This window comes from Lissotriton helveticus, chromosome 8 (genome assembly GCF_964261635.1).
Source record: "Lissotriton helveticus chromosome 8, aLisHel1.1, whole genome shotgun sequence".
Classification (NCBI taxonomy): Eukaryota; Metazoa; Chordata; class Amphibia; order Caudata; family Salamandridae; genus Lissotriton; species Lissotriton helveticus.
In genome coordinates this window covers 476,971,324-478,124,756 of record NC_136069.1, presented here as the reverse complement: position 1 = coordinate 478,124,756, position 1,153,433 = coordinate 476,971,324, and the positions used below count along the sequence as shown (strand labels likewise).

Below are 1,153,433 nucleotides of genomic sequence, written 5' to 3'. Positions count from 1 at the left end.
CTGTGCTTGCACCCCTGCTCCCTGGCTGTGCTTGCTCCCCTGGCCCCTGGCTGTGCTTGCTCCCCTGGCCCCTGGCGGTGCTTGCTCCCCTGCCCCCTGGCTGTGCTTGCTCCCCTGCCCCCTGGCTGCGCTTGTTCTCCTGCCCCCTGGCTTTGCTTGCTCTCCTGCCCCCTGGCTGTGCTTGCTTCCCTGCCCCCTCGCTGTGCTTGCTTCCCTGCCCCCTCGCTGTGCTTGCTCCCCTGCCCCCTCGCTGTGCTCGCTTCCCTGCCCCTTCGCTGTGCTCGCTTCCCTGCCCCTTCGCTGTGCTTGCTTCCCTGCCCCCTCGCTGTGCTTGCTTCCCTGCCCCCTGGCTGTGCTTGCTCCCCTGCCCCCTGGCTGTGCTTGATCCCCTGCCCCCTGGCTGTGCTTGCTCCCCTGCCCCCTGGTTCTCCTGCCCCCTCGCTGTGCATGTTCTCCTGCCCCCTGGCTCTGGTTGCTCTCCTGCCCCCTCGCTGTGCTTTCTCTCCTGTGTGTGTGTGTGTGTGTGTGTGGCTCTGTGTGTGTGTGGCTCTGTGTGTATGTGACTCTGTGTGTATGTGACTCTGTGTGTGTGTATGTGGCTCTGGGTGTGTATGTGGCTCTGGGTGTGTATGTGGCTCTGTGTGTATGCGGCTCTGTGTGTGTGTGGCTCTGTGTGTGTGTGTGGCTCTCTGTGTGTGTGTGGGACTCTGTGTGTGTGGGGCTCTGTGTGTGTAGGGCTCTGTGTGTGTGGGGCTCTGTGTGTGTGGGGCTCTGTGTGTGTGGGGCTCTGTGTGTGTAGGGGGGCTCTGTGTGTGTGGGGGGGCTCTGGGTGTGTGTGTGTGGGGCTCTGTGTGTGTGTGTGTGGCTCTGTGTGGATAGCTTTTTTTGTAGGTGGCTCTATGTGTGGGTGGCTCTGTGTGTGTGTGTGGCTCTGTGTAAATAGCTTTTTTTGTAGGTGGCTCTATGTGTGGGTGGCTCTGTCTGTGTGAGGGTGGCTCTGTGTGGATAGCCTTTTTTGTAGGTGGCTCTATGTGTGGATGGCTCTGTCTGTGTGAGGGTGGCTCTGTGTAGGTGGCTCTATGTGAATGACTGTGTGGGTGGCTCTGTGTGCGTGGCTCTGTATGTGTGTGTGGGTGGCTTTGTGTGTGTGGCTCTGTGTGGGTGTAAATGCAATAGGTCATGCATTTGCGAGCGATTAAGCTATTGGCATTGTAAATAACAATGCCATTTATTTAACGATTAAGCTATTGGCAATGTAAATGACAATGCCATTTATTTATGATAAAAAAAATGTCATGAGCAATGCCAATAGCTCTACCTTTAATAATGCCAAGACCATTGCATTGTAAATGCTTCTTTTCCTTTCTTCTGTTCTTTCTATATAAGGGAAACACACCTAATTGTATGTTAGGGCCCACCTCCTCCTGTTGATGACAATGGACTTATTGATGGCTCGGGACTCAAAGACTGGGGGGGTCGTCGGCCCTCCTTGGACTTTCCCACCCCTGTACATACATGCAAACGATGTTTCAGGGTTGGGGTTCTAAGTGCTCTGCTGAGTTGGGTTGGCGGGTAGTTCTAGGTCCGCAAGGCAGGGAGGCAGGGAGGGGGGTTGGACGGGGGGAGAATGTTTATGTTTTTTGTTCACTGACTATGTTATAGACGGATGTATGACATTACAACGCATGCTTTTACATCGCATGCTTTTACAACGCTGTTTTTACAACGCATACCATTACAACGCATAGTGCTTTTAGGCGCTGGATAGTGAATTGTTTAATTTACTATTCCAACTCCATTCCCCGTGGATAGTAGGGAAGGTGTTGGATAGTACATTAAACACATTCCCTATCCTAGAGCGCCTCTCAGCGCAATGCGTTGTAATGGTTTGCGTTGTTAAAGTTGCGTCGTAAAGGCACTGCTTGGTAAAAGTTGCGTTGTAAAGGATGTTTCCCGTTATAGACAGATATGGATATGGTTGTACAGTGTTGCTACTCACAGAGACTCACATTAGTCCCAATATAGGGCAAGTCACTACCAGTTATAGATCTTTGCAGTATACCGATGGGAGACAACTCCCCAGTTAGCTCGCAGGGATGCTCCGATGCATTGACCCCATCCTTATCCATACTCACGTGGAATGTGCGCGGACTGGGCGATAAGATCAAACAGGGCTTGGTCCTACAATGCATAAAGAGAAGGGGCTCAGCGGTAGTACTACTCCAAGAGACACACCTCACAGGCACATCTAGTAAGGCCATGGACAGATGGGGTTATAGAATGGTGGCCCACTCCGAATTTACCTCAGGCTCTAGAGGGGTTGGTATATTGATTAAAAAGCAGTTCCCTCTACTCATCAAAGACGTTAAATCTGATTGGGCTGGTAGATTTGCTGCAATACATGCACAGTGGGAAGGGAGACCCCTAAATATTGTTTCTGTTTATATACCCCCGTATTACATACAGTGGCTTTCCCAGACCTTAGCGCCTTCCTGCTGGGGCTCCCGGCGGGGGAACTGATCATTGGGGGGGACTTTAATTCGGTAGCTGATGGCTCAATGGATAGATTCCCTCTGAGAGCAACTATATCAGGGACGTCCCGTTTGGGGAGCTTCGTGGAAGCAATAAAACTGGTAGACATCTGGAGGACATATCACCCCACGGAGCGTCAATTTACATATCATTCCAGTGTTCATAATTGTCTCACCAGAATTGATTATTTCCTGGGATCGCTGGGTAGCCTTTGTAATATCGGTAGTGTAGAAATCAAACCACGGCGTATCTTTGACCACTCTCCAATGATGCTTAGTTACACACATCTCCAGCAGAAAAGGCGTTTGACCTATCCAATACGCCCTGGGTATCTCCACAATCACAAGATTAGGGGGGAATTGCAGAAGGTAACGAAACATTACTTTCAAGATAATATTAGGTCAGTAACCTCCTCTGTCACTCTATGGGAGGCATACAAGACAGTCCTCAGAGGGCAGGCTATAGCCTCCATTGTACATCATAAGCGAGAAGGGCAGTTGGAATTACAGGCTCTAGAATCTGCAGTGACAATTGCAGAAGCCCAACATACCAGTGACCCAACCCTGATGCAACCCATAGTCTACAGCTTGCGTAGCGCCGCCACAAGGAATATCTGACCGAACTGGCCAGACAACAACTGACAAGCACACAACATAAAATATATGACTTTGGGGACAAGGCAGGAAAACTGCTGGCGTGGTTGGACAAACGGGAGAAAGGGGACAAATGGGATAGCGCAGCTTACAATGGAGGTAGGGCAACCCACAACGGAACCAAATATAATCGTACACATGTTGGCAAATCACTTCCAGAAAATATACTCATCAGACTCGACGATTTCGGAGGAGGAAGCATTGTCTTACACAAAAGACCTCAAAATGCCCAATTAGCTCCATGAGAAGTGCAGTTATTAGAGGGTGACCTCACGACGGACGATGTGACAGTAGCTATTAAGGCATTACAATCGGCCATGGCGGCAGGGCCCAATGGCATACCGGTTGAGTTTTATAAAAAAGATGTCAGACTCACTCACGCCACACCTGTTAAATATGTTTGCTGAAAGTTTAGAAACAGGAGAACTCCCGCCAGACCAGCGCACGGCCACCATAGTGGCCATTCTAAAGCCTGGGAAACCTGCATATGAGTGTACCTCATATCGGCCTATTTCTCTCAGGAATGCTGAAACCAAAATCCTCGTCAAACTACTAGCGCATCGACTTACGCCATATACATCTAAGCTCATACATCAGGACCAATCGGGCTTTATGCCAGGTAGAAACACAACACAAAATTTAAGCAGGCTACATGGAGTGATGGCATGTGCGGTCTATCTGTAGGAGACAGCAGTGATACTCTCACTAGATGCACATATGGCGTTCAACATGGTCCATTGGCCCTTTCTCTTCGCAGTGCTGCACCATCTGGGATTCGGTCAGAAGTTTTGTGCTTGGATCCGACTACTTTACACTAAACCCATGGCACATGTCATAGCTAATGGCCATATTTCTGCAGACTTTCCCCTGGCCAGGGGCACGCGCCAAGGCTGCCCGTTGTCGCCACTATTGTTTGCCCTGGTACTAGAGCCTTTAGTGGTGTGGATACGTTGGGAACCAACTATCAAGGGCCTTAAATGGGCTGATAACTGGGAGGATAAAATCTCCCTTTATGCCGACGACATCCTGCTGTATTTCACCTCCCTTAGGCATTCCATCATTAGTCTTCTGGATGTCTGCACGGTTTATGGACGGGCGTCCGGATACACTATAAACTGGTCTAAATCCACCATGTACGTGCTTCACGGTCCGCCACCACGCCTTCCGGACGACTGTCTGTTACAGACTGCGGAAAGCACGTTTAAATACTTAGGGGTTTATATCACAGACAATCCTGACGAATTTCACAAACTGAATTTACAGCCGCCACTCGAACGTCTAAAGCGAGACATACGACACTGGGAATCGCTGCCATTGACCCTGCTGGGAAAGGCAGCGCTTTTTAAAATGATGGCTCTGCCTCGCTTTTTATATATTTTGGAAAACACACCCTATCTAGTGCAAGCCTCCTATTTTAAAACAATTGTGGCGCAGGTCTCCATTTTATTATGGGGCCATAAGCCAGCGCGTATAGCGCAGACCAAGTTGGTAGGCAGCTGGTACGATGGTGGTATAGCGCTCCCAGACATACACCTTTACTACTGGGCAGCGCAATTAAAAATAATTAATCAATGGATATATCTTCCCCAATCTGAACCGGCGCTGAAGGCCGACAGAGAGCAGTTAGGATTATCTGGTATGCTGGTTCCCCTCTACGATAAAAAGTTATCACTGACAAAGTTTGGCCCGCTACTACACACACTTACATTATGGCATGCGGCGCAGGCAAAGTTGGGATGGCAGGGGGTATTAACTCAGCTTACTCCACTGTGGGACACGAAGCGGCTAGGGTAACTTAGACGCACCAAGGGTTTCGATCTTTGGGATGACGTAGGGATATCGACGATTGGAGACATGTGACAGAAAGGAGAAGTGCTTTCCTTTGACATAATACGACAGCAGTACGACTTAGCCCCCACTGAACTGTACAGATACGACACGCCTTAACGGCAGCACTAACACCTGAATCGGAAGTCCCAGAGGCATCCCCTCTGGAGGACAGATTGTTAACAGACTACATGCCAAGAAGGCGACCTACCTAATTTACCGTAATCTGGTGAATAATCTGCCTGATCCAACGGGAACCCTACAGGAAAAATGGTCACACGACTGTGGGGAGAGTGATGAATCGGAATGGCAGGAGGCACTAGCATCCCCGAAAGAAGTAGGCATTCCCTCGCATCTCCGTTTGGTACAATTACGCATACTACACCGCTCCTATTACACTAGAAGCGTCTTACATAAGATAGGGAGGATAGATCATCCCTACTGTATGAGGGGATGTGGTGAAGAAGGGACCTTTTATCACATCATATGGGATTGCCCCAAAATAGCCGAATATTGGACACAGGCGTTAAGAACTATCAGCTAGATTCATGAAGCCAAATTGCGATCGCAATAGCTGCGAATTAGCAATTGCGATCGCAATTTGAAGGAAAGGAATTCATGATACTAAAATCTCAAAAAATGCGAATTCACAAAATAAAAATTGCGATTTCGCAAATAAAATCGCAGATTCCTGGAAGAAGGCCATTAGCGATTCTGAAATTGCGAGAAACCATGGAATCTGCGAATTCATTTGCGAAATCGCAAAACATTCGCAATCGCCATTCATGAAAATTCGCAAAATGCGAAAAACCCGTAAATCGCTATTTGCGACGCGCAAATTAAGAAGAACAGAAACCAGGTGGTAACCATTAAGGATTTTTTTTTTTTTCAAAAACGGTTAACAAACTACCAACAGGTGCAGGCCTGACCAAACACATTTAAGGACATGCAGCTGGAGCCTGAGGACTTTCACAATGCCAGGACTCTACATGGTGGTGAGGCGGCGAAGGCTACAGCGAGCAGCACGGAACAGACGTAGGATCCAGGAGCGGATATTCCGCCAGCAAGTCACCCTTCTGGGCCAAACCAGGGAGCAAATGTATGCAAAGTACTGCCTGACTGGGGCAATGATCATCAAGCTGATCCGGGACCTAGACCCCCTGATGCAGCACCCAACAAGGAGGACCAATGCTGTGCCCACACATGTGCAGGTATTGTGCTGCCTGCACCTCCTGGCCTCCGGAAGCTTCCAGGGGATGGTCGCTGTTGCAGGGGGGATATCCCAGCCCACCATGTCCCGCTGCCTAAGGAGTTTCCTGGAGGCTATGCTGACCCGGCTACACCACTATATCTCATTCCCCACCAGCCAAAAGGACCTGAATGAAACCAAGCTGCAATTTTACAACGTTGCACAATTTCCACATGTTATAGGATGCATTGACTGTACCCACATCCACATCTGCCCACCTGCTGAAACGGAGTACATGTACCGCACCCGGAAAAACTACCACTCCCTCAATATCCAGATGGTGTGCAATACAAAAACATACATCACGGACATAGTGGCACAGTACCCGGGGAGCACACATGACTCCTTCATATTCAGGCACAGCAGCATCCACACACGACTGGCGAGGGGAGACTTTGGGGAAGGACACCTACTAGGTAAGTACACATGCCCCAAAATAGTACACTGTGATCATGTAGCAGCGCAGAACAGGCACTCACCCTCTGCTCCTTTCATTCAGGTGACAGCGGCTGCGCTCTCCGTGAGTACCTCCTCACCCCATACCTTAACCCTGCAACACCACAGTAACGGCGATTTAATGCAGCACACATACGCACAAGAATGTTATTGAGAGGACATTTGGCCTTTTGAAGAGCAGGTTCCGCATACTTCACAAGACTGGTGGGGCCATGAAATACGAGCCTGAGGTCTGCTGCCGCATTGTGGCCGTATGTGCTATTCTCCACAACATTGCTACCAAGCGCAGGATACCAGTGAAGATATCTGGCAGTGAGTCGGAAGGGGACAACCGCCCACCTCCACATGTGCGTCATGCACGTGGGGAAAATCCTGCTGAAGGACACAGGCGCCGCAACCACATCACTATTAACTGTTTCTAGAGCACCCATACCCCTCACATAATACTGCACTCATGCATGACTAATGTAATAATGACATGAGTTTGATTCAAGTCAGACCATTAAATTTTATTGTTAATGCACAATAAAGTGGCCTTTTGTTTCATTAGTGTCACATGAGGACAGTATTTCTTCATACCTCCCCATGCAGGGGTAGAGGGCTTGCAGAGGTGTCCAACATGGCCCTACCGACAGTGTCCAAGTTCTCACTTGTGGCTGCGACGAGACGCACCAAGTCGTCTCTCTGGGTCCTGAGGGACGTTGTTGGCCAGAGATGATGCTGTGGGCCTGCTGCTGCGGCGAGGTACAGGCACAGGCGGCAAGGATATGCTGCTGTTTCTCGACGCACCCTCGCTCACATCGTCAGGCCCCCCTGGTTCTCCATGGGCAGTGGGCTGGCTGCCGAGCACTGCTGCTGTTAGCAGATCTAGTGACCTGGCCACATCCTGGCAACACTGTACCATCTTGCCCTGCATGGCAAGTGACCTGCGTGACAGCTGTGACGTCGCATTACCTACAATGTGGTTCGACCTGGTGTAGGCCGACAGGCGGGCCAGTAGTTGGCGGTGGCGGCTGCGGGTCATGTCCTGCTGGGCTACCAGCAGCTGGCTGTTCTCCCTGACAGCAGCGGTCATCTGGGCGACATTTTGGGCAGTCGCCTGCAGCTGTGTATGGATTGCTGCCAGGTGACGCGCCTGGTACGGTGCACCGCCAGCATGCGGCGTTCAATGGCCAGGCCAGGATCAGGAAGATGGAGTGCCCTGCCCGTGCCTGTTGGGGCCTGATGCTGCTGGCGCCTCAGTGCGCCAGAGTGTGTTCTTGCTCCAGCTGTGCGCCTCATCTGCCTCCTAGGCGCTCGTGGTGTGGCCTGTACCACTGCTGTGGGTGCCTGTTGGGGTGTTGGCTGGACACCTGTGGCTGCAGGGGTGGCCCTGTCCACACGTGGTGTTGGTGGTGGAAGCACTGCAGGTGGCTGTGATGGACCGGGTTGTTGGTTGGACGGGCCCTCACCCTCAGTGTCCTCCTGGGTCTCCGCGATGTGCAGGGCCTCGCTATCAGTGCTGGGTTGGTCGACAGCACCTGTGATGTAAAAGGGTGCATGATTAATGTTATGTCTCCTGCACATGAGATGTTGATACATGCATGCAGGCTTGCTTTCCCTGACTGGCTTTTGGAATTACTTTGTTTTGACAGGTCTGGCTGTGTTGAGCTATCTGAGGAATTATGATTTCACTACAACTACCACAATGCAATGGGGCTTTTCAGGTGTGCATGGCCTGCATTACTGGGGATGTCATATGGCTAGCTCAGGAGTCATGGGCATTGTTGGGGGACAGGGTCGCAGTCGCATGGCACTTACCTTCTGATTGTTGGCTGGGTCGGGACGAGTCCAGCTGGATTACCCCCACGCAGGCTTCTGGTGCAAGGGTGTCCTCTATGCGGTCCTCCAATGGAGTGTTTGGTGTGGCAATAGGATCCCCTCCACCGGTGGCCAGTCGCTCCCCAAGCCTCTCTGCAATGCTCTCCTTTGCACAACCTCTCAGGTCGTACCAGCGCTTCTTGAGGTCATCAATTGACCGCTGGCACACCGCGACCGAATTAACTTTCGCGCGGATGCGCAGCCAGATCTTGCGCTTGTCTGCCTCTGCCACCCTCCGGGAGTCTTTGCCGAAGAGGCGTACATGGTCCTTGCAGACCCCATCAATCAAGTACTCTAGTTCTTGTTCAGAGAACTTGATTTTTCTCTTCCTCCCTTGCTCACTGCTCCCTGCTGCTTCCTGGGACATGTTGGGGATTGGTGTCCTGCTGGGGTGCTGCAAAATTAAAGTTTTGGAGCTCTTCAGACTGCTGCTTCCACTGTGTGGCTCAGTGTTCTATTTGTGGGTGGGAATAGCCTACTTCCTAGTTGTGATGTCATCAATGGGCTCGAAAAGCGACTTCCCGTTTTTGCGATCTTGCAGTTAGCGAGATCGCAAATTGCGATTTCGCTGATTGCGAGATTGCTATTTCTACATGGGAAAATTGCAGAATCTGCGAAAATGAAAGCGATTGGCCAAAATCGCAATCGGCAATTGCGACCGATTACAATTCGCTTTTTTCTCTCGCATTTCTACATGAATGCCATACTGCGATTTTCTATTTGCGAATCGCTATTTCTCGCAAATTGCTAATCGCAGAATGGCACTTTCATGAATCTAGGTGTATGTCTCAATCAGAGGGAGTCTCACTACTACCGGAACCCAGGCGTTGCCTCCTAAACATATGGGAACCCAATGATATTACACGTTCAGAACAGAGCTGGGCGACACTGGGTATGATGATAGCTAAGAGAAATATAGCGCAGAAATGGGGTGGAGTGGAGGGACCTACCTTAGCGGCATGGAGAGGGGACATGGATGCGGCCATGATGGCGGAAAGGATGGTGGTCAGCAGCAGGAGCTGCCCTAAAAAATGGAAGAAAATTTGGGGGGCGTGGAATGCTTACAGAGGTAATATCTGTGAACCACCGTCAGATCATGAAGATACTAGTTCAGACTCGGAATAGACCCACGGACACAAGACTGGCTGTGAAGACTCTGCTCTTAGTGGTTGGGAAAATGTATACTTATGACTGTAGAATATTTGCAAATGTTTCTGATGGGAGGATACTGTGCATAATCTTATGTATATGTTCAAAATGTCTATTCTGTACTAACCAAGAAAAACAAATACAAATATTTTTTTTTGAAAAGAAGGGTTGCTATGGAGGATCCCAAGGAGCCCTTCCAGATGCAGGAACCACAGGTGAGACTGATTCTGTGTTCAGAAGTGGTGTTGGGAGCAGGATTCAGTATTTTCTGCAGGTTTGGCAAGTGATCACGCAAGATGCTTGGGTCCTAAAGACTTTGCAGGGCTACAAACTAGAACTGTACAGCTCTCCCAGACAGCAGTTCCCCCCCTTTTGTGTGTCGATTTAGATACCGTATATAGATTTTCCGATTCATGCCCTTATATAGGTACAATTCACATTGTCCTTATTTAGGCATATAAATCCAGCCCTTATTTAGGCATTGCTCATACTAACCAAATGCAGGCATGATCAACTACATCTATTCATCTTCGTCACAATGAGTTCTTGGAAAACCAGACTCTTAAGCCTTTAGGACTTCCCCTTGCCTGAATATTGATTGCTCCAAGAACTCATTCATTATGTGTTAGACCTGGCACCATTGGCGTGGGTCTCTCTTCCATTTTTTGCTGTTGCCTCATGTGATTTTGCTAGTGTTAGATGCTTTGGGCACTGTGCCACTGCTATTCAGTGCCACAGTGCAAGTGCTCCCTATAGTAAATTGATGTATTGATTAGTGGTTCCATGATTGGATGTTGGGTTACTGTCAGACCCTAGTAGAGTGCACTGAGTGTGCCCAGGGCATGTAAATCCAAATGCTGCTAGTGGGCTTGCAGCACTGGCTGTGCCACCCACAGAAGCAGCCTTGTAAAACGTGTCTAAGGTCTGCCATTGCAGAGCCTGCGTGCAGTCTGGTACTGTCATGCTGACTGGGCAAGTGCACCCACTTGCCAGTCCCTAAACCTTCCCTTTTCTTCATATTAGTCACCCCTCTGGTAGGCCCACGGGCAAGGTGCATTGTAAGCATAAGGTAGGACAAGCCCTGATGTGTGTGGCATGTCCTACTAGTTAATTACAGCCAATTTTGTTTTTCACTATTGCAACGCTACCTGTTCTCCATAGGCCAGAATGGGCTGTTAGAATTATTACATTCTATAATCCTAACAGACTCAGAGAACATGGTAGGAATTCGAGTTTGGTATGCCTGGACTCAGAATAATAAAATACATCTTTTAGTAAAGTTTATTTTAATATTCTGTGTTGCCTAACCATTTCAGCCCGCCTCTGCTAGGTTGTGTATTCCTTTGTCTGGTTTTACGAGTGACAGGGCTGGGGGATTCCAGGAGACAGGCTGGGGCAGCCCGGTGGTGAATAGAGAGATCTGCATCCAGATGGGAGGGAGAAGTGCACCTGGGACCTGAATAGGGCTGGGCCTTCCCTCTACAATGCCGGCTCCACCCCCTATGGTGTGTCTGATGTCTCTGCCCTGTACACTGAAAGAAGAGAAGGAAGACTGTCAACAAAGTGCTCCAGGACTGTACTTGCCTTCCACAATGCTGGCTCCACCTCCTGTGGGGCGTCTGATGTTCCTGCCCTGCATGGTGAAAGGAAAGGAGAGGTCTGGTAAACAGAGTACTTCAGAACTGGTTTGGACAGGGCATAGGTCCCTCTCCCCTAAGAGAACAAAGGATTTGGGGGTATAAGTATTGGGTCCCTGATCCCATGAAATTAGATCACTTCTGGACTTACAAGACAAAACCTCTGCTGAGGAGAGGAACCTGAAGACACAGAGGAGAGACTATCCCAAGTTGAAGTGCTGCTTGGGGGATTGGCCTGCAGTGGTTGCCTTCTTGCCAAGGAGAGGAGAAAGAACTTTGTGGACATTACTTTCAACTTGTGCAAAAGATCTCCAAGGGCTTGGAAGAGAGCTTGCCCCCTGACCGAAGTCCCAGGACCAGTGGACTTCACCAGCCTTTGTGAATTGCTGCTGGAAACGCTGTTTCAGTGGCTACATAGGCAGGGAGCTGTGACCGACTCTCATGACCGGCCTGGTGTCCTGTAGGCACCGCATTGAGCAACGTACGCCTCAAACCACGCAAGCTCTGCGCTCACCGACTCCGTCTCGACCCGTCAACGAGCCGTAGTCTGCAATGCGACTGAAAGGACACCGCGACGTGCAACGCCTCGCTACACCGACTCGTACAGGTCTGACCGACGCGGTCACTGCTGCTGACTTCGAGTCCTGTGAATGCACCGGAGTTGGGCACCGCCTCGCACGCTTCACGACGCACCGCCCGACTTGCACCGATATCCGGACTGATCGCCGCCAGCTCCTGAACTCCTGCTCTGCCGCCGCACCGTAAGCTGGAAGCACCGCAACAAGCAACGTCCGCCTCGAACCACAGAAGCTCTGCACTCACCGACTCCGTCTCGATGCCGCCAACGAGCCGTAGCCTGCACCGTGACGGGAGGGACACAGTGACCTGCAACACTTTCTTTTCTACACCGCGATGAACCCCGGAACCGGCTCGCACATCCGTGCCGGCCGTATCAAGGAAAAGGTACTGTGACTGAGTCTGTCGACATTTGAGTGGGCCCGGACCACTGCGGTCCGCTGGATTTGTTAGACTCCGTGTTCTTTCAGCAACGCTGTAGCCGGACAAGGCTACCGACTCGCACAGAACTTTGAATTAAGCCTTTTAACCAGAACCCTTGAAATCTAATAGTACTGTGGATTCTTTTTATCGTTTATTGGTCTTGTGGTAACTCTATATAAAGTATACTTATTTTTTATATAAAACCTTGTGTGGTGTCCATATGTAATGTTGTCAATGGGTTACTGTATGTGGTCACAAATGCTTAACTTACAACGCCTCTGAAATAAGCCTTGACTGCTCGCGCCATGCCGCCTAGAGGGGGAGCAGGGGTTATTTTGAGAGAGTAATCCCCTTGTCCTGACTAGAGGAGAGGGTCCCTGCTTGCCACAAGTACCTACCTGTGCCAACCAGAGACACCCAATTCTAACATTATGCATGAACATCTATTCCTTAGGGGTTCATTCATGAAGTTCTTATGCCCAACTTGTACGTGAATACTGGCATTCCTAAACACCTTCAAGGTATAAATATACCTTCACTTGCCATGGCAAACCACGGTACGGTCCAGGTGCCTACTTGCACGACGTGGCTCGCCACGGCAAGTTCGAAAGGAAGTCGAGTCCCCGCCTGACGCACTGACCAGACGCTGTCATCCTCCTTGCAGAGAATCTAGCTCCAGTGTTTCTGACTCCCCTTGCGGGGTGTTGGAGATCGAGACCCAGAAAGAGATTCCAACCTCACTCATTCTACGGTATGGAGCGAACTAGAACCTAGAGAAACTTTTGGCAACTCTTGGCTAAATTAGACTATAGCTAAACAGCACCTACTTCTTCCCTTGTACTACACTTAGGTTAGGTACACTGGGGTAGGATTATTTTAGAAGCACCAGATGAGTATTTTAGCCTGTGTTATTTATGTATGTATTTTTATGAATATATGTCATAGCTACAAGCCATGATATTGCAGTATTATTTTATCTTACTGCTAACGCTGTACGTATTATACTTCCCATTCTGTCTTACGATTGTAGCAGTTCATATCTCTTGCATGAGAAATAAGACTGTTCATTAAACCCTTTTTATTGAAACGCCCGTCTCTCTATTTCTGCGCAAACTCTGTAGATACGAAGCATGCACGAGATTGACTGAGTGAAACTGTTATCTATTGTTTCCAAGATTCTGAGATTGTTCCGATTCTAAGGGAAACAAAGTTGTCATGTGTATGCGGTTGTCAGAAACTAATCCCTTCTTGTTCGAGAAGTTTCTAGTGAGCTCTGAGTTAGCTGGCACACACAAGTAATTAAGTTAATGTACTCGATAGAGACTTACTGACCTCAGTCCTATGTCAAAACTATAGTGTATATTATTCCAATGCACAGAGCGTATCAGGGATATAGGAACTACACTACACTCCATAATGTCTTTTTCCCGTCACAAGCAAGATTTTCTCCCCTCCGAGGTTCAGACCGTCTTACAAAAAGGGGTGTTGGTAAGTACAGACCAGCATCCTCTTGGGGTTTGCAGTTGTGTCTTCCTGGTGAAGAAGAAAGGGGGCGGCTCACGATTGGTACTAAATCTAAAGGAATGCAAGGGCTGGGTGGTGTACCATCACTTCAAGATGGAGGGCATCCAGCTGTTGCTGCATCTTCTCCGACAGGGAGATTGGATGATCCGGCAGGATCTGAAGGACGCATATCTTTCCTTCCCCATTTTCCCACCCCACCGACGCTTTCTGCAGTTTATGTGGCAAGACGTCTACTACAAATACAAAGTCCTCCTCTTCGGCCTGTCCTCCGCTCCGTGGTGCTTCACAAAGCTCCTATGCCTGGTAGTAGAGTCATTGAGGGCTTGAGATGTCCAGCTAATTTGTTTACCTGGACGACATCATCATAATGGCACAATGCCCTCGTCTAGTGATCACTCACCTGGAATGATTGATCTCCGTGCTCCAGGAATTGAGTTTCAATGTGAACGCACAGAAATCAGTTCCGATCGCGGCCCAAAACATAGAGTTTCTGGGATTTCAGATGGACTCTCTCAAATGCCACCTGATTCTTCCGCCTCAGAAGGTCAATAATATCAAGTAGGGGTTGAGATCGATTCTTAGCAGGCAGACGCTATCATTGCGATCGATTGCCTGGGTAGTGGGGTTGCTAGCTTCTTCGATACAAGCCATTTTTCCTGGCTCCTTTCACTATTGTGCGCTACAGAGACTCAAGATTCAGTATCTCCGGAAAGGCCTAGCTATGCCGAACGGATTTTCCTCTCAAAGGAATCGCGGTCAGAGATTTCATGGTTGTTGGATAACATGGAGGCCTGGAATGGCAGAGCGATCTTTGGCTCTACTCCAGAAATTGCGATTGAGTCAGATGCCAGTCGGTGGGGTTCTGGAGCCATATGCGGCCAAGTTTCCACGAGAGGCTGCTGGTCTCAAGACAAACTCTCTCTACACATCAATTGTTTCGAGCTCCTGGGGGGCTCCTTTGCCATTCGCAGTCTCTCACCGGTGAAGACGGATTGCTGCATCCTGCTGCACATGGATAATGTCTCAGTGGTTCACTATGTGAACTAGCTGGGGGGGACGAATACTCGCATTCTGACGGAGATTGCCAAAGTCTTTTGGCACTTTTTCCTTCAGCATTGGATTTCAATGGTGGCAGAATCTCTTCTGGGCCAGAGCAACACTGTGGTGGATTGGCAGTCCCAACATCTGCGGGATTTCAGCGACTGGAGACTCCATCCAAGAGTTTTCCATGTGTTGAATCGTCTATGGGGCCCTTGCATGATAGACCTGTTTGCCTTATATCTGAATCGGCAGATCCCAGTCTTCTTCAGTTGGCCACAGATGCTTTTCTTCAGGACTGGGCTCCCAAGCTGTGTTACACATTTCCCCTGTTCTTGATGATTCCCAGCGTGTTGGCACAAGTGTGATGTCAACAAGCAGAACTAGTGTTAGTAACACCCTTTTGGAGAGCGCAAGCCTGGTTCCCAGTTCTGCTGGAATTGACTTGTGCCTGCCCAATTCTGATTCCCTTTTGTTGGAATCTCCTTCTGGATCCAGGGGGACTTCCACATCCATTGATCTTGTCACGCCACCTCTCCCTAGTGGCTTGGAGGATTTCTGGAGCACATGGAATATCTCAGAGAGGCTAATGAATTTTTCAATCAGGCTTGGTCCGCTAACACCCACAAACGATATTCCTCCGTATGGAAAAGTCGGGGTAGCTGGTGCCGTGAACAGGATGCTGATCCCGTTAGAGCACATTACTCTTTGGTGATTAATTTTCTGCCTTCCCTCGCCTTGGCAGGTATGGCATACAGAACGATTAGTAACTTTTGATCGGCCATTTCGATGGGTCAAGCTCCAGTGGAAGGTAAACTGATTGGGGAGCATCCTATGGTGTGCAAGCTTTTGAGGGGCATCCGCCTTGCCCTAAGTACTCAGCGTTTTGGGATGTCTCCATTGTTCTAGGATTCTTGGAAAGTATCTGTCGCGGAAGCAGCTGTCAGCCAAGCTTACCATGCTGCTTTGTCTTGTTTAATGTAAGAGAGTGTCTGACTTCTGTGTATTGAATTTGGCAGGGTGCACTTTTTTCCCTGAAGGGGTCACTTTCACCATTACTAGACGCACCAAATGCAAGATTGTTTCGGTTTCTTATCCTCAATGTCTGGATAATCCTAAACTGTGGGTGGTACAATGTTTTAAGGAGTACAAGGTGAGTGCTGCAGAGTTTCGTTCTGACATGAGAGGGCAATTGTTGATTGCCTTGCAGAAACCCTTTCGCCCCATGAACCCAGCTACGCAGGTGAGATGGGCGCGTTGGCTTATGGGTGAAGCAGGCATTGAAGTGTCCATTTGGGGCCCATTTAGCACGTGGTGAAATGGCTTCAAAATATTTTGCCTTGGGTTCTACTCGCTCTGATATTTTGAAGGCGGCCGACTGGTCAGGAGTCTATGTTTAAAACAATCTATTGTAAACCCAGTGTTGATGTAGCTTCTGTGGTGCTGGCTAAGCTTTAAACAAGCATAATCTGAGCTTCCGGTCCTGAAATAGAATTCAAAATTTGCAAACATTAGTCACAAGAATTTTCAATTCTATTAAGGACACGGAGGCGAGGATTATACCAGCAAATGTATAATGTGTTGGACAGCTCTGGTATGTAATGGATCTGTTTTCTAATGTTCCCTCCCTAATTTGAATGTCCTGGCTTTTATGACATGTTGGTGAATCCAGTTTAACGGCTTGCTTTTGCTTTTATCAGGTTCTGATGGAAAATGTTTGTTGCAGTGGCAGAGCTTCCTGGGCTATGGCCCTCTAGTTTGGAGAAAACATGGTTCTCCATGGAGAGGTCGGATCTACTTCTGGATGTTCTTCTGGTCCCGTTGGACGGAGTTATGAAGCAGGCCCACGTTGGGTCTTAAATTGACTTTACCTGAAAAAGGCCTACCTGTCATTACAGGATCCTGACTCTGGATGTTTCTGGTATTGGATACATTTGAATTGCGTTAACTCTTTTGCTGAGATCTTTACAAAGAAAGGGAATACATTTATGTGAGATAGGGCACCTACTCTATGGTTGATCACATAATTAGAGTATCAAGGGATATGTAGTGGTTTTTCAAAGTTTTTTGTGATTGGCTGCTGAAAAATAAAGTGTTAAAGAATAGAGAAGCATAATTGTCGCCTCTGTATCCTTAATAGAATTTAAAATTCTTGTCACAAATGTTTGCAAATTTTTAATTGTATTAATTCATATGATGGTTCTAGTTCTAGAATGTTATGCTGGAAGGCAGTTGAGGGAAGACAGACGGTTGGAAGGACGTGTCCTCTGTACCTTGGTTAATAAAGTACCTTTGGAGCTATTATATGTTTGCCAATAGACCTGATTCAGCCGGGAGACTCCCAATTTTCAAGTTAAAAAACAGCATTATTTTGGCGTCTCGCCTGAAATTGCCTTGGTTCCAATATAAGTCAAAGGGGGAAATACATTCTCCCGATTATGTTTTTTAAATATCCCACTTTACCCGTCTAAAATGTTGGCATGTATGTTACGTGTACAATTTGGCGACGAGCGCCAACGTACAGGAACACACCCACCAACAAGACAAGGATCGTTTGGCAGCTGGTAGCAACTTTTCAGGGTTTCGTATCTATGAGGGATCCTTCGTGCTGACAGTGGAAACATTTACTAGCATATGGCAAGTCAGTCAGTAGCGCTACCAATATATATTTTTGGAAAGTACAGTTGCCCCGGTACCTTCGCGCTATTGGTATAGCATTGTGGGGCTCAACTTTGTATCCCGGCAACCGACGCTGCTATCAACCTTGTGTGAGCTATTGGATCAGCGGCGCGAGGCATTGTGAGACACGACCGTGTCTAAAGTCAATGGACCCTTTCTCGTCCAGCATGCGCCCTGCATCGCGAGTCTACAGGCTGCGTGGGGTGCTGCTTTCGATCTAAGCAACAGACGCCTTCTCTATGCTTGTATTGGAGTGTTGTGGTGGGGCTTTGTCAGTGTGTGAAACAGAGTGCTCATCAGCAGGCTAGGTTGCGTTACCTCTACGTGACTCCATTTTGTTTGCCAACATTTCTGTGCCTGTGAAATGCCGAAGGTTTGGGAAACAGTGAACTGGCCTCAAAATACCTTGCAATTGCTGTTTTTACAGGATTTTTGTGCCAGTGCACAGATTTTGAGTAGCTGTTTTCCTCTCTTTCGCTTGTGTGGTAGGAAGAGCTGGTTTTTGGAAAGTACATTTTCTGGGGGGCATTGAAGGGGTGAGTTTGCAAGTCTGTTAATGGTGAAGATTGGACAGTGTTCTACTCACTGAACTAGTCCACTATAAATATCAGTAACCCAAATTTCAACATCAGTTCGCCTCAGCCCTTTTGGTCATCAGGCCCTGAACCTCCTTTGAAGTGATGGAAAGGAGGGAGTATTTTATGAAATACATTGAAGCAATTGATGAGGCTGGGGAAATGTCTGTTGCGCAAATGAAGAGGATTCTTGTACATTCTCTCAGCCCTATGGGATTAAAAAAAATGTCTCAAATGTGTAAAACTCCGCTAGTGGGGGATGTGGGTGTTTTTACCAAAGTGCTTAATGATTTAGACAAGCACTTTCAACGCAAAGTGTGTATTGGTATCAGTTGATTCAAAGTTTTCCAAAGCACACAAACGAAGGTAGAGACTGTTGATTAAAACGTGGCTGATTAGGCCTTGGCTGGATTCCGCGATTGGGACGCGTTTGGGATCTCTATCTTGGGCGACGTTATGCGGGGGCCCGTGTTGAGGTCGTTTGAGGACTTGCAGAAAGATTTTCTAATGACACGTACTACATTTTTAAGATATCTGCAATTTTGACATGCTATTCCCCTAGTTTAGCCGGATTGGAGGCGCTGGACGACTTCAGTCCAGTGGAGGCGAAAGTTTTCATGGGTGATTTGCAGGACCATAAGATCTCTAAAATCTATCAGTCCCTGGTCACACATAGTTCCCCTTCCCTGCAGCGTCTCCGGGAGGCCTGGAAGAGTGATGTGGGCTCGCTGGAAGAGGAGGACTGGACAGAGGCCCTTGCCTCCCCTCATGGGGCAGCCATTGCGATGAGCCTCAGTCTTATCCAGGTAAAATACCTCCATAGGGTGTATTTTACTAGAGTCAGGCTGTACAGGGTGGGTTTAGTGGCCTCCCCGGTGTGTCTTCGCTGGCCTCCACGGAGCGTCTTCGCTGCATGCATGAAGAGGGTACCTTGATCCATACCATATGGGATTGCTCCGCGCTGGTGTGGTTTTGGCGGGGAGTAATGACCTGCCTGTCGGAGGTTTTGGTTTGGGACCTCCCTTGTTCACCTAAGTTGGTTCTTCTGCACGTCATGGATGATATTGGGGGCAACGTGTATAAACGTTACCTTATTCTTCAAGGTTTTACCCTGGCCAAGCGTGACATTGCTGGAGCCTGAAAAGCGACAGTAGCACCCTCCGTTTTGGTTTGGAATTTGAATTTGAATTTGAATTTTTAAAAATGTATAGAGCGCACATACACTTTGCAGTTTCTTGGCGCTAGGGTTTTTTTTACAGATCCGGAGGGGCACAGTGGGCTAAGGACTAAAGGCTTGTTGAAACAAAAAAGTTTTGAGGGCCTTGCGAAACTCCATATAGGAGGAGGAAAGTCTGACAGGGGGCGGGAGAGCATTCCAAAAAGTAGGAGCAAGGACCGAAAATTTCTGCCCTCCTGATCTTTGCTTCTTGAAACGGGGGATAACCAAAAGAGATTTGGTGGACGAACGCAGGTCTCTGAAAGTACAGTAATTAATGATGGCCGAGTTTATAAAAGCAGGAGCCGTACCCGCCCGGGCCTGAAAAGTAAGGCATCCTAATTTAAAAAGGGCCCGCTGTCTAATAGAGAGCCAGTGTAAAGCAATAAGCAAGGGAGAGGAATGGTGAGATTTAGATAGGCCATATACCAGGCGCGCAGCCTGGTTCTGCACCAGTTGAAGGCGTTGAAGTGCATAGGCAGGGGCACCATTGTAAATGATGTTTCCATAGTCCATCTTGGACAGGACCATGGCCATAAGGATAAGTTTAAGTGCAGGGGGAGATAAAAAACGGGATATTTTCCTAATGATACGCAGAGTAAAAAAACAGGAGGAAGACAGGGCACAGTAAAAAAACAGGAGGAAGACAGGTATAGACTTCTGTATGGGTTTGGAGGCTCCCATCTTTGTGGCAAGGGGGTGTCCTCGGAAACATTATAAAATATGGAAGCGCTGGGTTGACTATCGGGGACTGGAATTGGATCCTGTCCCGGTACTGGGCTCGGACCGGCTCTAACCTTCTTCCCCCCCCTTCATCGGGGTGTGTTTATTTTCTTCTTTGTATACATCTGGTGGGATAGAGCCTTTTTTTGAGCGTAGGATTGTTGCTCTTACTATAAATACGGATCATGCTTGGTTATCAGTGCGAGGGAGGGTACTGTATATTTGTTGTGTTTTTTTGTCTTGGTTTAATTGCAAGTCTTTACAATATTTTTTTCTATACATAAGGAAAAGTGTCAAAGTCATGATAATGTAAGTTGATGCTACGGAAACCTTTAGGTTACAGAGCTCTACTCTATGTGCTTTTGACAAATAAAATATGTTTTTTAAAAAACGTGGCTGATTTGCAAAGGTTGGCAAATGATTGTAAATTTGGTGTTTAACAGGATGATTTAATAAAGGATCAGGTCGTGATGCATGCAAGGAATACGGCCATTCAGGAGAGATTAACAGTAAATGGTGAATCACCATTGGATACTATTTTGGCTATTTTACGAAAAGCGTAGATTTCTGAAAAATGGGTGGTGAAACAAAATTTTACAGCAGTGAACAGAATTTTTAAAGAGGCAGTTGCTATAGGTGTGTCAGTAAAGAGCATCTTGCCTACAGCAAGAGATATCTGGCTGTTAACCAGAAATGCAGTAATTGTTGGATCAGGGGTCACTATACAAAAGTATGCAGGAAGAAAACATTTGTTACGTGTGGATATGACAAAAGGTAGATGGCGAACATGATTCGGATATGGATTTGGGTGAGGAGAGGTAAATATTGTCACAGATATTAAACAAAAGTTATTCTTGAACATACTGGATGACGCATGCAAAGGGGAAACCGGAGTGTAAAATGATTATAGGTGGGGTTGAATTGATTATTTTTGCAGATTCCAGTTCGCCTTACACAATTGTTAACCAAAAGCTCTGGAAAGGGAACTTTGTAGAGAAAATTGGGGAATCTCTGATTCCATCTGATACTGAACCTGAAGGTTATGGCTGGGAGATAATAGATATACACTAGGGTTCAGATGGCTAATTTTCAACTTCAAACACAGAGTGTCACATGCTTAATTGTACATAGCTAAGAAAGGTCTACCAGCTCTGGGATGGCATGACCAGAAGGAGCTGTTTATATTGTTAGAACCAAAGAGCAAATTTTGATTGTGGCCCAAAATACTACTATGGGGGACAAATTGTTTAGAAAAGATCCTACTGTATTTAAACAAGGTTGAGGTAACCTTGTGGGATTTGAGCACAAGATTTGCTTAAAAAAGGATGCTTGCCTAAAAGTCCACAAGGTTAGAAATGTACTTAGGGTGGTAAAAGAGGAGGTCTCAAAGGAGTTGGAGAAATTGGTGTCATCCGGGGTAATTGAACCTGTTGAGGTGTCAGAGTGGATTTCTCCGATGGTGGTGACACGATGCAGTACTGGTAATATTAAACTATGCACCAACCTCAAACATCTGAACAATAATATCATTGACAGGTTTCCATTACCAAAAATCAATAAGATGGTGACATTACTTAAAAATGTGCAGTGGTTTTCTATGATCCATTTGTGCACTGTGTACAACCAGATTTAGTTAACACCTGAGTCCCGCAAGTATACAGCATTTATCACCACAGATAGTTGTTTCCAGTTCCTATGCATGCCGTTCGGCCTGGCGTTGGCAGTTGCTGTCTTTCAAAGGTTAATGCTCTGTTTGTTAAGCAAGGAGCAGAATATTTTGTTTTTCCAAGATGATATTCTGTTCTTCGGCTGGAATAAAGCAAACACAAGGAGATGATGGACGGAACGGTGGATCTTTTCAAACACTCACCCCCGTCACAGATCTGGGTAGACACTCACCCCCAGTCACAGATCTGGGTTTAATCCATCATCGTTCTTTAGCTCACTTTGCCACCCCAGTTCAGACACAGCTATATGCAAATCAGTTTTGACCCTGTGCCTCATGGGAACAGTCCAGCCCTAACTACCAAGCCATGTCTTCCCTGGGCCGGACACAATCATCCTGGGGCCCGTTTCTAGCTAACAGCCCTCATGAGCCAGGCTAGCATGAATCCAGTGGCAAAGTGAGCAAGGGACCCATGTCTGGGCATACCCTGCCAACTTATGGCGAACAAAGCAAACACAAGTAGATGATGGACGGCGCTCAAAAATTCAGACACTCACCCCCAGTCACAGATCTGGGTTGAATCCATCATTGTTTTTTAGCTCAGTCCGCCACCCCAGTTCAGACCCAGCTATATGCAAATCAGTCTTGACCCTGCGTCTCAGTGGAACATTCCAGTCCAAACTGCCAAGCCATTTCTTCCCTTGCTCACTTTGCCAGAGGGGCGTTGCCCCAAAATCGGTCCCAGGATGCTTTTTTCTGGTTCAGGGAAGACCTGGCTTGACTGTTCAGGCTGGACTGTTCCCATGAGACACAGGGTCAGACTAATTTGCATATAGCTCAGTCTGAACTGAGGTGGCAAAGTGAGCTAAAGAACGATGATGGATTCAACCCAGATCTGTGACTGGGGGTGAGTGTCTGAAAAGTTTCAGCCCTCTGTCCATCATCTCCTTGTGTTTGCTTTCTTTGGTAGGAATAGACACGAACATGATTAAAAACTGGACAGGGTACTTTCCATTCTTGATTCAAAGGGTTTACGGAGAAAAGTGTAATGTACCTTGTAAATGTAAATGTGTTTGTATTTATATAGCGCACTTCTACCCAGAGGTCTCGTAGCGCTGTATTCATACCGCTGTGGAACCCATCCTGGCTTTCCTGTGAAATGTCCACTCCTGGGCACCCCCAAGGTGAAGCCAGGCATCCAAGCGCTGCTGAGGCCGTTGTGGAGATTAAGCAAGCTATTGCCCAGAGTCACAGAGTGGGACCCATGATTAGACTAGGCACTGAGGCGAGAATGATCAGGTCCGGGGAAATTGAGTCCAAGAGCCGCCGAGGCGGGAATTGAACCCTGGTCCCGGGCCAGACCTCTGCATCAGGGTCTGTTGCTCTAACCATTGAGCCACACTTCTCCACCTTGGCCATGTCATTGATGAACTTGGGGTGAAGCCTAAACCTACCTTGGCTCAGGGCATTAAAAATGCCCCCATACCAAAAAGTAAGGACGATGTTCGGTCATTTTTGGGCCTGGCCAAATAGTGTGCAAAATGTATGCCCAAGTTTGCAGAGAAGTGTTTCTTCATCTGGCAACTTCTTAAGTAAGGCACAACATTTGTTTGATCACAATACGAAAATGACTTTGAAAGTATTAAAGAAGGTATAACTGAGGCTACCAGACTTTTACGTTTTGACCCTAATGATGATTGTAGAATCACAACTGATGCAAGCAACAAAGGTCTGGGAGCCACATTGAGTCAGGTAAATGAAAGAGGTGTAGAGGGTGTTATAGCTTTTGCATCTAGGTCATTAACACCCACAGAAGAGAAATATCCGACCATTGAGAAAGAGGCGCTGGCCTGTGCATGGTCACTGGAGCATTTCAGCGCATTTGTATGGGGAAGGCCATAGCCATTCGTTCTTACCATAAACCCTTGGTGAAATTATTGGCAATGGAGAGTACCACCAATGCTTCTGTTAGGATTTTGTGGTAAATAAATAAATAATACCCTATTTTTGAATGTATAAATGAATAACAGATAGCTCAATAAATAAGAGTCAAAATTCGAGGTAGTAGGAGTTTCGCAGGTTTATTACAGCATAAAGGACAGGAACAGGACAACCTGCATGGGAATAGGATGGCAGGGCCCAACAGCGCTGCTGGTGTCAGGATCGGGACAAGGGAAAGGATGACTTTTTAATAACAGTGCATGAGCATATATACATAACGCAAACACATAGCATTACATTGCAATAGGCGTAGCAGTGGGTGGAGCAGAAGGCATGACGCGTAGCAGTCGCGAAAGATAAGGGTGAAAAGAGGTGTAACAGGGCGTATACATAGACATGTGATGTAAACGTAACAGAATATGTCATGAATGGGGCGGAAACCATGGAGGGGGCTACCTGAGGAGCCGGGACCTCTAACCTGATGGTGCGCGCAAACTGGCAATGACGTGTTACTAGGAGAAACTGGGGGCTATGAACTCTGTGCTAGGAGCAGAGACTGAAGTCTGGAGAGTCAGGGCGACATGTACCTAAACAGTATCTAGTATCTGATGTTTAGAGAACATGTTGATATAAACTAGAAGTCAGGAGGGGAAAGGCTAACTTGATTCTAAGACTGGACCATGCATTATTCTACATGTAGTGCGTGATGAAGAATATTGAATGACCGTTAAATGCAGTATTTCTCTAACGTGGAGACGTGAAGGCTAGACAATGACGGAAACTATTGATGCGATTCAGTAGCTTTAGGAATGCAGAGAAGGAGGACTGAACTGATAACTGTAACCATAACATACTCTTGGCAGGCTCAGAGGCAGAGCCAGGCTGAACCGGGCACTGCAAGGCAGGAAGTAAGTGAAGGGTCGAGGATACAGGTGGGGGCTGGATGGCTCCTCAGCGAGGGTTCAGGAGACAGGAGCTGAATCTGGTGTCCGGGCCCTTTTGAGGCCTAGAAACGGGGACTTTACAATGGAATAACGTGCACACTGAGAAACGTGGCAACGTAGCTTTACATAGACCTGATATTCGTAGTATTCACGAGAACTGGAAACTGGCATACTAGAGGTGGACACAACTATAATTGTGTCTTGAATCGAACATGGGGAATGCATATGCATATTAATCATGCACACATAACATATGATGGATGACACGTAGGGACACAGAACATGGCAGAATTTACTTTTCCACATTCCCTCCTTGTCACTACGTTTCCATCAGGAAACATCAATATTCATGATACCATCTATCATTTCATACAGTATCATTTGCTCGTCTCGAATTATCCTGGAACGGGATTTAGAACGGGGCTTGGGACTAGGAATACAAGAGGTAGCACAAATGCCGCAAATCGCAGGGCCACATTGTATACAGAGGCAGCAGCTGAATATGATCGCTACTGCAATACCTAGAAAGGACAAGACTTTCCATCCCCAGGCGGAAATTATATTCCAGAACCAACCGGACCATGTCCAGGTGCCTGGATCTTGGTGTAACAGATGGGCAATTTTATGGAGTCTGGTTATAGCTGAATAAACAGACGGTGCGTTATTTGGAATGAAAATGCAGCAACTAGATCCGATGACTCTACAGGCCCCGCCCCTATCGGCCAGTATGACGTCAAGGACGAGACGATTCTGTAAAACGACAAATCTCATAGCAGATTGCTCTTCAGTTAAATTACCTAGAGCAGAGGCAGTCTCATTTACTACAGCTTCAAGGGTTCTGGTTAACCTACGGATTAGCTTACTATTCTGGATAGGTCCTATAAAGAAAAAGAAACCTCTGTTGAAATCTGTATACTGTTCTAGAGCAGTTTCAGTATAATCGACAATTGGGGACTCCCTTCTATGTCTAATGTGTACTAGATGTGTGTTTCTGTGATAATCAGATGGGGCTAGGAAAACTGGTGGCAGTAGGAAGGCAATGTAACAGGTTCCCTCCCAATCGAGGGGCAGACGAACATATGCAGTTTGACCACAAATAAAATAAGAATGACGTGAAGCTTTGAAGATAGATTTCCCACTGTCACTATACTTGACAATAGTAGTACAATCACTATGTCCTACATGTACGGAACCATTATTCCGGACACATAATTCACCTCTGACTGGCAGTACCGAAATAGCAGATAAGTCTGGAGTGGAATCAGACTGAACATTCAGGACCATGAAATTCGAAGAATAGTTACCTAAATTATACACTTCATTTTCTAGATCTAACCCGGTTCTGTGGGGGAGACCTTGCTTGTCTGGGAAACATGTACTGTTAAGAAAAGACATATCTGTTGAGGATGACGTTAACGTGGACCATGCTCCACACGAACCATTATGTGAAAATGGATAAGGAAAAAAGTGGCAGAACTCCCTTCGGTGTCTGGAAAGGGGGGAGTCGACCACACACCCAACAATTAGTGGCATTGCTGGTCTGGTGTGAGTAATGTAACATGCGGATAAAGGAATTATTTCGCATAGCGAGGCGGTAAGAGAGTTCATGAGGAGGCAGATCACTAAACGTGTGCTCTACTGTAGCATTAGCAGACATATTTACATGAGAAACTGAAAAGTACAGGTAAAATGCATAACTGGTGCAGGAAATCATAATACTGAGAAATAATATGAAACATAGAAAAATTATACATCGGATTGAGTTTTGGCTAACTCTCTCACTATGGGGGTCTATTTTATACATGTCAGAAACAGTCTAACCGTTTCACCTAGGGGAGGACTTAGACAATCAAACTGACTGACTTATTTTACTAGACCTTAACTTGAGTTTATACTCCTGTTGCGGAGTTTTCTCTAACAGGGGGGGTGTAGTAACATTGTCATTTGCGGGACAGTCCTTGAGAACAATGCTTTGGCAATCCTTCAAATCCTGGGAAATGTTCTTTGGGACGGATTTCAGTCCATTAAACTGTTTTACATGAGAAAGGTGCACCCAGCCTTTGCGACCTTCCTACTTCACGGCTGTACGGGTGGTGAGGAGGACCTGTCGGGGCTCTTTCCAGCGAGGCTCCAGCGGACTTGATCTGTCAAAATTCCTCACCAACACCATGGATCCTGGAACGATTTCATGCGGTGCCACCTCGGTATTGTCTGGAAATGCGGCGGCAACCTGTGAACGACATGAGTTGAGGGCAGACATCAAGGAAGCTAGGTAATCTGTCAGCATATTACTTGAAACATCGGTAATACTTCGGAGTCTAGGAGTACCCCACATGTTAGGGGGGCGGCCGAAAACGACCTCATACGGGGACAGACCTGATCTGGAATGTGCGACCATGCGCATATAAAATAAGGCGACTGGCAGAGCTACTAGCCAGTCCACACCTTTTTCTTTGCATACTTTGGCGATGCGGATTTTCAGAGTCTGATTATGTCACTCTACGAGACCGGCTGCTTCAGGATGGCGTACACAATGGAACTTCCACTGGTACCCCAACAAAAGGGAAACATGTTTCATCAACTCAGATGAGAATGGCTGGCCGTTGTCAGAATATACGACTCTAGGGAGTCCATAACGGGGGAAGAACTCACGAACCAACTGCTTAGCAGTGGTCGCGGCTGTGTAATCTGGGACTGGATATGCTTCTGTCCACCTGGACAAAGCGCATACAACTACAAGGACATACTTGAAACCTCGACATCGCTCCATCTGAATATAATCCATCTGGAGGACTTCAAAAGGGTGGTCAGGGGGCTGGAATCCACCTTGTTCCACCGGGACACTTTTACCTGGATTAAACTGACAACATATCATACAGGTACGGACTTTCTGCTTGGCTGCAGCTCGTAAATGCTTGTTGAACCAAATGTTCTGGATACTGTCTAACATAGCTTTTTCTCCTAAATGTGCTGGACTATGTGCGGTATTAATAATGACTTGAACCATAGAGTCGGGGAGAAACCAGGTGGCTCTACCCTTCGTTAACCATCCTTGATCTGTCTGGACCCCTCCTTGTTCGGACCATTTCTTGATTTCTTCGGGAGTAGCATGTAACTGGATATCTATGACATCTTGTGTAGGGTCCTTAACTGTCATGCATGTAATCGGATCTGGAGTGTGTGTCATGTTAACTGGAATGTCTAGAGTCTGTGCTGTAAGCTTGGCTGTGCGATCTGCTAGATCGTTACCTTGAGAAATGGTGTCAGTAACTTTCGTATGTGCTTTGCACTTCATGATAGCGATAGATGTCGGTAAATGTATGGCATCTAACAGAGCTTGAATAAGGAGACCATGCTGAATCTTGGTTCCATGAGAAGTCATGAAACCTCTCTCCTGCCAGAGCACTCCGAAGTCGTGTACAACTCCAAACGCGTAGCGTGAATCTGTGTAAACATTAACTTTCAAGTTCTTGGCGTGTATGCAGGCTTGTGTCAGAGCAACTAGCTCTGCTGCTTGAGCGGACAGGGTGTCAATACGGTGTGTTTCAATAACTTCGGTGTCAGTAGTCACTGCATACGCGGCGACTAGTTCTCCTGTACTAGTTCTCATGCATGAACCATCCACATAAAGTGTCAGGTCGGGATCTGGTAACGGAGTATCTGTCAGATCTTGTCTTGGCTTTGTCGTAATGTTAACTACTTCCACACAGTCATGTGTGGCAGAATTCGAAGTAACTGATGGTAACAGTGTAGCAGGATTCAGGATGTTGCAGCATCTGATTTCTATGTGTGGCTGGAACAGTGTCAATTCATAACCTGTTAAACGTGCAATTGTCAAGTGCTGAGTTTGTGTTCGGTTTAAAAGAACTTCCACGGAATGTGGAACTTGTACTGTCAAGGTATGTCCTAAGACTATGGAATCACTTTGTCTGATAGCTAGGGCTGCGGCTGCAACTGACTTGAGGCACGCAGGCAGAGCCTGGGCTACAGGATCTAATGTGCTCGAAAAATAAGCACAGGGCTTGTATTGTCCTGCTTGGTCTTGTGTGAGAACAGATAATGCTGTACCTTCCCGTTCAGTGACAAAAAGTGTAAAAGGCTTACTGTAGTTCGGTATCGCTAGAACTGGAGCTTGGCATAGGGCTTTCTTTAACTCATTGAAACTAAGTGTATGTTCAGATGTCCAAGGGAGGACAGTCGGTACGGCTGCCTCCTGTGTCGTTAACTGTATCAGTGGCTTGGCTAGAAATGCATACTGGGGAATCCATTGTCTGCAGTAAGAAGTAAGGCCAATAAAAGCACGTACCTCCTTCTGGGTCTTGGGCTGAGGAAGATTCGCTATTAACTGGATACGGTCTGGTGTCAACTGCCTACCCCTCTTGGACAGCAAGTGTCCTAAGTAGACCACTTGCTGGACACAGAATTGAAGCTTAGAAGGGGACACCTTGTGCCCCATCTCGGCTAGGAAATACAAGACTGTAAGGGATGCTCGCTCGCAAGCACGTTCAGAACGGGCTGTGATCAGGAGATCATCGACATACTGGAGCAGGGCAGTGTCAGTTGGCATGTGAATGTTGTCTAGTTGTCTCTTGAGTGCTTGACTGTAAATACTAGGACTTTCTGTGAAACCTTGAGGAGCTCGTGTAAACATATAGCTCCTTCCATTTAAACAAAATCCGAAAAGGAACTGGCTGTCTGGATGAATAGGGACACTGAAAAACGCGTTCTTGAGGTCTATGACAGTGAAGAACGTGGCTTCGGAATCAATGGCCGTTAATAGGGAAGAGATGTCTGGGACAACTGGGTACTGAGGAATAATACATTTATTAAGTTCTCGTAGGTCAATCACTAATCGATATACTGGGGGTGCATTTGGATCAGTACGTTTCATGACTGGAATGATCGGAGAATTACATATATTGGAGTCAGTTTCTACAACCACTCCTTGAGCCATGAGCTCGTCAATAATTTTGGATAAGGCTGCTACAGCCTCAGGTGGCAATCTGTACTGTCTGATTCGTGGTAACACTACACCTGGCTTGAGAGTCACACGATAGGGTGTGATTTGCATATAACCAACATCAGTTGGACCTTGCGCCCATAGATGCTGTGGAACATTAGACAGTCTTGAATCAAAATCTCGTAATACATAGTGACCCTTAAAGTCACGTAGGAACAATCGTATTCCCTCTGGGGAACAGCATATAACTGCACCTAACTCTTTCAGTGTTTTAATACCTAACAGATTTTCTGGACATGACTTAGTAAGTAACAGATCAGTAGTACGGGACAATGGACCTACTTCTAGAGAAACTGGCTTTGAGATCTCATTTACGATAGGCTTTCCTGAAAATCCAAGGGAAACATTTCTTGAGCCTGAGAGCGGAGCCCCTGGAACTTCGGCGTGACTAATTGTGGTCCTACTTGCCCCTGTATCAATCAAAAACTTTCTGTCTTTCCCTAATACTTGACTGTGAACATAGGGACCTTCTTGATCTACAGGTATCTCGATGAGAGGCAAGCCTACCTCCCTCTCTAGGCTGTTTCATGAATACTGTTGGTACTCTGGATACTCAGACTGTGCATACTGGTACATCTGCTGTGTGACGTGCTGTGTTGCAGCAATAGGCTGCGGTGCTGTAACTGTCCGTGGTGCATTCTGTGGCTGAGGAATCTGTGAAACTTGTTCTTGTCTAGGCGGACGTGGTCTTTCTTTAGTCTTACCAGTAGCTATGTTGTGTTTCAGAACTGCACACTCATTTATAAAATGACCTGGTTGTTTACAATAATTGCAGTTCCCTTTAACGGGAGCTGCAGGATGACTGGCTTGATTTGGACCCCTCTTCTGACTGTCTTGAGGAACAGATTGTGCAACTAGTACTTTCATTTCCGTGTCTTTCATACGTTTTCTCTCGTGTTCTTGCTCTTCTCTGATTCTATTCTGGTGGTATTGGAGCATCTGCAACATCTGGGACGGGGTATTAGCTTGCCAGGTACTTTCGACTTTCAAAACTCGATTTTTAATTGGTGGACTTGAATTCTCGACTAATTTAGTAACAAAAAGGTGAGGGTATGACTCACTACTTGTCTTGAGGCCACTGTTGATGCTAAAACATTTCTCGAATCTAGAATAAAAATCACTAATATCTTCGTCTTGTTTCTGTTTACAGGCTGAGATTGCATCCCAGTCTTCTTTTCTAGTTGTCAATAATCTGGGTAAAACTTGTATTAATAATTCAGGTAATTCTTTACATTTATCCCCGAGACCGGTACCTGGTACTCGTGCCTTATCTTCAGCTTCTAGAACTGCCCAATCGATCTTTTTCTCTCCCACCTCCCATTCTTTTTCCTTGAGCTTTTCATACACCCCTGCGGGCAGCAGAACCTTTAACATTTTAATTATATCTGGATACGTGTATTCTCCCATACGGAGCATGTCTTTTAATTCTCTATGGAACCCTGCTGGATCTTTGTCATGACAGGGAATTAATTTCTTCATCTCGAGGAGTTCCATCTTTGTAATCGGAGTGTAAACAAACACTCGTTCTAGTTCGCCACCCGTTCCTCTAACTGGGTGGACTTCTCGTAACGGATTCTGTCTCTCCATGTAAAATGGTTTACCTTCTGGGGGTGAGACATGAACAAAATGCGGGTTCAGAAACGTTCTATATTTGTGACGCTGTTCTAGAATGACACTAATTAAATCGGTACCTAGACCTTTCCATCTATACTGGAGTAACTCGTTCAGGATATCATGTAACGGGCCTGGATCAGAGTGTTGACCCTCATACAATGTAATGAGGTGCTGGATCATATACATACCCACCAGTCGTTGCTCGGCTGGGGGCAGTTTCAGAAACATTTGTGCCACTATTTCGTCTGGAAAAGTGGTAGAATCAGTAATCCATCGGACTGCTGATCGGGCTAGTTCTTGTTCATGCATGGTACTTAACTCACTGTAACCGATTCGTGATTTCAGGATGTGATCGGTAGCTTGAAACACTTGTTCTAGTGAACCTTGTTCTGGTGCTGGAGAATGAAAAATAGACTTGTGTTCTAGGCGTAAATGGCGATCTGGAAATCTGGATTTTCCTACATACGCTATTCTGTCGGGATTCTCGTCTTCTACCTCTTCAGTATCAGAGTTACTTTCTTTCTCGCTTACTTGTGCTGCTTTACGCTGTTCGTGTAATTTTATTATTTCTTTACGGATTTTCTTGTACATACTCTCCATAGCACCGACGGTCTTGTGCTTACCCTCGGCTATACTATTGCTCCACTTCATCAGGGCTTTCATTTCGGCCTGATTTTTGGACGGGTAATCTTGTTCTCTTATTAGACAATTAATCAGAAACTTTAATATCATGAGCTGGGTCTCAGCTTTCCTTTGGGACATGACATCACTAATACTTTCTGGATCATCCCCTGTACGGATGAAACGATATATTCTGTCTAGATCTTCTTTCATATTCGGTAAGGTGACTAGATACTCGGCCACCTTTCTTACGCGGAATGAATATAAAACCATATTATCCTCGCCTGGGACTGGATCATAGGCGCATTCGGCAAGGGATTTTCTTATTTCTGCTACAGTCTGATGTCTGGGCGTACGCTGTGACGCTTGTGCATGTAATTCGGCTGTCGTTAAACGCTTGTGTGGCGGCGGGGTTTGAGGAGTACCTCCCCCTGCGGCCCCTAAACTAGAGTCGTCTACTGAGGCTCTTCGTCCTGGCAGAGTGGGAAATGGAAATGTAGGCTGGACTTGTATGGTGGGCTGGACCGGGGGTACCGTAACAGGTACTCCGGTGTCTGGAGGAGCGGGAAGTGCCTGATTTACAGGGACTGGCGGAGCGCGAACAGGATTTGCATATTCTGGGACTGTGTCGTCCAAATAGGACGAAATAAAAATATCAGCTGCGGTCTGTTTGTGACGTAGCTTGGTCGGAACTAATGGTGGCGGGAAATTACTGGATGCCTCTGGGGTCGCTTTTGGCAAGCCCTCGGCAAAGAGAGGATACATACCCCTAATAAGGGCATGCCTCTGTCTGTCTGACTGTTCGGCTTTGACTTGTTCACCTATCTCGATTAGTTCTTTTTCTTGTGCTCGTTCTAAGGATTCTCTACTTAATTCTGACTTTCTGATTTCCTTTTCAGTTCTTTTATGAGCTTCTTTGCGCCATAACTCGATGGCATCTTTCTGTGACTGTCTGGCTTTCTTTTTCCATAATGCTTCTTCTACTCGCATGATGCATTCGGCATCCCATGTACCCGATACGGGCCATCTATACTTTTCTTCTAACTGTTTGGTATACTCTACCCATAAATCTAGATACAGTACGGCGCTTATGCCATGCTTCTGATACATAAAATGACCTGGACTGTCCCTAGGCGGAACTGGAACTGCTGCTTCCAGCAGACCCTTTCTGGTTTTTAACTGACGTAATTTCGAAAAGAGCGGCATGACTGAACTATAATCTAGACACAATACAATACACAATAAACACGATACTTATTCCCCATTCATACCACGACATTAAAATACATGAAGAACATTTAAAAATAACAGTTCGAACAGAATACTACCTGGAATACGGAACACAGAATACATGAATTTTCTCGAGAACAGAACTGACTAGAACAGGAACTAGATGCACTGCTGAAACAGTACGAAACTTACCGGTCTCATAAAGAGACACGTCAGGACCCGCATCCACCGAAGTGGACACTTCGTTTGTGGGTCTGTGTACCACCAACCCACGGACCAGAGTCAATTAGATTGACCCTGTCTAGATACTACCCCAGTAATGGTACTCACCGGGCAGCAAGAACGGAAGGCCTCGGACTGGACTGGACTGCTTCGATACCGGACGGACGAACTTCGGACTTCTGTTACGGGTGGGCCTCCGGATACCTCGGACCTTGAACTCTCGGCTTGGGCTCTGGTCGGGACTCGCCGCGTTCCTCCACCGTCTCGTTTGGATGCTGGACCGCCTCCTCCGTCTCCTCCGTGGGCCTGAGGGATACTTGAAGCAGAAATATCTGCCGGTGCGCAGAAGAGTTCCGTCACGACTGCAGAGGGTCAGGGGGTCGGCGTGGCTTCACCGACGCGTGGGGAAAGGGCAAGTCCCTATTCGGGCGCCATTATGTGGTAAATAAATAAATAATACCCTATTTTTGAATGTATAAATGAATAACAGATAGCTCAATAAATAAGAGTCAAAATTCGAGGTAGTAGGAGTTTCGCAGGTTTATTACAGCATAAAGGACAGGAACAGGACAACCTGCATGGGAATAGGATGGCAGGGCCCAACAGCGCTGCTGGTGTCAGGATCGGGACAAGGGAAAGGATGACTTTTTAATAACAGTGCATGAGCATATATACATAACGCAAACACATAGCATTACATTGCAATAGGCGTAGCAGTGGGTGGAGCAGAAGGCATGACGCGTAGCAGTCGCGAAAGATAAGGGTGAAAAGAGGTGTAACAGGGCGTATACATAGACATGTGATGTAAACGTAACAGAATATGTCATGAATGGGGCGGAAACCATGGAGGGGGCTACCTGAGGAGCCGGGACCTCTAACCTGATGGTGCGCGCAAACTGGCAATGACGTGTTACTAGGAGAAACTGGGGGCTATGAACTCTGTGCTAGGAGCAGAGACTGAAGTCTGGAGAGTCAGGGCGACATGTACCTAAACAGTATCTAGTATCTGATGTTTAGAGAACATGTTGATATAAACTAGAAGTCAGGAGGGGAAAGGCTAACTTGATTCTAAGACTGGACCATGCATTATTCTACATGTAGTGCGTGATGAAGAATATTGAATGACCGTTAAATGCAGTATTTCTCTAACGTGGAGACGTGAAGGCTAGACAATGACGGAAACTATTGATGCGATTCAGTAGCTTTAGGAATGCAGAGAAGGAGGACTGAACTGATAACTGTAACCATAACATACTCTTGGCAGGCTCAGAGGCAGAGCCAGGCTGAACCGGGCACTGCAAGGCAGGAAGTAAGTGAAGGGTCGAGGATACAGTTGGGGGCTGGATGGCTCCTCAGCGAGGGTTCAGGAGACAGGAGCTGAATCTGGTGTCCGGGCCCTTTTGAGGCCTAGAAACGGGGACTTTACAATGGAATAACGTGCACACTGAGAAACGTGGCAACGTAGCTTTACATAGACCTGATATTCGTAGTATTCACGAGAACTGGAAACTGGCATACTAGAGGTGGACACAACTATAATTGTGTCTTGAATCGAACATGGGGAATGCATATGCATATTAATCATGCACACATAACATATGATGGATGACACGTAGGGACACAGAACATGGCAGAATTTACTTTTCCACAATTTCTAGGACTTCCATACGCATGCAAGATTTCATTTATTAAATTGTGTACATTCCTGGGAAAGAAAATGTGGTTGGGTATTTTCATTCCAGGATTCAAATGCAGCTTGAGGTGTGTGAAGATGAAAAGTGGAACAGATTTCATATGGCATGTATGGGTTGCCTGCTGTGAGAAAAGAAGATTGGGAACAGGAGCATAAAAGTGATGCAATACTACAAGAAGTGGTTAAATTCATTGTGGGTGTGTGGCGTAATAAAAGATTTTTAGCAGATGCTATCAGATCATTCTGGGAAATTTGTTCTGTATTATCTTCTCCTCCCAGCCTTTATAATAACATTTTGATGCTATGTCACGGCCGGCCAGCCATGGGAAGGTTCTGTGTTAGGAGCCATTCAGACTAAGCTTGGTCTCTCTCGCAATGCCACCGAGCAGCCTGGCATGTCTCAGATGGGGCAGAACCCTTCCCCATTAAGGTGCCCCCTTTTCCAGAAGGTATAATCTACCTCTAGTTTTCACCACACACTAGGGCTACTGTTGAGTCCTGACTTAAGGGGACGTGACTTCTTTTCAAACCCGATACACGGCGACCCTAAGAGTAGATGAGTATACTTAGGTCCCTAAGAAATGCCTAGATCCACACAGACTGAATAGGGCATGAAACATGTCAACCCCCTGTACAACTCACTCATTCAAAAACTGAAGCAGGTTTAATTTTCAATCTCCAGGCCACGACTTTCTAGTCAGTGTTTTTACTCATGGCAAAGGTACTCCAGGAATAAACTATCATTGGAGAATCCTGTAGCTATTTTTAACCACACGCACACCATCCCACTTCTACTCACTACACATATGCTCCCTCTTCGACATCTTTAAGCTTCATGACGGCAAACCGAGAAGACCTCCGGCAAAGAGCTCTCCTGTGGACCCTGTTAGGCATTGCAGCGTCGGCCCAACAAGGTGCTGCCCTATGGTGAAGCATGAGACCCCTCGGGTGTGTGAGGGCCCTTGCTCCTTATTGGAGCTATCCCTGTGCAATCACACACTGTCTTATGCAGCACCTGTTTGTAACTAACACAACATTCCTTGCCTGTCACCCTAGTTTTTCTTCCCATCTTCCCCCCTCCGCTTCTTTCTCCTCTCCCCCATAGGAACAGCATACTTTCTTGTTTTACCATGAAGGCAATTTTCGCATAAATCGGACTAAAGCCGTAGTCAAGAAATTGTCCTGGTGGCCAGGTGTTGATTCAGATATAGAGTGTTTGGTCAGAAAATGCATGGAATTCTCTAGAGCAGACAAGTCTCTTCAGACTCTCAGGCCCCTATGAGCATTAACTTTGGCCCAAAGAATACTTTGGAGTCTATCGCTATTGATATAATGGGGCCAGTGGGGCCACTGCAAGAGTACATTATCATGATTATGGATTTGTTCTCTAAGTGGCCTGTGATCAAGGTGGTGCAGAATGCTGATTCCAAAGCAATTTTGATTTTCATGGATCATGATTTTAGTTCAGAAGGGATTCCTTCTACTGTGTTAGGCGATAATGGGGTACAGTTTAAATCTTATGCTTTTACACAGTATTGTGAGAAAGTGGAAATAAGATTAAAAAGTACCTCTGTATAGAATCCTAGCGGCAACAGAATGGTTGAGAGGTTCAACCGTGTGCTTATGGGTATGATCCAGGCAGCTTTTGTAAACAATAAAGCCTGGGAGGTATAAGTGATGAAAGTAGTATTTGCCTACAGAGTCACTAAGAATGAGACCACCGGGTTGTCACCCTTGATTATAAGGGGCAGGAGTCTGAGTACCAATTAAAAGCCAGGTTGATTATTTTGCACTTGTGTGGAGAGCCATGGTCAGTAGAGGATGTCAGAAATACCATAGCTAAGGGGCATTTGAAGAGCAAATATTACAATACTAAAAACAGTACGAAACCTGTATCTGTTTGTTTTGGTGATTGGGTCTGCATTAATAAACCTGGTTTCACAACTAAGGGGCAGCAAAGTCTGTGACACTGAGGAGTTTGTTGAAGTGTTGTACAATGCCGTCTGGTTAAGTAATGGCACTGTTTATAATCTTAGACGGATGGCATTGAGCAACATTAAAGAGTGGAAAGACCATAATGAGATTGAGGGTGCCAGATATTTTAAGTGGTTGGATGACTAAAATGAGTTCTGCGAAATGGGTACCAAAACTGACGTAAATGAAGATTCTGTAAGCTCTGACGATCATATTTCTGAGGATGTAATATCACAGTGTGGTGGGATTACCAATGAGATACACGTGGAAACAGTTACACAGGAGATTGTATGGTTTATCTGATATGGGTAGGAATGAATGTGGTAGAACAAGGAAACCACCCAAGTGAATAGAGGACTATTTTCTTGATGGTAGTGAGTAAGTAAAGAACGAAGGAGGACATTTCTTGTGTTGTATTACTGTACCGTGTTATTGCTATTTTATTATTATATTCTGTTATGCTCAAGTTTAAAAAAAAGAAAGAGAAACAGTGATGTGTGGTGTGGTTAAGTTATGTGTGTTATTTCAACTATCGTTTTGTTATTTTAAAGGAGGGGAAGGTGTTGTGGGCTCGTACCTTGTGCAGGTTAAAATGTATTGATTTGTATGATGGTTTTAGTTCTAGCATGTTATGCTGGCCTGCTGTGGGGTAGTTGAGTGAGGACAGCCGATTGGAAGGCCGTGTCCTCTATGCTCTATGCCTTGGTTAATAAAGTACCTTTAGAAGTACTATATCTTTGCATACTTACCTGTACAAACCTGTACAAGCCTCTTGGCCCAACAGTGTTTACTACAATGGTAGGAATCGGCTTTAGTTAGAGAATGGAGGATGACTTCTTCGGTCACCTGGTGCAAGCAATTATGCTGCCATTAACTTGTTGTCCTGGTAGTAAAAGAAACATCCCTATGACCAAACAACCTCGTCCCAGTCATTTACTTGTCAGTTGATCCCACCTCATTGTATAGGACCAAAACATGAAAGTCCTGACGAAGAGCATTGGGGAACGCGCTAAACATGTTGACCAATACTAGGCACACCTAACCCATCGCAGCTAGGTCCCCTAGTGTGTTCACCCCCTTTTTTAGCCTATACCGACTAGGAGCAAGAATAAAATTAATTAGCCCATTAGCCATATATTTTTAAAACTCACTCTAGCCCACTCCACTCCACTTTCTGCACTACACATAGATCTCACATTAAGTGCTCCTACGTAATTCGCAAGTCGTAGCACGCCTCAGTCCGAAGAGGACTGAGATGGCCCCTATGATGAAGCATGTCACTGTGGGGAAACCCCGGTGAGTGAGGGGACTCAAGAAAGAAAAGTTTTTCTTTCCTGTGGATTCTGAAACTCAAATTGAGTTAAGAGATCACACCTTTGGCTAGGTTCTCTACCCGGCACTTCGGGTTTTTCAGGTCTACTACTGTTGTATAGCATTTTAGGACCCTAGTGTAATTTTACTGATTCATGCCCTTATATAGGTACAAATCACCTTGCCCTAATATTGGCATAGATATCATAACCATATTTAGACCTAGCCCATGCAGTCCAAATACAGGCATGAACACTTCCACTAGTTCCGAAAAGCCACAACGATTTCTTGGAAAACTCGGCTTCAGCATTTAGGGACTTTCCCTTACTTGAATATGGAGTTTTTAAAGAACTGCGATTCTTTGATGACGTTATTATGTCCAACTTTACGTCAAACTCGGCACCTTCAAGGTATAAATATGCCCACACTTGCCCTAGCAAACACACAGTGGTTTGGAGCAGCTCGACTATCTACTTGCCCGACACAGCTCGCTACAGCTACAGCAAGTGCCGAAGGAAGCCGATCCTCCAGCTGACGCACTGAGAGAGACGCTGTCTTTTCTCTTGCCGAGAAATCCAGCTCCAATGTGTTCAAGCTCCCCTTGCGGGGTGTTGGGAAATCGAGTCTCGAGACAGAGATACCAGACCTCCTTCATTCTAAACCAAGGTACTGAGCTGATTAGACCCTAAGAGAAATCTTGGATAGATTCTTGGCAAAGAATACTAAACCTATGCTATACCATACTTACTTCTTCCCTCGTACTAGACTTAGGTTAGGTACATTGGGGTAGGCATATTTTAGAAGCACCAGTTGAGTACTTTTAGTTTTTGTTATTTATGTATGTATTTTATGGCTTAGAAACCATACCATGCTTTTATTTATTTATTTATTTATTTTTAACATTTCTTAAGCGCGAACAATTGCCCGCAGGCATCTCGGCGCTGTAATGTCAACAACTCTCCTGAGGTAAGCAGTGGGTTCTAAAGGTTAAACAACCACGTTTTCAACTTCTTTCGGAAGACAAGCAGGTTTGGACTAGATCTGATAGATTGAGGAAGTGTGTTCCATAGCCTTGGAGCCACAACCAGGAAACGTCTGTCTCCCCAGTTGACTAACTTGGTCCGTGGAACAATCAGATCATTCTGTTTAGCTGAACGGAGTGGGCGAGAAGGAATATATGGAACCAAATGGTTTCTCAGAAATTGAGGTGCTTGGTGATGTAGTGATTTATAGACAATACACAAAGTTTTAAATTTGATACGATTTCTGATGGGCAGCCAATGATAGCTTCTCAGGACTTCAGTTATTGGTTCAAACTTGGGAATGTTAGCGAGAAGTCTTGCTGCAGCGTTCTGAACTGTCTGCATTTTCTTAATGACTCTGATTTGAGTGTTGGCGAACAAGCCATTACAATAGTCCAATGCTGACAGGACAAGAGCGCTAACTAATGTCTTACCAACATTTTTTGGGAGGAAAGGCAGAACCTTCTTTACCAAGCGTAGTTTATAAAATGCTGTTGCAGCTATTTGGTTGGCATGTGCCATGAAGTTCAGGCTATCATCGAAGATGACGCCCAGATTTCTCACCTTCGTGGAGGGTTTCGGCAAAGTTCCAAAAGATGATGGCCACCACACCTGAGACCAGGTGGGGCTGAGGTGGCCAAAGGTTACCACCTCGGTTTTTTCGGAATTCAATTTTAAGCAGTTTGCCGACATCCACTGTCCGATAGCCAACATACCTGCCCTAAAATTCTCCGCTACTCTATCCCCATCGTCTCTGACGGCCAGGATCAACTGAGTGTCATCCGCATATGAGGTAAGGTTCATCCCATGTGCTTTGATGGTCTTAGCAAGGTCCGACACATAGATATTGAATAGTGTCGGACTCAGGGATGAACCTTGAGGTACCCCACATGGCAAGGACAGCTCAGCTGATTCAAATTGTCCTAAGATGACCGCCTGAGATCTGTCCGTCAGAAAAGATGCCAGTAATTTTTTAGCTAAACCTTGCACACCCATCTCCTCGACACGGTTGACCAAGATCTTATGGTCAACCGTGTCGAAGGCAGCCGACAAGTCTAATAGCACCAACAGTGCTGCACCTCCTTGATCCCGGATTAGCCGGATATCATCTGCCGCTTTAATGAGCGCCGTCTCTGTTCCATGAAACTTGCGGAATCCAAACTGGGTTTCATCGAGCAGCTGGTATTGCTCGATGAATTCCGCAAGTTGATTATTCATGGCCTTTTCAGCTATTTTGGCCAGGAGTGGAAGATTGGCTATGGGTCTGTAGTTTTTCAACTCCGTTTTATCCAGTCCTGTTTTTTTTAAAAGAGGCTTTAATAGGGTTTTTTTAAAAAGGCTGGGGAAAATTCCTGTGCGGAACATTGAGTTACAAATTTGTGTTATAACAGGAATCACAGTGTTCATCAATGGACGGAGGGTTTGCAGAGGACACGGGTCTAGTGCTGAACCAGATTTAATAACTTTGAGAATGTCGTGAGTTTGAGTCTCTGTGATTTCTCTAAATTGGGAAAAAATATTATCAGAACGAGGCATTGTCGTGTCCTCAGTGTCTAGATTATCTGCAGCGGTGAATGCAGAAAAAATATCGTTCACTTTAGTGAAGAAGAAGGATGCTAGTGAATCACAGAAACTTTGCGAACATGGAGGGTTCAGATCGGGAACATCTCCTGCAAGCTGTCTAGTTATATCAAAAAGTTTTTTAGAGTTTTTTGCACTTTCAATTTGTTCGCAATAATATCTTTTTTTTGCCTCCAAGATCATAAGTTTATATTGGTTCTGGAGCTCCTTGTATTTATTTTTACTTTCATCGTCATAATTCTTCCTCCAGTGCCTTTCTTTGTTCCTACATATCTGCTTCTGTTTCCTAAGTTGTTCCGTATACCAGGGTGCTGATGGGGAACTTCTATTCCTAGACATTCTTTTGACAGGAACCAGTTCATTAGTGGCTTGTTCTAGCCAAATTTGATATTGTTCTGCTGCTATTTCCGGATCGTTAGACCATGTAGGATTGGAAGCGTCTAATGCAGCCTTAAGATTGGGAATGTTAATATCTTTCCACACCTTAAATGACTCCTGCTTAAGGGTAGGCGTTTTATCCGTGTGGATCTTAATGATTTCTACCATACCTAGTACCAGGTAATGGTCCGTCCAAGTCATTGGCAGGACCTCCGTGACTAGCAGATTATTCAGATTAGAAAATATGCCGTCTAATGTGTGTCCTCCATTATGAGTGGGACCTGTCACTAGTTGTGATAAACCAAATACTTCCATTTCTGACTGTAAGGACAAGGTATCTTTATCCTGGATACAATCTAAATGGAAGTTGAAGTCTCCTAAGATTGTCATGGCTTTCTCTGTAGCAAAATCTTCTAAAATGGTGGCAATTTCTAGAAGAAATCCCGACCGACTTTCAGGCCGTCTATACACTAGTATGCCTTTAAAATTATACGAAGGAGACAGATAAATGTCAAATTGGAGCGCTTCGCACGCAGTGGTTGGTATTGCCTTGATACGGATTTTAAAAGTGTCTCGAGCAATAATGGCAATCCCACCTCCTCTTTTGCCTATTCTATCCAGCCTGTAGGCTTTAAACCCATTTGGTATGGCTATGACCAGATCTGGGTCTGATGCTTTGTCCATCCATGTTTCTGTCAGGAACATTATATCAATGTTCCTGTCTTGAATTAGATCGGCAATTTCTTGCCTGTGTTTGGCCAAGGAACGAACGTTAATGAGAGCTGTAATAAATTTTTGTGTTTTCTGATTTTCACTATTATTGCCGATGGGCTTATTAAGTAGAGCGATGGTAGTCTGGCAGTGATTACATTCCAAGGTGGTGAGAGAGGAAACTAAGTCCGGACTATATCTAGTGCATTCTTCCCTTACCTGTGGACGCAGGCTGGTGAGCATCGAGTTAGAGTACAATAGGGGGCGATTACTGTTTGTAGAGCCAGGGGTAGTGGCCCTAGGCCCGTGTCCGGCGCGGACGGGCGCAGACGGGCTTGCCTTTGGCGCGCCTTCGGCGCGCCGCCGGCGCGCCCGCTGCGCCCGCCCGCTGCGCGGTCGGGATGGTCTCCTCATTAAATACTCTATGGAGGAGGGTGGGAGGCGTCCTGCCACTGGACCGCCAACCCTTCCTCCCTCCAAGATGGCGCCTTTACCCCGCGTCGTGAGCCCTTGATCGGCCACGCCGGGAAGGAAAAGGTGAGATTAGCGTGCCTCAGTACAATGTAGTTCTTGTACTCGAGCAGCGCTTCTAAGCAGCGATTTAAGAAAGTATCAGATTAAAATATATACACAGTTTAAAACGGTCGCCGAATCACAGCGCTAATTCACCTGACAAGGGATAGTAAGAAGAGCCCCCGGCTTTCCGCCTCAGGGGAGAGTAAACATGTACAGCGAGTGCTGGGCTAACCTGTTTAAGTATCCGGGAGGGCGGGAGGCGTCCTGCCACTGGACCGCCAACCCTTCCTCCCTCCAAGATGGCGCCTTTACCCCGCGTCGTGAGCCCTTGATCGGCCACGCCGGGAAGGAAAAGGTGAGATTAGCGTGCCTCAGTACAATGTAGTTCTTGTACTCGAGCAGCGCTTCTAAGCAGCGATTTAAGAAAGTATCAGATTAAAATATATACACAGTTTAAAACGGTCGCCGAATCACAGCGCTAATTCACCTGACAAGGGATAGTAAGAAGAGCCCCCGGCTTTCCGCCTCAGGGGAGAGTAAACATGTACAGCGAGTGCTGGGCTAACCTGTTTAAGTATCCGGGAGGGCGGGAGGCGTCCTGCCACTGGACCGCCAACCCTTCCTCCCTCCAAGATGGCGCCTTTACCCCGCGTCGTGAGCCCTTGATCGGCCACGCCGGGAAGGAAAAGGTGAGATTAGCGTGCCTCAGTACAATGTAGTTCTTGTACTCGAGCAGCGCTTCTAAGCAGCGATTTAAGAAAGTATCAGATTAAAATATATACACAGTTTAAAACGGTCGCCGAATCACAGCGCTAATTCACCTGACAAGGGATAGTAAGAAGAGCCCCCGGCTTTCCGCCTCAGGGGAGAGTAAACATGTACAGCGAGTGCTGGGCTAACCTGTTTAAGTATCCGATGGGCGGGAGGCGTCCTGCCACTGGACCGCCAACCCTTCCTCCCTCCAAGATGGCGCCTTTACCCCGCGTCGTGAGCCCTTGATCGGCCACGCCGGGAAGGAAAAGGTGAGATTAGCGTGCCTCAGTACAATGTAGTTCTTGTACTCGAGCAGCGCTTCTAAGCAGCGATTTAAGAAAGTATCAGATTAAAATATATACACAGTTTAAAACGGTCGCCGAATCACAGCGCTAATTCACCTGACAAGGGATAGTAAGAAGAGCCCCCGGCTTTCCGCCTCAGGGGAGAGTAAACATGTTTACATTATTATTTCATAATACTCTTCTTGCTGTACGCATTATACTTTACAGCCAGTGTTACGATTGTAGCAGTTCATTACTTCTGCATGAGAAAGAAGTCTGTTCAATAAATACTTTTATTGAAAACGCCCGTCTCTCTATTTCTCTACACCTCTGGTGAAACGAAGCATGCACGATTGACTGAGTAAAATATCTATCTATTGTTTCCACGACACTGAACATATGTTTTATCTTGGGGAACCAAAGTTGTCATGTTTATGCGGTTGTCAGAAACTAATCCCTTCTTCTTTATTCGAGAAAGTTTCTAGTGACCTCTGAGCTAGCTGGTACTCACAATTAAGTTTAATATAGTCAATAGAGACCTAGTCGACCTAAGTCCTACGTCAATTCTATAGAATATATTATTCCAATGCGCAGAGCCTATTGGGAATATAGGAACTACACTACATAGCGCCCAACGTTTGGTAAGGCACTTATTTAACGCTAGATACTAGAGTTACTCAGTCATGCTTTTCATAGAGACCCCTTTTTCTCCAATAGTGGTCTGGAGTGGGTAAAATGATAAATCCGCCATAACTAAGTAGGACGAAAAACTCCTATGTATTAGTTTTTGGTTTGTTCAACGTTGAAGGATACAGTGTTCTAAAATGTTGTGCACCTTATCTTTGTTTCCTTGAAACTTGCTCTGCAAACTTTCAGTCAACAAAATGACTGAAAATGAAGCCGTTGGAGCTGCAGCAGCAGCCTGACCAGGTTTTGACGTTACGGGGTTTAAAGAAGAGGACGCGGATGTTTTAATCATCACGGAAAATTTAAGGAAAACCATCATTATAAAGCTTATAACAAATGGCCTATCATCAAGAGGTGGTAGAGTAATTTTTGTCATAGAAGCACATGAATATCGGCAGACAGAGGTATTCTATTCATGGATTATCTTCCCAGAAGCAAATCCAACAACACATGTGTTCCACTTCAACAAGATAGAGGAACCTCCAGCGGAATACACTCCTTTCGAGGATGTTGAAATTCCATTAACATACCAAGAGCATGCGCTCTGGTTTAAAGGCGCCCTACAACATCAAAATCACATTACCTGGCTCGGTCCACTAGGTAGACCAGGAGAAACATGGCCGGTATTAGCCAGCTATACACCACATCCTGACATTGAAAGAATGTCAGATGCAGAACTATTGATTCAAATACAACAATTAATCAAAATACATAGACAATTGGTTCAATATGTCATGCGGACTCTAACAGTCCAGCCTGCTATAAGGATTCCACAACACACCCCTCCCCAGGGGAACACAAATAAAATTACACCGCAGACTATACAATCATTCATTGGTAAATAACCTGCTAAAAGGAAACAAATTCCATTCTGGTTAGCTCAAACAATTACTCAAATAGAGGCAGTATTTCCTGATAGTCCACCTAATGAGAAACACAGGATACTAACAATCTGTTTACCAATGGGGATCGCACCACACCTGGAGGACAGTGACACTTGGGGTACAGTCTTTGCTGCAATCTACACAAAAACACACAGTGTTCTGTCTATGGCGGTAATACCAGATGTCCTGAAACAGATTAAAAATGAATATGGGGCAGAGCCTGCTTTAAATCTGGGTATGAAATTACTTAAAGATTTCAAACAGGTCTCAGCTATAATATTAGCTAATATTAAAGGTGAAGCAGCATCCGTGGCGATCCACCAAAAACTAAAAGAACTTGATGTAACTGAGTAACCATATGAACTGGCCAGAATAATAGAAAAATCCTATGAAGAACTAGGTAGAGATAGTTTGGTTGGGAAACCAGTGAAACCCCAACTAACAGAGAGTCCTGAAAAGGTCTTTATTAAAAACACTCTCACTACTCCTAAAAAGAAGTGGGAAAACACTAAACAGACACTTCCTAAAGAGAAACGTTCTGAATCCAGAGGTATGTCTCCTCGAAAGGAGCCCTCTGAAAAGAGGTATAACCTCAGGAGCACGGATTATTTGAGAAAACTTGATAGATATCAAGATACTGATACACGTTCCTCTCGTGGACGATCAGAAAACAAGGAAGAATGCGTGAAGTCCAAAGACGATCAACACGTTCAGAGAAATAAGAAAACTCAATTCACCAAAAAGAAGGTAGCAGGTCTAAAAATAAGAAATGCAGAGGATCTTGAGGATACAACTCAAGAACGGGGAGTGGGCTCAGACAATGCTAGACAGCGCAGCAGAAGTCACCATAGCTCGCAAGATCGTGAAGGATCATCTGGAGACAGTTGACTTGAATGAATACATTCAAGTTGAAACTGCCGATACCAGGGTTAGTGTACCGCATAAGTTATATGAAATAATGCACCGAATGGAGGGGGACATAACTAGGAAAATAAGAGCACTCTTTTGGGAGAAGCCCTCTAAGGGTTATGACATTCTTCTAGCTGAAAAAGACTGGCCACCTGAATTTGTCAGGGAGTGCCCACATGGCGAAGAAATCAATATGCCAGCCTTTTCAAATCATATTCCAATTCATAAGAAATACACCTATGCCAGAAAATGGGCAGTAGCCCAAGCTCCAGCATCATATAAAAATCATGTGGGATGGGATGAGGATTCTCCTCACCATAAGATCCAGTTAAATCAACCAAATGCTCAGAGGCAGTATCCAGTTAAGCAAGAAGCTAAAAAACAGGTCAGGGCGATATTAGATCAACTTGAACACCAAGGGGTGATTGAAACATGCACCTCGTCAATGAACAATCCTTTGTTTCCTGTCTCCAAACCAGACAATACATGTCATCTAGTTTTGGATTACAGACATTTAAACTCTTGTTGCTAAACTTTTGCAGTACAAAATGCACACAGTGCAGCACTAATGAATAACATTGTGCGTAAAAAATATAAAACCACATTAGATATTTCTAATGTTTTTTTCTGTCAAAACATTGCACCGGAAAGCAGGTACTTGACCGCTTTCTTAATTATGGGGACACAGCGTCACTTCTGTCGTCTCCCCCAGGGATTCAAGAATAGTCCAGGGTTATTTTCAGCCAGAGTAACAGAGTTACTACAAACGTATGATGATGAGGCATTATCTTATGTCGATGACATCTATCTAACAGACGATGACTTGGACAGGCACTTGAACAGAGTGAATACCATAATACTTGACTTCGCATCTGATGGGTACAAATTCAATTTTAAGAAATCAAGAATTGCCCACCTCAACGTCCTTTTCCTGGGGATACGAGTTATCAAGTGAAGGCAAAAGCCTGGCAGCTAACTTTTTAGAAAAGTGTGCGCTGCTCCAACCTCCAAAACCTCTGAAAAACCTACAGTCAATTCTAGGTTTCCTAAATTTCGGAAGAACTTACATACTAAATTACGCAGAAAGGGTTAAACCTCTCTACGAATTAATCAAACCCGATTTCAAACAAATTAATTGGACTCAAAAACACGCAGAAATTTTGCGTTCAGTGCAAACAGACATGTTAGCAACAACACATTTACAGACACGCGTAAACGTATGCAACCTTGTAATCCGGATCATTCCAAGAAGATGTGGATTCACGTGCTTAACCTTTAATGAAGGAGAAAAAGTACCAATAGCGTATAAATCACACTTGTACACACAAGCTGAAATGAAATTCAATTCTACAGAAAAAATTCTGACAAGTGTTTAAATTGCAGTAGCAAAAGAGAGAGCCCACGCACAGGGAAAACGCATATTGGTCGTTACTCCTGTACCTGCCTTAGATGCAGTGACAAAAGCAAGCATTCCGAATGCAAAGGCTTTACATCTGAGATGGATACAATGGGTTAACTCTCTTGCTGCAACAGACTTGAATACGTGTTTGACCCTTATTTGAAAACACAAGAATTTCTACAATATGAACAAGAATGTCCTCTGCCCACTGAGATTCTGCCTCTAGAACATTACGGATGTATAATTTATACAGACGGACCAGCACAGCCCGCAATTGGGGGTAAACAAGCTTATAGTGCTGCGTGTGCGATTGTTAAAGGTCGCTGGCTCGATGGTAAATTCAGACCCATGGTCACAAAAACACAATCTCTCGGAGATTGTACATCTCAGTGAGCTGAACTCCAAGTATTCAAGATGGCGCTTGAAAATACAGATCGCAAATTCCCTACACTCATAGTGTGCGATTTGTATTACTGCGTTCAATCTTACAATGAATACTTGCAGAACTGGGTTCAAAACGGTTTCAAAAATGCAAAAGGTGGCACAATCAAGCATAAGTTGCTTTGGGAACAAGTAGTCCAATTACAGAAAGAACTACAAAAGTCTCACGTGATTCATACACTGAGTCATCAGCGTGATGGCGTTCACGTTGCAGGGAATTCATTGGCTGATGAAGCCGCGTAGGCAGCTGTGCAAACGGCTTCCGTAGCTGCAATCACTTGTTCAAAAACAAAAATAGACAGCGAAATAATGCAAGCTATCACTGCTTCAGTAAAAGACAGTGGTCAAACAATTCCAAAAGGCTTTCCACTCAAGTACTCATATATAACTGATGCAAATAATGTTCCTTTTGTTTGAAATCCTGGAGTGGGGGATAGAGTAAATTCAAACATGGAACATAGATTAGGACTAATCTTAGCAACACATGAAGGGCTTGCCTCTGCACACGCAGGTGTTTCCACCACAGTGTCATTATTAAAAAAAGATACTGGTGGCCACGCATGAGAAAACAAACTAGAAATTATGTTCTAGAATGTGGAATCTGCCAAAAAATGAAGGTTTCAACAGTGAAACGTCCTGCGCAGACGCCTCTTCTTATTTCAGATAAACCACTAGCTTGTGTTTGCCTGGACCACTGTGGTCCCTTGCAAAGGGATGGCAACTATAAATATATCATGGTCACAGTGGATTCATGCTCAAGATTCATTTGGATGTGGCCTCAGCGCTCGGCTGATGCCCAAACTGTTATAAAAGATTTGCGAGTCTTTATAGGCACATACGCAAACGGCACGCTACATTCTGACCAGGGTCCTGCGTTTAGCTCTTGAGCTTACACAGAGGCCATGGCCAGTTTGGGCGTTGCATTGCGGTACTCAAGTCCATTCCATCCTGAGGGAAATTCTGTAGTGGAAAGAAAAAACCGAGACATAAAGCAATCTATAACAGCTAGGGTATTAGGCTCGGGTGACGGGTGTGTCAAACATCTAATAAGTGTCCAACGTAGTTTAAATAATCTGCCAAGAAATTCTCTGGGTGGAATCACTCCATATGAAATACCTTTTGGTACTAGAATGATTGTCGAAGTCCTCGATCGTCATACTTCAGTGGTAGAACAAAAACTCTTTGATATTAAAGACCGTTTGGCTGTTTTGCGGGACTTAAATGAAACAAGACGAAGTCTAAGCAACACATTACAGAAGCCAACGACCACTGAAGAAAAACCACCTGTCCCAGCAAGACCTGTCTGGATTCCAAAGATTGGGGATCTAGTCAGAGAAAAGATCGCGGATAAGAAGGAATTTGGGCCTTCTTACAGAAAACCAGTACCTGTCTTAGCAATCCACGGATCAAGAACAGTGTTACTACCGCGCCTTGCTGAAAGAAAGGAGAACCGGTTCGTATCCATCGACCTGGTAAAACCACATCATGTGGTCGATAATAAGTAGCAGGCCCAGTGGACTCCAAAGATGTAGCAGACGACCAAATCTTGCTACTATCCAAGAGGTTCTAACTGAGAGACTGATCACCTTTGAAGAATCTGCAGTTCAAAAAGAAGGACTAGGTAACAAAGCCATGGAACTTGTGCCTCTTGAGACCCAAATAACAGTTCGTCAAGACACTCCTGTCTACAATGATATAGCATCTGACTATGCTAATATGACAAGGGATCAAGTAGCTCTAGCGATTTCAAGTAATCCAGATGCAATTCCAACAATTGACACAACTGCCTCTGGCTATTTCATCAACTTTGATACGTTTTCTGAGGATCCCAGTGAGCCCGAAACAACGCCAGCAAATAAAACCTTCAAAGAACATGTAACAGAACTCTTTCATCAACTTGAAAATACATATCTGGTATCACCATGGGTTGAACTTTGGATTGTGTCAGGTGTACTTTTTCTCCTGCTTTGACTAATCCTTGTATTAAGTTTGGGAACGCTGATAAATGGGAAATATAGTAAAATGGACACAGCAAGTAAGAACATCAACTTGCAGCTGGAGCCACAGAAATCATCTCATCGTGAACAAAGAGACTTGTCTTCAGTAAACATCACAGCCATTCCTATACTCTGTGGTATAGCATGGGACAGAACTGATTATGACATTTATGGTCCTGTAGAGCTGTTGAAGATTCTACATCAATTTAAGGTTTCCTTGAGTGACTTTGTTTCACCCAGCACATTTTCTGTTGATTGGGACTTTGAGACTGTTAATAATATGATGGCAGACTTAGAAATGTCAGCAAAATTTACAAAACATGAATACTTAGAAGGTTCATCAGATTATGAACAAATGTATTGTTTTAATGATGATGGTCATCATTATTTGCACAAATCTGCAAATCCTAGAAATTTTTATACTTATAATCAATGGGAACATTGTCCAACGCCACCAAAAGGTAGCTCAAAAACATTCTATTTAAAATTTCTATACTTCTCAGGTTTTAATGTCACAAATCCAGAAACGTTTTACTTTAAAAATGTTAACAAGACAGGAATGAATAGTATGTTGACTAATACTAAGCAAATTTATTCTGCGGCCTTTTATGCTCAGCTGTCTACATTAGGTTTTGACTTTTGGAAAGACAACATTGAGACAAAAACTGTCTGGGACACAAAAGACTGGCAGGTGCAGGGATTAGAAGCTTTATTCAGTGCCTGCATCATCCGTGAACAAATAATGTTTTTGAATGACACTGTTCAACAGACATCTTGTCTTGGCTTAGCTAAGATAAAAGATTTAAACAAACCGTCCATACATAAACCCACACCTGATAGTAATGGCACTACAGATGAGGAGGTAGACTTAAAATATATTTTATAACAGAACAGAACTGATCCTGATTGGAAAAAATTCTTAATTTGGCCCACAGACAATAACTGTCAAGATATATTCCTGAACAAGACACAAGGGTTTACAGTAACTAGGCCAGATCCAAGATATGTCCAGAGAAAACATCCAGGGATAGTAACAACGTACAGTGTAGGAAAACTATGCCTTGAGTGGCTACAGAAATCCACGCTTCCAGATATAAAAAAACACTTAACTTTACTTAGATGGCGTTGATTTGAGAGACTTCTTAAACCACGTCCTAAACGTTTCATATACGGCGTTATATACGCTGCTTATAATGAGGCATGGAAAATCACACAAATAGAAACTGCAGAACGAATACGAGAAATTGATCGTATTAATTTAGAGAAAGCTCTCTCTGTAGTTGACAATGGGTTAACAACTCTGTCATCCAGAATTTATTCTTTGGACAGTATTGTATCCTTTGCCATAGACAGAATGGAACAGGACTTGCTCGTGTTACAACATGGACAGTCTCAATTGCGTTCTATAATGCTGCTAGGCTGGACGTTACAAAATCTTCGTTCAGGCTATGTGCCTTGGGGTCTAATCAACACCACGTCAGTGTTTACTGGATTTAACCTTACAGATAAACAAATCTCTTTGGCACAGAGGGTGCAGACTATACGGTGCTGAGCATAGAAAAACTGGAAAGATTACCATTGACCGTTTCTGAGAAACCAGCAATAGAATGGATAATACATGGCACGATTAGCTTGCCTGTGAAGATTTTCCAGTTTCAATACTTCTTGAAACACATACCAGCAGGCCTGTATGAAAGGTTAGGTAAAGAATACATAAAGTCGACCTGGGATTTACCATACAAACACAAATGTTGGAGTGGGGGAAAGGAGGTATTTCTCAGTGGTAAAAATTGCAAGAGCGCACTAAGCGGTACACTTTCATGTCAGGGTATTAATTTATATGGAGCCTGCGATGGTTCTTCTACCAACTTATCCTGCCACCTACAGGGATCCCCGGCAGCGGTGATAGATTCACTTTTTAGGCAGCTTTCCAATGGAAGCTACATAATGTTGAATGATCACAGCTGTTGTGGAATGATGTAAGGAATAGCCTATCTCGTAACTGTGTTAGCCAGGGTCACTTGTTGTATGCAAGTATTGTTTCATAAAACTAAGACAGAGGGGGAGTCGCCGTTAGGGCCTTCACTGAACATCTCTTATATACGGATTCATACTTTAAGCAGAATGAAAGCCATTCTTTTACGAAAAAAACTGTGCCACTGACCTCGTCCAAAGAAACTTATGATCTGCAAGTTGCAAGGTCCTCTGCAGAGATACATGCCCTATTATCTACAAACTGCCCCATACATTTCGCAGAAATGTTAAGTCATATCTTAAACATGTCTGATACTAGTGGTATTGTACATGTATTTAAGACTATTTTTTGGGGACTGTTAGCACCCTTTGAAGCAATCCTAGGCATTTTTCCAAACTTCTTGCACTCTGTGTTTGGCGGCCTGCCTCTCATTTTGGGACTCGTAGCAGGAATACTATTTTTGTTCCTTCTGCTCCGATATGGCAGGTCCAGTCACCAGCGATACCCAGATTACCATGGAGGACACTCTTCTGGCAATGCGGTGGTGTGAGCGCATGGTACAGATTCTTGGCTTGACTCATTTGAGAGATCTGAATACCACGTGGTTCCTATCATTCAGACCAATCTGGCAAGATTGCATCTTACCTGTTCTACGATGCCTGCTTTGTGGAGAGGAATGTGTGTTGAATATCTGTCTAACACTTCCATCAGCGCTGCCAACGGATGTTGATTCTTTGCTTGGTTCGGTAACGGCTCATGCATTGTGTTGTTCCCAGCGGCTACCAATCCTGGTGACGTCATTCATTGAGGTCTCACCAGCACATCCGGCTGACGGGGAGATACGTGGACCAACAGGCACACAGGTACCATCTACTGCGAACATTACTAATACGGCTGACGCTGACGGCGATGCTTCTCATCTGTCTACGATTGATCTACTTAATGAAGTAGTCCAACTTTCACCTTCTATGGTAGACGATTTATTTGCCAGCTTAGACGATTTAATTTTTTCTCCTGACAACGAGAATAACTTTTGAAATTAGCACACAGCGTTCTATGAACTCTGAATTCGACCTTCGCTTTTCAAATCAACACTTCTAACTTTGGAACTCTATTTTTCTACGATTTGATTTGACTTTTTCCAAAACAGTTTTTTTTTGCCACAAAGTAATCTGCTTAAAGTAGAACTATTCTTAGTGAACAAGAATTCTTTGAATACTTCCTAGAGGCAATATTTGATCTTGTCCACAACCAAAACAGTTTATATATTCTGTCATGGAATGGTCTCGACCCTTTCTTCTGTATTAAGAGCCATTTCATAAATGTAATTTGTGATTCATTCGGATAGGATTGCCAAAATCATACTATATGCTTCGAATGAAACTATTGCCTTTACAAATGCGTACAGCTTAAATGCTCATTTTCGTGAACAACCATTTCTAAAATGCATTTTATGTTTTTTTTGGGTGGGGTTGTAAACACATGCTTTAGATAAGTTTTAAATGCTTAGAATTTAGTAATGTCAAACATAACAAAGTGGAGTGGGTGTTGAATAGCATTTTAGGACCCTAGTGTAATTTTCCCGATTCATGCCCTTATATAGGTACAAATCACTTTGCCCTAATAAAGGCATAGAAATCATAACCATATTTAGACATAGTCCATGCAGTCCAAATACAGGCATGAACACTTCCACTAGTTCAGAAAAGCCACAACGATTTCTTGGAAAACTCTGCTTCACCAGTTAGGGACTTCCCCTTGCTTGAATATTGATTTGTCTAAGAACTCATGCAGTTTTCAAAGAACTGCGATTCTTTGATGACGTTATTATGTCCAACTTTATGTCAAACTCTGCACTTTCAAGGTATAAATATGCCCACACTTGCCCTAGTAAACACACAGTGGTTTGGAGCAGCTCGACTATCTACTTGCCCGACACAGCTCGCTACAGCTACAGCAAGTGCCGAAGGAAGCCGACCCTCCAGCTGAGGCACTGAGAGAGACGCTGTCTTTTCTCTTGCCGAGAAATCCAGCTCCAGTGTTTCCAAGCTCCCCTTGCGGGGTGTTGGGAAATCGAGTCTCGAGACAGAGATACCAGACCTCCTTCATTCTAAACCAAGGTACGGAGCTGATTAGACCCTAAGAGAAATCTTGGATAGATTCTTGGCAAAGAATACTAAACCTATGCTATACCATACTTACTTCTTCCCTCGTACTAGACTTATGTTAGGTACATTGGGGTAGGCGTATTTAAGAAGGACCAGTTGCGTACTTTTAGTCTTTGTTATTTATGTATGTATTTTATGGTTTAGAAGCCATACCATGCTTTTACAGTATTATTTCATAATACTCTTCTTGCTGTACGAATTATACTTTACAGCCAGTATTATGATTGTAGCAGTTCATTTCTTCTGCATGAGAAAGAAGACTGTTCAATAAATACTTTTATTGAAAACGCCCGTCTCTCTATTTCTCTGCACCTCTGGTGAAACGAAGTATGCGCGATTGACTGAGTAAAATATCTATCTATTGTTTCCACGACTCTGAAGATACGTTTTATCTTGGGGAAACAAAGTTGTCATGTTTAAGCGGTTGTCAGAAACTAATCCCTTCTTGTTTATTCAAGAAAGTTTCTAGTGACCTCTGAGCTAGCTGGCACCCACAATTAAGTTTAATATATTTGATAGAGACCTGGTCGACCTAAGTCCTACGTCAATTCTATAGGATATATTATTCCAATGTGCAGAGCCTATTGGGAATATAGGAACTACACTACACTACTATATTGAATATTCACACAAAATAAGTAGTAACTCCTTTATTAGTGACCGACGGCAGCGCAGCCAACATACAAACTGAGCTGCGTGAACCTCCCTCAGCATTCTATTATTTTTAGCATGCAACAGTACAGAGAAAGCTTACAGCTGCATAAAACATTATACATCCCTTCTGTTGGACTTGGCCCTTTTTGCAGGGTCATCCCTGAACTTTTTGCCTTGCTCCTATATTTTTTCTGACCTATTGTTAGCTATTTTATGACTCTGGGCACTTTACCACTGCTGACCACTGCTAAAGTGCATATGCTCTCCCTATTGTAAATTAATGTATGAATTAGTGACTCCATGATCGGCTGATTTGGTTTACTTGTCAGACCCTAGTACAGTGCACTGAGTGTGCCCAGGGCTTGTAAACCAAATGCAGCCTGTAAAAGTGTGTCTAAGTCCTGCCATTGCAGAGCCTGTGTGCAGTCTGGTACTGCCATGCTGACTGGGCAAGTGCACCCACTTGCCAGTCCCTAAACCTTCCCTTTTCTTCATATCAGACACCCCTATGGTAGGCCCAAGGGCACGGTGCATTGTAAGTATGAGGTAGGACATGCCCTGGTGTGTGTGGCATGTCCTAATAGTGAATTACAGCCATTTTCGTTTTTCACTATTGCAAGGCTACCTGTTTTCCGTAGGCCAGAATGGGCAGTTAGATTATTACATTTTATAATCCTAACTGACTGGTAGAAATTCTAGTTTAGTATGCCTGGACTCAGAATGATAAAATACATCTTTTAGTGAAGTTGTTTTTTTAACATTCTGTGTTTGAAAATACCACTTTTAGAAAGTAGGTATTTTCTTGTCTAATTATCCAAGCCTGCCTCTGCTAGGTTGTGTATTCCTTGTCTGGAGTTTGAGTGACAGGGCTGGGGGATTCCAGGAGACAGAATGAGTCCGCCCAGTGGTAAATAGAGAGATCTGCATCTAGATGGGAGGGAGGAGTTGCACCTGGGACCTGTATAGGACAGTGCCTGCCCCCCACAGTGCTGGCTCCACCCCATGTGATGCGCCTGATGTCTCTGCCCTGCAGTGTGAAAGGAGAGAAGGAATCATGTCAACAAAGTGCTCAGGGGCTGTGCTTTCCCTCCACACTGCTGGCTCCACCGCCTGTGGGGCGTCTGATGTTTCTGCCCTGCATTGTGAAAGGAAAGAAGGAGCCATGTCAACAGAGTGCTCCAGAACTGGTTTGGACTGGGCAAAGGCCCCTCTGCCCTCAGAGGACAAAGGATTTTTGGGTATAAATATCGGGACCCTGATCCCAAGAAATTAGATCACTTTTGGACTACAAGAAGAAACCTTTGCTGAGGATAGGAACCTGAAGAAACTGAGGAGAGACTATCCCTAAGCTAAAGTGCTGCTTAGGGGATTGGCCTGCAGTGGTTGCTTGACTGCCAAAGAAAGGAGAAAGAACGTTGTGTGCTTTACTTTCAACTTGTGAAGGATCTCCAAGGGCTTAGAACAGAGCTTGCCTCCTGCTGAAGTCTCAGGGACAATATACTTCACCCACCAGCTCCTCCAGAGTCTTCATGAAGTACCTGCAGTTGTGCTGCAGTTTTTGAGGACTTCCGGGTCGCAAGGAGCTGGAAGCGCGACTCAAGATCGAGAAGTGTGTCGCAGAACTGCCGCTGCCGCTTCACAACACGAAGCGCCCACATCACCGGAGAAGAGGATCGACGTCGCAGCAGACGCCGCTGCATCACCAGGAAGCCTGTCGCAGGAGTAGAGGATCGACGTCTCATCAGACGCCGCCGCATCTCCAAGAAGCGTGTCGCAGGGCCTGTCACGACTCATCGCCACAGAAGAGGATCGACGTTGCAGCAGAGGCAGCCACATCACTGGGAAGAGTGTCGCAGGGCCTGTCGCGGCTTGCATCGTTGTGGAAGCAACTTGCAACGCCCAGATAGAGGATCGACGTTGCAGCAGACGACGCTGCATCACTGGGAAGCTTGTCGCAGGTCCAGTCGCGGCTCGCATCGTGTAAAGTATCTTGCATCGCCGGAGACGAGGATCGACGTCGCAGCAGATGCCGCCGCATCATCGGGAAGCGTGTCGCATCAAGGAGAGAGCGCCATCTTTATTTCTTTGCACCGGAACTTTGTCGCATTTCCATCGCTGCAACATTTCTGTTGTGGAAGCGCAACACATCGTGAGGTACATTGACGCAAAGTGTCGCATCTTAAGAACTGAACAGAATTAATCTAAAACTACCATTCTAAGTACAGTATTGTGGATTTTTATTGTTTAATGGTCTTGTGATAAGTCTATATAAAGTATACTTATTTTTTATATAAAACCTGTATGGTGTCCATTTGTAGTGTTGTCATTGGGTTACTGTATGTGGTCACAAATGCTTTACACACTGCTTCTGAGATAAGCCTGTCTGCTCGTGCCAAGCTACCAAGGGGGTGAGCAGGGGTTATTTTAGGATTGTACCCCCTTACCCTGACTAGAGGCAAGGGTCCCTATTTGTCACAAGTACCTACCTGTGCCAACTAGAGACCCCCAAGTCTAACACCTCCCCTTTATATAAAAGGGGCAAAAACCTAGGATTAACTTGCACTGCAACCTGATGAAAATAACAATTGTACTCTTAATTAACTAAATACACTGTCTTTAAAGGAAAGTATTGTGTAAACAAGTTTAATAAAATTACACACTTCTCACAAATGTAATCAGAAATACTTTACAGGAGGTCAATCAATCAATCAATCAATCAAGGATACATAAAGTATGGCAAATCACCTGTGAGGCCCTCAAGGTGCTGGGTTGCTAAATGCTGCGTGATCAGTTCATTTGAACGGCCAGATGTTGAGTCTTTCCTGAATTGCCTGAGCGGTGAGGTGGTCCTTAGGTGTAGGGGGAAATTGTTCCAAGCTCTGGCTGCACGATGTGAGAAGGAGCGTCCTTATAACCCTTCTCTCCCTCTCACATACAGTGCCATACATTCTTCCATTGAAACATGCATCCACATTAATCAAAGCAAATCCTCCATCCTCACATCTTTTCAAACTCTCACACAACTCATTTTCCACTCTTCACAATCAGAACTCCCAGAACTATGCGCAACGATGTGTGAACCATCTACTAAATCCTCATGTTCTATCACCTACTCACTAGAGTCCTTCCCAACTGAATGTTCAAAAACCTCACTATCACCACTTTCTTCCTTATCCACCTCCTTACCATACCCATTGTTTCTAGGATAGTCATCAAAACCTTTTCTAACGGGGGCGTGGTCTCGCAGCTAATGGAGTGAGATGCGTGCCATCTCGGCTCCGGGCCGCTGCCACAGACTTCAGCAAATTATCGTACGGCAGCGGCGCTCAAAGTCTCCAGACTGGGGCGATTTCAGAACCGGAGTGTCTGGGGCAACAGCAGAAGGGCGTGCAACGTCTCGGCAGTGGCGGACGGTGGCGAAATGATCTGCATGAACAGAGCGGCCTGAGGCTAGACGGTACACCCGCCATTTTAACAGCCTGGGACCTACGCAGATGCCGCTGCAGCCGCCGCCTCGAGTGGTAATTGAGGGCTGTGGGGGCTCGTCGGAGCCTCTTGAAGCAAGACAGGCTATTGGTTGGCAATCTACACTGCCGGAGGGTGGCCGTCCCTGCCGTGTGCCTGGCAGCCCACCCCGGGAAGCAACCGCCATTTTAACCGCCATTTTGGCCGCCCGATCTTCTAAGGAGCCCTGGCAGAGGCCTTTGGAAAGGACCTAGAAGTGATCGCTTGCACTGTGATTGCGGCAGGGGAGCAGGAACAGCCCGGATGTCACCCTAGGTGACGGGCTCGGATCACAGCTTCATGGTGCCCAGAGAGCCAGCAGACAACGCCAGTGTGAGAGAGCAAATCCCTCTGGAGACGCCCGCCATTTTCGCCAGCGGCTTGACATCCAGAGGACTGCACCGGGGGCCCCCGAGCTGTTGGGGTGAGGTCTCGGGAATGGTTGATGCCTCAAACATGAGAGGCAGTCACCAGTGAGCAGGCTTATCCATTAGCTGGAGGCTGGAGAAGGGGGAAAATCGCCACTGGAGTGAGGGACTAGCCGCCATCTTGCTACGCCGGGGAACTACAGGCCTGGACAGCGCTGACTCATCACTGGCAGAGGGGCCCTGAGGCATGGGTCCCATACAGGTATGAGGGCAGAGGGGCGCTGCTACCGCCGCTGGGGGGCATCACCTGTGCTTTGGGCTGCCTGCGATTTTGTTTGCCTACCATCCCCTTGAGGCCTAGAGCGCACTCCGCCGGCGGCGCCCCTGCCCTCTACATCTACACCATAAACAACACTACTGGGTTTAGGCTCCCAACAGTAAGGCCAAGCCTTTTGAAACTAAATAACAAGAAAAGATGACAATACTGAAAAATAATTTTAGTAGATTACCTTCTCACTATTTGAACTGAAACAAAAGTGATGTAGACTACTTTTTCTGTCTGATTTAATCAGATTGTATTAATTTATTCAAAATCATGTGTTTTTAGAATTTTTTTTATATACTTTTTTCATTTTTTGGTAGCAACAATGAAACATTAAAAAGTTATACAAAATGCAGATCCAAAGAACCTCAAAAACATTTTCACATTCAACTAAACATTTGGCCTACCTTCATACATACCTACTCCACACATTCATCCTACACAAAACACAATTATTTACAATAATTCCGTCTTTTATATATACAACATCATATAATTGCCATAAAGAAATACATTCTGACGAATTTTCTTTTCTTTTTGTAATTGATTTCAAAAGGTTTCTAATTGCGAAACTTTTATGGCTGGAAAGAGGGGGGTCTACGCGTTTCGAACTCAGAACAGTTATAGAGTTCTCATCAGGACCAAAGAAAACAAGCTCTACAGATTTTTTTATTCTCTACATCTACACCAGCTGCAGCGCTACTTGGACTAGGACAGCACATTGCCAGCTACATGAGTGCAGCCAACCGCTTTGCCACCAGCGCTGAGGCCTCCTGCATGCGGATAGCCCCCAACCTGGGTCTCCTACTGCGATCTAATTACACACTGGCCGATAGGCGTGGGAGGCCATACACGCTAGCAGACGGCCACTGGGTGGGCTCGAGGTGAATCCTACCCTCAGGGCGACCAGTGGACTGTGGCGACACGGGGAGGTGTTGGGCTGCTGCCCAGGCCCTCCGCTTATCCATCCAGTGGGGGAGCACCGGGCCCAACGCCATTCTGCCCAACCTTGCCAATTAATGCACCTCCCTCCCTCCAGCGAAGTTAGCACAGTGGCCGCTCACACCTAAAGAACTGATCCTCTGGTCGGGGGGCCTGCAGACCTCCATTGCCTTTTATCTGGCCTCTGAGTGACTGCCGCATCCCGGGGCCTCTGATATATAGCTGGTGGACTCCTTGGAACTTCTGGGCCATACATCCCCTGGAGGGTACCATCGCAGCTCGGCTGGATCAGCCTCTATTCTCTTTGTGCTGCACGCGTCTTGGAAGCTGGCGGCTCCGTCATGGTGTTTGGAACGGTGCTGCATTTCCCCACGGTGCTGGGCCTGGTTCTCCTCGGTTACAGTCCACATGTTGCCTCCAGAGTCAGGCAGCCGAGGGCCGGGGCACGCCTGGAAGTCGACAGCTGCCAGTGGAGCAGTGCCTCCCCTGTGATCTATAGCGTGAACTCCCGCCAATTCATGAGCATGACCCGCTCTAAATCCGGGCCCCAAGGAGGCCCTATGGAACAAGCCGGGCCCGGCCCCGACACCTGAGGTGACGCCGGCGGCTGGAGGAAGCGCGGAACCGGTCACGCAATCCGTCATGGCCCTCTTTATGCAGGAACTCAAATCCGAAATAGGATTGCTACGCACTGAAGTCCAGGCTTGCGTAAAGGATCTTCGGAAGGATGTGGGGGAGTTGGGCAAACGATTTGACGATCTTGAAAGGACCCTCGACAGCTGTACAGAAGATCAAGAACATCTATGCTAGCGGCTGGCAACCCTAGAAGAGCAACATATCGAACTGCAGGTCAAGCAGGAAGATTTGGAAAATAGGGGGCACCGGAACAACATACGTATACAGGGAATCCCAATTGGGGCAGAAGGAGCCGATATAATGACCTTTGTTGCTGAGCTACTGCACGACATTAGGGGAGATTATGATGCCTCGCCACCTGCCTTGAACCATGCACACAGAGTATCTGGGCCACCCGGAAGACCGGGTCTTATCCCTGATATCGTGACCCGGGTTCACTTTTTCACCGAAAAAGAGGCAATTCTCAAAGCGGCAAGAGACAAACCAGAGGTCTGGTTCAATGGCACGCCCATCCAGTTATTCCTGGATCTGGCCCCCACGGCACTCAGATGCCAGAGGGACTTCCGACCAATCACATACAAGCTTCAGGAGCTTAACATCCGCTATCAATGGGGACACCCTTTTGCTCTCATATTCCAATGGGAGTCCAAGCGTCGTGTACTGAGATCGTACAGGGAAGCAGCTCAACTACTCCAAATCTCTGGTACTCCCCCGGCAAGCCCTGCGCGCATACCTCCAAAGGCTCGAGTCCAGCTCAAGCCGCAGTGGACCACAGTGCGCCATGCCAGAATCCATCCTCACGAGCAGGCAGCAACTCATCCCAAGAAAAACAGGACATAATACAGCACATAAGATCTCTAGAAGGAGGCCCGTCATCCTCAGGTTCGCAAGCTTCCGCCACCAAATAATTCGCCAAAGCATGTGTTGATATGTTGAATACCCGTTATTTGTCTCTGGGGGATCTCCTGCTCATAACTTTGAAGTCGCCTTGTTCTTCCTTTTTTCGAACGCTGTGTGCTGAGGTTGGGTGGAGAGGCGGCCCAACTGCTTTACTTCCCGGACACTCCCTCGGTGAGCCTTGCATGCTAGCTTCCAAAAGTCCGAGTCCCGCTGAAAGTACAGTGGAATGCGGTACGCCATGCCGAACACTCATCCACACGCGAGTGCGGCAGGTCGCCCCATGAACAGCCGGACACACTACACCATAAAAGAACCTTCGAAGGAGGACCATCGCCTCCAGACTTACAACCGTCTGCCATCAATTGAGTTGCCTCACCCATGGTCGATATGCTGAATGCTTACCCCATACATGGGGATTGGCTCTGGACCACCAATCTGTAGCTGTCACACCCCTCTTTTCTTCACTCCGGAAGTTGCATTGGCAGACGCCTCGCCTACACTACAGCAGCGGCAGCCTGGGGCTCTGTCCCAGTGATTCTGACTGACTTAGCGTGATGACCAACCCCCACTCCTATTCCTGGAAGAGTGACATCTCCGGGACAGCTTGTGCCTGAGTGCCTGGCTTCTCCCTAGACTAGATTAGGAAAATGTTGGACTTGTTGGCCGTTACAGTGTTGAAGTGTTGAAGTTGTTTTATTCCCACCTACCCTCCCCCCTCTTTCCTTTTCTTACCCATCCACCTGGCGGGGGGCACCTGGACATTCGGGAGAGCTCTCAGTGGCTGCCAAGCTCCACAGATCATTTGCTCTACACAGCAACCCTTCCCGACGATAAGTAAATATGGCCTCCATTCCTTGTTTCAAGGTTATTTCCCTTAACGTGAAGGGACTCAATTCCCCCAACGAACGGCGCCAAATATGGAGGTATTTACTGTTGCAAAACCCCAACATAATTTTCTTGCAAGAGACCCATCTCCTCAGGGCTGACGTAAAACACGTCTCACCCACATTTCCCTCACCAGTTCTGGTCCTCAGCAGCTACTAAGACTGCGGATGTAGCCATCGTCTGCAGGGCAGGTATCTCACAGGGTGATACCAAAGTGGTCCGGGACACTGAGGGCAGACTTCTCAGGGTGGAGGTCAGGAAGGGGCATTGCACACTCACTCTTTGTAATGTGTACGCGCCAAACCAGGGTCAAGATGCCTTCCTGCGTAGGATCTTACGAGAGCATGTCGTATCTGTGAGTACAGACCTCATAGTAGTGGGAGACTTTAACCTGGTATGGGATGCAGAGCTAGATCGCAGTGGGGGTGCATTCCATGGGGTGGGTGCTCTGTCGGCAGCCACGAAAAAATCTCTTACTGTACTAAACCTTGTAGACGCCTGGCGTTACCAATCCCCCGAGGATCCCCTGGTTAAGGACACCCTCTCCACAGCTATCTCCGATATATCAGTCTCTGATCACGCACACATGGAATTACTCCTCCACGAGCGCTTCTCCCATCCCAAGCGGCCTACTAGATGGCGATTTCTGCCCCACATTCTTCGGGACCCGGTAGATAGGGAGGAACTCCAAGCTGCCATTTCATCCTATTTCGAAACTAACGATCTTCCGGAAACACCTCTCCCTGTTTTATGTGATGCGTTTAAAGCTAAGATCAGCGGGGCTCTTACATCCATCGCTATAGCTAGATCGCAGGAAGTTCGCCTATATGAGACCAAACTCACGTGCGAAATCAAAACGCTGGAGAAATCAGATCAGGAGCGCCCTTTGGCGATACACAAAAGGCGTTTGGCTGTCTTCAGAGGCGAGCTTCGGGCACATAGAACTAACAAGGCAGAACACGCTTTACTGGCATTGCGACAGCGCTATTATGATGGAGGGGACAAAGTAGGTACTGTTTTAGCATGTCGTCTGAGAACACGGGCGGCCAAAGCCCACATCGCGAAGCTAAAGCTGGGGGATGGATCTTGGGCCATCACAGAATCTGATAAACTTCAAACGTTTCACGACTAATATGCGTCTCTCTATGCTCATGATCCGCCTGCCCTCTGATATCGACCGCCTTGGACGCTTGCGCCTGGGACCCCCTGAGCGAGTATCACTCCAAACTCTTGGAAGAACCCATCACTCTAGAGGAGCAAACTAGTGTCCTAAAAGAACTCCCACTTGGTAAAACGCCAGGCCCCGATGGGCTCCCAGTCTTGTTTTATCGCACCTTCCTGCCACAACTCCAAACTTATATGTTGTGCCTTTTGAGCTCCTTTACAGACACAATCGGGCCTTCCCCGGACATGGCAATGGCGGAAACAGCCCTCATCCCAAAGCCTGGGAAGGATCACACACTCTGCTCTTCTTTTCGCCCCATTGCCCTGTTAAATACATATCTCGAATTATAAACCAAAATTCTTGCTAAAAGACTCAGTGTGCACCTACCCAATATCATCGAGCCGGATCATGTAGGCTATATCCAACAACGCCAAGGAGCTGACAATGTGCGCCGAGTCGCGCACCTTGTAGGAAGGGCGCGGCACTGGAGGATACCGGCCTGCCTACTCTCACTGGACGCTGAAAAGGCGTTTGACCGGGTAGACTGGGTGTTTCTCCGTGCCGTCTTACAGAAAGTAGGCCTGGGCCCGCGGATGATAGCACGTATCATGGCTCCTTACATCTCACCACTTTAAAATAATCAGGTTAGTAGCACAAAAATGGCACGGAAGTCGCATGATTATCTCAGGCGGTTCACCAAAGATGGAAGCCAACGGTGCAGAGGGTGCAGTGAGGACACTGTTCTTCGAGGAGTGAGTTGCTGGAGTCGGGAGCTTCTTATAGCCCAAAGATCTCTGGAGTGCAGAACCAAAAAGTGTTGTCAGCAGCAAGTTGACGCAGTACACAGGGGTTTGTTCCCAGCTGCTCCGGTGAGTGATACTGTCCTCAAAATTGCAGAGAAAACAGGTCAGCCTCTAGGGAGCTGTAGAACCACCACCTGTGTTGCTGGGCCTTGAGAAATCCAAAGGATGACAGGAGCAGCAGACTGGTCAGCTTCATTGTGGTGCATGCGGATGCAGGGCAGTGACTCCTTCACTCCAAGGGAGATTACTTTGGATTCCTTGATGCCCACAAGCATTCTGGAGAATCTTGATGAAGGACAGACTTGAAGAAGAGCAAGACCAGGAGCAGCAGGAGTCTTCCTCAATGCAGTCTCGGTACCAGTCGAAGTCCAACAAAGTCCAAGCGACAAGATGGTCGAAGAGTGTCTTAGTTTCAGAGGTGAGTCTTGTTCCACGTCGAATCTAAGAACCCACCCAGAGGGGGGCCCTTGACTACACTAGGGAAAGGGTTGGAACGACTCAGGTGTCCCACCCAGAGGAGGTGCTGGACAGAGGGGAGGACACTCCCCTGTCCTTTGTCCAGTTTTACCCTAGAGCAGGAACTAAGGGATCCTTAACTGGCTCAAACCGTACTATGCAAGGAGTATTTACAACAAGGGGTGGTGATGGACAGAGTCTCTGAATTAAGCAGAGTACTCTCACCCAGTCAAGAGATCAGGGCTAGATCCAACACCGTTTTTTAGCTCATTGCACCATCCCAGTTTCAGAACCTGGCTGTATGCAAATTAGTCTGTCCCTGGCCCAGTGCATCATGGGAACAGGGCAGACCAGACTACAAAAGCCAATTCTTACACTGGGAAGGAAACAAGCTTCCGGGGACCGGTTTCTGCCATTTCAGGCGTCTTCGGCCCGGCTTGCTTGAATCCTGATGGTGCAATGAGCAAGGGACTCACATCTGAGTATACCCTTCCACGCTTAGGGTGGACAAAATTATTTACAACAAGGGGTGGTGATGGACAGAGTCTCTGAATTAAGCAGAGTACTCTCACCCAGTCAAGAGATCAGGGCTAGATCCAACACCGTTTTTTAGCTCATTGCACCATCCCAGTTTCGGAACCTGGCTGTATGCAAATTAGTCTGTCCCTGGCCCAGTGCATCATGGGAACAGGGCAGACCAGACTACAAAAGCCAATTCTTACACTGGGAAGGAAACAAGCTTCCGGGGACCGGTTTCTGCCATTTCAGTTTGGTCTGCCCTGTTCCCATGATGCACTGGGCCAGGGACAGACTAATTTGCATATAGCCAGGTTCTGAACTGGGATGGTGCAGTGAGCTAAAAAACGGTGATGGATCAAGCCCTGATCTGGTGACTGGGTAGGAGTGTTCTGATTAACTCAGATTCTCTGTCCATCACCACCCCCTTTTTGTAATTATTTTGGCCACCATGAGTGTGGAAGGGTATGCTCAGACATGAGTCCCTTGCTCATTGCACCATCAGGATTCAAGCAAGCCGGGCCGAAGACGGCTGTAATGCCAGAAACCGGTCCCCGGAAGCTTGTTTCCTTTCCAGTGAAGAATTGGCTTGGTAGTTTGGTCTGCCCTGTTCCCATGATGCACTGGGCCAGGGACAGACTAATTTGCATATAGCCAGGTTCAGAACTGGGATGGTGCAGTGAGCTAAAAAACGGTGATGGATCAAGCCCTGATCTGGTGACTGGGTAGGAGTGTTCTGATTAACTCAGATTCTCTGTCCATCACCACCCCCTTTTTGTAATTATTTTGGCCACCATGAGTGTGGAAGGGTATGCTCAGACATGAGTCCCTTGCTCATTGCACCATCAGGATTCAAGCAAGCCGGGCCGAAGACGGCTGTAATGCCAGAAACCGGTCCCCGGAAGCTTGTTTCCTTTCCAGTGAAGAATTGGCTTGGTAGTTTGGTCTGCCCTGTTCCCATGATGCACTGGGCCAGGGACAGACTAATTTGCATATAGCCAGGTTCTGAACTGGGATGGTGCAGTGAGCTAAAAAACGGTGATGGATCAAGCCCTGATCTGGTGACTGGGTAGGAGTGTTCTGATTAACTCAGATTCTCTGTCCATCACCACCCCCTTTTTGTAATTATTTTGGCCACCATGAGTGTGGAAGGGTATGCTCAGACATGAGTCCCTTGCTCATTGCACCATCAGGATTCAAGCAAGCCGGGCCGAAGACGGCTGTAATGCCAGAAACCGGTCCCCGGAAGCTTGTTTCCTTTCCAGTGAAGAATTGGCTTGGTAGTTTGGTCTGCCCTGTTCCCATGATGCACTGGGCCAGGGACAGACTAATTTGCATATAGCCAGGTTCTGAACTGGGATGGTGCAGTGAGCTAAAAAACGGTGATGGATCAAGCCCTGATCTGGTGACTGGGTAGGAGTGTTCTGATTAACTCAGATTCTCTGTCCATCACCACCCCCTTTTTGTAATTATTTTGGCCACCATGAGTGTGGAAGGGTATGCTCAGACATGAGTCCCTTGCTCATTGCACCATCAGGATTCAAGCAAGCCGGGCCGAAGACGGCTGTAATGCCAGAAACCGGTCCCCGGAAGCTTGTTTCCTTTCCAGTGAAGAATTGGCTTGGTAGTTTGGTCTGCCCTGTTCCCATGATGCACTGGGCTAGGGACAGACTAATTTGCATATAGCCAGGTTCAGAACTGGGATGGTGCAGTGAGCTAAAAAACGGTGATGGATCAAGCCCTGATCTGGTGACTGGGTAGGAGTGTTCTGATTAACTCAGATTCTCTGTCCATCACCACCCCCTTTTTGTAATTATTTTGGCCACCATGAGTGTGGAAGGGTATGCTCAGACATGAGTCCCTTGCTCATTGCACCATCAGGATTCAAGCAAGCCGGGCCGAAGACGGCTGTAATGCCAGAAACCGGTCCCCGGAAGCTTGTTTCCTTTCCAGTGAAGAATTGGCTTGGTAGTTTGGTCTGCCCTGTTCCCATGATGCACTGGGCCAGGGACAGACTAATTTGCATATAGCCAGGTTCTGAACTGGGATGGTGCAGTGAGCTAAAAAACGGTGATGGATCAAGCCCTGATCTGGTGACTGGGTAGGAGTGTTCTGATTAACTCAGATTCTCTGTCCATCACCACCCCCTTTTTGTAATTATTTTGGCCACCATGAGTGTGGAAGGGTATGCTCAGACATGAGTCCCTTGCTCATTGCACCATCAGGATTCAAGCAAGCCGGGCCGAAGACGGCTGTAATGCCAGAAACCGGTCCCCGGAAGCTTGTTTCCTTTCCAGTGAAGAATTGGCTTGGTAGTTTGGTCTGCCCTGTTCCCATGATGCACTGGGCCAGGGACAGACTAATTTGCATATAGCCAGGTTCTGAACTGGGATGGTGCAGTGAGCTAAAAAACGGTGATGGATCAAGCCCTGATCTGGTGACTGGGTAGGAGTGTTCTGATTAACTCAGATTCTCTGTCCATCACCACCCCCTTTTTGTAATTATTTTGGCCACCATGAGTGTGGAAGGGTATGCTCAGACATGAGTCCCTTGCTCATTGCACCATCAGGATTCAAGCAAGCCGGGCCGAAGACGGCTGTAATGCCAGAAACCGGTCCCCGGAAGCTTGTTTCCTTTCCAGTGAAGAATTGGCTTGGTAGTTTGGTCTGCCCTGTTCCCATGATGCACTGGGCCAGGGACAGACTAATTTGCATATAGCCAGGTTCTGAACTGGGATGGTGCAGTGAGCTAAAAAACGGTGATGGATCAAGCCCTGATCTGGTGACTGGGTAGGAGTGTTCTGATTAACTCAGATTCTCTGTCCATCACCACCCCCTTTTTGTAATTATTTTGGCCACCATGAGTGTGGAAGGGTATGCTCAGACATGAGTCCCTTGCTCATTGCACCATCAGGATTCAAGCAAGCCGGGCCGAAGACGGCTGTAATGCCAGAAACCGGTCCCCGGAAGCTTGTTTCCTTTCCAGTGAAGAATTGGCTTGGTAGTTTGGTCTGCCCTGTTCCCATGATGCACTGGGCCAGGGACAGACTAATTTGCATATAGCCAGGTTCTGAACTGGGATGGTGCAGTGAGCTAAAAAACGGTGATGGATCAAGCCCTGATCTGGTGACTGGGTAGGAGTGTTCTGATTAACTCAGATTCTCTGTCCATCACCACCCCCTTTTTGTAATTATTTTGGCCACCATGAGTGTGGAAGGGTATGCTCAGACATGAGTCCCTTGCTCATTGCACCATCAGGATTCAAGCAAGCCGGGCCGAAGACGGCTGTAATGCCAGAAACCGGTCCCCGGAAGCTTGTTTCCTTTCCAGTGAAGAATTGGCTTGGTAGTTTGGTCTGCCCTGTTCCCATGATGCACTGGGCCAGGGACAGACTAATTTGCATATAGCCAGGTTCTGAACTGGGATGGTGCAGTGAGCTAAAAAACGGTGATGGATCAAGCCCTGATCTGGTGACTGGGTAGGAGTGTTCTGATTAACTCAGATTCTCTGTCCATCACCACCCCCTTTTTGTAAGTACTATGCAAGGAGGGCACCAAATGTGTCCTTCAATGCAGTATGGTGGTGCTGAAAAGTGCCCCCACCCTAGCCCAATATACTAAGTCCTGTCTGGGAGGTGGTCACACCTCCCTGTGATAGGGAACCACTTGTTCTACCTTCCCCTGTTCAAGCGGAGCTTAGCAGCAGGAGAGCAGAATGGTGTTAGTGTCAGCAGCAGCACTAGCTTTCTGGCAGACCCTGAAAGGCTGTTACCGGGAGTACAGGGGTGTCCCATAAGGAGCCCCCCCAGTACCTGAAATCATACATTCGGCACTGAATCAGTGTTGGGATATGATTCAACATGTTTGATATCAAACATGACCAGGTTCTGTTCAGCCATTATACAGTTAGACATCTCGTAATGACTGATTTCCACTATATACCTTAAAATGGCTGCCCGCACTTACAAAGCCTGGAGAATTGACTTCGGGGTTTGTACGGATGTCCCCATGCAGGGGCACACTCACACTTATAGCCAGGACTGAAGGGCCTACCATAGTGGTGACATATAGGTTTTAAGTGTAGTGACCTCCGATATAAGCAAACTTATATCTGTTGTGAGAGGTGCAAGCATCAACTCACACAGGCTGCAATGACAGGCCTGTAGTCAGAGTTAAAGTGGACTCCAATGGGTGGCACAAAACATGCTGCAGCCTATCTGAGACCGCTGGTGTACCTATACCCTGGGTACCTCAGTACCATATACTAGGGACTTATAAGGGCACACCAGTAGACAATTGTGGATGTAGCAAACACAAGTAAATGATGGGCAGAGCTCTGAAACCTTTCATTTGACACTCACCCCCAGTCACAGATTTGGGTTGAATCCATCATCATTCTTTAGCTCACTTCGCCAGCCCAGTTCAGTGGATGTACCAAAGTACTTGTCAGAGTCAATTTGGGGGTGAGAGCACAGTTGATCCTGATTAGCAGGATCCGAGCAGACTACAGTCACAAACACACTGAAACCAGGCAAAAAGTGATGATAACCATGAAAGCAGATCCTATTTTCCTACAGGATGAATGTGGAGTGAGTTACAAATTCACTACTCCCTATCACCCCCAGAGTAATGGCTTGATTGAGAGATTCAACAAGATCATTAAGGCATGATCATGGAACGCTCAAAGAAACTCCAAAGGAGATGGATGCTCTAGTGCCATGCCTCTTCTTTGCTTACAGAGAGGTGCCTCAGAAGGGGGTTAGCTTCAGCCCTTTTGAACTTGTGTTTGGCCATCCTGTAAGGGGTCCCATAAGTCTAGTGAGGGAAGGATGGGAGAAGCCTTTCAAACAACCCAAGCAGGACATAGTGGATTATGTGGTAGGCCTACGTTCACTCATGGCAGAGTACATGAAGAAAGCAAACATTGATTTGCAGGCCAGCCAGGAACTTGTCAAGTACTGGTATGACCATGGTTGACTACCAACCAGGTCTATTGTTGTGGGTGTTGGAGCTTGTGGCTCCCAGGCCATCCAGGATAACTGGAATGGGCCCTACCCCATTTTGGAGAAGAATGGGAAAGCCACCTTCCTGGTGGACTTGGGCACCAGCAGGAGTACTCATTGAGTACTCCATGTAAATCACCTAAAGCCACACCAAGAAAGGGCTTACATGACCATGTTAATCGTCACTGATGCAGGACAGGAGGAAGAAAGTGAACCCCTCCCTGACCTGCTATCAACCAACGCATAAGATGGTACAGTGGAGGGTGTAGTCCTGTCTGACACTTTCACTATATACCTCTACAGTGACCTTGCAAATCTAAGGTTACTGTAAGCGGTCCATAGGTTAATGTGGACTGCCTACTGCGCAAAACCGAGGTAGCCAGCTCCACGATGGCTCCGCTACATTTAGTTGTGTTTGGTATCAAACACTGGGATTTTTCACCCCTGACATGATTCTCATGCAGAGGGTGAGCTGGCATGTAACCAGGTGCCACCCTTAGAGGATGCCCCCTGAGTTACTGAGTTCTCTGTGCCTATGCAGGCTATTAGAGCCATTTACCGCCAAGAAAGAGGTCTGACCTCCTGCTGGGGAGTGCTATCACTCCCAGAGGACTTGAGACAAAAGGCCTGGGCAGAAAGGCGGTCACACCTATGCCCTCCCAGGATGGAAAATGAAAGAACCATCAAGGCGTTGGGCTTCAAAGGCTTCATCGCCTCTTATATGTAAGTGTCTTATCTCCCAGTGGAGACAAAGAGCTCCTCTGCCCTCAGGCACTTGTGCTTGTGGAGAGGCAGGAAATTAGGTGTGCATGAGGCATGCAGCCCCCACAGGCTACCCAACACCTCTAGGGTGGGCTAGTGGGTCTGTACAGCCAAGGATGGTCTGTGTCATCTTGAAAAGTCCCAAAAATAGTGGGTTCTGGGTAGTTCGGTGACCTACACCCACTGGGGAGGATAAGCAGCAAGACTAGTAGCCTGTTGGCTACTACTCACCCTAAAAACACCCATGAAATCTAGGATTTAAGGGGCACCCCTGACACCATGACTCTAGTTCTGATCTTGTTAAGTATTGGAGGGATTTGTTAGCATGAGCTGAAAGCCATTTTGTATTTCTGGCAGCCATCTTGTTTGCCATGTGCTGCCACGTGCTCCCCATGTGCTCTGTCCTCCCTCAGTGTTGACTGCTCTTGTAATCTGCCTAGAAACGAACTATATTTAGCATCTTCTACCTTTGCACATGCTCAGTTGAGCTTGCAGCTATCCTTGCAACTGTTTCTAGTCTGTAAATGTCAGGATGTGTTCACCAGAATTAGAAACTGTTAGCTCCTCCCACTTTGTTGAGCAAGCAAATCTTGCATGCCTATCTTAGTCATTGCTGCATGCTTACATGTGCCAGGACCGCCCCATGGTCTTATGCTGACTATGTAACCCTAAGCATATATAAGGCCCCTGTTTTCTGTACTCCTCAGACTGCCTCATTCATTTGCTAAGGCTTCTGTGTGACCTAGTCTCCCTCATTTGAGATTAATAAAGATGTTACTTTTATATTTCAGCTTCTGTGCCAATTTCCTCTTTGTTGGTTTAAAAGGACCAAGATTCAGTGGGACCCCAGAGAAGGTTTCTATTTTCTACAAATGGCACCCAACGTGGGGCTCATCAGAGAAGTGACTATCTAAGGAGTGATCTTGTCAGGAGACAGAAATCTACTGAGGAGGACAGGACAGGACTCTACTAAGGAAGTACTCTGTGCACGAAGATTCTGGGGATTCTCTGTCTCTGCAGCCTAGTATATTTCTGATCTTCCTGATTTTGATCCTCCACATGATGGCACTCCTGACTGAGAACCTTTTTGGCGTGAGTATTCTAAAAAGACCGTTAGGACATTCAGAACTTGGCAGTTAGAATTTGGACAACCATTTGTTTGGTAAGAGTTGTTCTGCGGCACTTGCTGTTGGTTTGATGCCTTGGATTGGTAAGGTAGTTTAGTAACGCTTACTGTGGCTTTGGAATTTTGGAATTTGTGTTGGCCAACTTTGGATTTGTATGGGATAGATATACGAATTGCAATTTGTGTAGGCAGGTAATGAGGAGATTTTTCTCTGTTTGAATTAGTTTGAACGGTGCAACATACGAAGAGTACCTTAAGCACTACTTTGGGTATAATATCTGCATATTCTGCAATATTTTTGGCATGCCTGTTTCAAGCACACATCAAAGAATATGTTGCTTTTTGAAGGTACCATAGTGAGATGTGAATTAAATTAGCCGGCTCCCTTGAGGGAATAGCTAGATAGATTTAGGTATAAAAACATATTTCTTCCTTGGTGATTCTGTATCCTCATGGAATTCAAATATGGACATAATACAGACAAGGATCCTTTTTCTACGCACGTTTATGAATGGAGATATGCAGAGCGATTTTTTGGTGTTCTGCCAGACAAAGCTAGTGAATTGAGTGTATTTTGGCTTCTTGGAAATAAAACAGTTTCTTGGGCTGTTATTTTTGGCAGGGATTTGGAATACTATTGAGAAGCTCTTCTTGTAAATATGACTTACAACTAGTATTTACAAATGGTTTGGTTTGAGAACAGTCTGTGGGCTGTCCTTTGATTCTGTCCTAAGTGTTGATCTGTGGGTTAATCATGTGTTTGGATGTCTGTGTGGTTCATAGTTTTACATTGCAACTTCTGTGAGTAAATAGCGATTGCGCTATTTGTGAAATAAATGTTCTTGAGCGAGCTGTGTTGCTATGATTACGTACGGTAATCCCCATTACTCTTAGTCCTACTCGTCCTCGACCCAGTCATCACTCATGAAGTATTCCACACAGACAGGAAACAAAACAGGAAACGCTTTTAGGCTCCACCCCCCCTCCTGCCAGGTGCTATATCAGACCCAACCACCAGAAGCACATCCTGACACACCAAGCAACAAAGGCCTGGACAGGGAGGGAGGGTGGGAAGTATGACTGGGTCGAGGACGAGTAGGACTAAGAGTAATGGGGATTACCGTACGTAATCATAGCATTACCCCTACGTCCCTCGTCCTCGACCAAGTCATCACTCATGAGGCATACCAAAGCAACGCCCAAACAGGCCTTTGGCAACCCAAACACAGCAAAAACACAGACCAGACACCAAGGAGTGCAGCAAGCACAAAGCTCAAGAAACAAAACAGAACCCAGAGCGGAGGGGGGACCCCCACAGCTTGCAACACCCCACGACCAAAAGTGGTCCGGTCAGACAGGGCACAATTCAACCAGCAGTGCCGTACAAACTGGGACCCGGAGGCCCAGGTCCCAGCACGACAAAGCACAGCAAGAGACACACCAATGTAAGCAGCCCAGGAGGCCGACACGCCCCGAGAGGAACGTGCCCGAATCCCTGCTGGACAAGGCAAACCAGCACCACGAAAGGCCAGAGTGAAGGCAGCCTGAAGCCAACGACCCAAGGCGAGCCGGGAAGCAGCCTTACCCTTACCAGCCAAACCAAAGGTCACAAAGAGAGTGTCGGAAGAACGAAACACCCCAGAATGAGCCACAGAAACGGACAGGGCACGCCTCAGGTCCAAAGAATGAAGCAACAGCCCAGAAGGAGAAGAAGGAGAAGGACACAAAGAAGGAAGAACCAGCTCCCGAGAGGAACGGAAATAGGAGCGGACTGTGGGAACAAAACTAGGATCCAAAGAGAGCACCACAGCATCATCCAGAAAACGCAAAAACGGCGGGGAACAACGCAAGACCGTAAGCTCCCCCAACCGCCTCGCAGAAGAGAAGGCCACCAGAAAGGCCACTGAGTAGGACAGAAACAGAAGGGCCACAGTCTCCGAAGGCTCAAAAGGGGGAAGACTGCAAAACAGACGAGAAACCAAGAGGCCATTAGAAGAAAGAAAGGAATCCGGGTCCCGGAAGGCTTGGAAAGCAACTCACGGCCCCTCAAGGTAGAAACAGCAAAGCGTTTCTGAAAACCATCCAGAAAAAACAGAAGGACAGAAGACACAGGGCAAGAGGCAGGAGACAAACCAGAAGAGGAACACCACCCCGAGAAGGAAGCCCAGTGCTTCGAGCAGACAAAGTAGACGGCCTACGAGAGGCCAGCATCACAGAAACGATTTGGTCGGGCAGACCACGGACCCCAAGAGACAACCGGTCAACCTCCAGACCGCCAAGGAGAGGGGAACCAGAAGAGTGGACGGGGACCTCAGAGGAGAAGGGGAGCGGGGCAGAAGCCAAGGAGGGTCCACCGCGAGGCCCAGCAGCAGAGGAAACCAGGACCGCCTCGGCCAATGCGGAGGAACAGCCACCACCGAGCCCCCTCCCGCAGAACCTCCAGCAAGAAGGCAGGAATCAGAGGAAAGGGAGGAAAGGCATAAAGAAGCCAAGGAGGCCACCGGAGAGACAAGGCATCCACTCCCCAGGCGCCCACCTCCGGAGACAAGGAGCAGAACAGGGGAACCAGGGCACTGGACCTGGAGGCGAACAAGTCCAGAACCGGATTCCCGAACCTCAGGCAGAGCAAGAGAAAAGTCCGGGGACGCAGGCACAGGGACAGAGACGAAGGAAACCTCCGGCTCAAAGAATCCGCCACCACGTTGTCCACACCCTGAATGTGCAGAGCAGACAGGGCCAGAAGAGTCTACTCCGCCCAGCCCGAAATGGAGCAGGCCACCAGAATCATGGAAGAACTGCGCGTCCCCCCCCTGGTGATAGATGTAGGCCACAGACACGGATTAGTCCGTCCTCACCAGGACATGGCAACCCCTCAGATGAAGATGGAAAAAACGGAGCACCCTCCCTACCGCAGACAACTCCCTCCTGCGAGACTCCACCGGGAGCCAACGAGCCTGCACAGCCCAATGGTCCAGAGTCGCCCCCCAGCCCGAAGCGCTGGCATCCGTGGTCACAACCAGAGGAGGAGGCAGACGGAACAACATCCCCACGGAAAGGCGGAGAGGATCCAGCCACCACCGAAGAGCAGACACAATATCCAGAGACACGGGCACAGGGAACGGATAATCCAGCACAGGAAAGGGGATCCACCGCAGCACATGCCACAGCAGAGGGCGCAGATGAACCCTGGCCCAGGGCACGGTGAATACAGAAGCAGCCATGTGGCCCTGTACCTCCAGCCACTGAAGGAGGGGAGCCGAGGGCAGCGACAACAACATCCTCAGCAAAGACTGGAGAAGGCGAATCCGGGCCTCCGGCAGGAACACTGTGCCCAACACGGAATCGAACACAGCACCGATGAAGGTCCACCGAGTGGCAGGCTCCAGGCGGCACATCGGCAAGTATATCAAGAACCCGTGTTCCCTGAGCGTAGTCATGGTCAAGAGAAGGTGGCGAGACATGACCACCAGGGACGGAGCCTGAACCATCCAGTCGTCTAGATACGGGAACACCGACACCCCCAGGAGATGGAGATGAGCCACCAAGGGAGCCACCACCCCGGCGAACACCCTGGGGGTGGATCGAAGACCAAAGGGAAGGATGCAGAACAGTCAGTGCCGGCCTCCAGGCAGAAGCGCAGTGAAACGCTGATCCCCCACAGCCACCGGGACGTGAAGGTAAGCAACCTGGAGGGCCAGAGAGAAGAACACCCAACTGGACTGAAGCAGCGGAACAACCTTCTGGAGAGCCAACAACCACGAACAGGATCTACCTCACGAACAAGTTCATACCCCGAAGGTTGATGACCACCCGGAAGCCCCCCCGAGATCCCAGGCACCACAAAGAAGACGGAGTAGATGCCCAACCCCTACTCCGCCAACGGAACAGGGACAACCGCAAGCATGCAGACCAAAGAACAAACCCCGTCCGACAAGGCCAGACGGTGGGAGGCATCCCTAGGAGAAGGGGCCACCACCACCCCGGAGGTAGGAGGGGGGTACAGGAACCCGATCCGGTAGCCCCTCGACAGGGCAACCAGCACCCAGCAGACGGAGGCCCACAGGCGCCAAGCAGGAAGGAACTGGCGAAGCCGCCCACCAACCAGAGGCGGACCACCAGCAAAAACGTCCCCAGGCTGGAAGAGACAGGAACGCTGTGGACCAGACCCGGCACCTCTCCGGGACATCTTCAGAAACCTCCTGGGAAAAGACCGGCCAGCGCCACGCTGACCCTTAAAAGAGGACCGCTGAAATCTGGAAGGCTGGCGGAAAGACCCGGCACCAGAGAAGGAGGAACCCCCATGGGGCGGAAGAGCACGAAAAGGCAAATAATGCAAGAGCTTCTCGAAGACCGGGTGTAGGCCCCCCCCCAGCAAACCACCAAACAGACGGGCACCAGTGAAAAGCAGCCCAAAATCAAGGAACGCCGGGCCGCGGCCGACACACCCACCGCAACAGGCGGCGAAGGGCAGAAACAGAGGAACCACAGGACACAGCAGAAGCCCCACAGAACCAAAGGCGAAGCCCGAAAGGAAATCCGCCAGGCGTGCATAGAGGAAAACAGGGCCCCGGAACCGTGGAAAGAACACGCCCTGAAGCTCAAAGTAGTCAAAGAAGACTCAGCAGACACAGAAGAAGAAGAATGCGCAGCAGAATCAGAAGACCAGCAGCACCCTCCGTGGACGCCCGGAAACCAGAAAAGAACCCCAGGAGAATGCGCGCAATCCCATCAGAAACAGCCATCAAGGCACGTATCACAGGAGGAGGAGAGGAGTCCCCACCGGAACCCGAGGAAGAGGGAGGCACAGGCGAAGGCGGTTGCTCATGACAAACAACCAAAGCACCAAGCACCCCCCCCCCCAGAGGGCACAAAGAGAAAGTCAACACCATTGGAACAGCGAGCAGTCATCGGAGCACAGCAGATAGCACTCCTCCGTGCAGGCGGCATGAATCGACCCCCGAACAGCACAGGCAGGGCGACTGAGGGCCGAAAACACCAACTTCCACGACCCCCAAACCACCAGCAGAAAGGATGGCTCCAAGCGAGGCACCTGACATCAGGAAAGTGAGGGGCAGGCAAAGGGAAAACCCCCCGCCAAACAGCCGGTGCGGCAAAAGCCCCCACAACAAATCCGCAACAGGGAAGAAGAAAACGACTCACCAAGCACGCCGCCATCCCCCGCAACGCTCCATGCGACAGTGGGCAGCAACAAACAGTCCACGCCGGTCAGCTGCACAGATGGGAATCCCAGCAATGCACAACATCCGAAAGTCCTCAAAGCCTCAGGGACAGGCAGCAAGGCCGCCGCCAACCGCCGCAACCCTCCAAGGGCCCAGGAAGACCACAACGAGTCCCCCAAGGAGCGGAGCGCCCGGAGCCCACTCGTGCCTCCGACCAGGACAAGCACCCGGAAATGAAGTAGCACCGCGCATGCGCGAACAGCGCGCATGCGCGAACATCGAGAGAGCAGCCCGGCTTCCGAGAATAAAACTCCCAAGAAACAAACAGGCTCCGGACCGAGAGCAATCCGAGGCCCGGAAGGAACACTGCTCCACGTCCAAAAAGAAGCAGAGAACCAGCCCAGCAGACACGAACCGCTGACAGCCAGGGGAGAGGAGAGCGAGCCAACGAACCAACCGGGGGAGCCCAGCGCACAGACGACAGACATCAGAGCAAGGCCAGCGCAGGAGTACACACCCGGGCCCCCAAACCAGAGAGAGGGCCACGGGTGATCCGGGAAACACACGGGGAGGAGCGCACCACCCAGCAGTCAGGCGCTCACAGCCCCCACCAGCACAATTGTTCCAGCCATGGAGGGGCGTCCGGTCATACCCTGTCCCTCAGCAGAAGAACAGACAGCCGGGCAGAAGAAAAACCAGGATGACTCGAGAAGCCAAGCAGCCCAAGTCACCTGAGCCCAGGAGGAGACGGGGAAGCCCAGCAGCCCCACTCCAAGGAATCCCACGACGGTCCATGGGAGCTCCCCAGAGCCCAGCAGAGGAGGATCCACAGGACAAAGATGGAGGTAAGTGCCCGGCACAAACCCCAGCGTCTCCCATCAAGTAATCCACCGACAGGAAACAAAACAGGATGTGCTTCTGGTGGTTGGGTCTGATATAGCACCTGGCAGGAGGGGGGGTGGAGCCTAAAAGCGTTTCCTGTTTTGTTTCCTGTCTGTGTGGAATACCTCATGAGTGATGACTGGGTCGAGGACGAGGGACGTAGAGGTAATGTGTGATTCTGATTGTGTGACCCCTTCTGTGTATGTCTGGAATGAGCTCAATGTGCGTTTGTGTTTTCTTGCTGTCATGGTGGAGAAGTGTGGCTCACTGGTTAGAGGCGGCAGACCCGTAAGCAGAGAACGGCCCGGGACCAGGGTTCGATTCCCGACGCGGCAGGGTCGTGGACCAGGGTCAGCGGACTCGATAATTCTCGCCTCGGTGCCTACTCTAGTCAGAAACCACACTCGGCAACTCTGGGCATCAGCTTGCCTCATCTTACAACGGCCCCCCCAGACCGCCGGGGATGCTTGGTCGCACCTTAGAGATACCCATCAGGGACCATCTCTCAGGGTGAGCCAGGACGGGTTCCCCAGCGGTCGAAGCGTGGAGATACTCCTCCGGGAGTCGATTCCTAGCGCTATATAAACCCACAATTAAATTAAATTAAATCAGTCTGTTATGCAAAATGTCAAAAAGATAAAATTAGAATTCACATTCGATAGGAATAAAATAGGCCTCAAAAACGAAATTGAGTGTTTTGTAATAAATAAACAATTATAAAGCATTTTCCTTAGATACATTGTATTAGATATTAACAGGCAAACACATCATCTGAGTAAATTGGATGTTGTTGAACTAAAACACATATTATAGAAAATGCATTGAAATGCCTCAGTTTTAAATAGACAGTCACCGTTCTTCCATTTCAACACTAAAAAAAGCTTTACAACAACTGTGTTTTAACTGCTGAGCAGCAGCTGTTGTTTTGATTGTAGGCCACGGAGAGACAGGAATGTTGACTCAGCTAGGATTTTGTCAGGTAAACACGGGGTAAAATCCTGCATTTCAGACTGCTGTTTTAAAAAGTTACAAAAATCAGGTTCATTATTTTGAATGACAGGAAAACATTGAACGTATGGATTTCCTTTCTGAAAGCCTTTTTTTATAAGCATATTAGTGGTTCTGATGTTAAATAATTGTCCTTTTAAAAAGTGGCGCAAAATGTTTCATGTTTCAAGTTAGGCTTCTGTGCTTAGGCTTGTGAATGAATGCGTCTAAATATGATAGGCAAGAGATGCAGATTGCTTTTCATGTGGAATTATCAAAAATGATTGGTTTTATTAAAAATGTTTTTATTAATTATGAAACATTATTTAAAAAATGAGTGCTCTTAAATTTGTTTTTTAATATTTATAAAGCTTAATACTCATAATGTGACCTCCTAGCATTAAAATTAAATGTAAGTTGTGTTGTACCGCATAATGAGGATATTTGCATATGGAATTTCACTCTGTGCAGGCGTAAAAAGCTCATTTTTATAACGGTATATATGATTATTTCTGATTTCTCACTCCTGGGCTATCTAGAGAACATTTTGAGGATGACTAATATGCAAAAATATTATAGGATATTCATTTTAAGTGCCCCAAATATCAAAGTCGAAATTGGGCAAAATCCACTATTTAAACAGCATTTTTTCCATTCAGAGCAGCTTTTAAAGTGCCTTAGGCTTCAGTAAATGCATAAATTTAGGTATAATACAAATAAGACAAGTATATTGCACACTGCTTATAATTGAAAATATGTATAAAAACCAGCAGAAGTTATTAAACTGACATACAGGGGAATGGGTCAGCTTTCTGTTTTCTGGGTGACTTTGAATAGGGAAAGCTGCATGGAAAATTTGCACACAGAATAGGACAGCTGGGAAGAGTTAAAAGGCATTTTTATATTTAGAAGCCTGGCAGGGCTACCAGAACAAGTTCTGCTTTGACATTTTGACATCTGAAACTTTTTGAAAGACAAGATGGCAGCGCAAGGAAAGAAGGAGGAGTTGTGCTTATTTGTAAGGGTGGGCGGCCAGCTACGCTCCGTGCACGGAGTGCACGTAGTGCCGTCTCCTACGCATTTTGCGTAGCGGGCGTAGCCAGGCGGCACTACGCGCGCTCCGCAGACGGTGCGTAGCCGGCCGCCACCCGCCTCCCTCCCGCCCTCCCTAAATACTTAAATAAAAGGATAGAAAGCCTTTAAAAACACTTACCTTGTCCGCCGCGTCCCCCGGGGCTCCCTCTCGCCGTCCCTGGATTCGCGCCGCCATGTAGGATACTAATGCGCATGCGCGGGCGCCCGCGCATGTGCATTTCTCATGAGAAATGCGCATGCACGGGCGCCCGCGCATGCGCATTAGTATCCTACATGGCGGCCCGAATCCAGGGACGGCGAGAGGGAGCCCCGGGGGACGCGGCGGACAAGGTAAGTGTTTTTAAAGGCTTTCTATCCTTTTATTTAAGTATTTAGGGAGGGCGGGAGGGAGGCGGGCGGTGCGGAGTGCGGCTACGCGGAGTGCACGGGTGGGCGTAGTTTTGTGCCCACTTCGCGTAGCTCCGCGGAGCCCCACTCCGCACACTACGCCCAGGGTTACTTATTTGTTGTTGTTGGCAAAAGCAAGTTTTATGCACTCATATGAATATACCACAATACAATTGTATATGTGAGCTTGGCCATATATACAGCACTAATACTTTTAGTTTGGTGCTTACTAGGGCTGAGCCAATGGGATTTAGTTTGAATTCATTTGCCCTCATGTTTCACTTGCACATTTGCTAAAAGGATTGGGGTTTGGGTATTCATATTCTTTACCTCCTCAAAAGTGCTATGTATCTTCTATAACTTTGTTTATGGCCAGTTGCTACAAATAGGGGTTGATAGTGTTGACAGAAGTGAAACCTGTTTCAGGTTTCCTACTGTCAAAATGGGGGAAGGAGGCTAGCTCCCCTACAAATTGAGGCTAGGTAATATGTATGTTGCTCTCTCCTTTTCTCAATTCTTTTTTAGCCTGTCTAAATTGTCTGTGAAATAGCAATGAGACATTTAATTGGCTATTCAGTAATACTGTTTTAAACATTGTTAGCATTAATAAAATGAATAGAAATATATGTTATGTTACTGCCCATCCTGTTTGATGAAATTATGACAGGATAAATAGTCTAGATTGTTGTTCCCTTATTTTGACCTTTAAGGGGAGCTAGATGTGGGTAGTTTTTGTTCTAAAATTCTTAGGTGATAACACCATTATTGTATGTTTTTCCATGCTACATAGTTTTGCAAGGGCATTGCTAGTTTTTTATTAGCTAGTCTGTGTAAATAAACTGACAGTCCTTATTAGAGCTGATGTTGCATAGTTTGGATCTTGAAAAGTAGAACGCAGGGAAGATGCCCATGTGATCCATAGCAAAAAATGTTTTGAAGGAAATGTTGATTTATAGATAAGAACCTCCTGTTAAATTAGCAGTTTTAGATTTTCCTGCTGCTCCTATAACATGAGAGCATGGTCCTAAAGCGTACAATGTAGGTGGTTTTATTAAGAAGAATCATTTTAGAAGTGTCTGCAGTCCTGTACAAGTAATGTAAAGTTTATGAGCAAAAGTGTAGAACATTTCCTTTTTTTAGGGTTTTCAGATTAGCACACAGGAATACACCAATGTAAGGGTTTAGGGTATGTCTGTGTTGTTTTTCTCTTTTCCTCACAATTTAGTAAATGAATACAGACTTCCTTGGCTGCTTGGGATTGGGTGATGTATTGCTCTTGTTCACCAAAGAGTTCCTTTTATACTTGCCAATAGGTCCAGGCTGGTGTCTTTTTTTCTCTCTCATAGATAGATGAAAGTGGTTCTTGGGTGCCTTGCTAATATGTGGGGCGCCCCAAGACTAGGAAGTATTCTAAGACTATCCTCTCTGTTGATAGACTGTTTCTGTGCCTTGTCTAAAGACCTTTTGTTCTGTCCACCAATAGATATTTTGCTGCCTTATAACCATTGCCAGAGGGGCCCGGACATCAGATTCAGCCTGGGGAGTCAGCGTCAGCACCAGTCCAGCTTGAAGCCAAAGTGAAGGTAACCAGCACAGGCATTGCTGGCAACTAGGACCTCAGTGAAGGCGGAAGCCCTGGGATGTTAAGAGTGTACCCCTACCACTGTCTTGGGCGAAAGACGGGGTCACAAATCAGAAAGGAGAAATTGTGGTTGATGCCCATCTGAGAGTCACAGACCGATCAGAATGGCGAGGAAGCTTTGCTTGAGGTGACCCCTTTTGAAACAAGGGTTGCTACAGAGATCCTAGCATCAGGCCTCTGAATCCTGGTCCTAAAGTGAATGAAAGTTTGCTCCTTTGTTTGTTGGTCAAGAGATACCTGGGTACTACAATATATAGCCCCAACGAATGAGCAGTGCACCAGCAGAGCAATACAGGAGTTAGGTAAGGACTTGAGATTAGGGTACAGGTGCTGTGTCTCTGGTGCCTGTTAGATTGAAGTGAAGAAAACTGGTGCACTGCCTGAGACACTGGACAGAATCGCTAAGAGCATTTACCTGGTGGGTAACTGCCCTTTCCTGAAAGAAGAGACTTTTTTTCCTTGAAACTGGGCTGTGATTCTTGAGTTGCGAGTTGTGCAGCTCCACCGTGGAAACAACAAGAGCGTGCCTGTGAGGCTCAAACGGACACAGGGAGAAGACTCCCCTCTGGCTTGGTTGTACAGCGGCTTCAATTTCCCCAAGGACTTCTTCTTTTTTCTTGTCACTAATGTACCCCTTGAGGCGTCCCATTTTTGAGGAGGAGCAGCCCTTTGCAGCTCTTCGTTCTAATTCCTATGGCCCTGTGTGGTTCTCCTGGTCCCAGATATGATTGATGTTCTAGCCCTCATAAAAGGAAAATGTAAAAGTCAATTGAAAAATGTTTTTATTAGATATGTGTTGTTGGCTATTCTGAAATTAAAATGATTAGTCACTGAAATGCATAGGAGCCCTGAAAATGTTTACTAGATGATTTTAGGATTTGCTTTTGCTTACGACTAGGAAAAATGATAATTCTGTTTGTGATAGGGGTCATTACTTTCTCCTGCTATCTGTATGTTAATTATGACCCGATGCTTTGTTCCCTTTGTATTCCTGCTTATACCTTACATGTACCCGCTTAATGAAATGTTTAGAATGGAAAATGCCCACCTAGCAATGAATTAGGATATTGATAAATTTATGAAAATGAATGTGCAAATATTTTCTATGTTCCTACTGGATCATAGGAATGTCTTTAGCTCATGCTAAAAGGACTATCTGTTAAATATTGGAGGGATTTGTTAGCATGAGCTGAAAGCCATTTTGTATTTCTGGCAGTCATCTTGTTTGCCATGTGCTGCCACGTGCTCGCCATGTGCTCTGTCCTCCCTCAGTGTTGACTGCTCTTGTAATCTGCATAGAAACGAACTATATCTAGCATCTTCCACCTTCGCACATGCTCAGTTGAGCTTGCAGCTACCCTTGCAACTGTTTCTAGTCTGTAAATGTCAGGATGTGTTCACCAGAATTAGCAACTGTTAGCTCCTCCCACTTTGTTGAGCAAGCAGATCTTGCATGCCCATCTTAGTCATTTTTGCATGCTTACTTGTGCCAGGACTGCCCCTTGGTCTTATGCTGACTATGTAACCTAAGCATATATAAGGCACCTGTTTTCTGTACTCCTCAGACTGCCTCATTCATTTGCTAAGGCTTCTGTGTGACGTAGTCTCCCTCATTTGAGGTTAATAAAGATGTTACTTTTATATTTCAGCTTCTGTGCCAATTTCCTCTTTTTATTTTTTTTATTTTTTGCCCTCATTTGTTTCTAGCCCTTTTTGTAATTAGGAGTATTTGAACTAAGAACAATGCAAAAGTTCATCGATGGCCGGAGTTTTCTTATTGCCTTCACCCAGGTACTCCAGGGTAGAGACTGCCGATCAATTTCTTCTTTGTTGGTTTAAAAGGACCAAGTATCAGTGGGACCCCCGAGAAGGTTTCTCTTTTCTATACTCTGAAGAAGGACAATGCAGAGACCCATGTCAGCACAAGGCAGGGCTGACATGTGGTTCAAAATCTCCTCAGAATTTGCCTCATCACTACAACTACAAGCTGTACCTTCCTGTGAATTTATACATTTTACTTATGTCTACAATTTGTTTTTGCATACTTTTGCAAAATGACCTGTTATTTCACAAATACTACACTTCTTAAGGGCAGAACATCTCTTGCTATTTGCTAGATGTTTAACACTATCGCAAAGATAACAAATTTCCTCACCATCATGACCCTTGCCTAGTTTGTTATCAAACATTCCAGGCAAATCTGTTTTGCTTCTAAGAATTAACCTTCGCAATTATATCCCTTTCCAGAACAGTATTCTTTTTTAATGCTTTAGCAGACTTTCCAGACATTTCCACCTTCCTCACAATTGCCAATAAATCATTCAATTAAAAATCTCAATTGATCCATAACCTTTCTTGTTTCGCAGGCTTGGGGGCATGCATAACCAACGTCGGATTGGCTGTAGCGGGCACCGGGCGTTTTGCAAGTGGGCCGCCAGGGTGGCGGCTGTTTTGCACCCCTGGGGGGCCATTTTTGTTACCGGGGGCTGGCCCCCTGTAACAAACGTGGCAGCAGTAAGACAGGAGTGGTGGTTCCAAATAACCCACCCACGGGGGCCGGCCAAGTTGTTTGCCAGGGCCGGTTTCGGTAGCAGTCCGGCCGTGATAACCAATTGATCTCATATTAGATCATCATGTAGTGCCACAAAATTACAATCACAGGCTAGTTTCTTCAGTGCTTTAACGTACTCATCCAACGGTTTGTCCTTAAGTTGTTTCCTAGAAAATTATTTGTACCTTGTAATACCTATACACACTTAAGGTCTATAATAAGCATCAAAATCCACGAAAACATGTATGAATACAATAGTATCCCTAGCACCTCTAACTCTTGGAATTTGACAATACATTTTCTGACCAGCTGGACCTAGGGAATGAAGTAAAGTCATTTTTTTCCTTTCTGGAGTAAAGGATTGAGTTACATCTACAGTATTCAAGTAATTCATAAAAAGCTCCTTCCATTCTGCCCATTGTAACAAGGACTCTCCATCACTAGAAAGGAATTCTCTAGACGGATTATTGACATGAGACATGAGAGGTGAGTCGACCTCCCTTCTCCGGACACCATCCTCCCCACCGCCTACCCATCCCAGACAGCGCTAAACTGATTCCCCCCTTCAAAATCAATCGGAGCTCCGTCACAGATGAGGCTCTTCACCCCCCACCGAACAACACCCACCCCTACCACCCTTAAACCACCACTCCCAACAAACAACCAGCAAACCTAGTCCGCAGCCCATGACTCTTAAGTCTCTACCCCACACCGACACACAAGAGATGGCCGCTTGAACCACGCCATAATCTTCCACAACCCACATCCACAACAACCCATAGGGATAACATGGGCAACTCCAACAGAGGCTGACACCAAGAGCCCAGCTAACACCCATACATGACACCCACAGTAACCACTACCAATCACGCAGCTTAGCTCGACCACACTACCTTCTGGAACCAGACACAAAGACCCAAAAGAACAACAACCACAATGTCCTCCCGGAACGTCCCCACCTCCTCCTCCAAAGGGATGACCCACCGACTTGCCATAATAGAAAGCCAGCTAGAAACGATAATATGAGGCCTCACCGAAATCTTACTTAACCTCACCACACCCCGAAAGCCCAACCAACACCCACATCTGACACCCACATTCACCAACACCAATCACACAAGACCTCCCAAAACTCAACGGCTCAGCTGGACCACAACCCCCCTCCTGAACTAGACACAGGAGCCAAAAGAACAAGAGCCGCAACGTCCAAGAGAAAAGCAATGGATCTTGCCCCCTCATACAACACACCGATCACTGTCACCTCTAGCTCAAAGATCCAGGTTATCACTGGATTTGGAAGAGACCGCCCCCGAACCTCAAGACTCCCAGCCTTCCTCACCTGTATCCCCAGGGCCCCCCTAAAGAAGAAAACTCAAAAACGAGGGATCCAATACAAACTGCGTGCTCATTAACTGCAGATCGGCCACCAAACATGCAATAGAACTGGCAGAGACCATCCTCACCCACAACATATACATCACGTTCATCACCAAAACATGGCTAAAGGAGTTCTCTTCCCCAATTATGGACATGCTTATGCCCCCGGGCTTTACAATCATCCACAAAGACAGGAACAAACCAGAGAGGAGGGGGCATAGCTATCGTACACAAAAACAACATCTCTGTGATGGAAACCGACGCCCTCCTATATAACTCCTTCGAGCGCCTTACTGCCACCATTAAGTCGAGCAACAACAAAACATTACTAGGTCATCTCCTATACCATCCGCCAGGAAACACCCCCTCATTCGGAGAACACCTCTCTGACCTGATAACCCATTCCTCACTACGTGACTCCAACAACATAATTCTAGGCGACCTCAATCTACACTGAAATGAGGAAAACAACTCACTAATCAAAACCTTAAACGATCTTCTAATCAATACCAACCTCACCCAACACTGCACAAAGGAAACCCACAGCAGAGGCTCAATCCTGGATGCCATTATCTCTCAAGCAGATATAGTCTCCATCGACCACACCTTGCCTATTGACTGGTCTGATCACCATATCATTTGATTCCACATCAACTAAACAATCCACTGCCAACCTCATACGCAGGACCCCCCCCCCGCTGGGTGAGAAATCTAAGTCAGATTCCCCTTGCAGACCTAGAGGAAAGGGTAAGCTCCCTCGTCCCCATCCACACTGGTGAGCTCTCTAAACTGAACTCACCTCCCACTACAACACTACTATGACTTACATTATGGACCAAATAGCCCCCCTGAAACTAGAAAGAGCCAGAAGCATACCATCCAGATCGTGGTTCAACACAGACATAAATTCAGAAAGAAGAGAACTAAGAGGGGAGTGGCAGAAAGACTCTGGCGAAACAACCCGTCCACAATCCTACAAACTAAACTCAAGTCAGTATGCGGGAAATACAAAAAACACATAAATAATGAAAAAACTTCCTTCTTCTCTAATGCCCTTAGTAACACAAAAAACAGGCCCAAAGAACTCTTCAGGCTCATCAGGCAACAAACCTCCAAGCCCTCTTCGACACCAGTTGCGGCCTCCAAAGACCTGTGCGATAACTTTGCCAACTTTTTCAATGACAACAACCCCAAGATAGAACTCTCATTGGACGTACATCGCAGTCCCCCTGACAGTAAATCACCAACAGGGACAGAAGATATCATACCCAAGCAGCCCCCAAACTTATGGAAATCTTTCAATCCCATCTCTGAAGTAGAGGTCGTCAAAATGATTGCCAGCTCCAAACCCTCAGCACACGTCTTGGATCCCATACCTGCCCAACTGGCCAAAAAGCTCAAACTTTCCCTAGCCCTGCACTGGACCAAGATTATAAAAAAGCTCCCTGAGTACTGGAGTCATGCTGGATTGTCTCTACTGAAAAAAACGGGCTCGATACTAAGGATCTGAAAAACTTCAGACCCGCCTCCAGCCTCCCTCTTCTAGCACAAATCCTAGAAAAATAATAATAATAACCATTAACAGAGTTGTCCCTCAAGGACCAGTACTCTCCCCACAACTTTTCAACATCTATATGGAACTCCTTACCACCATACTCAAAAGAACCAACATTCCCTTCCACCTCTATGCAGACGATACCCAGATCTATCTGTAAACCTCCTCCATTGAAGACATTCAGAGACTGAACGAAACTAAACCAAGACAAAACAGAAATCCTCCTCATCTTCAACAATGAGAAGAATCCCCAAATCACAGAATGGCTAAAAGCTATTGATGCTCTCAACTACAACCCCACACTAGCCGATTCTGTAAAATCGCTGGGAATCACCCTGGATCCTAAATTAGACATTAGCAAACACATCAAGAACACCGCAAAGAGCGTCTTCCTCAACCTTAAACTACTTAACAAAATAAAACCCTTCATCCCTCTGAAAGACCTCAAACAAGCCACTCAATCCCTAGTGCTGTCCAGGCTGGACGACGGAAATGCAACCCTCACAGAAGCAGCTAAATCTCACCTAGCTCCCCTCAGATCAACTCTAAACGCAGCAGCCAGAATCGTCACCGGAGTAAAGAAATATGAACACATTTCGCCTGCACTCAGAGGGCTGAAATGGCTCCCAATCGAAATGCGCGCTAACTTCAGAACCACCTGCCTCATGCACAAAGCGCTGCACACAGGGAAACCCGCCTACCTGGCCTCCAAACTCCAGAAATTCGGTCAGACAAGAAGCCTAAGGAGTACCAACACTTTACTCCTCATCCCTCCAAAAACTTGCAAACAAAAACCGCATCTCGATCTTTTGCAGGAAATGCACCCAAAATTTGGAACTCCATACCAACTCCTCCTACCTAAAATTCAAAATGCAGCTCAAAGACCTCCTCCTCAACCTATCTCTCCTTAATGGATAGCCTTAGCCTAACCGCCAAAACTTGCCCACAGCAGCACACAGGCTCATTTGACATTAAGACATCTACATCACTTTCCTCATAACTACCTCCTCTATCCCCCCTCCCTGATCTCATCCCGTCACGAGTCATTGTACTCTCTACGACGACAGTACGTGAAGCAACATGAGTCATTGTACAAACTAATGTGATAACTTATCTTACGAAGGATAATGCTGTAAAGCGTTCCGATACCTTCGGGTCTGGCTAGCGCTACATAAAACTCTTAAAAAAATAAATAATACATTAATACTCAACCCACTTGCAGACGATGCCATCATAACACACAATCGTGGATTTGTTTTAGGTCTGCACTTCACATTTTATTACATTTTGTATAAATGGACTATGTCTTAGTCCACGCTTGTTAACCATGGCAAAAATCAATGGAAAATGTACTTGTAAGCGAGGCTAATGACTTGCTGACTCTTCCAGTGCGCTTGAACAAATAATGCCAACCACAGCAGGAGTTTTGCTTAAGTGAATCAAAACCACTTGGCTGCATCAATACTCGTTGCAGCAATAGGAGCTCTCACCTGCATACAAACAAAGCAATTACACAGCTCGTGAAAAAACAATACATGGCTCTCAGGACAGGACAGATACAGCTGTTAATATTTTATCCCCAAATGCGCTGTATGGTTGTAAACAAATGGAAGGCATACAATTCTATGGCAGGACTGGAGGCGCAGAATATGCTTCTCAATTTCTTTACTACTCCATACATCAGCCAATGAGAACATAGTAAAGTAGAAAAAAACATGGAAGCATACTACATATCCCATGAGGCTTTGAACCACGCCTCCAATATCAACCAATGAACCGAGTCCAAAGTATACAAATCAACAAGGTACCATCCCCACTGCCACTTTCTTTGCCGTCCCAGTCAAGATAAATGCCTTGTTAATTTGTTGTATTAAACTGTGGTACTTGTTGCCGTTTTTCAAATTTGCAGTTTTTAGGTTTCGCCTGGGGCCGGAGCTCCTAGCTCCGCACAGGAGAAATCTTATGTCTCTACAGTGTGGGGCTTATTAGGTTTCGCCTGGGGCCGGAGCTCCTAGTTCCGCCCAGGAGAAATCTTATGTCTCTACAGTGTGGGGCTTAGTCCCGCCTCTGCTTCCATTGGCTAGCTCCATAAATGGAGGCTAGCCATTGGGACACAGAGGCTGTCAATCACGCTTTCCCCGTGAAAACGCGATTCGGGGGCGTTTCTCGGGCTTTTTTTAAGTCCCGCCCCTTTGTCCTGGGCCGCGCTGTCATTGGCTGCCGGCCCGGGACACCCCGTGACGTCATTCCCCGGGCCGCGCTGTGATTGGCTGGCCGGCCCGGGACCTGACTTGTTTTTTAATGTGTTTGTTTTCGCCATTCTGCGGCCGGCCGACCGCCGCAGGAGGAACTCCAGGTGAGTGCTTTCCTTGCCGTTTCCCGCCCCCCTCCCGCTGTCCGTGTCCCACTTGTAAATGCTTGTCTTTCACGTGTGATTGGAGTGGAGAGGGGCCGTTATCGGGGGGTAGTGAATGAGGTGTAGGGATTAAAGACTGTTCTTCAACTTTCTTAAATATATTCTAGTGCCATCCAGTCATAAAGGAACACAGGAGTGGGGGCGTCCGTGATGTAATGCGGCCACGGACGCCTCTCGTCTTCTACCTTTCTCTCCGCAGCGCCCTCCGTCTACCCACATCTGTTCAGCCACTGCCTCTGGCCGTCCCAGCACTCTCGCCCTCGGTGTCCCCCATGTCTTTTTCCCTCAATACTAATCGAGCTCTCTAGCCCTCATTCTGGCATGCAACTTCCTTTTGTGTCGCACAAGTAGGCTCAAGCGGGGCACGAGACAGAAAGTGCGCCAGTCTGAATAAGGGCAGCATAAGAGACAGAATTACTTTATCTCGGTCTCTTTCACCCTCATTTTACCCGTCCGTGTTGTTTTCTGCCTACCCCCACCCGCTGTCTGTGTTGCTGCCTGCCTACGCCCACCCGCTGTCTGTGTTGTTGCGTGCCTACCCCCACCCACTGTCTGTGTTGTTGCCTGCCTATCCCCACCCGCTGTCTGTGTTGTTGCCTGCCTACCCCCTTATCTTTTAGTTAGCATTGCGTGTTAGAGCCAGGTGGGCTAGGGGAGGGCTCTACTAAGTCTCAGGTGCGGCAGGCGAGTTCTAGAAGTTCTCTCCCACAGGGTCTGGCGCGCTAGGTAGGCGCTGTGAGGTGATTGGCGCGCCAGGTAGGCGCTGTGAGGTCTCTGCAATCTCTGGGTCTCATGGTACTCTACACAGGCGGGGTAGTCAACATTCACAACCCGTTGTAGTGTGCGGCTCTTAGGACCCCCTGCAATCATATCTGCAGTTTAAATATTTACTGCCTGAAATGCGTTTTTGTTTTTTTCAGAGCTCCCTTCTATAATGTGGGATTAAAGACATTAAACGTACTTTTCTTTATTTTCTTTTGACCATCTCTGACTACTTGGATATGTATTCCCCGAAATCTGATGGACAGCTGGTGGAAACGAAGGAGTGCCTTAGCCAATCGTAGACGCCTAGGCACCTGAATTAATGCAGTTGATTGTAAGCATCAGTCCTACAGGGCCGTGTGCCCCCTGCCGCTGAGGGGAGATTAGCGGGGACTCGCAGCTCCTGCGATGGGCTCTCCCGCACCTGTCCTCGTCGGTATGATGTAGGGTTTTAGTTGAATGGGTGCGCGGTCTCTGCTGCTTCAGAGGTGGACAAACCACGCCTTCTTAGAGTCCTGGTCCTGAAAACGAAAAGAGCAGCCCATCCCTCGGATGACCCGCCATAGTCATTAGATGCGAGGAGAGACCCTCTTCTACTTAAATTATCTTTTTGTGGGGGGGGGGGGGGTAACTATAAGCGAAGCAACTCCTCTGGCACTGCTAGTTTGTAGTGAGGTATAGTGATGCCCCTGGTGGCATGGGGTTGTCTGGTGATTGCACCTACTGTGGAAGTTTGGGTTTCAGCCCAGGTCACCGTATCTACATTTCCGTCACCAAAAGAAAATTTCGAGAGCTAATGAGGTTCGAAGTTTATAACAAAAGCACCTGGTAAACCATGTGGTCAATCACTAAAGAACTTTAAACTTGCTATAGAGCATAGCAGCGATCTGACAATTTACTTGATTAAATTACGGTTTAGTACACCATTGTTTCGGGGAATCCCTACACCCCAATAAAAGTATTTAACAAACTGAGCAGCCCAATCGGTCAGAAGGTGCAGAGTTCTTCCAGGTTACATTCCCGCCCCCCCCTGTCCCTGTGCCCGTTCCCGCCCCCCTCCCGCTGTCCGTGTCCCACTTGTAAATGCTTGTCTTTCACGTGTGATTGGAGTGGAGAGGGGCCGTTATCGGGGGGGGGTAGTGAATGAGGTGTAGGGATTAAAGACTGTTCTTCAACTTTCTTAAATATATTCTAGTGCCATCCAGTCATAAAGGAACACAGGAGTGGGGGCGTCCGTGATGTAATGCGGCCACGGACGCCTCTCATCTTCTACCTTTCTCTCCGCAGCGCCCTCCGTCTACCCACATCTGTTCAGCCACTGCCTCTGGCCGTCCCAGCACTCTCGCCCTCGGTGTCCCCCATGTTTTTTTCCCTCAATACTAATCGAGCCCTCTAACCCTATTCTGGCATGCAACTTCCTTTTGTGTCGCACAAGTAGGCTCAAGCGGGGCACGAGACAGAAAGTGCGCCAGTCTGAATAAGGGCAGCATAAGAGACAGAATTACTTTATCTCGGACTCTTTCACCCTCATTTTACCCGTCCGTGTTGTTTTCTGCCTACCCCCACCCGCTGTCTGTGTTGCTGCCTGCCTACGCCCACCCGCTGTCTGTGTTGTTGCCTGCCTACCCCCACCCGCTGTCTGTGTTGTTGCCTGCCTACCCCCACCCGCTGTCTGTGTTGTTGCCTGCCTACCCCACCCGCTGTCTGTGTTGTTGCCTGCCTACCCCCACCCGCTGTCTGTGTTGTTGCCTGCCTACCCCCACCCGCTGTCTGTGTTGTTGCCTGCCTACTCCCACCCGCTGTCTGTGTTGTTGCCTGCCTACCCCCACCCGCTGTCTGTGTTGTTGCCTGCCTACCCCCACCCGCTGTCTGTGTTGTTGCCTGCCTTGAGGGAGCTGTCTCTCAGAACTGAAGGTCCGCTTTCTGCGAGGTGTCAGGGAGTCTGCTGAAGGCACTGGAAGCTTGCTCCAGATAGTGGCAAGGAATGGCTGGACACAGGTCACATTGAGCACGCATCAGTTATATTCCATATCGAAACAAGGTGTGTGGTTTATTGCGAGTCTCCCCTTAAATCCCACGGCTCCCAATCGAAGCTGTACAGATTGTGAAGTCTTATTTTGGGAGTCAATACTGGATGTTTGGCCCACCTGTGCAAATTCAGCAGCACACCTGACAGAGCACTGCGGAGGCCCGTGATTAGTGGGTGGATCTCGTTGCCAGGCAACAGCAAGACACTTTCAACTTTTAACCACCATAATAACTGCATTTTTTTCTCGAGGTTTTACCTACACCTTAAAGAAGACAGCTGCATAGTTACCACATCCTTGTGACTGGGGGTGAATGTTTGCATTGTTCAGCATTCCGTCCATCGTTTGTTCTTTTGCTTCCGTTGTTCTAAGTGGTCTGAGATTGTGTGTCACATGTTGCAACCTGGCTGGTGATGTTAGCCTCTCATCCTTCCAGACTGGGAAAACAATCACCAGCGTGACTGTTCACGAAGCTAACACATCTATGGAGTACTACATGCATGTGTTGCTGCTTCATGGAGTGTGCATATGCTGTACATTGTGTGGTAATCACTTTTCTCATATGTAGTGTTGTGCTGCCGACACATTAAACAAAAATGTATAATTTACAGTGGCCCACTATTTGCCCATCTTAATAGTGAACAGAATGTTAGGGTAAATATGTAGCAGGCTGGAGAAATAAAACACAATACATTCTACACTGTTTAAACCTTTTCGTGTTTTGGTTACACTGATTATTGGAATGAGTGGTCGATTAATATATATTTGAGCCCTTCTTAGAGATTTTATGTTGTGGTCATGTTCTTTATGGTAATATATGTTCCGAAATCTCGATCACTGGTCTTTAACGTAATTTCGTTTGATTTTGAGGTTTCAAAAACAGCCATTTCCCAAGGGACCGGGTGGCACAGCATCCGGAGTCTATACACCTCTAGGTGATAGCTCTAAAACTGCCAAAGTCAGCAGGGAGTGTTTTTATAAAGGTGCGACCCTGAGGAATGTTCTTGTATGTATGAATGCACGGTGGGAGGTGCGTCTGTGCCAATGTACCTGAATGCATGCGGCGCCAGGGGTGTTGCTCCGAGTGCAGGGATTTCTGTGCAGTGCGGGGTGAGTGGTGTTCTACAGGAGAAGGAGTGGGCCTGTGTGGATTCAGGAGAAGGGGGTGGCCCTGTGTGGATGCAGGAGAAGGGGGTGGGCCTGAGTGGGTGTAGGAGGACGGGTGGGCCTATCTGTGAGTGCAGAGGCAGGGGGGTTGCATGTGTAAGTGCTGATACAGGATGTGTGCCTATGTGAGTGCAACAGCAGAGGCGTTTATAAAAGCCAGGGGAGGAGAAGTGGTTTCCCTGTGCAAGTGCAGGGGATGAACAGTGCTAGTGTGAGTTCAGAGTGATGAGTGTGTCTTTGATAGTGCAGCCCATTAAGGTCATACTTATTTGTACTGGCCATGCTTGTTTCTTAACTTCCTGACATTTTGACGCAGCGTGAACACATTACTTTTTGTGGTCCAGCCCACGTAGTTTAACTTGTCTGATTGCAAAAGGCCTACTGTGTGCCTACAACCTGTCCATTGCTTACCATTGGTTGTGTTTATTGTCAATCTCATTTATTTGCTTCTTATTCGATGACTTTTTTTGTCTCGGATTGTACTCCGTGAGAGTGCATAGGTTTATCAGCTCTTTTCTTTTGTCCCCAGTGTGATCCCCCCAAAATTTCCACCCCCCTATGTTCAATGTTTCTCTCTCAGAGCTGTTGGCAATGTAAATAACAATGCCATTTATTTATAAGTAAAAAAAAAATAAAAAAATCATGAGCAATGCCAATAGCTCTAACTTTTCCAAAGGCGAAACCATTGCATTGTAAATGCTTGTTGATTTATGGCTTGCATTATTGTATGTGTTTAACCCCTTCGATGCTGATGACGGAGCGGTTCCGTCATCAGCATCGGTTGGGCTGTGCTGATGACGGAACCGTTCCGTCATCAGTACAGCCCTGGGGGGGGGAGCGCTGGCGCTCCCCCCCCCCCCCCTGTGCAGCGATCTTGGAAGACTTTCCGCTGCCACCCCCTGGCCCCCCCACGCTTCCTGGTGACGTCAGCGCGCACAGCGCGCGCCGACGTCATCAGGAAGCGCTGGACGCGCTGGAAGCCATTTGTTTCCAGCGCGTCCAGGAACAAGGTTGGTGTTTGCTGCTCCGGTGGGGCGGGTAGGCCGTTTTTCGGTGCCTTGAGGCATCGGGGGGGAGGAAACTGTGTTTCCTCTCCCCTGATGTCCCAATGCAGGGCATTCCTGGCGCACAGCGTCGCGATCGTGCACCAGGAATGCCCCACTAGACACCAGGGATTGCGTGTGTGTGTTTGTTTGTGTGCAGGAAGCGACCCCTTGGGCAAGGGTCGCTTCCTTTGGGGGCTATAATTATTCTCAGACTTTTCTGCCCCCCCTGGGGCAGATCGGCCTTTTTTTTGGCCGATCTGCACCCAGGGGGGGCAGAAAAGCCCACTAGACACCAGGGATTGATATTTGGCCATATTTGGGCAAGGGTCGCTTCCTTTTTGAGGCATGAATCTTTTCAGACTTTTCTGCCCCCCCTGGGGCAGATCGGGCGTTTTTTCGGCCGATCTGCACCCAGGGGGAGCAGAAAAGCCCACTAGTCACCAGGGATTTGTTTTTTATTTGAAAAGGAAGCGACCCCTTGGGGAAGGGTTGCTTCCTAGTGGCCCTAATATTTTTTTAGACTTTTCTGCCCCCCCCTGGGGGCAGATCGGCCGTTTTTTTGGGCCGCATCTGGACCCAGGGGGGGCAGAAAAGCCCACTAGACACCAGGGATTGATTTATATTTATAAAGGAAGCGACCCCTTGGGCAAGGGTCGCTTCCTTAGGGGGATGTAATATTTTTCAGACTTTTCTGCCCCCCCTGGGGCAGATCGGCGTTTTTTTGGCTGATCTGCACCCAGGGGGGGCAGAAAAGCCCACTAGTCACCAGGGATTTGTTTGGATTTGAAAAGGAAGCGACCCCTTGGGGAAGGGTCGCTTCCTAGTGGCCCTAATTTTTTTATAGACTTTTCTGCCCCCCCTGGGGGCAGATTGGCTGTTTTTTTTTACTGTTTCTGGACCCAGGGGCGGGAATTGAAAAGCCCACTAGACTCCAGGGTTATTTTTTTTTATAGGGAGCGACCCCTTGGCCAAGGGTTGCTTCCTTGGGCCCATTTGTTTTCAGTATGGTTTGCCGTGTCTTTATTTGGCCTCTCTGCCCTCCGTAGGGTTGCTTCCAGGGGGCCCACGTTTATAATGATTTATAATCTTCCCCCCTTGGGGACAGACACCCCATTTGTGACATACCCTGTGACATAGCCTGTTGTAATGTATGTTGTTTGTGTTTCTTCTAATGTGTATTGTTTTTTTTTCTCTTTAGATTGGTGCAGTGTGCGGATCTGTTACTGGTGGTTCTGTTGTTCTGCTGTTTCTGTAGTTGCATGTGTTTGGTAAGAGACCTTTTTTTGTTCAATTGTAATGTAATTGTTTATTTTGCAAAGTGTGTAGTAATACGAGTATGTTTTGTTTCTGTTTGTTGTGATTGTAAAACATGTTTTGCATTAGTTTTTGATGTGTCCTTCTGTAGATGTAAGTTTTTTTTTCTTCTTTCTAGTGGGATATCGTTGCCTATTTGCTGTGTCTTTGCAGAGTAGGTGCTGGTGAGTGTAGTTGTGTCTTGTAAGTGAATTGTATATTTTTTCTAAATAGTTTTTTGTGAAAAAGTCTTACATTTTTTATCTTACTTTGCGCAGTGTTGGGGTTGTTGAGTTGTTTGTGCAGACTCCTTTATTTGTAAGGATAATGGCTAGCCGCCGGATTACTGCTCAGCAAGTTGTTGGAATGCTTTTTGATTCTTCCTCTGACCATGGTCCAGAGTCTGACTCTGATTCTGAGCCAGAGGTGGGAGGTGAAGATTCAGGTAGTGAGTTTTCTCTACACATGGCTTCATCTGATGATGAAGACACTTTGAGTGCTGATGAAGCTACTTTTGGTGTGGATGATGTGCCTGTGGTTGGGGAGGACATTGCTGTGGTTACGGTTTGGGAGGACATTGTTGTGCCTGTGGTTGCGGAGGACATTGATGTGCCAATAGTGCGGCAAGAGACATCTGGGCTGCAGCCTGGGGCTGCTAGACTTCCAGTTGGTGTAGTGAGACAAGAGGCAGCTGGGCGGCGGCCTGCGGCTGCAAGACTTGACGATGAAAGTTCTGACCTCTGGGTTGCACCAGGCATGGTGCAGCCGGCATTGCCTGAATTTACTGGTGTTCCAGGGTGTAGGGTGAACACTGAAAACTTTTTGCCTATTGATTTTTTCAAGTTGTTTATGGATGATGTGTTTTTGACAGAGATTGTAGAGCAGACTAATTTGTATGCTGAAAATTTTTTGAGGGTGAACAGTGCCAGCCTTAAGCCCCACGCTAGAGCTACCCAGTGGACTCCCACAAATTTGGAGGAGATGAAAATGTTTTTGGGTTTAACTTTTTTGATGGGCTTGCTTAGGAAACCATCAATGGCTTCATATTGGTCTACTAGTCCCTTGATGGCAACAGCTATATTTCCGGCAGTCATGAGTCGTGATAGGTATTTGCTTCTGCTGTGGATGATGCATTTTGTTGACAATAGTCTTGCTTTGCCACGAGATCACCCTGATTGTGACCGTCTTTTCAAGATTCGGCCTGTCATTGATCATTTGGTTGATCAATTTTCTGAGATCTTTTATCCTGGGAAAGAAATTGCACTGGATGAGTCTTTGCTGTTGTTCAAGGGCCGCTTGGTATTTCGGCAATACATTCCTAGTAAGAGGGCACGCTATGGAATCAAACTGTATATGCTGTGTGACAGTGAGACTGGATATGTCTCTAATTTCAGGGTGTACACTGGTAAGGAATCCAGGATTAACCCCCCTGGTTGTCCGTCGACTTTTGGAGTGACTGAGAAAATTGTGTGGGAACTTGGTCGTGTATTGTTTAACAAAGGCCATCATTTGTATGTCGATAACTTCTACACTGGTGTGCGGTTGTTCAGGGAATTGGCCAAAATGGACACTGTTGCTTGTGGCACAATCCGCTCAAACCGTAAAGGTTTCCCAAAAGAACTTGTTTGTCGAAAGCTTGCTCGGGGACAGTGCAGTGCATTGCGTTGTGAGGAGCTTCTAGCTGCGAAGTTTTCAGACAGGAGAGATGTCTACATGTTGACTACAATACATGATGAAAGCACTGAACCGCGGACTGTTTGGGGTCAGGTTGCAGAAGTGCGCAAACCTGTGTGCATACTGGACTACAATAAGTACATGGGTGGTGTTGACAGAGTTGATCAGAGGTTGGAACCGTATGCTGCTCTTCGTAAGGCTTACATTTGGTACAAGAAGTTGGCTATACATCTTTTCCACTTGGCAACCTTTAATGCTTTTATTGTGTTCCAGAAATCTTGTCCCCAGTCAAAGTTGTCTTTTGTAAAGTTTCAGGAGTCTGTAATAGGCAGCCTTGTTTTAGTGGAACAGGCAAGTGTTCCTAGAGTTGGAGTGGTGGAGGATGTTGCCAGATTGAAAGATCGCCACTTTCCTGATACAATTCCTCCTACAACCTCAAAAGACTTTCCCAGTCGGAGATGTAGAGTCTGTTGGCGAAGAGGTTTGCGGAAGGAGGTTCGCATGTACTGCCCCGACTGCCCTTCAAACCCCGGGCTGTGTGTACCTGCTTGTTTTAGATTGTACCACACGCAAAAGAATTTTTGGGAGTATCAATGAGTGGTAAAGTGAACTGGTTGGTCTTTATTCTGTAAAACTTATTGTTCAGTTTCAAAGTTTGTATTTGTGTAGTCTTTTTAGATTTAGTTGTCGAGTTAGTAGATTTGTATCAATTTGCAATTTGTTTTTGTTTCTCTTTTATTTAAAAAAAAACTAAAGTATGATGTTGGTTTGCGTGTAGTGTCCATTGTCTGACTGTGTGCATGGTTTGGTGCTTGGCTGCCGGTGTCTGTGGACTGGTGCTTGTCTGGCGGTGTCTGCGGACTGGTGCTTGACTGGCGGTGTGTGTGGTCTGGTGTTTGGTTGGCGGTGTGCGTGCTCTTGCGCTTGCCTGGTGTTGTGTTTGGATTTGTCTTTGGCTGGTGGTGTTCGTGGAGTGGTGCTTGGCTGGCGGTGTGTGTGGAGTTGTGCTTGGCTGGTGGTGTGTGTTGAGTGGCGCTTGGCTGGTCGTGTGTGTGGAGTAGCGCTTGGCTGGTGGTGTGCGTGGAGTGGTACTTGGCTGTCTGTGCACGGAGTGGTGCTTGGCTGGTGTTGTGTTTGTGGAGGGGCGCTTGGCTGGTGGTGTGCATGGAGTGGTACTTGGCTGTCTGTGCACGGAGTGGTGCTTGGCTGGCGGTGTGTGTGGAATGGTGCTTGGCTGGCGGTGTGTGTGGAGTGGCGCTTGGCTGGACGGTGTGCGTGGAGTGGTACTTGGCTGTCTGTGCACGGAGTGGTGCTTGGCTGGTGTTGTGTTTGTGGAGTGGCGCTTGGCTGGTGGTGTGTGTGGAGGGGCGCTTGGCTGGTGGTGTGCATGGAGTGGTACTTGGCTGTCTGTGCACGGAGTGGTGCTTGGCTGGCGGTGTGTGTGGAATGGTGCTTGGCTGGTGTTGTGTTTGTGGAGTGGCGCTTGGCTGGTGGTGTGCGTGGAGTGATGCTTGGCTGGTGGTGTGTGTGGAGTGGTACTTGGCTGTCGGTGTGCGCTGAGTGGTGTTTGGCTGGCGGTGTGCATGGTCTGGTGCTTGGATGGTGGTGTGGGTGGACTGGCGCTCGGCAGGCGGTGTGTGAGTAGTTACTTTCTGTTGGTCACTACACACACTGCTAGTTGAGTGACACTCCACACAGTCCATCATTTTGTGTAGTTGCAGTGTCAGAAATGTGGGCGTGTGAAAGTGATGGGCCCTTGAATGGCGCTGTTTGCTGGTGTGAGTGTTGAAATGTGATGGGTCCGCGGCTGGCGGTGTGAATGTTTTGTATGTGTCACGCGTACGAAAGGTGTATGAATGGCCTGTAAAGAGGTTGGTGCCTTGACGTGGCTTTACAGCTCACGAGCTGTGAGTCAGTGGTTCAGTTTATCATACTTTCAATTATACACAGTGTATTTCATTTTTGTGAAATTACTTGCGTATACAATTGTATGTACTGAATCATCACTCACCCTCATGCCAAATCCAACCAGTATGTGTGTGTGCTTGCGGATTAGATGGGTGTGCAGTAATAATTGGTTTTTTTCTCTTTCTGCAGTAGGGTGTACCTTGTCCCTTATTGTGATTGTTGTTATGTGTTGCTTTTCCATTCGGATGGTGTCAATGGTCTGGTTTGTATCAGGTATGAAAGGTGCGTGAATGGCCTGTAAAACGGTTGGTGCCTTGTCTTGGCTTTACAGCTCACGAGTTGCGAGTCACTGGTTCAGTTTTTATGCATTTATTTATTGACAGAGCATTTCATTTTTTTTAAATATCTTGTTAATAAAATTTTATGTACTGAACCATCACTCGCCCTCGAGACAAATCCAACCTGTATGTGTGTGTCTTTGAGGAATAGATAGCCGTGCTTGAATGTTTTACTTTTGAGTAACTCTGTTAAGGTGTGGTATCATTTTACTCGGGAAAACAAGGGGAACGCTGGGTGGTAGGACATTTTTGCCGGCACGGCGATCCCACGCCAAAAAGTTTAGAAAAGTGCAATTTTTACCTAATTTTAAGGTTTGCAAGGAGTTCTGGGTAGGAAAACATTGGGGGACCCACGCATGCCATACCTCCCTGGACTCTCCCGGGTGTCTAGTTTTCAGAACTGTTTGGGTTTGCTACTTTCCAAAGAATACCACCCAGCCCCGGGCCAAAACCTCAAGTGCCACCCCCCCCCCCCCCAAAAATCAAAGTTATATTGCTTCAGGGTATTTTGAATTCACCACCGTACGATTTGGACCTTTTCCTGTTGCAGCCACTATGGCTACCCACGTAAGTGAGGTACCGTTTTTATCGGGAGACCTGGGGGCACGCTGGGTGGGAGGTAATTTGTGTGAGCCCAGTGATGCCACGCTTTCCCACACTAAAACGTGTGAAAAAATTGATTTTTTCCAGCTAAAAATGAGGTTTGCAAGGGATTCTGGGTAACGGAACGTTGGAGGATCCACGCAAGCCATACCTCCTTGGAAGCCCCCGGGTGTCTACTTTTCAGAAATGTGTGGGTTTGGTAGGTTTCCATAGATGGCTGTCTCGCACGGGGCCAGAAACCCAGGTAACCCCTCTTGCAAAAGCTGGTGAATTTGACAATGGTGACAATGTCAAGTCCACTAGCTTTTGCAAGAGGGGTTACCTGGGGTTTTGGCCCCGTGCGAGACAGCCATCTAGGGAAACCTACCAAACCCACACATTTCTGAAAAGTAGACACCCGGGGGCTTCCAAGGAGGTATGGCTTGCGTGGATCCTCCAACGTTCCTTTACCCAGAATCCCTTGCAAACCTCATTTTTAGCTGGAAAAAATCAATGTTTTCACACGCTTTAGTGTGGGAAAGCGTGGCATCACTGGATTCACACAAATTACCTCCCACCCAGCGTTCCCCAAGGTCTCCCGATGAAAATGGTACCTCACTTGCGTGGGTAGGCATAGTGGCTGCTTTAGGAAAAGGCCCAATTCTTACTGTGGAGACCAAAAAATTTCCTTTAGCCAAACAATCTTATTTTTTGAGGGGGTCACCTGAGCTTTTGGCCCGGGGCTTGGCGGGCATCTTTGCAAACTACCAAACCCAAACAGTTCTGAGAACTAGACACCCGGGGGAGTCCAGGGAGGTATGGCATGCGTGGGTCCCCCAATATTTTCCTACCCAGAAACCCCTGCAAACCTTAAATTTTGGTCAAAAAACCCACTTTTCCGTACTTTTTTGGGTGGGATCTTGCTGCCGGCACAAATGTCCTACCACCCAGCGTTTCCATTGTTCTCCCGAGTAAAATGATACCTCACTTGTGTGGGTGGGTCCAAGACATGTGACTCAGGCTGGGGGGCTTAATTTGTAAAACTTAAATACTACTAAATACTACTTTTTTCAAAATTCATTTTTGGCGTGTTCTGCTTTGGGGCACCCACACAAGTGAGGTATCCTTTTACTCGGGAGAACAAGGGGAACGCTGGGTGCTAGGAAATTTTTGCCGGCACGGCGATCCCACGCCAAAAAGTTTTGAAAAGTGCAATTTTTACCTAATTTTAAGGTTTGCAGGGAGTTCTGGGTAGGAAAACATTGGAGGACCCACGCATGCCATACCTTCCTGGACTCCCCCGGGTGTCTAGTTTTCAGAACGGTTTGGGTTTGCTACTTTGCAAAGAATACCACCGAGCCCCAGGCCACAAACTCAGGTGCCCCCCCCCAAAAATCAAAGTTATATTGCTTCAGGGTATTTTGAATTCACCACCGTACGATTTGGACCTTTTCCTGTTGCAGCCACAATGGCTACCCACGCAAGTGAGGTACCGTTTTTATCGGGAGACCTGGGGGCTCGCTGGGTGGGAGGTAATTTGTGTGAGCCCAGTGATGCCACGCTTTCCCACACTAAAACGTGTGAAAAAATTGATTTTTTCCAGCTAAAAATGAGGTTTGCAAGGGATTCTGGGTAAAGGAACGTTGGAGGATCCACGCAAGCCATACCTCCTTGGAAGCCCCAGGGTGTCTACTTTTCAGAAATGTGTGGGTTTGGTAGGTTTCCATAGATGGCTGTCTCGCACGGGACCAGAAACCCAGATAACCCCTTTTGCAAAAGCTGGTGAATTTGACAATGGTGACAATGTCAAGTCCACTAGCTTTTGCAAGAGGGGTTACCTGGGTTTTTGGCCCCGTGCGAGACAGCCATCTAGGGAAACCTACCAAACCCACACATTTCTGAAAAGTAGACACCCGGGGACTTCCAAGGAGGTATGGCTTGCGTGGATCCTCCAACGTTCCTTTACCCAGAATCCTTTGCAAACCTCATTTTTAGCTGGAAAAAATCAATGTTTTCACACGTTTTAGTGTGGGAAAGCATGGCATCACTGGGCTCACACAAATTACCTCCCACCCAGCGTTTCCCAAGGTCTCCCGATAAAAATGGTACCTCACTTGCGTGGGTAGGCATAGTGGCTGCTTTAGGAAAAGGCCAAATTCTTACTGTGGAGACCAAAAAATTTCCTTTAGCCAAACAATCTTATTTTTTGAGGGGGTCACCTGAGCTTTTGGCCCGGGGCTTGGCGGGCATCTTTGCAAACTACCAAACCCAAACAGTTCTGAGAACTAGACACCCGGGGGAGTCCAGGGAGGTATGGCATGCTTGGGTCCCCCAATGTTTTCCTACCCAGAAACCTCTGCAAACCTTAAATTTTGGTCAAAAAACCCACTTTTCCGTACTTTTTTGGGTGGGATCTCGCTGCCAGCACAAATGTCCTACCACCCAGCGTTTCCCTTGTTCTCCCGAGTAAAATGATACCTCACTTGTGTGGGTGGGCCCAAGGCATGCGACTTAGGCTGGGGGGCTTAATTTGTAAAACTTAAATACTACTAAATACTACTTTTTTCAAAATTCATTTTTGGCATGTTCAGCTTTGGGGCACCCACACAAGTGAGGTATCCTTTTACTCGGGAGAACAAGGGGAACGCTGGTTGCTAGGACATTTTTGCCGGCACGGCGATCCCACGCCAAAAAGTTTTGAAAAGTGCAATTTTTACCTAATTTTAAGGTTTTCAGGGAGTTCTGGGTAGGAAAACATTGGGGGACCCACGCATGCCATACCTCCCTGGACTCTCCCGGGTGTCTAGTTTTCAGAACTGTTTGGGTTTGCTACTTTCCAAAGAATACCACCCAGCCCCGGGCCAAAAACTCAGGTGCCCCCCCCCAACAAATCAAAGTTATATTGCTTCAGGGTATTTTGAATTCACCACCGTACGATTTGGACCTTTTCCTGTTGCAGCCACTATGTCTATCCACGCAAGTGAGGTACCATTTTTTTCAGGAGACCTAGGGGAACGCTGGGTGGGTGGAATTTTGTGGATCCACGCAGATTCCAGATTTTTCCACCATAGAAATGTGACGAAAATGTGTTTTTTTGGTCAAATTTTTCGGTTTGCAAGGGATTCTGGGTATCAGAACCTGGTGGGAGGCAGTCGAGTTACCCCATCCTGAATTCCCCTGGGTGTCTAGTTTTCAAAAATGTATAGGTTTGCTAGGTTTCCCTAGGTGCTGGCAGAGCAACGGCGCAAAAACAAAAGGTAGTCTTTTTGGCCAAAACGTGCTAGATTTCACTGGGAAATTGAGGTGCAGCCATGTTGCGTATTGCGCTGTTTCATGTCGCAGCCACTATGCCTACCCACGCAAGTGAGGTACCATTTTTTTCGGGAGACCTGGGGGAACGCTGGGTGGGTGAAAATTTGTTGATCCATACAGATTCCAGAACTTTCCACCACAATAATGTGAAGAAAATGTGTTTTTTTTGTCAAATTTTTAGGTTTGCAAGGGATTCTGGGTAACAAAACCTGGGGGTAGGCAGACCAGTCACCCCATCCTGAATTCCCCTGGGTGTCTAGTTTTCAAAAATGTATAGGTTTGCTAGGTTTCTCTAGGTGCTGGCAGAGCTACGGCGCAAAAACAAAAGGTAGTCTTTTTGTCCAAAACGTGCTAAATTTCACTGGGAAATTGAGGTGCGACCATGCTGCGTTTTGCGCTGTTTCATGTCGCAGCCACTATGCCTACCCACGCAAGTGAGGTACCATTATTTTCGAGAGACCTGGGGGCACGCTGGGTGGGTGGAAATTTGTTGATCCACACAGATTCCAGAACTTTCCACCACAGAAATGTGAGGAAAATGTGTTTTTTTGTCACATTTTTATGTTTGCTAGGGATTCTGGGTAACAAAACCTGGGGGTAGGCAGACGAGTCACCCCATCCTAAATTTCCCTGGGTGTCTAGTTTTCAAAAATGTATAGGTTTGCTAGGTTTCCCTAGGTGCTGGCAGAGCTACGGCACAAAAACAAAAGGTAGTCTTTTTGTCCAAAACGTGCTAAATTTCACTGGGAAATTGAGGTGCGACCATGTTGCGTATTGCGCTGTTTCATGTCGCAGCCACTATGCCTACCCACGCAAGTGAGGTACCATTTTTTTCAGGAGACCTGGGGGCACGCTGGGTGGGTGGAAATTTGTTGATCCACGCAGATTCCAGAACTTTCCACCACAGAAATGTGAGGAAAATGTGTTTTTTTGGTCAAATGTTTATGTTTGCAAGGGATTCTGGGTAACAGAACCTGGGGGTAGGCAGACGAGTCACCCCATACTGAATTCCCCTGGGTGTCTAGTTTTAAAAAATGTATAGGTTTGCTAGGTTTCCCTAGGTGCTGGCAGAGCTACGGCGCAAAAACAAAAGGTAGTCTTTTTGTCCAAAACATGCTAAATTTCACTGGGAAATTGAGGTGCGACCATGCTGCGTTTTTTGCTGTTTCATGACGCAGCCACTATGCCTACCCACGCAAGTGAGGTACCATGTTTTTCGGGAGACCTGGGGGCACGCTGGGTGGGTGGAAATGTGTTGATCCACGCAGATTCCAGAACTTTCCACCACAGAAATGTGAGGAAAGTGTGTTTTTTTGGTCAAATTTTTATGTTTGCAAGGGATTCTGGGTAACAAAACCTGGGGGTATGCAGACGAGTCACCTCATCCTGAATTCCCCTGGGTGTCTAGTTTTCAAAAATGTATAGGTTTGCTAGGTTTCCCTAGGTGCTGGCAGAGCTACGGCGCAAAAACAAAAGGTAGTCTTTTTGTCCAAAACGTGCTAAATTTCACTGGGAAATTGAGGTGCAGCCATGTTGCGTATTGCGCTGTTTCATGTCGCAGCCACTATGCCTACCCACGCAAGTGAGGTACCATTTTTTTCGGGAGACCTGGGGGCACGCTGGGTGCGTGGAAATTTGTTGATCCACGCAGATTCCAGAACTTTCCACCACAGAAATGTGAAGAAAATGTGTTTTTTTTGTCAAATTTTTAGGTTTGCAAGGGATTCTGGGTAACAAAACCTGGGGGTAGGCAGATGAGTCACCCCATCCTGAATTCCCCTGGGTGTCTAGTTTTCAAAAATGTATAGATTTGCTAGGTTTCCCTAGGTGCTGGCAGAGCTACGGCGCAAAAACAAAAGGTAGTCTTTTTGTCCAAAACGTGCTAAATTTCACTGGGAAATTGAGGTGCGACCATGCTGCGTTTTGCGCTGTTTCATGTCGCAGCCACTATGCCTACCCACGCAAGTGAGGTACCATTTTTTACGAGAGACCTAGGGGCACGCTGGGTGGGTGGAAATTTGTTGATCCACACAGATTCCAGAACTTTCCACCACAGAAATGTGAGGAAAATGTGTTTTTTTGTCACATTTTTATGTTTGCTAGGGATTCTGGGTAACAAAACCTGGGGGTAGGCAGACGAGTCACCCCATCCTAAATTCCCCTGGGTGTCTAGTTTTCAAAAATGTATAGGTTTGCTAGGTTTCCCTAGGTGCTGGCAGAGCTACGGCGCAAAAACAAAAGGTAGTCTTTTTTTCCAAAACGTGCTAAATTTCACTGGGAAATTGAGGTGCGACCATGCTGCGTTTTGCGCTATTTCATGTCGCAGCCACAATGCCTACCCACGCAAGTGAGGTACCATTTTTTTCGGGAGACCTGGGGGCACGCTGGGTGGGTGGAAATTTGTTGATCCACGCAGATTCCAGAACTTTCCACCACAGAAATGTGATGAAATTTGTGTTTTTTTGGTAAAATGTTTAGGTTTGCAAGGGATTCTGGGTAACAAAACCTGGGGGTAGGCAGACGAGTCACCCCATCCTGAATTTCCCCGGATGTCTAGGTTTCAAAAATGTATAGGTTTGCTAGGTTTCCCTAGGTGCTGGCAGAGCTACGGCGCAAAAACAAAAGGTAGTCTTTTTGTCCAAAACTTGCTAAATTTCACTGGGAAATTGAGGTGCGACCATGTTGCGTTTTGCGCTGTTTCGTGCCGCAGCCACTATGCCTACCCATGCAAGTGAGGTACCGTTTTTATTGGGAGACCTGGGGGAACGATGGGTGTGTGGAAATTTGTTGATCCACGCAGATTCCAGAACTTTCCACCACAGAAATGTGAGGAAAATGTGTTTTTTTTTCAGATTCTTAGCTTTGCAAGGGATTCTGGGTAACAAAACCTGGTGATAGGCAGTCGAGTCACCCCATCCTGAATTTCCCTGGGTGTCTACTTTTCAAAAATATATAGGTTTTCTAGGTTTCCCTAGGTGCCGGCTGAGCTAGGGCTCAAAAACAAAAGGTAGTCTCTTTGTCCAAAGAGCGCAAGATTTCACTGGGAAATTGAGGTGCGACCACGTTGCATTTTGTGACGTTTCCTGTCGTAGGCACAAGGCCGACCCACACAAGTGAGGTACCGTTTTTATTGGGAGACCTGGGGGAACGCTGGGTGGGTGGAAATTTGTTGATCCACGCAGATTCCAGAACTTTCCACCACAGAAATGTGAGGAAAATGTGTTTTTTTTTATCAAAATCTTAGCTTTGCAAGGAATTCTGGGTAACAAACCCTGGTGGTAGGCAGTCGAGTCACCCCATCCTGAATTCCCCTGGGTGTCTACTTTTCAAAAATGTATAGGTTTGCTAGGTTTCCCTAGGTGCCGGCAGAGCTAAGGTGCAAAAACTACAGGTAGGCACTTTGCCAAAAAAGGGTCAATTTGTAACTGCAAAATTTAGGTGTGACCACGTTGCATTTTGCGCCGTTTCCTGTCGCAGGCACAAGGCCGACCCACACAAGTGAGGTACTGTTTTTATCGGGACACTTGGGGTAATTCAGATTTGTAAATCAACTGTTATTACCAATTGAGCTTTCATGCATTTCTCCCTTTCAATGAAAGACATTGTGTAAAAAAAAAATCTTTTTGAAAAATGACCAATAATTCTCATGCTAGTATGAGTATTCCCAATTTTGAAAATGTGCAATTATATACTGTTTCTGAACTCTATAAATTGTACCCAATTAAGAAATACATAGGTGTCTTTCATACAGATTATTCCATGTATACATTTTCCAAGACAAAGTGCTCTATACCCAGTAAATGAAAAAATATCATTGCAAGTTGCTGCTCAGTTTTTGGATCTGGGTTCGTCGGGTTCTTGGTGAAACTACAAGTCCTATATATCCCCACAACCAGGAAGGTCTAACGGATGTAACGGTATATTGCTTTCCAAGAGCTGTCAAAATTAGAAAAAGTTATAGGTGAAAACGTTGAGACAAAAGGCTGTTTTTTTCAACAAATTTTCAATTATTCCAATATCTAACTGTTAGTTTCTATAACGAAACCTTCATGGATTTAGACAAATGACCCCTTTCTGAATTCAGAATGTTGTCTACTTTTCGAAAATGTAAAGCTTTCCAGGATCCATTATTGCTTTCAAACTCATTTCTACCATTAACTGGAAGGAGGTGGAAAGCTCTAAAAATAGCAAAAATAGGCTATGTCCCAGAAAAATTCCAAAACTGAGTGAAAAATTTCGGTTCTCTGACAAAAGACTGTCATTCCCTAAAAGCTGAGAAAATGGAGATTTCAGCCCCACAAACCCTTTTTTGATACCATTTTCAGGGGAAAACCCAGAGGCTTTCATTTGCAGCCCGTTTTTCCCATTTTTCTGAAAAAAACAAAAAAATCACTATATTTTGGTTAATTTCTGGGACCCCTCCAAGGGAATCCACAAACCCTGGGCGCCTTTAGAATCCACATGATGTTGTAAGAAAAGGACGCAAATTTGGCGTGGATACCTTATGTGGTCAAAAAGTTACAAGGGCCTAAGCGCGCACTACTCCAAAACGCCAAAAAAAGCCTTAGCACAGGAGGGGAAAAGGCCTAGCAGCGAAGGGGTTAAGGTGTATTCACATTGATTGATAGTGTGGTCTAATTACTTTTTGCGCTGTGCTGTGCACGCTCTTGGCCCCGTTTGACTCCCGCAGTGCGTGTTGCGCTGTCGCCGAGTCTTAGGCAGTGTTTTCCCCTTTGTTTTTAAGCACTTGGGGGCAGATTTATGAAGGCCTTGAGCCGCCGGTGCGTCACTTTTAACAGGGCCTTCATAAATCTGCCCCTTGGTTTTTTTGTAACCCACTTTGCTTCTTACCGCCTGTGTCTAGTGCGATCGCGCTAAGGGCAGGGTCTGCCCCCCCATCCTTCAGGGGGGAGGCGCACGCGAGCTACTGCGTGCATCTCGGAGCCTGCATGCGATCCTATCGCGTCACAGGCCGCCCTTTCTACACACTGGTGGATGCCTCGCCCCAGGCTGAATAACGGAGGGCTTTGGCAGCACACTGGAGAGGACGCCAGTACCAGGACTGTTTTGAAAAAAAGACTCTTTTGTTTAGCGCTTTGCCTCATTTACATATTAGACCAATGAAAGAGCTCTGATCAATATTACACCATTTTTGGGAACCCCTAATCTAACAGGCAGGTGGGGTTATTTCCACCCTCTATTAGTCCTATTTACAGGGACCCTCTGGTACCTTGTTGCACTCCCTGCTCCAGCTAATTGCTCCCGACCGACACCCTTTCTCAGTAAGAGTTAGGGTTGGAAATATTTGAGCCTCTCTCTGGAGAGATTGTGGAACTGAATATAGAATATATTCCCTATATGATTTTGGACTGCGATGTCTTTGAGGAAGAATTGGCTCCCTATGGTCCTAATGAGGATGAAGATTATTACTATGATGACTCTTTAGAGACTTTAATTGACAAATCTCTAAATAAGAAGTTGGATAAAGCACTCTCCTCTGCCTTATTACCTATCATCTCTCAATGCCTTGATAAATTGATGGGTCCTCCCCTTCTGCCCCCCTCAGGAACCCCAAACCCTTCCCCCCTTCTTCCTTCTGAGCCGCCTGGCCTTCCTTGGCCCCATGTCCATATTTATTCGAAACTCAAAAAGGCTCAAGACACCTCTGTTGAGAATGACCCAGGGCTTCTTCCCCGACCCTTCCCTCTCTGTACCCATCTCACTTACAGATACTGATACGGACACCTCCCAGCAGTCACGCCCACGCAAACGTGCAAAAAAGCACAAACACTCCCTGTCCCCCGTCCAGCCTTCCCCCTTCAATTTCGATCCCTCTGCCATTGTTCACCCCGCTCCTCTGATTGGGCTCCCGCCCCGGCTGTGGCGGATTATATGCAGAATAGCCTGCGCAAAATTTTTGACAAGGAGATTCAGGCTCTTCTCTGATCTGAATGCCCTCGCCCTCACCTCGCCAATAAGACGGCTCTTACCCCCATTAAAGAATAGATTCTTCAATCCAAACTTTCCTAAAAAATACAAAAAAGACCCAAAGAAGGGCATTGATTGCGCCCTTAAGCCATGCCAAGATAAACTCCTAGATGTATCCGGTCCCTTGGCAAAAATGTTGGAGTTAGAACTGGATGCGCAGGAGACTGGAGCTGCGATCCACCCAGAGAACCTGGCAGGGTGGAAACAGCGTGCAATCTGTTTGCTGGGCAATGCGTCATCGGAGGGACAGAAATCAGTCCTCCTTCGAATCGACCCACAATTGGTGGAACTCGCCTCAACAAAACCAGGCCCTTTGGCTGAAGGGCAATTGTTTGATGATCGATTTGTAAAGGACATTGCCAAATTCGTGAATACCTTTACCTCACTGGAGAAATTGTAATCTTCCCTTAAAAGGGTGCCACATCCCCTCCCTGACAGGGCCGGTCATGGCAGAGGATCCTCGGCCGGCCGCTTCAACACACAAGGTCCTCGACGTGGATATGCCCCCAGGGGTTACACACGAGAGCCGGAGCAAGCCGGCTTTTATCCCTCAAGGTCCTGTGGTTTCAGAGGCAGATACAATCGTGGAATCAACAGGGGCTCCAGAAATAACGATGCCCAGGCCTCAGGTAATTCTCCCGCCTTTTCCTACAGTTCCTCTCGGGGGCAGACTGTAGCATCTTCTGAGCAATTGGTGCAGGCTCACGTCAGATGCGTGGGTTTTACACACGGTGCAAGGTTATCAAATAGAGTTGGTCGATATGCCTGTTCAAGCAGTTCCTCCTCCCCCTCTCCTTTTTTTCCTACAAGAGCAAATTTTTATAGACTCAGAGCTTCAGGAGCTCTTGACCAGGCAGGCCATTGCTGCAGGGCCCTTCGCGGCGGAAGGTTTTTGCAGCAATGTCTTCTTGGTGAAAAAGAAAGGAGGAGGTCAAAGATTGGTGCTAAACCTAAGAGAATCCAATCCCTTTGTGGTCTACAAACATTTCAAAATGGAGGGGATTCACCTGTTGAGGGACCTGTTGTTGGAGAACAGTTGGATGGTCTGGTGGGACCTGAAAGATGCTTATCTCACAGTTCCCATTCGCCCCTCTCATCAGAAATTTCTCCAATTCCGATGGTTCCGTAACCTGTCTTTTCCCTTCAGCCTATCCTCAGCCCCTTGGGTCTTCACCAAACTCATGAAGCCAGTGGTGAATCGGCTCAGAGAAATGGGAATTTGCATGATAGTCTATCTAGACGATATACTCCTTCTAGAGCAAGATCCTGAGCTACTTCTCACACATTTGAAATGGACAATGTATCTTTTACAAGATCTCGGCTTTGTTATAAATCTAAAAAAGTCTATGACATCTCCGTCCCAACTGATGGACTTTCTGGGCTTTCAGATAGACTTGGTATCAGCACAATTGCTTCTTCCGTCTTCCAAAATAACATCTATCAAGAGGGAAATACGTTCAACACTGTACAAGCAAATGATTTCCTTATGATCCCTAGTGAGGATTGTGGGTCTTCTGACGTCGTCAATTCAGGCCATCTTTCCGGGTCCTCTGCACTACAGAGCATTGCAACGCCTGAAGATTCATTATCTACTGAAACGGTTGTTTTACGATCATCGCATTGCCCTATCACCAGATGCTCAAGACGAGCTCCAATGGTGGCTAGACCACATAGAAACCTGGAATGGCAAGGCCATTTTCGGAGCTTCTTCTGATATTATCATAGAATCGGACGCCAGTTGCTGGGGCTGGGGCGCAATATGTAGAAGGTTCGCCATTGACGGAAGATGGTCAGCGGAAGAGTTACAATTGCACATAAATTGTCTAGAGTTGTTAGCCGGCTCATTCGCCATAAGACTGATCTCACCTCAGAAGAGCAATTGTTGCATCCTGCCCAGGATGGAAAATGTGTCAGCAGTACGGTATATAAATCACCTGGGCAGAACAAAGTCTCTCCTCCACGCCAACCTTGCGAGAGAGTTTTGGCACTTTGGCCTCTCCCAGAAGATCAGAGTAGTTGCGGAATATATCCCAGGCAAGAGCAATCTGGTGGCAGACTTGAATTACTGGTTCTTCAAAGACTTCAGAGACTGGAGGTTACACACTTCAGTTTTCTTACAGATCAAGACTATACATGGCCCATGTCAGATAGACCTTTATGGCTTTTGCCTCAACGCTCAGCTTCCCCTTTTTTACAGCTGGAGGCCGGACCCGATGGTGATGGGAACGGATGTCTTCTTACATCAGTGAGGTCTTCAGAGGAATTTCCTTTTCCTCCGTTTGCCCTAATTACAAGAGTAGCTGCTCAGATCAGGCGTCAAGGAGAATCGGTAATCCTAGTCAAACCTTTGCGGAAGACACAATTGTGGTTTACAACGCTTCCAGAGCGGTCAGTGGATCTTTCGTTTCAGTTACCCTCATTCCCGATGATTCTCAGGACCCAGTGGTCTCCCTGCACCCTCTGGTCCTTCTGAACGAGTTATCTCTCATGGTCTGGACGCTCTCCAGCGACATGACTGTCTTGAAGGCCTTTCATTGGCGGCTGACAATTTTATACTACAGGCTTGGGCTCCATCCACCCGCAAACGATATTCTGCTTCATGGAAACAATGGGTGGGTTGGTTTCCTTCAACGACAGGTGGATCCCGTGGGATCTGATTTAAAAGATTCTCTTGACTTCCTGTCAGAGTGTGCAGGTCAGGGTTTGTCTTATCGGACGGTGCGCACTCTCAGCGCGGGCATGGTCATATTGATGGGAAACCTGTTGGTGTTCATTCGTTAGTTTGTAAACTCTTGAAAGGTATTAGGGTGTCTCGACCTCCTGAAGCCAGATAGATTTCTTTATGGGATGTCACCAAGGTTCTTGGATTATTAGAAGCATGGCCTGACAATAAAGATTTGTCATTAAAGCAGTTATCCGCAAAGCTCACTATAGGCCAGATGTAGGAACCCTAATACCGGTCGGTAACGGCTGAAATAACCGAATTTCGTCCGTTACCGACCGGTATTAGGCATTTGGGATGTAGGTGGCTACATTTCAGAATCGGTATTTAAGAATTCGGTAAATTACCGAATTCTTAAATACCGATTCGGTAAATTACAGAATCTGAAATGTAGGAAGCACTCAAGTGAGTGCTTTTTACCTGTAAGGATTCGTTATTTACCACCAACTATAAGTTGGTGATAAATAACGAATACATTTGAAAATGCAAATCTGTGCATTTTCAACTGTGCCTTGTGGCAAACATGTTATGTTATGTTATCAAATGCTTATAGAGCGCACGTACACCCAGAGGTTTCATGGCGCTAAGTCTAGAGTGTGCCGAGGCCGATAGAAGTTAAGCATGGGCCTGAGTAAATAGCCATGTTTTGAGCAATCTCCTAAAGCTTAGGAGATTGCTGCAAGACCGGATTTCCAGTGGGAGGGAATTCCAGAGTCTGGGGGCCAGAGTCGCAAACCTGCGTCCTCCCTGGCATTGAAGCTTGAAAGAGGGGATGGTCAAGAGGTGGAGGTTAGCAGAGCGGAGATTGCGAGAGGGGGTATATCTAAGTAGAAGAAGATTAATGAATTGGGGGCTGCGGCTGTGGAGGGACTTAAATTAATACAGGCCATCTTGAAAACAGTGCGTTGAGGAATTGGGAGCCAGTGGAGGTTTTTAGCAGAGGTCTGGCAGATTACCAGCGAGGTTGCTGATAGATCAATCTGGCTGCCTGATTTTGGACCAGTTGAAGACATTTGCTGAGGTAGATTGGAAGGCCTAAATACATGGAATTAGCATAGTCCAGGTGTGATAATGCCAAGGCAATCACAGCCTGGATCCGGGCTGATTGGGTGAGCATCCGGCTGATCTTCCTGATTTTACGGAGCAGTAAGAAACAGGAGGACATGACTGTGCCTATTTGGGTTTTTAAGGAGAGATCCATATCGATGATCACCCCTAGGCTTTTTGCCGAGGAATCTGGAATGGGCGGAGGACCGAGTTCTGGGGGCCAATAGTGTGGGCCCCAGAGGGTTTGACCGTTACCAATCAAGACTAGCTCCATTTTACCGGGGTTTAGCTTCAGATGATTAAAATCCATCCATTGGCGGATATGAAGCATAGTGCCCTGGAACTCCCAGATGGATTCAGAGGAGTTGCCAATTGTGAATATCAATTGAAGATCGTCGGCATAGTTAAACGTGGTGGCCCTAAATTCCTTCAAGGACTGGGTCAAAGGTAACATATACAAATTAAACAGTAACGGGGATAGTGAGGAACCCTGAAGGACCCCACAGGAGGTAGAAAGTTTGGGAGCAGTAAAAGGGGCTAAGCTGACCGCTTGAATGCTGTCGCTGAGGAAGGACCTAATCCAGCTGTAAGCCGAGCCACGGATGCCGGCCTGCATGACACGGTCCAATAGGATGGTATGATCGACCGTGTCAAATGCGGCCGAAAGGTCCAGGAGGACCAGGGCCTGTGGGGTTCCTTCATCAGAGCATCCATGACTGCAGTGATGACCGTCTCAGGGGAGTGGGCAGGACGAAACCCATCTTGATAGGGGTCAAGGTAGTCAGATTGCTCTATAAAGTTGGAGAGGTGAGTGGTTACGTGCGCTTCAAGAACTTTGGCCAGATAGGGGAGAAGAGAAATGGGCCTGTAGTTTGAGGGATTTAAAGGGTCCGCTCTGGTTTTTTTTAGGAGGGGAACAACAACTGCCTCCTTAAAGGCTCCGGGAACCCTGCCCTGAGACAGGGACTCATTAAGGCGGGTCAAGATGGAAGATGAACCAAAAAGATATCCTTTAAGATGTGCGGAGAACAGCAGTCCCTAGGGGAGCTGGACTTCAACCAGACCAGTAGGGCCAGTAGAGAGTGAACATCTATAGGTGGGATGTGATCGAGGGTGTAGGTGCTGATTATCATGACCGGGGGATCCGGCTTCGGGCCGGCGAGAGGGATACTAGCTTTAATGGTGGCGATCTTTTCTAGGAAGTAATTGTTAAGGGAATCACACAGATATTGGGTAGCCACTGGTTCAGGAAGGATTCTCTCAGTATTAAATAACTCATTGACTATAGCAAAAATGTCTTTTGATTTGTTATTTGATTTTTCAATTTTTTCAGAAAAATAGGTTGCATTAGCTGTGGTGATGGCTTTTTTGTAATCCGTACGTGCGGCCGAGTATAGGAGTTTAGCATCTGGGGAATAATCCCGCCTCCATTTCCTCTCTTTTTGGTGGATATCTAACTTAAGAGCCCTGAGGTTATGGGAGAACCATTTCTGAGCTTCAGAGTGGCGGGCAATTTTTATTTTTTTGAGTGGAGCATGTGTGTTGCTGGCTGCTACTAGCCAGGCTGAAATGTTAGCTTCGGCTACGTCCACATCTAAATTGACCGCCGGGGTGGAGCTGGCTAGGCTGTCCAAAAAAGCCTGTTTATCAAAGGTGCTCCATTTCCTGATAAGACCCCCCTCGGACACCGGGGGCTTACTATGGATAGGGATTGAAATTGTAAAGTCAATTAAATGATGATCGGACCAAATACAAGGTGATATAGTAGGTGTGGAGACTATAAGGTTAGTCGTCCATATCTGGTCCAGGATGTGGCCTTTGATATGAGTTGCAGAGGAAATATGGTGACTAAAATTAAGGTTAGAAAGAAGTTCTATTAATTCAATGGCATGGGGACCACCAGAATCATTATTGCACCAATAATTAGGATCGCCAAGTAAGAGTATTTTTGCGTAATCCGTGACCAGAGTGGCCAGCTGCTCGCTCAATGATAGAGGAAATAGAGGCATGTGTTGAGGGGGTCTGTATATAAGGACACAGATTAATGGACCAGCATTGAAATCAAGTTTAATGATCAAATTATCTGCAGAAGGAAGATTTAAGGGGGACATAGAGGTGAAAATATGGTATTTGTGAATAATGGCTGCTACTCCACCTCCCGCTTTCCCTGGTACCGATTGAAATGAAGGATGTAGTAGGTGTCAGGAAGGGCTGCCAGGATATCAGGTGCGGAATTAGCGTTCAGCCATGTCTCGGTAATGAAAAAGATATCAGGTTCATCCGATAGCCTAGGAAGAAAGATGTCTAGTTGATGTTTAACTAGGGAGCGAGTGTTAAGGTAAAAAATACGTAACACAGAGTCTCTGGCCTTTCCAGGGGTCGGTGTAAGGCCTTGGTGTAAGTTCTGCTTGTGAAAAATTCCCAAGCATTTAAGGCATGCGTGAGTGGCAGAACAAAGTGAAAGGTCTGCCTGATGAAGCCTTCTTAGATCCTCACCGAACACAAACTTTTCCAGCATTCCGACAAGAATTTTTGATTCTATTAAGGACACGGAGGTGAGGATTATCCCACCCGGGACAGGTAAGAGTACAACTGTCAAGTTGGTATATTATGCATTACCTGTATGTTTTCCCTCCCTTTTATTCATGGGTTTGTGTACTCTGTGGCCAAACTTGTTTCTGATTTCAGGAGCGGATTCAAAGCAGATTTAATTCTGCGATGCGGCAGGACTAGGAGGTCTTTGCCTTGGATATCGGTTTCCTGTTAGAACTTTGTTGAAAGTGCTCTCTGTTGAGAGACAGGACTGTTATTTATCTTCTTAACTTTTAACTTTTCAGCTGCGTTTTGCAAAGAAAGAGGTAGTCAGGATGGTGCCTTGTTATTTTGTATACTTTGGACTCTGTTCACTGGTTGATGTTGGAAGCGTGGAGGAGGAGCTTCGCGCGCAACCAAGATGGCCGCGTGAGCACAGGGCTCCCGAGACGCTCGTAACCTCCCGCATCTATCCTGTCGTCTATCCTGTCCCTCATTGATGTTTCTGTGAAGACGAATCACGGGTGAGGCGAAACCTGCAATCAGATCCTGAATCGGACCCCGGGAACCGGAGTTGTGGTGCTCAGAAGATTGCGGCCTATGTCTCTGAGATGCCCGGCTGTGGAGTTGGTTTGATGCCCGAGCTGTAGTTGAATAACATCGGCCCGAGGGGACAGGGACGACCGGTCCTGTTGACTTTCACTTTCGATTTGTCTTCCATAGAGATCTTCGACTGGGAACAATCCTCCCGTGCTGAGGGCTGTTATCCTGTGTTGCACTCGAGTGTACTTTCTCATTGCTCTGCCAGTTTTGGGAGGGCACTTGGCCTGTAACCTCTGGCTGAAGCTGGCCTCCGCTCGGGAGTCCCAGGGGCCGCCATCTTCCACTTAGTCTAACCACTCCAAGTTGGTCTACATCCCGCAATGGCGGGGAAACCGGAAAGGGAAAAGCAGAAATTGAAGACCACTCGGTGGGGTGGCTATACCCAGACTAACAACATGGATCGCTATGCCCAGGCTAAGGGGTCTCCCAGCGGACCGGGTAGGTCGCTAGAGGACACGAGAGATCCACCGACTTCGGCGACTGAGCTGACCCTGCAGGATGTTATGGCTGCTATTGATGGGATCAAGTCCTCCCTTGGGCAACAAATGGAGACTCTCGCCCACAAGCTCGATAATGTGGCGATAGATGTCAACCTGATCCGTACGTACTTGACGAAAATGAACAAGAAAGTCAAGGCGTTGGACATTAAGACTTCCAGTCTGACGGGTGACGTCGCGGACCTGCAGACGGAGGTCCGTAACTTGAGGGCCTCCAATGACCTCTTTACGCGTCGTCTCGAGGATTTTGAAGGGAGGGCCAGGCGGAACAATGTCCGTATTATCGGGGTTCCGGAGAAGGCGGAAGATCCTGCAGCTGACCTCTTCATTGAAAATCTCATTGTTAGCCACCTTGCACCCAAGGGACTATGTAAGTTTTTCACGGTCGAGCGGGCACACAGAGTTCCGGGCAGTAAACCAAAGTTGGGTGCCCCACCGCGGCCTATAATCGCAAGGATTTTTAATTTCCGTGATAGAGACGCTATCCTGCAGGCCTCACGGATGGGTGGACCTATGAAGTTTGAGAACACTACCATCAGCTTCTACCCGTACTTTACCCAATCGGTCCAGAAGCAGAGACTTGGTTTGCTAGGGGTAAAGAGAAGACTTCGTGATATGGGCCTTAAGTACGCTATGCTTTTTCCGGCCAAGTTGAGGATCGAACATGCGGAGCGGACTTATTTTTTTCGATCGTCCGGATGTGGTGACCGACTGGCTTGACACTCTGCCGAACCAGCGTGCACAGGAGGAGCGGTCGGGCTGGGCAGAAGGTGGAACGATGGACCAGGAATAGGCACCTGTTGTCTGGTTTCCGGGGACTCTAGTGGGCCTCAAACTGTGGTTTGCTAATTCTGTTATGTGATTGATGTGATATTCGGGGGGTTGCGGGGATACTGGTGGGTCTTTTTCCTCCTCTGGTTGACTTTTTGTAGCTTAGTTAGATGTGGGGGGGACAGGCACACTGCAAGTTGGGGTGGCTTTCTAGTCTCACGAAGGGGTGCAGGGTGGGGGGTTCGTAACGGGATGTTGGTGGGGGATGGGGGGTTCTGTTGGGGTGTGTGTGTTTGTTTCTCTGCAAGGCAATGTATTGTTAGATCTTCTGATCGAAGTGCTGGACTCTTACTGGGGTTGGATCTTCTTTCTCTTTCGGGATGGGGGTAGGGGGTTGAACTGATGAGCTGGAATGTGAATGGGTTGGGAGATACAATAAAATGTGGGGTAGTACTGCAATTGTTGAAACGCCCCTCCCCATATGTGGTCCTTCTTCAGGAGACGCACTTGATACGTAATACCGGTCATGCTATGAATAGGAAGGGGTATCGTTTGGTCGCCCATGCTGGGGTTTCCTCCGGTTCCAGGGGGGTTGGTATCCTTATTAAGAATTCTCTCCCACTTGAGATCGATGCTGCGGTCCTCGATGGCAGGGGGCGCTATGTCGCTCTTACGGGTAGATGGGAGGGCCGGACCCTTTCCCTGGTTTCTGTGTATGTCCCCCCTGGCCTGCAGTCAACTACTTTTGCGGACCTGGGGCGGGTTATCCTCGCTCTCCCTGAGGGGTCATTGCTATTGGGCGGTGATTTTAACGCTGTGGTCTCTGGTATGGTGGATCGATATCCACCTAGTGATCTTAAGGGGCCACAGAACTGGCTTCACGATTTCATTGATACTCTGGGCCTGGTAGATTGCTGGAGATTGTTGCACCCCACTCAGCAGCAGTACACGTTTCATTCAGGCGCTCATGGTAGCCTTTCGAGGATCGATTATGTTTTGGTGCCTGCTGCACAGGCACTTTCTATTACTGAGGTTATGCATTTGGCTCGAGGAATTTCTGATCACTCTCCGCTATGGCTTCGAATGGAGTTGAATTCCGGAACCGAGGAACGGGTAGCCCCGATTAATCCCTGGTATCTCCGGAACCCTAAAACTCGTGCTGACCTGGTGAAATCCCTTGACCAATATTTTCTGGAAAACGAGGGCTCTGTTTCGTCTGCGGTGTCGCTATGGGAGGCTTTCAAAACCGTACTTAGGGGCCAGGCCCTGTCGTTAATTGCAGGCGTTAAGAAATGGAGAGATGGGGAGGTGGTTAAGATTGAGGCGGAGATAGCGGACCTCGAGCTTGGCCTGGAACACGAGGTTACCCGTGCTAAGACGCATGTTCTGCGACTAAAACAGTTGGAATACAGGGCGTTGGTTACCGACGCGGCTAAGGCCATGAGTAGAGAACAACAGGGACGTCTATATGATGTGGGAAATAAAGCAGGCAAACTGATAGCGTGGCTGGATAAAAAGGAAAGGGCTAGTCGTGTGGTGCCTGTGATTGAGACAGTGAGTGGTGCTCAGGTTACCGACCCCGGAGAGATTGTTCAGTGTTTTGCGGATCACTTCCAGACAGTATACTCCTCCGTGTCGGATAGGCCGGCGGAGGACTCACATCTATTGTTGCGTGATATTGCTCTACCGCGCCTTTCTGATATTGATAGGGAACAAATGGACGTCGCGATAACCGCTGATGAGGTGGCTCTTGCGATTCGCTCCCTGCGTTCGGGGAAAGCTATGGGTCCCAACGGTTTGCCTATTGAGCTTTACAAGTTTCGGCCCGACAAGATAGCTCCCTATTTAAGGGATATGTTTTTGGAGTCCCGTAAGTGTGGTTCTCTCCCCCGTGATCAGCGTCTTGCGACCATCGTGGTGATTCATAAGGAGGGGAAACCAAGGGACAGGTGTGCCTCGTACCGGCCGATATCTCTTCTGAATGCCGAACCTAAGATTCTCGCAAAATTACTGGTTAACAGACTGATCACCGTTATTAGCGAGTTGATACATCCGTACCAATCCGGTTTTATCCTGCATAGAAACACTGCCCTGAATCTTAGGCGTCTGCATGGCGTTCTCGCGAGAGCTGTGACGTTGCGTGAGCCGGCCATCTTGGCATCTTTGGATGCCACGGTGGCTTTTGATACCGTGGAATGGCCATATTTATGGGCCGCGTTGGCTAAGTTTGGGTTTGGACCCGGTTTTATTGGCTGGCTGCAGCTTCTCTATGAGGACCCTCTCGCGCAAGTTGTCGTGAATGGTCGTGTCTCTATTCCGTTTGGTCTTGGGAGAGGTACTCGTCAGGGTTGTCCCTTGTCGCCGCTCTTAATTGCCCTAGCCCTCGAGCCCCTTGCTGCATGGATCCGGTGGGAGCCCTCGATGAGGGGTATTCAGTGGTCCTCTGAGTTTGAAGATCGCATCTCGCTTTATGCAGATGACATCCTACTGTATCTGACCTCACCCCGGAAGTCATTGATAGTTTTGTGCGATGTTTTGACTTCTTTCGGCAGGAACTCGGGCCTGATTATTAATTGGACAAAATCCTACCTATACGTTTTTTCCGGTGATGTCCCTCTTCTTCCACGTAACTGTCCCATTCAGGTGACGCAGACGGGGTTTAAATAACTCGGTATCTATGTTTCATTAGACCCTGCAACTCGGTTTGAACAGAATCTTCTCCCACCCTTGACTAGATTGAAGCAGGTCGTCGCGGGTTGACGTAAGCTTCCGCTTTCGCCACTTGGTCATGCGGCCTTCTTTAAAATGATGTCTCTGCCTCGTTTTCTTTATGCTCTCCAGAACACTCTTGATATAGTTCCTGCTAGTTATTTCCGTGCAGTCGAGGGTCTGCAAAGGAAATTGATAGGGGATAGTAGACCTCGTATTGCACTCGCCAAACTGACGCTCCCGTGGTATGACGGGGGTATCGCTCTCCCTGACATCAAACGTTATTATTGGGTGTCTCAATTGGGGGCCATTAATCATGGTATGTATGGTCCTGGATTGCACCCCGCTTTTGCTATGGATAGATGGCTGTTGCCTGGGGGTAATTACTATAGGGCGTTGTACTCAAACTCGGTGGTTAAGGCTTTGTCGGGACCTACGAAGTCGGCAGTACGTATATGGCAGGACGTAACTATCTCGATGGGATGGAAAGACCGCTTGACTCTAGTGACCCCGCTTTTATGCTCGGATAAGCTTGGTAAATTGTGGAAGACCAAGGGGTTCGATAAGTGGGACCTTATTGGTATTAGTAAGGTGGGAGACCTCTGGAGGTAATTCCAGAGTCGTCCCCACTTGAGGATAGATTGTTGGACGGTCATGTGCCAGACAGTACTATCTCCCTTGTCTACAAAAAATTCATCAACAATCGGTCAGACCTCCTGCTGCATCTTCGAGACTTGTGAACCCGTGACGGCCTTGAGTTAGATGACGAGGACTGGCAGTCCGCGATCTCCTCTCCCAAGGAGGTCGCGATTCCAGCTCGTCTCCGACTGGTACAACATAAGATCCTCCACAGGATATACGTCACGGGCCCTCGTCTGGTTCGAATGGGCTTTTCGGTAGAGGGTCTGTGCAAGCGGGGGTGTGGGCAGGTGGGGACATTTCTCCATATTATTTGGGAATGTCATGAAGTTGCTGCTTTCTGGGGCGGGGTGCATGAGGTAATGAAGGAAGTAACGGGTTGCTCTCTTGCCGGAAGCCAGGCGCTGCTTGTTAAATGTCTTGGAACCCACGGACTATAATGTAGCCCAGACTCAGTGGGCGACCCTGGGGGCCATGATTGCCAAGCGAGATATAGCTCAGTTGTGGGGGTCCGAGAAGCCTCCTACAGTCGAAGCATGGAAGGAAAACATGGACTGGTGTATGTTTAGAGAAAAGACGGTGTATTTGGCCCCGGGCCGTCCCCGGAAATGTAGGGTGAGGGGACCTTGGAATCGTTATCGCGGGGACATATGTATATCGCCTGCAGTAGATAACACTGATGTCCCACTCTCCCCCTGACCCCGCATTCTGACTACTTCTTTGTATGTTTATTGAGTTGGCCCCTGTCCCCCCTCCCTTTCCTCATATCGATTGCTGATTTCGTTGAAATGTCTTTTCCTTCCTCGTTTGTTCTGGTACTTTGTATACCATGTTTTTTTTGCCTTGCTTGTTTATATTTTCAAATAAAAAGAAACATAAAAAAAAGATATTGGAAGCGTGGTTCAAAGCCTCTTGGGATATGTAGTATGCTTATATATTTTTTTCTACTTTACAGTGTTCTCATTGGCTGCTGTTTGGAGTAGTGAAGAAATTGAGAAACATAATCCTCGCTTCCGTGTCCTTAATAGAATCAAAAATTTGTGTCACGAATGCTGGAAAATGTTGTGTTCTTTGCAGAGCTTAATTTCTTTAACCACGATGGCCCACATCTGGGTCACGGTGCCTGACATTAGCATGCTACTGTGGCGTGGTCACACACGCAGTGGCTTCTTCTTCCTAGCTTGATCCTCAATGGTCGCATGGAGCTTTAGTCCATTCAAAAGTACACCCGCTCTCCAAAACCTGACAAAACAAGCCAGGCAGACCTACAAAAATACCTAGGTAAAATTAAAACCAACAGATAATTTGTCGCACAACTTCAAAGGCTGACAATTTGTAATACTGTGGAGCAAACACTTGATTACATTTCAAAAGAATCCTTTCCTTGTATGCAGGGTTCGTTTCCACAACAGAGTTGGCACGCTGTCCGACCGCTGAAGAACAGTTCGTCACCAAATTCTGTGTACTGAATTCTCACGCTCAGTAAGAAGTAACCCCTTTATTAGAAACCGGCGGCAGCGCAGCCAATACACTTCCCCCCAGATTCATGAAATCCACATTCTGCGAATTCCAAATTGTGAAAATTTTCTAATCGCAATTTAGAATTTGCAGAATGGGATTCAAGTAGAAAAGCGATCAAAAAAAGCGAATCGCAATCGGCCGCAATTGCCGTTTGCGATTTTGCCTAAATCGCAAAAAAATCGCAGAAACGCCCTTTTTCCGTGTTGAAATTGCGATCTCGCAATTACCGAAATCGCTAATTGTGATCTCGCTAATTGCGAGATCGCAAAAACGGGAAGTCGCATTTCGAGCACAATGATGACATCCCAACCAGGAAGTGGGCAGTTTCCTGCCTCATTCTGCTCACTGAGCCTGAAAGTGGAAGCAGCATTTGCCAGAGCTCCACTACAGAGCACCTGCAGCAGCAAACCAGGGCACAATCAACCCCAGAAAATGTCCCAGGAAGCAGCAGGGAGCAGTGCCCCTGGAAGAAAAAGGAAAATTCAATTTTCCGAGCAGGAACTAGAATATTTAATTGAGGGAGTCACCAAGGACCATGACCGGCTTTTCGGTAAGGATTCAAGGAGGGTGCCTGAGGCGGACAAGAGGCGCATTTGGCTGCGCATCCGCGCTAAGGTCAATGCAGTGGGAGTGACCCAGCGCTCCATTGACAAACTCAAAAAGAGGTGGTATGACCTCAGAGGGCGTGCAAAAGAAAGAATTGAAGAGAGGTTGGGGGAGCCAATTGCAACCGGAGGAGGAGAGCCCACCGTACCCCCCAACACCCCACTGGAGGACCTTGAGGAGGACACCCTGAATCCCGAAGCATGCGTGGGGGTCACCTGGCTGGACTCCTCCCGACCCACCCAACAATCCCAAGGTAAGTGCCATGCAACTGCGACCCTGTCCCGTGACAATGGCCATGACTCCAGAGCTAACCTTTAGAAAACCCCAGTCATGCAGGCCATGCACACCAGAAATGCCCAATTGCATTGTGGGACTTGTAGTGTGACCACAATTTCCAGATAGCCCCATACAGCCAGACCTGTCAAGTGAGAGTCATTCCTAAAGCCAGTCAGGGAATGCTAGCCTGCATGCATGTAGCAACCTCCCATGTGCAAGAAACATGTCATTAATCACGGTCCCATTTACATCACAGGTGGCACAGAACAACCCAGCTCGGACAGTGAGGCCCTACACATTGACGACAACCCAGAGGACACCGAGGGAGAGGGCCGTCCTTCACACCAACCAGAACCATCACAGGCAGCACCAGCAGAAGTAGTACCACCACCTGCCCCTGTGGACAGTGCCACCCCTGCAGCCACATGCGCGCCACAACCACCCGGTGTAACACCCATGGCAGTGGCACAGGCCACAACAGTTGCAGCCCGGAGGCAGACAAGGCGCACAGCCACTGTGCGATCACAGTCCTTTGGACTGGTGAGGGAGCAGCGCGACACAACAACACGCGCTGGCAGGGGGGGAAATATCAGGGATCCTGGCCAGTCCATTGAACGTCGCATGCTCCGAGTCCATCAAAAGCAGGCACGTCACTTGGCTGCCATCCACCTGCAGCTGCACAAGACTGCACGTAATGTGGGACAGCTCACTGACAGCATGCAAATCATGACCGCTGCTGTCCAAGAAAAAACCCAGGTCCTGTTGTCCCAGCAGGATGTCAACCGCCGCCGCCACCGCCAGCTGCTGACCCGCCTGTCAGCTTTCACACGCTCCAATCATATTATCGGGAATGCCACCTCCCAACTATCGCATCGCTCCCTAGCGATGCAGATTCAAATGGTGCAGTGCTGCCAGGACGTCGCTAGGGCACTGGAGCAAGTCACCACAGAAGTGCAGGGTCTGCAGGCGACTGGCCATGGACAAGCTAGTGGGGGGATGATGCCAGTGAGGGCAATTCCAGCCACAGCAGCCTGTCGTTGCCGCTGGTGACGGTACCCCGCCACAGCACCAGGCCCACTGCAGCCTCACGGGCCAATGCTGAAGTGGAGGAAGTCGAATAGCGACTGGGAGCGCCCGCCCAGAGGCGCCACTGACTCTTCCTAATGTACCTGCAGGGCCATGCTGATGATACAAGCATGCCCTCTTCACAAACATGGGGATGTATGAGTTAATACAGATCTCATGCAATGTAAAAATAATATAACTACATTGTTGTGAAAAAAACAATAAGGTTTAATATGCACAAGTTAATCTGACTCATGTCATTATTTCATTTGTCATGCATGAGTGAAGTGTTGGGTGAGGGGAGTGGGTGCACTAGAAACAGTTCATTGTGATTTGGTTGCGGCGCCTGTGTCCTTCAGCAGGATTCTCCCCCCGTGCATGATGCACATGCGCAGGTGGGCGGTTGTCCCCGTCCGACTCACTGGCAGAGATCTCTACAGGTATCCTCCGCTTGGTATCAATGTTGTGGAGTATTGCACACATGGCCACGATGCGGCAGCAGACTTCAAGCTGGTATTTGAGGGCCCCATCAGTCTTGTGGAGTATGCGGAATCGGCTCTTCAAAAGCCCAAATGTCCGCTCAATGCAATTTCTTGTGCGGATGTGTGCAGCATTGTAACGCCGTTGCTGTGGTGTGGCAGGGTTGAGGTATGGGGTGAGGAGGTACTCACGGAGACTGTAGGCGCTGTCACCTGAATGAAAGGAGCAGAGGGTGAGTGCCTGTTCTGCGCAGCTACATGGTTGCGATGTACTGTTTGTTGGCATGTGTACTTACCTAGAAGGTGTCCTTCGCCAAAGTCTCCCCTGGCCAGTCGGGTGTGCATGCCGCTGTGCCGGAATATGAAGGAGTCATGTGTGCTCCCCGGGTATTGTGCCACTATGTCCGTGATGATTGCCTTAGCGTTGCACACCATCTGGATATTCAGTGAGTGGTAGCACTTGCGGTTCCGGTACATGTATTCTGTTTGTGCAGGTGGGCAGATGTGGATGTGGGTACAGTCAATGCATCCAATTACATGGGGGAATTGCGCAATGTTGTAAAAATCAAGCTTGGTTTGATTCAAGTCCTGTTGGGTGGTCGGGAATTTGATGTAATGGTGTAGCCGGGTCAGCATGGCCTCCAGGAAACTGTTTAGGCAGCGGGACATGGTGCTCTGGGAGATCCCCCCTGCAACGGCAACTATCCCCTCGAAGCTTCCCGAGGCTAGGAGATGCAGGCTGCACAAGACCTGGACATGGGTGGGCACGGTATTGGTCCTCCTTGTTGGGTGCTGCATTCGGGGGTCAAGGTCCCGGATGAGCTTTGTAATCATTACCCCATTCAGCCGGTACTTTGAGTAGATTTGCTCCTCAGTTTGGCCCAGAAGTGTGATCCGCTGGCGTAAAATTTGCTCCTGGATCCTGTGTCTGTTCCTTGCTGCAGCCTGGAGCCTTCGCCGCCTAACCACCATGTATAGTCCTGGCATTGTGAATGTCCTCATGCTCCTACTGTGTCTCCTTAAGTGTGTTTGGGCCGCACCTGTGGCTAGTTTAGGAAATATTTATTTTTTTATTTTTATGGACTTCATGGTTACCACCTGGTTTGGCTTCTCCTTAAATTGCGCCTTGCAAATTGCGATTTTGTGGTTTTTCGCAATTTGCGATTTTTGGTGAATTTGGTTTGTGATTATTTAGCGAATTCACAAATAAAATCACAGTTTAATTGGAATTTTGCAAATTCCGAATCGCTAAGGGGGTTCCACCTTGATTCTGCGATTTAATTTGCGATTTTGCAAAATCTATTTTGCAATTTCGCAAATTGGTAATGTTTCTTATCATGAATTGCAGATCATTGAATTGCGATCGCAATAGCTAATTGGCAGCTATTGCGATCGCAATTTTGGTTAATGAATATGCCTGTAACTGACTAACCTGCGCGAACCTCCCCAACCGAACATCTCTACATTCTATCTTTCGAAGCATTTAGTAGAATAGGGAACACTTACAGCTACATTTAACACCACACCCACCCTTCTTCTCGATTTGATTTTTGTCTCATGACTAATCCCAGGAGGTTTGAAGTGCGATCCCTGCTGGGCAATGGGTCTGCAGCATAGGCCAGGCATGATCTTGCTCTGCTGGGCTTGGGGGCAATTGTCAGTGTGACGAGGGAGCTGTGAACACAAACAGAAGGTATGTGGCAGTTCTGGTTGCTATTCTATCTGAACTCTTTGAGTGCTTTGAGGTTGGTAGCACGGTGGCAACTCACTTTCCTTGAGGTAGCGGAGTGTTCTGAGGACAGCTTCTTTGTTGATTCCTTCATTTACTGTTCACCTTAAGCAGCAGTAGGACCGAAACGAACACTTTTATAGATTGTTTCTTCACTGATTTCGTGCTCAATATGAATGTGCAAGGGGATCACCATCGCAGAGTGGAGAAAGCGTGCGACAATTATTGCTCAGTGGGAATTCTCCTTTTTTCACATAGATTTAAGACATATTTTCAACTCCAAGGTCTATTCCATACTGATGTATTGAATTTGGGTTTTTGGGAAATTATTTTAATATTTTTTTTCATTTTCAATAAAAATAAAAATAAAAATTTCAGTCATAACATTGGTAGGAAAATCATTGTACATAGACCATCTTACATCCATATTTGTAGTAGAGTTGTCTAGGAGACAAGGGTACAAGAATACATTCCAGAAATCACAACCCTCTTCTTTCCTGCTGAGATGATAGTATGGCTCAATGGAAGTCACTGATTGTATTCCAATCTTACGGGGGATGTTGCATGGTATTAGTTCCTCTCTCTTCTATTTCTAAGCCATAGAAGCTCAGCCATGGACCCCAGATCTTCCTAAACTTTTGGGGCAGCCTCTGGCCGCATATGTTGTTTTCTCTGCCCCCATACACAGGTCCATACCAGCTCTCCATTCCTTTAGAGTGGGCATATGTCGCGCTCCCCATTTCCTGGCAATGTTCCTTTTGGCAACTATGAGCCCTAAGTTACATAATAGCAGTTTGTATCTAGGAATATCAATCTCTGTGGTTATACCCAGGAGTACACATTTAGGCTCTAGAGGGATCTGCGCTTCCAGTATATCATTCTTTTCTTTTAGTATCCAGGCCCAATAACAACAAAATGGACATATTGGCACTCCACACTGTACGTATATATGTACCTTGTTTTGAGTTGCAGCGCAGACAATTGGCCGACTCCGCTCTCCCCATGGAATGTAATCATGCCCTGTCAAAGTAGACCCTATGGAGGATTTTGTATTGTATGAGCCGTAATCACAAATTAATTGCCACCTCCCTTGGGTGCATCAAGGCCCCCTCCCAGTCAATGTCTTCTAATGGACTAGTGGTGTCTTCCCATTTGGACTGTAAGAACTTCAGCTTATCAGGCATGTTATTGATCAGAGGATTCCTAACTTTACTACTACTAAACTGAGAAAAATCCTAACTTTAAGACTTTCGGTATTCCCAGGAGGCATTTAGGAGTCCTAAAGTTAGGAGTCCTAACTTTACTACTCCTAAACTGAGAAAAATCCTAACTTTAAGATTTTCGGTATTCACTGTAGGCATTTAGGAGTCGTAAAGTTAGGACTCATAACTTCTGTGAATACCGAAATGAGTAAGTGCTTTCTGTGAATACCAAAATGAATAAGTGCCTTCTATGAATACCAAAATGGTTGTAACTTTAGGATTTTGTCTTAAGTTAGTTATGTGAATCGGCCCCATGTTTCCAAACACTACTGCTGCATGCCCGAGGTGTCCCGAACAGGATGATGATTTACTGCACATGCTGTGGGCCTGCCCCAGCGTACTCAATTACTGGAGGCAAGTCGCCATAGACCTGAAGGAGACAGTCAGGGTACAACATGGCACAACGCTGAAAGTTGTCTTCTAGGCCTTTACCCACAGCACAGGGGCCACAGAGTCCAGGCTAGATTTGTGGACCTGGCGCTCATTCTGGCTAAACGAAGCGTCACCAGGAGGTGGAAGTCGGTGGCTCCACCTACGGTACTTGCATGGAAAGAAGTTGAATTTTGGAGTCTGAAGGTCAGCTGTGTCATCTGCAGGCAGGAATGCCGGGAGTGGGAGAGGTGTGGCGCCGTGGCCAGGGCGACTGACGCTGGATTCTGGGGATCAGGGTTCGATCCCCGGCTCCGGCGGCAGGTTAGCCCAGCACCATGCGACTCTGGGCAATAACTTGCTTAATCTTCCCGACGGCCCCCCAGCGCCTAGAGACCCTAACGGGTGATTGTGCGCTATACAAATGTGGATTATTTATTATTACGGGGAAAAAAACATAGCGATGAGCTATGATCTCGTGCTGGAGTCCTTCAATGCGTTAGATACTTTCACAACCCCATAACAAGCGACATTCAGGTTATTAGAATCAAGGCTATAAAGGTGGAGGACAAGGTTCATTACAAGAGCCTACACTATCAGCTCTTTCAATCTCATTGCCAGCTTGCATGACGTTCAATCCAAGACAGGTCCTGTTGTTTTCTTAACCGATGTTTGCCTTCCCATGATATGATACGTTGGTTACCTACGTGTACACTTATAGTGCTGGTGTTTTACCACCAGAGCAGGCCACTTGTGTATTCAATGATTGTCCTCTGTGCCTGTTAGCCATTTAACTGTATCTTTATTATACGGGGTTGAGCACTTAGACTCAACTGCAAATGAACGGGTATGTTATATGTAGAAGTAATCTTGCTGTTATACTTGGGATGGACTTAAACCCACATGCTGTAATGATCATAAATGTATAAAGAGATGTTTCTACACTTCAGAGAAAAGGTCTTTTTTCTATTGCATCAAATATGTATCTGTCTGTTTGCAATTGTGTAAACTGAAAACTGAATAAAATGTGTTATGAATTATTATTATAATTTTTTTTATCTGGTTGCGCCTGACCGGGTAAAATGTAAAACTTCAGGTCGACCGCAATGGAACGGAAGTTGGAAACAGTCTCAGATTAATCCCGCTGACGTTTTACCTAGTTTTGTGTTAAGACTCCTGTTTGCATTGGAGAGGGTTTCTAGGAGCAAGGAGAGTGTCGGAGGCAGGAGTCAGCATGGTGCAAAGAGCAGGCTGGTGCTTTGCATTGGCAGTCTCCCACAGGCTGTTGATGCTCCTGTGTGAAGAGACAGGCTGATAGCAGCTAGCACTGGATTCTGGTGTGAGCGGCACAGTCTTAGTGCAAACGGACCCATTCGAGGTTACGCAGAGCCCAAAAGCTTGATTTATGAGCCACACCAAGGGTCCAGGCCTGGGGGTCTAGATCTAACTGCAGTTGGGTCCAGGAGCTGTTGGGGAGCCTGTTATGCCCCTGAGGCTTAGATCAGAAGGTGAGCAGACTAGTCCATTGAGTCACTGTTAGAAATTAGATTTTTGGTTGGCTAAGGCATGTGCCAAAGTCTGGCAGAAACCACCACTTTATTCAGGATAAGGGAGTTACACTGCTAAAATAACCCCTGCTCACCCCCTTGGTAGCTTGGCATGAACAGTCAGGCTTATCTTACAGGCAGTGTGTAAAGCATTTGCTCATAACCAACAATAATAAAGTGTAAGCATTACAAAAGGAGTCCACACCAGTTTAGAAAAATATCCAATATTTGTATATACTTAAGACAAGACCAAAAACGATAAAAAACCACCATACAGTACTTAATAATCTTTAGTTATCAAAATATACTTGAAAAACATTTCCTTGATGTCGCGATAGCTCCTTCCGGGGCTATCACGGCATCGTGAGCAAACAAATCCAAACAGTTCTGGCTGACCGGGGCATCGCGGGCCAGCTACGGTGTCGGAAAGACCGGCAAACAGTACCGTTTTGAAATGCAGTGCATTGGCAATCTCTCGTTGGGCTTCCGAAAGCACGGCGTCCGCAGGCGACAGTTCCGGAGGTCGGTGCAGGAGTCGTCGGGCCCTCGAGGTCACACGCATTGCAGATCGATCTCCTCTCTCTGTTAGAGTCAGGAGTGCTGGCGTAGGCAGGCGTCGGGTGCTGCAGTGCAAAGTGCAGCGGTGTGGTGCCCTCAGGTCACGGTGCGAGCAGCGGCTCGGTGGCGGCGTCAGGTGTCATCGTTGGTGAGGCCAGGGTCGCGGTGCGAGGTGAAGGCAGAGCTCGTCGCAGTGCTGACATGTCACGATGCAAGCAGCGGCATTTCGTGGCTGAAGCTCTGTCATCAGCAGACAAACTGGAGTCGATGGCGCCGGCATCTGTAGGCCAAGGCTGAGGTGCGGGATGTGGGTGGTGCATCGTTTAACTTTACGAGCGGTGCCCTCGAACCACAGTGCAAGCAGCGGCCTAGATTTTGGCGTGGAGCGGCGGCGGCGGGGATACCAAGGCATTGTCGTGAAGCGAGGCGGTGCGGAGTGCGTTGCCCACAGGTCGTGGTGCGAGCAGCGGCTCGGTGGTGGCGTCAGCAGGTGTCGTCGGTGAGACCAGGGTCACGTTGCATCATTGCGGCGGTGCCCTCTGCGGAAAAGGAGTCGGCAGCAGCATCGTAGACGTCGTGGGTTGCTTTTCTTCTGTTGCAGCACGAAACACACAGACCCCAGTGCTGAGGACAGAAGAGTTTAAAGTCTTTGCTGTTCCTGAGACTTCTTGAACAGGGGCAAGCTATACCTCAAGCCCTTGGAGAAATCCACAAAGTAGATTACAGAAAGTTCAGTCCAGTCCTTTTACTGCCCAAGACAGAAACTGCAGGCCAACACAGCAAAGCACACAGCAAAGTGGTAGTTCCTCCTCACAGCTTCTCCGGCTCTTCTTCTTGGCAGTCTTCCTGGTTCAACAGAGTTCTAAATTTCAGGGGTCTGAGCCCCAATATTTATATCCCAAAATTCTTTGATCTCTTAGGCAGAGAGTGTCTGAGCCCGGCCAGAACCAGTTCTGCCTTCTCTGGTGTGAATTCCTGGCAGGAGGTGGAGACGGCATTGTCAGAGGTAGACCAGACCCTTTGAGGTGCTAAGAAATCTCCTCCCCCTTCCCCAATTGCAGCCAGATCTAATCAGCCCTTTCCTGACCCACCTAGACTATCTGGAGCCACTCCTTCTCCCATGCCTTCCATCATCCAAAACCCAGACAGGCAATCCACATTCCAGCAGAGGCACACGCGATGGCTGAGCAAGAAAATACCTACTTTCTAAATGTGGTGTTTTCAAACAAAGAATGTAAAAATCACCTACACTAAAAGATGCATATTTAGATTCTGAGTTCAGGCATACTAAACTTTATTTCCCTACCTAATTCCCTTGGCAAGTTATGTTTATAAGATGTTATAAACAGACTACCCATTTTGTACTATGGGCAACAGGTAGCCTTGCAATAGTGAAAAACGAAATTGGCTGTAATTCACTATTAGGACATGCCACACACACCAGGGCATGTCCTGCCTTTCCCATACACTGCACCCTGCCCACAGGGGTATCTTGGGCCTACCTTAGGGATGCCTGACATCTAAGAAAAGGGAAGGTTATGGACTGGCAAGTGGGTGCACTGGCCAAGTCGACATGGCAGTTACAAACTGTGCGCAGACTCTGCAATGGCAGTTCTGAGTTACCTTTTCAGGGCTCCTCACGTAGGTGGCACAATCAGTGCTGCAGGCCCACTAGTAGCCTTTGATTTACAGGCCCTGGCACACTCCGTGCACTTTACTAGGGACTAACAAGTAAATCAAATATCCAATCATGGAAACACCAATCCATAACACAATTTACCACAGGAACACTTGCACTTTACCACTGATCATCAGTCAGAAAAGCGCGCAGAAACACAACACCAGCAAAAGCAGAGTCAAAACCGGGAGGTCAGAAAGCAAAATCTCAGGGGAAACACGCCAAAAGATGCCAAGTCTAACAGTCACTCTGCGTTCCTGGGTTCAAGGTGAAGTTGCAGGTTCAGTTCTTCTTCCGCAGGCAAGAAGACAGCAGGTCAGAACAGCAGGGCAGAAGTTCCTTTAGAGCAGCAGTCCACCAGAGTAGCAGTCATTGTACCAGCACAGCAGCTCTTCTTTCTGTCAGAGTATCCACAGGTCAAGACGTGTATTAAAAAATGGGTGTCTGAAGTGCCTTTGAAGTGGGTAGAAGCTTCGATGAAATATTCCTTTGAAGTGCACAGATGCTCTGCCTTCCTGGCTCAGGTTCCAGGCTAATGTCAGGCGGTATGCCCTTTCTTTGGAGACAGGACACAGCCTATTCAAGTGCAAGTGGGGCTATGTCCAGCTGCTCCACTCATCCTGTCAGTGATGGCCCTTCCAGTCACACATAAGCTCCCCATCATGTGTGGCAGTCTATGAGTAATACACAAAGCACAAATGCTAAGTACACCCAGTCATATGACTCAGAGACAGGATGCAGGCACCAAATAGCTAAGACAAGAAAATGGCAACTTTCTAAAAGTGACATTTTTAGAACTGCAATTTAAAATCCAACTTCACGGGGGCATGGCCAAGCAAGGTGGCCGATCTGACGTGATCCGCATCGGCTCAGTCACGGAGAAGCTGTTGGCGGCTTTTACAAAGCCCCAATGTAGTCCCAACTCTACCAAAATGACGTACACTGCAGCTGAAGTTATGGTGAAAACAGCGGAGTAGCTCTTTTCTCAGCCATGACCACAAAAGAAACTGATCTGCAGAGTCTGCTGGGGAACTTAAGATGGCAGAGAGCCGCCGTTAAGACCGACATGGGGCTATACTGCGAAGCAGTTGCGCACCTACCGGCTCCTTCATCTGCCACAGAAGAGACGCATTACTCGAACAGCCGCACACGGAACAACGCACCGCTGGACAGCTTCATCTCAGCGCCAGTAGCAGGTGGCAGTGGTGAGGTGAGGGAGAAATGTTTGATGCTGTCAGTCATTGGGGGGGTTGGAGAGGGCCCCCGCTCCCTGGGGCGGATCTCGGCAATGCACGAGGGGCAAGTAGAGGTCCCAGGGGCCTCGGTGAGCAGTTGTGAGCAGCAGCGGCGCAAGGAAGAAGGCCCATCCTGCCTTGCCTGACCCCAACATGGCACCCTCTCATCCCGAAGGGCGACCCCCTTGCACAGAGCACCCAGGGTACATCTCACACTTGAGTGACACTTATCATGAGCGTGTCTACCTAAAGATATCAGCAGTGAAGATCAAGGCACTTCTGACTGGTTGAGCAGAGCACACGTGAAACGCCTGACCTTAATATGTCCACCAGCGCTTGACCTTCTTCTTCAGCCCTTGTTCCCGCCTCGTGGATGAGTGGACCAGGACACATCTTATTGGGGGCCTTGTTTTGTCCCGTATACATGACCTAATAAATGTTTTACCGAAACATGCCCTTATATAGGTGCAACTCTTGTTGTCCTTATTGAGGCATAGACCTCCCTGTCCTTATTTAGGCATAAGCCATGCACTCCAAATACAGGCATGGTCGTTCACCTACATCCGTTCACCCCCACGTAACAACGAGTTCCAAGAAACAGACCCTTCGACTGAGGGATTATTGATTTTTCCAGGAACTCACTTAGTATGCATGAACCGCTATTCCCCAGGGTTCATTCCTGATGTCTTTCTCTGTACGACATTACGTCAATGCTACCCAACCATAGCACCTTTTGGGTATACATGTAACTCCCTTTGCCCAAGCAAACTAGAGGAGACCTCTAGGGTGTTAGAGTTAGAGACCAGAACAGAGATTCCACAACTCTCCCATTCTCAGGTATGGAGCTGCATAGAACCTGGAGGGATTCTTGGCATAGCAAACTAGAGCAAACTATACCATAGCATACCATACTATAGCATACCATCCTAGGGGAATACTTCCCCTACTTCTCTCTTTGTCCTACAGTAGGTACATTTGGGTAGAACTAGTTAGTATTGGTATTAGGTTGTGTTAGTATTTCGGACACAATATTTGGTTTTGGCTTTTACGCTTTTCTGTTTCTCTCCCTTTTGCTTGATTTACATTTTGGGTTTATTCGTTTTTCTTTGGTTCTAAAAAATTCATTCTAAGCAACACATATCAAGAAATACTGGTAATTAAAATCTTTTAATTACATGTCTGTTCCATCTGTGTTGTGGGTTTTAATAATGTTGTCATGTGTAGTTGTAATGTGATTATTTTTAACTGTATACATTCATGAAGCAAAGGTTTCCCTACATATGGGAATTTGAACTTTATAAAATGTTCTTAATCGGGCCGTTCTGTCATGTCATTGTATGTTTTTGTAAGATAATTGTAGTACATGTGTATTTGTTTCTGTATATGTTAGTTATTTAATTGTGTGTCTTTTAACAAATGTTGATGTTGTGATTTACGGGATGTTTTATATATATGTTTTAAGCACTGATGAAGTTCCCCCAGTGGAACGAAACGCGTTGGCTGTTGCCTATTTTCTACGACTGACTACAATAAAGAGACGTTTTGGATATACTTGGAGATAACAGACTGTTTTCATGGTGCACCTTCCTTTCTCTATAACAATGCGGAAAATGGTTGCACCTCAGCCTTAATACCTCTTGACCTGAGCGCAGTCTTTCACACTGTATCCCACGGCCTCTTGATTCAGAGGCTAGGGGAGTGTGGTGTTAATGGTGTTCCTTCTTGTCCAACCGCACATTTCAAGTTGCTCAGAGATCTTTCCTCTCTGAGACACTGAATCTCCCACAAGGAGTTCCCCAAGGCTCCATTCTGATCCCCACTCTATTTAATATTTACATTTGCCCCGAGGCAGAGCTCATTGAGAGACCTAATGTCAAAGTAGTATCATATGCTGACGGGGCGAAAGTGACTCTCTCTCAGCATGAGGACGGTTTGGTTCTTCAGTTTAATTACTGCCTGGTGGAACTAGCCTCTTGGATGGCCGAGAGCTGCTTAAAGCTAAACGTCAACAAAACTGATATCATGATCGTCGGCAAAGTTCCATCTATATGGTCAACGGCGTGGTGGTCAGACATCCTTGGTCAGATCCCCAAACCTAAGCCAAAAGTCAAAAACGTAGGCGTTTGCTTTGGTTCGAATCTTTCTTTCGAACCCCAAATCAGCTATGTAGCTGGGTGGACGCAGACCTCCTCCCTATTGAATCACGCAAAACGGTGGTTCATGCACTGGTTACATCCGAATTAGACGGTACAAAAGGGGGTGGTGATGGACGGAGCATCTGACTCAATCAAACACTCACAACCAGTCAAAATATCTGGGTTTAATCCATCACCATTCTTTAGCCCACTCTGCCACCCCAGTTCAGACATGGCTATATGCAAATCAGTCTGAGCCTGTGCCTCATGGGAACAGTTCAGCCCGAACTGCCAAGCCATGTCTTCCCTGGACCAGAAACAAGCTTCCGAGGAACGGTTTCTGGCATTCCAGCCGTCTTCAGCCCGGCTTGCTTGAATCCAGTGGCAAAGTGAGCAAGGGACTCACGTCTGAGCAAACCCTGCCACACTTATGGTGGCCAAAAGCGGTACAAAAGGGGGTGGTGATGGACGGAGCATCTGAATCAATCAAACACTCACACCCAGTCAAAAGATCTGGGTTTAATCCATCACCATTCTTTAGCCCACTCTGCCACCCCAGTTCAGACATGGCTATATGCAAATCAGTCTGACCCTGTGCCTCATGGGAACAGTCCAGCCCGAACTGCCAAGCCATGTCTTCCCTGGACCGGAAACAAGCTTCTGAGGACCGGTTTCTGGCATTCCAGCCGTCTTCGGCCCGGCTTGCTTGAATCCAGTGGCAAAGTGAGCAAGGGACTCACGTCTGAGCATACCCTGCCACACTTATGGCGGCCAAAAGCGGTACAAAAGGGGGTGGTGATGGACGGAGCATCTGAATCAATCAAACACTCACACCCAGTCAAAAGATATGGGTTTAATCCATCACCGTTCTTTAGCCCACTCTGCCACCCCAGTTCAGACATGGCTATATGCAAATCAGTCTGACCCTGTGCCTCATGGGAACAGTCCAACCCGAACTGCCAAGCCATGTCTTCCCTCGACCGGAAACAAGCTTCGGAGGACCGGTTTCTGGCATCCGAATTAGACTACTGCAATGTGCTCTACCTGGGAGCTACTAAAAAAAGCTTAAAAAAGCTAAAAGAGTGCAAAATGCTGCAAACCGCCTGGTCATTAATCTCCCCAGAAAGGCTTCTGCAACAGCGGCTTTAGCCACTTTCCACTGGCTCCTGCTGGAAAACAGAATCTGCTTTAAGGTTCTCTGTTTCTGCTACAGGATTCTATCTTAGGAAGGTCCCAAATATCTACGCCCCCTGATAAAGCCCCATTGCCCTCAGCGCCATTTGAGATCCTCTAAGGCCAATCTCGTGCAAATTCCCAAAATCCTAAAGGCTAGACTAGGAGCCTTCCTTGTGGCCAAGGTTTGGAACTTCCTTCCAGCGCCGTTAAGTGCTGAACCCTCTGAGACTTGGTTTAGGAACCTGTTAAAAACCTGGCTCTTTGGTTCTGTATAATCAATCAATCAATCAATCAATCATATCATTTGTAAAGTGCACTACTCACCCGTGAGGGTCTCAAGGTGCTGGGGTGGGGAATGCTGCTACTGCTCGAAAAGCCAGGTCTTGAGGAGTTTTCTGAAGGTCAGCAGGTCTTGGGTCTGCCGTAGGTGGATGGGGAGGGTGTTCCAGGTCTTTGCGGCGTAGTGGGAGAACGATCTGCCACCTAGGGTCGCTCTTCGGAAGCGCGGGACTGTAGCGAGGGCGAGGTCGGCGGAGCGGAGCTGGCGGGTGGGGGTGTAGAAGCTGAGTCGTCTGTTGAGGTACATTGGTCCAGTGTTGTGGAGTGCCTTGTGTGCGTGGGTGAGGAGCTTGAAGGTTATCCTCTTGTTGACCGGGAGCCAGTGCAGGTCTCTCAGGTGGGGTGTGATGTGGCTGCGGCGAGGGATGTCGAGGATCAGGCGTGCAGAGGTGTCTGGATGCGTTGGAGCCGTCTCATGAGTTTGGCCGAGGCACCTGCGTAGAGGGTGTTTCCATAGTCCAACCTACTGCTGACAAGGGCCTGGGTGACTGTTCTTTTCGTTTCAGTGGGGATCCACTTGTAGATCCTACGGAGCATGCGGAGGGTGTTGAAGCAGGAGGAGGAGACGGCGTTGACCTGTTTAGTCATGGAGAGGGTGGAGTCGAGGATGACCCTTAGGTTGCGTGCATGGTCGGTGGGTGTTGGAGCGGTTCCCAATGCGGTCGGCCACCAGGAGTCATCCCAGGCCGAAGGGTTGGATCTGAGGTGGAGGACCTCAGTCTTGTCCGAGTTCAGCTTCAGTCAATCAATCAATCAATCAATGACACTTGTAAAGCGCGCTACATACCCGTAGGGTCTCAAGGCGCTGGGGGGGGGGGGGGTGCCGCTACTGCTCGAACAGCCAGGTCTTCAGCTTCCTCCTGAAGGAGAGGTGGTCTTGGGTCAGGCGCAGGTCGGTCGGGAGGGAGTTCCAGGTCTTGGCAGCCAGGTAGGAGAAGGACCTTCCTCCTGTAGTCGCTCTTCGGATGCGGGGGACGGCGGCGAGGGCGTGGTTGGCTGATCGAAGGTGGCGTTTGGGAGCGTAGAAGTTGACTCGGCTGTTGAGGTAGCTCGGGCCTTGGTCGTGTAGGGCTTTGTGTGCGTGGGTGAGGAGGCGGAAGGTGATTCTTTTGCTGACGGGGAGCCAGTGAAGGTCTCTGAGATGTCCGGAGATGTGACTGGTTCGTGGGATGTCGAGGATGAGTCTGGCTGAGGCGTTCTGGATCCGCTGGAGTCTCTTCTGGAGCTTGGCGGTGGTACCGGCGTAGAGGGCGTTGCCGTAGTCCAGTCGGCTGGTGACGAGGGCCTGGGTGACGGTCCTCCTGGTCTCGGTGGGGATCCACCAGAAGATCTTCCGTAGCATGCGTAGGGTGTTGAAGCACGCCGAGGAGACGTTGTTGACTTGCCTGGTCATGGAGAGGGAGGCGTCCAGGATGAAGCCCAGGTTGCGTGCATGGTCTGTTGGTTTGGGTGCGGAGCCCAGGGCGGGAGGCCACCAGGAGTCGTCCCAGGCGGAGGGTGAGGGTCCCAGGATGAGGACCTCCGTCTTGTCCGAGTTCAGTTTTAGGCGGCTGTTCCTCATCCATTCAGCAACGGCCTTCATTCCTTCGTGAAGGTTGGTTTTGGCGGTGTGCGGGTCCTTGGTGAGGGAGAGTATCAGCTGGGTGTCATCGGCGTGGGCGAGCGGTGCCATGTAGATGTTAAACAGAGTTGGGCTGAGGGATGAGCCCTGGGGTACGCCGCAGATGATCTCGGTGGCTTTGGAGCGGAAGGTGGGGAGGCAGACGCTCTGTGTTCTGCCAGAGAGGAAGGAGGAGGTCCAGTCCAGGGCCTTCTCTTGGATCCCAGCGTTGTGGAGGCGTGTTCGTAGTGTGTGGTGACAGACCGTGTCGAAGGCGGCTGACAGGCCCAGGAGGATGAGGGCCGCCGTTTCTCCGTTGTCCAGCAGGGACTTGATGTCATCGGTGGCGGCGATGAGGGCAGTCTCGGTGCTGTGGTTGCTGCGGAAGAGAAGGCCCTCTTGGGCCTTCTCTTCCACTACTGCTGGGCTTTGCAACTGGGTGATGGGTTCAGCACGGAGACACACCGGTGTAGTAAAACCAGGCGCTCTATAAATCTACACATTACATTATTATGACTCCGGATCTAGATCTTCACTTAAAAAGAGCTCTTAGAGATTCTCCGATATTGAAGATTCTTCATTTGAGTAGAGAGTTAAAAGGTTCTTTTGGAAACTTTAGTGGGTATCGGAGAAGGTAACAAAAATCCTGAAAAATCCAGCACTTAGATCTCTCCTCTTCTGGAAATGACCTCGCCGCCAAGACCTGGAACTCCCTCCCGACCCACCTCCGCCTGACCCAGGACCACCTCGCCTTCAGGAAGCAGCTCAAGACCTGGCTGTTCGAGCAGTAGCGGACCCCCCCTCCCCAAGCGCCTTGAGACCCTCCGGGTGAGTAGCGCGCTATACAAATGCTTTGATTGATTGATTGATTGAAGAAAAGGAAGAACAGTTTTCTTAGTCTTCTGATTCAACAGGCAAATATAGTGATACATTTTGCCTGAGTTACTATGCAGAGTGAGAATAAATATGGGTTTCCCTTCTTCTAACTTGGCTTCCACGTCTATGTCAGTTTATACCTCCTCAGTCTTAAGCCTTGCCCATTCATTAGCATATCTCAGATCTGATTTTAAAGGAATGGAAGGATCCAGAAAAGATCATTATGACTCGCTTCATGTCTAAACATGTCCAAACAGGGTGGGCAAAACGTTTCCAGAATATGACAGTCAACTCTTTCGTTACCAGTGTGGTGGGGCATATTTCAATGGCTGAAGAGAATATGACCAAGGACCCTATCACTAAAAAGGCTGATTCAGCTCTCAAAAGGGCATATGCAGGAGCTATTTTAGCTATTAGGGCTGGCATCTATGGAGCATATAGGAGTCAATCTATGCTTTTAGATTTCAAATAACTTTTCAAAGCTGGGGAAGAATGTTCTGCTCTTATTGAGGGCATGGAAAAGCATGTTTAGCAGAGTGATTAACAATTGCAGTGATAATATATTTTTCTAAAGAGGCAGGCACAATGATTATGCACAGAAAAATACAACCCTACGAATGCTGTTTGAAGAGCTTAAATTATTTGTTTATGACTTACAAGAGAAGCTTCACCGAATCTTCAAAGAGAAGAAACACGGTTCTTCATTTCATCAATCTCAGGCTCCATCCTCTAGTGCTATATCATATAAGTCTTTTAGGCAACCATCAAGGAGACAATACACTCAATTGACGAAAAGACAGAAGGAGAAATCCTTCAAACCTCAAGTTGATACCAAAGGCAGATCCCCCCTCAATGAATAAAAGTAAGCTAACCTCCCTATGCCGCAAAATTGGCCTAGTCTGGCCAGTTGGAGGAAGGATGGCTCATTTGCTGTATCCCTGGTGGCAATCCACTTCAGACTTATGGGTCCTCCAGACAGTGGAGAAAGTATACAAGATAGACTTCCTTTCCACTCCAATTGAGACAGATGAGATAATTCCTACTCAAACCCCATCAAATGTGAATACGTTGGATTCTGGAACATCTTCAATTCAAACCTTACTTCACAAGAATGCCACTTCACCAACAGGGCAAAGGAACCTATTTGAGGATCTTTTTAGTCCCGTAGGTTACAGCGTGATATTGTCTCATGTTATAACTATCGCCACTGCTAGAGGATCTGGCCTGCATCTGTAGATGAATGGTAATTGGAAGGTTAGACAACATGCATAAAAGGGCCATATGACATAGGCACCATTTTCTATTATCCTGGACACAATCAAGTATTCAATTTCCATTCGCTGGAATCCGGGAGGTGGCGAAGTTCCATCCACCACACTGGTCTGTTTGCCTAGAAGATGCAGCTCTAGAACCAAAATGTTGTGAGACAGACAATAGCGCCAGAAATCCTTGGCAATCTCTGCCAGAAGACAAGATCTCTTTCCCCCTAATCAGTTGACGTATTGGGCTGCTGAGATGTTGTCTATCTTTAAAAAAAATACCACAATGGATTGTTTGCGTGGAGAAAGAACTCATTGCGAAGGATCCCACTAGCAACGCAAGGCAATTTATGTCGATGGATAACTAACTCTTCCTTGGACCACCTGCCAGCCCTCCCATTGTCAATCTCCTGTATCTCGCACCCCAAACAAACTGACTGCCAAGTCCAAAAATCCCCCCCCCTTCCAGACATTCTTGTCACTAAGCTACCACTGTAGCTTCTAGAGTACATCCATTAACAGGAGAATCTGGTCCAAACATGAAAGGCCTTTCCTTAGGTGATGGCTCTTTAGCCTATGAAGGGCTTCACGTTGCACCGGCTCTTGGAAGATTGCCTTAATAGAGGAGGCCAGAAGGCACACTAGTCTGGCAACCTAATGAAGTTTGAAAGATTAATTCATTAAGACTATGTGAACCTCTTTCATCATAGCATGTATCTCGTGAAGCGAAGAGTAAGGATAACTGAGATTGGAGTCCATGGCAAACCCCAGGAAAGTCCACTGGTGTGACTTTAGATTTAAATTGGTGTAATTGATCACAACCCCTAAGTCCTCTAAAAGGGAGACTGTCAAATGTAGCTGTTGTTTGAGCAGCTGGAAATCAGGGACGTTATCAGAATGTCATCCAGATAAATGACCAGACTAATGCCTCTGGCTCTCAAAAATTCTGTGACTGGTTTCAGAAACTCATGTGTTGTCTGCCTCCATTGAAACCGCAGGAATCAGCAATGTGAAAAAATTGGAACTATCAAATAGTCATCCTTGTGGTCCAACCTGACAATGAAGTTGCTTTTTCTTAAACAGCCTCTCAACAGGTGTAGCCCCTCTATTTGAAATGCCTGTAGAGAATCCAAGCATTGAATTAATTAAGAATGATAACTAGTCAAAAACCTCTGCCCCTCTTGTCTACCAGGAAAACAATGCTGATGATACCATTGAGATTGGGAAGGCAAAGTCTGAGGGCTTTTTTGCATGAATGCGGAGGCCTCTTGCTATATGAAATGTTGTTTGTGCAACGAAAAATCAATTTGTTTTGTTGGAGTAGACTGAATGGGAGATGCATAAAATTTGAGATGGAAGCCCAAAACTGGTTGAAAAATCCACGCATCTTGTATGAGCTGTTTCCAACTGTGAAAATAATTACTCATTCTACCCCTTAATTTTAGAAAGGAAAAAGGTGATGGCTTACCGGAAAGGAAGAATTGGCTGGTGCATGCCGAACCCTTCCCATGGTAACTGGGGTATATAGCCTCTGGCTCTTGAAGGGAAGTGTGAAACTCTGCATCTTTAAGTACAGCAAGGGGGCGACGCCAGGTCGGAATCCTGGGTCTTTGTGCTCCCCTTGATAGCTGCTGTTGCAATGGACTGTGGTCCGAAATCGTGCGAGCCAATTACTCCGCATGTGACACCCTAGGCAAGGCATTGAAAGAACAGTATATTGCAACTATCCACCTGAAAACATACCTAAAACAAAGTTTAGCCCCTGACTTTATTCATCACAGGTCAAGAGCGTTATGGTTATAAAAACACTACACCTTAGCTTTGATACCATTACTCCTGGATCAAATCAAGAATGCAGTCATATTTAATAAATTCGACCTCCAGGGCGTGTACTATCTCCTCAAAGTCCATAAGGGCGATGAAAGGATTACTCCATTTAGAACCAATTTCTAAAACTACCATGTCATGCCCTTCAGACTCTGCAACGTCCTAGTAGCTTTCCAGTATTTCATGGGTGACGGTTTGAGGGTTTATTTAGATGTCATTGCCACAGTCTATATATGCAACATCCTCATATACTCAGGCTCTCTACCAGAACATATGAAACATGTGCAGGTGGTCCTTATTAGACTACAGAAGCATAATCTCTTTGCAAAATTAGAAAAATGCCCTTTTTAGGTCAACGAGATTGATTTCTGAGGCTACGTGACCAATCTATAAGGATTCCAGATGGATGATAACATGGTGAAGAAGATAGTCAACTGGCCTGCCCTCATAAACAACATCTAGGGAAAGCAAAGCTTTTTAGGGTTTGCACATTTTTACAGACAGTTTATTAAAGAATTATTTTTTGTAATGCATCCCATTGCCCCCGTTATGCAAAAGCTTTCCCTTTAAGTGGACTTCAGAAGTCAAGAGGGCCGTCACGCAGTTGAAAACACAATTTGTTCAAGACCCTGTTCTAAGACATCCTGAAGTTAACCTATATTTTCTTGTTGAAGCGGGTGCTTGAATTACGCCATGGCAGCATACTATCGCAGAAGCACCCAGACACTGGCCAAGTGTATCCTGTGTCCTTTTATTTCTTGAAAATTCAGCACCTGTGAATTGAACTATAGCATCTCAGACAAGGTGCTTTTAGCCATAAAGAGAACTTTCGAAGAATGGCTCCATTACTTGATGGGGGCCGGACATACCGATGAAATGTACTCAGACCACAGCAATTCCTAAAATCAACCCGGGCTTTGACTCCTTGTGTATTGTGCTGGTCTCTGTTTTTCTCCCACATTGATTTTACCAAAACATATCATCCTGGAACTCAAAATTGTAAGGCGGATGCCTTATCAAGGGCATATACTTTGGTGATGAAAATTCCTGGCTCCGTATGTCCTTTAATTCTATAGGAGAAGGTTAAATTGTCTGATGAAGTAGTGGCCATCACCAATTCCGCTGAGTTCCTCAATAATTTACAAACCTGACTGAAGGAGGTGAATGTATAGGAGTTGTTGAGTGAGCAATACAATAGATATGAGTCAGGAGGGTCACTCTACCAAGATAGTGGTTTATATATTCTGTTTCCAGGCTTATAAGAACACGTAATCCGATGGTCCTATGACTCTGATTTAGCCAGTCATTTAGGAATATAGAAAAATACTTTTCTCATATAATACATCTTTTGTTGGCCCTCTGATAAAAGCAGATGTAGAAAACTATATTGTTACCTTTTCCATCTCTGCTCAAGCTAAATCAGGCCATCAGAGAATCACAGGGTTGTTAGCGACTATAACTATAGCACGGTCTTCTTGGCATACTATCTCCTTGGACTTTGTGGTAGAAAACCTCCCAGCAAAGGCAACACTGCCACTTGGTAGTTATTGATTGTCTAACCAAGATGAGGCACTTTGTACCACTACTCAAACTCCCCACTGCTCCTGAATTAACACATCTTTTCCAAACATATTGTGAAGTTACATGGCATCCCAGTGGCATAATTTCTGATTGGGGTACGCAATTTGCCTCTCTTTTCTGCCGGTTGTACAACGGTACATTGCATGCAATTACTTTGCTTGCCTTTTACACGCATTTTTAGCTTGCATGTTTTTACAGCAAAAATGCATTTAAAACGCATGCCAATACAGCGCATTGTTTTTATATTTAGAAACAATATATTTGTGGGGGGGGACCAGTACCTAGAACCCCTAACCCACTAGCATCAGTGTCACATTAGTTCTTCGTCCTATAGCAAAGGTACCTATGATTAGACAACCCAGAACATGCGACTTAGGTTACTCTCAGGAATCAGCCCGAATAACAGCTAACATTGTTATGATAACTTTGGAGGCTTCAGAACTCACTGTGCAGACTAAGGTCGCGATGTAAGTCTAGGGATGTTGAAAACAAGCCATTCTCATGTGAAGATATTCACGAAGTCAAACTTACAACAACAGCTACATACAGTGTCATGTGCAAAAGCAGCAGAAAGGTACAATGGCGTTTAAACTTCTAATAAGCTTAGGCTAACATAGCAATGTGCACAAGCAATGTCCTGCCTTCTCTACACCCTCCCTTGATCGTAAACCGCATAAAAAGTCGGGCAATTTTGGAACGCAGAGTTCAATTTCGAATGAGACAGAACAGAGTTCAAAATGTTGCCAAACTGAATAATTGGGAGTAAAATTCCGAATTAGTAACCATAATTTTTTTTTTAACCCAGCAGGAGTTGTATAGTGTTCAACACATGAGAAAAAAAAAAGAATAAAACATCATGAGTCCAGTACGTGTCTATGTAGTAGGAAAAAAAATGTCACTTCAATGCAACAGCGTATAGACACAGTACGTTGCAACTGCCTCCAATACGAAGTCGTTGTTATCATCATAAAACATTCCAGCCATCCAATTCATCAACAGAAAAGAACATACATGTTCTTCGACAGCCGGAGCCTCTAGAAACATCAGAGGACAAGTCGGTGTTCTTTAAGTTAACTGTGTGCCAGAAAGTCATGGGCTGCAGTCCATATATTCCAATTACCTAGGACTCCATGTGCCGCTGCGCAGGCCATTATTCCAATACCAGAACAGTCTAACTCATGAGCAACTAAGAGACTCATTAGTAGATCATAATCCAGGTTAGGAGACACCGTGTTGCAGAGACACAAATCCAGAGCCCATTCAATACCGCAATGCAGGCAATGGAAGACAGGCTGCACGCATGTGAAGTACGAGAACCGGAAAGATAATCCATACGCTACACTCAAGGTAGCCAGTGGCAGCGCTCCATAGTAAGCAAGCATCCGGTTACGGAGGTGGAGCAACCGTGGCAGGTTGTCGTGGGGCACAGATTGTGCAGCAATTTTTGAGCCAGCAAATCAACAGCACTATACAGGCAGCCAAGGCGAGAATTAACGGTAAACCGCCAAAGAGGCTGGAAAAAATAGAATGAAAAAATGCCGATATCACACCAAATATAGTTTGGAATGAGATCACAAGGCCAGAACTTACTTACAATTTAAAAAAAGTGAGACGAGGCATTGAAGATAGTGTGAATCAAAGCACCAAAATGCAGGGGGAGATCAGTATTTAGAAGGGCATGTACCTCGGTGCGAGTGTTTGCCACGTGAAGGACAAATGTTTCACGCGAAGATGTAAGGGTGACTTTTTTTTTAGACAAATGAGCCCTTATTCGACTCATCTTGTTGAACTCTGCTTTCAAGGTCGGAATGGAAGGCCAGATGGATACATCGAGCTTCACATACGGAGGAGGGAATAGCACATTTTCACAAAAAACTACACGTTGGAAAACAGTCACAATGTACGGAATCCCTGCCAGCATACCACAGCAATCTTCATTATTTAAAAGCAAATAACTAGCGTTTGCCAGCAACATGAAAGTCGGAGTTATATCCGGGACAGGATTTCCTTTCAGAATGCATGCTAAATTCGGTGTGTCAGAATTACAAGAGCCGTGCAATTGGATGTTCCTGCAAACTTAAGAGTGATCAGGTGTTAAAGTACAATCCTCACCCTTTAAATAAACTTCTTTACCCTCCCTCAGGCATCTATAGGTGAATGGTAGAGACCAAACATCATGGAGATAGGCACTTCTCAAAGGTTCATTACTGTCTATGGCATAGTACTTCATACAAGAATCGAATTTGAACAAGGGAAACGGCAATGTTATTAACCCATGAATAAGCCATACAGCTGAATTATATTCGGCCACAGAAAACGGTAAAGGCTCCAATTTTTCAATATGCAACAGTGAATACGTAGCATTTTACATACACATAAATTGTTGTTTTAAAGTCAAATTGAAAGGTATAAACAAAGAAGACATATTCATGTAGTCCCAAGGAACTGTCCCAGCCTTCAATGTTTGCAACGTCCAAGCAAATTGCATGATTGAACGTAATTGATTTTGACCATGGTACAAAACAGACACTTCATCCTGCACGATATCAACAACAGAAGAAACAATATTATCCAGTGTGTAACTTCGGGAAGAAAGGGTGTTAATGCTGTTATTAACCACTGCAAGCACTTTTTCCAAATTAGCCTGGTCAATAGCACGTAATCTGGAGGCAGCTTCAATTTGCGATAATTTCCAAACTTCGTTATAAACAGCATATAAACCATAAATAAATCTTTTTGACCTGCCAACTGCAGGGCCTTTAACAAAATCATTTAGATCAACATCTTCAGTTAATTTGGACAAATGGAGTTTAACTGACGCTAAGGGGGAATGTTTGAGCCAACTTTGACATAATTTGCCTACCGAATAGGTAGTAAGAGCATGGTCACTTTCAAAACGAGGATCCACCCTAACCTGTGTATAGCCCGGGGCCAGACCTAGAAAGCGATGTTGGCACAAATCTCAACTTTTTTGCCATAACAACCAACCTTGGGAATCAAAACTGGAAATATTAAAGGAGGAATTTGGTATTCGTGCCTGTAACTCAGTAAGGGACTTATCGGTGTAATTGTACCATTTAGGGTATTCTCCCAAATCATGAAGAGAAGGAGCATTTCATTTTTTAGACATAGCCAATCCAAAGCAGGTGGTTTATGAGATAGTCGAATTCAGAAACAACATGTGGTTCGAAATGAAACATGCATGATGCAAAGCCTCAGCGCCTTGTACCTGCCACCCTTTAGAACCCCAAACAGATTTAAGATCAACAGTATCTTTCCACAGCTCATAGCCCCCTATAGCCAATTGATCGATAAAGGAATACAATAATTTGTGTGGGTTTGGGTAAGTCTAACCTTGGAAGAGGACTTAGCAGTCATCTTAAAATAAAATGCCTCAGGATTGGACTGATAAAAATCAGTAAAGTAAGTAAACTTATTTAAAAGAGTCTTCGAGCTGCCCTCAACGGGAGCAGGGCAATGTTCCCATTTTGTGTAATTAACCACATTTCTAAACGTGTTAGCTTTATGCAGAAAATGATTGCCATAATGTTGGTAGCAAAACAAGTCTGCATAATTGGCTGAATCCAAATACAAATCTTCAGCATCAAAGGCAGCATAATACTTCAAATCAGAAAACAGAGCCTCTTCGGCTTGGCCATCCCAATCATCAGAGCGTATGTTTTGTTTCACCACATCCCTCATTGAAACACGTAGTACATTGGGAACATTAATAACCTCTCTAGGGACATGAATTTGAAATCTCACAGCATCCTATACAATCCCATCTAGAACTGGCCAAGCTATGATGTTAACAAAAGTCTGGTCCCTCTTTATTCTATGTGATGAGGAGTGGGGTGCCAAAGTTCCATCAATTAGTCTAATTGAAGTACTTTCTTTAACATAGTATCCATTCACAAAACGGAAAAATACACCACAAATCCAATAGCCATGAACAAAAAAATTGAAAAAAGCACTAGCCAAATGTAAGTCCAAGGAGGTATCAAAAAATGTTTTTTTAAATCAAACAGCAAAAATAGAAATTTTTGATGGGGACTTTGATGTTGTAGAGTCAGTGTCAAATGAAAAACGTGACTGGTTAACTGCACTTGTTTGCAAATCAGGCATCGACAAGGCTGTTGGGTAGGTATACTCAGTATCATTAAGGGGCTCACCAGCCAGCGAACTCAATAAAGGATTTGTAATTGTAGGCATCACGATGGCAACATCAGGCCTGGTGGTAGTGAATAAAATAGAAACCTTCTCAGGGGTCTCACTAATAAACCTGGTTCTGTAAACCAACAAAGAAGAGATTGGCACAGAAGCTGTAATATAAAAATACATATTTATTAACCTCAGATGAGGGAGACTACGTCACACAGTACCCTCAAGTAACTGTAGGAGGCATTCTAAGGAGTACAGAAAACAGGGGCCTTATATATGCTTAGGTTACATTAGTCAGCATAAAACCAAGGGGGGGTCTTGGCATGTACCAGCATGCAAAATGACTAATATGGGTATACAAGATTTGCCAGCTCAACAAAGTGGGAGGATAGTTATTTATCCTTACATCAGCAAGAATAGCCTGACAGTTATAACATAAGAGTAGGTGCATTCTACTGGCTAGGCCCCTCTGAGCATGTGCAAGGCTCTGGAAAAGGGAAACAGCACATGGCAAGCACATGGCTAACTAAAATGGCTGCCAAGTACAAAATGGCTTTCAGCTCATGCTAACAGATCTCTGCAATCTTTAACAGATAGTCCTTTTAGCATGAGCTAAAGACATTCCTATGATCCAATAGGAACATAGAAACTATTTGCACATTTATTTTATAAATTCATCAATATCCTAATTCATTGTAGGTAAGCATTTTTCATTCTAAACATTTCATTAAGCGGGTAACAGAGCATTGGCTCATAATTAACATACAGATAGCAGGAGAGAGTAATGACTATTATCACAAACAGAATTATCAATGTTCTAGTCCTAAGCAAATCCTAGAACCATCTAGTAAAAACATTTTCAGGGCATTTCAGTGACCATTTATTTCAATTTCAGAATAGCCAACAGCACATATCTAATAAAAACATTTTCAATAGACTTTTCCAGTGTTTCCTTTATGAGGGCTAGAACATCAATTTAATACATTCAAGGAAAGGGCAAAGTCAAATTTTTCAATTGCTCAGAAAACCGTTTTTTGTGCAGAATAAACATAACTAATGCAAATATTAAAGCAGTCAGACAGATTATTACAAAAACAATCCTGGCTCCAAGGGACCAGGAGGACCACACAGGGTCATAGGAATTAGAAAGAGGAGCCGCAAAGGGCTGCTCCTCCTCAAAAATGGGACGTCCAAAGGGGTACATTATTAACGAAAAAGAAGTCCTTGGGGAAATTGAAGCCGCTGTACAACCAGCCAGAGGGGAGTCTTTTCCCTGTGTCCGTTTGAGCCTCACAGGCAGGCTCTTGTTGTTTCTATGGTGGAGCTGCACAACTCGCAACTCAAGAATCACGGCCCAGTTTCAAGGGAAAAGTTTCTTCTTTCAGGATAGGGCAATCACCTACCAGGGAAAATGCCCTCAGCGATCCTATCCAGTGTCTTAGGCAGTGCACCAGTTTTCTTCACTTCAATCTAACAGGCACCAGAGACACCGCACCTGTACCCTAAACTCAAGCCCTTTTCCCTAACTCCTATATTACTCTATTGGCGCACTGCTCTTTGTTGGGGCCACACATTGCAGGTGTGGCCCCACTTGTGTGTCCAGGTATCTCTTGACCAACAAACAAAGGTGCAAACTTGCATTCACTTTGGGACCAGGTTTCAGAGGCCTGATGATAGGATCTCCGAAGCAACCCTAGTTTCAAAAGGGGTCACCTCAAGCAAAGCCTTCTTGCCGTTCTGGTCGGTCTGTGACTCTCTCAGCTGGGCATCAGAAAGTTGCTCCACAATTTCTCCTTTCTGATTTGTGACTCCGTCCTTTGCCCAAGACAGTAGCAGGGGTACACAATTCATCCCAGGGCTTTCGCCTACACTGAGGTCCTAGTTGCCAGCAAGCCTGTGCTGGTTACCTTCACCTTGACTTCAAGCTGGACTGGTGCTGACTCTCCAAGCTGGATCTGATGTCCGGGCCCCTCTTGCAATGGTTGTAAGGCAGCAAACAACTATTGGTGGACAGAACAAAAGGTCTTTAGACAAGGCACAGAAATAATCTACCAACAGAGAGAATAGTCTCAGAATACTTCCTAGTCTTGGGACGTCCCATATATTAGCATGGCATCCAAGAACCACTTCATTTATGATTTATTTTAATAAAAGCACTTACAATGTACGCTTAGGACCATGCTCTCATGTTATAGGTGCAACTTTAAAATCTAAAACTGCTAATTTAACAGGGATTCTTATTACAAAAATAAATAAAAACTTCAACATATTGGGTACATTTTCTCCTTCAGAACATGTTGTGACAAACAAACTCCTATAAAACAATATTTCCTTAAAAAATGTTTGCTAAGGATCACATGGGCATCTTCCCTGCATTCTACTTTTCACAATCCAAACTATGCAACATCAGCTCTAATAAGGACGGTCAGTTTATTTACACAGACTAGCTAATAATAATGTTGTCATCACCTGAGAATTGTAGAACAAAAACTACCCACATCTAGTTCCCCTTAAAGATCAAATAAGGGAACAGCAATCTAGACTACTCATCCTTTCATAATTTCATCAAACAGGATGGGCAGTAACATAGCATATTTATTTATTCATTTTAATAAGGCTAACAATGTTTAAAACAGTATTGCTGAATAGCCAATTTAATGTCCCATGGCTATTTCACAGATAGTTTAGACAGGCTCAAAAGAGATTGAGAAAAAGAGAGAGAAAACATAAATGTGCCTACCCTTAATTTGTAGATGAGCTAGCCTCCTTCCACCATTTTGACAGTGGGAAACCTGAAACAGGTTTCACTTCTGTCAACACTATCAACCCCTTTTTGTAGCAACTGGGCATAAACAAACTAGGAGGAGGTAAAGAGCACATTGAGCTAGCTAAAAAACATGAATAACTAACCACCAATCCCTTTAGCAAGTATACTAGTTATAACATGAGGGCACATGAAGTCAAACTAAATCCCATTGCCTCAGCCCTTGTACAGTAATCTTCAAACTAAAAGCATTAGTGCTGTACATATGGCAAAGATATCCGTTAATTAGAGCTCACATATACAATTATATTGCTGTTTATTCATATGAGTGCATAAGAACTAGCTTTTGCCAAAACAAAACTTCTCCTTCTTTCCCTGCGCTGCCATGTTGTCTTTCAAAAATTGCCAGAGGTCAAAATGTCAAAGGCAAACCTTGCTCTGATCCCTGCTAGGCTTCCAAATGTAGAACTCGACCTTTAACCCTTTACCAGCTGTCCCATTTTGTGTGCAAGGCTTTCTATGCGGTTCTCCCAATTCAAAGTGATCCTGGAGACTGATAGCTGAAAAGCAGACCCACTCCATTCCTGTCTGCCTGCAATTCAGAGGTAAGCTTAATAACTTCTGCTGGTTTTCATATTTAATTTCCATTGTAAGCAGTGTGCGGTATACTTTTCTAGCAGTATAGAGCTCAGCTATTTGTGTTATACCTTGATGTGTGCATTTACTGAAGCCTGAGAGCAGTTTAAAAGCTGCTCTGAATGGCAGAACTGCTTTTAAATAGTGAATTTTGCCCAATTTCGACTTTGATTTTTGGAGCACTTAAAAATGAATATCCTACAATATTTTTGCATAATAGAAACCCCCAGAATATTCCCTACACATACCAGAGATGAGGCATCAGAAATTTATAAAGTATATCCTTATAAAAATTTGTTTTGTACGCCTGGATAAAGTGACATTTCACATTTAAGTTTCCACTTATTGCGGTACAGCACTGCTTAAATTGAACTTTGATGCTAGGAGTTCACAGCATGATTATTAGGCTTTATAAAGATAAAAAAATGAATTTAATGCACTTATTTTTAATAACTTTTTTTCATTTAATCCCCCCCAATTTTTTTTTAATAAAACCAATCATTTTGATGGTTATACATATGAAAAGCAAGCTTCATTCTTTTTTGCCTTCGACATATAATCATTTATAACCCTAAGCACAGAAGCCTTACTTGAAACATGAAAAATCTGTGCCACTTTTTTAAGGACAGTTATTACTTAACATCAAAACCACGGATGTGCTTATGTAAAAAGGCATTAATAAAGGAAAATCCATACGTTCAATTTTTACCTGTTATCCAAAATAATGAAACTGATTTTTTTGTGACTTTTTAAAAGCATTCAAGCCTCTATACCAGGTTGACACTAACTTAAAATTCTAGCTGAGTAAGCATCCCTTTCTCTCTGTGGCCTGCAGGCAAAAAGACAGCTGTTTCTCAGTGAGACAGTTAAAACACATTTGTTGGAAAGCTTCTTTTTTTAGTGTTGAAATGTAAGCACGGTGACAGTCTATTTAAACCGGAGGCATTTCAATGCAGTCAAATCTATTGTTCTATAATGTGTGTTTAGTTCAGCAACAACCAAATTCATTCATATGATGTGAATGCCTTTTAATATCTTATACAATATATCTTAAGGAAAATGCTGTAACATTTTGTATTTCAGTCACAATTATTCTTTCTTTATACTTTATTCGATACATGTATCATAAAAGTACAAACATAGAATACATACACATATATTTTAAAAATACACTCATTAAAAACACTACACCATGACAAAAGATTGAGAGTGGTAGAGAAATGACACGTTTAAAATTCATGTAAAATTATGAACTGTAGACAAATGGGACATCAACCTTAGCCTAATGAACCAAGCACTTGCTAAAAACTTGGCGACCCCACAAACAGTAACCATACAGGTGGTATTGGAGACAATAATTCGTAGGGCTGTTTTGTGGTCCCTAACTCCAAGATTTCTAAAGACTGGCTTCAACCATTTATTTCTAGCCTGTTTATAGGCTTTACATGCAAAAAGAAAGTGTCCTAGGGATTCTTCCTGGCAGGGACAACCCGGACAATTCCTGTCCTCTTCCCTCCTCCCTTTCCACCCTACCATAACATTTTTGAGAGGGAGAGTGCCATATCTGAATTTCAGGAATAGGGTTCTGTCATGGGGAATCTGAATAAAATCCAGAAACGGTTCTAGCTTTATAGTGAGCTTGTGAGAAAAGAATGTTTCCGTTAATTGACCCCAATTTGGGTTTAGCAGAACCTTGGCCTCTATCCAATCCCAATAAAGTTTTTTAACTGTTTGTTTGGGTGGGGGAGATCGAGAAGCCCAGGCGTCACTTAGACCTAAGGTAACCACAAGCTTCTTTAAATCGTTGAACCACTTTATCTTGCTCGAGACATTCAGGTTGATTAATTCGTCTAACACCAGGGCATAGTTTGATAGTTCCGGGGTCCTCCTAAGGCGCACCCAGAAAAGTAGTGGTCGGAGCTGGACAATATCACAAATCGATCTCTTACCCAAATCAGCAAATAAGGGTTTTAGAGGAGTTGAGACAGGAAGCGAGACTAAGTCTCTCATAAACTTATTCTCAGCCACCACCAGTGCTTTGGTATTCTCAGTACCCCATAGTTCTGATCCATAGACCGCTGATGCTAACGCCTTTCCATCATAGACTGTCAGTGCCGGGGCTATTGGTCTACTCACTGAAAGGCGTTGGTTCTTTAAAATAGCACCAGATACTCTTTTGAGATTTAAAACCATTTTGCTCATATGGGATTCCCACTTCATTTTGTTGCTAATTCTGACCCCGAGGTAATCAAATTCATCCACTACCTCTAAAGGAGACCCGTTCAAGGAAAGACGGATCTTCCTATGATTTCTTTTTGCAGTCATAACCATTAATTTCGTTGTTGTAGTGTTTATCGTTAGCCCCCGCACTTTGCAGAACACATTAAAACGATCAAGGAGTATTTGCAGGCCTTTGGGTGTTTTGGCCAACAGAAGGGTGTCATCGGCAAAGAGGAGTGATGGTGTTTTCTCCCCGGCCAAGACAGGAGCGTCTGCCGGTATCTCTCTCAGATGGTCCACCACTCCATTTATAAACAAAGAAAACAAGGTCGGAGCCATCACACACCCCTGCCGCACCCCTCTGTTGACAGGAATCCTCTTGGTGAGTTGCCCCTGAACCCCCCACCGAATCCTAGCAAAGTTGCCTTCGTGTAACTTGATTATGAACTGCAACAAATAACAAGGGAATCCCATGTCCAAAAGAACCTCCCAAAGTTTGGCACGAGGGATTACGTCAAAAGCCGTTTTTAAATCTATAAAGGCCAGGTACAGGCTCCCTCTAGCTATTGACACCGTTTTCCAGAAGACCGCACAGAATCTAAAAACCTGGTCCATCGCACCTACGTTGCATCTAAAACCAGCCTGAAGGTGAGTCAAAATGTTGTTTTCCATTAGCCACATCTCTGTCCGGTTTATGATGACCCTGCCAACTACTTTTTGGACGGTATCAATTAGACTGATTGGTCTGTAGTTGGCAGGGTCCTCTCTATCGCCTTTTTTAAAAATGGTGATGACCTCTGCACCCTTCCAGGAATCGGGTACTGGATGGCCAGACTGAATAAGGTTCATAATTCTAGCTATAAGATCTGCCCAAGCTATAGGATCATGCAACAGTAAATCCCCCGGAACGCCATCGGGGCCAGGAGCCTTTCCCGGAATTATTTTGTGAATGGCATCCTGAACTTCACGGGGTGAGAACGTCTCATCAATACTGCCATGCTCCGGGTTAATCATGCTAGCAATACCCAGAGTGGGAGATGATAACGCACCTTCCACACTACTTTCACAATATAATTTTAAAAAGTGGGAGTGCCATTGGAGCTCGGTGATGTGATTTGGAATAGGCTCTGTCCCTTGCCTGTCGAGAATATTAATTAAATTGCAGAAAAGAGTGGGGTTTTTCCCATATGCTGCATCCTTGAGCGCCTGCCAATGGTCCTCTTCCCATGTCTTCTTGGCTATCGCAATACTTTTGCGGTAATCTTGTCTAGCAAGTCTTACAGCTACTGGGTCCTTGCTTTTTATAGCCAAGGAAATTACTTTCCTTTTTTTCCTACAGTTAGCTGTGTACCAGAGATTACCCTTGCTTGGATTGTACTGGACCTGTTTCTGCCCCTTGGATTTTTTAATAAAGAACCTACCAATCTCCCCCATTAAATTCTTATACTTGGCTGCTAAGTTTAACCCCAAGGTATGGGGGACTGTTGGAGAAACCGGTGCCAGGTCACACAATGCGGCCATGACTAGTGCCTTGATATTGTCTAATTTCCCTTCATCACACCCAACTGCATTCCACTTAAGCCTGCGATTGCAGTTAGAGGGAACTACTTCTTTAGTGATCATCTCTTTTGGACCACTTTTACTGAACTTGTCTCCCCAATAAATTTCCATGCATAGAGGGTTATGGTCGCTATCTGTCCTTTGTCTGACCTTCATATCCACTAAATTAACCCATGACTGAGTGTCCAGAAGGATATAATCGATCCGTGATGGGCTGCCTATCCGGTTAAAGGTCATTGCTCCCTCACGGTCGGATAAAGTGCGACCATTTAGGGCCCGTAAATTATGTTCCAGAACCAGGGCGTTTAACTGGATTGCTCTCGCAGTCCATTTCTTGATTGGGGTAAGAGCTAGAGGTGGTATAGAATGGCTCCCAACTTCATTGTTTAAACCCATAAAATCTTCCTCATCCAGGGGCTCAAAAGTACAGTTAAAATCACCCCCCACCAATATTTTAGATCTAGTGGGGAGGGAGGATAACCTGTTGTCTAACAACTCTAATATAGGTGAAATTTGACCACCCGGAGAACCTCTAGCATATACACAAAAAAGTTCTAATTTATTATTGCCGGAGGGACTTTTTACAGAGATATGCAGAATGTCATTTGAAGAGGTGTTATGAGTTGTAGTGACACAGTTTAAATCTATCTTAACCCAAATGAGTAAGCCTCCAGACGGACGTCCTTTCCCCAACGAAACCGCAGGAATAAAGAAGGTTGAATATCCGTTTTTATATTGTGGCCGGACACACCAGGTTTCTTGGAACATACATATGTGGAAGTCAATTATGAAATCATTCCAAGCAGGATTATCAAGATTTTTTTTAAGACCTGCTATGTACCAGGACAGGATCTTGATAGGAATGTGTGCTGTGGATAATTCTTTTGATAGGGTCAAAGTATCAAGTTCCCTTTCAATTATACCTGGACTAGTGCTGGCCTTGTTGAGTGATACCTCCCTGCCCGTGTTGTTAACTCTAGGGCCCAAAAAAGTGGGTTCCCCTCTCTCCCCGGGTAGTTCAGGGGACTGTGATGGTAGTCAGTCCACCCCTTCTAACCCACTATAACGGTTGTAGCAGGGGAATAAAGGATGGTTGAGCTGAGGACCCAACCCTTCTCCATTCGGCTGATAATCACCCACCCATGGTCTCCCAGCCCTCCTACCAACTAGATTCCAACCTTCCTCTTCAATCCCACCCCACTTTTGGGGGATCTGATAATTAGGGTTCTCCCTCCTGTTTCTCCCTCTCCCTGTCCCTGTGTTGGACGACCTCAGCCAACTCCACCTAGCATCTTGATGGTCCTCTTGCATATAGAAAAATGACAAGGGTTTGGCTGCGACCTCAGACTTGTTGTCACAGGGAGGAAAGGAGCAAATGAATTCAACCAATCGTGGGTCCTCAAATGTGACAATAACACAATCACCCTTTAAACTTTTCTTGTTCCCACCTACCCAGGGAGCCCTCTCTACCATAAGGATTTTATTGCTTAATCCAGGAGGTGGGGGATAATTTCTGTTTAGCCAATGACAGATTTTATTTTTAAGTGCCCAAAAGGGTTCTGAACTGGCAGGGACCAATTCAGGAATGCCAGTCAGAACTACCACATATGGACAGGCATCGGGTGGTAAATTGATGCTCCGGCGTATGTTGGTCTATTTAGGGTGGGACAGGGGTATACTGGGAGCTGGAGTAGTGAGAGCGGTACCCTTCTCAATATGAGTGTGAGCCGTAGTGGAGGGCTGGTTGGTACTAGTTTTATTGCTCTTGGGTATTGGTATATTGGGCCGACCGGTCTTGGGAACAGTGTTGGCCCCTGTAGGGTGCTTTTTAGGAATAGGCACCTTATTGAGAACAGAGACTGTTGAATCAGTGGTAACAGGAACAGGATTAACCATCTTGGGTTCTTGTGTTAAAAGAATAGACTCAAGCTGTTGTTCGATGTTCGCTAGTCTAGTCTCTATAGGCAAGAGTAGTGATTTAATAAGGCTGGACATAGAATTCATAAAAGAGACATTACTACCCTCTTGATCAAATGAGGATTCGTCACTACTACTAACGTCCAAGATACTGGCCAAACTGCTATCGGGGGTTATATCATCTGGAACACCCAATGATAATAGGTGAGGAGCGGAATCAGCACTATCACTCTCCAAATGGTCATTAGTAGCCAAAGGGTCCCTCTCATCTACCACCGAAACACCCATATCAACCTCCCTGTCAATTCGTCCCAAAACCTCTTGTACAGTAGGGACGGGGGTATCAATCAAGTTTTTTGGGTCTAACGCAGCACTTTTCGGACTACCCACTTGTAAAGAGATGTTCTCTTGATGGATTTCAACTATTGTTGATACTATGTTATTCAACAAGGGGGTAGCAGTAGGTGCTGTACTCATAAGGGGAGGATATCTTATTCAATATATCTTAAGGAAAATGCTGTAACATTTTGTATTTTCAGTCACAATTATTACAAAGTACACAATTTCGTTTTTGAGGCCTATTTTGTTCCTATTGAATGTGATTTCTAATTTTATCTTTAGCATTGTGGCAATTTGCACACACGTATAGTGTCTTACTCGGTCAAATTAATAACATTCAGCTATTTAGCATATGTTATATAATTCATTTCTGGATTTTTTACTTAATATTAATTAAATGACATTTTGCATAACAGAATGATGACAACATAAGATAAACAAACACATTGAGCTCATTCCAGACATTTACAGAAGGGGTCATACGCTCAGAACACTCAATGCAGCGTGCTTAAGGCTAGCCATTCTGACACAAAAAGCGCAATCGCTATTTACTCACACAAGTACCACCAATGTCAAACCACAAACCACATAGACATTTAAACACACTTTTAACCCACAAATCAACCCTTAGGACAGAAACAAAGGACAGCCCACAGACTGTACTTAAACCAAACCATTTGTAAACACTAGTTGTAAGTCATATTTACAAGAAGAGCTTCTCATTAGTATTCCAAAAGGCTGCACAAAAACAGCCCAAAGACTTCCATTTTGAAGAAGCTAAAATAAACCAAATTCTCTAGTTTTGGCTGGCAGAACACAACAAAAAACGCTCTGCATATCTCCACTTATAAAAGTGCGCAGAATAGGATCCTTTTTATGTACATATTTTAATTCCATGGGGTACTTTGTCACCAAGGAAGAAATACGTTTTTATACCTAAACCTATTTAGGTATCCCCTGTAGGGGAGCCGGCTGATTCTATGCACATCACATTATGGTACCTCCAAAAAGCAACACATTCTTTGATGTGCGCTGGAAACAGGCATGCCAAAAATATTGCAGAATATACAATATTATAAGCAAGGTAGCACTTAAGTAATGTGCCGTTCAAATTTTATAAAAAGTCTCCTCATTACCTGCCCACACAAATTGCAATTCATATTTTTCCATATTCCATAATAGTGGCCAATTTCCAAAACAAATCACGTCGAAGACCTTTCCAAAGCACAAATCTCCAAAGCACAAATCTCTTAAAGCACAAATCTCTAACCTCTCACTAAAATCCCCAAAGCACAAATCTCCAACCTCTCACTGCCAAGTTCTGAATGACCTAACGTTTGTTTTTAGAATACTCACGCCAAAAAGGTTCTCAGTCAGGAGAGGTAAACATTTGGAGGATCAAACCAGGAAGACCAGAAATATACTGGGCTGCAGAGACAGAGAATCTCCAGAATCTCCGTACACAGAGTACCTCCTTAGTAAAGTCCTGTCCTGTCCTCCTCAGTAGATTCCTGTCAAGACCACTGCCTTGGATAGCCGCCTCTCTGATGATGTCCACGTTGAACCTTCTCAGGGGTCTCACTAATACACCTGGTTCTTTAAACCAACAAAGAAGAGATTGGCACAGAAGCTGTAATATAAAAGACATTTATTAACCTCAGATGAGGGAGACTACGTCACACAGTACCCTAAGGAAACTGTAAGAGGCATTTTAAGGAGTACAGAAAACAGGGGCCTTATATATGCTTAGGTTACATTAGTCAGCATAAAACCAAGGGGAGGCCCTCGCATGTACCAGCATGCAAAATGACTAATATGGGTATACAAGATTTGCTTGCTCAACAAAGTAGGAGGAGAGTTATTTCTCCTTCCATCGGTAAGAATAGCCTGACAGTTATAACATAAGAGCAGGAGCATTCTACTGGCTAAGCCCCTCTGAGCATGTGCAAGGCTCTAGAAGTGGGAAACAGCACATGGCAAGCACATGGCTAACTAAAATGGCTGCCAAGTACAAAAAGGCTTTCAGCTCATGCTAACAGATCCCTGCAATCTTTAACAGTAGGTGCCAGAGCCAAAACAGAATTTCTCAGCATCGCTGGACAAGAGACCGCTGGTGTCATACTAAGGAGAATCAGCCACTCGCTGTAATTTGCCATTGACAATGGAGATGTCCCTGTTTTCTTTGCGACCAGGAAGTGGAGGTAAAATTACTGTTCTTGCACCCCAAGCACATGAACTGGTGCACGATATGAGGGGCCAAACTCCTTCTTGTTCTCCACCTTCTCACGGACCAGATCACCAACTTGGGGTAGCCAGCCAACTACCGGAATCTGAAGAGCCCCATCAGATGCAGAGGGCAAATGTTCCTTTGCAAGACTGTCTCTGGTCTTTTGTAGGTTCTGCAAAACATTAGAATGTTCATCTACATCAAAGGATGTGGCAGACGCCGCCGTGTCTAGACCCTCAAGGTCCGGAACAAACATTTTGATGCCAAAGAGCATTTCGTATGGGGTCCGCCCACCCAGAGACCTTCTAGGGAGATTATTAAGTGCACGCTGTGCGCTACAGGGATGGGCTAGCCAGTTCCGGCCTGTACCTAAAACCTTAGCTGCCAAGGATTGCTTTAAGTCACGGTTCATTCGCTCCATAACACTATTGCCCTCAGTCCTGTATGGAGACGAAAATTTGACTTGGACCCCCAATGAACACATGGCATCCTTGTACACCTTAGAGTCGAACGCTGGACCCTGGTCCGAATGAAAGGTACCACATGCAAAAATTCCCACAAAGACACGCAAATCCCTGATGACAGTGCGGGCATCAGCACTCCTTTGTGGCCACACCCAAACAAAGCACGTGCATGACTCAACTGCAACTAAGATGTACTTATACGCAGTATCAGAGGAGAAAGGACCGCAGTGATCTAAATAAACACACCCAAGTGATTTATTAGATATGTACAACTGTGTCTAGGGCGGGCGCGCAGCAGTTGAAGGTTTAATTTGCTGGCATATGTCACCATGAAGGACATAATCACGGGGCGTGGCCAGCAGCCGAACATCGTGGCCGCGTATTAGCCGAGCTCCTGACACGAGCTTCAAAATCCTGTTGTTATATGCCCCATTTATGAGGCCCACCCTCCCGCTGTTGTGGTGACGGACCTGGTGGTCGTGCCCACACGCTGGGTGCAGTATTTCCAGAGCGGAAGTGCGGCGGGGAGCCGGGATCGGCGAAGTCCGGGATTGTCTGCGGAGGTCGGGCGGCGCTCGCATTGGATGTCCCGGCGCCTCTAGCACTGCGGTGAGACGCTGTTGGGTGAAAGGGGCGTCGGAGACGGCTGGGACACTCTCCCGCGGGTGCATTATATGCATCGGTGGCCCTGGGAAGTGTGTTCCGGCTCCCTCCTGCTGCGAGGCTGGGCCCTGTGACGCAACGCCGGTAAAGACACTAGGGCACACCGGGGATGCAGTGAGGCCTTCCCTTTCCTGGAGGTGCCCCGGGAGGAGACACGCCCCGCTGCGGACGTCGCCTGGCTTGTTTCCCTGTCGGAGGCCACGAGATCAGTACGCAGAGTGTGGTCATGGGCAGGAAAAGTCTGCAGGGCCCGGATTTGATACCTTCTGAGGCGATATTGGCAGTCTCCATTGCGGCAATGCGAAGATAGCACATTGCCTCGCTGTGAGTACAGGGAAGTGTACGCAAATTGCTGTGTGATCTGGTGGGATTTTCGCCCTCACTGTGGACCCTGTGCTTCGGTGGGAAGTCCAATCTGGAGTGCAGCTGTAATTACTGTGGTGTGCACCCCCCAGACTCTTTCGCCTGTACCAGGTTGGTGGCGCCCTCCGCAGAATCCTCCTGATCCCTTGCACGATATGAATCCCATGGTATGCTGGCGCAGTCACGATGACACCACTGTGGCGCTGAATATTGGAGCCCTGATCAACTAGTGCACGCGGGAGAGGGATTAGGTACTGACTGCGACCTGGAGATCCAGATACTGCACTGTTATAGTGTGCGGCAGGTTACATCATCTACACAGTGCCCACGATACTTCTACCATCTGCGTACCATGGGTAAGGTGGGTCGCCCTAAGACTAAGCCACTAGAGAGACGTGATGCGAGCCCCCCGCCGGAGGATATAGAGGATACAGGAGAGGCGATGAGCTTTGGATATGTCCCCCCTACAGGGCAATCCTCCACAGATGACAAGTTGGACCTGATCTTGAAGGAGGTACGAGATACGAGAAAAGCGTTGGAGTTCCAAATAAGGTCCCTGTCCACTGGGTTGAACCTGCTCAGAGTGGATCATGCAAAGACGGCTGAAGCGGTAAAGGAACATGGCACGACACTGACGGAGCTCCTACCTAAGCAAAAACAAACGGATGCTGATGTACGCCAATTGCAGACCCAAGTGGCCACATTAATGGACAGGGTGGAGGACGCGGAAGGAAGGGCTAGGAGGAACAACATCAGGGTGATTGGATTGCCAGAGAACAGCGAGGAGCCGGACGCGGGAGGATATATGGAGCAATGGTTCAAGGATAATGTCACCACAGAGGACCTCTCTGCACAGTATTGCATAGAAAGGGCGCACAGAATACCAATGGGCAGGCCAAAACCAGGAGCTCCCCCGAGACCCTTGATAGTCAAGTTTCTAAACTTCCGCGACCGAGATGTCTTGTTACAGAAAGCCAGACAGGCGGCCCCACTCAATTTTGAAAATATGAAGATATCGCTGTTCCCTGATTACACGATGTTGGTCCAAAAACAGAGAGACTCCTTCATGACGGTGAAGCGTAGACTTCGTGCCCTCCACTTGCAATATGCGCTATTGTTCCTGACTCGTCTCAAGATCATCCACAAACAGAAATCATACTTTTTTGAGAGACCTGGAGATGTTGAGGACTGGCTTGAGGTAATGGAACTCAATAATGCGGAGGAAAGGGAACTGGTTGTGGAGGAGAGACAAAAATCCAAGATGGCTTCCTCGGCCAGACGCAGAACCCGTCGACCACGACGCACCACTGGCCGGGCTCGGGTCTCTCCACAACAAGTGCAACAGACTAAGCGTCAGGCGGTATTGGCCACGGCGACCTTCACAAACGCACCGAGACCAGTCCAGGCATCCTCTACGGAAGAAGAGGCCTCTCATGAATCGGACTCTGAGGGCAGTGTGGCCTTATTTCCATCTGCAACCCCACAATTGATTGCGAACCTCTTTGGGTGATGGACGCACACAAGTATTGTAGACTTTATATTTCCTTTTTTCTATTCGGACTGAGCTGGTCCCTGCGCTCTAGCACTGTGCTCTGTTTACTTGGCATCTCATATATTAGAGCTTGTATGCCGTAGTAGCTCCATTTGTTTATATTTGTACTTGTGCTAGTATGTGTGAGGCGCAGGCACTACCCCCCAAATGGCGAAGGCGCTTTCTCTTGTTTTTACTGTTCTGTTTATGCTGTCACGATTTCCTTGTCTCTTTGGGACCTAGATCTGTAGTTCAGAACAGTTTTTGGGAGTTTTGGTCCAACACCTTTTTTCAGGTTGGCCCTAGTATTTCTGGGGGTGGGTTGAGGTACGGTCTTGTAGTGATTATTATGTTTGCTTTCCAAAGGTGTAGACATGCCATGTTGGGACACCATAGACACTGTTTGATGGACAAATGCATACACAGGGTAAATATAAGTTCATAACGTGGAATATAAGGGGAATGGTTACGATGCACAAACGACACAGAATACATGCCCAGCTGAGGAGACGCAAAGCGCAAATACTCTACTTGCAGGAATCACATCTGATAGGGTGTGAAGTTGGGAAAATGCAGAGGAAATGGAAGGGCCAGGTATTTTCCACTATATATTCTAATTATGCTAGAGATGCCACGATATGGGTCAGGCATGGGGTGCCTTTTGTCGCCCAAGAGCAACGAGTTGACACAATGGGCAGATATGTTTTTGTTAAGGGCCTCATGGATGGTCAGTTGGTAATACTGGGTACCTTTTACACCCCTAATTATGAACAAGATCAACATTGGACCACACTGAGCGGGGCACTGGCGGGGTGGGAGGCCTATCCTTGGAAACTGGGTGGGGATTGTAATGTGATCCTGGATATATCGTTGGAATAGGTCCCATTCACCGCTACAGGGTGCGAACGTAATGAAACAGGCAGAGGCACTACAGCAATGGATGGCGGGCTGGGACTTACATGATGTATGGAGAATGCGTCACCCCACGCACAGGGAATACTCATATTATTCCATGGTACATGATCTGCATACGAGGATAGATAGACTACTCTGTTCTGGTAGGATAGCCATGCAGATACTCGACTCCACTTACCTTCCAAAAACCCTGTCGGACCATAACCCATTGGAAACTACGATTACGTGGGGCAGGATTCCCACGCCAGTCCCTACATGGCGACTATGGCCACAGCTACTGGAAGACCAAGTCTTTCGCACTAGCCTTTCTGACACTATAGATCATGACTTCACTGAGAATAGTAATACAGCTTCCAACACACTGATAGAATGGGACGCATTCAAGGCGGTAATACGGGGGAAGGCCATAGGCACAGCGGTGGGTGTGCGGCAGGAACTACATAACTCATTAGTGGAGGTAGAAGAAACAATGGGCAATCTTGAAAAAGAGGAAGTCACTGATGTGGAGAAAAAAGGGCCTTTACAAGATGCACAAATTCGATATGCAGAACTGCTGGAATCATTACGAGTGATTGATTATGCAGCATTTACGCAACGCACACATAGCGAGGCCGACAAGGAGGGAGCACTATTGGCCCACATTATAAGGGCGGATTCCCCAGCCGTGATCATACCTCAGATCATCACAGAAGACGGTAGCACGCTTAATACACAAGGGAAGATAAACGCGGCATTTCGTGATTATTATGCCACCCTATATGGTACGCCCGTGGGATCCCCGCTGTGCCACACAGAGAAATTTCTATTGATGCTCCAGTACCCGGTGATCCCGGAGCCATTACGTAAAGGGCTTACTGGCCAAGTTACGGCACAAGAAATCAAAGTGGTCCTGAAAGATCTGCCACGCAATAAAACGCCTGGTATTGATGGGCTCTCCATTGAATTTTATGATACCTATGCGGAGGCTATGATACCCCATCTGGTGGATTTATATAAGTCAATATGAGAAAAGGGGGCTTTACCTCATACTATGGCACAAGCACTAGTCATTACGCTACCAAAACCGGGCAGAGTACTTACTGATATGGCAAACTACCGACCGCAGTCGCTGTTATCCAAGGAATATAAAATACTGAGTGAGATATTTGCGAACAGATTGATCCCACATTTATCTAAATTAATACACATCGACCAGACTGGCTTCTTGCCTGCTCGCAGTGCATCCTTAAATATTAGAAAATTGCATTATTTATTAACGGAAGACCCGAAGCGTTATCCATACGCAGGCTGCCTTTCCCTTGATCTAAGACAGGCATTTGATTCCATACACTGGGATTATATGTTTCTAGCTATGGAGAAATTTGGCAGCCCAAAAGACTATATAACTTGGGTGAAAGTACTATATGCCGCCCCTACGGCGCGCACCAGAACGGGGGAACATATATCCTGTGAATACACAATCCATAAAGGCACGAGGCAGGGATGACCTCTCTGGCCCCTCTTGTTTATATTGGCGCTTGAACCGCTGGCGATCAAACTACGACAAGACTTTCTGGACAAGGGGATACGCATAGGCAATACGATCCACCTTTTCTCGGCATATGCGGACGATATACTTCTATATATGTCCGGCCTTACTGCACCTCTGGATACACTCTTTGCGGAATTTTGGGCATTCGAAACCATATCGGGCTTGGCCTTAAATACTTCTAAAACGCATGCGTTCTTTTTTGTAGACCAGGAGGACACTATGGCATTAGATATAGGAGACACCAATATTCAGGTCACCCCATCGACGTTTCGGTATTTAGGCATACAAATATATAGGAAACACAAAGACATGTTAGAGGGCAATTTGAATAAACCTATCAGAGCACTGAGGGCGAGTATTGTGTTCTGGAGTGCGTTACCGCTTTCCATAACGGGCAGGGCAGCCATTGCCAAAATTGTTATGCTACCGCGCCTGATCTATTATTTCACAAATTTGCCATTAGTGGTGCCACAACGCACTTTTAATATCCTCAATAATTTGCTCACTGATCTTATCTGGGGACAGGGAAGACGACATATAAGCCTCCGAAAATTGCAAGTGGGGACTGCGAAGGGTGGTCTGGGTGTGCCGGACTTTCGCGCCTATTATTATGCCTGTCAATTGCAATGGCTGTCATATTGGAAGGCTGGCCGCAACCTGCAAGAAATTGATTATACTAATACAGAGCTAGACAATGGGATGCTACATGCCCTGTTGCTGCCAAATAGTTGAATAACGTCGGATCTGCCATTGTTTCTACAGACAGCGTTACGTTGCTGGAAAGCGGCGTTGAAATATACACACACACTCTACAATTATGCGAGTAACACACCATTGTTAGGGATTACCCTGGAAAGTGGTAGGCTGACGAGACGTAAATTGATACCGTGGTTGGATGCGGGTACAAGTATGGTAGGAGATTTATTTGAAGGGGACACACTGATGAATCATGACTCTTTCCTACAGCATACAGGTGCCCCGGCGTCCTTGTTTTTAACTCACACGGCACTGGTCAGGTTTATTAAGATGGACTGGGCTCCCCAACGTACTGCCCCCCCTGAGAATGAGTTGCTCAAGATGGTATATTATATGGGTGGTGGACGTCACTTGATGAATGGTTGTACACCGGAATCAGTGTGCATACGAGACTTTCCCTACAGCCGTTAAAGACTCAGTGGGAAGCCGACATAGGGAAGGAATTGTCGGATAGAGAGTGGGCAATAATACTGGAACATCCCAGGAAAATACTTTGTAATGCAAAATTCAAATTTATACAAACGATGGTGTTACACCAGGCTTATCTGACCCCAGGTAGATTGGACAAGATGTTCCCTCACACGCAACACCGCTGTCCAATCTACCTGGAAGGAGCTGGTTTTATACATATGACTTGGGAATGCTCACGTCTTCAGAAACTACTGGGATATGGTTCGACAAATTACAGAATCTGCCACAAAGATTGCTATTAATGCCACACTAGAGGAGTGCCTTCTGGGGCTCCATACACGAATCACCACTCATAAAGTCCAATATCGATTTCTTGACCTTGCATTCATTTTAGCAATTAGAAACATTACTATGAGGTGGAAATCTCACAAACCCCCTGCAGTTCATGTGTGGCATACGGAACTACTACGCTGGGGGGGAGCCGAAGGGACAGCACTGCGTAGAGAAGAAACCAGAGGTCTGCGCAAAACCCCAATATCCCTTGAATGGGAAGTAATGGTAGGAAGTATACGTACACATGACATAGATTTGCTGGGTTAGGATGAGGTATTACATGATATTCATATATGGCCAATGTCCAAGGTATGGTCAACGTTTATGTATTAGGCTGTCCTGTGGGATGTACTCGGAAAGATAATGTGCACGGACTATTCCTTGTATTTCACAACGCTATTGTTATTAAAGGACGAAGACCGTTACCTGGGGGAGGGGGGTGGTTATGGGTAGGTTATGTTTATGTTGAAACATGTAGCATTATAGTATATGGTTTAAGATTGCTCAAATGTATATGATGCAATGCTTGCTGCGAGGAATTCCATGCAAACATGGATATGTGTACCTGTAGACATTTCCTTTAAATTGGTGTAGTTTTTATGATATAAGATCTGTGACCGAATTACTTGCATTGTACTATGCCTTGTGCACTAATTTGCTGAAAATCAATAAAATATGTTTAAAATAAAAAAGAAGGACATAATCACACGTCTGTTTGTACAATCCACTCCACCAGTAACGCTGTTGTAGGAGAGATACAGTAGCTGACACGCCGGCATGCGCTGAGGCCATACCCCCGTGAGCCGCTGTTATCAAAGTCTGCCTGCGGTCCGCGTTGGGAATCAATCTGTCACAAACGTTGTTAATTCTCACATAGGGACCTTTATCAGGACTTAAGTGATAAAAGTATTTAGAAGGGAAACCTCTAGGGTAATTACCTCCCTTCTCTGTTGCGGCAATAGCTGCCAAGATGTCATCATCAATCTTACCTTTGGAACGAGTAACTGCTGCTACAAAATATGTCGCAACTGTGGTCTTGGCTGCTTCATCAGCAAGACATTTACCAACAGCGTGTACCCCCACGCGTTGGTGACCAAGAGTATGAATTACAAACACGAATGGCAGCCGTTCTTTAAGCTCGGCCGCTCGAACCCATAGCATTTTGTGCTTAATCATGCTACCTTTGGAATCACGATAGTCATTCTGAGTCCAAAAGAATAAGTTGTCGTTGGAAGACTGAACACAGTAGTAAGAGTCACTTACAATAAGAGTAGTCACACTAGGGTCAGCGTACTGCAGTGCAAGCACCAGAGCACTTAGCTTTGCCAACGGGGCGGTACAGTCCCTTAATGTCTGTGTCTTTACGACATTGGACTTGAACTCTCCATTCACCATAGTGCCAACCAATATTGCGCAGGCAGATGAATACGCATGCTTTGACTCCGTCACGGGTTGCGCCGATCCGTCCGTGTAAATGATACAATGGAAATCCCCCAGCGGGCGCATGGTCAGAGGAGCCGGATGAACAAATTCATACTGTAAATACACCTGAGTCTGCAAAGAGGAATCAAAGATGAATGTGACATCCGGGGATGTCAAGGACGTGGTCCATTGTATCCACCGAGGATGCAAAGCTTTTAAATTAGGTACACTGGCTTCCGTCACTGCCTCCAAGACAGGATACGGTGTAACAACCAACATGCGTTTCCCCTGCGACAGTGCCCGTTCTTTCAGAATCGCCATCTTCACTGCAGCCAAAACTTTTTCCACAGTGGAAAACCGCATTTCAGCCGAAGTATACAAGTGTGATTTGTAAGCAATAGGGACTGTGTCACCCTCATTAAAAGTCAGGTATGTGAAACCAACTGCGCCTGGTACAATTCTTATCACCAGGTTGGTATGGTTGTCACAAGTCAGTAAGTATTGAGATTCAAGAAGATCAGACTGCAAAGATTGCAAAATCGCAGAATGTTCAGGCAGCCAGCAAGTTTTAAAGTAAGTTGGTTGTACCAAGGCATAAAGGGGCTTGATACTCTGGGCATAATCGGGAATATAAGTACGCCCGCAGTTCAAAAAACCCAGTAAAGATTGTAGTTTCTTCATAGTTGTAGGAGCGCGCAACTGTGCGCATTTCTCCTGGAAGTGAGGTGCCAAACCTCGACCTTCATTGTTGAGCTCATAGCCCAGGCACAGCACTGTATACTCTGCAATGTGTGATTTAGCAAAGTTAAAATTGTAACCGAAGACCGCAAACATGCAAATGATGCGGTCAACGCAATACAAATGACAAATGTGGCCATAATTCAGCGTATGTGAGATAAATGTCATCAACATACGAACACGCATCAGGGTCGAGTCTCTCCAAAAGAAAGACAATGTAGGCGGCAAAGACGCCTGGACTGTTCTTATAGCCCATAGTTAATCTTTGGAACTGTTTTTGTTTACCGCCACAGGTGAAAGATTTGTCTCATCTACACTGAGTATGGTACACCGCCGGTGCAAGCACCTTAGCCCACTCTTCTGCAAAATGCAAGGCCTGCTCCTTTGGCACTGTGTGCGAGAAAGCATGGAGGATTACCTCCTCCCCTTGCGGAGCGGCCAGAATGAAAGGCGGGGGCCAATCTGCCTCTGCTAACAAAATGTCATAGGTAGTCGTAAGATTCTCTCAAAATACCCCTTTTATAGTACGTTGTATGTCACCTTCAATCAAAAGAACAATTTCATATAGTTTTTCAGGGGGAGCCACCCTAGTGTCAGCTGTCTCAACAGTGACAAACGTGTCAGTTGCTGTCACCTTCAGAAATGGACGCAATGCTTCTTGCACTACTGTAATTTCCACAGCGCTGTCTAGCAGCATCAGCGCCCATGTTAGGTTTCGAAGCTGTGTTCTCACTATCCGTGGCACATCTTGCTGTCAAAGTGGCAACTTTCTTCTTCTGAAACTGGGGTTGATGACGCTGAAAGTCGTCCTGCTTGCCTTTAGCGTCAGTCTTGCGGGGCTGCTCACGGCTTTGCTGGGCACCCCGACCTTTGCCGCCGTCTCCTCCACCGGTTGGTGAGACCGATGTATCCTGCAAAGAGCGAGGAGAACTTTGATCAGGAACCTGAAAACGATCAGGTGACTTTATATTAGCGTGGTCGTGCAAATCATATGTGCGCTCAGTAGACACAGGTATTGGTGAAGAAGGACGCGACCCCTGTTTCTGTTGCTTTTTCCCCTGTTTCTTATTCTTATTCCAATTCTGCTTTGGAAAATCAGGACGTTCATCTTTATTCGACTCCTGCTCCTGAGTTTGCTTCTGCGCTGCTTTAGCAAAAGGCTTAACACCCATACTATTGCAGCCAATGGTCTTATAAGCCTTCGCAATAATTTTCGGTAACTGCCTGGGTTTATCGACATCGGGGACTTCGCGTAAAGCATTAGACACTTGGAAGTTTACCGTATCTCCCTTGACATTAGCAAGGACTGAATCGGAAACAACCTCAAACGCTCCAACGAGTCTCATTCCCAATTTAACAGCCGCCTCCGCTCCATGTTCATCTTGGACACGCTTAATGACGGAGGGTAGGACAGCCATGGACGGAGTGCCGAAGCACTTAGTATAGACTGTCACAAATATCTTACCCCAGGTCTCACAATCAGCTACTTCTGGTATTAGGTCTTTCTGCAAACTTATTGTAAGGATCCTGTGTTTCTCAACAGGAATTGTATTAGGAAATACTACTTCCAGCTGGTCAAATTTCTCAGCAAGCCAAAAAGGCAAATCATCCTTATCTTGAGGCCGCTTGCCAATGACCGAATTAACCTTGACGGGATTCATTTTCATCCCTGCGTGTCCAGCTGGTTGCGCCGCAGCACTAGGTGGCCCCCCCCTGGACATTGCGGGAGACGTATTGCACAAGAGCCCGATGCACTCCAACGAGGGATGCATTGGGCACACACAATTCATCTATGGTTACTTTCAGATAACGCAGATGCAGTGTGTAACCAGCCAAAACCAGCCACACGGCCCCGGGAATAGACAAAGGGCCCAACCGAACCTGCGTTACTGTTTGGGGAAGGGCTCCATTAAACCAAACTCGATGCTGCCATGGTGTAATAGGAATCTCCAGTGTCCTATATGGGGTGTAGTTTAGAGGCACTGCCGTGGGAGTATAAACGTGAAACATGCCTGAATCCGCATTGACTGCAGGAAAGGTAACCCATGAGTAGAAAATCTCAAACGGGTAAGCAGCCTCAGCACTCACCACGAAAACTACCGCCATGCCATCTACAGTGACGCCATACGTCTGCAAATGATTGCGGACGGCCGCCCTACTATGTTGGGGGATCTCAACGTCAGCCATAAGGACACAGTAGAGAAGAAGTACAAAGAAAATGTAGTGTAGCACTAATGGGTAGTAACTCAAAGTACGAACCTTTGTAAATTATCAATCTTGAAAAACCCATGTAACTATAGGTAGGTTAATCTGTCACCACTGTCAACTGGAAACAATAGTGAGGGTGTCGTGGACTGATATAAGCACTACTCAAGAGTCTCAAAATAAGACCACCATGTTAGGTGCGCCATGTTGCAGGGATTCTGCTCAGACACAGAACTGTGCACAGAGACACAGGACCTCAGTGAATTGTGGCGGACCAAAAAACTCACCTCAGTACCTAGAACCCCTAAACAACTAGCATCAGTGTCACATTAGCTCTTCGTCCTATAGCAAAGGTACCAATGATTAGACAACCCAGAACATGCGACTTAGGTTACTCTCAGGAATGGTGGGAATCAAGAACACTCTTTCGTTTGTTATTCTCATACCAGTCCACAACATTAGTAAAAAGAGACACGGTAACGTTTCAAATGTTAATGTTAACGGCGTGCTCTTATATGCAGTATTTTTGCGAACATACGCAGCCATATGATTAAAAATAATACAATCAGCATCATTACAATTCCATAAAACACAAAAGGAGAAATCATAATATAATGATGGTGGGAACAGGTCCTATAGTGCCTTGTATGCCACCCTCCTTAGCTAGGAACTATGTTCTATAAAATATAGAAACGACAAACGGCTATGCATTAAAAATTCGCAATTTTTTTGGCGATTTCTTATTTTTCCTTAATTGCGATTCACAATTTGCGAATCGCAATTAAGGAATCCCTCCCCATTGATTCCTATGGGCTTAGAGGCCCATAGGAATGAATGGGAAGCCATTCTTATTTTGCGATTCGCAATTAAGGAATCGCAAAATGAGAATGCTATTTCAAGGGTGCAGGGGGGGTTCAAAGGACCCCCCTGCACCCCTGAAATGTATCTTTAAGTACATCTTTCACACACACATTCCCCAAGGGCATGTGTGTGTGTAAAATGATACTTTCAAAAATGCACTTTTGTGCTTTTTTGAAAGTTTTCGCAAATTACCATGAAGGTTAACTTCATGGTAATTTACCTCTTACAATTTGAGAATTCGCCATTTTTTTTTTCATGCATTGCATTTAAGAAATCACAAATTGCGATTTCTTAAATGCAATCGCAATTTAAGGAATCGCAACATAATTGCGATACATTAAATTGCGAAAAAAGTAAAAAACATGATGCATCCCAAAAAATGAAATTGCATTCGCAAACGGCCGAATTTTGCGATTCGCACCGTTTGCGAATGCAATTCCCTTTGATGCATGTGGGCATTAGTGTCTTGTAGGAAGAATGGCATGGTCTTGTCGATCGGTCACAGAAAAACAAATCTGTAAGTATGAAATGGCTCCAAAATTGAGCCATTTCATACATTCTAGTGCATGTTCATGCATTCTAGTGTCGTGTTCTGACGAATGCAGGCTGGTAGCAAGACTTCCTCCTTCATTGCCTGTCGAACGAGTGTGATCAAAGAAAGTCCAAGTCCCACAATAGGCGTTCTTGCACCTCTCGCAGTCAAAGTTTAAACAAGCTCTGGCATTGCGCGGAGGGTGGCAGTGGAGCGTTTTCCTTGGAACTACCACAGCCCGAAGCAGAGAAAGAGGGCACTGGAAGGACCACAGGAAAGCTACTCTGTGATTGGGAATGAGAGGCAAAGATGACGTATTCCCTCTGTAATTGGTCAGCCGCTCACACCTTCGGACTGATGACCTGGTGTGGATATGTTGGAGAAAGTTTCGTGAAAAACAGTTTTAGGTGGAGCTGTTAAAATGATGCAGAAAATAAACATCAAAGGAGAGAAAAAACGTAAATGAGCACTAGATCGTAAATAATAAAAACACCACTTTTGTCATGGGAGAGGAATGGAAGCAGATATGAAGGGCAGAGGATATAGGTAATAGCCAGAGCTGATGACTTAGGAGCTAGGGAACCAGGTTCAAGTCCCCGCCTTAACATCCAGTGATTCATGGCAATCACTTAATCTCCCCGAGCCTCTACCAAAAAAAAAAAAAAATGAATGTTAGACTGTGTAATGAAACCGGTGCCTGTGTAAAGTGCTCCAATCCCTACGGTTTGAGATTGCGCTGCATAAAACTGCAAAAGGGGAGGAGGGAGGACGGGGTGGGCATGTGGGAGGGGTGAGATGGTGTTGGGCACTGCAAGGGAGATCGGGGAGGTGAGCCATGGGCAAGCTGATCAAGCTCTGGCCATGGGGGGGCGGGGGAGCGGCTTCCTTTGAAGTCGATTGGGGGGGGCGGGGAAGCGGCTTCCTTTGAAATCTGATGCTGAGGCATGCTGTGTCCAGGTTTATTATGATTAGAGGGGGCACTCACACAATACAAATCAACGTTCACGTGAAGCAGTGCACCCGGAAACGTTTCACCTAGCCTTGGCACAAGCAGTGAGTCAAATGCTTTTGCGTCACGTAGCACCAAATCCCTGCTAATGAATGGAAAGGAGCGTAATGGGGCGGAAAAAGCACAAACACACTCATGACTTGGAGCAATGTCAGATCTAAAGTAGTGCGACCTGGCCTTGTGTGGAATCCAGTGCTAAATGAAACCAGGTGTAAACAATAGCCAAGCCTAATATCGTGTGACAATTTGTTGCGCAATGTGCTTAAATTCCACTAAATTTCTCGGCTGGACGATTGTCAGCACGTAGAAATGTGCACAGACGGTGCGCCATGAGTGCAAATGTCATCTTAAAAAGCTGCTAATTTTTCTACTTTAAACGTGACCTAATGCTTAGCACTTCACTAAACTGGTATTATTAGCACAAGTGACTGATTACATAACACGCAACTATTTTAACCCCTTCGCTGCGGGGGTAATTCCCCCACTGTGCTGGGGGGCGCGCACAGCACCCGCATGCTCATGACGCGCTCAGCTCGTCATGAGGCACGGCGCTCCTGTGCTCATGACGAGCTGAGCTCGTCACAGGTGCTTCGGCTCCCGTGGAACGCTCAGCACAGCAGGGGAATTATCCCTGCATGCGAGCGTTCTACGGCTCATGACGAGCTGAGCTGGTCATGAGCACCGGAGCACCGTGCCTCATGACGAGCTCAGCTCGTCATGAGCATGGAAAAGGTTAAACAAGTTCTCTGCATTGCGTGGCGGGGGGCGGGGGAGCGCCTTCCTTTGAAGTCTGATGCCGAGGCTCAGACAACAAATGGTGTGGGATGTGGCTGGCGATGTGCACGCGCCTGTCTCACATGAACTGTACGCGATCCGCAGCTAGGTAGACTTTTCGGACCGCTTACTAGAATCTCGACAAACAAGCATTGCTAAAGCAATGCTGTAGGTCGAGACCTAAAAACATCATTGACCCTTCGCCTCTAACTATGCTGTGTATCCCACTTCTGTTTGTTCATAATGGAACACTTAAGAGTTCAACTTGCCAACTAAATATCTGTCTCCTGACAGTCTCATCAGCTATTTCCTGACATGCTTTTATGCCCTTCATTCTACTGAAATCACTCAATCAAATTATCTTTATTTCGATTGTTAGAAGAAATCATAAAAGTACAGATGAAAAATACATTGATTACATTATTAAAATACATAATTATAATACAGAAATTCATCAATCAATTCAAGGGATTGAGACTCAGAGATAAAAGTTTAAAATTTAAAGTGTTTTTACAGTGCATTTAAATGTCCATGCTTTTCCTGGTGCGCATCACATCTTTTAAATATAATGTTATTGTTGCTACACATAGGTGGTTGTCAAGACATTCGATATTAAGCATCGCCAAACGACACTGTCGGTGTCCTAATTCTCTTAATAATGGGAGTAAAACATTTTTCCTTGTTGCATCATAAAATTTACAAAACAGGAGGACATGGATAGTACTCTGAGGTGAAATATAATCACAGGGGCAAGGAGGTAGATCATGCGTCCAATTATTAATCATAGGAAAACTACCCAGTCTATGGAAAATACCAAATCTAAAGCGTGAAAGTAAAAAACGCTCATATTTATTCGATACATAGATTAAATAGGGATGAATATTAAAAGTCGTTAAAACCATTTGATGCTGCAAGACAGATGGTTTTAAGACCTCCATTGCAATTCTATGTGAGTCCAGAAAATCTAGACCCTCCCTCTTTCCGTGAGATAGCTGAGATACTAGTAGGGTTCAAGAAATAATCTTCTCTCCCAATATCCTTTAAAAAGTTACAAACATAATTCACCCATGGTATTTTTGTAGCTCCCTCTAATTTTAAAATGTCTGTCAGAACATCTCTATTTAACTGCGTTGCATCTTGTGTCCAGAGCCTGTGCCATAATAGCACAGGCTCTAGTTTAATTAGGTCTGATATATAAGAGAGACCCAGTTCTAAGTGACAATGTGACAATTGTAGTTAGGAGAGCTTTTGGGAAGTGCCAAAATACATTTTAAAAATAAGTTTTCAGCCATCTGAATGGGTGCGGGGTTTGCAAATCCCCAGACCCCACTACCATAGGTAGCGCCAGCCATACACTTAGCTTTATAAATTTTAATTATTTCTACAGGTGGTCTGGTCCCTAGTTTATTTGAAAAGATTTTAAGAGCAGCGGTCAAGCGTAACAGCTCAAGTTGTTTTGTAGACACAGCTTGGGTCCACGTCTCATTTTGAGCGAAGAGTATCCCAAGATAGGAGAACTGCTTGGCAAAATCGAGTTTCTGTCCTGCTATAAAAATAGGCCTCTTGAGTTTGCTTTGCCTACCTCAATACATAGTAAACGTTTTTGTTGTATTGACTTTCAGGTCCAGCTCATTCATAAAACAGAAAAAACTATCAACCACACGTTGTAGGGCCACTTGAGTACATGACATGAGTACAGCATCATCAGCGTACAGTAGTGTTGGTATTGGGCGGCCACCTACATAAGGGGGATCCAAGCTATCATTGCACAGAACTTCTTCCAATCCATTTATATAGAAGTTAAAAAAGAAAGGGGCCAGGACACAGCCCTGGCTGACCCCACTCCTGATTGGAATTTTATCTGTGAGTTCTCCCTTTAGGCCAAAGCGAACGCGGGCTGAGGCGTCGCTATAAAAACGCTTAAGATAATAAATAATATTAGATTCAACCCAAAGTTGTTCTAGTAGTAACCACAGCTTAGAGTGGATCACACAATCAAAGGCGGCCGAGAGATCAACGAAGGCCAGAAACAGGTTACCCTGTTTTGCCCTCGTATACTTCCCGACCAACATTAAAAGGTTCAAACCCTGCTCTACTGTCCCCAGGCCGGAACGGAAGCCATACTGGAGATCAGACAGGACAGACTTTTCCTCTGCCCATTCCAAGAGCTGGACCAAAATTACTCTCCCTGCTATTTTTGTAAAGGAATCCAGAAGGGAAATAGGCCTGTAACAGGCCGGGTCATGTCTATTCCCCTTCTTATAAATCAGAACTATTACAGATTCCACCCAGGTGGGCAGGAAATCAGCAACACAGCTGGCATTGAAGACCTGGACCAGAAGGGGCTCCCACAGAGAAGAAATGGTCTTAAATATATCTATGGGGACCCCGTCTGGGCCAGGCGCTTTACCGCTCTTGCTTTTACTCAAAGCTTTTTCAACCTCATCGAGAGTAAAGTGCAAACTTCTACTGGGAGATTAATCAAGAGCAGGGTTCAAAAACCCTACTTGTACTTGTTTCTCCCCCTCATATACTCTCGAGAAGTGTCTAACCCAGTCTGAATCAGGGATTGCTATTTCTATTGTCGGGCCGACCTCTTCTCTAAGAAAGGGAGTTCTCACGAGTTTCCAAAAACTCGCACTATCATACCTTGTAGAAGCGGAATGGAGAGCCTCCCAAGCTTCAGTCCTCAAAGTATTCTTCCGGTCTTTAATTGCCATTTTATATTCTTTCCTACGTCTGCCAACATCCTCATTAGATCTGGGTTTTTTATGCAGCGCCTTCTTCAGGAGCGCATAGGCCCTAGTGCACCTAGAGTCAAACCAACTGCCCCCTTTTTTTTGATTCTTAAATTGCCTCGTAAGGGAGCCTTTAATTTCATCTGATATTAAAAGGAAGGATGCAAGGCAGACTTCAGGTGGTGAATCTACCCCTAGACACGTCATTATTTCCAAGCAGCATTTGTCAATTACTCTTTTAATTATCTCTGCCTCATTTACCATAGCCCATTTTAGCGTATACCCATTAACGCTACCAATGGCTAGATTTGCGTCCAAACTATCGCTTTCTTCCTCATTAATCCGCGTGGATACAGTAGGTAACCGGATGGTCACACAAAGTGGGAAGTGGTCGCTCAGTACTATATCAGAGACACTAAAAGAGTGAATTCTATTACCACATTTGTTGGAGACAATAACATAGTCTATGGTTGTAGACCACCCCCTACCATTAAATGTTGGAGCTGGTACAGAGGGTGAGGTACACAATTCGTTTGCAAACCCCAGGTCAAAATCAGCTAACAGACTGTTAAACTGTTCCCCTAGAGAGGTATGTTTAAAATGGAAACGGCCCTCACCATCATCCTGTGCTAAACCACACCTATTGTCCTGTGTCAATTCACACAAATTACAATTAAAATCCCCTAGCAAGATTATCATCAATTTATGCTTAAAGATTTTTTCCTGTGTAGACAAGGCTTTACTCAATTTCCTTAAGACGATCATTACATCGCCAGAGGGAACATTATTATATAAGTTAACAATAACAATTGCGGTGTCACAAACCAAAACAAGTACCAGGATTTGAAAGTAAGTGTCTGTAACAGGTTCAATAACTTTTGCAAGCACCAATTTATTAGACAAATAGACACTCAAACCACCCTTTGGTCTTCCATAGAGAGCAGCAAGGGCCGGTGTATGGAAGGTCCTATAACCATTCAAATGTACTGGTTCAAGGCTCCATGTTTCCTGAAGACAGAGCAGATCCTGCGCTTGAATAAAGTCCCACCAAATTGGATTTTCAATTTTTGTTCTAATTCCCGCTATATTCCAAGATGAGATTTTAAACACTGATGGATCTATCAGGGGAATAGGCAGGACAGCAGGAGTCATAATGATAGGGCCAGTATGTAAGAAGGGGGCTACTTGGTCAGTCCCCCCCCCCCCCAGTGCCCTCTTGTGGTGTCACAACGCCCCTCATAAATTTTTCACCCTCCAATAGTGCTGGGACTACACATAATACATTTTCCCCACTTGCACCTGTATGTTTTCTTGTGCGGGAATCGGGAGTAAGATCTGCCTCTATGTCTGGTGAAATAGAGGTAATGATATCTAGCTGTAGTCAATCATTATTTTCCAAGAGTATCGTAATAATTAAATGTTGGAACACCATATCTTCTACCCCATAGTTCTTCCGGGTTCAAAGGCGGACAGAGAAGGGGAGGGCACCTGGAATGTGGAAGAGGGGAATAAAAGTAACCAAGGGGGAGAATGTTAACAAAATGTGGATCATGTGTCCCCATGGTTGCTCTCTCCAACACTGTATTAACTAGTTGTGGAGACCGAAATGATAGAACTACACAGTCACCCCTCATCGTTTTATTGGAGGTGCCTACCCATCTCACTCTTCTAGCCATTTTGAACTCCGAGAAGAGGTGATTTTAATGTCCAATCCTGGAGGATAGGAAATAAAGAGATTTATTTCTCAGGGTCGACCAGTTTTCGAAGGTATTAGGGGGAAGTGGAGCAACATTTGTCAAAACCACAGTATATGGTGTTGCTTCTGGCAGTAGATTTAGATTAACTAGGTTAGATATTACCCCGGTCTCAAAATCATCCTCTGCTCTTCGATGATGAAGTGGTACATAGGAAGATGCATTCGAAGCTGCTGTAACTGGGGCAGCTGGCCCATTACCATTGGTTACAGTGTCTCTTCTTAAATCCTTAGACTCAGGTCGATCAGTAGGCTTTAGGTTTGGATTTTTATGTTTAGCTGATGCTTTAACTGGGGCTGGTACTTTAGCTGGGGTTGACACTTTGACTGAAGCTGGGGTAGTAGTTTTAGAGCAAGTGGCAATAAGCTGAGGTAATCTAGGAGATATATTTCCCTCACTTGAGCTCAGCTTCTTGTCTATCTTTCCCTCAATGTTAGTCAGCCTTAATTCTATGTTCTTGACTTGTAAGGTAAGAGGTTCTAAAAAAAGTCATTGAAAGAGTTTCCATTCTTTCCCAGTATAAATCGTCTTTTGTAGGGTCTTCAATAATAGTAGCTGGGTGGACAGTCTCAGTTTGAACATTCTCCTCACTCACTCTACTCCCATTTGACTTTTCAACTCCAAGGTTTTATTTATGTTTAGTATTCCTTTTGCTGTTTTTAATAATTTTAGTTGATTGCCTTTCCCTAAAAATATGTTTTTGCTTACATCTAGCCTTCTGCCCTCTAGTCCTCACACAGGGGCTATCGCTAATATTTAGGACTGAAATTGGGCTCCCCGAGGTATCTAGCGCCTCTTTATCTGAGACATCCTCGTTTAGGGGAGGGATGGGGTCACCCGTTTGATTACCATTGGTTAATAAAGGGGTCATAGATAACCTTGTGGTCGGGGCAATAATTCAGTTATATCAGATGATGCCCTAAACAATGTCTCTTTTGTTGGCGTAGTAGCATGTGCCCTAGGCAAAGCTACGAAAGAGGGGGCTAACATAGAATCCTGTGAATTAGTAGTTAACATTGAAATATTTGTATTAGGTAGAGGCGGGAGGGTACCCGTTGGGAGTAAAAAACGTCTTTCTGTACTTTCAATTGCAGAAGCGACCACCCCTATAGTTTTCTGCAATATTCGGTCTATTGCTGTCAAACTGGGTAAGGGGGTGTTAGTAGCTGCCCTTTGTTTCCCATTATTGGCCGATTGATTGGGAGTATTCTTCCCCATTTTCAACACTAGGTGTAAATATAATTAGGTAATAGTACTATAAGACAAACAGTAAAAACATACACCTCCAAATAGGAAAGATAATACTTCACCGTGTCTGAAAAACTAATACGCATATATTAAAATATAATGATTGCTTCAAAACAAAACTAAAATACATATAATACATCTATGGCTATGTAGTATGGTGCAATATTTACTGGGCGGAAGACCTCAACTTGAAAAAAAAAATGCCAAGAGCAGTGGCCCTGCCCAGCCTCCTTTGGCCACTGAGGGCCACAGAGGGCCTGCCCTTTGTCCAGGCTTAGTCCGAGCGCGGTCCAGCGACGCGGGGCCTGCGCTTGTATTTAGGCGCCTCCAGGTGCGAAAATGCTGGTAGCGGCTTCCGGTTCCGCTGCTAAGGACGCTGGTGGTTGTGGTCCCCTTCTCCACACTGTGGCCGCGATTTGAATGGCGGCGGCGGGAGGGAGACAAGCAGCGGCTGTGGTGGGTCAGCGGAGGAATGGAGGTAAGGTTGCTGCAGGTAACAGTGAGTCTAGCCCCCAAGAAAAGAACTCGCTCTTTAACACACTGGCAGATTTATTTCCTTGGCTCACCATAAGCACTTATGTTTCATCCTCATTCTTCTTGATCTGTGTGCTTGTTTGAACACAGTTTCTCACCCCACATTACTTTCTTCCTTTCATATAATTGTTTTTGAAAGTTCCACCCTATATGGGTCTCTTGCTATCAATCAGACTAACAATTGTGCCAAGGGTCCACAAAGGATATCTCCACTGACTTCTCTGCCAGCTGGGGTCCACCAGAGGAATCCCTACCTCTACCCCTTTTCCCTCTCCATAGAATTTTACTTGGGAACTTCTTCTCATTTTTGGCTCCTCCTACAATCTCTACACTGAGGAAGCAGAAATGTTCTTTTCCTTTCCTATCCTTCTCTCTTACCCCCAATAAAGTATCTCTCGTAGTCTCACTGTCTTTAAAATTGAACGGCCCTCGTGTTCTTAATACTTGACACCTCAAAGACTAAAGGGGTCCCATGATCACTTTTTTTCAATATCACCCATGTGTCCCACAAAGTTAAATAGAGCACAAACAGTTTGTGCAGGAACTTCTAACTGTTAAAGCTTTGAAGTGGAGGGAGAGTACAGTATTCAAATAGTGGTCCATCCAAACAGTTTCCTTACATTGAAGCAGCAAGCAAACTTGCTTATAAATGAAATGGTCTTTTATACATTTCAATACAGAAGATTCTTTCTAAAGATGTGTTTAGTTATAAATGGTAAATATCTAAGATTTCATGAATTACTTTAATAGCTGCTCATCTCATAGAAGGCATGAAATGTGTTTCTTTAGGAGTTGTGACTATACAGTCTTCTTTCTTTTAAATCCTTGTGTCTTAACATCACTGTAAACCACCATTTTATTCTTGTTTTATTACATATTTAGCAGATTTCACGAGATTTAGTTTCTGGTAAATGTCATTTACCCACGCTAGAGTGTAGTTGAGGTTCTTTGAGATGGTGCTCTACTGGTTGTAGGTTCTACAACTTCCAGCTATAGTAAGCAAATGAGTGGGCACATTTGCATAACCACGCAAATATTGCACATTGTCCTAGTCAGGAACACCACGCTGCACTAATTACCAAAACAGGGGCCAGAACCCAATGATCCATTCTAATAGAGAATGATAACTTCAGAAACAAATTGGTTCCAAGTCCTTGACAGGAGGGCAGTTGCCTGGTTTCAGTTAAGATGATCGTGGGCGTGGCTTGGCCACCAACAGGAATGGACGCGTGAGCACAAAGCTCCGTGCTCACCCTCCGTTTTATCCTGTGCAATTTGGCCCTGTTGTCCCTGGAGGGCAGGCAGTCATCACTGTGGGCTGCGCGGGCCCTGGGGAGCCGTCCGGAGTGGCGAGGGCCGACCTACAGCTGAGCGGCGCCGAATTGCCCCGGAGTCCCTCCGTCCGGCACCGACCATCTTGTGCGGCCTTCTTCAGAGAGCTCATCCCCGGCCTCGAGTGGCTGGCTGGCCGGTCCGGAGTGTGCGGGGGTCGGCCCCACTTCGCAGTGTCGGCCGGTGCTCCGGCGAGAATTGAAGTGAGGTCACCGGAGGAGCGGCGAGCCTCGGAGCAGCTGGGGGATCCCGGTGGTGGCCCTGGCGAGCGGAGGAGGCGCTACATTCTGGCTCTGCTTGGCCCTTGAGGTGCGGTTGCGAGGCGACCGGCTGGGCCCTGATACCTGCGGACACTGCCATCGGCCTGGCGGCCCCTGGGCCCGGAACAAGCGACACCGTGGGGGAGCCTGGAAACAATCTAGGGGGGCCCCTATTGATGCCTCCATGGGACTGCGCCATGTACCCACGCGAGCTGGAGCTCTTGGCTTAGTCCCTGGCCGAGATTCTGCGGGGGCCTAATTGACGGTGCTGGTCGGTGGCTCCGATTCTCCCTGCTGACCCAGAGTGCCAGTAATCATTGGATGCTCCGCCTCGCCATCCGAGTGGTGATCCTGCGGCCCGAGGGGGGGAGTGGGTCAACCTAGCGGTGACCTTTGACGATCCACGCATCAACGGCGAGGGATCCGGGGGCGCTGACGGGGGCCCGCCTCTCCTGCCGAGGGACATTCTTACTGGGAGGCGCTCTCTGGGGCCCTGCACCCGGGCAGACATTGGCGTTGTGTGAGCTGGGACCCCGACAGCATAACGCTTGAGGCTCTCCATTGTGTCGGCGTTGAGACGCTACTACTGGATTGCGACTGGCTCACCCTTGGGCGCGTCAGGATCGTCTTGGCTTCTGTTCCTGGCGGCACTGCGGGTCGCCTGGGACCTGAGGAGGTCCGGCGGCTCCCCGGGACGCCTGACGGCGGGGCCGGTTGGGGCCATCTTGGTGCCCGGACGGGCTTCTAGCGTGGAAACTGCTGATGGGAAGGGCCCTATCGCCTCCGTGCTCATAAGTACGCCTTATCATTCTAGAGGGGTGCTCCTGGCGAACCGGCCTTGGGGGTTTGTTTGCGGACAAGGGTCCAGTGCACTGCTTGGACGGTGGCACGATGGTAAAACCACGCCCGAAACCGGGCGCAATGCCCCCGGACCCTGTGGCGGACCTCTCCGGGGATCGGGACCCGGGCCCGACCGGGGACCCTGTGACGGGACTACAGCAGAGCCAGATAGAACAAATCCTGAAAGCGATGCTGACACGAGGGAGGCCCTTCATCATGACATCGCCCAGGTGGCCACGGGATTGGGGTTCCTGCGAGCGGACCATGGGAAGTTAGTAGACCGCGTCACGCAAGCCGAAGCTACGCTGGACTCGCTGGCACCAGCTCAAAAAACGATGGATGCCTCTCTGGGGGACCTTCAGAGGAGGGTGCAGATGCTGGAAAAGAGGGCTGAGGACGCAGAGGGACGCAACCTGCGCAACAACATACGCGTAGTCGGTTTGCTGGAAAAAACAGAGGGGGATGACATGGTGAGCTACCTGGAGACTTGGCTGCGTGAGGTGGGTGCTCCTGAGGGGCTGACTCAATTCTACATGCTGGAGCGGGCTCACCGGGTCCCGGCCGTCCCCCGGCGCCTGGGTGACCCCCCCCGGCCGGTCGTGGAACGCCTTCTGCACTACAGAGATAGAGACTTGATCTTGCGGAGAGCTCAGGCGATGGGGCCATATCAAGTAGACAATGCACGTGTTTCCATCTACACTGACTACCCCTTTGAGGTACAACGCCACCGCTCCACTTTCCTAACAGTGAAGAAAGCTCTTCGAGAGGAGGGTATCAGATACTAGCTCTTGTTTCCAGCCCGGCTGCGGATAATGATGGATGGCAAATTCTCCTTTTATGACACTCCTGAAGAGGTGTGGGCCTGGTTGGAGTTGTATAGGACTGGGGCGGATGCTCACATGGCGCCCAGGGAGTCGCGGACCACTGCACCTAAACCTAGGCGGAGCCGACGGAACAGGGGACGACCGGCGCGGAGGCCCTCTGAGTCGCAAACGGAAGTGGAACGCAAGGAGGCCCTCAGAGTGGTTTCCACTATTTCCAAGGCGGTGACCTCTGCTTCAGCGGTGGACTCCGGGTCTCGGAGGGGCTCGGAGGACGCAACATCTGAGGGTTCAGGCCGGGGTGACCAGCCATTGCCCCATGTCACACCGCGAACTGCCGATGGCCTCTTGGACGAGTTACCCCTGTACCCCCCTCATTATGGTATAGTAAGAATATGTGCTCAGGGGCCTGCGGCAGGGGGATTCCAGGGTGGCTTGGGGGGGTTGTAGATTTGAAATGATGCTGGCAATATTGCGTTGATTGACTTTACGATGGCTGACAATGTCTAAGGGACAACAGTGGACTTATGTAGGAGGGTGGGTCACCAGACCACAAGAGATTCGGTGTCCATGATACTGTGGTGCCAGACCCCCTAGCTCTCACACCTGCTGTGAGACTCTGGTGGCTACCAGAGGTTTTCTTTAATTGGGGATTTTGACTTTGGATGGGTTCCTGCAGTTTAGTGCCTGTTCTGGGGGTGGGCGGGAAGGGGGTTTGTTGGGCTGTTTTGGAGTTTCTTGGGACAATCAGTGCGCCCGGGGATTTGACGAAGAGACGATTTATGTATGTTCTTTTGCATGGGGACCCTACCTGAACTGAAATGTTTAACTTGGAATGTGAGGGGATTGAATTCCATGGTAAAGAGCCACAAAGTGCATGCCTATTTGGTGCGCAGGGGGATCCAGGTGGCCTTCGTGCAGGAAACGCATCTTGATCAAACTGAGGGGCGGGCCTTGCAGCGCAGGTGGCGGGGCCAATTGTTTTATACTACCTTTTCTGCTTTTGCATGGGGGGTTCTGATATGGGTGAGAGCAGGTGTTCCATTTCAGCCTCTAACTACAATAGTGGATCCTGAAGGGCGGTTTGTGGCAGTGCAGGGCCGCCTAGATGGGAGGGACTTGACACTGTGTAGTGTTTACGCCCCGAATGTAGAGCAGGTTGCCTTCTTTGCCCGCCTGTCTGGTAAGTTGGCGACGGTCTTAGCTGGCACGGTCCTGCTCGAGGGGGGGGGACTTTAACTCTGTTGTTGATGTGGAACTGGATAGGTCACACCCACCACTAGCTCAGTCACCAGTGCGTAGGATAGCGAAGGGAAGACGAGATTGGCAAGACACGTGGGGCCTGGTCGACACTTGGCGGACACACCACCCAGCGGAGAGGGACTATTCCTTTTATTTATTTATTTATTTTTTTTTTATTTTTTTTTATTTATTTCTCGTGAAACAGCACAATACAGAGCTCAAGCAGCCATTCGCCTACATCCCTTCTCGGGCCGGCAGTGGGTTGTCGGAGCGTATACATGACATAGAAGCTTAACAGATGGAGAACAACAACGCCAACTTCAAGGCTAATCAATAGTCCGGCCGAGGCAGGACACCTTTGGCATGTCAATATCATCGACGGTGTGATGTGCACTGAGTGTATATTGATGAATCTATTCATTTTTAACATTTTCCCCCAACCTGTTTCCCACCCCAAGAACCCCGCCCCCCCTCAACTGGACCCCAGACTGTGCTCTTCATGTAAATTAGCGAGTGGCCTGTTGGTGTGTAGTGTATCGTGCTGCATGCTGCCCACTATTGGTTCTGGGGACCATACCTAAGTTCTTGCTCTTCCAGGGATGCTACAACCCCTACTGTCCAATGACGCGCTGTCGTGTAAGGGGCAGATCTATCTGATTCACCCAGGATCCAAGTGCGGGTCACACCCAAGTTCCTCCCCCTCCCCCTCAACTAAGTCATTCTCGTCCATCCTGGAGGTGAGGTATGTCTGATACAACCCCCAGAAATTCTTGGGTCGACTACGGGGCGGAAGTAACTCACTGTATGTCTCCGCTTGTGTATTACAGTACGTCATGTCGCCAGCCCATCGTTTCAGCGTAGGTAGAGGGACCCTCATCCAGCATAATGCGACTACTCGTTTTGCGAGTAGCAGACCCATGCTAACCAGTTTCCTGACTGGGGCAGGTACCATCCTCGTGTAGCCCAGTAAAGCAATGGCCGGGTCTAATTCTAAGGCCGTTTCCACTATAGTGCTAAGTTCAGCAAAGACTCTGGTCCAGAACCTCTGCACCCCCGGGCACCTCCAGGCTAAGTGTAGAAAGTCCGCGACTGGAGCGTGACACCTCTCACAGCTTGGTGTGTCCCTGAGCCCATACCTGTGTAGCCTCTCCGGTGTGTAATACACCCGTTGTAAAAATTTAAAGTGGATCAAGCGATGTCTCCCGTTCAGCGAGATCCGTCTGGAGGCCGCACAACAAAATGCCCACATTTGGTCGTCTATTTGAGCGCCCAAGTCGGTCTGCCAGGCTAAGCGTGCTCTCGTGTAGTGCAGTGCCGTGTGTGCATGCCCTATCTTATAGAGCGTGGAAATCAGCTTCTTCGGTGTCTCAGTATCAATGACATGAACTAGTTCTGGGACTTCAGGAGGTTCTTCCATGTCGGGACCTAGCAGGTCTAGTAGGGCACTACGCACTCTATGGTACTGGAAGCGCTGAAGTAGTGAGGGGCGATCCCTCCCTCGTGACAGCTGGTCCCATGTCTTTACCTTCCCTTGCTCGAATAGGTCTCCCAATGTGCGTGCACCCAAGTCGCTGAGGGCGCTGTGTACCCCTGTTTCCGCGAGCGTTGGGAGCCAAAGTGCCCAGGGTATCGGCATATTGGGTGCGTACAGCAGTTCCTTATCCTGCCTCTGCAATATGGAGTGCCAGGCGTGGTTTCTGGATAAGAGTGAGTCCAGCGTTCCCACCCTGCGGTCCCTAGGGCCACAGATAGTCGCTGGGAGCGGGGTAGGATCAGCAAACAGTCTTTCCAGTATCACATGCGGGATGTCCTGATTACCATGAATCCAAGTGTGGAGGTGGGATGCCTGTGCTATCCTATAATAGCGTTCCAGGTCCGGTGCAGCCAGTCCCCCCTGCTCGTATGGCAGCTGAAGTACCTTCCATTGCACTCTAGGGTGTTTTCCAGCCCATGCCAGTCTCACTAGGAGTTTAGTAATGGTTGTGAAGAAAGCTTTAGAGAGGACAATCGGAAGGTTATTAAAAAGAAACAGAAACCTCGGGAGAATCACCATTTTCATCAGAGCAATTCTCCCCATCAGCGAAAGTGGGAGCTTAATCCAAAGCTCCACGTCATCTGCGAGCTTGCTATAGGCAACCCCGTAATTTTCCCTCAGCATAACGTCAGGATCCGTGTGGAGCATTATGCCCAGATACCTTATCGGCTCTGTGGACCACTGGAGCGGATATTCCATTTCGAAAGGTTCAGTAATTGGGGTCAGGGGAAAAGCTACTGACTTTGACCAATTGACTTTTAGGCCCGAGAGCGCTCCAAATCTCACAACTTCCCTTAGGACCGAGGAGAGGTTATTGACCGGGTCTCTGACGTAGAGCAGGGTATCATCTGCGTACGTGGATATACCAATCTTGTAGGTGGGGTAGTTGATGGCTTCATAAGAGTGGTATTCCCGAATCGCACTTGCCAGTGGCTCCGCCACCAGAGCGTAGAGTAGTGGGGAGAGGGGGCACCCCTGCCGCGTGCCTCTGCATATGGCGAACGGTTCCGAGACCGCATCTCCCAGTCTAACTCTCGCTGTGGGCTGATGGTAAAGCGCGCCCAGGAGTTGGAGGAATAGCTCTCCCAGCCCTAACTTCCTAAGCACTCTGCGCATAAAAGGCCACTCCACGGAGTCAAAGGCCTTCTCCATATCTAGGAAAACTGCAACGGCCCTGGTGTCCTGCTTGGTGTGTTGCATGGCTCCCATGACCGTGCGGATGTTGTAAGTGAGGTTCCTAGCCGGGATAAATCCTGCCTGCTCCGGGGCCACTAACTCCGGGGCCACCAGTGCCAGCCTGGTCGCCAGCACCTTCGCATACAGCTTAGCGTCCACGTTTAGAAGGGACAATGGGCGGTATGAGCCAGGAAGGTCATGCGGCTTACCTGGTTTCAATATTGTTACAATGAGTGCCTCTCTCATAGAGGGCGGCATAGCGCCGTTTTCACATATTTCGTCAAAGAGGGTGGAGAGGTAAGGTAACAGCTTATCTTGATACGTTTTGTAAAAGGTCACCGTTAAACCATCAATCCCGGGCGCGCTCTCCGATCTCATGCCGTTTAGCGCATCTGATATCTCCTCTCGGAGTATAGGGGCCATCAGGAATTCCCTCTGCCAGTTCTCAAGGAATGGCATCTTGATATAGCTTAGGTAGTCGTCAATTTGATCCTCTACTCCTGAAATCTTGTTGGTGTATAGTTCCTTGTAGAACCCCTTAAACTCCGCCAGGATGTCTTCCTCTGCTGTCAGCACTGCCCCCCCTGAAGACTGCATCTCTGTGATAACCTGCCTGCGCCTGGAGCCCTTCATTATTCTGGCTAGTAGCGCACCTGGTCGGTCACCTTCTCCATACGTGCGAGCTGTCGCATATTTTCCTAGGTGCCTAACTTCCCTGTCTGCCTCCTCATGGAATTCTTTCAGCAGCCCCTGTAGGGTCCCATCCCCAGTTGGGGTGGGGTCTGCCAGCCGTTGTCGCTCGAGTTCTGCTATTTGCCCCTCTAGGTGCGTCAGTCTGTTTCGAATGTCTTTCAGGACACTAGAATGTTTAGCCATGACTATCCCTCTGATGTACACCTTAAATGTCTCCCATATCGTTCCGAAGCTACTCACCGTGCCCAAATTTGTGGCGAAGAATGTGTCTATGTCCTCCCCCAGGTCAGCCCTGAACGCCTCATCCAACAATGAATATGGTGGGAACCGCCACGTGAACGGGGGTATTCTCTGCTTGGGGGTGTTCAGTTCTAGCAACACAGGGGAGTGGTCTGAAAGTGTACGGGGGAGCACCCTACAGCCCCTCACTGTAGTGAGTAGTGCAAGTGAGGACAGCCAATAGTCTATCCTGGTGTGGATGTTGTGGTACGCAGAGTAGTGTGTGTATCCCCCTCTAGCACTGTGTCTCTCCCTCCAGACGTCCACCAGCCCCAGTCTCACCATTTCTGCTTGCATTTGCTGCGCGGCTGCCGCCGGGCGTCGAGGGGGGCCTGCCGATCTATCCAGCTCCGGGCTAAAAGTGAAGTTAAAGTCCCCCCCCCAAAGCATTCTATCTGAGGGCCACTCGGTGCAGTGTCCCGCTACTGCCGCGTAGAAGTCAGGGGAGTCGTAATTCGGGCCATAAACATTCATGACCAGCAGGTTATGCCCCTTGCCTGTACATTTGCTCAGTACAAATCTTCCCTCCGGATCTGCCTTCAGTAGCGTAAGTGATAATTTGGACTTCGGGTTGATCCATGTGAGGACACCCCGTGCGTGCGAGGTGAAGCCTGCGTAATTGGAGTTTCCCTGAAGCCCTCTATGTGTGAGCATCTTACTGGTGTTGGGCAAGTGAGTTTCTTGTAGTAGTGCCAAGTCTATGTGATGTCTTTGAAGATAGTGTAGCACCTTGCGGAGTTTGCGATAGTCATTTAATCCCCTCACGTTCCAAGTCAGCGCCTTCAGGGTGTCTGTAGTATTCAGTAAATCTTCGTGGGGTGTGTCAGCCATCAACTACGAAAGAACACCTCATATTCATGTCAAGTACAAGTCCCACCACCCTCCGTATGCAGCATCTGCCATTCACCCCTGTGGAATATAACATTTCAGAGCACATTTTGGGTCCCCCCCCGAACTTCCCTGATCCCCGAACATCCAACTCCTTCCACCTCCCACAGTCAACCAACCCCAACCTGGTGTGACCGGATCCCCAGCTTCCCTCCCCCCCACCCATCTTCAATCCCATTCAACACCTTCCCAATCTGGCTCAGTGCGAGCCGTAACCGCTGTAAGCGCTAGGGCAGAGGTAGCCTACTCAGTCCTTTTGTAGTCCACCGTCCTATCGGGACTACCGTGCAATGTCTATAAATTGCCCCTCGCCAGCGCCCCCATATTCTATTGCAGCAGTAAGTTGTAAGCACAGTATTCTACCAACGTTTTTGTGCCTCCCCCCCCCCCCGACCCCAACCCCCCGCTCTCTTCGTGCGTCGGGCCCCCGCAAGCCCCCTTCTGGTTAGGATAACTATAGTAGAGACAGCGCTCCCCCACAGCAGAACCATTTCAAAACCTGCAGATCTCACCCACAGTATAGCCTTCAATAGTCCAGCAACTGCAGTGAAGTGCTCCGAGTGGGCGCCACCTGCTCAATCACGTAGGGGGTGTCTTGGCCGCAGAAGCAGCTCGGTCTCCAATGTGCATCACAGCACCCCACCACTCGTTAGTCCTGTTCCTCAAGATCTCCCTCGCCTTCTCCATGTCGCTCCGCCACCGGCTCCTCCGGGCTCCCCCGGTTCTCCCTGATCCACTGCTTCAACGATTTCTGCAGTTCTTTGGGATCTGTGAAGAAGTGCGAGTGTCCTTGTCTGTTAATGCGCAGCCTTGCTGGGTATAACATGGCATAGTCCAATCCCAGGTCTCTAAGTTGCTGCTTGTACGGGACGAATCGGCGCCTCTCCTCCTGCACTTTCAGGGTGAAATCAGGGTATAGTGATATGTCCATTCCCTCATACTGTAGCTTCCCCTTCTCCCGGGCAGCTCGGAGTGCCGCGTCTCTGTCCCTGTAATTTAACAGCTTCGCTATAATCGGCCTCGGGTTCGCGCCCGGAGGAGGCCTTGGGCCGAGGGTTCGGTGGGCTCGCTCTACAATAAACATTGGGGAAAATGTGTCGTCTCCCAATAATGTCTTTAATAGCTTTTCAATAAAGAGTTCCATCTTGCCCGTTTGGGTGGACTCCGCCACTCCTGTGACGCGGATGTTGGAACGCCTGGAGCGCGCCTCCAAGTCCTCCGACTTCTCCTGTATTACCTGAAGCAGCCTCCCAAATTGTTTGCGATCAGCGTCCCATTCTGTTTGCGCCTCCTCCGCCTCTGTCAGTCTGCGCTCCGCCATATCCAGCCGCTCCGCATGCTTGTCCACTCTTTCCGTCATTCGGTCCATCCGATAAGCCAGCGCGTCAATCTTGTTGCCAATGGCCGACATACCCTCTTGCAGGCCCTTCTCCATGGTCGTAAGCATCCCCTTTATTTCCGCGCACAGTGAGGCACCCGGGTCACCTGTAGCTCCCGGAGACTGGGCAACCGGTTGTTCTGGCCCCTTCTGTCTTCGTTGTTCGAACGTGAGTTTCGTCTGCGTTCTGTCCCCCTTGCCCATCGTAGCGATTGCTGTGGGGGCTGAGGACCCGGGGTCTGAGGGCAGGAGATGCTGTCCGTGCTCTGCGAGTGTCCCCTTGCTGTTCGCAGGCCAGTACAGGGGGGACCGTTGATCCGGCTGCGTAGTGCGAGTGTTCTGGTGGGCCGCAGAGGTAGGGTTCTGGCCGCCGACACTGCACTCCCCCGTCTCATCAACACTACCAAGGGCCGCTTCAGTGCAGTGCTCTAACGGAGGGGGTCTCCAGTACTCAATCCGCCTTTCCCTCCCCAATTGGTGCTTTGCGCCCCCGAATCACTGGGGGGGCCCGTTCGCCAAAAGCCAGGGGTGCGTGTACCTTCACGGGGTTTCGCCGGCGCCACGTTGGCTCCACGGGCTCCGTAGTCTAGGCGGCGTCCCTTTCGCCACTCCTTCACTGTTCCTGGCGCCCTCAACTTCTCAATTGGGCCCCCTCGGTCGTGGTGCAGGCGTGTGGGGGTGCCGTGAGAACCGCCTCCACTGGGTCCCGGCCAGCTCCGGGTCGTCCGTTCAGCTCGGCCGCACGTCGAGTGACGCAACTCGGCCTCGTGGTTTGGGAAAGGTCGGGGATCCCGGCCTGGTCCGGCTCTCCCCGAGCAGATGCGCAAAGAGAGGTTTCCCGTGCACGCTCTTCGCCCAAATTGCAGTCGGAGGTCTGGTAGGGGCAGGGGAGACAGCCCCTGTCGGTATCGCTCGGTGAACACCGCTGTAAAAGGATTTTTTCCGGATAGTCGTTGGCGCTGGCTCGGAGCTTCGCTCTTACGCGTCCGCCATAGACGCCGGCTAGCTCCGCCCCGACTATTCCTTTTATTCAACTCCACATGACTTACATGTTTGACTAGACAGTGTTTCATGCTCCCCAGATGTTCAGGGTTTGACCCGCCATAGCGAGTATCTGGCGAGAACGATCTCCGATCATAATCCCTGTCTGGTGGCGATCCAATGGACTAGACAGCGACAGGTGATTCCCACCTAGCGTTTGAACCCGCTGGCATTAGAAGACTCAGTCTTTAAAACTGGCGTGCAGGAAGGTATAGAGTTATTTTACCGAAAATGAGGGGACGGCAACGAGTAGGGCCCTCGAATGGGATGCCTTTAAGGCGGTGATTCGGGGGGTGTGTATATCCTCCACAGCGGGGGCTCGCAGAACTCTGCTACAGGATCTTGCGAAGAGCGAAGATCGGTTACGTCAGGCAGAGCGGACCAGCCACACAGATTCGGGGCCTCATGATACGGTCTCGGCAGCGCGCAAGGAATTCGCAGCGCAAATGGAGAGACTCCGCTGTTTTGACCACAAGGAATACCTTATTCGGGCTCATGAAGAATGGGATAAGGTGGGCTCTCTGCTGGCCTGGCTGGCTAATCCTGCCTCCCGTGGCACCCCGATTTTGTCCCTGTCTACTATGGAGGGCCGCTTGGTGTACTCCCAGACGGAAATTAATGACCAATTCTTTGCCTACTATGAACACCTTTATAGAAGTGCGATGCCGGACGTACCTGGAGACCTTGATGGTTTCCTAATCGCGGCCCATCTACCGCGCCTAGATCCAGCACAGGCAGATAGCTTGGGAGGAGAGATCTCAGAGGGCGAGATTCGTACAGCAATAAAACATATGGCTCGCCGTAAAACCCCTGGTACGGATGGTTTACCAATCGAGTTTTATGCAGCATACGTAGACATACTTGCCCCACAATTGCAGGCTGTCTACAGGGAAGCATGGGACACCGGGATATTGCCTGCAACTGCCCGGGAGGCCCTTATAATCCCGTTATTGAAGCGTGGGGGGGATGCCAGCTCTCGCTCAGCTTATCGACCATTATCCATGCTTACGGTCGACTATAAAATCTTGAGCAAGATTCTAGCGACTCGACTCCTAACACACATGAGGGCGCTGATTCATCCGGATCAGGCGGGTTTCATTCCCCAGCGCACTACGGCGACATTTATACGCCGGCTCATTCGGCTAATGGGGGAGAATTTCAAAGGGCTCCCAGAGGCTGCTGTGCTTTCAATCAACATTGAAAAGGCATTTGACAGTGTTGAGTGGCCCTACTGTTTGGGAAAATCTTGTCTCTTCCCCATGACCCCCAGAGAAAATACACCCCTGATCACCAGTAATCTTCGCTGGGAGCATCACGGTCTCCCGTATTTGGGCACCCATATCTACCACTCTCAACTAGATCTGTTGGAGGGCAATGTGCACAGGGCGATTAGGTACCTACAGAGTAGCATGGGGTTTTGGCGTTCCCTGCCTCTCTCGGTAGCGGGGAGGGTGGCCCTGTTGAAAATGGTGGTGCTCCCTCGCCTACTGTATTTTTTTCGCACGTTGCCGATATGGATCCCAGCGTCAGTTTTTCCGAAACTACGTTCCTTGACCACAGGCTTTATCTGGGGTTCGGGCAGACGACGAGTCGCTTTGACCACCCTGTTGCGTCCCAGAGCTGAGGGAGGCCTGGCAGTCCCTGATTTTGAATGGTACTATCTGGCGGCACAATTGAAATGGTCTACGTAGGCAGTGGCTCGGGAGTTCCGAGGACCGGAAGGTCCGCAGGGCAGACTGATTCCCAGACTCGTACTCTCTTTTATAGTATTATGCCAGAGGATCGACTTAGATCAACTCACACTGGAGGAACGCACCATTCGTCTCTGTTGGAATCAGAGTCATAAACGATTGGGTACCACTCATCCGTATGCACCGGAGATTCCTCTAGGAATGTGTACGGCTCTCCCGCACGGTGGCAATTGGTCGGCATTGGTTGGTTGGGAAGACCTTGGGCTACATATGATTGGCGATTTCTATAAGGATGGGGCCCTACTGACTTTCCAAGAGTTGCAGACTGCTTACGGGCTCCCGAGGGGAGATTATTTGCTTCATGCTGCGTTGATCGCTGGCATCCAGAAACATTGGAGTATGGGGCTCTCGGAGCCTCCGACCTCTCTGGGCTGCCAGTACGTGGTTATGGACGCTGGAATTTACAAAGCTGTGACGTGCCTCTATAGGAGGCTCTCAACGGAGACTTTGTTGCCGCTCGAGGGATTGCGAAGTAGGTGGGAAGTGGATATCGGAAGACCCATTCCTGAGTCGACATGGCCCCAGTTGATCCGACGCGCCTGGAAGGGTACTCGGAACGTTAGATTTCAATTAGTACAGTTCTTTACCTTGCATCGGGCATACCTGACTCCGATTAAGATCTCACAGTATTTTAATGGCGCTCCTTCGCAATGCCCGAGGTGCAGAGTTGATAGGGCTGATTTCTCCCACATGTTTTGGTCATGTCCACACCTGGCAGGTTACTGGGCGGCAGTGGTGGATTGTTTAAATACTGTCATAGGCCGGCAGCTTGAGGCGGACATGGGAACCTGTCTATTATTGTGGTTCCCGCATACATCCCGGACAAAAGTTACTAACAAGTTTTACGACCTGGGTCTGATTCTGGCCAAGAGGGAGCTCACCATGCATTGGAAATCGAACATAGGCCCTAGTTATTTGAGGTGGAAGGTGAATCTACGGCGCTGGGCGCAAGCTGAGGGAACGCTCCGGCTGCAGCAAGCCAGACGACTAGATAATGATAAATCCCTGGCTATGGCCAGAGCTTGGGAGGCTCTGGTGACAGCGCTACAGACTCCTACAGAGGGTTCCAGTGAAGGAGAGGATGATGGAGATTAGGGATGCATTGCCCACTGGACCTGTACCTGGCGTAGGAGGGGTGGATGGGGTTTTCCCCTACCAGATTAGCTGCAGAGACATCCCCTTTGCATCACACACTGAGGAGAATTCTTGATGTACAGTGGTAACCCGTGTAGGTTATACTTTTAGGTTCTTAGTCGCAGGCGCACTGACAGAGGGTGGGGGGGTCTGACGGGGGGAGGGAGGTAGGATTGTTTTTGCGGGCTCAGAATGTCATTTATCATTGAGTGCCATGTCGATACAACGACCTGCTGTGTTATTAAATATGATGCTTATTTTGGTTGTAAATGCCAATAAAATTTATTTACACAAAAAAAAATTCAGTTGACATGATCTTGCAACACATGTTCATCGTATGTTTTCAGTATGAGAAATATTTCAATACATTCAAGCAGAAGATAGTGTGGCTTCTCAGCTCTTTGTATTTCCACCAAACAGAAAATAAGCTGACATTTCCAAAACATGTGCAGGATCACGCTTCGGTCACTCTGTAAGTATTTCAGCTGCCTTTTTTCCAGAGGTATTTGTATTTTCCAAGTGTTCGAGGAGAGCTTCCTGTTCCGCAAAGTGCAGCAATCGGCTGATTAGGTCATCCAGAAGCTTTTCACCCCTGAGAAATTCCTGGTAAGAAAAAACACAAACTATTAGCACCAATAGACCATAGTTTAAGGAAACAAGATGGCTCAAAATGTTTGCAATGCAGTCTAAATACACATATAAAAGGAAATTTGTGATGATCACTCAATGTGTCTATGAGCTGAAGATTAGGCAAACTCTTAAAATTAAGCCTAGAAATAAACACGTATAGTACTGATGTTGTACAAAAGGAATGTATTGGCTACTCGAGGCCAGAATTGGCTTAAACTGGGATGCATAACACTCAAAGCTTCCCATTAGACCTGCAAGATGGTCTTCCCATAAACATGTTGCCTTACTCCTCTATTTCTGTTGATCTCATTTTATGTTGACCGTAGGACGCTGTGCACTTTAACACTGCTAGCCAGTGCTAAAGTGCGTGTGTACCCTTCGTGAACCATGGTAACTTCGCTTAAGCACATTTGGCACATTTTATTTAGAGAGATTTATTTTCAGATCATTGGCCTTACAGTACTCTGAAAAATGCATCAAGTTGCCTCTGTAGGCCCACTGGCGTAAGATCCATTAGCATAGTGTCATCAACATAGAACATTAGTGAAATGGCCTAGGTTTGCCGGAAAAGACCGAACCAGGTTTAATACGATCATAGCATCTGCAATGTAAATTGAGAAGAGGAGCAGAGCCAAAATGCACACCTGCCTTAAGCCATTGGAGTTATCTATTTTTCTGGACAAAGCTCCATTGACCCTTAAATCAACCCTTGTCCATGAGCCCTCATGTAATTGAATTATCAGCTATAATAAGCTGGTTGGACATTTCCATGTACACATTTTCTCCCAGCGTAATGCCCTAGGTAATGTGTCAAATCAATGAATGACACATAAAGAGGCTGTTTTATTTTGAAGGCATACTCTTCTGCCAAAAGGTTTTAAATTAAACAGCCATCCGTTTTCGAACAGCCTTTACAGAATCCCATTTGAACCTCCAGGAAGACTCCTACATGGCTTACCAAATCCTCCAATACCGCCAGGAGATGTTCGCATAAATCCTACTAGGAATGCACAACAGGATAATCATCATACGATAACTCGTGGACAGGTCCTGTTCCCCAGGTTTATACAACGGGACCCTAATATTACCTTTTCAGGTTTCTGGTAGGTCGTGGCCACATATTAAAACCCTGGAGCCAAATCTTTCGCCCACAGACTATATCTGAAGAATGGCCATAAAGACCTTTGTTGTGTGTCTATTTAGATATCGTATATAGGTTTCCCGATTTATGCCCTTATATACGCACAATTCACATTGCCCTTCTCTAGGCATAGAAATCCAACCCTTATTTAGGCATTATTCATGTTAACCAAATACAGGCATGGTCACCTACATCCATCCATCCACGTCACAACGAGTTCTTGGAAAACCAGACTCTTAAAACTTTAAGACTTCCCCTTGCCTGGATATTGATTTCTCTAAGAACTCATTTATTATGTATGAACATCTATTCCTTAGGGGTTCATTCATGACGTTCGCATGCCCGACTTTTACGTCGATACTGGCATTCCTAAACACCTTCAAGGTATAAATATACCTTCACTTGCTATGGCAAAGCACGGTGTGGTTTGGTGCAGTTCGACTACCTACTTGCACGACGCAGCTCGCCACAGCAAGTGCCGAAGGAAGCCAACTCTCCAGCTGACACACTGACCAGAATCTGTCATCCTCCTGCCGAGAATCCAGCTCCAGTGTCTCTGACTCCCCTTGCGGGGTGTTGGGAGATCGAGTTCAGGGAAAGAGATACCAACCTCTCTCATTCTAAGGTATGGTGCTGATTAGAACCTAGAGAAACCGTTGGCAATTCTTGGCAGAACTAAACTATAACTAAAGACATCACCTACTTCTTCCCTGGTACTAGAGCTAGGTTAAATATACTGGGGTAGGCGTATTTTAGAAGCACCAGTTGAGTATTTTAGCCTGTGTTATTTATGTATGTATTTTTATATATGTCAAAGCAACAGACAATGCTATTACAGTATTATTTTATATTACTGTTCACGCTGTATGCATTATAATGCGCATTCTGTCTAACGATTGTAGCAGTACATATCTCTTGCATGAGAAATAAGACTGTTCAATAAATCCTTTTATTGAAACGCCCGTCTCACTAGTTCTGTGCAACTCTGTAGAAACGAAGCATGCACGATTGACTGAGTGAAATAGTTATCTATTGTTTCCACGACTCTGAAGATATTGTTCCGGTTCTAGGGGAAACAAAGTTGTCATGTTTATGCGGTTGTCAGAGACTAATCCCTTCTTGTTTATTCGAGAAAGTTTCTTAAATCTGCTCCACTACACAATGAGAGCACAAGTGGTTTATGATCGTTGCCTGCTAATTTGCCAATTGCTCCTTTACTAGACCAACATTTTAAGAGGAGATTATTATACTGTCAATCAATGTAGATGCCTTCCCGTTGTCAAAGGCCAGCTGGGCTGGCGGGTCACCTGCATATCTACTATTAGTAGCCATATTCAGGCTGTCAACCAATTTCACTAATTGTCTAACAATACCAGCCCCTCATTTGAGCAGTCAAAACCTGACACAGAATCCCCAAATCATTTTCTTTTTCCAATTAAAACTCATCTTCCGATGGGTTAGGGGGATTTGTTGAATTAAAATCACCCATCAATAGAATTGGCACATTAGGGAAGCACAGGTTTGCCTTATCCATTAGCACCCTCCACCTCTTTTAGCTGTTTTACTTGCCTTTTTTTCTGGGTGGAAGTGCGTATTCATTAATATTAGATCTGGACAACCATTTGTCCCCATTTTGTCCTGCTTTTCCAGTGACAAACCAGAAACTTACTTTGTTAAAAAAAATCTTTAAATAAAATGACTCCAGAAACTTCATATGTTACAGACAACTAAGCCCCCTACATGGCGACCAAACTTTGCCTTAACTGCTCAAATACTAAAAACTCTATAGTTACTCCACATCACATCCTCAGATTCCCAGGTTTCTTGCAATGCAAAAATCAAAACCTTTTTATCCTCTATAACTGACAAAAGAGATTGAAGGTTCTCTTTCAGATGAGCAATGTTCCATGATAGAAAACTCATCCCAACATCATCAGGATGTACAAAGCAGGGGACTTGAGGTTACCTCCAGTTCTTATCATGCTGGTCTTATAACTCTTCATGATTAGTAACGAACTGCCTCTCCTTCTCTGATTTTAAAAATGAGAATCCTATCAGACCCAGCAACCTCGAGCCCCCCCCAAGCCGCAAACTTAGGATCATGGTTGAGCTGATTAAATTGTGTCCCCATATCCTCCGACGGTATGTTCATAGATTGACAATTCCCAAGTGTGTTCAAGCCGTTGGATAAATGATTCATAGATATTAAAGCCTGACCGCCGAAGCTCATTAGGTGAGTTCTAAACTTCATCTGCTACTAACTTGGGATAAAAATAGACCAACACAAATGGCCACAAGGCAGCTATAGCACTGGCTTTTGAGAAGATGTCTTTAGAAGTAATTTTGGACAACTGAGGGATTTATTTGAAGAGAGATAAAATGCATGATCTATTTAGGATGCATTCTGTGTCAGGGTCAGCAAACATATCCACCAATTGAAGGACCAAATCAGCTTCCTCATTGGGGGTTAGCTACAATTCCCTTACCCCACCTTTGATAAGCCTCTGGCCTAAAGGACTCCGCTCCAACAATTGTGGGAAATACGGCCTTAAAATGTATGGGCACAGGCAGATCATGGTCCTTCTGCACAGACTTATTAGCAGGGCCGTTGTTCACCATTACAGATTCAGTCAGATTTAAGACAGGTGTTCGAGAATGAGAACCCTAAAGGTCCGAGACAATAACTTTATCTGATATTGGTTGGACGGAAGGGACCTCAGATTGCAAGTCCGTCATAGGGAATTTAACCCTTCTTGTACTTCTCTTGTTTATCCTTCATCATTTCCTTTTTTCCTTTCTTTTGCTAGGCTTAGAAGCCAATTCCTCTACATTGGGAGCCAGATTTTTTCCTTTTAGATTTTTTAAAAAATTGAAACACTTCACAACTTTTCCCTCGATCAGAGACATGACTAGGCAGTTCCTCCCTGTTGTTAATAACCTTTTGGTCGGAGAAGTCTAAACTTGTCACAACTGAAGCCTACTGACTGGTAACAACAATTGCCATTCATTCAAGACTTAAACTCAGGACTACCCACTTGAACACCTACCTCAATAAAGCTAGGCACAGAACTGTTGGCACTAATCGAATTGCCATGGCCAGAAAATTTTAAGGAGAAGTCTTGAAGTATTTAAGTATTACAGTTAAAATATATAAGTTGTGATCTGAACTATCAGTAGGTTTTTCTAATAAAGACCAAATAGATGAAAAAATATACTCAAGGCTTTGCAATGTTTTAGAAAAACACACATAATACAATGAAACATTAATGGGTTGATTCAAAAACATGTCAGGAGACACTGAAATATTTGATAAAACATAAGTTGTAAGACTAGGGGTACTAGAAAACATTCCTATAGACTTTTTCTACAACTTATGTAATTCAGCAATAGTTCATAGCCCATATGTACCGCCACAAAATCTGGTTTAAAGGGAGAAATATCTGGAAGGGTGTAATCCAGTACAATAGAAGACTGTAAGGCCTGCGGGGCTGGTTGGTCTACATTAGCATTGCAAACCGGTAAACAATCCCTAGATGGAATACTTTTTTCCTCACTGGAATGGATCGCTTGATTTTATTGTTGGTTGGGGGTATGAAACCCACGCAGATCCTCTACAGACGCCATCTGATTAATTTTCTCCACCTTCGAATTCCCATGCATCGGTGTCTACACCACTGGGCTGAAGTGGAGAATTCTTCAGATAATTTTTGGAAATACGTAGGTATTATTCCACTCTCTTTGAGAACTCCCAAATGAGGCACTCTTTCTTAGTGGATTAGATTTTGGTGTGACATTGCCTTGAGGAGAGTATTCTTCCGGATCTAAGTTTTCCCACAGTCATAGTTCCACCTGGAGGTACTTAAGCAAGTGCAGCTGTAAGGCAAAATAGGTGAAAAAATTTGTAATCGGAAGGAAAGCCCTCAAAACCTGCAAGCCGCACCCAATACTGGATGGGCCACTTCTGCAGGAATGAGCTCTACCTTATTGCTGAGCAACTAATGCTACAGCACTCCCAGATCTCAATGACTCAAATGTGACACTACTCGGGCACCTTTAAGCTACTCTGATAAAAGATTTTACAGAGAAGTTAGGGGACCAAGTATTAAGCCACTCAAAGCCACTCAGAGCTTCCCAACCGGCATCCAGCGAAAACGACTTTGGAATCTGTGGAGTCAGCACCCCCTCATCTTTCCTAGTAGGTTAATACTACAGGGAAGGGGCATAAGCACACTAAAAAAACAACTCTGGGGTTGCAAACAATTACAGCTCACAACTGGTATGTAATAAACAGTGTAAGAAAGTGGCTCTATATATACTGGACCATAAGGTAGTACAGTGTGTATAGAGTCCACAAACCCCAGAGGTATAACAGAGGTTAAAGTGAGGACTGACCTTACTCTCAAAAGTGGTCGCTTGGTCGAGCAGTAAGGCAGTACCAGAGGGCAGTGCAAAGCATTTGTTGTACACACTCAGTCAGCAAAGGATTTCACACACTCAAAGACTGAACTCCAGGCCAATTGTTTTTATAACCAAAGATATAGTTGTTTTATTTTTAGAACCAACAGTCATAAAAATATACTTTGCTAGATATGAGTACTCTCATGTAATTACTTTGCAAGGAAGCAATAAAGTTTGTGAACACAATAGGCACAGGAGTTGCTGAAGGCAACTCAGGTTTAGGCACACTTTAGCATTGAACTCAATGGATTGTTACCAGGAACATACAGTTGATTACAATACAGATTACTTTAGTAGTTCCAGGACCAGATCCTATATTCAGTCCTGGGGTCTAAACTGAAACCAGATTAGCAAAAACGATTTAGTTACTGTAATGATTTTACATGAATATAAAGCGGTTTTAAAAGTTCACACTTAGAAACTTTTCAATGACAATCTGGCAATGGTATTCAATGGGAGAAAGTTCAGGTTGCAGGTAAAGTATGATTGTGTTACTTTTGTAATCTAGCACTGGGCTTCTAGGGCCAGCACCGGGGTCTGAACTTAAAACAAGTAGGTAATTGCGTTTCAGTATTTCGTAGGATTTTTAAAGAATATTTAAAGTTTTCAAAAGTAGACAGAAGAAATTCCATAGAAAAGCAGACAATGGGTTCCTATGGAGAAAATACAGATTACTAGTAAACCCAGTAAGGATTACTTTTGCGGTTCAGTACTGGGCTCAAAGGTACAGTACTGGCTTCTCCCCTGATCACAGGTGAGTACTTCGGAATTCGGACTTCGGCTGATTTTATATGAATATTTTCAGTTTTCAAAACTACACACTTAGAACATTTTCGAGTCAAAATTGATCAATGTTATCTAAAGGCAGGTAAGTGAGTTACCGGTTTCCAGGTGAGTACTTGGCTGGTGAAGTTAAGGTTCTGGGCATGGACTCAGGGGTCCCCCAGTGTCAGGTAAGTACAGTTAGTTCACCCCCAGCGGCACAGGGGCGGCCGGGTGCAGAGGTAGTTAGGCCCAGTGATATCCAATGAGGGACAGGGGGCCTCCGGTTGGTGGCTGCTGGCTAGCAGGCCACGCGGCTGTGGGAGCTGAGCTCCTGGTCACTTGCCCAGGGCAAGGGGGGAAGTAGGATAGGACAAAGGTGGCACAGCCAGCGGTGCTCGGGCAGCTGGGTGCAAGGTGCTTTTGAGCCGTCGGGCCCTCAATGTTATCCAATGGGAGAGGTCAAAGGGAAACAAAGGCTGCAGGCTCGGTGACGGAGACTCTCCAGGGGCGACCAGCACTTTGAGGGGTAAGTTGGGATCTTGGAGCACAGGTAGGTACCCCAAAGGGAGGCACAGGGGGCTGTAGGGCGCCGGGTGCAGGGGTGTCTTTGGGTGTCGGAAAAGCTTACCCTCAGCTGGTCGCGGTTGGGGTTGCCCCTGGTTCTGAGTCTGCAGGCGTCGTCTGGTTCATCGAGGACGGTCTTTGGGCACTGGACCTTGGGTCCCAGTCACCGGGGAGACGTCTTTGTGGTCTTGGTTTGGTTGGACCCGGCCCATGCTCGCGGGTGCAGAGTGGGCTGGTCCGAGGCTTCCTGACTGGCACCAGGGTTTTTTTTGCAGGAGAGCGTCTGCTGTGGGGAGTCCCAATCTTCCAGAGGGTCAAGGCAGGCAGATCCTCCGGGTGTCCCAAGGTTGTTGTCTGCAGGAGTCGCCGAGATTAGGCAGGAGCAGGTTCCAGGATCAACAGGACGGTAGGGCTGGGGCCAAGTCAGTTGTTGTCATCCTGTTGTTAGCAGCTGCGCTGCGGGTCTTCTTCTTGATCTTCTTTCTTCTTTTTTCTATCGGGATCTGAGGAAGGAAGGATCAGGGAGCCCCTAAATACTGAATTCAGGGGCGTTACAGGTAGGGCAAGGACAGGGACCAATGGGTCCCTGTCCTGGGTTGAGTACACCCCCTAGTCTGCTCCTCTCTTGTGGGAGGGGGCAGGAGCCTAGCTGGGATTGGGCAGGGCTCCCCATCTTCAAGATGGGCGGGGCCCGGGGTTGTGCTTCACCTAGTCTTCCCCACCTGAGGGGTGGGGTTGGCACAGGCTGGCAAACCCCCCTTCCTGACGTAGTTTTTCCCGTCCTTCTTCCCGCCAGAGTAGTGGTCAGGGTTGGTGGGGGCTGGTTGCTGGGTACAGCCAATGGTCTGGGTAAGCTCATAGAGGCGGCATGCCTTTGAAGCTTCCCCCTGCCCATCCTGGGGGAGGAGACCTAGCACCTCGCCCAGGATGTGCATTGTAGCAGGCCCAGTAGAGCGGGGGCTCTCCTACCCAGGGGTCCAGCAACATGTCTGCTGTGTAGCAGCCTCTGCAGCCACTCAGCCCAGACGTGGATTGTAGGTTAGGTTTTCAGGGGGCATCTCTAAGATGCCTTCGGGTGCATTTTACATTAAATCCCACACTGGCATCAGTGAGGGTTTAATGTCCTGAGAAGTTTGGTACCGACTTGTCAATCTTCAGTGTGGCCATTATGGTGCTGTGGAGTTCGTAATGACATCCTCCCAGCCCCATATACTCTTAAAGGCATCACTGCACTTACAGTGCCCAGGAATGGCCCAGGGTACTATAGGGGCACAGGGCTCATGCACCTGTGCCCACACCTCCAGCATAGGGCACCCAGCTAGAGGGGTGGCTGAGGTATGCCAGGGCAGTGGGTTCTGTGGGCATGGCACACAGGGATGTGTGCCATGTCGACTCTTTGTTTGGTTCTGTACTCAGACACTCAGCCTGCAAAGGCAGTGTGTGGGTGCCAGGGTACAGAGCCCCTGAGAGTGGCACAAAGAGTGCTGCAGCCCTCAGGGGTCTTCTCTGGTCACCATGCCCTGGGTACCTAGGGTACCATTTACTAGTGCATGACAGGTGGCCAGAGATGAAAATTAGGTTTTAGTTGCAACTTAGTTTTTAGGGAAGGAACACAGGCCCTGGGTACCTGGTTGGCAGGAACCCAGGGCACACTCAGTAAAAGCACATCAGCAGTTCAGAAAAAAAAGTGGGGGCATACCAATGCGAGAAAGATGGCACTTTCTCACAAACAGCACATGGGTTAAATGAAGACTGGTGAGTAAGCCTGAGCGAGCCTTATGGGGATTGAAAAACCACAAAAACAATATGGAGGTAGCCCCCCAAACGTGTAAACAAGCCGCACCTAAATAACCATAGCCGCCTCTGCTCACCGTGGGCAGTTACCCCACTCGCAGCTCCAGTGCTCTCAGCCTTGCTCCCTCTGCTCCTCTTACTCATTTCACTCTTTCACTCCTTTTGACCGGTATTAAATCATGAGTATCAGCTCGCATTCTTTTCACCAAAGCACACACAAACGGGCTACAAAATGACCAGCACCTTGATATCGCCTTGGCAAGGGCAAGGGTAGAGGCCTCCAGTGGCCATTATTACGGTCTTCTGTTTTGAGGACCAAGGGCAGACTATTTGCAAAGGGGCTAGTGTAAAATGGTGGACCATACCAGAGCAGCTTCACAAGCTGAAGCAGGCTGTAGCAAGCAGTGCGTGGAGAAACTATACCGGCTGTATTGGCTGAAGCCACCTTCAGCAAGGGGTGTGCGGTGGGCCGCAAATGGGGGCGGCAAAGAAGGCAGCAGGTCGAAAAAAAAGTGCCTTCCCGCCACACATCCGCTCGACCAAACTGGACTTAATCACCTGGTCCGAGTCTTGGGGCCCCTCAAACACCCTTGAATGCCCCCTTACTACAACCGCAACTCCTCTCGCTTGCTCCACGGTGTCCTCCACCCATGCTCTCCAACAAGCTTCGCGTCCTCACATCTCCTCACATCTTACGTCTCCTCCTGAGTCTTATAAGTCCCTAGTAAAGTGGTGCTACATGTACCCAGGGCTAGTAAATTAATTGCTACCAGTGGGCCGGCAGCACTTATTGTGCCATACACTTAAGCAGCTCTTTAAAAATGTCTCAGGCCTGCCACTGCAGCCTGTGTGTGCAGTTTACACTGCCATTTTGGCCTGGAAAAATAAACCTTTTGCCAGGCCTAAACCTTCCTTTTTTAATACATATGTCACCCCTAGGATAGGCCCTAAATAGTCCATAGGGCAGGTGCAGTGTATTTAACAAGTTGGACATTTATTTTTCCTTTTTACATGTCCTGGCAGTTAAAAACTCTTAAATTTGTTTTTCCCTATTGCATGGTACGCCTCTCCCATTACATTGGGCGACCCTATTAAATGTAATAAGTGATACCTTTCAATTGGGAACAGGTAGAAATGTTGAGTTTGGTCTCTAAAGAATTGTAATTTAAAACCCTCTTTAATGGTAACGTCGAATTGTAAGTCACAATTATGAAAAACAAAGTTAGCATTGTCTAGTCCCAACCATTTGGTGTCTGCAGTCTGTATCCTGGGTCGCATGACTAGTATAGCTCCCAGAGAGTGAGACAAGGGGGAATAGGTATTAGCAGGATGGGCCAATCAATGACTTGATAGGGTAGGAAAAGGTGTCAACTATCATGCTTGCACATCACAAAGCCTCTACCTGAGCACACTCACAAAGGGTTTAACACTTGTCTTTTGTGCCCACAGTCAAGCTGGGGCTAGGCCAGGAAGGGAGGAAATTTCAAACACTTCTGGGTGGCGGGGGGTGGGGGTGTATCCTCCAGAACCTTCTCCTACTTCAAAGTTTGTACCAAGTACAAATATCGGTCCCTCAGACTGAACTCTTCAGTACACCTTTAGACTTGTGGAAGACTCAGGAGGACTACTGTGCTGCTCTGCAAGAAGGACTACTAATCTGCTGCCTGAGTGAGAAGGACTGGACCTGAAAATTGAACCCAGGACCACCACCAGAGTGACTCCAAGGCTAGTTGGCTTGCCTACTGATCAGAGCCTCAGGGACAGAAAAGGCACATTGAACCCAAACCCTGGACTCTTCTGTTTAGTTTTACCGCCAAGTGGTACTATCCCATTGCTGGGCCCTTGGATGCGGGCCAGACGATGCTCTGCCAGCCCAGGGGTGGTCTCTTGGGCAGAACCAACGCTGTCCTCGCAGTCTCGTATTGGAACCACTACTCAGCGAAGTATCCCTGACGCAGGATCCCACATCGCAGCCCATAACCACCGCTGTGTGACGCAGTCCTATGCAGGACTTCACATTGGAAGCCTCTGTCGACTGCATCGTTGACGACACAGGACCTCTCTTCACAAGCCTCGTTGATGGCTCCATTGGAACCGCCGCTGCATGGCACATTCCTTGATGTAGGACATCTCATCGCCACCTAAAGCTCCTTGGAACCGTTGCTGCTCGACGCATCTTTGATGCAGGATCTCGCAACTCTCAGCAACTAAGATTGACTGGGATTGTGAATAGCTTTTTTATTTTAACCTCTTCACAGTGTGACGTAAGCCAGATACAGGTAGGTTGGAAATTGCTCATTCACTCACTAATTCAAGATTTACAAGTGGATTCACATTAATCAAATCTACGAATGTATACACAGCCTGCTAGTGGCTACATCGCTGATAGGCACAGCTTTAAACATATACTTTAGCCTCCTTGCTCTATTGTTCACATTACAATCCCATTGTGGCACAGTATACTCTGTCAATACTCTGTTGTTAGGGGGACTGTATATCATTCTACATTCTCATTGAAATTTGTATAATGCTGTATGTTGCTCAGCTCTTGCAGCTCTACAGGGATCGGTGTTTACATTTTCATTGCAATTTACATAATCCATATTGTTACTTATTTTTAGCTCTACTTTGCTGTGATTCACTATCCTGCTCTTTTCTTACATTTTCACTTTTCACATTTTCTCCCTTCACTCTCTCTCTTCTTCTTCTTCTTTCTTTTCTTTTGCTTTTTCTCTCCCTTCTACCTACGTTCTGCTATGGCTGTTTTTGCAATGTCTCAACCCCCTTCACTTCTTAATGAAGCAGGGGAACCCCTTATACCATGGAAGAAATGGGTTAACCTGTTTGAATCATATTTGATTGCCATAGGGGGTGACAGATTTTCCGCAGTACGCAAGCAACATATCCTTCTGCACAATTTAGGAAAACATGGAAGGGAAATATTTGATGAACTTCCTGATTCCATAGTAGAAAATGTAAAACACAATGAGGAGGGTGAAGGGGGTGCACAGCAAGATGTGTATCAAATCACCCTTAGGAAACTAGAAGCACAATTTGGGGGGAAAAATCAACATAGTCCTAGAACGTCACAAATTCTTTTCTAGGTCACAAGGCAAAAATGAGAAAGTGAATAACTACATTGCTGTCCTGAGGGGATTAGCCTCAACTTGTGATTTCGGAACTTTAACAGAATCCCTTATTAGGGATCAACTAGTTAGATGTACGTCGGACAAGAAGATTCAGGAAAGACTTTTAGCGGAAGCACCGGATTTAAAACATGCCATTGATTTAGCAAAGAGCATAGAACATACTGCTTTCTGCATGAATGAGTGAAAGATGCAATTGAGATCAAGCAAGTTTTGGACAATGAAATAAATAAAATCGACACAAAGGACACTAAGCCCAAGCCTTCATCTACTGAGTCAGAGAATCAGCATCCTAATGAAAACAAGGTCAGGTGGTACAGGTGTGGTAATCCCAACCACTTCGTGAACAATGTGAAGTGTCCAGCTAGAAGTGTCACTTGCAGTAAATGCAATAAAAGAGGGCATTTCTCCAAGGTTTGCAAACCATTAAAAAAAAGAGTCACCCATATGGTGACAAGTGATCCTGTTTACAACGAAGACATTGTTTTCCAAGTGTCTAACCATGCTGGGTGTACTAGTAACACATACCCTAAATGTGAAATTTTACTTGACAGTGTCCCGCATGTAGTATTCGCCGATTCTTTTTCCCCATACACCCTCATCAATGAAGCCACGTTTAAAATCAGTTCAAGAAACAAAGAATCCACCTTAATGCCTCCTGATATCAATCCGGGGGGATACAATCAGGACCGTATACCCCTAGTTGGCATGCTGCTTATGCACATTGACTTCAAAGACCGATCCACATTAGGAAAAGTCGACATCACTAGAAATGGTTCAAATCTACTTGGGTGGAAACACCAAAAAGACTTAGGGATCAAGCTGGATACAAACGCGCCTGAACCTGTTTACCTGGTAGAGAGATCAAACACTAGCAAAACATTTGTGAGAAGTTGCCGGCAGTGTTTACTGATAAACTAGGACTGTTGAAAGGTTTTCTACATAAAACCAAACTCAAAACTAAGCACAAACCAGTTGTCCATAAAGCCAGGTCTATTCCCTTACTTATAAGAGACCCACTTTAAAAAGAACTTGATAGATTGGGAACCAACAAAGTAATAGAGTGCATCGAAAGCTCAGAATGGTTGGCTCCCATTGTAGTAGCATCAAAGGAAGGGGGAAAGAGCATCCGCTTATGTGTGGACCACAGAGACTTGAACTCCAACATATGGGTGGACAGACACCCCCTCCCAAACATCAACGAGATGCTTGCAGTCATGCAAGGTGCAAAATTCTTTAGCGTTCTCGACCTCTCATCAGCCTACCATCAGGTTGCCCTCCACCCTGATTCCAAATCCCTCACCTCTTTCATAACTCCTTTCGGAGCTTATCAGTTCTCAAGGATGCCGTTCGGTTTATCATCTGCTGCCGAAGTATTTCAGCACATGATGCAACATATATTACAGCGAATCAACAAAGTAATGTGTTTCCAAGACGACATCCTGATTTACAGAGAATCCGAAGTAGAACACAATAAAGTCCTGGGAGAGGTCTTAACGAGACTTAGCAAAGCGGGGTTCACCACTCAAAAAGACAAATGCAAAATAAGTGTTGAATCTGAGACCTACCTTGGCCACACCATATCGGGTGAAGGAATCAAACCTAAGGTAAGCCTGATACACTCAGTCATACTGGCTCCTGCTCCTACAAATAAAGAAGAACTTAAATCCTTCCTTGGGCTAGTTGAATACATGTCCAAATACGTCAAGAACTTTGCTGAACAAGTTCATTCACTAAGAGAGCTACTCAAAATAGGGTCACTATTCGAATGGAACCATCAATGCCATATTGAGTTCACGCAAATGAAGCAAGTTATTATAGAGGCACCTGTTCTAAACACATTCAACCACAACGGCAAAACCACTCTAACTACTGATGCCAGCATGAAGGGGTTAGGAGCTTCTCTTACACAGTATGTAAATGGACAAAAAAAAGAATAGCCTTTGCATCCAGAACTTTGAAGGAAGCAGAACGCAATTACTCCACTATCAAAAAGGAGGTCCTAGCCTGCTATTGGGCTATAAACCACTTCAAATTTTTCTGATGGGGAATCACATTTATCCTGAAAACAGACCACAAACCCTTACTTCCCTTGTTTTCTACCAAACGCTTGGCAAACACTACTCTGCGTATTTCCAAATGGATACTGGAGCTACAAGGCTTCCACTACTCCATAATCTACATACCAGGAAATTAAAATTGTATAGCGGATTGCCTCTCTAGACTTCCAGTCACTAATGAGAAGCCCCAGGTGATTCCCCCTGATGAAACCATTCTTTCAATCGACATTTCCTGCCATCAACAAGGAAGAATGGGAGAGAAGCATGAAGGAAGACTCAGTTCTCTCCGAACTGAAGAACACCATTTGCAAAGGTTGGCCAAAAAGTCCAGATACCCTTAAATCCTTCTGGGTGGTGAAGGATGAGGTATCTATCATAAATGACCACATCTACCGAGGTAGTAGGATAATTCCTCCAAAATAAATGTATGAGCGCATTCTCCAAATTGCACACGAAGGCCATCCAGGCAGAAGCATGACAAAGAGCAAAATCAGACAAACCTGTTGGTTTCCAAAAATGGATTCCATGGTAGAGGAGAGGGTTAGAGACTGCTTTGAATGTGGAACCAGCGACAAATCTAAAGTTATCCGCAAATCCCCACTAGTGCCTGTATCCATTCCCACCAAGCCTTGGGACAAGTTAAGCTTGGACATTATTGGTCCACTGAATTTGCTCAATTACTCACAAAGGTACATGTTCGTACTTATTGATTATCATTCCCACTGGATAGCCACAAAAATGGTCACTAATATCAACACATCTTCATTGATTGAATTCCTTAGAGACACTTTCTCCAAAGAGGTCATACCTAGCGCACTAATTACAGACAATGGGGTTCAATTTACTTCCCATGAAATGAAGCAGTTTATGACTACCTTATCCATAACTCATCTCAAATCTCCGCTCTACTGCCCAAAAGCCACCGTACTGGTAGAAAGAGCTAATAGGATGATAAAATACACCATACGATTGGCTTTAGCATCCCGTGAATCAGTGGAAGAAGCCATAAGAAAGATGTTATGGTCATATCACATCACACTAAATGCTGTCACTGGAGTTGCTCCTTTGGTCTCTCTTAAAGGGTGAAACCCAGGTTCCAAACTCACACCCAACTGGCTCAATGGAGGGTGTCCAGTCTGGGTGGATAGGAAATCTGTCTAGGAAAAGTGGAGAGGCACCAACTAGGGTACAAATCTAGATACGACCAGAAATGGGGTACAGTTAAGAAGAGTTGGCAGGAAGGTCAATGGGTGGTCATTAAGAAGCCTAACATTTCTCGAGCCAGAATATCCTCATTTTCAAAACCTTTGAGAATAAAACGAGTCAACAAAAATTCCGTTGAGCTCTAAGATGGAAGCATCTGGAGCATGGACAATGTAGAAAGCTGTCCCAAAGTACAAAACTCAGAGTCTTCCAGTGAAGAACACCAGGACGGATCACTCTCCAACTCACATGACTCCATTGAACCCAGGTCTCGCCGGCAGCCATCCTGGCAAGCAGATTATAAAATGTATCACTAGCACAGACGCTTAACTGTATTACCCGTTTGTTGATTTTGACTCCTTCTGTTTATTGCAGTATTATTTTCCCCATATTCAAAGGGAGATGTGCTGTAACTTAAGATATATCCTCTAGGTTCTCCCTCCTTCCCCTTTCCCCTCTCCTACCTTCCTTTCCTACCCCTGTCCTTTCCCACCCACTGATACATTACACCTGTAGAACATTGGACGAGAGCTCACCTTAGAATGTTCAGTGAGAGACCGGGAGCTACTGCTGAAGGATCTACTTTAATAAACGCCTGTTCTTACCTTACTCGTGTTGGTGTAATCATAACACAAACATTCCCAGATGTATGCATGGTAAACATTTCCAGCTGTACTTCTGGAAATGTCATGTGACAGTTTGGAAAGGCTCCTAATTTCTGCCAAATTCTCCATAGCAATTCATGATAACAGACACAACACTGCCCAAATAAAATCAGCATTAACTGAAGCGGATGTAGTTCTCTTGTTCTCTTTGTGGAGCAGCAGAAACGCCTAATGCTAGAAATTGACTTGGTCCAATAAAATATTTTCTCAGAATATATTTTGTAAACACAGGAAAAGCATTGTCTGCAACAATTTGTTTAGCACAAAATACAAAAGCCACTGAAAACTAATAGTTATCGAAAATTGGGAATACACTAAAAAAAAATCCCAAAAACAAACAATGAAAACTGAAAACACAAACACTAGAGTTAATGGTAATGGGTGGTCACTGCCTTCGTCGTAAAGAAATATGATTTATTTGTTCATATTTCAATTGAGGTACCTACACAACAGATATATTTTAGTAGGTTACCATCACATATTCCAGAAACTTTGCTGCTACAACAATGAAGCTTTTTGGTTGATGCCATTATTAATAACAGGCTTGTGCAAGACCTTGTTACGGATGTGTTACTTAATACAGTGTGGGGAAAATCCTATAAAGCTTGGCTTTGAGAACTCTCTTTGTTAACAAGTGTAGGAAAGTACATTATTAAACAATACGATGGACGAGCTGTAGGTAATGGATTGTGTTAGCCTTTGGTCTGCTTTTCTTGAGACGTGTGAACAGAATCTCTGGCTTGTAGCCCTCCGGCATACCTTTCTCCATGACCCTAGTTGCAGGAGTTTCTCCATTTTGTGCAGCGGCCGTGGAGAAACTGGGTGACAAGTTACAGGTGATAAAATAAAAAGTAGAGTGCAAGAGGGTGTCTTTACCCTTGTCCAACCACTTTCAAAACACCAAAGTCCTCTCCCTCAGCTTCTGATGGAGCCCTATGTAGTAATAGGCTTGGTTTCTCTTGTACTGGACTGGTTGAAGAAGCGGCAACTCTGAAACAGTAGATAGTGAAATGGTAAAACACATAAGGCGGGTTGGTGATATCTGACCTCACTGTGGCCCAGGGTGGCTGAGTATCTTTAGTATGGTATTCAATGAGAAAATGGACAACAAGTTGGCCTTACATTTCGGCATTCTCACAAACCTTTATACCGGAAATGGCACTTGGTCAAACCTTTACACCAGGTATCCACTTACTATGATTTATTATGCTTTTGTGCCATACCGTGGAGGTTGCACAGGCATGATTGAGGGCAAGATGTTTACACAAAACAGCATCTGTCGATCATTTTTTGTCTTCTGCCAGGAGGCCATATAGTGTCCATCTTACCTATGAAGGTTGTATCTCGTGAAGGGCACTTCAGTATTCTCTAGTTTCTTTGAGAAATAAACAAAGGGTGCATACAACCATATTCAATTAAGTCTCGGCCCTGTATCAAAAGGGAAGGTCCAGCTGATAAGCTACATCCCCTGTGAATGGGACGCAAACAAGCCCAGACCTGGTTAAACCTTATTGGACCTCATGGGTGAGCCTATGGCACCATGTGATCGGTACCCATGTCTGTGAGGGATGTTCTATATCTGGGATTAGCCTAGTTCACTGGATATCAGAAAATAGTCTATTCTGGAGTTGATTATTTTGTTTTTAAGTGTAGCCTGGCTCACATGGGATATTACATTACCATATGTGTTTACAATCTAAGTTGTAAGATAGTTTTCCTATTGCTTCACATAGTTTAGATCTAGGTGATACTCTTCTTTAAGCCTAATGTAGTGTTTCAAATTGCTATTATTAATAAAACTGTGACAACTATATTTCAAGTTGAAACAAGCATTTACAATGCAATGGTCTCGGCATTGTTAAAGGTAGAGCTATTGGAATTGCTCATGACATTTCTTTTAATTTTTTTTTTAAATCATAAGTAAATGGCATTGTCATTTACATTGCCAATAGCTTAATCGTTTGCATATGCCAGACCTAATGCATTTGTGCACCTGCCGTTCCTCTTAAAGATTGAGAACCAAAAGGGGATAGGTCCATAAACACGTAGTGGGGGCTAGACCTTATATTTAAATTGCAAAAACACACAGTGCCCACATCACAATTAATCATTCAATATTCAAGAAGGGTAAGAAACCAGTTTATTGTAACCACCCTTAGACAACATTACTCAGTGTCTATCATTTTATGCTTTTTTCAAATTTTCAAAAAATCATAACAGAATAAAGGACTACGTATTGGAATATTTACAAGACTAAATACACTTTGTACATACATCAAAAGACAAACATTATTTACACACTAAAAAACGTTTCTGCATCGGTTATGATTTTTTGAAAATTTGAAAAAAAGCATAAAATGATAGACACTGAGTAATGTTGTCTAAGGGTGGTTACAATAAACTGGTTTCTTACCCTTCTTGAGTATTGAATGAGTAATTGTGGTGTGGGCACTGTGTGTTCCTCTTAAAGAAGCAACACCCTTTATTGTGAAGTGAAATAGTTTAACTTTCATTTCTAATGCAGCGTATTTTTTATTGAGCGCAAGGAGAACGTTTCTGCCCTAAAGCTCTCTTTGCAATAATTGCAGGAGGAAGCACCCTTTGAAGGGTCTTATCAACGTGAATATTCCAAAAGAATGTGACAATGTTGAAACTCTCTGGGGCCTGTGCTTAAGAATTAATTACCGGAGCATCAATAGTTCTTAACGCCAAAGTAGAAATGTTGATACTCAAGACAAAGTTGAGGACATTAACCCATTAGTAACTGGGCAGAAGTCATTTCTCTAATGGTCGGAAGTTGTCATTGAAATCATGAACGAAATAACTGCAAACAAATCTAAGTTTGAAAGAGTGTATCCACTTCAAGAACAGTCGATTAAGTAAAACACGTTTCCTAGACTAGAACAGCCTGAGAAATCTTCACCTTAGATCCATTGGTTAATACTGAAAAGAGTTAATCAAACAATAAGGACAGGGGCAGAGCATAGCGAAAATGGCCGCCGGGCACAACCATATTACAAACAATATTGACAACTAAAACTAACTTAAAGTAACTTAAAAATATGGGTTCTTTTGTTGCATTCAAGGCGGAGACACATTTCTTGACTCCCTCTTTTATTTTCTCTCTCCCGCCCTCCCTGAATTTTGTGCACTATCTATTTTGTACGTGGCATTTTCGTAAGGAGTCGACAAGAGTCTGAGCTAATTTTATCACGCAAAACACAACTGCTGGGCAGGCTCCATGGTTCTCCTCTGCTCCTTCCCGGCATGTGAGTTGTTATGGCGGTACTCAACAGGTAACAGCTATAGTACAGCGCTGCAAGTATCAGGGAAAAAGTTGGGAACCCCGGGAAGAACGTCATCACTTTTAAATAAGCTTTGATCATAGGAACACTGGTCCTTTAGAAGCAGTTAAATAATAAATAATAATTACTATTTGTAAAGTGCGAACATATCACACCCTTAAGGGTTTCAAGGCACTTGGGTTTTTTGGGGAGATTGCTAGCAGGCTGCTCCTGGTGGGGCTATGAATTACCTGTAATTTACCACCTACAGGACTTGTTAACCAACCTGTGATTAAACCTACTTGGTTTACATCATACCAGCGTGGCGTATTTACTACAGAGGTTAAGTGAGTTATTGTCCAGAGTCACATGATGCCACCGGCGATCGAACCGTGAGCCTCGAACTTCGGAGTTAGCAGCTCTGGCCGCAGACACACACCTCTCCCCCTCCAAGGTCGAATTAAAGCACAAACAGTCTTTTTTGTAGCAATGGAACCCCCTTTATCCAAAATTCACAACTCTGTCTGAGTCTCAAAACCTTGACGGAAGTCTAAGGAAGGAAGGCAATTTACTCCATGTCATTATTGACACTGTTCACAGTCCTGGGATTTTGCACGACAGCATAATACACTTATTGTAGTCTTGAATTGCTTCCATTTATCCAATTTGACTAACATATGAGATAACAATTATTTGCTGATGACGAAAACAGCATAGAAGCAATGTCCGTGATGACGTGGAATGAGATGGTCACTCCAGAAGATGGATCCAACTAGGGTGACCCCCCTTCCGCCAGGTCATTCCAGACACCGTTTCCAGTATGACTTGTGTGTGATGGTCTAATGCATGCTGGGTGCTTTCGTTTTGTTTTGCTTTCATTTGACTAATTAGACTAATACACCCGAAATCCATAATTTGTAGTTGAAAAATTCTGGACTACAGACAGTGTCCACAATGACCCAAATTTCAACATTCCTATGATTACAAATTGGAAAAGTTGCATGCTGGGAACTTTATTGAATACAATGGCTTGGCAGTGGATTAGGAATGCCAGGTGATGGCTGCTGTCCAACTTTGTAATATTCCAGATGTGGATAAGAAGGGGCTGTGCAGAAGAAAAGAAAGCGAAACTGTGGTTATGAACAGTTGGCAGAAAAGCAAAAGGGCAACCTAAGCTGTGGTCAAGAAAGGGGGTAGTAACTAAAGCAGCCGCTTTTGACTGAATGGGTTTGGGTGAGGCCATGTTTGACATCAGGAGACTATGCCCCACTGTAACTGTCCGTCAGTTTCAGGAGGCTGCTGATGTAACAGGGGAATGTTTCATATAGGAAAACTTTACTGTCTACAAGTGGAATGTTTAAATAGCATTATATTCCACTCACCACACTATAGGTATCTCATTCTATAAAAATTATACAAGAATAGGGTTGGAGCTGGGGCAATTAATTAGATGAGAGGGCTTAACTGCATACCTAGTGATAATTGGCTAAAAAGCCATATTGATGTAAGATGTTGTGCCATAAATCAAGTGGCGCTCCAGCTAGAGACAAAAGTGTTGCATTCGGCAAGTCACTGGATAGAATGTCAGCAGTACCAACTAAGGTTTTCATCTCTTCGATGTTGATACAGTCATTAAGCACTATTGTTCAGGCCAATAACAACACCTGTTAATTAAACAGTAGGAGATCGTTCGGTTTGTGTTGAGCATACGTTAAAATGTAAGCACTCCTTAGAAGGCAGAATGATACCTGAAACAGCCAATAGCATGAGGAGAAAGAGTAATATTCCTCTATACATATATTTGAAAGCATTTCTTACAATAGATGTGACAGACATTTGTGCTTTCAAGCCAGACCGACAAAGAAAAGGAGTGATGTGCTAACTCCAGCAGGTAAAGATCGCGTCACCTTATGACCTTTCTGCAGCCTTTAGCAGTCATGACCACAGCACTCTGTTCAAACAACGACAGCCTTGGGGTAGGTGGTTCCATTCCGCTCTGAAATAGACCGCATGGTGAGCAAAGTTGCAGGGCTTAATTTGTAAAAAAAATAACAAAATACGTGCCAGGGCTCTTGTCAGGAGGCCACTGTAGCTTGCACCACACATTGCCCCTACCATGCTGCCAATGATAGCAAAAACACAACTATTAACCATCACACAACTGTGACTATTCTAACTATTTCAGGCTCCCAAGCTATAAGAATGGCTTGGGGGCAGGTAATAGTCATTTTTAATCTATATTGACTTAACAATTAACTGTTATTGTGGTCATCTCTAAATTAGCCAGACAGCGCCACCTTGTGGCATACTGTCACAAGCGCCGGTGTTGACAATGAAGTGCCTGTGCCGAGCACCGGAACCCACCTGCTCAAATTAAGCACTGTGACGTTAGAATCTTTCTTCAGATCAGCCCCAGCCCTCCATGTGGAATTAGACCCTCAGAGTTCACTCCTCTCTCCCTCTAATAATGCATACAACCTAACCTCGATTTCAATTCGCCACCGGGCCTACGCCTGGTGAAACCCCAATAACAGGAAAATGGGCAAATCATAGGGTCCGAGCGCCAAGCTGTTTGGAAAAAAGTACAAGTGTGAACTACTCAGTTACAATTTCAGTGAGCTGCAAACTAACTTCCCAGTTCGGTTCACTACATACCTCCTACAATAATTCACATAATCCAGCCAACTTTTGGCAGAAGTTTATTTTATCAGATAGTGCTAGGAACTTGGGGGTTATCTTTGATTCCACTTATCCCTCAAAAGCCCCCCATAGCTCTACCTATACCTGAAAGTAACACGCCACATTCTCTGTCCGGATTCCTACAGGTGGTTAATGCCTGAGTGGATTCCAGGAATTCATTGGTCCTCGGGCCACTGCAGGATAAGCTGATGAACTGGACTGGAAGATGTGAGGAAAGCAGCCAGCCTAATCAGTGGAAAAAGGTTTCTGAATGGCTTTCCTGTAATTAAGAGTGCTTGTACCAACTCGCGTGAAGGGAGGGAGCCATGTTGAGTATAGATGCACGTATAACGAACCCTTAGACACAGTAAAGGCCTTACCTGGATCTATCTAGTGACACTGCTATCTTTCGGTGTGTCCCACCGGATGGTGTGCAGGATCCCTCATGGCTATTCTGGCAATCACAAATTTCGACCTCTAAAGCACCAAAAGACATCCTAAACTTCTGCACACAAATAAAAACTGCCCTGCTTTCACGTGTTATCCTTATTCTTTTAATGTATGTTCTTCTGTCCGCGTGTGCTAGCGCTTAGAAGAGATTTGGTGAGCAAAGTGTGCTATACCATTATGCTCTGCTACTGGTGAGCCCCAAAGATTAATTGACCATTCGTATGTTAGAGTTGTATGGCTTTACAATGTCACTTCAAGGAGGCGAGACCTTGGTAGAGCCATTGTCTTGCATCGGGTAATTATTAATTTACAACGTTCCATACACCCACCGTATACAATTCAAAGCAAATAGCACACTCAGTTAACAAAGTCAAGCTGATTGTTGCACAAGAACCAATAATATGGTAGCTATCACATGTTGTGGCAAAACAGCCCTCTAATGGATGAATTGTCTTTTCAAGTTAAATGGGCTACCCTGCATCAAAGAACACAGCCATTCATTCATTTTGTTCCAGCTGCCTTTTTCGAGGAGTTTGACCGTGGGCAACTTCCTGGCCATGCAAAGCTGGGTGTCACGTGACTGCCTTTAAAGTGCGGGCTCTACATGGCACTAGCAAGTCTTAGCTTCCTTCACTTTAGTGCACGAAATACAGACCAAGAGACGTTCACTCTATCTCAGAGCCAGTAAATCAGGTGCTGCGGTGTGCTGGTAAAATAACTGAGGGGGTTGGGCGCCTGCAGCAAAGATCTGCGTAGGCTCCAGTTTGGAGGGCCGAGTTGACGTTTCAGCCTTGCAAGGTTGATAAAGTGAACACCATCCCTTGCATCGGGTAATTCTTAATTTACAACGTTCCATACACCCACCGTATACAATTCAAAGCAAATAGCACACTCAGTTAACAAAGTCAAGCTGATTATTGCACAAGAGCCAATAATATGATAGCTATCACATGTTGTGACAAAACAGCCCTCTAATGGATGAATTGTCTTTTCAACTAAAATGGGCTACCCTGCATCAAAGAACACAGCCATTCATTCATTTTGTTCCAGCTGCCTTTTTCGAGGAGGAGTTTGACCGTGGGCAACTTCCTGGCTATGCAAAGCTGGGTGTCACGTGACTGCCCTTAAAGTGCGGGCTCTACATGGCACTAGTAAGTGTTAGTTTCCTTCACTTTAGTGCACGAAATACAGACCAAGAGACATTCACTCTATCTCAGAGCCACTAAATCAGGCGCTGCAGTGTGCTGGTAAAATAAGAGATGGTTGGGCGCCTGCAGCAAAGATCTGCGTAGGCTCCAGTTTGGAAGGCCGAGTTGGCGTTTCAGCCTTGCAAGGTTGATAAAGTGAACACCATCCAGCAGGGTTATAGAAGTCCCTGATGTTTAAGGACCAAGAAACTTTAATCTGTGGCGCACAATATCATTAACACTATTGTGGTCCGACATATATGGGGCTGGTGTGCAACGGTGCGAATTGTGCAAAACCAAACCAACATATTTGGAAACATTCAGAAGTACTTACTGAGAGCCTTTATACAGCCTGCGTCAGTCAGTAACTGATTGTGGTGCCATGAGACTTGTATCTGATTTATGTGGAGAGAGAAGCGAGTGTTGCCACATCTCGCAACCACGGCATCCTGTTTCCTGGCCTGCTAGCGCTCAATTTACACTGCCCCCGTCCAAGGTGGGCGTGGAAGAGGCAGCCTTTAAAGATGGGTGATGGGCACACATGTGGCATGAAGACTGGGAGGGTGGAAGGCAGCGCATGTTGTGTTTGCATCATTTCTGGGCAGAGTAAAGAAGGAATGCGAGGGACACCCCCAGCTTTCGCCAGTGGTGTAACTAAGGCCATTGCATCCCCGGCAGTGCGGGGGGGGGGCCTGAGCCCCAAAGGGCTCCTGAGTGAGTCTGGAGTGGGGGCCATCGATGTACTACTCTTCAGGGGGGGAGCTCTCAAGTTTCGTTACGCCACTGGCTTTCGCGGTAGAGACTGTCCCTCTACGTTTTGCCAACTGCTGAGTTCTTGAAAATACATGGCGACTGCCAGCGCTTTATTTGTAAACAAACACACACATAAATAAATGAAACCAGCCAGCACTGCAGAATACCGGAGCTGCCAAACGTCAAGGCTGCTTAGTTTCCTTCCATCTGATGCCTCTTTCTTCTACCACCACGCTTCCCTTCTTGTGTATTTATCTCCTCCATGCAGGTTCTCGCCGCAGCATGCCACCAGCGCTTCTCAGGCCGAGTGGGCGTTAGGTGTCTGCCGAAGAACGCCAATCCCACAATAGGTCAGACGGCGAAAGTCCAGGGTCCGATCAGGAAGGCATACCAATGCTGAGGGAGGGCGGGTCCGGCTGAGACTGCAGAGGAAGCGGCTGAGGAGAGGGCGGCGGGGAAGACAGAAGACGCAGAGCTCCATAACTCTTCAATACACGAATGTTCACAAACCAAGCCACGTGTCCCCGCAGACTTCACATTTTTAACCGCGCGCAAGAGCTGAAAAACGCCGCATGATTACAGCCAGCCCTGATGTTTTGTAGCTTCGTCCTTTTCGGATTGAGGTTATGAGCAAACGTGATCCTCCTTCATTTCCCACAATGTTTCTCCGAGGCGAGGCAGGAATGCCTCGGAGAAACGCAGCGTCGTTTTTGGATTCAGGGGCGTGTTGTCTTTCTCTCCTCTTCCCATATTACTGGAAGGTAAAATTCCAGCCAATGGGAAGAGGAGAGAAAGTAAATAGAAAGAAGCTTAAAAAACACGCCCCGGAATCCGAAAAAGATGGGGCTTGAACCGAGTGACGCCCCTCTCCTCCAATGGCTGGCCTCCGTTTAGGAAGCCAGCCAATGGAAAAGAGGGGCGGGTTCAAGCCCCCTAACTAAAAAACATTAACTCTTCGGCTCCGCCCACTGCTATGCTGTGCGACGGTCCTCGACCTAAAAATGTGACTGTATCATCGACAGGTTCATAAATACTACCAGTATAAATTGACAATCATCTGCTTTAAGTGTAGTGATGGCCCATCTGCTCAATTGATATCCCCAAACTATTACACATTATTTGTAATTTGTTTTGGACTAAAATTGCAACATGGAGGTAGACACTGTCAAGGTCCAAGGGGAGTTGAAAAAATTATTTGCCTGTTGATCCTCATTACACTTAATGCTCCCTCTCCTCGTGTTCCCCTGCTGTAACCATCAGAAGGTGAGCCCTCTCGACGGGACCTTGTGACTTGTAGCACTTTGATTCTTGTTATTACCTTTCACTACATGGGAGACTAATAAAAGAGGCAACGCTCATACAGCAACAAAGTAAAAGTTACCATTGAAACAACAAGTGGTTGATTTAAAGTTTGGTGGAGAGGGTACTTTGTTGCAGTGGCGAAAGATTACCCTCTCCGCCAAACTCTCGGTCCACCCGCCAGATTTAGAGGTGGGCAGACCGCCAGGATAATGCAGACTAACTAAAATATCCATCAGCATGAACCTTCCTCCTCAGAAGTAAGCTATCCAACTGTCCGCCCTAAGTAGTGTGTGAGGTCTTATGGGTTTTTGTTTTTATTTTACTGTACCTCACCACCAGATATATTTGGCACTGAGGGGCAGTAAAAAAGAAAACCGACCCCCACACCATGTAAACTCCCATTGTGAGGTTTAAATAGAGAATATAGCACAGACATAGCAATGGGCAAACGGTAGAGCAATTTACAACTGACCTTACAAACCAAAGAAAATGTGGGAAATTAAGTTGGTACGCCCATCCTTAAATACATGACGCACCTAAGATTTTCCTAGATATGATTAATTTTACTTTCATATTAAATTACAAAGACCGGTTCTAAGCGGATCATTAAACAAACTATGAAACCTCACACAATACAAATTAAAAACAATGGCACTAACCAATCTAACGAAAAGGCATCCAGACTGAGGAAGAGCTATTGCGCCATTATTATGTTTGGAAGTGCAATCCAAATACAGTAACACAACACTAAATAGATAGTACAAAACTACCCATAACAGAATTAAAAGCATGGGCTGCACCTCCATCAAAGCTTAAAGATATACAATGTCGCCACTAAAGCTTGGAGAAATACAATCTTCACAATACATATTTCCTTTGGGAATACGAAGCAGACTTCTGTTTCCGAGATCTTTCCAAGCCCAGACACCCAAACCATTCTCCACAACAGTTCATGAATTACCCCTCTTCACCCATCCTTGGACGAGCCTTGGTCTGTCCAACAATGCTCTTGAAAGCTCTTATGACTGTTTCAAGTCTGCCCCCTTTCCCACCATTACAAGTCATACACCCATCCCACAAAGTGGCTCACCTTGAAGGCTTGTTGCGTAAACTAAGAGTGGCTAAGCTCCACAAGGTCTGCCTTCAAGCACACGGGTGTCATGGGTGAATTTTGTTCCTTGCTTTCTAGGTTACTAACAGTCCCTAAAAAGGGATCCAGGGAAGTAGTGGTATTTTGAAACCCCAATTTCAGTCTTTACAATATCATAAACAAGGGTTGCACTAAGAATAAGAGACTTGATGCTTAAAAGTGTTTCTTTTAACAGTCTCTTTCTGTTGCTTAGTACATTTAAAATAACCACACTAAATATTATTAAAACATTCCTAATTCATTTTGCCAACAACAAGAATAAAACAAACATTTCCAATTTAGTTAAAATGTCTTCTGGCAACTTAATACTCAAAAAAATAACTTCTATGCACTATACTATGAGAGCACGGAGTAGCGTAACTACATCTAGAATTTCTTAGGGAGAATTAATGCAGTGCATACCTGTTTACAGCAAAACGTGGTAGTTATCAGCAGTCGGGGCAAGTGTTCTCTCCAAGGAAAAACACATTGGCAGCAACTTTTGTCAAAAATCTTTTTATTTAGTCAGCAGCACAAGTAAAGACAATACTCAAAGTACAGTTGGGTGTACATGACCAAGAGACAAACTTTTCAGCTAGAGGAAGTCCAGTTGCACACGGCACAAGGTTCGGTACAACCCCACCAACTATCATCAAGGCCGATAGCTACTTTTGTTTTGGGTTTTCAACTTTAAGAGACAATTCCATAAACAGTATGAAAACAAATAAAAACCTAAAATCCCCACCCTAACCCTCCCCCTCCCAAACCCTGGTGGTGGTGCTAGACAAAAGTAATGTAAGCCACATGGATGTGTCAGAAAGGTGTGTCTGTTAGAGCAGTGCCTGAGCTAAAAGGGGAGTGGTGAATGCTGTACGCAGTTCGTTTCAGAGAAATTAGAATTGGAATAGGTGCATAGATCTCAAGGAGTGAGGGAAAACCGCCGAGGGTACGCCCCTAGACAGATTTGTCACTAATGGGCTCCATTTCTTTTCAAACATACTGAAGTCAACCCGGAAGATAATTGCAAGACGCTCCATAGAGAGAATTCTCCATAGCAGGTCATGCCATATGGAAATCTACTGCACAGCTTTCTTCTTCCAGTCAAAAGTGATCGTAAGTTTTGCCACTCCCCAAACAGGCCCAAAGTATAGCTTTGTCAGCTTTGGTTTGATGTTCCAGGTCAGGATCCCTAATGCCAAGTAATGCTCCCTCTATAGTAGTCGGAACAGGGTACCCCAGTATGTGTTTGATATGAGAAAGGATTTCTTCCCAAAAAGACCTAATACCCGGGCAATCACACCAGATGTGGCGGAAGTCCCCCTGCAACCCACAGCCCCACCAGCTGAGATCTGAGGTGTCAGGAAGATCTGTTTGAGTTTGGTGGGGTAAAGGTACCAGTCAAGGAGAGTCTTGTAATGCGCTTCCCTCAGTTCCACTGAATGGTTGTGCTTAGTAATGTCGCCCCAGAGGTGTTTCCTTTCCTCGTCTGTGATTCCTCTACCCAGCACCTGCTCCCAAAAGGATGTATATCGTGCACTGAGGAGTGCAGTGTATTGAGGAGCATGTTATACAGTGATGTGACTCCCCCCCTTCATGGTTCCCACCTAGTGTACCAGCCTCTCCATTTCCGATAGATCCCTAGTAGCAGCTTCTCTCATATGGAGGAGGGTGGCCCAATGCTTAAGCTGGAGGTAGTGATAGTGTTCCGTTTGTGTAACCTGGATTTCTCGTTTGTAGGTGTCAAATGTCAAGATGTCAAAATGATGGAAGAGATCCGATAATTTCAAACAGCCACCTTCCTGCCAGCTATCAAAGGCCCCCTCATTCAGTGCTGGTGGAAAGGCCGGGTTAAAGTGGATTGGGGTGTAGGGCGAGGGCAAAGTAGTCCAACCTTACCGCTTCATGACCTGGTCCCATTCCGTGAGAGTGGTGCAGGTGGGCGTGCTAAGGTAAGCATTTACCTTTCTGTCGGGCTTTGGTTTCCACAGGACATCCCAGATAGTCTGCCCCACTATCGCCCTGTCCATGTGGAGCCAGTGTTTATCGGATTCCCTAACCGACCACTCCATCACCACCCTCAGCTGAGCCGCTTGATAGTATAGTTGGAAGTCGGGAAGAGCAACACACCGTTCGTTCTCGAACGTCGCAAAACGTGAAAGGGAAGGCGTGCCCTCCCTCCCTGCCAAATGAACTGGATGACCAATGACCGCAAACGCGGCAAGAAACTACGATCCACAGCTATTGGGAAGTGCCTGGAAGAGATACAAAAGCTTTGGCAGGACACCATCTTTACAGCATTGATCCGCACCAGCCGGGAAACAAACATCAGCTTCCATCTTTTAAAATCCAGCTTAAGCTGCGCTTCCAGCGGGGGATAGTTTGCTTTATACAGATCGCTAATTTGGGGTGTAAGGTGCACCCCAAGATATAGCAGAGAGTATTTGGCCCAGTAAAGCGATGTTTGGCTCTGCAAGTTCGATGCATCAGCATCAGAGAGTGTTGGATTTAGTATGGATGATTTGGAAAGATTCACCTTAAAACCAGAGACCTGCTCAAAGGTCCTCTTGCACTGCCCTGAGAGAAGTGGAAGGCCCCAGAAGCGTAAGCAATACATCATCTGCAAAAAAGGAGGCTTTATGATCTGTGCCTCTGAATCGTATGCCTCAGATCGCCTCATTGGATCGGAATTGTGAAGCAAAGGGCTCAATGCCGAGGGCAAATAAGAGGGGGAGAGTGGGCTACCCTGACGCGTACCTCTGTCGAGGGCGAAAAGGAGGGATTGGTGACCATTAACTAGTACCCGTGATTGTGGAAGAGGGTAGTTGGCCCGGACCATGTTGACAAACCCTTCCCCAAAGCAAAATCTCTCAATAGTAAGAAAAAGAAAGGACCAATCCACCCTGTCAAAGGCCTTTTTGGCATCAAGCCCAACTAGAATTGCAGGAATTTTGAGCTTGGAAACTTTTTCTATAACGTGTATAGTACTTGATAAAGCCGGATTGATCAGGGTGGATTAGAGTGGGAATCAAGCCCTCGAGCCTAGCGGCCAGAATCACAGAGTAGAGCTTCGAATCTATGTTGAGAAGGGCTATGGGTCAGTAGGACGCGCAGACCTGAGGGTCCTTCCCCGGCTTTGGGATGACAGATATGACTGCCTCCGCCATTGAGGCCGAAACCTTGCCATTAAACAGAGTAGTTAAATGTGGGATCAACTCGGAAGCATAATATTTGTAAAAATCAGCAGTAAGGCCGTTCGGCACCGGTGCCTTGTGCAGTTTGAGTTTAGTAATGGCCTGCCTATACCTCCTCTGAAGTAATGGGAACATCTAAAGATTCTGCCGTCGCATGCGGTAGGCAGGGAAGCTCTAACGAGTCGAGATATTGCTGTTGGAGAGTGGGGTCAGGGGGAGTGCCTCGGTAGAGGTCCCCATAAAAAGTGCCACAGATATTTGCTTTAATGGAGTTTTCATAAGTAAGGCGTCCATCTGCATCAAGAATGCCCCATATATACTCGCGTTCCCGTTTCTCTCGCAGCTGTCGTGCTGAGTCCCCACTTTGTCCCCTTGTGCATATGATGTCTGTCGCAGTTCAAGCAGGTTGTATTCGGCCCTATTATTGTAAATGGCCCGAAGTCTGCCCCTCAAGGCCCTGAGCTGTCGCTGAAGCGCCCCGGTGGGCGTTTCTTTGTGCGACTTTTCAACGGCCTCCAATTCGGCCTCCAATGCCAAATGTTCCTTCGCCCTTTGTTGATTGAGGACTGCATTAAGTTGGATGCATTTACCCTGAAGGACCGCACTAAAGGCATCCCAGTTATTTTGTGGGAAGTGTCCACTGGGTCGTTGAGAGCAAAACATTCCGTAATGGTGGATCTCAGGTCGTCTCGAAGAGACTTTTCCCGAGTGAGTGAGGGCGGGAAGTACCATCAGAATTTGTCAGATTTAGGCCCACCCCACGCTATGTTAATCGATACGAGACAGTGATCCGAAATGGAGATTGGCAAGATCTGGGTTGCCCGGAGAGGTCCCAGAAAAGTTTGACTACTAAAAATTTAATCAATCCTAAAATATGTGCAGTGGACATGTGAAAAGTATGAATAGTCGCTGGTGTCAGGGTATAGTGTCCGCCATGCATCAAGGAGGCTTAAAGTGAGGAATTTTTGCTTAAGCCCCTTGGGGAAGCGAGCAAGGGTCGCCCTGCGTGCCTTGGAGCTGTCTAAGGTGTCATGCCATGTAGGATTGAAGTCCCCCAATAGGACCATCTGGCCCTCTACGAAGCCGCTTATTAAGTCGAGAGTGGAGGAAAGGAACAACGCCTGCCCTGAGTTAGGTGCGTATAGGGAGATAAATGTGCACAGAGTACCCCGGAGCCTCCCCTTCACCATAAGGACCCTCCCCTCCCGATCAGCCTTAACTGCCTCTGGCTGGAATTTGGCTGAGGTCCGGAAGAGCAATGCTACCCCATTGTGTTTGGTGCCTGTCGACGATTTATAAATTAAAGCGTAAGCTTTGTGACAGAGTCGCATATACTCAGACTTTTTCAAATGCCTTTCCTGGAGCACCACTACATCAAATTGACGGTCATTGATATATTTCCAGATTTTTTGCCGTTTGTGGGGTGAATTGAGACCTTTGATGTTGCAGGACGCTATCGAGACCATCCGAAAATCTGGGAATTCCTCCCTTGCCTAATGGGTACCCCTCAAGAGCCACCCTCCACAAGACGCCTCTGCCGTAGGGTTGCCCATGAAGCTGATGCACAAAACCTGCTCTCTTGTAACCAGGAAACCAGTGCCCCCCTAATACCACCAACAGGTAAGCCCCCAAAACCAAGTCCCCAACTACCCCAAGAAAAACTGTGCCAAGACACCAACAGGCTCTCGGCGGGAAACTTCATGGAAAAGCGGAAAAGCATTGCGGGCGGTACGGACAAGGCCTGTACCCCTGGCTGCCGTGCTACTATAACAGAGAGAGTACTTGTAAAGTTCCATTGTGACTGTTACACCGAAGCAGCTTAGTATGGAGGCCCGGTGCACGCCCTAGGCAACACTGCAGGCCTACTGCACCAACCCACAATGGCGCCACTCCCGAGGGCTACAGGAGGACCCAAGCGTACCACAGGAGTCAAATCTCTCTGCCCTCGACAGGATGTTCACTTAGGCGTCGATCTGTTCTTCGGGACTGGTTGCCAGGAACGAGACTCCCTCCTGGTAAGGCTCTCGCTGGCGGGGTGCCTGAGGCCCCAACGTCGTCCGGTACTGGAAGGCCGAGAATTTGCAGCCCCTCATTCAGATCAGTCATATGGTAGGGCTTATTATTATATTCAAATGAGACCAAAGGGATAGGTCCAACAGTATTGTATATTGTCCTCTCGAAGCTTGGTGGTGACAGGGCGAAGCGATCGCTGGCGCACCAGTGTGGCAGGCGCCAGATCCTGAAATAGAGCACATTTATATCCCTGAAAGGAGACTTCGTCCTTCTTCCTTGTAGCGCCCAGGATGGCTTCCTTTGTTTGGAAGGAGTGCAACTTCACCCGAACGTCTCTTGTCCGTTTGCGATCTCCCGTCTGTGCGGGCCCCACCCGGTGGACTTGATCGATCTTGATCTTCAGTTGACGTGGCGCCAGTAGGTCCGAGAAAAGTTCCACAATGAATGCTTCCAGATCAGGCCCTTCCGAACCCTCTTCCAGGTCCCAGATACGGATATTATCCCTCCGGGACCTGTACTCCAAATCCTCTGCCTTCAGGATGATTTGTTGCAGCTAAGACCGGAGCGCCAGCAGAGAGCAATGTAAGTTGCTGGAGCGTTCCTCGAGGGCCTGCATCTGTTCCTCCACCTCCAGCACCCTGGTGCCCACCGCGTATACGTCCTGTCGAAGGGAAGCCATCTTCTCAGTTAGGTCGGTTTTCAGTTGATCCATGGAAACATGTAGATCTTTCTTTATCTCCTGACAGAGATCAGCCTTAAAGTCCCATAGAGTGGCTACTAGGTCCTCCCTGGTGAGAGTCATGATCTGGGCCTGATCCAAATCGTCAGAGGTGGAAATCTTGTCCGTAGCAGCAAAGTAGCTGGAGACTTTGTTTGTTGCCTTCTTAGGTGGCATAGGGGCTATGCATCTGGCTCCGAAACACGCAGCAGACCTAGTTGCAGGACAGCGCCCCAAGAAGGCCCCTATGCTCTCCAAGCACTTTGCCCCTACAGAGGCCGATTGCTATTTACTGGACGTTGGTGGCCAGCTTAAGGTCAGGCATCTGGCAGTTAGAATCAGTATCCAGGACAGCGGCTGCTAGAGAATAATGGTCCCAGCCCTAGAAGGGTCAAATGGGAAGGGGTGTCCAGCCTACTGCAACTCCTGTGATCCCAAAGATGCAGTGTCAAGATCCAAATGAGGACAGCTCATAGCATGGGTGCCATTTTTGGGTCAGGCAGGTCGCCACGTGGAATCCTCTCCTCATGAACCATAGTCAAAAACTGTAGAAATTAAGTTGTGAACCTAACAGCCAGCAGCGCTCATTAGCGGTGATATCTGTGCCCCTCACTCCATTCAGACTCAGCCTGCAGCGCTCGTACCTCTGCGGTGATGTTCAGGCCTCACTCGCGGCTCTGCGTTACCGGGACGAACTCGCTAATCCTTAAGGCGATGCGGCGAGGCGACGGACAGGCAGGGGCTCGTCCTGGCAACCCCCGGGAGGCCACAGCTTTGGGGGAAAATAACATGCACGAGCGGCACTGATGCGCCAGGTACGGGAGCGTAGGGCGGGCGTTAGCAGGCGCCTATCCTGACCAGCGCCGTTCCATGCGCCATGATGGAGACCGTTCCGGCTCCACGCCTCTCAACTGTTCCGGGGTATTTTCCCGTCAAGGAGCTTCACGAGAGGCCATCCGCCACCCTCAACGGCGGCTCGGTACCATGCCCCGCTGAAACAGTCATTTCTCTGCTCTATTTTTGTCCGGAAAACCACTTAGGGCAGCTAAGGGGGGGGGACGGAGCTGAAGCGGCTCACGTCCGCTCAGCCATCTTGCTTGGCCATATTGCCCCCTGGCAGCAACTTTTCTCTTCTCTGGACTTAGCTTGATATCAGCTTTCAGCTCAGAACGGGATGCATTGGCATCACAACAGTCTGGCAGTCTCGGTCCAGATCTTCTAGCAGTATCTTGCAATAATCTGGGTGAAGTGGTAGGTTGGGGACCTTTTGTACTATTTCTTATTTGAGATGGGAATTTCAAAACATACATGCATCAATAAGCTAGTCTCAGATAGATTCTTATAGACAAATAAAGGTAAAGAAACATCTATTCAGACTACACGGTTTATGTTACTATTTTTTATGACCTTGAGAAAGAGACAAGACACTTGTTTCAGACAGGAGACTTATTGATGTCATTGTCTGAATTACTTGACACTTTCCCTGGTTCTTGGAAATATAAGGACAGACGACATCTGCGTCCAAGGCAGACATGCCTATGATTATGCAAAAAAAAAAGAAAGAAAATGGATTCTCAGCCTACTCAAGATGGAGTTGGGACTTTATATCAGGCTTGACAAAACCAGACATTCCTCAAGGATTCAAAGGGCAACTATTTAATTATCCAGACTTCACTTTTAAGAGAAGTCAATCCTGGGCAAAAGCACTTACCCACAGAGAAACCAGGATACATAACTTACCGTCCTAGAACATTCTCATGCATGCCTTAAAACTGTCTCAGACACATGAGAGTTATACAATGAATTACTGTCCTTTTGCCTCTAAAAATGATTAACCAGAGACAGTGGTACAGGTACGACATTCCACTTTAGGTCCCGATATTAAGACAGGCCTTTATGGTATCCCTTAAAATGGGGACTTACTCAGCTCTGCCAACTTAAATAGCCAGAAAAGCTCATGATTCAGTCCAACAAAGCCAATCTTTATGCACCTGACTAGCAATTCAACTCACTTAAACAAAAAATCTCACTGGGAGTCTCTTAGTGAAACAGTGTAGTATTGCATCTAGCTCAGAACTCAACAATCACACAGCCGCGCAATAAATGGCACAACACAGAGCTTATTTTCCAAGGTCCTCGTCCCCCACCTTCCCTTTAATTCTGTATAGGGATAGTGTAGTAGGTTTCAGGCTCATGTGCAGTGCTACCTCTCTGACCTTCATAGCGTATGTGTGCTCCCTTTTATTTTTCCTAGTCTCAATGTCAATCACTAAACAGGCTGCAAAAAATCTAAGAACAATCTACTCATCCTAACTGTCATGTACTTTGCCCCTAAATTGCCCTCGAATTGTGTGATGGACAGAATCTTTGAATTAATCTCAGCCACTGGAAATTGCTCTGGTTGCATCCCAGTACATCGTATTTTGCCCACAATGCCAACTCAGTTTGGACCTACAAATAGGTGGGTGAGTAGGCCCTACAAATAGCTTGACCTGATCAAATCTGACTTGCTATAGCGAGTGGGCAAGTAGATTTCTTGAGGCTGGCTGAGCACTATCTTTTAGTCCTCAATCTTGCCCACACTATTTGTCTGGTCTGTTCCTCTTTCTAGAGAATGACAAGTTGGCCGAGTTCAGCTGCATGGATGCAGCTGCTACAGTTGCACTATGGACTACCCAGGAACTGGCTGTTGGCAGGCTCAAGCATCGCTGATGGTGCCGAACGGTTGCAGGGCGCTTCTAGGCATGGGACCATTTGGGACGGTGGTGGGTTAGAGGACACAGGTCTGCTGTCAGAAGTTCTCAGGCACCAGGGTGGTTCAGACGTCACTCCATGGTGACACAGCAGATTGGTCTGCTTTAGGTCACAATGTTAATGTTCACAGTGGTGCAGTCCGCTCAGACACGCCACTGTCATGACGCCTTTCAGAAGACCCCGGGGTAGGTCAGGATTCAAAAATTAAAAAGGGGAAACCAATTAAAAATAAACAGCTCTAGAGAAAAGTAGCTGTTTTATAAGACAAGCTTCAACTGGTCCATGTGATTCACCTTATGGGTCATCAGCGTGCTAGGATTCATGCCAAAGGGAACTGTGCAGTCAATTTACCTGCGAAGGCTGCAGTGCAGACTGTTAAATTAACAGTTATAACCAAATCGCAGGCGAAGATTGACACTGATTTACTAGGAGCAAAACAATCAACAGTAAAGAGTGAAACACCTCCAGTTGGGCTTTCCCCTTAAATACTCCTACACCCTCAATTCAGAAAACACTTCTGTGGTTTCCATACCTGGAGAGGGCGATAGGATAATTCCTTATAAACGGTCTAGGTTAAACCTAATCAAAGCAGCCCAAGAGTGGTTGGCATCTGCTCATGCTGGGATCAATGCAACTGGAGTCATGCTACAGCAACACTACTGGTCGCCATGTTTACTTAAACAAATCAGAGGTTATGTTCGACAATGTGATGTTTGTCAATGTCGGGGAGCAGTGCTTTCTGCCATTCCCCACCTTTCCACCTCCTCTCTCCAGTGGGACACTACCTGGCCGTTGCGGATTCTAACCACCTGGTTAGGAGCCAATTGACAGGATAAGCACCAAATAGCGCCAATGCCTTAGTGCCCTCTAGGGTGATGTTAGAGACCTAAAATACAATTCTCAAATTATTTCTCCCAGTCAAATCCTTCAACGCAGAACTGATCTGTGTCCAGTAGGAGGATAATGCAGGGCAGGCCCACAGCATATGCAACAGATCAGCGTTGGGGTCATGACAGCGGGGGCATGCCAGTGGAAAAGTAAGAAACATGGCATGAAGCCTATGTGTTTGACGTATGCGAGGGGCAAAATAGAGAACTGAATCAATTTAAATCTGGAATTACAAGAGATTTTCTTGGGGTATTCCAGAAGGAAGGCACATTTTTGGTCCCGAAACTCTCAACCTAGAACCTCCTCCCACCAGGATCTCAGTGGGTCAGGGAGATCAATAAATGTGCTAATAGTCCCCGGTACAGCCATCGGATCAGGTGTCTACCGAGGCCCACAGTATGCAGTGATTGTATAAATTAATGTGTGGGTTGTTCCACTTCGTCGGGAGTCCAGTGTTGCTTGACATTTCGTGTGATACTAGCATGGATGAGAAACAGCAAGTCTGACAGTCCCTGAGCATTGGTGAAGTCTGTGCAGTGGAGGCACTGTGTGGAGATGGGATCCTGTTACGCCACAGTTACCCCACCCCGCTCCCATGCGGCAACCGCTTATTTGTACCAGCTGGTGTGGGTAGTCCCATCAGCGATATATTAGGGGAGTATGGGACAGTCAGCGCAGTGTACCACATTGCCATTTTCCAGTTCGCTAGAGCAACACGCAACAGTAAAGGGACATGGGGGAGGAGCAGGTGAGCCCGGGCAGATTCGTTTGTGTAATTTACCTTGATCCAGCATGTGATGCGTGTAATCGATTTACTAAAGGTTGCGTGCCCCTGTCCACTCATAAGGGAATACCTGGACTGTTTGCAAGGTATACCTCCTTTTGTATACCACATAAAGAGCCAGCTTTCTACAGTTGTCATCCGAGTTGCTGGCCACAGACATGTATTGCAGCCCTTCCTATCGACTCTTCAAAATAAAAGCCTGGGTTAGTGGATGGGTCTCTTGGCCTTCTCAAGCACCTGCCGAATATCACTCTGCAGGAATTGCAGAGCTATTCCAGCACAATAGGACACTTGCTAACAATGTCACGGTTCCCCAAAAGTGATGCAGTGTAAATGAGCTACTGCAAACTGTCTGCACAAACCAGACTTATTTGAAGGCTAGATTAAAATCACCCTGGGGCCACTTCATTGCGCAGCTAAAATTTAGAGTTTCAAGCCAACTGTCCAAGAGCAAAAACACTTCACCATTTAGGCTGCTACCTGGTCTTTCAGTAGCAAAGAACAAATGTTCATGAAAATGTCACCGCTCGAAAGAAACAAACTTAGACGTGGCATCTAGAAATGCCCTTTAGACCTGGAACTCTTTCACATCAGATCTGCTATCATCGAGACCCATTTCACATCTCAGGAAACAGTGAGTAAATGCATTGCTAAAGTAATGAAGATTAACAGTATGAACTTTACTTCATGAGATGTGCGGTACTACTTACTACCAGGCACCTCCTCCTGGACCAATCTGTATAGTGTAACCCAATACATGGATTACTATTAAAGTGGCACTTGGCCATGTCACAATCCTGCCACTCGTATGCAGGCAGACACGCCCATGCCCTCCCTTGCACACAGGGCAGGATGCCTCAGTCTCCTGACTTCTGCACCGCAAATATGAGAGTCGCCCCCAAAAACATTATTAGTTTATATTTTAGCATGCTCACTCCTGCTCAACTCTAATGTTTTTACACATTAACAACTATCTTTACCTCCACGACGAAAGCCTGGTCGTAATATCACAGGATAGAATGAAAAACAACATTGTTGTGATATTTAAAGTACCTTTATATTTCGGACTTCATAGGAAACTCTGTGATCCGTCAGTCGGTCCTGTGTGAAGTTATAGGTGCGAATTCGGTCTGATTGCGCTCTTGATCCCAGCTGCATCAGTAAGGAAGACAATGTTTCAGAAACTAAGTATCAATGGAAAGTCTGCTACAGTTAAAGCAACAACAATGTTGCAGAATCTTGAAACAACTGATTAAGTAGGCAAAAATGCAAAATAACCTTCACAAAATGAATATAATTCTGCATTGTTTTCAGAGAGATACAAATGCTAAAGTTGTTGATTGCTGTTACTTCACAGTAATAAGCCACAATGCCTCCTTTCTTGGTCCTTTAAAAGGGTAATTTGTGAAAGTGCATAGAGGAAAATAAAACGACAATGGGGTGTTAGATAACAGGTGTCGGCACTGGAAGGGAAAGTTTAGGGAACTGAGGATGCTGAAGGAAAAAGGTTACCCGTCTAATTTCAGAAGGCAAGCGTCTCTGTGGCATGGATCAAGATAGGGCTTAGTGCGCAAACTGGAGGTTTTATTAGCTGTTACCGCATGTTCTGGCTTGTCTTACGCTATCAATCCTGAAAATGGATATAAAGTGTTGATTGAGGGAAAGGTTACACTGTGAAACCCTATGCATGTCAGAAAGATTATGGAAGGCTTATGACTGCCTACCTTGCCCACAGGTATTATATGGGGGGGAGATACCAGAACAAATTATAGACCTTAATGGAGCCATGTATTATTGATCAGGGGGGGAGATACCAGAACAAATTATAGACCTTAATGGAGCCATGTATTATTGATCAGGTTCGTGCATTGATGAAACAGAAGAGAAGAACCTGAGAGTACTTGCTGAGAAGTCTCAGGTGCTTGATACAAAATTATGGAAAGGCTGCAGAAATAAATTTAGTTGAAAACATAAAGCTGTTTTTGTAAGATCACACGGTCATGGGTGTATCGATCTATTTTCGAGTGAAGATGAAGAGTATGCTGTGCTAGTCGTGTTATCATGGACATCGATTCATCTGAATGTTTTTCGCCTTCTGGTTCTAGCAAATGTGGGGAGGGCTAGTCTAAGGCTGTCTACTGACCAGCGTGGTCCTGATGCTAAGATTATGGCTGCTGTACATGCCCTTGACAAATATCAATGAATATCAATAGGAGCAACTATATTTTGGATTTGGACCTCAGCCCTTAGTCAACCTTTTTGGGTGTTTACACTTTATATCAGAGGATGTACTACACTCTGCCATGCACCAGACAGAGCTGCATGTAGAGTAGAGGGCTGTCACTGATTTTATCAGTATGTAGGTATCCCACAGGATGACGTTTGCCCATGCTACGACCACTTCAGTTAATCACAGGGCCTTGTATCATTTATTTAAATGACCCGGAGGACTCAACCATGCACTCCCAGTAAGAAAAAAAGATAGTTTTTCACTTGGGATGTAGAATGTCAAGAGGGAGGGTTGGATATCGTTTGGCTTTACAACAGGGGTAGCCCTCAGCAGTGACAGTTCACAAAGAGTTCGGAAAATCTTTTGGGCACACTAGTAGCCTGACATCAAATTTTCTTCCGAGCCATAGCTGGAGGACGACAATTCAGAACATGACGAGGACCTCCAGGAAGGGATAAGATCTCTCCTTCCCAAGTGGGTACAACCAAGGTGTGGTGTGGCAGACATTTCCTTCCCATTTTCCCCATTCCGATTTCGAGTGTAATTTTAAACTTTCCAGTGTCATAGTCCTGTGCTTGTCTGATTGTGTTGGTGCAGGCCATCACTCTAGTGCTATGGATCTGTATTTTCTTTGTCACTCACAGTAGCCACACGCAGACTATCCACACCACCTCAGATACTTGCATATGTCTCTTGAAATAGAGCCTCATTTCGGCCCTTGCTGTTCCTAGCCTACTCAAAGTAACAATGAAAGTGTATATGCTTGAGCCTGTTAAACAACACCAAAGTTTAGGGAAGGAAGAAAAGTTTTTATACCTGCAGTTTTCTAGCACTTTGTCTTTCACCGTGATCTTTCCGAACAGTCTGACTGTACAGTTTTGCTTTCAGCATCTGTAAAGCTTTATCCTTATTCGTCAGTTGGGAACGCTCCTGTTGGCATTCCACAGTTAATCCTATTAGACAGAAAAAGAGTAAATAATTAAGCTGTGTGGCCTTTCCCCCAAATCTAACCAGTGTCACAAGCATCCATAAGCTATGAATTAGAAATAAAGCTAGGTAAATGTAGTTCATTATTTGCTCACAAGAAGTCAATAACACACAATTTTAGCTCTCGATATATTATAATATATTTATGGGTTTACTACGGTACTATGTTCTATGTAACAACCACACGAATAACCCTGTGGCATCTTAGTTCTCATTCTAGTTGTAAGGCGTTCTACTTCTAGGGTAAACAGCATTGTTAACAGGATCACCCTTGATACGTCCCTCAGAGGTCTTCAAACTGGGGGCGGGCCCCCATTGGGGGTCTTAAGTAACCAGGGGGTGAGCAGGGCCGGACAGGCAGTAGCAGGCACCAAACGTTTTCCTGGTGGGCCGCCAGGGTAGCGACCGATTTTGGGCCCCTGGGGTGCCAATTTACTTACTGGAGGCCGATACTGTAACAATATTGGTCAAAACCGGCCCTAGCAAACAGCTCAATTGCACCCCTGTGCAATTAGCCGGGAGTGGCGGCCGAGCAGGTTGCCAGGGCAAATTTTGGTTCCCAGTCAAGTAAATTTGAGTATCATCAGCATATAGGCGGAAGGGAATGTTAGCTTTTTTGAGTAGGGTGGTGAGGGGTTCCATGTAAATGTTGAAGAGTTAAGGGGAGAGCACTGACCCTTGAAGAACTCCCCTATTGGCTGGGTGAAGGTTGGACTCATAGCTTTTGATTTTGATTCTCTGGGAGCGATTGTGTAGGAATGAGGAGAACCGTTTGAGGACCACCTCGTCTAGTCCGGCACTTTCTTCGAGAGCCTTGAGAAGTTTGTGATCTACTGTGTCGAATGCTGCCGATAGGTCTAGGAGAATGAGGAGGCAACATTTGTCTGAGTCAAGTGATTTGTGGATATTATCGATGATGTCGAGGATCGTGTTTTCTGTGCTGCAGCCTTTCCTAAATCCCGACTGATGGGAGACAAGGAGGTTGATACTCTCCAAGTGTTGAGTTAATTGTTGGAGTACACATCTTTCTAGGATTTTGGATAGAAGAGGAAGGTTGGAGATGGGTCTGGAGTTATTCAAATCGTTTATATCCAGGTCAGGTTTTTTCAGCAGTGGGGTCACTTGTCCCACTTTGAGGCAGTCTGTAACGATTCCACTTTTTTGGGAACTGTTTATAATCTTGCAACAGAGTGGGGCTAAGGAGAGAGTTTCAGCTTTTTGGTCAGTTGCGCGGGTAGAGGGTCTAGGATGTGAGATGAAGGTGTGGAGGTGGAGATCAGTTTGACTATCTGTAGTAACTGAGTCCAGACGAGTTGAGGATCTTTAGATGTTTATTTGTAGATAGTTATAAGTCATCCAGTTAAATCGAATACAAGACCCCACCAGAAGCAGCCAGCATGCTGCTCAGCCCTTCTCAACTGACATCTCTGGCTCCCAACGTTCTGTAGCACATCATCTAAAGAACATTCCACTGGCAGAGCAAGAGATTGCATGAATACATAAAAGCCAGGACATAACATATCCCCTTTCCTTCCATATATAAAACAACATAGAATGAAAACAGAAAGAAACACAAGTTAGAGAAAATAGAAAGAGAAAATAAAAACAGATTCAACAGTAACAAAAGGCAAAAGGTGAGAATACCATCCTCTTTTCCAACACAACAACAAAAACTAAAAGAGAAAACACCAACGACTACCTCAAGATATACTTGCTGGCCAGGGATGTATAAAAAGAGACAAGTCATACCAGACACTAACAAAGAGTAGGAGAAGAAAAGCTCCAATTTTACAAAGAAAAAAACAGTAGAAGAAAAACAGAGAATAACAAAGAAGAATAGAATCCAGAATCCTCAGATGACACCAATAAGAGATATCAAAAAGGAAAACTGGGCTGAAACAGGAATTAGTGAGACAATTAAAATAAATCACAGATACTAACCATTAAATTAAAATCTCAATAAATAGAATTAAGAAATTGATGACCAATTGAAAGTTGTAAACAAAGCACATTAAAATAGAGAAGATCACCCAGGGGTATTCCGACCAAATACCCTCAGTGTGACGACACGCAGTCCTTGGATGCCCCGATGGAGCATTTTCCCCCTTATTTTTCTCCATCTTCCCTTCTATGTTTGCAGACCTTACCCGAGGACTACTGTTCCTTTATATCCCTTGGCTTCCCCTATCATGTGACAGGTCACATGATTTCCAACGCTTCAAGACGGAAGACGCCGGAGGAGGAATTCGTTCGTTCGGATCGACTCATGGAGTAAGGGAGGAGGAGACGCTTGTGAGAAACTTTGCTGTGCTTCCTTGGAACGACGCGAGAGAACCGTGAGGATTCGACAGGCAACGAGGAGCAACCTAATCGGGAGACAACGGAAGAAGGAACAGACGGGCAGCCAGACCCCACCTGGCAACGCAGAGACTCATGCCACGGCCCAGGAGGTTCGTGGCTGAGCAAGGTACGGGAACGCCTTGGGTTGGCGGTAGGCCGCAGCATTAGCGAACCTAAAGGGCGGGGGCGTAAAGGGAGAGAATCCCTGATTCCGCAACCGGGCTCAATCTGTGCAACTTTAAAGTGCATGTAAACACTGGTGATGGTAGTGGTGAACCTCCTTACACTCCCTTTGCTACCCGCGACACTCGTTAGAAGGAGAAAACCCTCCTGACCACTTCTTTTATTTTATTTCTTTTCCCAACGGTCCTGTCCATCCACGAGGTGACCGCATACCAAGCCATTCATAGAAGGGGGAATACAGTGTCTTTCCAGAATCCACCGAAATAGAACAGAGAGAAAGAACGGAAGAGGACTACATCTCCCATAAATCCTCATCTTGAAGATTGGACTATAACTCTCATAAACCCTTGTCCTGAGGACCGGAGTACCACTCCTAGGAACCCCTATCTTGAACCACTTATTAAACAACCCTTTTAAAGCATTCATTTGTCCTGGTCTGCTTCTCCCCCACGCTACACGTGGTGTCAGAAGCGGGATCACATTTGCCTCACAATGGAAAACCTAATCCAGCAGTTGATAAGAGGGCAAGAGAAGCTGGAATGGGTGGTAGAAAAATAGATGAGCTCCACCCTGGTAGACCGAGAACTTATGAAATACAATTTAGCTAATCATGCCGACCAAATGCTAAAGGTAGCAGATGATCGTCGGGAACTAACGACACAGCTACAAATACGTGCGGGAACCGGCCCCAACATCTCCCTCCAAAAATATGTTACAGGAGAAGATCCTGACGCATTTCTCCTTAATTTTGAAAGAGCAGCAAGGGCCTCCGGGTGGCCCGAAGCCAAGTGGCCTTTTTTCTTAGCCCCCCTTCTCAACGGGGAAGCTCAAGCCGCTTATCAGGTGGCCAACCCTAACGGCAACACTCCCTACCCAGAGATAAAAGAACTGATCTTAGATCACATGGGTATGGATGCAGGGGCATATAGGGTGAAGTTTATAAAAGAGCGGGGTACCACACCGGACAATCCGAAGACCCTGTACTTCAAGTTAAAAGCTGCAGCAGACAAGTGGCTAAGACCACAGTCCCACTCAAAAGACAAAATCATGGCGATGATCTATTTAGAAAAATTCTTGGAAGCTCTTCCATACCCTATTCAGAGGTGACTTAAACAACATCACCATCTAAGCCCTGAACAAGCAGTAGAAATGGCCACCACGTTTTATAGGGCACAGCCTAGGGCCTTACCTTGGGACACCGACAAGACTCCAGCTTTCACGTAAGTGTCCAAATAAAGGGGGTACAGGTAAAGGCACTACTTGACTCAGGGTGCAAACAGTCAGTAATCCTCCAGTCAATTGTATCCCCATTCCAGGGTGTGACCAAAGAAACCGTACCTATAAAATGTGTACATGGGTACATTAAAGATAGGATAGGATAAGCCTTCCTTTCTATTTATGCTAAAGGATAGGCTTCAGGGGGCCAGTTCCTCATCAACCATCCAACCGGCTCTCATAACCCACGCTCCCTGGGTAATCGACAAAAGTTTCAGGTATGCCCAGAAAAATGATCCGACTCTCCAGCCAGCCTGGAATCAAGCCCAACAAACACCTCAACCAACACCCCTTACTCACCCTTCCTTCCAAATAAAAAACAAGCTTTTATATTGCATTGGGAAGCAAGGGGATGACCCTCAATTGTTAGTACCACAAGCATTTCGAGAACAGGTTCTTTTCTTTGCTCACTCGCATTTGTTGGCTGGACATAGGGGCCCCCCCAGAAAACCATCCAGATGGCGCTACAACCTTTTTACTGGCCTGGAATTTTTTCGCAGGTCACCCGATTCTGCCATGAATGCGAGGTATGCCAGAGAAAAAAACCCTTACAAGCCTCCAGCGGTTCCGTTACAGCCTCTCCCAGTTGTGGGTAACCCGTTCAAAAGGGTCGGCATGGACCTCATTTGACCTCTTCCACGTACCAAGAAGGGTCACATCTATGCCTTGGTCGTAGTTGATTATGACACAAGGTATCCGGAAGCTTTCCCTTTACGGACCCCGACAACTCGGAACATCTCTGAGAAACTGCTTGAACTGTTCTCTTGGGTTGGTTTCCCTCGAGAGATACTCACGAGAGGACTCCCTTTGTTTCTAAGTTAATGTCGCAAATCTGCAAGTCCCTAGATATCTCCCACATTAAAACATCTGTATACCATCCCCAGACGGATGGACTCTGTGAGCGTTACAACGCCACCTTAAAGCTGACATTAAAGAAACTTCTCACTGTTGAAGGTAAAGAGTGGGACATGTTAATTTCCTTAGCCTTGAATGTAGTACGGAGCCAGGTTCAAACTAGCCTAGGGTGCTCCCTGTTCCAACTCCTATACGGTAGAGAACCACAGAGTCTTCTAACAATCACCAAGGAGGTGTGAGAAAAAGCAAAAGAGGAAGATACAAAGTATTTTCTTGACTATACACAGAGCCTTCACTCTAAACTACACAAGTTGCGGGAATATGCTGACTCCAATTTAGAGAAAGCCCACGTAAAGCAACAAATGGCGCCATCTCAATTTAGGAGATTGGGTCTTAGTTCTTCTACCGTCCCCCGTAGCAAAATCAAGAGCAGGATGGCAGGGACAGTATAAAATCACAGAAAAGGTCGGGTTAACCTCTTATAGAGTTCAGATCAGCCCAAGGAAGACCCAACTCTACCATATAAACCGCCTTAAAAAGTGGCTAGGTCCCCCTCCCCAAGACGTACATAATATGGAAGGACTGGGGGGAGGAGCTACGCAAGCAACCAAGATGGCCGCATAAGCTCCCGGCTCCGTCGACCTCCGTCACTGGCGGACTTATCCTGAACTTTATCCTGACCTCCGTCCAGACTCCCGTGTGTCTGAATCGTTGCTGAGCCCGGGGGGGGGGCAATCCCGGAGTTTTTCTCTCTTTTATTGACGAAGTTACACCGTCTTTCATTTTCGGGCCTACTCCAGTGTTTGAGCCGGGGCCTCGAGTACTGACTCAGCCGAGTCTCAGTTGAACAACATCGGCCGCGGGTACCCGGCGGAGTCCTGTCTCATCGAAGTGGAACATATTCTCGATCCTGGTGGTGGTCTTTGGTCCCGGCGAATACTGGACGACGGCGACGAGACGTGGTTGCCGCGGCGAGTGGGGGGCCAGGTCCCGGGACCCTGCTGCAGCCCTCGGGGTCCGCGGGTGGGGCCCCCGCTCCCGGCAGCGGTGTCAAGAGTGCTAAGCCTGTGAGTCGCCAGTCGCTTCCGTCCACTCCGCGCCTGTTGGGTTTCCCCGGAGTAGCCGGCCTCCGGGGTTGAGGATCTGCTTTGTTATCGCTCACGCGGAGATGGATCGGACGACGTGTGGACCGACCCTGGGGACCGTAATGGCCGCCATCGGGGCTCTTCGCCTGCAAATGGAGACTGCTCTCCACAATTTGTCTGCAAGCATCGAGACTGTTCGTTTGAGACCGGACTCCTGCCTTGTGTCAGACCTGCACCATACGGTGACCCCCGCGAAGCTTGATCTACCTCGAGAGGAGGACCTCGGCCATAATCAGACATTGGTGCCAATTGTACCCGCACAACTACAGCGGTACGTTACCGGAACCCCTGAACAACTAGCAAGATCGGCAAAGCTACCGCCCGCACAGGACTCACTTCTTCCTTCTCTTCTGGATACCTCCACTGATATTTTTTTGATTGACTTTTGTGTCTCTGGTGGACTTCGAGACTTAACCTTTTTGACCCTTTCATGCTATATTGATCCCTTTTTTCATCAACGCTTTGACTCATTTGCTACTATATTGGTCCTATTGGATGGGGAGTGTACAATGGATCGTAAGGGCCAGGGCTGAATTTGACTGTTTGAATTCGGTACAGTGACTTTCTCTTGGCTCTGCTGGGTTTTATCTGTGGGAGTGAGGGCCAGATGGAATTCTGATTATCGGGGTTTGGTGTGACGGTTATGTTGGACAAGGGATTTGCTGCCTCTGTGGTGCCGGGGGCCGGGCGGGACAGTCCTCTCTCTGTCGGTTGCTCCCCTATCGGTTTGCTTATTAATCTGCTATAATTCGCTTCATGCCACGGTAGGGGATGTCTGCCTTTGGCTGGGGGGTGGGGAGCCCGGGAGCCCGTATCGTTTTGTAATACATCTCCTCCTCCATCTTTTCCCTTCCTTGGGGTGTAGTTTAGGGGGCGACAGGCACGCTGCTAGTGGGGTTAGGTCGTAGCCATCTGCAGGGGTGCAGGGTGGGGGGTTGTGTGTTTTTTTTTCCTTTATTTTGTTCTATGACCTGTCTATTTCCCTTTTCCCTTCTTCACAAGAGATGTGGAATATTCTCCTGAGCCTTTCGTTCTCCATATCTGGGTGTCGAGTGTCCGATCTATTGTCTCCGTGGTGGGCGGGTTCTGATAATGTTTGCCTACGGTTATCTGCATTGTATGGTTAGAACATGCCATAGAAACTCAAGCAGGGAAAGTAGTGAAGCAAAAACCATACCGTATACCAGCAGCCAGAAGACAAGCAATAGAGCAAGAGGTGAAAAGTATGCTACACCTTGGTGACATAAAACCATCCAAAAGTACTGGTCCTCCCCTATAGTCCTCGTGCAAAGCCAGATGGGTCAGTCTGCTTTTGTATTGACTTTCGCGTAGTTAACTTCATCTCAAAGTGCGACTCCTATCCCATCCCCAGGGTAGGCGAGTTAATAGAGAAGTTGGGGGATTCACAATTCATTACAACCCTTGATTTGACAAAGGGCTATTGGCAGGTGCCCCTCAAACCAGAAGGCCAGGAGAAGACCGCCTTTATTACACCCACGGGCTTGTATGAATTTACTGTCTTACCCTTTGGGTTGCATGGGGCACCTGCTACGTTCCAGCGATTCATAAACAAGGTATTGCGACAACATCAGGACTATTCCTCAGCATACCTTAATGACAGTCATATTTAGCCCTGATTGGGAAACCCATCTCCAACATTGTACCCAGGTTCTAACATCCCTTCAAGACGCAGGGTTACATGTTAACGCGAAAAAATCTAGGGCACGGTTTAGAAAAGTAAAATACTTAGGGTACCTTTTGGGCAATGGGGTTATTGCACCCCAATCAGAAAAAGTAAAAGCCATAGTAGAGGCCCCTTTTCCATCAACAAAAAAAGAAGTCAGGGTGTTCTTGGAGCTTCTATAGAAGGTTCATACCCCAGAATTCGGAACTGGCTGCACCACTTACTGACTTATTGCAGAACAATTTGAAAACCAAGGACCTCCAACAACCCAGCCTAAAAGCCAGGACGGCCTTTATGAATCTAAAAATGGCTATTACCACTGCCCCTGTTCTACGCTCTCCCAATTTCTCGAAGCCCTTCCTGTTACACACAGATGCTGCCGAACATGGGTTAGGGGCAGTGTTATCTCAAACCTCACCTGAAGGCATAGAACATCCAATCCTTTTCATTAGCCGTAAGCTTTCCCCCCGCAAACAAAGGTATCCCATAATTGAGAAGGAGTGCCTGGCCATTAAGTGGGCGATAGACAAACTAAGGTACTATTTGGAAGGGGCCCACTTCCTTCTTTATACAGACCACGCCCCATTACTTTGGATGCGCCGCAACAAGGGGAATAATCCACAAATACTACGGCGGTTCCTTTCCCTCCAACCTTTCTCCTTTGAGTTAATCCATCAGAAAGGTACGGACAATGGGAATGCGGACTTTCTTTCCCGACTTCCCTTGTTCCCCGAACGTGAACAGACTGGGGTTGGGGTGTGTGACGACGCGCAGTCCTTGGATGCCCCGATGGAGCATTGTCCCCTTATTTTTCTCCAGCTTCCCTTCTATGTTTGCAGACCTTCCCCGAGGACTACTGTTTCTTTAAATCCCTTGGCTTCCCAGATCATGTGACAGGGTCACATGATTTCCAACGTTTCAAGAAGAACGACGCAGGAGGAGGAAGTCGTTCATTCGGACTGACTCGCGGAGTAAGGGAGGAGGAGACGCTCATGAGAACCTTTGCTGTGCTTCCTTGGAACGACGCGGGAGCAATGCGAGAGAACCGGGAGGATTCGACAGGCAACAAGAAGCAACCCAATCGGGAGACAACGGAAGAAGGAACAGACAGCAGCCAGGCCCCACCTGGCAATGCGGAGACTCCCGCCACAGCCCAGGAGGGTCGTAGCTGAGTAAGGTACGGGGACACCTTGGGTTGGTGGTAGGGCGCGGCATTAGCGAACCTAAAGGGCAGGCATAAAGGGAGCAAACCCCTGATTCCGCCACCAGGCTCAATATTTGCAACTTTAAAGTGCATGTAAACACTGGTGACGGTAGTGGTGAACCTCCTTACACTCCCTTTGCTACCCCCGACACTCGTTAGAAGGAGAAAACCCTCCTGACCACTTCTTTTATTTCATTTCTTTTCCCAACGGCCCTGTCCACCCACGAGGCGACCGCATACCAAGCCATTCATAGAAGGGGGAATATAGCGTCTTTTCAGAATCCACCGAAATAGAACAGAGAGGAAGAACGGAAGAGGACTACATCTCCCATAAATCCTTATCTTGAAGATAGGACTATAACTCTCATAAACCCTTGTCCTGAGGACCGGACTACCACTCCCAGAAACCCCTATCTTGAACCACTTATTAATAAACCTCCAAACCTTTTAAAGCATTCACTTGTCCTGGTCTGCTTCACCCACACGCTACATCAGTAAAGGTAATATAGTAATAAACATGTGGTGAACAGGTGCACACTGATCACTGAACTGGTGAGTCCAAACCCATTAAAAACACCACGTTAAAATATTGTGCACTGTTGTGAAGGGACTAAACCCCAAACGACACCACACCCTAAGTAGGGTAAAACATAAAACTGATGTGCACTATTGTGAAGGGAATACCCAGAACGACACACCTCGTGTAGAGGTCCAATGTCGTACACTGCAGTGATGGGAATGTAACCCATATTACACACCTAGAGTGGTGGTCAATTGTTGTGCACTAAATGGGAAAGAAACCCATGTGACACCTCGTGTAGAGGCAAAAGTGTTGTGCACTGTAGAAGATGGGGCTGTGACCCATGTGAGACATCTCCTGTAGAGACAAAAAAATGTTGTGCACTGTAGAAGATGGGACTGTGACCCATGTGAGACATCTACTGTAGAGACAAAAAAAATGTTGTGCACTGTAGAAGATGGGACTGTGACCCATGTGAGACATCTCCTGTAGAGACAAACAAAAAATGTTGTGCACGGTAGAAGATGGGACTGTGACCCATGTGAGACACCTTATGTAGAGGCAAGTGCACCAATGAAATGTACACTAGAAAAGCATCCCACCTGTGTGAAGTGACAATATACATAAATTTGATTTGCAACTTGAGACCTACCGCAAAATGAAAGGGAGGTAAAAACTTAGTTAACTAATGTATACCTAAAGTATAGGACGTAAATACATGTGTGATGATGCTGTGACATTCAACATATTTCCAGAATTAAAAGCAGAACTAGTTAAGGAACTAAGAACTCCCCTATGAATTAGAGGCAAAGTGAAAGTCCAGTGTCCAGTGACTAGAAACTCGAACTGATCAGGAGAAAAAGAGTGACCAAACACCTTGTAAAATGTCACATGTATTTAAATGGAAAAGATCCACAAATTCAGCACTTCGAAAACACAGGCAATGGTGCGCAGTGTCTAAAAGCAGAACTTACTATGTAAACATCATGACAGAAGATAACTGTGGAAACGTCTTGACAGTAGATGCATCTCCAGAATAGTAGTAAAGTGTGATAAATGTAGAGAGCAAAATGACAAACTCGCCGTGATGGTAGAGGCGTAGAACTCCAAACGTCACCACAAAAATCAAATGAAGCGGCTTTATTGACAAAAAGAGCTTTGTTGAAGAAAAACGTAGCATGGTTGGCAAAACGAACATCGTGGTTGGCATGGTTGGCAAAAGGATGGGGAGATCTCAAAATGGGGGCATGCTGTCCAGAGACCTTGACACCCTCAATGTTGTTGGAGTACGGCACACTCCCAAGGCAGAAATAGTATTAACTAGAACACACATGAGCAAAAAAACGTCTTCACCAGACAGTGTGTAGACTTAGGCTTACCCTCACAGAAGGCTCAGCACCATTAGAAGTAGGCTTTGTCTGAAACTTAGAGATGCACTCAGGAAAGTAGACAGCCTTTAGAAGATGAACAGCTCTTTAAGTAGAACTTCCCCAGGAACACGAACAAATGGCAGACTGTGCTGGGTAGAGACTGGAACTGGCACTTTTGCGTTGAGGGCGACCGGTGGGAGGTCACTGGTGGGGTCAAAGATGCCAGTTGAAGGTAGAAACTTTGTTTCAGTTACTGTCAAGTATGTAGTTGGGGTTGCTTGAAGTTTGAAGAGGTGATACATGCAGGTTCCCAAAAGGACACCAAAAATTGTAGTAACTGAGTCCAGACGTGTAGAGGATCTTTAGAAGTTTATTTGTAGATAGTTATAAGTCATCCAGTTAAATCCAATACAAGACCCCACCAGGAGCAGCCAGCATGCTGCTCAGCCCTTCTCAACTGACATCTCTGGCTCCCAACATTCTGCAGCACATCATCTAATGAACATTCCACTGGCAGAGCAAGAGATTGCATGAATACATAAAAGCCAGGATATAACACTGTCTCCTCTTCTGGGACGGGATGGAAGAGTGACCAGGGTTTAGTGTGGGTTAAGGGAGCGCTACCAAACACCACAGGCGGGATGCTATTGGAAAGTGGGGTGCTATTGATGTCCAATGAGCGCTTGATCTTGGAAATCTTGTCATTGAAGAAGTTGACAAAGTTGTTGCAAGGTTCTTTGGATGCCTGCCCTTGTGACGTAGCGGGTTTGGAGGTTTGTTGTCTGATGATATTAAAGAGCTCTTTGGGTCTGTTTTTTGCGCTATCCAATGCGGTGCGGAAAAACATGGATTTTTTTATGTGACTGTTGTACTTCTTCAGGACTGTTCTGAGTTGATCGCGGTGGATAGTAGTAGGATTGTTCCTCCAGCATCTTTCTGGGGCTCTTAATTGTCTCCTTTCCTCATTGGTGTCTGAGTCGAACCATGATCTGGACGGAATAGCTCTGCTTTTTTTTAATTTCAGGGGTGCTAGTTGATCAAGCAAGTCTACCATATTCGAGTTATAAAGTGAGGGGAGATCGGTTGTGGAGAGGTGGTCATTGCCGCAGGGGAGGAGTGAATTTAGCCTTTTTTCCATGACGCCAAGGGGAATCTGGGTGAGATTTCTGGACCATTTGGGTGGGTCTTGTACGGGTGGCAGGGATAGAATTCTTTGGTTGATGTGGAATAAGATCATGTGGTGATCCGACCAGTCCACTGGTAGAATATTGTCGATCGTAATTGTGTCTCGATGAGCGAAGATGGCATTCAAGTTTGCTCCTTTATTGCGAGTTTCCTCTGTGTTGGGATAGATTATTGTCACAGAGAAGATTGTTTAGAGTTTGAATTAGCGTGTTGTTGGCTTCGTTCCAGCGTAGGCTAAGGTCACCAAGGATTAGGTTGTTAGCATCTCTGACGTAACTGCAATGTTTAAATATGTTATACATATTTAAAAACTGCGAATTTAAACAAAAAATTGAGAAAAATTGAAGGGGGGGGGCAATGAGTTTATTTTTTTCCTCGGTGGACGCAGCATTAGGAAGTGTGAAGAGCTCTGCTCTAGAGATGGGTAGAGAATTTAAGAAGAACCTAATAACAAGGAAACACTGTGCAAGTGGATGCCTAGACACATGAATGGCCATGCCACTGCTCTAAAATCCTTCTGTGCACCTAGCCGGGTCACAAGTACTAACATGGACGAAACAATCCAATCTATAATTCAGAAGAATTAAATTGTGAGTCATTGATCAGTAATGTAAGAAACAGCAGAAATATGGGTGTGTTAAGTTGGAAAGCAGAGTAGGATGCCCAAGTGCAATCATCACTAGAATGTTTACTTTATCTGCATTGACTAGAGAAAGCAGAATGTTTCGGCAACAACTCCATGGATCCTACTCATTGTTGTGCATCACAGACATGCAATTCATTGGTGGAGAGGGATTCCTGACATGTTCTCAGATACTTGATTGGTGTCCTAGAGAAGACCCAGCAAAGCTCGACCCTTAATTATCAGGATACCTTCCAATGTTTAAATATTGGCAGCCTTCTCCATGTTTTCCATCTATTTTGTCAAAAAATGCTGCTTTTCATTCTGATTCATAGATGAGAGAGCATTTGGCAAAGGAGATGTCAAGAGCCAACTTATCACAACCTGTATCGATAAACTGTGAAGCCTGTACACTGAAGTTCCTGTGAACATGACACTTTATCAGTTACATGCAATATTGTGTCAGATTAGTTCTAAAAACTAGGCACAAGAACTTGTCTCCTGCAGTTTTGATGACTGTGACGAGAGATTATTCAGTGGCTGTGAATAATGCTAGGAATCTTGAAGAATTTGTAATAGAGGAACATATTTTTATAACAAACAAATACAAAGAAATGTACCTGTGGGAAGGTGGACAATTCTCACGGCGCTATCAGTTGTATTAACATGTTGTCCCCCAGCTCCTTTTGCTCGGAAAGTATCAATGCGCAAATCCTTCTTGTCCACTTTGATGTCTACCTAGAGTGATTGAAAGTATTGTTACATACTATAAAGAGAAAACATGTACAATACAGGAAGAAAGATAAATCCTAAATATGTAACTTTATCAGGAAAAATTTAGTTATTGTTTTGAGGTATGTATAATGTATTAGAAATGCAGACAATAGCCAGGTTATGATACCTTACCAGGACATTGAAGTCCAATATACCCAATGGGACATGCTTTAATGAGGGGATCACTTAAAAACAAAGAAAAGAACACAATCCCTACAGAAATTTCCAATGGCCGCCTTTCATGGAGCCATCTATATGATAACATTGAGCAAGATAATCCTGTTTAATTTCTTTGGGATCCGAGTACAGAAGAACCTTCAACAATAATTGTTGCATCATGTACTATCAAAGAGCATTGTACAGATAATTGTGCGAAACAAGATATTAAAATATCAAAGGAATTTCACGATGTAGATATTCTCTTTATATGGCTAAATATTGGTGTCGTTCACATGAGCAATTGACAGTCGTGGCTCTTTAAACAGGTCAGGACAGGGAATAAACTCCCTTAGAAGCACTTTCTTCTAGGATAAATAAGCATTCGAGTGCCGATTTACAATAAATCTTTTGATGATCCTGTGTATGATGCCATCACATTCCAGCAATCTGGTAGTGTTTGTACATCATATCATATTCTGAATGGTAAATGTATGGCACATATTTCACACTTATTGTTAAAAGGATATTAATAAAACTAATTGAGAGGGACAATGACAATGAAACCGATTCATAAAAGGTGTAAGATGGAAAGGTCAGAATTTACAATGAGTACATTTATGGCTTCTCTGAAATTCTCAAAGTATACCAAGAATACTCCTGGGGATCGCTGTAACTGTTGTAACTTCCGAGGATGCCGAAGTTAATCCACCAAGTGAACATTTCACTTGAGGAAAAGTAAGGTTAGTTTGCACTGCTTCGCCTTTTTTATTTCCCCAAGAATTTTAGAAGTGTTCCTCTTCTTTCTCATCCTAAAAATGTATTTACTCCTGCAATTGACTGGAGTAAAATATCCAACCATTTTAACAGTGAGAAGCTACTCACAAAAGGCTTGTGAATACCCATAAATTTACATGATTGTTGTGGGTCTCCACCTTTTGAATTATGGCAGAATTTTCACAGGAAATTCTACCACACTGGAAGAATTTGAAGTAGGTTAGATCCAAGTGTCATGCATGCCCCAGGCAAGTAGATCATTTCAATCAAGATAATCCGAGCATTCCCTCCATTTCATTAGGTCCAAAGAGCAACCATATTAGCATCCCACTTTCTTTTATATGGGGAGACAAACTGGAATTTTCAGTATACTATCGATATCACACTGTTATCACCCTTTTAGGGCCATCCTCAAGGTAGCAAATTGCCTGCAGGAGAAGTGTAGGTGATAAAGAATGATCTGAGAGAGCCAATACTGTTGTACTACATGATTTAGATGTTTATGGTTTAGCAATAGTGGGGTTAGAGCAGTTCAGCTCTGTTTTATAGTGATAGCAGACTTGAACAGAGTTGATGAGCAGATCTTGCATTAGACTGCAATCACTGCCCCCTAGATTCAAGTCAGATCATTGAAGCCCAGGAAAATTGATTATTCCAGATCGGCATGTTAAATAGGAAAACAATAAAGAAAGGTTAAAAATGTAGACAACCCTATACCATGTTGCTTTCAAGGAAGTCACTAGGCCACCGCAGGGTAGTCAGGTATTTGGGAAAGGGGATATAGAGAAAGCGTCTCAGAAGGTAGAAGCTCATTATCTTGTATGAAATGCACGCGCACGTATCATAGAACACAAATGGCATGTCTGTTTGAGGGGAAACAACCTTTACAACGCAGCCATTACAATGCACTACCTTTACAACGCAGTCATTACAACGCAACATCCTTTACAATGCAGCCATGACAACGCATGTCACTACAACGCATGTCATTACAACGCATGTCACTACAATGCATGCCATTACAACGCATTATATAAGGTAAGTAATGGGGAAAAGTAATAGTTGACCCTACACTATCCAATACTTACACTACTGCTGCACTTAATGGAGTAGGAATAGTAATTTTTACCCCTACACTATCCAACACTAACCCTACTGTTGCACTCACTGGCGTGGGAATAGTAATTTTTACCCCTACACTATCCAATACTGTTGCCCTGAAGGTAATATGCGGTGTAATGGTATGCGTTGTAGTGACATGCGTTGTAAATGTAGTTTCTAAAAATGCACTGTGATGGCATGCGTTGTAAAATCGTGAGTTGTAATGGATGTTGCAATGTAAAAACTGCGTTGTAAAGCCATGCATTGTAAATGTTTGCATTGTAACGTCATACATTCCTGTTTGAGGTGAGTCTTTGATAAATCAAATTAAGCTGGAGGTCAGGATAGCATGATCATTGGCCTGGCTGAGGTTCATCAGAGCAATTTGGTACACATTATTCTCTGTTGCATCCAACAGAGTGAGTTTTTCCTATGTGAAAAGGAGGCAGCAGGTGATGCTAAGTTCTTGCATGAGTGATTGTGTCTCCTCACAGTCAGCTACATGTGCAAACAGGTCACATTTCTACTGACAATTGCAGAGCAATCTGGCTTTTTCCACATTGCCATTGCTACCCTCAAAATGTTTGATTGCAATTGTGTTTGACCTTTTACATTTCAGAGAAAATAATAATGGCCCCAGATCTCCCAATTCAGGCGATGATGTTGGCTTTTCAGTCACATTTACACCATTAGAGTATTTTTGCAATAGTAAAACGTTCTCTTAAAATAGCATTCATCTCAGAGTTTATCATTAGAACCCAAAGGATAAGATTCCGAGTCTGAATCAAATCACACATGTGCATCATTGGAGTCATTAGTAGTGGAGTAGGGGGATGATTTAGTCAGACAAAATGGCTGTTAAAGGGAAGACAGACTGAACCAGTACTGGATGGTAACAAATGGCCTTATTAGATGAGGTCTGTTAGACCTGGCATATTTTGGCGTGTTTCACCTGTCTTTTTGCTTTCTGACCTCCTGGTTTTGACTCTGTTTTTGCTGGTTTAGTATCTCATTGCTGTTCAATGTTAAAGTGCAAGTGCTCCTACTGTATATTATGATATGGATTGGTGTTTCCATGATTGGCATGTTTGATTTACTGGTACGTCCCTCGTAAGGTGCACTGAGAGTGCCAAGGCCTTTAAATCAAATGCCACAAGAGTTCCTGTAGCACTGATTGTGAAACCCACAGAAGTAGCACTGTATAGGTATCTCCGACCTGCCACTGCAGTGTTTTAACTGCCAGGTCGACTTGGCAAGTGCACCCACTTGCTAAGCATAACCTTCCCTTTTATTACATGTATGTCAACCCTAAGGTAGGCCCAATGTACCCCTATGGGCAGGGTGTAGTGCATGTGAAAGGTAGGAAACGGAATATTTTGTTTTTCACTATTGAAAGGATATATGTCCCAATGGATAGAATGGGAGATGCTTTGTAAAATCTTACAAGTATAACTTCCCATTGGGACATGATAGAGAAATTGAGTTAAGAATGCCTGAACTCAAAATGTAAAAATGCATCTTTTAGTAAAGATGACTTTTATGTTGTGTTTTTTTAGAAAGTGGCTATTTTCTTGCTTAACCATCCTGTGTGCCTCTGCTGGGTTGTGAATTGACTGTCTGGTTTTGGAGTGACAGGGGCTGGCGATGTGAATTCACTGTAGACAGCAACTGGGGGGTCGGGGGGGGTTGAGGTGTGTTGTGCCTTTCCTGGATGAGTCAGGGCTGGTCTGCTGAATAGAACTGGGCTGCATTTAGATCAGTGGGAGGAGATTCCCTTGCACCTGAATAGACCTGGTCTGCCTTACACAATGCTGTTTCTACCTCCTGTCAGGGAGCTGGGCCAGAAAATACAGAACTGGTTTGGACTAAGCACAGAGACTCTTTGCCACAAGAAAACAAAGGGAACTATGCCCAGACCCCAGAATTTTAGAACTTTTATGGACTCAGAAACCTGCCAAGAAGAAGAGCTGGAGAAGCTGTGAGGAGGAACTACCACTTTGCTGCGTTGACCTTCAACAGCTGCTTCTGTCTAGGGCAGAGAAAGGACTGAACTGTAGTGTAGTTCCTATAGTCCCAATAGGCTCTGCGCATTGGAATAATATCTTCAGTAGTGTAGACGTAGGACTGAGGTTAACTAGGTCTCTACTGACTATATTAGACTTAAGTTTTTTGCCAGCTAGCTCAGAGTTCACTAGAAACTTTCTCGAATAAGCGAGGAGGAGTTTAACCTCCCTGGATAGACAAGAAGGGATTTAGTTTCTGACAACCATAAAACATGACAACTTTGCTCTCCCTGAATAAGAGTATATCTCTAGAGTCGTGTGAAAACAAAAGACAGCTATTTCACTCAGTCATTAAGTGCGTACTTAGTTTCACCAGATTGCAGAGAAAAAGAGAGACGGGCGTTTTCAATAAAAGGTGTTATTTATTAAGCAGTCTCTTTCCTCATACAAGAGAAATGAATTGCTACAATTGCAATACTTATAGTAAAGTAAAGTGCATACAGTAAAAGCAGGATTATGAAATAGTACTGTAAAAGCATTGATATGGTTTCTTAGCCATATGATACTTTAAAATGGATAAAATAGATACATACATATATACATTGACTAATCGTACTCAACTGGTGCTTCTAACTACGCCTACCCCGGTGTACCTGACCTAAGCCTAATACGTGGGAAGGAGTAAGTAAGTAGCAGTTTAAGTTAAGTTTGTTTTGCCAAGAATCTGACTCAAGAATTCTCTGTAAGGGTTTTGTCAGTTCAGTACCTGGGTATTAGAAGGCAGGAGGGCTGGTATCTCTCTCTCAGGACTCGGTATCCCAGTCACCCGCAAGGATAAGCTGGAAACGCCGGAGGCTGGATTTCTCGGCAAGAGAAAAGACAGCGTCTTTCTCAGCGCGTCAAAAGGGAGGGGCAGCGTCCGTGGGCTCTCGCATCAGCTGGGCTCTCGGGCAAGTAGTAGCTGCTCCAGATTCATCACCACCGTCTGTTGCTTAAGGCAACGTTGGTATATTTATACCTGAAGGGTGCCGGGTTTGACGTAAGGCTGGACATAAGACGTCAATAAAGATGTCACTAAGAACTGGTCGTTCTTACAGTGCTTTACAGGAGTTCTCGGACGAAATCAAAACAAAGCAGCGGGGATTTCCCAGGTTGCTGGAGGCTTGGATTTGTTTAAGAACTCGGTGTGCTTTCTAGGGGGCTGGAGGAATAGTGCTTGCTTAATGTGACAGCATGCGCTATGACTGAAATGTGAAAAGGGTTTCTATGCCGTTGTAGGGATATTATTGATTTATAACCGGACAAGGGCAAAGAATAGGAATATCGATTCAGGTACCTAGATAAACACACAACACCCACTCCACGAATTCATGTCCATAATTACTAAACTAAGCAATAGTAAACATATCTAACGGTGCATGTGTATACCGATCCACCCCAAAATACATTTTTTGCATTTGAAATTGCATATGCGAAATACACGAAAAATGAGTATAGGTACAGTATTTCAAGCAGAGTAATCATTCATAAAATAGGATGCATATTTATCAGCGGAATGATTTAGCGAAAATTACACATGAAAATGGCTCTTAATACAGAAAAGAAAAGTGCGAGACCATTTCATCACATATAAATACAGTTATTTGTAAATATGCTAGAGGCTGAGGTAATATATTGTCTCTAGAGTTCCTAAAAATAGAAGCTCTGTTCTCTAAGAATAGTTCTACTTTAAGCAGAGAATGAGTGCCAAAAAAAAGTAAATATTTTGGAATCGGGGAAAAAATTATTTCGTTTTTATGGGGAAGAAGTCAAAACAGTTCCAAATATTTCCAGAAGCTTTTGTTTTTCAAAGCTGAAGGCCAAATTCAGAGTTCAGGGAACGCTGAGTGCTCGTTTGCTTAAAAGGTATTCTTTTTGTTCAGGGGAGAACATCATTTCAGACAGACTTTCAAAAAAGCAGTTTACCGCTTCAGGTGAAAGTTCGACCAAGTTGGAAAATGCCGCAACTGTGCAGTCGTGAGAATGATTGCCATCATCGATGTATTGATCAGCATTGCTCACAGAAGGTCGTACCTGGTTGATGCTGCTCTCATCTTGCACTTCACTACCCTTTAATCGCAGTGGTGAAGTTTCCACAAATGCCGTCATCAGGATAGGTAACTGCTGGGGACAACACGATGCATGAGCCGTTACTGGACTTAGCAAAGTATCTGTATCCAATGGTACTCCTGATTGTAGTGTGAGACAGATGTCTAACACGCATTCTTCTCCGCACAGCATACATCTTAACACAGGTAAGATACAATTCTGCCAGATGGGTCTGAATGAAAGAAACCAGGTCATATTCAGATCTGTTAGCCGGGCTAATCCAAGGACTTTAGTTATGCGGTCCTGATAGCATATAGCTAGGATCGTTTCTTCCATTGTTGCTGGAGTCTTGTCTGTGACATGGCTTGCCATAACGAAGCAGGAGTATCAAAAATAAAATGCCTGCTACGAGTCCCAACAGGAGTGGAAGGCCGCCAAAGATCGAATGGAAAAAATTAGGAAAGATGCCCAGGACTGCTTTGAAGGGTGTCAACAGTCCCGAAAAAATTGTCTTAAATACACTCGGGATACCATTCGTATCTGAAATGTTTAAGATTTGGTTTAGCATTTCTGCGAAGTGTAAGGGGCAATTTGTTGATAAAAGGTCATGTATCTCTGCCGTTGTCCTTGCAACTTGGAGATCATACGTTTCTTTTGATGACGTCAAGGGCACAGGCGTCTGTAGAAGAACAGACTTCATTCTGCTTAAAGTATCAATTCGAATAGAAGAGATTTTCAAACTGGGCCAGTTTCCCTCCCTGTCTGGCGTGTCGTTCGGATACAATACTTGCATACAACAAGTGACCATGGACGAAACGCTTACTAGATAAGCTTTTCCTGGCACCAAGCCACAACATCTGTGGTCCACTATTAGAACGTAGCTCCCGTTCGAAAGCCGTCTAAAGAATGGCTCTATTCGAGTTGCAGGTGTGCCAAGCTGGTGACATGAAAGGTTATTTGAAGTCCCCTCACAGGCCCCATGTAGATTTATACCCTGACACAGAAGTATACCACTTAGTGATTTTTCACAATTATTGCCATTAAGAAATACATTCTGTCCTTTTTCACTATAACATGTGTGTGTGTAAAGTAATTTCCATGATGACTTAATGTATCCTTTACCCAACCTTTCATACTGGCCTGCCTGTATATACTTTTGGCAGTATCGGAATTGGAAAGTTGTTATCGGAATAGTTATTATTCTGTGTATTATCCATTCAATGACAGGTCGTTCTGACATTGTCAATGGTAATCTCTCAAGTTTTTCAATGTTCAGAATTGTATATTCCGCTCCTTTTTGTGCCAAGCTGATTTGTGTATCAGTAAGGTTAAAGATAGAGAACAGTGACGTTGTGTTGATTAAACGCCAAGGCACGTAGCCTGAACGCAGATTTTGTAACGTCCAGCCAAGCTGTACAATAGAACGCAATTGGGACTGACCATGTTGTAACATTAGTAAGTCCTGCTCTATTATATCGATTGCAGATGATACAATACTGTCCAGTGAATATATTCTGGAGGGCAGAGTCATTAACCCATTGTCCACAACAGAAAGTGATTTTTCCAAATTAAGACGGTCAATTTCCCATATTTTCTCTGCTGTTTCAATTTGAGTTTCTTTCCATGCTTCGTTATAAGCTGCATATATAGAGGCCGCTATGAAACGTTTTTGACGCTGTTTGCGTGGTACCATAATGAAATCACGCAAGTCAGCACCTTCTTTAAGTAAAGTTAAGTGTTGCTTAATTTCTGCCAGTGTGGATGTCTGTAGCCATTCAAGGCAGAGTTTTGCTACACTGTATGTTGTTACTATCCCTGGATGTTGTCTCTGGGAGTATCTTGGGTCTGGCCTGGTCAATTTGAACCCCTGTATTTTGTTCAGGAATCTATCTTGACAGTTATTTGTGTCTGTGGGCCAGATCAACCATTTTTTCCAATCAGGATGTGTTCTGTTTTGGTTTAAAATATGGGATACGTCTATCTCAACATCTGTAGTGCTATTACTGTCAGGTGTTGGCTTTGGAATAGACGGTTTGTTTAAGTCTTTAATTTTGGCTAGGCCAAGACAGGTTGTTTGTTGAATTGTGTCATACAAAAATATAATTTGTTCTGGGATCATGCAGGCTCTGAATAATGATTCTATACTTTGGACTTGCCAATCTCTGGTACCCCAGATGGTTTTTGTTTCAATGTTATTTTTCCAAAAATCAAAACCAAATGTATTCATTTTTTCAAAAAATGTTTCTGAATAGAATAATTTAGTGTTTGTCAGCATGGTTTTCATTCCTGTTCTATTTAACAGTTTGAAATAAAATGTTTCTGCATCACTTGTGTTAAACCCTGAGAAGTATGGGAATTTATCATAAAATGTTTTTGAACTACCTTTTGGTGGAGTTGCACAATGTTCCCATTGATTATAATTTAAAACATTTGTAGGTTGAGCAGATTTATGCAAATAATGGTTAGCATAGTGATTGTAGCAATACATCTGTTCATAATTTGATGAACCCTGTAAATAATCATGTTCTGTAAATTTTGCTGGCATAACTAAGTCTGACATCATATCATTAATACTTTCAAAGTCCCAATCATCAGAGAATGTGCTCGGTTTTACAAAGTCACTTAATGAAACCTTAAATTGATGAGGATACTTCAAGAGCTCGACCGGGCCATATATTTCGTAATCTGTTTTGTCCCATGCTACCCCACCAGGTATCGGATTGGCTGTGAAGTTGACTGCAGAAAGTTCTCTTTTCTCGATGTGTGAAGACTTGTGTGGCTTTAGGACCAGGTTGATATTCTGGCTTGCTGTGTCCATTGTTATATATTTTCCCTCAATGAAGTGTCCCAAGCATAGCTTTGTTGCATAGTCCTTGTTGATTCACTGTAGGTTTATCAAATGTGATTAGTCTCTCAGTTTGAACCTCTTGATTTGTAGCAAACTTTGGTGTTCTGTTATTTCTTGGGAGTCCACTTGGCCTACTACTTATTATAGGCCACATGATTGTGGTTTAAGCAGGTCGATGGATACAACTCGGTTCTCCTTTTTACCAGCAAGGGGCGGTAGTACAACTGATCGTGTTCCGTTGACAGCTAAGACAGGTACTGCTTTTCTGTAAGAAGGCCCAAATTCCTTCTTCACCGCGATTTTCTCTCTGACCAGATCCCCAATCTTTGGAATCCAGACAGGCCTTGCTGGGACAGGTGGTTTCTCTACAGTGGCTGTTGGCTGTTGTTTCAACTTTATGTTGCTCAGGTCTTTTCTTGTTTCATTTAAGTCCTGTAAAATAGCCAAACGATCTTTGATATCAAAGCATTTTCTTTCTACCACTGAAGTCTGACTATCGAGGTCCTGGATATGCATTCTAGTCCCGAACAATAGTTTGTACGGGCTGAAACCTTTTAGAGAATTTCTTGGCAGATTGTTAAGACTACGTTGGACACTTATTAAATGTTTGACCCACCCAACCCCCGAACCTAATACCTTTGCCGTTATAGATTGCTTTATGTCTCGTTTTTTTCTTTCCACAATCCCGTTTCCCTCAGGATGGAAGGGACAAGAATACCGCAATGCAATGCCCAAGCTGGACATGGCCTCCTTTTAAGCTCGAGAGCTAAAAGCAGGACCCTGGTCAGAGTGTAGCATGCCAATTGCATCTATGCCGCTATAGACTCGCAAATCTTTTATAACAGTTCAGACGTCAGCCGAGAGCTGGGGTCTATATTTTAAGTGAAACTAATCTCTTTAATAATATTAATGGGACGCATTTTTACTGGGTATTTCTTATTGATATTCTTGTGATATCTAAAAGAAGGGCAACGGTAATACTCCGGGCAGTTCGCCACTGCGATCTCTGTTGCAGTTTTGACAGTAAAATGCAAATTTGTAGTTTTGCGGGCTCATTCCCTGCCACCAGTATATTGATTGTAATTCTCTCAGGGATTTCAAGATCCCTCGATGCCCTAGAACTTCACTCATGTGTGCGTCTGCTATTAATAAGTTTCTCCTGTTCGTGTTTGGAATTACCCTATCCCCCACTCCAGGGATTTGAGCAAAAGGAACGGAGTTTGCATCGATTATGTATGTATAATTGAGTGGATAGTTGACAGGTAGCGCTGCACAGTCGCCTTTTGAAGACGTTTTTACCGCCAGCATCGTTTCCCCGTCTATGTATTTATCTGAACGCTTTTTTGTAGCTACGGAAGCCGGTTTAGTCGCTTCCGCTGTGGCTGTCTCAGCCAATGAATTCCCTGTAACGTGAACGCCATCACGTTCATGACTCAATGAATGTATCACGTGAGTCTTTGGTAGTTCTTTCTGTAAAAGAACTTCTTGTTCCCAAAGCGATTTTTGCTTTATTGTGGCACCTGTGTCATCTTTGTAACCGTTTTGAACCCATTTCTGCAAGTCTTTATTGTATGATTTGACGCAGTAATATGAATCGCACACTATTAGTGTCGGGAATTCGCGATCGGCATTATCTAGCGCCATTTTTAAAGCTATTACTTCAGTTTGTTGTTCTGAATTGTGCTCTACAGAGTGTGATATTGTTACCAGAGGTCTCAATTTACCTCCGCGCCACACGTATTTAACAATCTCGCATGTGGCGTTATAGGCTTGTTTTCCACAAACTGAGGGTTGTGCATATCCGTCTGTATATATTACACAGGCGTACTGTTGTATGGGCAGAATGTCGATTGACAGAGGATATTCTCTTTCATATTCTAGATTTTTTAATCTTTTCAAGTTTGGACCAAAATAGTATTTCACTTTGTCTGTAGCAAGAGAATTTTCCCATTGTATCCATTTTGGATTTAATGCCACGGTAGTTAAATTACATGGGCTTGTTAATGCCTCAAAGGCTGATTCTGCTGTTATAACAGTAATCCGTCTGCCTTCGGCTTGGTCTCTTTCTTTTGCTACAGCTGTTTGAACCGCATGTACAATGTTTTCCTTAATACTGAATGTTTTTTCAGCTTCTGTGTACAAATGTGATTTGTATGCTATTGGTACCGTTTCTCCCTCATTAGAGGTTAGGTATGTGAATCCGCATCTTCCTAGGATGACCCGGATCACAAGGTTGCGTGTGTTATCGCGTGTTTACAATTTTGTTTTAGCTAACATGTCTGTTTGCAATGATCTCAAAATTTCTGTGTGTTTTTGAGTCCAATTGATTGTTTTAAAATCTGGTTTTATTAGTTCATAGAGAGGTTTAACCCTCTCTGCATAATTTAGAATGTAAGTTCTTACGAAATTCAGGAAACCTAGAATTGATTGTAAGGTTTTCAGCGTTCTTGGTGCTTGGATTACAGCACATTTCTCTAAGAAATTGTCTGCCAGGCTTTTGCCTTCACTTGATAATTCATATCCTAAAAACAGGACAGTTAGATGGGCAATTCGTGACTTTTATAAGTTGAATTTGTAACCCTCTGCTGCGAACCCAAGTATTATGGTGTTCACTCTTTTCAAGTGAGTATCCAAGTCATCATCTGTTAGATAGATGTCATCGACATAAGATAATGCCTCATCATCATACATTTGTAGTAACTCTGTTACTCTTGCTGAGAATAATCCTGGGCTGTTCTTGAACCCCTGTGGGAGTCGACAGAATTTTTTCTGCGAGCCCATTATTGAGAAAGCGGTCAAATACCTGCTTTCAGGTGCTATGTTTTGACAAAAGAATCCATTAGAGCTGTCTAATGTTGTTTTGCATTTTTTGCGCACGATGTTATTCATTAGTGCTGCACTATGTGAGTTTTGTACTGCAAAAGTTTTGCAACATGAGTTTAAATGTCTGTAGTCCAAAACTAGACGATATGAATCGTCTGGCTTGGAGACAGGAAACAAAGGATTGTTCATTTGTGAGGTGCAAGTTTCAATCACCCCCTGGTATTCAAGTTGATCTAAGATCTCCCTGACCTGTTTTTTAGCTTCTTGCTTAATTGGGTACTGCCTCTGTGCAGTTGGTTGACATGTTATCTGGATTTTGTGAGGAGGAGAGTCCTCATCCCATCCAACATGGTTTTTATATAATGCAGGAGCTTGGGCTACTGCCCACTTTCTTGCAAGTGTATATTTTTATGAATTGGAATGTGATTTGAGAAGGCAGGCATAATCATTTCTTCGCCATGAGGGCACTCTCTGACAAACTCTGGTGGCCAGCCTTTTTCAGCTAAAAGGATGTCATAGCCTTTGGAGAGGTTATCCCAAAATAGACCCCTTATTTTCCTAGTCTTATCTCCCTCTATACGTAATGTTATTTCGTATATTTTATGAGGTTTGCTAACTCTGGTATCTGCAGTTTCCACTTGAATGTATTCATTCGTGTCCACTGTCTCCAGATAATTCATCAGGATCTTGCAAGCTATGCTCACTTCTGCTGCGCTGTCTAGCATGGTCTGAGCCCACTCTCCGTTTTTCAGCTGTGTCCTCAGGATCCTCTGCATGTTTGATTACTTTAATACTGGCTACCTTCTTTTTTGGAAATTGTAATTTTTTACTTTGTTGAGCAGGTTCCTTGTCTTTGGACTTGACGTGCTCGTCCCTGTGTTCAGACCGTCCTCTTCTTTCCGATTTCTGCGAGGAAGTCTGAAAAGATCGAGAGGGACGTCTATCAATATCTTGATATCTATCAGGTTTCTTCAAATTATCCCTATTTCTAAGGTTGTATATTTTCTCAGAGGGCTCCCTCTGGGGAGACTTGTGTCCTTGGTCCGGAGATCTTTCTCTCCGCCGAGGAGACCTTCTTCTGGACTGGAATCTTTTTTCTTTGGGAGTGGATTGTTTATTTCCATCCCAGCTCTTTTTTGGAGTGTTTAGATTATTTTTAATAAATATTTTTTCAGGATTTTCAGTTAGTTGGGGTTTTACTGGTTTCCCACCCAAACTATCTCTTCCTAGTTCTTCATAGGATTTTTCTATGATTCTGGCAAGTTCAAATGGTTGTTCTGCTATATCTGTTTCTTTCAGTTTCTGGAGGAATGTTATATCCTCCGTTGCCAATTGAACCAACTCTCTATATGCCTTTGTTTATTCTTTTATTTTAACTAAGAGTTCTTCGCTTGACATTTTATCAATGTCTGGATGTGGTGTGTAGCTGGCTAGAACCGGCCACGTTGCTCCTGGTCTACCTAGTGGACCGAGCCTGGTGATGTGATTATTATGTTTTAGGGCGCCTTTAAACCAGAGCAGGTGCTCTTGGTATTTTAATGGGATTTACACCTCCTCGAAAGGGGTGTAGTCATCCGGAGGTTTCTCTATTTTGTAATAGTGGAACTCACGTGTGACAGCGTTTGCTGCTGGAAAGTTTATCCATGAATAGAATACCTCTGTCTGCCGATATTCATGTGCCTCAATTACGAATATGACTGTACCACCTCTCGATGTTAGTCCATTTTCTATAAGTTTAATAGTTATAGTTTTTCTTATGTTGACCAGGATGAGTATTGCATCCGGGTCTGTCTGCAGGAGACTTGTGTCATCCGCTAGGAGTTGAGCTGCTATTCTAGCTGCCTCCCTTTCTTCTTCACTTTCTGACATTTTACTGGCAGAAAGGTTTTTGTTTGCAGATCAAGTTTCAAGGAAACAAAGATTAGGTGCACAATATTTTGGAACACTGTATCCTTCAACGTTGAATAAACCAAAAACTATACATAGAAATCTCTTCCTACTAAGTTCCGGCAGATTTTTAACATTTGACCCACTCCAGACGTCTTTGGAGTATTTACGGGAGAAAGGGTCTGTGTGAAAAAGCACGACTGAGTTACTCTAACGTCTTGCGTTAGATTTATCGCCTTACCAAACGTTGGGCGCCATGTAGTGTAGTTCCTATAGTCCCAATAGGCTCTGCGCATTGGAATAATATCTTCAGTAGTGTAGACGTAGGACTGAGGTTAACTAGGTCTCTACTGACTATATTAGACTTAAGTTTTTTGCCAGCTAGCTCAGAGTTCACTAGAAACTTTCTCGAATAAGCGAGGAGGAGTTTAACCTCCCTGGATAGACAAGAAGGGATTTAGTTTCTGACAACCATAAAACATGACAACTTTGCTCTCCCTGAATAAGAGTATATCTCTAGAGTCGTGTGAAAACAAAAGACAGCTATTTCACTCAGTCATTAAGTGCGTACTTAGTTTCACCAGATTGCAGAGAAAAAGAGAGACGGGCGTTTTCAATAAAAGGTGTTATTTATTGAGCAGTCTCTTTCCTCATACAAGAGAAATGAATTGCTACAATTGCAATACTTATAGTAAAGTAAAGTGCATACAGTAAAAGCAGGATTATGAAATAGTACTGTAAAAGCATTGATATGGTTTCTTAGCCATATGATACTTTAAAATGGATAAAATAGATACATACATATATACATTGACTAATCGTACTCAACTGGTGCTTCTAACTACGCCTACCCCGGTGTACCTGACCTAAGCCTAATACGTGGGAAGGAGTAAGTAAGTAGCAGTTTAAGTTAAGTTTGTTTTGCCAAGAATCTGACTCAAGAATTCTCTGTAAGGGTTTAGTCAGTTCAGTACCTGGGTATTAGAAGGCAGGAGGGCTGGTATCTCTCTCTCAGGACTCGGTATCCCAGTCATCCGCAAGGGTAAGCTGGAAACGCCGGAGGCTGGATTTCTCGGCAAGAGAAAAGACAGCGTCTTTCTCAGCGCGTCAAAAGGGAGGGGCAGCGTCCGTGGGCTCTCGCATCAGCTGGGCTCTCGGGCAAGTAGTAGCTGCTCCAGATTCATCACCACCGTGTGTTTGCTTAAGGCAACGTTGGTATATTTATACCTGAAAGGTGCCGGGTTTGACGTAAGGCTGGACATAAGACGTCAATAAAGATGTCACTAAGAACTGGTCGTTCTTACAGTGCTTTGCAGGAGTTCTCGGACGAAATCAAAACAAAGCAGCGGGGATTTCCCAGGTTGCTGGAGGCTTGGATTTGTTTAAGAACTCGGTGTGCTTTCTAGGGGGCTGGAGGAATAGTGCTTGCTTAATGTGACAGCATGCGCTATGACTGAATTGTGAAAAGGGTTTCTATGCCGTTGTAGGGATATTATTGATTTATAACCGGACAAGGGCAAAGAATAGGAATATCGATTCAGGTACCTAGATAAACACACTACAGAACTGAACTTTCTGCAACTTCTTTGTTTGAGTTTCTCTTTTCAAGAAGTTTCAGGAACAGCAAAGACTTCACCTTCCTCTGGGTACCACCCCTGGAACTGCGTGTCTCAGTTGCCACAGAGGGAAACCGCCACCTGACACTACCACCAAGACCGCCGGCGGTTCCATGACCTGAAGGCACCACAGAGGGCATCGCCGCACTTCGCACCACAACCCTAGTCTCACCGACGATGCAACCGCCGCCACCGAACCGCTGCTTGCACCACGATCTGTGGGCACCACACTCCGCACCACCTCGCTTTACTCCACCACCCTGGTCTCACCGCCGCCGCCGTTGCCAGCCGACATCACCGCCGTGGTCTACACTGTGGTCCGGGGGCACCGCTCGTAAGCTACATGAAGCACAGCCCTGTCCTACACTGCAGCCGCGGCCCACCGACGACAGCCCCATCAACCGCGATCTTCTACAGCCGCTGTTGCTTGCACCGTGACCGTCAGCACCGCGATAAGGACAGCCCAGCTTCGCACCATAACCCTGGTCTCGCCGACACTGCTGGACAACCACCACCGAACCGCTGCCTGCACCACGACCTGAGAGTACCGCACGCTGCACCACACCGCTTCACACCACAGCCTCGACGACCGCCGCAGTTGGTCGAAACAAAAGGTACTATTTACAAGTCTTCTGACACCGATGCCAGTCCGCACCGACGCGGTTGAGCGAAACTGTTGGATTTGGTAGTTTTCAGCACAGCGGAAGCACTGGACAGAGCTACTGACTTCAAGGAACTGCATTTTTAAGGTTATTCTTGCAAAGTGCATATTTGGATTATTGTATGTTGGATAAGATTTGGTCTTTTTTTACACAGATAAATATTGGATTTTTTTCTAAACTGGTGTGGTGGCCTTTTGCAGTATTTTAACTGTATTACTGTTGGATGTGGAAATACTTTACACACTGCCTCTGAGATAAGCCTGACTGTCGTGCTCAGCTACCAAGGGGGTGAGCAGGGGTTATTTCAGTAGTGTATCACCCTTATCCTGACTAGGAAGAAGGGTCCCTACTTAGTCCATTTTTGACCATTTGCTATGGCATCCCGAAAATGCTTTGAAAAGTCCTCCCTCTTCTCCCATTCCAGGCAAGAAAAAGCATGATTCAGGCCCTTACCCTGTCACGGCTGGATTACGGGAATGCGATTTACTTGGGTGCTCCAACTGCAACCCTCCCCAAACTCCAGAGTATACAAAATTGGGCAGCCAGACTTCTTCTGGGTACTCCTAAACATCAATCAGCCAAATCTGCTTTGAACTTCTTCCAAGGCTTCCCTCTAGGGAGAGAGTCAACTTCAAGGCGCTGTGCATTGTTCACAAGTCACTAGCCGCAAAGGGTCCCGCCATTAACCACACCACCATCCATCCCTATCGGGCTAACAGACGTCTTCGTTCAGATGACTTGAACTTGGTTACTGTCCCCAGGATTAAGAAAGCCAGAAGTGAAGGCCGGCTATTCTCATATAATGCGGCCAGGCTTTGGAACTCCCTTCCACCCCACATTTCAAAGTAACCTAATCATTTGGCTTTCCGCAAACTGTTAAAGACTTGGCTATTCCCTTAGCCTGGTTAGTCTCCTTACCGTCTGCTGCTACCTAGCGCTGGGATGCCTCCGGGTAGCCATGCGCTCTATAAATGCATCTTTCATTTCATTTCATCTTGTCATTTGTTTGAAACTTGAACTTTCTATTGCATCAAGCCTGAGTCAATAGCATCATCAGCTGCATCCCTGGAAGCAGCCTTTGATGAGGAAAGGTGGGAAACCTACACCGAAAAGTAATTAAAGGCTATTTGCAAAAACCTTAAAGTCTAAATCAGAGGCCTCACCAGAAAAGTAGAGCTACAAAAGGTGCTGAAGGCCTGGGTAGCAGAAACACATGCTAGTGAGCAATCTGGAGATCTTGGTATGGAGGCGGAGGAGTCTATTCCAAGGGTTGATGTGCTTTTGGGAAGGGGGCACCCCCAGGTATGGCAGCAGTGGCTTGTCCACAGAGGAGCTGGAGGACAAGTGAAGGCAAGGAGAGATGCAATAGAGCTGGAGAGGCTCAAGTTGGTGATGGAAGAGAAAAGGATGATGATAGACTATGAGATTAGGGTAAAGGAGCTGGATCAGAGGAGTAGATCCAGCACAGATGGTGGCAGCAATTCCTCAGTGCACTCAGAGAGGATAGTACACAGTCCTAAAAATGTAGTACAAGAAGGGTGATAATATCCAGAGATGGTTTCAGGGTTATGAGGCAGCTATACATATGAATGGGGTTCCTGAAAAGAATTGGGGAGAAGGATTGTGGCCTCATTAAGACCTTCCGTGCTCATGACGAGCTCAGCTCGTCATGAGGCACGGTTGCGATGTGCTCATGACGAGCTGAGCTCGTCACAACCGTCGCAACGCTTGCACGCGGGGATAATTTCCCTGCTGTGCTGAACGTTTGAAAACGGGCGTGGTCATGATGAGCTCTGCTCGTCATGAGCACAGCGTGACGAGCCGAGCTTGTCACAAGCACGGTGGCGCTGCGCGCGCCCCCCTTGCCCCCACACCGCAGGGGAATTAGCCCCGCAGTGAAGGGGTTAACCAGTAGAATGCAGGGACACCTTAGGGGCTTTGGGTAGGGGGCAGAACCTCCCCTACGCAGACAAGAAGGAGGCCCTTCTCACCAGGTATTGTCTCACTCCTGACAAGTACAGGGATCGGTTTAGGTCCAGTTGGAAAACTGATGCACACACTTGGTTGGAATCTGTAGATTCTTTTTGTAGGTCACTGGATGGTTGGGTGAGGGGCAGTAATGTGACAGATTTTCAGCGGCTCTACAATTTGATTGCATGGGAGCACTTGTCTAATCTATGTTTTGCAGAGCTGCGCCAGCACTTGACTGATAGTAAGCTCACTGACCCCAGGAAGCTTGCTATTGAGGCGGACTGCTGGGTAAGTACCAGGGTCCACAAGAAGGTTATGGGGGAGACTCCGCCAAAGATGTGCTGGGTCCCCAGCTGAAGAGTGGTGGGACAAGGGTAAAGCTCAGGAGTTCTCCAAAGGGCTCTAAACGAATACCCAGGGTAAAGGTTCCCACCCACAGGAGATATGAAACCAGGGGTCTATTCTAGGAAGCCTGCAGGGCCCAGCCCCCGCAAATGCTATGCCTGTGAGCAGGTAGGTCACTTGAAGGAGGATCCCAATTGCACCAAAAAGGCACAGCGACCCACCGGTTGGCTGCCCAAGGTGTTGGCTAGTGTAGCGCTTGGGGAGGGGGGTACCCAGAGGAGGGTGGGGATCCCACAGAAATGACCCTTGTCTCACCAGGGGACAGTAAGATGGTTCCAGGAAACTAGGTGCCTGCAAACACTAAGAAGTACAGCACCTGGGTGACCATCAATGGGAGAAGTGTAGAGGCTCTAAGAGATACTGGAACCAGTGTGACCTCAGCCCGGGGCATTCCACCAAGAAGTTGCTGTGGACAACTCAGAGCACCAGTGTATGGTGGTGCAGGTTCGCTTTGAATGTGTGTGGGGGGTCTCAGGTACCTTGAGGGTGGTTGTGAGACCTACCATGCCTGTCGATTGTCTGCCAGTTAATGACCTGGAGCAGTCCCTTGTGGAAGGATGTGGAGCTCAGATCTCACTTGAAGATGCTTGGGTTGCCAGAGTGGGCATGCATTACCCGTGAGGGTGATCAGAAGTCTGAGAAAGTGGACCAGGTGCCTGCCAAGCGAAAGGGCAGTGGGCGAGGGAAACTTGCCCCTGAAGTTCCCACGGTCCGGGAGGAGTCTGAACTTGAGGGGGGACACCCAGGTACCTACAGGGAAGCAAGTGGCTGAACTAGGGGACTAATCTGAGCTGACCCATTGGCAGCAAGAAGGTGGTCCCACCAGGGAAGAATTCTCAGGGAGCAGGAGGAATGCCCTTCTCTAGAGGGTTTACGGTAACAGGCTGCAAACCAGGCAGCTGGTGATCAGTCTGGATCACACTGGATCTACTGGGAGAATGGTCTCCTGTACAGCAAGCCTAAGGTCGCGGAGCCTGGGTCAGCCCAATTCTGGTGATACCCCATCGCTTCAGGACCTTCCTACTGGGTCTGGCTCACGACGTGCATTTGGCAGGATATTCGGGGCAGGACAAGACCTTTGACAGGATTGTCACCCACTTTGTTTGGCCCCAAATGCAAACATAGTCAGATGCACATTGTAGGTCTTGCCAAACTTGCCAGGCAAGAATGGTAAGAGTGGGAGGAAGTGTAAAGCTCCTCTCCAACTTTTTCTGGTTGTTGGCACTCCTTTTGAGAGGATTGGGATGGACATTGTTGGGCCACTGAACCTCAAGACAGCCATGGGGAACAGGTATATCCTGGTCTTGGTGGACCATGCCACCCAGTACCCAGAAGCTATTCCTCTCAGAAAACCAACGGGGTCAGTGGTGTGCTGAGCGTTAATGGGGATATTTTCCCGCCTGTTATATTATGTTAAAATAGATTTATAGAGCGCACAGCTACTCAGTAGAGTATCCCAGTGCTAAGACAGAAACAGACCAATGCAGGGGGAGAAAAGAGAGAAAAAGATAACCCAAAGAAGAGTAGACGGTTATATTGTTTGTTGGAACAGCCAGGTTTTCAGTTGTTTCCTGAAGGCGAGCAGGTTAGTGACTTGCCTAAGTGGAAAAAGCAGCTTATTCCAAAGTCCAGCCACTTACACTTGAAAGGAGCGACCGCCTTTGCGGGCTCTATGATACTTAGGGGTGACCATAAGATGTTGATGGGCAGATCTAAGAGATCTGCCAGGTACGTAAAAAGAGACTCTTCTGCAGAAGTACTTTGCTCCCATACCATGCAGGGCCTTGAAAGCCAGGACCAGAGCTTTGAAGCAAATTCTGCTGCGGACCGGTAACCAGTGCAGATTCTTAAGGTGGAGGGAAGTCCGATCTCTAGGCCCAAGACTCAGAACAGCCCTGGCTGCCGTGTTCTGCACTACTTGCAATCTGTTGAGTAAGAACTCCGGGAAACCCAGATAGAGGACGTTGGCATAGTCCAACCTGGTGATAAGGGCCTGAATGACCATTTTTCTATGCGCGGTCTGTAATAGAAATAAAAACCTCCGGAGCACCTTCAGGAGACCGAAACAGGTCCTGGCTGCCGACTGAACCTAAGATACCATATAAAGGGCGTCATCCATTTTTACTCCCAGGTTCTTTACAGTCCTGACTGCAGCCTGGGGAGGAGACATGTCTTGGGGCCACCATTGTTTCCACGTGTCCAACGGGGGGATGCCGAAGAAAATGATTTCAGACTTGTCTGTGTTACATTTCAGATGGTTATGTTTGAACCAGGCAAAAGTTTCTTTCAGGCACTTGTTGATCTTCTCCCCGTTGAACTCCTCTCCCTTCCTGCAGGTGAACAGCAGTTGAGTGTCATCGGCATACAATATTATTGCAACCTCATTCTCTTCAGCCAGGGTAGCTAGGGGGGCCATGTACAGATTAAAAAGTACAGGGCTCAGAATAGAGCCCTGTGGCACACCCACACTCAAAGGTGGGGTTCCTCAGAGAGGTGGTATCTGACCAGGGTACCTAATTTCATATCAAAGTATATGACATCCCTATGGGAGTAGTGTGGTGTAACTTATAAGTTCACCACTCCTTACCAACCCCAAGGTAAAGGGTTAGTAGAAAGGTTCAACCAAACCCTAAAAGGCATGATCAAGGGTCTAACAGAACACTTGAGGCATAAGTGGGACATCCTCTTACCATGCCTTCTCTGCATATAGGGAGGGACCACAGGACTCTTTAGGGTTCAGTCCCTTTGAGCTAATATATGGGCACCCTGTGAGAGGACCTCTCAGTTTGGTCAAGGAAGGCTGGGAAACAGCTCCCGGGAAAACTCCAGGATGTATTTAGCTACATGCTGGCCTTCAGGAACCAAACTTCCCGCTTCAGGACACTCGTTCAGGCAATCCTAGAAGCAAGCCAGGAGGAGATGAAATGCTGGTATGACCATAACGCCACTCTGGCAGAGTTTCAGCCTGGCCGGAAAATGTGGGTTATGGCCTCAGAGGAGCTTTGTGCTTTGCAGGACAAATGGAATGGGCCTTTTGAGGTGGGGGAGCGCAAAAGTAACATCTGCAGGCTCCCAGGAACCCTTTGAGGGTCCTCCATGTGAACCGCCTCAAACCGCACTTTGTGAGGTCCGAAGTGAGAATGCTCTTGGCGACACATGATGGGGTCGAGAAGGAGAGTTAACCTCTTCCTGACCTCCTGTCCACCAAGGAGCATGATTGGTCAGTGGAAGGTGTGATCCTCTCCCCTACACTGACCCCAGAACAGCACAGTGACTGTCACCACTTGTTGGGGTAGTTTCCCACCCTGTTCTCCATGACCCCAGGTGTCACCCATTGGTGGACCCATGTTGCGTACACTGGGTACAGTCTTCTTGTGAAGCACAAGATTTACAGACTGACGACAGGGTCAGAGCTAGCATCAATGAGGAGTCTCTAAGATGCTTGCGTTAAGGGTGATTGAGCCCTCCAACAGTCCTTGGGCCAGCCCTGTGGTTTTGGTCCCAAAGACTGCTGCACCCGGTGTCACTCCTGAACTGCGGTTCTCTGTGGACTACCTCAATGCCGTCACAAGGACTGACGGAGACCACATCCCCAGAGCTGATGAGCTTAAAGATCGGTTGGGAGCTGCCAAGTTCCTCAGCACGTTTGATCTAATGTCTGGGTCCTGACAGATTGCCTTAACCGATGGGGCCAGGGAGAGGCCAGCATTCTCAACCCCAGAGAGGCACTACCAATTCCAGGTGATGCCCTTTGGATTGAAGAGTGCCCCTGCAACATTTCAGAGATTGGTCAACCAGGTTTTGGCTGGACTGGAGAGTTTCAGTGCCGCCTACCTAGACAACATTGCAGTGTTCAGATCCAGCTGGGAACATCACTTGCAACATCTCTGGAAAGTGTTGAAGACTCTGCAGAAGGCATGCCTCACGATCAAGGCCAATACGTGCCTGATTGGGCCGGGCTCTAAGGTGTACTCAGGGCACCAGGTAGGTGCCCCTACAGCCTAAAATTGACACCATTCTGGCTTGGGAACCCCTCCAAGACCCAGACAGATGTGAGAGCCTTTTTAGGTCTCACAGGTTACTATAGGAGATTTGTCAAGGGCTATGGCACCATTGTTGCCCGCTAAACTGAGCTGACTTTCAGGAAGCAGCCCAAGAAGGTGATTTGGACTGATGCCTGCCAGACAGCTTTAAATGCCCTGAAGGCAGCCATGTGCACAGCGCCTGTGCTCCTGGCTCCTGACTTCTCCAAGGAATTTGTAGTGCAGACTGAAGCTTCAGAGACTAGTGTGGGAGCGGTGCTCTCACACCTGAACAAAGAGGGCCTAGACTAGCAGGTAGTCATCCGTAGCAGGAGACTTCATCCCAGGAACAGAGGTGGAGTGCCATCGAGCAAGAAGCTTTTGCTGTGGTCTGGGCACTGAAGAAGCAAAGACCATACCTGTTTAGGACTCCCTTCCGAGTTCATACAGACCACAGGCCCTTCACAAGGTTAATGCAGACAAGGGGTGACAACCCAAAACTGTTGAGGTGGTCCATCTCCCTACAGGGACTGGACTTTAAGGTGGAACACTGCCCTGGCACAGAACACGCCAAAGCTGATGGTCTGTCCAGGTACTTCCACCTTAGTGAAGAGAACTCCTAGGCGGTCGGTAGTTCTGCCTACTTTCAGCTAGAGGGGAAATGTATTAGACCTGGCAGCTGTTGGTATGTTTCCCCCGTCTTTTTGCTTTCTGACCTCCTGGTTTTGACTCTGTTTTTGCTGGTTTAGTATCTCATTGCTGTTCAATGTTAAAGTGCAAGTGCTCCTACTGTATATTATGATATGGATTGGTGTTTCCATGATTGGCATGTTTGATTTACTGGTACGTCCCTCGTAAGGTGCACTGAGAGTGCCAAGGCCTTTAAATCAAATGCCACAAGAGTTCCTGTAGCACTGATTGTGCTGGTTTAGTGTATCTGCGCACTTTCTCACTGCTCTTCAGTATTAAGGAGCAAGTGCTCTTACTGTAAATTATGTTATGGATTGGTGTTTCTATTATTGGCATGTTTGATTTACTCGTACGTCTCTAGTAAGGTGCACTGAGAGTGCCAGGGCCTGTAAATCGAATGCTACTAGTGGGCCATCAGCACTGATTGTGCCACCCACAGAAGTAGCCCTGTAAAGGTATCTTAGACCTGCCACTACAGTGTCTGCTCGCAGATTTTACTGCCATGTCGACTTGGCAAGTGCACCAACCTGCCAAGCCCTAATCTTCCCTTTTATTAAATGTAAGTCACCTCTAAGGCAGACTCATCGTACCCCTATGGGCAGGGTGCAGTGTATGTGAAAGATAGGACATGCACAGCGATATGTGACAAGTCCTGATAGTGAAATACAGTGTATTTCGTTTTTCACCATTGGAAGGCTATTTGTCCCATAGAATATAAAGGGAGATACTTTGTAACATCTTACAAGCAAGTATAACTTCCCATTGGTACAAGATAGAGAAAGGGAGTTTAGTTCGCCTGAACTCAGAATGTAAAAATGCATCTTTTAGTAAAGATGATTTTTATGCTGTGTGTTTGAAAATACCACTCTTAGAAAGTGGGCATTTTCTTGCTTAACCATCCTGTGTGCCTCTCTTGGGTTGTGGATTGACTGTCTGGCATTGACGTGACAGGGGCTGGGGATGTGCATTCACTGCAGATAGCCAATGGGGGGGGGTGAGGTGTGTCCTGCCTTTCCTGGATGGGTCAGGGCTAGGGCTAGGCTGAATAGACCTGGGCTGCATTTAGAGTAGTGGGAGGAGGTTTGCTTGCACCTGAATAGGCCTGGTCTGCCTTACACAATGCTGGCTCCACCTCCTGCAAGGAAGCTGGGCCTGAGAGGACAGAACTGGTTTGGACTAAGCAGAGAGACTGGTTGCCACAAGAGAACAGAGAGAAATGTGGTATCAATATTGGGGCCCATACCCCAGAACTTTAGAACTCTTTTTGATTCAGAAACCTGCCAAGAAGAAGAGCTGGAGAAGCTGTGAGGAGGAACTACCACTTTGCTGTGTGCTTTCCTGTGTTGGCCTGCAATAGCTGCTTCTGTCTTGGGCAGACAAAAGGCTGGACTGAACTTTCTGCAACTTCTCACTGGGTACCGCCTCTGGAACCGTGTGTCTCAGTTGCCACAGAGGGAAATCACAACCTGACACCGCCGTTAAGACTACCGGTGGTTCTGTGATCAGAAGGTACTGCAGAGGGCACCGCTGCACTGCGCCCGCAACCCTGGTCCCACAGACGATGATGACCGCCGCTACCACCGAGCCGTTGCTTGCACCGTGACCTGTAGGTACCGCACTACGCACCGCCTCACTTCACTCCGCCGCCCTGGTCTCACCGTGACGCCATTGCCAGCTGGCAACTGTGGCCTACACCATGGTCTGGGGGCACCGCGCGTATGCTACACGGAGCACCACCCCGTCCCGCACCGCAGCTGCGGTCCACCGATGCCAGCCCCATCGATATTCGACGGACGCTGCCACTTGCACTTTGACCGTCACCGCGACGAGCACCTCCCTGCTTTGCACCGCAGCCCTGGTCTCTCTGACGCCGCTGAACTCGCACCGCGCTGCTGACTGCACCGCGACCTGAGATCACCACACACCACTCTGCTTCACACCGCAGCCTCGATGACCTCCGCTGCCAGCCCACGCCGCCATGGTCGGTCAGAGCAAAAAGTACTGCTTTACAAGTCTTCTGATACAGACACTGGTCCACATCGACATGGTCGACCGCAACCGTTGGATTTGGTTATTTGCAGAAACCGACTTAAAAGAAATACATTTTTAAGGTTATTCTTGCAAAGTGCATATTTTGATTATTGTATGTTGGATTTTTATCGTTTTGGTCTTGTTTTACATCGATAAATATTGGATATTTTCTAGACTGGTGTGGTGTCTTTTTGTAGTGTTTTCACTGTATTACTGTTGGTTATGTGGAAATGCTTTACACACTGCCTCTGAGATAAGCATGACTGCTCGTGCCAAGCTACCAAGGAGGTGAGCAGGTGTTATTTCAGTAGTGTATCACCTTATCCTGACTAGAAAGATGGGTCACTATTTGGACTGGGTAACAACCTGCCAACAACAGACCCCCATTTCTAACAAGGTCCATAAGTAATCTCACACCTCGAAGGTCATGATAAAGCTAGCAGTTGCTGCACTTACCGCTGGGCTATGTGAGACCTTGACACCAGATATGCTGTTTCTCTAGTTAAATTAAAAAGGCACAAACAAAGTGAGCTAGTCCTGCCCACCAACAATGGTATATATAACCAGGCAGCTATAGTGTGTATCGGGTGCACTAATGTCATGTCAGTTATGACTCTTGGGTCACTGACAACAGTGAAGACGTACGTATAGAGAGCACAGGAGAGAAATCAAAGTAACTTTGTGTTGGGAGGGAGTGTTCATAGGACACAAGGGACACGTGGGGGATGTTTAATTTGAATTCAAAAGATAGGTCAGCCCTAAACTAAGGGTGGTAATAGATTCACCTCTCCAAGTCTCACATAATGTTTAACTTAAAAAGGTTTCAAATCTGGCATAAAAATGTGAAGTCTGTGTAGAGATGTTAACCATTCTCAATCCTGTCTTCTGTTGCCAGATCTCAAATTAATTTATCCTTGGATTCATTCAACCTGAAATAGTGATACCAACAAAGGTACAATGGAAGTCTGTTTTCTTTTTATTTTTTTTACCCGTTTTGTAAAGCTCAATAGTGGCTACAACATAGCACTACAATAAGACAGGACAACTTACCATGCATATATAGAATTGTTTCCAAATTGGTTATCTGTGCTGCATTTTTTCTTCCAAATGCAGCCAACATGGCATGTTCTGAAGAAAATGTGCATTTGATCTTGAAAAGTTTGTCATAAGCACCTCAGAGAAAGGGAATATGCTAAATTACAATGGAGTGACCAAATGACAAATGATAAGGCCTATACTTAATTTTTACAGGCATCTAATAATCTAGCCCCCTTGGTTTTTACACAAGTTAAAGGTAAGTATCACAATTATAAAATCTTTGACGGACGACTGAAAGTTGCAATTTCATATAGCCATATAAGAATATGCATATTGAATGCTTAGAGTCCTGTCGCTAACAGCACTAAAAGGCTGAATTGTTTCGCATCCAATGGCCATTGTGCACAAAATGAGCAGCAGTCTTCTACTTTAGATATTGAATCCTCCGGTCCCACTGGTTCACAGTTACAGAAATTGTAGGAAACAACTCAAACCTTTTCCCAAAATTATTGAGGTTGCTTCCAAGTGGTTAGGAAAACAATGGACAGTGCAATATATAGATTGGAGCCTTGGGAAAAATAACATGCATTCTCAAGAAGTGTCTGGACAAGGGGGTCGTTGATAGATCTTGATTCACATTTTTTGGTTAGGGAATCTAACAGTTTACAACCAGTCTTTGGGAATTATGGATACCTCCTAAAGGTAAGGAATTCATGCAGACTCCAATTGCTCAGTCCGAGGGGAATGACATTACAGAATGTGCCTCATTTAGCATAGGAAGAAATCATTCTTCTCTTTAAATTTGGGAATTTGCAAATCAGAAGTGATATGCATCCTGAATCAAAATAACAGTCCATTGTATTGTAGTTGAGCTGTTAAACACATCCAACAAAAATGGAAAACATTTGAAGCAGATCAATACCAGTACACAGACAAGTCAGGTATAGCTGTAGGTTTGAAAAATGGCCATATGGCCCTATCAGAAATTAAGATCGTTCAGAGTATGCAAATTGGAGGCTAGGACAAAAAACAAAAGAATTGCTGATCTCAATCTGCATGCCTTGACCGCAACCATAGACGTCCACTCAACATCATTGCATTTTGTCTCCTAACAGGGCAATTTGCATCTGATTTTTTGCGGTGATACATATGAAGGCATCATAACATATACATTGAATTGCTTTATTTTTTGTTGCAAAATTCACAAGCTCCTGAATTGCAACCCCCCGCCCCCCTCCATTTTCTGATGTGGTTTAGTTTACCTCGTCCGGTCTAGGAAGCACAATGACTGTCATCGTCCCAGTATGAATTCGCTGCATCCTGGACGACAATCCAACTTCAGGAATTCGCTGCACCCGGTGAGTCCCAGCTTCGTATTTTAAAAACTTGTAGACACTTTCTCCAGAAATACATGCAGATGCGTGGTGCAAGCCACCTGCAAAACACAATTCATTGTAAACAAAGAAGCATTACATCTTTGGGGGACAAGCAACTGCAGTTTGTTCTTGTTCCTTACCTATTTCTGCTGTTGTATAATTTAAAACTTCAAAGACCCAAGACTTATAGTTGGCATAGTTCTCATACATCTCAAAAACTTCCTTTGTAAACTGTTGACAAATGTCACCTATAAAACATAAGATGTTTAAGCACATATTGGTAAATATTATGACATAAAAAAACATTTCATGTAACATCTTCATAGATCCAACAAGGTTTGTTTTGAACTGATGATTCTCTATTGCAGACCTATTGAGGGGTCGTAGAAAGCCCTTGAGCTGCATGCAGTGTCATTTGTGTAGATGTGCCATTTGATGATTGGCTAATGTGAGTGGGTTATCTGGCCTCCTCCCACTCAGGTGGTTGAGTACCGGCGTGGAAGAAGGCAAATACAGTATAGCAATGACTGGTCGAGTAGCAAGGTGATTTGCCTCAGCCAATGGGTCAGTCGAAGACTGTCCTACTGGGCTGAAATATGGGAGCCTGTCCGGAGAAAGATACATTTCGCTTAAATAGGTGTGAGGGATTCGAATGTGAAAGTAGGAATGTTCTTGAGAGTAAGTTGTTCTGCACAGTACCGATTTTAAGAGGTTCCCATAGATGCCATGCATGTGGGAGAACCAGAAAGAATGGTTCCTTATTGTTAACTCTAGAGACACAGGCTCTAAACCACCTCAGATAACAGGTCACTAGGGGTGACAAGATCAGAATGGGCAAATGGAAGGCAATAACAGAGAAAATTAGACAATCCAACGCAAAATGTAGTAATTATTAACTAGAGGACTAGTCACATTTCCATTAGATGCTGCCTTTTATGACTCTCACTCATGGGTTCCAATAATAATACCTGGGACTCTAGTAATTAACATGATGACATTACCTAGTGCAAAACAGCAATGGGGACCTAAACGGCAACCTTGCCACTAAAGATACATGTGCTTAGCCCCTCTAAGAACAGAATGTGCACTTGAGGGTTCTTCTGTAACTTTCTACCTCCTTCATGTACACATTACAACTAATGAAAGTAAACAACCAATATTAGTTATTGTTCGGCTGCTTTTTTAACCAACCTCCAGTAGTTCTTCCCGCTGTCACCTCCAATATGACATCGCTGTCATCATACTTATCCTGTGGGACAAGAATTCGAATTAGCTGAAAAAGGAAAGAGAAAAAAACCCATTACATAGCGGTATGTAATGTTAATAATTGCTGGATTACAAACAGATATTTTATGTCTACTGGACAACTTCATAATTAGTTCTGCAATGTTTAGAATTCTCTCTAAATGTAAAGAATGTCCTTGTGTCACTGTACTATAGCCATATTACAAGCAAGCCTCAATAAAATGGCCACTAAAGAGAAATCACAGAAAAACCTATCCACAAGAAAGGATGAACAGAAGATATGGTTAAATGCTCTAAATTAGGAAGACAACCTCTTTAAAGAAGGCTACATCATGATGCAGTGAAAGTCTACTTTTGCTCCTAGAAACAAGCTACACCTCCAATCACTCGCTGATGAGTCTTTGCCTTGGAAACCCCGTACAGCACTCGGCTGCCATTTGGTTCGGTTTGCGCTATATATTAATGCTGTATATATGCACACATACATACATCTGATAACAAACAGCTCACTTCAAATTTTGGCACCAACAAAGATTTGGCTCCCAGCTAGCAGGACAATAGGTCCGTATCAAGACGGACTAACGAATATCAACGTTTTACATCGCCAAACAAAGAGGACCCAGACTCTGTCAGAAGACGCACAGCTGCTATCACAGTGGCCAAATCCAACCAAGTAGACATCACTATTCAGCACTTATCAGAACACCAAAAGGATCAAGCTCATGCGCTCAGTCGATTACTATCAGACTTCCACTACTGATCGCTCTACCAGGATTAAGTGGACTACATCTTCCATAAGTGGGGCCATCCCACACTGGACATGTTTGCCACCCTGAAGAACAAGAAATGCTACTACAGCAGCAGCAGGTTTTGCCAACCAGGAACTAAGGGCAATGCCTTCTCAATCAAAGGGTCCAACATCTTTGCTTACACTTTCTTCAGTTTACCCAGAACCCTGAGGTAGGGAAATGTGGATGGCTGTTCCCAGAATCTCTTTGCCATGACGTGTCCATGACACCACTGGTACCGCAATCGTCTGAGACTATCTGCTCTTACAACAATACCACTAAAAATCCACCCCAGGCGTCTCTCCAATAATAACAGACGTATACTCCATACTCAACATCAATTCCCTGAACCCGACAACCTTGTGTCTTACTTTCTAGAGTTTGGTCATTTGTGTAAGCACTCTATAATGAAAAAGCCAAGGTCCATCAACTTTCGGACTGAAGGGTGAGCCCCCGGAGCATCATCCAATATCAACAGGTAGACTGTCAAGAGGACCCATATGTTCTTGGGCCGTGACGGTTCAGGCAGCTCTTCAACAAATATTTCCAATTATTCTTTGCAATGCACCAAGTCGGATATCCACTGTTGTTTTGTGGGGGCCCTTCCTTTCCTCCATCATATTGCCCTTATCTTGTGGTGAGCCGTAGCGCCATTACTGCAAATTTTCAAGTTGCAAGCTGTATGCGCTTCACTAAGACCAGAAGTCACACTAGTGGCTGGTGAGTCACCTTTTCCAAGATCAGGATTGACAATATATCTGTGACAAGACTCCAAAATCGGTGTATTTTAGGGCATTCACATACCAACTCTATGAAATGTGCCTCTGCTGCCCCACATCTCGCACACCATGCACTGTCTCAGCCCGCATTTATATAGCTTTGCAGAGGTGTGGCAGAATTGGTGTATATATTTTAAATGTATTATGCACAAATTACAATTGGAGTATGGGAGCAGCAAAATTCCCAGACTGCCTCTGACATGGGCAGGTGAAATGTTTTATTCCATCGTTTCAACACAGCTGTTTGGATTATTGCAACTTCACTTTTCATTGAGTTAGAGGATGTTGTCATTAGTCGTAGAGGTTAGCAGTATATTGAGTGAGCGAAGGGACTGGGGTTTTTTAGGGAACCAGGAGAATGTTGCTCGGAGTATGCAATTTATAAAGACTAGCAGTGGAGTATGATGTTGTGTTTGGGATACCCCCCAACTTAATAAACGTGCCTTCCGGGTATATGTTTTTCATCCGTTGCAAATTTGCCTTTCCCAGGATCTTAAACGCCTTTTCTTTGGATGTAATAGATAGCTACGGGTAATATGGCAGCGGCGAGCACAGTAGCTCCATCTTAGTATGTGATGCCGTGCAGCTTTCTTGGTGACTTTCAATATGTGAGTCAGGAGTGCTGTCAATGATGTCAGGGGTATACTGTCTCTCTACACTGCTATGTGTGGTAGATACATAAAGGGGTGATACCAGTACTGGGCAAACTGCGCTTGAAAGCATAGATAGTATAATTCTAAAGGAAGTACCTGCTATTTCACTCTGGGCTGTTTGCCCGTGCAAGCCATTGTGATAAGCAGGTTTCTTAGTGTCTTAAAGAAATGCTGCCTTAAAATGATATTAATGTTTGTGCAGGTACATGAATTTGGGCAATATTATCATTCTCATAATGGGCTATTATGTTCACCATAAACAATGGCAATTTAGACCATTTCTGTACTTGATCTTCTAGCTTAGTCAGTCCTATACCATAGTTTTCTTTTAAGACTATCTCTGAGTACTTGTTGACCCAGATTCGCAAATACTTTATCGAGTTCTCGCTCCACGTTAAGAGGAATTCCATATCACATTACTTGGTTGTTGGGGTTAATGGAAATCTGAGGGATATGTACCAATTTAGAAGGGGAGACATCGGTTAGTTCGCATGCGATACATCGCATGCCATTACAACGCGTTCATTACAACAACTGCGTTGTTACATCGCATACGATTACATCGCATGTTGTTACAACGGATTGCTGTAGGGGGCAGAAGGTGTTAGATTTACAATCCAACACCTTCCCTGCTGTTTCACAAACTGGAGTAGGAATAGTAAACTATACTATTTGTAAGTCTAGCGTGCCCCTTACAGCAAGTCGCTGTAACAACTTGCGATGTAATCGTATGCGATGTAACAACAACGCATTCATTACAACAACTGCGTTGTTACATCGCATACGATTACATCGCATGTTGTTACAACGGATTGCTGTAGGGGGCAGAAGGTGTTGGATTTACAATCCAACACCTTCCCCGCTGTTTCACAAACTGGAGAAGAAATAGTAAATTATACTATTTTTAAGTCTAGCGCGCCCCTTACAGCAAGTCGCTGTAACAACTTAGATGTAATCGTATGCGATGTAACAATGCGGTCGTTGTAACGACCACGTTGTAATGGCATGCGATGCATCGCGTGCAAAATAATGTCATATATTCATTTATAAGCAATCCAAAATATCCTCCAAATTGTATGCATTCTCGTATAATTGGTCCAAGATTGCTGCCTGGATTATTGACATATAAAAACATGTTATTTACATATATGGATACAACTAGCTGGCGAACTTGAAATCAGAGGCAGAGTATTGTTGGTGTATTACTCAGGTCAAGCTAATGGATCAAGAGCTAACGTGAAGAGTGTAAGAGACAGGGGCAGCCCTGCTTAGTGCCTATTTGTATCACGATGGGGTTAGATGTGCACCCGTTTGCACGTACATGTGCCGATGGATTTGTTTACAGTAGTCTAATCCATTCTAAGAAAGTAGGGGGCATTCCCATTCTCTGCAGCACAGTAAAAATATATTTTCATTCCAGGGAGTTGAACGCCTTGGTGGCATCTAGCAATACAGCTGTGGCGTCAAGTTAAGGATTGTGTCGATGGAGGAGAGCAAATATAGTGCGTAGACTGTGTGTTGAGGAGTGATCTTGCACAAACCCAGATTGGTCTGGCAACCCTAGATTTTGAGAGGAGAGACGACAGTGTATTCATTATTATTTTGGAGAGTATGTTTGCGTCAGTGTTTAAGAGTGACAGGGGCCTGTATGACTCACATTGTTCAGCAGAGTTTTTAGGTTTGAGGATTGTGATTATATAAGTGCTTCTCTGAGCGATGGGGGAAGAATATGCTTTTTTTGTGCTTACTCATATGCTGCTTGTAGGTGGTGCAAAAGGAGAGAAGTGAACTCTGTACAAAATTGGCTCGGAAGGCCAACGAGGCCTGGAGACTTGCTGTCTGGTTGCTTAATTTTTACGTCTTTGATTTCTCCTAATGATAGAGATTGTGCCAAGAATTCTTTGCCGCCCATTGCTCAACCTGGTCAGCGCTATTCTGTCTAGATATTCTGTTGCAGAAGCTTGTGAATAGCATATTATATAAATCTGCGATACATTCAGTGAAACTTGCAGGTATGTTTGCAGTATCATAGTACTATATGCCATTTGTAGACGTTATTTTAGGAATGTTAGTGTTTGCCCAGAAAGTTTTTAATCCATTGGTTAGGTTCCTTCCTGGTCTGCCATCTTCGCTACAAGCCCTTGCTGTTGAGTACTTATCCTATTCCGCTGTTTCATTGTATTCCGTCATCTGTTATGTTATTTCTGCTAATATTTTGGGCTCTTTGTGAGCTCCATATTTCTGCTCCGTGTGTTCTACCTGTAAATGAGCGTGCAGTGTTTTATGGATAGCTGCCTGCTTGCTAATACATATTCCCCCGACTGTGAATTTGACTGCCTCCCAGAGAGTCCCACACTCCCATCAAGCCCGTAAAGAGACATCGACATCATCCAGTCTATATTTCTGCTGAATATCAGCACTGCATGCTCCAGCAGTGCAGTCTGGGCAGCGGATATAGGTTGTCGCATCAATGCTTTTAACTTTTAAACAACTCTTCCCCCTTCCACATCAGCAATCACGCTAACGACATTCTTTTGTCCAATATTTAACGTACTGTCACAACAACACCATCAAAAACAAGCATTGGCATAGCCAATAGGTCTCACCTTTGGGACCTTATAAGTATTTAGTTATGCAGCACAATAGCACAATATCCTTCGTAAAACAACATCAACTGTTGCATTGCTAAACACTTAGAAGGTCCCTAAAGGCAAGACCTATTGGCTATGCCAATGCTTGTTTTTGATGGTGTTGTTGTGACAGTACGTTAAATATTGGACAAAAGAATGTTGTTGCCTTTGCCTCTTCATACACACGAGCAGCGAGATTCGAGGAAAACAATAGAAGGGAAGAGGTCGATCCTCTACTTGTAAATGCATTCTGGTAACAAACACATACATACTAACAGACTCTATTCAGGCAGGAGACGACTCATTATTTTGAGCCAAAGGACTCGTCTTGCAGGGTCATCAGATAGTCATTCCCTGCAGTCTATGGACCAGAACAGTAGAGTTGGCTCAAGAGGTTGCCAAAATGAAAGCGCATATAAAGAGCAAAGTGTGGTTCCCTGCTATGGATCGTCTGGTCAAGGAGAGTGTGAAGACCTGCCGGTCCTGCATCATAAGGGCGAGCTGCCTGTAGTTCCTGTCATAACTGAAGCCGCCTACTCCCAGCTGTGGTTATGCGTGATTATGGCTTGTGGCAGATTTCCAGACAACAGATTGATGCTCGTGGTCATGGATAGCCATTCCCAAGTTCCCTGCGGTTGAACTTGTTTGCTCCACTGCTCCCGAGTGTGTACCGCACACTCTGAAAAAGATGTTTGCATTATTAGAGTTGCCCAAGAAAATCAAAACCAACAAGGGGGCTCCTTTTCAAGGCCAGCAATTCCACGAGTATCTTCGCCAACTGAACATCAAACATCATCACATAACTGCTCAATGGCCACAAGCTAACTGAGAGCTGGAAAGGTTTAGGGGGGCACTAAACAAGGCTCTACAAATTGGATTAGAGCGAGGTGAAGGCCCAGAATGCTGTTTGCACCAATTCCTAAAGGCCTACAGGCAGACTCCCCACAGCACCACCGGATGTGCTCAGAGCGATCTGCTGATGAGAAGGCCTCTGCAAGATCTCTTGCCAGCTGGACCAAACTGGCAACCTGCTATCTTCAATGCCCACCCCGCTCATGAGAAAAGAAGAGCTAACAATGAAAGAGTGAGCCATGAAAGCAGAGCTGTGAACTCACCCTGCGAGTGGGTGTTCGAGGGATCATCAAAGATTGCCACCCAGGGTGGAAGTTTCGCACCCCTTTTGAGAAAGAGGCATGGGAAGTGATGAAAATAAAGGGGACCATGGTGACGGCCAAAAGAATGGACATGGAGGTGTTGAGGGATGTGTCTTGGTTCCGGAAGAGTCCAAGCACAAGACAGAAAGACAGTGAAAATGGTGATCCCATATAGGAACAGGACTCAAGTGTGATTAGCCAAAGTCAGGAAGATACTGGACCTCCGGCATCTCACGATCATTGTCAGAGTGATGGCCGCACTCCGAGAATAGGGACTCCAGAAGAAGACAGCCAGCCAAGGTCTAGTGGGGAATCAAACACACGTGGCTGCCCTTAGCACCTGCCAGACCTAGCCAACGGCTAAGAGGCTTTGCATATTGAAGACCTTAGCAGCACGCAACCGAATGCTGAGAGGATTGCGTGTACACAGAACCAAGGACATGGACATTATCTTGTTTCATCAAGTTTTTATTTCGTTATTCACTTTTCCTTTTTCTTTTGGTAAAGGTCAAAGGTATGTAGTGAACCACCCGGCCACTACGGTATATTAGATGTCTTGCACATCTTGCCGGCCGAGCGCGACCAGATGTAATAAATAAAGAGGCACTTAGCCGCTAGAGCACAGCATCCAGAGTGTGGGCCTGTTTCATTGCGGGTGTGGTCAGGCCTGGTAGCTGCCTGAGTGTGGCACCCTGAACTACATCATAAATCACTCCAGAGGGCTTTAAGTGGGATGAAAAAACTGGGGGGGTCTCTCAAAGAGGCACGGTTGAGGTAATTAGGGCATGGCCTAAAAAGTAAGCTAAAAATCTGTGCTTAGTATTGTGTGCCGCCCGACTGGTATTAGGTTGCTTCAGTCATTGCATCCAGTTATATAATAAAGTAAAGTAAAGTCCACATTTGTAAAGCGCACAATCACCCGTAAGGGTCTCTAGGCGCTGGGGGCCGTCGGGAAGATTAAGCGAGCTATTGCCCAGAGTCACATGGTGCTGGGCTAACCTGCCGCCGGAGCCGGGGATCAAACCGTGGTCCCCAGATTCCAGCGTCAGTCGCCCTGGCCGCGGCAACAAGTTAAATTACACCTATAACAAGCCAGGACTATTGGCTTTGCCAATGGTTGTTAGTTGCATAAGATAAATAAGCAACAACTATGGCTTTGTGGTATAGAATATTGAAAATGCTACAGTTCTTGAAATGAGACAGTGAAAGATCTATAACGAGTCTCTTTGAAATTACATCAGAGGCAGTGAAGGGTGGCACCTCTGCAGAGTGCAGAGTTAAGATTTATTTTTTCACCAAGGGTGAGTGCAGAAATGGAAAGCCCTGCACTCCACATATCCCAAACTTGGCTGATTAACCTGACTGCACTCAGGAAAATAAACCTGAGCTAAATCTTAACATGATAATATTCGCTCTATGGAAAGTTTATTCTTCTTTTTGAAATTTTCCTCCATGTCCATTATGACATCTGCTGCGTCTTTGTCGTATGCCAGGTGATCCGGTTTACCTAGGATTGAACCCACGGGCTACCGCTGTTTGCGCATGTATTTGACAAGCTTACACTACCTGCTGCACATGTTTGTGAAGCTACTGCTACACAACAGCTAAACCAGGAGGGCTTGTGAATGCTTATTTTCAAGAGTTTCGTAGGCTAAATACTGAAAGGAAACAGGTGGTTAAAATTTACACTTCAGTGTATACTTAATCACGTGTCAACTTCACGCATGACTTGTAAAGAAAAAAATAGTACTCTGAGCATGTCAGCGTTACACCATGGAAGATCCCTCTGAGCTCAAGACCCTTCTTGCTGTTATTTTACATTTCTTTTCATTCCTAATCATGAGACCTGATGTGATGTCTGCATTCCTTGAAGCTGAGCAGTAGAAGAGAGATTCACGTCCCGTTTGCTAACTTCACCCGTGAAGTGCTCATAGCAGATTTTAGCACATTTCAAGGAAATGTGTAACGGCGACTTCGAGGAAAACGATGTGTGCCGCTTTCGGCTTTCAAATTGTTCAGAGACGTAGTATGTTACAAGTGGTAGTGCTGGGGTGATCAAGGATTGATCTTTCAGTGAAGTGGACGGCCGTGCCTCTGCTCTTAACCTTTCTGTGCACGCACCCATCCAGATTAAACAAGACGCGCGCCTGCGAGACGCGCTCTGTGGTGGGGGAGGGAAAAAGTGAGGAATGCAGTGTAGGTGGCAAAAGTGACTGTTACAGGCTGGCGAGTGGACAAGCAACTTAATGACCCATGACGGAGGAGACAGATGGCGGCTGCGTGCGTGCACGCTCGCTTGAACGCAAGCGGTTGCCCAGCAGTAGCACTTTGAAAACTCACCTACTAAATGTCTCTCCAAGCAGCGCATGCATGCGCTGGCTCAGCGAGACCTAACAAAGGAAATAAAAACAAAAATAAACACAATATACCCAATAGTATAGGTTCTCCAGCCTCCATAAAGTCAGTGGTGATAGTCGATGGGGCAACAAGTCATGCCTGGGGATCCCTCTGACATGGCAGAGGTGGTCGGGACTTAGTGGTTCATGGGTTTATGGGTAAGTGATCCATTGCAAGGGATAATTGCACCACACAGGTATCTCCCCGAGAGTTCATAATTCATCTTTCTTCATTGTGTTAACTGTTTCATTATTATTGTTATGATGTATAGGATGCCTTTATGGTATTATCCTAAACCTTTGTGTGCATGGGAGGTGCTGTTATGGATGGCATATCACCAGCTTATTAGTGGTCCTTCAGTTTTATTCTGAGTCACTGTGATGGGTACGGTACGCCTGTAGAGGGGAGCCAAGCTTGTGGTGCTTTCTTTGGCTTTTATCTCTTACAAAAAATGTTGCAGCCATTTGCAGGCTCTGAAGTATGTGTTGTTTGCCATCTATTGAGAATTTTAGCCTTGGAGGCCAGAGCAAAGCATATTCTATCCTTGCTTGTTGTAATTTTATCGTGACCAGTAAGATTTCACGTCTCGACAGTCCAGAAAGAACTTTATAGAGCATCTTGTGATTGATATCTCTTTTTCCTTTTGCAAGCTGGAGGACCGTATCTCTGTCTCGGAAGTTCATGAAGTGGGCAATTATTTGCCAGACAGGGACTCCAAGAGGGGGGCACAGAGTCAGCGAGCAAAGACAGTTGGGAGAAGTGTCCAGCTCCATATATTGATTGTAGCAGATTCTCCACATAGTTCTCAAGTTTGCCCATATTCTCCATTTCTGGTATTCCCACTATACGCAGGTTGTTTCTTCGGGGCCACGCCTCCAAATTTTCAGACTTCTCTTTAATAACTGACAGTATTTTCACAATGTAACAACAAGTAGGGGAAAGGAAGGGATCAGTTGCGATCCAGTAGGGCTGATATTACCATTCACAGAAAGGAGAATGGAAGGTCCGGCCACAGTCGTAGCCCCAAGTATCGAGACAACAAAGAGGTGACTGGGCCGTTCCTAGAGGAATATAAAGAGAGGAAGGTAGGGAAGGAGCGGTCACTAGGGAGGGGCTGGTGCTCAATTGGAGGGCCACCCCTGGGTATCCAATTTGTTGGATGTAATGGCCTCACACACCCTTGCGAGTGTCATGCTTCATCATCGGCAATGCTCCTCGTTGGGCAGGCGGTGCAATGCCCAACGGGCTCACCTCAAAGAGGGGCTCTTTATCGGAGATCTTTTATCCACAACTGCCTTATGGTGAAGTGCGGGTGAGGGGCCAGGAAGGAGTAGATAGTGTGGGTGAGGGTAAAATGTGGCTCAAGGTACCGGAAACAATTTTATTCTAGTGGTCCTCTGTCACAATTAAAATCAAGGATAGCCGGTACTTGTGGGAACTATGGTTTCCCAGAATGATCCAGGGCTAAAAGTGCAAAAGGTGTGGTCGACATGTTTCTCGCAACTAGTTCGTTGACTGCGATTCTTCAGAACCTATAGGGAAACTACAATCTACTAAACATGATCTAGTAATAAGTATCAGTTTAAAACAAGGCACATTAGTTGTACTACCTGTCTGACACTGTTCCTACCTAAGGGTTAGGGTTAAGAGGTGTCAACAGTACCCGGCGGATCTGGCATCGGGCGAGAAGCCAATGTGTTTGGGTTCTTACTGCCTGTGCCGAAGCTTGCTGCGCCTACCCTTCACACCGGGTACTGTTGACACCCCTTAACCCTAACCCTTAGGTAGGAACAGTGTCAGACAGGTAGTACAAATAATGTGCCTTGTTTTAAACTGATACTTATTACTAGATCATGTTTAGTAGATTGTAGTTTCTCTATAGGTCCTGAAGAATCGCAGTCAACGAACTAGATGCGAGAAACATGTCGACCACACCGTTTGCACTTTTAGCCCTGGATCACTCTGGGAAACCATAGTTCCCACGAGTACCGGCTATCCTTGATTTTAATTGTGACAGAGGACCACCAGAATCAAATTGTTTCCGGTACCTTGAGCCACATTTTACCCTCACCCACACTATCTACTCCTTCCTGGCCCCTCACCCGCACTTCACCATAGGGCAGTTGGATAAAAGATCTCCGATAAAGAGCCCCTCTTTGAGGTGAGCCCGTTGGGCATTGCACCGCCTGCCCAACGAGGAGCATTGCCAATGATGAAGCATGACACTCGCAAGGGTGTGTGAGGCCATTACATCCAACAAATTGGATACCCAGGGGTGGCCCTCCAATTGAGCACCAGCCCCTCCTTAGTGACCGCTCCTTCCCTTCCTTCCTCTCTTTATATTCCTCTAGGAACAGCCCAGTCACCTCTTTGTTGTCTCAGTATTTTCACAATGTCTTCCAATTTGTTTGCCTTCTCTTGCATCTGATATGCGTTGGCTGCAATAGGTCCATTCTGGTGGCTAGTGTGTCAGTCTTAGTGTCTATTGAGAGTAGGCTAGGTTGCATATATTGTAACAGGACTTTCAGGTCTGGAGATACATCTTGAGGTTGATCTACAGGTGTATCCATGCTGTTTTACGGTTGCCCCTGCTTGGCTGTGTTCGCTGTGCGTCTTCCTTCAAAAGACTGTCTCAGATTCTGGTTATTGATTTTATCCATGCTGCGGATTCGAAGCGTAATTTTTTTTTGTTTGGTGGATGTATCGGCGGTCACAACAAAATTGTAGCAGGCGTGTATAATCCCCTAATTTCTAATTTGGTGGCATAATATTCCTGATCCAACTGCCGTATTATCATTTACCATTGGACCTAGTGAAATGTCCAGTGGAACTCAGTGAACTACATATGCCAGATAGACTGTGGAGGAGTAGTGGCTACACTGCTGAAGCTCTCACCAATATGGGTCCCGACTTCCTCCTCGATAACCCAACTGGAGGGGCATGGGCAGACCAAGGCCTTTTGATCCTTAGGGGCATGTGGATGCCTTTATGGTAATGCTGTTTACATTTGTTGAGATTGTTCTTCTACTGCATAGGCGCACTCCTCTCCGATAATGGTGAATGGAGGGGGCTCTGTGATATTGAGGGTGCTGCATCATTTAAATTAGAGGTGGCTGTCTTATTTACAGACCAGCTTTGTCTCTGATACTATCCCCTCTCCTTACTGCAACTGCCGCATAGCTACTGGTTCACATCACGCACTGCTCGGACCCCCTATGAGCGGCCCACCGCCACCGCCCTCCTTTTTCAGCACTGCCTGACAGCCACAGCTGCTCTCTGTCCACCGACTTGGATGCTTCTTCGGCATAACTGGATTTTGCAGCAGTGCTGACGGGTTTCTTAGTCTCCCGCTCTGTGAAGGTAAGCGGCCCAAGTGACGTGTCTGCACATATAAGTTGGGTCGAGGGGTATGGAGTATCACGCTCCCAACTAGTTCTCTTCAGTTCTGCTGCTGTTCACGCCAGCAAATCTTTGATTTGGATTCTGTTATGGGTGCTGCACAGGCCTATTAACCCTGTGTGCAGGATTGCTTAAAACTGCCACCCCTAAAAGCGCTTCAAACTGTTGGATTTTATGCCATACCACCTGAGCAGCACAAACTTGCGACCATGTAGGCTGCCAGCTCTTTAGCACCACCAAGAAATCGTTACTGCCCCCTCTGTATTGAGGGTATTTAAATCTTCTTTGCAAAAATAAAATGAAATAAAAAAATGACGAAGAAAAAATGTTTTCATCTGTATTTCCTTCTAACTATGTTCCCACTTGATTTTCTTTTAGCCTCCTGGGTTGTGGTTTTGCCCTTCATGTGACCAGCTATTAGGCCATGCGTTCTCAGACCTGTCTTACCACCTACTCTCTGACCTTTCCAGTCTTTATAGGCTTTTCCCAGGCGTCCACAGACTGTAAATATCTCTGACATCTAATCCAACCATGGCACTCAGGAAGCAGAAGCTTATTAAGCACAATCCTTTAAATCGTCTTCCTGACTTCTCCGAAGACCTCTCTTTTAGTGATGAGTTTTTCTTTCAAACACACTAATAACAAATTTGCTGTCTTTCAGGATACTTTCACAACACTTTCTGGAATAACAACAAACCAATGTTTCCAGCTTACCTTTCCATACAAGATTTCAATCATGTCATTGATCGACTGCAATTCATCCGCAGCCAGGTCTAACAGCTGCTTATCATTTCTGTTGTCCGGACCTAATTTAGAAAAGGTAGAAATATAGGGGTACATAAGGTAACAGCAGTATTCTGATTGTACGAGGGTATTTTACAGTTCTTTGTCATACTCCTGGATTATAAAGATTTCCCTAAATTGTGGTTCCCTCTTGACCCATTCTAAAATCAAATCCCTACCATGAAGAAAATGTACTATAAAAAAAAAGATGGAATAAAATTTAGAGAGATTTTTACTTCAATAACAACAACATATTTCCACACTAGGGGCCTAATTATGATGTTGGGCGGATCACCACCCTGGGGCAGCGGTCCCACTGCCAGATTAGGATGCCGGCAGTCGAAGCGCATCGGGCGGCAGTCAGAGCCTAATTCCTACAATGGAGGCGGAGCATACAGAGAAACCGCTGTAGGGATTAGATTTCAGTTTCCAACATTCTTTCATGGCGGCCGACCATGGGTCAGGGGCCTCAACAGTATGGGTCAGTAAGACAGCCACAGCCCCTATGCCTGCCAGTAGTTCTCATACAAGGTGAGTGAGGGTTTGGTGGCAGATCTTGAGCCACCCTCAAGTGTGGCAACAGTTTTGATATCTCTCTCAGGCATGATGGCTTCAGGGCCGGGAGTCAGCTTGTGCTCTATGGAAATTGGTCAGCCTGACTGCAGAATGGTGAGTGGTCTGTTGACAGCCATAAGTCAACAGAAGGGGGTTCAGGAAACAGAAATGTTGTGTGGCTAATACACAAGCAAGTATGCCTTCCACATGAAGTATGCTTATTGTTTGTTTTTTAAGTTTGGAAGGGAAAGTGTCAAACGAAGTTCTCAATCTATCAAGGTCAATTGGTTTTGGAAAGAAGTGCTTATGGTCCCATACGTTACGGGGATAGCTTCTCTACCCATTCTGGGTCCAGTAAATACAGAATAACCATAAAGGTTTCAGCACAAGAATCGTCAATTGCAAGCAAAAGTCAGAAACACGTCAAGGACTAGGATCAGAGGAGGCAACATCACTGAGTAAATCAAGGGTCATGAATTTGTGTCAGTGGAAAGATTTGTCTCACCTGTACCGAATAATGGGAATGAGACTGTAGCCCACACGATACAGCATGATGTCTACAAAAGATTGATTGTTAATGTTGCACTAAGAGTCACTATAATGAGAATGACTGGATAGTGTAGTTGCAGGAGTTACACAATTTGAAATTACCTTGAGTTGACAGTAAAGATGAAGCATGTGCAGTAACAATGAGCGGAGTTTTCTCATTGGTTTTTGGTGGGGAGGGTGTGTGTGTGTCTATATATGGAAAAAGTTGAACCTCAGCAGATGAAAAGAAACACTTGGATTGTATTACATTTGGAATGCATACAACAAGTCCTGCTATCAATAGTGGTAATCAAATACTGGGCAAATGAAATTACCTGCATATCAGTAACAATATATACGAGTAGGGGACCATGTACACATTTTATATTGTCTAGGCATAGTAAATAGCTTTGTCCGAATATTACATTTAGCAACATTGAAAACTAAACTTCTTTCATCACCTTTCTATAGCATTTTTTTCTGTAGTTCTCTCAAAACAATTTATTTTACCTTAGAGACATAAATGATTCAAAAACAATGTAAACAAATATAATTTTTTTCATCAAGTCAAAGGATGCCAGAAAATGCATAGATTTTTATGGGAACAATAATTAGGTAGGGTTCTTACTAATTAGGTCATCAATCAGTACAATTGAAGACCCTCGCCCTATTATAAATGCTTAGTGGACCCACTGGCCGAAAAGGATGGTCTCCAAACAGCAACACTGTTCCTTTGCACCCTTTCAACTGTTGGCAAAAGAAGCTGTATCACATGCTGGATATACGATTTTTAGTAACTTACTGGAACACATGGATTTAAGTTCCAAAGCCTCTCGCTCTGCCTCTTGGATTTCCTTAAACACTGCAACAAGTGGAGACAGCTCTGCATATCTTACAGCAATTGCTGCTCGATGATTCTCCTCCAAAGTAGTTTGATTTAGCATCTGGCCAATGTGTGCATGCTCGCTGCAGATATCCTTCAAATATTTTTGCAGTGCTTTCTGTTTCCACAGGGCATCTGAATCATGGTGAATATACCTCTTTGGATAAGTTCTGAGCAGTGGGACAGATGAAAATATTTCTTGTTTATTTCCAAGAAGACCACCTTTGGATATCGGAATACACCTTTTCAGAAGAAAGGCATGTGGTTGATGGTGGTAATGACAAGAAACAACTAAGTGTCTAATAATCCAGAGTGCACCCATAATGTTTCATCTCAGCATGTATTTGATCACCTGAAAGGGAAAACAGTTAGAATCTATGAAATTAATGATACAAACTTTAGATACAGAATATTCAAATCTCAGTTCTATATTGCTGACAACAATCTAAATCTTCAGCTAATCAAACTGGAACAAAAGTTCCCAAGTTAATCAGAAAAAGGGAATGTGGTTTTCAGACACTCGAATAATAGGTACAAGCCAGAATCATACAGTAAATTGTATGTATGAGGTATTTGTTAAGTTCACAACAAGCCAAAATGAAGCAGAGCGCTATACAGGGGAAAAGGCAATGATATATGTGATTGGAAGGGTATCTGGTTTCTAAGAGCAAAAGTAGGCTTGACAATACAATACCTTTGGAGGCATCCTTAGAAACATTGTGAAAACTAGTACAAGGAATACATACTAGAACAAAAATAAGTTCCCTGCATCATTCTGGGAATTCATTTTACAAAAATGTATGTTTCAAATGGACCTCTAAGACACAAATGCTGCTTTGTTTTCAACTATTTATTAAAAGCTGTGGGCAACTGTGAAAACAATGAACATAAGTTGTTACTTTGCAGGTTTTTACATCAGGAGGCATTATATGAAGATCAGTACATCGAGTGTACCTTTACAACTCAGGTTATTAAATCGTGATTTTTTACTTAACTCATAAGTGAAGTATGTGTAATTTTTAATACACACACTTCTCTATAGGAAATTAAACAAAATCTCATTAAAATGTATTTAATTATGATCCGCATTACTGTCAATGAATTTTAATTTTTTGAACTACCCATTCCTTAATCCTAAAAACAGTGTACTACTCCTAGCCAAAAAAAACCCCTAAGCCCTAAAAATGTCTTATCACCGCTATAAACAATCCTCCCTGAGTCTTAAAAACTCCTTAATACCCCTTTGTTCTACCCAATTCTGAACCCTAAAAACTCTTTACATCTTTGCCCTACCCATCACTCCACCATAAAAAAAGTCTTACTACCTCATGCACTATCCATCCCTGACCTTTAAAAACACTTTACGGTTCCTACACACCACCCATCCATGAGCCCTAAAAACACTTTCCTACCATAATACACTACCCATTCCAGAGCCCTTAAAACTACTTAGTAACCATCAATGAGACCCAAAACCCCCAAAGACCCCTAAAGACTACTAATGCTGAATCCTAAAATTTCCATTACCACACACAAAATCCAAACTTCTCATTCACATTTTTTTTTAATTCATATTGCTACTACCATACACCTATTTTGAAGTAAATATTTTTAAAATATATAACAATTTGTACTTATGATTAAATAATATTAACATTTTAAGAACTAATATATATTGTATTAAATAATGTACAATTGGCTGTGTTCAGGGCCTTAATGAAGTCCTTCTGTGTAGGTTTATAGTCATCCAAATGCTCATTGTCCTGTCTTTGCGTCATATGTGGAGGAGCCGAGCATTCTTGTGTTCGAAGCATGCATACTTCGCTCTAGGTGGGAGTCTCTGAATCAAACAAAGTTTCATCCCTGAGAAAAACTCTGCAGGCGTCAGGTGGCCACAGTGGTCTCCTTCACGTATATGACAAAATAACTGTGCTGAACATCATGAGACAGTTAAGGAGCAGTTTTGCAAGGAAACGGTGTATGTGAGTGACATGCAAAATAGATGTTTTCTAGTTCTAACTATAAGCCAATTGGCAACTTTGTGAGTCCCTGAACAATGTTTTAATCCACCAGGTGGGAATTTCTGACCGGAACAATCAACATATGCAACCTTGGCATGCCTTAAATGAGCCATCATTTATGCTTGAACATCAACCTGTGCACCAACCACAGCCATGACAAAGATATATTCTAGTTTTCTGGACTTCTGTAGCAGTTTCCTAATGAATGAAGATGATTCACAGAAGGTGATCATTTGCGTCTTAAGTAGGGATGTACTTGGGAACCAAAAGCAGCCATTGTAAAAAAAATAAAGCAAAAAAACACGCCAGACTTCGTTCTTCTCCTTGCTGTCTCTCTTTCCATCCATCTATCTCTACCTCCTCTTCTATCTCTGATTTCACGCTCTTTCTCCATCTCTCTCTCATTCTCTCTTTTGTGAAGCCCCCTTTCTATCTACTGCTATTTATCCTCTATGTAAACAAAAAAGTGATGGATGGACTGTTTGATTTAATCTCAGCTACTGCTAATTATTCTGGGTCGCATCCCAGTCCATCATTATTTTGCAGACCATGACACCTCAGTTTGCAGCCAGCCATATGCAAATCAGTTCTGACCCTGCTACAATGGGAACAGTCTAGTCCAAACTGTCAGGCCAGATCCTCCCTGAACTGGAATACAAGCAAGCCAGGACGTTTTTCACCCTTATTAGGGCCTATGAGCCAGACAGATTAATTCAAGCATGCCATACATCACCTTGTTTTTGATGCCGTTGTTATTCTCTAGGACATGGGTACTCGCAAACATTTTCCAGTGCCCCAAAACGTTTGCCTGTCATGTAATTACAAGACAGGACGCATTGATGGCAGGTGGGGGTTATAAGGTGTCCGTAGGGGAAGCAAAACATATACATATAAAGCCTGAATTGCACATTATTAAGCAAGAAAACCTGGGATCAATGCTGGCTTCCCCGTTTGAACAAATTGTGTGATCCTAGACAATTATTATATTTCACTTCACATGCTTTTTCTTCATAATCACATATAAGAGGACCTCGAAATACACTACTTTAGGACGAGCACTGTACAAAGTCTTCTCTTGTGTTTTATTTGCTAAACTATATAGTTATCCATGTATAATAGGAAGCCTAGCCACTCATATGGTAAACATATCTGACTTGCCTCTTAGTTCACTATTTGCAGTGTTGCCAGGGTGGAGGGGAAGCATGAATGTTTCTAAATTCTTCTTTTTAAACTATCACTTTTAAAAAAAGTTCTCACTGCACTGATATAATCGAATGTACTAAGGCTAAACGCTTCTGCATGTTAATGAAAAACACTTTTTGAAGTTTGAGGAGACCATCAGATTTTTAGGTCTCGGCAACGAGAACTATTGTCGCCGAGTAAGCTCGCAAGGGAGTACAGAGTGGTGCACGAGCCGACCAGGGTCTGTGGACGCGCACACACAAAGGCAGGCAGGCAGGCACACACCAGACACACACAGACAGACACACGCACGCACACAGACAGACACACGCACGCACGCACACACACACACACACCCTCCCTCTCTGCCCACTCCCTCTCTGCGGCCCCCCCCCCCCCCTACCCCCACTCACCGGGCTCTTTCCCTCTGCAGTGGGTCAGTCACGGCAGCAGGCAGGCTCGGTGTCTTCTCCGGCGATCTTCAGCTGATGTGCACGCTCACGCTGCGTCTCCTGCGCGCCCACCACGCTGTTTCGTGCCCGTTGATCCTCAGCTTGTGATTACTACTCCTTCTAACCCGGATTCTAAATTACTATTTCTTGGTTCTCTAACTCCACTCTGTTGATTCGTAACAAACTGATATTCAGCACATTTCACAGTCTCGCTTTTGCTTCTCATAAATACAATAAGATTATTTTAAGCAATGTCTACCCTTCTTTTGGTTCTGTGCCTATTATGCTTCGGACTATAGAGTTTTAGAAAGTGTGGTGGAAGATTCCATGATATCAGTGGTGTGCACAGTGCAGAGTGAGTGTGCAGAGTGCAGAGTAGTGAGTGCAGAGTAGTGAGTGCAGAGTGTGAGTGCAGAGTAGTGAGTGCAGAGTAGTCAGTGCAGAGTAGTCAGTGCAGAGTAGTCAGTGCAGAGTGTGAGTGTGAGTGCAGTGTGAGTGCAGAGTGTGAGTGCAGAGTGTGAGTGCAGAGTGTGAGTGCAGAGTGTGAGTGCAGAGTGTGAGTGCAGAGTGTGAGTGCAGAGTGTGAGTGGGCAGAGTGTGAGTGCAGAGTGAGTGGGCAGAGTGTGAGTGCAGAGTGAGTGGGCAGAGTGTGAGTGCAGAGTGAGTGGGCAGAGTGTGAGTGCAGAGTGAGTGGGCAGAGAGAGTGTGCAGAGAGTGCAGAGTAGTGAGTGCAGAGTAGTGAGTGCAGAGTGTGAGTGTGAGTGCAGTGTGAGTGCAGAGTGTGAGTGCAGAGTGTGAGTGCAGAGTGTGAGTGCAGAGTGTGAGTGGGCAGAGTGTGAGTGCAGAGTGAGTGGGCAGAGTGTGAGTGCAGAGTGAGTGGGCAGAGTGAGTGGGCAGAGTGAGTGGGCAGAGAGAGTGTGCAGAGAGTGCAGAGTAGTGAGTGCGCAGAGTAGTGAGTGCAGAGGAGTGAGTGCAGAGGAGTGAGTGCAGAGGAGTGAGTGCGCAGAGTAGTGAGTGCAGAGTAATGAGTGCTGAGTAGTGAGTGCAGAGTAGTGAGTAGTGAGTGCAGAGTAGTGAGTGCAGAGTAGTGAGTGCAGAGTAGTGAGTGCAGAGTAGTGAGTGCAGAGTAGTGAGTGCAGAGTAGTGAGTAGTGAGTGCAGAGTAGTGAGTAGTGAGTGCAGAGTAGTGAGTAGTGAGTGCAGAGTAGTGAGTGCAGAGTAGTGAGTGCAGAGTAGTGAGTAGTGAGTGCAGAGTAGTGAGTAGTGAGTGCAGAGTAGTGAGTAGTGAGTGCAGAGTAGTGAGTAGTGAGTGCAGAGTAGTGAGTGCAGAGTAGTGAGTAGTGAGTGCAGAGTAGTGAGTAGTGAGTGCAGAGTAGTGAGTAGTGAGTGCAGAGTAGTGAGTAGTGAGTGCAGAGTAGTGAGTGCAGAGTGCAGAGTAGTGAGTAGTGAGTGCAGAGTAGTGAGTAGTGAGTGCAGAGTAGTGAGTAGTGAGTGCAGAGTAGTGAGTGCAGAGTAGTGAGTGCAGAGTAGTGAGTGCAGAGTAGTGAGTGCAGAGTAGTGAGTGCAGAGTAGTGAGTAGCGAGTGCAGAGTAGTGAGTAGTGAGTGCAGAGTAGTGAGTGCAGAGTAGTGAGTGCAGAGTAGTGAGTAGTGAGTGCAGTGTAGTGAGTAGTGAGTGCAGAGTAGTGAGTGCAGAGTGCAGAGTAGTGAGTAGTGAGTGCAGAGTAGTGAGTAGTGAGTGCAGAGTGCAGAGTAGTGAGTGCAGAGTGCAGAGTAGTGAGTGCAGAGTAGTGAGTGCAGAATGCAGAGTAGAGAGTGCAGAGTAGTGAGTAGTGAGTGCAGAGTAGTGAGTAGTGAGTGCAGAGTAGTGAGTGCAGAGTAGTGAGTGCAGAGTAGTGAGTGCAGAGTAGTGAGTGCAGAGTAGTGAGTGCAGAGTAGTGAGTAGTGAGTGCAGAGTAGTGAGTGCAGAGTGCAGAGTAGTGAGTAGTGAGTGCAGAGTAGTGAGTAGTGAGTGTAGAGTAGTGAGTGCAGAGTAGTGAGTAGTGAGTGCAGAGTAGTGAGTGCAGAGTGCAGAGTAGTGAGTAGTGAGTGCAGAGTAGTGAGTAGTGAGTGCAGAGTAGTGAGTAGCGAGTGCAGAGTAGTGAGCAGTGGGTGCAGAGTAGTGAGTGCAGAGTGCAGAGTAGTGAGTGCAGAGTAGTGAGTAGTGAGTGCAGAGTAGTGAGTAGTGAGTGCAGAGTAGTGAGTAGTGAGTGCAGAGTAGTGAGTAGTGAGTGCAGAGTAGTGAGTAGTGAGTGCAGAGTAGTGAGTGCAGAGTAGTGAGTAGTGAGTGCAGAGTGCAGAGTAGTGAGTAGTGAGTGCAGAGTAGTGAGTAGTGAGTGCAGAGTAGTGAGTAGTGAGTGCAGAGTAGTGAGCAGTGAGTGCAGAGTAGTGAGTGCAGAGTGCAGAGTAGTGAGTGCAGAGTAGTGAGTGCAGAGTAGTGAGTAGTGAGTGCAGAGTAGTGAGTAGTGAGTGCAGAGTAGTGAGTGCAGAGTAGTGAGTAGTGAGTGCAGAGTAGTGAGTAGTGAGTGCAGAGTAGTGAGTGCAGAGTAGTGAGTAGTGAGTGCAGAGTGCAGAGTAGTGAGTGCAGAGTGCAGAGTAGTGAGTGCAGAGTAGTGAGTGCAGAGTAGTGAGTGCAGAGTAGTGAGTGCAGAGTAGTGAGTGCAGAGTAGTGAGTAGTGAGTGCAGAGTAGTGAGTAGTGAGTGCAGAGTAGTGAGTGCAGAGTAGTGAGTAGTGAGTGCAGAGTAGTGAGTAGTGAGTGCAGAGTAGTGAGTGCAGAGTAGTGAGTGCAGAGTAGTGAGTAGTGAGTGCAGAGTAGTGAGTAGTGAGTGCAGAGTAGTGAGTAGTGAGTGCAGAGTAGTGAGTAGTGAGTGCAGAGTAGTGAGTAGTGAGTGCAGAGTAGTGAGTGCAGAGTAGTGAGTAGTGAGTAGTGAGTGCAGAGTGCAGAGTAGTGAGTGCAGAGTAGTTGTTAGACGGACCGGGAGGGTCGGCCGAGGATAAGGGGAGAGGTCTCCGGGGAGAGCCGTCTCCAGTGAATCGTACAGACAAGTAACTCCCCCCCCACAGACGGACACCACACAATGATAAAGTTCAACGATACTTTATAGGCAATTCTTCAAGTACGGTAGAATGGTACAAGGAGGTCTGGACTCAGGGGTCCCCTCTATTCTGGTCTCTGTTTGGGGAAAGGGTAGCGGGACAGTCTTGTTACCAAAGAGATGGAAATAGCTCTCAATCCTCGAGCTCGGTGGTGTAGATGAACGGGCCGCGGCGGAGCCAGCAGGTCCCGTGATGGATGAAGGAAGACGACGGTCCGCGGCAGAGCCAGCAGGTCCCGATGAAGGTGGTGGTTACAAACGGTCCGCGGCCACGCCAGCAGGTCCCGACGACGATGAAGGATAGGGTGGTTCCCAAAGCCGCGGCAGCGCCAGCAGGCAAGACGAGGGTGCACAAGACAGAGCTACGGCAGCGCCAGTAGTCCGTCAAGGATGAGTTCTTCTTTGCGTCTCTCGACTCCAAGATACAACTCCCGTCTGGCTCTGGAGCTGTCCCAGTTATAGGGCTGGTGTGCTTTGATGTCCGGACCCTCGCACTTGGAGGGCGGGAGGTCCGGGATGAGGGGGTTCAGACACCCAGCAGGGGGGTGGAGCCAGCGCCCGGGGAGGCGATGGGCGAGCGGTACTTGGCGGGGGAGAGCCATCGACACCTCTTGCTCCCATTGACTGACCAAGTAGCCCGCTCACCTCCTGGGTGGATGTTGGTGCCGGAATGTCTGAGGCCTGGCCGGGCCCAGGGTTGAGGTCGATCGGGGGCCAGGCGGCCTCGTGGTGGAGTGTCCAAGATGGCGCCCAGGATGGGCGCGCAGGCCGGTAGTGGGTCGGCCTACGCGGTCAACAGGTTCGAGTGTAGGGGTCCCTGCGGGGACGGTGGACGTGCAATGGTGGTGTGTGGTACTTGCGTGGCTGGTTCGGGCCTGGTTGGGCCGGGGGAGAGCGGCCCTTCATGTGGCCTGTCCAACATGCGTCCCCCCCAGCTGAAGGCGGGGAGAGTTACCCATTCTCTTGGGGACTCTTCTCGTCGAGGCGGAAGAACCGGGACAGGCCATCTGCGTTGGCGTGATCTGGCCCAGGCCGATGTTCAACTGTGAAGTCCATCCCTTGTAGGGAGATGGACCAGCGTAGTAACTTCGGGTTTTCCCCCCGCATCTGCATCAGCCACTGCAGGGGTCGGTGGTCGGTCTGTACCCGAAAGGGTGTGCCAAAAAGGTAGGGCCGGAGCTTCTTGAGGGCCCATACCACCGCAAAGGCCTCCCTCTCTATGGTGCTCCAGCGTTGTTCCCGTGGTAGGAGTCGCCGGCTGATGAAGGCCACCGGCTGATCACGGCCTTCGGTGTTCACTTGAGACAGGACTGCCCCAATGCCATGGTCGGAGGCATCCGTCTGGACGATGAACTCCCGGCTGTAGTCGGGGGCCTGGAGCACAGGGGCGGAGCACATGGCGGCTTTCAATTGTTCAAATGCAGCTTGACACTCTGGGGTCCAGTTGACTTTCTGGGGCTGATTTTTTGACGTGAGCTCTGTGAGGGGCCTCACGATAGTACCATAGTCTTTCACGAACCTTCGGTAATAGCCCGTGAGGCCCAGGAAGGCCCGTACCTCGGTCTGGGTAATGGGGGGCTGCCAGGACTGGATGGCGGCAATTTTTAGCTGCAGAGGGGCCACCAGGCCGCTTCCCACCTGGTGCCCGAGGTAGGTTACAGACCCTTGCCCAATTTGACATTTGCTGGCCTTGATCGTGAGGCCAGCTTGCTGAAGGGCGTGCAGCACTGCTCGGAGGTGGCGGAGGTGCTCGGACCACTGGTTGCTGTATACAGCGATGTCGTCTAGGTAGGCGGTGCTGAATCCTTCGAGCCCCGCCAGGACATGATTGACGAGTCGTTGGAATGTTGCTGGGGCATTCTTCATGCCGAAGGGCATGACTGTGAAATGGTAATGGCCATCGGGAGTGGAGAAGGCAGAACGTTCTTGTGCCCGGGGTGTGAGGCCGATTTGCCAGTAGCCCGCCGTCAGGTCGAAGATACTGAGGTAGCGGGCAGCTCCCATACGGTCGATTAGTTCATCTGCCCGGGGGATGGGATGTGCGTCTGTCCTGGTGACCGCATTCAAGCCCCGGTAGTCGACGCAGAACCGGAGTTCTGGTGTGGTGCCGGGGGCAGCTGCTTTGGGGACCAGTACTACAGGGCTGGCCCAGGGGCTGTCTGAGGGCTCGATGACCCCGAGCGTGAGCATTTTGGCTACTTCCTCCTGGATGCAGGCCCGTACCCGATCTGGCACGCGGTAGGCCCGGTGGCGGATAGGGGGGCTGTCCCCCGTGTCCACATCGTGCGTACACCAGGAAGTGACACCTGGGGTGAGGGAGAACAGGCTGGCGAATTGTGACAGGAGAACTTGGCACTCCTGGCGTTGCTCTCGGGTGAGGGCCTCTGAGAGTCGGACCCCCTCTACGGAACCATCTTTCTCCCGCGTTCGTAGGAGGTCCGGGAGGGGCTCGGAGTCCTCTTCAGCCCCATTGTCTGTGGCCATCAGGAGGCTGAGTTCTGTCCGTACAAAGTGCGGTTTCAGTCTGTTAGCGTGGAGGACCCGGAGGGGGTTCCGGGAAGATTCCAAGTCGATGAGGTAGGTAGCCGGACCCTTGCGCTCGACCACTTTGAAGGGCCCTGTCCACTTGTCTTGTAGGGCGCAGGGTTCGGTGGGGGACATCACCCATACCTGTTGCCCAGGTTCAAATTCGATGGAGGAGGCATTCCGGTCATACCACCTTTTCATGTCCTCTTGACTGGCCTCTAGGTTGGCTTTTGCTAGTCCTCGGAATCGCCGGGTCTGGTTGCGGAGTGTTAGGAGGTAGCGAAAAACATCTGGTGGGTTCTTTAGAGGGGGCATCTCCCAGCCTTCCTTAACTAGGCTGAGCGGCCCGTGCACGGGGTGCCCATATAGCAGTTCAAATGGGCTGAAGCCCAGGGACTTCTGGGGGACCTCTCGATATGCGAAGAGGAGGCACGGCAGCAGCACATCCCACTGGCGACGGAGGGGCTCTTCCAACCCCCCGATCATCCCTTTGAGCGTGCGGTTGAACCGCTCAACGAGGCCGTTTCCTTGAGGGTGATAGGGGGTCGTGAACCGGTAGGTAACCCCGCACTGTTGCCAGAGAGATTTCATATATTTCGAAATAAAGTTCGTGCCTCTGTCACTGACGACCTCCCGGGGGAAGCCCACCCGGGAGAAGATCCCCATCAGAGCCCGGCCGACTACCGGGGCTGTCACAGTCCGCAGGGGAACAGCCTCCGGGTAGCGGGTGGCGTGGTCCACTAGCACCAGGATGAATCGATGGCCTTGTTTTGTGCGCGGGTCCAGGGGCCCTACGATATCGATTCCGACCCTCTCGAACGGGGTGGTGACCACGGGAAAAGGTTGCAGGGGGGCTTTCAGTTTGCGGCCGCTCTTCCCACTGGCTTGGCACGTGGGGCAAGATCGGCAATGCTGGTGTACATTGTCCCTCATTTTGGGCCAGAAGAAGTGGGTCACCAGGCGGCTATAGGTTTTGTCTTGACCCAAGTGTCCTGCCAGGGGGACATCGTGGGCCAGGTTTAGCAGAAAGTCTCTAAAACGGAGGGGTACCACTAGGACTCGGCTGGCCCCCAGCTCCGCGATTCTTTGCTCACTGTACAGCAGATCATTGTCCCAGTAGACCCAGTGAGTTCCGGAGGTATCCCCTGCGCTTTGGGCTAGCGCTTGCTGGCGGAGTCCCTCGAGGGAGGGACAGGTCTTTTGTTCTTGGCGAAATTGTTCTTGCGTGGGCCCCCCCTCTTGAGGCCACTGGTCGAGGTTAGCGAGGTCTGGAGGTTGAGCTGGTTCGGGGGGGACGTCACGGTCGGTGGTTTCGGCGGGGGCGACCGGAGGCGGTGGCGCCGGCCATTCGAGTTCCTCTGGGCGGGTGTTGGCACGGGCGGTCATGGACCGGGTGGTGACGCACGCCCAGTCCGGGACGCCCAGCATCCCCAGGTGCTCTTTTCGTTCGACTGCTGCCCATGGAGAGCTTTCCAGGTCATTACCCAGGAGGCAGTCTACGGGGGCATCATCTCGGACCGTCACCTTCAACATGCCGGAGACCCCTCCCCATTCGAAGGGGACGCAGGCCATCCGACACAGACTTTCTGAGTTATCGGCTGAACGTACAGGGCAGAGAATGTTTGGTAAGTATTGTTCGGGGGTCACCAGGTGACAGCGGACGGCTGTTACGCTGGCCCCAGTGTCACGAAGGGCTTCAGCCCGGCGTCCATTGATGCCCACCCATTGGCTGTACTTCTGGGTATTAGCGGGTAGGGGGACCCGCGGGACCATGTCTCTCCCCCCTAGGCAGGCGAGAGCCATGGCGGCTGGCTCCCATTCTTGGTGTTCCTGTTCATATTCTTCTTGTTCCTCTGAGATCTGTTCCTCCCCCAGAGCAGCAGCGGCTACTTGGCGGGGTCTTGGGCTCTGGTACTGGGGGCAGTTTGGGTCGTTTGCATAGTGTCCGACTCGTTGGCATCGATGGCAGGTAATATTGGCTCGATGTCCCGGTCGCGCTGGGGTGCTGCCCCGGTTGGCCGGGGGGGTGGGGCTGGTAGTGAGGGTGACCGGAGCGTTGCTTCTTCCGCGTCCTTGGCCTCCACCTCCTCGGGGACGGTGCTGACCATTGTTGTTCCGGTTCTGTTCGGAGGGCCCATTTCGACTCACTCTGGTGATCTCCCACCGGTCTGCTTCAGCTGCGAGCTGCCGGGGATCCGTTAACTTGCTGTCGAGGAGGTGCTGACGAAGTTCAATGAAGCAATTGTTCGACAGATGCTCCCATACCATAAGATTGAACAGTTGTTCGTAGGTTGTGACCCTGCTTCCTTTGATCCAGCCCTCGAAGGCTCGGCTAAAGTAATTGACATAGTCCACCCAAGTTGTACCTGGGATGCGGGTGCAGTCTCGGAACCTCTGACGGTACATCTCGGGTGTGAGGCCATAGCGGGTGAGGAGTGCAGCTTTCATATGGTCATAGGAGGTCATCTGGTGGTCCGGGAGTTGCAGCAGGGCGTCGCGGCCCTCATTGAGGAATCTCCCCCACAGACCGGCCCCCCAATCGCTTTTATCGATCCGGTGTGCAGTCATAGCGATTTCATAGGCCTTAAACCATTGCTGGATGTCGTCCTCTCGGAAGTATTCTCGAACGACATCCTTGGGGATGTGTACCTTCTTCTCTGTTGCCCCTGGAGTGTGGGGTTGCTCGGGCACCCCTGCTTCTTTATTCTGTTTGCGTAGGTCGATTTCAGCTAATTTCCGCTCATGTTCATATGCCAGTTTCTTTTCCTCGAGCTCCCTTTGTCTCTGTTTCTCCTCTCTTTCTTCTCGGAGACGCAGGTGCTCTAAGTTGATTTTCTGTTCGGCCAACTTTAGTTCAACGTCCATTTTGAGCCGGGCCATTTCCAGCTCGTGTAGTCGGGTTCTTTCTCGTTCCTGGATCTCGTCTGGCGAGAGACCCGTTCTTCGTTCTTCAGGGGCCATGGGGGTTTGTGCTGCTATGTCTTGATCGGGGGTTCCGGCAGCCCCGGTTTCTGCCCAAGATTCCAGGGCCTGCTTAAAGTCATCTTTGGTATTTAGTCCGGTGGTAGCGATACCTAATTCGATACAGAACTGTTTAAGTTCACGATGGCTGTACTCGTCCAATTTCTCCATCTGGAATTTCTCCGTTGATCCGCTGTCTTTAGTTGACATCGTGATTCGCCGTGGGGTGAGCTACTCTCTGTACGGTTTATGCGGTGATTCGGATCCCGTCGCTGGCCACCAATGTTAGACGGACCGGGAGGGTCGGCCGAGGATAAGGGGAGAGGTCTCCGGGGAGAGCCGTCTCCAGTGAATCGTACAGACAAGTAACTCCCCCCCCACAGACGGACACCACACAATGATAAAGTTCAACGATACTTTATAGGCAATTCTTCAAGTACGGTAGAATGGTACAAGGAGGTCTGGACTCAGGGGTCCCCTCTATTCTGGTCTCTGTTTGGGGAAAGGGTAGCGGGACAGTCTTGTTACCAAAGAGATGGAAATAGCTCTCAATCCTCGAGCTCGGTGGTGTAGATGAACGGGCCGCGGCGGAGCCAGCAGGTCCCGTGATGGATGAAGGAAGACGACGGTCCGCGGCAGAGCCAGCAGGTCCCGATGAAGGTGGTGGTTACAAACGGTCCGCGGCCACGCCAGCAGGTCCCGACGACGATGAAGGATAGGGTGGTTCCCAAAGCCGCGGCAGCGCCAGCAGGCAAGACGAGGGTGCACAAGACAGAGCTACGGCAGCGCCAGTAGTCCGTCAAGGATGAGTTCTTCTTTGCGTCTCTCGACTCCAAGATACAACTCCCGTCTGGCTCTGGAGCTGTCCCAGTTATAGGGCTGGTGTGCTTTGATGTCCGGACCCTCGCACTTGGAGGGCGGGAGGTCCGGGATGAGGGGGTTCAGACACCCAGCAGGGGGGTGGAGCCAGCGCCCGGGGAGGCGATGGGCGAGCGGTACTTGGCGGGGGAGAGCCATCGACACCTCTTGCTCCCATTGACTGACCAAGTAGCCCGCTCACCTCCTGGGTGGATGTTGGTGCCGGAATGTCTGAGGCCTGGCCGGGCCCAGGGTTGAGGTCGATCGGGGGCCAGGCGGCCTCGTGGTGGAGTGTCCAAGATGGCGCCCAGGATGGGCGCGCAGGCCGGTAGTGGGTCGGCCTACGCGGTCAACAGGTTCGAGTGTAGGGGTCCCTGCGGGGACGGTGGACGTGCAATGGTGGTGTGTGGTACTTGCGTGGCTGGTTCGGGCCTGGTTGGGCCGGGGGAGAGCGGCCCTTCATGTGGCCTGTCCAACAGTAGTGAGTGCAGAGTAGTGAGTGCAGAGTAGTGAGTGCAGAGTGCAGTGCAGTGCAGGTATGTGCAGTGCAGTGCAGGTGAGTGCAGTGCAGTGCAGGTGAGTGCAGTGCAGTGCAGGTGAGTGCAGTGCAGTGCAGGTCAGTGCAGGTCAGGTGAGTGCAGTGCAGTGCAGTGGAGGTGAGTGCAGTGCAGTGCAGGTGAGTGCAGTGCAGGTGAGTGCAGTGCAGGTGAGTGTAGTGCAGGTGAGTGCAGTGCAGGTGAGTGCAGTGCAGGTGAGTGTAGTGCAGGTCAGTGCAGGTGAGTGCAGTGCAGGTGAGTGCAGTGCAGGTGAGTGCAGTGCAGGTCAGTGCAGGTGAGTGCAGTGCAGTGCAGGTGAGTGCAGTGCAGGTGAGTGCAGTGCAGTGCAGGTGAGTGCAGTGCAGGTGAGTGCAGTGCAGGTGTGTGCAGTGCAGGTGAGTGCAGTGCAGGTGAATGCAGTGCAGGTGAGTGCAGTGCAGGTGTGTGCAGTGCAATGCAGGTGAGTGCAGTGCAGGTGAGTGCAGTGCAGTGCAGGTGAGTGTAGTGCAGGTGAGTGCAGTGCAGGTGAGTGCAGTGCAGTGCAGGTGAGTGCAGTGCAGTGCAGGTGAGTGCAGTGCAGTGCAGGTGAGTGCAGTGCAGGTGAGTGCAGTGCAGTGCAGGTGAGTGCAGTGCAGGTGAGTGCAGTGCAGGTCAGGTCAGTGCAGTGCAGGTCAGGTCAGTGCAGTGCAGTGCAGGTGAGTGGAGTGCAGTGCAGTGCAGGTGAGTGCAGTGGAGTGCAGTGCAGTGCAGGTGAGTGCAGTGCAGGTGAGTGCAGTGCAGGTGAATGCAGTGCAGGTGAGTGTAGTGCAGGTGAGTGCAGTGCAGGTGAGTGTAGTGCAGGTCAGTGCAGGTGAGTGCAGTGCAGGTGAGTGCAGTGCAGGTCAGTGCAGGTGAGTGCAGTGCAGTGCAGGTGAGTGCAGTGCAGGTGAGTGCAGTGCAGTGCAGGTGAGTGCAGTGCAGGTGAGTGCAGTGCAGTGCAGGTGAGTGCAGTGCAGGTGAGTGCAGTGCAGGTGTGTGCAGTGCAGGTGAGTGCAGTGCAGGTGAATGCAGTGCAGGTGAGTGCAGTGCAGGTGTGTGCAGTGCAATGCAGGTGAGTGCAGTGCAGGTGAGTGCAGTGCAGGTGAGTGTAGTGCAGGTGAGTGCAGTGCAGGTGAGTGCAGTGCAGTGCAGGTGAGTGCAGTGCAGTGCAGGTGAGTGCAGTGCAGGTGAGTGCAGTGCAGGTCAGGTCAGTTCAGTGCAGGTCAGGTCAGTGCAGTGCAGTGCAGGTGAGTGCAGTGCAGGTGAGTGCAGTGGAGTGCAGTGCAGTGCAGGTGAGTGCAGTGCAGGTGAGTGCAGTGCAGGTGAGTGCAGTGCAGGTGAGTGCAGGTCAGTGCAGGTGAGTGCAGTGCAGGTGAGTGCAGTGCAGGTGAGTGCAGTGCAGTGGAGTGCAGGTGAGTGCAGTGCAGGTGAGTGCAGTGCAAGTGAGTGCAGTGCAGGTGAGTGCAGTGCAGGTGAGTGCAGTGCAGGTGAGTGCAGTGCAGGTAAGTGCAGTGCAGGTAAGTGCAGTGCAGTGCAGGTCAGTGCAGTGCAGGTGAGTGCAGTGCAGGTGAGTGCAGTGCAGTGCAGGTGAGTGCAGTGCAGGTGAGTGCAGTGCAGGTGAGTGCAGTGCAGTGCAGGTGAGTGCAGTGCAGGTGAGTGCAGTGCAGGTGAGTGCAGTGCAGGTGAGTGCAGTGCAGGTGTGTGCAGTGCAGGTGAGTGCAGTGCAGGTGAGTGCAGTGCAGGTGAGTGCAGTGCAATGCAGGTGAGTGCAGTGCAGGTGAGTGCAGTGCAGTGCAGGTGAGTGTAGTGCAGTGCAGGTGAGTTCACTGCAGGTGAGTGCAGTGCAGTGCAGTGCAGGTGAGTGCAGTGCAGGTGAGTGCAGTGCAGGTGAGTGCAGTGCAGTGCAGGTGAGTGCAGTGCAGTGCAGGTGAGTGCAGTGCAGTGCAGGTGAGTGCAGTGCAGTGCAGGTGAGTGCAGTGCAGGTGAGTGCAGTGCAGTGCAGTGCAGGTGAGGGCAGTGCAGGTGAGTGCAGTGCAGGTGAGTGCAGTGCAGGTCAGTGCAGGTCAGTGCAGGTGAGTGCAGTGCAGGTGAGTGCAGTGCAGTGCAGGTGAGTGCAGTGCAGTGGAGTGCAGTGGAGTGCAGGTGAGTGCAGTGCAGGTGAGTGCAGTGCAGGTGAGTGCAGTGCAGGTGAGTGCAGTGCAGGTGAGTGCAGTGCAGTGCAGGTGAGTGCAGTGCAGGTGAGTGCAGTGCAGTGCAGGTGAGTGCAGTGCAGGTGTGTGCAGTGCAGGTGAGTGCAGTGCAGGTGAGTGCAGTGCAGGTGAGTGCAGTGCAGGTGAGTGCAGTGCAGGTGAGTGCAGTGCAGGTGTGTGCAGTGCAGGTGAGTGCAGTGCAATGCAGGTGAGTGCAGTGCAGGTGAGTGCAGTGCAGTGCAGTGCAGGTGAGTGTAGTGCAGTGCAGGTGAGTGCAGTGCAGGTGAGTGCAGTGCAGTGCAGTGCAGGTGAGTGCAGTGCAGGTGAGTGCAGTGCAGTGCAGGTGAGTGCAGTGCAGTGCAGGTGAGTGCAGTGCAGTGCAGTGCAGGTGAGTGCAGTGCAGTGCAGGTGAGTGCAGTGCAGGTGAGTGCAGTGCAGTGCAGGTGAGTGCAGGTGAGTGCAGTGCAGTGCAGGTGAGTGCAGTGCAGGTGAGTGCAGTGCAGGTGAGTGCAGTGCAGTGCAGGTGAGTGCAGTGCAGTGCAGGTGAGTGCAGTGCAGGCGAGTGCAGTGCGTGCAGGGCAGTGCAGTGCAGGTGAGTGCAGTGCAGGTGAGTGCAGTGCAGTGCAGGTGAGTGCAGTGCAGTGCAGGTCAGTGCAGGTGAGTGCAGTGCAGGTGAGTGCAGTGCAGTGCAGGTGAGTGCAGTGCAGGTGAGTGCAGTGCAGGTGAGTGCAGTGCAGGTGAGTGCAGTGCAGGCGAGTGCAATGCAGTGCAGGCGAGTGCAGTGCGTGCGAGTGCAGTGCAGGTGAGTGCAGTGCAGGCGAGTGCAGTGCGTGCAGTGCAGGGCAGTGCAGTGCAGGTGAGTGCAGTGCAGGTGAGTGCAGTGCAGTGCAGGTGAGTGCAGTGCAGTGCAGGTGAGTGCAGTGCAGTGCAGGTGAGTGCAGTGCAGGTGAGTGCAGGTGAGTGCAGTGCAGGTGAGTGTAGTGCAGTGCAGTGCAGGTGAGTGCAGTGCAGGTGAGTGCAGTGCAGGAGAGTGCAGTGCAGGTTAGTGCAGTGCAGGAGAGTGCAGTGCAGGAGAGTGCAGTGCAGGTGAGTGCAGTGCAGTGCAGTGCAGGTGAGTGCAGTGCAGGTGAGCGCAGTGCAGGTGAGCGCAGTGCAGGTGAGCGCAGGTGAGTGCAGTGTAGGTGAGTGCAGTGCAGGTGAGTGCAGTGCAGTGCAGGTGAGTGCAGTGCAGGTGAGTGCAGTTGAGTGCCGTGCAGTGCAGGTGAGTGCAGTTGAGTGCAGTGCAGGTGAGTGCAGTTGAGTGCAGTGCAGTGCAGGTGAGTGCAGTTGAGTGCAGTGCAGGTTAGTGCAGTGCAGTGCTGGTGAGTGCAGTTGAGTGCAGTGCAGGTGAGTGCAGTTGAGTGCAGAGTGGTGTGTATTGACAATGTAAATGACAATGCCATTTATTTATGATTTAAAGAAAAAAAAAATGTCATGAGCAATGCCAATAGCTCTACCTTTAATGATGCCGAGACCATTGCATTGTAAATGCTTGTTACAGTTGCAACATGTCTTTAAAAATAAACGTGTTCCTGAATTTGAGTGGTGCACAACACCTTAGTTTCTTCTTATAACTTCAGTTAAGCTGTAAACAAATGTGTGCCCCTTTATTTAACATACTTCTCAAAATTAGTGCTAAGTAGAGAAACAGCAGCACAGTGCTGCTGATGACCAAGGGCCCGCATGTAAAGGTCAGGAGGCAGCACGCGGCCCCCAGGCAGTACTTTGAGTATTACTGCTGTAGGAGCTGCAGAGGCGCCAGCTGTTGCCAAGGCATTCACAACTGGCTTTCAAAGGCTTCTGTCCACTAAGAAAATGACCAATGTAATAAAATGCCAGTCCATCCCTGGACTTAAGTGCTCCCACGAAGCTGTACTTGACAAAGTATCTTGTTTACCCTCCTGTAACAAACACATCCATTGAGTAGGTTTCTGATGGATGAAATGGCACATGTTCCCTTCTCATAAGCTGCCATTTTCTGAGGCAGGAAATGTTTAAACTTTCTTTCAAATCTTTTTGTGTAGTGTATAATGGCCAGCTACTTACCAGTAATCTGCAGTACACTGAATCCTAGTCTTCCCAGTTACAGTCCCTTCTCCATGAGCGAAGGCTCCTTTTACTAGAATAGTCACCAACTTTAAAATGATCTGCTTTACCTTTACTGTCGTATGATGCATAAACACATATATCCCACCCTGTAATATTCAAGTTGCCATAAATCTCAAGCTGAACCTCGACAGGCTGGGAGGGATGGGAAACATGTGCTGTGGTAGGGAAACCTAGCGCTTGGAGTAATGAAGATTACTGGTAAGTAACTAGCCATTACCTCCTCATCTACCTTCCCAGCCACCATCCCTGTTCCATCAGAGGATACTCAAGCACGATATCGGTCTCATCACTCATCATGAAACCAGGACAACAAAAGTGATGCTTCAAATTTTAAAATGGAGAATATAGTAGTATACATTTCAGTCAGTCTACTTAACCATCATTCAGCACAGCATTTAACACACAAGAACCAAACACAGAAAAAAACATTGTCTTCAATATAATCCTATATTGATTTGTGAATATATGACAAGATGATTAGGTAGCAGCCTTACAAATCTCTAGCACTGATGCCCCTTTGACCACTGCTAAGGATTGTCAACCTCCTTCAAATGAAGCCTGGCAAAGACTTCTCCATGGTCACATATGCATTATAATTGCCAGTTTTAACCACCTACGCAAGGCAGTCCCTGAGATCTTGGGCCTTGCCTGCAAGACTAAACGTAAAAAATAAAGCATGAATTGACTGAAGACCGCTGTCTTGCTCAAATAGAAAAAACTGATAATATAAGCAATGTATTGAAAAAGTAACTTAAGGTATGAACTGGGGACTTCGCCGGAGGCCAACCATCTAGTGTAGAACTTTATAAAAGGCTCAGAATTCAGAAAGGCTCAAATTCCCCAATTCTTCTGGCAGAAGAAATAGTCACTATAAGAACACTTTATAGGTATGAAGGTTCACCTCTATAGTGCCCTAGAGTTAAAAACCAAATCATTGCGAAACATGCAAAACCAATGGTAAATCCCAAGAAGGTAAAGGGCAATGAACTACAGGTTTTTAAAGAAAAAAAAAACTTCTCTGAATCCTAAAAACTAAAGAAACGGTAGAGTCTTAGAGACTCTGAATTCACTTACTGCTGCCCAGTGTGCCTGCAATGTTGGCATTGCCAGACCTATCTGAAACCTCTCTTTAGGAACATCAAGGATTTGGTGTAGGGTGTGCATTACCGCTGTCTAAAATCGCAGCGTAGCTGCAGAGCTCTGACTCCAATAACCTTCTTCATGTTGCCGATAAGCATGCTACACTGCCCCAGGCAGGGGAAGTTCGAACGGCAAGACACTGCCAGTCACAGGCTGGGCTGTAGACACTTCTCTAGACATTCCGCGGGTGTAGTACACTGCAGTGGCTGCGGTCTAGCTGTGGATTGGGGATGCAGCCCACTTTACCGTCGGCAGCCATGAACATGGGCATGGATACGAGGGAAGAGGATGAGCAAGAAAGCACGGCCCAGCACTGAAATTGCCAGACCGACATAAAAGCTAGACAGAACTGGGAAATCCTCACCTAAAGGATGTATGCATGGATGGCCCCACCACACCGATACTCATGATACAAGGCTCTGTGAAAGGCCGAGAGACCACAGGCCAAGAAGGAACAGCACCATAATGTAAATTCAAGTTGAGAGTATCTGGTGCTGGAAAAAGTATATACCTAGTAGGAGTGAGACATGTCAGATGCAGAGCTATTGAAATATGTCTGGTACTGGAGAATTGCAACTTCAAATCCTGGGCCCGACAATATGTACCAGTGCAGAAGGTACGAGAGAAGGCTGGAAGATTATTGTGAGAGAGTTCTTTATCAATGGTGATTTTTAGCTTCTGAATGCGGCACAAGGGTCACTTGTGGATAGGTGATTAGTGATCCCACTGTCTATAGTTGCTTACCACTATCAGAGTTCTTGTTTTACAACAGCACATACCATCTCCACAATGGGGAAAACAGACACCAAACAGAGTAAGTTCAAGTTTGAGCAGAAAAAATTCACTAATTCAAGATCGAGGCCCCTACCGGGAACTCAGGATACTGGGGATATGGCTGAATATGCTGAAACAGGCATCAAATCAATCCTTATAGACATGAAGTCTAGTTTAGGCATGATTTTTTTTTTTTGAAAACTTTTTATTGAATTTAAAGAACAAGAAAACAGAGAAACAAAAGAAAACAAGGCAGTCCGGTACAAGCGTGTAACCATGTGGTTCGCGGGGGGGGTTACAAATGTAAAGCAGACATTATCGCATTCAAAATATACTGTGGGATGGGGGAAGAGAAGGAGAACAGAAGCAAACAATACATCTATATTTCTGCGGAGGAAACATCAGGTTGGGAGGAAGACAGGTCGGTATCAAAGTCCGAAATGGGGGGGGTACATATATCTCCACGGTATGCGTTCCACTGAGTCCAAATTTTCCCCCACTTGCCAGGTCTGCCTCGGGAGACATACACAGTCTTTTCACGAAACATGGACCAGTCCATGTTCTGTTGCCATGCCAGAATCGTAGGAGGCCTCTGAGCGCCCCAAAGCTGGGCAATGTCACGCTTGGCTATCATGTTACCCAATGTCACCCATCGAAGCTGCGCTTGGGTACAATCATTCGGTTCCCAAACATTCAACAAACATCTCCGCGCTCCAGGCATCAACCGCACACCCGTGACCTCACTCATTACATCATGCACGCGAGCCCAATAGCGCAGTACAGCAGGGCATTCCCAAATGATATGTAGGAACGTGGCCACCATACCGCAACCACGTCTGCACAATCCATCCACCGAGAATCCCATGCGCACCAGACGCGGACCAGTCACATATACCCTATGAAGAATTTTGAGCTGGACAAATCGAAGGCGTGCCGGAATAGCTACCTCCTTAGGGGAAGAGAGCGCAGCTTGCCAGTCCTCATCATCCAGCTCCAGACCATCACTAGTCCACAACTCTCGAAGGCTATCCAATAGATCAATCCTCGTATTGATTAACTTTTTATAAATGAGCGAGATCATGCTATCAGGGATATGCCCATCCAGTATCCGATCTTCAAGCGGGGACGCTTCCGGAACATCCGAGCCTAGGGGAAAAACAGACAGGACCGCGTGTCGGACCTGCGCATATCTAAAGGATTCCCTATCATTCAGCCCATATTCAACTTTCATTTCCTCAAACGACTTGATCCTACCCTTGATCCACACATCATCAACCTTGCTGATCCCAATCATGTCCCACCGATCGAACCCCTTCGACTGCCAGAGGGAGCCAAGTTTATCCGAAGCATAAAGCGGCGTGGCACGGGTCAGCTTATCAGCCCACCCTGTAGCAGCTGTGGCCCGACGCCACACCTGCACGACTGTTTTAGTGGGCCCCGTAAGCGACCCGACGGTCGACTTCGCGTATAGAGCCCTGTTGTAGTCACCACCGGGCAACTACCATTTATCCATCGCAAAGGCCGGGTTTGGCGAGGGAGTGTAGGTGCCATGGTTGATGGCCCCCAGCTGAGAGGCCCAATAATAGCGACGGATGTCAGGGAGAGCGATGCCGCCATCGTACCACGGGAGCGTAAGCTTCGAAAGGGCAATGCGAGAACGGCCCCCCCATAGCAATTGCCGCTGGAGGCTTTCAATCTCCCGAAAATAGCCAGCCGGTACAACATCAAGCGTGTTTTGAAGCGCATAGAGAAATCGGGGGAGCGACATCATCTTAAACAACGCTGCTCGTCCCAGAGGAGAGAGAGGAAGCCTACTCCACGTTCCAACATCTGCACGGAGGCGCTGGAGAGGGGGCAGCAGATTGCGTTCATATCGAAGTACGGGGTCCAGGGTAATAAAGATCCCCAGATACCTAAAACCCTCCAGTGCCACCGAGATGGGACAGCCACGTGGCAGAAGAGGAGCATCACCGGAAAGAACATAAATACAGGATTTTGACCAGTTGATAACTAGACTGGAATTTTTATGAAAAGAAGTCAAAACGTCAAAAAGGACGATTAACGACTTACGAGGTGACGTAAGATACAAAAGTATATCGTCTGCGTACCGAGATATTCGATCCTCAAATTCCGGGGACCATCTAATGCCCTTCAAGGACGGTTCCCATCTCAACCAAGCCGCCAGTGGCTCCAGAGCAAGGGCAAACAAGAGCGGGGACAGAGGACAACCCTGGCGTGTCCCCCTACCAAGAGCAAAGGGGGTCGAGGCACGCCCATTCACCACCACCCGGGCTAAGGGGTCAGCATAGAGCAATTGCACCCAGCGAATAAAGGCGGGTCCAAAACCGAATTTACTGAGGACCGCCCAAAGATAAGGCCACTCGATCGTGTCAAACGCCATGGTGGCGTCCAAGGACGCCAAGATGGCCGGCTCCCGCAGAGTCCCCGCTCGCGCGAGGACTCCATGCAGTCGCCGAAGGTTAAGTGCCGTGTTTCGGTGTGGTATAAATCCGGACTGGTCCGGGTGAACCAGATCGCCTATAACAGACACCAGACGATTGGCAAGGACTTTGGCCAGGATCTTAGGTTCAGCATTGATCAGGGAAATAGGTCTGAAGGATTCACAACGGTCACGCGGCTTACCCTCCTTATGGATAACTACTATGGAGGCCAGTCTCTGGTCAGGAGGAAGATACCCCTCTTCCAGTGACTCCAAGAACATCGATCGGAGATACGGCGCCAATACATCCAGACAGAGCTTATAAAGCTCAATGGGGAGTCCATTCGGGCCCGAGGCCCGCCCCGAGCGAATCGAGCGGATAGCGGTCGCAATTTCATCCGCAGTGGGCGGAGCTTCCAACAGATCCCTCTCTGGATCAGACAGGCATGGGAGCGAGATATGACGTAGAAGCAAGTGGGAGTCCCGTTCCGGTCGGTCAGACACCGGGGAGTACACCACCCGAAAATAGTCAGCAAATCGCGTAACGATCCCAGCTGGGTCAGTGACGTCCACACCATTCTCATCAACTATCCAACCAAGCCAACAATTTCCCAGCCTTATCACCCACATCATACAGCCGCCCCTGCCGTTCACGACCCATCTCTTTCGCAGCATCAGTCACCAGCGCTCTATATTCAAGCTGTTTCAGGTCCAGAAGGTGTAGCTTCTCAGGGGAGACCCCAGAATCCAACTCCCCTTCAAGAGCGGAAATTTCAGTCTCAAGATGGACAACCTCCTCCCGCCTACATCTCTTAACATTGCCAATCGATGAGAGGGCCTGGCCTCGAATTACAGTTTTGTACGCTTCCCATAGAGAAACAGAAGAGGTCACTGAACCAACATTGTCAGCAAAGTAGTGATTGATCGCTGCAAGGAGTTCCTTCCTGATCTTAGGATCGCGGAGGTACCATGGGTTAATCGGGGCGAGACGACCCTCCGAACCTAGATGTGCGTTCACAACTAACCACAACGGGGAATGATCCGAGATACCCCTGGCTAGATGTTTTACCTCCCCTATAAGGGAAGCCTGAGAGGAGGGCATCAGTACATAATCAAGTCTCGAAAGGCTACCGTGGGCCCCAGAGTGGAAGGTATATTGGCGTTGCCCAGGATGATGTAAGCGCCAGCAATCAGCCAACCCCAGCGCCTCCAGGAAGTCCCCCAGCCAGGATTGAGATTGTGCGATAACACGGGGAGGGTAACGGTCAAACATCCCAGACACTACCGAGTTGAAATCCCCCCCTACTACAAGCAAACCTTCGGGGACACCCAGAACCACTCTTCCCAGATCGGCATAGGTCGTAGTTTGGAGGCCTGGCGGTATATAGACCGAAAACAAAGTGATCACCCTCCCCTCCCAGCGCCCAACAATGGCGGCGTACCGCCCTCTATCATCAAGTATAATATCGTCTACAGCAAGAGGGAGGGAGGTCCGAACCATAATACCCACCCCCCTGGAGCCAGAAGTGAAACCGGAGTGTGCAATGAGATGATAGCCACGCCTATTCATTGCATGGCACGTGTTGCCAAGCAGATGCGTCTCCTGAAGCAAAACCACATCCGGAGACAGGCGTCGCAGCAACTGCAAAACCACCCCCCTCTTAATTCTATCACCCAACCCATTGACGTTCCAACACAGTATACGTAGTCCCCTATCCCCCATCCCACAGGCCACCCCAAGGTCCCCCCCACCCCCAACGCAACACGTAAATACAGAAGATCATCAGTACAGTGCCTTGAAGAAAACAATGAAACAGAAACCGAAACCCCTCAACCCCCCAAAACATCATCATACCCCCCACCCCGCACCCCTGCGTAAGACTCAAAAGCCACCCCAACTTGCAGTGTGCCTGTCGCCCTAGTATACAACTAATCTACGAAAAGAACCCCAGAGGAGGAAGATTCACCCGACCCCCGCCCACACCCCGTTCAGACAACACAGTAGCAAACAATAGTCGCATAGCATCAAACCACTGCCGAAAGTCAACATGTTGGTCCGTGAGCCGATTTCGCTCCTCATTCCTGCTCCACCGGGCCGCCCTCCGCACCATCGGAGTGATGAGGACGGTCAAATTGTGGGAGTCCCGTTCCGGTCGGTCAGACACCGGGGAGTACACCACCCGAAAATAGTCAGCAAATCGCGTAACGATCCCAGCTGGGTCAGTGACGTCCACACCATTCTCATCAACTATCCAACCAAGCCAACAATTTCCCAGCCTTATCACCCACATCATACAGCCGCCCCTGCCGTTCACGACCCATCTCTTTCGCAGCATCAGTCACCAGCGCTCTATATTCAAGCTGTTTCAGGTCCAGAAGGTGTAGCTTCTCAGGGGAGACCCCAGAATCCAACTCCCCTTCAAGAGCGGAAATTTCAGTCTCAAGATGGACAACCTCCTCCCGCCTACATCTCTTAACATTGCCAATCGATGAGAGGGCCTGGCCTCGAATTACAGTTTTGTACGCTTCCCATAGAGAAACAGAAGAGGTCACTGAACCAACATTGTCAGCAAAGTAGTGATTGATCGCTGCAAGGAGTTCCTTCCTGATCTTAGGATCGCGGAGGTACCATGGGTTAATCGGGGCGAGACGACCCTCCGAACCTAGATGTGCGTTCACAACCAACCACAACGGGGAATGATCCGAGATACCCCTGGCTAGATGTTTTACCTCCCCTATAAGGGAAGCCTGAGAGGAGGGCATCAGTACATAATCAAGTCTCGAAAGGCTACCGTGGGCCCCAGAGTGGAAGGTATATTGGCGTTGCCCAGGATGATGTAAGCGCCAGCAATCAGCCAACCCCAGCGCCTCCAGGAAGTCCCCCAGCCAGGATTGAGATTGTGCGATAACACGGGGAGGGTAACGGTCAAACATCCCAGACACTACCGAGTTGAAATCCCCCCCTACTACAAGCAAACCTTCGGGGACACCCAGAACCACTCTTCCCAGATCGGCATAGGTCGTAGTTTGGAGGCCTGGCGGTATATAGACCGAAAACAAAGTGATCACCCTCCCCTCCCAGCGCCCAACAATGGCGGCGTACCGCCCTCTATCATCAAGTATAATATCGTCTACAGCAAGAGGGAGGGAGGTCCGAACCATAATACCCACCCCCCTGGAGCCAGAAGTGAAACCGGAGTGTGCAATGAGATGATAGCCACGCCTATTCATTGCATGGCACGTGTTGCCAAGCAGATGCGTCTCCTGAAGCAAAACCACATCCGGAGACAGGCGTCGCAGCAACTGCAAAACCACCCCCCTCTTAATTCTATCACCCAACCCATTGACGTTCCAACACAGTATACGTAGTCCCCTATCCCCCATCCCACAGGCCACCCCAAGGTCCCCCCCACCCCCAACGCAACACGTAAATACAGAAGATCATCAGTACAGTGCCTTGAAGAAAACAATGAAACAGAAACCGAAACCCCTCAACCCCCCAAAACATCATCATACCCCCCACCCCGCACCCCTGCGTAAGACTCAAAAGCCACCCCAACTTGCAGTGTGCCTGTCGCCCTAGTATACAACTAATCTACGAAAAGAACCCCAGAGGAGGAAGATTCACCCGACCCCCGCCCACACCCCGTTCAGACAACACAGTAGCAAACAATAGTTGCATAGCATCAAACCACTGCCGAAAGTCAACATGTTGGTCCGTGAGCCGATTTCGCTCCTCATTCCTGCTCCACCGGGCCGCCCTCCGCACCATCGGAGTGATGAGGACGGTCAAATTGTTCTCGAGGGGGCAGTGAGTCCAGCCAGTCGCTGGCTGCTCCAGGATGATCAAAGAAAAATGTTCTATCATTGCAGACCACACGCAGTCGAGCCGGGAAAAGCATGGCATATTTCATGTCTCTGTCCCGCAGTCTCTTCTTCACCCCCTGGAATCCAAGGCGCTGCTTCTGGACCTGCTGGGTGAAGTCCGGGTAGAAGTTAACCACGGCATTCTCATAAGCCGTAGGGCCCGACGTGCGGGAAGCCTGTAGGATCACGTCTCTGTCACGAAAGTTAAAGATCCGTGCGATGATGGGGCGCGGAGAAGCACCAAGCTTAGGCGGGCCACCCGGGATACGGTGGGCCCGTTCTACTGCAAAAAACTTGCTAAGGCCCTTGGGCGCCAAGTGATTCAGGACAAGGTCCTCCACTAGTAGGTCCACCGATGACGATTCCGTCGTCTCCAGGACCCCGACCAGTCGGATGTTGTTCCGTCGAGCGCGGCCTTCAAAATCGTCCAGGCGTCGAGAGAGGTAGTCACGGGCGGACCTCAGGTTACCAACTTCAGTCTGTAATTCGGAGACGTCGGTAGTAAGGCTAGATGTCTTCAGATCTAGGGATTTGACCTTCTTGTTAGTCTTCGCAAGGTCCGCCCTGATCAGGGTAACATCTATGGCAACTGTGTCCAATTTATGGGTCAGGGCCTCGTATTGCTGTCCTAGCGTGGCCTTCATCCCAGTAATGGCGCCCATGATGTCTTTCAATGATAGATCTCCATCCAACAGGGAGTCGTCCCCAAGGTTGGCCGGGGGCTTGATCGGTCCGCCTGGAGAGCCCTTAGTGAGGGTGTATCGATCCATGACGTTGGACTGCACAGAGCCTCCTCGAGCTGCCGGTCTGGTCTTGCGTCTTTCTCCCTCGGGCTTTTGGGTCGTGCGCCCCGGAGGGTACTCTGAGACCTAGTGAAAATGGCTACACTCGAAGCGCCCTCAGCAATTCGGAGAATCGGTAAAGGCCAGCCACCAGTCAAAAAGCAGTGAAATCCAGGATCGCCAAGCAACTGTGGGCAATGTGATAGGAGCAAATCACCTAGGCGACCAAGGCAGAGTCCATGAGGTGGAGGCACAAGAATCGAAACCGAAAGTTGAAGACCGGGCAGGGGAGAGTCACACGTGCCGTTGTTGTTCAATTACCACCCGGCTGGCAGGGAAATCAAGCCCGGGGCAGTGCCTTGGAGCAGGCCGAAAATGTTCAAAAGTCCATATCTTCGGCTCCCGGGAGCCTAAACGAAATGTGGAACCGAGGAAATGATCAGCAGGGTCACGACCACAAAAGCCCGTCGTCCAAATCAGGATAAGGTGCAGGATAATCGGTGGAGGTGGCGAGGGTCTGGGAGCTCTGAGCTCACGCGACCATCTTGGGTGCGCGCTAAGCTCCTCCTCTAGTTTAGGCATGATTAAGGCCAAATGTGACCATTTCCAGGGGCAGGGGGGACATGAATTTAGGAAAAGGAGATGCCAGCTAAGGGGACTGCCCTACCAGAAGCTCAGAGGAGGGGCTACAGGGCTTCACAATCTAACTCAATGTCCACTGTACGGGACGCGCTTGAGTTAAGACCTGGCCGAGACGGGCCCTTCTTAGTCCGTCTTAGCCTGGCAGAGGCTGGGCTGGGCTCCCCTCTAACATTTGACTGACATCTGGAGCTTAAACCAAATTGTCTACAGAGGTGCCTAATACTCTGGCCACAAGGGGAAAATGTGATCCTCTTCTATAGTCATCAACAGGCAAGTAAGTGAACCTATTAAATCATACTTGACAAACCCAATGGGACTAATAAACTCTGAAATCAAATAGTGTATAGGGGAGATGTGAACTAACCTAGAGTGCGGTAAATGAAGTGCAACCTTCAGTAAATAGTACTAATAACGTCCAAATCGCACAACTTGTGGATCATTGGAATTCTGCGACTCCTCACCTGAGTAACCCCTGTGTGGCGGACCAAGATTTAGGCAATTCAATTAATAGTTCTACATCTTTAAGGGCCTATTTAAGTCCCCTGCCACCTTAAAAGCCCAAAGATGCAATATATTTAAAGTGGCAAAAGCATAAACAAGCTAAGGTGCCCCACTTCCTGGAGGTAAGCCGTCAAGAAATTATAGTAATTTCTAATCCTCCCCCCACCATCACCGGAGGCGCCCCACAGTCGAACCAACTGCCACTTTAAGCGGCCATTGAGGGTTCACTCAACACATGCAGACCGAATTACTGTAGCACCGATAAATGTCTTTCACCCCCGGAAAATTTAATAAAGAGTTGGTTCACTGATGAAATGGATAGACTTCAGGCAGTAGAATCTGTGATATTTAATCTTACAGACTGTGTTAAATATGTTCAAAGTATATTGCTGGTTAAAAATAATAATAAGACCATGCACTGAGGTCACAATTACTACACAGCTAGAACTCAGAGTACATCGAGACAGTGTCAAGCACCCCTATGCTCGCTAAAGAATATCCCAAATTCATTGGGGCACTCAAATGTGGATAATGGGAGTCATGCAGATTATTCAGACTCTGTAGCTACAACTACTGCAGCTTCTGGTGCACCTAAAGTTCCATCTGCAGCGAGTATATCCCTTATCCCTTTGAAATCCCCTACTATGACTATCTCCGGCTGCAACCCCATATGTACTGATTTTAAAAGACGTCCCAGTACTTCATTCACAGCAATCAGAAACAAGGCTTCCACTATAAAATAAAACCATTCATTGACTTTGAATGAGCAAGAGTATTGTGGATAGATATGTACCATGTGTTGGAAATATGACAATAAGCATGTGGGGAGACTGTGTAGTTATAAACTTTTTTCATCCATGTTTAGCTGCGTTCACAATAAGGGAGACCGAAAAATAAGGGTACATTTATAATGTTAATTCCCATAGTAATGTTTTGTCGAACCTACAGCTCAAACAGCTGGACAGAATGACACCAAATTTGGAAGAAAGGCAGATATTACGCAGATTGTACTTTTTGTTATTTGGTGCAAATCCGTTCAGTAGTTTTTTTAATCTGTTTTTATTAATTGTAATTGTTTACATTATGACAAGTTGTACATACGTTTCACATATATGTCCAGTTGGTACTTGTAGGAGTTGCTTTTGTAGATATATCAGTTGGTCTACAGTACGACTTGATGTACATGAAGTGTGACATGTTATTAATTTGCTATACAGTGAATATTTACCACTTTTATCATCCCATTTCTTTTACATGCTTTTGACAGGTATGCAGCTGTTTTACTTTTTGTTCTTTTCCTTTTCCTTTATTACTTTCCAACTTTTTTAAAGCTGCTCAACCACTCTAAGATAAGTATGAGTTGTAGTCTGTGATTATACATGCTAACAGGGTAAACTGTGGGGAAGGGCCATAATAGAACAAGAACAAATGATACATGATGAATTTTGATCTGGACTGTGAATGCTATCGCTTGGGTACCCTGGTTTTATGTCTTACAAGGTAAGGTATGTGTGGCTGGTATCTGTGTCTTGGCGTTTGCTGGGTTGTGAGGGAGTCTGCATATTGCTATTGGTTGTCCGTCTGTTCTGTTTCTAAATCAGCATCTTGGTTTAGTATAATTATGTATCCCTGCTTATTGTGACGTTGTTGTTATCGGGATGATGTAGGTTCGTCATTATTATGGATGTGTGAAAGAGTTGTTAGGATTTCGTCCCAGTTGCTAGCGATAGGAATCATCCCGAGTCTCAACGTGTCTTCTCTATAGAGTGCTACGCTTTCTGCTTATGCCCAGGTGAGTATTGAGCATCTCCACATTATGATGTTTGGGGGATGCCGGGCTTTCCACTTTTTGGTGATCAGTCTCTTTGCTACCACCATTCTAGGAATCGGGAGGTGACTTTGTTGTTACGGTTCCTGTGATATAGGTGTAGTATGTATGTGGGCCATTCTGGAGAGAAGTCTCTGCTTGTGCAGTTCGCTAGGTCTTCCACTATTTCTCTCCAATATTCAGTTCGTGTGGGGCACCCCCAAAGCATGTGTAGTAAGTCCGCATCCGCTAGTGTTCATCTATGGCATTTTGCATCTTGGCGACTGAAATATTGGTTGATCTTTGCAGGTGTGAGGTATGTTCTGTGTAGAATTGTATCTGGTGAAGAATTGTATCTGGTGTAAATCCATGTTGCTAGGGATGTGTATGGGGCTCTGTAAAACCGAATTCCACTCCGTGTTTGAAAGTTGGCAGCCTATATCGCTTTCCCAGTGCTGCCTAAGGGGCGACAGGTTAGCAGCTGTATAATGTCGCAGCGAGGCCGCAAACAATTTACTTAAGTGCCCCCCTTGGCCCATAACGTGTACATAGTGCACTGTGAGGTGCATGGCTGGTTCTGTGGATAAATTGCCCCATTTGGTAGTTAGTGCTCCCATAAGGGAACAGTGTAGTAGGAATTGTCATGGGGTAATTCTTCTTCTTCCATGAGTGCAGTATATGGTCTTTGTGCCCCGTCACAGTATAAATCTCCTATGTCCTGAATTTCTGTGTCTCGCCATTGCTATAATTCGCCCGCCAAGGTGACTATGGTACCCCTGCGGTTCCTTCTAGTGGGAGGGCGGGAGCATATGGAGTCGATGTATGATTTATTGTATAGTGCTCTGCGGAAGCATTGTTGCATAACGCACAACAATAATGAGTCTGGGGGTTTAGCTTTGGCGCAAGGATGGAAAAGCCTCAGCAGGTCTGGGAGCTGCGCAGGTGGGAGTGTGATTGCTGTGTCCTTCCTATGTCTGTCCGCTAATAATCTGGCCACCTACCTTAGTTGGGCAGCCAAGTAGTACTGACCCAGATTAGGGACCGCTAGGCCCCCTTGGTCTACTGGTAGATATAGCTTTCTGATTCCTACTCTGAGTCTTGAGTTTCCACCTGTAAAGTCTTTGATCAGATTCTCTAAGGGACGGAAGTAAGATGGGAGACGTATAATGGGAGGTTCATGAAGTAGTAAAGCCGGGGAGGATTACCATCTTAATCAGTGCCACCCTTCCCGTGATTGATAGTGGTAGAGTTATCCAGAAGGCCGTGTGGGACCTGATTGCGGCTATAGCTTTGCCTAGATTTACATCTAGCAGGTCTGGAGGGCTGGGGTGTATGCGTATCTTGAGATAGCGGAATGTGTTTTCTTGCCATCTGACTTGTTCTCCATTTAGTGTGTAACCAAGATCCGTATTGCTTTCGCTAAAGGAGTACAGGCCGTATCTAGGAACATTTACCTTAAGTCCTGATATATTAGCGAATCTGTCAAGTGTGAGAGAAAGTTGGTGGGGTATTTGGCGAATGTCCCTTGTGTACAGCAAGAGGTCATCTGCATATAACGGTATGACGTGTGTATCATCTTCCAGGTTGATACCCTCCCATTTCTGATCTGAGGATTTCTGCGAGTGGCTCAATTGCTAAAGCAAAGAGGTGTGGGGAGAGAGGGCATCCCTGCCTGATCCCTCTGCATATCTTTACCGGTTCTGACATGTAAGGGCCTGTTTTGACCCTTACCGTTGGCGCATCATTCAGCAGTCGAACCATGTTAATTAAATAATCCCCCAGATTATATATTTTTTAAACCGCAAAGAGAAAACCTCATTCTAGTGAATCAAAGGCTTTATCCAGGTCTAGGATCAGGCATCCTGCAAGGGGCCAGTGACTGTGTGAATAGGTAGCATGTCTGAAGAAACATCTCAAGTTTAAAGAGGTACTCCTGGGGGCTACAAATCCATTCTGGTCTGTGTGTGCTAGTTTGCATACTATTTCTGTAAGCCTGTCAGCCAGTAGCTTTTGTAGTATTTTGTAGTCGACATTTAAGAGGGCTACTGATCTGTAAGATCCCATGTCTGTGGGATCTTTGTCCAGTTTGGGTAGGGATACCAATCTTGCTTTCCGCATGGATGGGGGAGCTGCTGCACGTTGATTGCTTCTGTATATAATGTGTGTAGGTGGGGGACTAGTGTTGTGGCATGAGCTTTATAGAACTCTGCTGGAAAGCCATCAGGGCCTGGTGTCTTCCCTTCGGCGAGGGCCATGAGTGCACTTCTAATTTCTTCAGGTGTTATTGTTTCTGGTCGGACGTTGTTTTGGGTAAACGTACCAAGTCTGGGAACACTGAGAGTGAGCCATCATTGAGCGGTCTCAGGGATTGGTACAATTTAATGTACTGCCTGGTCATTGCATTGTGTATTTCATGTTGTGTTTAAACTAATTGTCCTGTCTCAGTGCGTATAGCTCCTATGGGGTGGTTAGTCTGTTCTTAGCGCAGGAACCCTGCTTGCATTTTGCCTGCGTGGTCCGCAGTGGCATGCATACGTGCTGAGTGTGCTGTATAGTTATAGCAACGTAGCTGCTCCAGTAAGTCTATGTGTTCAGTTCTTAGTGCGTCTAGCTTCCTTGTGGTTGGGTTGCCCGTTGATTGCTTGTTTTTTGTCCCAGCAGTTGCTGTTCTATCCGACCGAGTCTGTCATTTAGTTGTTTCCTAATGTTCCAGGTAGCCCCAAAGCAGTGTCCTCTCAGGGTCACCTTGAAGGTGTCCCACTCCATAAGGGGGTCTTCTGCTGTATGGTCATTTATCTAAAAAAATTCTAGTATGGATGTCCCTAGGGATGCACGATACGCTTGGTCCTCTAATGCTACTGGTTGTAGGCGCCATGTAGGCACCGGGGCAGTGTGACATTTGAGTTGCAGGACCTGTGGATTGTGGTCTGAGTGTGTGCGTCCTAGGTAGTCTGTGTGTTTAATGAGTGGGAGACTAGGGGGTGATACTACTATTCAATCAAGTCGAACGTGCAGATCATGCACTGGGGAGTAGAAAGAGTATACTTGTGTCATGGGGTTGAGTGCCCTCTATTTGTCTTCTAGTGACCAGTTTGTGAGCCACTCCGTGAGAGCCTGTGCGTTGGATGCTGTTACGGCACGTGTCAAAGGGGGATATGACCTGTCCAATTCTACATCAAGTACTGAATTGAAATCGCCTCCTATCAGCCAGGGGAGCCCACTCCAGTTAGCAAGTATTCCCGTGAGCTTCCTGAGGAATACATTTTCATCTACATTCAGGGCATATATTGAACCTCTTAGTACTGCTTGACAGTTCAGTGTGCCCTTGACAAACGCATACCTCCCCTCTGGGTCAATAATCACTTCATCTGCTTTGTGTGGGATGCCCGACTTGATCCATATTATTGCCCTTCTAGCTTGGGAGGAGTAGTTTGTGCTGTATACTTGCACTATCCAACGTTTACATAGGTGTGCTGCTTCTACTTTGGTACGGTGTATTTCTGGTAATAGTGCGATGTTCATATGTTTGTTTACGAGATATGCATATATTGACTATCTACGGCTGGGCGGGTGCATGACCATCACATTCCAGGTCAGGATTGGTTTGTCCATGTGTGTGTTCTGAGCTTCCTTGACTGGGAAAAGCATCGGAGCCCGAGGTGCCCAGGTGGGCATTCAGAGGTAAAGTGGACTTATCAGGGATTGAGGGTTTAAGTGGATGGAGTATAACTCGAATAGGGCAAGATCGTGGACGACTCTTGTCCAAACTATGGGGCCTAACAGTGGCAACTGTCATGTTGGGGATGGCTTAATTCAGGGTGACGTGCGTTGTGCTTGCATGTGTTGCGGTGTGCCTCACTCTAAGAGAGGACAGTTAACGAGTCCCTGCCCTTCTTTGATACACGCTAGAAGTGCGTCTGTCCTATTGGGTAGAGCGTGTTGCGGCGTGATGAGTTGCAGCTTACAGACTTCCTGAGTTGTACTGTGCAATTGTCCATTGCCTATATTATATTCTTCGATATCTGCGTTGTGATATCGGGCAACTGGATGGAGTCTCGGCCTTCGGAGTGGACCGGTAATGAGTCAGTGGAGCTCCGGGAATGGGCTGCGTGTGCATCCATGTCGAAGGGCTGTGAGGCAGTGACAATGGTCGCGGCCACCTGGAGGGCCTTCTGGCGCTCCATCATCCTTTGTTCCTTGTCTGGGATGACCATTGGTGGTTTTAGCAACTTGGGTGTCCCAACTCTGCCCCTTCGGTGACTCCTTTTGCTCTGGCGTGGAGGGTGTTATTCCGCGGGCTGACTGAGCCCTGTCAGTTGGCCTGTCCCTTCCAGCCAGCCCCATACTTCAGATGGTGTGTCAAAAAATTTGGTTTGGCCTTTCGTAGCTATTCGCAGTCTGGCTGGGAATATCAAGGAGTAGCGGATGTCCAGTGCTTGAAGTTGTCTCTTGATGTCTGTAAACGATCCTCTCCGCCTTTGTACTTGACCTGTTGGTTTTGTAATTTGATTTCAGTGAGTTTGCGGGACTCTTGGAGCACTGTATCTCTGTCTCTGTCATTTTTATTGTTTAAATAGCAGCGGCCGTGGCTTGGATCCTGGTGGTAGTCGACGTGCCGGTAGTCTGTGTGCCCTCTCCACTACAAATTGCCGGAGAGCTCACTCAGCCAGTTTTCAATATATGCGGTCAGATCGTGCCCTTTTTTTTTTTGTTATATATTTTTATTGATTATAATACAAGAGTAGAAATGTACATATCGGGTATCATTTGGTAAAACATAGTACAGTGGTGAACGGGCAAAAGAGTTGAGGAAATACATTACAATTGTTGGCATCTGAAAATATCAATACCAGTTTAGAGCCGGGTAAAAAACAATACAATGCAGATAACCCTAAGCAAACGTCATCGGAACCCGCCCACCAAGGATACAGGATATGTAATTGGACATTCGATACCCAAATATGAGGAACGCAGGGCTCGGGAGAATATGCCACATCTCTTGTGAAGAGGGAAAAGGGAAAAAGAAAGGGCATAGAACAAAAGAAAGGAAAAATTTAAAAAAAAACTCAACCCCCACCCTGCACCCCTGCAGATGGCTACGACCTAACCCCACTAGCTGCGTGCCTGTCGCCCCCTAAACTACACCCCAAGGAAGGGAAAAGACGGAGGAAGAAAGTCGTACAATACGATACGGGCTCCCGAGCTCCCCCCCCCCCGCCAAAAGCAGACATCCCCCATCGAAATACTAAGCGAGTTATAGCAAATTAATAAGCAAACCGAGAGGGGAGTCACCAAAAAAAAGAAAACGACCTTCCCCCCCGACCCCGGCACCACATATGCGGCAAATCCCAGTTCGAACATAGTCATTGTACCAAACCCTGAAAATCAGAAGTCCATCTGGCCTTTACTCCCTCCGACACAACCCAGCAGAGCCAAAAGATAGTCACTGTACCGAATTCAAACGGTCAAATTCAGCCCTGGCCCTTACGAGCGAACGCACGAACCTCATCCGGCAGGACCAAGATAATAGCAAAGGAGTCAAAACATTGTTGAAAAAGGAGATCAATATAGTCTGAAAGGGTCAAAAAAGTTAAGTGTCGAAGTCCACCAGGTGCACGAAAGTCAATCCAAAAAGCATTCACGGAGGGCTTCAGAAACGAAGGAAGAAATAAGTCCTGTGCGGGCGATAACTTTGCCGGTCTTGTTGGTCGTTCAGGGGCTCCAGTAGCGCACCGCTGTAGTTGCGCAGAAACGATTGGCACCAGGGTATGATTATGTTCGGGGTTCTCCCCTCGAGGGAGATCAGCCTTTGCGGGGGTCACCGTATGTTGCAGGTCTGACACAAGGCAGGAGTCCGGTCTCAAACAAACAATCTCGATGCTTGCGGTCAAGTTGTGGAAAGCGGCCGCCATTTGCTGGTGAAGAGCTCCGATGGCGGCCATTACGGTCCCCAGTGTCGGTCCACATATCATCCGATCCATCTCCGCTCAGACGATAACAAAGCAGGTCCTCAACCCCGGAGGCCGGCTACTCCGGGGAAACCAACAGGAGCGGGGCGGACGGAGAAGACCGGCGACTCACAGGCTTGGCGCTCTGTACACCGCCACCGAGAGCGGGGGCCCCACCCGTGGACCACGAGGACTACAGCAAGGTCCGGGGATCCGGCCCCCCACCCACCGCAGCAACCACGTCTCGTCGCCGTCTGCCCAGTATTCGCCGTGACCAGAGACCACCACCAGGATCGAGAATACGTTCCACTCCGGTGAGACCGGACTCCACCGGGTACCCGGGGCCGATGTTGTTCAACTGAAACCCGGCTGGGTCAGCACTCAAGGCCCCGGCTCACACACTGGAGTAGGCCCGAAAATGAAAGACGGTGTAACTTCGTCGATAAAAGCGATAAAAACTCCGGGATTGCCCCCCTGGGTTCAGCAGCGATTCGGACACACGGGAGTCCGGCGGGAGGGCAGGATAAAGTTCAGGATAAGTCCGCCAGCGACGGAGGTCGACGGAGCCGGGAGCTTATGCGGCCATCTTGGTTGCTAGCGTAGCTCCTCCAGATCGTGCCCTTTTTCTCCTTCCGGAAGGCCAAACACACATATATTATTGCGACGCGAGGAGCCTTCGTCGTCCTCCAAGCGATCCTCTACTATATTGACATGGTCTATGATATCTTGCAAGGCTTCTGCTTGGCTGTGGGTGAAGGGTTTCAGTTCTGCCAGGGCCTGCTCATGTATTTGCACTTTGTCCGATAGTTGCGGTGGTCTGCTCTGAGTAAGGTGAAGTCTGACGCTACTTTGTCGATTTTTTATTTGAGCGATGTTCGAGTTTGATATAGGGTGGCACCTCTTTTTCGACTGCCACCAATACTATGTCTAGCTTGGATGATAGCAATGGATTTGGAGCGTCGCATGCTGCTTCTTCTCCTACGGGCTATCCTCCTTGTGCTTCTGGTTGTGCAGCAGAGTGCTGTATGTTGTACCTTAGGTGTCCCATGGCTAATTTATGAACTGTGGGCATGTGGGTTTCTCCTGGGGGTGGTCGTCTTCTGTGTGTGGTTTGTGCCGGGTAAAGCGTTGGCCTTGTTCCATCCCTCTCTGTGTTTTTCCAATCTGGTGTCTGCCATGTGCTACACTGCGATGCTGTGCATTGGGTTGCTGGCTTCTGGTCCGATTACGTATGGGTGTCTCCGCTTGTCTCTGTCAGGTGGTTCTGGGCAGCTGCCGCCACTGTGGGGTTGTCCTCAGGGGCCTAGTGGGTCTCCAAGTCTCTGCAGTGGCCAAAGTGTATTCCAACGCTAAGTCTGTACACCACAGGGACACTCACTGCTGATTGCTGCGCTTTGCGTTACCAAAGTTCTCCTGACCTGCCTCGCCCTTCTAGGCCCACACCGGTCAGTGTGTGTGGCCTTTCGCTTGGTTTTCGGGCATGGTCTGTCCCGGTCTCTGCTCCACTGTTTAGCCCCTGTCCAGAGTAGTGGGTGTATGCAGTTGAAGGGCGGATGACAAGAGTGTTCTGGTCGCTGTGTTTCTTGCCCCTTGGTGTTATTGCAAGTGAGGCAAAATATGTTTTATAGTGCAAAACCCTCAAATAGAAAGTTAACAGTTGGGCAGGAGAAGATCGTGTGTTAATGCGGAGTTCCTGTTATGGCTACTGTACTCCAGTTCTGATTAGAGGGCTGTATCTGCCCACTGAAAGCGGAGTAGTTGAGGGCTGTTCCCACACATGACTCCTGAGGAAGGTGAAGATCAGAGTGAGTGGGCTTCTCTCCTGCAGCACTTTGGTGAGGCTATTGGCGGTATTGCTGGAGGGGCCTGGCAGGTGGTGGTAGTGACTGGCCAAAAAGATACAGCTGTGAGAGGGAACCTTGAGGCAGACGGGCTCAGCAGATTGCAGCCCAGCTACTGCCATCTGCAAAGATGGAGGGAATCCATCGGCCTGGGCATCCATTGGTGTTGTGGGATTAGGACATTAGGACGTGCTAGTGGTTGTGGCAAAATTGAGCTGACGAGCATTAAAGGGAGTTGGATCCCAGCCTGCTAGAAGTGGCTGGTGCAGCCCACTCAAAGAGCATGCAGACCTTCCAAATGCTGGCAGAGAAGCCTGGATGCTTGTGAGGTGAGGGAGACATGGGGCAACCTTGCGATGAGGACTCCTAGGTGAGTCCAATGCAGATAAATTGAGAAAGAGGAGTTGGTTTGACTTGAAGGCAGTGGCCCCATGAGGTAAGGCCTTTGCAGTGAAGGGCTTCCTATTATCCCAGCGCTGAGTGAAGAAGAATATGCGGTGAAGGGATAGGGGTACTGCGGAAAGACTTTCCGAGGGCACTGCAGGTTGCGGTGATAGTTGAAAGCCCTGGTTGGGGGATGCACAGGAGTGTGGTTCACTGAAAAGAAACTTCCCAGCTGAGATGGAGCAGAGCAAGGGGCACTGGGAGTGCACCTGAGAGAACTAAACTGGGTAGGATGTACCAAGTGTATAGTCGCCAGCACTAGTGTATAGCCTCATTGGGCAGTGATAATGATGGTATGAGGAAAGGGCATCATAATCAAACAGGTTTGAAACAAGCATTTGCAATGCAATAAGTCTCGCATTAGGAAAGTTTGAGCTATTGGTCTTGTAAATGACAATTTTTTTATTTATGTGTTGGTTTTGAAAATAGCTAAATTCATCGCTTTGTCATTTACAATGCCAATAGTTATTATAACTTTCGCAAATGTGACACCTATAGCATTTGTAATGCAACATGTTTTGTATTTACGTGACTTAGATGTATTGATATTACAAATGACTATGGGCCAGATGTAGGAGAGCAAATACCGGTCGGTAACGGCCAAATTCGGCTGTTACCGACCGGTATTTGGGTTTTCTGATGTAGGGGCCATTATTTTACAGAATCGGTAAATTTACAGATTCGGTAAATTTACCGATTCTGTAAAATACCGAATCGGTAATTTTACCGATTCGGTAAATCCAAATGTTGGTGACACCCTTAAGAGTCGGTATTTTACCACACAATCCTATTGTGTGGTAAAATACCGAATCCAGGTGTGCATGCACATCTGTGCATGGACACTGTGCAATGTGACACACAGACATGCCCTTAGGGCATGTATGTGTGCCAAATGTCACACATGCCTTTACTTGGGGTGCTAGAGGGTGTCAAAGTGACACCCCCTGCACCCTTGCAGGATTCGGTATTTACCGAATCGGTAAATACCGATTTGGTATTGCCCATTGATTCCTATGGGCTTCAAGGCCCATAGGAATCAATAGGCAATACCGAATCGGTATTTACCGATTCGGTAAATACCGAATATTACCGATTCGGTAAATATAAAATTGAATTTACCTACATCTCCCACCTTCTAATTTACAGATTCATAAATACCAAATCGGTAAAATTCGGTATTTATGAATCGGTAAATTCGAATTAAATACATCGGGCCCAATGGCTTTTAATTTTTTTAAATAATTAATACTTAAATAAAAGTGATTGTAATTTATAATGGCAATAGCTGAAAGTTTTGTAAATAACTTTTGTGAAGATTATGTTCAGTGTATTTTATTGTGACGAAAATCCAAGAACAGAAGTGAAATATTTTTGTGACATTTGTAATAAAGCTTGAAACATTGAGAGAACACATTTGAACTAGTTGTTGTTGAATAGTTGCGCAGATTGATGCTGGGGTGGCGCTGAGTGATGCTGTGGTAGTGCTGAGTGGTGCTGTGGTGTGGTGTGGTGGTGAGTGATGCTGAGTAATGCTGTGGTGATGCTGAGTGATACTGGGATGGTGCTGAGGGGTGCTGAGGGGTGCTGCGGGGTGCTGAGTGGCGCTGAGGTGATGCGGAGTGGCACTGAGGTGGTGCTGAGTGGCGCTGTGGTGGTACGGAGTGGTGCTGAGCGGTGCTGTGGTGGTGCTGTGGTGGTACTGAGTGGTGCTGTGGTGGTACTGAGTGATGCTGTGGTGGTGCTGAGTGATGCTGTGGTGGTGCCGAGTGATGCGGTGGTGGTGCTGAGTGATGCTGTGGTGGTGCTGAGTGATGCTGTGGTGGTGCTGCATGATGCTGTGGTGGTGCTGCGTGATGCTGTGGTGGTGCGTGATGCTGTGGTGGTGCTGAGTGATGCTGTGGTAGTGCTGAGTGATAATGTGGTGGTGCTGAGTGATGCTGGGGTAGCGCTGAGTGATGATGTGGTGATGCAGAAGGGCACAAAAAGCAGTCTAACAGAGGGCAGAAGGGCAGAAAAACAAGGGAAAAACGAGTCCAACAGAGGGCAGAAGGGCACAAAAAAACGAGTCTAACAGAGGGCAGAAGGGCAGAAAAACAAGGGAAAAACAAGTATAACAGACGGCAGAAGGGCACAAAAACCGAGTCTAACAGGGGGCAGAATGGCAGAAAAACAAGGGAAAAACAAGTCTAACAGAGGGCAGAAGGGCACAAAAAACGAGCCTAACAGAGGGCAGAAAGTCACAAAAAACGAGTCTAACAGAGGGCAGAAGCTACTCAGAAGGTACTAATGTGTATCCCTTAATGTTCTCAAACGGCAACCATAAAGTAAAAGAAGTATATTGTGCTGCATAACTAAATATTTATAAGGTCCCAAAAGCAAGACCTATTGGCTATGCCGGGATAATTTGTAGTGGTTTTCAGTGACAAAGCAGGAAAACTTAGTAACCCTATCTTAACCGGAGTTTATCCTGTCCAGAGACACAAGTGCGCTGGACTCTGACCCCAGTCAAGGCAATCTTCTGTAAATGCCATGAAAACGAAATATTGGTTTATTCTCTGTGTTAATGCTATTAACTCCTTTGATCAAAATATTTTGACTGCGTTAAAGATAAGTCCCCAAAAACGCATACCTAACATGCTCCCATTTTGAGGCACCAGAGCCAACCCGTGTTTGAGGTCATTAAAAAGTGGCATCCTTGGACTCAAAACGTATATATTTCATTGCTGTGGCCCTGCTACCTAAACTGTGCCTGTTCCTGCAGCCCATTATGGTGTTTTAGTTAAGTACGAACAGATAGCGGGTAATTATTCTTAATGAAGTATGCACTTGATTGCTTACAGCACTGTGCAAAGTGCTTGAAAGGCTGCAAGTTAAGTGGCTCAGCTTTCAGATGACCAGGTTATGTTAAGAGTTAGGTTTATCAGCATTAGTTTCCAGGAGACAATCAAATTTGAAAGTTCACTTTCACAATTAGAATTCTTTTGAAGATTGGCGTGGTTCTAAGGGTATTTGATCGTTTGAGTAGTGATCACGTTGCTATCTGGTCTTTCCTTCAAGGAAAGATTTCAAATAGGCATAAAAGTTTTGTACTCATGGACTTTGGTTTGCTGCCAGTACGGCTTTGAGGAAATCTTAGATCGGAGTCGAAGATTGTGAGATTATATTCTTCATATTTTTAAAGGGTTTCTTTTGCCCGCCGTGTCGCTAGGTTGTTGGTGTTCTCTTTTAATCTACCTTTTGTGTTACCTCCTTTGGAAAGATCTACCTTTGAACCTTTAGAGTATGTTGATCTTAAAAAACGTACTCTTATGCTGTGCAGCATGGCTAAAGTAAAACAAAAAAAATTTACGCAGCCGCCAGTGTTATTTTTCTAGTCGTGCACACCGTACATGAACCTGAAGCAGTTTTTTGTTTTTAGTTGCTGATCTGAGTCGGATTGGTAATTAAAAATGAAACAAAACATAGAAAAGCATGCAGAGGAAGGGAAATAAGAGGGGGCCTAACAATAGCAGGATCATAGAAACAACACAGGAGAGGGGAACGGGGGCACGGAAGCAATGCGGGTAGGGTTGGGGAATGCTGCACAGAGTAAGGAAGGGGAGGGTGGGGGATGCAGAAGCAAACCTGGAAGGGCAGGGGGACTTGGAAGCATTATGGTGGAGGGCTGGGCGGATTCAGTACGGAGAGCACACAGGTAAGTACAACAGGCAAGTGGACGGGAGAAGCACATGGAGACAGACCGCATCATGCAGGGGTAGATAAGCACACGAGGAAGACAGCTTTGAAAACACATGCTCTCTCTGTTAATGTACACCAAAAGAAACGAGCGCTTACCCTGTGCATCAGCCCACACGCTCGCCCCCGTCAACCTCCAACGCATAGTCCAGACACGACTCCATCCCACCCCTCTGACGTAAGACGTTGTTGCGAGTGCGCACCTCACCCAAAGCTATCCGTTCAAATTCTGCCAGGGCCGCGCGCGCTCGGTGACGACACAAAAGCCACCAGGCGCATGGCCCGGGCGTGCCCTTTTGCCTGGTCGGACTGGTTGGCGCAGATTACGGGATATGTGGAGAAGCAAGTTTGTGCCTGGGGACTGTGTCACGAGAGCCTGCACGAGCCAACCAGGCAGCTGATCTCAGCCAATCAGAGTTGGAGTTGCAGACGAAGCCGGTAGTTGATTGTGTAGTTACCGACTGATGTTGGAATGACCCACCTTACTCGACTGAGCACGCCATCTCCTATTAACAAAAATGTCATTCTGGGGTCAAATAAACTAAAGGTCTGAGTGAGATATTTTTAAGATACCAATAGGACTGTACCAGAAAATGTTATCTCCTTGAACATAAAAAGAAACACCGAAGGATGAGCCAGAAATATCAAAACAAGCCCGCGAAATACCTGCGAGGAGCGGGGGCCGTCAGAAACCAGCGTCCCGCGAGTGGTGCACGCGGACAAGGCTGGAAGGAGCATGAGCTGTCGCAAAGCGCACGATGATAGCGTGTAAGAAACCGAAACCTGTTGTGGGGCGGGACTTCCGTCTTCTGAAGCCCGCGCCCACGGAGTGGCTGGCCAGAGGAGCAGCAGTGACGCGGAGGCTGCAGAGTCCGGAAAGACGCCGATGCGATGAGTGGGGGAGAGGGTGGGGGGTCTGTGTGTGTGTGTATGTGTGCGCTCGTGTGTGTGGGGGTGGCGGGGGCTCTGTATGTGTGCGTGTGTCCCGATGCATTTGCCTGCGTGGGTGTATGTGTGTGTGCGCATGCGTGAGTGTGGCTGTGTGTGATTGAGAGAGGCTGTGAATCTGAGGCAGGGGATGTGCACGGCGCCGTGCGCGCCCACGAGGAGAAATCGGCGCTCGTGCCCAGCCCCTGTCTCAGATTCCCAGGAGACTGACAACAATAGTTGTCGAGCTAGACGCATGCTACGCATGCACACTCTAGCTCGACCTAAAAATGCTCATTTTGGGGTGTCAGTAAAAAGGAGGATACTTTTGCCACCAGCCATGATAGGTGTAAGAGGCTGAGCAGCACGCTATAACTCTAAACCGTCCCTAGGAGAGGCCCTACCAGCAGTTCAAAGACTAGAAATGCCCTTGAATAGAAAATTGACACTGTGAACGAAGACATCAACTTTCTGCGTACAGATTTCCACATACATCTTACAGTGGAAAACATTCTACAGTTACACGGTTCATGAAAGGTGAATTTTTTTTTTTTTTGAAATTGTGTTTATACCATTTTAACATGAATAGACAAGAAAACAAACTATTCAATATGACAACATGACAACTTTGAAGCAATATTCTCCAATATACATAGGTGATGCATGGGAGTAGTCGAGCCTGGGGGCTCTGGTGGTGGGGCAGCATTCGTCAGCCCGCCAACCGACCAACCTTTCACCTCTACTAGGGGAGCATCCGCTCCTCACACCCCAATGGGTCGCCAGCTCCATAACAGGGGAAATCGGTATGGGATCCCCCTGAAATGTTATTCTTTAAAGCAACCACCCAGCACTTGCACACCAGAGTTGAAGATGCAGAGAGCAGGTTGTGGCATAATAACCTGTGCTTGGTGGAGTACCTGAGAAAGCAGAAGGCAAATCAACAGAACAATTAGTAGAGAACCTGATCAGAGACACTATCAAACCAACGTGGAAGAATCCTTCATAAGACTAGAACCTTAATGCAGTAAAAAACATAAATGCGGAATGACAGGGGATGGGGAATGGGGCTGATTGCTATGGATGATCAACCTATATCTGACTGAATCGTTCAGCAGCAGTAATGTATGATGGATCCTTGAATTAGCTGCTGCATTAAGAGATTGAAGAGTGTGGCAGTGGGAGATCCAATAATTGGACTCTACAGCAGTCCCTCCCCCCCCCCCGAACCCTCTCAACAGGGAGAAAATAGAAAGCAGTAGCTACTGATATAGTTTGATGTTAAGCATGGGGTGACCAAAAGGCATCTCGGGCACTGGGGAGGTGGGTAGTTCAAGGCCCATCTCTGAAGGAGGTAGGGTGGGGGAAGATGGGAAAGTTGTTACAGAGGTCAGGGGAACAGACTTAGGCATGAGGGGAGGTGGCAAATATGGTTAGGAGGGCTCTGGCCCCACTGCATTAAACAACTTGGTTAGTAATGGCCAGGACTTTGAGATGCGAATTGAAGGTGTTGTCTTGGAATGTGAATGGCCCAGGTCAAGTAAAATAAGCGGTGGTGACGAAATTCCTGGCAAAACATAATCCAAACTTGATTCCGTTACAGGAGACCCTCGTGACATGTAATTGCTGTGGTTCTTTGAATAGGGAAAACTAAGGCTTCATAACAAGATCAAAGGACGTTGGCATTATGGCCCGTAAAACACTCTTGTCTACTGTTGAATGCATGTTGATAAACCCTGGGAGATGCTCTGACGCATTAATGAGGAGATGGAATAAGCAACCACTCACAATAGTATATGTTTATCTCCCATAAGACTAGTCTTGAAGTAGTTGAAAGCCCTCCTCTTATAAATCCCAGACATGTTACGTATTAGAGAAGGCAGCTTTATTCCGACCTTAAATGAGAATCTGGATAGAAATACTACTGAGAAAGACTCCATGAGGGAGAACAGAAGACTATGTGACATTATTAGAGCAAAGGGGCCATTGAACATCTGGAGGCAAGCTAACCCAGCAACACAGTAATACTTATATGCATCAAATGTAAGGGGCCCGTTCTCTAGGCTTGATAACATTCTTGTCCCGCTAATATAGGGGGAAAGCTACAAAGAGATGAAGTACTGTATAATTTCTAATCACTCTGCAAAGTGTACTACACTGATGTCAGGTAGGACAGGCGTGTGTGCAGGATGGAGGCTGGACTCTTAGGAATTGGGAAACAGATTAATGCTCGGAGGGGATGAGGCAGGCTTTTGATCTTTACATTGAAGGGAACGAGGGGACTGTACATTCTGAAGTTACCCTCGGCAAGTCATATAAATTGGTAATTTTGGGGCAGGCCATAGCAGTCATACCGGGCTGCCGCAAAGCAAGGGAGGAGGTGGCACAGAAACTTGAATGAAAGTTGCTGCATTTGGATGCAGACCAACCAACGTAGCCCACGGATAAACTGGGACATCAAGTTGCTTTAGTGCGAGAAGAATATAGGGTATTAGTGGCAAGGGAACCTTACCGGGAGAAACAACACTACTGTATGAGGTCTGCAATAAAGTAGGCAAACTACTGGCATGGTTATCTAGAAGGGTGGAGAGACAAAGATGGATGAGGGGGGGTCCGATCATATAGCAGGGAATTAGTGGAATCTGCAGCTGAGATTGCAGGGGAATTTGCAAACAACCTCAAAACACTGTATAAAGCCAGAGGCACATCCTCACCGAGAGAATTGGAAGAGATTACGGCTTATATATTGACTCCTTTACCGATGCTGGAGAATAGGGCATTGCTAGAAGAGATTAGTGTGGTACAAATTGGGGAGGAGATTAAACAACTGAAGGGGATAAAGACCTCAGGACCAAATGGTCTGCCGCCAGAGTTCTTTAAAAGCCTGGGGATCAGATTGGCGTATTAGATGCCTATTTTCTGGAGTAAGACAAGAAAGGAGACGTCCTCTACATTTAAAGAGTGTGGACATTGCCTTGATAAGCAAGAGGAGGAGTATGGCTCGCACAGGCCCATCTCCTTATTGAAAACTGAGATCAAATGTTTGGCCATGGTGCAGGTCAAATGACAGTATACAGTAATTGATGAACAAATACACCTGAACCAATCGGTTTCATGCCTTATAGGTAGGTCTGACATGACAAGATCTTAGATAATTTTATAGATGCCTTGCAAAAGTACATACTACCCAAGAGGCAGCTGTTCTGTTAGCTTTGGGTGCTGAAAAGGCATTTAATTTGATAGTTGCTCAATTTACAATCCGTCCGTACAATAACAGACTTTGGCCTAGAGTGTAAGGCATGGGTAGGTCTATTGTATAAGGATCTAATACCCAGAGTATGGGTGAACTATCCAGTTTTGCATTCCTTACCATTGGGTATAGGAACAAGAAAGGGAAGACCACTCCCCACCCTGTTTTCATTTGCATTGGAGCTGGTGGCGAAATGAGTGTGGAGTGATGCACAGATTAGTGGACTGAAATGGGATCAAGAAAGGGAGGATTTAATTTCCTTGTACACAGATGATCTCATTTTGTAGTCAGTGGACTCTGAATACTTGGTCCTCAAAATCCTGGACATGTTTAATTTGGGAATATGCAGGAATGTCAAACAACTGGCATTAATCAATTATGTTTCCCCTTACAGATTGGATGCCTCAGGTCACATGGGGTAGTCCATTAACATACACACTTGCAGGATTTAAGTACCTGAGAATATATATTAGAAAGGATCGTGACAAATTCCTATGCTGATCTCTACTATCACTACTCAAAGAGTTTAAAGTGAATGGGCGCACTGAAGAAGGATCCCGATCTCTATGTTTTAGAGGAAAGCGCTCTATACATTGGCTGTTGTACCAAAATGTTTGTACAAGGTTCAGAACGCCTCCAACTAGAGCCCTAAGACTTTTTCAAAAAAGTGGATGGCATGCGAAGGGCCTTGTTGTGGGATGGGAAAATACCTAGAATTGCGCTACTGACACTTGCAAGAGTTTTTTTGATGGGCCATTGCCATCCCAGATTTGTAAAAATACTATTAGGCTTCTCAACCTATGGTGGTAAAGGACTGGTCCTTTAGTTCGCAACAGGTTCAGGCAGGCTGCACAGATAGAAGACCTATGCAGTCAAGGGGGTAACCAGTGGCATTTTTTGGTAGGAAGACTCACATACCCAAGCAAACTCACACATCGGTGGTAGTCAGAACGTGGTAGATGGTGACTCGAGCCACTGCATGTACAGCAAAGCTCACAATGGAGACGCCTTTATGGAACACCAGACTGCTGCTCAAATTCATTAAAACTGGAAACTTAGAAAAACTGAGATCTCCTGTGAATATTCAAATTGGGGGATGTCTGGGACATGGGGGTTATGATAGACTCTGAGGAACACCAGTTCCATTTCTTCCTGTCGAAAAGCCAGAGGTTTAAATTATCTTCACATTAAAAATGTTTTATTCAACTAGAAAAAAATACTTTGTGATATTCAGGATGAGTCCCAGCTGAAATCCAGATTGATGGCTGCCCCAATTTGCAAACATACAGTTTCGCAAATATACTGTACGATCATTAATAGCCAAGACCCTGTAGAAGAGCTCAGGGAGAAGTGAGAACAAGATCTTAAACAGGAGTGTGGAATTCCTACAGCCCAACTCCCAGGTCAAGGACCACAAGTTTTCATTAGGTCTCGCATAGCGTTGCAGGGCAACGCCCTGTTCGCTTTGCGAGACATGCAGTATACAGTATAGTGGGGGGGGAAGCTCCGCCCACTTTCCTTCCATGTTTCTGATTGGCTTAAATCAGAAATGCCGCATCCTGATTTGTTCTCAGCTTGTTTGTCCCTCCTCGTAACAGCCAAGTCGTCATCTTTCTCCTTCCATGGCTATCAGCCCCTTTACTTTATAAACTCTTTTGTTCCTCTGCCCCCCTCTTTCCATCCCGCAGTCTGTAACTTCTCTGCTTACCACTCCCCTCCCACCAACTCCCGATCATGCCTTCTTGTACACACACACTTTTGTTTATAATGCTATAGGGTTTGCGTAAGACGAGTCTTATTGCATTTTGAAATGCTTGTTTTCTCATGGGATTGGCTGGCTGAGTCTCGCACTTTATTTTGCCTGACCTGTCCAGGCGGCTATGGTGTGCATGAGTCGTCCAGCAGCCACTAAACAGACGCTCCTGCGCATTAAGAGGAACATAAAAAAAAGCCTGCAGAAGCAGAAAACGAAAGTGTAGCAGCCAGAAGGAGGAAGTAACAGGAGCCCAAGCCTGCCGCACACAACACCAGTGCCACTACTCAGCTGCTAATGGGTCCATTGTACCTGCGGGTGCAGCGTGGACCCTCTGTAACGGCGCCATGGCACTGGGGACCGAAGGAGGTTTTACACAGAATCACTGTGTGCATGTAACTTTATTCCGTCACATCGTTTGAAGAATTTTACAATAGATTCACTGTGCCTTTAAGGCTCATCCGGCATTTAAATTGTCGATAGTACGCTAACGCTAACAATCACTCTTTGCATGTAATGAGCACTGACGCGGTTTGGAAAAGCGTGGCATTTTGTATTTTGCTCTGACTCATGGTTGAAATGACGGCACTGTTTAGGTTTTCAGCCATTATCCCGCATTTTTTATCCCGCGGACTTTCAGGCCGCATACTATGATACCGCAAGGTCATTTACCCCGCATACCATCATCCTGCATTTTTTTACAACGCATGTGCTTTTATCGCGCATGCCTTTACAACGAAATACGTTGTAAAGGCATGTATGGTAAATGCATTTGTGTTGTAAATCACGATGAAGAGAGAGGAAAGTGGGTTTGGGTTAATTTTTTAGGGGTGGGGGTCGTGCTGGGGTAGTGATTGTGTAGTGTAGTGTTGTGTTACTGTAGTGTAGAGTTGTGGTGGTTGTTTAGTGTAGGGTCGTGCTGGGGGAAGTGTTTTAGGGTTTAGGGTAGTGTTGTAGTGTTTGTGTAGTGTAGGGTTATGCTGGGGGTAGTGTTTTAGGGTTTAGGGTAGTGTTGTAGTGTTTGTGTAGTGTAGGGTCATGCTGGGGTGTAGTGTTTTAGGGTTTAGGGTAGTGTTGTAGTGTTTGTGTAGTGTAGGGTTATGCTGGGGGTAGTGTTTAGGGTTTAGGGTAGTGTTGTAGTGTTTGTGTAGTGTAGGGTCATGCTGGGGTGTAGTGTTTTAGGGTTTAGGGTAGTGTTTGTGTAGTGTAGGGTTATGCTGGGGGTAGTGTTTTAGGGTTTAGGGTAGTGTTGTAGTGTTTGTGTAGTGTAGGGACATGCTGGGGTGTAGTGTTTTAGGGTGTAGGGTAGTGTGGTAGTGTTTGTGTAGTGTAGGGTCATGCTGGGGTGTAGTGGTTTAGGGTTTTGGGTAGTGTTGTAGTGTAGGGTCATGCAGGGGGTAGTGTTTTAGGGTAGTGTTGTAGTGTTTGTGTAGTGTAGGGTCATGCTGGGGTGTAGTGTTTTAGGGTTTAGGGTAGTGTTGTAGTGTTTGCGTAGTGTAGGGTCATGCTGGGTGTAGTGTTTTAGGGTTTAGGGTAGTGTTGTAGTGTAGGTCATGCTGGGGTGTAGTGTTTTAGGGTTTAGGGTAGTGTTGTAGTGTTTGTGTAGTGTAGGGTCATGCTGGGGTGTAGAGCTTTAGGGTAGTGTTGTAGTGTTTGTGTAGTGTAGGGTCATGCTGGGGTGTAGTATTTTAGGGTGTAGGGTAGTGTGGTAGTGTTTGTGTAGTGTATGGTCATGCTGGGGTGTAGTGGTTTAGGGTTTTGGGCAGTGTTGTAGTGTAGGGTCATGCAGGGGGTAGTGTTTTAGGGTTTAGGGTAGTGTTGTAGTGTTTGTGTAGTGTAGGGTCATGCTGGTGTGTAGTGTTTTAGGGTTTAGGGTAGTGTTGTAGTGTGTGCGTAGTGTAGGGTCATGCTGGGTGTAGTGTTTTAGGGTAGTGTTGAAGTGTTTGTGTAGTGTAGGGTCATGCTGGGGTGTAGTGGTTTAGGGTAGTATTGTAGTGTATGTGTAGGGTCATGCTAGTTGTAGTTTATTAAGGTAGTGTTGTAGTGTTTGTGTAGGGAAGTAAAGTGCTTTATGGTAGTGTTGGGGGGTCGTGCTGGGTAGTGTAAATGTAGGTAATGGACTGTGTGTCAAGGGTGGGTGGTGCAGGGGTACTACATTAGAGTGTAGTGTAAGGTAGGGTAGGGTACTCTTACTTACCTTTACTACTTTTACATCAAGTATTCCTTTAACATGCATGCCTTTTCGTTTTAAAGGCATGCGTGCTAAAGGTATATTAGTTTTAAAAGTTTGCGATCTCTTAGTTTGCGGCCTAATAGTACTTGCGGGATTATTTTTGCGGGATGATGGTATGCGGGATGTTTTTATGCGGTCTAACGTCATATATTCCACTGTTTATGACCATACACCAGTAAACCTTCACATAATTCTTTTGCTTATCTGCATGTTATCGGAATGTTTGCCGTGCCGGTTAGGTGCTCAGCATCATTGACATGTGGTTATGTGTTTATGTTCAGGCCGTTCGGACCTGGTCATTTGTACATCAGCCTGTCTTATCTGTTGAGAGACACTGGGTTTCGCGTTTCATCTTTTGGTGAGTTTTCGCCTTTGAGCTGTAGTGGCTTTATTCGCCTTATTCTCCTATTTCCCACAAATCTTTTTATCTTCTTCTCTGACGTGTGTCTCTGCTTGTCCTTCATGCTGTCTGCATTCTAACTCTTTTTGCTCCCTCTATTCTTTTCTCCCTCTCCCTCCATTGATTCTTTGTCTCTTCTTCTCTGACAAGTGTCTCTCCTTGTCATTCACGTTGTCTGCGTTCTCCTTCTTTTCTCTCTCTCTCTCTCTCTCCCTCCCTCGATTCTTTTTCTCTTCTTCTCTGACATGTGTCTCTCCTTGTCCTTCACGGTGTCTGCATTCTCTCTCTTTTTGCTCCCTTCCCTCTCTTGCACAGTTTCCTCCCTCCCTTCTTTTCTCTTCCTCCCTCCATTGATGGTTTTTCTCTTGCTCGCGGCTCTGCTTGTCCTCCTCCTCCCCGAGAGCATCAAAGCATTTACTTTCCCGACTCAAACTTTCATTTGTGCTCGTGATCACATTTCTATTGCAGCAAAGGCGTCGAACAGGCCACGTGGATGCGGTCACGCGATATGTTTATTTTATTCACAAATGGCCGCTTGGGGCCAGAGCATGCCCCCCTCGGCCATTACTGGGCCCCCTCACACAGCTCCTCACACAGCCCCTCACACAGCTCTTCACACAGCTCCTCACACAGAGCGAGCCCCTCACACAGCCCCCTCACACAGCCCCCTCACACAGCCCCTTACACAGCCTGTGAAACACGGCAAATAATCCAGGGGCAGGAATGCAGCAGAGGTGGGAAAGAAAGTTCCACATAAGTTTCTGGTATTCTAACAATACAGCCTTAGAGTGAGTGCTCTCTGTTAGTTTATAAGTCGTAATGTGCTACATTGTGGAGAAAATTTCTTTATGTTTTCTTAAAAAAATCAAACCCTCTTTGAAATCTATATTTTGAAATACTCAAACACAAATCCGATCCTTGAAGCGCTGTGCTGGCCTCGTCGTAGGGCAGACTTTACATGGAAGGGAACTGCAATGCCATGCGTGTGACATGTGACGGGTGTGCTGTGTGGCCTCGGAGGGCAGACTTTACATGGAAGGGCACTGCAATGACATGCTTATGACATGTGGTGACGAGCGTGGCTGTGGGGCCTCGGAGGGCAGACTTTATATGGAATGGCGCTGCAATGACATGCGTGTGACATGTGGTGACGAGCGTGGCTGTGGGGCCTCGGAGGGCAGACTTTACATGGAAGGGCGCTGCAATAAAATGCTTGGCACGTGCTTTTGACATGCTCGTGACCCGCTTGTGACATGTGGTGACAAGCGTGGCTGTGGGGCCTCGGAGGGCAGACTTTACAAGGAAGGGCGCTGAAATGACATGCGTGTGACATGTGGTGACGAGCGTGGCTGTGGGGCCTCGGAGGGCAGACTATACATGGAAGGGCGCTGCAATGAAATGCTTGGCACGTGCTTTTGACATGCTCGTGACATGCTTGTGACATGTGGTGACAAGCGTGGCTGTGGGGCCTCGGAGGGCAGACTTTACATGGAAGGGCACTGCAATGACATGCGTGTGACATGTGTGCTGTGTGGCCTCGGAGGGCAGACTTTACATGGAAGGGCACTGCAATGACATGCATGTGACATGTGGTGACGAGCGTGGCTGTGGGGCCTCGGAGGGCAGACTTTACATGGAAGGGCACTGCAATGACATGCTTGTGACATGTGGTGACGAGCGTGGCTGTGGGGCCTCGGAGGGCACACTTTATATGGAAGGGCGCTGCAATGACATGCGTGTGACATGTGGTGACGAGCGTGGCTGTGGGGCCTTGGAGGGCAGACTTTACATGGAAGGGCGCTGCAATGAAATGCTTGGCACATGCTTTTGACATGCTCGTGACATGCTCGTGACATGTGGTGACAAGCGTGGCTGTAGGGCCTCGGAGGGCAGACTTTACAAGGAAGGGCGCTGCAATGACATGTGTGTGACATGTGGTGACGAGCGTGACTGTGGGGCCTCGGAGAGCAGACTTTACCTGGAAGGGCGCTGCAATAACATGCGTGTGACATGTGGTGACGAGCGTGGCTGTGGGGCCTTGGAAGGCAGACTTTACATGGAAGGGCGCTGCAATGACATTCTTGTGACTTGCTTTTGACATGCTTGTGACATGTGGTGACGAGCGTGGCTGTGGGGTCCCTGCAGGGCCTGTTCTTTTCACATTTCAGTGTTAGCTGCTGATCACTGTTATTGTTGGCAGCCAGGACCCAGGCAGGCAGGCCTGGTACCAGGCGGCCCCCTCCCAGCAGGATGAGGTCAGCTCGGGGTCCAGCCACGAGCCTGTTAATGTCCTTTGCTAATTCTCTCATATATAGGCTGTTCTTCCAATAATGCATTTCTAGCCTGTTTGTTGGACAGGCCCCATGACGGGCTCGCTCCCTCCCCGCATGACAGAGCCCAGACACCGGCTCTCCGGGTGCTACCCACAGAACCAACCCGCAACCCGTCCCCTATGGGACGCCTGCTCCCGGATGTCCCTGTGTCACGGGCCCGGGCCACCGTCAGCACCATTGCCCGGCCCAGCCGCCATCTTGGACACGGCATCACGCGGCCGCGCGGCCTCAGCTCGACCCCAACCCTGGGCCTGGCCAGGCCCCGACATCCCGGCACCACCATCCACCCAGGAGGTGAACGGACCACTTGGCAGGTCAATGGGAGTAAGAAGTGTCGATGGCTCTCTCCCGCCAGGTGCCGATCACCCCCAGCCTCCTCGGGCGCTGGCTCCACCCCCCTGCTGGGTGTCTGGACTCCCTCATCCCGGACCTCCCGACCTCCAAGAGCGAGGGTCTGGACATCAAAGAGCGCCAGACCTATAACTGAGGCAGCCCCATGTTGGACAGGCCGCATGGTCGGGCTGCCCCCCTCCCCGCAATGGGACCTGGACCCTGGCTCCCCCTGCATCCCCAGCCAGAGTCCCCGACGACCACCCAAAGTACACTGCAATCCCTCACCCACAAGACACCAGCTCCGGACCCAGCTGGCCCGGGTCACCATCCACACCACGGCCTCGGCCCAGCCGCCATCTTGGGGCACTGCAGCACGAGGCCGCGTGGCCTCAACTCGACCCTCACCCTGGGCCCGGCCGGGCCCGACATCGAGGCACCAACCTCCCCCCAGGAGGCAGAGTGACCACTTGGCGAGTCAATGGGAGAAAGGAATCGTCAACGGCTCTCCTCCGCCAGGTGTCGATCACCCCAGGCCGCCCTGGGCACTGGCTCCACCCCCCTGCTGGGTGTCTGGACTCCCTCATCCCGGACCTCCCGGCCCCCCAGGCGCGAGGGTCCGGACATCAAAGGGGACCAGACCTATAACTGGGGCAGGGCCAGACCAGGAAGCCAGTTGTATCCTGGAGTCGAGAGACCCGAGAAGAACTCATCTGTGACTGGCCTGCTGGCGCTGCCGCGGCCCTCTGCCTCGTGAAACCATCGTCTTGGCCTGCTGGCGCTGCCGCGGCCCTCTGCCTCGTGAAACCATCGTCTTGGCCTGCTGGCGCTGCCGCGGCCCTCTGCCTCGTGAAACCATCGTCTTGGCCTGCTGGCGCTGCCGCGGCCCTCTGCCTCGTGAAACCATCGACTCGGCCTGCTGGCGCTGCCGCGGCCCTCTGCCTTGTGAGACTATCATCTTGGCCTGCTGGCGCTGCCGCGGCCCGATCCACAGACACTCCAGCTCGAGGATTGTGAGCTCGCCTCTTACCACTACCTGTACCGATCCGGTACCAAGACTGTCCCGCTACCCCCTTTCCCTACAAAGACTAGAAGTGAGAGGACCCCCGGGTCCGAGATATCCTGTATCGCTGATATCCTTGCCTTACGAACCTTATATAAAGTATTGAACTCGACTTGGTGTGGTGCCTATTTGTGGGGAGGGAGGTAACTTGTCTGTACGATCGCCGGAGACGGTCCCCCTCGGGGATCTCTCCCTCAGTACCCGGCCGACCCTCAGGGTCCCCGTCTAACATTGGTGGCCAGCGACGGGATCCGAACCTACGCATAATCGTACAGAAAGTCACTCGACCCACGGCACACGACCACCATGACAACAGAGAGCGGAACAACGGAGAAATTCCAGATGGAAAAATTGGAAGACTACAACCACCGAGAACTGAAGCAATATTGCATAGAACTTGGTCTCCCAACCACAGGTCTGAGCACGAAGGAAGACTTCAAACGAGCCCTAGAAGCTTGGGCGGAAACGGGTACGGCCGTACCCCGAACACAAACAACCGAGACGAGCCCCGCACCAACTGAAGAAAGAAGAGCGGGTCTCTCCCTGGAAGAGATCCGAGAAAGAGAAAAAAGCAGACTCCACGAGTTAGAACTAGCCCAACTTCGCTTGGATGGGGAACTCAAGCTGGCGGAACAAAAAATAACTCTGGAACACTTACGGCTCCGAGAGGAGCGAGAAGAGAAGCAAAAACAGAGAGAGCTAGAGGAAAAGAAACTAGCGTACGAACATGAGCGCAATCTCAAAGAACTGGAGATCCAGAAACAGAATAAAGACCTGGGGCTCCCCGAAAGACCGACCCTGCCTGCCTCTACCGAGCCCAAGGTTCACATCCCCAAAGATGTCATCCGGGAATACCACAAGAACGATGATATACAGCAGTGGTTTAAAGCCTATGAGGTGGCAATGACCTCCCACCGGATTCCCCGAAGCGACTGGGGAGCCGGATTATGGGGGAGGTTTGTCAACGAAGGGCGGGACGCCCTGCTGCAACTCCCGGACCAGCTGATGACATCCTACGACCACATGAAGGCCGCCCTCCTCACTCGATACGGGCTCACACCTGAGATGTACCGCCAACGGTTCCGCGACTGCAAACGGATTCCGGGTACAACCTGGGTGGAGTACGTGAACTTCTTTAGCCGAGCCTTCGAGGGGTGGATCAAGGGCAACAAAGTGACCACCTACGAACAACTCTTTGACCTTATCGTATGGGAGCACCTGTCGAACAACTGCTTCGTGGAGCTCCGCCAACACCTCTTGGACAGTAAGCTAACCGAACCTCGACAACTCGCCGCCGAAGCCGACCGGTGGGAAAGCACCCGAGTTGGCCGGAACGGACCCAGCGAATCATCCAGACCGTACCCAGGGCCCCATCGCCCCCGAGGAGGAGGAGGAGGCCAGAGTCGGGGGAGAGACCCCGGCCCCTCGTCACCCCCCAGGAGCCCCTCGACCCCGGTCGGCCGAGGAAGCCCTGCCATCCGGGCCGGTTTTCGGGCCCACGTTATGTGCCACAGATGCCTGCGACCCGGCCACTACGCCAGTGATCCCAACTGCCCAAAGAATCCGAACACTACCCCCCGCCAGGTCGCAGCGGCCGCCCTAGGGGAAGAACTAGTCCCGGAAGACCAAGAAGAGTACGAGACCGACCCCTCTGAATGGGCTCCCGCCGCCATGGCACTGGCCTGCTTAGGGGAGAGAGAGAGATGATTCCGCGGGCCCCCCTTCCCGCCAACACGCAGAAGTACAGTCAATGGGTCAACATTAATGGCCGCCGGGCGGGAGCCCTCCGCGACACCGGGGCCAGTGTAACGGCGGTCCGACGCCATCTCGGCACTCCAGACCAAATCCTGCCGAACATTCTCTGCCCTGTCCGCTCAGCAGACAATTCCGAAAGCCTGTGCCACATGGCTTGCGTCCCCTTCGAGTGGGGAGGAGTAACGGGGATGTTAAAGGTGACTGTCCGCGATGATGCCCCCGTGGATTGCCTCCTAGGAAACGACCTCGAAAGCTCTCCCTGGGCAGCTGTCGAACGGAGGGAACACCTGGGGATGCTCGGCCTCCCCGAATGGGTCTGCGTCACGACCCGGTCCATGACCGCCCGCGCGGTCCCCAGTCTAGAAGAGCCCGAGTGGCCGGAACCTCCTCCCGCGCTCATCCCAGAGGAGGCCGCCCCAGAAGCCAGTCCCTCGACCCAAACAGAAGAAGGATCCGACCAGCTTCGGGACGTCCCTGACCTGGCACAATGGCGTCAGGAGGGAGGCCCCACTCAGGAACAATTCCGGGCCGAACAGAAAACATGTCCCTCTCTCGAAGGACTCCGGCAGCAAGCCCTGGCCCAGAGCACAGGGGATACCTCGGGGGCCCACTGGATCTACTGGGACCAAGACCTGCTCTACAGCGAGCAGAAAATTGCAGAACTAGGAGCCAGTCGGGTGCTGGTGGTGCCCCTTCGCTTCCGAGACTTCCTCCTGAACTTAGCCCACGATGTCCCCCTTGCCGGACACCTGGGACAGGATAAAACCTACGACCGCCTGGTGACCCATTTTTTCTGGCCCCAAATGCGAAAGGATGTCACCAACCACTGCAAGGCCTGCCCCACCTGCCAGGCCAGCGGAAAAAGTGGCCGAAAAATCAAAGCACCTTTACAACCCTTTCCGGTCGTCACCACCCCGTTTGAACGAGTGGGAATAGACATTGTGGGGCCCCTCGACCCTCGAACAGCCCAAGGACACCGGTTCATCCTGGTCCTAGTAGACCACGCCACCCGCTACCCCGAGGCCATCCCTCTTCGGACTGTGACGGCCCCCGTGGTGGGCCGAGCTCTGATGGGGATCTTCTCCCGGGTGGGGTTCCCCCGGGAGGTCGTCAGTGACAGGGGCACGAACTTTATCTCCAAATATATGAAGTCTCTCTGGCAACAATGCGGGGTCACCTACAAATTCACGACCCCCTATCACCCGCAAGGAAACGGACTGGTTGAGAGGTTCAACCGCACCCTCAAGGGAATGATTATGGGCCTAGAAGAACCCCTTCGACGCCAGTGGGACGTGCTACTTCCATGCCTCCTGTTTGCCTATCGGGAGGTCCCGCAGAAATCCCTCGGTTTCAGCCCATTTGAACTCCTGTACGGGCACCCCGTCCGGGGCCCCCTCAGCCTAGTCAAGGAAGGTTGGGAGCAGCCCCCCCAGAAAACTCCCCCGGACATCTACAGGTACCTCCTGGCCCTCCGCAACCAGACCCGGCGGTTCCGAGACACCGCCAAAGCCAATCTCGAGGCCAGTCAGGAGGACATGAAGAGGTGGTACGATCAGCACACGTCCTCCATTGAGTTCGAACCAGGACAACAGGTCTGGGTGATGTCCCCGGTTGAACCCTGTGCACTCCAAGACAGATGGTCCGGGCCCTTCAAGGTGATCGAACGCAAGGGGCCCGTCACCTATTTAATCGACATGGAGACTGCCCGGAACCCCCTACGGGTCCTCCATGCCAACAGGCTCAAACCCCATTTTGTGCGATCCGAACTCAGCCTCCTGATGGCTACCGATAATGGGACAGAAGAAGACTCCGAACCCCTTCCGGACTTACTGAGGGTCCTCGAACGGGATGGCTCAGTGGAAGGGGTCCAGCTCTCCGAGGCCCTGTCCCCGGAGCAACGCCAAGACTGCCAAACGCTCCTGAGGCGGTTCGCCTCCCTGTTCTCCCTCACCCCCGGAGTCACCCCCTGGTGCCTTCACGATGTGGACACCGGGGACAGCCCTCCTATTCGACACCGGGCGTACCGCGTACCCGATCGGGTGCGCAGCTGCATCCAGACCGAGGTGTCCAAAATGCTGACCCTGGGAGTGATCGAACCCTCAGACAGCCCCTGGGCGAGCCCAGTCGTCCTGGTTCCCAAAGCAGCCGCCCCGGGCGTTGCCCCTGAGCTCCGGTTCTGCGTGGACTATCGGGGGCTGAATGCAGTTACCAGGACCGACGCTCATCCCATCCCCCGGGCAGATGAGCTAATTGACCGGATGGGGGCCGCCCGCTACCTGAGCATCTTCGACCTAACAGCGGGCTACTGGCAGATCGCCCTCACCCCTAGGGCCCAAGAACGTTCCGCCTTCTCTACCCCGGACGGGCACTACCACTTTAAAGTAATGCCCTTCGGCATGAAAAACGCCCCGGCAACGTTCCAACGGCTGGTAAACCAGGTACTGGCGGGCCTGGAAGACTTCAGCGCCGCCTACCTGGACGACATTGCTGTGTACAGCCACCAGTGGACCGACCACCTCCGCCACCTGCGGGAGGTTCTACACGCCCTCCAGCAAGCCGGGCTCACCATCAAGGCCAGCAAGTGCCAGGTTGGCCAAGGGTCCGTGACCTACCTGGGACACCAAGTGGGAAGCGGGCTGGTGGCCCCTCTCCAACTCAAGATTGCTGCCATCCAGGCCTGGCGACCCCCTACGACCCAAACGGAGGTCCGGGCCTTCCTGGGGCTCACCGGATACTACCGGCGGTTCGTGAAGGACTATGGCAGCATCATGGGGCCCCTCACAGAGCTCACCTCCAAGAAGGGCCCCAAAACCGTCAACTGGACCCCGGACTGCCAATCGGCCTTCGAGAGACTGAAGGCCGCCATGTGCACGGCCCCCGTGCTCCAGGCTCCCGACTACAGCCGGGAATTCATTGTGCAGACGGACGCCTCCGATCATGGTGTGGGGGCCGTCCTCTCCCAACTCAACGCCGAAGGGGTCGACCAACCAGTGGCCTACATCAGCAGACGCCTGCTGCCCCGAGAACAGCGCTGGAGCACCATTGAGAGGGAGGCCTTCGCCGTAGTCTGGGCACTCAAGAAGCTCCGGCCCTACCTCTTCGGCACCCACTTCCGGGTGCAAACAGACCACCGACCCCTGCAATGGCTGATGCAAATGCGGGGGGAGAACCCGAAGCTGTTGCGCTGGTCCATCTCCCTGCAGGGGATGGACTTCACGGTAGAACATCGTCCAGGCCAGGACCACGCCAACGCCGACGGCCTGTCACGCTTTTTCCGCCTCAGCGAGGAGAGTCCCCAGGAAGATGGCTGACTCTCCCCGCCTTCAGCTGGGGGGGACGCATGTTGGACAGGCCGCATGGTCGGGCTGCCCCCCTCCCCGCAATGGGACCTGGACCCTGGCTCCCCCTGCATCCCCAGCCAGAGTCCCCGACGACCACCCAAAGTACACTGCAATCCCTCACCCACAAGACACCAGCTCCGGACCCAGCTGGCCCGGGTCACCATCCACACCACGGCCTCGGCCCAGCCGCCATCTTGGGGCACTGCAGCACGAGGCCGCGTGGCCTCAACTCGACCCTCACCCTGGGCCCGGCCGGGCCCGACATCGAGGCACCAACCTCCCCCCAGGAGGCAGAGTGACCACTTGGCGAGTCAATGGGAGAAAGGAATCGTCAACGGCTCTCCTCCGCCAGGTGTCGATCACCCCAGGCCGCCCTGGGCACTGGCTCCACCCCCCTGCTGGGTGTCTGGACTCCCTCATCCCGGACCTCCCGGCCCCCCAGGCGCGAGGGTCCGGACATCAAAGGGGACCAGACCTATAACTGGGGCAGGGCCAGACCAGGAAGCCAGTTGTATCCTGGAGTCGAGAGACCCGAGAAGAACTCATCTGTGACTGGCCTGCTGGCGCTGCCGCGGCCCTCTGCCTCGTGAAACCATCGTCTTGGCCTGCTGGCGCTGCCGCGGCCCTCTGCCTCGTGAAACCATCGTCTTGGCCTGCTGGCGCTGCCGCGGCCCTCTGCCTCGTGAAACCATCGTCTTGGCCTGCTGGCGCTGCCGCGGCCCTCTGCCTCGTGAAACCATCGACTCGGCCTGCTGGCGCTGCCGCGGCCCTCTGCCTTGTGAGACTATCATCTTGGCCTGCTGGCGCTGCCGCGGCCCGATCCACAGACACTCCAGCTCGAGGATTGTGAGCTCGCCTCTTACCACTACCTGTACCGATCCGGTACCAAGACTGTCCCGCTACCCCCTTTCCCTACAAAGACTAGAAGTGAGAGGACCCCCGGGTCCGAGATATCCTGTATCGCTGATATCCTTGCCTTACGAACCTTATATAAAGTATTGAACTCGACTTGGTGTGGTGCCTATTTGTGGGGAGGGAGGTAACTTGTCTGTACGATCGCCGGAGACGGTCCCCCTCGGGGATCTCTCCCTCAGTACCCGGCCGACCCTCAGGGTCCCCGTCTAACACCCCAGAACAGGAAGGCAGTTGTATCCTGGAGTCGAGAGACACCGAGAAGAACTCATCCTTGACGGACTGCTGGCGCTGCCGCAGCCCTGCCTTGTGAACTATTGTCCTGCCTGCTGGCGCTGCCGCGGCCTTCTGCAACCTTCATCCTCGTGGGACCTGCTGGCGCTGCCGCGGCTCGTTCCAACCTTCATCCTCGTGGGACCTGCTGGCGCTGCCGCGGCCCGTTGCAACATTCATCCTCGTGGGACCTGCCGGCGCTGCCGCGGCCCGTTGTAACCGTCATCCCCGTTGGGACCTGCTGGCGCTGCCGCGGCCCGTTGCCACCTACGATCTCTTCGGGACCTGCTGGCGCTGCCGCGGTCCGATCCATCCGAACGCCGAGCTCGAGGATTGTGAGCTACCGCCGTTTCCACCCCAGTACCCGTAGGTACCAAGACTGTCCCGCTACCCCCTTTCCCTACTAGAGACTAGAATTGAGAGGACCATCGTGTCCTGATCTCCTTGTATCGTACTGCCTCACTTCAAGAACTGCCTATAAAAGGTGTTAATCTGATCTTCGTGTGGTGTCCATCTGTGGGGGGGAAGTTACCTGTCTGTGCGATCGTTGGAGACGGCCCTCACCGGAGGCCTCTCCCCTTGTGCTCGGCCGACCCTCCAGGTCCCCGTCTAACATTGGTGGCAGCGGTGGGATCCGAACCAACGCGTACCGTACAGATAGTAACTCACCCTACGACTAAAACCACAATGACGACCAAAGAGAGCGGATCTGCAGAGAAGTTCCAGATGGAAAAGCTGGAGGAATACAACCACCGAGAGCTAAAACAATTTTGCATGGACTTAGGCATTGCTACCACCGGGCTAAGCACAAAAGAAGACTTCAAAAACGCCCTAGAGGCCTGGACAGAGACGAATACCGCCACCCCCCGGGACCTCGAAGCCCCGGAAGTCAACACCACCCTGACGGAAGAACGGAGAACAGGTCCCTCCCGAGAAGAGATCCAGGAGCGGGAAAAAAATAGACTACACGAGTTAGACTTGGCACGGCTCAAATTAGACGGAGAATTGAAGCTGGCGGAACAAAAAATAAACTTAGAACACTTACGGCTCAGAGAAGAGCGAGAGGAAAAACAGAGACAGAGGGATCTCGAAGAAAAAAGACTGGCATACGAACACGAGTGCAAACTAGCAGAGATAGAAATGCGCAAACTGAACAAAAACCTAGGGGTGCCCGAGCCACCGCGCTCCCCGGGTACTACCGAGCAGAAGGTCCACATCCCCAAGGATGTGGTCCGAGAATACCACCGAAACGACGACATACAGCAGTGGTTCAAGGCCTATGAGATCGCCATGACTGCCCACCGGATCGCTCGAAGTGACTGGGGAGCCGGTCTATGGGGGAGATTCGTCAATGAGGGCCGTGATGCCCTGCTGCAGCTTCCGGACCATCAAATGACGTCCTATGACCACATGAAGGCCGCCCTCCTCAGTCGATATGGGCTTACGCCCGAAATGTACCGCCAGAGGTTCCGCAACTGCACCCGGATCCCAGGTACAACTTGGTTGGAATACGTGAACTATTTCAGCCGAGCCTTCGAGGGATGGATCAAGGGTAACAACGTAACCACTTACGAACAACTCTTCAATCTCATTGTGTGGGAGCACCTCTCCAACAACTGTTTCGTCGAGCTCAGGCAGCACCTCCTCGACAGTAAATTGACTGAACCACGGCAGCTCGCCACCGAGGCGGACCGGTGGGAGAGCACCCGAGTGGCCCGGAGTGGGCCGAACGAGCAGAACAGAACCAACCAAGGTCATCATCGTCCCCGAGGAGGAGGAGGAGGACAGGGCCGGGGCAGAGACGCTGTCCCGGTCACTCCCGCTAACACCACCCCGCCCCCAGCCGGCCGGGGAAACCCCCCAATGCGCCCGGGGTTCCGAGCCAACGTTACGTGTCACCGATGCCAGCGAGTCGGCCACTATGCCAGTGACCCGACCTGCCCGAAGAACCAGGCTCCCGGGCCCCGCCAGGTGGCGGCCGCCGCCCTAGGAGAAGAACAAGTCTCCGAAGACCCTGAAGCATACGAGTCGGAGCAGTTCGAATGGGAACCCGCCGCTATGACCCTGGCCTGCCTAGGAGGAAGAGACATGGTCCCGCGGACTCCCCTGCCCGCCAACACTCGGAAGTACAGCCAATGGGTGAGCATAAATGGGCGCAAGGCCGAAGCCCTGCGTGACACCGGGGCCAGTGTGACGGCCGTCCGTTGTCACCTGGTGACCCCAGAACAAATCCTGCCAAACGTTCTTTGCCCCGTCCGATCGGCAGACAATTCGGAGAGCCTGTGTCGGATGGCCTGCGTCCCCTTCGAATGGGGAGGAGTGTCCGGCATGCTAAAAGTAACTGTCCGCGACGATGCCCCCGTGGACTGCCTCCTGGGGAACGATCTCGAGAGCTCCCCGTGGGCAGCTGTTGAAAGAAGAGAGCATCTGGGGATGTTGGGTCTCCCGGACTGGGCGTGCGTGACCACCCGGTCCACGGCCACCCGCACCATCCCTAGACCAGAAGAACCCGAATGGTCAGCACCTCCGCCCCCGATCGCTCCAGAAGAAGACTCCATCCATACCGACCACCCGGAACCAACCCCAGAGGGGTCCGCACAGCCCCCCGAACTTCCCGACCTGGCTCAGTGGCGTCAAGAAGGGGGGCCCACCCAAGAACAATTCCGGCAGGAGCAAAAGACCTGTCCCTCCCTCGAGGGACTGCGACAGCAAGCGCTCGCCCAGGGCCAAGGAGACACCACCGGGGCCCACTGGGTTTATTGGGACAATGATCTCTTGTACAGCGAGCAAAGAATCGCAGAGCTGGGGGCCGGTCGAGTGCTGGTGGTGCCCCTCCACTTCAGAGACTTCCTGTTGAACTTGGCCCATGATGTCCCCCTGGCTGGGCACCTGGGGCAAGACAAAACCTACCACCGCCTGGTGACTCACTTTTTCTGGCCCAAAATGAGAAATGACGTCTCCAACCACTGCCGGTCCTGCCCGACCTGCCAGGCCAGCGGGAAGAGCGGCCGCAAACTCAAGGCACCCCTACAGCCATTCCCCGTGGTGACCACCCCATTCGAAAGGGTGGGAATAGACATTGTGGGGCCCCTGGACCCCCGAACAGCACAAGGGCATCGCTTCATCCTGGTCTTGGTGGACCACGCCACCCGCTATCCTGAGGCGGTCCCCCTTCGTACTATAACAGCCCCAGTAGTGGGTCGAGCCTTAATGGGGATCTTTTCTCGAGTGGGCTTCCCCCGGGAAGTGGTCAGCGACAGGGGTACGAACTTTATTTCAAAGTATATGAAATCCCTCTGGCAGCAGTGCGGGGTCACCTACCGATTCACAACCCCCTATCACCCCCAGGGAAACGGACTGGTTGAGCGGTTCAACCGCACTCTCAAGGGGATGATCATGGGACTAGAAGAACCCCTACGCCGCCAGTGGGACGTGCTACTACCGTGCCTCCTCTTCGCCTACCGAGAAGTCCCCCAGAAGTCCCTCGGCTTCAGCCCCTTCGAACTCCTGTACAGACACCCCGTTCGCGGGCCTCTCAGCCTAGTGAAGGAGGAATGGGAAATGGCTCCCCTGAAGACCCCTCCAGACGTCTACAAGTACCTCCTGACCCTCCGCAATCAGACCCGGCGATTCAGGGAGATCGCCAAAGCCAATCTTGAGGCCAGTCAAGAGGACATGAAGAAGTGGTACGATCAACATGCCTCCTCCATCGAGTTTGAACCGGGTCAGCAGGTATGGGTGATGTCCCCCATCGAACCGTGCGCCTTGCAGGACAAATGGACGGGGCCCTTCAAGGTGATCGAGCGCAAGAGCCCCGTCACCTATCTCAACCACACTTCGCGCGCTCAGAGCTCAGCCTGCTGATGGCTACCGACAGTGGCGCAGAAAGAGACTCCGAGCCCCTCCCTGACCTACTGAGGTCCCGTGAAAGAGATGGTTCGGTGGACGGGGTCCGACTCTCCGAGGCCCTGACCCCGGAGCAGCGTCAAGATTGTCGGGCCCTCCTGCTACCGTTCGCAAACCTGTTTTCTCTCACACCCGGAGTCACCTCCTGGTGCCTGCACGACGTGGACACCGGGGACAGTCTTCCTGTCCGACACCGGGCGTACCGAGTACCGGATCGGGTACGTACCTGCATCCAAGAAGAAGTCTCCAAGATGCTCGCCCTCGGAGTCATCGAACCTTCGGAGTCCCTGGGCCAGCCCGGTCGTCCTGGTCCCCAAGGCCGCGGCCCCGGGCACCACACCTGAACTCCGATTCTGCATCGACTATCGGGGTCTGAACGCGGTCACCCGAACCGACGCTCACTCTATCCCCCGAGCAGATGAACTAGTCGACCGCATGGGGGCAGCCCGCTACCTAAGCATCTTCGACCTGACAGCGGGCTACTGGCAGATCGGCCTCACCCCCAGGGCCCAAGAACGTTCCGCTTTCTCCACCCCGGATGGGCACTACCATTTCAGAGTGATGCCATTCGGCATGAAGAACGCTCCAGCCACTTTCCAAAGACTGGTGAACCAGGTGTTGGCGGGCCTCGAAGAATTCAGCGCCGCCTACCTGGACGACATCGCAGTATACAGCCGCCACTGGACAGACCACCTCCACCACCTCCGAGAAGTCCTGCAGGCCCTCCAACAGGCCGGCCTCACAATAAAGGCCAGCAAGTGCCAAATCGGCCAGGGGTCCGTGACCTACCTCGGACACCAAGTGGGGAGCGGTCTGGTGGCCCCCCTTCAACTCAAGGTAGCTGCCATTCAGTCCTGGCAACCCCCCGAAACACAAACAGAGGCCTGAGCCTTTCTGGGACTCACCGGATACTACCGGCGGTTCGTGAAGGACTATGGCAGCATTGTGGGGCCCCTCACGGAACTCACGTCTAAGAACCACCCAAAAAGAGTCAACTGGACGCCCGACTGTCAAGCGGCCTTCGAGAAGCTGAAGGCCGCCATGTGCACCGCTCCTGTGCTCCAGGCCCCCGACTACAGCCGCGAGTTCATCGTTCAGACCGATGCCTCCGACCATGGTATTGGGGCCGTCCTCTCCCAACTGAACCCCGAGGGAGTCGACCAACCAGTGGCCTTCATCAGCAGACGCCTACTGCCCCGAGAGCAGCGCTGGAGCACTATTGAGCGGGAGGCCTTCGCTGTAGTGTGGGCCCTCAAGAAGCTCCGGCCTTACCTCTTCGGAACCCACTTCCGGGTACAAACAGACCATCGGCCCCTGCAATGGCTAATGCAAATGCGGGGGGAGAATCCCAAACTATTGCGATGGTCCATCTCCCTGCAGGGGATGGACTTCACTGTGGAACATCGCCCTGGCCAAGACCACGCCAACGCGGATGGCCTGTCCCGCTTTTTCCGCCTCGACGAGGAGAGTCCCCAGGAGGATGGGTGACTCTCCCCGCCTTCAGCTGGGGGGGACGCATGTTGGACAGGCCCCATGACGGGCTCGCTCCCTCCCCGCATGACAGAGCCCAGACACCGGCTCTCCAGGTGCTACCCACAGAACCAACCCGCAACCCGTCCCCTATGGGACGCCTGCTCCCGGATGTCCCTGTGTCACGGGCCCGGGCCACCGTCAGCACCATTGCCCGGCCCAGCCGCCATCTTGGACACGGCATCACGCGGCCGCGCGGCCTCAGCTCGACCCCAACCCTGGGCCTGGCCAGGCCCCGACATCCCGGCACCACCATCCACCCAGGAGGTGAACGGACCACTTGGCAGGTCAATGGGAGTAAGAAGTGTCGATGGCTCTCTCCCGCCAGGTGCCGATCACCCCCAGCCTCCTCGGGCGCTGGCTCCACCCCCCTGCTGGGTGTCTGGACTCCCTCATCCCGGACCTCCCGACCTCCAAGAGCGAGGGTCCGGACATCAAAGAGCGCCAGACCTATAACTGAGGCAGCCCCAGAACAGGAAGGCAGTTGTATCCTGGAGTCGAGAGACACCGAGAAGAACTCATCCTTGACGGACTGCTGGCGCTGCCGCAGCCCTGCCTTGTGAACTATTGTCCTGCCTGCTGGCGCTGCCGCGGCCTTCTGCAACCTTCATCCTCGTGGGACCTGCTGGCGCTGCCGCGGCCCGTTCCAACCTTCATCCTCGTGGGACCTGCTGGCGCTGCCGCGGCCCGTTGCAACCTTCATCCTCGTGGGACCTGCCGGCGCTGCCGCGGCCCGTTGTAACCGTCATCCTCGTTGGGACCTGCTGGCGCTGCCGCGGCCCGTTGCCACCTACGATCTCTTCGGGACCTGCTGGCGCTGCCGCGGTCCGATCCATCCGAACGCCGAGCTCGAGGATTGTGAGCTACCGCCGTTTCCACCCCAGTACCCGTAGGTACCAAGACTGTCCCGCTACCCCCTTTCCCTACTAGAGACTAGAATTGAGAGGACCATCGTGTCCTGATCTCCTTGTATCGTACTGCCTCACTTCAAGAACTGCCTATAAAAGGTGTTAATCTGATCTTCGTGTGGTGTCCATCTGTGGGGGGGAAGTTACCTGTCTGTGCGATCGTTGGAGACGGCCCTCACCGGAGGCCTCTCCCCTTGTGCTCGGCCGACCCTCCAGGTCCCCGTCTAACACTGTTGTATTCATCACATTAAAAACTCCAGGTGGCAACAAAAACTGTTCACGGAATCAACAAGTACCAATTAACTAAATGGCTTTCTGCCAAGCGAGCCTAATATCGATTGAATTCCAGCACTTTAACCAGCACACTTTCTGGACTTGCAGTCGCATCCGGTCAGCCCCGGAGCAAGAACAGCCCCCCGCCCCCCCTTGGGCTCCCCTGTTACTTTTCTGGCATTGAGAAGAGGCATTTTGTAGAGAGCTAACTTCAAGGAGCAAAATTCAGCGACGAAAAAGGTATTGAAGGGGTGATGCATGTGACACAAAACAAGCGAACAAATGTTTTTGTGATCCACCCTTGATTTCCATGTGGTACCAATGGAAACGGACATGGTTGGAATATATGCTGCCTTTTCTTGGATTGGTAACATCGGTTAATGTCCACTGGGCAAACCACCATCATGGAGAGGACACATTTTAAGGTTTGTCTATGCTCCTTTTCTGGACACCATGATGCTTACATGGCTAATGAACAAGCTGAAGGGGGACATATTTCGACCAGTGGTGCCTTTCACAATCCAAACGCCACTCACACCCATAGTCCAGGAAGCTTGGGAGCACCCCTTTGGGTGACCATGGGCATGGTGGAACCATGGGGGTTCATGTGGTGCAAGTCCTCAGTACATGGATGAGTCCAGCGTCTCAGGACATGCCGCCTAATGACGTGAGAACCAGTTATACCTCTTCAGCTCCCATAGGGCAGCCCAATGCAGCAACAGTCCAATGCATATTTTAGAAATAAGTTGCTTGTAAGATGTCATACGTGTTGAATGGCTAAACACTTATAAGGTCCAAAAGGCGAGACCGATTGCATTGCAAATGCTTGTTTTTATTTTGTTCTTGAAGCCATTAGGCCCAACCCCCGCAGCGCAAACCCTTTGACTGTTAGTTTACAGTACTATATTATGGATTAGGCAAGGGCATTGTCTGTAGTTAAGGTAATATTTGTGTCCATATGTTGAAGCTGTTCGAACTTTATGGTTGATTAGTATAAAACTTTTCTTACAAGGGTAAGCACTCTAAGGAAATATTCTAAGCTTGGATTGCACTTCTGACAGTGGTTCCAGTGCAAACATGTGTACATGGGTTTCCAAAGTTTAACAATATAAGGCTACATACAATTCTCCCAGAATGCTCTCTAATTGGATGCAAATATCTGCTGATGTTTGAAAGTAAGATTGAGGATCAGGCAGTTTCGGGGGTTCGATAGGTGGGACTTGATTGGTATCAGCAGGATTGATGATGTTTGGACTAAGGGGAGAATGAAGACGTTTGCGGAATTGAAAACCGAGTACGCTTTGAGCGATCGTGAATTTTTTCGCTATGCGCAGGTCCGCCACGCGGTGCTCTCGGTCTTCCCTTCGGGTGTGGAGATACCGGAGTCGTCCCCGCTTGAGGACAGGGTGCTGGACGGACATGTCCCTGACAGTACGATTTCGCTTATTTATAAAAAATTTATCAACTCCAGGTCTGATCTCCTGGTTCGCCTTAGAGAGGTCTGGACTGGTGATGGGCTGGAGCTGGACGATGAGGACTGGCAGGCGGCGATCTCCTCCCCTAAGGAGGTGGCCATCCAGGCGCGCCTTAGATTTGTGCAACTTAAAATCCTGTATAGAGTGTATGTCACTGGTCCCCGTTTGGTACACATGGGCTTCTCTGTGGATGGTTTGTGTCGGCGTGGATGCGGTCTCCTGGGCACCTTTTTACATATCATCTGGGAGTGCCCTGAGATAGTGCGATTCTGGTCCCGTGTGCACGAGGTGATGAGTGAGGTTACGGGGGTGCGATCGATGCCGGAAGCTAGGAGATGCCTGCTGAACGTATGGGAACCGAATGATTACTCCGTGTCGCAGCTTCGGTGGGTGACCTTGGGCAATATGGTTGCCAAAAGAGACATTGCGCAACTGTGGGGCGCTCAGGGCCCGCCCGGGGTTCGGAAATGGAAACAAAACATGGACTGGTGCATGTTCAGAGAAAAAACTGTATATATTTCTCGAGGTACCCCCCGTAAATGGGGGAAGATATGGACTCAATGGAACACTTATCGTGGTGATATATGTGCCCCTCCTCTTCCTGACCCAGATGTTACACTCACGTCCCCGTAGCCCGAGGGTTTCTTCACATTCTATTGTATACTGGTTGCAATTTGTCTCTTCTGCCCCCCCCCCTGTGTGATTCTTTCTCGATGGAACAAATGCTCATGGTATTGCCCCTCCCGCTCCAACGCCATGTACTGCAACGTTGTGTATACTGATGTCTCTTTTTCTACTCTTCTTGCAAGTTGTTTGTGTTTGTGTTATAAAATCAATAAAAAGTTTTCAAAAAAAAAAAAAAAGATTGAGGATCATTTGCTGTCCAAATAAAATGTTTACAAAACAAGCATTTACAATGCAATAGGTCTCGCAGTTGTTAGAGTTTGAGCTATTGGCATTGTAAATGGCAAAGTCTTTTATTTATGTGTTCGTTTTTAAAACATAAATAAAAGGCATTGTCATTTACAATGCCAATAGGTTAAACTCTCGCAAATGCGAGACTTATTGCATTGCAAATGCTTTTTTTTTATATAGTTGTCTGTGAAGTTCCACTTGCAAGTCATGGAGCACGCCCAGGTCAAGCAGAATCTGTGGTGTTTCTAGACAACTGAAACAGCCAATTGTTTTATGGCCATTTCTTGAGGGGCTTCACAAAAAACAACCACGAGGACTGACAGGGGAGACCCCTCAGCAATCCTGCATATTAAGGTTTTAGGAGAAAAGATAGTTGCAAAAAAATACTAGGCGTGACCGTCTGGACAAGATTGGACAAAACCAAAGAAAAACAGCAGTGTTTTCCACGTTTGGGGTGTCTTTAAAGCCCTAGCCTAGCAACATTTTAACTGCGCTCTGCATCTGCACTCTAAATCTGCACTCTGAATTTTGAATCTGCACTCTGAATCTGCACTCTGCACTCTGAATCTTGAATCTGCACTCTGAATCTTGAATCCGCACTCTGAATCTTGAATCTGCACTCTGCCCTCTGCACTCTGCCCTCTGCACTCTGAATCTGCACTCTGAATCTGCACCCTGAATCTGCACTCCGAATCTGCACTCTGAATCTGCACTCTGAATCTGCACTCTGCACTCTCAATCTGCACTCTCAATCTGCACTCTCAATCTGCACTCTCAATCTGCACTCTCAATCTGCACTCTCAATCTGCACTCTGCACTCACAATCTGCACTCTCAATCTGCACTCTCAATCTGCACTCTCAATCTGAATCTGCACTCTGCACTCTCAATCTGCACTCTGCACTCTCAATCTGAATCTGCACTCTGCACTCTCAATCTGAATCTGCACTCTGAATCTGCACTCTGAATCTGCACTCTGAATCTGCACTCTGCACTCTCAATCTGCACTCTCAATCTGCACTCTCAATCTGCACTCTCAATCTGCACTCTCAATCTGCACTCTCAATCTGCACTCTCAATCTGCACTCTCAATCTGCACTCTCAATCTGCACTCTGCACTCTGAATCTGCACTCTGAATCTGCACTCTGAACTCTGAATCTGCACTCTGCACTCTGAATCTGAATCTGCACTCTGAATCTGCACTCTGAATCTGCACTCTGAATCTGCACTCTGCACTCTCAATCTGCACTCTCAATCTGCACTCTCAATCTGCACTCTCAATCTGCACTCTCAATCTGCACTCTGCACTCTGAATCTGCACTCTGAATCTGCACTCTGAACTCTGAATCTGCACTCTGCACTCTGAATCTGAATCTGCACTCTGAATCTGAATCTGCACTCTGCACTCTGAATCTGCACTCTGAATCTGAATCTGCACTCTGCACTCTGAATCTGCACTCTGCACTCGGAATCTGCACTCTGCACTCGGAATCTGCACTCTGCACTCGGAATCTGCACTCAGAATCTGCACTCTGCACTCACAATCTGCACTCTGAATCTGAATCTGCACTCTCAATCTGCACTCTCAATCTGCACTCTCAATCTGCACTCTCAATCTGCACTCTCAATCTGCACTCTCAATCTGCACTCTCAATCTGCACTCTCAATCTGCACTCTCAATCTGCACTCTGAATCTGCACTCTGCACTCTGAATCTGCACTCTGCACTCTGAATCTGCACTCTGCACTCTGAATCTGCACTCTGCACTCTGAATCTGCACTCTGCACTCTGAATCTGCACTCTGCACTCTGAATCTGCACTCTGAATCTGAATCTGCACTCTGAATCTGAATCTGCACTCTGAATCTGAATCTGCACTCTGAATCTGCACTCTGCACTCTGAATCTGCACTCTGCACTCTGAATCTGCACTCTGCACTCTGAATCTGCACTCTGCACTCTGAATCTGCACTCTGAATCTGCACTCTTGTTGGACAGGCCCCATGAAGGGCTCGCTCCCTCCCCGCATGACAGGGCCCTGGTACCGGTCTTCCAGGTACTACCCGCAGAAGCAACCCCCAACTCGTCCCCCATGGGACGTCTGCTCCCGGGAATCCCTGTGTCCCTGGCCTGGGCCACCGTCAGCACCCTTGCCCGGACCAGCCGCCATCTTAGACGCTGCGCCACGAGGCCGCGTGGCCTCAGCTCGACCCCAACCCCGGGCCTGGCCAGGTCCCGACATCCCGGCACCACCATCCACCCAGGAGGTGAACGGACCACTTGGCAGGTCAATGGGAGTAAGAAGTGTCGATGGCTCTCTCCCGCCAGGTGCCGATCACCCCCAGCCTCCCCGGGCGCTGGCTCCACCCCCCTGCTGGGTGTCTGGACTCCCTCATCCCGGACCTCCCGACCTCCAAGAGCGAGGGTCCGGACATCAAAGAGCGCCAGACCTATAACTGAGGCAGCCCCAGACCAGGAAGGCAGTTGTATCCTGGAGTCGAGAGACACCGCGACGAACTCATCCTTGACGGACTGCTGGCGCTGCCGCAGCCCTGCCTTGTGAACTATTGTCCTGCCTGCTGGCGCTGCCGCGGCCTTCTGCAACCTTCATCCTCGTGGGACCTGCTGGCGCTGCCGCGGCCCGTTGTAACCTTCATCCTCGTGGGACCTGCTGGCGTTGCCGCGGCCCGTTGTAACCTTCATCCTCGTGGGACCTGCTGGCGCTGCCGCGGCCCGTTGTAACCTTCATCCTCGTGGGACCTGCTGGCGTTGCCGCGGCCCGTTGTAACCTTCATCCTCGTGGGACCTGCTGGCGCTGCCGCGGCCCGTTGTAACCTTCATCCTCGTTGGGACCTGCTGGCGCTGCCGCGGCCCGTTGCCACCTACGACCTCTTCGGGACCTGCTGGCGCTGCCGCGGTCTGACACGTCCGAACACCGAGCTCGAGGATTGTGAGCTATCTCCGTTCCACCGCCGTACCTACGGGTACCAAGACTGTCCCGCTACCCCCTTTCCCTACTAGAGACTAGAACTGAGAGGACCATCGTGTCCTGGTCTCCTTGTATCATACTGCCTCATTTCAAGAACTGCCTATAAAAGGTATTAATCTGATCTTCGTGTGGTGTCCATCTGTGGGGGGGAAGTTACCTGTCTGTGCGATCGCTGGAGACGGTCCTCACTGGAGGCCTCTCCCCTTGTGCTCGGCCGACCCTCCAGGTCCCCGTCTAACATTGGTGGCCAGCGGCGCGATCCGAACCAACGCGTACCGTACAGACAGTAACTCACCCTACGACTAAACCACAATGACGACCAAAGAGAGCGGATCGGCAGAGAAGTTCCAGATGGAAAAGCTGGAAGAATACAACCACCGAGAGCTAAAACAATTTTGCATGGACTTAGGCATTGCTACCACCGGGCTAAGCACAAAAGAAGACTTCAAAAACGCCCTAGAGGCCTGGACAGAGACGAATACCGCCACCCCCCGGGACCCCGAAGCCCCGGAAGTCAACACCACCCTGACGGAAGAACGGAGAACAGGCCCCTCCCGAGAAGAGATCCAGGAGCGGGAAAAAAATAGACTACACGAGTTAGACTTGGCACGGCTCAAATTAGACGGAGAATTGAAGCTGGCGGAACAAAAAATAAACTTAGAACACTTACGGCTCAGAGAAGAGCGAGAGGAAAAACAGAGACAGAGGGATCTCGAAGAAAAAAGACTGGCATACGAACACGAGTGCAAACTAGCAGAGATAGAAATGCGCAAACTGAACAAAAACCTAGGGGTGCCCGAGCCACCGCGCTCCCCGGGTACTACCGAGCAGAAGGTCCACATCCCCAAGGATGTGGTCCGAGAATACCACCGAAACGACGACATACAGCAGTGGTTCAAGGCCTATGAGATCGCCATGACTGCCCACCGGGTCGCTCGAAGTGACTGGGGAGCCGGTCTATGGGGGAGATTCGTCAATGAGGGCCGTGATGCCCTGCTGCAGCTTCCGGACCATCAAATGACGTCCTATGACCACATGAAGGCCGCCCTCCTCAGTCGATATGGGCTTACGCCCGAAATGTACCGCCAGAGGTTCCGCAACTGCACCCGGATCCCCGGTACAACTTGGTTGGAATACGTGAACTATTTCAGCCGGGCCTTCGAGGGATGGATCAAGGGTAACAACGTAACCACTTACGAACAACTCTTCAATCTCATTGTGTGGGAGCACCTCTCCAACAACTGTTTCGTCGAGCTCAGGCAGCACCTCCTCGACACTAAATTGACTGAACCACGGCAGCTCGCCACCGAGGCGGATCGGTGGGAGAGCACCCGAGTGGCCCGGAGTGGGCCGAACGAGCAGAACAGAACCAACCAAGGTCATCATCGCCCCCGGGGAGGAGGAGGAGGACAGGGCCGGGGCAGAGACGCTGTCCCAGTCACTCCCGCTAACACCACCCCGCCCCCAGCAGGCCGGGGAAACCCCCGATGCGCCCGGGGTTCCGAGCCAACATTACGTGTCATCGATGCCAGCGAGTCGGCCACTATGCCAGTGACCCGACCTGCCCGAAGAACCAGGTTCCCGGGCCCCGCCAGGTGGCGGCCGCCGCCCTAGGAGAAGAACAAGTCTCCGAAGACCCTGAAGCATACGAGTCGGAGCAGTTCGAGTGGGAACCCGCCGCCATGACCCTGGCCTGCCTAGGAGGAAGAGACATGGTCCAGCGGACTCCCCTGCCCGCCAACACTCGGAAGTACAGCCAATGGGTGAGCATAAATGGGCGCAAGGCCGAGGCACTGCGTGACACCGGGGCCAGTGTGACGGCCGTCCGTTGTCACCTGGTGACCCCAGAACAAATCCTGCCAAACGTGCTTTGCCCCGTCCGATCGGCAGACAATTCGGAGAGCCTGTGTCGGATGGCCTGCGTCCTCTTCGAATGGGGAGGAGTGTCCGGCATGCTGAAAGTAACTGTCCGCGACGATGCCCCCGTGGACTGCCTCCTGGGGAACGATCTCGAGAGCTCCCCGTGGGCAGCTGTTGAAAGAAGAGAGCATCTGGGGATGTTGGGTCTCCCGGACTGGGCGTGCATGACCACCCGGTCCATGGCCACCCGCACCATCCCTAGACCAGAAGAACCCGAATGGTCAGCACCGCCGCCCTCGATCGCTCCAGAAGAAGACTTCATCCATACCGACCACCCGGAACCCACCCCAGAGGGGTCCGCACAGCCGCCCGAACTTCCCGACCTGGCTCAGTGGCGTCAAGAAGGGGGGCCCACCCAAGAACAATTCCGGCAGGAGCAAAAGACCTGTCCCTCCCTCGAGGGACTGCGACAGCAAGCGCTCGCCCAGGGCCAAGGAGACACCACCGGGGCCCACTGGGTTTATTGGGACAATGATCTCTTGTACAGCGAGCAGAGAATCGCAGAGCTGGGGGCCGGTCGAGTGCTTTTGGTGCCCCTCCACTTCAGAGACTTCCTGTTGAACTTGGCCCATGATGTCCCCCTGGCTGGGCACCTGGGGCAAGACAAAACCTACCACCGCCTGGTGACTCACTTTTTTTGGCCCAAAATGAGAAATGATGTCTCCAACCACTGCCGGTCCTGCCCGACCTGCCAGGCCAGCGGGAAGAGCGGCCGCAAACTCAAGGCACCCCTACAACCATTCCCCGTGGTGACCACCCCGTTCGAAAGGGTGGGAATAGACATTGTGGGGCCCCTGGACCCCCGAACAGCACAAGGGCATCGCTTCATCCTGGTCCTGGTGGACCACGCCACCCGCTATCCTGAGGCGGTCCCCCTTCGTACTATAACAGCCCCAGTAGTGGGTCGAGCCTTAATGGGAATCTTCTCTCGAGTGGGCTTCCCCCGGGAAGTCGTCAGCGACAGGGGTACGAACTTTATTTCAAAGTATATGAAATCCCTCTGGCAGCAGTGCGGGGTCACTTACCGATTCACAACCCCCTATCACCCCCAGGGAAACGGACTGGTCGAGCGGTTCAACCGCACTCTCAAGGGGATGATCATGGGGCTAGAAGAACCCCTACGCCGCCAGTGGGACGTGCTACTACCGTGCCTCCTCTTCGCCTACCGAGAAGTCCCCCAGAAGTCCCTCGGCTTCAGCCCCTTCGAACTCCTGTACGGACACCCCGTTCGCGGGCCTCTCAGCCTAGTGAAGGAGGAATGGGAAATGGCCCCCCTAAAAACCCCTCCAGACGTCTACAAGTACCTCCTGACCCTCCGCAATCAGACCCGGAAATTCAGGGAGATCGCCAAAGCCAATCTTGAGGCCAGTCAAGAGGACATGAAGAAGTGGTACGATCAACATGCCTCCTCCATCGAGTTTGAACCGGGTCAGCAGGTATGGGTGATGTCCCCCATCGAACCGTGTGCCTTGCAGGACAAATGGACAGGGCCCTTCAAGGTGATCGAGCGCAAGAGTCCCGTCACCTATCTCATCGACCTGGAGTCCCCCCGGGTTCTCCACGCCAACAGACTCAAACCCCACTTCGTGCGCTCAGAGCTCAGCCTGCTGATGGCTACCGACAGTGGCGCAGAAGGAGACTCCGAGCCCCTCCCTGACCTACTGAGGACCCGTGAAAGAGATGGTTCGGTGGACGGGGTCCGGCTCTCCGAGGCCCTGACCCCAGAGCAGCGTCAAGATTGTCGGGCCCTCCTGCTGCCGTTCGCAAACCTGTTCTCCCTCGCACCCGGAGTCACCTCCTGGTGCCTGCACGACGTGGACACTGGAGACAGCCCTCCTGTCCGACACCGGGCGTACCGAGTACCGGATCGGGTACGTACATGCATCCAAGAAGAAGTTTCCAAGATGCTCGCCCTCGGGGTCATCAAACCTTCGGACAGTCCCTGGGCCAGCCCGGTCGTCCTGGTCCCCAAGGCCGCGGCCCCGGGCACCACACCGGAGCTCCGATTCTGCATCGACTATCGGGGTCTGAACGCGGTCACCCGAACTGACGCTCACCCTATTCCCCGAGCAGATGAACTAGTCGACCGCATGGGGGCAGCTCGCTACCTAAGCATCTTCGACCTGACAGCGGGCTACTGGCAGATCGGCCTCACCCCCAGGGCCCAAGAACGTTCCGCTTTCTCCACCCCGGATGGGCACTACCATTTCAGAGTGATGCCCTTCGGCATGAAGAACGCTCCAGCCACTTTTCAAAGACTGGTGAACCAGGTTTTGGCGGGCCTCGAAGAATTCAGCGCCGCCTACCTGGACGACATCGCGGTATACAGCCGCCACTGGACGGACCACCTCCACCACCTCCGAGAGGTCCTGCAGGCCCTCCAACAGGCCGGCCTCACCATAAAGGCCAGCAAGTGCCAAATCGGCCAGGGGTCCGTGACCTACCTCGGACACCAAGTGGGGAGCGGTCTGGTGGCCCCCCTCCAACTCAAGGTAGCTGCCATTCAGTCCTGGCAACCCCCCGAAACACAAACCGAGGTCCGAGCCTTCCTGGGGCTCACCGGATACTACCGGCGGTTCGTGAAGGACTATGGCAGCATTGTGGGGCCCCTCACGGAACTCACGTCTAAGAACCACCCAAAGAGAGTCAACTGGACTCCCGACTGTCAAGCGGCCTTCGAGAAGCTGAAGGCCGCCATGTGCACCGCTCCTGTGCTCAAGGCCCCCGACTACAGCCGCGAGTTCATCGTTCAGACCGATGCCTCCGACCATGGTATTGGGGCCGTCCTCTCCCAACTGAACCCCGAAGGAGTCGACCAACCAGTGGCCTTCATCAGCAGACGCCTACTGCCCCGAGAACAGCGCTGGAGCACCATTGAACGAGAGGCATTCGCAGTGGTATGGGCCCTCAAGAAGCTCCGGCCTTACCTCTTCGGAACCCACTTCCGGGTACAAACAGATCATCGGCCCCTGCAATGGCTCATGCAAATGCGGGGGGAGAATCCCAAACTATTGCGGTGGTCCATCTCCCTGCAGGGGATGGACTTCACTGTAGAGCATCGCCCTGGTCAAGACCACGCCAACGCGGACGGCCTGTCCCGCTTTTTCCGCCTCGACGAGGAAAGTCCCCAGGAAGATGGGTGACTCTCCCCGCCTTCAGCTGGGGGGGACGCATGTTGGACAGGCCCCATGAAGGGCTCGCTCCCTCCCCGCATGACAGGGCCCTGGTACCGGTCTTCCAGGTACTACCCGCAGAAGCAACCCCCAACCAGTCCCCCATGGGACGTCTGCTCCCGGGAATCCCTGTGTCCCTGGCCTGGGCCACCGTCAGCACCCTTGCCCGGACCAGCCGCCATCTTAGACGCTGCGCCACGAGGCCGCGTGGCCTCAGCTCGACCCCAACCCCGGGCCTGGCCAGGTCCCGACATCCCGGCACCACCATCCACCCAGGAGGTGAACGGACCACTTGGCAGGTCAATGGGAGTAAGAAGTGTCGATGGCTCTCTCCCGCCAGGTGCCGATCACCCCCAGCCTCCCCGGGCGCTGGCTCCACCCCCCTGCTGGGTGTCTGGACTCCCTCATCCCGGACCTCCCGACCTCCAAGAGCGAGGGTCCGGACATCAAAGAGCGCCAGACCTATAACTGAGGCAGCCCCAGAACAGGAAGGCAGTTGTATCCTGGAGTCGAGAGACACCGCGACAAACTCATCCTTGACGGACTGCTGGCGCTGCCGCAGCCCTGCCTTGTGAACTATTGTCCTGCCTGCTGGCGCTGCCGCGGCCTTCTGCAACCTTCATCCTCGTGGGACCTGCTGGCGCTGCCGCGGCCCGTTGTAACCTTCATCCTCGTGGGACCTGCTGGCGCTGCCGCGGCCCGTTGTAACCTTCATCCTCGTGGGACCTGCTGGCGCTGCCGCGGCCCGTTGTAACCTTCATCCTCGTTGGGACCTGCTGGCGCTGCCGCGGCCCGTTGCCACCTACGACCTCTTCGGGACCTGCTGGCGCTGCCGCGGTCGGACACGTCCAAACACCGAGCTCGAGGATTGTGAGCTATCTCCGTTCCACCGCCGTACCTACGGGTACCAAGACTGTCCCGCTACCCCCTTTCCCTACTAGAGACTAGAACTGAGAGGACCATCGTGTCCTGATCTCCTTGTATCATACTGCCTCATTTCAAGAACTGCCTATAAAAGGTATTAATCTGGTCTTCGTGTGGTGTCCATCTGTGGGGGGGGAAGTTACCTGTCTGTGCGATCGCTGGAGACGGTCCTCACTGGAGGCCTCTCCCCTTGTGCTCGGCCGACCCTCCAGGTCCCCGTCTAACAACTCTGCACTCTGAATCTGAATCTGCACTCTGCACTCTGAATCTGCACTCTGCACTCTGAATCTGCACTCTGAATCTGCACTCTGCACTCACAATCTGCACTCTGCACTCACAATCTGCACTCTGCACTCACAATCTGCACTCTGCACTCACAATCTGCACTCTCAATCTGCACTCTGCACTCTCAATCTGCACTCTCAATCTGCACTCTCAATCTGCACTCTCAATCTGCACTCTCAATCTGCACTCTCAATCTGCACTCTCAATCTGCACTCTCAATCTGCACTCTGCACTCTCAATCTGCACTCTGCACTCTCAATCTGCACTCTCAATCTGCACTCTCAATCTGCACTCTGCACTCACAATCTGCACTCTGCACTCACAATCTGCACTCTGCACTCACAATCTGCACTCTGCACTCACAATCTGCACTCTGCACTCACAATCTGCACTCTGCACTCACAATCTGCACTCTGCACTCTGAATCTGCACTCTGCACTCTGAATCTGCACTCTGAATCTGAATCTGCACTCTGAATCTGAATCTGCACTCTGAATCTGAATCTGCACTCTGAATCTGAATCTGCACTCTGAATCTGAATCTGCACTCTGCACTCTGAATCTGCACTCTGAATCTGCACTCTGAATCTGCACTCTGAATCTGAATCTGCACTCTGAATCTGAATCTGCACTCTGAATCTGAATCTGCACTCTGAATCTGCACTCTGAATCTGAATCTGCACTCTGCACTCTCAATCTGCACTCTGCACTCTCAATCTGCACTCTGAATCTGCACTCTGCACTCTGAATCTGCACTCTGAATCTGAATCTGCACTCTGAATCTGAATCTGCACTCTGCACTCTGAATCTGCACTCTGAATCTGCACTCTGAATCTGAATCTGAATCTGCACTCTGCACCTGAACCTGCACTCTGCACTCTGAATCTGCACTCTGCACTCACAATCTGCACTCACAATCTGCACTCTGCACTCTCAATCTGCACTCTGAATCTGAATCTGCACTCTGTATCTGAATCTGCACTCTGTATCTGAATCTGCACTCTGAATCTGCACTCTGCACTCTGAATCTGCACTCTGAATCTGCACTCTGAATCTGAATCTGCACTCTGCACTCTGAATCTGCACTCTGCACTCTGAATCTGCACTCTGCACTCTGAATCTGCACTCTGCACTCTGAATCTGCACTCTGCACTCTGAATCTGCACTCTGCACTCTGAATCTGCACTCTCAATCTGCACTCTGCACTCTCAATCTGCACTCTGCACTCTCAATCTGCACTCTCAATCTGCACTCTGCACTCTGCACTCTGAATCTGCACTCTGCACTCTCAATCTGCACTCTGAATCTGAATCTGCACTCTGAATCTGAATCTGCACTCTGAATCTGAATCTGCACTCTGAATCTGAATCTGCACTCTGCACTCACAATCTGCACTCACAATCTGCACTCTGCACTCTCAATCTGCACTCTGAATCTGCACTCTGCACTCTCAATCTGCACTCTGCACTCTCAATCTGCACTCTGAATCTGCACTCTGCACTCTGAATCTGCACTCTGAATCTGAATCTGCACTCTGCACTCTGAATCTGCACTCTGAATCTGCACTCTGCACTCTGAATCTGCACTCTGCACTCTCAATCTGCACTCTGCACTCTGCACTCTGAATCTGCACTCTGCACTCTCAATCTGCACTCTGCACTCTGAATCTGCAATCTGCAATCTGAATCTGAATCTGCACTCTGCACTCACAATCTGCACTCACAATCTGCACTCTGCACTCTCAATCTGCACTCTGCACTCTGAATCTGCACTCTGAATCTGAATCTGCACTCTGCACTCTGAATCTGCACTCTGAATCTGAATCTGCACTCTGCACTCTGAATCTGCAATCTGCACTCTCAATCTGCACTCTCAATCTGCACTCTGCACTCTGCACTCTGAATCTGCACTCTGAATCTGCACTCTCAATCTGCACTCTGAATCTGAATCTGCACTCTGAATCTGAATCTGCACTCTGCACTCACAATCTGCACTCACAATCTGCACTCTGCACTCTCAATCTGCACTCTGAATCTGCACTCTCAATCTGAATCTGCACTCTCAATCTGAATCTGCACTCTCAATCTGAATCTGCACTCTCAATCTGAATCTGCACTCTGCACTCTGCACTCTGCACTCTGCACTCTGAATCTGCACTCTCAATCTGCACTCTCAATCTGCACTCTCAATCTGCACTCTCAATCTGCACTCTCAATCTGCACTCTCAATCTGCACTCTCAATCTGCAATCTGCACTCTCAATCTGCACTCTCAATCTGCAATCTGCACTCTCAATCTGCACTCTGAATCTTGAATCTGCACTCTGAATCTTGAATCTGCACTCTGAATCTTGAATCTGCACTCTGAATCTTGAATCTGCACTCTGAATCTTGAATCTGCACTCTGAATCTTGAATCTGCACTCTGAATCTTGAATCTGCACTCTGAATCTTGAATCTGCACTCTGCACTCTCAATCTGCACTCTCAATCTGCACTCTCAATCTGTACTCTCAATCTGCACTCTCAATCTGCACTCTCAATCTGCACTCTCAATCTGCACTCTCAATCTGCACTCTCAATCTGAATCTGCACTCTCAATCTGAATCTGCACTCTCAATCTGAATCTGCACTCTCAATCTGAATCTGCAATCTGCACTCTGAATCTGCAATCTGCACTCTGAATCTGCAATCTGCACTCTGAATCTGCAATCTGCACTCTGAATCTGCAATCTGCACTCTGAATCTTGAATCTGCACTCTGAATCTTGAATCTGCACTCTGAATCTTGAATCTGCACTCTGAATCTTGAATCTGCACTCTGAATCTTGAATCTGCACTCTGCACTCTCAATCTGCACTCTCAATCTGCACTCTCAATCTGCACTCTCAATCTGCACTCTCAATCTGCACTCTCAATCTGCACTCTCAATCTGCACTCTCAATCTGCACTCTCAATCTGAATCTGCACTCTCAATCTGAATCTGCACTCTCAATCTGAATCTGCACTCTGAATCTGAATCTGCACTCTGAATCTGCAATCTGCACTCTGAATCTGAATCTGCACTCTGAATCTGCAATCTGCACTCTGAATCTGCAATCTGCACTCTGAATCTGCAATCTGCACTCTGAATCTGCAATCTGCACTCTGAATCTGCAATCTGCACTCTGAATCTGCAATCTGCACTCTGAATCTGCAATCTGCACTCTGAATCTGCAATCTGCACTCTGAATCTGCAATCTGCACTCTCAATCTGCAATCTGCACTCTCAATCTGCAATCTGCACTCTGCACTCTGCACTCTGAATCTGCACTCTGCACTCTGAATCTGCACTCTGCAATCTGCACTCTGAATCTGCAATCTGCACTCTGCACTCTGAATCTGCACTCTGCAATCTGCAATCTGCACTCTCAATCTGCACTCTCAATCTGAATCTGCACTCTCAATCTGAATCTGCACTCTCAATCTGAATCTGCACTCTCAATCTGAATCTGCACTCTCAATCTGAATCTGCACTCTCAATCTGAATCTGCACTCTCAATCTGAATCTGCACTCTCAATCTGAATCTGCACTCTCAATCTGCACTCTGAATCTGAATCTGCACTCTGAATCTGCAATCTGCACTCTGAATCTGCAATGTGCACTCTGAATCTGCACTCTGAATCTGCAATCTGCACTCTCAATCTGCACTCTCAATCTGCACTCTCAATCTGAATCTGCACTCTCAATCTGCACTCTCAATCTGAATCTGCACTCTCAATCTGCACTCTGAATCTGCAATCTGCACTCTGAATCTGCAATCTGCACTCTGAATCTGCAATCTGCACTCTGAATCTGCAATCTGCACTCTGAATCTGCAATCTGCACTCTGAATCTGCAATCTGCACTCTGAATCTGCAATCTGCACTCTGAATCTGCAATCTGCACTCTGCACTCTGAATCTGCACTCTGAATCTGCAATCTGCACTCTGAATCTGCACTCTGCACTCACAATCTGCACTCTGCACTCACAATCTGCACTCTGCACTCACAATCTGCACTCTGCACTCACAATCTGCACTCTGCACTCACAATCTGCACTCTGCACTCACAATCTGCACTCTCAATCTGCAATCTGCACTCTCAATCTGCACTCTCAATCTGCACTCTCAATCTGCACTCTCAATCTGAATCTGCACTCTCAATCTGCACTCTCAATCTGAATCTGCACTCTCAATCTGCACTCTGAATCTGAATCTGCACTCTGAATCTGCAATCTGCACTCTGAATCTGCAATCTGCACTCTGAATCTGCAATCTGCACTCTGAATCTGCAATCTGCACTCTGAATCTGCAATCTGCACTCTGCACTCTGAATCTGCACTCTGCACTCTGAATCTGCACTCTGAATCTGCAATCTGCACTCACAATCTGCACTCTGCACTCACAATCTGCACTCTGCACTCACAATCTGCACTCTGCACTCACAATCTGCACTCTGCACTCACAATCTGCACTCTGAATCTGCACTCTGCACTCTGAATCTGCACTCTGCACTCTGAATCTGCACTCTGCACTCTCAATCTGCACTCTGCACTCTCAATCTGCACTCTGCACTCTCAATCTGCACTCTCAATCTGCACTCTCAATCTGAATCTGCACTCTCAATCTGAATCTGCACTCTCAATCTGAATCTGCACTCTCAATCTGAATCTGCACTCTCAATCTGAATCTGCACTCTCAATCTGAATCTGCACTCTGAATCTGCAATCTGCACTCTGAATCTGCAATCTGCACTCTGAATCTGCAATCTGCACTCTGAATCTGCAATCTGCACTCTGAATCTGCACTCTGCACTCTGCACTCTGCACTCTGCACTCTGCACTCTGCACTCTGCACTCTGCACTCTGCACTCTGAATCTGCACTCTGAATCTGCAATCTGCACTCTGAATCTGCACTCTGCACTCACAATCTGCACTCTGCACTCACAATCTGCACTCTGCACTCACAATCTGCACTCTGAATCTGCAATCTGCACTCTGAATCTGCAATCTGCACTCTGAATCTGCACTCTGCACTCTGAATCTGCACTCTGCACTCTCAATATGCACTCTCAATCTGAATCTGCACTCTGAATCTGCACTCTGAATCTGCACTCTGAATCTGCACTCACAATCTGCACTCTGAATCTGCAATCTGAATCTGCACTCTGCACTCACAATCTGCACTCTGCACTCACAATCTGCACTCTGCACTCACAATCTGCACTCTGCACTCACAATCTGCAATCTGCACTCACAATCTGCAATCTGCACTCTGAATCTTGAATCTGCACTCTGAATCTTGAATCTGCACTCTGAATCTGCACTCTGCACTCACAATCTGCACTCACAATCTGCACTCACAATCTGCACTCTGAATCTGCACTCTGCACTCACAATCTGCACTCTGCACTCACAATCTGCACTCTGCACTCACAATCTGCAATCTGCACTCACAATCTGCAATCTGCACTCACAATCTGCAATCTGCACTCACAATCTGCAATCTGCACTCTGAATCTTGAATCTGCACTCTGAATCTTGAATCTGCACTCTGAATCTGCACTCTGCACTCACAATCTGCACTCTGCACTCACAATCTGCACTCACAATCTGCACTCTGCACTCTGAATCTGCAATCTGCACTCTGAATCTGCACTCTGCACTCACAATCTGCACTCTGCACTCACAATCTGCACTCTGCACTCACAATCTGCACTCTGCACTCACAATCTGCACTCTGAATCTGCAATCTGCACTCTGAATCTGCACTCTGAATCTTGAATCTGCACTCTGAATCTTAAATCTGCACTCTGAATCTGCACTCTGCACTCTGAATCTGCACTCTGCACTCACAATCTGCACTCTGCACTCACAATCTGCACTCACAATCTGCACTCACAATCTGCACTCACAATCTGCACTCACAATCTGCACTCACAATCTGCACTCTGCACTCACAATCTGCACTCTGCACTCACAATCTGCACTCTGCACTCACAATCTGCACTCTCAATCTGCAATCTGCACTCTCAATCTGCACTCTCAATCTGCACTCTCAATCTGAATCTGCACTCTCAATCTGCACTCTCAATCTGAATCTGCACTCTCAATCTGCACTCTGAATCTGAATCTGCACTCTGAATCTGCAATCTGCACTCTGAATCTTGAATCTGCACTCTGAATCTTGAATCTGCACTCTGAATCTGCACTCTGCACTCACAATCTGCACTCTGCACTCACAATCTGCACTCACAATCTGCACTCACAATCTGCACTCTGCACTCTGAATCTGCAATCTGCACTCTGAATCTGCACTCTGCACTCACAATCTGCACTCTGCACTCACAATCTGCACTCTGCACTCACAATCTGCACTCTGAATCTGCAATCTGCACTCTGAATCTGCACTCTGAATCTTGAATCTGCACTCTGAATCTTAAATCTGCACTCTGAATCTGCACTCTGCACTCTGAATCTGCACTCTGCACTCTGAATCTGCACTCTGCACTCACAATCTGCACTCTGCACTCACAATCTGCACTCACAATCTGCACTCACAATCTGCACTCTGCACTCTGAATCTGCACTCTGAATCTGCACTCTGCACTCTGAATCTGCACTCTGCACTCTGAATCTGCACTCTGCACTCTCAATCTGCACTCTGCACTCTCAATCTGCACTCTGCACTCTCAATCTGCACTCTGCACTCTCAATCTGCACTCTGCACTCTGAATCTGCACTCTGCACTCTCAATCTGCACTCTCAATCTGCACTCTCAATCTGCACTCTGCACTCTAAATCTGCACTCTGCACTCTAAATCTGCACTCTGCACTCTAAATCTGCACTCTGCACTCTAAATCTGCACTCTGCACTCTAAATCTGCACTCTGCACTCTGAATCTGCACTCTGCACTCTGAATCTGCACTCTGCACTCTGAATCTGCAATCTGCACTCTGAATCTGCAATCTGCAATCTGCACTCTGAATCTGCAATCTGCACTCTGAATCTGCAATCTGCACTCTGAATCTGCAATCTGCACTCTGAATCTGCAATCTGCACTCTGCACTCTGAATCTGCACTCTGCACTCTGAATCTGCACTCTGCAATCTGCAATCTGCACTCTGAATCTGCAATCTGCACTCTGAATCTGCAATCTGCACTCTGCAATCTGCAATCTGCACTCTCAATCTGCACTCTCAATCTGAATCTGCACTCTCAATCTGAATCTGCACTCTCAATCTGAATCTGCACTCTCAATCTGAATCTGCACTCTCAATCTGAATCTGCACTCTCAATCTGAATCTGCACTCTCAATCTGAATCTGCACTCTCAATCTGCACTCTGAATCTGAATCTGCACTCTGAATCTGCAATCTGCAATCTGCACTCTGAATCTGCAATCTGCACTCTGAATCTGCACTCTCAATCTGCACTCTCAATCTGCACTCTCAATCTGAATCTGCACTCTCAATCTGCACTCTCAATCTGAATCTGCACTCTCAATCTGCACTCTCAATCTGAATCTGCACTCTCAATCTGCACTCTGAATCTGAATCTGCACTCTGAATCTGCAATCTGCACTCTGAATCTGCAATCTGCACTCTGAATCTGCAATCTGCACTCTGAATCTGCAATCTGCACTCTGAATCTGCAATCTGCACTCTGAATCTGCAATCTGCACTCTGAATCTGCAATCTGCACTCTGCACTCTGAATCTGCACTCTGCACTCTGAATCTGCACTCTGAATCTGCAATCTGCACTCTGAATCTGCACTCTGCACTCACAATCTGCACTCTGCACTCACAATCTGCACTCTGCACTCACAATCTGCACTCTGCACTCACAATCTGCACTCTCAATCTGCAATCTGCACTCTCAATCTGCACTCTCAATCTGCACTCTCAATCTGAATCTGCACTCTCAATCTGCACTCTCAATCTGAATCTGCACTCTCAATCTGCACTCTCAATCTGAATCTGCACTCTGAATCTGCAATCTGCACTCTGAATCTGCAATCTGCACTCTGAATCTGCAATCTGCACTCTGAATCTGCAATCTGCACTCTGAATCTGCAATCTGCACTCTGAATCTGCAATCTGCACTCTGAATCTGCAATCTGCACTCTGAATCTGCAATCTGCACTCTGAATCTGCAATCTGCACTCTGCACTCTGAATCTGCACTCTGAATCTGCAATCTGCACTCTGAATCTGCAATCTGCACTCTGAATCTGCACTCTGCACTCACAATCTGCACTCTGCACTCACAATCTGCACTCTGCACTCACAATCTGCACTCTGCACTCACAATCTGCACTCTGCACTCACAATCTGCACTCTGAATCTGCACTCTGCACTCTCAATCTGCACTCTGCACTCTCAATCTGCACTCTGCACTCTCAATCTGCACTCTGCACTCTCAATCTGCACTCTCAATCTGCACTCTCAATCTGCACTCTCAATCTGAATCTGCACTCTCAATCTGAATCTGCACTCTCAATCTGAATCTGCACTCTCAATCTCAATCTGCACTCTGAATCTGCAATCTGCACTCTGAATCTGCAATCTGCACTCTGAATCTGCAATCTGCACTCTGAATCTGCAATCTGCACTCTGAATCTGCAATCTGCACTCTGAATCTGCAATCTGCACTCTGAATCTGCAATCTGCACTCTGAATCTGCAATCTGCACTCTGAATCTGCAATCTGCACTCTGAATCTGCAATCTGCACTCTGCACTCTGAATCTGCACTCTGAATCTGCAATCTGCACTCTGAATCTGCAATCTGCACTCTGAATCTGCACTCTGCACTCACAATCTGCACTCTGCACTCACAATCTGCACTCTGCACTCACAATCTGCACTCTGCACTCACAATCTGCACTCTGCACTCACAATCTGCACTCTGAATCTGCACTCTGCACTCTGAATCTGCAATCTGCACTCTGAATCTGCACTCTGCACTCACAATCTGCACTCTGCACTCACAATCTGCACTCTGCACTCTAAATCTGCACTCTAAATCTGCACTCTGCACTCTAAATCTGCACTCTGCACTCTAAATCTGCACTCTGCACTCTGAATCTGCACTCTGCACTCTGAATCTGCACTCTGCACTCTGAATCTGCACTCTGCACTCTGAATCTGCAATCTGCACTCTGAATCTGCAATCTGCACTCTGAATCTGCAATCTGCACTCTGAATCTGCAATCTGCACTCTGAATCTGCAATCTGCACTCTGAATCTGCAATCTGCACTCTGAATCTGCAATCTGCACTCTGCACTCTGAATCTGCACTCTGCACTCTGAATCTGCACTCTGCAATCTGCAATCTGCACTCTGAATCTGCAATCTGCACTCTGAATCTGCAATCTGCACTCTGCAATCTGCAATCTGCACTCTCAATCTGCACTCTCAATCTGCACTCTCAATCTGCACTCTCAATCTGAATCTGCACTCTCAATCTGAATCTGCACTCTCAATCTGAATCTGCACTCTCAATCTGAATCTGCACTCTCAATCTGAATCTGCACTCTCAATCTGAATCTGCACTCTCAATCTGAATCTGCACTCTCAATCTGCACTCTGAATCTGAATCTGCACTCTGAATCTGCAATCTGCAATCTGCACTCTGAATCTGCAATCTGCACTCTGAATCTGCACTCTCAATCTGCAATCTGCACTCTCAATCTGCACTCTCAATCTGCACTCTCAATCTGAATCTGCACTCTCAATCTGAATCTGCACTCTCAATCTGCACTCTGAATCTGAATCTGCACTCTGAATCTGCAATCTGCACTCTGAATCTGCAATCTGCACTCTGAATCTGCAATCTGCACTCTGAATCTGCAATCTGCACTCTGAATCTGCAATCTGCACTCTGAATCTGCAATCTGCACTCTGAATCTGCAATCTGCACTCTGAATCTGCAATCTGCACTCTGCACTCTGAATCTGCACTCTGCACTCTGAATCTGCACTCTGCACTCTGAATCTGCACTCTGAATCTGCAATCTGCACTCTGAATCTGCACTCTGCACTCACAATCTGCACTCTGCACTCACAATCTGCACTCTGCACTCACAATCTGCACTCTGCACTCACAATCTGCACTCTGCACTCACAATCTGCACTCTCAATCTGCAATCTGCACTCTCAATCTGCACTCTCAATCTGCACTCTCAATCTGAATCTGCACTCTCAATCTGCACTCTCAATCTGAATCTGCACTCTCAATCTGCACTCTGAATCTGAATCTGCACTCTGAATCTGCAATCTGCACTCTGAATCTGCAATCTGCACTCTGAATCTGCAATCTGCACTCTGAATCTGCAATCTGCACTCTGAATCTGCAATCTGCACTCTGAATCTGCAATCTGCACTCTGAATCTGCAATCTGCACTCTGAATCTGCAATCTGCACTCTGAATCTGCACTCTGCACTCTGAATCTGCACTCTGAATCTGCAATCTGCACTCTGAATCTGCAATCTGCACTCTGAATCTGCACTCTGCACTCACAATCTGCACTCTGCACTCACAATCTGCACTCTGCACTCACAATCTGCACTCTGCACTCACAATCTGCACTCTGAATCTGCACTCTGCACTCTCAATCTGCACTCTGCACTCTCAATCTGCACTCTGCACTCTCAATCTGCACTCTGCACTCTCAATCTGCACTCTCAATCTGCACTCTCAATCTGCACTCTCAATCTGAATCTGCACTCTCAATCTGAATCTGCACTCTCAATCTGAATCTGCACTCTCAATCTGAATCTGCACTCTGAATCTGCAATCTGCACTCTGAATCTGCAATCTGCACTCTGAATCTGCAATCTGCACTCTGAATCTGCAATCTGCACTCTGAATCTGCAATCTGCACTCTGAATCTGCAATCTGCACTCTGAATCTGCAATCTGCACTCTGAATCTGCACTCTGCACTCTGAATCTGCACTCTGAATCTGCAATCTGCACTCTGCACTCACAATCTGCACTCTGCACTCACAATCTGCACTCTGAATCTGCAATCTGCACTCTGAATCTGCACTCTGCACTCTGAATCTGCACTCTGCACTCTCAATCTGCACTCTCAATCTGCACTCTCAATCTGCACTCTCAATCTGCACTCTCAATCTGCACTCTGCACTCTCAATCTGCACTCTCAATCTGAATCTGCACTCTGCACTCTGAATCTGCACTCTGAATCTGCACTCACAATCTGCACTCACAATCTGCACTCACAATCTGCACTCTGAATCTGCAATCTGAATCTGCACTCTGCACTCACAATCTGCACTCTGCACTCACAATCTGCACTCTGCACTCAGAATCTGCACTCTGCACTCACAATCTGCACTCACAATCTGCAATCTGCACTCTGAATCTTGAATCTGCACTCTGAATCTTGAATCTGCACTCTGAATCTGCACTCTGCACTCACAATCTGCACTCACAATCTGCACTCACAATCTGCACTCTGAATCTGCACTCTGAATCTGCAATCTGAATCTGCACTCTGCACTCACAATCTGCACTCTGCACTCACAATCTGCAATCTGCACTCACAATCTGCAATCTGCACTCACAATCTGCAATCTGCACTCTGAATCTTGAATCTGCACTCTGAATCTTGAATCTGCACTCTGAATCTGCACTCTGCACTCACAATCTGCACTCACAATCTGCACTCACAATCTGCACTCTGAATCTGCAATCTGCACTCTGAATCTGCACTCTGCACTCACAATCTGCACTCTACACTCACAATCTGCACTCTGCACTCACAATCTGCACTCTGCACTCACAATCTGCACTCTGCACTCACAATCTGCACTCTGCACTCACAATCTGCACTCTGAATCTGCAATCTGCACTCTGAATCTGCACTCTGCACTCTGAATCTGCACTCTGCACTCACAATCTGCACTCACAATCTGCACTCACAATCTGCACTCACAATCTGCACTCTGCACTCTGAATCTGCACTCTGCACTCTCAATCTGCACTCTGCACTCTCAATCTGCACTCTGCACTCTCAATCTGCACTCTGCACTCTCAATCTGCACTCTGCACTCTCAATCTGCACTCTCAATCTGCACTCTGCACTCTCAATCTGCACTCTGCACTCTCAATCTGCACTCTGCACTCTGAATCTGCACTCTGCACTCTCAATCTGCACTCTCAATCTGCACTCTCAATCTGCACTCTGCACTCTAAATCTGCACTCTAAATCTGCACTCTGCACTCTAAATCTGCACTCTGCACTCTAAATCTGCACTCTGCACTCTAAATCTGCACTCTGCACTCTCAATCTGCACTCTCAATCTGCACTCTCAATCTGCACTCTCAATCTGCACTCTCAATCTGCACTCTCAATCTGCACTCTCAATCTGCACTCTGCACTCTCAATCTGCACTCTGCACTCTCAATCTGCACTCTCAATCTGCACTCTCAATCTGCACTCTCAATCTGCACTCTCAATCTGCACTCTCAATCTGCACTCTCAATCTGCACTCTCAATCTGCACTCTCAATCTGCACTCTCAATCTGCACTCTCAATCTGCACTCTGCACTCTCAATCTGCACTCTCAATCTGCACTCTGCACTCTCAATCTGCACTCTGCACTCTCAATCTGCACTCTCAATCTGCACTCTCAATCTGCACTCTCAATCTGCACTCTCAATCTGCACTCTCAATCTGCACTCTGCACTCTGCACTCTCAATCTGCAATCTGCACTCACAATCTGCACTCACAATCTGCACTCTGCACTCTGAATCTGCACTTTGCACTCTGCACTCTGAATCTGCACTTTGCCCTCTGAATCTGCACTTTGCCCTCTCAATCTGCACTCTGCACTCTCAATCTGCACTCTGCACTCTCAATCTGCACTCTGCACTCTCAATCTGCACTCTGCACTCTCAATCTGCACTCTGCACTCTCAATCTGCACTCTGCACTCTCAATCTGCACCTGCACTCTCAATCTGCACTCTGCACTCTGAATCTGCACTCTGCACTCTGAATCTGCACTCTGCACTCTCAATCTGCACTCTGCACTCTCAATCTGCACTCTCAATCTGCACTCTGCACTCTCAATCTGCACTCTCAATCTGCACTCTGAATCTGCACTTTGCACTCTGTACTCTGAATCTGCACTCTGAATCTGCACTCTGAATCTGCACTCTGAATCTGCACTCTGAATCTGCACCTGCACTCTGAATCTGCACCTGCACTCTGAATCTGCACCTGCACTCTGAATCTGCACCTGCACTCTGAATCTGCACCTGCACTCTGAATCTGCACTCTGCACTCTGAATCTGCACCTGCACTCTCAATCTGAACTCTCAATCTGCACTCTCAATCTGCACTCTCAATCTGCACTCTCAATCTGCACTCTCAATCTGCACTCTCAATCTGCACTCTCAATCTGCACTCACAATATGCACTCTGCACTCTCAATCTGCACTCTCAATCTGCACCTGCACTCTGAATCTGCACCTGCACTCTGAATCTGCACCTGCACTCTCAATCTGCACTCTCAATCTGCACTTTGCACTCTCAATCTGCACTCTGCACTCTCAATCTGCACTCTCAATCTGCACTCTCAATCTGCACTCTGCACTCTCAATCTGCACTCTGCACTCTCAATCTGCACTCTCAATCTGCACTCTCAATCTGCACTCACAATCTGCACTCACAATCTGCACTCACAATCTGCACTTTGCACTCTGCACTCTGAATCTGCACTTTGCACTCTGTACTCTGAATCTGCACTCTGCACTCTGAATCTGCACTCTGAATCTGCACTCTGAATCTGCACCTGCACTCTGAATCTGCACTCTCAATCTGCACTCTCAATCTGCACTCTCAATCTGCACTCTGCACTCTCAATCTGCACTCTCAATCTGCACTCTGCACTCTCAATCTGCACTCTGCACTCACAATCTGCACTCTGCACTCACAATCTGCACTCTGCACTCTGAATCTGCACTCACAATCTGCAATCTGCACTCTGAATCTGCACTCTGAATCTTGAATCTGCACTCTGAATCTTGAATCTGCACTCTGAATCTGCACTCTGAATCTGCACTCTGCACTCACAATCTGCACTCTGCACTCTGAATCTGCACTCTGCACTCTCAATCTGCACTCTGCACTCTCAATCTGCACTCTGAATCTGCACTCTGCACTCTCAATCTGCACTCTGCACTCTCAATCTGCACTCTGAATCTGCACTCTGCACTCTCAATCTGCACTCTGCACTCTCAATCTGCACTCTCAATCTGCACTCTCAATCTGCACTCTGCACTCTCAATCTGCACTTTGCACTCTGTACTCTGAATCTGCACTCTGAATCTGCACTCTGAATCTGCACTCTGAATCTGCACTCTGAATCTGCACTCTGAATCTGCACTCTGAATCTGCACCTGCACTCTGAATCTGCACCTGCACTCTGAATCTGCACCTGCACTCTGAATCTGCACCTGCACTCTGAATCTGCACCTGCACTCTGAATCTGCACTCTGCACTCTCAATCTGCACCTGCACTCTCAATCTGCACTCTGCACTCTCAATCTGCACTCTCAATCTGCACTCTCAATCTGCACTCACAATCTGCACTCACAATATGCACTCACAATATGCACTCTGCACTCTCAATCTGCACTCTGAATCTGCACCTGCACTCTGAATCTGCACCTGCACTCTGAATCTGCACCTGCACTCTGAATCTGCACCTGCACTCTGAATCTGCACTCTCAATCTGCACTCTGCACTCTCAATCTGCACTCTGCACTCTCAATCTGCACTCTGCACTCTCAATCTGCACTCTCAATCTGCACTCTCAATCTGCACTCTGCACTCTCAATCTGCACTCTGCACTTTCAATCTGCACTCTCAATCTGCACTCTCAATCTGCACTCACAATCTGCACTCACAATCTGCACTCACAATCTGCACTTTGCACTCTGCACTCTGAATCTGCACTTTGCACTCTGTACTCTGAATCTGCACTCTGAATCTGCACTCTGCACTCTGAATCTGCACTCTGAATCTGCACTCTGAATCTGCACCTGCACTCTCAATCTGCACTCTCAATCTGCACTCTCAATCTGCACTCTCAATCTGCACTCTCAATCTGCACTCTCAATCTGCACTCTGCACTCTCAATCTGCACTCTGCACTCTCAATCTGCACTCTGCACTCTCAATCTGCACTCTGCACTCTCAATCTGCACTCTGCACTCTGAATCTGCACTCTGCACTCTGAATCTGCACGTTGCACTCTGAATCTGCACGTTGCACTCTGAATCTGCACGTTGCACTCTGAATCTGCACGTTGCACTCTGAATCTGCACTCTGAATCTGCACTCTTGTTGGACAGGCCGCATGGCCGGGCCGTCTCCCCTCCGCACAACGGGGCCCGGACCCCGGCTCCCTCTGAATCCCCAGCAAGAGCCACCCCGACAACCCCCCAAGGCAACCCGCACCCCGTCCGCAACGGGACTTCCGCTCCTGAAACCCGTCAGTATCGGCTGGCCCTGGCCCCATCAGCACCCTGGCCCCGGCCCAGCCGCCATCTTTGGAACCTACACCACGAGGCCGCGTGGCCACGGCTCGACCCCAACCCCGGGCCTGGCCAGGCCCCGACATCAAGGCACCAACCTCCCCCCAGGAGGTAGAGAGACCACTTGGCCGATCAATAAACGAAGGAGTCGTCAACGGCTCCCCTCCGCCAGGTGTCGATCGCCCCCGGCCTCCCTGGGCGCTGGCTCCACCCCCCTGCTGGGTGTCTGGACTCCCTCAGCCCGGACCTCCCGACCTCCAAGCGCGAGGGTCCGGACATCAAAGAGGACCAGACCTATAACTGGGGCAGCTCCAGAACAGCAAGGCAGTTGTATCCTGGAGTCGAGAGACACCGAGACGAACTCCTCCTTGACGGACTGCTGGCGCTGCCGCGGCCCTCTGCAACGTGAACCTTCGCCTTGGCCTGCTGGCGCTGCCGCGGCCCTCTGCAACGTGAACCATCGCCTTGGCCTGCTGGCGCTGCCGCGGCCCTCTGCAACGTGAACCATCGCCTTGGCCTGCTGGCGCTGCCGCGGCCCTCTGCAACGTGAACCATCGCCTTGGCCTGCTGGCGCTGCCGCGGCCCTCTGCAACGTGAACCATCGCCTTGGCCTGCCGGCGCGGCCGCAGCCCGACCGTGCAGCCTCCTAAGCTCGAGGATTGTGAGCTGACCTCCTGCCACGACGGTACCGATCCGGTACCCAGACTGTCCCGCTACCCCTCTCCCCTACAGAGACTAGAAGTGAGTGGACCCTCGAGTCCTGGTTCCCCTGTATCGCTGATAACCTTGCCACAAGAACTATATATAAAGAGTGTTGATCTCATCCTGGTGTGGTGTCTATCTGTGGGGAGGGAAGTAACCTATCTGTACGATCGTCGGAGACGGCCCTCATCGGAGGCCTCTCCCCAAGTCCTCGGCCGACCCTCCGGGTCTCCGTCTAACATTGGTGGCCAGCGGCGCGATCCGAACCAACGCATAATCGTACAGAGGGTAACTTGCCCCACGACACACAACCACCATGACAACAAAAGAGAGCGGAACAACGGAAAAATTCCAGATGGAAAAACTAGAAGAATACAACCACAGAGAGCTGAAGCAATTCTGCCTACAACTAGGCATTTCAACCACGGGACTGAGCACGAAAGAGGACTTCAAACAAGCCCTAGAATCCTGGGCCGAGACGGGTACGACTGTACCCCCAACACGAAGCCACGAGACTCCCGAAACCAGCCCCACCCCGACGGAGGAAAGAAGATCGGGGCTCTCCCCAGAGGAGGTCCAAGAACGGGAAAAAAACAGGCTCCATGAATTGGAACTGGCGCGACTTCGCTTAGAGGGAGAGCTCAAATTGGCGGAACAAAAAATAACGTTGGAACACTTACGGCTCCGAGAGGAACGAGAAGAGAAACAAAGGCAGAGAGAGTTAGAAGAGAAGAAGCTAGCCTACGAACATGAGCGCCAACTCAAGGAACTAGAGATTCGGAAGCAGAACAAAGAGCTCAGGATCCCCGAGCGGCCGAACATTCCTGCCACTACAGATCCCAAGGTCCACATCCCCAAGGAGGTCATCAGAGAGTACTATAAGAACGATGATATCCAGCAATGGTTCAAAGCATACGAGGTAGCCATGACCTCCCACCGGATTCCCCGGAGCGACTGGGGAGCCGGGTTATGGGGGAGGTTTGTCAACGAAGGGCGTGACGCCCTGCTGCAACTCCCGGACCACCTGATGACGTCCTACGACCACATGAAAGCCGCCCTCCTCACTCGATACGGACTCACACCCGAGATGTACCGCCAGCGGTTCCGCGACTGCAAACGGATCCCGGGCACAACTTGGGTGGAGTACGTGAACTACTTTAGTCGAGCCTTCGAGGGGTGGATCAAGGGCAGCAAAGTGACCACGTACGAGCAGCTCTTTGACCTTATTGTATGGGAGCACCTTTCTAACAACTGCTTCATCGAACTCAGGCAGCACCTCCTGGACAGTAAACTAACGGAACCGCAGCAACTCGCCGCCAAAGCTGACCGATGGGAAAGCACCCGAGTTGGCCGCACTGGGCCCAGCGAACCGAACAGAACTGGCCAAGGGCCCCATCGCCCCCGTGGGGGGGGAGGAGGCCAGGGTCGGGGTAGAGACACCGGCCCGGTGACTCCCACAAGCAACCCCCCGCCCCCGGCCGGCAGGGGAAACCCTCCGATGCGACCCGGCTTCCGAGCCAACGTTACCTGCCACCGATGCCAGCGACCCGGCCACTACGCCAATGATCCCAACTGCCCGAAAAACCCGAACACGATACCCCGCCAGGTTGCGGCTGCCGCCCTGGGGGAAGAGCCAACCCCGGAAGATCAAGAAGAGTACGAGACCGACCCGCCCGAGTGGGAACCGGCCGCCATGTCCCTGGTTTGCTTAGGGGAACGAGACCTGATCCCGCGGGCCCCCCTTCCCGCCAACACGCAGAAGTACAGCCAGTGGGTCAACATTAATGGCCGCCGGGCGGAAGCCCTCCGCGACACCGGGGCCAGTGTGATCGCAGTCCGCTGTCACCTGGTGGCCCCGGACCAGATCTTGCCGAACATTCTTTGCCCTGTCCGGTCGGCCGACAACTCAGAAAGTCTATGTCGAATGGCCTGCGTCCCCTTCGAATGGGGAGGAGTATCCGGAATGCTGAAAGTAACTGTCCGCGATGATGCTTCCGTGGATTGCCTCCTGGGGAACGACCTCGAAAGTTCTCCTTGGGCAGCAGTCGAACGAAGAGAGCACCTGGGGATGCTAGGCCTTCCCGAATGGGTCTGTGTCACGACCCGGTCCATGGCCGCCCGGGCCGTCCCCAGCCCAGAGGAACCCGAGTGGCCGGAGCCTCCGCCCGCGATTGTCCCGGAGGAGGCCACCCCAGAAGCCAGGGCCCCGGCCCAAGCCGAAGAAGGACTCGGGCGGCTCCAGGACCTCCCCGACCTGGCCCAGTGGCGTTAAGAGGGGGGTCCCACCCAGGAACAATTCCGTCAAGAACAAAGAACCTGTCCCTCCCTAGAGGGACTCCGACAACAAGCCCTGGCCCAGAGCGCAGGGGACACTGCAGGGGCACACTGGATCTACTGGGACAATGACCTGCTCTACAGTGAGCAAAGGATTGCGGAACTGGGGGCCAGTCGGGTACTGGTGGTGCCCCTTCGCTTCCGAGACTTCCTCCTGAACTTAGCGCACGATGTCCCCCTCGCCGGACACCTGGGGCAAGATAAGACGTACGACCGCCTGGTGACCCACTTTTACTGGCCCCGAATGCGAAAGGACGTCACCAACCACTGCAAGGCCTGCCCCACCTGCCAAGCCAGCGGAAAAAGTGGCCGAAAGACCAAGGCACCCTTACAGCCCTTTCCCGTCGTCACCACCCCGTTCGAACGGGTGGGAATAGACATTGTGGGGCCCCTGGACCCCCGAACAGCACAAGGACACCGGTTCATCCTGGTCTTGGTGGACCACGCCACCCGCTATCCCGAGGCCGTCCCTCTCCGAACCGTGACGGCACCCGTGGTAGGCCGGGCCCTGATGGGGATCTTCTCCCGGGTGGGCTTTCCCCGGGAGGTCGTCAGCGACAGGGGCACGAACTTCATCTCGAAGTACATGAAGTCTCTCTGGCAACAGTGCGGGGTCACCTACAAATTCACAACCCCCTATCACCCACAAGGAAATGGATTGGTCGAGCGGTTTAACCGCACTCTCAAAGGGATGATCATGGGCCTAGAGGAACCCCTCCGTCGCCAGTGGGACGTGCTGCTTCCGTGCCTCCTGTTCGCCTACCGAGAGGTCCCTCAAAAATCCCTAGGCTTCAGCCCATTTGAACTCCTGTACGGACACCCCGTCCGGGGTCCCCTCAGCCTGATCAAAGAAGGTTGGGAGATGGCCCCCCAGAAATCTCCCCCTTGATGTATACAAGTACCTCTTAACCCTCCGCAACCAGACCCGGCGGTTCAGGGAGATCGCCAAAGCCAACCTTGAAGCCAGTCAGGAAGACATGAAGAAATGATATGATCAGCACACCTCCTCTATCGAGTTCGAGCCGGGACAGCAGGTCTGGGTGATGTCTCCGGTCGAACCCTGTGCCCTACAGGACAAATGGTCCGGACCCTTCAAGGTGATCGAACGCAAGGGGCCCGTCACCTACTTAATTGACATGGAATCCGCCCGGAACCCCCTACGGGTCCTCCACGCCAACAGACTCAAGCCCCACTTTGTACGCTCAGAACTCAGCCTCCTGATGGCTACCGATAATGGGACGGAAGAAGACTCCGAGCCCCTTCCTGACCTGCTGAGGACCCTCGAGCAGGATGGCTCAGTGGAAGGGGTCAGACTCTCCGAGGCCTTGTCCCCGGAGCAACGGCAAGACTGTCAAGCTCTCCTGTCCCAATTCGCAGCCTTGTTCTCGCTCACCCCCAGGGTCACCCCCTGGTGCCTTCACGATGTGGATACCGGGGACAGCCCCCCTATTCGACACAGGGCGTACCGCGTACCAGATCGGGTGCGCGCCTGCATCCAGACCGAGGTATCCAAGATGCTGGCCCTGGGAGTGATTGAACCCTCGGACAGCCCCTGGGCCAGCCCCGTCGTCCTGGTCCCCAAAGCTGCCGCCCCGGGCGTGGCCCCTGAGCTCCGGTTCTGTGTGGACTACCGGGGACTGAATGCCGTCACCAGGACCGACGCTCACCCGATCCCCGAGCAGATGAACTAATTGACCGTATGGGGGCCGCCCGCTACCTGAGCATCTTCGATTTGACGGCGGGCTACTGGCAAATCGGCCTCACCCCCAGGGCCCAAGAACGATCCGCCTTCTCTACCCCGGATGGTCACTACCACTTCAGAGTGATGCCGTTCGGCATGAAAAACACCCCAGCAACATTTCAACGACTCGTGAACCAGGTACTGGCGGGCCTCGAAGAATTCAGCGCCGCCTACCTGGACGACATCGCTGTGTACAGTCACCACTGGACCGACCACCTCCGCCACCTGCGGGAGGTTCTACACGCCCTCCGGCAAGCCGGGCTCACCCTCAAAGCCAGCAAATGTCAGGTTGGCCAAGGGTCCGTGACTTACCTGGGACACCAAGTGGGAAACGGTCTGGTGGCCCCCCTCCAGCTCAAGATTGCTGCCATCCAGGCCTGGCAGCCCCCTACGACCCAAACCGAGGTCCGGGCCTTCCTAGGGCTCACCGGTTACTACCGACGGTTTGTGAAGGACTATGGCAGCATCGTGGGGCCCCTCACGGAGCTCACATCCAAAAAGAACCCCAAGACAGTCAACTGGACTCCGGACTGCCAGTCGGCCTTCGAGAGACTGAAGGCCGCCATGTGCACTGCCCCAGTGCTCCAGGCTCCCGACTACGGCCGGGAATTCATTGTACAGACGGACGCCTCCGATCATGGCGTGGGGGCCGTCCTCTCCCAACTCAACACCGAGGGAGTTGACCAACCAGTGGCATTCATCAGCCGACGCCTGCTGGCCCGGGAACGGCGCTGGAGCACCATCGAGAGGGAGGCCTTCGCCGTAGTATGGGCCCTCAAGAAGCTCCGGCCCTACCTCTCCGGCACCCCCTTTCGGGTCCAGACAGACCACCGACCCCTGCAATGGCTGATGCAGATGCGGGGGGAAAACCCGAAACTGTTGCGCTGGTCCATCTCCCTGCAGGGGATGGACTTCACTGTGGAGCATCGGCCAGGCCAGGACCACGCCAACGCAGACGGCCTGTCACGCTTCTTCCGCCTCGGCGAGGAGAGTACCCAAGAGGATGGCTGACTCTCCCTGCCTTCAGCTGGGGGGGACGCATGTTGGACAGGCCGCATGGCCGGGCCGTCTCCCCTCCGCACAACGGGGCCCGGACCCCGGCTCCCTCTGAATCCCCAGCAAGAGCCACCCCGACAACCCCCCAAGGCAACCCGCACCCCGTCCGCAACGGGACTTCCGCTCCTGAAACCCGTCAGTATCGGCTGGCCCTGGCCCCATCAGTACCCTGGCCCCGGCCCAGCCGCCATCTTTGGAACCTACACCACGAGGCCGCGTGGCCACCGCTCGACCCCAACCCCGGGCCTGGCCAGGCCCCGACATCAAGGCACCAACCTCCCCCCAGGAGGTAGAGAGACCACTTGGCCGATCAATAAACGAAGGAGTCGTCAACGGCTCCCCTCCGCCAGGTGTCGATCGCCCCCGGCCTCCCTGGGCGCTGGCTCCACCCCCCTGCTGGGTGTCTGGACTCCCTCAGCCCGGACCTCCCGACCTCCAAGCGCGAGGGTCCGGACATCAAAGAGGACCAGACCTATAACTGGGGCAGCTCCAGAACAGCAAGGCAGTTGTATCCTGGAGTCGAGAGACACCCAGACGAACTCCTCCTTGACGGACTGCTGGCGCTGCCGCGGCCCTCTGCAACGTGAATCTTCGCCTTGGCCTGCTGGCGCTGCCGCGGCCCTCTGCAACGTGAACCTTCGCCTTGGCCTGCTGGCGCTGCCGCGGCCCTCTGCAACGTGAACCATCGCCTTGGCCTGCTGGCGCTGCCGCGGCCCTCTGCAACGTGAACCATCGCCTTGGCCTGCTGGCGCTGCCGCGGCCCTCTGCAACGTGAATGTTAGACGGGGACCTGGAGGGTCGGCCGAGCACAAGGGGAGAGGCCTCCGGTGAGGGCCATCTCCAGCGATCGTACAGGCAAGTAACTTCCCCCCCACAGATGGACACCACACGAAGGTAAGGTTACCACTCTTTATAGGCAAGTCGTGAAGAATGGGGGTACGATACAAGTAGATCAGGATGCGATGATCCTCTCAATTCTAGTCTCTAGTAGGGGAAGGGGGTAGCGGGACAGTCTTGGTACCCACGGGTACTGGGGGTAAGTTGGTGGTAGCTCACAATCCTCGAGCTTGGTGTTGGGAGAGGCCAGACTGCGGCAGCGCCAGCAGGTCCCGAAGAGGAGGGTTCAACGGGCCGCGGCAGCGCCAGCAGGTCCCACGAGGATGGAGGTACAACGGGCCGCGGCAGCGCCAGCAGGTCCCACGAGGATGAAGGTTGCAGAAGGCCGCGGCAGCGCCAGCAGGTCCCACGAGGATGAAGGTTGCAGAAGGCCGCGGCAGCGCCAGCAGGTCCCACGAGGATGAAGGTTGCAGAAGGCCGCGGCAGCGCCAGCAGGTCCCACGAGGATGAAGGTTGCAGAAGGCCGCGGCAGCGCCAGCAGGCCAGACGACAGTTCACAAGGCAGGGCTGCGGCAGCGCCAGCAGTCCGTCAAGGATGAGTTCTTCTCCGTGTCTCTCGACTCCAGGATACAACTGCCTTCCTGTTCTGGGGCTGCCTCTGTTATAGGTCTGGCGCTCTTTGATGTCCGGACCCTCGCTCTTGGAGGTCGGGAGGTCCGGGATGAGGGAGTCCAGACACCCAGCAGGGGGGTGGAGCCAGCGCCCGGGGAGGCTGGGGGTGATCGGCACCTGGCGGGAGAGAGCCATCGACACTTCTTACTCCCATTGACCTGCCAAGTGGTCCGTTCACCTCCTGGGTGGATGGTGGTGCCGGGATGTCGGGGCCAGGCCAGGCCCGGGGTCGAGCTGAGGCCACGCGGCCTCGTGGCGCAATGTCCAAGATGGCGGCTGGCCCGGGCAAGGGTGCTGACGGTGGCCCAGGCCAGGGACACCGGGATTCCCGGGAGCAGACGTCCCATGGGGGACGGGTTGCGGGTTGCTTCTGCGGGTAGCACCTGGGGGGCCGGTACCAGGGCCCTGTCATGCGGGGAGGGAGCGAGCCCTTCATGGGGCCTGTCCAACAGTGAACCATCGCCTTGGCCTGCCGGCGCGGCCGCAGCCCGACCGTGCAGCCTCCTAAGCTCGAGGATTGTGAGCTGACCTCCTGCCACGACGTTACCGATCCGGTACCCAGACTGTCCCGCTACCCCTTTCCCCTACAGAGACTAGAAGTGAGAGGACCCTCGAGTCCTGGTTCCCCTGTATCGCTGATAACCTTGCCACAAGAACTATATATAAAGAGTGTTGATCTCATCCTGGTGTGGTGTCTATCTGTGGGGAGGGAAGTAACCTATCTGTACGATCGTCGGAGACGGCCCTCATCGGAGGCCTCTCCCCCAGTCCTCGGCCGACCCTCTGGGTCTCCGTCTAACAACTCTGAATCTGCACTCTCAATCTGCACTCTCAATCTGCACTCTGCACTCTCAATCTGCACTCTCAATCTGCACCCTGCACTCTGAATCCGATCTCTGAATCTGCACTCTGTACTCTGAATCTGCACTCTGAATCTGCACTCTGTACTCTGAATCTGCACTCTGAATCTGCACTCTGAATCTGCAATCTGCACTCTCAATCTGCACTCTCAATCTGCACTCTCAATCTGCACTCTCAATCTGCACTCTCAATCTGCACTCTCAATCTGCACTCTGCACTCACAATCTGCACTCTGCACTCACAATCTGCACTCTGCACTCACAATCTGCACTCTCAATCTGCACTCTGCACTCACAATCTGCACTCTCAATCTGCACTCTGCACTCTGAATCTGCACTCTCAATCTGCACTCTTCACTCTCAATCTGCACTCTCAATCTGCACTCTCAATCTGCACTCTCAATCTGCACTCTCAATCTGCACTCTCAATCTGCACTCTCAATCTGCACTCTCAATCTGCACTCTCAATCTGCACTCTGCACTCACAATCTGCACTCTGCACTCACAATCTGCACTCTCAATCTGCACTCTGCACTCACAATCTGCACTCTCAATCTGCACTCTGCACTCTGAATCTGCACTCTCAATCTGCACTCTTCACTCTCAATCTGCACTCTCAATCTGCACTCTCAATCTGCACTCTCAATCTGCACTCTCAATCTGCACTCTCAATCTGCACTCTCAATCTGCACTCTCAATCTGCACTCTCAATCTGCACTCTCAATCTGCACTCTCAATCTGCACTCTTCACTCTCAATCTGCACTCTCAATCTGCACTCTCAATCTGCACTCTTCACTCTCAATCTGCACTCGCACTCTGCACTCTCAATCTGCACTCTCAATCTGCACTCTCAATCTGCACTCTCAATCTGCACTCTGAATCTGCACTCTGCACTCTGAATCTGCACTCTGAATCTGCACTCTGTACTCTGAATCTGCACTCTGTACTCTGAATCTGCACTCTGAATCTGCACTCTCAATCTGCACTCTCAATCTGCACTCTCAATCTGCACTCTGCACTCTCAATCTGCACTCTCAATCTGCACTCTCAATCTGCACTCTCAATCTGCACTCTGCACTCTCAATCTGCAATCTGCACTCGCACTCTGCAATCTGCACTCTGAATCTGCACTCTGAATCTGCACTCTGAATCTGCACTCTGAATCTGCACTCTGAATCTGCACTCTGCACTCTGAATCTGCACTCTGCACTCTGAATCTGCACTCTCAATCTGCACTCTCAATCTGCACTCTCAATCTGCACTCTGCACTCTCAATCTGCACTCTCAATCTGCACTCTGCACTCACAATCTGCACTCTCAATCTGCACTCTGCACTCTGAATCTGCACTCTCAATCTGCACTCTGCACTCTGAATCTGCACTCTGCACTCTCAATCTGCACTCTCAATCTGCACTCTCAATCTGCACTCTCAATCTGCACTCTCAATCTGCACTCTCAATCTGCACTCTCAATCTGCACTCTGCACTCTCAATCTGCACTCTGCACTCTGAATCTGCACTCTGCACTCTGAATCTGCACTCTGAATCTGCACTCTGAATCTGCACTCTGAATCTCAATCTGCACTCTCAATCTGCACTCTCAATCTGCACTCTCAATCTGCACTCTCAATCTGCACTCTCAATCTGCACTCTGAATCTCAATCTGCACTCTCAATCTGCACTCTCAATCTGCACTCTCAATCTGCACTCTCAATCTGCACTCTCAATCTGTACTCTGCACTCTCAATCTGCACTCTCAATCTGCACTCTGCACTCACAATCTGCACTCTCAATCTGCACTCTGCACTCTGAATCTGCACTCTGCACTCTGAATCTGCACTCTGAATCTGCACTCTCAATCTGCACTCTGCACTCTCAATCTGCACTCTCAATCTGCACTCTCAATCTGCACTCTCAATCTGCACTCTCAATCTGCACTCTCAATCTGTACTCTGCACTCTCAATCTGCACTCTGAATCTGCACTCTCAATCTGCACTCTGCACTCTCAATCTGCACTCTCAATCTGCACTCTCAATCTGCACTCTCAATCTGCACTCTCAATCTGTACTCTGCACTCTCAATCTGCACTCTCAATCTGCACTCTCAATCTGCACTCTGCACTCTCAATCTGCACTCACAATCTGCACTCTGCACTCTCAATCTGCACTCACAATCTGCACTCTCAATCTGCACTCTCAATCTGCACTCTCAATCTGCACTCTCAATCTGCACTCTCAATCTGCACTCTCAATCTGCACTCTTCACTCTCAATCCGCACTTTCAATCTGCACTCTTCACTCTCAATCTGCACTCTCAATCTGCACTCGGAATCTGAATCTGCACTCTCAATCTGCACTCGGAATCTGCACTCGGAATCTGCACTCGGAATCTGCACTCGGAATCTGCACTCGGAATCTGCACTCGGAATCTGAATCTGCACTCTGAATCTGCACTCTGAATCTGCACTCTGAATCTGCACTCTGAATCTGCACTCTGCACTCTGCACTCTGAATCTGCACTCTCAATCTGCACTCTCAATCTGCACTCTGCACTCTCAATCTGCACTCTCAATCTGCACTCTCAATCTGCACTCTCAATCTGTACTCTGCACTCTCAATCTGCACTCTCAATCTGCACTCTGCACTCTCAATCTGCACTCTCAATCTGCACTCTCAATCTGCACTCTCAATCTGCACTCTCAATCTGCACTCTCAATCTGTACTCTGCACTCTCAATCTGCACTCTCAATCTGCACTCTCAATCTGCACTCTCAATCTGCACTCTCAATCTGCACTCTGCACTCTCAATCTGCACTCACAATCTGCACTCTCAATCTGCACTCTCAATCTGCACTCTCAATCTGCACTCTGCACTCTCAATCTGCACTCTCAATCTGCACTCTTCACTCTCAATCCGCACTTTCAATCTGCACTCTTCACTCTCAATCTGCACTCTGCACTCTCAATCTGCACTCTCAATCTGCACTCTTCACTCTCAATCTGCACTCTCAATCTGCACTCGGAATCTGCACTCGGAATCTGCACTCGGAATCTGCACTCGGAATCTGCACTCGGAATCTGCACTCGGAATCTGCACTCGGAATCTGAATCTGCACTCTGAATCTGCACTCTGAATCTGCACTCTGAATCTGCACTCTGCACTCTGAATCTGCACTCTGCACTCTGAATCTGCACTCTCAATCTGCACTGTCAATCTGCACTCTCAATCTGCACTCTCAATCTGCACTCTCAATCTGCACTCTCAATCTGCACTCTCAATCTGCACTCTCAATCTGCACTCTGCACTCTCAATCTGCACTCTCAATCTGCACTCTCAATCTGCACTCTTCACTCTCAATCTGCACTCTCAATCTGCACTCTCAATCTGCACTCTCAATCTGCACTCTCAATCTGCACTCTCAATCTGCACTCTCAATCTGCACTCTCAATCTGCACTCTGCACTCACAATCTGCACTCTGCACTCTGAATCTGCACTCTCAATCTGCACTCTGCACTCTGAATCTGCACTCTCAATCTGCACTCTGCACTCTCAATCTGCACTCTCAATCTGCACTCTCAATCTGCACTCTCAATCTGCACTCTCAATCTGCACTCTCAATCTGCACTCTGCACTCTCAATCTGCACTCTCAATCTGCACTCTCAATCTGCACTCTGCACTCTGAATCTGCACTCTGAATCTGCACTCTCAATCTGCACTCTGCACTCTCAATCTGCACTCTCAATCTGCACTCTCAATCTGCACTCTGCACTCTCAATCTGCACTCTCAATCTGCACTCTCAATCTGCACTCTCAATCTGTACTCTGCACTCTCAATCTGCACTCTCAATCTGCACTCTCAATCTGCACTCTGCACTCTCAATCTGCACTCTCAATCTGCACTCTCAATCTGCACTCTCAATCTGCACTCTCAATCTGCACTCTGAATCTGCACTCTTCACTCTCAATCCGCACTTTCAATCTGCACTCTCAATCTGCACTCTGCACTCTCAATCTGCACTCTCAATCTGCACTCTGCACTCTCAATCTGCACTCTCAATCTGCACTCTTCACTCTCAATCTGCACTCTCAATCTGCACTCTCAATCTGCACTCTCAATCTGCACTCTCAATCTGCACTCTCAATCTGCACTCTCAATCTGCACTCGGAATCTGCACTCGGAATCTGAATCTGCACTCTGAATCTGCACTCTGAATCTGCACTCTGAATCTGCACTCTGAATCTGCACTCTGCACTCTGAATCTGCACTCTGCACTCTCAATCTGCACTCTGCACTCTCAATCTGCACTCTGCACTCTCAATCTGCACTCTCAATCTGCACTCTCAATCTGCACTCTCAATCTGCACTCTCAATCTGCACTCTCAATCTGCACTCTGCACTCTCAATCTGCACTCTCAATCTGCACTCTGCACTCTCAATCTGCACTCTCAATCTGCACTCTCAATCTGCACTCTCAATCTGCACTCTCAATCTGCACTCGGAATCTGAATCTGCACTCTGAATCTGCACTCTGCACTCTCAATCTGCACTCTGCACTCTCAATCTGCACTCTGCACTCTCAATCTGCACTCTGCACTCTCAATCTGCACTCTCAATCTGCACTCTCAATCTGCACTCTCAATCTGCACTCTCAATCTGCACTCTCAATCTGCACTCTCAATCTGCACTCTGCACTCTCAATCTGCACTCTCAATCTGCACTCTGCACTCTCAATCTGCACTCTCAATCTGCACTCTCAATCTGCACTCTGAATCTGCACTCTCAATCTGCACTCTTCACTCTCAATCTGCACTCTCAATCTGCACTCTTCACTCTCAATCTGCACTCGCACTCTGCACTCTCAATCTGCACTCTCAATCTGCACTCTCAATCTGCACTCTCAATCTGCACTCTGAATCTGCACTCTGCACTCTGAATCTGCACTCTGAATCTGCACTCTGTACTCTGAATCTGCACTCTGTACTCTGAATCTGCACTCTGAATCTGCACTCTGAATCTGCACTCTCAATCTGCACTCTCAATCTGCACTCTGCACTCTCAATCTGCACTCTCAATCTGCACTCTCAATCTGCACTCTCAATCTGCACTCTGCACTCTCAATCTGCAATCTGCACTCGCACTCTGCAATCTGCACTCTGAATCTGCACTCTGAATCTGCACTCTGAATCTGCACTCTGAATCTGCACTCTGAATCTGCACTCTGCACTCTGAATCTGCACTCTGCACTCTGAATCTGCACTCTCAATCTGCACTCTCAATCTGCACTCTCAATCTGCACTCTGCACTCTCAATCTGCACTCTCAATCTGCACTCTGCACTCACAATCTGCACTCTCAATCTGCACTCTGCACTCTGAATCTGCACTCTCAATCTGCACTCTGCACTCTGAATCTGCACTCTGCACTCTCAATCTGCACTCTCAATCTGCACTCTCAATCTGCACTCTCAATCTGCACTCTCAATCTGCACTCTCAATCTGCACTCTCAATCTGCACTCTGCACTCTCAATCTGCACTCTGAATCTGCACTCTGCACTCTGAATCTGCACTCTGCACTCTGAATCTGCACTCTGAATCTGCACTCTGAATCTGCACTCTGAATCTCAATCTGCACTCTCAATCTGCACTCTCAATCTGCACTCTCAATCTGCACTCTCAATCTGCACTCTCAATCTGCACTCTCAATCTGCACTCTGAATCTCAATCTGCACTCTCAATCTGCACTCTCAATCTGCACTCTCAATCTGCACTCTCAATCTGTACTCTGCACTCTCAATCTGCACTCTCAATCTGCACTCTGCACTCACAATCTGCACTCTCAATCTGCACTCTGCACTCTGAATCTGCACTCTGCACTCTGAATCTGCACTCTGAATCTGCACTCTCAATCTGCACTCTGCACTCTCAATCTGCACTCTCAATCTGCACTCTCAATCTGCACTCTCAATCTGCACTCTCAATCTGCACTCTCAATCTGCACTCTCAATCTGTACTCTGCACTCTCAATCTGCACTCTGAATCTGCACTCTCAATCTGCACTCTGCACTCTCAATCTGCACTCTCAATCTGCACTCTCAATCTGCACTCTCAATCTGCACTCTCAATCTGTACTCTGCACTCTCAATCTGCACTCTCAATCTGCACTCTCAATCTGCACTCTGCACTCTCAATCTGCACTCACAATCTGCACTCTGCACTCTCAATCTGCACTCACAATCTGCACTCTCAATCTGCACTCTCAATCTGCACTCTCAATCTGCACTCTCAATCTGCACTCTCAATCTGCACTCTTCACTCTCAATCCGCACTTTCAATCTGCACTCTTCACTCTCAATCTGCACTCTCAATCTGCACTCTTCACTCTCAATCTGCACTCTCAATCTGCACTCGGAATCTGCACTCGGAATCTGCACTCGGAATCTGCACTCGGAATCTGCACTCGGAATCTGCACTCGGAATCTGCACTCGGAATCTGCACTCTGAATCTGCACTCTGAATCTGCACTCTGAATCTGCACTCTGAATCTGCACTCTGAATCTGCACTCTGCACTCTGAATCTGCACTCTGCACTCTGAATCTGCACTCTCAATCTGCACTCTCAATCTGCACTCTGCACTCTCAATCTGCACTCTCAATCTGCACTCTCAATCTGCACTCTCAATCTGTACTCTCAATCTGTACTCTGCACTCTCAATCTGCACTCTCAATCTGCACTCTGCACTCTCAATCTGCACTCTCAATCTGCACTCTCAATCTGCACTCTCAATCTGCACTCTCAATCTGCACTCTCAATCTGCACTCTCAATCTGCACTCTCAATCTGTACTCTGCACTCTCAATCTGCACTCTCAATCTGCACTCTCAATCTGCACTCTCAATCTGCACTCTGCACTCTCAATCTGCACTCACAATCTGCACTCTCAATCTGCACTCTCAATCTGCACTCTCAATCTGCACTCTGCACTCTCAATCTGCACTCTCAATCTGCACTCTTCACTCTCAATCCGCACTTTCAATCTGCACTCTTCACTCTCAATCTGCACTCTGCACTCTCAATCTGCACTCTCAATCTGCACTCTTCACTCTCAATCTGCACTCTCAATCTGCACTCGGAATCTGCACTCGGAATCTGCACTCGGAATCTGCACTCGGAATCTGCACTCGGAATCTGCACTCGGAATCTGCACTCGGAATCTGAATCTGCACTCTGAATCTGCACTCTGAATCTGCACTCTGAATCTGCACTCTGCACTCTGAATCTGCACTCTGCACTCTGAATCTGCACTCTCAATCTGCACTCTCAATCTGCACTCTCAATCTGCACTCTCAATCTGCACTCTCAATCTGCACTCTCAATCTGCACTCTCAATCTGCACTCTGCACTCTCAATCTGCACTCTGCACTCTCAATCTGCACTCTCAATCTGCACTCTCAATCTGCACTCTTCACTCTCAATCTGCACTCAATCTGCACTCTCAATCTGCACTCTCAATCTGCACTCTCAATCTGCACTCTCAATCTGCACTCTCAATCTGCACTCTCAATCTGCACTCTGCACTCACAATCTGCACTCTGCACTCTGAATCTGCACTCTCAATCTGCACTCTGCACTCTGAATCTGCACTCTCAATCTGCACTCTGCACTCTCAATCTGCACTCTCAATCTGCACTCTCAATCTGCACTCTCAATCTGCACTCTCAATCTGCACTCTGCACTCTCAATCTGCACTCTCAATCTGCACTCTCAATCTGCACTCTGCACTCTGAATCTGCACTCTGAATCTGCACTCTCAATCTGCACTCTGCACTCTCAATCTGCACTCTCAATCTGCACTCTCAATCTGCACTCTGCACTCTCAATCTGCACTCTCAATCTGCACTCTCAATCTGCACTCTCAATCTGTACTCTGCACTCTCAATCTGCACTCTCAATCTGCACTCTCAATCTGCACTCTGCACTCTCAATCTGCACTCTCAATCTGCACTCTCAATCTGCACTCTCAATCTGCACTCTGAATCTGCACTCTTCACTCTCAATCCGCACTTTCAATCTGCACTCTCAATCTGCACTCTGCACTCTCAATCTGCACTCTCAATCTGCACTCTGCACTCTCAATCTGCACTCTCAATCTGCACTCTGCACTCTCAATCTGCACTCTCAATCTGCACTCTCAATCTGCACTCTCAATCTGCACTCTCAATCTGCACTCGGAATCTGCACTCGGAATCTGCACTCGGAATCTGAATCTGCACTCTGAATCTGCACTCTGAATCTGCACTCTGAATCTGCACTCTGCACTCTGAATCTGCACTCTGCACTCTGAATCTGCACTCTGCACTCTCAATCTGCACTCTGCACTCTCAATCTGCACTCTCAATCTGCACTCTCAATCTGCACTCTCAATCTGCACTCTCAATCTGCACTCTCAATCTGCACTCTCAATCTGCACTCTGCACTCTCAATCTGCACTCTCAATCTGCACTCTTCACTCTCAATCTGCACTCTCAATCTGCACTCTCAATCTGCACTCTCAATCTGCACTCTCAATCTGCACTCTCAATCTGCACTCGGAATCTGAATCTGCACTCTGAATCTGCACTCTGAATCTGCACTCTGAATCTGCACTCTGAATCTGCACTCTGAATCTGCACTCTGCACTCTCAATCTGCACTCTGCACTCTCAATCTGCACTCTGCACTCTCAATCTGCACTCTGCACTCTCAATCTGCACTCTCAATCTGCACTCTCAATCTGCACTCTCAATCTGCACTCTCAATCTGCACTCTCAATCTGCACTCTCAATCTGCACTCTGCACTCTCAATCTGCACTCTCAATCTGCACTCTCAATCTGCACTCTCAATCTGCACTCTGCACTCTCAATCTGCACTCTCAATCTGCACTCTCAATCTGCACTCTCAATCTGCACTCTCAATCTGCACTCTCAATCTGCACTCTCAATCTGTACTCTCAATCTGCACTCTGCACTCTCAATCTGCACTCTGCACTCTCAATCTGCACTCTGCACTCTCAATCTGCACTCACAATCTGCACTCACAATCTGCACTCACAATCTGCACCCACAATCTGCACCCACAATCTGCACTCTGAAACTGCACTCTGAAACTGCACTCTGAAACTGCACTCTTCCCATGATACACTCCCTGCGGTGAAGTGTGCTTACCCCTCTTCTAGTGCACTTCCTCAGTGGTAAGAAGCACTATATACATTCAGCTACAATACAATACACGCCTTTCGCGAAATTATTTTCTTCCTTTGGTTGTCTGCCCTGGACGACAATACAAACTCAGCCATAGGCAGGGCAGAGCCGAATATATATATATATATATACTACGTATAGAAAACAAAAAAAAGCTTGAACTCCCATCCCAATAGTTCCTTCCCACCTCGACCTCCGCCTTTGACCCACATTTACCTTCTGAACATGGTACATTTAGCTGCTGACGGGGTAGAAAACGGGTTCCATCCTATTCCTGATGCTGCCTTCATGATCCCTGAGACCATGGGTAGCAGGAGCATTGCTAGGGGTACAAAAGAGCATGCAAATGGTAGCAGCTGCTTCTCCTGGCTGAATCTGCACTCTGAATCTGCACTCTGCACTCTGAATCTGCACTCTGAATCTGCATTCTGCACTCTGAATCTGAATCTGCATTCTGAATCTGAATCTGCACTCTGAATCTGCACTTTGCACTCTGCACTCTCAATCTGCACTCTCAATCTGCACTCTCAATCTGCACTCTCAATCTGCACTCTGCACTCTGAATCCGATCTCTGAATCTGCACTCTGAATCTGCACTCTGCACTCTGCACTCTGAATCTGCACTCTGAATCTGCACTCTGAATCTGCACTCTGAATATGCACTCTGAATCTGCACTCTGCACTCTGAATCTGAATCTGCACTCACAATCTGCACTCTGCACTCTCAATCTGCACTCTGCACTCTCAATCTGCACTCTGAATCTACACCTGCAACTCTGAATCTGCACTCTGAATCTGCACTCTGAATCTGCACTCTGCACTCTGAATCTGCACTCTGAATCTGCACTCTGAATCTGCACTCTGAATCTGCACTCTGAATCTGAATCTGCACTCACAATCTGCACTCTCAATCTGCACTCTGCACTCTGAATTTGCACTCTCAATCTGCACTCTTCACTCTCAATCTGCACTCTCAATCTGCACTCTGCACTCTCAATCTGCACTCTGCACTCTCAATCTGCACTCTGAATCTGCCCTCTGCACTCTGAATCTGCACTCTGAATCTGTACTCTGCACTCTCAATCTGCATTCTGCACTCTCAATCTGCACTCACAATCTGCACTCACAATCTGCACCCACAATCTGCACCCACAATCTGCACCCACAATCTGCACTCTTCCCATGATACACTCCCTGCGGTGAAGTGTGCTTACCCCTCTTCTAGTGCACTTCCTCAGAGGTAAGAAGCACTATATACATTCAGCTACAATACAATACACGCCTTTCGCGAAATTATTTTCTTCCTTTGGTTGTCTGCCCTGGACGACAATACAAACTCAGCCATAGGCAGGGCAGAGCCGAATATATATATATATACTACGTGTAGAAAACAAAAAAAAGCTTGAACTCCCATCCCAATAGTTCCTGCCCACCTCGACCTCCGCCTTTGACCCACATTTACCTTCTGAACATGGTACATTTAGCTGCTGACGGGGTAGAAAACGGGTTCCATCCTATTCCCGACGCTGCCTTCATGATCCCTGAGACCAGGGGTAGCAGGAGCATTGCTAGGGGTACAAAAGAGCATGCAAAGGGTAGCAGCTGCTTCTCCTGGCTGCATTAATTGGCGTTAATCAGGCGTGCCAGCTGCAGGCGATTAATGCTGAGGCAAGAATCCTTCCAGCCCTGGCCTCTCAGAGTCTGGCAGCTCTTAATACAACATTAGGCTTTTAACTCCGGCCCCTAATGCAATGGCGCCTTGTCAGCCTGCATCAGAAGTTCAAGGGTTGCAAGGAAGTAGAAGCATGCGATTTCCTGGGTTATTACCGTGCCCGAAAGCAAAGACCCATCCCACTTAGTACTCACTTAGGGCTGGCACACTGCGTAACTCAACAAGCCTCCCCAATGAACTGAACTTCTACAAAAGCAAGATGGAGGGCGAGGGAGATGAAAGCGTGCAATCTTTCCTTAAAGAAATAATCACAAAAACATATAAACAGAGATTGAAGACAGTGCGAAGCAGGCTCTGCCACTCAAATGAAGGTGTAGGGCATGATTTCAGTCTATTTTTGTACAACATACAGTACTCACAACTCTTATCTCCTCTGGGAAAAATAAGTTTGCACAAGCACATATAAAATAAGACGTCACGGTTGTTTTGATTTAGTTGCTCACCATGAAATGGAGCCAAAAAAACACAAGTCGGCCTGGAGCGCAGAACAGCCTTCTAAGAGATGCGGGAGGGCAGGAGCGTGACGCCGTGAGCGTGCACGTTGGCGTTCCGTGCGGCTCGTGCCTGTGGCGGCCCTGCAAAGCCTGAAGCGCGTTCAGGGAGGCACACCTGGAGACAGACCTGAGCTCGTGCCCATACTAGAATCGGCTCGTGCACAGGTCTGTCTCCAGGTCTGCCTCCCTTGGAGGCAAACACGGTGACTATAAGTCTCGTTGGCGGCAGGGCTTCGCCCTGCAACGCCAGCGAGACCTAAAAATGCAACCAGGAAAAAAAGGATTTCGCTAAACTACTGTGAAATTGTACGTAACATTTCTTTGAAGGATCATTTAGTAAAATGTGCTGATGCATGTAAGTATTTCTAAAAAATATTCATAATGGAAAATCGGTGCAACTAGTTTCAGCAAGATAATGGGGAACCTGACAATAAACAAGCATTGACAAAGCCAAGAAGTTTGGTATTGGTGGTCAGCCTTTTGGTTTTGTCAATGCGTCTCTTGTATTGATATCGTTTTTGTATAATGTTGTGTGAGCCGCCAGGCCCTCACCATTATACCAAACAGTGGCAAAAAGCAATATTATTTTTTGGTCTTAAAAAGTTAACATTGCCACAGTAGTCCCTGGCACTGAATAAAAGTACTTTCTGTACCGATATGCTCCTTGTGAAAGAGCGGAACCCAGTTGATGGATAGATAGATTTATGTAGAATTGTATTTTTTTAAAGGTCTTGGTTTACTACTGACCTAATTAGGGGCCCAATTCTTAAACAAAGTCACAAAATTACACCCAAAAATATGGCCCTGCATTAGTTCAGATTTATGGCTTTCATGAATTCACAAGAATTTACAGAAGTAGGCCAGGAAGTTAAACTACTAGAAAACATCGCTGAGCTGCTTCTTAGCATGAGCAAATATGCAAGTATAGATTTGCTCATGCAAACATCAGTTGAGCATTTACAAGTTCACTTTCTCTCCAACCACTTTTTTACCAACCCTGGAAGAAGTTTTACTTCTGCCATTGCAAGAGTAAATTTTCAACGTTTTGCCAGGAATACATTTCCAATCTTCCCCAATATGGGAAAAGATTGGAGAAGATCTGGTGAAAACCCTTACAACATGCAATTTAGTAGGTTTGCAAAGACCCAAAACGGCATTCCAACCCTGGAACATTGATTAACGCTACCTCCAGCCCCCGTATGTAGAGATGCAGAAAGGTGGCAAAATAAAGGAAATTGCTAGAATTCAAACCCTACTGTAGTACGGGCTCTGGCATAATCAAACAGGATAATATCAGCTTTTATATAATGAAATTGCTGCCATAATTTGCAGCTGTACTACTTAGCACCAAAGGGATAAATGGATTTTTTTATAAGACGAGTAGATTTATGAAGCAATCTGTCCAATTGGCAAGTAGATATTATACTAAATTCAATTACCCTGATCTTAGGGGGTGGCTAAACAATGCAGACTGGGCAGAGGCATACATGCATCCCCGGGAGGTGACAATTAGAGCCAGGTTTAGGCTGGTCCACACTAAAATACTGGATAGGGTATATTATACAATAACCGTACGGTGGAAACTGATAATGATGGATGGCCTAGGTAGTGTGGTGATGTGGGTATGCTCTTTCACACATTGTGGAGATGCCCTACAATTCTGCTCTATTAGCACTGGACTATCAGTCGGATGGTGAGAATAACAGGTGAGAAGTTTGAGATCATGCGCCCTCAGTTGGCGCAGTTGGGCATGTGTAAGTATCTGACCGTACCAAGATATACTCAAATGTTCTATAATTTGGCTATAATGAGGGCCAGGTAGGATCTGGTAAGACTGTGGGAATCTCGGACCATCCCCTTCGTTGCACAGTGAGATAAAAATATGGACCGGTGTGGGATGGAGGAAGAAACAGTACAAGAGGGTTCCCGCAGAAATGTGAGGCGTGGAGTGTTGGACCCGGCCTCATGGCGTGGTCCTACCCCTCCCGCATGGCGGGCCCAGGACGATAGCCGCCCTCCACCAGACCTCGGGCGGCCCCTTCGGCCCGATCCTGCACGCCCCAACCCCACCGGGCCGGCTACCATCCCGGTCCACCAGCGCAGGCCTGACCCCAGCGTAGGCCCATCACGACCTCAGCACGAGGCCGTGCCCGACTCCATCTTGGACCCGCCACGTCACAACCACGTGGCCTCGGCTCCAGCCCCGGCCCCAGCGAAGCCCCGACATCGAGGCACCAAGATCCACCCAGGTGGTCGAGTGGCCACTCGACAGATCCCGGAGGAAGGGGAGTTTCGATGGGCCTCCAGCCGTCCCCGGACGCCTGGTATCGATCGCCCTCCGGCCTCCCTGGGCGCTGGCTCCACCCCCCTGCTGGGTGTCTGGACACCATCATCCCAGCCCCTCTGACCCCCAGGCGCGAGGGTCCGGACTTCAAAGACCTCCAGACCTATATCTGGGCCAGCCCCGGATTAAGACTTCAGTTGTATCCTGGACTGGAAGCCCTGCTGACGCTGTCACGGCCGACACCAGACGAACTCATCCGTAACCCGACGACCATCCGAGAGCCTGCTGGCGCTGCCGCGGCCTACCTTGCTGAACCATCTGAGAGCCTGCTGGCGCTGCCGCGGCCTACCTTGCTGAACCTTCCGAGAGCCTGCTGGCGCTGCCGCGGCCTACCTTGCTGAACCTTCCGAGAGCCTGCTGGCGCTGCCGCGGCCTACCTTGCTGAATCATCTGAGAGCCTGCTGGCGCTGCCGCGGCCTACCTTGCTGAACCTTCCGAGAGCCTGCTGGCGCTGCCGCGGCCTACCTTGCTGAAACATCTGAGAGCCTGCTGGCGCTGCCGCGGCCTACTTCGCTGAACCACCTTGCAAGCCTGCTGGCGCTGCCGCGGCTCGAACACCTCGGAACCCCCCAGCTCAAGGATTGAGAGCTGTGCGCAGGGTATCCCTTCCTCCGCCCAGAGTAAGACTGTCCCGCTACCTTACCCCCCTTTACGAGACTTTCCAGATCCCTCGATCTGCTTGTACCTACTGCCAAAGAACTCGCAACCGTTAATTACCTATAAAAGCTTGAGAACTTAACTTCTTGTGTGGTGTCCATCTGTAGTGTTGTGATTACTCTGCTGTACGATCCTAGGAGAGGACCCTCATTCAGGAGGCCTCTCAGTAACCGCTCGGCTACTTCTCGACGGAGAGGCGGACCTAGGGGTGGTCAGTCAGACATCTTCTGCCTCCCCCTGGGGACGCCTTTCTAACATGGAGCTTCAGGCGGGAACTCTGCGGTGATGACTGCGATGATCGGCACAAACTGGAAAGTCTCCCTGAACAAATCACCAAACAGAATAATGATGGAGATGGAGGATGTTAACTGTGGTTAGACTAGGGGTGGAGGTTTCATAGGTGTAAGTCAAAGTTGCTAGAGAATAGGTATGGTGTCCAATATCATGTTGACTGGAATGTCACTTCTGGGTACGTGGTCTGCCCTTAACTATTGGTTTAATCACTAAAATAAATAAAACATATACCAAAAAATCTAAAGTTAATAGATGTATAGGGTTTATATATGAACGCACAGTTTTAAAGACTAAAGGGCTACAAAGATGTGCTGTAATAACTCTCTTTCTGGAAGTGCTCTGTCTGGAGATATGCCCTCGGGATCTCCTTCTCAGTGTAGTAAATTAAACTAATAGCACAGGCAAAAGCATAAAGGTGCAAAACCACGGTGTACCCGTAATCACCCTCTCGAGCTCCCTCTACCTCTTTTTATCCCCTCCCCCTCAAACTTACCTTAGCGTGCCTCAATTGTAGCACCACGAGCAGAACATAGGCTACACCTCCAAGAATATGTCAAAACTACATTTCCCGGAACACTTAGCAGCTTCAAACCGGAAACAAGATAGACCGGAATAAGAAGGTTGCATTTCATTGCCAATTTAGTTTAAGGCTGTGTTTGTATAGTGTGCGCAATATAGAGACTTTGCAGAGACCAGCATTAACAGGAGTAGCACAGCTTCAGTCCACATCCTTTCACAAATAAATGACCACCCTCTGCAAAAGCCTCAACACAATGCTCAACTTGAAAAAGGCCGCTTCCGTTTTCTCTTGACTAACCCCATTATGGCTGCCTTTCGGCAAAGTCTTCCTTGACAGCTCGGTGTTCAAACTGTTGGAAGCCTGTGCGCGTGCAGCGGCCATCTTGAAGGTGTCATAGATGGGTCTATTTTCAAACAACTACATAAGTCCGACTCAAGTGCGAGTAATGATAGCAGAAAATACGGATTAAAGCGTCTATCCACATTGTTTATACCGATTTTATTACTTTACCATGCTCTGCTTTAGACGGTTTTCATTTATATCAGGGCCGGTACCGTTTTCGTCTTGCTTATTTCGATGACCATGTTTCCTTTATCGCCAGACACCGCATGCGCAATAACCGCTGCCATCTTGCAGCGGGAGGGTGGACGTCTGTTAAAAGCACAAGGCAAAAAAAAATATAGCGAACTAGCGTGTGAAGCGTCGCGAGACAGTTTTACGTCCCTGCTGGTAGGTGAGGGCGCCCCCGGAGTTTGGAGCAGCACTGCAGTCTCGGGCCCATGCACCAACACCGGAAGTAGGAGCCACGCGCCCAGCCCCGCATTGCCACCAGCACAATGCCCTCGGTGCCGCTACCACCGAAGGAGAGTAACCTCTTCAAACGCATCCTGGTGAGTGACCGGGGAGGAGTCACTGGTGCCCCACCCACTGTCAGACTTAATACACACTCTCACACTAACTCAGTCTGGCACCATTGCTGTCACCCAGACTTTTGCTAGCTACTGCTTACCACTCCTTCACACTTTCTGCCAGCAAGCCCTTTTCTATACTCATCCAGGCTTTGCTGTTCACACCCACCCGCATTGTTACCTGCCCCCAACCTTTACGACAAAGTGCAAACTCCAATCGCTGCAGCCCCTTCATTGATGCACCTGATACCCAAATGCTTGACCCTGAAGATTACGTTCCATTCTATGTCTAAGAAATCAATCAATCTTCCCTGCCTTTCCCCATCTCTCACCCACATTCTTAGCCACAAAACCCGCTGTCAGCCATCCATAAACGTATGTTGTAGAAAGCTTAATGTGCCACATCTAGCCTACCTAGACATGATATATTGCATAATCATGGTAAACTTTGCAGCATGCGTTAAAAAGCGCAATAACAATGAAACCCGTTTATTTTACTGTTGCATAAAACTAGTACTTTTAGGCTGAGGCCAAGTACTTGAAGCAAAAGATGTTCACGTGTGGTAAATAGTGTTGGAAGACTTGTTTGCGTGCAATCTATGCATATGGATTCCAATCTCAAGTTCTGTGAATATTTTACTTCTCAGTCTGGCTAGTTACAACTTTCGTGTGTAAGGCACATGGATCGAAAGACCAACGTTAGTTTTGTAAGTACAAGAAGTCTCCCAAACAAGTACAGATACGTATAAAATGTTCTCCCTTTAATTCTTGTGTTTTAGTTTTATGAAATGATTAAGTTAATTGTCTCTAGTCTTGAAAATTAACTCAGAAATAAATACTCTTAAAAAAAAAAAGCTTTACTAACCACCCTGTGTTTGCCTTACAGTAATTAGAGGACTTGCTTTTGTGTTATTGGCTAATGTTAATGCCCTGATTACTTACCGGTAATCAGAATTACCCTTACTCTTATTCATCCTCATCCTCAACATAGTCATTCAAATTGAGGTAGTTCGACCTTCCAGTTAGAAAAACTGCATTAGAATTCTATGTAAGCCCTACCCACCCACCTGGGTGCTATATAAAGGGTAGCATACCCAGAATTCTCCTTTCTAAGCACCATCAAAGGCAAAGAGGGAGGGATCCATAATGACTGTCATGAGGACAAGCAGGACTAAGACAAGTTCATTGTATCGACTGGCTAGGATCTTAGTACATACTTTTGCATCTATATTTAATAGGGCAATCATTTGCATTTTGCTGGGAACTAGATGAAGAGTTTTATGAGGCCATTTACACAAGGCTTTAAAAGTTCTTTATTTCTTTTTCATTCTTGACACGGACTGTACACATACTGATCCTCATTAGGCACATCTTTGCTCATCTCCTTAGAATTTGTTTTAGTTCACCCGGTCACCTGTGCAACTTAGTTGTGGGCCAGATTGTACTTTCTGCTCTAGAAGTAGGGCTCGAGTCGGGGGTACAGCCGTCCACCCACTTATTTCACAGGGGGGACGCTGTCCACCCTGCCAAAAAGTTGGGCCCCACTGATTAAGATGCTGAATTCGTCCCGGTGTAATTTCCAACCACTGGGAGACTTTCAGCAGCGCCTGCACGTTATCTGCTTTCGATCAGCAATAACATGCAGGCAGGGACGGGGCTCTCTTATTTTTAGGTTTCGCCTGGCGTCCGCTGCTCAGCAGCGTTCGCGCAGGCGAAAACTTTTAAGAAGAGTATGTGGCTTGGTCACCGCCTCTCACTTCCATTGGCTAGCTCCATAAATGGAGGCTAGCCATTGGAAGTGAGATCTGTCCGTCACGGTCCGAGGCGATTCGTGGGCGTTCCGGCGATCTTTTTCTCGTCATGCGGCTGTGGGCGTGTGTTTTTTTTTTTTTTTTTTTTCTCCCATGATGTTTTCGTCTTTTTGGAAGTGCCTTTAGCCGGAGTGGTCAGCGAGATTTACGTTGCCAGGAAGTTGTTGTGATTTCCGATCAGGTAAGCAGCATTTTGTTTATAATTTGGCACTGTGTTGTGAATGTTTGTGTTTGTACAGTATGCTTGTTTTATTTGAGATTTATTTTGACTCGTCTCGTGTATCCCGTCTTATGTCGTCTCCCCTTTGTGTGTCTCGTTGCTGTGTTTGTGCGTGAATCCTGTCTCGTCTATCCCGTCTCATGTTGTCTGTTTGTTTTACGTTTTTAGGTTTCGCCTCCGTGTGCCTGATAACCTTCCCCCCCCTCCAGCTGTCCGTGAGCCCTTTCACCCGCCCCCCTCCCGCTGTCCGTGGGCCCGTCCTACCCCAATGAAAAGGTAGCAAATGCGTCCACTTCGCATTGAAGCGGGAAGCAGGGAAGAAAGGGAGTTGTTTGACTTAGTGTCTGTTGTGGCAGCTGCTGGCTACCATCAGCCCCGCAGAGCTGCAGTTGCAAGCGTGAGACCCGTTGACGAAGGGGCACTGGGCCTCTCTTCCGGTGGTCCTCGCTTGGTACAGTGATGGTGCTCACAAGACGCTCAGACGCAATAGCATCTTTCTGCCTGGCTGGTCTCCCTCCCTCGCCGAGCAGTGCCTAGATTCCGTTCGGCACGGCTCATTGGCTGACCACCAGCCAATACGAAGGGGCTCCTGCAAATAGTATCCAATAGCGCACGGTTCAGGAAGGGTGCACATCAGAGCCGCCGAGCACACCAGCAGGGGCTTATTTACGCCAGGATCCATGGGCATGAGGGGTCAACTTCACCTCCATTAGTGCCAATGTTTTATTACAAATGTATGTGAGGGGGCCCATTTTCTTCCTTAAACTAGTGCCCATGAAGCTCTTTCTACATCACTGCCCACACACTCTTGTTGACAGTCTGCCAGCTCTTCTTTCCATTTCATGGATTGCCACTTCCGGAAGCCCCACCGTCCATGATGCCTCCATCAAGCCAGGGGCCCAGGTAGAACAGTGACCCTGCAGACAGAGGCTCCAGGTTCAAGTGCCACCTGACCACATGGCCCAGTCTCAATCCGTGTACACAGACCACCAGGATCGGACTGGCCCGATTGGCTGGTCTGACAGATCAGTATAAGGGCCGTTTTTTTTTTTTTTTTAAGAAGTTTGTAGGCCTATTTATGGCGTGATGGGTACGTTTTTAGCGATGATCCCCTGCTATTACAACACACATTGGCCGCAGACAACACAGATGCATGCATGGAGCCTCCCATACTTTTTTAAAGAACAGCCCAACGTTGCTTTCCTTCAATTTGTGACTTTGTGTACACACTTCTTATATTCTTTCCATGAGACAGTCGAAAGCATTTAAAGTGATTTTCAGTCCGTAGAATAGACTGCACTTTTTAGGTCTCGTGACCTATCAATGCGCATGCGCATTGAGAGAAGCGAGACTATAGGGCTTTAAACAAAGTTTAACTAACTGTGGCGATTTGGTGCTGTGCCCGTGCGCTTTTAGGTCAATGCGCAAGCGCATTGACCTAAAATGCGCGTGCACATCATCAAATCGCCATCTGTTCCCAAAGCCACACTCCTCCCACACCTTTGAAGTGAAGCTTAGCTTCACTTCAAAGGCCCCGGCTGCTTCACACCCTCATGCCGCTCTCCCCGCTCCGCCCCCTCCCCTGCCCGCCGTGTGCATTTCTCTTCCCCCCCCCTCCCCACAGCAATGCCCTCCGTCTTGTTTCCTTTCTTGTTTGTCGCCCTGCCCTTCATCTGACTGTATTTGTTGTCCCTTTGCAACTGTTCTCTTCTTTTGGTTTCCTTTAGCCCCCACCTCGGTACAGCTTCGATTCCATCTATGATCTGCTTGGTTGTCATCTTTCACAGGCACGGCCATGCCCTGCGCATAGCGCCGTTCAAATGCACCCGTGCACTCTGACCAACAGCGCTATCTTGGCTCTCCTTCTGTTCTATGTCTCAGAACCGATAGTTCACTCATGAATGATCTTGTCACCTGTTTGTCATCTTTCACAGGCACGGCCATGCCATGCGCATAGCGCCGTTCAAATGCACCCGTGCACTCTGACCAACAGCGCTATCTTGGCTCTCCTTCTGTTCTATGTCTCAGAACCGATAGTTCACTCATGAATGATCTTGTCACAGGTCAGATACCTGAGGTTCTCCTCATCTCTGAGACCGGGATTAGTGCGATGCGACCCGTGTTCAAAATTAGAAGAAATCACACATAATACCAACGTCGTCTCCTGGAACCATCTGAATAAAAAGTGCCATCAAATATCAGATGCATCAAATCACCACTGCTATCCTTGAAGTGCGGAGACAAAGTGCATGAAATATTGCTGTAATTATATCTGAATGTAAAGATCGGGATCTAAAAACCGGGACAAAATGAACAAATATATTCCAGAGTAAAGTCTCAGCTCAGATCTGATACTCCCGTGCACCAGCGATCAAAGGGTGCAGGCGTAGCTATTTCATCCAGACTGCAAAAACTGCCACTCCATTCCTGAGGCCTGATCTGGCCCCATGCTTTGTGATAGACAGGCGCAAAGAAGCAACAACATCTTCCTCTGTACTCTCTATTCTATCTCTCACTCTGTCTCTCTCTCTTCTACCTCTATCTCACGCAAATTCGTTGTCCCTTTGTCTCTCTCTGTCCCTCATTGCGTCTCTCCTCCTTTCTATTTTACTTTCATTCTTTCCCTCTCTCTCTCTCTCTCTCTCTCTCTCTCTCTCTCTCTCTCTCTCTCTCTCTCTCTCTTCTCTCTCTCTCACTCTTTCTCCCACTCTCTCTCCCACTCTCTCTCTTTCTCTCTCTCTCACTCTCTCTTCCTCGATCTCTCCCTCCCACCCTCTCTCTTTCTCTCTCTCTCCCACTCTCTCATTTTCTCTCCCTTCCAACCTCTCTTTCTTTCTCTGACCCACTCTCCCTCTCTTTCTCCCACTCTCTTTCTCCCTCCCACTGTCTCTCACTCTCTCTCTTTCTCCCACTCTTTCTCCCACTCTCTCTTTCTCCCACTCTCTCTTTCTCTCTCTCTCCCTCTCTTTCTCTCCCTGTCTCCCAAACTCTCGTTCTTTCTTTCCCACTCTCCTTCTCTCACTCTCTTTCTCCCACTCTGTCTTTCTCTCTCTCTCTCTCTCTCCCACTCTGTCTTTCTCTCTCTCTCTCTCTCTCTCTCTCTCCCACTCTCTCTCTCCCACTCGCTCTCTTTTTCTCTTTCCCACTCTCCCACTGGCTCTCTCTCCCACTCTCTCTCTCCCACTCTCTCTTTCTTTCTTTCCCACTCTCTCTCTTTCTTTCTTTCCCACTCTCTCTCTTTCTTTCTTTCCCACTCTCTCTCTTTCTCTCCCCCCCACTCCCTCTCTTTCTCTCTCTCTCTCTCCTTGCTGCTTGTTTTTCACAATCAGAGCACTCTCCTCGCTGCTTCCCCTGTATCATCTTAAATTTACACAGATGCCTCCTTTTCTGCATAATTCTATATTGTTATTGAAACTAGTGCGTAATTTATATTTGAAAAAAAAGTGTCGGGGCCCTTCTTTGGATGCCACTGCAGCCTGCACTGCCAATAAAAGTACCAGTACAACTACAACACATTGCAATGTTACAAGTGTAACAATTCAAACTATTCCAGGACTCCCAATACGAATGGCATGGAATAGTCTCAATTGCCATTTTCAATGTATTTTGAATTATTAAATACTGTTGTTGCTCTCATCTTATAATTAAACAGACAGCGCCACCATGTGTGAACTGTCATTAGCGCCGACACTGAGAATAAAGTGCCCGTACTGAGCCCTGGAAACCACCGGTTCAAATTAATTGCTGCGTTCCCGGTATTCATTCCAAACAATCTCTATTATACATGCACACCACACCAACCACCACCCTTCTTTCCCACATATGAATTATTTATGTACGGCCTCAGAAAGGAATCATTTAAATTTCAAACCTGTAAAGTTCAATTCACAGTTTCTGTATTTTGTGGTCGCCTTTACATAGTGCATTACACAGTGAGTTATAGCCCTCAGTTCACGACAGGCGACACTGTTTCAAGCTTTCAAGCCTTATTACAAATCACAAAAAAGATGTTAATATTTCACTTCTGTTCTTGGATTTTCGTCACAATAAAAAACACTGAATATAATCTTCACAAAAGTTATTTACAAAAGTTTAAGCTATTGCCATTACAAATTAAATACAGTATTTAACAATTTAACAAAAAAAATAAAAGCCATTGTTATTTGTAATATTAATACATCTAAGTCACGTAAATAAAAAACATGTTGCATTACAAATGCTTTAGGTGTCACATTTGCGAAAGTTATAACTATTGGCATTGTAAATGACAGAGCTATTAATTTAGCTATTTTAACAAATACATAAATAAAAAAAAATGTAATTTATAAGACCAATAGCTCAAACTTTCCTAATGCGAGACCTATTGCATTTCCAATGCTTGTTTTGTAATGTTCAGGTTAGCACTGTTGTGGTTCTGCTACAGTAGTTTGTTAAAAGAGGTTGTACATTTTGTATATTGCCTATTCCTTCTGCATTTTCATTTGTTATACTTTTTAGGTTTCGCCTGGCGTGTGTGTGTGGCTCTGGGTGGGTGTGTGTGTGGCTCTGGGTGGGTGTGTGTGTGGCTCTGGGTGGGTGTGTGTGTGGCTCTGGGTGGGTGTGTGTGTGTGTGGCTCTGGGTGGGTGTGTGTGTGTGTGGCTCTGGGTGGGTGTGTGTGGCTCTGGGTGGGTGTGTGTGGGGCTCTGGGTGGGGTGTGTGTGTGTGGGGGGCTCTGGGTGTGTGTGTGTGTGTGGGGCTCTGGGTGGGTGTGTGTGTGGGGGGCTCTGGGGGTGTGTGTGTGTGTGTGTGTGGGGCTCTGGGTGTGTGTGTGGGGCTCTGGGTGGGTGTGTGTGTGGGGGGGCTCTGGGTGGGTGTGTGTGTGTGTGGGGGGGCTCTGGGTGGGTGTGTGTGTGTGGGGCTCTGGGTGGGTGTGTGTGTGTGGGGCTCTGGGTGGGTGTGTGTGTGTGTGTGTGGGGCTCTGGGTGGGTGTGTGTGTGTGTGTGTGGGGCTCTGGGTGGGTGTGTGTGTGTGTGTGTGTGGGGCTCTGGGTGGGTGTGTGTGTGGGGCTCTGGGTGGGTGTGTGTGGGGCTCTGGGTGGGTGTGTGTGTGTGGGGCTCTGGGTGGGTGTGTGTGTGGGGCTCTGGGTGGGTGTGTGTGTGTGTGTGGGGGGGGCTCTGGGTGGGTGGGTGTGTGTGTGTGGCTCTGGGTGTGTGTGGCTCTGGGTGTGTGTGTGGTAGTAATTGCTGTCTGCTGAGCTCGTCCGTAGGGTACAATAGGTCTCACATTGCGAGAGATTAAGCTAATGGCAATGTAAATGACAAAACCAACACATAAATACAAATTTTGTCATTTACAATGCCAATAGCTCTAACTTTTCCAAAGGCGAAACCATTGCATTGTAAATGCTTGTTAACTCCTGCTGGCTCTTAACAAAGGTCGAGTCTGAGGGGTCATCAGGACTCCTTTTGTTTGAGACTCCTGGCTGGCAGCAGTTAGGAGCCTCACACCCAGAAGCAAACGCAGCAGAAGAGAAACAAAGGCTCACACCTTATTAGCACTTCACACATACTTAAGACTTAAGAGAGGCAGCTTTTCACTTTGTTCAGGACCTGTTTAGGAGTTATGCATGAACTGTAAGAATGGCAGATGTGTTGGTCTTTCCCAGTATTTGCACAAAATAAATAGTATTTATATAGTGCTTACTACCCCTGAGGAGGCGTTGTAATAATTTAAATATCACTTTTTTTCTTTTAAAGCACTATGGCTAGAGGAAGCTTTAGGCTGACAAAAAGCAACATTGTTTTATGTGTAGCGTACCAATATGTGAATCTTCTGCCTAATTCAGGAGAGTTTACAAGTATACTCGAAATGTGCTCCAATGTATTCATAATACACCTGCTAAATATGTATGTGAGGGCTTAAGATCTGATGTCACTTCTTGTGATGTCGCGCCGTGATGTCATGCGGCATGATGTCACACGCTGTGATGCCACTTGCTTACTGATTAAATAGGTTAGTCCCCCACATCTTTTTTAGGACTTGTGCTCTGTCTAGAAGAGCTATATACTTACTAAGCTTGTCAGTTTCTTCCCCTTCAGTTTGAAAATATTTTGCACATAGATTTCAGATCTTCTTATGATTGTAGAGTGAATCAACATGTGCATTTTGTATAATTTTTTAGTTTATCCTTCTTGTTATGCCCTATTGTTATGCCTTGATAATTTTTCCGCCGATTGTTTCCTTCCAGTGAGTGTTCCTTCCCTGGACTAGAAGGTTCACTCCTTGATCCACTTGCTTCAGAGCTCGATTAACTTGGTGTGCACCATCCTCCTGAACTCAAATCCTTAAATGCAGTACTGCTAACATTAAGTATGTTTGCTTTCTTAGACCTTTCCCACTTACAGTATGTCACCTGAGACGATTGAGCGAAGCAACTCTCATATGTTTAAACAGACTTGTTCATAAAATGCTCTATGTGATGGTCTAACATTCAGTTCCCAAAGACCGCCAACACTATTCATTTACAATTGTAAACATCACTTGATAATGCATAATTAACAACAAATGCATTAATATAAAAATTATGATAGCAGAAATCCTTTGTATATATTCTTACAATTATTTTTATTAACTAATTTTCCTTTTCAACATATTTTTCTTATTTTCCACATTTTAACTCATTTGTGGACAATAGTGTGTTATATTCTAAGAACACTGTTTGATGTTATGTTAAATGATCAATGTTTGTAGTTATGCTTATAGAGATTTCATGTAGAGCTGATTTCAATGGGAGTGTGATGTCATTACTTTTGGAATGTTATGATTTCAATGCTGGGAAGTTAACTGGTACTGTGAGGACTGCTGGCAGATGATAAGCTGTGTAGATCTACATCTCTTCAAATAAACTCAACTGAAACTCTTCAAATATCCAGGATTTATTGATTTTACAACTTAAATTTGGCGACGAGGACTCTACACAGCTGAACCCACATTCATCCTCATTCAATCTTCATAATTTTCTTATTTTTTACTTCGTGATTCTATGTTACCAGTGGTTAACGTTAAGTTGGCATCTCTACGTGATTTTGGTGGTACTCAAGGCGTGTGGATTTGCATGTACATCTTTACGTGACTCTGTTTACTCAGCAGTTGTATATTTGCATTCCTGTTGAAATGACCTTTTTCTTTCATCAAGGATGAACGTTTTTGAACTCTATTTTCGCAAAATTGTACTGTATCTACCTTGAAGCTTCAATTGTTTTTGTTTGAAATCCTTACCTGACTGTTCGTCTGACAACTCGTGCAGAGTAGACTCCTCGCGCTTCCTCCATTGTTGTCATCTTCCTACTGAGTCTCACCGCGAGATTTAGAAGACACAGTCTCGCACATGTGCTAATAGTGTGTTTATCTGCCAATCGTCTTATTTGCCAACCACGGCTTTCAATATTGCGCTATACCGCGTGACTCGTAATGGAAGTCTCGTGCATGCGCAAACAGTGTGTTTACCTGCCAATCATTTTACTTGCCAACCACAGCTTCTAACACTGTACTATACCGCGTGACTTGTAGAAGAAGTCTCGTGCTTGCGCAAACTGTGCATGAATTTTGCCAACCACATCGTTGCCAACCACACAATTTAGCATTTCCTTCCTTCATGCTGCCAACCATTTTCTGTACTTTGTTTTGCCAACCATGATGTCATAGTAATATTCAAATATTGGTTGCTACATCATAAAGAAGGAAGGAGGCTGTCTTCAAGGAGATTCCATTTTCTTCATTTTATAGTCTGGATTCCAATTTATGGATTGTTACTTTTCAATGTTCTTTTAGTCCATGATGCCATAATACTCAAGGATTTTCTCTTCAGGTTTCATTCCAGAACTTTTATTTTTTTTAATCTCAATTGTTTTAACTTTAAGTGACCTGAGCTGAATACAAAGGAATTAATTACAACACTACTGTGATTCGCACACTTGTTTTTTTTGTTGCGAATAATGACTTGCTGATGAGCATTATTTCTACATACCACTGTGATTCGCACACTTATTCTTTGCGAACATTGTTAGTTTTGGAACGGATCTTCTAGAACTGCGTGCTGGCGATTACTTGTCTTTTTTTTGTTGTTGTTGTGGTTTGTACAATGTCGTCTTTGCAATCTATCAATGCTCCTCCTTCTTTCCTTGAGACTCCTGGTGAGCCTCCAGTGAAGTGGGACGTCTGGTTTGATGCCTTTGAGACATATTTGGGTGCCATTGGTGCTACTAGGTATCGTCCGGAAAGAAAGAAGTGTTTGTTATTACTTTCCCTGACGTTTGAGGGGAGATCGATCTTTAAACATTTACCAGATCTACCAGAAGGGGGAGAAGTTTTAGACGACTATCTTTGCACTGTGACTAAACTTAAAACACATTTTGACAAACAACCCAATTTAATTGTACTGAGGCATACATTTTTAAACAGGAAACAATCTGATAGTGAAGACGTAGATGATTACATCTCGGTTCTCAGAAAGCTTGCTTCTGTATGTTTGTTTGAGAACTTAACTGAACATCTTATTCGTGATCAGTTTGTTGGGAATTGTAAAAATAAACATATCAGACAAAAATTGTTATCCATGGATAATCCTCCCCTCGATGAAACTATCAAAGTAGCCAAAAGCATTGAAACTTCCAACATATCTCTCAAGGAGCTGGAAGATAAACCAGCTGATTCAATCAATTATGTGGGTCCTTCTAGAAAGTCTAAAACTCAGTTTATCAACAGGGATGTGGAATTCCTATAGCCCGACGCCCAGGACATATTGTTTGGGGTCAAGGGCAACAAGTTTTAATGTGTATTTTGTCCTTGGGACAAGTAGGCCCAACCACCTGCAGCACAAACCCTTTGGCTGCCAGTTTGCAGTACCACTTTATGGATCAGGGAAGGGTACAGCCTGTAGTTTAGTTAATATTTGTGTGCATGTGTTAATGCTGTTCAAACTTGTATTAATGGTTCATTAATTGAAAGCCTTTATTATTAGGGAGAGCGCTCTAAGTAAATGTACGCTCTGACTGCACTACTGACAGTGGTTCCAGTATGAAAATGTGTACACACGGTTTCAAAGTTTAGCAACATGAGGCTATGCATGATGCTCACAGAATGCTCTCTAATTAGATGCAAATATTTGCAGAAGCTTGAAAGCAAGATTAATGTTTATTTGCGTTCAATATAAAATGTTCCTAAAAAATGAAAGTAGGGAAATATCATTTTGCTAAACTACTGTAAAATTTCAGGTACCATTTCTTTGCAGCATCATTTAGTAAAATGTGTGGATGCATGCTATTATTTCCCAAAAATATTCATATTGGAAAATTCGTGTAACCAGTTTCAATAAGATTATGGGAAACACAAATAAACAAGCCTTGGCAAAGCCAGTAGGTCTGACATTAATGGTCTGCTTTTTAGTTTTGGCAATGCGTGACTTATTTTGGCATGGCTTTTATAAAACCTTATTGATGTAAGAGCTGCCGGGCCCTCACCATTATAACAAACATTGGCAAACGCAAAAATTGTTTTTGGTATCAAAGAGCATACACTGCCACTGAACAAACCTACGTTGTGTACCAATATGCTCCTTGTGAAAGAGCAGAATACTGTCGCTCACAGTGAAGCCAGCCGATTCAGAGAGAGAATTTTAATAAACACAAAAGGCCGTGGTTAACGCCAGACCAAATTAGGGCCCAATTATTAAAGAAAGTCTCAAAAGTGCACCTTTGGTATATGGCTTTCGTGAATTCACAAGAATTTACATTAGTAGGGCAAGAAATCGTACTTCTACAAAATATTTGTGAACCGCATTTTAGCATGAGCAAATATGCATGTGTAGATTTGCTCATGTGAAAACCTGGATGTTTGAAAGTTCATTTTCCCTCTCAGGAGTAATATTCCAACATTTCTAACCATGGGAAAGATTATAGAAGATTTGTTGAAAACCCTAAAACATGTAAGTTAGTAGGTTTGCACAGACTCAATAGGGCATTCCAAGCCTGGAACTACTGCTTACCACCATCTTCAGTCCCAGTATGTGGAGCTGCGGAAAAGTGGCAACATAAAATGATTACTAGTATTCAAACACTACTAGGGGATATGCCCTGGCATAATCCGAGAGGCTATATAAGAGCTCTTATAAAATGAGATTGCTGCCATAATTTGTGGCAGCACTACATGGCACCAAAGGGACAAGTGGATTTTGTTACAGGACAAGTAGATTTATGAAGCAACCTGCCCCATGGACAAGTAGATATTTTAATAAATTCCACACCCCTGTATTATCAAGAAGGGTATCGCCCACTCCTCGAAGAAGAAGTCTGACAGTTCAATACCTAGCAATATTTGCTTGCGTTGTGGTAGTTCGCCTCATGTGAAGGGATCCAAATGTCCTGCATTCAATGTCACTTGCAATTATTGCAAGAAGACTGGTCATTTCGCTTCTGTATGATTAAAAAAGAAATTTCAGAAGAAAGCTGTAGCCTGTGTGTTAGAATCTGATGACTATGATTCTGAAGATGAAATTGTTTCCGTTTTCCAAGACGGGATAGTTTCTGATGTGTCCTCCATTCCACTCACTGGAGATCCCTCAACATGTGTTGATCCTATTGTTGAAATAGGAGTTGGTGACAAAAAAATCAATTTGTTAGTTGATTCTGGGGCCAGGATTACCATGATAACTCAAAAACTTTTCCATGAGACGTGGGGAAAGAGAGAACTTTTTCCGCCTCATCGATCACCAGTTTCTTATGAGGGACGCAGGATCGACTTGTTAGGTTTTATTGAGGATTTCCTTGTATACTAGGGGAGGAAGATCAGGGAAAAAAATCTATGCGGCTGTCAAAGGTCTCAACATTCTGGGTTGGTTCCATCAAGGTCTAGTTGGCATGCAATTGAGGCCAGGGACAAAAGAACACGTTATGTTAGTTACATGTGCTGAAGCAAATACCACGTGGAGCAATGAGTTTCCTACTGTTTTCAGTGATGAATTGGGTAAGATCTCAGGTTTCAAACACAAAATTATTGTCAAAAAGGGTGCTACTCCAATCAAACATAAACTCAGGAGTGTACCGTTTAGTGTCGGGGAGGATCTTAATAAAGAACTCTCTTCTTTATGTGAAAAAGGAGTCATTGAACCTACGGATTTATCCCTTTTGGTTATCTCCCTTATTAGTTGCTCGCAAACGGGATGGAAAATTGAGGGTGTGTGTGGACCTCAGGTCTCTTAACCAAGAGATTTGGGTTGATTCACACCCATTGCCCAAAATAACTGATTTGTTCTCTTGTATCAAAGGAGCAAAAGTTTTTTCTAAGTTAGATTTGGCTAGCGCCTACCATTAAATTGTCCTTAATCCTGAATCGTGTTCCTTGACCGCTTTTGTATCGTCCCTTGGCACTTTTCGTTATAAAAGGATGCCTTTCAGCCTAGCCTCTGCGGCATCTGTATTTCAGAGGGTGATGCAGAATATGTAGAGGGGGTTCTGGTGTTTCAAGATGACGTCCTTATTTATGCAAAAAACAACGCAATCCATGACAACAACGTCAGAAGAGTTTTTGAGACTTAAAAAAAAAATGGTGTGGTGTTAAAGAATGAGAAATGCAAGTTTTCGTGTGATGAAATCGTGTACTTGGGTCATCTTCTGTCTAAAGATGGAATTAAGGCCAGGCAAGGTCTTATTGATGCAATAATGAATGCCCCTGTACCCAAGGACAAAACGGGAGTTAAGTCTTTATTAGGGTTGTTGGAATATTATTCTAGATTTGTCTGCAACTATGCGTCCATGGTTAGACCCATCAGCAATCTCCTTAAAAGTTCCACGAGGTTTATTTGGTCTTCAGATTGTGATCGTGCTTTTGTGGAGATTAACCCCTTCGCTGCTGGTTCTTTTTCGCCGCTGTGCGGTAAACAAACGAACAGGACGGGGCCGTGACGAACCCCAGCCGTCATCCGCACACGAGCACCGCGGAGCGTGACGGCTGGGGTTCGTCCCCAGCATGCGAAGGGTTAAAAAAGCTTTGAAGGAGAGTAGTGCATTGACACCTTTTGATCCCGAACTACCTTGTTACTTAACGGTAGATGCAAGTAAAAATGGTTTAGGTGCTATCCTTACGCAAAAGTCAAGTGACCAAGAATATACGGTTGCATTTGCGTCAAGAGTTTTGAGAGGTGCAGCGGAACATTATTCCGGAATTTTAAAAGGAGCTATTAGCTTGCCTGTGGGCTATTGACAAATTTCTTCTATATGTGTGGGGAAGATATTTTAATTTAGTTACTGATCACAAACCCCTTGTGTCAATATGTCAATATTATCTTCTGGTCCCAGTAAATGTTGCACTCCAAGAATCTCCAGAATGGTTAGCAAGTTGTTACAGTATCAGTTTGACATCTCACACATTACTGGGGGAAAGAATGTCAGAGCGGATTTTTTTGTCACGTTTTCCTCAAGTTTCTGATCTTAGTGAAGGCATAGGTTTCCAGGAATTGTGTGATGAGGATGACGAGGATTGTTTTGTAGCTTCCGTTGACATTCCTGTTTTAGCTGTTGGGTCAGAAAATGATTGGAGATTGGCTTTTTCGGAGGACAAGGTTCTTCAGGATGTGAGCAAGTTTGTGATGAATGGATGGCCAAATGAAAAAGCTCTCTTTTGAGCTCCAGCCTTATTGGAAGGTTGAGTCTGAGATTTCAGTGGAAGATGGTCTACTGATGAGGTGTGATAAGTTGATTCCTCCACATTCTCTTAGGTCTGTTATTGTCATAGAATCTCATGATGGACATCTGGGAATAGCTCTTACCATACGACGTGTCCGTGAGAATTTTTGGTGGCCGAGTATGGACAATGAGATAAAGATCTCTGTTGAGAATTGTTTGTTGCGTTCTTCTTCTGAAAAGACACTCAAAGTTACTACTCCTCCTTTATCTCCTGTTGAGTGTACGGATGGACCATGGGTTAAAGTAGGTGTTGATATAATGGGTCCATATGAGGTTTTACCCCAGAATTTGAGGTTAACCATTGTTTTGATAGATTATGCTTCCAAGTGGCCGGAAATTAAAGTTGTCAGAGAGGCAGGTTCTAACAGTGTTATAAAATTTCTGAAGGAGGTGTTTTTGAGGGAAGGTTTTCCTCAATTTCTTGTTTCAGATAATGGAAGTCAGTTTGTGAGTTGTGAATTCCCAAATTTTCTTAAATCGAGTGGCATCAAACACCTCAAGAGTTCTTTATATTACCCACAAGCTAATGGCTTAGTGGAAAGAATGAACAGAGTTGTGGGGGAATGTGTCAAATGGGCTGTCAAAGGAAAGCATGATGTGTTGTCTTCTCTAGAGAGTATGTTGTGGTTCTACAGAACGACTCCCCATTCAACCACTATGTTTTGTCCTTTTGAAGTCTTGAGAGGGCGGAATGCCAATACTAGTTTTTGTCCTGGATGGATGAACAAATGGTTTGACTCTTTGGTTGATGTTGAAGCCATTATGGATAGTGTCAGATCTAATGTACATCACATGCAAGAAAAAGAGTGAGTGGTTTGATAAGAAGAGGAATGTCAAAGTTGTATCATTGTGTGTTGGTGATTTTGTAAGGAACAAGAAAGGTAAGGGTAGGTTTACTGATCCTGTCAAGGTGGTCAAGATTGGTAACAATTCTGGGGGGCATGGCCAGTAACATGGCCGAGTGAGCAGCACTTTGCCGCCGCACCTGACGGCCGACACGATCCGACTTTTATTGCCCCATTCCTTGCTGATAGACATCAGACTAACATCTGAGTACACCAATTTCAGAACAAAACTGAAAACATAGTTGTTAACTCTAGCCTACTGTTAGTAACCTTAGGAAGTTTCTCTCGCCCCTCATAGCGCCAAGAGACTTTTTGGTATACGTGTGCTTAACATTCCCTAAACATAAACATTGTGTGATGCATACAGTTGAAAAGCTATAGGGTTGGCTGTCTTTGTGTTTTTTGTTTACCTGTTTCCCTTTGTTCCACCATTTCCAGGGGCCCTTTGTTGTTTCTCTAACATGCAATCCCAACATGTTTGACAAAGAAAACAGTGACAATTTTATACTGTTCAAATAGATGCGTTAGGCTGACTTAGGCTGAATTTGCTCCTAACCCAGTTCACTCCCCTCAGATTTTCAGTGTGATCCTGCTGTGTGCTCTTATCCGAAATAATGCACTTGGGTTTTATAGACCACTGACCAACAACATTATGGAATGCATAGCAATGTTTTTGCTAGCCTGCTCCACATTGTATGTATTTACATTGATTTCTATTTAATTCAAGCCTGAAAGAAACCCCCCTCCCCCCAACTGTTTACCTTCAAGAGAAAAATACCAACTATACCAGAATAAAAGGCTGCCTTGGATGCCATCACAATTTGAATCATCTGATCTCCCACAATGGTTTCTGTTGCTGCACTACCCTGGACTGACTTTGCTCAATGTTTAAATTACTGACCATTGTTTAAATTACTTACAGGGGTGTGGAATTTAATAAAACATCTACTTGTCCATGAGGCAGGTTGCATCTTAATTTACTTGCCCCGTAACAAAACCCACTTGCCCCTTTTGTGTGCCATGCAGTGTAGTGTCAAATTATGGCAGTAATCTCTTTATGAAAGATCTCTGACATAGCCTCTCTGATTATACCAATGTCCATACCAGAGTAAGGTTTAGATACTAGCCATTCCCTTATTTTCCACCTTTCTTGCAGATCTACATACTGGGGCTGAAGGTAGTGGTAAGTAATAGTTGCAAGATTGGAATTCCCTTTTGAGTCTGTGCAAACTTACTAACTTGCACTTTTCTACGGTTTTCACCAGCTCTTCTCTATTCTTTTCCTATACTGAGAATCATTTAGAAATGTACTCCTGACAATGGCAGATCTAAAACTTCTTCTGGATTGGGAAAAAAAGTGGATGGAGGGAAAGTGAACGTGCAAACTCTTCACAGATTTGCGCATGAGCATATCTACACATGCTGGTTTGCTCATGTGAAAATGCAGTGCACAAATATTTTCTAGTACTCCGATTTCTTGACCTACGTCTGTAAATTCTTGTGAATTCAAGAAAGCTGTAAATCTGCACTAATGCAAGGATGTATACCACGGGGGCACTTTTGATATTTCCTTAATAATTGTGCCCCTATTTTGGTCTGGTGTTACCCAATACCTTTTGAGTTTATTAAAATTCTCTCTCTCTCTATCGGCTGCCTTCACTTGAGTGAGCGCGATCTGCTTTTTCACAAGGAGCATATTGGCTCACAAAGTAGTTTAGTTTTGTTCAGTGCCAGGAACTGATACTTTTTGAGACCAACATTCTTTTTTGCCAATGCATGGTATAAGGGTATGGGCCCGGCAGCTCCTAACAATAAGGTTTTACCAAAAAGATGCCAAAACAAGGCACGCACTGACAAAACCAAAAGGCTGTCCACCAATTTCAGAACTACTGACTTTGCCAATGCTTGTTTAATTTTGTTTCCCATAATCTTGTTGAAGCTGGTTACACTGATTTAGTTTTTTGTCTTTTTTTGTTTTATTTTCTTCCCCCCAATGAGGAATATTTTTTGTAAGTACTTGCATGCATCATCATTTTATAAATGATGCTGCAAATGGTGCCTAAAATTTTACAGTCATTTAGCATGTTTATTTTTTTGTATACATTTTATTTTGAAAGCAAAAAATCACCCATCTTGCTTTCAAGCTCCTGCAAATATATGCATCGAATCCGAGAGCATTATACACAGTTACAAACTTTGCATTAATGAATCATGAATCCAAATCTGAACAGGATTAACATATGAACACAAAAATTACCTTCACTGCAGACAATGCCATTTCCTGATCCATAATGTGGTACTGTAAACTGACACCCAAAGGGTTTGTGCTGCAGGAGTTGGGCCTATTTGTCCCAAGGACAAAATACATGTGAAAACCTGTTCTTGACTCCAAACAGTATGTCCTGGGCACAGGGCTATAGGAATTCCACACCCCTGCTTTCATCCTTGCTCTTCAGTAATCTGTTTAAGCCTCCAAACGCCAGAGGACCTGGCTGCATCTTCAGTGGTTCCCGTAGCTCTGACCCACACAATTTGATGGTACAAAGCCCTTCCTTTCCAAAGCACACAGTCGCCAAACACAGATAACTGGGTAGAAATGAAAGGAGTAAGCTCCGTTGACAGTATTATACACATCTTTTGCTCTGTACCGGAGCCTTTTGCTCCTCTGCAAAACCGCAGAGACATTTTTTCTGGGTAGCACACAAATGTGCTAATTGTACTCACCATGGGCTCCTCATCAATATTTCCGGCACAGACTATTCCTCCTCTTCTGCTTTGACTTCCACTGGCTTTGACTGCTATTATGCTCCTGGCACACCAGCTTTGGCACAGAAGCTCCAGGGGTCAATGGCTGTCAATCTGAAGCTGTGTGGTGGTTACACAGTAGGCTGGCCTATGTGCATTTCCAAAAAGTGGAAGTCTCGTACATCAGACTTCTGAAATGACCTCCATTTGTCAAATAATTACCTAGATGATACCTACCCTCCCACTTATATATAGAATCTCAGAGTATTGACCGTCTACAGCTTGTCCCTCTTACTGATTATGAATTTTAGTTTGTGTCTTATCTCGGTTTTATTGGTGCAGGTTGGCCATTGCATTAAGTATCCTCCGCCTTGCTAAAGGTTGGGTAATACCTGCTGCGAACGATACTTGCGATCTGTGTGTCGAGGTTCAACTAATTTTGTTGTACAACTAGTTACATCAAGGCTTAGGCTTTAAGTCTCTCCCATGTTCTTCAATGACCTTAATAGAATGTTCTTAGTGGCTGTATTGCTTTAGAAAGTCGCGATTGTGTCTGAGACTTTTTGTCTTGTTAACATTATTTCATGCAGTTTATATGGTGACTGGCACAAAAAAATAATTTACTCTAATAATCTGTACTCCACAAACATCTAATATAACCCTGTAAGAGAAGAGCGAATATAAACAATTATATTAAATGTCAATCACTACCCTTCGGTTTTGTAGGTGTGACTACAGACAGTTATAGCTGTTTGGATGACCTGTATCATAAATTCCTCAACAAAGTACAGGAATTAGTACAGAGACAGAGGGTATTGGGGCACCCACCTTCACCTATTGGTTTTCATTTTTTGTCATTTTCACAGTTAGCTGTTGCTTCAATGACCTGTCCATCAAGACATTTTGTGTATGTTTGTTGTCCTATTTGTGTTTCCATTGGTATTTGGTGATGAGGCTCAAGAAGTCCTTTTGTTAAACTCTACACTGTATGCTGTTTGATGTATTTTCTTTGCTGACACATTGATATTTTAGTTGCTGGCTTATAGTTTTTAGGTCTCTCCTAGCGACGCAGCGCATGCGCTGCTTGCCTTGGAGAGATCTATTGTCGGTTTTTCGGCGGAAGGGGGACAGGAGTGTGCACGCGCCCGAACAGACGATGTGCATGTGTACGTCTCGCGGCGCACGGCACCACACACTCGCAGGATGCCAGCTTTGGCAAGGGAGGAGTAGCAGCATCTCTGTTGCTTGTTCCTTTTTCAGTTGAGTTGCATTGTTTATACTAATAGGCGACAGCAGGGCTCTTTGATGCAACACTTCTGTTTTTTAAGTTTTTGCTTCCAGATGCGTGGGAATAATTCTCCATGGTAATCGTCTAATGAGTTTTTTCTGCTCGTCAATAACAATGGAGGAACGACAGTCTGAGGGTCGAATTCGTTGCCCTGGGCTGAGAATAGGTAGTTTAGCTTATACTTTCCAATATGGACGAAGCAATACCTTCAATTGTGTTATTCTTTTTGTCAGTATGAAACACTCCTATTTTTGACTTGGTACCCGGTTTCTCTAGATTAAAGAGTGAGGAGTTGGTCGGACACACATAGAATAAAGCGGTCTAGATACATTACGTGCGTCACTCACAGTCCGGGGCGTAGAGATTGTTGGTGCAGCAGGTGCAGAGATACAGGGCCGAGATGAAAAGTCTGGGCCGAAGATGTGTCACTCAAAGTCAGGGGGCGAAGCTACCAATGGTGCAGCAAGAGCAGTTTAATGTCCTCTGGTAGCAGGGACCTATCCCAAGGCTACAGTCAAGAAGTGGAGTGGAGAAAACAGGAAGCATAATTCAAAACACATGACAATTTCAGGGCCAGACAGTCCTGATGTGACATATACTAAAATGTCTTTATCAAACCCTACTAAACAGGAAAACCTGAAATTGGTGTTGGCAGGCAACACATGAAAGTACTCTTTTAATCAAAACGAGGCAACAATCCAAAATAAACAGTCCTTGCAAAAAAGGGAAATTGATCAGGAAAAATGTATTTAAAAAAAACCCAAATTTATTTAATGTGGTTTTAGACCGGATACTCAATGAAAATGAGATATGTGAATCAATGATTTGCATAGGATCACACAATTTGGTTAAGCGGGGAAGATAGGATATGAACTCAGTTTCCTTAGTTAGGCCTGGTGGTATTCAGCCACTGCATAAGTCTCGTTCTCTGTGCTTTTACCACCAAAGGACACTGCTTTGCGTGAATTTTTCTTGACCTAAGTTAGTACACTCTTTGAACAGAAGTATCACACGTTAAATCAGTCTGGCTCCATGCATGCACAAAGCGTCTTTGAACTGGGTTAAGCGTACAGGAAGAAGGGAGTCTGTTTTTAGGTCGAGGCTGGAGAGCGCATGTTCTACTCTGCGAGGCATGCTGTATTCAGGTATGCTTGAAGCTCTGTCCACTCTCTACCCATATTTTTAATTGCTTGGTTTGTGTCATCGTCCTTTGTAAAGTGTGGATTTTCATTCGTGAATAGGCTTAGTAGTCCCTCCATAGTACCGCTGTGTCTCATTTTGTAACCTCCCATGAGGACACCCCATGTTACTCGGAAGGTTTTAATTACAGCCTCCGAGCACTATTTTGTCAAATGTTTTACATACGCTCTGCCGCAATACTTTAAAAATTTTTTTATAAATAGCGCGTCCCGCCATGCTGATACAGTGGCGGTTGCGCCTTTGGTTTATTTGCGGCACCGAACACTTCTGGAAGTATTTATTTTTATATTTCTTCACTTTTTTTTGTCTACAAGCGCCCCATGCTGTGCTTTCACATTACTGACTGCTTGCCCCTTTTTTAGACGAGCCACGTCTAAATAAAGGACTATGGCGACTATTAAAGTGAAACAGCGGCATGAAGGGCTTTTACTAAAAAAAAGCATTTGTTTATCAACTTGACAAATGGATGCTATTTTTTTGTAAAATACCGCATTTTCACTTTAATGGTGGCCAGACCCATTTCTTTAGATGCGGCTTGTCTAAAGAAAGGCGCACAGCTGGCATTAAAGCGAAAGTGCGGCGTGGAGCGTTTTTACAAAATAAAGCATTTACAATGCAATAGGTCTTGCATTTGCGAGCGTTTAAGCTATTGGCATTGTAAATGACAATGCCGTTTATTTAGTTGTTTTAAAAACGACACATAAATAAACTGCATTGCAATTGACAATGTCAATAGATCAAACTCTCGTAAATGCGAGACCTATTGCATTGCAAATGCTTGTTTTTAAGTATATTCTGTTTGAAGCGGGATGGATGCAAAGATTATGCCCTCTTCCTCCCGATTGCAGCTTTTTAAGATGGCACCAACTGCAAATTTTGCTTGAGGTGCTGAGGTGAGAAGCTACGAGGAGTGATTGTGAGCGACCTTGTATGACCTGATACTAGCGAGTGGATTCCGAGAAAACTGTGAGAACTGTTCCTGCATGTCGGGATGCCCTATCTTAGTTGGAAGCAGTAATAACTAAAAGACATGCCATGAAGAAGCCCTTCTGCTTCGACAGCAGCCGGGGAGGGGAGGGGGTGGCGGGCGGGATTGTTGAAGGGGAACTGTTTGAATGTGACTATGGATGGAATCGATTGCAGTTAACATGCATAATGCGGCAGGCAGCCATAGGGTAAGAGGAGACTTGGAGAAACCAGAGGCCCGGATGGGCAGGACATTCTGAAGAGCCAGGAGGGAGTCACAGGACTAGGCAATAATATGTATTTGCACTGCTGAGTAACAAATGGCAATAAAATTTGTTTAAAAAAATAAAAAAGAAGTCCTTCTGCTTGCGATCGGGATGATGATCACCACAGCTTTCACTTGATGGGAGAAAGCCTGGAGGTAGTGGAGGACGTCCTACATAATCTTATCCCAAGCGGTCTTTGTTGTGACTGGGGTGAGTTCCCACGGAGCAGTGAAGGCTGTGGGATGTCAACTCTGGTCTGATGAGGGATGGTAGGGCACTTGTGGGCCTTAATGAGCTGGAGCTTTTAAGAACTGTGAGCCTCATTTGATGACCTGCACCATGAGGAGCTAATAAGATGATAGGCAAAGGTGAGAGACTGAGCTCCTTGATTTACGTGCACCCCAGGAGCTCTCACACATGAATCAATGATGTAGGTGGGTGTTGGCCTATGAATTCCTCATAACGAAAGTCCTAAGGAGTACAGGGATCTCCACGTTAGATCTCGCTGACAGTTAAGCCCCCACCCCGCTCCTGGAAGGATGTTCTTGGTAGAGGCCTGCTGGAATTTTGCGATAATCTGTTCCCCACGATAGAGACCATGAGAGAGGATTTGGACTCTCGGCAAAAGAGTGGTCGATTTAGAAACAAGAAGATCTGGATTTAAGAGTTTTCATCCAGGGTGGCAGAAGAAATCCTGGCACTGAGGAATAATGGTAAGGCAGTCCTTGAGGTGTGAGGAATTGGAGAACTTTTCACAAACTGAGAATGTGAGAGTGCGAAGCCTGGTAGTGCACGTGGATGGCCTGTACCTAAACGCCTTTGTGTTAGGTATGTTGGACAATCTACTGGGTGTCGGCCATACAGAGGAGGGTGACAGTTGAATGTTGTCGTCCCTGGATGTAACTGAGGGATTAAAACCTAAAGGATCAGTTGCGTTATGATTTTGATTTTAAAATGTAGGGCATTTTTCTCTGTTTGAGTGACTTTTGAGATTAGACCTACTTGCTACCATGGTTTGACCCCAAAGGATGTTTTGTAAAAAAGCCCCAGTGGGGTGTGTTGGCCTCTGAATTTGTATTCCTCTTAGGTACCCACAGAGGCAGAACCTGTTTGAAGTAGAGGACGTCTCTGTGGAGGGAACTTGGTCTCCTTTTTAGGTCGAGCCTAAAGTAGTGCGCATGCGCTGCTTGCTCGACTTTTAGTAAGGGGCTTCAGAAAGCTCCCCAAGCTCACCACACGCTCGTGCATGTGTTTTTTTTTTCTTCCTCACAGGCTAATGGGCTTTGCGTGCGTCTTTCAAATAAAGACAGCACGCAATTGGGCAAAGGCGGATGCATGTTCCAGGCTCTAAACCATCAAACTTCTGCCCTTCCTTTAGTCTGTTCCTGCTTCACCCTTATTTTAATCAAATGCCCTATAACTAAAACTGCAACAACAAGTGTACTCCGCTAGAACAGATGCGGCTGCCAATGGGTGGATTCGTGCTCCTTTGTGTCATTTTACGAGCACTTGTGTAGCGCCTTTCTGCTGTTTGCACGGGCTTGCAGCGCTCCAGCATTCCGACTGCAAACCTGGAGGTCGGGGTATCACAGAGTATAGTACGTGTGTGGAGCGATGTGTTGAGTGAAGTACAGGGTGGCGGCTCATTGTTTTAAATGAACACCCATGTCTAAGCTGAGTTTGAGTTGTGTGTTTGTGCCAGGGCGAGAGAGTCATCGGACACTAAAGGGCATCTCGATTCGCTCCAGGGGGCAGGTAGGCCCAATGCCCATCCGGTTGGTTTGGATTGTGTACCTGAAAAAAATGTATCGACATCGGAAGGCGAAATGTCTCTTCTCTCCTTTTTAGATGGCCTGTCACCGTGCGCTCCCTTCCCTCTCTAGCAGCTGACCTAGTGCTGTGTGTGGTCTGTGCTACTTCAGTCCCTCTCATACTGTTGTTGATGACGCCTGCTCCCTGTTTCGTGACAGCTGGGCCTGCCCTCGCGCTCCAAGCAGGTATCCTGCACTCCGCTTTCAATCGTTCAGGGTCTTCCTAGGAGCCAACGGCCATCATATTGTCAAAGTAGGTGTCAAATGTCTTTGAGTGCAGTCCGGGAGACAGGGGCGAGTGAGGGTGGGGGTGTAGCAGAGTGTACCTAGCTAACATGTTCAACACTGACACTCTTTGCTCACCCTGGCTTCACTCCCACACACTCGTATTTAGGTCCACACTACACAGTTTATAGTAAGTACACATCACTGCAATTTTATGCATAACTTATTTACACATGTGACTCTGACCTGTCTCTGCGGGCTCGTACTGCCGCTTTAATGTTTCCTATTTTTGAATGGCTTTGTGTAAATGTACCGTTTGACACTTTCCTAACTAAATACTTATAAGGTCCCAAATGGGAGACCTATTGGCTATGCCAATGCTTTTTAGTGGGTTATCAAATATGGCTTTGTTGTTGATTTCCATACTTGACTTGTAGTTAATGATATGAGTTATAGGGGTTTTGATGAGATTGTAGGGTAATGTTCATGTGCTGGACATCTGACTTGCTTGCCACGAATAGTGCTGATAACTGACGTACCCAGAAATAAAGTGGGAACGGTCGTCATAACTACAGGACTTTCATGCTAGTGTATGTAAGACTTTTCTAAAAATTTTAGTTGTGTGAATTTGAATGTCAAGGTTCTTGACTCTCCAAATAATCTGTGTCATATGGAAGTACCACCTTGGTGACCAATTGGATACCATTTGTATAAAGGAAATGTGTTTGAATAGAGAAGATTAGGTTAAAGCAGTACTAAAGATCACACTTTTAGTTTGCTCTTTCTAAGGTTAATTTGTTTTTTTTTATCCACTACAGGAATTAAAAAAGTCAAGAAGTGCAGATTTCTATTGTTGAGAGGGCTATTGAAGGGTACTAGAGCAACCGTGTCTACAACATACTGCTCTAGCAATAGACAGCGCATCTTTTTGATGAGCTGCCCAGGACACGTTACAGATTTTGCTAGAGTTGCTATCCTCATTATAAGGTTTCAATTTACCGTGAGACGGGGCGGCAAGTTGATCTTATAAGAAACCAGACATTTCCATTTTTTGTGAGGAAATTTGTGGCTCTCAAGGTCTTCGATGTCTGCAGGGAACAGCACAAGCCAGGTAGGGAATATACTTTTTTTGTTTATATTTAACACACCATCGTCTTGGATAATCGGATCTTTCGCAGCATTCATCTCCCCACTTTTCCCCGAAAAAAGTATACTGAGTGACCAAAATACTGGGAGGCTGTTTCAAATGATTAATCTTTGGCATCCGTGAAGGCAATAATAAACAAGCATTTGCAATGCACTGGGTCTTGAATTTGCGAGACTTTGAGCTATTGGCAATGTAAATGTCTTTTATTTATGCGTTTGAAATCCTGCAAGCTGTGCGTAAACAAGCACTTTGTACTTATAGCCCTTGCTTATGAGAAGCAAGGCTGGCAGTCTCTTTTACTGCCAGCCTTGCTTCCCGTAAGCAAGGACGATACGTACATAGTGCGTGTTTATGCACCGCTTGCAGGTTTTCAAAACCAATGAATAAAAGGCATTGTCATATACAATGCCATTCGCTCCAACTCTCGCAAATGCAAGACCTATTGCATTGCAAATGCTTGTTCTGAGATGGAATGAGAAGCTGTGGCTTGTTATGAAGGATTGGATGATTGTGTGAGAGGCTGGAGATTATGTGAGGGCAATAGGATGCTTTGAAACGTTCTTGTAAGATGCACTAAGAGGCTGAGAGATTTTATGAGAGATTGGGGGACATTTTGAGGGATTACAAGATGTGAGGGTTGTGGAGCGCTTTGGAAGGTTCTTCTGATATACAGTAAAACCCTGAGAGATACTATGGATAGAGGTATATTGTAAGGGTAGTAGGGCAGTAGGGGATCCCTGGTGGATTTGAGTGATTGATAGATGCTTGCTCTTACAGGCGGCAAGATTATGCGAGGGGCTGCAAGATGATTCATATTCCTGCCTTGGCAGGAGTGAGTCACACTGATTGCTGATTGGGCAGTTGCAGGGGAGGCTGGGGCTGCAGACAGGAAAGGCCCTGGAATACACCAGGGCTAGAGGCGGGTCCCTTGCCCAGGTGAGTAAGCAGCACCCTCGGCTTTGGCTGACAGTATACATCCCACCACTGGATTCCGTGCCCTACTCTGCCTGATCCAACAGGTATGCAATTTACGTGAATACCGGGCACACACGGTGCTCCTACAACCACGTCATGGCCGACAGGAGGGGTGTAGGCAACAAGGGGTTAATAGGAGCTGTACACCGAGGGTTGCCACAAGCTTCTGGTGAAAGGGGGCAGGGAACCACGCAATATGCTTCACATGCTAGGCTAGGAATCGATACTAACAGCGGCAGGGTGTCTACAGGTGTCGACGTCAGCATGCGTCACACAGTACCCAGGCACATGTGTCTTCCGATGTACCGAGTGGGTGTATGGACGTTTTAGGGTGTATCTGTGATATGCACAGAGACTTCTATGCTTCTGTAGCGCAACGCATTGGGTTTGCAGGCAGCACAAAATGGCTAATTTCCCCTTAGCAGACGTACAGCGCTTTATGGATTGGTGGCGGTTTCTAAGTGCTTACGATATTTAGGTGCATGAAGAACTGTCATAGGTAGAAAGCGCGATTTGCCCAGGATCACACAACGTGTGAGCAGTATAGAAGAAGAGAGTGCGACTTGGGTCCTAGACGTCATCTTCTCCTGTAAAGTTGCATTGATGTGTTGAGGAAGGGTACAACCGGGGTTAATATTGAGTGTTATCATTTCTTAATATGTGGTTGGTATAAGAAGTTGCTAATCGGATGGTTTAAGAATTGTTGAGAGATTAGCATAAAGAGGTCTGTGTTATAAAAACAAGGAAAGAACGCACGCCAAAAAAAAGCGCTCGGCAGTCCGCTGCTGTTTTAAAGTGAAAGCGTGATGCAAAAATAAACATGCGGCCTGCTTTCCTTCTGTCGTAAGCGATTTCTTGTCTTTATGGGGCCATGTGTTTCAAACAACAGATGGTAAGCAGGCGAGTCAGTCCAAGTGGGACGGCTCAAAAATCCAAAGGGAGGCAACACACACAGCTCTTTGCCAATGGTTGGCTACCGTTTAGCATAAACGGTGACGCCAGCCAACGGAAAAGAGGGGCGAGGCTTAAAGCCCTTTTGTAAAAGTACTCTTCTGCAATGAATCTCGCCGCAACGCTAGGCGAGACCTAAAAATGCTATTGGAGCTCAAGAGAAATGTAAAAAAAATACTGGTAATTTTAAAACGAGCTTGACAAGACGTTATCACCTGATAATGCAAAGACTTTTTCGAAAAGACGAAAATAAGAGGTTTTAATATACTACACAAAACTGGCAGTTTCTGAGCGGATAGCTTTATCAAATACTTTTTTAGGGAAACCACCCTCATACAGAGGAACATGGAAAGGAAGAACTTTGTTCTGTCCGAATCAAAATGTGAACTCAAATGGAGAAAAACTAGACGAGGCGATTCTAAAACCACAGGCAGCGTGGCGAAACCAGCGTGACTCTCTGATCTTGACTTTTCTGAAGTCGAGTATTGAATAAGGGCCTTAGTTTTGCCCCTCCACGAAATTCAACTCAACTGACTAGAATTGATCTCTCTCAGTTTGTGAGAAAGTTGATGTTGAATAAATTCTATAATCTTAAGAGCAAAATGAATCTCTTTTTGAGTACATCTAGCGCGTTGTCTACAAATTATATTAATGACAACCTTCTCTGAGGAAGCAAATGTAACTTTTTCACAGGTGCTTTAGAGTTAAATATTGATACTGATTTAAATCCAAATGAGTTTATAAAAAAGAAAAAATCCGCTTTTGTTCCGAATCAGGCAGGTTTTAGATTGGGTGAATCCTTTGAACGCTCATTGCTACTAGATTGTTAAAATGAATTGGGTAAACACAAGCCCAACTCTTCTAGAACTGGAAATCAAACTAAATAATGGGTAATGCTTAAATGAATAAAGGATTAAATGAAACAAATGAACAAAATAACAAAAGAAATGAAGGAGGTTACGTAAACGAGAGCTTATAAAGGTGGTACCGACTATGTGAAGGAAGTAAATCGGCAGATGGACATATATCTACTATTGAAAAATGATCTTACTCTAGATTTTCCGAATCAATTGTGAAACCCATTGAAAGATGCCTTGGAGAATGAAGAATTTGCCTTTCTTTGGCATGAAGCCCCAAAAATAGCATTTTTTTAATGTACAGCCGAAAAATACATAAAGATACTTGGCCTCCTCTTGCAAGACCTTTTTTTGTTGTTGATCTTTTTATTACAATTTTGCAAATACAGGGCACTTGGTCAGCACATATTATACCTGTAGAACCAGTGGGTAGATACAGGTCTTCAGAGATCACTCAACATTTTGAACACAGCTACGTTTACATATTCCATATCTGAACAATACAATGATCAATTTCTAAGGTATTAAATAGAGAGGATCAAACTGAGCGTATTATCACGTCAGGACATAACCCAGTTACAATTATCTTCGTGAATAGTCATTCCATGCATGCAAGTTTTGTGACTCACTTTAGCCGTGGCACGTTATCAGGTTTAGCGACCAAACAGCTAAAAAATGAAATAATAAAACATATAACAACATCTTATGAGAACGGGAAAGGTGAAACGTAGGATAGGTCCGGGTGAAAGGCAGGCTGTCTACTTCTGCTTCAGCAGTGCCACATCTACTATATAAGATGCGATACCCATATCCCCATACTGTTACATAGCCGCTCTAATGTACGTGATTTATGGTGCACAGTACAGGTCTCAGTAATGCCGTGCCATACTACAACACATATCTAAATAGTGCCTATGTTGTACCAGGAATGTCAGTGGGGTCTTCCGAAGCTATTGCTACTTGAAATGCCGTCAGGCTCATGTTCCATGTTTCTGTAATGGGATATCGACGTAATCCTAACATGTCCTCTCTTGCCAGTGAAATTGGTTCAGCCATAGCCCAGTTCAGCATAGACTGAGCCCAAGCTTTTAGCAATGGGGGGTTCTACGACTGTGCAACAACGTGTAACTGGTTCACCACTAGGCCCAAATCTAAGTACCTGAAGGAGGCTTTGTGTTTCTTACTTCTGAAGAATATATCCCTGTGATGCATGCCGCCCACGTTGTCAGCAGTACCCTATCAGAGCTTTTAGACAGCAATTGAGTCACCCCGTACCAATAGTCTTGCAGTCTGGGGCATGACCACATCATATGTAGAAAGGCGGCATCTATCATTTTACAGCGCGGGCAACAAGCATCTGCCCAAGTTAAGTACCTATTACATTTGTGGGGGGATAGATATGCTGTGTGGATTATATAAAATTGGATCAGTCTAAATCTATCATTCCTAGGGTTCTGTCTAGGACTCCCCAACAGCATAGTCAACTCTTCAGATGTGTAGGATCTTTCCATGTCTGCTTCCCATCTAGCTCATGGTGGCGTTATATCAGCCAAAGTATACTCGTTGATTGATTCCGCGAACAATTTTATAAGGTGCGGTCCAGTACCCATCACATGTATATACTGCATCAGGAAGTGTGTCGGAAGTTACTGTGAGAGATTACCCCAGTGACGCCCCAACATAGCCATCTAGGAGGCATGAGTTAACAAATGGCCCAGTGGGACTCCTTCCTCTTCAGTCAGTGAGAGGAATTGCACGCCCAACAATGGAATAGTGGGTGCGTACTGCGTTACCGCCCCAGTAAAAGATAGAGGGCTCTGCGAAAGCACTTCAGCTCTATCAATACCTAAAGGGAAAGTGCCGTGTGTGAGTTAGTGCATGGATAAAAGATGAAAAGGAGTCTGTCCAACGTATACGGGGGGCCTCTCTCCTCTGTATCCGCAAGGTGTAATTCCGCTACCCATTTCGCCACCCATTGTATTTAGGAATCCAAATAGTAAGATTCCATATTGGGCAGAGCCAGGCCACCCTGCGACCTGTGGTAAATATAATTTAACTAGCGCCACCCTACAGCGCGTGTTACTCCATATAGGTCTCTAATCATGCCTTCTAATCGAAAAAAAGATGCTGGTAGGTATAACAGGAGGTAAGCAAAGTAATAAAGCAGACAAGCCAACATTACTAAGTTCAGTGTTTTACAGAATTTGTTTGGTATCTTAAACTTGTAACCGCTCTTGAAAGATTACCTTCCAGGAGAGCCTGGTCAGTATGATCTACTCTGTATTGTATTGTATTTATTTCTTATACCGCGCAACTGCCACCCTACGGGTATCCTGGCGCCTGATAAAGATGTAGTTCGATGAAGCAACAATACAGGGGTAATTATGTCAGATGAAAAAGACAACCGAACACTATTTGCCGGAGCCTGGGAATTAAACTTTGGCGAAGAGCCATGTTTTTAGACTCTTTCTGAATCCTAGCAAGGTGTCGATTTGCCTAATATTCTGGGGTAGCGCATTCCACAGCCTTGATGCCGAGGTACAGAAGGCTCTACCTCCCATCCTTGACCTCGTAATCCTGGTGGTTGCTACTAGCCCCAGGCTGGAGGAGCGCAGGGACCTGGTAGGTTTATACCAAGTGAGCCTTTCCTGCAGTGGGATGGGTCCCATACTGTGTAATGCTCTATAGACGATGCATAGAGACTTGAATGCCACTCTGCTACCAATTGGCAGCCAGTGTAAGTCTCTGAGCACCAGCGTGGTAGAGGAGCTACGGGATCTGTTAAGAGCCAACTTGGCCGCTATAGCCTGGACTCTCTGGAGCCCCTGTAAGATGTAAAGGGGGGCTCCCAGGTATAAGGTATCTGACACCCAAGAATCGGAACATGACCGGTTGCAGGCCACCACTGCCCCGTCCACCACCATCTGAGGATCTTCTGCACCTACGGTAAAGGGGAACAGACAGGACTTCCCTCAATTCATGCCCAGTCCTGATAGCATAGCAAATAGTTTGTGTGTCAGGAATGACCTGGGGTATGGCCCCCAAATCTCTAATGTAGAGCAGGATATCATCAGCAGCTTAGAGTGATGTGGCATGTAACTCCTCCCCTAGATGCACCCTCCAGCTATGTGTCAATCTTCCTGGAAGACTGAGCTGGAAATGGTAATGTAATAGAGAATTTATCTATCTATATTGTGCTTTTTTTTTTATCTCCAGTGATGCAGAATGTAACTATTTGAACGATACTACTGACTTAAACAAAACAACATTTTTTTTTTTAACGTTGCTTAATACACAACCATATGATTGATAGATCAATTGTATAATAGGCAGTACAGAGATAAAGACACAGTACATTCACAGTGGTTGGTAGGTTCAGATGGAAATATACAACATACATTTGTAAAATCAGCACAGTATGGTAATGTTCAATACATGTTCGAAGTTTCTCCAGCAGAGTATTTCTCGATCTTTTATTGAAACCATTCACTGGCCCTTATAGGCACCTCACTCTGCCCAAACTTTCTCTATTTCATTGGGTAGTCCCAGCTCTGATAAATCACCTGCTCCGCCTGTTTGCACCAGTCCAAATCGTTTTCCCATTTTGTTGCACACGGGGTCGACTCGCTCCCCAGGCCAGTGCTATGTTCCGTTTTACAACCCCAGTAGCCAGTAGAAGACATATCTTTTGGTATTTCGGCCAGTCCTCCTCACCAGTTAAATTCAAGAGATGCCAATGAGGGTCCAGCGTCATCGTGAGGTTAGTGACCTGGACCATAAACTGTCACTTCCTTCCAGTACAGCTGGATTTCCGGGCAGTCCCGTAATCTATGGAAAAAGGAACCCAGCATGAAACATCCCGTGCATAGTTACATTATATTTGATGGTAAATTATTTTTGCAAAAGAGCGAACCATATTCTCCTGCAAATTTATGCTGTCATACTCTTGTATTATTGTGGGTCATCGGGAGGAACATGTGTGGCAATCAACTGGCCAAAATTTCATGGAACATTATCTCTGGCTGAGATTCATAGACGACCTCTTGGTGCTTTGGAAAGGTGATCAAGATATCCCTGTAGAATACATGACATTTCTTAACAATAGTCCGAGCAACATTAGACTCACTAGAAATCTCAACCAGATTAAGATAGTATTTCTGTACATCTTTGTTCTAGTATCTTCATAGCCATCTTCTAACCACTACACACTGAAAACTAACAGTGGCAAGTAATTTTCTATAGACAACCTCTTGGCACCCAGCTCTATTTAATTTGAAGTACAACTTTCAGTGAATTTGCTTACAAGACCTAACTGTAGCACACTTTAATTATTTATAGAAGAAAGGGGAAAAAATAACAAAAAAGTTTATGGATTGTGCTTATAAATGTGGTTCGCTTGCTAAAGCAACATTAAAAGTCCAAGTACTAGGCAGAGAATCCGTGCTCTCAGATAATCAGAAGAAACAGAAAAAAAATAGATTGTCGAAAGGATTTAAGACTTCTAACCAAATACTCGACTAGCCATTGACAATTAAGAAAAATAATCACAACACAATGGTATTTATTTCTGGAAGACTCAAAATCTAGACTTCTCAAACACCACAAATAACTTTTAGAAAGGTACCAAATCATGGGGACTTGCATATGACATCTCATTTTATAACTGCAAATAACAGTAGCATGATTACATTGTGGATATGACAGGTGATAAAAATCATTGCAAGTATTGTAAATTTGGGTTGAAAACATTAAAATGTTTGACAATGATGGGCAAGAAAAAGACAATATACTTGTAACTCTTTCGTAAACTGTCAAACCACTTTTTAGTCTGTGATTAAATGTTCATATTCTAAACTGTACGTTGGTAGTGTGACGATCCAGCAACTAAATAAATGATAGCTGTACTTCTTAAGCCATTGAGAATAAAGTAGGCGGTGCCAGCACACATACATGAAAAACATAAGGGTGACCCTACAGGCCTGACATTTCTTGCATTGAAGCTTGTTCGACTTGATGTTAGATGAAGGGGACAGAGAAAGTACCGGAACAGAAGTAATGTAAATGTATAATGTCCTTAAAAAAACTTATAGAACCACATGGTTTGAATAAAGAACTATGTTGGCATTCCTCTTGCTATTTCCTTAGCTTTTTAAAATTAAAGATCACAAAGGCGAAAGTGGTTAGGTTAGGAGTCTGGTAAAAACCAATGGCCAATGGCTATTTAGGTTCCTCTTTCTCATTCCATATATTTTTGCAAACTGTTTTACATACACATTTCTATTAAATAGTCTGTAGGTGGTGGCGGTAGGAAGCAGTGCACTTATGGTTTTGAGAGGCAACAAAAGATGTCGTTCATATCAAATCTATCTAAATTAAAAAGTAAAAACCTGAATTGGGATTGCATGTGCTCGACAACAGTAATCAAGTTCTGTTTAAATGTCCAGAAGACACAAGAACGTGATTACTGTTGACAAGTACTTTGGATTATTGATGGGTTATTTAAAAACCTTAACTACGGACTTTTAACATTTTACACTACTAGCATGAAATCTTAATATAATTTTTTTGTTCGATCAAAGAGCATTTTTAGACAAATTGTTTCTGCAGAAAGTTCTCATAGCAACAAAATGTGCCTTTTAAACAAAATTTGCATCTAAACCCTTTGATCCCAGTAATATTGGATGGTGTTTAGTATTGCTTTCACAAAGATGTACTCTGCATATCAAAGGACTTTTCAAGGAGTGCTTACAGGGATTATGTTTGAACTACTGAGATTACACATCTGCAATCAATTGTCATGTTTTTACCTCTTCACCGATAGTTAACTTTTTGACACTCAGTGTAAAAGTTAACAAGCATTGAAAATGCAATAGGTCTCGCAATAGAAGAGTTTTACATTTTTCGTTTTGCAAATGGATGAGTGGCGTTGCGTGGATGAGTGGCGTTGCGTGTGTGAGTGGCGTTGCGTGTGTGAGTGGCGTTGCGTGTGTGGTGGCGTTGCGTGTGTGAGTGGCGTTGCGTGTGTGAGTGGCGTTGCGTGAGTGGCGTTGCGTGGCTGAGTGGCGTTGCGTGGCTGAGTGGCGTTGCGTGGCTGAGTGGCGTTGCGTGGCTGAGTGGCGTTGCGTGGCGTTGCGTGGGTGAGTGGCGTTGCGTGGGTGAGTGGCGTTGCGTGGTTGAGTGGCGTTGCGTGGCTGAGTGGCGTTGCGTGGCTGAGTGGCGTTGCGTGGCTGAGTGGCGTTGCGTGGCTGAGTGGCGTTGCGTGGCTGAGTGGCGTTGCGTGGCTGAGTGGCGTTGCGTGGTTGAGTGGCGTTGCGTGGTTGAGTGGCGTTGCGTGGTTGAGTGGCGTTGCGTGGTTGAGTGGCGTTGCGTGGTTGAGTGGCGTTGCGTGGTTGAGTGGCGTTGCATGTGTGAGTGGCGTTGCATGTGTGAGTGGCGTTGCGTGGTTGAGTGGCGTTGCGTGGTTGAGTGGCGTTGCGTGGCGTTGCGTGGTTGCGTGGCGGTGCGTTGTTGAGTGGCGTTGCGTGGTTGCGTGGCGTTGCGTGGCTGAGTGGCGTTGCGTGGCTGAGTGGCGTTGCGTGGTTGAGTGGCGTTGCGTGGTTGAGTGGCGTTGCGTGGTTGAGTGGCGTTGCGTGGTTGAGTGGCGTTGCGTGGTTGAGTGGCGTTGCGTGTGTGAGTGGCGTTGCGTGTGTGAGTGGCGTTGCGTGTGTGAGTGGCGTTGCGTGGTTGAGTGGCGTTGCGTGGCGTTGCGTTGTTGAGTGGCGTTGCGTTGTTGAGTGGCGTTGCGTTGTTGAGTGGCGTTGCGTTGTTGAGTGGCGTTGCGTTGTTGAGTGGCGTTGCATGTGTGAGTGGCGTTGCGTGTGTGAGTGGCGTTGCGTGTGTGAGTGGCGTTGCGTGTGTGAGTGGCGTTGCGTGTGTGAGTGGCGTTGCGTGTGTGAGTGGCGTTGCGTGTGTGAGTGGCGTTGCGTGTGTGAGTGGCGTTGCGTGGTTGAGTGAATGGTTAGCTGTTGCTTATGCGACGTATAGCACTTAATACTAAAGTAGGCAGACCTTAGCCTTTGTGAGAATAATAGCAAAATAAAAATAAAAACCAGATCAAGTCAAGGACGAAAACGGCACCATGCTATTGTTTATTTACTCAGATGATTTGCATAAAAATGTAACTTGTGAGCACGTTTCTCTAACTCTCCAATAATCCCATTACAACACTTTGCACAAATGAGATTGGGACTCATCCTTCCGAAGTCGAGAAAAATGTGATACGCTGTGTTGTAGTTAAATAGCATCTACGAATCACTGAGATGTGAAGCCGCAAACCAGGGCAGATCTAACTTTACAAAACGAGTTGTTTGTAGTACCCTGAAGCACTTCACATCAGCTAGTTGCAAAACAACACGTTAACCCGATATTAAATTGGCCAATTGCAGAATATTGCACAATACCAGCACGAGGTGTGTCCCAGGGGTTGAATTCATGGAGAAGGTTAAAAGGAACTGCAGTGAAACACTTCCCTACGAAGCCACTGTACTTGGGGTGGATTTAAACTAGAGGATAGCTGAAAGGGTTCGGGGGCTGCTGCAGAGAACAGCCTGCTGCCGGAAGCTTCTGAGGTTTAGCTGCAAAAGAGCAGAGGCCGCTGAATTAAGCAGTCCCGAGTAAGGTAGCAATATGTAAATGTGGCCAAAATAATGGTTAGGTTTTCATAGGTCTCAAATTGCCCATCACACGTGGGAGTAGTACGCCCGGTTGTAGTGTTCACTCTTATTTTTTTTTAGGCAGGAAAGAAGGTTCAGTGAGTTGGACATTCGTCGCTGAAACGTGCGGTGATGTGAAGCTACCTGGCCTCTCTTAAACTGGGTAACAATCACACATGGCATTTACAGGTATTTGGAAATGGCACGTGTGGCGTGCAGCACTAGATAAACAAGGCAGTCAGAGAGGAGGGTGACGGGGGGGGGGACAAAATGAGAGGGGAAGGAGAGGAGGACACGGAGACATTGGCGTAATAAATACAGAGCATTATAAAAACAAGGCAGGGAGAGAGGAGGGTGAGTGGAGGGAAAAATGAGAGGGGGAGGAGAGGAGGACACGCAGACATTGGCGTATAGAGAAAGAGACGTACAACATGGCTGCCTAAAGTGCGTTTATGTCAGTATCCGGATTTAAATGGGTGACAAAGGCTCCCGGCATTTCTGAAAACACGCAAAATGTTTCAAATAAGGTGTACGAGTCATTGCGCAGTGGGGACATGGCTCAACAAGGACCTCACTATTTAAGGCAAATGACTTGGATCCAGGCTTCTTTCTTCCGCAAATGCAAACATAGAACGCCATACATGATGACTTCAGTCGGGACGTTTTGAGCCAGCACTTACAATGTTAAAAAAAAGGTGAAAATCGGCCGGGAAATGCTCTCGGCATTGTGTGGGCGTGGGCGCATTCCTTTGAAGTGTGAAGCAGGGGGCGGGAGAGTGGTTCCCTTTGAAGTGAAGCTCTAAACAACATGCAAATGTAACCCCTTGTTCATCACCCTGCGTGTGATTAAACGTTTGTCCTAAAAGAGGTGCGTGCACCCAGGAAGAGTACAGAAAATACAGTGTGAGGTTTAAAATGGAACAGGAAAAAAGAAACAAACTAGGGAAGGAAAGAAACGGAATGTGAAAGGAAAGAGAAAAAGAATAAAGGAAAGAGCAGAGGGAAAATCCAAGACGGAGGGAAGGCAGGGGAGGGGGGAGGAGAAATGCAACACGGCGGGCAGGGGAGGGGGCGGAGCGGGGAGAGCGGCCTTTGAAGCGCACTTTACGCGGCCGGCCGGCAGTGAAACTGAAAGCACGGCCGGCCGGCCGTGAAAGCCTTTGATGACGCAGCAGGGGGAACAGACGGCGAGAGGGTGTGAAAGCAGCAGGGGCAGGCAGGCGGCTGGGGGCATGTGCACGCGCTTTTAAGCGCATGCGCATTAAGCTTGTATTTCACGGGCACTGCAAGGAATCGCCACGATTCCTTGCAAGTTGGTTAAAGACTGTTTAAGCCCCAATAGTCTCGCAAGCTCGATGCGCATGCGCATCGACAGGCGAGACCTAAAAAGGCAAAGGCTACATCTTAACAACATAGTCTGTGTGAACATTTGTTTGGGAGGGGTTTGAGGGCGGTAAAGCATCTAATTATCCGAGAGGACAATGTGGTCAGTATACTTGTTTTGTGGTTTTTACCATTGCCAAAGCTTCCACTGGCCCCACCTTCTAATCACTGGTAACCTCAGAAACCTGCATGCTTTTAAGGCAGCATAGACTAATGGGTTTCTCAGTTTCGAGGACTTTTTTCATTTGTTCATAGATCCTTTTCTACTAGGAACAGTTTTTTTGTTTATCTTTAGCACTCATCTGAGTGCATGTGTTTTCTAGCTCTCTTGTGCGCTACCTCCTCCCCAGGTAGCCCCCTTTTGTGCTCCTTGTTTCCAACCCCAAATTGGTAGTTGCTTCCCCCACTAATCACTGACATTTTTTGTTATATTTTGTAACCCCCCCCCTTTCAAGTCCTGCATTAATTCTCCCCTCCCACTTCCTGTTCTACCCCTTTACACCCCTATGTTGGCCTATCCCTTGAGCATTTCTCTATTGCTAACTCGCTACCCCTGTGGTGTTCTTTAAAAAGATATACGTAAATAAGACGTTTATTTTTTAAGCATTTATATGGTCTGGTAGCTGCCATTTGCTGGTGGACTGCTTCTGTTGTGGATATTTAAATTGTTGTTTTTCTTTGCGATCCAAGATTGGCTTCTGCCATCTTCGAATGGTTAAAAAAAAAAAAGACTTCTGCATCAATGTGTATACACACATGGGTCATGAGACATACATGCTCATAATTCAATTCATCTTGTTGGCCACAATATCGTGGTGCTTGAACACGGTCAAAACATTGCACTTTGTTCAGGTTTTTCTTCATCCTGTGCTTCACAGCATTGACGAAAAGCTTTTTTTTTTTTTTTTTTTTTGCTGATTCTCAACAGCATCGACAAAGCCAATCTATCTAAAAGGTGAGACATATTGGCTTTGCCTAAGCACCTTTAAATAAGGTAGGGAGCGTTGCTTATAGTGGAGTGCTGCTAGTGAACAGCCTTATGTTTTGACATGGTTTCTAGACCCACCATTAGGTTGCAAGCTACACTCCGATTTGATGAGGAATTAAACATTTTCGGAAAGTTTCAAGTCTATTAAGGACGTGGAGGTGAGAATTGTGTTCAACTTTCTTATTTTATTACTTTCAGCAGACTTCAACTTTAAACATAAACAACCTTTCTCTGAATACCCAGGGGACAGAAATACAAACTAAGTTTAACAAGTTCATGTCCTTTCATAACCTTATGCCCCCTCCAGACCACTTCCTCTTTCTTGAGTGTGGCAGAAGAGACTTCGAACTTTACTTTTACTCTCCTTTGGCGCAAACATTACCTATGGAAGAAATATATACAGACCATAACTGTGGTGTCCTAGAACTGGTTAACCATTAGTTCACTGTAAAAATAACGTGCACATTCGAATCAACACCAATAATTTGCGTAAGAGAAAATTTTACATTGAGCTTGTACTGATTACAGTAATCACATGAGAAAACTTCCAATATATATAAAACATTCAATCCAAACCTACTTATACCTCACTAAGCATATCATGAGAGGTTCTAGTGTAAGGGATTCCTTTGAATTATGTAGGGTAGGGACAAAAGTTCATAGAAACCTTAGAGGGAATAATCCTCGCCTCCATGCACTTACTAGAATTGGAACTTTCTGTTATGAGAGCTAGGAAATGTTTCATTCTCTGTCAGGACTGAGGCAAGGATTATATTCGTTTAAACATTCTCCACCAGCAGAGAGGCAATATCTACCACTGGTTTGAAGTAAAACTGTTTTAACATGGAGTCCAAAGACGAGTAAGCAGCATTGATTATGTCCTCTAGTCTCGCCTGTAGTGAAAAGGCTTTGGAGGCAATGGCTCCTCTGACCGAATGTGCCCCAAATTATGACCGATTAATGCCTGCTTTTCGCATGACCCAGCGGCCAATGGTGGAGGAAGACACTGCTTTGAAAGGTTTCACTAGAGAAATTACCCATTGTCTCTCGCTTTGGGGGCGAATGTCCTCCGTCATATTCTCGTATGCTTTAGACCTCTTACCACACACAGCTTAGGGGAATCTGTCAAAAGCTGGGTAGGACATCGGTCTTGAGTTTGACTTCGTTCTCCTAGAGATATGGAAGGTGATACCTTGTGGTGTAAAGAGTCTGCCTGTGACTTCCAGAGCACTCACATTCGACTTTCTGCGACAAGATACAAGACAACGCAGCATTGCAGGTTTTCGTGACAAATACTCGTTCATTTGCAAAGAACGATAGAGGTTTAATACCACATTGACATCCCAGAGTCTGGAATACCTCTGTTCTGGCAGTAAGGCCAAATGATTCCCTATCATGATCATACAAACCATCAAGTGTTCTCCCACTGGGAACCACCAGTCGGTAAGTGACCTTCCAAAATAGCAGAGCAATATGAATTAATCGTCCTGTAGGCCAGTTCATACGGAGTGAAAGAGGCCAAGAAGTTCCTTATTGGGACAACTTTGAACCCAATGGGATCCTCACTGTGTTGAAAACATCAACAAACCCATTATGACCAAGCATATCTGTAATATTGTATTGTCCCATCTGCCCATGCTGATGCCAAGAGTGTCTCAGCTTCTCGTGAAAGACTGGAGACTCTCCATCTCACCCGGTAATCCTCCATGCCATTCGGGACCTCTTCTGCTGCAGGATTAATGGGTGAAACTTGCCCAGAGGATTCTGAAGGAGATCTGGAGCGTGGGGTAGACAGATTGGAAAATCCCTAGAAAGTTCCAGACTAACCAGAAACTATACTCGAGACCTTCTGAATGGCGTGATCAAGACCACCTTTGCCTTCTGTCTCTGCACTTGTGCAGACAATCTCATGATCATCCCAAAGGGAGGAAACGCTTAGCCCTTCTCCCATGACCAGTCCTGTAGGAAAGCATCCGTCACTGTAGCTAATGGATCGTACTTCCAACTGAAGTATCTGACCATTTAGTTTTCCAGACGAGAGGCAAAAGAGGTCACCCAAAAAGGGGACCCTACTCTCTAGGAAACAATCTGGTTTTCAATTCCTTCCTAAAGCATGACAAGGTGTTCAGTTGTCTAAGCTCCAGAGGAAGTACATTCCAAAGTCTGGCTGCTGTGTAGCTAAAGGATCTACCTCCCATTCGAGCTTTCTTGACATGGGGAACACAGACCAGATTCGTGGAAGAGGGACGCAGAGATCTAACCGGCGAGTACCATACGAATTTCCTTTGTAGTGCTGTAGGTCCAATTCTATGCACCGCCCTATAGACGATACAAAGTCCATTAAATTGTACTCTTTGCACAATAGGCAGCCAATGTAGGTCCCTAAGGCCGAGGCTTCACGTGGCCGATTTAGTGCCAACTTAGCCGCCAGAGTCTGTACTCTTTGTAGTTTCTTGGTCTGGGAGACTGGGGCACTTAGAAGAAGTGTGTTACAGTAGTCTATTCTGCTTAGCACGATGCTCCGAACCACTTGAGGTCTAGTAATAGTGGGCAAGAACTGGAGTTTCTTTCGCAAAGCTCGAAGCAGAGCTAAACAGGTGCTCACCGTTGTATTCACCTGGGAGTCCAATTGCAGATTACTGTCCATCAGTACTCCTAAATTACGCACTGTGTTAGCGGGCACTAAGGAGTTATTAGCTGAGCCAGGCTAGAAGTCTGCTGGGAGAGGACGTTGAATTCTACTTGCCGTACAGTACAAGACTTCAGTTTTTTCCTCATTAAATTGTAAAGAGTTCTCTTTCAGCCAGTCTGCCGTTTGATGCAAACAGTTGTGAAATTTCTCCAAAGACACAGCATTATTGCCCTTAGTAGTGAAGACAAGCTGAGTGTCATCCGCATAGTTGATAACGTTAATGCCAAATGACTTTATTAGAACAATAAGGGGCGAAGATATAGATTGAACAGGATTGGGCTAATATTAACAAAAAATGGTTAGGGGTTCTGCCCACTTAACCCTCCCGTACCTGAGCAGGAGACATCCAAGGATGAGAAAGTAGCAACAGAGGGTACTGAAGGGATCAATCCTTTTTTAATTTTCAAACAAGAAACATCTAATTATCTTGTGAATTACAAGTTAAACATTGGAGAAATATATAGGTTAATTCATATACACACATATGAGCGGACATCTAGGGAGGCACAACAACCAACAATCTATATACAAAATATCACATATACATCATATACAAATATACAAACACTTACAATATCAACAAACATTTATCTGTACCCTAAATTCAAAAGATATATAAGAATATATATACACCAATTAAAGTAAGTGCCTCCTCTTGATTTACAATGGAGTGCACAGCAAAGTGGTAGTCCCAAAAGCAAAGCACCAGGGGGTTAGAACATCAACCCAATCTCTATTTGTATAGGTGCATATCAGACAAAAATCAAATCTTTCTTAAGTTGTAACTGGGGACTCCATTCAAAACAAAAGGTGTTGACGCGGTCGCGTTTCAGCCAGATGATGTAGGCTTCATCAGGACATGGGTACTCTAATCTTGAGGGCCCTGGCCAAGCCTAGGGCCGGTATAGCCGGCTAGTCCACAGGACCACCCACACGGGTGCGGTGGGAATCACTTTCTTTGCCTAGGTACTGGAAGTAATACCTGGAGTGAACATATAGAGGCCAATTTGCCGCAAACCCAAATCAGCCTTCTATAAACAATGTGTCCGCTCGGATAAGGGTAGTCTCCAAAAACTCGTGGCTTGAATCACACGGTCTTTCTAAATTCTTCGGGTGACACGAACAAACAGTGTTCACCTCAGCGCTAATCACACCACCGGGGAGCTAATAGCCGAGCCCTGAGGAACCCCCTGTTTAACATCTCTATGCTGGGAGAAAAAAGGCGACAGAGTCACTGCCTGCTGTCTTTTAGAGAGGTAGGAGTGTAACCAATCACGTGCCTTACCCACAACACCCAGTTCCTCCAGTCTCCTGATCCGGGTCCGATGGTTAACCATGTCTAACGCGACCAACCTGTCGAGCAGCACTAAAAAGGCTGTCTGACCACTGTCTGCCCGCATTCTCATGTCATCGATGTGCAGGGCGGAAACCAAATTGGACTTCATCCAACAGCTCATTACCCTCTACATACTTAGAAAGAGATTTGGTCACTACTTTCTCTAAGATCTTGATTGGATAGGGTAGCAAGGAAATGGGTCTGAAGTTTGAAGGACACTGGGGATCCAGCGTGGCCTTTTTTAGCAATGGAGAAACAACTGCCTTTTTCCAGCAATCAGGAACTTCTGCTGTGGTTGTAGATTGATCGCATATGTGATATAACACAGAAAGAGCTCACCTCCAAACAATTTCCAAAACTTGTGTGGAAGTGGGTCCATAGGGGACCCCGAAGAAACGCCAGCAGCAATTGTGTAGAAGTCCTCTTGTGAAGGCATCTGAAAATGGTCTTGAACTGTCATGTGTTCCTTGCCCATTATATCATGATTTAACAAGGTATCCTCACCAATATGTTGCCCATCCTCGTCTACCGGGGATTTAAGCCCTGTTAAAATCGTACTAACTTTTTCCTTGAAAAAAATAGACAGATTTTCACAAAGTTCTTGTGAAGCCAGAATATTGGACTTAACACAATCTGGGTTGGACAGGCCTCATACTAGGCTAAATAGAGTTTGTGATTTATTGGCAGAGAGAAGAATGGTTTCCTCAAGGTATTAAGCTTTAGCTTTGCCTATTGACTCTTTATAAATATAAAGCTGATTTTTTTAACTCTACCTTGTCTATCTCTAGATAGTTCTTTCTCCACTTCCTTTCAGCTTGTTTACAGCTAGTCTTCATTGATCTCAGCTCTTCATTATACCATGGGGCAGAAGGCTTTTTGCGTTTTTTTTTGTGATTTTTTTAGCTTTCCTCAGTGGTGCTAGTCGGTCTAGTGAATTAGAAATCTGATGAAATAAATTCAAATAGTTGGTTTCCGTAGAGTCGTGCATCACATAGCTGTCATTAACAAGCCGAGTGAGGTCCGCTAGTTTGAATATTTTAGACCACTCTCTACTGACTAGAGTAACTGACGTATAGCCATCTCGTTGATGGTGGATGGCTACTTTCAGAGAAAAGAGGACCAGGAAATGGTCAGTCCAACACTGGGGAAGTATTTTTTTGTACAACTATCATTTTCATCTGCAAAAACGAGATCAAGCACATGGCCCTTCTGGTGAGTCGGAAATAATAACAGCTGTTGGAGATTGACATTCTTACAAGCCTGGCAGAGCTCTTTAAATGCAGTATCAAGAGTGCCATTCTCCCAGAGATTAAAATCTCCGAGGATCAGTACATTGGAATGGGAATGCGCTAAGCTGTATCTCATCAATCGGTCTTTGATATGCATGAGCATCTCCCCCTGGTGGCCTATAACAGTGTAAGCCTGTGCAAAGAACACTACTGATGTCCTTAAGTGAGAACCCCAGAGACTCAATCCCGTGGATGTCCTCAACGCAAAGTGGGGTGAAGTTCCAGATTTCTTTGTAGATAAATCCTACTCCTACCCACTCAACTCCAGCCCAACTGTATTATCCTACTCCTCCCCCTCTCTCATCCTGTCTAGGCTTATGACCTATTTGTAACCTGGAGGGCAGGCAAAGCCAAGCTCCACATCACTATCCCTTCGCGTCCAAGTTTCCATGAGAAAGAGGACACCGAGATTGTAATCCTCCAATATAAGTGTAACTCTGACTTCATTTGAACCCTGACACTGAATGGACACTCATCCATAAGAAGAATATTGTCCAGATAGATAATGCAATAGCATTGCACTCTGGGGGATTCTACCACTGGTTTTAACACCTTGGTGAAGCACCAAGGTGAAGAGAGTTTGGAAGATAGTGTCTGGAACTCATACACCTGGCCCTGCCACCGGAATTTTAAGAAACGGTGATGAGTAGGAAAGATGGGGACCATCAAGTACGCATCCTTGAGATAGAGGTGAACCATCCAGTCCTCTAGCCGTAACAAATTGCATAAGAAATGGATACCCTCCACCTTGAAATGATAAACTAGCCAACCATGGAACTCCCTTAGGTTGATGACGGGCCTTTGACCTTGATCTAATTTTTCCCCCAAGAATAGGTTGCTGATAATACAGTTGGGCTGGAGTTGAGTGGGGAAGATTGCTTCCTTGCAGAGCAGGTCCTCCACTTCTTGACTGATCAAGTTCATCTGAGCCTGTGTGAAAACCAGGGGATGTGGGTGCAAAAGTTGGACTAGGGAGCCACAGAACTCTGTGAAAGCCCTGAACCCAACCACAGCTGGTCCATTGGGCCATCTTTTGCCCCTCATGAACAGTGTCTGTCAGGCGGAACAAAGGTCATCCTGACAGACACTGTTCATTTTCAGGTCAGGCAGCCAGGAGCCAGACATGCGCTAATGCGAGGCACCTGATTGCCTGGGCTGAACTTTGCTGGCTGAGGAAGTCACAGCTCCTGTGGCTGTGATGTCCTCAGCTCAGCAAAGGTCCTTGAGGCCCTCCCCTCAGTGATGAGGGGTATCGTCACTGATTGCCTCGCACCTGGCGCTTCAGTTTTAAGCCCTGAAGCATCCAGAGTAGAGTGTCAGTCAGTGACTCTTCATCACAGAATGGGTGGGGTTGGGTCGGCAGTCTCACTAACCCCATTCCACTCTGTGATGACGTTGGGACTGCTGCCTTCCCTCCATTGAGGGAAGGCAGCAGTCCCAAGCCTCCTGGAACCTCTAAGGCAGAGATGGCTGCAGGTAACTGAGTATTTCTTTTTAATTCATGTTTGTATGTACATGTATGAATGTTTGGTGGAGAGTGTTGTGAATTGTTTTTGTTTGTGTGTGTTAGTGCATTGCTGTGAGTGTTGTGTATGTTTATGCATGTGAGTGTGTTCCGTCAGCCCCCTCCCTCCAAAACGTACCGGTCGCCACTGCCCGAACTGTTTGCACAACACATGCGTTGGAGGTAATAGCCTTCCAATTGTTTAGGGAAAAGGCCAAACAACCACCCTCTCTTTGAATGGAAGTGAGACAGACACTGTACTGGTCTCAGTGAAACTGCCCCCTGGAGGAGCCTCATGGGTAGTGTCCCCTCTGTTTTGCGCTCTGCAAAAGAAAAATGTGGGGGGTGAAAGATTTTCTTAATCGAGGCCACGACTTTGCCCAGTGATTTCACAAAATGCCCCTTGAAAATTCTCCTTTTTAGCTACTGGCCCATCCTCTGTGGAAACTAAGTCCTACAGCTTGGGATCGACCTTTGTGAGGAGAGAGCAGCATCTGTCGACAAAGCGATATTGACGATGCCTAAGAAAATGACAGCTCGTTGTGCCCATGGAGATATGTCCTTCATGGAGATTTTCGATCCTGAGGCTTTGACCCCCCCCAGAGCAATCTCCCGAATTTTTGTAGGTGGGCCTACCATATTCAGGAGCTTGCCCTGGCAGGACTTCCATGACCTATTGATAACCTTCTTGAGTCCCTGATGTAATTTTGTAAGGAGGTGCCTTGCGAGTATTTATCTCTGGAGTGAAGGCCACCTTGCCTGCTGGGGAAGAGCGTGGGCATTCCGCCCTGAGTTTCGCCCGAACCTCTTTCTCCAAGAGTTTTTCCTCAGGTGGCGAGCCACATAGTTGCTAACCTTAGAGGATGGGAAACAATCTGCCGAATTGGGGTGGAATAGGTCGTCTGGGTCCAACATATCAGAAGTGTCATCTGCCTCTTGGGTGGGTTTAGTGTGATTAGGATTGGGAGAAAGGCGTCAAGGCTCATCGCCATCTGGACGCGACGAGGGAGCAGACAGGTCTGCCGGGGCTCATAGAGCATCTGCTGCTGTAGGTTCAGATAGGGCAGGGCGTGCAAAGACACCTTTTTAAGCCTTGCAAAGGTGCTCAGGACCACACCTGAACCAGACATGCGCTTGGAAGGGCGCCATGGCACCTGATAGGGACCGGAGAGAGCAGTGCAGGAATGGGATCTTTCAGGGGACAAATTTAGGGTACCTGGATAGGTCTATGGCAATTGCATAAAGTGCCTTTCTAGGGGTTCCACTGCGGAGGCCACAGCATGTTGGATGGACACATTCACTGCCCCGTAAAAAAATCATCTTGTAGAGGAATGGCTGCAATGGGTTCCTCTTCTACATCATCTCCTTCCATCTCCATGTTAAAGAGCACACAGGACTCCTACAATTGGCAAAGGCAATGCCACAGACTAAGCAATAAGGATTGTGAATAGCTCTAGGGGCGTACTTATGTACTGACTTGTACCAGGAGGAATTTGGGGTATGTTAGCAGCACACCGGACTGTTAGTCCTAATTTGTGAGGACTGCGTATTAGTTGCGCTACGCACGAGGAAACGGGTTAAAGCCCTGGGGCAGAGAATGCCCTAACAGTAAATAGGCTTGATAATTAGTAACTGCATGGGCCCAGCCCCCAAATGGCACCCCAAACCTGCACTCAGTTGTGTAGATGTGGTTGCATGGGGAAGACTTAATAATTAGTACCAACCTGCTTAAACTGGCATCCGCTGCTTGTACATTTTAATATACAGACCTCCAGGGGGGTGTTGGGGACCCCAAGGCGGTCTGGGAGAGGCAGTAGATCTGCGGGGTCGCCCGCTAGTCATTTGCACTGATAAACGTTGTGTGTCATCCCCGGAGCAACGAGACCCATCAATGGCGCCGCGGTGGGATGTGCGCTCTCTTTTGGGGAAAATGCCTCACCGCACTCTTGCATCCTGAGAATACAGCAGAAAAACACCATACAAACGTTTATCGCATCATGAGAGATAAAAGGAAAGACTTATCTCGCCTGGAAGCAGGAAAGAAAGAGGAAGTTGTCTAGAGGAGGCGTGCAGCTATGGAAGGACGGGGACTGTGATTGGTTGAACTTTATAGTCATTTCCCCTGGGTGTTCTGAGAAAGGGCGTTTGTTTAAAGTTAAAGTCTGCTGGAAGTAATAAAATACGAAAGTAGAGCATAATTCTCTCTTCCGGTCCTGACATAGTTACATATGGACTAAGAGTAATAGTCAAAGTAAGGGCAACGTTGTCCATTGTATGGCATGATGGTCGAGAGTATCCTACTTTCTCCCTGAAAAGATCCATTGGTAATTGTACTGACCGTAAAATAAAAGTCGCCCTGGCACTGTAGAAAGTACCCGGTAATCGAAGTCTTTCTAAAGTTCTTACATGATTTTTGTGATCAACAAAGTTCATGCTCTTAATAATACGAAATACTCGACAAATCGAATTACACAAGCACTGGCCAGCTACCAATCACTGATGAACCAAAGGGTCAGCTGTTTTCCTGCATGCTGTTTCAAAATGATTTAATTTAGGCATGTACTGCTTATGTTCACTAAGAAAACAAATTCTATATTGGGAAAAGTTTACATGTACGTTAAAATGTGTATTTTCTTTTCCTCTCCACAGAAATGTTATGAACAAAAACAGTACAAAAATGGACTCAAATTCTGCAAGATGATACTCTCCAACCCCAAATTTTCTGAACATGGAGGTATAAGAATGTTTGATCATTATTGGTGATTGCTTCCTGATTGTGTTGATCCAGTGTGCTTCAATTTTCTTTTTAATACATGAACCAAAAACATGCTTTCTTGTGTTGTTAGATGCTATCCGATGTAGTTTTAACCACACTGTTCTCTAAAGGATTGTATTTGGCATACTACTGAGTTAGTAAGTAAGCCTTCACTTGTAAGCTTTGGTGTGGGGGGGTGGAGCATGCTTTGCACAGGCGAATCTTTCAGAACTGTGTAGTTCTACTTTGTGGAGAAGCCACTCTGTCTCATAAGCAATTGGTTATGTATATCTTGTATGGCTTTAAGGCGAAGAAAGAACGAGAATACTTGATTTATGTGTTTTCAACACTAAAGGGATTTCGGTCTGCATTAATAAAATACGCCAGGTAATTTGGATCGGCTTATCAGTCATCTGTTGTAGTATCCATCCCATTGGCTCTAGCTTTAAATTCTGGATTTCTAGGTGTCCCATGAGGTGCTCGTCGATTCACTCTTCTGAGCTCAGATTTCAGGTAAAATATTGAATGTATGTGTTTATTGACCTGCTTCATATGGGTAATCATTGAATATTTGCATCACTTTGAAATGATTGTGCCACAGCATACCTTTTAAAATTCTATTGAGGGGCAAGCAAAGGCAGGGTTGGATGACTTGGAGGATACAGGCGTCCTTGATGTCTCTTCTGACCCGAGGTTCGCCTCTCCCCCGCCTACTATGGAGTAGGTTGCCTCCTATATGGTGGTCCTCCGTCGGGCTGCTTAGGCCCTCAATCTTGACCTCGCCACGGTGGCCCTCAAGACCAACCTCCTCACCGAGGTACTCCAGACAGCTTCTACTTAGGAGGAGCCACTGCTTCGCTTTAGTGATGCCCTTACAGAGGTCCTCTTGGGCAATTGGTCGAGGCCGGCCACGGGGGCCCCGTGGATAAAAACGTCGCCAGATGCCACCGACCAGCACCCGGTGACCCCGCTTTCTTGACCACCCGCCCTACGCCTGAGAGCCTGGTCCTTCAGGCCTCTACGTTCCAGAGTGCCTTTCCCACGGCCCCTCCGGATAAGGACTCTAAAAGGCTGGACCAGTTTGGCAAGCAGTTGTTCTCTTCTGCCAGCTTCGGGCTGCGGTTGGTGAACACCGCCTCCTTATTGGGCTGCTACTCCCACGCGGTGTGGGACGCTGTTGCTCAGGTGTTGCCTCAGAGTCCTGAGGAGGTGCAGGCTACCCTTTCTCAGGCGATTGCTGAGGGCAAAGATGCGGCTAAGTTTGCCATCCGGTGTGGGTTAGACACCACCGACTTCCTGGGCTGGGCGATCTCTGCGACCGTGGCGTTGGGGTGCCAAGCCTGGTTGCGTTCAACCGGTATCTCGCATGATGTCCAGAGTTCGCTCGTGGACAAGCCCTTTGATGGCACCTGCCTGTTTGGTGACAAGGCTGACAGTGCACTGGAGCGCTTTAAAGACTAGCGGGCTATGGCCAAGTCCCTGGGTCTTTCTGCAAAGGACCCGGCCACTCCTGGTTTTCGTTCCTTTCGTAACCAGGGTCGAGGCGCCCAGGCGCGCCCTTCCACCAGGCCTGTGCAGAACCAGCCACAGCGAGGCCGCGGTCGTGGTTTCTGCAGGGGCTGGTTGGGGAACCAGCGTGTGGGTCCATCCACTTCCACCCCCGCTGCTTCTGCCTCTAAACCCTCCTAATCTGAGTTTCAGGGAGCACCCCACGCCAGTGGGTGGCAAGATCCGCCACCACCTCCCCCGCTGGCGCGAGATTACGTCAGACAAATGGATGCTGCAGATAATCTGCAAGGGTTGCTCCCTTCCCTTTCAGTCTCCAACCCCAGCCATGCCACCTCTGTGCCACCACATGTCTGGGGATCATTTGGCACTTCTCCAACAGGAAGTTGTGTCCCTCTTGGCCATCAAGTGTGTTTCAGGGCCAAAAGTAGGGAGTGGTTGCTATTCCTACTACTTTCTGGTCCCCAAGAAGGACAAAGGGGGTCTGCGTCCTATCTTGGACCTCAGGGGCGTGAACCGCTTCCTCTGGAAGGAAAAGTTCAAGGAGCTAACCCTGGCTCAGGTCTTGACTGCTCTCGACCCTGGAGACTGGATGGTAGCGTTGGACTTGCAGGATGCATATTTTCACATCCCCGGCCTGCCGGCCCATCAGCGTTACCTGCGGTTCACTGTTGGCCAGGAGCATTTTCAGTTTACCGTGCTCCCCTTCGGCCTTACCAGCGCCCCTCAGGTGTTTATGAAAGTGATGGCAGTGGTTGCAGCTCATCTGTGCAGGTCAGGGGTGTCAGTCTTCCCCTACCTCGACGACTGCTTGTTGAAGGCGGGCTCGCCCCGGCAGTCGTCACCCACCTTCAGGCTACGGCCGACCTCCTCCATTTGCAGGGGTTCTCCCTCAACATGCCAAAGCCGCATCGGAGTCCCTCTCAGAAGCTCCCCTTCAGCAGAGCGGTTCTGTATTCAACGCAATTTCGAGTTTATCCTCCCGAGCAGCGAGTCCGGGATATTCAGGCTATGATTCCGATCTTTCAGCCTCTATCCCGGGTTTGTCAGGCCGCCTCCATCCTGCTAGTGCGACATGCCAGATGTCATATGCGGGCTTTGCAGTGGGACCTGAAGTTCCAGTGGGCACAGTATCAGGGCAACCTGTCAGATCATGTCCAGATCTCGGTGGGCACTGCACGACAACTGCAGTGGTGGCTCACAAATCGCAATTGGGTCAATGGCAGATCCCTCTCCCTACCCCAACCCGAGCACACAGTGGTGATGGATGCGTCCCTCCTGTGATGGGGAGGCCACTTGGGAGAGGCGGAGATCAGAGGCCACTGGTCTCCGGCAGAGTCCAGGCTCCATATCAACCTTCTGGAGCTGTGGGCGATCCGACTTGCACTGAAGGCATTCCTTCCCTCTGTCTGGGGAAGTGTAGTGCAGGTGTTCACGGACAACATCACCGCCATAGGGTACTGCAACAAACAGGAGGCTTGGCGCCTCTGGACATGGCTGGAACATCAAGGCATTACCTTGGTGGTTCAACACCTGGGAGGTTCTCTGAACGCCAGGGCGGACGAACTCCGCCGCCGGTACTTGATGGATCCCAAATGGTGTCTGAACTCGGACGTGGTGCAAGGTCTCTTTCTGCAGTGGGGGGAGCCTTGGTTAGCTCTATTCGCCACCGAAGAGAACGCGCAATGTCATCAGTTCTGCTCGGTGGAATTTCCAAGTCAGTACTTCCTCGAAGACTCTTTTCGTCTCGAGTGGAGCTGCGGTCTACTGTACGCTTTTCCGCCTATACCACTTCTGCCCAGAGTGCTGAAGAAGATCAGGCGTGACCATGCCCAAGTTATTCTTGTGGCTCCGGACTGGGCTCGAAGAGTATGGTGTCCAGAGCTACTTGATCCCCCGATCCGTCTGCCTCTTCAGGAGGATCTTCTGTCGCACCAGCAGGGGACGGTCCTCCACCCGAACCGGTCAAGCCTCCACATCCATGCGTGGAGATTGAGCGGCGACAGTTGACGGCTTTCGACCTTCCTCCCGAAGTCTGTAATGTCATTCTGGCAGCCAGGCGTTCCTCCACCAAAACTGTATACGCCTGCCGATGGAAAAAATTAATGGCATGGTGCACAGCAAAGGCTGTGGATCCCCTTTCGGCCCCTCTTACTGAGGTTCTTCTGTTTCTCCTATCTTTGGCCCAGCAGGGCTCTGCTCTGGGCACTATCAATGGTTATCTTTCGGCCATCTCCGCCGTTCTACGGCTTCCAGATCAGCCTTCTTTTTAAATCCCCGGTTGTTAACCGCTTTCTCAAAGGCATTACACAGACGTTTCCTCCCGTGCCTTTCACAATGCCTCAATGGGACTTAAATCTTGTCTTGACTTTTCTGATGTGTGCGCCCTTTGAGCCCCTTCATAACTGTCCTTTACGTCTTCTTACTCTCAAGACGGCTTTCCTGGTAGCTATCACCTCTGCCAGAAGAGTGAGTGATCTCCAGGCTCTTTCTTCTAAACCTCTTTCTGTTCATCCGGACAAGGTGGTTTTAAGGACCCGTCCTTCTTTTTTGCCAAAGGTTCTCACGCCCTTCCACATCGGGCAGACCATCACTTTGCCCACCTTCTTTCCGCCTCCGCATCTTTCCAGGGAAGAGGAGAGGCTCCACCGTCTGGACCCAAAACTGGCGCTTGCTTTCTATCTGCAGCGTACACAACAGTTCCGGGTGGATGATCAGCTCTCTGTTGGCTACGTGGGCACCAAAAAAGGTCAGGCTGTGCACAAACTGACCATCTCCCGGTGGGTCGTTCTGTGCATCAAATCAGGTTACTCCTTGGCCAAGAAGGAGCCTCCTGTGGGGCTGCATTTCCATTCCCCAGGGCAACTGCAGCCACTACTGCCTTGGGACGCGGCGGTCTCTTGCTGGACATTTGTCAGGCAGCTACGTGGGCTTCGCTGTACACTTTTACAAAGCACTACTGCCTTGACAGTCAAGTCCGGAGAGATGGCTTCCCTGGCCGTTCTGTTCTCTGTGACTTCCTGGTGTTACTTTGTTCGCAAACACACCACCGGGGTTGGTATTGCTGGAGTATCTATTCTAATGTAACGAATCTATCACTAACGTGCCTCTTTCAGATGCACAAGTTACTACTTGTGTAACAATATATCTGTAAGGCATTAGTTAGTGATAGATTCCTTACCGCCCCACTCATCCTTCCCGTTCTGCAAACTGATTACTAGGGTTAAGGTTATTCCCTTTTAGGGCCCTAGTTTTGTTCACCAATGGTCAGTATCTTGCATGGCTCTGCGTTTCTGGTGCGGAAAGTCGTGTACAGAACTGACGTCAGCGCGCATGGGTGGCGCCCAAGAACTCTCCGTGACGTCATCTCTGCTCGGAGGACGCCAGTGACGGACGCGGAGCCGCAGGACGCCACCTACTGACACGCAAGGGTCCAGTCTGACGCCTGGGGATATTCTAAGGCACAACTTTCCAAACTTTTTATGTTGGTAACACACTTTTTTTATGAAAAAAGTTTGAGTGACACGGTATAACGCGCGAGCAAGACCGAACCACCCAAGGGGTTCCCAAGAGAAAGTTTTGAAAAAGTGGTGGGCAAATGGTGCATTTCCAAGCACACTTGAGAAAGCAGGAAGGTTAATAAAGCAATTGTTAATCTGGTCTAACAAAGCCAGTGACTGGCAAAACTGAGTGTAAGCAAGGTTAGGTTTGTGCAAGCAACCTGCACCACAGTTTGGAAAGATGTGCCTTAACCCCGTAATATATTAAAAAACCCAGACTTTGCCATCAATTAAGCAGAACAGATTACTGCCTGATTTCTCCTTATTGCCAATTTCTTTGTGGTAGGGTTTTAAAAAATAAAGCGCTCCTGCACAAGCACCTTGCACCATCGGTATGTCACTTTTTCGCATGGTTAAATTGATGCACTGGCGGCACAAGGGACATGTAAATAGGCCCTTAACTGTTTAATTGAGGCCCAGATTTTGTGTCTGGCTTGTGTCAACTTTTTGGCACAACCCCAATGCAAAAATCAATTCGTTAAATATTGTAATGCGCTCAAATGTACTCACGATAGACCTGCTTAACATATGCGAGGTCTTAATCTCTGATCTCACTTCCTGTAAGCTCATGAGTTGTGATGCCACTTCCTGCAATGCCGCCAGCGATGTCACAAGCTGTGATGTAACTTCATGCGATACCATGATGTCACTTGCATACTGCCACACACACAACCCCACCCACAACCCCCCACACACACCCCCCCACACCGCCCCCCACACACACACCCACACTGCCCCACACACACACAAAGCCCCCCCCACACAACCCCACATCCCCACAAAACTCCACACACACAACCCCACAAGCCGCGATCACCGAGTGAGGGATGGCTACCACCCTAGGCATGCTAAAATAATTATGCTTATCACCTGTTTTTTCTGATATGAGCCATTGCTTTTTCTGAGAGTGACTATACCAGCTACCTTGACACTGGCCTCTTCTCTGACCTCGTGAAGAAACAGCTGGTTCAGAATACAGGAGCTACATCCATCATCTTCCACCTCTAAGTCATCGATCACGTCCAGCCAGCAACATATAGTATCTGGCATTTGCTCTTCGCGTTGAAATCTGTGCACTGTGCGTTACCCCAAGACCTCTCTTGGACCCAAGATAAAATCCAGTCTTAAACATAGAATCAGCTGACCCCTTTCCCTCACAACCCTTGGATAACAACATTACTATCTGCCTCACAAGTCTGCTAATCTGCTGTTTAAATCCCTCCACTAATAATCCTCTGTCACAATCTTATTCTTATGTGACAAACCTGATGACATTTTTTCTTATGCACAATTTCTGATACCTTATCAAACACGTCTGATAGATAGAAAGGCACTTAGATTTAAATAAAAAACAAATACTTCAGCCACAGGCATGCCCTTTTAGATTGCTTAGCCACCCCAGCTCCAATCTGGTACTAACAGATTTATTTTCATTAATTGTACCCGTGCTCTAGAATTCACTTCTGGATAACGTCAAGGAGGTGGATTTTCAACTGCATGCAGAAAGAAATGAGTAGTTGCAGGGTTAGGAGGAACCGTACTTTTGGGTGTCAGTGCGGAAACTCAACATTGTGGCACAGATGAGTAAAGCCAGTGCTGTTCAATGAATTTGTTTTTAATAGGAGAGAGCTTTTCCGTTCAGTTTATCGCAGTAGGTTCCCCATGAGCCTTTTAAATAATGAACATGAAGTTCAAATATTGTTTGACGTATTGGCTACTGTCTTAGGTTATTATAAATTTTTGCTACTTGCTACTTGTTTTCGCCACGTTTAACGCATAGCTGCGAGTTGAAGTTTCAGTGAGCGTGCAGGAAATTAAAGTACACCAATAATAAATATAACCGAGAAGCCCTGGGTTCTGCCTTCTGCGTGCACGTCCTTGTATTCATGCTGTCTGGCTCCCCGTCGGAGAGGAGCCAGCAAACAGAAGATTTTGCGATTTAAAAGTGCCCCAAAATGTCCCAGCAAGGTCACACGCTCAGGGCCGTGAGCAGCACTCCCGGAGGGGGGATGGGGGGAAGTGGGGGGGCGGCAGTACTTACTGGAGCTCCTGTCCACGAGGCTCCTCTCTGCAGCTGCTCCGCCTATCGCCAGGCACGTTGCGATCACAGAGAGGGGGCTCGAGTTGCATTCCCCCAATATCGGCCGGCTTGCAGATGTCATCACGTCGAATCACGCGACACACCTACGTGTGGGTTGCGACACACTAACGTGTCGCGCCACTCAGATTGGAAAGCTGTGTTCTAAGGTAAGGAATCTATCACTAACTAACGTCTCTTACAGATATATCGTTACACAAGTAGTAACTTGTACAACGATTGGAGTCGCTATCCAGGCTTCACCATAAATGGTAGAGCAGTGCAGTGGAGAGTAGACACATTTCGCTACCTAGGCATCCGGGTCTACCGTCAGCCAAAGGACCTATTTGACGGAAACCTGGGAAGAGCTTTGATGGAAATACGATCGCAAATGCAGTTTTGGGGCACACTCCCACATACTGTGACAGGAAGGGTGGCGCTGGCCAAAATGATGGTCCTCCCCCGACTGCTGTATTATTTTGCGAATCTACCTATGTATATTCCAGCTTCCTTCTTTACTGCACTTAAGACTCGGGTTAGGGATTTCCTATGGGGCAAGGCACGGTATAGAATGAAGCTGCAAAAGCTTTATTTACCAACGGTCCAAGGGGGGTTGGCACCGCCCTGTTTAGAACACTACTGCCTCGCTGCACAATTGCAGTGGATAGCCCGGTGGTTGGCCGATAGACACTGCACAGATACGGCGACTACACGGCCCCCCTACTCTGAGTCGGATTGTTGGGCTCTTCCACCCTGGCTCGAAGGCGAAGACACCTAGACCATTGTTGCTTGCTGTTAATATACGTCCATAGTGGAAGATGAGGGGTTACCGCCAGGGCAGTTTCTCGTGCATCGCTCGCGAATAGCCACACTAACTACCAAATTGGGAGACATGACTATGGAACCGCAGGCACACCTCGTCGGGCAATATTTACATGTGATGGGCATGGCAGGCATCTCATACGCTAGTTTGCAGCGTCATTTAGAGTTTGTGCTGCGATTAATTTAGACTCCCTCTGCTAGAAATGGGACCTAGACCTGGGGCGCCCACTCACTGACAAGGAGTGGACTCCGATATTGAAAAGCCCAACACGCATACCCAGAAACATGCGGTTCATACTAATTCAGCTATATATTGTCCACAGGGCCTATCTCACACCTGCTAACATCAATAGGTATTTCAACAGAACAGTCGGGCATGCCCGAGATGTGCTGAGGTGGGAGCTGACCTAAAACATATGTTATGGAGCTGCCCCCGGATTGATGTGTACTGGAGCGAAGTTGCCCGTCTGTTGCACGTCTGCACAGGACGTGAATTGCCATTTGCTTGGCCAGTGTACTTATTACACAAATTCCTGAGACCGGCAGCTGCCAAGGTGATATCCAGGTTCCTGGATCTGGGGATAGTGGTGGCCAAGAGATTCCTCACTGAAAGGTGGAAGGCAGTAGATCCACCGCATGCACAGGTATGGCACCACTCATACTTGCTTGGGCAAAGGCGGAAAGCCTCGCCATCAGGCGTGAAGAAACGTTGGGGCTGAGACAAGTTCACATAGCAAAGCACTGGAATGGGTGTTTAACCGAGCTGCAGCAGACTACTAATGGGAACTCTGGGGGCCACATCGTCTGAGGATACATGTGTGGGCGACATACACTGGAGTGTCACGCACCTATATCCCATGTTACCATACTAGCAAGTATGTGCCAGTCATTATATTACACATCCCAACGGGGGAAACGGGAAATGTATTGGCAGGGCAATAATACACAAATTTACAAAGGGGAGCAGGGGGCTGCGGGAGGGGTCAATGTTCTTTATGGTTTCTTTTACATTTTGTTATACTTGTTAAAACTGAACGAGATCTCCCGAGAGATTTCTTCGGCTGTATTTGTGCCTATTTACATCACATAATGTGAAATGGCGACTACCACTTACATAATACAACTGTTACTGCATTTGTGGCTGTTGTTACGGCAAACTAGATAAGTCAAAGAGACTAAATTGATAATATTCCTGCTAGTATTACACGGATGATCTGTTGAACTGTTGGCAATATACCACCTGTATCTGTCAAATATGAGACTATGTTGATAATATTCCTGCTAGTATTGCACGGATGATCTTTTGAACTGTTGGCAATATACCACCTGTATCTGTCATAAATGAGACTTCGTGTATGTATGCAAATGCAGATGAAAATGCACAAACTCAATAAAAAAGATTTAGTTAAAAAAAAGAGTTCAACCAGTGATAAGCTCCAGTTTTCCCGAAGAGGAGTAAACACACTTGAACAATTTAATTTCAAAAATGTAAATTGTGCTGCCCCAGTGTGTCTAGATCTTTAGGTGCTAATTGAGTTGTATAGAACCATGCATGTTGCACACTGCCTTAGTTTATACTCCACGGAATTTGTTTTTTTGCTGAATGATCTTGCATTTTTATATTCACATTTTTTGCTTGTTACTTTGTTGTTCTCTATTTAATTCTATTTGTTTATGAAACAGCATGATAATAAAAACAAATTGGAATATACACAATACAACTGTGCTCTGAAAATGCAAACGGTACAAAAGGGGGTGGTGATGGACGGAGCATCTGAATCAATCAAACACTCACACCCAGTCAAAAGATCTGGGTTTAATCCATCACAGTTCTTTAGCCCACTCTGCCACTCCAGTTCAGACATGGCTATATGCAAATCAGTCTGACCCTGTGCCTCATGGGAACAGTCCTGCCCGAACTGCCAAGCCATGCCTTCCCTGGACCGGAAACAAGCTTCCGAGGACCGGTGTATGGCATTCCAGCCGTCTTCAGCCCGGCTTGCTTGAATCCAGTGGCAAAGTGAGCAAGGGACTCACGTCTGAGCATACCCTGCCACACTTATGGCGGCCAAAAGCGGTACAAAAGGGGGTGGTGATGGACGGAGCATCTGAATCAATCAAACACTCACACCCAGTCAAAAGATGGATTTAGGCCCAGATCCTTGTACTGGGGTGAATGTATGACATTGTTCTACATTCTGTCCATCAACTGTGTTTTTTGCAATTTTCACCCAGAGTGTGCTGGGTAGGCTCAGACGTGAGTCCCAGGCTCTCCACACCACTGGAGTCAAGCTATCCAGGCTGATGAAGGCTGGTAGCCAGAAACCGGTCCTTGGATGCTTGATTCTGGTCTGGGAAAGACATGGCTTGGTAGTTTGGACTGGACTGTTCCCATTAGGCACAGGGTCAGAGCTGATTTGCATATAGCCAGTGTCTAACCCAGGGTGGTGTGGAGTGCAAAAAAACGATGGATTTAGGCCCATATCCTTGTACTGGGGTGAATGTATGATATTGTTCTACATTCTGTCCATCAACTGTGTTTTCTGAAAATGCAAACAGTAAAATTAAATTTCATGGAAAATTAAAGTTTGCCAAGGAAATATGACAAAATTATTTAACCATTACATTCAGAAGATAACATTTTTAGCAATACACGGAGAACAGGAACATGTTTTGTTTAGCTATTTTGATATTAGGACAGCGCTTTTCCTAATGTATGACCATAACACATCTTTTTCTCCTTTCCATATTGTACCATATTGAACATACTTATTGTATAGGGTTAACTGATTTTTACCTTTCTGTGCAGAGACCTTAGCCATGAAAGGATTAACTTTGAATTGCTTGGGGAAGAAAGAAGAAGCTTATGAATTTGTTCGAAAAGGACTTCGTAATGATGTGAAGAGTCATGTTTGTATCCTTTTTAAGATTCTAAAGAATATCTTGGAAAAACTTCTTGTATCATAAGGATTTTGGTTTCTTGCCTCTACCATCAAAATATTGGCACATTAGGCAGATACCCTCACTCATCCTTGTGTGGGCCAAATCCAATTTGTCACTATAAAATGAGACTTTATTTTTGTATTGCTGCAATAACATTCTTTTGATTTGTTGAGAATTCTCTGCCCAGCAGCTAAGGAAATGTGATTTTCTTTTAAAGCTGGTATAATTTTGAATTTTGTGTACAATTCCTGTGTGCGTCACTGCTCAGAAACCATTCCTGATGCCTACATACACCTCATCAAGCGACCCAGGCCCTTTTTATAGGCCGAAGCATACAAGACTGTGCATCTGTCTGATTGCAAAAATATATTGGGAAAGTGCTGAAAGCTTACCTGGGGATGTATTTTGATTTATAGCTTTATAGCTCACATTTGCTTGCATTCTATTTGCTGGCTCATTTGTTTTAGGCTGTCCAGCATGTCTCTGATCCTCCAGTGGAGCACAGCCTTTTTACCATTTCTGACTGGCTCCTTGTGTTCTTCCACAAGTGTTCGTTTTCTGGGAATATATATTTTTTTCTCCTTGAGGGTGCGTGTGTTTTCAGATGTCTCCCTTGTATGCTAGTTTATGTACCGTATTCCTTTGAAAAGGTTCCCTACACAAGACTGGCTCTGCTTCTCTGGCAGTACAAGTTAATCAATCATGCACGCCTGTGACAGTGCTGGAGTTCAGAAGGCGAATGAGCAACAAAGAGCCCATTAAATTTTGTTTTTAGCGTGGCACACATTTTCTGTACTTCAAAGACTGGGATCAAATGTCAGGCTATTTTTTCTGACCAATTGCTATTGCCTTTTTTAAAAGGGAGGTTGGTGTTTACTTTACTTTCTATGACTGCAAAATTAGGGTTTTGTAAAGTGAACTTTGGGAAAATCTTGCTGCGTACTGAGAGCATCAGAGGGAAAGGCTGCAGTATGTACTTTGTTTTCTGGCACAAAACACAATTTAAATACCTATAAATGAACTTACAATTATTTCAGAATATATTAGCTATTAGGAAAGCACTAATTAATTAAGCACTTTTTTAAAAATTCTGAAGTGTGATGAAAAGAAAGATTTTAATACAGATAAACACTTGGTATTGTGCGAATGAAAAATACCCTGTAACCTGATTTCCACAGACTATCCTTTGTGCGCTGCATAGTTTTTTTGTTTTTTTTTTAAAACAGATTTTGTCAAGTTGCACATACCATGCAGGGCTCTGCACCCCAGAGACATCTGCAAACATGAACCATATATTGATAATGACTTTGAAATTTACATGTGACAACCCAACACTTAGTAACCGATCCCCCCAACCCCCCCCCCCCCCCAACAGATTGCACCAATTCCACATAAGCCTGTCCACCACATAATATCACAACAGGAGATGCTTGTCCCTCCGATCCTTCCCCCAACTCGCCCCCTCAGCCCAGTAGGGTGCAAGCGAATTATTCCAGCAAGCGTGCCTCTACCTCCGGTGGCTGATTCAATAATGGACCCCGGTAGTCTGCCCACCGCTTCCATATTTTATAGTGTTTGCGTGGACACCCCTAGCAATGAAAATGGGTTGTTCTAGCCCCACACAAAAATCCAGCTTGTTCCATGTGGCCATCGATGGGGCCCTAGGTGCCTTCAAAGCCCTGGCGATATCCCTCTTTGCCAGGGTAAAGCCCAGTTGTAGGAGGTGTTGTTTATAGATGTTACTCCCAACTTCCTCCAGAATGTGCAATAGGGCCAACCGCAGCGTGTGGGGGAGCTCCCATCCTAGAACCTCTGAAAGGCAAGAATACACCCCACTCCAAAAGCGACCCAGAGACGGACAGCTCCAAACCGTATGACTAAATGTGCCCCCCTCCTGATTACAGTGGAGGCACATGGAGGAGGTGATCAAACGATTAATGTGTATAATAAATAAAAATGTTGCAAGGGTACAGCCTTGTCGAACACCTCTTTTTAAATTAAAGGGCTGGGTACATTCCCCATCAGTTCCATATCTAACTACACATATCAGGTCATTATGGAGATCTCGCAAAAAAGTGACAAGAGCCGATTCAACCCCCATGGACCCCAGCTCACCCCAAAGCTTATCTCTATTAACTTTATCAAAGGCCGAGATGAGGTCCATGAAAGCTAAATGTACCGAACCCCTGCAAGCCTTTGTATATTTGGAGATCAAAAGGTATACATTAAAATTCTGCTCCACTGTGCCCTTTCTGGGCCTAAACCCATATTGCAGACAGAATATTGTTCTCATTGGCCCAGTTAGTCCTTCTCCCCATGATGGCTCTTTCTGATTTTAAATTCTATATACATTAGAGAGTTTGGCCTATAACCGGCAGGGTCAGTTCTGTCTCCTTTTTTTATAAACTGGCACTATTACTGACTGGTGGCAGGCTTCTGGTAGGGGTCAGCGTTTAGCTGCATTTATGTGAAGGGTGATGACAGGTTACCGCAGGTCCACTAGAGACTTCACCAACTCTCCTGGGACCCAGTTAGCTCTTGGTGCCTTGCCCAGCGGTAAGGATAAACTTGCATGTTTCACTTCTTCACAGTTAATTGTAAGCCTATCAGCCTTTTGACTGGACTAGGCTGAGAACTCGGGGCACTCGGTCATAAAGGGCTGATAAATGATCCACCCAGGCCTGAGCAGTCACTGTGATAGCCTGATCAGAAAGCTGATCTTCTTTAAAAAATATATATTATTTAAAACCCTCCAAAACATAGTACTGGTTTTCAGGTTGCTTGGTGTCACTAGGTCTTCCCACAATTCATTATGTAGCTGCTGCTTCCTGTCCCTGAGCGCGACTCTATAGGCGGTCCTACACATTTTGACCTCAACAAAACTGTCCCCTTTGTGAGTTTCGAGTATTCCCAATCCAACCTACTCTTCTGATCATTTTGATCTCCTTAAACAACTGCTGGCTAACGAGGTTAGGGTACCCCCTACAAACCAGTGTACCAACTTGTTTTTGACTTGCTCTTAGGATTCTGATTGGAGGTGTTTTAAGGCCAGAACCAGAACATATGGCATACACGTAAGATAATGTTGGATGGTAACATCGCAGGGGATGGAGCTCGGGGAATTTTAGAAGGTATCTGTGAGTCGTCTCTCAATCCACGTACCTCCGGATGTCTGGCATGGGAATTCAATGGCGATTTGCCCACTTCCCTCCCAGCTGGGGCTCTCTTGGATAATACCTGAGGGGCCATTGTTGTAAACAAATGATGACTGGAGTCATGGGTACTGCTACTTGACAGGCCTAGACCCCCGCCCCAGGCATATCCGGTATATGAGGTAGATGTACATTAGTACCCTCCTTCCAAGTCACTGTAGAGTGATTCCTAGGGCCTAAGAGGGGGATTGCTGGGGAGGGGGTATCCGGTCAGTACATAGTCCTCCTTCCATCTGCTCTTGTAGGGTCCCCACTGTTTTTCCTAAGGTTCCCACCATTTCCTCCAGGTTAATGATTCTTGTATTGAGGGCATATCGTCTGGAGGAATTCCTATGTCATTCTAATCTCTGGTTGTGCTGTAAAAAAAACCTTTTGACCCCACTGGTGTTTTTACTGCCTGTTAATCCCCTTTTACTTTTCATCCTCGCCCCACTTCCTTCTCCACTACCTCTAGTTATTTTCCGAGTTACACTGCAACCTTGCAAGTTGGGGTGATAGGTTTCATCTGAACCTTATTGAGGCCAGGAAATGTGTGAATATAGTTTGTCCTAACAGGGCATTGTAGGGCCTTTAGAAATATGATCCTCTACTAATGTTGGTAAGTCTGTCGTCTGTTAGGTTTGAGTGCGTTGCTCTTCCACATTAGACATTTCTTTTGTGAGCTCACCCACTGTGTTATTTAAGAAGGACAGGATTGTATTATTTGTTCTAGGTCATTTGTCCATCACATTGTGCTTCCACTTTTCTCGTCCCTATTATTTCAGGCTATAAATGCCTCCAGAATATAACACCGGGGCAAGGTGATTCACACAGTAATAGGTGACCAGGAGCGAAAACAGTTCTTCCGTGACTCATTTCAAGGAGGGCAACCCACCTGGTGAAGATCTCCAAACATATATGACTGGATTCAATGTATCCTTGTTTATAGGAGTGAGGGAAACTCAATACCAATACAAACCTCCTCAAATGCGAGTAGATGCCATTCAAATATATAAGGACCATCTATGAGAATAGTACCTATACGTAAACAACAATAAAACTTTTTTTTTTTAAAAGCAGACTAATCCCGTAATGTGGTTGTCTGCACCTGGCGCAGGGAGACTAAGGCTTGAAGTCCTCCAAAAACCAGATATGCAGGATTGCCCCAAAGCGGTCGTCTAATGCACGATTGCAAGGTCCCTCGATCCGCAAACAGGTGTTTATTCAGCGCCTTGGGCCTTGCGCTGGTAGGCAGAAGGTGCGTCCCATTGCAGTATTCCAAATAAACAAGCTGGCTTGCAAAGCCTTGGCTAACGATCATCCAGGCTATTAACAAGGGGTCCCATCTCCACTGCTCAATGGATTGAAAAGTCTTGACACAGGGTGAAATCAATGACCACTGTGGTAGGGCGTGGTGAGCAGACTAGATCAAACAGCCAACTTGCATACTGCTCACCAGGCCTCCCACTCGGATGACCACAGGTGACCTAGTACACCTGACTCAAGCATGCCCTGCATGCAGGAGGAAAGTGCAAAACTCTTCAGTGGCCCCAAATAGTATAAGGAACTTTCACTGCTCTTGCAAATCCCCCCCACAGTGAGCCATGGTGGGGATGGCCCTGCCCTGTCTCTTCCTGGCACTGACTGGCGCAGGATGGGCCCCCCACTCCCTTGGCCCGAGCTGTCATGGCGCTTTATTGCACTAGATGATGACCAAGTCTTCGGCAGGTGTGCATGCTCTCGAGGGCTACCTCCAGAGCCCCAGTGATTCATGGGACACAAAGTCCCGCAGCGAGTTTCTCCCTAGAGCAAAACTCGATTAGCTAAAGGTAGTGATGGCAGAAGGCTTACCCCCGGAGTGATAGGTAGATAGCGACTAATATACAGCATAACACAGTATTGTCAATTCTGTGTCTCTTCTAGAGACTAGTGGCAAACTTTAGTGGGCAGTATGGAATGAAACCCTCAAAACACAACTTTTTACAGTTCACACCATGTATATGCTTCTTTCCACGTATGCCCACTTTAATCCACCTCTTCCCTTACCTCCACCCTGCTGGCATCAATGTGGCCCTCGGGCACACCTCAGACCACACTTTCTGATGCCTGGACTCATTTTCCACATTTCTTTCTCAAGCTCTCGTTGTTAGAGATTGGTCCTCATTCTAACTCCGTGTGGTCTCTCCTACTTATGCAGCTGTGCCTGATGCTTGCGTATTCAACCTTCCTTCCAACCAGTTCACGGTTATTTTCCTAAAGGGGAACGAGGGTTGAGGAGAGAGTGCTGATCCCATTGTCCTGCATCTTAATTTATCTTCGTTGGAACCTTACTGACCACTAACTACACCACTCCATATCACGCCTTGCCTCTGCATGCTCTCTTCTTCCTCTCAAGACATGCAGGACCTTCCGTTCTTTGGATAGAGAGACCTGACACTCTACTGAGCTTTCCCGTTCTCCTTTTCCCGCTCAAATGGCTGCCACTCTTACTGCCTTTTCACAGTCTCTGTTGACATGGATATCGTTCTCTCAACTGTGATAGGGTCTTACGGACACTAACTAAACCAACTTTCATATCTTTTGTTTTTTTATACTACATTATTTGGCTGATAATGAAAAGAGCACCTTTGGGATAAACAACAAGATTAAGAACGTGTATATGTGGGACTATCGTAATAATTTTCAATTCTTTTATCTCCGTGTATGCCCACCTTCCCAGTTGAGCTACCCTACCCCAACAACATCTAAGGCAGGTGTGACTAGTGCAGTCATGCCTTATGACAGAAATTTGAAATGAGATCATTATGTTCTACTTTGTATATTATAGTCTCTCTCTTTTGGCCCGTTAATGATTTTAAATGCTGCTGCAATGAGTGCCATTGGTGATATTGGTGAATATGTTGAACTTTTCCTGTGGCAACATTCTTCAAGAGCCATCAAAGCATCTGATTCTTTTTATGAATTCTCCCATTCTAAACATCAGCAGAAGAATAGAAATGCTCCACATGTTTTACATTGTATATAGATACATAATAGGTTGTCCTTGGAACTAGTTGTCTGAAATAATGTAAACTTGTGTGTTCTATTTGTAATTGTGAAACACTTCTTTATTGGAGATATGGTGTGAAAAGCACATTGAATTTTAATTTAGCATTCTCTATTGCTCGTGCCTCCAATCAGTCGATCGTGAACTACTAGTAGCTCGCAGACACCATCAGAGTAGCTTGCAGCCTTGAGTTCATTTTTAAATAAGCACAAGGCCACGCTTTCTGTTTTAAGAAAAGTCTATTTATTTTACATTCTTATCATTAGGCAGCAGATCGAAGAGCCTGATAATGAGCAGTGCTTAGCCAGATTTATGACCCAGGCTTGGGCACAGAGGTGAAGAACTGAAGCACTGAGGTATTTAACTCTTAAATAAAAGTCCTTGTCAACCAATATTGGAGCATGAAAACAAAATATTTCTGAATGTTTTTAAATAGGAGAAAATTAAAATGAAAAGTTACCTTAATCATTAAGTTAATTATTCATTTTAAGTGTCTTCCTTTTCAAAGTGTTGCATTTACAAACTGCAAGTCTATTGCTCCCATTGGCCAGTAGGCACTGTACCATATTTCTAACTGAAAAAAGGTGGATCCTGTGCCACAAGTACAGACGACCCAGGCTCTGTCACCCATGCATATGTATCACATTCGGAAGTACACATGTTCATACATCCCCCCCCAAAGATCATTCTCTCCCTGACACACATGGCAGCCCTGTCATAGTGTTCTTACTCAAAGTATTTTGTTCAAACCATAGTATCTTGCGCTGTGTACAGAGGCTTAAAGTCAGTGAAGCTGGGCGGGAGTGGGGGGTGGACTGGTAACAATGTCTAAGTTGCTTAGCCATCAGTAGCTCACGATGATTTTCATTGATCTGAAGAAGGTCTCACTACAGAAAAGTTGGAGACCCCTGCTCCATGGTAATGTGTTTATTTGTGTACCCCTAAATTGGCAACATGTTTCCTTAACTTGCAATAGGTTGGCATGTTTATGGTCTTTTGCAGCGCTCCGATAAGAAATATGATGAAGCAATCAAGTGTTACAGAAATGCCCTTAAATTAGATAAAGACAATCTTCAGATTCTGCGAGATCTATCCTTGCTGCAAATCCAAATGCGAGATCTTGAGGGATACCGAGTAAGTACACTTACTGTCGTTGTGGGAACCTGGGTGCTGTGTTAGCTGAACTCACAAACACCCATGGCGTAAAAATCTTTTGATCTAGTTTCCACAAGTTTACTTGTAAATTATTCACTAAAATGGGTTCTCATGGTTTGTTCGTCCTGTGCTGTATTACCACAGATTACAAAAATGGCATTCCTAAACAATTTATTTGTTTTCTTTGTGGTGTGGGTTATTGCTCATCACTGCAACGAGAGAGCTAAACCTCCCAAGTTCTTAGTTGGTGTCCACAAACTGGAGGCTAAGCTGTGCAAACAATAACAAATGGCATGTGAAAATATACACTTCCAGATACTATAAAAAATTATCGGATAGATTAATTTATTTGGTGTTTTTATGAAGCTCCTCTCTACTGAAATCAAATGTCTGTACACTTTACAAGTAGAACAATGTGTTGAAGACTGTACTTCTTCCACTGATCAGTGAAATCATGTGTGCAGGAAAGTCTACCCATGTCTGTGTCATAATACCTGACCCAGGGACCCCACCCTTTATGGAACGTCTTGGGGCATCCTCTTGCGATATGGATCATCCTTTCAGCCACCATATAGGAGCCCATTCCTACTCTCCATTCCCTGAGGGTGGTTGGCTCCCCAGTGCTGGCCATATTTCGCTTTGCCAACTAGGCCTAGATTACTAAAGAGAAGTTTACTTCTGGGTACGTCTACTTACTTGGGTATTCCCAGTAGGATGAATTTGGGGTCTATTGGCATGCTTGTGCCCAATAGTTTACTAAGTTCCTCAACTACAGTGATCCAATATGAGCTTATCACGGAGCAGGACCACATCATGTGCTTAAATGACTCAATCTTGTTTCCACATTTTAGACAGTTCGGTGTCTCAGCCCTACCAAATCTGTGTAGACTGGCCCTGTCATAGTATACCCTGTGTAGACCTTAAACTGGATACTTGATTGCCACCTCCTTTGTGTGCTTCAGGGCTGCCTCCCAATCTGTGCTGTCTAATTTGCCCACCTCGCCCTTCCATGTCCCCTTTAATTTCATTGAGGCATCTGGGACGTTATTTAGGATAGTCCTGTACGTCCATGAGATCGCCTTCCCAGCTATCTCATCTTGGAGGAGCCTTCTTTCCAGTGGTACATACTCTGGAAGGTCATCTACTACTACTACTACTACTACCTTCTCTGCCTGCCAGGTATGTTGTAATTGTAAATATTTAAAATATTGGATTTTATGTAACGAATACTTCTGTTGTAGGAAACTTAAGGGGATCAGTACACCCTCCTCTGAGTTTACCCATCTTGGAGATTCCGATTGTATCCCACTGCTCAAAACCCTGCAACTTCTTAAATTCCTTCAAATGTGACCTCATCCATAGGGGTGTCTCCCGGGTCAACCTCTTGTCCCACTTTGTTATCCTCTCCACCACTTTCCATGCGTTGATGGTCACCTGGGTTGCTCTCAGTAGGTTCTTCAACCATTTCCCTCATATAAGTAATGCAGGTATGAATGGGTCTGGAAGTAGGTCCTCTCCAGCACATATTTTGGGTGATCTCCGGGCATATACCCCTAGTCGTTAACACCTATTAAGTGTGCTGCCAAATAGTATGTCTGGATGCTGGGAAGGGAAATGCCCCCATTATCTTGAATCCTCTGCAATGTTTCTAGTGCCACTTAATGGTGACCCCCATTCCATAACCGCGTTCGGACTGCATTGTCTATTCTGGCAAACACGTTTTCTGGGCTCGCATGGTAGGTGTTTTGGAACATGTACAGGAGTTTCAGGAGTATAAACATTTTATACATAGTCGCCCGCCCTAGCAGTGTCCTCCACCTTTTAACGTCCTCGTGGAAATCTGCAATTACCCTCCGAATATTATGGTCTAGGCTAGCTTCTTTTTTGGAGGTCACGTAGACACCCAGATAGTTAAATCCTTGCTTGTCTGTTCTCGACAGCCCAGGAGAGTCTCTATCGGTAAAGGGGCCTCCCGCCTGGTAGAGGCTTGTCTTGTCCCTATTGATGTGGTGCATGATGCATGAGGGCCATAGTTTTCAAATATCTGGAAGATAACAGGTAATGTCTGTCGGCTTGGTGACATATAGAAGGATATCATCGGCGTACAATGACATCCGTTCGTCACTCGATTCCGCCATCCCCCCCCACTCCTCCCAGTTCTAAATCCAGCTATGTCCAGTTGTGCTCTAATTATGCGGGCTAGGGGTTTCAGCACAAGAGAAAATAAAAGGGGCAATAAGGGGTTCCTCTGTCTCGTGCCCCTCTCAGTGGGGGAATCAGTGATAGCCCACCATTTACTCTAGCAACCAGGTTTTTATAACGATCGATCCAGGCAATACATTTGGGATTAATCCCGAACTTCACCAAGACCTGTTTTAGGAAGGGCAAATGCCTTTTCGGTATCTAACGACCGGATTATGTGAAGATCTTTCCTGTTTTGGACCACCTCGAGCCAGTTTTTAGAGTCGGCGGAGGTTGAGCCTGGTCGATCTTTTTGCATGAAGCCTGATTGGTCCCGGTGCATTAAGTTACTAATCACTTTTAACGTTTCAATGTTTAGGAGGGAGATCGGATGGTAGGACCTGCATTGCATTGCCGGCTTGCCTGGTTCCCGAATCACTGCTATTGTGGCGCTGCGGAGGTCTAGCAGAAGGGCACCCATCTTCTTAGCTTCACTGAACATCCTGAGCAAAAATGGGCGTAAAATTCTGGCGTTTAGATTTTTAAAAAAAACAAAGATTCAGTTTGTGTGCCATTATGGCCTGTAACTTTCCCCGTCTTTAAGTTCCAGTGGCAGCCAGTACCTCTGATAAGCCCACATCCTCTTCTAGGGTCTGTCGGTGTCCCCACAACAGGGTTGGGATTGATACCTCTTCCAGGTAGTTTTCTGTTTGAGTGGTGTCAGTTAAAGACTGAGCCTTGTAAAGGCAGTGTACTATTTTGCAAACGCGTTTACAATTTCCTGAGACAGGAAACACCATCTTCTCCTATGATCACAGTCACCCACCAGACCTCTGCTACTCTTCTACCTAACCAAGCAAACACTTGCCCTGCTTTAGCCCTAGTATCGTGTAGATGATTTTGCGTGGATGAGATCACAGCTCTGGCTTCTTGATGTGCCTGTGTGTGATATTCCCTGTGGATTATCAAGATCTTGCACAGAATGGTGGGATATGAGTGTGCTCCAGATCTGCCCTCCGACTCCAAGTGTCTGTTTCAGTTTCTCCAAGTCCTGCACCTCCTTTATCTTTCTGTGGGATATGATATTCTGTGCCCAGTCTGAGTACTACGTTATAAGCCTCCCGGAGCGGATGTTACAGAGTCTTTGTTCTCATTAAAATACAGTTCTGTGTGTACTCTGATTTCCCTGGCCACCATTTCATTTGTCAGTTCCCAGGCGTTTAAGCTCCAGGTCTGGGTCTCCCTACTCATCTGGGCCCCGTACGCCAACCAAAGCGGGGAGGGGTAAGACAGACCTGGCCAAGTATTCAGCTCTTTCTAACCCTCTCACTTTGCCAGCTGGTGCGAAGATGTAGACTAGTCTATAGAACACCCTTTGAGTTCCAGAATAATAGAAGTACATAGATCAGTGGGGTGAAGTCAGCACCAAAGGTCAGAGAGCGCCATACTTTGTGCAAAGCCTGTCAGAACTGTCTCCTTATGAGGTCCCCTTATCGGGCTAGGGCGTCTAGAGTCGGATCCCTAATGTCAAAGTTGCCCCAAATAATGTGAACGTAGGAGCTGGCCTCCAACAGTACCCCTGCATCTAGGGTTGGCTTTTGGAGTCTCAGGGGAGCATACATACTGACCAGGGTAACATCCCTCGGTCTCCCTTTGCTGCCATGTGGGTCCCATTTGAGTCATCCCATATTTCCTCTATGCGGAAAGGGGGTGTTTTCCGGACTAGGATGACTCCTCTGTGGGATCCTGTGGTGAAACCTGCAAGCACTGTTGTATATGCCCCTCTTCCCAGGAAACTGCAGTGAGAGCCTTGTAAATCAGTCTCCTGCAGGATGACCACATCCGGATTGTGTCTTTTATTATAGCTATCTCTTGACCTTGTTACAGAGTCCATTTACATTCCACAACAGTATGGAGTACCTCCCGTCACCTTGCTCACCTGGGCCCGGCATCAACATTACATGGTAAAATCTGGCCTTTCCACGGCGGACCCCACGTCTATTCCCGCATATGTAATGAATGTGTCCCACTTGTAGCAACAACTTACCCCATCTGGTTTCCCACCCCTCCCAAACTCCCTCCAGCACATTTCCCCAAATTGCCAACCATGTCTTGGGTCAAGCAGCAAGGGCATGGTACAAAATTGACACAAACAAGGTCCGCTGTCTTAATCTGTGTATTTTTCTGCCTGTTTATCCCCCTTCTATTTTATATATTTCACATGTTTTATTTGTTTCAAGTGCACATTTCTCATTTGCATAAGTATATTTCATTTGGTGGCATTTGCACATGTACTTAAAACATTTATTTTATTGCAGTTTGATAGTGTATCAAGTATTCCCATGTATGTATTTACATGGTTTATACCGTTTTATAGAATTACGGGTGGCTGTAGCAAGATTAAACTCCGTTAATTCTTGCATTTGAAAATAATTCAATGTGAGGCCTGCACTTTCGCCAGAGGGTTTAGAAAACCTAATCCTTAGCCATAGTTTGCATAGAATACCAAAAATCGCTACTGTGGTGGTGATTTGTAGAAAACCTCAACACGGTTTTCTCATTTTATCCGACAACAGCCTGGACTTACTTGGCCACCAAGGCATCCGTGGAAGATTGGGGGTGCTGATAAATATAAGCACTCCGTGAGAGGCCAAAGACTCCAATTCTCTAGCATTGGTATTTTTCGTTAGGAGAGTAGAGAACCCTTAACTTCCACCTTGTGGTTCAAGATTGGGTTGTTTAAAATCGGGTTGATGTTCTACTAAACCAACACTGTCAGGCCTGTACTGTACTGTATTGTATTGTATTGTAATTGCATTTGTATAGCGCTTCCTACCCCTGACGAGGCATCAAAGAGCTTTATCGGCGAGTAGCACGCTACTCCTCGACTCATAAAGGATTAGTGGAGAAGTAGTATAGTGAAATATGAAAGTAATTTGAGTGTTGGATATGCTAGTCAGTTATTTAAATTGAGAAGTATAGTGGAGGGATAGAAGAGGGAAAAGGTTTGCATTTATATAGCGCTTGCTACCCCTGATAAGGTGTTGAAGCGTTTTTTGATGAGTAGCACGCTACTGTGGAACCCAAACCGGATTAGTGGTAATTAGTATAGGGAAATATGCAATTAATTTAAGTGGTGGACATGTTAGTCTGTTAGTTGGATTGAAAAGGAATAGTGGAGGGATAAAAGAGGAAAGGGTCTAGAGTTGTTTTTTGTTTTTGGAGTTTATATCCGTAGGAGGGGGTTTGGGGTGAGTAACAGAAAGGTGGAGGGGAGTTAGTATAGGGAAAAATGAAATTAATTTCAATGGTGGACATTTTATTCTATTTTTTGGATTGAAAATTAGTAGTGCAGGGATAGAAAAGGGAAAGGTCTAGATGACAGCCAATATGGATTCAACATATAAAATGCTTGTGGACAGGGTTGAAAATATGAATCACTAAGTCGATTTGACACACCAAATACATGCCCTCTTTAAAACCAATAAATCTTTTTGTTTCCATTCTTGAGTTTTTCAAGAACTCATCTAGATGGTGCCAGCTTCTGTCAGCCATTGAGAAAATGAATAAACCACAGTCTTTTCCTGTCCATTGGTTCTCTTAGGTCAACATTAAGAGAACCCCCTCAATGTGGAAGGGTGAGACGGGATCAAAGATTTGGTGGCAGAAGTTGTGTTTAAAGAGAAAAGGGGGTTTACTCTGTTTAAGAGGTTGGGGAGAAAGTTTAATGATGTAAATAAAGAAGGGCTTCCAGGAGGGTGTGTGAAGGCAGGTTTGCTGCAATCGAAACCAGCATTGGCATAGCCAATATGTCTTGCCTTTGGGGCCTTATAAGTGTTTTGCCAGAGCTATTGGCTTTGTTAATGTGTTTAAGCTATGTTTTCGATTACTTATGACTGCTTGTTTAGCAGAAATTTTTTCAATAGTTAGTGGTTATAAGTGCTCCTAGAGCTTTGGGCCCCAGTGTCACTACACCTGCTGCATCATCTTAATAAAGCCTCTTTCAACTGCAAGGGAACTACAATTTGACTTCCCTTTTAGAAGTAAAATGTAGCAAAATTAGGTGTTTAGAGGAGTTCTGACAACTTTATTGCCGGGTGCCATTGCACCTGCTGCACCATTCAAATATATATAAAAACAAATGTGATTATTACCCTGTTTAACACTACACAATTTATTAACCTGAGAAAGATGAAAGGTGGAGATGGCCCACCAAATGTTGAGCTTGCTTTCTGAATGAGGGAGAAAGAGGAAGGGACATGCCATTAAAAGAGAGGGAAAGAAAAACTAGAGTATGTTTCAATAGAGAATTCTAGAATTTGCAAGAATTAGTAATAATCAGCAGAGGCAAAAGACACCAAAAATAACATTCTGAAGTCTGAACTTGATCTTGACAATCACTGAACTTTTCAACGCTCAGGATCCCTTTCAGGGCCTGTGAATACATGATTGCTGAAAACATATTTTAATCAAGGATGCCCCGCATTTCTACACTCAATGTGGAGAATCTCATTACACACACAATGATTTAGCACTCACTGTAGGTGCACCTGAGGAATTGCATACCTGGCGCTGAGTGATTGCAGTCTGCAACAGACGGTGCTTAGCAGTCTACGCAGAACTCGTCTGATTTTAGGAGGGCATGGTCAATTGCAAAAGATTTGTTATTCTTCTGCAAAACGAGAAAGGGCTGCTGCGGAGCTGACACAAAGAAGGCATGCACTGCTCGGACTTTGGACTGCGCTGGCTTGTATTTAATTTTGTCCTTTGTTGTTCAAATTCATTCTTTTGAGCATAATAAAAGTGGCAGCCGAATGATGTGCCACCGCCCCAGTGTAACCTACCTCCTTTACAACTCGGCTTTAAAGAAAAGCTTCACCGAGGCTTGGTAAAGGTTTGCACAACACACAAAGACAAATAACATACCGCAACGGAGCTCGAAGTGGAGCGACTGAAAGTAATAGGCAAGGCACGAAAGTGAAAACGGCCACGAGACAGGCAAATGGAAACAAGCACGGCCACGCTAATTAGAAACAGATGGCCCCTGTGCGCCGCTGCTCGCTCCCGGAAGGTGGATGCCGTGGGAGTCAACATTTTGAGAAAAAGGTTGGACATGTACCAGCTCTAGGCCAATTGCTTGCTTTCTTTTCTGAAAGACAAACGTAAAGGCCAATACAATTACTGCAAAATAAAAGCCACACACACGAGTTTCAGAAAAGTGGAGACTGATTCCAAGAGGTCATCTCCTAGAGCAGCGCATGTGTGCTGCGCTAGGCTTGACCTAAAAACGGAGAGTGGCATCAGGGAACAGAAGGTATTTGTTTTGGCACTCAAGAGAGTAGAACAATCTTGGCCATAAACACCCTTGAAAGACAGAAACAGGCAGACTACATAAAAACGCAAGAGGGACAACATTCACAACGCAAGTTCTGTTTCAACTTCGTATAAGAAGACAAACATTTGAAAAACCAGTATCAAGTTTTTACAGATTCAACATTATATATAATAAATATAAAAATATAGAAAGTAATGTGTGCATTGATTTTATTTTGTATAATGGAAGTAAGAATCTGCTTCCAAGCAAAGACAACAAATAATACACGTGAATAAATTGCATTGAGCAATTCCACACAAATGTGTGCAAAAAATCTACCTGATGTATTCCAGACTGACATCTAACATTACTCCATAGTGATGTAAAGATTACTATCACTGTGCAAGAAACGTTGCAGAAGCACGGGGATCCTGTAGTGGCAGGACAAAATACCATTTTTTATTTTAATCACCTATCCAGCAGATTGTTTGACCGGGAGTGGAATTAGTTTTCTTATTGTCATTACGTTTTTTAATTAAACCACACGTTTTTCTAGGAATGTTTCTTTTTTGGTCACTTTTACCTGACATGGGTGACAGAAGCCAGCTGCTTATACTGAGACTCTTTATTTTGTGGCTTTAGAAGTAGAAATGTTAGTTCCTCCTGAAGTCGATTTGATTATTTGCCGGATTGTGCATAATTTACAATGTCGTACATTATTGTTGTCCTGGGCAAAGGTTTTAGTTTCTACCTCCAAGGTAAGCAGGGGTCTCATCCAGGTTGCTTAAGTATTGCATATAATCCTCCTGGGGGTTATTTTAATGCTTTTTATTGCTATTTAACTGTTCGTGATGACTGATTCAAGCATGGGAAAATCTGAAAGATAGCATAGTTGAAGAATTGGAGTTGCAGGTTGGTAATTCATTTTGTTTGTCTTAAGAGGACGACTTTTGACAAGCTGTCGACCCAGCACAACTCCCAGAAACTCACCTTGCCCCACCAGTGAAAATGTATTCAATGGTCCTTGAGGTGCTTTACAGTTAGAGGCATCATGACACCAAACCCAGCATTTTCTCAGTCTCTGAAAAACCGTGGTGGTACAACCCAATTGGCCATGGCATTGATACTGGGCAGTCCGATTTTAAAGCAGGCTAGCATGCAGGACGGTATCTAGTGAGTATGTTACATTTACAACACACAATTTTCAACTACTTACTTTTAAAATTCTTTTTTTGCATCACATATTCATTTACAATGCTTGCATTTACTTTCTAAATCTGCATTGTAAAAGTAAGTCTTTGCAAATGATTTACATTAGTTAAGTTTCAAATTAACTTCACACAAGGCTCAACTTCAAGCTTTCAAACGTTCTATTTTAGCAATTTATTGATCCTTTAAGCCGAGAAACAATAGATGGCTCTGTCTAATTATAGTGAAATTGCTGTTTCTAAACGCAACAATCGATTATTCAAATAGAACGTTGAAATGCTTGACGACTACCATCGTGGAATGTTTATTTGAAACTTCAGTATTGACATTTCACCGCTGTCCCGTGAAACCACCAGGATTGGCTTGGTTTTGAACAGCACGTTTCAAGTAATGTGCGTGCTCTGATGCAGAGCTTGAATGCCCCAGAATTGCTAACCATAACATTAATTACATAAATAAACCTGCACAATGTTTTTTAATGTTATCTAGTTTAAAATACATTTGCACTGCAGATGTGTTGTAAATGTATTTAGGTACATGTAAATAACACATTTAAATATATTGCTTTTGCTTTCATCATCATGACTGATAACTATCCTAGATATTCTAGGTATTTCCACTTACCCTTCGGATTCAGTACCCGCAAGGATTTAACCAGACAGGCAGACTAGTTCTGGAATCATCTACATCAAACAAGTCCTAAAATGGCTTCGCTGTTTGAGTGGTAGAATGAAGGATGAAATTAGTTCCTTTTTCCTTAGTCATTAATCTGTAAAGTCCGAGGACTGAGCCCACACACCTTGTTCCATCACCTTTTCTCTTATATTCGCTTATAATAATACCACCATTGGCATATAGATGGCTGCCCACTATATGTGTGAATTAAAGGCACCAAAGACTCTTCCAACATCAAAAAGCACTGTCTAGTAGGAGCCTGCCTCAACCTCATCTCATCTTATCTCTGTCCTTCTCCCGCACTGTAAACTGCACAGCCCTATGAGGCACAAAATCAGACATATTTATTATTCAATTTACTTCCCTAACCAAAGTCTGGAGACTTAGCAACTGCCTTGAATAATTTTCCTGTGACTCACAATGCCAGCTCAGACTTGTATAGCATTACCTCCTGGTTCATTCTAGCTGTGGACTAAGGTTCGGGTAATTCCTGTGGAAACAAGCTTAAAGGTACACTAAGTGAATGTTCTAAACCTGGCCTCCTGGACATATCCTTTTCCAAACAGCAGAAGATCCAAAACTCCACATCCAAACTCTTGCCCAGAGATCGACTCTACCAGTCCATCAAAACTACAATATAGACACTGTTCTGGCTCACAGTAGGTAATAGGATACCATTTAAAGTGCTTCATGTGGTGCACGCAACCTTTTGGGAACCAGGCTCTTCTGCCGGATAGCAGCACGATGGCTCAGTAAGATAAGTGTCCCTGATGACCTCTTCTGTGTTCTGCAGGTCACAAGATTGAATCCTGGCAAGGTCACCTCAGCTTTCCATCCTTGATAAATTGGGTAGCAATAATGCCTGTTATTTATAGCACTTAGAAATAGCAAACATGTATTATTGTTAATGAAAAACCAAGTTCTATAACTAGGAAACCCAAGCACCAACATACGAATAGACACAAAAGCTACAACTCTGGTCCAGCAATAACCCCAGGCTAAATGTCCCCACCTTTTATGGCAAGCAAAGACCACAAGTTCCTCGCCAACCGCAGTAAAGCTTTGGAATGCTCTTTGAGACCATAAGCAACACAGGAAGCATATATGCATTCAGCATTTGTGTGGAAACGCATCTTTTCCAACCAGGCAGTTGTCTGACAATTTATTGAGTTTGCTTGTACCGATAATCAAATTTTGTCAGTGTGTGCTTTAAAAATTTTCAGACCATCAATGTGTGTTTAATTTTACATATCTCTGTAAATTTATTACAGGAAACGAGATATCAGCTTCTTCAGTTGCGTCCAACTCAACGAGCTTCATGGATTGGCTATGCCATTGCATATCATTTACTGAAAGATTATGATATGGCCTTGAAATTACTGGAAGAATTTAGAAAAACACAGCAGGTAGGATATTTTTTACAAAAGCTAAACATTTTTAAGTGCATTCCTTACTTGCTGATGTAACGTACATTGATTCTGATGTCCATTGTTGACAAAGTTTGTATCCAGTGGTTCACTCATTAAGAACTATTAGCTTTGCTTATATGAGATCTAGAACTTTGTTGTGATGCCTTTTTAATAATGCCTACAGACAGCTAAACTGTCTGTTGACGAAAGACCTATTGTGGACCATATCAAAGAGTTACAATAGGCTTGGTGTCAGCCCATTGCTTACCATTGGTTGCTTTCAGGTCACTCATTTGTTTACTTCTTATTCTATGACTTTCGTTCCACTTTTTGTGTTTGTCCCTCTCTTGGAGCATAGCTTCCCAGGTCAACCTTTACCCGTTCACTGTTCACATTCAGGGAACTACTTTTTATTTTTCATTCAGCACTCCATGAGTGTACATGTGTCATCTTGCTCTGTCTCTTGTGTTCTGCCTCCTCCTCTCGAAAGCATTCATTCCGCGCTCAGTGTTGCCCCCCACCCCTCCCAGCCTGTCTGTGAAAAGTCAGCAACAGGTATATTGTTTCCAGGTTAAACTAAGAGCGGACTTTATGGTTTGTTTTTGTCATTTCTTGTATTCTACATATTCCATGGCACACAAACATTTTTATGGTGCTGGAGGAGTGGATGGCTGCTGCACTTAGTTGGTGTTTGAGGTTAGTTTATGTGCATTTGTATAGTACACAACTTGAGCAGCAGGGTATCTGGTGCTGAAACTGGAGCTGTATGAGCTAGGTGAAGAGATAAGGTGGTCGTGCCTTCTCCTACATCGCTCCTAAAGCCTGAAAAAGCCACCTCTGCACATCAGAGCCCCTTCCTCAGTTTCCTCTGGAATAAAAAAACTGAGGAAGTGGCTCTGATGTACAGGAGCGAGTCTTTGCAGGCTTTAGGAGCGACGTAGGAGAAGGCACGACAACTGTATCCGGTTTTGGGTATGCTGGCGGGGGTGTGGGGTTGGCGAGTAGAAGTCTGGCTGATCGGGGGTGTTTGGTAGGTTTGTGGAAGTTATACGGCTGTTGATGTATGTAGGGCCAGTGTTGTGTAAGACTTTGTGTGTGGAGTTTGAAAAGTGACTTGTTTGTGAATTTTGAAACAGTGACGATCTTTGAGGGTGAGTCTACCTGCTGAGTTTTTTATGGCGTGGAGTCTTCCGCTAAGTTGAACGTTTCTTCCATCATAGAGTGCACTGCTGTAGCTCAGCTTGCTGGTGATGGTTCTGCGAATGTTGGTGGGGAGCCATTTGAAGATCTTTTTGAGCATCTTGACTGTGTGGAAGCAGCAGTGAGGGACCGTGCTCACTTGGCTGGTCATAGTGAGTTGGTTGTTTATTGCTATTCCAGGGTTCTTTGTCGAAAGAGGTGTTGGTCAGAGTTTGGCAGGCCACCAGCAGCAGGACCAATGGTAAGAATGTGTATTTAAAATGACTGAAAAGGAGCTGTCTTCCCTTGGAGGTCGATACAACTACTCCCAGGGCTATTGCAGACAACCAAATGGCTGCAGATTTGTTTTAGTTCAGAGTTATGTGAAAAGTAAATTAGGCCTTGGCAAGTTTTCTTTGAAATTCTGACATTTCCCTTTTTTAAATATTTCTGTTTAGTTTCCCGAGTGAAAAGTATTTGAAAATTAAACTGTAACACTTATAAAGAATGATCATATTGAAATCCATTTACCTTTTTGCAATACCTTAAGATTTGTTTGCTGTTTTTCCCAGTGTTGTGAAATGTTTTTTATTTTTACTGTTTTTTCTAAACATTGCTTTGCAAGCAAGTTCTAGCCAAGCCAGTTGTGTGGCACTCTCAATACAAACGGGAGACCTACTAGCTTTCCCAATGCTTATTTAAACGTATACTCTGGACATCTGAAGAGCCTGTTCTTCTTTTTTTTTTTTTTTTCTGCCCTGCCAAAACAAGTTCTCAGCAAATCCTTCTTTATTAAGTTATTAATCTGTGGTTGTTCAAGTGAAGACTGTCCCTGACATCAAATCGCCCACTGCACCCTAATTTGTTTTACCACATGTTTTGCTTTTAAACTGTGTGGTATGAAACCTATTTCAAGGCATAACTGCTGCCTCATTTGTTGTGTTGGGTTTCTCTCACCACTTAAAATCATAAACCCCAATGCCAGTCCCATTAAAATACTAAGCATTTCTTGTATATTTCTGCTCCTCACACCATAAGTGCTTAGAGAAAACTTTAGTCCGTCTGCCTACATTCTAGAAATTAAGATGACCTATTGACACTCAGCTGGCCTTAATTCTTGTCTGACTAAAGTGGCAAGCCCCTCACTAGTTTAACGTCTGGCTATTATCCATAGCATAAACTGCATTCTCTCTCCCCTGCTGGGCAATGGGTACTGCTGCTCCAGGTTTCTTCCATTTCTGACAAGTGGATGATTCCGAACCACAAAGGTGACTTTGTTCCACCATGTCCCATTAACATAGCTTCAGCTATCATGGCTACCCATACTTGCTCTAGAGAAGCCCCCCCTTGCAGAAACCTGGTCAATCCACACTTCCGAATACGCACGCAGTCTTTCCCGCTGCTTGTGCTGTTATTTTTTTCTTGCAGTACTGCTCCCTTTGGTGTTCTGGTGAAGGATGATGGTTGAACTGCATCAACCAGTGCTGTGCACATTTTGGGTGTGAGAAAGATTTTTACTTTGCTGCTGCTCATGTTGTTTAAGTTCTGGCTGTTTGAGAAGTTGCTCCCTACTTCTCTTTGCGTGAAAGCTTACTGTGTGTTGTGTTTCTCAGGGCAGTTGCTGTTGTTGGATCGTCTATGTAGCTGACAAAAAATAGATGAGGGAGAGTAGCACTCCTCTTGAATATCCTACATTTTGTATGTGTGCACATCTGTGCATTTTCTCCTCATGAAGCTTGACTGACTTCTGTCTGTGCTGCAACTTTTCTTGGCGTGATGGACGTTTGGATTTCTGTTAGTAGTTGGCGCAAAGCCCAATCAGATGAGAAATGGCTAAGCCTCTCTACCTTCTTTAATCGGAGTTGGCCTAATAAACTCCCATTCAGCTGCAAACTCCATCTTTGAGTTCTAGGACCTAATGGATGAAAAATCACAGCAGAAGAGAGCTGGTCGGATCTCATACTTATACACCAGCTGTCATTATACCTTCCTAGCCGGGCATAGTGGGAGTTAAGAATCTATAAACCATTCATTGTTTGTCAATAGCTGGGACTGCCTAATCCGCCTAGTATTGACATAAAAACAGTCTTACACATTCTCAAACACATGCACAATACCATTAACAACAATGCATACGTTGACTTCATCAATACTTTGTGGTTTCTTTAGTTGGAGTCGAGGCAGGATGGTACTAGACCATTCACGTTTTGTATTGTAGCAGTCTCAACACAGAGGTGGATGGCACAATCCATCTGTTTTTCCCCCCCTAAAGTGGGTTTTGGTGAGTGTGGCCAAGATGGTGGAGTAGAACACTACTTACTTCACTCCAGCTTGCCGACCTAAAACTTTTGCACTCCCCCTTGAGCGCTCATGTTTTCAAGCGCAAATTTGCTTCTTCATTCGGTAATGAGCCAGGTGGGCTTGCCGGAGAAGGGGATCGCGTGGATTGTTGCTGGATGAAGAGACAAGTGGACCAGGAGCACCTCAATGAGAAAGCAAAGATGACTGTGCCATTGGCTCCAGCATCCTGAGCAGAGGTGTACAAGATCTGCATTGGAGCGTGCTTGTGATAGACAGACGAAACCTGACCAGGGCACCCTTGTATGTAACAGGCTGGGGGCAGAAGATAATGCTGGTTGGGGTGGTTCGGCACAATCTGATAGGAGATGGCCAAGCACCACCTGAGATCAAACCCACTGGGCAGAAAGAACCCCTGGGCCATAGCTCCACAAAAAAATGGCATTGTGCTTCATCCGGGGACCTGCTGCAAGACCCCTGTGAAACCACAAGGCCATAAGCAACAAAAGGGGACTATAGAGGAACCAGAGGATCTGATCGAAAGAGACCACTCATGCACCCTCCGCAGCCCAGGGAGAGGAACAAGCAAAAGAGGAGTAGTAAAGTGCTCCCATCCCATATTGATGGTCAGAAGTCGACCCAGTGAGTTGTGCAGCCGCTGCTCACATAACAGTTGAAATGGGGGAGTAGAGGTGGGGGGGGGGTTGGGTTGGGTATTTCTCTAAATTGGGCTCACTGGTTACTATGGAGTGAAGGAGTTACATGGGGCGCCTAAGGTAATCAGAAGAGGCTACAGATATAAGCGTTCATAAACTACCTCAACTCCAGTATGCTGGAACAAACATTTGAGAGCTTCAGAAAGCACAGAGACGCATAAAGCAGACAAATATGTTTTAGCAGGAGGGTTGCTATTAAAAAGCAGACACGTAGTGGAGGTCCTCTGGATGGAGTGGCACCTGACTGCTTGTAAAGCACTTTTACCCTATAATGGCAAATCATTAAGTTCAAACATTGTATGCAAACACTGTTGATACAGTTAAAGGAGTAGTACACGGACACAGTTGCGGCTGCTGGGAAGGCTAATGATGATGGGACTAAAAGATGCATGTGAACTAGAGGCATTGGCAGATAGCAGATGTTCTCACACCCACACTGGTTATATACAGATAGGACCTTTTATGTAGGGGACACATTTTTTTGGTTCAGTTCTGAAACTGAATCAGGACACACCGTTCGAAGGATAAAGAAAAGAGACTGAGATTTTGACGCCAACATGGGCATGAAATGGATGTACGGAAGATAGATGCCATTGAACAAACAATAGGTACTCCATGTGCACGAACCAAGGTCATAACTGAACCAAATAGACTTTTCCTCTACATGAAAGATCCGATCTGTATATAACAAGTGCAGGTGTGAGAACATTTGAAAAGCCCTGAGAAGTCTCTGGTAAGAGACAAAACGCATTGACTGTATTTGATGGCTAACGTATGATAAGAGGCATATCAATAAAGGACTCTGAAGAAAGCTTTTAAACAAATTTGAATGGAGTCTGTGCATTATTTGACTCTTGTCATTTGGAATGTACAATTATTTTCTTAAAAGAATAGATCGAGAGTGCTGATCACCTTTGTTAAAATAGCTAGAGGATGTATATCTTATATGGAGGATTAGGAGGCTGATCCTCCAGATCAGAGCACAACCTGTTAATATTGTATCCATTTTAGTAGTAAGTGTGGTGATACTGGCCTCCGCCTCAATTTGTAAATCTTTTCCAAAGCAGACCTGAACACAGAAATCAAGAACATTAAATGAGACATTGGCCACCTGGCAGGAAGGGTCTTCTCACTATGTGAGTCTTCAGGACAGGCATTAATAAAGCAGGATATAATGACCCTTTGAGAACAAAATATCAAAGGCGAAAGAACATACATTTCAGAGGGTTGCCCAGAATATGAAGGGGCAGGATATTGAATAATATGTACCAAATCTGTTTGACCAGCTCCTGGAGATGGAAGACATAGCAACAATAGATTTGGTTCGGACTCTCAGGGTGCTGGCCGCATCAAGCCGGCCTAATACTAGCTCACACCATCACGAGTACTCCACTTCCAGCTGAAGGAATGAATAATGAAAGAATGGAAAGCAGAGTTTGGTTTGAAGGGAACAAAGCTAAATGATTCCAAGACCTAACATCAACCACATGATAGAAGAGAAGAATATTTAAAGGGTCTCATAATTTCTCCTTTTGCAAAAGATGCACTACTGATGGGTCATCCCTTTAGGCTGAGTTCCTCCTGGCGTGATAAACTAAACCAAACCAGCTTTCTACAGGAAGCTAGCCAAATCCCTTCAAGTCCCAGATGATGCAGCAATGGAAAGCCAGTATGAAAACCAGATGGGAATCCGGATTCAGCCATGCCAACAGAAAAACAGATGGAGGACTGTGTCGAACAAACCAAGATGGAAAAGGCCTTCCAGGCAGGCGATGTTTATGGAGAGAGAAGAATTCTTCATCCAGCTCCAGAAAGCTACTTGCCAATCTTACAATCAGCATCAAGGGCCAACAAGAGACTTGAATGCTTTAAGGAGACTGGACATATGAAACTCCATCCTTAAGGCTAGTAGCTGCTAGGGTTGAGAGTGAGTAGGTGGAGGGTGAAGTGGGATTGACATAAGGGAATGGCTGCGGTTGCTACGTTCCTAGCTGATTTTGTTCAACAAGAACAAGTTTGAGTTTAGAAAACTCATGAATTGATTCTCAAAATTTTGTAAGTAGTTTGTGGTTGCTTGATTGGGAAAACATAAAATGAGTTTTATTTAATTGTATCTTGTTTACTAAGATGTTCTTAATGTTTGGAGTTGTTCAGAGGTTTCCTTGCTGGATGACACACATATTTGCATGCAAGTACACTATAGCTGCCATGATCTTTTTTTATTAATGTTTTTAAAGCGAGTAGAGCTGCTGGTAGTTTCCTTTGCCCCCACATATAGAAAGCTGTGGTCTTGGAATGCTTCTGCCCTGGTGTGCCAGCCAGCAATGCAATAGGTCTCGCGTTTGCGAGAGTTCAAGCTATTGGCATAGTAAATGGCAATGCCTTTTATTTATGTTTTAAAAATCAACACATAAATAAATGCATTGTCATTTACAATGCCAATAGCTCAAACGGATCTAATGCGAGACCTATTGCATTGCAAATGCTTCTTAATTTTGTGGACAATCTGGTGTCCCCTCTACATTGCAAGGGGCCTGCATATCCTTTTTTTTAAAGATATTTTTAAAATGTATATAACGCAAACTTGACCAAAGGTATTGGAGGGCTTTACATGAGCGCCAGTTACATTTTACAAAGACACATTAATTTGTGTAGTCATTGAGAGATTAAGTGAGTTGGCCAGAACCAAAGGATGTTGAGCTGACGCCGAGACTCAGACCTGGCTCCACAGTTCCAAAGCCTACAGCTCTGGCTGTTACACCACTTCATCTCCCCATTATCTTTGATAAATAACTCCAGGAAGGGTTGGAAATTATGCTCCGTATATAGGCCAATATCACCTTTTAATGTTGACTTAAAATGTTTATTTACAAAGGTCCTCCCAAAAAGACTAACAGGATTTATGTTGGATATATATGTATATATTGCCCGTTTTTGGTTTAGGGGTAGAGCTCACATCTTTCAAAAGTCATAAAGACAGGGCAAGGAAAAAAGCTACAGTGAGTGCAAAGCTTAAATGCCCCTCTAGAGAGAGAGAGAGATAGTACTGAATTGGCTTGACATTGTAATCTATTATAAAATGCCCGCTTAAGAGTGATTTTAGAATGGACAGCTGTTAAAACAGAAAAGACATGGCTGTTTATGGATATGGTGGTGGTAGTCTTCCTTGCTTGGTGAAGTCCCAGAGGCCTCAAAACACTTGTGTCCCTCCTAGTCAAGACAGTCTTTGAGATATGGAATAGAATCACGCTGGAGGGAGAATAACCATGCTTCTGTCACCAAATATCCCAAGCCATGCTAGTTCAGAATTCACTCCTGCCCTTCATGGAGAGAGGTTTAAACATTGGAGGAAGCTGGGTATCTTGTTGTATCCGACATGTTTAAGCGAAGTAACATATAAAATAATTTAACAAATGTAAAAAACATTTCGGCATCATAAAAAGAGCTACATTTTTCAGTTACTATATTGATTCATTCACCTCATTTTTGATAGGTGTCTATCAGAGTGTTAACACTGATGGAAACGTTTGCGGACTCCTCTTGGTCTTGCGCCTATAGAAGATACTCTGAATAAAGCCCCTTGGACATTCCAAGTTAGATGGGCAAAATACCCAAATAAAGAGATTCTTGAAGAGACCAGAAGTAAAACATTGTCAAATATTTGTAATTTTCCAAGTGTGTTACACTTGGAAAATCTGTTTGTAAGGTACTGTATTAACGATAACTGCCTCCTGAGTGGCTCCATCAGCTCTTTCCAACTGTTCCGGACACTTGCTTCCTCTGTTGTTTGGAAAAAGAAACCATGACTCATTTGGTTGGGGTGCTTGTGAATTACTCTCTTGTAAGGAGGTACTAAATCTGCCCTGGACACGAAAGGAACGAAACCCAGGCGGGGCAGGGTTCTTTGTGGAAAGACCCAAAGACTTGGCTGTGGCCTGAGAGTCTTTAAAAGGCTCCAGGGCATTATTGGCCTTATCGCCAAAGAGGCGGGAGCCATCAAAGGGCATGTCCATGAGCGAGCTCTGGACATCGGGTGAGAACCCAATGGAACGAAACCAGGCGTAGCGCCGCAATGCCACAGTCGTGGAAATTGCCCTGCCCAACGAATCAGTGGTGTCCAAACCACACCTGATGGCAAACTTCGCCACATCCTTGCCTTCCGCAATCGCTTGGGAAAGGACAGCCTGGACATCTTCAGAAAGCTGAGGCAAGACCTCAGCTACCGAATCCCACACTGTGTGGGAGTAACGGCCTAATAAGCAGGCGGTGTTAACCGACCGCAACCCCAAGCTGGCTGAGGAGAACAACCTCTTGCCGAATTGGTCCAGCCTTTTGGAGTCCTTATCCGGCGGAGCCGTGGGAAAGGCACTCTGCGAAATTGAGGCCTGAATTACCAGCCTCTAAGGCGTGGGGTGAGTGGTAAAGGAGGCCGGCTCACCAGGCGATGACGCCTGGCAACGTTTTTATCCACTAGCACCCCGAGGCCGGTCGCAACCAAGTGCCCAAGAGGACTTCGGTGAGAGCCTCATTGAAAGGGAGCAGAGACGTAGACGACGTCTGGATCACCTCCGTAAGGAGGTTGGTCTTAAGGGCCACCGTAGGGAGGTCCAGATGGAGAGCCTCTGTAGCAGCACCATGGAATAGCAAGTGCCCTCCTCCATATTAGGCGGTGGAGAGGCAAACCCTGGGTCAGAAAACACATCAAGCTCGCCCGCATTTCGTAGGTCGTCCACCCAATCTTGCTCGTAGCCACATTGCCTGGCAAGGGGTCTTTGGAGCCGTCCCAGGCATTCTCTTCCAGCAAGCCTGTGCAGAACCAGCGTCCGCGCGGCTGTGGATTCCGCAGGGGCAGGTCTGGTAACCAGTGTGTGGGTCAGTGCATTTCCGGCCCGGCTGCTTACGCCTCTAAGCCTTCCTAGGATGAGGAGGCCACATTGGAGAGGCGGAGATCCGAGGCCTCTGGTCTCCGGCGGAGTCCCGACTCCATATCAACCTTCTGGAGCTGCGGGCGATCCGACTTACACTGAAGGTATTCCTCTCCTCTGTCCGGGGAAATGTAGTGCAGGTGTTCACGGACAACACCGCCGCCATGTGGTATTGCAACAAACCGGGCGGGGTGGGGTCTCGGACCCTATGTCAGGAGGGTCTCCGCCTCTGGACATGGTTGGAACATCAAGGCATTGCCTTAGTGGTTCAGCACCTGGCAGGTTATCCTAACGCCAGGGCAGACAAACTCAGCTGCTGGTGCAAGGTGGGTCACGAATGGCGTTTGAACTCAGACGTGGCGAAAGGTCTCTTTCTGCAGTGGGGAGAGTCTTGGTTAGATCTACTCGCCACCGAAGAGAACGCGCAATGTCATCAGTTCTGCGCTTTGGAATTTCCAAGGTTGCACTCACTCGGAGATGCTTTTCGTCGCAAGTGGAGTTGCCGTCTGTTGTACGCCTTTCCGCCTATACCACTTCTGCCCAGACTGCTGAAGAAGATCAGGCGCGACTGGCCCAAGTCATTCTTGTGGCTACAGACTCTAAAGACCGCTTTTGTGGTTGCCATCACCTCTGCCAGTAGGGGGAGTGAGCTCCAGGCCCTTTCTTCCAAACCTCCTTTCCTTTCTGTTCATCCAGACAAGGTGGTTTTGAGGACCCCGCCTTCTTTTCTGCCAAAGGTTGTCACGCCCTTCCACATCAGGCAGACCATCACTTTTCCCACCTTCTTTCCGCCTCCGCATCCTTCAAGGGAAGAGGAGAGACTCCACCATCTGGACCCAAAACGTGCGCTCGCATTCTATCTGCAACGTACACAGCAGTACCGGGTGGATGATCAGCTTTTTGTTGGCTACTAGGGCGCCAAAAAAGGTCCGGCTGTGCACAAACGGACCAACCTCCCAGTGTGTCGTTCTGTGCATCAAAGCATGTTACTCCTTGGCCAAGAAGGAGCCTCCTGTGGGTTTGCGTGCCCATTCGACCAGGGCAACTGCGGCCACTACTGCCTTGGGACGCGGTGTACCCTTACAGGACATTTGTCAGGCACTACGTGGGCCTTGCTTCACACGTTTACCAAACACTACTGCCCTGACAGTCCGGTTCGGAGAGACGGCTTCTTTGGCCTTTTGTGTTCCATGACTTTCTGGTGTAATCCAGTTCGCAGACCCACCACCGGGGTTGGTATTGGGGTATCTATTCTGTTCTAAGGTAACAAATCTATCACTAATGTGTCTCTTTCAGATGCACAAGTTACTACTTATGTAACGATATATCTGTATGTGATTTTAGTTAGTGATAGATTGCTTACCGCCCCACCCATCCTCTCCGTTCTGCGAACTGATTACTAGGGTTAAGGTCATCCCCTTTTAGGGCCCTACTTTTATGCACCAGTGGTCAGTATCTTGCATGGCTCTGCGTTTCGGCGTGGAAAGTTGTGTACAGAACTGACGTCCGTGCACAAGGTTGGCGCCTAAGTAGTCTCCGTGACGTCATCTCGTCGCTCCCGGCGCCAGTGACGGACGCTGACCCGCACAACACCACTGACTGACGCGCAGGGGTAGTGCTAAGCAAAACTTTCCGGATCCAGTCTGACCCTCAACTGGATTTAAATCTGGTTCTGGCTTTTATCCTTCATGACAGTTTAAACATTTATTTCCCATTGACCTAGACCAGCATACATGGAAGACAAGAGACCATATCTAGCAAACTACTATATTTGTGATCCAAACAAATATGCATGGTCTTTCACAGCAATAAAAAGGTCCTTTGGACAGTTATTTTGTACAGGTTCGTAGTTTATTACTAAAGGTCTGATAGAATTGAATTTCCATTGAGAAATAATATAAAACTTGATATGATAGAAATTATTTATACAGCACACGTACACCAACGGTTCCTTGGCGCTTCAAGGACAGGCTGAGAACAGAGCAGCGTGGTATGATCCGTTAATTGTAGGCTTGGGAGAAGAGCATGGTCTTCAACGCCCTTCCTGAATTGATGATAGGATGGGATTAGATGAAGAGCTGAAGGGAGTGAGTTCCAGAAGAGTGGAGCCTGTGAGGAAAACCTCAGGCCACCATGTTTCCTGCGTCTAAAGGTGCATGTTGACAACAGGTTTGAGCATGAAGATCGTAGGACCCGAGAAGGAACGTAATGGTGGATCCGAGAGGCAATGAAGGCCGGGCCTTGCAGGGAGAGGGCCTTGTGAATCAAGGAACCCAGTTTAAAGAGGCTGCGCTGGGCCACAGGGAGCCAATGAAGGCTCCTAAGGAGAGGTGTAGTGTGGCTAGACCTAGGCTGGCCATATATAAGTCTAGCTACTTGATTCTGAATAAGTTGGAGTTGATGAGTTTGGTAAGCAGGTATTCCAATGTACAGTGCATTCGCATAGTCAATCCGGGATATGACCAATCCCAGAGTGACTTGAACAAGGGCGTCTTGAGAAAGAAATCTGCTGATTTTCCTAATGCGACGTAGGTGGAATATGCAGACCGATACCACTGATTTAATTTGTGCCCTCATAGAAAGATCATTGCTAATGGTAACTCCGAGGCTTTTTACAGAGTTGACAGGGGATGGTGGACAGCCATGGGAGCGTGGCCAAAAGTTGGTGCTCCAAGGGTTTCCTGGAGGCCCTGTCAAGACCAGCTCGGTCTTATCCGGATTAAGCTTGAGCCGGTTCGCGTTCATCCAACTACTGATTTTTTTTTTGAAATATATTTTTATTGCAGAATCAGGATTAGAGCCATCCAACAAGTCAACCCCTGCACCAATGGCACCCAGCACACAGTGCGACATCAATACAATACACAGCCGATTAGCCCACATCCCGGAGGCTGGGCGGCGCATCAATGAATCAGTGCACTAGAGGTGCCTCGGTGCATACCCTATTCGGGACACAGGTCAAACGTAGTGCTTCGTTTATGCTTTTACCCCAGAACAACCTACCCACCCTCCCCATCCAACCCTAGGCCACTCCAATGTCAAATCACGAAATCATCACAACTACCTTCCTGGGCCCTCCGGTTCTGGGAGGTTGCCGCTAACCGGCAATCCACCCCCACCTACGATCCCTTCTCAGTACCCTCCCCCCAACTGCTGCTAATGCGGGATGCACCATCCCCCTCCTGCTCCAGGGTGACATCTATCAGGAAGTGCTGGCCAGCAAGTGGTCACACGGAATCCCCACCTACAACTGATCAGTTTCTTCGCCTTCAGTCAAGTAGTCTTTCAATGCCTGCACCACCAACTCCCAGGACCGTGCCAGATCCAAGCTCTTCTCATTACTGGTTCTAGTCGCCTGGCGCATTCGTAACACACTCTCACAGCTCGACCACTGCACCAATTCATTCCGCCACCTCCGTACAGACGGCCCCTCTTTAGACTTCCAATGCCAAGTGATCTCACGCTGCGTCAGTATCAGACCCAACCCAATGAATTTGCTCGTAACCTTGGTCTTTTTGGTGTGCGGGAACCAAAGAAGCAGGCATGCGGCCATGTCAAAGTTCACTTCCCGATCTGTGACGGCATTCAAGAGGTCCCCTACTTCGGACCAGTAGTCCCCTAATTTCGTGCAACCCCACAGCATGTGGTCAAGATCCGCCCCAGGTTCCAAACATCGGGGGCACATGGCACCCAGCACCTGGAAGTGTCGACGCAACCTCTCCGGGGTCAAATATGCCCTATGGATCACAAAATAATGCACCTGTTGGAATCTCGCGTTCCTCGTCCCTTTCCAGGTCCTGTATAGCACCTGACCCCACACAGCGTCCGGGATTTGTCTACCGATGCTGGCCTCCCAGCGCGACTTCAACTCAACTAACGGGGCCAGACCTTCGTTTAGCATCCTGTTGTGGAGGCAGGTCACCGCCTTGACGGTGCCCGCTGCCATCACCACATATTGGCACACCGCCGTCACCTCCGGTTCAGCCAATCCGCCCCCCCAATGCTTCTGCAGAGCCGCGACAACCGCCGCATGCAGCAAGAAGGTTCCACTCGGCAAGCCATATTGCTCCTGTAAGGTCTGGAACGGGGCCAGTGCCCCGTCTTCATAGAGGTCTCCTACCATCTGCAAGCCCAGGTCCTCCCACTCTAATAATCTGGCCCAGTCACCCCCGTGCGGCAAGGCAGTGAGCATTCCCAACGGGATCTCCGGGGCGTATGGCCGGCGCTTCCCAGCCCTCTTCATGTACCTGTTCCAGCACAATCTGAATGTCCATTCCTCCATCGTGAGGTCCCTACTGGCCAGCCTCTGCTGCATCACAATAGACGACAAGACATGCCTCTGAATGCCGACCCCCCCGGCCTTCTTCAGGCCCTCTGAATTCTCTGGCCACGTTCTGCGTCAGGACCTGGAGCTGCGCTGCCAGATAATACAACTCGTAGTCGGGGACGGCCATCCCTCCCTCACACTTGGGCCTCAGCAGGGTAGTCAATGCCACCCGTCTGCGACCGTGGCCCCAATGAAAGCCAGTCACCAACGACTTCAGTTCCCTAAAGACACTCTGCGGGATCCACACCGGCAGCGTCCTAAAATAGTAGAGTAGCCTCGGGAGTGCCACCATTTTCAACAGCGCCACACGGCCCAGTACAGACAGTGGAAGAGATGCCCAAAAGGCCATACTGCCTCTCAGCGCCCTAATGCAGCGCCCCACATTCCCCTCAAGGAGGTCCGCCGCGGCATGGTAAATGCGCACTCCCAAGTAAATAAAACAAGAGGGTTCCCATACCACCGGCCTCGTGAGCTGCGGGCAGAGCGTGGTCTTCCGCAGCGGAAACACACAAGTCTTAGTCCAGTTCACCCTGAGGCCTGAGAGCCTCCCGAACCCGCTCAACATGTCCACCGCGCCCTCTAGAGCCCCTCCAGCGTCCGCCAGGTACAGTAATAAGTCGTCGGCATATAACGATATATAATGCGAGTCAAGTCCCTGCGCAATGCCGTCGAACACAACTCCCGTTCTAGCCTGTGCCGCTAGTGGCTCCATTGCCAGAGCAAAGAGCAGGGGGGATAGCGAGCAGCCCTGCCTCGTGCCCCTACAGACCGGATATACCGAGGAGACCAAGGTCCCCAGCCGCACCCGCGCCTTAGCCGCGGAATAGAGCACTCTCGTCCAGCCCCGGAACCCTTCCCCAACCCCGAACTTTAACAGCACGCCATCTAAATAATCCCAGTCCAAGCTATCAAACGCCTTTTCAATGTCAACCGACAGCACTACCGGGCCTGGATCCGCCAAGGCAGCACTATCAATGACCCCAATCAGCCGACGGATATTCATCGAGGTGCTTCTAGAGGGGATAAACCCCGCTTGATCCCTATGTACCAACGAGGTCATCAGTGGTAAGAGCCGGGTGGCTAGGATACGGCTCAAAATCTTATAGTCCACAGTCAGCATAGACAACGGACGATAAGAAGAGACTTCTAAAGCATCCCTGCCCGGCTTCAGCAGGGGCACAACCAGCGCCTCCGTCATAGAGTCAGGCAACCGCCCCAATTGTTTCGCCTCCGCATACACAACCTGCAGTCTGGGTGCCAGTACCTCCATAAATTTGGCATAAAACTTGATCGGCAACCCATCAACCCCAGGGGTCTTGTTCCGCGCCATATGACTAATCGCCCCTCTGATTTCTGCCAGGGTGACAGGGCCCCCCAGATCCCGGGCTTCCTCCTCATCCAATACCGGCAAATGTATCTGATCTAAATAAACGCTAATGTCCGTGGCATCCACTTCGAGGTGGCTGGCGTACAGGCCTGTATAGTAGGATTGAAAGCGCCCCAGGACCGCTGACTGCGAATAGACCACCTCCCCATCCTCCAGTCGCACACTCATTACCGGACAACCTCTAGGGTTCGGGTCAGCCAGCTTCGCAAGGAGCGTGCCCACTTTATCGCGCTCCTCATGCACTTTCACCGCATACAACCTATAATCATAGCACCGCAATCTCTCCGTCTCAGTCGCCACCGCCTCCTTGGCACGCAACAAACTGTCTTGCAGCTCCGGCTTCTCGGGCCGCCGCCGTTCCACCCCTCTTAGCACTTCCTCCGCCTTCGCAAGGTCATTCAGCACCGTCCCCCTCACAGTCAGAAACCGTCCCATACATACCCCCCTCGCCACCACTTTCATCGCGTCCCATTCACTCGCTGTAGTCGCTGTCGACCCAGCATTGACCGTGAAGTAGTCGTCTATACCCTGTCGGACCGTGTCACAGAACACCGGGTCCTCCAGCGTCTCTGGACGAAGTCTCCACGTAGGGATCGCCGACCTCGCCAACTGCCACTGCACAGAGATCAGCAGTGGGTTATGGTCCGAGATGGTTCTAGACAAGTACTCGGAGTGAGTCACCACCTGCGCCAGAGACTCACAACACAGCACCGAATCCAATCGAACATGCAGATCATGCAGTGCTGAGAAGTAGGAGTAATCTCGAGTTTCGGGGTGCTGCGCCCGCCATACATCCACTAAGCCCCACCTCACCTGCCAGTCCCGCCTATGAGTCGCAAGTCTGCGCACTGGGGAGTCTACTAAAGGCGGGTGTGACCTGTCCAACAGCACATCCGAAATAGAGTTAAAATCCCCCGCCAGCAATAGAGGGCCCGCCAAATAGTATGCCAGTGAGCGCGACAATCCCTCAAAGAAATGAGCTTGATCAGCGTTGGGGGCATAGATGTTACACAGCACCACTTCCCTACCACACAGCCTCCCCTCCACCACCACATAACGACCCTCCGGATCAATCTTCTGACTCGTGACTTGGAATGGCGTGCCCGCTCTGATCCATATTAACACCCCTCTGGCAAATGCTGAGTAAGTCGTGCCAAACACCTGACCCCGCCACCTCCTCTGTAACGCCTCACATTCCTGCTGTGTCAAGTGAGTCTCTTGAAGCATCGCTATCTGAACGCCCCGCCTCACCAAGTAGGCATGTACTTTGTGGCGCTTAGTTCGAATACCCCGGACATTCCATGTGACACATTTCAAATTAGGTAACGTCCCCATAGAGCATCAATCCCAACAGTGGCGCTCGCCAAGAAATGTGACCCGCATTGCAGCAATTGAACAACCCCTTCAAAACACACCCCATAACTCCCACTCCCCCCCTCCCCAGGACAGGGCCTAGTAACCCAGCTTCAGCCCCGTTCCAAACCTCAAACACCCAACACATCACACTAATCTGTGGTCGACACCACAGAAGACCTTAAGGGTCTAAAGAGGACTATGGCGCTCCGAACCAGGACGACAGAGCAACCACCCCGCGCCCACAGCCCCATGCTGCTAATGCAGCCCCATACCTGGCAGTCCAAAAGAGGTCAGGAGCGTCCAGGCCTGATAAAAAGTTCAGCAACCACGGGCATCACCCATTAAAGATACCATCCGACGTTTGCGGGGTAACCTCCGGCCCCTGCGCTCCCCCCGCCTCCAAGTCTTCATCGCCGGTCTTCTCACCTTCACCTTCGCCCTCCGAAGCCGAGCCCCTGGAGGCGTCATCTCGCTGTGAGCCTGTGATGTTCGCCGTGGCCTCCAATGCACTCTGTCTATCTGCCAGCATTTGCGCCTCACGCTCGGCCCGTTGGCGCCTATTCCGGGAGCGGATGCGCTGCGACTTCCTGACCCTGACCGGTTGCTCCCGATCCCTGGCGGGCCTGTGTGCCCGATCCGTTCCTGCACGATATAGTTCCAGCCAGGACCACGCTTCATCAGGTGTTTGGAAAAAGTGCGTCCTCTCATCAACGATGAGCCGCAGCTTGGCCGGAAAAAGCAAGGAGTATTGAACCCCTTCCTCCCTCAGCTCTTTTTTCACTGACAGAAAAGAGGCCCTGCTCCTCTGCACCTCTTGCGTATAGTCCGGAAATATCGTCACCTTACTGTTGTCCACCTGGAAGGGCCCACGATCTCTCGCCCTTTGGATCAGCAGATCTCGGTCCTTATAGTGCAGCAGTCTGGCCACCATCGGTCGGGGCGGTCGGCCCTCCAGGGGAGGCTTCGCGGGCACCCTGTGCGCTCTTTCCAGGGAGAAGAAGGGGGAGAGGCCCTCCGGCGCCACCAATGTGCGGAACCAGTCCTCCAAGTAGGCCACTGCATCACCCTTCTCAATTTTCTCTGGCAGCCCCACCACCCGCACGTTGTTCCGGCGGTTGCGTCCTTCCGCGTCCTCCGTGCGCCGCTCCAGATTCGCCAGTCGACGGATAACGTCATCAAGTTTATGCTCCGCCGTGACCACCGCCGGTTTCAGCTCCTGGAGCAGCAGTTCGTTGGATTTCACACGGTCAGAGAGCTTGGCGTGGTCCGCTCTCAGCAGGCCCAGCCCGGACGCCACCTGCGCAATATCTTGGTGCAGCTCATCCTTCGTAGCAGTGATCGCGGCCAAGATAGCATCAAGGCGGAGGTTTAGCCTCATTTCCTGTGTTGAGGCCTCCGTTGGGAAACCGCCACTCACATCCTCCGGCCCCCGGCTTCCCCGTTCAGGCGGTGCGGCGGCGCCATTTCCCTGCGCGGCCATCTTGTGTGCAGGTATTCAGCCACTCAAGCTGCCCCCTCGGACAATGTCCAGGCTCACCAGAAACGCTCAGCGGAGTGTCCCAACTAGCGCGGCTCACCAATCCCAGGTCAAGCGGGAACTCGCGGCGCCATCAGCACCCCACTCCCGGTCATCCGACAGTGTCCAATTCGGAAGAGCATTCCACGCTGCCCTCAACCACTCACAGAACGTCCGCTAGGCCCACCAGGGCTAGGGGGAGCAGATTCCACTGAAGATGCTGCCAGTGAGTTAATTGGGTTCCAGGGCACACTGAACACACTGCTCCTGGCAACACTGGTCTCCGTGAAGCACCATGCACGGTGGGGCCCAGCACCTCGTTGGCAGTTCGGCGTAACCTTGCCCCCCACCGGGCGGGACCCCTGACAAGGTCCGGGCCCACGGCCACCGCCGTGTCTACTCGTGTCCCGGGAAGGTCAGGCGCCGTGGGTGGTCCCCCTCCCAGCGCCCCAGCTGCTTGCCGCACACCTCCGTGTGCCGTCGGCCCCCACTGCGGTCCGGCCGGTGGGCGAGCAGCCACACAGTGCAGCAGTGCCTCCGCCGGCACAGCGCAATCCCAGGCTCCGCTTTCGCGCTGACCGAGGGATCGGGTGGGGGAGGGGGGCCCCCTCCTGCCGGCAAACCCCCTCCGTCCTCCTCCGCAACTCGGGGCCCGCTCCTATGGGTCACCGCTCTACCCGCTGCCGCTCAAGGGTTCCACAGGCGCCTGCAGCTGCTCCAGTGCCCCTCACCGCTCCGCTCCCGGAGCTATCGCGCAGCCGGCGCCGCCATCTTTCCTTTGTTTGCTCGCCGGAGTGAGCCGAGCACTACATCCTCCCGCACTCCGCAGCCAGAGTTCCGACCGGGGTCAAACGCTCTCCAGGTGGTCAGCGGCCCCTCCGATCCACATTTCCAGCCACCAGGCGACACGGGGCGACGTTAGGCAGGAGAAAAGACGGGGCACGGCGCGGAGCAACTCGCTCACGCAGCCATCCCGGTCGGCGCCGAAACCACGCCCCTAGCGTCTTCATCCAACTACTGATAAAGGTCATAGTGGATTGAACGTTCTCGATGGAGGAAGGGGAAGAATCCATGTTAAAAATGAGCTGAAGGTCATCTGCATAATTAAAGATGACTGCTGATCTTTTCTGAAGCTCTGAGATTAAAGGAAAAATGTACAAATTAAATAATAAAGGGGAGAGAGAGGAGCCTTGAGGGACTCCGCAGGTAAGACTTTTTTTTCTGAAGTAAAAGTGGAGAGGCGGACTGCTTGATTTCGGTCCTGGAGAAATGATGTCAGCCACATCAGCGGTGTGCCCCGGATGCTGGCGGTCTCGACCCCGATCGAGAAAGATGGTATGGTCAACGGTATCGAACGCCGCCAAGTCCAGGAGCACCAAGGATTGTGAGAAATTCTGATCGCCCCCCTTTCTTAGTTCATCATGAACCGCCAGGGCAATAGACTCAGTGGAATGTTGAGGCCTAAACCCCGCTTGATGGGGGTCTAGGAAGTTAGAATTTTCCACAAAGGTGCTGAGGCTCTTTGCTACGAAGGCCTCCAGGACTTTACCCTAAAAGGGAAGCAACGAGATAGGGCGGAAGTTACTCAGGGTCAGCTCCCGTTTTTTAAGGATGGGGGAAACGACTGCTGATTTGAAAGAGAAAGGGACCACCCCAGAGGTAAGAGAGTTGTTCAAGAGGGAGATTGGTGGGTCAGGGAGGTTAGGAAAGATCTTACGAGCAATGTGAGGGGGGCAGCTGTCCCGTGGGGAGCCGGAACGAACTTTGCTAAGAAGAGAAAAGAAAACCTCCTTAGTGATCAGGGGGAAATTGGAAAAAGACGAGGTTCCCAGATATATTGCCAAGATTGGGGATTAAAACAGTTTTGGGAATACTGGTTTTGATTTTAATGATCTTCTCAATGAAATAACTGTGAAGAGAGTGGCAAAGGGACTGTGATGACAGGGGTTTAATGGAGACACGATCGGGTTTTGCTAATTCGTCCACTATTGAGAAGATTTCTTTGGCTTTGTTTGGGGAATTCAAGGATGGCGGTTTTATAGTCTTTTAGGGCAGTGAGAAAATTGATTTTCTTTAGGGGGCAGTAGTCCGATCTCCACTTACGCTCGGTCTGACTGAGAGCAAGTTTCCTCTCATTCAGGTCCTTGGTGAACCAGAGCTGGGCATCGTGTGGCCTTTTTTTTTTTAAGTGTTTTCAAGGGAGCAAAGATATTCCTTGCCTCGGCCAACCAGGTGTTGATATCTTCAGCCTGGGTGTGGACTGAGAGAGGTGGTCCATAAGGCTGGGGGGACTAGGTAAAGAAGCAGCAAGGAAAAGACAGAGAGAAGGAATGTCTACCCGACTCCAGTTCCTAATTGTGAGAGGGTCGGGGGTGCAGGATTTGGAAGTGACGGTTATGGGAAGAGCAAAAGAAATAAGAAAGTGATCCGACCAGGCACAATGGGAAATCTGAAGGTTCGAAATATCTAGGTTTGAAGACTAGACCTGGTCCAAGATATGGCCATTAATGTGGGTGGCTGCGTTGATGTACTGGGTGAAGTTAAGACCGTTAAGCAGATCCGTGAAATCCTTCGAGCAAGTGCTTTCGCACTGATCATAGGGCCAGTAATTGAAGTACCCTATGATAAGGATTTTAGCATGATTTATCGCCAGCTCGGCAACCATACTGCCGAATAGCTGAAGAAAATTTGGAAGATAAGCAGGTGGTCTATAAAAAAGGGCGAAGGTTTAGGGAAGCCTATTGGAGTCAAGTTTGAATAATGAGACGTCAACCGAGGGGATACTGGACATAGTAATGGAAGAGACTTTGTGAGTTTGAAACTTTTGTAACAGAACGGACATGGAAGCAAGGATTAAGACAAGAGAAATTAAGACAAATCCTTCCTTAGGATTTAATTTACATTTTTTCAAACCGCGGCCATTTAGTAACATATCTACAAAAAATCTAACTTTTCCAGAAACCTCTAGGAAGCATGAACATGGCATTATCCAGTCAGGAAACAAATGTCCATAAAAAAAATCCTCTGCCTCTTTCTATGCTCCCTCTTTCTTCATGCGATTAATGCCCTACAAAACTTCCTTTTTTCTGTTTGAAACCATCCGTCCCTATGGAGAGAGTTGATGATAAAGCTTCTGACGTGCACATGTCTATGCATCTTTAAGTCAGTCAGTCAGTCAAATGTCTTTATTCGGTTTATGTGCAAACCATAAAAGCATTCTACAAAAAACAGATTATATCAACAGATGTGTATCCCTAATATATAAATGCAAAAACAACAATTGATGGACAGAATGCAGAACAATGTCATACACTCACCCAGTACAGAGATCTGGGCCTAAATCCATCGTTTTTTTGCACTCCACACCACCCCAGGTCAGACATGGCCGTATGCAAATCAGCCTTGACCCTGTGCATCATGGGAACAGTCCGGCCCGAACTGCCAAACCATGTCTTTCCTGGACCGGAATCAAGCATCCAAGGACCGGTGTCTGGCTATCAGCCGTCATCAACCTGGATAGCTTGACTCCAGTGGTGTGGAGAGCATGGGACTCACGTCTGAGCATACCCATCCCACTCGGGGTGACAAATAACAACAATAGATGGACAGAATGCAGAACAATGTCATACACTCACCCCAGTACAGAGATCTGGGCCTAAATCCATAGTTTTTTTGCACTCCACACCACCCCAGGTCAGACATGGCCATATGCAAATCAGTCTTGACCCTGTGCCTCATGGGAACAGTCCAGCCCGAACTGCCAAACCATGTCATTCCTGGACCGGAATCAAGCATCCAAGGACCGGTGTCTGGCTATCAGCCGTCATCAGCCTGGATAGCTTGACTCCAGTGGTGTGGAGAGCATGGGACTCACGTCTGAGCATACCCATCCCACTCGGGGTGACAAATAACAACAATAGATGGACAGAATGCAGAACAATGTCATACACTCACCCCAGTACAGAGATCTGGGCCTAAATCCATCGTTTTTTTGCACTCCACACCACCCCAGGTCAGACATGGCCATATGCAAATCAGTCTTGACCCTGTGCCTCATGGGAACAGTCCAGCCCGAACTGCCAAACCATGTCATTCCTGGACCGGAATCAAGCATCCAAGGACTGGTGTCTGGCTATCAGCCGTCATCAGCCTGGATAGCTTGACTCCAGTGGTGTGGAGAGCATGGGACTCACGTCTGAGCATACCCATCCCACTCGGGGTGACAAATAACAAAAATAGATGGACAGAATGCAGAACAATGTCATACACTCACCCCAGTACAGAGATCTGGGCCTAAATCCATCGTTTTTTTGCACTCCACACCACCCCAGGTCAGACATGGCCATATGCAAATCAGTCTTGACCCTGTGCCTCATGGGAACAGTCCAGCCCGAACTGCCAAACCATGTCTTTCCTGGACCGGAATCAAGCATCCAAGGACCGGTGTCTGGCTATCAGCTGTCATCAGCCTGGATAGCTTGACTCCAGTGGTGTGGAGAGCATGGGACTCACGTCTGAGCATACCCATCCCACTCGGGTGACAAATGCAAAAACAACAGTAAAACACAATCACAATTCATAAATACCTGTAAAATCAATAAATGAGATAGGTGCAAGCAATTTCATTTTAACACAATAATAAAAATATACATGATAAAATATTAGGTTATTTTCCTCAGGGTTCTTACAGCTGCAGATAAAAAAAATTGCAATGTTAAAAGTTTCCCAAACATCTGTCAACATTTGCAAATAGAGAAGGGCGGGTCTCACTTGCATAAAGCCTTTGTTAACTAAAATTGGAAAAATAAAACGTTTCCTAATGACGGTAAGGTGTTCACAGAAAAAAAAGAAGTGTATGATATCTTGTCCCGAAAAGTTATCACAAGTGCAAGGGCCAAGATCATCTACCTTCTTCCAACCCTTCTGTTCACCAAGAAGGAAATGAAATTGATTGAGTCAATAGGAAACGGTGATTGTTATTTGTAACATAGCCTAGATATGGTTCCATGGATACTGTTGTTGTACATAGCTGGTGGGCCCTTACTGTCACCTTTAAGAGCTCTCTCTCTTCTCTATCCATGGTGGCTATGCGCAGGTATGTTTCCGTGGACCATTTTATATCTCCCTTCTCTAATGTTTCTGTGGAATAATATAATTCTGGTCGACCCAGCTTAACCGATAGCTTCTGAACGTATTTGAGCCAGGGTATACACAGCCCACGATCGAGTGACATGCAGTCTTTCAAGATATTATGGTTAAGCACTAAATCAGGATTTAACCAGGTAGCTATCCATTTCAGTAGGGGTGCCACGGCAATTGCATCTTCAACAAAGCCAATTCCACATTCCTGATGGACAATGTAATTGGCTGTTGTTTTAGGAACAGTTAAAAGGTACTTTAAAAACCTATCTTCAACAATCTGTATGGCCTTTGTATTTTTTATGCCCCACAAGTCAGCCCCATACATAGCTAGTGATATACACTTGGCTCTGTATATTTGAATTAGGGCCTTCATTGGCCTGGCTCCTAGCTTCCTGGCGAAACCCAACCCAGCCGATGTTGCTCTTATCAAAACTGTTTTTTTCGCTGTGATTTGGGTTCCCCAGGATCCTTGGTCGTCTAATAATACTCCCAAATAAGGGAACGACGAAACCCTGGTTAGTATATGTCCCTCGCAATAAAGTGTTTTGACCTTTAGGGATTTCTGTCCAATGGCCATTTAAGTCATACAATAGCAAAATGGATACAGTTCATTAATATCCTATGAGCCAGGGCATGGCATTAAGCTTCAACACCTTGTCAAGAAATACCATAAGGCAACAAACAGTTCTTATACCTTAATAATATCAAGAACAATGCACTCCGTTGTAATGGGAGGAAAACAGAGAATTATTTTCCTTGATGGGATAATCCTTGTGTCTGTATGCTTAATAGAATTGAAAAAATATTTAATGAAAGCTAAGAAATGTTATAGTATGTCAGGACAGGAGGCAAGGATTTCACTAATTTAAAGCTTGCTTACCACCAACTGAGCGATACCCACCACCGACTTAAAGTAAAACCTCTTAAACAAAGAGTCACAGGACCAATTTTCTGCATTCATAATATCCTCTAGGTGGGCACTCAGAATGCCTAAGATGCCTTTGACCCTCACTCCCCAGTTGAATGTGCCCCAAAAGTCTCGATCATTGCCGGCCTCCTGCATCACCCATCTTACCTAACGGGCTATAGTAGGGTAAGAGACTGCTTTGCACGGCTTCCATAATGCAGTGAGAAGCTGACATCCCATAGAGGGCATACCTCCTCTCTCCTGTTCTTCATTCATTTCACAAGACACAGCTTAGGGGCGTTGGCAAAGGCTGGATACAAGATTATGTATACAAGTGGAGTATGCAGATCCTAAAAGAATCGGAAAAGGAAAACGAAAAGGCAGTATGTCTGGAGGGGTCTGAGCTAGCAAATCGGGGTGGGGGATCCAACTACTCAGAAGCAAGAGCCCTCACACACCCAGATGGGTGTCATACTTCATCATCGGGCAGCTCCTCATTGTAAGTGTCACTCCTCCACTGGTGCACTATCAATTGGGGACATGCACCACTAATATAGCTTAACGGAAAGATTTTACAAACCTATAAGCCATTCTGTCCGCTGCCAAGCTGGACAAAAAATTGAGAACCTATACTATGTCAGTAACCACCACACCCTGTTGCAGGCACCAACCCATCCATCTCGTCCAGGCTAATTTGGATCTCTTGACTCTACTGGCTGCCAAGGCCTTAGATAGGAGGACCACTGGCACCATATCTACTCAAAGATGGTGATAACATGAATCTTTCAATTGGTAGCCCCTCTTCTCTTTTAAAAGATGGTTGAGGGAGTAATCCCTTACCCGAGATTCTTTAGAGGAATGTACAGTACAACATTTGGAAGCAGAAAAAACCCAGGCCAGTTCCATATATAATTCTTGAGTTATTAGTGGAAGACTGTCTTTTTAAATATCCCAGAGAATTTCTTGATTAAGAAATGATTGTCCACTTTGATAATGGTGATTTTCTCACGTACCGAAATCTATACCATAACTTCAGTGAAGTTTTTGACTTATTGTCAGATATATTTTTGTGAGTGTCTTGAACAACGAATGATTAAGTACCTTTTCAATGTGTAATAAAATATTGTAAATGGTCTTAAATGTAACCAATATTAAAACTTTATATTGAATTGAATGTTTTAGAGCTGCAGTGTGAGTGGTCCATGGTCTTCTTTTATTCATTACTCATTTGGTGCATCTTCTAGAATTCTGCTGTTTCCAGGCAGTACGTTTTATGCAACCGATTTGATTTGCCTACTTGCGCTTTCTTTTTCCTCCCTCCCATTCTTTTATGCCTGTAAAATCAGGTTCCCAACTAAGAACCCCATTATGAAGTTGGGTGGAAGGCCACCTGACAGTTTGTCGGTGACATTCCGCTCGACAGTTCTGCCAGCCATCTGTGGCATCAGTCCGACGACCATATTCTGATACGGGCGTTCCGACCGATGCCTGTGGGTGGGAATTAGTTCTGCCTCCAACAGGCTCAAGGACGCCATCAGGGTGGAGTGTGGATCGTAATCCCCAGAATGGAGGCGGTGCCTGCTCAGGCACCACAGATGGGATTATGATGAACGTTTCCCACAGCCTTTCTAAAGTGGTCCGACAGCCATAGAAAGGCTGTCGGAAACTGATTGTGAGGGCCCATAGCAGGCCGCCCGCGGCCTCCGCTATAAGGCCCTGGAAGGGCACCTGTGGTGCCCCTAAACATCCATGCATCGTTTGGCAGGCACAGTATGGTGAGTGGACCACGGACTCCTTGTCGGGAGGTCCACTTTCCAACACTGTGCCAGTCGGACGGTCGTCTGACTGGCATCATAATGGGGCCCTAACTGTGATGAAGGAAGTCTGTAGTGATGGTGTAAATTAAAGCTTACCTTTCTGATAATTTGAATAGCACGTGCTCTCCGCCTTTCACAATTTCAGCCTCTTGGAGTTTATGCCCTGCTTGTCCTGTACATGTAAGACCAGAATTTGAAAAGCCAGTAGGTCTTGCCTATGCAACAAATGTTGGCTTTACCAATGTGTTTTAGCCATGCTGTACACCAGTTAGGCAGCTGTTCAGCATGGCTAAAGGTGTAAGGGAGAGTGTCTTGGAGTAGAATAGAATGTTATGTAATGGTGTAGAGAGTTGTGAAGTGGCATGGAGTTGTGTAGAGTTGAGTAACATGGAGTGGCATAGTGTTGAGGAGTGTCATTGAGGGAGTAGAGTATTGTGGAGTGGAATGGCGCAGAGTGTCCTAGAGTTGAGCGGGAGTAGAGTGTCAGAGTGGAGTAGATTGTCATACAGTGGAGTGGCATAAAGTGTTGTGGAGTGGTGAAGAGCAGAGTGGGGTAGCGTAGATGGTGTTGCATAGATTGGAGTAGAGTGCTGTAGCGTAGAGTGGTGTAGAGCAGAATAGATTGCCTTAGAATGGAGTCAGAAAAGGGGGTGGTGATGAACAGAGTGTCTGAATTAAGCAGACCACTCTTACCCAGTCCAAAGATCAGGGCTTGATCCATCACCGTTATTTATCTCACTGCCCCATCCCAGCTCAGAACCTGGCTATATGCAAACTAGTCTGTCCCTGGCCCAGTGCATCATGGGAACAGGGCAGACCAAACTACCAAGCCAATTCTTCACCAGAAAGGAGACAAGCTACCGGGGACCGGTTTCTGGCATTTCAGCCTCTTCGGCCCGGCTTGCTTGAATCCTGATGGAGCAGTGAGAAAGGGACTCATGTCTGAGTATACCCTGCCACACCTATAGTGGCCAAAAACGATTCAGAAAAGGGGGTGGTGATGAACAGAGTGTCTGAATTAAGCAGACCACTCTTACCCAGTCCAAAGATCAGGGCTTGATCCATCACCGTTATTTATCTCACTGCCCCATCCCAGCTCAGAACCTGGCTATATGCAAATTAGTCTGTCCCTGGCCCAGTGCATCATGGGAACAGGGCAGACCAAACTACCAAGCCAATTCTTCACCAGAAAGGAGACAAGCTACCGGGGACCGGTTTCTGGCATTTCAGCCTCTTCGGCCCGGCTTGCTTGAATCCTGATGGAGCAGTGAGAAAGGGACTCATGTCTGAGTATACCCTGCCACACCTATAGTGGCCAAAAACGATTCAGAAAAGGGGGTGGTGATGAACAGAGTGTCTGAATTAAGCAGACCACTCTTACCCAGTCCAAAGATCAGGGCTTGATCCATCACCGTTATTTATCTCACTGCCCCATCCCAGCTCCGAACCTGGCTATATGCAAATTAGTCTGTCCCTGGCCCAGTGCATCATGGGAACAGGGCAGACCAAACTACCAAGCCAATTCTTCACCAGAAAGGAGACAAGCTACCGGGGACCGGTTTCTGGCATTTCAGCCTCTTCGGCCTGGCTTGCTTGAATCCTGATGGAGCAGTGAGAAAGGGACTCATGTCTGAGTATACCCTGCCACACCTATAGTGGCCAAAAACGATTCAGAAAAGGGGGTGGTGATGAACAGAGTGTCTGAATTAAGCAGACCACTCTTACCCAGTCCAAAGATCAGGGCTTGATCCATCACCGTTATTTATCTCACTGCCCCATCCCAGCTCAGAACCTGGCTATATGCAAATTAGTCTGTCCCTGGCCCAGTGCATCATGGGAACAGGGCAGACCAAACTACCAAGCCAATTCTTCACCAGAAAGGAGACAAGCTACCGGGGACCGGTTTCTGGCATTTCAGCCTCTTCGGCCCGGCTTGCTTGAATCCTGATGGAGCAGTGAGAAAGGGACTCATGTCTGAGTATACCCTGCCACACCTATAGTGGCCAAAAACGATTCAGAAAAGGGGGTGGTGATGAACAGAGTGTCTGAATTAAGCAGACCACTCTTACCCAGTCCAAAGATCAGGGCTTGATCCATCACCGTTATTTATCTCACTGCCCCATCCCAGCTCAGAACCTGGCTATATGCAAATTAGTCTGTCCCTGGCCCAGTGCATCATGGGAACAGGGCAGACCAAACTACCAAGCCAATTCTTCACCAGAAAGGAGACAAGCTACCGGGGACCGGTTTCTGGCATTTCAGCCTCTTCGGCCCGGCTTGCTTGAATCCTGATGGAGCAGTGAGAAAGGGACTCATGTCTGAGTATACCCTGCCACACCTATAGTGGCCAAAAACGATTCAGAAAAGGGGGTGGTGATGAACAGAGTGTCTGAATTAAGCAGACCACTCTTACCCAGTCCAAAGATCAGGGCTTGATCCATCACCGTTATTTATCTCACTGCCCCATCCCAGCTCAGAACCTGGCTATATGCAAATTAGTCTGTCCCTGGCCCAGTGCATCATGGGAACAGGGCAGACCAAACTACCAAGCCAATTCTTCACCAGAAAGGAGACAAGCTACCGGGGACCGGTTTCTGGCATTTCAGCCTCTTCGGCCCGGCTTGCTTGAATCCTGATGGAGCAGTCATTTTGTCCACCCTAAGCGTGGAAGGGTATACTCAGATGTGAGTCCCTTGCTCATTGCACCATCGGGATTCAAGCAAGCCGGGCCGAAGACTGCTGTAATGCCAGAAACCGGTCCCCGGAAGCTTGTTTCCTTCCCAGTGTAAGAATTGGCTTTTGTAGTCTGGTCTGCCCTGTTCCCATGATGCACTGGGCCAGGGACAGACTAATTTGCATACAGCCAGGTTCTGAAACTGGGATGGTGCAATGAGCTAAAAAACGGTGTTGGATCTAGCCCTGATCTCTTGACTGGGTGAGAGTACTCTGCTTAATTCAGAGACTCTGTCCATCACCACCCCTTGTTGTAAATCATTAGAATGGAGTGGCATAGAGTGGAGTAGTGTAATAGAGTGAAATGGCATAGTGTCGTAGAGTGGATTGGCAGAGAAGTGTCAGAGTGGAGTGACATAGACTGGAGTACTGGAGTGGTGTAGAGTGGAGAAGCGGAGAGGAGTAGTGTCGTAGAATAGAGTGGAGTAAAGTGACATAGAGTGGCATAGAGGTAGTTGAGTAGTGTCGTGGAGTGGCATACAGTGGAGAAGAGTGTCAGAGTGGAGTAAAGTTTAATGAAGTAGAGAGTCATTGGGTGGAGTGTTGAAGAGTGGCCTAGAGTGTACTGGTGTAAAGTACAGTGGTGCAGAGTATATTAGCATAGTGCTGTGGCTTAGAGTGCATTGGTTTTGAGTAGTGGCGCAAAGTGGAGCAGCACAGCACAGAGTGCAATGGCGTATAGTGAAGTAGCGCAGGGTGGCGCAGAGTGCAGTGGCGTAGAATATATTGCTTCAGAGTAGAGTGAAGTGGAGCAGGGTAGAGTGCAAACATTTAGAGTACAGTGCAGTGACGCAGAGTTTCTTAGAGTGCAGTGGCCTGGAGGTAGTGGTGCAGAGTAGATTAGAGTGACGTAGAGTGCATTGGCATAGAGATGAATGGTGCAGAATAGAGTGTATTAGCAGCAGTGAAGAGTATCATAGCGTTCAGTGGCGGAGAGTGCATTCTTGCAGGGTAGAGAAGAATGCTGTAGAGAGCAGTGGCATGCAGTACAATAGTGCAGAGTAGAATAGAGTGGCATAGAGTGCAGTGAAGTGGAGCGCAATGGTGTAAAGTAGCATGCAGTAGCATAAAGTGTTGCGGAGTATAGTGGTGTAGAGTGCTGTGGTGCAGAATGGTTAGCATAGAGTGCAGTGCGTAGAGTTACTTGAGTTTGAGTAAAGTAGTGTAGAGTACATTGGGTAGAATGCAGCGATTAAGAGGTGAGTGGCAAAGATTGCAGTGGTGTAAAGTAGCATGGTGCACAGTAGTGCAGCATAGAGTACAGTGGTATATAGTGCAGTGGTGTACAGTAGATTACTTAAGAATAGAGGGAAGTGGCGTGGTGGGGATCGGCATGTGCTGTAGTGCATAGTAAAATAGAGTGCATTGGCATAAAGTAGAGTGGTGCAAAGTAGAGTACAGAGGTGTAGAGTGAAGTGCATAGAGTGCAGTCCACAGTAGATTAGAGTGGCATGGAGCAGCGCAGAGTGGTGTGGAATATAGTGGCTTAGAGTGTTGCTGAGTAGTGTATAGTGGCATATAGTGCTGTAGAGTATTGTAGAGTGCAATGACGTAGAGTGTTGCAGAGCCATATTTAGACATAACCCATCCAGTCCAAATACAGGCATGGATACTTCCACGAGTTCCAAAAAGCCACAACGATTTCTTGGAAAACTCTGCTTCAGCAATCAGGGACACCCCCTTGCTTGAATATTGATTTGTCCTAGAAATCATGGCGTTTTCAAAGAAAATCCATTCCCTAGGGGTTCTTTGGTGTCGTTATTATGTTTGACTTTACGTCAAACAAGGCACCTTCCAGGTATAGATATGCCTAAACTTGCCCGAGCAAACACCCTGTGGTTCGGAGCAGCTCTACTATCTACTTGCCTGACGAAGGTCGCTACAGCAAGTGCCGAAGGAAGCCGACCCTCCAGCTGACGCACTGACTGAGAGGCTGCTTTTCTCTCGCGGAGAATCCAGCTCCAGTGTTTCAAGCTCCCCTCGCGGGGTGTTGGAAAATCGAGTCCCGAGACAGAGATATCAGACCTCCGACATTCTAAAACCAAGGTACGGAGCTGATTAGGCCCTAAGAGAACTCTTGGTTAGGTTCTTGGCAAAAACAAACTAAACATATGCTACACCTCACTTACTTCCTCTCTCTTATTATACTTTGGTTAGGTACATTGGGGTAGGCGTTTTTTAGAAGCACCAGTTGAGTACTTTTTAGCCTTAGTTATTTATGTATGTATTTATCTGTGATCTGGGAGCCATACAATGCTTTTACAGTATTATTTTATAATATCTTTTTACTGTACGCATTATACTTTGCAACCAGTATTACGATTGTAGCAGTTCACTTTACTTGCATGAGAAAGAAGAATGTTCAATAAACCCTTTTAATGAAAACGCCCGTCTCTCTATTTCTCTGCCCTTCTGATGAAATGAAGCATGCACGAATGACTAGGGGAAATATCTATCTATTGTTTCCACAACTCTGAAGATTAGTTTTATTCTTGAGGAAACAAAGTTGTCATGTTTATGCGGTTTGCAGAAACGAATCCCTTCTTGTTTATTCGAGCAAGTTTCTAGTGACCTCTGAGCCAGCTGGCACTCACAATTAAGTCTAATATATTCGATAGAGACCTAGTCGACCTAAGTCCTATGTCCAATCTATAGAATATATTATTCCAATGCGCAGAGCCTATTGGGAATATAAGCACTACATTACAATAGTGGCTTAGAGCGCAGTGGCGTAGTGTATTGTTCGGAGTGCATTAGTGTAGAGTGCTTAGGCATAAAATGGAATAGTGCAGAGTGGAGACCGCAGGGTAGAGTGGAGTGGCATTGTCTAGTGCCATAGAGTGCAGTATCGTAGAGTGGATTGGCGTAGAATGGTGCAGAGTGGATTGATGCAGAGTAGAGGGGCGTAGAGCGGTACTAGCGGTAATGCTGCTGAACGAAAACGCTGCTTGCTTGCATATTGCCGGTCGGCATTTGCACTTTTAAAATTTGCACTTTCAAATTTTTTTATTATTTTTTTTCGTCGCCAGGAGTTTGGCAACAATTTTGGCTTCTGCGTTAAGCAGTGAAATGGGACGGTAGGAAGAGCATTCTTGAGGTGGTTTGCCCGGCTTGGAGATGGCTACTATTGTTGCCGCCCTTTGATCCGGTGGAAGTGTACCCCTCTCCAGGCATTCCTTATACATTCCCAGTAGATGTGTACTGAGGGTCTCAGACATCGCCTGGTACCATTCCACTGGTATTCCATTGGGTCCCGTTGCCTTACCCGGATTTAAGGCGCTGATCGCCAGTTGTATTTCATCAGCGGTGATGTCTGCTTCCAACTCTGTTGACATTTCCGGGGTCAGTGTACTGACCTCGATTGGAGCTAACACTGCTCGGGCCATCTCAGGCGTCACTGTACGGTCAGGGGTGTATACCCGTTCGAAGTGGTCTGCGAGCAGTTCCACAATGTGCCCTGGGTTGGTGTGTATCTCTCCCTGGTCATCCTTCAATCTTTGGATTCCCCTTGAATTCCCTTCTCGTTTGTCGAGCCATGCCAACATTCTCCCCGCCTTGTCACCCACCTCATATATCCTGTTCTGAGTATCAGTTAAGCTGTTCTTGACGTGTAAGCGCATGTGGTCACTATATAACTGTTGCTGTAAGTTAAGTGCGTGTAATGTGGATGGAGTGGGAAGCTGTTCATGAGTTGTAGTCAAGTCCTGCAAGGTTAGTTCCAGGGCAGCTAGTTCCCGGGATCGTTCTCTCTTGTACCCCGTGATGGCGTTTATAGCTTGCCCCCGTAGAACCGTTTTATAAGCCTCCCAAAGGACCTCTGCAGAGCCCACAGAGTGGACATTTTCGGTGTAGTATTGTGTCGTCGTCTTTTTAAGAGCCTTGCGAATCTGGGTCAGTTTGAGGTAGGCAGGTCGTATGGGGTATATGCGCCTACGGGACGGTGTCTGGGAGGAAAGTGTGAGAGTCAGTGGGGAGTGATCTGAAATCCCCCGGGGGTGAATCGCCACCGCATCTATATATTGGAGTCCCTCCCCTAGGGTTAGGAAGTGGTCGATCCTAGACAGACTTCCATGCACTGCTGAGTGGAAAGTGTATTTCTGTTCCGTGGGGTGAAGGTGCCTCCAAATATCTACCAGACCCATGGCTGTTAGGAATTGTTGGAGACGGGGGACCCCTCCCCTGGAAACTGGTGTCGGGAACCTGTCGAGTTGTGTATCCAGGATTGCATTAAAATCCCCTCCGAGGATGACCTCCCCCTCTGGGAGAGATAGGATAAAATCACCCAGTTTAGGGAGTTGTACCGAGTGTAGTGCCGGTGGGATGTATACCGAAACCAGACTAATGAGTCTCCCCTCCCACTGCCCCTGCAGTGCTGCAAATCAGCCTTGATCATCAGTTTTGGTTTGTAGAGGGATAAACCGCGTGTTTGTTTTCATCAGGATTCCGGTCCCCCTGGAGCCGGTCGTGAATGCCGAGTGGACCATCATTTTGTACCCCCTCCTATCCATGGCCTTGATAGCCCCCCCTGTTAAGTGAGTTTCTTGCAGGAGCACTATGGTGGGTTTTTGTCTCTTAATCGCGGTTAGGACTAGTCCCCGCTTCACCTTGTCTCCTAGCCCTCTCACGTTCCACGTCATTAGACGCAGGGTGGGACACTCTCTCTCGGTGTCCACAGTCCCCCCGCCATGCATTGGAAAGTCAGCCATTCGGGACTATGGGTACCATGGGGTGTCGGTGGGTAGAAGTAGCATTGGCAATGGGTGTATAGACATTTAGGGGGATGGTGGACTTCCCCATTGAGGCAGTGTTCCTCTTCACTCTTTTCCCCTTCGGGGTTAACTCAGATAGGAGCCTGACATTCTTCCGTGACCTAACATACAAATTCCTTACTACAAAAAAACAACAACCCATCCCCTTTCCCCCCCTCCCTGCATCCCTGCCTAACGGACTTTCAACTGCCCGCCCCCCCAACTGAGCAGTGCGCTTCTCCCTTCCCATAAACAGTGTACTTGCGTGTAAGGGGGAGAGCGTCCACCCGAGCAGGCGGCAACCCTGCGAGCTTTCGGTGCAACCACGCCAGAGTCCATGTACAGCTTTTGAACTAGGAAGTCAATGATCGGCGATAGTCATTAGTACAGATCCCGGGGTAGGAATCACCCCTTCCCATCTGCTTCGGCGAGGCCGCGGGACGGAGAGTGCTCCGCTTCCTCCGCTCGGCCGGATGTTTGTGAGCCATGTCTACTGCCTCCATTACGATCACGATCCGGTCCATGAGTTCTGCGCTGCCGGCCAACAGTGTGCCATCCCTCCAGCCAGCCTCGGGCCGCCTCTGGGGAGTCAAAGAGCCACACTTTTCTGTCCGCTACTACTCTCAGCCTAGCCGGGAAAATCATCGAGTATGGCAGTTCCTTCTCCCTCAACGTTTTTTTCACTTCCAGGAATGTCCTCCTCTTCCTGGCCACCTCAGCCGTGTAGTCTGGGAAGAACGCAATCCTCGAATTCTGAATTTGAATGGCCGGTGCCACTCTCGCGGCTTGCAGTATGGCATCGCGGTCTCTAAAGTTGAACAGTCTAGCCAGTATCGGCCGAGGCGGGCCTCCCGTCTTAGGTTTTCCTCCCGGGATTCGGTGCGCCCTTTCAACTGAGAAGAAGTTCGAGAGTCCCTTGGGCTGGAGTCGGTTTTTGATCAAGTCCTCCACATAGAGGTCCATTGCCCCCGTGTCTTCTGATTCCGGCACACCCAAAATTCGGACATTGTTGCGCCTGGAGCGGCCTTCCTGGTCATCCAGCTTGTCTTTGAGCAGTTTATCGGCTTGTAGACGCTCCATTGCCGTTTGAAGTTCGGACACATCCTCGACCAGAGATTTAGTAACAACTTCGACCTGTTTGACCCTCTCGTTTATTTTTTGGAGGTCCGCCCGTATTAAGGTGACTTCAGTGGCCGTGGCGCCCACCGTCGCTTGCACCTGGGCCAATGCCGCCAGGACATCCTCAAGTGTGGCCTTTTTGGCCCCCTCGACCTCTGCCATTTTCCCGGTGTTTTTGCGTTGTTCCTGGGGCGGCGTCTGTTTGTCATACGCAAATTTGTCCAACCTGGCCTGGGTAGAGCTGTTCCTGGGGCCCCTGTGGGTCATGACGTGGTTTTTATCAGTGCTGCCAGATGTCACAGTTTGCCAGCGGTCGGGTCGTCCGTGCGCAGTCCGGCCGTCCGCAGCGCCAAGGCGTGTAGGTCGGCGCTCAGTGAGAGAGAGTAGTGCCTTCTGTAGGTTGCCGGTGGTTGAGTGGTTCCTTAAATCCCACTTGCAGGATGGTTCCAGAGTCTAAATTAGGCTGTGCGACCCCCCCTCCAGTAGCGCTGCCGAATCGGGCCGTCTGCCGCGTCCTCTCCCCTGTATTGGGCCCGTTGAAGGGATCAGTGGGGCTGTGCGTGACGTCACCGGTGCTGGGTCACGGCCCCCTTCGGTATACAAGTCACCGGGGCATTCCCAGCTTCACGCAGCGCCTCCCCAGCGGATGGCCTTACTTGTGCTTGATGAAGCCCCAGAAGGGAGTCCTCTAGGAACCGCTCCCTCCGGCTGGTGGTGGCTGCTACTCCACGCGGATGGCCGCCACTGGGAGTCCGGATGCTTCACTCGCGCCGCGGGTAAAATGGCGGCTCCGCATCGGCAGTCCGCCGCTCTGTATGCGCCCCTGGCCGGAGCTTGCGGGTCCGTAGGGCGCTGAAGGGTGTCGCGGGACTGTTTCCGTGTGTTCGGGTCCCCGGGGTGAGTTCTGCTAATTGTCCGGGCACCACCTCCGACGGGCCGGTACTTCCTGCCACTCGCCACCGCCACTAGGGCACTTCCGGACGACTATCGTTGTGCCGCTGCTCCGCTGCTTTCAAACTGATGGTAGGCCTGGCTCCCCACCGGCATCCGTCCGGTGCGTCGATGGTCGTTTGGGCCGTCGCCGACCCCAAAGTTGCTATGCTGGTTGCTGTACGGACTCCAGGTCCGGTCCGCCCCACAAAGCCGGTAAATTACAGGATAATTAGTGCGGATTGTCGCGGGAAGCCGCCTCGGCTCGGGAGCCTCTCTAGGTTGCGGCCACCATCGTAGGCTGCTAGCCACGCCCTCCGCACTTTCAAAATTTGACTTTTAAAATATTGCTTTACTGTTATTATCAATATAGTTATTTGTCCCTGCTTTGTGTGAAGTCGTCCGCATTGCCTGCATTATAATTGTCATCATCACTCACCACTTTGGTGAGCCTCGCGCACTGTTTCCCCCGACCGCCATCTTGGGTGTGGGTATCAGGGGCCTGACACGCTCCCAAGATTCCATCTTGGGTAGCGTGCTAGTGTTGCTGGGTCATTTAGTAAACACTACTTAAGGGTCTTGGAGATTGGCGCGACTCCCTGTACTAGCGGTAATGCTGCTGAACGAAAACGCTGCTTGCTTGCATATTGCCGGTCGGCATTTGCACTTTTAAAATTTGCACTTTCAAAATTTGACTTTTAAAATATTGCTTTACTGTTATTATCAATATCGTTATTTGCCCCTGCTTTGTGTGAAGTCGTCTGCATTGCCTGCATTATAATTGTCATCATCACTCACCACTTTGGTGAGCCTCGCGCACGGTTTCCCCCGACCGCCATCTTGGGTGTGGGTATCAGGGGCCTGACACGCTCCCAAGACTCCATCTTGGGTAGCGTGCTAGTGTTGCTGGGTCATTCACCATTCTCGATTTAAAAGGGCCTGAATGCAGGCGCGTAGCGCTTGCGCGCAGCGTAGGTGCCAATGGCGCGCCGGAGGTGCGCCAGAGGTAAGCCCGTCTACGCCCGTCCACGCCAGGACGGGCAGGGGGCTATTAAATCTGCTCCTATGCCAGCTGCCTTTGTTCCCTCCGGAATTGCCATCGTTTATACTGGTGAGGAATTGATATCATATCATAACACTACATCCGCATATTGTACCGTTTTCATTCTGCCAGCTCACAATTTTAATTGTACTCATTGCGGTTTCTCTATGGGTCGGATGACTAAATGTAAATCAATGAAACCCCCGCGGAATTACGGGAAATCTAAGCTCATTAAATTGCCCCATACTTGTGCTAAACTCCAGTTTTGGAGCATAAACTGCAGATCTTTCCCAAAGCATAAAAACAAAATTTATGACTTTCTAATGGACGAAAAACCTGACGCATTGTTCCTAACTGAGACCTGGCTCCATGAGAGCTCAGGCCCTGACATTGCCATGGCTATTCCTAATGACTATGTTATGGTCAGAAAGGATAGAGATACCGGTAAAGGAGGTGGCATCGCAATTGTTTTTAAATCTAAGTACAGTTGTAAGTTTGAAGCCTCTTCTCTGCCAGGCTGTGAAGCTGCACATTTTAAACTAGCAATTAGTCCTCAGTTCACTTTATCGGGACTCCTGATTTATCGCCCTCCTGGGAATCCTAATGCATGGATGTCCTTTTCAGAAACTATTGCCCCTCTACTCTTGAGGGCTGCCAATTTTACCATCCTCGGCGACTTAAATCTCCATCTTGAGGACTCGCAATGCCCTGCCAGTAAACCTTTTTTATCTGATTTAGAAGCTTTGAATATTTTATTATGTAACTCAGGACCAACTCACTCTGCAGGGCACTTATTGGACCCTGTTCTGAGTGTTTGAGTGCTCGTCCCTTGGATTGGTCTGACCATTATGCTGTATGTTTCTCTTTGTCCCATATGAAGATTATGGCTAGTAGTAGTTTGGGAAAGGTGGAATATATACGCAGGTGGAGCAAACTTGATATTACCACTTTCAATTCGCATTTGCTGGACACTCAACCGGACCCCAACGTACCGGTGTCTGTCCTGAATACTGCAGTTTTTAAATGGCTGAGTATCACTGTTGAGGAGCTTCTCCCCCTAACACCTAAGGGTTCTCCGTCCCATTGCCCACCTGCGCCCTGGTTTTCGGACAACTTAAAGCATATTAGGTCCAACTGTAAAGCCCTTGAGAGAAAGTGGAGACGTTCGTACTCCGTCTCTCGAAAAACAGCCTATAAGGAAGCTTTAAGAGACTATCACAAACAATGCAAAATGGCAAGAGCGACTTATGTCGCTAACACTGTTACGAAAGCTCAGAATTGCCCTCGTACTCTTTATTTTCAGTAGTGAGAAAACAAACAGGAGCAGATTCAATCCTGCCCCCCCCCTACCCTGGACGAGGCTCAATGCAATTCCATTGCAAAAATTATTATAGCGAAGGTGGAACGCATTTACGACTCACTGAGTCCTTCCACTCTCAATATTGAGCCTTCGCCGGGGCCAGCTTTAGTTCTAGTCAATTTGCCCTCCTTGACAACCAAATTCACTAACTGGACACCATTTGATGATGCCTCCTTTGCTTCCTGTTTGAACAGCATCAAATCTGGCTCTCCACGCGATCCGGTACCGGCTAAAATCTTAAAACAATTGGACCTGAGCTCTCGCCGTGTCCTAATGAAGCTTCTCAACTCTTCTCTGTCTGAGTCCCATGTCCCACAGGATTGGAAACACGCGATGGTCATTCCCTTATTGAAAAAGGTCGGAGCTGACGTGACAAATGTATCTAATTTTAGAACTATTTCGTTGCTCCCCATCCTTTCTAAGATCCTGGAAAGGCATATTCATACTCAACTAACTCATCTTGTTGAGAGTCTGGGATTTTGACATCCATCCCAGTCAGGTTTCAGGGCGCATCATTCAACCGAAACCACACTCCTAGGAGTTACCGAGAGTTTGCGACACAGTATCGACCGCGGAGAAACATCGGCACTCATCTTACTTGATTTGAGTGCGTCGTTCGATACCGTGTCTCATTCCATCCTTCTTGAGACTCTTCGGTCCCTCAGAGTGGAGGGCCCTGCTTTGACCTGGATAGCTTCCTTCTTAAGTGACCGTACTTTTCAGGTCTTCTCTGCTAAAGCCTCCTCTACAGTTTGTCCATCAGCGTACGGCGTTCCCCAGGGGTTTATACTTAGCCCATTGCTATTTAACATCTACGTTAGACCCCTGGCCACTATTGTGGAGGAAGCCGGTCTTACGTTATACTCTTACGCTGATGACACTCAGATTATTTTTTCTCTTTCCAACAAGGAGTGCAATAAAATCTCAACGCTGAAATCAGGTCTGACCTGTGTGTCCCTATGGATGAAAAGTAATTTTCATAAATTGAACGGGGACAAAACCGAGGTGGTGATACTGGGCAAGGACAAAGATCTGTGGGGCCCCCACCATTGGCCTACGGACATGGGACCAACCCCTCATCCCGTCACCCAAGTTCGGAACCTCGGATTCCTCATAGACGAAAATCTTACTATGAGGCAACAGGCAGCCAAGGTGGCGTCCATCTGTTTTGCCACCTTGAGATGGCTTCAGAAAATTTTATGAATGCTGCCTCTTTCCACACAGAGAACCGTAGTACATGCATTGGTTGTTTCCCGCCTGGACTACAGGCTCCAAGTGGTCCAGAACGCGGCTGCTCGGCTCCTTTGTAATGTTCCGCGAAGAACATCTGCTTCCTTTGCTCTTCGAGACCTTCATTGGCTCAGGATCTCAAATCGAATTAAATTTAAAGCCCTTTGCCATGTTTTCCGGATTAAACTAGGCTCAGCTCCGAAATACCTTCAGGGCTTAATAGTCATATAAGCCAACCCGTAATTTGAGATCCTCTGGAAGTGGTGACTTTGTGGTCCCCAGGTTCAGGCTAGTGAAAATGGGTGGTCGTTCCTTTTCTCATTTGGGCCCAAAAATTTGGAACGTTCTTCCCGTGTCCCTAAAGACGGAGACCTCTCTTCTTCGTTTCCGTAAGGGACTCAAAACTTGGCTCTCCCAGCAGTGAGTAGAAGGTTTTTGTCCAAAAAGTCCAGCTTTCTAGTCTTTTTCTTCTTAAATCTGTCCCTTGGCGCCGGGAAACCCACTGCAAGTAGCTGTGCGCCTTACAAGTTTAATAAAATAAAATAGATAGAGTGTAGTGGCATATAGTGAATTGGCATAGAGTGGCATAGAGAAGAGTGCAGTGGCGTAGAGTGCAGTGATGTATAGCAAAGTGGCATAGAAAACAGTGAAGTAGAGTGGTGCAGAGTAGGGTGATGTAGAGTACAGTGGTTCAGATTAGAAGAGCGGGGCTTAGAGTACATTGGTGTAGAGTGTTGCAGAGTAGAATATAGTGGCGTATAGTGCAGTAAAGTTGGCATAGATTGCAGTGGCGTAGAGTGCATTGGTTTTTGAAAAAAGTAGTGTATATTGGGTAGACTGCAGTGGTTTAGAGTAAAGTGGTGTAGAGTGCAGCGGGTGTAGAGTGCAGCGGTGTAAAGTAGCATGGTGTACAGTAGCATAGAGGTCAGTGGCCTAGACTGAAGTGGTGTAGAGTGCAGAGGCGAAGAGTGCATAGTAAAGTAGAGTGCATTGGTAGAGTGGTGGTGAGTATAATACAGAGGTGTAGGATGAAGTGGCATATAATGCAGCGGTGTAGCGTGCAGTGATGCACAGTAGATTAGAGTGGCGTGGAGTGGCCCGGTGTGCGAGTATAGTGTTGTAGTGTGTTGAAGAGCAGTGTATAGCGGCGGAGAGTAGAGTTGCAGAGTAGTGTATAGCGGCGGAGAGTAGAGTTGCAGAGTAGTGTATAGCGGCGGAGAGTAGAGTTGCAGAGTAGTGTATAGCGGCGGAGAGTAGAGTTGCAGAGTAGCGTATAGTGGTGGAGAATAGAGTTGCAGAGTAGCGCATAGTGGGGTAGAGTATTGTAGAGTAGCGCATAGTGGGGTAGGGTGTTGCAGAGTAGCGCATAGTGGGGTAGAGTGTTGCAGCGCACAGTGGCGTAGAGTGTTGCAGAGCAGTACACAGTGGTGTAGAGTAGCGCATAGTGACTTGGACTGTTGCAGAGTAGTATATAGTGGCGTAGAGTGCAGTGGCATAGTGTTGCAGAGTAGCGTATTGTGGCGTGGAGTTCAATGGTATATACTGTTGCAGAGTAGTGTATAGTGGCTGTTGGACTTGGCCCGTCTGGCAGGTCCACCCCTGAAGTTTTTATGATATATGTAACCTGGGGATGGTGATTCCCCCTCTGAGTGCGTGTGAAGAGAGAGAGACCTACCCTTCCATAGGAATGCATGGGGAATGTATGTGTCCTCGGTAGTCCCCGATGCGTAGGGTGTGCAGGGTCAAGTCTGGTATGTATGAACTCGTGAGATTGAATGCTGCGCAACGGTATATGCGGCATGAGTGTGTCTAGTGTAGAAGTCCCCCTTTTAGAAGTTGGCATATTTGTGGAAGGTGTGCCTGGCGTATGATTGGCTGAGGCTGGCTGGGGAGCCTGGCTCCAGTTGTCTGTGTGGGTCTGCCCCGGGGATGAATGGAGAGATTAGCATGCTGATGTGAGGGAGGAGCTGTGCCTGTATCCTGTATGGGGCTGGGCTTTCCCCCACAATGCTGGCTCCGCCCCCCTGGGGTGCGTCTGATGACTGTCCTGCCTGATGAATGAAAGGGGTGGTTGGGGAAAACAAGATACTCCCAAAACCAGCTGCGACTGGTTTCTCCCCCACCCAGCACCTTTAGACAAAGGAATTTATGGTATAAAAAGAGGCTGTGACCTCTTCTCAAATGTTCTTGTTCTCAACTTGAATCTACCAGGGGCTGCCGCTGCTTGGGCTCAGGGTTGGCTTGCCTCCCTGGGCCCTGCCCTACTCCTGGACTGCTGATGGCCTTTTCCCTGCCAGGAGCTGCTATGCTCCCCCCTGAGTTCCTGGACTCTTTTCTGGACTTTGCTGTCTTCTCTGACCTGTAGCGCTTGGGAGCGCTGTATTCCTGCTACCTGCGCTGGGAGCACTGGTTCCGACCTGCTAGCGCTTGGGAGCACGTCATCTTTGACCTAGCGCTTGGGTAGCGCTTTATTTTCCCTTCCGTGACGGACCAAGCCGCTGCTTGCCGATCGTACACCTCCTGACAGGTGCCTACCCTGCATGGGGACTCTGCGCTGTTCCCATCGAGTGCCCACCTCGATTTCTGTCCCTTCTACCCGAACCGGTGCCCACCCGGTATTGCCCGGAGACCGTCACCGCCGCTGCCGGATTCCGCCTGTGAGGTGCGGCGCCCGCCCCCCTATCCAGGGCCGCGCTGTCATTGGCGGCCCCGGAGAAAGCAGGCCGCATGCTTATTGGCCCCGGCCGCCGAGACTCCGGCGACGTCATTGCTGGGCCGCGCAGGGATTGGCCCGACCCTGAGGGCTTCCCCACGCGCACCCAGAAGTCCGGTGATTTCCCCGAGGGGGGAGCGCTGCCATCGCTGCACCGAGGAGCCCAGAAGAGAGGAGCTGAGGCCCCGTGGAGCCGCCGCCTCTAACAGCCGGTGAGTGCGGGCGGACTACGGGTCGCTCCTCTGCCCTGGGGAGTGCTGTGGATCTGCGAGGCCCCCTCCCTTGGTTCTAGAGTCCGGAAAGGACTCCCACGATGCTCCACCATTGTCTCTTGCCCTTGCGAGCCTGCGAGGCTCAACCCCAGCACATCAGTCCCCGAGCCCGTGAGGCTCCCCCCTGCTGCCTAATTATTCCGAGCCTGCGAGGCTCCAACGCGAGGCTCCACCATTGTCTCTTGCCCTTGCGAGCCTGCGAGGCTCAACCCCAGCACATCAGTTCCGAGCCCGTGAGGCTCCCCCCTGCTGCCTAATTATTCCGAGCCTGTGAGGCTCCAACGTGATGCCCCCATCATCTACAGCTGCCCAGCACTTCGTGGGCAGCTGCCACGTTTAGGCTTATGGTAGGCTACCTGCAGCCTACCCTGACATTGAGACCTTGGGCGTCCTAGCCCCGAAGGCCAGTGGCCTGTTGAGAGTACTAGCTAAATGTTAACTGTGCTCCTTGGGAGTTATTCTATGTTTCCTTCCTACAGGTACCTCTGTTGTGTTATGTACCTTGTCCCTTCCCCCCTGAATACCCGATGTCCCCTGTATGTGACTTCTGGTTAGAGTGAGTTCTACTGCTAGTTCTATTGTGGTCCAGGTTGTCCTGTGTTCTAAATGCTAGCTCCTGGTTGTGATGTGTTCTGGTACTAGTTCTAGGAAGCTCCCAGATGTTATATGTCCTAAATGCCAGTTCTATCATGCGCATAACCCTGACAGTGGTCCCCAGACCCTGTCCTGTATATATTCCCATGTAAACCCTGCCCGTGCCCCTGGCACCTTGTAAATTGTGTATGTACCCTTAAGTGTGTCCTAATACAAAGACTATTTTCATATATACTTGGTGTGGAGTTCCTTTTGTGGGAGGCCTGGGATGTTGCTGTTGGTGGGTGCGTGCGCAAATGCTTCACACATGTCCTCCGAGATAGGCCTGGCTGCCCGCGCCGCGTTACCTAGAGGGCGAGCAGGGGTCGACTTTATATAGGAGTGGCGGTCTCTGACTGGCGGTGGCGCAAGCCCTGGCCGGCCGGGGGTCCCATTTCTTACACTGGTGGCTAGCGGTGGGATCCGGACTTGTGTTTGCGCAGTACCACAACTATAACTGGCCTCCCTACAAAAACTCTGTATTGTAACTGGTCGCAAAGAAAGGAGATTATTGTTTTTAGGAGGTTACTTAAATGTCCGTTCTGTGAAAAATGTGTTTTCTGGATTCACCAGAAGGGTGGGATCCAGTGGTGGCAGCATAATTGTATTCAATGTGTATGGTCCTTGTCCCTCCCCTAGAGTAATGGTACCTGTGCCACGAGGGCCAGGTTGAGGAATCGGGGGCGGTAGAAAACTGTCTTACCAGTCTAGGGGACGATGTGTGGATGAATGTTGAGCTGCTGAATAATGGAGTGTAAGTTCTCTGGGATGGGGAGCTTGCTGAATCAACGATAATTGTGTCTTACCTACCCTGCTGAAAGCGTTTGATGCATCATGTGTTCCGTACACCGCTGAATGTGTTTTATGCGTCAGGTGTCCCCCTTGTTGAATGTGTGTAAAGTTGTATCCCGGACAAGGAAGACCTGCTGGCTCGGCCGCGGCTTACCTTGGGGAGAGCGGAACACTGAGACCTGCTGGCTCTGCCGCGGCTCATCTTGTTTGTATTTATGTTGAGTTGTATCCCGGTCAAGGAAGACCTGCTGGCTCGGCCGCGGCTTACTTTAGGGGAGAGTTGATCACGGAGACCTGCTGGCGCTGCCGCGGCTCATCTTGTTGTGTTTTAGGCGTCAGGTGTCGCCCTGGCTGAATTTATGTTTAGTTGTATCCCGGTCAAGGAAGACCTGCTGGCTCGGCCGCGGCTTACTTTAGGGGAGAGTTGATCACTGAGACCTGCTGGCGCTGCCGCGGCTCATCTTGTTGTGTTTTAGGCGTCAGGTGTCGCCCTGGCTGAATTTATGTTTAGTTGTATCCCGGTCAAGGAAGACCTGCTGGCTCGGCCGCGGCTTACTTTAGGGGAGAGTTGATCACGGAGACCTGCTGGCGCGGCCGCGGCTCATCTTGTTGTGTTTTAGGTGTCAGGTGTCGCCCTGGCTGAATTTATGTTAAGTTGTATCCCGGACAAGGAAGACCTGCTGGCTCAGCCGCGGCTTGCCTTGGGGAGAGCTGAACGCTTAGTTCCCAGGTGGAAGACCAGTGGAGGGAGGAAGTTCCAAGACTGGTAGGAAAGTGTGTTCTGAGGGTGTTTCTCCTGGGAGAACGCGGAACCTCAGAAGTAGAGGTAGGGTGGGGCATTCTTGCCCGTGACCTCTGGCAAACCTGAGGGTGCGGACCCTAGGTGGAAGGAACAGTGGTAGTCGTGGCTACACTGAGAAAGGGAGTGGAGAATGGCTCTTGTGGGCCCGGGGTACCGCCCCCCCACTTCGGATTAGCAGGGACCAGTGGTATCTGGATGGCTTGGGGCCTGGTCCTAGTCAGTGACAACTAAGGAGTACCAGGGGAGTAGCCTGGTTGGGCCTATGTCTTCATTTATTTCTTTATTTTTTTTTGTTGTTTTAACTTTTTTTTTATTTTTAAATCTGGGTATGTCTTTTGGTCCGGCAGTGCGGGCCGCGTCCACGTTCTATCGCCCTGCAGCAGGGAAGTCCATCACGGTAGTGATTGGTCTGCCCTGCGTTTGGGCTGGGAGGGGCATGTGTTGGACTTGGCCCGTCTGGCAGGTCCACCCCTGAAGTTTTTATGATATATGTAACCTGGGGATGGTGATTCCCCCTCTGAGTGCGTGTGAAGAGAGAGAGACCTACCCTTCCATAGGAATGCATGGGGAATGTATGTGTCCTCGGTAGTCCCCGATGCGTAGGGTGTGCAGGGTCAAGTCTGGTATGTATGAACTCGTGAGATTGAATGCTGCGCAACGGTATATGCGGCATGAGTGTGTCTAGTGTAGAAGTCCCCCTTTTAGAAGTTGGCATATTTGTGGAAGGTGTGCCTGGCGTATGATTGGCTGAGGCTGGCTGGGGAGCCTGGCTCCAGTTGTCTGTGTGGGTCTGCCCCGGGGATGAATGGAGAGATTAGCATGCTGATGTGAGGGAGGAGCTGTGCCTGTATCCTGTATGGGGCTGGGCTTTCCCCCACAATGCTGGCTCCGCCCCCCTGGGGTGCGTCTGATGACTGTCCTGCCTGATGAATGAAAGGGGTGGTTGGGGAAAACAAGATACTCCCAAAACCAGCTGCGACTGGTTTCTCCCCCACCCAGCACCTTTAGACAAAGGAATTTATGGTATAAAAAGAGGCTGTGACCTCTTCTCAAATGTTCTTGTTCTCAACTTGAATCTACCAGGGGCTGCCGCTGCTTGGGCTCAGGGTTGGCTTGCCTCCCTGGGCCCTGCCCTACTCCTGGACTGCTGATGGCCTTTTCCCTGCCAGGAGCTGCTATGCTCCCCCCTGAGTTCCTGGACTCTTTTCTGGACTTTGCTGTCTTCTCTGACCTGTAGCGCTTGGGAGCGCTGTATTCCTGCTACCTGCGCTGGGAGCACTGGTTCCGACCTGCTAGCGCTTGGGAGCACGTCATCTTTGACCTAGCGCTTGGGTAGCGCTTTATTTTCCCTTCCGTGACGGACCAAGCCGCTGCTTGCCGATCGTACACCTCCTGACAGGTGCCTACCCTGCATGGGGACTCTGCGCTGTTCCCATCGAGTGCCCACCTCGATTTCTGTCCCTTCTACCCGAACCGGTGCCCACCCGGTATTGCCCGGAGACCGTCACCGCCGCTGCCGGATTCCGCCTGTGAGGTGCGGCGCCCGCCCCCCTATCCAGGGCCGCGCTGTCATTGGCGGCCCCGGAGAAAGCAGGCCGCATGCTCATTGGCCCCGGCCGCCGAGACTCCGGCGACGTCATTGCTGGGCCGCGCAGGGATTGGCCCGACCCTGAGGGCTTCCCCACGCGCACCCAGAAGTCCGGTGATTTCCCCGAGGGGGGAGCGCTGCCATCGCTGCACCGAGGAGCCCAGAAGAGAGGAGCTGAGGCCCCGTGGAGCCGCCGCCTCTAACAGCCGGTGAGTGCGGGCGGACTACGGGTCGCTCCTCTGCCCTGGGGAGTGCTGTGGATCTGCGAGGCCCCCTCCCTTGGTTCTAGAGTCCGGAAAGGACTCCCACGATGCTCCACCATTGTCTCTTGCCCTTGCGAGCCTGCGAGGCTCAACCCCAGCACATCAGTCCCCGAGCCCGTGAGGCTCCCCCCTGCTGCCTAATTATTCCGAGCCTGCGAGGCTCCAACGCGAGGCTCCACCATTGTCTCTTGCCCTTGCGAGCCTGCGAGGCTCAACCCCAGCACATCAGTTCCGAGCCCGTGAGGCTCCCCCCTGCTGCCTAATTATTCCGAGCCTGTGAGGCTCCAACGTGATGCCCCCATCATCTACAGCTGCCCAGCACTTCGTGGGCAGCTGCCACGTTTAGGCTTATGGTAGGCTACCTGCAGCCTACCCTGACATTGAGACCTTGGGCGTCCTAGCCCCGAAGGCCAGTGGCCTGTTGAGAGTACTAGCTAAATGTTAACTGTGCTCCTTGGGAGTTATTCTATGTTTCCTTCCTACAGGTACCTCTGTTGTGTTATGTACCTTGTCCCTTCCCCCCTGAATACCCGATGTCCCCTGTATGTGACTTCTGGTTAGAGTGAGTTCTACTGCTAGTTCTATTGTGGTCCAGGTTGTCCTGTGTTCTAAATGCTAGCTCCTGGTTGTGATGTGTTCTGGTACTAGTTCTAGGAAGCTCCCAGATGTTATATGTCCTAAATGCCAGTTCTATCATGCGCATAACCCTGACAGTGGTCCCCAGACCCTGTCCTGTATATATTCCCATGTAAACCCTGCCCGTGCCCCTGGCACCTTGTAAATTGTGTATGTACCCTTAAGTGTGTCCTAATACAAAGACTATTTTCATATATACTTGGTGTGGAGTTCCTTTTGTGGGAGGCCTGGGATGTTGCTGTTGGTGGGTGCGTGCGCAAATGCTTCACACATGTCCTCCGAGATAGGCCTGGCTGCCCGCGCCGCGTTACCTAGAGGGCGAGCAGGGGTCGACTTTATATAGGAGTGGCGGTCTCTGACTGGCGGTGGCGCAAGCCCTGGCCGGCCGGGGGTCCCATTTCTTACAGTGGCGTAAAGTGCACTGACGTAAAGTCTTGTAGAGTAGTGTATAGTGGCAATGAGTGATGTGGTCATAAAGTGTTGTCAGGGTAGTGTATAGTGTATTGGTTTTGAGTGTATTGGTTTTGAGTGTATTGGTTTTGAGTGTATTGGTTTTGAGTGTATTGGTTTTGAGTGTATTGGTTTTGAGTGTATTGGTTTTGAGTGTATTGGTTTTGAGTGTATTGGTTTTGAGTGTATTGGTTTTGAGTGTATTGTCGTAGAGTGGAGTAGTGCAGAGTGGAATACTGTGGCGTGGCGTGGAGTGCAGTGGCATAGGGTAGATTGTTTCAGAGTGAAGGGTCGTAGAGTGCTATAGAGTGCAGTGGCACAGAATGGAGTGGTGCAGAGTAGAGTGCAGAGTGGAGTAGAGCGGCATAGAGTGTAGTGGTGTAGAGTGCATTGGCGTAGAGAAGAGGACTGCAGTGTTGTAGAGTTCAGTGTTGCTGAGTAGACCGTCGGAGAGTGCAGTGGTGTATAGTAGAGTAGAGTGGCGTAGAGAGCAGTGGTGTAGAGTTCAGCAGTGCAGAGTTGAACAGCGTGGTATAGAGTACAAGAGTAGTGTTTCAGAGTATAATGGCTTACAGTGCAGTGGTGTAATGTAGATTGGCGTAGAGTTCATTGTTTTTTCGTAAAGTGGTGTAGAGTGCATTGGCATATAGTGCAGTGGTGTAGAGTGGAATGGTGCAGAGTACATTATAGTGGTATATAGCGGATGGCATAGAAGGCACTGGTATGGAGTGATGCAGAGTAGAGGGCATTGGTGTGTAGTGCAGTGGCATAGAGTGCAGGTTTGCAGAATGGATTTGCGTACACTGGAGTGGCGAAGAGTGCATTGTAGAGTAGAATGGGCTAGAGCGCATTGGTACAGAGTAGAGGTGGGGTTGGGATTGGCATAGATTAAAGCAGAGTAGAGAGGCGTACACTGAAGTGGTGTAAGTTGGAGTGGTGCAAAGTGGAGTTCAATGACAGTATCGAGTGGTTTGGTGTGTGTGGTGCAGAGTAGAGTGTAGTTGTGTGAAGTGGTGCAGAGTGAAGGGACGTATACTGAAGTGGTGCAGAGTAAAGTGCAGTGACGCAGTATGAAGTGGCGTAGAGTGTAGTGGTGCAGAGTAGAGAGCAGTTGAGTGGGATAAAGTGGAGTATGCAGGATGTGGTAGCGTACTGCAATTAAAGACCAAACCTCTTCAATTGAAATGACCATTACATTTGCACACACAGTTCAACTGATAAAAGTATACAGCGTACAAATGATATTGTGTGGAAATGTCATCACCTACTAAATTGATTAGTTTTGATCATATCTAAATTTGATTCCACCACACTTCGGAATTATCCCCAGTAGTCTGCAGGATTGTCACATAAATCCTCTCACTTTGAAGTCTGAGAAACTAAATAAACACCAACCTCCGTTGGAAGACAAAGCCTGACATTTGATCTCTATCTTTGAATGTGCAGCAAATAGGACAAGATAAACACAAGATTTAGAGGCCGGTTTTCAGAAAGGCAAGACTCGGAAGGACACTGTTAATAACATTTTGGAAAGGGAAGGGACAAACTCAAGCTGGACATCTTAAAGCAAATCAAGCCAGCAAATAGAAATCAAAAAAATGCGAGTTGCAAACTAAAAAGGCAATGGTAAGCAAGGGGTGGAATGCATTCCCAGGGAAGCTTTCTGAATGTCCCCAAGATGTTGTTGGCAAACAGCTGCGCTGTCTGGTAGGCTTCGACCTAAAAATATACATGAAACTTTTGATGCTGCAAGATTTTCGGTCTCTGCGGTTGGACTATGGGCACTAGTAGTCTTTCAAAAAGTTAAATAATCTTTTTGAGAAATTCTCTTATGCTAGCTGCACTTTTGAAGGAGGTGGAGCAAGGATTATGGGTACGAGGACCGCAGCAAAAGTAATTTTTTTCTTTAATCCCCATATGTTTTGGAACTGCTACTGCCTTGGTGATGTTCCTATGGCTGAAGGCCAGTGTGACTGGATTGTGCTGCAGAACTTCGTCTATTATGTATGATGATCCCTCTTTCACAACTTGGCACTTTATTAATAATTGATCCATTGATCATGGCAATATCATGGTTTTATTGTGCTACATTAGTTTAAGCTCAAATTGTTCTGTAGATTAATCCGCACTCAGCAGTCATTGCAGGGTGCTTTAGTTCCACCTGATGTGTGAGTAATGCATGCTGCAATAGTTCCTCCTGCTGGGGATAGTGTGCATGGCTCTTTCCATTCTAATGGGCATGTTTCACAAAATATATTACCTGACAGAGACGTCTAGCCGCAGATTCCTTAACTTAGAATATCCCCAGGCATCATACTGGATCCGGAAAATCTTTTGCAGCAGCAACTCTGCATGCCGGGGTTTGCGCTGCACGGCTTAACCCTGACATAGTCCACGGACATAAAGTCAGCGGAGCCACATATAGCACCCCCCGGCGCGCTGACATCAGTTTTGTTTCTATTCCGCATTCCAACGCGGGTCCAGGAAAACCAGCGGTTCCTTGGCCTGTTTTTAGGTTTAAAGTATTTTATTACTTAAGTGCATACACATTACAAACAAACAAAACCATTGTCATAAAGGGGGTAAAGCAAAGCTACCGCTCCACGGGCGCCCTCAATTGTCATGACGCCACAGTGATGACATCCTGCATTGCATGAGTCCATGTAGATATGCGGTGTCGACAAGTTCAGCAATTACAATCCCCTTACCCCAACTCCCCCCCCCCCCTTCCCCCCCAACCCCCAACTCCCTTCCCCCCCTCCCTCCCGCGCTGTGCTAATGTTCCACACCCCGTATATCTCTACATAGCATCTGTTCCCCTTGTCAAGCAATCCCCCCGTACAAGCTAGGTGGGCGGGTCAGTCAGGGACGTCCGTCTCATTAAACGAAGGTATCGGGGACAAGTGATTTCCCTGAATTCCGACTGTAGTAAGGTATGGAAAGGCTGCCACAATTCCTCAAACTTATCCACCTCCCCCGCTACCGTGAGCGATAATTTCTCCATCCCCAGAACGTGCCACAGCCTGTGTAACCAACCAACTATGGTGGGGAGTGTAGTGGAGCGCCAGTGAATGAGGATGTTCTGGATCGCTGAACCCAGGGCAATCGCGATCTGCCTACCCCTCCTAGACCGCAACGGGTACATCAGGCTTTTGGGCAGCCCCAACAGGACATAGGCGGGAAAGCGAGGGAGTTCAATCTCAAAACACTGATCAATTACATCCAGGACTTCCTTCCAGTAGGGACTCAATAGAGGGCAATCCCATAGAACGTGTGTGTGTGTGTACCAATCTGTCCGCACTCTCGCCAGCAGGTGTTCGCTATGTGTCGGTTCATCTCGTGTAGTCTCTCTGGGGTGTAGTACCAGTAAGTGGAGATCTTAGTATAGGTTTCGGTGAGCCCGGTGTGGTATGCTGAATGACGTGCCCGGTAAGAGATGTGCTCCCATTCCTTGTGACTCAACTCTCTACCCAGCTCTCTTCCCCAGCGTTCCCGCCCCGGGTTGTAAATGTGGAAAGAGGGTGGCTACAAAAATTTATATAAGTCTGAGATGAGTTTGGAGTCCGAGGAACGTGTCGCTAGTCACATCTCATAGGGAGTAAGTTTCCTATCCGCTAGGTCGCGCACCTGTGGCTGAAGCGCCCAGTGTCGCACCTGCAGGTACCGCATCAGTTCAGTCCCAGGCAGTCGATATTCCTTGCTGAGATCCTGAAACGAAACGGCACCCTCCGGGCCGTATGTGACACAGCGCACTGCACCTAGCCTCCCTCCAGTGCGCGAAGGCCCCTGGTTCCATCCCAGGCTGAAAATCCGGGTTTTCGACCAGTGGCGTGAACGGAGACGGAAAGGTGGTAAGCTCGTGTTTAAGATTCACGGCGTACCAAACACGCAGCGGGACTCGTGTGATAAAGAACGCGTAGAGATTGGGGGGACGATCAGCCCTGTTCATGAAGGGTATCTCCTGCAGGGTTCTACCCGCCACCGCCTGGTCCTGGAACAGCCAGTGCTTATCAGATTCCCACTTGCTCCACTCCACGAAATACCGGAGCTGCGCCGCCTGGAAATATTTGTGTAGGTTCTGGAATGCCTAGTCCGCCCGACTCCGGCGCCAGTGTAGATAAGGCTCTCTTGAGTCTGGGTTTGCGGCCCTGCCACACGAACCGAGCAATGTCCGCTTGGGCCTGCCCGATCGATCCCTTCGGGGGCTGAAGAGGTAAGGCCCGAAACGGGTACAGCACTTGCGGCAAGAGTGTCATCTTCACCGCAGCCACTCTACCCAGCAACGACAACGTACCTTTGTTCCATCGGGCCAACTCTTCCTTAATTTTCTTACCTAATGCTGCGTAGTTGGCCGCCACCATAACAGGTAAAGAGGGCGCTAGCAGAATGCCCAAATACGGAACCAGCACCTTAGACCAGCGCATGGGAAAGAGGCCTTGCAACTCGAGCCTCGTGGCAGTGGTCAGCGAGATGTCAAGGGCCGCCGATTTCCCCACGTTCATTTTAAAACCTGCCACCGCGGCGAAGGCCTCTAGCTCAGCGACGCAAGCCGGCAGCGCCCTACGCGGGTCGTCAAGCGTCAAGATGACGTCGTCCGCGTACAAGCTAATGGTGTGAACATACCTCCCCATCCGGACCCCAGTCGCATCTGGGTTCTGCCGAATTCGCTGCGCAAACTGCTCCATATATAAAGCGAAAAGTAGCGGTGACAACGGGCACCCCTGTCTGGTGCCCCGCTCTATCGCAAATGGTCGAGAGCTGTGTCCATTCACCCGGACCACCGCGGACGGATATCTATAACAGTTAAATATCAAGGTGCGAAATTTCTCACCGATGCCCATTTTGCAAAGCACCTTCTCCAGGTATGGCCAATGCACGTGGTCGAACGCTTTCTCCGCGTCCACCGAGAGGAGCATCCGTTCCCCTGGAACACGGGAAGCTTTTTCCAGAATGTGGACTACCCTCTTGGTGATGTCAACTGTTTGTCTGCCGGGGACAAACCCCGCCTGATCCGGATCCACCAGGCCCGGTAGATGAGGTGCCAACCGCGCCGCCAGGATCCTGGTGTATAGTTTGAGGTCCACATTTAACAGCGAGATCGGCCGATAGGAGCCACATTCCGTCCGGTCCTTCCCCGGCTTGGGGATAACCGACACCGTCGCTGAGAGCAAGTCGGGAGGAATGGCTCCCGGCTCCGCAAAGGAGTTAGAGACGCGTCAGCAGCGCTGCCAATTCCTGGCAGAATGTTTTATAGAAGAGAGGGGGGTACCCATCAGGTCCCGGGGCCTTCCCGTGCTTAAGGCGGGAAATCGCCGTAATCACCTCCTCAATCCGTATTTCCCGTTCTAGGTGTTCAGCCTGTTCCTTTGCAAGGGAGGGGAGATCGACCGAAGCCAGGTAGTCGGCCTCGGACTGCGCCGACGAGGGCTCGCCCGCATGTAAAGCGGCGTAGTACTGGCGGAAGCCATCCGCAATCCGATCATCGTCCGTGACTGTCGCTCCATTGGGTGCCAACAGCTCTTTCACCCGCTGGTGCTGGTGTTTAACACGAAGCTTGCTCGCTAGGAGCCGGCCGCACCTGTCCCCGCCGGTGTAGTACGCGTGTTTCAGGCGCAACGCCGCCTATTCCGCTCTGTCCACATCTAGAGCGGACAACAGCTTACGGGCAGCTTTGAGTTGCCTCCAAACCCTGGGGGCTCCCGTCCTCTGATGTACATGTTCCAGCTCCCTCACCGTGCTCGTAAGTTCGTCCCGTTTTAGTTGCCGTTCCTTATTTTCCGCAGAAGAAATGGCGATAAACTCGCCGCGGAGCAATGCCTTCAGGGCGGCCCATTGCGTCGCCCTAGCGGTATCGCCATTATCATTGTGCCGTCGGTAGTCGCCAATTGAGTCTCGTATTTGTTGTACAACCGATCGCCTGTGCAGCAGGGTGTCCCGGAGGTGCCAGACCCCTCGTGGGAGGGACGTCGGCGGAAGCTGAAAAGTACCGGATACCGGGGCGTGATCCGACAAAGTCAGTACGCCTATGTCAGAGGCAGTCGCTAGCGCACTAAACGGCCCTGTTACCAATAAATAATCCAGCCTCGCGTATGTCTTGTGTGCGTGTGAATAGTAGGAGTAGGCTCGGGCAGCAGGGTGGAGGCTCCGCCATAAGTCATGTAGGTCGAGGTCGCCTAAGCAGGATTTGGACCGCTGTGTGATTTCTTCCACCTGTGGACGCCGTTGTGCCGATCTATCTAGGGACGAGTCAAAGACACTATTCAAGTCACCACCTATTATTATGTGCCTATCTGGGGTAGTCGCAACTTCCTCTAAAGCTGATTGCAGGAACCTATCTTGGTGGTCATTGGGGCAGTATATCATACCAATCGTGAACACCAAACCTCCCACTCGGACCCTATAGACCAGGAGTCTCCCTTTCTGTTCTGCTACCTTGTGCAGGACCTCCCCCTTAAATGTCCTAGCCATCAGGATCGCCACTCCCGCCGTCTTGGTAGTCCCAGAGGAGAAGAGCTGTATGGGGAATTTCGGAGACCGCAGCCTGTGGCAATCCTCGGCCAGGAGGTGGGTTTCCTGAAGGAGACAGATGTCTGCCTGAGTGCTTTCAAGGAGAGACAGCACCGCCCTCCGCTTGACCGGGTTGTTCAGTCCTTTCACGTTGAGGGTGACTATCTCCAAGGCCATCAATGACAATCGTAAGGGTGACGCTTAACAAGCCTGACTTGCCCCCAGGGGCCGTCAGCAGCTAGGATCGTGTGAAATGAAGATGTGGAGTGTGATAACTGTAGCGGCAGGACCTCGCGGCCCCCAAATCCCTTGCAAACCTGAAGCGAAGGGAAAACAAATGCAACAACAATAGTCGACAATGCAGCGCGGGTCCCAGAACCCCCCTCCCATCCCCCTTGAGTCCCCCCCCCCCCCCCGACATCCTAGGTGCATCAGACCCAGCAGCCCTACAGCGCAGTGTCCGGTGCTCTGTAAAAGTGGTGAGAGGACAAAGCAGGTGCAGCAACATAACAGAACAGCACAGCGCAAACCCTGGGTCCCCCCTTTCCACACCTTCTGAACGTCCCTCAAACTACCCAACTCCCCAACTTCCCGCCTCCCGTCTACTGGCCTACCCCCTCCCCCCCCCTCCACCCTCAACCCCAACCCCCCCTCAACCCCAACCCCATCTGTGCAAAGAACACCATTGTCCCAGTCTGGTCCATGATGGACAAGTCCGTGGAGAGTTATTCGAGTGGACGTCCAGCCACCACCTTATGCCCTCCCGGAGCCCCCCTCCACCCCCCCCCCCAGAACCCCCGCACCTGCAGTGATGATAAGGCCAATATGATCTCCCCCCGGAGCATGCTCAGGCCGTCAAGGCCATATCGCCAGACAACGTGTCCATTTCAGCCCTGATCGTGGGAGAATCCGGTCGTGGAGGCGGGAGCGTGGTTCGTCTCCTCCGAACTGTCTGCCATCCCTCCCTGGAGTTGCGTCGGCGGCGAGGCGTCGGAGCGTCGTCATCCGTCGCGGTGATACCCAGCACTCCGCAAGTGTCCTGGAGGGACCGAAGCTGATGTAGCGTCCCGTTCCAACGGAAAATGAGCCTGAATGGGTGGCCCCAGGAGTACTGCGTGTCGTGTTCCCGCAAAAAGTCTGTGGCGATCTTGAAGGATTTGCGTTTTTGCAATGTTATCGTTGATAAGTCCTGAAACAGGGCCACCTGATGACCCCGGAAACTCACTGGTTGCTGTCGCCGTGCCTCACGCAAAATTCGCTCTTTCAAAGGGAAGTCCGGCAGGAAGGCCAGAATGTCCGGGGGCGGCGCCGAGGCCCGGCGCTGCAGACCCACTCTATGTGCCCTGTCAATTCTCACCGGGAAGTCTCCGGGCTCGCCCAATATGTCGCGAAACAGGTCCCTCAGGTAGGCAGCCGCGTCGTCCCCCTCTTCTTTAAATGGGACGCCCCGGACCCTGATGTTGTTGCGCCTGGACCTGTGCTCGAGATCCTCGGCATGGGCCTGGAGGTCAATCTGTCGGTCTCTGAGTCGCAAAACTTCCTGCTGTAAATGTGCAATTTCTTCGTCTCGGGATTGGCTAGCTTCTTCAACGGTGGATACTCGTTCTCCAAGCGCGTCGACCTCTCTTCTCACCTCCCGAACCTCCCCGGCCACCTCCTGTTTCAACGTTTGGAAGTCCTCCCTGAGGGTGCCGAACACCGACTCCAGAAAAAATCTGGTTACTGGAGGCTCTCCCCCTTCTGCGCCTCGAGAGCTAGTCGGGGGGGCTCGGGGCCGGCTGACTCCTATCCGGTCTCTGGGCACCTCTACCCAACATTTCGGGCAAAGTGCGTTCTCCTTTCTTGCCCCCTCTGTTGCTCGACATCTCAGAGGTGGGGGCGCGCCACAGGAGAGGGGGCATCCACAAAGGCCCGCTGGGTATGGGCTCAGTACTCACGCCACCGCACCTCCCCCGGTGACACCCCTCAGATCGATGCAAGCCCTCGGGACCCTAGGGGCGCCCGCAGGCCACTCTCAGCGGCAGGTCGGCCCTGTTGTGGGGTAACTATCACCGGTCAGTAGCGATGGCAGCAGAGCATTCCTTCCTCCACCCAGGGGCAGGTCACCTCGCTGTGGGGGCCTTGACCACGATTCCAGGCCGTCGCCCGCGTTGCAGCACCTCCGCAGGGGTCGGGGACGAATACCACTGCGCCACAGGGAGAGGCGTCACAGGCCGGCCCTCTCCTGGTCGGCTCACGCCACCGCAATCACCTGCCCAAGTTCTTGCTGGGGCCAGAGGCGCCCCCCCGTCCTTGACTGGGCCCCCGCTGGTGATCCCGGTTTTGCTGCTTGGCCGCGGTACCGCTGAGGGAAGCGCTGGAGGGACAAAGGCCCGGCGTCAATCGGGGCCGCTGGCTCCGCGTGTCAGGCCTGGCGCAGTCGCCTCTGTATTAGGTCCGGCGGGGCCCTCTACCCCGTGCTAGGAAGTAGCGGGACACTCCCGGACTCCCCGCGGTCCACGCCTGTCTCCGCCCATCCGCAGCGTCTCCGGCAGGGGGCCCGGGGGTCAGCGCGCAAGGACAGGCCTCCCGGCCTACCTGATCCCCGGACTTGCGTGGCCGCACTCCGCCGGCCCTCCCCCTCTCCGCCTCAGGCAAAGCTCTCTTGTCTCGTCCGGAGTCCCCGCTTCCGGGTCTCGCCGGCGGCGCGGGATAGATGTGCCCTCGGCCGCCGGTCTTCGCTGCGGCACCGGATGCTCTACGGTGCCTCCTGCGTGTCGCGGCCTCCGATCTGCGGGCCTCCGCCGGTTCTTGGGCCGGCTCTCACCCCGGGGGCGTCTTCAGCTTGGAGTCGCCGCGTCTGTGGGGCCACCGGAGGACCCAGGCCGCACCACTGCGTTCACAGCCGCACCGGGTGCGTCCCCTGCTCGATCCGGGGGAGATCAGCGGTAAAGGGCGACACAGGGGCTCCGGGGTCTCGGGAGCTCGCGGTAAGAACGTCTACTCAGCCCGCCATCTTTGCCACGCCCCCCCCCTTGGCCTGTTTTTAAAGCCTTCTCGACTCCTTAGGCGTCTCAGGACAGAGTGCGATGCCTTCAGGCTTTAAAGCGTGTCAGACCTGTGCCTGTCAAATATTTTTCACGGATCCGCCTGCGATTTGTATGTGGTGCCTAGGAGTGCACTACGCCTCTGAAGAGTGCGACGCCTGTCAACCGATGAAGCCAAAATCCTTGAGGGAGAGTTGTATGAAGCTGCTGGCCGCCCGGCTGTCCGGTCCTGCGCCTTCGCAGTGCCGCTCTCCCTCTCAGGAATGGGCCTGCTCATGAGATCGTTCCAGCAAGCGTAGTTTGGAGACAGGTAAGCGCAAGCATAAGTCACAGAGTTCACCCACCCGCAAACGTAACGCTGGGGCCCGCTGCTCTCGGACTTTACCAGAGACATGGGCGCACAGGAGTCGTCTCCCTCATATCCACCCTTTCCAGTTGTAGGAGCGACAAGGACCCAGATGGAGACATATTTAAGGACTCTCAAGTCTTCCTTCGGGTCACCCCCTCTCCCTGTTTTACCTTCGGGTCCCACAAAGGAGGAAGGCACTCATGTCGGGGCATCCCAGGCGTCCGTCCAGCCCACTCGTACCGCCTCGGCATAGCCATGTCCGGCTTCCTGCGCAGATGTCGGCTGCGACACCGGGTTCGACGCCCTGTCGACTTCTGTCCTCCATGCAGGCAGACGTCAATACCATGCCAGTTTGGCATTGGTTGGTGCCAGAGAGCGAGTCGCCGTCGGACTGTGCCCACATTGAGTACCCCTTGGAGGTTCTAGACGTCGATACGACTCTGTCTCGGCGTCGGTTGAAGCCGATGCCGGCGCTGACGGCTCCTCCATTTCAGGAGGATGAAATTCCTCTGGGCTCACCACGCTCGCAGTCATTTCAATGCCCCTTGATGCAGGGGCCTAGCATTCCATGGCCTTCGGATCAACCTCAGACTCCTCCACCCCTACTTTCTATTGGGCGAGTTAGCCTCCACCCATCCCTGACAGATGGTTTATTGTCGCCACCCAAATAGCGACAGAGGCTAGTGCGGCTTTCGCACGGGCAGTACGCAGGGCTGCAGATATTCTTCAGTTGAAACCCCCTGAAGTTTCATTGCCCTCAGATCCTTTGCTGAACCTCCTCCATGTTGAGCCTGTGGATGTGGAGCCCTTGCTGCCCCTTGGTGGACCTTTGTTTGACATCCTGCTTGGTACCTGGGCATGGCCCTCTTCTAATGACCCTGTTGATCGAGCCATTGCTCGCCGGCATTGTCCGGCCCCAAACGATCCTATTTGCTTGTCCCTGCACCTTAGAGCTCAGGGTCTGGTTGTCCAGGCGGCTTTTGACCTGCAACCTTCTTTCGCTCTGCCGTTGCTACCTCCCACTAGGGAGTCTCACTGGATGGAGACATGTGGTTGACACTTTTTTGCCTCCACCAGTGCGACCATCCATGCCTTGAATACGTCTTGCGTGTTCACACGTGCTTCTTTTGCCCTTAGGGAATTGGTTGAGCTCCTTCTTCCTTCTATCCCAGAAGGGCTCCTGGCCAATTTGCAACGCCTTCTCCTTGATGGACGGGAAATGGCACAATTTTCCCATCGGTCGTCCCTAGATGATATAGACTCTGTAGGGAGGGCAATGGCCCAGTAGGTTGCTTTCGGCTGCTATGCATGGCTGTGTGATAGTAATTTTCCCAAAAATGTTCGGGAGGCTCTTCGGGATCTGCCATTGAATGGCGTTAACCTTTTTGATTGTCACGGTGGTTCAGCAGTGTCCCGCCTCATGTCAGGTCTCCCGTAATTCTCTGGCTCCTGCGGCCTTTGTTCAGTACAGCTGGTCAGCTGGTTCTGTCTTTCTTTCGGTCCTCTGTCGGTGAGTTTCCCTCAAGAGGAACCCCCCTACCGGGGATAAAACGTACCCTATGTGGGGTATTTGTTAACTATTATGTAGCTGCCTTCCTACATGGACGGCTCGGTATGCTCCTATGGAGTCTTCCTCACAGAGGTTCTTCTGTGATTCCGCTATCCTCCTTTTCTGCTGTTATGCGACCCACAGTTTGGCATCGCTCTACTGCTCTTTCAGTTGGGGTCTATGGCTAGTCTGTAGTATTTCAATGCATGTCTAGATGTTTACTACTGTGAGGCTTCTGCCTCTCCCAGGGGTGTTTTTCGGTTTCGCTGTGCTCCTCTGTGTCACTGTTGGCTGCTCTCCTTGTCGCCAGCCACTGTCCCTTGGGACAACTTGTTCTGTCTCGTTCTGGCACAGTTCTTCCACGGCTGACGCCCTATTATCGTATAGTGCCAGGGCAGAGCCTGGTAGCGTGCCCCCCTCCATAGTCCGAGCTGCACGGCACTACTTTTCAGTGTCTGAACGTACTGTGAGTGCAACATGGTATGTTCGCTGTCATAGGGTGCCTACTTTCCCTTTTATCTGCTTCTGCGGTGTCTGGGGCTACCCTCCACCCTACGGGATGGGTAGTGCCTCTCATTCTTCCGCTTTGTCTGGACTCCTCTATAGGCAGTGGCGTCTTCCCCATGTACGTCTATGCTGTACACAGCCTTGTGCCCTCATTTTCTGGACGCTTCTTAAGCACACGTTTTTTCTCATTTCTCTTCTGCTTTCAGCGCAGGTGTTTTCCATGCTTCTACTTTGGGTCCCTGCTGTCACGTTCTCAGTGGCAGTGTTCCCTTAAGGATGCTCGCTGCCTTTACGTTGGTCCCGACTGTTTCTACTTTGGTTGCTCCATCTCCTCGGCTGTTTAGCGGGGGACCATGGCTCCTTCTGGACGAGTAGCTGATGTCGCTTACATGTCTAGACATGGTTCTGTCCAGCTCTGCTCCATATGGCTGTTGGTACTTATGGTGTACTATTATCATCTTTTATACAACACATCTTTTTAGATGTGTATCCTTTTTAATGTATATCTGCTCTATGTGCTTTTCACAGCAAGGCCATGCATGCAAGGTCGTTGCTGCGGTGTCTGTGGACTTTGTCCAGGTTTGCTCATGGTGCACGCTCTTATGTGTGTCCGGTTTGCCGGAGCACCCCCCCCTGCTTTTTCTTTGCATTCCTGGTGCTGCGTCTCTCACTTCTGGGCAGCTCACGCTAACCTACATGGGGATTTCCCTGTACTTGTGTGCTTCTGGCGTTCACACTGTATACTTAAGTACTTCTGTCTTCCCACATAAATACCAGTTTTACTGTGGTCCTGTTCTGGGTGCCTCTGCGTGTTGCCATTTGCCCTCTCCCATGTTTTTGTGTGTCCTGCAGTGCTTGTGTGGTGTGTTTCTGGTAATGCCGGCACTTACTAACCAAGGGGCAGCATCCTGCCACTGCTGCCCCACGTATCTTTGCAGGTTCACAGTGTTTTTTCCACTGTTCTGCTTGCTCAACCAGTATGCGCTCATTCTGTCATACCGCTTTGTCCTCTCTCTGATCTTGCTTCCTGTCGACACATCTGATTCTTCGGATCCCTCGGACTTCTTTACAAAGTTCTGAACTCTCACTGCAGCACAGGCATTCTGGCTCTGTGCTTTCCTTCTCTCACCCTTGTATACACAAGGGGGTTTTCGTGCTGTTCTTGACTGCTTGTGGTGCCTTTGCCTCATATTGTTCTCCGCTCTCTTCAGAGCTTCATGGTCTGGTGTTCGCTGTGCTGACATTGCTGTCCCGATTGTATTTAGTCACCTGGTTGACGGCACTGTTTTAGTCACTTTGTTCACTATTAAGTTCTCTCGAGAACTTGGTGGGGTTCGTCGCAGACCAGCCTCCTCTATTGGTATGGCTTTGGTATCTATTCTAAGTTAGGAAATCTGGGGCTAGACGTCTCTATCAGATAAACAAGTTACTTACCTTTGGTAACGATGTACCTGGTAGAGACATAGGGCCATATGTAGGTGGCCCAATACCGGTCGGTAACCGTGAAATTCGTTAAATTTCACCGTTACCGACCGGTATTTAGGCATTTGTGATGTAGGGAAGGATTCGGTATTAAGGAATCCGTAAATACCGATTCCTTAATACCGATTCCTTATGGCCTTGCATTTAAGGAATTGGTAATACCGATTCCTTAAATGCAATGTAGGTAGCACTTAAAACAATGCACCTCGGCCTTAAGGAATCTCTATTTACACCAACTCCAAGTTGGTGGTATTCCTTATTACCGAATCGGTATTAAGAAATATTAACGATTCAGTATTTTTTTACCGAATATTTACCTACATCACAAATACTGAATTCTTAATACCGAATCGGTAAAATTCGGCATTAAGAATTCGGTATTTGGCAATTACCTACATATGGCCCATAGTCTAGCCTCAGATTCCTTAACGCCCACCCATCCTCCCCGTTCTACGAGGACCTTTTCAGGTTGGGCTTTCGGCATTCGCTTCCCTCTGGGTGGCTTTTCTTTCTGCAAAGTGTCATCTTTCACTCCTCTCCAGAAGGCTTCATTCTGGTTACCTGTTTTTACATCCTTTCTCATTATGGGTGGTAAACTTGTGTGTCTTGTGCCCTTTTTTCTCCATCGCCTTGGGATCTTTACCTCCCTGAAGCTCCATATATTTGAAGCTATTGGCTCTGCCTCAGTATTAGATCTCTTATAAGGGGTACGGCATCCTTTTCTGCTACCGACTTGTGGTGGATTGCCATTGCTTCCCTGTTTCGGACTCATTGTCCTTCACATTATATATTATGACTGCCGACTTCTATCTGCCATGATGTTTTTTCACATTCTCTTCTGTTTCCAGGGGGGTTAGCCTTCGCTTTTGCGGGGTTGCTTCTTAGAGCGGTGCTCTGCTCTTTCCATTCACTGATTTTCAGTATACAGTGCCTGGCACTGTTCTTTATGGTGCTGTCTCACCATTCAGATTCTTCTTCTCCTGTTTTCGCACACTGTTCACAGTTTTTTGTGGTGGCTCCGGGTTAGAGCGCGGAAAAGTTTCTCCTACGAAAACTGATGTCAGTGCTTCGGGGAGGGGGCTATGTGTTGCTCCACTGATGTCACGTCCGTGGACGACGTTGGGACGGTGCCGTGCGGCGCCGCTCCCGGCATACAGAGATGCTGCTGGAAACGATTTTCCGGATCCAGTCTGACGCCTGGAGATATTCGAAGTTAAGGAATCTGCGGTTACACTATGTCTCTACCAGATACATCGTTACCGTAGGTAAGTAAATCGTTCTTTCAAGGCTTTAATTTTTGCAGGGAACTAAGTAACGTGTTCATGTGTATGTCACTCACCTGGAGTATTTTAAATTATCTACCTTTGATAGTAGGGTTTCTCTTCTTAACATGATACTTAGCAGGTTATACTGTAGAACAGTGAAAACAAATAAGCATCTCTGAAAAATGTTTTTTTAATTTCTTTTTAGGTTCCACCCAATAAAATTGACTATGAGTATAGTGAATTGATACTGTACCAGAACCAAGTGATGAGAGAAGCTGATCTCTTCCAAGAATCTTTAGATCACATTGAAGCGTATGGGAAACAAATAGGAGATAAGCTAGTAGTGGAAGAAATTAAAGGTACTTCTGTGGTTCCCTTAAGCTGAAAGGTGGTTCTTTACTTGCACATATTTTGTTTGGGAATTAAATAGTTGCATGTTGCCATTGCATTTTGTGTTTTGAGAATTTGGACATAATGAAACACTGCTGTTTTATAAAAGTTCGGATTTATAAATGCAAATCTTTATGTAGCTCACGCCTCATGCTCGAGTTTAACATTTCTCTTTTCATCACTCTTTGTACTTTCGTTGCTAGCCATCAACTTAGTCACACAGATGTACAAAATCCTTTAACACTTTTAAGAAGGGATACACTGTGTGTAAATATATACCCTCTCCCCCTTTTTTCTTTACTGCATTATGTACCTATTGACAGGTAACTTTAAAATAGATGTTTCTTTTTTTGGAACTAAAGTAGCTCAATTTGGAATTGTACCACTCAGTCTAAAAAATTAATGGTACTATTTAAATGGGAAAATTAATAGAAATGAACATCATTCATAAGCTCAACAAGCCACACTAAATCATGTATTCAAACTGCATCATAACTTCACTATCATACCGGGCACTTCCATTTTGTCTCCTAGTTATTTCTTTTTCACCTCCTTTGAGCATGAAACTGGAGTACTGGTCTCTATCCTTCATATAGTTTTCCAGTGAGTTTACCTGGAATTGTATTTTTTTTTTAACCATGTTGAAGATATTCTCATGTTTTGTGATCTTTGGTAATCTGGTATACCTTTAAAAGAAGAAAAAATGTGAAGGACTGTCATTTGTTATGTGATTTCTTTTTCTGACTACAGGGCTGAGAAATGGTTTCTCATTATATCAAGACATGTCCAACATGGCTTCTTTAAGTATTTTTCTGGTTAACAATCTGCTTTGATCGCACAATGGTTGCTTATTATCATATATATTGAAGACCTTCACATGTGTATGTTCCATGAAAAATCTATAGCAAATAGAACAAAATGATTGACGGACTGTTGAAACTTTTCGACCATTCGCCCCCAGTCACAGACCTGGGTTTAATCCATCGTGCTTTTGCTCACTAGGCCTCCCCAGTTTGGACCGAGCCATATGCAAATCATCCTTGATCCTGCTCCTCAGCCAGAACTATCAGGTCCTCCCTGGACCGGAAACAAGCATCCTGGGACTGGTTTCGGGGTATCACCCCTCATCAACCAGGCTAGCTTGAATCCAGTGGCACAGGGAGCAAGGGACCCTCGTCTGGGCATACCCTTTGGCCACTTAGGGCGAACATAGCAAACGCAACAAGATGATGGAAAGAGTGCAGAAACTTTCCAACCACTCACCCCCACTCACAGATCTGGGTTTAATCCATTGTTCTTTTGCTTCTTTTGCCACTCCAGTTTGGACCCAGCCATATGCAGATCAGCCTTGACCTTGCTCCACTGGCTGATATTTGGCATGCTGACTACTTTGCCATTACCTGCTTTGTCAGTGATAGGCACACATTTTTGCATTATCGTTTCTGCAAGCTTACAAGCATATTTACAGTGAGTGAAATATTTTGTGTACCTTTGCATGCACTATCTGTGACAAGCAAACCTTTATGCATAACTACAGTGGGAGCAATATTTGATGAGGGATTTATTATTGATCCTCATCGTTTGGCGTGACCGGTTTCTCAGTGTGTACATATCATGTACAAAACAATGAAATAATTTCTGCACCACCTCCATTTTGTCAGTACTGGCATCTAGTCCATTGTGTTGGCAAGAATGGAAGGAGGCCTTTGAGGCTTTTTTGGAAGCCATTGACTGGGATACTTTCCCGTATTAGTAAAAAAAAGAGCTACCCCCTGTCATTTTTTGACCGACTTTCTTTTATCTTTTTGTCGAGTAAGAAGACTTCGGGGTTCAAGCCATGTGATGTCTGTGCCATGTCGGTCACGGACCCCAGTTTATTGTGTCTGATGCCTGGAGGGCGAACATGACTCAGCCATGCTCCGACTGCTGGGCCATGGCGCCAACGCCTTTGAGGGAGCGGTCCCTAAAGCTTCTCGCAGTCTGGCGTCCGACACCGCAGAGGTCGCCTCGCCCCTCTCGATCCCAGTACAGGTCTCGGTCGAGAGGAAGGTCCGAGCACTGCTCCGGTGAATTGAAGTCCTCTTTGTCAAAGTCAGGTAAAGGGCACCACAAAAAGCACAAGAATTCGAAGTGTGCTTCAACTTTGCCCCATCCGTCTCACGACATGTTCAAGGCCTCGCTCTGCAGAGCGAGTGCCAAGGTCGGCTCCAGATTTCCCTCCCGCCCAGCTGAAGGAGTCTTATGATGCTATGTGCACCATATTTGGGTTGCCTGACACTGCCAGCGTGCCTTTGGGCCACGCAGGCTCAGAAGATGCGGAGGGGGGGGGCGTGGTTCCCACCCCTGCTGCTTGTAGTGAGGAAAAGGGGTTAACTACAGACATTGCTATGTTAGCGTAAGTGAGGTATATGCTTAGACGCCATTTTGCCGCTTTTGTACACAACACTACAGGGCTCTGTTCTCGTAAATAAACTGCTTACACTCTTTTACATGAGAACTGTCTGTTTTTCACATATCTAGGCGCGCTATATGCCCTCAGTCTGCACATCATGTTCAAGGTTGAATAACAATGTATGCTGTTAATTTATGTTGACCAGTCCCACACACATAGACATAGCAGGAAACGCAGCTGCTCAAACTCAAACTCAGGTGCTTTTAACATTGCATTGCATGCATGAGGAGGCACTTGGAGACAACGTTTCCAACCTCGAGAAGCTGTGCGTGTCCTGGGATGTGATTCATTTCATCTGATCTTGGAGTTATGGGGTTCCCCGTCAAAGCCTAGAGGTCTTCTTCTATTATTAATTAAAACAAGCTCCAAGCACGGGGAGGGTGGTAACGGCGCTATAATCCATTTTCTAATATGATTTCCCCTTTTGTGCTTTATGGAATTGTAACAATGCTGATTGTATTATTCTTATGCATCTTTTTGTTAGTATTGGTGAGAGTACTGCATCTTAGAGCACGTTAGTTAAAATAAACATTTTAAGCTATATTGTGTCTCTGATTACTCACGTTGTGGACTGGTATTTTAGAGCTAAAGGGTGTTCTTGATAAGTCGCATGTTCCAGGTTGTCTAATCATTGGTAACTTCGCTGTAGTACGGAGAACGAATGAGACACTAATACTAGTCGGATCGGGGTTCTGGGAACTGAGGTGGGTTTTTTGGTACACCACAATACATCGAGGTCCTGGTTTCCTGCGCATAGTTCTGTTCATGAGCAGAATCCCTGCAACAGGCTCTGCCCACGGTCTCCGCGTGGACCCGTTCCCGGGTCCGGACTAACCCTGGTGTCAACTCCATAGCGACCTTCCCAAGCGTCAGAGGTCCTCGAAGTCGCTGGCGCCCACCAGTGGGCTGCCTCCCCAATCCTCATTCCTGACTACACTGAGCCGGTCGGATGTCCACTGATTCAGAGACCGACCACGACTGAGCCATACGGCTCCATACCGTTCACCTTGCCCTATTCTGAAGGGTGGGGGAGCAGAATCCCTTAGAAATCCCACACCATAAAGATGTGGACTGGTACGAGGAACTGGGTGATGCCCGTGCCTTGGATACCTCTCCAGACTCTGGCATGCTTTCCCGTCCTACCCTGGCTACGGAGAAGGAGGCATCATTTGCCATGGTGGTGCGTAGGGCTGCAGAGGTCCTCCACCTTCAGCTCCCTACAGTGGCGGTCAAGACTAATGTCTTGTCAGAGGTCCTGCGGCCTGGGGTCTCCAGCTCAGATCCCCTACTGCCCTTGAAAGACCTTAACAGTTGTCCTTCTGGGAACCCGGTCCAGACACAGCACAGGGGCTCATTTGAATAGGACCACTGCCTGCCGCCATCGCCCTGCACTGGGCGACCCACTTTTCCTCACCATCCACCCTCAAAGCTTGGTGGTCCATGCATCTACTTCTCGTGGCATGTTCTCTTCCGCACCCCGGACAGGGAATCCAAGAGACTCAAGCGCTTCGGAAAGAAGATTTTTTTCTTCTGCCATTCTGGCATTGCGGTCGGTAAAAAACCACGTGCCTTTTAGGCCGTTACTCCCATTCGATATGGGATACGGTTTTGCAGGTGCTGCCCAGAGTCGGAGGAGGACTGCGCTCTACTCTCTCACTCTATCTCATATTGGAGAGACACAACTAAGTTCGCCATCATATGTGGCTTGGACATGGGCAGAGCGATTTCCACGACGGTGGCTGTTCGTCACCACGCCTGGTTAAGAACGTCTGGTTTTCCGGGAGATGTCCAAGCGAACCTCATCGACATGCCCTTTGATGGCTCCTGTCTCTTCGGCGATAAGGTGGATACTGCCCATGAGTGCTTCAAAGACTCCAGGGCCACTGCCAAGTCTTTGGGCCTCGCCACAACCCTAGGGCCTCATCCGCTTTTTGCCCCTTTCGTGGCTACGGAAGGGGCTATCTGCCGTGCCAGCCGTATTCCGGCCAGTGGACTCCGCAAGTTTAGCAACCTCTGCGGGGCCGTGGACACGGTTCACCCCGGCCCCATGGATCTGGAAACCAAAATTCGAGCCAAGCCACGATCCCCTCCTCTGCTGCAAAACCTTCCTAGTCCGATTCCCCCAGGATCACTCTGTCAGTTGGTGGCAGAGTCCGCTATCATTTCTACCACTGGTGAAACATTACATCGGACAGGTGGGTGTTGCAAATAGTCCGAAGGGGCTATTCCCTCCCCTTCGAGACTACTCCATCTATCCTCCCAGTGTACTATCTGCTGACGCACGATGACCTTGCTTTGCTTTGCGAGAAAGTCAAGACTCTCTTGGCCAAGGGAGCTATAGAGAGGGTTCCCCGGCCAGAAGTAGGCAGTGGTTGCTATTCCTGCTACTTTCTGGTCCCAAAGAAGGATAGAGGCCTTCGTCCTATCCGACCTCAGAGCCCTCCAGTACGTCCTCAAAAAGTAGAAATTCAAGTTGCTCACCCTTGCTCAGGTCCTGTCTGCCTTGGACCCGGGAGACTGGATGGTAGTACTGGACTTGCAGGATGCCTATTTTCATATACCCACCCTGCCTGCCCATTGTCGCTACCTGCCGTTCATGATGGGCCATACGGGCTCTGCAGTGAGACCTGAAGTTCCAGTGGGCACAGACTCGAGGAAATCTCACTGACCTGATTCAGATCTCGGAGGGGCACTGTGAATGACCTGCAGTGGTGGCTAACGAATCTACATTTGAGGCGAGACCGTCCGGAGAGGCATGAGGGGATTGTTCCCAGCACCTGCAAGCGGACCGTGCTGCAGTTGTGCCATTGACATGCACCAATTCTAGGAAACACATATATGTTCCTTACCAGTCAGCTTCTGACTACTTCGAATATGTTGGAGAGCTTACCCAAGCCCAACTTTCTTAGTGAATACGGCGGATTTCGTCCCCCTTTCTTTCTACAAGTGCTCCCCCAGTCCTGATGAAGACCCCACCCCAAGGACCACTATCTGTCCTGACTTAAGAGGTCGAAACGTCAACAACATTCGAAATGCAAACTCTAGTGACACCACACAAAACTAATGTTGGGTCCTGTTGAGTTATGTATTACATTGGGAACATTTGACCATGTATGGAAACGTATACAACAAACTGCGTTGATGTATATATGTCATTATTACCTTTCCTTGTCCCCGACCTACACTTGAACACTCCACCCCATTCCTTTTTCCTACCTCACCCAGAGCACTGTAAAATATTGCACATTTGTTTCAATGAGCAATTGTATGGCTCCTATCTGTAAATGCTTTGAATTGGATTGCGATTCAGAAAAGGGGGTGGTGATGAATTGGATTGCGGCAGATATCCTTGAACAATATAAAATCACAGAAGTGGACTTAGAGCACATTTAATTTGTGTTGTGTTTTTGTGCTACTATAATTGCATGAAAAGTTTTATTTGCTGCCGCGACCACACTTTTTGATACTGTATTGATTGGGGCAAGAGCAGACCCCTCAACCTTCCCCACCCAGACCTCACAGTAGTGACAGATATGTCTCTTCTGGGATGTGGCGGCCATCTGCGAGAGGTGGAGATCAGAGGACTATGGTCTCCGGCAGAAGCCAGGCTTCATATCAATCTGTTGGAGCTTCGGGCGATGTGACTGGTACTGAAAGCCTTGTTACCATCCATACAAGGAAAGTTAATCCAAGTGTTTACGGACAACACTACTGCCATGTGGTACTGCAACAAGCAGGGTGGAGTGGGGTCGTGGGTTCTTTGTCGAAAGGCCCTGCATCTCTGGACTTGGCTGAAACAACAGTGCATTTCCCTGGTGGTTCAACACTTGGCCAGTTCTGAAAGTCCGGGCAGACGAGCTCAGCCTAAGGTGCCTGGCGGATCACTAGTTGCGTCTCCATCTGCAGGTTGTAAAACGTCTCTTTCAGCGGTTGGGAGAGCCTTGGTTAGATCTGTTCGCCTCTGAAGAGAACGCGCAATTTCAGCAGTTCTGCGCATTGGAGTTTTCAAGGCTGCTTCCGCTCTTCGACATTTTTCATTGCGAGTGGAGCTCAGGCCTCCTTTACCCCTTTGCGCCAATACCACTCCTGCCCAGAGTGCTCAAGTAGATCAGGAGCGACCGGTAACATGTCATTCTTGTGACTCCAGACTGGAGATGGAGAGTTTGGTATCCCAAGCTCCAAGAAATGAGCATCGATCCTCCGATCAGGGTGCCCCTTTGAGAGGATCTTCTGTCGCAGCAGCAGGGGAGGGTCCTCCCCAAACCTGTCCACTCTCCGTCTCCTTGCGTGTAGATTGAGCTGCGGCAGTTATCAGCTTTTGACCTTCCTCCCGAAGTCTTTAGGGTTATTTTGGCAGCCGTCCACGAAATCGGTATACAGCTGCAGATGGAACAACTTTTGTAAATATTGTACAGACCGGTCTATTAACCCTCTGTCTGCATATTTATCTGATGTCCTCCTGTTTATTCTTTCCTTTGCCCAGCAGGAATCTGCTCTTGGCACCTTGAATGGTTATCTTTCAACCCTTTCTTCTTTTCTTCAGCTGCCTGACCAGCCTTCCCTTTTCAAGTCACCTCTGGTGCAGAGGTTCTTGAAGGGGCTAACCCACTTGTTTCCCCCTTCATTATGCCACAGTGGCACCTTAACTTGGTTCTCACTTTTCTGATGTGTGCCCCGTTTGAGCCCCTACACAACTACACTCTACGGCTGCTCACCATCAAAACAACTTTTTATTTATTTATTTATTTTTTACACTTATATGGCACGCAGCTACCCAAAAAGGGTTTCCCGGCGCCGACTACATGTCACTGAACAGGGGTATGGGATGAGTTTGGTCAGTAGGGTTATTTCTGAAAAACCCAGGTCTTTATGTTCTTCCTAAACCTGGCATAGTTTTCTTCTTTGCGAATGTGAGGGGGGAGTGTATTCCAGAGAGTGGGCCCTAGGACAGAGAAGGATCTCCCTCCCATTCTCGCCAGTCTGAACCTGGGAGCCACAAAGTTTGCTGCGGTTTGGGAGCGCAGCTTCCTTCCCGGGATGTAAGGAGTAGCTAGTGCTTGCAGGTATTTCGGTGCTGTACCGGTTTTTATCCTGAACATATAGCTAAGGGCTTTGAACCTAATGCGGTTTTCCACCCTGAGCCAATGCAGGTCCTTCAGGTGCGTCGACACACTGCCATTTTTCGGGATTTTGCATAAGAGTCTTGCAGCTGAATTTTGGACAAGTTGCAGCCGTTTAATGACAGCCTGATTTTAGCCCAGGTAAAGAATGTTGCCGTAGTCAAGACGAGATGTTATGAGTGCATTGACTACGGTCTTTTGGGTTGCAGGGGTCAGCATCCATAGGATTTTTTTTAGCCACTTCATAATGGTGAAACAGAGGCCTACCACTTTGTTGGCCTGTTGTTTCATGGATAGGGCGTTGTCGATGGTAACCCCCAGGTTTCTTACATGGTGGCAGGTGTAGGGAGGTTACCTAACTCGGAAGGCCAGTGGGAGGAGTTCCACAGGTCTTTATTTTTCCCCAGAAGAAGGATCTCTGTTTTGTCTCCGTTTAACTTCAGCTGGTTGGTGGACATCCAGCTGAAGATATTTTGGAGCCCCTGTCTGAGAAGGGATGGAGCTGAGGGGTTTGACTCTGACAGTGAGAAGATGATCTGAGAGTCATCTGCATAGGTCATGAGGGTGAGTCCTGACCTGTCTACTAAATCAGCCAGGGGTCTGAGGTAGAGGTTAAAGAACAGTGTGCTCAGGATGGAGCTCTGTGGTACTCCATGTGGGGCACTGAACGTATCAGAACAGGCGAGGGAGGATGTGATCTGAAACGTCCTGTGTGTCAGAAAAGACTTGATCCATTGTAGTGCGGCACCCTGGATACCATTTCTACCAAGTGTGGCCAGAAGTTTGTTATGTGAGATGGTGTCAAAAGCCGCACTCAGGTCTAACAGAATGAGTGCGACTGTTTGACCCTCATCTAGGAGTTTCCTGATGGTTTCGGTTACTCCCAGTAGAGCGGTTTCGGTGGAGAAGCCAGCTCTAAAACCGGACTGTGACGGGTGAAGGAGGGAATTTTCTTCAGTGAAAAGTGTGAGGGCGGAGTGAATGTGTCTTTCCAGAAGTTTTGAAAAGGCTGGGAGAAGAGATATGGGTCGGTAGTTGGCTAGTATTTCGGGGTTGGCTGTGGGGTTTTTCAGAAGTGGACTGACCATAGCGTGTTTCCAGAGTGAAGGGACTGTGGAGAGCTGAAGGGAAGAGTTTAGAGTATCGGCAATAATGGTCAGGGAAGGGACGTCAATTTGTTTCAAGACACTAACGGGCAATGGATCACGGGGGAAGCCTGATTTGATGGTCTTGAGGGTGGACCTAAGTGATTCCAAGGTTATAGGAGGCCAGTGTTCTAAGGTGTTTATTTCGGCCGACCAAGGGGGCATAACCTCTTGTGGGCCGTTTGCGGAGGTGTTTGAATTAATATCGAGGATGATTTTGTCAATTTTTCCAGTGAAGGAGGCGAGATCTTGGCATTGTTTTTTGTTTAGTGGGCAGGCAGTTGCGGTCGTTTGCGCACCTGCAAGTTCTTTTACCGTGTTAAAGAGTGTTCTTGCCCTATTAGGCGCTGTATTGATGGTATTCGCTACATAAAGGGCTTAAGCTTTAATGCATGCAGAATGGTATTCAATTCTGGCTTTATGATATGTCATTTTTTTTCGTGTGCATAGTCTTTCCGCCACTGTCTTTCGAGGGCTTTGCACTTTGATTTTTCGGCTTTTAGGAGCTTGTTAAACCAGGGGGCTGGGGGACGGTGGGCGTTCCTTTTTGTCTGAGATGGAGGGAAGACAGCCGTCTGCGGCGTTTCCCAGCCATGAATGTGTTGCATTAGCAATACTTTCCATGTCAAGGGCTGGGGCAGGGGGTTTAATGGCTAGAGTTCTGTTCAGTTTTTCGACATCAAGCAGCTTCCAATTTCTCATAGAGGAAGCAGGCCAGACAGTATTCGTTTGAAAGAGTGCTGGTAGTGTTAGGCAAAAGTGAATGAGATGGTGGTCTGACCAGCAGATGGGAATAGTGTTTTGCCATCTCAAATCAGGAATGTTAGAAAAGATGGGGTCTAGCAGGTGTCCTGCCTTGTGAGTAGGCCCAGAATTAAGTAGTCTTACGTTCAGTGCTGCTAGGTCATCCAGTAGATTGGTGCATGCTGCGTTAGTAGGGTCGTCGAGGTGCAGATTTAAGTCTCCAATCAGAGAAAAGTTTTTGGAGGCAAGGTGAAATGGTATGATGTGGTTAGCCAGATTTGCAGCCCATGTGTTGCTATTCCCGGAGGGCCTATATATTAGAAGGCTGGAGAATGTGAAGTTGGGGTTTAGGGTGATTTTAAAAGATGACGCTTCACATTCAGGGATGTTGACTGACTCCAGGCTACATGTGAGTTCTCTACAGAAGATAATAGCGATACCCCCGCCTAGTTTACCCTCTCTATCTCTCCTAGCAATGGCATAGTTTGGAGGGAGAGCGGTTGCTACATGTGGACCCGCGCTTTCGTGCAGCCAAGTTTCTGTTAAGAATAGGGCACTGGGTTTGTTGTCCAGTAAAAGATTGAAAATGTCTAGTTTGTGTTGACGTAGAGATCTGCAGTTTATGCTATAAAAAGAGAATTCACGAGCTTCTTGTTTTGGCCGCTGATTCTGCGTAGAGTTGCAGGGTCTTGGGTCAGGGTAGGGTTGGAAGCTGGTGAGAGTGAAATTACATTTAGAGCAGGTAATGTTTCCTTTCAGTGACGTCGTTAGTGGGGTGCAGTTACTGTGTTTGGCAGGACGTAGGGCCCTTAATTGCTCGGAGCTCATACCTGGGTTTCGTAGGGCCGGTGGGGTATAGTTCCATGCCCCTTGCCCCGGCCTGACCCAGACTGGCCCAGACGGGCTGGTCTTAGGCTTGTCTTTGGCGCGGGTATGGTGCGGTCGCAGCGCGTATTCGCTGTGCGTCATAGAGGGGATCAGGTTTATGTAGAGGACGGGCTAGTCATCAGCTCCGCCTCTACACACTCGCCCAATCAGTGCCTGCCCCGGCCGGGAAGCCGGAAGAAGGTACTGCCCTGCACCCTCCACACAAACAAGCCTAGCGCTTGCGGTGGAACGGGGCTGCAGGGGCGACAAGTGCCTCAGTGGTAAGTGGGTACAAATGTAGTTAAGAATAAACACACGGTGCAATTTTTAAAATCAATCGACGCAGTGCTTATTAAAATAATTTTCGCGCTCTAAACATAAGATCGCTATTCAGCGCAGGTCAATGAGGACAGGCATTTAGTTAAAAAAAAATAAGCGGTGCAATTCTTAGTCTCAATCACACAGCAAGAGTTGGTCTAACAGAAAGCGCTTCACCATACACTTCGCAAGCGAATGTCATCAGGGAAAGCAAATGAATATGATGGGCTTATGTAGAGGACGGGCTAGTCATCAGCTCCGCCTCTACACATTCGCCCAATCAGAGCCTGCCCCGGCCGGGAAGCCGGAAGAAATGTACCGCCCTGCACCCTCCACACAAACAAGCCTAGCGCTTGCGGTGGACCGGGACTGCAAGGGCGACAAGTGCCTCAGTGGTAAGTGGGTACAAATGTAGTTAAGAATAAACACACGGTGCAATTTTTCAAATCAATCGACGCAGTGCTTATTAAAATAATTTTCGCGCTCTAAACATAAGATCGTTATTCAGCGCAGGTCAATGAGGACAGGCATTTAGTTTTAAAAAATAAGCGGTGCAATTCTTAGTCTCAATCACACAGCAAGAGTTGGTCTAACAGAAAGCGCTTCACCATATACTTCACGCAAGCGAATGTCATCCTTCTTAGTGGCAATAGCCTTTTGCAGTAGGGTGGGCGAATTGCAGGCATTTCATCATAGCCTTCTTACCGGACGGTCTTCCCGGACAAAGTGGTACTCCTGAGTAGGGCATCTTTTCTGCCTAGGGTGGTAACCTCTTTCCATCTGGGGCAGTCTGTTTGCCTGCCCACCTTCTATGCACTACTCCACCCTTCCAATGAAGAGTGTCTCCATCGTCTGGACCCAAAAAGAGCGCCATCGTTCTAGCTGGATCGAACCAAAGAGTTCTGGGTGGACGACCAACTCTTTTATAGGGTATGTGGGTGCAAAGAAAAAGCATGCTGGCCAAAAGAGGACTATGTACTGCTGGCTTATCCTCTGTGTCAATATCTGTTACGCCTTAGCGAAGAAAGATCCCCCTGAATGGCTGAGAGCCCATTCCACCAGGGCAAAAGCCGCCACCACAGCTCTCTAGCGTGGTGTTCCCGTTTCTGATGTCTGCCAAGAAGCCACATGAGCATCTCTGCCCACATTCGCCAGACACTATTACCTTGATTCCCAAGTTCGCAAAGAAGGCCTGTTTGGTCGATTTCTTGGTCTGAACTTCTCCATAGTCCCTCCTCCGGGGATGGTATTGCTTGGATATCTATTCAAAGGGTAAGGAATCTGCGGCTAGATGTCTCTATCAGATGGACAAGTTAGTTACCTTCAGTAACGCCTTATCTGGTAGAGACATGATATAGCCGCAGATTCCTTACTGACCCATCCATCCTCCCCGCACTGCAGAATTTTTTTAATTGTCGGGGATATTCCCATTCAGGGACCTAGCTGTTCATTTTTTAACACACCATAGTCAGTCACTTCATGGCTTCAAGCTTTTGGTGTGGAATATTGTGGAAAGTACTGATGTCAGTGCACTGGAGTGGCGGGTATATTGACCACATGGACGTCACTACGCTGACAAACATGATGCCGACAACGTCACGAGGAGTCACCACCTACCGGCACGCAAGGAAACTGCTAAGAAAAATCTTCCAGATATAGCCTGATGCCTGGAAGTTCAAAGGTAGGGAATCCACGGCTAGATCATGTCTATACCAGATACGGCATTACCGAAGGTAAGTAACTTGTCCATTAGTTGTAAGATTCAAGAAGGGCTTTTGTCAACGGAAGATTCAGTTTTAGAAGCAGCACTTACTTTAGCCAGGAATATGGAACAGGCAGACTTTTGGGCGAGGGAAATGAGTATGGATGTTGGTGTAAAGTGAAGTAAAACAAGTTTTGAAACCATCTGAGAAATGAGGTAGCAAAGGACATGGTGACAAGTCACTGTATCGTGATCCTGCGGTTCGTGCCATGACTGTGCAGGCTGACAGTGATGTTTTTTTTACCATTGTGGAAGCTGCGTACATTTGGGCACGAGTAGTTCAGCTATAAATGTGTCCCGTTTCAAGCGTGGGAGGAAAGAACTTGGTCAAACTGTGAAAACATTCGATGACAATGTACCAGATGTAGAGGGTAATTTTGGGTTGATGTTTTCTGTAGTTGATGTTGAGAAAGTTGTGGAAGTAGCATCTGTTTAAGGTTGTAGGAATAGGAAGCTAGTGCTTTGTGAAATCTGCATTAATGGAGTGGAGGTGAAAATAATGGCAGATTCAAGTTACTGTATAGCTTGGTGAGTAAGGATGAATTTACGAGATTTCCTAGTGTTCAACTTAAAGCGTGCATTCAAATCTTTGCTTATGGAGGGGCGGGGGGAAGGGTGGAAGTTATAGGAATATTTGAGGCCGAATTGGGTTTTGAAAATAGTGTCACGCAGGGTACTCTTTATGTGGTCAAGAATGATCAAATGTGTTTAGTTCGGTTGAGCAACAACATTTTAACATGTATTGGACCCAAAAAACCCTGATCAGGTGGTGTCTAGACATTTTTCAGGGATGTTTGCATGGGTGTGAGTCAAGGGAGTGAGTTGATATTGGTTAGTCTGTATCCTGAAGCATTTACTAATAAATTGGGAAAATTGAAAGGTTTCCAATATAGCATAGGTTTGAGGACATTGCTTGCCCTGTGGTACACACTGTACGCAAGCAAGGTACCTCTGGTGTTGAAGAATTGGATATGTTGTGTGCCCAGGGATAATTGAACCCATTGACTACTCTGAATGACTATCCCCAGTAGTCCTAGTCCACAAAGCAGGCAAGTCCTTGAGGTTTTGCTTAGATTTGCGTGATTTGAATTGCAACATGTGGGTGAATCTCCACCCTCTTCCTAACATCAATGAGATGTAAAGACCATCGCCCCATTTAGTGTAATTAACATTTCTTGGCATGTCTGCGGCCTACAACCAGGTGAAATCAAGCAGAGATTCTAGACACCTTACTTCTTTAATAACTTCAGATGGTGCATTTATGTATGTATGTATGTATGTATGCCATTCGATCTGGTGTTTGGTTAATGAGTAATTTGTTCAAAGGAATGACTGGTGTGCTGTACTTTCATGAGGACATCCTCATCCATGGGAAGGATCAAGATAGACATATGAGAGTTAATTATGTGTTGGATGTTCTCAAATAATGTGGCTTGGCATTTAAGAGGGATACGTGAAAATGTTGGGTCTGGTGGCTCAGTAGACTAACGCGTCCATTGCAGGGGCCTGTGTTCGACCTCATGGTCACAGGTTCAAATCTCGGGGGGTCCACTCAGCCTTTCATCCATCTGAGGTCGATAAAATGAGTACCATTGAGTTGGGTAACAATGAACATCCGTTATTTAGCGCCAAGAGACCTCTGGGTGAACTTATGCTTTACAAATACACGTTATGTTATGTAATATGCTAAATTTGCGAGCAGTTTCTCAGCGAAAACAGATCTTTACCGAACAAAAAAGTAAAGTTTGACTGGAATAGTGAGTGTGATGTGACTTTTAACTCTATCAAACATGGAATAGTTTCTGCTGGTCCAGTCAAGCCTTTCAACACCGTTGACATGTGCATCCTTACCGCTGATGTCAGCAGGCATGGTTGAGGGATTGTGTTAATGCAAAAAAGAAGCAACGGCTCTGGGGAAATTGTGGCATTTGCGTCAAGAGCCTTGTGGAGTGCAAATTCTAAGTACACAAATTGCCAGCCACACACTTACTCAAATCCTCTATTTTTGAGGGAACAAACCATAAGAGACTTCCTGGTTCGGTCGGGTATATCACTCAAACCCTTTTATTATTTATTTATTTTTTGTCTTTTTTTTAAAGTATTGATGTATGAAAGGGACACCTTATCGTTTGTACACCTTATATACAATTATTTACAATTCGCGATTATTTACAACACATACACATAACTAGTTGTATTATACAAAGTGAATTGCTCTGATATATATACACTCAAATATTCATACTATGAAGAAAAAATCATCCGTAATTCCACAAAGACCAGAGTCAAAAGTATAAACTTGATGACAATCATAAATCAATAAACGACAGCAGAATGTAGGCAGTTCAAATAAGGAAAAATAGACTCCAAATTAATTCATTCAGTCCATTCAACCAATAAATGGCTAATCTTTTTACGCCAACGCGTTTCGAATCCGGTATGTCAACTCTACGGATTCTCATCAGGGCTCTGTCTTAATACGGGATATCTGCAAGTGTATAAAATAAGACTTGTTTTAGCTACATTTTTGACAGTTGGTTAGCTTCCAACTACATTTAACTCGGATTCCTCATATTACCTGTTGAACCAGCAGCCGCCGGTCAAGGGTAAGGTATTAGTTCTGACTGAGTTTCTTTTCTTTTCGGGATCTAAAAACAAACGCAGGTATCATGACCTGTTCTTGCTCACTTTTTAAGACCAGAATGGGGCACATATGTTATTAACATACCTTACTGGATCATGCTCGTGATCCTACGTTTCCACCAAATGGGAGTTAATTTTCAGTCTTGTATTACAGCCTGAAAATAATGAGAATAACGTTTTACGCGCTTTTTATGCACAGACGGAGAGAGTATGGCACTCGTAGCTCTACTCGGCATACCTGCTCTGAGGGATTCCTCTCTTGGGCTGTTCGTGTTCTAATCGGTTGCAGCGGTAAAACGCTTTCTGACCATGTGGGCACCGCTTTCCTCAATCCTTATTGTTTGCGCTCGCTTTCCCTAGAGGAAATGACAGCGTTTTATTAGGTATCAGGGGCTACTGCAATATTAGTGGCAAATTGAACCCATGTTAGCTCTAGACTTACTTGAAAAAGCTGTGACTCGGCATCTACCTCTCATTCACTTAGTTTGGCAGCCATGTTGTAACATGGCTTTGGACCTACTTATAGCTACTTACTTGGCGGCCATCTTAGAGTGGGGTCGCTAAAGAAAAGAAAGCTCTCATTCACTTAGTTTGGCAGCCATGTTGTAACGTGGTTTTTGACCTACTTGTAGCTACTTGCTCGGCGGCCATCTTAGAGTGGGGTCGCTAGAGAAGGCTATCATTTAGATGTAAAAAAAGGTGAATTTAAATCACATATGAGAACATACGCGCAAGTAACATCGACCCTTTCTTTTAGAGGCACTTTACTAGGTAAAGCTCACACTCTAGATATTTCAGAAAACGAGTTAAGCCCGCTGAGTGCGCTATTAAACTTCAGTATAAGGTAGGCCTCTTTTTTTAGTAGAAGTTTATCATGGTCGATGGATCTAGACTTTTGCAGAACATATAGAATTGACCACTTTAAGTCCTTCTCAGTGTGTTTATTTTCAATGCAATGCTCCACCATAGGTGCTGTAAGCACTTTATTCTTGATTCTAGACTTATGTTGCGTTATGCGCATATTCACTTGTTGTGTTGTCTTGCCTATGTAAATCTTATTGCATGGGCAAATGACTACATACACAACATTTCGTGTTTTACAATTTGAGAAACTTAAGTGTTTCCACTTAATATTCCCATGTTGGAATTCCTTCCCTTCCACAGTAGTCCCACAGGCCACGCATGTCCCACATTTATGATGTCCCTCAATGGGTTTCATTCTCCATTGAGACAATAGGTCCCTCTTAGGTTTGGGTAATGCTGTCTCGGCTCGGACAAGATGTTGTCCGATGCTCCTGTTCTTATGATATGCAAAAAGCGGACGGGGAAATGGACAGTCCAGGTTTTCTAGTAAGTGCCAATTTTTTAACGCGGTTTGTCTGAATTTGTTTGTGTCAGGCCCAAATGTGGTGACACAGACCATCCGGTCTAGTTCAGCCTTTGATTTTGTTTGTAGCAAACATTCGCTTGGTGTACATCGTGCCCGCTTGAATGAGTTTTTTAACAGTTTTTTCGGATAACCACGGCTTTCCATTTCTTGACAGAATGTGTCAGCGTGTCTTTCATACTCTGACAGCTCCGTGCAGTTTCTCCTAATACGGAGCAGTTGGCCATAGGGCAAGTTAGCCTTCAAGTTCCTGGGGTGGTCACTTTGGTGGTGCAGTATTGTGTTTTTATCAGTCTGCTTCTTGTATAAAGAGGAGACCAACTTCCCGTTTGAACATGTGATTTCCACATCCAGGAACGTCATTCTTGTGTCACTGATCTCAATAGAAAATTTAATGTCTGGATGTTTGGAATTAAGCCATCCATGAAATTTCATCAACTCCGTGTGGCTCCCCTGCCGCAGGAGCCACACGTCGTCGATATATCGTAGGCATTGCTTAATGTGACTGCAATATGGGTTATCCTTTTCAATAAATTTCTTCTCATATTCTGCCATATATAATATGGCCATCTCAGGAGCATAGGGGCATCCCATAGCAGTCCCTTTGGTCTGCATAAAGAACTGCTCATTGAATCGGAAGTAATTTTTGCGCAACGCTATTTCTGCCAATTTGAGAATAAAGCTGGTAGGGACTCGATGTGGTCTGGCACGAGCTTCTAAATAAAGCTCAATTACTTCCAATGCAAAGCACACACATTCCACTCTTGAGAAGGAAGCCCTTGGTATGTGGTGGGGTGTCCAATACTTTAAGATGTTTGTGTGGAGGTTTGAATTTATTTTGTGTACAGGCCATAAACCATTGGTAGATCTTTTCAGAACTAGTTGTGGTAGTAGAGCAACGCTCCTTATTGCCAAGTGGCAATATCATTTGCAAGAATTCCAGTGTTGGTTGCAGTATGTTGCGAGAGAACACAATTTTGCTGCAGGTTGTTTATCAAGATTGTCTTTGGTAGACCAATGGAGTGAGGAGGATCCCAACGTTGATGAGGTAGAGTTTGTGTGCTCTGTAGACACCATTGTGATTAGTAGATATCCCGAGGAAGAGTGGAAAGAAGCTGTTGAGAATGATGTTGTAATGCAGGAAGTCATGAAGTATTTAAGAGGGAGATCGACACCATCTAAGGACACGTACGATAGTATTGTACCCTTTTGGAGAGTTTCTGGAGAATTATCCATTATGAATCAGTTGTTACAAAGATGTGAGCTTCTTGTGGTTCCTTGTAGTCTTCGGAGCAAAGTGTTGAGTCTTGCCCATGAAGGGTATGTTGGCATACGGCAGAGAAAAAGAGGATTATTGATGCCCTGGGGTGGAGAAAAAAGATGAACACGATGTAAGGGCATTTTATGCTTGTAAACACTCCTATTGAGTGTGCCATGAAGCAAATTGGAGTTTCTGGACCGTTTGGAGTACTGGGTGGTAATCCCAAGTATTCTTTGGTTTTAGTGGACTACATGTCTGAAAGGTACCAACATAAAATTTGTTGAGAATGTGAATACTACTGTAGTTGAGGAATTTTTGCAAGACACGTCTGCGAGAGAAGCTTAACCTGAGCAATTGGTCACTGATAATGCAACCCATTTGGTGTCATGGGAGATGTGTAAATGTTTGCAATTTGCAGGGGTTTAGCATATCAGAACTTCTCTGTATCACCCGCAGTAATGGATTCGTTGAAAGATTTAATTGTACCAGCAAGGACAGGTTAAAACTGGCACTAGTTATGGCCTGGAATGGAAGGAGGCCATTTGGAACATGCTTTGGGCTATCAGAACTACACCCCATATTAACTCTGGGGTTGTCCCAGGGTCGGGGGGCTGGCTAGGTTCGGGTCGGTGGCTACTGGGCTGACCAGGGGGGAGGACGTTAAGTGAGAGACTGAGTCTTTTAGTAAAGGTTTCAAAGATGGCTTTATTTTGATGTAGCAGCGTCTTTGCCGACTGGTTATTCGTTCTCTGGCAAACGCTGCGGGATCAAAGGGCGGCTTTCGCGGTGAATCCAGTTTGCTGCACGGGATACACTGGGCTGTCTTCGTCTCTGTTCGTCTCCAACTCGTGTTACAAGGGAGAGATAGAGAGAGACCGTGTCAGACAGCTATACGGGACCATACAGTTCTTTAGGACCGGGAGTGAGGGAAACCGGTGAAGGTGTGAAACCTGTACACACCGTGAGGGAGGTGCTCGTGCAGGAAAGGGTTCTTGGAGGGGGCTAGTTTACAAGGACTATACAATCAGTCTGGAGGTTGGACCCGGTTCGCCACCCAACCCGCTACGCGGCCCCGTACCTGTTGGAGCCATGCCCCTCCCGTGGGTGCGTGGCAGGGCGAATCGTAGATCCGGTGGCCTCCTGGCTTCGGGTCCGTATATCCGCTCCCCGCCTCTCGTCTCCGTTCTCCTTCTCCCGACTCTTCTCGGCACTCCAAGCTCGATTCTCCTTTCTCCTCCTGGGAAACGCCGTCCGCTGTTTCTGGGGCTGGTCTCTCTTTTGAAGTTTCTCTCTGGCTATTGATGGGCGGGGCTACGTCTTCCCATGCCGTGTAGTTAAAGGGACCGCCGTCCTCAGTCTCACTCGGCCAGCATGCTTCCTGCTCCTCCGTCCATGTGGGGTCAGGTGGCTGTTGGGAAGCAACGGTAGTGGGTAACAAGGGAGTGGTGTCCCACCAGTCAATGTTTCGTTCCTCATCCGGTGGGCACACCCCGTCACATACCTCCCCCCCTGGCATCTCCCGATCGGGGAGAGGAAAGATTCGGGACAAGAAGTCAGCATTCCCGTTCTCTTTACCCTTTCGGTGCGTTACAGTAAATGTGTAGGGTTGCAATGAAAGGATCCACCGCAGCACCCCAGTGTTATTGCTGCTGTTTTGATGCATCCACTTTAAGGGGGCGTGGTCTGTATGGAGGATGAATAGTTTCCCTTCCAAATAATAGCGTAGTTTCTCTATGGCCCACTTAATCGCTAGACCCTCCCTCTCAATGGTGGAATACCTGCACTCTCGGGGGGAAAAGCTTTCTACTGATGTATAACACTGGATGCTCCTGCCCATCTGTACCTGTTTGGGATAATACCTCGCCTATGCCTACACTAGAGGCATCGGTGGCGAGTATAAAGGTTTTATCGAAATCCGGGGACATTAGTACCGGGGCTGAGGTCATGCTTTCTTTTAACTGGCGAAAAGCTTTAAGAGCTTCGGGGGATGGATTCGTTATGTCTCGGGTTTTGGTCTCTTTGCCTAGGAGATCTGTCAAGGTGCGGCCCTCTCTGCGAACCTGTCAATAAATCGGCGGTAATAGCCTATGAGGCCTAAAAAGGCTCTCGGGTCTCTTTTATTTTTAGGGAAAGGGACATTGGCTATGGCTTTCACTTTCTCGCTTTGGGGAGCGATGGTTCCATCCCCCAAGACGTACCCCAGATACCGAACGCTGGTGAATGCTGCTCTGGATTTTTTTGAGTTAATATGCAGCCCTGCTCGACGTAGTGCGGTCAGAATGGTTCGAAGATGGCTCAGATGTTCATCCCAATCCTTGCTGTAGATTACTATATTGTCCAAATATGCCGAGCTAAAAGCTGCGTAGGGCTGCAAGACGGAGTTCATGAGTCTCTGGAATGTCTCCGGGGCACCATGAAGGCCAAAGGGGAGTACTGTGAATTCATACAGGCTGTTTTCAGTGACGAAGGCTGTTTTCTTGCGGTCCTCCTCACGAAGAGGCACCTGCCAGTACCCCTTCGTGAGGTCAATGGTCGTGATATACTGCGCATCCCCGATTTTTTTCAATCAACTCTTCCACCCTCGGAATAGGGTACGTGTCGAAGTTAGAGATGGCGTTCAAAGCCCTAAAATCCATACAAAAGCGTTTGGACCCATCCGGCTTGGGTATCATAACTATGGGAGATGACCAATGACTTGTGGAGGGGCGTATCACCCCCAGTTTGAGCATGTCTTGTACCTCTTTCTGTACAGCCTCCTGTCGGGCCGCTGGGATTCGGTAGGGTCTTTGTTTCACGGTTTTCCCTGGGGGGGGTTTCGATGCAATGTTCAATGCGGTCTGTTCTCCCGGGTAGGTCTGAAAAGACGTCGGTAAACGGCATGAGGACCTCTTGCAGACTTGTCCTCATTGACGCTGTTAGCTCCGGATTCACTACTAGTTGATCCAAAGTGGAGGCGGCCGTTTTGGAAGTAGCTTCAATCCAATGGGTTTCCTGTGGTACCGGTCCCAGCCATTCTTTCAACAGATTTATATGATAGGTCTGCGTCTTGTTGGATGAGAGACGTAACCTCTAGGTTGTCTGTCCTATTGTTTCAATCACCTGAAAGGGCCCCTGCCACTCATTCTTGGTCTTGCTGCTTATGGAGGGGAGCAGTACCAGGGCCCATTTACCTACTTCAATGTTTCATAACTTCTTGCCTTTGAAGTAGTTCCTTTTGTATCTGTGCTGGTGTTGTTCCAAGCTAGTGTGTGCCAAGTTCCGCAGTTTGCCCAACCGGGACCGGAGTTGGGTGGTATATTCCAGCATGTTCTTTTGTTCCTGGAGCTCCTCAGTTTCCCACGAGTCTTTGGTCATTTCGAGGAGGGACCTAGGGAGACGTCCGTACAATAACTCAAAAGAGGAGAACCCCAGGCTGCTTTGTTTCTGGTCTTTTAAAACGTATAGGGCCAAAGGTAGTAGCCGGTCCCAGTTCGTGCCCTCTGAAGATAACATCTATTTCAAGGTTGTCATAAGGGATTGATTATACCTCTCGACGAGGCCATCGGTCTGCGGATGATATACCGAGGTTTTCAGATGTTTTATCCCCAACGATTTACAAACTTCTCTCATGAGTTTAGAAGTAAAGGGGGTGCCCTGATCTGTCAACACTTCTTTCGGGAAACCGATGCGGGCAAACAGCTCCACAAACTTTTCTGCGATTGCTGAGGTAGTGGTGGTCCTCAAGGGAAATGCCTCCACGAACCTAGTGGCATAATCCACAATGACTAGGGCGTATATATTTCCTTTTGTAGACCGGGGTAATGGTCCGATGAGGTCCATGCCCACCCGTTCACATGGTACTCCGATAATAGGCATGGGTTGCAGCGGCGCTGCGCTGGGGCGATGGGTGTTCTTCCTCTGACACACCTCACACTTGGCACAATATTCTTGTACATCCCGGTATATCCCTGTCCAAATGAAGTGTTGGATGATGCTCTCGGTGGTCTTTTCTTTTCCCGCATGGCCTGCGGTTAGATGGGTGTGTGCGAAGAATAGCACTTGGTCCCTGTATGAGGTTGGTACCAACAATTGACAACTGCTGTTCTCTGTGGCCTGTCTATACAGCAGGTCGTTCTTGGTCAGGAATCGTGGGTACGTCTGGGAAGAGTTACCTTGATTCTGGTGAGCACTGTCCCATGCATTATATAGGGTTCTGTCTTCGGTCTGCGCAAACCGGAAACTTTTATCTATTTCCCAGGATTCTGGGGTTAGAAATGCGGGAGAGGGTCTCTCCTTCCTAGAAGGACTCGAGGTAAGCTTCTCCTTAAAAAGGGACAAGAATTCGGGGTTGTCGGTGCCCAAAATCATATCTTCAGGCAAGGTATCTACCACTCCTACCCTGACGTTACAAATAGACCTATCTGGAATATCCACAGAAATGGAAGCCAACGGGTACGGCTTCATGTCTCCGTGTACACAGCGTATAAACACCTAGACCTCCTGTATATACTGTTCTGGTAGGACAAAGCGCACCTGTACCACGGACTGTTTGCATCCCGAATCGAGGAAGGCCCTCACTCTAAAACCATTCATCCTCATACTCACGTAGAAGGAACTGCCCAGTTCGGCTGAATACATCACGGTCTTAGGGAGATATCCAACCTCGAATTGGCTCCTCTGGGGGTCTCTTACGGGGGCACATCCTCGTGATGTGGCCCCACTCCCCACAATCATAGCATTGGGGTCCTTTAAACATTGGGGACATCATCCCGGTTGAGCGAGGTCTGGGGGCTTCGATTGATGGTCTGGGTTTCTTCTCGACTTTAAGGGGAGGGGGATTTTTGCTGTACTTATCGTTTTCCCCAGTGCTGAGCCTGGGCTGGGCCCGGGCATATTGTGCAGCCATTTCGATCGCTTGTTCTCCTTCCAACCCTGCGTGTTGGCGTAGCCATCTTTGCGTGTCATACGGCAGAGCGTCCATAAATTGTTCCAAGTATATTTTGTTGAGGATTTTCTCTTTGCTACATACTTCCGGTTTTAGCCATTTGTTGGCGGCCATACGCAAACGAAAGAACAGGGTTTTTGGATTCTCCCCTGCCAGGCCTCGTTCCTTTCTAAATTTTACTCGGTAGGCTTCCTGATCTAAGCCCAGATGATCCAATATCACTTCCTTCACTACCCCATAGGGCTTGTTTCCCAGAGCGTTCGCAGCTTGGTATGCAGATTGCGCTTCCCCGGTCAGCAGGGGGGCGAGAAAGAATGGCCATTTGTCCTCGGGCCAGCCTAAGGCTCTGGCGGCCCTTTCAAAATTCAGTAGGAACGCATCCGGGTCTTCCCCCGGTATGTATTTTTGTAAGGCGATACCGGTGGGGTGAGGGGTGTGTACTCGGGCTTCTCCGGCTAAGAGCGGGATGGGAGGCGGCATGTTCTTCAGACCTATCTGTGCTGTTATCGAGGTTTTGAACAACTCCCTATCCGCTTGAGCTGCGGAAAGCTGGCATTCCATCTCCCACTCAAATTTTTCTTGTCCTTTGATGAGATGCTCAATGAGGGTGTCCATCTTGTCGCTACAGATGGGAGATGTTGCTGATCCCACTTCTGACACCACGTGTCCCAGGGTCGGGGGGCTGGCTAGGTTCGGGTCGGTGGCTACTGGGCTGACCAGGGGGGAGGACGTTAAGTGAGAGACTGAATCTTTTAGTAAAGGTTTCGAAGATGGCTTTATTTTGATGTAGCAGCGTCTTTGCCGACTGGTTATTCGTTCTCTGGCAAACGCTGCGGGATCAAAGGGCGGCTTTCGCGGTGAATCCAGTTTGCTGCACGAGATACACTGGGCTGTCTTCCTCTCTGTTCGTCTCCAACTCCAGGGCGTGTTACAAGGGAGAGAGAGAGAGAGAGAGAGAGAGACAGACCGTGTCAGACAGCTATACGAGACCATACAGTTCTTTAAGACCGGGAGTGAGGGAAACCGGTGAAGGTGTGAAACCTGTACACGCCGTGAGGGAGGTGCTCGTGCAGGAAAGGGTTCTTGGAGGGGGTAGTTTACAAGGCGCTATACAATCAGTCTGGAGGTTGGACCCGGTTCGCCACCCAACCCGCTACGCTGCCCCGTACCTGTTGGAGCCACGCCCCTCCCGTGGGTGCGTGGCGGGGCGAATCGTGGATCCGGTGGCCTCCTGGCTTCGAGTCAGTATCTCCGCTCCCCGCCTCTCGTCTCCGTTCTCCTTCTCCCGACTCTTCTCGGCACTCCAAGCTCGATTCTCCTTTCTCCTCCTGGGAAACTCCGTCCGCTGTTTCCGGGGCTGGTCTCTCTTTTGAAGTTCCTCTCTGGCTATTGATGGGCGGGGCTACGTCTTCCCATGCCGTGTAGTTAAAGGGACCGCCGTCCTCAGTTTCACTCAGCCAGCATGCTTCCTGCTCCTCCGTCCATGTGGGGTCAGGTGGCTGTTGGGAAGCAAAGGTAGTGGGTAACAAGGGAGTGGTGTCCCACCAGTCAATGTTTCGTTCCTCGTCCGGTGGCACGCCCCGTCACAGGGGTGTTACCTTTTTCTTTAACGGGAAGGTTGGTGGGCAAAAGTTGTGTAATGTATTGGATGTGATGGATGTGGTGCAAGGGAAATACTGCACTGAAGGCAAATTGTGCAGAGAACTTTCAGTTAAGGTCCGACACCGGGTGAGGATAAACGCGCCAGTCTTGTAATACATTGCACTTCAAGTTTTTCTGCACAAATTAAAGTCGAGGACATTAGAAGCCGTGTTGTGGTGTTGGATAGTGGCAATGTTTGGAATTAATACATGATAGTGATTGTTCTAGATTCTAAATCTGATTGTGTGCAGGAAAGTTTAAATGTTGAAGAAGAGCCAACATCGGTATGTGCCCAAGGTTGTTGCAACAAACCAGTATGATCTAAGTTCATACCAATTAAGTTTAACGGTTATGTTAAGTAAACCAGTTGTCGCTCACTGCTATTTATCTTAATGTTTTCTATTCAGAATGTTCCTACTACCCTGCTAAACGCATAAAGATCTGTGATTATTGTACTTTAATGTTGGGGATTGCTTTTGATTTTTTTACTTTTGAGGAAAGTGGGCATGTTGGGTCTCTTGGGTTGGTTGGAATGTAAGAGACTGATGAAGCAATGGTGTGGTGAGAGGGATTTTAGGGTGGCAGTTCTTGCCTGGGTGTTGGTGTTCATGGTATGAAATTAAGGTGCTTCTCCCCCTACCTGGGTTCTTGGTCCTTTCAATTTCCCAAGTCCTCTTCATGAGTAAGACCAGAAAATGTATTTAGCGATCTTGAGCTCTCTCTCTGACAATCTCTATGCTCCTTTGCTTGGCATATTGACATGGTTCCCTTGCCACATTTTTATCTTTATTGAATGAATCTGTGTTTCAAAAAGACTCAAAAACTGTTGCTTCAAAAACTCTTTAGATGTCAAAGCTGCTTTTGAGAAGAAGGATCTTGTCATTGTTAAGAACTTTGTGCTATACTTTCTATCACCTGGTAGGCCCTATGGGAAAGGAGGAGGGGTGGAGTTTGCGTGTAAGCAAACTATTTAGCATTCTGCTTCTATAGTTAAGGAAACTGTAGGGGGTGTTGAAATTTTTGTTTGGCCTTTAGTTCGCAAATCTCTTGCAGGTGTCTTATTGTAACATCCTCCTGGCCATTCTGGGGATTTTAGCAAATATCTTGACAGTGTGTTGGCCCATTTGATTGTGCAATATATTCCTTTCAATGTACTCGAGGCCTATATTTTTCAGGGTGACTGTATATTATAAACTAATTGTATGGCTATGTTGATAGGATGCCGTCTTTGACTCTTTCTCAGCTAGTTACAACCCTTATGTACAGGACCAACCAAAGAATTTACCTAATTTTCTCCATCTTTCCTACGTCTGTTAAGAACTCCTGTCCCCTGCCATGTTCAGACCATTCCCTGATAAGTTCTCATTGGCAGGCTGGTTTTAAGATTAATCAGTCGTCCACCTACTGCTCAGTTTTATCGGGCCTAGTGTCGCATTAAACTGACTGATTTTAGGAATTTGCTTTCCGCTTCTATGCCGATTTTATCAGGTAATTCTGAATTGGATACTTTAGCGGTAGATAGCAAGCTCTAGGCAGCTGTTAATACTATAGCTCCTCAAACACAATATTAGCTTGCATCTGTGGCTCGTCAGCCTCTTGGTGTACTTAGACCTTGGCCACAGAGAAGAGTGCTTGTAAGTGGATGGTGAAACAGTGGCTGAATCATTATGTGTCCAGGAATAAAGAGGCTTATAGAGTTGCCTTAAAGAGTTATCACACAGCTATAAAGGCAGCTAAAGAATTTTTTTTATAAGGAAAGAATCTCCAAATCCTCAAACTGACCTAGTGAGGTTTTTAAAATAGTGAAAGACCTTTTTTCGCTGACTTTCTGCAGCTGTGGAATCTTCTCTGGAGTTGTGATAGACTTATAACATTTTTCAAGGGTAAAATCTTCAAGATTCAGGCTAGTTAGATTACCTCCCTCATGATGGATAAGTGCAAAGAGCTTACACACTCGAACTCTGATCATGTACATTGTCACTTGTTTTTAATTCCATCTCACTGAAGGAATCTGTCATTTTTTTAAATGAGGTCAGGACCTTCAGTTGATCCGTATCCACCTCTCCTGTTGACAGTGGAGATTGCGGTGGTTAATCCAGTAGTGAACACGTTTTTGAGTTGTCCATTTTAACTGCTGCGGTGCCTTCCAGTTGGAAACAAACTAACCTTATTCCTCTTTTGAAAAAGTTTCAGTACTGTCCTTTCTAATTTCAGACCTATTTCTCTCCTGGGGATCTTTAAGTGCCTTGAGAAGCTGTTAGACATGCCAGATTACCTGGAGGCCAGTAATTTGCTAAATGTTAGTCAATTGGGTTTTTGCCCTAGGCATTGCAGAGAAAACGCTGATGAAAGTGTCAAAAGCATTAAATTAACTCTTGATCAGGGAAGGTGTTAAGGCAACATTGAATGTATTAGATCTCACTGCAGTGTTTGATACCGGGCCACACGTGCTTCTTCTGCAACATTTTTCAATTGAAGATCTAGCTTTAGAGTGGATAGAATATTTTCTTGAGAATTGTGGTCAATCCGTCTGATGGCCCCTTTTAAATCTGAATCTAAGCCCCTTTCAATTGGGGTGCCTCACTGATCTTCCCTTAGCCCCACCCTATCTAATGTCTCCATGGCCCCTATAGTGGTCTTAGTAGAATCCTTTGGCTTTCTTTGTGTGTCCTATGCAGATGAAACTCTGCTTCTTTTCTGTTTTGCGAAATTGGCTGTTGACTAATTCAGTTCACTGAAGGCTTGTCTTTGCAGCCTTTGAGGCAGTCAACTTCTTTGTAATGCAGAAAAGTGGACTCCTTAAAGAGCACTGGTGGCTCAGTTGCTGGCCAGATTAGGCCCGTCCCTGCCACCACCAGCTTATATTTTCACAGAAGGTATCTTTGATGTTGGGGAAAATGCTTTGGTCTCCTAAGAGCCCTGAAGAAATTTGTATTTCTTCTACTGCTGTCTTAAAGGAAGGTAGTGGTCCATGCCCTTGCTACATCTCTGCTAGACTATACCAATGTTTTTTACCTGGGTCTTCCCAATTATTTGATCATAAGACCTGAGTTCGTTCAGATTGCTCCGCCTGCCCGTTCTTAGCCTTCCATGTCCAACACCTATGTAACCTCATCTGCACTCTTCACATTAGCTACCTTTAAAAAAATGAATTCTGTTTAAATCCCTAGTCATGGCTCATCATACCTTGGCTAGAACTGTTCTGCATTATATGATTTGAAGGCTCTGTGTTTATACTCGGGCTAGGGCTTTACATCCATCTCATTCTTGCTTGGCTGTAGTTCCTTGGGTCAGACTAGTTAGAAGGGGTGGATGCTCCTCCTCCTACCTTGTGGTGAAGCCTGGAATCAACTCCTGATGAACTTTGCATGCTACCTCTGAAACCACCTTCTGGAAGAAACTGAAAACCTGGTTATTGGCTCTGGAATAATAATCTTCTTGCTGTCAGCTATTAGAATCGGGACACTCTTAGGAGCCTCTGAACATTCTATAAAATCATTTTCTTCCATTCATTCAACTTTGATGCTGTTAAAATTCTGAACTTTATATATATATATATATATATATATATATATATATATATATATAAAACCATAGGTTTCAGGAGTTATATAGTTAGGAATTAGCTTTTAAAAAACCTTTGAAATTCACTCAAAAAACTATACGTTTTAGTGGTGTTATAGTTAGCTGGACATTTTACTCATACAAAACCATTGAAACTGCTCCTATATAGTTAGTTGTACTAACTATATTTCGCGCACCCGCAATCCACTGCTGATGATGTCACATATTAGATCATTCATGACATGGTCAGTGACATCACTGATGACATCTCAAATGACATCACTGATGACATCATCCAGTGAATGTGGTTTGCTTCGTTATTTAAATATGCATTATATATATAGCAATTTGCATTGAAGAATAAGTGGATATATAAATAAATATTTGGATGGAGGATTTAGTAGCAGTGTAATTGACTGTTTACTTGACCAATTTATAATGTCTCACTAAATATAGTGGATAGTGACTAAACTGTGTGAATATCTGTATCACTTTGTCAGTTGTTGTGTAAACTGATTCTACAGTTGGTTACTAGCTATGTGAAAGCCTATATTGGTTATTGATTAGTTAACTGAGTATTTGTATGGGAGTGTGAAAGTGTGTGTGGTTCGGTGGGGGGTGTGTGACTGTCCAAAGATGTGTGAATAGTTGATTCAGTAGATATATGAAGTTAAAACTACATGTTCTAACAGTTGTTTGGGTGAGTGAATATCTTTATGCGTGTGGTGATGAGCAAATATATTTCTCAATGGTACAGGTCCAACAAACTAGAAAAATAAAAGCAGTGTATGTGTCAGTTGTATATAAATAAGTATACATAAGACACAATGATTGTGTGAGTGACTGTATGGATAACTGTATACTTGTAATAATGATTTTATAATTCACTAAGTATGACTTACTATCTAAATGAATAGAAGAAGTGGTGTTTGTATAAGTGTTTTGCTAAGTAAATATGTAAGTATGATCCATTGTTTGCATAAGTGAGTAGGTTGACTTCATATGTGAATAGGATGCGTGCTGTTTAATGTCGATATAGATGTATAAGTATTTTTGATAGTGTTCTATTGTTCATTGACAGCATGTATGAGTGAATCCATAGGTAAGTGATTAGATGTGTATATACATCTATGAATCACTGAGTGGATTTTTAGATACTTGTATTGCTGTGATAATGGATTTAAATATGATACTCTGTATTTTACAAAGAGTGATGAAAAATTGTAATAGTGTATGAAAAGGTGTATGTGATTGTCACGTGGATGATGTCATTTGAGATGTCATCTGTGATGTCACTGACCATGTCATGAATGATCTAATATGTGACATCATCAGCAGTGGATTGCGGGTGCGCGAAATATAGTTAGTACAACTAACTATATAGGAGCAATTTCAATGGTTTTGTATGAGTAAAATGTCCAGCTAACTATAACACCACTAAAACGTATAGTTTTTTGAGTGAATTTCAAAGGTTTTTTAAAAGCTAATTCCTAACTATATAACTCCTGAAACCTGTGGTTTTTTCAGTGAATTTCAAAGGTTTTTTAAATGCTAATTACTAACTATATAAGGCCTGAAACCTATGGTTTTTTCAGTGAATTTCAAAGGTTTTTTAAATGCTAATTCCTAACTATATAAGGCCTGAAACCTATGTTTTTTTCAGTGAATTCGCAAGGTTTTTTAAATGCTAATTCCTAACTATATAAGGCCTGAAACCTATGGTTTTTTCAGTGAATTCGCAAGGTTTTTTAAATGCGAATTCTCTTAGCGGATAACGTTTTTATATATTAAAACGTTTTTTAAATCTCAAATGCCTGCTTTGCTAACAGAGTTTTTAAGCACAGGCTCTTTTGTCTCTGGTGGCCATCTTGGGAGACTGCATTTCAGAATTATTTTAATGATTTCATAATTTCTATGGCAAAATGAACCCCCTCATTTTGTTCCTTTGCAAATTAAATGTTTTAAGTGTTAACACTTTATTCTAATCAAGATGACTGCAGGTGTGCCATACTTTTGTCATAAGTAAGACTGTTAGCCCTCTAGTTGTTCTTTAGAACACTCTGGGGCATTCCGTCATTGGGCTATAGTTGGGCTACATCTGGCTGATATTTGGGCTACAATTTGTTTTTTTTTGTCCCTGGTGGCCATCTTTGGGCTACATTGGGCTACATTGAGCTACATTTGGGCTCTAACATATATATAGCCCAATGTAGCCCAATATATATTTTTTCAAAGTTAATTTTGGTAAAAACCACTGGAGCACACATCTTGAGACATAGCAAAGGCACCAATAGAATGTTGCGATTTCCCTATGGAAAACAATCCTAACTATATATATATTCACTGAAAAAACCATAGGTTATAGACCATATATAGTTAGGAATTAGCATTTACAAAACCTTGAAAATTCACTGAAAAAACCATAGGTTATACACCATATATAGTTAGGAATTAGCATTTACAAAACCCTATTTTACTCACACAAAACCATTGAAATTCGCATATATAGTTAGTTGCACTAACGATATATCGCGCACCCGCAATCCACTGCTGATCATGTCACATATTACATCATTCATGACATGGTCAGTGACATCACTGATGACATCACTGATGACATCTCAAATGACATCACTGATGACATCACTGATGACTACATCCAGTGACTGTATGTTTCTGTAAAGTTAAAATATGTCTTACATATTGAAGAATGAGTGGATTTATAAGTGTCTGGATGAAAGATTTAGTAGGTGCATGACTGACTGTATGAGTGAGTGATTAAATGTGTCTAACTGAGTGCATGGGTTAGTGACTAAACTGTCTTAATTTGTGCATCATTATGTCTGTTGTTCTGTAAACTGCTGCATGTGTTGATCATTAGCTATATGAGTAACTATATGGGTTATTGATTGGTTGCCCACGTATTTGTATGGGAGACTGAATGTGTGTGTGGGTGGCTGGGAGGTGTATGACTCTGTGCATAGATGTGTGAGCAGTTGATTCACTAGATGTATGGGTTCAAAAGTGCATGTGGAAACAGCTGTATGGGCGGTTGACTGTGTGCATGGGTGTATTGGTGAGTGAATGGATATCTCAGTGCTACATGTCAAAGTAAGTACATATGTAAAACACAGTACATGTGAGAGTTGACATATATAAATAACTGTGCATAAGAGCCAGTGAATGTGTGAGTGGCTGTATGGATCATTGTGAACTTGTATCCAGGATTGTATAAGAGAGTAAATATGTGTTAGTATATGTTTGAATAAGTAAGGTGTGTATAACTGTATAGTTGAGAAAATGGAGGTGTGCTTGATTCTTTGCATGACTGACTAGGTGTGTGTGTGTGTAACTTCATGGATGAGTGACAATCTGTGAGTGTCTGTTTACACTGAGTGTATCAAAGGTTATATTAGAGTCTGAAGAGGTTCATCGTATTATCACATGAATGATGTCATCGGTGATGTGATCAGTAATGTCAAATGAGATGTCATCAGTGATGTCACTGACCATGTCATGAATGATGTAATATGTGACATGATCAGCAGTGGATTGCGGGTGCGCGATATATAGTTAGTGCAACTAACTATATATGCGAATTTCAATGGTTTTGTGTGAGTAAAATAAGGTTTTGTAAATGCTAATTCCTAACTATATATGGTGTATAACCTATGGTTTTTTCAGTGAATTTTCAAGGTTTTGTAAATGCTAATTCCTAACTATATATGGTCTATAACCTATGGTTTTTTCAGTGAATTTCAATGGTTTTTTAATAGCAAATATCAAAAGCTTTAAAATGTATTCTTCTTTAAATCGAAAAATATATTTTATATGTTTTTAATTAATTTTTTTATATATATATATATTTTTTTTTTTGTTTGTTTTGCTACCGGTCCGCGCACCGGGTAGCTACCCGTTAGCTCAATTTGGTGCCGCGACCCGGTCCGCGAACCGGTAAACGTTCCGTTTGCGCAACTACCGCGTTAGAAAACAACATCGCGACCCGTCGCGTAAGCGCGACGTATCGCGTTGTCGCGTAATGCGTCTTATGACGCACCGCGTTAGCGCACCCGGAAGTGCTCCGGAGCGCGAACCGAGGCGCGAAGCGCAGCACCCCGGAAGCGATTCGGGGGCGCGGCGTGGAGCGCTAACCGAGACGTGAAGCGCAGCACCCCGGAAGCGATCCGGGGCGCGGAGCGCGTAACGTAAGCGTAACAGGTCATGTGACTTGTTAATAAAACTTTTCATTGGTTCATTTCACTTTTGGTTTCCTAATGATGTAAGGCTAGGTCATGTGACCTAAAAATAACACTTTTCATTGGTTTAGAACATATTTTTTTCTCCCAAATGATGAAAGCCCCCACCTTTTTTCTCACTCTGACTTTCAACTTTGTGAGAGGAAGACCTATTTTGATTAATAAGAGATGGCTTCATTAGTAGCTGCAGCTGGTGCACCCCCACCGCCACCACCACCTCCTAGGAAGGAAGGACCACCTACCCAGTTCCTTCCCAACCCTGAGGAAGAGGAGGAAGAAGAGGAAGAGGAGGTACAGGAAAGAGTATTCTTGCCTGAACAGCCCCGGAAATCCCACCATAAGAACAATTTCATTTGGCAATTTTTTTCATTTCCAGAAGGCCAAAATAAAGTCAATGCCCGTCATGTCACATGCCTGATCTGTAAAGAAGTTCTGTCCCGAGGCACAGATAAAAAATATAGCTTTGGGAACTATACCATGCATCGCCACATGCAAAGGTGGCATCCAATAAATTACAGCGTGGCTGAGGTGCGTGACTTGCGTGAAAACCCACGAACTCCTGTGGCCACCACCTCAACACAGGAAAGTTTTTCGGGACCAGAGGCGAGGGAGACGGTCCTCAAAATTCAGAGCAATTTTCAGCACATCAAGCTGGTGTGTATTTATTGTGGGGGACTACTTTGCCACGGGGAGATGAGTGTGATTTTAATGAACAGAGCATTTGAAAATCACAAGTGCTCAAAACGCTCCAAAAAGTGATTTATTTATTTTTTGCTCCTGTTGAGCCGTTTCTAATGCCCGTTTTTCGTTGTTCCCCCTCAAAAAACCCAATTGTTTTTTTAAATTGTTCCAAAAATACAAAAAAAAATATATGTTCAGAAAAATAATAAGAAAAATATAAAACAATAAAAAAAAAGTTCTTTTCAGAACTACCTCCCATTTATAAAAAATTGCTAAAATGTTTAGCACTCTTGCAATTTCTTTTTTTGGGATTCGCTGCCTGGTTCGCGCCCCGGTACGCGAACCGGAAGCGAACCAAAAAAAATGGAAAAAAAAATAAAGAGTGAATATAAGGGAAGGAGACAGAGAGAATAATGTTAAAAGAAAGACAGCTAGACGGAGTAACACAGAGATACTGTATAATAGATAATTATACAAAGAAAAGTTATAAGAGGGAAAAATTGGGAAAAAAAATAGAAAAGGAAGTGAAAGAAAAAAAGAGTGTAGAAGAATAATAAAAAGAGTTACTTGGAGAATGTGAATGAATCTTCAAATTAAAAAGAACGAGAATAAAAGATGTGGAGTAAGAGGTAGGGATAGAACCGGACTAAAACAACAACCCTGAGAGAAGGTGTTAAAAAAACAGTGAGTGAAAGTAAATAGGATTAAAACATGTGGAATGACAGAGAGAAAAAACAGAAAGAAGAAAAGAAGTGATAGAAAAAGAATAATTGAAGCAGCAAAAACATGAAAATAAGACAGTGCTTGAACTACAGAGAGAAAGCATAAAGAACAACTAGTAAAAGAGTGAAGAGACAGTGACAGTTTGTGTTAGAGAGACGGACTGAGTGAAAAGAAGTGAGGAACTGAGAACAGAGGGACTGACAAAAGGAGTGGAAGGAGTGGAGTAAGTAAGTAATTGAAAAGGAATGAGGGAAAAAGCAAAGGAAGGAAACTGAGGGTTAAGGAAATAAAGCAGTGGAAGTAATAGAAGTTGAATGTGATAGAGATGTTTGGGAAAAAGTACTAAATCCTTACTTTATAGTTGTTGTTAACTCCATCACTTATAATTTTTTTAATTTCAATCTCTGAAAGAAAGAAGAAAAATTTGAAAAATGTTAAAACATGTATTTAAAAAATAGAAAAGACAAGGCATAAGGTTGAAAATCATACAATTTTACAAAGAAATAAAGTTAGAGATAAACATTCTGAAAGGAAAATAAAGTAACAGTGAAAGACAGACAGAGTCAAAAAGAAATAGAAATAGAGTAAATTACTAAGTGAATAAAAAGAAGGATAGATTCAGTGACAGAAAACAAGGATAGAGATGATTGTGTTTAAAAAACCCATATAATATAATAAATCAGAAATCAGAACTCGGCAAAACTACACTTACTTTCCATGACGTCGAATGATATGCGATGAACAGCTTATACTCTGTTGTGCTCTAAAAAATCCGTGCCCGCCACTTTCTGAAAGAAAAGCTCTTTCTTTTTGAGTAATATGTTAGAAACAATAAATGACTTTTTGCTCTCTACCACACTTCTCCTCAAGGCCAAATCGTGTAAGAGCCAATTTAATCTCTTCGAATTCCTCAAAGCAAATCCCGTCATTTTCTTTTTCCCCGACTTTCATTAAGAAAACGTCCAAAATCACTTTCACAATCTTGTACTAATAATATCTCCCCTTCTACTTTACTTTTATTTCACATTTCCTATAACATTGATACGACTTAATATGAGGCACACTTACACTACCTCTATGACTTTTCCAATTTTTTCATTCTCTTGATCTCCGTTACTAACAAAGCAATTATTTTTTTTTTATTTTTTTTTTAAAAAAAACCTTTATTCAGCAAGAAAGAAAATACAAGTACAAGCCTACAACCCTCTGGGCCGGCTAGTAACATATCAAAGACGGGGATGATAGCATTACACAGCTCATCAGCCGACAACCAAGGGTCCGGCAGCAATGGTGCACAATATCAGTCAAATCTATAACGATAAGATATGGAAAGGTTTAATTTTTAGAAAAAGAAGAGAACGAGGCTGCATCTTAAATCGTTGTGTCTGTTCCATATGATACGGGGAGAGGCAAACAAGAACAATACGGAAGACAGGAGAACCTGCAGGAGAGAAAGGAGAGGGTGGGGAGAGGGGGGGACCCAGAGAGAAGCATATCAATAATGTGATACAGGGGGGAGCCGAAGCGCATGCTCAAGGAGAACAAGGAGCGTCAGGGGGACCAATGAAGGGGGGATCACATATCTCCCCACGGTATGAGTTCCAGTGGTCCCATATCCTACCCCATTTTTTGGGCCTGCCACAGATCCCCACAACTGTGCAATGTCCCTTTTTGCGACCATATTTCCCAGCGTGACCCACTGAGTCTGAGCAACTGTGCAATCGTTCGGTTCCCATACGTTCAAGAGACAGCGCCTGGCTTCGGGCAGGAGTACAACATTCGTCACCTCACTCATCACCGCATGCACTCTAGTCCAGAAAGACACAACTTCCGGACAGTCCCATACGATGTGGAGGAAGGTTGCAATCATACCACATCCACGTCGACACAGCCCATCCTCAGAAAAACCCATATGCATCAATCGCAGACCCATGACATAGACCCGGTGCAGAATCTTCAGCTGAACGAGTCGCAGACGCGCCGGGATCGCGACCTCCTTGGGAGACTATATCGCTGCCTGCCAATCCTCATCATCCAGTTCCAGCCCATCGTTGGTCCAGTTACCACGAAGCCGAACAAGCAAGTCCGACCGAGTATTGATAAGTTTTTTGTAAATAAGGGAGATAGTGCTGTCTGGAACATGTCCGTCCAGCACCCTGTCTTCTAGGGGGGAGCTCTCCGGAATATCAGAACCGGACGGAAAAACCGACCCAATGGCATGACGAACCTGAAGGTATCGAAAATATTCCGAGTCATTCAAACTGTATTCCTGTTTCAATTCAGCAAAGGTCTTAATTCTATTCTTAACCCAGAGGTCACCTATCTTGCTGATTCCGATGAAGTCCCACCTATCGAAACCCTTTGACGTCCACAATTCACCAAGCTTCTCCGCGGCAAACAAAGGGGTCGCCATGGTCAGCGTATCTGCCCATCCAGTAGCCGCGGTCACGCTACCCCACACCCGCACAGCCACTGCAGTGGGTCCCGTCAGATTCTTTCTAGCGCCCCGAGAGTAGAGAGCCCTGTAATAATCTTCCCCGGGTAACAGCCATCGATCCATCTCGAATGCGGGATTCGGGACTGGACCGTACATGGCATGATTCACCGCGCTCAGTTGAGATGCCCAGTAGTATCTTCTTATATCAGGTAACGCTATGCCCCCATCGTACCAGGGCAATGTAAGCTTAGCCAACGCAATACGGGGACGGCCAGCCCAAACTAGCTTTCTCTGGAGGCACTCGATTTCACGAAAGTAGCTAGCCGGCACTAGATCAAGTGTGTTTTGTACGGCATACAAAAACCGGGGTAGAGACATCATTTTAAACAGGGCCGCCCATCCCAGGGGGGACAAGGGTAGACCACACCAGCGACGTCCGACCGAAGCCGGGCGAGTGGAGGCAGCAAATTACGCTCATAGCGTATCACAGGGTCAAGTGAAATATAGATCCCTAAATATTTAAAGCCAGCACTAGAAACCGGGATCGGGCATACTCGGGGCAGAGAAAGAGGAGCACTGGTCAGCGGGAAGATACACGACTTGGACCAATTGATAACCAACCCGGAGTTACGTCCAAAGGAACTCAAAACATCAAAAAGGACTCCTAGTGATTTACGGGGGGACGTCAGGTACAATAAAATATCATCGTCATACAATGATACACGATCTTCGAAGTCAGGGGACTACCGAATACCCTTTAGTGAAGGCTCCCAACGGAGCCAGGCGGCAAGGGGCTCGAGCGCAAGTGCAAATAATAGCGGTGACAAAGGACATCCCTGCCTCGTGCCCCGCCCGAGAACAAAGGGCTCCGAGGCCCTACCGTTAACCACAACCTGCGCCAACGGTTGCTCATACAGGAGTTTAACCCATGCAATAAACTTTGGACCAAAACCGAATTTGGCAAGAGTAGCCCACAAATATGGCCACTCAACCGTATCAAAGGCCATCGAGGCATCGAGAGAAACCAAGATGGCCGGCTCGCTGAGAGACCCCGCCATCGCGATGGCGCCGTGAAGACGACGAAGATGGAGCGCAGTATTGCGTTGGGGGATAAAGCCAGACTGATCAGGGTGAACCAATTCGCCAATCACCGTGATCAGGCGGTTAGCCAAAAGTTTCGCCAATATTTTAGGTTCGGCATTCAAAAGTGAGATCGGGCGATATGATGAACAGCGCTCGCGGGGTTTGCCATCTTTATGGAGAACCACAATAGAGGCCAGCCTCTTATCCCGGGGAAGGAATCCAAGGTCTCGCGATGCCGCAAACATATTAAGCAAATACGGCGCCATTTTATCCGGGCTCAGCTTGTATAACTCGACCGGTATACCGTTGGAACCAGAGGCCTTCCCCGAGCGAAGGGAGCGTATAGCGAGCGCAACCTCATCAATGGAAAAGTCAGCCTCCATTAACACCCCGTCCGACTCCGAGAGACTAGGCAACTCAAGATTACGAAGCAGCAAGTGCGAGTCCTCCTCCAGCCTGGTCGAAACCGGCGCGTACACAACCCGAAAGTGCTGGGCAAACACCTCAACTATCTCAACCGGGTCCACGACTGTCGTTCCATCAACTTTCTCAACTACAGGCACAACACGATTCATTCTGTCTCGCCTATCCAGCCAAGCAAGCAACTTCCCTGCTTTATCACCCACGTCATACAGACGCCCCTGCTGCACACGATTCATTGCCTCAGCCGAGTCAGTCACCAGGGCCCTGTAATCAGATTGCTTAAGAGCCAAGACATGCAATTTCTCGGGAGTAACCCCAGCCTCCAACCGTTCCTCCAATACGGCAATCTCAGACTCCAAGTCCGCCACCTCCTCATTTTTGCGCCTCCTTTCACCAGCAATCAAAGAAAGGGTCTGACCACGGATCACAGTTTTATAAGCCTCCCATAGGGAGACCGGGGAGGACACCGATCCCTCATTTTCAGTCAAGTAAAAGTTCATGCACTTGACCACCTCAGATCTGATTTTGGGGTTCTGAAAATGCCATGGATTGATCGGGGCAATCCGGCCCCCAGCCCCCAGATGTATATCAATGTGGAGCCAGAGCGGGGAGTGGTCTGAAATTCCTCTAGCCAAATGCTTGATTTCACGCACCGAGACCAACTGCACCACCGGCACGAGGATATAATCAAGTCTCGAGACTTCCATGGGCACCCGAGTGGAAAGTGTACTGAAGCCGGCCAGGGTGCAGTTGTCTCCAACAGTCTGCCAACCCAAAGGCATCTAAGAATTTCCCCAGCCATAGCTGCGATGTAGGGAGGAGCCCGGGGGGGCTACGATCACTCTCCCCATTCACCACGGAATTAAAGTCGCCACCCACCACTAGCAATCCATCAGGCAAACCCAGAATTACCTCACCCAGGTCGGAGAAGGTAGTAGACTGTAGGCCAGGCGGTACATAAATAGACAGTATGGAAATCAACTTCCCTTCCCATCTCCCAGGAATGGCTGCGTATCGGCCTCTATCGTCCAACACCGTGCCATCTATCTCCAGGGGGAGGGAGTTCCTAACCAGGATACCAACCCCCCTCGATCCAGAGGTGAAGCCGGAGTGAGCCACCAACCGGTAACCTCGTCTGTTCAGTGCATGACATGTATTGCCCACCAAGTGAGTCTCCTGGAGCAAGACCACATCCGGTGAACATCTCTTCAAGTATTGTAATACAATCCCACGTTTGATCCTGTCCCCCAGACCATTAACATTCCAGCTCAACACCCTAAGTCCCCTACCCCCCATCCCAGAAGAAAACGGACCGCCCTCCCCACCTCGAAACAGCCACAGGATAGCAAATGGAAAACAAAGCACAGCCTAGAAACAAACAAAAAGAAAAGAATGTGGGCATTAATGATCAGGTGTTATATGAGAAAGAAAGCCTCCTTCACAAACTCGGCTTTAAGTATGTTTTATTATATTTTTAACGCATTTGGAAAAGCGGTTCAGTCGGTGGAGTGGATAATGAACAGGTGTTTGGGTTGTCTGTATTTGTACAAGCGAGTGGAAAGACAATCCTCAGTAGACCTGCAGCTGTGGGGATAATACGAAAAAACCTTATCCTAGCCATGTCCAAAACATAGGATAATCGCCATCACGTTCCATATTTCGTATACCTTTAACAGCACAACTTCCTGCAGTGCTTCACCTGTCCACATTAGATAATTTTAGTGGTCATTCCTTCTTCCTCCCGATTTGACTGTGACTAGCCTCCAAACCTGAACTGCAGAAGTTGTGGTACACTGGAGCATGGCCCCCAATGCCCCTATCAGACAAGTAATACCAAATGCTGTTTTACTCCAGGTAAAACAATAACCTCAATTCTGGTGGTTGTGAACCACGCCTCTCTCTTCTTCGCTCCGGTGCAAGCTTCTTAGGTTTGCTGATTCCACATCCAGCATCTGCTTACTTGGTTGGCAAGGGACTTCATGACCCTTAGTCTGTTCAAGTTCGCTTTCCATTGTGGACTCCATCTACTGCACTCGAGGGAGGTCTGCAAAATTGCAACAGGTGTGATCAGCCCCTTAAAGGAGAGCTCAGGTTGGTTGGTGCTGCCAAGTTTCGCTCTTCACTCCGAAAACTTGATCCAATCGGCCGCCTCTCCCTAATCTCCCCTGCACTTCTTTACTGTCCTGGATGGATTTCGGGCCTTTGGAATGCTGCGAGCATCACTTCAAGAGCTGAACTTGAGGGAAGTATCTGGAAATATCTGGTGCTCCTTGCTGCAGTCTGGAATTTCCTCCAGTTAAAGATTTTTGGCTCCACCACAAGATGAGAATCAAGGATTCACCATAGGTGATTGTGTTTTAGCAAACATTAATCGACCAAAGTTTAAATACAGTTAAAATTATAATTGTATGTTTGAACATCATCTATTTCCTGGTTTTAAACCAGGAAATAGATTGGCCTAAAATGCTTTCGGATGTTGAGTGGCAATTGGTGAACTTCAATGTTCTAGGATGACTAAATGGGTTTGGAAACTTTCATTGTCCGCATCACCTTCCTTGGTATGATTTTCAAATGTGTTCTTATTTAGTAACGAACAGGTATGTTAGAACAGCAGGCAGAGGAAAACAGGGCAAGCAGGAGCCACCTGGCCCAAACGAGGGGATTGAGGCCTTTTGCTCCTCTTTTTAATGTGGCTCGTCCTACTATGGATCCTGAGTAACTGGGCCAAGTACCGCTTCAGCACTTGACTCTCAGTGGTAGCGCAGGTTGAACAGTCCAAGGCTTTCTTGGGTTAGACCACACTAGCAGACTCAGTCCCACTCCGACTCTGTTCGAAAAGTCAAAAGTGTCAAAAGTGTTTCAGTGCCTCAGCGCTGTCTCGTAGACAAGTTCCTCCCGTGCCTTCTGGCCCTTCGCTCAGTATTACCTGCATCAGCAGGGATTATTGACCAGAGTCTCTAAGACATACACAGCTTTGCAGGGACTACGGCTGGGTGTCCTCGGCGCTTCTCTGATACAGTATAGGTTTTCTTTGATCTTTCCCACCTCAGTGGGGGATCGGGCCTACACAGGTCAGCACAGCGGCCTCTGAAGACAATGGAATACATCAGGCTGCAATTCTTTTTTTTCCCCCGGTGTCATATAGGGCCACCACACGAGCCCTTCACTCATGCGATGGTCAGAGCAGCAGGTTTCTCCTTTGTGGCCCAACCTGGCATAAGGAGGTCACCGGCTTGCACAACACGCATGGGCAACAGCCCAATGGTCATGGCAATCTTCTTGGGGGCCCCCCTCTGCCATATGGTCTCGCCAACTTAAACACCGCACAAGGGGGATGGCCTGATCGGCATGGCTAACTTCATGGCAGCCCTCCTCTGGCATATGGGGTCGCCAACTTGAATCTATACACGGGCAGTACTCAATCAGTGCAACAGCCATCTCCTCACACCTCGCTTGTGGGTGCAATTGACAGGATCTCCCACTGAACTTTGCTTCTTCCAGCACACTCCTCTTCCTCACAGGGCTCACTGGTTTTGCAAAGCAGGCAGGCACTGGTGCACCAGGGGCAGGTAGTCTTGGATGTCTGAGTGATGTCCCCATACCCAGATGGGAGACTGGCAGTCCTTAGCCTCCAGCCCTGGTCATAGAAAGAAGTCTTTCAGAGCCTCTTGTCCTCATAAAGCCCGTCTGGCTGCTTGATAGTTTACTATTTTGGCGTCTAGTTCCCCTTCTTATAATCCATTACCAGACACCAGATATGATTTAGGGTCTTAGTTTTTTAAATTTGCTTGGGAAGTACCCTCTCTTATCTGCCTTGCCTTTCACCCAGAAAGTAGTGTGTCACAACAGTAGAGACTTCAAATCTGATAGCCGCACAACAGGCTCAATGGGAGTGACTAGATGGTCAGATCTGGATCTCAGCCACAGTGTTGTGTATTGTACCATTCACAGGTACACATACACCCAGAATGCATACAACACACATACTACACTGCACTGCATACATACTAACTTGATGTAGGCAAGGGTGAGTTAAGCACACAGCAGTGGGATTTTACCTGCATGAGCCGGAAGGCCTCACTCCAGTGAACTAGGTAAAAAGGCCTTCTCACTTCTACTGATCACTACACGGTATGCTGCCACCACCAAACATGTGCTGCTTAACTCCTGGCACAGGCTGTAGCCTTTTACCACTATCCGGGAACTGCTTTAGGGCCCCTCCCGGTCCAACAAGACTGCAATATGTGAGACAGGCCTATGTTATGATATGCATACCATGATCTGTGTTTTCCCCCGACAACAAAAATCAGCACCAGGGATCTAGACATCATTGCAGCAGTGACACTCAGTGCAGGGGTATACTTCCATTAACATGAGGGACTTTTCCATTCCAACACGGTATTTCTTGTATATCAGAGACAATACGGAAAACTAATGCTATTCCAAATGATTATGTCCCTAGGTCTATCATGTTGATCTCCTTGTACATAATTTTAACTTGTAAATGGCGTTGTTTCATGTATGTTGCCCACTTTATTTGTAGGAGAGGTGTTTTTGAAACTGGGAAGATTAAAAGAAGCTTCTGCTGTTTATCGAGAATTGATTAATCGTAATGCCGAAAATTGGACCTATTATAAAGGCTTGGAAAAAACGTTGCAACCATGTAAGTAATCTTTATAGAAATTGTACTATTTTTGTGTTATGTTTGCTTGACATTAGTATTGATGTTTCCGAAATAAATAAGTGTGAGTTATGCTGATACTGTATGTTTTCTGAAGCTCCCCATGTTTTACAGGTGTTTAGGCTGATCATTTATGTAAACTGAGAAATGCAGTCACGTTGAACTCTTACTGCTGCAATGGAGGGATATCAGTGGCATGCTCACTCTCTTCCTTTACATATTAGTGAAAGTGTTGAGTCTACACTGTAGCTGGCGGGTCTAGAGGCTGTGGCATGGCAGCTTTTAAAACATTTTAATTAGTCTGAGAATCCAACCATTATGCTGAGTCCTCCCACCAGAAATTATTTTGATATATAAAATCATTTTTGGTGTGAGATAGTTACATCAACCCAAACTGTGGCGTCTTGTAGTGTGACATTTAATCATCAGCAATACTATTTAATCAAAGTAATGTTAGGTGGTTAAGCAGCCTGGGGATTAACCCTTCCATGATCATAATATTTAGCTTTAAAGCAGCTCCCCTTCTTGAAGTTGTTTATCGATTTTTAAGGTATCGCCCCCCACATAACCTAGAATATTATTGCACGTCACTCTTCTGTTGTAGTTCAATTTTGTTTATAAAAAACAATGCCATTTTATGTTCAGAAAGAATTTGTTTTCCATTTGGCTATATGCCATACTTCTTTTTGTTGGTGATAATGACAAAGAATGACAATCAAAAAATGTAACTAAAACCAAAAATAAATAAAAGATTAAAAGCACCTTAACAAGTGCTGTCATTTTTTCATGTTATCAAAGATAGGCACCACAAATTCCCAGGGCCCACGGTACGAAGCAGATAGTCTGTATAATAAATGCTTGTGTTTACCGTTTATACTCTGAACCAGGTCAAGGTCCAGTGTTGCATGGAAAGTCAGCGATGACAATAAACTGCTCATGGTTTCATACACAAACGGTCTAACCGCTCATGGTTTCATACACAAACGGTCTAACCAACTAGATGGTATTCACTGAGTAAATAAGGGTCGAAACCAGAGAAGTACACCCTGCACATCTGACAGATTGTATGTAGCCCTCACATACTGTCCTCCATAATCCCTTCTTCCACATTGGCATCTGTTATTGTATATTTGTGCTATCTCTGCCCCAACCATACACTTTTGCTACCATACCTGCTGAGCAGCCATTTAGTTACATTGCAACACCTTTAAGATTAATTTTCTTTTAACAAACTTGCGACAACTATTCTGCTGTCTGACCCTTCTACTTCACAATTTGTTAGAAATTGCCTGCACTGCAGGCAATAGTAGTTTACAAACATCTCTAAATAACTCAACACTTTATTGAAATTTGAAGTCCTTTGAATGTGAGCCGTCCTCTGTCGGTGTTCCATAGCTTATACATGCACCACTAAAGGACACATCCACTTCCGGGTTTGGGACTGCACTGTATTTTTGTATCCATGCCTCCCCATTTACTTTTTTTATTTATTATTTGATAGAAAAATATTCCTCCTTCTGTCACATTTGGCTCCTTAGAAGCAGTGTTTATAGTAGCTGACTACCACAAGACTTATATGTTGCGTCTAGGGACTTGGCATCTGGTAGTGTTTTGTGGGGTAGATTAAGTCTGAAGTTGCAGAGGAACTTTCTCTTGCTGATTGCAAAGATCCTTCTTGATCTAAGCGTGGTCTTCGACACAGTCTCCTACTCCACTTTTCTCTGCATACTGGAAGAAGCCAGCATCACAGGCAGTGCACTAAAATCGCTAGATTCATTCAATAGGAGCTTCCAAGTCAGAGAAGAGCCTTTTCGCTGCACGAACCAGCAGTTAAAATGTGGAATGCCACAGGGCTCTTCCTTTAGTCCAACACGTTTTAACATGTACGTCTGCCCTTTATTAACATTACATGCTCCCTAGGTTTTACCATGATATCGTATGCAGATGATACACAGATTATCATCTCCTTCTCACCTAATGCAAACTCCACATCTCAAAACGAAACCTATGTCTAGCGCAAGTCACTAATTAGATGGCAGCTAGCGGTCTATAGCTAAACGTGAAAAAACTGAGGTCCTAGCAGTTGGAAATAATCCATCCCAATTGGACCAATTTATCTGGCCTCCATCCCTAGGTGATCGCCCACTTCCCAACCGGAAGTGAATAGTCTGGGGTAAATTGGTCACTCACCTCGCCATGGTCTCGCAGATGTAAAAAGTCACAGCCAGTTGCTTCGTCCTTCTCCGAGCTTTAAGAAGAAAAACTCTTAAATGGCTCCCCATGGACGTGCGCAGAATAGTTAGTGGTTCCGGGCCGTATACTATCTTGCCTTGATTATGGCAACTCCCTTTACCTAGGCTGCCCACTTTCTTTCACTAACAAACTGCAGACCATCCAAAATGCTGTTAACCAAATACTACTGGTGTTAGACTTGGCATCTTTGGCGTGGTTTCCCTGACATTTTGCCTCAACCTCCTATATTTTTGATATCGTGCTGGATTTAGTGTTTGCTGGCCTAGATACTTTGGGCACTTTGCCACTGCTAATCAGTGTCAAAGTGCAAGTGCTCCCTATGTGAATTGTGAACATGATTGGTTATCCATGATTGGCATATTTGATTTACTGGTAAGCCCCTAGTAAATGTAACTGAGTGTGCCAGGGCCTGTAAATCAATTCCTACTAGTGGGTATATAGCACTGATTGTGCCACCCACAAAAGTAGCCCTGAAAAGGTATCTCGGACCGGCCACTGCAGTGTCTGCACACAGTTCTGAACTGTCATGTCGACTTAGCAAGTTCACCCACTTGGCAGGCCCTAACCTTCTCTTTTCTTACCTATAAGGCACCCCTATGGTAGGCCCAAGGTACCCGCCCTGGGCAGGGTACAGTGTATGTTAAAAGTAGGACATGTACTGGTGTGTGTGACGTGTCCTGAATACTGCCAATTTTGTTTTTCACTATTGAAAGGCTATCTTGCACCATAGGATGGAACGGGAAATGCTTTGTAACATCTTACAAGTATAACTTCCCATTTGGACAAGATAGAGAAATGAAGTTTAGGCTCTCTAAAACTCAGAATTTATTAACCGATCTTTTAGTAAAGCTGGTTTGTAAATTGTGTGTTTGAAAAATGCCACTTTTAAAAAGTAGTACTAAGAGGAAGAGGTCCCAGTGTGTATCACAAGGAATAAACACAAATCAAAATATAATTCACAAAACAATTAATGTATCCACACTGTTTTAATTCACAACGGGATATAGTGTATTCAATACACAAGCAATTTATCATGAAATATACGGCGGTTGCATAGTGCCCAGGAGGGAGAAAGGGGGGGGGGGGGGGGGAGGGAAGTGAAGTCAAGTGAGATGGTGAGGATGGAAGGATTGAGTGACAATAAAATCGGTCAATTGGCAGTATTGCATTAGCGAGTTAAATGCAAAGCAAAAAATGACCAAAGGTTCAAGCATTTAGATAAACTGGCATACTTCACAAAGTACAACTACTGTTACAATGATGGCGTGAAGTTGACACAAGAAAAGGTGGTTGTCGACGTTTCGACCCTCTGATATGCAGGGATAAGTTGTACCCTTGCTGTGGGGTCTTCTTCAGGACCAAAAGGGGAGCGGGACAGGCAACCTAATAAAAGATGTGTAAAGGGAGACTTTGTTATTCAACGGGGTATGAATCTTAGCAAACTAAAATCAGGGTGGGCGCACAATGGACAATTGGGAAATTGACGTTGACAACATAAATTGTTCTACAGTAGTAGGCACGCGGTGCCAAGGTGGTAGCGGCACAAACATTCTCCTCTTTGACTATGACAATGCTATTGTAAACAGAAGCATTTATAGTCAGGCAGCTAGTGTTGAAATAATGGGGAACATCAAATAACCCTAGAGTGGGATATTGAATAAAATACCTGCGAGTCAAGAATCTCACGGTGGTAAGTGGTGACATCACATGGGGTTCAATTAGTTGATACGTGTCTGTAAAAAGAACACGTAACATTTCAATCGGAACAATAGAGTTGAAAACATCATGCAATGAGACGCATAGAAGGTTTGACCGACATGCGGTTAAACAGGCTTACCGACTGCCTCAATATGTTGGAGGAAGCAAATTGTCGGAAAAACGATCGCACCTGAAATAAAGAAGGATGCGCGCTGATCACTAGAGTGCCAGTGGGCCAATGCATCGACTCTACAATTATCACCTAGTGACTAATGTGACAGGGTACAACGGACTCACCGTTTATTACACGGTTGGACATCACCTAATTTCTGTCAAATTTCCTCAACAGACACTACGGAGTTCCACAACCCGCAGGTCTAAGGCGGCTCCGCCCCCTAACCTCAATTGTGACGGTGAGTCGGTGAGTCCGTTGTACCCCGTCACATTAGTGACTCCGTACTGGGCTGAATAGACTCTGTCTTCACCCACTGTGGTCATACTGCATCAGAGAGGACAGAATTGGTTTGGACTGGGCTCAGAGACCCTTGTACAAAGAGAACAAAGACATTCTGGGGAATACGTATTAGACCGAAGACCCCACAACTTTAGATCACTTCTGAAGTCAAAAGGAACCTTTGCCAAGGAGGAGAGCTGAAGAGCTGTGAGGAGGAGTACTACCCCTTTGTTGTGTGCTGTATGGGGTTAACATGCAGTTGCTGTTTCTGCCCAGGAGAGGACAAAGACTGGAACTTTGCTTTGGACCTGTTTGAAGCAGATCTCCAAGGGCCTGTGTGTGCTTGTCTCCTGTTCTGAAGTCTCAGGGACACAAAGACTTCACCCCCAGTTCCTCTGAACTCTGTTGCTGAGATTTCTGACCTGCCAGGAGGTGCCTGCTCCAGTTCTGGGCCCATTGAGGTTATGCTTGCTGCTCGGAGCTGGAAGAAACCCAAAGAACTGAAGAAATCGACGCATCGCTCTTCTTGCGGTTGTTTTCCTGTTGCAGCACCGCTGTCCGAAAAGATTCACTGTGCCACTGCCGAAACCGGTGCAATGCCTGTCGCTGCTGCAAGAACAGACGGGTCGAGGGATCGCGGCTTAAGAAAGTGACGCATAGAGCGCCGTCGCATCTTGGATTTCCACGCATCGTACCTGTGCGCCAAATTTTCCTGACTCATCACCTACGGACCAGAATAGTCTTGGAGGTGACTCATCACTTCCCCCTACCGACCTGACACGATGCATCACTTCTCTTGCATGCAGAAGAACTGTTGCATTGCCTCCCCTTGGTCTCAGGAACGGACGCTTCTTTGTTTCTCGACGCTTCCCATCTCTGCTTCTGTTTGGCCTTGTGAATTTTGTCGCATCTGAAAGAAACAGGTTAGTATTAGATTCCTTACCTTAGAATATCCCCAGGCGTCAGTCTGGATCCGGAAACTTTTGCGTAGCAGTACCCCTGCGCGTCGGCAGGCGTCGTCTGCAGGCGTCCCCTGCGGCTCCGCGTCCGTCGTCGGCGTCGTGCGCCGTGATGACGTCGCTGGAGTATATAGACGCCGCCTCCGCGCGCTGACGTCAGTTCTTCTTTTTTCCGCGCCAGTTAGCGCAGATCCGAGAAGTGCAGTACTCCGGTCTTTTGACCAAAGTTTTTTGTGAATCTTTGATTCTTGTTACGGTGCCGGTAGGATGCCCGGTTTTAAGAACTGTGACGACTGTGACCGCACGATGTCGGTCACGGATCATCACCGACTCTGCCTTCGGTGTCTGGGCCCCGACCACGCCGTGGACGACTGTGTCGATTGCCGGGCCCTGACGAGTAAAGCTAGGCGGGAGCGGTCCCGCAAGCTACTCGAGCTGAGGGTGTCGGCCCCACGTCGAGAGCGGTCCCGGTCCGGCCGGAGGTCGAGGGAGCGGTCGAGGGAGCGGTCGCGGAGCCATCACGAGCGCTCCGGAAGTCGTCACCATTCCTCTGGTTCCTCAGGTAGGAGACATAAGAAGTCGGGGCGTCGTCATCGTACCCCCGACTCCCCCCGACGCTCGCGCGATGCGGCCGGGGGTTTGGGTGGCCCCACCCCCGCGGCTCCGCGTGGGTCGCCGGCGCGGCCTGCTCCATACCCTACGGTCCCTGGGCAAGGCGCGTCACGTGAGGAGATAGAGGAGTTCCTCATGGCCATGAGGGCACTGTCTCCTCCGACGGGGCCTACGGCGCCTTCGGGCCCTGTGCTCCCGTCCGGGGGTCCTAGAGGTTCGGGTGCCCCTGCCTCGACGCCGTCGGGTGGTCCGGCTCCGACGCCGGCTCCGGCCCCGGCACCGCTGGGACCCTCAGGGTCGACGCCGACTGGTCTACCGGCCTCTCCGGGCGGCGCCGTCCCCATTACCTCTCCGACTCCGGACGCGGAGTCGGACCGGCGTCGTCCGACGCAGAGTCCGACGCCGATGGGGCCTGTGGACCCCGAGGAGCCGGTCTACATTGTTGACTCCGAATATGGGGAAGATGTAGAATACGGAGAGGGTTGGGAGGGGTCTGAGGACCCTCTGTCACGCGAGTGTCAGTACAATGTGGACTGGACAGGTGATTTGGGTGACGCCAGTGGTCTGGACGACTCTCCTAACCCTGGTTTTGTCTCGCCTCCTACTGTGGCTTCGGAGGCTGGGGCTGCTTATTCAGTGGTGTTGATGAGGGCTGCCAAGGCCTTGCACCTTGAGCTCCCCGTCGCGGTCGTGAGGCCTAACATCCTCACTGAGGTCTTCAAACCGCAGTCATGCCCACAGGAGCCACTGCTGCCGTTCAACGAAGCCTTGACAGACGTTCTTTTGGGCACGTGGTCCAGGCCCGCAACAGGTTCGCCTGTTGATAGGAACGTGGCCAGACGCCACCGTCCGTGTCCGGACGACCCCAAGTTCCTGTCCACCCATCCCACCCCTGAGAGTCTGGTGATCCAGGCCTTGACTTCCCAGACCGCATTCCCGTCGGCCCCGCCCGACCGGGAATCTAAGAGGTACGACCAGTATGGTAAGAAGGTCTTCTCGTCCCTGAGTTTGGGACTGCGGTCTTGCAACACCGCATGCCTCTTGGGCCGCTACACCCACTCTCTGTGGGATACGGTCGAGGAGTTGCTGCCTGAATGCCCGCAGGAGGTGCGGGCAAAGCTCGGCAAGGCTATGATTGAAGGCCGAGATGCAGCAAGATACTCCATCAGGTGTGGTCTTGATACGACCGACTCGCTGGGCAGAGCGATGTCCACGACGGTGGCGATTCGTCGCCACGCCTGGCTGAGATCCGCCAACTTTTCGGCCGATGTCCAAAATACCTTGATGGACATGCCGTTCGATGGCAGTCGCCTGTTTGGCGACAAGGCGGACCACGCGCTGGAACGCTTCAAGGACTCCAGGGTCACGGCCAAGTCCTTGGGTCTCTCGACCCAGCGCCAGCAAACGGGTTCGTTTCGCTCCTTTCGTGGCCAAGGAAGGGGCGGTCCCACACGTGCTGCCAGCCACGCGCCGCAGAACACTTCTCAACGCGGTGGCAACCGTGGAGGCCGCCGTGGAGGCGGTCGGGGACAACGGCGAGGTCAGACCACACCTCCCCCCGCAACATCGGCCTCTAAATCCTCCTAGTCCGTGCTTTCAGGCCCATGTGACGCCAGTGGGTGGCAGGGTTCGCCATCACCTCTCCCGCTGGCGCACTATCTCATCGGACAGGTGGGTGCTGCAGCTCGTCCGAAGGGGCTACTCCCTCCCCTTCGAGACCACTCCTCCAGCCATGCCACCACAGAACCACCGTGTGTCGGGGTACCACTTGACACTTCTGCAGGAGGAAGTTACGGCCCTCTTGGCCAAGGGGGCCATCGAGCGCGTTCCTGGGCCAGAAGTAGGGTGTGGTTGTTATTCCCACTACTTTCTGGTGCCCAAGAAGGACAATGGGGGCCTACGTCCTAACTTGGATCTACGGAACGTCAACGGCTTCCTCCGGAAGGAGAAGTTCAAGATGTTGACTTTGGCTCAGGTCTTGGCTGCTCTAGACCCGCAAGACTGGATGGTAGCGTTGGACTTGCAGGATGCATATTTTCACACCCCCGTCCTGCCGGCCCACCGGCGTTACCTACGGTTCACGGTAGGCCACGAGCACTTTCAGTTTATCGTGCTCCCCTTCGGCCTTACCAGCGCCCCACGGGTGTTCACAAAGGTGATGGCGGTGGTCGCGGCTCATCTGCGCAGGCTAGGGGTTTCAGTCTTCCCCTACCTGGACGATTGGTTGTTGAAGGCGGGCTCGCCCCAGACAGTCGTCCACCACCTTCAGATGACGGCAGACCTCCTGCACGAGCTGGGGTTTTCCATCAATGTGCCGAAATCACACCTGTGTCCCTCTCAAAAGCTCCTTTTCATCGGAGCGGTTCTCGACTCGGCGCAGTTTCGGGTTTATCCTCCGGAACAGCGAGTCCGGGATATACAGGCCTTGATTCCCATCTTTCAGCCGCTATCCCGGGTTTCGGTCAGGTTGACGCTGCGGCTTCTGGGGCTGATGGCTTCCTGCATCCTTCTGGTGCATCACGCCCGGTGGCGGATGCGGGCTCTGCAGTGGGACCTGAAGTTTCAGTGGGCCCAGCATCAGGGCAACTTGTCCGACCATGTCTTGATCTCGGAGGGCACTGCGAGACAACTGCAGTGGTGGCTTACGGACCGCGATTGGGTCAGAGGCAGATCCCTCTCCCTTCCCCAACCGGAGCACGTAGTTGTGACGGACGCGTCCCTCCAGGGCTGGGGAGGCCACTTGGGAGAGGCGGAGATCAGAGGCATCTGGTCTCCGGCGGAGTCCCGGCTCCATATCAACATGTTGGAGCTGCGGGCGATTCGCCTAGCACTGAAGGCATTCCTCCCCTTTGTCAGCGGGAGTGTAGTGCAGGTGTTCACGGACAACACCACCGCCATGTGGTACTGCAACAAGCAGGGCGGAGTGGGGTCGTGGACCCTTTGCCAGGAGGCGCTGCGTCTCTGGCAATGGCTGGAACGTCAGAGCGTGACTCTGACGGTTCAACACCTGGCAGGTTCTCTGAACGCCAGGGCGGACAAACTCAGCCGTCGGTGCTCGGTGGATCACGAATGGCGTCTGAACTCGGACGTGGCGAGAGGCCTCTTTCTGCAATGGGGCGAGCCTTGGTTAGATCTATTCGCCACAGAAGAGAACGCGCAATGTCATCAGTTCTGCGCGTTGGAGTTTCCAAGACGGCACTCGCACGGCGACGCCTTTCGGCGCGAGTGGAGCTGCGGTCTGTTGTACGCCTTTCCGCCTATACTACTTCTGCCCAGAGTGCTGAAGAAGATCAGGCGCGACCGGGCCCAAGTTATCCTTGTGGCTCCGGACTGGGCTCGAAGGTACTGGTATCCCGAGCTACTCAGCATGTCAGTCGGTCCCTCGATCCGCCTGCCCCTTCAGGAGGACCTTCTGTCGCAGCAGCAGGGGATGGTCCTCCACCCGAACCTGTCCAGTCTCCACCTCCATGCGTGGAGATTGAGCGGCGACAGTTGAGGCCATTTGACTTGCCTCCTGAAGTTTGTGATGTGATTCTGGCAGCCAGGCGTCCCTCCACAAAGTCGGTATACGCCTGCCGGTGGAACAGATTTGTGGCATGGTGCACAGCAAAGGCTGTGAACCCTCTTTCTGCCCCTCTTTCCGAGGTTCTCCTCTTTCTTCTCTCTCTTGCCCAGCAGGGCTCTGCTCTGGGCACTATCAAGGGCTACATTTCTGCCCTTTCGGCCTTTCTAAGGCTGCCTGATCAACCTTCTTTGTTCAAGTCCCCTATTGTAACGAGATTCTTGAAGGGCATCACGCACATGTATCCACCTGTTCCGTTCGTGATGCCTCAGTGGGACTTGAATCTGGTTCTGACTTTCTTGATGTGCGCTCCCTTTGAGCCGCTTCATTCCTGTCCTCTCCGTCTCCTGACTTTGAAGACGGCCTTCCTGGTTGCCATCACCTCTGCCAGGAGAGTGAGTGAGCTCCAGGCTCTTTCTGTCAAACCTCCTTTCATGTCCATTCATCCAGACAAGGTGGTTCTGAGAACTAGACCTTCTTTCCTGCCCAAAGTAGTTTCTGCTTTTCACATCGGGCAGTCCATCACCTTACCCTCCTTCTTCCCGCCTCCGCATCCCTCAAAGGATGAAGAGCGGCTCCATCGTCTGGACCCAAAACGTGCGCTTTCATTTTTATATGGGTCGCACACGCCAGTTCCGGGTGGATGACCAACTGTTTGTTGGCTACGTGGGTGCGAAGAAGGGAAGGGCGGTACATAAACGAACCATCTCTCGGTGGGTCGTCCTGTGCATCAAAGCGTGCTACTCTTTGGCTCGGAAGGAGCCTCCTGTTGGGCTGAGAGCCCATTCCACTCGGGCCACGGCGGCTACTACTGCCCTGGGCCGGGGAGTCCCCTTGCAGGACATTTGTCAGGCGGCTACGTGGGCCTCGCTGCACACGTTTGCGAGGCACTACTGCCTGGACAGTCAAGTCCGGAGGGATGGCTTTTTTGGCCGTTCTGTCCTCCAGGGCTTTCTGGTGTAAGCTGTATTGGTTCGCAGACCCACCACCGGGGTTGGTATTGCTGGGGTATCTATTCTAAGGTAAGGAATCTAATACTAACCTGTTTCTTTCAGATGAACAAGTTACTTACCCTCGGTAACGATATATCTGTAAGAAACAGTAGTTAGTATTAGATTCCTTACCGCCCCGCCCATCCTCCCCGTTCTGCGAACTGATACATAGGGTTAAGGTCATCCCCTTCAGGGCCCTAGTTTCGCATGGCACCAGTGTTGGTTCTTCCATGGCTCTGCGTGTTCTGGCGCGGAAAAGCTGTGTGCAAAGAACTGACGTCAGCGCGCGGAGGCGGCGTCTATATACTCCAGCGACGTCATCACGGCGCACGGCGCCGACGACGGACGCGGAGCCGCAGGGGACGCCTGCAGACGACGCCTGCCGACGAGCAGGGGTACTGCTACGCAAAAGTTTCCGGATCCAGACTGACGCCTGGGGATATTCTAAGGTAAGGAATCTAATACTAACTACTGTTTCTTACAGATATATCGTTACCGAAGGTAAGTAACTTGTTCATCTACAGGTACTTTGTGAGAAATCACGCATCCATTGTTTTCTATGGACCCAGTTGCTTGAAGCCTTTTTAAAGACAGACCTATTGTTATTACATGTATGTTGGATTTTTGTTTTGGTCTTGTTGAGTTTAGATAAAGATACTTTATTTTTCTAAACTAGTGTGGTGTCCATTTGTGGTGTTATCACTGTTTTACTGTGTGGTTTGAGTACAAATACTTTACAAATTGCCTTTGGGATAATTCTGTCTGCTTGTGCCAAGCTACCCAGGGTGTGAGCAGGGGTTATCTAAAGTTTGTATCCCCCTTACCCTGACTAGAAGCAAGGGTCCCTATTTGGACAAATGTACCTACCTCTGCCAACTAGAGACCCCCATTTCTAACATTGGTGGCAGCGTAGTGGGTATTCCTAAGACCCAGTCAGCCCACCCAGTGCTTACCACCTTTCACTGGCTGCCATGGAATGATTCAATCCAAGGCACTCTGCATCGCACATCATGCCAAACATATAGTAGACCCAGGTGTCCTCCACCAGCTCATCAACCCCTACCAGGCCAACAGCGAACTTAGGTAAAACAAATTAGGTCTTCTCGTCCTCCCAAGAATTAAGCAAGCCAGAGGTGGTTGCCGTTCGTTCACCTACCTCGGCCAGAAATGATGGAACTCCTTACCTACTAGTCTTAGACTCAATGACAATCTTCAGAAAGCAACCGAATACCGATCTGCCATGTGCTCCACAAAAGCCCATGAATAAAATAGGGCACAGTGTGATGCTTATATGATATGTATATGTTGGTTTCTCAACCAGTCACCTTTTATGTGTTGTGGGTATTAGGCCTCTGTGTGCCTTTCTGTGGCATTTAACCCTCTTCAGATCATACGGTGCTGGTAACCTTGCTCAGTCGGCCAGCCATGGACCAACTCCTCTCTATACCATGATTGCCTCCCTTATTCTGGGCGAGGGTGACTTATCGTATTTTTCTTTAACTTTCAATATAGAAGTGCCCCACCCTGTTTAATCAAGCTGTCCCTCTACCCATGGTTTGTTGTGTAATCAACTCTAGTCTTTGCTTCTGTCTAGTCCCTTTTCTAGTGCTTTGTCAGAGGTGCGCAGCTACATTTTCAGGCCATTGCCAGCCTTCACTTGGCTACCAGTAATGCAAGATAAATACATGTGCTCTCTATTCTGATTTACTAACGGTGATACCTTAGGGTGAGTAACTAGTGTGATATCTGTAAAGTATTTCATATGATTCAGGATTTCAGACCAGTACCTATGAATCGCCGTGGCGCTTCAGACCATATGCATGCGGTCAATGTTGCCCAAGTTGTAGGTAAGTGCAACTTTTTGACATCGTCACGCCAACCTTTTGCTCACTAGTACTGGTGTTGTTGATTGGTAGAACATTGGGTACCTACTAACCTGGCCTATGTGCTGGTGATCTTTCCCTTCAGACAATAAAAATGTTCAATTGTAGCCCAATTCGCAAGGACTTTAGCACCCTAGTAAGTCCCTGGTAAATGATATCTGTGGTACCCAGGGCATGAGTACTAAAGAGGGTACCTAAGGGCTTCAGCATGTATTAAGCCACCCTAAGGGACCCACACAAAAACTACATGCAGACAGCCATTGCAGGACGCGTGAAATGGTGCAAAACATTCAGAAAACACAACATGGCACACTCACTGTGTGCCATGCCCCTGTACCCTGCATGCACTATATGTAAGTCACCCCTACAACAGGCCTTGAAGCCTTGCATGTGAGGGCACATCCGCATGAGCAGATGTGTCCCTGTAATGCCTAGTTCCATTGCTAGGTATTGCAAGTGATCAAGAAGCCATCTTAAGGTATGTACTGGGCACTGGTTATTATGAGTTACCCAGCTACATAATGTTGCACTGAAAATACTGATGTTTGGTATCAAACATCTTGTCTTAATAAATTCGAACTGAGACCATTGCAGGATTTTTTATGACATCCACCTAAAGGGCACCCCTGCTGGTCAGAGTGTGCTAGCTGATTGGTATCTTCCAGCCTACCGCAACAGACTATGCCCCCAATTTGAGTAGTTGAGGGTCCCCCCGACACCAGAGCGGAACATGCGCCTACTTGGGAACAGAAGGACAAAAAAAGAGCTGACACCTAAAGAACAGAGGACCGGCTCCAGAATTTGCACCAAACCCTGCCTGGCTGCTGGCAACCTCGACAATTGCCAGACCAGCTTGTCCAGAAGCTGAATATCCTCCCCAAACCCTTGGCGGTTGGTGCAGGGCTTCAACAACCACTTAGCATCTCTCTTTGGGTGGATGAGCCATCCTCCTGGTGCTGCATGCACCAACCACACGTGTCCGGTACTTTGTTTTGTTGTCCGTCGGGCCCACTGAGGGAGCATCTCACGAGGAGGAGGTCACCATGCTTCCAAGAGGTCAGCCCCATCTCTCCAGCGAGTTTTAAGATGCTAGACCCTCCAGGAGCCTCCTGCACCAATACTCTGGGTACCAGAGCATTTGCCACTAACCAGGCTTATTGAGTATCCAGTCTGGACACCACTGCCACAAAAACCGACCTGCCCCCCCCCCCCCCCCCCAGGTACATCTGGACCAACGAGGCTCACACACAGAGTGGCTCTGCTGTCTGTTTTCTTCCCCTCTGCAGGTCAGGACCGAGAACCGTGAGAGCCTCCAAATCAAGTGCCAGCCGGCCATACACCTCTGCACCCGAGCCCCACAGCACAGGTTCACGATAACTGACTTCATCTCCTTGCTCCAGAGACCCTCACAAGCCGATCCCCCCCCTTTGGATTGTGGCGGACTTGTCTTCAAGTCCCCACTTGCAGCCTTTTTGTTGATGGTACTTTGGACTTAAACTGTGTAGCACTTGAGGCTACCATCGCAACCAGCACCCCTGCCCCAGGACACACCAAGGCAGGTAAGCCCAAACTGCTGGTGGTTCTTTGGACCTTGGCTACCAAGCATCTTCAGTCTTAATGAGCACCTCCTACAACTGCTTGCAAGTATGTCTTTCCTCCCATAGGATAATATTACTGTGTTTGAGGCTCATACCTCAAAAAAAGTAATTTGAGCATTTAACTGTTGCTTTGTAAAATTCATTACTCAGAAAGTACTTGCCTGATTCGAATGGTTTTGGTGTCTACATTTATATACAAATCTTTTTTTAATGGTTTCAAATTTCTTTTTGAGTATGTGTACCAGTGTACCATTTGTTGACTCTGTGTGTGCAACAAATGCCTAACATCCTCCCTGATGAGCCTAAACTGCTAGACCACACGACCCCGATCTTGGGATTATTAAAGTACGCCCTATAAACCAATAAGGGTCGTCTGGACTTTTTACATAGTGTGACCTTATATTGGCCCACTACATAAAAAGTCAGCTTCCTACACAAATGCACTCATCTGGCATCATAAGTGCAATTTGCGTAGTCCATTGGACTTTAAATATGTCCATTGGACTGAAACTATTAATTTGAAACGTACGTTTTAGGATACCATCTTTCTGTAGTAGGGGATCTCTGTGTATAGTCCTAATCTAGTGAATAGTCCCGCCCATGTGCGTGGACCCCGGAGCAATCAAAAATAATCTCTTACAGTGTCAAAAAATGCAGAAAATGCATAGACACTTAAGAGAGAATTTAAAGACAGATAATGCAGCCAAAAAAGGCTACACTGTCCAGTACTTCAACTAGAAATTCCACCATAAAATCCACAAAACAGCAAAGCCTGTACAGATTTCCCTTGCTTAACAGCAAAATCCCTCAGGAATGATAGAGAGAAGAACCTGGACAGACAAGCCCCATAGGCTGCCATTATGTGGCTTAATTAGGATACTGTGCCTTTAAGGAACCTTCCAGAACCTTCTCTCAGTATCCCAGAATGCATAGCAGGTCCAACTTAGCCTCAGTTCTTTTTTCCGGCTCCTGCAAGCAGGACCCTGGAGCATTGAGCTCTCCCTTTTCAAGGGTTTTTGTTAGTGTTTTACACTAATTTCGATTTTTGGTACTTTTAAAGTACTTTGGTGACTTTCTTTCTGTGTTTCTGCACTCTTTTTTGTCCATAATGCCTGCATTATTCGACAAATGCCCTGAGTGCTCAAGGAAGAAGGCCAAGTCAGACTCCCATGAGGTCTGTATTCTCTGCCTTCCCTCTTCCCACATTCCTGAGGATTGTGTGATCTGCAGAAGCTTCTCTGGAAGGACCCTGAAGGAGAGGAAGAAGATCAGGCTTCAGGGACTTGAAGAGAGAAGGTTGAAGGCACGAGGTGGGTCAGGAGGGGCTCCTTCTACCCATGCTGAGGCCTCTGGGGGGCTCCCCAGGGGCAGGAAGACCAGCCCTCGCCCAAGATCTCCGTCTGGGTCAGTTGCGCTGACCACGACGTCGAGGGGACGGTCGACGGCCAGTTCCAGGTCTCCCCAGGGCTCTGGGTCGAGAAAACGTCGCCGTCGAGGAACGTGTTCCGGCCGGTGTCGATATCCTCGTCGTCGCTGTCGGCGTCGAGTGGTCGACATCGGAGGGCCCGGCGTCGGCGCTCGCCGTCGAGGCGACACCGCCGTTCGCCGTCGAGGACATCGTCGTCGAGGTCGCCGTCGAGACGGAAGGCGTCTCCGGCGCCGAAGAGGTCGACGTCGAAGCATTCCAAAAGACCGACGTCGAGACGGTCAAGGAGATCGACGTCGAGAAGGTCAGAGAGGTCGACGTCGAGAAGGTCCAAAGGGTCGACGTCGAAGCGATCCAAGAAGTCGACGTCGAGGCCGGCGAAGAGGTCGAGGTCGCCGTCGAGGCACCATCGCCAGTCGTCGAGGTTTCGTGGCTCGTCGATCTGGTCGGGGTCGACGTCGAGACGGAGACACGGTTCGACGTCGAGAAGTGTGATTCGGTCGACGCCGAAGGACCGTTCGACGTCGAGGGGACATCGGTCGTCGTCTGGGCACCGGTCTTCAGCGTCTGGAGGTCCTAAGGACAGGCCCAGGACTGTGGGGGGCTCCCCACGCTCCGGAAGAGATGGTGGCTCGCCGGGAACGGCGCATTCCGGGGTGGATACTCCGATGAAGCCTTCTACACCTCCTTCGCGGCCTGCTGTGCCGAAGGGTCCGCCTCCGAAGGCCCCGACCCCACCTCCGAAGCCGGCTCCGCAGACCCCGCGTCCGGTTACTCCTCCACCCCCGGTCCCGCCGAGGGCGGTGTCGATGCCTAAGTTTCCGACGCCTCCGAAGAAGACTCCTAAGAAGCCTAGGACTCCTGACCCTGGGAGGCCGAAGGAGCGTCCGAGGCCCAAGAGGTCGAGGTCTCGCTCGGGGAGACGGGACAGATCGAGGAGTGGGCATGGATCTTCCTCACGATCCAGGCGTCACCACAAGAGACGTCGGTCCAGGTCACGTTCTCCCTCTGGGACCCGTTCCTACTCGCCCACGCTGTCCGATTCGCCGGAGACTAGGGTGTCTCCGATAGACGATATAAGCACATTTCAGGAGGTTCTCCTGCGTGGAGCGGCGAAGTTGGGCATCAAGGTTGAAGCACCTACGGCTTCTACCTCGGTGATATTTGAGACATTACACAAAAGGCACTTGTCTCGCCCCCTGTTACCTCTGGTGCCGGGGCTCCTTGAGCCCGCCGAACAGCTATTACTGACGCCGGCAACGGTGAAGTCTGCACCTTCCAGGATCCTAAAAAAGTACAGGGCTCCGGACTCAGACCCAGCCTTCTTGAGGAAGGACCCGGTACCGGATTCGGTCATCGTGACTGCTGCATGAAAGCTTCATGCCACCTCCCCTGCGCCCACGGTGCCTCCGGACAAGGAGAGCCGCTGGATCGATTCTGCTGGTCGTAAGGCGTGTGGGACATCCGCCTCGTCAATGAAGGCCGCCAGTGACTCGGCTTTGCTGGGACGTTACGACCGGTCCCTGTGGGACTCGATGGAGCAGTTCGCAGACCTTGTCCCTCGAGACCGCAAGGAGGACTTTGTGGAGATCGTCCAGGAGGGGATGCTGGTCTCTAATCAGGCCATCGGCGCCGCAGCGGACATATCATTACTGTCCGCGCACGGATATTGCCACGGGATTCACCAGAGACGCCACGCTTGGCTCAGGTTGACGTCATTGAAACCGGAAGCACAGCAACGCGTGGCGAATCTCCCGTTTTCCGGAGATACCAGGCCAGGATGAAGGCCGAGGCGGAGACCCTGACGGCAGTGGGCTTGGAGAAGCCCAAGGAAAAGAAACCCTTCCGACAGTACCAACGTCGGTTTGGGTCGCAGGGTCGTGGAAGGGGGCAGTCTGCTGGACAACATCAACAGCAGCAGCAGCAGCAGCAGTACAGGCGGCCCTTCCAGAAGCGACAGGGTGGTAGAGGTCGTCAACAGTCCTCTACTGCGACCAAGGGCCCGGCCGGGTCCCGTCCCTGAGCTGTTACTTCCCCCTCGTCCGTTACCCGCTCCGGTGGGGGGAAGCGTTCAATTTTTTCTGGCAGAGTGGAGAAAAATTACTCAGGACAAGTGGGTGCTGAATATTGTTTGCAATGGATACAGTCTACGTTTCACCAGCCCTCCTCCATCGATTCCTCCCGTCAGCTCGCAGTATCAACTGCGCGAGCTTCAGGCGGAGGCGGACGTTCTGCTAAGGGAAAGGGCGATCGAAGACGTACCTCTGTCTCAAGAGGAAGAGGTCTGTACTCTCGGTTCTTTCTTGTCCGCAAGAAGGACAGAAACGAGTTCAGGCCCATTCTGGATTTGCGGCAGGCAAACAAGTGGATTCGCAGAGAAAAGTTTCGCATGCTGTCGTTGCATCAGATCTACCCTCAGCTGCAACGAGGAGACTGGATGTGTGCCATAGATCTACAGGACGCATACTTCCACGTGCCCATTGCATGCAAACACAGGAAATTTCTGCGCTTTCAAGTCGGCACCAATCACTATCAATACACGGTGCTACCCTTCGGACTGAAGTCTGCACCCAGGACATTCTCAAAATGTATGGCAGTGGTAGCGGCACACCTGAGGAAGAACAAGGTGTTTGTCTTCCCGTACCTGGACGATTGGTTGATCAAAGCCTCCTCCTTCTCGGAAGCTCAAGCACACTTCCAGAAGACGTGCGTTCTCTTGAACAAGCTGGGGTTGCACATCAACATGTCCAAGTCGGTCCCGATTCCGGTACAGTGCATCCAGTACTTGGGGGCCTCCATCAATACGCTGTCAGCAAGCGTGTCTCCTTCGGAAGAGCGACGTTTATCACTCGTTCGGAAGGCTCAGGCTCTCATGAAAACTCCGTCTACGACTGTGAGGACGGTGTCTTCTCTACTGGGATCGATGGCCTCTTGCATCTTTCTCACTCCTCACGCACGGCTACAGATGAGACCTCTGCAGGAGTGCTTGGAGGATCAGTGGGACCAGAGGAGAGGTTCTTGGGACGACAGGATACGACTGTCTCTACATGCTCTTCAGTCTCTAAAGTGGTGGTGCTCGAAGGAGAATCTCCTCAGAGGCGTTCCCTTCCACAAGGACATTCCCACACAGACCATCGTGACGGATGCGTCTCTCCAAGGTTGGGGGGCGCATTCCGGAGACCTGCAAATTCAAGGGACGTGGTCCCCGACGGAGTCCACGTACCACATCAATTTCCTGGAACTGAGAGCTGATCACTTGGCACTGAAGGCCTTTCATCCGTCCTTTCAGACCAACTCTCTGCTTGTTCAGACGGACAACACGACAACGATGTATTACCTCAACAAGCAGGGGGGCTCGAGATCGCGCACTCTGTCGCAGGAGGCGCAGGCGATCTGGCACTGGCTTCTGGCTCGAGGACTGTCGATAACGGCCACCCATCTGCCAGGTGTGCAGAATGTTCAGGCAGACGAACTGAGCAGAATCGTGCAGGAAAACCACGAATGGGTCATAAACGACGAAGTACTAGGAGAAGTCTTCGCAAGGTGGGGAACTCCAGACGTAGATCTGTTTGCCACCGCCGAAAACAGCAAATGCCGAGGCTTCGCCTCCAGGTACTACCAGCCGGGGACGCTGGGGAACGCGTTATGGATCAACTGGTCGAACAGCTTTCTGTACGCTTTTCCACCAATTCCCCTGATTCCGGCGGTTCTCATCAAGCTGTCTCAATCCAGGGCGAGAATGATTCTGATTGCCCCGGAATGGCCCAGACAGTGGTGGTTCACGGACCTGCTTCACCGATCTCTCCTTCCTCACATGAAGCTGCCGTGCAGGCCGGACCTTCTCACGAAGTTCGGGGGGCGGATGGTGCACCCCAACCTCTCGTCTTTGAGTTTGGCGGCATGGCTCCTGAAATAGTGCAATATGGCCATCTGAATCTCCCAGAGGATTGTATGGACATACTGAAGGAGGCTAAGCGACCTTCCACTAGGACTTCCTATGCTTACAAGTGGAAGAGGTTTTGCATCTGGTGCAAGTCTAAGAACTATGACCCTACGTCATGCAAGGAAGATGTCATCCTTCCATATCTGCTTCATCTGGCGCAGTCGGGCCTTAATGTCCATTCCATTAAGGTTCATCTGGCTGCTTTGACTGCCTACAGGAAAGGCCCTTCACAGACTTCCTTTTTCCAGATCCCTGTGATCAAAGATTTTTTGGAAGGCTTGAAGAAAGTGTTCCCTCCTGTCAGGCTTCCTTCGCCTTCATGGGATTTGAATGTGGTGCTGTCCAGATTGATGAAGGAGCCTTTTGAACCCATTCATAAGGCTTCGTTGCAGCACCTGTCCTGGAAGGCGGCGTTCCTCGTGGCCATTACATCGGCCCGCAGGGTGAGTGAGATTCAGGCATTGTGTTGCCAAGAACCTTATACTGTATTTCATAATGCTAAAGTTGTTATGCGTACTCACCCTAAGTTTCTTCCCAAGGTTGTTTCTGATTTTCATATCAATCAGACTATCACTTTGCCTACGTTCTTTCAGAATCCTTCATCTCCGGCGGAAAGGTCTTTACATTCCCTGGATGTGCGGAGGGTGCTGAAGTTTTATCTTGATAAGACTAAAGATATTCGTAGGTCAGACCAATTGTTCATCAATTATGGCTCGGTCAGGACGGGTCTTGCTACCTCTAAACAGTCCATCTCTAGGTGGATTGTGTCCTGCATTCAGTTGTGTTACTGCAAAGCTAATAAGACCGTAGGGGGCAAACCTAAGGCTCATTCCACCAGGGGCAAGGCTGCTACGACAGCTATGCTCCGTAATGTTCCCATTGCAGAGATCTGCAAGGCGGCCACTTGGAAGTCGGTCCATACCTTTGCTAAGCATTACTGCCTGGACACTGATGCCAGGGCAGACGCTCAGGTTGGGCAGGCTTCGCTGCGGAATCTGTTCGCACAGTAGTGGCGTTATTTTATTCTCCACCGCCGCTTGGTGTGGGGATGGGCTTGCCATTCTATTCACTAGATTATGACTATACACAGAGATCCCCTACTACAGAAGGAGTAGTTGCTGTCCTGTAACTCCAGTTCTGTAGTAGGGGTATCTCTGTTATAGTCATAAGCGCCCTCCCGCCTCCCCGGTGGAGTGTTGTTCATGATCATAATGCTACAGGTCTGGCGTTTTCTGCGCCTTCAAAAAGAACTGAGGCTAAGTTGGACCTGCTATGCATTCTGGGATACTGAGAGAAGGTTCTGGAAGGTTCCTTAAAGGCACAGTATCCTAATTAAGCCACATAATGGCAGCCTATGGGGCTTGTCTGTCCAGGTTCTTCTCTCTATCATTCCTGAGGGATTTTGCTGTTAAGCAAGGGAAATCTGTACAGGCTTTGCTGTTTTGTGGATTTTATGGTGGAATTTCTAGTTGAAGTACTGGACAGTGTAGCCTTTTTTGGCTGCATTATCTGTCTTTAAATTCTCTCTTAAGTGTCTATGCATTTTCTGCATTTTTTGACACTGTAAGAGATTATTTTTGATTGCTCCGGGGTCCACGCACATGGGCGGGGACTATTCACTAGATTATGACTATAACAGAGATACCCCTACTACAGAACTGGAGTTACAGGACAGAAACTACTCCTTCTTTAGGGAGCATGTAAGGCTCTGCCATTCTGAGTCCTTCAGACCCGTTCCCAGGTATTCTTTGGTAATGCTTAACAAGAAGAAAAAAACTTATCCTACCCTAAAATGCAGAAGTTATATTTAATGGTTTACAGAGCAAGCCTTTAAATCTAAGTTTGCCCGCCCTTTGGCTCCAGAGCCTGTTTTGAGAGGTTTGGCTTTGTGGAGTAAATCAAAGAGGAATAAGAAGGGTAAGCAGGCACGTTTATCACCATGATAATAACTGCAGTCTGTCGAAAGTCTGGAATCTCAATCGACAGCAACTCCTTGGCCTCCTTAACCCCATAACCGAGACATGCCAATTCCCTTGGATGAGAAGTTTGAGGTGCCAGATATATTTATTTTCTTCTGGGTCAGTTAATTGGCTGTCCAGGAAGGGATTTAGATTAATCTAGCTGTATGCAGTTATTTTCCTGCTCCTAACATTGATCAGTCATTCTCTTTATTTTCTCTAATGTGAGGGTTGCTTTTTTCTGTTTATAATTGAAATTAACATACTCTAAATACCTTTCTGTTTTTGCCTACAGCTCAGTCTTTGTCTAGCAGGGATTATACTACCTCCCTAAGTATCTTCATCACAGAAAAAAATATTATGCGGCCTCCATATTCCATAGTTTTAGCAAAAAGGGCACACCAGTAATGCAGGCATGTTTTCCTGATACTTTCCTGGATAGTTTGACATGGCATTTAATATAAAAGTACAACTATTCCTCCCAGTGGAGAAGATGCTAGTTGCCTTCTCAGCCTAAGAAATAGGAAATTGGATCCTCATACCAACTCTAGAGATTTGAAGGTTGAGCAAGATCCTTTGTACCAGTCTGTAGTGCCTTATATGGTAATAGCCAAGGCGAGGATTAGTTTACGCTTGCTCCTGTCTGATAAATCCACTTCTTTAGGCCTATTTTCTAGGCTTACTTGTTCAATTCTGTCTCCTCTTTTGTTAGTCATGGACTCTTCAATTGTATAACAATGTATTTCTCAGAAGAATGTCAATCTCTGAGCCTTAATCTCCAACTACAAAACACCCAAAAATGAACTTTTGCAGAAATTGGAAATCTATCCACTCTGTATACTGATTTTACTACTGGTGGTGGAAAAGCTAAATTTAGCTTATTCGGTCATCCACAAGAAGCTAAATGCTTGGACAAATCGGAGCAAGAAAAATACCGGATTTCTTGCATTTCTTTTATTCTCATAAATTCTACTTCAGTGATAATAGCGTAAATTAGCTGAGTCTCTTTATCCAATGCAGGGATATATTTCCTGTTAATGTATGAAAAATCTTATTGATCGGCCGGTAAGAGCAATTAATTCCTCTCTAAGCCTGGGTGCTTGCGTGTTTGCCCATAATCTCTTCATTCAAGGTTAATTAAAGCTCTTTTCTCTGCATCCACAGATGAGGTGCTTCAGAAGTGAAAAATAGGCCTCATTGTAGTTAAAAGTAATTACATCAACCCCTTTGAGATGGTGATTTTTACAGACCTTCCAGGACTTGAAAGCATTCAAGATTAGGCTAGGCACCAGTCTTATTCAAAACAGCAAGAATCTTCTAAGAAGCTTAGATTTTATACAAATTGAAACTGCTACTTCGTATCCTGTCACGTTTACAGTTTGAATAATTTTGGATCTAACATCCCAAAGAAAAAAATATTCTTTTACTAGCAATGATTGCAAATTGCTAAGAACTAATAAGCACGGAACATCATTAGTGAATGCCACACCTTGAACCTTCCTTCAGCCACTGTCTTCATGCCCTCTAAGTTTACAAAGGTTGTCTTCAGAACTCTTAAATGATAGATTTCAAGTTAATCTAGTCCAGAAAAGGAAAGAAAGGCCTAGGTCTGTTGTTGTTCCTAAAAGGAGTGGGGGCATCAAAGCTATATTGGACCACTTAACCCAATTTAGATTGAACACTTCAGCACATATTTTAAAGGTATTTAGGTTGGGACTGTATGACTGTAGATACTCATGATCCATTCTTCCATATTTCTGTCAAACAAAGACATTGTTTGTTTCGCAGGATTGCAATCTGAGATTGACATTATCAATGCATATGCCTAATTCTTTATTTGCACTCTACTCCCTCAGTTTTCTAAATTTCTTTTGGTAGTGACAACGAGCCGTTGTTTCCAGTGGGTTTATGTATAAGCATGTTTTTATGACTGGCCGGTAAAAGCAGAGCCTCATCCTGTTTGGAGTGTCTTTGAATTGGTTTTGATTTCCTTTATAATCTATAGTTTTACACTAACTAGAGAGTTTATAGGAGCAGTGAAGGACCTCTCTGCAGGTCTTGCATTTCCTTTTCCAGACAGGGCGCTATCATTAAAGCAGGTCGTAGAATATTATTCAAGCTGTACTGTGACTTTGGTGTGGTGAGTCCAAAGGCTGCTGCATCAGAGGCCACCTGCATTAAAAAAAGTTTAATTGGCCCATCTTTGGATGCGATTCTTGCACCATCATCTCGCCAGGACTTTGACCATAGTCTCTTCATTGATTTGTTGTAAATTCCAAAATTCTGTAGGGAAGAGCTCCCAGTCACTCAATAGGATACTCTAACCATAAACTTGTCTAAGTATGTGTGCAGAGGATATTGATAGAATCATAACCACATCAATATTTCATTGGAAGAAGCAGAGGGAGCGCCCGCATATCACTCTCATTTTGGCCTAGTGGTTTATGTGTGATACTGAGACTTGGGTAGCAGCATTCTTTGATTAGTGTCTCTTCTACAGGAAAAAATGAACGTGGAAGCTTGTCTCCTCAGCAGACTGTAGCTCCACCTAAATGGAAAATTAGTAAAAACAAAAACAAATCTATCTTCAAAACCTAGGTCTCGGTAAAAAAAAAAATGATGCAGTCACAGAAGGCAATGCTCGTTTCTTGAGCAAGCATTCTGTGTGTGATCGATAGTCCTAAGTACTTTTTCTTAGCTTCATTGGATGCTTTTAGCATAGGGCTTGTGCTTCCTCAACTGAAGAAAACGTATGCAAATTAGATTTCTCAACCTTTTATATTTTATTTTGGAAATAAAACACTTTCAAACTTCCTGAGCATCTATCTACAACGTATAGTAATCTATTGCAGTAGTACCCTTCAATAGAAAATGTCCCAGATTTTCTTACTAAAGTGTCAAAGCATAAAACGGTTTCCCTGTTATTACTGTTTCCTTGGTATTTATTGGTCGGACATTTTCCCAGCAGCTGTTTAGGTCTGGTTATTTCCAGTGGTTCTCTTCTTGAGCCTGTGTATTGTCTCCCTGTTTGTTACCACAATGCCGGTCCTGTTGAGTTTGCAGCCTGTTTGATCCCCCAATCAAATCCCAAACCACTAAACTGGTTCGCTTTTGGCACTTCGAACATTGCTTCATACACACAACAGTTATAGGACAGCAGCTGTCCTCCACTGTGCTTGCTATTTGTTTCTGAGGACCCAGCATCCGTTGATGTTGTGTTTTCTGAACTGGAATTGGTCTGTAGTTGGTGAGAAACTATCTCTTCTTGATGTCAAAGGGCTACTACCACTTGCAACATTGGAGTTGATCACAGGAACTGAAGCTCGTTCACTTTGAGGAGAAATTCAACACAAGCCTACCTTTGCAAAGGTTGCGATGCAGTTCTGTGACCTCCGTCACCACCTTTACTGAAGTCATTTCTAAAGTGTGGGCTCCTATGGTACTTGCAACCTCGATTTTGGCCATGCCTGCCCATTTCCATTATTTCACATGCCCAGAGGCCCTGCAGACTGCTGTTGCATTGGGTTTTTACTTTTTATAATGTTCACAATTTCTTTATTAAAATTTTATTCATGCAACTATAACCATAAGATAAGACGCCTGTGTTTTACAATCTTCGACAGCATGTGTAAGTACACAGAAGTATTACCAGTCCACCATTGCGTGGTACAATTACTGAAGGCTGAAAACCCGCTTCACAACCTGAGGTCTGCTGCAAGGCAAAGTACCAATTGTCAACTGCCCTCGCCACCTGGGTTTTGACTGTAAAAGGAAGTGAAAGAGACTAGGAGTGTGGGGGTGAAAACCTACTTCATTTTCGGATGTCCATTAATGTACTTGAGATAATTACATGTTTAAATTCAGTTTTGCTTGTGTTTGGCGCTGACCTTCTTGGTTGTCTAAATTCCCCAATTTATTTTAGATGATAGAAAAATCAACTGACCAATCACATTTATCAACTCTTGCATATTATTGTCTCTCTCCTTTGCCAAATTTGACTCCGGAATATATTTTTGCTCTGACCACATAATGAAGAACCACCACAGCAAACAAATTGAATCCCCTACCCGTAAACTTTGTAACTAAATAAGAACATTTTGCTAAATTGAACTTTTATCTCTAGTAAGCAGAAAGTTAATTTGAGATGCCAAGCGGAACTTGCAGGATTACGAATTTGTAGATCACTATTTTTTTGTGCAGTGCTTATTCTTTTTAGCTTTTATTTTTCATTGTTTAATTTTACTCCGGCTAAACACTAAAGTCATATTTTTGTTTTGGTCTCAAATTATTTTACTCCAGATAGATCAGGGAGGTTTCTCTGTCCAAACCCATCACTTTTCAGTCAAGTGCTATGTTATATTCTGTGCTATAGAGCGGGTGCTTTTATGATATTTAATGTATCAGTGTAACCTCAGGACTTCTAGCTCACTCATCTGTAAATTAATGAGGACAGGGATAGCCCTTGATCATTTTCAGGTTCTCTGATAAATTTGCCCTGTCTTGCCATTTTGCACAGACTTTAGCATCCTCATACATCTACTCTATAGCTCGTAGCAACACTCAGTTAATGCCAAATGTGCATACCTTCCTCCATAGTTGTTTGGCTTGCAAGATCAAAAACCTGTTTCAGAGAATTTAAACATCTCTAATCTTGGCAATACTTTGTGTCATGCTGAATATCAAATAGTGTCCCAAGTTCACCCCCAAATGTGAACTGGCAATCTGACAAAAGGCTTGCCTTAATAACCTGTCAGTTTAAAAGTCCCAGGACCATTTTAATGAATGTTATATTCACAATAATAAGGTGAGTTGCTGGTGCTGTAGTGGGTGCTTTGTGTCCCCTTTCTTGTGATTGGATTCATGGATGATTTTGTTACTTTTCTTCATTATGTGGAGGCCATCATATATCTTCATATCTGTAGTATGGAAAAAGAGATATTACTTTTCCACATCAACTGTGTATTTATTTTAGTATATATATCTGCTCATCTGCCTTTTTTGTTTTTATTAAAGTTCCTCTCCTGTGTGTGGTATGGGTGCTAAGATTCAGTTTATTATTTACTGGACCACTTCTCATAGTTATTCAGGGTTCTTATGAAACACATTACTTCTGTTGCTTTAAAAGTGCTACAGTTCATGACATAACGTACACATATAAAGTAACATTGGCCACAAGGTTATGGCTTGTCACAGCATGGTGTAGGTTGTGAGTTCTACTCCTCCTTGTCCCAGCATATTAACGATCAGCTGCAACCCTTCCACACCCCATGCCGGACTCCTCCAGCTGGATGAAGCACACAGAGAGAACATTATGTGGTAACTTTCGTAATGACCAACAGGAAACTAGTTCAGTGCAAATCCTAGGTTGGGAGAACAATAGGTGGGAATAGCAGAAGTCTAGGCTGCAGTTTCATAGTAGTAAATTGGAGTAGCTCCTTAGAAGAGGTGTGTCGGGATCATGAAGGAACTGACCCTCTGTGGGAGGAAGATTTTAGGGGGGCAATAGCCTGCGCTTGGCTGATATGTATGCACCCCACATGACAGCATGCCTCTATCCTGTTCAGGTCCTCCTTGGACATTACCATTATTGGCTGAGACATGCCCTATTTGCAGGGGGAGAGGCTCTCACAGTGGGAGTCTCTGTTAGGCAAACAGTCACTGAAACCAGCTTGGAGTCTTGCTCTCCAATTCAGTTGACTCAAACACCCCTCTTGGAGTGAAGGACACAGCAAGGTCAAAAGGTTTAATTTCAGCAAGGTGAGCAGGATAAGTAAATTGCAGAATTTGGAGGGGTTACCGAGCAAAGATCCATGGACCATTTAGCTAGGGCTAGCTGTGGACACTGGGGCCAGATCTGTCCTGCATAGAGCCCTCTTTCTATCACTTGTGCTTGAGTGCAGCCTGGAATATTCCGTTGGGACAGGCCTTGTATGAAAGGGTCTCTTTCTTTCTTAATTGGTCTGCCCAAATGACATGTTTCAGCAGTCCCGGTGGTAGGTTTGATTCTCTGCTGGTGCGCAACTGACTCCAAAGGCAGTACCCCATACCCCATGATAGAACAGCTCAGGAGTTCCTATTCCCTGCATTTATTTAAACCGAGGTCAAGGGTGAACATTACTTCCCTAGTCTCATTTCCCTTAGCCATAACGCCTAAAGTGATTCAAGTAGGGGAAACCATATGAAGCACAGAATTAACCTTGATGGAACACAGCTTGTCACTGGGTAGGAGCACCATTCTTTTAAGCTAAGGGTGCAGAGCACACATGTTAAGTACACTCGAAGTCACATAAGTTCTCTAGTAGGGGATCTCTGTGTATAGTCATAATCTAGTGAATTGTCCCACCCATGTGCGTGGACCCCAGAGCATTCAAAAATAATCTCTTAAGGTGTCCAAAAATGCAGAACTGCACAGACACTTAAGAGAGAATTAAAGACCGATAATGCAGCCTATATCCACAGGCTACACTGTCCAGCACTTCAACTAGAAATTCTACCAAAAATCCACAAACCGCAAAGCCTGTCCAGATTTCCCTTGCTTTAACAGCAAAAACCCTCTGGAATGATAGAGAGGAAGACATGGACAGACAAGCCCCATAGGCTGCCATTATGTGGCTCAGAACAGGATACTATGCCTTTAAGAGAACTTTCCAGAACTTCACAGTATCCCAGAATGCACTGCAGGTCCCTTTTACTTTCAGTTCTTTTTTCCGGCTCCTGCAAGCAGGACCCTGGAGCATCGAGCTCTCCCTTTTCAAGGGTTTATTGGTGATTTTTTCACTTTTTTTAAATTACTGGAGTGCTTTTCGTGAAGTACTTTGCTGTTTCTTCCTGTTTGTCTTTGGGTTCACTCTTTAATTGTCAAATATGCCTGCATTATTCGACAAATGCCCTGAGTGCTCCAGGAAAAAGGCCAAGTCTGACCCACTCGAGGTGTGTATCATCTGCCTTCCTTCATCCCATGTCCCAGAGGAGTGTGACATCTGCCAGGGTTTCTCTAGCAGGACCCAGAGGGATAGGATGAAGATCAGGCTTCAGGGCCTCGAAGACAGAAGACGGAAGGCACAAGGTGGGTCTGGAGGGGCTTCATCTGCCCATGCTGAGGCCTCTGGGGGGCTCCCCAGGGGCAGGAAGACCAGCAAACGTCCCCATTCTCCATCGGCGTCGATTGCACCGACCACGACGTCGAGAGGGATGACTGCAGTCTGTTCCCCGTCTCCCCAGGGCTCTGGGTCGAGGCGACGTCGACGCTCGGCGTCGAGGGAACTGAACAGACCGCCGTCAAAGTCTCCGGTGACGATTTCGTCGGCGTCGAGTATTCGACGTCGAGAGGCCCGGCGTCGGTGCTCGCCGTCGAGGCGACTTCGCCGTCGGCGAAGAGGAGAAGGTCGTCGTCGAGGGGATCCTTGACGTCGAGGAGAAGATCGCCGTCGAGACGTAGAAGGTCGCCGTCGAGGCGTAGAAGGTCACCGTCGAGGCGTAGGAGGTCACCGTCGAGGCGTAGGAGGTCGCCGTCGAGACGTAGGAGGTCGGCGTCGAGACGAAGAAGGTCGCCGTCGAGGCGAAGGCATTCGCCGTCGAGGAGACGAAGCTCGCCGTCGAGGGGCCGACGCTCGCCGTCTGGTCGCCGTTCTTCGACGCCGGGAAGAAGCAGAAGGAGTTCTGGCGCCAGGAGTCAGTCTGGCAGGCGTCAAGGGCCTATGGAAGGCTCTCCAAAGTCCCAGCCTAGTAAGGAGGGCGGATCACCGGGCTCGGTGTACTTTGTTGTGTATACCCCTGCTAGGCCGAAGACAGTTACGCCTCCTCCTCCTCTGTTACCGAGAGGTCTTCCTCCGCGGGCTCCCACCCCGCCTCCACTTCCGCCTCCTCCTCAGCCTCAACAGCAACCCCTGTTGCCGGCTGACGAGCCTCCTCCGATTCCTCCGAGGACAGGTTCGTTACCACGATTTCCGACTCCTCCTAATGGGACCCCTCGGCCGAGGGCCCCATCCAAGCCATAGTCTCCCGTCCCGGTGGAACCGGCAGGGCGACCGAAGCCAAGGAAGTCGCGATCCTGCTCCGGACGGAGAGGGAGGACGTGCAGTCGTCACAGATCCTCTATGAGGTCAAGACGGCGCCACAGGAGGCGCGTATCACGGTCCCGCACGGACTCTTCCAGAACCAGGTCCTAGTCCCCGACCTTGTCAGACTCCCCGGGGACGAGGGTGTCTCCCGTGGATGACATCAGCACGTTCCAGTATGTTCGCCTGAGGGGTGCAGCAAAATTGGGAATCACGTGACGGCTCCAACACCTACGACGTCCGTGATTTTTGAGACACTTCACAAGAAGCATTTGTCTCGCCCTCTACTACCGCTCGTGCCAGGATTGGTAGAGCCAGCAGAGGAGCTGTTCCTCATGCCTGCAGTGATAAAAGCCGCTCCATCCCGTCTTCTTAAGAAGTACAGGGCTCCGGAGTCTGACCCGGCTTTTCTGAGGATTGACCCTGTTCCGGACTCCCTTATAGTGACGGCAGCCAGAAAACAACATTCTACCTCTCCCTCCGGATAAGGAGAGCCGATGGATCGACTCAAATGGCAGGAAAGCCTGTGGGTCGGCAGCTACGGCCATGAAGACCGCTAGCGATACGGCTTTGCTGGGGCGGTATGATCGTGCCCTGTGGGAATCCCTCCAGCAGTTCACGGAACTCCTGCCACGAGATAAGAGGGAGGATTTCCTCAAAATCCAGAAGGAAGGGATGCTGGTTTCGAACCAGGTCATCAGCGCGGCTGCTGATGGTTCTCTTTTGGCGGCCCATGGTTACTGTCATGGGATCAACCAGCGACGCCATGCTTGGCTCAGGCTCACATCACTCAAGCTGGAGGCCCAGCAGCGAGTGGCTAATCTGCCCTTCTCGGGGGAGACCCTGTTCGGAAAACATGCGGATGATGAGATGGCCCACATGAAGGCGGAGGCCGAGACTCTGACGGCTGTGGGCTTGGATAAGCCCAAAGAAAAGAAAGCCTACTGCCTGTTCCAGAGACGGTTTGGGGCGCAGGTCAGAGGGCGAGGACAGGCTTCGGGACAGCAGCAGCAACAACAGCAGCAGTTGGGGGCGTGGCCAAGATGGCGGTGTGAGCGGACGTGTTCCACTGAGCTCCCGCCGCCGAACGCCGATACATAGCCTCTAAAGCACTCTCCTGGGCGCCGGGAGACCTCGCTGGGTCCCCAGAACAGTTCTCGGCTTGGAGCGGGCATCGGTGAGGCGAGCTGCGATCCAGGTGTGCGAGGTTTGGACCGTTGCAAGAACAGGACGTCGCGGCCTACGGGGACCTGAGGCGGACGGAGCAGCGAGAGCGAGGCCGAGAGGGGCGGAGCCACCGAGCCGCCGCTGAGGCTTCCCTGACGGGAAACGGCAGGTCTGACCCGCGCGACTGGGCGCGAGGCTTCCCGCGGCTCTCCCGAGGAGGCTCCTGCGGACCTGCCGGGTAAACACGTCAGCACACCAGAGGCCTCCGAGCTGCACAGGGGGCTACAGGAGGGCGGCAGCGACGTTTGAGGCTGCGACGGCTGGGCCTGGGAAGTGGCCTAAGATGAGGAGAAGGGGGGAGACGGAGCCGAGCCCTCGCCGCTACGGGCTGAGGCTCTGGTCGGCAGTGAGTGGCTGACCACAGCGCCGAGCCCCCCCAGCAGCGGACTGCCGCCTTTGAGGTCTCCCCTGGCACTGGAGGTGCTACATACGCAGAGCGCCGCCATTTTAGAACTGGGTGGTCAACACCAGAGCTCTGCTTCAGCGGAGAGCACCCTTGGCCACGCCTGACCGGCGCTCACTTGCCTCCGCCAAAGACACACGTCTGCCCCCCCCCCCCACACACCAGAGGGTCCAGGTTGGAATTCGCAAATACTGCCGCCCTAGTCACCGGCGGGGAGCAGAGGTCCCACCCCACGCTGCGCAGCAGGGACCGAATAGCGGCGGGGTGTGGAGACCTCGGTGTGGAACTGCTACTGAAGTGGCCCCCAGTGTGAGCTACCACGATCGTGCCCAGGAGTGGCGGCTGCGGTGTGGTGCCCTGGGGACTGTCATATTGAGTCACCACCCAGCCCAGTGACTGCTTTACCACGCGGACTGCATCGTCTGGGGTAGCGCCCCATGCACTATCTGGGGGGGGCACGCAGGCAATCAGATCCTAACAGCGGGAGCACTTGGAGCCGTGGAGACCGGCGGCGGAGCGAGGGAGGTGGCCATTTAGCACCGGACAGTCTGGTCCACAACTACAGGTGCTAGGACGAGCTGCTGGACTGGTACACGCCGGGCAGTTCTGCGGACTGACCGGGGAAGTATGGCGAATAGTAGGGTGCGGAAAGACAGGACCATAAAGGACTTACTTACGCCCATCTCTGCGGGGGGGAAAAAAACGGACCTTCACGGCGCCGAAAACAATGCGGCGTCTGCTAAGTCAACGACCGGCACACCGGGCCCCAGCCCCCGAAGCAATGACGAGCCGGTCACGAGATCTTTCTTGGAATCACTATTTGGGGGCCTACGGGAAGATCTCCAGCTTCTTAGGACTGAATTGAAGGGAGAGATTCGAGAGCTGAGGCGAGACACGGACGCCATCGGGGAGCGAGTAGCGGATCTAGAGTCGAAGAGTGACGCCCGGGACGTCGAGATGGAAGCGCTCCAGCAAGAGATTATCCGCATTCATGACCAGCAAGTCGATGTACAATCCCATGTGGAGGACTTGGAAAACAGGTCTCGGAGGCATAACATTCGAATTAGAGGAGTAAAACCCACCCCGGACACAGCGGATCTCTTCAAGTTCACGCAAGGCCTTTTCAACCACATTTTGGGCCGATCTGCTGACTCCATTATCGCAATAGATAGAGCACATCGATCTGGACCGTCCAGAGCCTCGGGCGCCTTGCCGGCGGATATTCTGGTCTGCGTCCAGGACTATCGCACCAAAGAGGAGATTCTCACCAAAGCGCGACAGCTGGGCTCCGTCACCTATGGCGAACATTCGCCGACACTCTATCAGGACCTGGCGGCCATCACCCTGGAAAAGCGCAGAACATTCAGACCGGTTACTGCTGAACTGCGACGGCTCGGAGTCACGTACAGCTGGGGACACCCGTTCAGGATTGTCTTTAAATTGAACAATAAAGTGCACCAGATTCGATCTCTCGCTGAAGCCTGCCGGCTGCTGGGCATTGAGGAACCCGAACCAGCGGGGGACTCGCAACCGGGAAACACCTCGGAGACCAGCACCGCAGGGCAATGGCGTCAGCAGAAACGACGGCGCAGACCGCGTCGCCCTCCCCAGGAGGAGATACAGGAAGGACAGCGGGCGGCGGTCGAGACAGCGGCAAAGGAACTGGCGGAAACGGCTGATGAGTAACCGTGGAGCTGCCCTTAATTTGCTTTGGCGGTCGGCGGCGGGAGACGACTTGAAAGGACTGGACACGTACCCCTTTCTTCTCCATGACCCTAATCCTTCTGAGCGTTGTGCAAATGGGAAAATTCTACTTGTTGCTGGGGGGGGGATGGGCGGGATGGGATTCTGCAAGGCCAAATTAGGGTGGGTCTGCTGTGGGAGGTGGGGGGACTGTTGGGGTTTGTTCTTAAATGCCAGTTGATTTTGGGTTTGACTACCGAGTTGCTGCTCTCTGAAAATTGGGGGAGGACCATCAGGTCTGGGATAGGCAAATGTTTGTTGTGTCACCTGCCAGCTCTTGCTCCTGGGGTCCGACGGATACCGCTACAGGGCAGCCTTATCGCACACCTTATATATTATGGCAGGGGTTGAGGAAAATACACCACGATCAGAAGCGGCGCGGGCCCCACTGAGAGCACTGACATGGAACGTCAGGGGCCTCAATGACTATAGGAAGCTGAGAAAGGTCCTTAGTTACCTGCGCAGGCATAACATAGACCTCGCTCTCCTCCAGGAGACTCACTTGCCTCTCACTAGCAGGATGTTACAACACAAGGGGTTGACGGGAAATAGTATTGCAGCGGGCTTCACCACACATTCGAGAGGGACACTGATATGGGTGAACCCACGTTCCAAACTCACATTACAATCCCTGGAGTCGGACCCAGAGGGGAGATATGTCATTTGCAGGTGCAAGGGGCGGGGACACGATATGCTGCTTGTGAATCTCTACGGGCCCAACTACGATTCACCTGAGTTCTACACTGAATTGGCCCGGAGATGCAAAATGTATGACTGTGCGTATGTGCTCTGGGGCGGGGACTTTAACCTGGTTCTAAATCCGGACCTAGACGGGTCCGCTGGTCCGAGCAGGAGCCCGTCGGCGGCTGCCACGGTGCCCCGCACTGAGATGGTGCACCTAGATCTCTTGGATGTGTGGCGCAGTAGACATCACTCCAGAGGGGGGTTCACACACTATTCAGCATATCATGCACTACACACTAGAATAGATTACTGGCTTGTCTCACAGCGGCTATCCAATAACATTAGGGACTGTCTCATACTACCACGCACACTGTCTGAAATTGAAAACTTTTTTGTGACGAATACGGGCTCTGTGGAAAGTTTTCAGACGCTGTGGGAAACCTTTAAGGTCTACATACGCGGGGTAGCCATGGCCAAACACTCCAGTGTACTGAAATCCATTAGGCAGCGGCTAACATATTTGGAGGGTAAGCTGAAGGACCTTGAAGGGAGACACCAGGCGGAGCCAGAGGGAGACGCACTGGAACAGATAAAACAACTGTTGAAAGAATATCACACGGAGGCAGATAGAGAGGTACAGCACATGGGCAAATACGCCACAGCCCGTGTGTATGGCGAGGGTGAACGGCCTGGTTCACTCCTGGCAAAGATGATCAAACATGAGCGGCGGCCGCTGCTGATTGGTGAGTTGGTATCGAGCATGGGAGAGACCCTCACAGATGAGGAGCAGATTGAGGGGGAATTCAGGCGGTACTACTCCGCTTTATATGAATCAAAATCAACGGGGCTGGACGGGGCGATAGATGACTACTTGAGTTATATCCAGATGCCACAACTGTCTGACGCGCAGAGAGAATTCCTGATGATGCCCATCCAGAGGGAGGAAATAGTGGAGGCATTAGATAGTATGAGGGTGGGCAGCGCACCGGGCGCTGACGGACTTACTGTCGGCTTTTACAAATCGTTCAAAGACCTTTTGGTCCCCTACCTCTCAGCATTATTCGATGACATATGTGTAGAAGGATCCATGCCCCCGACGATGCGAGAGGCACTCATCGTGACGGTACTCAAACCGGGGAAACCTACCACGGACTGCGGATCGTACAGACCCCTCTCCTTGATTAACGTGGACGCTAAGTTATATGCGAAGGTGCTGGCTACGCGTCTCGCTCTTCTCGCCCCTACACTGGTGGCCCCGGAACAGGCAGGTTTTATCCCATCTAGGAACCTCACATACAACATACGTACAGTCCTGGGGACGATGCAGCACGTGAAGCCGGAGAACAAGGCATTAGCAATATTCCTGGATATGGAGAAAGCCTTCGATTCAGTAGAGTGGCCTTTCATGTCCAGGGTACTTAGGAAACTGGGTCTAGGTGAGCCTTTTTTACAAATGATAGGCACCTTGTACTACAAGCCGAAGGCCAGACTACGAATTGGTGATATAGTCACAGAGGCGTTTGGGATTGGCAGGGGCACACGACAGGGCTGCCCGCTCTCCCCATTGTTATACGCTCTAGTGGCGGAACCCCTAGCGTGTGCGCTCCGGGAGTACCACAGTCATGAAGGTATTAATTTCCCCACATACAGGATATGCATATCCACGTACGCCGACGACACGCTTTTGTATGTCCGGGACCCGGAGCTTAACCTCGCGCCGGTACTAAGGGAGGTAGTGCAATTTGGAGCCCTATCTGGACTCAAGGTAAACTGGTCGAAATCGGTGGCAAAGGAATTTGTCATGGACTACCCACTGCAGTGGTCGGAGGATCCGGTCAGGTATTTAGGCATAAAACTACACCCGGACCCGGAGGTATTGATCAGGGAAAATTACGGAGTGGCTTACATGAAACTCGTTGACGATGTGGACAGATGGTGTAGGCTACCGCTGTCCCTGGCGGGTCGTATTGCGCTCATGAAAATGCTGGTGCTTCCGAGGTTCCTGTTTCTCTTTTGCAACCTCCCGGTGGTGCTCTCAAAGGCGTTCTTTACAACGCTGATTCAGACCCTCACGAGGCTGGCATGGGGTGGTAAGCAGCCGAGGGTTAGGTGGCAAATCCTGACCCTCCCATATGACCAAGGCGGCCTGGGGGCCCCGGACGTGGAACAGTACTACAGGGTTGCGCAAGCAATGCACCTGCACACTTGGATACATGGCGATGGTAATGTTCCACATGTGAAGCTAGAGACGCTCTTCACAAAACCCCTCCATCCAGCGTCTACGGTGTTCGAACCGGCCGCGCGACGGGTTGGCACCCTGGACTCTATTGCGAGTACGAATCACGCATGGCACTCTTTGGTGAGAAGCCATGACTGTACGCTACTGTATTCACCCCTGGTCCCGATTGAGTGGGCCTTATGGCTTCCACCCCTGAGAGAAAAGGGAGTCACGCGCGCCCTCAATCAGCTAGGCATATTCAAGCTGGGGGACATGTTCAGGGACGGGAAGGTGGTCACCTGGGAACAGGTGGATTTACCCCAGATCGCTACGACGCTGCTGCATCGTTTCAGTCTGCATAGAGTCCGGGCAGCGCTACAGGCGCTGCTGGGGCCAGCTATGGAGGAACCCGCAGAATTGCCAGAACTGACTTACGTCATAAAAACGCAGTCGAGTGGCAAGATGATAACGCGTCTATACAGAATTGGGCAGTGTCACCGAAAGCAAGAACCCTCGAAGGCCCGCCAGGCGTGGCAGCGAGACTTACAGGTAGAGATCAGCGACGAAATGTGGCAATACTGCTGTCAGAACACGAAACGGGTGTCGCTGAATGCACGGCATAGGCTTGTTCAGTTTAAATTTTTACAGAGTGTATTACACCCCGGAACGCTTGCACAGGTATGGGCTACGGCAGACGCCGGAATGTGAGCGCTGCAGGGCGTCAGTGGCTGACTTCGTGCACTTGGCCTGGAATTGCCCCGGGATAAACGCCTTCTGGGAAGAAGTCTTCCTTGAGTTGGGGCGGATTCTAGAGATGGAGCTCCCGGTAGATCCGGCACTAGCTCTGCTGGGGCATACCAGACCCTTACCCCCAGCTACACGTCGTCTGGCTGGCATAGGGTTACTTCTGGCACGAAGAACGATAGCAATGCATTGGATGCGCGGCCCGCTTCCAACTAAAAAAGAATGGGAAAGGGCTCTGTTGTATAGTTGTACGCAATCCCAACTGTATTGCGAATTACTGCTGCCGATGAGCAGACCACGGAACTTCTGGGACCAGTACCTGACATATGTCTCAAATAGGAACGCCACGGAGGAGGATCTGGAGGAGACGGAGGAGCAGCAGGATCGGGGGGGAGAGACCGGGGACTAGGCTATCTCGGGTCCCTTGGTTGCACAGTGAGGGTGGGACACCAGGGGAATACAGACATCAGAGATCTAGGACACATAGGAACATGCATGTGGGATCCTTCAGGTCGAGAGCATAGAGTGAATGATTGAATGGTGGGGTGAGGCGGGGGCGAGAGGACTAGGCTGAGGCGAGTGATACGTAAACTTGAGAAGGCAGTAGCACACGGGAAGAGGCACACCGGTAGTTGGGGGGGGGAGGGAAGGGACGTTGTGGGCAAGTTGGGTTAGGGGAGTTTGACATCGACCAAGTAGCTGAGAGCGTGCACTGAAAGAGACTACCAATGCAGCGTTAGAGAAAACGGAAGCTGCCCCCCTACAGTGCTGGAGGGTATTGATTTGGGACACTAGCATCAATGCATTAAACTGTTGTCCTGGATCTGAACCCCAGGTACCTGGAATGGGCGACGCCGGTACCACTATTAGCATAATTTCTGGAACATTGGTACAGAAAATGGTATTGACGTGATACTAGATTGCTGCCGGCCCCAGGGTTGTAGGCGAAAGCTGTGTGCATGTATGGAAAGTGAATAAAGTTTAAAAAAAAAAAAAAAAAAAAAAAAACAGCAGCAGTTCCGGAGGCCCTTCCAGAAGCGCCAGAAGGGTAGAGGAGGACAGCAGTCCTCTACAGCGAACAAGGGCGCGGCCGGGTCTCGACCATGAGCTGTTACTTCCCCTACATCCGTTACCCGCTCCGGTGGGGGGGAAGCGTTCAATTTTTTCTGGCAGAGTGGAGAAAAATTACTCAGGAAAAGTGGGTGCTGAATATTGTTTGCAATGGATATTTTTCGGTTCACCAGCCTGCCTCCATCAATTCCTCCGGTCAGCTCGCAGTTTAAGCTGCGCGAGCTCTAGGCGGAGGCCGATATCCTGTTGTGGAAAAGGGCGATAGAAGACGTACCTCTGTCTCAAAGAGGAAGAGGTCTGTACTCCCGGTTCTTCCTGGTCTGCAAAAAGGACAAGAAAGAGTTCAGGCCCATTCTGGATTTGCGACAAGCAAACAAGTGGATTCGCAGAGAGAAGTTTTTGCATGCTGTCGTTGCATCAGATTTATCCTCGGCTGCAACAGGGAAGACTGGCTGTGTGCCATAGACCTACAGGATGCATACTTCCATGTGCCCATTGCACACAAACACAGGAAGTTCCTGCGATTCCAAGTCGGCGCCAATCATTATCAGTACACAGTACTGCCATTCGGACTGAAGTCTGCGCCCAGGACATTCTCGAAGTGCATGGCAGTGGTAGCCGCACACATAAGGAAGAACAAGGTGTATGTCTACCCTTACCTGGACGATTGGTTGATCAAGGCCTCCTTCTCGGAAGCTCAAGCGCACTTCCAGAAGACGTGCGTTCTCTTGAACAAGCTGGGGTTGCACATCAACATGTCCAAGTCTGTCCCGACCCCGGTCCAGTGCAACCAGTACTTGGGAGCCTCCATCAATACGCTGTCAGCAAGCGTGTCTCCTTCGGAGGAGCGACGATTATCACTCCTTCGGAAGGCTCGGGCTCTTATGACCACTCCATCTACAACAATCAATGGCGTCTTGTATCTTCCTCACGCCACACGCACGGCTGCACATGAGACCATTGCAGGAGTGCTTGGAGGATCAGTGGGATCAGAGGAAAGGGTCTTGGGACGACAGGATATGACTGTCGCTACATGCTCTTCAGTCTCTGAAGTGGTGGTGTTCGGCGGAGAATCTCCTGAGAGGGTTTCCCTTCCACAAGGACATTCCTACGCAGACTATCGTGACTATCGTGACGGATGCGTCTCTCCACGGCTGGGGGGCGCACTCCGGAGACTTACAGATTCAAGGGACATGGTCCCAGACGGAGTCCACGTACCACATCAATTTCCTGGAACTCAGAGCTTTTCACTTGGCGCTGAAGGCCTTTCTTCCGTCCTTCCAGACCAACTCTATGCTTGTGCAAACGGACAATACAACCACGATGTATTACCTCAACAAGCAGGGGGGACTGACGATAACGGCTACCCATCTACCAGGTGTGCAGAATGTTCAGGCAGACGCGCTGAGCAGACTGATTCAAGAAAACCACGAATGGGTCATAAACGACAAAGTACTAGGAGAAGTCTTCGCAAGGTGGGGGACTCCAGACGTAGATCTGTTCACCACCGCCGAAAACAGCAAATGCCGAGACTTCGCCTCCAGGTACTACCAACCGGGGACGCTGGGGAATGCGTTATGGATCAACTGGTTGAACAGCTTTCTGTACGCTTTTCCACCCATTCCCCTGATTCCGACGGTGCTCATCAAGCTGTCCCAGTCCAGGGCTCGGATGATACGGATTGCCCCGGAATGGCCCAGACAGTGGTGGTTCACGGACCTGCTTCACCGGTCTCTCCTTTCTCACATGAAGCTGCCGTGCAGGCCGGACCTTCTCGCGAAGTTTGGGGGGCAGATGTTGCACCCCAACCTCTCGTCTTTGAGTTTGGCGGCATGGCTCCTGAGATAGTGCAATATGGCCATTTGAATCTTCCAGAAGATTGCATGGACATACTGAAGGAGGCTAAGCGACCTTCCACTAGGACTTCTTATGCTTACAAGTGGAAGAGGTTTTGCATCTGGTGCAAGTCCAAGAACTATGACACAATGACATGTAAGGAAAATGTCATCCTTCCATATCTTCTTCATCTGGCGCAGTCTGGCCTTAATGTCCATTCCATTAAGGTTCATCTGGCTGCATTGACTGCCTACAGGAAATGCCCTTCACAGACTTCCTTCTTTCAGATCCCTGTGATCAAAGATTTTTTGGAAGGCTTGAAGAAAGTGTTCCCTCCTGTCCGGCTTCCGTCGCCTTCATGGGAATTGAATGTGGTGCTGTCCAGATTGATGAAGGAGCCTTTTGAACCTATTCATAAGGCTTTGTTACAGTACCTGTACTGGAAGGCGGCGTTCCTCGTGGCCATTACATCGGCCCACAGGGTGAGTGAAATTCAGGCGTTGTGTTGCCAAGAACCTTATACTGTATTTCATGCTGCTAAGGTTGTTATGCGTACTCACCCTAAATTTCTTCCTAAAGTTATATCTGACTTTCATGTTAACCAGACCATAACTTTACGTTTTTTCAGAATCCTTCCTCTCCAGCGGAAAGGTCCCTGCATTCTCTGGATGTCAGGAGGGTGTTGAAATTGTATCTGGATAAAACCAAGGATATTCGTAGGTCAGACCAATTGTTTATCAATTATGGATCAGTCCGGATAGGTCTTGCTACCTCTAAACAGTCCATTTCTAGGTGGATTGTGTCCCGCATACAGTTGTGTTACCAAAAAGCTAGTAAGACCTTAGGGGGTAAACCTAAGGCTCATTCCACCAGGGGCAAAGCTGCTACGACTGCTTTGCTCCGTAATGTTCCAATTGCAGAAATCTGCAAGGCGGCCACTTGGAAGTCGGTACATACCTTTGCTAAGCATTACTGCCTGGACACTGATGCCAGGGCAGATGCTCAGGTTGGGCAGGCTTCGCTGCGAAATCTGTTCGCACAGTAGTGGTGTTACTTCTCTTTTCTCCAACGCCAATTTGATGTGGGGATGGGCTTGCCATTCTATTCATTAGATTATGACTATACACAGAGATCCCCTACTACAGAAGGAGTAGTTTTTCCTGTAACTCCAGTTCTGTAGTAGGGGTATCTCTGTTATAGTCATAAGCGCTCGCCCTCCTCCCCGGTGGAGAGAGATATTCATGTAAGGAATGCTACAGGTCTGGCGTGATGCGCCTTCAAAAAGAACTGAAAGTAAAAGGGGCCTGCAGTGCAGGATACTGTGAAGTTCTGGAAAGTTCTCTTAAAGGCACAGTATCCTGTTCTGAGACACATAATGGCAGCCTATGGGGCTTGTCTGTCCATGTCTTCCTCTCTATCATTCCAGAGGGTTTTTGCTGTTAAAGCATGGGAAATCTGGACAGGCTTTGCTGTTTGTGGATTTTCGGTGGAATCTCTAGTTGAAGTGCTGGACAGTGTAGCCTGTGGATATAGGCTGCATTATCTGTCTTTAATTCTCTCTTAAGTGTCTGTGCAGTTCTGCATTTTTCAACACCGTAAGATTATTTTTGATTGCTCCCGGGTCCACGCACATGGGCGGGACTATTCACTAGATTATGACTATAACAGAGATACCCCTACTACAGAACTGGAGTTACAGGACAGAAACTAGTCCTTACAAAATGAGTGTGAGCAAAGGTAGGAGGGAGCCATCTGCCCTGGGCATGTTGAATCTTGATACAAGTAAGGTGGACTCATGAGGCTGTCAATGGATGTACCAGAGAAACCAAAGCCATCCCATCGAGAGATACAGTTGTTAACTTTTACATAAAAGATTACTTGAATGGAAAGTAAGTTTCACTGTTGTACCTTAAAAACAATATGTATATCAAAGGCTATGTGGAGAAGTTGGCTGTGTGGGTGGGAGGTTAAATAACCTGACATGTACATTGGCTAAGACCCGATGTGGGCAAAAAATTATTTATCAAAGTTATAAAATATTGAACTTTAGGAAAAATAAGTGGACCTGTAAAACTGGTCTTTCTATAACATCATGTTTCAGGTTTGCCTCCGCAGCTGAAGGGGATGGTCTGCAGTCCTACCTTCTCAATTTCACATGCAGAACCCCTGAAGTGCTATGCATCAAACTGGATCACATGGGTAAAGTAGCAGCTGGAGGGCCTAAGGGGGGGTTACTGCTTGACAACCTTATGTGTGGTGTAGTTCTTTGATGAAAAAGGGATATAGAGTTACCATACAGAGTTCACAAAATCTATCTCTAAGAGGGCCTCTTATCCAGCGCTTTGAAAAAACACATGTACGTCTGACCTGTCACTAGAAGGAGATTGCACCTTACCAATGAGGGCATCCCAATTGATCATTACATGGAAGGGGAAGAAGGTAGATGGCAAATCTCCCAGCGAGTTCAAGAAATACTGTACTTTCAGTATGAAGCAATAAAAGATGATGAAGCAAGAGAGTAATTTCTTCAGCACTTGAAGTTCTTTGAGCTGTTTTCTAGAAGGCTACAGAACTGAAGTGATTGCTGTATGAAAGCTCGGTATGTATATTAGTGAATCTAGAATGCCCTGGGTTTTCCCCATGTCCTTTGTGGATTCACACTGTTGATCTGAGGTGTTGGGTATTTGTTTTTGCTTTTGGTTTTATAACCAGGCGCCAGCTGGTAGTTTCAGAGGGGAGGGGCAGGTATGGAATGAGATGTAAGTTTAAGGATGTGCCCTGCAAGTTGGGTCTTGCAGGTGGTATTTTTGTGGGGAGGTTGACTCAAGTTCTGGGGACTGAGCTCAGAATGGTAAATTACTTGGCGGAAGTGGTTACAGGCAAAGGAAATGTTTTCAGCATATGCTACCATTGGTGCTGCACCTTCTTATTACATGACTAGGATTATCAGCTTGAATATTAAGAGTCTTTCCTACGGAGAGAGATCATCAAATTTCTGAAAGTACCTCATGCTTACTTCAGGAATCAGTTTATTTAAAGATTGAGGAAAGCTCTGCTCACTGGGTTTACCAACACAGTTCTTTGCCTCCAATTGAAGTTGAAATGCTGTATGCCAAAGGGTTTAAGTGGTAAGTGCTGACCATTTAAGCTGACAAAACAGTCAGTTGCAAAGTTGAAGTGATAGATTATTTGCTACTGGTCTGGGAGACTATCTCTATGAGCTCAATAAGGGGTCAGCAGCCTTTCTTAAAAGCCACCATTTATGAAATTTAAAACACATTTAACTTGAGCTGGTCATTGGGAGTGATCGGAATACAGTACCCGGTCCAAACATTGCACACAGCGTGGACCTGAGGAGGTCTGCTACCTTTTCTCATGGTGGAAAAATGTAGGTTATTATCCGTGGGATAAGAAGAAATTTAGAGGGCTCTGCTTTTTTAATTATTTTTATTCAGCTTCCCCAATTCGTTTGCTAGGCTTTACTACTACTTAATAGGCAATTCTTTCAGGAATTCAACAGTTGATGAGGGCCTAGCAAGAATTATCTGTTCTAACTCAGGCCTATTCATCTTAAACTGACCTTGATCCCTACTTTCCATCTGCACAGATATGAAAGGACTTGTCATAAAAGGTTTGGCATAAAACTTTTGCTATGGGACTTGAGTAGAGATTGTTAATGATCAACTGGAGCGCATGCATTATAGGGTGAGGCAAAAATTATCCAAGGGGATGGGGGATGTAAGGTGGGCATATATCTGCTATCTATAGCTATTATCAGAGATATAATTTAAGTGAACCTAACAAATGGACCACAACTGATTTTTGTTAAGATGTCCTTCACTCCCTTCTTAGTGGAACTGGCATTGGTGGTTCAGAAATCTAATTACTTTGATCTCCCTCGGGTGACAAAACTGACCCCTGAACAGTCTGAGCGACTAGAAACACAGGTGAGGCACTCAAAACACCTGTCCATCGAGAAGAAGTTGTTAGGCAAATAGCAAACAGAAGTCCAAGAGAACTCTTGGCCCGGTTGACTTTACAGCAAGGGTAAACTAATTTACTATGTGCCTGTGCACCAGGAAACCACCTATGTTATGGTTGTATGCAACCACCTGAAATGGGACTTCCCTGTGAGCTAGTCGTTCCCTCTTCCCATCCCATCCCACAAACTGAGGCCCCTTCAACAAGTGACTGCTCCTGAACTGTAGGTTGTAATGTTCTACAACAAGCTTTCCTTAATGCATCAAAAAATGCCCGTTACTAGTCTACTTTCTTCCATTTTGTCTGCTATCATGCATCCTTCCTATCCTTCCTATTCTTTAATTCTCTGAAAATTGCCACGAGTGTAGCCGTTTTGATCTGGATCTTGATGTTTGCAACAGACTGTACATCAACCTTCTCACTACATAATGTACAGACTCCAAAAAGTCCCAAATTCATGGCACACTTCTGCTGCTCTGCATGAACTGATTTGACTCTATTCCTCCACTGGTTCTAGAAGGAAAGGGTGAACTTCAAAGACCTCTGCCTAGTTCATAAAGCTTAATGTTGCAAATCAAGAAGGCTAAGAGCCAGGAACCAGAACGTGTTTTCAATCTGTTAATTCCACTCCCAAGAAATTTGGTGTAAGGTCGTTACACGCACTAGGATCATCGCTTTGAAACTCTCTCCCATCACTTCTTAGATTCGAAAATTACTTTGAGATTGAGAAGGCTGTTCCCACTGTTACTCAGGCCTCGAGTTGGCCATCAGTAAGCTGGCCTTCATGCATACTTCCACATCTCAGGCCTGCGCTTAGATGCTGAATGCGAGCTCCACCCCTCTGGGCTACTTTCAGGCTCCATTGTTTCCTCTTATTTATTTATAATGTTTAGGCTCTGGCATCTTGTTTTCTGAATATTTATACCCAATCAACTTCCCTATTAACTTTACGTGACCCATAGTGTTCTGAGGCTACCACCAGTTGAGTGATATATATATATCACTGGCGGTCGCCAGTAGGTATATATAGTTAGGATTTTTTTGAATAGGGATTTCTGAAAATTCTATGTTGAATAACTTTGGCGTTGATGGACGGAATTGGCTGACATTTTCAGGAAAATGGCACATTTTGTTTCTGAGCGTCCCCTGAAAGTTTGGGGGCGTTTCGTCAAGCGGGGGCCGAGAAAATAGGGGGTCCCAAAACGTGTTTTTAACATTAAGATTTCCATAGGGCGGTTGGACTCACTTTTAGCTCGAACGGCTGAATGGATTTCTATGAAACTTGGCAAAATTGTAGAGACTGTTTGCCCGATGTGCCTTTGCTAGGTCTCAAGATATGTGCTCCAGTGGATTTTGAGAAATTAACGTTAAAAAAATAAAATATATATCTGTGACAGCGTCCCGGTTAGCGCCCCGGTTCGCGTACCTGACGCGTAACGGAACTTTGCGAGGAGAAGCGGATTGGCTCTCGGGTGTCTGTAAACATTCTAAACAGTCCGGAGCGGCCGCCATCTTGTGTCTCGGTAGGATCGAGACACAAGAGGTGGCCAAAACAAAGGGGGAAATGACCATAAGGGGGCAGGGTAGACCCCCCCTGTCCCCCTAGGTTTGATGTGGGGGCTTTAAAAGGGCCCCGCGGGGCAAAAAAAAATTAGTTTTTTGCGGGGGGAGTGCCCGGTACACGCACCGGGAAGCGGTCCGGGGAGCGTAGTATGGGGAAAACAGAATGATAGACTTTTCAAATATTGTATGTTTATTGATGGTTCTTTTTGTTGTTTTTTTGTGTTTTTTTTTAATTTAAGTAGCAACATGTAGGTAGCAGAGTCTAAAATTTAATATACACCGTCTCCTTTGTAGATATCTTGCATGTTGTTTCAGAAGTTATTGTGGTATATTGAATTCATACCATAGTCTGTCAGGAAAGCTGAAACAATATGGAGGTAGGAGATGATAAAGAGATGTTAAATAAACATTGGAGATAATATAGTTGGAGAAAGGAAGTAACTATGAGCAAACTTAATATGTAACACAAAAAAGTTGCACAGTATATTTTAAGTCTCACTTTATATTATATCTTTTTGGGTACTATTTCATAATTTTGAAATCAAAAAGAATAATGTCTCAAACAATTTTAACTTTTAAAATTTAAATTTATTGTTGTGATTTTTCAAAATCTAAAATAATTTGCAACATTAATTCATCTGGTATGTCCTCCTTTGCATTCCATGATTCAATTTCTTCAACACATTTAATTAAGTTTTGGTCTACAGTGTCATCCAAAAAGTCTATTTCTTCTTTGTCTTCCTTAGGATTGTTTTCCATTTTAATTTGAAATGAAATATTATTTTCATTTTGTTGTGCTTCCATTTTCTTGCTGTAAATTGCATAAAAAATAAATATATCAGTAGAGATCGGGCACTGTTGGGTTTAAGTTCAGACAGGTACTTGTGAGTTTTTAACAGTGAATTTATCTTTGGGCAGTGTATGGTTTCAGGCAGGAAGTAGAACTATTAAAAAGTGCCTGTGATGAAGCCTAAGTAAATTCATAATTATACCACAGAAGCATAACTCAATGAATAATTTAAATAAATAAGCCTTTCTCAATGTCTAACTCTTATAGAGGGACAGTATATAACTATCTGAAAACGTTTTACAAAATTAACTTAAAGTGCATAACATAGTTCTCCTTTCAAATTAACAACTTACCTTCTTCAGAGTACTTGAAGTTTTCTGTCAAATTCTTTTCAAAATGTACCTTAGGTAGTGTTAGTCAAAATGGTTGTGTTTCCCTCTCATTTTTTATATATATTCATGTACTTAACCAATCAAATGTCAGCACATAAAAGTACAAAATGTAAGTAACATTTTAATTGGTTAAAAATTCAAACGGTTTCATATGTGTTTTTGTCATGTAATTTACCTCGGGATATTTAGACAGGGCTACAGTCCAAATGGCTCAATGGAATACCACCAAATTTGGGTAAATGGTAGGGACTGCTATGTAGTAGGGCCTATTCTATATTTGATGAAAGTGTCTCCAGTGGTTTTTCTGTAAATTACTTTCCCTCCTTTTTTTAGCGAGCGCTTACCGGTGCGCGCCCCGGTACGCATACCGGCAGCGTTACTGGAGTCCTCCATTTTGTGTTTCGGTAGAATTGAGACACAAGATGGAGGGCAAACAATGTTCGGAATGGGTAGAAGGGGGCACGGTAGACACTTCCTGACCCTCTAGGTTTTCTGAGGGGGGCTTAGGAAGCTAATATAGGCCAAAAAAAAAATCACGTGGGGAACGCCCGGTACGCGCACCGGTAAGCGTACCGGGGAGCGTACTTTGGTGAAAAATAGTGAAAAAAGTTAGAAAAAGATGAACGTTTTGAATGAACAAAGGTAGGGTCGCTCTGAAAAGAGCTTTTGGGTTCTTTTGCTGATTTATTTACCTATAAGTAGGTTCCAATGCACAGTCTTAAATTCAGGAGGAATATTCTATTCCCCTCATCTGAGAAGTGCACAACATCTCCTCTGTAGATGTCTTGCATGTTGTAACGCAAGTTGTTGTTGTATATTGAACCCATTCTAAAGTCTCTCATGTAAGCAGAAACAGATTTATTCACATGTTTCCGTGCTTTCTCAAATTGTGGACAAAATTGGTTGGACCAGTTCCATTTCTGTCTTTGGCATATATTGGAATATACCAAGGCAGTTTGGGGAAAAAGTGTCATCAATTTATGAAAGGTGTCCTTTAAAAGCATTTCCAGACCAACCCCAGTCATAGTGCCCAAATCATTTCCACCACAGTGCACTATTAAGAGGTCAGGGTTTGGCAATGCATAAAAAAATTATATTAAATACATATAAAATATATTTTTCCTTTAAAAGAAGAATACATTTTACAGCTTGTGATATTTGCTATTAAAAAACAATTGAAATTCACTGAAAAAACCATAGGTTATAGACCATATATAGTTAGGAATTAGCATTTACAAAACCTTGAAAATTCACTGAAAAAACCATAGGTTATAGACCATATAAAGTTACGAATCAGCATTTACAAAACCTTGAAAATTCACTGAAAAAACCATAGGTTATAGACCATATATAGTTAGGAATTAGTATTTACAAAACCTTATTTTACTCGCACAAAACCATTGAAATTCGCATATATAGTTAGTTGCAATAACTATATATCGCGCACCCGCAATCCACTGCTGATGATGTCACATATTACATCATTCATGACATGGTCAGTGACATCACTGATGACATCACTGATGACCACTCAAATGACATCACTGACAACATCACTGATGACATCATTCATGTGATAATACGATGAACCTCTTCAGACTCTAATATAACCTTAGATACACTCAGTGTAAACAGACACTCACAGACTGTCACTCATCCATGGAGTTACTCATACACCTAGTCAGTCATGCAAAGAATCAATCACACCTCCATTTCCTCAACTATACAGTTATACACACCTTACTTATTCAAACATATTCGAACACATATTTACTCTCTTATACAATCACTGATACAAGTTTACAATGATCCATACAGCCACTCACACATTCACTGGCTTTTATACACAGTAATTTATATATGTCAACTCTCACGTGCACTGTGTTCTACATATGTACTTACTTTGACATGTAGCACTGAGATATCCATTCACTCACCAATACACTCATGCACACAGTCAACCACCAATACAGCTGTTTCCACATGCAGTTTTGAACCCATACATCTAGTGAATCAACTGTTCACACATCTATGCACAGAGTTGCACGCCTCCCAGCCACCTACACACACACACTCACTCTTCCATACAAATACTTGGGCAACCAATCAATAACCCATATAGTTAATCATATAGCTACAGATCAACACATGCAGCAGTTTACAGAACAACAGATATAATGATGCACAAATTAAGACAGTTTAGTCACTAACCCATGCACTCAGTGAGACATATTTAATCACTCTCTCATACAGTCAGTCATGCACCTACTAAATCCTTCATCCAGACACTTATACATCCACTCATTCTTTAATATGTAAGACATATTTTCAGTTTACAGAAACATACATAGTCACTGGATGTTGTCATCAGTGATGTCATTTGGGTTGTCATCAGTGATGTCACTGACCATGTCATGAATGATGTAATATGTGACATCAGCAGTGGATTGTGGGTGCGCGATATATAGTTATTGCAACTAACTATATATGCGAATTTCAATGGTTTTGTGTGAGTAAAATAAGGTTTTGTAAATACTAATTCCTAATTATATATGGTCTATAACCTATGGTTTTTTCAGTGAATTTTCAAGGTTTTGTAAATGCTAATTCGTAACTATATATTGTCTATAACCTATGGTTTTTTCAGTGAATTTTCAAGGTTTTGTAAATGCTAATTCCTAACTATATATGGTCTATAACCTATGGTTTTTTCAGTGAATATATATATATATATATATATATATATATATATATATATATATAGATATATATATAGATATATATATAGATATATAGATATATAGATATATATATATATATATATAGATATATATATATATATATATTATATCCGGTATGTAAGGCTGTTTATTCAGTGTTAAACAGCATGGACTGTAGCTTCTCACCATGAGAGTACTGGATATTGATCACAGTAAAAAGAGCTCACATTGTGCAGTTGGAAGTAACCAAGTGAAGATGCGCACCAAACCACAATTCTCTAAACTGATGTTAAAGGGCTTGAATTGTGAATCTGTTGAGATGGTGCTGTCAGCCTCTAGAGAAATGCTTGTTTTTCACATCATATTCCACTCCTATGTTCCCTCTGCTCTATGACCTCCCTGCGTCAAGGCTGCCTTCAGTGCTAAGTTACTTGAGGAACTTACTCCATATGCTGTAAAATACAAACGTTACTTACTGGTGGGAGATTTCAACTATTATTTTAGGGTTGCAATCTATTTTATTGATTTTATAGTAACACAATACACAGCAATCCGCCTACATCCACTGTCCGGAGGTGTTTCTGCATGCGAAAGACAGCGTGTATCATTTAATAACAAGAGAAACAAAAGACCGAAAGAAGATCAGGCCTGAGTGGGTATGTAGGTCAAGTAGAGCGGTGCCGCAAATATCTAGGCCCCCAGGGTGGTGTCCGGCGGCTAGTGATCCGCGGTTGGAGCCCTTGTTAAACGCAGTATCCGCATGTATTGGGGGCGGGACAGTACTCGAAATTCCTCTGACAGGTACTGTGTGCAGGGTTACAACGTTTTGACAAAATGTGGCAATTGTTGTGTAGCTGTTACAGTTAGCTCCATACCCACTAGGTCTCAACCCTATGCAACCAATCTAAATGTGACTGGATGGTTTCCGTGTCCCAACTAGCGAGTAGAATTTGTTTAGATGCCCCCAGTAGTAAATTGATCGCTTTACCCTTATATAGTCGCAGCAGATTAGTGAGGGGATTGGGAAGACCTAGGAGTATATAGCTTGGAAAATTGGGTATGTCTGTCTGATTCAACTATCATTTTCCAGTTGCAAACTATCTCACAAGTTCTAAACTAGAGAAGGAACTGGAAACGATAGACGTTAAGCAATTGGTTAAGGGCCCAACTTATGTGACAGGACATACTGTTGATCTTCTATTCATGAACAGACAGTTTGTGGGCGAGTTGGTGCTTTAGCCCCTGGGATGGTCGAACAACTTCCTCATGCAGTTTAAGATACCCCACTTTGCGAGGCCTGTAGCAAATAAAGGTAACAAATAGAAGATATTTACGTGTGCAGAAAAGCCTGGAGGAGGAGATGTTGAAGAAGGCTTTTAATTTAATAGAGATTACGGACACTTCATCTCCAAATGAAGCGGTCAGTAATTTGTCCTCCGCCTTAAGGTCTGTGTTGGACATTGTCCCCATTTCTACAAATGAATCTTGTAGAAATTGTCCTCTGCACCCAGGTACCCCCACCCCTCCCTGCCCTTAGCTGAAAGAGTAAAAGCTAAGATGCAAGAGGCTTGAAAGAAAGTATAGCATAGATAAAGAAGTTTTTAGAACTGCTTTAAGCCGTTGTATGTCACTGAAGCTTGCATGAAGGAACCATTTTACACTTAAGATTGATAAGATCAAGTCTTCCTAGAGGGAACTTTTTTAGGTCTCGGTGAAGCGAGCGAAGCTCGCTCTCGCCAAAGACCTATAGTCAGCGTGTCTGCTTTCCAGCAGCTTTCCAGGAGGACAGCACTGGCCGCGCGCGGCGATTTGTTAAGGTCAAGCGCACGAGAACGCGCTCGCGGCCAGGTGCTGTCCTCCTCGAAAGCTGCCTCCCTTCCCCGTGCAGGGCGGGCCGCCGCGCTGCCTGCGGCGACCCGGAAGCATTGCCGGCCAAAGCGGAACTCCGAGCAGCAGCAGCCCGAGGGCTCCAGGAATGCGGAACCAGAGCAGAGCCGGTGCTTGCAAGCAGTGAGCTGCACTTTGAATGGCTGAGGAGGAGGGCACCGGCTGGGATACACTCCGGAGCTGCAGGTAATGCCGCACCGCCCGCGATGAGAGAGGAGCCCGCCGCCTGCCCTTAGCCCCTGCGCCCAGAGTCCGCCCGGAGGTAGAAGGCACCGGAGAGGGGAGCGGGGCACCTCCAGCCGCCCGCGGGCACCATGGCAGAGGAGAGGAACAAGAGAGCCCTGCAGGAGCTCATCCAGAGGCCGGGGAACAGCGTGTGCGCCGACTGCCAGGCCCCCGGTAAGTCACCCGCTCCCGGCGTGCCCGCCTGGGTCGTCCTGACTGTGTGATCTGCGGCTCCTGTCTGGGCGTGTCCTGCGGATGACTGAGTGAGCTGCCACTGTCTGGGGGGATCCCGCTGCACCTGCCCGGGTGTGTGCCCTGCTCTGCCCGGCCTTATGTCCCACCGATGTCCCTGTGGTGTGCTTGTCCTGGCACGACCCCTGTGGGTGCTTCTAGGGAGCGGGCACCCTGCGTCCTCCTCTTCCGTCTTTCCTGGTGTTTGCTTCTTGTTCCCTTTATCTCAGGGTGTACTGCTGCCTCGATCTTTTCCTCCTCTATCCTGTCTTGTCCGTCCTGTGGCTCCCTGTCGGTCTGTCCTCTCACCTCCTCCCTGTTGTCTACCTGTGAGTGTAAACCCTCCTCTGACTTGCTTCCTTTTAACTCTGTCCTCTTTGGCAGTGTGTTTTGTAGGCCTCCTGCCTGCTCGTTCCTGACTCCAGACTTTGGGTTCTCATGCATTCCTCCTCATGCCCACGGTCTGTGCCCTCATGCCCGCTGTCTGTGCCCTCATGCCCGCTGTCTGTGCCCTGACGCCCCCTGTCTGTGCCCTGACGCCCCCTGTCTGTGCCCTGACGCCCCCTGTCTGTGCCCTGACGCCCCCTGTCTGTGCCCTGACGCCCCCTGTCTGTGCCCTGACGCCTCCTGTCTGTGCCCTGACGCCTCCTGTCTGTGCCCTGACGCCTCCTGTCTGTGCCCTGACGCCCCCTGTCTGTGCCCTCACGCCCCCTGTCTGTGCCCTCACGCCTCCCGTATGTGGCTTCACGCCCCCTGTCTGTAAGTCTTTGCCTCCTGCCTGTGCGTTCATGCCTCCTGCCTGTGTTATTGGCTCATCATGTGTGTGTCTCCATGCCTCCTGTCTGTGCCCTCATACCTCCTGTCCTCCTGTCCTCATGCCTCCTGTCTCTGTCCTCATGCCTCCTGTCTGTGCCCTCATGCCTCCTGTCTGTGCCCTCATGCCTCCTGTCTCTGTCCGCATGCCTCCTGTCTGTGCCCTCATGCCTCCTGTCTCTGTCCTCATGCCTCCTGTCTGTGCCCTCATGCCTCCTGTCCTCAGGCCTCCTGTCTCTGTCCTCATGCCTCCTGTCTGTGCCCTCATGCCTCCTGTCTCTGTCCCCATGCCTCCTGTCTCTGTCCCCATGCCTCCTGTCTCTGTCCTCATGCCTCCTGTCTCTGTCCCCATGCCTCCTGTCTCTGTCCCCATGCCTCCTGTCTGTGCCCTCATGCCTCCTGTCTGTGCCCTCATGCCTCATGTCTGTGCCCTCATGCCTCCTGTCTCTGTCCTCATGCCTCCTGTCTGTGCCCTCATGCCTCCTGTCTGTGCCCTCATGCCTCCTGTCTCTGTCCGCATGCCTCCTGTCTATGCCCTCATGTCTCCTGTCTCTGTCCTCATGCCTCCTGTCTGTGCCCTCATGCCTCCTGTCTCTGTCCCCATGCCTCCTGTCTGTGCCCTCATGCCTCCTGTCTGTGCCCTCATGACTCCTGTCTCTGTCCTCATGCCTCCTGTCTCTGTCCCCATGCCTACTGTCTGTGCCCTCATGCCTCTTGTCTGTGCCCTCATGACTCCTGTCTCTGTCCTCATGCCTCCTGTCATGTTGGGAGGGCCGTTTATCTTTTTCCCAGGGAGCATGAGCTCTACAAGCTGCTGTTTTTGGTTATACCAATGTACCATCACAGGAACGAGGCTAGATGCGGCGTAACCAGAGCCGCCAACTTTGGAATTTGGGGAACCGGGTCTCAGCTGAACTTGAACACCCTGTGAATTTGGGCAAATCACTTAATCTCCCTGTGCCAGCAAAACAGAAATGTGTCCTTGTGTAAGGTAATTGGTGCTCAGGTAAAGCCCTCTAATATCTTTATTATCAGCATATCAACGCATTGTCATACACAATGCCAATAACTCAAACTTTAATGCTGCGAGACCTATTGCATTGTAAATGCTTGTTTGTATTGTCATGGAGTTATTCCAGCCTGGGGCTGTTAATAGGTCCATCCCTGCATCCTTAGGACTATGCAGTCAATTTAGCGCACATTTTTGTGATAAGATCAATATGATTTACTCCTAGTTTGATCATTAGCGTGGTGCAGATCAGGTCATGAGGGAAGGTGGTCCTCTGATGGAAGATGAGCCTAGTTGGGCGGCTTTTGAGACTGTTCTTATGCAGGCAGTCTTAGACATCATGGACACGATAGTTAGGCTCCCCCCTGGAGCCTTGGCCGCGCTTTGTCTTTTACCAATGTGCATTGACTCTTGCCCCACACTTTACCAACATCCTCAATTGCACCTTGAGCAAGACCGAGGTCCCTGCGTACTGGTAAACAGCTGTACTACTTCCATGGCTGAAGAAACCTGGGCCCGGTCTCACAAATCTAGCCAATTTTAGGCCGGTCTCGCTTCCCTTCCCGGTGAAGATTCTAGAGAAACTGGTGAATTTGAGACTCCTGAAGTATTTTCAAAGCAATCCGTTATTAGATGATTCTCAGTGTGGTTTTAGGGCAGGCATCAGCACTGAAATCAATCTTTTATATGTTTCTGACATCAGTAGATGCGCAGTCGATGAGGGCAAGGCTTCTACCCTCATCTTACTCGATCTTCAGGCTGCATTCAATACGGTCTCGCATGCTGTTTTATTGAACTGCCTGTCCGATATTGGGAGCACTCTAGCACGTTCTACTATGTTTTGGCTCCCTCCTTAGAGGACATACTCAGTTTATCTGCAACCATATACATCTGAGGATGCAACTGTACATTTTGGTGTTTCCTTGGGTTTGAGCCTGTGCTGACACTTTTTATTGTGTGCATGGCTTCTCTGGCTAACATAGTCAGGAGATTGGATCTAGACATCATATCATATGCTGATGACACGCAATTTATGATTTCAGTAGGGAAGGATGTGGACACCTGTAAGGAAAGCCTAGTGGGTTGCCTCTCTGAGATGTCTTGCTGGATGCAAAAGCACTGCCTGAAGTTAAATGGGGGACAAAACGGGGGTCATTTGGTTTAGAAAACCAAACTCAATTTGGAATAACACTTAGTGGCCCAGTTCTTTTCGCACCACCGTGACACCTGCCAAATCTGCAGGCAACCTATGCAACATTATTGATGAAACTCTATGAGCGACCAGTTTAATGCGGTTTGTAGAGTCTACTTTGGCCTACCGAGGATGATCTGGTAGATTTTCAGATGGGTATCCTATAGCTGCAGGAAGGTCACTGCACAGGCTCTGATAGTCGTCTGGATTATGGTAATTCTCTATATGTTAGAATGGCTGATTATCTGTTTACCAAGCTGCAGAGCATTCAAAACAGGGCTGCACGATGGATTATTGATATCTCCTCTAGGAACTCTGACTACGCCAGTCTAAACAACCTTCAGTGGCTACCAGTATGGAAGGGGGTTGCGTTTTAAATTACTATGCCATACTGACTGGGCTGTTTATGGCCGGAGCACTATGATCCTCCAGAACAAGGTCCGGAGATGTATACTGACTCGGAATCTTCAGTCTAGCAGCTCAAACACTTGGGTGCATGACCAAATTAATTGTGCCGAAGGTAGGGTGTGGGGGTTGTCAATCTTTTTCCCACTTGGCAGCTACTCATTTGAATGCTCTTCCACCTTCTTTGGGAGAGATTTCCAACTTCCTCAAATTCCCCAAGAGGCTACAAATTTTTCTGTACGAAAAGTATCCATCATTTACCCCAAGCTAAAGTTCCCCTGCTAACAACTGCAGTTTGTGTGTCAGCCCTAGCACCACTCCCTTTGGAGAGAGCCCGAGTGCTATATAAATAAAATAAATAAGTGAAAGTCTGACTATTAGTTTTTTATTTTAATAAATGTCCTTAAAGCTATTACCTCTTCTCCCCCATCTTTTATAAGAATTGTTGGTTCTATCTTGCACAGTACAGAATCCCAATTTGCTAATTTGCCCTGCTGATTTTTTTAGTTTTACTGTTCTTGGAGTTGATGCTCTCTGCATGCAACCAGCATAATGTTAGGCTTTTAGTAATTGCTGTTGAGCATCTGTCACCTCTTGGAGGTGTGGTAGCTACATTTCTATGTAAATTCGAAGATGTTATTTGAGGAAATCAGTATCACATCTAGTCATGATCGAGTTCACAAACATTTTTGTTTTGCCTTTAACTGATCTAACTGTATAATGTAACGTCCATCCAAATTGTGTAATAAGAGACCTCAAAGTTCATATGAACTTAACATGTAATTCTCTCATACATTGAGAAATCTCACTCCCACCAAGCTAATATTGATAAGATTACCTACATTAATAATTTTATGCAGTTCAATCACTTGCATTTTAAATCTACAATTGTAAATATGTATTTTATAAATGATATAATAGATATTCTAATGCAGAAAACAATAAATCAATATTATTGCTCACCATAGATTCAGACATAAAAACTAACCATGCTACTTTATATTTTTTAGGTCTTCTTAAGGCTTTCTCTCCCCCATTGGTAAGTTCTGGAGCTCCAATCTGTGAATTTTAATTAGGGTGCTATATTGTATTTAGATTCTCACATTTTAAAAGGTTTGTTTAAAAATTAAATGTGCCTTGGAGCTGGTAATGTTACTGATTAAATCCCTCATCAAAACTGCCTTAATTTGGTTTCCCTATTATAATTTTTCTATCCAGGCAAACTTTTAATATAATTTTCTTCCATTTTTACGCTTTTATAATTTTTCTAATTCCTATGTAAGATGACCCTAAAGTTTAAAACACTGAAACGTTCTCTTTAGGCAATAATTCCCAAATTGTTTAAAACATCTTTACATATTAGCAACATCATGTGTTTTTCATTGCAATCCACATTTGGAGCTCCAAAGCATATTATGAGGGAGAGGGTCCAAACATCACTGTATGTTCATTATACTTTACAAAACAAATTAATGTCCATTACATTTTAGAAATCTTTTGGTCAAAAGTTGAATCCAAGATTTCAGGCGAAGTCCTCTCCGGATACCGTAAGAATATATACATGCTCATATATTTAATGTTTGTACGTACTATATAATATTTATTTAATATTCTTTGAAGTGAAACTAGAACACCCAGCTCAAAAATGATGTATTTGTGGGTAAATTACTTTATTTCTCTGTCTGAAATTGTAACTCGGTAATGTAATCTATAATGTTAGAAAAGGTGCAAATAAATAAGTATAATGTAGGAAACAGTACAGTGCACTGTGCTGTCCCAATCCTGTTTTCATGTGGTCAGCGATTCAATCTTGCTTGTAACTGGACAAGCTGGACCCTATACTTGACACTGTATACCACACCCCATGTTTGAGGTGTTCCTATTGCAGTAAAAGTGTTCCCTGATTTGCGCTATATCAGATATCTACAATAAAATAACTCACTGTGTTGAGATGCCACCATTTTTCATGATGTAATCACTCTATATTTTAAAATGTTCTAGATGCAGTTTTTTTGTTTGCAATTAAAATTTATAATAGGCAGTTTCAAAGTTTAAAGCACTGATCCAAACCTTTTCATTAGTACAGCACAGTTGTAATTTCACACGCGATGATGGTGTTAACTGAAAAAGTATTGTTCCTGTATGAAGAGGACGTTCTTACTAGGTCATGTGAAATAGGGAATCGAATTTTAAGATTCTGACTGGGCTTTTTAAAAACTTGCTAAAGTGCTAGAAGAAATTTGTTGCTTTGTGCTAAGCTGAGAAAATGTCATCCATGCGATTTTGAATGTATGGCATGATTCCCAAATTGACCTGGTCTAATTTCCTAATGATTTGCCTGTTTTCCTTTTTTATTGAATTTTATTGATGTCCAACCATACAACATGTATTTATTTACCAAACCTCTCCCCACCTTTCCCACCTGTTGATCACCGGCACACCAAATACCCTACTCTTGTCCACCCATTCTCGATCTTCTCAATTTTTTTCATGGCACCGTCTTCCTTTATGAATCTTCTTTCCTGGTCTGTGACTCGTATCCATTTCCCTTTTCAAGTCTCTTATGATGGGAGACGCTGAGGAGACCCATTTACACTCGATTTCTCTTCTGCGAGGAGGAACCCTAGGATGAATAATATGCGGTGATGAGTTGCATTTGATTCACACCAAATCCCTAATAGGATTAGTGGGGCTCCCATGGTTACCTGAATGTCAGTAGCAGCCTCCAACCTGTGAGTCACCCCCTCTGAGAACCCGCGCAAGACCGGGCAACACACAAGTGTATGCAGGAAGGTTCCCCAGTGTCCACAGCCTTTCAGACAGTAATCATCTGACACTTCTCCATTTTATGTTGCAGAGCTGTAATGTAGTAGATCATATATAGAATTTTTAGTTGTATTAATCTGTAATGGACCTTAATCAGTACATGTCTTGGGAATTGTAACGCATCTCCCCAGTCCTCGTCCTCGAGGTTTCCAATGTCTATCTGCCATCTCGCCTTTAATGGTTTTAATTCTCTTTGGGTGTTCCTCATTAAGGTTTGATAGGTGAGTAAAATCAGTTTTGTAAGTATTGGCCCCTCTAATAATCTATTCTCCAGGGGCAAGGCTTTCATAATTTCCTCCTCTGATGTGATCTCTGCCTGCAGTGCATGGTGCAATTGCACATATTTTAATATCTGGGAAGCCAGCCTCTCATATTCCTCTTGAAGGTATGTGAAGGGCACCATCCCATGAGCGTCCCATACATCCGGCAGTCCAATCATATCCCATTGTCGGAAACCCCTAAGGCCCGCCACCTCCTTCAGTCATGTGCCATCCATAATGGAATCCCGGAGTAGGGCCCCTCCTCATCCCATTTTCTGTGTAGCTCATGCCATAGTGTTAACATCACCTTCGTCCTCTTTTAGCAACCCCGCCCCCCCTAGAAAATATGTAGGTATTCTTTCCCTCCCACCATCTGCCTGTCCATTCTGAATGCTAGGCTCTCTATTGGCGCATATGCCCAACAATTGACTATGCTCAACTGTGCCGCCTCATAATACCGTTGCACGTTAGGCAATGCTAACCCTTTCTGAGAATTTGAGACTTGCAGAGTAGTGAGCGCTATTCTCGAGATGTCTCCCTGCAACAGTAATTTCCTAATTATCACATTGACTTCCCTGAAAAATTGTTAGGGTATCCTATGGTGGCTATTTTGTAGTATTTAAATGAAGCGTGGGATGGCCACCATTTTGTACAATGCTGCCTTCCCCCATTAAGGTGAGGGGCAAACCTCCCCAGTGTTTTATGTTTGTTTCCAGATTTCCTAGTAGTAGGGCAAGATTTTTCTCATAATGCGAGATTTCACTTTGAGAAATCCCATTTCCCCAATTATTTAAAGCGTGTGCCTTCAATACACAATGACTTTGTGAGGTTAGCCCCTGCCATCCATTTACCCATAGGGAAGATTATGGATTTCCCCCAATTGATTTGGAGCCCGTAATATTTCCTGCACAGTGCAAATATTCCACCTACTCTTTTCATGGTGTTTTCTGGGTTGGCCAGATGTAGTAGCACATCATCTGCTATTAACGATGTATGATCCTGCCATGGGGAGGTTTGGGGGGTGGGGTCCCATCTACAGCCATCAATTTTGTTGCATCCTTTCAGCTAATGGCTCTAGCACGAATAGTAACAGTGAGAGGGGGCAGCCTTGTTGTGTGCCGCTCCCAACTGGGAATGTCTCCAAGAGTATCCTGCTCCACTTCAATCACGCTTGAGGTTTCGTATACAACAAACCAACCAAGGCCAGGAATTTTGGTCCAAACCCCATTTTCTCTAAGACCGCAAACATATAGGACCATTCCACAGGGTCGAACGGTTGGTGGGCATCAAGGGAGTACCTTAAAATCTCAGGCTGCTGCTATATTGTTCTATAGTCTTCGGAGGTTAAACTTTGTGGATCTGTGGTGCATAGACCAATTTTGGTCTGTATGTACCAGATCTAAAGATTTGCCTGTTTTAAATTTAAAATTACTTAACTCAAAAATACACCTTTTAGATCCAGTATTTATCTCCCTAGATTTGATTATGATTGGTGCCTTCTTGGGCTGCTGCGTCAATGTCAGAGCTGTGAACTGGGACCCTATGGTGCTACGGTTGTCTTTAAAGTTCCTGTTGTAACAAGTGAGACTTAAAAACACTCTCATGTGAGTTTGGGTAGTGGTCATTTGCCACTGCAGCATTGACTGCATCTTGGCATCCAAAGAGTGAATGCATCCGTTACTACCCATGGATTGTCAAATGCCATGGTCTCATCCAGGTTGGACATGCAGAATTCATCAAGCCTTCATAGAACATGATTTACCAGTTGCTCGAAAGTGGTAGGGAAATTTTTCAGCCCATAGGGCGTTATCCTAAGCTAGAATAGCTCCTTTAGTTTAGGGAATGTTGCCTTCTCCTTGGTATTGGGTGCTAAAGTAATCTGCAAGTAGCTACTGGTCTGATCAAAGTACTTTACAGTACTCATTCAGCCCAGAAGATCATCAGCTTTGAAGATAGGATGTACATCTGTTGTTGTGACTTCATTGAGGGCTCTGTGGTCCACACAAACAGGCGATTCTATTGACCATTACTTGGGCATGAACACCACTGATTGGCCGAAGGACTATGAGATCTGTCAGTCACCAGTCAACATCTTGGCCATTTCATGCATTGCTTTTTTAACAGGCAGACTATCTCCTTGTCAGTCCCTGGGACACAGACTGTTGTCAAGCCTAGAGTCAGTGAGAATAGGTGGAAAAATTGATAATAGAACATACCTACTGTGTTGGTGTTCATTTAGGAACAAGCTGTACCCCTTCCACAGATTAGTCCCTTGCGTCACTATGCAGCAAGTCCGGAAGAGGCTCACTATCTTCCTCAGCGTTCTAGCCGTGGTGTTCACTGTGTAATCTCTCAGGAGGTAAGGCTTCAATTGGTTCACATAGAACACACTTCTCCTTGTCGCATCTTTGTCCCCTAGGTAGTTTACATCATATCAGGAAAATGGGCTGCAGCACCAACTCCTCCTGATAGTCCTGGTACCCAGTTAACGTTGTTTTTGGTCATACAAAAGGTTCTTTTTTTTTTTTTTTTGCCTGGCCCATGCATTGTCCCATCAGTCTTCTAAGTCCAATCACATGGTCAACCACATACTTTTGTAGTGACTGTAGTCATGTAAATGCGAGACCTGTTGCATTATAAATGCTTGTTCGGGTTGCTCGTAGTCATGCAATTGCAATCAATAGATTAGTTTATAGAATCACCTGGAGGAATCTCGATACCTGCTTTATTCCCTTTGCCTTTTTGATATTTTGGACTCAGAACTTGGCGCCTTTTGGCTGTGGTAGGAGCTATTAGTTGTTTCCATTGTATCGGGCCCTTTTACCTGGGGACCTAGTTTCTAAATGCTGCTGCACTAGTCGACCAACTGCAGCTTCCCAAACCAGGTTAATTAACAAAGTAGCACCAAATAGCATAGAGCCGAAAAGAGCACTTAACCTCTGCCTTTCGGACGGGCTGGATTTCCTTTCCTTTCTTAGGGTTTTTTGTTGAAGAAAAATTAGGGGTTTTTACAGCACACCACTTGTCATATTTTAGTCATCATCATTTAAATCGCATCTGTGGGTATAAATAGTCCCATTCATTCAGAAACAATTCCAACAATCTTAGTCCAGAATTGAGAATCCAGAACCGCAATTCTCTTGCTGATCAGTAGCCTTTATTTAAAAATTAAGATTTCCGTTAAAATGTTTCCAGCACACGACTTGCCGACACGTGTTTCTTCTTTTTCAAGGCATGACCGTAAGTATCAAATACAGTAGGACCGCATATAGACCAAGCCTGGTCATAGAACAGTTCAAGTTTCATAGGCTGTTTTCCTTGGTCAGGGTTCTCACACCTAAAGTTCCGAGCTTTGAGCGCCTAGGGGGCTTTGTGCAAGCTCTGCCACATGGCATCCCTCTTACTGGCTCCCAGAGGAGAGCTGACACAGTAGCGGCACATTACCTCACTGTTGCATTCACACTCTGCACTTGTGTTAGGTGGTTGTGAATGCAACTTTACAGTTTTTACTGCTATTGTAGTCACTGCAGCACTGTTCTTATAGGCGTAGGTGACTCCTGTTTACCAAGTTCCCAAAATTGAGTTATCAGACAGCCCTCGTCTCCTGTAGATTCGTGGCAAAAGGAGGCGAGCTGGGCAGGCGATTGGCGCCGAGAAGTTCTATCGAGTGTGGGACTTGGGCTGTAAAATTCTTCAGAGTCGCAGTTCCTCCTACTCTCCAATTCTCAAAGTGAGGGGCAGGGAGGCAGGCACGAGCAAGGAAGCACCATACGTTTTAGACAGACCATGTCTCCGCATCACATCGCATCATGGTCGGCCAGTCAGGAAAGATGGTGGTCGCAGTGAAACTGTGTTTTCTGTGGAATGTAAGATTGAATTCGGACTTGTATGGCTGGTATATCAATTCAATCGCTAGACTCTTGCTAGCACCTGTTTCAGGATTCACCAGCTCACTATGTAGCAAGACACCCTCCTAGCCAATGTAATATCTTCCTACTACTCTTTTGCTGACCCGTTCCTGGGCTTCCTTCCAGAGTCCCAGAAATCTAGGGCACTTAACTTGTGGCTTGCAGATAGATCCTCCATCAGCTAATAACCTCTATTGCTCTGGCAGTGACCCAGAAGGCAACACTTGGCCCTCTTTGAGTATCTTCTCCTCTCTGCCTAGAGTAAGGATATTGGATGCCATTGCTTCCCAGGGTCTGTCCTAATCTGCCTACCACCTTGCTTTGGTCTCTGCAAAGTGCTAATGTTTCCATTCTCCTGAGATTGACAGACCGTCTGTGCTCTGGTCAACACAGCTGACAATGTTCAAGCTATATAGGCTTTTTGCCCTGGTACTAAATCTGGTACACTCCAATCATTGTCCAAGAGACATCCAAATATTTGCTTCACTTACTCACCACCCATGGCTGATAATTCATTTGCATCTCAGCTCAAGCATTGTGATACTACAGGTTTTCTACACTGGTTATGAAGTCTGTGCCATTGGCATCAGCAAGAACCTCCTCCGGTTTAAGATACCTCCTCTCAACCATAGTTCTATGAGCTGCTTTATTTCTCATGACAGGAACTCTTCCTCCAATTGATGTTAGCTTCTAAAGCAAACCCCATTGTGTTTGGTTGTATTTGTTTCATGGCCTCTGGGTCCCTTTCCCAAATGTCCATAGCCATTAGATTAACTTCAACAGGGCCCTCTCAGGTCTTTTCAACCACAGTTAAAACACTCGTTCGGATGGGTGCAGCTGGTACTAGGTTTTTCCCAGACAGTCTTTTGTAATGAACTTCTTTGGGTCGCCTAATTCAGGTGATCACCCTCAGCTTGGAAGAACTTTCCTGTCCTCCATTCTCATTGTGCTGTTCCTGATTTGAAACCCATATCCTTTTCTGTTTCTGTCCTCCTTGTGGGAATTGCTTTGGCCCTTACCATCTGGTTTGAAACCAGTCTCTTGAGTTACTCTCACTCTCTCTTTGGCTTCGAGCAATGATGTCTCACCCCGGCCCTTTGGTAACATTGTTAGCTAACCACTTATCAATCAAAACTACAAGAATGTCTGCATACTTCTCAGCCACATCTGACAAATATGAACTAAGTTGAGTAGATGACTCTTCCTTAAGTCTGTCATCTTCGTCTTAAGATAATTAAATCCTTGGTTTTCATCCCTGTGACTCACTCACTCAAGTCACAAAATACTCCCTGAATGTATGTTTTAAATGCTAACCTGTTTGCTCATCCACAGGTTTTCTTCCAATGACTGCTGTATCTTTCATGAGCAAGCAACTCATGAGAGTGGCTGCCACATAGACACATGATTCAAAATCTGTGCTTTGGAAGCAATCTCAAATTCCACAAACCATTCAAAAAAAGTTGACCCTCCACATAAATGTGCACAATCACTGTTGAAACCTTGGCAGGAATTCCTGAAGAGTTACATTTTTCCAGATATAGATTCTCTTTCTCCAAAGCTATCCTGTCCTTTTCCTGCTTTTCCCTTTCCCGTTGCCTTTTTCTCTCATTGACTCATTCTTTTTAATTTTCCCTCCATCTTTCCTCCTGTTCCTGGCGAGCTAATCTCAGCTTCTCCTCAAACTCCCTGGTCTTTGCGCCTTCCTCTATTATAGCTTCCTGAAGAGCCAACCTCACATTTGGAGTCTCAGCTAGACTTAACCTTCTCAAGGGAATAGCTCCTGGAGTTGGTGACAATGTTACCTAAGAAATCCGTGGCTGGGATCATCTCAGGGAAACATTGGAAAACAAATTTGCAGATGCACGCGGGATGTTTCTTGGAAAAAAACATAGCAAAGGGCGCAACAGCATTTCCTCAGAGATCGTGTCATGGTTGGTGCACCCCTCCAAGGACTGCACAGGTCCAGGATCTTACTCATGTCAAGCTACAGGCCTAGGCCTTCGTGCACACAATTAATGTGAGTCTGAAACCAAAAGGGTAAGAGATACTCTCACTTGGGCACTCCGGGCAAGAGAACTCAAGGGTACACCATAGAGGGGGAATTCCAGTCTCAACAGTATCTGCTCTATTCACACCATTAGTGCAAACTACTTATGCTGTTTTCTTCCTGGACAAATGTATGCTGAAAACGTACTGTTCATTTTTACCAAAGGTGGATGATCGTGCCTTTCCGCCTGAGACATTCCATCTGTCTCCTTCCCTATGTTAATTCACCTAACCCCTCTATGGAGAAGGAGAGGCTTCCCCAGGTGAAGCTAAATAGGGCTCTTAACTTTTACATCTATGCTGACCAGCTTTTAATGCTTTCTGCTGGTGCTGATAAGGGAAAGCCGGTCCTGGAGCAAATCTTGTGCAGTTGCATAAAAACTTGCTATGGCCTGGCCAAAAAGGATCCTCTAGAGGGCTTTTGGGCTTATTCCACCAGGGTCAAGGCTGCCACATCAGAGTTTACATAGTCTGTTACATTTTTGGACATCTGCCTGGTGCTATATGGACATCCACTCAGGTCTTCACTAGGCACCACCGTCACAGTAATCAAGTCTGACAGGTGGGCCATTTTGCCTGCTTGGTTCGGCAGAACTTCATGTTGTAAGTCACTCCTCAGAACCTGCATTTTTTGGGACTTATTTGTTTGTTGTCTATTCAAAGTTATTGTCCCTACAGTTAGAAGTACTTATCAGAAGGACAAGTTATTCACTTTTGGTAAGCTTTCTGGTGGATACTTAGTCTAACTGAAGATTCCTCTTTGCCCTCCCTTCTCCTTGGTCTGTGGAGTGCACTTTCGAGATTCTAAACCTCACAAGTTATATTGTGTACACTTTTACATAGACATTGTCTCGTCTGATCTGCACCTGAGGGCATGGAAGATTTCATTGGAAAACCAACATCAGTGTGAAGTGGTGTCACCTTTATCCAGCTCTGTGCCATAACTTCAAGAGGTTGTGAGGTAGACCAGAGTCTGATGGAGCAATTGCTATGAAAGGTTCTAGATTCAGTCTGGTGCCCATGGGAATCCAAAACGTGAGGAATCAGTGGTTACATAAAGCATCCACCAGAATCAGCGTACATACAATGTATGTAACACCTTAGCGATGCTTAAATAAGACTAAATGATCTCCAGAGAATTCTTGCAATAAGAATGTCTAATTTTCCTCAAATCTGGTCAATTAAAAGCAGGGATATATATATATGTATATATATATATATATATATCAGAAGTTCCAAGCTTCAACTCGCACAGACTCGCTGAAGAGCGCCGCTTGCCGCAATCTGTACACGGACCCAAATATGTGCATCAAAGATCTATAATTCCTTATAACGTCAAGACGCGGTTCGCAGACTCAGCCGCTTGTTCACTCGACAGTGAGTGTTGCCTAAAGAGTGCTCTTTAAAGTGACAATGCAAAATAATTGTGGTAGCCACGTGACTAGCCCAATCATAGAGCTGAAAGACATACTCGTCGACCATAGCAGCAATATACATGTAAAATACATACAATAACTTGTGGTCTAAAATGTTTAACAGTATAAAATAATCTTGATCAAAATGTCAAACATAATGTAATGAGAATAAATGTAAATCATTATCATATTTAGTCGTAAATTTTAAAAATTGTCTCCGCAATACGATTCGACTCAAGTGGTCTCAACCCAATTCCCCAAAACAGGTTTATAAAAACAATGTGCTAAAGTGCAAATTGTGTCTGTATTTGAAAAATCACTCCTGCTAATAACACAGCTGAAATATATAATTCCTAATGTCATAATGTATAAATTATAGTCAAATACAATTGAATGGAGTGGGTATAGATATTTTTTGCATTTTGCATGCTCCATCATCTTCGGTGAAATACCAATATCTTATCCTCATGTCCTACCAAATCTTCAAGATGAATGCACAGTTGACTTTCAGAGCAAGTGGATGACATATATTTCTCCCTAGACTAAATTCTAATAAAACAAATAATTGTTTAAAATATAAAGTCCACGTGTATGTCAAATACCAGTTCCCACATGAGCATGTTGTAAAATGCTAGAATGTGTAGTAGCTTGCAAACATAAAAAAAATATATAGACACAGTGAAATACATTTTATGATCTGGGCCTTTGTGAATTCCCAAACCTCAAAAATAGTAGATTAAGTCTATTATCATAACTGTGTCAACGTAAACACTTTCTCCAAATGTAAACTTGTTTGGTCAGTTATTATGGTTCACATAATCATGATGTACAATAAATATTTTGTTAAATGCATACATAACTTTTCATATATAAATATATATAACTGTAAAATGCATTCAATATGAATATCCATAAAATATTCCGATAAAAATGAACATCCAATGATGGTGATTCCGAATATGAACCTAAGAGTTTACACGGAGGGTCTCAGCTAATTTATGTTGCTCTAAGTACTATGATTTAAATGATACAATTAGAAAAGACTATTTGTACGAAAGTACCTACTCGAGGATATGGAAAACTGAAAAGGGCTCAGAGACACTAAAATAGGTGAGACTGACTACTACTCAAAAGTTAAACTGAACCGGTGAAGAAGGTAGCTGAATAACTGGGTTAATTGTCAAATCTTAGGTCAATAGTGGCAGCTAAACACTTAGAGACATGTGTAAAGGTCTTCTGTAATGTTCAGTCCATTCGGAGATTTGGTATCAAGTTGTAGAATATACCTAGTGTCTAGCCTCCTAAGTTTACTTTCACGATCTCCGCCTCTTCTGCTAGGTGGTATAGCATCAATCAGAAAGTAGCTAAGGCTCTTGTTATTTGATTAATGGAAGTCCTTAAAGTGCCTTGCTACTGGATATGTGTTGTCTGCATTAGTTATTGCGCGGAGATGTTGGAGGATTCTTTTGTGGGCCTGCAGTTTCGTGCTACCGATGTAGCGAAGGCCACATGGTCATGAAAGGACATATACGGTGCACTCCGTCTTACAAGTCAAAAATGTGGTTATTTTGTAAGACTTCTGGCTAAATGGAGTTGTATAAGCTGTGGTGTTAACCCCATGTATACAAGCTTTGCACGTTTTACAACGTATAAACCCTTTGTGAATCTGCAACCATGAGGTGTTTTCAATGATTTCAGGGTTTGTAGCAACCAAACAATCTCTCATAGATGGCGCTCGACTATGGGTAATGGACACCCTCTGCGGGAGCAGAGGTCCACATACTGGATCATTTAGGAAAAGTGGCCAGCTAGCCTGTACTATTTTGTTTATTTCTTTGTGCCGACTGCTGAAGCCCATTATTAGTCGAAATTCTGGCGTATTGTCTGTGTTGGGACCTGATTTGGCTCTGGAGGTGCCATCTGCCTGGGTTTTAACACACAACAGTTGGTCACGATCAAGCAATCTGGTCTTGGTGATGACTTGTTCCAATATTTTGGGCCTATAGCCTCTTTCCAGAAAGCGCTGCCTGCTCTGTTCTTGGGCCGCTTTCAGGTCACTCTCTGTACTACAGATGTGCCTAAGCCTGAGCATCTCCCCGTAGGGAATGCTATTGATAGCATTCCCTACGTGCTATATATATATATTCACACAAGCGCTTGTGAAAGCGCGAAATGCGTCACGGCGACTGGTTTATGAATATAATAAAACTGGTTATGCTGATCTAACGGATTTGACCCTGTTGTGTTTTTTGACCTGAGTGCTCGCTGGAACGCCGCTCTTTGAGGAATGTATGTGTATATATATATATATATATATCATTCCATGAACTTACATCATCTATAGTCTATCAGGATTCCATCTTCAGACTTAGCTTGCTAACAATATATATTTCCTTCTTGTTTAGTGGATGCCCATATCTATCAAAAGAATTGTATTCAGTCATCTGATTGCATTGCAACAGGAGCTTGGAGCTCTTTTTTTTTCATCATCCACTGAACTGAGTGTTTTTTTTTCATAAGTAGAGTAGATTCATAAGATTTGTTACCACATGGATTCCAAAGTATTTTCAGTTATAGGCGACAGTAAATAGCTGCTGTCTTCGCTTTGAGCTTCGATGCCTAACTAGTTGAATTTGGCGTGTCTCCAGAATATAGTTATGCAACGTTTTTATTCAACTTTAGTACACAGCCTTGACTAAATTGCTCCGTTATACAGTGATCCATTTTTACATGTACTTGAATGAAACAGAGCTGATCTTTATGCTCTTATAGCACACCAAAACAGAGACTCAGAGCCACACATTTAAACTTAAATCTGCTCAGCTCTTTCTGGTCTGTTAGTGGAGTGGACAACTAGAAATGTTCTCCAAGATATTCACACCTACACAGAAGCGCTCATCATAGACTTGATTAGGGAACCGGTACCTGATTGCTGCAGTAGGCTGCTTCCTGCTCCTTTCAAAAATGTGATTGCAACCTGTGACATTGATAGCAAACAAATGTAAGCTGCAGTCTTCCAGGTAAGCACCCTCAGACAAAATTCTGCATTTCCCAATGCTTAGACCCTTACAATTCTATCTTCTATGTGCTATTGAGATGCTAATTTACCCAGCTGCATTAAATTCAGAATTCGTCAGCCATAATTATCCAGGCCCAACTATATTTCCCCTTCTCTAATGAGCATTGCACAGGTTACCTATTTGTAAGCGAGTGCTACTCACCGTCAAACATGTTCATCAGAACTCCCCCTACTTTTTGGTGCCCAAAGTTACATGGTGTGTTCCTGGATAAACCCTTCTTTGAGCACAATAGACAGTGCTAGGTTTGCCTAAGTCCAGGAGAGTCTGATGTGGGAACAGAACTTGCTTGGTGGCAACTTCCTTGTCTACAAATCCTTCCCAATCTCCACACCAATCGGTCTTTTAAAATTCATGAAGTCTCTTAAAATCTGGTTATTTGTTCACTCTGATTTCTTCATTCTGTTTTGTGCTGCCGTACATGTAATCTACTGTGTTATTGCTTGGTGCCATGAAACTGTGGTGAACATGCTTTTTTTATAGATTAAAAAACACATATTAACACAAATGCATGTAGCTGAATTTTTTACCGCCTGTGCATTCAATGACTATTCATAACTGAAACTGATCCATGCAAAGTGTATGTGGTAGGACATTTTCATCTATATATTAGTGACGTCTTTGATTTTGTTTAGGTGTTCTGAGTTTGAAACTCTGGACTAGTTATTATACCTAATCATATAGTTTTAGTCCGAAAAAGCAAATTATCTATGTATTATTTTCAATTTAGAAATGACTTGTGTTAACAGTCTTGTTGGAAACAAATAGTGCTTCTGTTTTTTGATACGTAATTCATCATCCATGAAAATCTAAATGATCTGCATTTCCTCACATGAGTAAAATTCCATTCTTTACAAAGAGACTTACATCACCTCTTTGATTTTATTACCTTTTCAGTACAGTACGATTATACTTGAGAGAGACTTTAAAATATGTCTGGAAAGTGCCAGTGCTAATGTATGAGAAACATCTCCAACTGGAATTTAGGTATTTGAAAGTCTAATCAAAATGTGAGCCCTTTTCTAAATTGCTATCGTTTTGAATGCATGCTTAATAATGCTGTTCACCATTCTTCTATAGTGTTTTATTTTAATATTTTACATATGACTTTTGCTTTGTGGATGCCAGGTAACATAGATGACATGCTTCGTATATATGAAGAAGTCAGCAAGAAACATCCTAGAGCTGTCTCCCCCAGAAGGTTACCATTAAACTGTGTTTCAGGTAAATTACAATCAAAGTTGGCCACTACTGTGCCATTTTCAACTTTTGCAAAGAACTCTGCTTAAAGCATGCCTGTTATGTACACTTCCTAGTATGACACACATAAATAAACTACTTGACAGTGCTTCATACTGGAAGAGTATCATTTTGAAAGCAGCAGATAAAGCAGCATTTTCAGAATCACAGTAAACACCAACACTGGTATTTGATGTATTGAGTGCAAACTAATAACATGCATTTCTTCTTTTACATATTTGTCTCAGAATGTGGTGTGTCTTTATAGAAACTTGTATTCCTCTGAATCATAAGTGAATATGGACCATTCTAGCAGCATATGTTAAATATGAACATTTACATTTGTTTTGGTTAGAACATTATGTTCGAGGCATGTGAGACATAGATCACATGCTTTGCATACTCCTGCCTTCTAGTGGTGGGTCCAGATGTTTGCAAGTTGTTTGCCTTTGAGTAAGTCTTTTCCAGTCACGGGGTAGGTGACTCCTCCTTTCGGTGATAGTGCGCATGGGCATCGACTCGTTAGTTGGATTGTATTTTTTCGCCATCGGGTTTGGACGTGTATTGCTGCGCTCCGGTTCAAAAACGTTCTTCGGGTTCCCCTTGTGTGCAATCCACTCTACCCGCGTCGGTATTATTTGGAACACGTATCCTACTTCTCCGCGTATCGTATTAGTCGAGGAAAACTTCGATTAGAAAACTTCAGGTAAGCTGTCCGGCCTAGCCGCATTTGTCCACCTCACCGTCAATGGAACGGACTCCATTCAAATTCTGTCCTCTGTTCCGCGTCAAGTATCCGTGCACTGACTCGCACGAAGTGTGCAACTTGTCTCTGAAGCACAAAGAACAGATTGCGACACATGTAGATCGTTTCGATCGAAGAAAACGCTCTGCGATCGTTGGGTTCGACGTTGCAAAATGCAGAGTCAAAACGTCAAATACACACCAGACCTCTTCGGTGAAGGATCCGAGCACGGATTTGACGCACAAGGGGCAGAGGAAGAACTTGCATCTATTCCAGGATCGCCACAAGGTCAACTTCCCATGTGTACCGAAAATCTCTTGCCTCAATATCCACATCAGCCCAAACAAAAGGCTTCAGTCCCACCCCTGCCTTCAGGCCATGGTCGGCACTGAGAAGATGTTTCTGGCGCCCCCTCCCTCCTGCTCGGCACCGAAACACGTCACAAAGCCTTCTGGCTTCGGCTCGAGTCAGCTAAAGTCTGGCACCGTGCTAAAACCTTCAGGCTCGAAACCGAAAACCTTTGTAACCTAAATCATTGACACTGAAATCAGGCTTTTTCGGAACCAAAACCTTCCGCGTCAAAAAGTCATTCTACCCCAGCACCGAAATCCTCGGTGCCAAAACCCAAAAATGCACCTCTGAAGCTGCAGGATTAGTTTTCGACGTCCAAACACCCAAATCGAACCCAAAACAAAAGGAACTTTATATGAATCCAGCTACAGGACTTGTTCTTACTAAATTGCCTCAGAAACGCAAACCTGAGTCAGAGGACACCCTTAATCATTTTCCTATGAAGAGGAAGGTTGTAAGTACTAACCCCTCTCCTCCTCCCCCTCCACCATGTTCCCCTGCACCATCTTCTCCACCTTTGGAGCATTTACTCATTACACCAACTAACTCTCTACCACAACCTGATAATAATGATGGAGATGGAGCAACAGTATTTTACTAATCGATCCCTTGAAAGGTTACAACGCTGATTCACCCACAGACAGTGACCCAGATCTTTACCCTGCATAGCCTTCCCTTCCTGACGACAATGTAGGATTTCTCAAATCACTTCCTAGAGCTGAAGAATATCATGGAGTACAGTTAAAAAAATGATCTCTAGAGGAAAATTTCTTATTTGAAACGCTCAGTAGCACACATAGGGGTAGCCAGACTCTACATATACTCAAAGGTATGATGAGACATGCCAATTATATTTTTAAAGATCCTGTGCGTGCTTGTATTCTCACCCTCAGAATAAACAAAAAATATAAGCCTGCTCCCTCTTATCCAGTTTTTTTTAAAGGGCAGTTACCACTAGACTCATTGGTTGTCTCTAATGCCTGTAAATGGGCCAATTCACAAACGAAAGGGGATGCTCCCCCTTCAGACAAATAGTCAAAACTATTAGACGCCTCTGGTAAGAGTACCCACCCAAGCAGCAAATCATTGGCGCATTGCCAACACCAAGGCCCTACCAGCCAGGTGTGATAGGGCACTCTTGGACGAAATGGAGCAGTTGCTTCAATATAACCCAGATGAGCACAAAGTAAAAGCTCAAGATTTAGTCTAGGAAGGGAAGCTCCTCTCCAATTTCTCAATTAGATGTGCTTTAGATGCTACAGACACCGCAGCTAGAGTAATCAACACTGGTGTGTTATTAAGGCGGCATGCATGGTTGATGATTTCTGATTTCAAACCTGAAGTTCATCAGTCTACTTTAAATCCTCCATTTGACAAGGAACATCTCTTTGGGCCCAAAGTAAATAAGTTATTGGAAAAAAATGAAAGATACAGAAGTAGCCAAGTCGATGGGAGTTCTGCAGCCTCCTTATCGTGGCTCCTTTCGTCGCTCCTTCTACCACGGAGGGTCAAAAATAATGTCCTCCGATAATACTGCCGCCTCGTATAAAGGCAGCAATCAATCTTCCTCTACAAGAGGCTTCTTTAGAAGAGGATACAGAGGTAGCTACAGCAGAGGTCGGGGCAAAGGTTCCGCACCACGTAATTCCCCCTTCCCCCACAAGCAGTGACTTGCCTAGACTTCCCACCTATCATTTAACACCTGTCGGGGGACGTCTTCTACAATTCCTCCCCATTTGCCAATCCATTACCACAGACGGATGAGTGTTAGGAATTATCCAACATGGTTATTGCCCGGAGCTTACCAACAATCCTCCAAACATTCCACCATGCTCTCACAAACTGTCACCAGAACATTTACACATACTCCAACAAGAGGTCCAGTCTCTCTTGTCCAAAGGAGCCATAGAGCCTGTACCGTTACAATTTCAAGGGACAGGCATGTACTCTTTTATGTTCTAGATCCCCAAAAAGGTCGGCTCCTTGAGACCTATTCTAGACCTCGGAGAACTAAACCTCTGCATACTATCAGAGCATTTCCACCAGGATTCACAATATTCAGTCCCTTCTCACTCAGTTGCAGCCCAACCAATCATTATCAGCAAGAGTATTCATGCAACTGCTAGGGATGATAGTGTCTTGCATCGTAATTGTTTCCCATACAAGATTTCACATGTGTCCCCTTCAAGAATGCTTAGCAAGTCAGTGGAACCAGTTGCAGGGTCAGTTGACCGATTTGGTGTTGGTAGATGGCCGCACCCATCGCTCTCTGCAGTGGTGGAACCCACAAAATGTATCCAAACGGCGGTCTTTTCTCGACCCTGTTCACCAGACAGTGCCATCAGCAGACACATGGCTTACTGGTTGGGGCGCTCACCTACAAAGTCACACAATCCAGGGATTACGGAATCTGAAGTGCAAGAGTCTCCCTATAAATCACCTGGAGCTACTAGCAGTGTTTCAAGCGCTCAAATTCACCTAATAGGCAGAGCTGTCCTAGTACGCACAGACAACACGACAGCTATTTGCTATATACAGAAACTGGGTGGACACTCTCTCCAACCGTCACGCCTTTGCCAAGCCATTTAGAAATGAGCTATGCATCACAAAATGTATCTCCTGGCAGAACATCTTCCAGGAGTAAACAATCAGATTGCAGACCTTCTCAACAGACAAAGACCGCAAATCCACGAGTGAGAACTTCATCCCAAATAATTTTTCCCTACTTTCAAGAATGGGTATTTCCTCACATAGACCTGTTATAGACCTGTTAGCCACAGCTCAAAACTCAAAATACCCAAGCTTCGCCTCCAGGTTTCCATACCCGCTCTCCAAAGGCAATGCCCTGTGGATGAACTGGTCAGGGATATTTGCTTATGCTTTTCAGCCTCTCCCACTCATTCCGTTTTTAGTTCGGAAGCTCAGACAATTATCCCTCAACCTGATTCTTATAGCTCCCACATGGGCATGTCAACCTTGGTTCACCACCCTGCTGGAGCTCTCTGTAGTTCCATACCAACAGCTGCATCTACACTCCAGTCTCCTCACTCAGAGCCATGGAGAAATCAGCATCCAAATACCAAAGAACTCAACCTAGCAATTTGGCTCCTGAAGTCATTCAGTTTGGTTATTTACAATTACCACCAGACTGTATGAATATCCTAAAGGAAGCTAGAAAAGCTACTACTAGGCCATGTTATGCAGCAAAATGGAAACAATTTTTTATCTATTGTAACAATATCAATCCCCTTGATACTTCACTGCAAACCATCATCTGTTATCTCTTACAGCAGTCTGGATTAGCCTACACATCCATTTGATTGCATCTGGCAGCAGTAGCTGCTTACTTACAAAACAGACAACACTTCTCTTTATTCAGGGTACCAGTGATTAAGCCCTTTATGGAAGGACTAAAGTGAGTAATACCACCAAGAGTACCACCTGCATCAGTATGGAACTTAAACATAGTTCTTACAAGGCTAATAGGTCCACCTTTTGAACCAATGCACAGGTGTCAATTATAATTTCTCTCATGGAAGGTTGCTTTTCTTATTGCAATCCCTTCCCAAAGGAGAGTTGATGAACTCCAGGCACTAACTATACAAGAGCCTTTCTTTAAACTTCAGAAAGACAAAGTGGTTCTTCGCCCCAATCCCAAATGTCTTCCTAAAGTGGTTTCTGCTTTTCAATCAGCTGAGTTACCCGTGTTCTTTCCTCAACCTGATTCTGTAGTAGAACGAGCTCTACACACACTAGATGTTAGAAGAGCTCTACTTATGTGGATTTTTGTAAGACAAAACAGCTTTTGTTGCTTTTTCGACACCACAAAAAGGCAATCCCATATCTAGTTCGGTATTACTAGATGGATCGTGAAATGTATCCAAACATGTTATGTGAAAGCGAAAAGAACCTTGACAGTACCCCCTAGAGCGCATATCACCCGCACAATAGGGGCTACTATGGCCTTCTTAGGAAATATTCCCTTAGCTGACATCTGTAAGGCCGCACACATTCACCAAGCATTATTGTGTAGATGTGTTAGCAAGGCAACAAGCTAATGTAGGCCAGGCTGTACTTAACCTCTACCGCGCTAGCGGGTTTTCCCGCTGTGCGCTGAAATTTGAAAATCGCGCTATTTATGACAAAGCCAGCTCGTCATCCGCGTAGCGCAGGTAACGCCCATGACGAGCTGGCTTTGTCATCAGCGCTGGAGGGGTTAAAACACTTTTTCAAACAACTGCAAGAGCTACAGGTTAGCCACCGCTTTGGCAGTATACTGTTGTATAGTCTATGCAAAGCATGTGATCTACAGCTCACATGCCTTGAACGGATAATGTTACTTACCCAGTAAGCACCTGTTCTTGGCATGTTGAGCCGTAGATTTACATGCGCCCACCCGTCTCCCTGGATACATATACCTGTTGCAGTTTTCTTAATTTATATACATACGCATAGACATTTCTATTCTTCACTTACTACCTCCATTCTCACAGTCTGTGGGAAAACAATCTAATAATATGGTTGATGCCCATGCGCACTACCACCTAAAGGAGGAGTCACCTAACTTGTGTCTAAAAAAGACTTCTTCGTAGAAAAACAACTTGCAAACATCTGGAGCCACCACGAGATGGCAGTAGTGTGCAAAGCAAGTGAATCTACAGTTCTACATGCCAAGAACAGATGCTTACTTGGTAAGTAACATTATCCTTTTTTTTATTATTATTTTTTGGTCCCAAGATGGCCGCCTGGTAGGAGCTCCTCTGTAAGAGCTCCCAGTGCATGGGATCCCAATTCGGGCTTTATCCCTGCTTGCACCCACCAGTCTTAAAAGTAACTGGATTGCGAAAGTAACTGGATTGCAAAAGTAACTGGTTTGCACGCTTACCTGTGTGACGGAGATCGGGAGCCTGCGAAGACCTGCGATCTCCCCACATCCTCGCCGGACTGCTCCTGGACACTCGCCTTCAGACACCCCCATCGCCTTGCCGAGACTGGGCGGCTGGAGCCCCGAGACGGAGGAATGCTCGGTGAGTCGGTGCGGAGGGACGGAGGCGGCTGGAGCCTGCAGTGCTGCTGAGGGATCCACACACGCCTGAGCGGCCGTAGCTGGAGTCTGCCCCGCCGGGCTGCTGCGTGTCACCACAGGACCTGGGACGGAGGTCCGGAGCCCACGCGACTGCGGGCGCTGCACACGGCTCAAGACGGAGGGGGACAGACGCGTTGGCGCGAGGCTGCACTGGGAGCAAGCACCGTGAGCCACCCGGTTTGTGGCGGAGGCTCCGAGCCCGCCGGGCTGCGGTGAGACACTGCATGTGCCCGTGCATCCTCGGGGCCCGACCGCTCACTGCGCGGTGCAAAGGAGGTGCGCGGTGCAAAGGAGGGCAGAGGATTGATCGAGAAGCTGCCACGACACCATGCAGAGCGGATCGGCGGGACCCCTCCGGCCGCGGGGCGGGTGCCCGGAGACTGCCTGTCGGGGCCGTGCAGCCTGGAGGCATCGTGAGGCGCTGCCTGCTGCTGCATATGGGCACTGCGAAGCAGAGTGAAGCGTCCAGCCGAGAGTCCTGGAGCGGAGGTCGGCGTGCGCTGTGGGGATCCCTCGGCGGTGGAGAACGGGGTCTGGCGGCAAGAGTGGAGCCTGAGGCGAGCGGGACCCGGGGGGACAACAGACAACGCGGTGATCGGAGGTTGCATCGCAGCCCGGCGGAGATGTCTGAGCCCCGAGGAGGTCGGGAAAACAAAATACAACACACGACAACACGTCGCTCCCCAGGGGAACTACAGGAGAGCGGGAACAGGCAAGCGGGACTTATTATAAAACAACGCCTAGCGAGTGGGAAAGGGCTGCAGCTCAGCTGATCTGGCCGTGCGCGCACATCAATCTACCAGCAGGCGCTGCACACTATAGCTGTGTTCTTGGTGTTCACATTGTCTAGTCCTTCAATAAATGCATCACTTTTGCGCCACTCTGCTGGCAACATCATAATTCTGGCTGAGAAGATCTACAAGAAGGTACTGTACACATTTCCTTTGTTAAAAATGGCTGGGGCCGGGGGCGTGGCTACGCGAGCAGAGATGGCGGTCGCAGCTTGCTAGAGCTCCCGCCGGCCCGCCGATTATCCGACGAATTATCCTGTCCCCAAACCCACAAACCCACTACCGGACCGCGACGGACGTTCCTACAGGCGCCGGGTGTCATCCGGTGGGCTCAGGGGTGATCTCGTGCCCCCGGACAGAACCGAGCAGAGAGGGGCGAGGTGCGGCCTGGTGGTCGCGGAGCAGCCGGGGCCTCGATTTTGGCGAAGCGGCAGGGTGCGCTGCCTGGCCCGGGAGCGGCCGCGGTGTTGGCTGTCCCTGAGGCCGCGACACTACAGGCGATCCTTCACCTGGGGCCAGGCTGGGCCGGAGAGAGGCACAGGCGCCACGAGTGGACTGTGGCAGCGGAGGCGGCCTGGTGACCTGGCGCAGCCGGGACCTCGATTTTCGCGGCCTCGTGTCGGGCCGGGGCCGGCGGCCTAGAGGAGTGACTGGCATCCCCTGGAGACCCTGGTAGGAGGCGGACAGACGTAGGGCGACCGGCCCGGCGAGCAGCAACTGTAAGTAGTGGCCCTCCCCGGCCCCCCCCCCCACCCCCCGGGCCCACTATTCAGTGACATTATTGGCATAGCAGTGCAGGACGCTGGGAGTCCTCGCACCTCCTGAAAGGCAACGTGGGCCACGGGGGGGCCCTGGTCAGCGGCGGCTGGGGGGGCTGTTCCTGGGGGAAGTGGCTGAAGTCTGCCCCCCCCCTAATTCTCGACTGCCACTAGACCTTACCGAAGAGGCTTCTTTCGGGTCTCCCTGACTGTGGACCGGCGACCCTAGTGGCCCTCATCCACCCGGGCGATCATGACCAGGGGAGGTGGTGGATCCACCAAGCAGGTGACCATCGACAAATTTACTGGCCCCGGTGGGGGCCCTGGATCATCGGGGGGTGGTCCATCAGGAGGAGGGCCGGACAATACAGCCCTTATGGCGGCTATAACCCAGTCGCGAGACATGCTGGACGCAAAGATAGGGGCAGTTGGCGCAGACGTAACCCTGTTGCGCCAGGATCTTAGGAACGCAGTGGCACGAATCACGGAAGCCGAGTCCAGGGTGTCAGTGGTGGAAGAGGATGTAGGTGCCCTGAAGAAGAGAATGGCGGCGATGGAGGACGCGCAGCGGACCACAGCGCTCCGGGTGGAGGATGCTGAAGGGCGGGCACGGCGTAACAACCTCCGTTTTCTCGGCTTTCCAGAGAGCTGTGCCAAAGGCAATATGGAGCAGTTTCTCACACAGTGGCTGGAGTCATGGATGCCCCCGGGGTCGCTGTCTGCCTGTTTTGTTATCGAAAGAGCACACCGCGCCCTGACTCAAAGGCCGCCTGAGGGCGAGCGGCCTAGGGCAGTGATCGCTAGGCTGTTAAATTACCACGACAGGGACGCTATACTGAGGGAAGCCAGATCCAAGGAAACCCTCCTGTTTGAAAGTCAAAAGATCATGATTTTCCCTGATTACACTAGACTTGTGCAGCAACGGCGCCAGTCTTTTGTGGCGGCTAAGGCTAAGCTGAGAGGTCTTAAGCTACAATACTCCCTGCTGTACCCGGCGCGCCTGAGGGTGATATTCCAGTCACGGACATTGTTTTTTGATACCCCAGAAGACCTTTTCAAGTGGACGGATGAAACAGTGCGGGTCAGACCGAATCCTCAGCCAGGACTTCATCCAGGCACCCCTGAGGGTTCACCGCGGGCGCAGAGGGACCAAACGACACAGAATGGGCGGTCCAAACGCTCTAAATCACGCAGGCGTGCGGCCTCGGTGGATGGCTCACTGGACGCTGGCAGACCAGAAGACTCGGAGCAGTCGGGAACAGATCACTGAAGTCTCCGGAGCCTCGGCTCCAATTTATTGCTAGAAATGCTGAGACTCCGGGCTGGGTGCGCTGAGTCGCTTGTGACCTGTGCACTACTGATCACTGTGCAGCTCTGAGATAGTACTGTTTTGCTCTCCTGATTGGGGGGAGAGTTCTTGGTGGGGTTTGGGACTTGGGGACTGCGATATAAGGGCTACCACTCCCCTAGTTGTGAGTGGGATGTCAAGGGGAGGGGGGTGTGTTTATGGTTTTTCTGCTTGGGATGTTGGGATCCATTGGTATGGGTGGGCCCGGGCCCTCGGTTTTGGGCTCGAGACTACCCATGCCGCGACAGGTACTTCATGGTTCATTGAGGTATAGGGTGGGGGGAGGCGGGATACGGGCGGTCGGGGTTGCGACTGCTGAGTTGGGGGAGGGAACTGTTGCAGATCATGGGACGAAGGGGTTGATAGTTTTTCTTGGGGTAGTTAGCGAAATGCATGTGTGTACCAAAATGATGCTTTGTGTGGTGTGTGGCGGGTGGTGCGGGCCTGGGGGGCTTTTATGGTGGACTCCGATTGACTATGGCTGAATCGATCGACCGACTCCCTGTAGACTTTATGCGGGTGGTTACGTGGAATGTCAGAGGATTGTTAGACAAGATTAAACGGGGGGCGGTGTTGCGATGGGGGAAAAGGGAAGCGGCAGATGTATTACTACTTCAAGAAACTCACATGATGGGCACTAAGGCACTGGGCCTACAGAGATTTGGATATCAGCAGGTCTTCCACGCGGGGTTCTCCAGAGGATCCAGGGGGGTGGCTATACTGATACACCGCAGGGTGGCGTATGTGCACGAGAAGCAGTGGGTGGATCCTCAGGGTCGCTACCTGTTTGTTAAGGGCATGGTGGGCACGGAGCCGGTGGTGTTTGGAAGTGTATACGCCCCCCCTCCCCTGCAGTGGGCCCTGGCAGAGCGGCTGTTTGCGGTGTGGGAGGATGTCTCTGGATCACTGGCAGTGGTTGGGGGTGATTGGAATGACGTGATGGACGTGAGTGTGGATCGCCGGAGACGTCAGGAGGTGACTGGCACCACCCCCCCCTCCCTTCCGCCCACCAGATTGCATGCCATGAGTGAGGGGCTAGGCTGGGTGGATGCTTGGCGACATATGCACCCTGTAACCCGAGACTATACGTATGTCTCGGCAGTGCATGGCTCGTTCTCGCGGTTGGACTATATGTTTCTACCTGGAGAATATTTGTGTAGGGTGAAGGGCGCTGACATCTTGCCAAGGGGCCTGTCCGACCACTCCCCGGTTTCGGTTCAAATAGATCTCCATCGGAAACGGCAGCCGTTTAGATGGAGGATGTCCTCGTGGCATCTCCTTAAACCGGCGTACGCTAAGCACTTCCGAGAGACTATTGACCATTATTGGCGGGAGAACCTAGTGGAGGGTGCCGATGTAGGTGTGGTGTGGGAGGCTATGAAACCTACTATACGGGGAGTCGATATTGCATGGTGCTCGGCGGCCCGTCGACAGCGACGAGAACAAACTGCGGAGGCAGCTGCCCGAGTAGCGACCCTCGAACAAGAACACAGTACCGGTAGTGATGGGGTGGATCTGCGGCTGCTCCTGCAGGCACAGCAATCATATGCGTCCCTATTGCTAGACGAAGCCAAACAGGCGTGGCTCGCCACCAGAAGTAGGGTGTATCAATGGGGGGACAAGTCGTGTTCCATGCTCCATAGATTGTGCCAACACAATTTCCAGCCCCTCGTACTACCGGGTCTCACGAACGACAACGGAGACGTTCTAACCGACCCAAACGAATTGGCGGCAAGCTTCGCCACGTACTTTACAGACCAGTATGCCCCACGTGACCAATTGCCTGAGGGCGACTTAGCCCGTTTCTTCGAGGAGTTCCCACCGGTGCCGGTGTCGGACGAGACCAGGGAGGCCCTGGATGCACCCCTCACGGCGGAAGAACTGGGAGACGCGTTGGGGCAACTCAACGCCGGTAAGGCCCCTGGACCAAACGGCTACCCATGTGAGTTTTTTAAAAAATTCCATGTGCAGCTGGGATCGCACTACCGCCGAGCGCTGGAAGCGGCCCGTACCCGGGGTCTACTGCCACCGGACTGGCGCCATGCAGAAATAGTGGTCTTTCAGAAGCCTGGCAGGCCCCCAGATAGCCATGATTCCTACAGGCCCATCTCCTTAATTAATACTGAGGCTAAGATACTGGCCAAGGCCCTAGCGAACCGTTTGGCTCCACACATTACTGCCTTAGTCCATTCTGACCAGGCAGGCTTTATGCCCCGAAGGGCGACGCGACACAATATCAGGCGTGCGCAGGCGGCGATCGACGCTGTTGGAGCCCTGGGGGACCAGGCGGCGTTGTTGCTGGCCGATATCAACAAGGCCTTCGACTCGGTTGGCTGGTCATACCTATTTACCTTGCTATCTTGGCTCAACTTAGGCCCGGTCTTCCTCTCCTATATAAAGCTCCTCTACACTGATGTTACAGCCTCGGTGCGGGTCGCCGGGGCGGTGTCAGAGACATTCCGCATAGGCCGAGGGACCAGGCAGGGCTGCCCGCTCTCCCCCTATCTTTTTGCACTGGCCATGGAGCCCTTGGCGGCGAGAGTGCGCCAGGATGCGCAGATACGGGGCTTTGTATGGAATACTACCCTGTCGGACAAGATCGCGCTATACGCGGATGATGTCCTCTTTTTCCTCACTGATTTGCAACGCTCGGGCCCACGTGTCTTGGAGATCATGCACCAGTTTGGAGAGGCCTCGGGCTTGTATCTCAACCTCCACAAGTCCACCCTGTGGGTGCTATCAGGAGACCCGGTGACAGACCCTTGGGCCTCGGGATTGCGAATGGCCACGACTGGGCTGAAATACCTCGGAGTGTTTCTCTCGGACTCGGCTGACACTGCCTGGGACCGTAACCTGCAGCCCGTCTGGGAACGAGTTCAGTCGGACGTCAAAACTTGGTCTCGAATGCCCCTGACAATCTTTGGCCGATCTGCCATTTTCAAGATGGTTGCGCTCCCGCGCCTACTCTACCAGTTGCAAAACCATCCGTATCCTATTCCACCTCGGTGGTTTAAACAGGTTAACTCAGTGCTGGGCCGCTTTCTCTGGGCGGGAGGCCCTGCCCGGGTGGCATTGCGCACCTGCTTTCTGTCCACCTACTGTGGAGGCCTGGCCACCTCGGATCTGCAGTCGTACTACCAGGCCGCTCACCTCCTTATTCTGAACGAATGGTGGTACTGTGACGGTGGGGACCCGGCCTATGCCCTGGAGCGTGCTTTGATGGGCGATAACTCGCTCCATACCATCCTATACTCACCCCGACTGCGTACCTCGCTGCCAAGGGTTACCAGACTCGTGTTTGCTGTATGGCGACAGGCCTTGCGTCGCGTGGGCTGGTGGGGCCGACTAACCGCTGAAACACCTTTATGGCGGAACGGCATGCTACCTGAACTCTCTAAATTGCCAGGCTTCGATGGCTGGGATGCGATAGGTATCTCGCAGTTAGGTCAAGTGATGTCTGGTACGTCGCTCAAATCCTTTCAGACCCTCAGTGCCGAATTTGATATGCCCCAATCTCAATTTTTCCGGTACCTACAGTTCCGACATGCACTGACGCCCAGCATTGCCAACCTTGACTCACTCCCTGACTTTAGCCCGATCGAGGCGAAGGTCTTCATGGGAGATCTTGGGGACAAAAAAGTATCGCGCATTTATCAAACCATGGTCACCCACTGCTCCCCTACTCTTCTCTCACTGAAGGCGACTTGGGAAGTTGACCTCGGCCCCTTGGACGAGGACGACTGGCGAGAGGCCTTGGAATCCCCGAGGGGGGCGGCTATTGCAATGCGATTCCGACTCATCCAATTCAAGATTCTCCATAGGGCATACTATACCCGAGAGCGTCTGTGGAAGGCGGGCCTGATTGGGTCCCCGGAATGTCTGCGGTGTGGGGCTGAGGTGGGTACGCTACTTCATACAATGTGGTCGTGCTCTAGGCTGGTTGGCTTCTGGAGGGGTGTTTGGGGCTGTCTGTCTGAGGTGTTGGGCTGGACCCTCCCCCGTACTCACCGTCTGGGTCTGTTGCACGTCCTGGAAGGGGTTGGTGGCAATATTTATAAGCGGCACCTGCTCCTACTGGGGCTGGTGGTGGCTAAAAGGGACCTGGCCCGAGCGTGGAAGAATGTGAGCCCCCCCCCCCTGACTGCATGGAAGGCTGGTATGGACTTCTGTATGGGCCTGGAGAGACCTATATTTGAGGCGCGAGGATGCCCCCGCAAACACTTTAAGATTTGGAAGAGGTGGGCAGACTATAGAGATCTGACACTGGACCCTCCAGTGGAGCCAGAAGAGGACCTTTAGCCCCGTACTGGCTGGCAGGGCCCATGTCCACGCACATTACCCACGTCATAATCTTACATCGTTACGGTTAGTACACACATGCATGGGGTTCGGGTGGGTTCCAGGGTGGGATCGGGGAGTTGGGTAGGTAGGTAGCAGTATAAGGTGAAGGTGGGGTAACTGTTTTCTGATATCCTTAATTGCATCATCTTCTTGCTTGGACACTTGGTTAAGTGCTGTGATTGTATCATAATGTTTGGTGGTGTAGTCCTGATTGTGGGCTGCCACTATATTTCATATGCTCATCTTCATCAATAAACTGGTTGTGAAAAAAAAAAATGGCTGGGGCCATAAAACTGTAGCAATAAATTTCCCTTCTTTACCTTCGACGCCCACGAGGCTTCCCAGCTTGACTCCTCCACACAAGACCACCAAAACAGAGATAAGACTCCCTCCCAGCAAGATAGGAGCTGGGCTTGCTCAAATAGAAACTGAATCTCCCTTTCCCTGTTCCTAAAGTAACAGCAACTAACAGAGGACTATCATATTTTGGCGGCCATTTTAGACTGGTCTCTCTCTCTCTCTTGTCGTCTCTACCTCCCTACTTGGCGGCCATTTTAGGCTGATCTCTCTTTGGTGGTTTCTCTCCTTGGCAGCCATCATGGACTGGTCCTCTGCAATACATGCAATACATGATCATACCTAAAAGCTGGTTTCTTTTCACTAATCTCAACTACCGATTGTCTGCCTTTTATTACAGTATTATAATTCTATTTGTTCTTAATGCACTGATCGCTACCTCAGATAGTTCTGGCTGCTCTCTTATGCCATTTGGGACTCAGATTGCTTTTTGTCTGCACATGTATGTAGGTCCGATATATCATTAGGATTATACTTCTTTTGTAAACTGTACACTTCTATAAGCGGCAGGCAAGGCCTTTATTGCAGTACTATACTACTACTTGTGCCTTGGATATATATTTACCTGCACCTAATTTACTTTGCACCGGTCGGTACCTCATACACTTCTGGCTGCCCATTAGTGTCACCTGACGCCTTAACTTGCTGTGGGCATATGTATGTATTTTGCTACAGTATTTCATCAGTATTATACGCATATCTGATTATTATATATTTGTGTATGCTGCTAACACATATGTTTTTGACCTCTCACTAGGGCCTCTTTTGACCCATGTAACATATCTGCATTTATCTGTAATTTATTGTCTGCATTTATCTGTGCTCTTATATATTTCTTCTGCTCACTCTCCCCTCCCACACCCACCCTCACGCCATCCTAACATGGATCACTGCGGCAAGCACACATATAAAATAAACTACCCACCCACACTCACAAAAAAAGCCGCCAAACGCTTTAAACACAACTTCCTGAGGTCCCACCCTGAAACGCCCTTTGCCGACACCTACTTCTCACCGGTAAATGGGTCCATGAACACTGATATCATCTTTCACACCGCACGCAGAGCTCAATGGAGAAAAGCGTTCCTTACCTTACTCAACGTCTCCACCATCAGGAAATCCGCTCATGGACTAACACTCTCCATCGCACCATCCAAACTCTTCCCAGGAAGTACAGCCATTACTATCTACAATAACGGGATTGTCCTAATTCAATCCACAGACAGGAACCTGGAACTACTCGACAACCTGTTCCCCACTTTCAAAGAGCACCTCTCCAACCGTCGGACCTCCACACATACTCCAATCCAACTGAACCAGAACTCCTCACTTCCAACTAACGTCTCACGACGACCGACCGTCTCTGACCCTAACAACTCGACTCTATCCCTTCCCAAATCCCCTCCCACTTTCTCCACCCCCCCCACTCCCTACACTCTCGCCGCTCCGAGCTCCCCCTCCTGCCTTGACCTCTCTCCCCCCACTCCCTGCCCCCTCCCTCCTGGCCCCCTCTCCTCCCTCAACATCTCCCCCCCACCCTTTGCACTCAAACCACTCCTGACATTCACCCCTCCCTCAACATCCCCCCCCACAACATCCCCCCCCCCACTCCCTGCACTCTCGCCACTCCTCGCCTTCACTCCTCCCTCAACAGCTCCCCCCCATTCTCTGCACTCAATCCACTCCTGACCTACACCCCTCCCTCAACATCTCCCCCCCCCCACCCCCTGCACTCCCGCCACTCCTAGCCTTCACTCTTCCCTCAAACGTTCCCCCCCACCCTTAGCACTCCCGCCACTCCTGGTCCCCACTCCTCCCTCAACATCTCCCTCCCCACTCTCACGCCCCTTCACTACACTTGCACCCCCGCAACGACCAGTCTCAACACGTCTCGCAACTGCCTCACCCCCCCTGTCACGGATTACCCTTCCAATAAGTCTAACCCCATACCCAACTGCACGCTGGACACAATCATGACCACCCTCCTCCAAGTGAAGGAAGAACTCCACACGCTCAAAGAGTTACTCCTCACGCACACCGAGCACCCCCCCGCCCTCACCACCACTTCTCAACGAATCAACAACTCCCCCTCACATCCTAGTCACCCCTTACATGGGACTTCTATCTCCTCTCGCAATACCTCCAACCGGCATCAGCGCACAAAAAAGACACAACCTGCTCGTGCCTTACATTGGACCTCTATCCCCTCTCGTAATACCGCCAACCGCCCCAAGCGCGCTATCAAGACTCTCTCGGACCGCGACATACACACCCTACTCAGCACATATGTCCCGGCAACCCAAAACAGCTCAGCCACCACACACATGTCCATTCCTACGATTCTCTCCAACCCTATAAGGCACCCCATGCTTAGCAACAGAGGCTCTGTTCCCAACAACCTCACTAAAGTCCCTCTCACTGTAGACCCTTCCACCTCCCCTGACACCCCTAGACTCAAATGCACACTTCTCAACTGTAGATCGGCCCAAAAACACTCGTCGGAGGTCGCTGACCTCATCTTGTCTATGAACCTTGACCTGGCCATACTAACGGAAACATGGTTAACTGAATCCTCCAATCCTATCATGGATATCCTAGTCCCCCCCAACTACTGCATCACTAGACTTGACAGGTCCAACAAGACAGGTGGCGGAATCGCCTGCATTTACAAGAGCAACCTCCTTATTAATAAGGTCACCGCCCCTTCTCTTACCTCCTGTGAATACTTCTGCCTTGATGTCATCAGTGAGAACAAACCTGTATGTTCACTACACATCATGTACCACCCCCCGGGAGACAACCTCGTCTTCTCCCAACAACTCATGGACACAATGTCAATCAACGCAGGACGGAAAAACACACAAATTTACCTTGGTGACTACAATCTCCATTGGAATGACTGCAGTGACGCAGTAGTTAATAGCCTCAAAAATTTCCTTAACGCTTATGACCTCACTCAAATCTGCAACACCCCGACACATGACAAAGGCTCTATCCGCGACCTTGTCATCTCCAAAGAAGGCACCATTCAACTAGACTCAATCCAACCCTGTGACTGGTCAGACCACCATATTATCACATTCCTTATCAAGGAAAAAGTAAAACGCATCCCGGTGCAATACTCCATGCCCAAAGTCTGGAAAAGAGACATGAGGAAACTCAATCCAAACTCTCTTCCCCCTAACAGCTGCAATCTCCTACTCCCCCCTACTGACGTTCAGTACCTAACTGACCACTATCTCAACTCCATGGCCTCAATAATCAATGAGGCCGCTCCAATGCAACTGAAAAGAGTATCCTCTAAGATATCCAACCCTTGGTACAACGGGAGTCTCAATGAAGAGAGACGGGCTATGCGAACGGCAGAGCGCACCTGGAGATCAGTTCCCTCGACATTGCATCTTAAAATTCTGAGGAAAAAGAGAAATGCATACTTCAGGAAAATAAAACGCTCAAAGTCTGAGTTCTTCAGACTCCAGCTAGACCAAGCAAAAAACCGTCCAAGCAAATTGTTCGAGCTAATCCGATCTTAATCTAAGGAACAACCCCCAGCTGTCGACATTTTGAGCACTACTCCTTCCTGCGAAGATTTCTCGGCTTTCTTTAACAAAAAAACTGACAATATAAGGAGCGACCTCCTCAATGACGCAAGCCTTTACTCGATACCCAACTGCATAACACCCAATAAACTAAAAAATAATGCGACATGGTCATCCTTTGACACCTACTCTGAAGAAGAAATTGACAGAATACTCAGCACCCTAAAACCATCCAATCACCTCACTGACCCTCTTCCGGCCAACCCCGTAAAAGACTTCATCCCTTTGCTCCTCCCTCTCTGGACGAAAATTATCAATAGTTCACTACAACAAGGAACTATCCCTGACTCCCTCAAAGTTGGACAAGTTACACCTTTACTGTAGAAACCAACAGCCGACCCCACTGATCTAAGCAATTACCGTCCGATTACCAACATTCCCACTCTCGCCAAACTTTTAGAAAAATGCGTCCAACTACAAATGACAAAGCACATAGAACAGTTTGATCTCCTCAACCCACATCAATCAGGCTTCCGAGCAGGGCATAGCACTGAAACAGCTATGACTCACATAATTGACGACGCCCTCCAAATCTTAGATCAAAATGATACATGCCTCCTCATCCTCCTTGATCTCTCTTCAGCATTTGACACTGTGAAACATGAGAACTTACTCGAATTCCTAAATCAAGAATGGGCTTCTCTGGGACTGTGCTTCGTTGGTTCACCTCCTTTCTACACAACCGGTCTCAAAAATTCAAGAGCAAAAACTTGTTGTCTTCCCCAGTACCGGTATCGTTAGGTGTCCCTCAAGGATCCTGCCTTTCCCCTACTTTGTTCAACCTTGTTATGGAACCTCTCACCACCCTGCTACAAGCATCCAATGTTCACTTTCACATGTACGCCGATGACACTCAATTATATCTCAAGTTACAATCCCCCAAAGACATCCTGAGTCTGAATTCAACGATCAGAAACACCCAATCTTGGCTGGCCGATAATCACCTCAAACTCAATGCTATGAAGACTGAGTTCCTCCTAATCTCACCTCCCACGAAAATATCCTCCGCACAAACATGGCTTAAGCACCTAATAGCACTCAACGTCCAACCGACCATCGTGGACTCGGCAAAATCCCTAGGCATAACACTCGACACCAACCTCAACATGCAGCAGCATATCAGCAAGGCAACTAAGGGGGCGAACTTCCAAATAAATACCTTGAGGAAACTTAAACCCTTCCTTCCAGCAAAAGACTTCCAAACCGCAGTACAAGCACTAGTCATCCCCCGCATAGACTACGGCAGCGTGGCCCTCTGCGGCCTCCCCCTAACTACAACTGCACCCCTCAGAGCGTCACTAAACGCGGCAGCATGACTCATCACTGGATCAAAAAAACATTCGCATATCTCCCCTGACTTTAAATCCTTGAACTGGCTGCCTCTTGAAGCCAGGATTCAGCTGAAAATTGCCTGCATGACGCACAAGGCTATACACCTGAAATCACCCAGCTACCTCACTCATAAGTTGACAATTTCCGGCGGGTCCAGAACTACCAGAAGTACAAACAATCTTCTGCTGAAACCGAGAAGATTTCGGAAGGAAAAAACTTACAAACGCTCCTTCTCAGGAATGGCGCCTAGGATCTGGAACGCACTTCCTCCTGAAACTAGGCGCATCTCCTCCTCCCTTCTTTTTAAGAAAGAAGTCAAAAATATCCTTATGGCTAAATACACTTGAACAATTACGTGTGATTTACAATGCGTCGAACAGTATTGCTAGTAGTATATTACTATATAGCCTATATATTCCTATGCACGGATGTTTTTGACTTGTATTAGACTAAAGTGCTTAGATTCTTGCTCCCTCATATCTGTATTTTTCTCTATTTCTGTTTTTATTTACATTGTTGTGATGACCTAAGTCCCAACTATGCCATGCTACCTCATACCTGTACTATATGTAATAGTGTTGCTATGTACATGAACTTGATGATCTACCTCCTTACTATGCTCCCTGTTCCCCTAACCTTCCACATGCCTGTGTAAAGCGCTCTGTTATCTGCAAAGATCTTGTTCGCGCTATATTAAACTTTCAAAATAAAATAAATAAATAAATAATCCTTTCTAGAATGACAGATGAACACGATGGCTACTGATAATTATTGTAACAAATGCACACAGTTAAAACAAAATACACCTGACTCAAATGCAGTTTAAGGCATGAGTGTGACCAGTGTTCATGAGCATCGGTCTTATGTGGACCCCTTTTCCCAAAGTGTATTTTCTTCACACTTATTGCCTTTTACAGTTTTTTTTACACAATTCTGAGAAGTTAGAAATAATAATATGTTACTTTTGGTGATGGGTTAAATTAGAGTATTTACATTTAAATTACTTACATTCTGGATATTGAAGAGTTTGTGTTTGCTGTTGATAAATTCAAGATAGCTCAGCTATTTAACTCTTATTGCTGATATCGGTTGTGATCTGGAGTTCACAAGCTTGAACTTCAAACTGGTAATCTGAGGCTTCTATCCTTCCATGTTGATAATTTGAGGTCCATAAAAATGGATAATAGTAACAGCTATTCACTGAAACGTTTAGGCAAAACAAAAACTTGGCATGAGTCACTAGATACCAAATATTTTCACACTTTTGATGACTCAGAAATTGAAGGCCCCATAGACTGCTAGGTTTACAAGTATCTTTCTTCAGCTGCTTTTCTCATGCTGTTTGCCTGTGTTTTAAGTAGAACGTGAAACACATCAGCTCCTGCATGGCAAACATGGAAAATTGGAATTGGTCCATGGAATCTCTCAGGAGGAATACATTTAGTTGAAGAATTGTAAAATCCTTTGGTATGTGGTAGATTAGAAATCAGAACAATTCCAGTTAAGTGGAGGGTCAGATGTTGCTGAGGCGGTATTTGGAAATTAATTCTTCTACGTTAATAAAAAATGACGCTTTTCATGTTGCTAAAAATCCACCTTTCGTTGCTTCTTTCTTTAATTTCTAGTCTTTTGTATCTACACCGCCAATAATTTTGTCTTTATGATGGACCCTTCTGACTGCAGATTCCTCAACTTAGAACATTCCTCAGGTTGGCTCAGAGAAACCTTTCTCTAGCAATGCTCCCACAAGCCACTAGGTGGTGCAGTGTGGCCCCACCTTAAGTCAAGAGCTCCCTGGAAGTGACAGAGTGGAGCCACATATAAGCACCACCTCTGTGTGCCGGGGTCAGCTATTTCCTTTGTGCACCTTCTAATGGGGATCCAGAGCTCCACTCCCAACATCCAGTGTGCTAGGGAATGATGTCCCCTTCTACTGCAGGTTTCAAACCATGATGCAGCTGTAGAAAATAAATGTCAGTCATGGACCCACTTGAGGTGTGCCTCTTATGTTTGGGATTAAAACTTTTTTTCAAAATATTTTTTATTGATTTATAGCCGTTCAAACATAGTTTATTACTGTGGACCTGCTACCTCGTCGGGACCGTCGCTTTCAATATTTTGTTCTCCTGTCACTTGTGAGGTAAGGCCCACCTCCGTGATCATGGCATACCAGGCCATTGCATCTTCTTCTAGTTTATCATCCCTTTGGACCCATCTCATACGAATTAGCTCTGCCGTCGCCCATTCCCGCAAATCCCCAGTCCACTTCTCCACCGGGGGGGGCATCAGACTTAACCAACTAATCGCGATCCTTCTCTTAGCCCAAACCAACCCCAACTGGAGGAATCTGTGTAAGCTTTTTCCCTTTAGGTCTAGGGAGTAGTCCCAAAAACACCTCTTCAATAGATTAAGTTAGCGTCCACCTCGTCACTCGACGTAAATTCTCCAGTATTCATCTCCAGAAGAGACACAGCCCTGGACACTCCCATATCATATGTAGGAACTGGGCGTCACCGTGCCCTCACCTGGGACATCGAGCAGGGCGATCCGGGTATATTTTATGGAGCACACTTGGTGTCCGGTAAGTTTGGTATACTATATTAAATTGTGTAGGTTTAAATCTGGTATTTGAACTTATGCTTTTAACCCCTTCCTCTACCTTTTGCCATTCTGAGTCCATTAGGGGCACTCCCAGCACTGGACCTCACTTAGCTTTAATAGGGACCAGGTGCATATTCAAGTCCCCCCTCAGTGCCCTATAAATGTGTGATACCAGTCTACGACCCCCCGACAAGGTCACGAGAGCCTGAAGCGTGGTGGTAGTGGCTGGCTCCTCCGGGAACGTCGGCCACACCTCTCGTGCGACCGCTGAAATCTTGGCGGATTGAAGCTATTGCCCCCTGTCTGACTCGAAAGTTGATTCCCCCTCCTCCCTGGTGATGAACTTTTGTCCCAAATATAATTCCCCCATCGTGCAACAGCCCCCTCCGTCCGTCTGAGAATGGACATGGTTTGACTTATTTGTTTAAACTGCACCACCACCCCCAGCGGGACCTCTGGGGCATAGGGTGCTCTTTTCACCGCAGTTTTAATTGTGTGTTCCCAAATTACAGCCACATGTCTGATAATATATGGGAGGTCCTCTGGTACTCTGGATCCCATCATAAGGAGGTCTGCGAGAGGTGTCCTCCTGGGAGTACCCTCCAACAAACGCCTCTCCCAGTTGTCATTCTCATGTAGCCACTGGGTGGCGTGTTGCAGCGGTGTCGCCATGTGATAAAAAAACCAACATAGGAACCTCCAATCCTTCCCATTCCCGTGTCCTTTGTAGTGTATCCAGTTTCACCCTTTCCCTTTTGGACCCCCATAAAAGATCCACCAATAGGCAATCCGGTTTACGGAAGTACGTCCGTGGAATACGGTAGAGGGAATTCTGCATAGTGTATATGCAACGCGGGACAATCACCATTTTTATTAAGGCTACTCGTCCCATCAGGGACAGGGGTAATTCGTTCCAGAATTCAATCGATTTACGGATACCTCCCACACAATTACCCATATTGCGTTCCAGGTAGGCCTCCTGTGTGTGCGACCGCTTAATCCCTCTGGAGTTCTAAGCTATCCGATACCTTATTGCGAAGGCGGGTCCGAGCCGTTGGCTTATTGTATAACATTTTTAACTATCGCAAATATCAATCCCCCAGTCCCATCCGTCCCAGCACCATCCACATATAATACCATTCAACAGAATCAAAGGCCTGTCGGATATCCAGGAGGCACAGAGCCCAGTCCTCCTCCCACAGGTGTGGCACATACCAGACATGTCCAAGTCTGTGCAGATTATTCATTGTATTTCGACCGTGAACAAACCCAACCTGATATGGGTGGACCTATCTGGTCATGTATGGCAAGAGCCGCGCCACTAACACACCACTCAATGTTCAGCAGAGAGATGGGCCTGTAGGAGCCTGGGGAAAGGGGATCCCTATCCGGTTTCAGAATCATGGACACTAGTGCTTCCATCATAGTGGCAGGAAGAATGCCCTTATCCAGAGCCTCATTTTACACTGCCAACAAATGATCTACCAGCTGTGGGGCGAATATTTTATAAAATTCAGCAGGGAGACCATCACTCCCTGTGCACTTTACAGATTTAAATTTTTTGATCGTGCTAATATTTCTCCTCAAGTGGGTGGCACCCCTAGAGCTTCAGTATCATCATCCTCGAGGATGAGAAATGTTATGTTTCCCAAAATATCCTGCAATGTCTGCGGCCGAGTCTGTGTCACATTCGAACATGTCTGGCATAAATGAGTAGCGAACTCCTGTTTAATCGCATCCTGGGTATATACCTTGTTTCCCATATTATTGTGAAGCTTCAACACCGGAGTCTGTACCGTCTCTGTGCGGATGAGTTGTGTCAAGAGCGCTCCTGATCTGTCCCCCTCCATATACAATGGTTGCCTGTAAGTGATATAATTGTGTTTTCCTAAACGTGACCAAGCCTCAAGGAGGTCACCATGGAGTCGCGCCCACTCTGTTATGTCAGCGGGAGTCTTATATAGTATATGCTCTAGGGTCTGTAGACTTTTTTCCAAAGTGTCAATATCAGCACTAAGTTACTGTCGGACTACATAAGTAGTCCTCATGCAAACCCCCCTAATAAGGACCATCCTTGCCTCCCACTCCGTGGATCTAGCGGCTGTGGATCCCGAGGTTTTCCCCAAAGTAATGACTAAGTGCCTCTGTCACAGTTCGCACATGTGGGGTGGGTCTGTAAGGGCCTCAGCTCAAAGCCGCGTTAGTGGAATAGGTGGACGTCCCGGTCTGCTGGATAGTGACAACAGTAATGGGGCATGGTCGGAGAGATATCTCGGTAAATAGGAGATTGCCTGCGTGGCAACGGACAGGCTCGCAGAAAGACAACAATGGTCAATGCTGGAAAAGGGAAGAGCTGCAGGGGTATAACAAGAGAACTCCCTTTTTGTGGTATTTCGCGCTCTCCTTTCATTGCAAACTTGCATACCTTGAAGGATATCAGTGAGGGATCTCAGCATGCGGGGTTTGGTAGGATCTTTAGGGGGTTCCCTATCCAAATCCCTGTCAATATACAATTAAAACCCCCAAAAAGAAGGACCTCCGCCCCTAAGTATGGGGTCGAAGCTTTTAAAATTGTTGGGAAGAAATCGGGGCTGTCCAAATTGGGGGCATAGACATTGATCATACATATTTCCCTCCCTTCCCACCTCCCAAAGAGGATAATATACCGTCCGTCAGGGTCTAGGACATGTTGAAGGTTTTGGAACAGATCCCCTGGCGCCACACATATAAGTGCCCCTTGTGCAAAACCAGAATATGATGTGGCGTAGATCTGCACCCTCCATCTCTTCCGTAGGCTCAGTAATGTGTTCCCCCATATATGTTTCTTTCAATCCCACTATTGCTACCCTATATCTCTTCAAGAAGGCATGTATCCTTCGACGCTTATCTAGGCCTGTCATCCCACGGACATTCCAGTTAAGGACATTCAACGTTTGTACTGTCATGACAAAAGGACATTAAGCCCTATCGTCTGGGTCCCTGAGGACAGTGTGCACATCTTGTTGGTTCTCCAGCCAGTGTATCCAGTATAATCCTGTGTGACTCTGTTGGTTCCCTCGTAACAAAACCATCTTATAAGAAATGAACAAACCCGTACCTCCCCCCACCACCACCCTTGGGCAGTAGTATAAATTGTTATATGCATCTCCTGTGCCTCACACCAAACAATACATACCGCCCCCAACTGCCCTCCACGCTCCCATAGACGCTCCAAGATCAGTATATTCTGCTTAAGGCATTAACCCAAGCCTTCGTTATCTAATATGTCAATAATTGCGTCTTCTAAACCCAGTGCAAGAGAACTGGGCCAGGAGCATTTTCCTCCTCTTTAACTTCCTTTATGTGTTCCTGCACTTTGCTTATGCTGCTTTTCGGGCTTAAGATCGCCAATTCATAGTTTTTGAGGCTGATACTCACTGGTTGGATTTGTAGAGCTTTGGGCCTAATCCTTAAATACACACATAGTCTGGATGGGATTTTCATACAGGTAAGATAACCAGAAAGTGGATGTACCAATTGGTGAAAATGATTGCTTTAGTGCTTCAAAGGAAGAAGCAATAGTTAACAAGTTTCTTATTGATCTCTTATTCCTTTGCTAACTCTAAAGATTAGTGTGCAATTGTAGGGGTAGAACATTTATCTAATCACATCACACTGTGTTATTCTAAGCCTGACTGTACTACTTTGCATCCCAGTAACCTTCCAGATAATGGTTTAGATTTATTTTCTGATAGAACATTTCAGTGTTTTTCTACTGATGAGGGATGATAGGAATGTAACATAGGACAGGGTGCCACAAAATGTTTAATGCTGGTTCGAGGCATGTGTGCTGTAGATATAGATGCTTTCCATACTCCTGCCATCTAGTGTTGGGGCCAGACGTTTGCAAGTTGTTTTTCTACGAAGAAGTCTTTTCCAGTCATAAGGTGACTCCTCTTTTCGGTGATAGCGCGCATGGGCATAGACTCCATCGTTGGATTGTTTTCTTTCTGCCATCAGGTTCTTATGTGGTTTGCTGAGCTTGGGTTCAAGACCGTTCGTCGAGATCCCTTTGATTCAAAACCCACTGTACCTGCGTTGGTTTTGTTTTAAACGGGTTTCCCATCCGCCGCGTGCTGAAAATCGAGCACATTTCCTAGTTGGATCAAGAAAACTTTTGGTCTAGCCCATTTTATTTCACTTCTACTCGAACAAACCCCATCGAGATATCTGCCAATGGAGCAGACTCTGTTCCAATTCGGCCCTCTGTGCCACTCCAAATATCCGTGCAATGACCTTCACAAAGTCTGTAACCTGTGCCTGTCTCCGGTCACAAGGAACAGGACTGTGACGCCTGTTGCCCATTTCGCTCGAAAAAGATCCTTGGAGACCCTTGGGCTTGACGGAAAGAAATGTTCGAGGCATGTGGGCTGCTAAATTCATATCTATAGCATAGATCGCCGCCTAGTGTTGGGTCCGGATGATTGCACGTTGTTGTCCTGGAAGAGTCTTTGAAGTATCACGAGATAGGTGGCTCCTCCCCTGGACTACAGTGCGCATGGGCATCGACTCCATCCCCAGATTGTTTTTTCCGCCATTTTGTTCGGATGTGATTTCGACGTCTCCTGTTCGGAATCGATATAAAAAACTTTTTCAAGGCCAAAAGGCCTTCTTTTAGCCCGTCGGTATTGTTCGCGTTCGGTCTCGTGTATACTCCAACTCGTCGAGTCGGATATCTGAGGAGTCGGGTGACTCTTCGGTCATCGAGGCCCTGTCGACGCAGCAAGACTTCGACGGCATGGAACGGAGTCCGTTCAAGCACTGCCCCGTGTGTGGCTCGAAGTACCCGCACATCGACGTACACCCTGTGTGTAACAAGTGCCTGTCGCCGGACCACGACGAGGCCAACTGTATGGCCTGTTCGAGATTCAGGTCGAAGAAGACGATCAAGCTTCGGCGCGTGGCGCGCCTCGAGGCCCAGCGGTCGGCCCCGGCGCCGGTCGACATCTTCGAAGACCCCGAAGCAGAAGAGCAAGTGCTTCAACTGCAAATTTCACCTTCATCGGCAGAGGTCGAGCCCAACTACGAAGCAGACGTCGTAGGCCCACACCTAGAAGAAAACGTTGATGAGGTAGGGGACGACGAGGAAGCATATGGGGCCGTGGAAGATAGCTCGGAGGATGAGCTATGCCCCGTTCGTACTCTTACGATGGCTCAGGTCACGGGATCGCCACGCGGCCTTACCCACGACCTTACACCTCGATCCACGGCCCCGCCTTCCGGCCCTGCTACGGACACCTCAGCGGAGCCGCCATTAACGAAATCGAAACCGAAACTAACAACATCGGTACCGACGAAAACGAAGATGGCCGACACGCCATCGACACCGAAGACGTCTGCTCCGCCATCGACGCCGTCGTCTTCGGAGACCTCGAAGCCTAGAAAGGCTGTCGACCAGGCAAAGGTGCCGAAAATGGTCAAGGAACCAAGCTCGAAGAAGATCGCCGAGCGGGTGTCGAGCAAGGTGGTCGAGTCGAAGTCAAAGACGACTGTCGAGTCTACAGCGGGCAAAGCTACCGATCCAAAGGGCAAAAGGGACGTCGAGACGAAGTCGGCGAAAGGCACCGAGCAGAAGTCTGAAGTCCCGAAGCAAAAAGCAAAGGCTGCCGATCCGAAGATGTCGACGCCTGCGCCCGTGGTCGGTGATCGTAGCGCAGTGGTCGAAGAAACGTCTGCGCCTACGGCGGCCAAACAGAAGTCATCGACGCTCGGGTCTTCCCCTGGAGGTGGACCGAGGTCATCGGTCGGGTCGACGAAACCATCCGCTTCCTTTACGAAGCAGGTCTCGGACTCCCTCAAGCGGATACGGGACAAGGCGTCGGAGCCGAAAACACCTTCAGTAACTCAGCCGCTAGCCCCACCGAAGAAGACTTCGATGCCGATCCTCTACACTCTACCGCCTAAGGTGGCGCCGAAGGCCTTTGCACCACGCTTGGTGACCAAGGACTCTGCAGTGTCGACCCCAACTCACTCGAGCGAAAGTTTCGGTCCTCGACAACCTTTACTGGAGGAGCGCTCGGCGCATTTCATCGACGCCGACACAGGGAAACTCACGCTATACAAGAGAAAAATTACATCCCAGCCTCTGGAGTCGTTTGTAATTCCTCTGAAGCGGAAAAGACCAGCACCAGAGACACCAGTACTGGTTGAACAAATTCCTCCACAACCTAGGAGGAGTGCAACGCCTTCACCCACTTGCTCAGATGGAGATGAGGGTGAGCAAGATGAGGAGTATAACTTTCCTGCAAACACAGACCCTGATGAGCAGCAGGACTCGTGGATGGACACTGGTGATCAAGGGGACCAACAGGTTGTCCATGACCCTCAGGTTTATAGTGTGAAAACTTCTCCCACCGAAGACTCTGCGGCATTTAATGCCTTGATTGAAAGGGCAGCTACAAACCATAAAGTGGAGATGCATGCTGACCCTGTGTAAGTTGACTTTTTATTCGACACTTTCTCTGCTGCAGAAAAAACTGTGAAAACTCTTCCTATGCTAAAAGGGGTCCTTAAGCATGCCACAGACATTTTCAAGGAACCCACGAGAGCAAGGGTTGTCAACCCCAGAATAGAGAAGAAATACAGACCCGCACCTGGCGACCCAACTTACATACGGGGCCAGTTGCCTTTAGACTCTTTAGTGGGCTCTAATGCCCGCAAGAGGGCGAATTCTCAAACAACGGGTGAAGCTCCTCCCCCGGACAAAGAGTCAAAAGTGCTGGAGGCATCAGGGAAAAGGGTGGCAGCTCAGGCAGCCAACATCTGGCGCATATCAAACACACGGGCTCTGCTGGCCAGATACGATAGGGCGCACTACGACACCCTAGAGCAACTGCTGCAACACCTTCCAGACCAGTTTAAGGAGGGAGCTGAGATGCTTATACAGGAGGGCAAGCTCATCTCCAACGCTGTGATAAAATGTGCGCTCGACGTTGCGGACACGGCAGCGAGGGCGATAAACACTAGTGTTATGCTGAGGCGTCAAGCATGGCTCCGCATCTCAGGGTTCAAGCCAGAGATCCAGACAACTATCCTTAACCAACCTGTTAATCCAGACCGGTTATTTGGCCCAGAGGTGGACACCACCCTCGAAAAAATCAAAAATTATACTGAGACGGGCAAATCCATGGGTGCTCTCCAGTCTCAGCAATTCAGAGGGAACACTTTTCGTCGCTCAGGCAATCGAGGTGTTACCAGAGGACACTTGGCACAGCAAACGCCATTCAACAAGAGTGGGGCGCAATCCTCGTACCTCAAGCAAGGTAGAGGAGGTTACCGGGGAAACAGCGCCAAAGGCAGAGGAAGAGGCAACAAAAGCTCCCGTTCCTCTGCCTCCAACAAACAGTGACTTCCTGTCACCGCCCCCCGACCATCCAACACCTGTCGGGGGGAGACTCCAACAGTTCCTGCCTGTCTGGCAGTCCATCACCACAGACAGGTGGGTACGGAACCTTATTCAGTTCGGCTATTGTTTGGAGTTAACGTCCACTCCACCCAACATACCCCCAAGACCACGTCCTATGTCAGCCGAGCACTTGCACTTATTGCAGCAGGAGGTTCTTGTGATGCTGCAAAAAGGCGCAATAGAGCTCGTGCCGGTGGAGGAAGAAGGCACAGGGGGGAATTCCCTGTACTTCTTAATCCCAAAGAAGGACGGCTCGCTCCGACCGATTCTGGACCTCAGGCCTCTGAACCAGTACATTCTTTCAGAACACTTCCACATGTTAACACTGCAGCAGGTTCTTCCATTACTAAACCAGGGAGACTTCCTCGCAACCTTGGACCTCAAGGATGCCTATTTTCACATACCACTCCATCCTTCACACAGGAAGTATCTCAGGTTCACCATACAAAACAGGCATTACCAGTTCAAGGTCCTACCCTTCGGAGTGACCACTGCCCCCAGAGTGTTCACCAAATGTCTGGCGACAGTAGCAGCGCACCTCAGGAGACAAAACATACATGTCTACCCTTACCTAGACGACTGGCTCGTTCAAGCCAAGTCTGAACAGCAGTGCGCCGTAGATATGTCCCACACCATTCACCTCCTTCACAGTCTGGGATTTTCACTAAACTATCCAAAGTCGCACCTTCAGCCAGCCCATGTGCAGCAGTATTTGGGCGCGACGATAAATACTCTGGCTGCCACAGCTCAGCCAAACCCAGCGAGGATCGACAACATCCAGTCGCTGATCCAGAGGTTCAGACCTCAACACTCACTCCCAGCGAGGGTGTTCATGCAGTTGATAGGCATGATGGCCTCCTGCATCTTCATAGTCCCGCACGCGAGACTGCATATGCGTCCGCTTCAAGAGTGCTTGGCACGTCAGTGGACTCAGGCTCACGGACAGTTGAAAGACCTAGTGTTGGTGACCGGTCGGGCATACAGCTCTCTGCATTGGTGGACTCCACACAACCTTTGCAAGGGCCGACCGTTCCAGGAGCCTGTGCCACAGATTATCATGACGACGGACGCATCTCTCCAGGGGTGGGGAGCTCATGTGCTCCACTACACGGTGCAGGGACTATGGACGACTCAGCAAAAGAAGATGCACATCAACTACCTAGAACTGATGGCAATCTTCATGGCACTCAAGTCCTTCAAAGTACATCTGTGCAACAAGGTCGTGTTGATCCGGACGGACAACATGACGACAATGTACTACATCCAAAAGCAGGGGGGTACACACTCTCCACAGTTGTCTCATCTGGCTCAGAGCAAGTGGAAGTGGGCCATTCAGAGGAACATCTTCCTCATGGCGGAACACCTCCCGGGCAAGGACAATCAGATGGCGGATCTGCTCAGCAGGTACAGCCACCAGATGCACGAGTGGGAGCTACATCCATCAGTACTCCGCCCATACTTTCAGCAATGGGGTCATCCAGAGATAGACCTGTTTGCCACAAGGGAAAACGCAAAATGCCAAAGCTTTGCCGCCAGGTTCCCTCACCCACAGTCGCAGGGCAATGCGATATGGATTAACTGGTCAGGCAAATTTGCGTACGCTTTCCCCCAGCACCTCTCATCCCGCTGGTGGCAAGAAAGCTAAAGCAACACTCGATGACGCTCATCCTGGTTGCTCCCACATGGGCACGCCAACCATGGTACACCACGTTTCTAGAGCTCTCCGTGGTACCGCATCAAAGGCTGCGCCTCACACCCAGGCTTTTGACGCAGAACCATGGCGACATTCAGCATCCGGATCCGCAACAGCTAAATCTGGCGATCTGGCTCCTGAGGTCTTGGAGTTTGGCTACCTTAATTTGCCTCCCGAATGCATGGACATCATACGGGAGGCAAGAAAGCCCACTACCAGAGCCTGCTATGCAGCAAAATGGAAGCGGTTTGTCATCTACTGTACAGAACACAATATCAACCCGCTAGATGCATCCATCCCTAACATCATCTGCTATTTGTTACATCTTTACAAATGCAATCTAGCATACGCTTCCATTCGGATACACTTATCCGCAATAGCGGCTTACCTTCAGAACAGGCAGCATCTCTCTGTGTTCAGAGTGCCTGCCATTAAAGCCTTCCTGGAAGGGTTGAAACGGGTCATCCCTCCCAGGACCCCGCCAGCTCCTATATGGAACCTTAATGTGGTCCTCACCAGGTTGATGGGCCCACCTTTTGAGCCTCTACATTCCTGTGAGATTCAATTCTTGACATGGAATGTGGCTTTTCTCATTGCCATCACGTCTCTTAGCCGTGTTAGTGAGCTACAGGCGCTCACGATACAAGAGCCATTTATCCAAATTCATCCAAACAGGGTGGTGCTCCGCACAAACCCCAAGTTCCTTCCTAAGGTGGTGTCGCAGTTTCATGTCAATCAAACCATCGAACTGCCCGCATTCTTTCCAAACCCTGACACTGTGGCAGAAAGAATGCTCCATACGCTAGACCTCAAAAGGGCGCTAATGTACTACATTGACAGAACAAAAGATTTTCGAAAAACACAACAGCTCTTTTTTGCCTTCTCGGCCCAGCCCAAGGGCAACCCCATTTCCAAAGCAGGAATAGCCAGGTGGGTTGTTAAGTGCATTCAGATTTGCTATCAGAAAGCTAAGCGCACTTTAACGGTCCCCCCCCCAGGGCACACTCCACACGCAAGTTTGGGGCCTCCATGGCATTCCTAGGTAACATTCCTTTGGAAGACATTTGTAGAGCAGCCACATGGTCTACACCGCATACGTTTACCAAACATTACTGTGTAGATGTGCATTCCAAGCAGCAGGCAGCTGTAGGACAGGCTGTTCTTAAAACACTCTTTCAGACTTCTGCAGCTGGCACGGGCGGCCGCCGTTAATGGAGGGACTGCTATGTATTCTATGCTATAGATATGAATTTAGCAGCCCACATGCCTCGAACTGAATATGCTACTTACCAGTATGCATCTGTTCTTGGCATGTAGGGCTGCTAACATTCATATCGCCCGCCCTCCTCCCCGGCGCCCGTAGCGGCTGCAGACTTTTCTTGCATTCAACTATTAGCATGGACATCGCTTACGCTATTACACTCCATCTTTGCCACAATGGCTAAAAACAATCTGGGGATGGAGTCGATGCCCATGCGCACTGTAGTCCAGGGGAGGAGCCACCTGTCTCGTGATACTTCGAAGACTCTACCAGGACAACAACGTGCAATCATCCGGACCCAACACTAGGCGGCGATCTATGCTATAGATATGCATGTCAGCGGCCCTACATGCCAAGAACAGATGCATACTGGTAAGTAGCATATTCAGTAGCAACAAAGCATCAAAGACACTCCTGATATCTTCGGAGAAGATGATATTAAACAGGAAGAACCTGATGTATCTGCAGCGGAAGAAGAGGAGGCCTGTCCGTCCAAGACTCCGAGCTAGAGATAGAACTGGATTCCATGATGTTCCAACCAGTCAAGGTGCCGTGAGTACCAAAACCCCTTTGTACACAAAACCTGCTTCCACTAAACAGAAGGCTTCCGGGCCACCATTGCCATCTGTCCGTGGTAGGCATTGAGACTCTGCTTTTAATGCCTTGCCCTCCGGCCCGGTACTGAAAGTGGACGTCAAGCCTTTCAGCTCAGGATTGAGTGACGATACCACACCATCTGCACCTAAAATATCAGTTTTGAAAGACATAAACTACAAAACCAGCTTGGCACCGAAAATGTTGGTGCCGAAATAGAAAGCTGCTCCTCAAAAGCATCAGGACCCAATTCTGGAAACTATGCAAGAAAAGCTTGAACAAAAGACAATTCATATTAATCCAGACACTCGACATATTACAGCAAAGCCAGTAATGCCACCCTCCAAGAGTAAAATGGCCACAATATAAAATCCCTCTCAAAAAGGACATGTCTGGGGGCGTGGTCTAGCAGCCGAAGATGGTTGATGTGTGCTAGGCTAGCTCCGTCCAGCCTGCACCAGCATCCTTAATTTATCCTTCCGACTCCGCTTCGTGAAATTATTCACGCCCTAGCTCGGGGGTGCGTGGGGGACGAGAGCAATCCTTCTACCGCTCTAGCCTGCCGGGAGAAGCAGCGGCTGAGGCGGCCCGGAGGAGGCTGACTGACGCCATCTTGGACGGCCGCGATTGGTGTGTGGCGCGGAGCGAGTGTGGAGCTCTGGGGCATTGGCCTGACTGAGGGAGGTCACCCGCATCAACTAGCTACAGGGTGAGGGAGTCGAAGGCCTCTCAGTGGCGAGGGATGGGGCCCCACCCCCTCCTCCATACCCGGAAATGGTGGTGGCGCTGTCGGTGGCCTAAATCGGGCAGTGGGGGTACTGTGTGGACGATGCCCGGCGGCAGTGTCGTGCCGCGATGTGCACTGAGGGAGACCAGTAAGCTCCGTTTCCAGGGCTGCCCCGCACCGGGGGCTGAGTCTATGCCGTAACGCAGCTGGAGATAGTGGTGCTTTCCCCTGGTACTGCCGTGCCCTCGCACTGGCAGCCATTTCGGATCGCACGGGGGCGGCATAGTGACTGTGGTGCCACTGTGGATGTGCCTTTGCGCCCCCTGGTATGCCCTAGAGCAGCATGGCGAGGTGGTGTCTGTGTCTTGAGGTCCCTGGAGGGGGCAGGAGGGGCCCACCTGCACCTGGCATTGGCGCTTGAGTTGGGCCCACAAGTACTTTCTGAAGCAAGGGCAGCGAGGGTCGGCCATATCATATGTGCAGTTGGGTGGGCTCACAAAAGGGTGACGCTGGCTCCCTACTTGAAGTTTGTTGAGACCCTGTGCTCGGCGGCCATATGGGGTTGTGGTGGTCCTGGACCAGCAACGCTTGGTCCCTCCCTGTTGCGCTTCCTGGTGCTTCCACGCCAGAGGTCCTGTAGTCGGGCCCCAGAGGACATAGTGACCCGCAATAAGCCGGGGGGGGCGCTAAGCAAAGTACGCTGGACAAGTTCACTGGCCCAGGGAGGTCCACGGCGATGCCGGTGGGAGTCCAAGGAGGGACCCCGGAGATACTGGACAATACTACCGTCATGGCTGCGATCACACAATCTTGTGATGTCCTGGAGGCTAGGATCGGGGCAGTTGGGTCCGACGCTATGCTTCTCCCTGTCCCACTGTTTCGTAATAGAGCGGGCACATCGCGCCCTCATGGAAAAACCACCGACTGGAGTCTGCCCGAGGCCAGTCATCGCAAGGCTACTAAATTACCACGACCGAGATGTTCTCCTTTAACAAGCTAGGGCCAAAGAACCATTGCGTTTTGATAACGCGCGCATCTTGATATTCCCGGACTACACATAGCCGGTCCAACAACGTAGACAGTCTTTTCTGGTGGCCAAGGCACGACTCCGAGATCTTAAGCTTCCCGATGCCTTGCTGTATTCGTCGCGGCTGGTATACTGCTCCTGGACCCACTTCTTTGACACGCTTGAGGAGGTGTTCCAATGGACGGATGAGACGGTGCGTTGGCGTTCTCATTCACCGGCTAGGAGAGATTCTGACTCGTCATCCGGAGCTGCTGCTCGCAAGCAGTCTCAACTGAACCCTAAAGATCATAGGCGGTCCATATCCGATCGCCTGTCTCGCTCCTGCAGCGTCTCTGCGCGAGCTCGTTCAGCCTCCCGACAGGCCTCCTCGGGCACTTGAGCTAGAGGAGAAATCTGACCCCTGATAATTCAGATACTGTTGATAGGATCGTAGGAGTACATGTGACGGCCGGCTTCTCTGTTGGGTGTCCAGTGGAGGGGTGGCCCGCTGACTTTGGGATGTATACTGGGGATCCATTGGCCGAGGTGTGCAGGGACTCCCTTTTGGGGTCTGCAGGTGTCACCTGCTGCGACAGAAGCTTCATCGTTATTGAAGTGTAGGGTGGGGGGTTTGTTGGTATGTGTTGGGTTATGTTTTTGTTGTTTTCATGTCGCACTGCATTGCTACACTGCTAGACCACTGGGCACGTGCCTATCTCCCCACCTCCTTTCTTCTTCAATGTAGCCCAAGGTTGGGTTCACCTGAGCAGGCCCGGGTCTCCCCCGACACCCTTCGAGTAGTAAGCTGGAATGTTAGAGGTACCCTAGATAAGATTAAACAGGGGCAATTCTCCAGTATGCTAAGAGGGCCCATGTCGATATCCTTGTGCCCTCCCCCCTCTTCCCCCCCCCTCCCTGTTGTCTTGGGTATTGGTTGAGAGGCTCATGGTCATATGGGCGGATATGCCGGAGGGCCTGGCTGTGGTAGAAGGGGATTGATATGATGTCCTGGATGTTGCCTTGGATCGCTGGAGACCCGGGGTGGTCGCACTCGTGCACCAGAATACAAAACTCTTCGCTTTGGTGTCGGGCTGGATTAGGTGGATCCCTGCTGCCAGATGCATGGTTGTGCCCAGGGCTACACCTATCTTTCCGCTGTGCACTACTCCTTTTCTCATCTCGATTATTTGTTTGGCCCACACGCGTTGGTAGCCCGGATGGTGGAGGCCGATATACTTCCCCGAGGCCTCTCTGATAACTCGCCGATTACTATTGGTCTGCAAATGGGTTGGGAAGGGAGGCCCTTCCTCTGGCATCTCTCGTAGTGGAATTTACAGAAGGCAGATTATAGAGAGTGCCTTGAGAATGCGTTGGATCAATACTTGACGCTTAATGTGGGGTCTGTCTCGGAAGCTGAATCTCTGTGGGAAGCAATGAAGCCCACCCTGCGGGGGGTAGCTATCTCTTACTGTGCAATGGCTCGTAAGACTCAGAGGGAGGCTTTGGTGTAAATCCAGTATTTGTAAAGTGCACAGCTACCCGTAGGCTTCCCAGCGCTGGGGGCCGTCGGGAAGATAAAGCGAGCTGTTGCCCAGAGTCACATGGTGCTGGGCAGACCCCTGCCGCCAGTGCCAGGGATCGAACCGTGATCCCCAGCGTCCGGCGTCAGTCACCCTGGCTGCTGCGCCACACCTCTTCCCGGTACAGGCGGAGACCAATATCGCGTTCTTGAACGTCGTAGTCGGAGCGGGGAGGGACATCATATACAACGGCAGTTAGTACAGGCGCAGCAAAACTACGCCTCTCTCCTTCTGGATGAGGCCCATCTCACCTGGTTAGCTACTTGCAGTCGCATATATCAATGGGGAAATAAATCCGGCTAGGTGCTTCATAGACTTTGTGAGGGGTGGTTCCACGCTCAGCCCCTCCCTGGGATAGTGTGCCCGGATGGGCAACCCCTCACGGATTCCCTTGATATAGCTGAAAGCTTCTCCTTTCAAGGAGCTGTATGCCCCTAAAGAATGTCTGGTGAGGACGTGATTAGCCGGTTTTTAGACCATCTTCCCCTGTGGGCTTTGCTGGGCGACGTGAGCGTGGAGCTGGATCTCCCGCTTACAGAGGAAGAATTGGGCACCGCCCGGGGTGACCTTAATTTGGGTAAGGCACAGATGGGTTTCCCTGTTATTGTTTTTTAAGAAGTTCTTGTTGCAGTTAGGGCCCCATTATCTTTGGGTGGTAGAGGAGTCGCGCGAGCGGGGCGGTCTTCCACGGGACTGGAGGCATGCTGAAGTTGTATTTCATAAACCGGGCAGGCCCCATATAGGCATGCCTCCTATCGCCCCATCTCGCTTCTTAATATTGAGGCAAAAATCTTGGCCAAAGAACTGGGTTCGAGGCATGTGGGCTGCTGAATTCATATCTATAGCATAGATCGCCGCCTAGTGTTGGGTCCGGATGATTGCACATTGTTGTCCTGGAAGAGTCTTCGAAGTATCACGAGATAGGTGGCTCCTCCCCTGGACTACATTGCGCATGGGCATCGACTCCATCCCCAGATTGTTTTTTTCCGCCATTGGGTTCGGATGTATATTCGATATCTCCAGTTCGGAATCGATATAGACTTTTCTTAAGGCCCGAAGGCCTTTTCCTATACCGTCGGTATTGTCTTGCGTCCAGTGCCCAGCTCTGTTCCTGCTCAGTTCCCGAGTCGGACATCCATAGGAGTCGCGTGGCTCTTCGGTGCTCGAGGCCCAGTCAACGCAACCAGACTTTCAACGACATCATGGAACGGAGCCCGTTCAAGAAATGTCCCCTGTGCAGAACGAAGTATCCCCACATCGACGTCCACCCGGTGTGCAACAAGTGCCTCTCGCCGGATCACGATGAAGCCAACTGTATGGCTTGTTCCCGTTTTCGATCCAAGAAGACGATTCGACTTCGGCGCGTGGCGCGCCTGGAGGCCCAGCAGTCGGCCCCGGCACCGGTGGACATCTTCGAGAGGGAAGAAGCAGCCAGAAGATCAAGTGCCGATTTCAACTCCAGCGGAGGAGATCGACTACAACTACGACGCAGACGTCGAAGTGCTCGATACAGAAGAAGACGTCGACGAGGTAGGAGACGACAATGAGGCCTATGGGGCCACGGAAGATAGCTCAGGCGACGAGCTATGCCCCGTTCGAACAATAACTAAGGCTCAGGTCGAGGGATCGCCACATGGCCTTACCCAAGACCTTACACCCAGATCCACGGCCTCGCCTACGGGCCCGGCTACGGACACTTCCACGGAGCCGCCGTTGGTTAGACCGAAACCGAAAGTGAAGGCTTCTGTGTCGACGAAAACGAAAGTGATGGAGACGCCGTCGAAACAGAAGACGTCTGTCCCTCTGGCCGCCTCCTCGTCTTCCGACATGTCGGGGCAGCCGAAGCCGAAGAAGGCTGTCGACCCGGTGAAGTCGACCAAAGGCGTCGAGCCGAAGTCGGTCAAGGGCGTCGAGCCCAAATCGCTCAAGGGCGTCGAGCCGAAGACTGGGGCGCCGAAACCAATTGTCAAGGCCGCCGACCCGAAGCCGTCGGCGCCGAACGCTGTCGACACAGTAGAAGGACACGGCGCACCTAAGAGGGCTGAGCCCGCGCATTGGCCGGAGAAAGCCAACACTTCGACGCTCGAGTCTGCACACGCTGGTGGACCGAGGCCGTCTGTCGGGTCGACGAAATCGTCCGCATCCTTCACAAAGCAGGTGTCGGATTGCATTGCAACGCATCAGGAACAAGGCTTCTGCGGTCGATCCGAAGGATGATTCCACCCCGAAGCAAGTTGCCAAAACGCCAAAGTCCTCGGCGCCACTCATGTTCACGTTACCGCCGAAGGTGGCACCGAAGGCATTCGCACCAAGGCCGGTCGACGACGCGCCCGTGCAGGTGTCTACGGGGTCGAAGCCTTCTCAGCCACTTGGGAGCTCGAAGCATCGACAACCTCTGATGGAGGAGCAGTCGGAACACTTTATCGACGCCGACACCGGTAAACTTACCCTCTACAAAAGAAAGATCACAGCGGCACAGCCTATGGAGTCATACACGATTCCTTTGAAGCGCAAAAAGCCTTTTACGGATTCCCCGGTTCTGGTTGAGCCAATTGCTCCACGGACTCGAACAGTTGCTACACCCTCACCCACTTATTCAGATGTGGAGGTTGGGGAAGGTGATGATGAGGAGTATAACTTCCCTGCCAACACTGATCCTGAGGATCACCAGGACTTTTGGGCAGATGCAGGGGACCCAGGGGATCAGCAAACTGCCCCGGACACTCAGGTGTACAATGTCAAAACATCTCCTACTGAGGATTCTGCAGCATTTAATGCTCTAATTGAGAGAGCGGCTAAAAACCACGACGTCCAGCTGCATGCTGACCCTATTGAAGTGGACTTCCTCTTTGATACCTTTTCCACAGCAGAAAAGACCGTCAAGACTCTCCCAATGCTAAAAGGGGTTCTGAAACATACTGCGGACATTTTTAAAGAAACCACACGTGCCAGGGTTATCAACCCTAGGATTGAAAAAAAGTATAAGCCGGCACCTGGCGACCCTACCTACATCAAGGGCCAGTTGCCATTGGACTCTCTGGTTGTTTCTAATGCCCGGAAGAGGGCAAATTCACAGACCACTGGTGATGCTCCTCCCCCTGACAAGCAATCTAAAGTGCTAGAAGCATCAGGGAAGAGGGTGGCGGCTCAAGCGGCCAATATCTGGCGTATTTCAAACACTCAGGCACTCTTGGCCAGATATGACAGGGCACACTATGATACACTAGAGACCCTGTTACAACATCTACCAGATCAGTATAAAGAGGCAGCGGAGATGCTCATTCAAGAAGGGAAGCTCATCTCCAACGCTTCGATTAAATGTGCACTGGACGTGGCGGACACCGCGGCAAGGGCCATTAACACAAGTGTCATGTTGCGACGTCAGGCCTGGCTCAGAATCTCGGGGTTCAAGCCGGAGATACAAACCACCATCCTCAATCAGCCTGTAAACCCTGATAGATTATTTGGTCCTGAGGTGGATACCACCCTGGAAAAAATAAAGAAGGATACCGAGACTGCAAAGTCCATGGGGGCTCTCAAGTCCCAACAGTTTTGGGGCAATACTTTTCGTCGCTCAAGCAATAGAGGTGTTTCCAGAGGCCAGATGTCCCAGCAAACACAATACACTAAAGGTGGGGCGCAGTCCTCTTACACCAAGCAGAGTAGAGGCGGCTATCGGGGCAACAGCACCAAGGGCAGAGGTCGTGGAAACACCAACTCCCGCTCCTCCGCCACCAACAAACAGTGACGCCCTGTCACTGCCCCCCGACCATACAACACCTGTCGGGTGGGAGACTGCAGCAGTTCCTGCCAGTCTGGAAATCCATCACCACAGACAGGTGGGTCAGAAAACGTATCCAGTACGGTTATTGTCTGGAGTTAACATCCACTCCACCCAACTTGCCACCAAAACACCGTCCTATGTCCACAGAGCATTTGCACTTATTGCAGCAGGAGGTACTCGTCATGCTGCAAAAATGGGCAATCGAGCTTGTGCCGGTGGAGGAAGAAGGCACAGGAGTGTACTCCCTGTACTTCTTAATCCCGAAGAAGGACGGGTCCCTCAGACCCATACTGGACCTCAGGCCCCTAAACCAGTATATTCTCTCAGAACATTTTCACATGCTGACGCTGCAGCAGGTTCTTCCGTTGCTCAATCAGGGAGACTTCCTCGCAACCTTGGATCTCAAGGATGCATATTTTCACATCCCACTACATCCATCACACGGAAAATACCTCAGATTCACCATTCAGAATCAGCATTATCAATTCAAGGTCCTCCCTTTCGGGGTGACCACAGCGCCCAGGGTGTTCACAAAATGCCTGGCGACAGTGGCTGCGCACCTCAGGAGGCAGCACGTTCACGTCTACCCTTATCTGGACGACTGGCTTGTCCAAGCAAAGTCGGCACAGCAGTGCGCCGCCAACATGTCCCACACCATTCACCTTCTTCACGATCTGGGATTCTCACTGAATTATCCGAAGTCGCACCTTCAGCCAGCCCATGTGCGGCAGTATCTGGGTGCGACGATAGATACTCTGGCAGCCACAGCTCAGCCAAATTCTGTGAGGATCGACAGCATTCAGTCACTGATCCAGAAGTTCAGACCGCAACACTCGCTCCCAGCAAGAGTGTTCATGCAGTTGATAGGCATGATGACCTCCTGCATCTTCATAGTCCCGCACGCGAGGCTACATATGCTTCCGCTCCAAGAATGCTTGGCTCATCAGTGGACTCAGGCTCAAGGACAGTTGAACGACCTAGTGTTGGTGACCGGTCGGGCATACAGCTCTCTGCATTGGTGGAAGCCACACAACCTTTGCAACGGCCGACCGTTCCAGGAGCCTGTGCCACAGATTATCCTGATGACGGACTCATCTCTCCAGGGATGGGGAGCTCATGTACTCAACTACACGGTGCAGGGACTATGGACAACGCAGCAAAAGAAGATGCACATCAACTACCTAGAACTGATGGCAATCTTCATGGCACTGAAGGCATTCAAGGTACATCTGTGCAACAAAGTCGTGTTGATCCGGACGGACAACATGACGGCCATGTACTACATTCAAAAGCAGGGAGGTACACACTCTCCACAGTTGTCTCATCTGGCTCAGATCATGTGGAAGTGGGCCATTCAGAGGAACATCTTCCTCATGGCAGAACACCTCCCGGGCAAGGACAATCAGATGGCGGATCTGCTCAGCAGGTACAGCCACCAGATGCACGAGTGGGAGATACATCCATCAGTACTCCACCCGTACTTCCAGCAGTGGGGTCATCCAGAGATAGACCTGTTCGCCACAAGGGAAAACGCAAAATGCCAAAGCTTTGCCACCAGGTTCCCGCACCCACAGTCGCAGGGCAATGCGATATGGATGAACTGGTCAGGCAGATTTGCGTACGCTTTTCCCCCAGCACCTCTCATACCGCTGGTGGCACGAAAGCTAAAGCAACACTCGATGACACTCATCCTGGTTGCTCCAACGTGGGCACGCCAACCATGGTACACCACGTTTCTAGAACTCTCCGTGGTACCGCATCAAAGGCTACACCTCACACCCAGGCTTTTGACGCAGAGCCATGGCGACATTCAGCCTCCAGATCCGCAACAGCTCAACCTGGCGACCTGGCTCCTGAAGTCTTAGAATTTGGCTACCTTAACTTGCCTCCCGACTGCATGGATATCATACGGGAGGCGAGGAAGCCCACCACCAGAGCTTGCTATGCAGCAAAATGGAAGCAGTTTGTCATTTACTGTGCAGAACACAACATCAACCCGCTAGATGCATCTACTCACAACATCATTTGTTATTTGTTACATCTTTACAAATGCAATCTAGCATATGCTTCCATTCGGATACACTTATCCGCCATAGCGGCTTATCTCCAAAACAGGCAGCGTCTCTCGGTTTTCAGAGTGCCTGCCGTTAAGGCTTTTCTGGAAGGGTTGAAACGAGTCATTCCTCCCAGGACACCACCAGCTCCTGTATGGAACCTTAATGTGGTCCTCACCAGGCTGATGGGCCCACCTTTTGAGCCTCTGCATTCGTGCGAGGTTCAGTTCTTAGCATGGAAAGTGGCTTTCCTAATAGCCATCACGTCGCTGCGACGTGTAAGTGAACTCCAGGCGCTCACTGTACAGGAGCCATTCATACAGATTCACTCAAACAGGGTGGTGCTGCGCACTAACCCTAAATTCCTTCCTAAGGTTTTTTCACAGTTCCACGTCAATCAGACTATTGAACTACCTGTGTTCTTTCAAAACCCAGAGACAGTGGCCGAAAGAATGCTCGACACTCTTGACGAGCTTTGATGTACTACATTGATAAGACCAAAGATTTTAGGAAGACAAAACAACTCTTTGTTGCCTTTTCTGCCCAACACAAGGGCAACCCCATTTCCAAAGCAGGTATATCCAGGTGGATCGTTAAGTGTATTCAGATTTGTTATCAAAAAGCTAAGCGCACTTTAACGGTCCCCCCCCCCAGAGCCCACTCCACCCGCAAGTTGGGGGCCTCCATGGCTTTCCTTGGTAATATCCCTTTGGAAGACATTTGTAGAGCAGCCACATGGTCTACCCCACACACATTTACTAAACACTACTGTGTAGATGTGCACTCCAAGCAGCTGTAGGGAAGGCTGTTCTAAAGACACTTTTTCAAACATCTGCAGCTGGCACAGGCGGCCGCCAATAATGGAGGGACTGCTATGTATTCTATGTTATAGATATAAATTGAGCAGCCCACATGCCTCGAACTGAATATGCTACTTACCAGTATGCATCTGTTCTTGGCATGTAGGGCTGCTGACATTCATTTCGCCCGCCCTCCTCCCCGGCGCCTGTAGCGGCTGCAGAATTTACACTTACTCTTAGCATTGTCATCGCTCACACTGTTACACTCCATCTTCGCCACAATGGCTAAAAACAATCTGGGGATGGAGTCGATGCCCATGCGCACTGTAGTCCAGGGGAGGAGCCACCTATCTCGTGATACTTCGAAGACTCTTCCAGGACCACAATGTGCAATCATCCGGACCCAACACTAGGCGGCGATCTATGCTATAGATATGCATGTCAGCGGCCCTACATGCCAAGAACAGATGCATACTGGTAAGTAGCATATTCACTAATCTCCTGCACGCTCACATCACCACACTTGTCCACCCCGATCAATCCGGGTTTATGCCCCAGCGGGCGACCCGACACAATATACGTCGCGTTCAGGTGGCGGTTGAGGCCGTTTGGGGATGAAGCGAGCAAGCAGCGTTGCTACTGGCGGACATGGTTTGGGCATTTGATTCCCTTACTTGGGTGTATCTCTTTGCTCTGTTACGCTGCCTCAATCTTGGCCCGCGCTTCCTGGCCTATCTGTCTCCGTCTTTGCATTATACTGATCTTACTGCCTCTGTACGAGTGGCTCGTGCGGTGTCCTCCACTTTCTCCTTGCGGTGTGGCACCCACCAGGGTTGCCCGCTGTCTCCTTATCTCTTTGCGTTGGCTTTGAGCCGCTGGCAGCATGGGTGCGCATTGATGTGCAAGTGAAGGGCTTTGAATGGGATCATGGATCGTCGGACCGCATTGCGCTCAATGTCGACGATGTGTTATTCTTCCTAACAAACGTCAATAGAACAGGTCCGCGAGTGCTTCACATCATGCAGATTTTTGGAGAAATGTCTGGTCTCTACATGAATCCCAGCAAATCTACATTATGGATTCTTGGGAACTCGTCTGGGGTAGGCAATTGGGCGGAGTCGGTTCGGGTGGTTATGAATGGCATGAAATATCTTGGGGTGTTCCTTTCTGAGTCTCCAGCGATGGCTTGGGAGAGAAGCAAAGATATTTATGGGTGATCTTCAAGACTACAAAATGTCCAAGATTTACCAGACATTGGTGACACACAGCTCCCTCACCCTACAGAATCTCAGGAGAACTTGGGAGGAGGATCTGGGCCCCATGGATGAGGAGGACTGGATGGAGGCTCTGGCCTCCTGTAAGGGGCAGCCATAGCGGTATGTCTACGTCTTATCCAATTTAAATATCTTAACAGGGTCTACTTTACAAGGGTCCGGTTTTGGAGGGTGCGTATGATAGCTTCCCCAATGTGCCTTAGATGTGAACCAGAGGAGGGGACCCTGCTACACATTGTCTGGCATTGTTCTTCCCTGGTGCTGTTTTGGAGAGGAGTGATGTCCTGCCTCTCAGAAGTGTTAGGCTGGTTCCTGCCCTGGTCGCCGAAGTTGGTATTGCTACACGTCCTGGATGGGATTAGGGGCAACATTTATAAGCAGGATCTTATGAAATTAGGATTTACGTTAGCAAAGAGGGATATTCCCAGGGCTTGGATGGCGTGGGCTCCACCCTTAGTGTCCGTGTGGAACAGGGGCCTGGACTTGTTTATGGGATTGGAACTTCACCCTCCACGTCCAACGGGAGAGAAGATCTTTTGTAGGGGTCAAGACAGTGCTGAGAGAAAGAGGCATCAAATACATGATGTTTTTCCCGGCCAAACTCAAGGTCCTCGCAGGGGGAAAATCCTTCTTTTTTACGTCACCATCGGAGGTGCAGGACTGGATCGACAGTCACCCACCGCTGGAAAGAGAGAGGAGGGTCAAAACTGGAGAGACACCCGGGTTGCAACCCCGGAATCTGCTACCGGGAGATCAGATTTAGATGGCCAGAGTCAACGCTCCTGGAGATCCCGCTCGGTGAGCCCACGATGGGATACCCTACATGAAGCGGCTGGACACGGAGTCTGAGGGACCCTTTCACTGCTAAGTGGTAAACTGTAAAGTAATGCTCAGATATAGGTTCCAGTGTGCCTGATTACCGGGGGGGGGGTGTACTGGTTCAATTAGTGACATTGAAGGGGACGGATGCTGGGCGCACGAAACCGCAAGACTTATGAACAAACTACACACCTGTCTGTTGCGGGGGAGGGACCCGGGCGGCGGGTGGGGCCGGAGCCAGCACACGCACTCAGAAAAAGGCCCATTAGGAAGGGAGGACGGGTTACCCAGAGTCCTAGTTATTCCTTTCCCGGGTAGTAGTGGGCGAAAGGCACTCTGCTAATTGGGGATGTGGGTAGTTTCAAACCTACGGAGCAGGGGAGCAGGGTGGGGATGGGGGGTGTTTGGCAGTTGGGGGGGGGGGGGCAACGATTGAGGAGGGGAGGAAGGGGAGGGAGATTTGTTTTTTTTACAACATGAAAATTCTAATGTTTCTAATTGGTCACACTTGAGAGGCTCTGAAGATGTCCACTGGCATGCACAGGTCACTGGGTATAGGCAGGACGTGAATAGTGGGTATGGCTAAGACATGGGATAAGAGTCTCAGGGTACTGAGTTGGAATGTAAACGGGCTGGGAGACAAACTCAAACGCACAATGGTGCTGCAATTCGTTAAGCGCCACCTGCCAGATGCGGTGCTGCTTCAACAGACCCATTTGCTGGGCAACACCTGCCACGCCCTGAATAGGTATAGTTACACTTTAGCAGTCCACTCCTGCTTTACCACGGGATCCAGGGGTGTGGGCATCCTTCCCCGGTGCACCTTCCCCTTCCTCACTGAACACACTACCACGGACCCACAGGGTCGCTTTGCCACGGTCTCCGGTACGTGGGAGGGGCGCAGGCTTAATTTGGTATCCACATACGTCCCGCCAGGTCTCCAGTCACAGTCATACACTGATCTTGGTCAACTCCACCTATCCCTCCCGGATGGACGCTTATTCATAAGGGGGGGGGGGGGGGGCTTCAACGCTGTAGTCTCCAGGACACTGGACAGACACCCACCCAGGGACACACCTCGGGGACAGAGATGGCTGGGGGACTTCCTAGAAACGCTTGGCCTCACGGACATATGGCGCCTGGCACACCCCACAGATACGCAATACACCTTCTTTTCGGGGCCACACCACTCTTTCTCCCTCCTCGACTATATCCTTACTCCTCTCCACTGAGACACGGTGGTGCGCAAGGCACGACACCTGGCGAGGGGTATTTCAGACCACTCGCCAGTTATGGCCCACCTTACAGTAGGCGACAGGCAGGAGGGGTGTGTGGCACCTATCAATGCCTGGTACCTCCGTAACGAGGACCTCCGAAACGCACTGACCCTCTCAATAACCAACTACTTTACTGGCAATGATGGTTCAGTAGAATCAGCAATCACATTATGGGAGGCCTTTAAAACGGTCATCAGGGGAGAGGCCCTCTCGGCAATTGCAGGCCGGCGTAAAGAGAAGGAGGCAAAACTGGTTGCGATAGAGGCTGACTTGGGTGAATTGGAGGAGGTCGTACGCACGGATGACACAGCTGGGGCGCGCCATCGGCTGTCCTTAAAAAATGCAGAGTACCATGAGCTGGTAACAGAAGCAGCTAAAAAGATGGCTGCAACTAGGGAGGGCAAGATTTACGACCAGGGAGACAAGGCGGGTAAGCTCCTGGCATGGCTCGACAAAAAGCAACAGGCAAGTAAGGTAGTGGCTGAGATCCGGTCAACGGACGGCACGGTAATCACAGAACCGCATGACATAGTCACTGAATTTGCCCGCCATTTCCAGGCAGTTTATAGCACGGGGTCTGACCGCCCGGAGGAATATTCGGTCGCACTACTAGCGGATCTTAAGATGCCAGCCCTCTCTGATGTGGAATGCGAGCTCCTTGAGGGGCCGCTCACCACGGTAGAAGTGGAACGTGCTATCAGAGATCTGCGTCCCGGTAAGGCGCTCGGGCCTAACGGCCTTCCAATTGAGCTCTACAAGCTCAAACCTGAGGGCGTCGGCTCCTATCTCAAACTCATGTTCGATTAAAGTAAGTCCAAAGGGATATTACCCCGAGACCAAAAGCTAGCAACTATAGTAGCGATTCCTAAAGAAAGAAAGCCTAGGGAGCTATGTACCTCGTACAGGCCCATCTCTCTGCTAAATGCGGAACCGAAAATATTAGCGAAAGTCCTAGCAAGTAGACTCCAGCCGGTCCTCAGTACGCTGGTCCATCCGGACCAATCGGGTTTCATGCCCCGCCGCAATACGGCACTTAATCTCCGGCGACTGAATGGGGTCTTGGGGAGGTGCCAAACGATATGTGAAGATGCAATATTGGTATCGTTGGATGCCACAATGGCCTTCGATACCCTCGAATGGCCATACATGATGGCGGTCCTTCGCAAACTGGGATTCGGCCCCAGCTTTATATCTTGGGTACGACTCCTCTACTCGGAACCGCTGGCCCAGGTGGTCGTGAACAACAAGGTCTCGGAGGTATTCGTCTTGGAGAGGGGGACACGCCAGGGGTGTCCGCTTTCACCCCTTTTGTTTGCCCTATCCCTGGAGCCACTGGCCACCTGGATCAGACAAGACGTCTCCCTGAAGGGGCTTCGGTGGGCCGACGGCTGGGAAGATAGGATAGGATATCCCTCTATGCCGACAACATCCTCCTCTATCTCTCACGACCAAGGAAATCATTAATAGTAGCCCTAGACATCTTCACGAGCTTTGGCAGAAACTCCGGGTACAGCATCAACTGGAGTAAATCCCATTTGTATGTCCTCCACGGTGACAGCCCCATGCTACCGCGCAACTGTCCCATAAAGGTGGCCACCGAGGGCTTCACATACCCGGGCATCTTTATATCTAAAGACAAGACCGCCATGTATGAAAGGAATCTGCTTCCGCCCCTTCTGAGGCTCCAGCACGACTCCGCCGCCTGGCAGAAGCTTCCGGTTTCCCTGTTAGGCCGTGTGGCGCTATTTAAAATGATGGCGCTGCCCCGCTTCTCTACGCCCTACAGAATTACCCCGACCTAGTTCCATCTTCGTACTTCACAGCCGTTGAGGCGGCGCAGAGAAACCTCCTTTGGTCCGGAGCACCCCGAATAGCACTGCAGAAACTAACACTGGGGTGGTACGATGGAGGGATCGCCCTGCCCGACATCTGTAGGTACTACTGGGTCGCGCACCTCTCGGCTGTTAATCAAGGTACCTATTGTGACGGGAATGACCCGGGGTATGGTATGGACAGGTGGCTGTTGCCGAGGGGGGGGGGGGACTACGAAGCGGCGCTGTACTCACGACCAGGCAGACGCGCGCTAACTGGGCCGACTCTCCACACAGTACAATTATGGCACATGGTCCAACGCAACATGGCCTGGCATAACACTCTTACCATAGCCACCCCGCTTTGGGTCTCTTAACGACTCGGCCTCCTGGGTCGCACCAAAGGGTTCAGGAACTGGGACCTTATCGGCATCTCCCGGATAGGGGACCTCTGGGACTCTGGCGGGGTCAAACCCTTCCCATCCCTACAAACCACTTACGAGCTAGCAAACACTGAGTACCTCCGATACCTCCAAGTTCGTCATTCACTGCAGCAAAACATCCCGCATGGTACAACACCCCCCCTGGCGTCCCCCCTTGAAGACAGACTGTTGGATGGCCATATACAGGAACACGCAATCTCACTCACCTACAAGAAATTGATAAATAACCTCCCCAACCTACTCCAGGGCCTTAAAGAGAGAGGGGAGGCAGATGGCTTTGAAATTGACGTGGAGGAGTGGAGGTGTGCGCTTGACTCCCCTAAGGAGGTGGCCATCTCATTGAGGCTGCGCCTCATACAACTTAAAATCCTACACAGAGTGTACATATCGTGCACCAGGCTAAAAAGTATGGGTAGGAGTGAAAGCGATGCATGTAGTAGGGGATGCGGAGAAGTGGGCTCCTTCTTTCACATGCTGTGGGAGTGCCCACCATTGCAGGCATACTGGGTCAAGGTAACGCGCTGCATGCAGGAAGTGTGGGAGGCAGAGCTACGCCCAGAAGCAAAACGCTGCATTTTGAATATTTGGGAGCCAACGGATTTGCCAGCTAGAGGCAGGCTCTGGGCAACGCTCGGCCAAATGATAGCTAAGCGTAACATTGCAAGACTCTGGGGGGCAACCACGCCTCCACGACTCGCTGAATGGAAACAGGACTTGGACTGGTGCATGTTACAAGAGAAGACAGTATATGTAGCCCGGGGGTGCCCGGGAAAATGGGGGGAGATCTGGAATAAATGGAACGATTATAGAGAAGGCATATGTGAGCCCCCCCTCCTCGACGATCAGTACCTGAGATAGAGATCTAATTGCTTTGACATACTGCTGTCCTATTGACTGTGCCCTTGATGTAACAAAATGCTCCCTGTGCGACCTACTGTATGCCTCTGCTGCCTTTGTGTGACCTTGATAAACACTGTTCTGGTTTACTTTCAATAAAAAGAATAAAAAAAATTAAAAAAAATAAAGTCTATGCAATGCATGTGTATCTACAGCACACATGCCTCAAACGGATTATGTTACATACTCTTTAAGCATCTGTTCTCTGCATGTATTGATTCACATGCGCCCTCCCACCTACCTGGACACCTATGATTGTTGCAGTTATTATTATTATTCATTTTATACACGCCTGGTCATCTCGGTACTACTTATTACTCCATTCTCACCCTCTTGCGGGAAAACAATCTAACAATGGCGTCAATGCCCATGCGCACTATCACCGAAAGGAGGGGTCACCTTACCTCATCACTGGACAAGACTTCTTTGAAGAAAAACAACTTGAAAACATGGAGGCCCAACACTAGATGGCAGGGGTATGCAAAGCATGTAAATCTACAGCTCCACATGCCAAGAACAGATACTTACAGGGTAATATAATGTTCGAGGCATATGAGCTGCAGTGTATTAGATAGCCACCTGGTGTTGGCCTCGGATGATTGCAGTTTGTTGTCTTCTTGGAAGAAGTCTTTGTTAGTCCTGATAGGTGACTCCTCCCTTGGACAATACTGCGCATGGGCATCGGCTCCATCCTCCGATTGTTTTTTTCCGCCACTGGGTTCGGATGAAAGTTTCTCCGATCTGGCCAGAAACAGTTTTTCTGCAACTTCGACGCGCAGAACTTCATAAAACATATACTACCTGCCTTCGACATCGACTGCGACACCTTTCGACGACGAAGTTTCCATTCCGGTCATCCAAGTGGGCCTCTGGGCCTATCGACGCCGTGCGGCCTGCACCATATGGAAAGAACTCCATTCCGAAAATGCACGAAATGTCAAGCAAAGTTCCCACATAGCGACCACCACGAGGTTTGTAACCTCTGCCTCTCGCCGGACCACAACGAGTCGTCCTGCACAGCCTGTGCTTCATTCCGCTCGAAGAAAACCACCCGAGACCGTAGGGCCCGTCGACACAAGATAAGGCGAACAGCTCCTGCACCGGAAGACATCTTCGACGAGGTTCCACTCGTTCCCGAAGGCAGATGACTCCGACTCCATTCCATCGGGTCAGCGCGTGAGTAACACTGCCCCGACCACTCAAACGCCCAAACAGAAGGCAATGGTCAGCACTCCGCCTGCTGGGCCCAGTCGAGACCGATCATCTACATTCGAAAGTCCCGCCCTCAGGCTCGACTCCGAAGAAATCTTCCACGCCTTCTGGTGCCTCGACACCGACCAAGAGTCTTTCATAGGCTCCGAAAAAATGTCCCCCGCCTTCCGGTGCCTCGTCACCGAGCAAGACTCCGTCGGCACCGAAGCCAAAACACCCTTCGGCTCCGACACCGAAAGAGAGTGCGATACCGAAACCAAAACCTGTTTCGGTCCCGAAACCGTAACCAAAAGACGCACCTGCTCCGAAGCCACACACGGTGCCGAAAAACACAGCCAGATTCTGAGGCCTCCAAGCCCTCGAACATGCCTGCTAAGCCAAAAACGACGCCTTCAGCGCCAAAACCTAAGCCACAGGACACTTTAATACCTTCCAAGGCTAAGGACACTATTTAACCTACGCCGGCACCGAAAAAATCAATGCCCAAGAAGGTTGTTCCTCAAGAGGACCTTTTTCAATCAGATCCTCAAAAGAAAAAAATCTTCCTCGACCCGAAAACCGGTCATGTTGGTGCCACACCGCTCAAGAAGAGACCTGCAGCTACACCACCTACACCAGTGGTTCCTGCCAAAAAGGACGACTGTGCAACCTCTCCTCTGCACTTTTCCTTTCCTGTCTCTCCTGTCTCTCCTCATTCTCCCGCTCCTCCCTATATTTCACCTCCGACCTCTCCTATACAGTCTCCATTGTCACCACATTCCCCACAGAAGGATGAGGAATATGATTTGGGTGGAGGGGACAAGAAGGAGACCCTGCATACCCTGTAGGCGAGGGCACGTGGAATTTGCCATACTCTAAACCTGCGTCTGGGTGGGGCTTTCCATACCCTGCAAATGACCCTGATGTCCCTGAGGCACCCTCATACCCATTTAAACCTTCTCCTCCTGAGGATACTATTGGGTTTGGCCAGCTAATAGACAGAGCTGCTTCATACCATGGTGTCCTCATGCATTCTGAGGCCATTGAGGAAGATTTTCTCTTAGATACTTTTGAGTAGTCTCAGAGATCCGCTCAAATTCTTCCCATGATCAAAGGAGTCGTTAAGCATGCTACTGAGGTCTTTAAAGATCCTGTGCGGACCAGAATTTTAAACCCCAGGATTGAAAAGAAATATAGACCTGCACCCTCAGACCCAGTCTATATTTAAGGACACCTACCACTAGACTCCTTAGTGGTGTCCAACGCACGTAAAAGGGCCAATTCTCAGACTTCTGGTGAAGCACCACCGCCTGACAAAGAATCCAAAATTATTGATAAGTCAGGCAAGAGAATAGAGGCGCAAGCTTCCAATATATGACGCTTAGCTAATACACAAGCCCTCCTCTCTAGTTATGATTGGGCTCACTACGACCAATTGGAGAAATTGCTTGAGAACCTCCAAGATCAGTATAAAGATCAAGCTACTGACCTTATACAGGAAGGCAAGTTAATATCTAACGCTTCCATCAAATGCGCACTAGATGCCGCAGACACAGCATCTAGGGCTATTAATACCAGTGTCGTTATTAGGAGACATGCGTGGCTACGCATCTCAGGGTTCAAACAAGAAGTACAAACCACCATTTTGAACCAGCCTTTTAATCCGAACCAATTATTCTGCCCAGAGGTAGACACTACCCTTGAAAAAATGAAAAAAGACACAGACACTGCCAAGTCTATGGGGGCCTTACAGTCTTCCCCAGCTCGAGGTTCCTTTCGTCGCTCCTTTTACAGGGGAGGCTCCAAACAAACTGGAACAGACACTAACACGTCCTTCAAGACACAAACCTCCTCCAACAAAGGTTACTATAGAGGAGGATACAGAGGCAATAATACCAAGGGCAGAGGTAGAGGTAATAACAACACTCGAGCCTCTTCCGCCCCTAAGCAATAACTTCCCTACGCTCCAGGTGGGGTGGAGTTTTTCCCTCCTGCCATTTAGGTAAGTGAGAATGCACACTTTACCAATGTGAAAGAGTATGTGTCATTGAATGACACTTGATAGGTATTTTACAAACCTATTACTGATTCATAAATTAATGGTGTATGTGACCAAACTCACATTTATGGTTGTCTGTCTTTCTGTGTATCTGTTTGTGTGTCCTCTCATGCTTGTGACGACCTGGAAATCACTCAAGTAAGGAGAATGAAGACCTACTAAATACCCAGGTGATAGTTTTCTTTTTTCACCTATTTATTGAGCAGTCACATTTATGGTCCTGAAGAAAGCAGCAGGATACCGTAGTGGCTCCACTTAAGTCTGCAGAAACATGTTGACCGTACACAATAATTAGTGGCTATTTGTTGAAGCCACTACTGTCGCACGCATTTTATTGGTTTGGGAGTACTAAGGTATATAATAAAGTTCTTATCCTTTCTACTAACCAATTTTATCTGTTCATAGCACAGTTCACTTTTTAGTTTTTACACTTTATTTTCACTGCTCTACAGTTGTCTGTCCATACCTAGGTACATTATAGGATTCACTGGGCCTCACTGGTTAGACGAGTTGTTATTTCTGGCTGTCTACAGTGGGTATAAAATCTAACCTTACCAGTGTGAAGGAACCCAGATGATGAACAGGGCGGCAAGAATCTACAACTGATGGGTATTTTTCCACACAAAAAGGTGCCCTTATGTAGATAGTGTACCTACACCCAGTTTTTTGATCAGGTTTAGAATCACTATTCTTTTGGTTTTTCTCTCCTTAACTTTCAGATACATAAGTTTAGTCAGTTTGTTAGTGACCCACTGCTACCTTTTGTTGTTGTAAATCCCTACGCTCCCCCCACAGCATTTCACTCCTGTAGGGGGCAGACTAACACAGTTCCTGCCTGTCTGGAACTCCATCACAACAGACAAGTGGGCAAGACAGATTATACAACATGGCTACTGCCTAGAACTTACAGCAACCCCTCCACACATACCTCCCAAACAGTGTCCAATGTCTACAGATCATCTAGCTTTGCTTCAACAAGAGGTTCTGTCCCTTCTACAGAAGGGTGCGATTCAGTTAGTTCCTTTACAGGAACAAGGAACGGGGGGTTACTCGCTGTATTTTCTAATTCCCAAGAAAGACGAGACCCTCAGACCGATTCTAGACCTCAGGACCCTCAACCATTACATAGAATCAGATCATTTTCATGTGATCACTCTGCAACTTGCATCCACTGCTGCAACAGGGAGACTTCCTTGCTACACTAGTTCTGAAAGACGCCTACTTTCACATCCCTATACATCCTGCTCACAGGAAATATCTAAGGTTTGTACTGGAAGGACAATACTATTAATTCACAGTCCTTCCATTTGGGGTGACAACGGCATCAAGAGTTTTCACAAAGTGCCTAGCAGTAGTAGCAGCACATCTGCGAAGACAACAGATCCATGTCTTCCCTTATCTAGACGGTTGGCTCATAAAAGCCAAATCGGCCAGTCAGTGTGTTACACACACACATCAGACGATCCAAACGTTGCACAACTTAGGGTTTACAATAAACTACACCAAGTCGCACCTAGAGCCTTCGCACGTACATCAGTATCTAGGGGCTACAATAGACATGACTACAGCTCTAGCTTATCCCAGTCCAGCCAGGATACAGAGCATTCAAAACTTAGTCGCTGTGTTTCAACTCCAACAGTCTCTCCCAGGCAGAATGTTCATGAAACTCCTAGGCATAATGGCATCTTGCAACTTCATAGTTCCACACGCAAGATTGCAAATGCGTCCGTTACAAGAGTGTCTAGCACGACAGTGGAACCAAGCTCACGGTCAACTAACAGACCTGGTGTTGGTGGACAGCTGCACACATCGCTCTGTGCAGTGGTGGAACACCAAAAACCTGACAAAGGGGCGGCCGTTCCTAGAGCCAGTTCCACAAGTAGTGCTCACCACAGACTCCTCCCTCACAGGATGGGGAGCCCATCTCCTACAACATACCACTCGGGGTCAATGGACCGCTCAACAACGGCTATTCCATATCAACCATCTCGAGCTGCTAGAAATATTCCTAGCACTCAAGTCCTTCCAACTTCACGTGCAAGGCAAGGCTGTCCTCATCCGGACGGACAATATGACAGCCATGTATTATATTCAAAAACAGGGGGGGGGGGCACTCTCTGCAACTGTCCCAGCTTGCACAAGACATTTGGAGATGGGCCATTCCTCAAAACATACATCCGCTAGCAGAACACCTTCCAGGAGTTCACAATCAGATAGCAGATCCGTTGAGTCGGCAGTCACAACAGATTCACGAATGGGAATTGCATCCACAAGTACTTCAGCCATTCTTCCAAAAGTGGGGTCATCCACACATAGACCTATTTGCCACCTACGAAAATGCACAATGCCCAGCCTTCGCCGCCAGGTTTCCACACCCATTGTCCGAAGGCAATGCGATATGGATGAACTGGTCAGGCAGATTTGCGTACGCTTTTCCGCCTTTCCCACTAATTCCATTAGTGGTGCGCAAGCTCAGACAACAGTCTCTCAAACTAATCCTTGTAGCTCCCACGTGGGCACACCAACCGTGGTTCACCACGTTGCTAAAACTCTCTCTAGTTCCACACCAAAAGTTGCGGCTCACTCCATCTCTGTTAACACAGAACCATGGCGAAATCCGGCACCCAGACCCGCACCAACTGAATCTAGCGATCTGGCTCCTGAAGTCTTAGAGTTTGGTTATTTAAACCTACCACCAAACTGTATGGACATTATTAAAGAAGCTGGGAGACCTACTACCAGAGCGTGTTACGCTGCTAAATGGAAAAGATTCGCAATTTATTGCACAAATAATCAAATGCTTCCATCCAGAATATCATTTGTTGCCTTCTACATCTACAAAGGTCTAACTTGGCATATTCTCCCATACGCCTGCACCTTGCAGCAATTGCATCTTATTTACAAAACAGACAACATCTGTCTCTCTTCAGAGTTCCCGTGATTAAAGCATTCATGGAAGGCTTGAAAAGGATAATCCCACCCAAGTTGCCTCCTTCTCCTGTGTGGAACCTAAATGTTGTCCTTACCAGACTTATGGGACCCCCTTTCAAGCCCCTACATAGATGCGAGCTGCAATTCCTAACATGGAAAACTCCTTTCCTTGTTGCTATCACCTCTCTCAGAAGAGTAAGTGAAATTCAAGCTTTCACTATACAAGAACCATTTTTTCAAATACATCCTAACGAAGTGGTTCTTATATCTAATCCAAAATTTCTCCCAAAAGTTGTCACTCCTTTTCACCTCAATCAGTCTGTCGAGCTACCTGTGTTTTTCCAAAACGCAGTCTTGGTAGCAGAAAGGGCTTTACACACCTTAGATGTTAAAAAAGCTCTACTCTACTTTATCGACAGGACTAAATCATTTCGAAAAACTAAACAACTGTTTGTCACTTTCTCTCCTCCGGACAAAGGCAACCCCATCTCTAACGGCGGGATTGCACGGAGGATTGTAAAGTGTATACAAATATGCTATATAAAGGCTAAACATACACTACCAGTTCCTCCTAGAGCGCACTCCACTCGCAAAATAGGAGCCTCTATGGCTTTCTTAGGAAATATTCCACTAGAGGACATATGCAAAGCAGCAACATGGTCTACACCACACACCTTCACTAAACACTATTGTGTTGATGTGCAAGCCAAACAGCAAGCTGCAGTAGGCCAAGCTGTCCTTAAAACTCTCTTTCAAACGACTGCAACGGATACAGGTGACCACTGCTAGAGGGGATACTGCTGCACAAACGATGCACAGTGTACTATGTGCAGCTCATATGCCTCGAACGGAAAATGCTACTTACTAGTATGCATCTGTTCTTGGCATGTAGAGCTGCAGAGTAGTAAACGCCCTCCCTCCTCCCCGGGACTTGTATCCGTTCCAGTTTTTATCTTACTTAGATGCATACGCATGGACATCCTTCTTTCTTTACTTCTACTGACTCCATCATTTCCCATCATGGCGAAAAACAATCGGAGGATGGAGCCGATGCCCATGCGCAGTATTGTCCAAGGGAGGAGTCACCTATCGGGACTAACAAAGACTTCTTTCAAGAAGACAACAACCTGCAATCACCCAAGCCCAACACCAGGTGGCGATCTAATGCACAGTGTACTACTCTGCAGCTCTACATGCCAAGCACAGATGCATACTGGTAAGTAGCATTTTCCTCTTACAGTAGCTCCCTGTAAAATCGTTTCTTGCTACAGCCCCTTGCTCCTAATCATATATAGCTTTTAAAGCAAAGGAACTTTATAAGTGCTGTGAACAAAATCATTGTGTCCAACCTTCTTAATATCTAGTCTGTGCTTCAGACTCTAACCCGTGCTGAGTTTTCTACGAAGGTATCCCATAATCTAGATGTTCCCAGGATATAGACTTTTTACCTTTAAGGAAATGTTTTCACATTTTGTTACCTTTCTTTGTTTTCAACTCCAATTAATAAAGTGATAAATCTTCCAATGGCAGTGAATAATATCCATTTCAAAATTATTTTAAATGCAAGAAGATAACTGTTCTGAGATTTAATGCTTATTTTTCCAGATGAAATGGACCGTAAATGATCTGTTAGAGATAAGTTTTCCATATCAAATCCCTTATAGCCATTTGACAATGCATCAGTTATGTTTTACTAACCGGTACAAAGCTTGGCCTGATAGGTCGTCTTAGTCATAGAAGTAGCATTCATCACAATGTCATATGGTAATGACTGCGAATGCCTGAACAACAGGTGGCCATCTATCATTCTAACCTAGATGGCCAGTGTATTCAAGATCTGAGTCTCCAGACTGAATAAGTCCTATGCTCCCTCTGTATCTAGCAGCTAGGAAATGCTATTCTAGATTATATACAGTCAAAATCTTGGTCCTCTATATTTAGGCTTCTGTGCATGTATAAGCTTGTTGACTGGAACCATTAACCTAAAATACACACTCTGCGCATTCAACACCTTTAAAGTACAGAGCCGAGCTGACAATATCTTCTCACTTCAAATGTAATAGTAGCTTAGCTGCAGCATGCTGAAGTCAGTTTAGGTCAGCAGATAACATTTTTGACATGCCCAGATGCACACTGTTAAAATGTTAGCACAGACTCGCTTGGAGCGCAATTTACCTACACTTGCTTCTGCCCACTAAGAGGACTGACTCTATATCGGACTCTTATTGAACGATGTTGAGTACTGATGATGGGGAATTTATGTGGATTCATTGGTTTATGTGCCCTAAGCTGTTCAGCTTTTCATGTTTATAACCAGAAAAATAAACCGAAATATTATGCAGAAGTAGTTTGACCATCTGCAACATAGATTGGTTGACTTGAAGAGGATTTTCATGCTGGTGAGTACCTATGCCAAAAAGATTGATGAAGAGCCTTAGATAATTTTCCTAAATGTCAAGGTTTCTCACTGTTTGCTCTTCTTTTAATCTGAAGTTATGTGAATTTTATTTAAATTTATAATTTATGCTGTCTGCTAGTGGTATAGATTCCTGCTTCTCTGGCTCAGAAGGCTTTGTTTAAATAATATAGATATTTCTCTCTGAACTTCTATCTGGAAATAATGAAACTGTTATCGATCTTGAATCATTTGCTTTTGACATGTGGCTGTTCTCACCGGCTATGAACAACTAATGTTGCTATTGTTAAGTGAATTACCTTTTTCATTTGAAAATTTTAGCACACCAATTGAGTTTAATTTCCTTAGTGACGTAATGCTCCCTCTGCCTGAACAAAGAGCACATTGTCCCTGCCTTTCCCTCACAAAGACTTGACCTCAGTCGTCCGACACCAAATAATATTTAAAAAAATGTGCAGCAGCTTTGTGTAATTGTTGGCTAGTCGTGAGTAGAGGGGGAGCTGCACCCATATGGACAAATCTAAAGAGAAGACATTCATTTTAGAAATGCTAGTTTTGCCTGATGATGCAAGGATTTCCTAATCCCTTGAAAATTAATAGGAGCAAGAATTTGAAAAAAATCATAAAACTAGTATTTCCTTAATCACACCTGATGAACTAATATCCCCAGTGTATTTGACTATCGAATTGGACAGTTCTTTGGAACTCTTTAGGGCCATGTGTGATCCACCACAGATCTTTCTCCTGCGTCCTACTCTGTCCCTGCTTATTTTCCTTTTTCCTGCCTTGCTTGGAGTTCTAATTTCCCACTCTTTTCCCATCCTTACTCATTTCTTTACACAATTCTCACTGCCACCATTTTCAGATTGGTTTCTACTCTCTCCTCTCAGTGCTTCATTCATAATCACTGTCCTGCTTTCGTCTCTGCTTTATTATGCTTTTCAGCACATATTCTTCGTTCTGTGTCATATTGTTTCCACACTTTCTATCAGTCATTCTCTCTTGCTTATTCTTCCTTCATTTCTAATACTAAGCCCCCTTTCCTCCAACCTTCCTCTCAAAGGTTAATCTCTTAGATTTTTGAGAAGCTTAAGGCCACCCCCACTACATTACTTTTTAGTGGAAACGCCATCACGCATTTATTGCTCAACCTAATACTTACCCATGCTTAAGTGTATGTTAAAATCCACTCAGGATGTCTTTAAAGACCCAGTTAGAGCTCAAATAATTACACTCAGGGTTGACAACATTTATAAGACCTCCCCCTCAGACCTGCCTTACAACAGAGGACAGCTCCCACCTGATTCTCAGGTCGTGAATACTGCCCGTGAACATGAAAAATCACAGGGTACCAGGGACGCCCCCACCTCACGACAAAGAAAGTAAGACGATCAATGCAGGGGTCAAACGGGTGGCCACTCAGTCTCCCACCCATTGACTGTTTGGCAACTTGGTCAGCCTACTCTTTAGGTATGGCCGGCACAATGGGACGAGATGGGAGACCTAATACAACACCTCCTGGATCAGTAAAGGCAAAGGTCTCAAGAGCTCGTTGCGGAAGACCAAACCATGTCCAGCATGACAATTCGGTTTGCTCTGGATGTGGCTGACACAGCCACCAGAGGTATTAACTCTAACTTAGTCACCCACTGATATGCCTAGCACAGTGTTTTTTTTTCTTTAAGCCAGAAGTCCAGCAGCATCTGTTCAAATTGCCCTTTGATGGGGAGCACCGCACCCTATGATGGGGAGGACCTCGTTGGGCCTCAGGTTGATTAGATGCTGTAGAAAATCAAAAAAGATATGAACACTGCCAAGGCAATGGGTCTCTTTAATCCCCATCGCCCTGTGCCTCCTTTCGTCGCTTTCAGTTAGTGATGGCACCAAAGCGGTTTCCCTAGAGGCTCCCACCTCATACCAGAGACAACAGCAGTAGCACCAAACTCCCCGGGGTTATTGCAGAGGTGCCTAAAGGGAAATCACCACAAGGGCGGGGACAAAGTGGTGTGGCGATGGGAGCCACTGCAGCCAAGCAGTAACACCCTTACTCCCGATCACATTACACCTGTTGGAGGACACTTGCAGCAGTTCATCACACAATGGGAAAACATCACCTCGGGCCAGTGGCTTCAGTCCATTGTAGAACAGGGCTACTGCCTGGAGCTTGCAGGATGGGTGGGATTTGCTTTGCAAAGATATGACCGTTCAAGGCGTGTGGACACCCCCTTCAACAGACCTTCCACTTCAGTTTTCTGGAAGTAATGGCAGCCCACGTCGCTCTCAAAGCTTTTTTCTGCTAGATCTATTACTACTCAGTCCTGGTAAAAACAGACAGATAAATCATAAAAAGGTTACTAGACCTGCAGGTCTAGTAACTTGAATGTCCACTTGGCCTAACTGTAATTGACCTTGACCTGTAAACTGGTCTCGAATTGTGTGATCCTAGGCAAATATTTTATTTTAGAAAGCCGTCTTTATCTTCATTGTCACATTTGAGAGCTCTTTAAAATATGCGAAAAACCTCTTTTGTTTGAGTAAATAGACTAAAAGTTTGAATCTAACCCACATTTAGGGTACATAAGATCCCAGACTTGTCCGTTGATTCACTAATAGCATTGCCATCAGTTCATGGTTAGAAACTCACTTTTAATAATTAGATTACTAAAGCATGATGTGGTAGCATGTTTTAATTTACAGACAGTAAATTTCTCATTGAAATGACTAAAAACGTTCTCTGTAACATGCAGGTTTAATGATGAAAATATGTAGTGTATAAGCAATATTATATGAAAATTCAGCAAACTGATTTTTCATTGTCACATCAAGTAAAGTGTTCTGATTTGTTGTCATTCTATTAAAATATGGGCTTTCATAACTACTACAATAGATTTTTGAATTTTTGTACAGTTCATTTATTAGCTGTAAAAGTTGTGTGTAAGAAACAAAGCTTACACCCTACAGCCTTTCATTTCACGCTCTTTGTACAGCATGTCAGACAGTTCACTGTACAAAATCCTGGAACTCTGCAGTCAGAGAAAGAAAAGTAATTGTAAGACTACATAAACTGACTTCTGTCTCTGAACACAGAGAAAATGTGACTAGATAAAAACAAGAATAAAATGCATCTTTATTGCTCCTCCACTTTCTGAGTGAACAGAACATCTGTTCTTTGTCAGCTTGCAAGAGCGGGTGAGTAGGCCCCAAATATAGCGCTCTGTGATAAAATCTGAATTACCATAGCGAGTGGGCAAGTAGATTTCTCAAGGCCTGATCACTGCCTTGTTCTACCTTTGGACACAAGGGGGCATGCGTTCTCCAATCTCTCAGCGATGGCGCAGAACATTTGGCATTGGACAATCCACCAGAAAATGAATCTAGAGGATGAGTACCTTCCAGGAGCATACAACAACATACAACTTTCTAGACTTGCTTAGCTGGATGCGGCAACAAGTCCATGAGTGGGAACTACACCTCCAAGTCCTCCTCCCATAATTTCACCATTGGGGAAGCCAAATGTCCAAGCTTCACCTCCAGGTTTCTGCACCCACAGTCCATGGGTAACGCACTATGGATGAACTGGACGGGGTTATTTCCCTATGCTTTTATATACATTGTCTAGAGGCTACAGCAGACGTCCCCCATTCCTAGTGGCTCCCATGTGGTCCAGACAACGCTGATTTGCAACCCTTCTAGAGTTGTCTGTAGTCCCGAACGAGAAGTTTCCAGCCGGCCTGATCTTCTCACTCAACACCAGGGCTCAGTCCGACACACCGATCCCCAAGCAGCTCAACCTAGTGATGTATTTCTTGATGTCCTAGAGTTTGGCGGCCTCATTTTCCTCATTTAGTGTGTGTCCATCCTCTGAGGCTTGCCATCCCACTACTTGAGCCTGCTATGCTCCAAAGTGTAAGATGTTTGTCTACTAATGCCTACCCAAACACATCGATCCACTCAAGCCAGCAGTGCAAGACATCGTCTGCTAACTGTGTCACTTGCAAAGCTCAGGTCTGACTTAAACCTCCTTTTGTTTGCATTTGGCTGCAGTGACCGCATATGTACAGAACATGGAACACTTTACATCATTTAGATTCTCTGTCATCAAGGCTTTTATAGAGGGTCCTAAGAGGGCCTCCCCCCAACACAGGTCACCTCCAGCCCCGTCCTGCAACCTCAGTGGAGTCTTCAGTAAGCTAATGGGTCACCCTTTTGAGCCCCTTCATATGTGCCTTCTCCAGATTAGCTCATGGACGGTAGCGTTTTTAGTCACAATCACTTCTCTAAGGCATGTGAGTGGAAGTCAAGGTCTTGTGCTGGAAGAACCTTTTTTTAGGTCTACATTGACAAAGTAGTACTTGGAACCAACCCAAAGTATCTGCCGAAGGTGGTCTCCACTTTTCACCGGAACCAAAAAGTTTAACTCCCAGTGTTCTTCCCACACCCAGACTCAGTAGGAGAGAGCCCTTTGGACATTAGATGTCAAAAGGGCCCTCAATGCTAAATTGACAGAGCCAAGCCATTCTGTAAAATGTAAGTTATTTGTAGCCTACACTAAACCACACAAAGGCAGTGCTATTTCAAAAGCAGGGATAGCTCGCTGGCTAGTCATATGCAGACCTACTGTGCCAAGGCCAAAAGACCGCTCCATGCTTCCACTAGGCAACGTTCTACATCTTCTTCGAAGAAAATAAAAAAAGTTGTACACGTATGACCCTAACACTAGATGGCAGGAGTATGCATAGCATGTGTCTCTACAGCACTTCATGCCACAAGTAGATACTTACAGGGTAAGTAACATTTAGCTATAATTACCCTGGGCTATTTTCTATGCCCTTTGGAGCCCTGCTCAAAAACATACTAATTCTGATGGCATGGAAAGCCTTAAAAAGAAATTCTATTTTGAAGGGCTAAAATCCTGAATGCTTCCAATTTTTTCTCTTCGAAATTATGGAGTTTTTGCAGCAAGATAATGACCCTCGCGGGCCATATACATACATAGGACTCTGCAAGATGGAACCCAGAACCAAGGAAAACCCACTCTCTCTCCCCTCCCCTGCATCTTTGGTCTTAAACAATGTTGAGCCCAGACCCCACCCCCTCTGAGTACCCCGCGTGTCCTGGCCATAGTATCTTCTGATGTTATTGGGGGGCATCTCCTCACCACGAACATCACAACCTCCAACTCCATACAGAAGTCCATCCCATGCTTCCAAGCCCCAAGAGACTGTGGCTCACTGTCCTTCCTCTGATTGGCTCTATCGCTTTTCACTAGCGTCGGCCCAAGAAATACTACGTGGCGTTTGTTGGTGTTCCCTCCTATTCCATCTGTGCTATGTAGGAGAGGCAGCTTTAGGACAAGGGATATCCCATGCCTAAATGTTGCACAAACAGGACGTCACCTCCGTCCAGAAAAGTGTCAACACTCCACAGACCGACACATTATGTAAAAACGTACTTTCCCCGACCTCATAATGTAGACACATGGGGAGACAATGAGGCCCATGCACCACAGGTGCCTCCTCGTAGAGTATGCTCTAAGAAGATATATCAATTGTATCAAACTGAGGCAGGAAGAAATTGCTGCCCCACAGGGACTTCCAAAGCCTCTGTCCAATCATCATCATCTGTGTCTTCAATATCGGCTTGCCATGTCACTCGATGGGTGGGCAGCGTCGTGGAACCATTGGTCACCAGGTGTTGATAAATTGTGTACATTTTGCGCTGCCTTATTTCCCCCATCAGGAGCTTGCCCTCTAGTAGACTGAACACTGTATTGTCTGAGAGACCGCGCAGGTATGGGGAAATACCCGGACGCAACTGTAAATATTTATAAAACTGACTGCGGTGCAGCATGAATTCAGACTGCAGCTCCTGAAATTACCTGAATATGGTGACATCACCCATTGTGGAGATGCCAATGCGATCCCATCCCTGAAATCCCTGCAGCTCAGCCGCATGCGGAAGGAGGTTTCCTCGCCACAGTGGTGTCTCTCGCGTCAGGTGCCCCCACCAACCCATTTTGCGGAGGGACCGCCTCCACTTCTGCACCACCACCCGGTCCCCTGGGGCATGTCTATGCCGCTATAAAGCAAATACAGTAGAGAAGTATTGCCCATTGCCCATCTCTCTCTGGGGCATAGGCTGGGTCCGTCTGTGAACAATACCTCCAGTCGTTCAGAATCTGCAGATGAGACAGCACAGTATGATTGAACATCAGCTGTGGCGATGCCACCACAGAAGATGGATTGGCAGCAAGTTCAGAGGGCTTTGCAGGATGCACCACCTCCCCCAAAAAAACACTGACCCAAAAGCGCGTTAATATGTCAAAACTAATCGGGGTACATGGTATATGGGAAGTTATGAAATTGGTATAGAAGGCGGGGTAGAGAGACCTTCTTGAAGATGACTGATCTACCGAATGAGGACAAAGGCAATGGCGACCACAATTTAACCTCCTCATGAACCTACACCAGCAATTGAGTCATATTATGCTCCCAGGAGACAGCAGGGACTTGTGAAAGAACTATCCCAAGGTATTTAAACACTCCAACCGCCAAGGCCAACCCCAACGCCTAACCCATTTCACTTGGCGTACCAACCAGTGGCAGCAGCAAAGACTTACCAATATTAATGTGCAGATCGGAAGTCTCGCAAAAGACCTGCATAATTTGCAGAATACAAGGCCAGACGCCGTGGGGCGGTCATGAAGAACATGTCACTGGCATATGCATTTCTATCCAACAGCACTGCAGACCATTGAAATCCTCCTACTTGAGTGTCGCCTGGACCCAGGCAGTCAGGGGCTCCATTGCAGAGCAAATAAAGGGGACAATGAACAACCCTGTCTGGTGCCCTGCCGAATAGGGAACATGGCAGAGACCGTGCCAGACACACGGATAGAAGCAGTCCTATCGGTGTATAGCAGTGTTGTATATGAAAGGACTCTTGGCCCAAATTTAAGTCACCGGAGAAGCGTATATACGCACTCCAAGAGTCGAAGGCTTTATCGATGTTCGCCAATAACGCCGCAGGACGGCCCAATCGATCCACCAAAGCCATAGCATTGTGCGCACGTTGTGTGTTATGATGGGTGGCACAATGTGGCATGAACCCAACCCGATCTGGGTGAACCAGGTCGGGCATATATGTCATCAGTCTTAATAGCTAGGGCCTTAGCGAGAAGTTTAACCTCGATATTGAGGAGAGATATGTGGCGGTATGAATAGTGGGATTCAGGCAGGCGCCCTGACTTGGGAAACAAAAACAATTTTAGAGTGTTACCAGTCCAATAAAAGTATTTTCTCCTCGAGTGCCGCATGGATCGTTCCAAGTAGGTGCCTGGCGTATAGGCCTTAAGGAATTCGCTAAGAAAGCCATTAGTTCATGGGGCCTTTCCAGGTTGCAGCTCAGCAAGAGGTCAGTCAATTCCTCTTCGGTTAGCGGCTCATCCCTGTGCTTGCTGGCAGACGCAGATATAGATTTAGGGGTTATAGCATCAATAAAGTCTCTTGATCAGCTGGGCATACAGATCCCTATAATAATCTGCGCAGATCTAGGCCACTTCTCTTGGACATGACAACAGCCACCTGCAGGTTTCTTTGGAGCTCTCTGAGGTGTTGAAATGAAGCGGTTCAGATTCAGAATGTCTACATTTAGGTTAGTTAGCTGTCCAAGAGCATCTGTAACGAAGGACCCAAGACCGTAATATCTGTGTTTTCTGTACTGGGTGTCAAATGGCATCCAGTCTACTTTATAGATCTTTGTCAGTAGGCTGTAGCCTCTTTGTGCCGAAGAAAATGTCATCCACCCCATGCAGCCAGTACTGAGACCGAGTTGGTAGATCCCACCTTGTGCCACCACTAGTGGCCTTCCATATTCCTGCCATGTATATTTATGCATGCCCATATCTTGTCCACACAACTTGACCATCCCAGTAGTCCTTACAATTATCTTCCCATGGGAGGATGTAAACCTTCCTCAACAAAAGAAGAAATACGAGAATCCTCCTTTTGCTGGAGGCTATTTGTGCTTTCCTTAAACTAATGCCCTGGATTAAACTGGTTTCTGGCCCTGGGAACTCCTGGGATATCTGCCATGCATACAGAGTGATGTGAGAAGGGAGTCCTAGATATTTCTCATGGCCTAGGAGAAAAAGCTTGTGAAAGTGGCCCAATGTTGTCTATTTGCGAAGTGTTCCACCAGATTTCCCTGTTGGATTGCCAGGTAGAATGGCTTCTCATTAAAGCAGTGCTTGCACTGCCCTGCTTTGTGCCTCAGCACCACTCCATTCTGCTACTTTCTGTCTGTCTCAAATATGAGGGAAAAGATGCCTCAGCCCATTGCAGGTGACTGTCAGAGCAACGCTGGGTTTCAAACCCGGGTGCTGAATAATGCTTCTGTTCAGGTCTAAATGTGGATTTCTGCTCCCATATCATATTCATTAATGTAACGGTAATTTAACAATGGCAAATACGTTTCATTTTAATATTAAATGATCCAGAGTACTTAGTGAAGCTTCTATTTATACTATAATTGTGCTTTTGTTTTTAGGTGACCGATTTAGAGAACTAATGGATAAGTTCCTGAGGATAAATTTCAGTAAAGGCTGTCCACCATTATTTACGACTGTAAAATCTCTATATAGCAGTGCAGAAAAGGTAAAACTTAACATGTTTACACTTCACATATCTTGGTATTTTCATGCTTAGCAGAGACGTACATGACAGATACTTTGTATTATTTACTGTCTGGATACTAGGTTATATTGAGCATTTTCAATTGTGAATTTTTTGTAGATTTGCTGATAATACTTTAATCTATATGTTTATTGTGTTTATTTAATTTAATCAAGATACAATACTTCAGTCGTTTTGGCCCTAAAAGTACAATTTAGAACATATACATTATCCTTTTAAGTGTATACTTTAACATGACCTTCCAAATAAATAACTAAAATACCACTAATAAAATATATACAATCATGTCAGACATATAAATCTAAGTACACTATAAAATATACTTAAAGACAAAACCCCACCAGTTGACAAATGCGGTACAAAACTATTTAAGGGCCCTATAACAGTCGTGCACATGAAACTGAATCTGGATAGTTAACTTATTGCAGATATCTAAAAATGGATAAAAGCCTCTAGCATATCAAAGCAGTTCTAAAAAGGGCATAACCATAGAACATACTTAACCCAGGTAATTTGTCAGTACAACCACAGTATATTAAATCATATGGTATGCTAATGGGCTAACGGTGACCTATTGAGGGCAAGCCACTTGCCTTATCCTCCACATCATTGCTAATAGAAAACTAGATGCAGCAAAAGCTTTGTGTTGGCTTACATCGGCCTTCAATATGCAGATGACGTTTTTATGTTCTTTAACACTCAGGAGCTGACAAACTGGAATAAGCCATTTTTTTTCCTGCTATAGAGATAAGTTAAACAAAAAAAACCAGCTCTGCTCTACTGTTTCACTTTCTGCCGCACAAGTAGGGCAAGAACACCCTGATGAATCGGAGTTGTGGGCCAATTTGCCAGTAAAAGAAGCAGTTGGTAATGTATCATATCTAAAGTGCAAATATAGTTTACCGGCCAACAGGGGCACAATTTCATCTCAAAAGTTTTAAAAATTGTCACAATCAGTCACAATACCTTGGTAGGAAACTGCCAATATTTGACCCAATTTAAAGCCAGTTTAAACTGGGAGTAGCTTTGTTTAATCAGATTTTTGTTAATAGCCAATGAGGACTCTGGAGCCTCCCACAAATCACCATACCCGATCATAATTAGAGTATCTTTCACATATTAGAGCCATGGTAAACTTTGCGAACTCGTAGTGCCTAATACTTCTTTAAGACCGGCTCGATAAGATGGTAATTCAGGCAGGGGCCAAATCTGTCGCCAATAAAGAATGGGCTTTATACCTTCTCCCTTTGCAATGTACCGTAGCCCAAATCGATTCTGAGCGGGATTAACTGAGTACTACTAGGAAGACCTGAAAGTTGTTGACATTTTTTTTCCTCTAGATCTTGTAATTTAGACCTATTTTTATGGCCCCTAATTCTACGTTTTAAGAACTATTCATTTCAAGGGCGTTGTGAGCCCCTTGCTTTGACAACTACAGCGTGGGTTGGGTTCTTTATGGGCTTCTTCGGTCTGCAACTTGGCAGAAAAAACCTGATAACTACCGCTTTCAAGGAATACAGCATTAGTAGGAGAGCAAGCAGGAGCAATGAAGAACAAAATATGGGTCAAAAGAAGAGGAATGGAATGAATATTGAATGGAAGTGTCAAAGAATGAATAGTTAATTGGGTGGATGAATGAGTGGATGTATAAGTGGTTAGATGGATGGGTGAGTGGATGAAAAAAGCATGAGTGAATGGATAGCAGATGGACAGGTACAAAGATAGTTGAGTAGAAAGATGAATAGATGGATCGATGAGTGGGTGAATAGAGAGATGAATGACAGGTGAAAGGATGGCAGTGTAAAGGTGTGAATGAGTGGGTGAAAAGATAAGTGATGGGGTGGATGGACAAATGCATGAGTGGGTGAATGAGTTGATAGCAGATTGGATACATGGATGGCATGATTGATGAATGGAAGAATGGCAGAGCGGAAAGACAAAAAGATGGATTGCTGAGTGGATGGCTATATAGCAGAGTGGATGGATGGATGAATGGATGGTAAGGTGGATGGGTGGCAACATGGATGGGTGAATAGATGGCATTGGGGATGGATGGATGGGAGAGTGGGTTGATGGAAGGATGGATAGCAGTGTGTATGTATGGATGGAAAAGTAAATCAACAGATAGCCAAGAGTTTGAATGGATAGAGGGATGGACGGATGGCAGAGTGGATGGATGAATGGATAGATGGAAGAATGGATGGCAGAACAGATGAGTGGCTGGATGTACGGACCGATGGATGGCAGAGTGTATGGATGGATGGCAAAGTTGGAGATTGAATGATGGATGAAAGAATTAATAGATGACAAAATGTGAAAGGGAAATACGGTCCATCAGCGTGTGGATGGAAAAGTGAAAGATTCATAGAAGCTTGGATGGACAAGACAAAGTAGTTCTAGGGGAGGGTTGGGCTCATTTGTTTTGCTTGCTTGGTTTCATTAGAGGTTTAGGTCAATGTGTGTGAGGGGTTTAATATTCTGGCTACACCTTTGAATTATTTAGACTCTAGATAAAAATCCAATGTACTTCTGAGCTTCTTGCACTCAGGTCCTCTTAACACTCCCCAATATGCCTGCTAGCTTTCCACATTACACATCGTCGTTTCCTTAGCACTTCTGCAAAATTGCCTCTTCTATCGATGAGCATCTTGGGCATCCATCTTTTGATGGTGTTCCAGTAGTTTGTAGAAGCAACCAGCAGGTAAGCAACATTCTTATTTTTGCTCTGATTTGGTGCCTAACAGTGGATTTGTCCTGAGGGGACAACTTTGCTTACCTCTACAGTTAGTAACGCCAATGTACTTTCTAGGTCTAAAGCGGAGTAACCTTAATTCTGTAGTCACTGTGCCCTCCTGATTACGACCCCGTCCCATTAAGTCATCTTTATAATTTCATGCATCTTTTCCCAATATCAAAGATATGGTGGTCAGAGTTCCTAGTAAAATACAAATAGATGTAATTTGGCTGTGGCTATAAGAATTAGGACGGAAAAATGTAAAAGCCTGTGTGGCTGAAGAGTAAAACTCTTTATGCGTTTGGTGCCTAGACCAATTTGAGGTTCATTGCAGGTATGCGAGCCATGGAGGATCTTTGCTCCTACTTCAGGCCCTCTTGTCTCTTCTCTGGTACCTCATGGAAGTCCTTTGAGTGCATCTTACCTTTTCACATAACCATTGATGTCATGTGGCATTGACTTCACGAATAGGGGTCTTTGCCACCACAAGAAGGCCTTTTCCATCATGACATCATGGATTCTCAGCGTCATGAAATCTTGACCCTTTGAAACCTTGACGTCAAGGATGCATTTGATTGCTTGAAGCCTCGGCATCTTGAAGTCAATTACAGCTGTCTAAGCGGGAGCCAACAATGTCTCTAGGGATACTAGCTCTATGTTTCTACTTCAGGAAACTACTGGACGAAAGAGGGCCACTGAAAATTAATGGTAGGTGAAAGCTAACCAGGGGAAAAAATCAGTTCAGTAAGCAAAAAGAGCACTGCCTCTGCACTTATTTTTCCATAGGCATGACTCAGTTTCACAAAGTGTATCTATTTCAGGAATCTGACATACTGAGGAAGATATTTTCTTAAATCATATATTTATTTGATAGTTTTTCTTTTTATACATGTCAGACAAGATTCAAACACATAGTTATTATTGTATCCAATTGAAAATATACATATTCACATACATTTATATGAGGCTCCATGCTCATACCACAAACATCTAAAAACCATACCCATACATCAATACACCCAACCACATTCATTTAACACCATTCGATCTGCTTTCAAAAAGCAATACCTAGAATCCTATATTGGAATTTCGTCAGTTCATTAATCATCCATATGTTTATCACTTTTGGTTTACATTAGGTTCAAACTAGATACAATTATTGGTTTGTTGTTGTGTTTTATTATCAACTGAGTAAAAAAATATGCCTTCTTATCTACTAGATAGGCAAGAGAATGAGCTGAATTACGTGTTTCAGTTGGAAAATAATCAGAAAGCGTATATGTGAGTGGTGGCAGAAGTCGTCCAAGCCAAAGGGAAGACGTTGGAGGGGCCTGTTTCCAATTGAAATATTGTCTGTAAACTTGAAAAAAGACAACTCATCAATACTTCTAACAAAAAAAACACAGGGACAATGAAGTGTTCCGACATCTATCAAGAGAGGTGATATACCATGTGTGCCCATTGAATTAGAGTTTATAAGAAATAATTGTGTAAAAAGAAATCCAACACCACATGACTCCTCCCATGTACCAATCTAATACCTTTTTGTATAAAAAAAATATAGTGCCTTACAGACCAACATATGTGCACTATAGTATTGCCTTCCATCCCCAGATGGAGAGGCATCAAAGATAATATCTATCTGTAACCTACTATGGGAGTATAGCTCTTCTTTGAAGGGATATCCTCACTAAGATAGAGAAATGTATTCCCACCATAGGGTTTACGATGACTAGGTCAGCGTTTCCAATCTATAGTTAACCTTTAAAGATATAACATGAACATAGAGTAAATCACACTTTGTATGTATATGATATGATAAAGACACATAGATTTGAAAAAACCTTTTCCCGAATATTCTCTACTCACTGCTAGAGATTTTCCTGACCGAAAGATGTAATGCTCTGCACAATGTGAGCCAAAGCGCAGGATAAGCGTGTGTTTCCAAGATCAAGGAGAGCGATCTAAGTTCAATTTTCCTTCTTTGCTTCATATTTTGTGAGTCTTATCGAAAAGAATGCAACATGCGGACTATGTCCGTGAGAGCAATGGCGCAGAATAGATGGTATATATTAAATAAAATATACTCTAACAGGAGACCTGTGTCAGCGAGAGGAAAAGCTCAAAAGGTGTATATTGGCACATATATTCTCACATATATTCTCCCGTAGTTAGACTTGACAGAAAATACACCAAAAAGGATTACATTGACGAGCATAACATTACAAGTATCTATGTATAATTGCTCCCAACATTTCAACATCAAAATGGGCTTGAGATCCATGCAGAAAGGTCTAGACATAAAGTGGCAAAATCACTTTTTAGTTGTCTTATTGCTACATACTAAAAATGTAGTAGTTATAATTGGCCAGTCTGGGCACATAAGAGATTATTGGACAAAGAAAAAATGAAGGGATCATGAGTTGATATTCTACGCACAAGTTTGGAGCACATCTCGTGTCCAAAAGAACGCGGAGTTCATGCATTATTGGGATACACTGAAATTGTTCATGCTGGTAAAGCTAGAACATTGTTTCAGGGGGCTTTTAAATAACGTGTACATATCAAAAGGTAGCCCAAATTAGTATCAATCTATGTGCCCTATATGTATCAGAAGAACGATTGTATAGAGAGAAAAATATAAAGTACCAACACGTCACACTAAATCAGTAAGGTCCCAGTTATCAGGTCCTAATATCAACTCACCTGATATGCAGAGCAAAAGCTTATATGTCGATTTAGTCGAAGCCACATAGACAGAATCATTTGTTGAATGAGAGCATTCGAATATATACCCCTCATACAGAAAATGTCTCACCTGTGTTGGTCGCAAAAGGAAAACAGCTGCCCCGTTAACTTTCATGAGCACCATATTTGATGGAATTTCTATACTTGGTAGTCTCAGAGAAATAGAGAGAGCTAAAAATTGCTCTGCCATATGATTAGTAGATAAAATGTATAGATAGGCAGTTAACATATTAGGAAAATATCCTTAATGCCGTTTTCCATTACTTGGGAAAAGATTTAAACACGGATCCGCCGTAAACAATAGGCGGCATATCGGGGAGAATAAAAAACTTGTAAACAACAAGGGTTCCCTGTTTGAACAAATGAAAATAAACCCCTAGGTCAGGGAATAACTCAGTGGAAAAAACAACCTAGGCGGAAATTGTAAATTGCTTACACAATGGTGACAGGACAAAGACTAAGGATGAACAGTTTCAAATTAATCACTGGAGTTTATTACAGTAACATAAAAAAGCATATATCATGAAGCAATAGTTAAAAATTTACATTCCATGGGAGGTAGACATACATAAAACATAACATTAAAAATTCCTTAACATTGAGGAATAAGTTGTGTGTCGACGCGTTTCGGCGACCAGCGCCTTTCTCAAGACAAAATACAACTTTCTGAGGCTAAAATAGACTATTCATAATGGTAATATATGTCGACGGTGAGGGGTTCCATTCGGTTCTTGAAACAAAAAGATTCACGTGTCTAATTGGAAGTAGTTCTAATGTAGTGTGTCTTTAATTCTTGTATTCGGATAATCTATTTAGATATTCCAATCTTTGGCACCAAGATATATGGCCTAGTTTTGAACGTTAGGTTACGTCACCTCCACAATATGTATATTTCACTTGATTACAGATCCCTAGGATTTCGGCATCGTCTAAGCAGGCTTCTAGTGGGCTTGTAAACACGTGTATTGAGAGTATAATAGTTGCGTTGAACTCGATAAAAGATTATTAGTCAAGCGCAATACCAAGCCTAGAAATTCGGCTCTTTTAATTTCCGCAGTATAGCGTTTTCAGATGTAGCCGTGTGTCTTAGATATGAACACTTGGGTGATGCCTTTAGTTTTTTGAATGGAGGCGCGTGGAGGCGAACATCTATCTCGGAACGCCTCGTGGAGGCGAACATCTATCTCGGAATATCGGGAGAATATCCATAATGGTTTCTCAAAGGATAAAAAGGAACTTGGGGACTGATTCGCCCTGTTGAAAAGTAGATCAATCACAGGGAAAAGTGGGTGCCATATTGAAAGGGCCGATCAAGAAAAGCAGAGTTCAAGTTTAGGGAAGGGAAAAATTATTTTGTTTGTCAGAATCAGACCCAGTAGTGTATGAAAATACCATATGGGTATCACCATCTACCTTAGGGAATCAGATATTAGTATTTTACCATGATATAATTTCATTCAATCCTAGTTCATACGTTCTTAATGAAAAAATCCAGAATACTTCTCTTTGTTCCCGTTGTAAATCTGGGTCCATGTCCCTTCTGCATTTAATCTTCTCCAGGATAATCCAAGCTAGTTCCCCCTCTAAATGGTTTTTGAGGTGCTCCTATTCTGTTTCCTATGGCCGATTTATGATCACTGAAGCGTGTCCTAAATTCTCAACCACTGGGACCGAATGATTTGTCTAATTTTGTTATTCAGATTGGAGTGTTGGGTGATACAAACCAGTTTCTCTTCCTTGTTCCTAGATCGGTCTTGGAACAAGACGTCCTTGATGTAATATGTTGCCCTCTTGAATGAATATATATATATATATATATACATATTTATTTTCTTTCTCACAAATCCCCATGCAAGCTGCCCCCATATTAACACCTTTGATCTGTGGGTAGCAGATCCCATTAAACTCAATTAAATGTTAGTTGAATACTATGGCTAGACATTGTAATATGAAATCATGATGGTCATTGGTTCCTATTCTGTCTAGTGTAATTTTCACTGCTTCCGATGCATTCTGTTGTGGTATTTTAGTACAAAGTGCTTTAATGTCCATAGTGAACAATATTTCAATCATAGGGTTGAAAGGCAAACCTACCAGCTTAGAGCTCATCTCACCTGTCTCTTTAGCATATACTAGAAGGGCACATACCAAAGGTTAGAGGAAATTGTCAACATGTTTAGATAAAGGTTCAGTTGCTGATCCAGTGGTTGATACAGTTAGTACTCAGAAAGAGATCCAACTAATCCTTGTGAGTTTCAGGGACCCCCCACACATCAGAGTTTTCCGTGTTTGTGATCGATTAAGATATGGAAACTCTTAATTGCAAATTGTTCCTTTATTAATAGCATGCTGTGTAATAGTGAGGAGGTGAGCTTTAATTCTCTTTTCAGGATTTGGTTCTGACTACAATAGTAGTTCGGTATATTCAGCATAAAATTGCATTTTGGTCTTATATTTCTCAGTGTCCCAATAGTACGATTCCCCTACCTTGTCACATGGTTTTACCGTGACTTCATGGTTATTACCTCATGAAAGGACATAGTTTGAAAATAGTCATAAGCAGAAGTTACAGTTCTCTGTTTGTGACTTGTGTGGGCCTACAGTTTAAGTTGAGGATCAAACATAATACTTTGCTTAGCTTTTTGTGGAGAGTTATGCACGCCTCCCACCATTTCACTATGTGTGAATTTTTGTTTTGTTTATACATCACAAGAGCCTACTGGGAACACGTATTATTAGTTGTTTTACAGAAAATGTTTTATTGAATCTTGCAGATTAGATTATTGCTAACAGTTGCCTTACTTAATGCCTCTTACATTATCTTCTCTGTAGAGTCAATAAATGTGCCATGTTTAGCCATGGCCCCCGGCATAATACACTTGAAAAGATAACAGAACAAACAACCTTCTGCCCCCCATCCTCCTTACTCTTAAAAAGAACTATCAATGGTTCCATCTCGCAAATAATTGTGATGCCTGAAGTTTTAGGGAATGCACTTTTACATTTCCAAGCCCACCAAATGTATTAGCACAGACCATAGTTTACAAAGTTCGACACTAGTATGGTCACAGTTTTTATATCCATTGTAATATAAATGGCAGATATTTCTTCTTCCAGTGTGCTACTGTGGGCATCCAATTAGTCTGCGTCATGTATGGTCCTATAGAATCCTATATGGCCTGATATTGTATAAACCCTTTGTTTTCAAGTTTTTCAATTCCATTACAAACACATCTGACTTCTTCATAGGACTACGATCTGCCTAACAGCAATTCTGTGTCCTCCTTGCATCTCCAGCCAGTGTCTGCTGGTGCCTACTACGACTGGTACATCAGCTTTTGGGACAATTCCATATAAGTTATGTTCCTGTATGTTTTTGGGATGTCCGTCCATTCCTTTCTGATATTTCTTGGAGTCCTCATCTGCAGCAACTTGTCCTTGAAGCCACAAATCAATGCTGTAGTCTCTTCCTGCTTCTCCCATCTTCGCAGAATTCGGAAGATCTGCATGTTCTTGACCACAGAGGCCCTTACTCTTGTCATCTTGGCCCTGGTCACGTCTCGCATTGACTATGCGAATGCTCTCTATGTTGGCATTCCAGCATACCAACTTCATCGCCTACAGCTCATACAAAATCAGGCAGCTAGGCTCATCTTTCGCCAACCCAAGCACCAACATGTTATCCCCCTGATGAAGAGCCTTCATTGGCTCCCGGTAGCCAAACGCTGTGTATTTAAATTAGGCTGTATCATCTTCAAAGCCCTTGCTGGTCAAGGCACTGCTTTCATTTCTTCCTGGATCCAACGCTATGTTCCCTCACGTGAACTCCGCTCCTCATCTCCACTTGCTCACCATCCCCACTTTCAAACGAAAAAAACATGGTTGTCTCAGGTTTTCTTTTCTGGCCCCCCATTTTTGGAACTCCCTTCCTAATGAGCTGAGATTGGTAATGTGCTATACTCAATTTAGAACTCTTCTGAAAACTTTCCTGTTCTCACAAGCTTATGAATAAATGTTCCGGGTATCTCTCGGCTGCAGTCCTTCCGCTCCTAGCGCCATGAAACCGCCTGGTGTAAGTGCGCTTTAGAAATAATGTTAACATAACATAACAAGTTGGTCAACCCATTTGGCATAATATTTCCATTGCCCACTCCTGCCCCTTTGGGCTACATTTTATAGAGCTTCAAGATAGCACATAGGATCCCTCAAATTCTCTTACAAGCTTCTCATAGGTTCCCTTTCTGTTTCCAGGGTGAAACAAAGTGTGTTGGATTTGCATGTAGTGCAGTCTGTTTTTATTACACCACAATTATGTTTATGGCTATCAAATGATTTCACCAGTTGCTGCAAGAACATATCTGTCGGCATCCAGCAGCCCTGTGTCTCCAAATTATCTTCCCTATTAGTGGGTGCAACATGAGAATTATAGTTAATTGTTGTTAGGGGACATAACTGTTGTGAATCTGAAGTCTCTAGTACTGTTCTTGTTAGCATTGCTATTTATACATTTCTCATGGCAATGGACCTTCTGCAAACACAGTACATCTAAAGGGCTCCCCCTGCGGTTCATCATGAACCAACTCTTTTCCATCCCCCTGGCTGTCCATTTAGCTCCCATCCCAGAGTATGTGCAAACTTACTTTGTTTGTTATATGGGTGCCATTAATGTTTGCCCACTCTTTCCATGACTGTATAAAATGTAGAAAGACACTTCATTATGTGCAATTCAGATATGTGTAACATAGGTGTGTTTATTTCAATCTCATTGATACTTCCTACCAAGTATCTAAAATGTGCCCTTCACCTTGAGAGATCGGGTTTGTGAGCTCTCTTGGCCAAGTGAGTGGCGTTACAGATGATATAGAGTCCTTGTTGGCTTTAGATTAATCTCACTTGAATTGGTTAAGTCAGGTAGGGCATAAGTTTATCTAGTTTGTATGTGAGCAACATATTTGTGTTGATGTTTCTCAGTGATGTTGGCCAATTTGGGGCTCATAGTTCTGGGTCTTTATTGGGATTGGGAATTAAGGCACATCTGCTTCCAGTCTATATGGTATCATCCCATGTGCAATTTAAATAAACCTGGTTCTCACCGGTCCCCAAATAAATTTCCATAGACCTTATGAGATTGAGCTGTAAAGCAGTCTCTCATTTTCTTTTTACTTGAGAGACTCCACCCGGTCTGCAACAAATGCCTGTCGCCGGACCACGACGAGGCCAACTGTATGGCCTGTTCCAGGTTTCGTTCCAAGAAAACCATCAAGCTTCGGCGCGCCTCGAGGCCCGGCGATCGGCTCCAGCACCAGTGGACATCTTCGTCAAAGAAGAAGCCGACGAGCAACAAGTTCAACTTCAGGTTTCACCTCCGTCGGTGGTCGTCGAGTCCGACTACGAAGCGGACGCCGAAGGCCAGGACGTGGAGGAAGTCGTCGACGAGGTAGGGGACGACGATGAGGCCTAGTGGGCCATGGAAGATAGCTCCGAGGAAGAGCTATACCCCGTTCGTACTTTTACTAAGGCTCGGGTCGAAGGATCGCCACATGGCCTTACCCTAGACCCTACACCAATACCCACGGCCCGCCTTCCGGCCCGGCCACGGACACTTCTGCGGAGCCGCCATTGTCAAAATCGAAACCGAAACCATCGGTGCCGACGAAGACAAAGATGGCCGAGACGCCATCGAAACAGAAGACGCCTGCTCCCCAGTCTACGCCGTCGTCTTCGGAGGCCTCGAAGCCGAAGAAAGATGTCGCCCCCTCAACGGCGCCAAAAGTGGTCAAGGAGCCCAGCTCCCGAAAGGCCGTCGACTTGGTGTCGAGCAAAGCGGTCGACCCGAAGCCCAGGAAGGCAGTCGAGACCGCTCGGGACAAGGCCGTCGAGCCGAAAGCCAAGAGGCCTGTCGACACTAAGGCTACCAAGGGCGCGGAGCCAATGTCTGGGACACCGACGCCAAAGGTCAAGGTTGCCGATCCGAAGTCGTCGGCGACGACGTCCACGGCCGTGGTCAAAGATCGCAGCGCACCGCCGAAAGAAGCTCCTGCGCCTCGATCGGAAACACTGAAGGCGTCGACGCCTGGGTCTTCCCCTGGAGGGGGACCGAGGCCATCGGTCGGGTCGACGAAACCATCCGCTTCTTTTACGAAGCAGGTCTCTGACTCCCTCAAGGGCCTTAAGGACAGAGCTTCTGCGTCGGAACCGAAGACACCTTCCGCACCGAAGAAAGCTGTCCAAACGCCACAGGCTTCGACGCCGATCCTGTTCACGTTACCACCTAAGGTGGCGCCGAAGGCCTTTGCCCCACGGTCGGTGCCCACGAACCCGGTGATTTCGAAGTCGACTCCCCCGGCTGGGGGTTTGAAGCGTCGACCACACTCTTTGTCGGAGCAGTCGGAGCAGTATATCGATGCCGCCACCGGGAAGCTGACGCTTCTGAAGAGGAAGATTACGGCGTCGCAGCCCTTGGAGTCGTTTAAGATTCCTCTGAAGCGCAAAAGACCTGCAGAGGACACACCTGTCTTGGTTGAACCCAGAGTTATACGAACTGTAAGAGGTGCAACACCCTCACCCACCTATTCCGATGGGGAGGATGGGGGAAGAGCAGGATGAGGAGTACAATTTCCCAGCTAACACGGAGCCTGATGAGCAACAGGACTCATGGGTGGAGGCAGGTGATCAATGGGATCAGCAGGCAAACCTTGACCCTCAGGTGTTCAACGTCAAGACGTCTCCCACTGAGGATTCGACAGCATTTCACGCTTTAATTGAGAGGGCAGCTAAGAACCATGATGTTGATATGCATGCTGACCCTGTGGAGGCTGACTTTCTTTTTGACACTTTCTCCACTGCTGAAAAGACTGTGAAAACTCTTCCCATGCTAAAGGGGGTCCTCAGGCATGCTGCGGACATTTTTAAGGAGCCCACAAGGTCACGGGTTGTTAACCCCCGTATCGAGAAGAAATACAGACCGGCACCTGGCGATCCAACATACATAAGGGGCCAGTTGCCGTTGGACTCTTTGGTGGTCTCCAATGCTCGCAAACGGGCGAATTCTCAAACCACGGGTGAAGCTCCTCCCCCAGACAAAGAGTCAAAAGTGCTGGAGGCGTCAGGGAAAAGGGTAGCAGCTCAGGCAGCCAACATCTGGCGTATCTCTAACACGCAGGCACTATTGGCCAGATACGACAGGGCACACTATGACACCCTAGAGACCCTGTTGCAACACCTGCCAGAACAGTTCAAGGAGGGAGCTGAGATGCTTGTCCAAGAGGGCAAGCTCATTTCCAACGCGGCTATAAAGTGTGCTCTTGACGTTGCTGATACGGCGGCAAGAGCAATCAACACTAGCGGGATGTTGAGGCGTCAGGCTTGGCTCCGAATTTCCGGGTTCAAGCCTGAGATACAGACGACCATCCTCAACCAGCCGGTGAATCCAGACAGGTTATTTGGTCCAGAGGTAGATACCACCCTGGAAAAGATTTAAAAAGATACGGAGACTGCCAAATCCATGGGGGCTCTCCAGCCTCAGCAGTTTCGTGGAAACACTTTTTGTCGCTCAGGCAATCGAGGTGTTACCAGAGGCCAGATGTCACAGCAGACGCAGTTCAACAAAGGTGGGGCGCAGTCATCCTACCCCAAACAGAGTAGAGGAGGATACCGGGGAAACCGCTCCAAGGGCAGAGGCAACAACAGTTCCCGTTCCTCTGCCACCAACAAGCAGTGACTCCCTGTCACTGCCCCCCGACCATCCAACACCTGTCGGGGGGAGACTCCAGCGGTTCCTGTCGGTGTGGAAATCCATCACCACGGACAGGTGGGTTAGGCAACTTATCCAGTTCGGCTATTGTTTAGAGCGAACAGCCACTCCACCCAACATGCCCCCAAAACACCGTCCTATGTCACAAGAGCATTTGCACTTATTGCAGCAGGAGGTTCTTGCCATGCTGCAGAAAGGCGCAATAGAGCTTGTGCCAGTGGAAGAAGAAGGGACGGGAGTTTATTCCCTGTACTTCTTAATCCCGAAAAAGGACGGGTCACTCAGACCGATTCTAGACCTACGGCCACTGAACCAGTACATTCTTTCAGAACACTTCCACATGATAACACTGCAGCAGGTTCTTCCATTGCTAAACCAGGGCGACTTCCTCGCAACCTTAGACCTCAAGGATGCTTACTTTCACATCCCACTCCACCCCTCCCACAGAAAATACCTCAGGTTCACCATCCAAAACAGGCATTACCAATTCAAGGTCCTTCCTTTCGGGGTGACCACAGCCCCCAGAGTGTTCACGAAATGTCTGGCGACAGTGGCGGCGCACCTCAGGAGACAGAACGTCCATGTCTACCCTTACCTGGACGACTGGCTTGTTCAAGCAAAGTCGGCCCAGCGGTGCGTGGCCGACATGTCCCACACCATTCACCTTCTTCACAGTCTGGGGTTTTCACTAAACTATCCAAAATCGCACCTCCAGCCAGCCCATGTGCGGCAGTATTTGGGCGCGACGATAGACACTTTGGCGGCTACGTCTCAGCCAAACCCAGTGAGGATAGGCAACATCCAGTCGCTAATCCTAAAGTTCAGACCTCAACACTCACTTCCTGCGAGAGTGTTCATGCAGTTGATAGGCATGATGGCCTCCTGCATCTTCATAGTCCCGCACGCGAGACTGCATATGCGTCCGCTTCAAGAGTGCTTGGCACGTCAGTGGAATCAGGCTCAAGGCCAATTGAAAGACCTAGTGTTGGTAACCGGTCGGGCATACAGCTCTCTGCATTGGTGGAATCCACACAACCTTTGCAAGGGCCGACCGTTTCAAGAGCCTGTGCCACAGATTACACTGACGACGGACGCATCTCTCCAGGGATGGGGAGCTCATGTGCTCCACTACACGGTGCAGGGACTGTGGACAACGCAGCAAAAGAAGATGCACATGAACTACCTAGAACTGATGGCAATCTTCATGGCGCTCAAGTCATTCAATGTACATCTACGCAACAAAGTCGAGTTGATCCGGACGGACAACATGACAGCCATGTACTACATCCAAAAGCAGGGAGGTACACACTCTCCACAGTTGTCTCATCTGGCTCAGAGCGTGTGGAAGTGGGCCATTCAGAGGAACATCTTCCTCATGGCAGAACACCTCCCGGGGAAGGACAATCAGATGGCGGATCTGCTCAGCAGGTACAGCCACCAGATGCACGAGTGGGAGTTACATCCATCAGTACTCCGCCCGTACTTCCAACAGTGGGATCATCCAGAGATAGACCTGTTTGCCACAAAGGAAAACGCAAAATACCAAAGCTTTGCCGGCAGGTTCCCGCACCCACAGTCGCAGGGCAATGCAATATGGATGAACTGGTCAGGCAGATTTGTGTATGCTTTTCCACCAGCACCTCTCATCCCGCTGGTGGCAAGAAAGCTCAAGCAACACTCGATGACGCTCATCCTGGTTGCTCCAACGTGGGCACGCCAACCATGGTACACCACGTTTCTAGAACTCTCCGTGGTACCGCATCAAAGGCTGCGCCTCACACCCAAGCTCTTGACGCAGAACCATGGCGACATTCAGCATCCAGATGCGCAATAGCTCAATCTGGCGATCTGGCTCCTGAAGTCTTAGAGTTTGGCTACCTTAATCTGCCTCCTGAATGCATGGACATCATCCGGGAGGCAAGAAAGCCCACTACCCGAGCTTGCTATGCAGCGAAATGGAAGCGGTTCGTCATTTACTGTACTGAACACAATATCAACCCGCTAGATGCATCCATTCCTGATATCATCTGCTATTTGTTACATCTTTACAAATGCAATCTAGCATATTCTTCCATTAGGATACACTTATCCGCCATAGCGGCTTATCTCCAAAACAGAAGGCATCTCTCTGTTTTCAGAGTGCCGGCCATTAAAGCCTTCCTGGAAGGGCTGAAGCGCGTCATCCCTCCCAGGACCCCGCCAGCTCCTGTGTGGAACCTCAACGTGGTCCTCACCAGGTTGATGGGCCCACCTTTTGAGCCTCTCCACTCCTGTGAGATTCAATTTCTGACGTGGAAGGTGGCTTTTCTCATTGCCATTACTTCTCTACGAAGAGTTAGTGAGCTGCAGGCGCTCACTGTACAAGAGCCATTTATTCAAATTCATCCAAACAGGGTTGTGCTGCGCACTAACCCTAAGTTTCTTCCGAAGGTGGTGTCACAGTTTCATGTCAATCAAACCATCGAACTGCCCGCATTCTTTCCAAACCCTGAAACAGTAGCCGAAAGAATGCTCCACACTCTTGAGCGTTAATGTACTACATTGACAGAACAAAAGATTTCAGAAAGACACAACAGCTCTTTGTTGCCTTCTCAGCCCAGCACAAAGGCAACCCTATCTCCAAAGCAGGAATTGCCAGATGGATCGTTAAGTGCATTCAGATTTGCTATCACAAGGCTAAGCGCACTTTAACGGTCCCCCCCAGGGCCCACTCCACTCGCAAGTTGGGGGCCTCCATGGCGTTCCTAGGCAATATTCCTTTGGAGGACATTTGTAGAGCAGCCACATGGTCTACACCACATACGTTCACTAAACATTACTGTGTAGACGTGCATTCCAAACAGCAGGCAGCTGTAGGACAGGCTGTTCTTAGAACACTTTTTCAAACTTCTGCAACTGGCGCGGGCAGCCGCCGCGAGTGGGGGGGACTGCTATGTATTCTATGCTATAGATATGAATTCAGCAGCCCACATGCCTCGAACTGAATATGCTACTTACCAGTATGCATCTGTTCTTGGCATGTAGGGCTGCTGACATTCATATCGCCCGCCCTCCTCCCCGGCGCCCGTAGCAGTTGCAGACTTCTTCTTCTTACACTTACTCTTACACATGGTCATCGTTTACACTATTGCACTCCATCTTTGCCACAATGGCTAAAAACAATCTAAGGATGGAGTCGATGCCCATGCGCACTGTAGTCCAGGGGAGGAGCCACCTATCTCGTGATACTTCGAAGACTCTTCCAGGACAACAAGGTGCAATCATCCGGACCCAACACTAGGCGGCGATCTATGCTATAGATATGAATGTCAGCAGCCCTACATGCCAAGAACAGATGCATACTGGTAAGTAGCATATTCATTCTAAGGAACAGGTAAGGTAGCGCCCCAGCGTGGAGTCCAGTGCGGTAATCGCCTCTTCCAAGAAAGAACATAAACGAGGACAGTACCAAACCATATGAGCAAAATCGTCATCTAGGTGCCTACATCTCGGACAAGGGGGAGGTTCACTCCCACCGACTACCTGGATTTTATGCGGTGTCATGGAAGTCATGTGAATATAGTTAATCTGGAGGTATTTTAGTCCTGTGTTTCTCAGGATTTCTTTAGGGGAGGCCAATATCTTATATCATTCTGGGTCGTTAACCCCTTAAGTGCTGCCGTCGGCCAACGGTCGTCACGGGCACTACCTCCCCAGTGCTGCGTGCGACCGCTGGACGTCCAGTTCAGCACCGGATAATGGACAGCGCAGCACTGGGGAGGTTTGTTTACTAGCTCCCAAGTGGTTAAGTCTTGCTGCAGGATCCCTTCCCATCTTTCCCGCAGAGTACACAGAGGACCATGGAACATTGCTGAGAGGGATCGATAGAACCAGGTCAACAAATGTCTAGTGGAGCCCATGAAGACCTCTAACTGCAGAACGGCATAAGTCGTGGGTTCTTCCCTCTCCCCGGCCTATGGGCCTCGGAACGCCCGAGTCAGCGCTTCATCCATAAGGAATTGTTCTGACTGCAAGTCATAGTATTCCATCAGATCTTCCAATGGCAGTAGTGTTACCTTCTGATGGCAGTCCCCGGTCGTTACCACCCGGCATCCATTCAGGCCAACAGTTAGCCAGCAGTAAAATAGGAGAGGGGTTCACCAGGAGAGAGTCCCACTAAGGACATGCCTAAACCTATATGAAGATTCTTGCTATTTTTATAAATTGGTGTGGATTTCCTTCTTGAGTCATGTATGTCATTTATTGATCACTGTGTGTATTTGCAAATGTCTTGCACTCCTCTGTGTTAAGCCTAATGCTGCTCAACCACACTACCCCCAACAGAGCACTTTGGAATTGCCATAGCAAGCTCCTGTCTACTCCTTACCCCAGGACTCTTTATATGGCATCATATTTCTAATATAACACATAAAGGGCCAGCGGTCACCTACAGATACTTATTTTTACCCAGTTCAGTGGCACTTATAACTTTTTTACCTGTGAAGTATGAAATGCCAAGTGAACCTGCTGCAGTTTGATCATGTGAGTTTCAGGCCAACCACTGATTTTTGTACAGTCCACTGCGCCACCAGATCGTTATCACTATCCCTTCATCTACGATAAGAGATGTAGGAAAATAATATCCAGTACTACTTCCTATTTCATGCACTAGCACCTCTACCCCAGGCTGTTAGATAGCATCTATACCCCTGCCTATACCATGGTCCCCAACCTACATAATAGTCCCCAACCTTCACCCTTGTACTGCTACCCCTGTTTATACGTGTACCCCCACTATACAGGAGTACCTCTACCCTCTTATATTCTAGTACTTCTACAATTATCACTTTCCTTGCCTCACTTCGTCTCAATTAGTCATACCCCTTTTTGTCTTTACCCATTTTCTTGCGGCCCTGTGTCTTTTTGTTGAATTGCTTAAATTTGTATGCAGAAAAGTATTTTTAAACTAAAATGGACTTTGCCAGCCTGGGGCTGTAATGTTCGTTTTCTTTAGTTTGTATTTTCTCCATAACTAAGGGTCTCATTGCAGCTGGTTGGGCGGACCACTGACAGGCATTGCAGCGGTCGGGAGACTGGTTGACGAGCATGTGACAGTCTGACCGCTAAATTTCAATAGGACCCCAGGGCTGGCAGTCTGAACTTGGCGGTTTCACAGTGGGGGCATTCGGCCACAAGAAAGGGCAGCCACCGTGCAGCACCTTCAGCATGTCAGTGCACCATGTGCCATGCACTACGATGTGCCATGCACTACGTCGTGCATGGCTCACAGTGCACAAACTACAGTGCCATTGTAGGGGGCACTATATGTGCTTATGACACATTTTAGTCCATGCTGGGACGCCCAGGGGCCTTGTTTGGGGCCCCTCGTTCTCTTTCCGACATTCTTTACATGGCGAGATCCCTGCCATGTAAAGGTTGTCGGAAAGAAATATCGTAATCCTGATGGAGGTGCCTGCCTTGGCACCGCCGCCTTTGTGGATTGCTTTACTGACCGTCGCATAATAGAAAGTGGCCTAGCCCCAAGTGGGCAACTAGAGCGCTAACACGCATCAACAATGCAATTTAATAAAGTAAATTCAATTTTAACGCATCCATTGTACAGTTGAACTCAAAAACAATTTCTGTAAGGTTTCAAATCTTCCATCTTACAAATTTAAATTATACCCACAAACATAAATCAATTTTTTATGACATCAAATTCTCAATAATCATTCTTTGAAGACCCAAACCAATGCATTTCGGGACTTCTGTCCCCTCTTCAGGGGTTATCTATAGAAACAAGAAACGAACGACAAAAGGAAACAATTTCATTTGTAACACGTAGTGCGCACAATGTCCGTGTTAGTACGAGCAATCAAGATCTGTTGACAATGACTCCCTTTGTTGGTGCTACCTTCACCAAAGTGCAAGAACCGACAAGTATATTCACACAAAACCGCAAACTTACTTTCGAAGTTGGTACTGCCACCAGCTGCTAAACACAAGAAAAAATGTACATTCTTAAATACTTCACGATCAAGAACAACTCCATAATGACCATAAGACTGGGCCAGAGCAGATATGCAAATCACATACCTTGGTCAAGAGTTTCGGAGGATACCAGGCTGATTTCCGCGTAATCCAATATATGTAAATGAAAAAAATCTAGGAAATGAAGAATACAACAAAAAAACACAAACCTCATAGAGCAGTTGCCATATACAATGGAAAAGGAACACACTCCTCATCGTGAAAAGCAGTAGCAGGATAAACGCGACGGTCACTCTGGATGGATATTTAAACAATAGTTCAGCCATGTGTATAGAAACAGAGCTTGAGTTAAGAATCAATTTGGGGAGAGTATGCGAAAACTGCATGTCTAGTGAGGGTCGCCGTGGCTCACCTCAACGTGTGTTGCCAGGGGTTGGGAGGAGTCTAGCTCAGTGGAGATGTCTCTATAACAGACTACAATGAAATGGACATAAATGCTTGTGACATGTTCCCCTCACGAACTAGGTACAGCTATGCAACAAACTGTAGTTTTAACAAAAATGTCAATACCTTCAATGGACAACTTTCCTCCCTGTCGCTATGCTAGCGATGGTGAAAAGATATACACAACCATAAAGCAATGCGGAAATTACTCTCCACGACATAATGATCGAAATGACAAGGTGACCGAAACTCTATCCAGGGAATCCTTACCTCAGTATGACTGCGTTAGTTCCGAACCATGTACGACCCGACTGTACCACTGTCGCTGTGTACAGACAGTCTGGCGGGCGAGTTTAAGTGGCGTTCAACCCGAGCGTGGGGACGTCAACCATAATAGTAAAAACGACGGACTACATTCTCCCAAGGTCTACCGGACGCTCTGTTGGAACGCAAACAAAACATCACTCATCTCCCAACGTAGTCGACGCGCTCGTACGTCACTGCCCGCTTTGAAATTTTGAGTAAGATTTGAAACCTGTACAGAAGTTGTTTTTGAGTTCAACTTTACAATGGATGCATTAAAATTGAATTTACTTTATTAAATTGCCATTGTTGATGCGTGTTAGAGCCCTAGTTGCCCACTTGGAGCTAGGCCACTTTCTATTAGTTCAGTACACATGTCTAGCAGACATAAGTCTAACATTGCACACATACTGGACAAATAACAGAATTATCTGTTCATTGGAGTGCGCTTGTTCACCTACTCACATAGTTTACTAACCGTCGCACCATCAGGATCGCTGATCCTGGTGGAGGCGGTGGTGTTGCATCCAACGGGTGTTGCATCCAACAGTTGTGGGTAATACAGCGGTTGGACCTAAGGGCTGTAGGCGGTCAGACCGCCAACAACATTGTAATATGAGGCCCTATGTATTGCTGCTACTTTAGCCTAGCTCAAAAAGTCTTTAGAACCTTGCATTCAGATTCCGCTTGATGCATTTCATTTTGGGAGATTTAACTGGATAGCAGTGAGGATCACAGCATTATGAAGTTTAAAAAGTACAGATTCTCCTCACGATTTTTCCTGTAGATCACTGTAGTGCATTGTAGTACTGCCTTTATCATTCATATGCTAAATGACTTGGAATATCGCTGAATCTCGAGCAGTCTGACTTTACAGACCCAAACTGGGGAACCATGTTACTTCATACTGACCACAGCAGCAGATCAATCTCTCTTGCTTTTGTTTTTGCAATTAAAAAAAACTAAAATCAAAAAATTACATATACAATTTCCAACAAGTATTCTACAAATTTCAAGAATCATTTAAAATAACGATTACAGACTAAATATTGTCATTCCATAAATTTCAATTTTAGGCATACATCATTTTATTGTGAGAACAATGGAACGGTGCACTCCCAGAATTATGTAGCATTAATAAAGAAGCTTGATAAGTGTCTTCGTAGAAACAATCTTTATTTTGGCAAATCCAAATGCATAGAAAAATACATCAGCCAACGCGTTTCGTTCATGAAATGAACTTCGTCAGGGCTGGAAAGAAACATAGATAATATAAATAAACACATAGGTGATATACTAAATACAAAATGAACAAAACATTTGCTCAAAACCACCTAAGACAAACGGCAAAGTGTGCTATGTTCATAGGTGTGACCAGGGGCCACATCTTTGCAACAACCAATTAAAAACATTTAAACAATATTGGCATTCCTTGTCATTACCATAGGAGAATAGTGACATTCCTGATTGCTGACACGGTCATCACAGAGAGGAGAGTATGCATGTATACTAAGTCAGGCTTGAGTATATGTGAGGTGGGATGAGGAAATCTCTAATGGTCCATTGCAACATATCCTCATTGCCCCGAATAGGTGTAGACATTGAGTTAGATTGTCTATACCCGGGTATGCGGTTGTGAGGGATCCAAAACAATGGAGTGTGGTAGCGAATTACTAAATAACATGAAAAATAGAGATGACCACATGGACAAAGGAACTGCATATCTGTTTGCCCCGCTAAAGGCATGTTAGACTCGGGGGAGATATGTGAGTCGCACAACATGTCTACACCCACATGTAAAGATGAGAAATGGTAACCAAACCCTTCGTAAATTCATGTGCGGTTTCCTAAGCTCAAGTTCGGCATATATGATTTGATGAGATATTGATAAAAACCTATGAGTTAGTGGACTGCTAGGCAATTGGGAATTAAAAAGGGGGAAGTAGGTGCCTCAGGGGATCATAAACAGTGCTGAACATATCATTGGTAAATAGCTTAGTCAACAGTACTAAAAACGTGGGAGTAGCCGCACTGAAGGTCTTGTCAGACCCCTGCTTATTGTATATATACCAAAAGGGAAAATCAGAAGCTTTGACAGGTACGTACCAAGAAATGTAGGGGTGAAAGCGTCACCAATGCGTTTCAAAAGGTCGGTGAGAGCGTCACTCAATAAGAGCACTGTAACGATGTAAAGACGTAGGCCTCCTTGATAAGGGCCAGCAGGAAATGACCTGAGGGCAAGAGATGAAAATAAATAAACACTAGGTCTTCGATCAGCTCGTGGAAGGAAAAAGCCTGTACACGTAGGGATGGTAAAAGTAAAAAGCACCGTCTGGAGAGTACCAAATAAAGGTAATGTCCGGGGCAAATTAGGAGTAAATGAACCATTGGCCATGATTGGTGCTGGTGGGCCCGCAGAAAGTGAAAACCAATACAGGGTAAGCGTTGAACTACGAATGAGGTGTGTCGAGAAGGGATAGGAAAAGAGGAATAGCGGGATGAAAAAGGCCTGCCCTGTAAACAATGTTCTAAAATACTGAGTCCAGTGAAGTCAAGAGGGCCCTGGTGTGCCCTATGTAGCGTGAAATGGGAAAAATAATCGCCGACACCTCCTCCAACGACGGCATTGACGACCGATCGTCATCTAAGACTTTGCAAGCGTCGCCGGTTATTGTACCGCCGTCATTCTTCTTGACTATTACAACAGCATTGTCATCGATGACTATGGCGCCGTAGGCGGCATCAGCTACGACTGTGTCCAGTTTGCATTCGACCCTGTCAACAAGTACAGTAGCTCCATCGACAACACTGTCGACGACCTCGTTGACTAGGGAAAAAGTCCTGCAGAGGAATTAAGAGTTGGACAGTTAACCCCAGAAATTACATCATCTAGTAAGGTGACTCCTTTGATTCCTTCACATCTCCTAGAGGAAGAGGACTCAGACTATGGCCCCTTCGGTTTCGCCCGCAGTCCATCGGAGTTACATGTAAAATGCCAGGAAGATGAGTTCGAGGAGAGCTATGAGGAGGAGCACTATTGCCTCTGAAGGACTACCACCAATAGTATCAGGAGAAGATGGTTTGTACGCCATCATCGTTGCTTTTCGATCTACAGTTCATGCTTTCATACTAAAGAAAAAGATTACCATCGCCCTCTGCTGATCCGGAACATGCTTTGTTGCCTCCTAAATAACATTCTGTTCCTTCCACCCCACAATTAGGGGCAACGTTACAGTGACTGCTTCACCATCAACACTGCCTCCTGCCCATCACCCTGTCACCTTAGATGACAACCAGGAGGAAAGGGGGTTTCCACATCCACCCTGGGAATGGGACGACTGTTATTCCAACTGAGTCTTCACCCATGCCAATTCCTATAGATTCTCCACCTGAGTACATTGGCGGTTTTCATATAATCTTCTTGAAAGAGCAGCCAAAAGATTCGATTTGCCAGTGCCAACTTTCCAAACGGAGTGTTTTCTTTATGACTTTATGGAACAAATCTGTTTGAGTTCTTTGGTAGGTGACTCGACAGTGGCACACAGCCAATCGCCTACAACCACAGGGGCCGGTAGCTAAAGACAATGCATTGAGTGTTGTACATGGTTTACCTTGTTAATGCCGACATCCAGGAGGTTGGCATCGCACATAATGAAAGCTAACAAGTAGGAATGGCATGTATTTTCAAAGAACAATGCCTGTCCAAAAACGAAAGCCCTCCTGAAAGGGGGAACAACAAATAGAAAAACAAACCCCACCCTCCCAACCACCCCCTAAAAGAGAAGGGAAAAACTAAGGGGGACCCATACCTAGATGTCAAAAGCTGCATAGTGACCCCAATAACCAGGCATGCCTGCTCTCAGACCCTCCCGCTCGCCCCACGAGGGCCTCACTCATTCTGTAGTTGGAGGTATTAAATGTAGTACTTGGAGGAGTTCGGGGCAAGTAACCTCGCAATGATCTTTCGATAACAATGCTAAGAAAGGAGCCCAAAGTTCGGCGTACTTCTCACCCTTCTGGTTTTGGATCAGCTAGAGTCATTCCATGGCCAGGGTCATCCAGAGCCTGTGGAGCCAAGCCGAGTGATCCGGAATCGTGGCAGTATCCCAGTGCACTAATATCTCCTGCCGCGCTGTAAGGAGATCTAACGCCATCTGCCTGCCCCGTAGGGACCTCAATGGGAAGATGAGGGGCTGCGATAACCCCAACAGGGTGAAAGCCGGGAAGCAAGGTATCTCGGTGTCAAAAGCCTCCTCAATGTCATTTAATACCTGCCCCCACAATCGACAAGCCTCTACGCTGACGATGTCATCCTGTTCCTTACGCAGCCTAAATTGTGCCACTGCCTTCTTATTGCCCCGAATGAATTTATTGAGCGCAAGCTGTAACACTTGCAAGACTTTAGGGAGGGGGAGTTAACGGGAGGGTCTGGAAGAGGTATAGCATAGTAGTCATCTTGACTGCGGCCATGCCCCCCAAACCATGACAGATTGTGTTTGGCCCACCCATCCAGTCTGCGCCACTAGGGCTGTGTAGTTCAGCTCCAACGGGCGTGGAAGCGAGGGGGTCAGAAGGATGCCCAAGTAGGGCACAGGGTCACTGGACCAGTGCAAGGGAAGAGACTGTTTGAGCGCCTCAAACTGTATTTGTGGTAAGGACAGATGAAGTACTGGGACTTGCCAAGGTTGACCTGGAAGCCAGAGATCCGGCCAAAGAACTAGAGTTCTCCAACCAGCATGGGTAGGGAGGTGCGAGGCTCCCGGGACAGGATGACATCGTCAGCGTAGAGGCTTATCTTGTGGATGTTGCTTCCAAACTTTAGGCCCTAGATGCCGGGTGGTCACGGATTTTCTGCGCAAGCGGTTCCATGTAAAGGGGTGAGCGGGATGAGAGGGGACACCCTTCTCTCGTGCCCCGGGCGATCTCAAAGGGGGATGAAGAGACCCTATTGACTCTGACAAATGCCCGTGGGGCATGATGGATGCACTGTACCCATTTGATGAAACGGGGGCCAAATCCGAAGCTCCGAAGGACGTTGAAGAGGAAGTCCTAGCCTACTCTATCAAACGTCTTCTCTGCGTTGGTAGAGAATAGCACATCGCCCACCCGGGAGCAGTGAACACTGTCGATGAGGTGGAGAAGGCGCTTGGTATTGTCGCCTCCCTGACGAGTGGGAATGAACCCTGCCTGGTCTGGACCAATGAGACCAGCCATTAAGGGATTCAGCCGAGATGCCAGTATGCCCGTGAAGAGTTTTGCATTGATGTTAAGCAAAGAAATAGGGAGGTACGAACTACAGAGTCCTGGGTCTTTATTAGGCTTAAGGATGACAGAAATCACTGCTTCACACATAGGTTCCGTAAGCGCCCCACTGTCTCGGAAGGAATTGGAAGAGGCGGGTAAGGAGGGGAGCCAATTCATGACATAATGTTTTGTAAAACAGGGCAGGGTAGCCGTCCGGGCCGGGTGACTTATCCAGCTTCAACCGAGAGATGGCTGAGATAACCTCCTCAAAGCGGATGGGGTCCTCCAGAGGGTCAGCCTCTGCTTTCGGGAGACAAGTGAAGTTGCTAGATTCCAAGTAGTCCCGAGTGTCGGGGCGTCCTGAGCAAGTAAGCTATATAGGGAGCGTTAAAAGCATCGGAACTCCTCAACAATCTGGGAGTCTAGGTGAATCGCCTCGCCTGGAGGCCGCTTAAGGGAGGGAATGTTCCCTGACACTGCCCTGGCACACAATTTCTGCACTAGCATCTTCCGCATCTGTCCCTACCCCAGTAGCACTTGTGTCGGAGGCGGTTCTTTATAACTTTAACCCCTTCGGTGCTCATGACGAGCTCAGCTCGTCATGGGGTACATCTCTCGTGTGCTCATGACGAGCTGAGCTTGTCATGACCACACCCATTTCTATTATGGCCCAGCACAGCAGAGGAACATCTCAAGCAGCCAAGGTGTTAAAGAACCCTTTAAGAAGTCTGTGCAAGTTATTCTCATTGTTGGTTACGTATGGGGAGAGGGCCTTAAGGTCATGAAAACTCCAGCCACAGTGATTCCTGTTCTTCCTAGATTGGAAAAGAAATATAAAGCCTAAGAGGATAGTCCTGCCTGCCTGGTGGGCCACTCAAAGCCAGGCTAAGTAATCTCCCTGCCGGCTCAAACACCTCCGCAGAAAGAAGTCAGATGCCTTGACAACACAGGCAAATGATTCTCTTTGATGGCTGGACTTATGGTCAGGGCAGTTAATGCTTTTGCGATTTTAGATCGCTACGATCGCCAGATGTGGTGCGACCTAGCCCCCTACATTGACATAATTCCTGATGAGAGTAAATCCGATGCCAAGAAGATCGTCCTAGAGTGTGAGAGGGCTTGTTCGGCGAATATAGACTGCACCCTGGATATCTCTACAACGGCTTGTTGGACTCTGGCAGGAGCTGCAGTCTTACACCGACGAGGTTGGCTCAGAGCGACATCTTTTCAGCCTGAGGTCCAGAATAAGATATTGGATCTGCCCTTTGACAGAGAGGCACTTTTGGGGATACATATCGATGAGGCTCTCCAGGATATTAAGAAGGACACTGAAACGACAAAGTAGTTGGGGATGCCCCAGTACCGCAAGGTACCTTTTTGAGGGGTTCGAAGAAGAGATCAGCCCTCATATAGAGGTGTGTGCCAAATATACAGATATCCCTGGTACACCTCCTCTACACAACCATATCGACCGTAATACACTCAGCGTCAATCTCAATCTACGACCTATTAAAGATCGGCACCCAGAGGGAGAACAGGGCGACGGGGGAAGGATTCCTCATGTCGCCAATGACAACTTTCAGGCTCTAGCATGCTTCCTTCCCACGCTCAGGTGCCCATGTGGGGAAGAATCTCTTTATACATCCAGCATTGGCGAAATATAACAACGGATCACTGGGTGCTCAACATTATTCAATTTGGCAATATGTTAGAGTTTATTCAAATGCCGCCATCCACTCCAACTTGCTTACAAGCAAGAAAGCATCGACACCTCCTGCGCCTAGAAGCCAGGTTGATGCTCCAAAAAGAGGCAACAGAACCAGTTACGGCATCCCAGAGAGGGAAAGGGTGCTTCTTTTTGGTATGGGAAGCTGTCAGAAAGTGGGGGCCTATCCTAGACTTGAGGACTCAACACCTACCTCAAGAAACAGTCCTTCTGCATAGTCTCCTTGCAAGACATACTACTGCTTTTAAATTCAGGAGATTTCATGGCCATTCTTGACCTACAGGACACTTATTTCCATGTTCCCCTTCTTCCATCGCACAGGAAGTATCTCCACTTCACTGTAGCCAGGAGCCTCTACCAATTCAAGGTGCTGCCATTCGGCCTTAGATCGGCGCCAAGGATATTTACAGTGTTGAGCCCCGGTGGCTGCTCTCCTCAGACGGCAGCATCACCAGGTGTTTCCTTACATTGGATGAATGGCTGATCAGAATACCGTCCATTTTGGCAGCCAGGTGTCAACAGCGGCTTGCAAAGGTCTGTTTGAAAGTCTAGACCTTACCTTAAACAATGATAAATCAAGCCTACAGTCATACAAAAGCATTACCTTTCTGGAAGCTATATTGGACACAACTCTGAACAAAGCCTTTCCTTCACTAGAAAGACAAACCAAACTACTATCTATGGCTCAACTCTTCCAAAGAAAAAAAGTCACTTTCAGTTCGCCGTTACAAGTCTCTCCTAGGGTCAATGTCATCTTGTATCCCCCTCGTTCCCTTCTGCGGCCTGAGGATGCGTCCCCTTCAGGAAAAAATAGACTTACAATGGCGTCAAGTGGTCGGTTCTTTCGAGGATATCATCAGATTAACGCTGACTATGGTTCAAGCCATCTCCTGGAGGACCCAACAGAAGAATATTTCAAAAGGTCTGTCTTTCTGGCATCCCCAGCTCCGCAAGTAATAACGGCGGATGCATCTCCAGGATGGGGAGCGTTCCTGCAAGACATTCAAATCAGTGACCGTTGACAGCAACATCATCGCCTTCTCCACATCAATTTGCTGGAACTAAGAGCAATTTGTTTAGCCCTGCAAGCATTCCGACCAAGGATACAGAGCTCATCGGTTCTCATCAGTAAGGACAATACAACTGCGATGTATTATGTCAACAAACAAGGGAGCTCAAGGTCTCCTCTATTGTCGCTGGAAGCTCAATGCATCTGGGAGTGGGCGATCCAGAATGGGGTTTCGCTAAGAGCAGAACACCTTCCTGGGAATCTCAATGCGATAGCGAATACACTCAGCAGGCTCAAGTCTGCAAGCCAGGAATGGGAACTGCACCAGGGAACACTAGAGAACATCTTTAGGCACTGGAGCAAACAAACCATAGACCTGTTCATGACTCCGAAAAAGAGGAAATGCCGGTACTTTGCAAGTTAGCATCACCATCCGGGATCCAGGAGGAATGCATTTTCGATGGCATGGTCAGGCACCTTTGCCTACGCTTTTCCTCCCATTCCCCTCCTGCCAAGGCTTCTCATAAAGACGAAGGCAGAGCCCTGCAGGATAATCCTCATAGCCCCATCTTGTCCGCACCAGTATTGGTACACAGAACTCCTTCTTCTCTGGAAGAGGCAGCTGATTCTCTTGGATCCTATCCCATCGCTATTGACAATGTCCTAGGGTCAAGTACTGCATTCGTAACCCAAATCGCTTTAATTAGCGGCATGGATCCTGAACACAGAGTTCGATCATCTGAACCTTTCCTCTTAATGTAAGGATATTATTTCTCATGCCCAGGCGCAGAGCACTAACAAAACATATCAAATGAAATTGAAACGTTTTTGTCTCTGGTGCCAGGAATCTGGCGTTCATCCTTTCTCATATTTGGCTGATGCATCTATTAAGGCTCATCTTGTGGCTATTTCGCATTTTAGAGAACCTCTTCAGGCCCTTCTTTATGGTCAACGAGAATCATCAAACCATTCATGAAGGGACTTTTTAGGGTTTCCCACCTGTCAAGCCTCCCCACCACTCTTGCACCTTAATGTGGTTCTGTCTCAACTCATGGGGCATCTCTTTGACCCCTTTGATAAGGCAGAGATCAAATTCCTGTCATGGAAAGTGGCTCTAATTCTGGCTTTGACATCTGCTAGAAGAGATGGTGAAATGCATGCTCTCACCATCCAGGAGCCTTTTCTTCAATTCAGGGGTGACCGAGAAATATTACGACCACCCCAAGTTCATCCCTATAGTTCCATCGGACTGTCCGTTAAATTAACCATTGCCCCTAAAAACTTTTTCCCCCGCAACCTACACCACCAGCAGAGAGAGCTCTTCATTCTCTATGTATTCAGCGCTGTCTAAAACTTTATCTCAAGAGGGGGAAAACCTTCCAAAATCACCCCAACTCTTTGTGGCATATTGTGTCTCTCGTAAGTGCCGTGCTCTCTACAAATGAGGCATTGCATGTTGGATTTCTCATACAGTCCAGTACTGTCACCAGGCAGCAGGAAACCCCCTCCAGGGGAGGGCCCGTGCACATTCTACTAGAGCGGTCTCTACCTTGCCTGCCTTGTGTGCCGGTGTACCAAACCAGGAGATCTGCAGGGCAGCGACCTGGAAGAGTATCCACTCCTTTCCCAGGCGCTACTACTTCAACTCCTCGGTTCACAGTGACACTTCTGTGGGCCAAGCGGTACTGGGGAACCTGTTTCAGTGATGGTGAGCTTTCTTTTCCATCCCTTTTTTCTTTACTTTCTTAAAACCTTGCACATTCTTTATTATTTTCTTACTCTGTTCTTTCCTTTTTCATCATTAACATATTTATATACAGTTATATAGGTATATATCTGGGTGTGTATGTATGTATGTGTGAGTGTGTGTGTGTATGTATGTATGTATGTATATATCAAAAAAATTTCCTGCTCGCCATTGCAAGACGAGATGAACCAGGTGAGGACCTCTTGAATAACTCCACACAACCGCAGCAATCAGGAAACAAACATCTGAAAGAAACAGGTTAGTATTAGATTCTTTACCTTAGAATATCCCCAGGCGTCAGTCTGGATCCGGAAACTTTTGCGTAGCAGTACCCCTGCGCGTCGGTAGGCGTCGTCTGCAGGCGTCCCCTGCGGCTCCGCGTCGTCGGCGTCGTGCGCCGTGATGACGTCGCTGGAGTATATAGACACCGCCTCCGCGCGCTGACGTCAGTTCTTCTTTTTTCCGCGCCAGTTAGCGCAGATCCGAAGAGCAGTACTCCGGTCTTTTGACCAAGTGTTTGTTAACTTAAATCTTTCTACGGTGCCGGTAGGATGCCTGGGTTTAAGAGTTGCGACGAGTGCGACCGCCTGATGTCGGTCACCGACCACCATCGACTCTGCCTCCGGTGTCTGGGCGCGGACCACGACGTGGAGTCCTGCGTTGACTGTCGGGCCTTGACTGGTAAAGCTAGGCGGGAGCGGTCCCGCAAGCTTCTCGAGCTCCGAGTGTCGGCCCCGCGTCGAGAGCGGTCCCGGTCCGGTCGGAGGTCGAGGGAACGATCGCGGAGCTGCCATGAGCGCTCCGGGAGTCGCCACCATTCCTCCGGTTCGTCAGGTAAGCATCACAAGAAGTCGGGGCGTCGTCATCGCATCCCCCGACTCCCCCCGACGCCCGCGTGATGCGGCCGGGGGCTCGGGTGGCCCCACCCCCGCGGCCCCGCGTGGGTCGCCGGCGCCGTCTACCCCATACCCGTCGGTCCCTGGGGAAGGCGCGTCGCGCGAGGAGATCGAGGAGTTCCTCCAGGCTATGAGGGCGAGGTCTCCTCCGGCGGGGCCTACGGCGCCTGCGGGCCCGTCGGTCCCGTCTGGGGGCCCGAGCGGTTCGGGTGCTCCTGCCTCGACGCCGCCGGTGGCTCCGGCCCCGGCGCCGCTGGGCCCCTCAGGTTCGTCGCCGGCTGGTCTACCGGCCTCTCCGGCGTCGGTTCCTTTGGGCCAACCCGTGGTACCGCCTCCGCGCGGCGCAGTGACTCCGCCGTCGGTTCCGGCCGGCGTCGGGGCGCCGGCGCCGCGCGGCGCCACCCCCATTCCCCCTCTGACTCCTGACGCGGAGTCGGACCGGCGTCATCCGACGCCGGATCCGGCGCCGATGGGGCCCATTGACCCCGAAGTCTATATCGTCGACCCAGACTACGGCGATGAGGACGAGTATGGAGAGGGTTGGGAGGGGTCTGAGGACCCTTTATCCCGTGCCTGCCAGTATGATGTGGACTGGGTAGGTGACCTGGGTGATGCCAGCGGTCTGGACGAGTCGCCCAACCCTGGGTTTGTCTCCCCGACCCCTGTGGCGTCTGAGGCGGGGGCTGCCTATTCGGTGGTCCTGCTGAGGGCTGCCAAGACCTTGGGCCTTGAGCTCCCCGTCGCTAAGGTCAAGCCAAACATTCTGACCGAAGTGTTTAAACCGCAGTCATGCCCTCAGGAGCCTCTGCTGCCGTTTAATGAGGCTCTGACGGATGTCCTTTTGGGCACCTGGTCTAGGCCCGCTTCCGGGGCCCCGGTTGACCGGAACGTTGCCAGGCGTCACTGTCCGTGCTCGGACGACCCCGCCTTCCTCTCCACCCATCCCTCCCCGGAGAGTCTGGTGATCCAGGCCTCCACTTCGCAGTCCGCGTTTCCATCGGCCCCGCCCGATCGGGAATCAAAGCGGTATGACCAATTAGGTAAAAAGGTCTTTTCCTCTTTGAGCGCTGGACTGCGGTCTTGTAATACCGCATGCCTCTTGGGCCGCTACACCCACTCCCTGTGGGATACGGTCGCGGAGTGTTTGCCGCAATGCCCGCAGGAAGTGCGGGACAAACTCAACCAGGCCTTGGTTGAGGGCCGGGATGCGGCGAGGTACTCGATCCGGTGTGGTCTTGACACGACCGACTCGCTGGGACGGGCTATGTCCACGACTGTGGCGATTCGGCGCCATGCTTGGCTGAGATCTGCCAACTTCTCACCGGACGTCCAGAATGCCCTCATGGACATGCCATTTGATGGCCGTCGCCTGTTTGGTGACAAGGCGGACCACGCGCTGGAGCGCTTCAAGGACTCCAGGGTCACGGCCAAGTCCTTGGGTCTTTCGACCCAGCGCCAGCAGACGGGTTCGTTTCGCCCCTTTCGTGGCCAAGGAAGGGGCGGTCCCACACGAGCTGCCAGCCACGCGCCGCAGAACGCTCCCCAGCGCGGTGGCGGCCGTGGATTCCGCCGTGGTGGCGGTAGAGGGCAGCGGCGAGGTCAGTCCACACCTCCCCCCGCTGCAGCCTCCAAGTCTTCCTAGTCCGAGCTTTCGGGCTCACGTGACGCCAGTGGGTGGCAGGGTTCGCCATCACCACTCCCGCTGGCGCGCGATTACATCGGACAGGTGGGTGCTGCAGCTCGTCCGAAGGGGCTACTCCCTCCCCTTCGAGTCCACTCCTCCAGCCATGCCACCGCAGAACCACCGTGTGTCGGGGGACCACTTGACACTTCTGCAGGAGGAAGTTACGGCCCTCTTGGCCAAGGGGGCCATCGAGCGCGTTCCTGGGCCAGAAGTAGGGTGTGGTTGCTACTCCCACTACTTTCTGGTGCCCAAGAAGGACAAAGGAGGCCTGCGTCCTATCTTGGACCTACGGAACGTCAACGGCTTCCTCCGGAAGGAGAAGTTCAAGATGTTGACTTTGGCTCAGGTCTTGGCTGCTCTAGACCCACAAGACTGGATGGTAGCGTTGGACTTGCAGGATGCGTATTTTCACATCCCCGTCCTGCCGGCCCACCGGCGTTACCTGCGGTTCACGGTAGGCCACGAGCACTTTCAGTTTATCGTGCTCCCATTCGGCCTTACCAGCGCCCCACGGGTGTTCACGAAAGTGATGGCGGTGGTCGCAGCTCATCTGCGCCGGTTAGGGGTTTCAGTCTTCCCCTACCTCGACGACTGGTTGTTGAAGGCGGGCTCGCCCCAGACAGTCGTCCACCACCTCCAGATGACGGCAGACCTCCTGCACGAGCTGGGGTTTTCCATCAACGTGCCGAAATCACACCTGTGTCCCTCTCAAAAGCTCCTTTTCATCGGAGCGGTTCTCGACTCGGCGCAGTTTCGGGTTTATCCTCCGGAACGGCGGGTCCGGGATATTCATGCTCTGATTCCCATCTTTCAGCCGTTATCCCGGGTTTCGGTCAGGTTGACACTGCGGCTTCTGGGGCTGATGGCCTCCTGCATCCTTCTGGTGCATCACGCCAGATGGCGGATGCGGGCTCTGCAGTGGGACCTGAAGTTTCAGTGGGCCCAGCATCAGGGCAACCTGTCCGACCATGTCCTGATCTCGGAGGGCACTGCGAGACAGTTGCAGTGGTGGCTTACGGACCGCGATTGGGTCAGAGGCAGATCCCTCTCCCTTCCCCAACCGGAGCACGTAGTTGTGACGGACGCGTCCCTCCAGGGCTGGGGAGGCCACTTGGGAGAGGCAGAGATCAGAGGCATCTGGTCTCCGGCGGAGTCCCGGCTCCATATCAACATGTTGGAGCTGCGGGCGATTCGCCTAGCACTGAAGGCATTCCTCCCCTTTGTCAACGGGAGTGTTGTGCAGGTGTTCACGGACAACACCACCGCCATGTGGTACTGCAACAAACAGGGCGGTGTGGGGTCGTGGACCCTTTGCCAGGAGGCGCTGCGTCTCTGGCAATGGCTGGAACGTCAGAGCGTGACTCTGACGGTTCAACACCTGGCAGGTTCTCTGAACGCCAGGGCGGACGAACTCAGCCGTCGGTGCTCGGTGGATCACGAATGGCGTCTGAACTCGGACGTGGCGAGAGGCCTCTTTCAGCAATGGGGAGAGCCTTGGTTAGATCTATTCGCCACAGAAGAGAACGCGCAATGTCATCAGTTCTGCGCGTTGGAGTTTCCAAGACGGCACTCGCTCGGCGACGCCTTTCGGCGCGAGTGGAGTTGCGGTCTGTTGTACGCCTTTCCGCCTATACCACTTCTGCCCAGAGTGCTGAAGAAGATCAGGCGCGACCGGGCCCAAGTTATCCTTGTGGCTCCGGACTGGGCTCGAAGATACTGGTATCCCGAGCTACTCAGCATGACAGTCGGTCCCTCGATCCGCCTGCCCCTTCAGGAGGACCTTCTGTCGCAGCAGCAGGGGACGGTCCTCCACCCGAACCTGTCCAGTCTCCACCTCCATGCTTGGAGATTGAGCGGCGACAGTTGAGGCCATTTGACTTGCCTCCTGAAGTCTGTGATGTAATTCTGGCAGCCAGGCGTCCCTCCACAAAGTCGGTATACGCCTGCCGGTGGAACAGATTTGTGGCATGGTGCACAGCAAAGGCTGTGGATCCCCTTTCTGCCCCTCTGTCTGAGGTTCTCCTCTTCCTTCTTTCCCGTGCCCAGCAGGGCTCTGCTCTGGGCACTATCAAGGGCTATCTTTCTGCCCTTTCCGCCTTCTTGAGGCTACCTGATCAGCCATCTTTATTCAAGTCCCCTATTGTGTTAAGATTCTTAAAGGGCATCACGCACATGTATCCACCTACTCCGTTCGTGATGCCTCAGTGGGACTTGAACCTGGTTCTGACATTCCTGATGTGCGCTCCCTTTGAGCCCCTTCATTCCTGTCCTCTCCGTCTTCTCACTTTAAAGACGGCCTTCCTGGTTGCCATCACCTCTGCCAGGAGAGTGAGTGAGCTCCAGGCTCTTTCTGTTAAACCTCCTTTCTTGTCTGTTCATCCTGACAAGGTGGTTCTTCGGACTAGACCTTCTTTGCTGCCCAAGGTAGTCTCTGCTTTTCACATTGGGCAGTCCATCACCTTGCCCTCCTTCTTCCCGCCTCCGCATCCTTCAAAGGATGAAGAGCGGCTCCATCGTCTGGACCCAAAACGTGCGCTTTCATTTTACATGGATCGCACACGCCAGTTCCGGGTGGATGACCAACTGTTTGTTGGCTACGTGGGTGAGAAGAAGGGAAGGGCGGTACAGAAACGAACCATCTCTCGGTGGGTCGTCCTGTGCATCAAAGCATGCTACTCTTTGGCTCGGAAGGAGCCTCCTGTTGGGCTGAGGGCCCATTCCACTCGGGCTACGGCGGCTTCTACTGCCCTGGGCCGGGGAGTCCCCTTGCAGGACATTTGCCAGGCGGCTACGTGGGCCTCGCTGCACACCTTTGCGAGGCACTACTGCCTGGACAGTCAAGTCCGGAGGGACGGCTTCTTTGGCCGTTCGGTCCTCCAGGACTTTCTGGTGTAGGTTGTATTGGTTCGCAGACCCACCTCCGGGGTTGGTATTGCTGGGGTATCTATTCTAAGGTAAGGAATCTAATACTAACCTGTTTCTTTCAGATGAACAAGTTACTTACCTTCGGTAACGATATATCTGTAAGAAACAGTAGTTAGTATTAGATTCCTTACCGCCCCGCCCATCCTCCCCGTTCTGCGAACTGATACCTAGGGTTAAGGACATCCCTTTCAGGGCCCTAGTTTCAAATGGCACCAGTGTTAGTTCTCACATGGCTCTGCGTGTTCTGGCGCGGAAAAGCTGTGTGCAAAGAACTGACGTCAGCGCGCGGAGGCGGCGTCTATATACTCCAGCGACGTCATCACGGCGCACGACGCCGACGACGCGGAGCCGCAGGGGACGCCTGCAGACGACGCCTACCGACGCGCAGGGGTACTGCTACGCAAAAGTTTCCGGATCCAGACTGACGCCTGGGGATATTCTAAGGTAAGGAATCTAATACTAACTACTGTTTCTTACAGATATATCGTTACCGAAGGTAAGTAACTTGTTCGATAGTTCTCTGGTGAAGAGCAGAGTGAATTTTATTTCACCAAATAAAAAGACTTAATGTCAATCCATGACGCTTTTCGCTGCACGAAGGAGCTTGGTCACATAACACGCCCCAGAATGCACCAGCAATTTAGAGTAAACACAAAAGTAGTTCACAAGGTTAACACATACCCCATGTGATCAAAATAAAAAACAGACTATTAAATACGACCATACTTAATAACCAACAAGTGTTAGATTCGAATTGATATTAGTAGAAATTCGCACCTTTTGAAATTATACATTTTTGTATAGCCAACCATATTCAAGTTAATATGCAGTAAATAAAGTATTCAGTGAAGATGTTGCAAAAATTTGTCAGACAAATGTCAAGACAATTTAGAGTCAAGATGGAAACAATACAATTTGGATCCAGCAACAATCAAAAAGCAAATAATGACAAGTGTCCCATAATGATTAACTGATACGCATATAACTCATTATACGGAAAATCGCTATACATGCACAAGAAAAACGGTTAGAATAATTCATTGTCCGAAGTCCAATCAGCAAGAAGTCATAACACAATCTAGTTTATGGCGTATTTACAAAAAAGTGAAAAATATAAACAATATCAGAAAAAATCACATGATAAACATGGTATTTCATATCAAAAAAGTGCGTTAAAATATTCATATAGCAGCATTTGAAGGCAACTAGAGTGAAAACCCTTTAAAAAAAAAAAAGATATATCATAGGTGGCAACAGAATTAAATCCATCAAATTCATCTGATCTGGAGATAAAGGGCACGTAGTGAAACAAAAGATGAGAAACAGCTAGAAATACATATTATATGTGTAGAATATGTGTAAGTCCCAAATTCATTTACGAGAATCAGCGATTTCAATGATCACATTGAGTACTTGATTAAGGGATATAGGAGAGAACAACGTGATCGAATTAAAGAAAATTGTGTAAATCTTCCGTCAGGTTCAAACCATTAGGGGCCCTGGTATCAAGTGATAGAATAAAATGGGATTCTTTCTGTCTTAACAATCTTACGCGATTTCCCCCCCCGACCAGGGAGCGGAACCGAGCATAAGACCGTATATTCCAGATCTTTCAATTGATTATTGTGAACTGCTTTAAAGTGTCTAGCAACCGGATAATCACTGGTACTGTTCACTATTGCCCACATGCATCAACGTCAATTGCATTCGCAAACGATGCGAATCGCAATTTTCGGCCGTTTGCGAATGCAATTGACTAAATTGGAATGCATCATGCATTTCGCAATTTTAGGAATCGCAACCATGTTGCGATTTCTAAAATTGCGATTGCATTTAAGAAATCGCAATTTCAGATTCCTTAAATGCAATGCATGATCACTTTTTTATTGCGAATACTCCATTTGGAAGCGGTAAAATAGCATGAAGCTGAACTTCATGCTAATTTACCGATAACGTTCAAATATGTACAAATTGCATTTTTTAAAGTTTTAATTTACATACACACGCCCTTGGGGCATGTTTGTGTGTAAATTGCATTTAAAGTTACATTTCAGGGGTGCAGGGAGGGGTTCTTTGGACCCCCCCTGCACCCTTGAAATTGCATTTACATTTTGCGAATCGCAATTTCAAATTCGCAAAATGTGAATGCCTTCGCATTCATTCCTATGGGCCTTTTGGCCCATTGGAATAAATGGGAAGGGTTTTCTTTAATTGCGATTCGCAAATTGTGAATCGCAATTAAGGAAAAATACCGATTCGCAAAAATTAATGCGAATTTTTCATGCATTGCAGTTTGCGATTTCCAAATTGCGATTCCTTAATTTTTGCAATTTAGGAATCACAAACGGGTGCAATGATGCATGTGCCCGTTAGGCCCTTCTGTGCTGCAGAATGCGCTTATGGACAGGGAGTTTAGTACTCCCTATGTATTCAAGGTTGCAGGTGCATTTGAGTTCGTAAATTGCAAACTCCGACCTGCAAGTTAGATATTCTTGAATTGGGATTTTAGTTTCACTAAATGCTGTAGTATAGTGAGTGCTGTTCTTCGCGAATGTGCAGGCACGGCACGATGTACATTTAAAGAACCCCATTTTGTTTAGCCAGGGCTTTTTTGGTAGGACCTCAGGCATTGGTCTGTCAAGGGCATCGCGCATAGAGGGTGCCCTCCTAAATGTGATTGCTGGTAAATTGGGCAGAATAGGTCCCAGGATATTATCAGTTAAGACAATCGGCCATTCCGCGCAAATAATGCGACGGATGGTCCTTTCCTGGGCACAGAAGGTGGTGATTAATCTAATTGAGCAATCAGATGTAGAAACAGGGCTGATGACTTTGGGAGCAAGCAATGCTTCCCGATCAAAAGACTTAGCTTTGGTTAAAGCCTGATCAAGGACTTTCCTAGTATACCCCCTACTGAGAAAAAGTTCTACCGATGCATTAAGACAAGTGTCAGCTGTTGCCCTATCGCTACAAATCCGACAAATTCGGATAAACTCCCCATAAGGGATGCTGTTAATAGTATGAATAGGGTGGGCACTCTGGGCATGAAGTATTGAATTGCCCGCTGTGGATTTTCGATAGAGCCTGGTATTGAGCTCGTCATTATCCACATACAACTGAACATCCAAGAATTCAGCCACCTTGTTGTTAATGGTGGCAGTGAATCTTAGGTTAAGTTCATTAGTCTTAATCTCATTGACAAAAGTCAATGCATCATCAGTAGACCCACTCCAGATAATAGACATCGTCGATGTAGCACCAGTAGTGGACAATATGTGGCTGCCAGTGTTTGTGTGCGACACTGAGCACGTGCTCCTCCCACCAGCCAACATGCAAGCATGAATAGCTGGGGACGAAGCACGAACCCATTGCCACTCCACGCAACTGTTGATAGATGTTATTCTGAAATCTGAAGTAGTTGGAGGTAAGACAATTCTTGATCATTTCAGTCAACATTACATTATGGCCCCGAAAAAAGAACATAGTTACAGGTAAGTACCTTACTTTCTTCTGCTGCATTTTGCACTGTTTCCTATTGCTAAAAATGCAGCCTTGGGTCCATTTTGAACGCAAGGGTGCACCCAATAGAACTTTTGTCGAGCGCCAGCGGCTGCTCACTCTTATTTGTATTCTGTTGCATTTAGTGCTATTTCTTAGTGCAAAATGGTTCCTCGCATCCACTTTGGGAGCAAGGGGGCATTTGTGCACCAAGAAAATGGAGGTAAGAACATAATTATTCTTATCGCATAATTCAAGTATGATCTCGTGGATTTCTTAGTTTCACATGATTACGCTACACAAAATTAAATCCATCCCTGCTTATTAGCATTTCCTAAGCTATTAAGTTTTATAGTTTTCTGTGTACAACAGACACTACCAATAAGCGAAAGAGTTGCAATTAAACATAGATTTGCTCAGATAGAGTTTTGAGTAACCATCATATACCAGGAATATTGTTAGCTCAGTTTCTAAGTGTTAAATTGAATCTTGCTGCTTTTCCAGTTTTATCTTTGAGGGCCATTCTAGAATCTATTCTAGATTCTATATGAAGTACATTTTTGTAAATGTTATTTTGTTAAATGCCACTTGCACTGCATTGGAATAGTTGTTTACTTTTTTTTGACTAACAAGGCTTGTACGTTTATGCCTGCTAGGATGCATCAGATTTTCAACCAAATGGCCTCCGACTTCATAGTTGTTCACTCAATACAATCAATAAGTATTTAATGCAGGGTCACCAGCGAGCCCAGTAACAAGATGGCTGCTGCTTAGTGATTCTATGCCTTCATTTATCCGCAGTGTCTGGAAGTTTTTTGGTGTCTAAACCTCCTTCAGGTACAGCAATTGGGCTCCGGCGGCGGCAGAAAACTTAATTTCCATGATTGCTTTCTCTTGCCTGGGACTAGGCTGCTGGCCTGCTTGCTGTGCCAGGGCCGGACCCCACACCTGGTATGGCCTAGCTTGTCAGCGCTCTTTGTGGTGGCAAGGGCGTCGTCATGATGCATCTCATTTGCTGCCACCCTCCTGGGTGGCACCTGGGGAACGGCGGCGGCTCCCCGGCGGAGTCTTTGTGGCAAGGCCTGGGTGTAGCCGGGCCATGTCATGTGACCTGCGGTTGTGTCCCTGTAGTGACTGAGGTAAACAGGCTGCTGGGGTGTGATCTGGAGTCCTGGTCGGTCTTTCCCTGCCCCCTGAGGCGCTGGTGGCCCGTGCGACACATTTCCAGTTGTGGCCCGTGTGGTTGCCTACTCCCTGGGGTGGGTGTGCGTTCAGAGAGGCCTGCGGCCCACTCCTTGTGCAGTGGAGGACTGCAATTGAAGACACTAAGTGTCCCCCCACATCCACCTGGAAGCGGGTCTGCGTGTGCCACTCTGTCCCCTTCCCCCCACTGCTGGGTGATCAGTGTGAAGTGGGACCTGGGGAAGCTGTGTGCAGACAGGACTCGACGAGGGAAACCACATCTGGACCTGCTGCTCATCCAGTGCTGCTTTCTCCATGCAAGAGCTGCTCTCCTATGGATCTTCGTGAGTGCTGGAAGACACCTGCCTGCTGATTGAGCTTTGGCCCTGTACCCTCTGCTACTAACTGGACCGTGGTCTGCTCGTGCTCCTCGACCTCTTGATGCGTGGATGCAGGGGTTAGGTGGGACTTTGCGGTTCAGTACGCATCACGGATCTTCAACATATGCAAACAGGACTCCAATCAATCAAAAGTGGCCTTTGATTGCAACAGCATGCGGTAGGCCTTGACCAGTGATTTCCCACCCCTGCTTATCCAGCCTCTGGAGAGGGTGTGCAAGACCTCGACATCAAGGAGATCTTTGTTGATTTTTAAAACAGCTTGTGCACCATTGATGACAAAATTAATTTGCTCACTAGTACAATTGTCTTGATCAAAGAATCTGTTGATTAACATGGCGATTGCCTGAACCACCTGGAAACTCGCACCTCTGATGTGTAAGATTCCTATGCTACCACTAGCTAACGGCTGCTCCAAATAGAGGTGGTGTTGGAGACTGTCAAACTGAACAGTAAGGACCTTGAAGTGCATACCTAGCGCAATATGCTTCGGCTTTTGGGTAACCATGACTCAACGTATATCGACAAAATTGAACCCATTTGTTGAATGCATGCTTTGCTCCATGTTTGGCGATGCGATCGCCCTGGTTTTCTTCATCGAATGCTCAGATTGAGCGCTGAGCCTGCATCCTCCTCCTTGTGGCCCATTTTTTCAATTCTAGAGAAAGGGCATCATTTTGTTCTTGGCCGGAGAATGTCAAACTGTCCATCACCAGGGAAATGCTATATTCTTCTACCCTAATTTATTTTGTGCAGTACAGGCTGCTTGCCGGGAATTCTTGCCCATGAAACGTCTCCTTCAGAAATCTGTGGTCGCCTACTCTCTTCTTTACCCTCCCAAGCTGAAATCCGAATTGATGGCAGGCAGCACTACTTAACAGGACCTGAGACTGTCATGAAGTTCTCCCTGTTGTTGACACCTTCTAGGTTGCTTGCTCCCCTTGATCCTGGAACTGCTGCAGAAGGCTGACTCTGTGACCGTGATTAACCGATATTCTGTTGTTGCGCCTCTGGTTTCTCTTGCTGCGGATGACAGGAGCCCCCCTTTGCTTGGGATACGTACTACGCCTTGCTCTGATTTCAGTAAACTCCTTACTGCGGTGGCCTGTGCTGTTGATGTCTTCCACCATGCACCAATATCTTCCTGTACCTACCCCTAAGGGTTGGCGGGAGGATGGATCTTACAGCTAGTTGTAAAGGTTGAAGTAGGTTTGGGTGGGCTCTGTGTTGTAGTTTTCTTATTTTACCATACATGCCTTGTGCTTCGCACTGGAGACTACTCTTTAGTTACAGCCATGCATAAATGTCCCGTGACCTTTGCATCAGCGGCACAATCATTGTCATTCCCTATTAAATGCTTAACGTGGAATGTCCGTAGTTTCAATGATAGACATGAGGCACACTTGGTGCACGCGTACCTTGACGGGCATTATATATTTCTGCTTCCTCCAAGACCTCTACTTAACTCCGGCGGCTGCTGTCCATCTCCCGGCATGGTGGATCACAGAAACACATACTTCCCTATACCTAATTACGCTAGAGGCACTGCTATCCTCCTTAGCAGGGGGGTTGCGCTTGCGCACTCTCTAATCCATCTGCAAGAAAGACTGCAGGTTTGTTGTTATGCATGGTGAGCTCCACAAGTGTCTGGTGACCTTGGCCTCGGTCATTGGTACCACCTCTGCCCAGTTTGCAGTGACTAGTGGCACTAGACAGGGCTACCCACTGTCTCCCATCCTATTTGCGATAGCGATGGAGCCCCTGGCTGCTCATCTGCCTCAACATCATGCTGACAGGGGCCTTCGTTTCACTGTGTGGGGGATATTGATGTCTATGTATGCAGATACTATTACCTTGTATGCCCGCAATCTCCGGGACAATCTTACTTCCATTATTCTGGAAGTCATCTGGTTCAGGGGACACTCCAGCATTCATTGGTCAGATTCCCTCATATTCCTCATAAGAAGCCACAGAGCAATGTGAGCCTGAATTCCCTTTCCAGTGGACGACGCAACCACTGAGATACTTGGGAATATGGCTCAATAGGGATGTTGATGAGTAGTGGAAGGCAAATTGTGGGCGGGCTATGACCTGGCTTGAGGAGCGTGTATCATATCTGGTCCAGACTGCCATTGTCCATGGCCGATAGGATCGCCATCCTCAAAATGGTGGTGCTTTCCAAGTTCCTTTACTACTTCATCAATATACAGATTCCGCTTAGCGAACTCTTCTTGAAGTGACTTTTCTCCAATATAGTGGCCCTGACTTGGACGGGTAAGCAGCCGCGTGTGGCATGGGAGACTATAACACTGCTGTTCCAGCAGCAACGCCTCAAAACTACTTTTATTGCACGCAATCTCTATTTATACGTTTCTGGTTGCACCCTACTCTATTCCTGCCATTCTCAGCTGATCAAGCGGCTCCATACCACGTGATCATCTCCCTCTGTCAGACCATCTTTCCATACTGAGATAGACACTGGCATGCGCTAGATGTGCTTGGCAGGGGCTGCGAAAGCACGCTGGTCTCACGTGGGTATTCTCCCAATCTACTGTTTGCTAAGCACCCCTTGCTCCCTTCAATAGATGGCCGATGAGGGTACATGTCGGAACACTAGCCACCTGGGGCTCCATATGTTTGCGACCTCTACCCAGCTGAGCACTTCCTTCCACCGCATAGCTTGACACATTCTACGCACACTGCCCTTGACCTTTGTATCATCAGCTCTGTGCTGCATGCCAAGCCCTGTACAAACACTTTCCTCCCCCCCCCCCCGCCTCACTACGTAGAATACCTGATAACCAATCCTTTCCCCAGAATTCTTATAACTCGTTTGATGTAGGAGAAGGCACTTGTAAAGGCTCCTGGGTCCCAGACTGCCTGAGGGATGGACACTAATCTCCCTATTACGGAGACACAATGGCGCTTCTGTTGCTCTCAGTTCAGCGCTCGCTTTCTAAACTATAGACTCCGCCTTATCCACTTTAAATTCCTATACAGACTAGATCGTACTCTTGCCCTACTATACCCCATGGGGCTTGTGGATGTCACTCGCTGTTTGAGATGTGCTGCTCCGATGGCCAATTTTATCTAGCTTTGGACTCCCCCACATTGGCTTGTTTCGGGGCTGGGGTCTATTGAGAGGTGGCTAAAATCCCTGATCTTCTCCGTCAGTGGGTGCCATAGATTACCCCGCTGGGATACATGAAGGAAGTTCCCTCAGAAGTGACACTGCTCACAGCATTTCTGTTAATCCTGGCCAAACGGAGGGTGGTAATTCATTGGGGGTCGGCGCACCGCGGCCCACGTTAGTCTGGCTGCGAGATGGCACATATTGTCAGAAACTATTGGGACCTCATGGCAGTACGGTCTCAACCCAAGGACATCTGGGTCCTATTGGCTGCGCATTTGCAACCATGGAGTGCTAATGGGGCCCTGGAGCACACAAATGACATGATGACCCCGGACAACGCTCCCAGATTGTGAGCGCTGCCTGCTAGGCTGTCATCTGGATTGGAGAATACCCCTTCCTGTTGGACTCGCAACTACGACTCTGATGCTTGCTGCTTTGGATGTGGTATTTGACATTATTCCTCTTTGTACTTGCTCATTAACTCATGTCTTCATTGCTGCACTGATATGCAATTATACTTGCAAGACATGTACTTTCCCCTCCCCTTTTTCCATGTACTTTATTTGTTTGTTGTTTAAATGCTAATAAAAATAACAACAACAAAAAATGCCATCTAATACACTATATTTTTTTATTGACAAAAAGAAGCATGGTGACGATTCCCTGGTAAATTTCAAGGCCGTGCTGTTGCGGATCTTTAGGACTTAATGGTTTTCATAACAATTGTTTTTCAGTTGGTACGTTTGTAAACGGCAATTTCAACATCAGTGAAAAACAGCCAAGCAGGAACAGAGAAGCATAAGAGATGTCCACAGTACCATGCCTTCCACTCCCACATCAACGAAACCGATTAAATTAAGTGCTTTACCATTCAGTCCCTTTGGGATTAGATGGATTTATTTTGGAGACACGAAAGAAGGGAACGGTGAAATTTAAAGTCCTGCACTTTTGGTTTATTGCTTCGCGTTCTCGATTCTTCTTCCCTCAGTTTATCCTATTTCTTTTAGCACTTTCTTATTTATTTTTCCTCTTCTTTAGATCCGTGCTGTGGGTGCTACTGAAGGCAGTAGTGCTAGCACGACAGAGCCCATCAATAATGCTACTCCTGTCTCCATACCTGCGCCTGAGTTTGCAGAGGAAGCAAACACATTTCTTCTTCCTTTATTGCAGCTTGCTGTCACCAGGGATGTAATTTTATTTATGTAACGCCTACCTACTATACAGAGTATAAGATTAGCACAAATGAATGGTACAAGTCTGCAATGCATGAAGGAAGACTAAGAACTGTTAGGGAATATCTCATAAAGGAAGAGTGATTTCAAGAAGCATAAAAAACTGCCAGGAAGATAATAAGTACACACAAAGAGGGATACACAATTGAATATGCAGGGAGCAGAAAGAATCAGGCAAAGACACGTCTGAAATTGGGCACAGATAATTGAGAAAGACAAATAATGAAGACTTTTCGGTCTACTGTCTCTAGTGAAGAGCAATTTAAATCTAGAGTTGTTCAACCTGAGATCGAACACAGGCCCTCCATACCCATCTTAGCCAAAGAGGACAACATAATGGCAATGAACTAGCTTGACAAGTCAGTTGGAGTGGGAGGTGGAAACCTTCTGCTGTGGAGTAGGCATTGTTTAGGATTGTTCCCAAGGGAGTGTCTCATAGTCTACCATCTAGCTCAGAAACATCAAAATTGGGTTTCCTTGATGAAGTTGCAGTCAGTTTCAGGTTTGAAGATTCCAACACAGCTACCCTATTTGTTTCGTTTTTAGGTCTCGCCTGTCGATGCGCATGCGCATCGAGCTTGCGAGCCTATTGCGGCTTAAACAACTTTTAACTAAGAAGCAAGGAATCGTGGCGATTCCTTGCAGTGCCCGTGACTTTTAAGCTCAATGCGCATGTGCATTGAGCTTAAAAGCGCGTGCACAGCCGCAATCGCCGTCAGCCGCATTCCTCCGACACCTTTTGAAGTGAAGCTTAGCTTCACTTCAAAGGCCCGGCTTCTTAACACCCACATGCCGCTCTCCCCACTCCGCCCCCTCCCCTGCCCGCCTTGTGCATTTCTCCCGACTGACTGTCTGCTCTCTGTGCTATCTTGGGGGTGTCTGATCCCTTTACTCTCCCCCGTAGTCTTGGCCTTTCGTATCTCTCTGCCTCTCGCAGACTTCAAAACTTCTGGCAGATTCTCTGTTTCTTGCTTATTTCCCTCCCCTCAGCCCCCATAGGACTGACAGCAGGAGTTTCGCCGACAGCAGACTGTGCCAGCTTTACAGGGAAGATGTGCTCAGGGTTTAAGCACAGGTTACTTTACTGTAACCCCCTTAACACTTGCAGCAAGGACAGCTTTACTGTAACCCCTCACCCAGACACAGGTACGGTAACTGGGTTTGTTTTTGTAATCCACTCCGGAACCAAATAACTTGTATCTTCTCCCCAGTTTCCAGTTAAAGTTGCAGAAGAGTAAAGCAAAACCACATCCACAAGTATGTCTGCTGTGTGGGACTGGAATGATCGAACCCTTCTTGCCTGCACGTGGACATTGGGTTGTTGAGATGCATTTCTGACATGGGGTGTGTGCACATGCCCCCAGCCGCCTGCCTTGCCTACTCTCCCAGCTGGTGCCGCTCCACCCCCTGCGGCATCAAAGGCTTTCACGGCCGGCCGGCCATGCTTTCAGTTTCACGACCGGCCGGCCGTGTGAAGGGCATTTCAAAGCCCGCTCTCCCTGCTCCGCCCCCTGCTCCGGCCGAGACGCATTTCTCCTCCCTCCTCCCCCCTCCCCATGCACCCTCAGTGGGCTGAAGAATTGCCAGAATGCAATATCACAGGCTTAGCTCTTGTTTACGTTGGTAGTTCTCGTGGTGATTGGCTTGTGTGGTAGGTTTAAATAATCTTACCCTTATCGCACACCCATGTCTGGTTTAAAGACTGCGTTGCTTGCAGTTTGCGCCTTTCCCCGTCAGCCCAAGAACAGACGTGCTGCCATACTGACACCCGCCAGGTTGTGCTGGCTTGTATCCGGTCCGGTGCAATCCTTTTATTAATGACCCTTTGGTGGTACTCAGAAGCGTTCGTCCTCAGCCCCTCGTATCTAGTTAATAATCCGCTCTTTGCGAGCTTCTCCTCCGTGTGCTTGTCCTCCCCATTACCACTCGTACCACTCATTCCACTCCTTCGAATTTCTCTTCAACTCTTCTATGCATCCATCTCACTCCTGCCTCCCTGCTGTCTTAGCCTACCACTCCGTCATTCAAAATCTACTCTTAAGGACAGTCTGCTCTACTATTCCGGTAAAGCCTACCTGGACTCACATGTGTGGGTTCTGGTGTTTTTCCCCTCGATATGTTCAACTTCTAAACACAAGCTGTTGCATGCCTTTGTTTAACATTGTTGCTGAGAACATGACCTCGCTCATACGGTTCACGTTTAGGATACTACTTCTGGCTTAAGCACCATCAGGACATAGTATCACCGAGTGTTCAATTTTCTAAACCTCTCCTTGCCCTTTATGTAGATCCTTAATTGTGTTAAAAGCTGCTCGCGTTATGCACAGTCCCGAATAAAATGTTATAAGATACATGCATTAAAAGTTTCAAAATCCCTTAAAGATACATGATAGTTTTGCACAAGTGAAATGTCGGCATTAGGGCTACTAGAATTAGTGGCTTAAATCTATTTTAGTACTGTAGCCGCTGACCCTTTAGTCGCTGGCCAGATGGTGGTTGTATTAGACGTTACAAGCAGTTTCTAAATGGGGGTGGGTAAATTCAGTGATGACACCTTCTTTTTGTAGTGGCTGCAGGCCGCCATTGTATACTGTTTTTGTGCTTTTTATACTTCTACAACATGAAGATCGAAAAAAATAACTTTTCTTTACTGCAACAGCCAGGCATATGCTCTTTTGTGTGTAATGGTTGCATCTGCGGGTATTATTTTTAGCCCGTTGTGGAAAACTGATGACTACATATAGACCTCGATAAGACCCTTTCGCGTTTAAAATAGTTTACCATTTGAGTTTGAGATGCTAATTATTTGCCTAAGATTATTCTCGTCCTATCAAAACATAAAGCACTAGTCCGCAATTTAGAACACGTATATTGTGCAACACTTCAATGACATTTTTAAAGTAACTATGCTGATTTTCCTGGCTATTGCACATTTTTCCCTCACCCACCCTCAACCCCTCATCCCCACTCACCCTCAACCCCTCACCCTCACTCACCCTCAACCCCTCACCCTCACTCACCCTCAACCCCTCACCCAACCCCTCACCCTCACTCACCCTCAACACCTCACCACCTCACTCACCCTCACTCTCACTCATCCTCACTCACCCTCAACCCCTCACCCTCACTCACCCTCACTCACCCTCACCCACCCTCAACCCCTCACCCTCACTCACCCTCAACCCCCCCTCACCCTCACTCACCCTCAACGCCTCACCCTCACTCACCCTCAACGCCTCACCCTCAATCACCCTCAACCCCTCACCCACCTTCACTCACCTTCACTCACCCTCACTCACCCTCACTCACCCTCACTCACCCTCACTCACCCTCACCCTCACTCACCCTCACCCACCCTCAACCCCTCATCCTCACTCACCCTCAATGCCTCACCCTAAACCCCTCACCCTCACCCACCCCCACTCACCCTCAACCCCTCACCCTCAATCCCTCACCCTCACTCACCCTCACCCTCACTCACCCTCAACCCCTCACCCTCACTCACCCTCAACCCCTCACCCTCAATCCATCACCCTCACTCACCCTCAACCCCTCACCCTCACTCACCCTCAACCCCTCACCCTCAATCCATCACCCTCACTCACCCTCACCCTCATTCACCCTCACTCACCCACACTCACCCTCACTCACCCACACTCACCCTCACTCACCCTCACTCACCCACACTCACCCTCACTCACCCTCACCCTCACTCACCCTCACCCTCACTCACCCTCACCCACCCTCACCCTCACTCACCCTCACTCACCCTCACCCTCACTCACCCTCACCCTCACTCACCCTCACTCACCCTCACCCACCCTCACCCTCACTCACCCTCACCCACCCTCACTCACCCACCCTCACCCACCCCCACCCTCACCCTCACTCACCCTCAACCCCTCACCCTCACTCACCCTCACTCACCCTCAACACCTCACCCTCACTCACCCTCACCCTCAACCCCTCACCCTCACTCACCCTCAACCCCTCACCCTCAACACCTCACCCTCGAACACTCCCCCTCAACCCCTCACCCTCACTCACCCTCACTCACCCTCACTCACCCTCACTCACCCTCACTCACCCTCACTCACCCACACTCACCCACACTCACCCTCAACCCCTCACCCTCACTCACCCTCAACCCCTCACCCTCACTCACCCTCAACCCCTCACCCTCAACCCCTCACCCTCAACCCCTCACCCTCACTCTCACTCACCCTCACTCACCCTCAACACCTCACCCTCACTCACCCTCACCCACCCTCAACACCTCACCCTCACTCACCCTCACCCCCTCACCCCCTCACCCCCTCAACCCCTCACCCCCTCACCCACTCGCCCTCACTCACCCTCACTCACTCACCCTCAACCCCTCACCCTCACTCACCCTCACTCACCCTCAACCCCTCACCCTCACTCACCCTCAACCCCTCACTCACCCTCACTCACCCTCACCCTCACTCACCCTCACTCAGCGCAACAACAGCATCTTCACTAAATATATTTAATAAACTTTAAGCTATTGGCAATATAAAATAAAATCCATTTTATTTACGTATTAATTATTAATTGTTTTTTAAAGCCATTGATTTTTTTTATATCAATACATATAAGTCACATATAAGTCCCGTTAATACAAAAAATGTTGCTTTACAAATGCTAGAGGTGTCACATTTACAAAAATTATAACTATTGGCTTTGTAAATAAGAAAGCTATTAATTTAGCTATTTAGAAAAAACAACACATAAATAAAAAACAAAAAAATAAATAACACCTATAGCTCAAACTTTCCTACTGCGAGACCTATTGCATTTCCAATGCTTGTTTTTCCTTTTCTCTGAGGCCTTTTTCGAAGAGCATGTTTTTCTACAGTTTTAATTAAGACTGGGAGGCAAGGCATTGTGACTGGTCTACTGATACCATTTCCAAACCCGAGTGACCATGTGGCACACTAATGCACCATGACAGGGGCAGCCAAGCTGGCATTGGGTATATGCTCACCCTCTTCTCTTCAGACTCTTTTTGGCATCTCAACAAATTGATGTAGCGATGTGAGAAATCTGAAGATTTGTATCCAACACTTCAGTTGTCAACTCTGGACCATATTGAACACCTACAGAATGGCATCCTTGATAATGCAGCTTATCCTGTGACACCCAGAGCAGCACAAATGGGGGAATTCACCATCCTTTGGTCTTCACTAAGCCTTTGCCCATGCATGATCGAATGCATCACAGGAAACTTGGGGTGATCGGTCTCAATTTCTGTTGATCCACTGAGACTATTTACAGGATCAGTAATAAAGTGGCATTGTTTAGATGTGCACACCAAGCATCCTGGGGTTGAGTGGACCAGGATCTGCTGTTGCAGAGAGCAGTGCAAGCTTCTACACCCTTGCCTTCTTACTCTCCTCCTTCATCCTTGGAGATTAAGCCCAACTACTGAACACCTTCGTCCTGCCTCCTGGGGTGGTAGGTGTTAACTTGGCAGCTGGACACCTCTAGGCACAAAATGTGTTCACCTGTTGTTGGACATATTTGTGGCTTGGTGTGGTCCATGATAGACACACTCCAGGCAAAGTTATCTGATTTTTTGTTGTTTTCTTTGTCCATAACCTTGGAAGGCTTCGCTCTGGGCACAGTTAAAGGGTACCTCTCGGTTATTTCAGCCTTTTTGCTGTTGGAACAGCCCTCTTTGTGCAAGTCTTTATTTGTTATGCACTTTTTGAAAGGTTTACTGCATTTGTTTCCTCCCTCACGCTTTGTCGTGCATCATGGAACCTTAACTTGGTCCTCAAATATGTGATGGGTACACCCCTTGAGCCGCTTCAAAGCTGTTCCTTGTGGCTTCTTACCCTCAAGACGGTCTTCCTTGTTGCAGTTAATATCAACATGACGTGTGAGTGAGCTTCAGATTCTGTGTCAGCCTGCCATACACCACATTCTTCCCACACAAGCTGGTTTTGCAGACACTGGCATCCTTCTTGCCTAAAGTTGTGACTCAGTTCCACATAGGTCAAGACATTACTGTGCCAGCATTCTGTGCTTTGCCTCACCCCTCTAAAGGAGGAGTAGAGACTCCACCATTTGGACCCCCAGAGAGCTATAAGCTTTTATATTGATCGTACCAAAGAACACCAAGTGGATGATCAGCTCTTTGTGGGATTATTGGGAGAAAGAAAGGGCAAGGCTGTGCAGAAGAGAACTATCTCCGTCTGGATCATACTTTGCATTAAGATCTGCTATACATTGGCCACTCAGCAGCCTCTTGAACGACTTCATAGCTATTCTACCAGAGCCAAATCTTCTATCACTCCCTTGGCATGCGTAGTCCCTGTCCTAGGCACTTGCCAGGCAACTATATGGATGTCCATTCAGACTTTCACGAAGCACAATTGTTTGGATGGTTAAATTCGTCGAGAGGGGCCTTTGGCCTACTTGGTCCTGCAAGACTTTCTGGTTTGAGTCTATTCTTTGACCCATCTCTGAATAGGTACTTGGTATCTGTTGCAAAGGTGAGAAATCTGCCCCTAGAAGTCAAACATGTTACTTACCTTAGGTAACGATCTTTTCTGGTAGAGACTCTATATAGTCACAGATTTTTCACGAACCTCTTGTCCTTCCCCTTCTGTAATTGGACTCTATCCATTAATTTGATCACAAGTCTAGTAATGTGCTCACTGGACACAACCAAATTGCTATTTGGGCTCTGCGTCTGTGGGCCTGTACAGCCTCAAAAGCAACTGGTGTCTGCACCTATATAGTCCCTGGATGTAATTTCCAGAGCTGAGCAGCACCAGCATGCTGTCACCTACTGGCACACAGAAATACTGCAAAAAACGTTTCCATATCTATTCTGATACCTGATGACTAATCCAAAGGTAAGAAGTCTATGGCTACATAAAGTCTATCAGAAAGAGTGTTACCAAAGTTAAGTAACTTGTTGTTTTCTGCAACTTCCTGTAAAAAAAACAACTAACAGTCAAACGAAGGACACACCTGGCTCCAGCTCCTGCCAAATATTGTGTTTGACTGCTGCGGTCCCCACAATGTTTGCGTCCCTGGAGGCTCATGTTTCCTTCTGTTTAAGGTGACACTTTTTCGTGGAATGGATACGTTGTTCGAATTCTGGTACGTCCAGGAGGCTGTTCAGTGTGCCCTCAGTTGAAAAAAAACCCAGACATTAAAGCCAGTCAGCATCAATACCATAAGCTCGCTGTGCCACCTTTTGCTTGCTCGCCATTTCATTGTGCTTATTTATTTCTTTTTTTTATGGGAGATCCAAGCAGAAACGTGTTAATTACTGATGGTATTATATTAACAATACAAAAAATTAATACATACATCACACTATCTTGCAAAAGATGTTCTTAACCTAACACAGCCTACTTAGAGTAGGAATCCGTCCCTCTCAGGTGATCCATATGACACTGAAAGATTACAAGGATTCACTTAGTTAGTTACACATTTTATGGGATATTTAAATTCCCATTTAGAAACCTATTTATATAATGGTTTTAGAAAGCATTGGCATATTGCCTTTGTACTACTTCTCCTCTCACGGATACGGAGTTTTATTCCAGCTGATCTAAAAAAAGTTTTTGCAGACATAGCTGACCTCCATTTCCTCCAAATAGTAAATTCAGCTGGATATTACTGAACTAATTTGGTTAGTTTGCAGAGCAGTTTGTTGTCTGATCCTGTGGCTTACTCGCCATCAAACTAAAAAAAATACTGTGGATGTAATCAAGCCTGGTTTAAACGTTCTGTATGTAGACCTCAATAATTTTGATTTAATGTGAACAAACAACATAGCAGGCATAATCAAATCTATGGCAGAGGTTTAAATAAACAACACTCTGCACAATTCCATGGGCTTCTTTCAGAAAAGGTTGACAGTCTTAATGTTATATAAGGGCACCCAGTGGCAGGTACAACTTTATTCTTCTATTGGACCCTACCTTTTCGGCATTTAAAAAAGGAGAATCAAACCCCATATTGTACAAGACATTGTATAGCATACTTCCTATTTAGAATATACAGACCCCTGTTTCCCAAGGAAGTCCTTGTGATTTTCAGTATTACTTTAGAATCACTGCAATTGATTGCACAAAAAGGTTTCTGATGAGATTACTACTGGACACAGTGCCATAAGAATGATTGTGCTTACTGATTTCTAGTCTATACTTACCTTGTATGAGCCACTACGCACAAACTCTCCAGTGTTCATCCCTCTTGTGGGTTGCACTAGAACAGACAAGTTTTTGCTCATGCCTCATTGTAGTTTCTACTGACAAAATAGGGCAACCAAATTACCCCCAAGGAATTGGGTATGATCATGTACATATACAAAGAATTCCTTGAGGAATTATTCACATGAGCATTTCACACTTATGTTGGTCGCTAATGTGATCCAGACTGGATCACATTAGTATTGTATGTATGTTTTTTCATATTTCATATATGATGTATTTCTGCTGTGTATTTCTTTAACAAATAGGTTTCCATCATTCAAGAACTTGTTACTGGATACGAAGTTTCCCTGAAGACGTGTGACTACTTCAGCCTTTGTGGTAAGACTGACTGCTTCGCACTATGTGCAACCATTCTGCAAGACATCTATGCGTGCTTCCTAGAATGTAGCAGCATTAGTCGAATTATTTTTGCATAAATGAAGAAAATTCAGAAAACGATGCTTTAGGTCTTTTAGGAAGCTGAGATATTTTTCTTTTTCTTTTGTTTTAGAAAATGGAGAGAAAGAGCCACCAACGACTTTGCTTTGGGTTCGCTATTTCCTGGCACAGCATTTTGACAAACTTGGACAATATTTATTGGCACTGGATTATATTAATACAGCAATAGCAAGCACACCTACACTAATAGAACTGTTCTATGTAAAAGCTAAAATTTATAAGGTAAGGGAATAAGGTTCAGTCTAATCCGATTACATTTCAATTCATTTATTTTATTTTAGGTATTTATGTAGTATCATGATACTCAATATGATGGATTATTTTATAAGCGTAAGAGAGCTTGAGAAGAAATCATTCTTACTCTTAACAGTCAGTGTATGGAGCTTAAGTTGGTAAAGATGGAGAATACTGCTTGTTGATGTTGCCTGCAAATATGTAGGTTTTTAGCATCTCCCTTGAACATGTTCTGGGTAGGAGGCTGTCAGACTTCTGAAGAAAGAACTCCCAAGCTGCAAAATAGATTGATTTAGTGTTATTGAGGTAATCTGTGCTTTTTGTCTCTGGGGCCTTCTGCTGCAATTAATGGCCTAATGTGTTTTACTTAAAGTTGTGTGACGTTATAGATCTCATTCTAGTCTAATGATTATACGTTTTTATTAATGTTAATCTTCTTTTGTTTCTGTTGTCTTAAAGCATATAGGCAATCTCAAGGAAGCTGCGAAGTGGATGGATGAGGCACAGTCTTTGGATACAGCAGACAGGTTCATCAATTCCAAATGTGCAAAGTACATGCTTCGGGCAAATCTGGTGAAAGAGGCTGAGGAGATGTGCTCAAAATTTACAAGGGTAGGATATTCTGTTTAGGGGTTAAGGTGTTGGGGAGCTCCATTGTCTAATACAGTGGGATTGTTACCGAAAATGTTGATACTTAATATTATGTAACATATTTTCATGCAGACCAGTTGGATTTGGCTGGTGTAATATTTTCCATAGTTATTGTGAAGTTGAAAATAATACAAAAACAGGTGATGGACAGAATGCAGAACAATGTCATACATTCACCCCAGTACAGAGATCTGAGCCTAAATCCATCGTATTTTTGATCACCATGCCTTTCTAGTTTGAACCCAGCTATATGCAAATCAGTCTTGACCCTGTGCCCCATGGGAACAGTCCAGCCAGAACTGCCAAGCCAGGTCCTCCCTGGACTGGAAACAAGCATCCAAGGACCGGCTTCGGGCTTGTTCTGCATTCTGTCCATCAACTGTTGGTTTTGCATTTGATTCCGGTCCAGGAAAGACATGGCTTGGCAGTTCGGGCTGGACTGTTCCCATGAGGCACAGGGTCAAGGCTGATTTGCATATGGCCATGTCTGAACTGGGGTGGTGTGGAATTCAAAAAAACGATGGATTTAGGCCCAGATCTCTGTACTGGTTTGAATGTATGACCTTGTTCTGCATTCTGTCCATCAACTGTTGGTTTTGCATTTGTCACCCCGAGTGGGATGGGTATGCTCAGACGTGAGTCCCATGCTCTCCACACCACTGGAGTCAAGCTATCCTGGCTGAAGACGGCTGATAGCCAGAAACTGGTCCTAGGATGCTTGATTCCGGACCAGGAAAGACATGGCTTGGCAGTTTGGGCTGGACTGTTCCCATGAGGCACAGGGTCAAGGCTGATTTGCATATGGCCATGTCTGAACTGGGGTGGTGTGGAGTGCAAAAAACGATGGATTTAGGCCCATATCTCTGTACTGGTTTGAATGTATGACATTGTTCTGCATTATGTCCATCAACTGTTGGTTTTGCAGTTGAAAATAATACAGCACAGATTTCCTGACTGAACTTTTGAAAATTCGATTACGGCGAATGTTAGGCGTTTCTTGCTCAGTCATCTGGATCCAGGTGAAGCACATAGTTGTCAGGTCAACTCTGAGGGTGCACCTCCTTCATCCCTAACCCATCCATGCTGTAGGGAGCCTGTATCATTCCCTTTAGGTGTCTACTGCAGCATCCGGGTTTCTTTGACTTAACCCCTTGACTTAGAGATCTGTTGAAATAGCTAGAGGAGGCTGTCCTTATTCTGGAACTGCTAGTTTTATTTTTAGGTCGTGCTGTTCTGGAGAAATTGTTTGCAACTTTAAAACATTGTAAAATAGAATATCACAGGAGGTGGAATTGGGGTATACGATTGTGTCATAATTGAATGTTAGTGCATGCCCCTTTGATAAGTCAGCTCTTTTCTTTTTAAATAAACTTTTATTAACAATAAAACACAATAACAAAAGTCGAGGCATTTAAATACAGTACAGACGATCATGTGCCTTCAGAGAGCTCTTCTCCAATGTTCAGGCAAAGGTATACATTTATAATACGTCGAGAGGGAGAGGGGCAGTGGGAAAACAGTGCAGCAACCATAGTATCAAACAGTACATGGAACGTCGTTTAGGGGGTCAAGGGAGCATCCAACAATAAGTCTGGTGGGGGAGTGCAGATATTCCCACGATATGTATTCCACTGAGACCAGACTCTCTTCCATTGCCTAGGTCTACCCCTAGCCAGATACACCGTTTTCTCCCTGAACATGCACCAGTCAATGCCCTCCTTCCATACCAAAACCGTGGGCGACCTCTGGGAACCCCACAGCTGTGCGATGTCTCTCTTAGCTATCATGTTACCAAGGGTCGCCCAGCAGATCTGAGCCACAGTATAATCATTCGGTTCCCATACATTCAGCAGGCAGCGCCTAGCTTCAGGCAGCAACGACACTCCGGTAACTCTTTCCATCACCGCATGCACTCGGGTCCAAAACGTCGCCACCGCCGAACATTCCCAGAGAATGTGGAGGAAGGTTCCAGGCATGTCGCAACCACGCTTACACAGCCTATCCAGAAAATAGCCCATTCGCACCAGACTAGGACCAGTAACATCGATACGGTGAAGGATCTTAAGTTGGACAAAGCGAAGACGGGCAGGAATGGCAACCTCCTTGGGGGACGATAATGCGGATTGCCAGTCTTCGTCATCTAATTCCAACCCATCCTCAGTCCAGACCGCTCTGAGACGCACAAGTAAATCCGCATGATTATTGATAAATTTTTTATAAGTCAATGAAATCGTGCTGTCAGGGACATAACCGTCCAATATACGGTCCTCCAGAGGGGAGGACTCGGGGACGTCGGTGCCTGCAGCGAAAACCGACAGCAAAGAATGGCGCACCTGAACGTATCTGAAAAACTCTGTGTCTCCGAGCTCATATTCCGTCCTCCGCGCCTCATAGGTTTTAACATTTCCCTTGGTCCAGAGGTCACCCACTCTACTGATGCCAATCATGTCCCATTTTTCAAACCCTTTCGTTCTCCATAACCAACCCAATCTTTCAGAGGCATACAACGGAGCCGCACGAGTCAATCTATCACCCCATCCCAAAGCAGCATTCGCATCACGCCAAATTCGCACATCAATCTTAGTGGGCCCAGTTAATGTCCTACCAATCCCTTCAGAATAAAGCACCCCAGTGAAGTTCCCACCCGGTAAAAGGTGTTTATCCATATCAAAAGCCGGTGAAGGACCCGGTGTGTAAGTAGCATGCTTGATAGCACTCAATTGAGAGGCCCAATAGTAACGCTTGATGTCTGGGAGAGCGATGCCCCCATCGTACCAAGGGAGCGTGAGCTTGGGGAGAGCAATACGCGCACGTCCGTCCCAAAACAAACGACGCTGTAGGCTCTCCACCTCCCGAAAAAATCTGGAGGGACTAGGGTCAAAGGAGGTTTGCAGAGCGTACAAAAATCTCAGCAGCGACATCATCTTAAACAGAGTTGCACGCCCTAGCGTTGACAGCGGTAACCGACGCCAGCGCGAGACATCAAGTTTCAGTCATTGGAGCGGGGGAAGCAAGTTGCGCTCGTAGCGAACCATAGGATCCAGGGAGATATAAATCCCTAAATACTTGAACCCTGACCCTGACTCTGTGAGCTGGATCGGGAATCTGCGAGGCAGCGTGGGAAACCCTCCTGCTAACACATAGACACAGGATTTCGTCCAGTTAATAACGAGACCTGAGTTTTTCCCAAATGAAGTCAAAACGTCGAAGAGCACATTCAGGGATTTCTGGGGGGATGTGAGGTACAAAAGAATGCCATCCGCATAAAGCGAAATACGATCTTCGAAATCTGGAGTCCACCTGATGCCCTTTATCGAGGGTTCCCAACGGAGCCACGCAGCTAATGGTTCGAGCACCAGGGCAAAAAGTAAGGGGGACAAAGGGCAACCCTGCCGAGTACCTCGCCCAAGGTAAAAATGCCAGATACCTTCCCATTGACCACCGCCTGAGCCAGAGGCTTCTCATAAAGAAGTTTCACCCATGCGATGAATACAGGGCCAAGACCAAATTTGGCGAGAGCCGCCCAGAGATAAGGCCATTCGATAGTATCAAAGGCCATGGTGGCATCCAAGGAAGCCAAAATGGCCGGCTCAGAGAGGGTCGTGGCTCTCGCGAGAACTCCATGAAGCCGCCGAAAATTAAGGGCAGTATTGCGATGCGGGATAAAACCGGATTGATCCGGATGGATCAAGTCACCGATCACCTTGACCAAGCGGTTAGCCAACAATTTGGCTAAGATTTTGGGTTCGGCGTTTCAAAGGGAGATGGGCCTAAAAGAGGTACAACGGTCTCGCGGCTTACCCTCCTTGCGTATTACCACGATGGAGGCCAGCCGTTGATCAGCAGGGAGGGAACCAGATTCCAGCGCCTCAAGGAACATCGCCCTCAGATAGGGCACCATTTTGTCGGGCCGCAATTTGTACAACTCAATAGGCAAGCCATTGCGGCCCATAGCCTTGCCAGAGCGAAGGGAGCGGATGGCAACCGCTATCTCGTCTGTCGTAAGCGGTGCGTCCATACAATCTCTATCGAAATTAGAGAGACAGGGCAATGCAATGTCCCGCAGTAACAAATGAGAATCCTCCTCGTCCCTATCGCAAACTGGAGAATACACAGCACGGAAATGTTCCACAAAACAGTCAATGATACCAGCCGGGTCAGTAACACATACTCCATCCGACCTTTCAATCGTAGGAACCACACGATTCGCTCTTTCCTTCTTATCAAGCCAAGCAAGCAGTTTACCAGCCTTGTCACCCACATCATAGAGCCTACCCTGTTGCTCTCTGTTCATAACTTTAGCAGCATCGGTCACCCGGGCTTTATATTCAGATTGTTTCAAGCTGAGGGAGTGAAGTTTAGCACGGGTGACACCCGCCTCGAGGTCACTCTCAAGCAGTTATTTCAGCTTCAATGCGGACCAGTTCCTCACATTTAGCCTTCTTGGCGCCAGTAATTAACGTCAATGAATGTCCACGTATAACAGTCTTAAAAGCCTCCCACAATGACACAGACGAAGAAACAGATCCCACATTATCGAGGAAGTAATGATCAATCGATTTTATCCGCTCTGAGCGAATCTTAGGATTCCGGAGATACCAAGGGTTGATGGGAGCGACTCTGCCCTCGCTGCGCACTCCAGCTTCCATACAGAGCAACAATGGGAATGATCAGAAATGCCCCTGGGAAGGTGTCGAATTTGCCTGATAGAGGAGGATTGAGCCGCCGTCATCAAGAAATAATCAAGCCTGGAGAGGCTCCCGTGGACACCAGAATGGAAGGTATATTGTAACTGTATGGGGTGCATCAACCTCCAACTATCCACCAGCCCGAAAGTGTCCAAAAACCCACTCATCCATGACTGAGAGCTAGCCAAATCTCTGGGAGGGTAGTGATCCGAAGTTCCAGAGACAACAGAGTTAAAGTCCCCACCCAAAATTAGGAGCCCTTCAGGAAGCCCCAGAACCACCCATCCAATATCAGCAAAGGTGAGAGTCTGCAGGCCAGGGGGGACATAAATCGAGAGTATAGAGAGCATCTTCCCCTCCCATCTACCAGTGAGTGCGGCGTAGCGCCCTCTATCATCAAGTATTACATCATCAATCTCAAAGGGAAGGGAAGTGCAGACCAGAATACCCACCCCCCTAGAGCCAGAAGTGAATCCGGAATGAGCAACCAAGCGATATCCTCGTCTATTCATGGCTTGGCAAGCGTTACCAATTAAGTGTGTCTCTTGCAGAAGGACAAAATCAGGAGCATGGCGTCTCAAAAACTGCAGCACAACCCCGTTTTATCCTGTCCCCCAACCCGTTGACATTCCAAGATAAGTCTCAACTCACTACCCCCATTCCCGAGAAGACTACAGAGCATACTCCACACAGAGCACATTAATCGAAGCAATAAAGAGTACAATGCGATGCCTTGCGAAAATGAACAAACAAACAACGACCCCCACCACCCCCCAACCAGAACCCGTTACAACTCCCCCCACCCTGCACCCCTGCGTGAGACTCAATAGCCACCCCAACCTGCAGTGTGCCTGTCGCCCAGCCATTAAACTAATCTAAACAAAGAAACCCAGGAGGAGGAAAGAGCCCCGATTTACCCCCCCCCCCCCCCCCCCCCCCCCACCTACTTTTGGTTTTCCACCCGGAACTCGATGCGCTCCCTCAACGGCGAAGAATTTGCTGAGCCCGGAGGGGGCGAGATGATTTAAAACAAGATCTTCCACCAGGAGATCGATGGAAGCATATTCGTGGTTCTCAGGGACTCCAATAATGCGTACATTATTACGCCGTGCCCTATTTTCAAAATCCTCAAGTCGGTGCGCCATCAAGTCGTTCGAAAAACGCAGGTTGCCGACTTCAGTCTGTATGTCGGAGACGTCAGTAGTCAGGCTGGAGGTCTTCAAATCTAGGGACTTGACCCTCTCATTAGTTTTCGCCAGGTCCGCTCTGATCAAGGGGACGTCGACGGCCACCGTGTCGATCTTTGAAGCAAGGGCCTCGTATTGCTGACCCATCGAAGCCTTCATGCCGGCGATGGCACTCATAACATCCTGAAGGGAAGGTTCAGAAGAAGCGGCAGATTCAGCACTCGGATCTTCAGGAGTGCAGCCGGTACCACCGGGAGATCCCTTAGGATGAGTGTAACGATCCATAACATTAGTTTGAATCTGTCCCCCTCGGAGAGGTGTCTTAGTCTTGCGCTTTTCAGGGTCAGGTCTGGTGGCCATATTGAATAGGGTGCCCCAAAGGGGCCCGCGAGACCTGGTGAAAATGGCTGGTGATGGCGATGCCAAAAGTCATCAAAAGTGAGCCAAAGTGAGATAAGTGCCAGGAAGGTTGAAGGCAAAATGCTCACAGAGGAAACACTTAGTGAAAGGGCAAGCCAAGCCGGATCAAGGGTGAATCTGAGCCGTTCTCCAATCGAACGAGGCCCGGAGTAGGAAAACGAAACCGAAAGTTGGGATGAGGCCGTCTGGGGGAGAACCCCTCCGGCCGATGTTATTCAACTACTCCACGGCTAGCTGGCTAATCGAGTCCCCGGCCAAGTCCCGGGGCAGGCCGCAGAAGTTAAAGTCGATGTAGCAGCGGTTCCCGACGTCCGAATAACATTTTCAAAAAAGCATTGAGATCAGCAAAAGCGCATCCTCAAAAGCCCATCTGCAAAATCAGGATATATGTCAGGATAGTCGCGAAGGGCGGCGAGGGTCTCGGGAGCTCTGTGCTCACGTGACCATCTTGGATGCTCGCGAAGCTCCTCCCCTGACGTTGTTGAAGACAACTTTTCAAATATCAAGTTATAAAGTTTATAGTAGGCCCAGTGTCTTGGCAGTCCCGCTTATGTTAGATAGGTATGGTTATCTTCTTGGCTTCGCCATTAGAAAGTTGTAGACCTTCTCTTCAGTTGTGTACGCTTGATGAGTGCTTAGTTTCCGAATTATAAGATGTATTTCATTTGCACAAGGTCTCCAGCTTACCAGGGGTGATTTCTCTATTCTCCATATTAAATGTCTGATTCAATGTTGTTTTTTCCTAGCCATGGTGCTTTTATTTCAGCCTGGTCCGAGTTAGGTGCCTTTGTGCATGAGTGAGGGCGGATGTGGGTGGGACACAGGTTCCGCAGGACCTTGGAGTGAAGTGTGCATGTCAGGTTGGACGGGTGCCTTGCTGTGCCCAGTCCGACATGCTCACTTGAACTTTCTCCTACCTGAGTAATGTTAGGAGCCTGGGGATTACAGCCACAGCCCCAGGTCTCCAATGGAGCACTAGGTTTGTCTGAATGAGCCAACCCTCGTGCAGTTTTCATGCGGTTTACTAACATAAACAGCAAGGGAGCAACATCAGGATTGGCTCAAAAGATGTGGCTATGCCTCTCTAGTCATTCATACATGAGGAAGCGGGACCCGGAGGACCGAGCTGTACTACAAAGGAGCATACATGGTCACAACAAGTGCAGTTCCATTACCAATGCATGCACGGAGGCACTTCAGGTGTTCTTAGAGAATATTCAGGTAAGAAATCTATAGTCTCTAAAGGAAACAGGATCGTTTTTTAGGTCGAGCTAGACCTCGCCTACACTGTCTCTTCGAGTCCTGCTGTAATCAGTCTGTGGGCTTCAATTCCATTCCCTTTCTTGCCATTGCTTTTCAGTTGTCAGTGTCCTCTAAAATGCTTGCTCACTAGTGGTCAGTCCTGCCTCTTTGCCCTTCCTTCCCATCTTCTGTTCCTCCCATAGAGCAGGGACTTAGTACTGTCTCGTTCTGCTATGGTTCTTTGGGGGACAATTGTTTTCTTTGTTTCCTCCTCTATTACTGTTTGTTTGCTCAACTTCAGCGCCCTAGCTGATTACATTCAAATATAGCCTTCTTCCTTCCACGTCCTCTTAATGCCACAGTTGTCTTACTGCTGCCTTTACTACTGCTTCCCCCACCATGGCTCCCGCTCCCTTGCTTGTATTTTTGTTTTATTAGGCTTTTTGCACTTTTCAATTTCTATTGTCATTTGGGCGTTTTTCTAGTAGGATATTCGCGGAGTTTGGGCTTCCTATTAAGGGGGATTGGGTGTGTTTTATTTCCTAGCAGTCAAGAGGTTAAGTATAGGAAATCTAGGTCCTAGTAGCACCACCCAACTACAACTCTTCCAACAGTAGACTGTGTTTCCTGGCAACAAAGCGAACGCCTAGTCAAGGGACCACACTAGCGCTTTGATGGCGTTTGCCGCCTGACAAAGCAACATGGATCGGCGCCTTCAAGTTTGAACCCGAATTCCAGCTATGTTTTACGACTTTAAAGTGGACTATTGGACTGGGGAAAAAATCGGACTGGCGGGGAAAACATCTTATAAAGTCAAGAACTCACTGCGGAAAAATATATTTCTAAAAAGTCGGTGTAGATTGCGACGAGTGTGCTTTGGTACAAATACTTGACGAATGCTATTCACCAAATTCGTTCATTTGAAATAGTAATGAAACCGAGATGGCCTCTAAAAGTACTTTCTTTCTTTCCATTTCACCTGTGCAGCCCTTGGTGGAGCAGAAGCTCTTTATCTAATGTTAGCGGACTATCCATCTCAGTAAAGCAGAAGTTCTTCTAATCGAGAGATAGCAGGTGCGAGTTTGGTGGCTGGTGATGTTGTTGTAAATGCGCTGCCTTATTTAGACCAGGACTATAATGCCCCAGGGGTTAGAGAGGCAGTATGTTGAACTGTTAATTTTGCGTGCATGCATGTTCTTAACTGAACTGGGAAGGCTGAAAATCAGGAGACTGAAGAAAACAACCAGTGCTGCGTCATGGGTCAATCAATATCTGTAGATCTAGGAAAAATACCAGAATTTTATGTTTCTGTTGGGTATTTACCTCTGCTTGAAAAATAGGAAATAGAATGACCACTCGCTTATAGCATGGGAAGAAGTAAAGTATACATGCTGAATGTAAATATTTGGACAGGTGTCATTTTTTTTTATATATAAAAACGTGGTGTTGTTTTTGCACATTTTGCACGTTTAAATAAAGGACTGAAAGCTTCGGAATGCAGATAAAGAAGTTGGGTAGAATAAGCTGCTAATGACCAACCTTGTACAGTTTATGATCTGTTACAAGAGAATTAACGCAGTTTGAATAAGAGTACATTGCAGTCCATATTATGATTGCTATGGCCTGGTTACTTACTGGCAGGGCACAAGTCCGAAACAAACATTTGCAATGCAGTAGGTCTCGCATTTGCAAGAGTTAAAGCTATTAGCATTGTAAATAACAATGCCTTTTATTTATCTGTTTTGAAAAACAACACATAAAATAAAGGCATTGTCATTTACAATGCCAAAAACTCAAACACTAGTAAATGCTAGACCTATTGCATTGCAAATGTTTTTCAAAAATTGCTTTTCTTCTGAACTAAATCTGTCATTCGGCATGCACTGTTATTGAGAGAAGTGTAAATATTAGAATAATGACACTGTTTTCCCAATCTTCTTTGTGAGCCTGAATGTCTCAGTAGCACAAATCCCTGGCATGTATGCGTTTTAACTTCACAACTGTGCTTAAACGTTGTATAGTACAGCTCAATGGAACATGATATATGCATATGGTGCTGCCAATATTCTAATTTATTTATGTGTGACTTTCATATGTGATGAATTGTATGTCTTATGTGTGGTACGTGCAAAAAGAAACTATGGAGCGCTTACTTTGTCACCCTTCAGCCGTAATTAAATATGTCTGGCGTTTTTGTTTTATTTGTTGTGCTTGTGTTCCTGCTGCAATTGAAAGGAGGAAGGAATTCTCCAAGACCTATGATGAAGTTGAATCATTTCAGGGCTCATTCAACTTTGTATTTTTAACAGCACTTGTATTTTTGGTGCTCTGCACACACATCCTTTTTCTCTTCACCCACGATGCTCTGAAATCACATCATTTCCTTTGGTTTTTCTCTAAAATCACATCCAGCTGAAACACAGAAAGATTAATACTGGGCTGTAAGTGCACACTGTTTAGTATGTTGCCTAATTGTTATGTTTAAATTTATTTGATTAGTTTCAGTATAATTCACAGGCAACACAAAGCAATAGGGAGGTCTACCTAGAAAGGAAAGTACAATCCATACGTTCGTATCAAACATGGTAGCCAAAGTGCTGACAGGTGCGTAAACCTTAGTGTAATATGAAGGAGGAAGCAATCCACACGTAAATTGCCAAGCCAGAACGTCCATAAGGAAAAAAAACAACAACTCCCCCCTCCCCAACCAGTGTGCAGGATTCTCGAGTTGTGTTTTCTAAGGCGCACCGCTCTGTGATCATGTGTCATCTGCATTCCCAGGAGGGTCAGGTGCAGCTGCTGTCAAGCGCAACATGCGGAGATATCTGGGGCATGTAACTTTGTTGAATTCTTTGGAGAGAAGAGTAAGCAGTGGTAGCCAGACTTTCTGAAAGGTTGCCGACGACTGTGTGAATGTAGCCTGTATCCGTTCCATCCCCAGTGTGAACCATATCTTATGCAACCACCCCGTATGAGTAGGCCTATTGTTGGTCCCTCAGAGTGATAGTATATGTTTGGAGGCAGCCTGCATGGCAATGCCAATCTGGCGCCCTTTTATCGATGTCAAGGGGAAGATGAGTGCGTTCGGGAGCCCAAGAATATTGTAGGCCGGGAACGTGGGATTTCTGTATCAAAAGTGCTATCTATGTCATTGAGCACAGCCGTCCAATAGTCCTTAACCTCCCTGCAGTCACAGAGCAAGTGGGTCAAGGTACCCCTCTCCCCGCAGCCCCTCCAGCATAGTGCATTACGTGTCGGGTTGCCTCTATTAAGTACCAATATGTGTCCAGCTTTAACGCTGTCTCTCTGCCTGCTGTATTGCGCACCGTGTGATTGGCACTGAGGTAGATCGAGCGCCACTCCCGGGGTGATAATGTTCTCCCCAGCTCCGCCTCCCAGCGTTTTTGTCCTGCTGCGTGACGTGTCTCGGGGGGAGGGGGGCTGGGGGAGCATCTGTACATGTCTGTGATAAGTCCTTTATCCGTTTCTTTTAAGACCACCCATTTCTCAAAGTCGGTCATGCGTCAGCCCACAAGTGGGGCAGTGTCTGGTTGCGTGAGCCAGTGTCTGAGCTGAAAGTTTTGGAACAACTGTGGTGAGGTGATGTCATACCCCCGGGAGAGTTCTGAGAGAGGGAGAATGCCCCGCAAATCGAAGAGGTGTCCAGCCGACCTACAGGTGGAGTCGCGCCATTGCGGGAAAGCGTGGAGGTCGGTACCTGGCGGAAATGCGGGATTGTCCCAGAGGGGGGTGAGCAGGGAGGGAAAGGTCGTGAGACCCCGGGGCACAACGACCCGGTCCCATAGCCGCAGGGTGGTGCGGGTGATAGGTGAATTCTGGATGTAGCATGGCCTGTCTGTGCGTCGGAGGAACGGTATCTTCCACAGTGACGTCTGAGCCAAGGCCCTGTCTTGGAAGAGCCACCTCTTTTCAGATTCTGGTCTGTACCACTCCCCCAGGTAGCGCAATTGCGTAGCTTGGAAGTACTGTGTGAGATTGGGGATCCCCAGGCCCCCTTTGTCCATCCCCCGGTAGGCCAGTTGTTTGTGGAGGCGCGGCCAGATGAAGTGCTGGGGGGCAGTCTGCAGGTTCGATATAGTCCCGGACGGCGGGAACACTGGGACAGTCTGAAAGACGTATAAGCTCTTGGTAAGGGCCAACATTTTTACCGCCGCGATACGCCCTAGCAAGGAGAGCGGTGTCTTGGACAAGCGTGCCAAATCACACGAATCTGGGACTTGAGGTTGGTGTAGTTGAGGGCAACCGTTTGCTCCGTGGATGGGGTGAGGGTGATACCCAGGTACGGGAGCGGCGAGCACGTCTGTAGTTCCCCCCCATACGCGGGTGCGCCAGACTTCAGGTGGGCATTCCTGCCTAGTGGCAGAAGCAGCGACTTCCCTCTATTATTTCATAAGCCAGACACTTCTCCAAATTCCCCTACTTCAGCAAGGAATGCGGGCACAGAATTCTCCGTTCTGTCAAGAGCAGCTATAGACCTATAGCATGAGATTCCCCACCGAACGTAATGCCTTGTATATCCGGGTTGTCACGCACCTTTTGCGCCAGTGGTTCAATATACAGCGCAAAGAGGAGCGGCGATAGGGGGCACCCCTGTCAAGTGCCACGTTGGATCTCAAAGGGTCTCAAAGGGTCTAGAGCGCAGGCCACCCAGGCGATCCCGCACCAGGGGGCGATGATAGCAGCTCGCAATCCAGGCCTGGAAGCGGTCGCCCACCCCGAAACGCGCCAGGACTTTCTGCAGGAAGGTCCATTTGACGCGGTTGAATGCTTTTTCAGCATCGATCGCTAAAAGAGCCGAGTCCGACTGCTGGAGGTGGGTTTTGTCAATCAGGTGGAGAATTCTTTTAGCATTATCGCTGCACTGCCGTCCGGGGACAAAGCCCGATTGATCCGACTCGATAATCCCGGGCACGCACCGCCTAAGTCTCGCAGCTAAAATGCCAGTGAAAAGCTTCAGGTCTACGTTAAGCAGGGAAGTGGGCCGAAACGCCGAACATTGTGTAGCCTCTTAGCCCGGCAAGACCACAATCTCCGCTTCCAGCATATCCGAAGGGATGGAGCCCGGACCTTGAAAAGAGTTAAAAAGTTTGGTGAGAACAGGGGCGAGTAACGAGCAATATGTCTTGTAAAACCCAGCGGAGTAGCCATCCGGGCCTGGCGATTTTAGAGGCTTGAGTCGGGAAATGGCTTCCGTCACCTCATCTATATATGTAGAACAATATCCCAACTGGTATAATTTGTAGACTATTAATAAGGATATGCATGCAACATTATCAAGCGAGAAACAAGGAGACTCTGTATATTTATCATGTGTGCTCAAGGCATCAGTTACTCCATATTTATCTCAAAGGATCGGGCATATACAATTACACCTCATCTAGGCAGATGGGAGCGTCAAGGGAGTCCGCATTCGCGGAAGATAGCACAGTAATGGCAGCGCCGGCCAGGTAGGCCTCAGCGCCTGTCGCTGGAGTGGTTTCGGAGTGGTATAATGAGGCATAGTAATCGCAGAAGGCCCCTGTAATCTGCGTCTCCTCTCGGAGCTCAACGCCGTTCCCGTCACGCAGGGTCTGAATTTTTGATCGTTGGACCTTCGCCTTCAACGCACTGGCCAGGAGCCTTCCTGTCTTATTTCCACCTACGTAATAAGTGTGGCGGAGGTGAAGGGCAGCATATTCCCCTCTATCCGTGTCCATACCTGCCTGTTGAGCCCTGGCTGCCTTAAGTTGCCTCCAGACCCTAGGTGCACCAGTGCGGCCGTGGACCCCCTCCAGCTCTACCACCTGGGCCTTCAAGGCCTCGTGTTTCGCTTTGCGTTCCCTTGACTCCGCCGCCGCAATCGCAATGAATTCCTCGCGCACCACCGCCTTCAGGGCCCCCCACAGTGCAGCTACCGGCGTCTCAGGCTTATCGTTAGTAGTTAAATAATCGGTGATGCATTGGCGGATCTGTTGGGCTACATCTGCGCGTTGCAGGAGGGGTTCCCCTCAATCTCCACCTACACGGGGGTCTCCTAATCTTGGGAACTAGGAGTGTGAGTTCTACCGCCGCATGATCCGAGATAGCCGCCGGAACGATGTCGATGCCCGCAGCCCGAGCCTCTAGTTCCGAAGAAGTGATCCAGCCTGGCGTATGTGTGGTGCACATGTGAATAAAAGGTGAACTGCGATGACCCGGGATGTTTAGCCCTCCAGAGGTCCACTAGCCCCCTTTGCCGTAGCCAGTCCCTGCCTGCCCCGGAGATAGCGCACGCGCCATCATATCTGTGTCCAGACCTGTCCATGTTGGTGTCCATCACTAAATTAAGGCCCCCCCCCAGAAGCAGAAGGGGATCTGAAGAGCGCAATGCCTCGGAAATCGCGTTCCGTAGAAATGGCTCCTGTCCCACGTTCGGTGCGTTTAAAGACCCTACTGTTAGCTGCTGGTCTCCTATTTGAATGCTGTAGGCTAGCAGTCTGTCCTTGATCTCACCCACCTTGACCTTAAGCTGCCCATGAAAGTGTTTAGACACTAAAATCGCAACCCCTGCTTTCTTCTCCGGTGTGGAGGAGAAGAATTGATGCGGAAACATGCGGGACCTCATTCTGTGCCAGTCTTTCATGAGTAGGTGAGTTTCTTGAAGTAGAAATATCTCAGTCCCCGAGTGTTCTAGGTAAGAAAGCACTGCCCTACGCGTAACAGGATTGTTCAAGCCCTTTACATTTAGCGTCCGAATCTTCAAGATAGCGTCAGTCGTCACTCATTCAGAGCGCATGTCTTGCTATGTGAGGCTGATGGTAAACGATTTCTGCGCCCATGTAGGCACTGACCCTAGCAACCCGCTGGTCCCCTACGGCACACTGGTTCCCACCCTCGACCCGCCCCCCCCACCAACACCCTGACCCCAACAGAGAACTCCCACAGTCGCCCCCCACCTCCCGGGCCCTCCGCCCCCTTCGAACTCCAACTCCTCCCCCCGCCTCCCTCCTCCCTAACTCCAACCAGAAATCCCCATGTGCAAACCATAGTCACAGGCCTATCAGACACAGTTCAGGCCCGTAGTAACCAGAAGTGAAGGAGTGTGTGGCAGTGGCGACCCCGTTGGCCCCCCGCCCGCCCCCCCGATCCACGCGGTGTCCGTGCGAAGAAAAAGGACCCCCTGCCGTTGCTGCATCAGTGCAGGGTCGCTGTGTCCTTAGACACTTCCTGGACAGCCGCCACCTATTCCTGAGCCACGGTCGCCGGGTCTGGTTTAAGGTCTGCTTGGGGTGATCTTTGTCGCCCCACCCTCTGCCATCCGCCTCGTGAATTGCGTGGGGATTCCTCCGGTGATGTGCGCATTGAGGCTCCCTCTGACTTAGAGTCCCCATCAAGGTCGATGGCTAGCAAAGTGCAAGTGTCCCGCAAGGATCTCAGCTGGTGTAGGGTCCCCTTCCATTTAAAGATGAGCCGGAAGGGATGGCCCCATTAGTAGGGGATCCCGTTGGCCCGCAAGTGCGTTGTGGCCACCTTAAAGGCCTTCCTCTTTTGCAGGGTGATGTCTGAAAGATCCTGATACAACGCCACTGGGTGGCCTTGAAATTGGGGGTGTTGTTTCTGGCGGCCTCCCTCAAGATTCTTTATTTTAGGGGAAAGTCCGGTAGGAAGGTCAGAATGTCGGGTGGGGGGGCGGCGCCCGGCGTGCCAGGCCCACTCTGTGTGCCCTATCAATGCGTATTTCAAAATCAGCAGGTTCCCCCAAAATCTCTCGGAACAACCCCTGCAGGAAGCACGTCACACTGTTCCCCTCAATTTTAGAAGGCACACCTCGGACCCGTATGTTGTTTCTCCGAGAGCGGTCTCGAGGTCTTCAGCATGTGCCTGGAGGTCGACTTGTTGCTAGCGGAGGCGAATGACTTCCTGTTGCAAGTGCTCTACCTCCTCGCTCCTAGTTTGATCCGCTTCCTCTACTGCCGCCACTCGTTCCCCCAGGCCATCCACTTCACGACGTAGATCCCGGTGTTCCCCTGCCATGACTTGCTTAAGTGTCTGGAAGTCCTCTCTCAGGGAGTTGAAGAGGGACTCCAAGAAGGCCTTAGTGATGGGGGCCCGCCATCCTCTTGCCCTGGGGATCTTTCGCCGCTGCCGGGGGCGTCCGACTCTTCTGTCCCTTGGGGCTACCTTTAGTCAACATATCCGTAATAGTCCGGCCGCCCCTGCGGCTCGTAGTCGCCATGGTGTGCTGACTGTTCAACTTTGGGGGGCCTCGCAGGGCGGCCCGTACTAGTAGGGGCCCCTGCGGAGAACGCGATCCTACACGGTGTACAGGCAGCGCTGCCACGAACCAGGCCAGGGCCTCTATGAGCGCTGTCCCCAAGGGGGGGGTGTGTGCTACTAGGGGTCTGCAGGACGGGCTCCGGTACCCCAAATCTTCCTGGGCACCGCGGTCAATGTCGCGCCAGCCACCGCCCCGATAGGGGGATGCTGTGCTAGGTGTCTGCAGGTCAGCCTACGGTGCCCCAAGTATTTCTGGGCCAGGAGCTGGCCCCAAATGCTCCGTCGGTGCTCGCCTCCCGCTGATCGAGCACCACCGGCGCCAGGCAGCCCGCCTCAGGTCCGTCACTCCAGGCCGCTCTCTCTACCTGTTAGCCCACGCTCCCTAGGCCAGCGCAGGGGAACAGCTGTTCTGGGGACCGGGTCAAGTTCAAGGACGGCGCCTCTGTCCCTCACGCTATGTGCTTCCGCCCAGGGGGCTCGAATTCCGCTCTCACCCAGCGCCGGCTTTGCCGCCGTGAGCCAGACCCACCGCCTTCACCTCGGTATGCAGGCACCGCCTCAGCCAGAATCCGCGCCGGCTCTCCGCAGCCTCTCGTAGGATGGGTGACTCCTGGCGTTCCACCGCTTTCACTCTATGGGGCAAAGCACCAAGGATCAGGCCCGCGGCTGCCGGTTGCAGGCCCCAATCCCCGGGCTCGATTTCCGCGCCTCCCAGTCAGCGCCGCTGTCGCTTCCAGCTGTGCTCCCCGTCTGTCCCAGATCTCATCAATCGCCACCGGCACGTTCGGTCTCCGCTTCTCCCACCTTTAGCGCTGTGCGGCGGCCCCTCAGGCTGGCTCCTCTCGCCGGGCCGCAGCAGGCAGGACTCGTCGCGGGTCACTCCGCACCACCAGCCGCCATATTCCCCCGTGCAGCCGATCTCGCTCCGCAGGGAAGGTAGCGGTCCCCGGAGGCAGCCGCACGTCAGCTCGTAGTCTTGGGGATAGCCACCGGACGCCACAGAGCTCGTCAGTTAGGGGGATCAATGCTGATTTAGGGGCTCAGAGGGGATCCGGGCCAGGGAGCCTCCCGAAGAAGCGTCCGATCACGCCGCCATCTCAGCCACGCCCCCCTGTTGCTTAATTTTGTAATTGGGAAGTATTTGAATTTTATTTGCAACTTGCATCCTTATTGTTCATTAATGAGCAGCTTCATTCCCGGCTCCTGCTGAACTGTCTGTTTTCTGTTGCATGCTTCATGTACGCTGCAAGTCCATGACAGTCAAGATCGATAGACCCCGTGCACTTTCCATTTGCACCTTCAGGCCCAGAATGAAGGAGCAGAATGTGCATCAAAGGAAAGGCTGGGATTTGTCCCAGTCTAGCCATGCACACTTACCTCACAGCTGGATACCCCAACCCATTTCTCTGCTTTTTACAGATGACACTTCCAGTCCTGGATAAATCACCAAATTTCACGCTTCATCCCGTTTTAAATGTTTCAATGGTACACAATAATAATTGCTTTGAACTCCTTCTTGCTTTCTGAAATTTGCTTTAAAATAATCCATTTTGCACCTAATTGTTTACACATTTTTCTGTTGTTGCCTCTGTTGCCAACCATTGTATCTGCTGCCCCCCACCCTCCATTGTCTCTGTTGGCAATCCATTGTCTCTGTTGACCCTCCATTGGCCCCCGCACCCGCCCTCCCTCTGTTGACACACCCATCCCGCCCACCCTTTGTCGTTGTCTGCTGGCCCACCCACTTTCGTCGTCTCTGCTGGCCCACCCTGCCCGTCCTCCCTCCGTCGTCTTTGCTGGCCCACCCCTCCCTCCCGCCCTCCCTCCATCATCTCTGCTAGCCCGCTACCGTCATCAGGCCTGGTGTTGCAGCCTGTGTGCTTTTTTAAACTGCAATTCGACCTGGCAAAATAAGCCCCCTGCTAGGCCTAAACCGCTCTTTTTAATGCATATAATTCACCCCGAAGGTAGGCCCCAAACAGGCAGGGTGCATTATATTTTAAAAGTTTGACATGCTGTTTTAAGTTTTACATGTCTCATACTCAAATCCATTTTTCACTACTGTGAGCTCTACCTCTCCTATAGGTTAACATTGGGTTACCTTATTACAACTTTTGTTTGGTAGCAGGTACAAATTTCATGTTTGGTTTCTAAGGAATTGTAATTTAAAATCTTCTTAATGGTGAAGTTGGATTTTGAATTGCAATTCTGAAAATGCCACTCTTAGAAAGTTGCCATTTTTTTCTCCTAACCATTCGGTACCTGCAGCCTGTTTTCTGTGTCATATGACTAGATGTAGTTTTCTTTGTGATTGCTATCTTCAGATGAATTGTTTTCTATATAATTAGTTGCAATTTCTTTATTTATATAACATATGGAATGGGTGACCACAAAAGTGTCAGTGAGATGAGAACTGCTACAAGAAACTGCTAGATCTCGTTCACTTTGTGTTTATATGTAGTCTATAGCTGAAAGAAACACGTTAGTTATAGATTCCTTACCTTAGAATTACTCCCTGGCGTCAGACTGGACTTGAAAAGCTACCTCTGTGCGTTGGAAGGTGGCGTCAGTCAGCTCCGCGTCTGACGTCGTGGTCGGCAGCTACTTAGTCACCGCCCTCGCGCGCTGACATCAGTTCTTTCTTTTTCCACGCCAGCCAGCGCAGATCCGGGAAGAGCGGTACCTCAGTCATTTTTTGACTACGTTTTTCTCGACTTTTGTTGACTTCTTGTTTCGAGTCTTCGACTCCGGACAGGTGCACGAGGGATGCCCGGTTTCAAGGCCTGCGGTTCCTGTAATCGGCTGATGTCGTTGAGGGACCCGCACTGCGTGTGCCTCTTTTGCCTGGAGTGTGACAATGGCCCCAAGTCGTGCTCCGACTGACAGTTGTTGACGCCGAAGGCTTTGCGGGAGCAGTCGCCAAAGCTGGTTGAACGCCGACTGTCTGCTCCTGTTCGAGAGGTAGGTCGAGGAGCCATCGTCAATCCGGTTCGAAATCATCGAAGTCTTCGCACTCTGGGTCGGGTAAGTCGAAGCATAAAGAGAAGTCAAAGAAGCATTGTCGATCTTCGACTTCTCGCCGGCCGATCGAGTGAGGCACGCTCATGGTGACCCTCCCGCGGCTCCGCACGCGGAGCCTGAAGAATCGACTCTGCGCTTCCCTCCCTTTCGGGGACCCCGAGTGACTCCCATCCTGCTTCGTACATTCTACGATCGACCCCACCGGCGCACTTCCTGGCCCCGCGGACTCAGTTGGGGGGCCTAGGTCTTTGCTGCCAACAGCCCTGGTGCCGCAGGCCCCCCCTTGGATCCAGGCCTGGATCCGGATCGGCGCCGGTTGACCTCGTTACACCTCCACCGGCGCCACTTCCTCCGGCACCACTACCGCATTCTGCGCCGTTCGATCCCCCGGCTGGCGTTGACCCCAGCCTCCATCCCGACATGGGTACTTTGTCCCTGTATTCCAACCTGGCCACTTACAGACAGATTGGCAGCCAGAGGAGGGTGAGGAGGATTGGGAGGGGTCAGGTGACCCTTATATTGACTAGCTGTATACCGAGCAGAACTGGAGAGAGGAACTGGGAGAGGCCAGTGGTCTTGACACTTCACCCGACCTTGGCATGTTGGCTCCTCCTACCGTGGCTACGTAGGAGGGAGCGTCATTCGCTGTGGTGTTGCGTAGGGCACCTGAGGCTCTCAACCTAGAGCTTCCTTCGGTGGTGGTCAGGACTAACCTCCTGACTAAGGTGCTTCAACCGGCGGCGAGCTCTATGGAGCCCCTGCTACTGTTTAATGAGGCCCTCACCAATGTCCTTTTGGGCATGTGGTCCCGGCCCAACACGGGGGCTCCCGTGGACAGGGTGATAGCTTGAAGCCACCGCCCGGTTCCAGGCAACCCCACTTTTCTCTGCCAACACCCCACCCCGGAGAGCTTGGTGGTCCAAACTTCCACCTCCAAAAGAGCCTTCCCTACCGCTCCACTGGAAAGAGAATCCAGGAAGCTGGGCAATCTTGGCAAGAACATTTTCTCTTCCGCCAGCTTAGGACTGCAGTCCATAAATACTGCGTGTCTCCTGGGCAGTTATTCGCACTCAGTGCGGGATACGGTGGCACAAGTGCTGTCTCAGTGTCTGGAGGAGGCCCGGGCAGTGCACTCCCACGCTGTCGCCGCCGGGAGAGAAGTAGCAAAGTTTCCGATCGTTGATGCACCCATCAGCACGCGGATGACGCTGAGAGGAGTTGCGGGACAGCGATTGAGGGTTGTTGCTGGAATTGAGCGCCCACTGCAGCAGCATCTTTCCGTCTGGATCACCGGTTTTGAACATTATTTTGGTATACAGTTACGGTACTAATTGTGGATTAATTGGACAGTTTCTGAATATTCGCTTACCAAGAATACTAATTCCTACCGGCATCGCCCTCACCTGTCCTGGCCAATTATCAGGGCAAGACCATTTCTTTTCAACTTTTGCCAAAGTGCGCCTAGACTCCTTTGGCGTGTCTCACCGGAATATCCACCGATACCCTGACTGGGTTGGAATTATCACCAGTCGTGGGGGATTACCCATCTTTTCCATTAGGATCTAGCCCTGAAGATTTGGATTGTACCCCACTCCAATGAAACACGTGTCGGCTGGCGCAATAAATACAATTTCTACATACACCAAATGCCCCTCGTTGTTGTTTCGAAGAAGACCAAAAAAATTATCAAATATCTGTATCTAGTTTGTGTGTGCAAAGGTTATTTTGTCCTAAAGTTTACGATCTGTTGTGGGCTGGACACCGCGGACTCTGGGCAGGACCATTTCAACGTCAGTAGCGCTTCGCCTGGATGAGGTCCGCTGGCTTTTCTGGGGATGTCCAGAAAAACCCTGATGGATATGCCCTTTGATGGCGTCGCCGCTTTGGCGACAAAGCAAACAACGCCCTAGAGCGCTTCACGGGCTACGGCCAAGTCCTTGGGCCTCTTTACCAGTCCGGCAAAGTTGCTTTTCGCCCCTTTCGTGGCTACGGAAGGGGTGCCCTGCCTCGTCGCACCCAAAGGCACAGGGCTCAGGAAATTACCCAGCCTTCACGCAGCCGGGGTCGTGGAAATAACTGGCGAGGTTCCGGGGGCCAACAGACGGGCCAGTGCACCAACCACCCCCCTCTGCAGCAGCCTCCAACCCCTCCTAGTAAGACCTTTCAGGCCCATCAAACGCCAGTGGGCGGCAGGATTCATCATCACCTCCCCCACTGGCGCACAGTCACTTCAGACAGGTAGGTCTTGCAAATAGTCCCAGGGGGCTACTCCCTCCCCTTCTAGACTACCCCTCCAGTCATGCCACCGCACTCCCACTGCATTTCGGAGGATCATCTGGCCCTTCTCCAGCAGGATATTACGGCTCTCTTGGCCAAGGAAGCCATCAAGTGCGTTCCCTGGTCCAGAAGTAGGTTGTGGTTGTTATCCCGAGCTGCTCAACATGGCCATCGATCCTCCGTTCAGACTGCCCTTTCAGGAGGATCTTCTGTCTCAGCAGCAGGGGACGGTCCTCCACCCGAACCTGTCCAGTCTCCACCTCTTTGCGTGGAGATTGAGCAGCGGCAGTTGCCGTCTTTCGACCTTCGCCCGAAGTCTGTGACATAATCTTGGCAGCCAGGCGTCCCTCCACAAAGAATTATACGCCTGCAGATGGAACACATTTGTAGCATGGTGCACAGCAAAGGCTGTGGATCCACTTTCTGCCACTCTGTCTGAAGTACTTGTGTTCCTGCTCTCTTTAGCCCAGCAGGGCTCTGCTCTGGGCACTATCAAGGGCTACCTTTCTGCCATATCTGCCTTCCTTCGGCTGCCAGATCAGCTTTCTCTTTTCAAGTCCCCGATAGTTAACCGTTTCTTAAAAGGCTTAACACTTCTTTTTCCTCCAATCCCTTTCGTTATGCCTCAGCGGGACCTGAATCTTGTTCTAACTTATTTAATGTGCGCTCCCTTTGAGCCGCTTCACAACTGTCCTTTATGTCTCTTAAATCTTAAGACTGCTTTCCTGGTAGCCATCACTTCTGCTAGAAGGGTGAGTGAACCTCAGGCTCTTTCTTCGAAACCTACTTTCTTGTCTGTTCATCCGGACAAGGTGGTTCTCAGGACCCGTCCATCCTTTCTTCCGAAGGTGGTCACTGCCTTCCACATCGGCCAGACCATTACTTTGCCCACCTTCTTTCCACCTCATCATCCTTCAAGGGAAGCTCCACCGTCTGGACCCAAAACGTGTGCTCCCTTCTTTCTGGACCGCACAAAGCAGTTCCGGGAGGATGATCAACTTTTTGTTGGTTACGTGGTTGCAAAGCAAGGTCGGGCATTACACAAACGCACCATTTCTCGATGGGTCGTGTTGTGTATTAATGCTAGTTACTCTCTAGCTAAAAAGGAGCCTCCAATCGGGCTACGCGCTCATTTCACCATGGCGACGGCAGCCACTACTGCCTGGGGAAGGGGAATGCCTCTAAATGACATCTGTCAGCCAGCCACGTGGGCATCTCTGCACACGTTCACCAAGCACTACTGTCTGGACAGCAAAGTCTGGAGAGACTGCTTCTTTGGCAGTTCTGTTCTCCAGGATTTTCTGGTGTGATCTTGGTTCGCAGAACCACCACCGGGGTAAGTATTGCTGGGGTATCTATTCTAAGGTAAGGAATATATAACTAACATGTTTCTTTCAGATGCACAAGTTACTAACCTTAGGTAACGATATATCTGTAAGAAACATTAGTTAGTTATAGATTCCTTACCGCCCCACCCATCCTCCCCGTTCTGCGAACTGATTTCTAGGGTTAAGGACATCCTTTCAGGGCCCTAGTTTTGTGCACCAATGGTCAGTGTCTTGCACGGCTCTGTGTTTCTGGTGCGGAAAGTCGTGTACAGAACTGACATCAGCGCGTGAGGTCGACGTCTAAGTACCTGCTACGGCGTCATACTGGCAATTACAACGCCGACGACGGACGCCGACCGACACCAACTTCCGACGTGCAGAGGTACTACCGACGAATAAGCTTTCTGGATCCAGTCTGACGCCTGGTGCTAATTCTAAAGTAAGGAATCTATAACTAACTAATGGCCTGTTGTTCATTAGCTCTCTGTCCCTCCCTGGGCTTTACAGCACAGGAAATCTCCTCCCCACCCAACCCGCCCTTTCACGCAGAGGCACCTGAACAGCCACAATAACTGTTTAGGGTTGGTTGTGTTTAGTTAATTATAGGAACTGCTTTTGTAAAATTATTAAAGCATGGGCATGTAGGTCCCCACAGATGCCTTCCACTTCACCCTTTGTTTACATGAAGATGTTCTTCAGGGTGAGTCCTGGGGTAACCGTGAGAAGTCTTGCAGGGTGGCGTTCTAATCAGTCCGGCCCCTTTGGACCTCCGAGTACTGGCCCAAGAGAAAAAGGAACGTGATGAGATCCTTGAATAGTGATAAAGACATAGCCCAGAGAAAGGGGCACTCTATGGGGTAATATTTTAGTTTACAAATGGGAGACCGCTTTCTCAGATTTCTTGAGGAAGATGGGGAGTTAATAGAGCACTTTTATTTATTTATTTAATTAAAGGGCCATTAGAGCAGCAGGTTAAGTGACCCTGGAGCCATGATTTTGAGGTGCCGCTGCCCCACTATTGTGGCTGTGTTAATTATTAGGGGCAATGTCCCTCATGTGCACACTGTGTACAGGCAACAGGGCCTATGCAACATGGGCGAGAGATGGGACGTTTTTCCATTATTATTTTTATGGAAACAGGCAGACATCCTGCATCGGGCCTCAGGCCTGGGAGTGGTGGCCCAGTGGAGTGGGCAGAGGGCACAGCCTTCTTCACAGAGCTGGAGGCATCATTAGTGCTGCGGGTGCAGGGCATCAAGGCCTAGAGTTAATGGCCAACCCCAGTTATGCCTGTTGCAGTATTCTTCTTAGTTTGCATTAGGGCCCATTACGCATTTGCTCTGCCAGTGTTGCTTTGGGCCTTGAACACTGAACAGAAGATAAATCTTAGCTGGGTCTCGCAGAGGGCAGAAAGGTTGTGGTGCAAGATGGGGGACCCATGTTTTTAGCTTTTTAGCAAAGGATAGATGAGACTGCCTGCTTCGCAAGTCAGTAGCTATCATTAGTGAAGCATGAGCAGTGGCATTGGGGCCCAGGACTTAGAGGGGCCTCACTGCATCACAATTATGACTGTCTGCCTTTAGACAAAGGGGCTTGGGGCCGGGGTTCATTGTCTAGTGTTAGGACTGAGAGCACCCTCAACTGGAAGAAACAGTCTGCTTCAACATTAGAATAATGGCCTGGCATGAGTGGAAGGGGTGTAAGATGCAGGAGACAGCCTACTTCTCAGTGCTGCAGCTGCAGTTGCATTGGTACCCTGGCTTACAACATCCCAATTATGATACCTAGTGTTTTTTGGTTTGTTTGTGTTTTTGTTTGATATATTTTTACGTTTTGAAGCTCACAGCTGGTGTGGATCATGAGCTACAGAATAATATCCCCTGAAATGTTATATAATGTTATTCGGATTTATATAGCGCACAGCTGCCCTAGCAAAGGGGCATCCCGGCACTGCCAGCATCCAAATCGACCTAAACACCAAGACAGTAGAGCGCTGAAGAATAGAAAAAGCGGCCAAGGAGTCTAAATTGAAGGAAAAAGAGTTTTAATAGCTTTCCTGAAGTCCAGCAGACATTCCATTTTACGGATCTGAACAGGTAGAGAGTTCCATAGCTTCGCTGCCAAGCAGCGAAAGGACCGGCCCCCGCGCAAAGACGTTTCACACGGGGAACAATGACCAGGTGCTGCCCCAATGAGGATCATATGGGGTCAGTGGATTACCGAGCAGGCTAGGCGTAGCAAGCTTCAGTAGCTTAAAAGAAAGACACAACGTCTTAAATTGAATGCGCTCAGCCATGGGAAGCCAGTGAAGTCTCCGAATGGCGCCAGCAGAGAGGCTGGACCTCGGGAGTCCCAACAAGGCTCCGGCTGCAGCGTTTTGAACACGCTGCATCGGTGTTATTTTAGCGTGATTGGCCCCTAGTAGAAGAGAACTAGCATAGTCCAATCGGGAAAGAATAGCTGACTGGACAATCAGCTGGCGCGTTGAGTCAAAAAACTTCAAAAGGGGCTTAAGACCCCGCAGGAGGCCAAAACAGGTGCCTGCAACTTTTTTGATATGGTCTTGAAAGCTGAGGGAGGAATCCATCCATACCCCCAGATTCTTAACCACTTCCTTGGGGTTAGGAGTACTCCCCAGGCCACTCGGCCACCATCGCTCACTCCACAAGCTCGAGTTCTTCCCTACTAACAAAACCTCGATTTTGCTCGCGTTGCACTGTAAGCAATTAATGGTCATCCATTCTGCAATGGCAGCCAAGGCCGCCTCTAAACCTAGAGGCATTCAAGGTGGAACCTTCAGTCAGGGCCACCACCAGCTGCGTATCATCATATCAGCACACCTATTGGTCCTTCTTACAAAGGACCTCTCCTACTGCTTATTCTAGACCTCTGAACGAATGGTTATGGTGGGTTTTAGCTCACCTAATCATGCACTGTTCACTTGGTGCTCCGCACCTTAGGAAATAAAAATTTTTAACCACAATCTTTTTGGTTCGTGATTACACTTGTGTGTGCATTTATTTTTCTCTTGCTCTATGCAGTTTCTTGACTTATGTTATTTGCAGTATTCATAACAATGTCCATAAACATTTATAAGTGCATTTATCATTACAATTTCATCACAGTCATAATATACATCACTTTATACAAGCATTATTGAGCAGGCCCAATGCATTTCGGCACTCAAGCTGGTGCCTTCATCAGGGGCAATTCTGAAAAAAAAAAAAAAAAATTGGATGTAAGTGAGAACAGTGTTGAGTGTGTGTGCTCATGGGGGTAGACAATTATATTAAGTAAATAGCGTACCTGCTATCAACTGAAATTCAGGTGTTGATATGGTGGCCTGTAAATCTAAGGCTCTGTGTAAATGAAAGAGATATAGCGGTAAGAGCTAGGTGTTGCATATGGTTTTAAATTACCATGCCTATACCGGTGATGTCCACAAACCCAAGGACAACCACCAACATTACAAGCAGAAACAATGACTACAAAAGGAAAACAAGGCGAGGAAACGGCCGGAAAAGAGCTGAGGAGCGGACGGACTCTGGTCTAATTTTCAATATATCATCATTGACACTAACAAAACAACAAACGAAAACATTAAACAAAGGGTTAACATTCGTACCTACAGTGGCAACCAATGAGTTGGAGACAGAAGGGGCGTTCTTTGGATTCATGAGAACGTTGAAATTAAGACATTATTTTGAAAATGTGGTGGAACCAACAGAATTGAGTGAACACACCACAGAGAGAACATTCAAACCAAAAAGTGTGTTTCAAGCTCCAGTATCTCATAAAATGTTGGATACATTTGAGGTAATGGTCAAAAAAGATTTGCAAGCATTGCACTACAGAAGGATTCATCATAATAACTTGACCAAAACAGAATTGAACATCATAAACAACTTGGCAAACAATCCAACAATCACGATCCAGCCGGCTGACAAGGGTGGCGCCCTAGTTCTAATGGATACGACCTTTTACGAGTACAAAATCAATCAACACGTGGCCGACCAAGACATTTATTTCAAACTACCTATGGATCCAACAACAACACTACAACAAATGTTAAATACCATCTTACAAACAGCTGTGGAGAATGAATGGATTGATCAACAAACATCCCTGTATCTTACACAAAAAAACCCTAAACGACCAACACTGTATATGATCCCGAAAATTCACAAACACCCCACCAATCCACCTTTCAGACCCATAGTGTCAGGCTGCGGGTCAATTTTTGACCCATTGGGTAAATACATTGACTACTATTTACAACAGTTCGTCCAACAGTGGGGATCTTACATACGGGACACAACAGACTTTTTGAATCATCTAAAATCAACAGAAGAAGGATTCCAAGAACACTGGATTATGTGCACAATAGACGTGGTGGCACTTTATACCTCTATACCTCACCAAGCAGGACTAGAAGCGACAGAATGGGCGTTGTTAAAAATGGAAGACCTACCCACAACCCAAAAAATTTTCATACTACAACTACTGAAATTTTGTTTACACAACAGCCATTTTATATGGAAGGATGAGTTTTATGCACAACTGAATGGAACAGCTATGGGTTTTGCAGGGGCTCCTGCATACGCGAATACGTTTATGGCACAGTATGAAGCAAACAACTTGATGTCATCTGGAGAGTGGAAACACGTGAAAATGTACAGTCGATTCATCGACGACATTTTTTTGATTTGGGACGATACTCCTGCATCCCTAGAACAATGGATTGATCAACTAAACCAAGTAGACAACAGAATTCAATTTACTTACACAATCAGCAAAGACATCATTGATTATCTAGATGTCAGAATCACTAAAACAACCGACGGATTTGAAACATCTCTGTACACCAAGCCAACAGACCGCAACAGTGCACTGGAATACACAAGTTTCCATCCAAAACACCTTATAAGGAACTTACCAGTATCACAATTTATCAGGATCAAACGCATATGCTCAAATGAACAAACATGTTTAACCACACTGGAACAGGCACAAAAATACCAGGATAGAGGATATGTACCTGAAATATTATCTGAACAAATAACCCGGGTAAAACAAATGGATAGATTGGATCTGTTGAGACCACGCAAAAAAACCTCAACAAATAGGATGGTATTTGTCACTAAATACACAACTTTGTCCTCAACGATTAAAAGAATAGTGAACAAAAGATGGGAACTTTTGTCCATGGAACCTGATTTTCATGGAATCTTCAGAGAACCACCTCTACATGCATATACGCGTGGATCAAATTTGAGGGAAAGACTCAAGCGAAAACAACAACCTATAGAATCGACTAACTACAGTGGAACTACCAGATGTTTAAACTGCACAAACTGCAACAATGTAGTTGTTGGTAACACTTGTACACACCCAACGACAGGCAAACTCCTCAACCTCAGGCACTCGAGTAACTGCAACACCATGAATGTAGTGTATGCCATCAAATGTCCATGCGGCAAGATGTACATAGGGAAGACGGAGCGCAAAATTAAAGTACGGATCACGGAACATAAAAGTCGCATCCGCAATGAGAATATGACTTCACCACTTGTGACACACTGGAAAGAAGCACGCCACACCATTTCCCAATTGAGATACTTTTGTTATTGAACAGGTAACAATCCAACATGGCATAGACAACCACCAAAGGTTGTTACAACGTGAATTATTTTGGATTAAACATCTTAAGACTCTGTCCCCAACAGGCCTTAATGACAAATATGATTTGTCTTGCTATCTATGACTCTTATTAAGTGACACTAGCATTTTCCTAGACCATACAAACACACTAATGGCTAATCACAACTTGTATATAGTGATGGTAATGCCCAGGTATGATATGCACCACTATAGACATACTATATTCATACAGTCTAGAGTAGGGGTTTGCTAGAGACAAATATGCGTGATCTAAAATTCCTTGTAGATAGTGATGTGAAAACAACATTTCAACTGTAATGATGAGGAAACATCTCTTAACAAATCTGTATATCCAGCTTGTACTTATTTCATTTTTGATGGATCATGGTTAGTACGTTATTTCTGAATTCCATGCACACACGTGAAGGTAAACGTGAATATATGACATTGAGTACACAAAGCCACTTTGTACAATAATCAGAAATATGTCGGAACATGATTCCTTGTATATAGATTCTAAGTATTTAATAATCTAAGTGCAAAACCGCAATTGTTGTGAATATGATGCATTCAGCATAACAGTCGCATTTAGAGTTTGTATTTAATTTATACGAGTTTCTTACAATATGATTGACATGTTATTTTGGAAATTTACGTGGATATGTGACACTATACATTAACACTCGTCAATCAGTTCACAACACCTATACTGCGTTCCTTAAACACAATCGTGTATCAACAGCCCAGAACCGACAAGCAAATTATTTTGGTAAAATATGTTCGATTCCGGCATTCAAATCATGCGCTTTACATTATGAAAAGGTCATGGATCTTCGTTCAAACAGTCTCCATAACACGCAACAGCAAAGGTTCCACCACACCGTTACTAGTCCAAGATGGCGTGTATAGTAAGGATCACATTGGTAGACCATGATAGCAACAGTCCGTTTTCAGTCATTACACCACTCACACGCGACGCGCACTTTGAGCTTTAATGGAGACCGCTGTCGGGACGCGGTTGAATACATTTCCAGTGAGCAGCGGCTTAACCATTGAGGAACGAGACCTACACAAAACAGGTATTCATTGATCGTGATTTAGATAGCGTGTGTTAGACCTAACATGGATTATCCATACGACAATAACATCGTGACGTTTCTTTAACTTTGTAGACACATCACCACAGTCACGAAGATAAGGTAGGGCAGTTTAACGCATCAAAATACGAATGTGCTATTTCCAGTCCATGATTCAAATAATCATGAAACGTATGCTTGTCATTACAGTTTATCAGGATACAGACTAGCAGGTATGTGGACATCACCGGTATAGGCATGGTAATTTAAAACCATATGCAACACCTAGCTCTTACCGCTATATCTCTTTCATTTACACAGAGCCTTAGATTTACAGGCCACCATATCAACACCTGAATTTCAGTTGATAGCAGGTACGCTATTTACTTAATATAATTGTCTACCCCCATGAGCACACACACTCAACACTGTTCTCACTTACATCCAAATGTTTTTTTTTTTTTTCAAAATTGCCCCTGATGAAGGCACCAGCTTGAGTGCCGAAATGCATTGGGCCTGCTCAATAATGCTTGTATAAAGTGATGTATATTATGACTGTGATGAAATTGTAATGATAAATGCACTTATAAATGTTTATGGACATTGTTATGAATACTGCAAATAACATAAGTCAAGAAACTGCATAGAGCAAGAGAAAAATAAATGCACACACAAGTGTAATCACGAACCAAAAAGATTGTGGTTAAAAATTTTTATTTCCTACGGTGCGGAGCACCAAGTGAACAGTGTATGATTAGGTGAGCTAAAACCCACCATAACCATTCGTTCATAGCTCCCAGGAATGACTATCCTGATTAATCATAGCACCATTGGAGGACTTTAAAGAAATTGATTACTTTCGGAGTGCTCCTCACTACCCCAATTACCCAGAATATTCTAGACCTCTGCCACGGCTTTCTTTAGCAGTTATCCCCAGTATTTCACAGGATGAGTTTATTCGGCTGAGCAGGAAAGTTAAATCTGGCTCTCCGACCGACCCTCTAAAGTCGGTTCAGTTTAGGGAGTCACTTTCTTTTTCTGGCCCCGCTATGCCAGATAGTCAGTTCTTCCTTTTCCAGAGCAATCGTCCCGGTGCCGTGGAAACAGGCATGGATATCCCCCATTCTAAAAAAACATCGCTTGACCCGGCTAAACTTGAAAACTTCCGGCCTATATCTCTCCTCCCTTGGGTGGCTAAGATAGCAGGGTGCACGTTAATAACACACTGACGAATTTATTGAGTACCAACAACATCTTGGATCCATCTCAAAATGGCTTCCGCCCGGGACACAGCATGGGGACAGCTCTCCTGGCCATGACTGAACATCTGCGGACCATCCTCGATTCCGGTCAGACGGCGGTACTGATGTTGCTTGATCTTAGTGCCGCCTTTGATATGGTCTCGCATGGCATTCTGCTACAGCGGCTGGAGGAGGTGGGTGTGGCAAGCCTGGCTTTGGAATAGCTCAGATCATTACTGAACGAAATATCCTTCCGAGTGTCAGCCCCCCCGTTTCTTTCTCAGGCTCATTCCATCGAGCAAGGGGTGCCCCATGGCTCGGCGCTAAGTCCCGCACTATCTAATCTGTATGTCCAGCCTCTTGCAGCGGTCGCCAGGCAGTGGGGCCTCACCATGGTCTCCTATTCTGTCTCAATAGCTGCATGATATCATCAGCTGTGTCATCAGTAGTGCCAATTGAGATGTCCTCAATGATGTCATGCAACATGTCAAGAGTGATGTAACAACGTTGACTCCGGATGTGATGTCAGTGGACAGTGGAGCCATATAAGTCCCCTCCGATCCACATTGTATTTGTATGTGGTGCTTGTACAAGCATTACAACACAGAAGAATGTGACTCTTGCCAGCGGTTGAAGCAGAAGGCACTGCAGTAGCGACGTATGAAGCTCCTGACGGCGCGGTTGCCACTGACTCCCAGTTACTTATGGCATCTCTCATCTTACCGGTCTGCAGTTGCCTGTCCAGAGGTCGTTCCTGTGAGCATCACTCTTCATCCCAGGGTCGACAGCAGCAGTCCCAGTCCCTGACTACCTTTTACAGTAAGCATTGTCGCAGTAGATCTAAGTTGCGGCCTTCTGTGGCTCCTTCGACGAGCAACATGGATTCCGGAGGCTCCTCATGCCTCTTCGCGAGATCTCTAAACAGCAATCGCTTCTGCGCCTCCCCATTTTTCCTGGAGCCAGGGCGCAGCTATTGTCATTATTTCCAGAGGCTAATAGTGGCGAACTGAACAAGTTGATTTTGGACGGACGCCAGACGGAGAGGTTGCTTGTAAGGTGTGGAAGGGACTCCACTGATTGGTTGAGTCATGGCATCTGCTGTAGCATTACGCCGATGGACATGACTTCGGACGTTTGGATTTTCTGAACTGCCCCATCAGTTTTACTTGACATGCCGTTTGGTGGTGTTCCACTGTTTGGTGCCCACGCATATGATGCCTTACATAGGTTTAGGGACAGAACCTTAGCCTCCCCCGTTTCTCTTCTTCTCATTCTTTAGTTAGAATGGGATGTCCCTGTATAAGGCTTCCCTTTTTTGTCTTTGATCCTTCAACGCTGCTGTTATGGGCGTTTTGTGGTGTCAGTCACCAGATGGGGTGTTCCTGCCTTGGCTGACCCCCTTTATCGTTCGGTTCTTCCGGTGTTGGTGCCTAGTTGTCCTTCTTGAGACCCTAAATGGGGTGTTTTCCTCCCCATAGGTGGGGTTTTTGGATTCACCCTACTGTGGGAATCCTCTGTCACAAGGTTTAGTTCCTTCTCTTGTGACATCGGTCACTTGGGCTTAATGCACTATGTTCTTTTCATTGACTGTGGGTCTAGGATCCTGCTAATCCTGCACCGTTATTACACTGAAAATTCTGTTATCTTGTTTACGGTTTTCTTTTGACAGCCTCTTGTTTCGCCCTTGTGAATCTATCATGTGTAATGGTACACAGTTTTTGGTTTGCACTCTTTTGGAGTTTTTTTCCCCTCTGCATCCATCTATGCAGAGACTTATTATTAGATTATTGCAGTATTTCTTTTCTGATCTCAAGGTAATTTCTCCATTCGGTTGATCACTCTTCTCCTGTGGGATACAGGATGTTTCCATCTTTGTAGACTTGGTGTTGCGCACACCTGTATTGCATATGTTACCGCTTCTGGTTGAAGGTTGGAGCTGGCTGGCTTCATGGAGACATTTGTTGCCTACAGCCATACAACCCTGAATGTGCCCGATCTCAGAAGCTCAGCAGGGTCTGTCCCGGTTCGTATTCGAATGGGAGCTCACCTGGACATACCAGGTACTATCCCCCCTTTATTATGGTTCTGTTATCCTCTATGCTTTACTGCAGTTACAAGATCATTGTATAGCCCTGTGATCTGTTCTTCCTTGGAAGACATGCATATGTTTATATCCGTTCTATGTGTATATGTATGTGCCCTTGTTGGCCTTGCGGTCGGATTTTCTTTCCCTCATCTAAATAGTGGGTGATAATTCCCACTGGATATCCCGTTGGGTAGCTTCCAGATGTCTATTTGTTTTCTTCATTTTGACCTTCTAGGTCCCGTGTTTTTGTGCATGCTTGTTGACAAGTGTTCCCTTTCATGTCTATTCCCCTTGGGGAGTACATGCCTATTTGAATACGTCTAGAAGGCAACGTTGTCTTTTCAGCCAAGTATTCTTGGTGGGGCGATCCCCTTTTTTCACTGTTATATCGCCTGGTGCTTGGAGCTGGTTTAAGTTCTGTGTCTCGCTCTGTACACGGAGTACCTATAAGGTCTTTGTCGCCCGTGTCTTATTGGGCTGAGAAATATTCACCTACACATATATATTAGTAGAATGGAGTTTCAGTTTTTACATGTATACATAATTACTTTTATGACCATATCTTATTCACTCTGGCCTACACGCACGCATAGAACTGAGTCATTTTGGTCTGGCATGATTCACTTTTATTTCTGCCAGATCCATTTCTGTTTCATTTTCTTCCCTTATATCCACCTTCCGATGGTCATTTGAAAAAAGAGAGGGAAAAGCGTTTTTTTTTTTTCAAGGAGGTACTACTTGTTCGTTTTGTGTAGGCTCCCTTTCTCTAAAGCCTAGTCAGGGCCGCCATTAACCGCGAGTGGGGTCTGCGAGGGGGGGGTAATATAAAAAAGAAAAAACTTACCGGTCTGCCAGCCGGGTCCCGTGTTTTCTTGGCACCAGTCCTGCTTGGCGCCTTCTCCTGATCCCCTGCCTCTGGCAGGAACAGGAAGCAGGCAGCCTCCCTCACTTTCCCTAAACTAATCACAACGCTGGATGAATGATAGTACATCGCACACGTTTTCAACGCGTGCTTTTACAATGCGGTTCCCACATCGCAAACGCTGCAACATCGCAAGTTTTCCCAACGGATGGCGTTTCAACACCAATGCCGTTTACCCTATTGCGAAACCCATTAGATCGCACACTGATAAATTGGACGCCATTACAACGCCCATGGTGCTCGTAAACTCCCTGGAATGCGGCCACCAGGAAACCGGGTCTTTGTGTGTGGTGGGTTCATACTTTAATAGCGGTACCAGAGTATGGTTAAAAGTAAAAACGGGGGGGGGCGTGTCCAAGATGGCAGACGAGTAGGACGTCCCTGCTCGCCGCTCCTTCCCGTGACCGAGGCCTTCCCTGCACAGCTCTGCCCAGCGTGTCCCCCTCAGCAAATTTTGCCTCGGGGCCACTCCGCGATCCCTACCTCCTCCCGAAACTGCAGGCGGACGGACATCTGGCCCTAGAGCCCAGTGCGGAGTGCGGGAGACGTACCCGGCCGACCCGAGGAGGAGGGCGTAGGAGCAGACTGACCCAACACCGCTCGGGAGGCGCAGAGAGCCTGGTGGTGGCAGAGTGGCCGGACGGAGACGGCCCACCTGTGACACTGGATGGCCTTGGAGGACCTGCTGGCGCGTACCCACTGGTCATAGCGGTGAGGTGCAAGCGATATCGGTGTGGGGCTCGCGTCCTGGGCCTAGCTTGTGACTAAGGGAGACGGCCCAGACAGGTGTGGAGCGCCTGGCGGAGGTGTGAGGAGCCGGGTGAGGCCGTTAACTGAGACCCACGACGCGGAAGGGGTGGAGCGGTGCCCTTCCTAGGAGAACGACTGGCTTCTCACCCAGCCACCTAGTGTGACTGACTGGTGGCATAACAACCGGAGCGGTGGTGCAGCCTGGGGCGCTTTCCTAGAGCAGGGGATTGCTGCACGGCGGGTGTGGACATAGCAGATAGCTGGCTTCTTCTTCCTGAGAGCCCGAATGGGATTTTCAAGCCCCGGATGCTGGACTAGGGGCTTGGCTACATCCGGGCTGCGAGCCTGCACCCACCCAGTCTGTTCTGTGCCTGGCCAACACTGGGAGAGCTCCTCTTCGGTCTTTCCGGGACTGCCACTACTAACTTCGACACAGCTGGCCAATGGTGCGTAAGTGAGAGCACAGTTACTCTCCCCTTGACATTGGATTAGTGCGGTAATGGAGTATCACCCGAGTGCATCTGGAGCTACTTTGTCCCCTGTCGGCTGCCGCACCCAAATGGCGACCTCCAGGAATCGGAAGGAGAGAACTGTCAAGGACCTATTTCTTAAATCTGGCATGGGAGGTGCAGACGCCCTGCCGCGGACCGGGGAAGCAACCGACAAGCAGGCTCCGGCGGAGACCGACGGCCCAGTCACGTGCTCGATCTTGGAGTCACTCTTCGCAGGCCTCACCAAGGAGTTCCATGCTATGAAAAGGGATCTAACGTCTGAGATCTGAGAGATGCGCAGGGATCTGGACTCTGTGGGTGGAAGGGTGGATGACCTCAAGAACCAGACCGCAGCCGGGGAAGAACTGACCCAGCTTCACCAAGAGATGCTACGCCTCTGTGAGCAACACTTAGATCTCCAGACCCACACGAAAGACCTGGAGAACCGCTCATGTCGAAAAAACATCAGGATCCGAGCGGTTCCACAGGGTCTGGAGGCTCCGGACATAGAGGCTTTTGTCGTAGACCTGTTTCGGCATGTTCTGGGAGGTCCTCCCGACTTGGAGATCCGGCTGGATCGCACGCACCGATTGGGCCTTAGGAGGTCGGCGACGGCACCCCCACTAGATATCCTGACATGTGTTCATGACTTTAGGCTTAAGGAACGTATCCCGCGGGAGGCGCGGACGAAACACCCTGTCGAGTTCCGCTCCTGTAAGCCGCTCTTCTATCAAGACCTGGCTGCCTCTACACTCCATAAGAGACGCGATTTCCGGCCTGTTACAGCATTTCTCCGCTCCAAAGACGTTGCCTACTCTTGGGGGCACCCATTTAGGGTCATCTTCAAGTGGGAGGGTAGGCTCTGTCAGGTCTGCACGGTGGAAGAAGCATCTTCTATCCTTCGCATCCCGGGGGCGACCAGTTGTTCTCCCGAGAAACCTGCAAGCCCCCCTCCACGAGAGGGCAGTGGCCGCTGGCGGAAAGTGGAGAGCTAGAGGCCGATACTTCGCCCGGATACCGAGACTATGGCCAAGGAACGATCGGCTGTTCTTCGCTCATTGTCGGAGGACTCTACCCTCACTTCCCCTGACTGATCCATGTGTTCGCTGCCGTCCTGCTGTCCACCTATGCCTTCTTAGTTTGAACTCTGGTGGGGCTAATCTAGCACTTTGGGGTGGGACGGGGTTTGGGGGGGTGACGGGCACCCCTGCTATCCATCCCACGTCTCACCACAGGCGGTTGCCTGGGACTCTTGTGAACTCCACATATGACTGTTCTTTTGGGTTTGTTGGTTTTGGGTAGTTGTTTTATGGGGTTTTTTCTTTGTTCTTTATGGGGTACTCTCCTCCTCCTTTGTTATTACGCCATACTCCTAGCTGGGGCCCTGTATCTGCCAGAGTGCCTCCGCTGAGGGGGATCCACTGCTTTAGACACACATTGCCACCCTTATGGTCTTTGAGGTTCGTATTGTTTCCTTGAATGTGAAAGGCCTTAACAGTCCTAGTAAACGAAGGGCGCTGTTGTCTTATTTGGAGAATACTGACGCCCATCTATGCTTACTTCAAGAGACACACCTCTCGACTGACACCCATCGCCTTCGATCACGGGCGTTCCCGATTCAATTTTTCTCATCAGCTACATCCAAAACTGCAGAGGTGGCCCTCTTGGTTTCCTCCCGTTTCCCGGGCCGGGTGGGGGGGTGTCCCAGGGCAGGGGGAACCGCTATGTTGGATTCGGGGCTCGTGGGACTTACCAGGGGGGGAGAAGGTACTATAGAGACAGAGTCTTTTAATAGTGCTTTTAAAGAGGGTTTTATTTTTATATAGCAGCGTCTCTGCCGACTAGTTATCCGTTCCCGGGCAAATGCTGCAGAGTCAAAGGGCGGCTTTCGCTGTGGCTCCAGTTTGCGTCACAGGATCCACGGGGGCTGTCTTCCTCTCTCTTCGTCTCCAAGCACGCCGTGTGGGCCCAAAACAAAAGAGAAACGGGAGTCGGGCAGCCATCTGCGACCATACAGTTCTTGGGGCCGGGGGTGAGGAAACAACCGGTGAAGGTGCTCAGCCTGTACACGCAGTGAGGGAGTGCTCGTGCAAGGAAGTGTCTTGGTGGGGACTAAATTACATGGGGCTGTACAACTATTCCGTAAGCTGTACGTGCTGAGCCACCCAACCCGCTACCCGGCCCCGTACCTGTTGCAGCCACGCCCCTCCCTTGGGTGTGTGGCGGGGCGACTCGTGGGTCCGTGGGCCTCCTGGCTTCGTCTCAGCTCCTCCGCTCCACGCCTCTCGTCTCGGTTCTCCTTCATTGGCCTCTCCTCTGCTCTCCGCTCTCGATCCACCTCGCTCCTCCAGGGATACTCCGTCCGTCGTTTTCGGGGTCGGTCTCTCTTTTGCTGTTTCCGGCCTGCTGATGGGCGGGGCTTCGTCAGTCCATGCCGAGGATTTAAAGGGACCTCCGTCCAACGTCTCACTCGGCCAACCTGAATCCTGCTCTTCCGTCCAAGTGGGGTCAGGCAGCTATTGGGAACCAAAGGTAGTGGGTGAAAGGGGGGTGGTTTCCCACCAATTGCAGAGTCGCTCAGTGTCCGGGGGAGGGACCCCGTCACGGGGAAAGCAAGCTGAAATAAAGGGGAGGCTCCTGGCCCATGCTTTTACACTAGACTCACACGTTTGTTCTGGCCTCAGTTTACTCCCCTAACACTGGTCAGGAGAGTTTTCTTAACCACTTGGCTGCTAAGGGTGTGCGAGGTGTTCCATTGACTTTCCATTGAAATCAATGGAAAGTCCATGACGAGTTACCCTTGTCATTAGCGCTGAAGTGGTTAAAACGGTTATCCAGGACATTGCAAGGTTGTCAGATCGGACTGTCCTGTTGGGAGGGGACATTAACTTAGTGCTAGATGGGGACATGGACCCCTCTGGTCAGCGCTGGGGTCAAACAGGGTTATTATCCAATGCCGGGAAATGCCTTTTAACTGACATAAGCACCCAATACACGAGCCTATACGTTCTATTCGCACCCTCATAAAACTTATAACCGCATTGACTACATCTTTACTTCCGACGGCCAAAGTAGAGGAGTTAGAACGCATTCACCAGCGCACCGGAGCGCCGAGAGTGTGGCGACAGTTGAAAGCTGCTTGCGTGCAACTTGCTGGGCTGGATATTGACCGGGCGGAGTATGCCACTTTACGCCATAAGCACTCTTTTTACGTTGGGGGCGATCGATGTGGTCGTCTACTGGCCAACCGACTCCGTGCTCAGAGACAAGCACACAAGGTGTCATTGATACAAGATGCTGGGGGGCTGGAGTGTAAGGAGGACGAGACGACTGTCGAAGCCTTTTATCAATTTTATGCCTCATTGTATTCGGCTCATTATTGCCTGACACTGCCCCGTCTCAATATCTTCAGAAGGCGGCCACCTACACACTTTTACCTTCCCAGGCAGAGGAACTAGAAGCCCCCATCCGAGTGGAGGAGGTTATCTCCGCGATTGCCAGTCTTCAGCATGACAAATCTCCTGGCCCCGATGGGTTTTTATAAGAAATTCTGTGGAAAGCTAGCCCCTATCCTCGCGTGGGTTTTTAATTCCATAGGGGCGACTGAGTCTTGTTCCCTCCCTTCTTCTATGTTGGAAGCTTTAATAACTGTAATACCCAAGCCGGGGAAGGATCCACCGTCTTTGTGGCTCATACCGCCCTATATCGCTTCTTAACGTGGACTTAAAGATTTTTACAAGCATCTTGGGGACGCGGCTATCTAAAGCCCCGGGCGGCAATGTTCGGATAATAATATTCTGATATATAAAATGTTATATAATGTTCGGATAATAATGCAATGATGGGATACCAAACCATCCTGGAGTGGGAATGATCTATTCCTCTACTCTACGTTTCATTAAAATTCTTGTTCACTTTTTATTAGTTGTTGCATTCACAATATAGCCTGTTCTTTCACTTTTTTTTCCACTCATTTGTTCTTATTGTTCTGATTAGAGACAGACAGAAGGTACAGGAGTATACATATTATACTACTGATATAGATAACACTAAGAGACCACCAAATGTTGTTGTTATATAAATTGTTAGGTATTTGGGGATTTAAATTTGGTTGGTCTATAAATATTGTTCCCTAGGGCCCTCTGTTCGGTGCACTTGTTATTTTATGAGCCCACAGTCGGCCATAAGTGTGGCCTTTTGTTCATGACTTTTCTGGGGCTGCCTTACCAAGCAGTACAGCGGGCTGCACCATTGAGTAGAGACTGTCGCCGTGCGTTGTTTCGTTTTCAGTGCTGCTCTTTGATCTATTTGTGCCTGAGTTTAGTGTACATAATGCTATCAGTCAATTTTTTCTCTGTGTTGAACTACTAGATGGTCTTCTCCACGCCACCCTGTACTTCAGTACATCCTAATGTAAAATCCTAAAGGTGAGGTACTTGGCAATCCCTAGTTCCTGGATCATGCTAGTCTCAAGGATCGAAAAACGTCATCCAATTGTCATATCCGTTAATAAATGAGTGTTCACTTTCCAATAAATGCGTCATATCCAACTGTCATATTATGACAGGGACAATTAAGTCATATTTGTGAAAAACCATGACGCAATGCCATATATGACGCACATCATATTTGCGAAAAACCACGTCATCCAATGCACGATGTAACAGCATGGTTCATGTTTCACTTCCAATAAATGCGCTCTGCACTCCCAATAAAAAGTCATCCAATAATAAATGCGTTGTGCACTACTTCCAAGAAATGCGCAATGTAACAACATGCGCTGTAAAAATTTCCGCAATGTAAGCATGCACGATGTAACAGCACGCGTTGTAAACATTTCCGCAATGTGAAATGTGCGATGTAATGTACCCACGATGCACTCGCATCGCTGTAATGGGTGTTCACCCACAACGCTGCAATGGCAGCATTGTGATTGGTGGAGACGCTGCCCAGCGAAGGGCTTACGGGGAGGACATTTTCTCCAAGTAGGCTGCATTCAAGCCCGCATGGAGAAAGGGCAGAGTGAGCAAGACTGTTTTGGTCGGCCCCAGAGAGCCGACCAAACGGTCACTGCGCCCTCAGGAGTGTGCACACCACTCCTCCCCTGCTCACAGAGCAGGTCTGCCCGCTCGCAACCAAACCCTTCTGTTCTGCTTTCTCGTACCATTTTATGTTTCTGCTTCTCGTACTGCTAGTGGAGGAGCCACCCTTGCTAACGCCTTAACCTACATAGATTAGGTCAATTAGATCTGGTGGTCCTTCTTTTTGGTTTTATCAGGACAGTTTTCTTTATGTGCTTCTTTTTTGTTCCCAAGTTTTAATGTCCTTGGGTGTTCACGTACTACTTTCTGACTGTTGTCAGGTGTTTTTGTTGGGATTTCATCCTTCTTCCCTTCAGGCTAGGTTTCCCTTGCCTGGGTTATCTGTTCTTCTTTATCGGTCCTTGAACTTTTTTTCCACACCTTGCGATGGAAGAGTTTCTTCATCTTGTTGTCGTTGGAAGAGTCCTCTCACAATTTTTCTTACTGTCTTAGAGATTGAGAATCCCCTAACAGTAGTTTGCTTTTTGGCTCCTCTGCTCCATACGTTCTCTTATCTAGAGATAGATGCCATCTTCTGTTTTGCCGGGTCTGGTGGCTCTGTAGTTGAATGTGTGCATTATTAGGGCCTTGTGTTCATACGTTCAGATTCTGGCAGGTATATTCAGCCTTTCATCCAATTAAATCCAGTTGGATCCATGCTATAGGTACCGTTGAGTAACATGGACATCTGTATATAGGCGCCTAAATGCCTACGGGGGTCATGCGCTTTACACAATATACATATTTTATTGTTTTATGATTTCATTTATTTGCTTTTTGTGTGTAGTTTTTGCCATGCTTTTCATAAGAGCCAGCTCTCTTTTTTATCTAATCCCAAGTGGGACTGGCCGGTCTTTCCTCACGGCCAGCTGGTTCTCTTGGGGACTGTTGTAGGCTAGGTACGCAGATATCTAATTCACAAGGTAATGAATCTGTGGCTACATGTTTCTATCCGATGAAGAAGTTACTTACCTTCAGTAATGATGTATCTGGTAGAGACATTGTCTAGCTGCAGATTCGTTAACGTCTGCCCATCCTCCCCACTGTCAAACGACCTATGAGGTCTGCTCTTGGTGTTACCATTCCACTAATTTCCATTGCTGAGTGACCTGTATTGTGGGAGTGGCCCGCCCTTTAAACACCAATTATTACGCTCAACTGATCTCTACCTTTTGTTATGGTGGAACTCACCAGACCTGCTGGTCTTCTCATGGGTCTTATATTCGGTTGCAATAGCATCCATCTCCCCTCTGTACATATTCTGTTGAGTGGGAGATGTTTTCCTTGCAAGCTGTATTATGCATCACTGCGCTGTGTTGACATGGCTTGTGCTTCATTGATTGCTTGGTCTTTTTCTCCAAGTCAATATCTGCTATTAACATACCTTTCTTCCTATTTCTCTTGTTGTTGTAAAGATGTTTCATCTTTTTGGCACGCTGTTTCCACAGCTAGTTTCTTTGGTGTCTCTGCATTCTGGCGCTGAAAGTTTCACAGAAGAAACTGGCGTAAGCGTGTCGGAGGAGACATATGGTTTCACGAACGTCACATCCAGATTCAACATTGTTGCGGAGCCATGCGGCGCCGTTTTCAGTGCACAGAGGTACTGCTGGGAAAAGTGTCCATATCCAGCCTGACACCAAGTTCAGGAATCTACGGCTAGACTATGTCTCTACCAGATACATTGTTACCGAAGGTAGGTAACTTGTTCTTCAAGCTGTGTGTTGATCTGTGCAGGCTTGAGCCATTGTAGAATGCCATCATTTTAGGTTGAGGAATTGGCTATTGTCAGCCAGTGTGGGAAGGAAACTCTGCTAGGTCTTTGCTGAAAGTAGGTGCGATAGGATTGTAGAGTAAGAGGAGGAGAAAGGCTGACTTACAACCGAGGTCTCCTTTAGAAACTATTGAAAAAGAAGTCCATATGAAACTTCATTGAAAACCACAGGTTATCAAAACAAATTGATGGAACCAAGATTTTCTTTGTCATGCATATTTAAATGTGATTCTCTCTCCATCAGGAAGGGACATCGGCAATGGAGAATCTAAATGAGATGCAGTGCATGTGGTTTGAGACCGAGTGTGCTTCAGCCTACCAACGGATGGGGAAATATGGAGAAGCCTTAAAGAAATGTCACGAGATTGAAAGGGTAGGTAACCACAAGCCTCATTCATTCAGCATAATTTAAAAAGTTGTTTATAATGCTCCCAGGTTGCCTGCTCCTACATTTTTCTATTTGGCCATTAGTCTTTCAAATTGTGTCAATTATCGTTCGTACTTTACAAATCCTTAATGAAATACACAGGTAAATACACCAAGGCAGAACTGCAGTGCAGCAAGGTTTCACCAGTTTCCATTTATTTGAGTAAAGCCTTCCAACTGGATCATCTTAAATAATATTTATTTATTAAGGGGTTTTATATAGCGCTGACCAGATCCGAGGGTATCGGAGCCCACTACAACAGTTATAATGCAGGAATCACACAGTAAGGCCTAAGTATATATATTGATTTGGAAGTCCCAGTGCACCAGTAAGGTATTGGAGTCCTGAGAAACCTCGATGCAGGCACTTTGTCATGGGCTGATCCTCTTTCAAGGAGGGGGGACAAGGAGGGTAGTCGGGGAGCTGGGGGGAGGGAGGTCGTAATAACAAAGTGTCAGAGTGCTGCAGGGTGCTGGCGGCTAGCGGGTTGAGAAGGCACAGTTGAGGAAAAAGTATTTTAGGAGTTTTTGGAATTTTACAAAGGAAGGGAGAGTCCTGTCTTCTTTCGACACTCCGTCCATCATCCCCTTTTGTTTCGCTTTGTTCGCCTTAAGTGTGGCAGGGTATGCTCAGACGCGAGTCCCTTGCTCACTTGGCCACTGGATTCAAGATAGCCTGGCTGATGAGGATTATGAATCCGAAACCGGTCCCAGGATGCTTGTTTCCGGTCCATGGAAGACATGGCTTGGCAGTTCGGGCTGTACGGTTCCCATGAGGCACAGGGTCAGACTGATTTGCATATAGCCATGTCTGAAATGGGGTGGCTGAGTGGGCTAAAGAATGGTGGTGGCTTAAACCCAGATCAGTTGACTGGGGGTGAGTATTTGAATTGCTCAAACGCTCCGTCCATCATCCCCTTTTGTTTCGCTTTGTTCGCCCTAAGTGTTGCAGGGTATGCTCAGACGTGAGTCCCTTGCTCACTTGGCCACTGGATTCAAGATAGCCTGGCTGATGAGGATTATGAATCCGAAAGCGGTCCCAGGATGCTTGTTTCCGGTCCATGGAAGACATGGCTTGGCAGTTCGGGCTGTACTGTTCCCATGAGGCACAGGGTCAGACTGATTTGCATATAGCCATGTCTGAAATGGGGTGGCTGAGTGGGCTAAAGAATGGTGGTGGATTAAACCCAGATCAGTTGACTGGGGGTGAGTGTTTGATTGGCTCAAACGCTCCATCCATCATCCCCTTTTGTTTCGCTTTGTTCACATAGTCTACTGCAGGCAAAACTGCTGTTGGTAGTGTTCATCCATTATTTATGTAAAACATTGTATTAGCATTTTTACAATAATGCAACAAAAGCTGAAGGTTTCAGAACTGTATATGGATCTCCTTGCTTACAGAAATGAACTGTATTCCCTGATGACCTCCCAGCCACACAAATTGATGTAATGTGTAAAGTACTCAAATAATAACCTTCTTTGAAAGGGTGTTTCCAGGAAGCTGGACTAGAAAGTCCTGGACCTCGCAGAATAATTTTATATTAATCTAAGTACCCTCCAAGGATTATGGTAAACAAAAGGAGAGTTCCATCACCTTCCTGGAACTCAAAGCAGTTCATCTATTATTGAATGCTTTTGTGCCTTCCGTGACCACAAATTAGATTCTTGTGCATATGGACACCACCACCACCACAGTGCACTACCTGAACAAACAAGGTAGAAATAGGTTTGAGGCATGTGGGCTGCTAAATTCATATCTTAGCATTAGATCGCCGCCTAGTGTTGGGTCCGGATGATCGCACATTGTTGTCCTGGAAGAGTCTTTGAAGTATCCTGAGATAGGTGGCTCCTCCCCTGGACTACAGTGCGCATGGGCATCGGCTCCATCCCCAGATTGTTTTTTTCCGCCATTGGGTTCGGATGCGGTCTCGACGTCTCTCTGTCGGAACCGAGAAAAACTAACCTTAAACGGCCAAAAGGCCTTGTATTCTTTGCGTCGGTATTGTTTGCGTGCGGTCTCGAGTTCTTCCGTCTCTTGGAGTCGGAATCAGCGGAGTGCTTACACTCTTCGGACATCGGGGCCTTCTCATCGCGACACGACTGCAACTTTACAGCATGGAGCGGAGTCCGTTTCAGCTCTGTCCGCTCTGTGGGTCCAAATACCCACATATAGATCTGCACCCGGTCTGTAACAAATGCCTTTCGCCGGACCATGACGACGGCAACTGCAGGGCCTGCGCAAGGTTCAGGTCCAAGAAAACACTCAAGATTCGGCGCGCGGTGCGCCTTGAAGCCAGACAAGCGGCCCCGGATCCAGAAAACATCTTCGGCGACCAAGAAGACGAGGACCAGAGCCATCATCTTCAAATCTCCCCGCCCGAGACGGAGGTCGAGGCAGATCCGGAACACGACGACGGAGTCGGGGGTCAAGGCCTTGAATGCGTCGACGAGGTAGGGGACGTCGAAGAGATTTATGGGGCCGCGGAAGATAGCTCAGGGGACGAGCTATGCCCCGAAGGTTACGAAGATCATGATCGGGTCACGGGATCGCCTATTGGCCTTACCCAAGACCCCGTACCGCAAGCCACGGCCCCGCCTTCAGGCCCGGCCACGGACATACTTGCTGCGCAGCCCGTATCGAAACCGAAACCTACGGTGTCGACTACACCTAAAATGGCCGACCCTAAAACGAAACCGAAACTTATGGACTCGAGCGTCCCTAAGATGGCGGCCGTACCACCAAAAGCTATTAAACCCGCTGCTTCATCGACTCCGTCGGCCTCCGGTCCACAGAAGTCGAAGAAATCTGTCGATTCCACAGTGTCGAAATCGGCGCCAGAGGAGGGTTCCTCTAAAAAGGGTGGTCGGCACGGGTCAACCGCTGCGACCCCGTCAAAGCACGCCAAAGCCAGCGACTCGGCTCCGGTTCCGACTGGGACTTCGTTAGTCGGACACGTGGTGGAGACGGAAGCGACACAAGCACACGGACCGAAGGCTGGCACATCTGCGCATCGGTCCAAGGACTCTGGGTCGGCGGCTGCGGCATCATCGTCCAAGCCTCAGAAGGGCCAACAAGACGTCGGATCCGAGGGCAAGGTCAAGCCCACCTCGTCGGCGCCAAAGGCCACTGTAAGTGAAGCGTCCCCCATCGCCTCTTCACTACAGAGAATCAGGGAGAAGGCCTCTGCTACGTCGGCTCCGATGCCATCGCCACAGAAGCCGATAGACATTCCGGTGAAGCCTGCGGGTAAACTTCTCTTCCTTCTGCCGCCAAAAGAGGCGCCGAAGGCCTTTTCGACGAAATCGACGCCAAAGAAGTCGGATTCTTCAACGGCAGGGGCACTTTCCAGTCGGATACTCGACTCAGAAGAGGATTCTGAGCGTTTTATCGATGCTGACACAGGCAAATTGACCCTTTACAAGAGGAGGATCACTTCACAGCCAGTGGACTCCTATGTCATCCCCCTAAAGAAGAAAAGGTATCCTCAGGACGCTTCAGGCCTCATGGAACCTCTCCAGCCTCCTTCAAGAAGGAGCCCTACTCCTTCCCCAGAACACTCTGAGGCTGAGGGATATGATGAGGATGACCAATACACTTTCCCCATCAATGAACCGGATGCACAGCCAGATTCATATGATGACGTTGGTGACCAAGGCACCCAAAATGTGGGGCAAGACCCACAGCTTTTCAGTGCACGTGCATCCCCAACGGAAGATTCTGCAGGTTTTCATGCACTCATTGAGAGGGCAGCTGCTAATCATGATGTGGACATGCATGCTGACCCAGTAGAAGAAGACTTTCTATTTGACACTTTTTCAGTCTCTGAAAGGACAGTAAAGACACTGCCTATGCTCAAAGGGGTCCTCAAGCATGCTACGGACATCTTTAAAGAACCTACCAGGGCGAGAGTGGTCAATCCACGTATTGAAAAAAAGTACAGACCAGCACCTGCAGACCCTGCATACATTCGGGGACAGTTGCCGCTGGACTCCCTGGTGGTCGCAAATGCCCGCAAAAGGGCCAACTCTCAAACAACGGGTGAAGCTCCTCCCCCGGATAAGGAGTCAAAAGTGCTAGAGGCTGGAGGCAAAAGAGTAGCTGCACAGGCTGCCAACTTTTGGCGTATTGCAAATACACAGGCACTCTTGGCACGTTATGATAGGGCGCATTACGACACCCTAGAGCAAGTTTTACAACACCTGCCTCCGCTGTTCCAAGAGGGTACCAAACTGCTTATAGAGGAGGGCAAACTAATCTCCAATGCAGCCATAAAGTGTGCACTTGATGCAGCAGACACAGCAGCTAGGGCCATTAACACTAGCGTCATGCTGAGACGGCAGGCGTGGCTCCGCATATCGGGGTTTAAACCTGACATACAAACAACCATACTTAATCAGCCAGTCAATCCTGATAGACTGTTTGGTCCAGATGTTGACACCACCCTTGAAAAGATTAAAAAAGACACCGAAACTGCTAAGTCTATGGGGGCCCTACAATCACAACAGTTTCGTGGCACTAATTTTCGTCGCTCAGGTGCACGTGGAGTCACCAGAGGACAGATGGGTCAACAATCACAATTCTCTAGAGGTGGAGCACAATCCTCGTACCCCAAACAGAACAAGGGGGGTTACCGAGGAAACAGCACCAGAGGACGCGGCAGAGGGAACAATAACTCCCGCTCCTCTGCCCCAAGCAAACAGTGACTCTGTCACTGCCCCCCGACCACTTAACACCTGTCGGGGGGAGACTGCAGCAGTTCCTGCCCGTCTGGAGAAACATCACCACACAGGTGGGTGCGACAACTTGTACAGTACGGTTATTGTCTAGAGTTACGATCCACTCCACCCAACATTCCACCAAGGCAACGGCCTATGTCCGCAGAGCACTTGCACTTATTGCAGCAGGAAGTAGTGGTGATGCTGCAAAAAGGCGCAATCGAGCTCGTGCCGGTGGAGGAGGAAGGCACAGGGGTATATTCCCTGTACTTCCTTATTCCAAAGAAGGACGGATCTCTCAGACCCATTCTAGATCTACGTCCCCTCAACCTGTATATACTGTCAGAACATTTCCATATGCTCACACTGCAACAGATTCTTCCCTTGTTAAACCAGGGGGACTTCTTAGCAACCTTAGACCTCAAGGATGCTTATTTCCACATACCACTACACCCGTCCCACAGAAAATACCTCAGGTTCACTATCCAAGGCAAACATTATCAGTTCAAGGTCCTACCCTTCGGAGTCACCACAGCCCCAAGAGTGTTTACCAAGTGTCTGGCGACGGTAGCGGCGCACCTCAGGAGGCAGAGCAACCATGTCTACCCCTACCTGGACGACTGGCTCGTTCAAGCCAAGTCGGAACAACAGTGCGCCGCGGACACGTCGACTACCATTCACCTCCTTCACGATCTGGGTTTCTCGTTGAACTACCCAAAGTCGCATCTTCAGCCGGCACATGTCCGGCAGTTTCTAGGTGCGACGATCAATACCCTGACGGCCATGGCTCAACCAAACCAAGTCAGGATAGACAGCATGCAGTCTCTAATCCAGAAGTTCAGACCACAACACTCACTTCCAGCAAGAGTGTTCATGCAGTTGATAGGCATGATGGCCTCCTGCATCTTCATAGTCCCTCACGCACGGCTACATATGCGCCCGCTCCAGGAGTGCTTAGCAAATCAGTGGACACAGGCTCAAGGACAATTAACAGACCTAGTGTTGGTTACCAGTCGGGCATACGACTCTCTGCATTGGTGGACTCCACACAACCTTTGCAAGGGCCGACTGTTCCAGGAGCCAGTGCCACAGATTACCCTGACAACGGACGCATCTCTCCGGGGATGGGGAGCTCATCTGCTCAATTACACAGTGCAGGGACTATGGACGACGCAGCAACAGAAGATGCACATCAACTATCTGGAACTGATGGCAATCTTCATGGCGCTCAAGTCCTTCATTGTACATCTGTGCAACAAGGTAGTGTTAGTCCGGACGGACAACATGACCGCGATGTACTACATTCAAAAGCAGGGGGGCACCCACTCGCCACAGCTGTCTCATCTGGCTCAGGGCATGTGGCGGTGGGCCATTCAGAGGAACATCTTCCTCATGGCAAAACACTTCCCGGGCAAGGACAATCAGATGGCGGATCTGCTCAGCAGACACAGCCATCAAATGCACGAGTGGGAGTTACACCCATCTGTACTCCACCCGTACTTCCAGCAGTGGGGTCATCCGGAGATAGACCTGTTTGCAACAAAAGAAAACGCAAAATGCCAACACTTTGCCGCCAGGTTCCCTCACCCACAGTCGCAGGGGAATGCGATATGGATGAACTGGTCAGGCAAATTTGCGTACGCTTTTCCGCCAGCCCCTCTGATACCGCTGGTGGCAAGAAAGCTAAGGCAGCACGCGATGACTCTCATCCTGGTTGCTCCAACGTGGGCACGCCAAGCATGGTACACCACGTTCCTCGAACTCTCAGTGGTGCCGCATCAAAGACTGCGCCTCACGCCCAGACTTTTGACGCAGAACCATGGAGAAATTCAGCATCCAGATCCGCAACAGCTCAACCTGGCGATCTGGCTCCTGAAGCCCTAGAGTTTGGATACCTTAACCTGCCTCCAGAATGCATGAACATCATCAAGGAGGCAAGGAAGCCAACTACCAGAGCATGCTATGCTGCAAAATGGAAGCGTTTTGTCATTTACTGTACAGCCAATGACATCAACCCGCTAGATGCATCTATCCCTAACATCATTTGCTATCTGCTACATCTGTACAAGTGCAATCTAGCGTTCACTTCTATTCGGATACATCTATCCGCCATCGCAGCATATCTTCAGAATAGGCAGCATCTCTCTGTCTTCAGGGTGCCTGCCATTAAAGCTTTCCTTGAAGGTCTGAAACGAGTCATTCCCCCAAGAACACCGCCAGCTCCGGTGTGGAACCTCAATGTGGTCCTCACCAGGCTGATGGGACCACCATTTGAGCCACTGCACTCGTGTGAACTCCAGTTCCTAACGTGGAAAGTAGCTGTTCGAGGCATGTGGGCTGCTAAATTCATATCTTAGCATTAGATCGCCGCCTAGTGTTGGGTCCGGATGATCGCACATTGTTGTCCTGGAAGAGTCTTCGAAGTATCCTGAGATAGGTGGCTCCTCCCCTGGACTACAGTGCGCATGGGCATCGGCTCCATCCCCAGATTGTTTTTTTCCGCCATTGGGTTCGGATACGGTCTCGACTTCTCTCTGTCGGAACCGAGTAAAACTAACTTTTTAAGGCCAAAAGGTCTTATATTTTATAGCGTCGGTATTGTTTGCGCACGGTCTCGACTTCTTCCAACTCTTGGAGTCGGATTCAGCGGAGTTTTTCACTCTTCGGACGTCGAGGCCTTCTCATCGCGACACGACCGCAACTTTCCAGCATGGAGCGGAGTCCATTTAAGTACTGTCCGCTCTGTGGGTCCAAGTACCCACATATAGACCTGCACCCGGTCTGTAACAAATGCCTTTCACCGGACCATGACGACGGCAAGTGCAAGGCTTGCGCTCAGTTCCGGTCTAAGAAGACTCTCAAGCTCCGGCGCGCGGTGCGCCTGGAGGCCAGACAAGCGGCCCCGGATCCAGAAAACATCTTCGGCGACCAAGAAGAAGATGAACAGGGTCATCATCTCCAGATATCCCCACCCGAAACGGAGGTCGAGGCGGATCCGGTGGACGACGACGGAGTCGCGGGTCAAGGCCTTGAATACGTCGACGAGGTAGGGGACGTCGAAGAGATTTATGGGGCCGCGGAAGATAGCTCAGGGGACGAGCTATGCCCCGAAGGTTTAGAAGATCACGATCGGGTCACGGGATCGCCAGTTGGCCTTACCCAAGACCCCGTGCCGCAAGCCACGGCCCCGCCATCAGGCCCGGCCACGGACATACTTGCTGAGCAGGCCAAAACGAAACCGAAACCTACGGTGTCGACTACACCTAAAATGGCCGACCCGAAAACGAAACCGAAACTTATGGACTCGAGCGTCCCTAAAATGGCGGCCGGCTCACAGAAAACTACTGCACCCGCCGCCGCATCGGCTCCGTCGACCTCCGGTCCGCAGAAGTCGAAGAAGTCGGTCGATTCCACAGGGTCAAAATCGGCGCAAGAGGAGGGATCCTCTAAAAAGGGTGGTCGGCACGGATCAACCGGGGCGACACCGTCTAAGCACGCCAAGGCCAGCGGCACGGCTCCGGTTACGCCTGGGACTCCGTTAGTCGGTCGCGTAGTGGACACGGAACCGACACAGGCGCACGGATCGACAGCTGGCACATCTGCGCATCGATCCAAGGACTCTGGGTCGGCGACAACTGCATCGGCGTCCAAACCTAAGAAAGGCCACCATGACGTCGGATCCGAGGGGAAGGTCAAGACATCCTCGTCGGCGCCAAAAGACACTGTGAGTGAAGCGTCCCCCATCGCCGCTTCGCTACAGAGAATCAGGGACAAGGCCGCTGCTACGTCGGCTCCGTTGCCGTCGCCTCAGACGCCGAAGGACGCTCCGGCATAGCCTAAGAGTAAGCTTCTCTTCCTTCTGCCGCCGAAAGAGGCTCCGAAGGCCTTTTCCACGAAATCGACGCCAAGGAAGTCGGATTCTTCTACGGCAGGAGCACCTTCAGGTCGAGAACTCGAATCAGAGGACGATTCTGAGCACTTCATCGACGCCAACACAGGCAAATTAACCCTATACAAAAGGAGGATCACTTCAGAGCCTCTGGACTCCTATGTCATCCCACTAAAGAAGAAAAGGGTTCCTCAGGACGCTTCTAACCTCATAGAGCCTATCCAGCCTCCTCCTAGAAGAAGCCCTACTCCCTCACCAGAACAATCTGAGGGTGAGGGATATGATGAAGAGGACCAATACACCTTCCCCATCAATGAACCAGATGCACATCCAGATGCATATGATGACATTGGTGACCAAGGCACCCAGAGTGTGGGGCAAGACCCACAACCTTTCAGTGCACGTGCATCACCAACAGAGGATTCTGCAGGTTTTCATGCACTAATTGAGAGGGCAGCTGCTAATCATGATGTGGACATGCATGCTGACCCGGTTGAAGAAGACTTTCTCTTTGACACCTTTTCAGTCCCTGAGAGGACTGTAAAGACACTGCCTATGCTCAAGGGAGTCCTCAAACATGCTGCGGACATCTTTAAAGAACCTACCAGGGCGAGAGTGGTCAATCCACGTATTGAAAAAAAGTACAGACCAGCACCTGCAGACCCTGCATACATTCGGGGACAGTTGCCGCTAGACTCCCTGGTGGTCGCCAATGCCCGCAAAAGGGCCAACTCCCAAACAACGGGTGAAGCTCCTCCCCCGGATAAGGAGTCCAAAGTGCTAGAGGCAGGGGGCAAAAGAGTAGCTGCACAGGCTGCCAACTTTTGGCGTATTTCTAATACACAAGCACTCTTAGCACGTTACGATAGGGCGCATTATGACACCCTAGAGCAGATTGTACAACACCTGCCTCCGCAGTTTCAAGAGGGCACAAAACTGCTTATAGAGGAAGGGAAATTGATCTCCAACGCAGCCATCAAGTGTGCACTTGACGCCGCAGACACAGCAGCTAGGGCGATCAACACTAGCGTCATGCTGAGACGACAGGCTTGGCTCCGCATATCTGGGTTTAAACCTGATATTCAGACAACCATCCTTAATCAGCCAGTCAATCCTGATCGACTGTTTGGTCCAGATGTTGACACCACCCTCGAAAAGATAAAAAAGGACACAGAAACTGATAAGTCCATGGGGGCCCTACAGTCGCAACAGTTTCGTGGCAGCAATTTTCGTCGCTCAGGTGCACGTGGAGTCACCAGAGGACAAATGGGTCAACAATCTCAATTCTCAAGAGGTGGAGCACAATCCTCGTTCACTAAACAGAACAAGGGAGGTTACAGAAATAACAGCAACAGAGGTCGCGGCAGAGGAAACAGCTCCCGCTCCTCTACCCCAAGCAAACAGTGACTCTCTGTCACTGCCCCCCGACCACTTAACACCTGTCGGGGGGAGACTGCAGCAGTTCCTGCCCGTCTGGAGAAACATCACCACAGACAGGTGGGTGCGACAACTAGTCCAGTATGGTTATTGCCTAGAATTGAAATCCACTCCACCCAACATCCCGCCAAGGCAAAGGCCTATGTCCGCAGAGCACTTGCACTTATTGCAGCAGGAAGTAGTGGTGATGCTGCAAAAAGGCGCAATCGAGCTCGTGCCGGTGGGAGAGGAAGGCACAGGGGTATATTCCCTGTACTTCCTTATTCCAAAGAAGGACGAATCTCTCAGACCCATTCTAGATCTACGTCCCCTCAACCTGTACATACTATCAGAACACTTCCATATGCTTACACTGCAACAGATTCTTCCCTTGCTAAACCAAGGGGACTTCTTAGCAACCTTAGATCTCAAGGATGCTTATTTCCACATTCCACTACACCCGTCCCACAGGAAATACCTCAGGTTCACTATTCAAGGCAAGCATTACCAGTTCAAGGTCCTACCCTTCGGAGTCACCACAGCCCCAAGGGTGTTTACCAAGTGTCTGGCGACAGTAGCAGCGCACCTCAGGAGGCAGAACATCCATGTCTACCCCTACCTAGACGACTGGCTCGTTCAAGCCAAGACGGAACAACAGTGCGCCGCGGACATGTCGACTACCATTCACCTCCTTCACATTCTAGGCTTCTCGCTGAACTACCCAAAGTCGCATCTACAGCCGGCACATGTCCGGCAATTTCTAGGTGCGACGATCAATACCCTGACGGCCATGGCTCAACCAAACCAAGTCAGGATAGACAGCATGCAGTCTCTAATCCAGAAGTTCAGACCACAACACTCGCTTCCAGCGAGAGTGTTCATGCAGTTGATAGGCATGATGGCCTCCTGCATCTTCATAGTCCCTCACGCACGGTTACATATGCGCCCGCTCCAGGAGTGCTTAGTGAATCAGTGGACACAGGCTCAGGGAAATTTAACAGACCTAGTGTTGGTTACCAGTCGGGCATACGACTCTCTGCATTGGTGGACTCCACACAACCTTTGCAAGGGCCGACTGTTCCAGGAGCCAGTGCCACAGATTATCCTGACAACGGACGCATCTCTCCAGGGATGGGGAGCTCATCTGCTCACTTACACAGTGCAGGGACTATGGACGACGCAGCAACAGAAGATGCACATCAACTATCTGGAACTGATGGCAATCTTCATGGCGATCAAGTCCTTCATTGTACATCTGTGCAACAAGGTAGTGTTAGTCCGGACGGACAACATGACCGCGATGTACTACATTCAAAAGCAGGGAGGCACCCACTCGCCACAGCTGTCTCATCTGGCTCAGAGCATGTGGAAGTGGGCCATTCAGAGGAACATTTTCCTCATGGCAGAACACCTCCCGGGAAAGGACAATCAGATGGCGGATCTGCTCAGCAGGTACAGCCATCAAATGCACGAGTGGGAGATACACCCATCTGTCCTCCACCCGTACTTCCAGCAGTGGGGTCATCCGGAGATAGACCTGTTTGCCACAAAAGAAAACGCAAAATGCCAACACTTTGCCGCCAGGTTCCCTCACCCACAGTCGCAGGGGAATGCGATATGGATGAACTGGTCAGGCAAATTTGCGTACGCTTTTCCGCCAGCCCCTCTGATACCGCTGGTCGCAAGAAAGCTAAGGCAGCACGCGATGACTCTCATCCTAGTTGCTCCAACGTGGGCGCGCCAAGCATGGTACACCACGTTCCTCGAACTCTCAGTGGTGCCGCATCAAAGACTGCGCCTCACGCCCAGTCTTTTGACGCAGAACCATGGAGAAATTCAGCATCCAGATCCGCAACAGCTCAACCTGGCGATCTGGCTCCTGAAGTCCTAGAGTTTGGATACCTTAACCTACCTCCGGAATGCATGGACATCATCAAGGAGGCAAGGAAGCCAACTACCAGAGCATGCTATGCTGCGAAATGGAAGCGTTTTGTCATTTACTGTACTGCCAATGACATCAACCCGCTAGATGCATCTATCCCTGACATCATTTGCTATCTGTTGCATCTTTACAAGTGCAATCTAGCGTACACTTCCATTCGGATACATCTATCCGCCATAGCGGCTTATCTTCAGAACAGGCAGCATCTCTCTGTCTTCAGAGTGCCTGCCATTAAAGCCTTTCTTGAAGGCCTGAAACGAGTCATTCCCCCAAGAACACCACCAGCTCCGGTGTGGAACCTCAATGTGGTCCTCACCAGACTGATGGGACCACCTTTCGAGCCACTGCACTCGTGTGAACTCCAGTTCCTAACGTGGAAAGTAGCTTTCCTAATAGCTATTACGTCACTGAGGCGTGTTAGTGAGCTACAAGCGCTCACAATCCAAGAGCCATTCATTCAAATTCATCCAAATAGGGTTGTGCTACGTACTAACCCCAAATTCCTTCCGAAGGTGGTGTCACAGTTTCATCTAAACCAAACTATTGACTTGCCGGCATTCTTCCAAAACCCACAAACGGTGGCGGAGAGAATGCTCCATACGTTAGACGTACGGAGGGCGTTGATGTACTACATAGACAGAACACAACACTTTAGGAAAACAAAACAACTTTTTGTTGCCTTCTCACCACAACACAAAGGCAACCCTATTTCCAAAGCAGGAATAGCCAGGTGGATTGTTAAGTGCATCCAAATATGTTATCAAAAGGCCAAGCGCACTTTAACGATACCCCCAAGGGCGCACTCCACACGCAAATTGGGGGCATCCATGGCTTTCCTAGGGAACATTCCTTTAGAGGACATTTGCAGAGCAGCCACGTGGGTTACACCACATACCTTTACAAAACACTACTGTGTTGATGTGCATTCCAAGCAGCAAGCTGCTGTGGGACAGGCTGTTCTCAAGACACTTTTTCAGGTTTCTGCAGCTGGCACGGGCAACCGCCGGTAATGGAGGGACTGCTATGTATTCTATGCTAAGATATGAATTTAGCAGCCCACATGCCTCGAACTGAATATGCTACTTACCAGTATGCATCTGTTCTTGGCATGTAGGGCTGCTAACATTCATATCGCCCACCCTCCTCCCCGGTGCCTGTCGCAGCTGCAGATATACTATTGTATTCAATCATTAGCATGGACATCCCTTACACTTTTCACTCCATCTTCTGCCACAATGGCGAAAAACAATCTGGGGATGGAGCCGATGCCCATGCGCACTGTAGTCCAGGGGAGGAGCCACCTATCTCAGGATACTTCGAAGACTCTTCCAGGACAACAATGTGCGATCATCCGGACCCAACACTAGGCGGCGATCTAATGCTAAGATATGAATGTTAGCAGCCCTACATGCCAAGAACAGATGCATACTGGTAAGTAGCATATTCAATCCAGACCTCTGTCAATGGAAGCCCAAAGAATTTGGTGATGGCTCGTGACCAAGAACCTGTCTTTAAACAAGCCATTCACCTTCCAGGAAGCAAGCATATTTTCTCAACGGGTTCAGCGAGGCAAATCACAAATGGGTATCAGATAACAAAGTAGTATATAATATCTTATCAGAATGGGGCTGCTCTAAGGCAGATCTGTTTTCAATCACAAAAATCAGCAAATGCACAAAATTTTCTTCCAGGAAATGGGATCCTGACTTTCTGGGCAATGATCTTTTGCAAGGTTGATTGTTCCATTCAAATCTGATGTCATTGAGTTAGGAAGCATGACTCCTGAAATCAGACAGTAGGGCTGTTTGAATTTACACCAGTCTCGCATTGATTTTCTTTATTTTTTATAAACCTAGTTTGTTTGTACAAAACTAACAATAAACAGTAGTGTGCAGACACTAAAGTGCATTACATTTTAATCAGCAGTCAAGCAGCTTAGACTAAACATCTATGACTCCAGAGCGTAGTTTGGCCACCATTTGCCCCAAATTCTCATAAGTCTTTGAGGAAATTCTCTTTCCTCGTAGATAGATTCTTCCAGTTTGGCACACCAGTCCATGGCCATGACTAAAGCCTTCTTTTGGCGGCAAGGGAGATTTTGGAATGAGTTTCCTCCACAATATAATGACAGCAATTTATTTTTGGACCTAAAAGATGCCAATGGACTGGATACTTTCCCTGACCCAGTGCTGAGTTCTCTCCCTGTCCTTGTACAGAAGTCAGCCTCATTTGCCATCTGTTGAGGTGGAAACTAGTGTCCTAATTGAAGGTTTGCAGCCTGGACAGTTCTTGTCCAAGCCCTTGCTGCCTTTCAGCGATGCCCTGACTGACACCCTGTGAGAATGTGGATTATTAATTGGAGGGGTTGTTAGTCCTCACCAAGTAAAAATGTCACAATTCCATACCAGGTTCAGTTAAGTCTCAATGATTTAAACATGAGCTGAACTTTTGGGAGCTGTAGCACAGAGCTGGCCTGCTTAACTTAGAAGAAATGTGTAAAGCATTAATCAGTACCAAAACAGTTGAACAGTAGAAAACTCAATACAATAAAAATCCCACTCCAATTTATAACATTTGAGAAGATTGTAATGAACAAAATGAGACCAAACAACAAAATTCCAATGAGATATGAATTTTTAAAGTTTAAATGAAATTGTAGCACCAAAAAGTACCAACCGCTGACAACCAGTTGCACTTGCCCAGGTCGAAGTTAAAACTTAAGGCCGACGATGATGGAGCAAGGGTCGGATGCAAAAAACGGGTTTGACCCGTTCAGAGGTTTTACCTTCCGCCTTAGTCTCTAAAATGGAAATTAAAAATTCTCCATGGGTTAAGGCTTAAGGCTGTTGCAAAGATGGGTTCCACAGGACAAGATGGCTGTCGGATAAAATGCCAGTGAAGCCATTGATTTCTGGTGGGAAAGCTTAAGAGTGGGAGATGGTCAAAATTTGTGCCCAAAGGAAGGTCTCACCCTGGCCAGATACTTTTGGCGGCTTTGCCCAGTGAAGATATCTACCATTGGACTTTGTCTCTTTTTTTTGGAGCTCTGATTCCTCCAGTGGGGTATGCTGCAAGCTGTAGTAGAACAGGACTACACAAGGGCAGGTACCTTCTCTGTGGCATCCTGCTGAAACTGATTTGCCAGGCCCGGCCAGCGGTATCTGTAGAGAAGCTTCGGACCTGTGTTTTTTCACAATCTCACTAAAGACTCGTGCCAGTTGGGTGAAATTCATACACTATTCGATCCGCACTTCTCAGCGTACCAACAGGGTGAGAATGGCCCAGACTCTGCAGAGAAGTACTGGATCAGTGCCGCTCCGCCAACTCATCCCAGGTTTTTGCCAGGCTGGGGAAGCCAACAGATGTAATTTGATCTGCAGGCTGTGTGACTATGAAGAGGCAACACCCATGCCCCCTCCCTCCCAAGCATTTTAAAATTGGTAACAAGCTAGCAAGGCGACAAAGGACCAGTCAGAAAACTGTCGGAGGGAGCCTGCGGACACGACGTTTAAGGAGGCTCTAATACAGGGGTACTCATAGTACGGCCCGCGGGCAGGTGGCGGCCCGGCAAGCCTTCCCTGGCGGCCCGCGGACCTTGCCGACAACTTACCAATGTTTAAAATAAAAAAATTAGGAGTGTCTGCAAACTCTGCGTGCCGAGGCTCTGCTGCTCTGTGGAGGCCCGGGCATTCCAGTGATAGTCCGAGTGGAGCTGCAGGGACGCCAAGAGGTGAAAAGCCTCATTAGCATAGGAATGGTCTTTTAACGACCTGTGAAGTGCTCGGGTGCGGCTGTGATGAAACCTGATTGACAGTTACGGCTGGGCACTGCAGGGCTTCAACCTAAAGCCCTTGGGCTGCTTTCAAGGCTGATGCCAGAGTGCGTCACAAATGGGGCGGGGGTCTAGGTGTGTGAGACCCCTGAGGCCAGGGCTGGGACTTTGCTTAATTCTGCCGATCTCTGAAGTGCTACGTCTAAATATTTTCAGCTTTATAAGTGACTCAAATCGAGTTAAAAGTGAAATCGAAAATCATACTGCCATTGGGCGGCGTTGTGACAAGAGTCTTTTGAGTTAATCATATACCCTTAAGGGAGCATCCTTAATGCACTCTATCATCAGTGCGCGTGCTCTGCATTCTCAATGCCTTGTTGTAAAATTGCATAAACAAGGCCCCCGTTTAATCCTGACTGTGGGTGTCCCTACTGATCCAGTTCTCGTGTGACATCCCCGGGGAACAGGGGGTTAAAACAGAGGCAGTTTGTAGCAGCCTCTCCAGCTCTTGCCTGAGCGCCACGCTATTCCAAGGCCGGCTGACGACATCGAGTGATGTGCACTTTTGACAAGTGCATCTCTACGGTGACCCCGTTTTCCCAGCAACAGCATCCCCACATGACCTGACAGGTAATCTTGTACAGGGCATCCGTGTGCAGCCAGGGAGGGAGGGAAAGGAGGGAGGGAGTTAAAGGGAGGCAGCAGAGGGAGAGCGAGGGAAGGAGGAAAAGGAGGGAGGGAAAGGGAGGCAGACAGAGGGAGGGAGGGAGGAAAAGGGAGACAGAGAGGGAGACAGACAAAGGGAGACAGACAAAGGGAGAGGGAGACGTACAGAGGGAGGTAGACAGACGGAGACAGACAGAGGGAGGGAGTGAAACAGACACAGAGGGAGGAGGGAGTGAGGAGGGCGACAGAGTGAGGAGGGCGACAGAGTGAGGAGGGCGACAGAGTGAGGAGGGCGACAGAGTGAGGAGGGCGACAGAGTGAGGAGGGCGACAGAGTGAGGAGGGCGACAGAGTGAGGAGGGCGACAGAGTGAGGAGGGCGACAGAGAGGGAAGGAGAGAGAGGGCGACAGAGTGAGGAGGGCGACAGAGAGGGAAGGAGAGAGAGGGCGACAGAGTGAGGAGGGCGACAGAGAGGGAAGGAGAGAGAGGGAGACAGAGTGAGGAGGGCGACAGAGAGGTAAGGAGAGAGAGGGAGACAGAGAGGGAGAGGTAAGGAGAGAGAGGGAGACAGAGGGAGAGGTAAGGAGAGAGAGGGAGACAGAGAGGGAGAGGTAAGGAGAGAGAGGGAGACAGAGAGGGAGAGGTAAGGAGAGCGAGGGAGACAGAGAGGGAGAGGTAAGGAGAGAGAGGGAGACAGAGGGAGAGGTAAGGAGAGAGAGAGACAGACTGAGAGAGAGAGAGAGAGAGAAGAAGACAGAGAGAGAGGGAGACAGAGTGAGGAGGGCGACAGAGAGGTAAGGAGAGAGAGGGAGACAGAGAGGGAGAGGTAAGGAGAGAGAGGGAGACAGAGAGGGAGAGGTAAGGAGAGAGAGGGAGACAGAGAGGGAGAGGTAAGGAGGGAGAGGTAAGGAGAGAGAGGGAGACAGAGAGGGAGAGGTAAGGAGAGAGAGGGAGACAGAGAGGGAGAGGTAAGGAGAGAGAGAGACAGACTAAGAGAGAGAGAGACAGAAAGAGAGAGAGAGAGAAGAAGACAGAGAGAGAGGGAGACAGAGAGCAAGAGGGACTGAGACAGTCCGAGTGAGTGAGACAGGTAATCAGGGAGACAAAGAGAGAGGGAGACAGACAGAGGGAGGGAGATCGATAGAGGGAGACAAACAGAGGGAGGGAGTAGGGTGACAGACAGAGGTAGGGAGTGGGAGGGTGACAGAGTGAGGAGGGCGACAGAGTGAGGAGGGCGACAGAGTGAGGAGGGCGACAGAGAGGGAGACAGAGGGAGACAGAGAGGGAGACAGAGAGGGAGACAGAGAGGGAGAGGGAAGGAGAGGGAAGGAGACAGAGGAAGAGGGAAGGAGAGACAGACCGAGAGGGGGAAGGAGAGAGAGGGAGACAGAGAGGGAGAGGTAAGGAGAGAGAGAGACAGACAGAGAGAGAGAGGGGGAGACAGAGAGAGAGGGAGACAGAAATAGAGAGAGAGAGGGAGAGAGAGAGGGAGACAGAAAGAGAGCGAGAGAGAGGGAGACAGAGAGCAAGAGGGACTGAGACAGTCCGAGTGAGTGAGACAGGTAATCAGGGAGACAAAGAGAGAGGGAGACAGACAGAGGGAGGGAGATCGATAGAGGGAGACAAACAGAGGGAGGGAGGAGGGTGACAGACAGAGGGAGGGAGTAGGGAGTGGGAGGGTGACAGAGTGAGGAGGGCGACAGAGTGAGGAGGGCGACAGAGAGGGAGACAGAGAGGGAGAGTGAGAGGGAGAGGTAAGGAGAGACAGACAGACAGAGAGAGGGAGACAGAGAGAGGGAGACAGAGAGAGGGAGAGAGAGAGAGAGAGAGAGAGAGAGAGAGAGAGAGAGAGAGGGAGTGAGACAGTCAGAGTGAGTGAGACAGAGGTAATCAGGGAGACAGAGAGAGAGGGAGAGAATGGGAGTGAGACCGTCAGAGTGAGTAAGACAGAGGGAATCAGGAAGAGAGAGACAGAGTGAGAGTCTGAGAGAGAGGGAGGGGGAGAGATGGGGAGGGATAGGGAGAGGGAGAGAGAGAGATATGTGTGTATGCGGGGTCTGGTGGCTCAGTGGATGAAGCCATCCGCTGCAGGGACCTGTGTTCAACCTCATGGTCACTGTTTTTTTTTGTTGCTCTAGCCCCGCCCCCTCCCCCCAATGACCCCGCCCCCACTGGTGCGGCCCTCGGACACAACCCACACTGTAAATTTGGCCCCCGCGAGAAAGTTTGTGAGTACCCATGCTCTAATAGATCACATTTATCAGATTGCGACCCTGTCGATGTCACTTTATTGGGCTATTAATGGCAAAGCTGCCTGCTGTTCTACTGTACCCGCCGTTCTTTAAGGAGAAAGGTACAGCAATTACAATCAGCTCAAAGATGATTGCTTTCCTAAACTGAATACTATTTTGAGGCATACTTCTGCCATTTAATCGTGTTGAAGACCAGTTTTGTGACTACAATCAAAATCTAGTTGATGGTGTTTATGGACCCCTAACTCTGAGCATCTAACTAACGTGAACTGTTGTGCCTTACACATGGAAAGCTTTTTGAAAATTGCCACTTATATATAACTCACGTCAGAGGAGATATAGTCCTTTTCTTGATTGATGATAATTTCCGGCAGAGACCATATAGATACTGGAATCCTTGCCCTGAAGAAGTACTATAGCAGGACGAAATGCGTCGGCTGTATTGTCTTTTCTACGAAACGGAAAATTGGAATAATGAAATTAAATTGAAGATCCTTGCCTTTGTTAAATATTGTTTGGAACCATATAACCAACTCTATATGAACTATTAATTAAGTGGTGCACCTGTGCTTTTTTCTAGACCAGTCAGAAAACACTTTAAATGTTGCAATATCAGTACTTGCACTTTTTTCCCTTCATAAATCCCCGATGGCTGTGCTCAGAGTAACAAGGGTCCACGAACAGAAGTCAGAGTTTAAAATGTTAGAAAACCAACTAATCCTTTGAATTTTCTTAGTTGCATACTTGCAGTACATAGCCACAATGATGTATTACTGTACACAAGTCAGAGAGGATGCAATGAAAACAAACAAAGCACTACTTACCACCACTCAGTTTATTGTAAAGTAATTGAAATGGACAAATAACCAGAGTTTCCTACCAGGTAATAGGGATCAATTTGGGTACCTCTCTGTCACAAGAAGACTCTCCTATGGCTATGCACTGCCTGGAGATTTTTTTAACTTCAAATTACTTCTATGGTAAGGCTCCATCTCCTGATGCAAAGAGGTTCATCATTTGTCCCCCATCACCCTATAAGTATTGCTGGTTATAAATCAGTTTATTTTATGTCCCTTTTCTGATTGACAGCTATAATCTGTTTTCTGCTGTCGGCTTCAATCTGCCTTTTTTGCCAGTAGGTACCCGAAAATGGATCTGTTATGCAACTGGAAGTTGACCATGAAACCTAACTGTTTTGCCAAGTGACTTTATTACAGGAAGTTCATGTTGTGGACCTTGATTAATATATCTAACAAAAAAATAAGTTTCTCTTCCTAGGTCAGCCATTGAGTATAGAGCTTCAGCTTTTTTTTATCTAATTAAAACTAGTGTTCTCCAGTATTGAATCTTTAATAGATTCACATGCGTGTATCTTACGTCGTCGAGGTGGGAGTTCCACCATAATTATAAGTAGCAGTGTAATAGTCTTTCATCTAGGACTATTATAATTGTACTTCACCTATTGGATTGAGTAGCAATCTACATCATTTTGTGCAGAGCCAAAGTCTAACCAATCAGAGCAGAGCTTGCACCTTTCTCTCATGTGCAGTGGCTTCACACCTCAGATTTGTTACCCTAGGTTGTGGAAAGAGTCTCCCTGATCTCTGCTCAGTTATTTCCTCACAGATTCTATTGTGGGACAGTTCCCTTCAGGTGAACTCTTTTCTTTTTATTTTACCTGTATCCCTCTAATCTGGCAAAGTCTGCCATCATGTCAGATGGGTCAAAGAAGGGATTATTTAGAACATGCACAATTTGTGGGAAAATGAGACTGTTCTCTGTCGACCCTCACAAGGCATCAAAAGCTCCAGACTCGAGAGATGACAAACCCTGCCAAAAGCCTAAAGGATCTTAAAAAAATGAAAGATCAGAAAGATACATCTGAACCACCAAAAAAGATCCTAAAGACAGAAAATCAAGTCAGTCAACGGAAAAATACTACCACCAACACTTCAGGAGAAAAAGGGACAAATGGTGTCGGCTTCAGTGCCCTCAAAGCCTTTTGAAAAGGCCTTAGCAGATATAAGAGAAACTGCCTCACTAAAATCAGGGAAACTAAAATCCAAGTCTTTTACAAAATCGGGGATGGCTCAGTTGACGCTAAAACTGTCCCCATCGACGACATCCATGATAACGATGTCTTCCGCCTCGTAAACGAGTATAGTATTTTCGACATCAACCACGTTGATGGCAACAGTGTAGTGGACGAAGGGTTTGTGTATTCCTTAGTCTACACAATCGAAGGAAGCACCAACGGACGCGCCATCGACGTTGATGTTACTCACAGTGAAGAAGACACCCATTTAATCCAAACCTTTCTTGTCATTTACCTAGCGACAGCCGTTGACAGCCTTCGACGATCCAGTTTTGAGACCAGAATTGACGTCACCTAGTAAGGTGTCACCAGTACCACCAGTGTGCCTGCTTGAAATTGGTGATGCAGGTGAGGAGAAGTAGGATGGTGATGGATTGTTTGGGTATGCCACAAGTCCATCTCCACTTAATGTCAGGAATCAGGCATTGATGATCACTGAGACTCTGAGAAACAAGACTGCGCCAGATAGGAGCTTGCCATGGTCTCCAGCGCTATATAATAGTGAACTTATCTTTATTTTCTACATGTTCCTTTAGTCTGGGACGACACATAGTTCCACTACAACCTGACGCCAGGACCTGGGACCTGCATCATTATATATATATATATATATCTGGTCTTCTTTTCATCTAAGAATTTGTGATTCATACCACAGAAAACAGCCCACCACGTTAGACTATCTTTTATTCTCTGCATTTTAATTTGCGTTCCGTTAAGTATTTATCTCAATTTAGGGCGGTGCCATTCCAAAGAAAATACCTATCCGCTGCTCATGGTTCTTGCTACATGGATCTTGTGACTGCATCTACATCGCCTAACAAAGCCTTGAAATAGTCAGTCAAATAACTTTATTCGGTTTAAATAAACCATAAAAGTAAGACATTCGAAATAGTCACTGCGTCACGAAAACATGTGTCGGCTGTTGTCCATTGCTGAAGAAAGAATTTCTGAATGTACCAAAGACATTATCTTCTATATCTACAATAAAGAAATTGATTGTGTAATACAAGCCGTTTCTGTTTGGGCCTCATAATAGTTCTCAATACTGACTGCTGGGGGAGGAGCCAAGATGGCGATCGGAACAGTCGCATGAACGCTTCGCTCTGAGGTCCCTTCCTCCCCGCTTACCTATCCTGTCGATAATCCTGTTCGAGGCTTTCTGATTTCTACTGCTAGAGAAAATCGCTCACTTACCGTTTGATTTTGGGGCTCCAACGTGCAGTGGCTCCTGCGATCTGCCCTTGTCTGCTTGCTGGCCTTCCCGGCCCTGACGCCGGGGCCTCGAGTGCAGCTCCTGCCCGGCGGTGTTCGGAGTGTCGGTGGCCCTGGTCCGGATGAGAAGCCTGTTGGTGGGAGCCTGAGAGCCGCGAGCCGGGAGAGATGGAGCGGACCCACTCCCAATAGTGGGTCGCCCCGTATGCCCGAGCAGTTAGTGAACCGGAGAGAGGCCGTGTTGTCTGGTTCCCCTTGGGTGGGACGCCCACTCCTGTTGATAGTCCCGTCCGGGAACCGGTGCCTGGCTCCCGGAGAGCTGCTGGGAGCGCACCCGGCCTTCTGGTGACTCTCCTTTCTTCGCCGGGCGCCGACCGCCGCTGATCGACTGTGGGTCCTGTTGCCTCTGGCGGTCATGATGGACTTGGAGGTGGAGGGGATAATGGCGGCGAACGATGTGCTCAAGATGGCGGATGGTCCCTTGGAGTGTATCCCTCCCGGAGACGGTGACACTGTTGCATTTGAGACCCTCGGTTACTTGGGGCGGCGCTTACACGAAGTCATGTGCTGCTTGCGCTGGTTACTCTGCGAACCGATCTGCTCTGGAAGTCCCGGGACTTGGAGTTACGGATCGCTGCCATTGTTGATCCGCCATTTTGTACCGTAGTGCCTTCTCCCCGAGTTGGTCCCGTTGATTCTCCTCCGGTTGCTGAGCCGGGGTCCCCGGATGAGTCTACGATTTTGAGGGAACAAATGGACCTGGCGCCGGTGCGGCAGTGTTTCCCACATCTTGTGTTCTCCACTCCGTGCTGGGCAGACCTGATTTTGGACTTGGCCGCGTTGGTGATTGGTGTACTGTTGCATTCTGGCTGCCGCCATGTATCGTTGGCTACTTCTTGGTGGCTGGGACAGTGTTGTGCGAAGATGCCGCCTGCCTTACCTCACTGGTATGGACTTTTTGTGTCGTACTGTCTCCTGATTGCACGGAGGTTTGGCAGTTCTAATATTCACAGAAGTGGCCAGGGGTGACCTTGCCTAGATCCTGGCGGGACTTTCTCTTAGTTAATGGCGTATCCGGGACTCGTCTTGTGGACTGTTTTTGATTGCACCCTGTGCGTTGGCTTTTCTCTGTATTCTTTCTGGCCTCGATTTGTAAGTTTTCTGTTGCGGGGATGGGGGGGGACCGAGTGTTTCCATCGCCGGCTCCTCTCCTCATTCTTTCTTTTTCTCCCTTTCGTTCTTTTTCTCTTCTTCTTCTTTTATTTCCCTTTTTTCGGGTGACTCTGGGGCGACAGACACGCTGTTAGTGGGGTAGGCCATAGCCATTACGGTGATGTAGGGTGGCGGGTGATGGGGGGGGGGGGGGGGGTTGTTATTTTTATTTGTTTTGTTCTATGGTCCCTTTTTCTCCCCTTTCAAGGGGGTTGGCTATGTCTCTCTTTTTTTTCTCTCCTTTATTTATCCGGTGTCTGCATTTGTCTTTCTTACTGTTTGGGGCGGGTGGGCTTTCTACACGACGTCTTGCTAAATTGCTTGCTATGGTTGGTCCATTACTTCTGGCCCACCTTTGGTGGGCGTAGGGTGTATTTGGCCCCGTTCCTTATTATTGCTTTCTGATTGCATAGGGGGATATACCCCTCGCGTCTCCTTTTCTCTGACTGTGTTGCATGGCGCCTTGGTAGATATAGCCGCTGCCTCCTCTTAAAATCATAAAAATGAAACCTTTTTTATCCTTGCGCTTCCTGTGTTACGACCACATCTCACGGCTATACTGTACTTACTTTTTACCATACACGTCTAAACTGCTCTATTTTTGATCTCCTGATTTTGCGGCCGGCCCCAGTGGTGTAGGCCTGCGCTTGTATTGCTCTGCTTCTATGAATAAAGGTTTTAAAAAAAAAAAAAAATACTGACTGCTATGGTTTCCTTCTTTGAAAATGATGCACATTGAATCCATTGATCCAACGTGATCCCACACCTTCAGGAGTATTGTGTGGGATAGCCAAAAAATCACCATCCCAAATAGAATTTTCATTGTATTGTGCCCACGGAAATTGTCCTTAAGAGGTGCGTTTGCTAAACCGCTACTACCTCCGTCTATATTGATGAGGCGGGTGATGATGGATTGTTTGGGGATGCCACCAGTCCATCTCAACTTAATGTAAAATGTCAGGAGTCGGACATTGATGATTAGGAATCTCATTGCATGTATGGTGAATTTTCGTTTTTAGACAGACCTCAACACAACAAACACTTTGAGGAACTCCTAGAATTTGAGAATTTTGAGGATACTTTTCAGGCGCAACACCCACAGGAACCCGCAATGCAAATACCAGTACGATTAGTATCAGACCTTCGCATGTTACATGACTATTACAAAAGGTTTTCTGCTAAATTAAATTCACCTTCTAAGCCAGAAGGGCCAGCTCTTCAGAAGCAACCCATATCTAACCAGCCCACACAGAGGATGCAAACGGTTAAGATAACACACATAGAACAACTAGAGTCCATCATTATCCACGAAGACTATATGGATCAAGGGGATGACGACAATGAACCAGAAAACTGAGAAATACTGCTCCACCAAACAGCTATTGCAGATGATGATTGCGATAACTATATTGCCCCCATATCTGCTTATCCATCAACTTTAGGCGCTATTTCACCACCTGATGACATTGGAGGGTTACAAGCGCTTATAGAAAGAGCTGCAAAACTATTCAACCTCCCAATGATAGTCCATCAAACAGACCCGTTTTCGTCCTCCCACTTGCCCTGTGGTGATTCTTTCAAGCTCCTCACCTGGCTGTCGAGACCCTGTCATTCCCGCCTGCCTCCCGCCGCCCTGCTGTTTTCCGACAACTGACAGCGGGGCCGCCGAGTGGAGTGGGGCGAGGGGCTGCCTACAACTCCCGGCAGCCCTCGAGGTCTCCAGCCCCAGCGTCAGAACTCTGCGCCAGGAGGCGCATAAAGGTCTCTCCAGTTGCAGCGAGCGGGGCTTCGCTGTCTTGCCCGTTTTCGTCCTCCCACTTGCCCTGTGGTGATTCTTTCAAGCTCCTCACCTGGCTGTCGAGACCCTGTCATTCCCGCCTGCCTCCCGCCGCCCTGCTGTTTTCCGACAACTGACAGCGGGGCCGCCGAGTGGAGTGAGGCGAGGGGCTGCCTACAACTCCCGGCAGCCCTCGAGGTCTCCAGCCCCAGCGTCAGAACTCTGCGCCAGGAGGCGCATAAAGGTCTCTTCAGTTCCCTCTCGCGGGACGCCGGGCGAAGCCCGGGCTAAGGGCGGGCCCGTTGTTGCCCGTTAGTGACCGGTAGGGACCGGACCGGGCCGCCCTTTCCTTGGTTTTCTCTTCTGACATCACCCTATTCTGGTCCTTTGCCATTGTCGTTGTTTGCTCCTCTGCACAGAGCAATATGCCTGGTAGAACCAGGAGTAAAACTAAATCTGCTTTATCTAAAACTAAATCTGCTTTATCTGTAGCCCAGATCACGGGACCTATAGATCAATTTATCTCTCGAACCAACGAGGTTATTGATCAGAGTATTTCCCTCCTGGAGCATAGAGTATCCATGGACCTTGCTAATGCAAGACGCTCCTCGTTGGGTCTTTTGGCTACTGCACCCTCTCCCATACACCAAGCTCCTACCACTTCTATTCTGACACCCTCTGTCACGACGGCAGTTATCCACACAGTTCCGAGTACAGTGGATCTGTCTGCAACCCAATCCGAGACTGACTCCCTTTCGTCAACAGACCTAGAAAACACCCCAGATCTAGAACTATGTCAAACATCGGAACCTCTGGACTCAACCTTAGATAAGCAGCTCCGCGGAGCTAGGGAAGGAGCCATTTCTAAAAGGGGAAATAGTAAGCTACACGGTAACAAAGTGGTCCCTAATACCCCTTTGGAGTCCGGGGGGGGGTCAGTTTGTACAGCTCACTCAACTCAGTATAAATACATCAAATCCCAACAACTCTGTAGCACCTACTATTAGTGTAGAGAATTTTGATAACCTAAACAAAATATCCCAGGTGGGCGGCCCGTGTAGAGTTTGTAATCATACCCCGCAAATTCTAACTACCATTAAAGAGCTTTTTATACAATACTTAAAACCCTTAGAAACTAGTCTGAGGCATCTTGAAACTCAGATAGCAACTTTATATCGTACTCCCCCTTCCGTGTCTACCCTACAACAACCCAAACAAGGGAAGGGAAATTCTACTCATCCAATAAAAGCCCCCCAAGCGGTCCAAACTGGTGTGGGAATTAAGCAGCCTCCAGGGGCCACTCCATCGCTCATGAAATCTAAGCATATCGCCCCACCAGTTCAACCAAATTCCCCGATAGGTGTCCCAATGACTACAGGACCCACTGCCTCGACCCAGAATCCTCCAGGATTGGTTAAAAACACAAATGCAAATACAAATCAACCTACTATCAAAAACCGTCATCCTCATCCCCTAAAATAGAACTAAAATCCTTGGCGACAGCCAAAAAAGGAGCACGATTAAGGCGTCCGGTGCATCTTCCACCCGAGGCATCCCCCTACACGATTATTCTTACAGGAGTACCTGAATTAACTGAGGGTACTAATGAATCTGTTTGGTCACTCAAAAATAAGGTCATTCAGTGGCTAAGTTTAAATAGACCCCTTGAGCCCTGTCATTCTGGTAGGATCTCTACAGTTCGTAGAGTAACCTGGATAGGGGACGAGCGCAAATCAATCCAGGGCGACTGCATCATAGTTACTTGTGATGATCCAACTGCAGTTGACTTTATCTGCTCCTATCCAACTCTGGGGAAAAAAGGCGGTATTGACGCCCAACATCTATCCTTTTTTTACCCTCCACTGAATACACACCAATATTTCCCTACTTCAAACTGGCAATATCCACGGGAAGGACAATGGAATCAGGCTGGTCATAGTTATAGTAATAGAAATAGGCTCAGAGACTGTCAGACTCAGTCCTGGCATCCCGGCAAGCCCCACCAATCCATGGAGGGCTGGCAGAGCTTTCAGACTAGAAACAGATACGATTGCTTGGAAATGGTAGACTGACCGTTAGCAACCATAACGAGTATGACGCAGGCCCCAAAAATCAGGGACGCCTTCTCAAGCCCTGGTCTGCAACTACACCAGTCTAAACCCCAAACCAAATTAGAACTAATTTTATGGCCCAGTAACAGTATTAAGACAGGACCCACCACAGAATCCCCCGATACCATCTTAAATGTAACAATGATTAGTCCCTTAGAGACCTCCATGGGAGCAAACGTTACAAATTCACACCAGACAAGATACCCGGTTATTATTAAAGAAACCCCCGTGATCTCACCAAGGTGCCCACTTATGCGATTTCCTGACTCTCAGTCACCATCCCAGCTAAACGACCAGTCTCACACTGCAGCCCTGAGCTTTTCAATTTTATATTGGAACGTCGCAGGACTGCGTGCTAAGCTGGTATTGCAGCCGTGGCTTGACTCAGTGAGGGAACACCAGTTAGTTTGCCTCCAGGAAACATGGTCAATTATTCCGATGCATTTAATGGGCTATAAAACATTTCATATCCCAGCAATCCAGGGAGCTATGGGAAGACCAAAGGGCGGCCTGGTGGTTTATGTTGCTAATACCTTGCCTACTATATCCATATGTAAGCTAAAAGAATTCCCGAGCTACCAAATACTGCAAATAAATTTTAGCACAGACAGTATCTACATGTTGGTTAATTATTATAATAATTCAGACACAATGGACTGTATAAAAACGTTAACCGAAATTACCACTTTTTTTGAATCTTTGCAAAATGAACTTCAGCCATCTTCAGCACATATAATCTGGGGTGGTGATTTTAACCTCCCCTTATGCACTAACTATAAAAATGGAAACTGTGGCCTACAGGACGAACATGGCAGTCCTCTGTTCCACTTTGCCCATTCCATCTGCGGCAACAAAGTAAATGAGTCCCTTTTTTCCTTGGAGCTTGACTTTGCAAATAATCTAGTAGAACCACAAGTAGATTTTTCACCAACGTTCCATGGTAGAGGACACTTAACCACCATTGACTATATTTTGACCTCTCAGATCTTAAAGGGTCAAGTGACCAATTTCTCTACTGGGACCGACGTTTCCAGTGACCACTTCCCGATCAGTGTAAGAGTTAACCAAAAGAAGGCTAAATTACACTCTATCACTTCTAGCCATCTAAGACAAAATTCCTTGACAATGAATACATTGAATGGCTATACAGTTAAATGGGCCAAGGTGGACCCAGTTGTAATAACGGAGAGAGTTCTTGCAAAAACTAAACCTTGGGTACTTGACTGTTTATCAACTGATTCCTCGCCCCAAACTATCGTGGGAAGCTTCCAGAATATCTTGAAGGTAATTGGAAATGAGTTCTCTGGTAAGTGTATGAAAAATAAATCTACCTCCGAGAGGTGGTTCAACGCAGACTGTCGTAAGGCCCTTTCGAACCTAAAGGAAGCCCTCCATAGACCTATCCGGGATACCTTGGAAATTTCTAATCTAAGGAAACATTACAACACAGTCAGATTGGAACGCAGAAAAGAAATTAAGAAAAACCTCTGGGCACAATTGCATGACAGTTGCCAAAGCAAAGATAGTGCCCTCTTCTGGCAGGTTATTAGATCTCCCTTTTTGGCCGACACCTCAAAGGGACAGCACCTAGACGTTGCAGTCACGGCAGCTGAATGGGTCTCTCATTTTTCCAAAATTTTTGGAAATCCCCCCACGGACCCACTAGGAGAAGATCACAGCGGAGGCCACAAATCAGGAAAGAACAGCTACCCGATTAACTTACATTTCAATCACGCGGAAGTTGCAAAAGCACTCAAGGCGTCTAAACTGGGAAAAGCTCCCGGGCCTGACGGAGTTCCACTGGATTTTTTCCTCCACAACTTCGAACTCTGGTCACCACTACTAACCCAGGTCCTGGCAGCAGCAACATCAGTTGGGCCCGAGAAAATAACATCATGACCGACCTGCAATATGGTTTCCAGAGGGGTCTTGGGACTGTGGAGCAGGCCTTGAATCTTGCCCTTTTGACAGGCAAGTATGTGGGTGCAAAAGGAGGAAACCTCTTTCTCATGTACGTTGATCTCAGTGCAGCATTTGACTGTGTCCAACATTCCAAAATTTGGTCTATTCTAGGGGATCTTGGGGTGGACCCCGCCCTTATAGTTTTCCTCCGTGAACTCTATTCCAACGCCACGGCGCGTGTCCGATTTGGAGTCAACGGAGAGCTATCACCCTCTTTTTCTATAGGAAAGGGGGTAAGACAGGGATGCGTACTGGCTCCCTTCCTGTTCAACCTTTACACCAATGGACTAGAGCAGGCTCTGCTGGAAGGGAGCCAGGACCTACCCCAGATAAGCCATCGCCCTATATCAACCCTGCTATATGCAGATGACTCGGTCATTATAGCTCGAACACTGAATCAACTCCAGAAACAACTTAACAAGTACTGCTCCTTTATGAGTTCTTTGGGTCTTAAAATTAACATAAAAAAGACATTTACCATGCACATTGGTCCTAAGGTCAAGAATCCCAAACCAATCCTGGTGGATAAAACGAGATTGGAAAAAACTTCTGCCTATCCGTACTTGGGCATCCTGGTGGATGACTCTTTAAGTTGGCGACAGGCCACGGCCAGCAGAAAACTTCTCTTCCAGCGAGCAACATCAGCCCTGGTTTCATTCTCGAGGAAGTTAAGAAAACCTGCACCCCCCGAACTCTTGAAAATCTACTACGCAAAATGTCACAGTGTGGCCACCTATGGAGCGGGTGTTTGGGGATATGGTCCAATAGACTCTATTCAAATAATAGAGAACAGGTTTGTCAAATATCTGCTGGCTCTTCCACAAAGTGCTCCGAACTACGCTTCACACAATGAGCTTGGTATGGAATATATCACTGACGCCATCCGTTCCCAACCGATTCTCTTATGGCAACGCATATGGACCAAACCAGAGTGCCATCTGACTCGCTCCCTGATCACGGACTGCTTGGCTTTAACCAACTGGCGCAGGATTCCCTGGTTAGTCTATGTGCGGAACTTTTTTAACGATCTTGGCCGTACCTCTTACTTTGAAGATCCACCTAGCGTAGAGGACATCTCAAGAAAAGATTTAAAGAAGATGTGTATGGACCATTTGAGAGAACTGCGCAACCAAATGGAGATCGCAAAATCTTCGAACTCTCAAATTTGTGCAGTGCAACTTGTTAAAGGTATCCAACCATACTTGAAGTATTATTTATCTAACCACGAGAAATATCTTTTGACAAGATTTCGTTTCAACACCTTCTTCCGTCTAGTTTCCTTTCCAAAAACTCTAAATTGGTCGAGTACTCTTATGAACTGTCCATGTGATGGAGTATCTTCCCAATCAACAATTCATATTATTTTTTTCTGTAAATATTATAAAGCACCACGTAAATTTTGGATTCTCCCACTTCTTCGTTCTTCCGGTCACAGGTTATGTTACCCTGCATTTCTTTCCCTATAGCTTCTGGACTCGGTACATGTAGCAAAGTGCATAGCTATCTTTTTAAAAGCTAGTATCAAGATACGCCCAGCTTATGATTGAATAGACATTTCCACCTTCAAGCTTGTGCAAATCTTCTTAATGTTTTTAAACTATGTTGCAAGCTTTGTTTTTAATTCATTGTTTTTAAATTGTGTACTTTTTATGGTTGCTAACAAGTGGTAATCGAATAAAAGATTTTGATACTGATACTGACTGTTTCCTATATGATTTTAAAGAGTCTACCAAGAAGACAGTACGATCAGTACCAATCACAGACTTCATCTTGAATTAAGGCCATGAAGAGACCTGCAACAGAAACCGCAGTGATACAAGCTAAATAAAGCCCCCAGAGAACTCTCCAGCCTGCCTGATAGGTCATCCTAAGACCGACTCTATGGTTATGCAGTCAGCACAGAGAACATCAAAAAATCCGGTGGCCTCATGTTCACAATCTCCCCCCTCCGATTAAGAGGGCTGTTGGCTGGACAACATTCAGAAAAGATTTTCAGCCATGGCAGCAATAACGATAGGAGCCTCCAATGCCTTAGCTATCCTGGGCAGTTATGTTCACCAAATGTGGTTGGATCTGGCCCACCTTCTGGATTCCTTATCAGAAAATCAGTATTGCAAAACGTTGAAAGAATATCAGCAATATTATCGATTTGTCAGTGTTCAGAGAGATGGCAGTGGCAGCAGTTCTACAAAGACGAGGCTGGCTTAAAGCAGCCTCCTTCCATCGGATTGGGAAGCTTTATTTGGTAAACATGCTGATGAAGCGATGCAATCCATAAAAGCTGACACGGAAAGGGCGCGTGCTCTGGGAATACTACCAGCAAAAAGGATTCACTTCATATCGAGGTAGTAGAGGATGGGGTCAATACTCCTTCCGTGGGAGATACCAATCCTGTTGATACCATCAACAAACACCGGGATATCGCCAACAGTACTCTCAACCGTAAAGGCCTTCAACTGGCTTCCACTTCCTCCGGGCACACAGGAAGAAGACATGCTGCAGATGCTACGAAATGACAGGATTCCTACCGAAAATAGTGACTACAAAGTACCACCAATCACTTGAATGCCTCTACCTCCATCACATTTCAAAAACACTCTTCTCAACTGCTTCACAATTTAGACATCCATCTCCTTGGACAAGTGGGTCCTGGATATTATGAAGTATGGTCACATCCTAGAGTTTCTCCAGAGACCACCTGTCAAAAGATCTCATACAAGCATGTGAATCTATAAAAGACTGTACTTCCCTTTAGGATTCCGCAGCAATCCACATACTTTTGTATATGGCCAAAGTCTGACCATTCAGAGACAAGCTAGCATCCTACCTTTTCAATACTGCATAATGTTATCCTCAATGTCTTGGCATAAATTGAGCAACACTCCCATTCCTCATACTAAAGCTCTTTGTCCCTACATCTATGAGCAGTGATAATCTTCATCAAGCCAAATGCAAATGTTGAGAAATCAAAAGTAAACCATCTATCTGAAAGAAACACGTTAGTTAGATTTCTTACCTTAGAATAACCCCCAGGCGTCAGACTGGAACCGGAAAGTTTTTCGCCAGCAGTACCCCTGCGCGTCGGTAGGCGTCATCTGCAGCTCCGCGTCTGTTGTCGGCATCGTGATCACCAGAATAACGTCGTCGGGGTACTTAGGCGCCGCCCTCAGTTCTTCTTATTTCCACACCAGCAAGCGCAGATCTGGGAATAGCGTACCCTTAGTAATTTTTTGACTAACTTTTTGGACAATTTTGTCTATCTTTTTCGAGTCGACTTCAACTCCTGGTGCCAGTAGGGATGCCCGGTTTCAAGCCATGTGACGCCTGTCACCGACTGATGTCGGTTTTCGACCCCCACCGCCTGTGTCTCTACTGTCTGGGGGCCGACCACGATGACAAGTCGTGCCATGACTGCCGGGCCTTGACGTCGAAAGCTAGGCCGGAGCGGTCCTGCAAGCTCCTTGAGATCCGGCAGTCGGCTCCACGCCTCTCGAGGTGAAAGTCGAGGGACCGGTCGCGGAGCCGCAGTCCTCACCGTTCGTCAGAATCCAAGTCCTCCCACTCAAGTAAGTCGAGGCATGGCAAAAAGAAGTCAGAGACGACATCGCTCTTCTGACTCCCCTCGCCGGTCGGGCGACTCAGCCGAGGGTTCGGGTGGCCCCACCTGCGCGTCTCCGCCCGAGCCGCAGGAGTCTCATCCGGTCCCACACCCCCTGGTCCCTGGACTCAATGCGACTCTGGACGAGATTCGAGACTTCCTCATGGCCATGAGGACTCTCTTTCCGCTGTCAAGGCCTGCCTGCGCGCCTTCGGGCCCCTCAGGTCCGACTGGGGGTCCTAGCGAGCTGACGGCTTCTGCCCCGGAGCTGTCGTCGACTTCGGTCCCGACGCCGCAGGCCCCTGTTGGATCCAGGCCAAGATCCCGGTCGACACCAGTTGACCTTACGACTTCTCCGCTGACGCTGACCCCCATGGTGCCGCTCCCGGTGCCGTCCTCGGACAACGCCGTCCCTGGTTTCAGTCCCGGTCCGGGTCCGGCGCTCGGCACCGTCTCCGGCGTCGATGGGTGAGGCCTTTGCTTATGACCCGGCTCCGTCGTTTATGCCTGTTTATCGGAACCCGGATGAAGGGGAGGACTAGGAGGGGTCTGGTCTGAGGACCCTCTGGCACAGCAGTGCCAGTTAAGTCAGGACTGGGCAGATGAGCTAGGGGAGGCCAGTGGTCTAGACACTTCGTCTGACACTGGTTTTATCTCTCCTCCTTACGTGGCTACGTAGAAGGGAGCTATTTATTCTGTGGTGCTGGCAGGGCGGCCACAGCCCTGGGCCTTGAGCTCCCTGCAGCGGCCGTGAGGACTAAACTCCTCACCGAGGTGCTTCAACCGCCAGTAAGCTCTTCGGAGCCTCTGCTGCAGTTTAATGAGGCCCTCACTGACGTTCTGATGGGCACTTGGTCCAGGCCCACCACAGTCCCTCCTGTGGATCGGAACGTGGCCCGGCGCCACCGCCCAGCCCCGGGCAACCTCTGCTTTCTGTCTGTACATCCCACCCCTGAGAGTCTGGTTATCAAGGCCTCCACGTCCCAGACCGCCTTCCTGACCGCACCACCGGACCGGGAATCTGAAAAGGATGGACCAGTCTGGCAAGAAACTGTTTTCCTCCCTCAGTTTGGGATTGTGAAGCATTAATACTGCATGCCTTTTGGACCGTTACACCCACTGTCTGTGGGATACGGTGGCGGACGTGCTGCCCCAGTGTCCGGAGGGGGCCAGGGCACGGCTCGCCCAAGCTCTTGCTGAGGGGCAGGATGCAGCACAATATTCCATCTGATGTGGACTTGACACCAGGGACTCGCTGGGTAGAGCGATGGCAACGACGGTGGCGATTGGTCATCATGCCTGGCTGAGATCCACAAACTTCTAGGGGGATGTCCAGAGCACTCTCATGGACATGCCTTTCGATGGCCATCGCCTCTTTAGCGACAAGGCGGATAGTGTGCTGGAGCGCTTTAAGGACTCCAGGGCTAAGGCAAAGTCCTTGGGCCTGTCGGCCCAGCGCCAGCAAACTTCTGCTTTTCGCTCCTTTCATGGCCACAGAAGGGGCACCCCGCACGTTTGTCCAGCCACAGGCCGCAGAACCAACCTCAACGTGGTCGCGGACATGCATTCCGCTGTGGCGGAGCAGGGGGACAGAGCCGGTCAGTCCACATCCGCTCCCGCAGCATCTGCCTCAAAGCCTTCCTAGTCCGAGCTTTCATGCCCATTCCACGCCAGTGGGAGGCAGAATTCGCCATCACCTGCTCCACTGTCGTACCATCACTTAGGACAGGTGAGTGCTGCAAATCGTCCAAAGGGGCTACTCCCTCTCCTTCGACCCCTCCAGCCATGCCACCGCAGTACCACCGCATGTCGGGGGATCACTTGCAACCTCTACGGGAGGAAGTTACGGCCCTCTTGGCCAAGGGGGCCATTGAGCGCGTTCCTGGCCCAGAAGTGGGATGCGGTTGTTACTCCCACTACTTTCTGGTTCCCAAGAAGGGCAAAGGGGGCCTACGCCCTATCTTGGACCTCAGGAGCGTCAGCGGCTTCCTCCGGAAGAAGAAGTTCAAGATGCTAACTTTAGCTCAGGTTTTGGCTACCCTAGAGACTGGATAGTAGCGTTGGACCTGCAGGACGCTTATTTCCACATTCCTGTCCTACCGGCCCACCGGCTTTTCCTGCTGTTCACGGGGGGCGACGCGCACTTTCAGTTTACCTTGCTCCCCTTTGGCCTCACCATTGCCCCTTGGGGTTCACGGAAGTGATGGCGGTGGTCGCAGCTCATCTGCTCAGATCAGGAGTTCCAGTCTTCCCCTATCTCAACGACTGGTTGTTGAAGGCGGGCTCACCCCATGCAGTCGTCTCCCACCTCCAGACTTTTGGCCGACCTCCATACGCTGGGGTTCTCCATCAATGTGACGAAGTCACACCTGAGTCCCTCCCAAAAGCTCCTCTTCATCGGAGCAGTTCTGGACTCTGCGCGATTTCGGGTTTATCCTCCCGAGCAGCGGGTTCGGGATATTCAGGCTCTGATTCCAATCTTTCAACCTTTATCCCGAGTTTCGGTTCAGTTGACCCTACGGCTTCTGGTGCTGATGGCCATCCTGTTGGTGCATCACGCCAGGTGGCGGATGCTGGCTCTGCAGTGGGACCTGAAGTTCCAGTGGGCACAACATCAGGGCAACCTGTCTGACCACGTCCTGATCTCAGAGGGCACTGAAAGACAGTTGCAGCGGTGGCTCACGGACCACGATTGGGTCAGTGGCAGATCCCTTCCTTCTCAAACCGGAGCACACAGTGGCGACTGATGCGTCCCTCCTGGGATGGGGGGCCACATGGGAGAGGTGGAGATCAGAGACAGAGAGAGTCCCAGCTCCATATCAATCTTCTGAAGCTGCGGGCGATCTGACTTGCACTGAAGGCATTCTTCCCTCTGTCCGGGGAAGTGTAGTGCAGGTGTTCACGGACAACACCACCGCCATGTGGTATTGCAACAAACAGGGTGGGGTGGGGTCATGGAACCTTTGTCAGGAGGCTCTGCGCTTCTGGACAGGCTGGAACATCAGGGCATCACCCTGGTGGTTCAACACCTGGCAGGTTCTCTGTACGCCAGGGCGGACAAACTCAGCCGTTGGTGCATGATTGATCACGAGTGGCGTCTGAACTTGGACGTGGCGCAAGGTCTCTTTCAGCAGTGGGGAGAGCCACCGAAGAGAACGCGCAATGTCATCAGTTCTGCACGTTGGAGTTTCCAAGGCGGCACTCACTCGGAGACGCTTTTCGTTGCGAGTGGAGTTGCGGTCTGTTGTATGCCTTTCCGCCTATACCACTTCTGCCCAGAGTGTTGAAGGTGATCAGGTGCGACCAGGCCCAAGTCATCCTTGTGGCTCTGGATTAGGCACGAAGATACTGGTATCCCGAGCTACTCAGTCTGTCAATCGAGCCCCCGATTCAACTGCCTCTTCAGGAGGACCTTCTGTCGCAGCAGGGGACGATCCTCCACCCGAACCTGTCCAGCATCCACCTCCATGCAAGAAGATTGAGCGGCGGCAGTTGATGCCATTTGACTTGCCTCCTGAAGTCTGTGATGTCATTCTGGCAGCCAGGCATCCCTCCAAAAAAACGGTATATGCCTGCAGGTGGAACACATTTGTGGCATGGTGCACAGCAAAGGCTGTGGATCCCCTTTCCGCCCATCTTTCTGAGGTTCTCCTCTTTCTTCTTTCCCTGGCCCATCAGGGCTCTGCTCTGGGTACCATCAAGGTATATCTTTCATTTGTTTCAGCCTTCTTGAGGCTTCCTGATCAGCCTTCTCTCTTTAAGTCCCCCGTTGTAAATAGATTCTTGAAAGGCATTACCCACATGTTTCCTCCTGTTCCTTTCATAATGCCTCAGTGGGACTTGAATCTGGTATTAACCTATCTGATGTGTGCACCGTTTGAGCCACTCCACAACTGTCCTCTTTGTCTTCTGACTCTCAAAACTGCTTTCCTGGTTGCCATCACCTCTGCCAGAAGAGTGAGTGAGCTCCAGGCTCTTTCCTCTAAGCCTCCTTTCCTCTCTGTCCATCCGGACAAAGTTGTTCTGAGGACTCGTCCTTCTTTTCTACCCAAGGTAGTTACTGCCTTTCACATCGGCCAGACCATTACCTTGCCCACCTTCTTTCCGCCTCCGCATCCTTCGAAAGAGGAAGAGAGGCTCCACCTTCTGGACCCAAAACGTGCGCTTTCTTTTTACTTGAACCGCACACAAAAGTTCTGGGTGGATGACCAACCTTTTGTTGGCGACGTGGGCGATCAGAAGGGACTGGCGGTGCACAAACGGACCATCTCTCGATGGGTCGTTTTGTGCATCAATGTCTGTTATTCCTTGGCTAAAAAGGATCCTCCCGAAGGGCTGCGCGCCCATTCCACTCGGGCCACTGCGGCTACTACTGCCTTGGGACGGGGAGTCCCTTTGCAGGACATTTGTCAGGCAGCTACGTGGGCCTCGCTGCACACGTTTGCCAAGCACTACTGCCTCGACAGTCAAGTTCGGAAGGATGGCTTCTTTGGCCGTTTGGTTCGCCAGGACTTCCTGGTGTGACCTTAGTTCGCAGACCCACCACCGGGGTTGGTATTGCTAGGGTATCTACTCTAAGGTAAGGGATCTAACTAACGTGTTTCTTTCAGATGCACAAATGACTTGCCTTCGGTAACGATCTATCTGTAAGAAACATTAGTTAGTTAGATTCCTTACCGCCCCACCCATCCTCCCCGTTCTTCAAACCGATATCTAGGGTTAAGGTCATCCCCTTTCAGGGCCCTAGTTTCATGGCACCAGTGTCAGTTTCTTGCATGGCTCTGTGTTCTGGCGCGGAAAGCTATGTACAAAACTGACGTCAGCGCGCGAGGCCAGTGTCTAAGTGCTCCGATGACATCATTCTGGCGATCACAACACCGAAGACCGGCGCGGAGCCGCAGATGACGCCTACCGACGCGCAGGGGTACTGCTGACAAAAACTTTCCGGATCAAGTCTGACGCCTGGGGGTTATTCTAAGGTAAGGAACCTAACTAACTAAAGTTTCTTACAGATATATCGTTACCGAAGGTAAGTAACTTGTGCTGCGGTGCAAATGACACGTATTGTTTCTAGGAGTAACTATGCTGGGAAACAAAAATGTGTTTTGTTGACTTATTGTAGAATAATTATGTTTTTGTTTTGTTTTCAAGCATTTTTTTGAGATAACGGATGATCAGTTTGATTTCCATACATACTGTATGCGAAAGATGACCCTGCGTGCCTATGTTGATCTCCTGAGATTAGAAGATGTACTCAGGCAGCATGCTTTTTATTTTAAAGCTGCTCGATCAGCGATCGAAATCTACTTGAACCTGTATGACAATCCCTTGACCTGTGAAAGTAAAGAGCAAGAAGTCAATTCAGGTAATATTTTATGATATGCCGCTTTAATTTGTGTGTTGAAAGATGCATCATCTGTTATCGTAAAGATAGACCCAATATTAATATTGTAGAAGGGGACATTTTGTTAAATGAAATTAATCTTAATATTCACATTACAGTCAACAGCTTAAAATGAAAAAATACCACAATGTTGATGCATCTACTTGTCCAGCACAGGATCTTTCCCAGATTCATAACCTTTGGCTGGTCCTTGAAAACTCCACAAATGTAGTATATTTCTTCTCTCTTTTTGAAGCTTGCTCCTTAAAACTGTGAACCTAAATAAAAACTCAAATCAGAACAGAAGCACTGAATAAAATGCTTGTCTCTTTAAAAAAAAAAAAAAAGCCTACAGTCAGGCTTTTGTCAGGATTAGTTTATCCCTGATGTAGTCAATTTACTTTGTAATTTTTGTTTTTTACTCGGGAGACCAGAACTTTAGAATGCACTTGAAGTTTTGAATATTTTTTTTCCATTTCAGAGGCATCCTTTTCACTCATTGGAGGATTTGTCAATGTCTGGTTGCCATTCTGTACCATGTTCTGAATTAAGACTGGTTTATTTTTCCTGCCTTTTGCCAACCTGGGCTTATCCAGATATTACAGCCAATATGATAGCAAAGTGTCAAAAACGATTTGGCATTTGAGATGCCTAAAAAAGCTGGCTGCTGAGCATGACATTGCAACTGGCATACTTTGTTTGAAAAATAAACAAATGGCTATTGAGAGGGAGACCGCTTTTCTCAGCCCAGTACTCCAAAGCCTTGCAGCCTTTTAAAATGTCTTCCCAAGCTAGGCCTTCTGGAAGTGCCATTAGGCCTTGAAGGGATTCTGTCCCTATAGAAAACGACAAGAGCAGTCACTGCTCACTCCTCTGCTACTTAGGGCGCGGCCTCCATACCTCCACACTATGGTTTATTTGTACGATCCTCCCAATCTCTCCCACGCCATGGTCTTCTCGTCACCAAGATTTCTGATGGCGCCTTGTTGGCTCTGTGTGATGCTCATGCAGAGGGCTCAGTTTGGGACTTGCACACTGTTCGCCTCAGCGGGGAGATCTGAATCTAGGGGAGCCAGTCCAGCCCAAGGAGTCCTCCTCCTTTAGGCATATGAGTCATTCTGGACCCTCTTCACAGACGGGGTGAGGAGATGACAATAATAATGAAGATGAAAATATTGATGTCTGCCTTCTCCAACTTTACAGCGTGAAAAGGATTACTTAGGATTAATTTGACTTTTCTGCTATCTTAAGATTTTCATACGAATCAAACTACTTTTTCTAAATCCTGGTACTGTAGATAAGTGTACCCCCTCAATTTACTAGGTATGTGGACAGTTTAAAAATACTGAATTTGGAGGGCTACGCCTCTCATACCATCTAGGAGACCTGAGAGATCAATATCTTAACAGACTTTTTATAGATCTATTGTGGGGTGAAGTAATTAACGTTACTCTGAATTTAACAGATCTAAACCTGGGATATAGCGCAGCTACAAGTAACTTTCCTTTCTTTGAGATCACTTACTGGAGAAGAAAAGTGAGTTATCTGTAACAGTAGTTCTCCAGTGATGGATTCTTCCCCAGATTCATAAGCAATTTTCCTTATATTGTACATTTTATTTGCTGAACCGATTCTTTTGAAAAAAGGACTGCCCTGAATTCAGCCATATTGATTGCTAAAAGAATGCACAAAAGGCACCTTTTCAGTGCCTTACATTCAGATGTGCTTTTTAGGTTTGGGTTTCAGATGTATTTTAGCTATTCTCTAAAATACAGGTAGTGTGAGCAGTAGCTCCTCCCAGAACAGTATTCGTCTCTCACCTTAAGCTAGTTGCTATCTTGTATAGCATTCTGCCTTCCAGGTAGTGCTTTCTCTGGAGTGCCTGCTGGAAATCTGAAAAAGATACTTAATCATCATTAATCACTACCAGCACCGGGAAAGCCACTGGGCAAGCTTTGCTGTGTGAAACAGCATTTGCACATGCAACTCATGTAAACAGCATTTGTGATTATCTATGTTTATAGGTGTTGACACATTAAGGCCTAATCTGTTGGTTTTGCTTATGCTGATTTTTTTCAGTTTCTCACTTTGCGATTTTTTATGTGAAAAGTGGGAAGTTAGAGAAAAGAATGAGGAAAGGTGATTTGCGTGATGTACCGGAGGGCCAGCCCAGCGGCGGGTAATAATTGGCAGGGAATAATTATAAGATTATGAATCTGGGAACGAACTCTAGCTGGAAAGCCATTGTTACCGGTAAGTGACTTTCTTACAGCTATCTCAAACACCAATGTTTTCAGGATCTTGTGCCAAAGTTATAAGGTGAAGTGAGACCCAAGGTACATGGACAATCATCCCACATGCCTGCAGCATTGCCTTTTAAGTTTACCTGCTTGCCTCAAATCTGTGTGTTTGTTTGTTATGGAAACCTCTTGTTATAAAGATTCTTGTTTCCTTTTCAACACAACTGTAGGCCTTTAGGAATTGCAACATGGTTTGTATTCACTGTACAATGATTCATCACTAAAGATATTTTGCATACCTAATTGTAAGAAGACTTTTTGTGTACATGATGCTATGAGTATATCTTAGATCAGCTCTGTTTTCATTTGTTACACAGCGCACTTTAAACAAATATCTCAGATGTCTTGAGTTCACCATTCATAAGAAACAGTCTCTCCCTCAGTATATCTCTTCACATATTATTTTGTAAGACACCAAAGAAACTGCTTTGGAGACTTTCCTATGAAATGGTTTTAAAAAATATTGTACACCGGAAAATATACTTTTTTGCTACTGTTTACGATACAATGATTCTTGATATGCCTGAATGTGAAATCTTCCATCAGTTTAGTTTACCCAATTAATGATTTATAATAACAATATCACAATTTCTTATGAATACTTATACCTGGAGATTCATCATCTTTGCTTCCAGGACAAACTCAGGCTAAGCTTTGAGCCACTAGCTGTCTTCTGTTCCAGGTAAAGGCTTCCTTCAGTATTATAATGTGAAGGGGTGGAGGAGAAGATTATCTTCCGCCTAATCATCCTGTTCCAGTAAACTGAGGCATCTGACTAGATTTCACCTAAATATGACCTCCATCCTGGCAAACCTCTTACCCCACAGAATCATCAAAGTACGGTTTTGCTTTTTTGATCAGTAGCAAGAAGGAAGAAGGCCGGGATCCGAAGCTAGTACTGATGTGGGTACAACCGATGAGACATTTGGCAAAGGAATAGAAACCACATCAGGCTCTGGAGCTGAACTAAAGAGACTTTGAATGGGATCAGCCGAGACCCGAGCTACCTATGAAAGTGTGGCGTTGGACCTGCCAACCAAGCGCTCCACAATATAGGCAGGGCTATTTTGAAAACCTGCAGAATAGCCTCCCTGAAGCAGTTACCTGCTGCGGATCCAAATACGGCCCAGGAAACTCTTGTGCATCATGTAGCGGATAGGAACAGGCTCCGAGGAGATGAAGAATCTGGATGTAGATCACAAGGACGCCAATTACTAGGCCTCACATGGTAATGGGAGCATTTGGTGGTAGAGACTTGTTTGCTGTGCTTCTTATTTTTCTTGAAGCTTTGTCCTTCTGCTTATCTGAGGAGGATGACCCTGAGTGGGAACAGTCCAGTTTATTGCTGGCATCTTGCATATACAATTTGGCATCCTGCTCCTGGATTGCCTAAGAGTGCATTAACTGAGCATTTTTTTCAGGATTTGGAATCATGCGAAGGCCCCAGATTCCACATTCAAATGTTGCATAGGTGTGTGACTGACCTATCTTTATAACACAAATGACACAGATTGAAATCTGTGACATTTTATGGCAACATCCATGCTCTGTTGCCAAGGGTTTGGTAGAATCAGGAGTGGAGCTCTTGATCTATATCGAAGGATAGAAAAAAAGGAACACAATTTCTTATCACTTAAAGATTTTAATCATTTGGCACAAAGGATACTGGTGTGCAATTTACAAAACCCGTTAAAAGACAAATTATTTACCATGCAGGTGACCAAACAGCACTACACTAAGTTTCCATACAAAGGTAGTTTATTCTTGACCTAAGGGCTTTCTATGGCGTGGACAGCATACCTGTACAGTTGTACTCATATGTGGCTTGTGCTACTCAAGAGTGCATTACTTGTGGATAGTGTATGAAATTAGTTGGTGAATAGAATTTGTCCCAGGTGGTTGAACAGATAATTTTGAAATGGCCCATTAAGGAACATTTAAGGAACGAGATGTCTTGTTTTTAGGAACTTCCTGAAGAACAGTTAATTTTGGTTTTCTTTAAGGATAGTGCCTAAACTGCTCCAGAATTTGAGTGCCATTAAAGGTAATTATTATTTTTAGAGTTTTTCCAGGTTTTCACCAAGGGGTCACTGAGAGCATTGTATTGTGAGAGTTTATCTGAAGAGTAGTGGTATGTTGGTGATTATTTTGGGCAGATAGCTGGATGTCTGATCTGTATATTATGAAAAGGTATGACAAAAGTGGTAGACCTGATGATTTGAGGGCAAATTGTTTTTACACTGTGCTAAAACCTGCAAACCTATACTTTGGAACACCTAATCTCCCATATTACCATAGAAGGTTAACCTCCTCCCAAAAACCCTGGAAGTAGAGGATTTTGACTGTGATAAAAGTTAAAAAAGCTCTTTTAGGTGGGATTGCATGTTACATCGTTATAATGTTGTGACAGTGTACCTGATTGTTGCCTTGTTGAAAAGCTTGTGTTGGGTACAGTAGGCCTTACAGGACAAGCCAAGTTTGAAGCCTATTGGCCTTATTGGTTCCCCGGTAATAGCTTCATCAGAAGCCATAGGTCTGATCTGTTTATTATAAAACATTGCTACACAAGCAGTAAACTCGACTTAATAGAAAAGCAATTGTTCTACCCAGGCAACCTTTGAATTGTTATTGCACGCTGTTAGAGCACGAAGAAAGTTTTTTTTTCTTGAATAGAAGAGAGAGAGAGAAAAAGAGGGAATTTCATAAGGAGAGACACAGACCGATACTGTGAGAATGCCTCTTTTGACATGGTTACCCCACACTTTATGCCTGGTATTGATTTGGTTTTGATTGTAATGCACATGGTCCCTGCCAACCAGGTCCCCTGTGCCAGTGCTTCTTCCCTAAGTGCCAGGGAGGCCATAAAGAATACATGGGCTGGAAACTCTGCGACTCAATTTCCACAGCATCATGATGGCCAGTTCATATAAAGGCCTGGTTGAAACGTGTAGACCACTCACAGGATGCACGAGTTTCCTAAACACAACTCCACCTACATCCGCTGCCTTGCTTTTTGATACTGCCAGAGGCCCAATCATTAAAGCTTATCTCTTGGGACCACTGGACAGTTTTTAAATCTCCCCTTCATGCCACCCACACCGCACACTCAGTAAGTATACCCGCTCCGCTGTAATACAGGTGTTGTAGCACACCAGGGACACACTCGGTGTCGCCAGGTGGGCCTCATGATGAAGCATGCCATCAACTAGGTTGGTGGGTGAGGGCTTCATTAAGAAAGAAGATTTCTTCCTTCTGGCAACAACACACAGCTTTGAGTTTTTTCACCACGTCTTGACAGACTAGTTCTCATTGATTATACATATATTTCTAGGGGATATGAACTAGTTCTCAAAAATTCTCACTCTCCCTTTGATACGAATACTATTCCAAGAAACCACCCATTAGATGTTTTCTGAGCAGCCATCTTGGAGTGGTATTGTGCAGTGTTTCATTGTTTTACTGCTCCAAGATAGCAAGGATGTTGCTAAATTGGCAGCCATGTTTGAACTTGAAAACCATATCCCCATTGCAAATGTATTTGTTTATTGAAGCATACGCCTGCCATGTTTAGGCGCTATCAGGTTTACTTTTTTTTTCTTTTCCTTTTATTCCTGCTTGGTGAATTTGTCTGTTTTATTATGGGTGGGTAAATGTAAGAATGAGTTAGTGGTTGGATGAATGGATTCATGACAGGTGTATAGAACTACAAAGAAATCCACTTGTGAAATTAACATGATGCATCAAAGATCTAATTGTCCTGATTAAACAAAAAATGTCTTATTGGGGGCCATGGAATGAGGTGACAAATTATGACAGTGTTATCTTTATATCAGAGCTCTGATAAGAGCATCTATGATTAGGCCTTGACCTATTTTATGTCCGGGTTTTGATCTAGCAAGGCTATGATTATGCCACCTTATCAATTATTCCAGAGTGAAAATGCCATTCTGCTCACTTACTTACTTTAGTTTCTTAGCAAGTGTCTTGTGAAGACCTCCAGTGAATTTATTTTTAAGCATTTTCTCAATTTAACAAAATGATAGCGTGAATAAACTCAGATTCCGCATGTATCTGAGTGCTTAGATTGCCAACTAAGAGTCAAGGAGATTTCCCTGCAGCCTGGCATTCTCTACTTGACCATATTGTGTCAATCTTGGGCTGATCACTTCATCTTCCCTGCGCCACTGTTCTCTTGTTTGCCATAAAGTGTGAGCATACACTATGCTCTATTACAATCATTGTAGTTTACTACTAGTTAAACTTTGCAAAGTCTTGTCAGAATTAAACTGATATGGTTTGTGTATAGTTTATTTGTGGAAAAGGTGGTTTTGCTATAATAAAAGGATTCAGTCGTAGGAAGACTCATTAGCAAACCTACTTAGAGGAGCTGGAGGTCAGCCAGAAGTGGTTGTTCCAGAGCTGGAATGACCTTCGAGTTTATGCACACCCACACTTCTACATGCTTTAGAATATTCACCTAATCTCCTACAATCCCATTACATCTTGGAAAAGGTTAAAAATGTATTGCTGGCTACTTATACCATAGCAGAAAGTGGCCAGTCGTTCCCCCAAAAAGATAACGGTATAGGGAAAGGAGTTCCTTCATGTGGCAAAATGTTCTTCTCCTAGAGAAAAAATAAATATTAGTTCCAACAAGTGAATCTGCCCTGTACATTTTCATATGCGCAATTATATAAATGTATATTTGCTCTTACAAAAAGGTAATTTGCGAACGTTTACTAGGAATCCGACTGGAACCCAGCAGCTGTCACAGGTTTGCAGTTGTAGTGTAGACGTCTTTGAAACCCTGAAAGTCGTACTTCTGCATCCTACCTATGCAAGGTCACTGACCTTATGGTGCACTTTTGTGACTTATTACAACAAAAAAGGCGCCTCTACATTTTGTTTTTGTAAGTTGCGATAATGGATTTAACTTTTTATCCATGAATCCTTTTTATCTAACACAATTTATTAAATGGTGCCTAGCAAATATATTATTTAAAGTTCTTAAAAATCACACTATAGTTTACCAAAACTATCTGTAACTTTCAACTCTTTCCCCCCCTCCCCCCCGCAACCCCAGTTTGTAATTACTCTGTTCACTCTGGTGACTTCAGAGATATGCACTGGTGAGTCGACCAAAGATCCTCCTATGGGCAGTCCTTGGTGGATGCCCTTTCTGATCAGGGAGCCCAAACTCTTGACTACTCCACCCCAGTAATTGAGTCTAATTTCCATTGTGTGCATGTGGAATTAGGAGAGCACCACCGCTTCAAAGAACTGAGACCTTGGTGCAGAAATCTGGACTACTGTGCTGTTCACTCACATCAGTTTCCATAAAACACAAGAGGCAAAAAAAACAGAAGCTCCGAAAGATACCCAAACACACCATGTTAACCCTCTGGATACCCACCACCTCAGTCAAATTGTGAGTTTGCTTTAACTCAGGAAGCACATCAGAGCAAGAAGTATAGGACAGCCTCCACATTCTATAATATTCAGCATTTGAAGTTGAAAGAGTTTGCACCAGTATAGTGCAGCCACTGGGGTTTCTGTAAGACACGTGTAACTCTCCTGTTCCATCAGACTAGGAGCAACTTGTCCAGGATTTTTGACATCCCTAAAGCCTTAATGTTTTGTTTCAGTCGCAAACCCTACGTCAAACTCATTGTTTGGATGCTTTTAAAGTTGAAGAGTCCACCCAATGTTTCTGCCCCAGTTCTTAGTGCAGTTTGTGTCCACTAGAGCTCTTAACATCCCAGAGGCATCTACTACAGACTGGTGCAGATCATGAGACCAGAGGAGCAGTCCAGGGCACCAGTCCCTCTTTTCCAGTTATCTCCTTTGGTCTCGGTTCAGTTGTCAGTCTCCCCTCTGTTCCAGTTTACCTTCAGGGAAGGACAATTTTCTTTCTCCTAAACAGCTCTTTGCATGGATTCTATGCTGTGCAACGACCATGAGGAACTGCATCTTACGAGGTGCTACCAGGCTGGCGTTGGTAGAAAAGGAGGGCAAATATCCATTGGTGGCAACATTAACTTCTCACCAAAGAATTGCTGGTATTTAAGAGCAAGCTTAGGAGATTTAGAGGAAATCTTTCTCTGATCTCGCATAATCTATGGACAGCAGATTCTTAGCACGTGTTGCCGGCCCATTCTTTATCTCTAGAATGCCCCAGTTTAGTCTGTGGTGGTGAACACAGCTTGAAAAAGCACCTAGAAGGCCTAGCATGTGGAGAAAAATGGAACAAATGTGTACCAGTCTGATGGTCTCTTCTGAGATGGTGAAATCCAGTCCCATCTTGGCCAGCTCTGAACTCCATCGCTGCCACAGATTTGATCTGTACTACTTCCTGTGTCTGGGATGTAGTAAGGAGGAATATAAGTTCATGCTCAACCTGGCTAAGACATTACAGAACAGAAAGGTCCTAATATCTCAGGGCGTCATTGAAACTGCTGCAGAAACTGTCAACTCCATTCTGTGTGTCAGTGTTGGGAGGGGTGGCTTTTCCTCTGCTACAATCACTGGACCCAGACTACCACTGATGCAGCGGTCTTCTTGTCCTCTCGTTGGTGAAGAGTATCTTTGTTCTGTAGGTCTCAATTTCACCTACATTTTGGCCACCTGTGCCCCACATGGCACCCCAAGAAGTTCTGCTCCTTACCATATTAAACCTCTGGTATAAACCAACTCTCCCACATCTTCTGCAGAAGGTGTTGACTTTGACTCTGTCTCGGTCAGCTATCTAAAACAGTGACTGACTCTGATCAGTTGACTTTTTGGATGCCCACTGCTACAAACGCTGAAATAACACAAGAAATGCCAGTTTCATTAAGAGAACCAACAGTACCAGTACAATACTATGCCATTTGACCTCAACACCCCTCAGGTTTTACCAACATCCTGGCCATGCTGATGACCTGTTTTTAGCTGCAGAAGTTCACTCCTGCCTTTGTCAAAATTATTGTTTCATCCCATTAGCTTGAAAGGAGGAGCCAGAGTGTACAATTAGACTTGTAAAATAGCAAGAAACGCATCCATAGTAAAACTATCTGTGAAGAGAGGAGAAAGGGTTATGTCATCGAATAACAGTTGCTGCAGAAAAAGGTATAGAAATGTTCAACTAGAAATCCTGCAATTAGTGGTAATACCAAAAGTGTGGTAATAAGTACTCTGTAACACTTGTTTACTGGTTACTAGACTTCAAATAGAAGACCATAGATACTTGAGTCCAGGCTGACATTCAGCACTCAAGGTAATTTGTTGAAATACGAAAGCAAATACATTATTGCTCGATGTTGAAAGTTGAGTAACCTGGTCTATTTTTCCCTGTGCTTAGAGAGAATAGAAAGGAAGCAGCTGAGTCACCTAGCCTTTGTGCATTTAGTGGAAAGACAGGGCCAGTGTTATAAGTAGACCACCTTCAGCAGTCTTTCTTCCCAGAACCCTTTTTTCTGGTTCCCTGGTGAGCAACCTGGAAGAAGCTATTGTCAGTAAGCCCCTTGTAGCTTCTTTTAAATGGTGAAGTAGGTCAGCATTGCTCACACTGGTCCAGGGCCCAGCATAATATTAGTGTTCTGGTTCTGATAGTTCGCTATGTACTCCGGACTGATAAAAGCTTACCCTTCCCATAGAAAGTAACATTTGTCACCCGGACAGTCGATTACTGCATGACCAACACGACAAATGTAGCCTGATGATTGCCAAGCGGGACTTCAGTTGTCCTGACTAATTATGGTGTCCCATGCTCGTCATTCTTTCCCTTGCTGCTTTTTTGATGATTAGCACTTCTAAATTCTTTGTGGGTGCCCGTGCAACTCACTATTGCCATAAACTCCAGAATATTGGTGGAGTGCATTGTAGATAACTTTCCATCCGTGCTTTGTGGAACAAGTCGCATTTGTCCCTGCAGATATGGATTAAAATCCTTCCTGCCAGTGTAAGGTTTAGGATTTATACACCCAACATTACAGCTTTCTTCCATGTGAAGAAACCAGGATGCACAAACACCCCCCCAGCTCTGCCATTTTGCAATGCATCTGTCTGAATGGCCCTTACAGCATGACACATTCCTGTTAGTCTTCCACATTATAAGGGCTAACCGTACCCAAGTGAACAGACTGAGCAGGCACACAAATTAGAAATCCCTTCTTCAAATCATGGTGTCATGCACCCTGAGATGCCTTTGCAGCTCATGTAAATACCAGAAGTGAGCAGTTTGCTTATTGGATGGCTAAGGGTCCGATCTGTATGTCAGTCTGATGGTGAATTGGACATGGGTATACCTCTGTGCCTTCCCTCCAAGTCCTCTGATTCAGAATGTCCTCATTAAGAGAAGCAAGAGCTCAAAATGCACAGGCATTTCTCTTGGATCTTGCTTGGCAGTGGCAAATCTCTCCACATTTGCCTCCCTCACAGTAAAGGCCTGGCCCTGCAGGGATGGTGATATTGCAGTGCTCTCAACCATCGCCTAGCTTTATTGCTGGATTTCTGTAGAGTTAATTCTAGCATATGTATGTGATATGCTCTGTATTGCAGCTCTTAAAGCCAGGCCTATCTGCCTGCGGTGCCTAGATGTCCGGATGTATGTGAGAGGGTTAGGTAGCCTTAGCAATATATAGGCGGGGAATCTGGGTATCTGTTTCTTGAGATGTGAGTCAATCTCATCCACTATTTTCATCCAGTAGGGCATCCCAGAGGATGTGTACCAAAGTACCCAGTGCTCCACATGCCCTCCAGCATTTGGCACTACGGAACTTGAAAAGGTGTGAAATACCAATACGTAGTGATTTTAATGTAGGTTTCGGTAAGGGACGAATTGCAAGCTGTGTGCCTTGCCCTGTAATAAATATCCCTCCATTCCGATCACTCAATTGCTGCTTAGATCTTGTTCCCATCTATGCTGGCTCGCTTTATAGATTTGACTGTTACGCTGGATCAAGAATGAACATAAGTCAAACGCTCCTTCTCAGGAATGGCGCCGAGGATCTGGAACGCACTCCCTCCCGAAACCAGGCTTATCTCCTCCACGGCCTTCTTTAAGAAAGAGGTGAAAGCCATCCTCATGGCCAAGTTCACCTGAACTTTAATGTCTGTTCCTCATTGACTTTCGTGCCGCTTGGGTATTACTGGTTTCATGATTGTCCAATGTCAAATAATGTCATATTTTGCATGACCTAGATCTGTTTATTCCTCTTGTATGCCACAACTACTTGATGGTCATTCGATCCTTCTATGCTACTCACTAAATATCTATTATTAGACTATTCCTGTTAGCCTATTGTATATCGAGGCCCCTTCCCCTACAACTTTTAGATACTTATAGTATAAGTTCTCCTGATTTTATCGTAATTGTATGTAAGACTCAGTCTCGTCTTTTATTTTTCGCTTATCTGATTGTTTATTGACTTTCTATTTGAACATGACTGCTATCCGATCATGTTACTGAAGTTTATATTGCACCCAATATTATGTCGCATCACCCTCATGCTATCGTCACCCCCTGTTTCTGTGAAGCGCTCTGATATCTGTAAAGATCTTGTTCGCGCTATATAAAACTCTGAATAAATAAATAAATAAATAAGTCAGAAGTATGCCGCGTCCCTGAAGATTTAGTAAGCAGCCACTTCTCATATGGCATAAGGTGCCTTTGGATATTAGGCCTATTGCTGATGTGTGATAGCCAATGGGGAGTTGTAGGTAAGGAAGTCACTCAGATTCAGGGAGACAAAAGTCCACACTTAATTGGTGGAAGGGAAGTATTTCTTCTTCGTCAAACGTATGTCCCATGGAGCGGCACTCCGTTTGCCTCCATGTCGTAAATGCGCCCGGGTCCAGCCCGGGAATAAAATCCGGGTATTCAAACAGTGGCTTTATAGGAGAAGGGAAGGACATAAGGCTGCACTTGATGCTCGTTTGATCACAGGTGTCCATCGTAGCTCGCGTGATTAGGGAGAGATGTACGTTTTGGGGTCAGTGCACTTTTTTCAGGAAGGAGACCTTCCAGAGAGAGGTACCTTCCACCGCCCTATCCTGAAAGAGCCAATACTTTTCTGATTCCAGTTGGAACCATTCCACTAGACATCTCATCTGGGCTGCGTTGTAGTAGGAGTGCAGATCCTGGACACCTAGACAATCCATCCGAGGCAGCAGATAGTTGAGCTCCTTTGTAATGCAAGGTTTCTTCCCCTTCCAGATCTATTGTATAAGTGCATTTTTATATATATTTTTAGTAAAGTGTTCTAGGAGTCCACATGCGGGCTGGTCAGTACAGCACTTAAGCCATTTATGAGGAGTCTCCTGAAAGAGAACTAGGGTATCCAGTGAGTAGCATTTGCTTACTTGTATTTTTTTTTTATTAGTTTTATTTCAGCAAACAGTCAGACATTATACATAAATAGCGACAAACTTATCTTTATACATGATTGAAAGGCAAAAGAAAGTAATAATAACAATATACAATAGATAGATTCATTTGACAATGTTTAGCTTATATAGATTAATAGATTAAATCCAGTTCTGAATTGGAGCCCAGATTTTTATCCCAAGTCTTTATTTTATAGCACTCTTAGATCTGTAAATGGCCATTTGAAGTTGGTATATAGATAACATTTTAGCTTGCCACTGGCTAAAAACAGGAGATTCAGAATCGAGCCAGTGAGAGAATACAAAAACGAAAATCTGCCATACAAATAAATAGAAAAACTTCTTCAGCTGTTGTCCTAATTCCTATTTGATTAGTTTACAAACCAATAATAACCATTCCCATATTTAATTTTAAAGTAATCCCCAAACTGGTTTTGATAGTCAGCAGCTATTTCATCGCATCTTTTGCATTTGTTACCATTGCTCCCCTTCCATTTTGCCAGCCTCGCCGGCGAGTAATACAGATCGAAAATGGCCATTAAGTGTTGGCTCTGCAATGAGCCATTAAACAGCACTCTGGTTGATAATTTAATTGATCTTACTATATCAACATTAGCGATTCCAAATTTCCTTTGCCATTTGTTTTCAATGAAATTCAGATCATCATCCATTTGGTTCATTACTAGCTGATACATTAATCCAATTCCCCCCCCCTTCTACTTGCTTCTAAAATATCATTTTTACTCATGCAGATATGGTCGAGTAACCCCTTTGATTCCAGAAAGTTGCGAAGCTGAAGGTATTTAAAAAAATCAGATCTAGACAAATTATATTTTGCTTGTAGACAGGAAAAAGAACAAAGTTGGGTGCTGTCATAGAGATCTCCTAGTATACAGATCCCTGCAGCGTGCCATCTTTTCATGACTTGGTTATTGAAGATCTCGGGGAGTAACCGATTCTTCAGAACTGGAGTATAATAATTAATGTCTTTACAATTAATTAATTTCTTTTTAAACTGCCTTCATATTGAAGCAGCCGCTAATATAATTTTAAACTTGGTCTTTTTTTATAACTGATTTCTAGAATTTTAACCAGAGACTGAGAAACTTCCTCGCCCAGTAATATTTCATAGATTGACGGATAGATCGCTTCATCAATGGTAATTCCAGGGAATTGCCCATATATTTTAATAAGATGAGCCAATAATATAACCAAAAGTTAGGGACCCCCCCCCAACCACCTTTCATTCTCGGAAGATGGTAGCTCCATAGGAATCTAGATGCCATTCTATCCATTTGAGAGAAGTAAGATGTCGGAAACAATAGAGGAATTGTGCGAAATAAATATAAAAATTTAGGAAAGATCAACATCTTCAAAATATTAGCCCGACCATAAAGGGAGAAGTGTAAATTATTGAGCCTTTCCAACGTGGCATTCGAAGATTTTAATATATGTTCTATATTTAGACGTACAATATCCTCAACCTTGGGGGATATTGTAATCCCTAAATATTGTGCCTCAGATACGAACACCATATCTTTAGGACGATCATTTTCGGAATGAATTATCTGCGTTTTTACTATATTTAATTTATAACCTGATAACTCCCCGAATTCTTCCGCTAAGGAGATTATCTTTGGTAATGCACTTTTGATGTCTGACGTGGTGATAGCGACATCATCAGCGTATGCGAATATTTTGAATTTGTTTCCTCTAACCGCTACCGGAGCAATTCCTTCCTCGATTACTAATTTACAGAGATAGGGTTCCAGGTACATAGCGAACAACAAGGGGGAGCAGGGACAGCCCTGCCTTGTTCCCCTTGTTATCCCAAAAGATTCAGAGACTGTATCGGTGATCCTGATAGCAGCTTTAGGTTGGTGATAAAGTGCTCTAATAGCATTCAACAATTCCTAAGGGAGTCCCATCCAGGTCATAACAGCCCAAAGGAACCCCCATGTGACCCTGTCGAACGCTTTTTTGGCGTCCAACAGGGCCACAGCTACAGGGGAGCCTGATGCCTGCGCCCAGTCCAGCAGTGTTTTAATTTTTTTAATAAGGTCCGTAGTATCTCTTTTAGCCACAAATCCGTGCTGCCTTCTAGATACAAGATACGGCATCAAATTATTTAGTCTATTAGCTAAAATTTTAGAATTTTTTTTGCTATCGGCTGATATGAGGGATATGGGCCTGTAAGATCCGAGCTCTTTGTTGGGCTTCCCTTTCTTTTTAAAAATAACAATAGTGGCTAGCGACCATGACTCTGGAGGGATACCAGAGAATGCCCATTGAAACAGTTTTAGGAGTTCTGGTTTTAAAACTCTTCTAAATATTCGATAGAATTGTAGTGGGATATTGTCGGCCCTGCTGCTTTACCAGGAGCCAGACCCATTATTGCTACTAAGATTTCTTCCCAGGTAATTATAGCGCTAAGTGATTCCCTCTGATCTTCCGTTAACCGAATTTTATCTACACCCTCCAAATATTGAGATGTTCTAGTTTCTATGTCTAATATATTATTAGGTTGACAATATAAAGCCTTATAAAATTCACTGAAAGCAGCTAATATGTCTTTCTTGGATACTCTAACAGTCCCACTGAGATCTCGAATTTTGAGAATTTTGTTTGCTGTTGTTTTTTGACGTAATCTCTGTGCCAATAGTTTGCCTGTTTGCTCACTTAGCTCGTAGCTTTCAGTTCTATGTTGTCTGTATTGAGAAATCACTCGCTCCAAATTATGGGAATATACTGTACTACGGTTGATAGAAAGATCAGTTTGGGATTCTTCGATATAACTATTAGATGTAATACGTTCGGCCAGTTTTCTTTCTACCTTCGAAACCATATCACAATCTTTTATGAATTTGTCCCATTTATTTTTATTTTGAAAACTCGAATACTTTAGGGTTTCTCCCCTTACTATATTCAGTCTGACCCTGTGCCTCATGGGAACAGTCAAGCCCGAACTGCCAAGCCATGTCTTCCCTGGACCGGAAACATTCTGGCATTCCAGCCGCCTTCAGCCCGGCTTGCTTGAATCCAGTGGCAAAGTGAGCAAGGGGCTCACGTCTGAGCATACCCTGCCACACTTATGGCGGCCAAAAGCGGTACGGTTTTGTACCGCATTTGGCCGCCATAAGTGTGGCAGGGTATGCTCAGACATGAGTTCCTTGCTCACTTTGCCACTGGATTCATGCAAGCCAGGCTGAAGACGGCTGGAATGCCAGAAACCGGTCCTCGGAAGCTTGTTTCCGGTCCAGGGGAGGCATGGCTTGGCAGTTCGGGCTGGACTGTTCCCATGAGGCACAGGGTCAGACTGATTTGCATATAGCCATGTCTGAACTGGGGTGGCAGAGTGGGCTAAAGAACGGTGATGGATTAAACCCAGATCTTTTGACTGGGTGTGAGTGTTTGATTCAGATGCTCCGTCCATCACCACCCCCTTTTGTACCGCTTTTGGTCGCCATAAGTGTGGCAGGGTATGCTCAGACGTGAGTCCCTTGCTCACTTTGCCACTGGATTCAAGCAAGCCGGGCTGAAGACGGCTTGAATGCCAGAAACCGGTCCTCGGAAGCTTGTTTCCGGTCCAGGGAAGGCATGGCTTGGCAGTTCGGGCTGGACTGTTCCCATGAGGCACAGGGTCAGACTGATTTGCATATAGCCATGTCTGAACTGGGGTGGCAGAGTGGGCTAAAGAACGGTGATGGATTGAACCCAGATCTTTTGACTGGGTGTGAGTGTTTGATTGATTCAGATGCTCCGTCCATCACCACCCCCTTTTGTACCGCTTTTGGCCGCCATAAGTGTGGCAGGGTATGCTCAGACGTAAGTCCCTTGCTCACTTTGCCACTGGATTCAAGCAAGCCGGGCTGAAGACGGCTGGAATGCCAGAAACCAGTCCTCGGAAGCTTGTTTCCGGTCCAGGGAAGGCATGGCTTGGCAGTTCGGGCTGGACTGTTCCCATGAGGCATAGGGTCAGACTGATTTGCATATAGCCATGTCTGAACTGGGGTGTCCGAGTGGGCTAAAGAACGGTGATGGATTGAACCCAGATCTTTTGACTGGGTGTGAGTGTTTGATTGATTCAGAAGCTCCGTCCATCACCACCCCCTTTTGTACCGCTTTTGGCCGCCATAAGTGTGGCAGGGTATGCTCAGACGTGAGTCCCTTGCTCACTTTGCCACTGGATTCAAGGAAGACTGCTGGAATGCCAGAAACCGGTCCTCGGAAGCTTGTTTCCGGTCCAGGGAAGGCATGGCTTGGCAGTTCGGGCTGGACTGTTCCCATGAGGCACGGGGTCAGACTGATTTGCATGTAGCCATGTCTGAACTGGGGTGTCCGAGTGGGCTAAAGAACGGTGATGGATTATACCCAGATCTTTTGACTGGGTGTGAGTGTTTGATTGATTCAGATGCTCCGTCCATCACCACCCCCTTTTGTACCGCAGTGATGGTGTAATGGGCGTAACATTCGCTGTGCCCTTCAGTGTATTACAATCTTTGCTAATGCAAGCAGAGTTGTCTGTCGTGCTCACTGTTCCCAGTTGTTTTAAACGAAGATTTAAATTGAATTACATGTTTTATAAATTAACGACCTTACTTATGACTTCCTTTTTCTTATTTTGTAGGCGTTTTTCGAGTTAGGTTTGTGTCTATAAAAATTACCCGCAACTGAAAGTTTTCCACATTTGTTACAAAAATGCATGATCGCGGTTGGTTGCTTGTTGGGTTCGATTGTATGCATGTTTAGTTAGGTTTCTTGCGCTTCTTTTGCACTTCAAGCCGAATGTCTCCAAGCTCTGCAAATGTTGGTCGCCGTACAAAAGTTGCTGTATTGACAACACTGAAAGTGATGCTGTTCGCAACAATGCAGGCGTCTGTAGACTGGCTCTGGTCATCGTTAAGCCACAAACACATAGAGAACTTGCTCAAGGGGTTAAAGAGGTCGTTAGTTTAGTGATCGTGATCTTATAAACCACTGATCCACCCAGTCCCTGACAGAAGAACAAGCAGGTAAAATTAAGAGTCGTGTTTTTTGTTGAACAAAATCTCTTATAATCCACCTTCATTTACACGGACGTTAAGGGAGCTGTGCTTTGGGTGGGCAGGTACTAACTAGTACTAAGTATCTGCACAACTTTATTTTAACTGTGAGAGTTCCTGCATGTCTCAGCAGTAGGCTCTATACTTCGAATGGGAAACTACCAGCACTTCTCATTAGGAAACAGGTACTCTGGTATAGTGAATACTTTCACTTATATGTTCCCATTTCATGCACAAAAACAGACGGGGGTGGGGGCGGGGAGTAATTGGACGGAAGGGTAAAGACTGAGCATGACAGGCTTGGAATGACTGCAGCACCAAGCTTCATGCGAGGGCATCATCATCTGGTTTATTTTAAACATTCAGAGGTGTCACTTTGCTTAACTGATGCATGGAAGGCGTGAGACAACACAGGAACCTATCAACAAGCATTTGCAATGCTATAGGTCTCGTATTATTTAAGTTTGAGCTATTGGTGTTGCATTATTTAGCGATGCCAATAGCTCACACTGTAATAATGCGAGACCTATTGCATTGCAAATGCTTGTTTCATTCTGTTGTGGTCACTCCATCTGAGCTACATCTTTGGGTTCGTTGTCGCCTCGCAAGGGGTGTATTTCATCGAGTCTCGCATGTCAGAATCCGAGTGCCATAATGGAAAATATACCTTTTTGCTACTGCCCACAATGCCATTCCAGGTACTCATGCCCAGATCAACACACGGTCTGCAACATTTTCCTGTCCCTGGAGCGTAACTAGGCCTTCTGCTCTGCTTGCCTCGTCTTCCACTCCAAAAGGCAATTGGGAATCATCGCGATCGTCGACTCACTCAGCACCCATGGAGCAACTTTGAGACGACGATACCCCGACATCTTTGGGGAAGATGTCGAAGAGGCAGGAGGGGGTGGCGTTGTAATGATTGCATCCTTTAATCCAGAATAAGATTTGCCCTCAGACTTTAAGGTTTATAAAAATCAGCCCACACCGGGACAGCATCAGAAGTCCAATGCTGTGAATAGTAGTACACTCCAGGCTACTCACCGCCCCTCGGAGGCCAAACACCCAGCCCACTATTGGGTACCCAGCCTTTTGGGCCGAGGACCCACGGGGATTCAACATCTGATCTGACAGACACCCCGGAGACCAGATTGCGCTCAACGTTGAAAACTGTCTCAAGGCCAAAACAGCCCTTGGCGACCAGTCGGCCTTCCACACCAGACTCAGAGGACTGGGAGCTGGCAATCCTTCAATGCCTTCAGGAGGCGCTGCACTCAAGACAGCAAATACTGTTTATTCATCCCTCAGATGGAGAAAATCACTGCAAAGCTTCCACCAGTGGTGCAGGAGACTCTCCCTCGTAACCGGAAGTTGACTTTTGAGGAGGTACTAGCATTGGAGCCCCTTCCAACTCCAAATCTCAAGAAGTGTCAAGATGCCCCCATGGCCTGCTCCTCCAATTCTTCCTCCTCGTTCTCTACCTCTTCCTCCTCAGGGCTTCCCCCACTACGTACCCTGCCTCCTTCCCCGGAAGGGGTACACGTTACTTCTGTGGGAAGAGGAGCCCTTAAATCCTTATGACCTTATATATGATCCAGAGATCCCATATAATCCATGGGATGATTATGGGGTTGTCCCTCCAGGTGACGACCCAACCTCTACCCTGCTAAATCTTGCCCTCCTGACAATATCACCTCGTATCACGAGGCAATTCACAGGGCAGCCAACTTTCACAAGGTGGACCTACACACCATTCTAGAAGAGGAGGAATTCCTGGTGGAAACCCACACCCCCAGTATGCCACCCAATATTTGCCTATACTTAAGGGAGTGCTTAAACCTATGCAACGGGTCTTTAGAGATCCAGTTCTGACCAGAGTTGCCACCTTGAGGGTTGGCAAGAAATGCATGCCCTCGCCCTCTGACCTACCCTACATTAGAAGCCAGCTCCTGCCAGACCCTGATGGTGCAAGCCACAAGTAAACAGGCAAATCCCCAAATTACTGAGGATGCCCAGGTGTGTGAAAAAGACAGTAATAGGATTGATGCAGCAGGAAAAAGGTTTGACTCACAATCTGCAACTCACTGGCATATCTCCAACTCCATAGGGTTGTTGGCGAGATATAACCCTGCCCAGTGGGACGAAATGGGGTAACTAATCCAACATCTCCCAGACCAATACAAGCAAAGGGTACAAGAGATTGTAGCTGAAGGGCAAACAATCTCCAACACCATCCTTGGTGCAGCAAACACTCCTACCAGGAGCTTAAATTCCAGCATCTTAATCCACAGGCGTGTTGGCTCCATATCTCTGGCTTTGAGCTCCCTGTGTTCTTCCCACAGCCAGGCTCAGTAGCAAAGAGAGCCCTTTACATACTGGATGTAAACACGACCTTCATGTACTAAGTTAACAGGACCAAATCATTTAGGAAAACACAACATTTATTTGTCACCTACTCTAAACCACACAAAGTGCCATTTCAAAAGCAGTGGTAGCTCGCTGGCTTATCAAGTCCATTCAAACATGCTTACCTATGGCCAAAAGACAACTCTACCAAGGCTGCATTCTACACATACAAAAGCAGCCTCTATGGCCTTTCTGGGTAACTTCCCAATAGCTAATATCTGTAAAGCAACTACGTAGACCTCACCATACACGTTCACCAAGCACTAATGCATTGCTGTCCACGAAAACAGGCCCAAGTGGACCAGGCTGCACTATGTACACTTTTCCAATCCTCTAACTAGCCACCGTTTTGGGGGATACCTGCTTTGCATTCTGGACAGAGCATGTGTATCTACAGATACACGACATGAATGGAAAATGTTACTAACTCTTGAAGCATTTGTTTGTGGCATGTAATGCTGCAGATTCATATGCGCACATCCTCCTCCCCAGAAGCTTTCGGTTGTTGCAGATAACTTTCTTACCTTTTCCCCATGCATGATCATCATTGTGCATTTTCTTGATCCATCATCCTCTTCACCCGCCATGCGTGAAACAATCCGATTATGAAGCCAATGCCCATTACCATTAATGGGAAGAGTCACTAGACCTTGCAACTCAAAAGACTTCTTCGAAGGAAAACAAGTTGCTTATGTCCAAGGCCAACCCTAGATGGCAGGAGTATGAAGTGCGTGTGAACCTACAGCACTATATTCCATGAACAGATGCTTACAGGGTAAGTAACTTTTATCTTTCGTGTTAATGAGTTCCCTGTAATTGGGTATTAAGGAGTCTCATCTCAGTCCATATGGTTGTAAATAAATGGATTAGCTACCTGTCCATATTTTTTCCAATCATTTAATGCAGTCTCGAGGTTTTTTTGTTGTTCTGTCTTCGTAATGAGCTCTTGAAATCCACATAGTCCAACCTGCTGTTGAGGTTTTGTACATATGACCTAGAGGTAGATAAAAACACTTGCGATAATTCGCTGTACAATTACCAGCTTCCTTTTGGTCATATGTTATTGGCCCACATACTGTTCACTGTATATTGAGCACCATTGTATCACAAGCACTTTGTTAATATTCTTTTGGTTTCTTTTCTCAATCATGGCTAAATGCATTCATTACTGTTCCTTTGTGTAGACTCCCATGTGTACACTTATATCTTGCAATCTAATTTGTCAATTTTCCGAAGAAAAATATCGTAGTGGATGCATTTTATTTTTTTTTAAAGATCTGTATATATGCATGTTTTGGTTCTGCAATTCATCAGCTGTTTTTGATTAAATTGCTAGGTTTGGCTCCCTTTTCCACCAGATCACCTCTCCTGTATATTTAACTTCTATGATAGTCTTTTAAAGTGGATTAATATAAAGGAAGAAGTATACTTGGTAATGTGTTTATTATCTATTATCATATTTTACTATCCTTCATTTATTCTTAGCCTAGTGCTTGATACACTTTTCTTCTGTCTTCCCTCTGTCTATTCCTGATGTCTGGTGCGGTGAACCAAAATAAATATAAGAAACTTGTAATGAATTTAAGGCTAGGTGCATCTCTTTCTGTGATGATGCTGGTGCATTTATGGATATGGAGTTTGCTGTACTATGAATGTTAAAAAATATTAGTACCTCAGTCTGATGCCTTTACTATAAATTGTACCGATCCAGTCCGACACATTGGGGATGCTTCTAAGATGAGGATTCTGCAGGGAGATAGAAAATCTTTATCCTAAAAAGGCAATTAATTTACTCATAGACTGAGATTTCATGAAACTGCAAATTGTACTTTCTGAAAAGTGTGAGTCTTAAAAATACCTAAAAAAAAAATAGGTATTTGTAGTCTGTCCTTAAGCGAATTTGACTCACCAGTGCTTCACTTGCCTCCTGTTAGTGTAGCGCTGGTGAAAGAGCATAGCATCTATAGACAAAGAAACGTGTTTGTGCGAGGAAGTTAAAGGACAGTTCCAAGAATGTGAATAGGAGGATTGAGAATAAAGTTCTAAAGCTCATTAGGTTATTTGCGAAATAAACACTGATGTAAAGAACCATGTCAGAATAGGGTTTTTGGTCCAGCATCTTGGATTCCCTTTCCGGTGGAGTGGTAGGGAAGGCGCTTTCGGAAGTGGAGGCTTGGACCAACATGCTCTCTGGGGTTGGGTGTTGGAAGAGGAAAGTGAGGTCGTCCGGAGCCGGGCACTGGCATCGGGCGATCATCCTGTCCACGGGAGCCCCTGTGTTGGGCCTGGACCTGGTGCCCAAAAGGACTTCGGTGAGGGCCTCATTAAACGGCAACAGGGGCTCCGAAGAGCTCGCCGCCGGTTGAAGCACCTCAGTCAGGAGGTTAGTCCTGACCACCACCGGAGGAAGCTCGAGGTTGAGAGCCTCGGCCGCCCTACGCAACACCACAGCGATGACGCTCCCTCCTCCGTAGCCACATTAGGAGGAGACAACATGCCACGGTCAGGTGAAGTGTCAAGACCACTGGCATCCCCCAGGTCCTCTCTCCAGTCCTGCTCGGTATCAAGCTTGTCACTTAAAGGGTCACCTGACCCCTCCCAGTTCTCCTCACCCTCCTCTGACTGCCAAACAGGCTGAAAATGGCCAGGGTGGAACACAGGTGCAAAAGGACCCATTGGTGCCGGTGGGGGTGTAGTGAGGTCAGACGTCGCCAATCCGGATCCAGGCTTGGATCCTAGGGGCGTCGGGTTCGAGTCTAGTCTTCATTGCGCTTCAGTGACATCAGCTGTCAGGCCACCCTATTCATTACATTCTTTCGCATATTTTTCTGCTATTTTTCCTCTTTTTTTTTTTGGCAATTTAGGAAATATTATGGTTGCAGTAATGTAGAAGGTTTGATGGTAGTAGACCTAAATTTGTAGAACTAGCTCCTACAAAACTGCAAGTACCATGGCAACCTTCCTCTAAAAAATAAAATAAAAGGTTACCTCCGAACCCTATATTGTCATGCTTTGTCGAGGGAAAGGGATTTATTAAAGGCGCTTTCTAGGTTTTCACTGCGACAGACCTTTTTTGTACTTTTATTAACTACAGTGGGTAACAGCCAATCTCCATTCTTCTTGTTCACATAAATGTATCAAAACTAAGAAGTAAAACAGTAAAATGAAGTCTGAATTTTTTATGGATTTTCAGTAATGGATTTTGAATTTTGATTTGGTTTACAGAAAATCTTTCAGCGAAAGAACTTAAAAAGCTGATGAGCAAGCAAAGAAGGGCACAGAAGAAGGCAAAACTTGAAGAAGAGCGAAAGCATGCTGAAAGAGAACGGCTACAGAAAAATCAAAAGAAAAAAAGAGATGAGGAGGAGGAGGAAGCCAGTGGTCCTAGAGAAGAACTGGTCCCTGAAAAACTGGAAAGGGTATATTCAGTAGGACTTTCATTAAAAGATTATAATTATATTATTTATTATGCTCTCCTTTAAAGCATTGTAGAAATACCAATCATACTGTATTTGCCTACTTCTCCTACATCATGGACTATTTTACTTTTTGATGGATTCTTCGAACTTCATGTTCCTCAGCTTGGAATACTCCTCAGCGGTCAAACTGCAGCTTTTCTCCAGCAGTGACTCTATAGCTCCCCTGAAGTGACAGTGGAGTTGCATGTAAGTGCAACTGGTGCTCCCTGATGTCAGTTCCTTTATTAGGTCTCGCTGGTGTTAGCAGCGCGAAGCGCTGCGTCCAGCGAAAGACCTATTGTTGTCGACTTGCCGGGAATGTTGGACAGGGGATGGGTACGCGATTTCACCTCGTGGACGCGCATGTACAGCCCTGCGCCGTGCACATCTCCTGTCACATTCCCAGCAAGTCAGCCTCTCGCAATCACGCGCGCACACACACACACACACACACACACACACACACAGCCACACTCACGCATGCACACACACACACACACACACGCTCACACACACGCTCGCACACACACGCTCGTACACATACACATACGCACACACACACGCATGCACACACACACACACACACACAGCCACACTCACGCATGCACACACACACACACACGCTCGCACACACACACGCTCACACACACACACACGCTCACACACACACACACGCTCACACACACACACACGCTCACACACACACGCTCATACACACGCTCACACACACACACACGCACACACACACACGCTCGTACACACACACACCCTCCCCACCCAAATCACTGGGCATACGCGGGGCTTCCCTCTCTGGGGGGGGCGGGCACCGACAATGTGCCCCGACGCGCCCCCACTGAGTCTGTCGGACTCCTTTCGTCCCGCGGTAGTGGTGGCTGCCTGTGCTGGTGGCCCCGCCCTCAAGCAGGCAGTCCCGGGCAGTCCTGCCTGGCTTCCTGTGTCTCGTTTTTTATATATCTTTATCTCAGGACAGATCGGCAGCATTCCTGAGCTCTCTGCTCCTGATCCCTCCTTCTCAGGCCGCTTGGAGGTAGGTGCATCTCCTCTGGCTCCCGAAAAAATGGCAGCAGAGGCAATGGATGAACCGGCACCGCTGCCTCAGAGTGAACGCCCAGACCGCCTCACAAGGCCACATGTGTGCCCTGCCTCTGCACCCTGGGTGGTCTCAAGAAAGGTCTCGCTGCCTGTAGTGTGAAGGGAAGAGGACTTCCTCGGGGGTGAAAGCTGCGCAGGGTTCACGGAAGGCACAAGCCCAGCCAGAGGGCACACACATCAGAAACACTTGTTGTTTCTTCACGAACTAAACATTCACGTTTACTGGCCGAGCAGCCTTGGAGTAAACGCGCTTCCAATTTACAACCTTTTTATAGCTGTATATATGAGATTTTTGTGATCGTTACAACACGCAGGGGCAATGCTATGGGGCACAAAAACAGAAGAGGTGGAGGGGGTGTCGGGGAAGGGGGGCAGGCCTGGCAGTGTAACACGAGCAGAGCACACTCATCTCCACAGCAGGCGCTCAACCAACTCAGCATGCGCCAGCAGCTCGTCCAGCTGAAAGCAAAATATGCCTTCTGTTTCAGGGGAATTTATGTTCAGTTTGGCTTTTTCCAGAGTAAAAGCCAGCCCTTTGTTTATAATTTGCAATTCTGGGAGGGAAATAGTTCATGAACACAAACACACGAAAAGCTATAGCTGTTGCTGATTAAAAGAACAATTCTGTCTTTTTTCGTTGGAATAGACTTCTATTTGGTAAAATACACAGCTAAGAAAAGTTTTGGAAACTCAAAAACGTCTTTTCTTTTTGTATTTGGTGTTAAATCTGCTGTTGCGATGATTCTCTATTAACAGCGTTGATATAAAACTATGTGCAAGGTACGCACCGGCTAGTAGCATCTTACTATTACCCAGTCCATAGTATTCACTTGATCAACCTCAGACGGATGGATGGCAGAGATGGCCCTACTCTTATTCAAAATCATGACCGTGTAAACACAACAGGCGCCTGCTGCAAGTGTTAAACTCGCTGAGCCATCTTGCCAAAAATAAGACAGACGAGCTGATCCAAGTTAGCCACATAAACCCATTGGAAGAGAGTATTGTTTATTTTAGTATTTGTAGTGTACAGTCCTGTCCTGTGGAAGGAGGCCACAAAAGCATCTCGAAGGAAGGGGGCCTTAAGCCCCCGGTGTCCGAGAGAGGGAGGGAGAGATGGAGCAGCCTGGTCGAGAAGTCTGCGACTCTTGAGAAAAGCTGCACAGCTTCCATTGATAGTGGATGGGAATCCCTATGGGGTGGGGTGTCCATATCAGGCATGGACATAGAGCTCAAATAAATGGAATGAAAAAGAGTTAAATAGTTTTATCTATTTATTTCATTTATTTAGCGTTTCCCCCAAAATGTTTGTCTTGTGGCCCATCACGCAGATCTTAAGACCAGACACTACCAGCTGGGAAAAGGCAGGTGGAGTTTAGAAACACTGGTGCTCGCCCTCTGAAGATAAGCCCTGGCTAGGAGGACATGTATGTGCTGTGGGGTCTAGAGCTCAAGAAGCGATCTGAGCTACCCTATGCCTGGTGCGCTGGGACTAAGCTTCGGCAGCATCATATGGCGAGGCTGATTCCCTGCTACACCCAAGCAGGCCTCCCCATAGGACTGATTCTGTGGAGATGTATTGTAATTCGTAGATTTATATAGCGCGGCTTATCACCCATGAGGGTATCCAGGCACTGTCCATAGATCAAGTGATCTGCCCAGAATCACAGGATGTTGAGCCGACGCCGACACTGGACCCTGGGTCCCTCCAGCTCCAATGACGACAGCTCTCGTCGCTGCGTCACACCTTCTTCATATGTGCTTATACTGCCTGCCTGTGAAGAGAGTGGGGGTACCTCTAGAACTGTCCATGGTGAATGCATAGTATCTTGGGCCTTTGTACACATTGTTTAACAATGACGTAAGCCTACTGTTGGTCCTACCAATTTTACACATAAGGAAATGGAGCCAGAGAAGGGTAAAGTAATCTACCCAGGAGCACACAGCTTAGTCAAGTGGAGAAGCCGGGACTACAACAAGAGTTGCTGCTTCCTCTCTGGTGTAATCGGTGGCCTCAGAAGGAAGAACAGCTTTTGTGGAAATACTGCAAGGCAGCAGAGTTTGCTCTTTACCGGTGACAGCCTGGGAGTTGCCCCGTGGAATGATTGTTGCTAACAGCCTGTATTTGAAAGGGCAACAGAGAGATTTGAATCAAATAAGGAGCGGCGGCAAAGGTCCTGAGAGCCGGTTGAGTCAGAAGCACTGGCAGAACCTGCTCGGTGCGGAAGGGTCCGGAAGACAGCACGTCTGCAGCTGGAGTTACTTCCGCCTCTTGCACAGACAAGGGGCTGCTGCATACCACTGTCCGCACTGCACACCACTGCCCCCACTACATACCACTGTCTGCACTGCATACCACCGCCCGCACTGCATACCACCGCCCGCACTGCATACCACCGTCCGCACTGCATACCACCGTCCGCACTGCATACCACCGTCCGCACTGCATACCACCGTCCGCACTGCATACCACCGTCCGCACTGCTTACCACTGTCCGCACTGCATACCACTGTCCGCACTCTATCGCTTCTTCCAGGGAACAGCCATGACAATCTGAGAGGAGTCACTTTTTTAAAACTTCTATTTACTATCAATATAACGAGGCATGTAGCAGCAGTTACATCAGAACATTCCGAGACCATTAGAGCTTTTGAATGTTTGTTCACCCAGATATAATGCATCTCCCTTTCTTTACTCAAATGGTTATATTTCGTTACTACGAATTCCTTTGCAACGCATGCCTTTACCACGCATGCGTTATAACGGAATTCTTTTTTATGCATAACCTTACCCACGAATATTCCTTTACCACGCATAGATTAACAACGATTTTCGTTGTTTATTTATGTATGGTAAGGGCATATTCTTGGGAAAGGTTATAACCCTCCCCTGTACCCTTACGTGTACCCCAGCCCCCCAATTTTTTTAATTTTTTTATTCCCCTTACCTCTTCACGTCATTGTTTCTTCGCCTTCATCTTCCTTGATGACGTTCTAAGTCATAAAGAGGAAGCGGAAGTTTTTTTCTGTTTCGTCTCGAACTACGCAGATTGTCTCCATTTTGCTTAGTAATTTCTTTTGGGGGGGGGGGGGGACCCCCCCCCCCCAAACCCCCTTTTATTCTCACTTTTTTTTTATTGGGTATGCCCCCGATGCCCCCTTTTTTAATTTTGTTCCTTTACCACACATGCCTTTACTACGCATCTCGTAGTAAAGGTATGCGTGGTAAAGGCTTCTATGGTAACCACGCATGCGTTCTAATACATACGTGGTAAAGCCTTTCGTGAAAACGGGCGCGTTGTAGTGGCCATTTCCCATTCCCCACCAGCCACCTCCATGAACGCCCTCTCCCATGAATTTGAACAATTTCTAGATCCCCCCCCGAAGTGGGTATTCATGGGCTCCCCCTACTTACATTCCCTTTACCCCAGATTTGCTCCCACTTTTTACTTTTTGGGGCAGCCCCTACTTTCATAACCCACCTTCTCGGCCACCATACACCAATCCATATAATTCGTCCCGTCTGGAGTGTCGGTGTTGTTGTAACCCCCACAGTCACGCAATGTGACTTTTGGCTAGAAACATCCCCAGCGACACCCAGTCCCTCTTGTCATTAGATAGCTGCTCTTTTATAAGACATTGTGTAAACCTTATTTCCCTCAGGATTGGATGGTGACGCTGTGCTACTAGTATTGCCTTAGCAGAAAGAACACCGACACAATCTAGGATGGTTTGAGTTCTGTTTATACTTTCTCACAGAACTATACAACTTAAGCCGGGTTACTGAGTTCACCCCACTCATGTACGAAGAATTTGCGTCGGTACCGTCCTCCGCATGAGTGTTGTCCTGACACTCCCCAACGGAGGGCACTGTGCTAAGAGGTGGCCGACAATGCCACCCGACCCCTTGAACAAATACTTCTTTGCCCAAGAACCGTCCCCCGAAGTGATGCTGGTCCCAGCACCATCCAACGTGAGGTACAGTATGTCCTGGTTAATAGCACCAAAGACAGTCTATAGTTCTGGTTTAATGAGTGTTCTTCCCCTTAGTCTGTGTGAGTTCTTTTCCTAGCCAATGCTTGTTTGTTGCTGGAAGTTCAATGAGCTAACTCACAAGCTAGTCACACCCTCTCCGGGGATGTATTGTTCTGGGGTGCACCGCTGTATAGAGCCTTCGCTCTGAAGTGTCCAATGCGTATATCTCGGCAGGCGTTTTCAGCGCGCTAGTGACAGGGTTCCTGCGCGAGCCTTACGCTATTCCAAAACTTCCCCAGGCTGAACCAAGAGCTGACGTGCTACGAGGAACTCTCCCTACGGTTCCGCTATCGGCTGACACGGAGAACAATGAAAGGGGAGCCCCTTACCTTCACGGCGTCTCTTCTCCGGAGTTCGTCAATATCCGATGGGGTTTCCCGGCGCCGCCATTGTTTTTATTCGTCACAAATGTTCGTGCATGCGCGGCGCCTGGGCTCACGGGAGTTGTAGTTCCCCGGGCGGCCGATATTGTAGTTCTGTGGTTCTTTCGTCGTCTGTCTGCCGCGACCATTCTCCTGTCTGAAGATACCGTGGAGAATGAAGCGGAACTTGACACATTGCTAACTTTTCTTAAAATGTAAAGAACACGTGAATGACCAGGGAATACCATGCACCAATTATGGAAGTGCTCTAAATGCGGGCACAACTTCACATAGACTTTCTGTTGTGTAGGAGTAAAGGGCTTACATTTCATTTTACTTGCAGATCAAGCACTTTTTTAAATGGACAAGAGGATTCTCCGTCCTGTTGTATCCCCCGATGCCCGTTGCAGACCCACGTGCTTGCCATAAACTGCGTACAGAAATCGTGGCACACCACTAATTAAGCTTCTTCGTGTTTTTTATTTTTTGTTTTACTGAATCCAAAACCACCCTCCAACTCCACCCTTCATCACTCAGGAACACCACCACATCACTCTGGGGACACCACCACATCACTCGGGGACACCACCACATCACTCGGGGACACCACCACATCACTCGGGGACACCACCACATCACTCGGGGACACCACCACATCACTGGGGGGGCACCACCACATCACTGGGGGGCACCACCACATCACTGGGGGGCACCACCACATCACTGGGGGGCACCACCACATCACTGGGGGGCACCACCACATCACTGGGGGGCACCACCACATCACTGGGGGGCACCACCACATCACTGGGGGGCACCACCACATCACTGGGGGGCACCACCACATCACTGGGGGGCACCACCACATCACTGGGGGGCACCACCACATCACTGGGGGGCACCACCACATCACTGGGGGGCACCACCACATCACTGGGGGGGCACCACCACATCACTGGGGGGCACCACCACATCACTGGGGGGGCACCACCACATCACTGGGGGGCACCACCACATCACTGGGGGGCACCACCACATCACTGGGGGGCACCACCACATCACTGGGGGGCACCACCACATCACTGGGGGGCACCACCACATCACTCTGGGGACACCACCACATCACTCTGGGGGGCACCACCACATCACTCTGGGTGGCACCAACACATCACTCTGGGGGGCACCAACACATCACTCTGGGGGGCACCAACACATCACTCTGGGGGGCACCACCACATCACTCTGGGGGGCACCACCACATCACTCTGGGGGGCACCACCACATCACTCTGGGGGGCACCACCACATCACTCTGGGGGGCACCACCACATCACTCTGGGGGGCACCACCACATCACTCTGGGGGGCACCACCACATCACTCTGGGGGGCACCACCACATCACTCTGGGGACACCACCACATCACTCTGGGGACACCACCACATCACTCTGGGGACACCACCACATCACTCTGGGGACACCACCACGTCACTCTGGGGACACCACCACGTCACTCTGGGGACACCACCACGTCACTCTGGGACACCACCACGTCACTCTGGGAACACCACCACGTCACTCTGGGAACACCACCACGTCACTCTGGGAACACCACCACGTCACTCTGGGAACACCACCACGTCACTCTGGGAACACCACCACGTCACTCTGGGAACACCACCACGTCACTCTGGGAACACCACCACGTCACTCTGGGAACACCACCACGTCACTCTGGGAACACCACCACGTCAAACTGGGAAGACCACCACGTCACTCTGGGAAGACCACCACGTCACTCTGGGAACACCACCACGTCACTCTGGGAACACCACCACGTCACTCTGGGAACACCACCACGTCACTCTGGGAACACCACCACGTCACTCTGGGGACACCACCACGTCACTCTGGGGACACCACCACGTCACTCTGGGGACACCACCACGTCACTCTGGGGACACCACCACGTCACTCTGGGGACACCACCACGTCACTCTGGGGACACCACCACGTCACTCTGGGGACACCACCACGTCACTGGGGGGCACCACCACGTCACTGGGGGGCACCACCACGTCACTGGGGGGCACCATCACGTCACTGGGGGGCACCATCACATCACTGGGGGGCACCATCACATCACTGGGGGGCACCATCACATCACTGGGGGGCACCATCACATCACTGGGGGCACCATCACATCACTGGGGGGCACCATCACATCACTGGGGGGCACCATCACATCACTGGGGGGCACCACCACATCACTGGGGGGCACCACCACATCACTCTGGGAACACCACCACATCACTCTGGGAACACCACCACATCACTCTGGGAACACCACCACATCACTCTGGGGACACCACCTCATCACTCTGGGGACACCACCTCATCACTCTGGGGACACCACCACATCACTCTGGGGACACCACCTCATCACTCTGGGGACACCACCACATCTCTCTGGGGACACCACCACATCACTCTGGGGACACCACCACATCACTCTGGGAACACCACCACATCACTCTGGGAACACCACCACATCACTCTGGGAACACCACCACATCACTCTGGGAACACCACCACATCACTCTGGGAACACCACCACATCACAACACCACCACATCACAACACCACCACATCACTCTGGGAAGACCACCACATCACTCTGGGAAGACCACCACATCACTCTGGGAAGACCACCACATCACTCTGGGAAGACCACCACATCACTCTGGGAAGACCACCACATCACTCTGGGAAGACCACCACATCACTCTGGGAAGACCACCACATCACTCGGGGGACACCACCACATCACTCGGGGGACACCACCACATCACTCGGGGGACACCACCACATCACTCGGGGGACACCACCACATCACTCTGGGAACACCACCACATCACTCTGGGAACACCACCACATCACTCTGGGAACACCACCACATCACTCTGGGAACACCACCACATCACAACACCACCACATCACAACACCACCACATCACTCTGGGAAGACCACCACATCACTCTGGGAAGACCACCACATCACTCTGGGAAGACCACCACATCACTCTGGGAAGACCACCACATCACTCTGGGAAGACCACCACATCACTCTGGGAAGACCACCACATCACTCTGGGAAGACCACCACATCACTCTGGGAAGACCACCACATCACTCTGGGAAGACCACCACATCACTCTGGGAAGACCACCACATCACTCGGGGGACACCACCACATCACTCGGGGGACACCACCACATCACTCGGGGGACACCACCACATCACTCTGGGAAACCACCACATCACTCATCCCAACCACAGCACTGTCCTTGCTGGCTACCAACAAGCATTGCCATAGCCAATAGGACTTGCATTAGGAAAGTGTAAGCTATTGGCTTTGTGAATAACTGCTATTAATTTATATATTTTCAAAGCCAACACATATTTAAAAAATGTGTAATTTACAATACCAATAGCTCATACTTTCCTAATGCGAGACCTATTGCATTGCAAATGCTTGTTTCCTCTGCTTTCTGATGACTTCTAAATAAAGTTCCTGAGTTTTCCAGGACATCTATCATGACGCTGTAGACGGAGGCTTTTGAGGAGGCCATGCTGCAGGTGTTTGGTGTGTTTCTGCTGCGCATTCGAAACCTCAAGGAACTGGAGGGACTCCTAGTGTTGCCGTCAGCGGATCCTTCCTCAACAATTTCCGCCCCCTTGGATCCTCCTCGTGTCCCGTATCAACTCCAGTACAAGTTTACCCTCTGGCTCAAAACCATGCACTTTTCACCTTTCACGTTAACACCAGTACCGATGCCATCAGCTCCAGAAGAGGATCTAGTGCTAATTCTGATGTTGAACACTGAACCAACTTTGGCTTAATCTCGACCAGTGTTGCACCGTGAGATTAGAAAAGTGCAACTGGTCGTCATACATCCTCTGACCTGGCACCTCTTCTAGGGCAGACATGCTAGCAGAGGCTCCATTATCCTTTTGACTCTGACTCTGAACAAGGTACACTACAGGATGGGGTGATGATTGTGGGGATGGAGAGGGTATTCTCCCCACTCATTATACAGATGATGATTGATATCTCACCTGGGATAGAGTTTGACATACCACTTGGGTCACCAGTTGAAGAAAGTGGCTCCTTTGATTGGTGGTCTGGAGGGCAGCTGAGGTCCTAGATTTACAACTGCTCTCAGTTGAGACCAAAAGAAATGTACTTCCAGAAATGTTGTACCATGTGCCAGTTACATTTGAGACTTTGCTACCTTTTAACGAGGCCCTCATCAATACATTGATGGCCACTTGGTCAAAACATTGTTGAATATGCAGGTGGCCAGGCATTACAGACCGGCTCCTGGCGATCATGATTTTATTAAAAACATCCTACTCCAGAGAGCCTTATGGTTCAGGTTTCAGCCAGAAAATTGATTCCCAATTCATCCCCTTCGACTCCTCCAAGTAGGGAGTCCGGGGGATTGAGGCTTTTGGCAAGTAAGTTTTCCTCTGTTAGACTACCTTTGTGGTTGCTTAATGCTGTGTGCCTGTTGGGTCACTAAATGCATGCCCTGTGGGACATGGCCAGCAAAAGACCTTCTGGCCTCCCTGACTCGGAAATTTCATGATGGACAGGATGCTGACAAATATGTTATCTGCACTGAGCTAGATTCTACGGGGAGGGCAGTTGGGACCAGTGTTATGCTCCGATGAAACATATGGATGCGTGTCACAGGAATTCTGCTGATGTACAAGCCCCTCTAGTCAATATGCCTTTAATGGCTCATGTCTTTTCTGTGAAAAGGCACATTCTCCCCTGGAGTAATTTAATTAATTTAGATCCACGGCTTGCTCAATTGGTTTGTTGACCTCTGCCAAGCAGTTTCCTCACCAGTTCTAAAAGTACAGAGGCTATGCAACAGGGCTGATTTATGTATACAAAGGCCAGTAATCCCTACAGTCACCCCTTTCCTTTTTATAAAGTTCACCTTGCTCACAGAGCAAAGGCCAGCAGTGCCATCAGTCCTCCCATTCTCCCTTCCCTGCTGTAAGAGCCACCAAACCTATTTAGTTTGCCCTAAGTGTCACATGTCCATCCATTGGAGGGCAGGATCCAGTACTTTCTGGAGTGGCACTGCACCTACCCCAGTGTGCGAGGTTGTCCAATGATGAAGCATGCCTTGATAAGTTATGGGTGAGGCGACCTTTCAATGTTTTTTTATTGATCCTCTTTCTAAGTTAGTCAGGACTGTGACATTCCAGTTGGGACCTCGATACCCTCAAGTAGTTTAGAGTTGGGCTTACTAAATGTTATCCCCGCCTTTTCCTTTTGCCCAGCAAATATTCCCCCCACACCAGATAGTATTTCATAGCAGTACCTGTCCATGCTTGTACTGGTGGTGCAATCGTTACTCTCCAAAGGGGCTATCAAGATGGTATCAGAATTTGAAAGAGGAGAGGGTTGTTACTCTAGCTATTTCCTTGTGCCTTCGTGCGGGCCTGCTTTGGACCTTCGACAGTTGACGGCCCTCTTGTGGAAGTATTAAGTCAAAATGCTCAAACTGACTCAAATCCTGTCTCCATGGTCTGCAACGACTAGATGGTGTCCTTGGAACGTGCTGTCTATAGAAAACATCAATATACAGTATTATTATCCCTAATAGTATTACGTGAACGTTTTCAGTGGTCGATATCAACATATATGGTATGTTAATTAAAAATATAAATGCAAATCAGTAACAGTTACATGAGGGAGGGGGGGGTTTGAATAGTCCTTTCAACGTGCTGTCTATAGAAAACATGAATATTCAATGCGATCATTCATTCCTGTTGGGGGTAAACAATTCAGTTTTTTTATCCAGAAAAATTCAGCTTTCAGTCTTTGTTTAGTTGGGTCCATGTCGCTGCGTTGTGAGACTGCCTCCAAAATAGTGAACAAAAGATGTACCCTTTAGAAAGCACATTTATATATATTCAACCTGCAGTCCAGCAAGTGTTACCTGAGGTTCAAGGTGTCCAGGAGCATTTGCAATTTGCACTGCTTCCTTTCAGCCTCACAAGCACCTCTTAGTGTTCCATGAAAGTGAATGCGATGGTTGTGACCCATTGTCTAACCTCAAGGGTACCACTCTTTCTGTACCTTGATGAATGTCTGTTGAAGGTGAGCTTGCAACTGTTAGCCGTAGACCATCTCCATTTAACTTATAACCTCCTAACATCATTGGGGTTCACTATCAATGAGGCAATGTCAAACCTCACTCCTTCACAAAGGCATCCGTTCATTGGAGCTGGGTAGGACACAGTGTAGTTCCGGGCCTACCCTCCACCACAATGAGTCCAGGACATTCAACGTATGATTGTAGCATTTCAGCCTTGGTCCTGGGTCACTGTGAGCACACCTTTGAAACTTTGACCTCCTAGCCTCCTGCATCCTCCTTGTCAGCTATGCCTGGTGGCATAATCGGGTTATGCAGTGAATTCAGTTTCCAGTAGGTCTTGCATCAAGGAAATCTTTCAGGTGCAATCCAGGTTTCAGAGGAGTTGGCAAATGATCTGGCTATTCAAACAAAATTGGTTCAGGGACAATCCGTTCCCTACCCAAAACTGACGGTGGTGACTGGCTCATCCCTGCTGGATTGCAGAGGCCATCAGGAGACTTTGGACTCAAACACATTTTAAGCTCCTGGTTGGAGTTGCAAGCCATTCTTCTGACTCTCAAGGCCTTCAAGGTGTACATCAGGTGTCCCAAGTACTGTGCCAGGAGGCTCTGTGCCACTGGAGTTGGTTGGAGCGCCAGGACATTTCCCTGATTAGCAACCACCTGGCAGAGCCCCTGAATGCCACAGTGAAAGAGTTGAATATGAAAACGTTTTTGAATCCCTATGCACTCATTTTCATAGTATTTACACAGTTATTCTGAGTTTTAAATGGGTGGCGCAGGCGTTTGTCACACAATGCCTATTCGTGTCGTCAACAAAGTAACCAATGTGTGGAGGTTAGATAACCTTTCACCAAAACGTGCGCACAGGTTAACATAAAACAATGTAGTTTCTTCACTTAGTTTTATGGTTCACTTCCAATAAATTGAAATCCAAATGTTTTATCATGAAATCATTCCAATGTTTATTTTTTATCGTTTTTCCTTTCCTTATTCCATTTCATAAGGGTTAATGATTAATGTTTCTTCAAACAATCCAATTACATCACATTACTCTTCCGCCCAATGCATTTCGGGTCGGTCAGTACGACCATTTGTCAGGGGCCTAAAAAGTAAATTGATACAGGACCATAGCGATCAGTGTAGATGAATATATGTACAAGCATGTAGTTTAGTGAAGGTAGGAAAAAACCATTTGAGTAAACAAATCTCGAAAATCCCGAAAGAATGTTAGTGAAAAGTAGCACAAAACCTTCGAGCATATTATCGGATAACAGACACATTCTATGTGCAAATAATAGCGCAGTTGGGGAAAAAGTCGGAAGCGAGTGTTGACTGATTGAAGTATAAGGAAATTTGCGGGAGAACCAACTTCACCAAGTAGTGCACTAAGTTCGACTAAAAAGTGAGGTGAAAGTCGCGATAGAGTGAGGAAAAACTTACTATGAGTACACGACAAAGGTTCACGCAGTCACGTCTTCGTTAGTTAGGTTCGTGTAAGTGGAAGTTAGATTTGAACCGGACTACGCGGTCACATGATGTGAGTCTGTGAGCTTCAATGGAAATAGACGACATGCTATGAGTGAGGAATAGTGTGTTAAAAAAGGTGCTGAAGACATTTAGAAGTACGTAGAGAACATAATAGTAGTGTCAACAGTCTTATCATAGTGCGTTATATAAGATTAGGCGATGTTAATGAATAAAACTATCGTAAGTAACAGCTACACTTCCATATCACGTGATCTCGAGCTTAAAGACTACAATGAAAGTTGAAAAGACTCATCGGACAGTGTGATCAAATTATATGAAAAAATTTATATATATTCGAATCTGAAATACACAGGTAACGATATAGAGAGTCCATAAGATAATATATCACTGTGACTTAAATTGTAAGTAAATGAAGGTTGTGTGAATCAAAATAACGAAAAATCATCTACATGTTCAGCTTTCATAATCAAAATCAATATACAGTATTATTATCCCTAATAGTATTACGTGAACGTTTTCAGTGGTCGATATCAACATATATGGTATGTTAATTAAAAATATAAATGCAAATCAGTAACAGTTACATGAGGGAGGGGGGGGGTTGAATAGTCCTTTCAACGTGCTGTCTATAGAAAACATGAATATTCAATGCGATCATTCACTCCTGTTGGGGGTAAACAATTCAGTTTTTTTATCCAGAAAAATTCAGCTTTCAGTCTTTGTTTAGTTGGGTCCATGTCGCTGCGTTGTGAGACTGCCTCCAAAATAGTGAACAAAAGATGTACCCTTGTTTAGAATCATCATTTGAGTGTTGGTGAGTTCTTTAGTGGATATGTTAATGACTAGGTCACTTTTGTTTGGCTCCTTGTGACACTACTATTATGTTCTCTACGTACTTCTAAAGGTCTTCAGCACCTTTTTTAACACACTATGCTCACTCATAGCATGTCGTCTATTTCCATTGAAGCTCACAGACTCGCATCATGTGACCGCGTAGTCCGGTTCAAATCTAACTTCCACTTACACAAACCTAACTAACGAAGACGTGACTGCGTGAACCTTTGTCGTGTACTCATAGTAAGTTTTTCCTCACTCTATCGCGACTTTCACCTCACTTTTTAGTCGAACTTAGTGCACTACTTGGTGAAGTTGGTTCTCCCGCAAATTTCCTTATACTTCAATCAGTCAACACTCGCTTCCGACTTTTTCCCCGACTACGCTATTATTTGCACATAGAATGTGTCTGTTATCCGATAATATGCTCTACGGTTTTGTACTACTTTTCACTAACATTCTTTCGGGATTTTCGAGATTTGTTTACTCGAATGGTTTTTTCCTACCTTCACTAAACTACATGCTTGTACATATATTCATCTACACTGATCGCTAAGGTCCTGTATCAATTTACTTTTTAGGCCCGTGGCGAAGGGTCGTACTGACCGACCCGAAATGCATTGGGCGGAAGAGTAATGTGATGTAATTGGATTGTTTGAAGAAACATTAATCATTAACACTTATGAAATGGAATAAGGAAAGGAAAAACGATTAAAAATAAACATTGGAATGATTTCATGATCAAACATTTGGATTTCAATTTATTGGAAGTGAACCATAAAACTAAGTGAAGAAACTACATTGTTTTATGTTAACCTGTGCGCACGTTTTGGTGAAAGGTTATCTAACCTCCACACATTGGTTACAGTGAATGAGTTGAGCAGGTGAAGTCTGACAGATCACGAGTGCTGTCTATTTTCCGAGGTGGCACAGGGCATCTTCCAGAAGTGTGGAGAACCCTGGCTAGTTCTTTTCACCACTGTCGGAACGCATACTGTTGAATGTTTTGCACATTGTAGTTTCTGCAAGAACACTCATTAGGAGACATATTCCAGCTTGCATGGAACACCGGTCTCCTGTACCCCTTCCTGTCCTAAGTTCTGGAAAAAAATCAAGAAGGACCGGGCCCAAAGCATTCAAGTGACTTCTGGTTGGGCCAGAAGAGAGTGGTACCTTGGCCCTTCTGGACATGAGCCTCTGTCCTTCAATCAGACTACCACTTTGAGAGGATCGTCTGTCACAGCACCAGGGTAGACTTCGCAACAGGAATCTGTGCCATATAGACCTACATGCATGGAGATTGAGCGGCAGCAACTGATTGTTTGATCTGCCACTTGAAGTGGTGGATTACATCCTTCAATGAAATCCATTTAAGCCAAGCCCTGGGACAAATGTGTGGCTCGGTGTGGCGCTTCTAAGAACGATCCATTACAAGTAAGCTGTTGGACATCCTTTTATTTGTCTTATCTTTTGCCCAACAAGGCCTTGCAGTGGACACTATTTAAGTTCATTTGACTGCCCTCTCTACCTTCCTGTATGTACCAGACAAACCTTCCTTGTTTAAATAACCTGCTGTGATGAGATTTATTACAGGATTGACATGCATATTCCCTTTAAAGCTGTTTGTGATGCCACAATCAGAGCTTAACATGGTCTTGATATTTCTCATGTGTAGGCCCTTCAAGTGGATGTATAGTTGCTTGGTTCATTTCCTGACTTTGAAGACTGTTTTCCCATCGTGATTATATCAGCTTGATGCATGAGTGAACTCCAGGCACTTTCATTGAAACTGCCATACTCCACCTCCCACCCTCCCTAGACAATGTTAAGAAACTGGTGTCAGCACACACACATGGTGCTTATATGCTGCTCCTCTCAGTTTTTTTCGGGACATTGTGAAGTCAGCGCAGAGCTGCATGGTGCCACCAAGCAGCGTGTGAGAGCACTGCTATGGAGAATTTTTTATGGATCCAGTCTAGTCCCTCTGGCATAGTCTCAGGTGAGGAATCTGTGGTTAGATGGAGTATTCACTAGAAGACATTTCTTCAAAGGTAAGTAATGTGTCCTGTAATTTGTGAAGACTTGTCACCATTTAATGAATATTTCAACCAATCAGAATAATCCTCCTATCCAGTCTAACTTATTGCAATGACCTCTACATGAGTTTATCTTAAAGTGCCTACTAAAAACTGCAGTCAGTGCAGACTAAGGCAGCCAGACTTATTCTCTGCACCCTACTGTGAAATCCCATCAGGTAGGCAATAAAACTTTGTCACTGTTGCTTATTGATAGCACTAAATCCAAAATATTTTCCATCCTACCACAAGAAGTCTGCTACACTGAACCACAGTATTTTACCATGTGAACTTTACAAACATCCTAAGGAATTAAAATAACGGTAATGTCTAAGGTGTTCATCAGTTTCTTTTTAATGCTGTTAAACGTTTTTTCTTTTAAACTAGGTGGAAGATCCGTTAGAAGAATCTATCAAGTTCCTTACGCCACTTAAAAGCCTTGTTGCAAATAACATTGACACACATCTCTTGGCATTTGAAATATACTTCAGAAAAGGTAAAACGTGAAGTATTTTCATTAGTTATTTATCGTGCCTTAATTGTTAGTTATTTTCATAATCTTCCTAACTTGTAATGCTGTTTACTGACCAGTATGGTTTTTTAGCTACATTCCATCCTACAGTTCATGTGTGTTAATAGAGGAAACCCTGCTTTGCTTAAAGGAAAAAATAAATGCTTTAATGTCCATCTTTATATGCTGTTCTAATGTTCATGAAGCTATGTTTTTGTCATTCTTGTCCAATGCTTTATGCTTGTAGTGCATGACTATCTTAATAGTGCAAAACTGTGTGTGTACACACACATTTCTGGTTTGCTAATAACTTTGGCACCGTAAGATGAAACTTTCTTAAAAATGTTCACCTACATCAGCTTCCTGGAAATTTTGGGGTGATCCTTCAAGCGAGCCTAGAAAAAAGCAGGGAGGAATTTTAAAACACATTTTCACCATAGGAAAATAAGACACCTCTACAACCACTTTGGGAGAATGGAATTATGCCAAATTTGGCAGAAACAAGATCTTTGTCCAGTGATGTCTTTTTTGAGAAATTAAGGTTCAGAATCTCTGTACGTTTCATGCCACAGAGGATCCTTGAAGGCAGACAGATCTCAAGATGAGTTCTGATTGGTTGCTATCGCACACATTTCTCGTGGAGGATCCTGGCAACAAGTGCAGTCTCCCACTTTTTTATTTATTTAATAGAATGGGGCTGTTTCCAGGAACCAGGTGGGGCTACAGGGGCCCTGAGGCTCCCGACGCAGCCCCCGACATAAAAAATTGTGAATTCCCCCAGGTGAGCACCAGGGCACCCCTGTGATTTATATAAAATAAAAAGGTACTGTTGCCGGCTGGTGGGCATTGACATCCGGAGGGCCTACAGGTTACCTGCGTTTCATGGTAGGCCATGAGCATTTTCAGTTCGGTATGCTCCCCTTTGGCCTTACCAGCGCCCCTCTGATGTTCACGAAAGGGATTGTAGTGGTTGCAGGATATCTTCGGAGGTCAGAAGTCCCAGTCTTCCTACTCGCTCGGCGACTGGCTTTTGAAGGCGAGCTGATCCCAGGTAGTTGTCTCCCACCTCCAGACTATTGCTAACCTCCTAACGTCATAGGGGTTAATTATCAACGTGCCAGTCACACCTGAATCTTTCACAAATTCTCCTCTTCATCAGAGCCATTCTAGACATGGTGCAGTTTCATGGCTGTCCCCCAGAAAATAGATAATTGGGCTATGATCCCGATATTTCAACCTCTGAGGATGACTCTGAGGCTTCTAGGACTGATGGCCTCCTGCTGGTCATGCATGCCTGGTGGCAAATATGGGCTCTGCAAGTTACAGCGGACACAGCACCAGGGGCATCTTTCCTATCTGGTCCCAGATTTGAAGTGACTGCTAGATATCTGCAGTAGTGGCTGCTGGACCGTTATTGGGTCAGTGACATACACGTCTCGTTAGCCCACCCAGAGCTCACAGTTGTGACCAATGCAATGCTTCTGGGTTGTGGAGGCGACCTTGGTTGAGATGGAGATAGAAGCATGTAGTCTCCGGCAGATGATTGGCTCCTTATGAACCTTCTGGAGCCTAGAGCTATTTGTTTGACATTGAAAGCTTTCCTGCCCCCCATCAAAGGGAAGCTGGTGTTCATGACAATACCACCGCCATGTGGTACAGCAAACAGCAGGGCAGGTGTGGGTGTGGGCCTTATGCCTGGAGACTTTGCATCTCTGGAAGTGGCTAGACTGCCAAGTGAATTTTCTGAGGACACATCACCTAGTGGATTGATTGAAAGCAAGAGTGGACAAGTTAAGCTGTTGCTTCCTTGCGTATCATGAGTGGAAGTTACACTCAGAGGTGGTGCATGGTCTTTTCCATGAATGGGGAGAACCCTAGGTCGATCTCTTTGCCACTGCTGAGAATGTGCAGTGGCCGCACACTTGCACGTTGTGAGTTTACAATGCATCTCTCACTCAAACGCATCCGCAGAGAATGGAACTTGGGACTCCTGTAACTCTTTCCGCAAATTCCTCTCCTGCCCTGAGTTATGAAAGAATAGGACTGACGGGGGCCCAAGTCCCCCTAGTGGCTCCGAAGTGGACACAAAGTATGGAATTCAGAACTCCAGGGCATAAGCATCTGACCTCCGAACAGGCTTTCGGGGAGATCTCTGTCACAGCAGGGCAGGGTCCTGCACCCAGACCTGCTCAACCTCCACGCTTGGACATTGAGCGGCGACAGCTATGTGCTCTTTACCTTCGTCCAGAAGTGGTTGATGTCATCTTGGTAGCCAGGCATCTCTTTACCAAATCTGTATATGCCTTCAATTGGAATAAGTATCTGATACAGACATCTGCTTTAGAATCTTCCTCAGGCGCGAGACTGGAACCAGAATTCTTTTCCCATACTTGTCCACTGAATGGGACATCGACGGAGTCCATGTAACTCACTCGCCGATGTCAGTTTCTTTTTTTGGGGGGGGCTTGCAAAGCAGATCCGGAGTGGTTAGGGGCTGCTTTTCACCATATCGCAACGTTTTGTCGAGGGAACAGTGAGCTTTTTGCTATGTCTTCAGGGTTTAAACCCTGTGGATCTTGTTATAGACAGATGTCAATCACAGATCCTCATGCCTTCTGTTTGTGGTGCCTTGGACAACAAAAACGAACATTTAGAAAGAGGGTCCAAGGGCTAGATTAACGACCCTATCAGACACATGCCCTAGTACTACGTTATAATAACAAAAGAAATGTCTGTGGGTCAGAAAGGTGGGGTTCTGGTGTGTGTCATGAGAAATGGTACAATAAAACCATGGACAACACCATGACTCTGAGGAGTGCAGTTCCTGTTAGTGTCTTTGGTTGAAGGCTTTAAGAGCACATCATATGAAACTACTGGTAGCGCGATTATCTGAGGCACAGCGTCGTTGTCAATTCTTGCCGAAGTCCAGAGACCGTTCAAGGAGCCATTCGGTGAGGGGGTACGTCGCGGTCTCCCAACTTTCAGTGGCGGAGCATTAACACAAGTCCACCCTAAATATCTTGGTCCCGGGCCGACTCTAGCCCAAATGCAGGAATATTACTTTTCCATGTATATTGTTTTTGGTCCTCAGTCTCCCTCTGGTACTCTTTCTGGCCCCAAAGAGGTGACCTGACTGGATCCTCGCTGGCAGGTTCTCCCTCAGTGACAGTTGGGCCCTCTGAATCAGTTATCGGATTCGAAGAGGTGGGGGTGCACAGCCTTTCAGGGTTCACACATTCGATGTCGGGTCAGCCAATGACGTCGGTGACAGCGATCCCATTACTCTTTCTGACGTCGATATAATGCTGCAACGGCACTGGATGCGGGCCCGATGAAGCTGTCTGGTTTGGGCAAGTGTACATCTTGTCTTATTCAACCTGTTCCTTCTTTTCCTATGGGAATGACCTGTTTGGCAGGTGAAGGGGAGAATATAGGGTGTGAAAACTCTTTGGACAATACTGTCCAGCCTACTTTGGAGGAATATTGGCTGACCGAACTGGGGGAGGTTAGTGGGCTAGAATCCTCTGCAGTTTCAGTTTTACTTTCTCCTCCTGGTATGGCAACAGTTTTCTTATGCTACAATTTTGAGAAGGGGATCTGCATTCTTGGGTTGCCAGATTCCCTCAGTGGAAGTATCCGCAGACCCCTTGGTGGATACTTCACCAAGGTGAGACAGGAGTCAGCCTTTACTCCATTATAACAAGTCTCTGTGCGAAAGTGCCCTCTTTTTGCACGGTTGCCTCCACTTTTTGCCAGACTGTTGATGTACTTTGAGTGTCCCGTGGGTTCCTGCCAACCAGGTACCCAGGTCCTGTGTTCTTTCCCTAAACTGTACTGATGTAAAACCCAATTGGCACTCTTTGGCCACATGCCCCTTGTAACTGGTACCATAGGTACCCAGGGCACTGTGGCGAGGGAAGGCCTCTAAGAGCTGCAGCACATATTATTTTACCCTTAGAGGCCCTGTACCTTTACACCCACACGCTGCCCTTGCAGGCTGTGTGTTTTGGTGCAGAACAAAGTGAAGAGTCGACATGGCACACATTCCTGTGTGCCATGCCTATAAGGCACTGCCCTGGCATAGGTAAGCCACCCCTCTAGCTGGGTGCACTATACAAGTGGTGAGGGTACAGGTGCACGAGACATCTACCCCTAAAGTGTCTAAGCCAATTCTTAGACATTGTAAGTGTAGTACTGCCATTAGGAGTATATGGTGCTGGAAGTTTGTCAATATGAACTCCACAGCATCATGATGGCTTTACTGAAAACTGAGAAAGATTGGTATCAAACTTCTTAGCACATTAAAACCCACACTGATGCCAGTGTGGGATTTTATGGAACAATGCACTCAGAGGGCATCTTAGAGATGCCCCCTGAAAATAGGCCTAACTCTAGTGTCCTGGCTGAGTAGCTGCTCGCCAACTGCTACCACCAGACATGTTTCTGGACCCCTAGGTCGAGAGCCTGCTGCTCTCCGGGGTCTGAAACAATGCACATCCTGGGGCGAGGTGCCAAGCCTCCTCCCCCAGGATGGGCAGGGTCCACGAAGGGGACGCTTCAAAGGCTTGCCGCCTTTGTGAGCTACCCCTGCCATTTGCTGCTTCCAGCAACTGGCCCCCACCGGTTCTGACCCCTGCTTTGGGCGGGAGAATCAGCAGGGAAACCAAGTGAGGAAGGGAGGTGTGCCCAACTTTGCCAACCCCACCCCTCAGGTGGGGGAGGTGAGGTGAAGCACAACTCTTAGTCCCCTCCATCTTGCAGATGAGGGGACCTAGCCAACCAGAGAGAGGCATATGCCCTCCTCCCACTGGAGTGTGGCATATTAGGGGGTATACCCACCCTAAGGAAGGGACGCATTGGTCCCAACCTTTACCTACCTGTAACGCCCCTAAATCAAGTATTTAGGTGCAACCCCGAACCTTGCCTTCTCAGACTAGAACCGACTAGAAGAAGAGAAGGATCTAAGAAGCCGTTCTGAACTAAGAGGAGGATGCCCACTGGTTTGGCCCCACCCTACCGGCTTGTCCCCACCTCGAACCTGCTCCAGTAATATTCTGGGGTGTCCTGCAGCCAGCATCCCCCAAGAACCCGGAGGACTTGCCCTGTCCTCCCAAACCAAGACTTTTTTCTCCTGTGAGCACCGGATTTACTCACCCACAGACTCTGGCTCCGGCCAAATCTGAGAGTCTGCCCCACTTTGCACCCGACACCCACGGCACAAGTTAGTGGCCCAACACTGTGAGAAGATCTCAACGGTGATCATAGCCTGAGATCCAGTGAACTCTGAACTGCTTCGAATCTCCAGTTAACGCCTGCAGCCCCTTTCTGGAGGACCCCCGACCACGACCGGAGCTGGTAAGAAAACAAGACTCCTAAAGACACCCCTGCACCCGACGTCCCACGGCCTTGGGTGCCCCAACCAATGGTGTGCCAGCATTCCCAGGCATCCCAACTTACCTCTCCAACCGGTGGCCTCCTCCAGAAGATCTCCATCCCCGAGCCTGCAGTGTTTGTTGCAACTGGTGAATCCCCATTGAACACAACAGGGCACCCAACACCAAACATGCACCCGGCTGCCCCTGTGCTGCTGTGGGTGCACTTTGTGTTCTAAACCGGATCCCCCTTTGCCCTGAGCCTAACACCTGGAGCTTTGCTCCCACAACCTCCTGGCCTGCTCATGAGGAGCCACCAACCGAAGGCCCCCTATCCCAGTTCGATAACATTGGGCCTCAGCACTCTGCACCCGGCCACCTTAGTGCGCTGAGGGTGCTTGAAGAGTGCATCCTTGACCCTGGGGGAACCCTGGTGCTAACCCCAGAATACCAGCTCCCACAACAAAGTACTTAACTGTAAACTGATAACTCCATTTCGCTGCATTGACGCTTTTCTTTGAAAAATCTTCTAAGTGTGGAGTTGGTTTGTATGAAAATTTGAAAAACTGAAAATATACAAAAACTGTATTACTTACTTTTGTCTAGGAGATGTCCCAGTGTGATATCTAGGCTTATCACTCTGGTTAGCAAAAGTAGCTTAAAAAGTAATCCAATAAGTAATGTGCATAGTAATCTGTAAAGTAACTGAAAAGTAATCTCGATTTGTCTACTTACCTGTAAATTAACTACTGCATTTGAACCTGCATTCAACTGTAATTCACTGCATACAAACTTGCCAAGTATTATTTCACTTACCTGCACCAGGCTTTCCTTGGTTCTAGAAATAAAATAACTAAATAATATTTTTTTATACAAACAAATTGGTCTAAATTCAGTCTTTGTGTGTGTGACATCATTTCCTGCCTGAGTGTGTACAACAAATCAAATGCTTAACACTACCATCTGATAAAGCTTTACTGCTCGCCCACACTACCACAAATGGAGAGTAAGGTGATATCTACTTTTACCTCTGCCTACCACTGAACTTTGTGCACACTATACCTCATTTTGGTATAGTGTATACAGAGCCAGCTTCCAACAGTCTCTGTTTAATCTTTGTTAGGAGCTTGGCTGAAACCGGTTACGGGAGTTCCAGTTGACCGGGCTGTGGCCCATAGGCATAGACCCGACCCTGGGGACCTAGTTTGTCTATTGCAATATACCATTACAGAAGGGCTGGTGGTTCAGGCTGCTAGGGCTTTGCTGGACCCTAGTGTCCTTTCCTTGGTTCCACCAAATAAAGCCCAGATAGCTAGAACATTGTGGGAGGAATATTTTCTCTTCTGACAGTTCGGCATTGAGGTTGTTAAACAGGGCATGCGTTTTGGGCTTATTTTCTCATGCTTTATGGGACTCGGTGACACATCAACTGTCTTCTCTTTTAGAGGAAGGCAGAAGTGAACTCCTCCAGGTGGTACAAGATGGCCGGGAAGAAATGAAATTCACCATAAAATGTGGTATGGACAGCCCCAATTTCATGGGTGGCGCTATGGCTCAATTAGTTGCACTGCCTGGCATGCATGGCTGTGTCAGTCTGGGTTTACGAGCTTGTACAGAATAGCCTGAAAGATATGCCATCTGATGGTGTACATTTATTTGGTGAACATGCTGATTAAGCTTTAGGGCAATTCAGAGCTGGTCGGTGTGACAAAGCCACCTAGACATGCCTTTGAATATTCTGGTTGAATTCTTCTTTTCTGGCGTGCGGAAAGAAGTGTTTATACGTGGCTAAGATGAAGTATGTATTTTATATGGTGACAACCCAAGGTGGTGTTTCTGCTTGAAGCAGGGGTTTATGGTTGTTTATATAACCTTTTGGTTCTTTACACTTTTTTTATGACCTTTAGTTCTTGTCAGTCAGGTTTATAGGAAAATTATGGGGTAGCTATTCTGCCGAATTATTTTCAGAGAAGTCCTATTCTTTAAGCTATATTCCACGATAATTGGTTTTCGTGATTATTATTTACTGCTTGGTGCAGAAGTTGTGACTTTCTCCTTTAGCGCAGTCGATGACAGTTATTTTAGCTTTTTTGTGTTGGGTTTGTTTTAATTGAGGCCTTGTTTACAGGTCTTGCAGTTTACTTTACTCTGAACTTAAGCTCAAGAGTTGATACCTTCATGGTATGTACCATACCCTATGTGGAGTATCTTTTGTATGCTATGGTGAGCATTTCTAAATGTATGTGTTGAGCTGGGATTGCGCTGCTTGTGCACTATTAGTCTCACATTTGAGACTACAGAGTTCTACCCTCTGTGTTGGGTTATTTCTCTGATGTATGTTATCATACATTTTTGAAGTTTAGTACCCCTAGTTAGGTACTTTTGAAATTTGAACCCCATGTGATTCTGTGTATATAATCTGCCTTTTGATGAGGTGTATGTACAATGGCCCTCTTATTATTATTTGGTTAATATGGTGAGATGTCTCGTATACTTTTATATGGTATTTGTGTGACCTTGTGCTTAATTTATGGGCATACGTCAACAGACTGAAGTTCTGTTGATGGGATAGTGCAGCACGGAAGGTGTCTATCCCAAAAGTACTTCTGGCATTTCCACAGAAAGTCACTGGCAGCCCACATTATTAGTTTATGTGGCTTTGGCTTTTCCCCTGATACTTGCCTCGCGTTTAGGGGATAGGTGATGTTACTTAGGATTGTTGTTCTCTACTTTTGCTAGATTTAGAACATTAACCAAAAGATGATCATCTTGTGAGCTTTAAGACACTACATGTTTTGCTCTTCAGGTTCTATCTTATAGCCATGGCAGTTGATTGGCTCTTCTGCCTCTTCGTGTAGACATTGTTGGTTTCTACATGTTCCTTGAGCATGTTTATTTATTTTGCTGGGATTGTCATGCTATTACAGGTCTCCAGGCAGACGTCTCTCAGATGATTCTGGTCCTTGTAATATGACCGATACTTAATGTTGTTGACTCTTTTTGGGTTGTTATACCGCTGTGCTTATTACTAAAGGTTTTTTTTTCTTTTTTGAAGGACATTTCCCTCTATTAGTGTACCTTTTCTTGTCTTATGTCATGTATGTTGTTCCTTGAAGGGAAAAAGGCATTGGCCTAATTACTTCTACCTTTTGTAGAAGACTTTTGTTCCCATCATAAAGGATCATTGCTCCTCTGGGGGACAATTCTTTTTCTTATTTATCTGTCTCAAGTTGCCGGCTGTTGGGTTCACACTTTGCAAAGTGTGGTCCTTAGATGACATACAAATTGATGTTTATTTTATAGATCCAATCGGCTTTTATTATGGAATACTTTAAAGTTTCCAGTTTCAGTATGGGAGACTTTTTTGTAGATCTGTAGATGGGTCTCTATTTCTAAAAGTAAGGTCACATACTAACCTTGGTTTTCGCTAGGCTATCAAGGTTCTTTTCCATACTTAATCGTATTCAACTTTATACTACCATTGCCTAATGGTAGTGTCTCAGGCAACTTGCATTACTCTGATGTTTTGGATGGCTGTTGCTTTCCTAAGTGGTATCATCCCACTGTAGTTGCATTCGGTTATATCCGTATTGTCTGCAGATTATTAGACTTTATTTTTGTATCTTTGAATGTGAATGTTCGAGGCATATGAGATATAGATTGTATACTTTAGCATAGATCGCCATCTGGTGTTGCGCTCAGATGTTTGCATTTTGTTTTTGTGGAAGACGTCTTTGTAGTCACGAGAAAGGTAACTCCTCCTTATGGTGATAGTGCGCATGGGCATCGACTCCTTCAAATTGTTTTTATTCGCCATCGGGTTTGGATGTAAACTGTTGCGCTCTGGGTCGGTGTCGTATTCGATTCCCCTCCGACACGCAATCCTTCACCGCTCAACGGTATTGTTTTTCAATCGTGCTCCTCGACGCGCATCCAACAAACCTCTCAACACCTTAGATTCCGGTCATCGTCGCTGGCCGTTGGGCCTATCGGCGCCATCAGGCCCTACAGCTAATGGAAAGAACTCAATTCAAAATATGCCCCCTGTGTGGTGCTAAATTCCCACACACGGATCTCCACAAGGTTTGTAACCTTTGCCTCTCTTCAGACACGAGGACAAAGATTGCCCGGCCTACGCTTTCTTTCGATCGAAGAAAATCTTACGTGATCGCCAGGCTCTAGGTCATGTGATGTTGCAATCCACTACCTCGGTGCCGGATGACATCTTCGATGCAGGCCCGATGTTCCAGAGGAACAAGAACCGGACAATGAACACATCAGCTTCTCCGAAGATCAACGGTTACTCCATGTCAACGAATTGTGAGTACCGACTGCAAAAACCCTACCCCTTCTCTAAAACATAAGGTTCCAGTATCACCTTCACAGTATCTTATAAATCTTCGGAGCCGAAAAAAGACCAATCCTCGGAGCCAAAAAAGACCATAAATCTTCGGAGCCAAAAAAATCCTCGAACTCCACAGCTCCTCCAAAGCATAAGGACACCAAGACCCCTCCTAAAGCTTCGGAGTCTAAACCAAAAAAAAAAAAAAAAACATTGGTGCCGAAGGAGGATACTGGATTAAAAGACCTATTTCAACCAGATCCAGTGGATCCTAAACAAAAAACCCTTCACATTGACCCTAAAACGGGTCATATCAAGACAATTTCATCTAAAAGGATACCTTTGGACTCCTCAGACGAACCCAAGGTACCCTTAAAGAAGAGAGACGTGGGAACTTCTCCAGCCAGACCCTTCTCTCCTCAAAATATTCCTACTACACCACTTTCTCCAGCACACTCTCCAATGCTTCCATATTCATCTACACCACAAGATGATGATGATCACCTTGGGGGTGGAGGTGGGGATGAAAACTCACAAGAGGATAATGACGATGACTCTACTCTCCCACCACCTGATCCTTGGGAGGATTATGATAATCCCCCAGATGTACCCGATCCAGACTCCTACCCATCTAGGACATCCCCCCAGATGACAACATAGGCTTTGCACAGCTCATAAATAGGGCTGCACAATATCATGGTGTAGAATTACACTCAGACCCACTGGAGGAGGATTTTGTATTGGAGACGTTCACACAGTCACAAAATCAACAAGCATTCTACCTATGTTAAAAAGGTATGATCAAGCATGCACCTGACTTTTTTAAAGACCCTGTCAGGGCAAGAGTTCTCAATCCCAGATTAAGAAAAATATAAAGCAGCTCCTAACGATCCAGCTTATATTAAAGCACAGCTTCCGCTGGATTCCTTGGTTGTGTCAAATGCACGAAAACGAGCAAATTCCCAAACATCAGGAGATGCCCCACCTTCAGATAAAGCGTCTAAATTACTAGACGCATCTGGTAAACACATTGCGTCACAAGCAGCGAATAACTGGTGCATTGCTAATACCCAAGCTTTACTGGCCAGGTATGATAGGGCTCATTACGATGAGCTTGAAAAGCTCTTAAAACATCTTCCCGATCAGTATAAGTCTAAGGATAACGACCTCATACAAGAGGGAAAGTTAATTACAAACACTTCTATAAAGTGTGCTCTTGATGCAGCCGACACAGTGTCTCGTGCAGTTAACACAAGCGTTTTACTACACAGACACGCATGGCTATGCATATCTGGGTTTAAACAGAACATGCAGTCTACATTTCTGAATCAACCCTTTGATCAAGAACACCTTTTTGGACCCACTGTAGACACATCTTTGGAAAAAATGAAAAAGGACTCAAACTGCTAAGTCCATGAAGCCCTACAGGCAACAACCACTATACGTTCTTTTTCGTCACTCCTTCCCTCCACTTCTCCCCGGAACATTCCACTCCAGTCATGGGAAGACTATCACAGTTCTTACCTGTCTGGAATTCCATCACCACAGACAAGTGGGTAAGACAAATTATCCAGTATGGTTACTGACTGGAACTCACTTCAACACCCCCATTCATACCCCCTAACAACTTCTAATGTCCACAGAACATTCCACACTGTTAAAACAAGAGGTTCTCTCTTTATTACAAAAACACGCAATAGAACCGGTTCCCTTACCTCATGAAGGAACAGGGGTTTACTCCCTTTACATTATAATCCCAAAGAAGGACGCTACTCTCAGGCCAATACTAGACCTCCGACCGTTAAATCTCTACATACAGTCGGACCACTTCCATAGGATCACTTTCCAACAGGCCCTCCCACTTCTCCAACAGAGCGATTTCCTTGCCACTTTAGATCTCAAGGACGCCTACTTTCATATTCCCATTCACCCCGCTCACAGAAAACATCTACGGTTTGTAGTGGACGGCCAGCACTATCAATTCAAAGTCCTCCCATTCAGTGACTACAGCACCCAGTGTCTTCACAAAATGTCTTGCTGTAGTCGCAGCTCATTTGAGGAGACAACACATTCACGTGTTTCCTTATCTCAACGACTGACTCATAATAGCCAAGTCTCACACACACACTGTGTGCACAATATACACAAAACAATCCAGCTGCTCCACGACTTGAGATTCACAATAAACCTACCCAAGTCTCACCTTCAACCGTCCCACCTACTTCAGTATCTAGGTGGCACAATAGATACCTAAAAATTCCTTGCATACCCCAATCCAGTCAAGATAGCCAGCATGCAAGCTCTCATATCAAGATTTCAACCTCAACACTCTCTTTCAGCTCAAGTGTTCAGGCAACTAATAGGGATGATGGCCTCTTGCATCCTCATCATTCCTTATGCAAGACTTCAGATGTGTCCCTTACAAGAATGTTTATCACATCAGTGGATCCAAGCTCAAGGTCAGTTAACAGATCTGGCGTTAGTGGACAGCCGCACGCATCGCTGTCTGCAGTGGTGGAACACACAAAACCTATCCAAAGGGCGGCCGTTCTTCGACCCGGTTCCACAGATAGTGCTAACCATAGACGCACAACTCACCGGCTGGGGAGCTCATCTCCAAAACCAAACCGTACATGGTATATGGACCCATCAACGGAAACAACTCCACATAAATCACCTGGAGTTACTGGCAATCTTTCTAGCACTAAAGTCTTTTCAACTCTTGCTAGTAGGAAAAGCTGTCGTGATCCGTACAGACAACATGACAGCAATGTATTACATACAAAAACAGGGGGGGGACCCTCTCTTCAGCTTTCACAACTAGCGCAAAGCATATGGAGATGGGCCATTCCTCAAAACATTTACCTCCTTGCAGAACACGTACGAGGAGTACACAATCAGATCGCAGATATGCTCAGTCGCCATACACAGCAGATCCACGAATCGGAACTTCATCCTCAAGTTCTTCTCCCATTCTTTCACTTGTGGGGTCATCCAGACATAGATCTGTTCGCCACAGACCAAAACGCAATATGCCCAAGTTGCGCCTCCAGATATCCACACCCATTGTCCAAATGCCCTGTTGGAACTTTCAGTAGTGCCTCATCAAAAGCTGCACCTTTCCCCAAAAAATCTCACTCAGAACCATGGAGAGATAAGGCACCCAGATCCCAATCAACTCAATCTTGCGATCTGGCTCCTGAAGTCCTAGAGTTTGGCTACCGTAATCTCCCGCCAGACTGCATGAACATCATTAAAGAGGCTAGATGTCCTACTAGAGCATGCCATGGAGCAAAGTGGAAGCGATTTGTCTTTTATTGTACAAATATCAAAATCGATCCGCTAGATGCTTCCATCCAAAATATTTTCTGTTATCTTTTGCATCTACAACAATGTAACCTAGCATATACATCTATACAGCTACATCTTGCTGCAATTGCTGCTTACCTCCAAAACAGACCACATTTGTTGTTGTTTCGAGTACCCGCTATCAAAGCGTTTTAGGAAGGACTGAAAAGAATAATTTCACCTAGAGTTCCACCTTCTCCTGTATGGAATCTCAATGTAGTTCTCACCAGACTCATGGGTCCCCCATTTGAACCTCTGCACAAATGCGAGTTACAGTTGCTTACTTGGAAAGTAGCCTTCCTGGTACCTATCACACCACTTAACAGAGTTTGTGAACTCCAGGCATTAACCATACAAGAACCATTTTTACAAATACACCATAGTAAAGTGGTTCTTACACCTAATCCAAAATTTCTGCCTAAAGTGGTATCTGCCTTTCACCTTAATCAGTCGGTTGAACTTCCAGTATTTTCCCTCAACTAGACTCAGTGGCAGAATGCGCTCTCCACACACTAGGCGTTAAACGAGAAATACTCTACTACATCGAGAGAACTAAAAGTTTTAGAAACACAAAGCAACGTTTTGTAGCTTTCTCCCCACCTCACAAGGGCAATCCCATTTCAAAAACAGGAATTTCAAGGTGGATTGTTAAATGCATCCAAATATGCTCTCTCAAAGCTAAACGTCAATTAACTATTCCCCCTAGAGCTCATGCCACACGCAAACTAGGGGCTTCTATGGCATTTTTAGTGAACATTCCCCTAGATGACATCTGCAAAGCAGCAACTTGTTCTACACCACATACTTTCACTAAACACTATTGTGTAGATGTGCAAGCTAAGCAACAAGCTACTGTGGGCCAGGCTGTATTAAGAATGCCTTTTCAAACTACTGTAACGGATACAGGTTGCCACCGCTAGAGAGGAAAAACTGCTTTATAGTCTATGCTAAAGTATACAATCTACAGCTCATATGTCTTGAACGGAAAATGCTACTTACCAGTATGCATCTGTTATTGGCATGTAGAGCTGTAGAGTTGTATATGCCCACCCACCTTCCCGGGTACCTCTATCTGTTTTAGTATTATCTTATTTAGATACATCACATGGACATCCTTTTCTATTCTCTTACTAACGCCATCATCACCCTTTATGGCGAAAAACTATCTGAAGATGGAGTTGATGCCCATGCGCACTATCACCATAAGGAGGAGATAACCTATCTTGTGACTACAAAGACTTCTTCCACAAACAAAGTGCAAACATCCAAGCCCAACACCAGATGGTGATCTATGCTAAAGTATACAACTCTACAGCTCTACATGCCAAGAACAGATGCATACTGGTAAGTAGCATTTTCTTTTCGTTTTTTGATACATAGGCGATTAATTATTTTACTCCTATGCCACTATATATATTTATATATGGGATATCCTAAAGGTATTTGTATCATCTCTAGTTATTTTTCCTATGGATAGACTGCTTCTGTGCCAATAGTTGCTATTGGTGTCTTTGTCTTCTTTTTGATAAGAAATATTGTTATGCTTTTTCCATGGCAGATTTATTTTTATCTGTGTAATTTGCAGGGCAGCTAGGTACGGAGTTTATAGGGCATAAAGGTATTGCTCAGTGGCATAACCTGCTGCTCTGTGTTCCACAGGTTCGAAAGTGCGGTTCGAGCCTGGTTCTACGACTAAATGGGTTTATTTTCATAGGGTCATTTGGCGACGTCTTCTTGTCAGGGGTAATGTTATACCCATGCTTTTAATGTTTTTATGACTTTTCTTACTGTGGTTCTGTCCACAGTTATTGTGAGGTGAGAATGCATGGTTCGGATCGCGTAAGGGGTGCAAATAGTTTTATACTTATATTGTTGGTTGGCTTCTGACATAGATTTGTCATACTAACATAGGTATTTTATTCCCATGGTTTAAATATCTTGCGTATTTACTTAACTGAGGTTCCTTCCGCTGGTTTTTATGTGGTCTAGTAGGTTATTGCTCACTTTAATTATTATAAATGTATCTTCTGGACTGGGTTTTTTATAGTATGAGACTTTTCATGGTCTCAGCAGGAATGGTATGGCTTTGGCATTTGATTCTAAAGTAAGTAATCTGCAGCTAGATGTCTCTAGCAGATGATTAAGTTACTTACCTTCGGTAATTCATTATCTGATAGAGACTGTATCTAGCCACAGATTCCTTTATGATCCTCCCATTCTCCCCACTCTGCGAACTGAGTCGTCTTTTGTCTCAAAGATTTCATTATGGTCATTCACATTCTGAAAGACAAAAAAGAAGAATCCAGTGATGATTTGACTCAAGGGTCTCTCTTATTTCAGCACCCTGTTTTAATGGGCAGTTTCAATATATGGCTCCACGTTTTGAGCGTGGAAAATAGTCATGGAAGAAACGGACGTCGACGTGTTGGGGAGAGAGTTATATGGACTACGTCGATGTCACATCCGGTGAATGACATTGATACTGAGTCACACAACGCACTCTACTGACTCGCGGACGTGCTATGGGAAAAAGATGTCTGGATCCAACCTTGCACCTAGGGAACATTCTAAAGTGAGAAATCTGTGGCTAGATCCTGTCTCTACCAGATAATGCGTTACGGAAGGTTAGTAAATTATTTGTTACATGTTTCCCCTTTTGTTTCCTTTCAATGGGACATAAATCTGGTCCTCACATTCCTCATGTGAATGCCTTTTGATCACCTCCGCAGTTGTTCTCTTAGACTCCTTTCCTTCAAAACAGTCTTTCTTGTAGCTTCAACATCAGCACAGTGGGGTCAGCAAGCTACCTGCCCTTTCTGTTAACCCACCTTATACCATGTTCTACCCAGACAAGCTAGTCCTCTGGACATGTGCGACCTTCCTTCCGAAGGTGGTTACTCCATTCTATTTTGGTCGGCCCATTACTCTTCTGGCGTTCTTCGCATCACCTCATCCCTCTAAGAAGGATAAAGACTTCAGTGGTTGGATCTGAAAAGAGCCATCTGCAGTCCTATATGGATTGTACCGTAGACCATTGGGTGGACAGCCTGCTCCTTCTCGGGTTTACAGGTAGCAAAGAAAGACAGAGCTGTGCAGAAAATGACTATCTTGTGCTGGAGCGTGCTCTGCATGAAGATCTGCAATGCACTGGACAAAAAGCGGCCTCCTTGGGCTTGCGGGCTCATTCTACTAGAGCCAATTTGCTACCACTGTATTGCCTCACTGGGTGCCTGTTCTAGACCTTTCTCAAGACACTACATGAGCGTCACTCCATACGTTCACAAGGCACTATTGTCTGGACAGCCAGGTCTGCAGAGAATGGCATTTTGCCTGCTCAGTCCTTCAAAACTTTATAGCTTGAGCCAGTACACAGACCTACCATGTTGGATATACTGCTTGGGTATCTATTCAAAAGGTGAGCAAACTGTGGTTATAAGTCTCTACCAGAAGATTAAGTTACTTACCTTTAGTAATACTCTTTCTGGTAGGGACTGTATCTAACCTCAGATTCCTTACTGACCCTTCCATTTCCGTGTTCCGTGAACTGGTTTCTTCACACAATACATCCCTCTCTAGGAATCTGCACACTTGTCATGATTATTCTGTTTGGCTCTGCGAGCATGGAAATGTCAAGGTAACAACTGATGTGAGTGCGCACAGGTTGCACTTTTATAGGACGGTGCACATCACATTTAGCAAGTTGGCACAGTCAATGGAGCCACCAGCTGGTGTTCAGGGGTACTGCTGAAAATATTTCCATTTCATGTCTGACTCCTAGGGAAGTGATCAAAAGGTGAAGAATCTGTGTTTATATAGTCTCCACCTCAAGGTAAGTAACGTATTCACCTGAGTCTATCATCTTGGGCATTGCTATGAAATTACACTGAGGGCCCTCAGTCTAATTTTCCCGTGAATGCTGGCTTGGTGCAAAAAGGACTTTGCTCCCACATTGGCATTACAAACCATGCAGAACTTTTTCATAGGCCTGGCAGCTTCCACCGCTAAACTTTTGTGAGGTAATATATTTGCATTTGGGAAAAAAACAAGATTCCTTGTTTTGCAACACATATTACTATGGTATTCCTGCACCCCCGGTTACTACCTGCAGAACTCATAAGAGAAAGGTAATATTGCAACTAGGGAAAAGAGCACAATGTTAATGCTCTTTCCACCAATGCTGTTGTTGTCTCTCAACAGTCACCAGAGTAGGAGTATTGAAAGTTACTTAATATCACTCCACTCACTTTAATTTCACTGGCCTCTTTTTGATACTTCATTTCTTCTATCAGTTACAATTTGGAATTTATGAGAAATTTGTTGGGATTTGTACTAAATATACCCGCTAATTCAATAATACTGTTATCTGGTGTACCTATTATAGAAAGGCAAAATATTTAACATTCTTTTTACCAAGCTCTCTGATCTCCCCAGCTAAGATATCTTCAAAGGATGCTATCTGCTAAAAGCATTTTTTAACACCTTTATTGATATTCACATATAACACAGCTAAACGCCTACAACCAACTAGTGGCCGGCAGCTTTTGAGTTCACTAGGAGGCAATTTACCAAGCAGTCCGGTCGACAGCTAGATTTTACACAGCAAGCCGCCTACAACCACTCTGGGCCGGCCGCGTTACATTTAACTATCCGTGTACCCTTTTACACAGCAAGCCGCCTACAACCACTCTGGGCCGGCCGCGTTACATTTAACTATCCGTGTACCCCACATGAGACTTTTAGCAATGGTCCATGCATTAGCCAGCCTCCTAAGTCAGAGGAAGGCCACATATCCTAGTATCACCTTCTCAATGCGAGAGTTCCGTATTCAGGAGGTCAGTAGGAGCTAGCGCGGCATTATTTTTTTTTTATGTATATTTTTATTGATTAGAACACGAGTAAAAAATGTACATAACGGGTGTCATTTGGTGGGACATATTACAGCGGTGAACGGGCGAAGGAATTGTGAAATACAGTACAATTATAGGCTTCTGAAGAATATCAATACCAGCTTAGAGCTGAGGCAAAACAATACGATATAGATAACCAGAAGCAAACCTTCTCAAAACCCGCCCACCAGGAATACAGGATACGCAAATTGAACACTCGACACCCGGTTATGAGGAACAAAAAGATCAGGAGAATATGCCACATCTCTGGTGAAGAAGGGAAAAGGGAATAGAAAGGTCATAGAACAAAATAAAGAAGAAAAAAAAGAAAAAAACTCAACCCCCCACCCTACACCCCTGCAGATGGCTACGACCTAACCCCACTAGCAGTGGGCCTGTCGCCCCCTAAACTACACCCCAAGGAAGGGAAAAGACGGAGGAGGAGATGTATTACAAGACGATACGGGCTCCCGAACTCCCCTCCCCGCCAAAGGCAGACATCCCCTACTGTGGTATTAAGCAAGTTGTAACAGACTAATAAGCAAACCAATAAGGGAGCCACCGACCGAGAAATGACCATCCCGCCCAGCCCCGGGCACCACAGAGGCAACAAATCCCTTTTCGATCGCAGCAGTCACACCAAACCCAGACAATAAGAAGTCCATCTGGCCCGCACTCCCACAGATACAACCCAGCAGAGTCAAAAGAAAGTCACTGTACCAAATTCAAGTCAAATTCAGCCCTGGCCCTTACGATCCATTGCACAAACCCCATCCAGAAGAACCAATATAATAGCAAAAGAGTCAAAGTGTTGCTGGAAAAGGAGATCAATATAGCCTGAAAGAGTCAAAAAGGTTAAGTCTCGAAGTCTATCGGACACACGAAAGTCAATCCAAAAAATATTAGTGGAGGTCTCCAGAAGAGAAGGAAGAAGTGAGTCCTGTGCGGGCGATGACTTCGCCGATCTTGCTAGGTGTTCAGGGGCTCCAGTAATGTATCGCTGTAATCGTGCGGGTACAAATGGTACCAGTTTCTGAACAGATTCAGGGTTCTCCTCTCGAGGTAGATCAAGCTTCGCGGGGGTAACCGTATGTTGCAGGTCATTACGGTCCCCAGGGTCGGTCCACACACCGTCCGATCCATCTCCGCGTGAACGACAACAAAGCAAAACTTCAACCCCGGAGGCCGGCTACTCCGGGGGAACCAACAGGTGCGGAGAGTACAGAGGCGACTGGCGATTCACAGTCTTGGCAACCGGTACACCACTGCCGAGAGCGGGGGCCCCACCCGCGGACCCCGAGGACTGCAGCAGGGTCCCGGGACCTGGCCCCCCACCCACCGTGGCAACCACGTCTCGTCGCCGTTCATCCAGTATTCGCAGGGACCAAAGACCACCACCAGGATGGAGAATATGTTCCACTCCGATGAGACCGGACTCTGCCGGGCACCCGCGGCCAATGTTGTTCAACTGAAACCCGGCTGGGTCAATACTCGAGGCCCCAGCTTACACACTGGAGGAGGCCCAAAAATGAAAGACGGTGTAACTTCTTCAATAAAGGTGAGAAAAACTCCGGGATTGCCCCCCTGGGGTCAGCAACGATTCAGACACACGGGAGTCTGGCGGGAGGTCAGGATAAAGTTCAGGATAAGTCCGCCAGCGACGGAGGTCGACGGAGCTGGGAGCTTATGCGGCCATCTTGGTTGCTTGCGTAGCTCCTCCTCCCTAGCGCGGCATTATTGGTGTAGATTCTTTTTCACATTTTCAATTTGGAACCAGCAAATTTGTAACGATTGCATTGTAATTTGCTAGGCAAGTGTCTAGTAAAAACAATAACACACAGTAACTTGAAACACAAAGAATGAAGGCAAAACATTTCCGATACGACCAGTGCAGCAAAGTTAACAAGTGTTCCCACTTTATACACCATTTCGCTAACCATGTCATTGGAGTCAACACTACAACCTCTCCCTTTCAGACGTTACAAAGCTCCCTTCCTTCACCCCACATTAACTTGTGAGCCACTCTCAGATTGGCCCTCACTACAGGCTAGCAGGTATTCGTGCAAGGGGGCCCAAATGTCTCTTGGTTTGGACTTAGTAAGAAGTACTTCCGCATAAGTCTCTAATTGGTCCCTACAGTACACCATATCCTTCAACAACGTCTCGACTTTAGGGCGTCGTTTGCTGTCCCAGGTAAACAAGGTACGTCTCTTCGCTAACAGCAGGGCCACTTGTGTTAGTCTGCCCGTGATACCCTTCAGTTGCGGGGCATGCCCCAGTAGACACAGCTCCGGAGTATTTGGCTATTATTCAAGAACAGGGGTCCTTTGCATTTTAGATAAAACACAAAATTGATGAAATATAGGCCATAATTGGAGACTATATTTTGTCACTGTCCAGCCGGACAGGACGTTTTATTTTTCAACAATGTAACTCTTGTGAAAAGGATAACAAGGCACAATCCTGTACCACAAAAGAAGAGAACACAAGAAATAAAGAATTTTTTTTTCCAGAGTGTTGGAAAACAGGCAAAAGAAAGAGCAAATGTTGGCCACTTTTCAAATCAGTGTTACATTCAAGGTATGCCAATCAACTGCCAAAACACAACAAGATTTAACACAATGGTTTAGGTTGTGAAGGCAATCTACATACATAGTTTAGACTATGTAGATTGCCTTCACAACCTAAACCATTGTGTTAAATCTTGTTGTGTTTTGGCAGTTGATTGGCATACCTTGAATGTAACACTGATTTGAAAAGTGGCCAACATTTGCTCTTTCTTTTGCCTGTTTTCCAACACTCTGGAAATGTTTTCTTTATTTCTTGTGTTCTCTTCTTTTGTGGTACAGGATTGTGCCTTGTTATCCTTTTCACGAGTTACATTGTTGAAAAATAAAACGTCCTGTCCGGCTGGACAGTGACAAAATATAGTCTCCAATTATGGCCTATATTTCATCAATTTTGTGTTTTATCTAAAATGCTAAGGACCCCTGTTCTTGAATAATAGTATTTACCCACGGTCCACAGCTAACTGTTTGGGTTACCTTGTTACAAAAAAAAGTACCGGAGTATTTGGCAGCACAAGTCCTGTCATTTTCGCTATGCAGGCTATGATGCCTTCCCAGTATGAATGTACATGTCTACACTCCCAAGCCAAGTGCAGAAAACCCGCAGGGCCCATTCCACACCGTTTACACGATTCCTCATCATGTAAACCTATCCGCCAAAGTCTATGAGGGGTGTGGTATGTCTGATGCAGAAACTTTAAGTGTATTATCCTTAAATTGCTATTAGGGGTCAACCGCCCAGTGGTCGAGCATATTCGCTCCCAGTCTGCTTCCGTCAGTGGAGGGTCTAACAGTTTGTTCCATCTCGCCAAACTAGCGTCCTCAGTGCGTGGCATGTCCGCTTGTACCGCTTTGTACAATTTAGTAACCATTTTCTTTTTTGTGGGGGCCGTGACTCCTAGCTGAAGTGGCAGAGAAATGGCAGGCTCTGCCGGAAAAGTGGTATAGTGGTCTCGCACTGCCCGTCTCAACCTGTAGCAGGTGAAATTGAACAGCAGCGTCGGGTTCACAATATACGACATTTCCTCCCCAGATATGTACGTCCCCTCCTCATATAGATCTCCCAAATTTACTATCCCGACGGCACTAAGAGCCTTGATGGATCCCTTATCTTGCGCCACTGATAGAGTAGCGTGCTCCTCAATAGGCAGCATAGGGGCGTAGAGAGGAAGCTTTTGTGTTTTACGCCCAATCGCCTGCCACGCTGCCGTGGTTACATCAATCGTGTTAATCTCCGTTCTCGGCGTGCGCCTATGGACGTGTGTAATAATGCCTTTCAGTGGTATCGGATCAGCATCCCCTTGTTCCACCGCTACGTATGGCATGAATGCATGAGGTTTGAACCAGTAGTGGGCGTATTGGGCCTGACAGCACAAATAATATATATACATATCTATCGAATGGGAGTGAGAGCGTGTGCCAGCTAATCCTCGGTTGTTTCCCGCCCCATACCAGCCTTAATAGTTATGTCTGGACAGTTTTAAAAAAGTGCATCGTCCAAGGGATCGGGACATTGCTAAATAAGTATAAAAATGTAAGCAAAATCACCATTTTGATAATAGCTATCCGGTCCGCTAGGGATAATGGCAAGCACACCCATTTGTCCACTTGAGCAACCAAGGCTGCATACGCAGTCCCGTAGTTTTCTGCAATTACCACTGCCGGGTCTCTGTGTATCCACACTCCCAGATACTTCACTGGTTTAGCGGACCATAATAATGGGTACTCCACAGGCGGAGACCCAGTGGCTGCCGTTAAAGGAATTATCACCGACTTCTTCCAGTTTATGTGAAGCCCAGAGTATAAACTAAACTTCACGTATTCGCGCAGGAGAGGAGACCGGTATGAGGTCGGTTCCCGGACGTTCAGAACCATGTCATCCGCGTAAAGCAAAATTACTACCGGCCTGTTGCCAAAATTCAGCGCCGCAGCTTTATGAAGTTGTCGGATCTTGCACGCTAACAGCTCTAGTACAATGGCGAACAGCAACGGGGATAGTGGGCACCGCTGACGTGTGCCCCGCTCTATACACAGTGTGTCAGATGTGTCCCCACCTATTCGCACTCTAGCAGTGGGCTCAGTGTATAGCAGTTTAACCCAATTGACAAACATGAGGGGGAAACCCATTTTATGTAATACCTGTATCATGTAGCTCCACACTATTGAATCGAACGCCTTCGCAGCGTCAAGTAACACCGCGACGGCCTGTAAGTCCAGATTTAAGACATGCAACATCGAAAAAATAGTTCGCAAGTTCATTGCCGTAGAACGATCAGGAATGCAGCCTCGTAGCCAGTATCTTCGCTAGTATTTTCGCGTCTAGATTAATGAGGGACAGGGGGCGGTATGATTCGCAGTCATCCGGGGGTTTGTCCTTTTTTAGTAACGTGATAATCATTGCCTGGCGCAAAGACGGCGGTAATTTGCCTGTCTCATAAGCCTCTGCATACATCTCTAGTAAGTGGGGCGCAATGATCTTTGCAAATGGCTTGTAAAATTCCGCTGTGAGCCCGTCAGGCCCTGGCGCCTTCCCATTCGGGAGTGATTTGATAGCCGTCTCTACGTCTTCTGTGTCGATTGGCAAACTGAGATATTTCCTATGGGCGTCCGACAACCAGGCACAAGCGATGTCATCCAGATATTTATCTAGCTCCCGACTATCCGTGTCCCCCCCCAGAAGTGTATAATTTGCTGTAGAATGTACAGAATTGTTCCATAATGTCCGTGGTCGTGTGGTGCGCCTCTCCGTTCCTGTCTACTATGCACTCAATGGGGGGTTGCATAGCCCTGCATGTCAGTCTAGCTGCTAACGATCTACTTGGTCTCCCACCTTCCCCATATCGCCTAACAACCTGTCTCTTGGATAGATTCTTAACCTCCGAGTCAGCTAGTTCATTGTATTCATCCACAAGATCCTGTATGTGCGCCAGTGTCTCCTTGTCATGTGTCGAGTCATACTGGGTTTCAAGCCCTCTCAGTTTGCCTTCTAATGTATGTAGCCTATTTCGAATATCTCTCAGTATGCCTGCCGCTGTGCCAATACAGGCCCCCCTAATTGTGACCTTGAAGGCCTCCCATAGCGTCTCTTGACTATCCACTGACCCCGTATTCTCCTCAAAATATCTTTCAATAGCCACCCTTATCGCATCGTCATATGTGGGATCTAAAAGTGCCTCTGCTCGAAATCTCCATGTGAATGGGGGCCTTTGATTCTGAGGGAGTATGAATGTCAGTAGTATCGGATTATGATCTGACAGCGTTCTCGGCAGTATCTGCACCCCAGTCACCCAAGAGTTGACATCGTCACTTACTAACCAGTAGTCTAGCCTAGACCATCCGTTTGTTGCCGGCGTGACGTGTGTGCCCGCTAATGTCCGTGTATTTCTGTGTCGCCAGGCATCTATCAGCCCAAATTCCAGCATGGCATTTGTGATACTTGGCGCTACTTTGACCATCCTAGCCCCCTGCGGATTTGACTTGTCCATCTTGGGGTCTAAATGAGTGTTTAAGTCTCCTCCCCATATTAGCGCTGTGTCAGGCCATGCACGCAAGGTTCTAAACAACTGTTCGTAATCCGTAGTGTCATCTACCACCGGGCCATAGAAATTGACAATCGTTATTTTTACATGACCCAGTTTACCCAGTACCATCGCCCATCTCCCCTCCTCATCTGTGGCCGAATCTTTCATGGTAAAGTCCGTTCCTTTCTTTGAGTATTAACACCCCCCTCGCATAGGAAGAGTAAGAAGAAGCAAGCCTGTATGATGCCCATTTCCTAGCTACTCTGTCTTCAGATGTCCTAGTAAGGTGAGTTTCTTGTAGCAGTGCTAATGTGACATTGTGTCGATCCAAATGCGCTACTACCCGTCGTATCTTCTGCGGTGTATTAAGCCCCCGTATGTTCCAGGATATAGCCTTATAGGGTGTACCCATCAGGGCGGTGCCAGTGGCAGATCATTATGACTAACCGCGGCACCCTTATGTGTGTGCGCAAGTACAACATGTTCCCAAGGTAGATCGTATCGTAAACTAAATGCCCTTGGTACAACCGGACAACAGATCACCCCCCTCCTCCCACCACCCACTTCAGCATACCCCAATCGCTAAAGACATATCCCCCCTGAAACACCCTCGCCAATAACACTCCAGAACTCCCAAAGTCAGGTTGGGGAACACCCATTGGGGATTGTGGCAGCTACCACCACTCCCAATCAACAAGTGGGAGGGGAGCCATTGAGTCTATGTCGTTGTTCCGCATCCCTTCCATTGTGCTAGGCAGCACCCACCTAGGCGCCTGCGTGCCCGCCCTTATTTGCACCGCTTGGGTCGTGCCCGTCCAATCAGTTCGTAGCAGTACTTCAGAAACCTAGAATCCCACCCAACCAGTGTACTCTCCTTACTTGTCATTTGTCAATGTCCGAGGTCGGGCGGCAGCAGAATCCTTTTGCTGGCGCAGTAGAGCTTTTGCATGATCCATAGCTTGCTTGGGCGTCGTGCAAATTTTACCATGCTCAAATGTTCCAATGCGCAGTCTAGAGCATTGCATACGGTATATGTTCCTTCTGTAAGATCTTCTTAACATTTTGGAACTCCTTGCGCGCCGCCTGAACCGCAGGAGTAAAATCTGGGTAAAACGACAACGTGTTCCCTTGATGGTTAATGTTCCCTTTCTGCCGAGAAATGCGCTGCACTGTGTCTCTGTCTCGAAAATTTAGCAGTCTAGCTACTATGGGTCGTGGCGGTGCACCCGGTGCTAATATCCTTGACCGCACACCCTTGAGTGTCGGGGTGCATCCACCGGAGGGACTCGCTGGAACCCAGAGATCGCTGGGGCGAAGATTGGAACCGCTGCGGGCGCGCTTGTGTGCTATCTACTGGCCGGGAACGCGAGAGCCTGGAGTGAGCCTAAAATGGTGGCGCTGAGGCGACCGTCTGAGGTGGCGCTTTGAGACGATTGGATAACCGGGGGACACCACTCGGGGTTCTTCGGCGACTGGCAGCGTTGCTGGTGAGGCGACCCGGCAGAGGGGCTCCGTTGACGAAATAGCGGTGATAATACTTGCCCGGATAGAACAGGCCTTCCGGACCCCACGCTACGCGAGACCCCGGCTTGGGAGGCGGTAGTAGGCCGCAGTCGGGTTCACAGATTGAAGCGGATACTGCGGAGGCCTCCTGGTGCGGCGCTTTACTGCACTGCGGACATTAACTGACTCGCGAGAATTTCTGCGGCTCTCCCTCCAAGCACGGGGGCATAATAGGAACAGTGGTCCCTGGACAGCCTGATGGTGGAGGATTTTGAGCGAAGCGGAGGCGAACTGAGGTACGCGAGGGCACATACGCAATAGGGCCGACCTGGGAGTTTTGGAGCGCGCCGCTGTGGGCTTAGACGGCGCTTCTGCAGATGAGACCCATGCACTAGAAAGCCGCATACTGTGAGGGGCATATTGCTGGGGTCGTCTGAGGCTGATAGCGTCGCTGGGAGGGCGCCCCTGTGGTGTGGCTCGGACGCCGAAATCACAGATACAACGTTTGCCCAGACCGGATAGACCTTTCTGGACCTTCCATTACTTGAGGCCCCGGCTTGGGAGGTGGTCGTAGGCCGCAACCGGCGGAGGAGCGTCACGCAACTGCAGGCCTGCCGTACTAGAGAGATGCACTCTTCCGCCATAGACAATTGCTAAACTTGTCAGGAATCCTGTGATTTTTCCACCTGATACGGGTGTGTGATGGACGTTGAGGCGACTGACTGGCCTGCTAGTGTGGGACATTGATCGACGCAGAATTACACGGTGATACACGAGGGCACATGTGCACTGGGGCCGGCTTAGGTCATTTGAGATGCAACACTAGCGGCACGGAAGACACGACTGAGACCCGCGCGCCGGAGCTCCACACACCTTAAGGCGGACGACAGACACCCTCTCGGTGGAATACAACCTTCGATCCTCACTCCGACCATTGGTGGAGGGCTAAGTTGGTGGGAGGCAAGGCGATCACCGTGTGGCGTGGGTCCGGATCACTGCGGAGGAGACACGGAACTGGGAGACCTGGCTGGAGACTGCGGTGAGATGCAGAGGCGCTAGTGGTCCAGCGGACTGCTGGCTCTGGGACATCTACTGGTGCTAATTTGAGCATTCCCTGCGTGGGGGCTGCGCTGCGCACTGTACGACGAGCAAATGTGCGGTATTTGGTGTAACGGAGGCCTAGGGAGCGGATAGTGTCTGTGAACGACTGATAGTACTGCATCGTGAATATCCGCAGTCCGGCTGGCCACGCACTATCGGCGTCAATACACCATGGGGAAGCCAGACAAATCCCAACCTAAACTTAACTTTGAATTGCGGAACGGGGGTCGTCAGGGACGGACTTCGCCATCCGACACAGAACACGACACTGACGCTGCACTCTCTTCTGCTCTGGAACGAACCTTGGCAGCCATTCAAAATAGTTTACAGACCATTGACCGTAAAATTGAGGCACTCTCTGGCAGAATGGACCAGTTCTCTTCGAAACGCGACAAACACACTGCCCGGTTGAATGAGGCTGAGCAGCGTATATCTGATGCGGAGGATGGAATACAGCAAATTGCAGACAAAACGGGGGAGTTCGCCAAGCTGCTGGACGTTATACAGGCAAGGAGTGAGGACAGCGAAGCGAGATCCCGCAGGAACAACATCCGCCTACTGGTTCTGCCGGAATCCACAAACGTGGGGAAGATGGAGGACTACATACAGAGACTGCTTCTGGAAGTCTGCGGTAAGGAAGAGCTCTCCCCTTTATTTGCTGTGGAGCGTGCGCATAGGTCATTGGCGGCGCGACCCCCTTATGTCCCTCAATGGCTGGCGGAGCAGCACTACAGTGCGGCCATGTTCGCCAAGCTCCAAGCCACGCCCCCTAATACAAAAAGTTATATTGAATATCCCTCCTCTATGAAAAATCCAAGTATTAAACCTCTTTCTTTTCAGTTTGAGTATTTTGCCTACACACATCTTTGTGTTCACATGAAACATTAATCCATTGTGTTTCAAGATGTAATTGTTTATATATTATTACCACTCACATGGGTTCCTACTAATTTGGCTATGTTTTTGTTGTTGAATTACTTTTGTGGAGCTGGGAAATGTTTCTATTGAAGAACCTGGAAGAAAGTACATTTAGATAAGTTAAGAGAGAGTGTTGGTTTTCTGAAATTAATATCGCACTTCCTTGTTAGCAAGTAGTCAAGTTTAGAATTAAATTGATGATTTGATTATTTTGTGAACCCTTATAAAACCTATCATTGATGAAGAGAATACCATTTTATGACACATTAGATTTAAATCAACTCTTAACTGAAGGTTTTTTTTTTACTTTGACAGGAAAGTTTTTACTGATGTTGCAGTCTGTCAAAAGAGCTTTTGCTATTGACCGCAACAACCCATGGCTTCATGAATGCTTGATAAGATTTTCAAAGAGTGGTAAGTTAGAAATTTAAAATCACTGATATTATTTTGCAGCATCCCATTATTCTTCTGCTCGTGTTAACTGTCTTTAACTTGAATCGTTTTTTATATTCACTCTGTTATCTATACTTCTAGATCATTCCCAGCTATATAACTTGAGTGGTTAACTATCATGCAAAGTGATATGAATATGAACCTGTTTTCTCATTGCAGTGACTGATCACAGTAATCTTCCTGAAATTGTAAGCAAGGTTCTAACCCAAGAAATGCAGAAAATATTTGTGAACAAAGACCTGGAGCATTTTAATGACGAGTTTCTGAAACAAAATTCTACCTCTATTGAGCATCTGTTGTCAGGTTTGTCCCTTTATTTTTTCAATATCAAGGTATGACTTGCTGTATTGTCTACTCAAATGCTATTGCTGTAATTTTGGAGATTGCTGTGCACAGAAGGATCAACTGGGTTATCCAGTTAACTTTAAAGTTGCTACTTGTTCTTCCTTACTCATTGGCGCTCTGTCTTGCTTAGCAGCCACCTTGCCTGGTCAACACTGTCAGTGAAGAAGCATTTAAGGCCACTGCAAACGCAACACTAGGGGTTTCATTAAAGGCATGCTTTTGCTCTTGGATGCTTTCTTAAGCACCCTTTTATTTTGCTTGCAGGTCTAGAGGCCCTCTCTTACTCCCACAAACTTACTTTTAACTTGTTGTTTTACTGAAGTGACACACTTCATTGCTGCAGCCATATGTTTTGTAATTTTTCATTTCTCAGCTTTTCTTTAGCTACTTTTTTTCCCCCCAGTATCTGCCTATGGCCGGAAAGCAACTTGGGCACCACTTAACTTTTGCTTGTTGGCACTCAGGTTGCTTAGCAACCACTCAGGCAGGTCAACGCTGCCATTAAAGGCTTGCCCGACTATTTTACTGCTATTAAACACTTACAAAATGATTAACAAAGCCAAAATGCCTGATATACCACCCATATACCACTTCACAGCAACAGAAATCACATGCACATCATCAAACAATACTTAAATAGGCTGCTTTGCGACACACACTTTTCCATCCAGGTACTGAAGTACCATGCTCCTTGTTCATAAATGCACTTCAGCACATAGTCATTGATATGAAGTGTTATAATAATTCAACTATTTCACTATAAAGTTCAACATAATGGCACCAGTTAAGTTTCCCAACCTCCTGTTCTCTCCACAGAGGCTTCAACTGCAGGGACCCTGTAGGGACAGGCATGTTCCCTGCATTATCTATAGTTGTAACCCCTGCCTGCGTGTCCAAACTACATATAGCTATGGTCTTGGTTTTTCAATTTTGGCTACGTCAAACGCAAATCGTGTGTACGCACATTTACTAAGTGTGAATTTGTTATGATATTTGGGGGTTTTGTGGGGGGGATATTGCCATTGCAAAGTACGCTCGCCATGGACACACACAGTAGGCTGAGGGTCTTGACTTGGAATGTCCGGGGCCTCAATGATCATAGGAAATTAAGGAAGGTAATGCCATACTTGCTGAGACATAGGATAGACGTTGCATTGTTACACTGCCCTTGAATAGCAGCATGTTCCGCAGTAGAAGTCTACTGGGGACAACACATGGGGCGGGCTTCACTACACATGCGAGAGGGGTGATCACTTGGGTGAATCCTAAATTTAATCTCAGACTTGAGCCACTCGACTCTGATCAGGAGGGGAGGTATGTTAACTCACGATGCAAGGGTAAGGGGTTAGACCTGATTCTAGTTAATGTCCGTGGCCCTAATTATGATAACCCGACATTCTATGCTTCACTTACAGAAAAGATGCGATTTTAAATGTTTACTGAACCCACGTCTAGACAGATCAGGAGGATCAGGAGGACCGGAAGGGCGTATCACTGCGTCGGTCCGTGCTATTGCAGATGCGATGATGCAATTTGAATAAATGATATCTGAAAGAAACACCTAGGAATAGATTCCTTACCTTAGAATTACCCCCAGCATCAGAATGGATCCGGAAAGCTTTCGTCAGCAGTACCCCTTCGCGTCGGAAGGTGGCGTTGTGCAGCTTCGTGTCTGTCGGTGGCGTCGTGGTCGCCGAGATGATGTTGCGGCAGCTACTTAGGCGCGCTGACGTCAGTTCTTTAATTTTCTGCGCCAGCGAGTGCAGATCTGGAGAGAGCGGTACTCCCAGTCACTTTTTGACTGAGTTTTTCGAAGCTTTTGTTACTGTTTTTTCCAGTTGATCAGCTCCTGGTGCCGTAGGGATGCCCGGTTTCAAGTCCTGCGGGGACTGTCATCGTATGATGTTGGTGACGGATCCTCACCGCGGGTGTCTCTACTGCCTGGGACGCGACCACGACCCCAATTCGTGCCCCGACTGCCAGGCCATGGCGCTGAAGACTTTGCGGGAGCGGTCCCGGAAGTTGCTGGAAGTCTGGCAGTCGGCTCCGCGCCGTTCAAGTTCCCGGTCCCGCGGGAGGTCGAGGGACCGGGCGCGGAGCCATCACCATTGATCGTCGGAATCAAAGTCTTCGCAATCAGGGTCAGGTAGGACAAAGCACAAGAAGTCGAAGAAGCACTATCGCTCTCCGACTTGCCGTCGCAGCTGGGGGAGCGGGTGGTGTCACCCCCGCGGATCCAGCAGAGCCTACGCAGTCGCTGTCAGCCTACCCACCCTTCCCGGGTTCGTCGGCGACTCCTGCCCAGCTGCAGGAATTTGTCAGCCATGGCCCGCCTCTTGGGGCTGTCTGGCCCCGCCGGCCCGACTGGGGACCCTCGCTCTGCATTGTCAGCGGCTCCGGCGTCACCGGGCCCGCAGGGATCCAGGCCTGGATCCCCGTCGACGCCGGTTGACCTAGTGACCCCTCCACCAACACCACTGGCACCACCTCCGACATCGACTGCGGCCCCAGACGACGTCGTCCCCGGTTTCAGCCCCGATGTGGACACCGCATCGCTCAACGCCGATTCAGGCGCCAATGGGGCCTTTCTACCCCTATGTCCAGCCACCTTATTTTCGGACTGTTCATCAGCCTTCGGAGGAAGGGGAGGACTGGGAGGGGTCTGAGGACCCTCTCACAGCCCAGTGTGAGTATGACCCGGACTGGGCAGAAGAATTTAGAGGATGCCAGTGGTCTTGACAACTCTCCTGACCTTGTCATGCTATCACCTCCTACCATGGCTATGGAGAAGGGTGCAAGCTGCGCTGTGGTGTTGCGTTGGGTGGCGGAGTCTCGCCAACTCCCTACCGTGGCCGTCAGGACTAACCTCCTGACAGAAGTGCTTCAGCTTGCGGCTACCTCTGCCGAGCCACTGCTGCCTTTTAATGATGCTCTTTCTGACATTCTTTTGGGCACCTGATCCAGGCCCCAAGCAAGGGCTCCTGTGGATAGTAACGTGGCCCAACTCCATCGCCCGGCCGACCCCCTTTTCATCTCCCATTACCCCACCCCTGAGAGCTTGGTTGTCCAAACCTCCACGTCCCAAAGCGCATTCCCTACCACACCCCCGGAATGGGAATCCAAGACACTGGAACAGTTTGGGAAGAAGATTTTTTCCTCTGCCAGTTCAGGGATGCTGTCTGTGAACACTGCATGCATCTTGGGCTGTTATTCCCACTCTGTGTGGGATACGGTGGTGCAAGTGCTGCCTCAATGTCCAGAGGAGGCCCAGACAGTGCTCTCTCAGGCTATTGCTGAAGAGAGAGATGCAGCCAAGTTCACAATTCGATGTGGCCTTGACACCACCGACTCGTGGCGCTCCGTCGCCACGCCTGGCTGAGGACTACTGGCTTTTCTGGGGATGTCCAGAACACTCTCATGGACATGCTCTTTGATGGCATTCGCCTTTTTGGCAGCAAGGCAGATAGTGCGTTGGAGCATTTTAAAGACTCGCGGGCTACGGCCAATCCTTGAGCCCTTCGGCCACCCGACCTCCTCTATCTTCTGCTTTTCGCTGCCGACACGTTCGCTTCAGAGCCATCAGGCCTGCGCAGCAACAGTCTCAGCACGGCCGCAGACTTGGAACCCACCAAGGTGGGTCAGAGGGCCAGCGTGCGGGTCAGTCCACCTCCACCCCGGCCACCACTGCCTCAAAACCTTCCTAGTCTGTTTTTTCAGGCCCATCAAACGCCAGCGGGCGGCAGGATTCGCCATCACCTCCCCCACTGGCGCACCATCACTACGGACAGGTGGGTTTTACAAATAGTCCGAGGGGGCTACTCCCTCCCCTTCGACACTACCCCGCCAGCCATGCCACCCCAGTACCACCGCATGTCGGGGGATCACTTGGCCTAGGGGGCCATCGAGCGCATTCCTGCGCCAGAAGTAGGTTGTGGTTTTTATTCCCACTACTTTCTGATGCCAAATAAGAACAAGGGCCTGCGTCCTATCTTAGATCTCCGGAACTTCAATCGCTTCCTCTGGAAGGAGAAGTTCAAGATGCTAACTCTGGCACAGGTCTTGTCTGCCCTCGACCCTGGAGACTGGATGGCTGGATGGTAGCGTTGGATCTGCAGGACGCATGTTTCCATATTCCCGTCCTGCAGGCCCACCGGTGTAACCTGCGGTTTACGGTAGACCACAAGCACTTTCAGTTTACCGTGCTTCCCTTTGACCTTACCAGCACCCCCCGGGTGTTCATGAAGGTGATGGCGGTGGTCGCAGCTCATCTGCGCCGATCAGGGGTTCCAGTCTTCCTCAATCTCGACGACAGGCTGTTGAAGGGGAGATAGCCCCAGGCAGTCGTCTCCCACCTCCAGACTACGGCAGACCTCCTGCATTTGCTGGGGTTCTCCATCAATGTGCCGAAGTCGCCCCTGGTTCCTTCTCAGAAGCTCCATTTCATCGGAGCGGTTCTGGATACAATGCTCTTTCGGGTCTATCCTCCCAAATGGCTAGTCAGGATATTCAGGCTCTGATTCGGATCTTTCAGCCTCTATCCTGGGTTTCGGTCAGGATAACCCTGAGGCTTCTGGGCCTCATGGCCTCCTGCATCCTGCTGGTCACTCATGCCAGATGGCCTATGCGGGCTCTGCAGTGGGACCTGAAGTTCCAGTGGGTGCATCATCAGGGGAGCCTGTCCAATTACATAGATCTCAGAGGGCACTGCCCAACAGCTGCAGTGGTGGCCCACAACCCAGCATTGGTTCAATGGCAGATCTCTCTCCCTTCCCCAACCAGAGCATACAGTGGTGACGGATGCGTCCCTCCTGAGATGGGGCGGCCACATAGGAGAGTTGGAGATCAGAGGCCTCTGGTCTCCGGCAGAGTCTGGCTCCATATCAGTCTTCTGGAGCTTAGGGCAATCCGACGTGCACTGAAGGCATTTCCTTCCCTCACTCAAGGGGAGAGTAGTGCAGGTGTTCACAGACAACACCACCGCCACGTGGTACTACTACAAACAGGGTGGGGTGGGGTCGTGGACCCTCTTGTCAGGAGGCTCTGCGCCTCTAGACATGGCTGGAACATCAGGGCATTACCCTGGTGGTTCAACACCTGGCAGCTTCACTGAACGACAGGGCGGACAAACTCAGCCACAGGTACATGATGGATCACGAATGGCGTCTTCACTCGGACTTTGTGCAAGGTCTCTTTCGACAATGGGGAGAGCCTTGGTTAGATATATTCGCCACCGAAAAGAACGCGCAATGTCAGCAGTTCGGTGCGTTGGAATTTCCAAGGCGACTTTTCGTCGCATGTGGAGTTGCGGTCTGTTGCACGCCTTTCCGCCTATACCACTTCTGCCCAGAGTGCTGAAGAAGATCAGGTGCGACCAGGCCCAAGTCATTCATGTGGCTCCGGACTGGGCTCGAAGAATTTGGCATCCCGAGCTACTCGGTATGACCATCAACCCCCCGATCCGACTGCCTCTTCGGAGGATCTTCTGTCGCAGCAGCAGGGGCCGGTCTTCCACCCGAACCTGTCCAGTCTCCACCTCTTTGCGTGGAGATTGAGCGGTGGCAGGTGATTCCTTTCGACTTGCCTCCTAAAGTCTGTGATGTCATTCTGGCAGCCAGGTGTCCCTCCACTAAGTTGGTATACGCCTGCAGGTGGAACAAATTTGTGGCATGGTGCACAGCAAAGGCTGTGGATCCCCTTTCTGCCCCTCTTTCAGAGGTTCTATTGTTCCTTCTTTCTTTGGCCCAACAGGGCTCTGGTCTGGGCACTATCAAGGCCTACCTTTCTGCTATTTCGGCCTTTCTCTGGCTACCTGATCAGCCCTTTCTTTTCAAGTCCCCTTTTGTAAATAGGTTCCTCAAAGGCATTACTCACCTTTTCCCTCCTATTCCTTTTGTGATGCATTTGGTACTTACATATTTGATGTGCGCTCCCTTTGAGCCTCTTCACGACTGTCCTCTGTCTATTAACCTTGAAGACTGCTTTCCTGGTTGTCATCACCTCCGTTAGGAGAGTGAGTGAGCTCCAGACTCTTTTAATAAACCTCCTTTTCTGTCTGTCCATCCGGACAAGGTTGTGCTCAGAACCCGTCCATCCTTTTTGCCAAAAGTTGGCACCGCCTTTCACATCGGGCAAACCATCACTTTGCCCACCTTTTTTCAGCCTGTGCATCCTTCTAGAGAGGAAGAGAGCTCCACCGTCTGGACCCAAAACGTGCGCTCTCGTTTTACTTGAACCGCACACAACAGTTCCGGTTGGATGCCCAGCTCTTTGTTGGCTATGTTGGCGCCAAGAAGGGTCGGGCCGTACACAAGCGGGCTATCTCCCGATGGGTCGTCTTGTGTATTAACGCCTGTTATTCTCTGGCTAAAAAGGAGCCTCCGGTGGAACTGCGCGCCCATTCCACCAGGGCGACGGCAGCCACTACGACATTGGGACGTGGTGTTCCCTTACAAGACATCTGTCAGGCAGACACGAGGGCCTCGTTGCACACTTCTACTAATCACTATTGCCTGGACAGCCAAGTCCGGAGAGACGGCTTCTTTGGCCATTCTGTTCTCCAGGACTTCCTGGTGTGATCTTGGTTCGCAGACCTACCAACGGAGTTGGTATTGCTGAGGTATCTATTCTAAGGTAAGGAATCTATCACTGTGTTTATTTCAGATGAACAAGTTACTTACCTTCGGTAACGATATATCTGTAACAAACATTAGCAGTGATAGATTCCTTACCGCACCACCTATCCTCCCCATTCTGTGAACTTGTTTCTAGGGTTAAGGGCATCCCTTTAAGGGCCCTAGTTTCAAGGCACCAGCGGTCAGTATTTTGCATGTCTCTGCGTTCCTGGCACGGATAGTCGTGTACAGAACTGGCGTCAGCGCGCAAAGGCGGTGTCTAAGTAGCTGCTGCGACGTCATCTCTGCGACCACGACGCCAACGACGGACGCGGAGCCACACAGCACCACCTTCCGACGCGCAAGGGTACTGCTGACGAAAGCTTTCCTGATCCTGTCTGAGGCCTGGGGGTAACTCTAAGGTAAGGAATCTATCACTACTAATGTTTCTTACAGATATAGCTTTACCGAAGGTAAGTAACTTGTTCGTTTGGCGGCAGCGGAACCGGAATGGGGGCGGGTATACACACTACTCTGCGTTCCACGACTTGCATACTAGGGTACATTACTGGCTAGCTTCTCTGAATATGTACGTGACTGTATAGTACTCCCTCGCACCTACTCGGACCACACACCCCCATATTCATTGTCAGATATTGCCTTCAAGTCTGAGATAGCCGAGGCTATGGACACCGTCTTTACTTGTAATATTGGCTCAGTGGACACTTTCACAACTGTCTGGGAAACATTTAAAGTTTATATTAGTGGGATTGCCATGTCTAAGCACTCCGGGATACTTTGGGCGCTCTGAAAGAGACTATCTGATTTGGAGAGCTCCCTTAACACACTAGAACAGCAACTGTTAGACAAGGCAAATAAAACTGATACGACGTTCAAAACACTATTAGCAGAATACCATGATACAGTGGATGCTGAGCTTAAGCACTTAGGTAAATATGCGCCAGCACGCACGCACGATGGTCCTGGCCTCACTCTTAAAGAATCGTAGGGAAGCTACAGTGGTGTCCGGGAATAGGGACGCTGAGAGCGAGGTCATAACGGAAGAGACTGAGATAGCGGCACGGTTTTGACAGTATCATTTGACACTATATTGCTCACAAAATGTGTGTGGAGACTGAAATGTTAGACTATTTGACTCGCATTAAGTTGCCCTGGCTAACCAATAAACATCGTGAGTACTTTATTCGTCCACTGGAGTCGGAGGAAATCCGGTAATGCCCCTCGTGTGGATGGCCTCACGGTCAATTTCTATAAAGAATTTAAAGATCTGTTGGTCCCTCACCTAGATACGCTATTTGAGGAGATGGTTGTTAATGGCATTATGCCACCTTCAATGAGAGAGGCGGTCATTGTGGCTATACTGAAGCTGGACAAATCTCCATCTGACTGCTCTTCGTATCGACCTTTGTCGCTACTAAATGTGGACCCTAAGCTTTTTGCCAAGATCCTGGCAACTCAACTGGCACCGCTGGTCCCGATCCTAGTGTCACCAGAGTAAGCGGGATTTGTTCCTGGTAGGAACTTGACCTATAATCTGGTGTTTGTACAGTGTTTGGGGCGATACAACACACCAGACAGGACGTACAGGCAGTGGCAGTATTTCTGGACATGGGAAAGGCCTTTGATTCAGTCGACTGGCTGTTCATGAGGCAAGTTTTGACGAGGATGGGACTGGGAGATATATTCTTACAAATAGTGGGGGTCCTGCATAACTCTCAAACTGCCAGAATAAAAATTGGCAATTTAGTTACTGACCCAATACAAATTACCAGAGGCACGCGACAAGGGTGCCCTTTATCCCCAATATTATACGCGCTGGTGGCGGAACAGTTAGCCTGCGCTTTATGGGAATACCATAGACAAAGGGGTTTACGATTCACTGAGTACTAACTGATAGTTTCCACGTATGCCGATAATACGCTGCTCTATATTAGAGACCTTGAAAATACCCTGTCTCCTATACTGAGAGAAGTTGTGAAGTTCGGTACGATTTCCGGCCTAAGGGTTAACTTGACAAAATCAATAATGTTTCTCCTTACTCCGGCTACTGTGCCCTTTACGCCTGATTACCCGCTGCAATGAACAACACAGCCAGTACGATACCTAGGAATCAAAATACACACTGACTCTGAAGTGGTGTTTCGTGAGAATTATGTGGTGGCTATCAGTAAGCTGGAGGATGAGATAGAGAAATGGATTTGACTGCCGCTGTCACTGGTTGGTCGGATTTCGATCATGAAAATGGTAATACTCCCACGTTTTTTGTTCCTATTCTCGAATATTCCTATGGTCCTCCCGGGGTCTTTTTTTCGCACACTTACTTAGTTTCTGATAAAACTAGCTTGGGCAGGGAAACAGGCCAGGGTCAGATGGGATATCCTTAAACTCCCTTACCGTCTAGGGGGACTAGGGGCTCCGGACCTTGACTTATATTATAGAGCGGCACAAAGTGCTCATGCTTATCAATGGATGCATGACCTACTAGGTACGCCACATATTCAGATAGAAAAGTTGATGGCCTCACCACTCCTGTTACCTGCTATGTTGTTTACACCGCCAGATCGCAGGACAGGGATTCTAGATTCCATAAACGCGACTAGAAATGCATGGCAACACCTGCTGAAGCTGCAAACTGGAGCGATACTGTACTCCCCGCTTGCTCCCTTGGAGTTGTGCTCCTGGCTACCTCAGTGCAGAGATAGAGGAGTGATGAGAGCGCTTAGCTCTGTGGATGTGGTGACAATTAGGGATATGATATGTCCCTTGAGGGGAAAGCTAAGACATGGGAAGAGTTTGAGGGGCGGACCTCAAGACCACACTACTACACTGATTTAAATTCTACATAACGAGACATGCGCTGGCAGGTATTTTGGGCAGTGATTTAGAGGAGACGCCAAAAGTAGCACCACTTCCATACGTGATAAAAGCAGACACGCCAACCCAAATTATGTCAAGAATGTACAAATTAACATGGGGCACCAGGAAAACTTTTATACCAAGGCAAGACTTGCTTGGCAAACTGTTTTAGATAGAGAATTAGATGATGCAACTTGGAGGTATTGCTGCGAAAACTCGAAGCGGATTTCGCTAAACGGGAGACATAGGCTCATCCATTTTAAATTCTTGAATAGGGTGTACTACACACCAGAGTGGTTATGTAGATATGGATTGCGAGACATGGCTAAGTGTGATCGTTGTAAAGAAAGCCTGGCAGATTTTTTGCACTTAGCTTGGACATGTCCTGGGATAACTAACTTTTGGGCCCTGGTGTTTAAAGAGTTGGGTGACATCATAGACATGCAACTTACACCTGATCCCATGCTGACTTTGTTAGGGTACTCCAAGCCACTCCCGAAGGCAGTTCGAAGACTGGTAGATATGAGTATGTTAATTGCTAGGCGTAGAGTGGTGATATATTTGTCAAAAGGCCTGATTCCTACAATCGCGGATTGGACCAGAGACATGATGTATTGCAGCACGCAAACTGAGAACTATAGTGAGCTTCTCCCACCGCGCAGTCGTCCTAAACACTTCTAGGCGTTGTATAAGTGCAACCTTAAGGGCTGATACCACTAAATGTGAAGAAGAGGTTTAGGCGTAATAACTTGGAAATGTCACTGAATAAGAAGTAGGGGGTCGAGATGCTAGATTACTAGTTATTGCCGGGACAGCAGGCATAGAGAGTAACTAGGGGCCCTGAGTTAAGATGAGAGTGGACAGTACTGTGAGCCAGATTATAAAAAAATTTGCTGAAACTGGCTTCCCTTGCTGATAATGTACATTTAAGATAATAGACGATAAGACTGACTGTGAGGTGATATGCTGAGATTGTTTTTCTTTTGTAAAAACCTGCCATTATGTTGTATGGTGTCATGTATCTTTGTTATTCAGAAAATGTCAATACATTTAAATGAGGACTATTGTCTCTGGGAGTTTCCTACATGGAGTGTGATATTAGCAACATACCATGTTAGCAAATTATGGAGACAGCCCTTTTAACCTGTGATAAAGGCACGCCTGCAGGCCTATTCACCTAAGGTTCTGCTGTTCACAATAAACTTGGGATCCTGAATGCTGACATTGTGTTGTACATGTGCTTGTATGCTAGGATTTGCACAGTTCCATGCACTAGTGGTACATGCTTGCGGGTTCCATTTTGGAAGCTCATAGCCTGGACCAGAGTACAAGACGGTGGAGAGGTTGCTTTTCACAGACAGCATATGTGCATTATTGGCATCTCCTTGCAAAGGGGATAGCTGTGTGTGTGAGGGGGGACATCAGCCGCTATGGTGAGAAAAGAGGAGACAGGCTTTAATTAGAAAGGCCATGACTCTTCCTGATACATGTGGATGTAAAGGACTGACTGCAGCTGCGGTTAGATGTCAGGGAATGCAAGGTGAGGTCTGCAGTATTTGTTAGTCAAATGAATCATTTGAAAGGGCACAGATTCTTGTATCTCTTCCAGATCTCTGTGCAGTAGGTAATAAATAGGAAGGTGCACCTTGCTCGATCCGCTTTGTACTTTTGTGATGGGCACTCCACTTAGAGACTGTCTGCTGGGAAGAGCCGCATTGCAGACAAAGGTGTGGTGTGGAAGCTTGTCTGGCCAGCATACATGAAAGAGGAACCGTCCCAAACTGGTTCCAAGGAGGCAGACACTGCAGTACACATACTCAGTATTCGGAATCGGTGTGAAGGTGGGATTCCAAGACCCATTGTTGTTTGTTGTTTTGGTCTATTGTACTGAAAAAGAAGTACTCTGCAGAGTACTTAAGGGACTAGACAGTGTCTAGACCGCCAACTCACCAGAGGCAAGGGAACTTTGCCTGGAGTCCAATCTGAAGAAGGAATTGATGAACTGTAGTGGATTCCAAGACATCCTGCCTGAGAGCAAGGGAAGGAGGCGTCAACCCTGCAGGAGGAGCTGATTGTGAAGAGATGCAGTCATTGACTCTGGCCATCCAATAGAGACTAGCTACACAACGGCAATTAAGAATCACAGTACTGTCAAAGCGATCTTCATCACTTCGCCACACAGCTGCAGGTGTCTTGGAAGCTGTGATGGGGATGAGTGGTAGGCCTGACTGAAGCTGCGGTAAGAGTCTGCTGGTGGCCTGTGTATCCCACAAATTTACTGCCTGCCCACACCACTGTCCTAGTGTGCCGTTGGGTCAGGACCAAGCTGTACCTCTAGACCTTGCCTCTAGCTCTAAACTTGAGTGGGCATCTCAGCCAGACAAGGGGGACCTACGAAGGGGCAGGTGGTGGAGGGTAATCAGATTAGCTAAGCTGGCAGAGGGCTTGACAAGCATACAGACTCACAACTGTGAATCGGGTATTTATGCTTTATTGAATGAGTAGTGGAAATGTTTTTGTGTAATCAAGTACTTGTCTTTTATATGAAGAGAAGCAGTCGACTGGACATTGATCTTATTGCGCTGTGGGAGAGGGGGCGTTATGGCATTGATCCCTTAGCCTGAATACCCAGATACTAATCTCCCTGAGAAGTCTAGGACTCCTTACCACTGAAAGTCAAATGCGGAAAGGGTTGTACTTGGCCAAGTTGGAAGAGTCATAGTAAGACAGGCACCGGGTCAGCAGTCCTCAACCCCCATGGATGTGGCCCTGTTGCCCCTGCCTGCTCTTTGACGTCCTGAGAGGGGTTTGGCAGACCCGTTCACATTTTATCTAGGGCACACACTCTTAGTGGCAGAATGACACCAGTTTTGTTTTTCAGATTCATAAATAATGGCTCTATAGAAGATTTATCCACATTTTAGTTTTCTTTGAGTTCTGTTATTTGTTATGCAATGTATGTGCCTTTTTCCTGTCAATTGTACATTTTTTGGGACATGGTAGCTGCTGTTGAATTATGATGAACATTTAATAGCTTAAGTTTTTATGCTATTATTACAATGTTAATCAATCTGGCATGTAACAGTCTTGCCATTAGTATGTTACCCTAGTGGAGAAGACCTCATTTGACACTACACAGCCTCCTTTTAGATGGTTGTGAAAGCCCCGGTTTCCATGATTAACAGTTGTAGGTTTTACTCGCCCGATCATAACAAGCTTTTTCGACCCAAAGCCACCTCTACCATATAGAGGAATGCTACTAATCACTCGTGGATGTTGATGAAAAAGCTGCCTGAAGATAACTTGGAATAAAAATGTACTCAAACAAAGTAAGTGTGACTTTTTAATATAGAGGTTTCTCCAGAAACCTAGAGATTGAAGCATTTGTTTATTACTGTGTAAGTTAATCACAGACAACAGTAACTATGGAGGAAAATACTTAACTGGGTGTTACCTGACTAAGACTTCTGTTCTTCAAACTATCTCAAGTAGTTAGGAGGTGGCAATTCAAAAGAAGTGAGGGTCCGAAATAATGGAGTGAGAAAACACATGGTGGTCTGTAGGTGCTGGTGTTGATTTCCTGCTAATTGTAATACACATTTTAGTAGTGTGCCTGATGGTCAAGTAATGTCTGGTGTTCAAGGTTTTGAATGCAGATAATACCATGGTTTAGTCACTTCATGATGATCAGCATTATGACACGGTTGAGACTTTTTTTTTAAATTCTTTTTATTGACAACAAAGAAATAGGTGGTGGTCGTCACAGTCAAGGCATAAAATATCCACATAAGAGAGCAGAGAATTACAATACATACACAGTAATCATTATATAGAGGCATTAATAACAATACATCACATTGCGTTTACAGTACAAGCGGTTCGTCAATCGAGAAAGTCTGGTGGGGTTCACAGATGTTACCTCTGAATTCATTTGTTGGTCCATACTTCTAGCCATTTCCGCGGGCACCCCTGTGCCTCGTACACCGTCTTTTCCTAGAGCATGCACCAGTCCAAATCAGTTTTCCACAGGCCCACTCTAGGAGGCACAGCCCCCCACAGCCTAGCAATGTTCCTTTTGGCGATTGCAAACCCTAGAGCGGCCCATAACCTCCCACTGGGTGACAGGTCTGTTGGTTCCCATATGTTTAACAGGCACCTCTTTGCTTCCAGTCTGAGCTTCACCCCCCCAAACCTCCTGCATACAGCGGGTCACCCGGGCCCAGTAGTTACTCAACAGTGGACACTCCCACAGTATGCGGAAGTAGGTCCCCACCTCTCCGCACCCCCGCCTACAAAGCCCATCTGCACTCCAGCCCATTCGTTGCAGTCTAGTCCCTGAGAAGTAAGCACGGTGTAAGATTTTTAGCTGAATGAGCCGGAGTCTGGCCGAAATGGCAACCTCCTTAGGGGAGGCAGGTGCAATTCTCCATTCTTCCTCGTCTATTTCCAGGCCGTCTGCTTCCCATTTCCCTTTGAGGGGGAGCAGTAGGTCCGGGGAGTTGTTAATGATTTTTTGTACGTGAGTGATATCGCATGTTCGGGGAGGTGGCTATCTAGAAGCCTGTCCTCTAGCGGGGAGGAGGCAGGGGGCTGAGTTCCTGTGGGGATGTTAGTCTGGAGGCAGTGCCTAACCTGTAAGTACCTGAAGTGTTCCGAGTGTGCCAGTTCGTAGGTGCGCTGGAGCGAGGCAAAGGGCACCATCCCCTTTGGGCCCCACAGGTCTTGGATGTGATAGATGCCTTCGGAGTTCCAGTTTCGGAACCCTTTGGTACGACCCGAGCGTGCCCAGTCTCTCCAAAACCCATAAAGGGGTAGCCATCGTGAGGGTGTCAGCCCATCCTAATTTGCGTTGTACAATATGCCACAACTGCACTGAGTGTTGCGTGGGCCCTGTCAGTGGGTATCGTCCCGGCTTGGAGTAGAGCGTAGCCTAATATCGCCTAAAGTGCGGGGACAGCTGCATTTGTTGTCAGAAAGGTTTAGGGCGCCTTCTTTTTTTCTGGGGCGGGGTCGGTACCTTCTGCGAGGGTCTCAATGAACTTTTGTTTTCCGTCTTTAGCGGAGAGTATTAGATTTAAAGGTATTTGTTTTCTTTTCGAGCCGTCTAATTTGGTAACCAGATTTAAATCGCTTTGGCGCGTGTAATCTGAACCGAAGATACTAGAAGGAGTTAGAAGCCGGGCGCAGACTCCTAGCTGCAGCTAAAACTGCATTTCCACAAAGAATTGTCTGCATTTTAAGTTACATTATTAAGCATCGCATTGTACAAAAAAAGTAATCCCAGCTAAATCCGTCTAAGAAACAAAAACATGCAAACAAAGTCTCTCGGTTCAGTCTGTGAAATAATTGCTGCTTTTCCACTGTCGACAAAACATATTAAATTCCATAATCTCTCCTATTGTGCTGGGGAAGAGCTGGGCTTGTTGTGCATATAGGAATTTTGTTTTAATTTCTAACGAACAGTTTCCATATTCTTTGATTTAGGGTTATTAGCATTCTATAGACACTGGCGTCCCGAGTATGTGGCGATCGCTTTTAAGAGGCTAATCTCCTTACCCTCAAATAGTCATAAAATATGATTTTACTATACTTACGTATTTAATTACACGGCCGGCCATGTAATGGATTTTGAGATCGGGCTTGAAGCAACAGCTTTGATAATTCACTTATCTTTTTTATTCAAGAGTACTGAACCAAGGTCTCAATCAATGTTCTGCTATTAATAACACCACTCTAACGTAATCGGCTCTTGCACGAGAACACAAGTCATCAAGAAGCATTCAGGCCCTCATCAGGTATTTACAAGAACAACAAGAGTTTGGGGCAGTAAGAACCTAAATCTGAAAGTTATTCTCCAAAAACTCGTAATTGGTGTGATATTTATTGTGCTTTATAAGATCCGACTCCACTGAGCAACAGATATAACCCAATTACGAGTTTTTGGAGAATCACTTTCAGATTTAGTTTCTTACTGCACCAAACTCTGCATGTTCTTGTAAATACTGTTTTTTTTATGTCTCCCTTCCGCCGTCTTGAACCAGCGGACGTGGCCGCTCCGGGATGCCAGTTTGAAACTTTCGAGTTCGTATATTCCTCCTGTAATGTACCTTTTGCTACCTCGTGTATTTTGTTTTCTCATAATTGTCACTTTTGTCTCATGTAACTTAACATCTGCTTTTGTCATTTGTTCACTCGTAATCTTCTCATATATCATTTCTGTTTCTATTGTGAAGCGCTGGATTTAGCAGTGTCACTGTTGTGTTATAGAACTCGTCTGCAAGTAATTGCTGTCTGCTGAGCTCGTCCAGTAGGGTACAATAGGTCTCACATTTGCGAGAGATTAAGCTATAGGCAGTGTAAATAACAATGTCATTTATTTATCTGTTTTCAAAACTAACACATGAATAAAAATTTTGTCATTCACAATGCTAATAGCTCTAGCTTTTGCAAAGGCGAAACCGTTGCATTGTAAATGCTTGTTTTTATAAGTTTCCCCCAAAACTTGAAGTGAGGCATAAGGTGTTAATTTCTGCACAATTCAAAGGTTCCTGTACATTACTGGGCGTGTCGAGTCAAACAATCCTGTGATTGCTTTAATAAATCATGAGATCTGAGAAATTATGCAAAAAAAGAGAGATTACATTCATCTCCATTCTTCTTATTTTCTGGATATGGTTGTTCTGATTGAGGGTGGAAAGAAATGTCTGTCTGGTGAGAAACCTAACTCAATAAGGATGGGAAGCGCACCTTGAAAAATATGTTTATCAAAGCAATAGGAAATTCACTTGCTTCAAAACGGATATTCATGGCCTTTTGTGTGATGGTAGTAGTGTTGACATTAGCACAACCAACCATTTTACCTTTCAGACTCCCCCTCTTTAAGCCTGTCCCACTTTTAATACTTATGTAAATATTACATCTATCAATGTCAATTCAAACTTCTTGACATTGGAGAATCTTTCATCCACCTTTGTCAATATCTGCCTTTGCATTTTCATCGGTGTTTTGTTTGATTATGATTAGTGAACTTTGGTATGCATTTCTCAAAAGACTCTGCCCGAGTCCAGAGGGTAATTGACTGGCTTCAGGATGTCTGTAAGAATGATCAGTTACCGGGTGTCAATTTCAGCAGTTATTTTCATCAGAGCCCACATTAGTGCGCCTTTTACAGTAGGTCTAGATAACGCAGACTTGTGCATAAATTGGCTTAGGCAAAGTTCATGGAGGCCCATGATCTAAAGCGACAGTAAACATGTAACATCAGAATTCAGGGGCAATCCCGTTGGCTTGCATGATTGAGGTTGCGGGCCATGTCTGCAGACTCCACAGTGGTCTGCCTCACGGGTAAGGTGTTTTTCAATAATAAGCCTTTTTCTTCCATGTCATATTTGCAGTTGAATCGTGACATTGGTCTTTATATTACCCTTTGTAGCACCTACTCCTTAGCCAGAGGGAAACCTTTTAAATGTTGATTTTAGTAGTCATCTATACATCTCCGTTTTGTTACCCTTTTTAGTGTTTTTCTCTTACATGGCCCTGACCCTTTATGGATGCCTGATGGGTTGTCTCATTTCTTCTTGAACATTAATCCCGCAGCTAGAATTAATGCCATGCAGTTGGGATAAAAATATCATCAATGGCCTTTCAGAGACCCTTGGTATTTGGACTTCTGTGTAGTGCTGCCACTTGAACTATACCGATCTCTTCCTTGAAACCGATACTTACCTTGCTTAGAGCCAACTCCCAGTTTGATTAAGCCACATACAAGAAAATATTTAGAAAGACATCTTCCGGATGCCTCAACTTCCCCTCCTCCGGAATTTGTATGCCTTGGAGTCTTCCCATGCAAATGAATTTAAGGAACTGGGACACTGGAGCTAGTAGTTATTCACTGTTGTAAATGCTCCGCTCTTATTCCAATAGGACTATTCATTTACAAAACTCTCCTGACTCACCCTCTATCTCGAAATGTGTATGCCATCAGTTTAGCCCGAATAAAGAAATAAAAAATTGGAGATTGGAAGACAGGTGCCGAGATGCAACTTGCTTGATGAAATGATTGTGCGTGTGACTATAAGAATTGTATATAGTACTTTTACTTTTTGTTCCATGTTATGCAAGCAGTATATTGTATAGCCCTCGAGTATACTTATAGATTTAATTCGATGAATACATGTAATTGAATGTGTTTTTGATTTTCGATATTTAGGTTCTAAAATGATGTATTTTTTGGATACATCTCGACAAGAGAAAGCAATTGCAGTAGCTACTAGGTTGGATTCAAGTCTAATAGATAGAAATGTGAAGGTAAGTGTTTTCCTCTATTTATGAAAATTGGATGTTTTATTCCTGTTCAGTTTCACTTTGTTTAGTGCTGATTTTCAGCTCTTATTCATCACAACATGACTATTTTGGGTTTTCCAGCCATCTTACAGTATACTTTCTCTTCCATTTGAAACGAGGTGAAGGTTTGATTCCCAAAGAGACATGTTCAATTCCACTGTTGGAAAATATTGCTCAGAAATCAATGTAACATTGCCAATTACTGGTCTTAGTCTGTGCTCTCAGTTCATATAAATGGCAGCTGAAAGAAGAGACTCGTTAGCCTGGTTTAAAGAGAGATGATGAAAGGTCTGAGCAATTCTATAACTTTTTGATGGATACTTCTAAACGCATATTCCTCACCTTTAGAATATTCCAGGCTGGATCTGGAAATTTTTCATAGCAGTTCTCCTGCAAGCAGCTAGCTGGTGCCATGCAACTCCATGTAAACTATGTTACACACCATAAGTGACAGAGCAGCATAGAAATTGCGATTCTCCTATTAACATGACCAGAGAATCTGGATTTCATTAAAGACACGGAGGCTAACATTATGCATTAATCCTTTTAATGCAGCTCACACAGCCGCTTACATCACAAAGGTTTAGAGTAAGAACAAAGTGACATCACAGTATCTATAAAAGGCGTGTGCCAGGAGAGATCAGCCTCTTTTAAATGCCTTGAACGACAGGAGGAACGAAGAATGCATCTCGAAACTTGAAGGAGGTAATGATGAAACTTGGAAGATCCTTGGAGAGACCTGGAGAATCCTTGGAGATTCATCAATTCGAATTGTCTGAAAGAAAATAGAGGGAGTCAAGAAAGACACAAGGTAACCTTCAGAAGAAGCAACAAGAAAAGCATAAGGTTAGAAGGTATGAATCATTAAAGACAATATAAAACAAGTCAATTCTCAATATCCCTCAAGGGAGGGACGGGAGGGATAATGTTAGCCTCCGTGTCTTTAATGAAATCCAGATTCTCTGGTCATGTTAATAGGAGAATCGCAATTTCATTACAAGACAGGAGGCTACATTATGCATGTTGGTAGCCCTGAAGAACAGCATCTGCGACATGTTCTATGGGTTTGCAGTAATGATGTGCAAAGGTAGAAGCATTAGACCAGTCTGCACAGTTTAGGATTACATTCAACTTACCACCGGACCAAAAAGATTTGCTGGACATAGCGCTCCTTAGAGAGTGAGCTTGGAATTTAGAAAGGTCAATACCAGCAAGGTTCATGGCCAGCTTAACCCATCTAGCAATGGAGCAAGATGAAATAGGTTTAAATGGTTTGACATAGGAGATAAGAAGTTGATTCGCATGAGGTGGACGAAGGTCCTTCATTCTTGAGTCATATTCTTTCATGCAATTAACAACACAAAGTTTTTTGCAGAAATCAAAACGAGGATAAAAAATGAAATCAGACATAGTCTTAATTCTCCTATGAATTTCAAATTTAACACCAAACATGTCATAACATCTATAAGAAATATCCAAGGCTTTGACGTCGGATACCCTGCGACAGGAAATCAGGCACAACAGAGAGGCAAGTTTAATTGAAAGACATTTCCTATTAAGAAGGGAGTTATCAGGCCAGGAGCAAAAGAGGTCAAGCAAAAGTTTAACATCCCAAACAGATTGATATTTAGGTCTAGGAGGTCTTTTAAGTCTGATACTTTTAAGAACTCTACAAATGATGGCATTTTTACCTACCGTCTTATGATTGACAAGGGAGTGTCCAGCTGAAATTGCAGATCTAAAACAGTTAATAGATCTATAGGAAAGACCACTGTCGAAGAGTTCCACCAGGAAATTGACTATATTGACGATAGGAGCTTCCACAGGATCCAAGTCCCTTTCCAAGCACCAACCAGACCATTTTTTCCAGATGTTATTATATCTGTAGTGTGTATCAGGTGCCCAAGATTCTCCAAGGAGAGTGAGAGCCGAAGACGAAAGTCCAGACAATTGGTTAGATTGCCTGACACTTTCCAGGCAAGAAGGTTCAGGTTCCCTGAGAGAACCAGGTGGTGATCTTCTCCGTTTGCGTTTAGAAGGAGCCCTTGAGTAGCCGGAATCAGGAAGGGAATGTCGCAAGAAAGTTCCAGAGCAGTGGGGAACCATGCTTGAGACGGCCAGAAGGGGGTTATCAGGACCAAGGAGCATTGTTCCTGTCTCACATTCTGCAGAACCCTTTGGATCATCGCAAAGGGGGGAAAGGCGTATGGGCAGAGGGGAGCCCAAGGTTGGAGGAAAGCGTTCACAGCCAGAGCACCCGGGTCTGGCATCCAGCTGAAGTACTGGGGAAGTTGAAAGGTCAGCCGGCTTGCGAAAAGGTCCACATCAAAGGGACCCCAGAGGTGGAAAAGGGAATTGAAAACAGAGGTATCGAGTTTCCAATCGCTGAAGTCTAGAAGGAATCTCGAGTTCCAGTCTGCTGAAATATTGGATTTTCCTGGGAGGTATTCTGCCCTCAGAGAGATTTTGTGTTCCAAACAGAACATCCAAAGTTTCTTGGCCAGGTCTGATAGGTCGGCAGACCTCGTGCCACCGAGACGGTTGATATAAGAGACTGCAGAGACGTTGTCCATTTTCAGGAGAACGGATCTGCCCTGGAGAGAGTGTCTGAAACTCATCAGAGCGTAGAGTCCAGCCGTCAGCTCTAAGTAATTTATATGGTGGGAAGATTCTGAGGGGGTCGAGACACCACTGGTGTCCTGGTCGAGGAGGCGTGCTCCCCAGCCGTGAAGGCTGGCGTCTGACTCTAGAACGAAATCCGGAGTTGAACCGAAGATAGCCCTTCCGTTCCATGCATCCAAATTGTCCAGCCACCAAGAAAGTTCTAGTCTGGCTTGTTCGTCCAGGGAAACATGGTCTCCGTACCAAAGGCCGGATCTGAGAGCATTGGCTTTCACTCTCTGAAGGGCACGGTAGTTGAGCGGACCTGGGAAGATAGCTTGGATCGAGGAAGAAAGGAGACCAAGAAGTCTGGCCAATTCTCGGAGGGAGAGAGATTGTTGTCTCAGAACGAATCTGATTTCCTTGCGGATTTTGGCAATTTTCTTTTTTGGGAGTAGGAGGAGACAGCTGGAGGTGTCCACGGTGAAGCCTAGGAACTCCAGAGATGTGGAGGGTGAAAGAATGGACTTTTCCCTGTTTATAATAAATCCGAGGTCCTCTATGAGATTCATGGAGGTCTGGAGATCTTTTAATAACTGGGAATGAGATTGGGACATGATGAGGATGTCGTGCAAATAAATAATGAGACGGATACCTCTGGTTCTCAGGGTGGAGACGATCGTTCTCATGACCTTGGTGAAACACCAAGGTGCGGATGAAAGGCCGAAAGGAAGGGCCTGGAATTGAAAAAGGCGATTGTCCCAAATGAATTGGAGAAAGGGTTGATGTTCTACAGCCATGGGTATGGTGAAATAGGCATCCTTTAGGTCCAATTTGACTAACCAGTCTCCTTGAAGGAGGAGATCCCTGAGAAGGTGGATGCCCTCCATCTTGAAATGCCGATAGATGAGGTATTTGTTTACCTCCTGAAGGTTTATTACTGGGCGCCAACCCTTGTCCTTTTTCTCGACTAAGAAGAGGGTGCTTGCAAAGTTTTTCTGAGACCAAGGTACCTCTATTATTGCGCCCTTCTTTAACATAGAAGAAACCTCTTCTTGGACAATTTCTAGGTGTTCTAGAGGAAGAACCAGGGGGTTCGGAGTGAGGTATTGATATGGGATCTCTAAGAATTCTATTTTGAACCCTTGGACTGTTTCTAGAACCCAGGGGTCTTGTGTCAAGGACTCCCAAACGTGAAGAAAATGTTTGAGCCTGCCCCCGACCTTGGGAGGGGAAGAAGAAAGAGAAGCACTTACTTTGAGTAGCGTTGTTGGAGGCACCACGGGGGGGGGAAACCTCTTCCTCGCGAACCTCTTCCTCTTGGCGGGTAGTATTGCCTATTGTTGGAGGGGTAGAAACCTCTGCCGGTAGAGCCTCTTCCTCTTCCAGATGAGAAGGGCCGAAAGTTTCCACGGCCGGAAGAGCGGCCCCTTCTTCCGGCCTGGCCAAAAAGGTTTGTAGGGAAAGCCCTTTTCATATTAATTTGAGCTCTGTCCAGAGCGGTAAAGGTCGCGACATATTTACCGAGCGTCTTAATCATGTCTTCTCCAAAGAGGAGGCCATTAGGCTTGGAGGAGGGCTCTTTCTCTGCGAGATCGCCAAGTTTGGGGTTTATTCTATTGAGGACGGTCCTCCTTCTTTCGATGTTAAGCGAGGAGTTTGCGTTACCAAGGAGTACAATTGCCCTTTGGCTCCATCCCCTGATTAGGTTGGTATCGAGGGGAGTGTTAGAGATGTGGGATTCCTCAGCTAGGTCGAGGATTCTAGTAAGGGGGCCTAAAAGGTCGAGGAGGCGATCCTGACGGGCTTTAAGAGCCCTTTCAAGGCCTCTCCTGGGGTCCTTGCCTAATTTGAAAAGAAACTTTATACGGTCAGGGTCTAGGTTAGGGGTTTGGCACACCTTATCCTCTATGTAAGGCCTGGGGCATTCAGACCTCATGGTGTTGCGAGAGTGTAACTCGAGAGAGTTTCTGAGCCATTTAGTCACGAACTTTGCGACATGGTCATGTGGATACCATCTGGAGCTGTTGGGGTGAGATATGTTGGTTGGGGAGAACATTTCTCCACCTAGGGGGTCAAGGACCGCGTCCTTTGAAGAGGGTGAGGAGTCTGCCTCTGAAAGTGTGTTAAGATCCAAGTCGTCCAAGTCTCCCTCATCGAGGTCGAGCACAAATTCATCGTCTGGTTCGTTGAAGAACTCGTCTTCATCAGAACTAGGATCCACACGAGCACTGTCAATGTATGTGGCGCTTGGGACACCTGTCAAATTTGTGCCGCTAGGGACACCCAACCTAAGTGTGCCGCGAGGGGCAACCTTACCTTTTGAGGCGCTAGGGCCTCCCAAACCTTGTGAGGTGCTTGGACCTCCCATGACGTGCGAGGTGTCGCGACCTCCATCAGTGCTTGGGCAGTGTCTGGATTTTTTTGGGGGCTTAGAGTAGTCAGAGTCACGTGGAGTGTCATCAAGCAAAAGCGATCTTTTATTGGACATGACCTCCCTGAAGGTATCCAGCATACAGGTCCTCATTTCCCTCAGTAGGAAGGTTTTAAATGCATCGCTATTGTGGTTAGGGGAGCTAGCCACTGCATCGTCTGATTCTAAGTCAGACATAGGTAAATAAGGGTAGACTAAATTAGTATTAACTATATAAGCAGACAAATCCTTAAAATAAAGTGTCTCTCTATTTCTTTGTTTGTTTTTTTGGTATTAGGTTTTTTATATTTTATTTTTTGTATCAGGCTTTTTTTTTTTTTTTTTTTTTTGGGGAGTCAGGCTAAGGGGTTAAATGACCTATTTAGGGTTTGGGTTAATTACTAGGGTATTTATCTCAAGTAATAGGTATTTCCGCTAGGAGGGCGATTTAAAGATAAGTAGTAGGGTAAAGGATTGGCCTTATGTAGTCAGGGAGAGCAGGAACAGCTGATCGGTCGATTGAGGCGCTCGGCAGGAGTTTCAGAAAGCAACGGGCGTGCTCGAGCCACTCTATGTATCAGCGAGGAGGAATGGACCTTAGGAGGCACGTCGTGAAGCGTCACTGTTGCCAAGGTCCATTCCTCCGCCCAAGACGGAGAGCCGGCTCTGAGGGAGAGGCTGGTTTCGGGAGCAGTCGGCGAGCCGCAGTGGGACCGGGAAAGGTCGGGAAGGTCCTACATAAAGGGGGGTAAATTTCGAAGCGGGAGCGGCAAGGAGAAAGCGCCACAACGGGAAGGACGAAATCGGGGTAAACACCAAGCGGGAAGGTCGGAAGGCGCCGTGTAATTAAACACGAGACGGTGAGGAGGGGTGAAGGCGAGGGGTAAACGCGACAACCATAAATTGGAAGTCGTCAGGGAGAGGAAATGGGAGCATTTTAAATACAGGGAGCATTTCAAATACAGTGTTGTACACCATGCTAACGTTATTAAGTAAATCCATAAGAGCATTCAAATATAAGCAATCAAAATTCATAAACAATGACAATCAACAAGGTAAGAGAGAGAGAGAACTTATCTGTTGTGAGACGCATTTAAAAGAGGCTGATCTCTCCTGGCACACGCCTTTTATAGATACTGTGATGTCACTTTGTCCTTACCCTAAACCTTTATGATGTAAGCGGCTGTGTGAGCTGCATTAAAAGGCTTAATGCATAATGTAGCCTCCTGTCTTGTAATGAAATCCACCCCTACATGCCAACCTCTGTTCCTTCCTTTTCGCACCTCCGAACACATGTCTGGAGCTCTTCTTCCACTTTCAGGAGTCTTTTGATGATTCCCAAATAGTTAATCTGGCATGCAAGGGAACAATGTCCTTGCCAAAAAAATAATAATTGCAATTCCGGATCGATTGTAAAAACACATTTTGGTTGTGGACCTGCACCAGGTTTCTCATTGGTCTTTAAGCTCAGGTCATGACTCCAAGTTGTGCAATGAGTGCTCCGTCATGCACCGGAAACTGATCCGTGACCGTGAAGCGAAGCTGTATGTCGTCAAACACAGGAAGAAGTCATGAACCTCACGTAAGTCTTGCTCTCTATCCAAGTTCAGGGCGCAGGCCAGGTCCAGAGTCTTCTCTTATGAGAGGTCCTCATCGCAGTCTAAGTTGCCCTGCAAGCCAAAGTCTAAGATTAAACATAAGACAGCAAAGCGGGACTTGACCCCATCCTGCCACTGTCTACCTAAAGGGACGTTGTGAGGACGTCAATGTGCCCCTCGATCTTGCTCCCGGTCACCTACTGAGGAGCCAATTCTGCAGTTGGTACTGATGCGCCCGCGTTCCCTGTGCCATTGGTGATCTGCAGACACTTCCACATGGGCTTATAAGGAGCACAGCAGGCTTGATACTTTCCCTCATAAGGGTAGATTTCGTGATGGAGAGTGCTTCCCTTGCTGTGGTGATTCGACATGCTGATGAAATCCTGAACCAACAGCTACCTTCTGTTGAAGTAAAGACAAATGTACTTTCAGAAGTTTTGCAACCTGGGCTTGCTTCATCTGAGCTCTTGTTCCTGTTCTGTGACTTGGTCCAAGCTTCGTTTTTGCCCATCATTGACTGGGCAGGTGGCCAGACACCATAGACCCGCACCTGGTGACCCCGACTTCCTTATGCACCATTGTAATCTAGAGAGCCTAGTGGTCCAAGTTCCACCAGCAAGGTAAATGCCAGTTCTTTCCCTATGACACACCCAACCCCCACCCTCTCCCTGCCGGACAGGGAGTCAAAAGAGGATTGAGGCGTTTGGAAAACAAACGTTCTCTTCAGCTAGCCTTGTCTTGAGGTATGTAAATACTGGCTGCCTATTGGGCTGCTACATGCATTTCTTCTGTGACATGGCCAGTGAGATCTTGTCAATGGTCCTGAAAGAATTTAGGGCCTCCTTAGCACGAACCATTCAAAATGCGCCAAAACTATGATTTGTGCTGGCCTGGATACTACAGATTGTCTGGGGTAAGCAAATCATCACTTGTGTGGTGCTCAGTTGTCATGCGTTGGTGTGATCTACAGGTTTTTTGGGTGACATACAGGTAATCCTTATGGATCTGGCTTTCGGTTTGTCACGCCTATTCAACAGCAAAGCTATTTTGCCTTTGAATGCTGTAAGGAGAATTGGGCCACAGCACGCCCACTAAGCCTTTCATCCCTTGCTTGACCGTTTCCTAACCAGTTTAGGCGCCTCCAAGGCTATTCCATGGGGCTTGCATACAGGCAACACCATTCTGCCCAACGGTCACTGCAACGGTCAAAGCCAGGGGCTTGGCTGTGGCAGGAAACATGCAGATTCCCATGTGAATTGGTTCTCCCAGTCCCCCTCCCCTAGAACAGCAGTTCCCAAGCCTATTTAGTTTGCCTTTAGTGGTGCACAGGCACTGTGTGGGAGGCAGGATACAGAACATTTTTCCAGGACAGCGATCCATCACATCTGACAGATGGGTTCTCCAAATTGTTCACATGGTTATGCCCTACCATTTCTTTCTGCCCTGTTGCACCTTCCTGCCATATCCGCGTTGCTCTCAGTTGAACCCCTGACCATTTTCATACAAGAGATGTGAGCTTTATTCTGCAAAGGTGCCATCAAGGGGATTCCAGACTTGGAATTAGGGACAAAATATGTAAAGTCATTAATCATTTAGGTTTTCTTATATTTAATTAAACCTCTTTTATGAAAAGAATCATCTTTACAGTTTATGAATCTGCAGTTGTGTTGGCTTCTGCCAAGACATGAGCATACTCTGTTTTCCTACTTGCGAATGTATTTAGGAAACAGCAAATATGTGCACCTTCCTGGTGGTAGAAAGTAAAATGATAACATCTCAAATGCATACATAATATTTGGGAAAAAACATAATGCAGTATATATTGGACTGTATTCTTTTTGTAAATGTTTATTTTATTTATAATTTTTGAATGGTGCCTAAACATTCAGCCATCTCTTAGTGAATGCAATGAACAGGCACAATTGAATACTGATGAGCCTTGTTGGAAATACTTCATGCCATTTAGCTTAGCCTCCAAGGACTACTTCATACTGAGTTGGGAGTGGAAAACACTTTGTCCTCACTGGGAGCAAACCAACCTATCTGTCTCCAATAAAAGTGAGCGCATGGCCACTTAAATTGCTCTGCTTCACTAAAACGCTGCAATTTGAGACACAAAGGGGCTAAAAGGAAAGAGCAAACTTTTATCTATAGCTATGAGCTCTTGGCTAAGACCGAAGACATCTACCATATTGGAATTAGGAGCTAGCATCTGAGATTATAGTTATCTTTAAAGCAGATGTCAAGATATTGATGATCTTTGTTGTAAAGAAGAAAGTAGATTAGTGTAGGGACTGCTAGTGCAGTGCTTGCTGTTGGTGCGTTTTAGGCTAGGAATAGCCACACACAAAAACACAGGTGTTCTAAATATTCTGTGCTTCCATTATATATATTTGTACAGATTTCTGTAGAAGCCCTGGGTTATATGGACTTTTTCTGATTTGGAGTAGAAGATTGTGTTCTCCTCTATGCCAACGTCTGTTATACATTTTGTAACATAGAGGAATAACTGACATGTGAGGCCTTTTCATGCTTTGAACAATTCAGGAAACTTAATTCTAACACACAGAAGGGACAGAGGTGGTTTTAAGACTTGCAAGGGTTAGCTCCCCTACTGAACATATCAAATAGAAAACGAAACCCTTGGGTCTGTGAACATTCTTAACCTAGCTGAGAGACTAGCCTTTGTGGAATGTGCCTTTTATAGAAGGGTTTCCCTTTACCCACCATTGGCGGCATGTTTCATCATTGGGAACCTCCTTGTACCGTGATACCTAAGCACGGTACGTGCTACAACCCCTCATTGAGAGGGAGGCGCTCAGAGATGTTTTAGTACTAAGAGAGGTATATTAAATACCAGATAGATGAGCTTGGGTTGTGAGGGTAACAGAGTGAATGTGATGGTTAAAACTAACTGCGGGGCTCGCAAGTAACTTTATTGGGGCGACCCTGGGCTAGGATTAAAAAACATGGCACTGCTGGAGTGATTCAACCTGCTTTAGTGTCACACTTAGTTCAAAAGTTTTCAGCCTGTGACCCAAGAAGGTGTTGCTTTCTTCAGGACCTAAAAGTACTGCTACTCAAACATGCTCAAATCAAAAGACAGCCAAACATATTCATGGCATATACAAAACCATCCAGTGATCCATTGAGACATCAGAGGGCGAAGAATTCAATGGTAACCTGTGGAAAACATGTGCAACAGGGTTTTTTCCATAACAAGTACCTACTTGGAAAAACGGTTAGGATACACCAGCTAGGTGAGTGTTTTCTTTCATGTGACCAATCTCATAAGTAGAAAGATTATTCAAGTGGCTGGTAATGTTGATGGCAGTTGTTGATAAGTTAGGTTTGTCGAGAAGTGTCCACCTTAGATCATCTGCTTGATGTCCTTTTTCATTGAAATGGTTAGTAAGTTTGATTGCCTGCTGATTACATCTAATGGTACTTATTTGCTCCAGGATGTGAGTTTTTACTTTCCGCGTTGTCATTCTGACGTATCTGAGACCACATGATCAAGAGATGGATAAAGCAATCTTTCGCTGTTGCCGTCGTATGTTGTATCCGTTCTCACGTTCTTCCTGTGCCGATATCGATCTCAGTTGTAGTAGTGGTCTGTGCGCAATCACTGCCCCATAACCTGTGGCCTACCCCCCAAAGTGTCTCCTGTCTGGTGGTATTGTGTACTTTGGGTCTGGTGTGCACCAGTTTATCCTTCAAGTTGTTGCTTCTTTTGAATGCAAAAAGTGGGAACTGTAGCAATCTCTCACTTTTATTTAGAATGTGCCAGTGTTTTTATCTAGTTGGAAAAAGTGCAGAATATATTCACGCACACTAGTCCTCCGGTCGGTTATTTTGGTTGCTGAATATCGAGTAAGGCATCACGGTTGTTGCGTGCTCTCTTTGCTGGTTTCTTCATCAGGGACAATAAATATACTACCTGAACCTGCCCCGCACCCGCCAAGACAAACACCAGCAGCAACCACCTCAAGTGCATCCTGATCAACACCCGCTCCGTCCACAGACACGCCGTGGAACTCTGGAACCTCCTCGACGCTACATCACCGGACGTCGCCTTCCTCACAGAAACCTGGATGAACGCCTCCTCTGCACCCGACATCGCCATCGCCATCCCGGACGGGTACAAGATCATCAGGAGGGATCGCATCAACCAGACCGGAACACCATCCGCATCACGACCGACGCCAACGACTCCTTTGCCGCAGCTGAACATCTCCACTTCCAGATTCACACCAACCCTAAGACGACCCTCGGAGGCACCCTCGTCTACAAACCCCTGGGACCACGCACACAATTCAGCGAAGACATCACAGACTTCATCAGCCCGCACGCCCTCCCCTCCACTGACTACATCCTCCTCGGGGACCTCAACTTCCACCTGGAGAACAACAAGGACCGCAACACCACCGCCCTGCTGGAAAACCTAGCCAACCTCGGACTCAAGCAACTGGTCAACACCCCCACCCACTACGCCGGCCACACGCTTGATCCCGTCTTCTCTTCCAGCAAGTACATCACCTTCAGCCACGCCACCGGACTCCACTGGACCGACCACAGCTGCGTCCACTTCAGCTTCAAAAGATCCACGACCCACCACCACCCTCAACAGGTACCTCACAGGAATTGGAGCAAGATCACCGCAGACCAGCTAACCACCTCCCTCAGCCAGAGCCCACCCGCCAACACAATGGACCCCAACGAAGCAGCCCGCAACTTCACACAGTGGCTGACCGCCTGCGCCGACGACCTCGCGCCACTAAAGAGCCCTCCCAGCAGACCCAGAAGCAAGAAGGCATCCTGGTTCACAGACGACCTCAAGGACTCCAAGAAGACCTGCCGCACCCTCGAGAAAGCCTGGCTCCTCGACCGGACCACCGACAACATGACCGCCCTCAAACACGCTACCCGCAAGCACCACCAGCTCATCCGCACCACCAAGAAGAAATCCCTGAAGGAACGACTGGACAACAACGCCCACGACAGCAAAGAGCTCTTCACTATCGTCAAGGAGTTCTCCAACCCCAGCACCGGCACCAACGACATCACTCCGTCACAAGACCTCTGCGACTCCCTCGCCTCGTTCTTCCACCGCAAGATCGCCGACATCCACAACAGCTTCGGCGCCGCACCCACGCACCCAACCGTCGAACCAACGCCCCCCACCGCCACCCTTCGCACCTGGACCACGGTGACCACCGAAGACACAGCCCGCACGATGAACACCATCCACTCCGGATCACCGACCGACCCCTGCCAACACCACGTCTTCAACAAGGCCGACTCCACCATCGCACCCCAACTCCGGAACATCATCAACGCCTCCTTCAACACCGCCACCTTCCCGGAGAGCTGGAAGCACGCCGAGATCAGCGCCCTCCTGAAGAAACCTACAGCGGACCTCACCGATCTCAAAAACTTCCGCCCCATCTCGCTCCTCCCTTTTCCTGCTAAAGTCATCGAGAAGATCGTCAACAGACAGCTGACCGCCTTCCTCGAGACGAACGGATCCCTCGACCCCTCGCAGTCCGGCTTCAGAGCCAACCACAGCACCGAGACCGCCCTCATCGCAGCCACCGACGACATCCGGACCCTGCTCGACAAGGGGGAAACAGTGGCCCTCATCCTCCTGGACCTCTCCGCTGCGTTCGACACGGTCTGCCACCGCACCCTAGTCCAGCGCCTCAGCAACATCGGTATCCAAGAGAAGGCACTGGAATGGATCATCTCGTTCCTCGCCGGAAGAACACAAAGAGTCCGCCTCCCCCCCGAGGCCACCGAAGTCCTCTGCGGCGTCCCGCAAGGATCTTCACTCAGCCCCACCCTCTTCAACATCTACATGAAACCTCTCGCAGCCATCGCACGCCAGCACAACCTCAACATCATCTCTTACGCCGACGACACCCAGCTGATCCTCTCCCTCACCAGAGACCCCGACACCGCCAGAACCTGCCTACACGAAGGGATGAAAGACGTCGCCGAGTGGATGAAGGACAGCCGCCTGAAACTGAACTCGGACAAGACGGAAGTCCTCATCCTGGGATCTTCGCCCTCCGCCTGGGACGACTCCTGGTGGCCCCCAGCCCTGGGCACCGCACCCAAGCCAACCGACCACGCACGCAACCTGGGCTTCATCCTGGACCCCTCCCTCTCGATGACCAGACAAGTCAACGCCGTCTCCTCATCGTGCTTCAACACCCTGCGTATGCTTCGCAAGATCTTCCCCTGGATCCCGACCGAGACCAGGAAGACTGTCACCCAGGCACTCGTCACCAGCCGACTGGACTACGGAAACGCCCTCTACGCCGGAACCACAGCCAAGCTACAGAAAAGACTCCAGCGCATCCAGAACGCCTCCGCCAGACTCATCCTGGATGTCCCCCGACGCAGCCACATCTCCAGCCACCTGAGGAACCTGCACTGGCTCCCCGTCGACAAGAGGATCACGTTCCGGCTCCTCACCCACGCACACAAGTCTCTCCACGACCTGGGCCCCAAGTACCTCAACGACCGCCTGACCTTCTACACGCCCACCCGCCAGCTACGGTCCACCAGCCTCGCCCTCGCAGCCGTACCACGCATCCGAAGAGCCACCGCCGGAGGAAGATCCTTCTCTTACCTGGCTGCCAAGACTTGGAACTCCCTCCCCATCCACCTTCGGCTGACCCAGGACCATCTCGCCTTCAGGAAACAACTCAAGACCTGGCTGTTCGAGCAGTAGCATACCCCTCCCCACAAGCGCCTTGAGACCCTCCCGGGTGAGTAGTGCGCTATACAAATGGCTTGATTGATTGATTGATTGATTACCTGTCTAGCAACTGGGATTACAGCATTTTTGCTTGTTTGCTTTTTTCTGGATACTGCGGCAATTGTGCAGCAGTTCCAAACATTACCTAAATGGAAGGTTATCATGTAGTGCTTTGGAGGTGTTTGTTGGTGTATGATAGCAGGGTGTTCTGAGCCATCGGTTTTCTGTATAGTTCAGTCTCCACAGTACCAGCAGATGGAAAGATTAGTAGATCCAGAAAAGGGAGACTCTCCTTACTGAATCTTACTGAATTTGCATGTGAACTTTAAGAACGTGTTCAATGAATTAAGCTACTGGTGGGAATTGGTGGTGGATGTGGCTTCACCATGCCACATGACAAGAATGCAATCTATATTGTTTCCACATAACTATGTGTGAGCAATAGGGACTGTCTGGTACCAAGACTTGCTCTGTTTCTAAGGAGTGCATGTACAAATTCGCCAGACTGGGGGCAAATGTAACCCCAGTGGAAGTCCCAGACGTATGGAGGTACAGCCATCCTCAAAGCGTAAGAAATTCTCTTTTATTGCTAAGGTGGCACGATCCATGATAAAGGAAATGGGTGTGAGTGCATCAAGATTACTTGCTTGAAGTAGGGTCTCTACAGTAGTGAGAGTCTGGACCGGTGAGACACAGGTGTACAATGACTCTATGTTAAATGAAGCCAAATAATCAGTATCCACTTCAAAAGTCACATTAGTCAAATGATGTAGGCAATCTTTAGTGACCTGAAGGTAGGTAGGCAAGGCACTAACCAAGGGTCGCAGAAATAAGTCCACAAATGGTGACGAGTTCTAATAAAGAACCAATCCCCGAAATGATTGGTCTCCCAGGAGGAAGCCTCTGAGGTTTGTGAATCTTTGGAAGTATGTAGGAATATGGAGTGACAGGGTCACTGGTTATCAGGAATTCAGCTTCTTTTGTGGTCAGCTAGTCATTGTCCTTGGCTTCCTCCACCATAGAGTTAATGGTAATGGGCAATCTTTTGATGGGGTCATTTTTTAGGGGGTGATAGGTGCCCCTTATGTTAAGTTCTCTAAGGCACTCTCTCCTGTAAGCTGTATCCAGGATAACCGTGGCTCATCCCTTGTCTGCTGGCTTGATGGTAGTGTAGTTGTCTGAACTCAGTGTTCAGAGCAAGAGCTTGGACAGGTTGCAGAAAGGTTGTGTCGTGGCACCAAACAAAAGTTCTAGGTCCTTGAGGACCGCTTTCTCAAAAGTGAGAACTTCTGGAGGATCATATGAGTCTGTGGATTGAAGGTAGATTTCTTACTGAGGTTAGTATTCACTGGGGTAATCTCTACATCCCCTTCTGGGGTTTCAGCAAAGAAATACTGTAATCTGACCTTACGAAAAAATAGGGATAGTTCCTGGTGTACTTGAAAAGCATTCCCTTTGTAGGTAGGGACACAACGAAGTCCTCTATTTAGTACTTTCTGCTCATCGTAGGTCAGTGTCTGACTGCTGAGGTTCACAACTAGATTGTGTTGCTGCTCATGCCTGTTGCAGAGTTATCTACGTCATACTCCAGGTGTGGCAGGTTGATGGTGGTGGACTTCAGTGCACATGTTATTGTTGTTGTCTTCCTTGACCTGTCTCGGCTTTTGTTCTAGAAAAGTCAGATTGTGTAAGGGAGGTGAGGGACATTGGAAGTGAGGCATAGGTTGAACTTGTGGCATAGGATAACTCCAAGGTGTTGGAAGTCCATCATTGGTGTTGGGGTGATCTAGAATATTTTCCTTGCCATCTGCCTTGCCCTCTCCTTTGAGATACCGACTGTTGCCGACCTGTACCAGTGTGGGAATCCCTTGACCATTCTTCAGTTTCAGAGGAGGAGTAATTAGAGCCATATATGCATCCTTTCTGAGTAAACTCTAGAGGTGTGTAACTGTCACTGGTGTATGGATATACCTTCTCTAAGGCAAAATGTGATAGATCTTTCTTGAATTTGTTAATCTTTGTGGACAACTGAGTCCTTGTACTCCTTTCTAGTCTTGTTGGTCTCCCAGTGAGGAGGTTGTAGCCATTACCGTGACTAGGCATCACGGTATGAGGAGTTTGAAATAATGGCGCATGCCACCTATGATGAGTGAGGGAAACCATCCTATAAAAGGGACATTCTATGAAGGCTAGTCTCTCAGCTAGGTTGAGAATGTTCACAGACCCAAGGGTTTTGCTTTCTGTTTGACAATTCAGGAAACTGCCAATGGAATTTTACCAAATATTGACAGTTGACCAGCATATTTTCTTCCTCACAGAGGGAGAGTGGATATGTACTGTGTATACAAAATATATCTATCTAGTTCTTTGAGAAGTAGTTCTAAATTTCATTGTTTTCTAGATGGTCATGCCATAACCGACCCAGGCACGTATTATACAGTGTTACCTTTACTGTATTGCTTTTGGGGTTGTAAGACCTAGACTGTGGGATTACTATCTTGAAGTAATTTCCAAAGCTAGAAAACTATCCACAAGAAATGTAGAGTGAAACAGACAAAACACTGTCACTCATTTGCAGTTTGTCGTCGGCAAACATTTCAAGACGTTTCAATTTAAAATACAGACAGTACCTGACCAGAAAAGCCTTGTTCGAGGCATGTCCTGTAGATACATGCTTTGCTTAAGTCTGCCATCTATTGTTGGGCTCAGATGATTGCAAGTTGTTTGTGTTCCAAGAAGCTTTCTTCGAGTCACGAGCCTGTGTGACTCCTCCTCTTGGAATTGTTGCACATGGTCATCGACGCCATCTTCTGATCTTTTTTCCGCTTACATGTTTGGATGTAATATCTTGTGCTCCGGTTCAAGACTCCTTCTGGCTCCCTTTGATTCTTTAGTATACACTCAACTGTATTGTCTCAATAGGTTTGCTTATTGAGTGAGAGCAATCATCCTTCTGTGTAGCGGGTCTTCCGCTCGCTCCCTTTGGCCTACGGGCAACACCTGGCCGAGCATACTTGTGACAGTCCAGCATCCATCGGAGAATGACCTGCTATTGGAACATACTCCATTCCGTTTCTGTCCGAAGTGTCATTTCAAGTATTCTCATACCGACCAACACTCAGTTTGCAACCTATGCCTCTCGCCAGATCATCGAGAGGAGAGCTGTGAGACCTTCAAGTTTTTTCAGATCTAAAAAGACTATTCGAGACTGACATGCTCGATGCCATGAAATGCAGTACAAGCAAGCGGACGGTGTACCGGATATCTTTGGTCAACAACAGGAGGAGAATGAAGAAGCTTCAGCAGTACAGGTGGAATCACTATTGGTATATGATTCAGAGTCCCAATCCGATGAGGACTCTACCACTCTTCAGCTGGCACAGAAGCATCGGACAGTGATTACTTATACCCCTGATCCTAATCTCAAAGCCTCAACTCCGTCTTAAGACTGCTCATGGTTTGCCACTGCAAAAAAGCAATGGCACGCACCCAAAAACTTATTTGTAAGCCCTGCCCTCCGGCTCGGCTCTGAAAATTTGACCTTCAGCAGGGGCCTCCAAATCCGGGTCTGTAACGCCTCGATCTTTGGTCTCAACACTGAATCAGAAGCAGTCAATTTTGGATTGTACCACTGCTCCAACTAAACAGAAGCTTCTGGCAATGAAATGCTTTGTTTTCTGACCGAAATCTCCACCGGAGCGGATCCCCGAGCAATTTCAAGAACGGCTCGACCGGAAACAAAAAGACTCTAGATTCAGCCTGGAACTAAAAGAATAGTGCTCCAACCAGCAAAACAACAATCTTCAAAAAAGCTGTTGTCTTTTGAAGAAGTTTTGGACGTTCCGATTCAGCCTTTAAAGAATAAGAGGAAGGATGCTGCCACTAGCCGATTGCACAACCTTATTCCATCTTCACCTACCCCATAAACACCACCTCCACCATTTACTCCACCACCTCGCTCACCATATTTATCTGAGGCAGGTGACGTGTCGCCACACTCACCAATTGGAGAAGATGATCAGGACATTCCACAAAACATACAACATGGGGATGCTTGGGATGACTATGAAATTGAACCACAAAGGAATAGGTACCCTGATCGATATACCACATGACCATCACCACCTGAGGCCTCTGGATATCAGAATTTAATAGCACAGGTAGCAGCTTTCCACCAGTTCCCCTTAAATAAAGATTCGATAGAGGAGGATTTTCTTTTTGAGACTCTAATGCCCAAAGAGGAACCCAGTATTTACCACTCCTTAAAGGCATGACACATCACGCAGACATTTTCAAAGATCCTGTCAAAGCGAGAATTAGAACACCGCGCTTTGACCAAAAATACAAAGCAGCACCTTCAGATCCAACCTTTATAAAAGGTCATTTAAACCCAGACTCTTTAGTAGTCTCACATGCAAGCAAGAGGGCTAAATCCCAAACATCCGGAGACGCACTACCTCCTGAGAAAGAATCTAAACTAATAGATGCTTCTGGAAAACGTGTTGCTGCACACGCAGCTAATCACTGGCGTATAGCCAAGCTATATTAGAAAGATACAACAGATCCCACTGGGACCAAATGGAGGAGCTCCTCCAACACCTCCCAGAAGAGCACAGAAAAAGGGTGCAGGAAATTGTTAATGAGGTAGAACTCATTACCAATAATTCTATTAAATATGCATTAGATGCTGCTGACACTGCTGCTAGAGGTATAAACAAAGGTTTACTCCTACGAAGGGATGCATGGCTGCGGGTATAAGGATTTAAGCCTGAGGTACAACAGGCTATCCTGAATCTAGCTTTTGATAAAGAACATCTGTTCGGACCTCAAGTGGATACAGCCCTTGAGCAAATGAAAAAGGACGCAGAGGTTGCAAAATCAATGGGTGCTCTACAGACAAGTACATATTGTGGTTCTTTTCGTAGGCCCAATTACAAACAAGGTGCAAGATCGGCTCAGACACCACTGGGTCGACTTACAAATCACAAGGACAAACCTCTTCTCAAAAAACCTTCTACAGATGGAATTACTTTAAAGGAAGAAGTTGAGGTAACAACACTCATTCCTTTAACACCAGTAATAAACAATGACTTTCTTTCCATTTCCCCAGACCTGTCCGAGGTTGTCTTCAACAATTTCTTGACACTTGGAAATCAATCACAACAGATCAGTGGGTGTTGGATATCATCCAACATGGTTACTATCTTGAGCTCATTACAACTCCTCCAAATATTCCACCTCGCAAATACAAACTGCTCATTCAACATCAAACTCTTCTCAACAAGAAATAACAGCTCCATTGCAAAAAGGAACAATAGAAACAGTTCAAAAACAGTAGTTTATTCACTATACTAACTTGTTCCCAAAACAGATGGATCCCTACGACCCATCCTTGATCTTAGACCATTAAATCATTACATCATATCAGAACACTTTCACATGAACACCCATCTAGATCATTCCTTTATTACAAAAGGTAGACTTCATGACTGTCTTAGATCTAAAAGACTCCTTTTTCAATATACCTATTCATATTTTCAATTCAAGGTTCTTCTCATCCGGATTACCACTGCACCAAGAGTATTCACAAAACGTCTAGCAGTAGTGGCAGCACATCTACGCAGACAAAACATTAGTCGTTCCATATTTAGACGACTGGTAATAAAAGCAAACAGTCTCGGCCTTTGCAAACACAATACTCAACAAACCCTAACCTTATTAGATCAACTAGAGTTTACCGTCAACCTACAAAGGTCGCATCTACAACTAGCCAGCATGCAATCATACCTAGGGACCATGCTCAACACACATTCAGCCTTGGCATACCCAAATGCTGACAGAATATACAACATAGTAACACTAATTCAACAGTTTCAAACAGGGAGTCAAATCCCAGACAAACCATTTCTGCAACTTCTAGGAATGATGGCATATTTTATTTCAATAGTTCCACGTGCTAGATTACACATGAGACCTTTACAACAATCTCTATCTTATCAATGGACTCAGTCACTGGGTCAATTTCACAATCTAGTGTTGGTAGACAGCTGCACACTTCTCTCTCTGCAATGGTGGAAACCACAAAATCTGTCCAAGGGGCGGCTGCATCAAGATCCAGTTTCACAAATGATTCTGACAGCAGATGCTTCGCTAGTAGGTTGGGGTGCATATCTCCAAGACCTCACAATTCAGGGAGTGTGGGATTCCATACACCAGGATCTCCATATCAATTACCTAGAGCTGCAAGCTGTTCACTTAGCAGCGAAAGCCTTCCTACCTCATCTATAACACAAAGTTGCCCTCATTCGAACAGACAATATGACAACTATGTATTACATACAGAAACGGGGGGTGCACGCTCTCCAATTGTATCAAGATAGAAAATATAGAGATTAGTAATACATCACAACATTCATTTTCTAGCGGAACATGTCCCTGGGACAAGCAATCAAGTTTCAAGTTTATTTATGATTTCGGAACTCAAATGAGATCCACATAAAAGATTGACAAAATCAGATGCAATTACATACAATCATAGATAAAATACAGAATAGAATTTAACATTTCAAACCTTTTAGTATAAAGCTAAGAAACTTTTGAAAAAGTTAAACATTTTATAGCAAAACATTTCATTGGGGGGGTTATAAATGGCATCTAAGAAAGAAGTAGCAGAGAAAATGCTTAATTGGAGACAGATAGGTCTATACCACTTGTGCCTATGCGCAAGTAGAGCCGGGCACACAAAGAGGACATGATTAATATCTTGAGTTGAGTTGTTACAAAGATCACATAAAGCTGTGGAGCCGTACCATCTGGACACAAGAAAGTTCAAAGGAAGTAAGTCCTGCCTCAATAAAAACAAGAATCGCCGTACTCCATGGGGAGATTCCAGGTGACGTATGGTTGGGCTTTTCTCATTGGGCAGGTATCAATAGCCAGATAGACGCCTTTCTTCAAGGTACGAGCTTCCCTATCCAACCTAAAGCTTAATTCCCAAGAGGCCAACTTCAAGATGGACTTCAGCTGATATGTAGATAAAGTAAATAGACAATTAACGAATATTCTTTAAAATTTCCTAACAACTCAGTTTTTATAAGATATCTTAAAGTACCTGAATCTCCCCTTGCAAGATTAAAAACCCAGCGCACTATCCCCGCTAAACCCTGAACCCAACTACTACGTAGGCCGAATTCCAGTCTAAGTGCGGCTGTAGAGCTCGCAGTATTAACCGTGGTTAGACTGCGCAGAATTTTGCCTTCTGTAGAGTATAAAAAGCCCCGTGTTTTTAAGTCAACTTTTTCCGTGCCATAAAGTAGTGAAGCTGGAATTTTAGCTCGATATACCTCTAAAAAAATAGCAAAGTGCCTTCTGCCAGTAGCCTTATAGAGTGAGACAAGACTTTTGCCTTGGACAATTGCTTTCCGGGTGTTGTTAGCTATGTGAGCCTTCTCGCTTAGGTTACCAGTAACAACTTTTCCGAGGAAGACATAAGGTTGTACCACTTCTAATCTTTGTCCTCCCACTGACCATGGGAAGTTCACATATTTCAACTTTTTCCTATCCGTCATGCACATTACTTTGCTTTTTGAGACATTTATCTTCAGATGGTGTGCCTCTGCATATTTATAAAGAGCATGCAGACGATTATTTAGACCTTTAGGTGTTAAATCTAGGATTAATATATCGTCTGCATACAATAAACAAATAATTGGGACACCCCCCCAAGACCGGAGCTATTCCTTCACTTGCAGACAAAACATGGGCAAGATCCGCTATGTAGAGGGAAAACAATAGAGGCGCCAATAAACATCCTTGTTTTAACCCATTAGCTGTAGTAATTACTTCCGAAAGACCTCTTTCCCCACCTAACAGTACTCTGCACCAGGTATCCGAATGCAAAGCTCGTATTAACTCCAGGAGATTGGACGGCATACCTAGATTTAATAACTTCCTCCACAGCAAAGATCGATCTACTTTATCAAATGCTGTGGAGAAATCTATGAAGGCGCCATAAACTCTCCCTCCATGAACCTTGACATATTTCTCTGTTATAACCTGCAATGCCGTCAAGTTGTCTAAAGTACTATGTCTTTGCCTAAACCCAGTCTGCTCAAAGGGCAAAATTTCATCCTTGGACACCCAGTTGTTAATCGATTTAAGGAGGCATTTTGAAAAAACCTTGCCTATGGCATCCAAAAGGGCAATTTGGCGGTAATTTTGTGGCACATCACGGGCTCCTTTCTTGTGAAGCGGGACTAGTATACTTTATATGGCCAAATGTGTTAGCACAGCCATTTATGGGGCTGGCGTCTGGGGCATCCAAAACGCTAGGGAACTACAAATAGTAGAAAATACTTTTTTAAGGTTTATTTTAGCAGTACCTTTTAGTTTATCTGTGTTTAACTGTCACGCTGAGTTGGGGGTCCGTCATATTAGTGATCTGATTGCGATGCAACCACTATTACTCTGGCGCAGGGTTTAGACCGCAGCTGACCTGGAACTTAATGGAGAGATCATTCGTGATGTTATGGTTCTTGACAAATCTTACAAAATAGCGTGGTTATCCTATATCCAAAAGTTTTGCCAAGACATGGGGAAACCCGAGTTCTTTACTGCCCCTGAGGGGCTTTGCAGGATCTCAAGGAAAGACCTAAAGAAAGACTGTTGGTACCATCTGGAATCCCTGCGGTTGGGGGTAGAGCTGAATAAAGGATTGGTTGTGCGGCACCAAATGTTGCTCATATCGGGCAACATGCAACCCTATTTGAACTGGTGCATTAAGGGTTTTGATAGGTTTTTACTCACCAGGTTCAGATTTGACATCTTTTTTCGCCTAGTCTCATTCCCACACATTAACGACTGGTCAAAAATGTTTATTAAATGTCCATGTGATGGGAAGGCTGAACAATCAACCCTCCACGTGATTTGTTTCTGTGGTTTTTACTATAACGAGAGAGCACAATGGATTAAACCACTTTTGAAAAAGCACGGTCCTTGGCACCAGTGCCGCCTAGCCTTATTGTATCTCCAGCTGTTACATGATGAACTATGTGTGGCTACCATGGTTGGTTTTTTAAAGAGTATTTTTAGAAAAAGGAAAAGTTTAAAGTGCCCATAAATCCATTGTATTCACAGTTATTCTGCTTTTACTGAAATGTAAAGTTATACTTTGTGTATATTATGTATCGATTTCTGATGAATGTTGCTTTTATGATTTTTAAATTTACAAAAATCAAATAAAGCTTTTCTACTACTCCCCTTCCAAGAAGGGAGAACGGTTTTACAAGAAAAACAGAAGTTAAAGACTGGGAAAAGAATTTTACTCCACATCTTACTATGTTGTTTTATGACCGAGATAGGAAGCTCATCCGGACCCATTGCGCCAGAAGAGCGCAAGCCCTTGATGGCTAGTTCAATGTCCTTCTCGGACGGTGGTCCGTAAGGAGAGTTGTCCACATGTGTTCTATCGTTTTCAGGGACCCAACCATTACTGGCATATAACTTCTCAATGTACCCAACCCAGATTTGCTCTTCAATGGGAATTGGTGGCGGTCTAGATCTTAGTCCACAACCCTCCCCAATTATTGACCAAAATATCCTAGCTTGACCCTTATGTGCCGCCTCCCGTAGATTAATCCATACGGTATCTTCTTTCCCCCTTTCTAATTTAGCCTTCATCCTACTCCTCCTTCTTCTTAATAGGACTATTCTATGATATCTTTCGGGGGTATATAAGAGATATTGCTCCCTTACCAATTTATTTATTTCAACATTAAGAAGCCGAAGACAACTAGGAATTACTTTAAGATTTTTTATAGGTTTTGCAATAGAAATTACTTCATTCAAAAAATCAGCAAAACATATTAATTCACGTCCATCCCAGTGAACCAAATTCTCCACAGCAGCCTCCAAGATACTCGCCAAACCCCCAATAGCCTTAAAATTCCAGTAACATCTCCGAGAATTGGCTCCAAAATTTACCAGTTCACTATTTATGAGCCACGTATCCGTCGCGGGTGGGTTTAGGTTTACAGTAATGGCAAGTACCTTATGGTCGCTAAGTTCTGTGTTGAATACCGACAAATCTTTCAAGAGATAGAAGGAAGCACTACCCACTACCACGTAATCAAGAATAGATTCACTATTGTTAGATTTATGTGTAAAATTTGCCGGAATATCAGAGGGGAGCCTTCCATTTATTATAATACTATCTACCTCCAATAATTCCTCCAGTAATAATTTCCCTCTCTTGTTGGTCTTGATGTTACCAGGGAATAAAGCTTGTGGTATCTGTAATGATTCCTCCTTAAGCTTATTCCTGAACAACTCGAGGCTGCAATTAGAAATTTTACAGTTAAAATCCCCTAATAACAATATGTGAGGGGGGAATTCAGAGTCTAAGAGATTTTGAATGAAGGAAAAGACCTTCTTTAGACCTACATTAAAACATGTATCTGGAGGAATGTAAGCATTTATTAATACCAGTGATATTCGTGGATCATCATTAACAAGATTTGACAATGTTATTGCCTGAAACAAATTACTAGAGTCTAAATAATGGACAAAGTTCCATCTTATCTTATTGGAGAGTAAGCAGGCTACTCTGCCCTTGGCATGGCCTCTCCTAGAGGGAATGGCACTGCCGTCCAACACATAATAGTGGACAAGCAATCAGATCGCAGACCTCCTAAGCAGGATACAGCAACAAGTCTACAAATGGGAACTACACCCCATGATTCTTCTACCGTACTTTTAGATATGGGGGTTCCCACAAATAGAACTATTTACAACAAAACAGAACGCAAATGCCCATACTTCGTAAGCAGGTATCCACATCAACAGTCCAAAGTCAATGCTGTATGGATCAACTGGTCAGGGATATTTGCATACGCTTTTCCACCTCGCCCACTTATTTATTTAATTTATTTATATACTTCCAATAGTGGTCAGGCAACTCGACAAACATCTCTTACCATGATATTAATAGCTTCAACTTTGACTCGCAAACCGCGGTTTTCAACACTGTTAGCCATCTCTAGGTCCAGACAAGAAATTTTACCTCAACCCGGACCTTCTCACACAAAACTAAGGGAAACTAAGACATCCCAATTCCAAGGAGATGAATCTTGCGATTTGGCTCCTGAAGTCTTAGAATTTAGTTACTTGAATTTCCCTCAAGAATGTATGATTGATTGTTGATTGATTGTGGGTTTCCAAAGCGCTAGAATCGACTCCCGAAGGAGTATCTCTGCGCTGTAGACCGCTGGGGAACCCGTCCTGGCTTTCCCTGTGAGATGGTCCCTACTGGGTCTCTCCAAGGTGAAACCAGGCATCCCCGGCGTATGTGGGGGGCCGTTGTGGAGATGAGGCAAGCTAATGCCCAGAGCTGCCGAGTGTGATCCCTAGTTAGAGTAGGCACCGAGGTGAGAATTATGAAGTCCGTTGACCCTGGTCCAAGACCCTGCCGCGTCGGCAATTGAACCCTGGTCCCGGGCCGTCCTCTGCTTCCGGGTCTGCCGCCTCTAACCAGTGAGCCACACCACTCCACAATGTATGGACATTTTTAATGAAGCTCGCAAACCTACTACAAGACAATGTTATGCCGCTAAATGGAAAAGATTTGTTACATTCTGTCACATTCTGTCACAAACAAAAGGTTAACCCTCTTCATGAAAAAGGACAAACATAAATAGTTACTTAATGCATCTACAGACTACATGGCTAGCATATACTTCTATATGATTACACCTTGCTGCTATTGCAGCCTATATGCAAAATAGACAGCACTTCTCATTAATGAAAATACCCGTTATCAAAGCCTTTATGGAGGGACTTAAGAGTCATTCCTCCTAGACTTTCACCTGCACATGTAAGGAAATTAAAAATTGTATTACCAAGACTAATGGGTTCTCCTTTTGAACCACTTCACTCTTGTCAATTGCAATAGTTATGGAAACCTGCCTTTTGAATTGCTATTACTTCACTTAGAAGAGTCGGTGAAATACAGACACAATCCTTCTTCCAACTACATAGAGACAGAGTAGTACTTGGAACAAATCCTAAGTTCCAACAAAAGGCAGTCTCTAATTTTCATATTAATCAATCCATTGAATTACATGTTTTTCCCCCAACAAGACTCTGTTGCAGAAAGGGCATTACACACCTGTTAAATTCAGATCTGAAGATCTTCTCTGGGATACTGGCTACTAGACTCGCCAGAATTATAAAAACAATCATACACCCAGATCAAAGAGGGTTCATTCCGGGGAGGCAGCTTAACTAATTAACGTTCCAGGTAATAGGGGCAATTGATTTTGCAGAGGAGAGGGGGTTGCCACTTGCCATTTTAGCAATCGACGCGGCCAAAGCGTTCGATCAGGTTAACTGGGCGTATCTCTGGGCTGCCATGGCGAGGTTTGGGTTTCCATCGATTTTCATTGAAGGAGTTAAATCCCTATATCGGAACCCTCGAGCAAAAGTTCTGGTTAATGGAGGCTTATCAGAGTGGTTTGATATCTCCTTTGGTACTAGGCAGGGATGCCCCCGTCCCCATTATTGTTTGATGTTTATATTGAGCCTTTTGTTTGTACACTTAGAGCTGACAGTATAATTTCACCTTTTAAAATTGCAGATCTAGAGCTTAACACCGTCCTGTACGCGGATGACCTTCTCTTATACATTTCAAATCATGATGAGGCAATCCCTCGGTTATTCGAACTGGCCGAGGAATTTGGGAGGGTATCCGGGTACGAAATCAATAAGGAGAAAACAGATATAATGGGTTGGAACAACGTATCCGTTATTCAGGGAGCTAGACAAAAGATTAGGAATTTGGGAATCCACCTAACTCAAAAATTGACTGATATCCCTAAAGTCAGTTGGCAGATAGTAGTGAAGGAAGTCTCCAAACTGTTAATAAGATGGGGAAATCTGCCACTGAATTTATATGGGAGAGTCAGTCTCGTGAAAATGACCATTCTCCCCAAACTAACCTTTCTTTTTAACACCATCCCGTTACCATTTGCCTCTAAAGACATCGCTAGCCTTCCAGGGAAGATCGGATCCTTCATATGGGCCGCAAAATCACCCAGGATTGCCTGGAAGAAATTAAGGAGAGGGTTGATGATAGGGGGTTTGGCCCTACCGGATTTATTTTTATACTGCCATGCCTTTCACTTAAAGAATTTTAGAATATTGGCCAATAAATTAGATTCTTCTTCACAGGGCCGCCTCTTTCAGGCATTGTTGCATGACCAGCCACAGGGCCTGGAATTCTTTCTTTTCAAATTTGGCAACCAAAAATTTTACAAAAAAGTCTGCCTTAAGATCCTGCTTGCTGCACTTAAGAATTGGAGTTATGTCCGGAGAACTTTGGGGATACCCTATTATAACATACAGGCCCCAATTTGGGATTCCCCCGGCACTCCGGCATGTCTTCAAGACCAACTGCCACAGCCGCTTAAAGCATCAGGTTTTAAGAGATGGGGGATCTTTGTGTTAACTCTTGCCTTATGAGTTGGGAGTCCCTAACAAATTTAACCAACAGGTCTTTAACTAGATTTAAGTTTTATCAGCTCTCTGCCTGGTGGTCAAGGCAATCAGTAGGGACTGGAGTGGACACAGGGGTTTTAGATTCTATCTGTAGGGGGGGAGCTTGGAAACGGGAGGTCTCTTTCTGGTATAGGTCGTTCGTGGGGGTAAAGGACACCTTGGAATCTGAATTGGCGAACCTCTGGGGTAATGTTCTATCTGGTAGTCCCGAGGAGGTTCAGAGAATATGGACGGATTCATTCTCTATGTCCCAGAAATTAATAAAGCCAGAAAACCTGAGGAGAAAACATCTGTTCACAGCTTACAGGGTTTATTGGACCCCGGCTAAATTATCCAAGGTAACACTGGATAATTATTATTGTCCTAGATGTAAACATCCGGCAGCGGACGACCGACACATGTTTATAGAGTGTCCAGAGATTTCCAGATACTGGGAGGCCGTCTATGGTTTTTTGGAGGAGGTTTTGTCACTCTCAATTATATGTTCCCCTAGACAGTTTTTTTTTGGTCTGCCATCTGGATACAACATGAATAGTTTTGCTTCACAATTCCTATTCTATGTGATAGTCATTGCCAGGAGAGAAATATGTAGAGAATGGAAGTCGGAGGCTCCTCCCAGATTTGCGGACTGTCTAAAAAATATTATGATGGTCAGTAAGTCAGATATGGCTTGCGATGAAGCGAGTGCTGACAAGGTCTGGTCCGCACTGGTGGCCTGGTTGAAGAACTAACGGTGGTCCAATGATTATGCCAGAGGTTTGTGGTCCGGTCCTCCCTGGTTCCCATGACTGTCCATCGAAGGGAAAGGGAGTTGGACAAGGAGACAGCCTACCTCTGGGTGAACCCTGTTTGCCGCACACAGACATTGGGGCGGCAATCGAGTCTGTCGGTGTGAAAGACACAGAGAGATCCCATCTAGAGCATACATCTTCTGGTGGCATGTATGAGGACTAATATAAAAATAAAAATAAATTAAAAAGAGAACTAAATCATTTAGAAAAACGAAGCAATTGTTTGTCTTCGCACCTCCTTGTATGGGACAGACAATTTCTAAATCGGGCATTTCAAGTTGGATTGTTCAATGTATCCAGGCCTGTTATGCAAAAGCTAAAAGGCTTTTACTTGTTCCTCCTAACGCTCACTCCACTAGGAAAATAGGAGCTTCCATGGATTTTTGAGGGAACATTTCTATTGCTGATATTTGCAAAGCAGCAACATAGTCCACTCCACACACATTCACAAAACATTATTGTGTGGATGTCTTTGCACGATAACAAGCCAATGTTGGTCAAGCAGTACTAAGAACACTTTTTTCAAACCACTTCAACCCCTACAGGTTAACCACTGCCTGAGAAGAGGGACTGCTTTACAGTCTTTGCAAAGCATGTGTATCTACAGCATACATGCCTCAAACTAATTATGTGACCCTGTAAGCATCTGTTCTTGGCATGTAGTGCTGTAGATCCACTTGTGCCCACCCTCGTCTCCTAAAACCGTGTGTAGATGGCAGTCATAGACTATATATACTTATACCATACTACTGCATGGATATCGCATTGCTCATATATAAAGCATACTTACATTCTCACCTATCCACGGCAAAACAATCTGAACATGGCGTCAATGACCATGCGTGCAGTATTATCAAGAGAAGGGAGTCACACAACCTCATGACTCAAAGAAAACGTATTGGAACAAAAACAACTTGCAATCATCCGAGCCCAACACTAGATGGCGGACTTATGCAAAGCATGTGAATCTACAGCACTACATGCCAAGAACAGAAAGGGTAAGTAATATTATCCTTATTCAATCTATGTGCACTTTCTTTATATAGAAAGAGTTCAAGGGCTTTCTGTGTACTATACATAATTATGTGCTCCTGTTTTTTTCTGCTGTTGGCAAGCTGGGTGAGCTTTTCAAGAAACAATACAATTAGGGCATGGTTCACAGGGGTATGGAATTCCTGTCGCTTGTCTCCTATGGCATACTGTTTGCGGTCAAGGACAGTTGGGTTCACCTCTCTGCAGCACAAGGCTGGTTATGCATCCACAAAAAGTTTAAAGTAGTATATATGGTTTATTAAATTAATGCAAAGTATAATCTGTTGTGATGAACAATTTAAGAAATAGTGCATTGTAAGCTCAGCTGACATTATTAGCAGTGGTTCCAGTATAAAAATATGTACTAACATTAGCAAAAATGTAACTATTTGTGGCTATTTATAATGCTCACAGAATTTGCATTTTTGTATGCAAATACATTCAAAAGAATAGAAGCAAGATTGGTGATTTGATTTTGTAAGCAAACAACTTACCCAAAAATTACTTGTGACTTAAAAAAACGACAAAGGTTACAGTTTTACTAAACTATTGTGACGTTTGTTTACTTTTAGAGTAAAAAAGAAGTCAGACTGTTTTACTAAACTATATAATTTTTTTAAGAACTACTTTAAAAACCATTTGTCCAAAGCCTCATTCAATTAAATGTTTGATGCATTCCAATATGTAAAAAAAAATAATAATAATAATAATAATGGAGCATAAGAGTAAAACCCATATGGGTAGTGTAACACCAATAAGGGGCCTGTTCTTAAATAAAAGTCACGAAAGTGGCCCTACTGGTCTGTTATCCTGCTTTAGAGTAGATTTATGATTTTTAAGAGTTCATAAGAATATATAGAAGTAGTGTAAACCCAATAAGGGACCTATTCTTAAATAAAAGTCACGAAAGTGGCCCTACTGGTCTGTTATCTTGCTTTAGAGTACATTTATGATTAAGACTCCATAAGAATATATAGGAGTAGACCTGGAAGCGTGCAACTGTCAATGGGTTTCCAGGCGTATTGTTACCAGTCTTTACTGGTAGTAGGAGTAGCAAGTAAAACTTAATTGTACATAAAAAAAACTCAATTACAATAAATAATACATAAGGGAAATGATAAAAACCATGATTAAAGCTGCCCAAACTCTGCTCAAACTAAGAATGTAAAATTGTATAATTTGACCTTGCATTTAATCAGGTTATATTTGAGCTCCAGGAATTTAATAAGCTTAGTTACAAAAACCTCAGTTTGTAAGGCAAAACAGGTTCTTATTGCTTCTTTAGCTGTCTAACATTAGCAGCATTAAAAGAGTCCTGTAAGTATTTCTTGCGTAGGTGTAATAATTTTGGGCAGAGACAAATTACTTGTCCAGTGTTTCTACCTTATAACCACAGTCTACAGCCCAATTTTTAGTGAATTTTGTTTTCAAGTGAGTAAATGTACCTGCATATATTTGTTTATACGGAACTTTGCTGAGCAAGTGCAAATTTATTTATTAAAGCATTTAGTTCTCTTTTCTCCAGAGGGAAATAATAGCCTCCCTTCCCACCCAGAAATGTTTTTAATGTGCAAGAGAAACATTTGTTAAGACCCTTAAAAATGTAAGTTTGTAGCTCAAACCCAGATAGCATTCCAAGCTGGAACAACCACTTCTCACTTACTACCAGCTCTTGTGAGTAAATTTGCTCACATACGTCTTCATACAAGTAACTCCCTTTCATTGGAAAAGACAACTTTTTCATGTATAAGCCAAACTCACATACATAGATAGCATGTAACATTTTGTCTCTGACAAGACTAACAGTTTATCTACTTATAAAATGTAAAGTTCAGTCATTGATATGGCACTTAGTGTGTGCTCACAATTATTGTTAACAAGAGAACTGTGGCACAGAGACATGAAAGCAAATGTGCATGACTCACATTGTGGTCAATTAGATAATGTACAAGTGGAGACAATCTCTTTGATTCTTATTTGTCAACTGAGACACTGGCTCATTAGTAGACTCAGAGGTTATTTTCAGTAACATTTGTAAATTCGAAAGACAAAATTTGCCAGAGCAATTCTTAAGATGCTTCCTCCGAATCTAACCAGAGAAAGAGAACAGTGATATATCCTGGACTCCTCTATAACCAGAGTTCCAATATCATGAATGTACTGGCATTATGAGAGCTTTAGTGTGATCAGAATGTTAGCCTAAACAGAGCCTGATCATAAACAGAGAGTCTACATATGCAGAGCCTGTGAATATTCAAAGATTTCAGGTAAAAAGAACCCTACACAGACCAGTACAATCCGAAGGGTGTATGATCAGAGCATTTTTAGAATACAAAACCTTATCTAAAAGGAGACCTGGGCTAACCAGAGTTACTGTTATCATAGCTTCACTATAACAACAATGCTGCCATGATATTTCATTTCTTTACGTGGCACCAAATGGTAAACAAGGATTACTTTTTACAGGACAAGCAGATTTCTGAAATATCTAGTCCCTTAGTCAAGAAGATATTAAACACTCCCCGTTTGCTTTTATCTGAAGCATTCCAATGCTTGAATTAGTATGGCTGCAGTCAGGACTTCAGTTCAGAAATACAGAAAGGCACCACTGTGTGAATCTGGCTCTATTTGATTGAGTAGACCGCAAATAGTTCCTGCTACCTGTAGTGACCCAGAGTCACAGTCAGCAGTCTAGTGTTTCTGTATGCCCTACACTAAACACCCACCCACCACTGATGTCACTGGTCAGGTGACACAGCTTGAATAAAAGAGGCCGAGCCCACGTGCTCTGGGCCAGTTGTACCATGTAGCCCACTGTGTCTGCGTCAGTCCTTTCCAGCATGAGGGCCCAGGGCCCCCAACATTACATTGGCGACGAGGAGGGCGGACGTTAACCACGCGTGCCGCATATAGAAGAAGAAAAACCCCGGAAAGAAGAAGGGAACTGCCCATGTGCAGGGCACCCCTCCGGGGAAGCGGTGTCGGTCGCCGAGAGACCCGCGGGGCGTGTGCAGTGCCCCGGGCCGAGAACACGAAGCAGAGGTGACCGGGAGCTCACCCCGCACCTCCCGTGCCCAGCATGTGTGCCCCCCCTGCCTGGGGTGAAGAGAGAACCGTGCAGAGCCCACCTGCATCGGCCGCCATCGAGCCAAAACTGGATGCCTCACAGACGCGGCAACCACGGTGAGACCTCCGCGGAGCCCTCCCACGTGGAAGGTGAAGGCCCGTCGGCCAAAGGTGAGCCTACAGTAAAGCACCGAAAGCGGAGCCCACCCGCTATGAACTGTACACTGTGCCCCTAGTATAGCGAGGCCAGCGGAGCCCACCCGCGGCCTGGCTGTGGTGCCTCCTGTCCCCCGCTGCGAGGGTGAATGAACATTAATCAAGCAAGAACAGCGGAGCCTACCCGCGGCCTGCCTGCAGCGACCCCGCCGCGCAGCGATTAACTGAAGCTGCTGCGGCGGTAGGGAAAGGAGCCCGCAGCGGGTAGAGAGCTGCCGGGCCCGGTTTGAATAAAGCGGAGCCCACCCGCAACTGTGGGGAAGCGAGAAATCCAGCAGCCGGTAACAGCGTCAGTACACCCCGCAGCGAAACCGTCAAGTGCCCCGACAGTCTAGGGGCGTGTGCAGAGCCCCTACACCCTCGGAGAATCGTGAACACTGCCCAGGGGAGTGAGTGAACCAAGCGGAGCCCAACCGCGGTTACTCCGAGCAGCGCTGACCTCACCCCACCACCCCGCAGCATGTGCACTCTGGAGCTGCGGCGGCGGAATGAGAAGACGACGTCTGGTCGACAGCCAAACGGAGCCCACCTGCACTCATCAAGAGGCCCCTCACCCCACCAAGCATATAAACTATTAGTGTGTGTGCCCAGGATCACTGCTGCATATAGACAATCAAAGCGGAGCCTAGGCCCGCCGCGAAGGGCAGAAAGCTTCTGAAATAAAAAAGAGAAACTCACTGTGGTGAAGGGGAGCCGTCCTGCACTCCGGCTCCTATACTCCAACGACCCCCCTGCGAAAACCAAGCAGGAAAACAAGCACCGTAGAACCGAGCGAAGTTCCAGGAAACTAAACACAACAGTGGATTTGCCTCACGAATCCCTGCAGAGCCATCTAGTGGCCGTTTTGAGCAACTGCACCCCTAAAGTAAAGGAACTGTCACAAAGCTGAGACGTGAGGAATAAGAGTTTACGGGACTCAGGGGAAATCAGGCAGAGGCAGTCCCAGGCTGCTGTGAACCTACAGCAGGAAAACTAAGGCATTTTTACAGAAGCACAGCAATGCCCAATCAAAAGAGAGAGTGACACAAACACCAGAAGCGCAGGAACGCACCAGAAGCGCTAGGAACACACCAGGAGAGAGCGCAGGAATGCGCCAGAAGCGCAGGAACGCGCCAAAACCTTCAGGAACACACCAGGAGACAGCGCAGGAACGTGCCGGAAATTCCAGGAACACGCAAGGAGGCGGCGCCGGGACGCGCCAGAAGCGCAAGGGACACTTCAGGAGACGGCGCAGGAACGCGCCAGAAGCAAAGCATTGCGCAGGACCGCGCAAGGAGTGAAGGAACTCCACACCTCAGGACCGAACAGCACAGCATTGCGCAGAACCGCGCAAGGAGTGAAGGAACTCAGATGGTTGCCCGGAAAGAAAAGCAGAAGATGACCAGTCAGATGGTCACCCGGAAAGAAAAGGAGAAGAGGACCAGTCAGATGGTCGCCCGGAAAAAAAAGGAGAAGATGACCAGTCAGATGGTCGCCCGAAAAGAAAAGGAGAAGATGACCTGCCAGAAGGTCACGACTGCGAAGACATGCCAGAAGGTCAAAGCTAAAGTAACTGAATAGTCTGACATGAAGACCGACGTGAAGTTCAAGAAGAGGTCCTTGGACGGGACCCAGAAGAGGTCTGATAACACCGACCCGAAGTAAAGGAGGAGCGGCAGGAAGAAAGGTGCGATGCCTGGTTTTGGTCATCGAAGAAGAGAATGCGTGTCCTAAGGGTAGGACGCAACCAGGGAGACTCATGTGGAGTGCACGCCACAAGAAGATGGCCTGGGTGGTTGAAGACAAGAAAAGGGACCGACCACGTCGTGAAAGGAAAGGAGGAGAAGAAGGGAAGTGTGTGCCATGGTGCCACTGGAAGACCACAAGAAGAGAAGAGGTGTGACCAGTCAATTCACACACCCATCAGAAGAAGATGGTGACATGCACCAGAACACCGGAGTGCAGCGGAGAACAAGGCCTGGCATGAACACCGGCGGCACAAGTCAAAGATATCCACCTACGAGCCATCCATCCAGGTGGCGATCGCAGAAGAGGGCAAGTTTGGACTGTTTGACAACAATCTACCTTTGGGGTTGAGCGGACGATTGGATGGCGAGAGTGCTCACACATCCGGCTGAGGAACTGACCACTCCACACCAACCCGTGGCAGCCCAAGAAGCAAAGGCCTCAAGGGACTCTGGTGGCAGCAAGTCCCACAAGAGAGACAGGTCCACAACGGTGCGTCCGCAAGACCCACGGAGAGGAAAGCTTCATGTGCAAGAAAAGAGTCGACAACTTAACCTTCAGATGGAACTAGGACACAACGGTGAAGATCGTGGAGCGCCCCGCTCACGGCCCGAAGGCTATGGTGGAGCAACATGACCGAAAACACCAGTCCAGTGAAAACCTGGCAAAGAGGTCCTCCCGGACATCTTGTGAGAGAGGAATACCGGCGAGAGGGGCATCCTAGTGAGAGGGATGTATGCACCTACTCCTTTCATCTTCCCAGAAATACTTTGAAGCCTGCCCAGAGACATCACCAAGGACCAGGACTGAAGAGGAGAACCGAGAAGACAAACAATACTCAGATCATGTCACCCTTCTCTCTAACTACCAACTGTCACCAATGGTGCCAAGCAAAGGCAAGACCGAGAACAACGTCCAGGCGGCGCAGACAGAAGATAGGACCCATCGAATAACGGCAAACCATGCCACAGTGACTCATGAGTGCTGGATGTAGCAGCTACACCATCTGCGACCTGCAATCCACCAAAGAGACTCACTTCAAATCATAGAGTCCAGTGTTATATTGTATGTGCATTTTCTTTCCCACAGGTTTGAACTTTGTCGTGGGGTTTGCGAATTGCACTTTTTCTCCCACAGGTTGGACTTTCTTTTGTTTTCATTTTCCCCCAAGTTTGGGAGGGATGTAGTGACCCAGAGTCACAGTCAGCAGTCTAGTGTTTCTGTATGCCCTACACTAAACTCAGGTCAGGTGACACAGCTTGAATAAAAGAGGCCGAGCCCACGTGCTCTGGGCCAGTTGTACCATGTAGCCCACTGTGTCTGCGTCAGTCCTTTCCAGCACGAGGGCCCAGGGCCCCCAACATTACACTATCGTTTCAGCATCTTCCTAATCCTGAGCCTGGAACTACTATGGATTTTGTTCAGTCTCAGAACCCTTCCTACACAATATGGGGAAAGAGAATGGGCAAGAAATGTAACTGTAACTCACAAAGTACGTTCTCAAGACGTTATTGAAATACATCATTGTGTCATGAAGGGGAAACTATAAAGGGTGTAGCTCCTGAAAGAAATATCGATATAATAAGAGGGTCAAGAGGTTGTGTGACCTATTTATGGCGATGAGAGACCTTTCTAAGGACGAGAATCCTCACTCACCCAAAGTTGACCTGCTTCATCATAGGGTTCCCTCCTCACACCAGGGCTGCAGGGTTGCAGGTGTGTGCTACAACTCTTCCAAATTGGAAGAGGAGCTGAGGTGTTTTATGGAGAAGGGACCAAAAATATGATGAGTGAAGGGCAGAATGCAAAAAGAAACAGAAATAATTGTTAAAACTGTCTCCAGGGGACCAAATATCTTTATTGAGCGGTGCCCTTGGACAGGATTAAAAACGAAGAGGGTTAGGGGTTATCAACAGATATACCCTTGATTGAGGTCAACCTGTTTCTGCCCTTCAAAGACCCCAACCGGGGTTCATAGGCATTCTTCAGGACCCAAAAGAATTTAGTCACTATGCATACAATAATAAGAATAATATTAAACAATAAACAGATGTGTATACTGGCCGTTGAGTAGCTGTAGCCTGTATATATGACTGGTGGAGAGTACACCATCTCATCTGGAAGACACAAACAAAAACACATATAGAACATAGGTTGGTGATCTGGCTATCAATCGTACACAAAGAGGATCTCCCACAGGACAACATATGAGGCTTTCATACAGGAAACAAAAATCAGTGTTACCTGACCATTGGTCCTCAATTACCTCTCTTCAGTCAAATGGGTACCCCACTTAGTACATGGCTGAAAGAAAGACAGAAAAACATGGCAGTGGAAGGGAGGTAGAGAAAAACATTCAATATTGAAAACTGAATAGATGCATCTTATCAGCGGATGTCAAGGCAGCTTGATGGAAAGCAAATAAAGATAATAAAGATCATAAATTTCATGGAAAGGGGAGGGTTTGTGGGTTTTGCTTAAGAGCTCATTATCCTCCAACTTCACATGAGGTCTTTTTTCCACCAGATAAAGTCACTGTTGGTTTGATATATGCAGCTAGACTCGCTTGGATAAATAGGACTAAGTCTCAGTCCTCTATCTAAAGAATTAGAGGCGTCTACCTTCTAGTAATGAACTGATAGAAGTTCGTAACCAGGAGGCATATATACCTCCCAATAAAGGGAACACGAAGGTTCAGGAACTAATGACCCTTTATATTTTTAATATATCAAAGGGCATGTCCGACCGTCAAACACACTCAGTATGACATCACTGCTTAACAAGAGTGACATGCAGGGCGTCATGCACACACTCGAAGTCCAGTATAAAATAAAGTAAATTAAAAGTCCTTCTGTATCTCGTGTGGGCGCTGCTTTTAGACTGTCAGTGCCCTAGAACTCACCTGTGATGCAGTCAGAGTTCCTCATGAATGGGTGGGGTCCTGGCAAGAGAAAAGGACAACTCCGGGACAAAGGCAATGAAGAAAATGACAGTGAGCATCCCGTGCGCCACATGCTTAATTGGATCATGGGAAACGCAGTTGCCGGGTCCGCCTGCATGCGCAGCCCAGCTATACCATTCTATTTTCCACTGAAACCTAGGTACAAGGAAGTGTATACGGAAATACCTAATTGGAGCATGTAAAAAGAATTTGAAACCCTCCTGCAGGTATAAAGTGACCATAAAAGATATGATAAAATGGCAAATTCACACATTTTTGATATCTATACACTTCATCACGAACACTCAACATGTCAGAGTGTAGGATTAGCCTTAGATGGCGATATGGTACAGTCCATTTTACAGACCCCAAGTCTTTTGGACATCACATTGGTTGCTACATCAAACCAAACAGAAGATTGGAATAGATTGTCATATCTTAAAAAAACAATTTAGGACCGCAATGCACGCAGCCATTCTCTAGGAATTCCTAAGAGGGAACATAGCGCCGTATGGTCTAATAGTAACAAATGCCCCCGGGTTGTTCCTTGACAAGAAGATCTTTAAAAATAATTGGTCCTTGATTTCATGGAGGTGCACGCATGACTGGCTTATCTTGTTGATCAACACAGCCAAGGAAGTGGCAGACCAATTATTTGTTGAGATAAATCAACTAGAATATCAGATCAAAGTTACTGTCCAACTGTCCTCTTACAAAAAGAAACTAGAGGAGATCAATAAACTCCTCACAGAGACTAGAGAAATAATTCTTAAATACAAGATTAACAAGCTTAAACAAGCATTTGCAATGCAATAGGTCACGCATTTGCAAGACTTTGAGTTATTGGCATTGTAATTTACACTGCCTTTTATTTGGGTTTTGAACATCTGCAAATGGTGCGTAAACACGCACTTTGTACATATAGTCCTTGTTTACAAGAAGCAAAGCTGGCAGTAAAAAAGTGACATTTGCTGACAGCCTTGCTTTTTATAAGCAAGTACTATAAGTACAAAGTACGTGTTCAGGCATCATTTGCAGGTTTTTAAAAACATAAATAAAAGGCATTGTTATTTGCAATAGATCAACCGCTCACAAATGCAAGACCTATTGCATTTCAAATACTTGTTGTTGGAAGTACTGAAGGGATTTTGGGTGTAACTAAAACTCTGTAGTCTGCTTCGCCCTGAGCTTCTACCCTGCTACCTTCAGATCCGATTAGTAGTATTAACAATGACGGCGAACTAAATAGAGGTACGTTCATAAAAGCACCAAAACAAACTCAATGTGCAGGTTTGGGTACAGCCAAATTACATGACTGGGTGCAAATCCAGGGTGATGTCAAATGCCTTGTTCCCCCACCTTCCCTCTCGTCACTTCTGCGAGCATAGTGGTGCATAGAGAACAAACTAGTACTGAAAACCCTACATTGCAAACAAAAAAGCTCATACACATAATATGAGCGACAGACTCACACACAAACCACAAACTCAAAGTACAAATGCACTGAGCTCACAGATGAATACAAGTGTACCCACAGCACCGCATGCACCATATAAAATATAAATGTGCATAAAATATCTTACACGATATTCACGAAACATGCAAAACACACTAATCGTGCAAGGGAAAAACGTACAAAAACTCATTCACGCAGCATGTACGTAATGTACACAGAATTAATAAATGTGGGAACACTTTGCGAGCACGCAGACGTTCATGCATGCAATGCACAGACACACAACCTCTATAGAGTGAAGCATGGATGCAGAGATGTGTAACCCAGTCAACGAATACTCCAAGGCACACACGGTAAGGCATGCAAAATAAGGCACTCACAGTATCTTAACTAACAGCTTACACACCCATTCACGCGCTCCGACTTATACTCAATAGCACCGGTAGGAGAGCCGATGGAAGGAAGCCATTCTTTTTACTCACGCCTGCACAACATATATATAGACACATGTAAACAGAGCGAACATAAAGAAATACCGATACACAGTGAGGGAGTGGGTCTGAGTGAGTACTGCGTGTGCGTGTTGGTGTTAGCTCATGTGTGGGCACGGATATATGTTTGTGTGTTTACCAGACACCACAGTAACGAGGAGAAACAGGAATACGGCTGAAATCAATAGAGGCCTTGGTATTCAGCAATTACTCATTCCTCCGCATGAACAGAGTGGAGACCGCAGCATTCCAGGAAATGCAACCCGAGATCAGCACAGAGAGGGTTACTAATGGGTCGTGCTGGTTGCACTAGACTGAACACAGGTTATACAGAAAGACATGCTTAATTTCAGCCGGTGGGGCACACTACCACTAGCAAGCATTTTTAGGGGTCAGTACGTATTTTTCCTTAACAGACTTCGATCTAGAAACAAGTGACAAAAATCTCCAAATTGGGGTGGATGCGGAGGTCGGGAGAGGCTTAAGATGGAGAAATACTGTTAAAAGGAGGAAGCAGGAATAAAAGAGGACCTGCTGAGTGAGATAAAGATCTAAAGAAAAACAGCAGCATGCGCTGCCCACCCCTCGCGCACACCGGTTCCTTGCGCCTGCACCGCTGCCATGTTTAGGTCAGGCAGAGATGCGCAAGACAAACGTCCGAACAGTGCGGACGAAAACTGTAGTTGGTGGCCGCTGCTTCCGTACTACACGGAAGTCAGTGGACATCAACAGACACTGAAAACAAAGGTAACAAAAGCGATAACATCTTGCAAATGGCAAGCAGCAGGAGAAACTACTGGCTGCTTGCCAACATATAGCGATTACTTTAGGTCTCGCTGAGACAGCGCATGCGCTGCCAAGGCGAGACTTAAAAATATATGATAGATTTACACATGAGAAAGTATATCTGTACATAAATGATGATTATGATTATGTATCATCCTCCTCTAAGAATAACAACAGGAGAGGGGTGAGAGGCTGGAGACAGGAGACAATTGAATGGACCTCTAACTGAAGAGTGGAGTACTTCAGGAGATTCTGACTCAAGTGGCCATACTACTCCCCGCCAGCCAAGGAATCCACAACAAAGAGGTATGCCAGACCTCCATCACAGTGCCCGCCAGGCCCCTGGTGGCCAACACAACCATGGGGCTACACCATGCAACCCTTCCATTACATGCCATTCGGAGCACAGAATTACCCTCCTTTTTTAGAACAGGGTCTGGGCAGAAGTAGAGGGAGAAGAGGGAGCAGACCGGGGAACCAGCAAGATTCAGAGAGTACAGTGGGATCCCTTGATCGAACAACGCACCACAAGGAGCGCAACGCGGGATCCATCCCCATCAACAAGCACCCAAGCGTCTTAATCATCAACCTCAAGTCTAAGACCCTAACTCCTTAAGAAGATGATGCTCTGAACAAAGGTTTGAGCTTTGTACCCACCCACCTGGGGGATGACTTCCTGACACGAGTTGAACGATCCCAGTCCATTTTTTTTGCAGACAAAACAGAAAATGATGACCCAAGCAGAGCAACTAACACAGGCTTTAGACCTAAATCTATTTTTAATCCACCTCTAAAATTGGTTTCACCAGAAGTAGCGGCTTTTGAGAAGGCAGTGATCAAAGAATTTGAAAAACTAAGATGCCCTATTTTAATCTATCCAAAAACTAATTACAGTGCCTCCAACAACTAGGCTCCCACCGGGAGATAGTCATAAAACCAGCAGACCAAGGTGGGGCCACTGTCATTATGGACCAACAGGACTACTAAACCTAATGCCCTCGCCAATTCAATGATGGAAGTTATTATCAGTGCCTACGTTTAGACCCCACCCCTAGACTCCTGACCACAATAGGAACTATGGTGGACGAAACTAGGGATATGGACTGGATCACCAAGGCAGAAGCAGAATGTTTGGTACAGAAACAGCCTAAAACACCATATTTCTATATTTTACCTTAGGTACATAAATCAGCATGACCGCCCCCGCGGAGACCTATTGCCTCAGGTATAGGGTCACTCCTTGAACCCCTTTCACAATTTGTGGATTGGTTTTTACGTCCCATTGTAGTGGAGATTCCATCTTACCTACAGGGCACCAAACACATACTAAATGTGTTCACTGAGATTCCTTTTGACCCTAGGATACACATTTTAGCATCCTTTGATGTGGAATCCCTGTAACTGAACATTCCGCAAGATGAATCCTTCGAAACAGTGAGAGCATTCTTGGACCAAAGACACCAGCAGTGGCGGCCAGTGAATTTTCAAATGGTGAGGCTTAAACTGGTGAGGCTTAAACTGGTGAGGCCTAAACTGGTGAGGCCTAAACTGGTGACTTGAACTGAAGTTGTTGAGTTTAACCAGAAAGCCTAATTTTCCTCCGGGCTTTCTGCAGATGTTCTTCTGAAGAAAGTTTTGAAACATGAGCTATGACCTTTTCAGAATAGTTTTTAAATAAAAAAATTTAAAAGCTACAGGGCACTTGTCAAAATATTCACTTGAGGAAGTCTACCAGTGCTTAATTTGAACACAGAAATTAAGTGCCAGTGCCCAAACGTTTCTAAGAAGGCCACTGCAAAATGTCTGACCTCCAAACATTAAGATAATAGAAACCATTGTGTAATCTGGTACACCAATAGGCTAATTGGAATTAAGTAAACTATGGACTCTGGACATTGTGACTGCCCATCGCTCGGCTAAGGGTGCCTGCTGATGTTTCAGGCTAAATATTATGATGTAAAGTGTGAGACCAATGCTATCTGCAACTATGTGGTAGGGGCTGCAAACTGACACACGCGATTGCTGCTGGGCCTCATAGACTTAATGAAGACAGAGCTGTCTGTGAGACTGGCCATGGCCCAACAATTGCCCGGAGCTGATTTACAGCCAGTGTTGTTTCAATGCTGGGTTCCCCTTTTCTTTGCCCGCCTGCCCTCCTCACCACCCCCTGGATCCACTGCCTCGTATTTTACTGAGACGGCAGAGAGGTTTCTCCTTTCACAAAGCTGGAAACAAATACTTTACGTATAACAAGCAACTTTGTCAGTACTGACCCCGGTTTAACAGAGTCAGAGCAAGTAACTTGCTCCCAACGGGCTCTGGTGTAACAGAGTCTGTTAGAGCAGCATGGTTTGTGTTGTGTTTTTTTTTTCCTACTTGATTGCTTTACTGATTTACAGCGAATTCAGCGTGCAAGTGCCTGCAGCAATACTTAATAAGCTTTCTTTCTTACTTATTTCTCTTGCTGGCTTCGACCCGTCCGGTACTGTCACTGATCAGGGAACCTAGGTGACACAGACACAAGCCTGCAAACACAGGAACTGGTGCTCAAATGAATGGCATCCACTGGGTGCTGGAATTAGCAGCAGCTCTGGCTGGAAGCAGACACCTAAAGTCTGCGCAGTGTGTAATGACAAACTGCGCAGACTCATTTTCTCAGCTTGGCGCCTGCCTGCAGTCTGTACCCCACCCATTCCCAACTCATCACAGGATAGGACCCAACCCCCTGTGACGAGTTGGGAAAGGGTGGAGAGACAATCCACTTCACTCTCTGACTGACCCGAAGCCCCTGTGAATCAGGGCTTCAGGCTGAAACGTCCGGGACAAATTTCATCTACATGTCATCAGTGGGTGGAGATTGGTCATTAAGGCTATGTCTCTGCCGAGATGATGACCTCACAAGCCTCAGGGCTGTGAGATCCTCAGCCCGGCAAATACTGTAGACTGTGGCCCCACCCACAGGCAGCAGGTGAAGGGAATGCATAGGTGACTTGCTGGCAGAATGTTATCATTAGAGTAATAACAGCAACAACAGCACCGCCAAAGAAAGATCTGTGTGTACATTTGTATTTTTTTTTTATTTTTAAAAAAAAACTATTTAATGGGCTTGTTTTAACTATTGCAATGGATGACCCTCTGGGATAAAGTAAAGGGGGCGGAACCCCGACACCCTTGCTCAGAAACTGCCCCTGGACAACAGGATGATCAAACTCTGACCTCAATCAATCAATCAAGAAATTTGTATAGCTACTCACCCGGAGGGTCTCAAGGCGCTTTGTGTGTGGGGGGGGGGGGGTCCGCTACTGCTCGAACAGCCAGGTCTTGAGTTGCTTCCTGAAGGAGAGGTGGTCTTGGGTAAGACGGAGGTGGATGGGGAGGGAGTTCCAAGTCTTGGCTGCCAGGTAGGAGAAGGACCTCCTTTGTGTTGGATTGTGCTACCCTTGCCATGAAGGAGAACTTATTTCAGTTCCAGGAACAACTATACTGGCAGGTCAAAGGGACTTCGATGGGCAGCACCTTTGCTCCCAGCATTGCCAATCTCTATGTGCACAGCTTTGAAACCCAGTATATCTACCCACCTAACAATCCATATTCATCAAATCCCAACGTCTGGAAAAGATACATTGACAATATATTGATGGTAATGGGAGGGCTCTGCTAACTCCTTGAAAACCTTTGCTATTTGGTTGAACTCAGGAATCCTCATATGAAATTCACTTGTGAGTTCAGCAATGTCTCCCTCCCTTTTCTGGACCTACGATTATACCCTAAAGATGGCGGCATATATTCCAAGTTATATAAGAAGCCTATGGCTCGCACCTCCTTACTGAGCTACACCAGATTCCATCTGCATGCTCTAAGAAACGATCTCCTGGAGGGACAATTCCTCAGGTTACGTAGAAACTGTACGGGCATTACCAAGTAGAAGGAACATGCTGACACACCTAGCACCCACTTGTCACAATGAGTATATCCCTCCCAACTTATACAGAAAGCGTGGAATAATCATCGAGAGGCCCTCCTCAAAACATACACAAAAATCCCTAAAGATTAGTTGGTGTGTGTAAGGACTTAATCACTTGACCAACATAGTGAAAAAATCCTTCAAGAGAGATTGGGCTATTCTGAATAGCAGTGGAAACCACTACCTAGATCGCTTTTTGCTCTCAAACGCAGAAAAATATTGGAGATATACTCGGACATACTCACACTCCATCTACCATTCTGATAGCATCTCAATAGAAAACTCTATGGTCCAGTATGCCGGCCAAAGGCCACTATCCCTGCTGTACGTGTTCGGTCTGTCCTTACAATACTGCAGTATCATCTGTAGATCTTGGGCTAGCCACTCCCTGGGAACTACGCACCCTGACTAACTGCAATACAGATGGAGTCATCCACATATTGCGTTGCCCTTGTAACTTGATCTATGTGGGCATGGCATGCGCAAGGCAAAACAGAGTATAGTTGAGCATCGGAGTTCTATCTGATACAAGAAAGACAACACTAAAATCCCACGACATTCCTCCATGCGGGATATACACAGAATGATATCCATTGGACAATTATTGATAAACAACACTATTTGAGAACAATGGGAACTCTGGAATCTGTTCTATTTCACAGGAAACAAAGAGGGATTCACAGGCTCCGCTGTGACACACAAAGACTAAATGATGATATCCCTTGGACTAGTTTCGGCAAGTAGTTGATCGAGGGCTGCCCGTTTGACAATGGTCGTCCATCTTCTACTCTAGCTGATGCATTTGGATACAAAGCTTGCTGTATCTATTTACCATGATCCCCAACAGAAATTAGCTATAAATTTAAAAAATGCATCTCTCTAGCCTAGATATTTCTATATACCATTTTTTATGCCATTTAATAATATCCTCTATGGTCACTTATCCCTGAAGGATTTGAGTTTCACATTCCTTTTATATGCTCCAATGGGAAACAGCCACTACAATGCGGCTGTTTCCATGAATAACCTTAACCACGCATGCGATACTACGCATATGTGGTTACAACACATACCTTTACAACAAATTAAATTTTAAAGGTATGTGTGTGACGGGTAACCAGCGTTACCACGCACAGCCTTAATCACATATGCCATTACAACAAGATACGCAGTAAAGCCATGTGTGGTAAGGGTGGTGGAGGCTATCGGCGTCATTAGAGAAAACGGAAAGACCCTTGGCTTCCTTTTTACGATGTGCACCGCGCCTCAGAAGAACTTGGAGAGGTAAGGGGGATTTTAATTTATATATAAATTAGTATTCGACTAAATAAAGGGGGATTTTCCAGGGCTCAGAGCAGGGGAGGGGTATTTGTTAGGAGGGTTTGGGGGAATCACGCTGAGGTCCTTTTTTAGGGTTCAGGGGTGAGGTATTTGTTAGAAGAGTTTGGGGTGGGAAAATCGGGTAGGGGTCCATTTTTAGGGTTGAGGGAAAGGGAGGGGTGTTTATAGAAGGATTGGGGGCCAGATATGGGGGGTCCTCAGGGGAATAGGGGAGGAGTATTTAAAAATAAAAAAAACTATCTGAAGGCTGGAGGTGGGAGTTTGAAGGGGACTAGTTATGGAACTTGTGGCAGGGGTATCAGATAACCTTTAGCATGAATATACCCTTACCATGCATGGTGTACAACGAAATTCGTTATAAACGTCTTGGTGGCAAAGGCATATTCGTGCTAAAGGTTATGCGTGGTAATGGCATTCGTGTTGTAACGTAAGCGTGGTAAAGACATGCGTTGCAACGGAATGCGTTGCTATTTCATATGCTCCAATTAGGCGTTTCCATATACACTTCCTTGTACCTAGTTTTTTGTGGTAAATAGAATGGTATAGCTGGGCTATGCATCTGCAGGGCAGAAATATGTTGACCTCAATAAGTGGTATATTTGTTGATAACCCCTAGTCCAAGGGCACGGCACAATAAAGATATTTGGTCCCCTGGAGACAGTTTTAACATGTGTTTCTATTTGCACTCTGCCCCTCACTCATAATTTTTTTGGTTCCCTCTCCAAAAAACAACTCTGCTCCACTTCCAGTTTGGAAGAGTTTTAGCCCACACCACAGACCTTGCGGCCCTGGTGTGAGGAGGGAACCCCTATGATGAAGCATATCAACTTTGGGTGAGTGAAGGTTCTCGTCCTTAGAAAGGTCTCTCCTCGCCATAAACAGGACACACAACATCTTGACCCTCTTATTATATCGATATTACTTTTAGGAGCTCCCTCCTCTATGGTTTCCTTTTATGACATAATGTCTTTAAATAACATCTTGAGAACGTATTTTCAGTGAGTTGCAATACAAATAGGGAGTAGTACACTCTTTCCATGTGGCTTCTCCCTGTGATCTTTTGTATCTATTAGCAAGTGATTTAACTCAAATGATGAAGTCCTTGATATTGCTGTTTGCTACTTATGCTCCCTTCATCTCCTTAAATCTACATCTTTTATATTGTGCAAGTACAGCTGCAAATCGGAAGTGGTTTAAAAGCCATTTTAGAGCTGTAACTCAAGGAGGCAATGTCCTGAGAGATACAGTGACATGTTGGAGGCAGGAAAATGTGATACCATTTGCACACTCCATTAATGATCAGCCATGCTTATCCAATCTAATTGATTGGGTTGGAGGGTGCATCGTTGAGGGAAATGTCCTTGTTGTCTGGTTGTAAATAAATGGTATTAATCAAAATGTTTTGGATGTTGCAACTAAAATCTACTTCAGTTATAGTCCAAAGTCATAAACCGTATGCAATAGGGTCAGTACCAATTTTCCTAACCATTTTTTTATTTTAAGAACAGTGGATTGTTCAATAACCGATCAGTGACACGGCTAATGTACTACTATAGAAAACTGCTCTTCCTCAACATCCGTGCCTCCTTCACATAACACTTTCAAGCTAGATTTTCACCAAATTTGTCACTTTACATTCATTTAATTGCAAACAAGCTGGATATGTTTAAGCAGTGAGCCAATCAATTTTCATGTTCAAATAAACAATTGGATTTGGTGGTGACAACATACTATCAAAAGTGTGTTATGGTTCAATAATCTGATAGATAATTAAGTGGTTCAAGAATGTAAATGTAACTTGCAGAGTACAGTTTAAGGCTCAGCTTGGCTAACTCAGCCCTTTCCCCTTCTGTACTTGATATAAGTACCACTTTGCTTCATACCACTAAAATGTATGATTTGAATCTTCTCAAGATACTTTTGAAGTGTGCTCTTTGTAAATGAACAAATCGGGTAAACTGGTTCTCTTCACTACAAGTACGTGTGGTGTAAAGTGAAAGTGCTTCTTGAGTGTGCATGACATATATCACAATACCACATATATTACACCTTTTTAAAATATCTATAGTTCTCATGGTAAGTACATCAGTTCTTTAAAAAATGCTTCAATGATTTGAAATCACTGTTTCTTTTTCTGTAGAGTTTAACAATGGTTTTGGAAGCCTTGCTTGATGGAAGCTTTGGTAGCTGCAACACTCAGCATGAGGAGTACCAGGCGACTTGTCATAAACTGTTTCCATTTACATCTGCCTTTATGCCTGCTATAAATGACGAAGAATGCAGCCCTGCATCAGTGAATCATACAGCCCTAAACCATGAAATGCTGTCCAATGAAATCTGAAGAATTCCTTTTACAGACTGCAGCTGAACTATTTAGGGTTGCTTTCCAAAAAGCATTTTACTGTTCCACAGAAAAAAACTATTGCTTTGGTTAAGTGACAATGAAATATCCAACAAGGCCTGCCAATTGTTATTGTACACATATCTGATAAGCATTTGTCATCTTAATACTTTTACAGTTTTAAGTCTTTTAACAACAAAATCCCCTACTTATGAACGTTATATTTAAGGCTCTGTTTGTGTATTGCTTCAGATGGCAACATAAATGATCAGTTTTCTGTTGCTATTTTTCATCAAACTAATTTAGTGTTGCTTGAATGGTGTTTTTCTCATATTCATTTTTATTTGGCTAGGTTTTTGGAGATTTTTGTATTTATTTTTCATATTATTTCCACATCAGTTTGAAAGACTTGACTGCACATACTGTTTTTTTACATGGACCTTGTTTTTGCCAAATCTACTGTATGTATTGTTTGATGTTTTAACAGGATGGGAAAGTAAAGACTTATGAGTCATAGCTTTTATTTCCACTTCTATTTGTCATATATATTTTATTTTTTGGGTGTTTTAACATTTATAGTTATTGAAGGTTGGACATCTATGGAGTATAAAAGCACTCTTACCCAGAGTTAGTGGTAATGTTTAATATAACACATGTTTACAACAGTTTTAAGTACTAAAGCAGTTGTGTCAAGAAAAGAAAGCCTATGCTTTAGACACAGTCACAGGACTTGCGATGTTCCATTGTCCCCAATGTAACGGATTGCCTTGAATTACTTTCAGTTTGTTAAGCAGATCAACCAATGAGGCAATTGGCTTTTGGTACTAACAGGTGTATTTATCTAATCAAATGGATGTCTACATGTACAGATTTACCCTTAATGTAGTTGGGACTCAAACCCTTTTCGCAGAACAGAAAAGAAATTATGGTTCCATGTATGTTAATACTCTTTTACACATTAGTGCCTGCTTTTATTTTGTACAGATCCTGCTACGTTTTCTTTTGTGCTAGAATGGAAGACCACAAGGTCTTTCCTTGCAGGTAATGTGGCAAGTTGTTAAGAATTTGGGAGTATCTCTGAGAATGTGTTACGTATTGGTTAAGGTGTTTCAAAATTTTACACCATCAGGTCTCCCTTGGAAGCTAGAAACATGCTCACCGATACTAGTTCATATTAAGTAAGGCTACATACAGTGAGTTGTGAGTCTTTCTTTTCTTTTGTAGATGTTCTTGTACATTGTTTGCGAACATTTAGCCAATTTGCTTTGCTGTCAAGAGAATCTACATATGTGGGTTACTTTGCACAGTCAGTGGTAGAACAGAGATATAATCAATTTGAAGTGTTTTTTTTTTTTAGTCTCAGAATGAGACTTTAGAAATTGTATTTACTTAAGACCTCAATCCTAGGACTATGCATCTTATATCTACTAAAACTATGTCAGAAAATGGAATCTTCTGAGCCACAGAGGTTGCCTACTAGAGAAATTCCCGTTACCAAACTCTTCAATCTCAAGCTCCATTTTGTGCTCACATCTCTTTAAATACAGTTAGTTATTCTGGACAATAAGGGCTCACCTGGTGTGGTTGTATGTTAAGCACTATAGAGGATCACCTCCTGGAAGTTTTCCTCCAACCACAGTAATTTCTGTAGAATATAGATATAATGCATGTATGTCTGCAACAGCCCTAGTTAGGAAGTTTCATAAATATGAATCAACCCTCGGAACTCACCCAACATTCATAGTGTTCTGCTTCAAGGCTTTTATTGCTTTACAGAGGCCACTATAGAGCAATCCTAATGTGGCAGGGGTAGTCACACCTGACTCCCTTAGCTATTTATTACAAGCATCCATTAAGTTGAATATCCTGAAATCCCCTGGCAGGAAATTTATGCCCTGCAAGCTGTTCATATTTTTGACAATAAGAGTTATGAAGGGTATATTGCTGTGCATTCATGATAATGGTGTTCCTGTTTTGGTCATCCTAGAGTTGGGCCCTGCCCCAACAGCAGTACATTACATCATTCGTGAATACTAGATATACTTAAAGGGCCTGTTCCAAGAAAGATCTTTCATATTCCTCCCACTCTTCTACTGTACCTTTCTTCTTAAATTGAGGGGTTCCATCAAGAGAAGAAAGCTTATTGCTCAAAGTATCCATACCCTTTCAAGCGGGAATTAAAACAATGATTCTTCCAAGTGTGTTTAAACACTTAAGAATGTTAAAATGTTTATTATGTTACAGTCACAGGTCCCTGTCCCCGAAAAGGTAGTTAGCCAGTGTCTTAAAACCTTCAGAAAGCACTTTCCTATGTCTTGACACAGTAGACTTATAAATGTGTTGTAGTACACTTTGACACTAATGATTTTCTACTGAACCACACCTTAATTACAGTAGTATATATGTGATTCGGCATCTTCACATGTATAAGATCCAAATATTCGTTTAACTTGATCTTTGAAGGGTATTTGGAGACTGGGCGTGAAGGTTCTGCGAACTGTACTACAATATAAAGGCTGTTTACCATTACATTTTTGACACTGTGTTGGGAGGTTCTGGCTCTGTAGGATCTCTGGTTCATGGGGATTTGTGTACCGTTATCTTGTTAGGGGGCAGAGCATTTTGGAAGTTTCACTTAGTAGGCTGAGGTCCTCCTAAATCTGGAACATATACTTTTTGGCCGCAATAGTTTTAGGAATCCCCGAGTGGTCCAGCGTGGACAAGAGGCTATTGGAAACAATTGAGTTGAGTTGCTTGCATATATCTCTTGCACTTTTTGTTATATATAAGGTAAAAAGTTCTTTGAAATTAGTAAGCAAACGATGACCAAAGTTCTTTTTGCAAAAGACACACAATTGCAGCACTAAGTCGGGTTCATAGAACTAGAACAGTGATCAAGGAAAAATTGTGCTGATGTAAACTCACGAAGTGTTGATTAGGTCCTAAACTTGGATTTATTGCCATAAAACCTGTTTAACCAAGTGGAGCTTAATGTGTGTTGCATGAAGACTAGGTTCTACATTCGTCCACTATCGACTGCAATATAGATTTACATTATGTTGTGTAATACCTACACTATGAAATGGGATGTAATGCTTGGAGCAAATGACACGTGGGGCCCATTCTTGCATTAAGTGTTGTAATAATTCATGAGTCGTACAACTGGGTCGTTGTGAATTTTGACAGTGTGTTCAGAGGCAAGGAACAACTCATGATTAGAATAAAATGTATTCTGTTATTAACTGTTTGGACATACACAAAGGTTAGACTGTAAAGGTTTCATTTCATACATATTGCATTTAAACTTTTATTTCATGGTTACGTCAATAGATTAACTGTTAAAAGCAGAAACACAAGTAGTTCATGGCTGAAACTAGCATTATGGGTGTGGTTTTGAAGGATGTAATTGCTTGTCTAACTATTTTAACATCTATTAATTAAATTATTTTTCAAGTGCTTAATACACAAAAAAATACAGTTCCTTAAAGGTTTTGAGCGATCATTAAATGCTTTATTGTGAGTGCACTACTGCATATGTATGTTAGTGAAGTCACAACATCATAGTACGAGTAAATAAAAGTTCATGAGAGGGGATTTTTTTTAAAGAACTTAAACTGTTAAAATATGGTCTCCTTTTTTATTAAAACTATTTCAATCCAGTCGTGTTGAAGGAAAACCTGGTCACTGTAAAATAATGGCAACATATGTAATGCTGTAATAAATTATTTTGTACACAACTGTGAGATATACTGTTTATATTCCTTTGGAACCTGATCGTTCTTTTAAGATTATCCTGTTCTAAATGTCAAATCCGAAAGAAACAGTTAGTTATAGGTTCCTTACTTTGGAATTATCCCCATAAGTCACACTGGATCTGGAATTTTTTTCATCAGCAGTAACCCAGCGCATCCAAAGGTGGCGTCTGTCGATTCCGCTTTCGCCATCGTGGTCGCCGGGATGACGTTGCGGGAGCTACTTAGACGCCGCCCTTGCGTGCTGACGCCAGTTCTTTCTTTTTCAACGCCAGCAAGCGCCGATCTGGAGGGAGCGGTACTTCCTGTCACTTTTCACTTACTTTTTCTAGTTTTTTTAGTGCATCCACTCCTGGTGCACGAGGGATGCCCGACTTCAAGGCTTGTGGTTCTTGTAACCGACTGATGTCGGTGATGGATCCGCACCACGTGTGTGTCTCTACTGCCTGGAGCAGGACCACGACCCCAAGTCGTGCTCTGACTGCCGGACCATGGCTCCGAAGTCTTTGCCGTAGCGGTCCTGAAAGCTACTCAAGGCCCGAAAGTCAGCTCTGCGCCGTTTGAGGTCCCGGTCACATAGGAGGTCGAGGGACCGGTCGGGGATCCAACACCATTTTTCATCCAAGTCTTCGCACTCGGTCAGGTAAGTCGAAGCACAAGCAGAATTCGAAGAAGCATCATCGCTCTTTGACTTCTCCCCATCCATCGGCCGACGTGACGAGGGATGCGGGTCTGTGTGCGGAGCCCTTGGGGTCGGCTCCGGGTTCCCCCCCCCCCCCTTCCCTGGAGCGACCCCTTCTCAGATTTGTCAGTTTTATGAAGCGATGCAAGCCATCTTTGGGCAGCCTGACTCCGCCGGCTCGCCTTCGTGCCCAGCTGAGGGCCCTGGGCCTTCGACTGAGGGCCCTGGGCCTTCGACGCCGGCGGGTTCGACATCGGCGCTGCAGGGTCCGCTTGGATCCAAGCCTGGATCCGGATCGGTGCCGGTCGACCTTATTACGCCTCCCCCGGTGCTGATTCCACCGGCACCACGTCCGCAGCCAGCGTCGACCCCGGGCACCCCCTCGAGGTAGACACGGAACCGGACCGGCGTCGACCAACGGTAAACATGCTTGTGGCGAAGCGGCGCGCCTCAAGCACAAGTATGTGCTTTGAAACAGAGCAGGTTGCGCGCACGCACGTACCTTCACCATTCTTTCTTTAAAAATTCCTTTTAGAGCGCGCGCGCACCACTCCCCGGCTTGTCTTTCTTGAAAGCGTTAGTTGGGAAATGCCATCTTTACCACTTTACATGTAATGTCATATCACGCAGACTTTCCCACTTTACAAGTATGTTCTCCCTTTTGGTTTTGAAACAGCATTCCTCCGATGTGAGCGAGCTATGCTGGCCGACGTCTCTCTGTTGTCTCTTTTGCAACATTTATCCACCCCATCACGTTTTCCCTTTGTCGTGAGCTCGGCCTTGCATGATACGGCGCACGCAGTGTGCACTCATTGGAACCTGCTGTCTAAACTGGTTACGTTACGTCTGCCTCCCATCTCTCTTCTATTCTTCCCGTCTCCTCCACTTCTCTCCCCTTACTCCAGTCTCTTTCCCCCTTGTTCATTATCCCTCCTGCATTTCCCCATTCCACCCCACTCTGTCCTCCCCGTCTCCCATCCAAGGCTCTTTCTCCCCCAATTTCTTTCTCCTAAGCCCTGCCCACGTTTCCTTCTCCCTTCTCTCTCCTCCTCCCTACCTCGCCACCCCGTTACTCCCCCTCCCTTTTTCTTTCTATCGGCTCCTCCTCTTGTTCCTGGAGCCCCTCTTCTTGTCCCATGTTGCCTTGCCCCTGCATGCTGCCCCTCTGCTGGCTTGGGGGCGGGGGGAAGAGACCTGCCGGCTCTAGTTTATGGGATGATCATGACTGAATGCGGACACCCCTCTGGGCTTTACTTGTGATGATGCTTGAGTCAGTTGGGCGCACACTATGCCTTGTGTGTAAACACCCTAGCCAGTCCTGGGGCAGCGGGCAGATAAACACCCTTCGCACCCCCCACGAGGCCCTGATTCTCTGGAGCTGGGCACTGCCCGACCTCCCTGGCTGGTCCTGGTAAGTCCCTCAGAGTTCTCCCCGTGCAGCATGGCATGGTGACATCCGCGCCTATGCATTCCAGTGGGTGTGTCTGTTCTCACCTCTGGCCGGTCTTACCTGTCTGCCCTCGTTGCACTGCCTGTCCTAACCTCTGCCTTGCCCAATATATGTCCCCACCCATGAGGATCCTCACAAGAGGTGCGTCATCTTACCTGTGTGCCCACCTCTGATTTGAGTCACGTGTCCTTGCCTCTGTGTGTCATAATTTCTACCCTCGCGGTGCCCACGTTCTCACTACCCTCACCTGCCTGCTGTTACTGTGCCCACCTTTGTCTGCCCACTTGAGCTCTCACCTGCCTGTCCTCACCCCTGCCTACCCACTTAGCTCTCACCTGCCTGTCCTCACCCCCGCCTGACCTCTTGAGCTCTCACCTGCCTGTTCTCTCCCCTGCCTGCCCACTGAGCTCTCACCTGCCTGTCCTCATGCCTGCCTGCCCACTTGAGGTCTCATCTGCCTGTCCTCACCCCTGCCTACCTACTTGAGGTCTCACCTGCCTCTCCTCACCCCTGCCTGCCCATGTGAGGTCTCACCTATCTCATCACTCCTGTCTGCCCACTTGAGCTCTCACCTGCATGTCCTCACTCCTGCCTGCCCACTGAACTCTCACCTGCCTGTCCTCACCCCTGCCTTCCCACTGAGGTCTCACCTGCCTCGCCCCACCCCTGCCTACCCACTTGAGCTCTCACCTGCCTGCCCACTTGGTCTCACCTGCCTGTCCTCACTCCTGTCTGCCCACTCGAGCGCTCACCTGCCTGTCCTCACCACTGCCGGCCCACTGAGCTCTCAATTGCCTGTCCTCCCCCCTGTCTGCCCACTTGAGCTCTCGCCTGCCTACCCACTACCTGCCTGTCCTCACCCCTGCCTGCTCACTGAGCTCTCCCCTGCCTGTCCTCACCCCTGCCTGCCCACTGAGCTCTCACTTGCCTGTCCTCACCCCTGCCTGCCCACTTGAGCTCTCACCTGCCTGTCCTCACCCCTGCCTGCCCACTGAGCTCTCACCTGCCTGTTTTCACCCATGCCTGCCCACTGAGCTCTCACCTGCCTGTCCACACCCCTGCCTGCCCACTGAGCTCTCAAGTATGTGCTTTGAAAAAGAGCAGGCTGTGCGCACACTTACCTTCGCCATGCTTTGTTAGGTCTCGCCTATGCAGCGCGCATGTGCTGCTGAGGAGACTTTTAGCCGTCGTGCAGCTCTTTTTCAAATCACATACTCTAGCTTGTGGTGGCATACGCCTTGCGGGAGTGCGCAGCGGCACGCCACAAGCACGAGTATGTGCTTTGAAAAAGAGCAGACTGCTCTCCCAAGCGCGCACCGCGCCTCTTTCCTTGCCCACACGTTCCGTTGCGCACACTGCTCCTAATCGGCAACAATGGCGACTGCACTTTTCTTCTTGTTTCTTTCTTATTCTTCCACCCTTATTTATCTTCGGATTTTCTTTCCTCGTTCTCCCATTTCCGTGTTCCTTACTCATTCTTATCTAGCTTTCTTGGAGGGTTGTTTCCTTGTTTTTTTTAAATCGCTTTTGTGCTAGGTTTTAAAAACACTCTTTCACAATAATATTTTTTTATTTATCGTTCACTCTCGGAGCGGTAAATGAAAACAAAAGCCTGTGCCCTTTTGTCAGCGCACATGACCTGGTAGCCGTGCCATTGTGTGTGGCATTTTTTAAAATTTTAGAACCATGTTGCACAGCAGCCTCGACTTTTGTTCGTAGATGTGACTGGTCTCTCAAGTTCCTTCTTTCAAGACTGTTTTGCGTGCAGCGGTCTGTGTACAACTAGTTCTCTGGGTAAAATATGACTGCTAAATCTCAAGGACAGGGTAATTTTGCATGTATGACAGGCACAGATCCTTTCTAATGTGTGGTCAGCTATAATTCATTTTTTTTTTAAATATTTGTTATTATTTTCTTACCACAACAATAGTACATGGTGACCAATTCAAGTTACAAAAAAGGCAATCAATCGGTTCCGTTTGTGAGGCATACATCTCAATCTCCAGGGTATTTGAGCCAGTACCGTATGTTGCATCATAAAGCCAAATCAATAATAGGTCATCTTGTATCGCCCTCCCGCAGCCCTCCCTAGGGTCAGCTATAATTCATCATATTCTAGGAGCAGAGCAGCACCAACCATGCCATTTCATTAGCAATGACGCATTAAGACCCTTTCATCGACTCCGCATTAAATTTCAGCACTGAGCTCAATATATGCATTAAAATTGTCAGCATTTCAGTCTGTTCTTCCTCATTACAACTTTGACTGGGAGAGTGCCGTGAAGTGAGGCTAAGATATTCATGCCTGTGCAACAGTTTTCATAAGTGCTTACAAAGGTCATATGTGATTGCCTTTCTTTTATGTTCGCAAAGGCAGAGCATATTTACCTTTGTTTTTTTTATAATAGACTCTGTTGTCTTGGAGCTACTTATTGCAAGGATAGATCTGGCTGCTTATCCTTTAAATCATAATGACCCACAGAACTTGCATCAGTCCTTCATGGATGTCACGTATTTTACTCTTGGGTCGATGTAGAATTAGCAGTTTTCTCACGTGACTCCTCAATGCATTAGACGAGTGTGACTGTCCGATGTGTTTCAAGGTTTCCAGGTGTAGCAAGGTCAAAGAAGAGCGCTTACATCATTCTTATTAGCTGCAATTACTGCCTATTAATAGGTCTTCTGCTGACTGCAGGCGTACATGATGGATCTGACAGCGCTTTGTTTGTGCTTTCTGGAACCTGCCCCCTCAGTCGTACATCTTAAGTGATCTATATGTGAACGGCTTGAATCCACACCTTTACTCACTCCCACCAATGCCCCCAGTTCAGAAGCAACAGCTCGGCGTTAGAGTGGCAGCAATCGGTGAATTTATCAACGGAGCAACGGGGGGTTTCTATAGCTCCCGTTTCAGTGTCTCAGTCTTTGTGTTCTATGCTGTGCTGTGTTTCTGCCTACCTCTGTGTGTGGCAGCATGGGAGAGACATGTCCCTGCTTATACTAACCAGTGAACTCAATAGGGACACCCTGCTTCCTCGTTTAATTCACTACATTCAGCAAGGGCGCCACATTTGTCTTTGCCCACGCCCAGGGCGCTATTTCAGCAAAGGCTGGCTCAGCCTACACAAGACCATTTGGCAGTGTGTGGCCTTATGTTCACATTAAAGAACCTCTAGTTCTACTTCTGTAGTTGGTGTGAAGGAAAGCTGCTGGGCCCTAATCTGATCTGAAAAGAGCTTTTTTTGTCGAGATGCAGTTTGCAGATTGTAAGTGGAAGAATCCTGAAAAGCACAGAGTGCTTGTAAAATTTGTTGCCAGGTAGAGTGATGTAGGTGTTCCAAAAGCAAAATCTTTGGACGGCAATGGTGGAACACACCTAAGATCGGAGCTCCGTCAGACCCTGGGAGAGAAATAAGAAAAATGCCAATAATACCTAATGAACCGGAAAATTCCTATTAACGAGGATGTCTGAGATAAGCGGCTGTAAGAGAGGTAGGCTACGAGGAGTCGAAAGGTCGGGACAAGTGAGTAATTTACAGAAGAAGTGCTGGAGCACGAAGGAAGGAAGACCCCAAGATGGCGTACATCGGGAAAAGAGCCAGCCTTGGGAGACTCCCGACCCTTAAAAAGGAAAGCAACTAACGGACAAGGTAGGAATCGCAGTGGTTCCTTGCTGCCCCTCCGGCTTATGCCCAACAATCGGAAAGATTAGAAGTCCGTGGAACCAACAGTAGACGCAGACACACACCGAAGGACAGTGGAAAGAGGGCACAAAACGAAACTGCAACTAAGTAAGGGGGTCACCATCTTGAGGGGGATATGCAAGAAACCAGAACGTAACACTGGAGCACCGGAGGTTCCTAGAATCCTTACTACTGCTAGGCGAGCACGTAGAGAGTCGCTGGGGAGTTTCGGCCGACGATCGCACGGTGGCTGCACAAGAAAAGCGGCAAGGCTCGGCTCGGTGGATAAAAAAGAAAAGAAACAAAACACTGCAAATCTCAGTGTGGGCCGCCATCTTGGGACAGGTGCCACGATACAAGCGGGACGGCTTGGGAAAGGCGCCGTTATAAGGGCGATACGAAAGGGGGTTTTGTACCGTTATAAGGGCAAGACATCGATGCTGAGGGCCCAGTGGAAACAAAGGGTTCCGCTGAGGAGGCAAGAGGGTGTTGAATGCTCCGAGGCCACCGGCAAGAAGCTTCACCCTAATACCGGGCTCGACATCAACAACAAGGAACGGATCAAAACGAAACTGCAAGTGGGTAGAGGAGGCCGACATTTTGCACACAAAAAAAGGGTGGAAACCAAGACAACGAGGTACCGCTAACACTTCTCCGCTCCACCGATCTCTCCCAGAGGGGCCAGCACGGCCATATTGGGTGGAGCCTAACCGAGGAAGGAGAAACCTGCCAAGAATAGGTACCAAAAAATAAGCATCCGGCCCAGAGAGAGGTGGGAGCTGAAAGGTATAAGCACGAATCATGGAGCGAGACCACACCTGAGGCCGGCGTGGGGGGGTCTCCTTTGGGGGAAGAGTCTAGACAATCACTGTAGATGCCGAGGAACAAAGATACTGACCTGCCCGGAACAAAAAGATCAATGCTCGAGGAAAGGTAAAGGCTGGAAAAGAGGCAGGGGGAAACGTTTGTGGGGCCACAATCAGCACTCAAAGGATGCACACAACAGTATACGGGGGAACCGGAAGCTCCAGGGCTAGAGGAGTAACAGCAGAGGTGGCTACTACAAAAGCCTCACAAAGGTCCCAGGAGCAGAAGAAAAATCAAGAGACTAGTGGCACAGGCAAGAGCGTGATCGTACCCCTGCCGCTACGCAGACAGCTACCCACAGATCAAAAAGAGGACAAGAGATACAAGCTCCAATTAACCAGAAGAGGCCTGTTAACCATGGCAGGCACCGAGGGGAAATTCCAGCAGCAAAAAAAGAAGGGTGACATGCAAACAGACTCCCCCATTAAACAAAAGCAAGATATCAACGCAACATTGGACATGATCCTAAGGAAACTGGCTGAGGTCCACGACCTAGCCAAAACAACTAAACAAACCACAGATGCAATCCAGCTGGAACTAGCAGCCGTCAGAGCGGATATCCATGCTGCAAATAACAGGCTGTCGGTAGTCGAGCAGCGAGTTAGCGATATTGAAGACGGAGACCTACAAACCAACAAAACCCTTAAGGCAGTATCCAAATCCTCACTAATGCTACAAACACAGACTGCAGAGTTAGAAGACAAACATAGGAGAGGCAACATAAGTATCCTAGGGGTACCGGAGGAGGATGAGGACAAAGCAGGGTCATGTATGGCCCTAATTGAGGAGCAGATCCCAAAAATAACAGGACTCAATTTCAACCACCCACTCAAGCTTGATAAAGCCTACAGAATCCCTGCGGTCAAATCGTCAACCCGGGCAGGTCTGCGCCAGATAATTTGCAAGCCGTTACACTCAATGCACATGGAAGCTATCTTCGGGGCAGCAAGAAAGACACAGAATATGCAGTGGAAAGGGCACAAAATAATACTCACTCAGGACTACTCTAAGACAACGGTAGACACCAGAAATGGCTTTTTAGCGCTGAGGGAAAAACTGAGGAAGGAGAACATAACCTTCTCTTTCGTCGGACCGGCGAAATTCAAAATCACGGACAGAGGAAAGACTATCTTCTTTGATGAACCAGGTGAACTGAATAGATACTTGAAGGGGCCAACACAGCAGGAGATGCATACAGCGCTACCAGGAACAAGCAAAAGAAGAGCGTCATCAGAATTAAGAGTGGAATAAAACACAGGGATGAAACATCTGTAGAGAAGCCACCCGATAACCAGAACTACCTCAGGAAAACATCAAGAGACTACCTGGGACTGAATAGAAGAAACAACACATCTACCTCAGACAGATTGCGAAATAAGAAAAAAGAAAAAAACACAACTACCTCAGATTGACCACCACAGCACAAGGAAGCCGCTGCATTGAAAAAACCCAAATCATAAAGGAGCGATATCGCGGCTAGGACTATCTCGGACCACTCGTGTATCAGCCTAGTCCTGAATGGACGGCATAACGAGGACCTACCACGTAGATGGAGGTTCAACAGCGATGTCCTGGCAGAGCAGAATAACAAGAGTAAAATAGAAGAAGACATTAGAAAATACATAAGACTTAACGACACACAGGACATGGACCCTAGGTCCGTATGGGACACTCTTAAAGCAACAATAAGGGGTACAATAATGGAGATTAAAGGAAAAATGAATAAGATAGCAAAGGCACAACTAGAGCAAATGGAAAAAGAAATAAAAAGACTAGAAACAACTCATATAGCTGACAAAGAGCAGCGCCACGCAGACAACCCTAACAAAGAAGAAATATGAATACAATAAAATCCTGAGTGAAAGGGCAGGACTGTGGTTAAACACATATAAGGCAATCAACCTCTGCAAAGCCAACAAAGCAGGGAAGATCATAGCCTCCTACCTAAAGCACAAACAAAAGCAACACACCATATCCTCAATTACAGACTCAAAGAATAACACACATACGAGGCATAAATAAACACTAAAAACATTCAGCGATTTTTATCAGGACTTATACAAGAAAGGTCAGTCTTTGGATGAGGAGGGATGTACAGCGTACCTAGAGAGACTAAACCTACCAAAGATAACAGACGACAAAGCACACTCACTAGGGATGGAGATAAGCGAAGCAGAAATTGAAGAGGCAGTAAAGTCTCTTAAAGACAACAAGGCCCGGGTCCATATGGCTACATGGCCACATTTTACAAAACTTTCCTAGGTCCCTTGACACTCACCATGAAGAAAGTTTTCAACCACCAAGATAAGGCAGGAGCAGTGACCCAGTCCATGTCAAAGCTTTAGTTGCAATTTTATCCATTGTGAAGGAGAAGTCACAAATCAAGAAATTGAAACATTCCTGCTGAATTGATCTCATGCTCAATTTGGCAGCTAAAAATGCTAAAGACTGAAAAAAGTCATTTATGCAATTGCTCTGTATTATGTGTATGGATATAACTAAGTGTGCTGGACCACTGTGTTTCTTAAGCATGTGAATCTATGAAAGATATCAATACTAAAGGACCACACTGTACAGGTAAGTAACTTGTTTTGTCTACCATTTCATGCCCACCACAGACACCACTTTTAGTTTCTCATACTATAGATTTCCTGGGTAAGGCGATCAGTGTTGTTCTTCGTAGACGTAGCTATTCTCACCAGGATTCTCCAGTGATGTAAAGGCTTCATTAATGGATATGCCTTTTGATGGGTATGTTAGCCTTGGAAGGCTTTAAAGACACCAGAGTTATAGCTCCTTGGGGCTGTTGACTCCTGCTAGTTTCCTCGTCAGTTCTCAGTGTTTGGAGGTTATTCCAGAGGGCTGGCTTATAGACAGAGACTGCTTTCCCAGCTTGTGGTGCAGCAGACATCCCAGTCCTTTTGAGGCCGAGGCCATGGCCATGGGCCTAGCAGGCAGTGTGTGGGCCAGCATTGACATTGGTTTCCCAATTCTTCTTCCACTGCTACAAAAGCTAGCAACGTACTTTATTTTATCCATAGTAGGGCATACACAACCACTAGGAGGTCAAGATTGAACATCTTCCAGGTTGGCGATCCATGTCTGTTGGATACATCTTACAGATCGTTCAAAATGGATGTGCCCTGCCTTTTCTCTCCTGCCCACCAAGTATTCTTCCCACTTCTAAGTGAGTTTCCGATTAGCTCTTTTCCATCCTGTAACAGAAAGTATGCCTGTTGCTCTGCAGAGGTACCTTTGAGAGGGCACTAGACCTAGAAAGAGAAGAGGGTTGCTACTCTTGCTATTTCCTCATCCAAAAAAAGAGCGGAGTTCTCTGGCCTATTCTGAACGGTCAACCCCTGAATGCCTTTCTACTGAAAGATATATTCAAAATGCTCATGTTGGCCCAGATCTTGCCTGCTGTGGAACAGAGTAACTGAATGTTGTCCTTGGACCTGCAGGACGCGTATTTTCATGTACATGTCAGGTGTTATCCGTGGTTTAAGGTAGGCCTAGAGCATTTTCAGTTTGCTCTGCTCCCCTTCGGCCTCACCAGAACCACTAGAGTGTTCACAAAAGAGATGGCCATGTTCGAGGCCCATTTCAGAGCACAGGAATTCCTGTAGCTCAGTGACTGGCTGCTGAAGTCGGGCTCGCCTCAGTTGCTCGTGGACCACCTCCAGAAAACACTGACATTATTGGGGTCACTATAAATGAACTGCAATTCCACCTGATTCCTTCATAGAAGCTTCAATTCATTGGAGCAATCAATTACTCAGTGGACCTCAGGGCTTTCCCTCCACATCAATGAGTCCAAGACATTCTGGCTATGATCTTGTTGTTTCAGACTATCCTGAATCACTGTGAGAGCAGCTCTGGGGCGTTTTGGCCTCTTCGGTTCCAGGGGCCCAGTATCAAGGCAATCTGCCCGATGTGATCTTGTTGTTTCAGATTATACTGGATCACGGTGAGAGCAGCTCTGGGGCGTTTTGGCCTCTTTGGTTCCAGTGGACCAGCATCAAGGCAATCTGCCCAATTCCATCCAGGTATCGAAAGAGACTGCTCAAGATTTACAGTGATGTCTGCTCAAACATAATTGGTCTAGCGGCAGGCCTCTCTCCCTCCCCAACCCAGAGATTGACCCATGCATTTCTGCTGGGCTGGGAAGGTCATCTGATGGAGGTTGAAATCAGAGGACTCTAATCTCTCCTGGAGGGCCAGCCCCCCCCCACCCCCCGCCCCCCCGATCTGTCTGAATTGTGGGCCATTTGTCTGGCTTTGAAGGTCTTACTGTCATCCACCACCCGGAGGCTGGTGCAGGTTCTCATGGTTAACATTACTGCAACAAACATGCCAGATAGGGGTCCTGTGCCAGGAGACTTTGCACCTCTGGAGGCGATTGGAGCAGAGAGACTTTTTCTAATCCTGAATCACCTGGGAGGGTAACGGAATGCCAGAGTGGATGAGATGAGCAGGCGATGTCTGGCAGATCATGAGTGGCGTGATCAAGGGTGGCGTCTGCATCCCAAGTTGGTGCAGGGCTACTACCAACCAGGGGAGTGAACGGTGAATGGACCTGTTCCTCACTGTGAAATGCACAGTGTTGACAATTTGGTTCATTGGAGTTTCTGCAAGAACACTTGTTAATAGACTCATTCTGACTGGAACGGAACAGTGGGGTCCTGTACGCCTTCCCACCTCTTCTAACCAGAGTGGTGAAGATCATCAAGAACTTCTTGGCATGAGCTTCTGTCCTCTGATGAGGCTGCCACTTCATGAGAACCTCCAATCTCGGCAACAAGACAGAGTCCCCCACCCACATATATGCAATCTACACCTACATGTGTGGAATTGTGTGATTTGCCGACCAAAGTGGTGAATGTCATCCTTGCTTCCAGGTTCCATTCAAAAAAATCCATTTATGCCGGGTGCTCCAACAAATGTGTGACCATGTGTTCGTAACTCGTTACAGATGAAGATGCTGGACATCTTTGTTTTTGTGATGCCTTTAGCCACCAAGGCCTTGCAGTAGACACTATCAAATGTTAGTTTTCAGCCCTATCAGCCTTTCTACTTTTGCTGGACCAACCGTTTCTTCTCCAAATCACCTGAGGTGATTAGGTTTATTGAAGGTTTGAGCCTATATGTAGCTTATGCTCTCTCCCCTAATCATAATAACTAGCATCCTCATTGCAATTACGTCAGCTCATTGCGTGATTAGCGCTGGGACGCTCACGGGCAGCCATGCGCTCTACAAATCTGTAAAATAAAATAAATAAATAATGAGTGAAATTCAGGCATTATCAGTGGAACCGCCCCACGCCATCTTTTTCCGGGAATAATTGGTACAGAGAACTCCGGTAGCTTTCTTGCTAAGTAATGTCTCCCTTCTATGGTTGCAGTCCATCACTCTACCAGCGTCCTTTTCTCCCACTCACCCCTTAACCGCATGCATGCGGCTGCGATTTTCGCGATGTGCGGCTTTTTGAAAAAAAACGCGTTACTTGACGAGCTGAGCTCGTCATGAGCATGCGAGCGGCGCATCTCATGACGAGCTCAGCTTGTCATGAGCATGGAAGGGGTTAAAAGAAGATGTTCCATCGTATTGACCTCAAAAGCAATTAAAGCCTTTACGCTAATCATACCTAGGAACATGGAGTAGAATAACTTTTTTGTGGGGTTCTCTGGAGCAAAGAAAGGGAATGCTGCGCTGAAGAGGACCTAGTCTAGGTGGATAGTCCTCTGCATTAAGATCTGCAACACACCGGCCAAGAGGCAGCCTCTGAAAAGCCCATTCCACCAGGGCTAAGGATGCTCCCACTGCGTTGGCACGCAGATTGCTGGTGTTTGACATCTGCCAGGCAACAACGGGGGTGTCGGTGCATAGGTTCACAAAGCAGTACTGCCTTGACAGCTAGGTGCAGGGGCAGGGGCATTATGCCGCTCAGCCCCTTAAGACTTTTTGGTTTGAGCCAACATCACAGACCCTCCATCTTGTGGATACATATGCTTTGGTATCTACTTTAAGGTGAAGAATTTGCAGTTAGAAGTATCCGAGGAGCGAGTTACTTGACTTTGGTAAAGCTCTTTCTGGTGGATACTTTAACTTCAGATACCTCACTGCCCACCTACCTCCCCGTTAGTTTTCAGCACAGTGTTACCAACAATTGTTTGCGCTCTCTGCATGAGGACATAGAAAGGGATAAGATTCTGATGTCAGGGAGCAGGGGTGGCACTTGTTTGCAGCTCTGCTCTGTCACTTCCATGAAGGGGGCGGGCGGCGTTGAGTCTGCAAAGAACAGCACAATGTTGCCTATTGCTGCACAGGGTCAGTGCTATGAAAACCTCTCATGATCCAGGCTGCTGCAAGGGGACTATTCTAAGTTAAGAAACCTATCGTTAGTTAGATTATCCACCAGAAAAGGGTTACCCAGGTTAGTAACTTGTTCTCCTAAGACATTGTGTGTCTGATTTTGGTTCAGGTTTAAAGCCTAGTAATTGGAACTTTTTCCAATAGTGAGAACTAGTTCTGATCTATCAAAACCATCCTGAGCTAGTGCCTAAAATATTAATTAGACAAAAAGGATCAAGCCATAGACACACTGCCACTAGCATACCCAGTACTAATCCAGTGAGAACACACTATTAATAGAACAAGAGCTGTCGAGGGAAAAGGTTTATCTGAGTGGTTGCCAAGAACCAGTTTTGGCCCTCTGCTGCTCTTTAAGAAACAGCTGTGTGAGGTGTCTCATTAGAGTGTTGTGGTGCATGAAATGGCTTGATACTACTCTTATTATGAGCGCTATGGAGTAAAAGACTTCCATTATGTCTAATTGCCTAAAGGTCCATTGCTTGAGGTCCAGAAAATGACCCTGACTTATTGATTTAAGATCAAGAATGGGTATATACAGACTTCATAGTACTCTGCAAGTAAGAGTACATCTGCAGCCATCCCAGTAACCATATCAATGAGGTAAAAATGAAACACAAGTTAATGAAAGAAGAGCTTGCTTTAGGAAACTATTTTAAAAGAAAGAAACATCAGAAAAAGAAGGAAAGAAAGAACAAATTATGAGAAGTGGAGATTAAAAGAAACCACAGAAGAGATAAAAAGGAAAAGGAGGGAAGAGGGAACAGGAGGGTGGGAAGGAAGGGAGGGTGCAGATTGAAAGATGGAAGGTGAAGAAGGAATTAAGAAATGAGAGCGAAAAAAATGGGACAGGAAAGAAAAAAACACGAAAAAGGAGAGAAAACGTAAAACAAAGTTGAGGAAAAGGAAAGGAGGAACAATGGTGAGAATGAACATAAAAAATGAGTAGAGAAGAAAAAGGGAAAAAAATCAGAGAATGGCAAGAGAAACGAATTATCAAAAAAGAGAAGACATTGAAAGCAAAGATGGAACAAATGTGCATTGGAGATGAGCAAATGAAAGTAAGAAGAAAGAAGCAAAGACTACAAATGAGCAAGTTAAAGGGAATATGGGAAAAAGAAAAAAGCAGGAACAAAATTAAAAACCCACAAATGAGAGAAGGAATGAAAGAAAAGGATGGAAACAAAGAAAAAGAAAACAATGAAAGGAAGAAGGAAAGAGACCAAGAATGAGTTAAATATAATGCAAATATTGCACTGCCAATGCCTTTATGGAAATCAACCTCTGAATGAGATTTACCATCATCGGTGCTATTTTTTTTCAGGGTGAGGTTTTTAAACAATATGCTGTGATGGGAGGCATGTATGAACGGTTTATTTAATGTTTCTTATCAGCAACAAGAAGATGGCAGGTTGCATATTCGTGAACTGGGGTAACCGCTCACGGTCAACTTGGAGCTTTTCCTAGAGTAGATAATGTAGGCCAGCATAAACAGTTGCTTATGGTGGTAGTCGTGAAATGTTATGATTTGATATAGCACTTCTGCTAAATTCTGATTTTGAGCCTCATCTTCTTGATTTCCTTTCACAGTTCACAACCTGCAATTATCACTGATATTTTGTATGTATAATTGCTCTCAAAGAACTCGTAAGGTTTGTTTGCGGAGTATGGAAAGTGTTAAGCATACATTTTGTAGACCCAAATCAAATTCAAATTCAAAATCTTTTATTCGATTAAGCGTTTTGTTAATCATAAAAAGTACATCATATTTAAACACTTCATCATAAAAATCACATTATTATTAATACATTGGTACAGTACAGGTTAAAAAAGAAAATAAAAAGTGAATACACTTTAGTTCATAAGCAGAGTTAATACAGGTGTTCGAAAATTCAATTAGGTTTCATTTCTATGGCTTTACGAATTGTTATACATGATTTCAAAAACAAGGCTAAGTTCTTTGCCACATGTTGTGATTCAAGCTGTTTTAATGCTAGGAACGCCGGGCGACAGGTCCTCAACCCCATCTGGCGCAGTACTGGTAAAACCCAGCGTTTACGTGTTTCAACATAGTAGTGACAAAACAGTACTACATGCATGGTTGTTTGGGGGGAGACCTTGTCACATGGACATTTTTCCAATTCGTGTGACCAGTTTAACATTTTTGGAAAAGTAACCAACCGAAAAACCAGATTAAAACGGAACCTGGTTAATAGGTATTTTTCGTGATTAGATATATGGTATGTTAGGTAAGGCTGTAAACCTGGAGACACTTGGGCCATCAAAATATGAGCGTTGGATTGCTTGGATACTTCACCAGACAGACGGAGTTCCCTTAGATGATTGAGACAATGGTGTTTCAAGGTTTTTCTACTCATCTCAGTGATAGATGAAGGCTCGATGACATACTGTGTAAGGTCCAGATCTTTCAGGAATTTGACCACATACGCCAACCATGGAATGTTATTCCAGGACGTCAACTCTAGACATTCTAAGATCAGGGCACGTGTGAGGTGGCATTGTGGCTTAGTCCAAATACGATGCCATAGGAGCATTGGTTGACATTTGATGTAATCTACTAGATAGTCAATCCCAAGCTCGATATGACAGCCGTATGTGGGGGCACTCTGTGGGAGGGCCAACAAATATTTGACAAAGCCATTTTGGATTTTTTGCAATTCCACCGCTTTTACGTAGCCCCATACACCGGCTCCGTATGTGGCAATGCTCAGGCATTTAGCTTGATGAATTTTAAGTAATACAGGTGGAGTTGGTTTACCCATTTTTCTGGAGAATGAGACGAGGGCAGAAGTTGCTCGTTGGTAAAGCAATTTCCTAGTTACCATCGCCCTTTTCCATATTAGCTGGTCGTCTATTAGGATACCCAGATAAGGGTATTCCCTAACACGTTCCAGTTTTGATTGCTCAATGCAGAGATGTTTAGAGCTTTTTACCTTGGGCCCTGTTTGCATGACGAAGGTCTTAGTCTTGTTCACCTTTAACCCAAGTGGGAGCATGTAGTTACAATATTTATCCAGCTGCTTCTGGAGCTGTACTAGGGACCTAGCAAAAATTACGGAGTCGTCAGCGTAGAGTAATGCTGGAATAGGGCGATGGTTGATGGTAGGTAGATCCTGACTCCCTTCTAACATGGCTGCTTCCAGACCATTGGTGTATAAGTTAAATAGAAAGGGAGCCAGGACGCAGCCCTGTCTTACTCCACGGTTTATTGGAAAAGAGGATGTTAACTCTCCACCCATGCCTAATCTTACGCAAGCCGAGGCGTCAGAGTAAAGCTCGCGCAGAAATTTAATAAGGGGAGGGTCAACACCCATCTCCTCCAAAATGGACAACAGCTTGGCGTGGATTACACAGTCGAACGCCGCGCTGAGGTCGACGTAGACCATAAATAGGTTGCCCCGTTTTACCCCAACATACTTTCCTATTAAGAGTGTTAGGTTTAGGGCCTGTTCAACAGTGCCCAGTCCCTCCCGGAATCCATACTGAAGGTCGGTAATGATGTTCTTTTCTGCCGCCCAATCCTGTAAGCGGTCCAGAATTAGACGACCCGCGACTTTGCCCAGTGAATCCAGGAGGGAGATGGACCTGTAGCAGGCAGGGTTGTTTCTCTCACCTTTTTTAAAAATTGGGAGAAGTATGGAGGAGGACCAAGAGTCCAAAAGGCCAGTATTTAAAACTGCCGCCATTAGCTGGGTGATAATTGGGGACCATAGGTCGATGTTTGAAAGAAATATATCAAGTGGGGCACCGTCTGGGCCAGGGGCCTTTCCGGTTTTTGAGGAAGATAGTGCGCTTATGACCTCCCCAAGTGTGAAATGGAGGTCAATTGGATAAACCCCTTTTTTTTTTAGGACGCGCTCGCTGGATTGGGGTGTGCAACGCTTACCGAGGGGAGGTCACTAAAGATTTTAGAAAAGTGAGTCACCCACTCGTCCGCGGTCACAGCTACATCCAGGTGTTGATGTGAGTTTACCTCAAGTAGGAAAGGAGATTTTACTACCTGCCAGAATTGAGAGCTGTCCTTACTGTGGCGGCTCTCATGTAGTTGGGCCCATAGTTTGTTTTTGTGGTCTTTTTTACAGCTAGTTTGGGCCTGCTTGTATTCAGATCTTAGTTTAGCTACTTTGCTTTTGTCTCTAGTTGGATTGGGAAGCTCTTTTTTTTAGAGCGGTTAAGGCTTTCCGACATGCCGTGTTGAACCATCCTGGCTCAGAGTGGCTTCCCGGTTTATAAGTTCGAAATAATTCCTTCAGGATTTCCCCGAAGCTAGAAATAATTTGCTCGGGGGGGATTCATCGTCAAGACAAATATTTATCCATGGTAGTGCCTTAGTTATGACCATGCTTGATGTTACTACTGGATCTATCCTTGACCATTTCACGGAATAACCGTTGGTTCTATCCATACTCAATGCCTTTTGAGTCAATAAACTCTTCCTTATATGATGGGGAACACTAATGGATAACTTAAGTACAATACTATTGGGGAAATGATCACCTGAGATTTCTGATCCTGTAATGAACCGAAAAAGTGTACCCTTTAAAGAATATGAACACAATATAAAATCTATGGTGCTAAAACAACCCCTGCCGTGAAAAGTAGGAGTAAATTCCACGGGAGGGTCTGCAAGTTCATTAGCATAAGTCATTTCCAACGACATTAAGCTATCGTTAAGGGAATCTCCTACAGGGGAGTGGGTAAAATGTGTCAGCGGGCAATCATTTTCATCTAGAAGGCCACAATCAGATTTCTTATAATTAGGACACAACTGTACATTAAAATCCCCTCCCCATATTACGTTATACATAGTTAATGAATGCTTGGCTCGTTGTTCACTTATAAGTAGTGAAATTGCAGACACAGTTTTCACACATTCTGCGGGAGACCCAAATCACTTTCAGGATCTGCTGTGTCTCATTCAAGGCTGTAACCTCAAATACAACACAAGACATAAAAAGATCAGTATCTAAGGTGGCGAATTCAATACATGCAGACAGGAATCACCAGGCTTTAAATAATGAACTCTCTTCTCCAGAAGTCCCTCATTCGGAGTGAGCAAGTATAATGCGGGTCTCACTCGGAAAAGGTGGTAGGAGAGTTTCTCTGCTAGTTGAGAGAGAGAATAAACAAATATCGACTATAGATGAGGAAGATAGGAAATGGAGTTGGGTGGGCTCTCAACCTGAATAGCTCTTCAAGGTTTGGGAATTATCCCTAGTAACGGTTTCAGAATAATCTCTTGGAATGCAGCCGATTTACACACTGATAAAGATAAATTGTTATTTCTGAAAGAACAGAAAGCTGATATATGTATGCAAGAATCCTGGATTGCAAAGAACTGGTCTATCGAAGAATATCTTGTGTTAAGCCGTCCTCCGCTTCCAGTGAATAGAGGGGTTATAACAAACCGGGGCCACCCTATTACCTGAACCAGGGGCCAATGAAGATTATAATACTAACAGAGGTTCAGGTACATAATTATACAAAACAATGAAATACAGTGAGAAAACGTACATCCCAACAAAATACATGTCACAAAGGAAATCACATATCACAAAATAAGAACCATTGATACCCATGCAGAATATATATATATATATATATATATGCACGCTTTTTACTAAGACAATAGTAAAAAATACAAAATGCAATACAATCATAGACTAACGGTGCTCACATGATTACACAAAGACCAAAATCAAGGAACACAATTACCAGTGTAAAGAGAAAAAACGGTGGCAGAGGCAGATAAGTTCACAAAAGAACAACACTGATTGGACAAAACACAAAACCAGGGGTGGCAATAAATGCACCCTCTTGAGTAGTTGCCAAAGATAAGTGTAGACGGCGTTTTAACCAAATAGAGCTGATATGGTCACCATCGGGACAAACACAACAATTAACAGCCTCCAACAAGGAATTCTGAAATAAATATATACAAGAGTATCAAAAGATGTTTATAAAAAATCAATTACGAATATGAAAAATAGCAGAAGGCCCCAAATTAAATCTCATGCATTTGATTATAGTTATTTATCTCTTAGAAAAGATGAGAGGAAAACTGAAGAGGAAAAAATAAAAATAAATGAATACATTGAAGTGCTCAATCTTGTATCCGCAACAGATGGTTAGTGAGTATGTTCACCATGTCATGCTTCAAGAAATAAGAAAAAAGGAAAAGAAAGAGCCAACGTTTTATTCACCAATAGTGCCTCTATAGGGCTTAATTAACATAGAGTCCTTAACTGATCAGAAAAAAGAGGAACCTACTTATTTGCGGCCACCTTCCAGTATGAAGGCTACTTAGTGCATAGTCCGTGGACAGTTAAATGAAATCCAACACGAAGGCTCGGGATGAATCACAAGTCCTGGATATCGAAAAAAGGGGAAGGAAAAGTGAGATTAGGAACCGGAGCAAAACCCGGTAAACCCAAAGTGGGAAGGACACCGGAACAAATCTTGGTCCTCCAGCAGAAGCCGGCGTAAGCTCAATGGCTGGCATGAGAGACAATGATTTGATGCCTAAGGGATGAAAGAAATCGCTTGCTGAAAAAAGTTATATAAATCAGCAACAAGTAGGAAAGGGAGTCAACCACGGGGATACTCACCTATCCGGAACTACGGGTCAGCATCATGTTAGGACGCCATGAAAGCATTGAATACACAATGGGAGAAGCGTCTAAAAAAGACACTACTCGGGCAGTTGTAGAGGTTGCAGAAAGACCGCTTGTCTCAACAGTCAACAGACTCACTGATCGAGAATCGTCAGTGATTCAACTTGATAATTTTTTTTTTTAAGTTGATAACATTCAGAGCGCTAACTACTCCTTTATCCCTGCACGGGGGTAACCAGTAGCACCAGGCGAGCGGGGTTGCGGGGGAATAAAGTATTGCACCATCCTGTAGTTTCAAAAGGTGATGCCAGGCGTGTGTCGTCGCATTAACAGTATTAACTATCCCGGTTCTACGATCATGAGGCCTAAACAGAAGAGCCGGAGATTCTGTTGGGGCAGCTACCACCTTCTCTATCCAGAAGTCAGGGGTATCTGTAGAGCCATGTAGCCAGTATTGGGCATGAGCACTCTGCGCTGCTCTATAATAAAAGACTAGATCCGGCACACTGAGTCCCCCTAGACTATAAGGGAGTGTGAGCATCTCCCACTTGACTCTAGCATGTTTCCCAGCCCAGGTTAACCGCAGAGATGTTAGCATCCGAAAGAAGGAACACAGGAGGACGATAGGAATGTTATTGAATAAGAATAGAAACTGGGGTAGTACCACCATTTTCATAATAGAAATTCGACCTACCAGGGATAGTGGTAACTGTATCCACATCATCTTCAAGTTTGGATATTGCTGTCCCGTAGTTTTCTTTAAAGACCACCTCTGAGTCAGTATGGACTTTTGATACCCAAGTACCTAACTGGGTCTGTTGTCCAAATCAGGGGGTAGTCAGGAGTGAATTGGACTGTCTCTGCCGTAAGCAGAAAAATAAGCGATTTATTCCAATTTACTTTGAGACCAGACCGAGTCCCAAACAGGATAACTTTGCGATGACAGTCGACAGATTCTGCTCAGGGTTTCTGACATTTAGTAAGGTATCATCCGCATAAGTGGATATGATCAGATTGTATGTCAAAAAACGTATGCCCCTGCGGCTGTGGTATTCCCGCGTCGCACATGCAAGGGGCTCGGCAACCAAGGCATATAACAGTGGGGAGAGTGGGCACCCCTGTCTAGTGCCTCTGGTGATATATATCGGGTCAATGACCAAATCACCAGTTTGTATTCTAGCTGTAGGGGAGTTGTAAAGTACACCCATCCTTTGCAAAAAGACACTCCCTAGTCCCTTTCTCATCAACACATGCTTCATGAATTTACACTCCACAGAGTCAAATGCCTTCTCCATATCAAGGAAGACCGCCACAGCTTGAGTATCCCGTCAAGTATGCTGTATAGCCCCGAATACAGTTCTAAGGTTGCAAGTGAGGTTTCTCCCTCGGAGAAAGCCGGCTTGTGCTGGTGATATCAGCAGCGGCACTGAGGGGGGGGGGACAACCAGGACGCTAAAACCTTAGCATAAATGTGAGTGTCTACATTAAGGAGAAACAGCGGTCGGTAGGAGCTGCAGGCGGTTGGAGGTTTATCAGGCTTTAACATAGTTACAATTAGTGCTTCCTGCATAGTAGGAGGCAGGACGCCTATTTCGATAATTTCCTCAAATAGAGATTGTAGGTGAGGGATCAGTAGGTCTTTGAACTCTTTATAAAATGAAACGGTAAGGCCGTCTATCCCAGGAGCGCTGTTAAATTTAATTCCAGCCAGGGCAGCAGTTATTTGTTCTGCTTCTAGTGTGCGCATAAGATATTCCCTGTGCCCATTTAACAGCCAGGGCAATTTAATATGAGTGAGGCAATCCAATATCGCATTGTCATCACACCCATCTTCCGAGCAATAGAGGGATGCATAGTATTGTTTGAATCTATTGGCTATGTCGAGGGGATGCATTAGGGGCTCACCCTCAGCACTATGTAACATAGGCACGTTTGATTTTTCCCGACTGGTTTTGAGCAGGGAAGCTAGCACCGACCCTGGACGATCCCCTTCGCCGTATATGTGTGCCATCGCGTATTTGCCCATGTGTCGCAGTTCAGTATCTGCCATTGTGTTATACTCCTCCAGAGTGCGGTGTAATTCCTGAGTGGTACCATTGGCTGCCCAATTAATAATTGTTGCTCTAGGTTGGCTACGTCAGATTCAAGGTCCGAGAGGCGCTGTTGGATAGTACGGAGAACACTAGAGTGTTTGGTATGGCAATGCCTCGAATGTATACCTTGAAAGTTTCCCACACTGTGGTGAAAGTGTCTACTGATCCAACATTGGTATCAAAGAATGTCTCAATATGTTTGGCCAATTCCTCCTTAAAGACGGGGTCCAATAAGGAATACAGGGGGAATCTCCATGTGAAGGACAGTATGACTGTGGGTTGTCCAAGTCAATCTGTATTGAGGCATGGTCCGAGAGTGTGCGGGGAAGGACTGCACAATCACGGATCTGTGTAAACCAATCCCTCGAAATACAGAAGTAGTCAATCCTAGTGTGAAGATTATGATAGGCTGAATAGTGAGTGTAACCTCCCGGGCCCTGTGAGCATGAGCGCCACACATTGCACAAGTCCATTTGGATAATGATAGACTGTATGGACCGGGCAGTGACTGTAGCGCGTCTGGAAGGACCAACTGTTCTGCCTACAGTGTGGCACAATACACAATTAAAATCCCCCCCAAAGGAAAGGACCTGTGCCATGCCCGCGCACACACTCCAGTAATTTTGTGAAAAAAGCAGGGTTATCGAAATTTAGGCCATAAGTGTTAATAATAATCAACCCAAACCCCTTCCCGCTGCAACGCGAGATAGCAAAACGCCGCTCGGGACTGTCTCTAGTTCTTCCAATCTAAGATTCACCCATGTCAGTACTCTTAGTGCATGCGAAGTGAACCTTGCCGCATGTGTGTTACTCCATAATCCCCTACGATGTAAGAGGGCATTATGCGGGAGCAAGTGAGATTCCTGAAGGAGAGCCAGATCTATGCCCCGTCTAGTGAGGAAGGCTACAACTTTCCGCAGATTCCTATGGTCATTAAAACCTCTGACATTCCAGGTTAGGATTTTTAACTTGCGCAGTGTTGGAGGTATCTAGGGAATGAACGGAACTCAAGGAATTGTGTATAGTGTCGCCTCCATGTGGTCTTGTGTGACTGTGTAAGACTCTGCTGCCCCTGTGTGTGCGAGCAAGCCTAACAATGCATTGAAAAACATTCTGCTTTGGACTCTGTAACATCTCCCCCACCAACCCCCCCCCCCCCTCCCTCAGTGCATGCACGGACGATCATCCCCCCACCCAAAATAAAATAAAATAATTAAACAGAACTAAACTCCCACATATCGGCTCCAGTCCTCAGACCGAGCTTCGTCAGCTCTCAAAATGCTCATTCAAATAACGAAACTACAATAACAATACAATCAGAACAAATCCCCAATAGTGTGCTACACATGAAGGCCGAGGTTGCCAGACCAGGAGTTTTTTAAAACTCTTACTAGATTATGCAATGCGCTCCCACAGCCTTCCATTCACGCGCATTTAAGGTGCATTATACAACAATAACACAACATCAGCCCTGTTTCTTACAGAACCCATCCCGGGTAATTGAAGCCCAGGTGTTGCGTGTTGGCACATTCTGTATGTAATACCTGGGACCAGCCCCCAAACAAAAACACACCATATCACACCCCAACACTGCAAATTGAAACAACCACCAGTACCACGTTCCCAGTCAATATTATTGGACTCTCTCGATCATTCTCACCATTCTCACCAACCACCATCGTAGCTGTATCGTTTGTGGCTCAGTTCTTAGTCCTGTTCATCAAGGTAGCCTCCTGTCGCCCCTTCCATAGTACTCTGTCCCGACTCCAGTCGTCTGTCCCTGGACTATTCCTTCAGGGCTTTTTGCAGCGTCTTGGGGTCTGTGAAGATCCTCAATTCACCCTGAGTGTTACCAAGGAGTCCTGCTGGGTATAGCATGGCATAGCCCAAGTTCTGGTCACGTAGTTGTTTTTTCAAAGGTGTGAATTGTCAGCATGCCTCCTGCACACAGGTCGTGAAGTCAGGTAACAATGAAATCGTCGACCCCTCATACTGCAGATTTTGTTTCTCTCGGGCCACTTTTAACGCTGTGTCTCTATCTCTGTAATTCAACAATTTGGCAATGATGGGCCACGGGGGCGCACGAGGGTCAGGGCGCGAACCCAGTGAGCGGTGTGCACCTTCCACCACAAACATGGGGGAGAAAGACTCTCTTCCCAGCACTGTTACCAGGAGTTTTTCAACGAAGAGTTCCATGTTTCCAACCTGAGTCATCTCCGGCATGCCCACGATGGGGAGATTACTGCGCTGGGACCGCGCTTCCAGGTCTTCTCCCTTGTCGTGCAGGGCTTGCAACCCCTTTCCCATTTGCTTCTGTTCCAAGTCTAGGTCTGTCTGCACTTCTTCGACCTCCGTGATCCTACGTTCGGCCATATCAAGTCTCTCCACCTGCTTGTCCATCCTTTCCGTCATTTTATCCATGCGGTAGGACAGGGAGTCCAGTTTGGTTGCCAGGACCGAGAGGCTGCTCTGCAAGTTCTTTTGCATGGCCTCCAGTAGGCCGCGGAGACCCGCATCCGGCGTTGTTTGCGGCACGTCGTGTGCATTGTCACCTTCGTCGAGGACGTCTTCTCTCCCTCTTGGCTTTTGCTGGTCAAAGTTAAGCTTAGGTTGCGATTTGTCCAGTAAGCGCTGTACCTCCGCTTAGTTGTGCGGGTTAGGTTAGCTTTTTCTCATAGTGGGCCGGCAATATAGGCGCAGCTATACACTGTGGGGCACCCGCCAAGAGGATTTCCGACTTGAGTCACAGAGAAAGGTCCCAGCAGCTTTCCCGTTGTCCCACGAAGGTCTCACGCCTAGAGAGGTCCCCAGTATACCCAACGACTCAATGAAGCGTACTCAGTGGTGCATGATTTGGTGGCTAGTAGGTGAATTTATGATACTGGCATTGGGCACGGGCCTCACAGGACTCCACGTGGGCTGGTAAATCAGCCCTGTTTCATCCCCCTCAATAGATAGGGTTCACAGGGCTCGCACAGGAATCCCCAGTGTCTCCAACCAACCGCACTGGCTGTGCAACGCTTAGGCTCCAATCGTCTGCTGAGCCACAGCAGAGGAGTGCACCTCCTCCTTCCGCTGAGCGTGGGCCGTGTAACCGGGGCACTCAACTCTGATCGCACCGCAGTGCTGTTGGTTTTCTCAAAATGGCGGCACCTAGTGACCCTGGGCCGTCTCCCTCACTCCCTCTGCTGTCTCGTGAGCGCAGCTAGGGGCCAGATCTTCAAGCCACCGCAGGTGTGGGTAATGACTTTGGGCTATGACAGACTCACCACTGCATCAGTCCTCCGTAGGCGGCAGCAGCGGGCCCCGCATGAAGAGCCACTCTGCTCCGATAACAGCCCAGAAGATCTGCGCCTCCCAGAAATGTGTCTTTCACTGCCACTCCTCACTCCTCACCGTATTACGGCCGATCGTGGGGCTGTAAGGGGACTCCGTGGGTCTGCAACAATCCGTCGTAGGTATGAAGGGAGGTTGGGACGGCAGATCGGCCAGCAGCGCCCTCACGTGCGCGCCTCGGAATACCCGCCTCCACAGCACTCCAGGCCGGGGACTGCAGCCTGGGATGAAAGCATGGCTGCAGACCTGCGTTACCAAGCTCAGGAGCGGGCGTAGAGATCCCCAAAGAGCGCAGCAGGTTCACAGTATCTTCTGGGGCTGACTAGCAGGGAAAGCAGTTCACGAATATCAGCACCGATACAGGATTATGAGTGGATATAGGGACAGCTCCACCGAGCTATCGGGCTACACAGCCATCTTGGGTCCTGGCAAGCTACGCCTCCATTCAACTTGATAATTACAGCATGAATGTAATAGATGAACATTTTTAAATGGGGTAAGCACAAATATGGGCAATTACACGTGTACAAAAACTGTATATATATTTATGGCACCATGCAGACAATACAAGTGAATTGGAAACAATGAAGGGGCACAACTGACAAAATAGTATAGAGACCGCAGAAAGACTATGTGTGTCTCTAGAAATCATTGAGCTCACTAAAAAATAAAGAATGTCTGCAATTGCAAGTCTAAAGGGACTAAAAAAAAATAGTAAAGGCAAAATCTCATAGATTAAGAGCAGTGTCAATTGAAAGGATTAAGATCAAAACTATATACGTCTCAGAAAATAAAGCAAAAAATAAGACTGAAAAAGGAGAGGGGAATTGCCCATTCTGATATCAGTGCATAGACGTAGAAACTGGATATTAAATATTCACAGTTTTTGGCATTGTGCTAATTTTATCAGTGACCATTAAAAGCATAGAAATCTAAACGTCCACAAGGACAACAAGTCAATATATTATAGTGAACAGTTGCGAACAAGATTGTCATACAGTATATCTTCAGTATTAGTAACATGCATAAAGGAATTATGAAGTGAAATAACTATTAATCAATTAACAAATAGACAATACATCAGTGTACTATAATAGAGTTACATTCCTCCAATGTATTTAGCCCCTTGTTAATGCTGTCTCACCGTAAGATCCAATGACATTCAGCTTTGTTCAGCAACAGTTGAATGTTGCCTCAACGTGGAGGTCTCTGTATGAGTTCAATAACCTGCCATTTTATTTCAACTGGTGAATGGTTGAATCAAGGACGTGAGGCACCAGGGGAGCTTGTTCATTTCTGCACCTAATATGACTTTTATGTTGTGAAAGGTGAGTCCTAATGTTTTGAGTGGTCTGACCAATATAAATAAATTTACAAGGGCACCACAGCGCATAGATGACATTTTGAGAATTACAATTAGTGTGATCCCTGAGATTATACACAATGTCCCCGTGTACAAATAGTTTGATGTTATATGTAGAGTCCCATAGTAAGCAATTACCACAGCGAAAATGCCCCACAATCCTATTGAGGCCCCACATGGAAACTAAATCAAGGGAACTAACCGTAGGCAGAGAGGCACGTACCAAATGGTCTCGAATGTTCCGACCTCTTTTATAAGAAAATAATGGTTGATCTTTGGCAATACCAATGACTTGAACTAAAACGCCAATGTTTTTTGATGATTTTTGTAATTTGATTACTCTAAATGCCAAAAGTGGACACACGGGGAATTCGCTTCGTCACTCTAGCAGGTTGAGCTTCAAGAAAAAAGTCCAGATGGTTATACCTGGCCCTTTTCAGGGATCATTTGATTAACTTTCGGGGGTACCCACGATGTTCAATTTTTTTGGGCTAAGATGTCAGCCTCCCGGAAGTAATCCCCACGAAATCGGTAATTTCTGCGTATAGGCAGGAATTGTCCAAAAGACAATCAATCTTTGAGGCCTTCGGGATAATGACTTGTGTATTGAAATAGAGTATTACGGGAAGTTGGTTTGGTGTAAAGTTTTGTTGCTAGTTTACCCTCATGAGGAAAAATTGTGAGATCTAGAAAATCTATCTGCTCTTTACAAGAATGAAAAGTGAATTTCAGATCAGGAGAGCAAGAATTAAGCAATTCAAGAAAAAGTGTCAAGCTTGCTTCATTTCCAGTCCAAATGAAAAAAATATCATTAATGTATCTTCTCAGATGACGTACATTGTTAAAGAAAGGATTCGCTGAGCAATCCTAGATGTTACATCTCTCAAACTGATTGACATACAAAATTGGGGGCATAAGAAGCCCCCATCGAAGTACCCTTGATTTGTAAAAAGGACTCACCATTGAATTCGAAATAAGTCAAAGAGATAGTCAAAAGGTCAATGATAAACTCAGTTGGAATATCAACTGGACCTGGTCGGGTTTAAAGAGCTTCCCTGATCACCTCAATCCCTTCCAACTGAGGGGTGTTGGTATATAAGGATTCAATGTTCAAACATACCAGCAAATCAGTCTCAGGGTCAAAATTCATTTGTTCGAGCTGGATGATAATATCACCACTATCTCAAACATAACTTTTCGTATGGACAGCCATATCTTTAATACAAGCATTGGCATAGCCAATAGGTCTCGCCTTCGGGACATTATAAGTGTTTAGCCATGCAACAGTTGATGTTGCACCAAAGATATTGTGCTGCCTAATTAAATACTTGTAAGGTCCCAAAGGCGAGACCTATAGGCTATGCCAATGCATGTTTATCTTGCTGAGGCTGAAGTCAGAGCTCAAATCAGGCTCCCCGTCGCGACAGCCTTTCAAGAGAATTGTATGTCCCCTTGGTACTGCTGCAGTCCCAGCGCACATTTAGCAGCACTACACAATCAATAAAAGGTCAGTTTGGTCTGCTTTTTAACACGTGACCATTGGCATTTTGATTGCGACATTGCATGTGCTGAATTTATAGCTGACAGCTGTTCGAAAACCATCCTAGAATTGATGTGGTAGCTGCCCCGCATTACCAATCAGAGATCTGTGTCCCCTTTCATGAACCCCGCCTTAAAGCAGAACAGAAAGGCGGTGATGTGGTAACCACAAACTCATATCTTGTTGCTTTAAACAGATGTTTTGGTGATGAAATGTATGCAGACATAACAGCGTATACCTTTGTTAATGATGTTCTTTTCTGTCTTTGCTTCAAATTATGCAGCGGGGAATACATACATCGCACATCATGTTAGGGTGTTCTAAATTTTCACTGCATTATAAAACGTGCAGTTAGGGTTAGGGTGAAGCAGCGCGGACACGTTCTGTACATTTAACATTTCTGAAAAAAGTATTGTAATATTACTAATAATAAACAGCCATATTTAGAAACAAATGCAATGCGGTTATTTGACCACTGATTGGTTAATGTCTGTATAATTTGATTTACGCCAATACATTCTCCTATTAAAAAAAATATATTAAAGAGGATACTGAAACTATATTGAAAATACAATGGCAACAAAACGTCCCTTCAAAAATATATATTATGTGCATAACTTGCTTAGTCGCTACTCCTGATGCGTCTTTTTTAACGCAGAACAAAATGTTGTATGGTGCTCTGTAAAACACGTTAGCGCTACCTGGTGTATCTCATGCAGTACGGCCCCAGAAATGTTCTGCCAAATGCAATGGATCTCCGTCACATAAAGAAAGGCACCGGAGATGTTGATCTAAGGCAGGGCACAAGTCCTAAAACAAGCAGTGGCCGTGAAAGTGAGGCAGCTGTGAAAGTGATCGCTATCGCGGGCTGTAAGGCTGCCCGCGAGCGATGCACTTAATGAGCTATGACGAGCAGATAAGCCAGATGGTGCCTGTGCTCGAGACTGTGCGCGTAACCGCACGCTCTAGGCCACACTAAATGTCTTGCCAGAGCAACGCATTCGCTGGCTCTGACGAGACTTAAAAAACATCAATATACTTGCAAAGAGGTTCAAGTACTGAACCACAGCCGGAGACAATAGGTCAACCCAACAGGGTAATCAGGTTCTCATGAATCTTTGGTAAAGTATATAGGACCGGGGTCCTTGGAAATTTGGCATTAAGGAAATCGAATTGATGAGCACTTAAGAAACCACTATGTTTAGCCTTAAGTGTAACATTAGAAATAAGTCATTGGATTTCCTTCAATGGATTAGATCTCAATCTTGTATAATGAGTGGTATTAGACAAATATTTAGTTATCTCAGCCTTATATGTCACAATTGGTTGAATCACCATCCCGCCGTCTTTATCGGGGGGGGGGGGCTTAATGATCAGTTCTTTGTTGGTCTTCAAAAAATGAAGTTCTTTTCTGTCTTCAAGGGAGATATTATATATAATTAATTCAAACTCCTTTCCCAAGGCAGTGACCTCTTTCATGACCAATTCCTCTCATGTTTACCTACTAAAGGGCCTATTTGGTTTTATCTCCTCTACTATGGCAAGAGAGGATTGCACACATTTAGTATTTGTTGGTGATTTGAAAGCCAACGTCTTTACCCATAGTGTAAGGCTATTCGCTAATGCCTTGAAAAAGGAAGCTTTAGAAATTCCCCCTGCTATGTTTCCAAATACTAGTCCGGTAAATAAGAGACGTGATCCTACTAGAAGGCTTGAGAAGTATAAATCTAATAATTGACAATGGGAGAATAGGAAATTATATTCCAGCAAAAGTTACACATAAATCGACCTCTGGTGGGTCTATTATCGACTACTTTACCGTTTCAGCTGATACTTTCAATAGGCTGTCTCATATGGGATTCATAGAAAATTCTTATAGCAATCACATGTTGATCGCCTGTAAACTGGAGGTGACCCCTACAGAAGTAAGCCCGTGGAATTTTGAGGACAAATCTGTAGGTTTTAAAAAGACATATGGTAGAATATATTGGAGTATCAAAGCAGCTTCAAAATTAAAAGAGACACTAACAATTCTAATAATTTATCAGCAGCATACAATAATAAGAGATCAGCAGCCTTCTCAACCAGACCCACTGATATCTTTAGGACGTTGTACTGATTCCCTGGTTTCTGCATGGAAAGTTAATTATTTACCATCCTGGCGAAGACCACACCCAAATCCGATAATACTTGTAAATAGGGAAATTAATAAACTAGTGAGGGACCAATTCCAGAACTTCTCTCTTGATTGGATTAACTTAATTAACTTACTAAAGAGGAAAATATCAAGGAAAAAACGTTCCCTCAGGCAAGAAAAGGATGATTACAACTGGGTCCAGTTAAGAGGCGGCCTCAAAAAATTATGCTAAAAGGTATTGGGAAATAATCTCGGATTGCTGTAGCTCTAGGGTAAAATACCTCCCAATACTCCTAAAAGAAGAAGACTGGAAATGTTATCTCACAGCTCTTTATTCTGCTAACCCTAACTCAGTTTGGTCTTCAGGCCCTATAACTAACCTGCCTGAATCTAGCTACCCCCCCCTAAGGTGCAAAGTTGACGGACTCGTCAAAAGAAAGAGAGCTTCAGGAGCAATGGGTCTTGATGAAATTCCCATGACCATGATTAAAAAAGAGCCTTTGTTGTGAGCTACATATCTTACTCTTTTCTTTAACTACTGCTATCAGCAAGGGACTACTCCCCCTCCTGGTCAGGTATCATTTTAATTCCACTCTTTAACTAGCATTGAAAATGCAATATGTCTCGCCTTTTATTAAGTTAAAGCTATTTGGTTTGCTAATGATATTGTATAGCAAAGCAAATGGCTTTAACTTAATTAAAGGCGAGACCTATTGCATTTTTACTGCAATAGGTCTCGCATTTACACAAGTTTAATCTATTGGCATTGTAAATTACAATGCCTTTTATATAAGTTTTAAAAACAAAAATAAAAGGCATTGTTATTTGTAATGTGAATAGCTCAAACTTGCGTAAATGCGAGACCTATTGCATTGCAAACACAGTGGCTGTAGGGTTCGGACTGCCTCATTTTCACAATAAAACTTCAAACCATGTAGTCGAATGGGGGTTTGCCACCTAGACTGTACATCTAAAGAAATAACATTCAAAACCAGTGACAACAATACACGTCTGATACAATGTTGTCACTGCCACACATAAGCAAAGCTCCAAGCCACGTACTTGACCAAGAATTCGCCATCTGAACAGTATGTCAGGAGCAAATAATACTCGCACATTACTGTACAACAGTACACGTCAAACAGCTCATTGGCACTATGATGTGCACAAGGCTCCTGGGAAGTAGTTGGTTCAGAGTGTGCACCGTTGATAGAACAGCGAACACAGCACTACATAACAACCAGAAAGAGATAAATACGGTATGTAGTACAACCTACAGCACGTTACCATATTTACACGAAAAGCCTGAAAGTGTGTAGTCGCGCAATTGTGTGTTGTGTTACGCAACAGTAAAAAGTTTGTAAAACCATGGAGGACCTTATGCAAAACATCAATACTTTTCACACAGGCCACTGCAAGATCATGAGACATACCATTGAATTATGCTCGTTTTTTTTTGTATGTAAATCTGTTTTTAATTATTCAATTGAAAGAAAACAGAAGGGTCTAAATGTAAACTGCGTCAAGCCCACAACCCTACACAGGGCCGGCTACGTAATTCTAAATGGCCTCAGGGGGAGTTTGGGAGGCTTAGAAGAGCATTTGAGACACAGCATGTCGCCTACAACCCTTAATGGACCGGCCGCGTGACACATGGAGCATAGCAGTAAAATACAATCGTGGGCAAATTCAAGACCCCTGAAAAGCAAACTTAATAGCATATTAGAAAGAGAAACAGAAAAGCGTAAGCTAGAGACCTACAGGAAGGTTACAGTGAAGATGTAGAAATGCCAGGAAAGAGAAGAGAAAGTAGAGGGTAGGAGGGACCCCACGTCAGAGAAGCCATACAGTATCAACAGTGCAGAGGGGTGAGCGGGCGAACGGGGTGAGAAGGTCAGAGGAACCAATGCTATATACTAGCTAGACCAAGAGTCTGAGTGGGTATAATGTGGGGTTGAGGGCAGAGTTAGTGTGACTGTGGAAGTAATCTGTACGGGTCAGCTGGGATTAATGCATCCTCAAATAAGCGTAAGGCCCTGAGTTTCGAGGGGAGGTAACGTGCATGTTCTCCTTTACAAAGATATGTGACTAGTGGCTTCCAAATGGTGGTGAAGCGAGTGTCTCGAGACTGCAGTCGTGCTGTGAAAATTTCTATAGTCACTACATGCCATAGGCGCACAAACCAGGCACCAATTGAGGGGGTCTCAGCTTTCTTCCAGTATAACGCTATGAGTTGCTTGGCAGCTCCGAGCATGTGAAGGGCTATGCACAAATACGGGTGAGTGCTTTTAAGTTGTCGGGTATAAGGCCTAAAAGGACCGTGGATGTAGATGTAGGTAGAGGGAAGCCCAGCAACCCCCTTTATGTGGCTAAGTACTTCCTTCCAGAGCAGGGTCAGAAGACGACACGCCCACCAAATGTGAATGAAGTCTACAGACGCATTGGAACATCTCCAGCACAACGGAGAGAGGTTGCAGTGAACATTTTATGCAAACGAGAGGGCGTGTTGTACCACTGCGTCATGATCTTGAACGCATTTTCTCGTTGCGATATACTGCAATAGACCTTTGGGATGTCCCGCCACAACAACTCCACTGTGCAGGTGTGATCTCAGTGGGGGACGTCAACTGCCACTGGCGCTGATATGGATTAGTGGTTACTAGTGGGGATGCTGCAGAATCTGGTACGTCCGGGAGATAAGGCCCTTTGATACATCAAAGGAGCGAACAAAGCGCTCAAAGGGGGTGAACGAACGAGTGGCTGCCTGCTGCATCTCAGTCGAGGCTAGCCAATGTCGCAAATGTGCATATTGGAGCCCTGCGTCTGCCTGTAGTTGTAACTCCTCTCTGCATTGCGCAAACATTTTGAATGAGCCCCCTTCATAAAGATCACTGATTATTCTGCAACCGCCTTTCTGCCATTTTGAAAACGCCCGTGAATGAAACGCCGGGGAGAGAGCGGGTTGTCCGCAATGGGGGTGTGTGGGGAGGGAAAGGTCGTGAGACGACTCAACCAGGAAAGAGTCAGAGATTTCCATCCCCTCAGATTCTCCAAAACTGTCTTTCTGCATTCCCGCCAATTTATTTGGGTCCACGTGTCGAGGGAGGGAGTGAACTGGAGTCCTAGATACGAATATGATTAGCGGCCGATTGATAGCGGGCAAGCGCTTTAAGAACTGGTATCTCATCTTCAGGGATTGTAAGATTCAGAGCCCAAGACTTTCTGTGGTTAATTTTGAGGCCTGCCGCCCGCTCAAATGACTGCAGTAGGGAATGGAGCGCTGGGAGAGATATATGTGGCCGTGACAGCGTAAGAATGAGGTCATCTGCAAAAAGCGCCACCTTATTCTGCCGCCCTCCAAGGGAGAGGCCACGTATATCCTAATCGGCACTGCAAAAGGTTCTACAATGAGGGCGAACAGCAGAGGAGAAAGGGGGCAACCCTGCAGCGTACCTCTGTAAATGGTGAAGGGGTCCTTAAGCTGTCCATTGACCCGTACCCTGGCCTGCAGGGAAAGATACTGGGCCATGATCATAGCAATCATGTTCTGACCCAGTCCGATTTTTTGCAGCACTGCCCGAAGGAATGACCAGTCCACCCGGTCGAACGACTTCTCCGCATCAAGCGATAGAAGGCAGGCTGATATCTTCCAGTGCTGCGCCTTCCCCACAAGGTGTGCGATTCTACGCACTTTTTCCGCTCCTTGCCGGCCCCGAATGAAGCTGACCTGGTCCGACTCCACAATGCCAGGCATGTGGGAATCCAGGCATTTGGCCAGCCCCTTAGTATACATTTTAAGGTCTGTATTTAACAACGCTATGGGGTGATAGGATGCACACATCGTAGGGTCTTTCCACGGTTTGGGTATAAGGGCTATTTCGGCCATGCCCATGGAGGGCATTGGCCCTTCCGTGGCGGAGAAAGAGTTGTACCGCCTCAAGAGGTGAGGTTGAAGCTACATCAGAAACAGACGATAGAAGACCAGCGAAAGGCCGTCCGGTCCCGGTGATTTCCCTAGGGGAAGGTGCTTTCGCGCTGCCGCCAGTCCTTCCGTAGTGAGGGTTTCTCCAGTTGTTTGGCGTGATGGGGATGCAGTGGGGTCTAGGAGAATTGGCCTAGAATGTCACTGATCTGGTCTTGGGACGGCTCGTCCGCCGTATAAAGGGCAGAGTAGAAGGCCTGAAAAGCCTCACGCTTGGCCCTTTCTGTGGTAGCCCTCTCCCTGTCAGGGAGCTGAATGTTGGCTATGTGAGCTTTTGCAGTGCGCCCTCGGAGGCGCTTCGTCCAACAGTCTGCCCACCTTATCCCCCCCTCAAAGAGCTGTTGTTTTAGTGCTAATCGGGTTCTCTCAGCCTTATTGGTGGGAAGTGAGCGGAGTTGTCCCCTAAGATTTGCAAGCCGTTGTTTACATAAGAGTGTGAGGCGTTCCTGATCCTGCCTTTCTCAGTGTTTAATATCTTTGGTGAGGTTATCCTCTAAAAGACTAACCTCGCGCACCCGTGCAATCGACAGGGATGTGATATGGCCGCGAATGGTAGCCTTAAAGGCATCGGGAAGGGTGTTTCGGGGAGATTGTTACTCGCAAAGTAAGAGTCAATGGCAGTCCGTATGCTCTCCACGTCTTTTGGTTCCCGCAGGATATGTGGTGGCAGGCGCTACCTCAGAGTGTGGGTGGGGCAAGCGGCCGGATCCTGCAGGAGAAGTTCAACATGGGCATGGTCGGAGAGCTATATGCCGGACATAGAGACCGCCAGCGTATCCATCATCAGGGTATAAGAGATAAAAATATAATCAATGCGCGAGTATGAACGATGGACCTGCGACAATATGAAAAATCCCGCCCCTCAGGGGAGTGGTAATGCCAGGAGTCCAGCACCCCAAGATTTGCTATTTGTCTCTGAAGCGCAGAACACATAGCCCCTGTCCCGTGCAAGGAGGCTTCACTTTGGTACTTCTCAGGGTTCCACGCCAAGTTAAAGTACCCCCCAAGATCAGCGCAGAATCATCCTGTGGCAAATGTTTCCGCAAAGTCATCCGGAGGTAGGAATCCTGCATCCGGTTAGGTGCATACACATTACTCAATGTGAAGGAGCGTTGTCCAATCCGAATTCCCGCCATGACGAAGCAGCCATCCGAACTACGGAAGGCCTTGGATTCCCCCTGCCTGATACCAGCTCTGCAAAGGATAGCCACTCCGGCCGTTTTAGTGGGCACCGTAGCCCGGAATTGGAGAGGATATTTAGGGTGCGCCATGCGAGGAGTGTCTGCTTTTAAAAGGTGGGTTTCCTGAAGGAGAATAATGTCAGGGTTGTGTTGTAAGAGGTAACGCCATGTTTGTTGTATTCTGTTGGGAGAGTTAAGCCCCTTAACATTGAGGGATATAATTTTTAAGGGGCGGGGAACCGCAATATTTGTGTCCAGACCCATATTAGTCAATCATGCCACCGTAGAGAGTAAGTTAGGATGGGGGGAAAGAATGCTAGGGGTTTTCTCTCCCATCTAGTGAAGGGCATTGTCGAATGGAGGTCCCCCGTCCGCCGCAGTCAGAAGAAGAAAACAAGTAGGAAAAGAAGAACAGAGAAGCAGAGATATGTAGAAGCAAAAAACAAAGAATCAACATTGGCCAACCGGGCCACAATTGTTCTGTTCCAGTCACGGATCAGCCTACACCACAGTGCCCGAGTGATCCCAGAGATGTCACTCTCCCAAGAACAGATAGGGGGTGGGTCGTCAGTTGCTCCCGAAGTCATCCAGATGGGAGTTCCGGCTTCAGCAACAATGCAGTAAGGGAACTGGGGTGCGAACGACACCTTGGAGCAAACACAGGTCCCAGCGGGCCAGGGACATATTCCCGAAAACAGAGCTTGCAGTCATTTGTATATGTGGGGGTCAGTCCATCAAGGGGTTAAAGATCGCGAGCTAGAATCACTTATCTCCTGAGGCGGAAGCCGGGAGCGTGAACTGTTTATTTTAAAAAAGTGAGTCACTTATTTTTATGTATTTTTAACTCACCTACTACTCTTCTCCTGGCATCATTCTGGGCACTGGCTTGCTCCTGAACAGCCCCCGCAGCGGATTTTAGCGCTGCCGCGGAATCTGAACAAACACACTTCTTGCCGCCATTACCGGCGATCCTTGAGGCCACGCCCCTTTCTGAGGCCACGCCCCCCGCCGAGACCTATAAAAGACGCGGACTGCAAGCGCCTCGTCAAGAATCACTTATCTCCGGGAGCGCGACCTGTTTATTTAAAAAAATTGAGAGTCACTTATTTCTGTGTATTTTTAACTCACCTACTACTCTTCTCCTGGCATCATTCTGGGCACTAGCTTGCTCCTGAACAGCCCGCGCAGCGGATTTTAGCGCTGCCGCGGAATCTGAACAAACACACTTCTTGCCGCCATTACCGGCGATCCTCGAGGCCACGCCCCCTTCTGAGGCCACGCCCCCCGCCGAGACCTATAAAAGACGCTGACTGCAAGCGCCTCGTCAAGAATCACTTATCTCCTGAGGCGGAAGCCGGGAGCACGACCTGTTTATTTTAAAAAATTGAGAGTCACTTATTTTTGTGTATTTTTAACTCACCTACTACTTTTCTCCTGGCATCATTCTGGGCACTAGCTTGTTCCTGAACAGCCCGCGCAGCGGATTTTAGCACTGCCGCGGAATCTGAACAAACACACTTCTTGCCGCCATTACCGGCGATCCTCGAGCCCATGCCCCTTTCTGAGGCCACGCCCCCCGCCGAGACCTATAAAAGACGCTGACTGCAAACGCCTCGTCAAGAATCACTTATCTCCTGAGGCGGGAGCCGGGAGCGCGACCTGTTTATTTAAAAAAATTGAGAGTCACTTATTTTTGTTTATTTTTAACTCACCTACTACTCTTCTCCTGGCATCATTCTGGGCACTAGCTTGCTCCTGAACAGCCCGCGCAGCGGATTTTAGCGCTGCCGCGGAATCTGAACAAACACACTTCTTGCCGCCATTACCGGCGATCCTCGAGGCCACGCCCCTTTCTGAGGCCACAACCCCCGCCGAGACCTATAAAAGACGCTGACTGCAAGCGCCTCGTCAAGAATCACTTATCTCCTGAGGCGGAAGCCGGGAGCGCGACCTGTTTATTTAAAAAAATGGAGTCACTTATTTTTGTTTATTTTTAACTCACCTACTACTCTTCTCCTGGCATCATTCTGGGCACTAGCTTGCTCCTGAACAGCCCGCGCAGCGGATTTTAGCGCTGCCGCGGAATCTGAACAAACACACTTCTTGCCGCCATTACCGGCGATCCTAGGCCACGCCCCTTTCTGAGGCCACGCCTCCGTCGCCTTCCCTCCCTATTTATCATGTGCATATTCCGGACGCGCAGCGGACGAGCACAGCGGGCGCGCCGTCTGCGTGCCGAAGGCGCGCCTAAGGCAAGCCCGTCTGCGCCCGTCCGCGACCGAACGCGGCTCGGGGCAGGACCCTCTTGCTTACCTGTACCCTTGGACACGACGGAATCCGGAACTCCTAGATATAGGACATACTACTCCAGACAAAAATTACTATCTCTACGCCCAAAACTTAACAATAACTGCTATTACGCCTTGTCAGCTGACTCCCTACCTGTCTTCTGTGAGACCTGTAAGTACACTACCCCTCTCCTGAAGAAAAACAAAAAGAAGACTACTAAATTAAAAATGTTGCTGCTTAATTGCAGATCCATGAAAAAGCATAAAACAGAGATCTATGATCTAATAACGGACAGTAATCCTGATGTACTATTCCTTACCGAGACGTGGCTAGACGAAGCTTCGTCGCCTGAAGCTCTCGCAGCCACTCCTCACGGATACTACCTACTCAGACTAGATAGACCAAAACAGAGAGGTGGAGGACTAGCTCTCATCTATAAGGCTGAGTTAGAGTACACCCTATTAAAGGCTACGTTACCTAATTGCGAAAGTGTTTTTTTCACTATAAGAACAGGTTCCATTAATATCATCAATGGACTACTTATATATCGGCCGCCTGGAGGGGCTGCACAGTTCGGCAAACATCTTACCGAATTGCTAACCCAGCCGGCGCTTCGGTACAAAACATTTCTTGTCTTAGGTGACCTAAACCTTCACTTTGATAACACAGCTTGCAAAGAGGCCCAGACTGTGACAGAAGCACTCAAATCTCTAGAACTCAACCTCCGATCTAGATCCCCCTCGCACCAACAAGGGCACCTTCTAGACCCCATCTTTGCTAACTGGTAGGGTGTCAATGTCTCCCCCCGATTAGAACAACCTGGTCTGATCATTTCATCATCCCGTTTGAAATAGAAGGCATTTCTCCTGACAACAGAACCAATAATCCCTTACCCCAGAAGCGTAGAGATTGGAAAAAGTTCAAGCAGGAGACATTTAAACTTGCCCTACTTGAAACACCTCCTCCCCCTAGCAATACTTTGCAAGAGGCGTGGACCAATTACGAAAGCTGGATGTCCAATGCCTTAGATAAAGTAGCTCCTTGGACACTCAAACCTCCCGCAAGAATGTCCAAAACTGCCCCCTGGTTCTCGCAAGAACTTAAACAAGCCAAAGCAAAATGCAAAAATCTTGAAAGACAATGGAGGAAAAGTTACAGCCCAGAAAGCAAGTCTAATTACACATCAGAACTTAAAAAATATCACAAACTAGTAAGAGCGGCAAAAGGTGCCTACTTCAAAGGTAGAATAGAATCTGCCGACAACCCCACTAGAGAACTCTTCGCTATTTACAAAGAGTTAACGGTCCCGAACAGACTCGAAGCACAGGACACCTACTCCAGCGTGCTATGCGACTCCATAGCTGATCACTTTGTCGACAAGGTCGACAAAATATACGCCACCTTTTCTGATGGAACTAACTCCTCTAGCACACAGATGGCAGTCAAAAATAGTCCTACTGTTAAAACCCGCTTAACATGCTTTAAAGTACCTGAGAGAAAGGAATTGCTGAACATTGCTCAAAGCATACAGTCCGGATCCCCCCGGCGACGTGTGCCCCCCTAACCGTTGCAGGGGAGTCTTGGAGAGCATGATTGATCAAATATCTCATATCATCACCCTTTCTCTCCAAGAATGCCACGTTCTTGACACATGGAAAACAGCCCAGGTCATCCCTCTGAAAAAAACAACTAATGTCCACATCTCCAAACTCCAAAATCTCCGGGCCATTTCCCTTCTTCCCTTCTGTGCCAAAATAGCGGGAAAAATGGTCAATAGGCAGCTTATGAAATACCTGGAAGAGAACTCCCTCCTGCATCCTACTCAGTCAGGGTTTAGAGCCGGCTACTCGACTGAGTCCGCCGTCCACTATTCCACTGAGTGTCTCAGACAAATGGCGACGAAGGACAGACAGCAGCGTTGATTTTATTAGATCTTAGTGCAGCATTTGACACCGTGCTGCACACAACGCTGCTGTCTCTCCTCTCTGACATGGGAGTAGAGGGACCTGCCCTTGCCTGGTTAAAATCCTTCCTGACTAACAGAAGCTTCCAGATGCACTGTCCCCCTTTCACATCCTCCCTCCGGAAGCTGAGACATGGGGTCCCACAGGGCTCCAGCCTTAGCCCAACCCTGTTCAATCTTTATATGGAACCCCTGGCTCACATAGTTGAAGCTTCCGGGGTGGATATAGTGACCTATGCCGACGACACCCAACTGATGATCAAGCTGTCACTCGACCATACGGAAGATGCAACTAACTTTTCCAAATGCCTGTCATCAGTAGCACTATGGATGAACAACAACTGTCTACGCCTTAACGGCGAAAAAACTGAACTATTAATCGTCGGCGAATCCCCCTCCGCTTGGTCGCACTTGTGGTGGCCGGCGGAACTGGGCAATCTTCCCTCCCCCGTGGACTCTGTCAGAGATCTTGGAGTAATGCTTGACTCCGATCTCTCTTTCAGATCTCAGGTCAATAAAGTCACGGGAAGGTGCTTCAGTACATTAAAAATCCTCTGCAAAGTCCTCGACCTCCTCCCCATTAATGCCAGAAAAACACTAGTCCATGCCCTAGTCACACCCCATCTCGACTACGGCAATGTCTTGCTCCTAGGTCTAAGTAAAAAATGCTTACACCAACTGCAGTGCGTGCAAAACGCTGCTGCCCGCCTGGTACTCAACTTGCCTCGCAGAGCATCTGGGAAAAACGCCCTAGCAAAGCTTCACTGGCTCCCGGTCAAAGATCGCATCAAATTCAAAGCCTTATGCTTTACGCACCGCATTGCCCAGGGCAAAGGCCCAGGTTACTTGCAAAAGCTCCTTACAATTCACCGTCCCACCAAAAACCTGAGATCGGCCGGAGCTATGCTGTTCAAACTCCCGCGCACTCGCAGAGTCAAGATGGGTGGCCGCTCTTTTAGACATCTGGCCCCCAAGTACTGGAATGAATTACCCCTGAATCTTCGTATGGAACCTTCAGAAACGAGATTCCGAGCCAAACTCAAGACTTATCTATACCCTGGCACCTCCCCTTCCTTCTAACCGTCGCTTCCCTCTCCCTTGTTTTCTGTTCTTGAGATGTAGTAGCATTCTAGCGCGGGGACACACTATTTTTAGTGCAGCCAGGCGCTTCAAAAATGGCTTTATTATTTTTATTATTATTGCTGCCGACTGTTCCCCTTCCAGGGACTTGACGTGTTGCATGATATCTTGCTTAGCTTGCGAGGTTGATTGGTCATGGGGATATGGTGAGAATCTGTGACGGCGCACTGTAGACCAGGATGGTTTGGCAGGTGCCCGTGTGAGAGGCGGGAGATGCATGGGACTGGCAGGTGGCGTTGATGAAAGGTGAAGTAGTTGTGCCGCTTCTTTAAAGGACCGTATCACCCGATGCTTGGATTCCCACTGAAAAATGAGGGCAAATGGGTGGCCTCACTGGTAGAAGATATCCATGCTTCGCAATTTGTCTGTCACAGGTTTGAAAGCCCGACATCGTCGCAAGGTATTGGGCGCAAGATCTTGAAAGATTTGAATCTTGTTTCCACCGTAGATGAGATCCAGCTTGGCACGAGCCACCCTGAGTATAGCCTCCTTTTCCATAAAGAAGTGGACCCCTTAGGGTGTCCGGGAGGACGCCAGGTCTGCCCGTGGGGCCTGCAACCCGGTGAGCCCTGTCCAGGGCTGGCAGAGACGCATCATCGTCCCCCCCCATACTTCATGAAGAGGTCATAGGTCATAATGTCCTTCCCCTCTGCCCCGAGAGGAACCCCCCAGAAGCGGAGGTTGCTCCGATTTTCCAGGCCCTCCTGCTTCAGTTGTAACTCTATGTGCTGCTCTTCCAGGGTGGCCAGGCACTGCCATGGTTGTTCCTGGTCCTCAGTTCGGGCATCTAACATCTTTTCCAACCCGGTGACACGTTCTCCAAGATCAGTGACCTCCTTTCAAAGCTACCGTCTGATCAGGGCGCCCAGAGACAACAACAGCCAAACAGATGGGGTGTCGCAACGTGGATCACCTACTTAGAGCCCAAGGGTGTGTATGTCCTGTGGCCTCGCTCCCAGGGTAAGAAGATGCGTGCATTTTGAATTATGCTAGTTTTAAGAGTTCATCTAAGGGTTAAAGCAATTCAGCAGGTAAAACTCTAGCATGCATGAATTTAAGCAAATGTGTAGAAAGACGCCAGTTAGTACCAATTCAGACATGGCTTAATGGCATGCTAGACCACCTAGCAACAGAACGACAAAGGCAGGCATTAGATAAATTACTGGCTCTCACAAGGACAACAGAACCACGTTATTGGTATAAATAAATGACATTTGGGGACACCCGTGAGGGAGATTAAGGAAATGTACTACATGATAGGTATTTCTCCATTAACTTGCATTGGAGTGAAACAAGTTTCAAGAGGGGAAAAGGTAAAATCACACCATTTTCTAAACACAATTGGGAGCGCTTGCATGTAAAACATACCAAGCACTACGCTGCAGCCGACATACAATCAGTGTTGACAGCCCATCCGATAGCCAGAGCAATGGAGCTCATGTGGAGAGCACCCTGGAGCTCTTAGTAGGGGGTACCACTGAGATCACTCACGTAAGCAAATGCCCTGGAGCACCTTGTATTGACACAGAGCCTTGGGACCATCATTTCCGGGTCTGAAGCTGTCAGAGCTCAGTGCCAGGAGGCCGAATTCCCCTTCTAACTCACCTCCTTCTTCTGTCCACTGGAGGGTGGCAGGCCGCAGAACACCACCAACAGAACACCAAGCACTGGCAGCAAGAATCTCATGGTACCTAATGTCTAACAAAAATCAAATAAAAATCCTGGATATGCCATTTTTCAAGAATCTGATTTAAATAAAAAATAAACACATCTTCTAGAAAGAATTAGGTCGCAACATATTGCAACCAGTTTATATCCACAAGCCCTTAGTATCTGAAATGCGATCCCAGACCACATGTGCATAGTTCCATTCCTTGAGTAAGTCTGCAAGGAGCTGAAAAGCGTTTCTTAAAAGCAATACAAGGCAAAGGAGTAATCAACTGGATGTCGAACAACCCCAAAGTGTTCCCACTCCTACCCATCCCCGTCACTACTCAATACCTCAAAATGCCCCTGTAAACCATAATCCAGCACCGTTTCTGAATCCGCTAGAAATTTCCCTCCTTATTCTCTAGATTCAGCAACCCATTCTTCTGTATTACCCTCTATAAAACACCAATTTTGACACACTGTAGCTAAGCTTGCACCACATGCATTGAACATTTAATGCAACAAAGCAAGGTAAAAAGGATGTACGTAGGCGGTTAAAAATCTTAAATGCTACCACAGTCCTAAAACCAATGCTTTCTCCTCAAAGTATATTGACTGTGAGCAAAGTGAGCAAAATTCTCCGTAGAGGAAAATAAAAATTAAACGCAACCATTTTTTTTATAACAGTCATCAAATGCTCAGCCATGCTTACAAATCAAACAAATGCTAATGGACTGAGAGCCTGGCAATGTACCGATCTGGGAGGGGTAGGTTTAAATTATTCCTTAACTCTTTTGCAACAATAAAATGTCCAGTGACACTGGGGACGAATGTAAATATTGTATTGACTAAACAAGAAAATAAGGTAACTAATAAACAGTCATAAGGGCAGATGATTCAAATAAAATAGGGATTAAGCACACTGGGAAAGGGAATCATGGTGTTTCGAACTAGCGCACTAAGCACGTTTAAAAGAGTGAACAACAGACTACAGCATTTTAATTACGGAGTGAAAAATCAAAGTTGTAGTTCTGCTGTATCCGTTACAAGAAATGGTTGAACTCCAACAAACAAGCACAAGTAGTGAAACAGTGACAAAAATGTAATTCACTAAATAGACAATGGAAGCATGCCTTTCTTCCATTTCCATGTTTGAAATTGCTCATTGTCCATCCTCCTTTTAAGAACAAACTACGTGGAAAATACTACCACATTGATATCTGAGGGCATCCAGCATGTTAATACGACCACACTAAAAAAACGTTTAACATTGCAGCTAGCTAACTGCTCGCCTACGAGGAAAAGTTGCGAGGATCACAGATGGTCACGAGGCGCACGGTTACCTGGAAAGGCAGTAAGGGGGTGCCATTCTCCGACCTGAAAGCGTTCTCTTCCACCCTGGATTTGGGGGCACTGGGGCGGCCTTTGGAAATTTAGGAGGCGCAATGACATTGCTGGAGAAGGGCTTCTTCAAGGGTAAGATGGGGTTCAGAGGGGAGGGTACCCCCATGCCAACACCCACGGCCCTGCGCGTGGCCCTACCGGCAGGGATGCCACCCCAGGGGTTGGACTGGCTGCTGAAGGCGGCGATCTGGTGGCTGCTGGTGATCTAGCTGGATGTGGTGGAGGGCTTGCTGGTCGCAGAAGTTTATGTGGGGGGCGTACGGCCCTCCCAGGGGGCCTTTCTCTGCTGCGGGCGGCTGCTGCTGTGGGTGGTGGGGGTGCTGCTGCGCCTGGCCGAGCTGCGGGGAGAAGCCGCCGCCGAACACGGGGCCGAACACCGGTTTGAGGTGCGGGAATTTCTGAAAGAGCAGGGCGCCGTTTACCGGGGGCACTCCTTGGAAAAAAGTGATGCTGAAGGACGGGGACAGGGAGGGCGCCGAGGAGGGCGCCTCTTGCTGCTGCTGGAAGCGCAGGCAGGGCAGCAGCGGGGACTCCATCTGCATCTTGTCCTTGCTGTGCTGCACGCTGACGCTCTTCTCCGAGGGTTCCAGTCTCAGGGGGCCGCACGGCGCTTCGGAGGCCGCCTCTGTCGGCGGCAGCTGCTGTTGTGCTTGGGGTGCTTGTGGGTGCCGTTGCTGAGGCTGAGGCTGCTGAGTTTTGTTTTTAACTATCAGTAAATCATCGTGCATGGTTTGCGAAAAGCGCGATACCGCAAAGGTAACCACGTGTTTTTTTTCACATGGCACTTACAGTGAAAGCGCGATGTGAAAATAAACACGCTGCTTACTTTCCCAAAGTGGAATGTAAACAAAAAATGTGCACACGGACTAATGAAGGAGTGTGGAAAACAAGCGGTACCGTAAAGTCAGCCGCATCTTTATTTTCGCATCTGGCTTACAGTGAAAGCGCGATGTGGAAATAAACACGCTGCTGACTGTCCCAAAGCGGAAGGTAAACAAAAAGTGCACACTGACTAATAAAGAAGTGTGTGTACTGCTGTGGGTAAAAGATCAAATCTCGGTGGGCGGGGCTAAAAGGAGACAAGGCGGCAACAAGGAGGGACTAAGAAGCACCCTTTACAATCACAAGCCAGCCTTTTTATATTTAAGATGACGCTGGCCAATAAAAAAAGATGGGCGGGGCTTCAACTCCGCCTCCGAGAGCTTTGGAATCTGAATTGATTCCAAGAAGCTCTCGGATGCCGAGAGCAGCGCATGCGCGCTGCTTTCTCCAGCCGAGCCCTAAAAAGGGGCCCAGACATCTTCTTGGTAACTACAAGCAAGTAGCTTTACTAGATGCAGTAGAGAAAGTATTTGCTTGTAGCATTTTGGATCATCTTACTTATTGGTGGAGGAGAAAATTCTTCCCATGGGACAAGCAGGATTTAGAAAAGATCACTGCACCTTGGATAATATCTGTATGTTGAAATTAATAGAGAAGTACACCTTAATTTGTGGGTCAAATGTATATGTGGCATTTATAGATTTTACAACAGCCTTTTATTAGGTAGACCAACCAACACTCTGGAAACAAATACAATAAAATGGGAGCGCCTGCCCCTCTTTTATCTCTTGTTTTGCACTCTCACACGTGGTGCCAGGTGCTTTTAGGGGGAGATCAAGACCTATAGGTTGTAATACTTTCAAAAAATCGCCTGACGCAAGGCTGTTTGTTATCCCTGCTACTTTTCTCCTTGTTCATAGCAGACCTTCCGGAATGCTTCACTCATCAGGTGAGTGATGCACCGAAGATAGGTGGCCGCCCCTTCTCTTGTCTGATGCACGCAGGTGATATTGCAATTATGGATTTGAATTCAAACTGGTTGAATAAGAAATTGATGTCACTGCAGAAATATATGATGGTCCAGTATTTGAACATAAACGTCTCTAAAAGTAAAGTCTTGATTTGAAAAAGTAGAAAGGGCTGAACATTTCACAATTTTGTCTGGAGAATGGGCTTTAAAAAATTTGAGATAGTAGATTCTCTTTATTTGGGGAAAGTAATAGACGGTAACGCAAAGAACACATTCCACATTGAACACAGCACTTGTAAACCTGTTTCACATGCAAATGGTCTACGTGGAATTTATACCACAATGGGTCAAAGGCATTTTCTGCATATGATATATATTTTTAAAGCAAACGCCCCTCCAACACTATTATATGCTATTGAATCTATCCTCGTAGGAAAATTGAGCTTCCTTGATAAGATAGAAGGACAGATTTTATGCAAATTATGTAATTTTAACACATTGGTTCCAACACCAGCTATTTGATTGGAATTTGGTCTGATTAGCTCATTTGTCTAAGGTCTAGCTACAGTGATTCAGTGGGGATATCAGCAGAAGAATAGTGAGTCGAATACAATAAGGGGTCTTGTGTCAGGAAATGTTTGGTGCAAAAGCAGATAAATATTCATTCTCCCGTGATTTTACTTTGGCTTTGAACTATTTTGACGTGCAGGAGGAGCCTGTGAACTTCCTCCTGCTCCTAGAATAAAAAAAAAAATGTAAGAAGCACTAGTTATACCATTAGTTTTCAGAAAGATCTCAAGCACTGTAGGATGAAGAAAAGATTGGAGACAATAGCCATATCAAGTAACACAAGGGTGGCCCAGAAATATTTAGCCTGGAATTTGGATCATTGTATTCACCGTTTTTTTATTTTATTTTGTATGAATTTACTCCAGTTCTATTATTTAACTGCAAATTGGCCTACCGCTGTTAAAACAGGGAAAAACTGTAATGTGTGCAACTTGGACATTCAGAACCTCAATCACAATTGATTGTTTGTCCGGGTCTGTTACATTTAGCTGATTCGGCCAATGTTTATACAGAATAATATCAAAACTGTAGCGACAACACACAAGTTTCAATTTAACCCAAAGAATGAAATAATATGTACAAAATTACAATTGCAGGATATTAAAACAGTGTGGGGACTCCTCTCTTCCACATCTCCGAAGGGAGGGTGACTCTGTTACATATGAACGTAGACTATCTATATAGTTTATGGCTAGAAAGGAAAAAATGTAAATCCAGTATTTGTAAAGCGCACAGCTACCCGGAGGCATCCTGGAGCTGGGGCCGTCGGGAAGATTAAGCGATCATTTGCCCAGAGTCACATGGTGCTGGGCATGCCCCTGCTGCCGGAGCCAGGGATCGATCCGTGATCCCCAGCGTCGGGTGTCAGTCGCCCTGGCCGCTGCGCCACACCTCTTCCCGAAAGGAGGAACTGAGTAGGAGGTAGAAGTTTATAACTTTATTCCTACTTTCATCTTGGGCCCATGGTAACTGTCATAACCAAGAATATAAACATTGGGCTTATTTGAAGACTTTTATTATGGCTACTAGTGTCTTTATACTCTTTGGAATAATTTTGCACACAACTCTTGCTGCTGCAGGGGTGAAGAGTTTAGCCAGAAATGTTACAGATCTCTCTCTTTTTAGAATAATTTGCATCTTGGGCCCATGGTAACTGTCATGACCTAGAATATAAATATTGGGCCTACTTGCAGTCTTATATTATGGCTACCAGTGTCTTTATATTCTTTGGAATAATCCTGCATACAACGTTTGCTGCTAAGGGGGCTGAAGGTGGTTGGATTTTTGCACAAAACTGTAATTTTTCTGATTTTCTCTTATATGGAAGTTTTATTAATAACAAATTGCATATGTAGTTAACTCAATGTATTTAGTGCAGTAAAGGATTTAAATATGTAATTATAATTTTACTATTCTGTTTCAATTGTGACCACCCTTTTAAATATTCTGTTTAATTTTAATGTGGACCTAATCAGAGATCCAAAACTTAATAAAAGAATTGAACTGAACTAACCAAACATAGATCAAACAAAAGCATTCACTTTCACTCCCCCATGAAAGAAAAAAGCTCAGCGCTACCATGTTCAGAGCTTCTCATTTCTTCATATAGGGACAACCACTAAGATTGCTTACCCACATGGATTCCAATGATAATAACCTTCCCATTGTAAAGAAGTCTTACATGTCCTCAGTTTCCGCCCTCCCTTTCTACTGTACAACAATGTTGTATTTAGGCTGGGTTCCATCCTTATAAATAACCATATGGCACCTATTATTTTTACATATACATAAAGTTTTTTCATTAAATCACTTTAAGGTATAGTTTCACAGTCTAAGCTGGATTGTATTGTATTAATGTGTGCCTTGATTAATTTATTGCTGAATAGCTGCATTGCTTCAAATGTATTTTAAAACTACTTTAACCCCTGAATGGAGGGCAAAGCAGCAATGTGACTGGGTCCTGGATGTAATTCTCCAGTGGATGGCACCGTTTTAATGGCATTGATTTTTTCTAAACAATTGCACTGTCTATGCAATGGAACACACAATTTGAATGATATTGGTTTGTTTTATTAACTGCAAGGCTTATCAATGATTAAAGCCACAAGTAAAACCAATGTAACGTATTTTTACTGTAAAATGTCTATCTTTTTAGACCAGCTTTTCTGGAAGAGACTTCCAACCGCAAATTACTTACCACAGGCTATTCCCCAATCGTCAGACTGGATCCAGAAAATTTTGAGCAGTACCTCTCTGTGCCGATTGACATCGAAGGCATCAAATGTGATGCGCTCGGTGCCCTTGTAAGTACCACCCCAGAATGCTGGCATCTGTTCCTTTCGTTCCCTGCCAACAGTCGTGGATCCGAAGAGCTAGCTTGGCCCTTTATTAATCAACTTTTTCTCAACTTGATTTCTTCTTCGTTTGCGTTGTGCTAGGGCTGTGACTCCGATAGAAACCTATGGATTTCAAACCTTGCAGGGAATGCTGCAGCCAGATATTTGTGACTGACCCCTACTTTGTCTGCTTGTGGTTCCTGGGATCGGGCCACAACTACAAGGCCTGGTACTTCAGCCAGAGCAGACCAGCTCAGATCCCATGCTCCCATTTTATGAGGCCCTTATGGACATCCCCTTGGAGTCCTGGTCCAAACCCTGTTCTGTGGTCGCGGTAAATCTCCAAGTGGCTTACCTCCATAGCCCGTCGTCAGAGGATCCCACGTTCCTGACCCACCATTACACTTTTGAGAGTTTGCTGGTGCAGGCTTCCGCAACCAAGGTCAACCAAGGGGTCCACCCCTCCCCCTCCGACACAGAGTCCAAGAGGCTGGACACATTTGGAAAGAAGATTGTTATCTCCACAACCGTGGTTCTGCGGTCAGTTAGTACCGGATGCCTTCTGTGCTGTTATTTCCACAAGTTGTGGGATTCGGTGGATCAAGGGCTTCCCTTAATTCCTGATGAAGGCCGAACGATTCTTACCCAAGTTATATCTGATGGCAAGGACACAGCAAATTCACTACAAGATGTGGATGGACACCATTGATTCCATTGGCAGGGAAATGAGATCCACAGTGGCTCTTAGACACCATGCCTGGCTTTGGTCAACAGGCTTTTCAGGGAATGGTAAACTGCGCCTTATCGACACACCATCCTACGGCTTGTGCCTTTGGTGGCAAGGCGGATGCAGTGCTGGAGCGCTTTAAGGACAGTAGGGTCACAGCTCACTATTTAGGATTGGCAGCTGGCCAGCATCATCAGTCCTTTTGTTCCTCCTGTAGCTACTGTAGAGGATTTAAGTCTTGACAATACCACCTATATCTACAAAGCCTGCAGGCTCCCCAGCCTTTTTGAAGTAGAGACTCCAGGGACAGCAAGGGCGTCATTCTGCCAAGTCCTTCACCCCTCCCACTGCCGCCAAACCTCTTTAGTGTGCCCTACGTGGCGCACTGCCAACCTATAGGAGGCAGCCTACAGCATTTTCTATCTGCATGGCAAGCTGCCACCTTAGACAAGTGGGTGTTACAGATTGTGCAGTGGGGTTATGTTCTTCCATTCCTTAAGGCCCCAACACCAATGCTGCCACCTGCACAACGGTTGTCTGAGGATCATTCAGTCCTTAATACACCAGGAGGTGACGGCTCTTTTAGCCAAAGGAGTCATTGAGAAGGTTTGGACTCCAGAAGTAGGTAGTGGTCACTTCTTCTGCTGCTTTCTAACACTGAAAATAGATGGAGGTAACCTCCCTATTCTAGATCTTGGCCCTCTCAACACCTTACTGAGAAAGGATAGGTTCAAGATGCTCATCTTTCCTCAGTTTCTACCTGCCCTGGAGACTGGATGGTGGCGCAGGACCTGCAGGATGCTTGTTTTTATATGCACGTCTTGCCGGCCCACAGGCATTACCTGCGGTTCACAAGGGCTTTGACCACTTCCAGTTTGCTGTGCTCCATTTGTGCCTCACCAGTGCCCCTCTGGTTTTCATTAAAGTGAAGGCAGTGGTTGCTGCTCACCTTCAGAAGTTAGTAATCCCAGTCTCTCCCTACCTTGTTGATTGGCTGCTGAAGGTAGGCTCACCTAAGGCAGTTGTCATGCACCTCCAGACTGCAGTGAACCTTCATTCTTTGGGATTCATCATCAACTTGCTAAAGTCACACATGACTCCTTCCCAAATGCTTCCTTTCATCTGAGCCATTTTGGACATGGTTCAGTTACGCAACTATCCTCCAGCACAGAGAGTCCAGGACATTCGGGATGTGATCCTGATGTTTACCTTCAAACCTAAATCTTGTTGAGAATGACTCTGAGGGTACTGGATCTGATGGCCTCCTGCATCCCGTTGGGCAAACACTCCAAATGGCATGTGCAGGTTCTGCAGTGGAATCTGAAGACCCAGTGGGTGCAACATCAGGGGAATCTCTTCGACTGGGTCCAAATTTTGAAAGCGATTGCAAGAGATCTGCAGTGGTGGCTATAGAACCGCAATCTGGTCAGCAGCAGATTCCCTCTACCTTACCCTCCCAGAGTTGATAAAGGTGACCAATGCCTCACTTCTGGGGTAGGGTGGCCACCTGGGAGAGGTGGAGAACAGAGAACTCTGGTGTTTGGCAGTGGCTCAGGTCCACATCAGTCTGTTGGAGTTATGAGCCATCCTCTTGGCATTGAAAGCCTTTGTTCGATCCATAAATAGGAGTCCGGGTCAGGTGTTCTCCGACAACACCACCACTATTTGGTACAGCAGGGCGCGGTGGGGTCATGGACCCTTTGCCAAGAGGCCTTACACCTCTGGAAATGGCTGGAACGTCAGAACATCTTCCTGGTTGTGAAACATCTGGCAAGGGTCTCTGAATGCCCAGGCAGAAAAACTCAGCTGTTGATGCCTTGCTGACCATGAATGCAAAAAGAACAATAATGGACGAAATGCTGAACAAATCAAAATGTTACCCCCATTCACAGATCCGGGTTTAATCAATTGTTTTTTTTTTGCTAACCACTCCACCCCAGTTTGGACCCAGCCATATGCAAATCAGTCTTGACCCTGCTCCCCAGGGTACTAGTCCAGCTCGAACTTCCAGGCCAGGTCCTCCCTGGACTGGAAACAAGCATCCTGGGACCAGTTTGGGGGTATCACCCCTCATCAGCCATGCTGGTTCAATGCAGTTGCACAGTGAGCACAGGACCCACGTCTGGGCATATCTTTCCCACTTGAGGTGACAAAAGCAAAAAGAACAAATGATGGACGTAATGCTAAACAAATCTGGGTTTAATCTATTGTTTTTTGCTCGCCACACCACCCCAGTTTGGACTCGGTCATATGCAAATCAGTCTTGACCCTGATCCCCATGGGACCATTCCGGCCTGGCCCAACCTGCCAGGCCAGGTCCTCCCTGGACCCAGACACAAGCATCCTGGGACTGGTTTCAGGGAGCAGGGTCAGGACAGATTTGCATATGGCTGGTTCCATACTGGATTAGCATGGTGAATAAAAAACAATGGATTCTCAGATCTCTGCACTGGGGGTGAATGTTTGACACTGTTCAGCATTCCGTTCATCAATTGTTCTTTTTCCATTTGCTGACCAAAAATGGCATCTTCAGTTGGGGGTAGTGCATGGTCTCTTTCAAGAATGGGTAGAACCTTGGCTTGATCTATTCACCACTGCCGACAATACGCAGTGCCAGCACTTCTGCTCGTTGGAGTTTCCAAAGCCTTTCTCGATAGGAGATGCATTTCACTTGGAGTGGAACTTGGGATTCCTGTAGTCATCCTAGTACCTCAGAACTGGTCAAGGAGACATTGGTATCCAGAACTACTGGGCCTGAGCATCAATTCTTCGATCAGGCTACTCCTTAGGAAGGTTCTCCTGTCGCAGCAGCAGGGTTGGGTACTGCATCCCAACCTTCACATGATCCAGCTTCATTCTTGGATATTAGGCAGCAACAGCTAAGCGCTGTTGACCTTCCTCCCAAAGTTGGAGATGTCCCTGGCCCAGCAGAGCCTGGCACTGGACACAGTCAAAGGTTATTTAGTGGCTGTCTCTGTTTTTTAAAAGTTGCCTCCTCTGTGTAAGTCACCAGTTAACTGGTTTCTGAAAGGTTTGCAGCACGTTTCAGTCTTCCCCTTTTATTATGCCTCAGTGAGACTTGAATCTGGCCCTCACCTTTCTAATGAGTTTCCAGTTTGAGCCAATGCATAGGTATCCTCTCAGGCTTCAGACTCTCAATACATACAGTCTTCTTGATAGTCGTTAAATCAACCACGAGGGGAGCAAGCTTCAGGTTCTCTTGGTCCAGTCTCGACTAACCTACCTTCTTCTAGGACAAACTGGTTCTCCAAATGCGCACCTCCTTCCTTCTCGAGGTGATGACTCCCTTCCAAGTTAGTCAAGCGGTCACTCTTCTGGCGTTCTTTGCTCAATCTCACCCCTCTAAGGAGGAGTAGAGATTCATCACTTGAATCCAAAAAGGGCCCTTAGTTTTATTATTAATCGCACCAAGGACCACGACTGCCTGGACAATCAGCTTTTCATTGGATTCGCCAGAGCAAAGAAGGGCAAAGCTGTGCAGGAAAGGACCATCTCTCGATAGAATATGCTCTGCATAAAAATCTGCTACACATTGGTGAAGAAGCATCCTCCAGAAGGCCTGAGACCACATTCCACCAGAGCCAAGGCTGCAACTACTACATTAGAACATGGAGTGCCTGTCCTCGACATATGATAGGTGGCAATGTGGGCATGACTCCATACGTTCACAAAGCACCACTGTCTCGATGGGCAAGTTTATCAAGAAGGTAATTTTGCCTGCTCAGTTCTGCAGGACGTCTTAATTTATGTCAGTAAGCAGCTCCTCCGCTAGGGAGGTTTGTGCTGTGGTATCTATTCTAAGGTAAGGATCCTGAGGTTAGATGTTTCTTCCAGAAGGTCACGTTGCTTACATTTGGTTTTCTGGTAGAGATTCTATCTAACTGCAGATTCCTTACCGTTCCTCCCTGCTCTGCAAACTGCATTTCCTCATGTCAAAGATCCTCTTAGATCAAGCACACTGGTCACAATCACTTTGATGTGGCTCCTCAACTGTGGGCACGGAATGTGTCACAAAAGAAACTGATGTCATCGCTATTTATGTCACATATGGAAGACTTAACCCCAGAACTCCCAGATGTATTTACCAGCAAAATAAGCCCCACAAGCTTCATTTACCACAGCAACTATCATTGTACTACCTGAAGAAGGACAAGATTACAACAAAATCAAAAATGAAAGACTCAATAATAAACATTGTACGATTTTCACAAAAAATCTGGCTTATAACACATTTTTAAATGTAAGAACATTAAAATTTAAATGCTAGGGGGGGCGTGGCTTTCAGCCTTTGACGCAGCCTGAGCAAGCTCCCACATTCCCGCCGGCTATCCTGGTAATATCCTGAATTATCAAATACTAACCATCAAGTCCGAGAGTGTGATAATATCGAGGAACCAGTGGAGAGCGGGATTAAAGAAAACTGAGCCCTAACGGAGGTTCTTACTTGAGGAAATGGACGGAAGACGGCAAATCCCAATGTGGCGACATCCCGAAGCCCGGTGATAACGGCCGGCGTCCTGCTGCGGTGCCGTGTCGTCCCATTGCTGGAACGGGTGGCGGAGTGAAGATTGTGACCGTAAAGGCAGTAGACCCAGCAGACGCGAAGGGAGTGGTCTGAAACACGGCTGAAGTGGTCTGGAGGTAACGTGGTGAGCACCCCGGGGTCGTCTCCAAGAAATCGAAGTCCCGGCTTTCACAGGCCGCATAGGGCCAGACCGAACTGCGGCGGAGGCAAGACCCAGGCAGGGTGCAAACAGTAGAGGAGGGGCCCAGAACAGATTGCCGCCACGATTGCACAGTAGCGTTATACAGGAGGCCATCCAGGAACATTGAGCAAGACTGAGACGGCCCAGGGGCAGCGATGCAGGCATCCCGGGGCAGCCACTGCAAATCGAGGCCCCTGCTTTTGCATGTCTGAAGGGCCTAACCAGCCCCAGGGGGCAACACGACCTGTGAAAGAGAGCTGACAACGGAGAGGAAGCTGAATTTGGACGGCAGTGGTAACGCAGACTAGGAGCCTCAGTAGGAGATAGCTAGTTGCAGTGGCTGGATCTCTCCCCCCCGTGTGGCACCTCCCCCCGCTTGTGATTCAGAAGAGATCTTAATCCAGGCGGAGGCAAGGTGTTGTCACCGTCCTGGTTGGGTGCCGTCCCTAAGCCACAGGCACTGAAGAGTGATATAGCCAGTGGTGACGAGGCGCAAGTGTATACAATACAGATGGGAGACTGAGACGCACACGCTGAGAGATATCACGGAGCGGACAAGGGGTTTTGAGTGAGGAAAGGAGGGTATACATGCATATTGTCGCCTGCTGCGCTGCCTCTATTGAGTAAGGGAGATCAGCCCGTCCTCCGCTTCCACCATTGAACTCTCCCAAAGATATTGGAATGCGCAATTAAAGCTGGAGTGGTGGGACTAGTGGTCCAGTTGGACAACCTGGCTCAGTGGATAACGACCCAAGGGAAAACCGACAGGCCAACGGCGAGCCAACCCGACTCGCTGGGTAGGGGGCGGGGAATACCAGCGGGACATTCAGATTCTACCATTGACTTGGAAGACTTCACAGTGCACGCATGGCAACAGGCAGCGGCCCTAAGGCCAACGCGCAGAACAAACTTGCAAAATTCGCCTTGAATAAGGCGGGCGAGGACAAAGACACACATTCCATGGAAAAGGTCAAAGTGCAGACTGCCCCCGAAGCCAGGATCGGAGCCAACGCTACACGATGTTATGGCAGCGATAAAAGGAGTACGTACCTCGTTGGATTCAGTTACAGTAGAGGTCTCACTACTCAGGGCAGACTTTCGTAAAATGCGTGAAAGGGTTAAAGACCTTAAAATCGTTACTACAGCGTTGCAAACAGACAAGTCCCAGCTTCAACAGCAAGTGGCTGACTCACAGAATAAACTGGAGAGAATGGCACAACAACTGGATGACTACGAAGGTCGCGCACGCCAAAAAAATATAAGGATTTTAGGTGCCCGGAGCGAACCGAAGGGCCAGCAGCTGACCTCTATGTAGAAAAGTTGATCACTACACATTTACAACCCAAGACCCTCTCGTGCTATTTTTCAATAGAGAGGGCACACAGAGTCCAGGGGGCAGGCCGAAACCCGGAGCTCCTTCGAGGCCCCTCATAGTCTCAATAGTTAAAGACACAGAAACATAATATTGCAGACAGCAAGATCAAGTCCAGCATTAAAAATCAAAAATAGCGAGGTTACCTTTTTCCGGACTTTACGGCCAAAGTCCAGGACCAGCGCCGAGCTTCCAGGCAGTAAAGAGAGAGCTCCGAGACAGAGAAGTGAAATATGCCATGTTCTTCCCGGCAAAACGAAGAGTGGAGTCAGAGGGTAGAACATGGTTCTTCACGTCGCCGGAGGAAGCATAGTACTGGTTGGAGGGATGGAAGCCAAAGAAGAGATTGTAACGGTAGACCTAGACAGCAGAGGGAAACCATGATCACACCGCCTGAAGGGGGCTGAGGGGACAGAAGTGAGAAGACGTTGGAGACTGAATAGACCTTGCTGATGTGGGGTGCCAACTTACAGCTCGGCAGAAGCGCAAGTATTGATGGGGGAGGAATTCGCTCTTTGGGCTCACGTACATCCAAGGTTACCTGGAGATTTGATAATGACATGTTCAGTTATTTCATACCTCACTGAGGGGGACACTTTCGGGACACTTGATGGCTACGAACAATAGACAAACTGTGACAGATAAGATGTATTGTGGAACAAGCGGGGATGGGGACTGGCTAAGCCCACGTTTTTTCAGTATGTCGGGGGGAGAGAGGCACTCTGCCAAGTTGGGGAATGGTTAGTTTTACATCCACTGGCAGGGAGGCAGGGAGGGGGGGGGGCGGTAAAAGGAAAGGAGTAGTTTTCATTTCTTTATTGTTTGGTTGATTTGACACATAGTAATTGTGTGTTATTGCATGCTGATTTCCATACTGGTTCTGAGAGTGGGGGGAACATGCAAGAAGGGGTTGCTTAGGTTCAACTGGTAGTATATGATGAGTATCCGTTATTATTATTGTACTGTATTGCGGATTTTATTGTGTTATGCGATGGGGGCTGTAAGAGATCGGATGCTCTCTGTCCTATCCTGGAATGTGAATGGGATGGGCGATAAAATTAAAGGGGGAATTGTCCAACAGTATCTGAAAAGACACTCTGCAGACCTTGTACTACTCCAAGAAACTCACCTGGTAGGACACAAAAGTAAAGCCTTCACTCGGTGGGGGTACAAACTCCTAGTACATGCAGACTACACTACTGGCTCTAGGGGAACAGGAATCCTGGTAAAAAGATACACGCCCCTTATTGTACAAAAGACATGGGCAGACCCTGGGGAACGCTTTCCTGTACTGGAGGCCCAATGGGAGGAAAGAGCCATTAATGTTATCTCATTGTACTTACCGCCAACATTAGGTAAGACGTTTTTGATAGACCTATGTAAAGTGCTGACCGGGCTCCCTGAAGGACCTTAATTATGGGTGGAGGTTACAACATGACAATGGATGACAGGATTGACAGGCACCCACAAAGACCAGGAACTAGACCGAATTAACTCATGGCTGAATTCACCACGGTACTGGGGCTCGCAGATGTGGGGCGAGAACTACAACCGACGACACACATTACACGTACTCCTCTAGCGTCCACAGGAGTCTGTCTCTTATTGATTACAGCCTCAGTGGGTAGCTTTAGTTTCCCCCAGGTTCTGCCCAGGGGAATCTCGGATCACTCACCAGTCCCATTCAGTCACACATTGGGATCAACAGACATGCTCCACTATCGTCCTTAGCCCGTGGCTACTAACTATACCAGATATAAAAGAGGAATTGTGTACACAAACAGGCAACTACTTTAAAGAAAACCTGGATTCATTTGACTCTGCGCAAACCATATGGGAAGCGTATAAGGTAGTGCTGAAGGGGCAAGCCCTGTCCTTGAAAACGGGGTACATTCAAAAGAAGCGACAGGTATTAGTTCAGTTAGAAGAAGAACTTCAAAAGCTAGAGGAAAAGCAAGCACACAACCCCACCAGCGACACATGCCACAGACGAACTCTTAAACAAGACAAGTACAGGATTAAGACTCGAGAACACATGATGGCCAACCATAGCCATAGAATCAAATGGGAGTTGATTGCGCACAAGCTTCTTTTTGTTATGAAATCTAGTAAGTTGTCACGTGCCGCGGAGGTCTCTGGACCATGGAGTATTAAAATCATTACAACCATTCATGCATCCTCTAACCTTAGAGAACGACCCTCTGGGCGCAGCGGTCTGAATCGCATGGGCGATTTTTCAAATGTTTAAAATTATGTATCAAACTCTTAAGTCGAAGAGGTAAACTTTTGCTGTTGCATATAAACTTTATTCCATCCACAAAGTTATGCTCATTTTAAATCAGCGATGATCGTCTGTCAGAATCTTATTTACTGATCCCAATGCATTTCGGGATCATAGGAGGCCCTTCATCAGGGGAAATCTAAACAAGAACAAACAATAAACTTATGGGGGACCACGTCCTGAATGATGAATCTCATTCCTCTGTTATTGACAAAGTACATGCACAATCTCAGTCGGTTTTCTAGTGGCGGAGGTGAGTGATGCCAAGCATGTATAACATTAGACACATGTCACTATCCTAAAGAAATCCTTCAGCAAGCGGTCATGAAAGTTACCAACAAAACTCGCAGAGAATTACTGCAACCCGTAGCAAGATCTGAACAACCCAGAATGGTGGTGATATCGAGATACTCCACCATGAGTCATCAATACAAGCGATCCATTAAAACACATTGGCCATTATTGGCATGTGAACCTGATTTTTATGGCATTTTTTGCAACAAACCTAGATTCGCTTACACTAGAAGCAGAAATATCCAGGAACTCATCAGACCAACTGAAAAATCACACCCGGTTTAACACCAAGGGAGCATCCCTTGCCATATTTGTAGCAACTGCCACAACATCATTAAAGACAACACGATTGTGCACCCCATAAGAGGTACTCTGATTAGGTTACACATCACAGCTACTTGCGACACTGCTAATGTAATTTACCTTCTAAAATACCCGTGTGGCTTCATTTGTCTTGATAAAACAAGCAGGAAGATAAAGACTCGTATTTAACGAACACAAGAGCAATATTTCGAACGAAGAATACTAAGTCAACAGTAGCTACACATTTTAATGAAAATCATCATAATATCGCACAACTGAAGTTTACCATTTTGGAGGTTGTGGAAAAAACAGAAGGAAAAGACAATAACAATATTCTCTTGCAGAGGGAGAATTATTGGATTTACCGATTGGATTTCATAAAACCCAAAGGACTCAATGATTGCTTGGAATTCGCATGTTATCTGTAATTGTTTATCACTTTTTGAACCCTGAACCAGTTACCAGCATTATCTTGCCTATTGTTGTTCTGTCTTTACCTTTTTTCTTTATTTCTCTTCTTTTATTCTTTGTTTTGAGCAATACGTGTATTACACATCTTGTGACATATATTGTGAGCACTCATTTCTGTTTACTTAGTTCACACTTGAGTATACACTACTCACAACATGGCGCTGAATTTTGAAACTTCCCGTCCACTCGAGAGTTGTCCAGTGTTCGCGCTGTGACCGCAAGTCCGTTCTCACTGTCTTTCACCCTTCTTTAACAAAGATTCCGGTAACGTGGCCACTTCTTATGCTGAGCACGAGAAACACGCTTTACTAATGCGTTACACTATCGGAAGGTAAGACACCGGCTTTCGATTAAACGAAAATCAATGTCACAGCTTGGTCGTAGTTTTTATAATCGCATGGCATGTTTTGCGTTCACCCGCGAAATACATACTTTTTAAAAAAAATCACTGCGCACTTTTGAAATCACCGTTCTCGTCTGTGGAGTTTCACTGGCGGTTCAATCTATATCTCTGACGTGTGTAAATCAGAGACCGGTTTGAAAATTATTGTTCAGAGAACCACTGACAAATTTTGGTGTTACTTTCACTGTTGTGGATTGCGCGCTATCTGACAACACGTTTTCTTTATTTTCACATGCATTGTTTTCAAATTTGTTGATGGTGTAACGTTAGGGTAATCTTTTCCATTTTTAGTGACATGTGTCTGATGTTATACATGCTTGGCATCACTCACCTCAGGCACTAGAACACCGACAGAGATTGTGCTTGTACTTTGTCAATAACAGAGGAATGAATGAGATTTATCATTCTGGACGTGGTCCCCCATACGTTTATTGTTTGTTCTTGTTTAGATTTCCCCTGCTGAAGGGCCTCCTATGAGCCTGAAATGCATTGTGATCAGTGAATAAGATTCTGATCTACGTTGTCATATGAAGATATGAGCATCGCTGATTTAAAATGAGCATAACTTTATGAATTGAATAAAGTTGATATGCAACAGCAAACATTTACCTCTTCGACTTCAGAGTTGGATACATAATTTTAAACATTTGACAAATCGTCCATGCAATTCAGACCGCTGCGCCCAGAGGGTCGTTCTCTAAGGTTAGAGGACGCATGAATGGTATAAACATAGCCATACCCAACACAGATTATACGAATTGGGAGATAGAGCTGGTAGGAAACCTCACATGGTTGGAAAAGCAGGAACAGGGTACGAGATGGGTACCTAGCTTGACGCTACTGGAAGGCAAGATACTTACACATCCCAGAGTAATCGCAGAAGCATTCACAGATCATCTAGAGAATATATACTCCCCTTCAACCACATACACGGCAGAGGACTCACGTCAGCTCCTCTCTGACAGTGACGTACCGACCCTCTCGGAGTCTGACAGAGATGCCCGTAATGGGGATCTGACAGATGAGGTGATCCAAAGGCCCATTGGTCAAATCAATTCAGGGAAGGTGATGGGGCCAAATGGCACTCCCATTGAGTTTTTAAAGATCACGGCTCCCAGATAACCCCACATTTGCGAGCCATGCATGAAGAAAGCTATGAGAGGGGAAGGTTACCGGCAGACCAACGTTTAGCTACCATTGCGGTTATCCGTAAGCCCGGAAAACCAGCAGATCAATGTGGCTCGTATAGGCTTATTTCATTGATCAACGTAGAAGCTAAAATCCTAGCAAAAGTTCTTGCCATACGGCTCATGACAGTTATCTCCTCCCTGGTACACCCTGATCAATCTGGATTTATGCCAGGGAGAAACACGGCTTTAAACATACACAATCCCCACAATTTGCTGGCACGTAGAGAATATCTGGAAGAAGACACGATTATATTATCCTTGGATGCCTCTATGGCGTTCGATTCCATAGAATGGCCGTACTCATTTGAAGTCCTTACAAAAGTGGGATTGGGCCCCAAATTTATCGGCTGGGTGAAATTGTTATATACCGATATACAGGGACAAGTTAGAGTGAATAATTATACGTCTCGCACGTTCACATTGTGGAGGGGCACTAGACAGGGGTGTCTGCTGTCCCCACTGATATTCTCCCTTATGTTGGAGCCCCTGGCGGCATGGGTATGTAGGGATGTAATGATAAGGGGGTTTCGATGGACAGTGGACCAGGAAGATCGCATATCTTTTTATGCCGACGACATACTATTGTACCTGGCCTCCCCCTATAAATCCATACATGCAGTCCTGAACATATTTACGAACTTCGGGAAATATTCAGAATATGCGATTAATTGGAGCAAGCCAGTATTATTCGTGCTGCGGGGACAGCCCCCCGTCTTCCAGTAAACTGTATGATAGAAGTAGCTTGGGAGGGGTTCGGATGTTTGGGAGTATTTGTTACACCATATCCTACTCTTTTTTATACCATTAACTTGGCGCCCCCACTAGCTAGACTGTGAACAGATGTAAAGCATTGGAGGTCGATGCCTCTCTCCCTAGTGGGCCGAGCCGCCCTTTTTAAAATGTTGGCACTCCCGCGCTTTTTATATATTCTTCAGAACTGCCCAAACCGTGTCCCAGATAACTATTTTGCAGCAGTGGAGAGTGAGATCAGAGCACTGCTGTGGTATAGTAAGGCCCCTAGAGTGGCACTGAAAAGCTAACAAAAAGTTGGTATGACAGGGGTATTGCACTACTGTAGTATAGTTCCTATATTCCCAATAGGCTCTGCGCATTGGAATAATATAAACAGCAGTGTAGAAGTAGGACTGAGGTCGACTAGGTCTCTACTGGCTATATTAGACTTAATTCGTTTTGCCAGCTAGCTCAGAGGTCACTAGAAACTTTCTCGAATAAACAAGGAGGAGTTTAACTTCCCTGGATAGACAAGAAGGGATTAGCTTCTGACAACCATAAAACATGGCAACTTTTTCTCCCTCAGAATAAGAGTGTATCTCTAGAGTCGTGTGAAAACAATAGACAGCTATTTCACTCAGTCAATTGTGCATACTTAGTTTCACCAGAGTCCAGAGAAATAGAGAGACGGGCGTTTTCAATAAAAGGTGTTATTTATTGAGCAGTCTTCTTTCTCATGCAAGAGAAATGAATTGCCACGATTGCAATACTTGTAGTAAAGTAAAGTGCGTACAGTAAAAGGAGTATTATGAAATAATACTGTAAAAGCATTGATATGGTTTCTTAGCCATATGATACTTTAAAATAGATAAAATATATACATACATAAAACATTGACTAACGTACTCAACTGGTGCTTCTAAATACGCCTACCCCGGTGTACCTGACCTGAGCCTAATACGTGGGAAGGAGTAAGTAAGTAGCAGTTTTAAGTTAAGTTGGTTGTGCCAAGAATCTGAATCAAGAATTCTCTTTAAGGGTTTAGTCAGCTCCGTACCTGGGTAATAGAATGCAGGAGGTCTGGTATCTCTCTCTCAGGACTCGATATCCCAGCAACCCGCAAGGGCGGCTGGAAACACCGGAGCTGGATTTCTCGGCAGGAGAAAAGACAGCGTCTCTCTCAGTGCGTCAAAAGGGAGGGGCGGCGTCCGTGGGCTCTCGCATCAGCTGGGCTCTCGAGCAAGTAGATAGCCGCTCTGCTCCAAACCACCGTGTGTTTGCTTAAGGCAACGTTGATATATTTATACCTGAAAGGTGCCGGGTTTGACGTAAGGTTGGACTTAAGACGTCAATAAAAGATGTCACTAAGAACTGGCCGTTCTTTTCAGTGCTCACAGGAGTTCTAGGACAAATCAAAACAGAAGCATGGGGAATTCCCAGGTTGCTGGAGGTTTGGTTTGTTTAGAGAACTCGTTGTACTTTCTAGGAGTCTGGGGAAGTAGCCTTGCTTAATTTGGACTGCATGTGCTACAACTAAATATGGATATGATACTTATGCCTTTATAAGGATATTATTTATTATAGCCATATAAGGTCATAAATCGGAAATATCGAATTAGGGTCCTAGATAGAAATACAACACCCACTCCGCGATTTAATGTCCCTCATTACTAAAACTAAGCAATAGTAAACATATAACGATGCATGTGTTTTCCAACCCACCCCAAAATACATAAATCGCATTTGAAATGGTATACGGTAAATACACGAAAATGAGTATTGGTACTGTACGCTTTTCAAGCAGTGGTATCATTCAGTTAAAAATGCATATATATATCAGCTGAATGAATTGCGAAATTTACACATGAAATGGCTCTGAATACAGAAAAGAAGGTCGAGACCATTCCATCACATATTAATACAAAATGCTGTACATGTGCTAGAGGCTGAGGTAAAATATTGTCTCTAGAGTTCCTAAAAATAGATGCTCTGTTCTCTAAGAATAGTTCTACTTTAAGCAGAGTACATGTGCCAGAAAAAGGTAAATATTTTGGAAGTGAAAAAAATAATAATTTCGCTTTCAGAGGAAAAAATAGTTCCAAATGTTTTCAGTAGCTTTTGTTTATCAAAGCTGAAGGCCGAATTCAGAGTTCAGGGAACGCTGTGTGCTCGTTGTTTAAAAGTTATTCTCATTGTTCAGGGGAGAACATCATATCAGACAGACTCGCAAAGAATTGGTCTACAACATCAGGTGAAAGTTCGACCAAGTTTGAAAATGCCGAAACAGTGCATGTGTGAGAATGATTGCTATCATCGATGTCAGGATCAGCAATGCTCACAGAAGGTTGTACCTGTGTGATGCTGCTCTCATCTCGTGCTCTACTGCCACATACTCGTAGTGGTGAAGTCTCAACGAATGCCGTCATCAGAATGGGTAGCCGCTGGGGACAACACGATGCATGAGCCGTTACAGGACCTAGCAAGGTATCTGTATCCATTGGTACTGCTGATGGTAGTGTAAGACAGACGTCCAACACGCATTCTTCTCCGCATAGCATACATCGAAGCACAGGTAAGATGCAATTTTGCCTTATAGGTCTGAATGAAAGAAACCAGGTCATATTTAGATCTCTTAGCCGGGCTAATCCGAGGACTTTAGTTATGCGGTCCCGATAGCGTATAGCTAGGATCGTTTCTTCCATCGTTGCTGGAGTCTTGTCTGCGGCTTGGCTTGCCATATCGAAGCAGAAGGATCAAAAATAAAATTCCTACCACGAGACCCAAAAGTAGAGGTAGGCCGCCAAAGACAGAATGGACAAAATTGGGAAAAATGCCCAGAACTGTTTCGAAGGGTGTTAATAGTCCCGAAAAAATTGTCTTAAATACATGTGCGATGCCACTGGTATCAGACATGTTTACAATTTGGCTTAGCATTTCTACGAAATGCACGGGGCAATTTGTTGATAAAAGGGAATGTATCTCTGCCGTTGTCCTTGCAACTTCCAGATCATACGTTTCTTTGGACGAGGTCAAAAGCACAGTTGTCTGTAAAAGAATAGACTTCATTCTGCTTAAAGTATCAATTCGAATAGAAGAGATATTCAAATAAGGCCATATTGCCGCCTCCATGTCTGGAGTGCTGTTTGGATACAATACTTGCATACAGCAAGTGACCATGGAACTAACGCTCACGAGATAGGCTTTTCCTGGCACCATGCCACAACAGCTGTGGTCATTTATTAGAATATAGCTCCCGTTAGAAAGCTGTCTAAAGAATGGCTCTATCTGTGTTGCAGGAGTGCCGTGCAGGTGACATGAAAGGTTATTCGAAGACCCTTCGCAGGCCCCATGCAAGTTAATACCTTGACACAGAAGTGTACTGCTTAGTGATCTTTTACAATTGTTACCACTAAGAAATACCTCTTTTTTTCTTTTCACTGTGACATGTGTGTGTATAAGGTAATTTCCATGTTGACTTGATGTACCCTTTACCCAACCTTTCATACTTGCCCGCTGGTATATACTCTTGGCAATATTTAAATTGGAAAGTTGTTATCGGAATTGTAATTATTCCATGTATTATCCATTCAATGACCGGTCTTTCTGACATTGTCAATGGTAATCTCTCAAGTTTTTCAATGCACAGAATCGTATAGTCTGCTCCTTTTTGTGCCAAACTGATTTGTGTATCAGTAAGGTTAAAGATAGAGAATAATGACGTTGTGTTGATTAAACGCCATGGCACGTAGCCTGAACAGAGATTTTGCAACGTCCAGCCAAGATGTACAATAGAACGCAATTGGGACTGACCATGTTGTAACATTAGCAAGTCCTGTTCTATTATATCAATAGCAGATGATACAATACTGTCCAGTGAATATATTCTGGAGGACAGAGTCATTAACCCATTGTCCACAACAGAAAGTGATTTTTCCAAATGAATACGATCAATTTCTCGTATTTTTTCTGCTGTTTCAATTTGCATTACTTTCTAAGCCTCGTTGTAAGCAGCGTATATACCGGCTGCTATGAAACGTTTTTGACGCTGTTTGCGTGGTCCCAGAATGAAATCACGCAAGTCAGCACCGTCTTTAAGTAAAGTAAAGTGTTGCTTAATTTCTACCAGTGTGGATTTTTGTAGCCATTCGAGGCATAGTTTCCCTACACTGTATGTTGTAACTATCCCTGGATGTTGTCTCTGGGAATATCTAGGGTCTGGCCTGGTCATTTTGAACCCCTGTGTTTTGTTCAGGAATCTATCTTGACAGTTATTTGTGTCTGTGGGCCAGATCAACCATTTTTTCCAATCAGGATGTGTTCTGTTTTGGTATAAAATATGGGATACGTCTATCTCCACATCTGTAGTGCTATTACTATCAGGTATGGGCTTCGGAATAGACGATTTAAGTCTTTTATCTTAGCTAGGCCAAGACAAATAGTCTGTTGAATGGTGTCATTCAAGAATATTATTTGTTCTGGGATCATGCAGGCTCTAAATAATGCTTCTAAACCTTGGACCTGCCATTCTTTTGTACCCCAGATGGTTTTTGTTTCAATGTTGTTTTTCCAGAATTTAAAACCAAATGTAATCATTTTTTCATAAAATGTTTCAGAATAGATCAATTTAGTATTTGTCAGCATTGTTTTCAGGTCTGTCTTATTTAACATTTTAAAATAAAACTTTTCTGCATCACTTCTGTTAAACCCTGAGAAGTATGGGAATTTCTCATAAAATGTTTTTGAGCTGCTTTTAGGCGGCATTGCACAATGTTCCCATTGATTATAATTAAAAACATTTCTAGGTTGAGCAGATTTATGGAAATAGTGATGACCAAAGTGATTAATGCTAACATCTAAAAATATTTAAAAGGAGAGAGTATCAGGATCAACATCTAACACAAGGCTTCAGTCAACATCCTAGCATTCACAGAAAAGGAATTTTAGGATTTACAATCGATGCCAAAATGCCATTTGATGGATTTGGCTGAACTTATTTGTCATTGTATTCCTCAATAAACATCCTAAAGTTAACACTCTGATTAATGGAACTTGATTGTCTAATTTCTGCCTAGAATGAGTGTCAAGACAGAGCTGCCCACTGTCCTCACTACTTTTCATACTGTGTTTAGAAACCCTATAAGACATAACAGTAAAGTGAGTTGGATAACCATTGGTCATAATGAATATAAAATAGTAGCATGTGTGGGTGACATTTTAGTACTCATAAATAAACCAGTGAATTCTATTCCACACCTTCTCAATTAACTATTTGCATACACCAATATATCAAGCCGCAAACTTAATGGCGGTATATTGGAGGTCCTCCCACTATCTACATTATGCTTAAAATACCATGTAGAAACACTCTGGATTTAAGTAGAACTCTAATAGTATACATTATCTAGGTATACATTTCATAAATAGCATTTTAAACTACCACTTTAAACTATTACTATCTAAAGTACTGGAATAAATAAAACAAAAGACCTTGGCATGTTCACTTCTGAACCCCTGTTGGGGTCTAAAGTGTGTATCCCCTTACCCTGACTAGAAGCAAGGGTCCCTATTTGGACAAAGGTACCTACCGCTGCCAACTAGAGACCCCCATTTCTAACACCCTAGATACCGTCTACTAGGGATCTTTTTAGTAAGTCAGCTAATGCTGATTGGGTTTAGCCAATTCAGCATACATTTTGTAAAGCGTTAGAACAATGGCATTGAGATCTGCTTAGTAGGCCCCAGTGCCCTCTCAGAGTCGAAAAACCAACAGCATCAATCCAGTACTTTGAGAGTGGTCATGTAAAAGGAGTCAGTGCTTTACAATATTCCACCAGAATATCCCAAGCTTTCCAATGACAGTATGATACATCGAACCCAAATACCCCTCTCTGGGTCAAACTACAGGTGGCAGTTGCTGAACCCTTCTCATCTCCAACTCCACAAGCAATTGCAAACTATCCCAAAATATTGACAAATGTGCTGAACCAAGAGGTATATGTAAAGAAATATGGCTTTACAGTGGCATTTGATTTAATCATGAATTAAGAACGTATGGACAAATAAGGCATATTTATGGAAACGCAGACTCCATCACAAAGAATTGTACAGTCCCTCATTTCAGCTGACAAAACTGCCAAACATTAATCTTCAGTATACAAAAACATTTGGAAAAAATTGTTTTCAAGGGAAGATGTCTACAACTGTACTCAAATCAATCAATCAATCAATCAATCAATCAATCAATCATCCTAGAAAAGTTGCCAGACACTGGTACAATCTATTATTACATCAAATCTGTCAGACAAAACAACAAACTATAATGGAAATCTTGCTGAAATATGATCTGACAAGAGAAAAGAGTGTGTCCAGAAGGACTAGTTTGCATACTTTAAAGAGAATACCCTAGACCATAAATTCTAGGGTTCTTATTGATTTATTTAGCTTATTTTAAATTATTTAGATTAGCGAAGCAAATAAATATTTTTTCATGCCTTAGAAAAGAAACTGTCCATTTACAGAAGACCACATTTACAAAATCACATTTATGCACAATGTTATATTCTACTTAATGATGACGCGGTGCTCCTAGCCCGCACAGGGGTGGGGTTACAGAGGCTTCTTGATGCATTTGGTCACTTTATGTCCTCGTTAGACCTTTTGGTTAATAATAAAAAATCACACATCATGCTGGCAGGGAAGCGACAAAGACCAAAAAAGTTGAAATCTTTTAGCTGCTGCGAAGAGGGGATCTCGAGGGTACAAGTGTTTACCTACCAGGGTGTGATATTCGAAGAGAAGGGCTCATGGACCCCACAGGTGGATGCAAAATCTTTAGCTGTCACTAGATCCACCTCCGCACTTTTGAGCTTTGCCAAGCGTCTTATGTCTCGACCGATGGAGGCATTATTGAAGGTTTACAAAACAAAATGTTTATCTATAGCCTCCTATGGAGCTCCATTGTGGGGCCACTCACACTGCGGCAAACTACAGACAGCAGAAAATCATTTTCTTAGGTCCTTATTGGGCGTTCCACAATCCACACCAGTCTTATCAATACACACTGAGTTAGGATTGGGATATATCACTGATTTGCTCCAACTAGCGCCTCTAGTATGCTGGACCAAAATTTGGCTTAACAAGGACATTATATTGAACCATAAAATTCTCAGGGACTGTATGTCCTTGGATAATGCCTCAAAAATCCCGTGGTTGGAATACATAAAGGGGGAGATGGGTAGACTTGGCAGACCAAACCTCTTCAGTCACCCAAACACTATACTTAAGGAAGACCTGAAATGGATTAAAGAAAACTTTATGAGGAGGGCAGTTCAAACACGGGGGGAGAAAGAACTAACTAAACCTAGAGTTAGAGCCAACTTTCTCCTTCTGACCACGCCTCAAATTGAACCCTATCTAAAAATCGTGAGCAGACCATTCCATCGCCATTTGCTCATTAGATTTAGGTTCAACATAATCCAATACTCCCTGGGTGATTTTCCTGTGTGGGGTGTTCCTGATGAGTCTACCCCGTGTAGCTGTGATAACTTTTCTGAGCAAACCCTCATGCATTTTGTCATGTTTTGTAGCCACTACAAAGAGAGTAGATTGAGGTTCTTGGCACCCATTTTAAGAGATGCAGGTTTCGTCCAGGTACGGCCTGCTCTACTTTATCTCCAGTTATTAGGTAGTACCAGGACAATTTTCGGGGTTGCTAGCTTCCTGGTCGCAGCCATGCGTACAAGGACCAGGACGCTATCCCCAAGACAACTGGAAGGGTGACCTTATCATCCTGTATTCCTGCTATTGACTTTTTAACCATTTTTAACTTTTTAAACTGTGTATGATTTATACCGATGTGAACCTTTATATGTATGTACAGTGGATACCTTGACAGATTTGAACCCTCGATTGTTTTTTAACTTCATGAACTTTGTTAAAATTGTAATCAATTTTTTAATATATGTCGTTTTGTTGCTTTTATGATTTTAAATGCAATCGAATAAAGCTTGTTCTGACTGATATTCTACTTAAAACCAAAAAAATTAAAACAAAAATGACAAGTGAAACAAACTTAGACAATCTTGTGAAATAACATTAACATTAAAAGAACAACACCAGTCCTAGTTTTTACATAAGTCACCAAGCGGACAGTAGATTCTTAACTAGACGTTGTTAATTGTCCTGCCTAGCCCGAGGAACCGGGGGTTGTGTCTTCAAACCAATGTTGCCTACACAAGAGAAAAAAATTATTACTACATTCCTTAAGGCACAATATATACACAGACGGACTACGGCACTGGCGCCGTAATGAATTTACGAATTGTAATCATGTCCATGTAAACTGATTTACATTGGCAAAACAAGTCAGGAGGTACGTCACCGCATTGTCCAACATCGGTCTCGCCTAAAAAATAAGATACTCACTGCACCCATGGTGGAACACTTTGTGTCCTCAAAACACCTATACACTGATTTTACCTGGACGGTTTTGTCCCAAATAAAGAAAAACAACCAGATTGGAGGTGATCCTGGAGTCTGGATTGCAAAGCAGGAGGCTTTCCTCATTATGAAATTTGACTCAGCTCTGCATGGGCTTAATGAATTGTCTGAGATCACAAAAGTGTAATTACAAATTTAGACATTCCCCCTAATTTCAGTATTTTTGCCGGGGGATTTGCTTTATTTAGGGCTCTAAAAATTCCCGGGGACTCTGTAACTTCCTGGGGAATCTCTGCCGGGTTAAAAGGAAGTGCCTTGCTTCACTCAAATGTTTGCTGAATTGTAGGAGACATTGGGTGTGTGGAGAATGTTCTAAAACAATGTAATCCAGGTAAGCGGCATGAGGCGCCGCCTTTATAAATAGGAAAGGACATTTAGGTCAAGTGCTTTAGTAACTTTTACCGTTTCCACTTTAGACTAAGTTGAAAGAAGTGTGGAATCGGGATGGGCGTCGCCTGAGCAGCCTCATGGAGTGAAATTGATTCCCCTGGCAGGTAAACAGATTTAGAGTACTTATGTCAATTTTGAGAGGCTTTAGACATAAAAACAGTTCACTAATGGAACATTGTTTTCCAACAGTGAGGCGCCTATTACTGACTACAGTCAAGCCATCAGTACAACTTTGCAAAGTCTCTGTGGCAACTAGGATTTCTAACTAAAGGTAAAGTCCGCTCTTTCCTAATCCCTATAGCTTGTGAACACCAGCGCATTGTATAAATTCAGCCATATGTGCGCCCAACGTAATGTTTAGGTCATTAACTTGCCCCCTAGATTTTTCGGCACATCTCAAGACAAATTGAACCGTCAGGCACTTAGAAGAGGTTTCAACCATTCATCTACACACAGGGCGGACACACATCGCGCCGCTTTTAAGGTACTCAATTAAATGCAGTATCTGTTGTACATATTCTTTGGGTCGCAGTTTAGGAAACATAAAATATTCACTTATGGTTTTGTTGTTTTTTATAGATATCAACCTTGTCCAAGTCCTGAGGAGAATCCGTGAATTGAGTGGATTCGAAAGGTGTTGGCTCTTGTGAGCTCGGGGGATTGTGTATATATTGGGTCTTAAGGAATGTAGTAATGAATTTTTCCTCTTGTGTAGGCAACATTGGTTCGAAGACATAACCCCCGGTCTCTTGGCCTAGGCAGGACAATTAACAAGTTCTAGTTAAGAATCTAGAGTCCGCTTGGTGCCTTATGTAAAAACTAGGACTGGTGTTGTACTTTCAATGTAATGTTATTTCACACGATTGTCTAAGTTTGTTTCACTTGTCATTTTTGTTTTTATTTATACAGGATTTATAATGCGCATGGCTGCCTCAGCGACGAGGCGTCCCAGTGCAACCAGAAACCGAAGAGGAACAGGGCGACTTACAAGCGTCCAACATCAGATGGTGGGAAACAGCCATGTTTTTAGGGACTTCCGAAACGTCAAAAGATTAGGGATTACTCGGATGCTTGCTAGGAGGGAATTCCAGAGTTTGGCCGCCAAGAGGCCAAACGAGCGACCCTCTGCCCTCGCTTTTCTTACTCGAGGGACACAGACCAGACCGTGATTGGCGGATCGCAGAGCACGCCTGGGCATATAGGGCTTCAATAAACCCAATAGCCCGATAGGGGCTTAGTGCATCACAATTTTGTACGCGATGCACAGCACCTTGAACTGAATGCATTCTTCAATGGGCGGCCAGTGCAACTTAGAGAGCACACGAGCCACCGACTGAGATCTTGAAGCGCCACTAGCATACGTGCTGCCGCGTTCTGGACCCTCTGCAGGCGTTTAATACTCGCTTTATTGGCACCCAGATACAGGGCGCTGCCTAGCAAGAATAGAGGCTTGCAGGATGGTTTGGCCCACTCTGGGAGGAAAAAAAACAAGCAAGGGACTCAATCCTCTCAGGAGCCCAAAACAAACAGCAGCAACGTCTCTTGTCTGTTTCTCGAATGTTAGTCCAGTGTCGAACCAGACAACCAAGTTCTTTACATCTCCTTAAGTGACGGGGCGGGTTTAAGATGATCAGGCCACCACTACTCCTGGTCCTTCCCATACAGTAGAATCTCGGATTTACTGGCGTTTAATTGAAGGCAGGTAGCCTTCATCCAGTCCGAGATAATCAACAGATCGTCCTTGAACTTCTCCAGGTTGGCGCGGCAACTTTTGGAAAAAGCGATAACCAGCTGAGTGTCGTCTGCGTACGACACCAAGGACAGCCCCCTGCCTCTACCACCTCCGCCAGAGGTCTCACATACAAAGTAAATAAAAGCGGGCTCAGGATGGAGCCTTGAGGTACCCCGTGGCACAGGGCATGTTCCTGAGAATAGAAAGGAGGCACTGACACTTGCAACGACCGCCCGGCCAGGAAGGAACAAATCCACTCCAGGGCATCATCCCTGATTCCAACCATCCAAAGGCGTTCAAGGAGGATCGCATTTGAATTTTTTCCTTTTTAAGTGGAATATATCATTGTGTATAAATTTGTTTTTGCAAATGTGGTGTTCTGTAAATGGACGGTTTCTTTTCTAAGACATGAAAAAATATTTATTTGCTTCGCTAATCTAAATAATTTAAAATAAGCTAAATAAATCAATAAGAACCCTATAATTTATGGTCTAGGGTATTCTCTTTAAAGTGTGCAAACTAGTCCTTCTGGACACACTCTTTTCTCTTACATTCACAGTGGTCCAGTCCAGGAGGTTTTAGGACCCGTGCCTGCTTTGTTCGAAATATGATCTGAAGCAGTGGGTTTTGTCATACCTGACTAGCTCAAGAAGTGATCTTGGAAGTGGCCATGAAATGCTTCAGCTCAGCCTCAAACACCCATCGATCTTCTTTGTGCTGAGTATTTATGGTCTCCCAATAAACTATCCAAGGCTGGTCTATATGATGACGACCGTTCCTGGAGGTGCCATAAAAAGGTGTAACTTTGGAACCTATGCTTTTCCAGTACCCTACATTTCAGCAATATTTCTCAGAACTATACCGAACATTACCTATATAGCAACATGATTGACTGAACTATTGCTATCAAGTCTAGAAGAAAAAACTGACTTGTAAACAAGATGACTTAGTGGTGATTGTTTTACATGGGACTGGCTGTTTCCCGGGCCTCAATCCTAAAACAACAGTGAACTGCAGTTTGCTGTTTGCACAAAATGGATCATAGTTTAATTAACTTGTGGTACTCAGAAACAAAAATGTATTACCCTTGGTATGTTTTGAAGGAATATTTTAATAACAATTAACCACAGGCTTCCGACACTGAAACCAGAAACAATGCGGAAATTGACCCCCCCACCTTAATATGTGACAATTTCAGTGCCATCAAACTTCATCAGCATATTTTCCAGTCACCCAGAAATTGTATGTAGCCCTCTTTACTCCGAGTCTCACCCTTACATACTCTACGTGGCTTAACACTGCCTTGTACATAAGACCCCCTTTCACGCTATGGTTAGCATGAAAGAAGTGGGCAGTGGGTGTTGCGCTGTGCATTCCAATGCAACACCCATTTATTTTGATGCTGCCCCCTATGTACAAGGGTGCGTACATAGGAGGTAGCGCTAAAATTAGGACCAGGTAAAAACTGGTCTTAAGATGGAGAAACGAGGAGAAATGTATTATTTCTCCTCGTTTTTGTTTTTTAGGTCTTGCCTAGCATTGCAGCGCGCATGCGCTGATCGCTCTGCGAGGCATATTGTAGTAGGGTAGGTTTTAGAAGTGGAGTTAAATCCCCACCCATCTTTTTTTATTGGCTGACGTCATCGTTTATGGTAAACGCTGGCTTCTGATTAAAAATTAGACTTCTTTGTTACCACCCTGCCTCCTTTTGGGACCTCCCATCCGGACTGGATTGTTTACTTGCAGCGTTACACGGTGGCCTTTATCTGGTGGGTGAGCACTATTTTTAAAATGGACACTGATGGGGACAATGGCGGCTGCAGCACTGTGCGGTCAAAATGGTATGCTTTTTGTTACTTAATTGAGAGCAGCGTCCGCTAGGGAAACCACACTCACTTTATTTATTTATATTTTGCATTTATGTTGAGCGCGGTGTCCACTTCAGGGACACCGTGCTCTGTTTTTGGGAGGGGGGGTTGTACTTCAAGTGCGGCTCCACGATCGGTTTCTATTTATTTTTTAACTTTAACACTGAGCGCGGCGCTTCAAGAACACCGCGCTCAGTGAAAAAGTTTAAGAAAAGAAAAGAAAACGAGCGATGTGTCCTTGAAGCGGCGCCGCGCTCAGTTTTAAACTGCTCATGGGTGAGGAGAGAGAGGGGGCGTGCTATAATGCCTCCAAGAAAACAGGAACCGAAACCCTATGGGATAATGTGTTAATATTGTGACCTGCTATCCTGCAAGTTGGTTGGTGGGCATGCTCTACTGCCCCGAAAATCCTCTTCAGGGTCAAAAATGCCTATTTTGCAGAAGAGGAGAAGTGTAGAAAAACCCTTTACCTCTGTCTAGATTTTATTACGTCTTCTCATCTCCAGAATAAAAAGGCTGCTCCAGGCTGTTGTGACTGGTGGCGCTGTCCAGCCTCGCACACCCTCTACCCCACTTCCCTCCCTCCGGAGTTAATAGAGAACCCCTCCCCGTCACTGCTCGCCAGTCCCTCTCACACAAACGATGCTGTCAACTTTTGTGTAAAGGACAGAGGGGGCTCTCTGTGTCATCAGTCCACCCTCTCGGCACTAGCACTGTGCCTCACAGCCCTCCTCTCTTCGGCACAGCGCCTCGCAGCCCTCCCTTGCACAGCGCCTCACAGCTCTCCCCTCTACGGCACAGCGCCTCGCAGCTCTGCCCTCTACGGCACAGTGCCGGGTAGCCCTCCTTGGCACAGCGCCTTGCACAGTCTGCACTGAGATGTCAAACTTGAAGAGATTTGGGAAAATAAACGAAACTCTCTCGGCTGCAGTGAAAGACAAGGCTCCGGAAGAGCTGCTGCTCACCTACAATGGGGTGCTGTACCCCAGTATGCTGTGCAGCCCGGAGACTTTCCAGGCTCTAGGAACCTTCGAGCTGAGGGCAGACCCTAAATGCAGTACCATCTGGACCATCCAGATTTGACAGGACATGATTTACAGCATCCATGGCAAGGAGCCACCGCCCCTTATAGCCATGCTTGAAATCGGATCACCATACAAATTTGAGAGTTTAAACCAGATCCCTTCCTCAAGAGTTCTAACGATGCATCTGCAGCGCGGCAACATCCCCAAGTCCATTGAGGTGAACAAAGTGAAGAGTTTGGTGGTGTTTCACAGTCCCAAAGATACGGCAGTGTCGCTGTTCCACTTTTATAATAGTGTGCCTCCACTTCCCAACTACAGCTCCTAGGATGAGTTTTTTTAGCACTTCATGACTGGAAAAGTGTGCTGGAGTTCATATTTTAAACATGCCCTCGTCTGGAATGAACATATAGATGATGAAAATGTGGTGGTCCTGATGTTTGAAGAAATGAAAGTGGATCTGGAGGCAGCAGTAAAGAAAATAGCAATTCTTTGGGGGATACATCTGACCGAAGAGCAGATTCTATGAACACTGAACTAGGCAGATTCAAAGCAATGAAAGAAAGATCCTCTGAGACACATGGATCCATGGGCTTAACCGTTTTTCGAAAAGGTGATGTCGCAGACTGGAAAAACTATTTCTCTGAAGCTCAAAGCTGGGAGATGGATGCAAAGTTTGAATTACAGAGTTTACACATCATTTCCGCCTCCACTTATTGTTTTGTTTAATTTGTCATCGTATTGACATAAAGAGCTTTCTTATTGGTCTGGTTGCATGATTTATGTAGCGCTTAATGCCATTGAAGAGCTCGTCTGGACCTAGGTCTGGACAGATAATTTACAAATACGAATAGTTTCTATCCTTCTGGATGTGACTGCTTGAAATTTACAAAACTCCTCTCTAGTTCTCTCCTCACGATTTACCTGAGAAGAGGCAAAGGGAACTGCTCTGTTTTTTAAGTGGCCAGAGATTTCTTAATTTTGAAAAATGCTCCGTCCCGACTAGGAGCTGTGGCATCTTGACTGATTTCCAACTATGCATAATTACTGGACCTCTGATGCTACTATTTCGAATCACCTGCTAGACAGGAGAGGACCTGGTTTTAGAGAGTAAGGAACTGTGTGATGCACAATTCCTTTTCGAACTTTTGACAAGCTGGAAGAACTTCACTACTGACTATTGACCTGCTGCTACATGCCTATCTACCTGCATTGCTGATCTGCGAGCAGCTTAACAATAAGAAACTAGTGCCAGCCTGTTCCATTCTTATACTTGACCAAGGTCCCAGGACCGGCCCCTACGACAGAGCAGCTGACTCACTACTGGCCCCTGCTACAGGAACATGCAGAAAAGGAGTGGTGACCCAGACCGGAAGCTTACTTCACGTGCCAACAAACCAAGAACTCTTTCCCTGTGAAGGGGCAGTGCGTGGCTAGAAGTGCTTATGCAAGACTGGTTTACCACTCCCAGTTGAAGTCTTTGGTAGTCTGTGCCTGCAAGCCTGACCAGGGCACTGAGCTAGGCCTCTCTGGCAGCAGGGTCCTTTAACTAGGCGGATCTCCAACCCACTCTTGTGCAGCCAGTGTGCAGTACAGTGCACTATAAACATCCATCTGACCTTTAATAGAGAGAGTTGAGGTCAAACACAAGTTTCTATTGTCCTGGTAACCCGATACGTAAACATTTCCCTTGCTCGTGTGCCAGAAAACCAAAGCTTCCTACCTACTCTGTATTTCCCGACCCAAACTATGTAGCTGCAAGGACCAGAGACATTACATAACATCTGTCAAATCAAATCCTTACCGCCCCATCAAAGCTAGCCTTCCATGGACATTTAAGTCACACAGTAGCAGACACTCTAGACCAGGGATCTCCAACTTTTTGCGTCAAACGAGCTACTAATGTTCAATAAATCTGAGCTACTACCCCAAATTAACAGTGTTACTATACTGACCACCTCAGACAAGTTCGATAAGTGTGCATTTAATGCAGAATTACTAGCAGTGGTCACTTCAGCATACCAGGCAAGGTTACCGGCAATAATGTAAAAAAAAGAAAGCTTTATCAAAACTAACTTTTTTGTGGGATAATCAATTTTATTGAGTTTAAATCACACCAAAACAATACATTGGTAGCAGAATCAAACACATTATGACGATTGTTTACAGCCACAGAACTGGAGACAGGGGAGCATAAGGCATACTGCAGGGTAAAATAATGCCCGTAAGGGACATTGAACCTACACACCTTTTGCCCCTCACCTTCTGAAAAAGTTCAGGAAAACCACGGGCTTCAAAGAGGGATTCCTCTTGGGTCCCACACCAGTCAACCCCCCAATTCCACCGCCTGACGCTAGGAGGCTTGGCCTGGGACCAGATTGCTGCAATAGCTCGCTTTGCCACCGCCACCGCTGTTCTGAGGAAGCGCTTATCTGCTCGGGAACCATCTAAGCCGTCATACACCCCCAGGAGCAAGCGCACCGGGTCGTGTAGGACCTCCCACCCCAGGGTCAGTGTAAGTTCCAGCTCCACCCCTGCCGAAAACGCCGCCAGGACCGGACATCACCAGACCATGTGGTAGAAGTCTGCAGGAGTGTGGTCGCATTGCGTGCAACTGGGGGAGGACCGCAGTTGGGCACTGTAAAGACGGCAAGGAATGAGGTATGCTACGTGCAAGTAATAGAGTTGGACTAACCTCAGCTTGGAGGAGGTGATCAGCGTTTTAGGGGCCATAAGGGTGTCCCTCCAGTCTGCGTCCTCCAAGGGGCCCAGACACCACTCCCAGCGGGCACGCAGCAAGTCTAAAGATGTGGGACCATTGTTCGCCAAGGAGCGGTAGATCTAAGACACCCCTCCTCTACCCAAATTCTCCATCATCACCTGGGTTTCTAAAGGGCTGAATTCCTGGAGGGAGATGGGAAACGGAATGTGTAGCGGAGTTCATATCTGAGTTGCAAGTATTTGTAGAATTAAGAGGGGTGGAGGGATAAGCGCTGCTGCAAATCCGCAAAGGATCTGATGTGATCCCCCACCCAGAGATCGACGAGAAGCGAAATCCCAATGCTGTCCCATCGGTTAAAGTCCGAAAAAGATAAGACCTTCCGCAGCCACGTACCACACCACAGAGGCATCTGTCGAGTGAGTTTCCGGTCCCACTTCGTGTGGCGCAATGCCGTGCGCCAATCCAAGAAAACTGTCCTGGTGATTAGGGGGAGATCTTGGGGTATGGGGGCTCCATATAAGTAAGCCTGGAGTTGAGGGAACTCCTTCGAGCGATGTTCCACCTGGTACGCCGGGTCGGACCAGCCGCCCGTGAACCAATCATGGATCAGGATGAGTCTCGTGGCTAGTTAGTAGAGGTGGAGATTGGTGACTCCCATGCCCCCGTCATTGGGAAGTATACGGTAATGCGCTAGGGACATTCGCGGTCTCCCACTCCCCAGAGAAACTGGGTGAGGATACCGTCAATTTCATGGAACCAGCTGCCAGGAAGATGAAGGGAGACGTTTTGTAAAATATACAAGAACAGGGGGAGTACCATCATTTCAAAGAGGGCACTCCTGCCCATGGGGTTGAGCGGGAGGGACTGCCACTTCTGAAGGTCCGCTTTTGTCTTGTTGATCAGGGGCGTAATGTTTAAGGCCCGTCCGAGTTCCGGGAGTAGGGCGATCCACACACCCAACTATTTAAAGGACAGCCTGTGCAGAGGAATGTTCGTTTGCCAGTCAAAGCAGTCCTGCGATGGGTGGAGAGGCACCAGGGTGGATTCGGCCGGATAGACCAGCAGGCCCGAGACCTGCTCAAATGCGGAGAGGACCGCCAGACAAAACTAACTTTTAATACCTCTACATCATAGCAGTCATATATGCAATGCCTCCTGGTACAGAAGGAAGAACATCAGTAATGAAAGTTCTAGGGAATAGCCACTGTGCTAAAAAGTCAAAAAGTTAACAATAGCACCACGTTAGACTTTGGGTCATTCCTTGCTATGTACACGTGTAAGTGAAGAGATTACAAATACTGCCAAAAATTACAAAATCAGAAATGAATAAAATTAAAAAATGCTTGTATTTTTAAGACACCACATCAAATCACAGAAATCTTATTCTCCTACTTCATGTTCTTCATTGAAACTTTTAGATAATACCTGCCACATTTGTACATAATTTTTAAGACGAGCTTGGGCAGCGCATGCGCTGTTCTGCGAGGCATGCTGTAATCGAGTATCGACTTGAAGCTCCGCCCACTCCTGACCCATATTTTTCATTGGCTTGTGTCATAGTCCATTGTAAATTCTGGCTTCTGATTTGTTCATAAGCTTTATAGTCCCTCCTTAGTACAGCCTTCTCTTCATTTGTAACCTCCCATGAGGACTGACCCTTTTATTTCTGTTGTTACACTGTATGACTTATTTAGTCTATAAGCACTATTTTCTTTAATGAGTTCCTCCTACTGCAGGCACGAAATGCTTTCCTGCAACATTCAGTGCACTATGCACGCTTTCACTTTCTAAGCATCCCAAGACAATGGTGGCTGCTTCTTTCAATAGGTTTTGCATTTACAAGAGTTTGAGTTATTGCCATTGTACATGGCAATGCCTTTTATTTATGTGTTAATTATCAAAACAGATACATAAAAGGCATAGGCATTTACAATGCCAATAGCATAAACTCTCGCAAATGCGAGACCTATTGCATCTCAAATGCTTGTTCCATGTGTGCTGCCTTGTGCAGCACACATGAAAAAAGCTAAATGCCATTGTTTGTTTGCGTACAGGAAGGTGTCCCTTCCTGTACATAAACAAACTTTTGAAAAAATGCCTTTTTGCAGGGCACAAGTCCTAAAAAAAGAAGTAGGAGGACTCTCCAAGTTAGGTGGTGTTACAGGAAGTGACATCACAGCAGGAAGTGACATCACAGCAGGAAGTGACAGCACAGCAGGAAGTGACAGCACGGCAGGAAGTGACAGCACGGCAGGAAGTGACATCACATGTGCAGCAGATCTATATTTTGCACATATTGCAAGATTTAACAATTGGAGCTGCTCAGTTCTTAAGCCAATGACTTAAGATCCCTGTATGGAGGAATTAACAGCCCAAATGTAGATGAAAATTTGGCGTACAACTACATTAGTCAAGCCATTGAGTGCTATAAGCGAGGCATACTAAAACATGGCACCATGAACAAAAGCAGAGTTTGTGCGTTGAAAAAACCCCAAAGAAAACCACATGCTAGAAACTACAATAGTGATTACCAAAACTATTACGTTTATTACACTACCTAGAACACCACATTTAAATTTACTGACAAGTTTAATACACTATGACTGTTAGACCTGGCATCATTGGCGTGAGTCTCCCTTCCATTTTCTCGGATTTCCTCCTCTGTTTTTGATATGTTTTTGCTGGTTATATGCTTTGGGCACTGTGCCACTGCTATTCAGTGCCACAGTGCAAGTGCTCCCTATGTTAAAGTGATGCACTAATTAGTGATTCCATGATTGGGTTATTTGATTTACTTGTCAGACCCTAGTGCAGTGCACCATGTGGGCCCAGGGCTTGTAAATCAAATGCTGCTGGTAGGCTTGCAGCACTGGTGGTGCCACCCACAGAAACAGCTTGTAAAATGTGTCTCAGGCCTGCCATTGCAAGGCCTGTGTGCAGTCTGTGGCTGCCATGTCGACTTGGCGAGTGCACCCACTTGCCAGGCCCGAAACCTTCCCTTTTCTTCATATCAGACACCCCTAAGGTAGGCCCAAGGGCAGGGTGCATTGTAAGGATAGGGTAGGACATGCCCTGTTGTGTATAGCATGTCCTATTAGTGAATCACAGCCATCTTCGTTTTTCACTATTGCAAGGCTACCTGTTCTCCATAGGCCAGAATGAGCAGTTAGATTATTACATCTTATAATCCTAACTGACTCAGGGAACATGGTAGAAATTCGAGTTTAGTATTCCTGAACTCAGAATGATAAAATATATATTTTAGTAACGTTGGTTTTAACATTCTGTGTTTGAAAATACCACTTTTAGAAAGTAGGTATTTTCTTGTCTAACTATCCAGGCCTGCCTCTGCTAGGTTGTGTTTTCCCTGCTTGGAGTTTGAGTGACAGGGCTGGGGATTCCAGGAGACAGAATGAGTCAGTCCAGTGGTGAATAGGGAGATCTGCACCTAGATGGGAGGGAAGAGTTGCACCTGGGACCTAAATAGGGCTGGGCCTTCCCTCCACAATGCTGGCTCCACATCCTGTGGGGCGTCTGATGTTCCTGCCCTGCACTGTGAAAGGCAAGAAGAAGTCATGTAAACGGAGTGCTCCAAAACTGATTTGGACTGGGCAAAGGCCCCTCTGCCTTCAGAGAACTAAGAGAAAAGTAGTATAAGTATTGGGACTCAGACCCAAGAACTTTAGATCACTTCTGGGAACAAGGCGAACCTTTTGCCAAGGAGAAGAACCAAGGAAGCTGCAGGAGTTTGGACTGCCCCTCTGCCTGTGTGCTGTTTGCTGGGTTAGCCTGCAGTGGTTTCTTTATTGCCAAGGAAAAGGAGAAGGAACTTTCTAAGGACTTTCATCATCTTACAGAATATTCTTCAAGGGCTTGAAATTGTGCTTGCCTCCTGCTGAAGTCTCAGGGACAAAAGACTTCATCTCCAGCTCCCCTCTGAATTTCCTTGCTGGGAAATCTATCTGTAGAAGCCTGCGTGTCACTGAGAGCTGGAAGCGTGACTCAACGAGAAGCGTGACGCCGCCGCATCTGTAGTTGTCGCATTGCCGGAGAAGTGTGACGCCACATCTCCCAGGAAGCGTGTCTTCGTCGAAGCTGTCTGATATCGCATCACCGGAGAAGCATGACGCCATCGAGAGGGCTGCCATCGAGTCGTCACAAGGCTGCCAGGGTGTGAACACATCATCGTCGCAACAAGGGCGCCATCTCCTTGCATTGCACCAGGATTATCGCATCGAGGCGCCATCTTGCGCATCGCAACCGGGCCGCAGGCCGAGAACCTACGCATCATCCCCGCACCGGTAAGGATCATCACGCATCCCCTACTCTGCACAAGCATTGAGGTGCGACGCATCATCTCCCCCGGAGCACGAAACCGATGCATCTCCCTTAGCGAGCCTTTTGTTTATTTTGCGTTACGCATCTAGGTACTTTTGTGAGAACTGTGTCGCATTTATCACCAACTTGAACTAAGTAACTTCTACCATCTTTAAGTCAATCTTAAGTACAGAATTGTGGATGTTTGTCGTTTGTGGTCTTGTGTTAAGTCTATATAAAGAATACTTCTTTTTCTAAAAGCTGTGTGGTGTCCATCTGTAGTGTTTTTACTGTATTACTGTGTATATTCACAAATGCTTAACACACTGCCTTTGAGATAAGCCTGTCTGCTCGTGCCAAGCTACCAAGGGGGTGAGCAGGGGTTATCCAGTAGTGTAATCCCCTTATCCTGACTTATAAGCAAGGGTCCCTATTTGGACAAAGGTGAATACCATTGCCAACTAGGGACCCCCAAATCTAACAATGACCATGAGACAAAAAAATGCAAGGTGCACTCTGTACAGTTTTAACCTGATACTCTGTACATCTGTTATTGCAGACATTATGGGACATGTTATATTGCCACAGGATGTTTGACCATGGAAAATTTGTGAGACCACTTATAGCAATGAAAACCATTAATTAAAATGCCCATGCGTCTGCATATCTTTTATTGTATTGGGCTGTAGAATCTACCTTTCTAGACTGAGTATCGTCTGCATGGCGATGAGCCATCAACCACCTGTTCACATAAGGCACTGGATTCCAAAGAGGCAGAGGAGGGCCCATGAGGTTTATAAACATTAATGATGAAAGGCGTCCGATACCAAGGCAGTTTCGTATGGGTGACATTATCAAGTGCATTGTGCTAAAACGTGTAAAGTGCAGCTGCACAAAATGGTTTGAAGTGATTCCCATGCAAGGTAGGTATGATATATTTCAGTTAGGATGGCCTTTCACGTTGCAAAGTGATGGGATACTAGTGCATAACTCAAATTAATACAAATAGCTGCCAAGTTTTCAGGATGCTTATGTGTAAGACTCCCCGTTTTCAGTTTTAATTGATTTTTTACAGATAAATACAGAGAGAAAACAATGTGGTTTCTGCCTGTATTTTTTTTTTAAAGTGGATAAATACAGAAAATTGCCCTACTTTTGAATGACTCTCTGTGCTGTCTTTCATGATATAGGCCAGCAGCTTGACAGCACGGAAATTAAAAAAAGGATGACATTTCTTTAAATAATGGCATATGTCAACATACATTTATGGTATAATGCTAGTATTTACAATGGATGTATTGTTATGTAATATTTGCCAGCTTATATAGCTAATACACGACATACATCAAAGTATGAGTGCGCGTCTATCAGGTAAATAAATATGGAAATGTATAGTTTGGCAACTTAATTTATACGCAAAGCACAAAATAAATATTGATGAATACAGATAAAATGGGCAAAAGATAAAGAGGGATAAATACAGACATAAATGTTAAAAAAATAAATAGCATAAAACCACAAGCCCTACTTATGTGTGACATATACATGGTTTCAGTGTGTATGTGTGACACTTAGAGTGACACTTTGCACTCAGAGAAAACTAAGCTATAAACAATTCAGCAATGTGAAGCTCTACAATATTTTGAAACTGCTGCAAAACACCTGAAAAAAAGTTGTGTTGCATACCATGTTCACACATTCAAATGCAATCTATAGTTGTGAGAAATTGGAGAGCAAATACTGATTAGCCAACACATGCTTCAAGCAGAAAAATTTAACTTCTAAAAGCCAGCCAATTAAAAGCGCTAAACAGTTTTCTGTGGCCACCATAATGGGACGCTAAAAAACGTACCTGCAGCACCAGAACGGAGCCGTGAGGGAAACGGCTGGGTGCTTCTTTATTCTTCACCGCGCCGTGAGAGAAATGGCCAGCGAGACCGAGGTGGCTGCAACTACAACTCCCAGCAGCCCCGGGACACAAGGCGCACCCGTGACGCCTCAGCCTGCGCCTGGAGGTGCTAGAAATTCGGCGAGCGCGCCCCGCAGCGCGGGACGAGCGTGGCCGGCACCCGGGTGAAGCCTGGGACAAGGGCGGGCCCGTCTGTGCCCGTCCGGGACCATTCGAGGCCGGGCTGGGCCACCCCCTGACATTGCCGTTTTGAGAACAGTTGGATCGTCTAGTGGTGAGTGGGGTGTCTTTTATTAGTATCTATTGAATGCTTGGGGCAAACAAAAACTATGGACAAACGAAATCCAACCCCCGTAGTACGTAATGCCACTTCTATTGACACTATGTTGGAGAGGGCGATGAATATAGTCAGCACCGATATTGAGCTGACTGAGAGACGATTGTCCCTGGGCCCCACAAAACCCCAATCTGTAATACTAATTAAGAACACTGATACAAGCGACCCTCAACTAATGTCACATAGTTAGGTTGACCCCTGCCCACTCCCACTAATTGGAGAGAACATAGTGGGCGTGGAAGGCTCTGGCCTCACAGGAGCAACAGTAGATTCGGCATCTGGGAGTTGCTCAATTGAAGGAAGGCAGTGAAACTAGCCTGTCCCAAACGGAAACAACCTCCACGCTTGAATTCACAACGCACAGCATTAAATACTTGGATTAGGGGCACGAAGGCCCTAGTAGACCCAGTCCCTAGTAGTGACTCAATTGATTCAGTTTCATTGGATATTTTAAGTAATTCTGCATATACTCAGACGGAATCTACACAGACTGCCCTTTCTAATTTTACACTAGGGGTCACTGCTATGGACATTATTATTGATACACTGTACGAACGTGTTAAAGGGCTTGTGGATTTAAATTTTGCGAAATTTTGGAAGCGCTTAGATCGCTTGGAATCTTTAACCATTAAGGCTAAATCTCCTTATAGGGAACCTAAACAGTTACCTCAACAGGCTAGTCTTCAAGAGAACTTAGCTCAGACTGGGCAACAAGTGCCCCTAATTGCAAAGTTGCCATCTGCCCCCAGTGACACTAATAGTAAAATTAAAGATCCCACAGTTTCAAAAACATGTATTGGATGTGTTAATACTGCCAATACTCAAAATATAACCCTTACTGGCGCCATGTTGCCTCGACAATCCGTACAAGTTCTGTCGATAATAACATAAATGGGCATGTTGAGTTAAATAAGGATGTTTTAAATCTTCCCCCAGCATCCTGCCCGTATGTTCTGATTCTTGCAGGGGTACCCCCATTAGAGAAAAACAAACCAGAGTCCTGGGAACAGTTACGGAATAAAAGTGTGGATTGGCTGGCTAAATATAAAGGGTATAGGAGGTCTGACTTACTTGATATCTTAATGGTACGAAGGGTAGGTCGGGTGGGAGCAGCAGAAATAACTATTGGGGGTAATTGTATTATCATCAATTTCGCCGACCAGGTACCGTTAGATCAATACTGGCTATTAGAGAGAGTAACTGTTCCTTACCCACAAACATCTGTGCACTACCCCTTGGTTTTTTCTATAGACCATCACCCGCACAGCGTCCACTTACTAATCCTTTCTACCAGTCGGTAAATATGTTTTCTGCCATCTCCGATTTAGATACTCTTGATTGACCCCTATCTAAATCACAACCGACTGAATCGGCCCTCATGGTACCCATGGAGAATATTAAAGCCACTATCGACACTGAGGCCGAAAACATTCTCCTAAATGATCACTCCGATTCAATATTATAGGTGCTGAGTTGGAATGTGGCCGGTCTGGCCTCTAAACTAAACATCGAAGAACGGGTCACATGATGAATAAATATGACATCCTTATGTTCCAGGAGACCTGGGCAACCAAAGAGTTATATCTCGAAGGATACAAGTGTTTTAATATTATACCTCCCATCCTAAGTATGGCAGACCCTCAGGTGGCCTATCAATATGGGTTAGTATTGCATCGGGTGGTAGAGTAAAATCAATTCCCACCAAAAACACTAATTTCCAAGCATTATTGTATACACGGGGGTTTCTATTTGTTTTATTAATTTTTATAACAATGATTTTTTAACTACACCTAATGTTTATTTTGTTAACCTTTTCAACTTTATTTCGGATATGGACAATTTGCTGGGAAAGAATAAACCGGTAGGAATATGCTTGGGGGGGCGGTTTCAATGCGAAGATTGCAGGGGGTAATACTGTGAGCCCCACCGAGCATATCTCAGTCATTCTATGCAAGAGAGGATGTGAATTAATAGACCACCTATCAAATAGTATTCTTTTAAATGTTATGGATATAGCAGCTGTAAATATTGAGGATAATCCAACACCTACTTATAGAGGTTTCGGACGAGCCTCAACTATAGATTATGTTTTTATATCAGCATTATTGGAAGACCACCTAGTTCTGGCAGAGGTTAGGGCATCTACTTTTGGGGAGCATAATCCAATCTTAGTCTCTTTTAGGGCGGCTCTGAGGCCCAATATTAGAAAGGAACCAGGGGCTAGTAACATAGAACCCACCACTGACAACCTAAGAGTTAAATGGAAGGGCATGGACTGCCTGAAGGTGTTTCAAAAGATGGTAAAAACCTATCCATCACTTTGTGAGACGTGTCTCACATTGGCCAACTCTAACCCAGAGGCAGTCTCTGCTTTTGTTTTATTATGTGCAGGAATTAAAGAATTGATTTCTAGACCTGTAGCTACACCTAAAGCCGACCCTAGGTGGTTTGATAATATTTGTTCTAAGGCAAACAGGGAACTCACAGCCGCGTTAATAGCTTTTCCCAGAGATCCCAACCTTATTAGAGTGTTAAGACACACTTATAAGAGTGTAGTAAAGCATAGGAAAGATGTGCTTTTAAAAGAGCATTGGAGTAACTTGGCCTGTGCCGCTAAGCTTAATAATACAAATGGTTTTTGGTTAGCCACTAAGTCACTGAGAGCGTTTGGCAATACATCCACCCCGTTAAGCTGCAATATAACAAGTGAAGCGTGGGTAGCTCATTTTTCAAAAACGTATGCTTCCATATCTCAATGCAAAGATATTTTTGGAAATCTTACCCTCATTCAAATTCAAATATCTCTGTCAGAAGTCGAGGATGCAATAAATCAGAGCCTGGGAAATAAAGGCCAGGGCTCGGATGGGCTACCCATCGACCTTATAAAATCTAGGTCAGAGTTCTGGGCTCCCCTGCTACTGAATGTTTTTAATAAGTTAACAATAACTAAAATTCCAAATACCTCGTCCACATCTGTAATCGTCCCCACTTTTATAAAGGGAGATAAATCTAATCCGAGCTGCTACGGACCAATCTCTCTAATCGATAACACTCTTAAGATACTGGGGAGGATCTTATTTAACAAAATCAGAACTTGGGCAGAGGATGGAAATATATTAAATAAATGCCAGTTAGGTTTCCGAACCAATCTTGGAACGGTGGAACAGTGACTGAACCTTAATTTAATTGTAGGGAAATATACCATCGCCCGACACAGTCCTCTCTACCTGGCATTTATGGATCTTACATCCGCTTTTGATTTTGTTAATAGATCCAGGCTTTGGCAATGCCTTTTAGAGTATGGGTTGGATAAAGACTTGGTGCATTTTTTAGCGTATTTACATAGGGACCTAAGGGCTCGGGTGAGAATAAGCATGGATGGAGCAGTTTCAGGGGACATCGTAGTTGGTAGAGGTGTCAGACAAGGGTGCGTTCTCGCCCCACTTTTATTTATTTTATATGTTAATGAGCTACATAATGTACTATATGCAGATGATGCTGTTTTAATGGGGCGAACACCCAATGCTCTTCGAATTTTAGTTAGGGGTTTTGTAGCTTTTATGAATAGTCTGAATCTTTGCACAAATTAAAAAAATCCTTTTTAATGTGTTGCGGCCCTAAAAAAATGTCTCATTAACACTATTACCTTGGGCTCAGACTCTTTGCTACGCGCTCGCACTTTCCCGTATTTGGGTCTACAATTCTCAGATAATGGGTCCTAGACACCGCATCTGGCTTATGGACGGACCACATTTTTTAAAGCAATTAATTCAGTAATAAGTCTTGCTCAACAAAAAAGAATTGAGGTAGTACTGTCCCTACTTAAAATCTATAGGACACAATGTGTACCAATTATGACTTATGGAGCTGAAATTTGGGGTTTCATAAGCCTGAAAAGTGTCCAGGCCGAAGAAAATAGATTCTGCAGGAGAATTTTAGGTCTACCAATTTCATCATCTACTTTTATCTGTCATAATGTATTAAGACTACCTTATTTGGAGGATTATATTAGGTCTCGACCCGCCTTGTTCTGGCTAAAGGTATGGCAAAACCCGGCGGCCTCATTAACAAGGGAGATCTTGGCTGATTGTCTAAAATGTGACAGGGGTGGCGACATACTGTGGCTCACGGAAGTACGGGCAAATTTGACAGCAGTTAACCGTGGCCATATCTTTTATAAACCTGATCAATTAGACAGAATTGATAGAAAGACCATCCGTAAAGTTTTATATAAACATTATGGGATATAAGACATGCACAGGAGTCTTTTAAAGTATCCATAGGACAGTATATATTAATGGCAGAAGAAGGTGGACCTCCATCTAGTCTACCCGTTAGTTATCTTTTAAGAGACATCACTCTTTGGGAGCGAAGTCTCCTTTTTCACCTTAGATCGGGTACAATAAAATATCTGCTGTGCTTCCCCCTGGGTTATCAACCCAATATTGAGGATTTGGCCTGCCCTTGTGGCAATTTAGGAAAACAGTCTATGCTGCATTTCCTGTTTTTCTGCACTTTTTATCAAAAATATAGCATGCAGATATTTATAGCGTTTTTTAGGACAAAGGGAATAACGGATTTTAGGGTTGCTTACAAAATTATTCTCCAGTTTAAGGATGAAGATTTAATATATCGAGTTTTCACTTTTTTGAAAATGGCTATACGCTCGCGTTCCTCTATTAACTCCTGAACGTGGAATAGAATGCACTATATGCACTTTAGGACTCTATATTTTATTAGGGTAACATGAATATTATGCTGGCGTATAGAGCCCTACGATTGGTATCTAATGAGATTCTGTTGTGTCTTTAGTCTTCACTTGCACATTGCACATTGGCACTTTTATATGATGCTGCTATTTGTAACTCTATTGTGATTTAATAATTTGACCATCTTTGCTGTTATTCCCTGTAATATTTGCATTTTGCACTTTTGCACCTTAATATTGAAGCTGCTATTTGAATATGTGTGGATATTTTGCAATATCTTTATTGATTAGATTCATAGTTAATTCTGTTTTAAAAACTTTTTAATGATGATGATTATGAGAAATGTTTGTACTTTTATGGATAATGCATATCCGAATAAAGACCAATAAAACTGAAACTATACATTATTATTCTGATGTAAATTGCACTACCAGCCATTAAAAGCTTCTTAAACTTATTCCAGTGAAAAAAAAAAAGAAATTCTCCTGGTTTTCTGTAATGTGAGTCTCCAGTTATTCCGAGAATTTAACTAGGGGAATAACTAACTGACAGAACCAGAGAATATTAATTTAAAATGATGATGCATTACATAGAACTGTGTTGGGTGCACTCCCTGGCTCCTTAACCGCATGCGTGCGGCGGTTATTTTTGCGCTGCGCTGCTTTTTTCCCAAAACCCCATTACATGACGAGCTGAGCTCGTCATCAGCGTGCGAGCGGCACGACTCATGACGAGCTCAGCTCGTCATGAGCGCCGAAGGGGTTAATGGGTCATTGGTTATAGGAGAACATGCATTATATACTCCTCAGGTCTGCCTATATCATGCACAAATTAAACAACAGAGTTGAAGGTTCATTCAGTCTACTGTTAATGAAGGAATGAAGGTTTTGCAGCTTCCCCAAGCATTCACAGTAAAGTTCCTATTAAACTAAAGTGCGTGGTATTTGTGAACTCATGATGAACCAATAAAGCGTCCTCCAAGCAATCAAGGGGAATAGGTGTTTTTACTTTCTGAACAGCATGGTGTACATTTACAATCAGAGGCGCAACGAGAGTGAAATTACGGAGGGGGGAGGTGGGTGTTCTAATTCTTCCAGCAATCGGCAGAGTGAAGATGCAGGGGCCCTAAGAATGAGAGAAAACACAAAGCCTCATTCACAAGCAAATGGTCTTTTAAAGACCTGTGAAGTACTCGGGTGGGGCTGTGTGTGTCCAAGAAGCTGTCTCAGACTGGGCTGCCACACACGATAGGGGTGAGGGGGGCTGAGCCCTTTGAGCACAAATCTATTCATTTTAAAGTGCTGAAAGCAGCTGCGAGTTATGTACTGGGAGCGATATCCAGTTCAAAAACGTGTTTTATTTATTTTATCAATATAATTTTGTATATTGCATAACCTTTCGTTTGTGGAAGACCTACTCCTAAATGTAATTTGTGTCGTATAAGGAGTTACAGAATCTGCGAAATGTCTCATTGATTTTTGAACGAGTGAATTACAACTGCTCCAAAGCTCCCACACACGTGTATTTGTGAATCAGAAGCCATTTCTCAGATAAAGACGCCCATTTTCATAATTGTACTGTAGATGGTAGTCTTTCCCTGTCCTTCGCAATCGAAGGAAAATCATGTTTATGCAGTGTGATCCATCATCAAGCAACTACTCGGGGGGAAAAAAACATATCTTTCTTAAACGCTCTCAGATGTCCAGTAGCAAAAATTAAATGAAGGGCACGGTGCATTAAGGGATTTTCAGCGGAGCAGAGGACTGTGAGCGCGCGCCCCTGAGGCACCTCCCTCTGCCTAAGGCTGTGGCGTTCAGGGACCCAGTTTGTGTTTATCCACCTAGCAGCGGACTCCACCAGACCACAGCGACGACAGCCAGCTGAAATCTGCGCTCTAAAATGGCGCCGTTGAGGAGTCACGCTAGAAACACGGGGTTCTAGCAAACCGTAGAACACAGTTTTAAAGGCAGGGCACGAGTTGGGGTACCACTCGGTTGGACGGCGCCCCCCAACTTATTTTACTGGGTGGCCGCCATCATACAAAGACCATCTTGTGAGCAGGGGGGAGGCATCCACCCGGTAAAATAAGTGGGGGGACGCCGTCCACTCAAATGGTACCCCGACTTGTGCCCTGCCTTTTTGTCACTTTCATGTGTGCTGCATGAGCACCCATGATGAAAGTGACAGAATGGCATTTCTAGGATTGTTTATGTGCAGGAAGGGACATCTTCCTACACATAAACAATCCTCCCCTTGCACGCTGACACCCTTGCCCTCTGGTGCAAGGGTGCCTGCGCTCGCGCAAAGTTAAACTTAGCGCCATCGAAGGGGGAAATGCAAGGCTGCACCACATTCTTGTAAATATGGTGCAGCCTTGCGTTTCAGAAGTGGAGGAGAGAGGCGCGTTAAGCCAGGAAGGCAAAATCCTCTCACCTCCACTTCCTTGTACATATCCCCCTGAATTCCTTGTGATCCGAGGTCTGGCGGCATCTAGTGGGCAAATTAAGCAGTTTTTAGCGGAATTCGCTATATTCTTTGACAAAAAAGTGAAATCACTTGTGGATCAGGTCACTCATCCTACCCCTCCAGAGGAGCGCAAATCCTTAACCATTTGGTAGAACTTTGACCCCATCTCTGAAGATGCCCTCCTCAGATGCAGCCTCGAAACAAAGCCCTCCAACCATTCTCTTGACCCCATCCCCAGTGCCATTGCCATTGACTTATATACCCATTCTCTTTCCTATTGGACCACTCTGGTTAACTTCTCCCTCTGTCAAGGCTCCCTTCCTGTTTCCTTCAAAGCTGGGCAGGTCAACCCTCTGCTTAATAAACCCACTGCTGATGCGAATGATCTCAACAACTTCCGTCCCATCACTAACCTACCCTTTCTTGCGAAGATCACAGAAAGATGAGTAGCAAAACAACTCTCTCGTCATATCAAGGACAACGGCTAGGGCGCTCGACCTCGGACCTGGGGATCTGGGTTCGAGTCTCGGTAACGACGCAAAAAACTCCTGTGATTCTCGGCAAAACACTTAATCTCCCCGTGCGTAAAATGAATGTGTGTCCTCATGTAACGTAACTGGTGCTATGTAAAGGGCTCTGATACCCGGTTCGGGTCTAGTTCGCGCTATATAAAACTCTTCAGAAAAAAAAAAAATGATCTTCTTGACAATTTCCAGTCCGGCTTCATTCAAAGCTGCAGCCCTGAAACAGCCCTGCTGCAAGTGATTGATGGCGCGCTGCGGATACTCCATTCGGGGGGGTCTTGTCTTCTAATTCTCCTTGACCTTTCTGCAGCCTTTGACACTGTCAATCACAACACTCTCCTGAACACTCTTCAACAGAGAATGGGCAGGGAGGGGACTATGCGTAAAATGGTTTGCTTCCTTCCTCTCGGATAGATCCCAAATTATCCAAATACCGAACAGTCTTTCATCTCCTTTTGTGGTAGGTCAAGGTGTTCCTCATGGCTCTATACTTGCACCCACATTGTTCAATCTCTATTTAGAACCATTGGGAAATCTCCTAAGTAAATCCGGGATCCACTACGATCTCTATGCAGACGACACTCAAAACTACATCAAGGTTGCCTCCACTCACGATCTCTCCATCCTAAGCTCTACTCACGACTCCATTCAAAACTGGATGTTAAATCATCAACTGATTCTGAATCCCTCCAAAACTGAATTCCTCCTCCTCTCCTCCTCACTTTCTCCTCTTCAGGTTCAATCATGGATGGATCAGATAAATCTACTTAACACTAAACCCATCATTGTCGACAGCGCAAAATCCCTTGGTGTCATACTCGACAAAAAACTCAATCTAATCTCCCACATCAATTCCATTGCAAAGTCTGCTCGATACCAACTGCGTCTTCTTTGGGGGATTCGTCGCTTCTTCCCAGAGCAAGACCTTAAAACCCTGGTCCAAACGCTGGTTCTCTCCAGACTGGACTACTGCAACTCTCTTCTTACTGGCCTCCCCAAATCCCACCTGTCCCCCCTTAAATCTGTTCTCCATTCAGCAGCTCGTTACATAATTAGGGCCAAAAGAAGCGACCACATCACACCCATTTTATCCACCCTCCGCTGGCTTCCCATCGAGGCAAGATCTATCTACAAGACTGCCTGTATCACCCACAAAGCCTTGCACTCCTCCTCTCCTCGCTACCTAGCGAATAAACTGAAACTCTCTGGAGGCTCTAAACCATCACGTAATGCGGAAAATGTACTGCTTGAACCCCCCACTTTCAAGAAGGAAAGATCGATGGCCCAATCCTTTTCAGGCAACGTGGTGAGAATCTGGAACTCACTTCCGCCTCAGCTCCGGACCACCTCTTCCCAGGCCTTCAAAACTGACCTCAAAGTTCTCCTCCATCAAAGACACTTCCAAATTTAATTCACGCCGTCTCTATTATCTGAAGGAAGTCCTTCCGTTATAGGAAATTCTATTCTCGATTACTATGGAAGTGCCTTCCAAGTGTGTTCTTGTGGTTTGAGTGTCTGCCATTTATTGCAGTATTATCCTTCTACTTGTATTTTGTACTCTTCTGTAACATGCACACTTCACTTTTCTCTTGTAACGTATTGTTTGCTACCTCTTGCATTTTGTTTGCTTTTGATACTTGCACAAGTGCCACCACTGCCTGTGTAACGTTTGTTCTTGTGTTTTCAGTGTCTGCCATTTATTGCAGTATTATACCTCTACTTGTACTTTGTACGCTTTTGTAACTTGCACACTTGTCACTTTTTTCTCCTGTAATGTACCGTTTGCTACCTCTTGTATTTTGTTTGCTCACAATTGTCACTATTGCCTCATGTAACGTAACTTTTGCAATTTGTTCACTTGTAATTTTCTCCTCATGTATCATTACTGTTCCTATTGTGAAGCGCTCTGACACCTTCGGGTAAAGTCCGCGCTATATAAAAACGCATAAAATAAAATAAAAAAAATAAAAATAAAAAAATTCTGATCCTAAAAAGTACATGCTCGGGAGCTCTGCTTACCGGCCTAAACTGCTGTTTTGCCGTGGAGCGTTTAATGGCACTCAAAAAGCGGTGTGGCGGCCATCTTTGAATGACTTATTTTTGCAGAACAGGGGGGGGGGGCGCGTGCTGTAAAACAATAAAAAAAACTTCAATGAGCGGAAACAAATTGTTGCACTGTGCATGATTGTAAAGTGTTTATATGTTTATATTTGCTTATGAAAGACTGTTAAAAGACTTCGTATGATAAATATTTTTTGCGCAAGACTTAATACATATTAGTGTAATTTGTATAAAACAATATGTAATGTTGGAGTGGCATTAGGATCCTTACACAAAGACTTTCCCTGTGCTGGTCTGTTCACTGTAAAATGAGGGCAAGTCTACAGGGTACATGGTGCTTAAAAAGAATTTTCAAGATGGACGCCCGGTTTGCGCATTAGTGGCGGCTGTCTGCCCATTCTTTTTCCGTGATGTTGCTGGCTCGTACACTCACTGTAAATAGACCGCCTCCTCTTCTGTGCCCCTGAAGCTATGGACCAGCCCCGGTTGCGGGTACACAATTCTGCTCGCGGGCTGGTACCGGCAGCATGCCACGCCCCTCACCAGCGCATCTTCAAGATCATCGTCATAGGTGACTCCTGCGTGGGCAAGACTTGCATGAGCTACCGCTTCTGCGGGGGGCCCTTCCTGGAGACCACAGAGGCCACCATCGGGGTAGACTTCCGAGAGCGGACCCTGGACATCGACGGCGAAAGAATTAAGGTGACTAGAGTCCAGGTGCAGCCTGTGGCTGACCTACTTAAGGGCATCAGCTGACTGCATGATATCACACGTAGCAGTAACACAGGTCACTTCTGAATTAGTGGCCCATCGGAGTTGGCAGTAGTAAGGTTGTTACATATAATGGATTTAGAATGACAAAGAGTCGTTCGGCTTTTATGAGATAAAAAAAATGTTAACTTTTGTATATTGTCTGCATCTTTTGCAACTCGTCATGCGATAAAGCATGCGGAATGTTGACTGCGCGACAGCTGTCCGAAGAAATATGTCTTCAATAACAATTCTGCCAGTGAGCTCCTGTAGTCATTTAATGCTCACACAGACATTTTCCCTCAAAATATACACGTTTAGGGCCAAGCCATCCATTCCTGTTAAAAGGTATCCTTTTCTTTGTGTAAACCACTCTTATTGTAGTAAGTTTTGGTGCTCTTGATATCTCCCCCATGTGAATCTCTGGCATACAACGCTGGATCTATGGTGAATTTCTGTTGTATTGCAACATTTATATAGTGCTTACTACCTCAGTGTGGGGGCACTGAGGCGTGAAACGTGAAAAAAGCTTTTATTGTTTGATTAATTAAAATCATTACAATTTTTTTTTTTTTTTAAAGTCAAAATTTTTTGTTTTTTTTATTATGTTTTGGCTCTCGATGAGGGCCACATAAAAATTAAACACACCATAATACAATAGTAACAGACAAAAGAAAAAGGGATATATAAACATACTAAATTAATGACGAAAGAACAAAACACTACAGTTATCAGCTCTTAAAGTGAACCACGGCAACATCCCAGCAACCTCAATAAATATTTAAGAACCCTTTAAAAAATTTAAAAATTCTACAACAAAACAGTTCATTAGGAGGGCAGTAGAGAGCATGTAAAAACAATTTAGCATTTGCAATTCCCAATTGTAAACAAATAGGTTTAATCCACTTAAATCGCAAGGAGCGTAAAGCAGGACAGATAAACAAGACGTGGTTACGATCTTGTACAGCGACATTACAAAAGTTACATATAGGGGAACCCCCGTACCACTTTGCTAAGAGTGAATTAAGAGGAAGCAAATCATGTCGTAGGAGGTACCATAACCTACGGACTCCATGAGGAATATTCCAGGTCAAATATTGTTGGGCCAGCTTGGGGGTGTATGTTTCTAGCAGAGGTTCCCTGTCATATAATCTGGGTTGGGTAAGGGTATCCAGCTTATAACATAGCTCCCACGATGCTCTTTTTAATGAAGCTTTAAGTTCAGAGGGAGTAAGTAAAAATAGGGTACTCTCATCCAACTCTAACAGGGCCACAGCTTTCCTAAAAAATTTTAATAGAGAGGAAAAATCATTAAGATTACCCAGTAACTCCTTTTTAATAAGTTCTCTTAGGGTACCAGGTTTTCCTCTAGCCAAGCATGCTACCCATCTTACCAGGGCCACCAGTCCCTGTGTCCAGCAACTTCGGAGTCCGAATTCTAATCTGCTTGAAGAAGTAGAACATGCATTACTAAGCGATGTAATTTTCCGAAGTACCCGTCCTTCCATTTTTTGAAGGAATCCCCAATATTTCAGCTCCACTAATACAATTCCATATAAGAGAGTAGCTGGCACTTTTGCTTTAAAAACTTCCAGAAAAAGTGAGAAGTGTCTCTTCCCAGTGGCATTATATAACGAACATAACCCCATACCATGGGTCAATGCTTTGCGAGAGTTATGTTCGATATGGGGAATCTCACTAAGATTCGCTGATATTATTTTGCCTAAAAAAGGGTAAGTTTTAACCACGTCGAGTTTTTGCCCCCCAATAAACCACTTATAATTGCTAGATCTGCATTTTCTCTTACCAAAGATACACATGATTTTACTTTTTGATGTATTAATTTTCATATGGTGTGCTACAGCAAATTCATTCAATGCAAGCAGACGGTTAGATAAACCCTTCGGGGTCAAATCCAAGACAAGAATATCGTCTGCATACATTAGGATAGATATAGCAGACCCTCCAATTTTCGGTGCCACTCCCTCACAAGATGAAATAAAAGTTGGGAGGTCGGCCATATATAAAGAAAACAATATAGGCGCCAGTATACACCCTTGTTTAAGGCCATTCTGGGAGGGGATGGATGAAGTGAGACCCTCTTCGCCGCCTTGTAGCACCTTACACCATGTGTTCATATGCAGAGATCGAACCAATGCAAGTAAGTATCCTGGCATACCCAATGCCGCCAATTTTCTCCACAGCGATGGGCGGTCCACTTTGTCAAACGCCGTGGAGAAGTCAATAAATGCGGCATATAAGCCACCATCACGGATGCATACATACTTGTCACTGATCACCTGCAATAATGTCAGGTTATCTAGCGTTCCGTGCTCTTCACGGAAACCAGTTTGTTCCATTGGTAAAATCTTATTAGTTTCTGCCCATTCCATAATTAATATTAATATACATTTGGCGAAAATTTTTCCTATGGCATCTAATAGAGCTATTAGACGATAATTAGATGGCAGCTCCCGATCCCCCTTTTTAAATATAGGAATTAATATACTACCCCTCCAGGAGTCAGGGACAGTTCTTGTTAAAAAGCAAGCCTGAAATATAGGGAGAAGAATCCTACTCCAAGTAGCGATATCCTGCTTAATGATTGACATGGGCAGTTCGTCTGGACCCATGGCTCCGGTAGAGCGCATACTCGTTATCGCAGTAACTATTGTTTTTTCAGTAGGGAGAATGATTTTTTGCATACCATTTAAATCCAACATACCTATATCCTCCAGTACTTCATTTGGAGCATATAATGCAGTTACAAATACTGTCCAGACTTCTTCGCAGATGGCTATAGGACGGGCAGTTACTATGTTACCACAGCCTTTCCTTATTATGGACCAAAATTCTCTAGATCGATTAAAGGTTATAGCCTCCCTCAAACTAATCCAAAGAGAATCTTCTTTTTCTCTTTTCAATTTGAGTCTCAATCTAACTCTCCTACGTTTTAACAATGCTAGTAGAGACTCATTTTCCTCAGATCTATTAAGATATTGTTTCCTGATCAGTGCATTTATCTCCCTATTCAGGAAAAGTAGAGGACTAGGAGAAAAATGTGGTCTTTTAGGGTTTCCCTTTTTCTTGGCAAATCCAATAACTTTTTTAATAAGGTTTTCGAGTTGTAAGAATTCTGTACCCTCCCACTGATCGAGTTCTAGTAAAGTTTGAGCCAGGAGGTTTTGTACATCCTTCATGGTAGTGGGACCCCAAAAACATCTACCCGACCTTCGATCAATGGAAAGATCTCTATGCTTTAAGGACCAAGAGTTAGTTTCAGGAAGGGTTAGTGAAAGAGTTAAATTAATTATTTTATGATCACTCAGTAAAGAATGAGTGATCGCCATATCCCTAATCAAATGGAACGACTCATAGTCCGTAATGGCATAGTCCAAAATAGACTCACCCCTGTATGAGCCATTTGTATAATGGGCAGGACTATCAGAGGGCATTCTACCATTAATAATAAGCCCTTCTAAGAGGCTAAGTTCCTCCAAAAGAATCTTACCTCTTTTATTAGTTTTTATTTTAGTAGGCCAAGCCATTTGAGGTATATTATATACTTCTTCCTTAAGTTTATTTCTGAACTTGACTAAAGTAGAGTTGGATACTTTACTATTTAAGTCTCCAACCATCAGTATATAGGGGGGATATTCAGCCTCCAGTAGCTTTGTTACATAAGAAAACATTCGCTTCATAACTGAATTAAAACATTCCTCAGGAGGGATGTATACATTTAAAATAACAAACGAAGACCGCGTGCCTACATTGCCTAAGTTACTAATAGTTATGGATTGAAAGAGATTACTAGAGTCTGAGTAGTGTGTATATTGCCATTGAAGAGAGGTGGATAAAAGACAAGCAATTCCACCTTTCGCATGGCCTTTTTTTGAAGGTTTTGCTGAAGCCTCCAGGACAAAAAACTCTTTCCCTACATAGGGGAGATTTTTACACCACGTCTCCTGGAGACATATTACATCAACGTTTAAAGAAGATAAAAAGTCAAATTTCTCAGGGGAATTAAACATACCAGCAGCGTTCCAAGAGACAATTTTTAAATTATTGTTAAAGATGTTGGAAGAGTCGTGGGTTACTCGCGGAATTAATAGATAAAACCCCGGGCAACCAGTTCCACATCTGATTGTCTTCTATTAGAGGGACATCTGTATTATCAGGCAATGGCAGGGCCTGAGATACCATTCTTTTGCCCTTTGAGACCCAGATTTTTAGATCTTTATTACCAAAGTAATGATCATCCTGTGTAAATACTGGCTTAACAATACTATCTCTAGAGGCAATAGATAAGGCCTTCTTATAATAAGGTAATACGTCAATTCCTCTACATTGGAAAAATTCCGCCTGTTGAAGAACAAGATTAGTAATTATTTTTGAGTAGAAAGTTACTCTTGTTCGTTGTCCAATAATTGATTTTATTGGAAGAACTAAATCAATATCATTTGACAAAATCAATTTTAGACTATCAATCTCTTTAAAACAGTTAAGCAACCAAGACCTATTCATTTTTACATCCTGATCGAACAACGGAAGAAAATCCAGTGTTAATGTATCCACACATATCGTTGCGCATTTTACTGGTTGAATATTTATTATCATTACAATATGCTAACATTCTAAAATAATTATCTAAAAACCAAATAGGTTAAAACCCCTGATTATTGCCACAGTCTAATTTGACCTAAAACATTAGTTACAGTATCATGTTCTAGTAATACTGTTTTTAGAACCAAGAGCGTTTATTTTTAAGACCGAGGTTTGTCCACCTCTCCCCTGCTTCCAGTCCTACAGATTTATTTCTGCGGCTCAGCATTTGCGGTCAGTCCTGCACGGATTAGGTCTTTAAATTTCCCCAGCCGTACTGCTATTTGACTTTCTGTGGACGAAAAGCACAAGTCCGAGATTTCGCTGCATCGCTTGAGGCCCTGAGCTCTGCAGATTGTGATGACCAAGCGATGCCTCTCACTGGCTAGCTTTGGGCAGCAACACAGAAAATGATACCAGGATTCCTGATGGTAGTCACAAAGTCTGCATGCTACTAATTTGTCCGCACGGGCCCAACTTTGATTGAACTCCACAATGGGTAATGCCAAGAGCCTCATATAAGTGATCTTTTTTCGAACTTGAACTGATAGTGCTTGCTCAAAATAAGGCTGTGCTTTTCCCACTTTGTAAGAGGCATCCAGTGTGGAAAGATTTGGATGGTGATGCAGACTTTCCAGATCTCTCGCGATTGAAATGTGCTTCACCTGTCTGTTCACTGCTTTTTTCCATAAATGCAATATTAATATTGACCAGGTTTTGCTCCTGTATTTCTAGCGATTGAATAGCTCCTGTCAATTGTGCTTGCCATGGTGAACCATTTTCTTCAAAGATTGATTTAATTTGAGCTTTCAAGGCTGTTGCTGGAGCTCTCAAAGTGCTGATGTAGTATTTTATTGTATCCCCCAGTTAAGAGATGTCTGGGCGAGAAAGTCCCAGCTCCAGCCTTACTCTGGCTCTCCTGGCCTGTCGTGGGATTGCCAGCACTTTCTTGTATATGGAAGATTGAAAGCTCATGTAGAAATTGTCAAAGGCGCCGGGAAAGGTTAGGTGGCCGTTATTAATTGAGGGCACTGTTTTTGCTTTTAGAACTTTCAGGATGGGTTCCGTGAATGGGCTATGTAATTTTCGATTGAGATTTCTCAAGCTGCAAATGATCCCAGCACCTTTATTTCTTAGATATTTCAAATGAGCAGTTGATTTTGCCCCTTCCGTGAGCCTGAGACCCAAGTAGTTGTAATTTTTGCAAGATCTAATTTGCTGATCCCCTAGGGGCCATTGAGCTGTCTGTTTTCGATGGTACTTTCCAAAGATGAGGATTTTGGTCTTGTCCTGGTTTACCAGTAGGTTGTTCTTTTGATTGAAGCTGTATAGCGCATCTAAGGCTTTCTGCAAGCCAATCCTGGTATGATCCAAAATTAAAAGATCGTCGGCATATTGAAGAATTTGCAGCCTCACGTTCCCCATCTTCGGGATGACTAAGTTTGCCCCCTCCAGTGCTTGACCCAGGTCGGATGTATAGATGTTGAAAAGGAGAGGTGCAAGAACGCACCCTTGTTTAAGGCCACTGTTGGTGTGGACCTTGTTGGTCAATGACGTTTGACTAGTCTTGATCCTTACCCAGGTCCCTTCATATAGAGATCTTATTGCCTTTAGCAGCTTTTGGGGTATACCCCAGTTGGTAAGTTTTCTCCATAGTGTGCCACGGTCTACCCGGTCGAATGCTGCACTATAATCTACAAAACAGCAAAACACAGGAGGTTGAGCGGGCTGGATCGCCCGTCTGGACAGGTATCCCAGTGCTATGATGTTGTCTACTGTGGAACATTGTGGTCTGAATCCTGTTTGGAAAAAAGGGAGGATGTTGTTCTCTTCTGCCCAGCTTTCCAGTTCCTTCAGCAGCACTCTAGCATATGCCTTTGCCTCGATATCTAACAGGGCCACTAGCCGATAATTTTCAGGTTTTGTGCGGTCTCCTTTTTTGTATATAGGAAATAGAATTGAACCTTTCCACGATGATGGAATGGAGGCCGTTTCAAAGGCATGCTTGAAGAGAGGAGTTAGCTGATCTGCCCAGAATCTGTATGCCACTTTGAATACTGCCGCTGGCACTCCATTGGGGCCCGGTGCACCATCTGACCTCATTTTCTTGATCAGGTTGATTATCTCTTTTGTGTTAATAATCGAGCATGTGTCTTCTTCTTCTTTGTCTAGTAGATTTTGTTGTTCTTGCTTAACCTTCCTTTTCAGATCTGTTGTGTACAACTGTAGTGCATACTCGACCCACTCCACTGCTGCCACCCCATTTTCTTTACTTTGGCCATTGTGGCTTAGTTTACTGATGTATCTCCAAAGTAGAGACTGGCCTTTTTCTTTGAGCATGTTAAATATTTTCAACCACTCCGCCTCAATTTTCTTTCTCCGATGTTCCCATATTTTTTTCCTATGTTCACTTCGTAGCACTTTTATTTCCACACTGAGGTGATTTGTCTCTCCTTTTCTTCTCGCCTTCAATGCCTTTGTTAGTCTTCGTTTTGTTTGATCTAAGTCCCTGGGGTTTAATTGAAGTGGGTGGTTTTGCGGGTGTAGGCCTGAGCTTTCTGGTTACCCCTGTCCTGACCTAGAACCAATTGTAGTTCCTCGATAGATCCCTCCAGTGCTCGGGGGGGGGGGGAGCCAAAGATTGGCACTGCTCTTTATGGGTGACCCATTCCATAAGAACTGGACTTAGTTTTGTGGTCCATTTTATTCTGTTCAATAATGTATGATGCTCTTCCTCGGTTGAGGTTCCCAAAGTTCCGGGGTGTTTTGCAGTTTTCCCCTTTATGTCGAATGTGACCCTCAGTGGCTTGTGATCACTTTCCTCTCTATCTCCCACCTCGAAGTCTTTAAAGAAAGTTACCAATTTCTCAACGATAAAGATGTAGTCAATTGTTGACTTGTTCTTAAATGTGGGCAAGGGCAGCCATTGAGAGTCCACTGCCTTCTTGGGAACCTGAGTGGAGACCATGTTATGCTCATTCAGCAGCCGATGTAGGGGCACCGCTTCTGTTGCACTAGGTCTGTACCTTATTTCATCTCCTAGACCCCTGATATTCATGTCCCCTGCGATGATTGGGAGATGGGAAGCATGTTTGTTTATCAAACTGTTTTTTTTTCAGATAATAGTTTTATAACTTGCTTTTTTGCTTTGTGGCGGGTTTTATGTAACAGTTGATTATCAACAGACGGGTTGCGCTGTTATTACTTTTAAGACCGGAAATCAAAACTGCTTGGAGATTAGCAGAGTTAGTTTCTATTGAGTTTACCTCTAATTTGCGGTTGTGATTGATGTAAATTGAGAGCCCACCTGCTGCTCTCCCGAAAATATTGCTTTTTATTGCAGCGGTGTGAACTTCATAGAAACCTGAGAGAATTAGAGGTTCAGTGGCCCAAGTCTCTTGTAGACAAAGTATGTCGTTTTCTCGTAGATATGAGCATGCTGCTTTGCAATTGAGCATTCTTTTTAGCCCTGCGACGTTCCATGATACAATTGACAGGCGCGTGTTATTCCCCCCTTTTCGGTTCTTATTCAAAATGCCGTGACCCTTAATACTGTTGGGTATGCCGTCGCGGGCTCACGTCTTCCAGACCCCTCAGCTTGTTTTGACTTGCAGAGTGATTTGGAACAATGTGGAACACAGCCCTTTACTCTGCTGAGCTTATTATCTTATAGGCATTGAGGAGACTCTGTTCCCTTGCCACGCTTATCCCTGTTTGTTTGACTGCCGTCCCCTTTAATACCGAAAAAATCTCCTTTGTTGGCGAATTTACCGCTAATACATGTGGGTATTTCTCCGGTATGGGGAATGCTATATCAATCCCCCAGTCGGCCATTTTTGCTGTTTCCTCAGTTGTGAGCCCCACTTGGGCGTGTCGGCTTAGTCCGATCGAGGTTGATTCTCCATGGGAATCGCTGGATAAACTTATGAATTTAACCCAAACTAGGTCTTTCGATTGTATTTCCATGAGAGACGGAATATGCTTGAAGAGTCTGAGTACGTTGCCCCTGTTTAGAATATCATGCTTGCCTTTGATTTGGTATCTAGGGGTTAGTATCACCTTCTGCGTTAGTTTACTACATTGATTTGTATAGCCCTGGGCATTTGGTTCTCCTTCACTGTTGCTTGCATTGTGTCTAGTGCCTAGGGTCCATTGGCCTAAGGCCTGCTGCTGTACCAAACTTTGAGTCGGCTGTTCTGATTGTTCGCTAATTTTCTGCCCACTTGGGGCAAGGTATCCCTTATTGATACAAGCCTCAGGCCCGGAAGCTAGGTCCTCTCGTGCATCCTCAGAACTTCTTTGCTCTCTCTTTTTGTTGTTCATGTCTGGGGGTGATTGGACTCTAATTACCGTGCTTGTTGGGCTTTGAGTGTCCTTTGTGTGAGGGTTTGACTGTTTGGATCTGTCCCTCTCTTCTGCCTTCCCCGGGGAGGGTGGAACTGTGCCTCTTGAATTCTTTGAGGATTGATTTTTGTATAAAGATCGGGAAGAGACGTCTTGTCTGTGTGGTACTTTGTGATGTTTGAAAGTGAGTTGGTAAAAAAATGGCGCGTTTTTTTGCTGTCTTAGCTTTTTTTCCTGTTTCCTTAGCTTTTTCTTTGCCCTCCTTGACAACTGGTTCTCCATCCTTGTGTGGTTGACGTTATTGTCTTCTGGAAGCTTTCCCGGGGACAGATTACTGCTTTTGGAGTTGCAGCTGGAAGGTCTACTAAAGGATTTGTTTAGTGTCGGAACGTCTTGTGCCTCGGAGATTGTTGTTGAATCCACAGGGTTGCCTCTGCCTGTTATACCTGACTGGTTTTCTAAAATTAAAGCAGGACTAGAGCTGTACTTATTGCTTGGAGTTCCTGATTGGGTTTTTAGTGCTTCTACCATACCTTTAAGAATTTCTGGCAGTGTAGCCCATGTGTCCATGAGGGCTGCACACGTGCAAGTGCCTCTACAATTGATATGGATGTCACTAAGTTTTGCTCCAGAAAGTCCGCCTTGTTGTACAGCTCCGCTAGGCGTTGCGCGATGGTTGCTAAGAGATCAATTTGTAGCTCCATTTTCTTTGCCAGAGCAGAGATCTGGCCATATTTTGCACTGTTTCTCCAGAAGGGGATGCACCTTGTTCAAGAGTGACGCTACTCTCCTGTAGCTTTTGACTGTGGGAACGTGGTGAAGAAGAAGGTGTATATCGGTTCTCATGGCAGCTTCTATAGCAGGTTGGAGTCAGCGCTAATGTTCTTTGTATCTTAGATTCCAAGTTTTGGAGGAATATTGGGGATAGATATCCTGCATTTTGGGACTGCTCTCACACTCCTATGTTTGTTAAACCAGAGTCTCTGATTCTTGGTGATTCCCTCAACAACGGAGAATACGCCGTTGATTGATCCTGACAGTGTATTTGGGCTGTTGTAACTTGATCTATCTTTCTACTGTCTCGTGCGATGCAGACGCTTACTGAGTCACTTATGTGTCTGATTTTTGTTCCAGATGGATGTCCCAGCCCAGAACAGGAACGAGAGCGTCTTCTTTCTGGGCTTGAGCTCTCTGTAATTGCGCTTTGTATTTGAGTATTTGGCAGCGTTAGAAGGAGCTGGCTCCCTGGACTGTTGTCCAACTCCTCACTGCTCTTAAGTCGTTGTTGCGCTGCCCTCTCTAGTGTACTCTCTGGGTTGGGCGTAGGTTTTACCAAGAATTGTGTGATGAGTCCTCCTGTTGGCGATTTCAAAAAGGACTTCTTGTCCTGAGCTGCGGACTTTGCGCTCCTCAAGTTTCTCGGTGCAGCCTCACACAGGTCTGGTGACTTTGTATGGCCGTTTTCAGATTGTTGGCTGCTTTTTTCTTCTCTTTTTTTTGTCATCCTTTTATATGGCTGATCTTCCGTGGGAGCTGAGTGTCCCTTGTTAATTCCTCTTCGTACGCTCTTTGTGCGCTCTTAACACTCTCTTTTGTGTATCTTAAACAGGACTCTGTAGACACTGTGATCTCGCTTGGCCCCTCGCAGCTCCTAGCTCCCGCTGCCGCTGGGAAGTTTCCCCAGCGCTCCGACTCTCAGCCTGCCTGCCATGCCTCCCCCTGGTTCTCTGTGCTCTCCCCACTAATCGCAGACCGAGGTGACGGGGGCCAAGGCGGGGCGGTATGCCAAGCCCTGCGAGCTGCTACTGCTGCTTGGGCGCCTAGCTGATGCTGTGCCTCTATGCTAGTGCGTGGGAAACCACAGATTCCACGGCCTGGGTCTGCTGGGACACGACTCGTTAGGAGCCTATCTGCTGGTTTTCCCCGCAGTATTCAGCAGGGAACTTGGGCGCTAAAGCCGGGCCTCCACTCTTCTGGTGAGCAGGGACCAGGTGGGGGACTCTGCTATGCTGCGGGTCCTCACGAGTCCCAACTACCCCCCCTCAACACCAAAGTCCAGTCGCTCACCTCCAATGCCGCTTCGGCTACTTCCACTGCTGCTTCTGCGAGCGCTGCCGCAGGTCAGCTCTGGCAGCCGGTCGGTATTCACGCCGCAGCACACAGCCGTTTCAGCGCTGGCGTCGGCGATGATAGGGGCCAAACAGGTTAAGCGGTCCGACTGGTGTACTTGTTTCGCCTCTGCCGTGGGTTGGGTCCGGCAGCGAGCCGGCACTTGCACCAGCCGTTTGTCGCACACAGACGCGTTTCAACAGGGGGTGCCTGACGATCCTAGACTAGAGTCTGCGTGGAAGCAGGGGATTCTCAGCTGTGACACACCGCCTCACCACCTCGCGCTAGGCTGCAACGGGGGCATGAGCTACGGGCTGGGACAGCACTCCCTCCTCCTTGTCCTCGGTCGGACGGGCGCAGGGCAATTCTAGGCACTTCCAGGGCAGCTCCAAGATGTTACTATCAGCTGCAAGCAGCGACCGTGGATCGGGAGAACGAGGCTACCAGCTTGCTGCTCCTGCTAGCTTGCTTGCACCTGAGCGAGAGCATGAAAACACGGACTGGAACCGGTAGTCTGATTTCTGATTCAGATGGGCCGAGTAAGTCAAAACAAAGCAAAGCGGGACATGACAAGACCCACGGTGCTCACGGCCCACGCAGTGACAGCCTCACTATCCCTTCATTTCACTGTGCTCAGTGCTCTGAGCCGCCGGAATCACTGCTCTCCCCCACTGGGCACTGGGCTCAGCGCTCCCCCCTCCTCGCGGTGCTCAGAGCTTCTCACCGCTTCTCATCTCCGGCTGCGGCTGTGGCTCCAGCTTCGAGGCTCCAAGTCTCTACGGTTCTCAAAACCGGTTCTCAAAACCACCGCAGGCTGCAGACCGCCAGGGCTTTTCTCGAAGGAGCTTTTCTCGCCTCTCGCCTCTCGCCTCCTTCTCCTCGTAATTGCTCGTCGTTTGTGGCTCGTTGCGTCTGGCGCACTGAGGCATTTGCCTATATGGGCAGCAAGCTACACAATGTTCGGTGTTTGGGTGAAGTATGTTGTCTTTGGTCCTACATGTGTGCTTTCATGTCGTGCGTGGATTTCATTAGGCTGGCAGCTTTGAGAACTCACTAGGGCCAATTCTGGTATTTCTTGTGATCATTGTGTACTTAACTGATTACTGCACTGGGTCGCGCAATAAGAACAACCACACCAAATATTTGCACTTAGCATAAAAGGTCACTTTATTAGGCCAGGCAACGTAAATTAGAAAACTTGCTACAAAAAACAGTATTGGAACACCCATTGTCATTACTCTTGAAACTTTTGCTATTCAACCAAATATTCCCCACAAGACTTCTCATCAAAAATACCCCATGAAATGCACAGTCCCAATCAACCTTTCCAACCCCCCACCCCAGAGGGAAGGATAAGCCTGCTCCAGACCATCCAAACCCAAGAAAAAACGCCACCCAGGAATCCAGAGGGTTTTCCTGGTCACCCCCCCTCCCCCCAAATCAAAGACATTTTGGCCCATTTGTGACGAGTGCACCCTGTCCTCCCTGAAAAGATGATATTCCGCACCTGTGATGTTATCATGAGCCAAAAACTTTATACCCATTGCAGAACAAAAGATTTTCATTTCCCGATTTAGTTTCCTGTGAGCTCTTTCCATTGCTGTGTGGTTGCGAGCGCCCCTCCAAGGATCCCGTAACTGGTAGTTGTCCTCTACCCACAACACCTGCCCCAAATTGGGCGGGGCGAGGCAGAAAAGGCCGATAAGTAATTGGGAGCCTGCTTGCGGTATGCGTTGTCGCGGGCATTTGAGACGAGGACATCTACTGATGCCACAGTTCCTGATCCACATCCCCCCCAAGGTGTATCATGGAAAAGACCTACTCTAGCCCTAAACTCCTCGTCATAGTTGAGCCATGCGAACCCCCCGGACTGTAAGTGTGCCTTACGTATGATATTAATATACTTAAATATTGCCACAGCCCTGTCCTGATGTTTTTCACAATAGGCTTGCATAGATTAAAAATGCTGCTGTCCAATTTTCGATATTTTTTGGAACCCTGGGACACCTCGAAAGCTCCCACTCTTCTCCCTTGGACCCCTCCTTCGCTTGAATATCCCTATGAAGGCGCTTGAATACGTCAACAAATTCGTAGTCCCAAATCCTCTTCTTAGTTTTCTCAGCCAAATGCGTTCCCAGGGGCATGGACAAACCCATGTAAGGTAATTTTTTATGTATGGGGTGAACGGTACCTGAAACTTGCCCAGATGAGGATTCAGACCCATCCAAAACCTGCTTATCAGTGCTAACCTGTTTATCAGTGTTTGTCGCCTTATTTGATCCCGCAGCACCTGAACCCACTCTCACCTGTTCTGCAGATTTACCAACTGACTCCCCCTCACCGAAACCCGAACCTACCTTCACTGAGTCATCACCCACCCCCACTGAACGTACACTGGGTTTGACTGTCAAAGGTTGTGGCCACGAAGACCACCACTGAGGCCTACCTGATGTCAATTGAGTAGCCTGCTTCTGGAACTCCTATGGATCCTCTCGCCGTTGTTGCCCCTGAAGCCGTTCCTGCTCCGCTGTCTTGTCGGCTCGTGACTTCTGAAAATTACTAGCAACAAATGTTGACCCCGACCCCTTTGTTGACGTAACTTGTTCTTGACCCATAGCACTTGAAACAAAAATCCCATCATCAAATAGAAACCCTTCTTGTATATTTTCATCCACCAAACCTTGACCAGTATATTCATCAGGTATGAAGAAATCAGTATTACTCCCACTCGGCATTTCCCCATCACCCACCCCGCCATCATAACAATCCCAATTTGTCACAGCAAAATCCGCCTTTGATCCGCTCTGTGAAACAACACCCTTACCAACAGCTGCACCCTGCTTCACCTTCTTGTACTTGGAAATGCCCGCCGCCATCTGCGGGGCCTTGTGAGATGAAGAATTCCAGCCGCTCGTGCCAGACGCCGCTACCAACTTACCACCATCCCAAACCTGCGTGACACAGCCCATTGCCGAAGATGGAGTAGTGGCATGATCCACCCAGACCCATTGCCCTCGACTTGGCCCTAGTGCAGAGTCAAAAGAAATCTGTGAGAAACAAGGAGGAGAACGAGACTCCAGAAAAATAACTTCCAATCCTGAAGAATAACTAGGAGGTTCAGAGCGTGACGTCTGGTATATTTTATGAGACAGTGAGTCAACTCCATCCAAATCCTGAATCTCCTCAAAAGCTGAATCTGTTAAATCAACAGCTAAAGTATTCATATTGTCTTGTAAATATGAGTTGCCATACTCCCCAGGCGGGCCCCTAGGCACTGGAGCCATAGACACCTCAGGAACGGCTCCCTCCCCTGCAGAACCCTGCACCTGAGCAAAAATATTGTTCGGGCTATTGTGCTTTCCAGCTGCCAAAATTTGCACCCCATCACTGTCATCACCACTGTCACTGGAATAATCCACCAAGACAGCAGAACGTCCCTCAAATGACACAGGAGGCGCAATATTAATGGAAGACGTCAAAATCAGCAATGTCTGTGAGCACCTTGCCACTGACGTGCGTTCCCCTAAAAAACTGGTGAAGGTTCCGGCAAAACCGAATTTTCCTTCACCCCAATGTCATAACAAGCCCCCTCTCCCTGCGTGACAGGGAACTTGTTGTAGTAAGGTTTCTGGAGGCAGTACCACCCCTCCCCTGTGCTCTCCTCCTAGCACGACCTATGCGGAGAGCAGATACCGCCCTCAACTGAACTGAAAACATGTCTGGAAGCGAGTGACATCTGGTAGCCTGTGACCTGCTGGCTCCACTGCGCCGCGCTGCACAACCTCTATGTTGCAGCGTCGATGGTTCCGCCTCAGCACGACCCACAACCCCTTGTGACCGGCTCTTCGCAGGTAGACAAGCTGCCACTGCTTCTGAAACTCCTTGGGCTGCCATCCGCTTCGGGTGTCTCCCCACTGCCGCTGAAACTGTTGAAACACCAGGCTGCAATAGGTCCTCACGACCTGCATCATAAATAATGCGCAGTGCCTCCTTCACAGCCTCTGACTCTGCCAACCCAAAGCAAAGTCAATAGAAAAAACCCACCAAAAACTAACAGAAAATGAGGGGTTAAAGGCAAAACTTGTGCCACAAAACAACAGCCTCCCAATCCTCACATAGGGGTTAAAATCAAAGCTTCAGCCAGAAAAAGACAGCCTCCCAATCTCCTCACTTAAAAACCCTCAAAACTAGCTGAAAAATGCAGGGTTAACTGGGAGGCTGTTGTTTTGTGACAGAAGCCTTGCTAACTCCTCACCTAAAATCCTCTGTTTTTCCCTAACTGCCAGCTGCCTTGATCTCGCTAAGCCCCGCCTCCTGCCTACCTAAGCCCTCACGCGCTGTGTGGACTGTTCCACCGCGCGAACTTCCCCAAGGGGACAGCAGCTTGTGCCGGGATCCCCTTGGGACTACATTACCCATCCAGATACCTTGTGTAAAGTGTACACGAAATTCAGAATCATTGTGATTTGTCATTTTGACTCTGCCTTGATTTTATACCTCCAGTCCTGTCCAGGAACTATTAAGAATGTAGTTTATTTTAATCTATTTCTGTAGGAGGGTAGTTAAGCTCCAAACCTTTCGGGAAAGATTCGCTGTTTTGCTAGATTTTCACGGAACGGAAAGTATTTTAGTGACATTTTAACACGGAAAGTTGCTGCATTGCTAGTTTGCATAGTAGGGACGCAGTATTAATTGGTCTAATTTTTAATTCTTGTAAAATACTGGTGCTCTGTATTTTTCTGTTGTGGCATATGAATTATTATTTGTATTTTATTGTATGTTTTTATGGATTTGTAATCCGAAATAAGCAGTTTTGATGATGATGACTCTGCCTCCATTACGTTTTAAGTCCATTACCCTGGAGTTCACTTTAGGTATAATGTTGAGCATATGCTGTTAATAATAGGTTTGTTTGACAAACATAAAGGCTGTCATATCCCTGCTGTCCTGCACATTGAATGAAGAAAAGAAAGTGGGTAAGGTCTGGCCAATACTTCCCCAGTTAAAAACCAGATAAGAGTATTTCTCCTGTTAGTGATAGCCAAACATGGAGGCTGTCTCGGTCTTTAACTTTCAAGGTTTGTGGTTTAAGATGTATTGAATGGAGTTGAATTGCATCCAAAACTGTACTTGAGGGTTTGCAATTTGTATAGAGGTACGCTGGCACATTTTCTTTCCGTAAAAAATTATTATTTCTTTGTAAAACACAAAGGGTAGAGAGCGAATGAAGCGACTGTGCACTTAATATGTTTTCTGTCAGGGATCACCAATTAAGAAAGAATAGTGTTCAGCAATCTAAAAGTGCTTTGATTTAAAAAATAAAATCATTTGAGTTGAACAACGTAGTAAATAGACTTGAGAACAAAAGACGTAAATCATTGATTTTCAGGAGAATACTTTAAACCTGGTCATTCAGTCATATTATCAGAAGAAATAGTCAATTAGCTGACATGAAATGCTTAAGGGATAAGAAGCAGTCCCGTCCGGCAGTGTGCCTACAGGAGAAATACACAGGGCATAGTCGTTTCAGAATTGTACAAGATGTATTTTGTTGTTAGAAAACACTCACTAAAAGTGCCTCGGAGGTTTCGTTCAAAATGTGGAAAGAATGGGTGTCATGCATTAGAGGGACTGACATTACTGCTTTGCACTCTTCCCCATGGCATGTAACTAACAAAAAATTGTGGAACGCTCTTGACGCTTCCTCCTTCTCATTTGACCCACCGTAGGATGCTACCTGTACAGTATGTATGACTAAGAAGTTACCCCCAATACTGGAAATGTGAGGCAAGGGTACTATTGCAATTACTAAAGGTAGACCAAATTGGTAGTCATGGTATTAGGCAATTGGTATAGAGTTATCTTGCAGTACCATATGCTATTCACTAAAGAATACATTCAGTGGAAATACAATGTATGTTAATTGTTTTATTTTATTTCTCTAGCCCACATAAGCTCGTTTTACTGTCTCTTATGATGATGTCTTAGCTAATACACTCTTCATATTAGAGAACGATGAACTGATTTAAGGCGACTTCTAGCGTGTATAACAATGTGCTCTCAATGCCAGCTCAGATATATGTACTCCAGTTAGGAGTATGACATCTGACCTCTACGTGCTATGTGGACTCGTATTTGTATTCATATTATTTTATTCTTTTACTTTACTTTACCTTACCACGAAATGATCCATGTATGTATGTATTACTGTTTGTACCTTATTTCTTTTCTCCTTTTCTTGCTCAATAAAAACGATTTAAACACAAAAAAAAAGAAAACACCCACTAAATAAATACGACTGGCATGAACACTATGCCAAGCAACAGTCCTGAATTTGCTAAATTTGTAAGTTCCTGATTTTACTTACCCATTCCCACCCTTGAAGTGGTCAAAGATTTTCTCCTGAATATGACAGGAGAAAACCCATGTTTAAAATGTTTTTCTTCATGGTGAGTACATTTTTTTGCTGTACAGGGAAAAGCAGGTCTTTGCTTGTGGAGCTATTCGCTGTGCCAATGTTTTTTGTACAGCATTGCCCAAAAACCCCCTAAAAAAATAAATACATTTGAAACAAAGATACAATAACACAGCCGCTGCTGCCGGTGGAGTCAATGCGTAGCTGCAGGCATGTGCACCAGACATGGATGCCATTTTTTTTAATTTTTACTTTTATCAGCCATAGATGGCAGACACAACTTAGATTGGTTAAAAAAAAAAACGTTGATACTTTTAAGTACTCATAAGTGTTGTTGTTTTTTCTTCGGTCAACCATGTGCCCTGCAGTAAATGATTTCTGTTGGGTCCTCCCCAAAACATGCAAAACTTAGAAAATGTAAATGCCTGTGAGGGGTAAGGCAGCAATCGATAAAGAAGGGTTGGGAAGCAATGGAGAGCATTGGTAATGGAAAAGCAGCGCATAAAGGAAAGAGCAACGCAGAGTGTAGGGGGTTTGGTGGGGGTGGGGGTAAGTATGATGGAGAGCACTAGAAAACATATGTACTCTCAAGGAGTGCTTAATGAAAAAGAAAAAAGTAGTACCTTAAAAGTGAGCAAGTTAGCCAATAAATAGGATGAACTGGCTTTGCCCTAAGGGAGGGAATAACACAAGAAGAGGAAGGCAGAGGAAGGAAAGCCATTGAATAAGAATCAAGTAAATAGGTTTGACAACAAAGCTAACTAATAAAAGCAATGGGGGTGCTCTAATCCAACTGTACGCTCTTGGTATAGCCCACAAACTGTCTTTTGCTAAAAGGTGGCTGGTTGGTGAGACCTAACAACTTAACAGTTGCACTTTCGGTCAAAGCAGGGTTATAGACAAATGGCACATTGTGCACTCTGTAAATACTACTTAGCAATAAATATGGGTAATTACACACACGGAAGAGTCTTTCCATGGAGGCAAATGGGAAATTTCAAATGTGTTTCAGGAGTACTGGGATTTGAAGCTACCCAGGCTTAATCCTGGAAACATTTGAGAATTTCCGAAATGTACACCCGAATCTAAACGTGCAAATGTAGATTTTTGAATCCGTTTGTGAATCGGGTCTTTAGAGTTTTTTCAATTGATTATCAAATACCATTGTTTGGAAATGAGCGATTTGCCGATAAAGGGGGTAGAAAATATTACTTTTCTGTTTATTTTATGCTACTAAAGTACTCAAGTATAATGGTGATAGAGCGCGCAGGTCACCCAACTATAATTTTACCATATGCACACTTGGCCCCATAAATTCAATTCACCATATTTTATTAATCGGGTAACCTACACTCCACATCCAGTAACCCAGTTCCTTCCTATTTATTTCCAATGTTCCCGACTTACCAATCCACTGTCACGGGTACCTATGATCACCAGGGATCAGGGAGCTAGCTGTAAAAGATAACCAGTCACCAAAAATACAATACCATGTATATTCTTTGCACTCATGTAATAACCAGAGACACTGGAAGTTTTGAAGAACTTTATCTATCTTCATCAAGGTCAGAAAGTAAAATGTTTACAGCAATTAAACTATCAATAACCAAGATCATGAATATCGTGTAGCCATGCAAGTAATCGATTAGGCCAACCATTAGAACTCTAACGGGAAGGTAAGAATAGGAACATGCTAGTAAGAGATTTCAGAGTTTAGACTTGATATGGTATGACTAAAGGACGGGAAAAATAAGGAACATACTGGAATCTACAGTTTGAATATTACCCCTTGAAGGTGGGTAAGGAAAAAGAACTTTAATTTGTACTACGGATATTCTGAGATACCTTTTAGCTATAGGGGAGGTAAGACTGGAACATGCTAACATTCAGAGCAACTACTGTAATTCAGTAAAGGGTGGGTAAAGAGAAGGAACATCTATTTATTCAGAGACAGTATTTATTCACCTATAAGGTAAGGAAAAATGGAACAAGCTAATGAAAGCACTTTCACGATTTCAGAAATTATAAAAAGGTAGGGTAAGAACAAGGGACATATGCAATTTACGATTTAGCAAAAGTTCGGGCAAAGGTAAGGATAAAGGATGCAAGTGTGTTTCCCTAACAGCTTTATATTTACCTAGCACGGTGTGGAGACCAACCCTGGCCACGGGTCAGTTAAGGACAGTAGGAACCCCAAGGAAGATAGACGCCAGTAGGCTAGTAGGTGCAGAATGGAACCCCAGGACATGACCGGAATACCAGATAAGGATCAGGACAGGACCTCCAAGGTAAGACCAGCACCAGCAGTTCAGTTGCAACGCCTGCGCTACACCTTCTCTGCAGCTATCAGTCAGAACCCCGATTGGGTTATCGAATTCCCCAGCAAAGTGCTCCGCCAGCACTTAAGGTTTCCAAAACCCCGCTTGGGTCTGTGGGAATTGCGGACAGAGAGCTCCGCAGCACCTCTGTTTCTCGATCAGCTATTGAGTGCGTTGGGTCAGTGACAGGTCAGCTATGCGGAAAAGTCGGACAATTTCTCTAGCTAGTTATACTGTTTTCGGGTCAGTGTATCAACCCCCAAATGATGCAAGTGTAAGAATCCCAAATTTCGATTGGGCAAAAGAAAGGACAGGTCATCACACCAACTAGGATTTGACTTTCTCAAGCTCATAATTTACATTTCTGGGACCTCCCATTGAATTTGGGGTTCCCATGACATGTGCTTTTCACCTAACAATGGCTAATATAAATTTCATATACAATTGTTTCAAATGCAGTACAGTTCAGCTTCGTCTTGCTGGGTTACAGGTCGGTTCCCAGGAGCATCTTGGCTGTGGCTGCCAGCTGGCTGGGTTCCACTGTTACAAGGTTTTCTTCCCTCTGCCATGGTGACTTGCACAGTAGGAACTTCCAAAATGGAGTAATAAGCACCTCCCAGGCCCAAAATATTCAATGCATGAAAAGCAAAGGAAAACAATTTAGAACACAGAAATAAATGCGTACACTGTATACCAGGAATCCCTATATAACTCCCATTACTTTGTAATACCTATAGCATTAGGTTTAGTGCAAAACGAACAATATTGCAGAAAACTGCAGTGTAAGCTTCGGCATGTGAGAACATAAAGCAGCCATCTTATCGCTAATGCGCAAGCGCGAAAAGTTCCCACCAGAACTGCCAGTAAGTCACGTCACATGGGTATGACTGACGCATGCGCAGAAGAAATTCCCACATAGCCGTAGCCATTTTAGTGGCAAGCGTTTTAGGATAAGTAAACACATAAGCAAGCGTCACTGGGACACCCCGTGTAATGTAAAATGTGCAGTATTAGTAACACAAACGGGTTGATTATACTTATTAACATTATTTGAGGTTCTTGATACAAGCAATCGCTTTACGTGCGAATCCTTGCTCCATCAATTCCCTCTTTGATGATATTCTATATCATCACAAATTAATGGAACCAGATGCCAACTTTTCACATTTTGCCCAGTTCAATCTCTTCAAACATTCGGTTCAGCTTTTCTTTAGTCTCTTTATTAGGGTGAGAATTTTTCACCCTTTTATAAATCTGATTATTCAGTTCCTCTAATTCAAGTTCATCCACATTTCTCTTCACTCCTCTCTTGTTCACAGTGTATTTCTTTTGGTTCTTTCGACATTTACAGCATATGAATATAATGAATATGGCTAAACCTAGCCCCGCAATTGGCATCAGTACTTTACTCAAAAGACTTTTACCTAAGTTAGAAATCCAATGACCTACGGCGGATAGACCATCAATAAGTCTCTTCCAGGCACTGTCAACCTCAAGTGGTTTGAGCTCTTTTTCCAAATTGGTAATGTTCCTCACATACCCTTTGATTTCTACACTTTTGTCAGTTATGTAAGTGCAACAATGTTGCGTTTTCAGCATTCTGCAGACTTCCCCCTCTTTTGCCAATAATGTATCAAGAGCAAGTCTATTCTGTAAAACCATTGATCTCACCGCAACCTATTCGGTGTTGACCATCAGGAAATCTCCAGCAGTATCAGTAGATAACCGGTCCACTACTGTTGACAATTTGCAAATTCTGTGTGTATTCAGAACCACTCCCACTGTAGGTATCAGTGTTCTAAAAATATCTCCTACAATTTCACCAGCACTTTCTCTTTTAGTACGCGCTAATTCATTAGTCTTTTCAGTGCTTCCAGTGATTTTCACCACATGGTATATCTTTGGGAAGACAATACCAAAGTAACAGCTCCCGTACCAATGGTCGGGCAATTTGAAATAAGCCTTATTCCCACATATAAAATAAATTCCAGGGAACACAGGCTCTGACCCATCTTTGAAACCCCAACCCCCAATTACTTAGTAATTATGTTCGCATTCACTGGAACCAATGAAAATATTGTTATAATAACTAGTCATTTCTCTATGAAGACAAAGTTTCCCTTTCTTTTAGAAATCCAGCAACATCGCAGTGTTAGCTCCACCATTTGAGGTGCTCCCTACACTCTCTGCCCATTTAGGGATTTTCTGGTTCTTGTCTTTGGCTTTCCTTTGGAAACTTTCCCTTCTTTTCTCTACCATATTCAGAAATTCTTTCTCCTTTTCGTGTAATGTACAGGTCAAGTTATTCTTGTGTGCGTCATCTATATTTATTTTTCCTACAGTTAGAAAATAATCACTCATGTACTTTGCTACATCTCTAGTTGTATGTACAGGGTTCAGGTTTCTCCTCACAGGAAGTTCAGAGAATGTCACATCAGAATTTGAGTAGTAATACTGTAAAGGTCCTTTCCTATAAAATAAACTAGTTAGTATACTACAGGAAATTCCATAGTTTAAGGGCAGGTGATGATATGTCACACCCTCAGCTACTGAATTGGGTAGCTTCATGCAGACATAACAGTCATCTATTTCCATAGCTGCTACATAATGCACTAACAGGTTTGCGAAAACATTCAAATGAGTTTTGTTCTTAATTTTGTTAAAAGTGTAATCCTTCCTCATCTGGTGCTTCTAAGTCTAGCTTTGTTTGTTTCAGGCTAAGTGGTTTGTCTAGTACGTCTACTCTTTGTGGTGTACTTCTAGTGTGTGATTCTACAGTGTTATCAGGTAGGTTATTATTTGGGTACAGACTTGGGTTTTTACTCCTCATAGAAGGAATAGTTATAGTTAGTCCTATCCACAGTATCAGTACTATTGCTACACTACATAAACATACTTGGCAGCATGTTTTACAACAACCTCGTCTCGGTCTCCCATTCACAAAAGAATCAGACATTTTGGCTTAAAAGAAGCTTCAACCCCTCTTTGTAACTTTGCACAACTTGCTTACTCGAGTAACTTTTCAGGTGGGGTTTGCTTCTTCACTGATCTGTTCAGCAATCAATTCTTCATCACTTTTGTCACTTATTTCCAGATTCTCAAATTCCTCCAATAAAAAGTAAGTCCACTCAGGACTCGGGTACTTGTTATTCAGCTTCTTGATGCGAGCACTTCTTCTCTTTGGTTTTGTCACCACTGGGTCAGTTTGACTCGAGACCTCATTTATCTGTTCAGGCTCTTCGTTTATCGTCTTTAGACGCAATCTCAGTCTTTTCACAAATCTAGGTACTGAGTCACCTTTTCTGAGTCTTTTAACTGGCACTGTGTCTTGGCCTTCTTCAAACACCCTATTGTTTTCGTTCAGTTGTGGCACATTGGGATCAAGTTCGTCCTCTGTATTGTTCCCTAACTGACTAGGTCCAGGTCTTTCATTGGTTTCTTCTGCCTGGTCCCTAAACTGGCCTTGTTCAGGTGTATGCTGATTTTGGCTTTGATCTGTTTCGATCTCTTCTTCTAGAACACAATTGTCTAGTCCTATCTGTTCCTGCTCAAGCTCTTCGTACTCTTGATTCTCTTCCGCTTGAACTTCCGCCCTAATCTCTCTTTGTCCCTCTTCTGGTGTAGGTGTTCTTGGTGGAGTGTCAATTACCTGCTCTCTCCCTATCTGGTCCTCCTCAGAATCAGATTTAACGTGGGTTTCAATGATCTGAGTAGCTTCTTCTTCACCTGTCTCGTCCTCACTATCCCACTGTCTATCTAAATAGGTCTGTCTTCTGGTTCGTATAGGGTCGATTGTCAGATCGATTATTGGGACCCAATCTTCTTGACTGGAGCTCGGTTGTTCTTCTTCAGTTACTTCAGGACCGATATCTTGGGATCCTTCAGCTGCGCAATCTTCAGCCTCAGTTTCGTCAGGTTCAGTCACTTTCCTCGTGTGGCTTGCATGGATCCAACGAGGTACTCCTGCACACTTTACATCTGTGGTGGTTACCAGGATCACCTGTCGTGGCTTTCCCCACCTTGGTCCAAGGCAACTCTTCCGAGTGTGCTTCTTTATTACGACCCAGTCACCTGGATTCAGGTCATGTGCTGGAGTCGTCGGCCTGGCGACGACGTCTCCCCCAACCTGGTGAGAGATAGAACGCACTTGGTCAGCCAGCTCTTTACAGTATTCCAGTACCAAATCATCAGATATGCTTATTATTTTGTATCCTGGTACCCATGCTTGCCGCATTGCTCTTCCCATCAGGATCTCGTGGGGACTCAAACCCGTGTTCCGGTCTGGAATACTCCTGAGTCCCATCAACACAAGAGGCAGAGCATCTGGCCATTCCAATTGAGTGTATTCACACATCTTTCCCAATCTTGATTTGATTGTGCCATTTATCTGTTCTACCACTCCAGAAGCCTCTGGACGATATGCACAGTGCAGTTTTTGCGTGATTTTGAATGCTTCACAGATTTGCTTTATTTTTTCATTCTGGAAATGACTTCCTCTGTCAGATTCAATTAAGACTGGGAAACCGTAACGAGGTATAAGTTCCCTAAATAATTTTGCTCCTGTGATGCTGTCATTTCTACGTGCAGGGAAAGCTTCCAACCATTTTGAAAACAGGCAGACAATGACAAGTAGGTATTTCATTCCTCGCAAGGGGGCAACTGAATGAAGTCAAGTTGTAGTCTAATAAAAGGGCCTTCTGCCTTTCCAATTTTCCCTGGTAACACTACAGTTTTCTTTCCAGGCTTAAATTGTTGACAGATCAAACACCTCTGGCAGAGTGCCTCTGCTACGTTTCTGAATTTCGAATTGAACCATGTCTGGCGGAACATACGAATCATCGCATCTCTGCCTATATGCATGTCTCCATGTATCAACCTAGCCATAGGAGCAAGCATACAGTCTGGCAACACAGGCATATCATCAAGGTAAACAATGACACCATCTTCACTTCTCCTTCGACAACCAAAGTTTCTCCATCTTTGTTTTTCCAGTGGCTCTGCTGTTTCCTGTAAGTCACTCACATCCTCTCATGTATTCACTCCCTCTAGCATCAAAAGTTGGCAGCTGTTTCCGTTTCCCCCAACCTTTATATTGATTGAAATTCGGTATCTTGCACAATGTTGGGCTAACTGGTCAGCATATCGATTACCTGCTGTCACTTTGTCATCGCCAGATTTGTGAGCAGCACACTTGACCACAGCCAATTATTTTAGTAACTGGATTGATTCCAGTAAATCCTGCACGTACTTTCCATTTCTGATAGGCGTACCTCAAGAAGTCAGGAACTCCCTTTGCATCCACAGCTGGCCAAAGTCATGCACAACCCCATAACCATGCTGGCTATCAGTATATATTGTTATTTTCGAGTTCCTCCCAAATTTACAGGCTTTTGTCAATGCAACCAATTCAGCTATTTGTGCAGACTTGACTCCATGTAAATAGGATGCTTCCACTGGACCTCCTAGAGTGCACACAGAGTAGGCAGCGCTTGGGCCACCTTCCTCATGTCTCATGCATGAGCCGTCTACAAACAGCTCATAATCTTCACTAATCAGAGGGTTCTCTTTTATGCCTGGGCGTGGTTTGGTACTGAACTCAGTCAAATCAATGCAGTCATGTTCAATTTCCTCCCTCACTTCTGCTGCAAATGAGCTAGGCAGTAAGGTAGCTGGATTCAGAATATTACATCTAGAAATTGGCACGTTTCCTGCACCTACAAGGATTCTCTCATACCTAGTCAGCCGACTAGGAGTGAGATACTGAGTCTTTGTTCTTGTCAGTAAAATTACAACAGAATGTGGAACATACACAGTTACTGGATGTCCCATAACAATGGACTCACTCTGTTCAAGACTCGTGCAGGTTGCAGCTACAGCTTTCAAACATCCAGGTAATCCAGCTGCTACTGGGTCCAATGTGGAAGAAAAGTATGCCACTGGACGTCAAGTCAAACCATGAATTTGGGTCAGGACTGAAAGTGCACAATTGTCTTGTGTGTCACAGAACAGTGCAAAATCTTTTGAATAGTCGGGCATTCCTAATGCAGGAGCAGTACACAGACACTCTCTCAGTTTTACAAACGCTGTCATGCTTTCGTCATCCCACTCTACAGGATCTTTTGCTCCTTTCTTTTTCATTTTTATCAATGGTCTTGCTAGGACTGCAAATCCCAAAATCCACTTACTACAGTATCCTACAACTCCAATGAACATTCTGATTTCCTTCTGGGTATTTGGCAATTCCATGTTTCGAATTATCCTAATTCTTTCTGTAGTAACTTTCCTGATACCTCTCTCTATCTGGTGCCCCAGATATTTCACTGATGTGGTACAGAATTGCAGCTTTTCTGGTGACACTTTGTGTCCACCTTCACCTAAATGGTTCAGCAGGGCAATTGTGTCAGTTACACAGTCTCTTCGACTTTTAGACGCCACCAAGAGGTCGTCTATGTATTGCACCAGAACTGATTTCCCGGGCAATATTAGGGTTTCAAGGCACTTTTTCAAAATCTGATAAAAGATTGAGGGGCTTTCTGTGTACCCCTGAGGGACGCGATTCCAGACGTAGACGTGACTGTCGAATTCAAATGAGAAAAGAAATTTGCTGTCTGGATGCAATGGAATTGAAAAGCATGCATGACATTGGTCAATGACGGTAACCATCCAGCATTCCATGGAATTTGGTATAGAATCACTGCAGGGTTTGGCACAACAGGACAACAAGGGACCACAATTTTGTTAACCTTACGCAGGTCATGTACTACCCTGTACTTACCACTAGGTTTCTTTATGCCGATTATCGGTGAGTTACAAGGACTGCTCAACACTTCTTGCAAAATTCATGCCTACAGCAATCTTTTTATTTCAATGGCAACTCCTGCTTTTACTTCTGCACTCATGTTATACTGTTTAGTATTTGGGTAGACTGCATCTTCTTTTATGGCTATTTTAATTGGGTCAACATTTGCCATTAATCCTACATCTTTTCCAGTAAAATCCCATACCTCTGGTTTCACTGTCTCCTGGAGCTCTTCAGGTAAGTCTTGTATTGTCAGTCTTTTAATTTCTGAGCCGGGTCTTGCTAACATTAATTTGTATATTCCGTCTTCGTCTGGGGTCTGAATTTCGACGCCATTTGGTGTGCAAAAGATAGTACAGTTAATTTTACACAACAAATCTCGTCCTAGCAGGTTTACAGGACTGGAATCACAAACAACAAATCTATGCATTTCTTTAAAATTCCCAATTTTAATCTCCATGGGTTCTCTAACTGGGGTACTAATTAATTGATTAGAAACGCTCACTACTTGGATCGCTTCTCCCAAGAGTGGTAGGCTTGGAACGTCTGCTGTTCTCACAGTAGAACGGGTAGCACCAGTGTCCAACAGAAAGGTGACATCATTTCCTTCAACCTTTCCTTCAATGTATGGCCCTGTCTGGTCCACCGGCAAGGAGGCGCCAAGCACGCACTCCTCGTCCTCCCCCCTCAGGCACCGTCAGTAGGTGTCATCACAGAGAAACGTGTCATTTAACAGAAATTGTGAAGTTGCTGTATTTCTATCCTCCCTTCCTTCCCACACTTCGGTGTCCTCACCCTGTTGTGCTTTGCTCCTATAATTTGGCCTAGGTGCACGAGGCAACTGATTCTGTTTTACCTGTTGCTGGGTCTTCCGTGGTTTCTCATTCTGCATCTGTGGATTTAAATCATTAATTTGCACGTTACCATTCTGCACAGCCTTACACTCGTCTCTCCAGTGCCCTATCTGCCGCACCCATGACATGGAAACTTCTTTTTGGCCTCCTCTCGGCTCATCTTTACTCTGAGCTTTCCTCCACCCCCGGGGCCTTGATTCTGATTACTGGTCAATTTATTTAGCTGCTGTTCCTGGTGTTCTGCTAATTTTACCTGTGCCCACATGACCTTTTCCTTTAATTCTTTCCGCTTATCTGCCAATTCATCCCCCCACTATTTAGCATACTTCAGGACCTCATCAATTGGTTTAGACTGCCAGCAGATTTTATTATCTTTGATCCACTGCGAAATCTCAGGCCTTAATCCTAACACAAATCGATAAATGAAGTGGGTCATATCTTTCATCTCAATGTTATCCAGTCCACTGTACGTTTTGAAGACCTGTAACAGTCGTTCATAATAAGAATGTACAGTTTCATCTCGATTCTGGGTAGTTCCGTCTATTCGGGTCGAATCAGTTTCCTTTGCAGGCACCTTTCCTTTTAGATGCAATATTACCTGATTGTATTTTTTCATTACTTCTGCTGAAGGAGCCCCTGTCTTTGGGTCCTCAGGGTATTCCTCACTAGGCCAATCAATAGCAATTTTACATTCTGACCATAAACCTACAGGAACTACAATGTCAAAGAACCCATCTAGATATTTTAGGAGGCATTTCTGAACTTTCACAAATCTCTCGACCTGTCTGTACCAATCTACAGGTTTTTCTCGTAATTTTGGGAAGTCATTTGTAAAGGACACAATATCCTGTGTGGACCATGGAACATGTACATATCCTCCACCTGGCACTTCTCGCATAGGATATAATTTTTCTGTCTTGTCTGCTTCTTTTAAAACATACTCAGAAGCCATTTGTTTGGATCTAATTTCCTCTTTTTTCTTTGCCCACCTGGTTTTCCATTTTTCTAATTCTCCCCATTTTTGTAACAGGTTTAACAATTCTCTGATCTGTACCTTTTTCCCTGATACGTTCATGTTTTCCAAATCTTTGTCTGAGAACTCCGCTCTATAGGGTTTTTGCAACAGTTTAGATTTACCAATATCTATTCCCATTCTGGCTGCAGTGTCCATTAATTTCTCATGGAACACTCTGGTATTACGGGTGATACTTTTGCAAATAAATAGCAGTTCTTCCTCAGTCAGGGTGTTCAGTCTGTCCAAACACACATTTCCAGCCATCAGTTCTTCCAATTCTATTCTCAGTTTGTAAATATCTAATGGTTTCGGCTGAGGATTTTGTTTTTCTAATTCTCGGCTCCATCTTTCAATTTCTTCGGGAGTCACTACCGTGGCACTTCTAGTACCAGTAGATGACTCTATCTGCACTTCTCTCGAAGTGAAAGGAGTGTTCTTTCTCTGTGAACCCCTTCTGGTACCCTTATTAGCAAATCCATCAAGGAAATCACAGATTCACATTCACTTGCCTGATCATCTACAATTAAGGGCTCTTTTCTTGGCTGTACTACAGATGGGGTTATGATTGGAGTTTCGGGCTAGGCTGCTTATCCCCGTACAAAGGGACAACTGATCCAATAGTTACTGGGATTGTCAAAGCTTCAGGACTTGTATTCAGTTGGGAGATTTTCTGAATTAATTCTGTTCTTTGTTTAACTAAAGCTTCTTGTTCTCTACCCTGCAGTACTTTTTCCATGGTTGTTTCATGCACTATTTGCGGAACTAATGGAGGACTGAAATTCGGGGCAGACTTGGTCCATCACCATAATTAGGTTTCAGGAATGGATTTCCCGTACTTAAGGGTCTTGAGTCCTCCTGATAAGGCGGTCTCAGACACGTATCTCGTGCACTTAGGGATCTTGATCCTTCATTATAAGGTGGTGGATTCTTCATTAACAATTCCTCCAGATAATCATCATCTGAATCCCCACTGGTCATCAAATGCTTTGTTTTCTCTGTCCTTTTCCCTCCCATGGGCTCTTCTATTGTTATTACAGGGTACAGTCCTTCTACCATCATGTTCTGTCTCCATTCGTTCATTCTTTTCTCTCGGGTTTCTTTATTTACTTTCGGATACCATTTTGTTAACCCTTTGTCCATTCTGGGTCTGTCTCGCTCAAAAGCCTCTATCTCCCATTCTTCCAAGGCCTCATATTGCGTTAGTCTGGGTCTGGGATGTAAATCATTCATTCTGGTTCTCAAATTGAACAGAATCCTGCTATAAAATGTACCATCTAACGGAAATGCCAAAATTCCATCATTTTTAGTATATTCCACCCAATTTTCTAACCACACGCAAGCATGGTAGCCTGTCAAACATCATAAACAATGCGGGAATATTAGGTGGTGGAATGACAACTCCTTCTCTAGTTTTGATAGGCTTGTCTTTCTTGAAATAATTTTTCACCTTGTTTACTAAGGTCATTTTCCTCTTATTTCCGTACATAATGTTGTATTTACGACCTTTCCACTGATCTTTTCCAAACCCTAGATATCTTGGATCAGGTCTAGTCTCTGGGTTAGACGTATGCCACATATACTTTTCCGCAAATTACTTTGTTTACAAAATCGTGTCCAATACAAATGCGTCTTTTATTTTCGTGCAACCAACCAAATGCACGGTTTCAAAATAATTCAACCAAAGGGTGCGCGGCGTTTCTCGTAAACGAGTTCTCACGCACCTGTGCTCACCCCTCCTTCACAATGCTGTCTCAGCTACACACCCGCTGTCTCGACCAATACCAGCGCGGCACGGAGTGACGTCAGTGCAGCTCCGCAACTGACTCTCTCCTTCACAAGGTAACGGAAAACATCAATTTCTACCTTTAAAGTGCAAGTGCTCTGTTTAATTTACAACGCAAAATATTCGCCACTGTACTCGAGTGTCTAGAAAGAAAAGATTTGTTTCACTGCAAGTAAACCTCTTCTATTTACTTCTCAATTACTGCGAGTAGAACCCTTCTGCCTACCCTTCACACCAGCATTAGAGAACCTGCTACTCCTTCGACTCATCCACTTTGGTATATATACTAAGCCAAAAGTTTCACCAGTGAACCCCTTTTGCTATCAATTAAGCTCAGACGAACATGCTACTCCTTCCGTGTGACCCTTACTAGATTATTGCAAAAAACACAGTTGATGGACAGAATGTAGAACAATGTCATACAATCACCCCAGTACAAGGATCTGGGCCTAAATCCATCGTTTTTTTGCACTCCACACCACCCTGGGTTAGACACTGGCTATATGCAAATCAGCTCTGACCCTGTGCCTCATGGGAACAGTCCAGTCCGAACTACCAAGCCATGTCTTTCCCAGACCGGAATCAAACATCCAAGGACCGATTTCTGGCTATCAGCCTTCATCAGCCTGGATAGCTTGACTCCAGTGGTGTGGAAAGCCTGGGACTCACGTCTGAGCATCCCCAGCCCACTCGGGGTGAAAATTGCAAAAAACACAGTTGATGGACAGAATGTAGAACAATGTCATACATTCACCCCAGTACAAGGATCTGGGCCTAAATCCATCGGTTTTTTGCACTCCACACCACCCTGGGTTAGACACTGGCTATATGCAAATCAGCTCTGACCCTGTGCCTCATGGGAACAGTCCAGTCCGAACTACCAAGCCATGTCTTTCCCAGACCTTACTAGATTATATCACAATAGAGGTTTTGCCAGCGAACTCTTTGCTACCATTTATTCAAACATTTTATTCATAAAACCCTAATTTGTGCTTCCAGTTCTGCCTAACCTGCACCAATTTTCCTCAGGTAAGTGACCTCACTACGGCATGGATTCTCCTCACCACCCGCTATTCTGCCCCCGGGGATTCCATACAAACATGTAACAAATCACTAACGAGTGTATTAGTACATATATCAATATAACAGCAAGAAAAACAATTTAAAACATTTCATAATTTTTCAAAGCAATAAAACAACAATTTTACATTTGATCGATCGATACTTTTAGCAGCAAAAATTTCAGTTCGCAGCAAATAACCTATCTACCTATCTTAACTAGTCCTACCTACCTTTAACTCGTCCCTAACCATTTCCTCTGCTACCAGGAAATTACTGATAGAGCGCGCAGGTCACCCAACTATAATTTTACCATATGCACACTTGGGGCCATAAATTCAATTCACCATATTTTATTAATCGGGTAACCTACACTCTACTACCAGTAACCCAGTTCCTTCCTATTTATTTCCAATGTACCCGACTTACCAATCCACTGTCACGGGTACCTATGATCACCATGGATCAGGGAGCTAGCTGTAAAAGATAAGCAGTCACCAAAAATACAATACCATTTATATTCTTTGCACTCATGTAATAACCTGAGACACGGGAAGTTTTGAAGAACTTTATCTATCTTCATCAAGGTCAGAAAGTAAAATGTTTACAGCAATTAAACTATCAATAACCAAGATCATGAATATTGTGTAGCCATGCAATTAATAGATTAGGCCAACCATTAGAATTCTAACGGGAAGGTAAGAATAGGAACATGCTAGTAAGAGATTTTAGAGTTTAGACTTGATGTGGTATGACTAAAGGACGGGAAAAATAAGGAACATTCTAGAATCTACAGTTTGAATATTACCCCTTGAAGGTGGGTAAGGAAAAAGAACTTTAATTTGTACTACGGATATTCTGAGATACCTTTTAGCTATAGGGGAGGTAAGACTGGAACATGCTAACATTCAGAGCAATTACTGTAATTCAGTAAACGGTGGGTAAAGGGAAGGAACATCTATTTATTCAGCGACAGTATTTATTCACCTATAAGGTAAGGAAAAATGGAACAAGCTAATGAAAGCACTTTCACGATTTCAGAAATTATAAAAAGGTAGGGTAAGAACAAGGGACATATGCAATTTACGATTTAGCTAAAGTTCGGGCAAAGATAAGGATGCAAGTGTGTTTCCCTAACAGCTTTAGATTTACCTAGCACGGTGTGGAGACCAACCCTGGCCACGGGTCAGTTAAGGACAGTAGGAACCCCATGGAAGATAGACGCCAGTCGGGCAGTAGGTGCAGAATGGAACCCCAGGACAGGACAGGAATACCAGATAAGGATCAGGACAGCACCTCCAAGGTAAGACCAGCACCCGCAGTTCAGTTGCAACGCCCTCGCTACACCTTCTCTGCAGCTATCAGTCAGAACCCCGATTGGGTTATCGAATTCACCAGCAAAGTGCTCCGCCAGCACTTAAGGTTTCCAAAACCCCGCTTGGGTCTGTAGAAATTACAGACGGAGAGCTCCGCAACACCTCTGTTTCTCGATCAGCTATTGAGTGCGTTGGGTCAGTGACAGGTCAGCTATTTGGACAAGTCGGACAATTTCTCTAGCTATTCCTAGGCTAGTTATACTGTTTTCGGGTCAGTGTACCACCCCCAAATGTTGCAAGTGTAAGAATCCCAAATTTCGATTGGTCAAAAGAAAGGACAGGTCATCACCCCAACTAGGATTTGACTTTCTCAAGCTCATAATTTACATTTCTGGGACCTCCCATTGAATTTGGGGTTCCCATGACATGTTCTTTTCACCTAACAATGGCTAATACAAATTTCATATAAAATTGTTTCAAATGCAGTACAGTACAGCTTTGTCTTGCTGCGTTACAGGTCGGTTCCCAGGAGCATCTTGGCTGTGGCTGCCAGCTGGCTGGGTTCCACTGTTACAAGGTTTTCTTCCCTCTGCCATGGTGACTTGCGCAGTAGGGACTTCCAAAATGGAGTAATAAGCACCTCCCAGGCCCAAAATATTCGATACATGAAAAGCAAAGGAAAACAATTTAGAACACAGAAATAAATGCGTACACTGTATACCAGGAATCCCTATATAACCCCCATTACTTTGTAATAACTATAGCATTAGGATTAGTGCAAAATGAACAATATTGCAGAAAACTGCAGTGCAAGCTTTGGCATGTGAGAACATAAAGCAGCCATCTTATTGCTAATGCGTAAGCGCGAAAAGTTTCCTCCAGAACTGCGAGTACGTCACGTCACATGGGTATGACCGACGCATGCGCAGAAGAAATTCCCGCATAGCAGCAGCCATTTTAGTGGCAAGCGTTTTAGGATAAGTAAACGCATAAGCAAGCGTCACTGGGACACCCCGTGTAATGAAAAATGTGCAGTATTAGTAACACAAACCGGTTGATTATACTTATTAACATTATTTGAGGTTCTTGATACAAGCAAGTCGCTTTACGTGCGAATCCTTGCTCCATCAATGGCTCCCTCCTCTTCCTGCCTCTCTCAGCTTGACTTTAGTCAGAGGATTAAGTACTGCCTGGCAAAAGCATCTGAATGGGGTAAGGAATTAAATGGGCACAGTGGTCACTGGAATTAAAGCGGGAATAGAAGTCCAGCATTCCCAAGAGGGTAACTTTTTTTCTTGCTTCTCATTGTTTTGCACCTTTTGTGGTATTTGCGTGATTTTTCTGGAGTCTGAAACCTTTTTGTTCTCCATTTTAGATTCAGCTGTGGGACACTGCAGGACAGGAGCGGTTTCAGAAGGGTATGGTGGAACACTACTACAGAAATGTGCATGCTGTGGTCTTTGTGTATGACGTCACCAAATTCTCCACCTTTGAGAATCTCCCCCGGTGGTTTGAAGAGTGCAGCCAACATCGCGTGTCTCAAACTGTCCCACGTGTGCTAGTTGGAAATAAATGTGACTTGAAAGAGGAGGCGGAGGTTCCACTGACAGCTGCACAGAGACTGGCTGATAGCTACGGTTTGCCCCTTTTTGTTACCTCCGCCAAAGACCCTTGTGAGACGGAGCATATTGAATCAATTTTCATGACTCTTGCTTACAGACTAAAAAGCCATAAATCATTAAGGTTGCAGCAGCTTCCACTGGAAAATCGTGTAGTCGTGGTGTCTGAGGATGACGACGTCCAAAGTGTGTGCCTGTGTTAAACACAGTGGGAACTGTAGCATGGATCTTAAACCTTCAACCTGGATTGGTTTTGAAAGAGCCACTTGAAGGAATGTTGCATGCATTGCAGTTTTTTTGTTGCATAAGCGTCTCTATTGCATCGGCCATGGTGCTAATTCGGGCTAACATTATGTTTACATTTTTAAATTGTTTATGTTAATGTACGGAGCTATAAATCTTAGATTTTTATTGCTAGAATAGGCACCATATTTTGCAAATACAAAATTTCGCACATTTCACTTTTCCAGAAGTTCTGAGCTTTTGAAAATAGACGCTGGGCCATGAAAACCTTCAAACATTAACTCTATCAGAGGGAACGATTGGTTAAGTACTAACGAGAGCAAGCGAGTAACTGTTCCCTTTATGGGAACTTATTGGGTGAAGCAATCCTCTCTCACTCCAGTTACCACTCTCCCTCAAACCATTTTATTTCTATCTGCAGTCATGCTAGAATCTAGGATTGAAATTTAAAACTCCCAGCAAAGACTTTAATTCTCACACATAAGTGTTAGGCACAGGGGTTTCATTTCCCGCTGGGCCATATCCTCAAAGTGCAAGTGTGTCCTTGAAAAGCTTCAAATGAAGTTGCAGGAGCGAGTCCTCTACAACTTTGCTCCTTCCAACCCCTCCATCCAACCCTACTTACTGCTCATTTGAAGCTACAAATGTAATGGTGAATTTCCCCATCTAGATACGTGGCTGGAAGCAGTGAGATTTGTTTTGTTCTGTGGATTTTCCCCCTTTTGCTAAGTAACTGAACCCCTACAATTGATAACAAAATCCGTGAGGTATGTCCAAACGTGAGGCACACGATAAAACAGACTTTCCTGGCAGAGCTTGGATGCATACAGTTGCGTTAAGCTGGAAACAAGATTAGATGGTTCCTTTGCAGTGGACATATATTCTATATATTCCTAGTACTTGGAAATCAACTTTGTTGACTCTGCCCTGGAAAGGTAAACAGGATCATCTACTGTGCAGTGTATGTGTCCATGTGTTTGGTTCAAGAATTTGTTGCAGATATTTCAAGATCAAGGTTTCCAAGATATTTTGTTACTGGAAACTATTTTGAAGACAAGCGAAGTTTGTAAATTTGGGGGTAGAACATGCTTTCTGGAACATGTCTGACGCCAAAATATCTAAATGTATTTACAGATTTTCTTTCTGACATGATCAGAAACGCAAGCGAGCAACTCCAACGAAAGCATGCTTGTGAAAAATAAGTTATTGAATGGGTCTGATTACAAAAGCAATATTTAGAGTAGTAATACAGCAAATCAGAAGTTTAGGGTGAACCGGTGGGCTTTTAAGAAAGTAACAATACACTCGGCTGGCTTCAGAACAAAAAAGATATTACAGGTACTCAAGCATTTGTCACCTACAGCTTTTATTTTTTAACAATTACGTCTTCCCTCACTCAAGCGCATTCCCCTGGAGGACAAGAACTCCACAGAAAGGCATGCAACCAAAGTATGCAAGCATTCTTAAACTCAGAACTGGCCTACCTTCCAGTTCATAATTTACTGTGTGCGGCTGTATTCCATCAGCAAATACACACTTCAGTAGATACAAGCTACCTGTGATGATCAGGAACGATAGAAAGGTCTGTATTATTTCCAACCCATAAGTAAGAATTTGACTTTACAGAGCCAATATACTGAAGTATTGTCAAAGTGTGTTTCTGTGGCTGCCAAATGTGTTATAAAATGATTCAGCATGTAAAAGTAGGTGTACTAGTTGTCCGGGAGTAGTAGTACCTTCCATTCGTCTGGGAAAAAATGATGACTTTTTTTTTGTTGCTCTGTTGTTCTACTTCTCAGTCCATTAATGTGAGGAAGAAGCCTTGGTCAGAGAATATCCAAAGGCTAATACTTCTGTGTTAAAAACACTACAGCATCCAGCATCCCCATCTATATGCTATCAGTCTACCTCATGCTGTGACAAATGTGTCCCCATGTTACAACTCTGATAATGTTTATTTTCTTTAGTGGATTTGCTTCAGTGACCAGTTTCTTTTTCACTTCCTGTAGATAACTCTGCTGTTTACCTTGTTGTAGGACTTAATGATGTTAAAACAATTCACTCCTAGGTATGGAAAGTACTTAGATCCCTGCATGCACACATCCTTACCTGTACACCTTTGCAGATCACCTCTGAGGTAATTTTCCACTATGGACTAGCCTGGACTGAAATGTATGCTGCAAGATCGTTTTGGCAGAGACTGCTCCTGGTGCGTTTTTTTCCTCTTCCATGGAACAGCCCTTTACACAGTGTGGCAGACTTGCTAATACAAAAAACCCATACAAGGAACCCCCTTTTGGTGGCGCGTCTACACAGTGCTTGCATAGTCTGCTCTCACTGATACCTGCTCAGTCCCCATCAGTTCTGTTTTCAGATAGTTATCTTCCATTTTGAAATATTATCTCTGGTTGGTCAAGCAAGCATTCGGGAACATTCATTACAAAAAATAATATAGTCAAATCCTGAAGCACTGGAGAACATCTAAGGCAAGTAACCTAGTACCAGGCACAGTGCTAAAGTCTGCCTGAAAAGTTAGAGGGCCAGTCTTACGGGTGCCTTCTATGTTAGGGGGTCTACCATGAGCAACTAATGAGGTATCAACATAACGAATTTCAGAGCAGCTCTTCTATGAGGGATATAGTAATACTGCAATATTATTCTCTTTCCTAGAACTAGGAAACCTATTAATTTTATATTGGTCTGTAGAATGGGGTGGAGGGCTCGAACTCAAATGAAGTAATTTGGTGATCGAACTCACACCAGAATGCATTCTCAAAAATCCTTATGCTTTAGGTACAGTAAATCCTAAAATAAATGGGCTCCTTGATGACCTTTCATTAGGAATCCAGGTCCTGCAGTTGTTTACTTAACCATCTTGGAAACGCTCTAGTTTCTTTATAGATCATGTCTCGAAGAACTTCTATTCTGCTTCTATGAAGTATAAACAGCGTACAAAGAAGAAGGGCAGTGGTGATCTGTACAAAGCCATAGCAACTGAAGACCAAGAACCTACTGCTGGTCACAAAACATTCAAGGTTGGGCTGTCATCTGGTACCTGCAGTACTAGGATCCTCTGAAAGTATTAAGACTACAACCCATTTCATGCAGAAATTAGAGCTTCTGATAGGTTTTTGAGGATGCTGTATCTGCAGTTCACCCTTAAAAGCCCAGGCTGTACCATGACCTAAAAGAAAAGACTGCTTTCCTAATTAAAAGCTTTGAACTTTGCTCCACTGGTCCCAGTTAGTAGGGGTTTCCTGTTTATAGATAGCTGCTCCCGGTCTACCAAAGGTTAGCAACAGGACTTTGCTTCAGGATTCCAATCAATGAGTGTCTATGAATAGTGTTATTGCTCCTAGATGAATTAATTAATATACCTATAGCAAAACCAAGTGTATATCGTAGAATTTTTTTCTCCAGAACTCATGAGCTGATATTTGGAGAAAAATGGCTGACTTCCAAAATATACATTTTACAAATGTTACTACCTTGGTGCCAGAAACATAACAGCTATGGCTATTACGTATTACCCATGTAGAGGCATTCAAAATTGACAAAGCCATTTTAACATTACTGCAGGCGACATGATGTACTGAGGTGATCGCTGGTAGTAATCTTGCTAATGGTGGCTACTAATGTAAACATGTATGATGTGGCCAGTATTACAACACTAATAATATTAGTAGATCTGCATTAGTTTCATTGAAAATAAGTAGATCTTATTACAGAAACATTTGGAAAGCCCTGGCTTAGTTCCTTCCCATAAATATTGTTTCAAATATTCCCATCTTAATCAAAACACCTTTCACCTGATGTCTGTAACTTAATAGAGGGGGCGTGTACTCAGTAAAGAAAGGTTACCTACATAATTTTGTGAGACCATACAGACAGACTCCCTTAGTTGAACTTGCAACTTTTTCCCTCTGAATTGGTAATTGTAGAGATCCCTGTAGAAAAGGAGTTTATAATGAGTCTAGCTACCAACTTGAATTATAAATTGAGCATTGCTCTTCTTAACCCATTTGTTTCCCCCTTTATTAATGTAGATTTTCCCAGTTGTTTCATATTTATATTCTTTTAGCTATTGGTTACCTTATTTGCTGCATGTAGTCCCGGATTTAATTTTCTGAGCCCTTGTCACTAGATAGGCCTCATTGTAAAGACGTGTTACCGAAATTTGTCATTCTGCTTCTGTGGTGGCTGTGGGTGGTGGTGAAGAGGAATAGGGTTTTACAATTGAGAGAAGTGTAAGGGATATTGGTTGACCGACTCAAAAACGACATTTGTTGAAGTACCTCGAAGAGTTAACAGTTTACCCTGCAGAGACATATTTGCCAAATATTAATTGCCATGCTTTGGGAGAGAAGAATCCTACTGTGATTGTAATGTAACTTTGCTACAATTCGCTTCTGACTCATATTTTTTAAAATGGCAACTTATATTATTCACATTTTTATTAATTGGAAACAAAGTGGGATTAATGTGTGGAGAGCAAGCAAGTAGGCTGCTGAAAAAATCAGTGTTTTGATTTTGATTACATTAAGCTAATGCATTTTTAAAGACACTTGTATTTGACACTGCGCGTCATCTACAATACTCCTGATCTGTGCATTAGATCTTTGTATTAAAATATTGAGATAAGGAAAGAATGTTTCATATAAAATAATTAAATGAAATGTAGAAAAGAAGACTGATTATCTTTCGCCTAAGTCATGTATAATATAAGAAGCACATGTGATTTCTACACATAGTGAGAATAATGTTGCTGTTATTGTAAAGCTATGATTTATTATACTCTGGTAACCACTCTGAATTGAATCCTCCAGTTTTCCACAAATGATTTACTGGTAAGTAAAACCTCTGCTAAAAATCTAAATGATGTATTCACACTCCTGCATTCAAACTGTCCTTTCAACTGATTTGGTCAGATCTGCTCACAACTCCCGCCCAACATCTAATTTCTTAAACTAATGATAGTGGGGCTTCAAGGCGATAAAAGTGGTTTAATTGTTAATTCTCCTGATTAAGTGTTTTCATAACCATGGGGCCCATGAGCACCAGAAGGCTTGTATAACATGGCACCCATAGGCTCTCTTTGACAAGGATTTGACAAAGAGTGGCCTGTTCGAATCATCACTGCAGGCTGATAAATTATTGGGGAAAGGAGGTCAAGTGAAATTTACAAAAGCACTCAAGAAGTGAATTAGGTAAAGGAAGAGAATAGCAAATAAAAATCCATGTGCAAAAGAGTTTTTTTTATAACAACAGGAGGGAGGATGGAAAGAGAAAAAAAATTGGAAAACCTAAGTTTACAGGCAAAATGCTGAGTTGAGTTGATCCCAGCGTAGTGGAACATTGACAATGTAACCAACCAGGAATATCATTGGAAAGAAACTTAGGCCCAGATTTACTATAGCTTTCTTGCCTGCTGTGGCGGGCTTTATCAGCCATTAGAGGCCTGAGACAAATAACAAGGGTGAAGGACTTTAATGGCCCACGAGGTCTTAATATTCTAATTGTAAAAAAAAAGCCTCCTGGGAGTCACTGGGTTTAAAAGTGCCTGCGGCTCCGAAGCTTCTGAGCCTTTGTTTCACAGCTCCAGTTGTGTATATTTAACAGTTATTGCAGCGCATATAGCCACAGCAATCTTTGTCAAGTGGTAGAATTGACAGAATGAGCTATGAAAGGAGGCTGAAGTTGACTTGTGATTGTTTTTTTTCTCGGCTTTGCCAATCTTCTGTTTCTTTTTTGACAGAGCCGAAGTAAGAACAGGAGCTAAAGAAAATTGCCCACTACCTCCTGCGAGCCCAGTGACACTAAAACACAGGAGGAAGGAGGGGGGAAGTTGGTTGTTTATTCCTCATCTACACCGTCTGCCTTTCTCATTACCCTGTACTATCAGTGTATCCTTTGCAGAGAAGGGGCACCACAGGGGTAACCATCAAGTTTCCCTTCTAAACTCCATTTACCCAATCTTAAATGCTTCTCAGATTCTTTGCAGATTTCAAACTTTTTCACTTGATTGACCTTGACCGGCCACCAAAATCTCTTTCTAACTTTCTTAATGGTTAACGTCTGATCAAGATGTCCCTCGTGCTATACTGACTGACTTTGGTCTGACTGCAGTAGATGGCACAAATCTTTTCCCGTTCATCCACAACCAATCATCATGAACCGATAGTTCACCCCCCATCTTGAAGAACGGTTTTATCATGTCTGGCAAGGTACTCTCTCTCCTCACTACCCCTTTCACCAATTTTATGACACCTTGTAGTTTACCATCCTGTTCCATGGCCTTGATCCAATCCTCCTTAAAGACCAAGCCTCCTAAGCTTTATGTTGCATCATCTACATTGGCCACCACTTCTTCCGTAGTGAACTCAGATTGGTCCACTGCTTTGGCAATGTCGACAAGCAGTCAGCTACCATATTCTTCCATCCCCGCACATACTCCACTCTACACTCATATTCCTGCAATTTGACTGCTAATCTTGCCAACCTCCCTGAATAATTTATTATGCCTTTCGGTCACAAAACTTCAAGTGAAGGTTTGTGATCTGTCCTCAACAGAAACACATTTGCCCACGCAAAACACCCAGAAATAGCTGGTTGCCTAAGTAACTGCCAGTGCCTCCTGTTCGATGAAGGAATAGTTTCTATCTGCATCTGTCGGTGAATGAGAATCAAAAGCTAATGAGCTATTGTTCTTTCCCCCTTGCCATGCTTTTGTGCTAAGACTGCCCCTATCCTGACAGCATTGGCATCCACTGTGGCTATGGTCTTTAAACCACTTTGATAAGGTACCAACACACTTGCTTTGGTAATGTTATCCGCAAAGGGAAAAGGCTGCCTGCTCATGTTCACCCCATATGCACTTACCCTTCTGCAGTAATGGCTCTGTTTTATGAGCAAAGACTTTCTCAAATTTAGAGTATTACTTCACTAATCCAATAAAGGACTTATGTTTGTCCCTGTCATTTAGCACCTCAGCATTCACTATTTCACTCACCAAGTTGAGTTTAGGCTTGACCCTCTCCTTCGTGATAAGGTAGCCCAAATACTTCACCTCTTGCACAAGAAACACACACTTCTCTTTGAGTTAACACCTCACTCAAAATTTGGTTGTGTTCATCCACATAGTCGCAAAACACCAAAATATTGCCCTGAAAAAAATGACTGAGACCTGACAGAACTTTGGCGATCAACGTCTGAAAAACACTTGCGGCTGAGCATAAACCAAACCGAAGTTTGCAAAACTGAAATGTAACCTCGGAGGTGATAAATTATGTAAGATGTCTGGAATGTACATGGAGCTTCACGTAGTAATATGTGCTCCGCAAGTCAAGCTTTCAGAAATATTTTTCCCAAGACAACATAAGAATCAACTCATTTATGTTGGGCAAGGGGAAACCATCCATCATCACGTTCTGATTGAGGCTGCATAAATCAACACAAAATCTGAGTGAGCCATCAGATTTCTTAGTAATGACAACTGGAGATAGCCACTGAGCAGCCTGTACTGTGTTTTCTATGACTTTGTCCTCCAATTGCTGGTGTATTATTTCCTTCACTTTAGTTCTCACTGCCATCAGGACCCTCCTTGCAATATGTTTAATGTGCACCGATTTAAAAAATAAAAAAGTAATTTTATTTATTTTTATTCAATCTCGTACTTGTAGTCGTTGGCTTCTCCCAATTAATTCTTTAACACTCAAGTTGGGATAAAATGTCCTTCAAGTCATTGACATCAACAACCATTACTTGGTTGTTGGCGCTGGGATTCCACCATACGAAGGTCATATTGATGTGACCATCCCAAAATAGGCAGGCCATCAGGGGCACAAACACCATTCCTGTGGTCTCCCGTCCTTCAAAGTTGATCTGTGCAGTGATATAACCCATGACACCTATGTCAACTCCTTGATAGCTATTTAAAATGACATCCGTGAACACCAATTGTCCTCCAGGCCATGTAGTATCATACAAATGTTTTGGTATCATGGTGTATAAGGAACCCATGTCCACCATTAGCTACAACATTTTCCCACTGACCTCAATGTCAGTTTTGGGGTGTGTTCACGAATAGATCTCGGAAAACCTGTATGTGGCGCGTAGACAGTAGGCCCGTCTATTGGCAGGTCTTTCTACGAGTAGGTGGGTACATATACAAACACTTATAGAGTTCTTTGCATGGAGTATGAGGTGCTGACGACGTTTCACCAGTAAGGCCACAGTCTGCACTCACTGTCACTTCAATATACTGTGTCTGCATAGTTTGCACTGCGTCCACACTGCAGTTTCTACGGCACAACGTATATTGCGCTTCTACTGCAAGTGCTGCTGGGCTGTGGTGGTTACCTCTGTCAGAACTGGGCAACGTTGCATAAATTCCTGCTATGCCCCTATAGGTGCTGCTGGGAAGCATGAATTACCTCATAGCTACCTTTGCTGCCGCTACGAACTAATGCGAGTCTCGGCCTGCCGCTGTGAGTCTTGATCTTCTTCTGTCCAGTGGCTGAAATTGCAATTGAATAGTAGCTTGGCAGAAAATGCTTCTGTGAGTCTTAGCCTGCTTCGCTGCAGACTTCGGCACATGGCGGCTTGAATTGCTGTTGGATAGTAGCGTGGCAGCAATTACCTGATGTGGCACACAAGAAGTCTGGTCGGTCAGCATTTCTACCACTGCTACCCCTACTCAAGAAGGTCGCTACGAGTCTTGGCTACCCACTGTAAAATCAATTAGGTTGCACGGCGGAGGCAAAATCTCAGTTGTGTTGGGGCACTGATGGATGGCAGCAATCGCTTTAAATCCAGAATCCCTGAAGTTTATAATATTTGTATTTGTATATGGTATTTATAGGGCGCAAACTGTCGGAGCATCCTTGCTCTGTCACAGTCTTCTCATCAGGCTCAAACTGCCAGTCTTACTGCTGTTGTTGCTTCTTGACAGGTTTCTTGTTTGGGATTTCTCTAATCTCTGGCTCTGGCCTGGCACTCTTTCAGCAATAGTCACCAACATTATAGTAATAACAGATGAGCTCTTGTTGGAGGGTCACGTTTTAATATCTATTGGGCATATTAGCAAGAAGCTTGTTAAGAATATCGCAGTTTTAGCGTTAGGAAACTGCCGCTAAAGTGGCAATAACGGGCTTGATAATATGCGCTATAGAATTCCAAAAGAGGCCCAGGTTAGATGTGCAGGACATCTAACCTGGGCTTCTATTGGAATTCTATAGCGCATATTATCAAGCCCATTATCGCTGCTTTAGCGGCAGTTTCCTGCCGCTAAAACAGCGATAATTTCAACGAGCTTCTTGCTAATATGGCCCTCAATTCCCAACCTAACATTTTTTAATTGACCCATATAGAATGAAGGTCCCTGTGAGCTAAAACCTGGAAATGTGCTATTTTGACCATTTTCACCATACACAGTCAGTAAGTGACAGCCCACACAACCCTTGAACCCCCTGCATTTAGGCCTAAGCCAAAGCCCACTGCCTCAGGTTACCATCTTTGATAATAAAATCTACTAGGCCCCAATGTTCTTGAACATGCATTTCTTTTGTGCTGAACATGACTAGGCAGCTTAGGCAACCACAGAGCTACAGAAACTTACCACCATTGCAAAACCAACGCATCACACACATACACACGAGACAAGTTGGTACATCTCTGATCATTTGCGTGATTTTCTATTTTGAAATGTTCCAAGCTTGCTCAAATGAAACCATGGCGGCATCTTGCAATGAAAACACCTGTTTTTAAGTTCCCCTCTCATATATATTTTTAGAGATATCTACGCCACAAATGTTCTTTGTTTATATTTTGCGGTCAAGCATGGCCGACCACCCGCCCAAGCACCTGACCCAATGGATCACCACTTTTGTGTCCTAGGGTTGTAGCAACACCACTCTAGGCATGCGCACAACCACCTGAGCCAGTACGACTCCAGTACCAATGTCAAGGCGGTTTAACCATTCTGCATTAACCAGGTATATATGTCCTGCACCGCACTTAGGAGCACAGAGCTCTCCTGCTGTGTCTAACACAAGTGTGGGTTCTCCAGCCGGCCGTTTATCTGATTTGGGACATCAAGGCCTATTCTCAGGTGGTACCTCCCAATCTAGATACCCTTTTGCTTTTTTTAATCTCTCTAACTATTCTCGGTGTTTTTCATCCACACCCAATTCATTGCATTTAAGGTCACTTAAAATGATAAATCTTGCATGGCTAGTTCTCTCTAGTAAGGTTTGCCTCTAGGCACTATAATTTTATAGAATGTGTTCTGAATCTTTAATTCTCTAACTGATTTCAATTGTGCCTTTTAAAAGATCTTTACTCCAGCCTGCCTTCTAGGCCCTTGCGCATTATAAAAGCGTACTTATGTTTTAGTGCTTATGGATTGAAGTCAGCCTTTCAAATGATTCTTGTTCCACTTAATGGCTTAATAAATGCATTTTCTGATGTGATTATAACTTAACCAATAAAGTGCCACTTCAACGATTATTTTCGTCGTCTCTTATAACTGTCTTCCTTATTCTCAGTGAAGAGGTACTTTGGTGGCGTGTGACCACACCAGAAGGGCAATTTAGTCCCCTCTATCACTCTCACACTGGATTGTCTTCAAAGGAGTTTATTGCATCAGAGATGGGAACAGTCCAGCCCAAACTGCCATGCCAGGTCCTCCCGGACTGGAAACAAGCATCCTTGGACCAGTTTCAGGGTATTACCCCTCATCAGCCAGGATAGTTTGACTCCGGTGGCATGGTGAGCACAGGACCCACATCTGGGCAACCCATCACATTTCGGGTGAAAATTGCAAAAAGAACAAATGATGGACGGAATGCTGAACAATGTACAACACTCTCCCCCGAACACTCATCGGAGATCTCCCCATCAGCGTGGTGCGTTTTTTTCCTCTTCCATGGAACAGCCCTTTACACAGTGTGGCAGACTTGCTAATACAAAAAAACCCATACAAGGAACCCCCTTTTGGTGGCGAGTCTACACAGTGCTTGCATAGTCTGCTCTCACTGATACCTGCTCAGTCCCCATCAGTTCTGTTTTCAGATAGTTATCTTCCACCTTGAAATATTATCTCTGGTTGGTCAAGCAAGCATTCGGGAACATTCATTACAAAAAATAATATAGTCAAATCCTGAAGCACTGGAGAACATCAAAGGCAAGTAACCTAGTACCAGGCACAGTGCTAAAGTCTGCCTGAAAAGTTAGAGGGCCAGTCTTACGGGTGCCTTCTATGTTAGGGGGTCTACCATGAGCAACTAATGAGGTATCAACATAACGAATTTCAGAGCAGCTCTTCTATGAGGGATATTGTAATACTGCAATATTATTCTCTTTCCTAGAACTAGGAAACCTATTAATTTTATATTGGTCTGTAGAATGGGGTGGAGGGCTCGAACTCAAATGAAGTAATTTGGTGATCGAACTCACACCAGAATGCATTGTCAAAAATCCTTATGCTTTAGGTACAGTAAATCCTAAAATAAATGGGCTCCTTGATGACCTTTCATTAGGAATCCAGGTCCTGCAGTTGTTTACTTAACCATCTTGGAAACGCTCTAGTTTCTTTATAGATCATGTCTCGAAGAAGAACTTCTATTCTGCTTCTATGAAGTATAAACAGCGTACAAAGAAGAAGGGCAGTGGTGATCTGTACAAAGCCATAGCAACTGAAGACCAAGAACCTACTGCTGGTCACAAAACATTCAAGGTTGGGCTGTCATCTGGTACCTGCAGTACTAGGATCCTCTGAAAGTATTAAGACTACAACCCATTTCATGCAGAAATTAGAGCTTCTGATAGGTTTTTGAGGATGCTGTATCTGCAGTTCACCCTTAAAAGCCCAGGCTGTACCATGGCCTAAAAGAAAAGTCTGCTTTCCTAATTAAAAGCTTTGAACTTTGCTCCACTGGTCCCAGTTAGTAGGGGTTTTCTGTTTATAGATAGCTGCTCCCGGTCTACCAAAGGTTAGCAACAGGACTTTGCTTCAGGATTCCAATCAATGAGTGTCTATGAATAGTGTTATTGCTCCTAGATGAATTAATTAATATACCTATAGCAAAACCAAGTGTATATCGTAGAATTTTTTTCTCCAGAACTCATGAGCTGATATTTGGAGAAAAATGGCTGACTTCCAAAATATACATTTTACAAATGTTACTACCTTGGTGCCAGAAACATAACAGCTATGGCTATTACGTATTACCCATGTAGAGGCATTCAAAATTGACAAAGCCATTTTAACATTACTGCAGGCGACATGATGTACTGAGGTGATCGCTGGTAGTAATCTTGCTGATGGTGGCTACTAATGTAAACATGTATGATGTGGCCAGTATTACAACACTAATAATATTAGTAGATCTGCATTAGTTTCATTGAAAATAAGTAGATCTTATTACAGAAACATTTGGAAAGCCCTGGCTTAGTTCCTTCCCATAAATATTGTTTCAAATATTCCCATCTTAATCAAAACACCTTTCACCTGATGTCTGTAACTTAATAGAGGGGGCGTGTACTCAGTAAAGAAAGGTTACCTACATAATTTTGTGAGACCATACAGACAGACTCCCTTAGTTGAACTTGCAACTTTTTCCCTCTGAATTGGTAGTTGTAGAGATCCCTGTAGAAAAGGAGTTTATAATGAGTCTAGCTACCAACTTGAATTATAAATTGAGCATTGCTCTTCTTAACCCATTTGTTTCCCCCTTTATTAATGTAGATTTTCCCAGTTGTTTCATATTTATATTCTTTTAGCTATTGGTTACCTTATTTGCTGCATGTAGTCCCGGATTTAATTTTCTGAGCCCTTGTCACTAGATAGGCCTCATTGTAAAGACGTGTTACCGAAATTTGTCGTTCTGCTTCTGTGGTGGCTGTGGGTGATGGTGAAGAGGAATAGGGTTTTACAATTGAGAGAAGTGTAAGGGATATTGGTTGACCGACTCAAAAACGACATTTGTTGAAGTACCTCGAAGAGTTAACAGTTTACCCTGCAGACACATATTTGCCAAATATTAATTGCCATGCTTTGGGAGAGAAGAATCCTACTGTGATTGTAATGTAACTTTGCTACAATTCGCTTCTGACTCATATTTTTTAAAATGGCAACTTATATTATTCACATTTTTATTAATTGGAAACAAAGTGGGATTAATGTGTAGAGAGCAAGCAAGTAGGCTGCTGAAAAAATCAGTGTTTTGATTTTGATTACATTAAGCTAATGCATTTTTAAAGACACTTGTATTTGACACTGCGCGTCATCTACAATACTCCTGATCTGTGCATTAGATCTTTGTATTAAAATATTGAGATAAGGAAAGAATGTTTCATATAAAATAATTAAATGAAATGTAGAAAAGAAGACTGATTATCTTTCGCCTAAGTCATGTATAATATAAGAAGCACATGTGATTTCTACACATAGTGAGAATAATGTTGCTGTTATTGTAAAGCTATGATTTATTATACTCTGGTAACCACTCTGAATTGAATCCTCCAGTTTTCCACAAATGATTTACTGGTAAGTAAAACCTCTGCTAAAAATCTAAATGATGTATTCACACTCCTGCATTCAAACTGTCCTTTCAACTGATTTGGTCAGATCTGCTCACAACTCCCGCCCAACATCTAATTTCTTAAACTAATGATAGTGGGGCTTCAAGGCGATAAAAGTGGTTTAATTGTTAATTCTCCTGATTAAGTGTTTTCATAACCATGGGGCCCATGAGCACCAGAAGGCTTGTATAACATGGCACCCATAGGCTCTCTTTGACAAGGATTTGACAAAGAGTGGCCTCTTCGAATCATCACTGCAGGCTGATAAATTATTGGGGAAAGGAGGTCAAGTGAAATTTACAAAAGCACTCAAGAAGTGAATTAGGTAAAGGAAGAGAATAGCAAATAAAAATCCATGTGCAAAAGAGTTTTTTTATAACAACAGGAGGGAGGATGGAAAGAGAAAAAAAATTGGAAAACCTAAGTTTACAGGCAAAATGCTGAGTTGAGTTGATCCCAGCGTAGTGGAACATTGACAATGTAACCAACCAGGAATATCATTGGAAAGAAACTTAGGCCCAGATTTACTATAGCTTTCTTGCCTGCTGTGGCGGGCTTTATCAGCCATTAGAGGCCTGAGACAAATAACAAGGGTGAAGGACTTTAATGGCCCACGAGGTCTTAATATTCTAATTGTAAAAAAAAAGCCTCCTGGGAGTCACTGGGTTTAAAAGTGCCTGCGGCTCCGAAGCTTCTGAGCCTTTGTTTCACAGCTCCAGTTGTGTATATTTAACAGTTATTGCAGCGCATATAGCCACAGCAATCTTTGTCAAGTGGTAGAATTGACAGAATGAGCTATGAAAGGAGGCTGAAGTTGACTTGTGATTGTTTTTTTTCTCGGCTTTGCCAATCTTCTGTTTCTTTTTTGACAGAGCCGAAGTAAGAACAGGAGCTAAAGAAAATTGCCCACTACCTCCTGCGAGCCCAGTGACACTAAAACACAGGAGGAAGGAGGGGGGAAGTTGGTTGTTTATTCCTCATCTACACCTTCTGCCTTTCTCATTACCCTGTACTATCAGTGTATCCTTTGCAGAGAAGGGGCACCACAGGGGTAACCATCAAGTTTCCCTTCTAAACTCCATTTACCCAATCTTAAATGCTTCTCAGATTCTTTGCAGATTTCAAACTTTTTCACTTGATTGACCTTGACCGGCCACCAAAATCTCTTTCTAACTTTCTTAATGGTTAACGTCTGATCAAGATGTCCCTCGTGCTATACTGACTGACTTTGGTCTGACTGCAGTAGATGGCACAAATCTTTTCCCGTTCATCCACAACCAATCATCATGAACCGATAGTTCACCCCCCATCTTGAAGAACAGTTTTATCATGTCTGGCAAGGTACTCTCTCTCCTCACTACCCCTTTCACCAATTTTATGACACCTTGTAGTTTACCATCCTGTTCCATGGCCTTGATCCAATCCTCCTTAAAGATCAAGCCTCCTAAGCTTTATGTTGCATCATCTACATTGGCCACCACTTCTTCCGTAGTGAACTCAGATTGTTCCACTGCTTTGGCAATGTCGACAAGCAGTCAGCTACCATATTCTTCCATCCCGGCACATACTCCACTCTACACTCATATTCCTGCAATTTGACTGCTAATCTTGCCAACCTCCCTGAATAATTTATTATGCCTTTCGGTCACAAAACTTCAAGTGAAGGTTTGTGATCTGTCCTCAACAGAAACACATTTGCCCACGCAAAACACCCAGAAATAGCTGGTTGCCTAAGTAACTGCCAGTGCCTCCTGTTCGATGAAGGAATAGTTTCTATCTGCATCTGTCGGTGAATGAGAATCAAAAGCTAATGAGCTATTGTTCTTTCCCCCTTGCCATGCTTTTGTGCTAAGACTGCCCCTATCCTGACAGCATTGGCATCCACTGTGGCTATGGTCTTTAAACCACTTTGATAAGGTACCAACACACTTGCTTTGGTAATGTTATCCGCAAAGGGAAAAGGCTGCCTGCTCATGTTCACCCCATATGCACTTACCCTTCTGCAGTAATGGCTCTGTTTTATGAGCAAAGACTTTCTCAAATTTAGAGTATTACTTCACTAATCCAATAAAGGACTTATGTTTGTCCCTGTCATTTAGCACCTCAGCATTCACTATTTCACTCACCAAGTTGAGTTTAGGCTTGACCCTCTCCTTCGTGATAAGGTAGCCCAAATACTTCACCTCTTGCACAAGAAACACACACTTCTCTTTGAGTTAACACCTCACTCAAAATTTGGTTGTGTTCATCCACATAGTCGCAAAACACCAAAATATTGCCCTGAAAAAAATGACTGAGACCTGACAGAACTTTGGCGATCAACGTCTGAAAAACACTTGCGGCTGAGCATAAACCAAACCGAAGTTTGCAAAACTGAAATGTAACCTCGGAGGTGATAAATTATGTAAGATGTCTGGAATGTACATGGAGCTTCACGTAGTAATATGTGCTCCGCAAGTCAAGCTTTCAGAAATATTTTTCCCAAGACAACATAAGAATCAACTCATTTATGTTGGGCAAGGGGAAACCATCCATCATCACGTTCTGATTGAGGCTGCATAAATCAACACAAAATCTGAGTGAGCCATCAGATTTCTTAGTAATGACAACTGGAGATAGCCACTGAGCAACCTGTACTGTGTTTTCTATGACTTTGTCCTCCAATTGCTGGTGTATTATTTCCTTCACTTTAGTTCTCACTGCCATCAGGACCCTCCTTGCAATATGTTTAATGTGCACCGATTTAAAAAAAAAAAAAAAAAAAAGTAATTTTATTTATTTTTATTCAATCTCGTACTTGTAGTCGTTGGCTTCTCCCAATTAATTCTTTAACACTCAAGTTGGGATAAAATGTCCTTCAAGTCATTGACATCAACAACCATTACTTGGTTGTTGGCGCTGGGATTCCACCATACGAAGGTCATATTGATGTGACCATCCCAAAATAGGCAGGCCATCAGGGGCACAAACACCATTCCTGTGGTCTCCCGTCCTTCAAAGTTGATCTGTGCAGTGATATAACCCATGACACCTATGTCAACTCCTTGATAGCTATTTAAAATGACATCCGTGAACACCAATTGTCCTCCAGGCCATGTAGTATCATACAAATGTTTTGGTATCATGGTGTATAAGGAACCCATGTCCACCATTAGCTACAACATTTTCCCACTGACCTCAATGTCAGTTTTGGGGTGTGTTCACGAATAGATCTCGGAAAACCTGTATGTGGCGCGTAGACAGTAGGCCCGTCTATTGGCAGGTCTTTCTACGAGTAGGTGGGTACATATACAAACACTTATAGAGTTCTTTGCATGGAGTATGAGGTGCTGACGACGTTTCACCAGTAAGGCCACAGTCTGCACTCACTGTCACTTCAATATACTGTGTCTGCATAGTTTGCACTGCGTCCACACTGCAGTTTCTACGGCACAACGTATATTGCGCTTCTACTGCAAGTGCTGCTGGGCTGTGGTGGTTACCTCTGTCAGAACTGGGCAACGTTGCATAAATTCCTGCTATGCCCCTATAGGTGCTGCTGGGAAGCATGAATTACCTCATAGCTACCTTTGCTGCCGCTACGAACTAATGCGAGTCTCGGCCTGCCGCTGTGAGTCTTGATCTTCTTCTGTCCAGTGGCTGAAATTGCAATTGAATAGTAGCTTGGCAGAAAATGCTTCTGTGAGTCTTAGCCTGCTTCGCTGCAGACTTCGGCACATGGCGGCTTGAATTGCTGTTGGATAGTAGCGTGGCAGCAATTACCTGATGTGGCACACAAGAAGTCTGGTCGGTCAGCATTTCTACCACTGCTACCCCTACTCAAGAAGGTCGCTACGAGTCTTGGCTACCCACTGTAAAATCAATTAGGTTGCACGGCGGAGGCAAAATCTCCGTTGTGTTGGGGCACTGATGGGTGGCAGCAATCGCTTTAAATCCAGAATCCCTGAAGTTTATAATATTTGTATTTGTATATGGTATTTATAGAGCGCAAACTGTCGGAGCATCCTTGCTCTGTCACAGTCTTCTCATCAGGCTCAAACTGCCAGTCTTACTGCTGTTGTTGCTTCTTGACAGGTTTCTTGTTTGGGATTTCTCTAATCTCTGGCCTGGCACTCTTTCAGCAATAGTCACCAACATTATAGTAATAACAGATGAGCTCTTGTTGGAGGGTCACGTTTTAATATCTATTGGGCATATTAGCAAGAAGCTTGTTAAGAATATCGCAGTTTTAGCGTTAGGAAACTGCCGCTAAAGTGGCAATAACGGGCTTGATAATATGCGCTATAGAATTCCAAAAGAGGCCCAGGTTAGATGTGCAGGACATCTAACCTGGGCTTCTATTGGAATTCTATAGCGCATATTATCAAGCCCATTATCGCTGCTTTAGCGGCAGTTTCCTGCCGCTAAAACAGCGATAATTTCAACGAGCTTCTTGCTAATATGGCCCTTAATTCCCAACCTAACATTTTTTAATTGACCCATGTAGAATGAAGGTCCCTGTGAGCTAAAACCTGGAAATGTGCTATTTTGACCATTTTCACCATACACAGTCAGTAAGTGACAGCCCACACAACCCTTGAACCCCCTGCATTTAGGCCTAAGCCAAAGCCCACTGCCTCAGGTTACCATCTTTGATAATAAAATCTACTAGGCCCCAATGTTCTTGAACATGCATTTCTTTTGTGCTGAACATGACTAGGCAGCTTAGGCAACCACAGAGCTACAGAAACTTACCACCATTGCAAAACCAACGCATCACACACATACACACGAGACAAGTTGGTACATCTCTGATCATTTGCGTGATTTTCTATTTTGAAATGTTCCAAGCTTGCTCAAATGAAACCATGGCGGCATCTTGCAATGAAAACACCTGTTTTTAAGTTCCCCTCTCATATATATATTTTTAGAGATATCTACGCCACAAATGTTCTTTGTTTATATTTTGCGGTCAAGCATGGCCGACCACCCGCCCAAGCACCTGACCCAATGGATCACCACTTTTGTGTCTTAGGGTTGTAGCAACACCACTCTAGGCATGCGCACAACCACCTGAGCCAGTACGACTCCAGTACCAATGTCAAGGCGGTTTAACCATTCTGCATTAACCAGGTATATATGTCCTGCACCGCACTTAGGAGCACAGAGCTCTCCTGCTGTGTCTAACACAAGTGTGGGTTCTCCAGCCGGCCGTTTATCTGATTTGGGACATCAAGGCCTATTCTCAGGTGGTACCTCCCAATCTAGATACCCTTTTGCTTTTTTTAATCTCTCTAACTATTCTCGGTGTTTTTCATCCACACCCAATTCATTGCATTTAAGGTCACTTAAAATGATAAATCTTGCATGGCTAGTTCTCTCTAGTAAGGTTTGCCTCTAGGCACTATAATTTTATAGAATGTGTTCTGAATCTTTAATTCTCTAACTGATTTCAATTGTGCCTTTTAAAAGATCTTTACTCCAGCCTGCCTTCTAGGCCCTTGCGCATTATAAAAGCGTACTTATGTTTTAGTGCTTATGGATTGAAGTCAGCCTTTCAAATGATTCTTGTTCCACTTAATGGCTTAATAAATGCATTTTCTGATGTGATTATAACTTAACCAATAAAGTGCCACTTCAACGATTATTTTCGTCGTCTCTTATAACTGTCTTCCTTATTCTCAGTGAAGAGGTACTTTGGTGGCTTGTGACCACACCAGAAGGGCAATTTAGTCCCCTCTATCACTCTCACACTGGATTGTCTTCAAAGGAGTTTATTGCATCAGAGATGGGAACAGTCCAGCCCAAACTGCCATGCCAGGTCCTCCCGGACTGGAAACAAGCATCCTTGGACCAGTTTCAGGGTATTACCCCTCATCAGCCAGGATAGTTTGACTCCGGTGGCATGGTGAGCACAGGACCCACATCTGGGCAACCCATCACATTTCGGGTGAAAATTGCAAAAAGAACAAATGATGGACGGAATGCTGAACAATGTACAACACTCTCCCCCGAACACTCATCGGAGATCTCCCCATCAGCGTGGTGCGTTTTTTTCCTCTTCCATGGAACAGCCCTTTACACAGTGTGGCAGACTTGCTAATACAAAAAAACCCATACAAGGAACCCCCTTTTGGTGGCGAGTCTACACAGTGCTTGCATAGTCTGCTCTCACTGATACCTGCTCAGTCCCCATCAGTTCTGTTTTCAGATAGTTATCTTCCACCTTGAAATATTATCTCTGGTTGGTCAAGCAAGCATTCGGGAACATTCATTACAAAAAATAATATAGTCAAATCCTGAAGCACTGGAGAACATCAAAGGCAAGTAACCTAGTACCAGGCACAGTGCTAAAGTCTGCCTGAAAAGTTAGAGGGCCAGTCTTACGGGTGCCTTCTATGTTAGGGGGTCTACCATGAGCAACTAATGAGGTATCAACATAACGAATTTCAGAGCAGCTCTTCTATGAGGGATATTGTAATACTGCAATATTATTCTCTTTCCTAGAACTAGGAAACCTATTAATTTTATATTGGTCTGTAGAATGGGGTGGAGGGCTCGAACTCAAATGAAGTAATTTGGTGATCGAACTCACACCAGAATGCATTCTCAAAAATCCTTATGCTTTAGGTACAGTAAATCCTAAAATAAATGGGCTCCTTGATGACCTTTCATTAGGAATCCAGGTCCTGCAGTTGTTTACTTAACCATCTTGGAAACGCTCTAGTTTCTTTATAGATCATGTCTCGAAGAAGAACTTCTATTCTGCTTCTATGAAGTATAAACAGCGTACAAAGAAGAAGGGCAGTGGTGATCTGTACAAAGCCATAGCAACTGAAGACCAAGAACCTACTGCTGGTCACAAAACATTCAAGGTTGGGCTGTCATCTGGTACCTGCAGTACTAGGATCCTCTGAAAGTATTAAGACTACAACCCATTTCATGCAGAAATTAGAGCTTCTGATAGGTTTTTGAGGATGCTGTATCTGCAGTTCACCCTTAAAAGCCCAGGCTGTACCATGACCTAAAAGAAAAGTCTGCTTTCCTAATTAAAAGCTTTGAACTTTGCTCCACTGGTCCCAGTTAGTAGGGGTTTCCTGTTTATAGATAGCTGCTCCCGGTCTACCAAAGGTTAGCAACAGGACTTTGCTTCAGGATTCCAATCAATGAGTGTCTATGAATAGTGTTATTGCTCCTAGATGAATTAATTAATATACCTATAGCAAAACCAAGTGTATATCGTAGAATTTTTTTCTCCAGAACTCATGAGCTGATATTTGGAGAAAAATGGCTGACTTCCAAAATATACATTTTACAAATGTTACTACCTTGGTGCCAGAAACATAACAGCTATGGCTATTACGTATTACCCATGTAGAGGCATTCAAAATTGACAAAGCCATTTTAACATTACTGCAGGCGACATGATGTACTGAGGTGATCGCTGGTAGTAATCTTGCTGATGGTGGCTACTAATGTAAACATGTATGATGTGGCCAGTATTACAACACTAATAATATTAGTAGATCTGCATTAGTTTCATTGAAAATAAGTAGATCTTATTACAGAAACATTTGGAAAGCCCTGGCTTAGTTCCTTCCCATAAATATTGTTTCAAATATTCCCATCTTAATCAAAACACCTTTCACCTGATGTCTGTAACTTAATAGAGGGGGCGTGTACTCAGTAAAGAAAGGTTACCTACATAATTTTGTGAGACCATACAGACAGACTCCCTTAGTTGAACTTGCAACTTTTTCCCTCTGAATTGGTAGTTGTAGAGATCCCTGTAGAAAAGGAGTTTATAATGAGTCTAGCTACCAACTTGAATTATAAATTGAGCATTGCTCTTCTTAACCCATTTGTTTCCCCCTTTATTAATGTAGATTTTCCCAGTTGTTTCATATTTATATTCTTTTAGCTATTGGTTACCTTATTTGCTGCATGTAGTCCCGGATTTAATTTTCTGAGCCCTTGTTATATGAGATAGGCCTCATTGTAAAGACGTGTTACCGAAATTTGTCATTCTGCTTCTGTGGTGGCTGTGGGTGGTGGTGAAGAGGAATAGGGTTTTACAATTGAGAGAAGTGTAAGGGATATTGGTTGACCGACTCAAAAACGACATTTGTTGAAGTACCTCGAAGAGTTAACAGTTTACCCTGCAGAGACATATTTGCCAAATATTAATTGCCATGCTTTGGGAGAGAAGAATCCTACTGTGATTGTAATGTAACTTTGCTACAATTCGCTTCTGACTCATATTTTTTAAAATGGCAACTTATATTATTCACATTTTTATTAATTGGAAACAAAGTGGGATTAATGTGTGGAGAGCAAGCAAGTAGGCTGCTGAAAAAATCAGTGTTTTGATTTTGATTACATTAAGCTAATGCATTTTTAAAGACACTTGTATTTGACACTGCGCGTCATCTACAATACTCCTGATCTGTGCATTAGATCTTTGTATTAAAATATTGAGATAAGGAAAGAATGTTTCATATAAAATAATTAAATGAAATGTAGAAAAGAAGACTGATTATCTTTCGCCTAAGTCATGTATAATATAAGAAGCACATGTGATTTCTACACATAGTGAGAATAATGTTGCTGTTATTGTAAATCTATGATTTATTATACTCTGGTAACCACTCTGAATTGAATCCTCCAGTTTTCCACAAATGATTTACTGGTAAGTAAAACCTCTGCTAAAAATCTAAATGATGTATTCACACTCCTGCATTCAAACTGTCCTTTCAACTGATTTGGTCAGATCTGCTCACAACTCCCGCCCAACATCTAATTTCTTAAACTAATGATAGTGGGGCTTCAAGGCGATAAAAGTGGTTTAATTGTTAATTCTCCTGATTAAGTGTTTTCATAACCATGGGGCCCATGAGCACCAGAAGGCTTGTATAACATGGCACCCATAGGCTCTCTTTGACAAGGATTTGACAAAGAGTGGCCTGTTCGAATCATCACTGCAGGCTGATAAATTATTGGGGAAAGGAGGTCAAGTGAAATTTACAAAAGCACTCAAGAAGTGAATTAGGTAAAGGAAGAGAATAGCAAATAAAAATCCATGTGCAAAAGAGTTTTTTTATAACAACAGGAGGGAGGATGGAAAGAGAAAAAAAATTGGAAAACCTAAGTTTACAGGCAAAATGCTGAGTTGAGTTGATCCCAGCGTAGTGGAACATTGACAATGTAACCAACCAGGAATATCATTGGAAAGAAACTTAGGCCCAGATTTACTATAGCTTTCTTGCCTGCTGTGGCGGGCTTTATCAGCCATTAGAGGCCTGAGACAAATAACAGGGGTGAAGGACTTTAATGGCCCACGAGGTCTTAATATTCTAATTGTAAAAAAAAAGCCTCCTGGGAGTCACTGGGTTTAAAAGTGCCTGCGGCTCCGAAGCTTCTGAGCCTTTGTTTCACAGCTCCAGTTGTGTATATTTAACAGTTATTGCAGCGCATATAGCCACAGCAATCTTTGTCAAGTGGTAGAATTGACAGAATGAGCTATGAAAGGAGGCTGAAGTTGACTTGTGATTGTTTTTTTTCTCGGCTTTGCCAATCTTCTGTTTCTTTTTTGACAGAGCCGAAGTAAGAACAGGAGCTAAAGAAAATTGCCCACTACCTCCTGCGAGCCCAGTGACACTAAAACACAGGAGGAAGGAGGGGGGAAGTTGGTTGTTTATTCCTCATCTACACCGTCTGCCTTTCTCATTACCCTGTACTATCAGTGTATCCTTTGCAGAGAAGGGGCACCACAGGGGTAACCATCAAGTTTCCCTTCTAAACTCCATTTACCCAATCTTAAATGCTTCTCAGATTCTTTGCAGATTTCAAACTTTTTCACTTGATTGACCTTGACCGGCCACCAAAATCTCTTTCTAACTTTCTTAATGGTTAACGTCTGATCAAGATGTCCCTCGTGCTATACTGACTGACTTTGGTCTGACTGCAGTAGATGGCACAAATCTTTTCCCGTTCATCCACAACCAATCATCATGAACCGATAGTTCACCCCCCATCTTGAAGAACAGTTTTATCATGTCTGGCAAGGTACTCTCTCTCCTCACTACCCCTTTCACCAATTTTATTACACCTTGTAGTTTACCATCCTGTTCCATGGCCTTGATCCAATCCTCCTTAAAGACCAAGCCTCCTAAGCTTTATGTTGCATCATCTACATTGGCCACCACTTCTTCCGTAGTGAACTCAGATTGTTCCACTGCTTTGGCAATGTCGACAAGCAGTCAGCTACCATATTCTTCCATCCCGGCACATACTCCACTCTACACTCATATTCCTGCAATTTGACTGCTAATCTTGCCAACCTCCCTGAATAATTTATTATGCCTTTCGGTCACAAAACTTCAAGTGAAGGTTTGTGATCTGTCCTCAACAGAAACACATTTGCCCACGCAAAACACCCAGAAATAGCTGGTTGCCTAAGTAACTGCCAGTGCCTCCTGTTCGATGAAGGAATAGTTTCTATCTGCATCTGTCGGTGAATGAGAATCAAAAGCTAATGAGCTATTGTTCTTTCCCCCTTGCCATGCTTTTGTGCTAAGACTGCCCCTATCCTGACAGCATTGGCATCCACTGTGGCTATGGTCTTTAAACCACTTTGATAAGGTACCAACACACTTGCTTTGGTAATGTTATCCGCAAAGGGAAAAGGCTGCCTGCTCATGTTCACCCCATATGCACTTACCCTTCTGCAGTAATGGCTCTGTTTTATGAGCAAAGACTTTCTCAAATTTAGAGTATTACTTCACTAATCCAATAAAGGACTTATGTTTGTCCCTGTCATTTAGCACCTCAGCATTCACTATTTCACTCACCAAGTTGAGTTTAGGCTTGACCCTCTCCTTCGTGATAAGGTAGCCCAAATACTTCACCTCTTGCACAAGAAACACACACTTCTCTTTGAGTTAACACCTCACTCAAAATTTGGTTGTGTTCATCCACATAGTCGCAAAACACCAAAATATTGCCCTGAAAAAAATGACTGAGACCTGACAGAACTCTGGCGATCAACGTCTGAAAAACACTTGCGGCTGAGCATAAACCAAACCGAAGTTTGCAAAACTGAAATGTAACCTCGGAGGTGATAAATTATGTAAGATGTCTGGAATGTACATGGAGCTTCACGTAGTAATATGTGCTCCGCAAGTCAAGCTTTCAGAAATATTTTTCCCAAGACAACATAAGAATCAACTCATTTATGTTGGGCAAGGGGAAACCATCCATCATCACGTTCTGATTGAGGCTGCATAAATCAACACAAAATCTGAGTGAGCCATCAGATTTCTTAGTAATGACAACTGGAGATAGCCACTGAGCAGCCTGTACTGTGTTTTCTATGACTTTGTCCTCCAATTGCTGGTGTATTATTTCCTTCACTTTAGTTCTCACTGCCATCAGGACCCTCCTTGCAATATGTTTAATGTGCACCGATTAAAAAAACAAAAAAAAAAAACAAAAGTAATTTTATTTATTTTTATTCAATCTCGTACTTGTAGTCGTTGGCTTCTCCCAATTAATTCTTTAACACTCAAGTTGGGATAAAATGTCCTTCAAGTCATTGACATCAACAACCATTACTTGGTTGTTGGCGCTGGGATTCCACCATACGAAGGTCATATTGATGTGACCATCCCAAAATAGGCAGGCCATCAGGGGCACAAACACCATTCCTGTGGTCTCCCGTCCTTCAAAGTTGATCTGTGCAGTGAT

General features: G+C 46.9%; 3 protein-coding genes and 1 pseudogene across 5 annotated transcripts; 3 read left to right on the top strand and 1 right to left on the bottom strand.

The window, feature by feature from the left end:
• Positions 1–196,137: 196,137 nt before the first annotated feature.
• MTRF1 (mitochondrial translation release factor 1) lies at positions 196,138–411,616 on the bottom strand. 3 transcript variants are annotated; one of them, XM_078657380.1, is made up of 10 exons: positions 411,483–411,616; positions 293,020–293,452; positions 291,066–291,157; positions 278,498–278,579; positions 277,447–277,554; positions 277,193–277,365; positions 249,659–249,776; positions 236,485–236,621; positions 234,492–234,590; positions 196,138–196,483 (listed from the first exon to the last, which is right to left on the bottom strand). In XM_078657380.1, exons 2-10 carry the CDS (start codon positions 293,420–293,422, stop codon positions 196,346–196,348), a joined length of 1,350 nt encoding a protein of 449 aa, XP_078513506.1. In that variant the 5' UTR covers positions 293,423–293,452; positions 411,483–411,616; the 3' UTR covers positions 196,138–196,345. The 3 variants fall into 3 exon arrangements, with proteins under 3 accessions (XP_078513506.1, XP_078513508.1, XP_078513507.1); XM_078657382.1 differs by having other exon boundaries at positions 410,946–411,577; XM_078657381.1 differs by lacking the exon at positions 411,483–411,616 and adding an exon at positions 411,270–411,305.
• A 108-nt stretch (positions 411,617–411,724) lies between these two features.
• On the top strand, positions 411,725–999,368 carry NAA16 (N-alpha-acetyltransferase 16, NatA auxiliary subunit). The gene is made up of 20 exons (XM_078657379.1): positions 411,725–411,862; positions 459,437–459,521; positions 470,317–470,421; positions 477,664–477,821; positions 488,493–488,627; positions 550,402–550,555; positions 592,561–592,680; positions 661,888–661,983; positions 727,916–728,022; positions 781,194–781,266; positions 781,439–781,608; positions 782,080–782,232; positions 824,014–824,142; positions 861,967–862,180; positions 885,534–885,727; positions 902,242–902,350; positions 930,239–930,337; positions 930,536–930,679; positions 948,419–948,516; positions 995,431–999,368. Exons 1-20 carry the CDS (start codon positions 411,809–411,811, stop codon positions 995,629–995,631), a joined length of 2,598 nt encoding a protein of 865 aa, XP_078513505.1. The 5' UTR covers positions 411,725–411,808; the 3' UTR covers positions 995,632–999,368.
• A 74,346-nt stretch (positions 999,369–1,073,714) lies between these two features.
• On the top strand, positions 1,073,715–1,074,586 carry LOC144773757 (sulfotransferase 6B1 pseudogene; annotated as a pseudogene).
• Positions 1,074,587–1,093,344: 18,758 nt separating this feature from the next.
• Positions 1,093,345–1,132,818, top strand: LOC144772802 (ras-related protein Rab-33B-like). Its single transcript, XM_078657378.1, has 2 exons — positions 1,093,345–1,093,604; positions 1,127,642–1,132,818. The coding sequence occupies exons 1-2, from the start codon at positions 1,093,374–1,093,376 to the stop codon at positions 1,128,086–1,128,088; spliced, it is 678 nt and encodes a 225-aa protein (XP_078513504.1). The 5' UTR covers positions 1,093,345–1,093,373; the 3' UTR covers positions 1,128,089–1,132,818.
• The last annotated feature ends 20,615 nt before the right edge of the window (positions 1,132,819–1,153,433 follow it).

Excerpts from the sequence above, each read along its gene's own strand:
- MTRF1 (XM_078657380.1), bottom strand. The coding sequence starts at position 293,422 with ATGGGTGCACTCTGGATTATTAGACACTTAGTTGTTTCTTGTCATTAC. Across the intron at positions 277,555-278,497 it reads AGCGGGAAGAACTACTGGAG|GTGACATTTGTCAACAGTTT; the intron begins GTTGGTTAAAAA and ends TATGTTTTATAG. Across the intron at positions 277,366-277,446 it reads TTATACAACAGCAGAAATAG|GTGGCTTGCACCACGCATCT; the intron begins GTAAGGAACAAG and ends TGTGTTTTGCAG.
- NAA16 (XM_078657379.1), top strand. The coding sequence starts at position 411,809 with ATGCCCTCGGTGCCGCTACCACCGAAGGAGAGTAACCTCTTCAAACGC. Across the intron at positions 470,422-477,663 it reads TGATGTGAAGAGTCATGTTT|GTTGGCATGTTTATGGTCTT; the intron begins GTATCCTTTTTA and ends AACTTGCAATAG. Across the intron at positions 824,143-861,966 it reads AATGTCACGAGATTGAAAGG|CATTTTTTTGAGATAACGGA; the intron begins GTAGGTAACCAC and ends TTTGTTTTCAAG.
- LOC144772802 (XM_078657378.1), top strand. The coding sequence starts at position 1,093,374 with ATGGACCAGCCCCGGTTGCGGGTACACAATTCTGCTCGCGGGCTGGTA. Across the intron at positions 1,093,605-1,127,641 it reads TCGACGGCGAAAGAATTAAG|ATTCAGCTGTGGGACACTGC; the intron begins GTGACTAGAGTC and ends TCTCCATTTTAG.